This window comes from Mastigoproctus giganteus, chromosome 11 (genome assembly GCF_048544385.1).
Source record: "Mastigoproctus giganteus isolate SK-2022 chromosome 11, ASM4854438v1, whole genome shotgun sequence".
Classification (NCBI taxonomy): Eukaryota; Metazoa; Arthropoda; class Arachnida; order Uropygi; family Thelyphonidae; genus Mastigoproctus; species Mastigoproctus giganteus.
The window spans coordinates 124,806,420-125,721,889 of record NC_143585.1 but is presented as its reverse complement, the minus strand read 5'-3'; the positions used below and the strand labels follow the sequence as shown (position 1 = coordinate 125,721,889).

The following is a 915,470-nucleotide window of genomic DNA, read 5'->3' as shown; positions in this document are numbered from 1 at the left end:
ATTAACGATAATTATTGAATAAAAACTAAATGCTGTTTCCTTTTACAAAATGTTTTTTTACCATTTTGTAACTTATACCGATGTCTTTATTTAGAACAGCGTTTCCCAAACTTTTTTAGTCACGGAACACTTTTCATCTCACAATATATTCACGGAACACTTACAAAACAAGTTTAGTGGGAGCTAAAGAACTGCTCGTTAATATTTTATTACATATGAGACGCACTGTGCATCAGAAGCATCTTCATTTCCAACACATGTAAAGCCGAAATTCAAATAACTGTCATCATACTTTCGTTTTGGTCTTTTATTAGTCGGTTCCTGTTCTTTCACTATGGGTTTTTTGGGGAACAAAAGGCTGCGATTGTTCATCCTCACTTTGAAGTGTGACAATATTGTGTTCGTTTTCAGCGACCACAGTTGAACTACTAGAAGTACTTGCTTCTCATTTTAAAGTTTCTCTTTTCAACCACAAATCCATGGTCATTTATTTTAATAATAATATTTCGAAATACTAATAATTATTAAAAAAAATTTAAACAAGGAAGCGAGTTTAGTTATGATGTCGGTTCGCTTCCCCCCTCTCCTTCAGCCCGTGTACTCCAGGCTAAATTGCATACGAATGGCATATTAAATCACTACATTGCTACTTTTTCGTTGATGTCGTTACCTCTACGCATACTTCTCTATGCAAAAGCCCGCCAAAATAGTGTTCCGCGGTATACTCGATTATTAGTCTATGCCAGTATATTAATTACCGAAAAAAAAAAAAAAAAGTTAAAAATTATAGTAATACAAAAGTGGTGTATGCTACAAATATGCAAAATTTATTATTATTATTTTTTTTTAATTATTAATTACGATTTTTCACGGAACACAGTTTGGGAAACGCTGATTTTGAACAATTGGTCAAATATGATGAATAGTTTGAAGCACGGTATGATAATGTTTTGTAATTTTTCTAGGAATGTATGATTTCTGTATCTGTGTGATTTTTCCTCTATATTTATGTATTTGCTGATATTTTATTCTATGTTACACTCTAATAAGTTTAGTTGATTGTATGTATGAGCCACCCTCCTAGATAATTCTGTACAAGGGTGTTTGTTGAATAAACTGATGATAATAATAATAATTTTTCCAAATTGTACTTTCTGGCTTTTGTTCGATACAATCTGATGTGATAAAAATAAATTGCAGCCATTATCAACCCACTGCAGGATGGAAGTCTCCTCAACAATTCATGCTAAGGGAAATGGACCATAATCTCCCACGCTGGTCCAGTGCGGATTGGCAGATCGACCGTATTTAGCAGTCAGGGGCTTGAACCCCGGTCTATTCAAAGAGCGTGTGCCACTGCACTCCCGCTCCTGACCACTCGGCTACGGAGGCCAGCTATACTTTCTAAATGTTTTTTTTTTTTTTTTTTTTCACGTGATAAGCATCGGCAGTGAAGACAAGTGTTCTTTCGTTGTCGTTCTTTTGTAAAACCTTAATCAAATTTGAAAAGCGAGTAAAGCTTCATAAACCTAGGGGCTCACATCTGGTGAGTATGGGCTTGGCACACCCAGGGGCTTACATCTGGTGAGTATTATTATTATTATTATTATTATTGTTATTATTATTAGCTACATGGTTGCAAGGAAGCCTGAGGCTTATGCTGCACCAGCTAAAAAAAAATTCCCTAGTTACCCTGAGAGAGAGAGAGAGAGAGAGAGAGAAAAGTAGAAGGAAATCGCCAAAAAAAAGAAGAGAAGAATGATGATATTCAGCTCAGGACCATGGGTGTGCCAAGCCCATACTCACCAAATGTGAGCCCCTGGCGCTATATGGGCTTGGCACACCCACGGTTCACATCTGGTAAGTATGGGCTTGGCACACCCAGGGTCCTGAGCTGGATATCATCATTCTCTTTCTTGATGATTCCCTTTTCTCTCTCTCTCTCTCTCTCTCTCTCTCTCTCTCAGGGTGTAATTCAGATAATTTTTTTTTTTTTTTTTTGGCTGGAGCAGCAAAAGCCTCAGGCTTCCTTGCACCATATGGTTGATAATAATAATAATAAACGCGGAGAGATTAATTAAAAACTAGATTTTTCTAATTCCAATAAAATTCTTCTTGCCAGTGATGCAAGATTGACTCCGTCTTTGTGAATATGTTCATATGTCATCCTGATGAACACAATAACACAACTTCACTGCATTAGTCGATCGGAAATTGACAACCAACGAATCAAACAACTCAGCCAACGAACTTCAATCGCTTCAGGACTTTTTAACAGTAGCTTTTCCAGGATAAATTGTATATACAAAGGGTACTAGGAAAGTTTTGCAATATCACACAACAATGAATCACAGGAAGCTGCTTGTTGCTGCATGTTGAGACATGTTCATACATGCATAGCAGCCGCCGCGCCAAGTCGATGGGCTCAGTTATTCATTAGTAGTGAGAGTGTAAAGTGCTTGCGATGGCATCGTGGTCACGAAATGAGATAAGGACAGTTTTGCGGTATAATTTCGTGCGTGGTTTAACCATAGACCAGTGCTTAGAAGAAATGACTCTTGCACTAGATGATGATTGTCCACATCGTACAACGATATTCAGGTGGTATAGAGAATTCCAAAGGGGAAATTTCACTCTGGAGGATTCTTAGAGGCCTGGAAGGCCACGAACGTCAGTTACGGAGGAAAACGTTACTGCTGTGAGGAAAATGCTTGACGAAAACAGGCGAGTGACCTACCAACAGATAGAGGATACTTTGGGCCTAAATGCACCAGCAATTCGTTCGATTCTGCAAGATCATTTGCACGTGAAGAAACTTTGTTCTCTCTAGGTGCCGCATCAACTGACTGAAGAGCAGATGACACGACGTGTGACTTGGTGGGAGATGTTAAAAAAGTTTGATAAGGGACAATCTCGGTATGTGAACAACATTGTGACAGGTGACGAGACTTGGCTGTACTATTACGATCTGCCGACCAAGGCTCAAAACAAAGTTTGGGTCTCTGATGATGACGACACACCCGTAATTGTCAGAAAATCCCAATCTGTAAAGAAGAAAATGATAGCTGTATTTTGCAAATCGAGTGGAATTGTGGAACGTGTCGTTTTGGACACGCAGAAGACAGTCACAGCTAAGTGGTATACTGAACAATGCCTGCCTAAAGTCATTGGATCTATGAAGAACCTGCGGCCAAAGTCAAGAATGGACACCTGGTACCTCCATCACGATAATGCTGCAGCTCACCGCGCCAAAGCCTGCACCGAATATTTGACCACGACAGGACTAAAACTTCTCGAGCACCCTCCCTACAGTTCAGACCTTGCTCCCTGCGACTTTGCATGTTCCCGCATGTGAAAATGAAGCTAAAAGGGAGGCGGTTTTCCAGTGATGAGGACCTTCTACAGGCTTGGGACAACGAGTGTGTTTTACACTCCCTAGTGAAACTTGGCAGAACTGGTTTAAAGATTGGTTTCGGAGGATGGAGAGGTGTATTGAATGTAGAGGAAATTACTTTGAAAAAATTAAATAAACAAAGCTGTATTGCAAAACTTTCCTAGTACCCTTTGTATCATGTAACATTCTCTTAAGTTTCGATGCTTTAAGAAACAAGTTATAGATGTCATTTATAAAGTGTAACGCGTTTCGTGGTTGGATGTATATATATATATTTATAAATTTTTATTTTTATTATTATTTTTTTTTTGCACCATTTAATGTCGACGAAAGTATGTGTGCTCGGCAATGAATGTACCGTATTTGTTTTTGTGCCATTTCAGAAAGTTTCCTCCAAACTCCATTAATATTGCCCAAAAAATTTGCAGAACCATGAAAGTCCCAAGCTACTAAATATTTTATGGCAATGTCTCTCTCTCTGTTAAAATTCTCTCCCCATAGTTGGAGTTATCGTTTCCGCATTTGTATTATTAAGTTTGACCAAATATAGATACAATTTTTATATTAGTTGATTTGTGGGCCATTAAAGAGAAGGATTTTCTTTTAATGTTCTTTACATCATGCTTCTCGAATACTTAATCGAATGTCAGGTATGTTGTCAATAAAATGGCTGAATTTGAACTCCTAGTTAGGACAACTAATTCTAATTTAATAGGGCTAACAAAAAAGTACTGCCACCCAAAATTTGGGGATGACGAGTTCCACTACGGTATGTATAATGTATTTAGAAAAGACAGGGAAGATAGAAAGGGTGGAGGGAGTCGTGCTTCTTCTTTTCAAAAGCGCTAAAAGAGCTTTTGCTAAGTGTGTAGTTATTTATGCAAGCATAGAATCTGTCCGATGTGAGTTAGTACAAAGCAAAGGAACAATGAGAGTAGGAGTAATCGACACACCAGAAAATTACGAAGAATATGACGAGAGTCTTTGCATGCATATGGAATTATTATTAACTACCTGCTGGCTACAGGCAAATTTCCGCAAATCTATTCTACAACTGTCGTTTCTCAATTTGAATTTATGCCCCCTCAAGTTTGTAACCTGAGCAAGAGGAAGAATCCCATCAGAATCGAGCCTGTTCAACTCATTCAAGGCCTCATACACCTCAATCTGATCACCTCGCAGGTGCCTAGTCTCTAGATTCTGCAATTTGCAGAACTTAAGCCTTTCTTGGTCAGAGTACGCCTTCCTTCCTCCCCCTCACCAATCGTGTTGCCCTTCTCTGTACTCGCTCAAGTAACTCTACATAAGTACAGGAACCATTGCTAGGAAGTGATCGTGTAATCGTCAGCTGAAAGGTGTTGCAGTAGTTAAAGGTAAATACTCAGGTTTTAACTTCAGAAGAGGGGACTTTGACAGTTTAAAGCACTATATGGCATCTGTGAACTGGGCAGATTGCCAAGGGATGGGGAATATATTTGAATAATGGAATACTTTTAAAGAAAAATAACAAGCCATAAACGCATAGATACCTTTAAGTTGTAGGTGGGTTTTAGGAATATCGGCGACTAAGGCTATGTTGCTCCGTGTATATTCAATAAACTGCGTGTGTTCCGGGGTTGATTTTCTGTTTACAGGATGAAAAATCGGAGTTTCCGGGTGTAAAAACCATGCAGCCCTCGCCTGAGACCAACTAACTCAGCCATGTTGCGAGAAAAAAAAAAAAAAAAAAAACCATAAAATTTCCTCTCTTCATCGACGGGATTTGAAATCAGGTCTTTTCCACTCAGTGTGTGGAGGACGGCAATACCTTTAAGAAAATATTGCAGGAGGAGGATATCGAACTTGACTGGGGAACTGGCTGGTCAAACAAAGCAGAAAAAGAGATTGGGACAGTGACAGAGCGATGAAAAGTGCTGAAGGCTACAATGGGTACAAGTTGTTCTGTAATTGTACCACAATTAAGGTCAGAGAGGCTAAGGCTACGTATGAGAAAGCATTAGCAAAGAGAAAAACGAATGGGGAAAAGGAATTTTTCATGCATGAAAATACAAGGAAGTAAAAACGAATCAGCCAACTTCTGCACTGGGTATAGTAAAGTGTTAGACGGGTCTGGCGAAAAATCCCAACAGCCCAGAAATTGCAACAATATTGTAAAAATATATGAATATAATTTTATATATTTATTAGTTTTTTAATAAGTAAAAATGTACCTTATTAGATTAATTTTGTAGAAAGAATATAAAAAATTACAAAAATTTTAACGACAAATACCTCTCTCAATTTTAAGATCTTGTTTTCTGTTCCAGAAACAAACAGTGTTAAAATATGATCAGCAAATAAAAACGACTTAATTAATTTTACTTCATTATATTGCATTTAATTGGTAATTTTTCAAATAGAATTTTGATATTTGTTTAAGGCCTTTGAGCAATAATTATAGGTACACCATTGAAATGCTAAAGTAAAAAAACTTGAAATAAGACTACTTTCTGAATATGAAAATTTATAATCTAAAATTTGAAGTAATGTATTTTGGCAGCTGCTTAACATTTGTCATAAATATCATTAGCATAACTAAACTGTAATTATACAGGTATTATATTTGTTATTAGCTGAATTTTCAGGAATTTCTCTGAAAAGTACATTAGGCATGATCATGGGCGCTGGCAGGATATTGGCAAAGAAAAAAATATCTCCGGAAGATAGATCCCCCAGAAACTATATTCCATTTTCTTCTTAATTATTATCATGATAATAAGAAGAAAATAGGATTTCTTGTTAAAGATTCTGCAGTGGGAGAGGAAAGAAATCTTCTATTAACAACAAAAGTAAATATTCAACACCTATCATGTGCTTAATATTGGATTTTGGATATTGGATACATTTAAAACCATGCCCACAATTTTTTACCAATTATATACAATACATGTAGTAGCAGTGGCATGTGATGCAAGAAAGCAAGTGTATGAGCTTATGCAGCATCAGCCAAAAAAAAAAAAAAAAAAAATCACACCATTCCCTGTAAACGCCTGTCCAGTTTCTCCTTAAATTTATTTAACCTATCAACTTCCACAATGACAGATGGAAGTTTGTTCCAGCAATTAACCACCCGTTGGCTAAAGGCAAATTTCCGCACATCTATTCTACATCTGTCTTTTCTTAATTTGAATTTATGCCCCCTTAGGTCCGTAATCTGAACAAGTGGAAGGATCCCATCAGAATTCAGCGTGCTCAATCCATTCAAGACCTTATAAACCTCAATCAGATCACCGCGCAGGTGCCTAGTCTCCAGCCACTGCAATTTGCAGAACTTAATCCTCTCTTGGTAAGAGGATCCCTTCATTACCCTCACCAATCTTGTTGCCCTTCTTTGTACACGCTCAAGCAAATGTACATCCTTCCTAAAATGAGGCATACAGACCTGTACGCAGTACTCAAGGCGTGGCCTCGCCATTGCCTTATACAGAGGGACAATCACCTCCTTTTCCCTGCTAGCAAAATTCCTATATATCATTGACAAAACCACATGACCTGCTCTGGCAGCCTGTCTGCATTGCTCAGAAACCTTCATATCTGACTGCACAATTACTCCCAGGTCTTTTTCATTTTCTACCACCTTAAGCGTAGTACCACACAGTTGGTACGTTTCTCTATGGTTACTTCTACCCATATGCAGTACTTTGCATTTGTCAAGGTTAAATTCAGTTGCCACTTCTTAGCCCATCTGCCCAAATTATCTAGACCCTGCTGTAGTAGCACACTGCAATTACTGTCATTCACAACCCTGCCAACCTTGTATCATCTGCAAACTTCGACACTAAGCCTAATATGCCTTCATCAATATCATTGATAAATATACAAAACAACAGAGGACCGAACACCGAACCCTGTGGGACTCCACTATTAACATTAGTCCACAAAGAGTAGCACCCATTAATTACCACCCTCTGTCTTAGTAGTAGTAGTAGTAGTGGTGGCATGTGATGCAAGAAAGCAAGTGTATGAGCTTATGCAGCATCAGCCAAAAAAAAAAAAAAAAAAAATCACACCATTCCCTCCAAATGCCTGTCCAGTTCCTCCTTAAATTTATTCAGCCTATCAACTACCACAACGACAGATGGAAGTTTGTTCCAGCAATTAACCACCCGCTGGCTAAGGGCAAATTTCCGCACATCTATTCTACATCTGTCTTTTCTTAATTTGAATTTATGCCCCCTTAGGTTCGTAATCTGAACAAGTGGAAGGATCAAATCAGAATTCAGCGTGCTCAACCCATTTAAGGCCTTCTCCCACTCAACCATCCTTTTATCCATTGTAGCAACTTACCCTTAATACCATTCTGCCCCAATTTGTACAATAGTCTTCCCTTTGCAACAGTGTCGAAATCTTTCCTGAAATCCAAATATATGACATCAAAATTATTTTTTGCATCCAGTTCCTTTGTAACCACCATAATATCCTATCAAATTTGTCAGACAAGACTTTCCCTTAACAAACCCATGCTGTGTCTGAATTATTGCTGCAGTCTTGTCTAGATGATCCTGCAATGCATCTTTAACCAGTGACTCCATTATTTTACCTGGAACAGAAGTTAAACTAACGTCTGTAATTACTCATTACTATTATTATTATTATTATTATTATTAGCCATATGGTGCAAGGAAGCCTGAGGCTTATGCTGCACTGGCCAAAAAAAAAAATTTCCCTATTACCCTGAGAGAGAGAGAGAGAGAGAGAGAGAGAGAGAGAGAGAGAGAGAGAGAGAGAGAGAGAGAGAGAGAGAGAGAGAGAAGTAAAAAGGAATCACCAAGAAAGAGAAGAATGATGATATCCAGCTCAGGACCCTGGGTGTGCCAAGCCCATACTCACCAGATGCGAGCCCCTGGGGGTATGTCACCCTTCGATCCCCCTTTGTGAATTGGGGATACATTTGCACATCTGCTGTCCGTGGGGACCTCCCCTGATCAAAGGATGCTCTCATAATTATGACTAAGGGTTTGCTTAGTTGCTTTGCCGTCTCCTTTTTCATAACTGGATAGATCCCATCCACCCCAGGTGCCTTTCGTATGTTTAACTTCAACAATTTCTTCTTCACTTTTCTCTCAGTTATTACAAATTCATTAAGCACCCTGCTACAATTTGATAACCTTCTGCCATTTTTAAACATTAATAACTCCTCATGTGTGAATGTAGATGCAACATACTCATTCAGTTTGTTTGCTATCTGTGCAGGATCATGAACAGTGGAACCATCGATATCAAGTAGACCAATCAGATTCATCCCCTTCCTTTTAGAGTTTATATAAGTAAAGAAATCCTTACTGCTTTTCTTAACAGCTTTTGCCAAAGATTTCTCGTAATCTGCCTTCGCCTGCCTAAAATCCTTTGTGACCTGATTAAAGACTAGCTTATATCTGTCATAGGCTTCTGAGTCGCTTAATAATTTAGATGCATCCCATGCATTTTTCTTCCCTGTCATGAGACTGATTAGTTCATTTCATAACCATTTAGGCCTAAACCTTGAACAATATTTCTTAATAGGTATGAAACTTTTAGTTGCATCCACGATTAATTCCTTGAATGCTTCCCACTTATAATTTACTGTTAGTAACATCGTCAGTTGATCCCACTGTACAGAATTTAAAACTGTCTGCGACCATTGTACTCACCTTTACGGAAGCAAAAACCCTTACCTTTACCCCTGATGGTAATTATATCTTTAAGTAAATCCCACATCAGTACACTGTGATCCGTGCACCTAGTGGTTCCTTTATCTGCAAATTCTTAATATACAAATGATCACTGCTGATAAACAGATCAAAAGTATTACCCTCTCTGGTTGCCTCTCGAACATGCTGCTGCAGAAAACAATCATCCAATAAATCCAAAAAAGTCTTACTAGTGTGTGAGTGACCAACCCACAAGTTCCAGTCATATCTGGGAAGTTAAAATCCCCCATTATAAGACATTCTGATTTACTAGCCCACTCTATTTCTCTGTACAATTGTTCATTGTACTCATTCGAGTCATTAGGCCTGTAATACTTTCCTACTCTTATTTTTGCTTTCGCAGTGCTTAAGTCACATCAAACTGACTCAACAGTGCACTGTTCATCTATATCAACTGGATGCACTTCTTTTAATTTTATGTTTTTCTTAATTAACAGCATAACACCTCCTCCCTTCCTCTACTGTCTAGCCTTTCTGTACACATTGTACTCCCCAAATTCCAGTTCTGCATTCCTTATTTCTGTGTGACACCACTTCTCTGCTATCCTCACAATATCCGCCTTTGATATAACCCTAACACATCCCATATACCCACGTGTTTCACGATGACTGCCATCAGTCTCTGAAACCCCTAGCACCCCTCGCTTCAGGCCGCTACTTATTCTAATAGAAGTTGTGCAAGAATCACCTTCACCTCTGCCTGTGGCTACTTTTAACCTTTTAGTGTGTGAATCCCCCCCCCCCAAGCTAGCAGTTTTCCGACCCCACCTAACACTGCCTCGATAGAATCAGCAAATATTGTTGCACCCTTTCTATTTAAGTGTATCCCATCCTTATAGAAGCAGTCTCCACTGTGAACAAGCCCAGACCTCGCTGAAAAAATTCTACCCCTTGGGCTTGGCACATTCCCTCCAGGGCCGAATTGATTGACAAGGCTCTCATCATGTTTTCCCTCCTATCATGTCTGGGGAGAATTGCAGACAATTTCAAATTTAACTCTTACTCACGACTTTTTTGCAACATTGACCTGTACTTGTTAAGTAAATCTGCAGATCTCCTACTCTTAATGTCATTGTTGCCAACGTGTACAACAATATCACCTTTTGTGCCCTTAAAAATGATATATGCTTTACAACGTTATCAATTTTTGCCCCTGGCAGACATACCGTGGTCGTGTTCCCTCTATCCTTTTTACACAATATAATCCCCGTCTCCCTGACAATAGAGTTACCAACAATAACTAGTTCCTTTGGGACGAAAGGGAAACGTTGCACATGTTTACCTTTGGTACTTTTCATAGGCTGAGGGGATCTACTGCATGGCAACGTTGTCGTGCCCCGCGAGGTAGGGGTTCCCCTTCAACTGTCATCCATTCTATTAGATCTATTTGGAAGCCTAACTGCTCTAAAACAGCCGGAAGACCGACTTCTGGATGATAATGGAGGAACCATCCCCAAGTCACCAGTCATCTGCAAACCTTCACTTCTGCTTTCTTCTTCAGTATCTAGTTTAGTTAATGTTCCATCGGTTTTATTCTTAACGTTCTTTGGCCGACCCTTTCCAGAACTTCTTTGCATTCTTCCAGCGGATATTGCATCTGTTATTTTCTCATGACTCGCCACAGGCAGGTAGATTTCACTATATTCATCTTCTCCATTATCAATTTCCTGATACCCAAATCCAGTCTGCGCGGTAGCACAGTGGTATGGTGACTGTCCTCCCACACCGGGTGGAAAAGGCCTGGGTTCGAATCCCGTCGATGACGCGAGGAATTTTAATGGGCTTTTTTCACTCCGTGGCTGAGTTAGTCGGTCTCAGGCGTAGATAGCAAGGTTTTTCTCCCCAGTAACTGGTGTTTTTTCATCCAGCAAAACAGGCAAATCGACCATAGAACATACGCCATTTACAGACACAAATACGGGTTAATGTATTTAATTACGGGCAATCCTAAAATAATAATAATAATAAATAATTATCCCCAAATCCAGTCATATCTCTTTCGCTATTTATAACTCCACAAATTTCTCCAAGATTATTCAATTTGCCTGAACAGATTGCATATAGAACAACTTTGTCATTTGAAGATCCTAAGCAATTGTTACTTCCCTTGACTATGTCTTGATTATTCCCTGCTGTGAGAGGGCAAAACTCATTCACCAATGTCCCATTGACATCAAAATCACACTGTTTTCCACCAACAATATTTTATTGTCCTTTGTTTCCATAACTACTGTATTTCCAGTGTTTCCCTTTCTTCAACTAAACCTCAGGGGCTCATGTCTGGTGAGTATGTGCGTGCACATACTCACCAGACATGAGCCCTCTCTCTCTCTCTCTCTCTCTCTCTCTCTCTCTCTCTCTCTCTCTCCTCTCTCTCTCTCTCTCTCTCTCAGAGTAACTCAGGAATTTTTTTTTTTTTTTTTTGTCTGGTGCATCATAAGCTTCAGGCTTCCTTACACCATATGGATAATAATAATAATAATAATAATAATAATAATAATAATAATAATAATAATAATAACCCCATACATCTTTCCTAGAGGTTTAATACCGTGACCTCCGATAAGACTGTCGGTGAGAAACAGTCCCAGAATTTTGAATCATATTAGTTTCATTTCAAAATTTCAAAACCCGCGTAAAGCATAGGAAGCCATTAAAAGGCAGTTGGGCTCTGAGAACGTTCAACTACCGCGACCTAAATTTGTATCTATATTCTATATATTTACCAATTCTTGACTAAAAATATTAAAACCAGAAAGCTAACAGTTTCCTCTACCAAATCCACGTATTTCTTTAATCTAGGCTCGCTAATATTACTGTTCATTTAAAGAAAATATTAGAGCAGTAAAAAAAACAAAAAAACCGAAGTGTACAATGATACAGCAGCGCCAACAGGGTAACTACAGCTCTCAGAGGGCAAATTGTCAACCTCTGGAACAAGCTAGACACACTCTTAACCGGAACGTAAATTGAGAGCGAAAGAGCAACAGCCAAGCTCCAGGTTTATATTGAATGTGGGGCAAAACAAATCAACAGCACCCACATATGCTGAAACGCTGAGGAATTCATCCAATGTACTAGACATATATACAAATCCAAAACCAACCTGCCAGAAGAAAAACCCTTCTGCCAAATCCCAATATTGTTGTGCTGAGACCACTCACCCCTGCGAATCAAAATCTGCCTTGAATGGGTTGAGCACGCTGAATTCTGATGGGATCCTTCCACTTGTTCAGATTACGAACCTAAGGGGGGCATAAATTCAAATTAAGAAAAGACAGATGTAGAATAGATGTGCGGAAATTTGCCTTTAGCCAGCGGGTGGTTAATTGCTGGAACAAACTTCCATCTGTCGTTGTGGAAGTTGATAGGTTGAATAAATTTAAGGAGGAACTGGACAGGCATTTGGAGGGAATTGTGTGATTTTTTTTTTTTTTTTTTTTTTGGCTGATGCTGCATAAGCTCATACACTTGCTTTCTTGCATCACATGCCACTACTACTACTACTACGACACCATCTCCAGTAAAAGTATAAAGACCAACTTTATACAAGAACTATCTGATGATCTGAAATCGACAAGAATAAAAACAATCAGAAAAACGAGGGGCCAGGAATCGTCATAGAGACGCAACCCACCGAAGAAGCCAGCCAGATTATGATTAACCCCAAGATAACAATACCAAATAACTACACTAAAACACCAACCACACCAAACTCTAGTAATTTTTAACAGATTCGTGAGTGAATGTTAGTTCCGAAAGCTATTAAAAAAGACGATGCTCCGTTACATTCGAGCCAGCGCAGTAGTGATTTCAGAGGCTTTAAAAGAGTACTGCGCTTGCTTATTGGTTCCCAATTAGTTGCGAATAATTTTGAACTGCCTCCGCGAACAAATCTAATATCGTTTCTTGAGCAGTATCGTCACAGGGTTCTTCACTCGTGGAATTACCTCCACTAGGAAATGATAATATGTATTCTACTTCAGATTCACTTAGTTCGCATAGATATTTCATATAATATGTAGGGATATTCGCATAAGAGTTTACTAACTTCTCATCTTAAGTTATAGTTTTATTCAGTAACGGTAATAAAGATGAGTGTAAAAATTTAAAATGAAACAATTTTTTTTTTTGAGGCCTGAAATTTGAGGCCCCTCTTTTTAAGAGGCCCCAGGCGCGCGCCTGTGCGGAAATCCGCCACTTTCTTGCAGCATATGCTGCAAGAAAGCAAGCTTATGCGGCATCAGCCAAAAAAAAAAAAAAAACTCCCATTTCACCCCTCCGTTCGTTCGAAATACCTGTCCAGATGAGCCTTAAATTTATTTAGGTTATCAACTTCCACAACAAGGGATGGAAGTCTGTTCCAGTTATTATTTTCAGGCAAAACAAAACATATTGCCTGAAAATAACAATTAAAAATTAACAATAATTACTTATTTCCTTTATAGTTTTATAGCTGTCTACTTTCATTTTTAAAATCAAATTCTTTTATGTAGTCAGAAAATTGTTTTTTATTCTTTCTCAAAACGAAAAAAAAAAATAAAATAAAACACTGCGCATACGTAGTACATTGCCAGTGCATAGTGAGTGGCATGCATGCCGTGTGACAATTAGGAGGAGATATAGTTAGTGTTGCGCATGCTCAGTGAAGTCGGAACTTCTCCGTCGGAATATATGGACCGGCAGTTACGGAGAGTGTCGCGCATGCTCCGTGACAATTCCCAGTACGTAGACTGGCAGACAGCAGCAATCTGGAGATAGAGTGAGTAAGGTCTCTTGCTCAGTAAAGTCGGAACTGTCCGTCATAATACGATTCACGACAGTTCCGAACTGCGGTGACTGGATGGCTGACTGTGACCCACGACACTAAAATGCAGGATTACCCTTCTTTCTGTCCACGATGTCAGTAGACAACTACACAGATAATTATAATAACGATAAAAGCAATGTAAACCGAACTTGCGACGCTCCATGAACACTAATCAAATTCATATACAGCAACGGCTTTATTAGCATTGGGCATGCGCGTTAGTACTCTCTGGGTTTTGATGGCTGCGTTAGTTCCATGTTCATACAATGAGGGCGCTGGGAGTAATTGAGCTAGTGTCCAGTCTGTGGTGGTATGTTAGTCCCACAGAGATGTATGATATGTTACTACTCAGTGGTAGGAGCAAAGTAGCATAGAGTGCAATAATGTGTGACAATTGTGTACGAATGGCTTTGTGAGCAAAAGTTGTGATGTGGCTAATCCACCGGATAACGAATTATGTAATCAGCCAGTTCTAAATATGTTACGTTCTTTGCGTTTTTTTTTTTTAATTTTTATTTTTAAAATACCATAATAAAGGATAATACAGTTAGATATGTAAACAACCAACACTAACCAGATGTTATAAAACAATGGAAAGTAAAAGTCAAATTGAACGGCCGAAATGTTATGAAAGAACTTCTTTTTCTACTAAAAACTCTGATATCGGCAATATTGTTGAGTGCACTGTTGAAGGTGACTTAGGCCTTGGTTTGGGTTTGAAACCAGGTGGAATTCCGAATTTTTGCCAAGTGTGCACTTTTGAAGAGGCTGAAACTAAAGCTGTTGATGTAAATTATGGAAAGAGTTTTCCACACTTTGCTTATAAGTGTAAGTTGAATGATTTGCAATTTGTTTCAGCAAGCTGTAACACGGAAGACCAGACTATTTTGGATTTGAAAAAAGTTTTACATCGTGGTAGAACACAATCCGTTAAAGAAAGCTCTAAAAAAACGTGTAGACCTATTACCAAAAGACATTCACTTGTGGAATCAAGGCATGTTGATACAGAACTTGCAGAAAAAGACAGAGATATAAATATTGGAATATTAAGTCATGGAATTTGGATCGGTAGGTCAATTAGGCAACAGAGAGAAATATTTCATTCGGAACTGAAGAAAATTTTCGAAAAAAAAAGTGCCTTATATTCAGAAAATAATACTATTAAAGGTATGTGTGTACCGGTTACTAAATTTCAGCCGAAATATGTTGTAAAAAATACTTAACCCCAGGGGCTCACATCTGGTGAGTATGGGCTTGGCACACCCAGGGTCCTGAGCTGAATATCATCATTTTTCTCTTGTTAATTCCCTTCTGCTTCTGACTCTTTCTCTCTTTCTCAGGGTAACTCGGAAATTTTTTTTTTTTAGCTGGTGCAGCATAAGCCTCAGGCTTCATTGCACCATGTGGCTAGTAATAATAAAAATAAATAAATAAATAATGTACGAATTAGAAAACGCCATTGAGTGACTTAAAATTACTAGCTTCACTAAGGCGGTATTTATATATTGTATTTCAGAAGAAACAAATTATATCGAGGCAGTGTTAGGTGGGTCGGAAAACTGCTAGATTGGGGAGGATACAAGGACTAATAGATTAACAGTAGCCACTGGCAGAGGAGAAAGTGATTCTTGCACTGCTTCTATTGGAATGAGCAGCAGCCTGGAAAATAAGATGCAGGATATTTGAGAGACTGCTGGGAATCATGGGGGTACAAGTAAACGCATGGGTTGTGTTAGGGTGGCTAAGAGGAAGAGCAGGTGCATGTATACTTGCGTGTACACCAATGCTAGGAGTTTAGTAAATAAATTTGATGAATTTGAGGTATTGCTCAAAACATCAAAGGCAGATATTGTTGGGATTTCAGAGACGTGGTGTCACACAGATATAAGGAATGCAGAACTGGAATTTGGGGAGTACAATGTCTACAGAAAGGATAGACAGGATAGGAAGGGAGGAGGGGTTATACTATTAGTTAAGAAACATAAAATCCAAGGAAGTGAAGCCAGTCGACATCGCTGGACAGTGCAGTGTAGAGTCAGTTTGGTGTGACATAAGCATTGGGAGATCAAAATTGAGAGTAGGAGTGTGCTATAGGCCTAATGACTCCGATGAGTATAATAAGAAACTGTACAGAGAAATAGAGTGGGCCAGTAAATCAGAGTCTTATAATGGGGGATTTCAATTTCCCAGATATTGACTGGAATTTGGGGGCTGGTCACTCACACACTAGCAATGCTTTTGTGGATTTATTGGATGATTGTTTTCTACATCAGCATGTTCGGGAGGCAACTAGAGGGAGTAATACTCTTGATTTGATTATCAGTAGTGATTCTTCGTGCATTAAGAATCTGCAGATAAATGAACCACTAGGTGGCAGTGATCACAGTGTTCTGAAGTGGGATTTACTCAAAGAGGTATCTACCATTAGGGGTAAAGGGAAGGGGTATTGCTTTCGTAAAGGCGACTACGATGGACTGAGACAGTATTTAAATTCTATACAGTGGGATCAACTGATGATGTTACCAACAGCAAATTCAAAATGGGAAGCATTCAAAGAACTTATCTTGGAAGCTACTAGGCTTTACATACCAACTAAGAAATATTGTTCAAGGTTCAGGCCTAAATGGATGTCAGATGAACTAATGAGGCATATGGCAGAGAAGAAAAATGCATGGGATACATACAAATTAACACATGACACAGAAGCCTATGATAGATACAAGTTGATCTGTAACCAAGTTACAAAGGAGGTTAGGCAGGCAAAGGCAGATTACGAGAAATCCTTGGCAAGGGATGCGAAGAAAAACAGCAAAGAGTTCTTTACTTATGTAAACTCTAGAAGGAAGGGGATGAATCAGATTGGTCCACTTGATATCGATGGGTCAACTGTTGATGATCCTGCTCAGGTAGCTAACAAACTAAATGAATATTTTGCATCAACATTCACACATGAGGAGTTATTCAGCGAGGGGAATGCCAGAGGTGTATTCAACTCTCTGGCAGTAAGCTAGAGAATCTTGTAATAACTGAGTAAAGTGGAGGAGAAATTGTTGAAGATAAACACAAGAAAGGCACCTGGGGTGGATGGGATCTATCCAGTTATATTAAAGGAGGCAGCAAAGGAAGTAAGCAAACCCTTAGCCATAATTATGAGAGCTTCCTTGGACTCAGGGGAGGTACCCATGGACTGGAGATGTGCAAATGTGACTCCAATTCACAAAGGAGGATCAAAGGCTGACACAAGTAATTATAGACCTGTGAGTTTAACTTCTGTTCCAGGAAAATTAATGGAGGCACTGGTTAAAGAAGCACTGCAGGATCATCTGGATAAGACTTCAGTTATAGCTCGGACACAGCATGGTTTTGTTAAGGGGAAGTCTTGCCTGACCAATTTGATTGGATACTATGATGCAGTCACAAAAGAACTGGATGCAGGGAATAACTTTGATATTATATACTTGGATCTTAGAAAGGCTTTTGATACTGTTGCACATGGAAGACTGCTGCACAAATTGGAGCAGTGTGGCATTGGAGGCAAATTGCTGCTATGGATAAAGGGGTGGTTGAGGGGGAGAAGACAGAGAGTGGTAATCAATGGACACTGCTCATCGTGGACTAATGTTATAACATTATTAGTAGTAATGTTATAACATTATATCAAGCTTAATGTCCAAGTTTGCAGACGATACAAAAGTTGGCATGTTTGTCAAGGACACTACTGACACTATGCTGCTGCAACAGGATCTGGAAAGGTTGAGCAGATGGGCTGAGAGGTGGCAAATGAAGTTTAACATTGACAAATGTAAAGTACTACATATGGGAAACAGCAACCCCAGAGCAACGTATCAACTCTGTGGTACTACACTGACAGTGGTAGAGAATGAAAGGGACCTGGGGGTGGTTATGCAGGCAGATATGAAGTTCTCTGAGCAGTGCAGACGGGCTGCAAGAGTAGCTCATGGTGTATTGTCAATGATATATAGGAATTTTTCTAGCAGGGATAAGGAGGTGATTATTCCCTTGTATAAGGCAATGGTCAGGCCACACCTAGAGTACTGTATACAGGCCTGGAGGCCTCATTTCAAGAAGGATGTAGAGCTGCTGGAACGAGTACAGAGAAGGGCAACAAGATTAGTGAATGGAACAAAGGGGTGCTCTTACGAAGAAAGGCTTAAGTTTTGCGAATTACAGTGTCTGGAGACTAGGCACCAGCGAAGTGATCTGATAGAGGTGTACAAAGCCTTGAATGGTTTGAGCATGCTCAATGCTGATGGGATTCTTCCTCTTGCTCAGAATAATCACTTGAGAGGGCATAAATTCAAATTGAGGAAAGACAGATGTAGGATAGATGTGCGGAAATTTGCCTTTAGCCAGCAGGTGGTTGGTAGGTGGAACAGACTTCCATCCCTTGTCGTGGAAGTTGATAGCCTAAATATGTTTAAGGCTCGGCTGGACAGGTATTTCGAACGAACAGAGGGGTGAAGTGGAAGTGGTTATTTTCTATTTATTTATTTTACTTTATTTTTTTTTTGGCTGATGCTGCATAAGCTTGCTTTCTTGCATCAAATGCCTCTACTAATGCTAAAGCGAATATTTTAAATATTGATAATAGACATTTTCAAAAATGCTGCAGTTTACAGTTCTGTAATGGCAGTGATGCAGGGACAGAAAGACAAGCCACTTCATTTCCCCATTTTCCATCCAATAATTTTTCCACACCTTTAAATTTTCTTGAATCACCCAGCATTTTCACCTAGCATTTTCAAACTGCTAGGTGAAAGTTTATCCTTGTAATTGATTACTCTTTGGCCGAATTCAAATTTCTGCACATCTACAGCCATCCTTTTTCAAGTAAAATTTATTCCCATTTTGTGTGTCATCCAAGGACTAAAGATGCCATCAGCCTTTAGTTTATTTTACTTAAGTCATTTACACTTCATTTACTTTTTATACACTTCATACTCAACTTCCGTACACTACATCATACACTTCAATTGTACTGCCTTCTGAAAGATTATTTGTACCATTGACAGGTGGTTGTGAGAACTCCTATATATTGATGATTAGGTCTTTAGAGCATTGCTGCTCTCTGTGGTCAATTGATTCAGGAACTCATAGAGTTCCTGAATCAACATGTTGAAGGTACTGATATTGTGGCTTATGCAGATGAGCAGATGATTTAGTGTTCCTTGTGGGGGGGGTAACTCCTGCAGGGAGCTTGAGGCACAGGTGACAAGCTGCCTTTTCCACTTACTATCGTGGGCTGACCTGCATAGGCTGCAAGTTTTTGCAGATAAGTCCTAAGGTGTGCAGCTGAGGGGGGGGGGGGCGCCCCAGCTGAGTGTGGCACCTGTTTGTAGGTCTGGGGACTTCTTGCTTTGGGTGGTCAAGAGGACTATGTACCTTGTTGTTTGTCTGGAGGACCAGTTGAGTTTGTTGGTGCATGCCATATATTTGAGGGATAAAGTAAAGTGGAAATATGCCAAGCTCCAGCATGTCACTCACGTGGATTGGGGCATAAAGGGGAGGCAGCCGTCCACCTCCTTTATGACAGTGTGTCCCAATCTTGATATATGCAGCTGGGACTTATTATTATTATTAGCCATATGGTACAAGGAAGCCTGAAGCTTATGGTGCACCAGCCATAAAAAAAAAAATTCCCTAGTTACCCCCCTGTGTGAGAGAGAGAGAAGTAGAAAGGCATCACCAAGAAAGAGAAGAATGATGATATCCAGCTCAGGACCCTGGGTTTGCTAAGCCCATACTCACCAGATGTGAGCCCCCGGGGTTAAACTTGGGGAGGGCATGTTGAACATTTTCATGTATGTAGCGCTCTTCTCTCTGCTGAACATTTTGCTCTTCTAGCCATCACCAGGGCTTGTAAAACCATAGCTAATGAGGCTTTAAGTGTCCTTGCAGGCAAGTGGATTTTCTGTCTTCTTTGCAATATGCCCTGAGGAAAGGAGTTCCACAACAGATTTTTGGTGTGGGGCTGCGGCTTGTGTCCCCAATTTTCCATTTGAGTGGAGGAAAATCGATGATGAGCTGGATAACATATGCCAGATGCAATGGATCAACTCTGAGAAAGGTAGGCATCTGTACTTCTTCATAACCTCTGTTCATACTGTCGGCTGATGGTGAAGGCAATGTGGGTTGGCGTCTGTGGCCATCCTGACTGGACATGACCAGAGATCAAGGCTGTTTCAACTGGGGTTTGTGCTCTGTGGGGAGCCAGAAACTGGCCTTCACATCATCTTACATGTCCTTGTCATGAGGATTTGAGAGCAAGGTTGGAGTGAGGGACACTTGCTCTCGATGAATCCACATTGGTGAAATTATTGACAACTAGGAACATGTTCAGCAGATTTGCTGAATATGTCCATTGGATTTTTGATGGATGAGCTCTTCTTGCTAGGCAGTAGTGACCTACCTCCTTGCAATGGGGATGGTAACTTGTGGTGGGGGTGTGATGGCCTGTCCTCATTGCAAGGCTAAATGGTTGTACGAGCCCTTTAATCATTATGTTATTTGAATTGACCATTGGGGACTCTGTGTTATTTGATTATTATAACCATTTGAATAATTTGATTGAAAGGCCTTGTGACACAGATGAGTAGTTCTCATCTGTGTTCCCATATGCTACTAGTTGTAGCATATCGGCAAAGGCTCAGGTGGCGACTAGGATGGTTGCTTATTTAAATGGCAAATGCACTTAAAATGTGTTTTCTTTGAAGGGAAATAAGGTGTTGCATTGCTTTTCTACTCTGTATAGATATTTTAATTACTAGAGATCAACTCAATACAAATGTATATTGTTTCATATTTATGGAAAATTAGAACCGGTATATACAAAAAAGTTGGGAAAAACAAAAGGAAACAGCTAATATAAAATTATTTCCTTATAAATTAATTTTATCTTCTGTTCTGGTTTAAAAAAATGCAGAATTAATTTAAATAATTAATAAATTCCTCTAGTAGGTAAAAGTATATACAGTGCTGCGCATATAAGTCATGCAGTTCGTGAATTAAAGACATTACTTTTGTAATGTCTTTAATTTCTTTTGTTAGTGATTTTATATATGTATTATATAGGCCCTCCGTAGCCGAGTGGTCAGGAGCGGGAGTGCAGTAGCACACGCTCTTTGAGTAGACCGGGGTTCAAGCCCCTGACTGCTGAATACAGTCGATCTGCCAATCCGCACTGAACCAGCGTGGCAGATTATGGTCCATTTCCCTCAGCATGAATTGTTGAGGTGGCTTCCATCCTGCAGTGGGTTGATAATGGCTGCACTTTACCTTTTTTTATTATATAGGCCTAATTCCAATTACTGCTAAATTCAAATAGCTTTGCTGATACTACCACGTGCTTACGTATATTTCATGTCAGAAACGGTACTATTTCTTGCTGTCTTTCCTGTGATTTTGATGGTTGACCCTTGACGTAGATGTTGAAATCATAAGTTTTTCAGCATTAAGTACTTTCATTTTTCCTGTATCTTTCTATGTTTTCTGTAGCTCCAATTTCCGTTTGGTAGCCCATTTCCTATTCTAGACCTCTCAATCAACTAACTTATGTATATATTATTTATATACAGTAAAATATAGTATACCTGTAGTATATAAATTGTATTTTCCTCTATTCCTTAAATAAATTATATTTTTTTGATTAATTGTGAGCTCACTCCCTATAGTTAGCATGAATAATCAAGGTTCTGATGTGTGTGTATTTATTTATATTCATTTGTATTTTTTGTGCTGTATACATTAATGTTGAATAGCTGTTTATATTGTAAAATTTACCTAAAGCAATCCAGCAGAAAAATGCCATAGTGAGTTTAACTTCTCTTTAAGTGGCAAGTCAGGCACAACTCCTTAATTAATAAAGTACTGAGAAATACCTGGCCTGACTACACTTCTGATGACAGATGCGTGTGTGTCTAATTCTTGAGGACTAATAATTAAATTTAAAAAAAAATACTGTTAGAAATTGCTTACGGCTAACAACAGATTTTTTTTTTAATCACTGCAGGACTACTAAAAGCCAAAAAAGAAGAAAGTGACATAGTTATTCTTCAAGGACAATTGAAAGAGGCCAGAGAGGTAAGCAGTTTGGTTTTGATATTAATTTAAATGTGAGATAAAAATTAAATAAAACCTAATTAAAAACAAAACAAAAAAAACCCCTCTTATGGAATAATATTTTTCTATTTTCTGTATATTAATTGGCATGGTTACAGTTTCAGCAAAATATTTTTAACCACTCAGAGGCAGTGGTTAAAGGTTAAAAGGTTAAATTTTAAGGAACATTTTTGCCACTTTTAAATTTAGCTTGGGGGAGATGTTGATGCGGAATGTAATGATTTGTCTGTGAGTTAGTTTTTGGGTGCATTCACGCATATATGCATAACTGCTTATTGTCTTCACCATATCCGTCTGTCAATATCAACTACCAGTGGATGGATTTACATGAAATTTTTCTTTTGGACCTCTAAAAAATTTTTGTCGAGTCATTACAAATTTCATTAAAATCTGGAAATTATTGCTTCTTTTTTCCATACAATTTTTGTGTAAAAAATACATTCATAGATTAAATGTAGTTTTAATGCAGTATTGTTTGCTTCAGCCAGTCCATGCGCCCTTCGCTTATATTGTTATGTAAGATTTGTGAATATGGTGTCACTTGTGAAGAGGGTACACATATATATAAAGAAAAGATGCCTTGCTGCATTTAGTTTGACTTAAATATATGCAGTACTCAAGGTGCAGCCTGACCATTGCCTTATACAAAGGGATAATCACCTCCTTATCCCTACTAGCAAAATTCCTGTATATCATTGATGAGATCCCATGACCTGCTCTGGCAGCTTGTCTGCATTGCTCAGAAAACTTCATATCTGACTGCACAATTTCATTTTATACCACCCTAAGTGTAGTACCACACAGTTGGTATGTTTCTCTGGGGGTTACTTCCACCCATATGCAGTACTTTGCATTTTTCAATGTTAAACTTCAGTTGCAACTTCTCAGCCCATCTGCCCAACTTTTCTAGATCCTATTGCAGTAGCACTTTGCCATTACTGTCATTAACAACCCTGCCAACCTCTGTATCATCAGCATACTTGGATATTAAGCTTGATATACCTTCATTAATATCATTCATAAATATACAAAACAACAGTTGGCCAAACACCGAATCTGGGGGGACTCCACTAATAACATTAGTTCACAAAGAGCAGCATCCATTGATTACCACTCTCTGTCGTCTTCCACTCAACCACCCTTTTATCCATTGTAGCAACTTCCCTTAATAGCATACTGCTTCAATTTGTACAGTAATCGTCTATGCGCAACAGCGTCAAAAGCTTTCCTGAAATCCAAATATATGATATCAAAATTATTTTTTGCATCTAGTTCCTTTGTAACCACATCATAGTATCCAATCAAATTTGTCAGACAAGTATTTCTCATAACAAACCCATGCTGTCTGAATTAGCATTAACAAAGGCACATGATGCAAGAAAGCAAGCTTAAATAGCATCAGCCAAAAAAAAAAAAAAAAAAACCTTCTAATTTCACCCCTCCACTCGCTGCAAATGTTTGTCTAGTTCTGCTTTGAATCTATTTAAGCTATCAACTTCTACTAACGACAGATGGAAGTTTGTTCCAGCAATCAACCACATGCTGGCTAAAGGCAAACTTCCACATATCTATACTACAACTGTCTTTTCTCAATTTCAATTTATGTCCTCTCAGGTGATTATTCTGAGCAAGAGGAAGAATCCCATCAGCATTGAGCATGCTCAAACCAATCAAGGCTTTATTAACCTCATTCAGATCACCTCGCGGGTGCCTAGTCTCCAGACACTGTAATTTGCAAAACTTAAGCCTTTCTTCGTAAGAGCAACCCTTTGTTCCATTCACTAATCTTGTTGTCCCTCTCTGTACTCGTTCCAACAGCTCTACATTCTTCTTAAAATGAGGCCTCCAGACCTGTATACAGTACTCAAGGTGTGGCCCGACAATTGCCTTATACAAGAGGATAATCACCTCCTTAATACTGCTAGAAAAATTCCTGTATATCATTGACAAGACACAATGAGCTACTCTTGCAGACCGTCTGCACTGCTCAGAAAACTTCATATCTGCCTGCACAATTACCCCCCCCACCCCAGGTCATTTTCACTGTCTACCACTATCAGTGTAGTACCACACAGTTCATAAGTTACTCTGGGGTTACTGCTTCCCATATGCAGTATTTTACATTTGTCAATGTTAGACTTCAGTTGCCACCTCTCAGCCCATCTGCTCAACTTTTCTAGATCCTGTTGCAGCAGTGTACTGTCATTAGTGTCATTAACAACCCTGCTGACCTTCGTATTATTTGCAAACTTGGACATTAAGCCTGATATACCATCATCAATATCATTAATGAATACAGAAAACAACAATGTACCCAACACTGAACCCTGAGGGACTCCACTAATAACATTAGTCCACGGAGAGCAGTGTCCATTGATTACCACTCTGTCTTCTCCCACTCAACCATCCCTTTATCCATAGCAGCAATTTGCCTCCAATGCCACACTGCTCCAATTTGTGCAGCAGTCTTCCATGTGCAACAGTATCAAAAGCCTTTCTAAGATCCAAATATTTGATATCAAAATTATTCTTTGCATCCAGTTCTTTTGTGACTACATCATGGTATCCAATCAAATTGGTCAGACAAGACTTCCCCTTAACAAAACCATGCTGTGTCTGAGCTATAACTGAAGTCTGGTCTAGATGATCCTGCTATGGTTCTTTAACCAGTGCCTGGAATAGAAGTTAAACTAGCAGGTCTATAATTACTTGTCTCCCTTTGATCTTCCGTTGTGGATTGGAGTCACATTTGCACATCTCCAGTCCATGACTACCTCCCCTGAGTCAAAGGAAGCTCTCATAATTATGGCTAAGGGTTTGCTTACTTCCTTTGTTGCCTGCTTTAATATAACTGGAGAGATTCCATCCACCCCCAGGTGCCTTTCTTATGTTTATCTTCAAGAATTTCTCCTCCACTTTACTCTCAGTTATTACTGCAGTCTTATTGCTGCAATCTTGACTAGATGATTGTGCAATACATCTTTAACCAGTGACTCCATTATTTTACCTTGAACAGAAGTTAAACTAACTTCTTTTTTTTTTTTTTTTTATGTATACCCCAAAGACGAGAGGTATTAGAACCTATAGTACTTAGTACTGTGCTTGGGTTGGAGGTTGAGAAGACGAAAGAAGATATTTGTTGACATTGGACTTGAACTTCTGTAGATTGTAATTTTCAGGAAATACGTATGAAGGAAGGTTGTTCCAGAAAACGGTAGTTGAATGAATAAATGAGGAAGATGAAAAGTTGGTTCTGTGGGTTTGAAGTTGGACAGTAAATGGATGTTGGCTGGTGGCGGCACGTGTTCGGACTGTTTTGAAAGAGCGAGTGGGAATTATAGAAGCCAATTCAGAACAGTGCCCATGGAAATATCTGTAGAAGAGGCATGCAGCAGAAACAGTACGTCTATGAGAAAGCGAGGGGAGAGACTCTGTTAGAGATGAATCATTAATTAACCTAACTGCCCTCTTCTGAATGGAATCAAGAAGCCTGAGAGAGGTTTTGGGGGCCCCACCCCAGATGTGGGAACAATATTCCATGGCAGGGTGGATTTGCGATTTATACAGAGTGAGCAGCTGTTTGGAAGAAAAGTAACGCCGAGAGCGAAAGAGAAAACCAAGTTTTTTAGATGCAGAGGAAGCATTATTTGTAATGTGCTTGTGCCAAGGGAGATTAGAAGTCAGGGTAATCCCCAAAAGAGATATATCATTTTGCCTAGAAATTGGAGTGTAACTAAAGATAAGAATAGGAGCAGAAGAATCCTTTTTGCGAGATATAAGACAAGACTGAGTTTTAGAAGGGTTGAAATCAACTAAGTTGACTTTGCCCCACTGGAGCATTACCTGAAGATCGGCATTTAAGGAATTGGTAGCAGATTTTCGAGCAGTTGAAGCTGATTGAGCAGGACAAGGTTTCTCAAAATGGAAAGTGGAATGCAATGTGCTATCATCGGCAAAACTATGGATAGGATTTCCAGTCAATGGAAGAAGGTCATTAATATACAAGAGGAAAAGAGTGGGGGAAAGAATGAACCTTGGGGGGACACTGGCATTAGTGGAGAAGTTAGAAGACAGAGCCATTTCCCATCGCCCTCAGTGAGTGATCAGAGAGAAAACTGGATAACCAGTTACTAAAAACAGTTGGCAAACCATGAGATGAAAGCTTGTTTAGAAGACCTTTACGCCAAACATGATTGAAAGCCTTTGAGATGTCAAGAGGAACTACTTGTGTTTCACCGAACCTTTCCATTGAATTTTTCCATAAATGGGTAACATAAGCCAGAATATCACCAGTGGATCGACACTGACGGAATCCACACTGGCGATCGTTGATCAGACGGAAGGTTTCTAGGTAGTTTAAGAGTTGGCGGTTAATTGATTTCTCCATTACTTTACAAAGAGTAGAAGTAATTACAATGGGACGATAATTGGATGGGAGGGATTTGTCACCCTTTTTAAGAACTGGCTGGATATGAGCAAATTTCCAAGCAGAAGGAAACGCACCTTTGGAATAAGAAAGTGAAAAAAGGCGGCAAAGAATAGGAGTAAGTTCAGGAGCACAGGTTTTGAGAACAAGTGGAGAAATACCATCAGGACCTGGAGCTTTCTTAGCAACATGATTCCTTTTGACGGAAGACCACAGGAGGCATTGAATGGAGTGTGTTGGGAATGGTGTGAGGTGTTTTACCAAGATCATTAATACATGAGCTGGAAGAAAAATGGGATGCTAACAGGTCAGCTTTATCCTTGGCTGAAGTGACAACAGAACCATCTGGTTTGGACAGAGGTGGGAGCAGAGATGGGCAAAAGTTGCGGCCAATAGCTTTGGCAAGAGACCAGAATGCTCGGCTACCATTAGGGCAAGAAGCAAGTTTTCTACTCTTAGCCTGTTCAAACTCTAGTTTGGACTGGTTAATAACTGCTTTACAATTGTTGCGAGCTTTGTTGTAGGCAGAAAATGAAACTGTAGAATTAGAAACAAGCCAATTACAATATGCAACGTTCTTCTCTTGAACAGCCTTAGCACATTTATTGGAAAACCAAGGTTTAGATAAAGGACAAGATTTTAAAGTGGAGTGTGGGATAAAGGATTCCATTCCTGCAAGAATAATTTCACTGACACGATCTGAGTAAACGTTGACATCAGAATTTTTGAAACTAGTCCGACCAAGGAAAAGAAGAAAAGAAGTCTCGCAGGTCATCCCATTTTGCATTCTTGTAATGCCAAACAACACGAGGTTGGGAATAGCCATGAGATAAAGGTTCCATCGGAGAGAAGAGACAATCACAGAGTTGTGATCTGAAGTGCCTAAAGGACCTCTCACTTCAACTGTGTACTTAGAAGGGTTGTTTGTGAGAAAAAGATCAAGCATACTGGCTGTATGATTAGGATTGTCCGGTATTCTTGTAGGTAAATGAACAATCTGTGCTAGGTCATTGCAAAAGCCCTAGCATGTCGACCTGCTGGGTCAGTGTGACTAGAAAACGGAAGCCAGCTGGAGTTGTGAACATTAAAATCACCAAGGAAAATTACCTCACTGTTAGGAAAGTTGGACTGGAGAAAGTCAAGTTGCAAAGAGAGGAAGTCAAAGAGCTCCAAGTGATTAGTGGAGTTGAGAGAACGGTAGAGACAACAGATGAATTTGACACAATGAGGTAGAGAGATTTTAAGCCAGAGACGATCAAAGAGAGGAGATTCCAAATTGCCAAGTCTCTGACAGAGAATATCAGAATGGACATATGCACAAGTACCACCTTTGAGGCCAAAGAATCATACAGCGAATAATTTGGGCATCTGAGATGAGCAGTAGTTGAATCAACCGATAACTGAGATTCTGTCAGAAAAAGTACATGGGGTTTGGCAGACTGCAAGTGGAAATGGACATCGTTGAGATTAGAATTGAGCCAACGTATATTTGTGAAATGAATTAGGAAATGCTTGTGAGGTTTAGATCTTTTCGCAGATAATATCTAAACCTCCCAAGCAATTCATGGTGTATTCAATAGTGAGAAAAAGTGGGTGGGACATGCTGTATGAAGTAATGAAATTTTTGGATATGGCGTACACATGGTAAGAATGTACCCAGATCCTTGACATATGTGGCCTCGATAATGCTCCCCGCATATATACTACTCGGATTCCCTCCAGTCACTATCTGGCAGAGTAGAGGTAGCAAGATTATACATTAGCTGATCCGGAAGCCTCCTAGAGAGTTAGCAACAGGTTCGGTCCGGTGTACTAACTAGTGGCCGGCCTGCGAACACCGTTTTAGAGCTGTACCCTCGAAATGTAAAGAATATTGGATCTCGCCACGACGTTCATCATAACCTCAAAAGTCATACTGCATGATGGAAGAGTTGGGGAAGGGTTGACCGGAACTTAGCTCTTGAGACTAAACATGGGTTCCACCACTTCAAGCCCTCAATAAGCAAAGTGGTGGTATTTCACCGGTTGATGAGAGTCATCTACCACATAGTACTGCCTGGTAACATAGAGGGGCGGCATTCCTCCATGTGGTATGGGCGCCACACCTCGACCCCTGCTTACGTTGGTTCACACCTGGGTGGTCACCCACCATGTACTTGTGCATGGAGGTTATACCCAGGAGTACTAACAGTCCCACCATCGTGAAGGTGCGAGCAGAGGATTTGGCTGTCCCAGACCGTCCAGACTTCGCCGAAATTGGGTCCACTTGACTTGAGTGTCACTCGAATATCAGTTCCATCAGCGTTTTAGATTCCCAGGTAGCAAGTACAGCTTGTCTGGCATATCTGAGAGAATGTCTGTGACAACCTCAAGGACCAAGAGTTAGTTTAACCTCTACAATTGGAGATACATTTGCACATCTCCAGTCCATGGGGATTTCCCTTGAGACCAAAATTGCTCTCATGATTATGGTTATGGGTTTGCGTAGTTTCTTTGCTGTCTCGTTTAATATAACTGGATAGATCCCATCCACCCCAGGTGCCTTTTTTATGTTTAACTTCAACAATTTATGCTCCACTTTGCTCTCAGTTATTACAAAATCACTAAGCTCACTCCCTGTTAGAGTTTAATAAGCTTCACTTCCTTAAAGAATTCCTCATGTGTGAATGCAGATACAAAATACTCATTCAGTTTGTCAGCAGGATCATCAACAGTCGAACCGTCGATATCAAGTGGACCAATCTGATTCACCTCTTCTTTCTAGAGTTTATATAAGTAAAGAAGTCCTTGCTGTTTTTCTTAGCATCCTTTGCCAAAGATTTCTCCTAATCTGCCTTCGCTTGCCTAATCTCCTTTGTAACTTGATTACAGACTAGCTTATATCTGCCATGGGCTTTGGTGTCACCTGCTAATTTATATGCATCCCATGCTTCTTCTCTGCCATGAGTCCCATTAGTTCATCTGACATCCATTTAGGCCTAAACCTTGAACAGTACTTCTTAATCGGTATGAAAAACCTAGTAGCTCCAAGATTAATTCTTTGAATGCTTCCTATTTAAAATTTGCTGTTGAAAACACCATCAAAGTAAAGCCCACATCAGTACACTGTGATCACTGTCACCTAGTGTTTCCTTTATCTGCAAATTCTTAATGCACGAATAATCATTGCTGATAACCAGATCAAGAGTATTACTCTCTCTGGTTGCTTCTCGAACATGCTGCTGTAGAAAACAATCATCCAGTAAATCCACAAAATCTAGCTAGTGTGCGAGTGACCAATCCACAAGTTCCTGTCAATATTTGGGATGTTAAAATTCCCCATTATAATACAGTCTTATTTACTGGCCCATTCTATTTCTCTGTACAATTGTTTGTCATACTCATTAGAGTTATTATTCCAATAACACACTCCCATTTTAATTTTTGTTTTCCCAGTGCTTATGTCACACCAAACCATCCATCTGTCCATCTATGTCTGGAAATTCAGGATTATCTCGTGTAAAAACCTGTACTAATCAACCTGGATTCATCATAAAGCATTGTGAACTTGACTGAGTAGAATTATCATTATCCATTTTCTTAAGATTAATAAAATAACTTATTTATCAAGAAAACAAGAAATGATAAAATTTATGATTTTCCAAGATCATGGGACTTGACTGTACCAATTTATTATTTGTCAGATATGTCAATAGAATTAAGCAAAATATGCTACAGCTAAGCTTGTGAAAAGATATGACACTATCTAATATAAACTCAAATAATAATTATCAATGTGAGATACTCCATTTAACTTTGCCAAGTAGTAATCAGTGCATGATCATTTAAAAATATATGAAAGAAATTCTTAATAGCCATATAGAAAGTTAAATAAAACTTGTATTTATTTTTTGTATTAAATGAATATCTATAGTGGGGTATTTATTTAAAATGGAAGTTTATCTGAATAAAAAAAAAAAAGGAAAGGTGCATGTCAATCCAGTGAAATTGCAGGGCACACACAAAACAAAAAAGAAAACCATGAGCTATGTACAAGACATATTATTGTATACCACACATTTTTAATGACATTTTCAAGGGTTAGCCACAAAATTGCGAGGAAAAACAGCATTATGTGGGGGTCTCTGTTTCTGTAGCAAGCCATGTGCAAGCAGTACTAAAAAATAATAGAGACTAATATTTTGAATTTTGGTTATTGTGTCAAATACGTATACCATTATTGCAAGCATATAGCTTAGTATTGATCCAACATAGAACTAACACAATTAAACCCTTGGCAATGGCCCTCTTAGTCTATAAAAAAACATTTTGAAGTGAGTATGTCTATCAGAGTGTATCTGGAAGTAAAGTTCCAAAATATGATGGAGGTATATCAAACGAAGGTTGGTAGGGTTGTTAATGACAGTAAGGATGGTATGGTATTGCAACAGGATCTAGAAAAGTTGTGCAGATGGGCTGAGAGGTAGTAACTGAAGTTTAACTTTGACAAATGCAAAGTACTGCATATGGGTAGCAGTAACCCCAGAGTAACATACCAACTGTGCAGTACTACACTCAGGGTAGTGGAGAATGAAAAAGACCTGGGGGTAATTGTGCAGCCACATATGAAGTTTTCTGAGCAATGCAGACAGGCTGCAAGGGTAGCTTATGGGATCTTGTCAATGATATATAGGAATTTTGTTAGCAGAGATAAGGAGGTGATTATCCCCTTGTATAAGGCAATGGTCAGGCCACACCTTGAGTACAGGTCTGGAGGCCTCATTTTATGAAGGATGTAGAGCTGCTGGAATGAATACAGAAAAGGGCAACAAATTGGTGAGCGGAACAAAAGGGTTGCTCTTACCAAAAAAGCTTAAGTTCTGCAAATTGCAGCATCTGGAGACTAGGTACCTACGAGGTGATCTAATCGAGGTGTATATACCAAATGTTCCCGAAATTTGAATGTTGTGCAGGAACTGCGTCTTGTATGGACTTGTGGCACTAGGTAACACTTAATGCATCCTTTGTGAATCAGTGTGCCACATGGCATCTGGCTGGATAGAGTCATTGAATATTTATGCGCAGTTCTTTTGGCGGTGTGTTTTGTGATTGTTGCGATGGCTGATGGGAGAGAGCAACGTGCTTGCATCAAGTTTTGTTTCCTTCTTAATGACACAGCAGCAGCAGAAACCCACAAGAAGTTGAAACAAGCTTTTGGTGACAGTTCTTTAGGCCAGGTGCAGACTTACTACTGGTTTAACAGTTTTAAAAATGGTCAAATGTCGATTGATGACAATGATCACTCTGGGCATCTATCATCAAGCACCAACCCGGAAAATGTCGCAAAAGTTCGGGTGGCGATCCATGAAGACTGCAGGTGGACCATCCATGGCATTTGTATGGCATGTCTCAGTGATTTTGTCAAATGAGTTGAACATGAGAGAGATTGCGGCCAAGTTCGTACCACGGTTACTGAGTGAAGACCAAAAGCAGCATTGCATGGACGTTAGCAGAGATCTTCAAGAACGGGCCAGAAGTGATCAAAACTTTATTTCTACGGTCGTCACTGGTGACGAGAGTTGGGTATATGGGTATGACCCAGAAACCAAGCAACAATCATCCCAGTGGAAGAGCCCATCTTTGCCCTGACCGAAGAAAGCCCGACAAGTGAGGAGCAACGTTGAGGTCCATGCTGATCTGTTTTATGTACATTGACAGGATTATCCATAAGGAATTTGCCCCTCCTGGCCAGACCATCAACTCAAAGTTCTACTGCGACGTCCTAAGACAGTTAAGGGAAGCCATCAGGAAGAAATGTGCAGAGAAGTGGTATAAACCCCCACCCTGCAGCTTCTTCCCAAGAATGAAAATCAAGCTGAAGGGTCGAAGATTTGACAGCGTAAAGGATATCCAAACTGAATCGCAGGTGATGCTGAACACTGATGAAGGACTTTCAGGAAGCATTCAAATCATGGGAGAAGTGCTGGGATCGATGTTTACGCTTTCAAGGAGACTATTTCAAAGGTGACTGTGGCGAATGAGACCCAGGGTGAGTCTAATTTATTTTATAAATACATTTCGGGAACTTTTGGGTAACACCTCGTATAAGGTTTTGAGTAAGCTCAGTGCTGATGGGATTCTTCCTCTTGCCTCAGATTCCACACCTGAGGGGGCATAAACTGAAATTGAGAAAAGGTGGTTGTAGAATAAATGTGCAGATTTTTGCCTTTAGCTAGTGGGTAGTTGATTGCTGGAACAAACTTCTATCTGTCGTGGAAGTTGACAGCTTAAATTTTAACTGTCAATTCAAGGCTGAACTAGACAAACCGTTGGAGTGAATGGATGGGGGAAACGGGAAGAGTTTTTTTTTTTTTTTTGGCTGATACTAAATAAGCTTGCTTTCTTGCATCATTGTGCCTCTGCTAATGCTAAAGGTAGGTTGCATTCAGGCACAGAGTAATATCTTTTACAAATAATAACATCCAATCAAAGTTTTCTTCTGACTACTTTGCATTGAACTTAAGAAAACAACAGATTGGCTTACCTTGCGTGCTTAATCTAGTCGGTTAAAGCGAAATGACTAGATTTGGTGACCTGTGTATTAGTGTTGATATTAGTATTATTAGTAGCAAAATATGTAAGAAAGCAAGCTTATACAGCAACAGTCGAAAAAAAAAAAAAAAAAAAAAACCCAAAAAAAAACCCATACCAATTACACGTTGAAAACCTCTAATAATTCGTTTAGTTCTTCCTTAAATTTATTAAAGCTATTCACTTCCACAATTCCAGATGTGGAAGTGAATAGCTTTAATGAAGAAGTTTGTTCCTACTATTCACTGTTAATAGATTAACAGTAGGCACGAGCAGTGCAAGGATCATTTACACAGAGGTGTAAGTGATCCTTGCATTGCATCTATTGAAACATGTAGCAGCCTGGAAAATGAGGTGTCAGGGATTTCAAGGCCTTGCTGGGGTTCTTCATGGAACAAGCAAATACTAGGAGCATAGTAAATAAATTTAATGAATTTGAAGTGCCAGTGAAGTCATCAAATGTAGACATTGTGTGGATATTGGGGACATGGTGTCACTCAGATATAAGGGATGTGGAATATGACAGAAAGGACATGGTATTGTGAATATTGTCAAGTGGCACTAGGGGTTTCCCCTGCCAATGACATAGTATACATTGTGATGCTACAACTGTATAAATCCCAGAGAAAGTGTGAGTTTTAGTGCTAATTTGCATAGTGTAGTTTTGGCTTATGTTGGTTTGTTCTTTCTGCAGCATTTAGCCGTGGGGGGGGGGTCTCTGATGAATCTCACGTTACTGTCCACTGCCATGAGGAGGCAGCTGGGTGTAGTACTGGGGGGGGGGAGTTCTCTGGGCGGGGCAAGCCCGTGACTGTGTCTGAGCATGCCAGGGAGGATCAAAAAATGGGTTGGAAGGGCGAGATGTGAGAAGGGGGAAGGAACAGATATAGAAGCACAAAGTGGATGATAGGAAGACTGCCCACCTGGAAATAGGAAGTCAAAGGAATAAAGGGGCACCCCTGGAAGACCCCTTCTATGAAGAATGGAAGGAACCCATTCTTCATAGCAGAGGTCTGACAACAAAAGTAAAAGGTTTCTAGTGGTAGAGTCCACCAGATGAAAATTGGGATGGGAGGTAGGGAGAGTGGAAGTGTGGGGAAATGAAGTTATAGGACCAGGGTGCTCTATGTGGGAGAGGAGATCACACTGTGTGTTTTCCCTTTTTCTCCCCATCCATCATTCTTTTCTTCCCCTTTCTTTTCCTTTTTCCTCCTTATTTCCCCTCCCCCTTCCACAACTGGTCAGACCAGCTGAAGCTAGTATCAGCATTCCCGCATCATGTCATAGGAAAGAAAGGGCACGATGTCTGCAAGGTAGGGAGTTTCCCAATGGGTTGCCCCACTGCAACCTTGTATGGGGTGTCTGCCAGGACTACACAAACTCCTTGTGCACTCAAATAATCTGCCCACCTGTCATATTTACACTTGCACAGCACACTTTTTTTTTCAATATGTTTAGGACACACGGAATGATAACAGGATCTCCCCTCCCACATAGAACACAGCGATCACTTACTCATTTGCCTTCTTTCATTCATCTTCATATTTCAAACAGGACACAGATGCCACCAAAAAAATACACAGCTACCAGGGTATGTCTGCCAGGGGGCAAAAGTAGCTGATGTTGAAGAGAAGAAGATGAGTTTAAGGCAAAAAAGATTATACATTATTGTACATATTAGCACTAAATATATTAAGAGTAGCAAATCAGAGAACTTACTTAACAAGTACAGGGCAATGTTTGGAAAAAAGTCACGGGTTAGGATTAAATTTGAAAGTGTCTGCCATTTGGCTCCTACACAATAAGAGGGAGTACATGTTGAGAGGCTTGTCGATCATTTCGGCCCTGGGCTTATGTTGCAGAATTTTTCTCAGCATGGTCTGTGTTTGTTAACAGGAGAGACACTTAAATAGAAGGGTACACTTAAGGTACACTTAAATAGAAGGGGTGCAAGAATATTTGCTGATGTTATTGAGGCACTGACAGGTGGGTCGGAAAACTGCTAGCTTGGGGGCTAATAGATTAGCCAGAGCTGTAGGCAGAGGTGAAGGTGATTCTTGCACTGCTTCTATTGGGAAAATGCAGCAACTTTGAAAGCAAGGTCTCGGGAATTTCAATTTTTCGCATTAGTTGAGGCATATGATGCAAGAAAGCAAGCTTATACAGCATCAGCTAAAAAAAAAAAAACTCTTCCCATTTCTCCTATATGGTCACTCCAAACGTTTGCCTAGTTCAGCCTTAAATTTATTTAAGCTATCAACTTCCACAACAACAGATGGAAGTCTGTTCGAGCAGTCAACTTTCTGCACATCTATTCTACAACTGTCTTTCCTCAATTTGAATCTATGCCCCCTCAGGTTCTTAATCTGAGCAAGCAGAAGAATCCCATCAGCATTGATCCTGCTCAAACCATTGAAGGCTTTATACACTTCAATCAGATCACCTCGCAGGTGCCTAGTCTCCAGATGCTGCAACTTGGTAAGAGCACCTCTTTGTTCCTCTCACCAATCTTGTTGCCTTTATCTGTACTTGTTCTAGCAACTGTACATCCTTCCTAAAATGAGACTTCCAGACCTGTATGCAGTACTCAAGGTGTGGCTTGACCATTGCCTTATACAAGGGGATAATCACCTCTTTGTATCTGTTTTCAAAATTCCTATATATCATTGATAAGACTCCATGACCTGCTCTGACAGCCCGTCTTCACTGTTCAGAGAACTTTATATCTGAATGCACAATTACCCCCATATCTTTTTTCTTTCTCCACTTCCTTGAGTGTAGTACCACACAGTTGGTATGTTTCTCTTGGGTTACTGCTACCCATATGTGGTACAGTAAACCCTTGATTTAACGGACCCATATATAACGGATTTTGGATTTAACGGACTGGACAAATAATAATACAGTAATGTACATATTAATCTCTACCATATTATTTTTTTCAGGTTATACAAAACTTCAGTGTTATTATTAATTAAAAATTAATAATAATTACCTATTTCCATTATTGTTTTGATAATCAAAGAAACCACGCACTCTTAAAGACATTATGAATCAGCTGCCTGCTCAAAGAATGCATGGTTTACTTCAGAGATTTTTTCTGACTGGTTCTTCAACCACTTTGTCCCTAATGTGAGGCACTTCCAGACAGATGTTTTGAAAATTTCCCCCAGTAATGTAAAGGCATTGTTGCTTCTTGACAATGCCCCTGCTCATCCTAGTGCTGAGAAGTTAGTAAGGATGGCAGAAATAAATGCATTTTTTTGCCTCCTAACATAACTTCAGTTATTCAGCCAATGGACCAGGGAATAATTGCAGCCTGCAAGAGGCTGTATAAGAACAACTTTTTGGAAGAAGTAATGGTTGTGTTGGAGGAAGAAGAAAATGCAGAAGATAACACAAGAGGAGCCAGGAAACGTCAGAATCTACGAGCCTACAACATTAAGTCTGCGCTCTTTAACTTTGCAGCTGCCTACTTTGCGGCCTACACTGTCTGAAATGAGAAATCTCATGGACATCGCCATCCACTACGTAGGGACATCTTATGATCCTGAAATTGTCCCTTGCTATGAACATTTTCAGCAGTTCAGGGCGATCATTATTAAGAAACAAAATTAGAGTGGCAAACAACTGAAGCTGGACGCTTTCTTTAAGAGAACTTCACCGACTCCCACTCCTATTTCACCTCCAACTGCTTGTATATCTCAACTGTCTACAAGCAAACAGATGACTCCAATGCCTCCATTTGTGAACATTTCAGAAGAATCTGAAGCTGAGGATTCCCTTCACCTCTACCTTCAGAAACTGAATAACGACTACTGTACTACTACTACTACCACTATGGTCACGGCAAAATACTCTTCAACCACACTGTCAAAAAGGTGAATAAATATTACATATTCTTTATTATAATTTAATAATTTTATATTGTACAGTATTGTATATTGTATTAAAGCTTTTTTTTTACATTAAGAACAATAAAAAATGCCACCCCACAGGTTACATTTTATTAACGGACATTCAGCATTAACGGACACCCCCTTCTCCCCTATTAGTCCATTAAATTGAAGGTACTTTATTGTACCCTCGATTTAATGTACTTTGCATTTGTCAATGTTAAACTTCAGTTGCCACTTCTCAGCCCATCTGTCTAACTTTTCTAGATCCTGTTGCAGTAGCATGCTGTCTTTACTGTCATTAACAACCCTGCCAACCTTTGTATCATCTGCAAACTTGGACATTACGCCTGTTATACCTACATCGATATCATTGATAAATACACAAAACAACAATGGGCCCAGCACCGAATCCTGGGGGACTCCACTGATAACATTAGTCCATGTAGAGCATTGTCCATATATTACCAATTTCTGCCATCTCGCATTCAACCATCCCTTCATCCATTGTAGCAACTTGCCATACTGCTCCAGTTTGTACAGCAGTCTTCCATGTGCAACAGTATCAGAAGCTTTCCTGAAATCCAAGTACAGGCTGGCCTTGATTAACGTGATTAATTCGTCCCGCAAGCGTATCGCGCAAAACGGAAACACGTTAATAGAATTTAATAATCAATAGGAAAAATTATAATTGGTTATAATTTTAATTATAATTGGTATTAATTATAACCTTCTGGAATGTCCATAAAGAATTTTAAAAATACCTTTTAAATAACTTTTTAACTGTATACAATGTAAAAGATAACGAAAATAATTATGGAATTAAATGTTCATTGTATAAAACAGCGGTTCCCAAACTGTGCGCCGCAGAATATTTAAAATTTTTGAGGGAAACACAGCGATACTCGACATCTGTTGGACACCGCGCGAACTACTAGCTCGAGGTAGTTCACAGTTTCAACATTTCTTATTAAGTTGTTTGGACCTAACTACTAAACGGAACTGTTAGGTATTTCTTTTGGTCTGGGTGCACCTTGAAAAAATTACTGAGACACAAAGGCGCTGTGAACCGAGAAAGTTTGGGAACCTCTGACATAAAATACACAATGAAGAAATGACTGTTGCGGAAATATTTGAACAGTGTTGACTTTCTCTTTTCATCAGTCAATTTCAGATAGCCGACAACAATCATCTCTGGGCCCTGGCGAAATAAATATCACAGAGAACCTCAAACCTTTTGTTTGAGGTTCTATGCAATACGAAAGATTTCATCTAATTCTTTTACAGTTATCTCCTTCGCGGTAACATTTTCATTTGGCTCATTTAAAAATTTGAATTTTTATGCAAATGTGCATTGACTTTATTAGTAGGAGACAAACAAGTAACACGTCTTCTTCCGATGGTTGATGGAACACACCGAGGCGGACAGCAAGCAAACGTTTGTTAATTGACCGTACGACTCACGGTAAGCTTAACGCGCAATTCAAATCTTTTTCAACTATCGCATAAAAAAAAAAAAGATCGCGTTAACTGGAAATTTTCATCGTGTAAAGTGAAAAGTGGTATAATTTTTCAAATAGCGTTAACTGAAATTCACGTTAATCGAACTCGCGTTATGCGAGGCCTGGCTGTATGGCTAACAGTTTGCTAACTTCCCTTGCTGTCACCTTCAGTATAACTGGATAGATTCTATCTACCCCAGGCAGAGGTGTATTGCTAAAAAAAATAGTACCAGAATGCTCGTTCTCCAGAAGACTATATGATAATGCTACATCGACCGTACAGTAACTGAATCAGACTTCAGACTCATGGCTCATAGAACAACCAGTTTTAGCTCTCAGCTCATGGCAAATCAAAATGTAGCATTCGCACGCATCACAGTATATCTCATTCATTGGATCTCTTTATTTAACACATTGTACTTTAGTAAGAAATGTTCAAGATTCATTGCGAAATTTATATTTTTGTTTTTAAATAAATTTTTAAAGAAATCTATTAATTTTAAAGATTACTATTAATATATATTTTTAGTAGCAATGGGTAAAATAGATATTTCTTCCTCCTCTTTGATTATGCCATTGTTTTATAATATTAGGTGTATAAATTTAATGATTTTCTATTATGACATTTAGAAAAAAGGCCCGAATACACCACTGACCCCAGGTGCCTTTTTTATGTTTAACTTTAACGAACTTTGCTGTGGGTCATCATGGAACAAGTGAATACGTGGGCTGTGCAAGGGTAACTAAGAGTAAGAACATGTGCTTGTATAGTTGCATGTAGAATTTTGGCTGAAATTTTCTCAGTGTAGTCCGTGCAGGGATGGGATACATTTAAATAGAAGGGGTGCAAGTATATTTGATGTTGCTAGGCACTGAGAAGTTGGTCAGAAAACTGCTAGCTTGGGGGGGGGGATACACATTAATAGATTAACCAGAGCTGCATTCAGAGGTGCAAGTGATTCTTGAACTGCTTCTGTTGGAAAATGAAAATCCCTGATACCTTGCTTTTCAGCATTCCGAAAAGCAAGTTATCAGGGATTTGGGGGCCTTTGCTGTGGGTCATCGTACAACAAGTGTGCATATGAGCTGTGTAAAGGTTACTAAGAGTAAGAACATGTGCATGTATATGATTAAAGAGGCCTGTGCGCTCTGGATTCATTATTATTATTAAATAACAGTTGCTCAGAGCGAAACGGATACAAAAATATAGATTGTGACAAGTTTAATAATAGGAAATATACATATATTAGATTAGATACATACAAATAAAAGCTTTTGGTTGTTTAGTCAACCTTCTTCAGTTAAACTGACAGTTAGAATGGAGCATGACGGCGTGTACTGCCAATCTTGTACGTGAAGTGCGTGATTAATTGTTGGATGTTGAAGCCTGTGGCTGTGATGTATGTGGACATGGCCAGCGTTTGTCAATGGACAGGATTGCTGTTTCGGTGATAGGGTGGACTTGACAACCACTGTTCCTGTTCACTGAGGTATTGGAGCATCTGATGTTTAACGACTCCAACCAGGTGCGTCGCCGATAATGGCGGGACTTATCCACAATCACGACATCGCAGTGTGGGTCGATGTCGTGGTGGGTTGCCCAAACGTGTTTGGCAATAGCTGAGTGCTCCACATCTGCTAAGCAGATTGCTCTTTTGTGTTTGGAAAGGCGTTTTTCGAGCTGTCTCCCAGTTTCCCCGATGTAGCAGCTAGTGTAGTTATGGCAAGAGATGCGGTAGACCAATCCGCTTTGTAGTAGGGTGGAGACAGGTGTTTTTAACTTAGAGATGAGGGATCGTAATTTTCTGCCTGGGAGTTGTACGCATTTTATCCCATGTGATTTTAAGATTCTACAAAACTGTTGTGATAGGTTTGGGTAGTATGGGATAAAGGCACTCGTGGCTGAGTCATCACCTTGGATGTTTCTGTTGGTTGCTACGTGGTCGCGTGTCTGTAGGTCACACCTGTCAAGGGTATTGATGGGCTAGTCACACCTCGTAAGATCCGCCTTGACTTTAGCGATTTCAGTGTGCCTCTCATTTATGGAGCTAGAGTGTGTCCAGGCACGAGTTAGCAAGGTTCTGGCAAGAAGATGGCTACATGCGTGTGCTGACCGGAAGTTGGTAAATTGGCCAGCACACATAGGTTTACGTCTGTAAACCTATGTGTACGTCTGGTACGTTTGTAAATGCATAACCCTCTAATTCCTCCATCGCGATGTTGTCACAATCTATATTTTTGTACCTGTTTCGCTCTGAGCAACTGTAATTTAATAATAATAATGTGCATGTATACTTGCATGGACACAAATTCCAGGAGCATTGTAAATAAACTTTATAAATTTGAAATAGTGATTAAGCCATTAAATGCATGTAGGAATACCAGATACATGGTGTCACTCAGACATAAATGATGCTGAATTTAAATATGGGGAGTACAGTGTATACAGGAAGGACAGACAGGAAGGAGGGGTTTTGCTCTTAGTTAAGAAGCATATTAAGTTTAAGGCAGTGCATCCAGTGGACATGGGTGACCAGTACAATGTTGAGTCAGTTTGGTGTTATATGAGCCTATAAGCCTAATGACTCTGATGAGTACAACAAACAACTGTACAGGAAAATAGAATGGGCCACTAAATCAGCTTGTCCTATAGTGGGTGATTTTCATTTTCTTGATATTGACTGGGAATTGTTGGTTACCCACACACTAGTAAAACCTTTGTGGATTTACTGGATGACTATTTTCTACAGCACCATATTAGAGATGTAACAAGAGAGGGTAATACTCTAACTAATTATCAGCAGTGATTATTCATGCATTAAGAACCTACAGATAAAAGAACCACTAGGTGGCAGGAACACAGTGTACTGATGATGTAATTAGACAACTACTGTCAAGGGTAATGGGAAAGGCTTTTACTTTCGTAAGAGTGACTATGATGGTATCAGACAGTTTTTAAATTTTATGCTGTGGTACCAACTGATGTATTACTAACAGCAAATTTAAATTTGAACCATTCAGGGAAGTAATCATAGAAGCTTTAATACCAATGAAGAAATACTATTCAAGGCTTAGACCTAAATAGATATCAGACAAACTATTGAGACAAATGGCAGAGAAGAAAAGTGCTCTTAATACTGTTGCACCTAAAGGACCTCTGTACAAATTCGAGCAGTGTGTCATTAAGGGAAGGTTGCTGCTATGGATAAAGAGATGGTTGAGTGGGAGAAGACAGAGAGCAGTAATCAATGGACACTGCTCTTTGTGGACTAATGTTATTAGTGGAGTCCCCCATGGTTCAGCGTTGAACCCATTGTTGTTTTTTATATTTATCAGTGATATTGATGAAGGCATATCAGGCTTAATGTCCAAGTTTGCAGATGATACGAAGGTTGGCAGATGTTTATGACAGGAATGACGGTATGCTACTGCAACGGGATCAGGAAAAGTTAAGCAGGTGAGCTGAGAAATGGCAATTGAAATTTAGCATTGACAAATGCCAAGTATGGATAGCAGAAACCCCAGAGCAATGTATCAACTATGTGCCACACACTACTCTCACGGTAGTGGAAAATGAAATAGACTGTGTGGGGGGGGGGGGCAGTAATTGTGCAGTTGGATATGAAGTTCTCTGAGCAGTGCGGACAGACTGCCCAGACAGCTCTTGGGGTTTTGCCAATGATATGCATAAATTTTGCTAGCATGGATAAGGAGGGGATTATCCTATTATACAAAGCGATGGTTGACCACATCCTGAGTACTGCATACAGGTCTGGAGGCCTCATTTTAAGAAGGATGTAGAGCTGTTGGAGCGAGCACAGTCGCCGACTGGGCTAGCCAGGTGGGTAAAGTGCCTGCCTGGCAACACAAAGGTCACGGGTTCGAATCCCGCCTCGGGCTTGGATCAGAGTAAAATTCAAAAACTTTGGGAGATGCACTATGGCCACAGAAGCTGATGTGCTAACAAAAAAAAAAAAAAAAACGAGTACAGACCTGCGAGGTGATCTGATTGAGGTGTATAAAGCCTTGAATGGTTTGAGCATGCTCAATGCTGATGGGATTATTCCTCTTGCTCAAAATAATCGCCTGAGAGGTCATAAATTCAAATTGAGGAAAGACAGTTGTAGGATAGATGTGCAGAAGTTTGCCTTTAGCCAGTGGTGGTTAATTGCTGGAACAAACTTCCATCTGTGGTTGTAGAAGTTGATAGCTTAAACAGATTCAAGGCAGAACTAGATAAACATTTGGAGTGGGTGAATGGGTGAAATGAGAAGGGTATGTGTGTGTGTGTGTGTTTTTTTTTTTTTTTTTTGGCTGAGCTATATAAGCTTGCTTTCTTGCATCATGTGGCCTTGCTAATGCTAATACAGGTGACCCTTGCTTAACACTGATAATTTGTTCCCGAAAAACAGACCGCTAAGTGAATCAGAGCTATGCGAGCGCTTTATTCTCGTAATGTAACATATGTATTTGTGAGTCGCGATCTGTACCATAGGATATTTCCTAATCAATAATAAACGGTCGCGAAAAGACGCACACATATTGGTCAATATATTTAATATTAAAAATTTGTACATTTAAAATATTCTCCATAACATACGTATATAATTATATGGTAATTAACTACATTACGTATCAAAATTAAACTTAAAATCATGAATTTATTAATCCGATGGCCCTGGGCTGTCGAGTTTTCGTAACTTTGATCAATTTTGGGTTGTACTTTGGTTGTCTTCCTAGTAAACTAAAAGGGGTTTTACTTTAAAATCCTCGCAGCATTACCTTACCACCCAACAATAAAGTCAACCGATCCTTCGCCGCTTTTAAACCTTTCATGTTTTTTTTTTTTTTTTTTTCTTCTTTTGATATGAAACTACTTTTAATCATTCGTTTCCAAAAAAGTTCTGTTTCCCTATTTTAAAAACTTGTTGAGAAGTTTAACGCCACTCTTCAATAATTTTTAGAAGTTCTTTTTTGAAAGTTTCGGCTCCTTGATCTGCATTTGCGGCTTTTCGCTGGATTTTAAATCTATCTTACTAGCCCTTACTAGTTTTAAATGGTTCCACATTTTATTTTATTTTTTTTAAAGGTGAGCTTTCTTCAGCTCATCATATAGGCTAATCGATTTTTCTTTAATAATATTTAATTTAACGGAATTGTGCATTGGATATTACCTTCAATAAAATTATTTAGAAGTCTCTCCATTTCAATTATAATAGCCGGCCTAGTTGCTTGCAGTGGGGCAGCTGTCTTTCCCACTGCTAAAATTAATTCTTTATTTTTTATAATTGTCCTTACAGTGGAATCTGCCAGTCGTAAATTATTGCACACATCCACTTGTCGTTGAACGGAATCGATTCGCTTCAAAACGTATAATTTAACTTAATTTTCAAATTCAGTATTTTTCTTACCTTAGTAGGCTTCGTATCGCATCCAGACCTTGTTCCTTTTTAATTCATATCTGCCATTATTAATCTTTGAAAATGTAAGAGTGTTGCGTTAATTATGATACAATGTTTGAGTAAACTAACGATGTCTAACACTGTACCATGTGATGACTAGACTTCGGATAAATGCATATAATGCAAATATTACAAGCAGTATACTTGATAATTTTTTTAAAATGTTGATCTCGGAACTACATAACAAATCATCATAGTGCATTTAAATTAGTGTTGGAGAACATTTCATTGAGCGTGGGAAAATTTCGCAGGTCAGCGTGGGAAACTTCGCTATTCGTTTTCAAGCTATCGACTACATCAGATGAAACATTTTCATTAAACATTCCAAAAATTCAATTTGTATGCTGGTAAAAGAGCTTTATAGTGAGTTGTGACAGCGTTAGAGTGCAATATAGGTTATAATAATAAAACAGCGTTATAGCGAATCAGTGTAGTGCAAACCACGTTATAACGAGGGCCTGCTGTAAACAATTTTTAATATTCTCATTAATTTATTGAAACATTAAAACAATACAAATTATACAAAAAAAAAAAACTAAAATATTAATTCAAATAATTTATCAAAACAAGAACAAATTTAAAATAACTCTTCCGAAACAGAATTAGACCCCATTAATTTTCGTCGTTATCTTTAAATAAAAATTGCAATCTTCTTGGCTTCTGTGTGAATATAGTTTGATTTAGTTGCGTTCATAGAATCTTCATTGCCAATGATAAAGTTGCACACCTTTTTCTCTTTCACTCTGCCCGAATGCACTCACAGTCTGCGCAGTACTTTCCAGTACCGATCACGAAACGTTGGCTTGGCTGTACACGTAAATCAGTGAAACTTGACGTAAATACAAAGGGTACTAGGAAAGTTTTGCAATACAGCTTTGTTTATTTAATTTTTTCAAAGTAATTTCCTCTACATTCAATACACCTCTCCATCCTCCGAAACCAATCTTTAAACCAGTTCTGCCAAGTTTCACTAGGGAGTAAAGCACACTCGTTGTCCCAAGCCCGTAGAAGGTCCTCATCACTGGAAAACCGCCTCCCTTTTAGCTTCATTTTCACATGCGGGAACAGTGCAAAGTCGCAGGGAGCAAGGGCTGGACTGTAGGGAGGGTGCTCGAGTAGTTTCAGTCCTGTCGTGGTCAAATATTCGGTGCAGGCTTTGGCGCGGTGAACTGGAGCATTATCGTGATGGAGGTACCAGGTGTCCATTCTTGACTTTGGCCGCAAGTTCTTCATAGATCCAATGACTTTAGGCAGGCATTGTTCAGTATACCACTTAGCTGTGACTGTCTTCTGCGTGTCCAAAACGACACGTTCCACAATTCCACTCGATTTGAAAAATACAGCTTTCATTTTCTTCTTTACAGATCGGGATTTTCTGACAATTACGGGTGTGTCGTCATCATCAAAGACCCAAACTTTGTTTTGAGCCTTGGTCGGCAGATCGTAATAGTACAGCCAAGTCTCGTCACCTGTCACAATGTTGTTCACATACCGAGATTGTCCCTTATCAAACTTTTTTAACATCTCCCGGCACCAAGTCACACGTCATGTCATCTGCTCTTCAGTCAGTTGATGCGGCACCCAGAGAGAACAAAGTTTCTTCACGTGCAAATGATCTTGCAGAATCGAACGAATTGCTGGTGCATTTAGGCCCAAAGTATCCTCTATCTGTTGGTAGGTCACTCGCCTGTTTTCGTCAAGCATTTTCCTCACAGCAGTAACGTTTTCCTCCGTAACTGACGTTCGTGGCCTTCCCGGCCTCTCAGAATCCTCCAGAGTGAAATTTCCCCTTTGGAATTCTCTATGCCACCTGAATATCGTTGTACGATGTGGACAATCATCATCTAGTGCAAGAGTCATTTCTTCTAAGCACTGGTCTATGGTTAAACCACGCACGAAATTATACCGCAAAACTGTCCTTATCTCATTTCGTGACCACGATGCCATCGCAAGCACTTTACACTCTCACTACTAATGAATAACTGAGCCCATCGACTTGGCGCGGCGGCTATGCACGTATGAACATGTCTCAACATGCAGCAACAAGCAGCTTCCTGTGATTCATTGTTGCGTCGTATTGCAAAACTTTCCTAGTACCCTTTGTAAGATATTGCATTTATTCGAAAATTTATTGAACAAAACATTTATTCCCACACGCACCACCTTCAGTCTGCGTGGGTACCATAGTGGAACCGTCACTGTCCTCCCCACACTGAGTGGAAAAGGCCCTGGTTTGAATCCTGTCGATGACACAAGAAACATATGGGCTTTTTTCACTCCTTGGTGCCAACCGGGCTAGCCGGGTGGGTAAAGTGCCTGCCTGGCAACCCAAAGGTCGCGGGTTCGAATCCCGCCTTGGGCTTGGATCACAGTACTGCAAAAACCTTGGGAGGTGCATTATGGCCACAGAAGCCGATGCACCAACAACTAAAAAAAAACAAAAAAAAAAAAAAAAAAAATCACTCCTTTCCTGAATTATTTGGTCTCAGGCATAGATAGCAAGGTTTCCCCCATAGAAACGGGTTTTTTCGTCCCGCAAAACAGGCAAATCGACTAGAGAACACATGAAATTTACAGACACAATACACGTGGGTATATGTAATAACTTATCGGGTGACACTAATGTAATACAGTAGAATATCAATTATCCAAACTAATTGGAACCAAGGTTGGTTAATCAAATAGTTCGAATAGTCTAGCATTAGCATTAGTAGAGGCATATGATGCAAGAAAGCAAGCTTATGCAGCATCAGCCAAAAAAAAAAAAAAAAAAAAAACCCTTCCACTTCGCCCCTCCGTTCGTTCGAAATACCTGTCCAGCTGAGCCTTAAATTTATTTAGGCTATCAACTTCCACAACAAGGGGTGGAAGTCTGTTCCACCAACCAACTACCCGCTGGCTAAAGGCAAATTTCTGCACATCTATCCTACATCTGTCTTTCCTCAATTTGAATTTATGTCCTCTCAGGTGATTATTCTGAGCAAGAGGCAGTATCCCATCAGCATTGAGCATGCTAAAACCATTCAAGGCTTTGTACACCTCTATCAGATAACCTCGCCAGTGCCTAGTCTCCAGACACTGTAATTTGCAAAACTTAAGCCTTTCTTCGTAAGAGCAACCCTTCGTTCTGTTCACTAACCTTGTTGCCCTTCTCTGTACTTGTTCCAGCAGCTCTACATTCTTCTTAAAATGAGGCCTCCAGACCTGTATACAGTACTCAAGGTGTGGCCTGACCATTGCCTTATACAAGGGAATAATCACCTCCCTATCCCTGCTAGAAAAATTCCTGTATATCATTGATAAAACACCATGAGCTACTCTTGCAGCCCATCTGCACTGCTCAGAGAACTTCATATCTGCCTGCACAATTACCCCCAGGTCCTTTTCATTCTCTACCACTGTCAGTGTAGTACCACAGAGTTGATACGTTGCTCTGGGGTTGCTGTTTCCCATATGTAGTACTTTACATTTGTCAAGGTTAAACTTCATTTGCCACCTCTCAGCCCATCTGCTCAACCTTTCCAGATCCTGTTGCAGCAGCATAGTGTCAGTAGTGCCCTTGACAACCCTGCCAACCTTTGTATCGTCTGCAAACTTGGACATTAAGCTTGATATACCATCATCAATATTATTTATAAATACAGAAAACAACAATGGACCCAACACTGAACCCTGAGGGACTCCACTAATAACATTAGTCCACGATGAGCAGTGTCCATTAATTACCACTCTCTGTCTTCTGCCACTCAACCATCCCTTTATCCATAGCAACGATTTGCCACCAATGCCACACTGCTCCAATTTGTGCAGCAGTCTTCTACGTGCAACAGTATCAAAAGCCTTTCTAATGTCCAAATATATAATATCAAAGTTATTCCCTGCATCCAATTCTTTTGTGACTACATCATAGTATCCAATCAAATTGGTCAGGCAAGACCTTCCCTTAACAAAACCATGCTGTGTCTTAGCTATAACTGAATTCTTGTCAAGATTATGCTGCAGTGCTTCTTTAACCAGTGCTTCCATTAATTTTCCTGGAACAGAAGTTAAACTCACAGGTCTATAATTACTTGGGTCAGCCTTTGATCCTCCTTTGTGAATTGGGGTTACATTTGCACATCTCCAGTCTGTGGGTACCTCCCCTGAGTCCAAGGATGCTCTCATAATTATGGCTAACGGATTGCTTACTTCCTTTGCTGCCTCCTTTAATATAACTGGATAGATCCCATCCACCCCAGGTGCCTTTCTTGTATTTATCTTCAACAATTTCTCCTCCACTTTACTCTCAATTATTACAAGATCATCTAGCTCACTGCCAGTGTTTACTTCAACTATGGCATTCTCCTTCCTGAATAACTCCTCATGTGTGAATGTAGATGCAAAATATTGATTTAGTTTGTTAGCTACCTGAGCAGGATCATGAACAGTTGAACCATTGATATAAATCTGGACCAATCTTATTCGTCCCCTTCCTTCTAGAGTTTACATAAGTAAAGAACTCCTTGCTGTTTTTCTTTGCATCCCTTGCCAAATATTTTTCGTAATCTGCCTTCGCCTGCCTAACCTCCTTCGTAACTTGGTTACAGATCAACTTATATCTATCATATGTTTCTGTGTCACATGTTAATTTATATGTATCCCATGCATTTTTCTTCTCTGCCATATGTCTCATTAGTTCATCTGACATCCATTTAGGCCTGAACCTTGAACAATATTTCTTAGTTGGTATGTAAAGCCTAGTAGCTTCCAAGATCAGTTCTTTGAATGCTTCCCATTTTGAGTTTGCTGATGGTAACATCATCAGTTGGTCCCACTGTATAGAATTTAAATACTGTCTGACACCATCGTAGTCGCCTTTATGAAAGCAATAACCCTTCCCCTTACCCCTGATATTAGTTACCTCCTTGAGTAAATCCCACTTCAGCACACTGTGATCACTGCCACCTAGTGGTTCCTGTATCTGCAGATTCTTAATGCATGAAGGATCACTACTGATAATCAAATCAATAGTATTGCTCCCTCTAGTTGCCTCCCGAACATGCTGATTTAGAAAACAATCATCCAATAAATCCACAAAAGCCTTGCTAGTGTGTGAGTGACCAACCCACAAATTCCAGTCAATATCTGGGAAATTGAAATCCCCCATTATAAGACTCTCTGATTTACTGGCCCACTCTATTTCCCTGTACAGTTTCTTATTATACTCATCAGAGTCATTAAGCCTATAGCTCACTCCTACTTTTAATTTTGATCTCCCAATGCTTATGTCACACCAAACTGACTCGACACTGCACTGTCCAGCAATGTCAACTGGCTTCAATTCCATGGATTTTATGTGTTTCTTAACTAATAGCATAACCCCCTCCTCCCTTCCTATCCTGTCTATCCTTTCTGTAGACGTTGTACTCTCCAAATTCCAGTTCTGCATTCCTTATATCTGTGTGACACCACGTCTCTGATATCCCAACAATATCCGCCTTTGATGCTTTGAACAATACCTCAAATTCATCAAATGTATTTACCAAACTCCTAGCATTGGTGTACACACAAGTATACATGCACCTGTTCTTTTTCTTAGCTACCCTAACACAACCCATGTGTTTACTTGTACCCCAATGACTCCCAGCAGTCTCTGAAATATCCTGCATCTTATTTTCCAAGCTGCTGCTCATTCCAATAGAAGCAGTGCAAGAATCACTCTCGCCTCTGCCAGTGGCTACTGTTAATCTATTAGTCCTTGTGTCCCCCCAATCTAGCAGTTTTCCGACTCACCTAACACTGCCTTGATAGCATCAGCAAACATTCTTGCACCCTTTCTATTTAAGTGTATCCGATCCCTGTAGAAGCAGTCTCTCCTGTTAACAAGTACATACTGAGAATACCCAGTTTATACGAAACAAAGTGTAATTAGGCCTACAATTAAATTATTTACGGTTATTGTTACTGTATTTTGAAATATGAAGTACAGGTAGCCCTCGTATAACGTGGTAGTTTTGTTCCTACAAAATCTCATGTAATGTGAAACCGTGTTATACAGGACTAAGAACCAGTACAAAAAGGGGGGTTACGTTCCAAAAGCTAACAAAACTAAGTCATTTTTTTGTAACTATTGGAAACTTAATTTTTATAGTAGTAAACTTAAATAGTAATAATAGCAAAGTCTTAACTTACAAAAATGTGATACTTATATGTCAGATAATGTATGTTCATTTAATTTTCTTCCTCTTCATCGCTGCTAAGCACAATCTCATCTGCAGCATCTAGCTTTCGTCTACCTTCTGCTCTCTTTAAAAGTCACTAACTGCACTCTTTGAAGTCACAATTATTTTTTATGGTCTCAAACAAGCACAAGTTCAATAGCACAGCACCTAACCCAGGAATCTCCCAACAAAATACAGTGGACCCCACTTTAAATGATAAGTGAAAATCGGAAGAATATTTTCCAGTTAGCAAAATAAAAATAAATTTACTAATTGATATTTTTGTGCACTGTCTTTTTTTTTTTAGTTGTAAAATTTAAAACAATGAAAATGATAAGCAACTAATAACAAAGAGCACGGCACACACAAGTGAGGTATGGAGTAATGAGTTTCTGAAAATTTATATATGTTTTTTATATGATTGAATATTTATGGAAGGGGAAAACACATTTCACCATAATAACGTGAAAACCCACGTAAATTCCAGCTATAGCAAATGCAAGAAGATCGAGTTTACTACCTGTTTATAATTGATTACACGAACAGAAAAGAACAATAAACCAGAAACTGCGAATTGTTTTTATTGTTTTATGGTAGCGACCTCCAGAAATGTGCTTATAACGACTAGTGAGTCAACAGCAGGGATTCACAAAAAGAAATAGAAACGTTGAAATTATATTTAACATACTAGCAGGGTTCCCTGAGCACAAAAGCTCAAAAAATACCTTGTTATGCGAGATTTCCAGTAATTCACAAACCATATTAGAGCGAAACCTTGTTATATAAAAGACCTGTGTTGTGTGAGGATTGCTGTAATTTATCAATTATATTAGAGTGAAACTGTGTTGTAGAAGTACTGTTATATGGGGGTTGCCTGTATTATAAAAAAAAAAAATTGATTTAGGAAATGGTTTGTAAATAATAACCAATGTATATTGTATATTACATTTATTTTGAACTTACCTAATACTATAAATCACACTTTTTTTTTTTTTACATAAACAGAAATAAACAAACACGAGTAATTGCACACAAATAAGAGTATAATGAATCTTGAGCAGGTTTATTTTTTAAATTAAACTTGAATTTGTAATCCTGTAATCTTGAATTTTTCTTTGAACCATGCAAGATTGCCTTTTTTTGTGGCGAGGTCTCTCATCTTCTTTAATAGCAATATCTCCGTAGAGCTGCATGCTCAGACCATGCCATTGCAGTTTCTAGCCAGCAAAGGCCTCCGTGTGAGTGGGCCCGCTCCCTCTTCTTAGTCATCAGAATTACCTTAGTTCAAGTCAGCACGTTCTTTATCCTGGACTAATGCAACAATTTCTTCTTCAGTTAAAATATGGATAACCAGGATCATCAGCATTGTTGTTTAACCATGCCTCCTGAGTAAACACCTGCCCACACACAGGAAACCCAGGAATCCCTTGAAATAAAGTTACAATGTCACCCACGTCTTCATTCAAATCTTGCACACATGTAACTGTCTCTTTGGCAGCACCGCAAAGTTTATGCCATGCCTTTTTCTGATTTCTCTCCACAACATGTTCCAGGCATCTGCTAACATGTAGAAACAATCCTTAATGTTGAGCTTCTTTGAAAACTCAACCACACTCTCTTCATTTCCCTCTGGTAGCAGCAAGTGAAGCAAAGCTTGTTTTTTTGTACATCTTTTTTAGTTTTTCTATAACATCTTGATCCATTAGCTGCAGCAGGTCTGTAACATTTGGCTGTAAAACCTGACAACGAAGTTCTCATCAATTGAATTTATTTTTTTAAGAGGAGGATGGGATGGTGCATCATTGATAATAAACAAAACTTTATCAGCCTTACCCTCATTTTCTCGATGCCTCTTCACACTTGGTATAAAATCTTGGCTAAACCAATCCAAAAAAATGTTGGAAACATTGATTGGAAAAATGCTTGGATGATTGATTCATCCAAGCATTTTTCTGTCCTTTATGTCATGCTGGTAGGCACTTTACACCTTTAAAGCATCTTGGATTCCCCGATCACCAACAATGACAAAACATGCTGTCCACTTGCATTTGCACACACCATAATTATAACATGCTGTTTGTTAGCTTTGAAATGAGGAGTAGCCATTTCGCGTTATTGATGCCAGTGTTTTACGAGGGAGTGACTTCCAATTAAGACCAGTTTCATCTGCATTGTAAACGTCATTCTCGGAAAACGTTCTTCCTCTGCCATTTTCAGAAAAGACTCTTTAAAAGCGTCTGCTTCCTGGACATCACCTGTAAAGCTTTTTCTTGAATTTCAAGCTCCCTAATACTGTGGTGAGATTCGTAAAATTTCAGCCATCCTGTACTAGCTTTAAATTCAGATGGGCTTTTAAAATTTTGATTCAATTGTAACGCTTTTTAGTATAACAGAGATCCAGAAATAGGTTCGCCTTGACTTCTCAGAAACCATAAATAAATGCCGTCTTCTAATTTCTCATCACTAGCTTTTTTTCATAGTTTTCCTTTTTTTAGTGCCATGTTCATTGTCTAACTTTGAAGTAAACTTCAAAATTTCATTTTTTCTGCTTTTTATGTCAGTTAATGGTTGCTTTAACAACTTAAAAAATCTTAGCAAGAGACACACTGGTTTTACCCTTTTCCAGTCTGTTAATAATTGTTATCTTGTCTTCTATTGACAACACATTGTGGTTTCTTTTGCCTGTAGATGCCATTATTAACACAAAGGGCAGCAGTATTAAAATTAAAAATCAAAATGACACAATATTTCACTTTGAGATAGCCACAAACAAAAACTCGAACATTGAGTGATTAGAAACAAAACGCCTGAAATAACTTCACATTGCAGTGGCTCGCAGCAGACTGAGTGAAAGCTAACTGCCCCCCCCACACACACCATATTCCCACACTCACATCACTGACAACGGTACAACAGACAATGACGCAACAAGGTCATGGTAGACTGTCTTGGGTCCACACAGTAGTTAAAGCCAACATTTGATTTTTAACTCCTATAATGACAAATTAAGATTATTTGTATGATGTACTACATATATCTTCAAATAAATAATCGTAAAAAAATGCATCAAGTGGCAGGAGTAATATTTCAGCATGCAAACGGTGCACTTAAAGTAGTTACTGTAATTTTTATTTTTGGGGCGTCAGTGGTTCAGATAATCGGCTTTCTGATAATCGACGTCCCAATGTAGTTTTTTTTTTTTTTGCATCACCTTTCAAAATATCCTGCCGGTGCCCATGCAGTCTGCCTAATTTTTCAAGATTTTTCATTACTGTGATTATGCCAACCTTTGAATTATTCTGCATATTTAGACATTAAGCCTGATATACTTTTGCCAGTATATTAATAAATAAAGACAACAATGGGCCTGGCACTGATCCTGGAGAACTCTAGTAATAATATTAAATTATAAAGAGTAGTGCCCATCGATAATCACTCTTTGTTTTCTCCCACTCAACCATCCATTTATCCAGAGCAGTAACTTGCCCTTAATGCTACACTGCTCCAATTTGTATACATCAGTCTTTTATGTGCAACAGTATTGAAAGCTTTCCTAAAATCCAAGTATATGATATCAGAATTATGTTTTGCATCCAGTTCCTTTGTGACTGCATCCATTCAGATTGGTTAGACTAGATTTTCCCTTAACGAACCCATGATGTGATTGCAGTCTAAATGTTCTCCTGTCTAGATTTTCCTGCATTACTTCTTTAATTAGCGATTCCATTATTTTCCCTGGAACAGACATTAAACTAACAGGTCTGTAATTACTCATGTTGCCTTTTGATCCCCCTTTATGAATTGGAGGTACGTCTCCAGTCCACAGGGATTTCCCCTGAATCCAACAATGCTCTCATAATTTGGTTAGATGTTTGCTTACCTCCTTTGCTAAAATATTTTTGCTTACCTCCTTTGCTAAATCCTAAAAAATTAGATAGATCCATCCACCCAGTTGCTTTATGTTTCACTTCAATTTTTCTTCCCTTCCCTTCTCAGGTTATTACAAAGTCATTTAGCTCCCTATTAGAATTTGATAAACTACTGACATTCACTTCCCTAAATAAGTCCTCATGTGTGAATGTAGATTCAAAATACTAATTCATTTTGTCAATAACCTGAGCAGAATTTTGAACAGTTGAAGCATCCCACTGCCTTCTAGTGTTTATATAAGTAAAGAAGTCTTTGCTGTTTTCCTTTGTAACCTTTTCCAAAGATTTCTCATAATCTGCCTGAACTTTCCAAACCTTCTTTTTGACTTGATTACAGACTAGTTTATATCTACCATAAGCTTCTGCATTATAATAATTTATTCACATCCCATGTATTTTTCTAGTGGCCTCTTTGATTATATTCTTGAATGCATTTAGAATTTGCTGATGGTATCATCATCAGTTGGTACCATTGTATAGAATTTAAAAAGTCTCTGAGACCACTAGTCACATATACGAAAACAAAAACCCTTTCCTTTACTCTTGAAGGTAGTTACATCTTTAAGTAAATCCCACATTAAATCACTGTGATCACTGCCACCTAGTGGTTCTTTTATCTGCAATTCTTAATGCATGAATAATCACTGCTGACAGTTAGTTAAAGTGTATTACCCCCCCCCACTCTCTCTCTCTCTCTCTCTCTCTCTCTCTCTCTCTCTCGTGTTGCATCTCTAATATGGTGCTGTAGAAAACAGTCATCCAATAAATCCTTTTCGTGGTGCAGTATAACCATAGTCGCTTTTGCGCCAATAAAATCAATCAATCCAATAAATCCACAAAAGTCTTACTAGTGTGTGACTGACCCATTGTATTTCTCTGTACAGTTGTTTGTTGTTCTCATCAGAGTCGTTAGGCCTATAACACACTCCTACTCTCATTTTTGCTTTTGTAGTGCTTATGTCACATCAAACTGACTGAATGTTGCACTAATTACCTACGTTAGCTGGATGCACTTTCTTAGATTTTGTTTCTTAACAAAGAGCATACCCCCCCCCTCCATCATGTCATATCAGTCGTTTCTGTTTAAATTGAAATATTCAAATCCTGCTTCCCATGTTCAAATTGCACATTCCTTATATCTGAGTGACACCATGTTTCTGATATCCCCACAGTGTCTGCATTTGATGACTTGACCAGCACTTCAAATTCATCAAATTTATTTATTATGCTCTTAGCATTGGTGTGCATATAAGTATATGTGTGCCTAGTCTTGCTCTTAGTTACCCTAATGCAGCCCATGTATTTCCTTGTTCCATGATAACTCACAGCCTTGAAATCCCCATTATCCCACTTTTGGGATACTTATTTACCACAATCAGAAGACTAGAATTCCCCTATCACGCACTACAGGGCAATGTACGAGATACAATATTTACACCAAATCTCCAATAAAAAGGTTCTATGTATATTAAGTCATAACCAGTGGTGTGCTGGAACTGGCTCACACAAGGTGATTGTTAAATTTTCAAAAATTTTGTGAGCCAGTTGTTTAACTGACAATAAACTGTAGGGTGGCACACACTTCAATCCACAGTGGCTGGTGGCATTTGGGTGATAAGCTTGTATATGGTGACACGGAAAATCCAGCCGGGGTGTGTTTATTTTGGCACCCTTTGTGCTTCCTTTACCCTGCTCATGGCAGAGTGTGTAGGGATTTCCACTAGCAATTTCTGCTTAATTTTGTCTGGGCTGCTTCTTCTTAAGGTAATGACATTCCCATGCTCGATGTCTATCAAAGATTTTGCTTTTCTAGAATTGTCGTGAACCTGATAAGATCATTACTCTAAGAAGAATATTCTATTTAATGTATAATAATACTCTATTTCTTTATTGGTATTTCATGTATCTGGATTTTAATATGTAGTATTCCTCCTCTGTAAGGCTTAGGCTGTTTTGGAGTATTAATAAAAAAATTAAAAATAAATAAAAAGAAGCTGCCCAAGCAAAATTAAGTGGGTTGGGATGCAACTCCATTTGTTGAATCACAGTCATAGATTGGCTATCGATACAAGAGCTCGGAAAAAGTCAACAAAAACAATTTGTGAGAATCAATTGGCTATATGGAAATTACAATAAAAAAAATTAATATTTTTGTATTCTAAATTGTTGTAAATCAGTAAAACTTACAATAAATATATACACTCATATTCTTGGTCTTATCTGTTTATTTTTTTTTAGCAAGCCAGTTGTTAAAAATTTACCAGCACACCACTAGTCTTAACTTACAAAATCTCTAGCTAAACTTAAAAATAAACTAACTTATATTTAAGTAATGTTTTGTTTCAAAAGTAAAGGACAATAATCTATATTTTTTCAATGTTTTTAGTGGATTAAAGATAAGAACTAAATAAGAGATAAGAACTAAAGTGAACCTGGAACAACAGAATTACTAAGGGTGATTGGCAAGATTATGAGAAGTTTTTGGCTAAGAATGCAAAGAAAAGCAGTAATCAATTCTTTGCTTATCTTAACACTAGAAGGATATGAAGGGCATAATTACTGATGATGCTGAACACTTGGCTAACGAATTGGACTAATATTTTGTGTCCACTTTCACACACAAAGTTTTAAGGAATACAAGAAATGATGTAAAATGATGTTATTATTACTAAAATGAAGCTGGTAGATAATTGTTGAAGTTAAAAGTAAATAAGGCACCTGGTTTTGATGGAACCTATTCAGTTATATTAAAATAAGTAGCAAAAGAGCTAAGCACGGTAAGCAAACCTTTAGCCTTAATTATAAATTATCCTTGGATTTAGGGGATGACCCTCCAGACTGTGCAAATGTGAAAATATCAATAGACAAAAGAGGAACAAAGGGCGAAGTGAGTAATAACAGAACTATAAATTTGATTTCTGTACTGGAAAAATAATGGATTCAGTGTATAAAGAAGTACATCAGGATTATCTTGACAGACTGCAGTTATACAGTAATCACAGCATGGGAAGACCTTGTCTGACCAGTCTGATTAGCTGCTATGATGCAGTAACAAAGCAACTTGATGCAAAAAATAATTTTGACATCATCATGTACAGTACTTAAATTTCACTGAAGGTTTTTAGACAGACTGAACATAAATAATCAAACGCTTTAGTGAAATCTAAAACTTTTGATTGTTCATTGTTCAGTCTTTGATGTGGAATAGCACTTTGTCCTACGTGAAAGATTGCTGCACAAATTGGAGAAATATGGCATTAGAGGCAAGCTACTGCTGGATAAAGGGGGATGGCTGAGTGGCAGAATACAGAGAGTAGTCATAAATGGGCACTGCTTTAATTGTACTAATGTTATTAGTGGAGTCCCTTAGGGTTCAATGCTGGGCCCCATACTGTTTTCAGTATTTATTAGCGATATTGGTGAAGGCATATTACTCTCATTCTAAGTTGGCAAAGTGGTTAATAGTAAGAATCAAGGCATACTGCTATAGTAATACCTAGGAAAATGGACAGATGAATGAAGAAGTGGCAGTTATAAGAGGCATATATTGATAAATGCAAAGTACTGCATGTGGACCGCAGTAATCCAAGAATAACATACTAATTTCTTTTGTTGTCCACACTGTGAAGGTGATGGAGAACAAAATAAACCTAGGGAGTAATTTTACAGTTCCATTGTAGATAGGCTGCTTGGACCCTCAAGGGATTCTGTCCATGGTATATATAGGAATATATAGGAAGTGATTATCCTGTTGCATAAAGCAAGATGAACAAATCTTGATATTTCATGCAGGTCTGGAAGCCTCATTGATTTGATCATTAATCATCACATATCATTGATAATGATATGTGATTGTAGATTTTTGCTGTTTTCGAGTGAATTAATAGTATTTGCAGCAATTTAAAGGTAGGAAATCAAAGAATATACTTCTGTTTATGTATATTGAGAATTTCAATTTTGTAAATTGAGTAGAAATTATGAAAACGATTAGTTTTTTTCAGGGGGGCAATTTTCAAGTTAGGGTTAAAAGTCTAGGGTTATGGGGGGGGGTGGACTACAACCGGGTTAAACACAAGATAATACTTTTTTAATTTTTTGGTTTCAACACCACAGGATTTTACAGATGTTACATGTTATATTATGTTACAAAAGGTGTTCAAAATGCTGCCCTTGCATCGGTATGTAACTTTGTAGCTTTCTCTGCATTGAGTTGTGAATCCTCCCAGGCATTCCTGGGTCATTTCTGATTTGCTGAAAGGCTCTTTCAACCCAACACTGCAATTCCTCAACTGTGTTAATGTCAGTTAAGTCTGGTGATCTGGGAGGCCACATTACAGGCCCACCTCTACCTATCCACCGTTGACCCTACCTTATAGTTAGCTACTGAGTCACAACTGGAGCAAAATGTGCCAACCATCATGCATAAACCACATGTTCTGGCATTGCTGAAGTGGAAAATTATCATCATCAAGGAGATCTGGAAGAACATTCTGCAGGAACTGAAATGTACAGCTCTTCTGTTAGCCTGTTTGGCAGAAAATGTGGTCCAATTAGATGGTCTCCTAGTAGTCCTGCCCAGACATTCAACAAGAAACGTTGCTGATGTCGTGACTCGTGAATTGCATTAGGATTTTCGTCGGACCAAACATGACAGTTATGAAAATTAAAAATACCATCACGAGTAAACCCAGCTTCATCAGTGAACAAAATGTTTAAAAATTGGGGGTTCAGGACACACTGTTGTTACATCCACTGGCAGAAGTTCACTGTGGGAGGGTAGTCTGTATTGCTGGATATGGTAGGGGTACAGTAATTGGCGATGTAAAATTGCCACACACTGCTGTGACCTAGTACACACTCTTGCAGAGCAACCCTCCTTGTCGAAATTCCTGGATTTTGTTTAATTCTTTCTAACAGCCTTTCCTCAACATCAGGTGTTATGCTTCTGGGCCTACCTGCTTGTACTCCATGTGCAAAGCGCCCATGTTCTCTAAGGCGTTGATGTACCCTGATGAATGTGTGCCTGTTGGGCTGCCTTCGGTGGGGAAATACTTCTTGGTACAAATGTTCAGCCTCGAGTGCACTGCCATTGGCTTTACCATACATGAAGTGCATGTCCCTGTACTCTTTGTTGCTGTAACCTCTTTCCATGTTGACTATCCTTTGACAAGTACTAGTATGTCTGCTACGTCCCACAGCATTGAGAGAGGGGACAGGGAGAGAATGAGCATAACCTAACCTAAACAAACAAGTCAGTGGTGGATCCCAGCTCTTTACAGTTCACATTGTCAGTGGTTGGATCCCAACTAGAAATGTACAATATCTCAAAAACAATTCACTTAAGGACCCATATTTACTAGGCTTTTTTTTGCATACTGTAGTCTGTACAGTTCACCTTTAAATTATTGACCATCACTTTTGAAATGCCTTGTATATATGCATACATCTACTGCTCAATTAACATATATGCAGTATGTTTTTTTTTTTTTTTTTTTTAAACTGTATGTTAAATGAATGTTCACTTACTGGATGTTAAATTCCCATTTGAAGTTACCTAACTTGCCCAAGATATGTTTCTGAAGATTTGCAAATCATTTAATTGTTTTTTAAAGTGAAATATAAATAATTGCAATTACTGTACATACTCGATAAATTAGTCTTGTTTGAAAAATTAATTCAAAGAAAGCTGTTCCTGAGTTACCTTCTTTTCATTGTAAAGAATTGTATAGCAAACAGTGACATCATGAGGCTTCTGACAGCATCACTGCTTCCTTCAACATTGGGATTGGAATCCTTCATGTCTTCTGTTGTCTCTTCCACCTTCATCGTGATTTCTTTTAAGTGTTTGGGGTTCAGGCTCTTTGAAGGAGCACTCAAGATTTTGTTTTTGTTATACTATCTTCACTTTCTTCAGTTTGCATGTGTATGCAACTCAGATCATTGGTCATCTCTATGAGACTCCAGGAAATCATTCACATTTTCAATCGGAGCAATATGGCCTTAGTTGCTAATGCTCCTAAAAACCAAAATAAACAAACAAACAAACAAACATTTTCAATATCCATTTCAAGGTTAAGGTGTTTTGCCATGTCTAAAATATTTTCTTGAGTTTTTTGGAAATCTTCATAGTCTTGTACATACTGCAAGCAAATTTTTCTCCAACAACCCTTCATGGGTTGCTTGATATCTTTCCAACTTGCAGAAATGTTTCTCACTGCTGTAAGGATGTTATACCCCTTCTAAAACTGCATAGTTGTTGCTTTCCTTTCCATCAGTAATAGCTATTGCTGCTAGTGATGGGAAGCCATGTTAAAGCTTCAGTCAAATAATATTGCTTAAAGCTGAAAATAACCCTTTGATCCACAGACTTGTCTTTTCTCATCCTCACTAGTTCCAGGGACAACCTCACTTTTTTTTAATTTTTTGACTCATCCAAACCATATGGTAAAAAAGAATAACTATTGTTCTACAAGTTATTGTAGAACAATACTTATCGAATAGTTATTGTTTCCCTAAAACTATGAAAACTGAGAATGCATAACTTAAAGCAGCAATGTGCTTGAAACTGCTGAAATGAGACTGCATGCAAAATCTTTGTTTTAGTTTTGCTTTGGATTTATTAGCATTAACAAGGGCACATGTTGCAAGAAAGCAAGCTTATATAGCATCAGCCAAAAAAAAAAAAAAAAAAAAAACCCTTATTTCACCCATCCCCTTGCCCCAAATGTTTGTCAAGTTCTGCCTTGAATCTATTTAAGCCATCAACTTCTACAACAACAGATGGAAGTTTGTCCAGCAATCAACCACCCGCTGGCTAAAGGCAAACCTCCGCACATCTATCCTACAACTGTCTTTCCTCAATTTGAATTTATGCCCTCTCAGGTGATTATTCTGAGCAAGAGGAAGAATCCCATCAGCATTGAGCATGCTCAAACCATTCAAGGCTTTATGCACCTCAATCAGATCACCTCGCAGGTGCCTAGTCTCCAGACACTGTAATTTTCAAAACTTAAGCCTTTCTTCATACGAGCAACCCTTTGTTCTGTTCACTAATCTTGTTGCCCTTCTCTGTACTCACTCCAACAGCTCTACATCCTTATAAGCACATTAGCTTCTAATCATAAATAAATAAATAAATAAATTTTCTGTTCATAACCCAGGCAATAACAGGAATCAGAGGTGAAAATTACCATAATCATTACTAGAATAGCATCATAATGCTTGAAACCATACAAAGCTACAGATGTGTGTGTGTGTATGTATGTATATCATACAAACAGTATTGGTACCAAATTTACATATCATTGGATGTATGTTAACTGGATGTGGGGCAGCCAAGCATTGGGTATATCTTTAATTTTTGTGATCTGTCACTGCCTTATGGGGCCACTAATATAACAGAAATTTGTAAGTATTAACAAGTTTAGAAATATCCTAGATATTGAGAGGTTTTGAATTTAAATATGATAGATATAAAAATTATATTGTAATAAATTGCCTTCATAACTTTTTTTGTGAAAAGATCCTTATTACCTTATCCATTTGGAAAGTTTTTATATTGTGTTTTATTACCTAGCACAAGATTATGTAATGTGTAAGCATCACCTGTATCACAGGTGATGCTTAGCACAAGATTATGCTAAGCATCACCTGTGATAGATTCTAAAAACACTTTTTTTTTTAAATTTAGTTTCTGGTAGATACCAAATTCAACTAAAGTGCATAAACCTTTGTTTTATGCACTTAACAAGTATAGATTTTATATTGTGTGATATTGACAGAGTAATATTGAAGTGAAATTTCTAATATCAGTTTAAAAGGACATTTTTTCCTATCAGTTTAATCCTGAGCTGACTGTATGGGGTTGACAAGACCCCATATATATTTCAGCAATTTGTCCCCTTCATGTACTTAGCCCACACAGCTGAAACAGCTAATAGCTGTTTTTGTAATTTTCTTCTTTAATATTTTCCCACTGAAAATTCTAGAAATCTCTGTTAATTATTACACAATTAGGAAAAATTCAGGAATTAAGTTAAACCTGCACACGTTGAGTGGCATCTATTGTACAGTTTTTGATAGCAAGCTGGCTTTACACTGACACGTGCTTGCCTCTCAAATAGGTAACGGTCTCTGGCATCATAATATTGAAGCATTGTCTGGAATCAAACTGTTGATGTATGCGAGCACCTAATGTTTTTTTGCAGTAGGTGCTCCTGTTATTGACAGGCTGTTGTTCAGTTGCATGCATTTGTAGAAGCACATGGGTTTTTCAGTTTGCATTTTGCTTACTGACATATTTGCTCATCAAAAAGGTGAACAGTTTTCAATTATTTTTTGCTGATTTTTCAAATGTACGCGCGGTCTAAGTGAACTTGTACACACACAGGGAAAGATCATTCCTTCACGCAACTGGTGATGGGTTGAAAGGCATTTTTTTTATATTAATTCTAATTAAACTTGTAAAGTTGAAACAATATGGAAATATAAGAATACTACACTAAGTTTGCAACAAATTAAGGAGATTTAATAGGAATATCTGCGTTTAAATGTTTACAAGGGAAAAAAAGTAAAAAGCAGAAATAAAATTTTGAGGGATTAGATATTATTATTAGCCTTATGGTGCAAGGAAGTCTGAGGCTTACGCTGCACCAGGCAAAAAAAATTTGAATTACCCTGACAGAGAGAGAGAGAGAGAGAGAGAGAGAGAGAGAGAGAGAGAGAGAGAGAAGTAGAAGGGAATCACCAAGAAAGAGAAGAATGATGATATCCAGCTCAGGACCCTGGGTGTGCCATGCCCTTACTCACCAGATGTGAGCCCCTGGGGATAAATATATATTATTAAAGGCAATATATTTTGAGCTTCCTTTAAGCTCTTTCTTGGTGGCTTTAAAAAAATATTCAACAAATCACACCTTAGACAATTATAGTGCCTGCTATCTTCCTGAGTTATATGAGAATTGTGTACATACATGTATGCATTTACTTTTTTTTTAATAATCTTTGTTTATACTTAATATTAAAATATATATAAAACATTCAGTTTGACATATTAAATTTAAATTTAGGTGTGTTGCATATTTTGAAGTATTCATTCAACTGTTTATTTTAAATAGAAAATTGATATGTTACAAGGAGAACTAGAAGTCTATAAAAAATTGCATTCTGCCAAATATAAAGCAAGTGAAGTTTTATTGCACCAGGTAAATTTTTTTATCCTTCTGTGTTAATTTTTAAAATGTATTCTTTAATAAAGTTTTCTCCATGTGTTCAATGAATCACATTTAATATTTTCCTGCTTCCTTTTTTGATTAAAAAATGTAAAGTAGGATCAGTTTTTTGGAAAATTTTCTTGTAGAGTTAAAAATATTTCTTAATTTTAGATCAGTATAGGAAAATGCAGGAACTGTTGTAGTATAAAAATAATAGATGAAATGGATTTGATCCTCGGGCTCATCCATGTCAATCATCCCTTTATGGCATATGTACTTCTATCTGCATTCATCCTGCAGCATTCTGTGCTTTCTGTATTTGATATTGTCTCAGGTTATTCTCTCAAAAGTTCTAAATGGTGAAGAGTAGATCTTTAAATAGATTTATTCTATGGCTTCATTCCAGTAAGTGGAATAAAACTACATTTTTTGATCTAATACCACTTTGGAGAGGGGAGGAGTTGGGGGGAGGCTACAAGGCCCATGTTTGGAGTCCTAACTAAAGTACAGAGTGCAGCAGAGTTATAAACTCCCTAGGGTCACAAAAAAATGCTGCCCATTTTGACATGAGATTGGCATGTATTTTCAGACTTATCAATTCAAAAAGTTGCTGTTTGCTAGCTGCTTATAAAAAAAAAAACCGATCATTTAATGCTCACTGTAGTACATTCATATAGGTGAAAACTCTCCAGATTTATGATAGAGATTATACATTCTTCAGTTCATTTTCCTGCTCACTGGTCCCTTGAGGTGGGCACCTGTATGGTGAGGTTCCGGTGATGCTGCTAGGCATCCAGATTAGCATAACTGGGATCCATCTTCCATACCTTGGTCCAGGGTTACACATTAAAATCTGGCATGTGCAGCCATGTGCCATAACCTGTGGCAACTCGGATCCTGATGGGAGGAGCTCAGTGCTTTTGGCCCTTGCTTTGACAAGACTGGCCAAACTGTGAGCAATTAGCAGGTGGTTCTTACTGCTAGAATCAACTGCATTAGCATTAGTTGGGGCATGTAATGCAAGGAAGCAAGCTTATAGAGAGCATCAGCCAAAAAAAAAGAAAAACCCTTTCCATTTCACCATCTGCTGACTCCAAATGTTTATCTAGTTCAGCCTTAACTTTATTTAATCTATCAACTTCCACAACAATGGATAGAAGTCTGTTCCAGCAATCAACTACCAATAGCTAAAGGCAAACTTCTGTCCATCTATTCTACAACTGTCTTTCCTCAATTTGAATCTATGCCTCCTCAGGTTCTTAATCTCAGAAAGTGGAAGTATCCCATCAGCATTGAGTGTACTCAAACCATTCAAGGCCTTGTACACCTCAATCAGATCACCTCAGAGGTGCCTAATCTCCAGATTAGCATTAGTAGAGGCATACAATGTAAGAAAGCAAGCTTATGCAGCATCAGCCAAAAAAAAAAAAAAAAAAAAAGAAAAAAGCTCCAATTTCACCCCTCTAGGCTATCAACTTCCACAACAAATAATGGAAGTCTGTTCCACCAATCAACTACCTGCTGGCTAAAGGCAAACTTCCGCACATCTATCCTACAACTATCCTTCTGAGCAACAGGAAGGATCCCATCAGCATTGAGCATGCTCAAACCATTCAAGGCTTTATACACCTCAGTCAGATCACCTCGCAGGTGCTTAGTCTCCAAACACTGTGATCTGCAAAACTTAAGCCTTTCTTCGTAAGAGCAACCCTTTGTTCCATTCACTAATTTTGTTGCCCTTCCCTGTACTTGTTTCAACAGCTCAACATCCTTCTTAAAATGAGGCCTCCAGACCTGTATACAGTACTCAAGTTGTAGCCTGACAATTGCCTTATACAAGAGGATAATCACCTCCGTATCACTGCTAGAAAAATTCCCCTATATCATTGACAAGACACCATGAGCTACTCTTGCAGCCCATCTGCTCTCTCAGAAAACTTCATATTCACCTGCACATTTACCCCCAGGTCCTTTTCATTCTCTACCACTCTCAGTGTAGTACCACACGGGCTGACCGGGCAAGCCAGGTGGGTAAAGGGCCTGCCTGGCAACCCAAAAGTCACGGGTTCGAATCCCACCTCGGGCTTGGATCAGAGTAAAAAAGTGCAAAAAAACTTTGGGAGGTGCATTATGGCCACAGAAGCCGATGCGCCAACAACTAACAACAAAAAAAAAAAAGAAAAAAAAAGTACCACATAGTTGATACATTATTCTGGGTTTACTGCTTCCCATATGTAGTACTTTACATTTGTCAATGTTAAACTTCATTTGCCATCTCCCCATCTGCTCAACCTTTCTTCATTTGCCAACCTCCCCATCTGTTGCAGCGTACTGTCATTAGTGTCATTAACAACCCTGCCAACCTTCGTATCGTCTGAAAACTTTGACATTAAGGCTGATATGCCATCATCAGTATCATTTATAAATACAGAAAACAACAATGGACCCAACACTGAACTGTGAGGGACTCCACTAATAACATTAGTCCATGAAGCAGTGTCCATTGATTACCACTCTCCTGTCTTCTCCCACTCAACCTTCCATTGATCCATAGCAGCAATTTGCCTCCAATGCCGCACTGTTCCAATTTGTTCAGCAGTCTTCCATGTGCAACATTATCAAAATCCTTTCTAAGATCCAAATATACGATATCAAAGTTATTCCTTGCATCCAGTTGGTTTGTGACCACATCATAGTATCCAATCAGATTGGTCAGACAAGACTTCCCCGTAACAAAACCATGCTGTGTCCTAGCTGTAACTGAAGTCTTGTCTAGATGATCCTGCAGTGCTTCTTTAACGTCCATTAATTTCCCTGGAACAGAAGTTAAATTAACAGGTCTATAATTACTTGTGTAGCTCTTTGTCCTCCTTTGTGAATTGAGGTCACATTTGCACATCTCAAGTGGGTATCTCCTGTGAATCCAAGGAAGCTCTTATAATTATGGCTAAGGGTTTGCTCACTTCCTTTGCTGCTTCCTTTAATATAACTAGATAGAACCCATCCACCCCAGGTGCCTTTCTTGTGTTTATCTTCAACAATTTCTCCTCCACTTTACTCTCAGTTATTACAAGATTATCTAACTTACTGCCAGAGGTGTATTCAACTCTGGCATTCCCCTCGCTGAATAACTCCTCATGTGTGAATGTCGATGCAGAATATTCATTTAGTTTGTTAGCTACCTGAGCAGGATCATCAACAGTTGGACCATCGAAATCCAGTTGACCAATGTGATTCATCCCCTTCATTCTAGAGTTTACATATGTAAAGAACTCTTTGCTGTTTTTCTTTGCATTCTTTGCCAAAGATTTCTCATAATCTGCCTTTGCCTCCCTAACTTGGTTACAGACCAGCTTATATCTATCATAGGCTTCCGTGCCACCCATTAATTCATATGTATCCATGCATTTTTCTTCTCTGCCACATGTCTCATTAGTTCATCTGACACCCATTTAGGCCTTGAACAATATTTCTTAGTTGGTATGTAAAGCCTAGTAGCTTCCAAGATTAATTCTTTGAATGCTTTCCATTTTGAATTTGCTGTTGGTAACATCATCAGTTGGCCCCAAAGTATAGAATTTAAATACTGTCTCAGACCATCGTAGTCGCCTTTACGAAAGCAATAACCCTTCCCTTTACCCCTGATGGTAGTTATCTCTTTGAGTAAATCCCACTTCAGCACACTGTGATCACTGCCACCTAGTGGTTCCTTATCTGCAGATTCTTAATGCATGAAGAATCACTACTGATAATCAGATCAAGAGTATTACTCCCTCTAGTTGCCTCCCAAACATGCTGATGTAGAAAACAATCATCCAATAAATCCACAGAAGCCTTGCTAGTATGTGAGTGACCAACCCACAAATTCCAGTCAATATCCGGAAATTAAAATCCCCCATTATGAGACTTTCTGATTTACTGTCCCACTCTATTTCCCTGAACAGTTTTTTATTATACTCATTTGAATCATTAGGCCTATAACACATTCCTGCTCTCAATTTTGATTTCCCAGTGCTCATGTTGCACCAAACTGAATTGACACTGCACTGCACTGTCCAGCAATGTCGACTGGCTGCACTTCCTTGGATTTTATGTGTTTCTTAACTAACAGCATAACCCCTCCTCCCTTCATATCCTGTCTATCCTTTCTGTACACATTGTACTCCCCAAATTCCAGTTCTGTATTCTTATATCTGTGTGACACCACATCTCTGATATCCCAACAATATCTGCCTTTGAAGTTTTGACCAACACCTCAAATTCATCAAATTTATTTACTAAACTCCTAGCATTGGTGTACACTCAAGTATACATGCACCTGTTCCTATTCTTAGCTATCCTAACCCAACCCATGTGTTCACTTGTACCGCAATGACGCCCAGCAGTCTTTGAAATCCCTTGCAACTTGATTTCCAGGCTGCTGCTCATTCCAATAGAAGCAGTGCAAGAATCACTTTCACCTCTGCCAGCGGCTACTGTTAATCTATTAGTCCACGTATCTGGCAGTTTTCCAACCCATCTAACACTGCCTTGATAGCATCAGCAAATATTCTTGCACCCTTTCTATTTAAGTGTATCCCATCCCTGTAAAAGCAGTCTCTTCTGTTAACAAGCACAGACCAGGCTGAAAAAAATTCTACCCCTCAAGCCTTGCACAGTCTCTCCAGGGTTGAATTGATCAACAAAGCTCTCCTCGTGTACTCCCTCCTATCGTGTCTGGGCAGAATTGCAGACACTTTCAAATTAAACCCTAATTCACGGCTTTTTTTTAACAGTGAGCTGTACTTGTTAAGTAATTCCGCCGGTCTCCTACTCTTAATATTATAGTGCCAACGTGTACAACAATATCACCTTTTGTGCCCTTAAAAGATCACATCTGCTCTACAATGTCATCAACCTTTGCCCCTGGTAGACATACCCTGGTCCTGATGCTGCTACTTATAGAATTTAAGCCTTCCCTGGTAAGAGAATCCTTTTGTTCCTCTCACCAATCTTGTTGACCTTCTCTGTACTCATTTTAGCAATTCTACATCCTTCCTAAAATAAGGCTTCCAGACCTTTATGCAGTACTCAAGGTGTGGCCTGACCACTGCCTTATACAGAAGTATAATCACCTTCTTGTCTCTGCTAGCAAAATTCCTGTTTATCATTGAAAAAACTCCATGACCTGCTCTGGCAGTCTGTCTGCATTGCTCAGAGAACTTCATATCCTACTGCACAATTACCCCCAGGTCTTTTTCATTCTCCACCTCCCTGAGTGTAGTACCACACAGTTGATACATTTTTCTTGGGTTACTGCTACCCATATGCAGTACTTTGCATTTGTCAATATTAAACTACAGTTTCCACTTCTCAGCCCATCTACCTAACTTTTCTTGATCCTGTTGCAGTAGCATACTGTCTTTACTATCATTAACAACCCTGCCAACCTTTGTATCATCTGCAAACTTGGACATTAAGCCTGATATACCTTCATCAATATCATTAATAAATACACAAAGCAACAATGGGCCCAGCACTGCACCCTGGGGGACTCCACTAATAACATTACTGGAGTCCCCCAGGTTTCTATTTATTACCACTCTCTGCCTTCTCCCACTCAACCATTCCTTTATCCATTGCAGCAACTTGCTCTTAATGCCATACTACTCCGATTTCTACAGCAGTCGTCCCTGTGCAACAGTATAAAAACATTCCTGAATCCAAGCATATGATATCAAAATTATTTTTTGCATACAGTTCCTTTGTGGCCACATCATAGAATCTACTCAAATTGGTCAGACAAGACTTCCTCTTAACAAACCCATGCTGTGTCTGAACTATTACTGCAGTCTTTTCTAGGTGATCCTGCATCACTTCTTTAACCAGTGATTCTATTATTTTCTCCCAGAATAGAAGTTAAACTAACAGGTCTATAATTATATGCATCAATCACCCTTTGAACCTCTTTTGTGAATTGGGGATACATTTACGCATCTCTGGTCCATGGGGACCTCCCCTGAATCTAAAGTTGCTCTCATAATTATGGCTAAGGGTTTGCTTACTTCCCTCGCTGCCTCCTTCATTATAACTGGATAGATTCCATCGGCCTCAGATGCTTTTTTATGTTTAACTTCAACAATTTTATAGCCATTGTGGGTTTAACTATCGGCTCGTGCGAGCCGGCTCCAGCACACTGCTGTGATATCATTAACAATATCTGCCTTTGATGTCTCTTCACCAGCACCAAATTCATCAAATTATTTACTATACTCCTAGCATTAGTGTACAAAATCGGTTAATTCTTTGTTGGCTTATGATGTAGTATTATATGCAAGTATATTGAAGACTAAATGCACAAGGCATAATATGTTATTAATGAAAAAACCTTCGAGCTTACAGGCCAATAAGCCTCCTGGGGTTGTTGGGATATATATCCTATAATCTTAAGGGAGGTGGCAAGTTGGTGCATTGACCCATTGAGGCTATGAGAGCATCACTGGACTTGGGAGTGATTCCGTTGGATTGGAAAAGTGCCAATGTATCTCCAATACATAACGGCAGTTCTAAAAGTGAAGTGGCAAATTACCGGCCGGTCAGTCTAACTTCAGAAGTAGGAGAAAATCATGGAAACAATGATGAAGGTTGGAATTCAGGATCATTTAGGTAGAAATGGAATTCTGAAGGATACTCAGTGGTTTTGTAAAGGGAAAATCATGTTTAACTAATCTGGTTAGCCATTTTGACAGGGTCACTCAAGAGCTGGACTTGGGAAATAATTTCAACATTGTTTATTCGAATTTCAGCAAAGCATTTGACTCAGTCCCACATGAGCGGTTACTTTATAAACTGGAACATGTTGAAATCACAGGGAAAATCCTTAGATGGATAGCTAGATGGCTTCAGGGCAGGAGACAGAGGGTTGTGATAAATGGTTATTCCTTAGATTGGATTGATGTAAGAAGTGGGGCTCCATAAGCATCAGTATTAGGACCACTGTTGTTTTTGATTTTCATAAATGATATCGATTAAGGGTTAGAGGCCATGAAGTCTAAATTTGCAGATGATGTAAAGATTGGTAGAGTAGTTAATAATCACTACCAAGCAGAGCTTTTTCAGAGTGACCTAGATAGACTTCAGGGATGGTCAAAAAATGGCAGCTATGCTGTAATCCAGCAAAATGTAAGGTATTACACCTGGGGAACAGTAATCCCAAAATACAGTCAGACCTCTATATAACAAAATCGATCGTTCTTGAAAAAATTGGTTATTCAGAAATTTCGTTATAAAGAAATGTGACCTTTCAACAATGAAAAATACTGTAAATTCAGAAATATAGTAAAAGATGGGAAAGAAGTGGGAATGAATAAATTTTGTAACATTTTAAAACAATTTATTAATACATACATATTCTCTCAACATGAATTGTTGAGGAGGCTTCTATCCTGCAGTGAGTTGATAATGGTTGCAGTTTCAAATTCATCTGTTGCCTCTACCGTTCTCCCAACTCCACTAATCACTTAGAGCTCTTTGACTTTCTCTCTTTGCAAAAGAAGAAATTCGATCCAAAGCCACAGCATTAGTCAACACCTACTTGTCCGACTTAGAAGTAGACTTTGTTGATGAATTGCTAGTGTTTCTGGCACTATACAAGGACAAAAGGTCTGTGGCAGAATTAATAAAGGCACAAATAAAAGATAAACTGATTACTAGCTTTAAGAATTGATCTATCCATAATAGGATTGAAGGAGAGTGCTCATTGTCGGAATTTAAGCAGATCAAGAACTGTGTATGCTCAACTGTGAGCCAAGATCGCTTATCGTTGTTGGCACTTCTATGCATTGAAAAGATCTTCGTCATATGGATTTTGAGGATGTTATTAAAGATTTTGCTACAGTGAGAAGCCGAAGCCAGAAAGTTTTGTAATCTTAACACATTAATGCTGGGGCAACCCACAGGTGGATCACTGCTGTAATGTCCACTGGGCAAAGCGACCCACCGGTGGGTCGCTGCAGCTAAATATCATTGGACGTTGCAACCCATGGGTCTTTCGTTGTGGTATGAGTCTTGTATTCAGTTTTGGCATTAAGCGCCTGGTGTTTAAGCATTTTATCGGATTCACCAGTCCTCCATATATATTCATCTACCATGTGTCAGCCCATTAATTTTTGAAAAAATAAATATCTTAATTACAACATAAAAAAATACAATATCCTTATTATATATGTTCAACATGGAATTTTCAAGAATTTGAAATTTACCAGTAAATTTCAAGTTCTTGAAAATTCCAGCCTCTGTTACTTTTGTAGTAGTCTCACTATTCGATAAACTGTACATTATACTTTCTCGGAATTGAAGGATGGATAGACGATTATTAGTCCCAACTTTACTCTGTACCACCCATGCATTGACTAGAATGGTATCAAAGATGATCTCCATTGTAGCTTTTTTATACCATTTTACAGTTTTATGCAGGCTACTATAATATGACGCTATTTGGTCAGATATATATCCACTCCCTTCTTTGCTTGATTGTAGTTGATAATAACATCGGGTGTCTTGATTTTTTCTCCCTTTCTATTGTTCTTTCCTGTCTCAATAATTTTACACTGATGAGTTTTGTGTGTTGTTAGCATCATTACTGGTCTTTTATTGATCCATTTCATGATTTTCACTCCTTTGTTATTCTCAAGGGCGATTATGTCTCCCCGTTTCATTTTTTTCCCTGTAATATTTCTTGGTATTCCTTTTCGATTGCTTCTTAGGGTCCCACAGAGAAAGGTTTTCTTTTTTTAATAACTCTTGTGCTAGAAGGAAACTGGTGTAAAAATTATCCAAATAAAGAACACGTCCTTCATTGAGAAGATTAGCCATCAGTTTCATTGAGACGGCATGGGAATGTCCTTTACCTTCCACTGAATCACCCTATCTGGTATAAATAGAGATTTCATGAGTATATCCCTCGGGCAAACATAATTTATAAAATTTGATCCCATATTTATGAGATTTGTTAAGGATGTACTGGCAAAAGAGTAGCCTTCCATGCCAAGAGATCAAACTTTCATCAATGACTAAGTTTTTTTTGGCTTTAACATGCTTTGAAAATTCCTATTGACTTTATCTAATAAAATTCTGATTTTGTCGAGACGGTCTTGTCCATTGGCAGTTTCATTGTCAGATAAATGCCAATATTTCAGGAGATCTAGGAAACGATCTCTACTCATAGATTTCCTAATGAGATTATTCCAGTATAAATATTTTTTTGACCAGTATAATCTTATATCTGAGACATGAACAATTCCCATTATCAACACTATTCCAAGAAATATTTCCATTTCTGATTCAGTTTGTACTAGCTGCTGATGACAAACAGTGCTGTGCATATCTGTTGGTTTCAGTCACCATCATCTGAAGGATATCGTCGGTTGTATATCTGGTAAGGTTGATTCAAATCAACAAGGATTTCAGCATCTTTATTATATTCATTAATTGAAATTTTAGTTTTTCCTACCTCTTGCCAAATAACATTTTCAGACTTAGATGCATTGGAGATTAATTGAGGATTTGGGTCATTATTTTCATCACTGATTTCATGATATTCATCACTTTCATCAGATTCTTCTGAGGTTTGGATCTTATCATCACCATTACTGTAATTGGAATGTATGTCTAAATCATCTAATTCTGATCCGTCGTCGAATTCATCACTACAGAAATATTGTGGTTTCTCTTTTGTCCGCAAGTCCAACTCTGTTCTCAATGTCCCTGGATGATTTTCTTCATGTTTTTGGGCACCTTTTTCTTTCAAAAGAGGTACATCTGAATCATTACTATCACTTATATTCATGAAACATTTGTCTTTTTTGTATATGTGGTAACTTTTTTCAAAACTCTTTAGAAATAGGTATCTATAAATACAATAAACAAAAATTCGAAATATCTAAAGAGTTTACCTCAATCTCTAGATTATAGTGATAAATGAAATGTTCTCCACACGTGCATGTATTTGAAATGAAGTCAATATGAAGTCTCACAGAGTATGAACAAATTGGAAAACAATACTTGTGGCGGTACCAGGAAGTAATTCGAGCATGCGCATTGGCGACTCACTGGTACTTATCCCTGTTCATTGATAATACTTAGCACCACAGGGCGGAGTGAACCACCGGTGGATCAAATTTTCATGTAAAACAAATGACAACCTGTTTTTCTTGCACATACTGTGTTATTTGTCACTTAAATGAACCGAATTATGAAAAAAACACAGTCGGCATTTGGGAAATAAAAGTCATAGTCTGTCTATCTCTTAGGTTTCATGTTAAATGAAACCTGAGACAGACAGACTGTCTCTTAATGCCACAGCGGGAATGTTAAGAAATGTTACAAGTAATCTACATATTGGCAATATTGTAGATTTTGTTTCTTTTTAATTTCAAATATAATGTTGAAGTTTTATAGTTGCATTATTTTTAAGTCTGAAAACCTTTTCTTCCCTATTTTTTCCTTCCTTCTTTTGTAGGCCCTAAAACTGTTGTAGGCCCTAGGCACAGTGCCTAATGGGAAATCTGGCCCTGAAACCACATCTTTTTATTCTAGTGCTTTGCTATGCTCACCAGACAACTTGCTTGTCTTTGGACCTCTCAAGAAGCTTAATGTATACCTCTAGATGCAGTATCACCAGTTCCTAATTTATGTTTATGGAAATAGCCCTTACTTGCAGATTCTGCCTGCAGTTTTCTTCATCCTCCTTGAGATTTTTGAAAATAATCTTAGCCTTCCGCTTTATTAAAATGGAATTCACATCAACTCCCTTCACTTACTGATCAGAAACCTAAATCATTTTCTCTAGTTTTCAATATTTAATTCTATCAGGCCATGGCCAATTTTGAAACATCTTTATACAGTATTATATTTTTGTTTATCATTTGTAATTAATACCGCAAGTGGTTTTCTCTGTTTATATTGAATGTTGACTGCTCTCTGCCAGCCTGTGTAAATTATGCAGTGATTGAGTGAATGTTTGTGAATAGTACAAAAAAAAAAATAATAATAATAAATAAAAATAATCTGGCTGAATGATGATGAATGCAAGATGACAAATGTATGTGAGAGAGTTGTCCTATGTCCTACTATTCAATCTGCCCCTAAATAAGGAAAAAAAGAAAAAGAAAAAAAAGGAGTGTGTACTTGTGTGTATGTATGTGTGACAGGTGTATAGTGAGCCAAATATGTAGAGTGTGTATGTGTTTTGACAGGCTCTCAAATTAGACTATAGTAGGAGCAACCTATTAGGAGCCTCTGCTATGCTGATGTCATGCCTCTCCCTGTGTTAACTGCTGACACTGGCTCTGGCTGGTGTGGGATCTTATACAGAGAGCCACTGTGCACCCACAGTGCAGTTTACCCCCCCCCCCAATAGGGCACCCTGGCCCTATGACTTTGTCCCCAACCAATCCCACATCCCTTTCCCACCCAAATGTTTCACCTAGTGGACTACCACCACAAAACCTTTACTGTTCCTGACTGTCCTCCTCTGTGTGGAGGATGGGCTCCTTCCACAAGGGTGTTCTTCTGTTCCCCCTAACTTCCTATTTTTAGGTGGACAGTCTTCCTATCCACCTTCCTTACCTTCATCTCTTCCCTCCTACCTTCACTCTCCTCCTACCTTCACTCTCCTCCCACCCTGGCAAGCTCAGGTGCAGACCAAGGTTTGCTCCTGCCAGAAACTATATCTATCTCCTGCTATACTCAGCTGCTTCCTCGAGGCAAAGGACAGGCAATCTGGGAATATTGCTAGGGGCTCCATGGCCAAACACCAGAGGAACAACATACCAACACAACCAGCACTACACTATTACAACATCAATACTTACACTACCTCTGGCATTTAGAGTTTGAACTGAGAAGAATACTATGTGGTTTTAGGGGAGACTCCTAGTGCTGCTTGATCTAAGGCATCCACTGATATACCTTCATTCTTAAATATATCAAATATTGCTACAGATAGTACTTTAACTTTTTCAAACTCTGCTATCACTTTGTTACTTCCTTCAGCCTTTAATAACAAGACTACACCTACCCTTTATCTAAGGTTTTAGAAGAAAAGTAATGCCAAAAGTGAAAGTCCCAGTTTTTCAGATTTGGAGGCAGCATTATTTGTGATGTGCTTATGCCAAGAGAGAGAGAGATTAAAAGTCAGAGTAATCCTTAATAGAGATATGTGATCTTGTTTAGAGATTTGAGTGTCATTGAGGATAAGCATAAGGGTAATACACTCCTCTTTGCAAGATATGAGGAAGGTCTAAGGTTTTGAAAGATTGAAATTAGCTAAGTTATCTTTGCTTGCATTGAAGAATTACCTGGAGATCGGTATTTAAGGAATTGGTGGTGGATAAGTGAATATTTGAAGTTGAAGCTGTTCATGCAGGGCAAACTTTCTCAAACTGGAAGGTGGAATGCAATGTGCTAACATCAGAAAAACTATGGATAGGATTTCAGGTCAGTGTAAGATGGTCATTAATATACAAAAGGAAAAGAGTGGGAGAAAGAACTGAACCCTGGGGAATGCCAGCATTAGTGTAGAAGTTAAAAGACCGAGAGCTATCTACAACAACTGCAGTGAGTGGTCAGAGAGACAACTGGATACCCAATTGCAAAAAACAATCCATAAGGTGAAGCTTGTGTAAAATACCTTTGTGCAACAGTATCAAAAGCCTTCCTAAGATCCAAGTATCTTCTTCTTCCTCTTCGCCTTTTCCCACATTATATGGGGTCGGCATTCAATGTTCCCAATTCACACTTTACATCCTCTTCTTCTCCTCTAGTTGGATTAACTTCTTCCTAAGATCCGAGTATATGATATCAAAATTATTCTTTGCATTCAGTTCCTTTGTGACCACATCATAGTATCCAATCAAATTAGTCAGACAAGACTTCCCCTTAACAAACCCATGCTGTGTCCGAACTATAACTGAAGTCTCGTCTAGATGATCCTGCAGTGCTTCTTTAACCCGTGCCTCTATTAATTTCCCCCGAACAAAAGTTAAACTAACAGGTCTGTAATTACTTGTGTCACCCTTTGATCCTCCTTTGTGAATTGGGGTCACCTTTGCATATCTCTAGTCAAAGGAAGCTCTCATAATTATGGCTAAGGGTTTGCTTACTTCCTTTGCTGCCTCCTTTAATATAACTGGATAGATCCTATCAACTCCAGCTGCCTTTCTTATGTTTATTTTCAACAATTTCTGCTCCACTTTGCTCTCAGTTATTACAAAATCATTTAGCTCACTGCCAGAGTTTAATGCACCTCTGGCATTCCCCTCCCTGATTAACTCCTCATGTATAAATGTTGATGCAAAATACTCATTCAGTTTGTTAGCTATCTGAGCAGGATCATCAACAGTTGTACCATCGATAGCAAGTAGACCAATATGATTCATCCCCCTTCCTTCTAGAATTTACATAAGTAAAGAACTCTTTGCTGTTTTTCTTTGCATCCTTTGCCAAATATTTCTCATAATCTGCTTTTGCCTGCCTAACCTGATTTATAACTTGATTACAGACCAGCTTATATCTACCATAGGCTTCTGTGTCATCTGTTAATTTATATATATCATATGCATTTTTCTTCTTTGCCACATGTCTCATTAGTTCATCTGATATCCATTTAGGCCCAAACTTTGAACAATATTTCTTAGTTTTTATGAAAAGCCTAGTAGCTTCCAAGATTCTTTGAATGCTTCCCATCTAGAATTTGCTGTTGGTCATATCATCAGTTGGTCCCACTGTATAGAATTTAAAAACTGTCTCAGACCACCTTAGTCGCCTTTACAAAAGCAAAAACCCTTCCCGTTACCCCTGATGTTAGTTACCTCTTTTAGTAAATCTCACATCAGCACACTGTGATCACTGCCACTTAGTGGTTCCTTTATCTGCAGATTCTTAATGCATGAAGAATCACTACTCATAATCAGATCAAGATTATTACTCCTCTGGTTGCCACCCGAACATGCTGCTCTAGAAAACAATCAGCCAATAAATCCACAAAAAGACTTGCTAGTGTGTGAGCGACCAACCCACAAGTTCCAGTCAGTATCTTTGGAATTAAAATCCGCATCATAAGACAATCTGATTTACTGGCCCACTTTATTTATCTGTACAGTTGTTCATTATACTCATGAGAATCATTAGGCCTGTAACACACTCCTACTCTCAACTTTGCTTTTCCAGTGTTGATGTCACACCAAACCGACTCAACACTGCACTGTCCACCCATGTCAACTGGCTGCACTTCCTTATTTTTTATGTTTCTTAACTAATCGTATCACCGCTCCTCCCCTTCTATCCTGTCCATCCTTTCTTTACACATTTTACTCCTCAAATTCCAATTCTGCATTCTTTATATCTGTGTGACACCATGTCTCTGATATCTCAACAATATCTGCCTGTGATGTTTTGACCAACACCTCAAATTCATCAGATTTATTTACTAAACTCCTAGTATTGGTGTACACGCAAGTATACAGCCCATGTATTTACTTGTTCCGCATTGACTCCCAGCACTCTCTGAAATCCCCCGCACCTTGTTTTCCAGGCTGATGCCCATTCCAATAGAAGCAGTGCATCACTTTCACCTCTGCCAGTGGCTGCTGTTAATCTATTAGTCTGTGTATCCCACAAGCTAGCAGTTTTCTGACCCATCTAACGCTGCCTCGATAGCATCAACAAATATTCTTGCATCCCTTCTTTTTAAGTGTATTCCATCCCTATAGAAGCAATCTCTCTTGTTAACAGTATTCTAGTATTGCACTAGTATTCAAGTATTTCAGTTAGTATGGCACTACTTTTCACAGATAACTTTAGCAGTATTACAACTTTAAAAAACTGATTTTGTATTCTGTATGGCCGCTCACATCGAACAACTTCTTTGTCTATGTTTTACTTCCAAGACCACTTGCTGGTTAATGAGAAACCAGTTAGTTCTGAAACAGGCTGTTATAGCAATCTTATCTTTTAAACAAATTGCCAGCTATCCTTTTGGAGAGGCTTGTTGGAAAGTAGTGCAATACCCGGGCAACTTTTTGCATAGGCTAGTTTGTTCTTCTGTAAGAATTAAGACTATTGCATTATCAATGCAGTTTGAATCGTGCCATTCACAAAACCAGATTAATGTTCAAGATAGTCCTTCAGTTATAAAGAAATATCACTCTTTTTTTGCATGAATTCTTAAAGACAAATGCAATGATATAAGGAAGCAATTCGGCACTCATATCATTGATATTAGTGCCGGATTGCTTTCTTAATGCCAGATTATAAAATGTTGATTGATTTTTTTGTAAAATTGGATTTCAAAGCATTCCACATTAAAAGTGCTGGATTTTACCGGGTTTACTGTATAACAAAATTGGTTATCAAGACTACTGATAAATTAAAACCTTTACAGTGTGTATTAAGTTAATAAATAAAAGGATTACTTCACTTCATACAGTTAACATAATTTATTAAATTTAAAACCTATGCAATTACACTTAGATACTTAAACAAAACCATATGTCTCAGTTTCTTCCTTGAGATCTTCAACTGTGCTGAGAAAAAGAAAGAAGCTTAAAAACATTTAACTCATAAATCTACAGTCCTTTTTTGTTACAGCTTTACCAATTCTTTATCTCTTTAATTCTGATAACATTTTGTTAACTTAATTACTGTGATATTTTCTAATGTTATAGATGTAATACTTCATAAAATTTTGTGTAATATTTTGCAAGTGCAATTCTTACTGTGATAATGGTTGCTACAAGATTTTTGTTATAAGGACTGTAGTCTCTAAAGGGTAGGTATATAAAATATATTTTATTTATTTTTTTAGCTTGTAAATAATTAGTTTATATCAAGTTATAATTGTAATATTTTTTAGGTTTCATTATTTTTCTTACCACAGTTAGTTCTTAAGGAAGGAGCAAATGGGCAATTTTGTTAAGTATTGAATTGTTTAGATTTCAAATTTAATAAATTTTGTTAATTACATAAAGTGAAAAATTCCTGTTTTTTTTTAGCATACCTTTGTAATTCAGTTATGTCCTTCAATTCTCATATCAGTAGTCTATAAATTTTTTCTATTTTTAATTTAGCTCAGTAAAACAAGAGAAGAAAAGAAAAAGATTGAACAGCATAGTAAGAAGAAGTCTACTGAATTTGAAAAAGAAATTAATGGCCTTCAGTTTGAGCTGCAGTGTACTGAAACTCATTTAAGTGAGAGTCAAGAGGCATGGTTAGAAAAGTTCACCAGGTATCTGTGTAACTCATTCGCTATTAGAATGGTATTTATTTCAATAAATTATATGAGTTCAGTTTATGATACAGCATATAAATTCTAACAAAAAAATGTGCTTTTATATGTAACAAAAAATATAAAATGTAATAAAATAGGACATGTACATGAATCTTTTGTTGTAGAGAAGTATAGTTTGTGACCATAGTATATCTTCCAGAGCAAAAATAGATGACATTGTATAGCAAATATCACATTTAAAGGCAGAGAAAGTGTTATTCTTGTACTCGTTGGCACTAATGATATTAAGAGTAGAGATCTGAAGGCTGATTAACAATTACAGGGCAGTGTTGAGAAAAAGTTGTGAATTAGGATTAAATTTGAAAGTGTCTGCACTTCTGCCTAGACACAATAGGAAGGCGTACACGTTGACAGAATTGTCAATCAGGGCTGATGAGGGAGAATTTTTCTCAACTTGATCTGTATTTGTTAACAGGAGAGAGTTTTTAAAGGCATAGGATACACTTAAATAGAATGGGTGCATCAGCAAGAATACTTGCTGATGCTATCAAGGCAGTGTTTGGTGGGTTGGAAAACTGCTAGTGGAACATTGGAGCAAAGTGTCGAGGATTTAAAGACCTGCTATGGATCATTGTGGAACAAGTAAATACACAGGCTGTTTAAGGGTAGCTAAGAGTAGGAACAAGTGCATGTATGCTTGTATATACATTAATGCAAGAACATTGTAAATAAATTTGAAGTACTTATTAAGTCATCAGATGCAGACATTGTAGAGATATCGGAGATATGATGTCATTCAGACATAACCGATGCTGCATTTGAATATGGGGATTACAATTTATATGGAAAGGTAAACAGGAGGGGCGGAGGGATTATGCTCCGGGAGTAAGAAGCATATTAAATCTAAGGCAGTGCATCCAGCCTACACCGGTGACCAGTGCAATACAGTAATACCCCGAAGTTACGCGATAGGTGGGTCTGACGAAAATCGCTTAAGTCGAATTCGCGTAAGTCGGGGTACAACTTTGCATATAAATACATATAAATTTTGTTTAATTGGGACCAAGGACTAACAAAAACACTAGTTTAGAAGAAAAATATTAATAAAATTGCAGTTCTTTATACATATTAATACAAAATATGTATTAAAAAAAATAAATGACTTACGTAAAAAAGTTATTTCGATGTCGATGGCTTCATAAAATCTAACAAATTCGTCTGACGACACAGAGACTTCTTTTTTTCATGCAGAATTTCTTCGTAGCAAGCTAATAATTTTTTTATTCCTTGCTTTGTAGCTATAACGCATTCTTCGTTGTAGTCTATGTTTTCTAAAATTTTTAAGCCCTTTTCAATTGAGCTAAGACCTTCTGTCAAGTTTGCAATTGTCATGTGCTTTTCACGGTTGCCTCATTTAGGCCTGTAGCACGTGCAATATCACATGGTCTTTCATTTCGCTCAAAGCGTTTCACAATTTCATATTTTTTCTCTATCGACAGAGGCGGACTGGCCATAAGCCTTACCGGGGAAACCCCGGTGGACCTGTGTGATTTTGGCCATAAACCATAGTATGAGGCCACTATAAATTTTCCCGGGTAAGAATTTTTGACCCAGTCCGCCTCTGTTTATTGACAATTGCTTTTCATTTTCTCTCTGAATCTGCAGTGTCTTCACCAGTATGCTTCCTTTTCACACCTTTTAAGTATTTTACTCATTTTTAGGGAATAAAGCACAATTACAAAACGAGGAGGCACGCTTGATACGCATAAACAAAGCTGCACGCATGTAGCAACTGAATAAACAACACCATAAAGGCAGAGATACACTATTAACACTTCACATTTCTAGGGGTTACTACCATAAAACAATAAAAATCCAGTTGCGTTTCTGCTAGTGGAATCTGTTTTAAACTGGTAGTAAACTCCATCTAATTGCATACCGATAGCTGGAATTGTGTTGGTTTTTACGTTATTATGGTGAAATGTGTTTCCCCTAAAACAAATACATTTTCAGAATCTTCTCTTCATTCCTATCGTGTTGCGTTCGGTTGGGGTGATTCTGCGTTCGACTGCCATTTCTTGTAAACACAAAGGCGAATCGTGCATAAGCCAATTCGGTTCGTGTTATATTATGTATAAGATATCGTTACCATATTTATAAATAGTGTATGATCGAATTCGTGTAGTGTAAACACGTGTTATACGAGGACTGACTGTATACGGCTCGACCGACGCGATCCATTTCTCTCGTGAAAACGATGTAATTTCTGACAAACGTTGAGCACGAATTCGAATGCATGTAATATTGGAATACAAATTCTTGTATATGTGTGCAGCTCATGCGCAGTAAAGTTGAATTTTGTTCATCTTTCGCTCTCACTCTCCACCGTCGCACCATATATCGATAACATACGAAAAACGACCTTGAAGATAGTGGGCAGCAGTGTTGCCAAACGAAAAAATCAAGAACCGCGTAACTCAGAGTTCGCGTAAGTCGGGGTATTACTGTATTGAATCAGTTTGGTATGAGATAAGCACTGGGAAAACAAAAATGAGAGTAGGCGTGTGCTATAGGCCTAATGACAGTGATGAGTATACCAAACAACTATACGGAGAAATATAGTGGACCAGTAAATCAGAATATTTTATAATGGGAGACATTAACTTTCCAGATGTTGACTGGAATTTATGGGCCAGTCACTCACACACTGTGATATCAGCAAGACTTTTGTTGATTTATTGTATGACTGTTTTCTACAGTAGCATGTTCGAGAGGCAAGAAGAGGAAGCATTACACTTGATCTAGTTATCAGCAATGATTCTACATGTATTAAGAATCTGCAGGTAAAAGACCCAGTGGGTGGCAGTGATCAGTGTAGTAATGTGGAATTTAATTAAAGCCATAACTACTGTCAAGGGTAAAGGGGGAAAAGCTTTTACTTTCGTAAAGGTGATACAGTGGTCTCAGACAGTTTTTAAATTCTATGCAGTGGGACCAACTGGTAATGTTATCAACTGCAAAATCTAAATGGGAAACATTCAGGGAACTAATCATAGAAGTTTTTGTGCCAACTAAGAAATAGTGTTCAAGGCTTAGACCCAAATGGATTCAAATGAACTGATGAGACTTATAGCAGAGAAGAAAAATACATGAAATGCATATAAATAATCAGGTGATACTGAAGCCTATGGCAAATATAAATTAGTCTGTAATCAAGTCACAGAGGAGGCTAGGCATGCTAAGGCAGGTTATGAGACGTCTTTGGCAAAAAATGCAATGAACAGCAGCAAAGACTTCTTATGGTTATATTAACAGTAGAAGGAAGGTTTTGAATCACATTGTGCCACTTGATATCAGTGGGTTAATTGTCGATGACCCCGTTCAGGTTGCTGACAAACTGAATAGGTATTTTACATCTACATTCACACATAAGGAATTCTTTTGGAAGGGGGATGCAAGAAGTTTATCAAACTACTGGGGAAGCTAAATGATTTTTTTATAACTAAAATGAAAGAGGAAGAGAAATTGTTGAAGCTAAAAATAAAAATGCACCAGGGGTAGTGGAATCTATCCTGTTATATTAAGGGAAGCAGCAGAAGAGATAAGCAAACTCTTAGCCATCATAATAATGAGAGCATTCTTGTATTCAGAGAAGGTCCCTTTGGACTGGAGATGTGAAAATGTATCCCCAATTCACAAAGGGGTGATCAAAAGATAATATGAGTAATTACAGATCTGTTAGCTTAATGTCTGTTCTGGCAAAAATAATGCAGTCACTGGTTAAAGAAGTAATGCAGGACCATTTAGATAGGAGTGCAGTTATACTTCAATTACAGCATGTGTTCAGTAAGGGGAGATCTTTTCTGAACAATCTGATTGGATACTATAATGCAGTAACAGAGGAACTGGATGCTAAAAATAATTATGATATCATATACTTTGAGATTTAAAGTAGGCTTTTGATACTTTTTGCACATAAAAAAGACTGCTATATAAACTGGAGCATTATGGCAATAATTGCAAGTTATTGCTATGGATAAAGGGATGGTTGAGTAGGAGAAGACAGGGAGTGTTTATCAATTGGTACTGCTCTTTGTGAGCTAATGTTATTAGTGGGGTCTCCTAGGCTTCATTGCTGTGACCATTGTTGTTTTCAGTATTTATTAATACTGATGAAGGTATATCAGGCTTAATGTCTGAGTTTGCAGATGATACAAAGGTTGGCAAGGTGAGCTACTGAAACAAGATTTAAAAAAATTAAGCCATTGGGCTGAGAAGTGGCAGTTGAATTTTAACACTGGCAAATGTAGGGTACTGCATATTGGTCGTAGTAATCGCAGATTAGCGTACCAACTGTGTATACTACATTCGGTAGTGTAAAATGAAAAAGACTTGTGTAACTGTGCAGTCAGATGTGAAGTTCTCTGAATAGTACAGACATGCTGATGGGACAGCTCATGGGGTTTTTTCAATGATATGCAAAAACTTTGCTAGCATGGATATTGAGGTGGTTATAGCTTTGTACAAGGCCATCATTAGGCTGCATCTTGAGTACTGTATACAGGTCTGGAGATCTGTGTACAGTACTGGTATGGTCTCCATACAATGGCACCATACTCTGGAGACACTTTAGAATGGATGTAGATCTGGAATATGTGCAGAGAAAGGCATCCAGGGAATGAAAGGGTGCTCTTACAAAGAAAGGCTTCAGTTCTGTAAATTGCAGCATTTAGGAGACTAGACATCTGTGGAGAGATCTGAGTGAGGTGTTGATGGCATTCTTCCTCTTGCTGAGACTTCACACACAGGAGGAGGCATAAATTCAAATTGAGGATGGATGATTGCAGGATTAGAGATGTGTGAAAGTTTACTTTCAGCCAGTGGGTAGTTGATGGTTGGAACAAACTTCCATCTGTTGTTGTGGAAGTAGATGGTTTGAATAAATTCAAGGAAAAACTAGATAAATTATTGGAGTAGAGGGACACATGATGTGGGAGGGGTGTTTTTTATGAGGCTTTATAAGCTTTTTTTTTTGGTATCATTTTCCACTAATATATTGGTTATTGATCACAATTACTTAGCAGTCTTTCAACTACAATTCTTCCTCTGATTTCTGGTTGGAAACTCTTGTTTGATTTCAACTCATACCATTCCTTAAAAACTCTTGTTACTGCTTTTTCTAGAAAGCCAGAAATTCAGCTTCTTCTTTAACTTAGGTAAAAACTATGTGGAGGTACTAAAGTCTCAAAACTTTATTAGACAGTTGGACAGATAACTTGAGTAGTCGAGACCCGCTAATTCGAATTAGCGGGTCTCGACTACTCAAGTTGTCTGTCCAACTACTTCTTTAACAACTACTGTCTAACTTCTTTAGGCTTGCTAGATGCTATTACTCCTTTTTTTTGGCATTACCAACACTTTCTCTGCATACCATCTTTTTGTGTTGGAAAACTTGTTTCTTCACTCACAGCTGGTGTACCTATGATTAAAGAAAATGGATTAATCTTACACTCTGGGCGCCTCCGTAGCCAGGTGGGTAGGAGCAGCAGCAGCGCATAGCACACACTTCTTGATTAGACCGGGGTTCGGGCCCGTAACCACCAAATATGGAGGATGTGGAAAGGTCAGGGAATGACCACTGCATATCCCCGGAGCAATATGGTCTTAGTTGCTAATGCTCCTAAAAACCAAATAACAACAACAATCTTACACTCTAATTTCTGGGTATACAGACACTGGAGAAAAAATTAGAAATTTTTTATCCAGTGTCTGTATGCCTAGTTATATTGAAGAACTGGTAAAGGAATGCTGACCATGAAGCTTAATTATGAAGTTATTTATTAGTTTCAGGAGCTTTTAATCAGATGGGGAAAGTGCCATTGTATGAATAATAAAAACTGTGGTTCTATGAATGGGTTAGGAAACTGCAGATGGTTCGTGGTGGTTATAATTAAGAATGCTATACAGGGTCTAGATACAATGATATTTTCAAGGGAACTCAGCATGTAAAGAGAACCCTTGTGTAACTAGTCTGATAAACTGTTATTTTATTTTCTGTTTATGTCCCATCTGTAGGTATTGTGCCATCGTTGAGTTGGATACCGGAAATAACTTTGAAATTGAAAGAGGTTGTTTATGCATGGGTAAAGCACTTCCATCATTTCTACTACCCAGGTAGTATGAATGTATTCTACTACCCATGTATTCATACTACCTGTAGTAGAAATGATGGAAGTGCCATATCCATGCTTAAACAACCTCTTTCATACTCTAAGACATTTAGTCAATAAATATTTTTTGAACTTTGATATTGTTTATTTATGCTTCAGCAAAATATTTGGCTTAGTTTAATATTTGGATTTTGCAATATAAACTAGTACGTACTGGTGTCATATGCAGCTTCTTAGGTGGATTTTGAGATAGTTACATGGCTGGAAGCATATAATCTTAATTAATGGTTACTCCTCAGAACGAGCCAGGATTATAAATGAGGACCCGCTTGGAAAAAGTCTAGGGTTATTCCTGTTTCTGATTTTCTTAAAATCGTGTTGAAGGAGGGATATAGAGTGCAAGTCTTCAACACCTCAATCTGCATTAGTGGACTTTGACTATCCCAGGCAGCCTGCAATTGCTGCCAGGGCCATAGTTGCAGTATTTCGGGCTCTTCACATGGGGGTTATACCCTATGTTATTAACAGTCCCACCATTGTGAAGGTGCAAGCAGAGGGTGTTGCAGAATGGCCAGCTTCAATAAAATTTGGCCACTTGACTCATGCGTCACCTGAATATCAGTTCCATCTACATTTTAGACTCTAACAAGCCCTTGCTTGTCATACATCAGAGAATGTCTGTGACGTCTCAAGAACTAAACAATGGGCAATGACACAATGACTAACTTATGTAGAAATGTACTTTGTTCTATTTTAGTAGAGTATAATGGTTGATACCATCACACTCTACTTCTTTCTTTCACACTTTTTTGTTACCATTCATGATTTGCTTGGTGTGTTATAGCACTTCTTTAAAGTTGATAAAGTCTTGTCTTCATAGTTGATTAAGTCTTGTTATGGGTTACGTTCCTGAGAAATGCCATGAATACAGAAAACACGAATACTGAGATATGACTCCCATAGCAATAAAGGGGTTCCGTTCCAAAGTATGAAATATATAAGAAAAACTAGTCTAAAATTTTGTCTATGTATGTATTATATGTACCTTCATAATATGACTATGTACACAGACAGTACATAGTGAAATGCAAGCATATGGCATCGAAATGAAAATAAGAAACAATTTAATATTAAATGTAATATTAGAAATTTCAAACCAGTGCCTTTGCTAGCCAAAAAACTTATCCTGCCAGTGCTATCGCCAGTTTTGCTAAAGTGTTGATAAAGGAGTTTTGCCTTTTCACGATGGCGCCTCCATAGCCAGGTGGGAAGGAGCAGCAGTGCGTACCACGCTGGGGTTCGAGCCCGTCACCACAAAATACGGAGGATGCGGAAAGGTCAGGAAATGACCATAATTGCATATGGCCTTAATTGCTAATGCTCCTAAAAACCAAATAATAATAACAAATAATAACCTTTTCACGAATGATGAGTGAACTTAACGGAATTTTATTTTGAGTTCGGTCTTCTATCCACAGATTTAAAGCCTTTTCCATTTTTTCTAATTTAACATCACGAGTTACAGAGCAAATTTTTGAAGCAATTAGCACATTTTCACGGACACTACGGCGGATTTTTTCTTCTGATTTCTTGATTGATCGTACCGTTGACTCATTGATTTTATAATGTTTTGCCACTGAGGAGACACTTTCACCATTAGAAATTTTGTCTAATAACTCAATTTTATTCGCTAATGTCATCACCTTCTTTCATATTTTCACATTTCTCTTGTTATTCGTAGCCATATTTTTGTATGGGTTAGAAAGAACTTGTCCACAATAAAGTCACTTTCTTCTGTTAACACACTCGAAAAAGTCTGTTTTACACTGCAAAACGGTAGATTTATCACTTTTGTAAGCATATCAATTTATAAATTTATTCAATTTTTAAGCATATAAATTAAAAGCAAACGACGAAACCTTCACGACAAGCGCATAACACATACTGAACAAGGATTAGTGAGAAACATCTACGATCGCGATTTTGTCACCCCTCTCCCCCCACCCACTGAGTGCTGTTTTGACCGAGAAAGATAATTTTAGCCATGCATGTTTTTTTATGGCGGAAAATGTTCACGGCGCTTTAAAATTCACATTTTTTATAGGTTTCATTTTATGTTAAATCAGTGACCGCGAATACGCGAACCCGCGAATACAGATACCGTGAATAGCGGGGATTTACTGTATTTCATTCAGAATGTTTTTGATGTATATATTTTGTTTTTATAAATTTTAGTGTTTACCTGTGTATTTTAATTTCATTTTTGTCTATGTTTTAGCCTATTTATCATCTTCCATTTTACTCTTCTATACAATGCCTGGATTCTACACTTTGCCAGTAACATATACACCAATGAGCCAAAACATTGACCAATGAGTCGTTAGGCAAATTGAAGCAACTGTAGGTGAACTACGGTGCGTGCATGGGACGGGACACAGTATAAAAACACCTGATACTGAGCTCCGTTAATCAGTGTTACTCTCGTTCTTCAGATGGGAAAGGCAGCAGACTTTAGCATTAGCATTAGTAGAGGCATTTGATGCAAGAAAGCAAGCTTATGCAGCATCAGCCAAAAAAAAAATAATAAAATAAAATAAATAAATAAATAAAAAATAACCACTTCCACTTCACATCTCTGTTCGTTCGAAATACCTGTCCAGCTGAGCCTTAAACTTATTTAGGCTATCAACTTCCACGACAAGGGATGGAAGTCTATTCCAGCAACCAATCACCCACCGGCTAAAGGCAAATTTCCTCACGTCTATCCTACATCTGTCTTTCCTCAATTTGAATTTATGCCCTCTCAGGTGATTATTCTGAGCAAGAGGAAGAATCCCATCAGCATTGAGCATGCTCAAACCATTCAAGGCTTTATACACCTCTATCAGATCACCTCGCTGATGCCTAGTCTCCAGACATTGTAATTTGCAAAACGTAAGCCTTTCTTCGTAAGAGCACCCCTTTGTTCCATTCACTAATCTTGTTGCCCTTCTCTGTACTCGTTCCAGCATCTCTACATCCTTCTTGAAATGAAGCCTCCAGACCTGTATACAGTACTCTAGGTGCGGTCTGACCATTGCCTTATACAAGGGAATAATCACCTCCTTATCCCTGCTAGAAAAATTCCTATATATCATCGACAATACACCATGAGCTACTCTTGCAGCCCGTCTGCACTGCTCAGAAAACTTCATATCTGCCTGCACAACCACCCCCAGGTCCCTTTCATTCTCTACCACTGTCAGTGTAGTACCACAGAGTTGATACGTTGCTCTGGGGTTGCTGTTTCTCATATGTAGTACTTTACATTTGTCAATGTTAAACTTCATTTGCCACCTCTCAGCCCATCTGCTCAACCTTTCCAGATCCTATTGCAGTAGCATAGTGTCAGTAGTGTCCTTGACAACCCTGCCAACCTTCGTATCGTCTGCAAACTTGGACATTAAGCTTGATATACCATCATCAATATCATTTATAAATACAGAAAACAATAATGGACCCAATACTGAACCCTGAGGGACTCCACTAATAACATTAGTCCACGATGAGCAGTGTCCATTGATTACCACTCTCTGTCTTCTTCCCCTCAACCACCCCTTTATCCATAGCAGCAATTTGCCTCCAATGCCACACTGCTCCAATTTGTGCAGCAGTCTTCCATGTGCAACAGTATCAAAAGCCTTTCTAAGATCCAAGTATATAATATCAAAGTTATTCCCTGCATCCAGTTCTTTTGTGACTGCATCATAGTATCCAATCAAATTGGTCAGGCAAGACTTCCCCTTAACAAAACCATGCTGTGTCTGAGCTATAACTGAAGTCTTGTCTAGATGATCCTGCAGTGCTTCTTTAACCAGTGCCTCCATTAATTTTCCGGGAACAGAAGTTAAACTAACAGGTCTATAATTACTTGTGTCGCCCTTTGATCCTCCTTTGTGAATTGGGTTTACATTTGCACATCTCCAGTCCATGGGTTCTTCCCCTGAGTCCAAAGAAGCTCTCATAATTATGGCTAAGTGTTTGCTTACTTCCTTTGCTGCTTCCTTTAATATAACTGGATAGATCCCATCCACCCCAGGTGCCTTTCTTGTATTTATCTTCAACAATTTCTCCTCCACTTTACTCTCAGTTATTACAAGATTCTCTAGCTTACTGCCAGAGTTGAATACACCTCTGGCATTCCCCTCGCTGAATAACTCCTCATGTGTGAATGTCGATGCAAAATATTCATTCAGTTTGTTAGCTACCTGAGCAGGATCATCAACAGTTGACCCATCGATATCAAGTGGACCAATCTGATTCATCCCCTTCCTTCTAGAGTTTACATAAGTAAAGAACTCTTTGCTGTTTTTCTTTGCATCCCTTGCCAAAGATTTCTTGTAATCTGCCTTCGCCTGCCTAACCTCCTTTGTAACTTGGTTACAGATCAACTTGTATCTATCATAGGCTTCTGTGTCATGTGTTAATTTGTATGTATCCCATGCATTTTTCTTCTCTGCCATATGTCTCATTAGTTCATCTGACATCCACTTAGGCCTAAACCTTGAACAATATTTCTTAGTTGGTATGTAAAGCCTAGTAGCTTCCAAGATAAGTTCTTTGAATGTTTCCCATTTTGAATTTGCTGTTGGTAACATCATCAGTTGGTCGCACTGTATAGAATTTAAATACTGTCTCAGTCCATCGTAGTCGCCTTTACGAAAGCAATAACCCTTCCCTTTACCCCTAATGGTAGTTACCTCTTTGAGTAAATCCCACTTCAGCACACTGTGATCGCTGCCACCTAGTGGTTCATTTACCTGCAGATTTTAATGCATGAAGAATCACTATTGACAATCAAGTCAAGAGTATTACTTCCTCTAGTTGCCTCCTGAACATGGTGATGTAGAAAACAATCATCCAATAAATCCACAAAAGCCTTGCTAGTGTGTGAGTGACCAGCCCCCAAATTCCAGTCAATATCTGGGAAATTAAAATCCCCCATTATAAGACTCTCTGATTTACTGGCCCACTCTATTTCCCCGTACAGTTTCTTATTATACTCATCAGAGTCATTAGGCCTATAGCACACTCCTACTCTCAATTTTGATCTCCCAATGCTTATGTCACACCAAACTGACTCGACACTGCACTGTCCAGCAATGTCGACTGGCTTCACTTCCTTGGATTTTATGTATTTCTTAACTAATAGCATAACCCCTCCTCCCTTTCTATCCTGTCTATCCTTTCTGTAGACATTATACTCCCCAAATTCCAGTTCTGCATTTCTTATATCTGTGTGACACCACGTCTCTGAAATCCCCACAATATCTGCCTTTGATGTTTTGAGCAATACCTTAAATTCATCAAATTTATTTACTAAACTCCTAGCATTGGTGTACACGCAAGTATACATGCACCTGTTCTTTTTCTTAGCTACCCTAACACAACCTATGTGTTTATTTGTACCGCAATGACTCCCAGCAGCAGTCTCTGAAATACCCTGCATCTTGTTTTCCAGGCTTCTGCTCATTCCAATAGAAGCAGTGCAAGAATTACTTTCACCTCTGCCAGTGGCTGCTGTTAATCTATTAGTCCTTGTATCCCCCCCCAATCTAGCAGTTTTCCGACCCACCTAACACTGCCTCGATTGCATCAGCAAACATTCTTGCACCCTTTCTATTTAAGTGTATCCCATCCCTGTAGAAGCAGTCTCTCCTGTTAACAAGTACAGACCAGGCTGAAAAAATTCTACCCCTTGAGCCTTGTACAATCCTTCCAGGGCTGAATTGATCGACAGAGCTCTACTCCCTCCTATCGTGTCTGGGCAGAACTGCAGACACTTTAAATTCAACCCTAATTCACGGCTTTTTTTCAACAGTGACCTGTACTTGTTAAGTAATTCCTCCGGTCTCCTACTCTTAATATCATTAGTGCCAACGTGTACAACTATATCACCTTTTGTGCCCTTAAAAGATGATATCTGCTCTACAACGTCATCAACCTTTGCCTCTGGCAGACCCTGGTCCTGTTCCACCTATCCTTTTTACAAAGCATGTTTCCCGTTTCCCTGACAATAGAGTCACCAACAACTACTAGTTCCTTTGGGACCAGCGCATTCTGCCTTGGGGGCTGCCGCTGTGTTACGCGATGACCAAGTGCAAGCTCTGGCATTGGTGTGGGCAGCTTGAGAGCTTGATGGGCCCCTCACTTTTAATCCTTCGAGGGCATCCACCCTGTCCTTCAAGCTCTCATATAGGCCCATAACAATGCTGAGTTGTTGCCTGATTTCCTTACACTCCTTGCATCGTGCACACATAAAGACATCCCCCATGGCAATATCATGTCCCGTACCTGACTGCTCCACAAACATCAAGCAAGTAGTGCATTTTAATAGGCTGTGATTCAGAGGGCAACTGCCCCCCCTCAGTTCTCCCCTGAGCCACAGCACTCCCATTAGCTTGAGCCTTTTGCTTTGCTGCTCTGGTCAGAGTCATGATTTCGATTTAATTTCAATAAAATTTCAATTTCAGTACAAAATTAAAACCCTAAACTTATATCTCAACACAGTTATAACGCTATATTTATGTTTCAGTATCGAGTGTTATCTACGAAATCACTTTATATAACTTCCGTATCAAGTTTAAGTATTAATTATTTATTTTTTACTAATTATTTATGTTACGTAACCCAAGTCGTTATATGTATAGTTAAAAGTACAATTTAATTGACAATGAAGTTCAACAAGATTAATATCTGATTAATTGACAGTATTATGTACTATACTATACTATATTAAGCTTATGCTATCTATTTCGAGATATTTTGTATCGCGTTACAATGGCGGCAATTACGAACGGTAAACACGTGGATTTGATACACTTTCCGATACGAAGTAATACCTACAAAATCTCTATCTAAGTTACTTTAATCTAAGTATCGTAAATAAGAATATAAAACTACTCTAGAAAATCAGTTAATATGACAATTTAAGCTAATAAAACAGAAAATAAATCAGAAAAAACTTCTCTGTTGCAGGAGCGGCAAAAATGTACGTCCGCACAGGATACTCTCGTGCTACTAAAAAAGCGACTTAAGCAAGTTTGACAAAGGCCAAATTGTAATGGCCAGATGACTGGGTCAGAGCCTATCCAAAACGGCACGGCTGGTGGGGTGCTCATGGTCAGCTGTGGTTAGTACCTACTGAAGGTGGTCCAAGGAGGGAAAACACACGAACTGCTGCCGACCGGGCTAGCCAGATTGGTAAAGTGCCTGCTTGGCAACCCAAAGGTCGTGGGTTCGAATCCTGCCTTGGGCTTGGATCAGAGTAAAATGCAAAAACTTTGGGAGTTGCATTATGGCCACAGAAGCCGATGCGCCAACAACTAACAAAAAAAACAAAAAAAAAACTGCTGACGAGGTGTTGGACGACCACGGCTCATTGATGCTCAGTTAGAGAAAAGGCTCTCCCAGATGGTACATGGCAAAAGAAGGGTGACTGTGGCACATCTAGCCAGTAATTGGAATGCTGGTGATGGGAGTAATGTGTCACAACACACAGTACATCGAACCCTGCTGAAAATGGGGCTGTATAGCCGCAGGCTGCTCCAAGTGCCCATGCTAACCATGGTTCACTGGTGACAGCGCCTACAATGGGCGCGCAAGCATCGAAACTAGACCTTGAGTGATTGGAAGAAGGACGTCTGGTCTGATGAATCACGTTTCCGGTTAAACCATGTGGACCGCTGGGTAAGTGTCCATCATTTACCTGGGGAAGTGATGGAGTTTGGATGCAATGTGGGATGAAAACAAGCCGGTGGTGGCAGTGTCATTCTTTGGGCGATGTTCTGCTGGGGTACCCTGGGTCCATTCATCCATGTGCTGGGCACTCTGACGTCTACCATTTACCTAAACATTATTGCTGACCAGGTACACCCTTTCATGGCAACAGTCTTCTCCTCTGGCAGTGCCATCTTTCAGGATAATGCGGCATGCCACAACACCTGGATTGTTCGAGACTGGTTTGTGGAACATGAGGAAGACTTCCAGGTATTTCCCTGGCCTACAAATTCCCCAGACATCAATCCCATCAAGCATCTGTGGTTTGTGTTGGAACAACAATTCCAATCTATGGTGTTTCAACCACGGACCTTACAGGAGTTAAAGGATCTGCTGGTTGCGCGTTGGTACCAGATACCACAAGACACATTTAGAAATCTTGCAGTGTCTATACCTCACTGGGTACGAGCTATTTTGGCTGCACGTGGAGGACCAACATCATATTAGGTAGGTTGGTCAGAATGTTTTGGCTCATCAGTGTGTATATGTGCCGACCAGGCTAGCCGGCAACCCAAAGGTTGCGGGTTTGAATCCCGCCTCGGGCTTGGATCAAAGTACTGCAAAAACCTTGGGAGGTGCATTATGGCCACAGAAGCCGATGCGCCAACAACTACAAAAAAAAAAAAAAGTGTGTGTATATATATATATATATATATATGTGTGGAGAACTAATTTGTTATCCAGGGGCACTGTTTGAAGAATAAGTGTTTTTAGCCAAATTCAAATGATCGATTTTGCAAAAGAAAAAAAAAAAAAAAGAAAGAAAAAGGTTTCAATACTTTTTAAATACTTTCATTGTACTGTTAAACACACTTGGCTTCTTTTAATTTACAATGTCTGTTGTCAGTGAATTTAATTTCTGGTTTAGTGTTGAGCTTAAAAAAAAACAACTCCATTTTCTGAAATGTTTTCCTCTTATTTTTCTGCCTTTTTTGCAAAAAAACTCATGTTTCTCTCCTGCTCACAGCTATTTTTTGCTTTTAAAAAGTTGGCAATTATGTTGGTAGAAATGGTTTTGCGATATAGTAGTAATGACAAATGATGCAAGAAAGCATGCTAGTATAAGCCAAAAAAAAATAATAAAAAAATAGTGCACCCATCTAAACGCTTCAAGAATTTGTCTAGTTCTTCCTTGAATTTATTCAACCCATCCACTTCCACAGCAACAGATGGAAGCTTGTACCAGTGATCAAGCACATGCTGGCTGAAAGCAAATTTCTGCATGGCTATCCTGTAACTATCCTTCCTGAACTTGAATTTATGCCCCCTCATGTATGTATTAGCATTAGCATTAATAGAAGCATGCAATGCAAAAAAGCAAGCTTATGAAACATCAGCCAAAAAAAAAAAAAAAGCCCTCCCATTTCATGCCTCCATTTGTTCCAAATACCTGTCCAGCTCAGCCTTTATTTTTATTTAGACTATCAACTTCCACAACAAAAGGTGGAAGTCTGTTCTACCAATCAACTACCCGCTGGCTAAAGGAAAATTTCTGCACATTTATTCTACAACTGTCTTTCCTCAATTTGAAACCTGCTCAGATTAAGAACCTGAGGGGGGGCATCCCCCCAGGTTCTTAATCTGAGCAAGAGGAAGAATCCCATCAGCATTCAGTTTGCTTAACCCATACAAGGCAGGGTTGTCAAGGACACTACTGAACACTATGCTGCTGCAACAGGATCTGGAAAGGTTGAGCAGATGGGCTGAGAGGTGGCAAATGAAGTTTAACATTGACAAATGTAAAGTACTACACATGGGAAACAGCAACCCCAGAGCAACGTATCAACTCTGTGGTACTACACTGACAGTGGTAGAGAATGAAAGGGACCTGGGAGTGGTTGTGCAGGCAGATATGAAGTTCTCTGAGCAGTGCAGACGGGCTGCAAGAGTAGCTCATGGTGTATTGTCAATGATATATAGGAATTTTTCTAGCAGGGATAAGGAGGTGATTATTCCCTTGTATAAGGCAATGGTCAGGCCACACCTAGAGTACTGTATACAGGTCTGGAGGCCTCATTTCAAGAAGGATGTAGAGCTGCTGGAACGAGTACAGAGAAGGGCAACAAGATTAGTGAATGGAACAAACGGGTGCTCTTAGAAGAAAGGCTTAAGTTTTGCAAATTACAGTGTCTGGAGACTAGGCACCAGCGAGGTGATCTGATAGAGGTGTATAAAGCATTGAATGGTTTGAGCATGCTCAATGCTGATGGGATTCTTCCTCTTGCTCAGAATAATCACCTGAGAGGGCATAAATTCAAATTGAGGAAAGACAGATGTAGGATAGACGTGAGGAAATTTGCCTTTAGCCGGTGGGTGATTGGTTGCTGGAATAGACTTCCATCCCTTGTCGTGGAAGTTGATAGCCTAAATAAGTTTAAGGCTCAGCTGGACAGGTATTTCGAACGAACAGAGATGTGAAGTGGAAGTGGTTATTTTTTATTTATTTATTTATTTTATTTTATTATTTTTTTTTTGGCTGATGCTGCATAAGCTTGCTTTCTTGCATCAAATGCCTCTACTAATACTAATGCTAATGCTAATGCTAAGGCCTTAAACACCTCAATCAGATCACCTCGCAGGTGCCTACCCTCCAGGCGCTGCAATTTGCAGAACTTAAGCCTTTCTTGGTAAGAGCACCCCTTTGTTCCCCTCACCAATCTTGTTGCCCTTCTTTGTACTCGTTTTAGCAACTACAAAGAAGGGCAACAAGATTGGTGTGGTAGATTGATGTGGTCTCAGTAAGTGGAAGAGTACCATTAAATTCAGCTCACTCAAGGCTTTAAACTTCTGAATCAGATCTCCCTGTAGGTGCCTGGTCTCGAGACACTGCAGTTTGCAGAACTGAAGCCTTTCTTGCTAAGTGTACCCTTTGTTCCCTTCACCAATCTGGTTGCCCTTCTCTGCACCTGTTCCAGCAGATCTACAACCTTTCTAAAGTGAAGCCTCCAGACCTATATACAGTACCCAAGATGCAGCTTAACCATGGCCAAACAAAGAGATAATCACCTCCTTACCAGGCGCCTCCTAGCCAGGGGGGGAAGGAGCAGCAGTGCGTAGCACACGCTTCTTGCTTAGACCGGGGTTCGAGCCCTGTCACCACCAAATACGGAGGATGCGGAAAGGTCAAGGAATGACCACTAGCATATCCCAGAGCAATATGGCCTTAGTTGCTAATGCTCCTAAAAACCAAATAACAACAACAACAACCTCCTTACCCCTGCTGGCAAAATTTCTGTATATTATTGACAAAATCCCATGAACTATCCCTGCAGAGAATTTCATGTCTGATTGCACAATTACCCCAGGTCTTTTTCATTCTCCACCACCCTGAGTGTAGTACCACACAATTGATAAGTTACTCTGGGTTACTCATATGCTACTCATATGCAGTACCTTTCATTTGTCAATGTTAAAATTCAAACTGTCGTTTCTCAGCCAATCAATCCAATTTTCTTAGGTCTTGTTGCAGTTGGTCACACTGTTGGTCACCTTGGCCTTCGGTGCCAAGTGTTTCATGGCCAAATGATTCCAGTGCATTTCTGAAAGCATTTTCTCTAAAGAGCATTTCAGTGAACAGTTTATTTTTGTTTCAACAACCATTTTTTTTTATTTGTATATCAGAGTAGCTCTTTTGCACTACAAGATGTAGGCAGAGGCCCAGAAAGAAAGTGACCTTTCTGTTTTTTTTCTAGAAGTACTAAAAAACTAATTCAGCCACTTGGTCACCTTGTGGCACTGATTCTGCCTCCCCGTGGTGGGGCCAGAAACCTGGGTGATAAAGCAAATCCCAGGGCCAAATGGAGCAAAATATGGATTATGACAACTTTCTCCTGAATCAGACTGCAAATCCAAATTGAATCGTTATGCACCAATCCGACTATGACTCAACCAACCAAGAGACTGAAGACGGATACTTCTCAAGTAGAACATTGAAGTTTACTGATCCTGCATTCCTTAATGAATCAGACTGTAGGCAGTCCATTGCCATTTCTTATACAGAAATGTCTGAAAAATGTAGAAGGTTCTTCGAGAATGGTGTGATGCCTTAAATCTGGCGACCTACTGGTTGAAACCACCAGTTCAAACACTCTGAGTTCCTTTTCAATATCTCACCACATGCAACGGAATTGCAGTTTAGGTGTCACCACATGCTATACTGAATACCTCCAAATGTGTCATCTCAGAATGGGATCTAAGGAATATCTCAGAAGCGGAGGAGGAAATTGTCAACAAATTGCAGGATCAGAAGGTCACACATGTGAAGAGTATTACACTGAAGAAAGATGGCAAACTTATTCCAACTCACAGCGTCATACTGACGTTTAGTTCACCAAACCTACCTTCATCAGTAAAAGCCAGGTATTTGAACTGCAGCATTCGCCTATATATTCCAAACGCAGTAAGATGTTATAACCGTCAGAAATTTGGACACTCTTGAATGGTCTGTTGAGGTGATGCAGTATGCTCAAACTGTGGATCAAAGAAGCATGCAAAAGCTGATTGTAAATTGCAGTTCTCACTTTGTCCCAATTGTAAAGGCAATCACCCGGCCTTCTCTAAAATGTGATCAGTGGAAATATGAAAAAAAAAAAAAAAAAAAAATCCAGAAATACAAGATAGAAAAGAAAGTCTCATTTTCAGAAGCAAGAAAACAATTACAACAACAGATGCCAAGATGTATTTATGCCAACGCTGCTCAAAGATTTCATTCAGTATCAGTTCAGAATGATACATCAATTCTGCCAAGCATCTCCATTTCTGAATGGGTTTGATCATTATTGTCTTCTGTACCTCCATCCTCAAAGCAACAGACTTTATATAGAGCTAGTAACACACCAGTCATGATACCACACGTTGTCCTTACAACTCTTGTAAGACCTATTCAAACAGAGAACTCAGATCCAGTTTGCAAGCAGCACACCGACTTTCCCTTATGGATACAAATTAATCTTTCAATCAAAAAGAAACTGAAACCATTCGGAGATTCATCCAGAAGATGAAATAGATGCAAGATTTATTTTTCCAAAGAGAAATAAAATGAAAATTGACTGCCTGAAACAGACTTCCAAAAAGCAGACAGATGCAGCTTCTCTATTTAAATCCAAACAGTAAAAAACATTGTACAATGGAATTGCAGAGCTTTCACAGCAATATTGATGACATCCACAAGATAATTATGGATCATAATACAACTGGAATCTGCTTATATTTAACACATCAGTTGTCTCCCTTGATAAAAAATTATATTCTCTTTTGGCAAGACAGGCCTGTTACAAATAGTGCTCACGGAGGGGTGGCCATACTTATAGATTGATGAGTCCCTTACAATTGCATTCCTTTACAAACTGCTGTTTGAAGCTGTTGTCACGCGAATAGCGATTGGCATTAGTCTGACACATGTTTCGATCTTCCTGACACCCAGTCATACTTGTACCCTTCATGAACTTGAAGATCTTATTCTGCAGTTGCCAACCCCCTTTCTGTTTATTGGGTAACTTCAATGGACATCATCCACTGTGAGGTTCTCCTGGTGCAGACAGACAAGGACAACTCATTGAAATGCTCATTGACAGACAAAATTTAACCATATTAAATACTCGCTCACCAACTTGTATCCATCTCCCAACTGGAACAACCTCTGCAATAGATCTCTCTATCTGCTCTCCAATCCTCTTTCCTAGTATTGAGTAGACAGCTCTGGATGGTTCGCTGAACAGTGATCACTACCCATTACTTTGTAAAATTCAAACATCGCACTCCATAACTTCAGAAAACTACATAAAATGAAAATTTTCCAAGGCAACGTACACTTCTCGTGTATCCTTTGACAATCAGATCATTGAATCTCATCCAGTTGACAGTTTCTAATCTGCAATTCTGTCCAGACATGATAGGAGGGATTATATGCTGAAAGCCTTGTGATTAACTCGAAACTTGAGGGAATCTGCAAAGCTCTAGGGGGAAATTTTTATCAGTATGGCCCGCATTTGTAAGTAGAATGAATCTGTTTTGTAGAGATAATATTCATTTGAACAAATGAGGCAAGGATTTTTGCCAATTTCATTGAGAATAGCCTAAGGATTCAGGGAAACTGCTAATTATGGGTGAGAAGGGTAATTTAGATTTGCATTTATTTGATGGTATAGGTCATATTAATGCTTGCACTCAAAATGTATCAAATGAGGAGGAAGGTAAAGCTTGGGATACAAACCTAAATAACAAGGGATGTTTCAGGGTAGTAAACTGTAGAAGGTTACTTAGTCTCAGCTGTGTCTACGGTAATGTCAGGAGTGTAGTCAGTAAAACGTTAGCAGGGTTGTTAAGGACACTACTGACAGTATGCTACTGCAACAGGATCTGGAAAGGTTGAGCAGATGGGCTGAGAGGTGGCAAATGAAGTTTAACATTGACAAATGTAAAGTACTACATATGGGAAACAGTAACCCCAGAGTAACGTATCAACTCTGTGGTACTACACTGACATTGGTACTACACTGACACTGACTTCATATCTGCCTGCATATGTGCAGGCAGATATGAAGTTTTTTGAGCAGTGCAGATGAGCTGCAAGAGTAGCTAATGGTGTCTTGTCAGTGATATACAGGAATTTTTCTAGCAGGGATAAGGAGGTGATTATTCCCTTGTATAAGGCAATGGTCAGGCCACACCTAGAGTACTGTATACAGGTCTGAAGGCCTCATTTCAAGAAGGATGTAGAACTGCTGGAACGAGTACAGAGAAGGGCAACAAGTTTAGTGAATGGAACAAAGGGGTGCTCTTACGAAGAAACACTTAAGTTTTGCAAATTACAGTGTCTGGAGACTAGGCACTGGCGAGGTGATCTGAATTCAAATTGAGAAAAGACAGATGTAGGATATATGTGCGGAGATTTGCCTTTAGCCAGCAGGTAGTTGGTTGGTGGAACAGATTTCCATTCCTTGTTGTGGAAGTTGATAGCCTAAATAAAAAAGGCTCAGCTGGACAGGTATTTCAAATGAACGGAGGGGTGAAATGGGAGTGTTTTTTTTTTTTTTTTGGCTGATGCTGCGTAAGCTTGTTTTCTTGCATCATATGCCTCTACTAATGCTAAATGGCTGAATTTGAACCCCTGGTTAGGACAACTAATGCTGATATAATGGGGCTAACAGAAATGTGGTACCACCTGGAAATGGATGAAGCCGAGTTCCACTATAGTTTGTTAGTTATTGTTATTTGGTTTTTGGGAGCATTAGCAACTAAGGCCATATTGCTCCGGGATATGCGGTGGTCATTCCCTGACCTTTCCGCATCCTCCGTATTTGGTGGTGACGGGCTTGAACCCCGGTCTAATCAAGAAGCGTGTGCTATGCACTGCTGCTCCTTCCCACCTTGGCTACGGAGTCGCCCTCCACTATAGTATGTATAATGTATTTAGGAAAGATAGAAGGGGTGAGGGGGTCATTCTTCTTATCAAAAACAGCCTGAGTGGAAAAAGAGCTTTTGCTGAATCTGAAGTTGTCTGCCAGCATAGAATCTGTGTAGTGTAAGTTAGTTGTAAGCAAAGGAACAATGAGAGTGGGAGTAATCTACATAATGGAAGATTCTGAAGAATATGACAAGTCTTTACATGCAGATGGAATGGGCAAGCAAGCATGAATATCTTATTACGAGTGATTTTAATCTGCCCTAGATTGATTGGAATAAGTGGGAGGGAAACTCACATGGGGAAAAATGTTTTAAAATAAACTAGATGATTATTATTTGTACCAAGATGTTAGAGAAAGTATTAGTTGTGAGAATATCTTGACCTCATTACTAACGATTTAGATGACATCATAGACTTAAAGTACAGGAACCATTGTTGGGAAGTGATCATGCAATCATCAGTTGGAAGTTGAAGAAAGATGTTGCAGTAGTAAAGGTAAAGGCACAGGTTTTAACTTCAGAAGAGAGGATTTTGACAATTTAAGGTACTATAAGGTATCTGTGAATTGGGCTGCCGAGGGATGGCAAATACATTTGAATTATAGAATACTTTTAAAGCAAAAATCACAGAAGCCATAAATACATAAGTATCTTTAAGAAAATATTGCAGGAGGAGGAGGATGCTGAAATGGATGATTGTGGAGCTGGCTGGTCAGATAGATCAGAAAAAGATAGCATGGCGCCAGGGCCTAACTTGAGGATATGCGGGCCCTAGGCAAAAGTCTTTTTGGAGCCCCTGTAAAGATGTTTATTATGAACATGACCTATCTTTGGAGTATTTGGTCCATAGGCAAAATATTTTCCTGGGACCCTGCACCCTACTTTAATAGTAAAAAAATAGGGCATAGAGCCCTCAGAAAATTAGGATTACACAATCAATATAAAAATGTAAAGCAAATAAATCTGCATATATTTCTAAGGAAATATATACAAATCTGATCTATTGGTGGCACACTCATTTTGACTAGAAGCTACATTACAATTTTAAAGTATATTTTATTTGCAAATTTTATAAGGAACACGAGCACTCGTGCTCATTGTTATGCTACTGGATATTGACGATTTTGGCTGTGTCAATTGCCGTTTATGGGTCCACTCAAATTACGGGCCCTAGGCACATGCTAATTTGCATAGGCCTAAGAATAGCCGTGCATGGGACAGTTAGAATGATGGAAATTACTGAAGCCTAAAACAGGCACCAGTTGACTTGTAATAGTGCCACAAATAAGGTCAGGGAGGCCAAGGCTGCATATGAAAAAGTGTTGGCTAAGGGAGCAAAGAATGGGGATAAGGAATTTTTCGTGTATGTGAATACAACAAAGAAGAAAACTAATCAGTCAAACACTTGTGCACTGCATGTGGGAAAGTCTTAAATGACCCAGCTCATGTTACAAATGAATTGAATAGGTACTTTGCATTGGTGTTTACTGACAAAAGTCTGTTCGTGCTGAGAAGAGGCTGTGCGTGAGTGAGGCTGAGTCATATGAAATTACTGATGTCGTAATTACTGTTTATCAGATGACTGTTTATTAGAAACATTTTTGAGCATAAAGGCAAGTAAGGGCTCCCAGAGTTGATGGCATATATCTGTAGTTTTGAGGTGGGATACTGCAAGGGAGTGTATTGAACCATTTTGAGGTTACTTATGAGGGCACTTTTGGATTCAGGGGCGGTTCCTTTGGATTGGAGAGGTGCCAATGTATCGCCAATACAGAAAAGCAGTTCTAAGAATGAAGCTAGTAACTACAGACCGATTAGTCCGACTTCAGTGGAAAAATCTTAGTGACAGTGATTAAGAGTGCAATCCAGGGACATTTAGATAGATATGGCATTCTGAAAGACACACAACATGGCTTTGTTAGGGTAAATCATGCTTAATTAACTTAGTAAGCTATTTTGACATAACTACTCATGAGCTGGATTTATGGTACAATTTCAACATAGTTTATTTGGATTTTAACAAGGCATTTGACTCAATCCCTCAGGAGAGGTACTGTATAAGCTTGAACAGGTTGAGATTACTGGTAAGATTCTAAGATGGACTGCTGGGTGGCTGCTGGGCAGAAGGCAGAGGGTTGTGATTAATGAATATTCTTCAGATTGGTGTAATGTCAGAAGTGGGGTCCTTCAAGGATTGGTTCTTGGACCACTCCACTGTTCTTTCTCATTTTCATAAATGACACCAACGAAGAGATAGATGGTGTGATGTTGAAATTTGTAGATGATGTTAAGATTGTCAGAGACCTTAATGATCAGTGCCAAGTAGTGCTCTTTCAGGATTACTTAAACAGACTTCAAAGATGATCAGAGAAGTGTCAGGTTTATTTTAATGCTGCTAAATTCAAGGGCTTACACTTGGGGAATAGCAACCTACAATAATAATCCCACTGTACTGTATAAGGCATTTGTAAGACTACATGGTATACATTTGGAATATGGTGTTCGAGTATGGAGATTGTTTGTTATTTGGTTTTTAGGAGCATTAGCAACTAAGGCCATATTGCTCCGGGATATGCGGTGGTCATTCCCTGACCTTTCCACATCCTCTGTATTGGTGGTGACGGGCTCGAACCCTGGTCTAATCAAGAAGCGTGTGCTACGCACTGCTGCTCCTTCCCACCTGGCTACGGAGGCGCCACAAGTATGGAGCCTCATCTGAAAAAAGTCATCGAGCTTCTTGAAAGGGTCCAAAGATGGGCAACTTGAATGGTGAGCTCAGGAAGGACGACATATGAGGAAAGGCTCTGATTATGTGGGCTGTAGAGCTTGGCAACCAGGCACAGCAGAGGTGACCTGATTAAGGTTTATAAGGTTCTGAGAGGAACCTTATAAACCTATAAGAGTAATAAGAATTATTACTCTTATAGGTTACTCTTACTCCTATAAGAATGTAAAAAAAGAAAAAAATCATGCATGGAATCTATTCTGGAAACAACCTACCAATACCAATCTTATAAACTATAAGAAACTTAGAGCCAAGGCCTGCCACATTAGGAAGAAAGCAAAAAGAGACTTTTGAGTTTGATTCTCAACTACAATTAATAAAAATACTGATGCAAGGATAATATGGAGAAAAATAAAGCAATTAAATGGCAAATTTCCTCCCATTATCCTCTCCACACACACATTGTCTAACAGCCAATCCAAATAGAAATTCACATACAGAAATGTCCTAAGTTAGTTAATGTTTGAGCGCATACTATTCTGGTAAGTAATTCTGTGGCTGTATTTTAATATGAAATGTGTATGTTGTCACTAAAATTTAATTTATAGTGCAGTGTGGAAAACCTTTTTCTGAAAAGTCTCGTGTTTTCTGTGATAAACTACTGGTTTTTGAAAAAAAAAATTTTTTGACTATTTTTGCCAAAAAAACTGATTTATTTATTTTTTTTTTCCTGCTTGTAGTTACTTGATCTCCAGCTTTTCTAAAGGCAAAAGTTGGCAGCTATGAATGTGGCATGGTTCTGGTTGTTAATCACTCTTACTGCTTTCAAGTCATAAGAAGACTGAAAACATCTTGTCCTTTCTCATCATTATCATTAATAAAATTGGAACAGGTGATAGTGATCTTCCACCCTCCACAAGGAATTCCACTTGGTACACTGGTTCAATGTGAAGAATGATCATCTAAGTAGTCACCTCTTGTCTTTTCGTGAAACCTGATTCACTGAAGGATCGAGGCGCCTCCGTAGCCAGGTGGGAAGGAGCAGCAGTGTACAGCACACGCTTCTTGATTAGACCGGGGTTCGAGCCGTCACCACCAAATACGGAGGATGCGGAAAGGTCAAGGAATGACCACCGCATATCCCGGAGCAATATGGCCTTAGTTGCTAATGCTCCTAAAAACCAACAAAACAAAAACAAAAAAAAACTGAAGGATCTTACCAGTAATCTGAATTTGCTTCAGTTTATACAATAGATTTTCATGCAAAACAAAGGCTTTACTGAAATAGAGCTAAATGACAGTGTTGTTTCTTGTATCCAAATGCTTTATGAGGCATCGTAATAATTAACCAGACTAGACTGGTCAGGCAAGATTTTTCCCCTCATCAACCCATGCTGGGATCCATTAAGGATCCCAGCATGGGTTTAGCATATCCTTAATCAAAGACTCCATGATGTTAATTTCCACTGAGGCTGAACTCACTGCTCTATAATTGCCCATAACTTCATTTTCATTCCCTTTGTGGGCTGGATAGACATTAATACTTCTTTGGTCCACTAGCATCCTTGCATGCAGCTGTGAGCTATCCACCATGGAACTTTACCTTCTCTTAGCCTTAGTAGCTTTTCTGATAGATTTTTTTTGCAGATCATTATAAAATACTTATTTTACAGTAATCACTTTATAGTATATAATTACTTATTTTACAGTTCTTTCAACTGTAAATATTGTAACATACCTATTTGACTGACCTGCTACTTCTTCTGAGTTTTATGTTTCTTCCACTTCGATCAGGTAAGGTATTTATCTGATTGACCCTCTTCTTATTTCTATTCACATACGAGAACTCCTTGTTCCTAGTCTTAGCTTTCTTTGCTAGTGATTTATTGTACCTCCGTAATTGTTTTTTTTTTTTTTTTTTTCTTTCTTTTCTTCAATTAACCCATTAACCTCTCTTTTCATCCATTTTGGCATCTTTCTTTTGCAGAACTTCTCCATTGAAATGAAATCAGTTTATTGAGCTCAAGAAATACCCAAATCTACTATAGATTTCCACTCTTGAAATTGAAACACTCACATTTTCTTTTTACCACAGAAATTTCTTTGGACACTACCTAGTTTTTGATATTGTGGCCATTACCTGCTTTTGTTCATGCACCATCACATTTGTGATACAGTTTGGATCTCTGGTAAGAACCATGTCATATCCATGACAGTTCTTTGTGTTTTGTATGATATGTTGGTATAAATGACAGTTGCCCCTTGCACTTTATATGATATGTTAGTATAAATGGCCATCATTCATATTGTTCAAAAAACCATTTTCACATGATTTTTATTGGCAGTCTGTAATTTCAGGTCTACAGAAGGTAGGTTTCTGGTGTCCAGAATAAAGCAGTTGCACTTGCTTGTCTATTCAAGTTGCCTCGGGATATTTGTCACACCTCAGAATCATTAGACGTGATTTTTTAATTATATTTTTCATAATATTAATTTTATTACCCACATATTTATAGTTTCTTTTTTGACTTATATTAGTTTTATTTCATTATTTTCATCATTTAATAAGTGACTCTAATTTTTCTTAGCGTATCTAATGAAAACATGGAACTTTTGTCTGGAATCAAATTTCGGACTCAACAGATTAAGGTTTTACAAGCAGAAAATCAAGGTATATTTTCTTTAAATGTAATTAAATTTTCTCTAAATGTAATTAACTGACATAAGACAGAAGGCATAATTACAATCATTAAGTTGCAATATTAGCATCTGATTACATTATTGAGCAACAGAAAAAAAAAAGTGTCACATTCTCACTTCCACTACGTTGGAAGGTCTACTGTATGAGTATGTGATGAGTTAATTAGAAGCATAATTCATCTCATTGTGTAAATCATAAATAGTGATTGGCTTTGGATATACAGTATATAATTTTAAAAAAATTTTTGAACATACAAGTTAACTTCAGTATTATGAGTGTATCCCGTAACATAACCTTCTGTATAGCAAGATCAAGTTTTATAGTATTATTATTAATAATATTATTAAATTATGATAATAAAATTATAATAATTATAAATTATTAAATGTATATAAAATATCAAAATTCTTTTTACAGTATTGTAGGTGTGAAAAAATCTATTTAGAACAACCTTCAGTGTATAAGAGACTATTAGTCCTTCCAAGTTTTTGTTCAATGAATAATATTTCAGTGACATCTTAGGTTATTTCCTCACATGGTAAGAGACTAACAGCATGTGGAATGACAGCCAGCAGAGCAATGTGTGTGTATCTACCTACACGAATGTGTGATGTCAGTATAAATATGACAGCGGTGAAAGAAACATGGAAAGATTCTGAGCTGCTTGTAGACTACCCAAAGAAAAGTTAATTATTACAACCTGTTATTGTCTCACACCTGATAAACTGAGGAATACTATTCTCAAATGAATCCCACAGTTTAGGGGGAAACTTAAAATTTTTGATACTGCTCTATGACAGAATCACCACACAATGGTGATTATGGCCTGCCTGTTACTCTGTGGTTCTTTTTGCTTTGTTAGCCTCTCACATCACCAAGCTGTCTTCAGTTATATCTGTCACCTCTATCTGGATATGTTTATGTGCTGTTAGTTACCAATAACTATTGGTCCATTGATTCTTCTGCTGTACCCTGGTCCTATTACTGGCATGGAACAACTGGATCCAGAATTCATCAGACCAGGAGACCTTTTCCAGTCTCCACTATATACCTACTTGTTTTTAGCTGATGTGCATAACCCAGTGAGGCTGTCTATTGCCACTGGTGTTACTCTTATTGAGTATCCAACAAATTATGCATTCCAGTATACCCTTTTGCACACTGCTGTTTTACTGCACTGTCATTTGAGTGATTATGTTCCACCTGTTAGATTGCTTGGGTTCTTTTTACTTTATTGGCCTCTCACTTCACTTAACTGTCTTGGGAACACATCAAAAAATGAACTCTAGTAAGTTACATGTGCATTTCAAAATAAATAGTACTTCAGTTAATACATGTAAATCTAATAAAATCCACAAATTTCATTTTTCAAATTAAATTGTCTTTCTCTTCATCAGAACAATAGTATTTCATTGTCAAAATATGCACCTTAAATCACCAGATTACAAGGTAACATGCACAAGTGTTCCGTAGTTTTGCCCAGAACACTGACATGGGCAAACATGATTTTTGTTTGGATAACACAGAAAGGATTGTAGTCACTAGAGCTAGAGGAATAATGACATACAAAGTGGGGGTACTCCTCAAATAAACCCTTCATCTCATGCAAACTTTTCAAATGCCCCTTGTATGGCTCCAAAATTTGTATTTATTTTTTTTTAAAAGTTCTTGTGACACATATGAACTATTAGAGGCAGAAGGGTTAAGAGGAATGTGCTACTTCACAATACTCAGTCAAAACAGGTCTGGAAGCCTCATTTTAGGAAGGATGTAGAGCTGCTGGAACAGGTACAGAGGAGGGCAACAAGATTGGTGAGGGGAACAAAAGATTACTCTTACCAAGCTTATTGCCTGTAGTCTACAAGGTTTTCACAAAAAATACTTTCAAGAAGAATAGGCACAACATTGATGCAGTACAACCCAAATTGCAAGCAGGTTTCAGCAGTGGCTTTAATGCAATGGATCACATCCAAACAGTGCAGCAAGTTATAGTGGCACAATGAATACAACCTTTTATTATAGGATTGCTTGGCACATTCATTTAGCCTTTATCTTCTGCAACCTGAGATTGAACAAGTAAGGATTTATTTTCACTAGTGAAGAGTCCTGCAATAAGTTGAAGTTCTTGTCTATAGTCCAAATAGTAATGACAATCAAGTAAGATATGATCCATGTTCTCTTCAGCCCTACACAGACAAAGTGTAGTAGGAGACAGTCCCAATTTAAACAGTTTACTATTAATGCTGCCATGGCCCAACAGCAGGAATGTGCTAAGCAATCCTGGAGAACACCATAAAAATTCTTTATTCTTGAACTCTCTAGATAAAGATAAAAATTCTCTTGTTACACTACCAAGGTCTGAGGTATTCTGATCTCTTTGCCACTTTACAATGTAGATGGAACGCAGTCTTTTCCTTTCAGAAGCCAAAGAAACACTCAAATGAAGCTGCACATCTTCCAATAAAATAGGGTGTACTCTTTTCAGATGATAATTCATGTATCTGTATTGGATCTCATAATGTACTGGTTTTCTCAACAGAATCTGTAAGGCCACAGTAGATGTAGTCCTGCAATTATTATAATCCCTGGATTTCTTGTCTTTCTTATGCTTTTTATCTTTATGTTTTGCAGATGTGTGCTTTGAGTTTTATTGTTAAAGCTGCTTTAATTGCCACACTGGAGTTAGGGGACATTCATGTGTTGTTGTGGCAGACCCCAGGGTTCCCCCATTAGCCACTATTGTACTTCTTGTGTCGAATCTTACTCCAAAACCAGCCATTTGTATGTGGTGTGTAAATGTTATGATGTGTTCTGTTGTCGGCTGGTACCTGGCTCTTAACAGGTGGTAAGCAGCAACCCCTGGTTACCACGTACCACCCCCATCCCTACCATAAAGAGGCACCCAGGATCTACTTTTAGCTCATGCTACATCAACCCAGGGCAAAGACCAAGGAAAACCCAATTACAGACATGAGAAGAGAAAGACAGAAGAAGTATGGGAACTAGAAGGGGAGGGTAAAGATAGAAAAGAGGGGGATCAGCAGAGGGATCTGTCTTGGAATTTGAAAATAATAGAAATAAAGCAAGAATAAAGAAAGAAGAGGAGAAGTGGAACTTGTTTTTCCAACTATGGATTAACCTCCATGACAAATCACAACCCAGATTCTGGGATCAACATCAATCTGCAATCATTATATACAAAGATATTTACAATTTTAGGGCTCCTGAATTATAAGAACACCAAAAACCAATCAGGAAGAGTTGCTGCAAAGCAAATAGGGCAAAAATTCCTCATTGTATTTACATATATACAAAACTGACAGTCCAAGAGTGTTGTTTGTAAACAGTTCCAAATAAAGTCAAATCCAGGTAATGGTTTACTCAAGAAAGTCTAGGAGTGCAACAGAAATCTTTAAATTTAGGGAATGGTACTTTGTCACAATAGAGCTATGCCAGAAGTTAATAAAAACACAAAGTTCATGTATTCAGCCACTTGGGTGAACAGAGTACAGTCATAAATGGAGTTATAACCTAAATTAGGTTCAGTCATGAGTCAGAAAGTATAATTCGGGTTGATATCATACAGAAGAATTCTAGTTCCTGAGATTAAGATGGAGCTCTGAGATCCTCTCTTCTCTTGAATGCTTTTGTAGCATAAATTTTAATGCATTAAAAGCTGTTTGGGTCTGAATGAGAACCGGCTTGTTATTCGGGTTCAAGTCAGGAACAAAACGACAAAGATCCACATGAAAATCTTTGTAGTAATGACATTCAAATAGAATATGATTGAAAGTCTCTTCGCAGCTACATAAGCACAATGTTGTTGGGGATAAACCCAGTTTATGAAGCTTGGTGTTTATGCTTTCCTGGTCCATGAGTATAAAAGCCCCATACAAGCCAGGTGAAAACCAAAGCAATTCTGTGTTTCTTATCACCTTGACAACAAGCATAAAATCCCTCGTTCCACTACCTAATTTGGATGTTGACCAGTCTTGTTGCCATTTCTCTATAAAAATCTGCCATAATCTTTTCTCAGTTGTCAAAGGAGCAGCCAAATCCAGCTGGATTTGGCTGCTCCTTTGAATATTAGAGACATGGTGTCAGACAGATATAAGGAATGCAGAACTAGAATTTGGGGAGTACAATGTGTACAGGCCCCAGGTGCCAAGCGTATTTCGAGGCCAAGCTATATTCTTGCGATTTATAAAGTGCTCTTGATAAGCGATTGAAATTATATTTTACGTTCACATTTCTATAAACAGTTTTACTTTAAAAACAGTTCTGTACTTGAAAAGTAACAAGTAGAACACAGGAAGGAAATACACCTTTCTTTACATTTTCCTCTATTTATATTTTTACTAATTAACTAACACTTCAACCGCTTGGCCTCCGAGCGGCACTGCTCCTGCCTCCCCGTGGCGGGGCCGGTAACCTGGGGGAAAAGTTATCCTCCAGGGCGAAAAGGAGTAACGATGGATATAAATGACTATCCACCACTAGAGCCTTCAAATTCAAGGCCAGACAAACCAAATGATGATGACCTAAATCAACCAAAAAGGCTCCGAAGAGAAGTGCAGAGCAATGAGATGCCAAACTTCCTTGTAATACATTCGCTCTCCAACCAGCCTGTCTGCAAATTATCACCATTTGTCATCCAAAGATTTTTGGAATCCATTGCTGGTACACCGAAAATGCTTAAAACAACAACCTTTGCTGGGCTACCCGTATCTATCACTCCCCACAATACGTTAAACTCGTCAAAAGGTGTCATCACAGAGTGGGACCTGATTACAGTATCTGAAGAGGAATTAGTACAGGAACTGGGCAATCAAAAAGTAATTAGTGCAAAACGTATAAAGAGCAAAAAAGATGGAAATCTTGTTCCAACCCGATCCATAATTTTAACATTCAGCACCCCAGATTTGCCAGCCTCAGTAAAAGCTGGCTATTTAAACTGCCGAATACGGCCTTACATACCTAATCCTCTACGTTGCTTTAAATGCCAAAAATATGGACATTCCCAACAAGCATGCAGAGGAGAAGCTATTTGTCCTATTTGTGGTTCCAAGGAACATACACAAGCAGACTGTTCAGCCTCAAGTCCCATTTGTCCCAACTGCAAAGAAAGTCACCCAGCCTTTTCCAAATCTTGTGAAATGTGGAAAACGGGGAAGAAAATCCAAAAATATAAAATAGAGCACAAAGTTACGTACCCCGAGGCACGCAGACAGGTTATGTCGACCATGCCCAGTCATTCATATGCAGCTCACACTCGAAGCTTTAATTCAACAGCAGCTCAAACAGATGTATCCATACCTCCCTGCACATCTCTAGCTAACTGGGCTAAAAACACATTATCAAACCCTGTCAAAGACACACATCAAATTAAAATCAGTGAATCGACCAACACTCCAATCAGTATCCCAGTTGAGACTCGGACAGTACCGCATGACAAAGAAAAACTAAAAACTACTAAACACAACAATAAACCTGAATCATCCACTGGTAGTATGGAAGTAGATGTAAACCCAGATCATGAAGAACCAATACTAGAACTTCACGCAAACGATACTATGGATACCGGTCGCCCTACCTTCCCGAATAGAGACCGAAAAAAATCCTCCTCAAACAAAAAACAGTCAGATGAATCATCCTCAACTAAACCAAAATGAACCACAGCATCTTACAATGGAATTGCAGAGGCTTTCGTTCCAGCACAGACGATATTCAATACCTAATTAATCAATATTCTCCGGTTGCCTTTTGTTTACAGGAAACTTACCTAACCACACAAATTTCTCCTTCGATAAAGAACTATTGCATTTATCGAAGAGATCGAAATACCGCTGGCGCTGCCCATGGTGGTGTGGCAATCCTAGTAAATTCAAAGATCCCAACTAAACATATCCCACTCCAAACTAAAATAGAAGCTGTTGCTGTTCGTATAATTCTCCAGAGTGCAATAACACTAGTCTCAATATACCTACCGCCAAACTGTACTAACTCTTTAAAAGATCTTGAAGAACTCTTTATACAGATACCTCCACCTCTCTGTATATTAGGAGACTTTAACGGGCACCACCCATTATGGGGCTCTCCTAAATTGGATAGACGAGGCCGACTAATTGAAAGTTTTTTGGATGCACTAAATCTCACTATACTCAATACAGGTGCACCGACACACGTACAGCTTCCAACAGGACACACCTCAGCAATAGATCTCTCAATTTGTTCACCAGTACTAGTCCCAGCCATAGAGTGGTATGTAATAAATGATCCCATGGGCAGTGACCACTTCCCAATAGTATGCAACTTTCTGAAAGCAAAGACTCCTTCAATTCAACCCTGCAGAAAGTGGAAATTTGTCCGAGCAGACTGGGCAAAATTTCAATCATCAATTGACCTCGATGAGGAAAAAATCCGCCTCCAGCACATTGATGATGTGACAGATTACATCACGTCGCATCTTCTAAATGTGGCTAAAGACACAATACCAATATCAAATCCGCCGGGCCGAAAGCATTATAATTACTGGTGGAATGATAAATGCACCACAGCAAAGAGAGCAAAAAATAAAGCCTGGAATTTGTTTTGGAAATGTCCGAGCACAGTCAATCTCATTAATTATAAGAAATTAAGGGCAAAAGCACGCTTCATAAAAAAGCAAGCAAAGAAAGAATCCTGGACCCGTTTTGCATCCAGTTTTCACAGAAATACCGATCCCAAAATAATATGGAAAAAAATTAGACAGCTGTCTGGTAAGTTTCCTACCATACCTTCTCCAATCCTCTCCTGGAATGGGAAAGATCTCTCTAATCCTGTAGATATAGCTAGTGCTTTAGGCAATACTTTTGCAGAAATCTCAGCAACGTCAGCCTATACTACCTCATTCCAAAGAATTAAAAACAGTAAAGAAAAGCATGCTATTCATTTTCAAACTACCCGTCTTCTCCCATATAACAAACCTCTGCAATATTCTGAACTTTTACATGTCATCAGAACAGCTCGCAATGGTGCTGCTGGGCCAGATGGGATTTATTATGTCATGCTACAACATCTTGATGACAAAGCTCTGCGCTGCCTCCTGGTCTTTTACAATCGCATATTTTTAGAAAATGTTTTTCCAGCATCTTGGCATCACTATACAATTTTGGCATTCCTGAAGCCTGGAAAAGATCCATCCAACCCAAATAGCTATAGACCCATATCTCTCTCTAGCTGCCTCAGTAAAATCCTTGAGAGAATTATCCACAGAAGACTCGTCTGGATCATTGAGTCGGAACATCTAATGAGCCATAGTCAATATGGCTTTCGTCAAAACAGATCATGCTTAGATCTTATGGTCAAGGCCGAATTTGCCATCTGTAATGCTTTTGTCAAACATGAACATCTAGTAATGGTTTCAACAGACATAGAGAAGGCTTTTGATACCACCTGGCGGTATAGTATACTTAGTGATCTTTACCTTCTCGGACTACGAGGCAATCTTCCTATATTCGTTCAGAACTTTCTACATACTAGATCATTTCAAGTTCGATATCAACATGCCCTTTCCCCAACTTTCATCCAGGCAGAAGGTGTTCCACAGGGATCAGTACTGAGTGCCACTCTTTTTGCTCTGAGAATAGATTCTATCACTAAGCAGCTTCCAAATACAATTGAGATTTACCTTTATGCAGACGACCTTTCCATCTCTTGTCATTCTCAAAACATGAGGTCTATTGAAAGACAGCTTCAGATATCACTTAATAAAATTCAACAATGGGCGAACCTCAACGGCTATCGGCTCTCGCAGCAGAAAACAGTTGCCATCCATTTCTGTAGACAACGCAAACTTCATCCAGATCCTGAACTTCAAATTTCTAACGTCTTTGTCCCGGTCACCAGCAACATCCGATTTCTAGGATTAACCCTTGACAATAAGTTAAATTTCTTAGATCATATTAAAAATGTACGGACTTCATGTCTAAAAAAGTTAAACATACTCAGAGCTTTATCTGCCCAAACATGGGGTGCAGATCGTACCTCACTTCTTCAGTTATACAGGGCATTAATCAGATCCTGTCTCGATTATGGTGCTCCAATCTATGATTCTGCCAGAAAGAGTGCATTACGCTGGCTTGATCCCATTCAGCACAGTGCTTTGAGAATTGCAATTGGTGCATTCAGAACGTCGCCAGTACATAGTCTCTACATTGATGCTCATGAGCCTCCACTAACTTTACGCAGGAAAACACTGTTACTGAAATATGCTGTCAAGATACAAAGTTGTGCCTCTCATCCCGTTCGGTCATACCTTTTTAACCCACCGTTAGAAACCCTATACAGAAACAAACCTAGCATAGTAAAACCAGCTGGTCTTAGCCTTCTTGAACTGGTGCAAGTTTGGAATATTTCTATCCATTCCGTAAAGCAGGTAGCAACTTATACTCAACCTCCATGGACTCCTCCTCCTCTTCCAATCTGTGACACTTACCTCTGTCAATGGAGAAAGAATTCCTTGCAAGCAACAAATATCAACCAAATTCACGCAGTTCACATTCAAAGATATTCTGATTTCTCTGCAATTTATACAGATGGCTCTAAATCTAATTCAAATGTTGGAGCAGCTGCAGTGTTTCCAAATACAATTGTATCAGCTTCCCTTCCGTCAGAATTTAGTATATTTTCTGCTGAATTATACGCAATAAAACTAGCTTTAGAAAATCTTCATTCTAACTGTTCCTTAAAATCTGTTATTTACACTGATTCCCTCAGCTCAATCATGTCGTTATGTAATTCCTCAGATAAAGTTCACCCTGTTCTAGATGAAATCAGAAGCTTATTACTGCAAATTAAAGAACCCAATCAACAGGTCACTTTTTGCTGGATTCCAGCACATTCCGGTATTTTAGGAAATGAACTGGCCGATAAAGCTGCAAAAAATCCAACTACCTTAGATCTAACCAACATCCCTGTTCCAGCATCAGATTATGCATTAACCATTCATGCTGCTTGCCTATCACAATGGACAGCACTGTGGCACTCTCAGACTAATAATAAACTCTTTCAGTTTAAACAAGACCCGAAAATTTGGCGCTCCAGTGTGCGTACATCGAGACGAGAAGAAGTAGTCCTCTCAAGGGCAAGAATAGGACATACACATCTGACCCACCTTCATTTGCTGAGAGGAGATGATCCACCACAATGTACACATTGTTCTAACAATTTGACTGTAAAACATATTCTTATTGTCTGCTCCTATTATAAACAAGCCAGAACTTCATCCTTGATCTCACTGGTTAATCTACATAAACCAATTACTCTTGAAAACCTGATTGGTGATAAGGCAAATATTTCTGAATTTTTTGACTTTCTCAGGCAAACTGGTCTTTTTAATTATTTCTGATTTATGGAAAACTCATGTTTCAATATAATAAGTGAATAGGCACATTATAGCCTTAGCAGCTTATGTGCCATTAAGCCTCCATTACAACAACAACAACAACAATGTGTACAGAAAGGATAGGAAGGGAGGAGGGGTTATGCTATTAGTTAAGAAACACAAAATCCAAGGAAGTGAAGCCAGTCGACATCGCTGGACAATGCAGTGTCGAGTCAGTTTGGTGTGACATAAGCATTGGGAGATCAGAATTGAGAGTAGGAGTGTGCTATAGCTCTAATGACTCTGATGAGTATAATAAGAAACTGTGCAGGGAAATAGAGTGGCCCAGTAAATCAGAAAGTCTTATAATGGGGGATTTTAATTTCCCAGATATTGACTGGAATTTGTGGGTTGGTCACTCACACACTAACAAGACTTTTGTGGATTTATTGGATGATTGTTTTCTACATCAGCATGTTCGGGAAGCAACTAGAGGGAGTAATACTCTTGATCTGATTATCAGTAGTGATTCTTCATGCATTAAGGATCTGCAGATAAAGGAACCACTAGGTGGCAGTGATCACAGTGTGCTGAAGTGGGATTTACTCAAAGAGGTAACTACCATTAGGGGTAAAGGGAAGAGTTTTTGCTTTCGTAAAGGCGACTACGATGGTCTGAGACAGTATTTAAATTCTATACAGTGGGACTAACTGATGATGTTACCAACAGCAAATTCAAAATGGGAAGCATTCAAAGAACTTATCTTGGAAGCTACTAGGCTTTACATACCAACTAAGAAATATTGTTCAAGGTTTAGGCCTAAATGGATGTCAGATGAACTAATGAGACATATGGCAGAGAAGAAAAATGCATGGGATACATATAAATTAATGGGTGACATGGAAGCCTATGATAGATATAAGCTGGTCTGTAACCAAGTTACAAATGAGGTTAGGCAGGCGAAGGCAGATTACGAGAAACCTTTGGCAAAGGATGCAATGAAAAACAGCAAAGAGTTCTTTACTATGTAAACTCTAGAAGGAAGGGGATGAATCAGATTGGTCCACTTGATATTGATGGTTCAACTGTTGATGATCCTGCTCAGGTGGCTAACAAACTAAATGAATATTTTGCATCGACATTCACACATAAGGAATTATTCAGCGAGGGGAATACCAGAGGTGTATTCAACTCTGGCAGTAAGCTAGATAATCTTGTAATAACTGAGAGTAAAGTGGAGGAGAAATTGTTGAAGATAAACACAAGAAAAGCACCTGGGGGTGGATGAGATCTATCCAGTTATATTAAAGGAGGCAGCAAAGGAAGTAAGCAATCCGTTAGCCATAATTATGAGAGTTTCCTTGGACTCAGGGGAGGTACCGACAGACTGGAGATTTGCAAATGTGACCCCAATTCACAAAGGAGGATCAAAAGCCGACACAAGTAATTATAGACTTGTGAGTTTAACTTCTGTTCCAGGAAAATTAATGGAGGCACTGGTTAAAGAAGTACTGCAGGATCATCTAGATAAGACTTCATTATAGCTCGGACACAGCATGGTTTTGTTAGGGGAAAGTCTTGCCTGACCAATTTGATTGGATACTATGATGCAGTCACAAAAGAACTGGATGCAGGGAATAACTTTGATATTATATATTTGGATCTTAGAATGCTTTTGATACTGTTGCACATGGAAGACTGCTGCACAAATTGGAGCAGTGTGGCATTGGAAGCAAATTGCTGCTATGGAAAAAGGATGGTTGAGGGGGGAGAACACAGAGAGTGGTAATCAATGGACACTGCTCATCGTGGATTAATGTTATTAATGGAGTCCCTCAGGGTTCAGTGTTGGGTCCATTATTGTTTTCTGTATTTATAAATGATATTGATGATGGTATATCAAGCTTAATGTCCAAGTTTGCAGACGATACAAAGGTTGGCAGGGTTGTTAAGGACACTACTGACGCTATGCTGCTGAAACAGGATCTGGAAAGATTGAGCAGTTGGGCTGAGAGGTGGCAAATGAAGTTTAACATTGACAAATGTAAAGTACTACATATGGGAAACAGCAACCCCAGAGCAACATATCAACTCTGTGGTACTACACTGACAGTGGGTAGAGAATGAAAAGGACCTGGGGGTAATTGTGCAGGCAGAAATGAAGTTCTCTGAGCAGTGCAGACGGACTGCAAGAGTAGCTCATGGTGTCTTGTCAATGATATACAGGAATTTTTCTAGCAGGGATAAAGAGGTGATTATTCCCTTGTATAAGGCAATGGTCAGGCCACACCGTGAGTACTGTATACAGGTCTGGAGGCCTCATTTGAAGAAGGATGTAGAGCTGCTGCAACGAGTACAGAGAAGGGCAACAAGATTAATGAATGGAACAAAGGGTTGCTCTTACGAAGAAAGGCTTAAGTTTTGCAAATTACAATGTCTGGAGACTAGGCGAGGTGATCTGATAGAGGTGTATAAAGCCTTGAATGGTTTGGGCATGCTCAGTGCTGATGGGATTCTTCCTCTTGCTCAGAATAATCACCTGAGAGGGCATAAATTCAGATTGAGGAAAGACAGATGTAGGATAGATGTGCGGAAATTTGCCTTTAGCCAGCGGGTAGTTGGTTGGTGGAACAGACTTCCATCCCTTGTTGTGGAAGTTGATATCCTAAATAAATATAAGGCTCAGCTGGACAGGTATTTCGAACGAACGGAGGGGTGAAATGGAAGGGTTTTTTTTTTTTTTTTTTGGCTGATGCTGCATAAGCTTGTTTTCTTGCATCATTGCCTCTACTAATCTCTTCCATCATGCAGATTCACTGATGACTTTTGAGGTTATGATGGATATTATAGCGAGATCCAATCTTCCTTACATTTCGAGGGTACAGCTCTAAAACGGTGTTCGCAGGCTGGCTACTAGTTACTACACCAGACCGAACCTATTGGTAACTCTTTAGGAGGTTTACGGATCAGCTAATGTATAATCTTGCTCCCTCTACTCTGCCAGATAGTGACCTGAGGGAGTCCGAGTAGTGTGTATGTGGGGGGGGGGTGTCATTGTAAAGTCCATGTTATATCGAGGATCTGTGTATATTCTTACCATGCCTACGCCTATCCAAAATTTTCATTACTTCATACAGTCTCACTTTTTCTTACTATCGAATACACCATGAATTGCCAAACTAATAGAGTAAGGCTTGTCTGCGAAAAGATCTAAACCTCCCAACCACTTCCTAGTTCATTTCATCAATATACGTGGTCTCAGTTCTAAGTTCAACGATGTCCATTTCCACTTGCAGTCTGCCAAACTCCATGTACTTTTTCTGACAGTATCTCAGTTATCAATTGATTGAACTACTGCTCATCTCAGTTGCCCAAATTATTCGCTGTATTATTCCTTTCGTCTCAAAGGTGATATTCCCTGTCAGAGACTTGGTAATTTAGAATCTCCTCTCTTCGATCTTCCCTGGCTTAAAATCTCTCTGCCTAATTGTGTCAAATTTGTCGATCAATTCGGCCCTGGAAAGATTGTGCAAGGCTCAAGGGGTACAATTTTTTTCAGCCTGGACTGTACTTGTTAACAGGAGAGATTGCTTCTACAGGGATGGGATACACTTAAATAGAAAGGGTGCAAGAATATTTGCTGATGCTATCGAGGCAGTGTTAGGTGGGTCGGAAAACTGCTAGCCTAGGGGGAGACAAAGACCAATAGATTGACAGTAGCCACTGGCAGATGTGAAAGAGATTCTTGCACTGCTTCTATTAGAATGAGCAGAAGCCTGAAAAACAAGATGCATGGTATTTCAGAGACTGCTGGGAGCCATTGCGGCACAAGTAAACACATGGGTTGTGTTAGGGTAGCTAAGAATAGAAACAGGTGCAGGTATACTTGCGTGTACACCAATGCTAGGAGTTTAGTAAATAAATTTGATGAATTTGAGGTATTGCTCAAAACATCGAAGGCAGATATTGTTGGGATATCAGAGACGTGGTGTCACACAGATATAAGGGATGCGGAACTGCAATTTGGGGAGTACAACGTCTACAGAAGGGATAGACAGGATAGGAAGGGGGGAGGTGTTATGCTATTAGTTAAGAAACACATAAAAACCAAGGAAGTGAAGCCAGTCGACATCGCTGGACAGTGCAGTGTCGAGTCAGTTTGGTGTGACATAAACATTGGAAGATAAAAATTGAGAGTAGGAGTGTGCTATAGGCCTAATGACTCTGATGAGTATAATAAGTAACTGTAGAGGGAAATAGAGTGGGCCAGTAAATCAGAGTGTCTTATAATGGGAGATTTTAATTTCCCAGATATTGACTGGATTTTGGGGGCTGGTTACTCACACACTAGCAGGGCTTTTGTGGATTTATTGGATGATTGTTTTCTACATCAGCATGTTCGGGAGGCAACTAGAGGGAGTAATACTCTTGATTTGATTATCAGCAGTGATTCTTCATGCATTAAGAATCTGCAGATAAATGAACCACTAGGTGGCAGTGATCACAGTGTGCTGAAGTGGGATTTACTCAAAGAGGTAACTACCATTAGGGGTAAAGGGAAGGGTTATTGCTTCCGTAAAGGCGACTACGATGGACTGAGACAGTATTTAAATTCTATACAGTGGGACCAACTGATGATGTTACCAACAGCAAATTCAAAATGGGAAGCATTCAAAGAACTTATCTTGGAAGCTACTAGGCTTTACATACCAACTAAGAAATATTGTTCAAGGTTTAGGCCAAAATGGATGTCAGATGAACTAATGAGGCATATGGCAGAGAAGAAAAATGCATGGGATACATACAAATTAACACATGACACAGAAGCCTATGATAGATACAAGTTGATATGCAACCAAGTTAGAAAGGAGGTTAGGCAGGCGAAGGCAGATTACGAGAAATCCTTGGCAAGGGATGCAAAGAAAAACAGCAAAGAGTTCTTTACTTATGTAAACTCTAGAAGGAAGGGGATGAATCAGATTGGTCCACTTGATATTGATGGGTCAAGTGTTGATGATCCTGCTCAGGTAGCTAACAAACTAAATGAATATTTTGCATCGACATTCACACATGAGGAGTTATTCAGCGAGGGGAATGCCAGAGGTGTATTCAACTCTAGCAGTAAGCTACAGAATCTTGAAATAACTGGGAGTAAAGTGGAGGAGAAACTGTTGAGGATAAACAGAAGAAAGGCACCCGGGGTGGATGGGATCTATCCAGTTATATTAAAGGAGGCAGCAAAGGAAGTAAGCAAACCCTTAGCCATAATTATGAGAGCTTCCTTGGACTCAGGGGAGGTACCCATAGACTGGAAATGTGCAAATGTCACCCCAATTCACAAAGGAGGATCAAAGGCTGACACAAGTAATTATAGACCTGTGAGCTTAACTTCTGTTCCAGGAAAATTAATGGAGGCACTGGTTAAAGAAGCACTGCAGGATCATTTAGACAAGACTTCAGTTATAGCTCAGACACAGCATGGTTTTGTTAAGGGGAAGTCTTGCCTGACCAACTTGATTGGATACTATGATGCAGTCACAAAAGAACTGGATGCAGGGAATAACTTTGATATTATATACTTGGATCTTAGAAAGGCTTTTGATACTGTTGCACATGGAAGACTGCTACACAAATTGGAGCAGTGTGACATTGGAGGCAAATTGCTGCTATGGATGAAGGGGTGGTTGAGGGGGAGAAGACAGAGAGTGGTAATCAATGGACACTGCTCATCGTGGACTGATGTTATTAGTGGAGTCCCTCAGGGCTCAGTGTTGGGTCCATTATTGTTTTCTGTATTTATAAATGATATTGATGATGGTATATCGGGCTTAATGTCCAAGTTTGCAGACGATACAAAGGTTGGCAGGGTTGTCAAGGACACTACTGACACTATGCTGCTGCAACAGGATCTGGAAAGGTTGAGCAGATGGGCTGAGAGGTGGCAAATGAAGTTTAACATTGACAAATGTAAAGTACTACACATGTGAAACAGCAACCCCAGAGCAACGTATCAACTCTGTGGTACAACACTGACAGTGGTAGAGAATGAAAGGGACTAGGGGGTGGTTGTGCAGGCAGATATGAAGTTCTCTGAGCAGTGCAGACGGGCTGCAAGAGTAGCTCATGGAGTATTGTCAATCATATACAGGAATTTTTCCAGCAGGGATAAGGAGGTGATTATTCCATTGTATAAGGCGATGGTCAGGCCACACCTAGAGTACTGTATACAGGTCTGGAGGCCTCATTTCAAGAAGGATGTAGAGCTGCTGGAACGAGTACAGAGAAGGGCAACAAGATTAGTGAATGGAACAAAGGGGTGCTCTTACGAAGAAAGGCTTAAGTTTTGCAAATTACAGTGTCTGGAGACTAGGCACCAGCGAGGTGATCTGATAGAGGTGTATAAAGCCTTGAATGGTTTAAGCATGCTCAATGCTGATGGGATTCTTCCTCTAGCTCAGAAAAATCACCTGAGAGGGCATAAATTCAAATTGAGGAAAGACAGATGTAGGATGGACGTGCGGAAATTTGCCTTTAGCCAGCGGGTGGTTGGTTGGTGGAACAGACTTCCATCCCTTGTGGTGGAGGTTGATAGCCTAAATAAGTTTAAGGCTCAGCTGGACAGGTATTTTGAACGAACAGAGGGGTGAAGTGGAAGTGGTTTTTTTTTTTTTTTTTTTGGCTGATGCTGCATAAGCTTGCTTTCTTGCATCAAATGCCTCTACTAATGCTAATGCTAATGCTAAATTCATCTGTTGTCTCTACTGTTCTCCCAATTCCGCTAATCACTTGGCGCTCTTTCACTTCCTCTCTTTGCAACTTGACTCTCTCTAGTCCAACTTTCCTAACAGTGAGGTAATTTTTCTTGGTGATTTTAATGTTCACAACTCCAGCTGGCTTCTGTTTTCTCGTCACACAGACCCAGCTGGTCGAGATGCTAAGGCTTTTGCAATTACTAATGACCTTGCACAGATTGTTCATTTACCTACAAGAATACCGGACAATCCTAACCATACAGCTAACACACTTGATCTTTTTGTCACAAACAACCCTTCTAAGTACACGGTCGAAGTGAGAAGTTCTTTAGGCACCTCAGATCGCAACTTGGTGATTGTCTCTTCTCCAATGGAGCCTTTATCTCATGGCTATTCCCAACCTTGTGTTGTTTGACATTACATGAATGCAAAATGGGATGACCTGCTAGATTTCTTTTCTTCTTTTCCTTGGTTGGATTACTGTTTCAAAACTTCTGTTGTCAACGTTTGCTCGGATTGTGTCATTGAAATTATCATTGTAGGAATGGAATCCTTTATCCCACACTCCACTTTAAAATCTCGTCCATTATCTAAACCTTGGTTTTCCAATAAATGTGCTAAGGCTGTTCAAGAGAAGAACGTTGCATATCGTAATTGGCTTGTTTCTAAATCTTCAGTTTCATTTTCTACCTACACCAATTGTAAACAATTGTAAAGCAGTTATTAATCAGTTAAAACTATAATTTGAACAGGATAACAGTAGAAAACTTGCTTCTTGCCCAAATGGTAGCCAAGCATTCTTGCCAACGGTATTGGCCGTAACCTTTGCCAATTTCTGCTCCCACCTCTGTCAAAACCAGTTGGTCTATTGTCACTTCAGCCAAGGATAAAGCTGACCTGCTAGCATCCCATTTTTCTTCCAACTCATGTATTAATGATCCTGGTTAAACACCTCCCACCATTCCTAACACGCTCCATTCAATGCGTTCTGTGGTCTTCCGTCAAAAGGATATCAGAAGGATTTTGACGAAACTTGATGCTAAGCTCCGGGTCCTGATCGTATTTCTCCACTTGCTTTCAAAATCTGTTCTCCTGAACTTACTCCTGTTGTTTGCTGCCTTTTTTGACTTGCTTGTTTTCAAAGGTGTTTTTCTTTCTATTTGGAAATTTCCTCATATCCAGCCAGTTCCTAAAAAGGGTGACAAATTCCTCCCATACAATTATCGTCCCATTGCAATTACTTCTACTCTTTCTAAAGTAATGGAGAAATCAATTAACTGCCAACTCTTAAACTACCTAGAAACCTTCCGTCTGATCATCGATCGCCAGTATGGATTCCGTCAGTGTCAATCCACTTCTGATATTCTGGCTTATGTTACCCATTTGTGGACAAAATCAATGGAAAAGTTTGGTGAAAGAGAAGCAGTTTCTCTTGACATCTCAAAGGCTTTGAATCGTGTTTGGCACAAAGATCTTCTGGTTTGTCAATTTTTTTTTATAATTGGTTATCCAGTTTTTTTTTCTTTGACCGCTCACTGAGGGTGATGGTAGATGGCTCTGTGCCTTCTAACTTCTCCACTAATGCCGGTGTCCCCCAAAGTTCAGTTCTTTCCCCCACTCTTTTCATTTGTATATTTATGACCTTCTTCCATCGACTAGAAATCCTATCCATAAGTTTGCTGATGATAGCACATTGCATTCCACTTTCCATTTTGAGAAACCTTGCCCTGCTCAATCAGCTTCAACTTCTCAGATATCCACTACCAATTCCTTAGATGCCAATCTCTAGGTAATGCTCCTGTTGGGCAAAGACAACTTAGTTGATTTCAATCCTTCTAAAACTCAGTCTTTTCTTTATATCTCAGAAAAAGGATTCTTCTGCTCCAATGCTTATCTTTGGTGACACTCTGATTTTTAGGCAAGTTGATATATCTCTCTTGGGGATTACCCTGACTTCTAATCTCTCTTGGCACACGCACATTACAAATATTGCTTCCTCTGCATCTAAAAAACTTGGTTTTCTCTTTTGCTCTCTGCATTACTTATCTTCCAAACAGCTGTTCACTCTTTACAAATCCAAATACCCTATCATCGAATATTGTTCTAACATCTGGGGCTGTGCCTCCAAAACCTCTCTCATGCTTCTAGATTCCATTCAGAAGAGGGTAGTTAGGTTAATTAATGACTCATCTCTAACAGAGGCTCTTCACTCGCTGTCTCATAGACGTACTTTTCTACTGCATGCCTCTTCTACAGATACTTCCATGGGCACTGTTCTTCTGAATTGGCATCTATAATTCCCACTGTCTCTTTCAAAACAGTCTGAACACGTACCGCCACCCGCCAACATCCATTTACTGTCCAACTTCAAACTCACAGAACCAACTTTTCATCTTCTTCGTTTATTCATTCAACTGCCGTTTTCTGGGACACCTTTCCTTCATACATATTTCCTGAATATTGCAGTCTACAGAAGTTCAAGTCTAATGTCAACAAATATTTTCTGTTGTCTTCTCAACCATCAACCCAAGCACGGTTTGGGTTTTGATATAAAAAAAAAAAAAAAAAACCGTGAGAGGTTGTGCACATTGCACCCAGGCAGTGCAGAGGTGAGCTACTTTCATTACAGTAATGTCAGGGTTCTGGACTAGGATGTCGGCCCATGGGGTTTCCCCGCTGTTTTGGATGATTTTATAGGTGAGGGGATAACCCCTCACTTCTTTTGCATTGTGTGTAGGGTTCTTGAATTAGAATGATGTCGGAGTTTTTTTCATCCGCCTTGATTCTGATCTGATCTACCACTTCTCGAGCCCGCTGCGCGCTTTTATCTGGATAAAATCAATTTCTTTGGTGTTGAAACTTCTAGGTTGAGTTGCCATAATCAGTCCTACTTTGGTGAATACTCTTATTTGGGCAAGGTGTGGAAACAAGATTAGCTCAGTGTGGGCGAAGTTTTTACTGCTCCAGCTAATAGAGAAGTTTTTCTTACATTTTTACCATTTTATTGACTAAATTGCATATTAATTTATTTTCTAGAAGTAGCTTTATATTCCTATTTACAATACTTTGTTTATTTTGAACTTAGATCGAGATTTTGTGGGTTATTACCTAGTATCAATAAAACACGTACCGTTCGAAACTTGCTGCCATTGTGTAGTATCGATACTGAATAGCATTATGTATATCTCCAACTTGATAGCGTAAAAATTACCAAGACCACAATCGCGGCCTCACTGGCTGCTATTATGGTCTTGGTAATTTTTCTCTGAATGTTGTCTGTGTCTTCTTGTCAATCCACTTCAATGCGGTGTTGGCATAAGGTTCGAATCAGCAGCTCCCCAAAGAGTCTCCAGTCAGCTTTGTTCACTGCAAAGCAGTTAGACATCTGTTTGGCTGTTTGTGTTCTCTAGAGAGATCAGTTGATTTGGAAGGTAATCACTCTGTGGTCAGACGTGGTCCAGGAGTCTTGGACTGTCCATCCAGTGATGTGTCCTGCAAGGTTTCCTGTGGCAAGGGTGACGTCAATTGTTGCCTCCCACAGAGTGTTACAAAACGTAGGTAGGTGGTGAGGCCTGTTGAAGACTGTCAAGGGAGAATTCGCCAGAACTCCTCGAGACCCTGCCCATTTCCGGTGCCCCTTGTGTCCAGTGTTTGGCTGTGCCAAGCCGGGGAGTGGCAGTTTACATCCGCCTCTACCAAGATCCTTTGGCCTGGGAGAGTGTCCAACACAACCTGGAGGTATCTCGTGGCAAATGTTATTTCTTCCCCCAGTTTACAATACAAGGCAATCGCTTAGAAGGATCCCAGGGGTGATATTATATGGGCACAAACGGCCCAGCCCGTGCAGAGTTGTGTGATACAGGTGGCAGTAATGACTGGATTGGGATCACTATGGCCTCTTTTGGGGTCTCATTCTCAGCCTGTATAATTTTATATGCTATTGGATAGCCTCCTACTTTTTTGGAGTGGGTGTAGGGCTCCTGCAATAAGAGGATGTCGTCATTTTCCTCATCTGCTATTTTTCTGAGTTGTTCAGGCACTGCTCTGGCATGGTGTGTGTTTTGTTGTAGTATTAACAGCTTGGTTGTATTGAACTTTTTAAATTGTATTGCCATAATCAGTCCTTATTTGGTATAAACTCTTTATCTTGTTGTACGTCGGACATTATGGGTCCTTGATGGAATGGGTGTGTTCAAGCTTTGAGGATTTACAATTCACACAAACCAGTTCTTGCTCCTTGTTTGGACAGCTGTTGTATTCATGCCCTTTGCTAGAGCAGTGCCCGCAAGTTGGTGTGATCTGAGTGCATCTATAGCATTTAGGCATGTGACCGTGCCTAAATGCTATAAATGCTGCATACCTGCAGCATTTATAGCATTTAGGCACGGTCACATGCTCCCTGAACCTGTGGCTACCCTACTCGATATAGAGTCTTGTCTGATGTTTTAGAATCTGCCAAGTGGCAGGAGCCAGTTCAACTATCCAGTTGTTTTCTCCGGACTTTGACTTTTTTGAATACCTTGGTTGCACAAGATTTGTCATGTCTTGATTCATCCCTTGTAGATTACATGTTATGACTTCCTCTGCAAGTTGGGCAGGTATCACATCTTTGTTGACATCAAAAATTAAGATTGATGGCCCTCTTCCCTTGGGTGGCCCGCCAGTGATACCCAGTGTGGCTGTCTTGGGGTTTTCCACGATATTCTTAATATTCTCCCTTGACTCTGTTTCTATTATTACCCCTACATTTCTCGTCTTTCGAATTGCTTTTATCTTTGTTGTCTTTAAGTCATCCTTGTTTGTGTTCCTTCTATCTCTGCTGGTCTGAGGACCAAGGTTTGGTGTTTGAAGCAGCAGTTGCTTTCTAGGTTGTTAGGGGGCCTTTGGGTTTGATTCTTTTGTTGTTTGGATTCCTCAGCGCTTGTGCATATGTGGGAGTATGCTGTGGAGACTGTGGTGTAGGAAGATTCGGCAGAGTGTCCAGCACCTTCTCAAAGATGAAGGTTCTTGTCTTAAGTTCTTCCTTAGTGGCTTTTAGTTTCTCGCTGTCGATGAAGAGGGCAGTGGTAATAGATCAAGGGTGGCCCAGAGTTCCTGGACATAACTTGCCGCTTGTCTGGTGAATCGACTAGTATCTTAATTGAGAAAGGTCACAAGATTTCTATGTAAAGCAGATATTATTTGATGGGTTGGAGAGTCTTCATCTATAGGTTTGTGAGTTGTAGGGGATGTGGAAGATGTAGTTGCTGTAATGGCTAGTTTTTTGGATTGGGGGTGGCCTGCTGCCTCAGTGTGATCTAATGCTGTGGGTGGTCCCTCTGGTTGTTTGGCAGAGGAGGTCTTAGGGGCCCCTGATGGGATAAGAAGATTAGCTGCAGATATTGTGCTAGAACTCTCATGTAGATTGGGGTAGGCCCCTGAAGCTGCCTGGGAGGCAGGAGCACTTAGAGCTGTTGGAGAGAGAGAGAGTGGTTTTTAATTTCCCAGTGGAGGGAGAGCTTGCCTGTGAAGATTGCAGAGTAGGAGAGGCGGGGGCTAGGCAGTCTGCTACTGGTGTTGAGGTGTTAAATTCAAACAGATGAGACCACAGGATCAGATTCATCAAGAGGCACTTTGTTGAGAAATTCTAGTATGGTTTAAGGAGACTGGGGTATCCTGGTTTTTGCTCTCCTCTTACTTTTCTGTTTCTTTTTCTTGGACTTGTTGGCTTTGGGAAGCTGGAGGCCAACTTGGTCTGAATCATGTGCTACAGCATTCTCGTCAGCTGACGATGAGGATTGAGGATGCTTCTCTTCAGCTCATGTCTAAGGGTTATATGGTTGTGGTGAAAAACCAATAAAGTTACAATAAAGCAATTGAAAAAAAGTTGCTCCTGAGAAAATTTGATTTCTCCTGAAAGGTCTATAGGAGGAGGAATAAAGCTCCTGAATTTTGTAGTTCTAAGGAAATCAGTTAGGAGGCACTATTTGTCCACACTTACTAGTAACGTGTGCCACGTGACAGAGTGACGTCACAGTAGGCAATATGCACAACACACTTTAAACATATTAATCAAATTATTATAGCTAAAAGTTATTAAGGATGAAGTAACTATTGTGTCATAATTTCCTAATACTATCATTAATTAATAATCCCCATTAATAATTCATTCTTAATTTGCATATTATAGACAGAGACACTTTATTCACTTGAGCAACGTCACTGAGTTCCGTTGGTAAGCAGGAGTCTTCTCCGGCCAATCAGGCTGATCATGTGACTGGTCACTTGACCACACTCTGGGAACAAACACCTTTGTTCTCAACACTCAAGGAAGAAAGTATGGCTGCCACCAGGTAACTTAATTATATGTACTGCTGAAGCAAGTACAGTAACATTCCACGAATGCACTGTGGCATCACTGCAGAATCGTTTCCAACTGCATCGCAGTTGAGGTGCACCAAGTCTGGCACACTGCATTCTAGTGTGTAATGTTTGCTATGCCGCCCTGGGCTGTGAGATGGAAGTATTGATCTCCAGGCCTGTGTTCCCCTCTGCTGCTGACACTGGTCATTCGGTCATGTATTGGATTATTTCTGATGGCTTTCCCTGTTGTGGGTGGGGTGCACTAGAGCATGGAACTTCCGTCTTTGCTCCCCCTCTGTCTTATCTCACACACCCTGTCATTTACAGTGTGTGTGTGTTAGTGAGACTGTGCCTTTGACACAAGAGACATATGTGGTGTTGGGGGGAGACTGCCAGAACTGCTGGACACAAAAGACAATATGTATATTAGTATTTGTAGTAGCAGATGATACAAGAAAGAAAGCTTAGATGGCATTAGCCATAAAAAAATAAAAAAATCTCACTTCACCTGTCCTACCCCTGTAATATTAGTTCTTAGTCTAATTCTTAATTAAATTTATTCAAACTGCACACTACCATAACCCATAGATGGAAGTATGTTCCGACATCCTCTGGCTGTGTGAACTATCCTTTGGCTGAAAGCAAATTACTGCACATCTATCATGCAACCATTTTTCCTTAATTTGAATTTATGCCCCCTCATGTGTAGTCAGAGCAAGAGGAATAATCCCATCAGCATTGAGCTTACTCAATCCATTCAAAGACTTAAGCACCTCATTCAGATCTCCTTGCAGGTGCCTAGTCTCCAGAAACTGCAATTTGCAGGACTAAAGCCTTTCCTGGTAAGAGTACCATTTTGCTCCTCCAGTAATCTCTTTGCTGTTCTCTGCACTCATTCCAGCCAACAGATCCATGTTCTTCCTAAAATGATGCTCCCAGGCCTGTAAGCTCTAAATGTAGCCTAACCATTTGCCTTATACAATCGGATAATCACCCCTTATCCCTGCTGGCAAAATTCCTGTATGTCATTGACAGATCACCATGTGTTCCACAGCCTGTTTGCACTTTGCAGAGAGCTTCATATCTGACTGCACAATAACCCCCCCCCCAAGGTATTTTTCATTCTCCACTTCTAAGTGTGGTACCACACAGTTTATATATTAATCTGAGATTATTGCTACCCCTACGAAGTACCTTGCGTTTGTCAATATTAAACTTCAATTGACACATCTCAGCTCATCTGTCTAATTTGTCTAGATCTTGTTGCAGTAGCACACCCTGATTAATTAGCCTGTTAATCTTTGTATCATCTTCAAAATTAGACAGAAAATTAAGCATGATATGCATTCATCAAGTGAGGGGGGGGGGCAGTGCCATTTGATAACCCCCACACTCGGTCATCCCTTTATCTCTAACAGTAACTTACCCTTAACGCCACTCTGCTCCATTTTGTATAGTAGACTTTTTGCAAAAGTATGAAAGCCTTTTCTGAAATCTAAGTATATGAAGTCAAAATTATTGCTTGCATCTAGTTTCTTTCTTACTGTGTCACAGTATCCAATCAGACTAGTCAAAGAAGACTGTCCCTTAACAAATTCATCCCATGACTGTAGTATAGCTTTATTCCTGTTTAGGTGTCCTATATTACTTCTTGAACCATGACTCCATATTTTCCCTGAACAGAATTCATGCTAACTGGTCTGTAGTTACTCACGTCAACCTTCGATCCTCCTTTGTGAACTGAGGATACATTCAAACATCTCCAGTCGATACAGACCCCCAGTGAATTCAAGAACGTTCTCATAATCATGGCTAAACCTCCGCCTACCTCTGTTACTGCCTCCTTTAATATAATTGAATAGATCTCATTTACCCGAGATACATTTTTTGTATTTCGCTTCAAAAATTTCTTTTCCGATATTTATATGCATTCTTTCCTCTCAGTTATCACAAAATCATTCAGATCCCAATGGAATTTGATAGATTTCTGGCACCCCCACCCATTCCTAAAAATTCCACATGTATGAATGTAGATGCAAAATACCTGTTCACTTTGTCAGCAACCTGAGCAGGATCATGGACAATTAAACATTCGTATCTAGTGGACTAGTGTGATTCATCCTCTTCCTTCTAGTGTTGTTTACATAAGTAAAGAAGTCTTTGTTGCTTTTCTTTGCATTCTTTTCCAGAGACTTCTTTTAATTTGTCTTAGCTTGCCTAATCTCCTTTATGATTTGATTCAGAATTTTATATCTATTGTAGGCATCTATATCACCTGATAATTTATATGCATCCCATGCATTCTTCTTCTTTGTGATGAGTGTCATCACTTCATCTGACATCCATTTAGATCTTTAATTGGAACAGTATCTATTAGTTAGTGTAAAAAGCCTAGTAGCTTCTATGATTAGATCCCTGAATGCTTGCCATTTAGAATTTGCTGTTAATAACTTCATTTGGTGGATCCACTGCATGGAATTTAAGATCTTTCTGAGACCACTGCAGTCGCCTTATGAAAGAAAATTCCCTTTCCCTTGCCTTTGATACTAGTTACATCTTTAAGTAACTCCCACATCAATACACTGTGATCACTGCCAGCTAGTGGGTCTTTTACCTGCAGATTCTGCTTGAAGGGTTGCTGCTGAAATTCAGATCATGAGTATTGCTTCTGTCTGTCTGTATATAAAAATTTATATTAAACGAAGCACTTATATTAAAAGAAGCAGCAAAAGAGGTAAGCAAACCCTGACCATAATGGATGGAAATAATAATTTTGACATCATTAACATTATTGGAATGCTTTTCACACTATTCCACGCAAGAGTCTGCTGTACACATTGGAGCATTGTGGTATTTGGAGCAAGTTGCTGCTATAGATAAAGGGATGGTTGAGTGGCAGAAGAAAAAGGGCGATTATAAATAGGCACTACTCTTCTTATACTAATCTTATTATTGAATTCCCTCAGGGTTCAATGCTCGGCTCCTTACTGTTTACAGTGTATTTTAACGATAATGAAGGGATGTCACGTTTATTGTCCAAGTGTAGAAAACAGTAATCCAGAAAAGTCTTGGTACTGTATGAGTGACCAACTCAATGTCCAGCCAATATCCGGAAGTTATAATCCCCCATTTTAAAGCATTATGATTTACTGGCCCATTCTGTATGTGTGTACAGTTGTTCATTATACTCATTACAGTCATTAGGCTTTATAAAATAAATTTACATTCAATTTTCTAAAAATAATTTTATCAATATTTTGAACTTTTAGAAAAAAAAATTCACCAAATATTTTAGCTATGCACTTCATTACATGAAATGTAATCTGCAATAAATTTGTAATAAATTTATTGCATACATTATAGTATTATATTTATTAATACATTAACATGCAGCCGATAGTGGGCCCACCATTTTTGCCAATGCATACTCTGAATTTATAAGTGTTTCGCACCTCTACTTTTTCATTTTGGTTTGTCTGCATTGACAGAGATGTACAAACTGTTATGGCCCTACTGGATTATCCCCATTGTGATTCTCTGATGAAGCTTGCTGTGATGTTCAATTTTACTTTCCTTCCAGTATTGATGTTTCTTAATTCATTAATTCTCATCCCAGGCCTTATGTAAGAATAATTAATTTGATAAAAGTGTACAAAAATCTACAACCTGTGTCTTAACATCAATACTGATAACTAATATTTTATATATTATACTGTGAATATAATCATTGTCGTATTGATTATTACTACGTTGTTAAAACCATTAATATTTTTAACATTCCTTCTGCTTTCAACATCTTCCTGTCTAATACTTTCACTTTCCTATCCTTGTTCTAGGTTGGCATCCTGCACAATGAACATATTGGTTTGTCTGCAGCAATATACTGACTTTAAAATTTTTGTATATTTTGTATATATGAAAATGGAGGAGAAATAAAAAATTGTAAGAGAAATTGTTGAAGCTAAAAGTAAATAAGGCTCCTGGGCTGATGTGATCTATCCACTTATATTAAAAGAAGCAGCAAAAGAGGTAAGCAAACCCTGACCATAATGGATGGAAATAATAATTTTGACATCATTAACATTATTGGAATGCTTTTCACACTGTTCCATGCAAGAGTCTGCTGTACACATTGGAACATTGTGGTATTTGGAGCAAGTTGCTGCTATAGATAAAGGGATGGTTGAGTGGCAGAAGATAGAGGGTGATTATAAATAGGCACTACTCTTCTTATACTAATCTTATTATTGAAGTCCCTTAGGGTTCAGTGCTTGGCTCCTTACTGTTTACAGTGTATTTTAACGATAATGAAGGGATGTCAAGTTTATTGTCCAAGTTTACAGATGATATATAGGTTGGCAAGGTGGTAAATGATAGGAATCAAGGCATACTACTGCAGTAAGACCTAGATAAATTAGATCAATGGTCTGAGAATTGGCAGTTAACATTTAATACTGGTAAATGCAAGGTACTGCATATGAGCATCAGTAATCCCAGTTAGGGTACTACACTCAACATGGTGGTGGAGAATAAGAGAAACCCAGGGGTAATTGTACGGTCTGATATGACATTCTCCGAAAAATGCAGACAGGTAACCTGAACAGCTCATAGGGTTCTGCCAGTGATATACAGAAACTTGCCAGCATGGACAAGGAGGTAATTATCCCATTGTACGAGGCAATGGTTAGGCTAAATCCTGAGTATACTGCATACAGGTCTGGAAGTCTCATTTTAAGAAAGCTGCAGATGTCTTGAAATGAGTACAGGGTAGAGCAGCCAGATTAGTCAAGAATACTCCTTCCCACAATTGACTTCAGTTTTGTAAGTTGTAGTGGTTGTAAAGTGGGCATTTGTGAGGAGACCTGATTAAAGTGTTTAAGGCTTTAAATGAAATTAAAGTTAATGATGATCTTTCTCAGACTACACACAGAAGGGAACATAAAAGACAAACTCAAATTTTAAAAGGATGGGTACAGGATAGATGTTTGAAAATTTGCTTTCAGCCAGAGGGTAATTGATTGTTGGAATAAACTAACATCTGTTGTTATGGAAGTGGGTAGTTTGAATAAATTTAAGAAGGAATTAGTCATACTGTTAAATGAGATTGGGAGGGAGGTGGGGAGTGTTTATTTTTTATTATTATTATTATTATTAGCCATTCCCAAGTTACCCTGAGAGAGAGAGAGATTGAGATTTTTTTTTATTTAAACATGAACAGTAGATACATTTTTCAACCAAATATATTTACATTTTATGTACAAATGAAAAAATATATATAAAGAAAGAAAACTTTGGATAGGAAAAAAAAAAAAAAAAACATTACTACATTTGAATTTCGGGAATTCAGACAGTTTATTGGCATTGGATCAGTCTCATATTAAATGTCACACGTTGAAAGTAATGGACTCTTCAGTGATGCTGAAAAGGTGACTGCCACTGTTCCATTCGCTGTTAAGGTCATTTACAGTTTCAGGTCTTTTATGGTGGAATTCAAGCAGAAGTCTGCTATGCAACTTCCTCCATAGGCTCCACTTGAGATGTTGCACCGATGTGTCGACAGGAGGCACGTTGTCACTGCTTCTCATGTGCTTCAAGTAGAAGTACAAGTAGAAGGCCCTGGCAGCAATGAATAGGAAGTTACAAGTGGTGTGTGTGTGCGCTGTCTGCTCAGAGTGAAGCAGGTACCGGTAGTCCTCCGGAGTGTGGGCGTGGGTGCAGGCAAGCTTTGCTACATCCAAAGCGTATTTGACCAGTTCCTTGTTCACAGGGCACGCCAGGTATGTGTGTTCAAGGGTACCTGGAGTGGTGCAGAAGAGGCAGTAGTTTGAGGTGCGCAACCCGAAGATTTGTAGCTTGACCTGGGTAGGATGTTGTGCCACTGTCTCCACTGGATGTCTGCGTCTGATTTGGAACATTTCGTCCTGTACAGAAGGTTCCACTGAAAGTTAGGTGGTGGCTTGTGGTGAGGGGTACAGGGAGAGCTTGGCAGGTGGATGACGGGAAAATCGTGGCTATATAGCGAGATTGATTAGTTGATAGACTTTTTTGGAGGGTGCAGGAGACAGGTACCATGTCTTCTGGTGATGTGATGATGAAGATTGGTGTAGGTGAGGATCCGGTCACATTTCCAATCCCTTTAGCTGTAGTGATGTCTGGAAGAGCTTTTTTAGATGTCTGTGTTGCTGCTTTGCATTTATGGTTTTAATGGGCAAGTCTTCTGATCCTTTCCATTCAGGGCTTGGTGTCAGGAGGTTTGCTATGGTTCTTATTCCTGCCCAGTTCCACGTAGGAAAGAAGAGAATATCATCATTTTCAGGGTCTATTATTCTTTTATTGTAGAAGAGTGGTTCTGAAAGTATTTCGGGAAGGGATGTTCTCTCAAGAGTATGGTGAAAGTTTAGCTTTTTCCAGCGGTGCAGTGCACCATTATAAAACGACGGTAGTTTCAGTGGTGCTGGCGCCATATCCATTCTCAATATTGTTGAAAGAGATAGTTTCTAGTGGCCATTGCTACTAGTTTATCCATAGTGTCGGAATGTGGGTATTTTGTTTGCAGCGTATTAAGAAGAAAGGTGATCCGGAATGCTGTGATTTTGTCGTCAAGAGAGACCAACCCTTGACCCCCGTGAGTAAGCGGCTGGTTGAGTTTGGAACAGGACATCCAGTTAGTTTTGTTCCAAAGGAAATTTCGGACAGATGGATTTGGTGGAAGAAGTCAACAGGTGGAGTGAGAATTGTGAAGGTGTGCCAGAGAATGCTTGCCGCCATCTGATTGACCACAAGCACTCTCCCTCTCAGCGAAGATGTGGCACACACGCTTCTCCATTTCCTGAAAGTTACTTTGTTGAAACGACTCGGCAATTTGGAAATGACCTAGCCTTTTCTCCCAGAAGAACTCAGCCAGTTCTTCTGGGAGAAAAGAAGGGTATTGCTGGACCATGTGCACATGGTCCAGCAATACCCTCAACCAATGCACATGGTCCCTCGCTGGACCATGTGCATTGGTTGGGGGAGTCTGTTCTGGTTTTCCAGTTGCCAGCTCACAGGCCACTGGTCTTACGGTGGTTGAGTTTTGCACCTGATGCTTGAGCGTAGAGATCGTGAGCCTTTTGAATGTCTTCAAATTCGCTCTCGTGGCATATTGCAATTGCGACGTAGTAGTAGTGGCATGTGATGCAAGAAAGCATGTGTATGAGCTTATGCAGCATCATCCAAAAAAAAAAAAAAAATCACACCATTCCCTCCAAATGCCTGTCCAGTTCCTCCTTAAATTTATTCAACCTATCAACTTCCACAACGATAGATGGAAGTTTGTTCCAGCAATTAACCACCCGCTGGCTAAAGGCAAATTTCCGCACATCTATTCTACATCTGTCTTTTCTTAATTTGAATTTATGCCCCCTTAGGTTCGTAATCTGAACAAGTGGAAGGATCCCATCAGAATTCAGCGTTCTCAACCCATTCAAGGCTTTATATACCTCAATCAGATCACTGTGCAGGTGCCTAGTCTCCAGCCACTGCAATTTGCAGAACTTAAGCCTCTCTTGGTAAGAGGATCCCTTCATTCCCCTCACCAATCTTGTTGCCCTTCTCTGTACACGCTCAATTAAATCTACATCCTTCCTAAAATGAGGCCTCCAGACCTGTACGCAGTACTCAAGGCTTGGCCTGACCATTGCCTTATACAGAGGGATAATCACCTCCTTTTCCCTTTTAGCAAAATTCCTATATATCATTGACAAAACCCCATGACCTGCCGTGGCAGCCTGTCTGCATTGCTCAGGAAACTTCATATCCGACTGCACAATTACTTCCAGGTCTTTTTCATTTTCTACCGCCTTAAGTCTAGTACCACACAGTTTGTACGTTTCTCTGTGGTTACTTCTACCCGTATGCAGTACTTTGCATTTGTCAAGGTTAAACTTCAGTTGCCACTTCTTAGCCCATCTGCCCAAATTATCTAGATCCTGTTGCAGTAGCACACTGCCATTACTGTCATTAACAACGCTGCCAACCTTTGTATCATCTGCAAACTTTGACATTAAGCCTGATATACTTTCATCAATATCATTGATAAATATACAAAACAACAGTGGACCCAACACCGAACCCTGTGGGACTCCATTACTAACATTAGTCCACAAAGAGCAGCACCCACTGATTACCACCCTCTGTCTTCTCCCACTCAACCATCCTTTTATCCATTGTAGCAACTTACCCTTAATACCATTCTGCTCCAATTTGTACAATAGTCTTCCATGCGCAACAGTGTCAAAAGCTTTCCTGAAATCCAAATATATGATATCAAAATTTTTTTTTGCATCCAGTTCCTTTGTAACCACATCATAATATCTTATCAAATTTGTCAGACAAGACTTTCCCTTAACAAACCCATGCTGTGTCTGAATTATTGCTGCAGTCTTGTCTAGATGATCCTGCAATGCATTTTTAACCAGTGACTCCATTATTTTAACCGGAACAGAAGTTAAACTAACTGGTCTGTATTTACTTGTGTCGCCCTTCGATCCCCCTTTGTGAATTGGGGATACATTTGCACATTTCCAGTCCGTGGGAACCTCCCCTGAGTCCAAGGATGCTCTCATAATTATGGCTAAGGGTTTGCTTAGTTGCTTTGCCGCCTCCTTTAATATAACTGGATAGATCCCATCCACCCCAGGTTCTTTTCTTATGTTTAGCTTCAACAATTTCTCCTCCACTTTGCTCTCAGTTATTACAAAATCATTAAGTATCATGCTACAATTTGATAACTTCTGCCATTTTTAAACCTTAATAATTCCTTATGTGTGAATGTAGATGCAAAATACTCATTCAGTTTGTTTGCTATCTGAGCAGGATCATCAACAGTCGAACCATCGATGTCAAATGGACCAATCAGATTCATCCCCTTCCTTTTAGAGTTTATATAAGTAAAGAAATCCTTGCTGTTTTTCTTAGCATCTTTTGCCAAGGATTTCTCGTAATCTGCCTTTGCCTGCCTAACCTCCTTTGTGACCTGATTACAGACTAGCTTATATCTGCCTTAGGCTTCTGAGTCGCTTGATAATTTATATGCATCCCATGCATTTTTCTTCTCTGTCACAAGTCTCATTAGTTCATTTGATAACCATTTAGGCCTAAACCTTGAACAATATTTCTTAATAGGTATGAAACTTTTAGTAGCATCCACGATTAATTCCTTGAATGCTTCCCACTTAGAATTTACTGTTGGTAACATCGTCAGTTTATCCCACTGTACAGAATTTAAAAACTTTCTGAGACCACTGTACTCACCTTTACGGAAGCAAAAACCCTTTCCTTTACCCCTGATGGTAATTATATCTTTAAGTAAATCCCACATCAGTACACTGTGATCACTGCCACCTAGTGGTTCCTTTATCTGCAAACTTTTAATACACGTATGATCACTGCTGATAACCAGATCAAGAGTATTACTCTCTCTGGTTGCCTCTCGAACATGCTGCTGCAGAAAACAATCATCCAATAAATCCACAAAAGTCTGACTAGTGTGTGAGTGACCAACTCACAAGTTTCAGTCAATATCTGGGAAGTTAAAATCCCCCATTATAAGACATTCTGATTTACTTGCCCACTCTATTTCTCTGTATAATTGTTCATTGTACTCATTCGAGTCATTAGGCCTATAACACACTCCTACTCTTATTTTTGCTTTTGCAGTGGTTATGTCACACCAAACTGACTCAACAGTGCACTGTTCATCTATATCAACTGGGTGCACTTCTTTTGATTTTCTGTTTTTCTTAATTAACAGCATAACACCTCCTCCCTTTCTATCCTGTCTATCCTTTCTGTACACATTGTACTCCCCAAATTCCAGTTCTGCATTCCTTATATCTGTGTGACACCACGTCTCTGCTATCCCAACAATATCCGCCTTTGATGTCTTGACCAACACTTCAAATTCATCAAATTTATTTACTATACTTCTAGCATTGGTATACATGCAAGCATACATATTCCTATTCCTAGTTACCCTAACACAGGGTAACTAGGAACTTAACCTACTCAGCATACGTCATCTGCGTATGCTGAGTAGGTTATCTTTAGGTGTGGTTCTGGTAGCAGTGTTTGTCGGGATTGTATATTGGTGGCAATTTTATTAAGGAATGGGTCTATGGCAATTGTTTAGAGTTGTCCAGAGAGTGGGCAGCCTTGTTTTATCCCTCTGGAATATGGAAAGTGGCAGGTGAGCTGGTTGTTCAGTTTCAGGCAGAATTTGGCTTCCTTGTATAGCAGATGGATTGTTCCAATGATGTAGGGTCCATATCCAAAAGGTTTCAAGGTTTGTAAAAGGTAGCTGTGTTCAACGCTGTCGAAAGCCTTTTCCTGGTCAAGGCTGATCAGTGCTAGGAATTATTTTTGGCTGTTTGCAGTGGAGAGGAAGTCTCGGATCAGATGTAGATTGTCGTCAATCGATCTTCCAGGTACTGAGTAGGCTTGTTGGTGATCGATGATATCAGGGAGAGTGGATTTTAATCTATTGGCGATGGCTTTGGAAATGATTTTACAGTCCATATTCATTAAGGAAATCGGGCGGCAGTTTTGTAGATTGGTGCGATCCCCTTTCTTGGGAATCAGTCGAACGAAAGAGGTGGTGACCGAACCTGATAGTCCATGGGACTGGGCTTCTTCAAGCATTCGAAAGAGTAGCACCACGAGTTGATCCCAAAACGTTTGGAAGAATTCAGAAGTCAGTCCGTCCAGACCTGGTGATTTATTTTTGGAAAGGGCTTTGCATGCTGCTGTTAGTTCTTGTAGGGTGATTTGTTTCTCCATACTGCATTGGGCCATATGGGAGATTTTTTTAAGTCCTGAAAAGATTTTCTCGCTTGCCTTTGTAGAGCTTTCTTGAGAAATGTAAATTTCTGTATAAAATCTTGTTACTTAAAAGATTTCCACTGGGTCTTCAGTGATGTTTCTGTCTTGCAGCTAAATGGCAGTGATGGTTGTTGCTTTGTGATGTCTGCGTTCTAATGAGAAAAAGTATTTGGTTGTGGCATCAGATAGATTTATGTGGGTGTATCTCGATCTGAGTAGGGTGCCAGAGTGTTCTAAGTGGATTTGTATGGCTTGTAGTGTTGACTGATGGGCCTGACTATCAGATGGGAGATTTTTCAGCCTTTGCTCAAGTTGATAGTGGTTATTACGCTTTTGTTGACTTTTCTGATGGCTATTGTTATATGTATCGCTATCTCCTTTACACAGTACCTCAAATAGCCCAATTAAAATCTGTTCCTGCCTTGTTTTGCCACAAGTGCTTACCTATTTTCCAACCCAAAAATTGATTATGTCAGTACAAAGCATTCTATAACTGTAGAGTGCATGCCCTTCAAAATTTGAGGTAACACATTGTACATTATTCACTCTTGCCACATATCTCTTTAATAAATTTATCTGACTTTAACTGGTGGCAGCATTTCATTTGTTGACCTAGCTTCCCTATTAACTCAGTCAATAATTAATTTAATTTAATTAATTATCTAGCCAATAATTAAATGTCAAGGAAAAAAAAACAAGGAAATATAACAACACTGACCAGACAGACAGATGAAATCATTCTAGCCAGTGATATCACTGGCTAGAATGATTTCATCTCTCTGGTCAGTGTTGTTATATTCTTGACTCTTGAGTAAGTTTAAAAGTCTTTGTTCATTAAATTTGATGTTAAATTACTATCCTTTTTATGTCTCAAGTTTCTGAATTTAACAAAAAACATTGGCCCTGGTTTAACCCGGGTCTTCACCTAACTTTCCTTCAATCCAGGCATGGCAGCCTAAACTCAAAGTTATTTACTCTGGGTTTAGCTGCGTCTCCTCTATGTAAATGTGGCTCAGAGGAGACAGTCCAACATGTGATCTTAGAATGTTGATAGTATGTAGACATTCGATTTGAACTTCAGACATTGACAGAAGTTTATGATGTAAATAACTTCAAGTTTTTAGAATGTAAGGAAAATTATCAGGCACTAGCTAACTTTGCTGACAAGGCTTTCCACAGATGGAAAGGACTTGCTGACTGAGAATAATTATGTAATAAGTGTACTACCACTGTATATATTGCCTTGGTATTAATCGGACCTCTGATGAGGAAATTTATTTGTATTTATTGCCGGATGGCAATATTAGCGTTTAGTATATATAAGTTGATGTGCCAGGTTCACTGTTGGGTGGGCAGTGTCCTGGGACTTCGGCCTCTAATAAGGTGCATAAATTGTAAATCTTAAATTGATAAATTGTAAATCTTAAATTCTATAAATTGTAAGATATATGTCTGACCTCATTGTAACCGAGCTGTTAGGTTCTAACTATCTGTATAGTTGTATAAGTTGTGAAGGTTAATGTAGAAATTGGTGCCTTCAACAAATTGTAATAACTGAGTTCCAAGTGTTATAGATATATAATATGGTCAAATGTGCGGCTATACTACATTGGTCTTAGGCAAGAGACTTATTGGTTGTAATCATTCCTGTGAAGTTGGTAGATCAAGATGTTTTGCTAAACCACAAATTGTAAATAATGTACAGTTACTCTTCAGCGGTGGATAGGGGAAACCCTGGAGCCCTCAGAAAATAAAAAAATATTTTGAAATACTTTGAATTAAAATATGTTATTTTTTCCTTTACATTTCCTTTAACATATACATTTAGTAATTTTGTTTTCCTTTAGCATTAAGATGCGAAAGAAATGAATTGCTTTCTTTGATGGATGCTAAAGAAGTACTTTCATATAAAAGAACTAACTCATTCTCTTCTGATGACAGCTGGCCTGAGGTTTCGTCAGTGGATGTAAGACATAAAACAATATTTTTATACTATGTTATGTGTTTTTCAGTTTTTAAATAACTTTTTATAGTGGTTGCTTTCTGTGTACTGTATATTTCAAAATGTGTCAACTTCTGTTATTTACCTTGAAAATTCATGCTCAATCATATTAGCATTTGTATTAATGGTGACAAATAAAAAAAAAAAAAAAAAACACTTCCCAAATTAACTGTCCATCTCTCTCTAAGAATTTGCGTAGTTCTTCCTTAAAATTATATGGGAGTTTGTGCCAATGATCAACTATCCCCTGACTAAAGGCAAATTTTAATGTACCACTCCTTCCTCAATTTAAATTTATATTTGCTATATAATCGCCCCCTACAGTCTTTTTTCGCATCTTGTATAGTGCATATTACAGTAAGTTCTGCATTAAGAACTACATTACTATTAGGACATAGTGTTGTCATTAACTTAGCATTACTAGTAATGAACATATACTGTACATGTTCCTTAACATGTGTCGGTTTCACATCTTCCGACAGGATCTACATCAGCTATTGATGTCTCTCTGTGCACAGCAACCATGTATCCTCTATTTGGATGGACTATTCACAGCAATCCGCTGGGCAGTGATCATTATCCTGTGATATGTCGCATTAACACAAGCATTCCCCACCTTTCTTATCGGATCCCCAAATGGAACTTTTCCAAAGCTGAATGGGATGTGTACAAGCAGCTAGCAATACTAGAAGAAAACCAGATCCAACAAACACCCATAAACCTGGCAGTAGAATACATATCTAATCAAATACTGCAGGCAGCAGACAAAGCAATTTCGAAACAATCCACAAAAATATCGGCCAACTCAAAAGTGTGGTGGAATGATGAATGTAGTGCAGCTAAAAAACAGAAGAACAAAGCACGGAATATCTTCAGGAAGTTTCCAACAACAGAAAACCTCATCCGCTTTAAACAGGCAAGAGCAAAGGCAAAACGAGTCAGGCAGACTAGCAGAAGGGAAGCATGGAGACGCTTCGCGTCCACAATCACAAGCACGACAAAAACTCAAACAATATGGGCAAAAATACATCGGATGTACGCAAAACACCCACGTGTCAACTGTCCCATGCTCACTGTCAATGGCCATGATATCACAAAACCTGAGGAGATTGCAAACACCCTGGGTAGAGCTTTCATGAATATATCAGCTGCGACATCATATTCGCAATATTTTCAGGCACACAAAGCACAAGCTGAAAAAAACCGTATCAATTTTGAAACAGCATCATTTTCTGCTTACAATCTCCCTTTCACAATGTCAGAGTTGCATCATGCTCTATCATCTACTAAACTCAGTGCAGCAGGGCCAGATGGAATCCACTACATCATGATAGCAAAACTCACCGAACCGGCTCTCAAGACTCTGTTACTCCTCTACAACAGAATATTCAAAGAAAACACATTCCCCGACAAATGGCATCATGCGTTCATTCTGGCTTTTCCAAAACCAGGCAAAGACCCTACAAATCCGCAACATTATCGACCCACTCCACTCACTAGCTGTATGAGCAAGGTCATGGAAAAAATGGTAAATGCCCGACTAACCTGGTTTCTAGCTCAAAATGATCTCCTAAATCCTGTGCAATGTGGTTTCCGGGAAGGTAGATCCACTTTTGACCTTTTGGTCAAGACAGAAATAAACATTCGTGATGCTTTCGTCCGAAAAGAACATCTTGCAATGGTCTTCTTTGACATCGAAAAAGCTTTTGACACTTCTTGGAGATATGGTATTATGCGAACCCTATACGATCTGGGATTTCGCGGACACCTACCACAGTTTATCAGAAACTTCCTGCATTGCTGCTCATTTCAAGTTAAAGTTCACAACCACTTATCTTCAAAATTCATCCAGGAAGAAGGAATACCACAAGGGTCAGTGCTAAGTGCCACTCTCTTTAGTATAATAATGAATTCAATAACACACGACCTACCACAAACAATATCCACTACCCTGTACGCTGATGACTTCAGTATCGCCTGCCATTCGCCTAACATGCGAATGATAGAAAGGCAGTTGCAATGTGCCATCAACAAAATAGCTAAATGGTCCCAAAACAATGGATTTCGTCTCTCACACCAAAAAACAGTTGGGATACACTTCTGTAGGAAGCGTAACCTACACCAACATCCGGAACTTAGACTAGAAAATCAAGTCATACCAGCGGTCCCTAGTGTCCGCTTTCTGGGTGTGATATTCGACCAAAAACTCACTTTCCTTGATCATATTAAAACGCTACGGACTAACTGTCTTAAAAAGCTTAACATTTTAAGAGTTCTATCTGGCACAACGTGGGGAGCTGACCGTTACACGCTGCTACATCTCTACCGTGCACTAATAAGGTCTTGTCTGGATTATGGTTCTGTTGTATATAGCTCTGCTAGACCAAGTGCATTACGTTGGCTTGCTCCTGTACACCACAGTGCTCTTCATCTTGCACTGGGGGCGTACCGTACATCACCGGTTCAGAGCCTATATACCGAAGCGCATGAAACACCCTTACAGCTACGGAGACAAATGCTTTTATTAAATTATGCCGCAAAACTCAAAGGACATCCAAACCACCCCACTTGGAACGGTGTTTTCTATCCTAAATGGGAAAACCTTTATAGAGCTTACCCATCTATAAACCCACCAACCAGGATACGTCTTCGCTCACTACAAGCTGACTGGCAAATTGACCTGAGTAAGATACAGCCTACTGCCTCTCATGCAGTCCCGCCATGGATGTATCATATACCGCCGTGTGACTTTTCATTCACAGCCTGGGGAAAACACACCATGTCCCAACAGAACTTGCTACAAATACTTGCCACACTGAGAACCCAGCATGGCCAGTACACACCGATCTATACAGATGGATCTAAAACTGAAAAGCATGTTGGTGCAGCAGCAGTATTTCCTAACATCACTTTGTCCAAAAAACTCCCTACTGAATGTAGCAGCTATACTGCAGAACTCTGTGCCATCCACATAGCATTAAACTACACACTCTTAAGAACTAGACTGCACAGCATTATTTATACCGACTCCATTAGTGCTATCCAAGCTATACAACACAATACAAAAAATGATAACCCCTTACTTAGACAGATCTGGAATACTCTGACTAAATTAAACCAGAAGAAACAACAAGTTCTGTTATGTTGGATCCCTGGTCACGCTGGCATTTCTGGAAACGAACAGGCTGACCTAGCTGCCAAAACTGCTACCGATCCTATAGACCAATCCTTCACTACACCTACATCTGACTATAAGTACATTATAAATAAACGATGCCTTGAACAATGGCAACATATCTGGCAGAATCAAGCCAACAATAAGCTACTTTGCATAAAAAAAGATCTAAACCCATGGAGATCTAGTATACGCGAGAACCGACAAGAAGAAGTCGTATTAGCCCGATTAAGGATAGGCCACACACACCTGACACATCTTTATTGCTTGCAGCCACTGACCCGCCACTGACCCACCACTGTGTACAAACTGCAACACTCAGCTCACTGTCCACCATCTACTTATTGATTGTCCCAAGTACAGTACTGAGCGACAAGCTATGCTTATCTCATTTCCCACGATGAACACCTCTCTCAGTATTTCTGACTTACTAGCAGACACACCACATGTGACCAAAATTTTTGATTTCCTCAAACAGATAAAACTATACAACACGATATAAATTTTTGAATATCATCTATACAGATAGAACTATGTATCTTAATATCACCATAGTTAGGCCCATTATGGCCTTTGCTGCCCTTGCGCCTTAAAGCCCCTAAAACAAACAAAAAAATGTGTCGGTTTTCTGTATTAACTTCTAGTGATTTTTTCCCCCTCCTGAACCCAATATAGCATTGACCTACCTCTTCACATAGTTTGAACTTCAGACTTCCATCTTCACGAGACTTCAGACTTCCATCTGAAGTCTCGTGTTAACAACATACTTCACACTTGTACCCCCAACACCCAACTGAACAGTTTTCATTCATCTCTAAAAACATACTTTGTTTATGTTGAATTCTTGGTGTTTTGTGTCAGGTGTTTCTCAGGTGGAACTGCAATGTCACTCTTGATTACGATAGCAATATAAAGGCAGTGTGAAATCCTGAATATCCTCAAGTCACACTGAGGATGGAAATTTGTAACTCTTTCTGAAATTATCATTGATAATTAAATTATTGCTTTTTTTTTTTTTTTAGTTGTGTAGGTTGTAATTTGTGTTCCTTACTAATAATAATGCTTTATGAACTTTTTAATTTAATTATGTCTGTTTTTTATGTCTGTTAATAAAATGACATAAAAAGTACATTGTCATTTTATTACACCACACACAGTGAACTATAAAGCAAGAACCGTAAAAAAAGGGATAAGCATGTACTGTACTTTTTTTTATGGGTCATCCAATAACAAAAACTTTTAGCATTAGCAGAGGCATGTGATACAAGAAAGCAAGCTTATATAGCATCAGCCAAAAAAAAAAAAAAAACTTAGAGGCAGAGGTGACAATATAATATTGCTTTTATGTTATCAGTGTATGTGATTGGCTTTGTATGTAACAAGCCAAACCATTCCTTGTTGCCTGTTTAGCCTTATACCCCAAATGTTTAGTATTGTAAACGATGCCTCAATACAGAATTGCATACATTATTAGAAATTGACAGTCTCAAAATGTAAACCCAGAAATATATTTCACAGCAAATTCTATGAACTGTTTTTATCTGAAGAACAACAGATTCTTGGATTTTTAAGAGTTACTCTTTTATGTAGGTGTCACATATCAAAAACTTGCAGGCAGAGGTGGCAACATAATATTGCTCTTATTGATGCTATATGTGTACCTTGTTGGCTCTACTTACAGTATGTGAATAAGCCAAGGCACACCCCTGTTGCCTGTTTAGTATTGTAAACGATGTTCAATATGGGAGTGCCCTTAGTATAAGAAATCGACAATCCCAAATTGTAAATTCAGGAACCTACCTACAAATTCCATTAACTGTTTTTATTTGAAGAACAACAAATTCTTGGGTTTTAAAAGATGAGCAACAATATATATTTGTATAAAATGTATATGTTTAATAAATTAAACATATACATTATTCATATTAATTCAGGTATAAGATTTTAAATATTTTGGATCATTTTGTGTGTTATAGGTTAACTTTATGTCAAAACACATACACTCACGTGCATGCGTGCACACATTTAAACCTCGGTGCCTCCGTAGCCAGGTGGGAAGGAGCAGCAGCGCGTAGCACACGCTTCTTGATTAGACCGGGGTTCGAGCCCGTCACCACCAAATACGGAGGATGCGGAAAGGTCGGGGAATGACCACCGCATATCCCAGAGCAATATGGCCTTAGTTGCTAATGCTCCTAAAAACCAAATAACTAACTAACAGTCAAACCTCCTAAATTGAGCACCACCTATTTTTAATGCTGCTGCTGTGTTTAGAAAAATGGACAAATCTGACAAACAGACAAAACATCAACAAATTTAACCTACAGATTTTCCAAAGCAGGCATCAATAATAAATAATGAATTATTTAATTGCAGGGTTTTAGATATGTACACAAAGCATTAGACGGAGGTAATAGCAACTGACTGGGTGCTAGGATATTTGCTGATGTTCTCAAGGTAGCATTAGGTAGATCAGAAAATTGCTAGTTTCAAGGGATGCACAGAAACAGATTAACAGTAGCCAGAAGCAGAAGTGAAATCGATTCTTGCACTGCTTATTTTGAGACATGCAGTAACCTGGAAAACTGGGTGTCAGGAATTATAAGGCCAGCTGAGGATCCGCATGGGATAAGCAAATAATGGGCTACGTTACTGTTATTAAGAGCAAAAACAGGTGTATATACGCTAATGCTAGTGCACTGAGTGGACAGAAATCATGGGATACCAACCTTGTAATGGATAGTCCCACCTTTGATGCTCCACAGGGTTCATGTCCGTTGAACAGGGAGGCAATTCCGTGGTGGTAAAATCTGCGGAATGCTCTTAGAACTATGTTCTAGTCACCACGGTTCTGTGGGGAGGCGCATTGTCTTACTGGAATAGTCTATTGCCCTGTGGGTGCACAATGACCATGAAGGGATGCAGATGGTCCGCAAGGATGGACATGTAACCTGAACCGTTAAGAGATGTGTCTAGACGTACCAGAGGTCCCAATGTGTGCAGGTTGAACGTGCCCCAGACCATTACTGTTCATCCACCTGCCCGAACAGTTCCTGTTGACATGACGGGTGCTTAGATTTGTGCAATTTCCATCGGATACGTACCCTCCTGTCTACTGGAAATAACTGGAAATGGGACTCATTGGACCAGGAGACCCGTCTCCAGTCATCCAAGGTCATTGCTGATGTTCTTTCGCCCAGTTGAGGCATAGAGTCCTGTGTCATGGTGTTAGCAATGGGAGTCCTATTGCGGCTAATGATCGCCTGATGGGTTTGGTGGAAATGATTCTGGCACCTCCCTCGTTGAAGTCAGTGGTGATTTGTGTCAATCTCCGGTTGGCTGAAACAATGCTAGACAGATGTCGACGGCCATATTCACCCACCACCTTTTTCCACCTACAGCACTGTCCACGATGAGATGCTATTTCGAAAATGGCGTATTTCCGTACACTCTTGATACTGTTGAACGGGGATAGTGGAATTTATGTAACACCTCCGTGATAGAGTGGCCCATGCGTCGGCACCCACTATCATCCCTTTTTCAAAGTCTGTTAACTCACAACGTTTATTCATATTGACATCGAATTACCATCTATGTGAATGCAGCGTACCTATACAGTATATCTGCCAAGCAGTGGGTTCATCCACTAGCGAGAGGGGTGACAGCATTGTGTGGCCCAGGAACCAGGTATCCCATGAATTCTGGCCTTTCAGTGTAGTATAATAAACAAATTTGATCAATTGGGAGTATTGATTAAATCATCCAATTTGGATGTTGTAGGGATATCAGAAACATGGTGCCACTTAGACATGGGGAATTTGAATACAGTAGGTACAGTGTGCATAAAAAAAAAAAAAAACTGTAATATTAGGGTTATCACACAACAATGTTATCCAATCATGTGTGTTATGTCCATAAATTTTGTGTCCTCTGGTCAAAAGGAAAAAAAAAAAAAATCAAAAACTCCTCATGTCATTAACAGGATTTGAGCCGAAGACTTTTCTACCTGGTGTGGGAGGATGGTGATTATAACCATTGTGCTACCAGTGAGGGTACAGAAAGGACAGACATCAGTACAGGAGGGGAAGAGTTGTGTGCTCTTGGTTTAGAAGGATATAGATTCTAAGGCAATGCATCCAGTTGATAGCTAGTGTAATGTTGAGTTTGCATGGTATTAAATAAGAACTGGGAAAAGAAAAATGAGAATATGCATCTGTTATAGCCCAAATGATTCTGATAAGTATAATGAACAACTACACAGACAAATAGAATGAGCCAGTAAATCAGAATGTCTAATAATGGGGAACTTAAAAATATTAACTGGAACTTGTGGGTTAGTCACTCATGCAGAAGCAGAAATTTTCTAGATTTATTGGATGATGATTTTCTACACCAGCATTACAAAGATGTGATATGAGAAAGCAAAATTCTTGATATGATTATCAGCAGTGACTCTTCATGCATTTAAAATTTCTAGATAGGGGAACCACTAGGTGGTAGTGATCATATTCTGTTGATGTGGGATTTTTTAAAATATATAACTATCGTCAAGGGTAAAGGGAAGGGATTTTGGTTTTGTAAAGATGACTACATATAGTTACATATGGTTACATATAGTTTTTAAATTCTTTTCAATGAGACCAACTAATGATGTTACCAACTGTAAATTTCTAAATGTCCAGAGAATTAATTGTACAACATATTGAGCTTTTTTACACACTAAGAGATGCTGTTTGAGGTTTAGACCTAAATGTTTTTCAGATGAATTTATGAGGTTAGTGACATTGAAGAAAGAGATATGGGATGATTAAAAATTATCAGAGAACACAGACTCCTTACAGTAAATATAAACTGATCTGCAATGAAATCACCAAGAGGGTTAAACAAACTAAGATAGATTATGAGAAGTCTTAGGCTGAGAATGAAAATGCAGAGAAAAATAACAAAGAATTCTTTGCTTATGTTAACTAAAAGGAAAGAGATAAACTACATTGGCACACTAGATACAAATGACATAACTATTGATGATTCTATTCAGTTTTCAGACAACTGAATAGTCTTTGTCACACATCTACATTCATGCATGAAAGTTTTAGGGATGTGGATACAAGAAGTATACAGTTATAACATGGGAGGTAAATGATTTTGTGATAACTGAGAAGAAAGTGGAAGAGAAGTTGTGTAGGCTAAAAGTTATTAAGGCATCCAGGGTTGACAGAATATGCCCAATTATATTAAATAAGCAGCAGAAGAGGTGAACATTCCCTATTCACAAAGGCACAGCGTAACCTTAGTATGCATTAATAAGCAAAATGATGCATGGAAGTAAGCTTATGCAGGATTAGCAAAAAAAAAAACTACCCACTTAAATTTCTCTTTCCTCCTTTAAATTTATTGAAACTATCCACAACACCAGGTGGAAGTTTGCTTTTACAATAGTTACCTCTGGCTGCATTGAGTTCTGCAATTTGCAGAACTGAAATCTTTCTCAGTGAGAGTATCTTTTTGCATCTTTCGTTAATCATGTTTTTCTTCTCTGTACCCACTGCAACAGAGCTATGTCCTTTCTAAAATGTGGCTTCCAAACCCATATGCTGTACTTTAAATGCAGCCTTATACAACAGAATAACAGTGAGGTTCTGTCAGTGATATACAGGAATTTTGCCAGCAGGGACCTGATTTTCCTTGCTGGCAAAATCAGCAGGGAATATCACGGAGTTCTATGGTGGATGATGAAAAGAGGTAGCAGTATTTAAAGGCAAAGGAATGGGTTATAATTTTAGGAAAGGAAATTACAATGGCTTAAGGTGCTACATGGCTTCTGTTAACTGGGTAGATATCTCACAGAGAGCGAATACAATTGAATTATGGTATACCTTTAAAACAATCACAGAAGACTTCAATGTGTATATATCATTAAAAAAATACTCCATAAAGAGGATTCCAAGTTTGATGAATAATGAAGTTACAGATCAATGAAAAGTATTGAAGCCTATAACAGCTAACAATTTTATCTAAACCATGATGGTAAAATGAAACTACTTTATGAATAAAGTAGTTTCATTTCACCGTCATGGTTTTAAGTTATATCATTGTCGAGATTTAGTCTTATACTTTAATGAATTTGACACAATGTCTTTTATCACTGAGTTTTGTGGGGGTTTGATCAGTGGTGAGCTGTGAATTTTTTAATGCAGTTTTACTGACTTTTTGATGTGAAACATCTTTAGGGGTACCTACCAAGTAAATCTGATCAGTCACGGAAGTGACATAATCCGTGTTGTCCGCCAGAGGCACTTCCCACACTCACACCACTAGTCTATGCCAAGCACCGACTAGTAGTGTAATTAGAGTGCATGATGCATTTTTCATGACCGATACGATATCTCAAGTTCTAACTTTTTAGAATTTTTGAATAGTATGACATCATGATCATACTTCCTGCAGTTACTACTGCAGTAAGTATGATTATAACTATACAAGTATTTGTCATGTGGCTGCAACAATACAAATATTTGTCAACAATTTCTCTTTTTGTCATGCATTTTCACTACATTCCATTGTTGGGTGCCCCCAGCAGCTGCGTATGTTGTTTCTACTACAAGATCGGGTACCTCAATAGATGCTGTTTTCCAGAGACATTTAGATATGTTGCAATCATAAGTATATGTCTCTTACTTTAGTTATTATGATCACTACCACTGGTGGTAGTTCCAGAGTAAGTCTCAATTCTCTGATCAAGAAGCTTCGAGACTCTACCCACTTACTTTTCATGCCCTGAAGCATCCAGTGACAGGATCCAGGACTTCTCCATATTAATCCTTAAACCTCTTTTGTTACAGAAAGCAGAAGTCCACTCCAAAAGGCATTGAAGTTCTGCAGCCAGAATGAAGTCATCAGTGATTGCGATTGAATTGATCCTGGAAAATCCAAGAGCAAACCCAATATGCTCTGGTAGATCTGAAAATAGGCATCTAATACCAGGTTAAAAAGCAAAGGTGGCAAAAGGTCACCCTGTTTCACCCCATTAGTGGGGTAAAGACCTCACACTGACTAGAAAACCTCATACTGGTAGATTAATGATTGTTGAAACAACATAACATACTCTATGAAGGACTTTGGAAGTTTTCTCTTCAATGCGTTAACTATTGCAGTATATAATACCTGTCGAAGATCTTCTGAATATCTGTTGAAGCCAAATGTAGAATTTTCCTTTTTGCTTTAGATGTATCCAAGATAGTCTGCAGTAGGAAGACATTCTCTGCAACACCGTCTGCTGGAAGGAAAGTCCGTTGCTGAAAGTCTAACTTGATAATAGTCATCCTTTTGACAAGGATCTTGTGGTAGGTGCATAACAGCACTTGCGCACTATGGTCATAGATGCCGATGCACCAAAAAAATCCTCAATCAAACATGATAGGATGGAAGCCTGTAGGGTTTCTGGAGTCTGCCTTCTTTGAGATGGTATAGGTGCTGTGAAATATGCTGATGTAGAAAACACTCGTCCAGTAAATCCACAAAATAGTGTTACTGTGTGAGTTACCAATCCACAAGTTCCAGTCAGTATCTGGAAAGTTAAAATCACCCATTGTAAGACATTCTGATTTACTGGCTTACTATTTTTCTGTGTAGTTGTTTGCCATATTCATCACAGTTATTAGATCAATAACACACTCCTACTCTCATTTGTTTTTCCTTGTGCTTATGTCACACCAAACTGATTCAATATTGCACTGGCTGCTCATGTCAATTGAATGCATTGCCTTAGAATTAATACAATTCTTAACTAAGAGAATACCCCCCCCCATTCTGGCTGTCATTTCTGTATACAGTATGATCCCCATATCCGCGAGGGATACGTTCCAAGACCGTATAACGTGATTTTCTTGTACATACATATGTATAATAAAGTTTAATTGATAAATTAAACACACACAGTAAGACATTACCAACATTAAATACAGTAATAATAGTACAGCAGACTCTCGATTTACTGGGATTGGATTAACTGGGACATTTCAAGACGCCAAATTAAAAAAAAAAAAAAAAACCCCAAATCAACCAGAAGTCATAAAATTTAAGTAATAACTAGAATAGGTATAAACAGATATTTTGCAAGCTGTAAATAAGCAACAAGAACCAGCGTTATTAGTCGTCATTGGGAAATTAGTCTACCTATTATCTTGCAACCCCTTCTGTGTTCACACTAGGGCTTGCATAAAACCGAGAAATTTCAGAACCGAGTTTAACTGAAGTTTACTCTTACAACCGGTTTTATAACCGATTTTCTCAGACTTAGGGAAAATAAAAGCTTATAACACAGGTATTTATTTTATCTTGGGTAGATTGTACAAATCGTAATCAAATCTTTTAAACAAAATCTATCACCTCTTATAGTAAAAAAAAAATAAAAAAAATTAAAATGCTCCAAAAAAAGTAACCAGCTTGAGATTATACAAAATTACAAATTGTATTCAAATCCTTTGAATAAAAACTATCTTCTCGTATAGTAAACAAAAAAATAATAAGCCCTATAATAATAAATAAATAAAAATAATGTGAAAAAAACAGCTTGGGAAATTACTTTACTATTTATTGCTCAGCTTTTTTCTGAAAATGATCCTTTAAAAAACACAGTATATTAAGCATTTTTCCTGATAGACTTGACCTTATTTTTGTGTTAAAGAGACCAGTGATAGAAAACACTCTCTCAGATTGGACACTTGTTGGTTTAATGGTCAGCAGTGCTCTATAAACTTTCTCCAGCTTTTCACTTCTACTGCTAGTTGCCTCCAAAATTTTAAATTATTTGCTGATTTCCAATTCACAAGGATATTTTGAAGGCTCTTCAGTTAATCTCTTTATTACACTATCATATGCTCGCATGAGTGTATCTCCAACATCGGAACTAGACGAGTCTTTATTTTCTTCTAAAAGAACAGTTAATTTATTTTCAGTTTCTTCATTCAGCGCTAAGACTCCTTCGGAATGTTTTGCAAATAATCTCTTCAGCATGCTTTTTCAAAACTTGCTTACTTGGAAAATCAAAAGTTCTTGAACCTGAATCTTCTTTCCTAAACTTTTTGTGGTTGTGTAGATAGCTCAGCAAAGCCACAGTTTGGCAATTTCGTCTTGCATTGTAACGCTGCAAAAGGCTTTGATGAAACTTTAAAACAAATTTTAAAACTATAAAACCATTTAAAGCAAATGGGTTTTCTGCTGTATCAAGCTTAGCAAGCAGAAATTCTATTGAAGACTCTGCTTTAAGTAAGTCTGTATCTTCTGAGGTTATAGCCTTCAGAATCATTTCAACTGGTTGCAAATTTTCACATAGCAATTCAAGTGTTTTCCAGTCATCGTCAGACAGCTTCAGTTGACAGTACTGCACATAGAGCATTTGGAATGCAATTTTTCAATTTCAAAAATCTCTCAATCATATAGAATGTGCTATCCCATCTAGCCTTGCAATCTAATATAAGTTTATATTCTTTCCCATTAAATTTTGCTTTAACAAAATTTTATAATGTCATTTTTGGTAGGCGATTTTCGAAAAAGCTTGCAAATTTTTCTGACTTTGTTAATAGTTTGTGCAATATTGGCCATTGGATTGAAGAAATAAATGAGCTCATTGGTAAAGTCGGTTTGATAAAGCATGCCTTGCTGTCTTTCTTCAACTTCTTCATCATCACTGCTTTCTTCATTATTTTCATTTTCTTCATTGTCTTTGGGAGACTCAGAGACTGTGGCACCATAATTGATTGCTTTTTCATAAAGTACATCTATAACTGACAGATGTATACAATGGGCTATACATTGTTGATGATTAGGCATAATTTGCTTGCCAAACTTAATCATCATTGCTGCTCCATCGGTGGTGCAGGCAACAATATCCTCATCCAAGTTTAAACCAAATTCCTTCAAGTGTCCATTCACAATTTGCTCAGTTCTTCTGCTATCAAGTGAACCATTAATCTCAATAAGCCCTAACGACCAATGATTGTCTTTTGAATGCACATTTATATTCATATACCTTTTATTTTGTATAGACGTATATTCGTCTAGAGTCAATGAATACCGTGCACCCAAAGCCAATGAATTTTTGAAATGCTGAATGAGTTCTTCTTTCTTAGTTTTATAATAATTCAGAACCATATTTTTAATTCCATTCACTGAGGCTGGTGGTAATTTATCGTATTTATTTCTCTGAAGGTGAAGGCTTGATTGTATAAACTCACTCTTGGCAATTGAATTAAAAGAAAATCCATCTAAAGCAGCTAATTTTAAAATTCCTTCTTCCATAGATTTTTTAACGATAAAGTTTCTAATGTTCTTACCATTTTTACGGGAGATTCACTGTTATCTTGTTTAATGTCAATCTGATGCATTTTGTTAAATGCAACATCAAAGATGATGTAGTTCCTCCAGACGACTTCATTATCTTCTGACATTTCGAACATTGTTCTTCATCTTTGCTTTTTCAAGCAAAATAATTCCATACATTTGATTTCATCTTAGACATTAAGAGTGATAAATATTAATTAGTAGGAATTTATATCACCGACAATTTTAAATAAACATATTGAAGATAACAAAGGCACAATACTATGCGTCACTCCCGCAAGCACTGAATGAAGAGTCTAAACGAGGCAAGTTTCAAAATTTTTACGAAAGAAATTTTTATTTTCCCCAATTAAATCTATTGTATTTTCAAAATTACATAAAAGCTAAATTTGGTGAAGCTGCTTTTTGGAGAACATTTGATTGCAAATTTAATAGGAATAAAGAAGCAAAAAACTTTCTACGATTGAAATTTGATGCAATATTCAGTGAATCTGTTTCTAGTGGGTAACCATCAATAAGGCGCTTTCCATAACTTGCCTGGCGAACAAGATAGATGGAACGGAGAAATGTTGAGCATTTTCTTTTACGCTATCGCTCCGACTCACGCAGTCATAAATGAGTACACCTGCATAGTGCCATGATACAGGTGGGAAGATAAAAGGTACCCCTCCTACTGGGCCATTTGCCTATGAGATTCGTAACTAAATATAAAATAAAATAAAATAAAAAACTTGTTTAAAACATAAAGCAGTTGAACGATCCAGACAAACAAACAAACAAAAGAAAATGTGCATAACAAAAAACTATATTCGAAGGCTAACTAAGAAAATATTCGAATCCGGTTTTAGAAGCTCGGTTTCGGTTTTAACAACTCAATATGAAAACTTGATTTAACCGGTTTTATAAAACCGGTTTGCAAGCCCTAGTTCACACCTACCACTCAAAACAAAGAAAAAAAAAAAAAAGAGAGAGAGAGAGAGAGAGAGACCAAACGTTTGTTTTAGTGTGTTGTGTACCGTCGCACCGCAAAAGGACAAATTTTGTTTCGTTATTTATGTCAAGGATATCAGAATTTTTTTTTTTTTTTTATAGTAACTTTTTTTTTTGTTTAGAAATCGCGAAAATTATGGACAAACGCAAGAGTTGTGCTTTCAAATAAGACAAAAACTTGAAATTATTCAAAAGTTTGAAAACAGTGCATCCGTTAAATCTCTAAAGAACCATTATAATGTTGGTGACCAAACCATACATGACAAAGGGAAGCTATTGGATTTAAAATCGACATTGTAAAAAATAAAGGGAATCATTGTATTGGACACGCGAGTAGTACATGATAAGTTTTTTTCCGTGGTTAACCATGGGTAACCGAATCAGCGGATACGGGGGCACAATTGGCACCTCCATAGCCAGGTGGGCAGGAGCGGCAGTGCATAGCACACGCTTCTTGATTAGACTGGGGTTTGAGCCCGTGACCACCAAATACGGAGGATGCAGAAATGTCAGGGAATGACCACCGCATATCCCCGGAGCAATATGGCCTTAGTTGCTTATCTCCTAAAAAAAAAAAAAAAAAAACGAACTGGAGCACAACTGTATATTTTACTCCCCTTGTTCAAATTCTTCATTCTTTATTCTTCATTACAGTGGTTGTATTTTACAATTTAACCAATTCAAATTCATTAAATTTATTATTTACTTTGGTTTTTGGAATTAGTATTGCATGCAAGTATTCATGCACCTATTTTAACTCTTAGTTACCCTGACATAGCACATGTACTTGCTTGTTCAGTGTGGACCCTCAACAGGCCTTGCAATCCTGACACTAGAAGCAGTGCAAGAATCACTTTCTCCTCTGCCTGCAACTGTACATAATCTATTAGTCTATGTATTGCACCTCTTCTATTTAAGTGAATCCCATCCCTGTAAAATAGTCTTTCCTGTTAACAAGCACAGACGACACTGAGAAAAATTCTACCTCATGATGAGCTTTGCCCAGTCTCTTCCAGGGCCAACTTGATTGACACAGTTATCATCATATTCTCCCTCCTATCATTTCTTGGCAGAATAAGCAGGCACTTTCAAATTTAATCCTAACTCGCTACTTTTTCTTAGTATTGCTTCTATACTTATTAAGTAAGTCCTCAGATCTCCTATTCTTTTTTTGTAATTAGTGCAAACATGTATAACAATATCACCTTTCGTGCCTAATAAGATGATATCTGTTCTTCATCATCTACTTAGTCTTCTGGCAGGCATATCCTTGTCATATTCCACCAATCCTTTCTTGCGCAATATATTTCCTCTTTTCCCTAACAATAGATTCACCTACAATAACTGCCTCCTGTTGGATGAGCACATTCTGTTTTGTGGATTGCCACTGTGTTGCCTGATGCACAAATGTACGTAGGCTCTGCAGTTAAGTTGGGTAGCTGAGAATGTGATAAACCCCCACTCCCATTTTAATTCCTTTTGATAGCATCCACCCTTTTCTTCAAGCTGAGTGCACCTAATTTCCTCACATTCTTTGCACCAAACACACACAAAAACTTGGCTGTGTCATGTCTTGTTCTAGATATCTCCACAAACATCGAACAAGTAGTATATTTTTTATGGTTGTGATTTATAGGAGAACCATCCCTTCAGTTCTTCCCCAAGCCACAGAATTTCTGCTATTTGAGCCTGTGGCTTTGCTTCTGTAGTCTGAGGTGTTTATTTCCAAGTAAATTCTATTTAATTTGAGATTACTCTGCTAAACTAACAGATATCTAAATGCAATAATAACACTACTCCTTTCACAGGTTATGTGATATTAATGCATATTAAGCTAGCAAGTTTACGACATTATATGTATTACTCTTTACTATTATGTTCTTAAACTTCAAATTACTTAAAAGAAATAAAATTTCTTAGCTAAAAAAAAAATTATAATAATCCAGCTTACATCATTAGAACTTTCAAGCTACTTATTTATCACAATTAAAAGCCCCCAGTACAGTTATGAGATATGATTTTTGCACCAAATCATTGATACAAAAGCTATATAAATATACAGCTTTGAAAGTCATAATTTTCAAAATTGCTATCTAAATTTAAAATTAACCTAATGAACATGACTAAGACTATTAAACTATTTATTGAACACAATTTAATATGTTTAATTCAATTAAAACAGCAAAATTTTTCAAAAAAATAATTTTTCCAAGAGCTCAATTCTTCAACTGCACAGTCTGTAGTTTCGAACCCCCATTCAGTTGATTAAATGCTTTCATTTTAACGGGGGAGACACACTTTATCCAGAACTGAAATAATAAATAACAGTTACTACAGGTCGACCATTACTAATCCGGCGACGCCTCCATAGCCAGGTGGGCAGGAGCAGCAGTGCGTAGCACACGCTTCTTGATTAGACTGAGGTTCGAGCCCGTGACCACCAAATACAGAGGATGCGGAAAGGTCAGGGAATAACCACCGCACATCCCCGGAGCAATATGGCCTTAGATGCTAATGCTCCTAATAACCAAATAGCAACAACAACTAATCTGGCCACTGGTAATCCTGTTCCACCGTTAATTTGGACATAATTTCCGTGAATGTAATTTCAAATTTCCTGGGTTGGCACACCGACTTGCTGCTACTGTTTTGGTGGCATTGGTTGCAGCATCAGCTGTTGGCATGAACTCGTAAACACAAGCAAGCCATTCCCACTTGTTTTTCTGCATTTATTATTATAACCTGCTCACATTTAGCCCTAGCCATGGTTCCAATGCGTAAAGTAAGTGCCTCTCGTGGTGTAAAGCGCAAACACCGTACGTTGTCCATAACAGATAAAGTTGTTGAACTTCTGAAAAAACTAGACTGTGATGTGTCTGTGAGAATTTTAACTCTGCTTAATTGTAAATTCCAAAACTTTCTCTCAGTTCCTCTTATCTTAGTAACTTTCTTTTAGCCATTCCTTTTTAGATTTTTTTTTTTTTACAACACACTTGTACAAACTTGCGGAAAAACACAACACAATATGATGGATAATACAGCGCGCTAACGAACTTGTTTTCACAAAATCTCTAACAATACTGACAAACGTATTGCGATGTTTGAGAGTTTATTTTATCGTAATTAGTTTTATTGCAGTACTCGCCATGAGTGCAATAAACTAATCACAAACGATCTTCATATGTATGCCGTAATAGCATCACACGTATGTGGCCGGCATGGCTTCTCAAAAAATAAAGTAACCAACATATGTGGCCATTTTGGCCACATATATGCGACATTAGCATTAGTAGAGGCATTTGATACAAGAAAGCAAGCTTATGCAGCATCAGCCAAAAAAAAAAAAAAAAAAAAAACACTTCCACTTCACCCCTCTGTTCGTTCGAAATACCTGTCCAGCTGAGCCTTAAACTTATTTAAGCTATCAACTTCCACGACAATGGATGGAAGTCTGTTCCACCAACCAACCACCCGCTGGCTAAAGGCAAATTTCCGCACGTCTATCCTACATCTGTCTTTCCTCAATCTGAATTTATGCCCTCTCAGGTGATTATTCTGAGCAAGAGGAAGAATCCCATCAGCATTGAGCATGCTCAAACCATTCAAGGCTTTATACACCTCTATCAGATCACCTCGCTGGTGGCTAGTCTCCAGACACTATAATTTGCAAAACTTAAGGGTACTTGTTCTGTACTTGTTCCAGCAGCTCTACATCCTTCTTGAAATGAGTCCTCCAGACCTGTATACAGTACTCTAGGTGTGGCCTGACCATTGCCTTATACAAGAGAATAATCGCCTCCTTATCCCTGCTAGAAAAATTCCTATATATCATTGACAATACACCATGAGCTACTCTTGCAGCCTGTCTGCACTGCTCAGAGAACTTCATATCTGCCTGCACAACCACCCCCAGGTCCCTTTCATTCTCTTCCACTGTCAGTGTAGTACCACAGAGTTGATACGTTGCTCTGGGGTTGCTGTTTCCCATATGTAGTACCTTACTTTTGTCAAGGTTAAACTTCATTTGCCACCTCTCAGCCCATCTGCTCAACCTTTCCATATCCTGTTGCAGTAGCATAGTGTCAGTAGTGCCCTTAACAACCCTGCCAACCTTCATATTGTCTGCAAACTTGGACATTAAGCTTGATATACCATCATCAATATCATTCATAAATACAGAAAACAACCAACACCGAACCCCGAGGGACTCCACTAATAACATTAGTCCACGATGAGCAGTGTCCATTGACTACCACTCTCTGTCTTCTCCCACTCAACCACCCCTTTATCCATAGCAGCAATTTGCCTCCAATGCCACACTGCTCCAATTTGTGCAGCAGTCTTCCACGTGCAACATGGGAAGAATGTGCTGGTCCCACAGGAACTAGCAGTTGTTGGTGACTCTATTGTCAGGGAAACGGGGAACATGCTTTGTAAAAAGGATAGGTGGAACAGGACCAAGGTATGTCTGCCAGGGGCAAAGGTTGATAACGTTGTAGAGCGGATATCATCTTTTAAGGGCACAAAAGGTGATATAGTTGTACACGTTGGCACTAATGATATCAAGAGTAGGAGACTGGCAGAATTACTTAACAAGTACAGGTCACTGTTGAAAAAAAGCCGTGAATTAGGGTTGAATTTGAAAGTGTCTGCAATTCTGCCCAGACACGATAGGAGGGAGTATATGATGAGAGCCTTGTCGATCAATTCGCCCCTGGAAAGATTGTGCAAGGCTCAAGGGGTAGAAAATTGTTTTCAGCCTGGACTGTACTTGTTAACAGGAGAGACTGCTTCTATAGTGATGGTATTCACTTAAATAGAAAGGGTGCAAGAATATTTGCTGATGCTATCGAGGCAGTGTTGGGTGGGTCGGAAAACTGCTAGCTTGGGGGGAGACAAAGACTAATAGATTAACAGTAGCCACTGGCAGAGGCGAAAGACATTTTTGCACTGCTTCTATTGGAATGAGCAGAAGCCTGAAAAACAAGATGCGGGATATTTCAGAGACTGCTGGGAGTCATTGCGGTACAAGTAAACACATGGGTTGTGTTAAGGTAGCTAAGAATAGAAATAGGTGCATGTATACTTGCGTGTACACCAATGCTAGGAGTTTAGTAAATAAATTTGATAATTTGAGGTATTGCTCAAACATCAAAGGCAGATATTGTTGGAATTTCAGAGACACGATGTCACACAGATATAAGGAATGCAGAACTGGAATTTGGGGAGTACGTCTACAGACAGGATAGGAAGGGAGGAGGGGTTATGCTATTAGTTAACAAACCCATAAAATCCAAGGAAGTGAAGCCAGTTGACATCGCTGGACAGTGCAGTGTCGAGTCAGTTTGGTGTGACATAAGCATTGGGAGATCAAAATTGATAGTAGGAGTGTGCTATAGGCCTAATGACTCTGATGAGTATAATAAGAAACTGTACAGGGAAATAGAGTTGGCCAGTAAATCAGAGAGTCTTATAATGTGGGATTTTAATTTCCCAGATATTGACTGGAATTTGGGGGCTGGTCACTCACACACTAGCAAGGCTTTTGTGGATTTATTGGATGATTGTTTTCTAAATCAGCATGTTCGGGAGTTAACTAGAGGGAGTAATACTCTTCATTTGATTATCAGTAGTGATTCTTCATGCATTAAGAATCTGCAGAGAAATGTACCACTAGGTGGCAGTGATCACAGTGTGCTGAAGTGGGATTTACTCAAAGAGGTAACTACCATTAGGGGTAAAGGGAAGGGTTATTGCTTTCGTAAAGGCGACTACGATGGACTGAGACGGTATTTAAATTCTATACAGTGGGACCAACTGATGATATTACCAACAGCAAATTCAAAATGGGAAGCATTCAAAGAACTTATCTTGGAAGCTACTAGGCTTTACATACCAACTAAGAAATATTGTTCAAGGTTTAGGCCTAAATGTATGTCAGATGAACTAATGAGACATATGGCAAAGAAGAAAAATGCATGGGATACATACAAATTAACACATGTGACACAGAAGCCTATGATAGATACAAGTTGATCTGTAACCAAGTTACAAAGGAGGTTAGGCAGGCGAAGGCAGATTACGAGAAATCTTTGGCAAGGGTTGCAAAGAAAAACACAGAGTTCTTTACTTATGTAAACTCTAGAAGGAAGGGGATGAATCAGATTGGTCCACTTGATATCGATGGGTCAACTGTTGATGATCCTGCTCAGGTAGCTAACAAACTAAATGAATATTTTGCATCTACATTCACACATGAGGAGTTATTCAGCGAGGGGAATGCTAGAGGTGTATTCAACTCTGACAGTAAGCTAGATAATCTTGTAATAACTGAGAGTAAAGTGGAGGAGAAATCGTTGAAGATAAACACAAGAAAGGCACCTGGGGTGGATGGGATCTATCCAGTTATATTAAAGGAGGCAGCAAAGGAAGTAAGCAAACCCTTAGCCATAATTATGAGAGCTTCCTTGGATTCAGGGGAGGTATCCACAGTCTGGAGATGTGCAAATGTGACCCCAATTCACAAAGGAGGATCAAAGGCTGACACAAGTAATTATAGACCTGTGAGTTTAACTTCTGTTCCAGGAAAATTAACGGAGGCACTGGTTAAAGAAGCACTGCAGGATCATCTAGACAAGACTTCAGTTATAGCTCAGACACAGCATGGTTTTGTTAAGGGGAAGTCTTGCCTGACCAATTTGATTGGATACTATGATGCAGTCACAAAAGACATAAAAAAATACTTTTTTTTAAATACAGTAAACCCCAGCTATTCGCGGTATCTGTATTCGCGGTTTCGCGTATTCGTGATCGCTGATTTAATATAAAATGAAACCTAAAAAAATGTGAATTTTAAAGCGCCGTGAATATTTTCCGCCATAAAAAAACATGGGCGTGGCTAAAATTATCTTTCCCGGTCAAAACAGCATTCAGTGGATGGGGGGAGAGGGGTGACAAAATCGCGAGTGTGGATGTTTCTCGCTAATCCTTGTTCAGTATGTGTTATGCGCTTGTCATGGACGGTTTGGTCATTTGCTTTTAATTTATATGCTTATAAATTGAATAAATTTATCAATTTATAAATTGATATGCTTACAAAAGTGATAAATCTACCATTTTGCAGTGTAAAAAAGACTTTTTCGAGTGTGTTAACGGAAGAAAGTGCCTTTATTGTGGACAAGTTCTTTTTTACCCGTACAAAAATATGGCTACGAATAACAAGGGAAATGTGAAAATGTCAAGGAAGGTGATGACATTAGCGAATAAAACTGAGTGATTAGACAAAATTTGTAATGGTGAAAGTGTCTCTTCAGTGGTAAAACATTATAAAATCAATGAGTCAACGGTACGATCAATCAAAAAATTGGAAGAAAAAATCCGCCGTAGTGTCTGTGAAAATGCGCCAATTGCTTCAAAAATTTGCTCTTTAACTCGTGATGTTAAATTTGAAAAAAATGGAAAAAGCTTTAAATCTGTGGATAGAACACCGAACTCAAAATAAAATTCCGTTAAGTTCACTTATCATTCGTGAAAAGGCAAAACTCCTTTATCAACACTTTAGCGAAACTGGTGATAGCACTGGTGGGATAAGTTTTTTAGCTAGCAAAGCCACTGGAATGAAAGATTTGTTTGAAATTTCTAATAAATATTACATTTAATATTAAATTGTTTCTTGTTTTCATTTCGATGCCATATGGTTGCATTTCGCTATGTACTGTCTATGTACAGTCATATTATGAAGGTACGTATAATACATAGACAAAATTTTAGACTAGTTTTTCCTATATATTTCATACTTTGGAACGGAACCCCTTTATTACTATGGGAGCCATAACTCAGTATTTGCGTTTTCGGTATTCGCGACATTTCTCAGGAACGTAACCCCCCTCGAATAGCAGGGGTTTACTGTATATTTTAAGCGAAAAAACGACAACACTGACATTACAATATTCATTTTAGAATTACTAATCAAATTATTTCCTAAATATTTTTTACCCTTGGGGAATTTTTTTCTTAAACTAGCTTGGCAGTCAACATGTTAAAGGTAGAAGGAGGTGGTTAGCTGTTGTAAAATGTATATGATAAAATAACCATCAGCGATCCAGCAAACTCACTAATCTGGCACCCCACGGGTCCCAACTCTGCCGGATTAGTGATGGTCGACCTGTATTATAGTAGTTTTATGAATTATCTGTCTTTAACTCTTGCACCATTTTTGCCTTCTTCTAACTTAAAACTTTCTGATCCAATCATTTTCTTAACCAACAACATCTGCAGTTTCCAGGGCAAACGTTAGTGTGGACCAGAAGTTTTTGTTAATGAAAGCCTTGCTTCAAACATATACATACTTTTAACTTGCCATTATATATTAATTTCAGCAATCTAGACAATTAGAGGAATTTTAGAAGAGAGGATTTGTCTATTTCTATCCTTGTCTATTTCTATGCTGTACAACAACTTATCCCACTTCAAAGAAAAACTTGACAGATTAAAAAATAACCTATTCAAAAACGATGAATATGAGAGCTCTTCACTCTGTTATGTGTGTGTGTGCTTCCAACAAGAACTTTGATTCTTTGAACATATACTCTATATTTGCTGATGCTATTCAGGCAGTGTTAAGTGGGTCGGAAAACTGCTATCTTGGAGGGATTCACAGACTAATAGATTAACAGTAGCCACAGACAGAGGTGAAAGAGATTCTTGCACTTCTATTGGAATGAGCAGCAGCCTGCAAAGTGGGGATTTCAAGGGCTGCTGAGAGAGTCATCAGGGAACAAGTAAATACATGGGTTATGTTAGCATAACTAAGAGTAAGAATAGATGTATGTATACTTGCATGTACACAAATGCTAGGAGTATAGTAAATAAGTCTGATGAATTTGAAGAGGTGGTCAGGACATCAAATGCAGACATTGTTGGGATATCATAGACGTGGTGCCACAAGGATATCAGCAACAGAATTGGAATTTGGGGAGTACAATGTGTACAAAAGGATAGACAGGACAGAAAGGGAGGAGGAAGTTATGCTGTTAGTTAAGAAACACACAAAATCTAAGGAAGTGCATCCAATTGACATTGGTGTACAATGCAGTGTTGATTCAGTGCGGTGTGATATAAGCATTGGGAAAGGGAAAATGAGGGTAGGTGTGTGATAGGCCTAATGAATCTGATGAGTGTAATGAGCAATTGTGCAGAGAAATAGAGTGGAGCAGTAAATCAGAATGTCTTATAATGGGGGATTTTTAACTTTCCAGATATTGACTGGAACTTTTGGATTGGTCACTTGCGCGCTAGCAGGCACCTCCATAGCCAGATGGGCAGGAGCAGCAGTGCATAGCACACACTTCTTGATTAGACCAGGGTTCAAGCCTGTGACCACCAAATACAGAGGATGCGGAAAGGTCAGGGAATGACCACCGCATATCCCCGGAGCAATATGGCCTTAGTTGCTAATGCTCCTAAAAAAAAACTAAATAACAATAACAACAACTCGTGCACTAGCAAGACTTGTGGATTTTTTGGATGACTGTTTTCTACAGCAACATGTTCGATGGGCAACAGAGGGGGTAATACTCTCGATCTAATTATCAGCAGTGATGACTCATGCATTAGGAATCAGCAGATAAAGGAACCACTAGGTGGCAGTGATCACAGTGCACTGATGTGGGATTTACTTAAAGATGTAACTACCATCTGCGATAAAGAAAGGATTTTTGCTTTCATAAAGTTGACTACAGTGGTCTCAGAGAGTTTTTAAATTCTATACAGTGGAATCAACTGATGATGTTAACAGTGTTGAATTCTAAATGAGAAGCCTTCATGGATTTAACCTTGGAGGGTACTAGGCTTTTCATACCAACTAAGAAATACCATTCAAGGTTTAGACATAAACGGATATCAAATGAATTAATTCAGCTCATAGCAGAGAAGAAAAATGCATGGGATGCATATAAATGATCAGGTGACACAGAAACCTATGGCAGATATAAGCTAGTTTGTTATCAAGTCACAAAGGAGGTTAGGCAAGTGAAGGCAGATTACGAGAAATTTTTGGCAAAGGATGCAAAGAAAAACAGCAAAGACTTCTTTACTTATGTAAACTCTAAAAGGAAGGGGGATATATCAGATTGGTCCACTTGATATCATTGGTTTAACTGTGGATAATCATTCTCAGATAGCTGCCGTTCTAAATGAGTATTTTGCTTCTACATTTGCACATGATGAGTTATTTAAGGAGGAGAGGGTCAGATGTTTATCAAACTCTAACAGGGAACTAAGTGATTTTGTAATAACTGCCAGTAAAGTGGAGGAGAAATTGTTGAATTTAAACATAAGAAAGGCACCTGGGGTAGTGGGCTCTATCCAGTTATATTAAAGGAGGTGGCAAAGGAAGTAAGCAAACCCATAATTATGAAATCTTCCTTGGACTGGAGATGTGCAAATGTGTCCCCAATTCACAAAGGGGGATCAAAGAGTGACATGGGTAATTACAGACCTGTTAGTGTAACTTCTATTCCAGGGAAAATAATGGTTTCACTGGTTAAGGAAGTTATGCAGGATCATCTAGACAAGACTGCAGTTATAGTTCAGACAGCATGGGTTTGTTAGGGGAAGTCTTGTCTGACCATTTTGTTTGGATACTGTGATGTGGTCACAAAGGAATTGGATGCAAAGAATCATTTCAATATTATATACTTGGATTTTAGGAAAGCTTGTGATACTATTTCACATGGAAGACTATTGTACAAATTGGAGCAAATGGCATTAAGGGCAAGTAGCTATAATGGATAAAAGGATGGTTGAGAGCAGAGTGGTTATCATGGACACTCTTCTTCATGGACTGATGTTATTAGTGGAGTCCCCCAGGATTCGGTGTTGGGCCCATTGTTGTTTTCAGTATTTATCAATGATATTGTTGAAGGTATATCAGGATTAATGTCCAAGTTTTCAGACAATACGAAGGTTGGCAGGGTTGTTAATGACAGTATGCTACTGCAACAGGATCCGGAAAAGTTAAGCAGATGGGCTGAGAGGTGGCAAATGAAGTTTAACATTGACAAATGTAAAGTACTGCATATGGTTAGCAGTAAGCCCAGAGTAATGTATCAACTGGGTGGTGGAGAATGAAAATGACCCGGGGTAATTGTGCAGTCAGATAAGAAGTTTTCTGAGCAGTGCAAAAAGGCTGCAAGAGTAGCTCATGGTTTCTTGTCGATATACAGGAATTTTGCTAGCAGGGATAAGGGGGTGATTGTCCCCTTGTATAGGGCAAGGTCAGGTTACACCTTGAGTATTGTCTACAGATCTGGAGGCCTCATTTTAGAAAAGATGTAGAGCTGCTGGAATGAGTACAGAGAAGGGCAACGAGGTTGGTGAGTGGAACAAAGGGTTGGTGTTACCACGAAAGGCTTAAGTTCTGCAAATTACAGCTTCTGGAGACTAGGCACATGCGAGGTTATCTAATTGAGGTGTATAAGGCCTTGAATTGATTGAGCAAGCTCAATGCTAATGGGATTCTTCCTCTTGCTCAGATTACTCACCTGAGGGGGCCTAAATTCAAATTGAGGAAAGAGAATTGTAGAATAGATGTACAAAAATTCGCCATTAGCCAGCAGGTGGTTGATAGTTGAACAAACTTCCATCTGTTGTAGTGGAGATCAGCAACTTAAATTAGTTCAAGGCAGAACTAGACAAACATTTGGAGTGAATGGATGGGGAAACTGGGAAGGGTGGGGTTTTTTTTTTTTTTTTTTTTTTGGCTGATGCTATATAAGCTTGCTTTCTTACATCATATTGCCCTGCTAATGTTAATGCTAATATTCTCCAGTTATATTTTTGTTTTTAGAACTTTTTAAATTAAGAAAGAAACCATTACAAAAACAACTTTTTAAATTGATATGTATATGCTGTTGGATTGTTACTACTTAATCTTAATAAGTGCGACATCTCTACTACTAGTTATTTTATTGTTAACTGGAAACACATGTTTAGTATTAAAGCCACACATTGTTATAGATGATACACAAAATCAAGGTGTGTGCTTCACTTGGTTGCCACTTGTTGACAGAGAGCACTAAATGCTATGAAAATCAGTGAAAAGCTTCCTTGCTTTGTTTAAATGCAGTTGATAGTTTTTGTTATGTGGGAGTTAAAAATAAGAAGGTTTTTCTTTGGTTATAATGGCTAAATTTAAGAAATTAGTACAGTCTACTTAATTGAATTTTATGGGAAAGGTTAATTATGAAATTGCAGCCTGAAACTTTGTGTGCTGAAAAAGGAATGATATTTCATTGGCCAAAAGAAAGAGCAAATGGAAGAATGCTGCTAATACTGAAAAACCCCAATAAAGATAACTCAACAGGTATACATGGAATATTTTAAAAGGCCAACTTGAAAAGAAGACAATGAGTAAAGTTCAATTTCTGTAACACAACTGCTATCGGAAACAACAAAAAAAAAAAAAAAAAAAAAAAAAACAATATTATATTTGATGCTAAAGAATTCAAGCAGCATGCAGACATACATCAATAATGAAAAATTATTGAAGTTTTTTAATTAGTAACTTGTAGTAGACTATAAGGAAAACAAGTTCAAAATAAAATAAAAGCTTATGGAACATTGATCAATAGAATTTGTGAATTATATATATATATATATATATCCGATAATTCAAAATAAAACAAAATTAAAACAAGCCAGTAGTATGGCAAAAATGTAGAGCGAAATATTAACATAAAAATAACGTAAAATAAAATAAACCAAACAGGAAAGGGAAAGTAAAGGTAATAAGACATAAACAGTAGCCGATTGTACCCTATATAATTTAGCACTTTAAATCCAATTAATAAAACAGATGTAAATTTAAAATAATGCCAATTATAATATGATTTAGCGGTACCCCCCTTGAATGTACCAGTTCCGAAAAACATGAAATATCACCAAAAAAGGGTTAAAAGAACTACTAAAAGCCAAAACAAAATATCAAAATAATAGACTAACCATTATGCCCCATATCGACAGAGGACCACGAGGCCAATAATGGTCATGGAATCGCTGCATTTCAATCACCATACAAATCGTCGCAAAGGCGAATAAATCGAAGAACCTAACCACCCATTCCTCCTCTGATCGATCCACCAATGCAGAGGATTTGCATGGCGGTGGTCCTTATGCAGCGAGAAATAATTTATAGAACAGACAGCACTCTTGATCACACCACTGACATAATGTAAGCTTAACCAGCTTATATAAAGCAAAGAATAGAACAGATGGTGGCACAGGCGCTGCTTATTTAGCATATCAACCCACTACTACCACTGATTTATATTTAAATAATGGCTTAAAGTTAAAACGGCTTAACTTTAAGCCATTATTTAAATATATATTTCCCCCCCCCCCCCAGGAAATGAGATTTAATTTAAGAAATCCTGGTGTTATAAAATAGGAAAAAATATTCGGAAATTTTAGTTTAACTATTGTGGCCACTTTATTGTAATGATTTTAGTTATTAAACAAGAGTACTGTATATTTTATATTTTCTGGTGAATGGGAAAATTTGTGAAGTTGTGTTTTTTTTCTTTTGAAAGGCAAAAATATAACTTGCCTTTTTTTTTTTTTTTTTCTTTTCTCCATTGTCTTAAAGTAATGCTTTAAGAATTTAAAGTGGCTTACTAATACAGTCAATAGAACTGATGCATCAACTGTTTGGACCTCTGTTTTAAAGAAAGTAGAAGAAACCCAATCAGTAAGAAATGGTGATTGATTTTGTGTAATTCTTTTTTTTATTTTTTTTTTTAAGAAATACTCTCTGCTGGAGAATCTCAGTCAAGGGAGGTAGGCACAGTGGCCTGTGTTTTTCTGTAGCTGTTTCTTAGTATTCAGTTCACACCTTTGATAAGTATCTTTTGAGAATTAATAGTTTGACATGGTGTTGGGCAAAACCCTACATTTGTGAGCAGAATAAATTAGGCAAACATCTACAATACACTATGGGCGCCTCCGTAGCCAGGTGGGAAGGAGCAGCAGTGCATAGCACACGCTTCTTGATTAGACCGGGGTTCGAGCCCATCACCACCAAATACAGAGGACGTGGAAAGGTCAGGAAATGACCACCGCATATATCCCGGAGCAATATGGCCTTAGTTGCTAATGCTCCTAAAAACCAAATAACAACAACAACAACAATACACTATAATATTCAAAATATAAAGTCACCAAATCATATAAATCAATATATTTTCAGTTTATCCTTTTGTACTCTTGTATTACAATTGTTACGTGAATAGTCCATCTGGATCGAAAGGACCTGAAATGGGGATTTGTAAGGAAACTTGATACTATGTTGAAATTTATGAACATTTCTTAATGATTTGTTTTCCGAGTTATTAATACTATCTAGTTTGAAACACTAAAATTTCATATTAATAGTCACAGAAGTCTTATTTTTAAAAAATCATATTCACTTTTGTTCTGTTCTTTTTTTAATTTGATACCAGCTTTTGGAAGTGTGTAATGTAGCTTTCAATAGAAGATTTGCCTGAAAATTTTGTTTTTCTGATTGTTTTTGACAAATTTCAAAAAACAATTTCTATAAATAGCACACACTTTTTTTTTTTCTTGCCTGCACAAGCTAAAGATTCATTTTTGTAAGTTTACAATGCAACTGCCAATTGTTCAAGAGTTCCTTGTACTCTTGTTAGTAGATTAGTAGATGCAATACCATTGAAAAAGAATATATAAGTTTTTTTTCCAAAATACAGCATACACTTTGGTTTTCTTTGCACACAAAGTGAAAGAGTAGGAGTGAAAAATATTTTACACTTCTCTAAAGGAACTGGTGGCCTGGGTAACTGAGAGATGATATTCTTAGAATGGGTTATCTAAGAGTTAAATGGGAAATATGTGCAGACCATCTTAAGAGTAATCATGGGGTAAAATATTTTTCCGCACTGCAGTTATCACAGTAAAAAAAAAATAAAATAAAATAAAATAAAAATTCAATTTATTATGTCTTTGTTTGAATCTCAGAACAGGAAATGCAGACTTTCAAACAGTTATAGATAGTAAAATTTTATCCGGTTTCCATGACAATAGAGAGTTTTTCCTTGAAATTTTGTCATTCTGTTAGATATACAATAGAACCCAGATAAGAAATTCCCACATAAGAAGTTTTCCCCTGTACTAGGTTTGTTTTCTTAAGTCCCAATTTCACCTCTATATATTGTAACGTATTATTTTCCCATGTAAGAAGTTTTCTGGGTAAAAAGTTTTCCCCTAAAAAGTTCATGATAAAGAATACACAACATATTATTATAATGACGTTTTCCCACTTAATATTTTTTTAAATATAGAAATTTTTTTATTTTTATATTAAAAAAATATTAAACAATATAAACATTTTGGTAATCAAACAAGTTAGTGCCAAGCATCATTTTAGTTCGTAGTAAATCACCAAAGTAAGTGAAATGGCATTGTTTTTGATAAATCTCATATTGTGAATGCCTTCACAAAGAGTTACTCTGATATTGCACTACTTCAAATAATAAACTCTTCGCCAATGGAGAAGACTAATGTTACTTATTCTCAGCGGATATCCACTGGCAAAGTGTTACCTATTCAAAAATCCGGTGTTGAAGCATTGCTTATTCTAGGTAGTTCAACATCAGGGTAATTCGTTGTGAAGTCATTCTGATGTCGAATGTGTCTTCTGTAGCAACCAAGGTATACATACACCCACGACCAAACCAAGCCTGGCAACAAAACTGATAGTACAACCTGGACGCGATTTGTGTGCCAGGAACGATACCTTCACCAGATATGACACTTACGTGATCTGGACTCTGCACCGACCTTGAAAACCTGCAGCTCTGCTGCCAGCACTATCTGGTGATTTGTTTCACGCTTCCTTGCATGGTACCTGTAACCCCTCACCCCTGGCAGGGGGGAGGGGAGGAGAGGAGTTCTGTCTCCTCTCCGCTTCTTCTTCTTCTTCTGGTCAGGCATGGGCCTTCCTCACTGACTGATTGGGGTCACCTTCCCTAATGTCCCCATACTTCTGTCTTTTCCCCCCAGTCTTCAGTCTACCTCCCCACTCTATCTATATGCAGGCGAATGCTCCACACTTCTAAATTTAAACATGTCATTAACCGCAATCTTCAGTTTTTGAGCTTTTCCAACTTCAGTGTTCCCCTACGGTTTTTTTTTTTTTTTTTTAGGTTCTTGCCACTGAAATCTCGAGAAATTAGGTGGTAGGATCTGCCAGAGTAAATAATTATAATAATGGTGTACCTGGTCTGCCTCCACAGGGCGGAGTGGGGCAGCGTTTGGGGCCCAGCAGCTAAATGACCAGAGGAACAACAGTGCACGACACTACACATATACAAAATCCATACACCTTTAAACCTCTGGCATTGACGGTGTTCTGTTTCACACCCACAAAGTTTACTACATGGAGATGAGGGAAGCCCCTGGTGCCGTTTGACACTAAATACACTCTACACTGTCACAACATGGATGCTGGCAGCATGGTGCAAGGTGGTGCAAGTGCACCACCTTTGAATTTCGAATTAATACAAAATTTATTTATTGAGACATTAAAACAATACAAATTCTTTCTTTCAAAATACAAGCACTTTCTGCCACCGATCACAAAACATTAGCTCGGCTGTTCACGTAAACCAGCCAAACTTGACTTAATTAAAATATTACATATTTGAAAATTTTAAAATTTTCAAATATGTAATATTTTAAAGCGCCGTGAACATTTTCTGCCATAAAAATACATGGGCGTGGCTAAAATTATCTTTCCCGGTCAAAACAGCGCTCAGTGGGTGGGGGGAGAGGGGTGACAAAATCGCGAGTGTGGATGTTTCTTGCTAATCCTTGTTTAGTATGTGTTATGCGCTTGTCATGGAAGATTTCGTCGTTTGCTTTTAATTTATATGCTTATAAATTTATCAATTTATAAATTGATTTACTTATAAAAATGATAAATCTACTGTTTTGCAGTGTAAAACAGACTTTTTCGAGTGTGTTAATGGAAGAAAGTGACTTTATTGTGGACAAGTTCTTTCTAACCCGTACAAAAATATGGCTACGAATAACAATGAAATGTGAAAAGATCAAAGAAGGTGATGACATTAGCGAATAAAATTGAGTTATTGGATAAATTTTCTAATGGTGAAAGTGTCTCCTCAGTGGCAAAACATTATAAAATCAATGAGTCAACCTTACGATCAATCAAAAAATCGGAAGAAAAAATCCGCCGTAGTGTCCGTGAAAACGCGCTAATTGCTTCAAAAATTTGCTCTAATTCTTGATGTTAAATTAGAAAAAATGGAAAAAGCTTTAAATCTGTGGATAAAAGACCGAACTCAAAATAAAATTCCGTTAAGTTCACTCATCATTCGTGAAAAGGCAAAACTCCTTTATCAACACTTTAGCGAAATTGGTGATAGCACTTCTGGGATAAGTTTTTTAGTTAGAAAAGGAGCTGGTTTGAAAGATTTGTTTGAAATTTCTAATAAATATTACATTTCATATTAAATTGTTTCTTATTTTCATTTCGATGCCATATGCTTGCATTTCACTATGTACATAGTCATATTATGAAGGTATATATAATACATACATAGACAAAATTTTAGACTAGTTTTTCTTATATATTTCATACTTTGGAATGAAACCCCTTTATTACTATGGGAGCCATAACTCAGTATTCGCGTTTTCGGTATTCGCAGCATTTCTCAGGAACATAACCACCGCGTATAGTAGGGGTTTACTGTATTTGCCATTAAATTCTCATTTTTCTGAACAGCTTTGAATTACTTAGTGAATTGTTGCTCTGTCTTATTGTAATTTTAACTTTTTAAGGTATGTTGAAACTCTAAAGGAGCTCACTTTCAACTTAGTAATTATTATTATTATTATCAATTTATTTCTCTGTTGAGGAGACACCCCCATGACAGCCATTGGCTAGAATGGTGTGAGTTTCATTCCAAGGTGTGAGTATTTGATAATGAGTTTATTGAACAGAATGTTATGCAGGTAGTAATCCTTAGTTTAAAAATGTTTCCCATAGGCAGAATAAAATATTTATAAATTCTGAAACAGTACTTAAAAATGACCTTTAACTTATGTATGTGTATCTTTTCATTTTTATTTGTGTAGTTAATATTTCATACCCTAGGTCGTTTTCCCTTCTAAGAAGTTTTCCTGCATAAGAAGTTCTAAACCTCGAGTCCCTCTTGGAAAACTTCTTATCCAAGTTCTACTGTATATTGAAAAAACATTTTGTAGCAATACAATTTTCAAACAACACCCACTATGTGTAGTGTACACTTTTTTTTCTTTTGCATGTAATGTAACGACAGAGGTGAAGGCTTCAGGTTGTGTCACTTTTCAGAAGGTTATAACATGGATGCCAATATATATTTTTTTTGTTTAAATTTTGTTACAAGATGAAATTCATATCTCAGAAAGGTTGTAGCACTGAATCATTTGTTTGTAATCATTTTAAAAAACAAATTTATACATAACTTATTTTTTAGTCAGTGGACAGTGTGGTGTGTTCTGCATGACACCAGTTTTTTTTTTTTTTTTTTTTTTTTTCCCCAATTTATAAGAGGCTGCCAATAGATGAATTTCCTTAAAAGTTTTAATAGTAGATTCAAAACACACATTTTTTTATAAGCTAATGCTGTATAACTTTGCTTTCTTGTGTCATTTTGCCATTACTGCTACTAATTAGTTCGTATATTAGAAAATGTTGCCAGTTCCTATGGTAAAAGAATGCAACATTTTTACACTCGTGCAACTTCCAGTTAACTGTGGTACTAATGTAATTTCCAGTTATCTTGTAAACCACCAACATAACTGAAAATACCAATTCTTGAACCTGACTCTTTCTCTGAACAGGATTGCCGTAGGACCAACAGAAAATCCATATGTGACTGTATAAAACATATAGTGGAGCTAATGGAAGTGACAACTCTGTTGCAGGGAACCATTTTATACAATTTTCTGAGAATGGTACTGAAAAGTTTTTTTTTTTTTTTTTTTGGTTCCTTGAAGTATTTGTTATACTTGTTATATCTTAACTATTCCATAGAAATGCAAGGGCAATGTGGAAGTTACTCCATTAGCTTCACAGAAGAGAAATCCTAGTAAAAACTCTCTGATAGGGTAAAATTATCAAGTCAAAAAGAAGGGGAAGTAATCCTCTAAAAGATCTACCAGAAGGGGGGAGGGGTGCATTATAGCCCTAGTTGCTGATGCACTATTAGAACCCAAGCAACCAACCAACCAGAAAGGGGGAGAAACAAATTTTAATCACTTCATTGGCAAAAGGGACAGGAAGGCTGTGAGATGTGTAGTAACACACAACAGAGAACCATAGGGAAGAAAGAGGTTATTACTGCACTTGTTACACTCATTTCTCTGCCAGTTATTTTGAAGCGTACTATAAAAGAGATTAAAATCTCTACAAATGATTAATTAAAAAGTAAATTGCATGTAGTTATATTGTAATGGGGCACTAATCATGTAATGGCAATTTTTATAATTAAAAAAAATAATAAAATAAATAAAAATAATAATAAAAAAAGCATTCTGTCTGCTTTTTTTTTTTTTTTTTCAAGCGAATAAACTTAATTTTTGCTTTTGTTATTTCCTGGCTATCTAGCTAATATACTATGATTTTTTTATTCGAAGCTTGGCATTTTAGGTGCTTGTACTTGTCGTGGAATTGAACAGCGACCTTGTAGTTGTGCTAGAGCAGCTTGTATGAAACAGCGACACATTACAGATCTGAGTACAGAGGTGAGATTTTGTAACCAATTATAAACTTTTATGATACTACTGTAATGAAATGTGAATATAAGTTTTGGATCAAAAGTGTTGTTTCCTTCAGATATACATTTGAAGGAAACATGATACCTGATATAAAATTTCCTGTAATTCTTGTTTAGAAGAGGGAAATCAGAAAATTTACCTTTTAGTCGTAAGGAAAACTATTCTGTAGGGTAGTGTTTTATTTGTGTGTTCCTAGAATCCTGGTGTTAAATGTTTAATTTTTTTGCATACAGTATACATCTATTTCTGAACAGGTATACATCCTGTGCAAACATAGGCTGAAGTTTCAACTTGGTTTAAACAAAAGAATGTGACCATTCTTTTCTTTTGAATTTATTTAGCATATCCTGCTTTGTATATGATATTGAAAGTGGTAATTATTGATTTTAAGATATTTTAAAGTTATAGTTTATATCTAGTATAGGAGAGTAAGATATTTAGTTAGTTTTAAATATTTTACATGTATTTTTTATATATAGAGTTTATATATATTTTAAGACATTTATCCACATGAAGGTATTGTGTTGGTCATCCTGTTATCAGGAAAATGGGAAATATATCTTGCAAACAGGATAGGTTGAATAGGACCAGGATCTGTCCGCAGAGACAAAAGTTATGCTGTAGAATGGCTGTCATCTTTTTAAAGGCATAAAAGGTGATATTATTGTACATATTAAGCATGGGTAATCTGAGGGTTTATTTAACAAATATATAGGACAATATTGAGAAAATGCCATAAGTTAGGATTAAATTTGTAGGTTTCACGAATATTGCCCATCAAGTTTGGGAAAAATTTTGCAAAACTCATTAGATGGAATTTTTCTCAGTATGGTACTCACTTGTGAACAGGAGAGACTGTTTTTACTAGGATGGGATGCACTCAGATAGAAAGGGATGCGAGAATATTTGCTGATGTCATTGAGGTAGCATTAGGTGGATCAGAACTGTTACTTAAGAGGTTATACAGATTAATAATTTAATAGTATTTGTGAGCAGAAGTGAAATTGATTCTTACGGTGCTTCTGTTCATGCATATGTTCATAGCTTGAAAAGCAGAATGGGGAAAGAATTACAAGTAATTGTATGGACTGTGTCAGAGTTACCAAGAGCTTGCTTAAAAGCTAATGTTAGGAGAACAGTAAATAAATTTGATGAATATGAAGTATTGGTTAAATCTTCAAATGGGGACATTACGAGAATATCAGAAACATGGTATTCTGGATTCCCAAAATCTTCTTTCTGATCACCAATAACTTCTGCAAAAACAGATCTACCCTAGATTTACTTGTAAAAATTGAATCCAACATATGCAATGCCTTCATCATGAGACAGCTTCTAGTGATGGTCAATCTAGATATTTAGAAAGCATTCTATACCACTTGGCATCGTGGCATTATTAAAGATATGCATCAGTTGGGGCTGAGAGGCTATCTTCCTCAAATAATGCAGAACTTTTTAAGATTACACCTTTCACACCTTTCAAGTCTGATATCGAAACATGCTGTCAGCATCTCACATTCAAGAAGAGGGTGTCCCGCAGGGTTCAATACTGAGTGCTACGCTGTTTGTCGTTAGAGTCAACAATGTATTGGAAGATCTTCCAAAAACCATCAAATATACATGTATGCAGATGACCTCACTATATCCTGCTAGTCACAAAGTATGAATACTATTGAAAGACATTTGCAAATTTCTCTAACCAGAATAAAAGCCTGGACCTTATGCAATGGATATCGCCTTGCTGAGCAGAAATCCACCACTACTCACTTCTGAAAATTACGGTCACTTCATCCTGATCCTGAGCTAAAGATTAATGACATGCCAATATCCCTTGCTCACACTGTCCATTTTCTTGGCCTGGTACTAGATAGGAAACTGAACTTTCAAAGCACATGTGACCTACCTTCCGACCATCTGCTTGAAGAAATTGAATATTCTCCAGTGTGTATCATCTATGTCATAGGGCACTGATCGACATGCCCTGATCCATCTTTATCGAGCTCTCATCAGGTATGACTCTGTGAGAAAAACTACTTTAGAGCGATTGAACAGGATCCAGCACAGTGCTCTGAGAGTTTCTCTAGTGGCTTTCAGGGCCTTTACATTGAAGCTCGTGAACCTCCCTTACATCTTCGGAGGAAAACATTACTTTTGATGTATGCCGCAAAAATCCACAGTCCTCCTTCTCACCCTAGTTGGAGATGTCCATATAATACTGAATGGGAGTCATATTACAATAGTAAACCAAATGAAAACCGACCTGCTCCACTTAGACTTAAAGAACTGACTCAAACATGGAATATAGAAATCAGCAATATATTTCAGGACATGACTCCTGATCCACCTTGGACAAATATTCCTGCAATTTACGATGACTGTTTTCAACAGTGGGGAAGAACACCTTGTCCCCCTCCAATATCACACAGTTACTTGAAACTCGCTCTTCTAACTCAGAGGCCTGTAAAATCTATACAGATGGATCAAAAACTGGGACCCAAGTAGGTGCTGCAGCAATCTTCCCTTTATTCACCATTTCTGTTTCATTACCAATATAATGCAGTATCTTTACTGTTGAGCTTTATGCTATAAACTTAGCTCTTGATCGGATTACTGAACTTTTAATTACACCTGTTTTAATATACACTGACTCACTCAGTGCTGTCACTGCTATAATTAGTAATAACAACTCCTCTCACCTTATAATAAAACAAATACATTCCAAGTTACTTGCTTGTAATGAGTCGAACCAAACTGTGACATTCTGCTGGATCCCAGGACATTCTGGAATCACGGCAATGAAATAGCAGATCTTGCAGCCAAACAACCAGAAACTACTATTTCACAGACTTTTCAAGTTCCATATACAGATTACAAACACATTATCTGTAAAGCATGTTATAATAGCTGGTCACTAATCTGGAAAGGTTATCCAGGAAACAAACTCTACCAAATAAAACCAGAACCAAAGCTGTGGATCTCCAGCTTCCGAAAAAACAGGCTAGATGAAATAATTTTAGGAAGGCTAAGGATTGGGCATACTCACCTCACTCACCTGTATCTATTAATGAATGACAGTGCTCATCATGTCATGTACAACTGACTTTTCGTCACATATTGGTGGACTGTCCCCAGTTTCTAAATATCTGTTCAAACACTTAAATCATTTGCTAATGCTCAGTTATCATTAATGCAGATTCTCGGAAATGATCCTAAAAAACAGAACTGTTCACCTTCCTAAACTGTATAGGTATATATCATAAAATATAACACCTATTACAATAAAGTTAGTATTTTGTACTAACCATTTGAAAGACACAATATGATCCTGGCAGCCTATGTATCGTAAAACTCCATCACAACGACAGAAACATGATGCTGCTCTGATATAGGGGATGCATAATTTCATTATGATGAGTACATGTACAGAAAGAGATGAGCAGTTATTTGTTCAGGGGAAGGCACAATGTGAGCAACAGTTTTCAAAGATGACACTAATTGACATCCTATCCCAAGGAATCATCCCATCCTAGGTACATGGGTCAGCAGCACATTGTACACAGCCTTCTTCTAGATTGAGATGGCTGTGAGAGAGCATTACATTTTCAGTTGTCTTCTGAAGAAAAGTTTTTTAAGCCTTTTTGATCTTATTGCAATTATTAAATTGCATATCAGTTATGCACTTGATATGCCTCGGGGGGGGGGGATACGGTATGTTCAGCAGAACTTTGAAATTTAGCCAACCTGTATTAAATATAGATAGATGTGGTAACACTTCAATCTTAAAACTAATTCTCCCTTGGTGTAACAGTGTCTTTTATTTTCATTTAAATTCTGATCACTATATTGGTGCACACGCTTCTTGATTAGACCGGGGTTCGAGCCCGTCACCACCAAATACGGAGGATGCGGAAAGGTCAAGGGAATGACCACCGCATATTCCCGGAGCAATATGGCCTTCGTTGCTAGTGCTCCTAAAAACCAAACAACAAACTATATTGGTAATCCCTTTTTAACCCCATATATAATTTGATTACTGTCAAATTCTTATTTTTTAAGGTATGTTCAGCAGAACTTTGAAATTTAGCCAACCTGTATTAAATGTAAATAGATGTGGTAACACTTCAATCTTAAAACTAATTCTCCCTTGGTGTAACAGTGTCTTTTATTTTCATTTAAATTCTGATCACTATATTGGTGCACACGCTTCTTGATTAGACCGGGGTTCGAGCCCGTCACCACCAAATATGGAGGATGCGGAAAGGTCAAGGGAATGACCACCGCATATTCCCGGAGCAATATGGCCTTCGTTGCTAATGCTCCTAAAAACCAAACAACAAACTATATTGGTAATCCCTTTTTAACCCCATATATAATTTGATTACTGTCAAATTCTTATTTTTTTTAACTTTCTAAGCCATTAGCTTGTTCAAGGATGAGAATATTAACCCCTACCCTCAATCTTACTAACTGGAATATCATTGAATATATTAACTAGGTCTGCAATCAAGTTTCAAAGAATGTTAGGCAAGCTAAAGCAGAAAATGAGTACTTTCTGGCAAAGAATACAAAGAGAAGCAGAAAGACTTCTTTAGTTTTGTAAACAATAGAAGGAATGGGGATGATCACATTAGTCTGCTATATATTAATTTTTTAACTGTTAATGATCCTGCTCCGGCTGCTGACAGACTGAATAGATATTTTACATGTACATTTACATATGAGGATCTTTTTGTAGCGATGACAAAAGTGGAACCGGGAGCTAACTGACCCTGCCACAACTGACAAGAAATTGGAAGAGAAATTATTCAGGCTAAACTTAAAAAAAGCACCTAGGGCAGATGGGATTTATCCATTTATATTGAGGGAGGCAGGAAAAGAGGTAAGCAAAGCTTTAGTCATAATTATAAGAGCATCCTTGGATCCAGAGGAGGTCCCTATATCCCCAATTCACAAAGGGGATCGATCATAGGGTGATGTGAGTAATTACAGACCCTGTTAGCTTGACTTTTTTTCTAGGTAAAATAATGGAGTTACTGGTTAAAGAAGTAGTGCAGGACCATCTAGATAGAAATGCAGTCATACTACAGTCACAACATGGATTTGTTACAGGGCAATATTGTCTGACCAATCTGATTGGTTACTGTAATGCAGTAACAAAGGAACTGGATGCAAAAAATAATTTTGACATCATATTAAGATTTCAGAAAAGCTCTTGACAACACTGTTCCACATAAGACTGTTGTAGAAATTGGAGCAGTGCGGCATTAATTACAGCTACAGGTAAGGGATGGATGAGTGAGAAAAGACAAAGAGTGGTTATCAGTGTTTGCTGCTCTTCTTAGACTACTGTAATTAGTGGAGTTTTCCATGATTCAGTGCCAGGCCCATTGTTTTCTGTATTTAACACTGATGAAGTTATAAATTGATAAAGGCATATCAGACTTAATGTCTAAGTTTGCAGATGATATGAAAGTTGGTTTGGTTAATGACAGTAATCAGGGTATGCTGCTTCCACAGCATACCCTGATACCCTGATTACTGTCTGAGAGTAGCAATTGAAGTTTAACATTGACAAATGACATTGACTGTATGTGGTAGCAGTAATCCCAGATCAATGTATTAGCTGTGTGGTACCACACCCAGAGTAGTGGAGAATAAAAAAGACCTGGGAGCAATTGTGCAATCAGTTCTCTAAGTAGTGTAGGTGTACTGTTAGGACAGCTCATGGAGTTTTGTAAGGTTCAATTGCGTTTGAACAATGGAGTTTTGTTCAATTGCTACTGTCTGGGAGTAGCAATTGAAGTTTAACATTGACAAATGACATTGACTGTATGTGTTAGCAATAATCCCAGATCAATGTACCAGCTGTGTGGTACCACACCTAGGGTAGTGGAGAATGAAAAAGACCTGGGAGTAATTGTGCAATCAGTTCTCTAAGTAGTGTAGGTGTACCGTTAGGACAGCTCATGGAGTTTTGTAAGGTATATACAAAGATTTTGCCAGCAGGGATATGTGATTATTGCAATGTACAATGCAGTTAGCCTTATCTTGAGTACTGCTTACATGTCTGGTGGCCTGACTTTAGGAAGGATGTGGATCTGTTGGAACAGGTGCAAAGAAGAGCACCAAGATACTGGTACTCTTACTGGGAAAGGCTTCATTTCTGCAAATTAATGCATCAGTTCTAGTGGCATCCTTCACACACACGAGGGGGTATAAATTCAAATTGATGATGGTTGGTTGCAGGTTAGATGTGCGAAATATGCCTTCAGTAATAGTGCTCCACCATTACTGTCATCAGTGAAATAATATTTAGACAGGATACAGAAATTAAACATGTATGTTATTATTTTATGAAAGATTGGCCATAACACAGATGTGTATCCTAAGAGAAATAAAATCAAAAACCAGAAGTCTAAATAAATTTAAAATGCCAGACTTATGAATAAGCAAAGCAAAAAACAGTAATTCCATTCGAAATGTGATCAAAAAGTATGAGGACTGCATACTTTTAGATCATTCACATTGCTGCCCCTGTAAACTTATATTTGGGAAGTGATTAAGTTTACCAGCTATTCAGATGTATCTGCTTTGAAGTAGGCATCTTGACTTGACACTGTGTACACAGTTTCCATGTTTCTGAAGCTTTTTTTTTTTTTTTTTATGTAAACCCCAAACACAAGAAGTATTAGAACCTATAGTACTTAGTACTGTGCTTGGGTTGGAGGTTGAGAAGACGAAAGAAGATATTTGTTGACATTGGACTTGAACTTCTGTAGACTGTAATTTTCAGGAAATACGTATGAAGGAAGGCCATTTTAAGCATTTCACTATTTTTATATATAGTATGAAGGAAGGTTGTTCCAGAAAACTGCAGTTGAATGAATAAACAAGGAAGATGAAAAGTTGGTTCTGTGAGTTTGAAGTTGGGCAGTAAATGGATGTTGGCTGGTGGCGGCATGTGTTTGAACTGTTTTGAAGGAGAGAGCGAGAATTATAGAAGCCAATTCAGAAGAACAGTGCCCATGGAAATATCTGTAGAGTAGAAGAGGCATGCAGCAGAAACAGTACGTCTATGAGAAAGCGAGTGGAGAGACTCTGTTAGAGATGAATCATTAATTAACCTAACTGCCCTCTTCTGAACGGAATCAAAAAGCCTGAGAGAGGTTTTGGGGGCACCACCCCAGATGTGGGAACAATATTCCATGGTAAGGTAGATTTGCGATTTGTACAGAGTGAACAGCTGTTTGGAAGAAAAGTAATACCGAGAGCGAAAGAGAAAACCAAGTTTTTTAGATGCAGAAGAAGCAATATTTGTAATGTACTTGTGCCAAGAGAGATTAGAAGTCAGGTTAATCCCCACAAGAGATATATCATTTTGCCTAGAAATCGGAGTGTCGCCAAAGATAAGCATAGGAGCAGAAGAATCCTTTTTGCGAGATATAAGACAAGACTGAGTTTTAGAAGGGTTGAAATCAACTAAGTTGTCTTTGCCCCACTGGAGAATTACCTGAAGATCGGCATTTAAGGAATTGGCAGCAGATTTTCGAGAACTTGAAGCTGATTGAGCAGGGCAAGGTTTCTCAAAATGGAAAGTGGAATGCAATGTGCTATTATCGGCAAAACTATGGATAGGATTTCCAATCAAATGGAAGACGGTCATTAATACACAAGAGGAAAAGGGTGGGGGGAAAGAATTGAACCTTGGGGGACACTGGCATTAGTGGAGAAGTTAGAAAACAGAGAGACATCTACCATCACCCTCAATGAGCGATAGGAGAGAAAACTGGATAACCAATTACAAAAAACAGTTGGCACACCATAAGATGGACGCTTGTTTAGAAGACCTTTTTGCGAAACACGATCGAAAGCCTTTGATAAGCCAAGAGCAACTGCTTGTGTTTCACCGAACTTTTCCATTGAATTAGTCCATAAATGGGTAATATAAGCCAGAATATCACCAGTGATCGACACTGACATAATCCATACTGGCAATCATTGATCAGACGGAAGGTTTCTAGGTAATTTAAAATTTGGCGGTTAATTGATTTCTCCATTACTTTAGAAAGAGTAGAAGTAATTGCAATGGGATGATAATTGGATGGGAGGAATTTGTCACCCTTTTTATGAACTGACTGGATATGAGCAAATTTTCAAGCAGAAGGAAAATCACCTTTGGAATAAGAAAGTGAAAAACGGGGGCAAAGAAGAGGAGTAAGTTCAGGAGCACAGGTTTTGAGAACAAGTGGAGAAATACCATCGGGACCTCTAACTTTCTTAGCATCAAGATTTGTCAAAATCCTTCTGACATCCTTTTGACAGAGGACCACAGGAGGCATGGAATGGAGCATGTTGGGAATGGTGGGAGGTGTTTTACCAAGATCATTAATACATGATGGGAATGACACCAATTCCTTAACATCAATTACTTAACAAGTACAGGTCACTGTTAAAAAAAAGTCACGAATTAGGGTTGAATTTGAAAGTGTCTGCAATTCTACCCAGACACGATAGGAGTGAGTATATAATGAGAGCCTTGTCAATGAGAGCCCTGATCAATGATTGCCAGTATGGATTATGTCAGTGTCGATCACTGGTGATATTCTGGCTTATATTACCCATTTATGGACCAATTTGGCCCTGGAGAGATTGTGCAAGGCTCAAGGGATAGCATTTTTCTCAGTCTGGTCTATGCTTGTTAACAGGAGACACTGCTTCTACAGGGAGGCGATACACTTAAATAGAAAGGGTGCAAGAATATTTGCTGATGCTATTGAGGCAGTGTTAGGTGGGTCGGAAAACTGCTAGCTTAAGGAGAATACACGGACTAATAGGTAGCCGCTGCCAGAGGTGAAAGTGATTCTTGCACTGCTTCTATTGGAATGAGCAGAAGCCTGGAAAACAAGATGCAGGATATTTCAGAGACTGCTGGGAGTCATTGCGGTACAAGTAAACACATGGGTTTTGTTAGGGTAGCTAAGAATAGGAACAGGTGCGTGTATACTTGCGTGTACACCAATGCTAGGAGTTTGGTAAATAAATTTGAGGTGTTGGTCAAAGCATCAAAGGCGGATATTATTGGGATATCAGAGACGTGGTGTCACACAGATATAAGGAAGGTAGAACTGGAATTTGGAGAGTACAATGTCTACAGAAAGGATAGACAGGATAGGAAGGGAGGAGGGGTTATGCTATTAGTTAAGAAACATAAAATCCAAGGAAGTGAAGCCAGTCGACATCGCTGGACAGTGCAGTGTCGAGTCAGTTTGGTGTGACATAAGCATTGGGAGATCAAAATTGAGAGTAGGAGTGTGCTATAGGCCTAATGACTCTGATGAGTATAATAAGAAACCGTACAGGGAAATAGAGTGGGCCAGTAAATCAGAGAGTCTTATAATGTGGGATTTTAATTTCCCAGATATTGACTGGAATTTGTAGATTGGGCACTCACACACTTGCAAGGCTTTTGTGGATTTATTGGATGATTGTTTTCTACATCAGCATGTTCGGGAGGCAACTAGAGGGAGTAATACTCTTGATCAGATTAATCTGATTATCGGTAGTGATTCTTCATGCATTAAGAATCTGCAGATAAAGGAACCAATAGGTGGCAGTGATCACAGTGTGCCGAAGTGGGATTTACTCAAAGAGGTAACTACCATCAGGGGTAAAGGAAGGGTTATTGCTTTCGTAAAGGTGACTACGTTGGTCTGAGTCAGTATATAAATTCTATACAGTGGGACCAACTGATGATGCTACCAACAGCAAATTCAAAATGGGAAGCATTCAAAGAACTTATCTTGGAAGCTACTAGGCTTTACATACCAACTAAGAAATATTGTTCAAGGTTTAGGCCTAAATGGATGTCAGATCCTTGAGGTCCTTAAGGTCGTCACAGACGTTCTCTCAGATATGCCAGACAAGCTGTTCTTGCTACCTGGGAGTCTAAAACGCTGATGGAACTGATATTCGGGTGACACTTAAGCCAAGTGGACCCAATTTCGGCGAAGTCCGGACGGTCTATGACAGCCAAATCCTCTGCTTGCACCTTCACGATGGTGGGACTGTTAGTAATCCTGGGTATAACCTCCATGCACAAGTACATGGTGGGTGACCACCCAGGTGTGAACCAACGTAAGCAGGGGTCGAGGTGTGGCGCCCACACCACATGGAGGAACGCCGCCCCTCTATGTTACCAGGCAGTACTAGGTGGTAGATGACTCTCATCAACCGGTGAAATACCACCACTTTGCTTATTGGAGGCTTGAAGTGGTGGAACCCATGTTTAGTCTCTAGAGCTAAGTTCCGGCCAACCCTTCCCTATCTCTTCCATCATGCAGTATGATTGATGATTTTTGAGGTTATGATGAATGTCGTGGCGAGATCCAATATTCCTTACATTTCGAGGGTACAGCTCTAAAACGGTGTTCGCAGGCCAGCTGCTAGATAGTACACCGGACCAAACCTATTGGTAACTCTCTAGGAGACTTCCGGATCAGCTAGTGTATAATCTTGCTACCTCTACTCTGCCAGATAGTGACTGGAGGGAGTCCGAGTAGTGTGTATGCGGGGAGCATTGTCGAGGCCACGTTATGTCAAGGATCTGGGTATATTCTTACCACATGTACGCCATATCCAAAAATTTCATTACTTCATACAGCATGTCCCATCCACTTTTTCTTACTATTGAATACACCATGAATTGTCAAAATAATAGAGCAAGCTTATCTACGAAAAGATCTAAACCTCCCAAGGACTTCCTAATTCATTTCACAAATATACGTGGTCTCAATTCCAATCTCAACGATGTCCATTTCCACTTGCAGTCTTCCAAACCCCATGTACTTTTTCTGACTGAATCTCAGTTATCAGTTGATTCAACTACTGCTCATCTCAGATGTCCAAATTATTTGCTGTATGATTCCTTTCGCCTCAAAGGTGATACTTGTGCATATGTCCGTTCTGATATATCCTGTCAGAGACTTGGCAATTTGGAATCTCCGCTCTTTGATCTTCTCTGGCTTAAAATCTCTCTACCTCATTGTGTCAGATTCATCTGTTGTCTCTACCGTTCTCCGAACTCCACTAATCACTTGGAGCTCTTTGACTTCCTCTCTTTGCAACTTGACTTTCTCCAGTCCAACTTTCCTAACAGTGAGGTAATTTTCCTTGGTGATTTTAACGTTCACAACTCCAGCTGGCTTCCGTTTTCTAGTTACACCGACCCAGCAGGTCGAGATGCTGAGGCTTTTGCAATTACTAATGACCTAGCACAGATTGTTCATTTACCTACAAGAATACCGGACAATCCTAATCATACAGCCAATACGCTTGATCTTTTTCTCACAAACAACCCTTCTAAGTACAAGGTCGAAGTGAGAGGTCCTTTAGGCACTTCAGATCACAACTTGGTGATTGTCTCTTCTCCAATGGAACCTTTATCTCATGGCTATTCCCAACCTCGTATTGTTTGGCATTACAAGAATGCAAAATGGGATGACCTGCGAGACTTCTTTTCTTCTTTTCCTTGGTCTGATTATTGTTTCAAAACTTCTGATGTCAACGTTTGCTCAGATCGTGTCAGTGAAATTATTCTTGCAGGAATGGAATCCTTTATCCCACACTCCACTTTAAAATCTCGTCCTTTATCTAAACCTTGGTTCTCCAACAAATGTGCTAAGGCTGTCCAAGAGAAGAATGTTGCATATCGTAACTGGCTTGTTTCTAATTCTTCAGTTTCATTTTCTGCCTACACCAAAGTTCGCAACAATTGTAAAGCAGTTATTAATCAGTCCAAACTAGAGTTTGAACAGGCTAAGAGTAAGAGTAGAAAACTTGCTTCTTGCCCTAATGGTAGCCAAGCATTCTGGTCTCTTGCCAAAGCTATTGGCCGCAACTTTTGCCCATCTCTGCTCCCACCTCTGTCCAAACCAGATGGTTCTGTTGTCACTTCAGCCAAGGATAAAGCTGACCTGCTAGCATCCCATTTTTCTTCCAGCTCATGTATTAATGATCTTGGTAAAACACCTCCCACCATTCCTAACACGCTCCATTCAATGCGTTCTGTGGTCTTCCGTCAAAAGGATATCAGAAGGATTTTGATGAATCTTGATGCTAAGAAAGCTCCAGGTCCTGATGGTATTTCTCCACTTGTTCTCAAAACCTGTGCCCCTGAACTTACTCCTATTCTTTGCCGCCTTTTTTCACTTTCTTATTCCAAAGGTGTTTTTCCTTCTGCTTGGAAATTTGCTCATATCCAGCCAGTTCCTAAAAAGGGTGACAAATCCCTCCCATCCAATTATCGTCCCATTGCAATTACTTCTACTCTTTCTAAAGTAATGGAGAAATCAATTAACCGGCAACTCTTAAACTACCTAGAAACCTTCCGTCTGATCAACGATCGCCAGTATGGATTCCGTCAGTGTCGATCCACTGGTGATATTCTGGCTTATGTTACCCATTTATGGACTAATTCAATGGAAAGCTTCGGTGAAACACAAGTAGTTGCTCTTGACATCTCAAAGGCTTTTGATCGTGTTTGGCATAAAGGTCTTCTAAACAAGCTTCCATCTTATGGTTTGCCAACTGTTTTTAGTAATTGGTTATCCAGTTTTCTCTCTGATCTCTCACTGAGGGTGATGGTAGATGGCTCTCTGTCTTCAAACTTCTCCACTAATGCTTGTGTCCACCAAGGTTCAGTTCTTTCCCCCACTCTTTTCCTTTTGTATATCAATGACCTTCTTCCATTGACTGGAAATCCTATCCATAGTTTTGCCGATGATAGCACATTGCATTCAACTTTCCATTTTGAGAAACCTTGTCCTGCTCAATCAGCTTCAAGTTCTCGAAAATCTGCTGCCAATTCCTTAAATGCCGATCTTCAGGTAATTCTCCAGTGGGGCAAAGACAACTTAGTTGATTTCAACCTTTCTAAAACTCAGTCTTGTCTTATATCTTGCAAAAAGGATTCTTCTGCTCCTATGCTTATCTTTAGTGACACTCCGATTTCTAGGCAAAATGATATATCTCTTTTGGGGATTACCCTGACTTCTAATCTCTCTTGGCACAAGCATATTACAAATATTGCTTCCTCTGCATCTAAAAAACTTGGTTTTCTCTTTCGCTCTCGGCGTTACTTTTCTTCCAAACAGCTGTTCACTCTGTACAAATCGCAAATCTACCTTACCATGGAATATTGTTCCCACATCTGGGGTGGTGCCCCCAAAACCTCTCTGAGGCTTCTTGATTCCATTCAGAAGAGGGCAGTTAGGTTAATTAATGATTCATCTCTAACAGAGTCTCTCCACTCGCTTTCTCATAGACGTACTGTTTCTGCTGCATGCCTCTTCTACAGATACTTCCATGGGCACTGTTCTTCTGAATTGGCTTCTATGATTCCCGCTCTCTCTTTCAAAACAGTCGGAACACGTGCCGCCACCAGCCAACATCCATTTACTGTCCAGCTTCAAACCCACAGAACCAACTTTTCATCTTCCTCATTTATTCATTCAACTGCTGTTTTCTGGAACAACCTTCCTTCATACATATTTCCTGAAAATTACAATCTACAGAAGTTCAAGTCCAATGTCAACAAATATCTTCTTTCGTCTTTTCAACCTCCAACCCAAGCACGGTACTAAGTACTATAGGTTCCAATACCTCTCGTGTTTGGGGTTCTCATAAAAAAAAAAAAAAAAAAAAAAAGATGAACTAATGAGACACGTGGCAGAGAATAAAAATGCATGGGATGCATATAAATTAACACGTGACACAGAAGCCTATGATAGATATAAGCTGGTCTGTAACCAAGTCACAAAGGAGGTTAGGCAGGCGAAGGCAGATTATGAGAAATCTTTGGCAAAGGATGCAAAGAAAAACAGCAAAGAGTTCTTTACTTATGTCAACTCTAGAAGGAAGGGGATGAATCAGATTGGTCCACTTGATATCGATTGGTCAACTGTTGATGATCCTGTTCAGGTAGCTAACAAACTAAATCAATATTTTCCATTGACATTCACACATGAGGAGTTATTCGGCGAGGGGAATGTCAGAAGTGAATTGAATTCTGGCAGTAAGCAAGATAATCTTGTAATAACTGAGAGTAAAGTGGAGGAGAAATTGTTGAAGATAAACACAAGAAAGGCACCTGGGATGGATGGGATCTATCCAGTTATATTAAAGGAGGCAGCAAACCCTTAGTCTTAATTATGAGAGCTTCCTTGGACTCAGGGGAGGTACCCATAGTCTGGAGATGTGCAAATGTGACCCCAATTCACAAAGGAGGATCAAAGGCTGACACAAGTAATTATAGACTTGTGAGTTTAACTTCTGTTCCAGGAAAATTAATGGAGGCACTGGTTAAAGAAGCACTGCAGGATCATCTAGATAAGACTTCAGTTATAGCTTGGACACAGCATGGTTTTGTAAAGGGGAAGTCTTGCCTGACCAATTTGATTGGATACTATGATGCAGTCACAAAAGAGCTGGATGCAAGGAATAACTTTGATATTATATACTTGGATCTTAGAAAGGATCTTGATACTATTGTACATGGAAGACTGCTGCACAAATTGGAGCAGTGTGGCATTGGAGGCAAATTGCTGCTATGGATAAAGGGGTGGTTGAGGGGGAGAAGACAGAGAGTGGTAGTCAATGGACACTGCTCATCGTGGACTAATGTTATTAGTGGAGTCCCTCAGGGTTCAGTGTTGGATCCATTATCGTTTTCTGTATTTATAAATGATATTGATGATGGTATATCAAGCGTAATGTTCAAGTTTACAGATGATACAAAAGTTGGCAGGGTTGTTAAGGACACTACTGACGCTATGCTGCTGCAACAGGATCTGGAAAGGTTGAGCAGATGGGCTGAGAGGTGGCAAATGAAGTTTAACATTGACGAATGTAAAGTACTACATATGTTAAACAGCAACCCCAGAGCAACGTATCAACTCTGTGGTACTACATTGACAGTGGTAGAGAATGAAAAGGACCTGGGGGTAATTGTGCAGGCAGATATGAAGTTCTCTGAGCAGTGCAGACGGGTTGCAAGAGTAGCTCATGGCATCTTGTCAATGATATACAGGAATTTTTCTAGCAGGGATAAGGAGGTGATTATTCCCTTGTATAAGGCAATGGTCAGGCCACACCTGGACTACTGTATACAGGTCTGGAGGTCTCATTTGAAGAAGGATGTAGAGCTGCTGGAACGAGTACAGAGAAGGGCAACAAGATTAATGAATGGAACAAAGGGTTGCTCTTACGAAGAAAGGCTTAAGTTTTGCAAATTACAATGTCTGGAGACTAGGTGAGGTGATCTGATAGAGGTGTATAAAGTCTTGAATGGTTTGGGCATGCTCAGTGCTGATGGGATTCTTCCTCTTGCTCAGAATAATCACCTGAGAGGGCATAAATTCAGATTGAGGAAAGACAGATGTAGGATAGATGTGCGGAAATTTGCCTTTAGCCAGCGGGTAGTTGGTTGGTGGAACAGACTTCCATCCCTTGTTGTGGAAGTTGATATCCTAAATAAATATAAGGCTCAGCTGGACAGGTATTTTGAACGAACGGAGGGGTGAAATGGAAGTGTTTTTTTTTTTTTTTTTTTTTTTTGGCTGATGCTGCATAAGCTTGCTGTCTTGCATCGTATGCATCTACTAATGCTAATGTGGAGGCTAGCCGGGTGTATCCTGTATCACAGCAAATTGCTCTGCCAGGTCGTGTCACCTAGTTTCCTGGGATTTCAGTGGGTAGGACCTAAAAAAAAAAAAAGAAATTTACGCGTTTGACATTAATGCTTAATGAGATTGCTGTTATGAAATCGCTGGTTGGAGTTTAATGCTAAAGAGATGTGTTAAAGGCCTAATAGGTGGGGCAAAATTTTGATGTTATTAAATTTAGACGTGTGAGGGTATACGCTAGATGAAAGATAATACTGTTAGTTGTCTTAGAGATTTACATGAAACCAGTAGAATTTAGACATTGATTAGAATTTGTCGGCATTGCTAAGGGGTGTACTCGGTCGGTTTAGTGAGAGAGGGGAGGAGACTGAAGACTGGGGGGAAAACAGATAGAAGAATAGGGACGATAGAGTAGGCATCCTCAAAGAGGTCAGTGGAGACGAGCCCACCAGGCAAAGTATGGGGGATAGGCAGGGATGAGTGGAGACAGATATGTCTCCTCCCTCCCCTGCCTGGGGATGGGGTTTTAAAGTGAACGGGTTAGAGTACCCAGTTCAATCGCCAATGGCGTGTTGGCAGCAAAGCCGCAGAATGTCTTCGTTGGTGTCATGTCCAAGCAGTGTCGAATCCGGTATAAAGGTCAAGCTGCCCATCCCGCTCCGGGGGTGGATATGTTAGCTGGCAGTGGGGAACCCACCAGGCGAAGGGATGGGAGAGAGATACACATTTACTTCATTCATAATCTGCATTTTCACTCTACTTGCATTCTTTTTTTTTTCTTTTTTTTTTTTTTTTTATACTTTTTTCTTATTTTACAATTTTTTTTTTCACTCAACTCATTCATCTTTTTCTCACACACCAGGAGGGGATGCAGTGATGTGTAGTGTAAATTTATATACTAATTAAAACTAGGCTTAGTGTACTTAACTGTAGCATTTATGGTTTGTGTTCTTTTTCTCACACGCTTACACTTTTTATTCATTCTTCTAGCTCTCATCTCATTTATTCGACTCTTACTTTCTGCACTGCACTTTCTGGGCACCTCAACTTACTGTTATTCTTCAGTTGTGGTGCAGGCCAGTGGTGGGATTCAAATAATTTAACAACCGGTTCGCTGCCCTAATGACCGTTATAAGTATAAAAAAAACTATATACCGAAAGGCAGTTTATTATTTCATGCAGTTAATACTTAAATAAGAACAATAAAAGAGGTCCACAAAACTAGATTATGTTATAAGAAAGAATTTTAAAATATTAAATAATACCTGACAAAAAACAATAAAACTGTTTAAGATATTTCCATATTGCTTCTTGATTGGCGTCTTCACTTGCAATTTTCTTCGCTTTTATCCAAGCATCATCGGCTGAGTGATTTATCCTTAACCATCTTTTCACTGTAGGAGTAGAATCCCATTCCTTTAGGGGTAGGCCTATTACACTAATAGTCATTGTGTTTAATATATTAGAAACAGTTAGGCGACTTCTCTTCTCTGAACATATTATGTTCATCTTTGAAAAATCCCTTTCTGCTTCTGCTGAACTTGCAGCAATTGTTCTGACAATATTTTTAGCTCTTGAACACTTTTGGGAATTTTTTAAAACATTTTCCACAAAATCTCGATAATCATTAATATCAATTTGGTAATTAAAAATGCCATTAAATACGAACAATTGTTCTTCAGCTGCTTTCCATGGAACTAGTACTTCAATATTCCAGTAATCTGGCTCCAAAAAAATTGAGAAATTGTAATTTATTCCTATCTTTAAATTGGCTACAACTTGCTTTTAAATGTTCACAATCCATTAGTTTTTTTTTTTTCAAATTCGTTACGATGTTTTCTAAAAGTCTTTCCCGAGGAAGCCCAACAAATCAATGATTTTCTACAAATTTTATATTTTTGAAGGTTTCTGAAGTAATTAATTCATCAACTGTTTTTCGTATGGACCCTTTTCCTTTCCAAACATTTGAAATGCTTTAATAGATCTTATCACGAGTTTTTCAGCCTTTATTATGTCTATATTTCTTGCTTCCAGTGCATTTGAAAGAAAAGAAATTTCGTTTAAAATATCAATCATCAATGCCAAATCAGTTATAAAATATATATTTTCAAGACGGGCAGCCATACCTAAGTACTTTTTATTTGAATAAAAATAGTGATGTAGTGCTGGATAAAGTGCGCCACACAGCTAGGGTTGACCTTAAACTACAGGCCGCCCATCTTGGTCCCAAAACTCTACCAATCTTTATAATTTCAATTCCAAGTTGTTCGGATATTTTGGAAAGTTCAATTTGGTTCTTATTGGATTGATGAAAAATAATATATATCTTATCAATAAATATTTTAAAATGATTTACTTGCTTTATTTCCTTTATCGAATCATCTAAAACAAGATGGAGGTGGTGATTTAAACAGTGCCATATTATTATGTTTGGAAACTCTTTTGCAATCCTAGTGCTCACTCCAGATTTTCTCCCAAGCATAACGCTGGCACCATCGGAGCGAAATCCTATTAAATTTTTTTCTAGGTAGTTCTTAGTAAGCCCAACATTATTTAAACTTTCCATAACTGAAGAACATATTGTCTCTGCATCTTGTTTTTCCAATTCAACTAGTTCAATGAAAATTGTTGGTGATGTAACTGAATCCAAGGCCAATTCTAATACAAATTCTGATTTTGGTTTCTTATTGAAAAAAATCTGTCAAACTCTGTTGCCTTTTCATCCTTTTAAGGGCTACTGCAAAAAATTTTAAAAATGTTTTATTTTAATATATTATAGAGCAGGAGTGGATATGTGCCTATATATTTGAATATTTTTACTGATTCTGTCCACGTGTGGTCATATCATAAACTTTTATAAACAAAACACTATGCTTATACCATTGATAAACATCAGTCAGAACACACATTTTCTTCATTTTATCGATACTAAATGAAAATTTCTTGCTAAATTAATAAATGGCATAGGCTATGCAGATTAAATATGACAGAATACCAGGCGCCCACCTTAGAGAGAACCCTGATCACAAGTGCCATTTTAACAACCAGTTCGCCGAGCTCAACAAAAAATTAGGTATCGGTTCTGCTGAACCGGTGCGAACCGGCTGAATCCCACCACTGGTGCAGGCCTAGCTGCAAGTTTTTTTTTTTTTTTTTTTTGAAGCCCAGGGGAGAATGCAGTGATAGTATTTATGTGGTTAGTAAATATTTGTTAGTACAGTATATATAAAGTAATGTAAGTTATTTTTAACTTTGTATTCTTTCGGCCAATTACATTTGCTCTTCTACTCATTCACTCTCTCTTTCCCTCATAGTAAGTCACTTTTTCTTTCACCAAAACTGCCATTTATTCCCTTTTACCATAATTCCTAGTTCATTCAGTGCCCAGCCTATTCATTCTCATTCATTCATTTTATCTTTCATTCTACATTGCATCCCTTTGCTACTAGCTTACTGATATTTTTTAGCTAATCTGCTTCCCTGGCTGCCTGTACATCTCCCTCCCCTACATGGTTACTTATTTGTTGTGGGGCTCCAGGTTCCTACACATGGCAGGGTAGTCCTGGGGAGTTTTGTCATGTCAGGTTTCTGTCAGGGTGCAGAATACTGCTATCCTGACAGTTTTAAGTCATTGTCTGGGCGTGGTGGGAAACTTGGGCAATTTTAACTATTGATTATTGTTTAATTTCTGGGGGGCTGAATTGCCATTCTTTGGATTGTTCTGCGCATTTCGAATACTTTCTATGTGAAAGATGTAAAAACTTTATAATTTTCCTTTTCTATGATGAACAGATGTTCTTCTCTCCTGGGAAGGGGGCCAATCTGTGCTATTAGCTCTGTTCTGGGGATGTCATATATTATACATTCATATAGAATGTGTGCCCAATCTTCACTTTCGCTACAAGTTCAGTTTGGGTCATCAATCAGCCCTAAGGAGGTTAGTTTCGCCTTTAGGGAGCCGTGACCTGTCAATATAAATGTTGTAAAAAGTTCAGGGGCATACCACTTAGGTGGCTTTGGGCTAACCATTGACACCCGTGGCAGAAACCGTTTGGTAACCAGACCTCTGGTTTGCTGCTCCCACTTTGTTTGCCATAGCTCATGGAGCTTTGTGGCTATTCTTTTTCTTTCATCATTGAAGGTGTTGGTTGTATCAAGGGCTATCCTCAGAAATTCTGTGGGTATGCCCTTTTTAAATCCATAATATAAGCCTGTTTTGGCTACTTCCAGGTAAAGTGGGAGAGCTCCAGCCAGCAACTGTAGTGCAGGTGTGCTTACTGTGCGACATGCTCTGGTAATAGTGAGTAGTATTGTTGTTTGTATCAATTCTAATTTATTCCTATTTCTTACTATGGCCGAGCGGGTTATTTTTATTTTTTTTTTGTTATTTGTTTTTTTTTTTAGGAGCATTAGCAACTAAGGCCATATTGCTCTGGGGATATGCAGTGGTCATTCCCTGACCTTTCCGCATCCTCTGTATTTGGTGGTCACGGCCAAGCGGGTGAACCACGCACCGGCTCCATAAGTGATAACAGGTAGAAACATTGCTCGGTGTATGATTGCCAGGGTCTTTCTTTTGAGTCCCCAGTCTGCTTGACTGATCCTGGCAATCATACCTGCATAATTTCTCACTTTCTTCGCCAAGTAGATCAAATTCAAGTAGAATTTTGAATCCCAGATCACGCCAAGGTATTTTAGTTCTGTTACCATTTTTATAGTGGTGGTGTTAATTTTGATTTGTGGACGTCTTTTTATGTCCAAATTCCTTTTAGAAGTATTTGTTTGGTTTTTTCAGGCGATATTTTGAGCATGTGCATTTGTGCCCACTCCTGCAGCTGAAAGAGGGCAGCATTTGATCTTTGCTCTACAACCACTCGCGTGTTACCTTTTACAAGGAAAATCATATCATCTGCAAAGGCCAGGCTTTCCACGGGGCCCAGATCCAAGGCCAGAAATTCGTCCAGAACAATGTTCCAGAAGAAAGGGCCAAGGATTGAACCCTGTGGGGTTCAATCTTTGCTTTTATTCACAGCCTTTATTCACAGGGCATGTCAATTCATGGAACCTTGTTCATACTGAGACACTTCTGTCTGTAAGGTAGCTGTTTATTACCTTATAGAGATTTTGTAGGGCATTTGCCTGGCGGAGTCTCCTAAGGACACTAGGCCACCAGAGTGAGTCAAATGCCCCAGCAAAGTCAATGGAGATTGCCAGCATATATTTCTCCTCTGTGTTTTTAACTGTTGTCAGTAGGTGGTCCATGGCATCCTCCGTAGAATTGCCCTGCTTAAAACTGTACTGATTGTTGGAATGTAAACCTGCTTCTGTGTAATATTGAGATAATTTGCTGTATATTAGTCTTTCATATATTTTCCCTAGTACAGGGAGTAGGGCTATTGGTCTATATGATTTGGGCCCCTCGACGTGGGCACCTGTACGTGGTGAGGGGACCTCCCAGTGACGCTGCTGGACTTCCAGACTAGCATCACTGGGATCCAACGCCCACAGCCTAGGTTCCGGGCTTACATCAATGGAATCCGGCGTGTTTGCCGTGCGCTGCGACCCGTGGAAATTCGGAAAAGGGGATCCTGGTGGTTGAGGGGCCCAGCTTCAATACACCACTTTGGCCCCTGCTTCGACAAGACGGGTGGTCCTGGAAGGCCCGGCTAGGATCAATCGGCTAGTAGGTTCGCCTGCGAGGGTCAACCGTGTCAAAGCCATGCCCCTACCCTCATGGTCCGAGGGACAGGATTCAGGCTGGCGGCGGTGCGGGTATGGTGTCTGGGTAGCCCTGGCGTCCCACTCCCGAGCGCATTTATTGCATGCCGGGTAGTGGGCGTCCCTTTGGGCTCCGTGGTGGGTGGGGAGCCCGGGCACTGAACCACTTAAAAAAACTCATGAATCCTGATAAACTTACTTCTTCAGGGGCCCCAACCCGGTCCCTATCTGAAAACATAGACGGAGAGGCAGATAATACTATTGCAACAAAGAGACAGCGAACTGAAACACCATCATCAGGGCCGGTCCCAAGATTTCTAATCATGCATTCCACCACTGAAAAACCGATTGGAAAAATGTCACCCTTCTTCATACAGAAAGGGTTAGATGGGTTAGCAGGTTCTCCCAAATCAGTTAAGAGGCTCCGTTCTGGAGACCTTTTAATTGAAACTAAAAATGACAGGCAATCTGAACATCTCCTCCGAACAACATCAATTGGAGGAATCCCTATAACAGTGACACCACACAGAACACTCAATTCATCGAGAGGTGTCATTTCGGAGTGGGACCTTCTCGACGTATACGAGGAGGAAATCTGCTCCGAATTAAAACCACAGGGAGTCATTGCCGTCAAGAGAATCACTGCGCGAAGGGATGGAAAAATTGTTAAAACCAGGAGCGTTATCCTGACTTTTAACACTCCTAAACCTCCTGATGAGATTAAAGCTGGATACATCAACTGTTCAGTGCGTCCATACATTCCGAACCCTTTACGGTGTTTCAAATGCCAGAAGTATGGACATTCTCAAATGGCCTGCCGTGGAGTCCTTGCATGCGCTCGATGCGGTGCAAAGGACCATGAAACAACAGCATGTTCAGCCCCAAAACCCACCTGTATTAACTGTGAGGGAGAACACCCGGCCTACTCAAGAGCATGCCAGAGGTGGAAAGAAGAAAAAGAAATACAACGGCTGAAGGCAGAGCTAAACATTTCGTACCAGGAGGCAAGGAAAGCGGTGAAACCGCTCAACATCAACAAGCCTACCTACGCCCAGAAGGTAGCAGGGAGGTGTTCCATCGGAACACAGACGGACATGTCCATCCCTCCAAAGGAGTCTTTCACTCCCATCGTGCGTTATCTGTTAAGTCCGCAAAAACCTGCACAGAAGGACCAATCAACTGCCACTCCTGTATCGGTACCTCCTAATGCTCCTAAAGTAACAAAGGCAATCACCAAAGAAAAAAATAAGAAAGGTGAAGTACCTCCTACTTCCCAAGAAAACATGGAGGTCGAACAGAAGGAGGTACCCGAAGAGTCAGTCTTGGAACTCTTTGCGGAGGAGGAAATGGACACGGGACAGCGTCCATTCTTCCCCAAAAAAGATAAATCCAAGACTGACAAAAGTAAGCCCTCAGCACCTCGGAAGCCGCCTGATGGACCCACCAAGCCAAAATAATGGCTAAATTCCTACAATGGAATTGTCGTGGATTCCGGCGAAATATAGATGACATCAAGGCCCTCCTGCAAAAGCACGAGCCAGTTTGCTTTTGCTTGCAGGAGACATATCTAAAGGCAAATGATGATCCCACCATGCACAACATCACAGTTTTTCGAAAGGATAGAATTGCGGATGGCTCTGTACATGGGGGAGTGGCTATCCTGGTGGGTAACCAGACCCCAGTGCAGCCCTTGCTAATTACAACCAGCATAGAGGCTGTTGCAATTCGCCTTTCAGTGGGATTCTTATTAACTGTATGCTCTATTTATTTGCCACCTGGGACTGACATCTCCCAGGCAGACCTTGATGATCTTCTAACGCAGCTGCCTCCCCCTTTCTTACTTCTTGGGGATTTTAATGGACATAACACCCTGTGGGGTAGTGCTAACATCAACGGAAGGGGACGAGTCATAGAGCGTATGCTCAATGACAATGACCTTTCCCTTCTAAATACTGGAACAAACACCTTTTTCCACATGCCTACCCGTACTTTTTCTGCCATTGATCTCTCTATCTGCTCCCCTTCTCTACTCCCTTCACTCACCTGGGAAGTGGAGGAGAATCCATACGGTAGTGATCACTTCCCCGTGATAACCTTGCTACACAGTGGGAGACCATGTCTTCCCTTCAGGCTACCGCGGTGGAAGATTGATCAGGCTGACTGGACTGCCTTCCAACATCAGGCAAATTTTGATCTTAGTACAGTCAGTCAAGAGCCTATCAATGATGCAGTTAAGTACATCACAGAAACTGTTGTCCAAGCAGCTGCTAATGCTGTCCCAAAAACATCAGCCCGGTTCCCACCATTTCCTAAACCTTGGTGGAATTCACAATGCACAGCAGCAAAAAAGGCTCAAAACAAAGCGTGGGGGATATTTCGCCGATATCCTACCACGAACAACCTTATAGCCTTCAAACGTGCACGAGCCAAAGCACGCTACATCCGTCGTCAGAGTCAAAAGGAATCGTGGATCCGTTTTACATCATCTGTTAACCAGTCTACCAACTCTAAGGTAGTCTGGGATAAAATCCGGAAAATGAAGGGAAAATATACCTCCCAACCTTCTGCAATCCTAGATTATAATGGATGCGCTATTGCAGATCCAACTGCAATAGCCAATGCTCTTGGGGAAACATTCTCTAACATCTCTGCAACATCTTCGTATTCCCCAGAGTTCCTGGTCCTGAAATATAAAATCGAAAAACAGGCACTTAACTTTAAAACTAAGGGCATTTATCCCTACAACGGGGATTTCACTATTCTGGAATTGAAAAGAGCCCTCGCTCTTTCCAAAGCAAGTGCCGTTGGACCAGATGGCATCCATTATGAAATGATTAAGCATCTTTCACCAAAATCTATGGATTGTCTGCTCCTTCTGTATAACAGAATCTTTACTGAAGGGCAGTTTCCGGACTCCTGGCGAAAGGCAATCGTTCTTGCCTTTCCTAAGCCAGGAAAGGATCCAAAGGTCACCACCAATTATCGTCCTATTGCTCTGACTAGCTGTCTGTGCAAAATCCTGGAGAGAATGGTTAATTCCTGTTTAATATGGTACTTAGAATCAAACGACCTTCTCTCCAGAATCCAGTGCGGCTTCCGAAGGAACCGGTCCACTTTGGACCATCTTATTAGATTGGAAGCATCCATCCGGGATGCTTTCCTAAAACGCGAACACTTGGTGTCGGTGTTCTTTGACATGGAGAAAGCGTATGACACAACTTGGAGATTTGGCATTTTAAAAGATTTACATAGCCTAGGCCTAAGAGGGCATCTGCCCTTTTTTATTCAAAATTTTTTAGCCAATCGATCTTTCCAAGTTCGTATGGGATCCTCACTCTCTCGCTCCTTTCGCCAAGAGGAGGGAGTACCACAAGGATCAGTCTTAAGTGTCACGCTTTTTGCCATCAAAGTCAATTCCATCATAGAACAACTTCCTCCAACTGTAAACAGTGCCCTCTTTGTTGATGACTTTAGCATTTTTTGTCAGTCGTGCAACATGAGGGTTATTGAAAGACAACTGCAGAAAGCCATTGATAATCTGAATGTCTGGGCACTTGCCAATGGCTTCAGGTTCTCGCCGGAGAAGACCGTTTGCGTACACTTTTGTCGCAAGCGTAGTCTTCATCCTGAACCTGAATTAAGGCTCGGGCAAAATGTTATTCCAGTAGTGTCAGACACAAAATTCTTGGGACTTGTGTTTGATAAAAAGTTGACCTTTCTCGAACATATTCGTCAACTTCGTACAAAATGCACGAGGGGTCTCAATATTCTCCGCTCTCTCTCCTCAACGCGTTGGGGAGCAGATCGATGCACCCTACTACGGCTTTACCGTGCACTTGTACGCCCCAAATTAGACTACGGGTCCCAGGTATACTCCTCAGCTAGAGATAGTGTCCTCCGATGGCTGGACCCTGTCCACCATCAGGCTCTCCGTATCGCTACTGGAGCTTTTCGAACATCTCCTGTCCAGAGCTTATACGTCGAAGCAAACGAACCATCGTTATCCCTTCGACGTAAGCAGTTGTCTTTAAACTATGCTTTAAAGTTGAAATCCCTGCCAGACCATCCTACGTGGGCATCCGTTTTCGAGCCACGTTGGGAAAACTTGTATAATACCCGTCAGACTGCCAACCGACCTTTTGGTATTCGTGTCCAAGAGCTAATCAGAGAGTTTAACATCATGGTAGACAAGGTGGCAGAAACACCAAAAGAAACTCTTCCACCCTGGCATGCTCATTCCCCACCATGCGACTTTTCCCTTAAGAAATGGGTAAAGTCTGAAACCTCGTCATCTGTCTACCAGAAGCTCTACTCTGCACACCAAGCTGAGCACTCAGACTTCCTGTCCGTTTACACAGACGGCTCGAAGTCTGAATCGTGCGTAGGATCTGCTGCTGTCTTTCCAGACACTATAATATCTCAGCAGATTCCTCCTGAATCCAGCATATACACTGCAGAGCTGTATGCTATAGAGCTAGCCTTGGATCACATTCGAACTTGTCAATTCCAAAGGTCAATAATATATTCTGACTCTTCCAGTGTACTACAGGCTTTATTATCTCTGAGACACAATTCTCATCCAGTTCTTTGTCGGGTTCAGCAGAAGATACATTCTCTTCATGAATACAAGTTTGATATCCGCTTCTGCTGGATTCCTAGCCACATTGGGATAAAAGGAAATGATTTGGCTGACGCTGCAGCCAAATCAGCAACACCCACTCATAATTGTTGCCTGTCAGTCCCCTATACAGACTACAGGCAAATAATACGTAACAAGATATATTCCCATTGGCAAGAACTGTGGCACAGACAGAGAACAAATAAATTATACCAAATAAAGCCTGTAATAGAAATATGGCAGTCTAGTCTGCGCAGGAATCGGAGCGAGGAAGTTGTTCTTGCCCGACTCCGCATAGGACACAGTCATTTGACACATTCTTTTCTGCTGAGGGCGGATGACCCTCCTATGTGCGAGTCTTGCGACACCGTTTTAACTATAAAGCATATTTTAATAGATTGCGTTCATTTTACCCATGTTCGCAATATATATTTTACCGCTTTTACTCATTCGACTGAGCCTTATACACTCAGTCAGATTTTATCAGACAACGACCACGTGTCGGCAGTTTTTAAATTTTTAAAAGCTACTAATATATACCCACATTTATAAATAACAATTTGACGAGGTAACCTTTTTAAAGGTTACCAGAATTTATCTTTATTGATATTTTAATCGTTTCATGGCGCAGTATAACCTTAGCTGTTTTTGCGCCAATAAACACAAAATCAATCAATCAAACTATATGATTTGGGATCAGTAGGGAGTTTTTCAGAGTTTTTGAGAATTAATCTTAACAATGCTTTTTTCCATATTTTTGAGAATATACCTTCCTACAGTTATTATATGGTGCTATTAATTTATCTGGTGCTATTTCTGCTAATCTTTTTGATAATCTCAACCTCTAAGAGGTCAAAACCTGGGCATTTATTGTTTTTGGTTTTAGATAGTGGTATTTCTAAGTCTTGTACAGTAATACCCCGAAGTTACGCGATAGGTGGGTCCGACGAAAATCGCGTAAGTCGAATTCGCGTAAGTCGGGGTACAACTTTGCATATAAATACATATAAATTTTGCTTAATTGGGACCAAGGACTAACAAAAAGACTAGTTTAGAAGAAAAATATTAATAAAATTGCAGTTCTTTATACATATTAATACAAAATATGTATTAAAAAAAACAAATGACTTACGTAAAAAAGTTATTTCGATGTCGATGGCTTCATAAAATCTAACAAATTCGTCTGACGACACAGCGCGTTCTTTTTTTCACGCAGAATTTCTTCGTAGCAAGCTAATAATTTTTTTTATTCCTTGCTTTGTAGCTATAACGCGTTCTTCGTTGGAGTCTGTTTTCTAAAATTTTAAGCCCTTTACAATTGAGCCCTTTTCAATTTTCAACCTGTCAAGTTTGCAATTGTCATGTGCTTTTCGCCGTTGCTTCATTTAGGCCTGTAGCACGTGCAATATCACATGGTCTTTCATTTCGCTCAAAGCGTTTCACAATTTCATATTTTTTCTCTATCGACAGAGATGGACTGGCCATAAGCCTTACCGGGGAAACCCCGGTGGGCCAGTGTGATTTTGGCCATAAACCATAGTATGAGGCCACTATAAATTTTCCCTGTTAAGAATTTTTGATCCAGTCCGCCTCTGTTTATCGATAATTGCTTTTCTTTTTCTCTCTGAATCTGCAGTGTCTTCACCAGGACGCTTCCTTTTCACACCTTTTAATTAAGTATTTTACTCATTTTTAGGGAATAAAGCACAATTACAAAACGAGGAGGCACGCTTGATACACATAAACAAAGCTGCGCGCATGTAGCAACTGAATAAACAACACCATAAAGGCAGAGATACACTATTAACACCTCACATTTCTAGGGGTTACTACCATAAAACAATAAAAATCCAGTTGCGTTTCTGCTAATGAAATCTGTTATAAACTGGTAGTAAACTCGATCTAATTGCATTTACGATTATACCGATAGCTGGAATTGTGTTGATTTTTACGTTATTATGGTGAAATGTGTTTCCCCTTCACCGATATAAAAAACATAAAAGCAACAAAGTTGAATTTTGTTCATCTTTCGCCCTCATTCTCCGCCGTCGCACCGTATATCGATAACATATGAAAAACGACCTTGAAGATAGTGGGCGGCAGCGTTGCCAAACGAAAAAAAATCAAGAACCGCGTAACTCCGAGTTCGCGTAAGTCGGGGTAGCGTAAGTCGGGGTATTACTGTATAGTAAACAGAGGTTCAGTATTGGCATTGTCATATTCAGTGTTTTCTTTTATAATGTCTAGCTGGGTGGGGGGGGAATGATTCCCAGTTTCAGTCTGAACGATACTGTCTTGGATGTTATTTACAGAATCCGCCCAACGCAGGGTTGGGGTTCCATCTGGTTTGACAGTAGTTTCTAAGACATCTCCTCTTGGCAGTTTGTTGGTCACTATTCTGTAGACAACTCCCCAAGGGTTATTGTTTCCAGTAGTTCCCACCAAGTGCCTCCAGCATTCCTTTTTCTTGTCTCTTATGAGGGCTGTATACTTTGATCTTTGATCGAGTATCTTCAACCCCAGTGGCTCACAATCTGGTGAGTATGGGCTTGGCACACCCAGGGTCCTTAGTTGGTTATCAACTTTCTTCTCTTTCTTGGTTTTCATCATTCTTCTCTTTCTTTCTTGCACCATATATGGCTAATAATAATAATCTGTGGTTTGCGTTGGAATAGCAACTCTGATCTGCGGCATCTCAACCACGGACCTTACAGGAGTTAAAAGATTTGCTGGTTACGTGTTGGTACCAGATACCACAAGACACATTTAAAAATCTTGTAGTGTCCATGCCTCACCGGGTACGAGCTGTTTTGGCTGCACATTGAGGACCAACATCATATTAGGTAGGTGGTCTGGTCATAATGTTTTGGCTCATCAGTGTATTTTTATACACCAATGAGCCCAAACATTATGACCTACAGAGAAATTGTATACATACATATAATAATTTGATGAGGTAACCTTTTTAAAGGTATCAGAATCTATTGTTTTCGTATTTTAAATTTTTCCTAGTGCAGTATAACCAGTCGTTTTTGCACCAATAAAATCAAAATCAACTGACAGTTCTGAGCTTAGGCTCTAACCATATCTTTTTAGATGTTGTGGGTTATCTAAGCATCCAGTTTCTAATTTGTATGCTCACAGTTTGGTTATTTGTATGCTAATCTAATAGAAATAGAAATATTTAGTTTGTGAAATTCCTCTGGGTGTTCTGTAATTGAAAACATATTTTATTTTTATTTTAATAAAGGGTGTTTTTATTATTATAAAAAATGGAGTAAGTGCTTTTTGTTTTATATTGTTATATCTCTATTACAAAAATACCTTTCTGTGACCATATTTTATAATTGATTTTGTTGTAAATAAAGGAACTTTTGCACAACACATTAAATAAGATAAAGAAATTATGTTAGTAAGACTGGAGATTTGTTAGAGAGAGAGATAATTGGTAAGAAGAATTGAATTGGTAAGCCAAGGTGCTTTGCATGAGATAACTGTAAGGTAATAGAGTAGTATGACTTTTTTTTTTTTTTTTTTTTGTCAGGTTGACCTAAAATACTTCTGTTTTAAAAATGGAAGAATGTCCACTTTTTATTCTTCTGATAATTTTTCAGTCTTATTTTGTTTTGAGTTTTCATCATGAAGGTATTAGTCATTTTCTGAATTTTCTTTTTCCTGCAGAGAAATTGTAAATAACATGATGTCATGTGATTGTTAAATGTCATAATTTTCCATAGCTATATGACAAAATAAAAAATTTGTGAATTAAAGTAGAATTCATAAATATTATGTTAATTGGAGAAAAAAAAAAGGTTTTACAGAATAAATTATTTACAGCTTGAAAAAGTAGAAAAACAGCTTTGGGATGCTTTGAGTTTGACAGATGTATACCGAGATGCCTTTGAAGAACAACTAAAAAAAAATCGCAAGCTGATGAAAAGACTGGCAGATATTGAAGCACTTTATGGTGAAGTATTTTTTTGTAATACAACTAGAATTTTTATGATTATATATTTTAAAAAAAGGATGAAAGAGTGAAATGTGCTCAAATATTCAATTTCATAATTCATGATATAGAGAGTATTTTGAAGGTACTTTATATTAATGTTATACATCTTAGGGTTTAAGTTCTCTCCACATCCAATTTAATTATCTTTTATTAAACTGTTGTGCATATATATACAGTAAAAACTCAATTTAACGGACTAATAGGGGAGAAGGGGTGTCCATTTAATGCCAAAAGTCCGTTAAATCGAATGTAACCTGGGGAGTGGGCATTTTTTATTGTTCTTAATGTAAAAAAAAAGCTCTAACACAATATATGGTACTGTACAATATAAAATTATTAAATTATGATAAAGAATATGCAATATAATAAGTTTTTATCTTGCGCAACTTTCATGTGTTTTCTACTAACTACCCCCCCCCCCCCGTAGAACCACGTTTAGAGCTATCAACACTGTATTTTAAAGAAAAATGTTGCAATTTGGCCTTTGATTTACGGATATCAGAAACAGTTTGTTTTTTTATGCCATAAATTTCAAAAAATACGTGAAATTTTTAATTGTGAGGATTGCACAATTATTTAATAAATAAAGTCACAATTCAGAAATCACAGAAACACTCTGTATACTATCTGACCACATGATAGCTTGAGGCAGACTGAGACCGAAACAAAACACGTCAGTAGACCTGCAGTTTAGTGTTCCGAGTCATCGTCAAGCTCGTAAGTCACCACCTGCTCTTATCTGTTATCTGGGAAAACAGCTATTTAAACACGTTTTCAGAAAGAATAAAAAACAATTTCCTGAATTTGATTATAAAAATAAAAGTAGGTTATTATTAATTAAAAATTAATAATAATTACCTATTTCCATTATTGTTTTGATAATTACCTACTTTTATATTTTACACATTGGGACTAGTGCATTTTGGCCCAATTAAGTGGCTGCCCCAATTATCCGAAGTTTCACGTAAATAGTTAAAAATACAATGTATCCCCCCCCCCCTTTACAATTGGTTCACTGTACAATCGAATCACGTTACGACAAACTCAACATAGTAAAGTGCGTTCACTATACGATGTGTAGTAAGCGCCGGTCATTGTGATCACGTTTGTGAATTGAATTTTAATTCTATTAAACAGCGATTCTAATTAGCGAAAATAGGAGGAATATTATCCACAGGCTATAAAAGCAAAGATATATTAAGCACAAATTAACCTTTATTACCTTGCCAATTAAAAAAATTAAGTGATACGTGAAAATCGGAAAAATATACGTAATAATTAGAATAATTAATACTTACTGTAATATGTACATACGTACTAGTTGACATTTCTGTTCACTGACATTTGTGGGCGGGGGGTGTTAAAATTTAAAACAGTAAAAAGATAAGCAATCAATAACAAAGAACACGACACACAAATTGCAAGTAACACGATACGTGCAAGTGAGAACGGAGTAACCAGTTACAAAGCTTTAAAAATAGGAATGAAGAGAAGATCTGAAAATTAATTTTTTTATATGATTGACGATTTCATGGAAGTGTAAACACATTTCACCATAATAACCCACAGAATTCCAGCTGTCAGTATTATCGCAAATTCAATAAGATCGAGTTTACTATCCGTTTATGATAGATTGCACTAACAGAAAAGTCCAATAAACATGTGACTGCTAATTGTTTTTATTGTTTTATGGTTGTGACCTCCAGAAATCTGACTGAACGGTCGGAGACAATCGTAGGGTAATCTCCAGTGCTTCGGTCTCCTGCCCCGATTAAACGGCATGTTGTCCCAATTAAGCGAAGTAAACCCTGGCTATTTTCTTGATTGGTTTCTGTTTTTTAAGATTTTCTCCAATAAATGGCTGCCCCGATTAACTGGTGGCCCAAATAACCGGAATCCACTGTATTAGAATATAGGTAGCCCTCAGTTTAGGATTGGATTCCATTCCTGAAGAAACGGTTGCAAAAAAAAAAAAAAAAAAAAAAACAGTGTAAAATAAACCTAATGATGTTATGTAAGTCAATGAGAAGTCAGTAAGTTACGTTCTACACCCCTCTCAAAATCAACATAAGTAATATAATATTATTATATTTAAACTCTGAAATGAATGCTATGAATGTAAAAACAGTATTTTTATGAATATAAATCAAATAAATGTAATACAGTATAAAATAACCAAACTAAATATAATTAAATAAAAAAATTTAATTTTGTACATTTACTTTGATATGTTCGAAGCCCAGACAGAAAGTTTTTATAAGTGCCACTGTAAAGCCCCTGCATTGATCTTTTTGATAGTGGCATAATGCAGATATTTTGCTTCTCTGATGAAGTCCTTGGTTGGGGATCTTCCCTTTTCTTGAAGAAAGCATGCAGTGTTGACTGTTGAGATTTCCTCTTTCTTTTTTTATTTGAGAATATCAGAATAAGGGCCAATGGATACAATTATGCTCCTTTTCACTTTCACACTTTGCTACCTGTCGTGGTCAATCTCATAGAGCTCATCAGTGAAGGTCTCCATGGCTAAAAGGATGTACTGTAGATTGCTTATATTCATAGATTTTAGAGGAGTCTCTTTATCTTTTTCTTTCTTCTCCTCCTTCTGTTGGCTTAGTTCCTTAGCCCAGTGGTGCGCAAACTGTGGGGCATGACCCCCAGAGTAGTCACAGAAATTTTTAAATAAATTTATTTTTTGTGTACATGAAAGCTAAAAACCTGTTGTTAAAATTACTTTTTCCATACTGTAGGTGTAGAGATCTTACTACTTGAACTAAGTCTGAGATATGAATGAACCCAACTGCCTACTGCATCAGGAGTACGCCTTAATTTGCTCACTGGGTATGGATACACAAAAAGCAGCTGACTAGTGTGGCTTCTCGCTACTACTCAAATGCTGAGTAGTACTGAGAAGTACTACTCAGCATTTGAGAAGTAGTACTGAGAAGTACTACTCAATTAATCCCTTACAGTAAAACTTTAGCTCTTAATTCGTGTTTCCTACAGCACAACTTATCAAATTAACTGTATTGCCTAAAGGCCAGAGGTGAAAATGTGTGGTAACAGTAAATATACATAGCAAGTGTGTGTATATATTGGTTCGGGGAACTCAGTCTCTGGGTGTGTGTATATATAGTATGCAAGCTTTATTCTGCTTTGAATTTGGTGCATTCTTGCTGCAATAAAAATTATTTCAGTTATGCATGGAGAAAAGTACGATTTAAAGAATTGTACCATTCCTGTGTCCAGAGACAGTCTCGTGACTTATTGCAGTTATCACGGACAACGTAAAATTGGCCCCAGGTGCCAAGCATTATAGTGATCAAGTGATTTTCTGAGTGATTTCTAGAGCATTTTCTCAAGATATAGTTCTGTTTCAGTTATAAAAGTTTTCTTAGTTTTCTATTAATTAATAGGCAACTTAGTCTTACAAATCATAAGCAAGTCTCAGAAAGGAAAAACACCTTTCTTCTGTTTTTTTCTTTAAATTAACGTACTAACTTTTATACCGCTTGGTCAGTCTAGTGGCACTGCTCCTGCCTCCCCACGGTGGGACCGGTAACTAAGTACTATAGGTTCTAATACCTCTTGTGTTTGGGGTTTACATAAAAAAAAAAAAAAAAAAACCTGGGAGAAGAAATCCACTCTCCCAGGGCTGAAAGGAGCAAAGATGGATAACAATATGTATCCACCTTTAGAGCCATTGAGCTCAAGACGAGACACAAATGACAATGAAAATGACTTCTCTCAACCCAAGAGGTTGAGAACAACCCCTCAAGAGGAGATATCATCATTCCTCATTCTACACTTGCTCTCAGACCAGCCTTTGAGTAAGTATCACCATTCCTTGTTCAGAAATGTATTGAGTCTGCTGCAGGCTCACCGAAAATGGTAAGGCGACTCCAGTCTGGGGATATTCTGGTAGAGACCATGAAATCCCAACATTCTGTAAAGTTATTAAAGCTGACTACCTTTGGCAGACAACCAATAAAAGTTACTCCCCATGTCACTCTAAACTCCTCAAAGGGAGTAATCGCAGAATGGGACTTATTAAATGTATCAGAGGAGGAAATAGTCTAAGAGCTTCGTGAAACAAAAAGCCATCCAAGCAAGGAGAATTTTGACTCGGAAAGACGGTATTCTTGTTCCCACAAGGAGTATAATCCTCACTTTTAGCTGTCCTATCCTACCAACATCTGTTAAAGCAGGCTATCTTCATTTCCGTGTCCATCCTTACATCCCAAACCCAATCAGGTGCTATAAGTGCCAAAAATATGGACACTCCCAAACTGCATGTAGAGGTGAGGCAATATGTCCTAATTGTGGATCAAAGGAGCATAATCAATCTGAATGCACTGCTACTTCTCATTGCCCAAACTGTAAGGGTAATCGCCCGGCTTTCTCCAAAATATGCGAATTATGGAAGCAAGGGAAAAAAATCCAAAAATATAAAGTCGAGAATAAAGTCACATACTCAGAGGCGAGAAGAGAAATACTCAAAACAGAACCAAAGCATACATATGCCATGGCTGCTAAAAAATTTCAGTCAATAGGTATCCAAACATATTACAGTTCCTCCAAATATATCCATCGATATATTGGGCACGTTCCATGCTCTCTGCTTCCAAACAGTGTCCTTCACAACAAAAAAATGAACAAGCCAGTAACACCCCAATTACCATTCCAGCCGATGTACCTCCAACAGCAAAATCAAAAATGGCAGAAACTAAGGTACTGAACCCACCAGTTTCAACAGGAATGGATGTTGACCAACACAGTGATCTAGATGATGGTATATTAGAACTTCATGCGACCGATGAGATGGACGTCACACTTCCCTACTTTCCAAAGAAAGACAAAGCAAAATTGGATCAATGCAAACAAGTCCCCACTAAAAAGCAGTTAGAAACAAAAATAAACAACAAAACCACTTAATGGAAAGAATCCTCCAATGGAATTGTAGAGGCTTTCACAATACAGAAGAAGATTTATATGATCTCATCGACCACTGTGAACCAGCAGGCGTTCCCTACAGGAAACTTACTTAAATGCACAAGTGTGTCCTACCATTAAAAATTACACCATCTTCAGACGAGATAGGAGCATTAACTCGCCAGCCCGTAGAGGTGTGGCAATTCTCATTAGAAACAACGTTCCACTGAAACATATTGCTCTTCAGTCCCCTTTTTGAAGCAGTGGCAGTGTGCATTGTAATTGGCATCACCCTTACAATAGCATCAATCTATATCCCTCCCAATTTCTCCTTCTCTTCAGAAGACCTAGAAAAACTAATAGACCAGCTACCATCTCCGTTCTGCTTGCTCGGAGACTTCAATGCACATCATTCACTGTGGGGATCCCAACAATTGACAAGAGAGGTAAGCTAATAGAATCCTTTCTTGATGCTTACCAACTCACCATTTTGAATACTGGGAAGCCTACTTATATTCATTTTTCAATGTGTAACTTATATTCATTTTTCAATGTGTAACTTATATTCATTTCAATCTGTTCTCCCTCCATATACCCAATTATGGAGTGGTCTGTTCTTGAAAACCCACTAAACAGTTGTTATCTGCCGATTCTCTGCAAGCTCCAAACACGGGCAAACTCCCCTTCATCACGTCCCTCTGTTTGGAAATTTGGTAGGGCACACTGGAATGAATATGCCTCTTATGTCCAGTTAGATGACAAAATAATCCAATCCCTGCTAGACAATGTCACAGAACATATAACTGATCCAAAATCTTTACCAGGAAAACGTAAACACAATGATTACTGGTGGAATCAAGATTGTATACATGCCAAACATGAGAAAAATAGAGCCTGGAATTTATTTCGAAAATTCCTCACAACTAGTAACCTGATTAACTTCAAAAGACAGAAAGCCAAGTTCCGCCAAATAAGATGAAAAGCAAAGAAAGATGCCTGGATTAACTTTTCCTCAAGTATAAACAAGGACATGGACAGCAGAATCATCTGGAGAAAAATACAGATGCTTAATGGCAAATATGTTCAGTCCTCAGCTACAATACTAAATTGGGAAGGGAAGGAGTTGTCATCGCTGGGAGAAATAGAAAATGCCTTAGCGGAAACACCTGCCCATGTATCAGCAATATCCACCTACAACCCAATCTTTCAGCGAATTAAAGAATCTGCAGAACAGCATAAGATTAATTTTTCTACAATAATTTCACATGCATACAACCAGCCATTCACATTAACAGAATCTTTTAGTGGCACTCAATAAAACATCCAGTAGTGCTGCTGTTTCAGATGGGATTTACTACATAATTTTAAAACTGCTTAACAGCAGTGCAAAAAGAACATTGTTAAACTACTACAATCAAATATTCTTAGAAAATGCTTACCCAACCTCCTGGTGTCACTCAATAGTTCTAGCCTTCCTGCAGCCCAGAAAGGATCATACCTTTCCACATAACTACAGGCCAATTTCACTGACTAGTTGTTTAGGCAAAGTCCTGGAAAAAATTGTTCTCAGGTAGCTAACGTGGTTCCTAGAAACTAACAACTTGCTAAATAATATCAGTGCGGGTTTCGAAAGAACCGTTCCACGTTAGATGTAATGATAAAAGCAGAAGCAAATATCCGTAATGCCTTCATAAGGGGACGACATCTAGTCATGATTAATCTTGATATTGAGAAAGCCTTTGATACCACCTGGCGATATGGTGTACTTCAAGATCTTCATTCTTCCGGCTTGAGAGGTCATCTACTGCAATTTCCTATACAAAACTTCCTATGCCAGAGAACGTTTCAGGTCAGATACATGAATAATCTATCCAAAACATTTGAACAGGAGGAGGGTGTACTGCAGGGTTTCATTCTCAGTGCAACATTATTTGCAATTCAAATTACAAACATGACAGAGGATGTATCTAATACAGTAGAACAGTACATGTTTGCCGATGACCTCATCTCTTGTCAATCCCAAACTATGAACATCACAGAAAAGCAGCTTCAGATCTCTATTGCTAAAATAGAATCATGGGCATTATGAAATGGTTACTCCCTAGCAGAAAAGAAATCCACTGCAATTCATTTTTGTAAAAAACGAAGACTACACCCAAAAACAGCCTGATACCTGTCACCAACGATTTTCGTCTGTTGGGGTTATATTTAGATAACAAACTAAATTTTGCTTCCCATATAGCTTACCTTCAAACTACTTGTCTTAAAAAACTAAACATCCTAAGAGCTGTCTCTGCGATGTCATGGGCTGGTGATAGAAGCTCCCTCTTACACCTCTACAGAACCTTAATCCAGTCACGTTTGAATTATGGTACACCTGTCTATGACTCCGCAAGGAAAAACTCCCTATTATGTCTGAACACCATACAGTGCCCTGGATAGCTTTGGGAGCCTCAAAATGTCTCCGGTTCACAGACTATATATTGAGGCAAATGAACCCCCTCTGCAACTCAGGAGGAAAACTCTATTGTGTAATTATGCAGCAAAAATTAAAAGCATACCATCCCACCCCAGCTGGCAATACCTGTTTGATCCTCAATATGCTAAATTATATACAATAAACTTAATGAAAACTGCTCCACAGGGACGAACTGTGGAGAACCTCCTGCAAGAACTCATGATCAGTTGGGATATTAAATTTCAGAACATTAGCATTAGCATTAGCATTAGTAGAGGCATTTGATGCAAGAAAGCAAGCTTATGCAGCATCAGCCAAAAAAAAAAAAAAAAAAAAACCCACTTCCACTTCACCCCTCTGTTCGTTCAAAATACCTGTCCAGCTGAGCCTTAAACTTTTTTAGGCTATCAACCTCCACCACAAGGGATGGCAGTCTGTTCCACCAACCAACCACCCGCTGGCTAAAGGCAAATTTCCGCACGTCTATCCTACATCTGTCTTTCCTCAGTTTGAATTTATGCCCTCTCAGGTGATTTTTCTGAGCTAGAGGAAGAATCCCATCAGCATTGAGCATGCTTAAACCATTCAAGGCTTTATACACCTCTATCAGATCACCTCGCTGGTGCCTAGTCTCCAGACACTGTAATTTGCAAAACTTAAGCCTTTCTTCGTAAGAGCACCCCTTTGTTCCATTCACTAATCTTGTTGCCCTTCTCTGTACTCGTTCCAGCAGCTCTACATCCTTCTTGAAATGAGGCCTCCAGACCTGTATACAGTACTCTAGGTGTGGCCTGACCATTGCCTTATACAATGGAATAATCACCTCCTTATCCCTGCTGGAAAAATTTCTGTATATCATTGACAATACTCCATGAGCTACTCTTGCAGCCCGTCTGCACTGCTCAGAGAACTTCATATCTGCCTGCACAATCACCCCCAAGTCCCTTTCATTCTCTACCACTGTCAGTGTAGTACCACAGAGTTGATACGTTGCTCTGGGGTTGCTGTTTCCCATGTGTGGTACTTTACATTTGTCAATGTTAAACTTCATTTGCCACCTCTCAGCCCATCTGCTCAACCTTTCCAGATCCTGTTGCAGCAGCATAGTGTCAGTAGTGTCCTTGACAACCCTTGACAACATATTCCAAGACCTTGATACTCCTGAAGCTCCCTGGACTGAATGCTCACTTCTCTGCGACGATTTCTTTTTAAGATGGGGAAAATCCTCTCTGGCAAAATTAACCCTGGGGGCTCACATCTGGTGAGTATGGGCTTGGCAAACCCAGGGTCCTGAGCTGGATATCATCATTCTTCTCTTTCTTAGTGATTCATTTGTACTTCTCTCTCTCTTTCTCAGGGGGTAACTCGGGAATTTTTTTTTTTTTTTTTTGGTTGGTGCAGCATAAGCCTCAGGCTTCCTTGTACCATATGGCTAATAATAATAAATATCAACTTTCAACAGCTCCATAAAACTTACTTGTTGGAAAACTCAGATAAAATACCTATCTAAGGAGGTGATTATCCCCTTGTATAAGGCAATGTCAGGCCAAGCCTTGAGTACTGTATACCGGTCTGGAGACCTCATTTTAAGAAGGATGTAGAGCTGTTGGAATGAGTACAGAGAAGGGCAACAAGATTAGTGAATGGAACAAAGGGTTGCTCTTACGAAAAAAGGCTTAAGTTTTGCAGATTACAGTGTCTGGAGACTAGGCACCTGCGAGGTGATCTGATTGAGGTGTATAAAGCCTTGAATGGTTTGAGCATGCTCGATGCTGATGAGATTCTTCCTCTTGCTCAGAATAATCACCTGAGAGGGCATAAATTCAAATTGAGGAAAGACAGTTGTAGGATAGATGTGCAGAAGTTTGCCTTTAGCCAGCGGGTAGTTGATTGATGGAACAGACTTCCATGTTTTGTTGTGGAAGTTAATAGTCTAAATAAATTTAAGGCTGTGCTGGACAGGTATTTGGAACGAATGGAGGAGTGAAATGGGAGTGGGTTTGTTTGGTTTTTTTTTTTTGGCTGATGCTTCATAAGCTTGCTTTCTTGCATCGTATGCCTCTACTAATGCTATACTGATGGCTCCGAAACAGATGCAGCCTTAGGTGCTGCAGCAGTTTCTTCCACCTTCTCAGTTGCTGCATCTCTTCCTATGGAATGCAGTATCTATACTGCAGAATTATTTGCAATAAAACTAGCTCTAGATAAAATACATAACAGCCATATCAAGCAATCTCTGATATACACAGACTACTTAAGTGCAATAACTGCTATTCAATCTACCATTTCGCCCTCTCATCCCATTCTTAAAGAGATACGATCTAAGTTATTTTACTATCAAACAGCCAACCAGAAGGTTACCCTCTGCTGGATACTTGGTCATGTAGGCATCCCAGATAATGAACAAATGGACCTCACCGCTAAACACCCTGACTCTGGCTCTTCCACGCAACTAAAAGCGCCCTACACTGACTACAAATCCATCATTAAAACAACATGTAGGAAACAATGGTCTCACCTCTGGAAAGCTCAAATAAATAATAAACTGCTGCAGATAAAAAAAAGAGCCAAAACTGTGGACATCTAGTATCAGAAAAAGCAGGTGACAAGAAATAATTCTAGCATGGCTCCGCATCGGTCATTCACATCCAACTCATCTGTATTTGCTAATGGGAGAGAACCCTCCTCAGTGTTCTTTTGCCAGTCGCAGCTAACAATTGGGAGATAAAGCTTGATTTTCTGGTAGTTGAAAGTTGGGGACATGAATGTCCCCAACTTTCAACTACCAGAAAATCAAGCTTTATCTCCCTATCCCACTTGCAGGAACCGTTAACCTTATTGCATATTCTTGGCAATGAAGCAAATTTTGAGGAACTGTTTACTGATATGAAACAGATAAATCTTTATAATAGTCTGTGATCACAATAACGTGAAATTTGTGATAAGCAAATATTGAACAGGCACAATAAGCCCCAAGAGGCTCTTGTGCCAAAAAACCCAAATTCAATTTATTAAATCAATTGAAAGTCCAATTTTTGCAATACAGTTAGATGAATCCACAGATATTTCAAACCTTGCCCAGCTTATTGTATATGTCGGATACTGCTACGAGGGGGATATTTTAGAGAGTTTTCTATTTTGCAAAGCTTTGGAAGGAACAACAACGGGAAGAAGATTTTTGATGTTATAAATATTTTCTTTGAAACAAATAATCTAACGTGGAACAACTGTATTGTGATTTGTAGTGATGGCTGCATTAAATAAAGGTTTAAAAGGCAAAGTAAAGGAAATTGCTCCAAATAGTTTTTAATCATTGCATTATGCATAGGGAAGCATTAGTAGCGAAGGAAATGCAAACTGATTTGCATGAAGTTTTGAAAGATGCAGTAAATGTGATCAACTTTGTTGAAAGTAGAAGCTTAAACAGCAGACTTTTCACTATACTTTGTAATGAAATGGGATCTGCTTATGAAATGCTTCTTTTATATATACGGAAGTGAGGTGGTTGTCCAGTGGTAAAATGTTGCGACTTCTTTTTGGCCTCAAACACGAAGTTTGTTTTTATCAGAAACAGATCAGAACCTTGCTCAATTGTTTACAAATGAAAAATGGCTTGGAAAACTTAGCTGCCTTGTTGATATATTCGAAAAACTTAATGATTTAAATTTAAGTCTTCAAGGAAAGGGAACAAATACTATATATTAATACTCAGAAGCTTTAAAAAATAAACTTAACCTTTGAAAAACTGAATTTGAGAATAATAATACTGAAATGTTCCCATGTTTTTCTGATTTTGTTAATAGCAATAATATTGACATTTTACAATTTAGAGAAATCATTGCCTCCCATCTAACAATGCTAATTAAGAAATTTTCCAAACAATTTAATGTATCTCCAGATAAAAAGTTGTATTGGATCCGTGATCCCTTTGCTTTTGATATTTCTTCATGCCCCAAAATTACCATTCAGCAAAAGAAAGATCTTATCAACCTGTCATCTTATGAAGCATTACATGCTCGTTTCGAGGCTACAACTTGTGAAAAATTTTGGCTTTCCCTTCGAGATGAGTATCCAGAATTATCAAAAACAGCGATACAAAGATTCATAGACCCGAGGACAAGCCTTTTGGGCCTATATATTTATGTCATAAAATTAACAGCTATAAAAACAAAACAGCATTTCTGACTTGATCCAGAAGATGACACAAGATTAGCAATTTCAAATATTGCATCCAAATATGGACCAAATATCAACGTTTAGTCAGGCTCATCCTTCTCATTAATTGTTTTGTTTTGTAATTGTTAATTTTTTGTTTTTGTAATTGAAGAAAAAGAATTTGATTTGTTGTTTTTGCTATATTCAATTAAAATATTAAACAATTATTTCAATGTGTAAATTAAAAAGGAAACAATTTTTTTATTCCTTTCTCAGTACTCAAATAAAATTTTCTTCTACATAATTTATAAAATGCCATTTTTCTTCTCTAAAATCTTGTCATCCTCCTTGGGGGGGGGGGGATTTTATACTGAGGGGTCGCATCAAATTTATATTTAACAAAGGGAGTTGCGAGCAAAATAACTTTGCGCATCACTGCCTTAGCCAATTCTTCCAAGTCTTTATTGGAAAGCTGCTGTCCATGGCTATCCAACAGCTCTGTTGAATAGCCATGCTTTCCAACAGAGCTGTTTTATTGTATTAGGTTAAAGCTTCTTCAGCTTTAACCTCATACAATCCAACATACAACTTCTTCAGCTTTAACCTCATACAATCCTGCAACTTGTGCCAGCCTGCTAACGTCTTAGCATTAGCATTAGTAGAGGCATTTGATGCAAGAAAGCAAGCTTATGCAGCATCAGCCAAAAAAAAAAATAAAGTAAAATAAATAAATAAAAAATAACCACTTCCACTTCACCCATCTGTTCGTTCGAAATACCTGTCCAGCTGAGCCTTAAACTTATTTAGGCTATCAACTTCCACGACAAGGGATGGAAGTCTGTTCCACCTACCAACCACCCGCTGGCTAAAGGCAAAGCAATGTTCTCCACTGGCTCTTCAAAGTCTTCAGCAATGTTCTCCATTGGCTCTAATCCTGTGAAGTTGTCCATAAATTGTGGGAGAAGTTTGTGTCACACTCCATTCAAACAGTTCACTGACACTTCCTCCCAAGCTGGGCTGACGTTATTAATGCCCTTCAAAATGGAAAATGAGTGCCAATAATCCTTGATGCTTTTGTGTGACCTGTTCAAAACTCTCACTATTGTCATGAAGCTTTGGTGGAGATAATAGGCTCTAAAGGTTGCTATTACCCCCTGGTTAATTGGTTGCAAAACTGAAGTGGTGTTTGGTGGCATGTAAACAACATTGATGTCCAGGGACGTTCTGACTTCAGCAAGGTTTGCAGGATGGCCAGAAGTTGTCCAAGAGAAGAAGAGCCTTGGCTGGTAACTCATTCCCTTGACAAAAACTGAGCACAGTACGGCAAAAATAGTTTGTGTACCAATCCAACAAGATTTTTTGTGTCACCCAAGCCCTCCTGTTCCTTTCCAGTAGACTGGTGAAATGACTTTGTTTAGGCCCTTGAGAGTACATACTGGCTGTGAATGGTACATCACAAATATACGTGGTCTCAATTCTAATCTCAACGATGTCCATTTCCACTTGCAGTCTGCAAACCCCATGTACTTTTTCTGACAGAATCTCAGTTGTCGGTTGATTCAACTACTGCTCATCTCAGATGCCCAAATTATTCGCTGTATGATTCCTTTCGCCTCAAAGGTGGTACTTGTGCATATGTCCGTTCTGATATTCCCTGTCAGAGACTTGGCAATTTGGAATCTCCTCTCTTTGATCTTATCTGGCTTAAAATCTCTCTACCTCATTGTGTCAAATTCATCTGTTGTCTCTACCGTTCTCCCAACTCCACTAATCACTTGGAGCTCTTTGACTTCCTCTCTTTGCAACCTGACTTTCTCCAGTCCAACTTTCCTAACAGTGAGGTAATTTTCCTTGGTGATTTTAATGTTCACAACTCCAGCTGGCTTCCATTTTCTAGTCACACCGACCCAGCAGGTCGAGATGCTGAGGCTTTTGCAATTACTAATGACCTAGCACAGATTGTTCGTTTACCTACAAGAATACCGGGCAATCCTAATCGTACAGCCAATACGCTTGATCTTTTTCTCACAAACAACCCTTCTAAGTACATGGTCGAAGTGAGAGGTCCTTTAGGCACTTCAGATCACAACTTGGTGATTGTCTCTTCTCCAATGGAACCTTTATCTTTTTTTATATTTTAGCATTAAATCAGCTCACACACCAACCATAAGAATAAGTATTTACTGTAACTAAAATATTTACATATTAAAATAAAATAAATATTTACAAAAACTGCTATTATATTAAATTAAATTGTATACATGTAAAAAAAAAAAAAAAAAACCATTAAAACTGTGATAAAATCCTTAAGATAAAATACACTAAAATAAACCGGATTAAAAGCGATAAAAAACGATAAAAATCTCTGGAGCTTTCAGAAGCATCGGCTTCCTTCCTCAGCAGTAACAAAACTTCCTGCAGCACGTCCATATATAACAGGCTCACGGTACCTATACACGTGGTGCAGTCGGCGCATGGTCTGAACTGGAAGCGGAAATAGCTCGGGAACGTGTTAAGCAAAACCGTTCATCCGTACTAGGATGATAGTTTCAAACAGAGGATGCATACGCATACCTCTGTCCCTATTCATAATATTGTGGTCGGATGAACAGATTCGTAGGCTCTCGAGCCATTTACGGTTCCAGAACCCATGCGCTCGAGCCACAATAACCGCATCCTCTGGGGAAATTTGATGCTGCTTCTCCCAAAAATGTTCGGCCACAGCAGACTTATTGTAATCAGTGGTTTTTATAGCATTTGCATGCTCCCCCAGACGATCCTTGAGCCGTCGTTTTGTCTCGCCCACATAACATTCCCCACAATCCGGGCATTTTATCCTGTATACTACTCCACTACTCAGGTCCTTTGCTATTGGGTCTTTTACCTGAGACAACACTGTGTGCAACCTCCGCCCGGGAAGCTGCACACAGCGTGTTTTACAACCCCGCAAAACTCTAGCGAGATGCTCAGTAACGCCCAGATAGTAAAGAATGTATGCGGTAGCCACAGGAACAAACGGTTCCTGGCGGTTAGACTCTATTCCTCTACTAAATCTGTCTATGATCCTCTGGGGGTATCCGCATTTTCTAAGGTCTGCTGTGACTCGTCTAATTTCACATTCTTTGTCCGTAGATGAGTCACAGCAGACCTTAGAAAATGCGGATACCCCCAGAGGATCATAGACAGATTTAGTAGAGGAATAGAGTCTAACCGTCAGGAACCGTTTGTTCCTGTGGCTACCGCATACATTCTTTACTATCCGGGCGTTACTGAGCATCTCGCTAGAGTTTTGCGGGGTTGTAAAACACGCTGTGTGCAGCTTCCCGGGCGGAGGTTGCACACAGTGTTGTCTCAGGTAAAAGACCCAATAGCAAAGGACCTGAGTAGTGGAGTAGTATACAGGATAAAATGCCCGGATTGTGGGGAATGTTATGTGGGCGAGACAAAACGACGGCTCAAGGATCGTCTGGGGGAGCATGCAAATGCTATAAAAACCGCTGATTACAATAAGTCTGCTGTGGCTGAACATTTTTGGGAGAAGCAGCATCAAATTTCCCCAGAGGATGCGGTTATCGTGGCTCGAGCGCATGGGTTCTGGAACCGTAAATGGCTCGAGAGCCTACGAATCTGTTCATCCGACCACAATATTATGAATAGGGACAGAGGTATGCGTATGCATCCTCTGTTTGAAACTATCATCCTAAGTATGGATGAACGGTTTTGCTTAACACGTTCCCGAGCTATTTCCGCTTCCAGTTCAGACCATGCGCCGACTGCACCACGTGTATAGGTACCGTGAGCCTGTTATATATGGACGTGCTGCAGGAAGTTTTGTTACTGCTGAGGAAGGAAGCCGATGCTTCTGAAAGTTCCAGAGATTTTTATCGCTTTTAATCCGGTTTATTTTAGTGTATTTTATCTTAAGGATTTTATCACAGTTTTAATGTTTTTTTTTTTTTTTTTTACATGTATACAATTTAATTTAATATAATAGCAGTTTTTGTAAATATTTATTTTATTTCAATATGTAAATATTTTAGTTACAGTAAATACTTATTCTTATGGTTGGTGTGTGAGCTGATTTAATGCTAAAATATGAATTTTCCCAACCTCAGAGGCCTTTTTCAGGAACCTTTATCTCATGGCTATTCCCAACCGCGTGTTGTTTGGCATTGCAAGAATGCAAAATGGGATGACCAGCGAGACTTCTTTTCTTCTTTTCCTTGGTTGGATTATTGTTTCAAAACTTCTGATGTCAACGTTTTCTCAGATCGTGTCAGTGAAATTATTCTTGCAGGAATGGAATCCTTTATCCCACACTCCACTTTAAAATCTCGTCCTTTATCTAAACCTTGGTTTTCCAATAAATGTGCTAAGGCTGTTCAAGAGAAGAATGTTTTATATCGTAATTGGCTTGTTTCTAATTCTTCAGTTTCATTTTCTGCCTACACCAAAGCTCGCAACAATTGTAAAGCAGTTATTAATTAGTCCAAACTAGAGTTTGAACAGGCTAAGAGTAGAAAACTTGCTTCTTGCCCTAATGGTAGCCGATCATTCTGGTCCCTTGTCAAAGCTATTGGCCACAACTTTTGCCCAACTCTGCTCCCACCTCTGTCCAAACCAGATGGTTCTGTTGTCACTTCAGCCAAGGATAAAGCTGACCTGTTAGCATTCCATTTTTCTTCCAGCTCATGTATTGATGATCTTGGTAAAACACCTCCCACCATTCCCAACACGCTCCATTCAATGCCTCCTGTGGTCTTCCGTCAAAAGGATATCAGAAGGATTTTGATGAATCTTGATGCTAAGAAAGCTCCAGGTCCTGATGGTATTTCTCCACTTATTCTCAAAATCTGTGCTTCTGAACTTACTCCTGTTCTTTGCCTCTTTTTTCACTTTCTTATTCCAAAGGTGTTTTTTCCTTCTGCTTGGAAATTTGCTCATATCCAGCCAGTTCCTAAAAAGGGTGACAAATCCCTCCCATCCAGTTATCGTCCCTTTGCAATTACTTCTACTCTTTCTAAAGTAATGAAGAAATCAATTAACCGCCAACTCTTAAACTACCTAGAAACCTTCCGTCTGATCGACGATCGCAAGTATGGATTCCGTCAGTGTCGATCCACTGGTGATAATTTGGCTTATGTTACCCATTTATGGACTAATTCAATGGAAAGCTTCGGTGAAACACAAGTAGTTGCTCTTGACATCTCAAAGGCTTTTGATCGTGTTTGGCATAAAGGTCTTCTAAACAAGCTTCCATCTTATGGTTTGCCAACTGTTTTTAGTAATTGGTTATCCAGTTTTCTCTCTGATTGCTCACTGAGGGTGATGGTAGATGGCTCTCTGTCTTCCAACTTCTCCACTAATGCTTGTGTCCACCAAGGTTCAGTTCTTTCCCCCACTCTTTTCCTCTTGTATATTAATGACCTTCTTCCATTTACTGGAAATCCTATCCATAGTTTTGCCGATGATAGCACATTGCATTCCACTTTCCATTTTGAGAAACCTTGTCCTGCTCAATCAGCTTCAACTTCTCGAAAATCTGCTACCAATTCCTTAAATGCCGAACTTCAGGTAATTCTCCAGTGGGGCAAAGACAACTTAGTTGATTTCAACGCTTCTAAAACTCAGTCTTGTCTTTTATCTCGCAAAAAAGGATTCTTCTGCTCCTATGCTTATCTTTAGTGGCACTCCGATTTCTAGGCAAAATGATATATCTCTTTTGGGGATTACCCTGACTTCTAATCTCTCTTGGCACAAGCACATTACAAATATTGCTTTCTCTGCATCTAAAAAACTTGGTTTTCTCTTTCGCTCTAGGCATTACTTTTCTTCCAAACAGCTGCTCACTCTGTTTAAATCGCAAATCCACCCTGCCATGGAATATTGTTCCCACATCTGGGGGTGGTGCCCCCAAAACCTCTCTCAGGCTTCTTGGTTCCATTCAGAAGAGGGTGGTTAGGTTAATTAATGATTCATCTCTAACAGAGTCTCTCCACTCGCTTTCTCATAGACGTACTGTTTCTGCTGCATGCCTCTTGTACAGATACTTCCATGGGCACTGTTTTTCTGAATTGGCTGCTATAATTCCCGCTCTCTCTTTCAAAACAGTCCGAACACGTGCCGCCACCAGCCAACATCCATTTACTGTCCAACTTCAAACCCACAGAACCAACTTTTCATCTTCCTCATTTATTCATTCAACTGCCATTTTCTGGAACAACCTTCCTTCATACGTATTTCCTGAAAATTACAATCTACAGAAGTTCAAGTCCAATGTCAACAAATATCTTCTTTCGTCTTCTCAACCTCCAACCCAAGCATGGTACTAAGTACTATAGGTTCTAATACCTCTCGTGTTTGGGGTTCACATAAAAAAAAAAAAAAAACCAATACTGGTTTCAATTTTAAAGTGCCAGAGACATTTGCACCCAGCAGAAGTGTTAGCCTGTCTTTTGCAGCCTTGAAACCTGGTGCAGACTGCTCTTCATCGGCAATGAAAGTGCATGATGGGAACTTTTTCCAGTAAAGCCTGGTCTTGTTAACATTAAAATAAGATCAGGAGGATAATTAGCCTCATGTCCAATGACTTGAAACTCTTCAAGAAATGCAACAGCTGCCTCAGCATCTGCACTTGCCACCTTACCACTTACTTTGAGATTTAAATCACATGAACCATCCCTTGCTACTTAAAAATGTGTCATCACCACCCTCTCTTTTTCTTAAGAACTTCAAAAATTGACTTTGCTGCCTTATCAGTAATAACGGCTTAAATCAACAGAATGTTTTTTTTATATAAGTCATCCACACACAATGACAATAATTTCTCCATTTTTTCTAAACGTTTACTTCTGCTAAAACTCACTTGCGTCACACTTACTGTCATAGCATGTTGCATTGACTGTGTTTTATTTTATGTGTATTTTGCATTATGGTACTCATAGTCGATGGTGGCAATTTCATAATTCTACACACATTAGGACATGTCTGACCATCTTAATTGGCCCCAAGTGCCAAGCATTCTGTGACCAAGTGATTTTCGCTCTGCGTTCCAAAAAGCATTATACCCAAAGAGCCTTTGAATAGAATTGAATATTTCATTACAACTACCGTTCTCTTTATTTATAAATTACTGTAGCACTTTTGCTCTACAAGAAGTAGGCAAAAGCCCAGAAAGGAAGGCCACCTTTCTGTTTCTATTTCTAACAGTACTAACAAAATAACTCAGCCGCTTGGTCACCTAGTGGCACTGCTCCTGCCTCCCCATGGCAGGGCCGGAAACCTGGGTGGTAAAGCAAACCCCCAGGGCCAAATGGAGAAAAACATGGAATATGACAATTTCCCCCCGATTAACACTGCAAATCTGAATCATATGGATTTGCATCAACCTGATATTGACTCTACCAATCCAAAGAGACTGAAGACGGATGCTCCTCAAATTGAACATCCAAGTTTTCTGATTCTGCATTCACTAACGAACCAGCCCTTAGGCAATCTATCGCCTTTTCTCATTCAAAAATGTCTTGAGAACGTAGCTGGTTCCCCAAAAATGGTGAGACGACTAAAATATGGCGACCTGCTTGTAGAGACCACTAGCTCTAAACACTCTGAATCTCTACTTAGACTCAACTCACTTGGTGGAATTCTAGTCAAGGTTTCCCCACATGCCACACTTAATACATTCAAAGGCATAATTTCAGAATGGGACCTAATGAATATCTCAGAGGAAGAAATTGTTCAGGAACTGCAGGATCAGAAAGTCACACAGGCCAAAAGAATCATGATGAAAAAAGATGGTGAGCTAATTCCGACTCGGAGCATCATACTAACATTCAGCTCACCCAACCTATCTTCATCAGTGAAAGCAGGGTATATGCATTGTTGCATTTGCCCATATATTCCAAACCCAATAAGATGTTATAACTTCCAGAAATTTGGACACTCACAAACAGTCTGAGGTGACTCAGTATGTCCAAACTGTGGATCAAAAGAGCATACCCAAGCTGACTGTAATGCCCAGTCTTCGCTTTGTCCCAATTGTAAAGGCAACCATCCAGCCTTCTCCAAAAATTGTGAACAGTGAAAATACAAGAAAAAAATCCAGAAATACAAAATAGAAAAGAAAGTCTCGTTCCCAGAAGCACGAAAGCAATTGCAATTACAGATGCCTAGACATACATATGCTGAAGCCTCTAAAAAATTTCATTCAGTATCAGTCCAAACTGATACATCAATTCCACCAAACATCTCCATTTCTGAATGGGCTCGATCCTTGCTCTCCTCTGTACCGCAATCATCAAAACAATATATTTCAAGCAGGGCTAACAACACTCCAGTCACCATACCACCTGCTGCCCATGCAGCCCTTGTAAGACCCATTCAAACAGAGAAGCCAGATCCCATTAGCAAACAGCCAGTTGACTGCATCCTTATGGATACCAATGAAATCCCCAGTCAAGATGAAACAGAAACCATTCTGGAGATCCATCCAGAGGATGAAATAGACATGAGACCAATTTTCTCAAAAAGAGATAAAATTAAAAGTGACCGCATCAAACAGACAGACTCAGCTCCTTCATCTAATTCTAAACAATGAACAATGTAGTCCAATGGAAGTGCAGAGGCTTTTGTAGCAATATTGCTGACATCCAGGAAATAATTAAACGTCATAATCCAGTTGGCATCTGTTTACAGGAGACATATTTAACTCCTAAGGTATCTCTCTCTCTCGATCAAAAATTATACTCTTTTCAGAGAAGATAGACCGGTTAAAAATAAAATCACAGTGTGGTTGCTATTCTCATAGTTTCACGAGTCCCTTGCAGATGTATTCCTTTGCAAACCTCTATTGAAGCTGTTGCTATGCAAATAGCAATTGGAGTCACTATAACACTTGTTTCTATCTATCTGCCGCCCAGTCAGCCTTGCACTATTCATGAACTTCAAAATTTAATTCTTCAGTTGCCAATCCCTTTCTGTTTATTGGGTGACTTCAATGGACACCATCCATTGTGGGGCTCTCCCAATGCAGACGGATGGGGACAACTTATTGAAATTCTCATTGACAGGCAGAATTTAACCATCCTAAATACTGGTTCACCAACTTATATCCATCTCCCAGCAGGAACAGTGTCCTCAATAGATCTATCTATCTGCTCTCCGATCCTCCTTCCTTGTAGTGAGTGGACAGCTCTTGATGATCCACTCAACAGTGACCACTATCCACTAATTTGTAAAATTCAAACTTCACACTCTGTGACTTCAGAAAACTGCATGAAATGCAAATTTTCCAAGGCTGATTGGCAAAGTATACTTATCATGTATTCTTTGATAATCAGATCATTGAATTTCATCCAATTGACATAGTCACCAACCATATCACTAAACAAATCCTAGCAGCTGTGGCTATTGCCATCCCACAGTCACAGTCAAGCTCCCATAGATCCATAAATTATTGGTGGAATGAGGTTTGTAAGAGTGCCCAAAACCAAGCCTGGAATATATTCCGCAAACATCCTACTACCAATAATCTTATAAATTATAAAAAACTCAGAGCCAAGGCTCGCCATATCAGGAAGAAAGCAAAAAGAGACTCCTGGGTCCGATTTGCAAATTCAGTTAATCAAAATACAGATTCTAGAATAATATGGAGAAAAATAAAACAATTAAATGGAAAATTTCCTCCTCTGTCCTCCCCAATTTCCTCCTCTATCCTGTCATTAACTGGAATGACAAGAGCTGTGTACTCCTGCAGAAATTGCAAATGCTTTAGTCTCTGTATTCTCACAGTTGTCTGCATCGACCGCATATGACCAGTCATTTCAGAAGATTAAAGCTTCAGCTGAAAAATCTCAATTGAGCTTCAAAACCAAATCGGGTCTATCATATAATCGGCCTCTTACTATGATTGAACTTCAAGAAGCTATATATACCTCAAAGAACAGTGCTGCTGGTCCAGATAGAGTGTATTATATAATGCTTAAACACTTAGATAACAAAGCATTATCCTTGCTGCTGACTTTCTACAATCGTATTTTCACTGATCATTCATTCCCTACATGATGACATCACTCCTATGTACTGGCAATTCCCAAACCAGGGAAAGATCACTCTATCCCCTCTCAACTATAGGCCTATTTCTCTTACCAGCTGCTTGAGTAAAACCCTGGAAAAAATGATACACTGCCGACTGGCCTGTTATCTTGACTCCAAATATCTAATCTTTGATAGCCAATTTTGTTTCGGGAAAAATCAATCATCCCTGGATCTTATGGTCAAAGCCAAAACGAACATGAGGAATGCGTTTATCTGAAACAAGCATCTCGTTATGGCATGCCTTGACATAGAGGAGATCTTTGACACCACTTGGCATTTTGGCATCCTGAAAGATCATCATGCCCTTGACCTGAAAGGCCACTTACCATATTTCATACAAAACTTCCTTCATCATAGAACTTTTCAAGTCCGCTATCGGAAAGTCCTCTCTCAAATCTATATACAAGAGGAAGGAGTCCCACAGGGCTCAGTTCTGAGTTCTACCTTATTTGCAATAAGAATAATAACATAACCAAATGCATACCCAACCCTGTAAACTCATACCTCTATGCCGATGACCTGACTATTTCCTGCAGTTCACAGAATATGAACTTCATCGAAAGGCAACTACAAATCTCACTTAACAATATTGAACTATGGATGACGCAGAATGTATACCGACTATCACATTAGAAATCTAGTGTCATTCATTTTTGTATCAAACGAAAGATGCATCCTGAACCAGAGCTTCACTTAACGAATCATCCTATATCAGTCATGAAAAGTATTTGCCTCCTCGGCCTGATTTTTGATAGTAAGCTTAATTTCTTAGAACATGTCATATACCTGCAGACTACTTGCCAGAAAAAAATGAATATACTCAGAGTTCTTTCTTCGACAACATGGGGTGCAGACCGCTATACCCTGCTTCAATTTTATAGAACTCTAATTCTTCTCATCTTGATTATGGTGTCCCAGTCTATGACTCTGCCAGGGAGACCGTGCTAACACACCTTGCACCTATTCAACATTCTGCTGTCAGGATTGCTACAGGAGCATATAGGACATCGGCAGTACAAAGCCTTTATATTGAAGCCCATGAAGTTCCACTCTGTCTCAGAAGAAAGGTGTTACTTCTGAATTATGCAGCTAAAATTCGAAGCATGCCTATCCATCCAATTTGGTCTATACTTAGTGATCCACAGTTTAAAATGTTCTATAGAAATAAACCCAGTGCAGTTCAGCCTACTGGTATCAGATTACTATCAGGCACAGATCAGGCACTATCAGAAACTTGGAATGTACACCTCGAAAAAGTCCTCCAAGATCTAACCTGTTCAGTCGCCCCATGGGTCTATATTAAACCATCCTGCGATAATTACTTCCTAAACTGGGGAAAACATTCCCTTGCAAATATCAATGTATACTGATGGATCAAAGTCTGATAGTGGAGTAGGTGCTGCAGCAGTTTTCCCTTTTAACACCATCTCGGTATCACTTCCCACCGATTGCAGCAGTTATACAGCTGAATTATTCGCCATCAAGCTTGCCCTAGAAAATATTCTCCATCTGTCCATCAAAAAGAGTATAATATATACAGACTTGCAGAGTACACTTATAGCCTTACAAAACACCTCCTCACCAAAGAATCCTTTAATAAAAACTATAAGATGTAAGTTGATATATACTCAGGAATGCCAGCTAGTAGTCATCTCTTTTGCTGGATCCCAGGCCACACTGGGATATCTGGAAATGAATGTGCAGACTTTGCCACCAAACATCCTTCTAATTCAGATTCCTCATGTTCTCTCATTCCATATGCTGACTACAAATCTAATATACAAAGAATATGTAAGGAACAATGGACACTTATATGGCAAACTAAAACAGATAATAAGCTCTTTCAAATAAAATCAGATCCACAGTTATGGGCCTCTAGCTTCTAGGAAAACAGAAAGGAGGAAGTAATCCTAGCCAGAGCAAGAATTGGTCACAGTCACATTACCCATCTATTTCTCCTCAGTGTACACACTGCAATTCTCAACTCACAATGAAGCACATTCTTGTTGAATGCACCTTATACACGCATGCCCGGCAACTCTCATTCAGTTTTCTTCCTAATCTTAAAGAATCTTCGAATCTCTGTCATATCATAGATAACGATGCCAACCCCACAGAATTATTCTCATTTATCTAACGGATAAACTTATATATCATTTCTGACTGTTTGCAAAGCAGTGATTACGAGTATCTTCCACATCACTGATAGGCACAATATGGCCTGAGCAGCCCTTGCGCCAAAAATAACAATAACAATAACAATCCATTTTAATTACTTCCATCTTCTTTTCCAACACGATAGATCTACGTACCTTTTAGCAACATTTTCACATTTACTTGGCTTTACTGCACTTCTCTTACTAGATATGGTAGCTCTTATTTTATCCATTTAATCAATCTTTAATTAAAACTCACAAATTTACACTGTACAATAGTGGCCTAAAAATAGTACACCAACAAGCAAACTGACTGTTCTTCTTTGGTTAGAACGTAGATGGGGATAACTGTCATCTCTGATTGACTCTGCTGTTTCTTTTTATCATATCCGGTATTTATAGTTGTGCATTTTTGAAATTTTTTTTATAGTTTTTTGATATTTTTGGCCTTCTGGTTTCAAAACTATCTTTATTGTGAATCACTACAAAACAAACCATCATAAATCAAGGGCTAGCTTTAAGTTATCAAAAATAAAATCAAAATTTCATATGAATTTGATTTTATTATCCCCCTGAATGAGCTAATAAATATAGTAGTACAATAAACAGCTCATATCTGAATACAGCAAGGTTGAAATAAAAACATAAAATTATGCACTTCACTTCCATGTATAGCTATGCCCTCATGGTACATTAGAAAAACAAGTATTTAATTTTAAACATTGAAAAAGCTGCTCATGTGTGCTGTGTATTGGTGAATATATACACTTGCAGAGGGAACAGGCTTTCATGTACAAAGTCATGGGCCATTTCACACACTCACGTGTGAAATGTCAGATATAAGATGTTACTCTTTTGGAACCAAGTTCAGGTATGGTTACTTGGCTGATAAAAGTAAGCAAGTTTAGTTAAAAAAATTTCTGAGAAAATAGTGAGTTATTTTATTAAAAGTAACCAAGTTCCTTTCAATATTTTTTCTTAGTGTGTTTTTTTTTTAAATCTTAACACTAAATGAATTTAGTGTTAAGGGATGGGATACACTTAAATAGAAATGGTGCAAGAATATTTGCTGATGCTATCGAGGCAGTGTTAGGTGGGTCGGAAAACTGCTAGCTTCGGGGGGGGAATACAAGGACTAATAGATTAACAGTAGCAACTGGCAGAGGTGAAAGTGATTCTTGCACTGCTTCTATTGGAATGAGCAGAAGCCTGAAAAACAAGATGCAGGATATTTCAGAGACTGCTGGGAGTCATTGCAGTTGACTTAGCTACCTTAACACAACATGGGTTGTGTTAAGGTAGCTAAGAATAGAAACAGGTGCATGTATACTTGCGTGTACACCAATGCTAGGAGTTTAGTAAATAAATTTGATAATTTGAGGTATTGCTCAAAGCATCAAAGGTGGATATTGTTGGGATATCAGAGATGTGGTGTCACACAGATATAAGGAATGCAGAACTGGAATTTGGGGAGTACAACATCTACAGAAAGGATAGACAGGATAGGAAGGGAGGAGGGGTTATGCTATTAGTTAAGAAACACATAAAATCCAAGGAAGTGAAGCCAGTCGACATCGCTGGACAGTGCAGTGTCGAGTCAGTTTGGTGTGACCTAAGCATTGGGAGATAAAAATTGAAATTAGGAATGTGCTATAGGCCTAATGACTCTGATGAGTATAATAAGAAAATATACAGGGAAATAGAATGGGCCAGTAAATCAAAGAGTCTTATAATGTGGGATTTTAATTTCCCAGATATTGACTGGAATTTGTGGGTTGGTCACACACTAGCAAGGCTTTTGTGGATTTATTGGATGATTGTTTTCTACATCAGCATGTTCGGGAGGCAACTAGAGGGAGTAATACTCTTGATTTGATTATCAGTAGTGATTCTTCATGCATTAAGAATCTGCAGATAGAGGAACCACTAGATGGCAGTGATCACAGTGTGCTGAAGTGGGATTTACTCAAAAAGGTAACAACCATCAGGGGTAAAGGGAAGGGTTATTGCTTTCGTAAAGGCGACTACGATGGTCTGAGACAGTATTTAAATTTTATACAGTGGGACCAACTGATGATGTTACCAACAGCAAATTCAAAATGGGAAGCATTCAAAGAACTTATCTTGGAAGCTACTAGGCTTTACATACCAACTAAGAAATATTGTTCAAGGTTAAGGCCTAAATGGATGTCAGATGAACTAATGAGACATATGGCAGAGAAGAAAAATGCATGGGATTTATTATTATTATTAGAAATATGGTACAAGGAAGCCTGAGGCTTATGCTGCACCAGCCAAAAAAAAAAATTCCCGAGTTACCCCCTGTGTGTGTGTGTGTGTGTGTGTGAGAGAGAGAGAGAGAGAGAGAGAGAGAGAGAAGTAGAAGGCATCACCAAGAAAGAGAAGAATGATGATATCCAGCTCAGGACCCTGGGTTTGCCAAGCCCATACTCACCAGATGTGAGCCCCTGGGGTAATACATATAAATTAACACGTGACACAGAAGCCTATGATAGATATAAGTTCAACTGTAACCAAGTTACAAAGAAGGTTAGGCAGGCGAAGGCAGATTACGAGAAATCTTTGGCAAGGGATGCAAAGAAAAACAGCAAAGATTTCTTTACTTATGTAAACTCTAGAAGAAAATGGATAAATCAGATTGGTCCACTTCATATCGATGGGTCAACTGTTGATGATCCTGCTCAGGTAGCTAACAAACTAAATGAATATTTTGCATCGACATTCACACATGAGGAGTTATTCAGCGAGGAGAATGCCAGAGGTGTATTCAACTCTGACAGTAAGCTAGATAATCTTGTAATAACTGAGAGTAAAGTGGAGGAGAAATTGTTGAAGATAAACACAAGAAAGGCACCTGGGGTGGATGGGATCTATCCAGTTATATTAAAGGAAGTAAGCAAACCCTTAGCCATAATTATGAGAGCTTCCTTGGACTCTGGGGAGGTACCCACAGTCTGGAGATGTGCAAATGGGACCCCAATTCACAAAGGAGGATCAAAGGCTGACACAAGTAATTATAGACCTGTGAGTTTAACTTCTGTTCCAGGAAAATTAATGGAGGCACTAGTTAAAGAAGCACTGCAGGATCATCTAGACAAGACTTCAGTTATAGCTCGGACACACCATGGTTTTGTTAAGGGGAAGTCTTGCCTGACCAGTTTAATTGGATACTATGATGCAGTCACAAAAGAACTGGATGCAGGGAATAACTTTGATATTATATACATGGATCTTAGAAAGGCTTTTGATACTGTTGCACATGGAAGACTGCTGCACAAATTCGAGCAGTGTGTCATTGGAGGCAAATTGCTGCTATGGATAAAGGGGTGGCTGAGGGGTAGAAGACAGAGAGTGGTAATCAATGAACACTGCTCATCGTGGATTAATGTTATTAGTGGAGTCCCTCAGGGTTCAGTGTTGGGTCCATTATTGTTTTCTGTATTTATAAATAATATTGATGATGGTATATCAAGCTTAATATCCAAGTTTGCAGACAATACAATAGTTGGCAGGGTTGTTAAGGACACTACTGACGCTATGCTGCTGCAACAGGATCTGGAAAGATTGAGCAGATGGGCTGAGAGGTGGCAAAAGAAGTTTAACATTGACAAATGTAAAGTACTACATAGGAAACAGCAACCCCAGAGCAACGTATCAACTCTGTGGTACTACATTGACAGTGGTAGAGAATGAAAAGGACCTGGGGGTAATTGTGCAGGCAGATATGAAGTTCTCTGAGCAGTGCAGACGGGTTGCAAGAGTAGCTCATGGTGTCTTATCAATGATATATAGGAATTTTTCTAGTAGGGATAAGGAGGTGATTATTCCCTTGTATAAGGCAATGGTCAGGCCACACCTTGAGTACTGTATACAGGTGTGGAGGCCTCATTTCAAGAAGGATGTAGAGCTGCTGGAATGAGTACAGAGAAGGGCAACAAGATTAGTGAATGGAACAAAGAGTTGCTCTTACGAAGAAAGGCTTAAGTTTTGCAAATTACAGTGTCTGAAGACTAGGCACCGGCGAGGTGATCTGATAGAGGTGTATAAAGCCTTGAATAGTTTGAGCATGCCCAGTGCTGATGGGATTCTGCCTCTTGCTCAGAATAATCACCTGAGAGGGCATAAAGACAGATGTAGAATAGATGTGCGGAAATTTGCCTTTAGCCAGCGGGTAGTTGGTTGGTGGAACAGACTTCCATCCCTTGTCATGGAAGTTGATAGCCTAAATAAATTTAAGGCTTGCCTGTACAGGTATTTCGAATGAACGGAGGGGTGAAGTGGAAGTGGTTTTTTTTTTTTTTTTTGGCTGATGCTGCATAAGCTTGCTGTCTTGCATCATATGCCTCTACTAATGCTAATTTAGGGCAAAAAGCTTCATACTTGTAGAGCATAGAGCTACAGAACATAGTACACTGTACATCATTTATTTAAAATCTGGAATTTCTCGAATTTTAAGTAAGTAGCACTGCTCGAAAGTCCCTTTCGAGCAGTGCTTTTTGCTTAAAGTGTCTAGAAAAATATAGGATATTAGTATGAGTGGTAGCAAATGGTGCAAGAAAGTAAGCTTGTATAGCATCATCCAAAAAAATTAAATAATTTTAAATTTATTTGAACCCAATTCCACAACACCAGATGCAAGTGTCTGGTGTTCCACCAATCAATGCATGTATTAATTAATTAATCAATCAATCACTCTCTTTCTGAAAGTAATTTTTCACACATATATCCAGTGTCTATCTATCTATCCATCATCTATACAGTGTGACCAACTGACAATGTTACCAACAACAAATTCTAAATAGGAAGCATTCATGGAAGTAATTTTGGAAGCTATTAGGCTTTTTGTTCCAGCTAAGAAATACTGCTCTAGCATAGGCTTCTCTGCCATGAGTCTCATTAGTTCATCTTACATTCATTTAGGCTTAAATGGATATCAGATGAACTAATGAAACTCGTGGCAGAGAAGAAAAATGCATGGAATGCACATAAATTTTCAGGCAACACAGAAGCCTATAGTAGATACAAGCTAGTCTGTAATCAAGTCACAAAGGAGGTTAGGCAAGTGAAGGCAGATTAAGAAAAATCTTTGGCAAAGGATGCAAAGAAAAACAGCAAGGACTTCTTTACTTATATAAACTCTAAAAGGAAGGGGATGAATCAGATTGGTTCACTTGATATCAATGATTTGATATCAATGATATAGATGATCATCTATATCTATATCATTGATATCAATGATATAGATGATCATTCTCAGATAGCTGCCAAACTAAATGAGTATTTTGCATCTACATTCACACATGAGGAGTTATTCAAGGAGAGGGCCAGATGTTTATCAAACTCTAACAGGGAGTTAAATGATTTTATAATAACTGAGAGCAAAGTGGAGGAGAAATTATTGAAGTTAACTGGATAGAGCCCACTAACCCATACTGGGTAGTGGGCTCTATCCGGTTGTGGCAAAGGAAGTAAGCAAACCCTTATCCATAATTATGAGAGCATCTTGGGACTCGGGGGAAGTCCCCATGGGCGGGAGATGTGCAAATGTATCTCCAATTCAAAAAGCGGGTTCAAAGGGTGACACGAGTAATTACAGACCTGTTAGTTTGACATTATTTTCCCTGTTCCAGGGAAAATAATGGAGTCACTGTTTAAAGAAGCATTGCATTATCATCTAGACAAGACAGCAGTAATAATTCAGACACAGCATGGGTTTGTCAAGAGGAAGTCTTGTCTGACCAATTTGATTGGACACTATGATGTGGTCACAAAGGAACTGGATGCAAAAAATAATTTTGATATCATATACTTGGATTTCAGGAAAGCCTTTTATACTGTTGCACCTGAAAGACTACTGTACAAATTGGAGCAATATGACATTAAGGGCAGATTGCTACAATGGAGAAAAGAATGGTCGAGTGGAGAAGACAGAGTGGTAATCAATGGGCACTGCTCTACGTGGACTAATGTTATTAGTGGTGCCCCTCAGGGTTTTCTTGTCCCCCCCCTCTATTTCCATCGCTAATGGAGCTAAAAATTTAAAAATCACATTAGCTATGCATTATTTGATGCTTATCAAGGGAAAATTATTTCGATCGAAATCTATCATTTACTTTTTGTGTTAAAATTAAAAAAACAATTTTTTATTGCACTTTGATAGCGTGCTTCTTTGTACTAAGTAACTCTTATTTTCGTGAAAAAAAGGTTCCCAAATAGTTACTTAATAATTCTATAAAGGTCATTTATAAATTTTGTGACAAAGAAGTATTTTTTAACAATTTTAAAAGCCGGCAAGGAGGTACTCAGAGAGCCAGTGTTGAGGTGGCGGTGGTGGGGAGGTGCCTGCGGGGAGTCTTGCACAGCCCTCACTGCCAGTTGCTTCTTCCCCAAGATTTTAATCTCTTCTCTAGAAAGAAGTCGGAGTCACTTCTCCCACCCTTGTCATTCACAACAACTGGAAAGACTCAAATAGATGTTTTTGTTAGTTCCTCAGTTTTAGGCCTAGCCCGGGTACTAAAAAGTTTTTTTCAGTTACCATAAAGCCCTCTATTTGAGATACTACACTAATGACCATTCATGACTATGGACCCTTTATCCTGGGTGCCCAGCACCCAGTAGTTGACCGATTTATTTAATGCTGATTTCAAAAATCATGAAAGAAATCTTGATTTTCATAAATTTTTATTAATTTTGGTAGAATTTGTGCACTGGAATTATAACAAAAATGCTACTTTTACCAGTCTTTTATATTTAAATACATGTTGAAAATATTATTAAAATGGGCAGCATGGTAAAAAGTCCACTAAACACTTACCTTTCATTTTAAAAACTGATCTGTGATGAGTCAAAATTTCGTTTCTTTAGTTTTCTTCGAGATCCTTCTTCTTTATAAGCTCTCTTCAGCATCCAGCAATAGTTAGTTATCATGTTGACATTCCACCTCCCCTGGTACCTCATCTCCATATCTGCTCACATCTAGAATAGATGAGTGAAAAGTTGCTTTTAGCCAGTGAGTGGTTGATTGCTGGAACGAACTTCCATCTGTTGCTGTGGAAGTTGATAGCTTAAATAAATTCAAGGAAGAACTGGAAAAACTTTTGGAGTGGATAGATAGGCAAAATGGGAAGGGGTTTTTTTTTTTTTGGCTGATGCTGTATAAGCTTTCTTTCTTGCATCATATGTCTTTACTCATGCTATTCCACTTTCTGTAGAGTAACAAATGGTGCTCCATATCATCATATCTGAGTAAAACTTTAGTTTGCATAAAACAATGTAATGTTCTAAGAATGTTTAATAAAATGCAAATTTACTGCATGAAGTATTTAATTAATTTATTATTCATGGATAAGTTAATACAATTAGATCTAAGCTAATTGAAATAACTAAATAAAATCTTTCTTCAGGCCTGGATTTTGGTGCATGTAATCTCTTCTTTCATGGTATAGAACAGGTTATGGTCAAATAATACAATAATTTTCTTTTAAACTTGAAATCCAAAGAATAACCAATTGTAGTTATTAACACTGTTTAGTTCTAACTGTATCTGTTTATCCTTACATACCATTAAAGCCATTAAATATTTCACATAATAAATATGTTTTGTTTTTGTTTTTTTAATTCGTAATTAGTAGTATTCCCACAACGTTCTTCTCAAGCTTCATTACTGTTCTATTCAACAATGTTGACATGCAATAAAATTTGTAAGTCATAAGAAACCTTGTCATAATCAGTTGCATGTCATTCACTGACTTTTGGCATTTAGATATTGTTCTGGTTGTGCCAAAAATGTAATGTACCAATAATTGTTTGTTTCAAGGCCAAAATCTGGATTATAAAAAATATCCTGGTATAATAAAATTTTTAAAATATCCTGATTTTTAAGTTTTCAGGTGGCAAAGAAGGGATATCTAAATTAATAGAACTTCTCTGTAAAAACTATTAATACTGTGAATTTTATGAAATGAAATGCCATGTTGTGAATGGGGATCTGAAATGTGATGAAGCAAAAGAAGAGATTAAAATACTTTGTTTACTGTTTCCTTTCCATAAAATAATGTGAAGTTATTTTGTGGAAAGTAAATTAATAAAAGTTCTAAGCAGACCTATATTTTTGAATTAATATTAATACTTCTATGTGTAATGCATGTACTTTCAGATACAGTTCTGAGGCCTCAAAAACAATACAGATTTTTGAAAAGAAATAAAACACAAAATCAAGCAGAAGTTATTGATGCTCTTGTTGATATGGTAAATATATTTTTAAATTGCTAATTTACAAATTGTCAATGAAAGTGAGATAATTTACAACTAAGAAAAAAAGCAAAAAACAAATATGCTATTAATTGAATATATTTAGCTTAAATTCAGCTTTAGTGCAATTGAAAGTAATCTAAATATGCATCGTCTATCTAAGTTTGTAAAACTCTGGGTCTTAGTCCCAATATTGATAGACACCAACTCACTCCTTCACTGTATATCTTGTTTCTAGACTTGAAGAAACAAATCTAGAACCAAGATATACAAGATAAACAAGATTTCTAGACTTGTTTCTATTCTTGACTTGAAGCTAAGCTTTTCAGACCATATTTTGTATTTCCCCATATAAAAGCACTCAGAGCAATTTGGAATGTAAAAGTGTATCTATAAAATGTAACCTTATCTATATGCCCATTACACACATGATTGGAATTGGTAACTTGCAAATGTTTTTTAACTTATGACCCAGATGCAGTATCACATTAATATTTGGGAATGTATCAGCTGGAAATTTCTATATAGTTGCTTGGGAACAACTCACACCTCTTATCCTGTTCAGATTAGAACAGCAGAGGCTACAACACCTCTGCTGTTCTAATCTGAACAGGATAAAAATCATTGTAATAATTAGAATCTTTGAGGTGTCATCTATTGATCTGGATTGATATGATACCAACTACAGGCAAGAATGTGGTACCACCACCTGGAAGAAATGTGTTGGTTGGAGCTGTGCTTTCTGCCAAGATCTTCTGTTGTAATCTGTAGAGGTCTGAACCTTTGAACCTTCGAAAGAGTGTATTATTATTTTATTTTTTTAATTTCTGTCAAATTATTCAGTTTAACATATTCACTGCTGCTTATATTTTGAGGGTCCATTCTATGTACCTTTAGTGTAACTTTTAATATTTTTTCTAGATTTTGATTTGATATCATTCTTCAGTAAGTATTTTTAGGAATTAGGTGTCTTTTTCCACACAAAAAGAAAGTGTCACATGTTTGCAGCACTAGCATAGGGAACGAACTTTGCTAAATGCATTCAGGAAGTAACGATTAGGTATAGTTTTTGTTTTTCTGCTCCATGTGATAGAAACCTGGACTGAAATCTCAACAAGATGATTTATGTTTCTTGAACTTTTTTTTTACACCATAGCTGAATTATGCATGACAAAAACCATGTAGCCATTAGCCACCAGCATGGGTTGTATGATTTTTACTTTCTGGAAACTCATCTGGAAAAATAGGCAAAGAGACTATGGAATACATGAAAATTTACAGACAATACACTGATGCTTTGTAGCTTTAGTTGCTTTGGCAAAAAAAAAAACAAGCACAAAAACATTTTGAATAAAATCACCACAGTTTTTTCAAGAAAATATTTTTAATTTATATCAGTTATATTGCATACTCAGCTTCACTTTATATTTCACTGTAGCTCTTTATGAAAATCCACAAAGCAGTTGAAAAAAGCACTGGCTTCTTTGGACCTTCTTGCAAAGTAAAGCATTAAAACTTTACCTTTTCTTCTTGTGGAAAATAATGAACTAGATGAACTAATTTCACCATAAGCAAAGAAGACTTGAAACTGTGAACCAAGTACAGTCGATTCCGATTATTTGGGACACATCGGGACTAGTGCATTTTGGCCCGATTAAGCGGCTGCCCCAATTATCCGAAGTTTCACGTAAATAATTAAAAATACAATGGACCTCCGCTTTACAATTGGTTCACTGTACAATCAAATCACGTTACGATGGACTCACCATAGTAAAGTACCTCACTATACGATGTGTAGTAAGCGCCGGTCATTGTGATCATGTTTGTAATTGAATTTTAATTCTATTAAACAGCGATTCTAATTAGCAAAAATAGAAGGAATATTATCCACAGGCTATAAAATTAAAGATATATTAAGCACAAATTTACCCTTTATTACCTTATTATTACCACACATCGGGACTAGTGCATTTTGGACCGATTAAGCGGCTGCCCTAATTATCCGAAGTTTCACGTAAATAATTAAAAATACAATGGACCTCCGCTTTACAATTGGTTCACTGTACAATCAAATCACGTTACGATGGACTCACCATAGTAAAGTACCTCACTATACGATGTGTAGTAAGCGCCGGTCATTGTGATCATGTTTGTAATTGAATTTTAATTCTATTAAACAGCGATTCTAATTAGCAAAAATAGAAGGAATATTATCCACAGGCTATAAAATTAAAGATATATTAAGCACAAATTTACCCTTTATTACCTTACCAATTAAAAAATTAAATGATACTTGAAATTCGGAAGAATATATGTGATAATCAGAATAATTAATACATACTGTAATATAAATAAATAAATAATCTGTTTATACTCTGGGACGACCAAACGGTCAGAGGAGTTCACAAGATAGACAGAATACAAGAAACAGCACCGTATTCAGCAGTCACGGGCTTGAACCCCGGTCACTCAAGGCACGTGTACTTATGCACCTGCGCGCCTGACCACTAAGCTACTACTTACTAACTAGTTGACATTTCTGTTCACTCGACATTTGTGGGTGTGGGTTAAAATTTAAAACAGTAAAAAGATAAGCAATCAATAACAAAAAACACAGCACACACAAATTGCAAGTAACACAATACGCGCAAGTGAGAACGGAGTAACTAGTTATGAAGCTTTAAAAAAAGGAATGAAGAGAAGATTCTGAAAATTATTTTTTTTATATGATTGAAGATTCCATGGAAGTGTAAACACATTTCACCATAATAACCCACAGAATTCCAGCTGTCGGTATTATCGCAAATTCAATAAGATCGAGTTTACTATCAGTTTATGATAGATTTCACTAACAGAAAAGCTCAATAAACAGGTGACTGCTAATTGTTTTATGGTTGTGACCTTCAGAAATCCAACTGAACTACGTGGTACGGTCGGAGACAATCGTAGGGTAATCTTCAGTGCTGCAGTCTCCTGCCCCGATTAAACTGCATGTTGTCCCAATTAAGCGAAGTAAACCCTGGCTATTTTCTCGATTGGGTTCTGTTTTTTAAGATTTGCCCCAAATAAACGGCTGCCCCGATTAACTGGTGGCCCAAATAACCAGAATCCACTGTATATAGCTTTTATAGTGTTCTCTAGACAGCATGATTGATGCTAAGCAAAATCCCAGCCATAATGCAAATAGCCCATAGTTCAATTAGTGTGCTGTTATCGATCAGTTGTTCATTTCATGTGCCTTTCCTTTTACAGCACTCATTTATTGGGCACAATTGAATGGACATATATTTGCATTAAGGCACAATACTTGAGGTTCGTTTTGACATAAGTTTGCATTCCAGCAGCGAATGTGTTAATAATTTTCTTGTTTTTTAAATCCCTTTGGTTTCTGTTATGGGACCTCTGTAATTTTACCTTACAGTTATTAAAGAATATTATTATAACAACTTTACTGAACACTGGCACACACACATACACACGTGCAATCTTCTGTCATAGATCTATCTGCTCTTCCACTCTGTATCCAAGTATACAGTGAGTAGTGCTGGACAGTCCACATAATAGTGATCATCACTTTCCAGTTATGTGTAATTCCATACAATCTCCACTCATCCAGAAATTTAGTACCATATGTAAAATATGCTAGAATCCTTCTTTGTGACTTAGTTCTTAAAGCATGTCTTTCACTGCACTCTTTTATAATTTACATTTGATGCAATCCCGGTTTGAATAAATGAACAACTCACTGAAGCAGTTGGAGGGTTCACACTTCTAAAATAATACCACCTTCAGACAATGCATGCTGTTACAGCACAAACTGTTTTCGTTGAAAATCATGTTTCTCTGGTTCTCCTAGTATTAAACAAGATCACCTTGGTTAACACTAGGTTAATTTACAGTAACCTGTTGTTTACACCCATCTATGAGACAGTGACCTGAGTTTTTGGAGTAATCTGAACTTGTTCATTTATTAACTCTTCTTCTTGGCAGACCCCAATGGCTTTTGACTCAAATCATGTCTGAAATTATTTGGTGTCTCTAACCAAGGAGATTCGGGAATGTTTTGCACATAATTTTTAAGATATGTGTAAAATTTTAAGGATGTTTTTCTAAAATTTGCCTTTTGAAAGGTCTGTTATGTGAAAAGGGTTCCTTGGCTATTACGTGCTATTTCTCACTGAACTTAATCTTGATGATTTTGTTAGCAAAACTAAGTCTCCCTGTGTTATGGGTTTATATTGCCTGATCCTGTTCACATATCTTCTATGGTTTAATTGTAATTTCTAACCCTGTGGAATTACAATAAAACCATAGAAGATATGTGAACAGGATCAGGCAATATCAGCAAAAAAAAAAAAAAATGCACACTCTCTCTAACAATTTGTATAATCCTTCTTTTCTTCCTTGAATTTATTCAAACTACCCACTTCCACAACACCAGATGGAGTTTGTTCCAGCAATCAATTACCCTCTTGCTGAAAGTAAATTTTCACAAATCTGTCCTGCAGTCAACCTTAAACACTTTAGTCGTGTTGCCTCACAGGTGCCTAGTTTTAAGGTGCTGAAATTTGTAGAAACTAAAGTCTTTCTTGGTAAGATTACTATTTTGTGTCCCTGACTAATTTCGTTACTCTTCTAGACTTGTATGCAGTGCTCAATGTGTGTCCTAACCATTGCCTTATACAACAGAATAATTAGCTCCTTATTTCTATTGGCAAAACTCCTGAATATCATTGACAAAACTGGATGAGCCATCCTAGCAGCTCTTTTTGCACCAATAAAATCAAAATCAAATCAATCCTAGCAGCTCATCTGCAAGGCTCAGGGAACTTCATATCTGATTTCACAATTACCCCTCAGTCTTCTTCATTCTTTACTACTTTGAGTGTGGTACCACATAGTATATTATTATGGGATTGCTGGTATCTGTATGCAGTGTTTTGAATTTGTCAATCTTAAATTTTACTTGCCACATCTCAACCTGTCTGCCTAATTTTTGTGTTGCAGTAGTATGCCTTGATTCCTATTATTAAAAACTCTGCCAACTTCTGTATCATCTGCATACTTAGATATTATGCTTGATATTCCTTCCTCAATATTAGTATTAGCCACATACTGCAGGAAACCACAGGCTTTTTCCGCACTGGCCAAAAATAATAAAATAAATAAAAATAATAAATAATAAAAATAAAATTAATGAATAAAATAATAAATAATAAAAATAAAATAAATAAATAAAAATAAAATAAAAAAATAATAACAAAAATATAAAGGAAGATATAAATATATATTGTTAATAAATATTGAAAACAGTAAGGAGCCTGGCGCTGAAACCTAAGCTACCACACTGATGACATTAATCCAAGAAGAGCAGTGTCTGTTTATAACCACCCTCTATCTTCTGCCACTCAACCATAACTTTATTAATAACAATAATACCCCCCCACCAATCCACCTGCTCCAGTATGTCATGTAGAGAAAGTCAAAAGCTTCACTGAAATTTAAGTACAGGGTGTTCCCAGTATTTGTTATCCGACTCCCCGCTGTTACGAGGATTAATTTCTGAAACTGATACAAGCATTTAAAATAATGTGGAGGGTTTTTGGAAAAGTTTTAATATTCTGTACAGTATAAAAATGATTGCAGAAGCTTGGAAAGCAATTTTGTATAGATAAATGAATAGCTCATGGAAAAATTTATACCCTGATGCTGTACATGAATATGAAGAATGCAATGTTGACTGGGTTACAAAATGAAATTGTAAGTCGCAAAAGAATTGGGATTCCATGAAGTTGATGATGGGGATATTGCACAATTGCTTGAATCAAGTGCAAAACCACTTACAAATGAGAATTAGACCAACTACCTACAGAAGTGGACGCCAAAAATGATAACGTGGTGGAATCACCAAAGGATAAAGAATTGAAGGAAGCCCTTGAGAAAATTGACCAAGCACTTTAATATTTTTTGTGAGAATGACCCTCTTTGTGATTGTGCAGAAAAGTTAAGCACGAAGTTAAAGACATAAAGACATAATTAAACGCTATGTATGACACAATTCTATCTGAAAAAAATACAGCAAAAAAAAAAAAAAAAACCTCTGGATTCACTCTTTATTCGTAAAACTGGAAAATAGTGTAACTTCAATAAACTTTACTTAACCTTACGTTGTTCAACTTATTATTATAGAAAATGTCTAATATAATAATTGTCTCATTTTTCAGTTCCTTCAATCCATTTTTTACTATGTACAAGTACATAATCACATTATGAAAATTTGGTCCCCATTTTAAGTGGAATTTTCTGTAACCAGTTATCCTCACATACGAGGACCCCCTGTATATGACATCAAAGTTATTTTTTGCACCCATTTCAGGATCTCCAATTGGTCACACAAGATCCCTCTCTCTATAACAAATCCATGCTGTGATTTCTGTTAAAATGATTCTGCATTACTTCTTTGATCACTGACTCCGTTATTCTTCCTGGACCAGAAATCAAGCTTGTAGATAGATAATTACACACTTTGTTCTTTGATTACTCTTTATGAATAGTTGGAGACATTTGCAAAATTTCCAATCTGCCTGGACCCACCCTAAGGTATGCTCTCATAATTATAACCAAGGGGTTTCCTTGTTCCTTTTTCTGCTCCTTTTAATATAACTGGATAGATCCCATAAGTCCCCAGGTGCCTTATTTACTTTTAGTTTCAAAAATTTCTCTTCCACTTTCATATCAGTAACAAAATCATTTATCTCCCAGTTGTAACTTGGTGTACTTTTGATGTTGTCATTTCTACAAACTTCTTCACACATTATTGTAGATGCGAAATATTTATTTACTTTTTCAGTGGCCAGAACAGGATCATCGATAGTTATAGATTCATATCTAGTGGGCCAATGTTTTTCACCTCTTTCCATCTAGTGTTAATATGTGCAAAGAATTCTTTGCTACTTTAATTTACTTACTGAACCAATGAGTGTGTATCTGCTATAGCTTGCTTTACTCCCGTAGTGAGTTTACTTGATTGCAGACTAGTTTATATTTACTGTATGGCTCTGATAATCTATTAGCATTTTCATGTATGCTCTGTTTTCCCACTAGTCTCATCAATTCACTGGCATCCATTTAGATCTAAACCTTGAGCAGGATCTCTTAAATGGTGTAAAAAGCTTTGTAGTTTCTACTCAAATACTTTCCTCAGTGCGTCCCATTTAGAATTGCAGTGTAATGATTAGTTGGTCCCACTGGCAAATTAAAAATCTGTCTTAGCCCATTGTAATTCACTTTTATGAAAGCAAAATCCCTTTCTTTTCCATTATCCCTAACAGTAATAATCAACAGGACAGTTGTGATTTACACTTGGGTTGCATTTCTGGGAAAAAAAAAAAAAAAAAATCTTGTATAAACAAGATTCAAGAAAATTAAAAACGGTTATCCCATAGAAATACATTAAAATTCAAAGGAATGCATTTGCAAACTTATAAAAAGTCACCAACATTATAAAAATTTCCCAGCTTATTTTATGAAGCTGAATTAAAATTAATAGAATTTTTTTATGATAATTAATATAAGTAAGATAATAGTAAAAAAGGCCTACGTGCTCTGGATTCATTATGAAAAATTTTATTCTGTTTCTCAGAGCAAAACTGGAGTTACAATTAATAAGCTTATTAATAAGCTAATGGAATTCTTTCTCTTTCTCAGATTACTCACATGAGGGGGCATAAATTCAAATTGGGGAAAGACAAGTAAGAGCACTCCTTCGTTACCATCGTTGCCGTTCTCTACACTGGTTCCTACAGCTCTACATCCTTCTTAAAATGAGCTCTACATCCTTCTTAAAAGCTTATTAATTGTAACTCCAGTTTTGCTCTGAGAAACAGAATAAAATTTTTCATAAGTAAGATAAAATTCTTATTATTATTAGTAGTCATCTAAATGATGCAATAAAGCAAGCTTATACTTTATAAGCTTGCTTTATACTTTATAAAAAGAAAACAGCCAATGGTTCCCATTTTTGTAATGCCTGTGGCATGTGTTCGAGTTGGTGGATCTCAAATTAGAACTTGTTGCATTACGAGAAAAAATTGAGTCACTGAAGAAATGAGTGCTTGCCCTAGAAACAAATGCAACTGGTAGCTCTTCGGGGACTCGAGTATGTTGTGACCTGTCAAGTGATGCACCCCTGATTCAGGTCCCAGATAAGAATAGTCAAGTGCATACTGCTCTGGTTGTAGATGATCTAGTTTTATTGGGAAACTCTGTTGTCAGGGAAGCTATTTTTTGTAATAAAGATAGTTGGACCAAAACCAGGGTATGTTTTCCAAGAGCAACAGTTGATGATGTTACCAACAGATTGTTAGATTTTAAGGGGGGGAGGGTAAAGAGAGCATTATTATTCATGTGGGGACTAATGATATTAAACGAACAACCTGACCATTTCTTGGATAAATATAGGACTATGCTGTGAGATAGATCAGAATGTGTTGTATGTGTTTGCAATCCTGCCCGAACACGATAAGAGGCATTATATGCTGAAAAACTTGTGAATTAACTCGAGACTAGGCAATTTTTATCAGTATGCCTGCACTTGTAGATTGAAGGAATCTGTTTTGTACAGATTTTATTAATTTGAACAAAGGTAGTGTGAGAATTTTTACCAGTATCATTAAGGATACCTTAAAGGTTCAGGGAAACAGCTAGCTAGGGATGGAGGGTAATTTAGATCTGGGTTTATCTGATGATATGAGTCAAAGTAATGCTTGCACTGACCTCAGAAATTCTTTGTTGCTACAACAGCCAATGTTGGCAAGATGTCCTGCAGTTTCAAATGAGCTGGATGAGAAATATAGGAAACAAGCCTAAATAACTTCAGGGGATGTATCAGGATATTTAAACTATAGAAGAATAATTAGTCTTAACTGTCTACCATTATGTCAAAGTTCAAAGTATTTTATTTTTTTTTTTTTTTTTGGCGGGCTCCAGGGTTTCCCCTATTCGCCGCTGAAAGTAATCTATACATTGTGCACAATTTATAATGATTAATTATACATGAAAAGACTATTTACAGTGGTGGTACATAAAAAGACTATTTACAGTGGTGGTACATAAAAAGACTATTTACAGTGGTGGTACATAAAAAGACTATATACAATGATGGTACATAAAAAGACTATATACAGTGATGATACAGTGAAATACTGGGCTTCGGAGTCCAGCAGACTAATCAATACATCAGGTAAGTGTAATCCAAAGAAACAGTTTAGCATTTTACTGAACCTCAGGAGCAAGAATTCTTTTTCTCCGTTTAAACAATTTCTCTGCATAGGTGGAGAAGGCAGTGTAATATTCAGAACAGTTAACCAATCTTGGCAGTTCGGAGCAGTCAAATACATTTGTGAGAGGTTGAAAGTCTAGTCTAGTCTTAAATCGTCGTACAGAGGACAATGAAAGACGAGATGCTCAACAGTTTCTTGAGCACCGCAACTACAGAGAGGAGTGTTACTTAATCCTAGTGAGAACAATTTAAAGTTAAGACTTCCATGACCGGTATATAAAAACGTAACGTATAAACCAGGATTGAACCAGTCCATTTTCTTGTCGTAATCAACAACCTCGGGAAAAAACTTAAAGGTCTCCCTACCCAAAGTAGTGGTGGACCAGGTATTTTGCCATGCTCTACAACATTCATTTCTCATTCTTTTAATGTCTAGATTTTCTTGCAAGTCAGTATTATATGTTATGCCTTTTACAATCGCAGGAATATTTTTTCTTCTACAATATAAAAGATAATGTAACATTACTTCATATTGGATTGGCAGTCGATGACTGAGGACCTGGAGAGCAGCTGTAGAGACAGTTCGACAAGCTCTACTTACAGCGAGAAGGAAGAATCTTTGTGCTTGTGTAAGATATTTTTGAACAAGGGAGTTACCGATTCTGTATCCCCAGGCCCCAGCCGCATAACACACAATTGGTATAAATATACAAGAGTAGTATAATTTAATGGAAGATTTCTTTACACCAAAAGTACTCCTGGTAATCTTAATAATTTTATAGGTCATAGCTTTTATTTTCTGAAGTACATATTTTGCATGGTAATTGAAATTAAGACGGTCATCAAAATAAATTCCTAAGTATTTATGCTGCCGAGTGCTCCTAATCATTTCTCCATTCAACTTAATCACAGGTGGTCTATTCACATCAAGAGAGCCTTTTAGCAACATTTGTTTTGTTTTATTAGTAGAAATTTGAAGTTTATGTGTTTGACACCAGATATCCAAGTCCTCTAGAACTTCATTTGCTCTGCACTCTAGCTCCCGGCGGGAATTACCAAAAATCAGAATAGCAAGGTCGTCTGCATAAGCTATCTGAAGGATGTTGTCTCGATCAACCGAGAGCCACCCATCAAGGACCATGTTCCAGCGCACAGGGCCGAGAACAGAGCCCTGAGGGCAGCCCCTAGAAACAGATCTGGAGACAGAGCAGAATCCTGAGGAAACTGTGATGCTGCGAGAATCAAAGTAATTCGAAAGGAGACGGTAAATAGGAGCAGAGACCCCGGCCTCTCTGGACCTCGCCAGGACACTCGGCCACCAAACAGTGTCGAATGCCCCTTGGAAATCAACAAAGAGACCAAGGACATATTTAGAATTGGAATTTTGAACAGAACTCAAAACCTGACGAATAGCATCAACAGAAGACCTTCCACGTGTAAAGCCAAATTGAAGTGGGGAACTTAGGTTTCTGTCTAAATAGTAATTTAGAAGACGAGAAACAATTAATTTTTCCAAGACTTTGCCAAGGATGGGTAGCAGTATGTCAGGAGTGTTGTCAAATAAAATGGCTGAATTTGAACTCCTGGTTAGGACAACTAATGCTGACATAATAGAGCTAAAAGAAATGTGGCGCCACCCGGAAATTGCGGATGACGAGTTCCACTTTGATAGATATAATGTATTAAGGAAAGATAGGGATGGTGGCATCATTCTTATCAAAAGCAGCCTGAGTACAACAAGAACTTTTGCCGAGTCTAAAATTACCTTTTCCAGCATAGAATCTGTGTGGTGTAAGTTAATTGGAAGCAAAAATATAATCAGAGTGGGAATAATATACAGACCAGAAGATTGTGAAGAATATGACAAGAGTCTTTACATGCAAATGGAATTGGCAAGCAAGCACAAACGTCTTATTGTGGGTGCCGTCGATGGGAATAATAGCTCATGGTGTCTTGTCAATGATATACAGGAATTTTGCTAGCAGGGATAAGGGGTTCATTGTCCCCTTGTATAAGGCAAGGATCAGGCCACACCTTGAGTACCATATACAGGTCTGTAGGCCTCATTTTAGGCAAGATGTAGATCTGCTGGAACGAGTACAGAGAAGGTCAATGAGATTGGTGAGTGGTACAAAGGGTTGGTGTTACCAAGAAAGGGTTAAGTTCTGCAAATTGCAGCTTTTGGAGATTAGGCACCTGCTAGGCGATCTAATTGAGGTGTATATGGCCTTGAATGGATTGAGCAAGCTCAGTGCTAATGGAATTCTTTCTCTTTCTCAGATTACTCACATGAGGGGGCATAAATTCAAATTGGGGAAAGACAAGTAAGAGCACTCCTTCGTTACCATCGTTGCCGTTCTCTACACTGGTTCCTACAGCTCTACATCCTTCTTAAAATGAGGCCTCCAGACCTGTATGAAATACTCAAGATGTGGCCTGACCATTGCCTTATACAATGGGATAATCACCTTCTTATCCCTGCTAGCAAAATTTCATTGACAAGACCCCATGAGCTGCTCTGGGAGCCTATTTGCACTATTCAGAAAACTGCTGCACAATTATCAGGTCTTTTCTCCACTTCCCTGAGTGTAGTATTGCACAGTTGGTATGTTACTCTGGGTTTACTGCTACCCATATGCCATGCAAATTGGAGCAAATGGTATTAAGGGTAAATTGCTAAATGGATAAAAGGATGGTTGAGTGGGAGAAGACGCGGGGGGGAGGTAATCAATGGGTGCTGCTTTTAATGGACTAATGTTATTAGTGGAGGCAGGTTCGGTGTTGGGTTCACTGTTGTTTTGTATATTTATCAATGATATTGATGAAGGTATATCAGGCTTAGTGTCGAAGTTTGCAGATGATACAAAGGTTGGCAGGGTTCTTAATGACAGTAATGGCAGTGTGCTACTGCAACAGGATCTAGAAAATTTGGGCAGATGGGCTGAGAAGTGACAACTGAAATTTAACCTTGACAAATGCAAAGTACTGCATATGGGTAGAAGTAACCCTAGAGAAACGTACCAACTGTGTGGTACTACACTTAAGGTGGTAGAAAATGAAAAAGACCTGGGAGTAATTGTGCAGTCAGATATAAAGTTTTCTGAGCAATGCAGACAGGCTGCCAGGGCAGGTCATGGGGTTTTGTCAATGATATATAGGAATTTTGCTAGCAGGGAAAAGGAGGTGATTGTCCCTCTATATAAGGCAATGGTCAGGCCACGCCTTGAGTACTGCGTACAGGTCTGGAGGCCTCATTTTAGGAAAGATGTAGATTTACTTGAGCATGTACAGAGAAGGGCAACAAGATTGGTGAGGGGGAATGAAGAGATCCTCTTACCAAAAGAGGCTTAAGTTTTGCAAATCGCAGTGGCTGGAGACTAGGCACCTGTGAGGTGATCTGATTGAGGTGTATAAGGCCTTGAATGTGTTGAGCACACTGAATTCTGATGGGATTCTTGTTCAGATTACGAATCTAAGGGGGCATAAATTCAAATTAAGGAAAGACATGTAGAATAGATTTGCGGAAATTTGCCTTTAGCCAGCGGGTGGTTAATTGTTGGAACAAACTTCCATCTGTCGTTGTGGAAGTTGATAGATTAAATAAATTTAAGGAGGAACTGGACAAACATTTAGAGGGATTTGTTTTGTAAATTTTTTTTTTTTTCCCTTTGGCTGATGCTGCATAAGCTCATACACTTGCTTTCATGCATCACATGCCACTACTACTACTATTACTTCGCATTTGTCAATGTTAAACTTCATTTGCCACCTCTCAGTCCATCTGACGAACATTTCTAGTTCCTGTTGTGTGCTGTCATTATTGTTATTAACAACTCTGCCAACCTTCATATCATCTGCAAACTTGGACATTAAGCCTAACCAACCTTCATATCATCTGCAAACTTGGACATTAAGCCTGACCAACCTTCATATCATCTGCAAACTTCGACATTAAGCCTGACCAACCTTCATCAATATCTTTAAAAAATATAGAAAACAACAATGGACCCAACACCAAACCTCGAGTGGGACTTCATTAATAATATTATTCCATGAAGAGCAGAGTCCATTGATTACCACTCTCTGTCTTCTGCCACCTAACCATACCTTTATCCAAAGCATCAACTTACCCTTAATGTATCCAGTTTGTACAGTATTCTTCCATGTACAACAGTATCAAATCTTTCGTGAAATCCAAGTATATGATATCAAAATTATTTTTTTGTTAACAGTTCTGTTGTGACCACATCATAGTATCCAATTAGATTGGTCAGACAAGCCTTTTCCTTAATAAACCCATGGTTTGTTTGAATTACTACTGCAGTCTTGTCTAGATGATCCTGCAATGCTTCTTTAACCAGTGACACCATTATTTTCCTCACAACAGAACTTAAACTAACAGGTCTGTAATTACTCATGTCATCTTTGATCCCCTTCTGTGAGCTGGTGATACATTTACACATCTCCAGTCCATTTGACCAACCCTGAGTCCACGGATGCTTTCATAATTAGGGCTACGGGTTTTCTTATTTTCTTTGCTGCCTCTTTTAATATAATTTGATAGATTACATCCACCTCCAGGTCCCTTTCTTATGTTTAACTTCAGCAATTTCTCCTCCAGTTTGCTCTCAGTTATTACAAATCATTTAGCTCCCTGTTAAAGTAACAAGCTTCTGTCCTTCACTTCCCTACAGAATTCCTTATGTGTGAATGTATCTGCAAAATACTCATTCACTTTGTCAGCTATCTGAGCAGGATCATCAATAGTCAAACCATCGATATCAAGTGGAGCAGTCTGATTCATCCCCTTCCTTCTAGAGTTTGTCTAATTAAAGAAGTCTTTGCTGTTTTCCTTTGCATCTTTTGCCAAATATTTCTTGTAATCTGCCTTTGTTTGCCTAACCTTCTTTGTGACTTGGTTACAAGCTAGCTAAGTCAGAAAGGAGGTTATGGAAGTAAAGGGTACCATATATTGAAAATAATATTAAAATGTATATTGTTCAGTGCTGAAAATAATTTGGCATACCATGGACATGCTGGTAATATCAATATCCAGTAGTGTAGCTAGGTTTTTGGCACCCTTATGGGTACCACTATGTTGCAGATGGTAATTAAAATCTTTAGCTCTTAATTCGTGCTTAGCAACACGAATTAAGGAGGCCTGCTGTGCAAACAATGCATACCAAAGTTTTCTGAGCAGTTCAGTCAGGAATTTTTCTATTAGGGATAAGAGGTAATTATCCCTTTGTATAAGGCAATGATCAGGCCACACCTTGAGTACTGCATACAGCTGTGGAGGCCTCATTTTAACAACAATGTAGAGTTGCTAGCACAAGTACAGAGAAGGGAACAAGATTGGTGAGAAAAACAAAGGGGTGCTCTAACCAAGAAAGGCTTAAGTTCTGCAAATTGCAGCATCTGAAGATTAGGCACCTGAAGGTGATCTTAATGAGATGTGTAAGGCTTTGGATGGTTTGAGCAGGATCAATGCTGATGGGATTCTTTCTCTTGCTCAGATTAAGAACCTTTGGGGGCATAATCTCAAATTGAGGAAAGACAGTTGTAGAATAATGTGCAGAAGTTTGTCTTTAGTCAGCAGGTAATTGATTGCAGGAACAGACTTCCATCTGCTGTTGTGGAAGTTCATAGCTTAAATAAATTTAAGGAAGAACTGGACAAAGTTGTGAAGCGAATGGTTGGGTGAAATGGGAAAGTTTTTTTTTTTTTTTTTTGCTTTCTTGCATCATATGCATCTAATAATGCTAATGGTAAATACAAAATGCAAAGTACTGCATATCCTAGATTAACCTAGAAGTAGAACCTTGTGTTTCAACTTTTCCCAAACCATGGTAGAATGCACAGCAGCAGAAAAATCTCAAAACCAAGCTTAGGGAATATTCCAACAATATCCTACCATGGTCAGTCTAGTGGCCATTAAACCTGCACAAGCCAAAGCGCTCAACATCTGCGATCAGATTCAAAAGAATTGTGGATCCATTTCATATCATTAATTACTCAGTCCACTAGTATTAATATTGTCTGGGATAAAATCTGGAAAACAAAGGGAAAATATATGTTTCACCTTTTGTTGATCCTAAAGTATAATGGATGCACTATTGCAGAGTCAGCTGCAATTGCTAATGCCCCTGGGGAAACATTTTCTAACATCTCTGATTATCATCTTATTCCCCAGAGTTCCTAGTCCTGAAACATAAATCTGAAAAACTGGCACTTAATATCACTTCAAAGAGCATTTATTCCTGTAATGGGCCATTCACTACACGGGAGTTAAAAAGAGCATTAGCATTAATAGAGGCATACAATGCAAGAAAGAAAGCTTATGCAGCATCAGCCAAAGAAAAACAAACCCGCTCAAATTTCACCCCTCCGTTCGTTCATAATACCTGTCCAGCTGAGCCTTAAATTTATTTAGGCTATCAACTTCCATAAAAAAAGATGGAAGTCTGTTCCGCCAATCAACTACCTGCTGGCTAAAGGCAAACTTCCGCACATCTATCCTACAACTGTCTTTCCTCATTTTGAGCCGACCGGGCTAGCCAGGTGGGTAAAGTGCCTGCCTGGCAACCCAAAGGTCGCGAGTTCGAATCCCGCCTCGGGCTTGGATCAAAGTACTGCAAAAACCTTGGGAGGTGCACTATGGCCACAGAAGCCGATGCGCCAACAACTACAAAAAAAAAAAAAAAAAAAAAATCCTCATTTTGAATTTATGCCCTCTCAGGTGATAATTCTGAACAAGAGGAAGAATCCCACCAGCATTGAGCATGCTCAAACCATTCAAGGCTTTGTACACCTCACAGGTGCTTAGTCTCCAGACACTGTAATCTGCAAAACATAAGAACAACCGTATGAAAAACCCTTCGTAAGAACAACCCTTCGCTCCATTCACTAATCTTGTTGCCCTTCTCTGTACTCGCTCTGACAGCTCTACATCCTTCTTAAAATGAGGCCTCAAGATCTGTATACAGTACTCAAGGTGTGGCCTGGCCATTACCTTATACAAGGGGATAATCACCTCCTCATCTCTGCTAGAAAAATTTCTGTATATCATTGACCACGAGCTACTCTTGCAGACCAGCTGCACTGACTCAGAAAACTTCATATCTGCTTCACAATTACCCACAGGTCCTTTTCATTCTCTACCACTGTCAGTGTACTACCACAGAGTTGATACGTTACTCGGGGGTTACTGCTTCCCATATGTAGTACTTTACATTTATCAATGCTAAACTACATTTGCCACCTCTCAGCCCATCTGCTCAGATGGGCTGAGAGGTGGCAAAACTTTTCTAGATCCTGTTGCAGCAGCATACTGTCATTAGTGTCCTTAACAACCCTGTCAACCTTCGTATCGTCTGCAAATTTGGACATTAAGCTTGATATATCATCATCAATATCATTTATAAATACAGAAAGCAACAATGGACCCAACACTGAACCCTGAGGGACTCCACTAATAACATTAGTCCACGAAGAACAGTGTCCATTGATTACCACTCTGTCTTCTCCCACTCAACCATCCCTTTATCCATAGCAGAAATTTGCCTCCATTGCCACACTGCTCCAATTTGTGCAGCAGTCTGCCATATGCAACAGTATCAAAAGCCTTTCTAAGATCCAAATATATGATATCAAAGTTATTCCCTGCATCCAGTTCCTTTGTGACCACATCATAGTATCCAATCAAATTGGTCAGACTAGACTTCCCCTTAACAAAACCATGCTGTGTCCACACTATAACTGAAGTCTTGTCTAGATGATCCTGCAGTGCTTCTTTGCCTCCATTAATTTCCCTGGAACAGAAGTTAAACTAACAGGTCTATTAGTTTAACTTCTGTTCCAGGTCAATTAATTACTTGTGTCACCCTTTGATCCTCCTTTGTGAATTGGGGTCACATTTGCACAACTCCAGTCCATGAGTACCTCCCCTGAATCCAAGGAAGCTCTCATAATTATGACTAAGGGTTTGCTTACTTCCTTTGCTGCTTCCTTTAATATAACTGGATAGATCCCATCCACCCCAGGTGCCTTTTTTATGTTTATCTTCAAAAATTTCTCCTCCACTTTCCTCTCAGTTATTACAAAATCATCTAGCTCACTGCCAGAGTTTAATTCACCTCTGGCATTCCCCTCCCTGAATAACTCCTGATGTGTGAATGTAGATGCAAAATACTCATTTAGTTTGTTAGCCAAGTGATCAGAATCATCAACAGTTGAACCATCAATATCCAGTGGACCAATCTGATTCATCCCTTTCCTTCTAGAGTTTACATAGGTAAAGAACTCTTTGCTGTTTTCTTTGCATCCTTTGCCAAAGATTTCTCATAATCTGCCTTTGCCTGCCTAATCGCCTTTGTGACTTGATTACAGATCAGCTTATATCTATCATAGGCTTTCATGTCACCCATTAATATTTATGTATCCCATGCATTTTTCTTCTCTGCCACATGTCTCATTAGTTCATCTGACATCCATTTAGGCCTTAACCTTGAACAATATTTCTTAGTTGTTATGAAAAGCCTAGTAGCTTCCATGATTAATTCTTTGAATCCTTCCCATTTTGAATTTGCTTTTGGTAACATCATCAGTTGGTTCCACCGTATAGAATTTAAATACTGTCTCAGACCTCTGTAGTCACCTTTACAAAAGCAAAAACCCTTCCCTTTATCCCTGATGGTAGTTACCTCTTTGAGTAAATCCCACTTCGGCACACTGTGATCACTGCCACCTAGTGATTCCTTTTTCTGCAGATTCTTAATGCATGAAGAATCACTACTGATAATCAGATTAATCAGATCAAGAGTATTACTCCCTCTAGTTGCCTCCCAAACATGCTGATGTAGAAAACAATCATCCAATAAATCCACAAAAGCCCTGCTAGTGTGTGTGACCAACCCACAAATTCCAGTTGATATCCGGGTAGTTAAAATCCCCCATTATAAGACTCTTTGATTTACTGGCCCACTCTGTTTCCCTGTACAGTTTTTTATTATACTCATCAGAGTCATTAGGCCTATAACACACTCCTACTCTCAATTTTGATCACTCAGTGCTAATGTCACACCAACCTGACTCGACACTGTCCAGCCATGTCATCTGGCTGTACTTCCTTGGATTTTATGTGTTTCTTAACTAACAGCATAACCCCTCCCTTCCTAACCTGTCTATCCTTTTTGTACACATTGTACTCCCCAAATTCCAGTTCTACATTCCTTTTATCTGTGTGACACCATGTCTCTAATATCCCAACAATATCTGCCTTTGATGTTTTGACCACCACCTCAAATTCATCAAATTTATTTATCAAACTCCTACCATTGGTGTACATGCAAGTATACATCACCTGTTCCTATTCTTAGCTACCCTATTTCGGGCCTGGAGGCAAAAAAAAACAAGTTCGTGCCCCTACTTAATTAATGAAAATTGCAAAAACAGGAGTAAAAATTATAAACACTGGAAGATTAAAAAAAATTGAAACCATCATAATTCCTCCTCTATCTCTGTAGACACTATAATAAATATAATGAATACATTTTTGAAGGTACTGTATAAATTATGTAATAAAAAATAAATATCGAATTTATATCAAACCCTATTTTTTATTATTGTAAAACAAAACCCAATAGATCGGTGAAAAAAAATTACTGTATATCTACAAAGTAAATAAAGCTAACTAGATAGTAAGCAATCTTTATTCACTTTAACAAAAATTCAAGCCTTAAGTAAATGAATAATATCTATAAATAATAAGATTTGAATTAAAATATGCATGAACATAAAACCTCAGTAACAATAATAAATATATACATGACATGTATTACATGCAGATATAAATGAAAAAATAAAAATACATAATAAAATATACAGAAACGTAAATAAACACAGTAGAAAAAAATACACTTACACACATATAATAATTTTGGAGTAATTTTAAAACAAATCATTGTAATAAGTAACCAACTGTGTATGTTAAATCTAGTCTATATACACAAAAAAGTTTTATAACAAATATTTTAAACTTTAATGAAAATTTTGTCTCCTAGCCTTTTTAGTTGAAAAAATATCTATAATTTCGTTGAAATCTACAGAATTCGCTACACCATCATTTTCTATGCTTAAGACGGACAAATCGCTAAGTCGATCTTGGCTTATTGTGTTCCTTATATATGTTTTAATTTGTTTTAATTTTGAAAAACTCCTTTCAGCACCACCCACAGTAACGTTGTGTTTTTAATTAAAATAAGGTTGCACAAGTCCCGAATTGAATTAATTTTTGAAATTTCTTGTCCTAAAGGTTATCTTAAATTTAATAGCTTCTGTGGAAAGTCATCAGAAATATCTTTATTGTATTTGTTTTGAAATTCTACAGCAGCTTTGTTGCAGAGCTTTGTCACTAAAAGATAAGTGTTTCTGGTTGCAAAATTTTAAAACTATCTACAACATTTTTTGTATTAAGAAATCTAGATTTTAATTGATGTATCACAATGTCTATCGTTGCATAGTATATATCAACTTTAAACCGTCTTTCAGAATCGTTCATCTTGAGCTAAACTTCAAACATTTTTTTAACTTTCCTATTGCGTTTGTTACTAAAATTTAAATTTATTTCCCAAGATCTTGCTAAAGAAAACACAAAACTTTTACTTTCTTCATAATTATCTCTTAGCAAAACCATAGAATTTAAAGATGCCTTTAAATGACACATTGCCTGACTGAGACCTAGATTTTTTTGTTGCAGTAACTTTGAAGTTAAATTAATTGATTCCAATATTTTGTAATTTAATACCAAAAGGAAAACAAATTCCGTTTCCTTTTTTTTTTTTTTGCAAGCCAATTAGCCGACCGGGCTAGCCAGGTGGGTAAAGTGCCTGCCTGGCAACCCAAAGGTCGCGGGTTCGATTCCCACCTCGGGCTTGGATCAAAGTACTGCAAAAACCTTGGTAGGTGCATTATGGCCACAGAAGCCTATGTGCCAACAACTACCAAAAAAAAAAAAAAAAAAAAAAGCAAGCCAATTGCCTGGCATATTTCGTCTTTTTTTTAGACACTAATATTATTTTTGCTAACGTTTTTAGGACATCTGTAAATCTATAGCACAAAGCTAGTAAACAATCAAATCTTGATGACCAATGTGTTGGACACAATTTCTTTAGAGTAACTGCTGATATAGCGCTATCATTTGCATCTGCATTCTGTTTCTGATTCAATAGATCCCATCGTACAATACTATCCGCAAAAAATGAGTAAATATTTTCAATTATGTCATAAAATAAAGACACGCCAGCTACTTTTTCACAGCATCATTAATTACTAAGTTTAAGATATGCGATGTACAATGAACATAGTAGGCATTTGGAACTTTTTGTAATATTCTTGATTGCACACCACTATATGCCCCACTCATTGTTGCGGCATCATCATATCCTTGACTTCGGCAGTTCTGTAAATCTAGCCCTTTGGATTCTATACAGTAAATAATGTCACTTTCAGTTTTGCTAGCTGATTGATCTTTTGTACTATAAAATCTTAGAGGAGCTTAGAGGGGAACAGGTATCCTGTGTGTTATCAAACACTCAGCCTAAAACACTGATGGATCCAATATCTCTCTATTACAGAAGATTTAGCAGAAGTCCGGTAGGCCTGCCTCCCTAAAATCCACTCATGCACACCTTCTCGATGGTAAGCCATGTTACGTCACTTAGGTGGCAACGAACGTGTAGAGTGGTTCTCTTCAAGACGTCTGGTCAGCGTGAAGAGGAAAAGACCAAACCCTCCAGCATATTAGAGCACGACAAAACAAATGGCCCTCAGTCCCCAGCAGCTTTCACTCCCCCTCTTACGGCAGTGAGAGGATCAGAGTGGAAGCAGAGAGTGCTAAGAATTTCTGGGTACGACTAGGCTGCCATGCACGGAAACTGAACTTGGCCTGTTATAACATAAGATCACTCATCAGTGAAGACAGGATATTAGAGCTGGAAAAGGAATTAGAAAATGTGAATTGGAATATCATTGGTTTGGCTGAAACAACAAGAAGAATTGAATCACTTATAAGTCTATCAAGTGGAAATCTGCTGTACACCAATGGAAACAATGAAAGGAGTGAAGCTGGAGTTTTTTTTTTTTTTTTTTTATGTGAACCCCAAACCCGAGAGGTATTAGAACCTATAGTACTTAGTACCATGCTTGGGTTGGAGGTTGAGAAGACAAAAGAAGATATTTGTTGACATTGGACTTGAACTTCTGTAGATTGTAATTTTCAGGAAATACGTATGAAGGAAGGTTGTTCCAGAAAATGGCAGTTGAATGAATAAATGAGGAAGATGAAAAGTTGATTCTGTGGATTTGAAGTTGGACAGTAAATGGATGTTGGCTGCTGGCGGCACATGTTCGGACTGTTTTGAAAGAGAGAGAGGGAATTATAGAAGCCAATTCAGAAGAACAGTGCCCATGGAAGTATCTGTAGAAGAGGCATGCAGCAGAAACAGTACGTCTATGAGAAAGCGAGTGGAGAGACTCTGTTAGAGATGAATCATTAATTAACCTAACTGCCCTCTTCTGAATGGAATCAAGAAGCCTGAGAGAGGTTTTGGGGGCACCACCCCAGATGTGGGAACAATATTCCATGGCAGGGCGGATTTGCGATTTATACAGAATGAGCAGCTGTTTGGAAGCAAAGTAACGCCGAGAGCGAAAGAGAAAACCAAGTTTTTTAGATGCAGAGGAAGCAATATTTGTAATGTGCTTGTGCCAAGAGAGATTAGAAGTCAGGGTAATCCCCAAAAGAGATATATCATTTTGCCTAGAAATCGGAGTGTCACTAAAGATAAGCATAGGAGCAGAAGAATCCTTTTTGCGAGATATAAGACAAGACTGAGTTTTAGAAGGGTTGAAATCAACTAAGTTGTCTTTGCCCCACTGGAGAAATACCTGAAGATCGGCATTTAAGGAATTGGTAGCAGATTTTCGAGAAGTTGAAGCTGATTGAGCAGGACAAGGTTTCTCAAAATGGAAAGTGGAATGCAATGTGCTATAATCGGCAAAACTATGGATAGGATTTCCAGTCAATGGAAGAAGGTCATTAATATACAAGAGAAAAAGAGTGGGGGAAAGAACTGAACCTTGGGGGACACCGGCATTAGTGGAGAAGTTAGAAGACAGAGAGCCATCTACCATCACCCTCAGTGAGCGATCAGAGAGAAAACTGGATAAAGAATTACTAAAAACAGTTGGCAAACCATGAGGTGGAAGCTTGTTTAGAAGACCTTTATGCCAAACACGATCAAAAGCCTTTGAGATGTCAAGAGCAACTACTTGTGTTTCACCAAACCTTTCCATTGAATTAGTCCATAAATGGATAACATAACCAGAATATCACCAGTGGATCGACACTGACGGAATCCAGATGACATTGTGGTCATAAGCCATGATCCCAAAGAATTAGAGGAAAATCTTAATCAGTTGTGCACAGTTAGTAAGGATTTTGGACTAAAGATGAATATGGCTAAAACAAAAGTAATGATGAACAAGTATGCCACAGAAAGGAAAATTATGATTGAAGGAGCAGTAATTGAAAAGGTGGAGTCATATACTTATCTGGGACAAGTTATTAGCTGTAATAATGATAAATGGCTGGAAGTCAAGAGAAGAATAAATTTTGGAAGGATAGCATTCAGGAAATATAGTCACATACTGAAGAGCAATATCCCAGTTTGTCTGAAATGTAAACTAATGAACCAATGTATACTCCCCACCATGACTTATGGAAGTGAAACTTGGGCACTCACCAAAAGAATGGAAGAGAAGCTGAGAACCACACAGCGAAGATTGGAACGAATTTTATTGGGAATCAGACTGTTAGATAAGAAGAGAAACACATGGATTAGTCAGCAAACTCAAGTAAAGGACATTCTTATCAAAACTAAAGAACTAAAATGGTCTTGGGCAGGACACATAGCTCGGAGACATGATGACAGATGGACTAAGAAAATAACAGAATGGTACCAAGAGGAGCTAGAAGAAAACCTGGAAGACAAAGGCGGAGATGGATAGATGAAATTCATGAGTTTGTGGGTAGTAAATGGATGGCGAGTGCTCAAAACAGAAGGAATTGGAAGGTTGCTGGAGAGGCCTTCATCCTGCAGTGGATTGAAAATGGCTGATGATGATGATGATGACTATAAAATCCAAAAAATCGCTCATTTATAATGATTTCTGATAGTATATCATTTTCTGTTTTCACAGTAACATTACGAAATATTTGACTCATCTGATCAGTTTTTGTGACATCCTGGGTAGTGTCCATAATTACGGAGAAAAACGATGCAGACTTTATTTCATCAATAATAACATTTTTGACTTTCTCAGATAAAATAAAAATAATTTTATTTTCAATAGTTGGACTCAAATATGTTGACCGGTAATTACATTTTGAAATTATAGACAAAAAATTCCACTTTTTATATTTTTATCATTCAGATTTTCTCGGTGACCTCTGAATCCCATGTTGCAACTGCTTAATATTAATGTAACTTGAATAATGCATTTCAAAACTTGTCTCCAGAAATTTTTTGCTTTAGTTATACTGGTTTCTAAATCAGCATCAGTTGTTTTATTTGTGCGCCAAAGATTATATGTTATACAAGCAGAAATGTGAACAAGCAGAATGTCTCCCCCCCCCACAAAAAAACTAATAATTTCTACACAATTTACAAAATTGAAACTTTCAATATACATAAACAGAAGTATATTCTTTGATTTCCTTCCTTTAAATTGCAGCAAAAACTTAATTCACTCGAGCTTACGTTATCAGCGTTACCAAGGTGATCCAAGGAGAAAATAAAAATGTAAACAACTTTCATGGAAAACAAACAGTTGAACATCATTACTTGTGAACACTATTTTGCACAGCTCTCTCACAACAGTTTGCTTTACTTCTTTTAGTAATTGTTGTACGAAAAATTGCAACGAGTTGTTTTTGAAAAACAAAAATATTGCATTTCCTTTCTTCAGTATGTATTGTATTTACTAACAAAAAATCAAGGAAATTCATCTATTGGAAGCCATACTGGAAACGGAAGAAAAAAAAAAAAAAACTGTTGTAAAACTGATCACAATGTGCATTTCATAAAAAAAAAAAGTTCGCTTTATTGTAATTGTTTTTAGAGGACTAAATCGGAACAGCAGTTTCATGGATGTATATTTGATCTTCTTACGAAATTTCAAGAAAATATTTGTATTGATAGCTGCGTTATAAACTTCGAAAACTGATGTCGAAAGAACTTCGCATGCATCTCACCTGGTGTGCAAATGAAAAAAAAAAATATATACATGTGCTACGAGTAACGGATTGTTTTCACAATCCGTTACTTGTAGTGACGGATTGGAAAATTGTAATTGTTACTGAATACTTTGATATTTCCTCGATATGCATTTGATACAATCAAAAAATTTCAAGAGAAAAATTGAATTTTCATTATTACACACATGCCGGAAAAATTCACCTTAAAGTGTCATCTGTTTGGATGCCTGAATTTCATTCTGAGCTGCAAATGTAATTTCACTTCTCTTGCGCTGACAGAGTAGCTGTTTGCCGAATGAAGGAAAACAGGGTTCATTTTCCTGAAATTTCCAGTTCCTTTCATTCACTTGGGGAAAAAAACTCCTTAGGGGAGGGAGTTCACCCTTTCTAGTCCGACCCTGGGGGAGGAGAGAGAGAGAGAGAAATAAAAATACCCTTTTGGTGGGGAGACGGCCAGGATGTTGTCAAAGCTCCAGAGCTCTAACTTTCATCAGAGATGCTGAAGTTCTAATAAGTCAGTTTCATCGCAGCAGATGCGGAAGTTCTAATGTTTATTTCTTTATTGCATTGTTTCACAACAGATGCTAAAAGTTCTAATAAGTCAGCTTCATCCTAGCATTAGGCTGCAGCTCACTGACCAGGCCAGCTCCTCTCTCACCCTATATGTTTTATTTATTTATTTTTCCTTTATTTTATTTATTATTATTATTATTTTATTATTATTTTTTTTTCTTGTGTTGTTGTTAGCAATCCATTCTGGATTGGGGCTTCTCTGGGCCAGGATAGTCCTCCTCCTCTTTTCTCCTTCCCTCTCTTCATCTTATACAAGTTTTTCTTTTCTCCCTGGGAAACTCATTCCCCAAGGAGGACGGCACTGATCACTGCCTCCAGACACACACATAAGCTCACAAACACAGTTTTTCTTTCCTGTCACTTTCTCTCGTGCGGAATGATTTTTTTTTTTTTCCTCTCTCTCTCTCTCTCTCTCTCTCTCTCTCTCTCTCTCTTGCCTTCCTTTTCGTCTGTCTTCATCCAGCATGGGATATTCCTATGTGCTATGTGGAATGAATTTTTTTTTTTTATTTTACACGACAAGACACAACTGGCCTTACCTTAACAGAGTTTGTAAAAACTGAACAGAGCAATGAAGCGGAGATGAACTTTTGTTCTAGGAGCCACCCATACAAAAACACAAAAATAAAAATAATAAAAAAAATTAGCATTATAGCTCTGAGTCAGCTTCATCCTAGGATGCCGAAGTTCTAATAAGGCCGATTTTGGTTTGGTGCAAATTTGAGAAAAAAATCCACTTTGCTTTACTGTAATTGTTTTAGGGAACAATATTTAGCATTTTTACTTTCTAACAATATTTTACATTATTGCTCTGTTACAATGTTTTGCTTTGTTGCTTTATGTAATTGGTGTAGCCAACAATGTCGGTGTGCAGGACGTTTCATCACAGATGCTGAAGTTCTAATTAGTCAATTCATCCTAGGATGCAGAAGTACTAATAAGTCCGATTTTGGTCTAGTGTGAATTTGAATGCAAATGACTACGGTTACTTTCTTTCGAGTGACCACATGTTTTCGTCTTGTACAGATGTTTTATTGTGGATACTTCCTTCCAGTAAAATCATTAGTAGTAGTGCTTTATTGTACTAAAGTAATTCATTATGTTGGGCGAAACGGTTTTTGCTCCTAATTGATGTAGCACTTTTGAATTTTTGCAAAGTGGATCATCTGAACACAATGTAAATTAGAAGGACAGTAAAAGAGTTGATAATTGGTGCCATTGGTGGGCAGCATTCCGACAAACAAATTTTCTGTTTGTACTCCGGGACGACCCCGGTCAGAGGAGATCCCAAAATAGAGAGAGAATACAAGAAACCGCACCGTGTTTAGCAGTCATGGATTGATTGTGTGAAATTACACAATCTGCCAAAAACCACAGTAAAACAAGAGAAGTGATGGGGAGAAAATCTATTTTTCAGCAGGGTTTTTCTTTTTATTACAGCTCAGAACAGCATATGACCGTGGATTTATTCGGCTTCTGTACTAAAACTGAATTTTTCCCTTTGCAATGACATCAAAGTGTAACAAGTAAATATTTTCTAACGATACTTTTTGAGCATCCATTAGTCGCAATCTGTTAGGCCGACTGGGCTAGCCGGGTGGGTAAAGTGCCTGCCTGGCAACCCAAAGGTCGCGAGTTCGATTCCCGCCTCGGGCTTGAATCAAAGTACTGCAAAAAGCTTGGGAGGTGCATTATGGCCACAGAAGCCTATGCGCCAACAACTACCAAAAAAAAAAAAAAAAAAAAAGAGCAATCTGTTAGCTTTGTATTGTTAGAAATCTTGCAGTATTGTGAAGAAGACACACTTCAAGAAACAATCCGTTATTCATAGCGGATGATTTTTTTTCTTCTTTTGCACACCAGTTTTCGAAGTTTATAACGCAGCTATAAATATAAATATTAAATATTTTCTTGAAATTTCGTTAGAAGATCAAATATACATCCAAGGAAACTGCTGTTCCGATATTATTCCCTAAAAACAATTACAATAAAGCAAACTTTTTTATTGATCAAATGCCCATTGCACTGTTATCAGTTTTACACCAGTTTTTTTCCATTTCCAGTGTGGCTTCCAGTAGATGAATTTATTTAATTTTCTGTTAAATACCTTTCCTATTTGTTTTCCACACATAAACACATAACTAAGGAGGTCACAAATTAATAGGAAAACAATTAAATAAAATTAGCCAAAGACGCCAGGCCCCTAAACAGCTGAGGCCTAGAGGCAATTGCCTTGCCTGCCTACATGGTAGCTACGCCACTGACCCTAACACAACCCATGTGTTTACTTGCATCGCAATGATAGTTCGTCCCCCCAAACTAGCAGTTTTCTGACCCACCTAAAACTGCCTCGATGGCATCAGAAAATATTCTTGCACCCTTTCTATTTAAGTGTATCCTATCCCTGTAGAAGCACTCTCTCCTGTGACCTCTGTCCCTCTTTAAGACAAGTGCTGTTGTACCAGACGGCATCCATTATGAAATGATTAAGCACCTTTCTCAAAAATCTATGATCATCTCTCCTTGTGTATAATAGAATCTTTATTGAAGAGTAATTTCCTGATGCCTGCTGCAATGCAACCATTCTTGCTAAGCCAGGAAAGGATCTGATACTTCCTACCAACTAGTGACTTATCTCCCTGAGTAGCTGTTTGTGCAAAACCCTGGAGAGAATGGTCAGCATCCATCTTATACAGTATTCAGAATCAAATAACCTTCTCTCCAACATGAAGTGCAGCTTCTGAAAAAACAGGTCCACTCTGGACCATTTAATTAGATTGGAATTCAGGATGCTTTCCTAAAACAAGAACATCTGGTCTCTGTATTCTTTGACGTGGAAAAATTGTATGATACAATTTGGAGGTTTGACATTTTAAAAGACCTACATAGTCTCAGTCTTAGAGGGCATCTCCACATTATATTAAGAACCTTTTAGACATTCGATCTTTTCAGGTTTGTAGGATCGATCCTCTCTCATCCCTTTTGCCAAGAGGAGGGAGTACCGCAGTGATCTGTTTTAAGTGTTATGCTTTTTGCCATCAGAGTTAATTCCAATGCAGAACTTGCACCAACTGTAAACAGTGCCCTCTATATTGATGACTTTATCATATTTTCTCAGTCATACAACATGAGGATTATTGAAAGCAACTGCAACGAGCCATCGATTGCCTTAATTCCTGGGCACTTGCTAATTGATTTAGGTTCTCACCACGTAAGACCATTTGCATACATTTTTGTCATAAGCATAATCTTCATCCTGAACCAGAATTGGGGTTCAGACAAAGTGCCATTCCATTAGTGCTAGACACAAAATCCTTGCGACTCATATTTGATAAAAAGTTGACCTTTCTCAAACACATCCCTCAACTCCGTACAAAGTGCACGAGAGGCCTGAATATTCTCTGTGTTTCCTCCTCTACATCTAGGGCTGATGACCAATGTACCCTACTGTGCATCTACCAGCCACTCATAAACTTAATTACCAGTCCAAGTATATGCATCGGCCAGAAACAGTGTACTTCGATGCTGGATCCTATTCATCATCTGGCTGTCCATGTTTATTTTTAACTTTCTTTAAACTTCTCTTGGCGCATAATAGCCTATTCTGCTAATGTTCCAAAAAATCATAAACCTAATCTAACCTAAACTGATTAATGACTGTTCTGCACAGACATGACACAATTTAACTTTAAGAGTAAACATATGTTAAATTGAAGCAACGAGTCATAAAAACTTCAATTAAAATTTATTTTATTTTAATTTTCTTTGTTTTAAGGATAGAAATTGAAGTTTCCTGCCTGCCATATGGCATTAGTCCATGTGTTCATGTATCACCAGTGGTATGTGTAGCAGTTTGAAAAGCATTAACTTAAATCACCACAGTCACTAATATGCATCTTGCGTAATTGAATCTATATACCTACTCCTAAAACTTTATTGCTCATTTTTAACTGTCCCACTGGTTTATCAGCTGCCATAAGGAGTTACAAAGATGTAATCTCAATATTTAATATGTAGTTTTGTTGAACGTAATCAACAGCATGGTTTAATGTGGAAATTGAATGTATAAATGAAAATCAGTTAATTTTTTAGGATTGGTATACGTTGCAACTGGTTGTGATATGATAGTTGTCTTCTTCTTTTTTAAAAGAAAAATATAAGTAAGAATTTAAAATTTCTTCAACTGCACATGTAGCCTTTATTTAATATTAAATTATGGAATTTAAGTTCAGTGAAGCTTAATATTTAGTAGATTTTAGTAGTGAAAAACATTTGTTAAAAATTTCACAGCTGATGAAAACTTACTTTTTATTTTAGTTGTGTGACAAAAACGAAGCCCTTGTTCATCAACAACTTATAACAAAGATCCTTGCAAAGAAAGTGGTGGAACTTGAAATTACAGAAGATGGTGTTTCTGGTATATAGCGTATATGCACAGCTCATCATTGAAATTGATCATAGAAGGAAAAGTTCATAAGCCTTATTTGCAAAAACTTGTAAAATCATTTTGCTACACCTTTATCACAAATGACTATTAACCAAACATGGGTTGTAATAAGTTACAAATAATTAATTAATTTATAAGCTATTAGTTATTATTTTTGGTAAATATTAACTTAACTTGCTTCCCCCATGGAACAAAATATGATCATAAGTTGGGAAAATCTTGTAATACTAAAGGATTTTTTCATGTTAAGTTAGTAATACCTGTATTGTTTTCTTTTTATAATTTCCACTTGAGAAAAATAAATCTGAGAAAAAAATAAATTAATCTTTGTCAGAGCATTAGCTTAGATTTCCTGGATTGTAAATGTTTTAAGTGGGACAAAATTTGCAGTATTCCTGAAAATTTCAACATTAGTAATCAGGAATTAAAGCATTTTCAAAATAGAAATTCAGTTAATTTTGACTTTTTACTTTAGAGTTTGGTCACTGTAGTTAGGCAAAATTTTTCTCTAGACTCTGCATTTCTGCTCAGCTATTCTCCTTTGTTTTATTTTCCAGAAAGTGAGTCCTCAGTGGCTACATATGAGCACTGAACACTCACTTTTTAGTGCTTAGTGGCCACATATGAGGAATTTTTTTTTAAAGGAGCTACCTTGCAGTGACAGCAATAGCATGGAAAAATTTTAAGATTTCAGTGCCTTTGTTCTTCATTTCATAAATAAAGATACTGTTAACATCAGTTAGAACTATTTTAAACTAGATGTTATTCAGCAAAAAATCCAGAAAAACTTATTTTCGCACAATCATCATGGAAACCAAATCTAAAAAAAATATATATAAAGCAGGTCTTGAAGTTGAAAATATGGCACATTTATTTAACAGATTCACTATTTAACAAATTATACTGGTTGACATCAATTTCCTCCCTGAAATAATTTAGACAGATTCTCATAGGAAATATGTTCAAAAACTCAGATATGTGCTTAAAAAGTTCTCATAACCTAGAGTTTTCAAATATCATAGGTTAATGACTGAAAACCAAGACCCGTAATTGGTATAATCATCTTTTCCATCTATTTTATGTTTATTTTTTTTTCTAGAGCATTTTGGAGCTTTCTACAACATTCAAGAATGTTGCGGAACATTCTAGAATATTGGCCTATTTGGAAGAAAAGTTGGGGTATTTCTAGAAGGTTCTAGAACTTTTGACGGAGTTTTCTAGAAACATTGTGATCCTTCCAGAAACTTCTCTACCAGTATATATACACGAGTGGGTTCTGCACCAAGCAAGTAATTTTGTATTTCAAAAACTGTTTCAGAGAGTGAGTAGTGAACAAGTGTTTTAGTGAATTAGTGTTTGTAAGCAAGTGTTGTGTGCATAAGTGTAAATCATGAACTGTGTTTAAATTAGAAATAAAAAATCTACAATTTCTTAATTGTGTTCTTATGTACACGTACCTCAACCGCAGCAGCGTAGGAATGCCTTGACATTAGGGCAGGTGCCACTGACAGCCCACATCAGCTTCGTGCCAAGCTATTTCGACACCCGAAGCTAGCTGATGAAATGGCACCCCTAAAATTATGCCCATCAGGATGAGAGCAAGGGGGTGAAAATTAATTTTCACCAAATGGGATATTTTCAGATGACGATTCAAGCCTGCATGCATCCTTAAATCTGAGTACATTGAAGGGATCAATCAGGTGACTGCTTCATCAGTGCATACTCGAATGCATAGCAGTTCGCAATTCACGCATTGTGTATGTCCTACGATATTGAATTGGTTAGAAGTTGTTAATAATGTATGTATAGCGTTTTTGTGTTTGCTATATAAACAGGTAATTGCAAATATTGTGATTTATAATTTAAAAAAAAAAAAACTGCATGTGCACCCTGTGTGCACGAAAGATGTTTTATGTGAAAACATCTCTGACGAAAATCAGAACCATTTTAAAATCGAACAGCTAGAACTGAAGTCATGAACAATGTAAAATTTTATGCTTGTGCCAGCTACTTACTCTACCGAATCAACATTTGGAAGAGGTTAACAAAATCCAAGCCAATAGCCTAATTACCCATTTGTTTATAGCCATTTGTTGAATAGTATAATTGGAACAATACAAATACTTGTACTGTTGCAATCAGCATTTTCATTACATTCCATTGTTGGGTGCTGCTATAGATGTTTTCACATGAATAATTTTCTGAGCAGTGAAAGGGACTTGAATGACACACTGCTAAAGCTTTTGTGTTCAACGATGCTGAAGTCAAATGTAGAGTGTTGTCGAGAGTATTGAGCAAGCCAACCTAACAAAATAAAATTGGACCTGTGTATTTGTAAGGGTGGCACCTAGAACATCAGTTTAGCTCTGTCTCGTATCACTGTGAAGAACAGAATCAACTGTAAAGGGCCAGAAATGTATTGGTATAGGTTTGTGTATGTGTTCTGTACTAGCCTCTTTGCTACTTAGAAGCATTAGTCACTTGGACAAATGATTCTGTGTAATCATCCACACCATGGGAAGGTGGGCCAGTCCCAGTAAAACACGTACTGTCTCAAAAGAGACTCTGACCCACCTGGTGTTGCTAGATTCCTCTGGGAGCCCATTCCAGAGGGAGGATGAAAAAGAAAGAAGAAAGAAAAAAAAAGGATAAAAAAAAACCACCTGTGGTGCAGGTTAGGAAAAAAATAATAATAATAAATTTAAATTAAGCTGCACTAGAGTGGGAGCTCAAGGCAGAGTGCATGAAGAAAAAATTGAATAAATAAAAAAATAATAAAAAATAAAATAAATAAATTGGCTGCACTAGAGTGGGAACTCAAAGCAGAGTGCTTGAAGAACAAATTAAATAAATAAAAATAAAATCAAATAAATAAATTAGCTGCACTAGAGTGAGAACTCCAGATAGAGCACGTGAAGAAAAAAAAAAATAAAATTAGACTGCACTAGTGGGAATTCAAAAAAAAAAACGTATATATATATATATATAATAAATAAAAAATAATAAAAATGGAGTTAGCAAAGAGTGTGCGAGAACGACAAAGACTATCAAGATTACGTAAAAGACAATTAAGCACTGGATTTAGCAGTCCCTTCAACCAGTAATGGCACTCCATCTAACAATGATGTACCCGAAGTGAGTATTAATTATGTAGAATGGAACATTTCTCCAATTACAGAGCAGATGAGTTTAAATGATCAAGCTGCTTTTCTTTACACCTACTGCTATTTACATAATAACATACATTTTTCATATTTATGAAAAATGATTTGTTCTGTATGCTATATTTGCAATTGTCCGATTCGAAAACGACACAAAGAAACCAGCTGCCAAAGATGCACCTGTGATACACGTTTCCCGATATTGATGTTGATGAGATCCTTGTATGTAATAGCTGCAGAAGATCACTTAAGAACAACACCATTCCAGTGCTAGGTCGAATGGTTTTGTCTACCCAGAAATTCTATCCCTTTTACCAAAGTTGGATTTAGTGACAGAGAAGCTTATTCTCCTTGCTTACCGTTCTTCATGCAAATAAGGTGATTCTGGGCAATACGGCATTCTGGGAAAGTGATCGATGTGCCTGTTTCAGTCAACAGGATAGTCCATTGCTTGCCAAGGGAGATTTACTGAAACAGGCACATTGATCACTTGCCCCATAATGCCATATTGTCCATATGCATGTCTCAGGTGCCTTATTTGTGCATATAAAATATAAGGAAATATACAAGTCCAGCTATTTGGTTGAGTTAGTAAGAAAGTGAGTGGTTAAAGTGTGGCTTCAATATTTGGTTGACACACCTCTGTATCGATTGTATCAAATCATGATAGATCAGTCATTCTTTGATGACTGTCACATGAAAATTAATTTGGCTAAAGATGACAAACGAGCGGTTCAGATTGATGAAAGTTTCATCGTCCAACAGCAAATGTTGTAAAGCGACGATAAATACCTTAGAATTGCCCCAGGAGAAACTAACATACCACAGGACTTACTGTTTGAAGAGCACACAAAAGAACTTTTTTCCCAGCATTTATCTTGGACAATTTAGAACATTCAGAGAGAATTTACGTGCGACTCCATGATGGCAATGAGCAGGCTCAGACAATCTGACCGTGTTGTTACTACATATCTTCTCCTTTATGCAGCAATGAAGATAATGAGATTAAAAATGAGAGACTCTTTGATGGTGACTTTCAAATACATAGGTAATGATACAAAACTGACCCACGAACAAGTTTAATCCAAAGAATACATTATCAGCTGTATCAAAAACAATTTGGCCTTCCTAAGGATAATTCCAAACTCGACCTACTACTGGGCTCAGCATAAGTGCAATGTATTCAGTATGATTAGACAGCTGTGTAAACCTACAATGATCTTGACTCTGAGTGCCAATGAAATTGGTTGGCCACGCTTGCTTCAGCTATTGTACAAGTTACAGAATAAGGGGTGCGATATTAGTGAGGATGATGCGAGCGACATGGACTTCATGCAGAAGGCGACGCTAGCGAATGACTAACTTGTGTGATATACTTCAAGAAGCTTGTGAATATAATTATGAACATATTGCAGTCAAAACGTTATAGCCCATTTTATCAATTTTACATTGATAAAATGGGCTATAACGGGTCAACTTTTCCAAGCGCATAGAATTTCAACATCGTGGTAGTCCACGTGCACATTTTACTGTGGCTAAATAACACTCCCCAAGATTCATTAGGCAAGAACAAAGAAGATGCCATCGCAATGACCAACAAGTTAGTGTCTGTCTCTGTCAGAGGCTTCAAACTCAAACATACATTCACCTGTTAGAAAAATATAAAAGCGAATAAACAACAGATGCATCGATTTCAAGCACCATTCATGCCTTGTCACATGAACGGTGCTTCAAATCGACAAAATCGTGTTGACACTTTTGGGACACGGAAAGGATGTGTCGCGAAATCATCATTTCCTGTTCGTCCCTCAAATCGACAAACTGTAGATGGCATCAAACAATGTCATTTATGTCATTGACACCTCTTCCCCTAGTAATTCATTATTCTGTCATGATTATTCGACGCGGAAATGATGTGATGCAGAATAGTGTTTCCGGTTTGTCAAATCTACAAACAGAAATGACGTTGAATGATGTAATTTTCGTGTCACAAAATTGTGACAAATTGGTTTTACTTCAGCCCAAAATTTAGTAGGTGTTGCCAAAGATGTTTTCACATCAGTAAAACAACAAAAGGGCAATTGGTTTTAGACATGCCACCATTGTAATCCATTCGTTATTTGGAAAATTTTCTTCATTCTATAGAAACTATTTTAAATGTAATTACCTAGAGGAAGTCAAAAAATTTGCTACAAAGAAGTTTGTTAAACACAGATATGACTGTAATTATGATTTTACCAATGAAAAAAAGGCACATAGCCACAAATTTGCCAAGGACTCCAGTAACCTAGATACGCCTCTGCTCAACCCTTATGAAATATGTCAAGTTCTTGCCAAAATAATTCTGATCGCTTTTGCTACATTTGCAGAGAAATGGTATTAAAATCGCATTTTTGTGAGAAAAGCCAATGAGCTCTATTTTGGATGTGAGGTTGGATTATTAAGATAGATAAAGTATGGGCTCCAAACATTTTCTGCAGCTCATGTTCAAGGACATTAACAGGCAGGCCTAAAGGTAGTCATAAATCGATGCCTTTTGCCATTCCCGCGATATAACGGGAACTTCGAGACCACATAAACGTTGGTTACTTTTGCATGACCAATATTTCTGGTTTTTCTTGGAAATCCAAGCATAAAATAGAGTAGCACAACATACCTTCTGCTCCAAAGCCGGTTCCTCACAATGATACACAGCTAGTGCCAAAACCACAGAAACTTATGGACTTGATAATGATTCAGGATCGGAAAAGGAGTGTACAGAAGATGCTGAACCTAAAACGAAAAGGGCATAAATTAAAGCATGACAATTGTAGAATAGATGTGTGGAAATTTTCCTTTAGCCAGCAGGTGGTTGTTTGTTAGAACAAACTTCCATCAGTCCTTTGGGGAAGTAGATAGCTTAAATAAATTCAAGGAAGAACTACACAAATTTTGGAGCAAATGAATGGGTGAAATTGGAATGTTTTTTTTTTTTTTTTTTTGGTTGAGCTCGCTTTCTTGGATCATATGCCTCTACCAATGCTAATGGTAAAAGTGATACCCAAAGAAATTTGTCTACAATTAGGAAAGTATAAAGAAAATCACAGTTTATCTATCACCAACCAACAAATAACGTGGGCTTGTTATTTTGAAGATGGATATCACAAATGTAACAACATGGCTGAAGGGTTAGGGACAAAGGTACGGTAGAATGGCAGAAGATGGGGTGGTTTTAAATGGGCATTGCTTTACTTGGACTAATGTTATTAATGGTTTCACAATTGGGCTCTTTACTGTTTTCAATATTAATTTACGATACTAATGAAGGAATATCAAAATGAATGTCCAAGTTTACAGATAATACAAATGTCATGAAAACTGGTTAATGATAGAAGTCAGCATACTACTGCAACAAAACTTAGAAAAACTAGACATGCTGAGAAGAGTCCAAGGGGCTCACATCTGGTGAGTATGGACTTGACACACCCAGGTTCCTGAACTGGATATCATCATTCTTCTCTTTCTTGGTGATTCCCTTCTACTTCTGATTCTCTCTTTCTCTCTCTCTCTTGGGGTAATTCAGATTTTTTTTTTTTTTTTGGCTGGTGCAGCATAAGCTGCAGGCTTCTTTGCACCATATGGCTAATAATAATAATAATTAGAGGCAATTGAAGTTTAATATTTAAAAATGCAAAGTGTGCATATGGGTAGCAGTAATTCAACATTCTGCTGCCCATTAATAACTCCCATTTGGGTGGTACCACACACAAGGTAGTGAAGAAGAGAACAAAACCTGGGGGGGGGGGTTCTATGATCACTGCAAACAGTCTACTTGGACAGTTCATAGTGTTCTCTCACTGATATTGAGAGAAATTTGCTAACAGGAGAGGTGGTTATTCCATTGTATAAAGCATTGACTAGGCCACATCTTGTGTATACTGAATGATGGTCTGGAGCAGGGTTCCCTCTAAGCTGCGTGCGTGCGTGCGCGGCACCGCACTGATTTCTATGAATTTGCACAGGTGCTTTTATTTCCCGTGCACACAGCCGACATATTAGATGGCAACAGGAGTACTGTATTAGTGGAAGAATGGATATAGGAAGGGGGTTAGCTCATGCCATAAGATTCGCTATTGCATGATATGCTCCACATCTTTTATTTACAATTACATAGTGCATTGCAAATACACAGGGCACAGTGAAAAGTTGTGTGTTCATTTTTATTTATATGAAAAAAATTATTACATTACATATTCTTATAAATAATTTAATAATTATTAAATTATTTATAAGAATATAGAAAGGACTGTGGCGGTTGTAGTTTATATTGTATGTTTTTAAGGCGAGTTTATTGTTATAAAAATAATAAAATACAGTACCATAAAATTCCACTCCGTAGCCGAGTGGGCAGGAGCGGGAGTGCAGTAGCACACGCTCTTTGAATAGACCGGGGTTCAAACCCCTGACTGCTGAATACGGTCGATCTGCCAACCCGCATTGGGCCAGCGTGGCAGATTATGGTCCATTTTCCTCACCATGAATTGTTGAGGAGGCTTCCACCCTGCAGTGGGTTGATAATGGCTGCACTTTTACCATATAATAGGGAAGGTCAGCATTTTTACATTCCGTCCACTCAACCACATCCATACCCAGTATATGTGGGTGTAGAGTATAAGGAATAGTATAAGGGCGTAGTGTATAAGGAATGTATTGTGATCGTGAAAATTTTCGAAGTCGAATTTTTTACGTATTAATTTTTACTGATTAATACATAAAAATATGTGGGCGGAATGTTGGCGGATCTACTGATCTGGATTTTTTTTTTATGTTTAATCAAAAACGTTTAGAATTACTTAATATTTTATTAAAGAAGGTAAAATATGAAAAATTAAACTTTTTTTTAAATTTTTATAAATTATTTTAATAATGCGTTAAAAATTTGTGATTTTTCTTAATATTTTATAATTTCATTTACAAAATATAGAGAATTAATAAAATTCTGTAATTTTAAAATTTTTCTGATAATAAATGTCCAAAAGAAAAACTGAAATACTGTAAATAAAATAAATAAAAAAAACTTGCAAAACATTTAAAAGGGATTGGCTTTTAAAACAAATTGATGCTGAAATTCCATCATCAAACAAAAAGCAAGGCCTAAAACTAGGGGATATTTTTCAATACAATGAAGAAAATTGTGTCGCCTTGTGTACTTTTTGCGCAAAAGTCGCAGGAGAAATTAGTACAGGAAGAAAATGGGAAGAAGTGAAACTAGATTATTTAAAACGGCATCTAAGTCAGAAGATACATATAGACGCATTACCAAGTTACGTAATCTGAAAAAAAAAAAAAGGTGGAATTTTAAGTGTTTTGACGGAAACTGTAGAAGTAGGTAACCTAAAAAAAGAGAAGTGAACGATTGAAATCAAATTTTGATACGGTTAAGGTTTTAATTAATGATGTGATATTAGCCATAAAAATTAATGCATCAATGAACTCTGTACATGACATTTATGAACACATGGAAAAATTGGAGAAGCAAAAATTATTCATTTGAATTTGTTGAATGTACAAACGCTGTTCTCATAAAATATATCATGAACAAAATAAGAGAATCTACTTTTCTACACGGTAATTGTAAAAGAAAGTACTGATATTTCAGTACAAAAAGTATTAATTTTGTATTTTAATTTTTGGAGTGAAAAATGAAACATATTACAAAACGGTATTTGGAGGTATTTTGAAGCTTACAAACCGTGAGGGTATGTTCATTTTAGAAAAAATAAAAAATTTTTACGACGAATATAATCTTGATATTCAAAAGATGGTAATATTCACGTCAGATGGAGCAAGTGTTATACTTGGAAGTAAAAATGGCGTAGCAGCAGCAATTTTCTCAAAAAGGAAATATTACATCTATATGAACAACATTGTGTTGCAGACCGAGAAGATTTAGGATTGGACGACGCATGGAAAAATGTATCTATTATGCAAGATATAGAGTCGTTGCTTAGAACTGTATACACAATGTTTAGCAGGTCTAGCATAAAAAAACGAAAATTAGAAGAATTAGCCCAGGTTACATAACACGATGTATCTTTTAGATACATTAAATAAAGTCAGATGGTTATCCAGACATTTTGCAGTTGATGCTTTAGTAAAAAATTATGAAATATTAATTGAATATTGCAATAAGCAGGTTAACGAATGTAATGATCCTATCAGTAAACACTGTTTACAAATTTTGACAAATTCAGTATCATCTGGCATTAATTGTTCAATGATGTATTAGGAGAGCTTGCATCGCTTTTCAAATATCTACAAAAAACTTGTTTAAACTTTATTGATGCACATCAATATGTTAAAGCTAAAATAAACAAATTAAGACGCCAATATCTTGGCAAAAATATTTTATGGAGTGAAAATGTGAAAGTATAATCAAAATTTCAAAGTGATGTTGACACTGCAGCTATAATTCGCTTTATCAAACGCGTATGTGATCGCTTAGATAACAGATTTCTGATGATGAATTAAACGATTGGAAAGTATTTGATATTAATGCTATCACAAATGAAAGCAATAATTTTGACTTTGGGAAACTTAATGTGATACACCTTGCAAAAAAAATATTCACGATTTATTACAAATAACGAAAGTGATGTTTTTTCTAAAATATCAGAAAAATAATCGGAATTAAAATTTATAATTGCAAAAAAACTAAAACTGGAACATTTAAAACTTTCAGTGACACTTTAAATTTCGTGCATTTTTGTAACATGTCCATTCTCTATGATGTTATGGAACATTTCAAGCATAAAGTGAAGACTGCGAGCGAGGATTTAGTACTACGAATTCAATTAAAACAAAAAATCGAAATAGAATACATGAAGATCATTTAAGTGACCTTATGAGATTCAAATTGCATTTAGCTAATGGAGCAACAATAAATGTAGATGATGTCTACAAAGTATGGACTTATACAAAGAACGGAAGAGAAAAATTCCAAGAAAAATGAATAACTAACTGTAAAGTGTAAATTTATTGTTAACTTTTTTTATCATTATGTATGTCCCTACTTATAATGAAAACAATTTTTAAAAATATTGCACATATTTAATCTTGTCTGAAAATTTTTTACTCAAGTGAATTTCTACACCGCACAGCTATAAGAAAAATTAGTGGGAACATTGGTCTGGAGGCATCATTTTTAGAAGAATATAGAAAAAAAAGTGCAGAGAAGAGCACAAGACATAGTTAAGAACACAAAAGGGTACCTTACCAAGAAAGACTTGGGTTCTGCAAATTACAGGAAACTAAATAAATTTCCTATTTAATACTCCGGCACAACAACCAAGTCAGTAGAGTTTACAATCAATCGTCAATACAAATATATTTATCGTATTTAGTAGTCACGGGCTTGAACCCCGGACCACTGAAAGAACGCGTGCTATGCACTCTCGCTCCTGACATCTCGGCTACGTCAGGCCTGAATAGACACGTGAGTCAACCTGATTGAAGAGTTTAATGCTTTAAATGAATTGAGTAAACTAAATCCTGATGGCTTCCTTATTCTTTCTTGAATTAAAAATGTATAAAGGGAACATAATCTTAAATTGAAAAAGGATAATTGCAGGAGAGATGCGCAAAAATTTGCTTTCAGGCAGAGATTAATTGATTGTTAAAACTTCAGCTGGTGTTGTGGGAGTGGTTAATTTGAATAAATTTAGGGAAGCTTGGACAAGTATCATAATGGATGGATATGTGAGATGGTGAGGTTTTTTTTTTTTGTGCTGATGCTGTAAACTATCAATTGAGTATGTAATTTACTACTCTATAATATAAGACAAGGCACAATTTTGTTTAGTAGCCCTTGCTGTTTAATACCCATGCTACCGCCCAGTACTGTGCTCATTGGCCCTTGCAGAAAAGTGCTTAGGAGTGAGTGCATGAACCTTATTTAAACATAGAAGAGAAAAATTACCCAAGAAAGCTTGGAAATGTGATTATCAATATTTAATAAAAATTTCACAATACAGATGAAAACAATAGAATAAATATACAGGGTTGTTAAAATTAAAGTATCTCTATGTAGAGGGCTCTGGAGCGAGTTCTAAGGCTCGTACTGAAGAAAACTTTGGATAACAGGTACAATGAAGAATGTGCTCGCCATTTATTGGGAAAAATAATTTTTTTCAAAATATATTTTGACCATATTTAGCATTAGAATTAATAAAGGCATATGGTGCAAGAAAGCAAGTTTATGCAGCATCAGCCAGAAGAAGAAAAAAAACTTCCACTACACCCCTCCGTTCGTTCGAAATACCTGTCCAACTGAATCTTAAATTTTTTTAAGCTATCAATTTCCACAACAAGGGATGGAAGTCTGTTCCACCAACCAACCAACTACCCGCTGGCTAAAGGCAAATTTCCGCACATCTATCCTACTGTCTTTCCTCAATTTGAATTTATGCCCTCTCAGGTGATTCTGAGCAAGAGGCAGAATCCCATCAGCATTGAGCATGCTCAAACCATTCAAGGCTTTATACACCTCTATCAGATCACTTCGCTGGTGCCTAGTCTCCAGACACTGTAATTTGCAAAACTTAAGCCTTTCTTCGTAAGAGCAACCCTTTATTCCCTTCACTAACCTCGTTGGCCTTCAATGTACTCGTTCCAGCATCTCTACATCCTTCTTGAAATGAGGCCTCCACACCTGTATACAGTACTCAAGGCCTGACCATTGCCTTATACAAGGGAATAATCACCATCTTATCCCTGCTAGAAAAATTCCTGTATATCATTGCAGCCCGTCTGCACTGCTCAGAGAATTTCATATCTGCCGGCACAATTACCCCCAGATCCTTTTCATTCTCTACCACTGTCAGTGTAGTACCACAGAGTTGATACGTTGCTCTGGGGTTGCTGTTTCCCATATGTAGTACTTTACATTTGTCAAGGTTAAACTTCATTTGCCACCTCTCACCCCATCTGCTCAACCTTTCCAGATCCTGTTGCAGCATCATAGTGGCAGTAGTGTTCTTAACAACCCTGCCAACCGTTGTATCGTCTGCAAACTTTGATATTAAGCTTGATATACCATCATCAATATTATTTATAAATACAGAAAACAATAATGGACCCAACACTGAACCCTGAGGGACTCTACTAATAACATTAGTCCACGATGAGCAGTATCCATTGATTACCACTCTCTGTCTTCTCTCCCTCAACCACCCCTTTATCCATAGCAGCAATTTGCCTCCAATGCTACACTGCTCCAATTTGTGCAGCAGTCTACATGTGCAACAGTATCAGAAGCCTTTCTAAGATCCAAGTATATAATATCAAAGTTATTCCCTGCATCCAGTTCTTTTGTAACTGCATCATAGTATCCAATCAAATTAGTCAGGCAAGACTTACCCTGAACAAAACCATGCTGTGTCCGAGCTATAACTAAAGTCTTGTCTAGATGATCCTGCAGTACTTCTTTAACAAGTGCCTCCATTAATTTTCCTGGAACAGAAGTTAAACTCACAGGTCTATAATTACTTGTGTCAGCCTTTGATCCTCCTTTGTGAATTGGGGTCACATTTGCACTTCTCCAGTCTATGGGTACCTCCCCTGAGTCCAAGGAAGCTCTCGTAATTATGGCTAATGGTTTGCTTACTTCCTTTGCTGCCTCCTTTAAAAAACTGTATAGATCCCATCCCCCCCAGGTGCCTTTCTGCTGTTTATCTTCAACAATTTCTCCAACACTTTACTCTCAGTTATTACAATATTACCTAGATTACTGCTAGAGTTGAATACACCTCTGGCATTCCCCTCAGTGAATAACTCCTGATGTGTGAATGTAGATGCAAAATATTCATTTAGTTTGTTAGCTACCTGAGCAGGATCATCAACAGTTGAACCATCGATATGAAGTCGACCAATCTGATTTATCCCTTTCCTTCTAGAGTTTACACAAGTAAAGAACTCCTTGCTGTTTTTCTTTTCATCCTTTGCCAAAGGTTTCTCGTAATCTGCCTTCGCCTGCCTAACCTCCTTTGTAACTTGGTTACAGATCAACTTATATCTATCATAGGTTTCTGTGTCAAATGTTAATTTATATGTATCCCATGCATTTTTCTTCTCTGCCACATGTCTCATTAGTTCATCTGACATCCATTTAGGCCTAAACCTTTAACAATATTTCTTAGTTGGTATATAAAGCCTAGTAACTTCCAAGATGAGTTCTTTGAATGCTTCCCATTTGGAATTTGCTGTTGGTAACATCATCAGTTGGTACCACTGTATAGAATTTAGATACTGTCTCAGACCACCGTAGTCGCCTTTACGAAAGCAATAACCCTCCCGTTTACCCCTGATGGTAGTTACCTTTTTGAGTAAATCCCACTTCAACACACTGTGATCAATGCCACCTAGTGGTTCATTTATCTGCAGATTCTTAATGCATGAAGAATCACTACGGATAATCAAATCAACAGTATTACTCCCTCTAGTTGCCTCCCGAACATGCTGATGTAGAAAACAATCATCCAATAAATCCACAAAACCTTGCTAGTGTGTGAGTGACCAATCCACAAATTCAAGTCAATATCTGGGAAATTAAAATCCACCATTATAAGACTCTTTGATGTACTGGCCTCCTTTATTTCCCTGTACAGTTTCTTATTATACTCATTAGGGTCATTAGGCCTATAGCACAATCCTGCTCTCAATTTTGATGTACCAATGCTTATGTCACACCAAACTGACTGGGCACTGCACTGTCCAGCGATGTTGACTTGCTTCACTTCCTTTGATTTTATGTGTTTCTTAACTAATAGCATAACTCTCTTCCCTTCCCTTCTGTCTATCCTTTCTGTAGACGTTGTACTCCCCAAATTCCAGTTCTGCATTCCTTATATCTGTGTGACACCACGTCTCTGATATCCCAACATTATCCGTCTTTGTTGCTTTGAGCAATTACTCAAATTCATCAAATTTATTTACCAAACTCCTAGCATTGGTGTACACGCAAGTATACATGCACCTGTTCTTTTTCTTAGCTACCCTAACACAACCCATGTGTTTACTTGTACCGCAATGACTCCCAGCAGTCTCTGAAATAGCCTGCATCTTGTTTTCCAGGCTTCTGCTCATTCCAATAGAAGCAGTGCAAGAATCACTTTCACTTCTGCCAGTGGCTACTGTAAAGCTATTAGTCCTTGTAGCCCCCAAGCTAGCAGTTTTCCGACCCACCTAACACTGCTTTGATAGCATCAACAAATATTTTTGCACCCTTTCTATTTAAGTGTATCGCATCCCTGTAGAAGCAGTCCCTTCTGTTAACAATTGTAGACCAGTCTGAAAAAAATTCTACCCCTTGAGCCTTGCACAGTCTTTCCAGGGTCGAATTGATCGACAAGGCTCTCATCATATACTCCCTCCTATTGTGTCTGGGCAGAATTGTAGACCTTTTCACATTCAACCCTAATTCACGTTTTTTTTTCAACAGTGCTTATTGGAGGCATGAAGTGGTGAAACCCATGTTTAGTCTCTAGAGCAAAGTTTCTAGCATCCCCCCTCCCTCCATTCTTCTCCTTCAACTCATGCACAGTTCTAAGTACTATAGGTTTTGATATTCTTGATGTTTGGGGTTTTCATAAAAAAAAAAAAAAAACTTGTTAAGTAATTCTGCCGGTCTCCTACTTTTAATATCATTAGTGCCAACGTGTTCAACTATATCACATTTTGTGCCCTTAAAAGATGATATCCGCTCTACAACGTCATCAACCTTATCCCCTGGCAGACATACCCTGGTCCTGTTCCACCTATCCTTTTTACAAAGCAATTTCCCCGTTTCCCTGACAATAGAGTCACCAACAACTACTACTTCCTGTGGGACCAGCGCATTCTGCCTTGGGGGTTGTCGATTTACAGATTCATCCGCAAAGGTGTGAGAAACCACAGGTGGCATCTGACCCAAATACTATTTACAGATTCATGATGTGCACTCCAACTTGTTTTGGCAAGTCTTTATTGTCATTCCTCTGTGTTTTTTCATTATTTCCCAACAGTATAGAGAAACTGAAAAGAAAGAATATAGGTTTTCCAAAGTTTTAAAGAAGGTTACGCATGAAAAACGCTTGAAAATGAATGCTCTTCGAAAAAGTTTTAAGAGTGGTTTGCACGGGGCATGAACAATGTTTTGGAATTAATTTTCTTGATTTTGAATTGGACCCCCACCATGAATTCCTGCCATGGTCGCCGCAATGTCGTAGCCTTGAGCAAGGCACAGATTTGTATTCAGTCCATCCTTTTCTAAATTATTCAGAATTTCTTTTGAGTTCGGCAGCTGCCTTTCCTTCAATGGGGAAGAAGCCTAAAAATTACTCCATGACTTCAGCCCTGTCACCTACAATGTGAACATATCTAATTACTTCACACATTTAATCAGCAAGGGATATATTTGTTGTAATGTCAAATATAATTATAAAATATTTAGCTTGTTTTCTTTACTGTCTGCTATTTTTTCTCTTACATAATTTCCTAAATTGTTAAAAAAACTCATTTTGAATCACTGGCGAAAAGTAGGAATGTTCTTTCCTATCAGAGAACGTTCAATTCTTAAAATATGTTCTTTCAAAACGGGGTGATAATTTGATAGCAACTCTACCGTTTCTCTAAAATTTGTTTATTTGTTGTATAAAATATGGAATAATCATGTCTGCCAAAAGGAAGATTCTCACGAGCCAGAAATAATATTACATCTAAAAGACGATTGAATTGAATGTTATCGGGAATAGATGGCATGTAAAACTCAGCGCCCTCTGTTTTTATTTATTAAAGTGGTTGTTCGAGATTATGCTCATACACGTGGTTTTGATTTGTGTATTTGAGAATTCTGTGTTACTATTGATCTGAAAGGTAAGATGCTGTGAGTGCTTTTACTGTTGTTTTGGATTTGAATATACCGTGTATCTATACCACATGTAGATAAATACGGTATATAGCTGTCAGAATCACCCTGCTTTCTGTGATTAAGAGGAATACTTCATACCTAGAGTTTTAAGTTCTTTAAGTTCTTCCATCCCAACAGACTTCCATCCCTTGTCGTGGAAGTTGATAGCCTAAATAAGTTTAAGGCTCAGCTGGACAGGTATTTCGAACGAACAGAGGGGTGAAGTGGAAGTGGTTATTTTTATTTATTTATGTTACTTTTTTTTTTTTTTTTTTTTTTGGCTGATGCTGCATAAGCTTGCTTCTTGCATCAAATGCCTCTACTAATGCTAATGCTAATGCTAATGCTAAATGCTAATGCTAAAAGTTTAGATCCTGAAGAAAGGTTCACTACTGTTATTACGAAGTCTTGCGTTATTACTGTTATTACTTGATGTGAATGATTTGCAGCTTTCGTAGCGCCATTTTTAAATTTGCAAAATCGGAAAGAAAAAAAAAATTCATATAAGGGGAAAGAGTTGCTGTAGGAGGTTTTCTCGTAGCCGATGAGTAATCATCGGCTACGAGTTGGAATTAGTGGTTGCGTGGAGAATTGTAATTTCCTGCGCGGTAGATATTATAATTATTATTATTAGCAGCCGTATGTGGTGCAAGGAAGCCTGAGGCTTATGCTGTACCAGCAAAAAAAAAAAAAAAAAAATTCTATGTTACCCTGAGAGAGAGAGAGTCAGAAGTAGAAAGGAATTACCAAGAAAGCAAGAAAGAGAAGAATGATGAAATCCAGCTCAGGACCCTGGTAGTAGCTGATCTGGCAGCCAGGGAATTGAGCAAATGTTTACCGGTCCCTTTATGGTACGCCAGTTGCCATGTTAGGAGTTACTGTGAGTTTCTTCAACTGCACAGTAACTTGCGGAGATGGGAGAAACCCCTGGTGCCGTCAGACAACTAACACACTTGTTAATGTAGATCATCTGAATTATATAGATATTGGCGAACTTATAGAAGAGTAAGTGCAAATAAGAGATCGAACAGGAGGTAGAATAAATTGAATTTTACTAGCTGCTAATTTTAGGCGCATTGGTGTATACAGGGCCGGTGCTATCATTAGGCCAACTAGGCAGTCGCTTAGGGTGCAGACCTCAGAGGGGAGCAGTAATGACCTCAGCCTATACTTCCTTGGAGTTTTGGGGGTGCTGACGTCATGATTTGCCTGGGGTGCCAGTCGCTGGTGGCTAATCTAGTGGTGCCAGTCGCTGTTGGAAACTCGATCATTTTATTTAGGATTTGAAATCCTGGTATTGATACAGAAATACCGCTTTTTTTGGTATTAATTTAAAAAATAATTGTTTATGATTTATTTACATAAAGGTTATAAAATTGACAACAATAAATCATTAATATTACAGATTTTGTTACAGAGAGATTGTTATCCACAACACAAATGCAATGGAAACCTGAAAACGTCATGAAACTGTAAGACAAAATCTTACAAATATATTTCTCTTAGGTAGTAAAGCACGTAAGGAATAATGAAAACATCATTACAGAAATACAGTGGATTCCGGTTATTTGGGCCACAGGTTAATCAGGGCAACTGTTTATTTGGGGCAAATCTTAAAAAACAGAACACAATCGAGAAAATAGCCAGGGTTTACTTCGCTTAATTGGGGCAGGAGACTGCAGCACTGGAGATTACCCTACGATTGTCTCTGACTGTACCACGTGGTTCAGTCGGATTTCTGGAGGTCACAACCATAAAACAGTAAAAACAATTAGCAATCACCTGTTTATTGGGCTTTTCTGTTACTGCAATCTATCATAAATGGATAGTAAACTCGATCTTATTGAATTTGTGATAATACGGACAGCTAGAATTCTGCGGGTTGTTATGGTGAAATGTGTTTACACTTCCACGAAATCTTCAATCATATAAAAAATTTAATTTTCAGAATCTTCTCTTCATTCCTATTTTTAAAGCTTCATAACTTGTTACTTCGTTCTCACTTGCACACGTTGTGTTACTTGCAATTTGTGTGTGCTGTGTTCTTTGTTATTGATTGCTTATATTTTTACTATTTTAAATTTTAACCCTCACCCACAAATGTCAGTGAACAGAAATGTCATCTACTTAGTAGTTACCTATTTACAGTACGTATTAATTTCGATTATCACATATAGTCTTCCGATTTCCACGTATTGTTTAATTTTTTAATTGTAAGGTAATAAACGGTAAATTTGTGCTTAATATAGCTTTACTTTTATATAACCTGTGGATAATATTCCTTCTATTTTAGCTAATTAGAATCGCTGTTTTATAGAATTAAAATTCTATAAAACAGCAATTCGCAAACGTGATCACAGTGACCGGTGCTTACTACACATTATATAGTGAACGGTACTTTACTATTTTGACTCCATCGTAACGTGATTTGATTGTACAGTGAACCAATTGTAAAGCGGGAGTATTTACGTGAAACTTCGGATAATTGGGTGGCAGTCGCTTAATCGGACCAAAATGTACTAGTCCCGATGTGGCCCAAATAACCGGAATTGACTGTATTTCCATTAGTAGGAGTAGGCTTGGTAGGGCAATCAAGGAATATGGTGAAGAATAGTATGACAGATGCAAAAGTGTTAAAATTAAAAGCTTCTGAACAATAGTTTAATCCCTCTATTACACTGCTACTTGAGAATGTGACACTTAGTGCATTTTGGGAAAGGGTGTCGGTATGGAACAGTTCAAAGGTGAACAGGTGATCTAGAGGTAAAAGATGAAAGCGTTTCATTGTGTGGGAAAAATATTCTGTTTTTTCCACTAAAGGAAGAAGAGTGAGTTTAAAGAATAACACACGAATGGGTTATATTCTGTTTTTCCCACTAAAGGAAGAAGAGTGAGTTTAAAGAATAACACATGAATGGGTCAGGTTTAAATTAAATGCTGACCGGGCTAGCTGGGTGGGTAAAGCGCCTGCCTAGCAACCCAAAGGTCGCGGGTTCGAATCCCGCCTCGGGCTTGGATCAAAGTACTGCAAAAACCTTGGGAGGTGCATTATGGCCACAGAAGCTGATGCGCCAACAACTACCAAAAAAAAAAAAAAAAAAATTTAAATTAAATAGGGAGAGATATGTAAATGCCTGCAAACTCCAGAGGGGTTTGCACATAAGCTTGCATATAAAAAGTAGTACAAAGGGTGATTGTAACTTGTAATCAACTGGATAAATAAATGAGAAGAAAATAAATAAGGTGCTCATGTCAGAAGAGAGGGGGTTTATGGTTGTTGTTTGGAGGGGTTGCAGACTTGCAGCGTTAGTTCTGGGTTCAATTGAGGTCCATTTCTGGGAGTGTCCAGCTATATAGTGAAGAGTTTCGCCGGGCATGTTCCTGTGCTGGAAATTAATCCGGCAGTTGAATAACAAGCCAGCCAGATTCTATTACTGCTGGTAATTTCCTTCAGTTTTAACAGAGAACTAATCCTGAAATAAGACAGTACTGGAAGAGCTATACAGCAGAACACAGTTCAACTAAGAAGAGAGAGAGACATCACCGCACTCTGTGGAAGGAATCCCACCATAAAAGAGAAGGAAGGTAAGTCCTCTGAACCAGGGCATATTCAGGTGTGGGCAGAGAGGGCATATCCCCCTCCCCATTAACCAAAAATTCGAAATTAATGGAAATTAACGCAGGAGGCGTTCCAAAAAAAAAAAACTCAAAAACTTGGTTGCCATGCCCCCCTATGATGATACCTGGATGGTCACTATGCCCTCCCTTATGATGATACCTGAATACACCACAGAGTCTGAACTGTGTTGTTTTGGAAATGGTACTTAGATAAAGTGGTAGATTATTTTAGAGTAAGGTTGAAGTTGAAGAAATTATGAGAAATAAGGAAATGTTTAGTATTGAGTTGGCTTATTGGTTGAAGTTGTAAAGAAAATTGATATTGCTAAATTAAGAGAAATTACATGGAATTGTTAGTATTAAGTTAGTGACTTATGGATTGCTGTTGTGAAGAAAATTGATATTGCTGATTAAGAGAAATATGAGGAAGTGATGAAGATTGAATTATTTTAGTGTTTGCAGCTGTAGAGAAAGTTGATATTATTAATTGAGAGAAATTTTAGGGAAATGATAGCATGTATTAACAGATTAAATGAGAAAAATGAAGATTAGATGTAAGTGAATACCAGTTATGTATATATTTGTAAGTAGTTTTGTATGATAAATGACTTTTGTTTTATATTTGTGTCATTGCTCTTGAGAAACTGACAGCTCACATATAATATATATACTTGTGTGTGTGTTATATGGGAATATCCTTCAGCTCCTGGAAATTCTCAATTTTTAACTTAGTCAGGTAGCTTGTTGGTCTTAGCTGCTTGTATGAAAATCATAACAATGGCCACTGACGGCAATACTAAGTAAGGTACAGGGAAATAAAAATTAATAAATAAATAAATAAATAACCTCGCCCACAACTTAGATTTGGTTTCCTCACCAAGCTTAAACATCAGTCTCATTTCGTTAATACGGATACAGTGCCATAAAAAGTAAAAAAGGAAATATTTTTTATATTTGATAAAAAGGAAATAAGATTTTTTGAAGATGAAGGAATAAGGCGGGGGAGGGTAAATTGCAACTTGTCTACGACTATCTCAGTACAATAGCACCAACCAGCACAGAATCCGAAATGATGTTTTCTGCAGCTAATTAAATATGTATCAAAATTAGATCCAGTTTAATCGATAACACTATTGATTGCTTATGTTTCTTAAGAGCTCACTTTATTCGGACAGGTAATGTGGATGCTTAAACATAACCAAATTTGCAGTTTCAATATGTATTTTTTTTTGTTTTTAGAATAATTGCATGTTTAATAATTTTTTGTTAGAATATTTATTATTGTAATAAAAGTTTGATTTAAAACATGAATTCAAGTAATTGCTTGTTTTTTCCTTACTTTATTGCACCTAATTGTCATCAAAATTTATTGCAAAAAATGTTTTTTTTTTTTTTTTTTTGATATACCAGTATCCCGGTTTCATAAATTAAAAATAGCGAAATACTGGTACAGTGGAACCTCTATATTCGTCACATTTTTTCGGCAAAAAAATGCTCCGATATTCGTCATGAAAAGTCGCCCCCCACATAGTCATCCTAACCTTATGCAATCGCCCATGCAGTCAGCCAGCCCTGTGCAAAAGCCCAGCAGTCTGCCTTGTGCGATCGTTCAGTGCTCATCACCTGTTATTTTCTCTTTGAATTTTTTTTAAATTTTGAAATTTTTTGCAGTTATCTTTGTAAAAAGAAGTGACCATGGGCCCCAAAAAAGTGTAGTGAAGAAAAACAACCAAAAAGGAAAGCTGTGAGAACCACAATTGAATTGAAAAAAGAAATCATTGCTAAGTTTGAAAGTGGAACACGTTTCCAACCTAGCGTTAGAATTTAACATGCCGAGAACTATGGTAAGCATCTTTATTTAAAAATAAAGTAGCAAAAGGTGTAAAAATTTTTGCCGCTAAAAGATCACAAACGTATGAAGACATGGAAAACTTTTATTAGTATGGATTGCTGAAAAGCAAATGGCTGGTGGTAATATTTAAGAATCTATCATCGGCGAAAAAGCAAGGCAGTTATGTGATGACCTGCAGCAAAAGAACCCAGTGGTGATTTCATGGCAAGTAGACTGGTTCGAAAAATTTAAAAGGCGAATGGGTATTCATAGTGTAGTTAGGCATGGAGAAGCTTCAAGGTCGAATGCAGAAAATGCTAAAAAGTTTGTTGAAGATTTTAAAAACTACGTAGACACTGAGGGATTTTATCCCTCAACAAGTTTTTAGTTGTGATGAGACAGGCCTATTCTGGAAAAAAATGCGTAGAAGAACCTACATCACAAAAGAGGAAAAAGTATTGCCTGGACACAAAACAATGAAATACAGATTAACACTCTTGCTGTGTGGTAACGCTAGTGGAGACTGCAAAATTAAACCATTGCTCGTTTATCATTCAGAAAATCCGAGAGTTTTTAAGAACAACAATATCATAAAAAGTAAACTAAATGTGATGTGGAAGGCTAACAGTAACTGAAATCCACTCCAGGAAAAACTGTCTTGGGTAAGAAGACAGTTTTTCCTGGAGTGGATTCACAAAGTGTTTGCCCCAAGTGTGAAAGCTTATCTAGAAAGTTATAATTTACCTGTAATTTACCTGTATTTACCTTGATTTTGGACAATGCTCCTACTCATCCCCCTGGCTTGGAAGACGATTTGGCAGGGGAATACAGCTTTATTCGCATTAAATATCTACCACCAAACACAACTCCTCTAATCCAACCCATGGATCAGTAGGTTGTTTTAAAAAACTTTATACAGAAGCCCTGTTTCAAAGGTGTTTTGAAGTGACATCAGAGACAGAACTTACATTGAGAGAATTTTGGAAAAATCACTTCAATATCCTCCATTGTTTGAGGATAATTGATAAGACATGGGGGGAAGTGTCTTCCAGGACAATGAACTCGGCCTGGAGGAAATTGTGACCAGAGTGTGTGTCAGAAAGTGACTTTGAAGGTTTTGGGTTAGAGCCTGTTATTGATGAAACTGTCTCTTTGGGCAGGTCCACGGGATTGGAGGTTGATAGTGAGGATGTAGAGGAAATGGTGGAGGACCATAGAAGAGAGTTCACCACAGAAGAACTGTTGGACCTTCATAAAGAACAGGAAGCTGAAGTAGTGGAGGAAATTTCGTCATCATCAGAGGAGGGGTCAAGTAAAGGCAGCATCCCAACTGCTGACATTAAGGAAATGCTGTCCAGTTGGACCAAAACGCAGAGTATGGTTGAGAAGTGGCACCCGAACATTGCTGTAGTTAATCAAAATATGAATTCATTCAATGATAATGTGATTGGCTACTTTCGGAAAATTTTAAAAAACAGACAGAAACAGACAACATTGGACTAGTTCTTTGCTAAATCGAGTGCTAGTGAATCGTTGGGAAAGGGACAAAAAAGACATTGATCACCAGAATTGGAATTACAGTACCTGATGTTTTAATGGAAGGTGACCCCCCCCCCCACTTCTAAACAGTACATAATTCCTTTCCTCCTCTTCAGCTTCTGCCATCTTCGCTCCTCAGTAAAGGTAAAGTTCTGGTTAAATTTTTATTTATTTATGTATCAGATTCTGAGCTGGGAACTGATTATTCTTATGGAAAAAATTGATTCTATATTCTTCTGATTCAGTATTCGTGCAGAGTAGATGTACAGTAATACCCCGACTTACGTGAACTCGGAGTTACGCGGATCTTGATTTTTTCGTTTGGCAACACTGCCGCCCACTATCTTCAAGATTGTTTTTCATATGCTATCGATATACGGTGCGACGGCGGAGAGTGAGAGCGAAAGATGAACAAAATTCAACTTTGCTGCCGCATGAGCTGCACACAAGAATTTGCATTCCAACTGTCATATTTATATGTGTACATTCGAATTCTTGCTCAACTTTTGTCGGAAATTACATCGTTTTCACGAAGAAAAAAACTTTCCAGGCTTTAAGGTTTCCAAAGACCGATTGACAGTGATGGTTGGCAGGAATGCAGCTGGTGACTGCAAGTTAAAACCTCTCTTAATTTATCGCTCCGAAAACCCAAGAGTTTTAAAAAATATACAGTATCTAAAATTAGCTTACCAGTGATTTGGAAGTCAAATCATAAAGCTTGGGTGACAGCTTCTGTTTTTGAGGACTGGTTTGGTCACCACTTCATACCCAAAGTCGAACGTTATTGCAAGTCTAAACAGATTCCATTTAAAGTGATGCTTCTTATTGACAATGCACCCGGTCACCCTCCTGCCACCCTAATTAATTTTGACCCACGTGTGAAAGTTGTGTTTTTGCCTCCAAACACAGCCAGCTTGCTTCAACCGATGGACCAGGGAGTCATCAAAACATTCAAGGCCTACTACACGAGGCGTTCATTTTCACGTCTGAATGAAGCTATGAGACAAAATACTGAGATATCTGTTAAAGACTTTTGGAAACAATTCAATGTTTTAGATGCCGTAAGAATCATTGAAGAATCTTGGGATTAAATTCACAAAAAAACATTGAATGGTGTATGGAAGAAACTTTGTCCATCTTTTTTCAAAAACGAGACGAAAACAACGCCAGAAACTGATCATATCGCTCCTGTGATAGAAGAAGTTGTTAATCTTGCCGGGCAATTAGATTTGGAAGTCAATGGTGATGATGTCAACGAGCTGTTGGACTCACATAGTCAGGAGCTGACAATGAATGAGCTCATAGAGATGCGTGAGCAAAACGTCACCGAAGTATCCGACACTTCAGACCCAGTTCCACCAGAAAAGCACATGACAATTGCAAGCTTGAAAGAAGGTCTCAGCTCAATTGAAAAGGTATTAAAAATTTTAGAAAACATAGACTCCAACAAAGAACACATTATAGCTACAAAGCAAGGAATAAAAAAATTATTAGCTTGCTACGAAGAAATTCTGCGTAAAAAAAAGAAGGCGCTGTGTCGTCAGGCGAATTTGTTAGATTTTATGAAGCCATCGACATCGAATTAACTTTTTTACGTAACTCATTTATTTTTTTAATACATATTTTGTATTAATATGTACAAAGAACTGCAATTTTATTAAATATTTTTCTTCTGAACTAGTGTTTTTGTTAGTCCTTGGTCCCAATTAAACAAAATTTATATATATTTATATGCAAAGTTATACCCCAACTTACACGAATTCGACTTAAGCGATTTTCGTCGGACCCACCTATCGCGTAACTTCGGGGTATTACTGTACTTGACCATGCAGTATGTCTTTGTAATGGTCAGTAGTACGACTGTCTATATGGAATCTGTTTTTGTTTTATTTGATCCTAGTGGTCAATCCAGAATAGTTCCTAATTTTTTTTTTTTTTAGTGAATGTACAAGATGGAGGTAAAATTAACTTGTTATCAAATATAATACCTAGCTATTTCAGTTTTTTTACTAGGACTGTTGTCTTTCCTTAGATTTTGATTTGTGGAGGCCGGTTTATATTTAAGTTACCTTTTAGTAGGATTCACTTCTGTTTTGCTGATGGATATTGTTAGATTATCAGTATTTTCCCAATGCTGGAGTGTATTCACTGCTAGGTTGGCTTGCTGCTTGAGAACAGCCCTGGTGTTAGTGCACAATAATTTTGTATTTCCCACAAATCAGAAAAATCAGAAGTGAATTTACATTCAATCAAACAATCAGAAATGCAAAATGAGGTGAATTATGCATTCCCAATAATCAGACAAACACTATTCTGTGGCTATGTCCGCAAAGTGGTACTCATGTTCTGGAGTTTAGCCAAATCGGCTTAATTTAATTTAATACAGATCTGGCAATTATTATTTTATTGTCTGCCCATCCTCCTGTATATAGTAACTTGACTCTCGGTGGAGATATTTTCACGAAATTTTATATTTGGCTCCTTTAGAACGATATGTTGTTTTTTTTTTGTTTTTTTTTTTTTTAATAAAAGGAGTGCAAGAATATTTGCTGATGCTCTTGAGGCGGTGTTATGTGGGTTGGAAAATTGCTAGCTTGGTGGTATGAGATAAACAGACTGATAGATTAACAACAAATGAAAGCAGAATTGAAAATGATTCTTGCTGTGCTTCTGTTGAGACATACAACAGCCTGAAAAATGAGGTATTGGAGATTTCAAGGCTTTCTGGGTGTCATCATGGAACAAGCAACTGCAAACAAAAAATGGGTTTATGTATACTTGCCTTTACACTAATGTTAGGAGTACAGTAAACATTTGATGAATTTGAAATTTCTTACTGTTATTTATTTTCGGGGGATACGACCACCCAGACAATTGTTTCGAAGCTTTTTTGGCTTCATCATCAGTGAGTGGGCTGGTACCCTGGTAATGCAACATGCCATCACAGTTGTGAAGTAATTTCTACAATATGAGAGATGTCAAATGGTGTATAAATAATAATGTATTGGAAGATGAAATGCACAAGGCATAATTTCTTATGGGTTTAGGTAAATAACTATATAATATCGGTGTAGATACACCATAGTTTACCTATAAATTTGAACTACGTATGTAGCGTGAAAGGCATCGTTTTAATTGTATCTCATATTGTGGGTGCCTTCACAGCGAGATAATCCCTGAAAATAAATAACAGTAGTCTTCTCTGCTAGAGAAGCATTATTTATTTGAAGTAGTGCAATACCAGCTATCTCGTTGTGAAGGCCCACAATATGAGATATAATTAAAATGATGCCTTTCACGCTACATACGTAGTTCAAATTTATGGGCAAACTATGGTGTATCTACACCGATATTATATAGTTATTTACCTAAACCCATAAGAAATTATGCCTTGTGCATTTCATCATCCAATACATTATTATTTATACACCATTTGACATCTCTCATATTGTAGAAATTACTTCACAACTGTGATGGCATGTTGCATTACCAGGGTACCAGCCCACTCACTGATGATGAAGCCAAAAAGCTTCGAAACAATTGTCTGGGTGGTCGTATCCCCCGAAAATAAATAACAGTAAGAAATTTCAAATTCATCAAATGTTTACTGTACTCCTAACATTAGTGTAAAGGCAAGTATACATAAACCCATTTTTTGTTTGCAGTTGCTTGTTCCATGATGACACCCAGAAAGCCTTGAAATCTCCAATACCTCATTTTTCAGGCTGTTGTATGTCTCAACAGAAGCACAGCAAGAATCATTTTCAATTCTGCTTTCATTTGTTGTTAATCTATCAGTCTGTTTATCTCATACCACCAGGCTAGCAATTTTCTAACCCACCTAACACGTGGGTTAGAAAATTGCTCAAGAGCCTCAGCAAATATATATTGTTCAAAATGCACTTCGTTTAAACTTTGTTCTTTCTTAATACACCTAACAATTTTCCTTATGTTTGGATGATGAGCTGGAACATGTTCTTAAAACCTATTATTATCCTATTACTATCCAGTTATTTTAAAGGAGGCGGCAAAGCAACTAAGCAAACCCTTAGCCATAATTATGAGAGCATCCTTGGACTCAGGGGAGGTTCCCACGCACTGGAGATGTGTAAATGTGTCCCCAATTCACAAAGGTGGATCGAAGGGTGACACGAGTAATTACAGACCAGTTAGTTTAACTTCTGTTCCGGGTAAAATAATGGAGTCGCTGGTTAAAGATGCATTGCAGGATCATCTAGACAAGACTGCAGCAATAATTCAAACACAGCATGGGTTTGTTAAGGGAAAGTCTTGTCTGACAAATTTGATTGGTTATTATGATGTGGTCACAAAGGAACTGGATGCAAAAAATAATTTTGATATCATATACTTGGATTTCAGGAAAGCTTTTGACACTGTTGCGCATGGAAGACTACTGTACAAATTGGAGCAGAATGGTATTAAGGGTAAGTTGCTACAATGGATAAAAGGATGGTTAAGTGGGAGAAGACAGAGGGTGGTAATCAATGGGTGCTGCTCTTCGTGGACTAATGTTATTATTGGAGTCCCACAGGGTTCGGTGTTGGGTCCACTGTTGTTTTGTGTATTTATCAATGATATTGATGAAGGTATATCAGGCTTAATGTCGAAGTTTGCAGATGACACAAAGGTTGGCAGGGTTGTTAATGACAGTAATGGCAGTGTGCTACTGCAACAGGATCTAGATAATTTGGGCAGATGGGCTAAGAAGTGGCAACTGAAGTTCAACCTTGACAAATGCAAAGTACTGCATATGGGTAGAAGTAACCCCAGAGAAACGTACCAACTGTGTGGTACTACACTTAAGGTGGTAGAAAATGAAAAAGACCTGGGAGTAATTGTGCAGTCAGATATGAAGTTTTCTGAGCAGTGCAGACAGGCTGCTAGGGCGGGTCATGGGGTTTTGTCAATGATATATAGGAATTTTGCTAGCAGGGAAAAGGAGGTGATTGTCCCTCTCTATAAGGCAATGGTCAGGCCACGCCTTGAGTACTGCGTACAGGTCTGGAGGCCTCATTTTAGGAAGGATGTAGATTTGCTTGAGCGTGTACAGAGAAGAGCAACACGATTGGTGAGGGGAATGAAGGGATTCTCTTACCAAGAGAGGCTTAAGTTCTGCAAATTGCAGTGGCTGGAGACTAGGCACCTGCGCGGTGATCTGATTGAGGTCTATAAGGCCTTGAATGGGTTGAGCACGCTGAATTCTGATGGGATCCTTCCACTTGTTCAGATTACCAACCTACGGGGACATAAGTTCAAATTAAGAAAGGACAGATGTAGAATAGATGTGCGGAAATTTGCCTTTAGCCAGCGGGTGGTTAATTGCTGGAACAAACTTCCATCTGTCGTTGTAGAAGTTGATAGGTTAAATAAATTTAAGGAGGAACTGGACAGGCATTTGGAGGGAATGGTGTGATTTTTTTTTTTTTTTTTGGCTGATGCTGCATAAGCTCCTACACTTGCTTTCTTGCATCATGTGCCACTACTACTACTACTACCTTCTATGCCATCCTTCAAAAGATTTATTGGTTATGGGTAAACTCTGCAAAACTGTGTAATATAATTTCCAGATTTCATCTGGGAATTGTGGTAGTTGTCATCACTGCCTTCAGTTGGTACACGCAACCCATGTATCTTTGAAGTTATCGACAACTTCTTGAGGAAAGACTGCAATGTTGCACGATAGTTCAAACATACATACATTTACTACTGTATGTGCTGGTACAAAAGCTATTACAGCCAACATACGGAGATTTAATGCAAATTTTAATCCATTTCATATCATTGCTTTAATCCATGACTCTGAATTACATGAAAAATACATTGTGAAAAATGGAAAAAACAACCTCAGCATTTGGTTTGGCATTGGGGAAATGCATGCATTAATTGTATGCATCCTTTTTGCATGCATTAATCATTGCTCTACCAAAATCTGTTGTAATTGACAGTGGTAAGACTAATGGCTCTAAGTTCTTAATGGGTTTGAGGAGACTTATGTATGTATTCTCCAATTTGTCTCGTAAAAGTGCGTGCACTAATGGCAATGATGTGTTTTCTCTTAGACCACTTATACTGTATAATTGGTGAAATAACAATGGAATACTTTTAAATGTTCCATTAGCATACCAGTGCTCACTTTGTGCCAATAACCGAAGGTTACGCTTTGTGTAAAAAATTAATATTCGGTTTTATACTAGTCCAGAATCAAAGTGTAAAAATTGTTTTCCATTGCAAGTTTTGTATACTCTTCTGGAAACTGTATGACTCTATGATGAGTCGAAAGAGTTGGGTTAGAAATACGTTTCTTATGTTTTGTACATATTGTTCTTTTGATGCTGTCCATGCTTGACAATTTAGGAGCTGCTGCTTGACTGCATCCATTAGATCATTGTTTCCCAACCTTTTTTGTGTCGTGATCCTCTTTTATGATAGCCAAGTAACCTGTGACTCCCGCCACATTTGCATAAAAAGGCATTTTTAATAGGGTAAAGAAAATGCATTAAAAATATATTTTTCAGAATATAATTCCAACTTAATATTTAATTAACCTAATATTTAATGCGATGGTTGTACTTGCATATGGGCAACCAGCTTCAAAATTTGCGGCTGAGTGTTTGTTAAAGCCAACCTCATGTCATCCTCAGCATTCAGTCTGTTTCTTGCCTTTGTTTTGATATGAAGAAGCGTTGAAAATCCACTCTCTCAGAAATTTTTTGGGCTGATGCTACATAAGCTCATACGCTTGCTTTCTTGCATCACTTGAAAGGCAAGCACTGTGACATTTGGATATGACTGATACATAGCACACCAGAACTGAGTCAGCAATTTTTCATAAAACAAATTACACGACGAGGAATCATTCCGCAGATCCAAGAATTCATCCTGTACTTCATCGGGAATGCTGGCTACATTCAGGGAAGCAGAGAATGGCTTTCGTATCAGTGTAGCTTCTTTTGTAAGCTCAGGAAAGTACTGCTGAAATTCCTTTTCAAGGGGTTCAAGGTGCCCAGTAATCTCCTCCTTCAGATTCTTATCCAGTTAGTTCACTTTCAAATTCCTCTACCACACTGCAGAGTTTTTCAAACATGGCAATGTTTCCAAGATTTACTTTCCGACGCCAGTTTTGCAGCTTGGCTGGTCTAAAATGTCTGCTAAGTAAGCAACTCTTTTCTTCCAAGCCTCATCATTAAAGTAAGCCACAAGGTCACGTTTCCCTTGCACTTCCAGGAATGACTTGGTTTCATTTTTCAACTCAAAGACACGATTGACAACATTTCTTTTCGACATCCAGCGTACAGCAGTGTAGAAATGAAGAACCTCGTGATCAGAATTCATGAGTTCTTTACAGAGTTCTTTAAACAGACGGGTGTTGAGGGCTCCAGATTTGATGTAATTCACAATTTTGATCAGAGAATCAAGTACCTCTTGCAGAGGAGCTGGAAGAGTCTTATTGGCAAGAGCATATCGGTGAATCATGCAGTGAATGCACTCTGCTTGGGGAGCAAGTTCTTTCACTTTTGTCTGAAAGCCCGACTTTGACCCTAGCATTACTGGTGCTCCATCTGTACATACCCCACAGACAATTATCCACTGTAGTCCTCCAATTTCAAAAAAGGTATTTATCTTCCCCATAATATCTTTACCTTTTGTAGTAGTTTCAAGTGCACTACAAAACAGGAACTGTTCTTCGATGTCATCTGAATGAATATATTTCACGAAGACAAGCAACTGAGAACATGAACTTACGTCCGTTGACTCATCAACTTTAAAAGAAAACAATGGAGAAACTTTGATTTCATTCAAAACCTGCTCTTTCACTTCTATGGACATATCTGAAATGCACCTCTGAATAGTGTTATTGGACAGAGATATTTGTCGCATCTTTATCTCGCTGGCTTCTCCAAGAATTGACTTCACGATCTTCAACATGCAGGGTTTGATGACCGTTTCTCCAGTTGTGTAAGGTGTTTTTTTTTTGGCAATTTCCAATGCCACTTCATATGATTCTTGCACTGCTGCTGTGCTCTGTTGCTGAAAACTTCCCGTAGAATCAAGTCTCTGATGTCTGAGACCAGTTTCATGGCATCGAAAGAACTCCAACAAATCCTTTTTAGTATGTTCTGAATGCTTTGTCTCCAAGTGACGTTTCAGTTTTGAAGGTTTCATAGATTCAGCACTGAGAACGACATTGCACAAAGCACATTGTGGCTTCTCTATGCCATTGCTGATCAAGGTGGTAAAGTCAGATTTTAGATAGTCTTCCAAATATTTACGTTTTTTCTCCATGGGTACGGATTTAGCATGGACAGTACATACTGATGATGACCTACTGACACTAGATTTTAGAAAGTGTAAGCAGTAGCTAACCCGTGCTCGACAGCAAGTGGCCGGTTTCTATCTTGGTGCCAACTAAAGGTGTTGACTATTGGCAAACTAAGTTCGCACCAGTTTGCATTAGATGGCCCATCACGGACATTATTGAATTACATCATTGCAAACATGGCGGCATCAGCAAAACATACAGGGTGACCTTCAACTGCATTAAGAGAGCAACTCACCTTTATTCAACGGTTTGTTATTCACACATCGAGACACCGATTAAAAATGAATCATTAATTGGCTTACTATTAATTACTATTAATATTAATTACTTATTAATATTAATAATTGGCTTTAATGTATATATTAATATAATTTTATTAATTTATTTATTGTTCTTTGATTTTATTATGTAGGGCTGAGCACGTTGTTTTGGCTCCCAGCTTACTTAACGTTTTTCCTTTCTTAATTTAATTGATGAGCATACTTCTCCATTTGTTCTTATAAGAGCTTGCTGGTTGCTTGACTTATTAAGGGCTGTTTTGCTACCTGGGCCTCATGTAAAGCTTATTTCTCTCTTTATGCCTCTCATACCTCATTATATACATTGATTCTATAATGCTACGTGCACATATATGTATATTATAGGCTGTTGTTGAATTCAATGGCAGTATTCTGATTTCAATTTAATATTGAATCTTTAATTCAATGGCAGTAATCTGATCTGTTATAATGTTTTGTTACTTGCATACTTTCCTTTCCTTTTTATTATGTCCGGAGTTGGTTTAATTTATTAAATGATATACATGATCAATTTCTTCTTTACTAAAAAAAATAAAATAAATAAGAATGTAAATATTGTTAAATTTTCAGCAGCTCTTGAAAGTTGAGAGAAAGTAAAGAATGCCAGAAACTGACAAAGTTGCTTTTCCTAGAGGAGGATCAAAGAGGACTTATTCTGATTCCTTTGAGAAACATGATGATGCTGAACCCTTGTTTAAGGTAATGTATTTAAAGTGTTATTTACAATATGACTGCAAGTCACTTGATGGATGAGAGAAAAACAACTTTGTTGAAATATTTGACTTTGGAATTAGTAGAGATATCCCAATTGTTCTACATTGGGGTTGATTGATTAATACAGAAAATTGAACATCTCCACTTTTTGCAAAAAAAAAAAAAAAGGAAAGTTGTCTCTCTCATTGTATTTTTATACTACAGAACCTAGGCAATTGAACCATGTTCAGCCATAAGTATATTCCTGAATAGCCATACATGTATGCACAAGATGGAAGAACTTGTGATATGAAATTATACATCAGAATGATTAATTGACATGTGAGTCTTGAAATGGTAAGTGAGCAGATATTAAAAATATCTGCTCAATGAAAAACCTAACCTGCTTGTCTACACAGCATGTTCAGCTTGTTTATAGTAATAAAAGATTAACTGTTTCCCCGAAATTTGTAAATTGTGAATAAATTTGGTAGATTTTCTTACCCTATGCCAAAATTAACAGAACAGATATTTGGACAGATTCAAATGATAAAAGAAATAAAACATAGAAATAATCTGTTTCACCAACAAATAAAATGTATCTGAACATTGTACTGGTTTTCTATGATATACTTAGTATAGATTACAAATTAAAAGAAAATTAAAAATTTTAGTTGTAGCATTTTCAAAAAAGTTGTAACTTTTTTAGTCATGGAACACTTTTCATCTCACAATACTGTATATTCACGGAACACTTAAGGAACACAAGTTTAGCGGGAGCCAGAGAATTGTTTGTTAATATTTTATTACATACGACACGTGGTGCATTAGAAGCATCTTTATTTCCAACACATGTGAAGCTGAAATTCAATTAACTGTCGTCATACTTTTGTTTTGGTCTTAATAGTCTGTTTTTCATTTCAGATTTTTGGTGAACAAAAGGCTGCAATTGTTCATCCTCACTTTGATGTGTGATAATATAGTGTTCGTTTTCATTGACCCCAGTTGCAATACTAGAAGTACTTGCTTCTCGTTTTAAAGTTCCTTTATTCATCCACAAATCCATGGTCATTTATTTTAATAATAATATTTCAAAATACTGATAATTATCAAAAATATATTTATACAAGGAAATGAGTTTGGTTATGTTTAGTTTTCCACACCACTATAGAACTAATCTCATAATTGCGATGACAGTCCACACCGCACCACCAGCACATCCAAGAACGTGTCAGGGGAAGGCTACTTTGTTTCATCCAACCAAACGATGCATGATGTAGGTTCACTTCTCCCTCTCCCTCAACCCGTGTTCTCCAGGCTAAATCACATAAGAATAGCATATTAGGTCACTACATTGCTACTTTTTCGTGCATATTTCTCTATGCAAAGCCTGCCAAAATAGTGTTCTGCAGTCTATTTGTTATTAATCAATGCCATTACAGTATATTAACAATGTTAAAAATTGGAATGATACGAAAGTGGTGTATGCTACAAATATGCAAAACTTATTTATTTCATGTATTATTATTTTTTAAATTATTAATTAGGATTTTTCACAGAACACTTGTTCATATCTCACGGAACCCTAGTGTTCCGTGGAACACAGTTTGGGAAACGCTGGACTAAATGTTCATGCTGAATTGCATCAATAGGAAACATAGGGATTTTATATATAATATATACAGGGTGATTCACTACCAGTGCGACAAACTTGCAGGAGGTGTAGAGGGTACAAAGAGAATCGGAATCACATAGCATTGCAGGGTCCGAAATGCCTTCGTCATGCGGTAGAGGATGTTGAACGGGAGGTCACGTGAACAGCGATCCTGCTGGAAGTCAGCATTTGCGAGCCAGTTCCCGAGGCAGTAGGATGGACGAGTATTCAAATGTTGAACTGGCAGACATGCACCTCGTGTATGGAGCTGCGGACTGTAACGGGTGTGCCGCTCTGCGCTTGTACCAGGAACGATTCCCGCACAAGCGTGCTCCTCATCATACGATTTTCGCACGTGTGCACAGAAAGTTACGTGAGACTGGTTGTTTCACGAGAGGTACCATGAATCGAGAGTGAACGACGAGGACGCCAGACAATGGGTAGAATGTCCTACGTCTTGCAGAAGGCAATCTGAGTAAGAGTACTCGAGCGATAGGCCAACGTTGGGTATTTCCCAATCCACTGTATGGAGGATACTGTCAACAAACCAAATGAGTTCATACCATCTGCAATGTGTCCAATCATTGGAGCCTGTGGATTATCCACTCCGGAGGACTTTTGCTACTTGGTTTCTTCAACAGAAATGGTTCGCAAATGCTGACTTCCAGCGGGATCGCTGTTCACGCGACCTCCTGTTCAACGTCCTCTACTGCATGACGAAGGCATATCGGACCCTGCAATGCTATGTGATTCCGATTCGTATTTGTGCCCCCTACACCTCCTGCAAGTTTATTGCACTGGTAGTGAATCACCCTGTATATATATATATAGGAATGAAATAATGTTAAAATGTAGAGGCCTTCCGGTCTTTTAAAAAACCTGAAGCAATCCATGAACTAACCGGACCCTAGGCAACAATGGTTAAACATAAATATTAAATTCAATAAAAATTATATATAATTAGCTGTCCATGGGAAAAGATACTTTGCAAGGGACTTTGTCGAGGGCTAAAACCCTACAAAATACCAAACCCATGGCTGGCAGAGCTATCAGTTTCTGTTGTCATCTGCCTGTATAACTAGGACCTAAAGAAGTCCATATGTACCCGTAAGATGGGTATAATATAATAAAATAGAAATTATAATAATAAAATTATATAATAAAATAGAAATGATAATAATAAAATTAAGTAGCTTATTAATAGTAATTTTGCTGAATACAGGCTGGATGACATTTAGCCTGACCGATAGCTGAAACATAATAGTAAATAAGCATTGCTGAGAACCAAATAATCTGCTAAACATAATAAGCTAAATTAGCTAACAAAAGGAGAACGGAGAGAAGGCTAGTTAAAGTAATAGTACCTCAATCCCCCTCGAATTGCTCTAATAGTTCATGAGGTATGAAAAAAGAATAAGATAGTTAAAAGTAAAAAGTGAAGGAAAAGTGTTTATACGATTGTACATCGGATATTACCAGGAGCGTAACTTCCCGACCCTATAAGAAAGGGATCCTGGTATAGTAAGAAGAGCCGGTAAAAGATGGTAATATATATCGAATAGTGGAATACTGGAATGGCTAATTCCTGATATAAAATTCTAAACGCCAAATAGGCAAATTTCGTAGTGAAAATGTTAGGGTTATAGGGAGTAGGATATACCCATAGTGCAAACACAAAGGTAATACAGCGTTTAATATACATTACCTTACCCTGTTGAAACGTAGACAAGAAAGACCGTAATTTAAAGCACATGTTGTATATACACATAGGTGAAGACAGTGCCACCTCGGATGTGTCAAGCAGTTACAAAAATGAAATTACTAGATAAATGGATAGGAAATGCCCTCTATCGTTGTGAAAGCAGAAAGCAGAACCAATTAAGTTCTCAGTGGTATAAGAGGAAAGCAATTAATTCCTACTGTAGCAACACATATAGGTACGACTTTTTCAATGAGTGTAAGCTATATATGCCGTGTTACTACAGCAGTACCTACTATGTACACATATATACGTAGGCTATGTAGAAACTGTTACACGTAACAGATACCGATGTAATGAACCAAATTCCAAGATTCCGATAATTATAAATCCAAAAACAAAGATTACAATACATATATATCCAAAAATAAACCAGAGTTAAAGCTGCCTAACAGCTGCTATGGTTTTCAAAAGGTTTATGTTATCGTGGTATTTTTTAAGGGCTATAGCCATGGCTGTATACATATTCTTCATAATAAAATTATGCGGGAAACCTTTACCTATTAATTTTTGTTTCAGGTCGATAAGCGTGTCGATAATATCACTTGTATTGTTGCAAATTTTTATCCTTCTGATAGATTGTGCAACTATAATGTTTTTATGGATATGTATAGAGATATTTGTAAACCACCTAGTGAGGTCTATAGATTTGAACTTAAATTCGCTGCATTTGTCATATACCTTAGTATATAAATAATTATTATTTATATGTATGGCTATATCCAGATAGGTTGCTTTATTAGTACTGTTCTTGTTAGTAACCTCTAGAACCAATTCCTGTGGGTAATATTTAGTAGCTTCTGCATGAAAGTTAGGATAATTAAACACAATTAGGTCGTCAGTATATCTATACATGATAATATCTTTACTAAAATTATTTTCAAAATGGTGTAAATACAGGTTAGCAATTAGGCTAGAGCTACATGTCCCCATAGCAATGCCTGTATGCTGTATGAAAACATTGCTACCGTTATAGATGTAACTGTTAGTAAAATAATAAGAGGAGTTTACCTCAATATAGATGTAACTGTTAGAAATGCAAAGATTTAATAAATTATCCCAGTAATTACATTGGCAAGGCAAGGTAAGATGTTACTATAATCTGTGTAATATTTTTTTTAAAACTAAATTTAAACTAGTAAATAATGCTAGTATGGAATGCTAGTAAATAAGTTTTTAAAATCAAAATTAGCTTTTAACTTCTTTAACTGCTGTTTGATTTTGTTCCGATCAAATATTTTAATATTCCGATTGGTGTTATGGGTCATATTTATATACTGATTAAAGTCAGTATGTGTAAGCACCAACCATTTATAGAAAGCCTCTAATGGTAAATTATGTTTATAGGCTAGTTTTAAGCAGAATTGCATAAGGTCCGAATGTAACTGTTTGGTAATTTTATTAGTATTAGGTAGGGTATTAGGTCTACATTTAAAAGCATATGATAGTAATAAACGCAGTTCAGAGTCTGGAACCAAATTAAGGTCTCCCGTAAAAACATGTTTATAGTGCATATCCACGTAATCGTGGTATTGTAGTAAGTGGCAATTGCATATGGCCCCCTTGTAGCCGTTATCTAAGTTACAGGCAAGCTGTTTATAGATACATACTGTAAGCCCAAATGTTTATTATAGCTAAACCTGGTTACTATATTCTTATTTTTAACAGGTAGATCATTTATATGTTTATTGATAATATCATTAAAAGGTAAGCTATGAATTATAATATTACCAAATTTAATATTAATATAAATATTAGAGATAGTTGATTTATTGCCCAAACAATACCTGAAGATATCCTTGAGTAGGTGGTCTAAATGTTGGTTACGGTGTATATACGTTGAGTTGATTTTTACCAATGCTTTAAGTTTACTGTGCTTAAGGCCGAATACGATATCATGTATGTATTTGATATATATAATAGGTTCATCCCATGATTCAATAACATCAGTAAATCTGCCTAAAATATACTTAGTGTGTGTTTTTATGTTGGTATTAGTATTAATATTATTGGAGGTACATTTCTTTCTAAGTGCAGGTTTAGATGCTGGTCTTTTGGCCATATGAAAAAGTTTATAAACACAGGTATCTATGTTGCTATTGTTATAATTATGTCTGTTGAAAATGCTGTTGAGGCCATAGGGATAGAGAGTTTTAAATTTTAGGATATTGAAATTTTCTCGTTCAAGTCTAATATTGTGAATATGTTCTATTCCGAGTATGGTGACGGTAATACTGTTGAAGCTATGTACTTGGAAGTGTTGTAGTTCTATATCATTTTGGTTAACAAAGTTTTTAATATGCGATCTGTGCACATTTAATCTAATATGGAGTTCTCACCCGGTTTGCCCATATATTTAGCCTGACATGTATTACAAGTAATGAGGTAAATAAGGCCACTAGCATGGCAGAATACCGGATGTAGCTCGAGCCTAATTGCTAACCTGTATTTACACCATTTTGAAAATAATTTTAGTAAAGATATTATCATGTATAGATATATTGACGACCTAATTGTGTTTAATTATCCTAACTTTCATGCAGAAGCTACTAAATATTACCCACAGGAATTGGTTCTAGAGGTTACTAACAAGAACAGTACTAATAAAGCAACCTATCTGGATATAGCCATACATATAAATAATAATTATTTATATACTAAGGTATATGACAAATGCAGCGAATTTAAGTTCAAATCTATAGACCTAACTAGTTGGTTTACCAATATCTCTATATGTATCCATAAAAACATTATAGTTGCACAATCTATCAAAAGGATAAAAATTTGCAACAATACAAGTGATATTATCGACACGCTTATCGACCTGAAACAAAAATTAATAGGTAAAGGTTTCCCGCATAATTTTATTATGAAGAATATGTATACAGCCATGGCTATAGCCCTTAAAAAATACCACGATAACATAAACCTTTTGAAAACCATAGCAGCTGTTAGGCAGCTTTAACTCTGGTTTATTTGTGGATATATATGTATTGTAATCTTTGTTTTTGGATTTATAATTATCAGAATCTTGGAATTTGGTTTATTACATCGGTATCTGTTACGTGTAATGGTTTCTACATAGCCTATGTACAAATATACGTGTACATAGTAGGTACTGCTGTAGTAACACGACATATATAGCTTACACTCATTGAAAAAGTCGTACCTATATGTGTTGCTACAGTAGGAATTAATTGCTTTCCTCTTATACCACTGAGAACTTAATTGGTTCTGCTTTCTGCTTTCACAACGATAGAGGGCGTTTCCTATCCATTTATCTGGTAATTTCATTTTTGTAACTGCTTGACACATCCGAGGTGGCACTGTCTTCACGTATGTGTATATACGACATGTGCTTTGAATTACGGTCTTTCTTGTCTATGTTTCAACAGGGTAAGGTAATGTATATTTAACGCTGTATTACCTTTGTGTTTGCACTATGAATATATCCTACTCCCTAACCCTAACATTTTCACTACGAAATTTGCCTATTTGGCGTTTAGAATTTTATATCAGGAATTAGCCATTACAGTATTCCACTATTCGATATACATTACCATCTTTTACCAGCTCTTCTTACTATACCAGGATCCCTTTCTTATAGGGTCGGAAAGTTACGCTCCCGGTAATATCCGATGTACAATCGTATAAACACTTTTCCTTCACTTTTTACTTTTAACTATCTTATTCTTTTTTCATACCTCATGAACTATTAGAGCAATTCGAGGGGGATTGAGGTACTATTACTTTAACTAGCCTTCTCTCCGTTCTCCTTTTGTTAGCTAATTTAGCTTATTATGTTTAGCAGATTATTTGGTTCTCAGCAATGCTTATTTACTATTATGTTTCAGCTATCGGTCAGGCTAAATGTCATCCAGCCTGTATTCAGCAAAATTACTATTAATAAGCTACTTAATTTTATTATTATAATTTCTATTTTATTATATTATACCCATCTTATGGGTACATATGGACTTTTTAGGTCCTAGTTATACAGGCAGATGACAACAGAAACTGATATCTCTGCCAGCCATGGGTTTGGTATTTTGTAGGGTTTTAGCCCTCGACAAAGTCCCTTGCAAAGTATCTTTTCCCATGGACGGCTAATTATATATAATTATATATAATTTTTATTGAATTTAATATTTATGTTTAACCATTGTTGCCTAGGGTCCAGTTAGTTCATGGTTTGCTTCGGGTTTTTTAAAAGACAGGAAGGCGTCTACATTTTAACATTTTATATATATATATATATATATATATATATATATATGAGAGAGAGAGAGAGAGAGAGAGAGAGAGATTTATGTATATACTTTCCCTTATTAAAACTCAAACATCTTCCCATTGACATATAGGACTTCTTTGTTATATTACATTGCTGTATAACAGGGGTGGCCAACTGAATTTGTGATGCGATCTACTTTTTTTCTTAAAAATGTTCCGTGATCTACCATCTCAATTTCATTGCACATGGTTAAAAAAGTTAATCAATACATATTGAAAAATGTTGTTCATAAATTTTAAAATTAAATACAATTCAGAATTCTTATTTTAAATTCATACGTATTTAAATTTTTAATTTATGTGAAGTTTGTGCCTTCATATCATCTGCCAAGCTATCAAAATCTGGGATATACTGAGATAGGCCAACCGTAAAGAATCTTCTGTATGCAAGTCTGTAAGAGTAGAACGATTCTTCACCTTTGTTTGTTTCAAATACGAAAAGGCTGATTCACATAGATATGTGTAACCAAAACAGGAATTTAAAATTTCACTGCATTTTTTTACATTTGGGTACTTTTCTTGGCAAACATATTTCTAAAATTGGAGTCTTTTTTTGGTGGAGTCCCTCAGGGTTCAGTGTTGGGTCCACTATTGTTTTCTGTATTTATAAATGATATTGATGATGGTATATCAAGCTTAATGTCCAAGTTTGCAGACGATACAAAGGTTGGCAGGGTTGTTAAAGACACTACTGACGCTATGCTACTGCAACAGGATCTTGAAAGGTTGAGCAGATGGGCTGAGAGGTGGCAAATTAAGTGTAACATTGACAAATGTAAAGTACTACATATGGGAAACAGCAACCCCAGAGCAACGTATCAACTCTGTAAAAAATCCTTAAAACTATAAAAAAAAATCCAACGTCCCTAACATAAATAATGGAACAAAATTTGTCCCTTTGCGGTGCAACGGAACACAACAATCGATGCGACGCACTAAAATCAAGCTAAACACATGGTCTTTTTTTTTTTTTTTTGTTTTGAGTGGTAGGTGTGAAGACAGCGGTGGTTTAAGATAATCTCCCAATGAAGACTTATAACGCTGTTTCTTGTCCCTTATTTACGACTTGCAAAATATCTGTTCTAGTTATTACTTGAATTTTATGATTTCTGGTTAATTTTTATTTTATTATTTTTTTTTTAAAATTTGGGGTCTTGAAGTGTTCCGGTTAATCCAATCCTGGTAAATTGAGTCTGCTGTACTTTATTATTACCGTATTCAACGTTGGTAATGTCTTACTGTGTGTTTAATTTATCAATTAAACTTTATTATACGTATATATGTATGTACAAGAAAATCACGTTATATATGGGATCAGTAGGTGTTCGCTTATATCCACAGTTTCAGCCATCCATGGTAGGTCTTGGAACGTATCCTCCGCAGATACAGGGGTCTTACTGTATATATTTCAGAAGGTAGAGAAAGTTTCAGTCATTAATGTTAAACATTAATGTTATTTTTTTTCCCTTTAACATCATTCTGCTTGCTGACATCCTGGCTCTATTCCTTTCCTTGACCAGGTTGTGGGATTTAAATCTTTTTTTTTTTTTTTTTTTTCGCGTTCTGACTTGGGCTGGGGCTCCCCAGACCAGGAAAGCTCCTCTCTCACACTAATTTTTTTTTTTTTTTATTATTATTATTATTTATTTATTTATTTGTTTGCGTTGTTGTTCTAGCTATCCATCCTGGACTGGGACTTTCCTGGGCCGGAACAGTCCTTCTCCTCTTTACTCCTTCCCTCTCTTCATCTTATACAAGTTTTTCTTTCTTCTTTTAACATCATTCTGCTTGCTGACATCCTGGCTCTATTCCTTTCCTTGACCAGGTTGTGGGATTTAAATCTTTTTTTTTTTTTTTTTTTTTTTTTTCGCGTTCTGACCTGGGCTGGGGCTCCCCAGACCAGGAAAGCTCCTCTCTGACACTAATTTTTTTTTTTTTTTTTTTTTTATTATTATTATTTATTTATTTATTTATTTATTTGTTTGCGTTGTTGTTCTAGCTATCCATCCTGGACTGGGACTTTCCTGGGCCGGAACAGTCCTTCTCCTCTTTACTCCTTCCCTCTCTTCATCTTATACAAGTTTTTCTTTCTTCCCTGGGAACTCTTCCCCAGGGAGGAGGGCGTGCAGATAGTAGGGGAGGCCTTGCCCTTCTTCTGCTAGGGACGAGTACCTGGAGGAACCGTCCAGGTGCTCACTCCTTCCAGGTAGCCAATAGGCCAAAACACAACATCACGCTACAGAACACACACACATAAGCTCACAAACACAGTTTTTCTTTCCTATCACTTTCTCCCGTGCGGGATGAAAAGCTTTTTTTTTTTTTTTTTTTTTTCTTTTTCCCTCTCTCCCCTTCCTTTTCATCTATCTTCATCCAATCTGGGATATTCCTGTGTGGATTCGGTTTGGAAAAAAAAAAAAAAAAAAAAAAAAAAAAATTATTTATTTTTATAAGACACACACCGGCCTTACCCTTACAGAGTCTATAAAAACTGAACAGAGCAACGAGGCGGAGATGAACTTCTGTTCTAGGAGCCGCCCATACAAAAATAATAAATAAAAAAAAAAAAAAAAATTAATGTTAAACCAAAAAAGTGAACAAAGATGTATATATATTTTTATTAAAACATTTCAAAGCTGCAAGGCTCAATAACTTCCATGATTTTTAAATAAAAGTAGGAGATTACCTCAATCTTTTTTGTGGAAGTTATTTTGACTGGAAGCATTCCACGAAAAAGATTGAGGTAATCTCTTACTTTTTTTATTATATATTTTTATAGATTTGGAAAAATCTTTTTAGTTGGCAGATTGGGTTAAATTATTCAATATGTTGGAAATGATAGGAGTGGATTGGAAGAACAGAAGAATGATTAATAGATTAAGTTGATGACAAAAAGTAGTACAGTAATACCCCGAAGTTACGCGATAGGTGGGTCCGACGAAAATCGCGTAAGTCGAATTCGCGTAAGTCCGGGGTACAACTTTGCATATAAATACATATAAATTTTGCTTAATTGGGACCAAGGACTAACAAAAAGACTAGTTTAGAAGAAAAATATTAATAAAATTGCAGTTCTTTATACATATTAATACAAAATATGTATTAAAAAAACAAATGACTTACGTAAAAAAGTTATTTCGATGTCGATGGCTTCATAAAATCTAACAAATTCGTCTGACGACACAGCACGTTCTTTTTTTCACGCAGAATTTCTTCGTTGCAAGCTAATAATTTTTTTATTCCTTGCTTTGTAGCTATAATGCGTTCTTCGTTGGAGTCTATGTTTTCTAAAATTTTTAAGCCCTTTACAATTGAGCCCTTTTCAATTTTCAACCTGTCAAGTTTGCAATTGTCATGTGCTTTTCGCCATTGCTTCATTTAGGCCTGTAGCACGTGCAATATCACATGGTCTTTCATTTCGCTCAAAGCGTTTCACAATTTCATATTTTTTGTCTATCGACAGAGGTGGACTGGCCATAAGCCCTACCGGGGAAACCCCGGTGGGCCAGTGTGATTTTGGCCATAAACCATAGTATGAGGCCACTATAAATTTTCCCGGGTAAGAATTTTTGACCCAGTCCGCCTCTGTTTATCGATAATTGCTTTTCTTTTTCTCTCTGAATCTGCAGTGTCTTCACCAGGATGCTTCCTTTTCACACCTTTTAAGCATTTTACTCATTTTTAGGGAATAAAGCACAATTACAAAACGAGGAGGCACGCTTGATACGCATAAACAAAGCTGCGTGCGTGTAGCAACTGAATAAACAACACCATAAAGGCAGAGATACACTATTAACACCTCACATTTCTAGGGGTTACTACCATAAAACAATAAAAATCCAGTTGCGTTTCTGCTAGTGAACTCGATCTAATTGCAGTTGCGATTATACCGATAGCTGGAATTGTGTTGGTTTTTACGTTATTACGGTGAAATGTGTCATAAAAGCAGCAAAGTTGAATTTTGTTCATCTTTCGCTCTCATTCTCCGCCGTCGCACCGCATATCGATAACATATGAAAAACGACCTTGAAGATAGTGGGCGGCCAAACGAAAAAAATCAAGAACCGCGTAACTCCGAGTTCGCGTAAGTCGGGGTAGCGTAAGTCGGGGTATTACTGTACATGGGGCAGGATAAGGTGACATCAGAAGTGCAGAGATAGGAAGGGGTGTGAGAGGATGTTGTCTGTCTCCAACTTTATTTAATATATATGAAGGAAAAAATTGATAAACAGGCATTTGGTGAGAGAGAATTGTTTGTTTGTTTGTTATTTGGTTTTAGGAGCATTAGCAACTAAGGCCATATTGCTCCGGGATATGCGGTGGTAATTCCCTGACCTTTCCGCATCCTCCGTATTTGGTGGTGACGGGCTCGAACCCCGGTCTAATCAAGAAGCGTGTGCTACGCACTGCTGCTCCTTCCCACCTGGCTACGGAGGCGCCTGAGAGAGAATTGTATTGGGTGAAAGGTTATTGAGGGGTTAGATTTGCAGATAATATGGTACTGTTGGCAGATTCTTAGGAAGGATTGTAGAAATTGGTTAATAGGCTAAAGGATAGGTTTGCAGTGAGAGTAAATATTGTGAAGGCAAAGTTTATGAGAGTTTGAAGAGAAAGAGGACAGAATAGAACAGATGAGCAAGTCTGTATTTGGTAAGATTAAGGGTGGAAGAAGCAAAGAGCAGCAGAGAAATAAGAACAGTAACAGGCAAAGATGTTTTTCAGAAGTGAAGGAGAATATTATGTGGGTGATTAGGAATTGATTTAAGGTAGGGCTCTCAAACTGTTTGTTTTGAGAGCATTGTGAGCAATTTTGCCTTGAGTTTTCAATTTGATTTTTTTTTTTCTAATGAAAGGGTTTAATTTTATCATGTTGCATGGTTATTTCATTATTTTCTTTGATATATAGATTTAAATTTAATTATTAAAATGTGTTAATTTTTTCATGGCTAACTCCTTATAACTGACAAAATCAATAGTTTTATTCATGGAGGGGGGGGGTCACAAATTCAGTTTATTATCTTAGGGGGTTGTGCTATTGCAAAATTTTAAACCAGGTTTAAGGGAAAATTTGAAAGTTTTGAGATGCTGGGTATAGGATGGAATGGATAAGATGTGTTGATAAAATGCAAAATAAAGATGTTTTGAGAAGGGTGAGTGAGAAGAAATGTTTGACTGAAATAATCAGAAGGGTGGAAGAGAAATTGGAATGGAAATGTGTTGTGAAGAAGGGAAAAGTTGATGGGAAGAGGCCCAGAGGAAGATTAAGGAAAATGAATTGGGAGGGATGCCAGGCATCCCTCACAGTTCATTCCAAAATTCCTGCCATTCCAAATTTCATTAATATCAGACAAATAGAAATCTGGCAGTTACTATTTCTTTTTTCCATACAGTATGGAAAAAGGATATTCATAGAATTAACTGTAGTTTTAATGCAGTATTGTTTGCTTCAGACAGTCCGTGCATGCTTTATTGTTATGTAAGACTTAAGAATATGGTGTCACTTGTGAAGAGATACATATAGAGATAGAAAAGACTTTAAAAAAAGTGAGGGGAGGAGAATAATAAATATTATACAGTTGTAATTAAATTGAATGGCTAAATTTAGAACTGATAAAAGTATAGAGTTTTATTAAGTGTTTTATAAAGTTATAATACTGAATTAATTTAGTATTATAACTTGTAGTTACAGCAAAATATAGTATCATAGTAAATACTTATATAGTATTTATTATAGTAAAAGTTTAAAGGTTTATAAAGTTATAATAGTAAATTAATTGATAAGGAGAACTATATTTACTTTTCACTTTTGTTATTCAAAAAAATTAAAAAAAAAAATCCTTTAATTTAAGAAAAAAAATTGGATTTTTTATTTTATTTTTTATTATTATTTTTTTTTTATGTATGAGAACCCCAAGCACCAGAGGTATTAGAACTTATAGTACATACTTAATACTGTGCATGGGTTGAAGGTTGAGAAGAAAGAAATACTTCTTGACATGACTTGAATTTCTGTAGTTTGTAATTTTCAGGAAATACGTATGAAGGAAGGTTGTTCTAGAAAATGGAAGTTGAATAAATGAAGAAGAAGAAAAGTTAGTTCTGTGAGTTTCAAGTAAAAGGATTATAGAAGCCAATTCAGGAAAAGTGTCCATGGAAGTATCTATAGAAAAGTCATGCAGCAGAAACAGAGCATCTATGGCAGAGAGTGGAGAGACTCTAGAGATGAGTCATTAATGAACCTAACTGCCCTCTTTTGAATGGAATCTATAAGCCTCAGAGAGGGGGTTTTGAGGGCACCACCTCAGAATATTGTGGGAACAATATTTTGTGGTAGGGAGATTTGCAATTTGTACTGAGTGAAGAGCTCTATGGAAGAAAAGTAATGCCGAGAGCAAAAGAGAAAACTCAGTTTTCTGTATGCAGAGCAATCAGTATTTGTAATGTGCTTATGCCAACAGAGATTTGAAGTCGGGGTAATCCCCAATAGAGATATGATCTTGCCTAGAAATCAGAGATAAGTATGGGGGGAGAGAAGAATCCTTTTTGTGAGTTATAAGACAGGACTGAGTTTTAGAAGGATTGAAATTAACTAAGTTATCTTTGCCTAGCTGAAAAATTACCCGAAGATCAGCATTTAAGGAATTGGTAGTGGATATTCAAGAAGTTGAAGCTATTTGTTCAGGGCAAAGTTTTTCTAACAGGAAGGTGGAATGCAGCATGCTATCCTCAGCAGAACTGTGGATGGGATTATTGGTCAGTGGAAGAAGATAATTAATATACAAGACTAAAAGAGTGGGAGAAAGAACTGAACCTTGGGGAACACCAGCATTAGTGGAGAAGTTAGAAGACAGAGAGCCATCTACCATAACCTGCATTGAGCAGCCAGAGAGAAAACTGGATACCCAATGGGTGAGAAATTTTAGTCATTAGTGAATTTCATTTGGCATTTCATAAGATGGAAGCTTATTTAGAAGACCTTAATGTAAGCATGATCAAAAGCCTTTGAAATGTCAAGAGCAGCTACTTGAGCTTCACCAAACTTTTCCATTGAATTTGTCCATAGATGGGTAACATCAGCCACAATATCACCAGTGGATTGACAGTGGTGAGATATTGTGGAGGTTGATTTCTCAATTAGAAAGAATAGATAAGTAGTGTAACAGCATCGTTTGATTATATCTCATATTGTGGCTACCTTCATAACGAGATACCAGGTATTAAATAAATTCTTCTTTGAATAAATAACGCTTCTCTAGTAAAGGAGACTAATGTTATTTATTCTCAGTGGACATCACCACCACCCAGACATAATCAGACGATGCCGTTACACTACTTATGTAGTTAAGTTTATGGGTAAACTGTGGTGTATTTACACCAATATTATATAGTTAATTTCAACCCATAACATTATGCCTTGTGCATTTAGTCTTCAAAATATTATCATTATCTTCACCATTTGGCATCTCTCATATTGTGGAATTAACTTCACAACTGTGATGGCATGTCTGCATTATCAGGGTACCTGTCTGCCCATTGATGAGTGAGCTAACCAGCTCCGAAATGTGTCTGTGTTGTAGTGCCCACTGAGAATAAATAACATTAATCTCCTCTACTAGAGAAGCATTATTTATTCAAAGTAGTGCAATACCTGGTATCTCGTGAAGGTAGCCTGAAATATGAGATATAATCAAATGATGCCGTTACACTACTTATGTAGTTAAATTTATGGGTAAATTATGGTGTATTCACATCGATATTATATAGTTAATTTCAACCCATAACATTTTATGCCTCGTGCATTTAGTCTTCAAAAAGTATTCTGGTAAGTTATGTTGTTGTTATTTGGTTTTTAGGAGCATCAGCAACTAAGGCCATATTGCTCCGGTGATATGCGGTGGTCATTCCCTGACCTTTCCGCATTCTCCGTATTTGGTGGTCACGGGCTCGAATCCCGGTCTAATCAAGAAGCATGTGCTACGCACTGCTGCTCCTGTCCACCTGGCTACAGAGGTGCCATTCTGGTAAGTAAATGAATGATCTCTGAGAGGTCGTTAGTAATTGCAAAAGCCTCAGCATCTTGACCAGCTGGGAACATGTGACTAGAAAACAGAAGCCAGCTGGAGTTGAGGATTAAAGTCACCAAGGAAAATTACCTCACTGTTAGTCACAGTGTTCCAGGTGATTAGATGAAATTGACAGATAGAGAGATTTTGAGCAAGAGAAGATCGAAAAGAGGAGATTCAAAATTACCAAGTCTCTTATAGGGAATATCAGAGCAGATATGCACAATCGAAATGAAAGGAATCATACAGTGAATAATTTGGATATCTGAGATGCTGGTTGAATCAACTGATAATTAGGATTCTGTCAGAATGAGTATGTATGGTTTGGCAGACTGTAATTGGAAATGGACATCAATGAGATTGGAACTGAGACCATGCATATTTGTGAAATGAATGAGGAAGTGTTCGGGAATTTTAGATCTTTTTGCAGATCAGTTTTTTCTATTAGTTTGACAATCCATGATGTATTCAGTAGTAATGAAAGGTGGAGGGGAGGGACATGTATATGTAGTGATGAAATTCTTGGATATGGCATACACATGGCAAGAATGTACCAGCTCTTTGACCTAACGTGGTCTGGAAAATGCCACTGCATACACATCCTACTCGGACTCCCTCCAATCACTATCAGGCAGAGTATAGGCAGCGAGATTATACACTAGCTGATCCAGAAGCCTCCTAGAGAGTTATTACCAATAGGTTTGGTCTGGTGGACTATTTAGTGGCTAGCCTGCGAACAGTGTTTTAGAACTATACCCTCGAAATTGCCTGGATATCCATCATAACTTCAAAAGACATCAATTATACTGCATGATGTTGGAGGGAGGGGTTGCTGGAGTTTTGTTCTGTAGACTAAACATGGAATCCACCACTTCAAGTCTCCAATAAGCAAAGTAAAGTGGTGGTATCCCACCAGTGGATGAGAGTCATCTACCACCTAGTATTGCCTGGTAACACAGAGGGAATGGCATTCTTCTATGTGGTGTTGACCACTGCTTACGTTGGTTCACCTCTGGGTGGTCACTTCCAGTATACTAGGTGTCTTATTTCGGGTCTTTCACATGGGAGTTATACTCAGGATCACTAACAGTCCCCTGCCGACCGGGCTAGGTGGGTGGGTAAAGTGCCTGCCTGGCAACCCAAAGATCGTGGGTTTGAATCCCGCCTCGGGCTTGGATCAGAGTAAATTCAAAAACTTTGGGAGGTGCATTATGGCCACAGAAGCCGATGTGCCAACAACTAACAAAAAAAAACAAAAAAAAACTAACAGTCCCACCATCGTCAAGGTGCAAGCAAAGGATTTGACCATCACAGACCAACCGGACTTTGCCGAAATTTGGGCCTCTTGTGTCACCCAAATATCAGTTTCATCAGTGTTTTAGACTCCCAGTTAGCAACCCAGTTTGACATACCTGAGAGAATGTCTGTGAGAGCTTCAAGGACACAGTTGAATGTGCCTAATAATTAACATACTGTTACATTAACTGACTTGCATATTTTAAAATGTGGTCACCCTAACTAATGTGCACAATTGCAGTATAATAATTGTGAGAAGTGCACATTACTACTCCAAAATACTTTTACTACCAAGTAATTGTGAGAGGTGCACATTGCTACTCTAAAAAGGGTATTTTGATATTAGGTACTCATGAGTATGTACCTAGTTGTATAAATCTTGGTCTGACAACAGCAGTGAATGCAAAGTGTTTCAGTTTTTGGTTTACCAATTCTTGTACATGCTCAGAACTTAATCATTCTCACATTTTAGCAGAGTCAGCCTTTATGTTTCCTGTCTTGCCACAAATTGAAAATGCATATCAAATATTTGTATTCCACTATGGCAAGTATGTGCTAGCTCTTTGATCTAACATGGTCTTGACAATGCCCCTTCATGTTTCTCAACTGTAATTTTTAAAATTTTGACATAATACTCAACCAAAAAATAAATTGAAATGTATGATAATAACTTTGATGGCAAAGATAAATGCATGGTAATGTGCCAGTACAGTTCCAGGTTTAAAAAAATCTTTAAAAAAATAAGGTACTTGGATAATTGTGGTAGTTTTTAATTGTTCTAAGCAATTTTTGAATACATAGTTTTTTTTTTTAAATAATGGTTTCTTATACAGTGCCATTATAAATAGTGTTGTGATTTCAAACTTCAAATTATGCTATTTTTCCTTTTTAGATATCAATGCACAAAACAGTAGAAAAGAAAAAGAAAGTAAAAAAGAAGATAAAAACCCATGAGATTAATGATGGCGAAGAATGGATAGTTGTCATAGAACCTCTTAGTTTTAAGGTATCTAATAAACAGAATTATTTTATGTAAGGTGTCTTACAGGTATTGGTAAGATTTCTGTTTAATTTTGAACTTTGGGTTTGATCATTGAGAACCAAGCTCTAATGTAATTTGTTAATTGGCTTCTTCCTTCCTTCTAGAGATTTAGGCCAAGTGGACTGTTGTGATCTCACACCATCTCCATATGTCTGGAATGGGGTATGATGCAACATTAAGCATTAAACCAGATTGTAAAGATTGTGAGGAAATTAAGTGCTAATTGGTCGTTTTGATGGGCATTTTTAGAGCTTGTACAGGCTCAGAAGAAATTAAATGCCCTTGAAGGAATTAAAATGGGGAGGCACCAAGATCTCAGGTGCTCACCTCAATGCTGGAGCTTACACTCTTACATCAGACAACACAGTGGTAATTCCAAAGACAGAATACACTAGTCTCATAGGTGGTAGTTTTTTTGGTAAAAATAGTTTCATAGAATGGGAATCATTCAGGGAAACAATCTTAGAGGCTACTGAATTTTTTATATTAACTAAAAAATACTGTTTAATTTTTACCTAAATGGATGTCAGATGAACTAATCCCGACAGAGAAGAAAAATGCATGAGCTGCAGGTAAATTATCAGGTGATCCTCCAGAAGCCTAAACTAGACTGCAATAAATTCACAAAGGAGGTTAGACAAGCTGAGGCAGATTATGTGAAATCTTTGGCAACGGATGCAAAGAAAACAGCAAAGCCTTCTTTACTTATGTAAACAATGGAGGAAAGGGGTTGAATCACACTGGTCCACTTGATATTAGTGGTTTAAATGTGGATGATCGTGCTAAGGTTGCTAACAAACTGAATAGGTATTTTGCATCTGCAATGCACACGAGGAATTCTTTATGGAAGGTGATGCCAGACGTTTTTCAAATTCTAATAGGGAAGTAAATGTTTTTGTAATAACTGAGAGGAAAATGGAAGAGAAATTTTTGAAGGTAAACTTAAAAATCACCTGGGGTGGATGGGATCTATCCAGTTATATTAAGGGAAGGAGAAAGGAGGTAAGCAAACCCTTAGCCATAATTATGAGAGCATTCTTGGATTCAGGAGAGGTCCATATGGACTGGAAATGTGCGAATGTGTCCCCACTTCACAAAGTGGGATCAAAAGGAAGGTGGTATGAGTAATTAGAGAACTGTTAGCTTAACTTCTGTTCCAGGTAAATTGATGCTGTGACTTGTTAAAGAAGTAATAAATCTAGACCATCTAGAGAGAAATGCAGTTATACTGCAGTCACAGACCAGGCTAGCCGGGTGGGTAATGTGCCTACCTGGCAGTCCAAAGGTCGCGGGTTCGAATCCCGCCTCGGGCTTGGATCAAAGTACTGCAAAAACCTTGGGAGGTGCATTATGGCCACAGAAGCCGATGCGCCAACAACTACCAAAAAAAAAAAAAAAAAAACCTGCAGTCACAGCATGGATTTGTTAGCAGTCTTGTTTAACCAGTCTGATTGGATATTATGATGCAGTAAAAAAGGAACTGGGTGCAAAAAATAATTTTGTTATCTTACACTTGGATTTCAGGAAAGCTTTTGATACTATTGCACATTAAAGACTGCTGTACAAATTAGAGCAGTGTGGTGTTAAGGGCAAGTTACTGCTATGGATAGAGGGTTGGTTGAGTAGGAGAAGAAAGTGTGGTTATCAATGAACACTGCTGTTTGTAGGCTAATGTTAGTGGGGTCCCCTAGGGTTCATTGTTGGACCTATTGTTGTTTCTATATTTATTAATGATATTGATGAGGGTATATCTGGCTTAATGTTTAAGTTTGCAGATGATATAAGGTTGGTAGAGTTGTTAATGACAGTAATCAAGGTAAGCTGCAGCAACAAAATTTAGAAAAGTGTGCAGATTGGTTGAGAAATTGCAATTGAAGTTTAACATTGAGAATTGCCAGATACTGTATATGGGTGCAGTAACCCAAAATTAATGAACCAACTGTGTGGTACTGCACTCAGCATAGGAAAAAATGAAAAAGACCTGGGTGTAATTGCACAAAATGAAGTTCTGTGAGTAGTGCAGACAGGCTGTCAGGACAGCTCATTGGATGTCATCAGGAACTTTTCTAGCATGGATAAAGAGATAATTTTCCCAATCGTATATGGCAATGGTCAGGCCACTTCTTTTAGTACTGCATACAGGTCCAGAGGCCTCATTTTAGGAAGAATGTAGAGCTGCTGGTACAGGTGCAGATATGGGCAACAAGGTTAGTGAGGGGAACAAAAGCATGGTCTTATCAAGAAAGACCTCAGTTCTGAAAATTGCAGCATTTGGAGACAAGGCACTGTGAGATGATGTGATTTGGGTGTTTAAGGGGTTTCAGTGGATTGAGCAAGCTCATTGCAGATGACCTTCTTCTTCTTCTTGCTCAGACTACAGATGTGAAGGGCATACATTCAAATTGAGGAAAGGTGGTTGCAATATATTAGAACCTATAATACTTCAATACCTTGCATGGGTTGGAGGTTGAGAAGATGAAACAAGATATTTGTTGACATTAGACTTGAACTTCTATAGATTGTAATTTTCAGGAAACATGTATAAAGGTTGTTCCAGAAAACAGAAGTTGCAGCATGTGTTTGGACTGCTTTGAAAGAGAGAGATAGTGGGAATTATAGAAACCAATTCAGAATAACAGTACCTATAGAAAAGGCATGCAGCAGAAACAGAACATCTGTGTCAAAGAGTGGAGAGACTCTGTTAGAGACGAGTCATTAATTAGCCCAACTGCTCTTTGGAGGTTGGAGGTTGAGAAGAGGAAAGAAGATATTTGTTGACATTGGACTTGAACTTCTGTAGACTGTAATTTTCAGGAAATACGTATGAAGGAAGGTTGTTCCAGAAAATGGCAGTTGAATGAATAAACGAGAAAGATGAAAAGTTGGTTCTGTGAGTTTGAAGTTGGACAGTAAATGGATGTTGGCTGGTGGAGGCACGTGTTCGGAGTGTTTTGAAAGAGTGAGCAGGAATTATAGAAGCTAATTCAGAAGAACAGTGCCCATGGAAGTATCTGTAGAAGAGGCATGCAGCAGAAACAGTACGTCTATGAGACAGCGAGTGCAGAGACTCTGTTAGAGATGAGTCATTAATTAACCTAACTACCCTCTTCTGAATGGAATCTAGAAGCCTAAGACAGGTTTTGGGGGCACCGCCCCCAGATGTGGGAACAATATTCCATGGTAGGGCAGATTTGCGATTTATACAGAGTGAGCAGCTGTTTGGAAGAAAAGTAACGCCGAGAGCGAAAGAGAAAACCAAGTTTTTTAGATGCAGAAGAAGCGATATTTGTAATGTGCTTGTGCCAAGAGAGATTAGAAGTCAGGGTAATCCCCAAAAGAGATATATCATTTTGCCTAGAAATCGGAGTGTCACTAAAGTTAAGCATAGGAGCAGAAGAATCCTTTTTGCGAGATATAAGACAAGACTGAGTTTTAGAAGGGTTGAAATCAACTAAGTTGTCTTTGCCCCACTGGAGAATTACCTGAAGTTCGGCATTTAAGGAATTGGTAGCAGATTTTTGAGAAGTTGAAGCTGATTGAGCAGGACAAGGTTTCTCAAAATGGAAAGTGGAATACAATGTGCTATCATCGGCAAAACTATGGATAGGATTTCCAGTCAATGGAAGAAGGTCATTAATATACAAGAGGAAAAGAGTGGGGGAAAGAACTGAAATGTGGGGAACACCAGCACTAGTGGATAAGTTAGAAGACAGAGAGCCATCTACCATCACCCTCAGTGAGCGATCAGAGAGAAAACTGGATAACCAATTACTAAAAACAGTTGGCAAACCATAAGATGGAAGCTTGTTTAGAAGACCTTTATGCCAAACACGATCGAAAGCCTTTGAGATGTCAAGAGTAACTACTTGTGTTTCACCGAACCTTTCCATTGAATTAGTCCGTAAATGGGTAACGTAAGCCAAAATATCACCAGTGGATCGACACTGACGGTATCCATACTGCCGATCGTTGATCAGACGAAAGGTTTCTAGTAGTTTAAAATTTGGCGATTAATTGATTTCTCCATTACTTTAGAAAGAGTAGAAGTCATTGCATTGGGACAATAATTGGATGGGAGGGATTTGTCACCCTTTTTAGGAACTGGCTGGATATGAGCAAATTTCCAAGCAGAAGGAAAAACACCTTTGGAATAAGAGAGTGAAAACAGGCGGCAAAGAATAGGAGTAAGTTCAGGAGCACAGGTTTTGAGAACAAGTGGAGAAATACCATCGGGACCTGGAGCTTTCTTAGCATCAAGATTCGTCAAAATCCTTCTGAAATCCTTTTGACGGAAAACCACAGGAGGCATTGAATGGAGCGTGTTTGGAATAGTGGGAGGTGTTTTACCAAGATCGTTAATGCATGAGTTGAAAGAAAAATGGGATGCTAGCAGGTCAGCTTTATCCTTGGCTGAAGTGACAACAGAACCATCTGGTTTGGACAGAGGTGGGAGCAGAGATGGGCAAAAGTTGCGGCCAATAGCTTTGGCAAGAGACCAGAATGCTCGGCTACCATTAAGGTAAGAAGCAAGTTTTCTACTCTTACTCTTAGCCTGTTCAAACTCTAGTTTGGACTAGTTAATAACTGCTTTACAATTGTTGCGAGCTTTGGTGTAGGCAGAAAATTAAACTGAAGAATTAGAAACAAGCCAATTACGATATGCAACGTTCTTCTCTTGAACAGCCTTAGCACATTTATTGGAAAACCAAGGTTTAGATAAAGGACGAGATTTTAAAGTGGAGTGTGGGATAAAGGATTCCATTCCTGCAAGAATAATAATTTCACTGACACTGTTTGGAAGAAAAGTCTGAGAGTGAAAGAGAAAACCCAGTTTTTTTAGATGCAGAGGAAGCAATATTTGTTATGTGCTTGTGCCAAGAGAGAGATTAGAAGTCAGGGTAATCCCCAATTCAGATATGTGATCTTGCCTGGAGTGTCATCGAAGACAAGCATAGGAGCAGAGGACTCTTTTTTGCGGGATATAAGACAGCACTGAGTTTTAGGAGGATCGAAATCAACCACGTTTTATTTGTCCCACTGGAGAATTACCTGGAGATCAGCATTTAAGGAATTGGTAGTGGATATTTGTTCAGGGCAAGGTTTCTCAAACTGGAAAGTGGAATGCAACGTGCTATCATCAGCAAAACTATGGATAGGATTTCCAGTCAATGGAAAAGATGATTAATATACAAGAGGAAAAGGGTGGGAGAAAGAACTGAACTTTGGGGAACAGCAGCATTAATGTAGAAGTTAGAAGACGGCCATTGACCATCACCTGCAGTGAGCGGTCAGAGAGAGAGCACTGGATACCCAATTACAAACATATGACAAACCATACATATGACATATGAAAATATGTCAAACCGTACATATGACAAACCATAAGATGGAGGCTTATTTAGAAGATCTTATGCCAAACATGATCAGAAGCCTTTGATATGTCAAGAGCAAATGCTTGAGTTTCACCAAACCTTTTCATTGAATATGTCCATAGTTGGGTAACATAAGCCAGAATATCACCAGTCAATCAACACTTATGGAATCCACACTGGCAATCTTTAATCAGGCTTCTAGATAGTTTAAGAGTTTGCAGTTAATTTATTTCTCCATTTCTTTAGAAAGAGTAGAAGTAATTGCAATATGACGGTAATTGATGGGAGGGATTTGTCACCCTTTTTAGGAACTGGCTGGATATAGATAATTTCCAAGCTGAAGGGAAAACACCTTTGGAATAACAAAGTGAATAAAGGCAATATAGAAAGACACTAGTTCAGGAGCACAGGTTTTGAGAACAAGTGGAGAAATACCATCAGGATTTGAAGCTTTCTTAGCATCAAGATTTTCAAAATCCTTCTGACATCCTTTTGATGGAAGACCACAGGAGGCATTGAATTGTAGGAGGTGGTTTTTATACTGGGTTAATCCCAGTATAAATACATGATATTTTAGGAATTTGAAAGTCATTAAAAGGGTTTGTCAAATTGAAAGGTAGAATGTTGTATTGTTAGAAAACTATGGATAGTATTTCAAGTTGGGAAAAGAGTGAGTGAAAGAAGAGAATCCCCAGGAAAATCCACCATTAGCTGAGAACTTGATGAGTGTCATTTACCATCACGTGCAGTGAGCAGTCACTGAGAGAACACTGGCTTCTTACTTGGGGAAAACGGAAAGTAGATCGTAAGATGAAAGATAGAAATTTCTTTAGAAAACCTTTATGCCATATATAATCAAAAACTTTTGAAATGTCCGAGTAACTACTTGATCCCAGGTTTCAAGATTAAGTTAGTGTAAGCTGCTGATTGTGTGTGTGTGTGTGTGTGTGTGTGTGTGTGTGTGTGTGTGTGTGTGTGTGTGTGTGTGTGTGTGTGTGTGTGTGTAGGTGCCCCCGTAGCCAGGTGGGCAGGAGTGGCAGTGCGTAGCACACGCTTCTTGATTAGACCGGGGTTCGAGCCTGTGACCACCAAATACGGAGGATGCGGAAAGGTCAGGGAATGACCACCGCATATTCCCGGAGTAACATGGCCTTAGTTGCTAATGCTCCTAAAAACCAAATAACAAACAACAGCAAAGCTGCTGATTGTTGGCTTCCTCCATTACTTTGGGAAGAGTTTAGATAAGTGCAATTGAGACAATAAGTGGGGGGGGGGGGATTTTTAGGAATTGACTGGATGTGAGCAAATTTCCATGCATAAGGAAAAATACTATCTGAATAAGACACTGTGAAAGGTGGGTACAAAGTTTGAGTTAACTCTGTTTTGTATGTGCTCTGAAGATACAAAGTTGAAGAACAAGTGGTGAAGGTGTCAGGATGTGGAGGACTTCTTTGCAACAAGATTGTTCAGATTCTTCTAATATTTTTCTGCCAGAAGACCAAGGGTGACATTTAACAGACTGGCTTCAGTATTGCTGGAGATTTACTGAGATCATTTATGCAAGAGTTAGTGGAAAAGAATGGTACATGTGGGTTCTTAGATTCTCCTATGCAAATATTGTGCTGATTTGTGTGTGTTGTTTTGCTTTCCTGCAAAAAGTGAACTTTTTGCAGGAAACTGTCTTTATTTTACTGCAGCATTGTGGTGGCAAATAATTCACATGCTGGCCTGTCTATTGGTAATAACTGCTGCGTAATTTGATTTGAGCTTTATAATCAAATAATGGAATACTTTTATGAGGGTTTTTTTTTTTTTTTATATATTGTGTATTGTTGATTTTGGAATTTAATTTTTTGTGAAGTGTGTTGAATTGACTTTTGGGTTTTAATGAAATGCATTATGAACATTCTCCTGAACTTTTATCTGATGCTCGAGGCCATCAGTTTACTGCATCTTCATCATGCAGTAAACTTCCAGTTTTCTTGAACTTCTGCATCCGTGCATAAAAAGTTGTAATTGGTAGAAGATCACATAATTAGGAATGATCTTTGGTGGATCTTCTTAAATATCTGATGCCAATTATATTGAACACTGAATTGGTAAATTTATCAGAGCAAGCCACACAACACATTGTGTTTTATCTTGCACAATAGCCATTTTGTTTTATTGCCTACTGTGGTGAAGCCTTCAAATGTGATCTGTGAAGTACAAGAGAAAACAAAAATTTTTTGTGATTAACGAGGCCTGTGCACTCTGGATTCATTATTACTGTGTGACTCAGAGCGAAATGGAAGACAGAATAAATAATGACAAGTTTAATACTAATTGTAAAACACACATTAAATACATACAAAAGCTTTCGGTTATTATGGTAACCTTCATCAGTCATACTGACAGTTAAGAGTGGAACATGAGGGCATGTCATTATTTATTCTGTCTTCTGTTTCGTGCTAAGTCACATAATAATCCACAGTAATAAAAAAAAAAAAAATTGAGTTAATTTTTCTACTGGTGAAAACTACTTATATTATTTCATATCAGATTAAAAGTTATAGACTTTTTTCCCTGTTAATAAATGTTTTTATTGGATTCCTCAATATATGAGTAGTAGTAGTAATTTCAAATTAATGTACCCGACTGTGTGTGGTCCCAAACTGAAGGTAGTAGAGAGAAAAAAAAAACAAACTTGGAGGTAACTGTGCAGTTAGACATGGTGTTCTTTTAGAAATGTAGATGGGCTCTTAGGATAGAACCTCATGTGGTTTTGGCAGTGATATATAGGAATTTTGTCAGAGAGATGAGATAATTATTCTGTTGTATGAGGCAAAAGGTCACATCCTGAGTATTGCATACAGGTCTGAAAGCCTCATTTTAGGTAGAATGTAGATCTGTTAGTTGGGTATAGGAAAAAGCAATGAGATTAATGAAGGGAATAAAAGGACACTCTTACCAAGAACGACTTTTCAGTTCTGCAAATTGCAGTCTGGAAACTAGACATGTGTGAGATGATCTGATTGAAGCGTTTAAGGCTCTGATTGGATTCAGTAAGCTAAATGTCAATGGCATCCTTCCTTTAGGTCAGACAACACACATAAAGGGGCACAAATTTAAATTGAGGAAGGATAGATTTGTGGAAACTTACTTTCAGAAAGCAGGTAGTTGATTGTTGGAATAAACTTCCAAATGGTAGTGTGAATAAATTTAAGGAAGAATTAGACAAATTGCTCTATCTGACACACACACAAAAAAGTTAATGAACACCCAATTTCAAATCTCATATTATATTTTATGATAGCATATCTGTGCTATCTTGAATATAAGTATTGTTAATTTTAAAATATTTTAATGAAAACACAATGTATTGCATACTTTCTGTTACCTTAGAAGTGTGTGTGTGTGTGAGTGTGAGTGAGTGAGTGAGTGAGAATTTTTCTTATAGTTCTCTCTTGATGTGGTCACTTGTATTTTGTGACTTCCCAGTCACGCTAATCTGGAGGAGCAGCATCACTGGGATCCAACTCCTGGCTAACATCATAGGAATCTGATATGTATGCTGTGACAATTTGTAAAGGTGTTTAATGGGCCGTGCTTCAGCACACCACTTTGGCCCCTTGCTTTAACAAAATGGGTGGTCTTGGGATGGCTTGCCTAGGATCAGTTGACTAGTGAGGTTGCCTGCAAGGGTTGACCATGTCAGTGACCAGAGGTCAGAGGAGCAGGGTTTAGGCTGGTGATGGTGGGTATGGTTCTTGGGTTGCCTCAGAGTCTTGCTCCAGAGTGTATTTATTGCTTGCTGATTAGTAGGTGTTGGAGCGATGCACTGAACCAAAATAAAAATTAATATGAATCCTGATAATGTAACTTTTCTTATGTGGCCCCGATATGGTCCCTACCAGAAAATAATGACACTGAAATAGACACCATCATATTGGTGAAGAGGCCAAGAACTGACATCCTATCGGGTCTAATATTTAGATACCTAATAATTCGCTGAACTGGGTGAGAAGCCACAGGGAAAGTATTACCTTTCTTGGAAGGGTTGACAGGCTTCTCTAAATCTGTAAAGAGGTTCTGTGGAAAGACTTGTTGAAACAAAATGAGTCTGTTGGGGAGAAATGCCAATTACGATAACACCTCACAAAACACTCATTCCATCTCGTACCATGAGTACGAGATGGAATGGAAGAAGATGGGATCTTCTTGAAGTGCTAAAGATGAGATCTGTATAAATTGCAAGTAATGATAGCCCCAAAATGAACGTTCATACATGGGAATTTGTAGGAATGCCACATAGTCTTCTAATTGTATCACAGAAGGATATTTATACTGCCCAGTATGGTTATAAATTCCGAAATCCTTTAAGAAGTGTCGGAAATAATGATACCCACAAATGGCCTGCTGTAATGCCTTTGCATGTGCTTGGTGTGGTACAAAGGACCATGAAATTACATCATATCCAGCTATAAAACCCACCTGTATCAAATGCCAAAGAGAACACATTTCATGAACATGTCAGAGGTGGAAGGAAGGAAAAAAGAAATATATAAATTAAAGCAGAGCTGATCTCATGATAGGAGGTGAGCAAAGCAATAAATAGCAATGAGTCAATGTAAGCTGAAAGGGGGGGGGGATACAAACAGAAATGATATATTGCTGAAAGCGTCATTTTCACCTATTTCCCGAGTTGTCAGAAACCAACAGAGAAAATTCAGTGAGCTGCCATTCCAACATTGATAACCTTAATGTTCCAGCATTACAGAAATTCAGTGGTAAAATAACAGTACAGACAACCCAACTGCCAACAGTAGTGCAATCAAAAAATGGACATTGAAGCTGAGGTACCTCAGCCATTTTTCAACAACATGCTTGACAAAACAGTTTTGGAACTTTTTTGGGAGGAAGAAATGATCCTTGAACAGTATCCATGCTTTCCCAAAAAAGAAAAACCCAAGGCTGAGAAAAATAAGCCATCAAAACTTTGGAAGCCAACTAACGATCTGCAAAACCCACTAATGGCTAAAGCCCGTGTTGGATTCTGGCAAAATATTGAAGGCATCGAGACCCCTTCTGCAAAAGCATGAAACAGTCTGCTTTTGCCTACAAGAGACACCTGAATGTGCAAATGATGACACCACCCCCCATGAAACATTTGCTAACCAGACCCCCATATCAGCCTTTGTTACTTGCATCCAGCATTTTTGTTTAATCACTTCCATATTTTCATATGGAAGTGATAAAATTAAAAAGAAGAAAGGGTAAGAAAACATAATTTAATATGGTAAGAAAAATAAGTGGAAAGAGGAGGATTAATCTTTTCATGAGAATGTATTATATCAATTGCCATATATTCTGTAAATATGGGTGTAATATGTGGGTGGAAGTAAAGGTTTTAAATATTAGGAAGAATCTTGGTGAACAGCGAGCGTGTTTTTGATTGGTAGGGAATTTAATTTTCTTGAGGCACCAGACATTAGAGAAATCAGCTGAGTGGTGTGCGCAGATATTCTAATTTATACTTCTTATTATAGTTTATGGTAAGTGCTTCCATGGCATGAAGTTTATAATTGTTATTTAGTTTGAGTAAAATTTTGGCATTATCTGATTGTGATTTATGTTTATTATTATGTATGTATGTGTGTGTGTGTGTGTGTGTGTGTGTTGTAAGTTCATTAAATCCATTTCCAGTACGTATACTATGTTCATGAAAGTAAGCACACATGTTTGACATATCAGAGCATCCATACCAGACGGGAGTTGACCTGATGTATTTGTCTGAACAACCTTCTTGACAGTTAAATATGCTATATTATTTATATCATTGATTTTATAAGAAAAAAGTCTCTTGTTTATGAGACATGGAACAAATGGTTTGTTATGATGAAAATACTAATTTTACATCTGCATGCCTAAATATATCTTTAATTTTGTTAGTTAGAGAACTGTGTTAAGGCAAGGATATGATTTTGCTGAAGTTTTCTAATGAATTATTGAGTGGAGAATGTGAGTTTATGATGTTATTACTTATTATTTCATTTATGACAGAGCATAATTAACCCCAGGGGCTCACATCTGGGGAGTATGGGCTTGGCAAACCTAGGGCCCTGAGCTGGATATCATCATTCTTCTCTTTCTTGGTGATTCCTTTCTACTTCTCTTTCTCTCTCTCAGGGTAACTTGGGAATTTTTTATTATTATTTTTTTTTGGCCGGTGCAGCGTAAGCCTCAGGCTTCCTTGTACCATATGGCTGATAATAATAATAACCCCTTGTAGCGAAAGACTAACAAAGATTACAAAGTACTTGATCCAGTTTAGCAGTCTAAGGACAGCATTTTCTTTGCATTAAGGACTTGCATCTAGAGAACTGACGATTTTTGCATTCAAAGAATGACGGAAGCATAACGCAAAAACTGTCCAGAATGAGCAAGCTTTCTGTAAATATGGGTGTCTAAAGAAATGCTTTGTTTTTTTATAGTTAAATTCAAGAAATTAATACTATTATCTTTTTCAACACCAAGCGTGTATTTCAGCCTGGATGGAATGAATTAAACTTAATAACTTAATGTCTGTCATCAATTTGTTTTTTGCTGCTATACTCCATCTGTGAAAGGTACTGTACTTTCTGATATGTGCACACATATATACACTGGTGTTCAAAGAAATATAAACAAAAGATATTTATTAATAGTTAAGGCAAAGCTAAGTAATATTTGACAGGTGCTCTCAAAATATTCCAAAATGAGCATTTGCAACCTTTATACAACAGTTTTGCTAAACACGACAATTATGGCTGAAATGTTATCAGAAGCCCTCAATTTGCTTCAGTTTAATCATTTTAAATGGAAAACAAAATGAAAAGTTCACCAGATGCAAACTAATATTTAGTTGAACCGCCTCTGGCCCTGATGACAGCAGCACACCGTCGAGGCATTGACAAGATGAATTTCTGAAGATAATCAACTGATAGTTCATGGTTCCAAATACGAATTATGGCTTCCTAAAGTTCACGAAGGGTCTTTGGTTTCTTTCTGGCAACTGCAGATTCCACACGATGCCAACAGTTCTCTGTAGGATTCAGGTCTGGGCTGTTTCCTGGCCAGCTAAGAGTTGTAATGGACCGTTCTTCCAACCATTTTTTCACCTGTAACAAATGTAAACACATTACTGCCAAACCTCTAATGCAGAAATGAAGCTAAAGTAACTACAGAAGTGCGTACTTACACTTTTCGTCCGATGACAAGGAGCAGAGTCGTCCTGAAAGATGCAGTTACTTGGCAGGTTGAAATGGTCTCTAATGGTTGGCAGCAATTTGCTTTCCAATATAGCCAGGTATCCATTGGCATTTACAGACCTTTTTATAAATTGCAGGTGACCTACTCCGTGATACAAAATGCACATAATTCACCATCCTGACACAAGCAAGGAATGATTGCAACTCTTGCAGAGTTGCAATCTGCAACTCATGCTTATATAGCTGAAAATAACAGCTGATACAATATTACGTCATCACAAGAAATATTGCCATATACCTAAGTTATTCAGATGACAATTACAATTTTAAGCGATGATGCACTTTCTTTGAACACCAGTGTAATACCTTCTACATACCTACCCATACATTTTATCCCATTAATCTTTCTATCTTCTTCCCTTCTCTCCCTTGAGGAGGAGGAGGAAGTAATCATTTCCTTATAATGACATTGCTACTTTCCTTTTAGGTTATCCTGGTGAAGAACATCTTGTAAAGTTTTACATTATTACTCAGTTAGGAACCCATCAATGTTGCATATACATCACAGAAAATATCATCCATGCAGCTTCAGTTCCAAGAACATCTACCTTGTTTCCACCATTTCTAAAACTGTGGTAGAATGTAATGTGCAGTTGCTAAAAAGACACAAAATAAAGCTAGGGGATACTCCAGTCCCAATGCAACCAGTATATTAGTCTTTAAACATGCATATGCTAAAACACATTTTGTTTGGGATCAGAACCAAAGGGATTTGTGGATCCATGTTGGTTTGTAGTTTTATATAATCTTTCATATTATTCATGCCCTAGGGTGGCATGGGGACAAAGCGGTGAAAAAGAAAGAAAAATACTAATTGCAGCCTTCATCAATTCTGGTTTATAATGGATATGCTATTATAGATTCAGTTGCATTAGTCATTGTTCTTGTGGTGACTTTTTCTAACATCTCTGCAACATTGTCCTACTCCCTAGAGTTCCTGGTCCTAAAAGAGAAAAAATGAAAAGCAGCCATTTAACTTTGAATCAAAGAACTTTCACCTTCACAATGAGCAATTTACCACGAGAATCTAAAACAGCTCTAACCCTTACTAAGGCTAGTGCTTGGACCAGATGGTATCCATTGAAATGATTAAACACCTTCCACTGAATTCTGTAGATAATCTGATCTTTCTTGAAGAGCAGTTTCTTGCACAAAGCTTTTGCCTTTGCTGAGTTAGTAAAGGATCCCAAAATTTCACCTATTTCCTATTTCTCTGACCAGCTGTCTGTGCAAAATCTTGGTGAGAATGATCAATGTTTGTCTTCTATTTTATTTAGAAGATAATAAGAAAGACTTATTTTAAAGAAAGACTTTAAAAATCTTCTCTGTTACACTTGGTACTGGTAAAATGAGTACAATGTTATTATAATATTTTCTAACTAATCATTTAAAGTGGGTTTCTAACTAATCATTTAACCAGTTATTTGATGGAGCTGCAAATATAAATGGCCAATACAATAGACTTGGAGCACACTTGATTCACTAAATTATTTATTTACTCTCTGCTATACTCACTTCGTAATTTAATTATATCTGATATAATGTGTTGTTACATCTGCCAAAATTTGTATAGTATAAGTAAAGTAATTCTCAAGACTCATTAACTACAAAGTGAAAGAGATTTTTTAAAGGAATTATCCATCATAACTTATGGATTGAAATGTCTAAACAGCATGGAATGAAAAATAAAGATATGATTTCCTGCCCAGTTTGTTTTCTTACTATGTGAATATTTTCTCTAGATAGGTGAGAAAGTCTCTAATTTTTTTTAAATTTGTAATTGGCTCTTGTAATAAGAGAAAACATTACTTTATATGGTAGCATCACAATGTTTATTATTTGGTATTTACAGATTTTAAGTAAGTTAAAGTTGAATGAAGTAAGAATTAAGTAAGGCTGTTAAGTTGGGGGAGGGGTAGATGATGTTTTGATACTCTTCATCTTTTGGTGCAAAGATGAAACACAGTCTGACATAGCCTATTTCCAGGCATATGAGTGAAGAAGTCAAAATTCTCCCATCTCTACTTAGCCTTATTTTTATTTTTGCCTGTTTTTCCTTATTCAGTTATAGCATAGTTAATAAATCTGTAAAAATTCAATAATAAACATTGTGATGTTACCATATGCAGTTAGTATATTCACTTATTAATTAAATACTTGTTTGATTATCTAAATACTTAAAATGAGTTTTGTCTGTGAAGTTATTTCTTTTTTCATTACAATCAGTAATGTTAATTGATCAAAGCCAGAAGCATTAGAAATGCTTCTGGCTTTGATGTTAAAACATTTGTTAAAATGAAACTGAAACATGAGTCTTTCAAGTCACTTGGTGAAGATGCCTCTTATATTTTTCGTAAGTTTTGACGGGTGTTTGTTTGCTATATTGGAAAAATTTCAGTGCTCTTTTAACATCTTGTAGTTTTTTTAATATATATGATTTTGTGAAGTTAATTTTTTTTTCTTTTTTTTTAACTTTTACCCATGTGTATATATGCAAATTTTTTACTCTCTCTCTCTCTCTCTCTCTAAAAATACAAGGGGGGGAACAAAAAGTTCATACCCTGACCTAGATAAAACATCAGTAGGAAGATGCCTTTTTTAATATAAGTTGTCTACATATTCAACAACTAATATGTGAAATTTCATTCCGGGCTACACCAGAGGTGGAGCCCGGAATCTGAGGAAGGATGTTATGGTTGACAAAGTGGAGTATTGAGCAGTGATCAAGTTCCTGCATTTGAAGGGCAAGAATGCTCAGGAAATTGATGAAGAAATGAAAGCTGTGTATGGGCAGAATTGTCCCTCCTATGACACTAAAAAAGTGGAAACAGGAGTTCCAATGTGGTCATACAACTGTCTTTCACGAGCCAATAGAAGGAAAGCCATTAACATCCACAGACAGTGAGATGGTTTCAAAGGTTGAGCAGCTGGTGCTGAGTGACAGACGTGTGACAGTTCATTTCATCGCAAATGCAGTGGGAATTATGGGTCTGCCCACAGCATTTTACATGACCATCTGCACATGTCTAAGGTCTCTCACACGATGGATTCCAAGATTGCTGATGCTGTTGCAGAAGCAATGTCGAATGCAATGTTCTCGCCAACTGTTGGATTTGTGTAATGCGGATGTTAAGAACCTTTTTTTGATCGGTTGGTGACAAATGACGAATGCTGGGGTACCAGTATGATCTGGAGCCTAAAGACTTGTCTTTAGTCTTCGGATCATACTGGTGTGCTTCCACGGTCAAAGCAGTGGAAGCACACCTCCTCCTCACCTCCCAGAAAGGCAAAGACCACTTCATCTGCAAAGAAGGTGATGTCTGTGTTTTGGGATAGAAAAGAGGTTATCCTGACAGATTACCTACCTCATGGTTCCACACTTACCGGAGAATACTACAGAAATCTTTTGAAAAAGTTACGTGATGCTTTGAAAGTGAAAAGGCGTGGAATGTTAACCAAAGGTGTCTGTCTTCTGTCAGACAATGCACCGGCTCACAGCCGTTGCCACCACCAACTTTGTTGTCCAGTGTGTCTTCGAACTACCGCAGAACCCACCCTATTCTCCTGACCTAGCACCGTGAGACTTCTTGTGTCAAGAAATGAAGAAACCATTGCATGGATGCCACTTTGATTCGTCTCAGGAAGTCATCAGTGAAGTTGAGTTGTGGTTTCAGGCAAAAAGTGCAGCCTTCTATGATCAAGGCATTAAACAACTGATCTATAAATGGGAGAAATGTGTTACTGTACATGGAGAGTACATAGAAAAGGATTAAAAGGATTAAAGTTCCTTTGAAGTTTCGCATTTCTATTATTTCTAGATAAGGGTACGAACTTTTTGATACCCCCTCGTAGGTCCTGGAAGCTAGTAACATAGTGAACAAAAACGAAGTGAAACAAGTTCTTTTAAAACATAAAAATGAAGCAAAAAAAGCTTGAAACTATAGTTAAATTGATATACATAATTTTCTCATTGCAGTTGATGGAATGGATGTTATACAATATTATATTTTGCATGTTATACGAAAATATTGTTGATTTGTAAAAAATTCTGGATTGCTGGCAGAAAGCTGGATCTGTATTAGAAGGGAACATTTCAAATTAATTTGATTTAGTTTACCTTTATGAAGATTGAGGAAGATTTAATGAAATTAATTTTAATGCTATAACTAATAGGAACTACAACCAGCATTTTTAATAGATAGGAATATTATTTTGAGAAATTATATTGCAATTTTTATATAAATTTATATGATTAGTTGATGTTATTCTTAATGTAGTTTTTTTCTTCTCCCCTTTCAGACAGTAACCAGCGGAATGATAGTGTTGGGCTGTGTTGTTGATATTTTTGAATATGAAGTTAAATTAGTCTTGCCTGGTGGAATAGTCGGAATAGTCCCAATTACTAATATTTCACATCCATATAGTAGACTATTAAAAATTTATGCTGAGGATGCAGAAAATACAGAAGAGGTGAGCTGCTGTTAAATTAAATTTAAGTAAATTATTTTATTATGCAGTTGATCATTATTGAATTTGCTGAAGCATATGTATTTTATATGGCACAGTATTTCCCTTCCCTTCTCCTGCCCTCCTAAATGTGTTATATTTTATTTTCAATTTATAATTATTAAGTACTAAATAGCTGAGTTGAGTTCAGAGAAGAAAGGAATGCAAGATGTAAAGTGTAATTTAGAAGTAACTTTCTTTTTTTTTTTTTTTTTTAAATTGCACTGGTAAGCTAGTTTTTAAATGAGAATAAGTAACATTAGTCTTCTCTACTGGCGAACCATTGCTTGTTCGAGGTAGTGCAATAACAGGAAACTCATTGTGAAGGCATTCGCAATATGAGATGTAACAAACATGATCCATTTCACCTACTTTGGTGATTTACTACGAACTAAAATTATGCTTTGCTTTCATTAACTTGTTCATCTAGTAAATTTCCTGTATTCTGGGCTTTCATCCCTAAAACCTTTTTAGTGAGTTGTGCTCTTAAATCCTTTCATAAAAAGCATCAGTTACGCTTTTAGAGGAGATCAAAAATGTCTAATTGTGATGCCCACTTGTATAAAATTCTTTTTTTTGATAGTTTCCACATATTAGCCAATATCTGTATTTTTGTGTTCAGTCATAAGAATGTTGAAATAGTAGAGGGTAGGAGGTGCTGTGTGAAGATGTGAACCTGTGAGCAGGCAAAGTTTTTACGGCTTCAGCAAATAGAGAAGTTTTTGCTTTTTTATTGACTTAAATTGGCATATTAATTTATTTTTTAGAGTTGCTTTATATTCCTAGTAATAATACTTTAGTTTAAATTAAATTTAGATAGAGATTTTGTAGGTTATTACTTAGTATTGGTAAGGGTATCAAATCCACGTGTGGACAGGTTTTGCAGCTCCCACGAACGAAAAGTTTTTAATTAAACTTAGCCGCTTTATTGACTTAATTGTTAGATTAAATTATTTTCTATAATAAGTAGCTTATAGACCTAGTCAAGCTCCGTGATTTATTTTGAATTTAGATAGCGCAATTTGGAAAGTAAATAATTAACCGTTCTTAAGTTGCTGCCATTGTTATAAGATACAATATGTGCTAGTGTAAGGATTAACGGAAAACTAGATAGCGTAAGGTTTAACAGAAAACTAGATAGCGAGTATAGTAGTATCAATTAATCAGTAAAATTTATTAATCTTATTAAATTTCATTGTCAATTGAATTGTACTTTTTTAACTAAATAAATATAACAACCTAGTTATTACAAACGTAACATCATAAATTAATACATATAAGTTAACAGGGGATAACAAAGTCATATAACGTAACTTGGAGATAATATTCGATACCGAAATACATATATATAGTGTTATAACAGCATTGGGATATAGGTTTAGGGTTATATTTTGTATTGAAATTTTATTGAACTTGAATAGAAATCATACCTCAGAGCAGCAAAGCAAAAGGCTCAAACTAGTGGAAGTGCTGTGGTTCAGGGGAGAACTGAGGGGGGCCGGTTCACCTCTGAATCACAGTCTATTGAAATGTACTGCTTGTTTGATGTTTGTGGAGCAATCAGGAATGGGACATGATATTGCTAAGGGGAATGTCTTTGTGTGTGTGCGCGATGTAAGGAGTGTGAGGAAATCAGGCGCCAACTTGGCATTGTTATGGGCTTATATGAGAGCTTGAAGGATAGGGTGGATTCCCTCGAAGAATTTAAATTGAGGGGCCCATCAAGCTCTCAGCTGCCCACATCAACGCCAGAGCTTGCACTTGATCATCACAGAATACAGCAGCAACCCCCAAGGCAGAATGCGCTGGTCCCACAGGAACTAGTAATTGTTGGTGACTCTATTGTCAGGGAAACGGGGAACATGGTATGTAAAAAAGGATAGGTGGAACAGGACCAGGGTTTGTCTGCCAGGGGCAAAGGTTGATGATGTTGTAGAGTGGATATCATCTTTTAAGGGCACAAAATGTGATATTGTTGTACACTTTGGCACTAATGATATTAAGAGTAGGAGACTGGCAGAATTACATATCAAGTACAAGACAATGCTGAAAAAAAGCCGTGAGTTAGGGTTGAATTTGAAAGTGTCTGCAATTCTGCCCAGACACGATTGGAGGGAATATATGATGAGAGCCTTGTTGATCAATTCAGCCCTGGAGAGATTGTGCAAGGCTCAAGGGGTAGAATTTTTCTCAGCCTGGTCTGTACATGTTAACAGGAGAGACTGCTTCTACAGGGATGGGATACAGGGTACAAGAATATTTGCTGATGCTATCGAGGCAGAGTTGGGTGGGTCGGAAAACTGCTAACTTGTGGGGATACACGGACTAATAGATTAACAGTAGCCGCTGGCAGAGGTAAAAGTGATTCTTACACTACTTCTATTGAAATGCAATTGAGCAGCAGCCTGGAAAGCAAGGCAATGGGAATTTCCAGGACTGCTGGGAGTCATAGTGGAACAAGTAAATACACGGGATGTGTTAGGGTGACTAAGAGTAGAAACAGGTGCATGTATACTTGCATGTACACCAATGCTAGGAGTTTAGTTAATAAATTCAATGAGCTTGAAGTGCTAGTCAAGACATCAAAGGCAGATATTGTTGGGATATCAGAGACATGGTGTCACACAAACACAAGCAGTGCAGAACTGGAATTTGGGGAGTACAATGTGTACAGAAAGGATAGACAGGACAGGAAGGGAGGAGGGGTTATGCTGTTATTTAAGTAACATAAAATCTAAGGAAGTGCATCCAATTGATGTGGGTGGACAATGCAATGTTGAGTCAGTTTGGTGTGACATAAGCACTCGGAAAGGAAAAATGAGAGTAGGTGTATGTTATAGGCCTAATGAATCTGATGAGTATAATGAGCAATGTGCAGAGAAATAGAGTGGGCCAGTAAATTACAGTGTCTTATAATGGGGGATTTTAATTTCCCGGATATTGACTGGAATTTGTGGGTTGGTCACTCACACACTAGCAAGGCTTTTGTGGATTTATTGGATGATTGTTTTCTACAGCAGCATGTTCGGGAGGCAACTAGAGGGAGTAATACTCTTGATCTGATTATCAGTAGTGATTCTTCATGCATCAAGAATCTGCTGATAAAGGAACCACTAGGTGGCAATGATCACAGTGTACTGAAGTGGGATTTACTCAAAGTGATAACTACCATCAAGGATAAAGGTAATGGTTTTTGCTTACGTAAAGGTAAGTACGGTTGTCTGAGACAGTATTTAAATTCTATATGGTGGGGCCAACTGATGATGTTACCAACAGCAAATTCAAAATGGGAAGCATTCAAATAATTAATCTTGGAAGCTAGTAGGCTTTTCATACCAACAAAGAAATATTGTTCAAGATTTAGGCCTAAATGGATGTCAGATGAACTATTTAGACATGTGACAGAGAAGAAAAATGCATGGGATGCATATAAATTAACATGTGACAGAGAACCGTCATGTGTCAAGCGACTCAGAAGCCTATGGCAGATATAAGCTGGTCTGTAATCAGGTCACAAAGGAGGTTATGCAGGCGAAGGCAGATTACGAAAAATCTTTGGCAAAGGATGCAAAGAAAAACAGCAAAGAGTTCTTTACTTATGTAAACTCTAGAAGGAGGGGGATGAATCAGATTGGTCCACTTGATATCGATGGTTCAACTGTTGATGATCCTGCTCAGGTAGCTAACAAACTGAATGAGTATTTTGCATCTACATTCACACATGAGGAGTTATTAAGGTTTGAAAATGGCAGAAGGTTATCAAATTGCTTAATGATTTTGTAATAACTGAGAGCAAAGTGGAGGAGAAATTGTTGAAGTTAAACATAAGAAAGGCACCTGGGGTGGATGGGATATATCCAGTTATATTAAAGGAGGCAGCAAAGCAACTAAGCAAACCCTTAGCCATAATTATGAGAGCATCCTTGGACTCAGGGGAGGTCCCCACGGACTGGAGATGTGCAAATGTACCCCCAATTCACAAAGGGGGATCGAAGGGTGACACGAGTAATTACAGACCAGTTAGTTTAACTTTTGTTCCGGGTAAAATAATGGAGTCACTGGTTAAAGATGCATTGCAGGATCATCTAGACAAGACTGCAGCAATAATTCAGACACAGCATGGGTTTGCTAAGGGAAAGTCTTGTCTGACAAATTTGATAGGGTATTATGATGTGGTTACAAAGGAACTGGATGCAAAAAATAATTTTGATATCATATATTTGGATTTCAGGAAAGCTTTTGACACAGTTGCACATGGAAGACTATTGTACAAATTGGAGCAGAATGGTATTAAGGGTAAGTTGCTACAATGGATAAAAGGATGGTTGAGTGGGAGAAGACAGAGGGTGGTAATTAATGGGTGCTGCTCTACGTAGACTAATGTTATTAGTGGAGTTCCACAGGGTTCGGTGTTGGATCCTCTGTTGTTTTGTATATTTATCAATGATACTGATGACGGTATATCAGGCTTAGTGTTGAAGTTTGCAGATGATACAAAGGTTGGCAGGGTTGTTAATGACAGTATTGGCAGTGTGCTACTGCATCAGGATCTAGATAATTTAGGCAGATGGGCTTAGAAGTGGCAACTGAAGTTTAACCTTGACAAATGCAAAGTACTGCATATGGGTAGAAGCAACCCTAGAGAAATGTACCAACTGTGTGGTACTACACTTAAGGTGGTAGAAAATGAAAAAGACCTGGGAGTAATTGTGCAGTCAGGTTATGGGGTTTTGTCAATGATATATAGGAATTTTGCCAGCATGGAAAAGGAGGTGATTGTCCCTCTGTATAAGGACATGGTTAGGCTACACCTTGAGTACTGTGTACAGGTCTGGAGGCCTCATTTTAGGAAGGATGTAGATTTTCTTGAGCGTGTACAGAGAAGGGCAACAAGATTGGTGAGGGGAATGAAGGGATCCTCGTATCAAGAGAATCTTATGTTCTGCAAATTGCAGTGGCTGAAGACTAGGCACCTGCGCGGTGATCTGATTGAGGTGTATAAGGCCTTGAATGGGTTGAGTATGCTGAATTCTGATGGGAACCTTCCACTTGTTCAGATTACGAACCTAAGGGGACATAAATTCAAATTAAGAAAAGACAGATGTAGAATAGATGTACGGAAATTTGCCTTTAGCCAGCGGGTGGTTAATTGCTGGAACAAACTTCCATCTGTTGTTGTGGAAGTTGATAGGTTAAGTAAATTTAAGGAGGAACTGGACAGGCATTTGGAGGGAATGGTGTGATTTTTTTTTTTTTTTTTTTTGCTGATGCTGCATAAGGTCATACACTTGCTTTCTTGCATCACATGCCACTACTACTACTACACCATTAATTTTCAAACTAATAGAGTAAGCTTATCTGTGAAAAGATCAAAACCTCCCAAACACTTCCTAGTTCATTTCAAAAATATACGTGGTCTCAATTCTAATCTCAACAATGTCCATTTCCGCTTGACGTCTGCCAAATGCCATGTAATTTTTCTGACAGAATCTCAGTTATCGGTTGATTCAATTACTGTTCATCTCAGTTGCCCAAATTATTTGCTGTATGATTCGTTTTGCCTCAAAGGTGTTACTTGTGCTTATGTCTGTTCCGATAATCCCTGTCATAGATTGTTCATTTACCTACAAGAATAGTTGACATTCCTCACCATACAGCCAACACGCTTGATCTTTTTTTCACAAACAACCCTTCGAAGTACATGGTCGAAGCTAGCATCCCATTTTTCTTCCAACTCGTATTAATGATCTTGGTAAAACACCTCCCGCCATTCCCAACACGCTACATTCAATTCCACTTGTGGTTTCCTTCAAAAGGATGTCAGAAGGATTTTGATGAATCTTGATGCTAAGAAAGCTCCAGGTCCTGATGGTATTTCTCCACTTGTTCTCTAAACCTGTGCTCCTGAACTTACTCCTGTTCTTTGCTGCCTTTTTTCACTTTCTTATTCCAAAGGTGGTTTTCTTTCTGCTTGGAAATTTGCTCTTATCCAGCTAGTTCCTAAAAAGGGTGACAAATCCCTCCCATCCAATTATTGTCCCATTGCAATTACTTCTATTCTTTCTAAAGTAATGGAGAAATCAATTAACTACCCCCTCTTAAACACTACCAAGTAACGTTCCATCTGATCAATGATTGCCAGTGTCGATCCACTGGTGATATTCTGGTTTATGTTACTCATTTATGGACAAATTCAATGGAAAAGTACAGTGAAACACAAGCAGTTACTCTAGACATCTGAAAGGCTTTTGATCGTGTTTGGCATAAAGGTCTTCTAAACAAGCTTTCATCTTATGGTTTCCCAACTGTTTTTTGTAATTGTTTATCCAGTTTTCTCTCTGATCGCTTACTGAGGGTGATGGTAGATGGCTCTCTGTCTTCTAACTTATCCACTAGTGCTGGTGTTCCCCAGATTTCAGTTCTTTCCCCACTCTTTTCCTCTTGTATATTAAGGACATTCTCCCATTGACTGGAAATCCTATCCATAGTTTTGCCAAAGATAGCACATTGCATTCCACTTTACATTTTCAGAAACCTGCCCTGCTCAATCAGCTTCAACTTCTCGAATATCTGCTACCAATTCTTTAAATGCCGATCTCCAGGTAATTCTACGATGGGGCAAAGACAACTTAGTTGATTTCATTCCTTGTAAAACTGTCTTGTCTTATATCTCACAAAAAGGATTCTTCTGCTCCTATACTTATCCTTGGTGACACTCCGATTTCTAGGCAAGTTGATATATCACTTTTGGGGATTACCGTGACTTCTAATCTCTCTTGGCACAAGCGCATTACAAAAATTGCTTTCTCTGCATCTAAAAAACTTGGTTTTCAGTTTTGCTCTCGGCGTTACTTTTATTCCAAACAGCTGTTCACTCTGTACAAATCGCAAATCTGCCCTACCATGGAATATTGTTCCCACATCTGGAGCGGTGCCCCCAAAACCTGTCTTAGGCTTCTAGATTCCATTCAGAAGAGGGTAGTTAGGTTAATTAATGACTCATCTCTAACAGAGTCTCATAGACGTACTGTTTCTGCTACATGCCCTTTCTACAGATACTTCCATGGGCACTGTTCTTCTGAATGTTAACTACAGAAGTTCAAGTCTAGTGTTAACAAATATCTTCTCTCGTCTTCTCAACCTTCAACCCAAGCATGGTACTAAGTACTATAGGTTGTAATATCTCTCATGTTTGGGGTTTTCATTAAAAAAAAAAAAAAAATGTTGAAGAGAAATTAGACTTTGGGAGCAGCATTGCCAAGGAGGCTAATAACAGTGACAGGTTATTGGATCAATTTTGGATAAAAGTTTAATAACAGGCTTAGTTTCACTGCTTTTGTTGTATAACAATAATAGGAAATAAATAAATAAATCTAATAGAAATGAAAATATAAAGACTCAAAAAAAACAAAAAAAAAAAAAAAAAAAAAAAAGTGTATGAAGTAGAGAAGAAAGTATACTTATGTGATTCCTACCTCCTGTATATTTTACTATAATACGCTATAATGTGAGATTCAGTGTGATTATAAATCAACTTCCCCTCTACTTTTATAGAAGTACAATGAAAAAGGGCCAACTTATACAGTGAATGTATGATAAATCATGAATTTTCAAGGCAAAAAAAAATTGGGGGGGGGGGCTAATTTGTACAAATAGGCGATTAATATGCCATAATATATGGCATGTTATGGCATCTGCCAAGTGATATGTAGGTAATCAATTCCTCTGAGCGTCCAGGGCAAATTTCCATAAGTTCTTCCAAACTGATAAGTTTTGGATTAAAAAAAAATCTTTCAAGATTCATTCTTTGGGTAATCATTGGCTTGCAAAGTAAGCAGCATCTATAAAATTTTTTTCTAGCTTTAAGACAAGTTGTATAGTCCTGGGGAGGGGAGGGTGTATGTGATCCCTTATATACTAATTATGTAACATTAGCCATGCATTCTAGTAATAGGATTATTGTACCTCCAACTAACTGGAAGCAGTATATATTGCAAAGCCCATACCAAAAAACAACGAGAAGAAATCCATTAAGGAATACATTCCAATCTTCAAGGGATGGAATATGCTAAAAATCTTTGAGAAAGCCATGTAAATGAACAGAGGTGTACCCCAAGGGGAGTGTTCTGTCTGCATCCCTTTTTGCGGCAGCCCCCAACCCCTTCATGTTGCTGCACAAGAACTTTAATTCATAAGCAGATGACCTCTAGATGTCACCTCACAAAAGAGCCAAGATACTGTATATATCTTACAGGCTGCAGCACATCAGATTTCGGACCTTGTAGCTTTGGTTTGGAATTAAATTACAGTAAGTTTGCCCAGATGACATTTTCAAATAAAAAGAAAATAAATAACATCACAGTGTTTTTAGATGGCCACTGTGTCAACAGAGAGAGAGTCATCATGCATCATACAGATTTAGGAGTCACTTGGGACGAAAAACTAAACTTCTTGCAGCACTTTGCAAAAACAAAGAAAAAGAAGGCCTTGCAGCCGTCTGGAGAGTAAAACTTACTGACGTTTACCATCTGAGCCTCATAACTGTCTTCAGATGTGTTTCTGCAGTTGCACTCTGCACATCTTTTGCTTGGTCCTCTCCATCGTATACTCGACTCAAGAGCTTCCTTATCATGGAATACTGGATGCTAAGGTGGCTAAATAGGAAACTTGGAAAACCTTTCACAGTCTCAAGAAGAATCCTATACATTACCTTTAACTGGACCTCCTGGGAATTAATCATAATCAGGACCAACATCTTCATCCTGGCAAAACTGCTTGTATCCAGAATAGATGCACCAAATATTTTGGAAATTAGTTCTCTTCCTCATAGCCAAAGCACAGCATATGGAACTGATGCGATGCTGCTGCACTCCATGTAGGCTCATTGTAGGCTCAGAAGCCTACAATAGATCCTATCATCCAATGCAGTAAATTTTGTGAACCAGCTGGGCATAGATATAGAGCAACTGAGTTGCAATAAGTCCTGCAGAACTGCCATTTTTAAGCAAACTTAGCAGCTGATGGCGAACCTCTGGGCATCTTCTTGTGCCAAAACCCTAGCAGTTGTCAAGGCGAAAAAAAAAAAAAAGATTTTGATTGTACATTTGTACAATAAAAATCTATTTGTACATTTTTATATTTATTTTATATATATATATATATATATATATTGTACTGAATTTTACTTTTGTGTATATACAGTAGTGGACAAAAAACTGCATCAACTTGTGAATTTTGCAAATAATGTGTTTTGCACTGCATTGTGGGTTGCAGAAATGTTCAAAATGCATTTGTTAGATGGGATATATATCTCTGTGAATGAAATCCATATTAAAAAGACTCCACCTGATATACCTAATTGCCATAAATATCTTCCCAAAGGGTAAAATGTGTAATTAATGGAAATATGAGAAATCATGCAAATGGCAATCATGCAAAAATAAGAGTAGGAGTGTGTTATAGGCCTAATGACTCGAATGAGTACAATGAACAATTGTACAGAGAAATAGAGTGGGCCAGTAAATCAGAATGTCTTATAATGGGGGATTTTAACTTCCCAGATATTGACTGGAACTTGTGGGTTGGTCACTCACACACTAGTCAGACTTTTGTGGATTTATTGGATGATTATTTTCTGCAGCAGCATGTTCGAGAGGCAACCCGAGAAAGTAACACTCTTGATCTGGTTATCAGCAGTGATCATTCGTGTATTAAGAATTTGCAGATAAAGGAACCACTAGGTGGCAGTGATCACAGTGTGCTGAAGTGGGATTTACTCAAAGAGGTAACTACCGTCAGGGGTAAAGGAAAGGGTTTTTGCTTCCATAAAGGGGAGTACAGTGGTCTCAGACAGTTTTTAAATTCTGTACAGTGGGATCAACTGACGATGTTACAAACAGTAAATTCTAAGTGGGAAGCATTCAAGGAATTAATTGTGGAAGCTACTAGACTTTTCATACCGATGAAGAAATATTGTTCAAGGTTTAGGCCTAGATGGTTATCAAATGAACTAATGAGACTCGTGACAGAGAAGAAAAATGCATGGGATGCATATAAATTATCAGGCGACGCAGAAGCCTGTAGCAGATATAAGCTAGTCTGTAATCAGGTCACAAAGGAGGTTCAGCAGGCAAAGGCGGATTACGAGAAATCTTTGGCAAAAGATGCTAAGAAAAACAGCAAGGATTTCTTTACTTATATAAACTCTAAAAGGAAGGGGATAAATATGATTGGTCCACTTGACATCGATGGTTCGGCTGTTGATGATCCTGCTCAGATAGCAAACAAACTGAATGAGTATTTTGCATCTACATTCACACGTGAGGAATTATTACAGTTTGAAAATGGAAGAAGGTTATCAAATTGTAGCAGTGTGCTTAATGATTTTGTAATAACTGAGAGCAAAGTGGAGGAGAAATTGTTGAAGTTAAACATAAGAAAGGCACCTGGGGTGGATGGGATCTATCCAGTTATATTAAAGGAGGCGGCAGAGCAACTAAGCAAACCCTTAGCCATAATTATGAGAGCATCCTTGGATTCAGGGGAGGTTCCCACGGACTGGAGATGTGCAAATGTATCCCCAATTCACAAAGGAGGTTCGAAGGGTGACACGAGTAATTACAGACCAGTTAGTTTAACTTCTGTTCCGGGTAAAATAATGGAGTCACTGGTTAAAGATGCATTGCAGGATCATCTAGACAAGACTGCAGCAATAATTCAGACACAGCATGGGTTTGTTAAGGGAAAGTCTTGTCTGACAAATTTGATTGGTTATTATGATGTGGTCACAAAGGAACTGGATGCAAAAAATAATTTTGATATCATATACTTGGATTTCAGGAAAGCTTTTGACACTGTTGCGCATGGAAGACTACTGTACAAATTGGAGCAGAATGGTATTAAGGGTAAGTTGCTACAATGGATAAAAGGATGGTTAAGTGGGAGAAGACAGATAGTGGTAATCAATGGGTGCTGCTCTTCGTGGACTAATGTTATTAGTGGAGTCCCACAGGGTTTGGTGTTGGGTCCACTGTTGTTTTGTATATTTATCAATGATATTGATGAAGGTATATCAGGCTTAATGTCGAAGTTTGCAGATAATACGAAGGTTGGCAGGGTTGTTAATGACAGTCTGGCAGTGTGCTACTGCAACAGGATCTAGATAATTTGGGCAGATGGGCTAAGAAGTGGCAACTGAAGTTTAACCTTGACAAATGCAAAGTACTGCATATGGGTAGAAGTAACCACAGAGAAACGTACCAACTGTGTGGTACTACACTTAAGGTGGTAGAAAATGAAAAAGACCTGGGAGTAATTGTGCAGTCAGATATGAAGTTTTCTGAGCAATGCAGGCAGGCTGCTAGGGCAGGTCATGGGGTTTTGTCAATGATATATAGGAATTTTGCTAGCAGGGAAAAGTAGGTGATTGTCCCTCTGTATAAGGCAATGGTCAGGCCACGCCTTGAGTACTGCGTACAGGTCTGGAGGCCTCATTTTAGGAAGGATGTAGATTTGCTTGAGCGTGTAGAGAGAAGAGCAACACGATTGGTGAGGGGAATGAAGGGATCCTCTTACCAAGAGAGGCTTAAGTTCTGCAAATTGCAGTGGCTGGAGACTAGGCACCTGCGCGGTGATCTGATTGAGGTCTATAAGGCCTTGAATGGGTTGAGCACGCTGAATTCTGATGGGATCCTCCCACTTGTTCAGAATACGAACCTATGGGGACATAAGTTCAAATTAAGAAAGGATAGATGTAGAATAGATGTGCGGAAATTTGCCTTTAGCCAGCGGGTGGTTAATTGCTGGAACAAACTTCCATCTGTCGTTGTGGAAGTTGATAGGTTAAATAATTTAAGGAGGAACTGGACAGGCATTTGGAGGGTATGGTGTGATTTTTTTTTTTTTTTGGATGATGCTGCATAAGCTCCTACACTTGCTTTCTTGCATCAAGTGCCACTACTACTACTACTACTACTACTACAACCAAACATATATTTTATTGCATTTACATGTACAAGCTGAAATGACAAGTTAACTTAATAGTATTACATACCATAGAGCTGCAATTACAGCCTTGTGACAATCTGGCATAGAGTTAATCAACGTTTGGATATATGGTTGCCTAATTTTGTGGTACCCCACATCCTTACAATGCTCTCTTGCAGCTGAATCTTACTTGTTGGCTTCTTCTGAACAATTTTAGATGACATTATGTACCAGTAATTTTCATTAGGGTTCAAATCTGTCCTGTTGCCAGGCCAGTCCAACACTGTAATGCTAGCATTTCTGAGGTACGACTGCACTTTAAGGGAGAAAAACGAGGGAAAACATTGGTGTATGTTTTAAGCCTTGTGAGACAAGAAGACAAACCGATCATTAAATGTAAATAGCATAAGACTTACCAATTTTGCTGTGTGGTAAGGTGCTGAGTCCTGTTGAAAAATGCAGTTTTGGATGTCTGTGTGGTGATCCCTAATAACGGGTTTCAAGCACTCCTCCAAGATAGTAATGTAGGTTTCTGCATTCACTGTTCTATTAATAAACTTAATTCGCCCCACCCCTTCGCTTGTTATACATCCCCAGACCATCTGACTGGTGGGGAACTTTATAGTCGGTGTTATGCAGTCAGGATGGTATGCCTCCGATTTCCGTCTTCTGACATACCGCTTCCCATCCGAGCCATGCAGGTTGAATTTCGATTCGTCAGAAAATACATTGCTCTTTTGTCCATGAAACATGTTTTAGCCCAAGCAAGTCGCTTCTTCTTTGGGTCAACAAAGGCTTCTTCTTGGGCTGACAGGCATGCAGACCACATGCCTATCAGCCCAAGAAGAAGCCGAGTATGCAGACCACATTCTGAAAGCTATCTTTGGATAGTTCTTGCACTTGTTTCAATGCCAGAGTCCATCTCAAAGTCCACTTTTATATCAGGAGCACTAGCTTGGTGATTACGAAGGCATAGCTGTTTCAAATATTGATCTTGGGAAGGCATAGTTGCTCTCTTATGGCCCGATCCAGGTCTTCTCTTCACAAAATATACTTACAAGGTTTCACGCTTTAATTTCAGCACCCTGAAATTAAATTTTATCACTGATAAAATAGGCTGCCACTAGCCTATTTTATCAGTGATAGCATGCTTAGAAAGCCCTTCCTGGGACAGAGCAACAGCTACACTTTTTTTCTTGGTGTCAACTGAATATATGGAGCCATGCTTACACCTCTGCAAAACAGGATACTAATGACCCTTCCAATGCCGTATTTATAGAAACGGCTGATGCAATACCTTGCAATTACTGTCTGATGCAATAGAACCATTATCAATAGAACCAAGCAAAAGGCTCAAGCTAATAGAAGTGCTGTGGCTCAGGGGAGAACTGAGGGGGGCAGTTGTCCTCTGAATCACAGCCTTTTAAAATGCACTATTTGCTTGATGTTTGTGGAGCAGTCAGGTACGGGACATGATACTGTCTTTGTCTGTGCGCGATGCAAGGAGTGTAAGGAAATCAGGCGACAACTCAGCTTTGTTATGGGCCTATATGAGAGCTTGAAGGACAGGGTGGATGCCCTCGAAGGATTAAAAGTGAGGGCCCATCAAGCTCTCAGCTGCCCACACCAACGCCAGAGCTTGCACTTCAACAGCAAACTCAAAATGGGAAGCATTCAAAGAACTTATCTTGGAAGCTACTAGGCTTTACATACCAACTAAGAAATATTGTTCAAGGTTTAAGCCTAAATGGATGTCAGATGAACTAATGAGACATATGGCAGAGAAGAAAAATGCATGGGATACATATAAATTAACATGTGACACAGAAGCCTATGATAGATATAAGTTGATCTGTAACTAAGTTACAAAGGGGGTTAGGCAGGCGAATGCAGATTACGAGAAATCTTTGGCAAGGGATGCAAAGAAAAACAGCAAGGAGTTCTTTACTTATGTAAACTCTAGAAGGAAGGGGATGAATCAGATTGGTCCACTTGATATCGATGGTTCAACTGTTCATGATCCTGCTCAGGTAGCTAACAAACTAAATCAATATTTTGCATCTACATTCACACATGATCTATCCAGTTATAATAAAGGAGGCAGCAAAGGAAGTAAGCAAACCCTTAGCCATAATTATGAGAGCTTCCTTGGACTCAGGGGAGGTACCCACAGACTGGAGATGTGCAAATGTAACCCCAATTCACAAAGGAGGATCAAAGGCTGACACAAGTAATTATAGACCTGTGAGTTTAACTTCTGTTCCAGGAAAATTAATGGAAGCACGGGTTAAGGAAGCACTGCAGGATCATCTTGACAAGAATTCAGTTATAGCTCAGACACAGCATGGTTTTGTTAAGGGAAGGTCTTGCCTGACCAATTTGATTGGATACTATGATGTAGTTACAAAAGAATTGGATGCAGGGAATAACTTTGATATTATATATTTGGATCTTAGAAAGGCTTTTGATACTGTTGCACATGGAAGACTGCTGCACAAATTGGAGCAGTGTGGCATTGGTGGCAAATTGTTGCTATGGATAAATGGATGGTTGAGTGGCAGAAGGCAGAGAGTGGTAATTAATGGACACTGCTCATCGTGGACTAATGTTATTAGTGGAGTCCCTCAGGGTTCAGTGTTGGGTCCATTGTTGTTTTCTGTATTTATAAATAATATTGATGATGGTATTTCAAGCTTAATGTCCAAGTTTGCAGACGATACAAAGGTTGGCAGGGTTGTTAAGGACGCTACGCTGCTGCAACAGGATCTGAAAAGGTTGAGCAGGTGGGCTGAGAGGTGGCAAATGAAGTTTAACATTGACAAATGTAAAGTACTACATATGGGAAACAGCAACCCCAGAGCAACGTATCAACTCTGTGGTACTACACTGACAGTGGTAGAGAAATGAAAAGGACCTGGGGTAATTGTGCAGGCAGATATGAAGTTCTCTGGGCAGTGCAGATGGGCTGCAAGAGTAGCTCATGGTGTCTTATCAATGATATACAGGAATATTTCTAGCAGGGATAGGGAGGTGATTATTCCCTTGTCAAAGGTAATGGTCAGGCCGCACCTTGAGTACTGTATACAAGTCTGGAGGCCTCATTTCAAGAAGGATGTAGAGAAGGGCAACAAGGTTAGTGAACGGAACGAAGGGTCGCTCTTACAAAGAAAGGCTTAAGTTTTGCAAATTACAGTGTCTGGAGACTAGGCACCGGCAAGGTGATCTGATAGACGTGTACAAAGCCTTGAATGGTTTGAGCATGCGCAATGCTGATGGGATACTGCCTCTTGCTGAGAATAATCACCTGATAGGGCATAAATTCAAATTGAGGAAAGACAGATGTAGGATAGATGTGCGGAAATTTACCTTTAGCCAGCGGGTAGTTGGTTGGTGGAACAGACTTCCATCCCTTGTTGTAGAGGTTGATAGCCTAAATAAATTTAAGGCTCAGCTGGACAGGTATTTCGAACGAATGGAGGAGTAAAGTGGAAGGTTTTTTTTTTTTTTTTTTTGGCTAATGCTGCATAAGCTTGCTTTCTTGCATCATATGCCTCTACTAATGCTAATGCTAATCTGACACAATACCTTTGCTTTGTGACGAACAAAATAACTGTAATCAAACAATATCTTATACGTTTCACTACTAATGTTACTTTTTTTTAAGGTGATGCAGTTTTTTTGTCTGACAATGTATATTGTATTGTACTTAATTTATTGTATACATTTCACTTGGCTATGTCTTATTATTTAGATTTGCGCTTATTTTATCCAAACTAGCATGTACTGCTGTATACTGGGGTGAAGTTGTATAACTCAAATAGAGTAAATAAATAAATAAATAAATATTGGCTGCCTTGAAACAGTTAAAATCAAGTTATAATTCCTGTCCATCATGGGGGGGGGGGTTCTGTCATAGTATAAAATTTCACTTTTATAAACTGAACAAATAACACCACACTAAAATAAAACCATACTTTAACAAATTATTCTGGGGATTAGTTCAGAACAGCAGCTTTAATTGTGCTTATTAGATTGCTTGAGAATTTAATATATTGTTAATTCTTAGCAAAAGGGCTTGTGCATTGGGAATAAGCATACTAAAATAAATCTTGCAACCACAAACAAAATGTAAGAAATAAAACTTATGAAAAGTTATTTGAAAAAATAAAATGCAGTTTAGCAAAAGGTTTTGTAGAATTAAAGCTAAAATATGGATAGAAATAAGTGATAAAGAATAAAAACAATAAAACAAATATACATAAAGAAATTTTAGTAGCGATGTGCTTACTTATTCCTTCATCAAGTTTAAAGAAAAGTAATGCAGATTATGAATGGTGACTATCAGAAGAGCAGTGTTGGCTGTGGAAGAAGGAAAAATGTTCTTGTTTATACCCTGGTGGCACAACCACCAGATTAGAGGAGTTTACAGTGGATACAATTGTAATTGTATTTATCAATCGTGTGGGCTTGAACTATGATCTACTCAAAGAGTGTGTACTACTGTAAACTCATGCTTGTCCACTCGGCTATATTGAGAGAGGGAGAGAAGTGAAAGAAAGTATTAACTGTTGCCATACAATAAATTATTGTTATTTATTGGTTGTTGGTGCATCAGCCTCTGTGGCCATAATGCATGCTCTGGAAGTCATTGTGCATTTTTGCCGTAAGCATAATCTTCTTCCTGAACCTGAATAGAAGCTCTGACAAAGTGTTCTTCCACTAGTGCTAGACAAAAAAATTCTTGGGACTCGTATTTGGTAAAAAGTTGACCTTTCTCAAAGACATCCCTGAACTCTACAAAGTGCACAAGAGGCCTGAATATTCTCCGTGTCTTCTCCGATACTTAGTACAGTGAACTGATATACCCTAATATGCATCTATTGTGCACTTGTACAATCTAAACTAGATTACAAATCCCAGATATGCAATCAACCAAAAACACTGTATTTTAATGGCTGGATCCTGTCCATTATCAGGCTATCTGTATTGCTGTTGGAGCATTTTGAACATCTCCTTTCCAAAAGCCTCTCTGTGGAGCAAATGAACCACTATTATTGCTTTGATGTAAATAGTTGTCTCTAAAATATGCTTAAAGCTAAAATCACTGCCAGACCATCCTACATGGACATCTGTTTTTGAGTGGCATTGGGAAAATTTGTACAATGCCTGTCAGACTGCTAATTGTCCTTTTGGTATTCATGTCCAAGAGCTACCCAGAGAGCTTAACATCACAGTAGAGAAGGCTGTCCAGTCACCAACCTGGCATGCTCACGTTCCAGCATGTAACTTTTTCCCTTAAGAACTGGATAATGTCTCTAACCATTTATGTACCTGCAGCTCCACTCAGTGCACTGAGCTGATCATTCCAACTTCTTGCCAGTTTACGCTGACAGCTTGAAGTTGGTATTATATATTGGATCTGCTGCTGTCTTTCCAGGCACCAATACGTCAGAGCAGATTTTCCTTGAATCTAGCATATACACTGCAAAGCTGTATGTAATACAGTGTATATGCTGATACCAGTGGTTTATGATATTTTCTGATTCTGATTACAGGCTTTATGAACTTTGAAATACAATTCTCGACCTGTCCTATTTCTGGTTCAGCACAAGATTCTCTCTCAACATAAATTCTATATCTGCTTTTGCTTAATTCCTAGCCACATTGGGATTAGTGGAAATGATTTGGCTGACACCACACCCAAATCATCAATTCCCATTAATAATCATAACCTGTCAGTCCCCTATACAGACTACAGGAAAATTATACACAAGATTCACTCTCAGTGGCATAGATAGACACCAAAAAAATTGTATCAGATAAAGCCTGTAATTGAAACGTGGCAGGCTAGTTTGCATAGAAATCATAGTGAGGAAGTTGTTTTTGCTTGACTCCACATAAGATACAGTCATCTTACACACTCATTCATTTTGAAGGCTGATGATTCACCTATGTGTGTGTCTTATGACACCATTTTAACTGTAAAACATATTTTATCTAATTTCATAAATTTTACCTAAGCTCGGAATATATATTTTACTGCTTTTACCTGCCTGACCTGATCTGATCTGATCTGATCTGATCTGATCTGGCCTTGTATGCTCAGTCTTATTTTATGACACAATGACCACGTGTCAGATGTTTTTAAATTTTTACAAATTATTAATTTTTACAAATATATATAATTTAGTGCATATATTTTTAGCCTGAGTATACTACCATTTATTCTATTTTACATTTGTATATATATTTTGACATTATAACATTTCTGAAAGGTTACCAACAATCCTTTAACTATTTTATGACAAACATATTGTGCACTATAACCTCAATTGCTTTTGCTACAGAAAAAAGGAACCATCATCACATTTTAGCTTTGTTTCTACGAAATTTTTCATTATACTGCATTTTATTTCCCAGTAAATTTTTTTAAGTTTTATTTTTTTACATTTAATTGATGGTTACAAGATATATTTCAGTATTGTTAGCTTCTTATTTTGACTTGAATTTATATCATATCCCCATTAATTCACTGTTTAGATTATGCTTAAAAGTGTTTTTATTTAATATTTTTTGCACTCTATTTAGGAATGCAACCTACTATTATAACATGCTTATGTGGGAATACTATTTGATTAGTGTGAATTTGACTAAAGCATGCCTTTCTAGGAACACATTACTTACATAAGTAAGAAAGTATATATTTATAAAATGTGTTTCTCATTTTATTTTAATAACATTCTTGTCCCTTTTTTATCCAAGTTGGTAACATCCCTTCAAGCTATGTTTACTGTTGGACAGATGCTACCTTGCAGAGTAATTGCTGCCTATCAAGATCCTGAAACATTAAAGACAAAAGTAACACTATCTTTGAATCCACATGATGTAAATGAACAACTCCGGCCTTCAAGTATATTTCATGGAATGGTATGCATTTCTTTTTAAATTAAAAACAATTTACTATGTAGTTTTCTGTAATAATAATAAAATTATGAATAGGCACATTTTATTTTATTATTTTGCATTGTTATTTAAGAAATGTTCTAGTTGATGTTTCAAATGGCAATTTTAGTTGTAATTTGAATTCCTAGCATTAGTGTCTAAAGAAATCAGAAGTCTGCCTGTTGATATTCTTTGGAAATATAATTGTATAAAATGCTTATAAACTTGTTAAAAAGTAATAATGAGTAATTGATGCATTTATTATAATGCATCAAGTACTCATTAAAAAATTAAATGTTGTGTAACAAACTGTAATGTAATGAAATGTGATTTCATTACAAATGACATGGCACCTCCCTAGCCAGGTTGGCAGGAGCAGCAGTGCGTAGCACACGCTTCTTGATTAGACCGGGGTTCGAGCCCGTGACCACCAAATACAGAGGATGCGGAAAGGTCAGGGAATGACCACCGCATATCCCCAAAGCAATATGGCCTTACTTGCTAATGCTCCTAAAAACCAAATAACAAACAAACAAATGAAATGTGATAAATCATTTTAAAATTTTTTTCATTTAAATTCTAAAAGTAATATTTTTATTCATTATTATTAATTATTTATTATCTATTTAACAGTTGCAAAAAAAGTTTTTAAAATTCCATCACAATTTTGGAATGGTGGCTTATAGAATATTTGAGACTATAAGACTTGCTTTTTTCTTGCCTAAAATTCATCTTTTCATTTTATCTAAGGTATAATGGGGCATACATCACATACTTTCTCTAAGAACATCACTTAGGTGTATACTATTTTTTTTTTTTTTTTTTTTTTTTTAATGAAACCCCAAACACGAGAGGTATTAGAACCTATAGTACTTAGTACTGAGCTTGGGTTGGAGGTTGAGAAGACGAAAGAAGATATTTGTTGACGTTAGACTTGAACTTCTGTAGGCTGTAATTTTCAGGAAATACGTATGAAGGAAGGTTGTTCCAGAAAATGGCAGTTGAATGAATAAATGAGGAAGGTGAAAAGTTGGTTCTGTGAGTTTGAAGTTGGACAGTAAATAGATGTTGGCTGGTGGTGGCCCTTGTTCGGATTGTTTTGAAAGATATCTCTAAATAGGCCTACAAGGCTGGGACAAACCATGTTGATGATTAAGCTTCATACCAGCCAGAAGATAAATAAATTCAATACTGTAACTAAAAACACTTTATTTACAATAAAATAAGTATAAAATATATATTTACAATAAAAATAAAAATATATAAATAACACTGATAAAATTTACTAAAAACCTAGAAATTAAAAGCGATAAAATTTGCTGTAGCTTTCGGAGGCAGCAGTCTCCTTCCTCAGCAGCATATGTCTACTGTGCGGCACATCCTTAAATAGCAGATCCACGGTTGGAATTTTCCATTTGCGCACTGGGACCGGAAATGGCTAGGGAGCGCACTAGCTGAAACCGTTCATCACGTCCAAGAACGACGATTTCCAGGAGGGGGTGTAGACGTACACCCCTATCCCTATTAATAGTATTGCTAGCTGCCCCAATATGTAAACTCTCAAGCCATTTACGGTCCCAGAACCCCTGTGCATGATCTGTGATGACAGCATCCTCCGGGGAAATTTGATATTGTTTCTCCCAAAAATGTTCAGCCACAGCAGACTTCCCATAATTTGCGGACTTTATTGCGTTTGCATGCTCACCCAGCCGGTCTTTCAATCGCTGCCCTGTCTCACCCACATAATACACCCCACAATCCGGGCATTTAATTTCATACACCACCCCACTGTTGGCTTCTTTGGATATGGGGTCTTTTTTATCGCTTTTAATTTCTAGGTTTTTAGTAAATTTTATCAGTGTTATTTATTTATTTTATACTTATTTTATTGTAAATATATATTTTATACTTATTTTATTGTAAATAAAGTGTTTTTAGTTAGAGTATTGAATTTATTTATCTTCTGGCTGGTGTGAAGCTTAATCATCAACATGTTTTGAAAGAAAGAGCAGGAATTATAGAAGCCAATTCAGAAGAACAGTACCCATGGAAGTATCTGTAGAATAGGCATGCAGCAGAAACAGTACATCTATGAGACAGAGTGGAGAGACTCTGTTAGAGAGGAGTCATTAATTAACCTAACTGCCCTCTTCTGAATGGAATCTAGAAGCCTGAGTGAGGTTTTGGGGACACCACCCCCAGATGTGGGAACAATATTCCATGGTAGGGCAGATTTGTGATTTCTGCAGAGTGAACAGCTGTTTGGAAGAAAAGTAACGCCGAGAGCGAAAGAGAAAACAAAGTTTTTTAGATGCAGAGGAAGCAATATTTATAATGTGCTTGTGCCAAGAGACATAAGAATTCAGGGTAATTCCCAAAAGAGATATATCATTTTGCCTAGAAATCGGAGTGTCACCAAAGATAACCATAGGAGTAGAAGAATCCTTTTTGCGAGATATAAGACAAGACTGAGTTTTAGAATGATTGAAATCAACAAAGTTGTCTTTGCCCCACTGGAGAATTACCTGGAGATCGGCATTTAAAGAATTGGTAGCGGATATTTGAGAAGTTGAAGCTGATTGAACAGGGCAAGGTTTTTCAAAATAGAAAGTGGAATGCAATGTGCTGTCATCGGCAAAACTATGGATAGGATTTCCAGTCAGTGGAAGAAGGTCATTAGTATACAAGAGGAAAAGAGTGGGGGAAAGAACCTTGGTGGACACCAGCATTAGTGAAGAAGTTAGAAGACAGAGAGCCATCTACCATCACTCTCAGTGACCGATCAGAGAGAAAACTGGATAACCAATTACAAAAAACAATTGGGAAACCATAAGATGGAAGCTTGTTTAGAAGACCTTTATGCCAAACACGATCAAAAGCCTTGAGAGATGTCAAGAGCAACTGCTTGTGTTTCACCAAACCTTTCCATTGAATTTGTCCATAAATGGGTAACATAAGCCACAATATCACCAGTGGATCGACAAGGAGTAAGCTTATAACTAATAAGCTTACTCCTGTTCTTTGCCACCTTGGGAATAAGAAAGTGAAAAAAGGTGGCAAAGAACAGGAGTAAGTTCAGGAGTACAGATTTTGAGAACAAGTGGAGAAATACCATCAGGACCTGGAGCTTTCTTAGCATCAAGATTCGTCAAAATCCTTCTGACATCCTTTTGACGGAAGACCACAGGAGACATTGAATGGAGCAGGTTGGGAATGGCGGGAGGTGTTTTACAAAGATCATTAATACATGAGTTGGAAGAGAAATGGGATGCTAGTATTTCAGCTTTATCCTTGACTGGAGAGACAACACAACCATCTGGTTTTGACAACGGTGGGAGCAGAGATGGGCAAAAGTTGTGGCCAATAGCTTTGGCAAGAGACCAGAATGCTCGGCTACCATTACGGCAAGAAGCAAGTTTTCTACTATTAGCCTGTTTAAAATCTAGTTTGGACTGATTAATGACTGCTTTACAATTTTTACGAGCTTTGGTGTAGGCAGAAAATGAAACTGAAGAATTGGAAAGAAGTCAAATACGATATGCAACATTCTTCTCTTGAACAGCCTATGTCTATTGTTTCAAGTAATGCTCAAGAAGGAAGTCCGATTGGTAACAAATTTTTGTTATATTTATTATTTGTTATTTGGTTTTTTTTAGGAGCATTAGCAACTAAGGCCATATTGCTCCGGGATATGCGGTGGTCATTCCCTGACCTCTCCGCATCCTCCGTATTTGGTGGTGACGGGCTCGAACCCCGGTCTAATCAAGAAGCGTGTGCTACGCACTGCTGCTCCTTCCCACCTGGCTACGGAGGCGCCAACAACAAATTTTTGACACATTTTGTTGTTCCCTCTGGAGGTTTGGGTCTAGTTGTAATATGTTTGCAACATCAGCTTCAATTGCTTTCAGAATTTTAAGATTGAGAATATTCTTTTGAAACTCTACCAAATTTAATGTTGATAGGTAAAACCATGTCCCCACCCCCCCTCCAAAAAAAAAAAACAAAACCCTACTACAAAAATCCTGCTTAAAGTTACTCATCTTGTGAATATCAGGTGGTGAAATTTTGGTGAACATTTCTTGAGTACAGTTCAGAAATTTTTAATCCCCGAGGTGCATTATGTGGTAATCAAATGTACCTAAAATATAATGTGATGCATATATATATACCTCTTGTGATTATTTATGTTTATGTTATCTTACTGAAAGTTGCATTTCCGTTGTTTTAATCATTGTCAAGATCTTTATTTTCATATTTTTGTATCATCCTGTATTCTGATAGTTATTGTCATTTGATTTATTTTTTGTTTTTTTTTTTTTTATGTAGTTTCTTAATGCTGCTGTGTCAAGTGTTGAAGACCATGGCTATGTTATGGATATTGGAATAAAGGGGCTTCAGGCATTCTTAAGTAAATCTGCAATAACAGGAATGCAGAATAAAAATAATGGAAGACTTGCATGTGGGCAATTAGTTCCTTGTACAGTCAATATGCCAAATTTAAAAGAGAACGCATCATTTGAGGGCAGATCAGTTATTTTATCAACAAAGTCCACTGCCAGTTTCATGAAGGTAATATGTTCTTAATGGATATTTATTATAATTTTATTTGCATTTATTCTGCTGCTGAAAATATCACTAACTTTTGACATCTTAATGGTTACATTATTGGGATCTTAATGAAGCAGAAAAATCAAAAATAGGGAAGTTAAACTTTTAGGATGACAGTCTACTTATGAATTACCCCAAGTCACAACAACCAGAAGGCATAATTTGTTCCTGATCATTAACACTATGCTTCCATTTCACATTGATAGTGGATGGAGTAGACCAGGGGTGGCCAACTTAATTTGTGATGCGAACTACTTTTTTCCTTCAAAATGTGTCACGATCTACCATCTCAAGAATTTCATTGCACATGGTTAAAAAGGTTAATCAACACATATTGAAAAATGTTGTTTATAAATTTTAAAATTAAATACAATTCAGAATTCTTATTTTAAATTCACACGTATTTAAAATTTTAATTTATGCCAAGTTTCCGTCTTCATGTCATCTGCCAAGCTTTCAAAATCGGGGATATACTGTGATAAGGTCAACTGTAAAAATCTTCTGTATGCAAGTCGTTAAGAGTAGAGCGAGTCTTTGTTTGTTTCAAATACGAAAAGGCCGATTCACATAGATATGTGAAACCAAAACAGGAATTTAAAAGTTCGCTGCATTTTTTTTACATTTGGTTACTTTTCTCAGCAAACATATTTTCAAAAGTCTTCTTCTGATGATCTGGTTTTGTAATGTAATATAATTTTCAAATAATATTTTCTCCATTTGAAAATTCTCAGCGACTTTTTTGCAATTTGTTTCGTATCTAAGTCGACATTAAATGGATAAGAAATATATTGAGCAATGTCTTTAATTGTTTTAAAATCACTGAATCTGGTTTCAAAATCATCCACAACTTTCTCAATTTCGGAAATATATTTCCCACTATTAAATTCAAAAACAGGATATTTTTGCGAATGATCTTGCATATTTGCAAAATGATCGGATTTTTTCCCCTTTGAGATCCTTATCCATTGCCAAAATTGATATTTATATGCAAAAACAAATGCTACTAATCAGTGCATTGAAAGTGCCTTTCTAAATTTCTTTTTTTTGGGTATAGCCACGGAAGCATTGCAATTCAAACAACATTTTTATTTTATCATTACAAAAAAGCATTCTAGTTCCCACTCTTGATGAAAATGATATGTTTTGCTCTTTTTCGTAGTACTCATTTTAAATTAAAGTTATTAAATTAATGTATAAGTACTGTTCAGTTATCAATATTAAGTAAGCTAAATAAGAATTCGACACGTACACATGCTCTCCATAAGTAACTGCGTGAATTTTCATTAGAAATTCACCTAGCGACTGCGCCACGAAAAGAATAGTTACGTAGTTAAACGGATTTTTAATTAGCTTATGCAGTGGAGCGCATAATAATAATATTTAGATTTTGACCAATCTATTTTTTATATATATTTAAAATTCGTCGTGATCGACTCGTTGGCCACTCCAGCAGTAGACCAAACTTTTCCATATAAATGGGTAACGTAAGCCAGAATATCACCAGTGGATCGACACTGACGGAATCCATACTGGCGATTGTTGATCAGATGGAAGGTTTCTAGGTAATTTAAGAGTTGGCGGTTAATTGATTTCTCCATTACTTTAGAAAGAGTAGAAGTAATTGCAATCGGACAATAATTGGATGGGAGGAACTTGTCACCCTTTTTTAGTAACCGGCTGGATATGAGCAAATTTCCAAGCAGAAGGAAAAACACTTTTGGAATAAGAGAGTGGAAAAGGGTGGCAAAGAACAGGAGTAAGTTCAGGAGCACAGGTTTTGAGAACAAGTGGAGAAATACCATTAGAACCTGGAGCTTTCTTAGCATCAAGATTTGTCAAAATCCTTCTGACATCCTTTTGATGGAAGACCACAGGAGGCATTGACTGGAGTGTGCTGGGAATGGTGGGAGGTATTTTACCAAGATCATTGATACAGGAGTTGGAAGAAAAATGGAATGCTAGCACGTCAACTTTATCCTTGGCCGACGAGACAACAGAACCATCTGGTTTTGACAGAGGTGGGAGCAGAGATGGGCTAAAGTTGCGGCCAATGGCTTTGACAAGAGAACAGAATGCTCGGCTACCATTAGGGCAAGAAGCAAGTTTTCTACTCTTAGCCTGTTCAAAATCTAGTTTGGACTGATTAATAACCACTTTACAATTGTTGCAAGCTTTGGTGTAGGCAGAAAATGAATCTGAAGATTTGGAAACAAGCCAATGACGATATGCAACATTCTTCTCTTTAACAGCCTTAGCATATTTATTGGAAAACCAAGGTTTAGATAAAGGACGAGATTTTAGAGTGGAGTGTGGAATAAAGGATTCCATTCCTACAAGAATAATTTCACTGGCATGATCTGAGCAAATGTTGACATCAGAAGTTTGGAAACAGTAATCCGACCAAGGAAAAGAAGAAAAGAAATCTCGCATGTCATCCCATTTTGCATTCTTGTAATGCCAAACAATACGAGGTTGGGAATAGCCATGAGATAAAGGTTCCATTTTAGAAGAGACAATCACTAAGTTGTGATCTGAGGTGCCTAAAGGACCACTCACTTCGACCGTGTACTTAGAAGGGTTGTTTGTGAGAAAAAAGATCAAGCATGTTGGCTGTATGGTTAGGATTGTCGAGTATTCTTGTAGGTAAATGACAATCTGTGCAAGGTCATTAGTAATTGCAAAAGCCTCAGCATCTCGACCACCTGGGTCAGTGTGACTAGAAATGGAAGCCAGCTGGAGTTGTGAACATTAAAATCACCAAGGAAAATTACCTCACTGTTAGGAAAGTTGGACTGGAGAAAGTCAAGTTGCAAAGTGAGGAGGTCAAAGAGCTCCAAGTGATTAGTGGAGTTGGGAGAACGGTAGAGACAACAGATGAATTTGACACAATGAGGTAGGGAGATTTTAAACCAGAGAAGATCGAAATGAGGAGATTTCAAATTACCAAGTCGCTGACAGAGAATATCAGAATGGACATATGCACAATTACCACCTTTGAGGCGAAAGGAATCATACAGCGAATAATTTGGGCAACTGAGATGAGCAGTGGTTGAATCAACCGATAACTGAGATTCTGTCAGAAAAAGTACATGGGGCTTGGCAGACTGCAAATGGAAATGGACATCGTTGAGATTAGAATTGAGACCAAGTATATTTGTGAAATGAACTAGGAAGTGTTTGGGAGGTTTAGATCTTTTCGCAGATAAGCTTGCTCTATTAGTTTGGCAGTTCATGGTGTATTCAATAGTATGAAAAGATGGGGGGTAGACATGCTGTATGAAGTAATGAAATTTTTGGATATGGCGTACACATGGTAAGAATATACCCAGATCCTTGACATAACATGGCCTCAACCATTCCCCCTGCATACATACTACTCAGACTCCCTCCTGTCACTATCTGGCAGAGTAGCGGTAGCAAGATTATACACTAGCTGATCCGGAAGCCTCGTAAAGAGTTACCAATAGGTTTGGTCCGGTGTACTGACTAGCGACCAGTCTGCAAATACCGTTTTAGAGCTGTATCCTTGAAATGTAAGGAAGATTGAATCTCACCATGATGTTCATCATAACCTCAAAAGTCATCAGTCATACTGCATGATGGAAGAGATGGGGAAGGATTGACCGAAACTTAGCTCTGTAGACTAAACATGGGTTCCCACTTCAAGTCTCCAATAAGCAAAGCGGTGGTATTTCAATGGTTGATGAGAGTCATCTACCACCTAGTATTGCCTGGTAACACAGAGGGGTGGCATTCCTCCATGTGGTGTGGGTGCCACACCTTGACCCACTGCTTACGTTGGGTCACACCTGGGTGGTCACCCACAGTGTGCATCTTCATGGAGATTATACCCATAGTTACTAACAGTCCCACCAACTTTTCTTGCTTTCATTTCAGCAAATTCATTGATTATATCATCATAATTAATATCTTTAACAATGTTATATTCAATGAAAATTATGGAAAGATTGGATAATCATTCTTGTCCAATAGTCAATCTTAAATAATTTTAAATTAATTTTGACTTTCTAAAACCTCTCTCACACGAAGCAGTAGAAACGGGAAGAGTGAGAAATATTCGGAGAGCAACATTGATATTCGGATGTGACTCAATTAATCCAAAGTCATGAAGAGCCTGTAGAATATCAAGCGGAGTTGCAGTTTTAATGTTTTGTATTAGTGTCGAGGCTTCAAACTTAAAGCTTTGAATTTCACACATGAGCTCATACATATTTAAATCTTTGCTATTCTTAATAGCGAGATCTATAGCTGATTTTTGTAAATCAGCAGTGCTCATCGATTCTAAAGACGAGCCATAGAGAAAGCAAAAATCGTCACAGACAGTTCTCAGTTGCTTATAACGCCAATCTGTTTGAGACAATAGAGTCAAAAACACTGTAAATTTTCATTTTAAATAATTCTTCGGGTGTCATGCTGCTTCTTTCATCCAGTGCTTCATCTGTTTCCATTTTCTTAACTCTTCTCTTCAGTTTATTTGGAAATCCAATCTCTATATCCATTGTTTCAGCCAAATTCTTTGCTTCCAGGAAATTTTGTTCAAAACCTGTTTCTTGTAGTTCTTGTAAAGTCCTGGTATCAGAAAAACTTTTAAGCGACAATTTTAAAGACTTCATTAAAATTTCCCACCATGTTGTTGAGGATGAGAAAAAATTAATCTCTGCACAGTACCAAAAAAAGTGATAATTTCTGGCGTTGTAGATGCAGCGTGAACACTATGCTGCATCTAAAGCTAAATTTAGATTATGATCTGTGCAGGGTACAAATAAAGCCAAATCATTAATTTTCAAAATATGTGCTCTTACTCCCTTGTATTTGCCAGCCATATTGGCACCATTGTCATATCCTTGTCCTCAGGCCTCACGAATTTCCAGTTTATCAGTTTCTAGTTTATTTAAAATTTTAGTTGTTAAACCATCTCCTGTTTTTTAATGTGATTGAATGAAGTCAGTGAAGCTTTCTGCGATTGTCACCTTACCATTAGAGTCAACATCGACATATCATTTGACTCATTATGCAATAGAATAAAATTGTGTAGTACAGTCAGTCCTTGTATAACACGTGTTTACACTACACGAATTCGATAATACACGATTTATAAATAGGGGAACGATATCTTATATAACACGAACCGAATATGCTTATGCACGATTCGCCTTTGTGTTTACAAGAAATGGCAGTCGAAAGCGGAATCATCCCACCTGAACGCAATACGATAGCAATGGAGAGAAGATTCTGAAAATGTATTTATATTTTTTATATCAGTGAAGGGGAAACGCATTTCACCATAATAACGTAAAAACCCACACAATTCCAGCTATCGGTATTATCGCAAATGCAATTAGATCGAGTTTACTACCAGTTTATAACAGATTCCACTAGCAGGAACACAACTGGAAATTGTTTTTGTTTTATGGTAGTAACCCCCAGAAATGTGCTTTAGTAAAATGTGAGCCAGTGAGGTGTTCATAGTGTGTGTCTTCCTTTTACGGTGTTGTTTATTCAGTTGCTACACACGCACAGCTTTGTTTATGTGTATCAAGTGTGCCTCCTCATTTTGTAATTGGGCTTTATTCCCTAAAAATGAGTAAAATACTTAAAAGGTGTGAAAAGGAAGCGTCCTGGTGAAGACACTACAGATTCAGAGAGAAAAAGAAAAGCAATATCGATAAACAGAGGGGGGCTGGGTCAAAAATTCTTACCCGGGAAAATTTGTAGTGGCCTCATACTAGCGTTTATGGCCAAAATCACACCGGCCTCTGGCGCACCTGGGAAACCCCGGTGTGCCGGAGGCCGGTGTGATTACCCGGTAAGGCTTATGGCCAGTCCGCCTCTGTCGATAGAGAAAAAATATGAAATTGTGAAACGCTTTGAGCGAAATGAAAGACCATGTGATATTGCATGTGCTACAGGCCTAAATGAGGCAACGCCGAGAATTAGAAAGAATGCAGAGAAAATAAAAAACTTTCATAGCAGGAACAACTCAAAGTGTAATTAAAATCCATTAGATTAAGACACAAAGAATTGGAAGAGATGGAATGGCTGTCATCTGTTTGATAGAAAATCAAACAACAAACAAGTTTGCTTACGATAGAAGCAAAAGCATTAGCAATATTTTATTATGTAATAGTCGTAATAAAATACTTACGTATTTTATTACGATTATTTATTGTGTTTGGTAATGTTTTCGTTACAAATGTGTGTTCAATCTTGTGTGGTTGGCACCTAATCCTATTTTTCCCATAGGGCCTGTTGTTTATATTGCAAGATTTTGCATTGCACTAGGGTTTCTAGGAACACAACTATTGTGCTATACGAGGACTGACTGTACTTTGCCTTCTTAATTCTGCATATGATTTCATTTCTAGTTTTACTGCCAATCAATTTTATTATTTCATTTTGAATAATCGGCGAAAAATATGAAACGGAACCTTTTTTATGTTTTTCAATACGTTTTTTTTTAAAAGCAGTATTATAATGGCTAGCAAATTCAATTAATTTTAAAAAAATTCCGCAATTTGGATCACCAGTTATTTCATACGAACCTCTAAGAGCAATTTTATTTTTGGCACAGAATAGAATACTATCTACTATTATTTTCAATAATTCACTTCATATCATTTTTACCTTGTCAATTGAATTAACTAAATAATCATCGAGTGCGTTTCCTGATCTTATATCTTTTTCCATCACTTTCCATTTCACATAATCGTTTCGGTGCTCAAGAGGAATTTTCATATTGAGGAATAACAGGATGAAGATGCCTCCAATCGTGGAATCTTTTTTGTCAGTCTGAAAGATTATGCGATTTGTGTCCAAAAAGTAGGCAAGGAAAACAAAATATTGCATTTTGATTAATAGAATATAACATCCATTTTCTTTTGACTGTTTCTCTATTAATTTGTTTAACATAAAAACCAGTCCTTTGTAAATTTTCACCCTGAATTGTCTGATTCGAAGGTATTAAAGTTCACATCGTCACCTGGATCTGGGCCATGTTTGACAAGGGAATATATTAATTTATTCGTAATAGCACGCCAAGAATGTGAATTGTTGTAATTTAGCAGTATTTCTTTTGGAATATCATCGTCACTTGGAACAGTAGATGCAAATTTAGTATGATATTATCAACTTGTGAAGCAGTACTCTGTGCAGGCTTCTCCTCAGACGTATCATCGTCCCTTAAAATATTAGGGTGCAATTGTAGTACGGTATCGTGTGAAGCAGTAGATTTCTCCTCTTGCGCAGGCCCCTTGTTTTCCCATATATTATCGTCTGTTGAAAAGGTAGATGTCAATTGTAGTATGGTATAATCAGCTTGTGAAGCAGTAATAGATTTGTCCTCTTGCGCAGGCTCTTTGCCTTTCAGTATGGGGCGCCTCTGTAGCCAGGTGGGCAGGAGCAGCAGTGCATAGCAAACGCTTCTTGATTAGACAGGGGTTCGAACCCGTGACCACCGAATATGGAGGGTGTGGAAAGATCAGGAAATAACCACCGCATATCCCCGGAACAATATGGCCTTAGTTGCTAATGCTCCTAAAAACCAAATAACAACAACAACCTTCCAGTGTATCACCGTCCTTTGAAGTAGTAGAGTGCAATTGTAGTATGGTATTATCATCTTGTGAAGCAGTACTAGATTTTGCCTCTTGCACCGACCTTTCGCTTTCTGGTGTTTCTTTTCTCAGCCATTTAACAAATTGCTGCGACATTGATTTGCATTCTTCTAATTTTGACTTGTTTATTTTTCTCTTTTGTGCACCCGACAGTTGCTTGGACATTTTTGGACTAGAAAAAAACAAAAATAATATTTTTCACACTGCATGCGTATTGGTAAAAATATAAAAAAATTTAAATTTAAAATTTAAAAAAAATCTCAAAATCAAATCTGAAAATTTAAGAGCTTAAGTATTACAATGATAATCTTTTATATAAATATGTTCTTTTATTTATAATTATTTGCATTCGACATTATCTTTACTTTAATAATAACGATAATTATGAGCTTAGTTTTTGTATGCCTTATAAATTACATTTCACAGTCACATACGTATTTCATTTTTAATTTAATTTATGTTCAATATAAATTTAATAAATTATAATATCTACTCCGATATAGAATTGTAGCAAAATAATGTAATGTAATAATTATAATTATTATTGAAGGAAATTTCAAAAGACTACATCACTAAATTGAAATAGATGATTTGCCACTTTAACCTTAAAATATATGAATGTATTTTTGAGATTTTTATTATTTAATAAAGCTCGTCTACCTGTTTTCACAATAACACATAAACGCAAAAACAAAGTAATATGTTCGTTATCGAATCACAGGTTGAAGTCACACTAGTTAACAAACAGCATCAACAATATTTTCAGCTGTGGTTAGCATTATCATTTTTAGCATAGGTAAAGGCATATGATGCAAGAAAGCAAGCTTATGCAGCATCAGCCAAAAAAAAAAATTGGCCCCATTTCACCCCTCTGTTCTTTCCAAATACCTGTCCAGCTCAGCCTTAAGTTTATTTAGGCTTTCAACTTCCACAACAAAGGATGGAAGTCTGTTCCACCAACCAACTATCTGCTGGCTAAAGGCAAACTTTCGCACATCTATCCTACATATGTCTTTCCTCAATTTGAATTTATCCCCTCTCAGGTGATTATTCTGAGCAAGAGGAAGATTCCTATCAGCATTGAGCATGCTCAAACCATTCAAGGCTTTATACACCTCAATCAGATCACCTCGCTGGTGCCTAGTCTCCAGACACTGTAATTTGCAAAACTTAAGCCTTTCTTCGTAAGAGCAACCCTTTGTTCCATTCACTAATCTTGTTGCCCTTCTCTGTACTCGTTCCAACAGCTCTACATCCTTCTTAAAATGAGGCCTCCAGACCTGTATACAGTACTCAAGGTGTGGCCTGACCATTGCCTTATACAAGGGGATAATCACCTCCTTATCCCTGCTAGAAAAATTCCTATATATCATTGACAAGACACCACGAGCTACTCTTGCAGACTGTCTGCAATGCTCAGAAAATTTCATATCTGCCTATACAATTACCCCTAGGTCCTTTTCGTTGTCTACCACTGTCAGTGTAGTACCACAGAGTTGATACGTTACTCTGGGGTTACTGCTTCCCATATGTAGTACTTTACATTTATCAATGTTAAACTTCATTTGCCACCTCTCAGCCCATCTGCTCAACTTTTCTAGATCCTGTTGCAGCAGCGTACTGTCATTAGTGTCCTTAACAACCCTGCCAACCTTCATATTGTCTGGAAACTTGGACATTAAGCTTGATATACCATCATCAGTATCATTTTTAAATACAGAAAACAACAATGGACCCAACACTGAGCCCTGAGGGACTCCACTAATAACATTAATCCACGACGAGCAGTGTCCATTGATTACCACTCTCTGTCTTCTCCCCCTCAGCCACCCCTTTATCCACACCAGCAATTTGCCTCCAGTGCCACACTGCTCCAATTTGTGCAGCAGTCTTCCATGTGCAACAGTATCAAAAGCCTTTCTAAGATCCAAGTATATGATATCAAAGTTATTCCCTGCATCCAGTTCCTTTGTGACCAATCATAGTATACAATGAAATTGGACAGGCAGGATTTCCCTTAACAAAACCATGCTGTGTCCGAGCTATAACTGAAGTCTTGTCTAGATGATCCTGCAGTGCTTCCATTAATTTTCCTGGAACAGAAGTTCAACTAACAGTTCTATAATTACTTGTGTTGCCCTTTGATCCTCCTTTGTGAATCAGGGTTACATTTGCACATCTCCAGTCCATGGGTACCTCCCCAGAGTCCAAAGAAGCTCTCATAATTATAGCTAAAGCTTTGGTTACTTCCTTTGCTGCCTCCTTTAATATAACTGGACAGATCCCATCCACCCCGGGTGCCTTTTTCATGTTTATCTTCAACAATTTCTCCTCCACTTTCTTCTCAGTTATTACAAAATCATCTAGCTCACTGCCAGAGTTTAATTCACTCCTGGCATTCCCCTCCCTGAATAATTCCTCATGTGTGAATGTAGATGCAAAATACTCATTTAGTTTGTTAGCCACCTGAGCAGGATCATCAACGGTTGAACCATCAATATCCAGTGGACAAATCTGATTCATCCCTTTCCTTCTAGAGTTTACATAGGTAAAGAACTTTTTGCTGTTTTTCATTGCATCATTTGCCAAAGATTTCTCATAATCTGCCTTTGCCTGACTAATCTCCTTTGTGACTTGATTACAGACCAGCTTATATCTATCATAGGCTTCCATGTCACCCATTAATTTATATGTATCCCATGCATTTTTTTTCTCTGCCATATGTCATATCCGTTTATGCCTAATCCTTGAACAATATTTCTTAGTTGGTATGTAAAGCCTAGTAGCTTCCAAGATAAATTCTTTGGATGCTTCCCATTTTGAATTTGACCATTCCCTTTACCCCTGATGGTAGTTACCTCTTAGAGTAAATCCCACTTCAGCACACTGTGATCACTGCCATCTAGTGGTTCCTTTATCTGCAGATTCTTGATGCATGAAGAGTCACTACTGTTAATCAGATCAAGAGTATTACTCCCTCTAGTTGCCTCCCGAACATGCTGACGTAGAAAACAATCATCCAATAAATCCAGAAAAGCCTTGCTAGTGTGTAAGTGACCACCTCACAAATTCCAGTCAGTATCTGGGAAATTAAAATCCCCCCATTATAAGACTCTCTGATTTACTGGCCCACTCTATTTCCCTGTACAGTTTTTTATTATACTCATCAGAGTCATTAGGCCTATTTTATTTATTTATTTCGTATGATGTGATCAATACACGAAGAAACCAGTTTTTTCTTTCTTCCTTCTGGTATTGTGGCCGGGATATCCAACCAACCAGTTGGTTCGGCACCATCGTGATATCCAGCCCGAGGCGGGAATCGAACCTGCGACCTTTGGGTTGCTAGGCAGGCACTTTACCTACCCGGCTAGCCCGGTCGGCATTAGGCCTATAACACACTCCTACTCTCAATTTTGATTTCCCAGTGCTTATTTCACACCAAACTGACTCAACACTGCACTGTCCAGCAATGTCGACTGGCTGCACTTTGTTGGATTTGATGTGTTTCTTAATTAATAGCATAACCCCTCCTCCCTTCCTATCCTGTCTATCCTTCCTGTACACATTGTACTCCCCAAATTCCAATTCTGCATTCGTTATATCTGTGTGACACCACGTCTCTGATATCCCAACAATATCTGCCTTTGATGTTTCGACCTACACCTCAAATTCATTATTGAACTAGCCAGTAAACTCGAGCAGTGAAAGTCTCACACTAGTTCTGTAAACAAAAAAAGAGAATGACGAATGTTGATAACGTTGAGAAATTACTGGAATCACATGGTAAGCGTCTTACTAATGATGAACCTCATGAAGCAAAATAGTGCACACAGAGTGAAATTGAAGACAATGACAGTCCTGATGCAGAGAAGGAAACACCAATGAGAAACCTTACCACAGGATTCCTCAGTAGTAGAATTGCCAAGATTTTCCAAACCATGGACATGTTAACAGAGAATGACCCTGACTGGAATCGAAGCAGCAAAGCAAAAGAGGTGTTCTCAATATGATTTCTTGCTAACAAGGACTGCTTCAATAGAGGAAACTTAAGAAAAAACAGTCAACTCTTGACTCCTACTTCAAGAAAAATTAATTCTTCAAATGACTTATTCATAATATATATACTGGACATAGTTCAGTCAAAGTATATTATTTACTTATTATTATTAGCCATAAGGTGCAAGGAAGCCTGAGGCTTATGCTGACCAGCCAAAAAAAAAAATTTTTGAATTACCCTGAGAGAGAGAGAGAGAGAGAGAGAGAGAGAGAGAGAGAGAGAGAACAAGAGTCAGAAGTAGAAGGGAATCACCAAGAAAGAGAAGAATGATGATATCCAGCTCAGGACCCTGGGTGTGCCAAACCCATACTCACCAGATATGAGCCATTATAGTATAGTATCAATCATACACATAAAATCTGATTTACTGGCCCACTCTATTTCCCTGTACAGTTTTTTATTATACTCATTAGAGTTATTAGGCCTATAACACACTCCTACTCTCAATTTTGATTTCCCAGTGCTTATGTCACACCAAACTGACTCAACACTGCACTGTCCAGCGATGTCGACTGGCTTCACTTCTTTGGATTTTATGTGTTTGTTAACTAATAGTATAACCCCCTCCTCCCTTCCTATCATGTCTATCCTTTCTGTAGACATTGTACTCTCCAAATTCCAGTTCTACATTCCTTATATCTGTGTGACACCACGTCTCTGATATCCCAACAATATCTGCCTTTGATGCTTTGACCAACACCTCAAATTTATTTACCAAACTCCTAGCATTGGTGTACACGCAAGTATACATGCACCTGTTCCTATTCTTAGCTACCCTAACACAACCCATGTGTTTACTTGTACCGCAATGATGCCCAGCAATCTCTGAAATACCCTGAACCTTGATTTCCAGGCTTCTGCTCATTCCATTAGAAGCAGCGCAAGAATCACTTTCACCTCTGCCAGTGGCTTCTGTTAATCTATTAGTCCTTGTATCCCTCAAGCAACAGTATGGTTGTTGGGTAAAAAGCAGCATAAACTACAACATAAACATTCGCTCCCGTCACACATGTCGATCAATCCTGCGATTCAGTCATTCAGATGTTGGTGAGCAGGGGGCGTCCAGCGATTGAGCGACGCAATGTCCAATCGCCAAACTGCTAAATAACACAGTGGGCTGCCTGGGCCCACTCAACGCACTCAGTTCACCGACATGTGAACCGCACAGCAGAGCACAGCGGCGAAATTTAAAATGTTATTATATTTCCTGGGCCCTGTGCACCTGCCTATTTACGGCACTGAAATGCATGTTAGTAAAATGTATGGCCAGAGTCAGTTCATTCAGGAAATATGGTCGAACCAGCAGAAAACAGAATCTGTGAAATAGTTGAACTTGCTAAGTCAGTAGGAAGGGAAGGTTTTGATGATATGACTACTGAAGATGTTCAAGGATTACTGGTAGAAAAAGAGGTTGGCAAAGTAGATTTGGTGAAAATGGCATCGGAGGTAAGCCAAATCAATTCAGAGGATGATAGCACTGTTGAAAATTCTGAATTTCCAAATTTTACACTATAAAGCATATGGGAAGGCATAAATTTAGTCGAGCAATTAGAATCTTATTTTTTGAATGCAGATCCTTCAACTGAAAGGAACACAAAGTTCAAAAGGGAGCTTCAAAAATGCTTAGCTCCATACTATGCAATTCACAAAGATCTATCAATCAAAAGCAAACAAAATCAGATTACTGATTTTTTAAAGAGAGCAGAAGATAGGAGAAAGTAGAAGAAAGTTCAAAAGGTGAAGAAACTCTGCAACAGAGAAAACGTCCTCATTTGATTGTACTTAGCAGTAGAGAAAACGTCCTCATTTGATTGTACTTAGGAAGAAAATTAAACGAACTTACATTGTCTGACATATATATCACAGTTTGTAAGACATTCTGTTCAGTTATTACTGTTTTTAATAAAAATTAAGTTTCCTGTAAAAAAGTTGTATTTTTGTTAGCTTTTGGAACAACCTACCTTTTGTACTGGTTCATAGTCCCGTATAACACGGTTTCTCACTACACAAGAATTTATAGGAACCTAACTACAGTGTTATACGAGAGTTATCTGTAATAAGATACAATTTTTATCCCAAAATAAAAGAGGAAGTATGATACAAAAATAAAACAATTAACAGCTAAAACATTAGTTACGTTTTTCCTTTTTACTTTTTACTTTTTCTTTTCTTTTCTTTTTTTTTTTCTTATTGAAAAAGTAGCTCGATGTACAAATGAAAGAAAAAGTAACTAATGTGTTTTTATCCTTGAACCTTGAACAAATTGAACCTGGATTTGTTAATTGCATTTCATTCATTCCTGCATTGGAGTTTAGAATTGTTGGCTGTTTGCAATGATTTTACACAACAGAATTACTTATTTTGTCGTGTATTTTTCATCCTCAAAATTGGGATGAAAAGGATATGGCAAGTGTAGTGTGGCAGATAACTTTCATGAGAAGGCATGCTGATTATAAATATGCACACCAGAAGTTACCATGTTCAGGCTTTGAAAGTTTAATTGAATAAATGTACCCAAATTTTATGCCAAGTTGTTGACTGTTAAGGAGCTTCATAAATATGAACTATTTTGCAGCAGCTGGGCAAAATTTCTCTTTGATGGGAACAGTAATACAGCACAAGCCTCATTTCAAGCAGAAAGAGCACTTTGATAACTATGTGGTTGGCTGTCAGTGCTGTTGGGAAGGCAATCTTCCTCCTTTATTTTTTCACAAAAATATTTGATCTCCATTTTATTAGATGGCTTAGTAGGTGATGCTGGTACAGCCAATAATTTGGACATAAGAAGAAAGTTTTAATCAGTATGTTTATCATTTTAGATAGTATGAATCAGAGCTGTAATACTCGATACATTCTACGTTGATATTAATATTTGTAAAATAATAAGAGGAGTTTACCTCAATATGTAAGTAATGTAATGTAAGTTTTCAATTTTTTTGTTTTAATTTCTGGAGAGTATCATACAGAAGTGTTCTACTTACTATATTGAGGTAAACTCCTCTTATTATTTTACAAAGTTTGTTGTTTTGTAAAATGTGCAGTCTGAAGAAAAAAACTTAACTTCTACTAATACTAGCAATCATTTTTTTTTTTTTTTTTTGGTAGTTGTTGGCGCATCGGCTTCTGTGGCCATAATGCACCTCTCAAGGTTTTTGCAGTACTTTGATCCAAGCCCGAGGCGGGATTCGAACCCGCGACCTTTGGGTTGCCAGGCAGGCACTTTACCCACCCGGCTAGCCCGTTCGGCACTAGCAATCATAACTCTCATTTATCTATTTCAGTAATTGAGTTCTGCAAAAAAATAATTTCATTACAATTCTTTCCTTTAATTGCATATTAAATACATTTCCTTTAAATACACCATAGTTTACCCATAAATTTAACTACATAAGTAGTGTAACAGCATCATTTGATTATATATCATATTGTGGCTACCTTCACAGCAAGATACCAGGTATTGCACTACTTCGAATAAATAACGCTTTTCTAGTAGAGGAGACTACTGTTATTTATTCTCAGTGGGCACCACCACCCAGACCTGTTTCGGAGCTTGTTGCCTCACTCATCAGTGGGCAGGCAGGCACCCTGATAATGCAGACATGCCATCACAGTTGCGAAGTTAATTCCACAATATGAGATGGCAAAGATAATGATAATACAGCAGGCCCTCGTTATAACGCGATTCGCTCTACATTGATTTTCTATAACGCTGTTCTTATATTATAACCCATATCTCAAACGCTGTCACAACTCACTATCAATATGATATATAATCATTTGATTATATATCATATTGTGGCTACCTTCACAGCAAGATACCAGGTATTGCACTACTTCGAATAAATAATGCTTTTCTAGTAGAGGAGACTACTGTTATTTATTCTCAGTGGGCACCGCCACTCAGACCTGTTTTGGAGCTTGTTGTCTCACTCATCAGTGGGCAGGCAGACATCCTGATAATGCAGACATGCCATCACAGTTGCGAAGTTAATTCCACAATATGAGATGGCAAAGATAATGATAATACAGCAGGCCCTCGTTATAACGCGATTCGCTCTACATTGATTTGCTATAACGCTGTTCTTATATTATAACTCATATCTCAAACGCTGTCACAACTCACTATAACGCTCTTTTATCAGCGTACAGATTGAATTTTTGGCATGTTTAACGAAAACGTTTCATCTGATGTAGTTGATAGCTTGAAAATGAATAGCACGCTGACTTGCAAAATTTTCTCCCACGCTAATTTAATTAGACTATGGTGACTTGTCACATAGTTCTGATTCAACATTTTAAAAAATGATCAAGTATATTTGTAATATTTGCATTATATGCATTTATCTGAAGTCTAGTCATCACTCGGTACAGTGTTAGACATCGTCTGTAATGGACAGTTTACTCAAACATTGAATCATAATTAATGCAGTGTAGTTACATTTTTGAAGATTAATAATGGCGGATAAGAATTAAAAAGGAACAAGGTCTGGATGCAGTACGAAGCCTACTAAGGTAAGAAAAATACTGAATTTGAAAATTAAATTATTCGTTTCGAAGCGAATCAATTCTGTTCAACGACAAGTGGATGTGTGCAATAATTTAGGACTGGTAGATTCAACTGTAATAACAATTATAAAAAATAAAGAATTAATTTTGGCAGCAGGAAAGGGCTGTTCCACTGCAAGCAACTAGGCCAGCTGTTATAATTGAAATGGAGAGCCTTCTAAATAATTTTATTGAAGATAATATTGAACGCACAATTCAGTTTAGTTAAATATTATTAAAGAGAAAGCGATTAGCCTATATAATGATCTGAAGAAAGCTCACCTTAAAAAAAAAAAAAAAAATGTGGAACCATTTAAAGCTAGTAAGGGCTGGTAAGATAGATTTAAAATCCAGGGAGAAGCCACAAGTGCAGGTAAAGAAGGAGCAGAAATTTTCAAAAAAGAACTAAAAATTATTGAAGAGTGGTGTTAAACTTCTCAACAAGTTTTTAACATAAGGTATAAGGTATGTTAGTGTCTAACGGCTCCTGGGATTTCTCCCATCTCCGCGGGTGTACATTGTATCGGGGCCAGAAATTTGAAGTGTGTGGGGGTCATGTGCTGTATATTGTGTTGTGCCCTTTGTTCCTCCGGTCTATTAGCCGCCGAGCCCCTAGTGGGACCCGACGTTACCACACCATGCCACGGGGAGGCTGACCGGGTGTACCACTGTAGCTAGAGTACTCTGGCGGGTCCTGCCACCTACTTTCCTGGGATTTCAGTGGCTAGGACCAGATTTAAGAATGAGATGATCGCTGTTTCTTGAGCAACGGTTGTAATTTTAACAGAGCGTAGGGTTGTTCGCTGATAACTTGTTCTAGGGCCAAATAGGTCGGGCAGTAATTTTGATGTTTTTAGATTTAGACCTGTGGGGGCATGAGTGTGTGTGTATATAAAAATATATATACACACACACCCACACACAAATATATATATATATATATAAACTAAAAAAAAAAAAAAAAAAAAAAACGTTGTGCAAGAGAAAAGTAAGGGAGGAAGGCAAAAAGACTGGAGGGTAGGAAACAGAAGAAAGGGGCCAATAGGGAAGATGGCCCCTGATGACAGTGTGGCATGCCCAACGCCTCACCAGAGAGAAGAGTGGGGTGGCGGGTGGACGAAAACCACCTCCCCACAAAAAAAAAATAAATAAAAATAAAAAATAATAATAATAAATAAAAAAAAAAAAAAAAAAAATCATTCTGTAAGAGAAAAATAAGGGGGGGGGAGTAAAGAACGGATGGCAGGAAACAGAAGAAAGCCGGGAGAAAAAAAAAAAAAAAAAAAAATGAGAGAGAGATATACCCCGCAAGTTCAGGGTAGGTACAGCTAGCACGGCCAGTCAGTTGGAGCCGACAACTTGCTGGAAATCCAGCAGTGTGAGTGCTGCTATGGTGGATGGGTCATGTTCAGTAAGGTCTAGTTCAGGTGCCGTCATTGGGACTCCATTTGGTGAGTCTTTGTCGCATCCAGACTGAAGGCTGGTCCAGTAGTCCATCAGAACGAACAGTGGGGGTGGTCAAAACCGGGAGTCCAAGATTAATGGTCAAGTCCAGGGATCGATGCTAGGCCTCTTCTTGATGAGATGTGTCACGTCTGGTCGAGAAAAGTTTGTCCAGGAATCAATGATGAGGAATTTGTCAAAGTATGTGTGGACCCTGTCTTTGATTGCACTGCTGGTCAAGTCTTGTGCAAGTTGGTCCAAGGCATTAGCATTCATGGCTCAATGATGAATAGCAACAATTGGCAGTCATAGTTGTTATGACCTATTGATTCGGATACTAAGGTGGTGGTAGTGCTTTCTGCCTGGTAAATAAGTCCATTGCAAATTGAGTCAGAGCTCGGTAAGTTTCTTCATTCTGTAGGGTGAGGTGTTCTTGATTTTGGTAGTTGAAGCGTAGTTTTGTTATTAGGATCCTCCTGAAGTCCTCGTAGATTTCACAGCTGTGGGCAAGGTGCTCCCACGTCTGATCCTCTCCACAGTGGCAACGGGGTGAGTCTGAAATTCTGAAGTCATGTAGTTTTTTCTGGAAGGAGCCATGTCCAGTGAGGAGGTAGGTAGCATAGAGTCCTGGTGAAAACCAGACAGGTGTGAGGGGGTAGAAGGCCCTGACATCAGGGAGGAATCTTTTGGTGACAGCGCCTTTAGTTGATGTCTGCCATCTTTCTTGCCAGGTGTCTGTTAGATGTTCATTAAGTCTCATCTTTTCAGCGTTTCTATTATTTGCTGGGTCAGTGGTGAAACCTGCACAAGTAACTGCTCTTCCTTTGGCTATTTGGTAGAGCAACCCATGACGAACAATCTCCAGGTCCAGTGGAAGAGATCCAGTGAGGACCTGTAGCGCATGGGTGCTGACAGTGCGACAAGCACGCGAGGACAGAAGGAGAAGAGAGCGCTGGATAGTTCCTAGGCGCGATCTGTTTACTACGGTATTGGCCTTCTTGTACCAGACTCCAGAAGCATAGGTGATAACCGGGATGAAAACTGCCTTATAGAAGAGTGACAGCGTTCTCTTCTTTAAGCCCCAGTCCTTCCGGGCAACTCTTGAGACTTGGGCAGCATACTTCCTGATCTTAATCCTGAGTTGGTCTAGATGAGGAGTGAAGGAAAGGTTTTTGTCTAAGATCAAACCTAGATATTTAAGCTCTGTTTTTAGTTTTACTGTAACACCATTGACCTTGATTTGGGGTGGTCTTCTCAAATCAAGGGTGCCTTTTAGTAGGATCGAATTGGTTTTCTCTGGGGAGATCTTTAGGTTGTTATGCTCTGCCCAAGCTTGAAGGGTGGAGATGGCCTGGTTGGCAGTTGCTTCTAGTTGGGTTCTGTTATTGGCAGAAAAGAGCATGACCAGGTCATCTGCTTAGGCCTGGGTTTGTACATTGTTGAGTTTGGTGTTCAGGAAATCATCCAGCACCAGATTCCAGAGGAGAGGCCCCAGGACAGATCCCTGAGGGCATCCCCTGAAGACTGGTCTGGAGACACTGCAGTGGGGAGCAGACACGACAACTCGCCGGTCCTGGAGATAGGTCTTGATGCATCTATATAAGTTTTCTGGGACATGCGCTCTTCGGAGTCTGCCCAGGACGCTGGGCCACCAGAGGGAATCGAAGGCACCAGCAAAGTCAAAGGAGATTAGTAGAAAGTATTTGGAGTTGCAGTTGGTAGCAGCTTCAATGATTGTTTCCAGTGCATCAATCGTGGAGCGTCCTTTCCGGAAACCGTACTGCTTAGGTGAGGAGAGACCAGCGTCATTGTAGTGGGCTTCTATTCTATGGGAGATCATCCTTTCGAGAAGTTTGCTGAAGACTGGCAGCAGTGCAATGGGCCGGTAAGATTGTGGCAGATCATGTGGTTTGGTTGCATTCTTCAATATAAGTCTAAGGATTGCAGTCCTCCATTGTGTGGGGAAGAATCCTTGGTGGAGACAGTGGTTTAACAGGTTGAGTATTGTAGTGGGAATAAGTTCAATGGCCTTCTGGACGATTTCTGGATCGAGCATGTCTCTGCCCGGAGCCTTCTTGTTTCTGATTCTAGATGCAGCTAAGTTGAGCTCGGTTGTGGTGAAGGGTTCTTCAATTGCAGTTGTGTGATATGTTTCATTTTCCATGCAGAGCTGTTCCGGTGTGTGTGGGTCAGCAGGCTGCTGAAATGTAGCGTCTAAAATATTATTGATAGTATCTTGCCACGATCTGGTATACAGTCCGTTCGGTAATTTTGTGGTTGATACGACCTCGCCTCTGGGAAGCTTGTTAGTGGTCACTTTGTACACAATCCCCCAGGGATCGGCGTTCCCTTCAGTGCTTACCAGGGCTTCCCATGAGCGCCTTTTGCGCTGTTTTATTGTTGTGGTATACTGGTTCCTGGTCACTCGATATTGCTGCAGTAAAGCCTCTGTTTCTTCTGGAGGCCATGTTCTTCTTGCACGTTGATAGCGTTTTCGTCGGTAAATGACTTCGCGTCTAAGAGCCTGGAGTTCAGGTGACCACCAGGGGACAGCACCAGGTGTGAATCTCTTCTTTTTGATAGCCTTGTTTGCAGCATTACTGACGAGCTGTGTAATTGCACATTGATGCTGGTCTGGGCTGAGGCCGCTAGGATTGAAGCGGCTGGCTGCACTGGTCAATTCCTCCTTAAAAAGGTTCCAGTCAGCCTTATTCAGGGCATATCTTCTTTGTTGAGTTCGGTTGGTTGGTTGTGTGACTAGTGAACGGTGTAGTTGGAAGGTTAGTACCCTGTGGTCAGAGGTGGTCCAGTCCTCACGGACTGTCCAGGAAGCAAGGTGCTGAGCAATGGAGCTTGAGGCTAAGGTGATATCTATTGTAGCTTCCCACAGGGTACTGGAGAAAGTTGGCAGGCAGTTAGGTTTGTTTAGAATGACCAGGTTGCTGTTAGACAAGTAGTCCTCAAGACGTTGGCCATTTCTATTTCCTCTGTGATTTTGAGTTCGGCTGTGCCAGGCTGGGGACCTGCAGTTAACATCAGCCCCTATAATGAGTTTAGCATTTGGCATTTGTAGCTGGATGGTCTGTAGATATCGGGTGGCAGGAAGAATATCTTCCCCCGGTCGACAGTATATCGAAACTAAGTAGAATTGCCCCAGTGGTGAAATTACATGGGCGCACACAGCCCGGCTAGTACACAGATCAGTGATTTTGGTGACAGTCAGTTCGGGATTGCGAACGACGATCGCGGCCCAGGGTGTGTCACCATCAACCTGGACCACTTTAAATCTTAAGGGGTAGCCTTTTACCTCCTTGTTATGAGTGTATGGCTCCTGAAGCAGCAGCACATCTAAGTTCTCTTCATCTGCCTTTTTGACCAGTTGTGCAGCAACAGCCTTGGCCCTCTGAGCGTTATGTTGTGCTATTTTCACAGTGTGGGTATTTAGGTTTGGTCTGTTACTCCCCATATTCTATTCTTGATTGTTGAGCACTTCTGGCTTTGAGATAAACTGGGCAACTGCTGTCACGGAGCGAATGGTTGGCTGGCACTTTTAGGGCCTTGCAATTGGCACATGTGGGAGGTTGAGACTTTTTGGGACATGTAGCGTATTCATGCCCCATTTCGGCACAGTGGCCACAGGTTTTTAACATAGACGAAACAGGACTTTTTTGGAAACGAATGTCTAAAAGAAGTTTCATATCGAAAGAAGAACAAAAACATGCCATGCTTCAAAGCGGCGAAGGATTGGTTGGCTTTATTGTTGGGTGGGTGGTAACGCTGCTGAGATTTTAAAGTAAAACCCCTTTTAGTTTACTAGGAAGACGGCCCAAGTACAACTCAAAATCGACCAAAGTTACGAAAACTCAACAGCCCAGGGCCATCGGATTAATAAATTCATGATTTTAATTGGCATTTTAAGTTTAATTTTGATATGTAATGTAGTTACTTACCACATAATTATATGCATATGTAATGGAGAATATTTATGTACAAATTTTTAATATCAAATTTTTTGACCGACATTTGTGCGTCATTTCGCTACCATTTATTATTGATTAGAAAATATCCTATGGCATAGACGCGACTCACAAATACATATGTTACATTATGAGAATGCGGTGCTCGCTTAGCGCTTTGTTTTTCGGGAACAAATTATCAGTTAAGTGGGGGTCACCTGTATTTTAAAAGACCGAATGCACCAGGCATAATATGTTATGGGTTGAGATTAACTATATAATATTGGTGTAAATACACCATAGTTATACCCATAAATTTAACTACATAAGTAGTGTAATCAAACGATGCCATTACACTACTTATGTAGTTAAATTTATGGGTAAATCTATGATGTATTTACACCAATATTATATTGTTAATCTGAACTCATAACATTATGCCTTGTGCATTTAGTCTTTAAAATATTATCATTATCTTCACCATTTGGCATCTCTCATATTGTGGAATTAACTTCACAACCATGATGGTATGTCTGTATTATCAGGGTACCTGCTTGCCCACCGATGAGTGAGCCAACAAGCTCCGAAATGTGTCTGGGTGGTAGTGCCCACTGAGAATAAATAATAGTAGTCTCCTCTACTAGAAAAGCATTATTTATTCGAAGTAGTGCAATACCTGGTATCTCGTTGTGAAGGTAGCCACAATATGAGATATAATCAAACGATGCCGTTACACTACTTTTGTAGTTAAAATTATGGGTAAACTATGGTGTATTTACATCAGTATTATATAGATCATTTACGATGTATCAGAAATTTTGAAATTATCATGTCCACTCGCAGTTGACACCTTCAAATATAATAGCTGGATTTCCTTTTAATTATAACTTTAAATATGGACCATAAAACACGGATTACGGACTCCCACTTGAGAAATATTGCCCTTGATTAATGTTCTGCTATTAGTGGAACATTCTTTTTTGAAAGAAATTGTTTGTATCTGTACTACTGGAACAGATATAAATCAAACCTTTATTGAAATTTTTATTGTGTTTCTTCCCTTGGTGTATTAATATGATTATATGAATTACCTTTCTCTTTTCTTTATTCTTGGCTTTGGATTATTTTAATACTTTTGTAATTTTAAAATATTTTTCATATTCTTTCAGCAAGTGGACACTCTTAGCCTGCTTAGTATTCAGCCTGGTTTGGTTGCAAAGGGTATAGTAGAGGAGGTAAGATCTCTTGCCTCAGTTTTTTAATATAAAATTTTATTAATCTTTTTTATTTTTCTTTTTTCTTTTTTTTTTTTTTTTTCAGTTTTAATTAATTTCTCATGTCAGCAGTATAGCATATTGGCTTTCATCTACAAGAAAATCTGAATAGATGGCATTTTTATCACATTATTTATAAATATTTGGTTTCATTATAATTTTTATTTTAGTTATTTTTTCTATTTTTACAGTACTCTTTTAGATTATACTGAACACCCATAATAGCTGCTAAATGCTCCATGAACATCTTATTCTGGCTTTTTTTTGTAAACTTTTTGACTGATTTTAAGAGAAATTTTAGTGCTTTAGTATAACACAGGGCTCTAATGGTTTTGGAGCCTGGCTAATTATATCGTGTAGTCTTGGTAATTCAGTACAGTGTACTTCATTGTTTTGCTTATTTTGTAATTTTTTTCCCCTAAATCTGTCCTTTGCATTCTTAGATTTTTTGTATTAATTTTTTCTCCTTTCACTTCATAATTCTTCACTTGTTCAGGCTAATTCTTCACTTGTTAAAACTTTATAGCAGATATACCATAATCTTGAAACTATGAATTCCAGAGAACATGGAATAAAAGAATTATGCCAATGACATAGAAAATTTTACTTCAGCAAAATGACTCAAAGCTGAAGAGAGATCAGGTCCAACATCTTGATACCTGATGTACATTCCACCAAGTGATAAGCCCATAGTAAAAAAATTGCCTTTCTTCATCCAAAAAGGCTTGGCAGGACAAGCAGGCTCACTCAAATTGGTCAAATGGCTTCATTCTGTTGATATCCTTGTTGAAACCAAAAGTAACAAGCACTCAGAACAGCTCCTCTGAGTAATATCTATTTGAGGAATACTGATTATAGTAACGGCCCACAAGAGGCTGAACTCATCCTAAGGCATAATCTTGGAATGGGATCTGCTAGAAGTGTAGGAGGCAGATATCGGTTCATAACTAAAAAAGCCATGGAGAGACAAATACAAAATGATATTTGTACATAAGGATAGGAATCTCATATACCTACTAGAAACCTCATCCTTACCTTTAATTCACTGGCATCTCCTAATCAATCAAAGCTAACTGTCTTAGCATGTCCATTTGTACCAAACCCTTTAAGGTGCTTTAAGTGTCAGAAATATAAACACTCACAATTGGCGGGTCATGATGCCCTTGCATGTGCTCGATATGGGGCAAAGGACCACAAAACAGCATTGCATTCAGCTTCAAAACCCACCTATATTAACTGCTAAGGAGAACACTCTGCATACTTACGAGCATGAAACCTCTAAATACAAATAAACCTCGAACATATTCAGAAGGTAGCAGGAAGATATTCTATTGAAACTCGAACAGAAACGACTATCCCACCTAAAGAGTCATTTACTGCCATTGCACACTACTTTGCTAAGATCAATAAAACCTGCACAGAAAGTCCAATCTGCTATCATGCCTATATCTTTACCCTAATGCTCCCCCACTAATATAAGAATGTGTTACAGAATTATCTGGTACTGCCTTTACCTCAACATCAATTATTTTCTTGAAAAGAAAGAAATGAAAGAAAGGGGGGGGGACCTAGAAATCACCTTGACCGTGTACTTAGAATGGTTGTTTGTAAGAAAAATATCAAGAGCGTTGGCTACGTGGTTATCTGGTATAGAATTGTCTGGTATTCTGGTAGACAAATGAACAATCTGTGTGAGGCTATCAGTAATTGCAAAAGCCTCTGCATCTCGAACAGATGGGTCTGTGTGACTAGAAAATTAAAGCCAGCTGGAGTTGTCAACATTAAAATCACCAAGGAAAGTTACGTCATTGTTAGCAAAGTTATTATTAGCCATATGGTGCATGAGAGAGAGAGAGAATCAGAAGTACAGAAGTAGAAGGGAATCACCAAGAAAGAGAAGAATGATGATATCTTGCTCAGGACCCTGGGTTTGCCAAGCCCATACTCACCAGTTGTGAGCCCCTGGGGTTGGACTGGAGAAAGTAAAGTTTTCAAGTAGAGGAAGTCAAAGTGGTGGAACTTGATAGCTAATAAACTAGACAAACTTTTAGAGGGAATGGATATGTGAAATGTTTTTTTTTTTTTTTTTTGGCTGATGCTACATAAGCTTGCTTTCTTGCATCACATGCCTCTACTACTACTATTCCAAGTGATCAGTGGAGTTGGGAAAATGATCGAGGCAACAGATGAATTTGACAGAATGTGATAGAGAGAGAGAGAGAGAGAGAGAGAGAGAGAGAGAGAGAGAGAGAGAGATTTCAAGCCAGAGATAGAAAAGGTGAGATTCCAAACTACTGAGGCTCTGACAGGAAGTACAGAGCAGATATACGCACAAGTACCACCTTTGAAGCAAAAAGAAATCTTACAGCAATTAATTAGGACAACTGAGATCAGCAGTGGTTGAATCAACTGATAATTGGGATTCTGTCAGAAAAAAAAGTACTTACAGTTTGGCAGACCATAAGTACTTTTTTTATGGAAAGGGTATCGTTGAGATTGAAACTGAGACCACTTATTGAACAGGGTGACTGAAATGGCTTATAACATCTGGCAGAGTTTAACATTACTGCTGTCTGTCAAGAGTCTGTCTTTGATGCAGTGGCATAAAGAGTTGCAATTACAATTCCCAAAACATTTACTTGGTTTCCATTTCCCAAACTTTGATGGGGCGCAGATGCTCAGCATCCAAAAAGGCTCAAAACAAAGCTTGGGAATATTTGGAAGATATCCAACTACATCTTGAAATGTGCACATGCTAATGCATGCTGTATTTGCCACCAAAGCCAAAAGGAATTGTGTAGCTGCTTTACATCCATTCTCACTCAGTTGACCAGCACTAAGGTTCTCTGCAAAAAAATCCTTAAAATAAAGGAAAATACACGTTATGCCCTTTATCGGTCCTGGAGCATAATATATGTGTTATTGCAAATGCAGTTGCAATAGCCAGTGCTTTGGGAAGATTTTTTTCTACTATCTGTTCTGTGTTTTCTTACCTCCTCAGAGTTCCTGTTCCTAACAGAGAAAAATGAAAAGCAAGCAATTAACTATTAATATAAGGACTTTCATCCATTCTCACAAATGGGTTTTTACCACAGAAGAGTCAAAATGAACTCTAATGCTTACCAAGGCAAGGGCTCTTTGACCAGATCTCATACATTATGAAATGATAAAGCATTTGTCAGCAAAATCCCTGGACGACCTGCTCATTTTGTGTAATGGAATCTTTCTAGAGGAGAAGTTTCAACATTTGTGTCATAAGGCAGTCATCCTTGCCTTACCTAAGCAAGGAAAAGATCCTCAAGTCCGAACTTACTTCTGTCCTGTCACTAATTATTTGTGCAAAATCCTGGAGGGAATGCCTGTCTTTTGTGATACCTGGAGGCAAATGGCATTCCTTTCCAGAGTGCAGTGCAGCATCCAAAAGAACAGGTCCACTTTGTACCATTTAATTAGGTTGGAAACATACATTTTTTGCCCTCAAAGGGCAAAAAAGAACAGCTTCCTGCAACATGAAGTTTCACTGATTTATTTAAATTCTGTAATATATTGTAAATTTAAATTTTGTAATCTTTCAAAAATTCAAATTTTTCTTTAATAATGGTTGCTACAAGATCCACTTACAGTATGAAGTCCAAGGATATCGTGACCCATATGGAAATGCCTGTGGGCAGTTCCAGTGTGAGTCACGAGTTTGCCATTTGTGTAACCTGTGGCTTGTTTTCTAAGGTTCATCTAGTGGACAAACCTAGCTCACTGACCATTCTTTTCTTTGCATCTGATGTAAGGATTGTACTAATCTCAAATCAGAACTTGGTTCATTACGAGAAGAATATATGGCCAGCAGGCCTATGGCTCCTCGATATAACACAGAATTGGAATGTTCCTCTTCACAATAGGCAACAGGTAAAAAATTACTCTGATCCACTGTGGACCCCCCCTTTCCTCAACTGATGTGTGATACATATTTTCTTGAATGGGGAAAGAACTGTCTACTGACTCTAAATGTGCAACAACTCCATGCTAGCCATATTCAAAAGTATGCTGACTTCCTACCGATATATATGGATGGTTCCAAATCTTATTCAACTGCTGGAGCAGCAGCCATGTTTCCCTCTGCTATCATATCAGCTTCTCTTCCACCTGAATACAGCAGCTTTTCAGCAGAACTATATGCAATACAATTAGCCCTAGAAATTTTGACTCTTCATCTGCAAAATATTTAGTTTACACCGACTCTCTCAGCACAATTAGTGCAATGCAGAATCCCTCTCATAATCCCTTTCATTTCTGAGCTGAAATGAAATTGAGCTGGCTTTATATTAATTATTTTTTAACATTCCTATGAATAGGCGCACTATAGCCACAGTAGCTTGTGCATCATTAAACACCCATACTACACACATACGAGAAGAATTTGAGCCACTGAAGAAACGATTGCTTGCTGTAGAAACAAGTGTAACTGGGAGCTCCTCGGGGACACTAGCATCTCATGACCTGTCAATCGATGCACTCCTGATTTGGGTCCCAGATAAGAATAGTCAAGTGCATACGGCTCATGTTGAAGGTGATCTGGTTTTATATGGAGACTATTGTCACTGAAACAAGTAATATTTTTTGTAATAAAGAGATCATTATTATTCGTGCAAGGACTACTGATATTGAATGAACATGATCTGACCATTTATTCGATAAATATAGGACTGTACTGAAAAAATGCTCCAACTTAGGTCAGAATGTGTATGTATCTGCAATTCTGCCTAGACATAGGTGGGATTGTATGCTGAAAGCCTTGTGGATTAACTCAAGTTGACTGAATCTGCACGGCTCTGGGGTGGGATTTTTATCAGGATTGTCCACACTTGTACGTAGAAGGAATCGGTTTTGTAGAGATGGTATTCATTTGAACAAAGGTGTGCAAGATGTTTTGCCAGTATCATTGAGGATACCTTAAGGGTTCATGAAGACTGCTTGCTGGGGGGGGGAGGTAATATAATCTGCATTTATCTGATAATATAAGTCAAATTAATGCTTTCACTCACCTCAAGTTTTCTTCTTTGTTGCCACAACAATCGATGTTAGCAAGATGTTCTGAGGATAGCAGTGTTTCAGATGAGCAGAATGAGAACGATAAGGAAAGAAGCCTAAATAACTTCAGGGTCTCTGTCAGGGTTGTAAACTATAGAAGAATATTTAGTCTTAACTATGTCTACAGTAATGTCAGGAGCATTGTCAATAAAATCACTGAATTTGAACTCCTGCTGACCTAATAGAACTAAGAGAAATGTGGTATCTCCTAGAAATTAGGGACAACGAATTCCACTTTGCTATGTATAATTTATTTAGGGAAGATAGAAAGGGTGGTGGTGGTGGTGTCATGCTTCTTATCAAAAGCAGTCTGATTGCAAAAAGAGCTTTGACATTGTATCAACGTTGAGTCTGACATTACATCTTCCAGCATAGAATGTGTGTGGTGGTGTGAGTAGAAGGAAGCAAAGGTATAACGAGAGTGAGAATAATCTACAAACCAGAAGATTGTGAAGAGTATGATGAGAGTCTTTACATGAAAATGGAGTGGGCAAGCAAGTGCAAAAGCCTTATTATAGGTTACTTCAATCTGCCCCAGATTGATTGAAATAAGTGAGAGGGACACTTACCTTGGGGAAAAATTTTTCTAAATAAACTAGATGATTACTATTTGTACCAGCATGTTCAGAGATAATGCTAGGGGTGTGAATATTCTTGACCTCATTATTACTCATGAATTTGATGACATCACAGGGTTTGAATTATGGGAACCACTGTTAGGTAGTTATCACTCAGTTGTCAGTTAGAAGATGAAGAATGATGTTGCTGTAGTGAAAGGTAAAGACATGGATTTTAATTTCAGAAGAAGGGTTTTTAAGGCACTATCTGGCATCTATTAATTGGGTGGATTGCAGAGTGAGGGCAAATACACTTGAATTAAGGAATGCCTTTAAAGAAAAAATGACAAAGTCATGAATGCATACATACACACCCTTAAGAAAATATTGCAGGAGGAGGGTGCTGAAAAAGGATGAATGCAGAGCTGGCCATTCAAATAGTGCAGAAAAAGATAGCATGTCACAGTTGTTGAAAAGAGTTGTTGTTGAAAGAGTGTTGAAAAGTACTATAGTCTGCAACTGTTACAGGTTGATTTGTAATAGAACCACAGATAAGGTTAGAGAGGCTAAGGCTGTTCATGAGAAAGTACTGGTAAAGAGAGCAAAGAATGGGCTCAAGGAAGTTTTTGTGTATGTGGGTACAAGAGAAAAAAAGTGAATCAGATCGGACACTTGTGCACTGGGTGTGGAAAAGTGCCTGATGTTTTGTATGAATTTAACAGGAACTTTCCATCTGTTTTTACTAAAGAAAGACCCTTCATACTGAAAAGAGGCTGTGCAAGTGAGGCTCGGTCATATGAAATTAGTGATTTTGAAATTACACATGGCTGTTTATTAGAAGAACCCTCGAGCATAAAGGCAAGTAAGGCTCGCTACTGGAGTTGATGGTATATACCCAATAATTTTGAGGGAGACCGCCAGGGAGTGTATTGAATCATTGCAGTTAATGATGTGGGCATCTTTGGATGAATATATAAAGGAAGTTCTAAGAGTGAAGCTGGTAACTGGAGACCAGTAAGCAGGCCTGGCGCAAGGGATGTGCAAGTGAGGCACTTGCCACAGACACCGCCTAAAATAAGTGCTGCTAGATTCACTACTTCGTATATACGCGTGTTAAGATATTATATGAATTGGCACTGTGACAAGGTTTTGCCTCAGATGACACAAACACTAGTGCCATTTCTGCCAGTAAGTTTGACTTCAGTGGTAGAGAAAACCTTAGAAGCAGTGAGTAAGAGTGCAATCCAGGGACATTTAGATAGATGTGGCATTCTGAATAGCATACAGTGGTTTTGTTAAGGGCAAATCGTGTTTAGCTAACTTAGTAAGCCGTTTTGACATTGTTACTCATGAAATGGATGTAGGGAACAATTTCGACATAGTTTATTTAGATTTTAGCAATGCATTTGACTCAGTCCTTCATGAGAAGTTATTGTATAAGCTGGAACATGTTGGGATTGCTGGGTGGTTGCAGTGCAGAAGGCAGAAGGTTGTGATTAATGGATATTCTTCAGATTGGTGTAAAGTCAGAAGTGGGGGCCCCCTCCCAAGGATCTGTTCTTGGACCACTGTTGTTTCTCATTTTCATATACGATGGGATAGAAGGTTTGATATCAAAATTTGCAGACAATAAATATTGGTAGAGCAGTTAAGGATCAGGAGCAAGCAGCACTCCTTCAGAATGACTTGGAACAGGCTGCAAGAATAGTCAGAAAAGTGGCAGCTGTGATTTAATGCAGCAAAATGCAATGTCTTACACTTGGGGAATAGCAATCCCAAAATAAATTATACACTTCGTGAACCTGAATTAAAAACAGTAGAGGTAGAAAGGGATGATTGGGAGTCATAATATGGACAGATATGAAGAATTTTCTGAGCAGTATAAACAGGGAGCTAGGGAAGCCCTTGAATTCTGTCAAACATTATGCTGAAGATTTATCAAACATGCTGTACAGATATTGAGGTCACACTGTATAAGGCAGTTGTAAAACCACATTTGGAGTAATGTGTTCAAGTATGCACACATCATCTGAAAAAAGACATTGAGCTTCTTGAAAGGGTCTCAAGACTGGCAACTGTGATGATGAGATCAGCAAAGGGCGACTATATGAGGAAAAACACTAATTATGTGGGCTACGGAGCTTTAATGGCCTCCGTAGCCGAGTGGTCAGGAGCGGGAGTGCAGTAGCACATGTTCCTTGAGTAGACTGGGATTTAAGCCCCTGACTGCTGAGTACGGTCGATCTGCCAACCCGCACTGGACCAGCGTGGCAGATTATGGTCCATTTCCCTCAGCATGAATTGTTGAGGAGGAGGCTTCCATCCTGCAGTGGGTTGATAATGGCTGCACTTTACCTTTTTTTTTTTTTTACCTTTACAGAGCTTTATAACCAGGCACCTTAAAGATGGCCTGATTAAGGTTTATAAGGCTTTGAGAGGGGTTAGTAAAATGATTGGAGGCAGAATTTTCACTGTTATAGAACATTCGACTGTTGGCATTCGTGGTGAGCAGACATATTTTGGTGCTCTTAGTGATTAGAGGCGATTAGTGGAGTAGATTAGAATTAGTGGTTTGAATATTGCTTTTAAGTAATTTATTTAGTATATTGTCAAGTTTGTTTTGATATAAATTTTTTATACCTGTAACTGTCGAAACTATTGATATCAAGTGCACACAAACTAATAATTTGTATCCTGTGATAGTCTAATGGTTTTGGCACTAGTTGCTCATTTGGAGAGGTGTGGGTTCAATTCCTGTAGATGACTGAAGGAAATTCTAAACTCCACTGCAGTTGAGGTTGTAGTTTGCTAATCTCAGGCAGAAGTAGCAGGGGTTTTCCCTTCATTAGTTATTCCAGATTTTACAGCCCGCACAACATGCAAATTGGCCCATTAACACACACACTTGTACCCGCATGATGCACCATGGTGTAATATGGTCTAAATTGCTGATGCACCAAACCTAAAAATGTAAAAAAATGAACATCTGATGATTTGTTGGATTTATTATTTACTGAATGTGTGATATCTTTCTTATTTCTTTTTTGTGATGGAAACTGAAGTAAAAAAAAAATGTCAGTGATAAATCCTTTCTTTTTTTTTTTTTTTTTTTGGATGAATGGCTCCATTGGCTTTAAAATTCTTTTTTTTCTTTCTTTTTTTTTTTTTTAATTCATACCTTAACAACAGTTGTTACAAGATTCATATTTGAATACTAATAATTGATTGAATACCGTGATAATCGATCTGTCAGCCAATTGCAATGCTTTCTCAAGTAAGCAAACCCATTCAAAAGGAGTTTTGAATTTGAAATTGAACTTATGATGTGACTACCCAACCAAAACTTGATGCCAGTTTGTCTGGTTTGCCATGAACTGTGTAAATTGGCAGCTAATTTGATGGAAACATTGGTTCTTAATATTCTATCATCTGGAATGGTAAAATATATGTGGTGTAGTAACAGGCTGGTATGTGGCATTTTTGCCAACAGGAGGCAAATTAGGTAAGAAATAATGATAGAAATTGACTCTTTTGCCCTTGGGATCTAACAGTTCAGAGTGTTGAAATAAATACAGTCCATTCCGGTTATTTGGGATACATTGGGACTAGTGCATTTTGGCCCGATTAAGCGGCTGCCCCAATTATCCGAAGTTTCACGTAAATAGTTAAAAATACAACGTACCCCCCCTTTACAATTGGTTCTCTGTACAATGAAATCACGTTACGATGGTGACTCCATCGTAATGTGATTTGATAGGTAGCATAGTAAAGTACCATTCACTATACGATGGGCAGTAAGCGCCGGTCATTGTGATCACGTTTGTGAATTGAATTTTAATTCTATTAAACAGCGATTCTAATTAGCGAAAATAGGAGGAATATTATCCACAGGCTATAAAAGCAAAGATATATTAAGCACAAATTTACCTTTATTACCTTACCAATTAAAAAATTAAATGATCAAATATACGTCATAATCGGAATAAATAATACATTCTGTAATATGTATATACGAACTAGTTGACATTTCTGTTCACTGACATTTGTGGGCGGGGGGAGGTTAAAATTTAAAACAGTAAAAAGATAAGCAATCAGTAGCAGAGAACACGGCACACACACAAATTGCAAGTAACACAATACGCGTAAGTGAGAACCGAGTAACGAGTTACAAAGCTTTAAAAATAGGAATGAAGAGAAGATCTGAAAATTAATTTTTTTATATGATTGAAGATTTCATGGAAGTATAAACACATTTCACCATAATAACCCACAGAATTCCAGTTGTTGGTATTATCGCAAATTCAGTAAGATCGAGTTTACTGTCCTTTTATGATAGATTTCACTAACAGAAAAGCCCAATAAACAGGTGACTGCTAATTGTTTTTATTGTTTTATAGTTGTGACTTCCAGAATTTCGACAGAACCACGTGGTACCGTCGGAGACAATCGTAGGGTAATCTCCAGTGCTGCGGTCTCCTGCCCCGATTAAACGGCATGCTGTCCCAATTAAGCGAAGTAAACCCTGGCTATTCTCGATTGGTTTCTGTTTTTTAAGATTTGCCCCGATTAACTGGTGGCCAAAATAACCGGAATCCACTGTATTAACAGATAAGTGGAAAGTATGCGAATGAAGATATGTGAAGATTTCCTGATAACCAGTGTATATAGCTTGTACTCAGGTTATCTGGGAGTGCAATTTCCAGCCCATGCTAGTGATGGCCCCGGATATTGTAATTTTGTTGATCAGGAAATGGGCATATATGTTTTGACAAGTTTTGCTACTGTGTGAGTGACTAGCTCACAAGTTCCATTCAATATCTGGATGTGTTGTTTGTTGTTATTTGGTTTTTAGGAGCATTAGCAACTAAGGCCATATTGCTCCGGGAATATACAGTGGTCATTCCCTGACCTTTCCGCATCCTCCGTATTTGGCGGTGACGGGATCAAACCCCGGTCTAATCATGAAGCGTGTGTTACGCAATGCTGCTCCTTCCCACCTGGCTATGTAGGTGCCTCAATATCTGGAAAGTTAAAATTTTCCATTAATGGAAATGTTTCAACGCTTCCCTTAACACTGTATATCAATAAAAACTACTTGCAGTTGGCTTTCCACCTTGAAGTTCCTCTTAAAAAACATGATCTTGCATTAATTGTTGGAGCACCAAGTAGTGCACGACTTTCAAATGATAGAAAAAATGCACTACCATTCAACTCATTGTTAAGGCAAAGATTTTATTCTTTTGAGCATTATATTAGCACAAAGAAGCTTGAAATTGTGTCTGTTCATAATTCAAATATTACTTGCTTTTAGATTGTGTAGTTATTTAATAAATGGGAAAATATTGTTTATCTGCAAGTACACTGGATCCTACCCTTGAACATTATATGACATAACATCCTACACAGCAGAATGCACTTGTCACATAGGAAGTTGCTATAAGTCGGTGACACTATTTTCAAGGAAACTGGAAATATATTTTGTAAAAAGGGTAGGTAGAACAGGACCACATTAAGGGGTGCAAGAATATCTACTGATTCTATCAAAGTAGTGTTTGGTGGGTTGGAAAACTGCTAGCTGCTATAGACAGACTAACAGATTAACAGCTGCCTCAGGCAGAAGTAAAAGTGATTCTTGTACTGCTTCTATTGGGACATGCAGCAGCCTGGTAATCAAGGAGTGAGGAATTACAAAGCCTCCTAGAAGACAAGCCAGTGTATGTGCTCGTGAGACAAGCACCTCCATGGATTGTATTAGGGGTTACCCAGAGTAGCAACCAGTTCATATAACAACATCATATGTGGCAGAATACACTGGTCCCACAGGAAGCAGCGATAAGTGCAAAACTATTGTCAAAGAAAATAATTTTTTTTTATAAAAAGGCTATGTGGAAGAGTGATTAGTATAAACTGAATTTGAAGGTCTGCCATTTAGGTAATCAAATGTGAACATTGTAGAGGTATCAGAGACACGATGCTACTCAGACATAAGGGATGTGGAATATGAATATGATGGATATAAAATGGATTTTCTGTGTGTGCATGCGTGCATCTGCACACCCAGAGCCTGATTCTAGTGACCCCACCACATGCTTGCGAAGATACCGTGCCCTCCACAGGTACAGACATATTCAACACTATACTGTTCAGTATAGTGTTGAATATGTTTGTGAAATGTAATGATAGGTTATGTTGTTTGTGTTGAATGATTGGTCTCTTAGCCCAGTAAGAACCAAAAAATCCCATGGAGGCAGGTTATCTGCTATCATTGTGAATGCTAGTGCTGATAAAGGATCCTCCCCAGTGTTTACCAGTGACAAAGTCATTAGAAAACAAAGTGCTAAGAAAAATGAAATCCATACCAAAGAAAGTCATAAAACCTAAAATGAAAAGTCAAAACCAAATATCAGTGGAAATGCCATTGCAGTCTCACTTATAATTCAGTACCATCCTAATTCATCAAATTCATAGCACTGCTTCCTGTTCTACTTTTCTAAATCCTTTAGTCATAAATTCCATACTCTACTGAAAAGTACAATTAGCTATAATTGCACTAATCTATAGTGCAATCCATGCTTTTAAATTGTGGAGCAATTCCACGTACCTGTACTCTTGTACATTAAAGTCTACCACATAGCTGTTGTGGCACCCATGGAGGCTGCTGTAGCCTCTGTTCAATCATAAACACTCTTCATTCACAATGACATCTACTCAGGCATAAGAATTTCTATATGGCAATAGAAAGCAAATGAGAGTAGCAACCAGAATTAACATTGAAGGTTCAGTTTATAAGTGATTTATGCAGTACTTAACTAGTGTAGGTATATGTGGTGCTGAAATGAGCTTATCTTGTAAGAAGCTAGCTGAATGTGTTAGGAATACCATTCTAGACTCTAACGGTTTACCAGTATCTCTACTTCTATTTCTTACCTTTTACTCTGATTATGGTTTTCCAGGCACCGTTTATAATAAATCATCTTCTACTATATACAGGTAGCCCTCGATTTACTTCGTGGTTAGGTTCCTGGGGAGACAAGCACAAATGGAACCCTTTATATAATGGAGTCAATCGGAAATCACAGGGTTAGTTTCTGGGCACCAAAAATTTTACCTAACACTTTGCATCGATTGTTTTATTTTATTAGCATTCTTCATAGTTGTAGTAATAGTCAATGGAGGCATATTCATAGCCCTACACACATTAGGGCGGCTTTCACCAGATTCCATCCTCTGAATATTGCACTAGGATTCAGTGAACTTCTTTTACCAGACATGGCATCTTTTTATTCTATTAAATTAAAAACTTCATAACAGACTGGCAAAAACTGCACACAGATATCATTATTATTATTATTTAATTTTTAATAGCACAATTAATAAAAAAATGTTAGCATAATAAATTTCCAACACTCGTAAATATCGTAAAAAACAACCAACTGAATGGTTCACAGCTTGGACCTTTACTATCCACATCCACGAGTGGTTACTTTGAGGGCAGGAATCTTTCTCGTCTCTGATATGGATGCGCTAATTATTTTTTTATTATTATTTTTTTTTTATGTGAACCCCAAACATGAGAGGTATTAGAACCTATAGTACTTAGTACCGTGCTTGGGTAAAGTGCATGGGTTGAAGGAGAAGTATGGGAGAGGGGGATGCCGGAAACTTTGCTCTAGAGACTAAACATGGGTTTCACCACTTCAAGCCTCCAATAAGCAAAGTGGTGGTATTTCACCGGCGATTGCCCCAGATTGTCATAAATCACATGAACAGTATGATGCCAATAAATTTTCTCTGATGATTTTAAACTTTCAGTTTTTAAAAAATTATGCAAAAAAAAAAAAAAAAAAAAAAAACCCAAAAATAAATAAATAAATAAAAAAATATTTAAAAATGGCGTTGCAGTTAGTGATTGGCACTATTGCGAATCGGCGCAAATCAGACCAGTGCAAAATGTGAGGGGTACCTGTGTCAACCAATAGAGCCAAGGTAAATGAAATCTTGTTTTTTATTGTTTAACTTTATTTTAACATTTCTAATTGGTTTGGTTTTTTTTTTTAGGAACATTAGCAACTAAGGCCATATTGCTCCGGGATATGCGGTGGTCATTCCCTGACCTTTCCGCATCCTCCGTATTTGGTGGTGACGGGCTCGAACCCCGGTCTAATCAAGAAGCATGTGCTACGCACTGCTGCTCCTTCCCACCTGGCTACGGAGGCGCCTAACATTTCTAATACATACATATGCAGAATAACTGTTTAAGTTGTCAATTATATGAAGTAAAAATGGTCTTGGAAAAAAAAAAAAACAACTTTCTATTTAATGGGCTTTTGGCTGTAATGGATACCTCCTTTTTCCTATTAGTCCATAAAAAAGGTTTTATTGTATGAGTTTCATTGCTATTCTACGAAAAAAAAAAAAAAAATAAAAATAAAACCAGTTATTTAAAAATAACAATTAGTATCACCTTTATGTTTAGCACTTGAATTTTAGTTTAGTTTGCTTATTAGCAGCACACTGGAGTTAAAATAAATAAACTTTAATGTGATAAATAAATACTAAAATAAAATAAGTAAGTAAAACACTAATTTAATAAACTGATATAATCAATAAAAGCATTAAAATACACTAAAATAAAAGTATTAAAATACAGTAGTTCAACCTCAGGTGCCTTTTCTTCAGCTTAAAAGATGTGCAGCATATTGGAATATAAATAATTTCATCATTATGAACACAAGGCATTTTCTTTGTTATGTTCCCAATACATTTTCTCTGTTATGTACAAAGCCTGCTTTCTAATGTCTTTCACTAGAATATATTATTTTATAAAACCTCTTGTCTTATAAACTAGACACTGTATACTCCTTGTTTACAATATCTCATTTATACAACAATATACACCAATGAGCCAAAACATTATGACCACCTACCTAATATGATGTTGGTCCTCCACGTGCAGCCAAAACAGCTCGTACCAGGCGAGGCATGGATGCTACAAGATTTTTAAATGTTTCTTGTGGTATCTGGTACCAACATATAACCAGCAGATTGTTTAACTCCTGTAAGGTCCGTGGTTGAGACGCCACAGATCAGAGTTGCTGTTCCTACACAAATCACAGATTCTCGATGGGATTGATGTCCGGAGAATTTGGAGGCCAAGGCAATACCTGGAAGTCTTCCTTGTGTTCTGTGAAATAGTCTGAAACAATCCGGGTGGTGTGGCATGGCGCATTATCCTGCTGAAAGATGGCACCGCCAGAGGGGAAGACCGTTGCCATGAAAGGGTGTACCTGGTCAGCAATGATGTTTAGGTAGGTGGTAGACGTCAGAGTTTCTGGCACATGGATGACTGGATCCAGGGTATCCCAGCAGAACATTGCCCAAAGCATGACACTGCCACCAATGGCTTGTTTTCGTCCCATGGTACATCCAGGTGCCATCACTTCCCCACGTGAACCGTGGTTATCATGGGCACTCGGAGCAGCCTGAAAATGGGGCTATTCAGCCCCATTTTCAGCAGGGTTCGATGTACCGTGTGTTGTGACACATTACTCCCGTCACTAGCATTCCAATTACCGGCTAGTTGCTCTTCTGTTGACATGTACCATCCAGGAGAGCCTTCTCTCATCTTGAGCATCAATGAGCAGCCGTGGTCATACAACATCTCGCCGGCAGTTCGTGGGTCCCTCCCCCCCTCGGACCACTTTTGGTAGATACTAACCATGACCGTGAGCACCCCACCAGCTGTGCCATTTCGGATATGCTCTGACCCAGTCATCTAGCCATTACAATTTAGCCTTTATCAAACTCGCTTAAGTCCGCTGCCTTTCCCATCTGAAGAACAAGAGCAACACTGATTAACGGAGCTCAGTATCAGGTGGTTTTTTTTTTACCGTGTCCCAACCCGTGCACACGCTGTAGTTCACCCGTAGTTGCTTCGATTTGCATAATGACTTGCTGGTCATATAATGTTTTGGCTCATCGGTGTATGCTTATAGTTCTTGTAGGTCTGAGTCTGCCTTATTGATCAATATTTGATTTGATTTTTTATGGCGCATTGGCAGCTAAGGCCATAATGCGCCAAGTCAACATATTGATCAATAATATTTACTTATATCTTTAATAAGGTGCTTCCTCTGATGTTGGGATTTTAAGCCTTACGGTCAATGTTGATTTTATTTGGTATTAAATGTTTTTGAAAAGCTGACCATTCAAAAATACTTTGAGAATGTGTGCTATAAATTCATAAGATTACATATTTAGTATATTTCTACAAGGCATGAAAAATAGTTATTTAACTTTACTCATGGTATACTGGATTCTGTCATCCACTTGCCTGTGATATTTGTTATCCAAATGGATCACATAATGCTCCGGAGGTTGATTATAAAGGTGAAAAGTACAGTTAAACATTGTGTGATGAGTTTCTTTAACCAGTATATTTCTTTCCCAGCATCATGCCTCTTTTTAAATTTGGAGCTCTCATTTATGTTACTTTGTTCAATTTTTTGTCGAAAGAATCAAGGAATAGTTGTGGGGAACAAAAGTGAAAAAGTGTGGATGTGAACATGTATACCTAAAGCAATAAAAACACACATGAAACTGTTTTATCCATTACCTTACTGAATCAACAGTTTACTGTTGTACTTCTGATGTCCTGATTTACAGTGATAATTAGTCATTTGTACAGTTGCATCAATTATGTAATTTCATATTTAAAAATTAACTCTTTACATTTTGGTTAATATCATAAATGCAATTTCTGCTCCACACAGTTCCAAATTACTATAGGATCTTTTGTGTTTGGGATTTTCATTTGAAAAAAAAAAAATAATAATAAATAATTAAAAATTAAAATTTTCAGATGTAGAAATTTATGAGTTATCTTTGTAGATGCGAAATTCGTGGTCAATATCATAAACAAACCTATATTCAAGAATAGTTTGATAATGTATAATGGATTGTGATATAACATTAATTACATTTTTTAGCTGTAATTATGGTTGACGTTGCTGGTAAGGAAATGGTAGAATTATTCACAGGAGGAATTGCTTCAGATGATTCTCCTGTGAGCTTGAGGTCTTAATGCTTGTACTGACTGTGGTACAATTTTTAGCTGCTGCAAATGTTGAAAATAAAATTGATCAAGGTCTTGTTGAAGTATATCCTACCACAAGTGTGAGAAAGTTGTCAGGCCATGTAAATGTTTAACCTACAAGCATATGGAGGACATTGCATGAACAACAATTTTATCCATTTTGTGGTATGCCTGTACAAGAATTCACGAATTGTTGCCACAAAAATTGAATAATCAAAAGTCTTGTTGGTGGCTTATTTTGCAATCATTTGTAATCCTCAGTTTTTCAGCTGTGTTATGTTTGCAGATGAATCATGTTTTTACAAGAAATTGAGTTCTTAACTCTTATACCTGAGTGAAAGAAAATCCACATACAATTGTCACTACTCATTATGAACATAACATTTCTTTTAATGTTTGGTGTTGTGATAATCTTAATTTTTACAGAAAGGCATTTCAGGAATAGCATTTCTAAATTTTTTGTGGAATTGTGGGACCTGTTGGGTAAACATACCCCTTAAAAATTACAAGGTCTGGTCTGTTTATAGAGCCCACTTTTCCCATGATGATTATGACAAACTAAATATGAAGTACAATAACTGATGGATTTGTTGGAATGACTGTACAATGGCTACAATGATTATCTGACTTTACTTCCTTAGATTACTGTGTAGGAAGCTGCTAAAACTATTAACAATAGTCTTAAAACAATAAGACATGCCAGAAAATAGTAGATTTATTGTGTTGAATTTTGAAACGGAGGTCACTCTGAATATTTGCTTTACACTGAAAGGACAGAATTCAGGGGATACATGGTTCCTTGGCAATGCAACACTGTCACTCCTCTCGCTATTGGATGAACCCACTGCTTGGCAGGTATATAGGTACACTGCACTCACCTAGACGGTAATTTGATGTCAGTGTGGATAAATGTTGTGAGTTAACTGACTTTGAAAGAGGGATGATAGTAGGTGCCCGACGCATGGGTCACTATCGTGGAGGCGGTACAGAAATTGCGTTATCCCCTTTTGACAGTATCAAGATTGTATCTGGAATACATCATTCCTGGAATGACATTGCATCGTGGACAGCGCTGTGGGCGGAGAAAGGTGGTGGATGAACGTGGCCATTGACGTCTGTCTCACATTGTTTCAGCCAACCAGGGAGCGACAGTGACACAAATTACTACCAACTTCAATGTGGGACATTCCAGAAATGTCTCTGCCAAGACCATAAGGTGATCATTAACTGCAGTAGGTTATGGGAGCTGCCGACCCACTAGAGCCCATTGCTACCACGACACAGGACTCTATGCCTCAACTGGGTGAAAGATCATCAGCACTGGACCTTGGATGACTGGAGATGGATCTCCTGGTCTGACGAGTCCCATTTCCAGTTATTTCGAGCGGATGGGAGGGTGCGTATCTGGTGGAAACCATATGAAGCTATGCACCCGTCATGTCAACAAGGAACTGTTCAGGCAGGCGGTCGGTAATGGTCTGGGGCACGTTCAATTGGCACATGTTGGGACCTCTGGTATGTCTAGATGCATCTCTGAACAGTCAAGGTTACATGTCCATCCTTACAGACCATCTGCATCCTTTCATGGTCATCATGCACCCACAGGGCAATGGACTCTTCCAGCAGGACAATGCATTCATTTTAGAGATTTATTTAAATTTTTTTTTTTTTTTTTTTTTAAGTTTTGCAATTTTTGGTTAATGTTTAATAAAGACTTGCAAATAAACACTTTGAGTCATACTCTTAGTGGAATTCTTTGTTCTTATTTTTAACTGTAGAATGTGTCCTACATTTGTGGCATTCAACATTGAAACACTCTGTATATTTATATATATATTTTTAATTCTTGTTCATATGAGAAGTAGCAGAGATTAATAACATTCCAAATATATTTCAAGTGCACATAGATGTCTGTTCCACAAAGTAAGATTTTTATATTGCAGATAAAAGGGCCATTTTAGCATAATTATTATATATATTTTTTAATTCATGTTTAAATGCCATTTTCAGATACATGAAAATGGTCTTGTAGTTCGAAGTCTTGGTCATGTTGCCTGCATTGTGAAAGACCACTTGAAAGATATATGGGATACTCCTGATAAGTATAATATTGGACAAGAAGTAAGTATATCATATTTTGCTTCTCAACTTAGGGTTTAAAATCTGAAAAATTATTAAATGTGGAATACAATTTATAATTATCTTAGTCTTGGCATTTGTGGTGCTCCCTAAAATCCTAAACTATACAGTAAATATTGTAATTTTCAGTTTCCTTTCCCTCATGCTTAGCAGAGGAAGCAAAACTTAGATTTATAGTATGCTGTGTATTCTGGGATTTTAGGATGTCGTTTCCAGATCTGAACAAAATATCTGAAATGCAGTCTCAGCATTAAATTCTATAATGAGAATATAACCTCTTTCTTCTTAGAATCAGAGGCATGGTAAATTAATGAAAAGCACTGTATGCCTTCCTTGCCACCTTTTTACACAGCATCATATTTTACCAGATCCGAACAAAATATTTGAAATGCTGTCTGAGCTTTAAATTCTATAATGAGAATGTAACTGTGAAGGAGAAATTGTTGAAGATAAACATAAAGACATCTGGGGTAGATGGAATCAATCCAGTTATATTAAAGGAGGCGGCAAAGGAAGTAAGCAAACCCTTAGCCATAATTATGAGAGCTTCCCTCGACTCAGGGGAGGTACCCGTGGACTGGAGATGTGCAAATGTGACCACGATCCACAAAGGAGGATCAAAGGGAGACAGGTAATTACAGACCTGTTAGTTTAACTTCTGTCCCAGGGAAGAAATTAATGGAAGCACCGGTTAAAGAAGCATTGCAGGATCATCTAGACAAGACTTCAGTTATAGCTCGGACACAGCATGGGCTGGGCGCCTCCGTAGCCAGGTGGGCAGGAGCAGCAGTGCGTAGCACACACTTCTTGATTAGACCGGGGTTCGAGCCCGTGACCACCAAATACGGAGGATGTGGAAAGGTCAGGGAGCAATATGGCCTTAGTTGCTAATGCTCCTAAAAACCAAATAACAAACAAACAAACAGCATGGGCTTGTTAAGGGGAAGTCTTGTCTGACCAATTTGATTGGATACTGTGATGTAGTCACAAAGGAATTGGATACAAAGAATAACTTTGATATATATTTGAATCTTAGAAAGGCCTTTGATACTGTTGCACATGGAAGACTGCTGCACAAATTGGAGCAGTGTCGCATTGGAGGCAAATTGCTGCTATGGATAAAGGGATGGTTGAGTGGGAGAAGACAGAGTGGTAATCAATGGACACTCGTGGACTAATGTTATTAGTGGAGTCCCTCGGTTCAATGTTGGGTCCATTGTTGTTTTCTGTATTTATAAATGATATTGATGATGGTATATCGGGCTTAATATCCACGTTTTCAGACAATATGAAGGTTGGCAGAGTTGTTAATGACACTAAAGACAGTATGCTGCTGCAACAGGATCTGGAATTAAGCAGATGGGCTGAGAGGTGGCAAGTGAAGCTTAACATTGACAAATGTAAAGCACTGCATATGGGAAGCAGTGACCCCAGAGTAACGTATCAACTCTGTGGTACTACACTGACAGTGAACTGACAGTGGTAGAGAACGAAAAGGACCTTGGGGTAATTGTTTAGGCAGATATGAAGTTTTCTGAGCAGTGCAGACGGTCTTCAAGAGTAGCTCATGGTGTCTTGTCAATGATATACAGGAACTTTTCTAGCAGGGATAAGGAGGTGAATATCCCCTTGTATAAGGCAATGGTCAGGCCACACCTTGAGTACTGTATACAGGTCTGGAGGCCTCATTTTAAGAAGGATGTAGAGCTGTTGGAATGAGTACAGAGAAGGCAACAAGATTAGTGAATGGAACAAAGGGTTGCTCTTATGAAGAAAGGCTTAAGTTTTGCAAATTACAATGTCTGGAGACTAGGCACCTGCAAGGTGATCTGATTGATGTGTATAAAGCCTTGAATGGTTTGAGCATGCTCAATGCTGATGTGATTCTTACACTTGCTCAAAATAATCGCCTGAGAGGGCATAAATTCTAATTGAGGAAAGACGGTTGTAGGATAGGTGTGCAGAAGTTTGCCTTTAGCCAGGTGGTGGTTGGTTGCTGGAACAAACTTCCATCTGTCGTAGAAGTTGATAGCTTAAATAGATTCAAGGCAGAACTTGACACACATTTGGAGCGAGTGGGTGGGTGAAATAAGGGGGTTTTTTCTGGCTGATGCTATATAAGCTTGCTTTCTTGTATCATGTGCCTTTGCTAATGCTAATGCTAACTTCTTTCTCTCTAGAATCAGAGCATGGTAAATTAATGAAAAACACTGTATGCCTTCCTTTCCACCTGTTTACACTGCATTGTATTTTACTTGTTTTATTGTATCTTAACAACTATAATCATAATTTCCTCATTTTTACCTTTTAGCTCCTACTAGCCCATGAGTTATTTGGTTAGTTATTACTATACATGTATTAAGATTAAACATGTTAACGTGTTATTTTTGGCTCTTGTAAAGATGATGTGATCCTTCAAGATAATATCAATCAAGAAAATCTGAAACAAAAGGTGCCCACCACTAAACCTTGTGGAACTCTGCTTTAACAAGACCCTCAGTCTATTTCTGAAATTTTGAGATTATTTTCAGCATTAGTGTGGGGGGCTGTACTTTACTGTGATTGTACAAAATTCTAATAAGATCCCACTTGGATTATGGAGCACCTTTCTACAACTAGCTAAATTGAGTGTCCATATATGGTTGGATCAGTGCATCATAATGTCAGTAGGGACAAGCTCTCCATTTTTGGATGAATGGCTCCATCAGCTTTAAATTCACTTTAAAAAAAATTTTAATCCTTACCTTAACAGTCATTAAGGTAAGGATTAAATACACAAATAAATAAGGATTATATATGGCTTGATCAGTGTATCATAATGCTTTGCTTGCCGATTTAGGAGATATTGAGACAGGTGCATACTTTTTGCATCATACCATGTATAAAGGGATCCGCCTGCTTAGCTGTGTTGTTATTTTCTATTCAGCAGAGATATAACATATAAGTAGTTAATTTTGAAATGAAACTCTTCTTGCTAAGGTGAGTTTCTTTGTGATGGAGTTCCTTTCCCGAAGGAACTGTTGAAAAAAAAATAGGTGTAAAATGAACCTAATTATATAATGTAAGTCAATGAGAAGGGAGTTACGTTCCAGACCCCTCTCAAAATTGACATAATATAATATTACATTTAAAGTTCTAAAACGAATGCTATGGATGTAAAAACAGTATTTTTATGAATATAAATCAGTTAAATGTAATACAGTACAAAATAACCAAACTTAATATAATTAAATAAAAAAATTAATTTTGTACATTTACTTTGATATGTTTAAAGCGCAGACTGAAAGTTTTTATAAGTGCCACTGTAAGGCCCCTTCATTAATCTTTTTTTACAGCGGCGTAATGCCGAGATTTTACTTCTCTGATGTAGTCCCTGGTTGAGAATCTTTCCCTTCTTTGAAGAAAGCATGCAATGTTGACTGTTGAGATTTCCTCTTTCTTTCTTTGAGAATCTCAGAATAAGGGCCAACCAATTACACTCCTTTCCACTTTTGTACTTTGCTCCCAGTTGTGGTAAATCTCACAGAGCTCATCAGTGAGGGTCTCCAAGGCTAAAAGGATGTGCTGTGGATCGCTTGTATTCATAGATTGTAGAGGAGAGTCTTCATATTTTTCTTTCTCCTCCTTCTGTCGTCTTGGTTCTTTAGCCAATTCTTCCAAATCTTCATTGGAAAACTGCTGTCCATGGCCATCCAATAGTCTGTTACATCTTCAGCTGTAACCTTGTCCATTTCCACCTTTTTGCTCCAGCCTTCTAACGTCTTCAACAATGCTCTCCACTGACTCTAATCCTGTGAAGTCGTCCATAAATTGTGGGAGAAGTTTGTGCCACACTCCATTCAAAACAGTTGACTGACACTTCCTCCTCTGCATTGATATTATTAAGGTCCTTCAAAATGGCAAATGGGCACTAATAATCCTTGATAGTTTTGCCTGACCTGTTCAAAACTCTCACCATTTCCATGAAGGTTTGCTGGAGGTAATAGGTTTTAAAGGTTGATATTACCCCCTGGTCAATTGGTTGCAAAACTGAAGTGGTATTTGGTGGCATGTAAACAACATTGATGTCCAGAGATGTTCTGACTTCAGCAAGGTTTGCAGAATAGCCAGCGGCAGTGTTCAAGAGAAGAAGAGCCTTGGCTGGTAACTCATTCTCTTTACAGAAACGGAGCACAGTAAGGCAAAAATAGTTTGTGTACTAATCCAAGGTTTCCTGTGTCACCCAAGCCCTCCTGTTCCATTTCCAGTAGACTGACAATGTGGCATTACTTAAGCCCTTGAGAGTGCACATGGTGTCTGTGAATGGTACACCAACATTAGTTTTAATTTTAAAGTGCCAGAGACATTTGTGCCCAGCAGAAGCGTTAGTCTGTCTTTTGCAGCCTTGAAACCTTGCGCAGATTGCTCTTCATGGGCAGTCAAGGTTTGTGATAGCAATTTCTTCCAATAAAGCCTTGTTTTGTCAACATTAAAAATGAGATCAAGAGTTGGAAGCCATTGAAACTCTGCAGTAATTGCTGCATCTGCACTTGCTGCCTTGCCACTTAATTTCACACAGTGGCACTTCAAGAATTAAATCGCATGAACCATCCCTTGCTGCCCAAAAATATCTGAACACTACCCTTGCTTTTCTTAAGATCTTCAAAAATTAACTTAGCATTATCAGTAATAACAGCTTGAGTCAACCGAATGGTTTTTTTGATTTGTCATCCCACAATGACCATTGTGGGATGGCAAATAAAACAGTCATTGCATTGACTGTTTTATTTTATCAGCATTTTTCATTATGGTACTTAAAGTTGGAGGCAATTTCATACTTCTACACACCCATTATACAAATAACCTCCATATTTTTTTCCAATGTGATAGATCTACTTGATCTTTTAGCGACATATTCACATTCACTTGGCTTTACTGCAATTCTCTTATTAGACGTGGTGACTCTTATTTTTTAAATTTTTAATTAAAACTCAAAAATTGACATTGTAGAATAGTGACCCAACAATAATATATCAACAAGCAAAGTGAGTATTCCTCGTCTCTTATCTTCGGACACCTTATTCCTGATTTGTTTAGATGGTAGATTGGGATAGCTCTCATCTCTGATTGACTCTGCATATTTTTGAAATTTTTGTAGTTTTTTTGATATTTTTGGTCTTCTGGTTTTAAATCTGTTATTATTATGAATTGTCTTTAAAAAAAAAAAAAAAAAAAACCCGTTGTAAACCGATGTTTTATTACTAGATTATATGTGCCTGTTTGTGCAACAGTTACTAAACACACAAACAGGCACATCTACATGTTAGGAATATTGTTCAGTACATTTTTTGAGTTTACTATAGTATTACAAGAACAGGAACTTCCCGACTTACGCAAATTCAACTTTATGTAAGTTTTTGCTGGCTGGTGCAAACTGAAAAATATGGAAACTTATTTTGCATCTGTAGGGATAAATGGAGGCATTGTGAAAATATTGTAATGTGAACCCAATAACATATTTCTTTTTTTTTTTTTTTTTTTTTTTTTTTGTAATTCGTTCCAAGTCCTTGGAAGTTGAAAATTTCGCTATATTACTAAGCTATTTATCTCTCTAAAAGGTCATATTTATAATGGAAATTGCACTACACTTTCATCGTTATCATATGTCCATTTCAAGAATCAATTTTGAACACCATTGTGATATTTTTCTAAATCACATTTCTGAAGGTCACAACCAAAAAACAACAAAAACAATTTGCACTTTTCCGGTTTATTGGGCTTTTCTGTTAGCGCAATCTACTTTAAACGGGTAGTAAACTCGATCTTATTGCATTTGCGATAATCCCCAATAACTGAAATTCTGTGGGTTTTTACATTACGGTATTATGGTGAAATGAGTTCCCCCTTCACTGAAAACTTCAATCATATAAAATACAAATTTTCAGAAACTTCTCTTGCATTCCTACATTAGCATTAGTATAGATAGATGATGCAAGAAAGCAAGTTTATGCAGCATCAGCCAAAAAAAAGACCCTCCCATTTCCACCCCTCCATTCGTTCCTATTGCCTGTCCAGCTCAGCCTTAAATTTATCAACAAAAGATGGAAGTCTGTTGCACCAATCAATTACCCGCTGGCTAAAGGCAAATTTCCGCACATCTATTCTGCAACTGTCTTTCCTCAGTTTGAATCTGTGCCCCCTCAGGTTCTTAATCTGAGCAAGAGGAAGAATCCCATCAGCATTCAGCTTGCTTAACCCATTCAAGGCTACACCTTAATCAGATCACCTCGCAGGTGCCTACGCTGCAGGCACTGAAATTTGCAGAACTTAAGCCTTTCTTGGTAAGAGCACCCCTTTGTTCCCTTCACCAATCTTGTTGCCCTTCTTTGTACTCGTTCTAGCAAGTCTACATCCTTCGTAAAAATAAGGCCTCCAGATCTGTGCACAGTACTCTAGGTGTGGCCTGACCATTGCCTTGTATAATGGGATAATCACCTCCCTGTCCCTGCTAGCAAAATTCCTATATATCATTGACAAGACTCCATGACCTGCCCTGACAGCCTCTCTGCACTGCACGGTGAACTTCATATTTGACTGCACACTTACCCCCAGGTCTTTTTCACTTTCCACTTCCCTGGATGTAGTACCACACTGTTGGTATGTTTCTTTTTGGTTATTGCTACCCATATGCAGTACTTTGCATTTGTCAGTGTTAAACTTCAGTTGCCACTTCTCAGCCCATCTATCCAACTTTTCCAGATCTTGTTGCAGCAGCATACTGTCATTACTGTTATTAACAACCCCAGCCAACCTTTGTATCATCTGCAAACTTTGACTGGATTATTAATATACTATATTAAGCTTGATATACCTTCATCAATATCACTGATAGATATATAAAACAACAATGGGTCCATCACCGAACACTGAGGGACCCCACTAATAACATTAGTCCATGTAGAGCAATACCCATTGATTACCACTCTGTCTTCTCCTATTCAACCATCCTTTTCTCCATTGTAGTAACTTGCCCTTAATGCTATACTGCTCCAATCTGTACAGTAGTCATCCATGTGCAACAGTATCAAACGCTTTCCTGAAATCCAAGTATGTGATATCAAAATTCTTTTTTGCATCCAGTTCCTTTGTGACCACATCATAGTATCCAATCAAATTGGTCAGACAAGACTTCCTCTTGACAAACCCATGCTGTGTCTGAATTATTACTGCTGTCTTGTCTAGATGATCCTGCAATGCTTCTTTAAACAGCGACTCCATTATTTTCCCTGGAAGTCAAACTAACAGGTCTGAAATTACTTGTGTCACCCATTAATTCCCTTTGTGAATTGGAGATACATTTGCACATCTCAGGTCTGTGGAGGACTTCCCCCGAGTTCAAGGATGCTCTCATAATTATGGCTAAGGGTTTGCTTACTTCCTTTGCCACCTCCTTTAATATAACTGAAAGAGCCCATCTATCCCAGCTGCCTTTCTTATGTTTAACTTCAATAATTTCTTCTCCACTTTGCTCTCAGTTATTACAAAACAATTAATTCACTGTTAGAGTTTGATAAACATCTGGCCATCTCCTCCTTTAATAACTTCTCGTGTGCGAATGTAGATGCAAAATACTCATTTATTTGGCAGCTATCTGAGAATGATTATCTACAGTCAAACCATTGATATGAAGTGGACCAATCTGATTCCTCACCTTTCTTTTAGAGTTTATATAAGTAAAGGAGTCTGCTGTTTTTCTTTGTATCCTTTGCCAAAGATTTTTCGTAATCTGCCTTTGCTTGCCTTAACCTCCTTTGTGACTTGATTGCAGACTAGCTTGTATCTATCATAGGCTTATGTGTCTTCCTGACAATTTATGTGCATCCCACACATTTTTATTCTCTGCCACGAGTCTCATTAGTTAATCTAACATCCATTTGGACCTAAACCTAGAGCAGTATTTCTTAGTTGGAAAAAAAGCCTAGCAGCTTCCAAAATTACCTCCTTGAATGCTTCCCATTTAGAATTTGCTCTTGGTAACATCATCAGTTGGTTCCAGTGTATAGAACCTAAAAATCTCTGAGACCACTGTAGTTACCTTTACGAAAGCAAAAACCCTTCCCTTTACCCCTGATGGTAGTATATCTTTAAGCAGATCCCACATCAGTACACTGTGATCAATGCCACCTAGTGGTTCCTTTATCTTAATTTCTTAATGCATGAATAATCACTGCTGATAATCAGATAAAGAGATTTACTCCCTCTTGTTGCCTCTCTAACATGCTACAGTAGAAAACAATCATCCAATAAAACCGCAAAAACCTTGCTAGTGTGCGAGTGATCAACCCACAACTTCCACTCTGTCTGGGAAGTTAAAATCCCCCATTATAAGACACTCGGATTTACTGGCCCATTCTATTTCTCTGTACAATTGTTTGTCGTACTCATTAGAGTTATTAGCATTAGCATTAGTAGAGGCATTTGATGGAAGAAAGCAAGCTTATGCAGCATCAGCCAAAAAAAAAAAAAAAAAACACTTCCACTTCACCCCTCTGTTCGTTCAAAATACCTTTCCAGCTGAGCCTTAAACTTATTTAGGCTATCAACTTCCACTACAAGGGATGGAAGTCTGTTCCACCAACCAACCACCTGCTGGCTAAAGACAAATTTCCGCACGTCTATCCTACATCTGTCTTTCCTCAATTTGAATTTATGCCCTCTCAGGTGATTATTCTGAGCGAGAGGAAGAATCCCATCAGCATTGAGCATGCTCAAACCATTCAAGGCTTTATACACCTCTATCAGATCACCTCGCTGGTGCCTAGTCTCCAGACACTGTAATTTGCAAAACTTAAGCCTTTCTTCGTAAGAGCACCCCTTTGTTCCATTCACTAATCTTGTTGCCCTTCTCTGTACTCGTTCCAGCAGCTCTACATCCTTCTTGAAATGAGACCTGCAGACCTGTATACAGTACTCTAGGTGTGGCCTGACCATTGCCTTATACAAGGGAATAATCACCTCCTTATCCCTGCTAGAAAAATTCCTATATATCATTGACAATACACCATGAGCTACTCTTGCAGCCCGTCTGCACTGCTCAGAGAACTTCATATCTGCCTGCACAACCACCCCCAGGTCCCTTTCATTCTCTACCACTGTCAGTGTAGTACCACAGAGTTGATACGTTGCTCTGGGGTTGCTGTTTCCCATGTGTAGTACTTTACATTTGTCAATGTTAAACTTCATTTGCCACCTCTCAGCCCATCTGCTCAACCTTTCCAGATCTTGTTGCAGCAGCATAGTGTCAGTAGTGTCCTTGACAACCCTGCCTACCTTTGTATCGTCTGCAAACTTCGACATTAAGCTTGATATACCCTCATCAGTATCATTTATGAATACAGAAAACAATAATGGACCCAACACTGAGCCCTGAGGGACTCCACTAATAACATTAATCCACGACGAGCAGTGTCCATTGATTACCACTCTCTGTCTTCTCCCCCTCAGCCACCCCTTTATCCACACCAGCAATTTGCCTCCAGTGCCACACTGCTCCAATTTGTGCAGCAGTCTTCCATGTGCAACAGTATCAAAAGCCTTTCTAAGATCCAAGTATATAATATCAAAGTTATTCCCTGCATCCAGTTCCTTTGTGACTGCATCATAGTATCCAATCAAATTGGTCAGGCAAGACTTCCCCTTAACAAAACCATGCTGTGTCCGAGCTATAGCTGAAGTCTTGTCTAAATGATCCTGCAGTGCTTCTTTAACTAGTGCCTCCATTAATTTTCCTGGAACAGAAATTAAACTCACAGGTCTATAATTACTTGTGTCAGCCTTTGATCCTCCTTTGTGAATTGGGGTGACATTTGCACATCTCCAGTCTGTGGGTACCTCCTCTGAGTCCAAGGAAGCTCTCATAATTATGGCTAAGGGTTTGCTTACTTCCTTTGCTGCCTCCTTTAATATAACTGGATAGATCCCATCCACCCCGGGTGCCTTACTTGTGTTTATCTTCAACAATTTCTCCTCCACTTTACTCTCAGTTATTACAAGATTCTCTAGATTACTGCTAGAGTTGAATACACCTCTGGCTTTCCCCTCGCTAAATAACTCCTCATGTGTGAATGTCGATGCAAAATATTCATTTAGTTTGTTAGCTACCTGAGCAGGATCATCAACAGTTGACCTATCGATATCAAGTGGACCAATCTGATTCACCCCCTTCCTTCTAGAGTTTACATAAGTAAAGAACTCTTTGCTGTTTTTCTTTGCATCCCTTGCCAAAGATTTCTCGTAGTAGTAGTAGTAGTAGTAGTAGTAGTAGTAGTGGCACTTGATGCAAGAAAGCAAGTGTAGGAGCTTATGCAGCATTAGCCAAAAAAAAAAAAAAAAAAAAAATCACACCATACCCTCCAAATGCCTGTCCAGTTCCTCCTTAAATTTATTTAACCTATCAACTTCCACAACGACAGATGGAAGTTTGTTCCAGCAATTAACCACCCGCTGGCTAAAGGCAAATTTCCGCACATCTATTCTACATCTATCCTTTCTTAATTTGAACTTATGTCCCCGTAGGTTCGTATTCTGAACAAGTGGGAGGATCCCATCAGAATTCAGCGTGCTCAACACATTCAAGGCCTTATAGACCACAATCAGATCACCGCGCAGGTGCCTAGTCTCCAGCCACTGCAATTTGCAGAACTTAAGCCTCTCTTGGTAAGAGGATCCCTTCATTCCCCTCACCAATCGTGTTGCTCTTCTCTGTACACGCTCAAGCAAATCTACATCCTTCCTAAAATGAGGCCTCCAGACCTGTACGCAGTACTCAACTCGTGGCCTGACCATTGCCTTATACAGAGGGACAATCACCTCCTTTTCCCTGCTAGCAAAATTCCTATATATCATTGACAAAATCCCATGACCTGCCCTAGCAGCCTGTCTGCATTGCTCAGAAAACTTCATATCTGACTGCACAATTATTCCCAGGTCTTTTTCATTTTCTACCACCTTAAGTATAGTACCACACAGTTGGTACGTTTCTCTGGGGTTACTTCTACCCATATGCAGTACTTTGCATTTGTCAAGGTTAAACTTCAGTTGCCACTTCTTAGCCCATCTGCCCAAATTATCTAGATCCTGTTGCAGTAGCACACTGCCATGACTGTCATTAACAACCCTGCCAACCTTCGTGTCATCTGCAAACTTCGACATTAAGCCTGATATACCTTCATCAATATCATTGATAAATATACAAAACAACAGTGGACCCAACACCGAACCCTGTGGGACTCCACTAATAACGTTAGTCCACGAAGAGCAGCACCCATTGATTACCACCCTCTGTCTTCTCCCACTTAACCATCCTTTTATCCATTGTAGCAACTTACCCTTAATACCATTCTGCTCCAATTTGTACAGTAGTCTTCCATGCGCAACAGTGTCAAAAGCTTTCCTGAAATCCAAGTATATGATATCAAAATTATTTTTTGCATCCAGTTCCTTTGTGACCACGTCATAATAACCAATCAAATTTGTCAGACAAGACTTTCCCTTAACAAACCCATGCTGTGTCTGAATTATTGCTGCAGTCTTGTCTAGATGATCCTGCAATGCATCTTTAACCAGTGACTCCATTATTTTACCCGGAACAGAAGTTAAACTAACTGGTCTGTAATTACTCGTGTCACCCTTCGAACCTCCTTTGTGAATTGGGGATACATTTGCACATCTCCAGTCCGTGAGAACCTCCCCTGAATCCAAGGATGCTCTCATAATTATGGCTAAGGGTTTGCTTAGTTGCTTTGCCGCCTCCTTTAATATAACTGGATAGATCCCATCCACCCCAGGTGCCTTTCTTATGTTTAACTTCTACAATTTCTCCTCCACTTTGCTCTTAGTTATTACAAAATCATTAAGCACACTGCTACAATTTGATAACCTTCTTCCATTTTCAAACTGTAATAATTCCTCACGTGTGAATGTAGATGCAAAATACTCATTCAGTTTGTTTGCTATCTGAGCAGGATCATCAACAGTCGAACCATCGATGTCAACTGGACCAATCATATTCATCCCCTTCCTTTTAGAGTTTATATAAGTAAAGAAATCCTTGCTGTTTTTCTTAGCATCTTTTGCCAAAGATTTCTCGTAATCCGCCTTTGCCTGCCGAACCTCCTTTGTGACCTGATTACAGACTAGCTTATATCTGCTACAGGCTTCTGCGTCGCCTGATAATTTATATGCATCCCATGCATTTTTCTTCTCTGTCACGAGTCTCATTAGTTCATTTGATAACCATTTAGGCCTAAACCTTGAACAATATTTCTTCATCGGTATGAAAAGTCTAGTAGCTTCCACGATTAATTTCTTGAATGCTTCCCACTTAGAATTTACTGTTTGTAACATCGTCAGTTGATCCCACTGTACAGAATTTAAAAACTGTCTGAGACCACTGTACTCCCCTTTACGGAAGCAAAAACCCTTTCCTTTACCCCTGACGGTAGTTACCTCTTTGAGTAAATCCCACTTCAGCACACTGTGATCACTGCCACCTAGTGGTTCCTTTATCTGCAAATTCTTAAAAACGAATGATCACTGCTGATAACCAGATCAAGAGTATTACTTTCTCTGGTTGCCTCTCGAACATGCTGCTGCAGAAAACAATCATCCAATAAATCCACAAAAGTCTGACTAGTGTGTGAGTGACCAACCCACAAGTTCCAGTCAATATCTGGGAAGTTAAAATCCCCCATTATAAGACATTCCGATTTACTGGCCCACTCTATTTCTCTGTACAATTGTTCATTGTACTCATTCGAGTCATTAAGCCTATAACACACTCCTACTCTTATTTTTGCTTTTGCAGTGCTTATGTCACACCAAACTGACTCAACAGTGCGCTGTCCATCTATATCAACTGGATGCACTTCTTTTGATTTTATGTTTTTCTTAATTAACAGCATAACACCTCCTCCCTTTCTGTCCTGTCTATCCTTTCTGTAGACATTGTACTCCCCAAATTCCAGTTCTGCATTCCTTATATCTTTGTGACACCATGTCTCTGCTATCCCAACAATATCCGCCTTTGATGTCTTGACCAACACTTCAAATTCATCAAATTTATTTACTATACTTCTAGCATTGGTATACATGCAAGCATACATGCTCCTATGCGTATTCCTTGTTACCCTAACACATCCCATATACCCAACTATTCCAGGATGACTGCCATCCGTCCCTGAAACCCCCAACACCCCTCGCTCCAGGTCGCTTCTTATTCTAATAGAAGTTGTGCAAGAATCACCTTCACCTCTGCCTGCGGTTACTGTTAAACTATTAGTCTTTGTATCCCCCCAAGCTAGCAGTTTTCCGACCCACCTAACACTGCCTCGATAGCATCAGCAAATATTCTTGCACCCTTTCTATTTAAGTGTATCCCATCCCTGTAGAAGCAATCTCTCCTGTTAACAAGTACAGTCCAGGCTGAAAAAAATTCTACCCCTTGAGCCTTGCACAATCTTTCCAGGGCCGAATTGATCGACAAGGCTCTCATCATATACTCCCTCCTATCGTGTCTGGGCAGAATTGCAGACACTTTCAAATTCAACCCTAATTCTTGGCTTTTTTTCAACAGTGACCTGTACTTGTTGAGTAATTCTGCCGGTCTCCTACTCTTAATATCATTAGTGCCAACGTGTACAACTATATCACCTTTTGTGCCCTTGAAAGATGATATCCGCTCTACAACGTCATCAACCTTTGCCCCTGGCAGACATACCCTGGTCCTGTTCCACCTATCCTTTTTACATAGCATGTTCCCCGTTTCCCTGACAATAGAGTCACCAACAACTAATAGTTCCTGTGGGACCAGCGCATTCTGCCTTGGGGTTTGCCGCTGTGTTGCGCGATGACCAAGTGCAAGCTCTGGCGTTGATGTGGGCAGCTGAGAGCTTGATGGGCCCCTCAATTTATTTCCTTCGAGGGCATCCACCCTGTCCTTCAAACTCTCATATAGGCCCATAACAACGCTGAGTTGTCGCCTGATTTCCTTACATCGCGCACACACAAAGACATCCCCCATGGCAATATCATGTTCCGTTCCAGAGAGTTCGGCAAACATTTCACAAGTTGCACATTTTTTTAGGCTGTGATGCGTTGGAGAATCGCCCCCCCTCAGTTCTCCCCTGAGTCACAACACTCCTGCCACTTTGTGCCCGTTGTTTTGCTGCTCTAGTTTGGGGCATGGTAGTTTAAATTAATAAAATCAATAAATTAAATGTCAGTAGTAAATGTCGTAATCTGCCTTCGCCTGCCTAACCTCCTTTGTAACTTGGTTACAGATCAACTTGTATCTATCATAGGCTTCTGTGTCATGTGTTAATTTGTATGTATCCCATGCATGTTTCTTCTCTGCCATAAGGCTCATCAGTTCATCTGACATCCATTTAGGCCTAAACCTTGAACAGTATTTCTTAGTTGGTATGTAAAGCCTAGTAGCTTCCAAGATAAGTTCTTTGAATGCTTCCCATTTTGCATTTGCTGTTGGTAACATCATCAGTTGGTCCCACTATATAGAATTTAAACACTGTCTCAGTCCATCGTAGTCACCTTTACGAAAGCAATAACCCTTCCCTTTACCCCTAATGGTAGTTACCTCTTTGGGTAAATCCCACTTCAGCACACTGTGATCACTGCCACCTAGTGGTTCATTTATCTGCAGATTCTTAATGCATGAAGAATCACTGCTGATAATCAAATCAAGAGTATTCCTCCCTCTAGTTGCCTCCCGAACATGCTGATGTAGAAAACAATCATCCAATAAATCCACAAAAGCCTTGCTAGTGTGTGAGTGACCAGCCCCCAAATTCCAGTCAATATCTGGGAAATTAAAATCTCCCATTATAAGACTCTCTGATTTACTGGCCCACTCTATTTCCCTGTACAGTTTCTTATTATACTCATCAGAGTCATTAGGCCTATAGCACACTCCTACTCTCAATTTTGATCTCCCAATGCTTATGTCACACCAAACTGACTCGACACTGCACTGTCCAGCGATGTCCACTGGCTTCACTTCCTTGGATTTTATGTATTTCTTAACTAATATCATAACCCCTTCTCCCTTCCTATCCAGTCTATCCTTTCTGTAGACGTTGTACTCCCCAAATTCCAGTTCTGCATTCCTTATATCTGTGTGACACCACGTCTATGATATCCCAACAATATCTGCCTTTGATGTTTTGAGCAATACCTCAAATTCATCAAATTTATTTACTAAACTCCTAGCATTGGTGTACACGCAAGTATACATGCACCTATTTCTATTCTTAGCTACCCTAACACAACCCATATGTTTACTTGTACCGCAATGACTCCCGGCAGTCTCTGAAATATCCTGCATCTTGTTTTTCAGGCTTCTGCTCATTCCAATAGAAGCAGTGCAAGAATCTCTTTCACCTCTGCCAGTGGCCACTGTTAATCTATTCGTCTTTGTCTCCCTCCAAGCTAGCAGTTTTCCGACCCACCTAACACTGCCTCGATAGCATCAGCAAATATTCTTGCACCCTTTCTATTTAAGTGTATCCCATCCCTGTAGAAGCAATCTCTCCTGTTAACAAGTACAGTCCAGGCTGAAAAAAATGCTACCCCTTGAGCCTTGCACAATCTTTCCAGGGCTGAATTGATCGACAAGGCTCTCATCATATACTCCCTTCTATCGTGTCTGGGCAGAATTGCAGACACTTTCATCAAATTCAACCCTATTTTACGGCTTTTTTTCAACAGTGACCTGTACTTGTTAAGCAATTCTGCCGGTCTCCTACTCTTGATATCATTAGTGCCAACGTGTACAACTATATCACCTTTTGTTCCCTTAAAAGATGATACCTGCTCTACAACGTCATCAACCTTTGCCCCTGGCAGACATACCCTGGTCCTGTTCCACCTATCCTTTTTACAAAGCATGTTCCCCATTTCCCTGACAATAGAGTCACCAACAACTACTAGTTCCTTTGGGACCAGCGCATTCTACCTTGGGGGTTGCCGCTGTGTTGCGCGACGACGAAGTGCAAGCTCTTGCGTTGATATTATTCCAATAACACGCTCCCACTTTCATTTTTGTTTTCCCTGGCTTATGTCACACCAAACTGAGTCAATATTGCACTGTCCATCTATGTCAACTGGATGCACTTCTGTAGATTTTATATGTGGCTTAACTAACTACATAACACCTCCTCCCTTCCTATTCTTTCTGTACACATTGTACTCCTCAAATTCCAGTTGTGGTTCCCTTATATCTGAGTGGCACCACATCTCTGATATCTAAACAATATCCACCTTGGATTTATTAACCAGCACTTCAAATTCATCAAATTTATTTACTATACTCCTAACATTGGTGTACATGCAAGTATACATGCACCTGTTCTTACTCTTAGTTACTCTAACATAGCCCACGTATTTACTTGTTTGAGTAAATCATTTTCACCTCTGCCTGCCGCTACTGTTAATCCCACCCCTAAGCTAGCAGTTTTCCAACCCACCTAACATTGCCTCGATAGCATCAGCAAATATTCTTGCACCCCTTCTATATAAGTGTATCCCATCCCTGTAGAAGCAGTCTTTCCTGTTAACAAGCACAGACCACACTGAGAAAAATTCTACACCATGAGCCCTGCACAATTTGTCCAGGGGCGAATAGATTGACAAGGCTCGCATCATATACTCCCTACTATCATGTCTGGGCAGGATTGCAGGCACTTTAAAACTTAACCCTAACTCATGACTTTTTTTTTCAACGTTGACCTGTACTTGCTTCCTGCACTTAATGTCATTACTGCCAACGTGAATAACAATATCACCTTTACCCTTGATGGTAGTAAGTCATGGAGTCTTGTTCAGCAGATATCATCTTTTAGTGCCCTTAAAAGATTATATCTGCTCTACAATGTCATAAAATTTTGCCCCTGGCTGACATACCCCAGTCCTATATATATATAATACAGATGTTTCCAACACAGAAACTGGAGATAGAAACGCTGTATGTATGTAATATGTAATGTAAAGTAACACACAGAACATCATTTGAACTCTACAAGGTAGAAGCTCTGGCAAAGTTCTGAAATAGTTATTCACTACTATAACCTCACCCCCCCACACAAACTGAATGAATGTGGCTCCTCCGTAGCCAGGTGGGAAGGAGCAGCAGTGCTTAGCACACACTTCTTGATTAGACCGGGGTTCGAGCCCGTCACCACCAAATACGGAGGATGCGGAAAGGTCATTCAGGGAATGACCACCGCATATCCCGGAGCAATATGGCCTTAGTTGCTAATGCTCCTAAAAACCAAATAACAAACAAACAAACAAACTGAATGTAGTATTTATACCACTGAACTGAATGCAAAACAAATAGCCTTGCATGGAACATGACCAACCAACATACTCAATAATATAATCTTTAGAGTCTCTGACTACACTACAAGCCATTGTGGTTGAAAGTGGGTCTTGTAATTATTGAAATTACACACCATGTGCCCACAACTGGAATAGGGAGTTTGAGCTTAACAAAAATGTGTGGATTTTCACTGAACTGTCTTCAGAGCGCTGATTTTGTTAGGCATTTAAGTATGTCTCTTGTGTATTCACATGTTATGGTTGAAAAGTAACACAGTTTATTTCATTTGCAAAATTTTTAAGAAAATGCTGACTATTACTACCATGCATTTTTGTATTCTGTGTTTTTCAAAATGAATTGAAACTATATCCTGTAAAGGATGTAGCCTCAGTTCAATTTACTGATTTCCCATGACTTTTTTTACTGTTAATTTTCATTGATATTTACTGAAATGTTTTATTGACAATTTAGCCTGTAGAATGCTGTATATTTTAAAATTAATCAATGAAATAATTTTTATTAATCTATCATGTTTACCAAACTGTTTTTATTGTAAGAAGTAAGAATTTTTCCCGTATTCATACTAATATTTTAAAATTGATCTTCATAGGTGTTTGGTACTGTACTTTATGTGCATCCTATCACAAAGCATATCTACTTGACCTTGCACCCACAGCTAACACCTTGGAATGTTCAAAAAATATTTGGGGTGCTTAGAGTTGGCAGTATTATAGAAGAAGCTGTAATTGTTGGAACCGATAAACGAGGAATCTATTTTAAACTGGACAATGATATCAAAGCATTTGCAGTGGTAAAGTAAATCTTTTAAATTCAGACTTTATAGAGTTAGCTAATCCATATTTAACCTTTTCAGGAGGTTACATGCATCTAAGGTATTTATTCCTTGAATGGCATGGTGCATAGAACTGCCTTACCGCTTTTTCAATGACTGGACAGACATCAACTGAGGGTTATCATTATGGAATTCTTAAAATTTCTAGTAGAATTAAAAATTTAAAGTTTTAGGAAATTAAATTTAGATCTAATTTGAAGGATTTTGTTTTATGGTTAATTTTTTATAAATAAATAACGATTATACTTAAAATCTTAAGAGCTACTTTTACAATATCACCATCATAAAAAGTCACTTTGGTCACAAGAACTTGTTGATTTGTTTATGAGTAACACACACACACACACACACACACACACACACACACACACACACACACACACACACACACACACACACACACACACACACACTGTGGTTTACGGGCGCCTCCGTAGCTAGGTGGGAAGGAGCAGCAGTGTGTAGCACACACTTCTTGATTAGACCGGGGTTCGAGCCCGTCACCACCAAGTACGGAGGATGCGGAAAGGTCAGGGAATGACCCCCGCATATCCCAGAGCAATATGGCCTTAGTTGCTAATGCTCCTAAAAACCAAATAACAAACAACAACAACAATAAACTGTAGTTTACTTAATGTTATTGTCAGGTGGTTTTTGGTGGACAAGGATCTCAGGATTATCTTTATAGTCTAAATATCAGGCTTTACTTGTGCCCTGAGGGTAACATTAATGCAGTATTGGCTTAGTGGATATGTGATAAAAAATTGTTTTAAATTAATACAGAATTATATAAACTAAATAATATTGTTGGAAAACCTTATCAGTTAAACTACAACTGCCTTATGAGAGCCCAAGAAAAAAAACAATACAGCTTCCAAACCAAAATGAAATATAACCTTCAGAAGAAGCTGAATGACCTCATGATCCCACCAATACCAGGAACAGCCTTACTGCAACCCGCTCTCTACAAAAACCACACCACTGTCTACAGGATCATTAAATCAGTCACGAGCAGTTAATCTGCAGAAAATCGACAATACAGCCCCACACAGGAACAGAAAACCTTCCAACCTTTGATGGGTTTTTCAGCGACAATGAAGAAATCAATATCCCCCAACCCTAGATGGACTTTTCCCACAACAAATTGTAATCCCTGAAGAGAACTGCAAAACAGAGAAGGTTCCTTTCCATTTCTCATCTGGAATAAACATTACAGAATAAAAAGGAGACTCATCATAATTAGATGGCCCCTTCCACTATCTGAAACAAACAATGAATGTAACAGATACCCACAACACTGAAGTATCACGTAACCTAGTAGCAGCAGCCCAGAAAAGACCTCTGATAAAGAAGAACCTTACATTCTTGATCACATCATTACTTACGAATCAGATGACATCAGCTTAAACTATAGAAACCATTGGCAGATAGTGCTCATGGAGTCATTAGTTGGAAGATGAATAAAGAAGTTGCAGTATTTAAAGATAACTATGGCAGTTTAAGGCACTACATGGCATATATTAATTGGACGTATTGCAGAGGGAGGGTGAATACATTAGGCTTATGAAATTCCTTCAAAGCAATAATCACAGAAGCCATGAATGCATATAGGCCATTAAGAAAATATAGTACAAGGAGGATGCCAGGATAGATGAATAGGGAGCTGGCTTGTCTAATAGAACAGAAAAAGACTAGAATAGAAAATTTCAGAATTATGAATAGTACTGAAGCCTACAACAGCTACAAGTTAATCTGCAATACGCTGTACAACAAAATTAACAGAGCAAGATGTTTTTCATGAATATTTCATTGCGAACAGTGTTACCAAAGGAGAATAATGATAGTCGTTTATGTCTGATCCTTATACACTCATAGATTTTATCGGACAATAACAGTGTGTCGGCTATATATAACTTTGTACAATGAATTAATTTATAATTTTATCTAGAATCTTTTATTGTTTTATGTTTTTAACTGTTTTAGTACATATACTCTTCTAACAATAATATATTTATTATAATATTATATATTTACATTTTATACCTCTTTGACTTGGTGCATTATAGCCCCTGCTGCTGACATGCCATAAAACTCTTAAGCAAACAAACAAACCATTGGTCCAGCCTATCAAAGAATGCCATATGACTTGAAGCCGTGTAGTCGCAGGCAGAGGTGGCATGTTGGCTTAATGTGTCGTGAAGTGTTGTCTCAGCACTATGGAAGCATTTTCCAGGGGACAGGAACCATTACAAGAAGAGCTGGCCAAGGTCACCCGAGTGCTACCCAAATCAGCACAGACTACTATCTGGCTCTGACAGCAAGGCAGAACCTTATGATGTCCTGTCATCAACTGTTTCTTGAGGTTGCTGTAGCCACAGGTGAAAGCATTTCCAACCAGACTGTGTTAAGTAGGTTCGATTCAAGTGGACTCTAATTTCTATGTAAAGAAGCCAGTGGTTTGTATCCTATTAACCCAAAATCACATCAGAGCTCATCGAAACTGGTGTCATGAACATGTGACATGGAGCTCTGCTAAATGGGGTATAGTTCTGTTCTCTGATGAGTCCATTTTTCAAACATATTCAAGACGTTATTTCAGCTAGAGAAAATGAAGAATGTGGTACCACTCCTCCAATATCAGAGAAAGGGGCACTTACGGTGGGCGTAGTGTTCTCATTTGGGGCAAAATTATGATTAACGGCCACTCCCCTTCCTGTTTTTGATAGGGGGTATCATATCTGCACAGCGATACCGAGAACAAATCCTCAAACTGTATGTGAGACTTTTTAGGATTGCAGTTTGCCTAGATTTTCTTTTCGTGCATGTCAACTTCACTGCATAGAGAGCCCAAGTGGCGGAGGAATCTTAAAACTGAATATTATAATTCAGCTTTAAATTTATTTAAGCTATCAACTTCTACAACAACAGATGGAAGTCTGTTCCAGCAATCAACTACCTGCTGGCTAAAGGCAAACTTCTGCACATTTATTCTACAATTGTGTTTCCTCAATTTGAATCTATGCCCCCTCAGGTTCTTAGTCTGAGCAAGCGGACGTATTCTGTCAGCATTGAGCCTGCTCAAACCATTCAAGGCCTTATACACCTCAATCAGATCACCTCGCAGGTGCCTAGTCTCCAGAGGCTGCAACTTGCAGAACTTAATCCTTTCTTTGTAAGTGCATCCCTTTGTTCCTCTCACCAATCTTGTTGCCCTTCTCTGTCCTCGTTCTAGCAACTCTACATCCTTCCTAAAATGAGGCCTCCACACTTGTACGCAGTAATTAAGGTTTGGCCTAGGCCGTTGCCTTATACAAAGAGATAATCACCTCCTTGTCTCTGCTAGCAAAATTCCTATATATCATTGACAAAACTTCATGACCTGCTCTGGCAGCCTTTCTGCACTGCTCAGAGAACTTCATGTCCAACTGTACAATTACCCCCAGATCTTTTTCATTCTGAACCTTCCTGAGTGTAGTACCACACAGTTGGTACATTTCTCTTGGGTTACTGCTACCCATATGCAGTACTTTGCATTTGTCAATGTTAAACTTCATTTGCCACTTCTCAGCCCATCTGTCTAACTTTTTTAGTTCCTGTTGCAGTAGCATACTGTCTTTAGTGTCATTAACAACCCTGCTAATCTTTGTATCATCTGCAAACGTGGACATTAAGCCTGATATACCTTCATCAATATCATTGATAAATACACAAAACAACAATGGTCCCAGCACCTTATCCTGGGGGAATCCATGAATAACGTTAGTCCACGTAGAACAGTGTCCATTTATTACTACTCTCTCCCTTCTCCCACTCAAACATCGCTTTATCCATTGCAGTAATTTTCCCCATTATGCCATGCCGCTCAAATTTGTTCAGCAGTCTTCCATGTGCAATGGTATCAAAAGCTTTCCTGAAATCCAAGTATATGATATCAAATTTATTTTTTGCATCCAGTTCCTTTGTGACCACATCTTAGTAACCAAACAAATTGGTCAGACAAGACTTCCCCTTAACAAACCCATGCTGTGTCTGAACTATTGCTGCAGTCTTGTCTAGGAGGTGATCCTGTTTCACCTCTTTAACCAGTGACTCCATTATTTTCCCCGGAACAAAATTTAAACTTACAGGGTTGTAATTATTTGACCAAAGAGGGTTCACTCTTTGAACCCTCTTGGTGATTTGGGGATACATTTGTACATCTCCAGTCCATGGGTACCTCTCCTGAATGTAAGGATTCTCTCATAATTATGGATAAGGGTTTGCTAACTTCCCTTGTTGCCTCCTTTAATATAACTGGATAGATTCCATCTGTCCCAGGTGCCTTTTTTATGTTTATCTTCAATTTCTCCTCCACTTTGCTCTCAGTTATAACAAAATCACTTAGCTTCCCGTTAGAGTTTGATAAACTACTGGTATTCTCTTCCTTGAATAACTCCTCATGTGTGAATGTAGATGCAAAATACTCATTCAGTTTATTAGCTACTTGAGCAGGATCATCAATAGTCGAACCTTCTATGTTAAGTGGACCAATCTGATTCATCCCCTTCCTTCTAGAATTTACATCAGTAAAGAACTCTTTGCTGTTTTTCGTTGCATCCTTTGCCAAAGATTTCTTGAAATCTGCCTCTGGCTGATTTCAAGAAATCTTTGAAATTTCATAATTTATATGCATCCCGTGCATTTTTCTTCTCTTTCATTAATGAGCCTCATTAATCCAGCTGACATCGATTTAGGCCTGAATCTTGAACAGTATTTCTTAATTGGTATGACGGTAGTAGTAGCCTTCAAGATTAAGTCCCTGAAGGCTTCCCATTTAGAATTAAACATTGTTAAGATCATCAGTTGATCCCACTGTACAGAATTTCAAAACTGTCTGAGAACACTGTAGTCAACTTTATAAAAGCAAAAATTCCTCCCTTTACTGCTTATAGTAGTTACATCTTTAAGTAAATCCCACATCAGTGCTGATAATTAGATCAAGAGTATTACCACCTCTGGTTGCCCCTCGAACATGTTGCTGTAGAAAACAGTCATCCAATAAATCCACAAGTCTTGCTAGTGCATGAATGATTGGTCCCACAAGTTCCAGTTAATATCTGGAAAGTTAAAAATCCCCCATTATAAGACATTGTGATTTACTGCTCCACTCTATTTCTCTGCACAATTGCTCATTATACTCATCAAATTCATTAGGCCTATAACACACACCTACTTTCATTTTCCCTTTCCCAATTCTAATGTTACACCAAACAGACTCAACATTGCACTGTCTACCCATGTCAACTGGATGGACTTCGTTAGATTTTGTGTTTCTTAACTAATAGCATAACCCCTCCTCCCTTCCTACCCTGTCTTTTCCTTTCTGTACACATTGTACTCCCCAAATTTCAATTCTGCACTGCTTATATCTGTGTGACACCGTCTCTGATATCCCAACAATATCCGTCTTGATCAGCACTTCAAATTCATTTACTTATTTATTATTCTTCTCGCATTGGTGTACATGGAAGTATACATGTATCTATTCTTACTCTTAGTTACCGTAACACAGCCCATGTGTCCGCGTGTTTACTTAAATTCAATTGAACATGTGTGGGACACCCTTGGGTGTTGCATTGCATACTGACAGTAAACTCCTCGATCACTTGGTGTGTTAATGTCTGTGCTGGTGGAAGAATGTCATTTGTTGCCTCTGAATCTTATGGACACCCTTATTTTGAGCATGGTTTACTGCTGTCAGGCCTGTTTAGCCATTGGAGTGTATCATACGGCATACTAATGTCATGTGATCATATTTTTGAGCATCTTATCAACTTCAGTAATGTGACCTTTTTGGTAATTCTTATACAACCCCTATAAATGTCCCTTATACTTGTCCAAAGTTTCTTGCTGTATCCTCATGTCATCGTTATTCTGTGGTACACCCTCATACCAAATTTTGCTGTTACACCACATTTTCTACTTGTTCTGTTAATTATGTTGAGCAGTGTAGTAGCACAGATAAGGTTAACTAATATGAGTACTGGCTATGAGTGCAAAAAATGGGAACAAAGAGTTCTCATTTGATTGCAAAAGATGTTGCTTTACATAATCTTTCAGAAAAAGTACAGTCAATACTTTTTCTGAAAGATTATGGAAAGGTTATGTAGGTGTTACACTCAGGGTAGTGGAGAATGAAAGAGACCTGGGGGTAATTGTGCAGTCAGATATGAAGTTTTCTGAGCAATGCAGACAGGCTGCCAGAATAAGTCATGGGGGTCTTGTCAATGATTTGCAGGAATTTTGCAAGCAATGATAAAGAGGTGGTTATCCCCTTGTATAAGGCAATGGTCAGGCCACACCTTGACTACTGCGTACAGGTCTGGAAGCCTCATTTTAAGAAGGATGTAGAGTTGCTAGAACGAGTACAGCGAAGGGCAACAACAAGACTGGTGAAGGGAACAAAGGCGTGCTGTTATATAGAAAGGCTTAAGTCCTGCAAATTGCAGCTTCTGCAGACTAGGCACCTGCAAGGCAATCTGATTGAGGTTTAAAAGGCCTTGAATAGTTTGAGCAGGCTCAATGCTGATGGGATTCTTCCTCTTGCTCAAATTACAAACCTGAGGGGGGGGAATAGATTCAAACTGAGGAAAGACAGTTGTAGAATAGATATGCAGAAGTTTGCCTTTAGCCAGCAGGTAGTTAATTGCTGAAACAAACTTCCCTCTGTTGTTGTGGAAGTCAATAGCTTAAATAAATTCAAAGCAGAACTAGACAAACATTTGGAACGAATGGATCAGTGAAATGGAATGGTTTTTTTTTTTTTTTTTTTGTGGCTGATGCTGTATAAGCTTGCTTTCTTACATAATGTGCCTCTACTTATGCTAAATTTAAATACTGAAGAACAAAGATGATATTTAGTGATAATGAGAGTCATGTATTGATCAAAGTGAGGTGTTTTTCACTCAAGGTGAATTGAATTTACCTATCAATTTGGTTAAAGATGAAAGGGCTGTGGGCGGACATTGACTTTCCGGAGACCCATGTCATAAAGCAGTGGTGTCTAACCTTTTCTCGTATAGGGGTCATATTCAAAGTCAGATTTGTTTTGCTGGCCGCAACGAGTTATTCGAAAAATTAGTGTGTTGCATTTTCCATATCTTGTTACATGTAAAAGAAAGTCTCTATTTTCTTGTTACCGTTTTTTATTTTCAGGCTACATTATATGTATATATTATATAAAAAATGAAAATTCCCAATACTTTTACATGTAACAAATCTATATCAGTGATTTATTTTTTTAGAGTTTATTAAAATTAAAAAATTATGACTTTTTTTTTTTTTTTAAACTTTACTTTTCCTTTTAAATGGTCACTTTAGAAATTTACAACCTGAAAAGGATCACTGCTTTTCAATATTAAGGTGTATCAATAAATATAATGATACACCTAAAATTGAAATATTCGAAATATTTTATTAAGTACGATACACTTACTGAATACATTTACTGAAATACTAAAACACATTTACTGAACAAAGCTTAACATTTAATGAGATGGTTAAGGCTGAATATTTTTAGATAATTGTTCAAAATTTGGTTGAAAATTTTTGATGCCAATTCTCAATACAGAATGAAGATGCTCGTCTGTTATTCTGTTTCTTTTTAAATATTTATTTGATTTCATGCGTGAAAAAACTTGCTCGCAAACATACGTTTATCCGAACAAAGTAGCCACTTTTGTGGCATTTTATTTTATTAGGGGGAAACCTTCAAATGGGAGAGCCATATAGAATTAAAGTGCGGTAGTTTATTTTCGCAGTCAATATACAGGTAGCCCTCGTATAACAGGGCAGTCAGGTTCCTATAAATCTTGTGTTCAGTTTCCTATAAAATAAGAATGTAATCACAAAAAGGGTGATTATGTTCCAAATGCTAACAAGAATACAATGTTAACAAAAATACACCATTCTAGATTTCGTGTATTTTCTGCTCTCTTTAAAAAATCATTAATCTGGGTTGTTTTTTCTTTTGAATTTTAAGTATTTTTGAAGCTCACTTTTGAACTTTGTGCTCCTTTCAGTTGAAGAATCTGCATTCAAAAAATAATATTCTAATTGCTTGGCTAACTTTCTGCCTTCCCGTATACTTTTTAGTGTAAAATTTGTGACTTCAGAATTTTCATCTGCGCTATCATCCTCTGAATTTATTTGATTTGCTTCGAATACCATTTTCACCAAATTCGCTTCTCCAGCTTCTTTTTTTTCTACTGGTAATTCTCAAACGTCTTCAGTATTACTGAAGACGTTCATGCCTTTTTTTTTTTTCTAGGAGCATTGGCGACTAAGGCCATGTTACTCTGTGTATATTGTATATAAATTGCATGTTCTGGGGTCAATTTTCTATTTTGCTGGACGAAAAACCCAAATTTCCAGGAGAAGAAACCATGCTAACCTCGTCTGTGGCCGAGTAACTCAACCACATTGTGAAAAAGACCCATAAAAATTCCTCTGTCATTGACTCGATTTGAACTTAGGTCGCTTCCACCCGGTTTGGGGAGGATGGCGATTCTACCAACTGTGCTACCTACGAGGGCTTCAGTAATCATATCATCAAAATCTTCCCCTCCTACCGACTTAGTAATTTCTACTGTTGCACTGATTCCGTTTTCTGCTGTTTCAATCATATTTCCTGAATGAACTGAATCTGGCCATATGTTTTCCAACACAAATTTAATGTTGATGGTTTTACTTCTTTGAGCGATAAAGCTATGATTTCGATACAGTACACAATTGAAAAACTTTTCCATGCCGTCATCACTTCAATTTTTCATCAGTCAATTCGGAATAAATTTTCCCCCCCCCCCAAAATCTATTGTAACGATTTTCTGATGTAATGAGTTTCAAAAACAGATATGATGCCTTGATCTATTGGCTAAATTAAAGAAGTTGTACAAGGAGGTGTGAACAATACTTCAACTTTTGGATGACCTAAATCTTTGGATGGCCTGGCACGTTATCCAATAGTAATAAAACTTTGAAATCTAGATTTTTCCAAAAGTTTAACAAGCACAAGTTCAATAGTACAGAATCTAACTCAGGTATTTCCCAACAAAGAAAAATACTGGGATTTCTCAATATATATATATATATATATATTTTTTTTTTTTTCATAATGATTGGCAAGCCAAAAGCACTGATTCACAAAAAAGATTGAAAATGTTTAAATATTACATCCAACATGATTGCAGAGTTTTTCCTGCACAAAAGCTTACATGTACCATGTTGTGGAGGATTGCTGTACTTTATCAATCGTACTAGAGTGAAACCATGTTATTGAAGTACCATGTTATACGGGGATTGCCTGTACTTATTTTGGAACCATGTTTTGGCTTGAAGATCAATAATTTCAAGTTGCAAGCTGGGATTGTATTTTTCATGGAAATAAATGGGTTCTCAAACAAGCCGATGTCTTTTTCATGGGATCTTATATCAGCATATCGACTTTCAGACTCGTCAAAAAGTAATTGTAATAATGAGAGGTAACGATTCTTTGGAAATGTGTTTCTCCTTTAGCTTGGTACAACATTCAAAGTGAACTAAATTGTCTTGCTCAATTTGGGATTAAAATAATAACAACTTATTCTGAAACAATTCGATGTCACAAACAAATCAGACTAATTTTCCTTTCCCTTGTGGGTTTAAATTAAGAGCATTTAAATGACTAAAAATGTCTGTATGAATTTCAAGATCAAGCAGCCACTCCATATTTGATAGTTGTTTTATTGGTTTCCCTTTTTCGGTTATAAAAATATCAATTTCACAACATAGTTTAAAGAACCTATAAGGCATCTTACTGCACAATATAAAATTACATCTTCGTATTCAGCTTCAATTTCTGAAAGAAACCGTAAAACATTCGGTGATCAAGGCCATGTGATCTCATAAAATTTACAGTTTAAATAACCACATTCATATGTTGGAGGTTCAATACTTTCCCACAAAGATCTTCTTGATGCACAATGCAGTGAATTCCAATTGGAGTTTCAGCTCCGATATCTATCATTTTCTTGGTTATTCTACCCATAAGCCCAGTGTTTTTACCAATCATAATTTTTGCACTGCCAGTTGGGACTCCTACCAAGGTTTTAATATTTAATACTTTTAATTTAATAACTTTTCAATAGATTGGCAAAAATTTTCAAAAAGATTTTCACCTAGAGTTGTTCCGTGCATACTCTGTAGATCAGCTTAACCTTCAGTTGGTACAAAATTATCATTAATTCCAGGTATGAAGATAAGGAGTTGGTCAGTGTCATTTGCATCAGTACTGTCTTCCCGTTCCACACCAAAATATATGGCGCCTCCATGGGCAGGAGCAGCAGTACGTATCATATGCTTCTTGATTAGACCGGGGTTTGCCCATGACCACCAAATACAGAGGATGCGGAAAGGTCAGGGAATGACCACCACATATCCGCGGAGCAATATGGCCTTAGTTGCTAATGCTCCTAAAAACCAAATAATAACAATAACACCAAAATATTTCATTTGTTTTATGTTTTCCAAAAGTTGTTCGAACAAATTCTTTCCAATATCTTCTACTCTTCGCATAATTGTTTGTCTAGGCCCGTGGTGGCGAACCTATGACACGTGAGTCAGATACTGACCCACGAAGGCTTTGTAAGTAACCCACGTGCACGCGTTTATTGTAATATTGGCCTACTTTTTTTAAATTATAACAGAGAGAAAAGATAATCGAAAATATTAAACATATTATAAAATATAAATATGTAATGTCAGATTTATAAAAAAAAAAAATAAATAAAAATAAAATATATAAATAAAAAATAACAAAAATCCAAGTGGAATGTGGACATTGTGCGTCGGCAAACGGTGTTCTATTGTATTAAACCATGCGTGTGGGTGACTCATTACATTGTGACATAAACTTGGCACGATTTGTCGTTGCATATAAGAACATAGATGTATCGGGCTAGTACCAAAGTTACCAGCTTGCACTCACGCAGTATTGGACTAAGAGGCAGACTTGACGTACACGTCTAGAAGTGTTAATAATAAATTAATTATAACTTAATTTTTCTATTGTCAAATTTTCTCATCTACATAATCGATGTAAGTATATTAAGTGGGCCTATGTTTATAAAAGTTCATCTAAAATTATTGCATCCTACATATATAATATATATGTAAGTTATAAAAATATATATATTATATATATTTTTTGCAGGCGTAGCCCTGAAACTGTCAGTGGTTAAAAAAATGAAAACTAACGGTACAAGCTCCAGACCATATCAAACAGAATGATCAAACAGAATGGTTTGATAAATATGGTGTGATTGAAAAGAATAAAACAACTCTGTGTGTTATTTGTAACGAAAAAGTCACCTCTCGTACATTCAATGTAAAAAGACATTTTGAAAAGTTGCATTTAAATCTTGGCTTCTCAACAGACGAAGAAAGGAGAGAATATTTTTTACAAAAGAAAAAACAGAATGATTCACAAACAAGTGTTTTAAAAACTTTTTTGACTCCGAAAAATAACATTACAGCTGCTAGGTTTCAAGTAGCCCATTGCATTGCTCGCCATGGAAAACCTCTTTCAGAAGGAGAGTTTGTAAAACAAGCATTTTTAGAATGTAGTGCTACTCTGTTTTCAGATTTTAAAGAAAAAGACTTGATTATAAAGCATATAAATGAATTACCAATAAGTCGCAATACTATTAAAGATCGAGTAATAGAATTAGAAAGAAATATTTCTTCTCAAATACATAACGGCTTAAAGTCTGTAGAAATGTATTCGATTGCTTTAGATGAGAGTACTGATGTAAATGGTTATGCACAACTAGCAGTTTTTGCTCGATATAATGCAGGCAATATAATGAAAGAAGAGTTAATAAAACTAATAACATTGAAAGGAAGGTGTACTGGTCTTGATATTTTTAAAGAATTTGATAATGCATTTAAAAAAATGGAAATTGACCTACAAAAAATTGTTTCTGTAACAACAGATGGTGCTCCCAATATGGTGGGAAAAAACATTGGTTTTATTCAGCAGCTTAAGCAAAATATTAGACATTGTCTGAATGAATTTCATTGTATAATACACCAGCAAGTTCTATGTGCGAAGCAAGGTTTAAAAATATTTTCTAATGTAATGCCAGTTGTAATTAAAGTTATTAACTTTATAAACGCAAGCGGTCGTAATAAGCGAGAATTTGCACAATTATTAGAGGAAATTGAGTGCCAATATTCTGGGATTTTGACATACAACAATGTTCGATGGCTCAGTTGCGGCCAAGTTCTTAATCGGTTTGTCATTTTATTAGACGAAATAAAGCTCTTTTTGAATGAAAAAAAACAATAGTTATGACGAATTTTCAAATATAGATTGGCTAAATGATTTAATGTTCTTATGTGATATCACTCAGCATTTCAATGAACTGAATAAAAAACTTCAGGGACATGGACAAATTGCATTAATGATGTTGGAAAATATCAAAATATTTAAGAAAAAACTTGACATCTTTACTAAAGATTTGGAAATGAGCACCATGAAATATTTTCCTCAATTACAAAAACATTTTCAAAACACTAATGATTTTGAAAATATTTAACCATTTTGCAAGAAATAAAACAAGCTTTCCATGAGAGATATAATCAATTTAAAAGTTTGGAAAATACATTTCGCTTTATTTTATGCCCACATAAAGCAGAGTACGATACAATGCAGCTAAACGATTTTATGTGGCTAGGTATCACTAACTTAGAAATGGAATTAATTGAATTCCAAAGCAGCATAGTTTGGAAAAATAAATTTGAAAACTTGATTTTCGAAGTAGAAGGAAAAATTTCAGAAAGTAAAGCAGATAGGCCTAATGAAGATCCCACACTAAAAGTTGAAAATATTATATTAAATGCATGGTATTCTTAATCCAAACAATTTTACATGTACGAGGAAACTGGCAAATGCCCTTCTCACAATGTTCGGGTCCACATAGTCATGTGAAAAATTGTTTTCCTCAATGAATTTTGTTAAATCTTCCAACAGGAATAAACTTGGAAATGAATTGACTACAAAATGTATTAAAGTAATGAACACGAAGTATGTACCTAATATTAAGAAACTGTCTGAAAGTAAGCAACAACAAATTTTGCATTAAATATACTTTTATCAACTTTATTACACATACTGTATCTGTAATTATGTTAATTATTAATGAAGAATATTTCAAAATAAAAGTGTTTTCTTTTATTCCTTGCTCATTCAAATACTTTGTGCAGAGGCAGTACTGGTAACGATGTCACCTGGTGCGATACAAGGTATCAAATCAAGCTTCGATATTTACTTTTTTTAGCTCTTCACTTGAAAAAGTTAAAGTTATAAATCAAAAAGGAAACTAAAACCTTTTTTGGATTATTTCAAAAGTGAGAACCAAAAAGATTCAACTGTCAACTTTATCTCTTAACAAAATGTTCGATGTTTCCAAATAATTGGCACCCTTTTTACCCCCCCCCTTTCTAATTGAGGCCACTAACTTATGACTCACGGGCTAGTATTTAAAAAAGAAATAAAAATAATTGATCCACTCTTCAAAAAGGTTCGCCCTCACTGGTCTAGACAAATGTCTTGTATCATTGTTTGTTTCTCGAAACACATTTTTCCACAACTTTTAACAAACAATGCTTAACAAATTCACCATCATTGAACGGTTTACTTTCAAATGTGATCAAATGTGCAAATTGATAACTGGCACTTGCAGCAGATAAGTTTCTTGACTGATATGTTTTTGGTGTGTGCTGTTGTTTTCTTAATTCGTTTTGTAACTCTGAACACTTTGCTCTTTGCAACACACCTTTATGTTGATCATATGATTTATGCTTGGAATCATAGTGTCGTTTTAAAGTATATTCTTTGAAAACTCACGCAGTCTCCTTACGTACCAAACACACTGCTTTTTTGTGGTAATCAATGAAGAAATAGTCTTCAGTCCACCTTTGATCAAAAACACGACACTTCAAAACGAATTTCCTCTTTTGGAACATTTTTGAGGATGATTTTTTTAATTCAATACAAATAATAATAATCCAATACAATGAACAAGAAAATTAAAATAGTAGTTACATCAAAATAGTAGAATTTCACAATTTGAAAAGATTGATATGCACATAACTGTATTTAGCATATGTATGACAGCACTGAACCACATGCACATGTTTGATACAGTTGAGCTTGACCAAACCAAAAATCAAATTATTAGTTTTAGACCACCTGGATAATTAAATTCATCTGCTGTGCATTGTGTATTCTGTTGGTAAATTGCGTTCTCTAGTCGATTTGCCTATTTTGCTGGACGAAAAACCCGAGTTACCATGGGGGAGGGGAACCTTGCTATCTACGCCTGAGTCCCACTAAATCAGCAATGGAATGAAAGTTGAGCTCGATGCTTGCATGGCTGTACACGCAGTGGGGCAAATCTCTAAAATGCTGTTTTAGTTCACTTTCTGCATGGGCCATATAAAAATTAACTGTGGGCTGAATGTGGCCCGCAGGTCATAGGGCGGACACCACTGTCACAAAGCTTTTCCTGCTGTGTTGCTGTATCTGTGCAATTCATGTTTAGCTGAGGGAAGTTTTCAAGAGTATGGAGGATTGTCGTTCTTAGAGTAATTCTGAAAAATGTGGTGAAGTCCTTGAACAAGCTGATCTCATCACATTGTGTTATTCATCACCTCATCGGAAAAATATTTGAGATATTAGTTGTTACTAGATATATAAAAAGGTAAAGTGCAGCCATTATCAACCCACTGCAGGATAGAAGCCTCCTCAACAATTCATGCTGAGGGAAATGGACCATAATCTGCCATGCTGGTCCAGTGCGGGTTGGCAGATTGATCGTATTCAGCAGGCAGGGGCTTGAACCCCGGTCTACTCAAGGAGCGTGTGGTATGCACTCCCACTCGGCTACGGAGGCCACTAGATATATATATCTAAGTATAATTCTTTACATTTGTCTTCAAATAAACAATTCAGATATAAGAAAGGCTTTTTGGCTGAGGGTGCCATCAGGAAATTGATACTGCTGTAGAGAATTATGATGGATGGTATGTACTCAGTTTTTTTGTTGACTTTAAAGGTTTGTTCAATGCCCTGTGATGGGGTAGTATGTATCCTCCTCAACGCTTGGACTGCCCTCTCCCCTGGAAATTTATGTAACATCTTGCAGGATTGCTTCTCAGGCTGTAGAGTGGTAGTCAGATCCAGCTTATTTGAGGAGATTTATGAGTGGGAGCACAGCTGTCCAAAGGAGTCAATACTCAGATGCTATTCAATGTATTGGAAGAATTCTTGGAATGTGACATGGGTGATCCTCAGTAATTGCATAAGCTGATGATCTGGTATTTGTAATAAATAGAAATTCTAGAAAAGAGATAGAAGTGAAAGCTAGTACTTTACTTCAAGCTTTATTGGCATGGTGCTGCTTGCATAAGCGCAGTGTCTAAACAAAAAACTAATTGTGTTGCTAAGGGGCAGGCTGAGCCTGACAAGCCCACTGGTCGTTAGGAGTGGGGGGGGTGCCTCCCTCATATATGTGAAGTGTGTCAGTTTGTTCTTGGAGGAGCTTCTTCATTTTACAGAGCATGTTAAGCATGTGACGCAGAAGATTAAACTGCTTTATGCCAAGCTTTTGAGAGTTGTGAGGGTAAAAAGAGTTGTCAAGGGCAAAACTTAAAATATATTATATGGGTGTTAGTAAAATAATAATAAAATAATAAGAGGAGGTTTACCTCAATATAGCACGTAGAACACTTCCGTATGATATCCTCCAGAAATTAAAACGGAAAAAACGAAAAAATTGACAACTTACCGGTACATTAGAGTAAAATATAAAAAATTAAATAATCAATTTAACACAATTCAAATCAATTTAAAACAATTAAAAATCAAATTAACGCAAATAAATTATATGGGTGTATATTGGTGCCCGTAATTACCTATGCTGCCAGAGATTGTTAAACAATCAAAAACATTTGCTGTTTGCACAAAAATTTGCTCTTCTGGATATCACCCTTGCCTGTGTCATAGTATCTGCCGATGAATTACAGGTTATAGCTGCTAATTTGGTGGTTGTTTGAGACAGACTGATGTATCTTTTGATTCGAGGCATTCCGACAGAAGTTTTGGGAATTTTGTTGTGTATGGGAGATTTGGGGTGGCCCTCTGCTGGCAGCAGTTCGCAGTTCAGAAGAGGAGAATTAATGCTGAATTAGAAAAGATCTAGCAGGACAGATGGGTACATACTGCAAAAGGAAGAGAGACATCTTCTTGTCCTCTGCCTTGACTGTGAATTATCAGTAAAGACCCTGGTTGTAATTTAGCCTGCATGCCTGCTGCCCCTTTACCGGGCACGGCTTGAGGTCCTAGCAGATTCTGACTTTTGAAAATGTGGTGCCTCTCTCTTATTGAGGAATACTTAAAGCTATTATTTGTAAATAGAACTTATTTTACTGCATTTTTCAGATTTTTTAAAAATCTTTTTAAAAGAAGATATGGAGCACTAGATAATATAGGCCAGTTTCTAAGTGGTTAAACATTAGGCTGAGCCAGTGGATGACACAAGGTGTTATTCACTGGTGAGAGGCTAATGGCTATGCTCCATTTTTATGTATTTAATTTGATATTTTTAAACTTTGTTTTATTGTTAAATTAGTTAATGTTATTTTATCTGCTATGTTGTTTTTTTAAAGTGATTGTTTTATATATTACAAATTGTTTTTTATTATTTTATATAATTGGAAGGCATATATTAAAAAGATTTTGTATTAGTGCACACGAGTCTCTGGCCTGGGTGGCACCCTTGAAGAGTTAGTTAGTTAAACATGTAACATGTTACATCGCTTGGACTCCAAACATTGTTCAGAAACTTCAAACCTCACAAGGATAACTTTTCTGTCAGGCCCACAGTTAATGGTACAAACCATCCAGTGTGAAATATAGTATTTGCCATATACTGCAACAAAGCCATAGGCTTTTGCTGCACAGGAAGAAAAAAAAAAAGGGCAACTAGATAAGAAAATACCAATTATGTGCTTCCCTCCTCACGTAGGTAATTATCCATTTGACTTTTGAATTTATTTAAACTGTGAACCTCAACTAACTGTGACAATAACTTGTTCCAGCAATCAGTGACTCGGTGGCTAAAAGAAAACTTCCTAGAATCTAGTCTAAACCCCTTGTGGAATCTTTTAAACCCCTGTAATTTGAATTTATGATTTCTAATTCAGAATTCTTTATAACAGTGAAAATTTCTGCCTTCATTCGTTTTACTAACCCCTCCCAGAGGTGTATAAACCTCAATCAGGTCATCTCTAAGATACTTGGTTGTCAATTTCTGTAGCCCCCATAACATGGTCAACACGTAAAACATTACAAAAAAGAAAATACTCAATCTTGACTATTTTTATGCTGCTTGCTGAACATGAAAATCACATTAAAATTTGTCGACTGACTCTTTTTTTCGAATTATGCTGCTGAACAGTTGGGGTCTCATATTAGTGAGTTACTGTACATTATTAACTATGGCTCTCAGCAAAATGCATAGCAACACTGCAGTTTCAGTGCCAAGTCTCCAGATGCTGCAATTTGCAGAACTTAAGTGTTTTTTTGTAAGAGCATCCCTTTGCTCCTCTCACCAATCTTGTTTATATACTGTAATTGCACTTTATTCTTAAAAATGAGTAAAATATTTGAAAAAAAGTGTGAAAGATACTGCTGGTTCAGAGAGAAAAAGGAAATAATTTTAAAAAATACAAAATTGTGAACCGCTTTAAGCAGAAGGAAAGAACATGTGATATTGTGCATGCTACAGGCCTAAATGAGGCAATGCTGAGAACAATTAGAAAGAATGCAGAAAAAATAAAAGCAACTTTTATAGCAGGAACTACTCAAAGTGTAACAAAATCCATTAGATCAAGACATAAAGAATCGAAGAGATGAAACGTCTGTCATCTGTTTGGATTGAAGATCAAACAAAGAAAATATCAGGAACAAGTTTGCATATGGCAAAAGCATTAGCAATATTTTATTACATAATAATTGTAAGTTTTTTATTATGATTGTTAATTGTGTTCGATGTTTTGGTTATAAATGTGTGTTCAGTCTTGAGGTCGGAACCTAACCCCCTTTTCCCCCTGTAAGGTTTGTTATTTATATTGCATGATTTTGAATTACACGAGGGCTTTAAGGAACGCAACTACTGTGTTATATGAGGACTGACTGTATATCATTGACAAGACCCCATGACCTGCTCTGGCAGCCTGTCTGCACTCCTCAGAGAGCTTCATATCTGATTACACAATTACCCCAGGTCTTTTTCATTCTCCACTACACTACCCTGAGTGTAGTACCACACGGTTGGTACATTTCTCTGGGATTACTGCTCCCCATATGCAGTACTTTGCATTGGTCAATGTTAAACTTCAATTGCCACTTCTCAGCCCATCTGCCGAACTTTTGTAGATCCTGTTCCATTGGTATACTGTGATTACTGTCATTAACAGCAGCCCTGCCAACCTTTGTATCATCTGCAAACTTGGACATTAAGCCTTATATACTCCCTTCAATATAAAATATAGAAAACAACAATGGGCCCAACACCGAACCCTGGGGGACTCCACTATTAACATTAGTGCAGAGTGAGCATGTCTTTTAATTACCACTCTCTGTCTTCTCCCACTCAACCATCCTTTTATCCATTGCAGCAACTTGCCCTTAATCCCATAGTGCTCCAATTTGTACAGTAGTCTTCATTTTGCAACAGTATCAAAAGCTTTCCTGAAATCCAAGTACATGATATGAAAATTATTATTTTTTTCCTTCCAGTTCCTTTGTGACCACATCATAATATCCAATCACATTGCGCAGACAAGACAAACCCATGACAAGACAATCTCCTTTACAAACCTATGCTGGGTCTGAATTATTACTGCAGTCTTGTTTAGATTATCTTGTAATGCTTTTTTAACCAGTGATTCCATTATTTTCCCCAGAACAGAAGTTAAACTAACAGGTCTGTAATTACTCCTATCACCCTTCGATACCCTTTTGTGAATTGCGGATACATTTGCACATCTCGAATCAGTCGGAACCTCACCTGAATCCAGCGATGCTCTCATAATTATGGCTAAAGGTTTGCTTACTTCTTTAGCTGCCTCCTTTAATATAACTGGATAGATCTCATCCACCCCAGGTGACTTTCTTGTGTTTAACTTCAACAGTTTCTTGGCCACTTTGATTTCAGTTATTACAAAATCACTTAGCTCCCTGTTAGAGTTTAATAAGCATCTGTCCTCCACCTCCCTACAGAATTGCTCATGTGTGAATGTAGATGCAAAATACTCATTCAGTTTGTCAGCTATCTGAGCAGGATCATTGACAGTTGAACCATCAATATCAAGTGGACCAATCTCATTCATCCCCTTCCTTCTTGAGTTTACATAAGTAAAAGAAGTCTTTGTATTTTTCATTGCACCCTTTCCCAAAGGCTTCTCATAATCTGCTTTTGCCTGCCTAACCTCCTTTGTGGCTTGATTATAGACTAGTTTATATCTACCACAGCCTTCTGTGTTACCTGATAACTTATATGCATCCCATGCATTTTTCTTCTCTGCCACAAGTCTGATTAATTCATCTGATGTCTATTTAGACCTAAACCTTGAACAGTATTTCTTAGTTGGTATGAAAAGCCTATAGCTTCCAAGATTACTTCCTTGAATGCTTCCCATTTAGAATTTGCTGTTGGTAACATCATCAGTTGGTCTCACAGTATAGAATTTGAAAACTGTCTGAGACCACCATTGTCACCTTTACGAATGCAAAACTCCTTCCCTTTACCCCTGATCATAGTTACCTCTTTAAGTAAATCCCACATGAGTGCACTTGGTGTGCCTGGATTTAAGAGTACTATTTGCTCCAGTCTAGTTAGGGTTTTGTTTGTGGTTATATTATTGTGTTTACCAATTTCTATCACTGCTATTCCCCCCCCAACCCATTGGCTACTGTTTCCAACATCTGCTGTAAACAGTGCCAAGAGTTAGGACAGAGATACTATAAAAAGTACCTTGAGTTAGGTTAGAATATATATGGGTCTGCAATTCTGCACATACAGTACTGCCGACCGGGCTAGCCGGGTGGGTAAAGTGCCTGCCTGCCTGGCAACCCAAAGGTCGCGGGTTCGAATCCCGCCTCGGGCTTGGATCAAAGTATTGCAAAAACCCTGGGAGGTGCATTATGGCCACGGAAGCCGATGCGCCAACAACTACCAAAAAAAACAAAACAAAAACATACAGTACTGGCCACACAACTATGTGTGGCTTGAAAGTTTTTTGAATTAACTCAGTACTTGATGGAAAGGCCCCATTTAATATAATAATTGTTCTACCTGGGACAAATCCAACTTTGGAATTGAAATTTGGTATACAGCTCCTCCTAGCATACTCGAATGAAAATTGGTCTGCAACTCTTCATAGTTTACTGAAGTAGGCCCACACCTGTAGTGTTTATCTGGTCTCCCTAGACCTACACTACATCCAAAAGCACTATGTTGCATTTTTGGGTACTCCTGTGCTGAAAATAAAGATATTCCTTCATCTGTGCTGTGCTTGTCTAAAGCACATCGATGCTTTACACAAGAAAAGATGAAGCAAAGGTGTCTGCCTGGTGACTTCCACCATACGGTGTTTCAGTGACACTGTCATTGGAACCGTATGGTGGAAAACCGTATTGCTGAACGTCAATACAGAAAAAATATTCAATTGACAAGTGCTATTGTAATTGCATTCTGGATGCTTTCTGTATATTGAGTATACTGAGTTATGCAAAGCCATTAGAAAGAGACTCAAAGAGGACATAAGAAGATTTAACACAAGAAAAGTAGAACAAGCATTAAAGGAAAACAAAGGATTCAAATCAGCAGCCATGAACAGTAATACAGAAAGACGAATGATACTGAAACAGAAGAATAGTGATGGTGTACTTATAAACAGCAGAGAAGGCATAATTCAAATAGCAGAAGACTACTATAGAGAATTATACAAGGAGCAAGGGAATGATGCGAGCATTGGGGAAGATGGATTGCAAAGTAGCAACGCATACGACATACCCGATATTCTTCCTGATGAGGTAGAACATGCATTGAAGAAAATGAAGAATCAGAAAGCCCCGGGGGAAGATGAAGTTACTGTAGAGTTGTTAAAATTGGGAGGAAGAGACATAACACAAAAACTGGCAACACTCTTCACAAAGTGCATTAGAAAAGGTGTGACGCCTAAGCAGTGGAATAATGCAATCATAGTTTTGCTGCATAAGAAAGGAGATAAATCAGAAATTGGAAATTATAGACCAATTAGCTTGTTATCCCACATCTACAAGTTGTTCACAAGGGTCATTACTAACAGATTAGAAAAAATACTTGATGAGAATCAACCGAAAGAACAAGCTGGCTTTAGGACAGGATTCTCAACTATGGATCACCTTCACGTAATATCACAGCTAATGGAGAAAGCAAATGAATATAAAACACCATTATGCCTGGCATTTGTGGATTATGAAAAGGCATTTGACTCCATACAGCATAAGGCAATGTTTTGAGCACTGGAAAGACAAGGCATAGATACCCCCACATATTATGATTTTGAAGAAAATATGAGTGCTACCTCCTTTATTAGACTAGACAAAGACAGTAGAAAATTTAAAATTGAGAAAGGAGTTCGACAAGGAGATACAATATCTCCGAAGCTGTTTACTGCTGCCCTTGAGGAAGCTTTCAAAAGATTAGCCTGGTCGCAGAAAGGAGTCAATGTTAACGGAGAGTACCTAAACCATTTACGATTTGCAGATGACATTGTGGTCATAAGCCATGATCCCAAAGAATTAGAGGAAAATCTTAATCAGTTATGCACAGTTAGTAAGGATTTTGGACTAAAGATGAATATGGCTAAAACAAAAGTAATGATGAACAAGTATGCCACAGAAAGGAAAATTATGATTGAAGGAGCAGTAATTGAAAAGGTGGAGTCATATACTTATCTGGGACAAGTTATTAGCTGTAATAATGATAAATGGCTGGAAGTCAAGAGAAGAATAAATTTTGGATGGATAGCATTCAGGAAATATGGTCACATACTGAAGAGCAATATCCCAGTTTGTCCGAAACATAAAATAATGAACCAATGTATACTCCCCACCATGACTTATGGAAGTGAAACTTGGGCACTCACCAAAAGAATGGAAGAGAAGCTGAGAACTACACAGTGAAGAATGGAACGAATTATATTGGGAATCAGACTGTTAGATAAGAAGAGAAACACATGGATTAGGCAGCAAACTCAAGTAAAGGACATTCTTATCAAAACTAAAGAACTAAAATGGTCTTGGGCAGGACACATAGCTCGGAGACATGATGACAGATGGACTAAGAAAATAACAGAATGGTACCCAAGAGGAGCTAGAAGAAAACCTGGAAGACAAAGGCCGAGATGGATAGATGAAATTCATGAGTTTGTGGGTAGTAAATGGATGGCCAGTGCTCAAAACAGAAGGAACTGGAAAGTTGCTGGAGAGGCCTTCATCCTGCAGTGGATTGAAAATGGCTGATGATGATTGTAATTGCATTCTGGATGCTTTCTGTATGTAAAGGGTGGTCGTATGCAATTGATGATATAATTTTATTTTGTGATGAATTTACATTTTTTTCATTTCTAGTATCTTTGTTTTTCCTTTATTTGCTGTTTTTTTTAATTTATTATGTTGACATTATTTTATTAAATCAATGTTACTGGATGATTTCTGATTGTATTATTGTATGGATTGTGGCATACATACTATAATTTTGTATTTCTGTATAGTTCATTTGTTGACAGATTATTTGTAAGATTCCTCTGGTCATCTGTGCATGGAATCATGGTTATATCTAAGTTAATAAAGAAACAACTTTATTATTATCATTTGCGTCACCAACGTAGAGAAAATATTAGGGGTAAAAATATTTTAGACCCAGGCAAACCAAATAACATTAGATGGATCACAGCAGAGAAACTGTTAGCAGTGATCATACAGTCCTTATGTGGAACATGAATAAAGAAGTTGTAGTTGTTTAAGGTTTGGCTTGGGGTTTAATTTAGGAAAAAACATTATGACAGTTAAATGGTACATAGCTTCTCTCAGCTGGGTAGATATATAGCTGTTGGAAGGGAATACATTAGAACTAAGGAATTCTCTAAAGCAGTAATCACAGAAGCTACAAATGCATATATACCATTAAGAAACTATGGCACAAGCAGGATACTGAGATGGAACAATATCATTATCATTATTAGCCATGTGGTGCAAGGAAGCCTGATGCTTTTGCTGCACCAGGCAAAAAAAAAAAAAAAAAAAAAAAAAAAAAAAAGAGAGAGAGAGAGAGAAGGAAATCATCAAGAAAGAGAAGAATGATGATATCCAGCTCAGGACCTTGGGTATGCCAAGCCCGTACCCACCAAATGTGAGCCCCTGAGGGAGAATATGGAGCTGGCCAGTCTAAATAGAGCAGAAAAAGATAGTGTGGGACAGTTACAGAATATTAAAAAGTACTGTAGCATTTAACAGTACAAGGTGATCTGGATAGTGCCACTGAAAAGATAAGCTTGGCAAAAGCTAAGTATGAGTTATCATGAGTTGAGTGAGAAAAGAATGGCGACAAGGAGTTTTCAAGAATGTGAATACAAAGAATAAATTGAGTCAGGTTGGATCCTTGTGCAGTGGATGTGGATAACAACAGTACTTTACATCAGTGTATGCTGACTTTATAAACCCTTCATAGTGAGGAGAGGCTATGAAAGTAGTTCGAATAAGTGTGAAATTAGCAATATTGAAATTACAGCTGAGTGTTTATTAGAAAAACTTTTGAGCTTAAATCAAGTAAGGCTAATGGAGTCGATGGCACATAACTGGTAATCCTGAAGAAGGCAGCAAGTGAGTTTACTATTAAGGTTAATTATGAGGGCATGATTGTGCATAGGGGAGAATTCTCTGGATTTGTGAGGTGCCAGTGTATTACCAATACATAATTGGAATTCTTAAAGCAAGGCAAATAACTATGGAATGGTCAGTCTGAATTCATTGGTATTTTCAATCATTTTCATGATTTTCAATAATGGAGGCAGTGATAAAGTGATAATTCAGTGATATTTAGATAGAAATGTAATTAATTCTTACACAATACTGGTTTGGTTTGGAAAAATCATATTTGATTAACTGGTTAGCGTTTTTTGACACAGTTATTCATGGGTTGGATGTTGGAAACAATTTTGATATTGTTTATTAGATTTTTTTGCAGAAAATTTGACTTAGTCCCTTATCAGAGGTTACTGTATAAGCTGGAACATGGAATCATGTTTAAGATTCTGAGACTGATTCAAGGGTGGCTGGAGGCAGAGGGCTGTGATTAATGGTTACTCTTCAAGCACTTTAATGTTAGAAGTGGGTCTCTAAGGATTAGTTTTGGGATCACTGTTTTCTTATTTTCATAAATGACTTTGATGAATGGCTACAAGGTGATGCCAAAATTTGTTGGTGTGAAGATTGGGACAGTAGTTAATTATCACTACTAATTAGTTCTCCTTCAGGATCACTTAATAGACAAAGGATGGTTGGATAAGTGTTATGTTTTTTTGTTTTGTTTTTTTAAATCAGTAAATAAATGAAAAGTGAATTAGTTTTTCTTTTTAATTTTTTTTTTTTTGCTTTATTTACTTTAACAAAATATATAGTTATGACTATTATTTTTAAAATTAAACTTTTCCTTTTAGAAATAAAGAATTTATAACAATACAAGTACAACAGCATTTTTTGTACATTTCTTAAACTCCTGGTGGACAAATCATTCATTGTTATAGATCCTTCTTTGTGAAGTTTAATTGTACAAAGATTATTGTAGTTATTTGGAGGTATCTAAACTTAATAATTTGTTAATTATTAATATATGGTATGTTATGTAATTAACATCCTTTTCACTGCAAATGTAGAATACATTTTCAGTGAAAAGGATGTTTCTAAATTCCACTGAAAACTTTTAGAGGTAGTTCTGTGGATTAAAACAAGTAAAAAGTTCTTATAACCATGTGCCTTGAATTTCTTTTTTTTTTCTGGATTACATCCTTTACTGTGTTTGAAAAGTAATGGATGAAAACATGTTAGTATTAGTAGTGGCAAATGATGCAAGTAAGCAAGTTCATATAGCATCAGCAAAAAAATAAATAAATAAATAAAATAAAAAAAAAATAAACTACTTTCCACATCACCCATTGCAGTCCCTGCAAATAGGTTGTCTAATTCTTCCTTGAATTTATTCAAACTACCCACTTACACATCAACAGGTTGAAGTTTGTTCCAACAATAAACTGGCTGAAGGCAACCATCATTCCCCAATTTTAATTTATGGCCCCCCCCATATGTGTAGTATGAACAAAATGATGAGTGCCATCATCGTTGATCTTGCTCAATCCATTCAGAGCCTTAAAAACCTCAATCAAATCATCTCTCTGGTGCTTAGTCTTCAGATGCTGCAGTTTGCAGAACTGATGCCTTTCTTGGTAAGAGTACCCTCACAAATCTCGGTGAGGGCATACATCAGTATCCTTCAGACGTATGCAAAAGTTAAGATGTGGCCTAACCAGTGGTGACTTTAACTTCTCAAGTCTACTCATGCTTAGTTCAGATTTAGACTGCGTGGGTGACACGTGACATCTGCCTGAAGCAAAGGGGGGCACATGAGCGAGTGGAGTCTCGCTCATGTGCCCCCCTGCTTCATTGCCTTCCCCTGCTACATTGCCTTCCCCTGCTTCTTGCCACTATTTTGTAAAGGGTATCGTTCTCTGGTTCAGCCAATAAATAATTATGGATTAAATAAGAAATAATTTAACTCACCTTGAACATAAACTCTAATTGTCTTGGTTTTAATGCGAATTCTTTTAAAATTATATCATGCAAATCATTTTTTCTTTCTAAATCAACAAATATTTCTTTCTCTATTGATATCCAGGCTAGCGACGAGAGCTGTTCCTGAGCCATTGTATTCCTCAAATTCGATCAAGAACTGAGAAACTTCTTTCATTTGAAACAGAAATTACAGATATTGTTAGGAGAAGTTGAATTAGCCTTGTTGTTTCTGACAAGGCGGAGATAATAATCCTATTTCATGAAATAGTTCTAAAAGTGCATTGGCTGATTTGCATTTTCTAAAATCGCTGTCATGATAAACATATTTCAGTTCGTTGATTAAGAACTTGTAATCTATTATATTGGGATATTTGTTTTGGATGATGCATTGGAAAATGTTCAGAAAATTCTTGACACATGTTCACATCAATCAGCTCAAAAAACACAAAATCTTGAATGCAAGCAAATCTTTCCCTCAATGACAGCAATATATTTTCAGTCAATTCAAAGGCGCTTCCGTGGGCAGGAGCGGCAGTGCGTAGCACATGCTTCTTGTAGACTGGGGTTCGAGCCCGTGACCACCAAATACGGAGGATGCGGAAAGATCAGGGAATGACCTTAGTTGCAATATGGCCTTAGTTGCTAATGCTCCTAAAAACCAAATAACAACAACAGTCAATTCAAAATACAGTCAGTCCTCATATAACACGTGTTTACACTACACGAATTCGATCATACATGATTTATAAATAGAGGAACGATACTGTGTATAATATGAACCGAATTCGCTTATGCACGATTCCCCTTTGTATTTACAAGAAATGGCAGTTGAACGGGGAATCACCCCAACTGAATGCAATATGATAGCAATGAAGAGAAGATTCTGAAAATGTATTTGTTTTTTATATCAGTGAAGGGGAAACACATTTCACCATAATAACGTAAAAACCCACCCAATTCCAGCTATCATTATCATCACAAATGCAATTACATTGAGTTTACTAAGAGTTTAAAACAGATTCCACTAGCAGAAATGCAACTGGAAATTGTTTTTATTGTTTTGTGGTAGTAACCACCAGAAGTGTGCTTTAGTGAAATTGTGAGCTAGTGAGGTATTAATAGTGTCTCTGCCTTTACTGTGTTGTTTATTCAGTTGCTACATGCGTGCAGCTTTGCTTATGTGTATCAAGTGTGCCTCCTCATTTTGCAATTGTCCTTTATTCCCTAAAAATGAGTAAAATACTTAAAAGGTGTGAAAAGGCAGCATCCTGGTGAAAGAGACTACAGATTCAGAGAGAAAAAGAAAAGCAATATCGATAAACAGAGGCAGAGTGGGTCAAAAATTCTTACCCGGGAAAATTTGTAGTGGCCTCATACTAGCGTTTATGGCCAAAATACACACTTTTGGCCTCCAGCCCACCAGGGTTTCCCTGGTAAGGCTTATGGCCAGTCCGCCTCTGTTAGAGAAAAATATATGAAATTGTCAAACACTTTGAGCAAAATGAAAGAACATGTGATATTGCACATGCTACAGGCTTTAAATGAGGCAACGCCAAGAATAAAAAGAATGCAAAGAAAATAAAAACAACTTTCATAGCAGGAACAACTCAAAGTGTAATAAAATCCATTAGATCAAGACACAAAGAATTCGAAGAGATGGAAAGGCTGGCATCTGTTTAGATAGAAAATCAAATAAAGAACAAGTTTGCTTCCGATAGAAGAAAAAGCATTAGCAATATTTTATTACATAATAGTCATAATAAAATGCGTAAGTATTTTATTACGATTATTTATTGTGTTTGGTAATGATTTAGTTACAAATGTGTGTGTGTTCAATCTTGGGTGGTCAGCACCTAACCCTATTTTTCCCATAGGGCCTGTTATTTATATTGCACGAGGGGTTTCTTGGAACACAACTATCATGCTATATGAGGACTGACTGTACATGGTTTTGTAATTGATTGACCTTCTAGTTCTTTTCCTTTGTGGAGAATTAAATAGAGAAATCATTTAATTTTATAACCAGATTATCTGCTTCATTTAAAGTGTCTTCATCCCATCTTGCATTTTCATCCAAAATACTTTGGAATGCATTCATAAGAGCTTCATGATGTCTTTTAATTGGTGACAATTTATCTATTGTCTCTACCATTCACCGAACTCCACTAATCACACGGAGTTCTTTGATTTTCTCTCTTTGCAACTTGGCTTTCTCCAGTTCAACTTTCCTAACAGTGAGGTAATTTTCCTTGGTGATTTTAATGTTCACACCTCCAGCTGGCTTCCATTTATTAGTCACACCAACCCAGCTGGTCGAGATGCTGAGGCTTTTGCAATTACTAATGACCTTGCACAGATTGTTCATTTACCTGCAAGGATACCAGACAATCCTAACCATACAGCCAACACGCTTGATGTTTTTCTCACAAACAACCCTTCTAAGTACATGGTCGAAGTGAGTGGTCCTTTAGGCACCTCAGATGACAACTTGGTGATTGTCTCTTCTCCAATGGAGCCATTATCTTGTGGCTATTCCCAACCTTGAATTGTTTGGCATTACAAGAATGCAAAATGGGATAACCTACGAGATTTCTATTCTTCTTTTCCTTGGTCAGATTACTGTTTCAAAATTTCTGATGTCAACTTTTGCTCAGATCGTGTCAGTGAAATTATTCTTGTAAGAATGGAATCCTTTATTCCACACTCCAATTTAAAATCTCGTCCTTTATCTAAACCTTGGTTTTCCAATAAATGTGCCAAGGCTGTTCAACAGAAGAACCCTGCATATCGTAAATGACTTGTTTCCAATTCTTCAGTTTTATTTTCTGCCTACACCAAAGCTTGCAACAATGGTAAAACAGTTATTAATCAGTCCATACTAGATTTTGAACAGGCTAAGAGTAGAAAACTTGCTTCTTGTCCTAATGATAGCCGAACATTCTGGTCTCTTTGCCAAAGCTATTGGCCTCAACATTTTTGCCCATCTCTGTTCCCACCTCTGTCAAAACCAGATGGTTCTGTTGTCACTTCAGCCAAGGATAAAGCTGACCTGCTAGCATCCCATTTTTCTTCCAACTCATGTATTAATGATCTTGGTAAAACACCTCCCACCATTCCCAACACGCTCCATTCAGTGCCTCCTGTGGTCTTCCGTCAAAAGGATGTCAGAAGGATTTTGATGAATCTTGATGTAAAGAAAGCTCTAGATCCTGATAGTATTTCTCCACTTGTTCTCAAAACCTGAGAACAAGTGGAGAAATACCAAACCTGAGCTTACTCCTGTTCTTTGCCGCCTTTTTTCACTTTCTTATTCCAAAGATTTTTCCTTCTGCTTGGAAATTTGCTCATATCCGTCCAGTTCCTAAAAGGGGTGACAATTCCCTCCCATCCAATTTTTTTTTTTTTTTTTTTTTTATGAAAACCCCAAACACGAAAGGTATCGGAACCTGTAGTACTTAGTACCATGCATGGGTTGAAGGAGAAGTATGGGGAGAGGGGGATGCCGGAAACTTTTCTCTAGAGACTAAACATGGGTTTCACCACTTCAAGCCTCCAATAAGCAAAGTGGTGGTATTTCACCAGTTGAAGAAAGTCATCTACCACCTACTTACATTATCATCCTATTGCAATTACTTCTACTCTTTCTAAAGTAATGGAGAAATAAATTAACCGCCAACTCTTAAACTGCATAGAAACCTTCCATCTGATCAACGATCGCCAGTATGGATTCCATCCGTGTCGATCCACTGGTGATATTCTGGCTTATGTTACTCATTTATGGACAAATTCAATGGAAAAGTTTGGTGAAACACAAGCAGTTGCTCTTGACATCTCAAAGGCTTTCGATCGTGTTTGGCATAAATGCCTTCTAAACAAGCTTCCATCTTATGGTTTGCCAACTGTTTTTTGTAATTGGTTATCCAGTTTTCTCTCTGATTACTTACTGAGGGTGATGGTAGATGGCTCTCTGTCTTCTGACTTCTCTAGTAATGCTGGTGTCCTCCAAGGTTCAGTTGTTTTCCTCACTCTTTTCCTCTTGTATATTAAAGACTTTCTTTCACTGACTGGAAATCCTATCCATAGTTTTGCCGATGATAGCACATTGCATTCCACTTTCCATTTGAGAAACCATGCCCTGCTCAATTACCTTCAAGTTCTCGAATATCCACTACCAATTCCTTAAATGCCGATATCCAGGTAATTCGCCAGTGGGGCAAACACAACTTAGTTGATTTCAATCCTAAAACTCAGTCTTTTCTTATATCTCGCACAAAGGATTCTTCTACCCCTATGCTTATCTTTGGTGACATTCCGATTTCTAGGCAAATTGATATACCTCTTTTGGGGATTACCCTGACTTCTAATCTCTTTTGGCACAAGCACCTTACAAATATTGCTTCCTCTGCATCTAAAAAACTTGGTTTTCTCTTTCGTTCTCAACGTTACATTTCTTCCAAACAGCTGTTTACTCTGTCCAAATCGCAAATTCACCCTATCATGGAATATTGTGCCCACATCTGGGGTGGTGACCCCAAAACCTCTCTCAGGCTTCTAGATTCCATTCAGAAGAGGGCCGTTAGGTTAATTAATGACTCCTCTCTAACAGAGTCTCTCCACTCACTGTCTCATAGACAAACTGTTTCTGCTGCATTTCTTTTCTACAGATACATCCATGGGTACTGTTCTTCTGAATTGGCTTCTATAATTCCCATTCTCTCTTTCAAAACAGTTCGGAAACGTGCCGCCACCTGCCAACATCCATTTACTGTTCAGCTTCAAACTCAGAGAACCAACTTTTCATCCTCCACATTTATTCATTCAGCTGCCATTTTCTGGAACAACCTTCCTTCGTACGTATTTCCTGAAAATTACAGTCTATAGAAGTTAAAGTCTAATGTCAACAAATATCTTCTTTCATATTCTCAAACTCCAACCCAAGCATGGTACTAAGTACTATAGGTTCTAATACCTTTCATGTTTGGGGTTTTCATTTAAAAAAAAAAAAAAAAAAAAATCTGTCATTTCATCTGCTTGCACTGAATCAAACCGGGCATTTTCAATTTCATTTCGAATGACACTGCCGATAACCTTATCGATGGCAATTATCAAGTCATTCTGAATTGTACTAGAACTCTCGAAAATTGTCGAGACCCTTCCTTTGTTGAAATCCATGATACAAAAACACTGTCGATTCCTGCAAAACAATTTAAGAGTTCAAGATAAGAGTTCAAGACCTTTATTTAGGCTATTCTCTCTTTCATTATGTCAACTTTGTGGCAGTTCTTGCTTACAAAAATATAAGACTGCATTGGCTGATTGCTTTAAATATTGTCTATTTTCTTGAACTTGTCTATTATAATTTTCTCTGTAGAGCTTCGCGGCACTTGTAGTGGTACATGTATTATCCATCTGACCAGTCGTTTTCAAACTCACATAATTTTCAAATGACTTGAAAATTTTGCATGTTAATTGCTGCCACTCAAAATATTTCTAAAATTGGAATAACCAGTATCTGTCCAGGATTGATTTGACTTGGGTTGGAATTGTAAACATGGCCAGCAGTACAATTTTTCACTCGAGAGGCTTCACATAACCAGTCTATTTTTTTGTACCATTTATGTGGAAATGAACGATTGCCTACTTTTGTCTTAATTAATAGCTTGGGACAGCCTGTCTTAATAATTTCTCTGTGCTCAGTGATGTTTCGCCTTACAAATAGTTTTTCTTTCAATGCTAACACTAAATCATCTGCCGACCGGGCTAGCCGAGTGGGTAAAGTACCTGCCCGGCAACCCAAAGGTCGCGGGTTCGATTCCCGCCTCGGGCTTGGATCAAAGTACTACAAAAACCTTGGGAGGTGCAATATGGCCACAGAAGCCGATGCGCCAACAACTACCAAATCAAAAAAAAAAAAAAAAAAAAAAAAAACTAAATCATCTACCTTGAATTCAGATTTCAGAATAATAATAAAAAATAATATTACGTAGCACAATAATTCTTAACAATCACAGCACTATATATGCAGCAAACCAGCACGCAAAACAACAAACTGAAAGCAAACAGGAAGCAAGATGCTACCTATTGCTAGTATTTTAAATTAAAACTCTTACCAAGCCAAGCGACAGTGGCATGAGTTGAAATATTTCATCTTTACATAAATAGGTCGTTAATAGATGTATAAATATATTTTTATAAAGAAAATGAAAGATTAGATGTAAACAGTAATTGTAACTGACATACTTGTTATCTTGTTAGTTGTTGGCGCATCAGCTTCTATGGCCATAATGCACCTCCCAAAGTTTTTGCATTTTACTGTGATCTAAGCCCGAGGCGGGAATTGAACCCCCGACCTTTGAGTTGCCAGGCATGCACTTTACCTACCTGGCTAGCCTGGTCTGTTTAAACTGACATACAAGCAAAAAAGTTAGTAAGTGATAAACTTGAAATACATGACATTACTTGTTTTCAGATATGATGACTTGAGCCTCTACATTAAACTACAATAAGCCGCTAACTCACGCCAATGAGAGACAGCACGAGTAGGGTCTATGGTACTGCCAGTATAATTCTTATGAGCTGCAAATACGAAAATTGAATGAATGAAAAGTACGAAATTCATAATTTTCATCCATTTCCTTGATCCACGAGTAGCACGAGTGCCGCAGTCGTTGCTGGGCCTAATCATTGCTTTATATGGATAATCATCTTATTCCTGCTAGCAGAATTCCTGTATAGCATTGAACCCCATGGTCTGACCTTGGAGCCTGTCTGCACTGCTCAGAACTTTATTTGACTGCACAATTATATGCCCACCCCCAGGTATGTTTAATTTTTAACTGTCACACAGTTGGTGTGTTAATCTGGAATTACTGCTATCCATGTGCTGTACCTTGCATTTGCCAATGTAAAACTTCCCATGCCATTTCTTAGTCCATTGCATACTCTTTCTAGACCTTGTTGAAGTAGATTACGTTGATCACTGTCATTAATTACCTAGCCAACCTTCGTATCTATCATCTGCAAATGTAGACATTAAGCCTGATATAATATACCTTCATCAATATCATTAATAAATATAGAAAACAATGGTACCAGGGGGGAACTCTACTAATAACATTAGTCCATGAAGAGCAGTATCCATTATAACCACTCTGCTTCTCCCACTCACCCATCCCTTTACTCATAGCATTAACTTGCCCTTAATGGCAATCTGCTCCAATCTTTACAGCAGCCTTTTATTATATGCAACAGTATTAAAAGCTTTCCTCAAATCTAATATAAGATATCAAAAGTAATTTTTGCATATGGTTCCTTTGTTGTTGTTGCATCATTATATCCACTCATATTTGTCAGACGAGATTGTCCCTAAGTAAATCCATGCTGAGAATGCAGTGTAAATTAACTTCTGCCTAAATAGTTCTGCATTACTTCTTTAACCAGTGACTCCATTCACCAGAACGGAAATTAAGCCAACAGGTTTGTAATTATTATTCATGTCACTCTGATCTCCCCCACAACCTATGTGATTTGGGGGATACATCTGCACATCTCCCATTCACAATTGCTCCTCTGAATCCAAAGTTGCTCTCATAATTATGGTTAATGACTTGCTTACCTCCTATGCTGCCTCATTTAATATACAGTTGAACTTCATTATAATGAGCATCAATGGACCGACAATTTCCTCATTATAACCATTACACACTATATCAGTGATGAGTTAAATCTACCTCCTATTTTTTTTTTAAATTCTCAATAACTTGATAAAAAGATAGATTCAAAAAACAAAAGAAATATTAGAGAAAAAAATAATTTGTACAGTATATCCATTTAGTATGCTCGTTATAACAGTGAGCGATTGTATGAGAATATGCGTAAATTAAAATCATTGTGGCTTTTTGCTCATTACAGCCATTATCTCGTTATAACCAAGTTCGACTGTATTTGGATAGATCTCACCACCTCAATTTTAATAGGCATGCTTTAAGGTACAGTGTATTTAGTCCTCTTTAATAGAGCTATTCATATTCATCTATCATACAGGTGCCTTGAATTTTGTAACACAATCTGTATTAGCCCAACATTTGAGATCTTCATGTTCTCAAGATTGTTACTTGGGTCATAAGGTGTCCTCATACAAAGAAATCAGTAGATCCATAGAAGGGAAGTGTGCTGCTAAGACACAGGACTACTGTTTCTTCTGGTATGTTACAACTAGATAGTTTTGTGCCACTACACTGAAATGAGCAGTGGACTGTCATCCTGCAAGCATTGTCTTATAATGAGGGATTTTTACTTCCTAGATATAGACTAGAATTTGCGGGTTGCTCACTCACACATTAGCTAGAATTTTGTGAATTTATTGGATGATTGTTTTCTTCAGCAGCATGATCAAGAAGCAGTGAGGAGTAATACTCTTGATCGGATTCCATCACTTTTGAAACACATGAAAAGGGCTGTAACTTCAGAAAGGAAGGTTTCACACACCTGGAATTGTTATTTGTTTGGTACATGGAACTATGCATATAATTTTCTAAGTGTAATTTAGAAACACCCTATATATTAAAAGCTGTGTGGTGTTTGGATTTTATCCCATCATCTGGAAAGTTTCTTAAGAAGGACAATCATTGTACCTACTTATTATGAAAGGGTCTAGTACCATATAAAGCACATTACTTGAGCAGAAAAAGGTGGCATGGAAAGGTTACAGAGCAATAAAAAGTACTGAAGCCTATAACAGCTACAAGGTGATGTGTAATAGAGCCACAGAAAAGGTTCGATAGGCAAAGGCAGTTTATGAGAAATCACTAGCAAACAGAGCAAAGAGGGGGGATAAAGAATTCTTCACATATATAAATGCCAAGAAGAGCAGGACAAACCAGATCGGACCTTTACGTAAGGTAAATACACCAGCTGCCGTTGCAGATGAACTCAACAGTTATTTTGCATCGATATTTACAAATGAAAAGCCTTTTGTGGCAATGGGAATTTGTGGGAGAAGTTAAAAAATATGTAATTAATGATATTGAAATTTCGCAAGATTATTTAATGAAAAAACTTTCTAGCCTACAGGCCAGTAAGGCTCCTGGAGTTGATGGAATATACCCTATAATCTTAAGAGAGGCGGCAAGCGAGTGCATTGAACCATTGAGGCTAATTATGCGAGCATCACTAGACTCTGGGGAGATTCCCTTGGATCGGAAAAGTGCAAATGTATCTCCCATACATAAGGGGGCTCTAAAAGTGAAGTTGGAAATTATCGACTTGTCAGTCTGACTTCAGTAGTAGGGAAAATCATGGAGGCAATGATCAAGGGTGGAATTCAGGATCATTTGGATCGAATTGAAATTCTCAAGGATACTCAGCATGGTTTTGTAAAGGGAAAATCATGTTTAACAAATCTGGTTTGCTATTTCGAAAGGGTCACTCACGAGCTGGATTTAGGGAATAATTCCAGCTGGAACAGGTTGGAATCACTGGGAAAATCCTTAGATGGATAGAAGGATGGCTTCAGGACAGGAGGCAGAGGGTTGTGATAAATGGCTATTCCTCAGATTGGGTTGATGTAAGAAGTGGGGTTCCCCAAGGATCAGTATTAGGACCACTGTTGTTTTTAATTTTCATAAACGACAATGATGAAGGGATAGAGGGCGTGATGTCTAAATTTGCAGATGATGTTAAAATTGGTAGAGTAGTTAATGATCACTGTCAAGCTGAGCTTCTTCAGAGAGACCTAGATAGACTTCAGGAATGGTCAGAAAAATGGCAGCTGTGCTTTAATCCAACAAAGTGTAAGGTATTACACCTGGGAAACAGTAATCCCAAAATAACTTATTCACTTGGTGGAGTTCAACTAAACCCAGTACTGGAGGAAAGGGACTTGGGTGTTATGATACGGTCAGACATGAAATTCTCTGAGCATTGTAAACAGGTTGAAAGGAAGGCCCATGGTGTCCTATCGATGATCTATCGAACTTTTGCAAGTAGAGATAGGGACGTGATAATCCCATTATATAAGGCTTATGTTAGACCACACTTGGAATACTGTGTTCAAGTATGGAGACCGCACCTAAAGAAAGACATCGAGCTTCTTGAAAGGGTGCAAAGAAGGGTAACTCGCCTGGTGAGATCGGCAAAAGGGCGTCCTTATGAAGAAAGACTTCGAATATGTGGGTTGCAGAGTTTGGAAACTAGACACCTTAGAGGAGATTTGATTGAGGTGTTTAAGGCTCTGAGAGGCATCAGTAAAATGAATGAGGACAAAATTTTCAAGATTATAAATGATGCTAGAACTAGGGGACATAAATTCAAGTTATGGGGGGAAATGTTTAGATTGGACTGCAGGAAGTTTTATTTTAGCCAGCGAGTTATAAATTACTGGAATAAGTTGCCTTCATGGGTGGTAGAGGCCGACAGTTTGGGGAAATTCAAAGGTCATCTGGATAGTACTTTCGGGTAAGGGAAGCGCATAGGATGATAGGTTTAATTTCCTTTTTATTTATTTTTTATTTTATTTTTTTTAATTTATTAATTATTATTATTTAGTTATTTATTTTATTTATTTTATTTATTTATTTATTTTTTGTTTTTATCATTGTTTTGTTCGGATTTTTTTTTTTTTTGGCTGGTGCAGCATAAGCCATAGGCTTTCTTGCACCATGCGGCCATTACTAATACTAATAAATGTATATGAATTTAAAAAAAATTCCCCATTTTTTTTAAATAAATGAATTTTTCTTTAATAGAAATCACAACTTTCTGACCAGGAGGTCGAAAATGTTGCTGATACTTTCTCACTTGGAAAACGGTTCAGGTAAGCTGTTTTTAGGCATATTTGCATATTCATAAAATACCTGATATCTTCACCACTTCTGCCTGTCAATATGTCCATCCATGTAACAACTCAATCCCTGTACCAGGGAATGGGAGCTGAGTTGTTACATTTTGTGAGATTCCATCCCACTGAATGAAATGTCATGAAATTTTATATTTATCTCTTTTTGAAGTAAGATTTATTGTCATCCCAAGTGAAATTGGAGAGGCAGAAATCCTGCAATTAATTATATCTTGTGTTCCTACATAGACCATACATGTATTATTGTCGAAGCACTGGTTATTATGTTTCATAGCCCACCTGGTGATCCTTTTCTTTGTCACTGCTGTAGGGAGTGTACTGATCTTAAGTTAAAATTTGGTGCATCACTAAAACAATGTAATTCACTGAAAAAACGGGTTCTTCTCCTTGACAAATGAAAATAATGTAACTGGAAGCTCCTCAGGGACTCAAGATTCTAGTAACCTACCAAGTGATGCATTCCTGATTTGGGACCCAGAGTAGAATAACCAAGTGCAAACTACTGTGGTTCAAGAGGACTTAGTTCTATTAGGAGACTCCATTGTGAGGGAAATGGGAAGCATTTTTTGTAATAAGGATAGGTATGCTAGAACCAGGGTATGTCTGCTGGGAGTAACAATTAATGATGTCACCAACAGATGTCAGATTTTAAGGGGGCTAAAGAGAATTATTATTCATCTTGTGACTAATGATATTAAACACATGACCTGATGAGTTTTTAGATAAATATAAGCACTTGTAGGTAGAAGGAATCTGTTTTGTAGAGACGGGATGCATTTAAACAAAGATGGTGCAAGGGTTTTTGCCAGTGTTATTTGAGGATACCTTAGCATTTCAGGGAAACTGCTAATTTGGGGGGGACAAGGGTAATATATATATATACACACACGTTTATCTGATAATATTGGTCAAAGTAAACACTTTCACATACCTCAAGAGTTCTTGTTTCTTACCACAACAGAAAATAATGGCCATATTTTCTCAGGGCAGAAATGTCTCAAACGAGCAGGTAGCTAATGCCAGGGAAGTGAGCTTAAATAATTTTAAGGGGTGTGTCAGGGTAGTTAACTATACAAGAACACTTAAGTCTTACTTGTTTATACAGTAATGTCAGAAGTATCATCAATAAAATGAGTGAATTCAAACTGCTGGTTAGAATAAGCAACACTGACGTAATAGGGCTTACGGAAACGTGGTGCCACTTGGAGATAGGGGATGATGAGTTTCAGTATGGTATGTATAATGTATTTAGAAAGGATAGGGCAGATAGAAGGTGTGTGTGGGGGGGAGGATCATGCTTCTTATCAAAAGCAGCCTGAGCACGGTGAAAACTTTCCCAGATTCAGATGTTTCGCATGCTAGTATAGAATCTGTATGCTGTGAGATAGTTGGAAGTAAAGGTATAATGAGAGTGGAAGTAATCTACAAGCCAGGTGATTGTGAAGATTATGATGAGAGCCTCTACATGCAAATGGAATAGGCAAGTAAGCATAATATCTTATTATGGGTGATTTTAATTTGTCTCTAATGGATTGGAGCAAGTGGGAAGGAAACTCCACATGGGGAACAAAATTTTTACCTCAGCTAGATGATTTTTATTTGTACCAACATGTCAGGGAAAGTACTAGGGAAAAGAATATTCTAGACCTCATCATCACCCATGAACCAGATGACATAATACGGCTGACAGTACAGGAACCAGTAGCAAGAACTGATCACGGAATTCTGTGGTGGACGATGGAGAGCGGTAGCAAAGGAATGGGTTATAATTTCAGAAAAGGAAATTACGATGCCTTAAGATGCTACATGGCCTTATTAACTGGGTAGATAAATGCACAGAGAGCAATTACAATTGAATTATGGCATACCTTTAAAACATTAATCATAGGAGCCTTGAATGCATATGTACCATTAAAAAATACTCCACAAGGAGGATTCCAAGTTGGATGAATAATGAAGTTGGCGGATTACTTGAGCAGAAAAAGACGGAATCGAAAGGTTACAGAGCAATAAAAAGTACTAAAGCCTATAACAGCTAAAATTTACCTGTAATAGTGCCACAGAAAAGGTTAGGCTTGGAAAGGCTGATTATGAGAAATCACTGGCAAAGAAAGCAGAGTGGGTATAAGGAATTCTTTACATATATAAATGCAAAGAAGAGAAGGACAAACTGGATCAGACCCTTATGTAATGGATATGGGATAGTATTGGATAGCCCCAGCTGATGTTGCAGATGAACTCAACAGTTTCTTTGCATCAGTATTTACAGAAGAAAAACCCTTTGTCAATGAGAAAATATGGGAGTGATGTTTAAAAATATGAAATTAATGATATTGAAATTTCATGAGTATTTAATGAAAAAACTTGAGCCTACAGGACAGTAAGGCCCCTGGGGTTTATGGCATATACCCTATAATCTTAAGCGAAGCGGAAAGTGAGTGCATTGAGGCTGATTATGAGAGCATCACTGGACTCAGTAGTGATTCTGTTGAATTGTAAAAGTGATAGTGTTCTCCAATACATAAGGGTGGTTCTAAGAGTAAAGTGAGAAATTACTGACCAGCAGTCTAACTTCAGTAGTAGGGAAAATCATGGAGGTAATGGTCAAGGGTGGAATTCAGGATCATTTAGATAGAAATTGAATTCTGAAGGATACTCAGCATGGTTTTGTAAAGGGAAAATCATGTTTTACAAATCTGGTTAGTGATTTTGACAGGGTCACTCTTGAACTGGATTTAGGGAATAATTTCAACATTGTTTATTTGGATTTCAGCAAAGCATTTGACTCAGTCCCACATGAGTGGTTACTTTATAAGCTGGAACAGGTTCTAATCACAAGGAAAATCCTTAGATGGATAGCTGAATAGCTTCAGGGCAGGAGGCAGAGGGTTGTGATAAATAGTTATTCCTCGAGATTGGGTTGATGTAAAAAGTGGTATTCCCCAAGGATCGGTATTAGGACCACTATCGTTTTTGATTTTCATAAATGACATTGATGAAGGGATGGAGGGCGTGATGTCTAAATTTGCATTTGATGTAAAGATTGGTAGAGTAGTTAATGATCACTGCCAAGCAGAGCTTCTTCAGGTCAGAAAAATGGCAGCTATATGCTTTAATCCAATAAAGTGTAAGATATTACACCTGGGGAACAGTAACCAAAAAATAACTTATACACTTGGTGGAGCTGAACTAAAGCCAGTAGTGGAGGAAAGGGACTTGGGTGTTATGATACAGTCTGACATGAGATTCTCCAAGCATTGTAGACAGATTGCAAAGAAGGCCCATGGTGTCCTATCAATGATTTATCGATCATTTGCTAGTAGAGATAAGGACGTCATAATCCCATTATATAAAAAGCTGTTGTTAGACCACACTTGGAATACTGTGTTCAAGTATGGAGGCCACACCTAAAGATATACTTTGAGCTCCTTGAAAGAGTCCAAAGACTGGTAACCCACCTGTTGAGATCGGCAAAAGGGCATCCATATTAGGAAAGTCTTCGAATATGTGGATTGCACAGCTGGAAATCTAGGCACCTTAGAGGAAACTTGATTGAGATGTTATTAGTAAAATGAATGAGGATGAAATTTTCACGGTTATAATTGATTCTAGAACTAGGGGCCAATTCAAGTTACGTGGGGTGATGTTTAGACTGGATTGCAGAAAGTTTTATTTTAGCCAGCGTGTTATGAATTTACTGGAATAAGTCACCTACATGGGTGGTAGAGGCTGAGCTGACAGTTTGGGGAAATTGAAAGGTCAGCTGGATAGTTACCTGTGGGAGTAGGGGAAAGACATAGATTGTTTTATTTCCTTTTCTTTTTATTTTATTTTTTAAATTTTCTTCTTTTTTTTTTTTTTTTTTTTTAGCTGTGCAGCAGCAGCCATAGGCTTCCTTGCACCACATGGCCATTACTAATTCAAAAAAAAAGCAGTGAAAATAAAATTTCGTAAACAAAATAAAAATTACAAGGATTAAAAGGGAGATTTTAGAAAATGGCTTGTGAAATTTACAATTGACACTATGAAGTGTGAAATTGAAGCTGGAATTGAAATTTCTCAGACATAACATATTAGTCTGATATAAGTCAAGGTAAAGGGATTTGAAAACAGTTAAAAACAAGTAGCCTTAAAAGAGAGCAAGAGGCTTGAGATAACACTTAGATAAAATTACAAGCAACAGCTTGCAGAAAAAATAATATATAGATATAAAACTAAACAATAGTGGCACCTAGAAATAAATTTTTAACCTAAATCTTGAAATTTTGAAGAGTAAAGCACACGTTAAATGAATGTAAGAATGGAAAAAATACTTACATTGTGGAGACACAAGGTAATGAAGTTTAAATAAAAATTTATACGAAAGCGGCACCTAGTGATAAAAATTTCCAGAACTAGAATCTAGAAATTGCAAATGATATATACAGGCAGTTCTTGCTTTACGAGTTCCCGGGTTTATGAGTGTTTTTTAACAAAATTGAAAATATGAACATAAATTGCAAAAATTAATGTTAAGCATTCATAAATACCGCATTCCAAACCATGTGTGTAGCTATACAATAGTCTACCCTGCTTCACGATATTAATCAGTTCCAGAGACACCATCATATCGCTAAAATATTGTAATGTGAACCCAATAACACATTGTTTTTTGGTAATTCGTTTCAAGATCTTGGAAATTGAAATATTCACTGTATAACTAAGCTGTTTATATCTAAAATGTCATTTTTAAGGTCACGAGCGTGGTTTGTAAATTGTATTAGATACCAATTCAAAACATTAAAATGCACTACACTTTCATCGTTATCATATGTTCAGTAATAAGAATCAATTTTAAAAGCCTTTGTGATATTTTTCTAAAGCACATTTCTGGAGGTCACAACTAAAACAATAAAAACAATTTGCACTTTCCAGTTTATTGGGCTTTTCTTTTACTGCAAGCAATTATAAACAGGTAGTAAACTCGATCTTCTTGCATTTGAAAGTACCGATAGCTGGAATTGTGTGGTTTTACTGAAATATTCAATCGTATAGAAAAACATAAATAAAATTTCAGGATCTTCTCTTCATTCCTTTTTTTTATGCTTCGTAAACTTGTTACTCCACATGAATCGTGTTAGTTGCAATTTGTGTGTGCCGTTAAAAAATGCTTATGCATGCAGTTGTGAAATTTATAATTAAAAGAGATTATCTTGGAAACAAATGCCTCTTGAAACATTTCTGAAGAAGATGACTCTTTGTGCAACAAACCAACGTGTGCCGAGCCGATAATGAGTGATCAACGAGTGTGCATTTAGTCGATGATGATAGTTGATTTTACAGGCTATGTTTTCATTTCTTTGGATAAATCAATCATTGTTTAAACATAAACTAATTTCATTGTTCAGAACGTAATCCCTATTTTTAACCTTATGTCTATGGGAAATAATTTCCTGCTTTACAAGTTTTCGCTTTACGGGCACGCGCTATGAACAAATTAACTCGTAAAATTGAGAACTACATGTAGTGCCATATGGCAGCCAGAAAAAGGTAAATGCAACAGAGAGAGAGAGAGAGAGAGAGAGAGAGTGAGAGATGAATACATCACACTATATGTTTGTTTATTATTTGGTTTTTAGAAGCAATAGCAATTAAGGCCATGTTGCTCCGGGGATATACGGTGGTCATTCCCTGACCTTTCCACATCCTCCGTATATATATATATATATATATATATATATCTGATAATTAAAATAAATATGATATTTAAATAAAATCATCAGCCAGTAGTACGGCAATAATGCAGAGCGAAATGAAACGCAAAATAATATAAATAAACAAACAGGGAAGGGAAAGTAGAGATAATAGGACAAAAAGGTAGTCGATAATCCCCTATATAATTTAGTCAATTAAGTCATTAAACCCAATTAATAAAAAACGATATAAATTTAAATAATGCCAATTATAAATAATTTAGCGGTACCGCCCTTGAAGGTACCAGTTCCAAAAGACGTGAAATATCACCAAAAAAGGGTTAAAGAAACTACCAAAAAACTAAAATATCAAAATAATAGACTGACCATCATGCCCCATATCAACAAAGGACCACGAGGCCAATAATGGTCATGGAATCGCTGCATTTCAATCGTCATACAAATCATCGCAAAGGCAGAAATATCGAAGAACCAAACCACCCCTTATTCTCCGATAGATCAACCAATGCAGAGGATTTGCATGGCGGTGGTCCTTATGCAGCGAAAAATAATCTATAGAACAGACAGCACTCTTGATCAGAGCCACACCACTGACATAATGCAAGCTTAACCAGCTTATATTATTATTATATAAGCTTATTATTTTAATTATCAGATATAATTAGGCATCATGTGGAGGATGTGCATTTGCTGCCTCTAATGATAGCTACATAGCCATATTTATTTATTTTTATTACTTTTACCTAACTTTTACCTCACATAATATATATATATATATATATATATATATATTAGCGAAATAATGAATGGCAAAACTGGTATGGAGACAACAGAAACGGGTAGGTATGGGACATTCCTTAAGACGGGCTATCGATCCGCTGAAAGCCCCCAGTGAAGTAGTGGATTAATGGCCATGTGATGGAATGTTTTTTTCAAAAATTCCAGCACATTATCATTTAGTAATGTGGAATTTAGTAATGTGTCAATTTTCAAAAATTGCATTGCACATTATCATTTAGTATTGGTATTTTGATAATCACTTAGTATTGACATTTTCATTTACAGTTAGTAATGACATTTTAATTTCCATTATCATTTTGTATTGATTTTGTTTACATTAACTTAACGTTTATAGGCCAAACAGACTTAAGATAGCCTATATATGCTAGCTTGATTACCTGATCCGTATACACACTAGTACCTATAGTAAAATACCACTTAATTGAATTAATCAACCAATATTTAATCATATACGTATAAAAATACCACATTATTGAATTTATCGACCTATATTAAATCATGGATATATAATGCCGAATTGCCCTATGTACAATTGCATTAACGTTCCATATATGACAAAAACTATAATATACAATTCTATCATTATAAACTTTAAACATTTTATATATATATATATATACATATACATCAGGCCTGGGCAAACTATGGCCCGCGGGCTGCATGCAGCTTGTGAGCTTTAATTGTATTTTCGAAAAACGTTTACTTATTTTATGCCTTTTGCGACGCCTTTTTGAAAAATAAATTTGTATATGTAATATATTATAGAATTTGTTGACTTGTAAATTGTTTTATCATCTCTGTATTGTTCAAATTGAGATAGAATTTGAAATTATGCGTGAGCCAATGGGCACTTTTATAAGTGTATAATTTTCAATTATAAACTAACCGCGCAAAACTACAGTAACAGACAACCGGTGATGATGATGACAACGGCTTTGCTGCAGTGGCGGAGTAATAGGATAGGACTGGTGACTGGCTGCAGTTCCAATCTGTTTTCTCTGACGGTCTTCCTGCAGTTAATTTTTTTGCGTTATCTTTGGTTATCATCTTGGTACCAGTAGCGATAAAAAATAATATATTTATGCCCTTTTAAAAATGAATAAAAAACGAAAATTCAGCAAGAATTTTTGTCTTCAATGAAGAATGGAACACAAAATATTTTTTTGCTAACATAAATAACAAGCCTATTTGTCTCATCTGCTGGGAGAGTGTCTCAGTGTTGAAAGAGTACAATATTAAAAGACATTTCACTACTAAACGTTTCGAATATGGTGCCAATTTAACTCCGGAAGCAAGAAAGAAAACTGCTGATGGATTGATTCAAAATTTATCTGGACAACAAAATGTGTTTATGCAGGTAACTACAAGAAGCTACTGCAGAGGCAAGTTTTGTTATTTTTCACATAGCTCTGTTAACAAATAACCTCAGTAACTCCAAATTTTGACAATTCTGGCAAACAAATGTAAGCACATCAAAGCCATTAATTTGAGTATATTGTCCTGAACAATGACAAGCTACTAATTTTAGATGGTAATAAAAATTTTCCAGTTTCCAGTAGGGCATATAATCATTATTTATTGATTTTGTATTCTGTATTGTCAATTATTATTATATTAGCACTAGCAAAGGCACATGATGCAAGAAAGCAAGCTTATATAGCATCAGCCAAAACACACACACAGACACACACACACACACACACACACACACACACACACACACACACACACACACACACACACACACACACACACACACACACACACACACACACACTCACGCACGCACTTCTCATTTCACTCATCCACTCACTCCAAATTATTTATCTAGATCTGCCTTGAATCTATTTAAGCTATCAACTTCTACAACGACAGATGGAAGTTTGTTTCAGCAATCAACCACCCGCTGGCTAAAGGCAAACTTCCGCCCATCTATCCTACAACTGTCTTTCCTCAATTTGAATTTATGCCTCTCAAGCGATTATTCTGAGTAAGAGGAAGAATCCCATCAACATTGAGCATGCTCAAACCGTTCAAGGCTTTATACATCTCATTGAGATCACCTTGCAGTTGTCTAGTCTCCAGACACTGTAATTTGCAAAACGTAAGCCTTTCTTTGTAAGAGCAACCCTTTGTTCCATTCACTAATCTTTTTGCCTTCTCTGTACTCATTGCAACAGCTCTACATTCTTAAAATGAGGCCTCCGGAGCTGTATACAGTACTCAAGGTGTGGCCTGACCATTGCCTTATACAAGGGCATAATCACCTCCTTATCCATGCTAGAAAAATTCCTGTATATCATTGACAAGACACCTTGAGCTACTCTTGCAGACCGTCTACACTGCTCAGAAAACTTCATATCTGCCTGCACAATTATCCCCAAGTCCTTTTCACTCTCTACCACTGTCAGTGTATTACCACACAGTTGATATCTTACTCTGGGGTTACTGCTTCCCACATGTAGTACTTTACATTTGTCAATGCTAAACTTCAGTTGCCACCTCTCAGCCCACCTGCTCAACTTTTCTAGATCCTGTTGCTGCAGCGTACTGTCATTAGTTTCATTAACAACCCTGCCAACCTTCGTGTCATCTGCAAACTTGGTCATTAAGCCTGATATACCATCATCAATATCATTAATATATATACAAAAAACAACAGACCCAACACTGAACCCTGGGGAATTCTGCTTATAACATTAGTCCACAAAGAGCAGTGTCCAGTGATTACCACTCTGTCTTCTCCCACTCAACCATCCCTTTATCCCTAGCAGCAATTTGCTCCATACCACACTGCTCCAATTTGGCCAGCAGTCTTCCATGTGCAACAGTATCAAAAGCCTTTCTAAGATCCAAATATATATCAAAATTATTCTTTGCATCGAGTTCCTTTGTGGCCACATCATAATATCCAATCAAATTGGTCAGACAAACTCCCCCTTAACAAACCCATGCTGTGTCCGAGCTATAACTGAAGTCTTGTCTAGATGGTCCTGCAATGCTTCTTTAACCAGTGCCTCCATTAAATTCCCTGGAACAGAAATTAAACTAACAGGTCTGTAATTACCAGTGTCTCCCTTTGATCCTCCTTTGTGGTTTGGGGTCACATTTGAACATCTCCAGTCCAAGGAAGCTCTCATAATTATGGCTAAGGGTTTGCTTATTTCCTTTGCTGCCTCCTTTAATATAACTGGATAGATTCCATCCACCCAACGTGCCTTTCTTATAAAATTGTTTTATCTTCAACAAGTCCTCCTCTACTTTACTCTCAGTTATTACAAGATTATCTAGTTTGCTGCCAGAGCTGTATAGCTCCTCATGTGTGAATGTAGATGCGAAATAATCATTTATTTTGTTAGCTACCTAAGCAGGATCATCAACAGTTGAACCATCGATATCAACTGGACCAATCTGATTCATTCCCTTCCTTCCTTCTAGAGTTTATATAAGTAAAGGACTCTTTGCTTTTTTTCTGTGCATCCTTTGTCAAAGATATCTCATAATCTGCCTTTGCCTGCCTAACTTCCTTTGTGACTTGGTTACATACCAGCTTATATCAATCAAAGGCTTCCGTGTCACCTGTGAATTTATATGTATCCCATGCATTTCTTTTTGTTGCCATGAGCCTCATTAATAATCTTAAACAATATTTCTTAGTTGTTATGAAAAGCCTAGTAGCTTCCAAAATTCATTCTTTGAATGCTTCCCATTTTGAATTTGCTGTTGGTACCATCATCAGTTGGTCCCACCGTATAGAATTTAAATATTGTCTCAGACCACCGTAGTCACCTTTATGAAAGCAAAAACCCTTCTCTTTACCCCTGATGGTAGTTACCTCTTTGGGTAAAGAAATAAATTTTCTGTTTATACTCCGGCACGACAACCAAGTCAGTAGAGTTTACAATAAATCGTCAATACCAATCGTATTTATCGTATTCGGTAGTCACGGGCTTGAACCCCGGTCCACTCAAGGAACGCGTGCTATGCACTCTCACTCCTGACCACTTGGCTACGTCAGGCCTATCCCACTTTAGCACACTGTGGTCACTGCCACCTAGTTGTTCCCTTATCTGAAGATTCTTAATGTATGAAGAATCACTACTGATAATGAGATTAAGAGTATTATTCCCTCTAGTTGCCAGCCTAAGTTGCTGATGCGCCAATAAAACTCAACTAACTAACTAACCCTCTAGTTGCCTCTCAAACATGCTGTTTTTGAAAACAATCATCCAATAAATCCACAAAAGCCCAGCTAGGGTGTGAGTGGCCAACCCACAAATTCCAGTCAATATCTGGGAAATTAAAATTCCCCAATTAGAAAACATGCGATTTACTGGCCCACTCTATTTCTCTGTACAATTGTTTATTCTACTCATCAGAGTCATTAGGCCTATAACACAATCCTACTCTCATTTTTGCTTTCCTAATGCTTATGTCACACCAAACTGACTCGACACTGCACTGTCTAGCCATGTCGACTGGCCCCGGGTGCCAAGCGATTGTGACTGAGCGATTTCTCTTTGTGCTTTCACTGCGACTTTTTGATAGGTGAATTCTACATTGTCTTTTCCGTTCCTCTTGTTGAGAAATCCTTTTATTTAGTAGCTCTTGTATCAAAAGTACTGGTAGAGAACAGGGAAGGAAAGTAACCTTTTGTTATTTTTCATATCTAATAGACTAACTCGTACTAATTTGGCTTGGTCACTCCAGGCACTGCTCCTGCCCCTCCCGTGGCGGGGCCGGTAACCTTGGCAGAAAAGATCATCTGCCAGCGGTTAAAAGGAGCCAAGATGGAACAAAATATGTTTCCTTCTTTAGAACCGACAAGCAGTCGGCTAGACACAGAACATGAGCATGACTCTTCACAAGCAAAGAGGTTAAAAACCATTTCCTCTGCGACTGAGTTTCCTGCATTTTTAATAATGCATTCATTATCAGAACAGCCTCTTAGAAGCTATCCCCCTTTCTAATTCAGAAACACTTGGAAAGTATTGCAGGGTCTCCCAAGACGGTTAAGAGATTGCAATCAGGGGACTTACTAGTAGAAACTGTCAACCGCAGACATTCTGAAAAACTCTTAAAAGTGACAAACTTTGCTAAAATTCCAGTAAAGGTAACTCCCCATGCAACCCTAAATACATATAAGTGTTATATCTAGTTGGGACCTTTTGAATGTGACAGAAGAAGAAATTAAAGAAGAGCTAAAGGAACATAACATCATTGCTATCAAAAGAATTGACTAAAAGGGACAATATACTGACACCCACCAGAAATATCATTCTCACCTTTAACAGTCCAAATCTACCCTCATCAGTAAAAGCAGGTTATCTACATTGTCGCATTCATCCTTATATTCCTAATCCGTTGAGATGCTATAACTGCCAAAAGTATGGCCACTCTCAGACGGCATGCAGAGGGAACCCAGCTTGTCCCAACTGTGGATCTTCTGATCACAGCCAAAATGACTGTTCAGCAAAAGAAATGACTTGTCCTAATTGCAAGGGTAACCATTCTGCTTACTCTAAAACATGTGAGAAGTGGGAAATGGAGAAAAAAATTGTAAAATATAAAGTCGAAAACAAAGTTAGTTATCAGGTAGCAAGAAAATTAATTGCACCCAGTATACCTAACCGTACCTATGCCAGTATTGCAAAAAAATATCAAACAATAGCCACACAAACTGATGTTACTGTTCCATCCAACATATCAATCTCCGACTGGGCTCGAGCTGTCCTTTCTCAGCAGCAATCCAATATCCTGAAGCACTCAGACCAAGCAAGTAATACGCCTCTTACGATTTCAGCAAAATTTCCTCATTCGCCAGTGATTGCTACTACTCCAAATAATCTTAGTTCAACTTCAAAACAGATTATTCAGGACACATCAATGGATCCAGAGTACTCATCCAAACAGGAAGATCTGATTCTTGATATATTTGTAGAAGAAGAAGATATGGACATAGGTCGCTCCACCTTTCCAAAAAGAGATAAACCAAAGCCAGAACACCACAAGACAGCCACGTCAGGTACAGCTTCTTCTAAACTCAAATAATGCCTTATATTTTACAGTGGAATTGTAGAGGCTTTCGAGGCAACATCGACGAGATTCAGTACTTAATTAGATGCTACTCTCCAGTGGGTTTCTGCCTGCAGGAAACCTATTTAACTGCTCAAATTTCTGTTTCTATAAAAAACTACTCAATCTATCAAAGAGATCGGAATACATCCGACTCTGCTCGTGGTGGCGTAGCTATTTTGATTAACTCAAAGATCCCTGCTATCCAAATCATTCTCCAAACCCAAATTGAAGCTGTTGCTGTGCATCTGATTACTCAGATTGCATTTACGCTAGTCTCAGTCTATCCCCCAACAAACAATATCTACTCTTATAAGGATATTGAAGAACTTTTAATACAGCTACCCTCCCCAATCTGCTTGCTAGGGGATTTCAATGGCCACCACCCTTTATGGGGATCCTCTAAATTAGACAGGGCTGACTGATTGAAACTCTACTAGATAAACAAAACCTTACCATTCTTAATAGTGGTACACACCCACCCACATACAGTTACCTACTGGACAGACTTCTGCAATTGACCTCTCGATTTGTTCTCTGATACTGTTTCCAGTCATTCAGTGGTCCACTATGGATGATCCAATGGGCAGTGACCACTTTCCAATCGTCTGTAACCTGCTCAGTACACAACCACCATTAGACCAACCCTGCAGGAAATGGAAATTTTCTAAAGCCAAATGGGCCAAATTTCAATCAGCAATCGCTCTGGATAAATAAACTATTCAACTACAGCCTATAGATAAAGTAACTGATTATATCACATCCCGGCTTTTAGTTGCAGCGAAATACTCAATTCCATTATCAAACCCGCCAACCCGACGGCACTTCAACTATTGGTGGAACGAAGTGTGGATGAAAGAAAAGAAGGAAAAAATAAAGCATTCAATTTATTCCGTCGATTTCCAACGATAGCTAATTTAATTAGGTACAAAAAGGGCAAAAGGGCTAAGGGCAAAAAGCGCAGTTCATTCATAGGCAAGCCAAGAAAGATTCTTGGACTCGGTTTGCATGTACTATCAACAGAAATACCGACTCCAGATTAATATGGAAGAAAATTAGACAGCTTTCTGGGAAGTTTCCAATCATCCCTTCCCCAATTCTTTCATACAATGGGCAAGAACTCTCTGGTCCTCTAGATATAGCGAATGCCTTGGGTGAAACCTTTGCCAAAGTCTCAGCTGCATCAAACTACACTCCGAAATTCCAAAAAATTAAGACCTCCACCGAACAGAGGCCCATCAACTTTAGAACCTCACTATCACTTCCGTATAATCAGCCTCTTGAATATTTTGAACTTTTACAAGCCATCAGAACAACACAAAACAGTGCAGCTGGGCCAGATGGCATATATTATGTCATGCTGCAGCATCTCGATGAGGAAAACTTACAAATTCTGCTAGTCTTCTTTAACCGAATCTTCCTGGAAAATATTTATCCAACCTCTTGGCATCATGCTACAGTTTTGGCCTTTTTGAAACCTGGAAAAGATCCTTCCAGTCCTAATAGTTACAGGCCAATCTACCATCGACTCACCTGGATCATTGAAACTCAACAACTACTGAGTAATTGTCAACATGGCTTTTGCAAAAAATAACTCCTCTGTAGATCTGATGATCAAGGCCGAATCTGAAATTCGCAATGCTTTTGTGAGAAACGAATACCTTGTCATGGTCTCCATTAATATAGAAAAGGCATTCTATACTACCTGGCGGTATGGCATTCTCAGTGACCTACATAATCTTTGTCTACGAGGCAACCTGCTTATATTTATTAGGAACTTCCTCCAGAACCGCTCTTTCCAGGTTCGATACCAAAACTCCCTTTCTTCTACGTTTTTGCAGGAAGGAGTACCACAGGGGTCGATATTGAGCGCAACTCTATTTGTCCTTAGAATTGATTTCATTTCAAAAGAACTTCCAAATACTGTAGAAGCCTATCTTTGTGCTGACGATCTCTCCATTTCTTGCCATTCTCAGAGCATGAGATCTATTGAACAGCAATTGCAAATGTCTCTCAATAAAATTAAAAAATGGGCCGAATTCAATGGACATCGTCTTTCCCATCAGAAAACAGTTGCGATCCACTTTTGCAATCAACGTAAATTACATATAGATCCTGAACTTCGGATATCAAATTCCACCATCCCGATTGCCAACAATATTAGATTCTTGGGATTGATACTGGACAGCAAGTTAAACTTCTTTGAGCACATTAAAGTAATATATACTACCTGTCTGAAAAAGCTAAAGCTGAACATGCTAAGAGCTGCTCTATCTGCCCAGTCTTGGGGAGCAGATCGTACAACTTTGCTGCTCTTATATAGAGCACTGATTAGATCTCGGTAGGATTATGGTGCCCCAGTTTATGATTCTGCCTGAAAGAGTGTATTGCACTGGCTCGATCCTGTACAACACAATGCACTGAGGATTGCTCTTGGTGCTTATAGGACATCTCTAACCTATAGTCTATATATTGAAGCCCATGTGCCCCCTCTGTACCTCTGCAGAAAAGTTTTACTACTTAAATATGCAGTCAGAATATGAAACTGTTCTCCGCACCCCATTCAACCATATCTCTTTAATCCACCATTTCACAATCTCTATAGAAATAAACCAAACAAAATTACAACCAGCAGGCCTACGGCTCCTTGAAATAGCACAAAATTGGAATGTTCCTCTCCAGAGTAGGCAGCAAAGAAAGAATTATTCTCACCCACCATGGATTCCCTTTCCTCAACCGGCCTGCGATAATTATTTTCTCCAATGAGGAAAGAGTCGTTACCGACTCTGAATGTGCAACAACTCCATGCTAGCCATATTCAAAACTACTTTGACTTCTTACCGATATATACTGATGGTTCCAAATCTCATTCAACTATTGGAGCAGCAGCAGTGTTTCCCTCTGCTGTCATATCATCCTCTCTTCCACCTGAGTACAGCAGCTTTTCAGCGGAATTATATGCAATACAATTAGCTCTAGAAAATTTGACTCTTCACCCATCTGCAAAATATTTAGTTTACACACTCTCTCAGCTCAATTAGAGCAATGCAGAATCTCTCTCTCATAAGGATCACCCTGTATTAAATCAAATCAAGAATTTGCTGTTGAAAATTGAAGATTGTCAGCAACGAGTGAACTTTTGCTGGATTCCAGCACATTCAGGCATCAAAGGGAACAAGCTGGCTGATATTTCTGCTAAAAATCCGTCAACGTTAGACTTAACCTCTCTCTTTATTCCAGTTTCTGATTATAATATTATAATTCAAACAGCATACCATGCAGGCGCCTCCGTAGCCAGGTGGGAAGGAGCAACAGTACGCAGCACACGCTTCTTGATTAGACCGGGGTTCGAGCCCGTCACCACCAAATACGGGGGATGCGGGAAGGTCAGGGAATGACCACCGCATATCCCGGAGCAATATGGCCTTAGTTGCTAATGCTCCAAAAAACCAAATAACAACAATAACATAACAGCATACCATGCACAATGGACAGAGCTATGGCATAAACAAACAAATAACAAACTTTTCCAGTTGAAACAGGATCCAAAATTTTGGCACTCATGCATTCAGACAGTTCGGCGAGAAGAAGTGTTACTCGCACAGATTAGAATAGGACATACTCATCTGACTCACCTCCATCTACTCACAGGCGATGATCCTCATTGTTCACAGTGCTCTGAGCATCTAACAGTCAAACATATTTTGATTGATTGTCCACATTATCGACAACATTGAACTTCAATATTTCATTCTCTGGCTAATCTCCGAGAACAGATAACATTAAATGATATCATTGGTGAAAATGCCAATATTAATGAACTTTTCTGTTATTTGAAATAAATAGGAATGTATGAATTTGAACGACCATGATTGGTTTCTGGAATGAAATGAGATTGAACTGTCTTCACATTAATTATTTATTTATTTTTATTTTTTTAACATTCCTATGAATAGGTGCAATATAGCCACAGCAGCTTGTGTGCCATTAAACACCCATACCACAAACACCCATGTCGACTGGTTGTACTTCCTTGGTTTGTATGTGTTTCTTAACCAATAGCCTGACACTTCCTCCCTGACTATCCTGTCTATCCTTTCTGTATACATTGTACTCTCCAAATTCCAGTTTTGCATTCCTTATATCTGTGTGACACCACATCTGTTATCCCAGCAATATCTGCCTTTGAAGTTTTGATCAACATCTGAAATTCATCAAATTTATTTACCAAACTCCTAGCATTGGTGTACATACACCTGTTCCTATTCTTACCTACCCTAACACAGCCCGTATATTTCCTTATTCCACAATGACTCCCAGCAGTCTCTGGAATCCCCTGCACCTTGTTTTCCAAGTTGCTGCTCATTTCAATAGAAGAAGTGCAAGAATCACTTTCACCTCTGCCAGCGGCTGCTGTTAATCTATCAGTCTGTGTATCCCCCCAAGCTAGCAGTTTTCCGACCCACCTAACTCTGTCTCAATAGCATCAGCAAATATTCTTGCACCCTTTCTATTTAAGTGTATCCCATCCATATAGAAGCAGTCTCTCCTGTTAAGAAGCTCAGACCATGCTGAGAAAAATTAGAAAAATTCTACTCCTCGAGCCTTGCACAATCTCTCCAGGGCTGAATTGATTGACAAGGCTCCCATTACCTGCCATCCATTAGTTGTCGAATGTAAACATTGATTTAGATTTTAGATTGTTTATATGAAGTATAAATAAATGGCACTATACTGGGCGAACAGAATTCATGATTGTAAATGCTGACAGTGTACTAGTTTAAGACATTCGCACTTCAAACAAACAAAAAAAAAAATCTGTCTGCTGTTAACAGTGGATATAAACAAAGATTTAATTTTTTCATATGAAATATAAATAGGTGGCAGAATCATAAAAAACCAATTTCATAATTGGAAATGCATACATTCACACCATGACATCTGACTGAAAGAAAACTAAAAAAAATGCCACCTGTGTTTAACCATTGAATATCAATCTGGATTTAGATTTTCAGATTGCTTATGTGAAATGTAAGTGGATGGTAGTACTGTAATTGTGGCAGCACTGTGGGAAAACAAATTCTGCAATTGTCTGAAATGCCGGTGGGTATGCTGGATGTGATATCGGACTGGAAGTAGAATTTTATGATATCACAGTGGTCTTGACATTAGATCTCAAAGAGTTAATACTTTTATGAACTATAAAATTTTTAAGGATTGGGTATATACATATTAATGATAATATATTCCTAATATCATAATGTTCTGTTTCAGGTGTTGCGTACTGGCGTTAGATTACATGGATGTTGTGGTAAGAGTGTCCTTGAAGCAGTAAGTAAAACTATGTTAAAAACATTTTAATTATAAGGCGAGTATTCATAGTCTTACTAAATTGTGATGTATTGTTCAAATATTTATGAATGTTATTTTTACGGATTAAAAATTCAGAAAATATATTTTTTTCGTTACTTGAACTTTGAATAAAATGAAAGGGGGTGGTCAAACAAAATTCTTTATTCATAATTTTAATGTATGTTGTGTTTACACACATTGCCCTTAGTGTATTTTTAAAGGCTCATTTTTACTGGAGAATTTTTCTGGATTGTTCCAAATTAGAAATGCAGTAATAATAGAAGAATTGAGTCCTTGATGTGCCAGGATCTCTCAGAGGGTAATGGTCATGCTTCAGCAACCCCAGATTCATGGCCAAAGAAATTAGTTGAGTATGGTGAGGTCATCTACAAGTGTGGACTCTTGGACGTTATTTCATGAAAGTGCAAGAACTCATCCTTCCCTGCACTTGATACTTTCCCTTACCTGTCAACACTTCGTATTTGCCATCAGGCCCTTCTGTGCATTTTCAGGATTCTGCATGACAACCATATTTACTATGTACTCCTGCTGGGTAAAAAATACCAATACTTTATCAAACCTTCCTCTCAGAAGAATTCCTCAAATAAGAGGATTTGCATCTGAGTTGCCATAACATAGGCACAAACATAAATCCAGTGGATATGGGTGGGCAGTGCAATGTTGAGTCAGTTTTTTTTTTTTTTTTTTTTTATGAAAACCCCAAACACAAGAGGTATTAGAACAAATTTTATTTAGTACCGTGCTTGGGTTGGAGGTTGAGAAGACAAAAGAAGATATTTGTTGATATTAGACTTGAACTTCTGTAGACTGTAATTTTCAGGAAATACGTATGAAGGAAGGTTGTTCCAGAAAATGGCAGTTGAATGAATAAACGAGGAAGATGAAAAGTTGGTTTGAAGTTTGACAGTAAATGGATGTTGGCTTGTGTAGGCATGTGTTCAGACTGTTTTGAAAGAGAGAGTGGGAATTATAGAAGCCGGTTCAGAAGAACATTGCCCATGGAAGTATCTGTAGAAAGGCATGCAGCAGAAAGAGTACATCTATGAGACAGCGAGTGTAGAGACTGTTAGAGAGGAGTCATTAATTAACCTCACTGTCCTCTTCTGAATGGAATCTAGAAGCCTAAGAGAGGTTTTGGAGGCACCGCCCCAGATGTGGGAACAATATTCCATGGTAGGGCGGATTTGCGATTTGTACAGAGTGAACAGCTGTTTGGAAGAAAAATAACGCCGAGAGCAAAAGAGAAAACCAAGTTTTTTAGAAAGCAATATTTGAGAGGAAGCAATATTTGTAATGTGCTTGTGCCAAGAGAGAGAGAGTCAGGGTAATCCCCAAAATGAGATATATCATTTTGGCTAGAAATCAGTGTCACCAAAGATAAGCATAGGAGCAGAAGAATCCTTTTTGTGAGATATAAGACAAGACTGAGTTTTAGAAGGATTGAAATCAACCAAATTGTCTCTACCCCACTGGAGAATTACCTGGAGATCGGCATTTAAGGAATTGGTAGTGGATATTCCAGAAGTTTAAGCTGATTGATCAGGGCAAGGTTTCTCAAAATGGAAAGTGGAATGCAATGTGCTATCATCGGCAAAACTATGGATAGGATTTCCAGTCAATGGACGAAGGTCATTTAATATACAAGAGGAAAATAATGGGGGAAAGAACTGAACCTTGGGGGACACCAGCATTAGTGGAGAAGTTAGAAGACAGAGACATCTACCATCACCCTCAGTGAGCGATTAAAGAGAAAACTGGATAACCAATTACAAAAAACAGTTGGCACACCATAAGACGGACGCTTGTTTAGAAGACCTTTTTGCCAAACACGATCGAAAGCCTTTGATAAGCCAAGAGCAACTGCCTGTGTTTCACCGAACTTTTCCATTGGATTTGTTCATAAATGGGTAACATAAGCCAGAATATCACCAGTGGATCAACACTGCCAGAATCCATACTGGCGATCGTTGATCAGACAGAACGTTACTAAGTAGTTTAAGAGTTCGCGGTTAATTGATTTCTCCATTACTTTAGAAAGAATAGAAGTAATTGCAATGGGACGATAATTGGATAGGAGGGATTTGTCATCCTTTTTAGGAACTGAGCAAATTTCCAAGCAGAAGGAAAAACACCTTTAGAATAAGAAAGTAAAAAAGGCAGCAAAGAACAGGAGTAAGTTCTTTGTAAAACAGGTTTTGAGAACAAGTGGAGAAATACCATCAGGATCTGGAGCTTGTTGAGCATCAAGATTCATCAAAATTTTTCTGACATCCTTTTGATGGAAGATCACAGGAGACATTGAATGGAGCGTGTTGTTCAAATGGTGGGAGGTGTTTTACCAAGATCATTAATACATGAGTTAGAAGAAAAATGGGATGCTAGCAGGTCGGCTTTATCTTTGGCTGAAGTGACAACAGAACCATCTGGTTTTGACAGAGGTGGGAGCAGAGATGGGCAAAAGTTGTGGCCAATAGCTTCGGCTAGAGACCAGAATGCTCGGCTACCATTAGGGCAAGAAGCAAGTTTTCACTCTTAGCCTGTTCAAAATCTAGTTTGGACTGATTAATAACTGCTTTACAATTGTTGTGAGCTTTGGTGTAGGCAGAAAATGAAACTGAAGAATTGGAATCAATCCAATTACAATATGCAACGTTCTTCTTTTGAACAGCCTTAGCACATTTATTGGAAAACCAAGGTTTAGGTAAAGGACGAGATTTTAAAGTGGAGTGTGGAATAAAGGATTCCATTCCTACAAGAATAATTTCACTGACATGATCTGAGCAAACGTTGACATCAGAAGTTTTGAAACAGAATTCAACCAAGGAAAAGAAGAAAAGAAATCTTGCAAGTCATCCCATTTTGCATTCTTGTAATGCCAAAGAATACAAGTTGGGAATAGCCATGAGATAAAGGCTCCTTTGGAGAAGAGACGATCACCAATTTGTGATCTGAGGTGCCTAAAGGACCACCACTTCGTCCGTATTCTTAGAAGGGTTGTTTGTGAGAAAAAGATCAAGCATGTTGGCTGTATGGTTAGGATTGTCCAGTATTCTTGTAGGTAAATGAACAATCTGTGCGAGGTCATTAGTAATTGCAAAAGCCTCAGCATCTTGGCCATCTGGGTCTGTGTGGCTAGAAAACGGAAGCCAGCTAGCTTGGTTTGGTATAAGCACAAGGAAAACAGAGCTGAGGGTTGCAATGCTATCATAGATGCACAAGGCTTTTTGTATCAACTAAGAGTTACAGTTCAAAGTGTAGATCTAAATCATATCAAATGAACCGATGAGACTTGTGGAAATGAAGAAAAATACATGAAATGCATATAAATTATCAAGTGATGCAAATGTCTGCAGTCAGTTTACACTAATCTGCAATTAAATCAGAAAGAAGGTTAGGCAACTTAATCCATTAGCAACCATGGTCCTTTTTGTTAGAGGACTACTCAGTTTTTCACAATATTTTTCGTACATTGTCTTATGTTAGCTGTAATATTTCTCTTGTGGTATTACTCATGAATCGGAATACGTACGAATTGATGATGTAATAGTCAAACCATTATTGCAGCCAATTAACATTTAGCATTTGTTTCTCCCCAAAACCATGCTTGCGTGCATTGGTCTGGTTTATCAGGTCTTGTTTATTGGTGATGGATAGTTAGTGTTGATTTAAATTTTGTCTTGGTTGGTTGCTTCATTACACATCATTGCAAATTAAGTGCAATAATTTTGAATGCTGGCAGCACTAGTTCATTTGCTTATTTCTATTTAAGTCAATATTGTAAAGTGCGTAAAAGTAACCCCTTTCTGCAATGACTAGTAATAATAAAAGAAGAAGAGATGCAGGCCAAAGTTCTTTGTTTGATGAAAAATGGATTAATAATTATTTTTTCATGGAAATAAATTGAAAGTGTATGTGTCTCATTTGTATATAATCAGTTGCAGTTTATAAAAAGTACAGTCTCGAATACTACCATTTGACCAAGCATAAGGAATACGAAAAACTGAAAGAGATTGCGTTTAGACAAGGTACCATTTTTAAAAGAATCTTCGTGCAAAGAGCAGTCTATTTTCAAAAGATGTATTATTCATGAAAATAAACAAATAAATAAATATTCATTTATTGCAAATACAGAAAGCCCATCACAGCACATGGCTAGGAGCAGATAATACAGTATAAATAAAATAATTGAATACATACATCCGTAACAGAAATTACGGAGTGTGAGAGCTAATCACAAAGAAACTGAAACCACACATTAAAGGCGAGTTTGTTAAAGAGTTTATAGTTGCTGTTGTATTGAATTTTAATTCCAGAAAAAGTCAGATTGTTTGAGAATATTAGTTTATCATGGAGGAGTTTCTGACCATATAAAAGACATGACTAATGATATCCAAGTATCCATAAAACAAACAGTATCAGAATTTGTGTTTTATTCCATGGCTGTAGATGCGACAACAGATATATCAAATACAGCACATTTAGCTATGTTTGCATGTGGGATAATGGCAAACTTTACGATACAAGAAAATTTACTTGCTTTAAAATCGATGATCAGGACTACCACAGGTGTAGATCTCTTTTCTGAAGTCAAAAATCAGCAATAAGTGATTTCAATTTACCCTACAAAAAACTGAGTGGTATAGTTATGGATGGTGTGCCATCAAAACATAAAGGATTGAACAATAGAGAATTTAAAGAAATATTAAAGGACCTTAAAGCGGAATATGGTGATTTATTGTATTATTCTGATCTTTGCTGGCTAAGCAAAGGGTGCATGCTCAAAAGCTTCTATGAGCCAAAAGATGAAGTGAACCTCTTCATGGATCTTAAAGGCCCATTATGGAATTAGAGGACCAAAAGTGGTTATGTGATTTTGTGTTTTTGGTTGATATTACTAGCCACTTAAATAATTTAAATTTGAAATTACAGTGGTCAAATCAGCTTATTACCTCTCTTCTTGTCAATATAAGGAGCTTTGAATCAGTGCTGCAATTGTTCGTAACTCAACTGAAAAAACTGCATGGCACATTTTCAACAACTGAAACAAAAATCGATAGTGGAGTATGCTGCACAGCATGTTCCAATTTTTTGAATCGATTTAAAAAAAGGTTTCAAGATTTACAAAATCATGAACTCAAATACAAATCAGATCAAAAGGAGAAACTCCTTTTGAACGTGATGCCAGGTGAAGCTCCTGATTCCTTGCAGCAGCTAGAGTTAATTCATTTACAATCAGAAATCCAAATTTCATAGTGTATTTGTTTTGGAATTTAATACATCCTATTTAGATACTGAAAATATCTACTTTTGAAGAATCATGCATTGAAAATTGCATCACCGTTTTCTACCACTTACCGATGTGAACAGTTTTTCTCAACGTTAAATTTAGCTGAGAACCACTTACTTCTTGCAAACCAACTAAGAATTGCTGCATCATCATCAGTGCAGTCTTACATCTCTGAGATTTCTAGTGCAAAGCAGGGCCAACCTTCTCATTAAGGTGCAAGGTAAGAAGTTTCATTAATATAAAAACATTACTTTGGCGTTTTGGTATTTAAAGCATTACAATTGTGTGGTTAATTAATGCATTATAACATTTTAATTAACATGGTGTGATCATGTGCATACCTGTGAATTTGTAAAAAATTAAGATTCATTATTTTTCTCAGCAAAGATGTGTCCCCTCCCACAGTTCTCCGCCCCTGCTTTAGAAGGATAGCTTTAGTTTTTTTTGTGCCAAGATGGATAATTTATGGATCTATGCCCTTTTTTGTAATTCTTGTAGTGCAAAGTTGGCATGTTCTTCTAGTACTGCTCAAGTGTTCCATTTGACCAAAAGAACATCTGCATAGGTAGCTTTATCAAACAGACCAAGATCCTGGTTGGGAAATTTTTCCAGTCCAGTGGTCCAGAAGTATGGATCCAACATTGACCATAGCATGCAGCCTTTTGTCACTGTGTGCTTGATTTTTTTGAAATCTAGTGTGCATATTGACCCTTTTCCAACAACAATTCAAATCCAGCTTCTCCAGACTCAAACAAATGGACAGAATATTCCCCAGTGCATGCCTTTACTTCATAAATCTTCAAAACATTGATTGCAAAGGTTACTTGACTCTGAACCCTACACAGATTTACAATCAAATGATGAGAAATAAAAAAGCAGCCTGCCTTCAACCCAGTAATTTCAACTGAGAGCCAAATGTTATTCTGCATAATATATATATATATATATTTAATTCATAGTGATAATTTCTATTCAGTGTTAACGATTATATGAATTCTGCTATGTATTTGTAAAAAACATACATAGCAGAATTCATTTATATTTTTCCTTTGAACTGAATTTCTGCACCTAGCCAAGTGCTGTGATGGGCTCGCTGTAATTGCAATAAATGAATATTTATTGTTATTTATTCTGTATGCATGACAGTTCTTTGGGCATCTATACAGATGGATATGTTTGTGTGGCAAAGCTTCCCGAGGATGCTTGGCCACCATAAAATGTCAAAAGCTCTGGCAATGAAATGCCATGTACTTATCCTGAGCCTGCTGCAATGACAGCGTAATGCATTGATCTGTCTTGTTGAAATCTGAATTGTTTTTAAGTAAATTTAATTTTGCATCTTGGTAGTGGCCTGTTCATCTGTATAATATTAACCTTTCAAGTATTGTAGGATTTAGGGTCATCAGAGGATAGCATTAAATATAGGCTGCTTTTTCCATGTGGATTGGTTACAGGCTTTTATCAATGCCGCTGTTTCTTTCTTTAGTTTCGTACTGTGTTTATTAGCCCCTCTGATTATAATAATCCTGAGGGACTCCTAGCAAAGTGTGGCACAGAGAACCCCAGGTGGCTTCTCACTTGGTCCTTTATTAGTTGTACTGGTAATGTCATGTACCGGAGGTGGTGCCACATCCACTAGATCAGTGGTGGTGAACCCATGGCACATGTGCCCGAAGGGGCAGGCATACAATTTTTTTTGGGCACACGGAATTCAGAGCATCCCAAAAAAATTGAGTCAACTATTGAACAGTTTCCTTCAAGATTTGTCAAGTTCAGAGAATTGGAGGAAACTGCAAAATTCATTATTAAGTTTGCAGACAGTGTAAAACTAGCTGAATTGAACCTAAAAATGTTTCAGTGGATCGACCTGGATGATTTTGAGATGCAATTGATTGACTTTCAGAGCAGCTCAATTTGGAGTAAAAAATTTATTGACCTCAGAGCTGATTTAGAAAAGACTGAAAGGGAATGATTAGTGATGGGATTAGCAAAGAAAACTGCAGAAAATTAGGTATTAAAAGTTTGGAATTCCATTCCTGTAACTTTTGTCTGTTTAAAAAATCTGGCCATAGCATTACTAATTACTAACTGAATTCTCATCAACATATTCTTGATTCTTGTTCTCAGTGATGAACTTTTAAAGTCTGGTCATAGGGGTAGTCTTACAGATGAAACTAGTGCTGCATGCATAGGTCTAAAATTTATAAAGTATAAACCTGATGTAAAGTATCTGTCATCAGTGGTGCAGCAACAGAAGTCTCACTGATGTTTTATATTTATAATGTAAAAAGAGAGATTTATATCATTTTATATTAAATTTGTTCTGTAAGCTAAAAGTAAAATTTTTGTTATGAAGGATTTTATTTTAATACCTTTATTAAAGTATCTTTGAAATAATGTCCTTTATTTCATTCTTTTTTTTTTTTTTTTTGGTTACGCTTTTCTCAAGTAAAACGTGTATGAGAAAAATAACAACACAGTAGAATGTCGATTATCCGAACTAATTGGGACTAAGGTTGGTTCGGTTAATGAAATAGTTTGGATAATCAAATATAAATGGGAATACCTGGTTTATATGAAACATAGTGTGATTAGGCCGACAATTACATTATTGTACGCAAGGTACAGTAGAACGTCTGTTTACTGGAAATCAGTTATCCAGAATAATTAGAAAGGCTGATCTTTCTTCTTTTTTTTATTAATGGTAGTACATTAAGCTCCGGTTATAGTGATCAGATTTGCAAATTGAATTTTGATTATAATAAGCGAAAAACCCTAGCCACTAAAAGAGAAATGCCTGCGCCAAGTTTTAAGATGAGAAAACATGAGGTATGTTCGTGTCAGACGGCACCTGGGATTTCTCCCATCTCCGCGTGTGTTCGCTGCATCGACAGTACACTGTCAAGCCAGAGACTTGAAAGCGTGTGGGCCATGTCTGCAGTGTGATGTGTTGTGCCTCTTGTTTGTCCAGCTTATTGGCTGCCAGGCTCCTAGTGGGGCCCGACGCTACCCATACCTCACCACGTGGAGGCTAGCCGGGTGTGTCCAGTATCACAAGTTGCTCTGGCAGGTCCTGCCATCTAGTTTCCTGGGATAAGATGAGAAAACAGTGAGCTTTAATTTCTATGTGTGAAAATGCTATTGGGACACACAGATTGTCCGTGCTTGTTATTGGCAAGTCGAAAAAACCGAGAGCATTTAAAAATCTTTCTAATTTTTCTGTTTTGTATAAAAATCACAAAAATGCCTGGATGGATGTTTCTGTTTTTCGAGATTGGTTTATAATTTTTTTAAAATTTGATTAATCTTATTTAATTTAATCGTAAGGTAAGATTAAATTTATTTAATCTTACCATTACAATTATATCTTCTATTAAGTGGAGATTAAATTTATTTAATCTTACTGAAAAATTATCCGGAAAATTTTTCGGTTTGATTATCCGGAAAATTCCAGATAATTGACACTCTCTACTGTATTTTGAAATATGAAATATTATAAAAATTAATTGATTTAGGAAATGGTCTGTGCTGGTGACTGATCCAGCCTTATTAAGATATGCCAAACTCTGGGTGACAAGTTTGCAATGCATTTGACTCTGTCAGGATTGTTTGCCTTGGTGTTATGTTGCAGGGTGAATTCCTTGGCCATTTCTTCCTTGGAAGGGTTTGTCATAAATTTCAGTCACCAGAGAGTTCATGCTTTTCAGATTTCTCAACATCAAAGATAATTATTAATGAGCACCACTGCCTTTGGGGGCTCTGCTTTAAGTCCTAATTTGTCCACTTCAGAATGAGTCTTTATGATCTCAGCGTCCTGTTTGGTGGCAGTCTCTAGACTGGAAATCACAAGCTAAAGCCATTGTGCATTGGTAAAAGTCCGAGTCCATGGTGTTTTAAGCACATCAACATGAAATCTCTACTTGTGATTTATAATAGTAGAACCAATATTTGGATGACAACTGATATTTTTGCTTCATGGTTTAAAAGTGAGTATGTATCATCAGTGAAACATCGTTTTCTTTCCAAAAAAAATTGAAGAAAAGGCTCTGTTCCTGTTGTATCACTGTCCAGCTTATACTTCAGCTGATGTTCTGAAATCAAAAATCAAGATCTGAGTTGTTTCTACCAAGGAACACAACTGCACTAATTCACTCCATGGATCAGGGCATTATTTGAGCCTTTAAAGCCTACTATCATCGTGAGCTACTTGCTGGTGTTGTGAACTCAGAAATTCAAGTTCTAGAATTTCAGAACATGTTAATATTGAAAGATGTTGCATACAATATTCGATTGGTGTGGGAGAAAGTAAGCTCAACAGCAATCGAAAACTGATGGAAAAAATACATAGGAAAAGATGACTAATAATAACCTTGAATTAGCAGCATTTCCAGAATAAGAATTAAAGGTTGTTTGCAGTGTACTTGGTGCAACCATGGAGCAAATGACCTGGCTGTTTGATATTGAGGTGGATGCAGAAGCTTGAATTATGCATAACTGAGGAAGAAATCATAGCCTCTGTGAACAATGGAAAACAATCGACAAACAGAAGGCTAGTGATGTAATGGGGACGACTCGTCTAAGTTAAAAGCATCAGAAATTAAGAAAGTGCTTGAAAACATTAATGAGGTGATGGTGTGGTTAGAAAGTCTGTTAAAAGATAGTGAATATCTTCATTTATTGCACCTGACCACTATTAAGAATTGTGTACTAAAAAAAACGCTGTCATCAGTTCTGACAAACTAAGTTACACAACTGTTCAGAATGGATGCATAAAGTATAAGTCCATAACAGCATTGTTTGTTAGTAGACTGTAAAGGTAATGATATAACCTTGAATACTGCATATATTTTTCTATATACTCATAAAACATTAGTAAATAAAGTATTTGTTTACTAGATAAATTTTATTTATGTTTAAAAATCTGAGAAAAAAATGGTAAAATTTTTTCCACTAACACTGGTATTAAAGTTTTTGCCTGACACCTGTGTTATATTGATGTTGGAAATATGTGGCATATACCAAAAAAAGCACAAAGCTGATTATTCTCCCCTTCAGTGTTTTTCAAGGTGGTGTTTATCAACAACAGTTTTAGCTTATTTTAATTCTGTTCTTTTGAATTGGAACAGTTCCAGTAATTATAGAGGAAATCCATCTTTTTTGACATTTCAGGTTTTGATACACAACTCTACTCTGGTACCTATTTTTATGCTTAGTTTATTTAGATGTGTGTGTGTGTGTGTGTGTGTGTGTGTGTGTGTGTGTGTGTGTGTGTGTGTGTGTGTGTGTGTGTGTGTGTGTGTGTGTGTGTGTGACATGCACTGCTGGAAACTTATTGAACCAGACAATGTCACATCTGGGATCAGTATTGATTACATTGTTTTAACATGATAAATTTTCGTCCTATAAGTTTTACATCCTGGTCATGTTAATCCCATATTGCCAGACATATTATTCATTTAGTAGCCATATGGTTGGCTCTTCACTAACACGTAACTAGTAAAAGATAGAGTGGACATGGCATGAGGACCCCAGTCTTTTGCCTGTGTGTGTGTGTGTGTATGTATGTGGGCTTAACTTGGAGATATGTGGATTTCCTATTTGGATATCCTCGAATCCTTCAGCAACTCTAAAAGTGCATTCATATTCATTGTTGAAGTCAATTGCTTTTATACTTATCAGTTCCTTTATCCAAGTTGAATGGTAGATACAGCAGACACCTACATTTCCAAAAGAAAGTGATGAGAACTTCTGACTCAGTTGGTTATTACGTTGCAGAAGCTCAAGCCAATTGAAAATGGCATTGAAGTTGGCACCACTTGATAAGAAGTATCCAGAGGTTTGAGACTTAAAATCAGAGGTCTGCTTTTTTTTACATTCCTTGTAATTCTGAATAGCTAATATTACTGTGTCTGTTAGATCTATGTTGCAGTTGGAACTTCACTTAATTTTTATTAATTGTTAATACTTTCTGTATAGTTGCAGAATAGTTAACCCTTTCTTGCCAAAATTATAAACTTTTTTTCTTTTTAAAGTTTCCCAACATTAATTTCTCAGTAGTACCTATCAGCACTTTAAATGTAATTTCTTCTCATTTGCTAGTCAGTAATAGTCAGGAAAACTAATAAAATTATTGAAATTACAGCAAAGTTCCATGATAGAGTTCTCTTGTTTTAATTTTAGTTTTTCACTCTTGTATTTAATTTATAAGAAAAATCTTCCTTGGCTTCCTCAATGCTGGTTATTCTAACAAGAAATTCTAACTAATGGTTAGAACAGAGTGATGCACATTATTTTATAGTCAAATTATGAAAATTGATTTATAGCTGCTTTGCTTTTACTAAAACCAATTTCCAATGAATGAAATTTTTTTCTAGGAGTGCTTTACAAAGGAAATATATATTTTATAATGACCTTAAAGTTGGTGCCATTTATGAAGTAAGTGTATATATATAAAAGCATTTTTATTGTTGATGTGAAAGAGGGGTTTATTTATGATATTTTTTTAATCTCTTGAGTGGAATTTTTTTCCCAGCATTCCTTACAACGTGCATGCATTTCTTAGAATTCTGTGGTGGGTGGGGGGGAAAAACTAAAAGTTTTAAGAATTACTTGAAGAATAATACTCCATCACAAAAGAACTATTAAGAATGAAATGCAAATTTTTGAAACAGACTTATGAAAGATATTTATAACATATTTATGAAAGATATTTAAATCTTAGAAATTAATTCATAGCCTGTCAGTTTGTTATTCTGTTCAGTCAGTTCATAGTCCTTTGCACCCATTCATCACAAAATCAATTGTAATCTTACTCTGTATAACATATGCTGTTGACTAATGAATTGCATGGATTATTGAAATGAACTATGCTTGATTTGCTAGGTTTTTTTTCCCTTTGATCTACTCAGTGGCTAGTTATATCAATTGCTGCACACTATGAAATGATATCCAGTGGCAGTTTCTCAGTTTTAACTTGGCATTTAACAGCAAAGTTAAAAGTTGAGCAACAATTTTTATATGTGGTGTAAGAGTGTTTTTAAATTTAGTCATACTTAGTTAATCATACCAAATTTAATTTATACATTGAATTTAAAATTTCTTTCTTTTTGTGAGATATTATGGTAAAAAAATTTCTCAAGAAGTATGCGACTTTCTAATTTTTGACTGGAGTTTTTTTACATGAAAGAGTTGGGTGTAGTATTGTAAAATTTTAATCAATGACATGAGGATACCAAATTTTTAACAATTTTTAAAAATTTGTTCTGCTTTTCAGGATATAGCTTTCAGCCAGTAAATAAAAAAAATTCCAAGTGGGATGTGATTTTCTACTTTATCAGAGTTCTTTTATGTGCTGATATGCATATTTGTCAAGTGGCAATATAACCAAATTACCACCATGGACATTTTTGCTTATTAATAGCATATGAGGATGCCAGCTGCATACCACTCAGGCTTGCACACTATACAAGGGGCGATTGTAACTTGCAATCAACTGAATAAATAAAAAAAATAATGATGTAACTAGGCATGATGGCAATGTTATGCTCAAAATTTTGACTCTGTAAACAAACCAGTTTCGTCATTGAGTTTTTATAATTAGTATAAGACTTAAAATGGCTAACATTCCTGCTTTGCAGCCTAAAATTAAATGTGTGCTTCTATTTGTTGTAAAGCTTAATTCTCCCATTTACTGTTTCAGTCAGCTTCATTGTGTTAAGATAGTTTAGAGAAATTTTCAGTATGACCAAGTTAGCAGAATACAGTTTAGTAGTAGTTTTGATTTCCTGTTAATGAGTAGTTTTGTTGTTACTGATTATACATTGTTCCTACTCATTGTGGAATGTTAATGCTGACTGAGTGCATCTTTGTATTTTGTTGTGATGGATATCATGGTCGATATTGCGGTGCTGCTGACAGTATATGCACATTATACATTTACGGAGTTTGTCAATAGAAAAAAAGATTTTAGCTAGATGGCACATTTTTGTGGTTTTTCCCAGTAGATATCAGATTTCTACTGTTTAAGTGCACATGATCTTCATTTTGGATTTTATCATGGCATGTATTGCAATATTGTTGAATGACTACACGCATTCTCCATTTACTAAACCTATAGAAGGAAAACAGGTTACAGAGAGAACTGGTCGAGTACCCATTCTCATTTAGCTACACAGGATCTCTGCCTTACCAAGTGAGTAGTAGGAAAATTTCTGACAGATTTTTTGTGAACTCTTTACTTTTGCTTACTGCATTCATTTCATGCTGATTGAACGTCTGAATAATTTTGTGCATGTGTTCATTATTTAAACCTTACTATATTTTAAGCATTCCAACTTCAAATCGCCCTGTGGAGGCAAGCCAGGGCATACAGAAATTAGCTCAGGATAGGCAATCCCTAGAATCACCTGAACTCTGGGTGAGGGAAGAAGACATAAGTGTATGGCATTTCTTGTCAAGAAGCACTGGGGTCTCCCTAACTTCTCGCGATATACTTTGTGTTGCAGTACACCTTTGAATGCCAGAGTTCGTGTATATTTACATGTAGTTTACGCAGTGTAGCGTTGGGTTATGTTGGACTGCTGTTCCTCCAGCCATTTAGACTCTGGCTGGGGCAAAAATTTGGGTGCCATATGAGCTTGCCAGTGAGGGCCCCCTGGGGAGGGGGGAAGAAACAACACTGAAAATTTTTGGGGCAAAAATTTGGGTGCCATATGAGCTTGCCAGTGAGGGCCCCCTGGGGAGGGGGGAAGAAACAACACTGAAAATTTTTATTGGAGAGAGAGCGAGAGAGCGAGCGAGAGAGAGAGAGCGAGCATGAGGTTGACAGTTCAAGGAACTGTCAACCTCATGCTCTCAAGGAAAGTGGTGAAGATAAGAAAGGTGATTGATTGGAAGGCTCTCCACCTGGAAGCAGGAAGTTAAAAGGATAGTGGGGCACCCCCCTTGAGAGGAACCAATCCTCCACAGGGGAGGGCGCCTCCATAGCCAGGTGGGAAGGAGCAGCAGTGCGTAGCACACGCTTCTTGATTAGACCGGGGTTCGAGACCGTGACCACCAAATACGGAGGATGCGGAAAGGTCAGGGAACGACCACCGCATATCCCGGAGCAATATGGCCTTAGTTGCTAATGCTCCTAAAAACCAAATAAACAAACAAACTTACACGGGGACTGCCAAGAGCAGTAAAATATTAGTGGTGGTAGAGTCCACCAGGCAGAGAGGTGGGGAAGGGAAATTAGGCTTGTAGGGGAGAAAAGTCGTATGACCAGTTCGCCTTTTGTGGAGGAGAAGATTGAACTGCGGACAGTACTTTTCCATTTAGTGATCCCACACTTGCCAGACGAACTGCAGCTGATCCCACATTATGCCCCAAAAGTGGGGGGAGGAGGCTGCCAGAACAATGCACACTCTACATGCATTCACTACACACCTAGCATATACACACTTGCACTGGAGAGGTTCTGAGAGGCCATAGTCTCTGTACCTATTTATTGTCTCATCACGAATTATTTCCAGAATCACTCACTTGTGGTCTCCAGTGGATCCTGCTCTGTTGCGAGACCTGTGACTTGCGGTTGCCCTAAGGGATCAGTTCTTGGACCAGTATGCTGGAACATGGTCCTTGATGGGTGGCTGGCTTACAAACATAATTGCACTACTAAGACCGCTTACGCAGACGATTTAATTATCCTTGTTTCTGGAAACCCCAGACTACAACTTGAAATCCGTGCTAATGAAGTCCTATCAGACCTAGATGAGTGGTGTAGTACATATAAATTAACTATTTCTGTTCCCAAAACAAAACAAATTCTTCTCAAAGGAAAATTAAACCCAAATAGACCTCCAAGTATTAAGATTAAAGAACAATCAATAAAATTAGTTAACTCCTACAAATACCTAGGAATTGTTAGATAACAAACTTCAATTCCTTACCCATGCTAAATATGTAGTAAGCAAAATCAAGACTTTGATAGGCAAAATAATCACAATTACCAAAGGTTCTTGGGGTCTGAAACACTCCACCCTCAAGCTGTACTACGAATGTATATTTATTCCTATTGTCTGTTAGGCTGCGGGCGCTTGGGGCCCCAGTATACGCAGAGTCACGGTGGAAAAAATCTTGACTCAAACCCAGCGGTTCTTCCTGATTGCAACTTCAAGAGCTTGTCGCACAATTTCAACGTCGGCACTACAGGTAATGAATGGTAAACTACCAATTAAATGCGAAGTGCTGTACAATTACAGTCAGTCCTCGTATAGCACGATAGTTGTGTTCCTAGAAACCCTCGTGCAATGCAAAATCGTGCAATACAAACAACAGGCCCTATGGGAAAAACAGGGTTAGGTGCTGGCCACCCAAGATTGAACACACATTTGTAACCAAAACATTACCAAACACAATAAATAATCGTAATAAAATGCTTATGTATTTTATTATGACTATTATGTAATAAAATATTGCTAATGCTTTTAGTTCTATCGTAAGCAAACTTGTTTTTTGTTTGATTTTCTATCCAAACAGATGACAGCCGTTCCATCTCTTCCAATTCTTTTGTATTAATCTAATGGATTTTAATTACACTTTGAGTTGTTCCCGCTATGAAAGTTGTTTTTATTTTCTCTGCATTCTTTGTAATTCTTGGTGTTGCCTCATTTAGGTCTGTAGCACGTGCAATATCACATGGTCTTTTATTTCGCTCAAAGCGTTTTACAATTTCATATTTTTTGAAAGTTGTTTTTATTTTCTCTGCATTCTTTGTAATTCTTGGTGTTGCCTCATTTAGGTCTGTAGCACGTGCAATATCACATGGTCTTTCATTTCGCTCAAAGCGTTTTACAATTTCATATTTTTTCTCTATCGACAGATGCGGACTGGCCATGAGCCTTACCGGGGAAACCCCGGAGGCCGGTGTGATTTTGGCCGTAAACCATAGTATGAGGGCACTATACATTTTCCCGGGTAAGAATTTTTGACCCAGTCCGCCTCTGTTTATCAATATTGCTTTTGTTTTTCTCAGTGAATCTGCAGTGTCTTCACCAGGATGCTTGCTTTTCACACTTTTAAAGTATTTTACTCATTTTTAGGGAATAAAGCACAATTACAAAACGAGGAGGCACGCTTGATACACATAAACAAAGCTGCGCGCGTGTAGCAACTGAATAAATAACACCGTAAAGGCAGAGATTAACACTTCACATTTTACTAAAGCACATTTCTAGGGGTTACTACCATAAAACAATAAAAACAATTTCCAGTTGCGTTTCTGCGAGTGGAATCTGTTAGAAACTGGTAGTAAACTCAATCTAATTGCATTTGCGATTATACCGATAGCTGGAATTGTGTTGGTTTTTACGTTATTATGGTGAAATGTGTTTCCCCTTCCTATTATGGTGAAATGTGTTTCCTGATATAAAAAACAAATACATTTTCAGAATCTTCTCTTCATTCCTATCGTGTTGCGTTCAGTTGGGGTGATTTCGATTTCGACTGCCATTTCTTGTAAACCCAAAGGCGAATCGTGCATAAGCAAATTCGGTTCGTGTTATATAAGATATCGTTCCCCTATTTATAAATCGTGTATGATCGAATTCGTGTAGTGTAAACACGTGTTATACGAGGACTGACTGTACTTTCAGTATTGTAGAAGGAAGGGTATTGCAGCACAGTTCAACCAGTTTTCTGTTAACCTGGATGTGCCAGTGAAAGAAGACAACACTAGATTAAGAAACCAGTTCCTCCAGGAATGGCAAAACGAATGGACTAATACCAACACTAGAAGAATTACTACCCTTTTTATACCTCAAGTTGCCGAATTTGACAAAAAACATTGGCCCTAGTTTAACCCGGGTCTTCACCTAACTTTCCTTCTATCTGGGCATGTCAGCCTAAACTCAAAGTTATTTACTCTGGGTTTGGCTACATTTCCTCTTTGTAAATGTGGCTCAGAGGAGACAGTCGCACATATAATCTTAGAATGTCAATATTATAGAGACATTTGATTTGAACTTCAGGCATTGACCGAAGTTTACGATGTAAATAACTTCACCAAGTTTTTATAATGTAAAAAAAATTATCAGGCACTGGCTAACTTTGCAGACAAAGCTTTCCGCAGAAGGAAAGGACTTGCCGACTGAGAATAATTATGTAATAAGTGTACTACCACTGTATATAGTTGCCTTCTTGGTATTAATCGTATTGTTACAGGACCTCTGATGAGGAAATTTATTTGTATTTATTGCTGGAAGGCAATATTAGTGTTTAGAATATATAAGTCGAAGTGCCAGGATCACAGTTGGGTGGACGGTGTCCTGGGACTTCGGCCTGTAATAAGGTACATAAATTGTAAATTTTAAATTGTGTAAATTGTAAGATATATGTCGGACCTCATTGTAACCGAACTGGTAGGTCCTAACTATCTGTATAGTTGTATAAGTTGTGAAGGTTAATATAGAAATTGGTGCCCTCAACAAATTGTAATAACTGAGTTGCAAGTGTTATGGATATACAGTATGGTCAAATGTGCGGCTATACTACATTGGTCTCAGGCAAGAGACTTACTGTTTGTAATCATTCCTGTGAAGATGCTGGATCAGAAGATGTTTAGCTAAACTACAGATTGTAAATAATGTACAGTTACTCTTCAGTGGCAGATAGGGGGGAACCCTGGAGCCCGTAGAAAATAATGAAATACTTTGAATACACACTTGCACAAGTTCATTTTTTTAAAATGTATTTAGAGGCAAACTGTAAATAGCATATAGAAACTGTCACTCATTTGTTACCCTACACTCATCAGCATATAGAGACAGGATGCATGTGTTACTTAAATGTAAACAACTAAATAGATTTTTTTTTTTTTTAAATTCTAATCACAAACATTTATTCAATCACCACAAAGTTTATGCAGGTAACTTTAACATTCACTCACCTTTACACATCTTTACCTACACGTAACTAAAATAATTTTTTTTTTTAACATATACATATTCAGGGTATAGCAGTAAACACTAATGTGAAAATCACCATTTACATACACTTACAGTACCCTGAATAAAGCAGCACTGACACCTTTTTTTTACACGATAAGGGGACTTATTTTGCACCTGGCACAAATCACACCCAATAACTTATAAACAGTTGCATTCATATACCTTCACATGGCTACTGTCTTACATTCACAGATACATATCCACTCATTAGCATACATTCACTCTCATGTACTCGCATATAGCTCTTCATATACATGGACATTGACACTTTCATACGCATATACACGTGTTTACTCGGAGCAATATGGCCTTAGTTGCTAATGCTCCTAAAAAAAAAAACCAAATAACAACATGTTTACTTTCAAACCATACCCATTTGTGGGAATGGGTACCCATAAGTTGAACAATTATGTACACTGGTTATAGCTGAGACATGCATAGTTATATATGAACATAAAAGATGGAAACACATGATATAGTAGCAGCTCCTGATATAAATACACTTATTGGTTGGGAAACAGATTCTGACAAGTCTGTCTCGATTGGGTTAGTCTTTATCAGTGATCATCAGTCAGGGAAAGTAGTAGTCTGAGGATATCATGGTCAGTCTGTCACAGCATCATTGCTTCTCCTAGTCTCAAAAGCTTTCTGAGCAAACTCAGAGAAGGCCATTTAGTATGTCACATCAGAGATGAGTATTTTAGTATTTTGAGTATTTTAAGTCTACATCTGTCGGAATGGTAATTGGGGCAGTCGTAAAGGACATGAACCAATCCTCATCAGCTCAACAGGTACATTTAGGGTCCTGGGTCAGTCACAGTTGGCATAACTTTGCATTCAGGTATCCATGCCTTGTCAGCAAAAAAAGTGAGTAGGGTCCTGGGGTAAACCAAGTAGGCAGTTTGGGGGAGACAACAGTTACTAGAGGAAGGAACTTCCTAGTAACCTTCCCCTTTAGTTTGTTCTTTTTGATTACTCTGCTATTGCTAGTATAGAGGATTCTTTTCCTTTCTTGTTTTCCACCTGTGTAAGAATGAAATATTATTCCACAATGGTAGTTAGGATTTGCAGATCCAGAACGAGTCTGCCAGCACCTGCAGAGTAGGTGTAACTTGACCATGCAGTATGCCTTTGTAATGGTTAGTAGTATGATTGTCTATATGGAATCTGTTTTTGTTTTATTCTTGTCCAAAGCGGCCTCTGTAATACCACACGTCTGTGCCATGGGGAGGAAGATATCTCTGTATTGATTTCTGGCTGATCCTAGTGGTCAATCCAGAATAGTTCCTAATTTTTTTTTTTTTTTTTAGTGAAATGTACAAGATGGGGCTAAAAAAAGTTGACTTGTCATCAAATATAATACCTAGCTCTTTCAGTTCTGTTACCAGAACTATTGTCTTTCCTTAGATTTTGATTTGTGGAGGCTGGTTTATATTTAAGTTACCTTTTAGTTGGATTGACTTCCGTTTTGCTGATGGATATTGTTAGATTGTCAGTATTTGCCCAATGCTGGAGTGTATTCCAACTGCTAGGTTGGAATGCTGCTTGAAAACAGCCCTGGTGTTTGCCAAAACGAGCAAGACAAGGTCATCTGCAGAGGCAACTCTGCCAGTAGAGCCAATGTGCATTCCCAGGAATTTGTCCAGTACCAGGTTAAAAAAACAAACGCAGCACTGAATCCTGGGGCATCTTGTTGTCACTCTTCTGTTAATACATTGATATCTGGTTCTGACTGAGACCTGCCTATCCATCAGATGATTTTGTATTATTTTTAGCATTAGCATTAGTAAAAGCATATGATGCAAGAAAGCAAGCTTATACAGCATCAGCCAAAAAAAAAAAAAAAAAAAAAACCCTTTCTCATTTCACCCATCCACTTGCTCCAAACGTTTTCTAGTTCTATCTTGAATCTATTTAAGCTATCAACTTCTACAATGACAGATGGAAGTTTGTTCCAGCAATCAACCGCCCACTGGCTAAAGGCAAACTTCCACACATCTATTCTACAACTGTCTTTTCTCAATTTTAATTTATGCCCTATCAGGCGATTATTCTGAGCAAGAGGAAGGATCCCATCAGCATTGAGCATGCTCAAACCATTAACCTAGGCACCTCACAGGTGCCTAGTTTCCAGACACTGTAATTTGCAAAATTTAAGCCTTTTTTTCATAAGAGCAACCATTTGTTCCTTTCACTAAACTTGTTGCCCTTCTCTGTACTCATTCCAGCAGCTCTATATCCTTCTTCAAATGAGGCCTCCAGACCTGTATACAGTACTCAAGGTGTGGCCTGACCATTGCCTTATACAAGGGGATAATCATCTCCTTATCCCCCCACCCAACAAAACTTTGTGAAGGCCAGATTTATGTAGGTTAGTGTGGGGTTGTGTTGTTCATCTGGTCTAGGGGCTTGTGTTTTCACACAAAAACCTCTAGTTTATCCTCCAGTGCCAGGCAGTAGGGAGTGTAAACTACAGTAAGGGAGAGCCCAGTAAAAAAAAAAAAAAAAAAAAGATGGAAGATAGTAGTGGGGATAAAGGGGGTAGAGAGAAGCAGGGGCTATAGTTTCTGACCCTGATCAAATTGCCAACATCTTAGGGGAAACTTTTGCCAAAGCATCAGCAACAGAAAATTTCACACCAGCCTTCAGAAGATTTAAAACAAATACAGAAAAACAAAAATTAAACTTTTCGTCTAAAGCGAATGAACAATACAACCTACTATTTGCTCTCCACGAACTGCATACAGCTCTGTCAACAAGTAGATGCAGTACTGTAGGACCAGATAATATTCACTACTCGATGATACAGGAACTAAGTACTGAATCATTGCTGTCACTTGTTGACCTGTTCAATAGACTTTACCTTGAAGATACATTATCTAAACAATGGCACCATGCTACAGTCTTTGCCTTCCTTAAACCAGGGAAAGACAGCAACTTTAATCTCCTACATTCTGCACAATATGTTATCCGAAGAAACAGATTAACACTATATATACTAGTAAGACTTGAGAACTCCATCCGAAATGCATTCCTGAGATCGGAACATCATGTCGTGTGTTTTGATATAAGTAAAGCTTATGATTCCATGTGGAAATATGGAATACTCCACGAATTATACCACCATGGACTTCGGGGTCATCTCCCGATTTTTATTCAGAACTTCCTGTACAAATGCACATTTCAGATTCGTTTTAAAACTTCATTATCCCAGGTGTTCTTACAAGGAGTCCCCCAAAGGCTCTGTACTCAGTGCTACACTTTTTATAATTGCAATAAACACCATTGCCGAATAGATTCCAGACACTATTGATATAGCACTGTTTGTATATGACCTTAGCATTTCGTGTCATGCAAAAAATGGGAATACTGTTGAGAGACAATTACAAGTAGCAATAAATAAGATCAGTTCATGGACACAAACTAATTGATTTCAACTCTGTCTGCATAAAATGTTGTGCATCCATTTTTGCCGCCAACGTAAACTTCGCCAACATCTGGAACTACAACTGAATGGCCAACCATAGCAGTTCATCCCAGCATACGGTTCTTAGGAATCACATTAGATCATAAACTTACCTTTTTAGAGCATATTAAAAAACTAAGAACATCCTATCAACAAAAGCTAATTATCATCTGGGTTTTCTCAGCACCTAAGTGGGGAGCTGATCGAGTTACCATGTTGCAATTATACAGAGCCTTAATAAGATCAAAGCTTGACTATGGAGCACCAGTGTATAGCTCAGCAAGCCCTAGTGTGCTTCGCTGGCTTGACCTTAACCATCATAGAGCAATACGCATTGCCACAGGAGCATATCACACGTTTCCAATACACAGCCTTTATGCTGAAGTGCATGAATCCCTTCTCTCAATCAGAAGACAACAACTTATATTATGCTATGCATATAAAATTAGATCTATGCCTGAACACCCAAACTGGGAGATACTTTTCACCCATATTATACCGAAACCGCCCTTCTGCTAACCTACTATTAGGTATGCGAATAAAATACCTGTCAGATGAACTTAATCTGTCTTTTAATAATGTTGCACATACACTTCTAATTTCCTGTGCTTCTTGGGACTTTACTTCACTTTCATGCGATATATCCCTACATGCATATCCCTACATGATGTTTGCAGAGCAATCGGGTACGGGACATGATACTGCCAAGGGGGATGTCTTTGTGTGTGCGCGATGCAAGGAGTGTATCGATATCAGGCAACAACTCGGCGTTCTTATGGGCCTATATGAGAGCTTGAAGGACAGGGTGGATGCCCACGAAGAAACTAAATTGAGGGGCCCATCAAGCTCTCAGCTGCCCACATCAACGCCAGAGCTTGCACTTGGGCATCGCGTGACACAGAGACAACCCCCAAGGTAGAATGCGCTGGTCCCGAAGGAACTAGTAGTTGTTGGTGACTCTATTGTCAGGGAAACGGGGAACATGCTTTGTAAAAAAGATAGGTGGAACAGGACCAGGGTATGTCTGCCAGGGGCAAAGGTTGATGACGTTGTAGAGCGAATATCATCTTTTAAGGGCACAAAAGGTGATATAGTTGTACACGTTGGCACTAATAATATTAAGAGTAGGAGACCGGCAGAATTACTTAACAAGTACAGGTCACTGTTGAAAAAAAGCCGAGAATTAGGGTTGAATTTGAAAGTGTCTGCAATTCTGCCCAGACACGATAGGAGGGAGTATATGATGAGAGCCTTGTCGATCAATTCGGCCCTGGAAAGATTGTGCAAGGCTCAAGGGGTAGAATTTTTTTCAGCCTGGACTGTACTTGTTAACAGGAGAGATTGCTTCTACAGGGATGGGATACACTTAAATAGAAAGGGTGCAAGAATATTTGCTGATGCTATCGAGGCAGTGTTAGGTGGGTCGGAAAACTGCTAGCTTGGGGGGAGACAAAGACCAATAGATTGACAGTAGCCACTGGCAGAGGTGAAAGAGATTCTTGCACTGCTTCTATTAGAATGAGCAGAAGCCTGAAAAACAAGATGCATGGTATTTCAGAGACTGCTGGGAGCCATTGCGGTACAATTAAACACATGGGTTGTGTTAGGGTTGCTAAGAATAGAAACAGGTGCAGGTATACTTGCGTGTATACCAATGCTAGGAGTTTAGTAAATAAATTTGATGAATTTGAGGTATTGCTCAAAACATCGAAGGCAGATATTGTTGGGATATCAGAGACTTGGTGTCACACAGATATAAGGGATGCGGAACTGCAATTTGGGGAGTACAACGTCTACAGAAAGGACAGACAGGATAGGAAGGGGGGAGGTGTTATGCTATTAGTTAAGAAACACATAAAAACCAAGGAAGTGAAGCCAGTCGACATCGCTGGACAGTGCAGTGTGGAGTCAGTTTGGTGTGACATAAACATTGGGAGATCAAAATTGAGAGTAGGAGTGTGCTATAGGCCTAATGACTCTGATGAGTATAATAAGGAACTGTACAGGGAAATAGAGTGGGCCAGTAAATCAGAGTGTCTTATAATGGGAGATTTTAATTTCCCAGATATTGACTGGATTTTGGGGGCTGGTTACTCACACACTAGCAGGGCTTTTGTGGATTTATTGGATGACTGTTTTCTACATCAGCATGTTCGGGAGGCAACTAGAGGGAGGAATACTCTTGATTTGATTATCAGCAGTGATTCTTCATGCATTAAGAATCTGCAGATAAATGAACCACTAGGTGGCAGTGATCACAGTGTGCTGAAGTGGGATTTACCCAAAGAGGTAACTACCATTAGGGGTAAAGGGAAGGGTTATTGCTTCCGTAAAGGCGACTACGATGGACTGAAACAGTATTTAAATTCTATACAGTGGGACCAACTGATGATGTTACCAACAGCAAATTCAAAATGGGAAGCATTCAAAGAACTTAGCCTTGTGGTCAGGCGCGCGGGTGCATAAGTACACGTGCCTTGAGTGACCGGGGTTCAAACCCGTGACTGCTGAATACGGTGCTGTTTCTTGTATTCTGTCTATCTTGTGAACTCCTCTGACCGTTTGGTCGTCCCGGAGTATAAACAGAAAATTTATTTATTATCTGCTGTCAACTTATCTTGGAAGCTACTAGGCTTTACATACCAACTAAGAAATATTGTTCAAGGTTTAGGCCAAAATGGATGTCAGATGAACTAATGAGGCATATGGCAGAGAAGAAAAATGCATGGGATACATACAAATTAACACATGACACAGAAGTCTATGATAGATACAAGTTGATATGCAACCAAGTTACAAAGGAGGTTAGGCAGGCGAAGGCAGATTACGAGAAATCCTTGGCAAGGGATGCAAAGAAAAACAGCAAAGAGTTCTTTACTTATGTAAACTCTAGAAGGAAGGGGATGAATCAGATTGGTCCACTTGATATTGATGGGTCAAGTGTTGATGATCCTGCTCAGGTAGCTAACAAACTAAATGAATATTTTGCATCGACATTCACACATGAGGAGTTATTCAGCGAGGGGAATGCCAGAGGTGTATTCAACTCTAGCAGTAAGCTACAGAATCTTGAAATAACTGGGAGTAAAGTGGAGGAGAAACTGTTGAAGATAAACACAAGAAAGGCACCTGGGGTGGATGGAATCTATCCAGTTATATTAAAGGAGGCAGCAAAGGAAGTAAGCAAACCCTTAGCCATAATTATGAGAGCTTCCTTGGACTCAGGGGAGGTACCCATAGACTGGAAATGTGCAAATGTGACCCCAATTCACAAAGGAGGATCAAAGGCTGACACAAGTAATTATAGACCTGTGAGCTTAACTTCTGTTCCAGGAAAATTAATGGAGGCACTGGTTAAAGAAGCACTGCAGGATCATTTAGACAAGACTTCAGTTATAGCTCAGACACAGCATGGTTTTGTTAAGGGGAAGTCTTGCCTGACCAACTTGATTGGATACTATGATGCAGTCACAAAAGAACTGGATGCAGGGAATAACTTTGATATTATATACTTGGATCTTAGAAAGGCTTTTGATACTGTTGCACATGGAAGACTGCTACACAAATTGGAGCAGTGTGACATTGGAGGCAAATTGCTGCTATGGATAAAGGGGTGGTTGAGGGGGAGAAGACAGAGAGTGGTAATCAATGGACACTGCTCATCGTGGACTGATGTTATTAGTGGAGGCCCTCAGGGCTCAGTGTTGGGTCCGTTGTTGTTTTCTGTATTTATAAATGATATTGATGATGGTATATCGGGCTTAATGTCCAAGTTTGCAGACGATACAAAGGTTGGCAGGGTTGTCAAGGACACTACTGACACTATGCTGCTACAACAGGATCTGGAAAGGTTGAGCAGATGGGCTGAGAGGTGGCAAATGAAGTTTAACATTGACAAATGTAAAGTACTACACATGGGAAACAGCAACCCCAGAGCAACGTATCAACTCTGTGGTACAACACTGACAGTGGTAGAGAATGAAAGGGACTTGGGGGTGGTTGTGCAGGCAGATATGAAGTTCTCTGAGCAGTGCAGACAGGCTGCAAGAGTAGCTCATGGAGTATTGTCAATGATATACAGGAATTTTTCCAGCAGGGATAAGGAGGTGATTATTCCATTGTATAAGGCGATGGTCAGGCCACACCTAGAGTACTGTATACAGGTCTGAAGGCCTCATTTCAAGAAGGATGTAGAGCTGCTGGAACGAGTACAGAGAAGGGCAACAAGATTAGTGAATGGAACAAAGGAGTGCTCCTACGAAGAAAGGCTTAAGTTTTGCAAATTACAGTGTCTGGAGACTAGGCACCAGCGAGGTGATCTGATAGAGGTGTATAAAGCCTTGAATGGTTTAAGCATGCTCAATGCTGATGGGATTCTTCCTCTAGCTCAGAAAAATCACCTGAGAGGGCATAAATTCAAATTGAGGAAAGACAGATGTAGGATAGACGTGCGGAAATTTGCCTTTAGCCAGCGGGTGGTTGGTTGGTGGAACAGACTTCCATCCCTTGTGGTGGAGGTTGATAGCCTAAATAAGTTTAAGGCTCAGCTGGACAGGTATTTTGAACGAACAGAGGGGTGAAGTGGAAGTGGTTTATTTATTTATTTTTTTTTTTTTTGGCTGATGCTGCATAAGCTTGCTTTCTTGCATCAAATGCCTCTACTAATGCTAATGCTAATGCTAATGCTACATCAATGGAATAAATCTACATTTCATAAAGAAAATTTCTTACAACTGTATCATGCAGTAGTGGATCAGTTTCCCAACTTCATCGTAGTACGTATGGACGGATCAAAGAATGAGGCCCATGTTGGAATTGCCCCTGTTTTTCCGAACATCACATTGGCCTATGAATTGCCATATGAGTTCAGTATGTTTTCTGCTGAACTAATGGCTATTCAGATTGCACTGAGGCACATCGAGTCCTCCGATATTGAAAATAGTATAATTTTTACAGACTCTTTAAGTGCACTTCAAGCTCTGAAAAACCCATGAATATCACCCACCCAGTCTTAAAGGAAGTAACCTCTTCTTTGCATACTTTATTCGAACTTGGGAAAAGCATACACCTATGCTGGGTCCATGGACATATGGGAATTCCAGGAAATGAATTTGCTGACAATGCTGCAAAATTGGCAGTCTTACCACCCAATGACAATTGGAAAGTATCATATCAAGACTACAAATCAATAATCCAGAGAAAATGCATGTACCAGTGGCAATTATCATGGAAAAACCAATATAGCAATAAACTTCGGAGTATCAAGCCAAAACTTTAGCGATGGCTTTCAAGCTTCAACTCAATTCAACAACAGGAGGTAATATTAGCACGCCTACGAATAGGTCACATAAATATCATAAATATCACTCATAGTTATCTATTAAGAGGGGAGATTCCCCTAAATGTCATCACTGCAACGCAGTACTTTCAGTAAAACATATCCTTGCTGAATGTCTAAAACATACAAGAGCATGGTAGAATCATTTTACTCCAGCCACAACAGAAGACCCTCTTTCACTTATTTCACTTTTAGATAATAAAGCAAATGTCTCAAGCATTTTTACCTTTCTAAAAATGATTAATGTGTACCACCTCCTGTAACTACTTAAAAACTAATTTGTTGGCACTATTTTTTGCAATTATCTCTATCTGACAGAAATAAAATTAATATTTACCATATGTCTGGCACACTATGGCCATAGTTGCCGGCACACCTAATAAATCCCTAAACCAACAACAGCATTCCAACTTACTATTATTTTTCAGTTTCAGTGCATCCCAAGCTGCAAGTCATGCAGGCTGTGGGGTGGAAAGTGTGATGGTGTTGTTAGTCTTTTGGATAATTTGTGTGTTCTTGCAGCCAATTCATTCATTCCTTCACTGAGAACCATTTACCACAACACTCACTCCCCCCCCCCCCCCCAAATGGGTTACTCTCATTCACCAAAATTAACCTTTGTTTCCTTTTACCACAGCTCTTATTTCACTCCGTCATTCAGTGCCGGCACATTTACCCAGTCTTTCATTCATTCATCTGTTCATACTTCTTTCATTCTACTTTGCATTGTTTTGCTACTAGCTATTATTTTTCAGCTAAGTTTTCTCCCTGGCTTCCTGCACATCTTTCCCCCTTCATGATCATATAGTAGCTGTGGGCCCCCAGGTCCTTGCACAGGGCAGGGTGCTCCTGGGGAGAACCTCAGTCAATTTGCTTTTGTCAAGACAGGGAGCTGGATACAGCTACCTTGTCAGTTTTAAATGTCATCATCTAGGCATGGTGAGCCAAATGGACATTTTGCTTATGATTATTGTTTGGCTGCTAGGGAGGCTTGAATTGCACTTTTTTTGGATATTTCTTGGCATTTTGAATACTTTTTGTGTGAAATTTGTGAAAGCCTTGTAATTATCTATTATAAACAGATATTCTTGTCCCCTGGGGAGGGGGGGGTGCAATTTCTGCTAATAATTGGGTTCTTGGTATGTTATAAATTATATATTCATAGAGAATGTGTGCCCAGTCTTGACTCTCGCCATAGGTACAGTTTGGGTCATCAGTCAGCCATAAGGAGGTTAATTTACCTTTAGGGAGCTGTGACCTGTCAATATAAAAGTAGTAAAGCATCCAGGAGCATACCACTTTGGGCTAACCATCGCCACTCTTGGCAGAAACCTAATGGTAACCATACTTCTGGTTTCCTCCTCCCAATTTGTTTTCCATAGCTCATGGAGGTTTGTGGCTATTCTTTTACATTCAGCCTCGATCAAGGGCTATCTCCAGAAATTTTGCAGGTGTACCCTTTTTTAAATCTATAATAAAGACCTCTTTTGGATTCTTCTAAGTAGACTGGCAGAGTGCCAGCCAGCACCTGCAGTGCAGGTGTGCTAACAGTACAGCATCTCCGGTAATAGTGAGAAGTATATTCCTCTGTATTGATTCTAATGTATTCCTGATCCTTATTATGACTGAGTGGATGAACCATGCACCGGCTCCAGGTTATAACAGGTAGGAACACTGCACGTTATATGATTGCCAGGGTCTGTCTTTTGAACCGTCAATCTGCTTTGACTGATCCTGACAATCATGTCTGCATAATTTCTCACTTTCTTTGCCAAAAAAGCCAGATGTGGGGGTAAAAGTTAATTTTGAGTTAAAGACCAGTCCAATGTATTTTAATTCTTTTACCATTTTGGTAGGAGTTGCGGCATTAATTTTAATTTGTGGAGATCTTTTGTCCAGATTGCTTTTTAGAAGTATTTGTTTTTCAGGTGATATTTTGAGCATGTGCATTTCTGCCCACTCCTGCAGCTACAGGAGGGCAGCATTTGGGCTTTACTCTACAACCACATGCGTGTTACCTTTTACAAGGAGAATTAAGTCAACTGCAAAGGCTATGCTTTCCACTGGGCCGAGATCCAAGGCCAAAAATTCATCTAGCAATAGTCCAGAAGAAAGGACCAAGGATTGAACCCTGCAGGCAGCCTTTGTTCACAGGGCATGTCAATTCCTGGAACCTTGTGCATACTGTGACACTTCTGTGTTTAAGATAGTTGTTTATTACCTTATAGAGGTTTGGCATTTGTCTGGCAAAGTCTCCTAAGGACACTAGGCCACCAGAGTGAATCAAATGCCCCATCAAATTCTATGGAAATTGCCAACGTGTATTTCTCTTCTGCATTTTTAAGTGTTGTCAGTAGGAGATGCATGGCATCCTCTGTAGATTTGCCATGCTTAAAGCCATGCTGATTGTTTGAGTGTAATCTTGCTTCTGTGTAGTATACTGTTATCTATTGTAAATCATTCTTTCATATATTTTCCCCTAGTATAGGGAAGAGGGCTATTGGTCTATATGATTTAAGATCAGTGCAGGACTTATCAGGGATTTTAAGAATTAATTTGAAAACAGCTTTTTTACATATTTTGGAAGGTACCTTATGTCATGCAGTTATTGTACAATGCTATTAGTTTGTCTGGGGCTACTTGGCTAGCTTTTTTTATGATTTCCACTTCTAAGAGGTCAAAACCAGGGCATTTATTGTTTTTAGTTTTTGATAAGGCTATTTCTAATTCTGCTAATGTCAAAAAAGGGGTTCTAAGATGGCATTCTCATATTAAGAATTTTCCTTTATTATGTCTATCTGAATAGGGGAGTAGTCCCCATCCTCAGTCTGGATAATACTCTTTAGGATGTTATTTACAGATTCTGCCTAACACAGTGTTTTGGTTCCATCTGGTTTGATAGTTCTTTCTATAACATTTCCTCTTGGCAATTTGTTCGTCACTGTTCTATAGACAACTCCCCAAGGGTCATTGTTTCCAGTAGTTTCCACCAAGTGTCGCCAGGATTTTCTTTTGTTCAATGGGGGCTGTTTATTGATTCCTAAGAGATCTGTAAGAATCTCAGTTCATCCACCTCATTTTGTGACCAAGATGTTCTGGCTCTTTTAAAATTTCTTCTCGCCTGGTGCACCCTTCTGAATATAATTAGTTTAGAGTACCACCAGAAGACTACCTGCTTCCTCGCTTTTTTTCCATTAGTTAGATAGGTGTGATGTTTTTGTTAAGATATTTGTCATTATTAGTGCTTGCTTGTCCAGGCTACATTTGTTGCCTGATCTAGACCAATCATTTTCCTGTTACTGCAGCTCAACTGCTGTAAGATATGTGAAGATCTGCCAGTTTGCCATTTTAATATTATACCTTTTAACATATAGTAGAGCCTGTTGACCTGTTTGTAGTTGTCTGTTAAGTTTGAAGGTGATAACTCTATGATCTGATGTAGTCCAGGCTGGCTGGACACACCAGGTTTGTTATTTTATAGGTTATTGACATGGTGGAAAGAGTAACATCAATATCACTCTTCCACATGGTACTGCTAAAGGTTGCAAGTTATTTGGCTGATTTAACACTTGAAATGGGGAAGTGGCAATATAATCTGAGAGTGTGAGGCCATTGTGTGTGTCAGCTCTGTCTTCTGCATGACTTTGTCACGAGGCTGACTGGCAGTTGACATCAGCACACACACCATGATATTTGTAGTTGGTAATAAGTCTATAACAGCTTGTAAATATTCTGTGGTAGGATTTGTATCTTAACCTGGTCTAGCATATAAGTGATATGATATAAAACTCTCCTACAGCACTGGTGATATGCGCACACTGCCACTGGGTAGTAGAGGTCATCCACCTTTGTGACTGTAAGGTAAGTATTTCTGAATACAATTGCTGTACAAGGGACACCTGAGGTGTGTTCTGTGATTTTATAGCCTCTTGAGTATCCTCGAACCCTACCCATATCTGTGTAGAGCTCCTGGAGTACACAGATATACATCTTGTATATTATTTTCTTCTAATTTGAGCTTGATCTGGTGTACAAAAGTCCTTGTTCTCTGAGCATTCAATTTGATGTGGTGCCCTAGTCACATTTATGTTTTCAATCTGGCCCATAGTTGGTCCTAGATTGTATGAGTTTAATCATCATTTTATAACAGAGGCATTTATCATCCCTGATACTGTGGCCATTGCCAATCAGCTGTGTACCAATCTGTACCAATTACAGGTACCGAATTTTGGCTGCTGATTTTTGTTTGGGCCAGGAACTGCACAGTGACCACCGACCAGAGTTCTGTGACTGCAGTCTCCAGCATTATGTCCATATTAATATACTGTGGCAGGATTTATATCTTACCTAGTCTGGCTTAAAGTGATGTGATATAAAACTGTCCTACAGAACTGGTAATATGGGCACTGCCACTGGGGAATAGAGGTGACCTACCATTGTGACGGTAAGTTCAGTATTTCTGACTACAGTTGCTATAGAAGGGACATTTCAGGTGTGTTCGATGATTTTATAGCCTCTTGGATATCCTTAAATCCTACCCATATGTGTGTGTGTAGGGCTCCTGTAGTACTAAGGTGCATAAATATATTTTTCTTCTAATTTGAGCTTGATCTGGTGTACAACAATCCTTGCTCTTTGAGCATTCAATTGGATGAGAATGATGCCCTAGTCACATTTGTTTTCAGTCTAGCTGATAGTTGGTTCTAGATTGTATGAGTATAATCAGCATTTTATAACAAGCATTTATCATCCCTGATACTGTGGCCATAGTCAGTCAGCTGTGTCAGCCTTTGACAGGTAGCACAAAAATTTTTCTGCTGATTTTTCTTTTGGAAGTTCTTGTAATCATGGCGAGGAACTGCACAGTGAGAGACAGGAATTCTGTGACTGCAGTATGTCCATATTTCTGACAGTTGAAACATCTTTATAAAGAGAAATGCTCCCTAAATAATCTATGTATAGATTTTTTGCTGTGCTTATGGGTACTTCCAGATCTTAGGGGAGGAAATCTCCACTATGATATTTAGCTGGCCATTTTTCCAGTTTTTTTTTTTGTGGATCTTTGAAACTGTTCAGCAACCTCATCTATGTTCATTATTTCTTGGAAGTTTTCATGTTAAAAACATTTTTTCTGCCGTTATTTGGGGGAAAAAAAGCATTACGCTACCTAGAAATCGCCACGAAACCTGATGCGCATGCATTGTACTTGTTGCATACAGGGATGCAACAAGTACAATGCATGTGCCCAAAAAAATTCAATTGTATGCAACAAGTGCAGTAACTCAGCAAGTACAATTGAGCAGTGATGTGCTACATTATACCATTATATCAGCATAATGATTAATATGCGAGTGACTGTGCCAAAATATACACCCCAGCATTCAAAGGAATATCGTGAAAGAAAGAAAGGGAAGTTGGACAGAAATGTGAATCCAGATGAAATTCAACAAGAGTGTTTTGTTATGCCCGGGAGTTCTCAAACTGCACCTAGAAAAACTCGAGCAGAAATAATGAAGGAATAATGTGAACGGAAGAAAAGGAAATTATAAGTTCAAACTATTTCGAATCATAATGAAATTCAGCCACAGAGTTCTACCATGCCTGATACTTATCAGGAATCTCAAACTCCAGCAGAACTAATGAAGGAATATCGTACACGAAAAAAAGTGGCTAATAATAACCACAGATAGAAATGGCTAATAATGAGATTCCTGATTACATCCCTATAGTGTCTACACGAGCTGACAGTGAGTTTGAAAAACTAGTGTACAAAAATCCATTTGGATTTAATTGTAATGTTTGTGATCATTTATGGTTTCAATTAGATTTGAAACCATTTCCAGCAACTTCATATGAATTACTTCAAAATGAATTTCATGTACAAGAAGTGAGTACTTTCATGAAGTGTAATACACGTCATACTTTATTAAAAGAGGGCGGATACCAACTATGGCCACATCAAATGGATTTACATATCCAACATATCCTACTCATTTGCCTTCACTGGATGTTGTAACTGACCGTTTGATATCACCATGATTACCATTTATGCAAATTCATCGTTTACGTTATGAATATGGACAATATGGTATCATTGGACAAGAAATGTACCAGGTAACGTAAATACAATGGTTCGTCAGTTACCTAGAGAATTAGATGACGATTATGCCATTAATGTACATATAAAACAAAGACTCATACATAAATCCTCATATCTACATGGATGTGTGCAGAAGAAAATAGTGAAAATATGGTTACGGTATTTGATAAATTCACCTTTGTATAAATTCTACTGCATAAAAGTGAGGGACGATTTCTTGGGGACAAATTATGATAGTGAACAGGAACATTCAGTTGAAATTGTGGAACCTGTCAACAATGTCTCTATTGTTAATTCAACAACAAACATTATTATGGTCTGAAGATAAATATTTATGTATAACACTGGGTCAGAATTCATCTCCAACAAGTTTCATATTTGATATACATGCAGAATAACTTTCTTTTCCAGCTATATATTTGGGATATGCATGAAAATTTTAGAATGGATTGAAAATTACTTCCTTTATTATGGCATCGAGTGAAATTCGTAGATCTGATTGTTGTGGAGTAACACCCCAACATTTACTATACATTTCAATGAAAATTATGCGAATGTGTACCACAGAAAATTTACAAATTGCATTTAAATCTACAAATGCTTTAGTTGCAGATGAAACCCATTAAGTGGTTGCACAAGATTTATACCACAGATATCATTCTGAAGAACAATTAGCAGGTATGTGAAATAAAATTCATAAAATGTCAGTGACTGAAACTGCTGGATTTCCGTATATTCTACCATTATTGAAAGGAAAACCGTATATGATTACTACAAATATAGATGTGGTCGATGGATTGGTAAACAGTGCAATCGGTACTTTAGTTTCAAATTTGAGGATGATGAAACAGTTAAACAAGTATGGACGAAATTTCCTGAGTCAAAAATGGGAGATAACCTTCATTCTCGTTATAAACAATATGTGAAAGATAAACATTTACGTAGTCAACCCGTTCCTATTAAAAAACGATCAACTAAGATTCCATTCAAGAACAATAGGAAATTAACATGTAGACGTACACAATTTCCTTTAGTATGTGCTTGTGCTTTGACTATTCATAAATCTCAAGGAGGGATCTTCGACAGAGTTGTATATAATTATGAGAAAGATCATCAACAGCAACTTGTATACATGCCGTTATCTTGAGTGACCTCATTGCAATGTTTTTATATTACAAATCCCCACGACGATTTCACATTTCACCACGGCAAAGCTACTATCAATATAGAACTTCATGCTGAACTAGATCGCTTGAGGCGCCTCTGTAGCCAGGTGGGCAGGAGCAGCAGTGCGTAGCACACACTTCTTGATTAGACTGGGGTTCGAACCCGTGACCACCAAATATGGAGGATGCGGAAAGGTCAGAAAATGACCACCGCATATCCCCCGAGAAATATGGCCTTAGTTGCTAATGCTCTTAAAAAAAACCAAATAACAACAGATCGCTTGAAAAATAATAAGCTATCGTCTCTACAGGATGAACTGCAAGATTTCATACAGTGGTATATCTATATCGTCAATGAACATACAAAGTTTACGGGCCCATGCTCAAAATATCGAAACAGGCACAATCTTACAGCGATCCAAAATATTGATATTAAATGAAACGTGGTTGGATAATGATGAACATATATTACTTAAACCATTCCAATGTATGACTCAATTTAAAAGGTCTGATGTTTGTAGTGGTGGTGGTGTTGCGGTATATCAACGTGAATGTTCAACTATCATCATTACACCACATCTTTGCACAGCATAATAGCAGCAATGCGACAGCAGTATCAGATGAAATTGGAGACATTTGTGGATCTTTGTGCAAATTCAATGGTGAATATATTTTCATTGTTGCCATATACATCACTCCAGGGATGTCTTTATATATAATTCAAAAATTCATAAACAAGAATTTGATGCCGCATTCCATTGAAGGTGCAAAATTTTTGGAAGAGCCACTGGATTGTTTACCTATAATTTTCACTGGTGATTTCAATCTAGAATTAAATTCTGAGGCTGGAAAGAAGTTTTGTAAATTTATGAAAGTTGTTTTCAATTTAGATATTAAGTCAAATACTTTAGTAAATACTACACATAATGGAACGACAATTGGAGTATTCACTTGGGAATTAAAATCATTTGAGTGTCAAAATTATATATCTTATTTCAGTTACCATAGACCAACAATTTTAGTGTTATTACAGGCAGCCCCTGTGTAACACGGTACTTCTACAACATGGTTTGAGAATTGCTGGAAACCTCGCATAACACGGTATTTTTGAGCTTTTGTGCTTGGAAAACCCTGCTATTATGTTAGAGTAATTTTCAACATTTCCATTCCTTTTTGTGAATCCTTGCTGTTGACTCGCTAGTTGTTATCGCCTTTGTGATATTTTTCTAAAGCACATTTCTGGAGGTCAATAACATAAAACAATAAAAACAATTTGCAGTTTCTGGCTTGTTGGTCTTTTCTGTTAGTGTAATCAATTATAAACAGGTAGTAAACTCTATCTTCTTGCATTTGCTATAGTACCGATAGCTAGAATTCTGTGGGTTTTCATGTTATTGTGGTGAATGTGTTTCCCCTTCCATGAAATATTCAATCATATAAAAAACAAATAAATTTTCAGAAACTCATTTACAATGTTTGCTGCAACTTGTGCGTGCCGTGTTCTTTGTTATTAATTGCTTATCATTTTTAATGTTTTAAATTTTACAACCAAAAAAAGTCAGTGAACAGAAATGCATATTAATTAAGCTATGTATGTAAGCATAAATTTATTTTTATTTTGCTAACTGGAAAATATTCTTGCAATTTTCACGTATCATTTAAAGCGGCGGGGGCCCACTGTATTTTGTTGGGAGATCCCTGGGTTAGGTTCTGTGCTATTGAACTTGTGCTTGTTTGAGACCATAAAAAATAATTGGGACTTCAAAAAGTGCAGTTCATGACTTTTAAAGACAGCAGAAGGTACACGAAATCTAGTTACTGCAGAAGAGATTGTGCTTATGAACTTAGATTATCTCACATATAAGTATCACAGTTTGTAAAGTAAGATGTTTGTTCAGTTATTACTATTGAAAAGTTACTACTATTATAAAAATAAAGTTAAAATATTAAGTTATTACTACTATAAAAATTAAGTTTCCTATAGTTATTAAAAAAAAGCGTGTTTTTGTTAGGTTTTGGAACGTAACACCCCTTAGTCCCGTATAACACAGTTTCGCATTACACGAGATTTTGTAGGAACCAAAGTACTGTGTTCTATGAGAGTTACCTGTATAATAAGTATAATAATAAGTTTTGTAAACCGCTGGCACCACTATGCCGTGACGGGACTAATTGTATGTCTATCATGCTGCAATTAAAGATTCTATTCTAATATATTTTATACGAATTATTCCATTCATTGTATTTAATTGTACTTTTATTTTTCAATAAAAATAATGCAGCAATACTTTATTTATTTTACCGTGCCAGTTTCATAATGTTTTATTTTACTGTACCAGTTTCATAATGAGTTCCTGCAGTAAAGACATTTTTAATGGCTGCCGCTGTGATACTATCAGTCTCAGAGTAGATTGGCAGCAACTCATTATGTACCTGGTACATAATTTATCATAGTATATATATCTGTCATTAGTTCTGTCTCAGGTGTAGATTGTATAATGTCAAATAGCAGTATATGTGGATTCCTTCCTTTTGTTTTTTTCTGGTGTTCAAAGTTTGTTTCTACCTTTTTCAGATCTTCTTTGTTTGCCACTTCCAACTGCACACCACTTTTTCTGACTGTTCTTGTGCAATTAGACTTTTTCTGACTGTTCTTTTAGGTGAGACTTTAGTTGGGGTACTACAGCTTCTTTGACTATCTCACTAGATTTGTAGACTGTGTCAGAGTTTGTTTTTAATATAACTATATTAGTGTCTTTACTCCTTAGATTTATTAGTTTGTCTGGGTTGGATCTTCTCTGTTCTGCTTGCCCTTGCTACTAGTGTAACTTAGGGTGTTCATTTCTTTATAATTGTATTTTTTTGCTCAGTCACGTCTATTTTAGATCTTAACACTCTCTATTTTCTGTGTTTAGTTCTATGACTCTTTACTTCAAGACTCCAGTAATTAACAATCTGCAGTCTAAATGCGCATGTTATTCTGTTAGTTGTGGAGAAAGTCTTCTAAGTAGAGTCTTCTTAATTGGATATTCCTTCTCTTTTATCACTTGAAACCTTTTTTCTTCTTCTGTTTTGTTATCAGTCTGTTCATTATTCTTTTTACCCTCCCTGTTTTCAACGTGGTATATCCTGTTTTTGGCCCCTTTTATACTAAGGGGGCCTGGATGACGTGTCTAAGTCTTCATTATATATTTCATCATTGTTATTGTGAGTCCTTTCCTTTAATGCTCTTATTTCTGAGTCTGTGATAATTTCTCTAAGTTGTAATTTCCAGGTTTTTGCCATTAATCATCAAGATTTTGTTCTTTTCTGGTCATTTTATCCATTCTGTATTGTCCCATATGATAAGGGGAGTAATTTAACTTGCTTATTTTCAATGTACACTTAATTAGAACTCAAGAGTCTCAATTTTCCAGTTTTGGTGGGGAAACTGCGAAGAATCAAAAACTATCTCAAATTCAAATAATATGTTAAACCTATTTTTAGAATCAAGTTACCCAACCAAAATAAGTTTAGTGTAACTGGTTTTACCTCTGATATACTTGAAATCTTTGAGTTTTTGAGGTGCAAACAAGCCAGTGACTATGAGTGGGATCACTGATGCTGTAGGCGATCATGCTGCACAAAAACACACTCCAAAAACACAAAAATTAGCAAAAACTATAACTAACAAAGCTCTTGCCTGGATTAAATTACTTATCTCCTTCTGCAAGGAGATAAGTAATTTAATGCCCCCAAAACTGTAAAATCCATGGTGAAATCCTAGTAGCAATCCAAATCCAGTCTCAGTGGCTGTCCGGCATTTACTGTCAAGCAGAGCTGCGAGTAGGCATGTCCATTCACCTCTACAACTGCAGCGTCCCTTCAGGCAGAAAGGTAGTGGATAGTGTTTCTTGTCTAGTGGCAGCAGGAGATCCCTCACCTGATGCGATGACCAGTCTATAAAAATCCTTGTTCTGGCCGTCAGAATTCTGATAACACCAGAAACTTCAAGGATATAGGTAAGGCCAGAGGACCCTATGGCCTTATTCTTGGTCAACACTGTCACTTATTTGAGCATCTGACTCTGAGAAAACCCGCATTCCACCAAATTCCTCTCAAAGAGTTCACAAAGAAAATGTTCTTTGGTCACACTTTTATCGATATTGAACACAACGGGTTTCAGGCAACTCCTGAAAGGCCTCTCTACCTCCAGGCCCACTCCCTCACTTGTAGACATTCTGTTATTTGTACCACATCGTGGTCTCACGCTGCCTCAGTGGCAATTCGTCGATCTCTAATTGGTCTTACAGCGATTATATTCTCTTAGGAAGAACAAGTCTTATATTCTCCACTAGTTCATCTTTAATCTGGTCACTAAAGGCAAATCTTTCAGATGTTGCCTTCACTATAATTGTTTTTGACTTCGTCCTCTCCTCCATCTGAGGTTTGCCACTTCAGCATAGGTCTTACCCTGAGGTATATGACCTTCAAATACAGTAGAGCATCGATAATTCGGACTGGGAGTAGTTTGGACTTCCAATTTGTTCGGATTTTCGAACTTATCAAAAATACTGTTCCAGAGACGAATACAAAAGTTTAATAACTTTAGAAATGGAAGCACTACTTTATACTTATGTATTTTTATTCATAGGTAACAAAATAAATGGAACTTTCAGCCACAATAACAGATATGTATAGGCCTTTAACGAAAATAATTATTTATTATTATTATTTTTTTTTTGCTCCATAATTTTCGAACTTCGTTTTTTGGTGTATGCAGAAAATGAAACTGAAGAATTGGAAACAAGCCAATTACGATATGCAACATTCTTCTCTTGAACAGCCTTAGCACATTTATTGGAAAACCAAGGTTTAGATAAAGGACGAGATTTTAAAATGGGGTGTGGAATAAAGGATTCCATTCCTACAAGAATAATTTCACTGATATGATCTGAGCAAACGTTGACATCAGAAGTTTTGAAACAGTAATCTGACCAAGGAAAAAAGAAAAGAAATCTCGCAGGTCATCCCATTTTGCATTCTTGTAATTCCAAACAACATGAGGTTGGGAATAGCCACGAGGTAAAGGCTCCATTGGAGAAGAGACAATCACCAAGTTGTGATCTGAGGTACCGAAAGGACCACTCACTTCTCCCGAGTACTTAGAATTGTTGTTTGCGAGAAAAAGATCAAGCATGTTGGCTGTGTGGTTAGGAATGTCCAGTATTCTGGTAGGTAAATGAACAATCTGTACGAGGTCATTAGTAATTAGTAATTGCAAAAGCCTCAGCATCTTAACCAGTTGGGTCGGTGTGACTAGAAAACAGAAGCCAGCTAGAGTTGCAAACATTAAAATTACCTCACTGTTAGGAAAGTTGGACTGGAGGAAGTCAAGTTGCAAAGAGAGGAAGTCAAAGAGTTCCAAGTGGTTGGTGGAGGTGGGCGAATGGTAGAGACAACAGATGAATTTGGCAGAATGAGGTAGATTTTAAGCCAGAGATCAAAAAGTGGAGATTCCAAATTACCAAGTCTCTGACAGGGGATATCGGAACGGACTTATGCACAAATACCCCCTTTGAGGCGAAAGGTATCATACAGCAAATAATTTGGGCAACTGAGATGAGCAGTGGCTGAATCAATTGATAACTGAGATTCTGTCAGAAAAAGTACAAGGGTTTGGCTGACTGTAAGTGGAAATGGAAATCATTGAGATTAGAACTGAGACCACATATATTTGTCAAATGAAATAGGAAGTGTTTGGGAGGTTTAAATCTTTTTTCAGATAGGTTTGCTCTATTAGTTTGACAATTCATGGTGTTTTCAATAATAAGAAAAAGTAAGGGGGACATGCTGTATGAAGTAATGAAATTTTTGCATATGGTATACACATGGTAAGAATATACCCAGATCCTTGACATAATGTGGCCTCGAAAATAACCCCCCCCCCACACACACACTACTTGGACTCTCTCCAGTCACTATCTGGCAGAGTAGAGGTAGCAAGATTATACACTAGCTAGTTACCTAGAGAGTTACCAATAGGTTCGGTCCGGTATATTAACTAGCGGCTGGCCTGCGAACACTGTTTTAGAGCTGGACCCTCGAAATGTAAGGAAGTTTGGATCTCGCCATGGTGTTCATCATAACTTCAAAAGACATCAATCATACGGCATGATGGAAGAGATGGGGAAGGGTTGACCGGAACTTAGCTCTGAAGACTAAACATGGGTTCCACCACTTCAAGCCTCCAATAAGCAAAGTGGTGGTATTGTACCAGTTGATGAAAGTTATCTACCACCTAGTATTGCCTGTTAACACAGAGGGGCAGCATTCCTCCATGTGGTATAGGCTCCACACCTCAACCCCTGCTTATGTTGGTTCATACCTAGGTGGTCACCCATAGTGTCCTCGTGCATGGTGGTTATATGCAGGGTTACTAACATTCTCACCATTATGAAGGTGCAAGCAGAGATTTGGCTGTCACAGATCATCTGGACTTCGGCGAAATTGGGTCCACTTGACTCTGAGCATCACTCGAATATCTGTTCCGTCAGCATTTTAGACTCCTAGTTAGCAAGCACAGCTTGTCTGGCATATCTGAGAGAATGTCTGCAACAACCTCAAGGATCGTGTCTAAGGGAAGGATCATTGCATTCATGATACCTTTAGCAAAATTGTTCTCCAAACCGTAGTTTATATGCGATTTTTACCATTACAAAATTTTGCATGCTGTGTTAAAATTCAACAACTCATAATTGAAAAAAATATTAACTCAGATTACACAACTCAAAAGGAGGATGCAGACACTTAGCCCTGGCCCAGAAGAAGTGAGCTTTAGTTCAGTTTTTATGAAGTCTCGTCCTGCCTAATTGGTCAGGTTACTGCCCCAGTCACCAGGAGGCAGGTTCTACTATCTAGTTTCTTAGTCTTCTCTACTAGAGAGGCATTACAAAGTAGTGTAATACCTGGTATCTCATTGTGAAGGCAGCCACAATATGAGATACAATTAAATCTATGCCTTTTACACTACATACATAGTTTAAATTTATGTGTAAACTATGGTGTATCTACACCGATATTATATAGTTAATTACTTAAAAACCCATATATAATTATGCCTTGTGCATTTCATCTTTAAATATGCTATCTAGTCTCATACACATTCTCCTGTTAAAAATTTTATTTACAAAGTTATTAAAATAAGTGAATGGTGTCCTATCCGTGAACATGGTCCATAGAAAGTACTTTGCTCCAAAGGTCTGGTAGATCTCTCCAACTCCATCTGAGATCAGAATAGTTGACATAATGAAACATAATGTTCTGCAGTTTCTTCATGATCACAAGTGCAGTATCCATTATCGGCAAGGCTGAATTCATAAAGTCACTTAGCTAAACTGTCCTGTTATTAGAAAAGTGGCATGCATACGAAACTGTTGCCACACATTTCTCTTTACATTCAGGATTCTCACATTAGGCGAGAACATACAAGTTATTCTGCCTTTGTCTGGACTTGCCCATTGCTCTTGCCATATGTTTGTCAGTTCATTCAAAATTCTCTCCTTCTCATCTTTCAACTCCAACCTTGAATACACCCTATTTTCATCAGGACATTTTCATTTCATTTCATTTGAGTGAGCTTCCATCTCGATTGCCACCCGGATTTTCATCCATATGCAACTGATTCTCATTTAATATATTAATCCCAACCTGAATTGTTAAAACTAAATATTAAAGACCAAATGGTCAACTCAAAATCAAATTAAAATCTAGATTATTCGACCATTCAGCCTTGTAGTGGGGATGGGCAATCACACCACAAGTTGCCGTCCCCACCACGAGGAGGTAGGTCTCTACTACCACCCGGGCATCGCCCATAAGCCTGTTTTGCAAACTTCAAGAAAGAACAAAAAAGTTCATAATTTTCAAATATAAAATCTAAATTTACTTCAGTGAGAGCGAGCGTCCTAAAGTCCAACCTCGCTCTCAAATCCTCATATAAAGGACAATACAGCAAGATGTGCAGGCCAGTCTCAGTCTCTCCACACTCACAGAACTCTGTAAGGGTCAAACGAAACAGCCTTGACCTCAGGCCATGCCCCGTAAGGACAGCAGCAGCAGCTGCCAACCCAAACTGGAGCCAGGAACATCTCTCCCTACTCACAGTAAGGACAGAGGGCATAAAGGTGTATAAAACGACCTTTCTCAGAGTTTGTCCATTGGAATTGCCATATGGTACTCAACTCATCATTGATTCACCCCCGCTCTGCTGTTATACCAGGGGAAACAGCCAACTGCCCCACCGGGCACAACCTAATGCCAAAAATCACCCGCTTAAGGGCATATCGTAATGCAAACTGTGCCACAACCAACTCTGCAGGCATCTTCCCCGCAAGGATGCACAAAGCATCCGTGGACACAGTTCTGCATGCCCGGGTTATACCTAGGAGAGCAAATCTCTGTGCCGAAGACAAGATTCTGCGAACATGAGTGTTCTACATTTTCATCAGGACAGGAGGAAACATTTAGAACCGTAGTTCTGATATTCTTTCAAGTGAAATATAGCAAACCCTGTAAGATTATTAAGAAGTCCAGGCAGCCACCTGGCAACCATCTGACAGGCCCTGGTGGTACATAGGAGAGCAAACCTCTGAGCCTGCAAGACACACTTTCTTACAACTGAGGCATATGTGACTATAGGGACAAAAAGACAGTTGTACAGCATATTTAATGACCTACCCTTAATGCCCCAGTTGACTCTCACTACTCTCCTCTGCTTAGCATATTAGCTTTGAATTTTATCTTTTAAATATCTTGCATGCTCCACAAAGCTATTCCTTCCCCCCACATAAACCCTCAAGTACCCGATGGCAGTCACATCTCAAAGATATTTCCTGAGTATGAACTAATGAGCATCTGTTCAAACTCAGGCTACCTTTCAGTAACATTTAAACAGTTTTAGTGCTGGAGATCCTCAATTTATATTGCTTTGCCCATTTTATTAAATCACCAAGCACGCTCGCAAACTGCAGCTCGCTCCTCCAAGTATGACCTTGCATTGCAACAAACAAGTATCAATATGTCATCTGCATATGCTATGGTATTTATGCCAGGATAGTGGTGATTTAAAAATTCATCCAGGACTATGCTCCAGGCATATGGCCTCATCACTCATCACTGAGCACTGAAGACATCGTCTATATACATCTCTTTGTATCTCAGTATAATTAGTCTATATAACCACTTTTCCTGAAGTAAAATACTGCTTAAAAGCTTTATACAAATTATCGGAACAATTCACTGTTCTAATTCTCGACAGGATGCCCTCCAACTGTATACTGTTCACTATACGATATGTAGTAACCACCGGTCATTGTGATCATGTTTGCGAATTGAATTTTAATTATATTAAACTGCATTTCTAATGAGCAAAAATAGGAGGAATATTCACAGTCTATAAAAGTAAAGATATAAAGCACAAATTTAACTTTATTACCTTACCAATTAACAAAATTAAATGCTAACATATTTAAATGATACGTTTTATGGGGAAGAGTACAGTCAGACATTTCACCATAAAAATTGGAAGAATTTTTCAACCCACAGTTTAGCAAAATAAAAATTAATTTATGCTTACATATATAGCTTAATTAATATACTGTAATGTGTACATACTAACTAATTGATATTTCTCTTCACTGACATTTGGGGTGGGGGTATAATTGTCTGCTTTCCTTTAGAATCTTCCAGGCATGTTTGTTATTTGGTTTTTAGGAGGATTAGCAACTAAGGCCATATTGCTCTGGGGATATGCGGTTGTCATTCCCTGACCTTTCCGCATCCTCCGTATTTGGTGTAACGGGCTCTAACACCGGTCTAATCAAGAAGTGTGTGCTACGCACTGCTGCTCCTGCCCACCTGGCTCCAAGCATGTGACTTGATCTCTAATACCCAATTTGATGTATCACCACTATTCGATTTATTGATTGAAACCACATGTACAGTGTCCTTAAATTCCTGTTTTTTTTAAGCCTTATTCCTTACAGTTCTTAGTCAAGATTTGATCTAGAAACTCTCTTTGATCCACATCCTTGTCCACATTATAGACCACAATTCTTGGATGTATTTCTTTCTTGGCATTTTGTATTCAGCCTATATTTTAAAAGCAAATTCTCAGTGTATATGTCAGTTGCTTTTGTTTCTAGTATGTCTCTAAATTCCCAGGTTGTCTGCATTACTGCAGTTGGCACTTTACTATTTACATCAAATAGAAAAGATTTTAGTCGGCCTCTAATCTTTTTCATATGCTCGTGTCCAGGATACTGTGATATTTCTTTGCTAGATTCTGTTTTATGCCTTTTATTTCGACCAGTACTGCCATACCTCATTTGCCAGATGAACTTTTGACTGCCTTCGAATTTACCTTTCTTTTTCTTGGTTCTTTTGAATTTTGTGAATCCTGAGGAAGCAAGAGAGTGAAGACGACCTTGCCATTGGAGTATTCCTCATAAGCATTCTGCCGGAAAAGACCAACTTCAGTGAGATTCTGAATCTGAGAAAATAATAGTCCATTTGATTTCCTCATTCATCATCCGTAAGAGGTTGCCTCCAATAACTCATCTTTACTTAGTGCCCCTTCTTCATTTGTTTGACTCAATTGTAAATAATAAAATATAAATACTATTTAAAAATAAAAATCATCACTCTATAACAAAATGACAATAACTATTTACACTATATACAAAACTCCAAAGATCAAGAGCCCGTACACAGCGTATCTTGAATGTCTCTAAAATGTTTAAAAAATCTATTCCAAACAATCTAAAATCAGCTGTGTCCTGTGTTAAACGGAGAGGGAAAGACAAGGTAGTGGGTTCTCTGAAATATATGCCTTTTTCAGGTAATCAATGTAATTTGCTATATCCCATTGTGATGATCTTAACTTAAAAAAAAAAAAAAAAAAAAAGGAATCATCATGTCAGAAAGCAGCCTGTTATGAGTACCATTATTAGGTATCTTGAGAACAACCTGTAAGCATGTGGGATTCCTTTAGAAAACTCAGCAGCACTTAGGAATGATAATGCCCTTAATTATGATGGGCCTACAAATTGAGTTATAAGGTTATATATAAAAAAAGAGGAGTGGAGTACTTGGTGGTAATTGGCTGGCTGTTTCATCTCAGTTAATTTGTGTATGTTGAAGAGGGGTGCTGCATGTCCTCCATGTCTTCCTGTAATAGTAGATGATTATTTGGACAATTATTACTATCAAGAATGAATTGCTGAAAGACCAGATTGATACACCATTCTGAAGAATGTCTTTCTTAAGGCATTTGTTATTAGTTTCTGCTTAACACAGTCCAAACAAATCTGCAAGCCAAGAAATTTTTTGTTTATGGATTTAATATTTGTAAGCATACTATACTGTTTCATAAGGGGTTATAGGTGTATGTATCAGGTAGATAATTTTGTCTGTATCTTAACATAAAAGGCATTTTTGTTTGTAAAAATTCAGGATGACAATTACGAATTATCTGACTTTTTGAAACTGGCACCTATGTACTTTTAAAGAGCATCATTGAAAGTATCCTCCGTTATTTAAGTAGAATACCAAACACGATTATGACATTGTTTTAAGACATTGGTCTCCTCACCTGCTATCAAAGGAGACATTGGTCTCTTTAGATAGCAGGTGATTTTAGCGAGTTTCTGATGACATTGCTAGTAGTGTGGCATTTGAGCTTCAGTTGTCAAACAGTAGAGAAGTTAAAACATTATTTTAATATAGTAAAAGCTGTATAGCTTAGAAAATTAGAAAAATGGGGATTATCTAGTCTCATATTTTGCAGCTAGCAGTATTCCAGTTGCTATTCAACATGATGGTTGTCAGCTGAGAGTTCATTAAGTACCCAAACAGGGTCTCTGTCATGTTTGTTTAAAAGTAGTTTCTCTTGCAACGCATGTGTAAGGGAAGTTTATTCTGCCTTCAGCAGTCAAGATGTTAGCATTTATTTGGTACTTGAAATCCTGCTGGCTGAAAAATTCAGACTTACAAAGTTAGCCCTCAATTTAATAATTCATTTCATAAGCCACAATAACTTTACTGCATTAAAGTAATAATAAAAAATAGGTTATCTATTAATATGAACATTCTTTGTCAGAATTTTGAATGAAGGTCAAAGTTCTACACCAAATCCCTGGGTCTCTTCCAGTACATCTCAACTTTTTTTTCCTGTTTGATTATCATTGTTTTTCCATTTTACTTTTTAATTTCTGTAATATTTTGACATAACTTTTTTGCCCTGCGAAAAGTTCTAGTTTAGTCATATCAAATAGTAAGCTATGTATTTGATATTTCTTACAGCAGGGTGCTGAAACCTTTTTTGAAACAAGAGCCAAATCAGCAAAAAACAATAAAAATTTGTGTATGTTAACTGCATTTGATATTTTGACAATTTCTGCATTATTATAAAAAATCTATTTTGTAAGCTGCAACATATTATACAGAATTATTCTAAAAGAAGTAAACATTGGGGGCGGATCCACAACAGATAATAATTGGCATCTTTTATTGTTTGAATTTTTTTTTTTTTTTTTATACAATGAAAAAATAATTATATTGAGTAAAATAAATTTTATACTCAAAAGTACAAAATTTATTTTACTCAACATCTTTGGTTCTTGACCTCATTTCTAGAGTCCCTTTTAAAATTGAGAAAGTGTATAATATGATACTCATTATGAAAACTTTATTTACTTATTCCATTTGCTTTAGGGAAAAGTGAAGAGACTAATTCCATCAGGAGGAGTGGTTCTTAAGTTGGGTGTAGGAGTTCAAGGTTTTGTTCGTGAAATTCATTTGTCAGATGTGCCACTGAAACAACCGGAAAAGATTTTTCATCCTGAGAGCTCAGTGGCATGCCGTGTATGTAGATTCCAGTACTTTTATATTTATTAGTACTTTATATCAGGATTTTATTTGAAGGCAGGAGTTAGAATAATATGAAAATAGATGCAACTAGAAATTTGTGAACCCATGGGAACTCCTATGGATTGTTTATACGCATATTTGCCGTCGTAAATATAATTGTTTAGAATACAGAGGTTAATTTCTAGCATAGTGTCCAATCTATTTCTTCATTATTACGAACATCTATATATTTATAATAACCCGAACCTTAATTTTTATGCATTCCGCTATGTTGATGACATTCTTATTCTCAACATTCATTTTGAAAATATTGCTAAATCCATATATCCAACTGAACTCACTCTCAATAAAGAAAACCTTGGCAACCGACATGCAAATTTTCTAGATTTAAGTATTACCCTAAATAGTCCTCCTCTTCGTCATAATTTGGAACTATTCGACAAAAGAAGCGAATTTAATTTTAATATTATATATTTAACAAATTGGAACTCGAACATTTCGATTAAGGTTCACAAAAATATAATCTACACCCAAATTATCCGTTTAGCTAATATTAGTAGCAATCAATCACTTTTCGCTGGTGCTTTAAATGATCTCTATACCAAACTTCGCAATAATGACATTCCTATTAATTTCTTAAATTTTATTATAAAAAATCTCTCTGATTTTATTAAAGAAAAATTCGGTTTCACCATGTTCCACCTTGATTTGGGTTAATTCGATACCTGTATAGTTGTATATTTGAATGGTGGTATTTCCACTGCTTGGAAAGTGATCACACATAATGACTTCTATTATTACATCTATTAGAACGATGTTCGTGTTCTTTCACTTCCTAAGTTTTTCTTTTCATTTTTCGTAATTTAATATCAGTATTTATTTATGTCCAATATTTTTTTCTCTATTTTATTTTAACCACAGAGGGCTCCCATAGTTCTTCTCTTCTGAGCAACTCCACCATCGTTGTCATAGTTTTCCCTCTGTTAACATTCCATTCTTATTAATCATATTCGCATAATTGTATCTTATTAATCATGATCGCAAATTGGTATCTTCATTTCTTGATTATATTTCACTCAACTTATTTCTGCCAAATATCATAGGTATTTAATTTTTCTCCTCTTCATATTTTTTATTATATTTCATGTCTTTCACTCAAAATATACAATACAAGCTAGCGGTATTAATTTCCACTTCTACTAACACTCTCACAGCCAAGGCCCTCTCTATGAGGTTGGGTACTTACACACCCAGCTTGCCTAGTATCCTTTAAACTCTTTTCCTTCTCTTTACATCTTTCTACTTTCTGATCTTCGTTTTTCCGTCCGTTGAACTATTAGTGTAATACGAGGGTGATTCGGACATTCTCACTTTTCTTATTCTCACTATCTTCGCCTCTATATTTTTAACTTCTTTTCCCTCCCCTACCTTGCATTGCTTCCTTTTTCTATACCGCTACCTTGTTATTCATTATTATTTAACTTACATACTTTTGATTTAAACTTACGTTCTTACACACTTTCTGCTTAATTTATTTATTAAATTAAACACACTACGTTTGCGTTCTTACATACTATCGACTCAATTTATTTCTAAATACACTACGTTACTTAATTTATTAATCTAAATACACTGCGTTGGGGCTACCTCACTCATGTTTCTGGAGATTTAAAATTTTTTTAAAAATTTTAAAAAAATTTAAAAAATAATTTTTATATCCATTTCATTTTTTATATCCATTTCATTTCTATAGCGTCTCCATCAGCATGAGTTTGCATAGAAACACAGTGTTTGGTACATGATCAGGTGTAGCCCCCTGATGAAATACCTGATCTATGTACCAATTTTTAATTTTTTAATTCTTTAATTTTTTATTTTATAATTTTTATTTAATAATTATAATTTTTATTTTATAATTTTTATCTCTATTACCCTCCCCTCTTTTTCTTTCAGCTTTTGTACATATGATTGGCCTGTTAATTCGGCATTAATTCAGATTTAATTCTACTTAATTTTTTTTATATAGGTTCTTAACATTCTTTTTCTCTTTTTTCTTCAACTAGGCTCGGCATTTTGTGTTTAATAACTTCTCCATCTATATTTATTTTTATTTTTATTTTATTTTATTTCACTTTCATTGGTGACACCTATTTATATACATGTATCCTGTTTTGCTGCTCTGCGCATCCAGGTACACGTACTGTTTTTCCTTAATTTTTTTTCCTTCCACTTTTTTGTTTTTATATTTCATATATATATATATACTATCATTGATTTGTATTAAATATTAACATAAATTGAATTATAATAAAGTGAATAAATAAATAAATAATTAGATTAGATCAAATAATTGATTATTTATTCAGTTTAATATAATTTAAATTTCGTTAACATTTAATATAATTCAATAGTAATGGGTCGATATGCTAATTTAGCAACGCCCGTGTCGCCATCTATTTTCCTTTTTTTCTTCTATATAAGCTGATTCAGCTTACAGTATGTCAGTGGTGTGGCTCTGCTCCAGAGTGCTGTCTGTTCTATAGTTTATTTTTCGCTGCATAAGGACCACCGCTGTGCAAATCCTCTGCACTGGTGGATCGATCGGAGGAGGGAGGGTGAAATGGTACCTTCGATCTTTTCACCAAGGCGAAGATTTGTATAGCGATTGAAACGCAGCGATTCCATGACCATTATTGGCCTCGTGGTCCTCTGTCGATATGGGGCATAATGGTCAGTCTAAATTTTATTTTAATTTATTTTGATTTTGTTATCGTTTGGTAGTTCCTTTAACCCTCTTTTGGTGATATTTCACATCTTTCGGAACTGGTACCTCTGGGGGGTACCGCTAAATTATTATATAATTGGCATTATTCTAAAATTTGTACAGTTTTATTAATCGGATTTAAAACTCGAAATTATACAAGGGATATCGGGCTACAATTATGTCTATTCCTTTTTTTATTCGTTTGTTTATTTGGGTTATTTATATGTTAATTTTCGCTCTACAGTTTTTGCCATACTACTGGCTTATGTTTTATTTTATTTAATTTAAAATATTGGATATATATATATATATACATACACATACATACATACATACATACAGCCACTCCCTGACTTACACAAGGGTTGCATTCTGCGGAACTATGTAAGTCGGAATTTTACGTAAGTTGGAATTTCCCTAAATGCTTATGCAGCACTCACAAATTTGATTGAAGCAAAAAAAGAAATGTTTGATGAATATGTAAAGAGAATTATTTATTCAATCAATTTTTTTAATGTCATGCGCAGGAAAAATTACAAAATGACAAAAAATCATAAAATTACAAAAAGAGAGGAGACAAGCATAATGTCAGCAAGTTTTACCTTTCAAGCATCATTACCAGAATTAACTCTCCAGCTGATAAGCACGCAGCTGCAGAAGTTAAGGGCTGTGGAGATTTCGAAGGGGTTTTTTCCCAACACATCACAAAATTTCTCTGCAGCTGCAGAATCGGCACCGGTGACTTCACCGCATACTTTAATGTTTTGGAAACCAGTGCAATGCTTGAACCTATTAAACCATCCGTTGCTTGCCACGAACTTGGCATGGGGTTCACCGTACTTGTCATTAATATCTTCATAAATACTTCTTGCTTTTGCTTGAATGGCCATTGGAGTCAGGGGCACTTGCTTCTAAATCTCATTTTGCATCCATATTATTAATAGCTTTTCCATCTTCGATATAGCACCTGAATGCTTTGTGATCACTGTTGATCTTAAATGCGTTGATCCTTTAACATATTCTTTTATACACACACTGTCCCTTAAAATAGTATTCCCTATTGAAGCAGTGGGATCGAATTCCATGCAGTAGATGACAAACTTTTTCCTGCTTCGTACTTAATTAATCATCTTCATTTCTAAATCAATTTTGTTTCATTTCCTAGCATTGTCAGCACTTCCACTTTCCGTTGGTCCCTTCATTGTAATAAGTAAACAGGAATGAACAGAAGATTCTGAAAGATTTATTTTATGTTTTTTATATGATTGAAGATTTTAGTGAAGGGAACTCATTTTACTGTAATGTAAAAACCCACAATTCCAGTTATTGGTATTTTCGCAAATGCAATAAGATTGAGTTTACTAGATTGTTTATAATAAATTGTACTAACAGAAAATCCCAATAAACCAGAAAGTGTCGGTTTTTATTGTTTGGCAGTGACCTCCCAAAATGTGTTTTAGAAAAATATCACAAAGCCGTTCAAAATTGATTATTATAACGAACATATGATAACAATGAAAGTGTAGCACAGTTTCCATTAAAAAAAAATTACATTTTAGAGCAGGCCTGGACAAACGTTTTGGTTGAAGGGCCACATTAGGAATTCAAAAAGAAGGCGGGCCGCATGTAAAATACTATTTTTAGATATATATTATTTGTTATCACAAAGAAGAAATATAACATAAAAAAAATTATTCTCTAACAACCAAGAATTGAATGAGGTGAATGGAACTGTTTTACATCTTTTAACATTTTTTTAATTTCGGGTGTTAATTTTGTAGTTGAGATTCTTAAAACTGCTTGTAAATGTTCATCGGTGATGCTTGATCGTATAGAATTTTTATTTAGATTCATGATGGAAAATGTTTGTTCACATATGTAGGTTGATCCAAAAATAACCAACATTTTTTGGGCAAAATCTTTAAGTTCGTCGAATTTGTCCGAATTAAGAGTATTGTAAAATTTACAGATTTCCTCACGACGGTGCAATTCCCTTAAATCAGTATCACACTACAGATCTATAATCTGAAGTTTTAGTTCACTCGGTGCACTATTGCCAAACTTGTCTCAATTTTTCGGAAGTTGCCAAATCTTTGTGAAAAGTCGTCATTCAAAGTGTCGATAATTTCACAATATTTTTCAAATTTATTTTCTGTAATCTTCAACAACTTCATGGTTGGAAAGTGGTCTACCTTGTTAATCAATAAATGTCGAAGGAACAACTGGAGTTTTAATTGAAATCCATTCAAACTTTTTACCATATCATGGGCGTATGAATTTTTCCCTTGTAACATGGTGTTGAAAGTATTTAAGTGTGTCACGATGTCCAGGGTAAACGCAAAATCACAAATCCAGTTATTTTCAGTTAATTCAGGAAAGTTCATAATATTTTTCAGTTTTAAAAATAGAATGATGTCATCTTTAAGATCCCATACTCTCCAAAGAACTTTTCCTAAGCTAAGCCATCGAATTTGGCTATGATAAGGAATATCTGTGTACTCGAATTCAATATCTTGAAGAAAATTAATAGTACTTGTTGATGTATAATACAATGAATTGTAATTAAATTATAATGAGGATAATTTTCACAAATTTTATCCTGAATTTTCTTTAACGCTCCAACATTTTTACCTGTCAAACTTGGTGCTCCGTCGGTTGTTACGCTTACCATTTTGTTCCATTGTAAATTATATCTTGTTAAGCATTTTTCAAATTTTTCAAATATATCAGCTCCCCTTTTTTGGTCTTTAAGAGATTCGATTGAAAGAAGCTCTTCAATAATTTCAAAATTGAGGTACATCCACATATGAAAATGAATAACTGTTCAGTATTCTTTTGGTCGTTACTTTCGTCGAGAGCTATCAAGTACCATGTTATGGATTCTAATACTGATAATAATTGCTCATTCAAATTTGTATCGATACATTCAATTCTTCTTATTACGGTTCACCGAGATAAACTTATATTCTCAAATTTGTGTTTAATGTCAGGACATATAAATCCACAAGCTTCAGTCGTACATTCTTTAATATTGTCTCCATCAGAAAAAAAGGCTTGTTGCTTTTTGCAATTATATGAGAAACAACAAAACTTGCCTCTATGGTAGCTTCTTGTTCCTTAGTTAGTCGCGTAAACACATTTTGTTGTGTAGATAAATTTTGAATCAATCCATCAGCAGCTTTCATTCTCGCTTCCGGAGTTAAATGATAGCATATTCGGAATGTTTAGTAGTGAAATGTCTTTTAATATTGTACTTTTTCAACACTGAGACACTGTCCCGGCAGATGAGACAAATAGTCTTGTTATTTATGTTAGCAAAAAAATATTTTGTGTTCCACTCTTCATTGAAGACACAATGCTCTTGTTGAATTTTTCGTTTTTTATTCATTTTTAAAAGGGCGTAAATATTTTTATCGCTACTGGTGCCAAGATGATAACTGAAGATAACGCAAAAAAAAAACTAACTGCGGGATGACCTTCAGAGAAAACAGATTGGAGCTGCAGCCAGTCAGCAGTCCTATCCTATTACTCCGCCACCGCAGAAAAGCAGTTGTCGTCATCACCGGTTATCTGTTACCATAGTTTTGCGCAGTTAGTTTATAATCACAAATTATACTGTTATAAAAGCGCCTGTTGGCTTGCTCCGGTTCGTGCACAGTTTCGAATTCCATCTCAATTTGAACAATACAGAGATGATAAAACAATTTGCAAGTCGCAAATTCTATAATGTATTATATATACAAATTTATTTTTCAAAAAGGCATCGCAAAAGGCATAAAATAAGTATACTTTTTTTGAAAATACAATTAAAGCTCGCGGGCCGCATGCGGCCTGTGGGCCATAGTTTTCCCGGGCCTGTTTTAGAGAGATAAATAGCTTAGTTATATAGTGAAAATTGAATTGCCAAAAAAAAACGTGTTATTGGGTTTGCATTACAATATTTTCACGATACCTCCATTTATTCCTACAGGATGCAAAATACGTTTCCACGATTTTTTAAGTTTGCACCGGCTGGCAAAAACTTACATGAAGTCGAATATTATGTAAGCCTGGTGGTGTGGGGGAGTGGCTGTATATAAGTTATTTTTGTGTGTGGGGATGGGGGGGGAAATTAATTTTTTAACTGGATTAATAATCTTTTTTTTTTTTTTTTTTTTTTTGTACATAGCCAAAACACCATACTGAAAAATTTTTAAAGTAAAAGCATCATATCTCATATTATGAAGCAAATCTGATATATCTATCTATGTTTTATTTCAAGGACCTTTTTTTGAAAACCACTGCAATGCTATCCTGTTATTTGTTTACAGCATAAGACACCACTGAGTGTTTTTAAGACTTAATGGTCTCTTCAAGCTACTCATAGAAAGGTTATTCACAGAACCTTTTTATAACTAAACACATTGAACACATCTTGCTTACTTTTTCTACTGTTCAAGAGGTATGCCAGAATGAAATCCTAAAAATTTAAGAGTAGCCAACCTTATACTGCTACCAAGATGTAACAGAGTATAATGGTTAGATCATAGAGAGAGAGGTGGGGAGGTATCAAATATTACGATGGTAACGGATTAATATTGTAAAGCGGGATACACTGTATTGTATATCAGCAATGGTTTGAAACGCGCGTGGTTTGAAATGCGGAATTTATGAATGTTTAACATTAATTTTTTGCAATTAATATTTTTGATTTTGTTGATACTTGATATTTCAAAAAAAAAACTCGTAAACCTTGGAACTCGTAAAGCAAGAACTGCCTGTATTCTAAGTTTTATTTATGTCACCGAGAATTCTTGCTTTCTACAGCAACAGCAGTTCTCATAATTGCCTAAATGCCAGAAGTGAGAGCAATACATACCCAGCTGAGTGATATCTGTATTTCCCATGGGAATCAGCAAGCTTAATTTGTTAACACAAAAAGCATTAATGTACGCACTCCTATTAACTTACATGGATACCTGTCGCACAGGCTCGCCGTGTAAGGGCGTGTAACCCAAACCACAACTAAATATACGTTTTGAACCGAACCGAAATGCATAAATTAATATTAAACTATTTTGTAGTTTACAAAAATATGCCTGTGTAAATCTAAGCAGATGCTATTACAGAATTTTTACTGCGAACCCCCTCGCAAACCACCAGTTGGGAACCGCAGTTCTATAGGTACCCAAACCAAAATGACTGTACCACCTAAAACCTATTGCCCCCTATTTACCGAGTTCAGGAAAATCTGCACAGAATACTGCTGCTACTCCAATATCGATACCTCCTCATGTCCCAGCAATAAAAAAATCTAGCTGTAATTTAAAAAGAGAGGAAACCCAAATGCCAAAGGCAGTACAAGAAAAAATGGATATTGAAACTAAGGAGGTACCTGATCAGACAATTTTCACCGAAATCCATGAATCACATGCTCTTCTATACAACAGACTCTTCTTGAAGAGCAGTTTCTGGACACCTGGCACAAAGCAATTAATTATTCTTGCTTTTGCTAAGCCAGGCAACGATCCTAAATTTCCAACAAATTATCGCCCTAATGCTCTGACTAGCTGCTTGTGTAAATTATTGGAGAAGAATGGTCAGTGCTTGTCTTTTATGCTACTTAAAATCAAATGACCTTCTCGAATAGATGTTTCCACTCTAATTAAGTGGTGTAAAGTGAACTCACTCCAGTTTCCGAAAGAATAGGTCCACTTTACACCACTCGATTAGAATAGAAACAGCTAATTGAGATGCTTTCCTTAAAAAGAGTCGATCTTCTTTGATATGAAAAAAGCGTGTGACACAACTCTGAGATTTAGTATTTTAAAAGATATTTACAACCTTGGCCTTAGAGGCCACCTTCCTGTTTTTATTAAAAACTTTTTATCTCCTTATTTTTTCCAAGTTAGAGTAGGATCCACCCTCTCTCAATCATTTTCCAAGAGGAGTGAGTACCGCATTGATCTGTTTTAAGTGTTATGCTTTTTGCCATTAAAGTTAACTCTATTACCAAATAACTTCCTCCAACTGTGTAAAGAGTGCATTGTATGTTGATGATTTCAGCATTTTCCCAGTCATGCAACATGAGAGTTATAGAGAGGCAATTGCAACAAGCTGTTGATCATCTTAACTCATGGGCAATGGCCAGTGGTTTCAGGTTCTCATCGGAGAAGACTGTTTACGTCCATTTTTTTCCATGAGCGTAACTTTCATCCTTAACCTTAATTAAGACTTGGATAGGTTTATAAAAGAGCTTACACACGCATGTGCACACACGTGCTGTTGGAATTAACAGAAATAATAGAATTTCCTTTGGAAACCTACTTGAATGATGTGATGAAGCTGTTGTTTTGTGATCTGAATCTGAGGCAGAGGGAATATCTGTTATGTGCTGCATTTTTCAGCCTATATAATGTTTAAATTACCATGTGAACCTTGTACAGACATGATAAAACTCAAAGAAATGTCACCATTGATGTGATGAAATGTGAAATTTCTCAAAATTTCCTTTTTCCAAATTTTTTATAACATACTCAAAATTGTGTTAACATGTATTTTTTTTAATTTTCTGAAAGACATATTTTGCTTATTTTTGATTTTAATCATCCCTCCCCATCCACTTAACCAAAATTAAATAGTTAAGTCATATTAAAATATTTATTTTTTCAGAAATGAATAAGAATAGTTATTTTAAAACATTGTTTAGTCTTATAAAAAATTTATTTTTATTTTTTATGAAGCTGTTAAGTTTAGATAGAAGTAGTCATCCACCATCCCTTCTCTTAACTTGCAAGAAATCCCTCATTAGATCTAAGTTGCCAATTTTGACTAGTTATGCAGAGGCTCATCCAGGTGCAGTTGCTGAAGGTGTAATAGTCATGATTAACCACAAAGGATTATTGGTAGTGTTTTACAATAATGTGCAGGTTTGTAAGTTTTAATATTTATATTTTTTTCATTGTTCTAAATGTGTTCATGATTCAATTTGAATATATAATTTTCATGAAATATGGAAAAGCTATTCATTTTATTTAAGATTCTTTAGGCCCAGATTTGTATGTACGTATTGTGGGTTTCTATGTAGCACTTTAAATTTTCAATCTTAAAAAATTACAATAAATAAATTTTTATCTATGTTAAATAGGTTTGTTTAGCATGGTTATAGAGTTATATAATACAACTAACAACGTACACGCTAATCATATTATATTCTCTTCCACAAAATTGAAAATTTTCAATTTATAGCATACCATGAAGCATAATTAATATGTGTAATGGCAAGAATAATGTTAGTATTAGTGGGCTTTACACACATTAGGTCCATGTAGCAGGTAAGAAATCCATGCTGGGATCTAGTATTTTTATTTATTTATTTTTTTAATCAATTTGGGACCATTCTCTTGCTCCTGGACAGCATAAGCAGCTTTGAAAAACTTTACCATTGATTAAGCATTAATGGTGAATTATGCAGTAATCAAACTTCTTGATGTACAAACATGAAACTGGAAGAAATAATAACTTATAATACATTTCTTAGGAACTTTAGTAATAATGTAGAAACATTTATATTGCTTCTTAAATTATTAACACACTTGTTAAATTTCATTGATTGTTTCTGTCAGTTTAATCAATGAATAAAAACCACTAATAGTTGATTAGAGAGAAACATCACACTTTTATTGTCGTGTCTTGACCAGTCAATCTGTCCATGGGTAAGTTTCTCAGAGATTCCTATGAGATTAGCTGTACACTTGTAATTCTTAGCAGTTAACTGTGATTACTGATATGAAAAATATATTTTAAAAATATTATGGAATGGATAGTAACAAAAGTAAAGTTGCACTTCATGAAATAGTCTTCATTGTCTAATTTTGTCATACTGTTACATTGTAAAACATCATGCTCAGAAGCTGAGCATGATGTTTATTTGAAAGTCGTTCAACCAGTAAAAGTGCCACTAGACAATGAAGCAGATTTATGCAATTTAGTGGTTCAAATTCAAATTAAGAACAGTGGTAATTAAAAGAAGAGCAAGGTAAGGAAGTGAAATAGCTTAACTTTAATCACATCAGAATTGTATGATGAGTGAATTTTGCTTTCTTAATTTTCTTTCTTGTTTTTCTTTAAACAAAGGTGTAAGATACTTTCATTATAGTTTACTACTATATTGCAAAATATATTAACCTTTGTTATTAAAGGCTTGTTAAGGCTACCAGAAAAACTTTATATTAAATTAATGAATTATTATAACAGTGGTGTGAGACAACCTGAATTTGTGTCAAATATTTCTGAGGTGTTAAAGAAAGATCTAATTAATGTGTTACAACAATGGAAGTAAAATTCTTTTACAGCCAATATAATTTTTGACTGCTAAAGCATAAGTTGAAAATATGATTGTTTTTATCGAAAATACAGGAAGAACAAGACAACTGGAATGATTTTTTTCTCATGCACCTCTTGAATGCATACTCCATTTGGTCTTATGTAAGTTGTTGAGAATTAACTGGAAAAGCACTGGCTGTCATTGCTGTTCTCTTCCCATCAACTAATAAAATTTTCAAGGGATAATTGAGTCATGTAATAAACATGCACTGCTTTGCAGCAAGCTACATTTCAGTGTTAAGTCCTGTGAGAAATGTGAAGATTCCTTAGTGAGAGAGCTATACAAATTTTACTAGTCTTCATTAAGGCAGAAAATGTTTCTTAAATGAATCTATGAGAAATTCTGCAAGAGCATACTCTTGAATTATCATTACCTTCATGTTGTAAGATAAGTTGCCAATAAAGTTATTGCTGTACCTGCCCCAGTTAGGGATTGGAAATGCATCATTATACACTCTGAAAATATTGATAAAACAGAAAGTAATGTTACTCTAGTTGATAAGTGTCTAGAGAGAAAACAGGAGGATGTGAAATTTGTATGCATGAGTTTGTCTTTCATTTCAAAGCAGGATTTTCTAATACACACCATTCAGTTGAATGTTAAAGAACTGTGATTGTGCTTGCTTTGTTGTAGAACCATCAAGGATTTTATGAGTAGAAATCTCTTAATGAAACTTTTTGCATCTTGTGTGGTGCATGGGCTAGGCACACGTGTTGCTGCATTAGTCCAAAGTGAAAAGAAAACTTTTGTAAATGGAATCAAATATTTAAGAGAAGTATTTTTATATATATTCTGGGATCAAGACTTAAGCTACAAATGTATTGTCTCATGGGTCATTATATTCTTGGTGCAGACAGTGAGTAGTTCATTTTCCATACTTTTCTCAGGATGATGCACTTGTCTATTAATTATATAATAATAAAAATATTTCATTATTAAGTACTGCTTAGATTCCACTATATGAAATAATCAAGTGAACATGGGGAGATTTAAGTTAAAAGTTACCAAAATTAATAATTCCTGACTTAATTGTCAGCATCATAACTTGTTATTTCTGATGTCTGGTTAAAACACAATACACTATAGGTATCAGTACCTTCCTTATTTTGGTCAAAAAAAAAAAAAAAAAATTATGGTGCAGCTTCTGCAGTTGTAGCCTTTAATGCTTGACAAAAAGTTCATCTCAAATTGTATGCTTTTAACGTCGCAATGACACCTTTTATAAAATTTTAGAAAAATGTCAGCCTTATATGACCGCATTGTCAATCGCAGTCGCAGATTATAAACCACACTATAGTGAATCCCTTACTGATTGAAGCCGCACTGTGCGAGGTATTGCTGTATTAAGAAATGCAAAATTAGGTGTAAAGTTTCAAAGTGAGTCATTTCACTTTTGAGTGTTGTCTTAAACTATTACATGTGTCGAGTTGTTACAGTTTGATACAAGGAAAAGAATTTAATTAACACATCATAAGAAAATATATCACTTCTAGTGAAAATATGAATTTTGTACAAGTTTTCATGCTTAATAATTTCTTCCATCTGCCAATATGCTGCTGTAATTCAACCGTATGCCATTGCTAATATTTATTTTCAAGTCTGTAGTTTTTAACTTTGGTGTTTATAGAAAGTATTCTATTACGTTTCTTCTGTGAAGCACATTCTCACCCGTAAGTGTTTTAAAAAAAAAAATTGACTTTTTAAGTTTGTAAAAGGTGTATTTAATTTGGTGTCAAATATTCTAGGGGCATATTCCCATCGACCAAACATTAAAAAAGGTTCATATAAACATGGGTCTAGAAATGCTTAGTTTCTGAGGTAGGAGGAATTTTATATAGGAGGAAAGCAATCCAACAGAACAAGTAATGCAATTAAACAAGACAAAGTTTAACAGAAACAAACAAAAACAAAGTAGACACAAGACAACATTTTGTTTCAAAAATTGTTCAAAATGGTCTACTGCTTTGATGCATCCTCTGAGCCTGCGTTCCATGCTTTGTCGTACTCTGTTGAATACACCTGGAGTGTTACGTATTTGCTCACATCCATTAATGATACACTCTCTTAAAACGTCAACATCAGGCACAGGAGTTGTGTAAACAATGGACTTTAAATGTACCCAGAGGTAAAAATCCATTGGGTTCAAATCTGATGATTGAACAGGCCATCCATCTTTAAGGAAAATGGCCATCCAAATGCTGACGAACTCTCCAACTAAAGTGAGCCAGGGTGCAATCGTGTATGAACCACATTTGTCAGATGATGTCCAGAGGTACATCATCCATTAAATGGTGTAATTTATTTTCAAGAAACTGCAGATGAATGCGTCCTGTCAGATGCGGAGGTAAAAAATAGGGGCGTATGAAATGATAATGCACGATTCCAGCCCAAATGTTTAGACTGAACTTATGTTGATGTTTTCTTGTTGCGCTGCATGAGGGTTGTCATCTCTCCAGATGTGGTTGTTATGGTAGTTTAAGACTACATCACGTGTAAAATCAGCCTCTTCAGTGAACAAAATAAATGCCAAGAAATTCAAGACCACAGTACACTTTTGTTGAATGCATTGGCACAAGGTTCTTCATGGCAGAAAGTCTACCTCAGTAAGTCCTTCCACCCGTTGAAGGTGATAGGGGTACAGAAGGTTTTCATGGAGAATCCAAATAGTTATATGACTAATTCCTTCCCTTACTGCAATTCTTCTTGTACTATCTGATGGATTTTCGTCTACATTACAAAGAACTTGTTCCTCAAAGTCAGCATTTAGTACTCTCTTGGTCTTTCAGTGTCAAAAGATCTTCTCAAATGAGCCCATCTCTTTCAAACGTTGGTGAATTCGTGTGAATGTTCTTGGACAAATGCCTGTCGGGGTACCTTTCTGAATAAAGTTCATGTGCTCTTAATGCATTCCCATCTGCAAGACCATAAGTGTAGTGCATCTCTGCCATTTCATTCACCGAATACATTTTCTTTATGATTTCTTTAATCTGCAGTAATCTTCCACAACCAACTAACATTTGTAAACAACAAAGAAAAAGCCAGTCAACAAAACAAAACACTACTACCCATTGCAGATATCTTTTCCGTGGAGCCATGGAGTTTCTACTAGTATCATGTTTCCATGACTTGATAGAGGTATCTATGTGTGTTGGGAAGAAACTAAGCCTTTCTAGACCCATATTTATATGAACTTTTAATGTTTGGTCGATCGGAATACGCCCCTAGAATATTTGATACCAATTTAAATACACCCTGTATACTATGCACTTTGAATGAAAGTAACTGTTAGTGATGACAGTTACTTTCATTCAAATTTACATTGAAACATCCAATCATATCATTGATATTAGCAAACATACTAGAAGTTTTGATGGCCTTGCACCTCCACTGGAAAATATTCATGATCTTTTTTAAGCAATTGATGTGTGTTTCCTACTGGCAGTCCATATAATATTTGGTTTCAAAAATATTGCTATTGCTGGGATTTTTTTTTTTAAAGACCACTTAGGCATATGTAATTGGAATTGTCTAATTTCATGCTACACCTTTTTAAAATTTTAACTTTAACTGACAGAATTACAGTTACAGTCTATTTAAACTGTACATTTAGTTTTCATTTGTCAAATCAATAATATAGCAATGGCTTAATTTTATCGGTACTCACCTCAATTATCTGTGTATTATCACACTGAAGTTATAGAAAAGGTAAAGACATTAAAATGCAGTTAGAAATAGAATTAGAAATTAATTGCATCTTAATTTCTTTACCTTTTCTATAACTTCGGTGTGTGATAATACACATATAATTGAGGTGAGTACCGATTAAATTAAGCCATTGCTATATTATTGATTTGAGCAAATACATTAAGATTTGCTATAAATTTTTTCGTTGTTTTCATTTGTATAATGCTAATTTATAACTAATTACAGTAAGTTAAAAAAGCACAGAATTCTGTATATTTTAATACTTTAAAAATATTTTTCCAGGGTTGGGTTCCTTGGAAGGAACTGGGTGTGTCTAGGTTGAAGTATCATGAAAAGATATTTTACAAAGGACAAGTTGTGAAATGTCGGATAATTAGTTGCAATGTGCAAGAACAAAAACTTACTTTATCTTTGAAGGTATGTATGAATCTGACTATTTATGTTAATACATACGAGGTGACAAATTACTAGAAATTATAGAAATTTTATAATACCGTGAGTATTCGACTAAAATATGGAATAGCAAGTGCTTAAAAAGGTGAGTACCGTTTTTTAAGCACTTGCTATTCCATACTTTACATATGAGGTGCAAGCCAAAAGTTTCTGGATAGCAGAGTAAAATTAATTTAGACATGTATTTCTCACATGTTAGCATTGTCCCCTTCAAAGCCCCCCCCCCCCCAGAGTTTATACATTGATCCCAACTCTTCTCACACTGTTGTAAATATCTGTATATCTTGTCTTATGATTCTGCAAAGCCTTGTTGTGATTCAGCTTGAATCACTGTGATGCCTTCGAATTTTTGTTCTTTTAGTTGGATTTTCATTTTGAGGAACAGGAAAGTGTTAGAGAACCAGATTGAGAATAAGGAGGTCATGGAATCATCACTATTTTGATCTTGATTAAAACTATTGAACCGACAAATCTGTTTTCAGATAGGTACATTGTCACTGGTCCTGCATGTGCCACTTATGTGGGCATTTTTTTCTGACATCAACTCTCAGATGTCTTTAGGACACTGATTTAGAAGTAGAGATTTATCTCAACCTTATTATTCAAAGAAAACAATCAGCATGCTCTTGCTGTTTATTAAGACCTGCCATGCCATTTTTGATTGTGGAGATATATGGAATTTTCCATTTGGTAGGATTTCTGCTTTGTTTCTGTCATAACCATAAATCCAGCTTTCATCTCTTGTTATGACTTTAAAAAGAAAGTTTTTACTCTCCCTCCCATGCTTGCAGGTTCATCAGAAAGGGAGTTCTCTTTCTGTTCATCACTCAACAAACGGAGTCCAAATTCTGCCGAAATCTGTCTCATGTTTAAATTTTCTGTTCGTGGTTTGCCATGCAATAGGCTAGAACACCACACATATTGTTAATTGTACGCTGTGTGTCATTATGGATGACGATGCACTTTTTCAACATTTTTATCAGTCCAACTTTACAAAGATGACATAAGCGTTCAAAATTCTCACCTGAAGTTTGGCCTCCTTGGCCAAACTTCAGGTGAGAAGTTTGGCCAAGGAGTGAAACATGAATTCCATTGAAAAATTTGTGTTTTTACCCATAATCTCATCACCAAACACTTGGTTAAGCATTTTGTGAGTCTCCAAAGCTGTTTACCAAATTTAGGGCAAAATTTGATGCAAATTCCTTAACATCCAACATCTTATTGGACTACAAAAATCGCAAGACACACTCAGCAGAAACACTTAAACGCTAGTATCACAAAAGCACCAAGTCTTATTGACACAAAACTTGCCTCACTAACTCGCACAGAGTTAGTTCAGTGGTAGCTAAAGGGTGCACTGCTGTACTAAATGTGTGGTTAATGCCCCTTATGGTCAGTGCGAAAAATTTTGGCTTCCATTTTGTATATACAGGAAAGCTCCTTTAATTTGATATTGAATAGTTTGATTTATTGGGTAATCGACAGCATCTAACACCCTCTAGTGTACACCATAAAGCTCTGTAGTGTTTATTACAATTATTTGAAATATTGTTAAATTTAAATTTGAATATAAAAACTCATTAAAATTTATAGAGGTTTGTCTAGTGGTTGATAAGTTTAAAGGAGCACATTTCAATACACTTTGAGCACAGACACCTGAACTTTTACGTTTTTAAACATTTATGATTATCTTGTCCTTTATCTTTTTTTTTTTTTGCTAGCAGGATTTAATCTCCATAGATAATGAAATGGCTTAATTTCAGCAGAACAAACTTGCTTTTCTAATGAGTTGCTATGGAAGTAGAGAAATGAGCGTTACTCTACTTTCAACAAATAACTTTAGCTATATTACATCTTTGAAAACTAAATTCATATATTACATGGCAGTTTGTAGCGAACAATTTCTTTACAGTTGTTTTTGCTCGAGATAGCCACTATCTATTGAAGGACAAGATCCAGAAGCAGGCTGTCATATCCATCTCATCCTTTATACAAATGTCCATTTAATCTTTTGGGGAGGCTATCATTTTGAAAGTGTTGTACTAGGGACAACTCATTACAAAGGCAGTTTTTTTCAGCTATGAAAATTTAGGCCATTGCATTATCTGTACAATTTAAGTCCTAATGGGCGCAAAAAGACACCTGGTCAGGATGAAGAGGAAAAGACCAAACCCTCCAGCACATGAGAGCACGACGAAACAGATGGCCCCCAGTCTCCAGCAGTTTTCATGCTCCCTCTTACGGCAGTGAGAGGAACAGAGTGGAAGCAGAGGGCGCTAAGAATCTCTGGGTACGACCAGGCTGCCATGCATGGAAACCGAACTTGGCCTGTTACAACGTAAGGTCGCTCATCTGTGAAGACAGGATATTAGAGCTGGAAAAGGAATTAGAAAATGTGAATTGGAATATCATTGGTTTGGCTGAAACAAGAAGAAGAAATGAATCACTTATAAGTTTTATCAAGTGGAAATCTTCTGTACACTGATGGAAACAGTAAAAGGAGCGAAGATGGAGTTGTCTTTCTGGTCCATAAAGATATAAAAAACAACATTTTGGAATTCAAAAGTACATCACCAAGGGTGTCGAGACTACTACTCAGGATTTCTAAGAGGTACAAGCTAAAGGTTATAAAGATTTATGCACCAACATCGAGCCATGATGATGATGAAGAGGTTGAAGAAATGTACACCGAAATTGAGAGTCTTCTAGACGAGCAGAAAACCCACTACACTATTATTATGGGGGACTTCAATGCTAAGGTTGGAAAAAGACAAAACAGCGCAGAAAGGGGAACTATAGGAAATTTTGGAATTGGCGAAAGAAATGAAAGAGGTGAAAGACTTGTGGAAATTGCAGAATCTCAAGGATTGTCAGTAATGAACACTTTTTCAAGAAAAGGGTGAAGAGAAAGTGGACATGAAAGAGCCCAGCTGGTTAACAACTAATTTAAAAAAAAAAAAAAAAAAAAAGACTTCATCATCACTAACAGAGATATATCGTGAATGATGTTACCGTCCTGAACAAGGTAAATGTTGGAAGTGATCACAGAATGGTAAGAGGCACACTTGATATAGATGTAAGAAAAGAAAGGAAAAAATTGAATTGAGTAAATAATACAAAGGTCTTTGAGATAACAGAGGAGGAGAAAAAGCAGTATGTACTGGAACTTAAAAACAAGTTTGAGCTTCTGCAGACTGCTCAGGACCAATATATCTACAAGGAATATTACAACTTTCTGCAAGTGATAAAGCCCAAGAAACCTATAGCTAAAAACAAATCCAAAGAAGAAAAAATTAGTCAAACACTTGTCATGATGAACCAAAGATGACAAATGAAGAGCAAGATAAACACTGATAAGGAGAAAATTGAGTATACTGAGTTATGCAAAGCCATTAGAAAGAGACTCAGAGAGGACATAAGAAGATTTAACGCAAGAAAAGTAGAACAAGCATTAAGAGAAAACAAAGGATTTAAATCAGCAGCCATGAGCAGTAATACAGAAAGACAAATGATACTGAAACTGAAGAATAGTGATGGCGTTACTCATAAATAGCTGAGAAGGCATAATTCAAATATCAGACGACTACTATAGAGAATTATAGAAGGAGCTAGGGAATGATGCCAGCAGTGTGGAAGATGGATCGCAAATTAGTAACACATACGACATACCCGCTATCCTTCCTGATGAAGTAGAACATGCATTGAAGAAAATGAAGAATCAGAAAGCACTGGGGGAAGATGAAGTTACTGTAGAGTTATTAAAATTGGGAGAAGAGACATGACACAAAAACTGGCAAGACTCTTCACAAAATGCATTAGAAAAGGTGTGATTCCTAAGGAGTGGAATAATGCAATCAATGTTTTGCTGCATAAGAAACGAGATAAATCAGAAATTGGAAATTATAGACCAATTAGCTTGTTATCCCACATCTGCAAGTTGTTCACAAGGGTCATTACTAACAGAGTGGAAAGAATACTTGTTAAGAATCAACCGAGAGAGCAAGCTGGCTTTAGGGCAGGATTCTCAACTATGGATCACCTTCACGTAATATCACAGCTAATGGAGAAAGCAAATGAATATAAAACACAATTATACCTGGCATTTGTGGATTATGAAAAGGCATTTGACTCCATACAGCATAAGGCAATGTTTCGGGCACTAGAAAGACAAGGCATAGATACCCCACATATTATGATTTTGAAAAAAATATATGAGAGTGCTACCTCCTTTATTAGACTAGACAAAGACAGTAGCAAATTTAAAATCAAGAAAGGAGTTCGACAAGGAGACACAATATCTCCGAAGCTGTTTACTGCTGCCCTTGAGGAAGCTTTCAGAAGATTAGACTGGTCGCAGAAAGGAGTCAATGTGAACGGAGAGTATCTAAACCATTTACGATTTGCAGATGACATTGTGGTCGTAAGCCACGATCCCAAAGAATTAGAGGAAAATCTTAATCAGTTATGCATAGTAAGGATTTTGGACTAAAGATGAATATTGCTAAAACAAGTATGCCGCGGAAAGGGAAATAATGATTGAAGGAGCAGTAATTGAAAAGGTGGAGTCATTACTTATCTGGGACAAGTTATTAGCTGTAATAATGATAAATGGCTGGAAGTCAAGAGAAGAATAAATTTTGAATGGATAACATTCAGGAAATATAGTCACATACTGAAGAGCAATATCCCAGTTTGTCTGAAACGTAAAATAATGAACCAATGTATACTCCCCACCATGACTTATGGAAGTGAAACTTGGACACTCACCAAAAGAATGGAAGAGAAGCTGAGAACTACACAGCAAAGAATGGAACGAATCATATTGGGAATCAGACTCTTAGATAAGAAGAGAAACACATGGATTAGGCAGCAAACTCAAGTAAAGGACATTCTTATCAAAACTAAAGAACTAAATTGGTCTTGGGCAGGACACAGCTCGAAGACATGATGACAGATGGACTAAAAAAAAAATAACAGAATGGTACCCAAGACTTGGTACCAAGTACTGAAGAGCAATATCCCAGTTTGTCTGAAACGTAAAATAATGAACCAATGTATACTCCCCACCATGACTTATGGAAGTGAAACTTGGGCACTCACCAAAAGAATGGAAGAGAAGCTGAGAACTACACAGCGAAGAATGGAACGAATCATATTGGGAATCAGACTGTTAGATAAGAAGAGAAACACATGGATTAGGCAGCAAACTCAAGTAAAGGACATTCTTATCAAAACTAAAGAACTAAAATGGTCTTGGGCAGGACACAGCTCGAAGACACGATGACAGATGGACTAAAAAAAAAAATAACAGAATGGTACCCAAGAGGAGCTAGTAGAAATCCTGGAAGACAAAGGAGGAGATGGATAGATGAAATTCATGAGTTTGTGGTTAGTAAATGGATGGCCTGGGCTCAAAACAGAAGGAACTGGAAAGTTGCTGGAGAGGCCTTGATCCTGCAGTGGATTAAAAATGGCTGATGATGATGATGAATAGTTTAATTAAGTGAAAAATTTCTTTAATAGGAAGCTTTGTATGATTAATCAGTATTAAGTTATTATTTAACATATCCCATAGAATATTGAATGTGTATTCGACATTTCCATTTGTTTATAACGAAGTAACATCCAGTGGAATAAATTTTCATTATTGCCAAGTCTACAGTCTTTAAGGTTATTAAATAATGTATCGTAGTTTTCATCCCAAATTCAGTTCATTAAAAAATCAATTGTGTTCAATTCATTTTAATTTCTGGAGAGTAGCATACAGAAGTATTCTATGTATAATATTATTGAGGTAACTTTCTCTTATTCTTCGACAAATAGAAGACTACTGTACAAATTGGAGCAGTGTGGCATTAAGGAACAGTTACAATGGATAAAAGGATGGTTGAGTGGGAGAAGACAGTGGTAATCAATGGATACTGCTCTTTGTGGATTGATGTTATTACTGGAGGCCTGAGAGTTCGTTGTTGGACCCATTGTTATTTTGTATATTTATCAGTGATATTGAAGAAGGAATATCAGGTTTGATGTCCAAGTTTGCAGATGATACAAAGGTCAACAGCGTTGTTAATGACAGTATGCTACTTCAACTGGGTCTTGATAAGTTGGGCAAATGGGCTGAAAGTGGCAACTGAAGTTTAACATTGACAAATGCAAAGTACTGCATATGTGTAGCAATAACCGAAGAGAAACGCACCAACTGTGTGGTACTCACTCAAGGAAGTGGAAAGTGAAAAAGACCTGGAGGTAATTGTGCAGGCAAATATGAAGTTTTCTGAGCAATGCAGACAGGCTGCCAGAGCAGGTCATGAGGATCTTGCTAATGATGTTCATTAATATTGCTAGCAGGGATGAGGTGATTATCCCTTTGTATAAGGCAATGGTCAGGCCACACCTTGAGTAGTGCATACAGGTCTGGAGGCCTCATTTTAGGAAGGATGTAGAGTTGCTAGAACAAGTACAGAGAAGAGCAACAAAATTGGTGAAGGGAACGAAGTGGTGCTCCTACTAAGAAAGGCTTAAGTTCCTAAAATTGCAGCATCTGGAGACTAGGCACCTATGTGGTGATCTGATTTAGGTTTATAAGGCCTTGAATGGTTTGAGCAGGTTCGATGCTGATGGGTTCTTCCTCTTGCTCAGATTCTGCACCTGAGGGGTCATAAATTCAAATTGAGGAAAAGATAGTTGTAGAATAGATGTGTAGAAATTTTCCTTTAGCCAGTGGATATAGCTGATTTATGGAACAAACTTCCTTCTGTTGTTGAGGGAGTTGACAGCTTAAAGAAATTCAAGGAAGAACTGGACAAACTTTTGGAGTGAATGAATGGGTTAAATTGAAGTGGTTTTTTTTTTTTTTTTTGCTGATGATGTACGCTTGCTTTCTTGCATCACATGCCTCTGCTAATTCTAATTCGAGAAGACTACTGTTACTTATGAGTTCCACCATGCACAGCATTGTTTCAAAGATGTTTGGCTTTTCATCAGTGTGCAGGTAGGTATCCAGAGGGATAAGGGTTGACAACCCATATGTGACTCGTTTACACAATATAATCCATGCCAAAAGGTTTGCTTCTTAGACTAATAATATTTTATGGCAGGAAGCATCTAACAATTACATAGATTTCCAACTATGACATTAATTAATCAATTTACATCGTTACTATATATTGGAAATTTTATGACAAACTGAAGTTTGTATATTGGCATCATTATTGTAACATCTCATACTGTGAAATCCTTAACAATGAGTTGCCATCTTTTACTCCCTTATACCTCCGGATATTAACCCTCATATGAGAAGCCAAATAGCTTCGAAACAGTGCTGCCTCCATGGGAGTACTCAAATGAAAATAACACCATTGAACACACCATGATAATCGACAAACACATCCAGCGCATACGGCCCATTCTACTCTTGTACGCACCTCACCATCTGGCCTCTTCTGTTGATTTCCCTTTCCTGTAACCAAATTGGTTACAAGAAGACAACATTCTTTAATCATATCTAATCATTATCCTACTTATACATAGGCGTTCATATGTTTTAGCCAATACCGATAGCAAGGCAATCGGATGGTATGCACCGGGCTCTTCTGGTGTCTTATCTGGTCTTTTAACTATCAATCTCAATAATGCAGCTCTACAGACCAGCGGAAAGGAACCCCTATCCAGACATTTGTTATACATTTGTACAAACAGTACTGGTTTCATTTGAAATGCTCTTTTCTTAACTGTTACTTCAATGAGGCCAAGACCATGCGATCGGTCATCCTTTGCCTGTGCAATTGCTTGTGAGACCTCCTCCTGTGTAAACATTTCCTTCTCCTGCTGAGACTAATGGCGGGCATTGCCTCTGACCATCTCTCGTTGAATCTCAGTATGTTCCATCTCCAATACTGGAAATAGATCATCCAAAACCGTATTTGTGGATCCACACCAAGCTATAGTGTTAATACCATCTCTGTTTATTGTATAGCTTACTTCATTAAAATGGCGCCTCCGTAGCCAGGTGGGCAGGAGCAGCAGTGCGTAGCACACGCTTCTTGATTAGACCGGGGTTCGAGCCTGTGACTACCAAATACGGAGGATGCAGAAAAGTCAGGGAATGACCACCGCATATCCCTGGAGCAATATTGCCTTAGTTGCTAATGCTCCTAAAAACCAAATAACAAACAACAAAAAACTTCATTAAAATATACCTTTTCTGTAACTGTCTTAAAAATAGAACCCCATGGTTCTCTTGATCCTCTTTCGCTCACAAACTTTCTCCAAGAGTTTTTTTTTTTTTTTTTTTTAACAGTTTTTATACCTTTCGCATATTCTCATATATTCCTATACACAATAGCCAAATTTAAATCACCTCAAAATCGATAGTATTGAAATTGTTTTCTCACAGTTCTTAGTTCTTTCCCATAAAGTTCTAAGAGACCATTCCACCAATTCACTGGTTGCCTTTGAAACTTCTTCCTCTTCATACTACACTTAGATGGCAAAAAACAATATATTTTCTAATTCTTTAACACGTTCGGCATCAGTCAATTTATCTTAATTTACATTATCAGACTGATCACGGAAACCCAGATTGAATTTTGTCCAGTTTGCAGTCTGAACCGCAAATCTTTCCATTTCCTTCTCAATTTCTTCTGCTACAATGCTACCAATCTCAAAAAGAATAGCATTGTGATCACTGGTCATCAATTCTATAGCTCTGCAATTATAAACTCTACTATAAATAGAGATTGTACTCATAGTAAGATCTATGAAAGACTCCCCATGTATAGTTAAGTAGGTAGGCCAATGTCCTGGCACATTCATCACCACCATCCTCGAGGCAGAAAGAATATCCTCAAGAATTTCACCTCTCCCATGAGACTCCCTTCCGCCCCAGAGCTGGGATTTCGAATTTGAGTCAAGAGCAACAATCAAATTGTTAGGCAAAACAACATGACACTCTCTCTAATTTATTTAAATGTACTTCTATATCCTCATAAGATGGGCAGTATAAGGAGATGAAATATATTACTCTATTACTCCAAAACTCCCAATAACCTTACAGCAAACAATACTGTGCGCCTCCGTAGCCAGGTGGGAAGGAGCAGCAGTGTGTAGCACACGCTTCTTGATTAGACCGGGGTTCGAGCCCGTCACCACCAAATACGGAGTATGCGGAAAGGTCAAGGAATGACCACCGCATATCCCGGAGCAATATGGCCTTAGTTGCTAATGCTCCTAAAAACCAAATAATAACAAATAATAATAGCAAACAATACTATCATCAGAAAGATGAGTCAACTTAGTAACTACTAGTCTTACATTTCTTACTATGATTGAAATGTTTGGGTGTTTCCCTTCCGATATCATACAATGACTTAACGGCTATCCTCTTACACCTCCCAACACCTCGTAAGGTTCTTGGACTAATGCAGTATAAAAAATTTTCCTTTCCACTTCGTATGCCAGTGCGTTTCTTCCAATGCTGAGGAGAGCATTGGAAGAAACTAATGCAAGTGATCGTGAATATAGACTGCTATATACAGTAGACTCTCAATTTTCCAGGATAGATGGTAAAAAACAAATCCCGGATAATCAATTTCCTGGTTAATCCAAAAATACAGAAGTCCTCGACATAGGTAAACCTAAGACGTAACTTCTTACTTCGTAGAGTTTAATATAACTCGGGAATGACTATATTGCAACTATATTATTATTGACAAATCTGGATTCAGCGCAATACAGTAAACCCCCGCTATTCGCGGTATCTGTATCCGCGTATTCGCGGTCGCTGATTTAATATAAAATGAAACCTAAAAAAAAATGCGAATTTTAAAGCGCCGTGAACATTTTCCGCCATAAAAAAACATGGGCATGGCTAAAATTATCTTTCCCGGTCAAAACAGCCCTCAGTGGGTGCGGAGAGAGGGGCGACAAAATCGCGAGCGTGGATGTTTCTCGCTAATCCTTGTTCAGTATGTGTTATGCACTTGTCATGGAAGATTTCGTTGTTTGCTTTTAATTTATATGCTTATAAATTGAATAAATTTATCAATTTATAAATTGATATGCTTACCAAAGTGATAAAATTACCGTTTTGCAGCGTAAAACAGACTTTTTCGAGTGTGTTAACGGAAGAAAGTGACTTTATTGTGGACAAGTTCTTTCTAACCCGTACAAAAATATGGCTACAAATAACAAGAGAAATGTGAAAATATCAAAGAAGGTGATGACATTAGCGAATAAAATTGACTTATTATACAAAATTTCTAATGGTGAAAGTGTCTCCTCAGTGGAAAAACATTATAAAATCAATGAGTCAACCGTACGATCAATCAAAAAATCAGAAGAAAAAATCCACCGTAGTGTCCGTGAAAATGCGCTAATTGCTTCAAAAATTTGCTTTGTAACTCGTGATGTTAAATTAGAAAAAATGGAAAAGGCTTCAAATATGTGGAATATGTGGATAGAAGACCGAACTCAAAATAAAATTCCGTTAAGTTCACTCATCATTCGTGAAAAGGCAAAACTTCTTTATCAACACTTTAGCAAAACTGGTGATAGCACTGGCGGGATAAGTTTTTTTGCCAGCAAAGGCGCTGGTTTGAAAGATTTGTTTGAAATTTCTAATAAATATTACATTTAATATTAAATTGTTTCTTATTTTCATTTCGATGTCATATGCTTGCATTTCACTATGTACTGTATATGTACATAGTCATATTATGAAGGTACATATAATACAAACATAGACAAAATTTTAGACTAGTTTTTCTTATATATTTCATACTTTGGAACGGAACCCCTTTATTACTATGGAAGCCATAACTTAGTATTTGCGGAATTTCTCAGGAACGTAACCCCTGCGAATAGCTGGGGTTTACTGTACTTGTTAATCTTTGACCATTTTCATACATTCTTATTAGTTTAATTTTCTGATCCAAATCGATCGCTTTCCTTTTCTTGGTAGATTTACTAGTACCACTGTCACTTATTTTCTTAGTCGGCACCATGATAACGGTTAAAATGAAATTTTCTGTAAAGAACTTCACAGGGTTAAGGCGAAAACTCACTGTTATCACTCTGCGTGAGCTCACATTTTACTAAAGCACATTTCTGGATGTCACTGCCATAAAACAATAAAAACGATTTGCACTTTCCATGTTATTGGGCTCTTTTCTGTTAGTGCATCTAATTGTAAATGGGTGGTAAACTCAATCTTACTGCATTTGCGAAAATACAGATAGCTGGAATTCTGTGGGTTTTTATGTTATTATGGTGAAATGTGTGTCCTCTTCACTGAAATCTTCAGTCATATAAAAAAACCCCATAAATTGTTAGAATCTTCTCTTCCTTCCTATTTTTATGCTCGTTATCACTTGTGCAATTTGTGCGTGCCGTGATCGTCGTTATTGATTGCTTATTATTATTTTATTTATTTATTTTTTTTTTTAATTTTACAATCTTAAAAAAAAAAAAGAGTGAAAAAAAATTTACGTAAATCCATAGTTGCGTAAGTTGGGGACTTACTGTATCGAAGAATGTCCGGCAACCTACTTAAAAAATATGGCGATAGGTAAAAAACGAAAAAGCTTACCCCGCACTACTCACATGTCAAATACAATGCTTTTCTTTATTTTTTTGCGATGTCGATTTTAAATCTAATAGCTTCCCTTTATTTTTAGTGATGTTGCGTATGATTTGGTCACCAACATTATAATGATTAATCAAAGATTTAACTGATGCACCATTTTCAAACTTTTGAATAATTTCAAGTTTTTGTTTAACTGAAAATGCAACGCTTTTGCATTTACCGATCGTTTTCACGATTTCAAAACAAAAAAAAATTTGACATCCCTGACATAAATAACAGAACAAAATTTGTCTTTTTGCAGTGCGACAGAACACAACAATTGACGTGACGCACTAAAACATTTGGTGTCTTTTTTTTCCTTTTTTCTTTTTTTTTGAGCAGCGGGGTTGCAAGATAATCAGTGCATTAATTTCCCAAAGACGACTTATAACACCGCTTCTTGTCGCTTATTTATGACTTGCAAAAAACATCTGTTTATACCTATTCTAGATATTACTTGAATTTTATGATTTTTGGTTGATTTTTTTTTTTTCCCAATTTGCAGTCTTGAAGTGTCCAGTAAATCGAGATTATTTTATGTACTATTTTATAGTAATTTAAAGCAATCTAAAATAAGTGACTTGTGGCGGGGGGGAATGAGTAAAGGATTATATTTATATTTTATACTTTATATCCTTTCTTTTTTGTTCCCCTATTTAAACATATATATGCCCTTTGTAATATCTCCCCACTTGCGCATCTGACTATTGCTTCACAGAAAATTCTAAGTTCAAGGGGAAAGCTCCTTAATGTGTTTAGTTCCCTTTGGATAGGCTTGTACTCAGAACAACAAAAACACACAAATGTCGTATATAAAAAAATTAGTTTATTAGACATATTTACATGAGCATAATTAAAACCAAATAATAATTGAATTCATACATATGACAACATGATTTGGTCTCACCTACATGTGTATATACAGGCATACCTCGATTAACGAATAGGATGCCTTCCACGAAATTACTTCGTTAAGCGAAACTTCGTTTTCAGAGGTAAAAATACTATGGCCAGAATAGGGATACGTTCCTACGTAAAGAAAATGAAAAGCTTTTTTTCGAACAAAGAAAAGTTTTATTAAATAAACAGTCAACTTACATACAAAGTGAAATCACATTTTAAAATATGAGGTTAAAGTTGATTGTTTATGCTTTTTTTCTCTTTCATTTAACAATTGCCTATATGGAGTTATTGCATTTAACACTGATCGCTTAACTATAACACTTCTTCCTAAATCAGGATCATTTTCACTAAAAAAATTTAAAACGTTTTCAATGTCATTTAAGCACCTTTTTATTGGTTGTTAACACTTTTTCGGCAGGAACTTCTTTAACTTCGCCTTCATTATCTTTGTCTTCGTTGCTAACAAGGTTTTCTAAATCTTCCACTTTTTTTTTGATTTGGTAGTTGTTGGCGCATCGGCTTCTGTGGCCATATTGCACCTCCCAAGGTTTTTGCAGTACTTTGATCCAAGCCCGAGGCGGGAATCGAACCCGCGACCTTTGGGTTGCCGGGCAGGTACTTTACCCACTCGGCTAGCCCGGTCGGCCAAATCTTCCACTGAAAAACCATCATCTTCTGCATTCAATAAATTTCTAACATCCTCTTCATCGACATTTTCGAAACCTATTGATTGAGCCATCTGGATAACTTCATTTCTAATTTCTTGGATGTTATTTTCTTCTTCTAGTACAACTTCTGGCCATATTTTGTGCCAAACTCCATTTAAGCATTTCTTAGTGACTTCTTTCCAAGAACTATCAATGCTTTCAATTGCGTTTTTAATGGTGTAGTTTTTCCAAAAAGTTTTAACTGTCATTTCCACTTTATCCTCTAGTTCAGTTAAATTGCTTAAAGTTCGACGCAGATAATAAGCTTTAAATGATGCTATTACTCCCTGATCCAATGGTTGAATCAGGGAAGTTGTGTTTGCTGGAAGAAACACAACTTTGACAGGAATGCATGTGTCCAACGTGTTAAGATCAGTAGGATGTCCCGGAGCATTGTCTAACAACAAAAGAGCTTTTTCTTCAAAGTTGTTTTTTTGACAATACCGTTTTACTCCAGGACAAAAGTGGTTAACAAACCAATCAGTAAATAACTCCTTGGTAACCCACGCTTTTCTATTTGCTTTCCATATTACAGGTAAATTCATTTTTATGTTACCTTTTAACGCCCTCGGATTTTCTGAATGGTAAACTAATAGCAATTTTAATTTATAATCACCAGAGGCATTTGATCCAAAGAGTAATGTTAAACGGTCTTTGGCTGCTTTAAACCCAGCAGCTGATTTTTCTTCAATAGAAATGAAGCTTTTTGTTGGTAGCCGTTTCCAGAACAAACCGCTTTCGTCAACATTGAACACCAAATTTGGTGGAAAATTTTCACGTTCAATTATTTCCTTTAGTTTTTCTGGAAACTTATTTGCAGCTTCAACATCTGCACTTGCAGCTTCTCCTGTTAATTTTACACTATGAATCCTGGCCCGTTTTTTAAATTTCTCGAACCAACCACAAGAAGCCCCAAAGGTTTCCGTAATTTCTTCAGTTTGTTTAGATTTCAGGTGATTAAACAAAAATAATGCTTTTTCTTGAATCACCATTTGACTTAAAGGCATATGACGTTGTGACATATCATCTATCCACAAACTTAACATTTTCTCCATTTTTTCTAAAATTGGATTCCTTAAGCGAGTTAATTTTGCCGCTGTAACATCTGTACAATTCTGAGCAGACTGTTTTATTTTTTCTGATTGACTTAGTATGGTTGTTAAAGTTGATTGCGCTAATCCTAAAGAATGTGCCACATCGGATTTTCTTTCGCCGCTTTTAACACGTCGTACGATATTTAGTTTAGTTTCCAAAGAAATTGCTTTTCTTTTCTTTGATTCTGACATTTTAATTAACTAAAACAAAAATATTTCTATTAAAATTTACAAAATCTACGTTATGTAATGCTATAAAGAACCTACGTCGATTATTGCAATGTGCCACACTGAAACAACGTCAATCATGTAAACAACAACTAAATTACGCGATTGACGCGCAAAACTGTTATAACAGACATGCTCGCAGCTCGGGAGCACTCGGGAATACGTAACGAGTCGCCGTCAGTCACCAATCGGATGATTGTCGGGCGTTGGCCTTAAATTGGAATATTTTTTTTTTATGTTAAATGGGGCTTGAAATTGCGGACTTCGTTATATCGAGGCTTCGTTATCAGAGGTAACGTTAACCGAGGTATGCCTGTATATATCATATTCATACATTAGTAAAAATCATTAACAAGCTAATATCAATCCCATTCTATTCTAGAAATACTTAATACTGCATCAATTAAATACCATTAGTAAAACAATATCAATTCCATTCCATTCCTTTCTACATATACTTAATACTGCCTCAATTAAATACCATCAACAAGAAATATCAATCCCATTCTATTCTAGAAATACTTAATACTGCATCAATTAAATACCATTAGTAAAACAATATCAATTCCATTCTATCCCTTTCTACATGTTTAATACTGCATCAGTTAAACAAGAAATATCAATTCCATTCCATTCCTTTCTACATATACTTAGTGCTGCATCAATTAAATACCATTAGTAAAAATCTCAATTCCATTCTATCCCTTTCTACATATGTTTAATACTGCTTCATTTAAATACCATCATAAGAAACAATTAATGATTAACATCAATTCCATTCTATCCCTTTCTACGTTATCATATATCCAACATTCTAAATATCTTATATCTAATAAATTTCCCTCTTTTTAATGTTCTTCCTTCCTGATTCTTCCCTAAACTATCTTTACAATTAGATATTTCTAAAGTCCTGCTGACCAATTTACTGGGTTTCTACAGTTCTTGGTGTGTGTGTGAAGGTACTATGTACTATAAACTAGTGACTTACTTGTAGAACTCGGCGGGCGTCATCTTTCATCCTTCACATCAGGTACAGCTTATCTTCACCGTCTGGGGCGGCGTCTTACTATTCTCGAAGAATTTGGCACTGGTAGTAGAGCTGCCAGGTAGGTTTCGGTTCCATTTTATTCAGCCCGCTTGATGCACCGCTCCTGTTTCGGAATGGCTACTATCATGTCGGTCGGGGTTCCGATTCCATCCGATTCCAGCACTTTGCTTTCCAAGATTTCAGGAATCTTGGTCTTTAATGGCAGATTTGATTTCACCTTTTTCTTGTGAGGGTCTTGTTTATCTTTCAAATATTTCTTCCCAACTCCTAGACTTTTCCAAAGAGCCAACATTGACTATGTTCCACTCAAAAAGAAAGAACTCTGACTTTCTCAGCGACTAACCCATTCTCTCGCACCGACCAAAATCTAAACTATGTGTCTGACTAAACCCATTCTTACTCACACAGACAAAATCTCAACTTTGTGTCCTTAAACCATTTTCATCCACACCGCCAAAATCTCAACTTAGTGTGTTTTGCAACTCGTTCACTGCCTTTTTTCTTCCTCTTACTGCCGATTTCGCCACGCCCATTTCCCAGTGACTTCTACTAATCTTACATTTACTTTTGGATTCTATCTCATTCCATTTGTTGGAAAACCCCTTATTCCGCTGGCCCAGTAGCACGTGATCAATACACCCCTATTTTCAACCTGTTGGATCTGCAGCCATCCGGTGTGTTCTTTGAAGTAGCCGGTTGTCCAAAAACAACACTTTACCCTTCACATATAAAGACTTGTCTCCATAGCATTTTAAAACCACAAAAAGTGACATTAGTGACCACAGCATCTATATTTGGAAACTTGTGTGTGCGTTTAAGAACCGACTTCCGGTCTGCGTAAATTTCGACTCTGCGTAAACCTTAACTTGTTTGTCACGACAAACCCCATGCTGTGTTTGCCGTAGTATTCTCTGTCTATTCCCTGCTTTAACGGAAGTTAATGCTAATGGCTCTGTTTTCATTTCTACTACACACTAATTTTATAATTCTTACTGAATAATTCTTGTTACTGAAACTGACGCTATTACCATATTATCCTACTAACGGCAAGAATCCAAAAAGGAAAACTAACTTCCAAAGTCTAAAAAATTATTTTATTTTTGTAAGATTTTCAAATCTTACAGACTACTATATTTTAAATTATAATCATATTACAAAGTGTTATGTTTAATTACTATGTATATTAATTAAGCTAAGTACGTAAGTATAAATTTATTTTTATTTTGCAAACCTGTATATAATATTCACCTGATTTTCACGTATCATTTAATTGGTAATAAAGTGTTAATTTGTGCTTTATATCTTTATTTTTATAGCCTGTGGATAATATTCGTCGATTTTCACTTATTAGAATCAAAATTCAGTTTGCAAATGTGATCAATATAACCAGCGCTAACTGTACTTAGTATTGCACATGGGTTGAAGGTTGAGAAGATGAAAGAAGATATTGGTTGACATTATACTTGAATTTCTGGAGATTGTAGTTTTTGGTAATATCTGTGAAAATAGAGGGGGAATTATAGAAGCCGATTCGGAAGAACAGTGCCTCTGGAAATATCTAGCCAAGAGGCATGCAGCACAAACAGAATATCTCCGAGACAGAGAGACACATTGAAAGATGGGTCATTAATTAACCTATCAACTGCCTGTCCTCTTTTAAATGGAGTTTAAAAGAGGATAGGCAGTATTCTAAAAGATTATGGGAACACAGCTCCAGATTTGAGAACAGTATTCCAGGGTAAGTCTGATTTGAGATTTACACAGAATGAATAGTTGTTCAGAGGAAAAATAACACAGAGTGAAAAAGAAAACCCAATTTATTAGATGTAAAGGAAACAATATTTGTGATTTGCTTATCCCAAGAGAGATTAGAATTCAAGGAAAACCCTAATAGAGATATGTGATCATTTCTAGGAATCTGAGTGTTGTTGACGATAAGCACAGGCATAGTTATAACACAGGACTGAGTTTTAGAAGGATTGAAATTAACTAAGTAATCTTTGGTGAACTGGAGAATTACCTGAGATCAGCATTTAAGGAACTGGTAGTGGATATTCAAGAAGTTGAATCTGTTTGTGAAAGGCAAGGTTTCTCAAACTAGAAGGTGGAATGCAGTGTGCTGTCATCAGCAAAACTATTGTTAGCATTTCCAGTCAATGAAAGAACGTAATTAATATACAAGAGGAAAAGAGAAAGAAGTGAACCTTGGGGAACACTAGCATTAGTGGAGAAGTTAGAAGGCAGAGCCATCTTCCATTGCCTGAAGTTAGCAGTTAGTGAGAAAACTGGAGACCCAATTACAAAAAACAGGTGTTTTTCTTATTAGGTTTAAGCGCTTAAGTTTCACCTTTCGTTACTCATCAATGGACAAATTGAATTTGATGAATATGTAAATATCCATAGATGGCTAATGTAAGCTAATGTATCATTAGCTTATATTACCCATCTGTTGGAATCCATATTTGCAATTATTATTGTTCAGATGAAAACATAATTTTGGAAGGCACCTCTGTAGCCAGGTGGGAAGAAGCAACAGTGCGTAGCACACGCTTCTTGATTAGACTGGGGTTCGAGCCCGTCACCACCAAATACAGAGGATGCGGAAAGGTCAGGGAATGACCACCACATATCCTGGAGCAATATGGCCTTAGTTGCTAATGCTCCTAAAAACCAAATATCAACAACATAACATAATTTTGGAGTTGGAGATTAATGAAATTCTCCATTACTCTAGAAAGAGTAGAAATAAGTGCAGTGGGACTATAATTGGATAGGAGGGATTTATCATATTTTTTTAGAAACTAGCTAGATATGAGCAAATTTCCAATCACAATGAAAAATACCAGGGAATAAGAAATGTAAGAAGGTGACACAGAACAGAAGTGAGCTCAGGAGCATGAGTTTCGATAACAAGTGGAGAAATACTGCCAGGACAGGGGAAAAATGGAGCTTTCTTGGTGTCAAGATTGTAAAAAATTTTCCTCACATGATTTTGATGGAAGATCACAGGAAGCATGGAAATTGAGTGAACTAGAAATGTTGTTAGGAGGTGGTTTACCAAGATCACCAATACAAGAGTTAGAAGAGAAGTAAGATGCTAGCTCTTCAGCTTTATCTGTAGCTGAAGTGGCAATTGAATCATCTGGTTTTGACAGAGGTCAAATGGAAAATAAGGAAAAGAAAAACCAAGGAAAAGGAGAAAACAAATCTCGTGGATCATTCCATTTTGCATTCTTGTAATGACAAACAACACGAGATTTAGAATGGCCAAGAGAGTAAGGCTCTATTTGAAAAGAGACCATCAATAAGTTTTGATATGAGGTACCTAGAAGACCTTGGTAAGGTTCTTGTGAGAAAAAATCGAGAGTGTTGGCTGTTTGTAGGGATTATCTGGTATTCTGATAGGTAAATGAGCAATCTGTGGGAGGTCATAAGTAAGTGCAAAAGCCTCAGCACCTTAACCAGCTGGGTCCATGTGACTAGAAAATGGAAGACAGCCAGAGTTTTCAACATTAAAAATCACTAAGGAAAATTACCTCACTCTTAGGCAATTTGGATGGAAAAAGTCGTTTCCAGAAAGGATGTGTAAATGTGTAAATGTATCCCCATTTCACAAAGGGCTGCACGACTAATTAGAAACCTGTTTAACTTTTGTTCCAGGGAAAATAATGGAGTCATTATTTTCTAATGCAGGATCATCTAGACAGTGGCACAATTATACTTCAGACAGCATGGGTTTGTGAATTGGAAATCTAGTTTGAACAGTTTGATTGGGTACTACGATGCGGTCACAAAGGAACTGGATGCAAAAAAATTTTAATATCTTATACTTTTATTTCAGGAAAGCTTTTGATAATGTTGCACATAAAAGACTGCTGTACAAATTGGAGCAGTGTGGCATTAAGAGCAATTTGCAGCAATAGATAAATGGATGGTTGAGTGGGAGAAGACAGTGATAATCAATCGACTTTGCTCTTTGTGTTAATAGTGGTCTCCCAAGGCTCGGGATTGGGTCCATTGCTGTTTTCTATATTTATCAATGTTATTGATGAAGACGTATCAGGCTTAACGTTCAAGTTTGCAGATGATACCAAAGTTGTTAGGGTGGTTTATGACAGTATGCTACTTGTAAGCTACTACAACAGGATTCAGAAAAGTTTGATGATGAAAAAGACAGGATTGTGAAAGTGTGCAGTCAGACACAAAGTTATCTTCATGTCATACATGAAGAGAACTTCATGTCATAATGTTCTCCTCATGGCATATCAAAAAGTGATGACAGGCTGTGAGACTGCACATGAATGTGCTGAGAAATGGCAATTGAAGTTTAACTGATAAATATCTGCATATGGGTTTGTTTGTTATTTGGTTTTTAGGAGCATTAGCAACTAAGGCCACATTGCTCCGGGGATATGCGGTGGTCATTCCCTGACCTTTCCGCATCCTCTGTATTTGGTGGTCACGGGCTCAAACACCGGTCTAATCAAGAAGCGTGTGCTATGCACTGTTACTCCTGGCTACGGAGGCGCCCTGCATATGAGTAGTAGTAACATACCAACTGTGTGGTATGTCACTCCGTTGTATGTTACAATCAGGTTGTGGAAAATGAAAAAGCCCTGGCAGTAATTCTGCTGTCAGATATGAAGTTCTCTAGATCTGTGCAGACAGGCTGCCAGGACAACTGATATGGTTTTGTCAATGATGTATAGGAATTTTACTAGCAGGGATAAGGAGTTGATTGTCCCATTGTATAAAGCAATGGTCAGACCACATCTTGGATATTGCATATAGGTCTGGAGGACCCTTTTAGGAAGGATGTAGATCTTCTGGAACAAGTACAGATAATCGCAATGAGTTTGGTGATCAGAACAGAGGGGTGCTGTTACAAAGAAAGGCTTCATTTCTGCAAAAGTTGTTGTGATTTTAGTTCATAAGATACTTTCATGAAGCCACAGCTTAGAAGTTGTTGCTTCATGTAGCATCCTGCCACCTAATAATATATACATGTTGAAATTATTAGAAGATCTCATAAAAAAATAAACACCTGTGAGGTGTTTAAAATCTTTGAACGGATTGAGCAGGCTCAATGCTGATCAGTTTCTTTCACTTGCTCATATCACACACACACACACACACACACACACACACACACACACACACACACACACACACACACACACACACACACACACACACACACACACACACACACACACACACAAGGAGTACAAATTCGCTTTGAAAAAGCACGGTTGCAAAATAGATGTGCATAATTCTGCCTTCAGCCAGCTTTTATTCACTGCTTGAACAAACTTCTCTCTGTTGTTGTGGAAGTTAATAGCTTAAGTTAGCACCTTGTCAGCTTTATAGTTTTTTATGATCTCTCTCTCTCTCGCTCTCTCTATATATATATATATATATATATATATAATTAGAAGGCCTCCGTAGCCGAGTGGGCAGGAGCGGGAGTGCAGTAGCACACGCTCTTTGAGTAGACAGGGGTTCAAGCCCCTGACTGCTGAATACGGTCGCTCTGCCAGCCCGCACTGGACCAGCGTGGCAGATTATGGTCCATTTTCCCTCAGCATGAATTGTTGAGGAGGCTTCCATCCTGCAGTGGGTTGTAATGGCTGCACTTTACTTTTTTTTTTATATATATAATTATACAAATATTTAAATAATGTTGAAATAGATAGAAATGGAATATATCATAAAAATAAAAAGGAGGGTACAGCATACCCTCTGTGTGTGTGTGTAGACACACACACACACACACACACACACACACACACACACACACACACACACACACACACACACACACACACACACACACAAATATATATTTATGTATATATGAGTTTGTGTTAATATATTGAATAAGGTATGCATAAATGGATGTAAAAGTTACACAAAGTGCCAGTAACTAGAAGGTGAGGATAGTAGAAAAAGAGATGTAGTAGATTTGTGAAAGAATGTTAATATCCTAAATGTTAATATTCAAGAATGTCTAGAATGTTAATATTCAAGAAATGCGTAATGGAAATAAGCTGGCAGGAAAAATATACGTAGCAGAAGGGAAAAGGTGGGGAGACAAAGCACACATATTCAGTAGAGTAGATGAATACATGCAAACTTCAACTACATTGGTGATATATTTACATGATAAAGCAATTTATAGTAGTGTAGCGGACTTAATAGTAAGCTGTGACGAAATGCAAAACAATGGAAAAAATAGTGACCTCTGTTGTTGTATTTAGAATACAAGTGTATGGATGGAGATAATTTAAAATTAGCGTTGGAAAAAGAAATGCGGTTAGAATAGTATCACTTTATTGTTATAAAGTCATACTGCCGTTAATAGGTAAATAAAGAGTGTTGAACAATATGGTCACAAAAAACATATACACGTTAGACCAAATTATGAGGCTACGTTATATTAAGCTGAATAGTCTCATATAAGGGAACAATTGTAAACGTACCAGAGTATAGAAAACAAGAATCACGAAATGTTTTGAGATATAAATAGATTAATAATTATAATCTATAGTCTAAAAAAGGTGTAGTAAGAATCCAATTTAGCAAGAAAATACATCCAAACTAATTTAAATTCATGGATTAAAGAATGTGATATAATTCCACTGATATAATAGTAACTTGGTGACTTTAGATCCAATTATAGAAGAACAGGAAATAAGTCCATGTATATGAAACAATTCCAAGGAAACAACTATAGTATGGGAGAACAGGAAATAATTCCATGTATATAAAACTAGACGAATTCATAGGTAGTATCAGGTGTGAATTCACTGTATGTACTTTTTATGTATATATGTATTTATATATATGAATATATATATATGTATGGTGCTTTTAAATTTCATATATTGCTAATGTAAGATTCTCTGTCTTTATGCTTAATTTCTCTAAGTATTAATATTTTAAATTTTTGATGACAGAGATTACAGTTTAGTATTAAATGCATAATGACAGCTTGATTTATTTTAGTTAGAAGACAGGATGCTATTTGGAATGAAGGATATGTCAGATAAAAATTTTAAAATTGGTAAGGTATGTAGTATAATCAATAATAAAATTCTTCCAGTAATATTTGATTTTGAAAAGTGTTTATAATTAAATCCATTATGTGAATGGATTATACATTTGATCATTTAGTTCAGTTAATCCATACACATATAGTGGAACCTTTGATTTAAAAAAATTTGATGAAATTTGGCTTGTGGTGTCCTTTTCAAAAATTAATTTCACGAAATTCAATTTTCTCAATGAAAATAAGTTATAAGAAAAGAATTTGTAATGTATTATTTATTATACAAAATTTTCTCTATCAAAGCGTTTATGAACAATGAAATTAATTTAATGTCAAATTTGAAGTGATTAACTTATGAAAGTGAACAGTTATAAAGATATTCTGAAAGATCATAACACAGTTTTAAAGGTGATTCTTAGTACTCATTTTTTATTATGGTTATGTATAAATACATTTGCCAAAACAGATTGATGTAAAAATAGTATTCTTTTATTATTTGTTAAAAAATATTTTTTATTTTAATGTTATTATTGTTGTTCTGGCGCCTCCGTAGCCAGGTGGGCAGGAGCAGCAGTGCGTAGCACATGCTTCTTGATTAGACCAAGGTTTGAGCCCGTGACCACCAAATACGGAGGATGCGGAAAGGTCAGGAAATGACCGCTGCATATCCCCGGAGCAATATAGCCTTAGTTTCTAATGCTCCTTAAAAAAAAAACCAAATAACAGTAACCTTCTAAGTAACCTTTCAAAGATACTGACCGTAAACAGCACTATAAATGGGAAATCTTGATACCTACTTCATAGGATTGAATATTCCTGCAACCTGAATATCAATAATTAAAATTTATTAATTCCTTTACTGTCAGATTATGCAATCAGGTAATTATTATAGTTGTGACATGTGGTTTGGGCTCCCACATTTATCAGAAATGAAGCAAACAAAGAAATTGTCTCCTCTAAATGGCTGTAAAAATGACTTGTCTCAAAGGAATACAGAAAAACATGAAATATTAAACATATGATAACTTGATATGAAACAAATATATATATATTTAGCAGTAACCTCCAAATGGAGCCAAGGAAGGATACTCTGAAAAAGCCTTGCATTTAGACTCAGGAAAGCAGTAAAAACAAAATGGCAGAATTTAGAACAGTAAAATTGCTCTACATGTGGTGAACCCAAGTATCAGTAATCAAAATTTATTCTCTTATATATCTATATAAGTATAGTATAATTAGTATACTTATGTAGTATAGTAATTATAATAACCATAATGGTAATAAATAATTATAAAATAAATATATAATGTTGAAAATGTCCATCTTCCTGAATACGTGTACAAACTCTGATGTTTGAAAAAATATATATATTTTCAATTTCGTTTTGTTTATTTTTAACAAAACTTATTTTTCTCAGTTTAACAAATGTGTGGGGGTTTATTTTTATACAGTTTTTCTTTCTTTCAACAAACACTGAAAATAATAATCCAATGATATGTGATGTTAAGTAGGGCTTACAGTACCGGTATTTCGGTATTTTTAATTTATGAAACCGGTATTCCAAAAACAAACATTTTTCTCAATAAATTTTGATGACAATTAGGTGCAATAAAGTAAGTAAAAAACAAGTACTGTAATTACTTGAATTCATGTTTTCAATAAACTTTTATTGCAATAATAAATATTCTGAAAAAAATCATTAAAATACAGTTATTCTAAAAACAAAAAAATACATATTGTTACTGCAAAGTTTAGTTATGTTTAAGCATCCACACTACCTGTCCAAATAAAGTGAGCTCTTAAGAAACATAAGTAATCAATAGTATGATCATTTAAAACGGATCTAATTTTGGTACATATTTGATTAGCGGCAGAAAACGCCCTTTTGGATTCTGTTTTGGTACTATTGTACTGAGATAATGGTAGATGATCTCAGTCCATATTTTCTAGGCTTTGAACTTTTTTAGCAAAAATAGTTAAAAAGTATTTTATTAATTTCCGACTCAACTTCATCTTTTAAAATCTCATTGGAGTCAGGCAATTTCTTATTTTGAAAAGAATTTGTGGAACACTGATGTTCTGTTCCATGTTGATCTTCCTTGGTTGAATTATGTTTCATTTTCTGAAGGAGAAAGACGTTTTATTAAGCGAAGTATAATTCAACTATAGTATCTTTACTGAATCTGGGAGAGCAAAGAGTGGGAATAAGGAATAAAGAAGAGAGCAAAGAGTGCAGTTAAGGAATTCTTCACATATATAAATGCAAAGAACAGAAGGGCAAATCAGATTGTACCTTATGTAATGGACATGGGATAGTATTAGATAACATAGCTGAAGTTGCAGATGAACTCAACAGTTACTTTGCATTGATATTTACATAAAAAATCCTTTGTGTCAATGAGATATTATGGAAGTGAAGTTGAAAAAAGTGTAATTAATGATGTTGAAATTTCAAATAATTATTTAATGAAAACGTTTGTGCCTACAGGCGAGTAAGGCTCCTGTGATTGATGGCATATACCCTATAATCTTAAAGGAGGCGGCAAGTGAGTGCATTGAACCATTAAGACTAGTTATGAGAGCATCACTGGACAGGAGAGAGAGAGAGAGAGAGAGAGAGAGAGAGAGAGAGAGAGAGAGAGATTCCATTGGATTGGTGTAAATTGGAATATAAAGAAGGTTCTAGGAGTGTAATGGGAAATTACCGACCGGCCAGTCTAACTTCAGTAGTATGGAAAATCATGGAGACAATAATCAAGGGTGGAATTCAGGATCATTTAGATGGAAATGGAATTCTGTAGAATACACAGCATGGTTCTGTAAAGGGAAAATCATGTTTAACAAATCTGGTTAGCCATTTTGACAGGTCACTCATGAGCTGGATTTAGGGAATAATTTCAACATTGTTTATTTGAATTTCAGCAAAGCATTTGACTCAGTCCCACATGAGTGGTTACTTTATAAGTTGGAGAAGGCTGGAATCATAAGGAAAATCCTTAGATGGATAGCACGATGGCTTGATGTCACCAGGCAGAGGGTTGTGATAAATGGTTATTCCTCAGATTGGGTTAATGTAAGTAGTGGGGTTCCCCAAGGATCAGTATTGGGACCACTTGTTTTTGATTATCTTAAATGACATCTATGAAGGGATGGAGAGCATGAGGTCTAAACTTGCAGATGATGTAAAGATCAGTAGAGTAGTTAATGATTGCCGCCAAGCAGATCTTATTCAGAGTGACCTAGATAGACTTCCGGGATTGTCGGAAAAGTGGCAGCTATGCTTTAATTCAGCAAAATGTCTTACTCCTGGGGAACAGCAACCCCAAAATAACTTATACACTTGGTGGAGTTGAACTAAAGTCAGTAGTGGAGGAACGGGACTTGGGAGTTACGATACGGTCAGACATGAAGTTATCCGAGAATTGTGGACAGGCTGCAATGTTGCATGGTGTCCTATCGATGATTTATCGAACATTTGCTAGTAAAGATAACGACGTCATAATCACATAAAGGTGATTTTATAACCTTTACGTGGTTAAATTATAAACAATTTTTTTTTTAACTCATTACCGAAAAACTGGTATTTTTTGTATCAATACCGGAAAAAAATTACTGGTATCCTGGTATTCAAGATTCCGGTATTGTAAGCCCTAATGTTAAGTGTAGGATCCTTGAAGATTCACAAATTTTTAGAAATAATATGTCACTGAAAAAGTCTTTCATGCAGCAACTTGTAATCGGATCTATGGCAACATTCCTTGTCTTCTGAAACCAACAGTAACATTCATTTCTGTCTAGTAATGGAATAAGCTTGTGTATAAAATCCTGGTATACATTTCCATTAATTGTGTTCTTGAAGAAGAAAGGCACAGTCATCCAGTGATATGAAACAGTATTTCAAATCATGCCCTGATATTTTGAGGATGTAAGAGTGTTTTTTGAAAAACACGAGGATTTTCATTAATCTATATCTTGGTGTTAACTGCTCAAATGGAACCAAGCTGATAAAGACTGGTCTCAAATGTCAATTCCATCTAAACCAAAGAAGGTGCAAAACCAACTACAGTAAGGTAATCATTTTGGTTTATCAGCTTTAGGTTCATGTATTACAAGAACGTGATAGGGATGGACACCTAACTTTTTAACAATACTTTGGGAATTTGAATAAGATATGATATTTGTAGTGGAAAATCTTCTCGGTCTTCGTTTTTTTTTTTTTTTTTTTTAATGTTCATCATTAAAAAAAAATTTATTTTTTTTAATAATAGTAGATGATTAATATTTTTGAGTGCTTCTTCACTTAGCATAATGGAATAAGAGGTTTATGCAATAATAATTTTAATATTTACAATTTAATCCCTATTTGTAAAATAATAAGAGATACAATATGTAGTACGTATGTACTACGTACTCAATATAGTACGTAGAACACTTCCGTATGATACTCTCCAGAAATTAAAATGAAAAAATCGAAAATCTTACATTAGAGTAACAAATAATTAAAAAAAACAATAACACAATTAAAAATCAATTTAATGCAATTAAAAATAAGAAAATTAATTAAAAGAATTTAATGAAAAAAATTGCAAAACAATTTTCCTTCTTGAAGCTGATAACGCTTTTTGACCGTATGTTGTGATCACAGGAATGAAAATTACCGAATAGGGGTGAGCATGAAACTTAAATAGGGATTATTTGTCTTCGCACGTGCACGTAAAAGCCCACGAATTGGAGATCAGATATGGCTGGCGAACATTAACAGAATTCACGTGTGATTTAATTTCTATGGTTTCTGCAATTAATAGTTGTGTATAATTACGTTGAAGACTAAGTATTTTGGCCTCGTTAAATAAAAAAAAGTATGTTTTTCGTTAACGGCGTGAAATGCTAATTCTGTTGCTGCTGAAGAAGAAGCACGAACTGAGGCCGCATGTTGATTAACACCAATATTCAGAGGGAAATTTTGTCGAACCATGGTAAGACGAGCCGCAAGAAATGTATACCAGGTCATTAATTTGTGTTGCGAACAAGGAAAGGACTGAGCAATTATTCAGTATAGTGTGTCAAATTCATATCTTTTAAGAATCTGTTAAGCTGTTTGTGCCACTGTTCAACATATGGGACAGAAATAAAGTATTTTTTGATATTACTATTGTTGGTTGGTGTAGTATTTTGTATTCTATCCTTGGCTTGTAACCTAATTCGGTTTATTGTAGCAAGGGGATAACCCCTGTTTAAGAATCTGCTGGTTAATATTTGTATTTCTGAACCCAAAGCAGATTCCGTCGTTGAATATTTATAGGCATTTAAAAATTGATTAAATATAATCGATCTTTTGTAGGTGAACAGGTGATAGCTGTTATAATGTAGAAGCGTACCGGTATTTGTAGGTTTTCAATAGATGTTAAATTGGATTTTTTTCGAGTCCCGAGTAAGCGTGAAATTTAGAAAATCTAATGACTTTGTATCCATATCCTCCCTTTCCAATGTAAATTTGAGTCTAGAATGAATATTATTAAACGAATGTAAAATGTCTTGGATAGTACTACTGTCGGTAATAACGAGAACATTGTCTAAATACCTCCCATAGTATGTGATATGGGGTCGAAAAGGTTTCAAATGTATATGCTCAATCATTGAGAAATAGATCTCCGATATTAAGCCGCTCAGACTCAATCCCATTGTCAAATGTATATGCTCAATCATTGAGAGATAGATCTCCGATATTAAGCCGCTCAGACTCAATCCCATTGGCAAACCAAAATTTTGTTTGTACACTTTGTCTCGAAAGGTGATATTGTTGGCGTCAACTAACAGTTTAATTAAGTGAAAAATTTCCTTAATAGGAAGCTTCGTATAATTAATCGGTATTGAGTTATCATTTAACATTTCCCAATAATATCTAATGTGTATTCAACGTTTACATTCGTATATAATGAGAATAAATTGTCATTGTCGCCAAGTCTACAGTCCTTAAGGTTATTAAATAATGTATCGTAGTTCTTAATCCCAAATTGTATTGCCCGTCTAAATGGTTTTATAATGCTACATACATGTGTGGCCAAGGATGAAAATGCTGAGTTTCTGTAAGAAACAATAGGCCGAATAGGAAATCCAGTCTTGTGTAATTTTACCTGACCGAAAAGTGCAGGAATATTGTATGTTCTGGCCTTAAATTCCTTTAACTGAGCCATAGTAATGTAGTCGTTTTTTTGATACATGGTTAACGTTTTATTGTATTGATTGACCAAATTGGTAAATAGTGCTGGGTCTACTTCAAGATAAGTGGCTAAACAACTGAATCTAACTTATTAATATAGTCATATTTTACACACAATTATGGGGAATTTTTTGAACAACTTAGTAAAAAATTACATTAAATTAACATTAAGATACTCGGCCCAAAGTTACCATATTTCTTTTCTAAAATATTGCTTTCAAAACAACATTGTTCCGAAGTTTGCCAGGGTCAATATAAATCAAAAAATTGCGGGCATAAAACATATCATTAAACTTGCCTTAAAATCTCGATATTCTAATAAACAAAAATACCTTTCCCAGGTTAGGAAGCTTCGTGATAAATTAAAAAATTATCTACATCCTAACGATTGGTCTGTATTGAAGACCTCCATAGAGTTCTGATGGGAAGCACAGGCCTCTGATAATAAAAAACAGACGTGTTAACAAATTATAAACATTATCGGGAGGCTCAAGACATGTTCATACGAATTCTAACACATTGTCACGGGATTGCGACCTAGTGCATACAAGTTGGATGACGACCCCCCCCGCATACACACCAATGTGCTTCCACAGAATACGTCAGCTAGTTTGCGAACACCACCTTGCCCAGCATTCAACGAACTGGCATATCAACAGGTTGCAAATCTTCCCTCGTATACTCTATTGCAGGACCAGATTTCACTTTTATCCAAAGGATTAAATTATAATTTACTACCTCGAAAACTACCTAAAAACTGCGTAATTGATATTGAATTTGGACTTCGTAATGTTCCACAAAAAAGATTTATTTATTCAACAAGTTAACCAAGTGGTGAATATACATGACAGTTCAGCTTTACGTGAACTTCGGGAAAATAAAGACATTTATTATACAGAGGGCAGATAAAGGAGATACAGTGGTAATACTTGATAAACCTGAGTATGTTAATAACTTAGATTCAGTTGTTTCAGATACCTCCACTTATCTTGAAGTAGACCCAGCACTATTTACCAATTTAGTCAATCAATACAATAAAACATTAACCTTGTATCAAAAAAACGACTACATTACTATGGCTCAGTTAAAGGAATTGAAGGCCAGAACGTACAATATTCCTGCACTTTTCGGTCAGGCAAAATTACACAAGACTGGATTTCCTATTCGGCCTATTGTTTGGTACAGAAACTCAGCATTTTCATCCTTGGCCACACATGTAGCATTATAAAACCCTTTAGACAGGCGATACAATTTGGAATTAAGAACTACGATACATTATTTAGTAACTTTAAGGACTGTAGACTTGGCGACAATGACAATTTATTCTCACTAGATGTTACCTCATTATATACGAATATAAACGTTGAATACACATCAGATATTATTTGAGATATGTTAAATAATAAACTTGATACCGATTAATTATACAAAACTTCCTATTAAGGAAATTTTTCACTTAATCAAACTGTTAGTTGAGAACTACATCACCTTAAATAAACCTACAATAAACCAAATTAGGGTACAAGCTAAGGATAAGATACAAAATTCTACATCAACCAACAATAGTAATATCAAAAAATACTTTATTTCTGTCCCATATGTTGAACAGTGGCACAAACAGCTTAACAGATTCTTAAAAGGTACCGAATTTAAAATTGCGGCCAGGCCAATACGGAACTTACACACTACACTGAACAATCGCTCAGTCCTTTCCTCGTTCCCAACACAAATTAATGACCTGGTATACAACATTTCTTGTGGTGATTGCGGCTCGTCTTACCAAGGTTCGATGCGTTTTCCTCTGAATATTCGTGTTAATCAACATGCGGCCTCAGTTCGTGCTTCTCGTTCAGCAGCATCAGAATTAGCCTTTCACGCCGTTAACGAAAAACATACTTTTTTATTTAACAGGGCCAAAATACTTAGTCTCCAACGTAATTATACACAACTATTAATCGCAGAAACCATAGAAATTAAATCACATGAGAATTCTGTTAATGTTCACCGGCCACATCTGATCTCCGATTCTTGGGCTTTTACGTGCATGCACGAAGACAAATAATCCCTATTTAAGTTTCATGCTCACCCCTATTCGGTAATTTTCATTCCTGTGATCACAACATGTGGTCAAAAAGCGTTGTCAGCTTCAGGAAGGAAAATCGTTTTGCAATTTTTCGTTAAATTCTTTTAATTAATTTTCTTATTTTTAATTATTTGTTACTCTGTAAGATTTTTTATTTTTTTCATTTTAATTTCTGGCGAGCATCATACGGAAGTGTTCTACGTAATATATTGAGGTAAACTTCTCTTATTATTTTACAAATTACGACTCTTGTTCATACCATTTGAACTTGTTCATACTCATGTTCATTCATTTTAATTTCTGGCGAGCATCATACGGAAGTGTTCTACGTAATATATTGAGGTAAACTTCTCTTATTATTTTACAAATTACAACTCTTGTTCATACTATACAGTTTAATCCCTGATATAATCGTGTAGTGATTTGCTTGCAAGAGACTAATTTAACTCCACAAATAACTCCATCACTTTTCTTCAAATTCCGCACATGGAGTTGTTTTGATTTTAGTTCATAAGATACTTTCATGAAGCCACAGCTTACTAGTTGTTGCTTCATGTAGCATCCTGCCACCTAATAATATATACATGTTGAAATTATTAGATCTCAAAAAAAAAAAAATAATAATAAATTACATTACCCTTTTGCCTCCTTTGTGACTTCAGTGGACATCATCCACTATTGGGATCTGCCCACATGGTTCATTGGGGACATTGATAGAGAAGCTATTGGACCAGCTGAACCTAATGTTACCAAACAATGGTCATTATACTTACCTTACAACAGTTGATTTATCTGTCTGTTCTCCCATGTTGTTCCCATCACAGAGTGGAGTTTTAAACAACTTGTACAATAGTGATAATTTTCACAGTTGTGTGCAGAATTCAAATGCTAAAAACCTTATGCTTCGATCATCGGGTAATATGAAAATCCCTCAAGGAGATTGGAAAAAAATATTCAGCTTGCATTTCCTTTGATAGCCAGTTTGAGACTGCTGCCCATTGATGACATTACTGAACACATTAGGTCCTTGAGGCTGTCACAGAAATTCTCTCAGATATGCCAGACTTGTACTTACTACCTGGAAGTCTAAAACGATGATGGAACTCATATTCGGATGACATTCAAGTCAAGTGGACCCAATTTCGGCGAAGTCTGGACTGACTGTGACAGCCAAATCCTCTGCTTGCACCTTCATGATGGTGGGACTTTAGTAATCCTGGGTATAATCTCCATGCACATGTACACGGTGGGTGACCACCCAAATGTGAACCAACGTAAGCAGGGGTCGAGGTGTGACGCCTACACCACATGGAGGAATGCTGCCCCTCTGAGTTACCAGGCAATACTAGGTGGCACATGACTCTCATCAACCGGTGCCATACCACCACTTTGCTTATTGGAGGCTTGAAGTGAGGGAACCCATGTTTAGTCTCCAGAGCTAAGTTCCGGTCAACCCTTCCCTATCTCTTCCATCATGCAGTATGATTGATGACTTTTGAGGTTATGATGAACATCATGGTGAGATCTAATCTTCCTTACATTTCGAGGGTCCAGCTCTAAAACGGTGTTCGCAGGCCAGCCGCTAGTTAGTACACCGGACCGAACCTATTGGTAACTCTCTAGGAGGCTTCCGGATCAGCTAGTGTATAATCTTGCTACCTCTACTCTGCCAGATAGTGACTGGAGGGAGTCCAAGTAGAGTGTATATGGGGGGGAATTGTCGAGGCAATGTTATGTCAAGGATCTGGGTATATTCTTACCATGTGTACGCCATATCCAAAAATTTCATTACTTCATACAGTATGTCCCCCCACTTTTTTTTACTATTAAATACACCATGAATTGTCAAACTAATAGAGTAAGCTTATCTGCAAAAAGATCTAAACCTCCCAAAAACTTCCTAGTTCATTTCACAAATATATGTGGTCTCAATTCAAATCTCAACGATGTCCATTTCCACTTGCAGTCCGCCAAACTCCATGTACTTTTTCTGACAGAATCTCAGTTATCGGTTGATTCAACTACTACTCATCTCAGTTACCCAAACAATTTGCTGTATGATTCCTTTCACCTCAAAGGTGGTACTTGTGCATATGTCAGTTCCGATATTCCCTGTCAGAGACTTGGTAATTTGGAATCTCCTCTGGCTTAAAATCTATCTCCCTCATTGTGTAAATTCATCTATTTTCTCTATCATTCTCCCAGTTCTGCTAATCATTTGGCGCTCTTTGACTTCCTCTCTTTGCAACTTGACTTTCTCCAGTCCAACTTTCTTAACAGTGAGGTAATTTTTCTTGGTGATTTTAATGTTCACAACTCCAGCTGGCTTCCGTTTTCTAGTCACTCTGATCCAGCTGGTCGAGATGCTGAGGCTTTTACAATTACTAATGACCTTGCACAGATTGTTCATTTAGCTACAAGAATACCGGACAATCCTAACCATATAGCCAATATCGCTTGATCTTTTTCTCAAAAACAACCCTTCTAAATACACTGTCGAAGTGAGTGGTTCTTTAGGCACTTCAGATCACAACTTGGTGTTGTCTCTTCTCCAATGGAGTCTTTATCTCATGGATATTCCCAACCTCGTATTGTTTGGCATTACAATAATGCAAAATGGGATGGCCTGCATGATTTCTTTTCTTCTTTCCCTTGGTCTGATTATTGTTTCAAAACTTCTGATGTCAACGTTTGCTCAGATCATGTCAGCGAAATTATTCTTGTAGGAATGGAATCCTTTATCCCACACTCCACTTTAAAATCTCGTCCCTTATCTAAACGTTGGTTTTCCAATAAATGTGCCAAGGCTGTTCAAGAGAAGAACGCTGCATATCATAATTGGCTTGTTTCCAATTCTTCAATTTCATTTTCTGCCTACACCAAAGCTTGCAACGATTGTATAGCAGTTATTAATCAGTCAAAACTCGATTTTGAACAGGCTAAGAGTAGAAAACTTGCTTCTTGCCCTAGTGGTAGCCGAGCATTCTGGTTTCTTCAATAGCTTCAAAGCTATTGGCCACAACTTTTGCCCATCTCTGTCAAAACCAGATGGTTCTGTTGTTACTTCGGCCAAGGATAAAGTTGACCTGCTAGCATCCCATTTTTCTTCCAATTCCTGTATTAATGATTTTGGTAACACCTCCCACCATTCCCAATGTGCTCCATTCAATGCCTCCTTTGGTCTTCCGTCAAAAGGATGTCAGAAGGATTTTGACGAATCTTGATGCAAAGAAAGCTCCAGGTCCTGATGGTATTTCTCCACTTGTTCTCAAAACCTGAGATCCTGAACTTATTCCTGTTCTTTGCTGCCTTTTTTAACTTTCTTATTCCAAAGGTTTTTTCACTTCTGCTTGGAAATTTGCTCATATCCAGCCAGTTTCTAAAAAGGGTGACAAATCCCTCCCATCCAATTATCATCCCATTGCAATTACTTCTACTCTTTCTAAAGTAATAGAGAAATCAAATTAACTGCCATCTCTTAAACTACCTAGAAACCTTCCGTCTGATCAACGATCGCCAGTATAGATTCTGTCAGTGTCCAATCCACTGGTGATAATCTGGCTTACGTTACCCATATATGGACAAATTCAATGGAAAAGTTTGGTGAAACACAAGCAGTTGCTCTTGACATCTCAAAGGCTTTTAATCGTGTTTGGCACAAAGGCCTTCTAAACAAGCTTCCATCTTATGGTTTGCCAACTGTTTTTTATAATTAGTTATCCAGTTTTCTCTCTGATCGCTCACTGAGGATGATGGTAGATGGCTCTCTGTCTTTTAACTTCTCCACTAATGCTGGTGTTCCCCAAGTTTCAGTTCTTTCCCCCACTCTATTCCTCTTGTATTTTAATGAACTTCTTCCATTGACTGGAAATCCTATCCATAGTTTTGCCTATGATAGCACATTGCATTCCACTTTTCATTTTGAGAAACCTTGCCCTGCTCAATCAGCTTCAACTTCTCAAATATCCGCTACCAATTCCTTAAATGCTGAGCCCCATATAATTCTCCAGTGGGGCAAAGACAACTTAGTTGATTTCAATCCTTCTAAAACTCAGTCTTGTCTTATATCGCACAAAAAGGATTCTTCTGCTCCTATGCTTATCTTTGGTGACACTCCGATATCTAGGCAAAATGATATATCTCTTTTGGGGATTAACCTGACCTCTGTACAAATTGCAAATCCGTCCTACCATGAAATACTGTTCCCACATCTGGGGTTGTGTCCCCAAAACCTTTCTCAGGCTTCTAGATTCCATTCAGAAGAGTTCAGTTAGGTTAATTAATGACTCCTCTCTAACCGAGTCTCTCCACTCGATGTCTCATAGACGTACTGTTTCTTCTGCATGCCTTTTCTACAGATACATAGGCACTGTTCTTCTGAATTGGCTTCTATAATTCCCACTCTCTCTTTCAAAACAGTCGGCACATGTGCTGCTACCAACCATCATCCATTTACTGTCCAACTTCAAACACACAGGACCAACTTTTCAACTGCCGTTTTCTTTAACAACCTTGCTTCATACATATTTCTTGAAAATTACAGAGTGCAGAAGTTCAAGTCTAATGTCAACAAATATCTTCTTTCATCTTCTCAACTTCCAACCCAAGCATGGTACTAAGTACTATTGGTTGTAATACCTTTCGTGTTTGGGGTTTTCATAAAAAAAAAATAAATAAATAAAAAAATAAAAAACCAACATTGCTCAGCAAATTCTAGCTGCAGTTACTGAAGCAATTCTTGATGGAATAAAGCTTTTACCAAACCAAAAAAGGAAAAAGATAAAAGCCTGGAACCTATTCCATAGGTTTCTAATCAGCAACAACCTTATTCTGCATAAAAGGCTTAAAGCATGGGCATGACAAATTAGAAGAAAAGTTAAAAAAGGCTATTGTTTACATATCACCTCCACTGTCATAGAGGATACTAGTAGCTAACTTATCTGGAAAAATGTTTGATATCTAAATAGGAAATATCTACCAATTTCTACTCCAATCTTATCCAAGAATGGTAAAAAAAGTATGATCTCCTCAAGGGATAGCTAACGTTCTTCCAGGGATATTTCTCTCAAATGTTTGCTATTTCAGCAAATGACAATTCTTTTCTATAAATTGAAGCATCAGCAGAAAGGTACTAGATAAATTTCTACTCTACCGAATCTTTTTCCTACGATTAACCTTTTAATCACATGAACTACATAATACATACCGAACAATGCAGTTGGACCCGATGAAAGCTTTTCAGTCATGTCTGTGCTAAAACACCTAACCAGTACTGTTTTGAATTTAATGTTAATGTTCTCTAACCGTATTTTTATTTATTTATTTTTTAATGTACATATCCCTATTCCCTCTGTCACTATGTTATTTTAGCCTTTCTTAATCAGGAAAGGTCTGTCACTCCCACTATGTTACCAACCAATCTCCCTCACCAGCTGCCACAGTAAAATGTTAGAAAGAATGATTACCGACCTACCCTTGTCCGTAAATCTCTCTGATGCCTACTTTCCGAAATGGAGAAAGAATCTCTGTCAGATCAAAATATTAAGCAACTTCATAAAAGCCATGTTCTTAACAATTCTCCAAACACTATCTAATATATGCAGACATTTTGAAATTAGACCCTGGCATTGGTGTCACGGCTGTCTTTTCGCCTTTTACAGTCTCTAGATCACTACATGGTGAATGTAGCAGTTATACTGCAGAATGATGCACAATTAAATTAGCAATAGAGAAATTAGCAATAGCAATACACATCAGGCCTAAACTTTCTTAATGATAGAATTCATGTATGATCTATGATGTCTGTTGATACATCACATGAGCTGTTGTGTTTGAGAATATTCCGATACTTATTTGTATTCAATAAATTAATTTGGAACCTTACTTTATAACTATTTTGCTTATCTGTATTTTAGTGATATTTGTTTTATAAGAAAAATAAATTTTTTTTTTTTAGCTTGTTGATGTAAAGGTTGTAGGAAAAGCTGTTGCTGGAATAGATGTGGAACTTCTGTCTTCTGGCTTCAATGCTTTTATTCCAGTAATGCATCTTTCTGATCATCCTGCCATTTGTCATCAACTCCTAGAAATATATGATGTTGGTGAAGTGATTTCTGATGTGTTATGCTACTGTTCAAAAGGAGTGCCTGTATCCTTTTTTGTGTTTGCCTTTATTTATATCACAATTTCTATTTTTAGTCTGATATGGAGTATAGTTATTAAACTGAAGAAAATATTTCCTGTGGTACCACTTGCATCCCACATATTTTGAATATATCTTGTTACTGTGTTATATGGATCTTCATAGTGCCTACTTGTATTGCTGTTCAAAATGCCATGCTACCCAGAGTGTTTATATTTTATATGTTGGTAGATTAATGTGGGTTGAAACAACTGAAAATCAAAATATTTGTAATTAAGAACACAAAGATATCCATATGTGCAGCTGTTTTAATAAACAGAAACTAAAACACAGGCATTATGGAACTCTTTCAATTACAGCTTACACTCATTTTTAAATTATGATCAATGATGCCCATTATAGGTTGCAGGGAAATTTGAATGTAAAATATTAAACTTGCATGAAGTTTACAAACACAGTAAAACAGTAGTGCAATATAGGGAAAGTTCATCCTTGTTCTACACGCAGTACCAAACCTGATGAATACAATCACATAGCAAAAACATACTTATATGTGTCAATAATAAACAAAAATCCACATGCACACTTCTGCCAGAACCCTAAATACAGCAATATTCATGGCAAATAAGAAAAGCATGATATAAATTCTGTATTCTTTTGAATACAGAAGGTAATTCCTGGATTAACCACTATAAGTAATGTATTTGCATGGTGGATCCAGGATTTATCTCCAGCCAGGGCTAATTTTTCCATATGTCCCTGTCAGGACACCAAAAAATTTCAGCCTTCATCTGCCCTTAGGTTTGGGTCAGGAGGTATACCAATTGTATTGTTGAGCCAGGATGGCAATTTCTGGCAGCTAATTTAGGTCCCTTCTACATATTATTCTTCTTAAAAAATCATTCTTCTAATGTTGGTAGGCATTTTTTAGGTGAACTCAGTTGTCAACACTAATGTGTCTTTCTCAGGAGTAAAGCGTAAAGGGATTCAACACAAACAAGTTTTATGCCTGTGTATTGAGAATGCTTTGTTCACTCCTATAACAAAGTAGCAAAAGTTTCAAGATTTAAAGAATTGCTGGTTTCTAAATTGGAAGCATTAAGAGAAGTAATCAATAGAAACTGCTATGCTTTTCATACCAATAGAGACATTTTCAGTGTTGAGACCTAAATGTACATAAGATGAACTGATGAAACTAGTGGCAGGGAAGAAAAATACTTGGTATGGTTAAAATTATGAGGGAATACAGAAACCTTCTGTAAAGTAAAGACTGCACAGTCTAAGATGGTTGCACAATCTAACCCTCTTAGTGATATAACTGTAAAGACTTACAACAAGATTACCGGTGGTCTTTCACTAAGAATGCAAAGAAAAGTAGGAAACACTACAAGGAGAAGGATGAATTTTTTAGGGATATGGATCTCACAATTGTACAAAGTTATAACTGTGAGTTAAATGGTTTTGTGATAACTGAGAGGAAAGTGGAAGAGAAATTGTTGGAACTAAAGGTGAATGGGGCATTTGGGATTGACAGAATCTATCCAATCATATTAAAAAAAAAAGAGCTAAGAAAACCTTCAGCAAAGCAACCTTGGGTTTAGGACGAGGCTCCATACAGATTGAAGATGTGTAAATATCTTCACAATAGAGGATCAAATAGAGTAATTGCACAACTGAAAGCTTGAATATATTCCAGGGAAAATAATACGGTCAATAATTAAAGAAGTAATGTAGGATCATCTTGACAGAATGCAGTTATATGGCAACCCAAACATATCTGTTTTAAATGAATTTTATCTGAACAATCAGATTATCAACTATGATGTCGTTACATAGGAACTATATGTTTGAAAAATAATTTTGATATCATATACTTTGATTTCATCAAAGCTTTTGATACTGTTTTATATCACAAAACTCCTGTATGAATTAGAACCATCTCTCTCTATCCACAGTTACTGCTGTGGTTGAGTGGGAGAAGGCAGAGGCGTTATTAACAGGCACTGTTTTCTTAAACTAATTTTAAACTAGTGGAATCCCCCAGAGTTCAGTGTTGTGCCCCTTATTGTTATGATATTTATTAACAATATTAATGATGGTATATTAAGCTTAATGCCAAGTTATAGCTGATGATACAAGGTTGGGAGTAAGTTAATTACAGGAATTAAGGTATGCTATCTTCCATGACCCACAACCTAAAGAAATTAGGGCATATGAGCTGAGAAGTGGCAAATTGGGATTTATCACTGATAAATGCAAAGTACTCCATAAGTAATCCAAGAATAACGTACCAATTTGATCATAACACAACTTAACAATGGTAGAGAATGGAAAATACCTGAGGTAATTGTACGTTCTAACACGAAGTTATGTGAACAATGAAAACAGTTGTCTAAGGTAGCTCGTGGGCTTCTGTTAGTGATGTATTGATTTTCCAGCAGACTAGGAGTTGCTTGTTTATTGTGTAAGGCAATAGTTAGGCCACATCATGAGCATGGCATTATTCAGAAATAATGGAAGTGTAATCATTTTCAGTAGTTCTTGATCTATGAGTCCAGTGATGTAACTGCTTTAGTCTGATGACATTTACTGTTGCTTACTAACACTTAAAATGTTTCTAGAATACAGCAGATTGGCAGGGAGACAGAATTTTCTTTAACATCACTTTCCATTAGTTTAAGAAGTTTTTTTTTTTTTTTATTTTTATGAAACCCCCAGCACAAAATGTATTAGAAATGTAGTACTTAGCACTGTGTGTGGGTTGAAGATTGAGAAAGTGAAAGAAGATGCATGTTAATATTAGATTTTGATTTCTGTAGATTGTAAATGTCAGGGAAAAATGTTTGAAGGGAGGTGGTTCCAGTAAATATAAGTTGAAGAAATAAATGACGAAGAAGGGAAGTAGGTTCTGTGAGATTGAAGTTGGACAGTAAAAGGATGCTGACTGGTTGCAGCACATGTTTGGACTGGTTTGAAGAGAAGAGGGGGAATGATAGAAACCAATTCAGAGGAACAATGCCCATGGAAGTATCTGTAGAAAACATACAAAGCAGAAACAGAATATCTGTGAGACAGATAGTGGAGAGACTAAGAGGTGGATCGTTGATTATCCTAACTGCCCTCTTTTGAAGGAAGGCTAGAAGCCTGAGAGAGGTTATGGGAGCACCACCTCAGATGTGGGAACACTATTCCATGTTAGGGTGGATTTGAAAATTGTACAGAGTGAAGAGCTGTTTGGAAGAAAAATTATGCAGAGAAGCAATATTCATGAAGTACTTATACAAAGAGAGTTTAGAAGTCAAGGGTAATCTCTAATAGAGATATGGGATCTTGTTTAGAAATCTGAGTGTTGTTGAAAATAAGTAGTAGCAGAAGAATCCTTTTGTGAGAGATAGGACAGGACAGAGTTTTAGAATAATTGAAATTAACGAAATATCTTTTGTCCCACTGGAGAATTACTTGGAGATCAGGACATTTAAGGAATTAGCAATGGATATTCAAGAATTTTAAGCTGTTTGTGCAGGACAAACTCAAACTGGAAGATAGAATGCAACTTGCTATCATCAGCAAAACTATGGATAGGATTTCCAGTCACTGACAGAAGTTCACTAATATAGAAGAGAAAAAGAGTGGAAGAAAGAACTGAACCATGGGAACCAGCACCATCAGTGGAGAAGTCAGAAGACAGAGTTGTCTAACATCACTTGCAGTAACCAGTCAGAGAGAAAACTGGATACCCAATTAAAAAAAAAAAAAAAACATTAGCAATCCATAAAATGGTAGCTTTTTTAAAGAAGTTATTTAGAAGATCCCTCAACATTTGGTGCTAGATCTAATGGACAACCCCAAAATATCATAAAAATAGGAGGAAATGAATTTCAGATAGTAGAGAAAGAGAGATGGACTCCACATAGTACAGGAATACCTCGCATAGTGCGGTTAATTCGTGCCAAAAAAATACCGCGCTGATCAAAGTATTATTACTATGTATTTTAATGTAATGCATTCCGACAATTTGATTATATGGGTCGAGTTGCAAAAATATATAGGTGTTTGTTTTCTATAAAATATATATGCATACGAAATTCTTGCAAAAAAAGAAACTAGAATGAAAAATACCAGTAAATACAGTACAAATGATTTTTATTGCAGTATGTGCATGCCAAAAGAATATAAGTGAAGTATGTACTGTGTTTTTATTTTGAAAAATAACTGATCAGCTTAGTTTGCACAGTTATTTTCTTATTTTTATCCTCATACATCTCTTTATAACATCGAATATCATTTTGCAACGCCTGCCTTACTTTCATACCTCGTTTGATGTTTGGATCTAGAAGAAAACTCGGTGCCATTACATTTCTTCTTTCCACTCATATTTGTGTATAAAGGTGTAACGTTTTTAAAAAATAATCTTTAATAAAAATACACAGGGAAAAATATTTGTACAGCTTACGTACAATCAATGATTTCACCACTCGGAATCTAGAGTGCTTATTAATCTGTCAAAGCTATCAGAGTTCGTATATAATGGGAGTTGTGACAACAGTCAGCGTGGCCTTGAATCAATAACGCATTGGCCTATGTGCTGGCATTATAATACCTACATACATAGCAAATGTATTGCTGCGTAACACAGTTTTTTTTTTTTTTTTTTCAATTTGTAAACCACGCTATAGCAAAAGCCTCACTGTTTGAAACCACGCTATGCGAGGTATTCCTGTATTGTCAGGTGAGAAGGGGGGGATTCAGTCGTATCCAATCAATAATATTTTTCAAATATTAGCTTCTAGAGGTCGGGAGGGATCATAATCTTGCTATAAAATACAGTGGACAAAACATAATTGCAATATTTTGTTGAAGTATAGAACCTACACCTAAAAATTAAATATGAATTGGCCTGAAAAGGTTCAAAAAACTTTGAATATGTAGCCTGCAGAGATTAGTAAATACAGGCAGTTTCCAGGTTTATGAGTTTTACCCCCCCTCAAAGTATCAAGTATCAACAAAATCAAAAATATGAACATTAATTGCAAAAAATGAATGTTAAACATTCATAAATACCGCATTTCAAACGACATGTGTAGCTATACAATACAGTGTACCCAGCTTTACGATATTAATCCGTTCCAGAGACACCATCATATCGTGAAAATATCGTAATGTGAACCCAAGAACACTGTTTTTGGCAATTCGTTCCACGACCTCGGAAGTTGAAATTTTTGCAATATAACTCTCTGAAGGTCATTTTTATAGTGTATTAGTTACCAATTCAAATCATTAAAATTCTCACTACACTGTCATTGTTACCATATAAGAATCAATTATAAGAATGATAATGTCATTGTTCCATTATAAGAATCAATTTTGAACGCCTTTGTGATATTTTTCTAAAACACATTTCTGGGGGTCACTACCATAAAACAATTTGCACTCTCTTGTTTATTGGGCTTTACTGTTAGTGCATCTGATTATAAATGGGTAGTAAACTCGATCTTCTTGCATTTGCAATAATCCCAATAACTGGAATTGTGTTTTTTTTAAAGTTATTATGGTTAAATTTATTTCTCCTTTACTGAAATCTTCAATCGTATAAAAAACATAAATGAATTTTCTCTTCATTCTTTGTTTTTTTTAAGCTTCGTAAACTTGTTACTCTGTGCAAATCGTGTTAGTTGCAATTTGCATGGTCTGTTAAAAAATGCTTATGCATGCTATTGAAATTTATAAAGAAAAGAAACAAACGCCTCTTGAAGCATTTCTGAAGAAGACGACTCCTTGTGCAACAAACCAATGAGTGCCGAGCCAATAATGAGTGATCAATGAGTGTGCATTTAGTTGATGATGATGATGGAGAATAAACATTCTTTAACATTTGTAAGCCATAAATAATTTCTTTATTATTATAATTTGCTTGAGTTTACAGGCTACATTTTAATTTCTTTCGATAAGTCAATCATTGTTTAAACAAATTAATTAGCTAACTAATTTCATTGTTGAGAAAGTAACCCCTATTTTTAACATGACATATATGGAAAATAAATTCTCACTTTACAAGCACGCGCTAGGAACAAATTAACTCGTAAAGTCGGGAACTACCTGTATATATATTTTAGAGGGAATGTGATTCAGGCTTATAAGGGCTAGAGAGAGGATAGTAAAGCGAAGCAGGGTGTAATTTTTTGTGGTAATAAATTTTTCTAGAGCTAGGGGAATACCAAAATTATTGAGGAAGAGGTACAAAGTGAATTGTAGGTTGCTAGCCTGCCAGTGGTTAATCACCAGAGTAGATTAATCACCAAAGACTGTATTGGAAAAGCCTTAAGTGCGAAACTGCTAATTATTACAGAAACACTATAAACTAGTCTATAAAAATGGAAAGACCTGAAGTGCAGACACCATAATCATCTTTCTTTATCTATCCCAGTATCAATCTCCAGTGGCAAATGATGCAAGAAAGCAAGCTTATACAGAATCAGCCAAAAAAATATATAATAAATAAAATAATAATAATAATAAAAACCATTTTCCGTGCTAGATGGAAGTTTGTTTAAGCAGTCACCTACCCGTTGATTAAAGGAAATATTCTGCACATCTTTTCTGCAGCCATCCTTCCACAGTTTGAATTTATGCTCCCTCCTGTGTGTAATCTGAGGAAGAATCCCATCAGTTGAGCTTGCTTAATCCATTCAAAGCCTTAAAAACCCCAATAAGATCACCTTGCAGGTGCCCAGTCTCCAGATGCTGCAATTTGCAGAACTGCAACCAGTCTTGGTAAGAGCATCCTTTTGCTGCCCTCAGCAATCGCATTACCCTTCTGTACCCACTCCAACAGCTCTACATCCTTCCTAAAATAAGAACTGCAGACCTGTATGTAGTACTCAAGATGTGGACTGACCATTGCCTTATACAATGCCTTGTATGAAGCAATGGTCAGCCAGTGGAATTATCATGTCCTTATCTTTGCTAGCAAAATCGCTGTATATCATAGACAAAACCCCAGTGCTGTCCTGGCAGCCTGTCTGCACTGTTCAGGGAACTTCACATCTGACTGCACAATTACCTAAAGTCTTTTACATTTTCCACATTCCCTGAATGTAGTACCACACAGTCGATATGTTATTCTGGGATTACTGCTACACATATGCCAGTACCTTGCATTTGTCCATGTTAAACTTCAATTCCCATTTCTCTGCCCATCTGTCTAATTTTTCTAATCTTGTTAAAGCAGCATATCTTCATTACTGTTGTTAATTAAACTGCCAGCCTATGTATCATCTGCAAACTTAGACATTAAGCCATTAATACCTTCATCAATATTATTAAATAAATATAGAAAACAACAATTGGTACAACACCGAACCCTGGGGAGAAGGAATCCACTAATAACATTAATTCATGAAGAGCATTATCCATTGATAATGCACTGTCTTCTCCCACTAGACCATCTATTTATCTATAGCAGTAATTTGCCCTTCATGCCACATTGCTCCAATTTGTATAGTTGTGTTATGTTCAGCAGTATCAAAAGCTTTCCTGAAATCAAAGTGCAGGCATACTCTGGTTAGTACTCGGGTTACATTCCCGAGCGCCAAACGAAACTGCTCCATATGGAGATATGTTCCTTATAACTTTTTTTTTTTTTCCAACCTGAAAAATAGCAGTAATTTATGTGTATGATTAATACTATACTGTAATGTACTTTGACTGAATTATGTCCACTATATATTATGAATTAAGTCATTTGAAGAATTAATTTTTCTCGAAGTAGGAGTCAAGAGTTGACTGTTTTTTCTTACATTTCCTCTTATGAAGTAGTCCTTGTTAGCAAGAAATCATATTGAGAACACCTCTTTTTGCCTTGCTGCTTTGCTTCCAGTCAAGGTCATTCTCTGTTAACTTGCCCATGGTTTTGAAGATCTTGGCAATTCTACTTCTGAGGAATCCTGTGGTAAGGTTTCTCACTGGTGTTTCCTTCTCTGCATCAGAATTGTCAAGGTCTTCAGTTTCACTCTGTGTGCACTATTTTGCTTCATGATTCCAGTAATTCCTCAATGTTATCAACATTCGCCATTCTTTTTTGTTTACAGAATTAGTGTGAGACTCACTGCCCGAGTTCACTGGCTAGTTCAATAATGAATTTGAGGTGTTGGTTGAAACATCAAAGGCAGATATTGTTGGGATATCAGAGATGTGGTGTCATGCAGATATAAGGAATGCAGAACTGGATTTTGGGGAGTACAATGTGTACAGGAAGGATAGACAGGATAGGAAGGAAGGAGGGGTTATGCTATTAATTAAGAAACACATCAAATCCAACAAAGTGCAGCCAGTCGACATTGCTGGACAGTGCAGTGTAGAGTCAGTTTGGTGTGACATAAGCACTGGGAAACCAAAATTGAGAGTAGGAGTGTGTTATAGGCCTAATGACTCTGATGAGTATAATAAAAAACTGTACAGGGAAATAGAGTGGGCCAGTAAATCAGAGTCTTATAATGGGGGATTTTAATTTCCCAGATATTGACTGGAATTTGTGGGTTGGTCACTTGCACATTAGCAAGGCTTTTGTGGATTTATCGGATGATTGTTTTCTACCTCAGCATGTTCAGGAGGCAACTAGAGGGAGTAATACCCTTGATCTCATTATCAGTAGTGATTCTTCATGCAATAAAATCTGCAGATAAAGGAACCATTTGGTGATCACACGGTGATCACACTGTGCTGAAGTGGGATTTACTCTAAGAGGTAACTACCATCAGGGGTAAAGTGAAGGGTTTTTGCTTTCGTAAAGATGACTACGGAGGTCTGAGACAGTATTTAAATTCTATACGGTGGGAACAACTCATGACGTTACCAACAGAAAAGGCGCCTCCGTAGCCAGGTGGGAAGGAGCAGCAGTGCATAGCACACGCTTCTTGATTAAACCGGGGTTCGAGCCCGTCACCACCAAATACGGAGGATGCGGAAAGGTCAGGGAATGACTACCGCATATCCTGGAGCAAAATGGCCTTAGTTGCTAATGCTCCTAAATAACAAACAAACAAACAAACCAACAGAAAATTCAAAATGGGAAGCATTTAAAGAATTAATCTTGAACGCTACTAGGCTTTACATACCAACTAAGAAATATTGTGGCAAATGGTGGAAAAGAAGAAAAATGTGGGATACATATAAATTAATGGGTGACATGGAAGCCTACCATAGATATAAGCTGGTCTGAAACCAAGTCACAAAGGAGGTTAGGCAGGCAAAGGCAGATTATGAGATCTCTTTGGCAAAGGATGCAAAGAAAAACAGCAAACAGTTCTTTACGTATGTAAACTCTAGAAAGAAGGGGATGAATCAGATTGATCCACTGGATATCGATGGTTCAACTGTTGATGGTGGCTAACAAACTTATTGAGTATTTTGCATCTACATTCACACATCAGGAGTTATTCAGGGAGGGGAATGACAGAGGTGAACTAAACTCTAGCAGTGAGCTAGATGATTTTGTAATAACTGAGAGGAAAGTGGAGGAGAAATTGTTGAAGATAAACATAAGAAAAACACCTGGGGGTGGATGGGATCTATCCATTTATATTAAAGGAGGCAGCAAAGGAAGTAAGCAAACCCTTAGCCATAATTATGAGAGCTTCCTTGGAATCCAGGGAGGTACCCATGGACTGGAGATGTGCAAATGTGACCCCAATTCACAAAGGAGGATCAAAGGACGACACAAGTAATTGTAGACCTGTTAGTTTAACTTCTGTTCCAGGGAAATTAATGGAGGCACTGGTTAAAGAAGCACTGCTGGATCATCTACACAAGACTTCAGTTATAGCTCGGACACAGCATGTGTGTTAAGAGGAAGTCTTGTTTGACCAATTTGATTGGATACTATGATGTGGTCACAAAGAAACTGGATCCAGGGAATAACTTTGATAACATATATTTGGATCTTACAAAGGCTTTTGATACTGCTGCACAAATTGGAGCAATGTGGCATTGGAGGCAAATTGCTGCTATGGATAAAGGGATGGTTGAGGGGGAAAAGACAGAGTGGTAATCAATGGACACTGCTCATCGTGGACTAAGGTTATTAGTGAAGTTTCTTAGGGTTCAGTGTTGGGTCCATTGTTTTTTTCTGTATTTACAAATGATATTGATGATGGTATGTCAAGCTTAATGTCCAAGTTTGCAGACGAGACAAAGGTTGGCAGGGTTGTTTAGGACACTACTGGTGCTATGCTGCTGCAACAGGATCTGGAAAGGTTGAGTAGATGGGCTGAGAGGTGGCAAATGAAGTTTAACATTGACAAATGTAAAGTACTACATATGGGAAACAGTAGCCCCAGAGCAACGTATCAACTCTGTGGTACTACACTGACAGTGGTAGAGAATGAAAAGGACCTGGGGGTAATTGTGCAGGCAGATATGAAGTTTTCTGAGCAGTGCAGAAGGGCTGCAAGAGTAGCTCATGGTGGCTTGTCAATTATATATAGGAATTTTTCTAGCAGGGATAAGGAGGTGATTATTCCCTTGTATAAGGCAATGGTCAGGCCACACCTTGAGTAATGTATACAGGTCTGGAGGCCTCATTTCAAGAAGGATGTAGAGCTGCTGGAACAAGATTAGTGAATGGAATAAAGGGTTGCTCTTACGAAGAAAGGCTTAAATTTTGCAAACTACAGTGTCTGGAGACTAGGCATCTGCGAGGTGATCTGATTGAGGTGTGAGCATGCCCAGTGCTGATGGAATTCTTCCTCTTGCTCAGAATAATCATTTGAGAGGGCATAAATTCAAATTGAGGACAGACAGATGTAGGATAGATGTGTGGAAGTTTGCTTTTAGCCAGCGGGTTGTTGGTTGGTTGGTGGAACAGACTTCCATCCTTTGTTGTGGAAGTTGATAGCCTAAATAAATTTAAGGCTGAGCTGGACAGGTATTTCGAACGAAAGGAGGGGGTGAATTCGGAGCGTTTTTTTTTTTTATTTTTTTTATTTTATTATTATTATTATTATTTTGGCCGATGCTGCATAAGCTTGCTTTCTTGCGTCATATGCCTCTACGAATGCTAATGTTTTTGATGACTGGCTATATCTTCTTCTGGCTATATCTTCTTCCACATGCCATTCATGCTGTTTATAATCATTTCATGCCAAGCTGCTGTGATATTGTCTATATGATCATATTTGAACTTGCCTGGTCTACTCTCTGTCTTCACCTTGTTTCCTCTACAAGCTGTCTGAATGTGCAGCAAAGGTAGTAGGCCTTAAAAATGCATCTGAAGGTAACCGATTGGACACATTTGAACAACTGGAAATTGACCAAAATGTAAATATTGTTAACATTCCTTTTTGTATGCATATATTTAACTATTTTATGTGTAACGAAAACTAATGGATAGAAATATAGTGGTGGTAGCAGAGCATGTCATGCAAGAAAGGAAGGTGCCTCGTAGCCAGGTGGGAAGGAGCAGCAGTGCGTAGCACACGCTTCTTGATTAGATCGGGGTTCGAGCCCGTCACCACCAAATACGGAGGATGCGAAAAGGTCAGGGAATGATCACCGCATATCCTGGAGCAATATGGCCTTAGTTGCTAATGCTCCTAAAAAAAAAAACCAAATAACATAACAATAACATAGCAAGAAAGTAAGCATATGAGCTTATGTAGTGCCAGCCAGAAAAACAAAAAAAAAAAAACAATTTCACACATCCATTCCCTCTAAAAGTTTGTCCAGTTCCTCCTTGAATTAATATAAGCTATCAACTTCCACAACAGATGGAAGCTTGTTCCAGCAATCAACCACCCATGGGCTAAAGGTAAATTTCTGCATATCTATTCTACATATGTCTTTCCTCAATTTTAATTTATGCCCCCTCAGGTTCGTAATCTGAGCTAGCAGAAGAATCCCATCAGAAATAAGCCTGCTCAACCCATTCAGTACTTTATACATCTCAATCAAATCACTTTGCAGATGTCTAGTCTCCAGGTGCTGTAATTTGCAGAACTTGTGCCTTTCTTGGTAAGATGACTGTTTCGTTCCCCTCACCAATATAAGTATCATCATGGTCATCATTACATTACCCAGTGTATGAATTTTTGCATTTCTTTTAATTTCCAATGAAAATTGAAATTCCCAAGTTGCAAGAGCACTGCAACAAAACAGTGCTAAAAGGGGTAGTGCTTTATTGGTTATGCCTGTATGTGATATCAAAATAATTTTTTGCATCCTGTTCCTTGGTGATTGCATCACAGTATTCAATAAATTTGGTAGACAAGACTTACAAAACCTTGACAAACTCCTGCTGTCTGAATTATTACTGCAGTCTGTCTAGATGACCCTGCAGTGCTTCTTTAAAAAGTGACTCCATTATTTTCCTTGGAACAGAAGTTAAACTAAAAGGTCTGTAATTACTTGTGTCAACCTTTAATCCCCCTTTTGTGAATTGAGGACACCTTCACAGATCTCCTTCCATGGGGACCTCATGTGAATCCAAGAATGTTCTAATAATTATGGCCATGGGTTTTCTTACCTCCTTTGCTGTCTCATTTGATATAATTGGATAAATCCCATCCACCCAAGGTGCCTTTTTATTTTTAGCTTCTGCAATTTTTCTTTCACTTCACTCTCATTTATTACAAAATCATTTAGCTCCCTGCTACAGTTTCATAAACTTTTAACATTCACTTCCCTAAAGAATTCAGGGAAGGATCATTAACAGATTAACTATTGATATTGCAAGAAACTTGACTGCACTATTCAAGTCCTGACCATGTCTTACTACAGATTTTATCTGTAGTAAGAAATGGTGGGGAAATTTTCAGATAACAGTCAACTACTAAAATTCCTAAAGGTCCAGTAAAAGTAATCTTCTTAATGAAACCAAATAAGTGAAATTAATAAAACTTAATTATTAAATAAACTCAATCAGAAAGGTATATTGCATATATCATAGATAAATGAAACAAAATAAATAATAATAATAAATATCGGGCATATCATAATTTAAAAAAAGAAATCAAACTGTTTCTTACAAAAAATTCAAACATTATAAGAAAGCATATTTTGCAACTGATGTGAATATTAAAGCAAATGCTACATTAATGGACACTGAAGTGACAAAAAAAAAACAAACAAAAAAAAAAAAAAAAAAAAAAACAAACAAACCAAAAATAATACAGATAGAATGCACAAAGGGGAGGAGATGCATATGAATTCAAGAATGTGATTAATAGTCTTCTTTTGACCCCCCCCCCCCCCCCCCCGAAATCTCTACTTATTTGTTTACCTGAGATTTGCATCCCATCCTGTTTATATCCACCCTTTACAGAAACATTATCAATCATAATCAATGCCTTTTATATCCATCCTGTGTGCACAATCATTATAATGATTGTGCACACAGGATGGTTTGTAATGAATGTAAATTTATTGGCATGAATTTTTCACTAAAAAAAAAAAAATTTGAATTCCTCAACATTTTTTTTTTTTTTTTTTTTTTTTTTTTATCCTAGTTGGTTTGATTTTTGTTATGATATGCCTCATTTTATTTTATTTTTTTCTTTATGGTAGGTTGATTATAATATGTTTATTGTCATATTTATTTAGTAACGAGGATTAATTTTAATATATGAAAAGCTCCTCGCCATCCTAAAGGTCCTGTTACTTGTTATTGGTTTACCTTTTTTTTTTTTTTTTTTTTTTATGTGAACCCCAAACATGAGAGGTATTAGAACCTATAGTACCATGCTTGGGTTGGAGGTTGAGAAGACAAAAGAAGATATTTGTTGACATTGGACTTGAACTTCTGTAGATTGTAATTTTCAGGAAATACGTATGAACTCTATTATCTAAACCATCCAATCTGATATTTTGGCAATCTTTTCTTCTAATCTTATTAATTCTACTCAATGGTGTACATAGCACAGTCTCTGTTCTTCCTGAAGGTTTAGGAAGCAGTTAGATCATTATGTTAGATTGATTGTAACATGTTTCTGTGTGTATTTTTTTAATAACAAGGATTAATTTTAATGATATTAGTAAGTGGTGGAGGATGGGAAAGTATGCTGAATTTCATATTGTGATATAAGTAATTGCAGTGGATGTTGTGTCACCTTGAGAACTACATCTGATGATGGGTGATGATTTCCCTTATCATGCTTCCAAACATGCAGTGCATTCAGTTTAAATAAATAAATAAATTCAATTTATTTATTTAAACTGAATGTGAAAAATAAAAACTGAATCTGAAAATAAATAAATTCCATATGTTCTCTGGACAGCTGAGGCCAGGAAAGTTTAGAAATTCATTTTTGAATTTTTAACAGCTTACATAATGAATTACTAATGGCATCTGGATTTTCAGTGACTCATTTCAAAGTGCTGTACATTTTTTTGTGGCAGTTTACTGGCTGGAACTCACCTATGATCCAGTGGTGTGCATTTTAACCATTGGATGCACTGTGGCTCTTGAAGTTGGTTTTGGAGAGACTGGTAACATTGGATACAAAAGTCTGGATACTGTTAGTATAATAATGGCTATTATAATACTAGTTGTTAATTCTAGCTTCACAAAGATGCAAGAAGAACTCAAAAGTTTCCTTAATAAAACTGTTGAAAATATGGATGTCCTTATATGAACTTAATTGTGTGCATTCTAGCCTTCCAGTTTCACTAAGTATCATACGATGATATATTAAAATAGTAAAAAATTGAAACAGCCAAAAGCAATTTCTTTTTAACTGTTTACATTGTCAGTCATTAAAATGTTTTGTATTCACTTTTCCTATATTGTTAGCTTTTTTTTTAGCTTAGCCTGCAAGTTAGGGGTGCCTTATAGATGACATTGTTCTTTTAAGATATTTTGGCCTTGCTAACTTCATAAAGCATTTATATAGCCCTTTGCAAGATGTGCAAGCTGAAAATGTATGATGCCGACATCTTGAATTTTTTTTTTTTGAGTTGCTTGCTGTAACTGATGGATAAGCTTGTTTGGATCTTAGTCAAATTGTTTCTAATTACTGTGCCATTACGCAGCTACTCTGAACCTTGAAGTACGTAGTTTTTGACATTTTGATTCCCCCCCCCCCCCCCACTATTAAGTTCTGATAGTATCATATTCTCTTTATTACTCAGGGTTTATGCAATTATCATATTTTTGCCATCACAGTTCAGGTGATTGATGATTTGAGAAACTTAAGTTTCTCTTGCTTGACCATTATTATATGCTACTTGTTAAGTTATCAGTGACATATGTTCTAGAGCTATTTTTAATCTACCTTAGGAATCTTAAACATAACTATGCAGTCATTGGCTTGGAAATTTCTGTCTGTTCACGTTGTTACATTAGATGTCAGATATGGCTTGAAACAGTTCTTCAGTTCGACAACTACATATTATTGGCCATCCAAGTACTTGTTCATTTCACTTCTAAAATCAAAATCTGCATGTGGCCATACGGCATTCCTGCCAATAGAAAAATGCAGATTTAGAGATGGCATGTTCCCCACCCCTTCATGTTTATCACTAGTAAGCCTTTTGATGTCAATTCATGTTTAACTTCTATTTCTGTATGTTGGTATCATCTTGGGCCATTGTTCAAAATTTTGAACACAGTGATCCCATTGCTAAGTCATTGTTTTTCATGCAGTTTTGTGAGTATTAAGGTGTTTGTTATATAAATATCTATAACAATTCCTTTAGATCCCATCAAAACCGTATTTTCATGGTGATCCTTGAGACTGTCAAGACATTCTCTCATGTACGACAAGCTGGGCTTGCTACCTGGGAGTCTAAAACAGTGATGTAACTGATGTTCAGGTTACACTTGAGTCAAGTGCATTGAACCAAGTGATGGCGTGGTTAAGATTGTCTGGTATTGTGGTAGGTAAATGGACAATCTGTGTCTAATAATTACAAAAGCTTTAGCATGTCAATCTGCTCAGTCAGAGTGACAATAAAACGGAAGTCAGATGGAGTTGTTACTATTAAAATCAGCAAGGAAAATTACCTCAATTTCTGGAAAGTTGTACTGGAGAAAGGCAGGTAAGTGAACAATCTGTGTGAGCTCATTAGTAATTGCTAAGCCTCAGCATCTTGACCAGCCATGTGCATGTGACTAGAAAATGGAAGCCAGCTGGAGTTGGGAACATTGAAATCACCAATGAAAGTTTTCCTCACTGTTAGGAAATTTGGATCGGAGAAAGTTAAGTTCAAAGAGAAGAAGTCAATTAGTTCCAAGTGATTAGTGGAGTTTGTTGTTTGGTTTTTAGGAGCATTAGCAACTAAGGCCATATTGCTCCGGGAATATGCGGTGGTCATTTCCTGACCTTTCCACATCCTCCGTATTTGGTGGTGACGGGCTCGAACCCCAGTCTAATCAAGAAGCGTGTGCTACGCACTGCTGCTCCTTCCGACCTGGCTACGGAGGCGCCAATTAGTAGAGTTGGGAGAATGATAGAAGCAAATAAATTTTGGCAGAATGTGGTAGAGAGAATTTAAGCCAGAGAAGATTAAAAAGAGGAGATTCCAAATTATTGAGTCTGATAGGGAATATCAGAGTAGACTTGTGCATGCATAAGTACCACCTTTGAATCAAAAGGAATCATACAGTGAGTAATTAGGACAGCTGAGGTGAGTAGTGGTTGAATCAGCCGATAATTAGGATTCAGTCGGAAAAGTATGTGGTGGTTTGCCAGACTGTAAATCGAAAGCGAAATTATTGAGATTGGAACTGAGACCACGGATATTTGTGGAAAATGAGGGAAGGTTTGAGAGGTTTAGATCTTTTCGTTTATAAGTTTGTTCTATTAGTTTAGCAATTCAGGATGTATTTAGGAGTAAGAAAAGGTGGGACGGACATGTATGAAGTAATAAAATTTTTGAATATGGTGGACACATGGCAAGAATATACCTAGCTCCTTGACATAACATGGCCTCAACAATACCCCCACATACAGATACTACTCCGACTCCCTCCAGTCACTATCTGGCTGAGTAGAGGCAAGTACAGTTAAGGTGTGTTAGTTGTCTGACGGCACCAGGGAATCCCCCCCCCCATCTCCGCACTGTATTCTTTGTATGGGTGACACAGAAATCTGTGAAGACCAGAGATTTAAAGGTGTATAGGGAGTGGAATGCTGTGTAGTGTTATTTTCTGTTGTTTCTCTGGCCATTTAGCTATTGGGATCCACCATTGCCCTCACTTTGCCATGAGTACTTAATTAATCTACTGGATCAAGCATCCAGTAGATTATTTAAGTACTCTGGAAGGCCCAGTCACCTAATTTCCGAGCATTTCAGTGGCTGTTAAGTCCTGTATATGGGGGGGGGGGTGAACAATAGAATTTGGAAAGGCCGAAAGAGATTTACGAGAAAGCAGTTGAATTTAGATGTTGATTAGAATTTGGTGGCATTGTTAGGGGTGTGCTCGGTCAATTTAGTTAGAGTGGGGGAAATTGAATATGGGGGGAACAGGTAGAAGGATGGGGATGATAGAGTAGGCATCCCCAAAGTGGTCAGTGGTAACGAGCCCCACTAAGTGAAGTATGGGGAAGACAGACCCATGGGGGGGGTGTTAAAGGGAACCTGGTTTGCGTACCCAGTTCAGATTGCCAGACGGCGTGGCTGCAGTAGATCTCTTTCAGTGATTGTTGTCAGGCCCGTGTAAATGTTGGGAGCATTAGCAACTAAGGCCATATTGCTCCGAGAATATGCGGTGGTCATTCCCTGAACTTTCCGCATCCTCCGTATTTGGTGGTGACGGGCTCGAACCCCGGTCTAATCAAGAAGCGTGTGCTACTCACTGCTGCTCCTTCCCACCTGGCTTACGGAGGCGCCAGGTGGGAAGGAGCAGCAGTGTTTTTATACTTTTTTTTTTTTCCCTTATATGTTATAATATTATTTATTATTTATTATTTCCCCCCCCCCATTCATTCATCTGTTTTTTTCCACACACCAGGGGAGGATGCAATGGGTTGTAATGTAAATTTAAATTCTAATCCATAATAATTTAGCTAAATAAGTAAGAATATAAAAGATTAAAACTAGGGCTAGTGTGTACTTCACTGTAACATGGTTTGTGTTTTTTTCCTCACTCACTTACTCTCTCATTCATTCTTCCGGCTTTCGTTTAGGGAGTAGGGAGTCTGAGTTGTTCGACTCTTGCTTTCTGCACTGCACTCTCTGGGCACCTCAGCTTACTGTTATTCTTCAGTTGTGGGGCAGGCCAGGGGAGAAAGCAGTGACTGTGTTTGTATTGTTATTAAATGTTTATTAGTATATATAACGTAATGTTAGTTATTATTAATTTTGTATTCTTTCAGCCAGTTACATTTGCTCTTCCACTCATTCCTATTCACCATAACACTCATTCACTGTCTTTGCTTCTTGTGGGCCACTCTTTCTTTCATAAAAACTGACATTTATTCCCTTTTACCATAATTCCTAATTTACTCTTTCATTCAATGCCCAGTCTATTCATTCATTCTACATTGCATCCTCTTGCTACCAGCTTACTGATATTTTTCAGCTAATCTGCTTCCCTGGCTGCCTGTTCATCTCCCTCCTCTACATGGTTAGTTATTTTATGTTGGACCCCAGGTTCCTACACATGACAAGGTAGTCCTGGGGGGTAACCAGGTTAATTTGGGTTTGTCATGGTGCAGAATACTGCAGTCCTTACAGTTTATAAGTCATCATCTGGGTGTGGGCTGAATCACACTTCTTTGAATAGTTCTGCGCATTTCGAATGCTTTCTGTGTGAAGGTTGTAAAGGCTTTATAATTTTCCTCTTCTATGATAAACAGATATTCTTCTCCCCTGGGAAGGGGCCATTCTGTGCTGTTAGCTGTGTTCTGGGGATATCATAAATTATACATTCATATAGAATGTGTGCATAGTCTTCATTCTCACCACATGTGCAGTTTGTGTCCTCAGTCTTCCCTAAGGAATTTAGTTTTTCTTTTAGGGAGCCATGACTTGTCAATATAAACGTAAAAGAGTCCAGGGACATTCCACTTAGGTGGCTTTGGGCTAACCATTGCCACCCGAGGCAGAAACCTTTTGGTAACCGGACCTCTGGTTTCCTGCTCCCACTTTGTTTGCCCTAGTTCATGGAGCTTTGTGGCTATTATTTTTCTTTCAGTGTTGAAGGCGTTGGCTATATAAAGGGCTATCACCAGAAATTCTGTGGGTATGCCCTTTTTAAGTCTATAATACAAACCTCTTTTGGCTAGTTCCATGTAAATGGGAGAGCTTCGGCCAGCAACTGTAGTGCCGGTGTGTTTACTGTGCAACATGCTATGATAAATAGTGAGAAGTATTGTCCTTTATATTGATTCTAATTTATTCCCATTTCTTACTGTGGCTGAGTGGGTGAACCATGCATTGGCCCCATAGGCGATAACAGATAGGAACATTGCATGGTATATGATTGCTAGGGTCTTTCTTTTGAGACCCCAGTCTTCTCAACTGATCCTCACAATTATACCTGCATAATTTCTCACTTTCTTCGCCAAATAGATCAAATGGGGGTAAAAAGTTAATTTTGAATCAAAGACCACTCCAAGATATTTTAGTTCTGTTACCATTTTTATAGTAGTTGTGTTAATTTTAATTTGTGGACATCTTATGTCCAAATTGACTTTTATAAGTATTTGTTTCGTTTTGTCAGGCAATATTTTGAGCATATACATTTGTGCCCACTCCTGCAGCTGCAAGAGGGCAGCATTTGATCTTTGCTCTACAACCACTCGTGTGTTACCTTTTACCAACAAAATCATGTCATCTGCAAAGGCCAGGCTTTCCAAGGAGCCCAGACCCAAGACCAGAAATTCATCCAGAACAATGTTCCAGAAGAAAGGGCCAAGGATTGAACCCTGCGGGGGATGCCTTTATTCACAGGGCGTATCAATTCAATGAACATTATGCATACATAAACACTTCTGTCTGTAAGATAGCTGTTTATTACTTTAGACAGTATTATTCAGAAAAATCTATTTGATTTTTCTGAATAATAGAGAAGCAAAGTCAATAGAGATTGCCAGCATATATTTCTCCTCTGAGTTTTTAACTGTCGTCAGTAGGTGGTACATGGCATCCTCCGTAGAGTTGCACTGCTTAAAATCATACTGATTGTTGGAATGTAAACCTACTTTTGTGTAGTATTGAACTAATCTGCTATATATTAGCCTTTCGTATATTTTCCCTAGTACAGGGAGTAGGGCTATTGGTCTATATGATTTGGGATCAGTAGGGGGTTTCTCGGGGTTTTTGAGAATTAATCTTAACACAGCTTTTTCCATATTTTTGGGAATATGCCTTCTTTCATACAGTTATTATATAGTGCTATTAATTTGTCTGGTGCTATTTCTGCTAATTTTTTGATAATCTCAATCTCTAAGAGGTCAGAACCTGGGCATTTATTGTTTTTGGTTTTGGATAGTGCTATTTCTAAGTCTTGTATAGTAAACAGAGGTTCAGTACTGGCATTGTTATATTCAGTGTTTTCTTTTATAATGTCTAGCTGGGTGGGGGAATGATCACCAGTTTCAGTCTGAATAATACTGTCTAGGATGTTATTTACAGAATCCACCCAGCACAGGGTTGGAGTTTCATCTGGTTTGACAGTAGTTTCTAAGACATCTCGTCTTGGCAGCTTGTTGGTCACTATTCTGTAGACAACTCCCCAAGGGTAGTTGTCTCCAGTAGTTCCCACCAAGTGCATTCAGCGTTCCCTTTTCTTATGAAGGCTGTATACTTGAGAGTTCTATAGGAGTCTCTCAGTGCATCCACTTCATTTTGTGGCCAAGATGTTCTGGCTCTTTGAAAATTTCTCTTCGCCTGGTGCACCTTTCTGAGTATAGTCAATTCGGGGCAGCACCAGGGAACTACCTGCTTCCTTGGTTTTTTTTGTGGGATAGACAGGTTTGCTGTTTTTATTAAAGTATTTGTCGTAGTCAGTGCTTGCTCTTCCAGGCTATAGTTGCCTGATCTGGACCACTCATTTCCCTGTTTTTGCAGCTCAGTTGCTGTATGTTCTGCAAAAATCTGCCACTTTGCCTTTTTAAGGTTATACCTTTTGTTATCCAACAAGGAGTATTTGGTTGTTTTAAATACCTGTTTAATGTATTTGGCAAGATATCAGGTTGTTTTAAATACCTGATATCTTACCAAAAGGATTCTTCTGCTCCTGTTCTTATATTTGACAACACTCAGATTTTTAAACTCACATATCTCTATTAGGGCTTGCCACAACTTCTAATATCCCTTGGCATAAGCATATATTGATTCCTCTGCATCTGTAAAACCCCCCTCAAGCTTCTAGATTCCATTCAAAAGAGGACAGTTATGTTAATTAAAGAACTATCTTTAACAAAGTCTCTCCACTCTCTTTTTTTGTTGCATGCATTCTCGATAGTTACTTCCATGGGCTCTGTTCTTCTGAATTGGCCTCTATAATTCCTGCTCTCTCCAAACCACTCAGAACTTGTGCTGCAACCAGTCAGCATAGTTTTTACTGCTTAACTTCAAACTCATAGAATCAACTTTTCTTCTTCCTCATGTATTTCTTCAACTTCCTTTATATCGAATAATCTCCCTTCATACATGTTTCTGTAAGGTTAAAATCTACAGAAATTAAAATCTAATATTAACAAGTGCCTTCTTTCATCGTCTCAACCTTTAACCCACCTGACACAGATCCAGGAGACCTTACATTGTCTTCTTTCTGAGTGTTCATTTGACATTCATTTCGGCTGGATTCCAAGCCACATTGGGATGGGGGGGGATGAACCAGCAGACGCTGACGTGGTATCTGACGATGACCACGTCTTCTGTTTTCAGTTATTTAAAATCAGTTAACCTTTATACTTGTATCAAAAATTTATCATTTTATCACTATATATTTATTGTTATATTTTAGAGGGGGGGGGAATGAACTGGCAGACGCTGTGGCCAGACCACCAGAACCCCACAACACTCATTGCCTGTTAGTCCCCTATACAGACTACAGGCAAGTGATACCCTATAAATTACTCTCCAAATGGCAACACTCTTGGCATGGGCAGGTCACAAACAAGCTGTATCAGATAAAGCCTGTAATACGACACTGGCAGTCTAGTCTGCACAGGAACCAAAGAGAGGAAGTTGTTCTGGCTTTCCTCCATATAGGACACAGTCTTCTTACACATGCATTTCTGCTGAGGATAGATAACTCTCCTATGTGTGAGAATTGTACATCGTTTTAACCATTCATCATATTTTACTGTGTTATAGGCATGAATGTGTTTTATATTTTAGCGCTTTTAATTATCTTGCTGAGCCTTATACACTCAGTCAGATTTTATCTGACGATGACCACGTCTTCTGTTTTCAGTTATTTAAAATCAGTTAACCTTTATACTTGTATCAAAAATTTATCATTTTATCACTATATATTTATTGTTATATTTTAGAGATTTTTATGCCTTTATTGTAATATATATATACTGTGACATAGTGACCTCATTTTTTAGGTCACTGAAATTTTAATTGTGTACTTTTATGACCTGGTTTTGGCACATTATAACCTCAGTAGCTAATGCGCCAATAAAACCCAAACGAAACCAAACCTTCAACCCATGTATGGTTCCACGTACTATAGGTTGTATTACTTTTTGTGTTTGTGGTTTGCATTTAAAAAAAAAAAAAAAATGTGTGACAGGAGAAGGCAGCTCTTGATTATTCTGATTCAAGTGTATTTATTTCAATGTCCAGTTAATGTGCTTGAAATATATTAATACACTACTAAAAGATTTTTTTCTACAAAATGATATCTTGAGCCAAGATCACCCACACTTTCCCCCCCATAGGCCTAATCCTCACTGCTCAGAACAGCAAATTTCTATTTATTTGTAGAATAGGAGCATAATTATGGCACTTTTTTAAAAAGCTAGCATACTCTAAGTTTGTTTTTATATGTATTAGTGTTTGGTTATCCACTTAATTTTTCTATAGTTGCTTACAAAAAAGTCCTCTTTTATCACATGTGCTAAAGAGAATAAGTTGGTTTACCAATTTTGTAATATTCAGGTATGTATGAGACATTTTCACAGATTTTTCTTTGATTTCTGAGTTTATTGAAATTGTAGATGATGTGACCAAAAGTATTTTGATACCCTTCAGAGATGTTGTTACCCTGTCAAAAGACACCCATACATTCACCCCCTTTATGCATCAGCTTTGACACTCCAATGAATTTCATGTGGCTGCCAGTATAGCAGTAGTTCATATAATTTCAGATTCATATGCAATATGGGTCATGAATCAGAACTTATACACATTCATCATGGGATACTGGCCGGATGCCACTTCAGTAAACTATCTGTTACCACTGTGGTGTTTCTTAGTCATTCTACAAAGATACATTTAAAAATAGTTGTCTTTTTAATTCTCTATAATTTTTTTATTTATTTATTTTTTATTTTGATTCTTTCTGACATGAAAGCATAACCTATGGAGACTTGAATGGTAGCTACTCACATTATAAACTAGACTAATTAATTATTAATTCAGATTAAGAGCTCCTTAAATGTAATTCAACATATTAATAACTATTTTTTAAGTAAAATAGTACCCAGCAAACAAACCAGTGTTGGGTTAATTATTTGAAACATAAAAAGATTTTGTTTCATCATGAAAGATATGAATATTTCTTTTTGAATTTTTTTTCTCGTGTTCACTGCATATGGTGTGTGTGTGTGTGTGTGTGTGTGTGTGTGTGTGTGTGTGTGTGTGTGTGTGTGTGTGTGTGTGTGTGTGTGTGTGTGTGTGTGTGTGTGTAATCTATTAAGAATAATTGGGATAAATGCAAAAGTTACTTCAGATCAGATTAATGCCATCAATAATAGATTGAACATTACATCAGTCTGTAATCTAGTTATTACAGTAAAAGTATAATATATACTATACTAGTTACTGAATATGTATATAAACATAACAGTATACAGCAGGCCATAAGGCCAAAATAACTTATGAAGACCAAGATAGCCTGTGTAGGTCTACATTGCCATACCCTGGAAATAAACGTATGGTTATGTAGCTAATTATTGATCTGTAGAAAGTTCCTTTCAATGTATCTACAGATCAATAATTAGCTACATAATCATTATTGTATTCTGTAGTATATATTATTACTAATTATATGTTTATTTACAGGGTATGGCAATGTAGACCTGCACAGGCAGGCTATCTTAGTCTTTATCAGTTATTTTGGCCTTATGGCCTGCTGTATACTGTTATATTTATATACATATTCAGTACCTATATAGTATATATTATACTTTTACTATAATAACTATATATATATATAGGGTGTCTGAAAAATATTGGTACGAACGTTTAGGGGAGGAAGGTAACATCTAAAGGAATGTGAATCGCATAGGAACCCATAGCCGGAAACGTCACGGGAAAGTAGTAGCAGAGGCACAAGAAACAGAAATGACACGAGACAGTAATTAGTGGCAAACATTTATTTGACATAATATTAACAATAGAGTATGGGATGGATGCATTTCATGATGTTACAACAGATGCTCGAAGGTTCCACCATGAGACGCGATGCATGCGGCATCGATTGGAGGATACAGCATTGATTGGAGGACACGGTCGAACACACCCGGAGTTCCTTTGACAGTAGCAGCAGCACAGACAAGTCTCACCACGAGATCGATTTCCATCTCCACAGGCGATTCATACACGATAGATTTGAGGGTCCCCCACAGAAAGAAATCAAGGCTCGATAAATCAGGTGAGCGTGGGGGCCAGGCAACGGGTCCACCACAGCCAATCCATCAACGCCCAAAACGCCTGTTCAAATGGTCATGAACACACCTTCCATAATGGGCAGGTGCCCCGTCATGTTGAAACCAAATGTTGCATCTCACATTTGCTGGAACATCGTCAAGTAACCCTGGTAGAACTTGTTCAAGAAAGATCCGATATTTAGCAGAGTTCATGCAGGATGGTAACAGGTATGAGCCGACTAAGCTGTCACCGACCATACCTGCCCACACATTTATTGCGAAGCGATGTTGTGCTGCATGGGGGTGCACACCGTGTGGGCCTCTGCTAATCCATGTACTAGGTGCATGCCTGCCAGCTCACAGTTTGTATATCGATGCATGCTCTTTGTGCGACAACTACTGCTTGAATGAGTAAACCAGAAATTTTCCCTCTCACGAACTGATGAACAGCGCCGTGTACCGGCTTACGGTGATGTTTCCGGTTATGGGTTCCTATGCGATTCACATTCCTTTAGATGTTACCTACCTCCCCTAAACGTTTGTACCAATATTTTTGAGACACCCTGTATATGTATGTATGTATAATATTGATAAAAATAATTGGATATAATCACATTACTGAACGACTAAGCAAGCAAGAAAAATATTGAATTATTATACTGGGTTATGGATCCCGGGCACTACTAGTTATAGCAGAAAAACCCAGCAACCATAATGAAATATAGACAAATGTACAGAGTGATTCTAGATTATTGTCGGGGTTTCCGTGGCCTATAATTTTCAAACCGGAAACAACAGAATAAAGCTGCTTACGGAATATGAAAGTGTAACTCAAAAAGTTTTATTACCTATAGAATCAATACTGCAGAATGCTAAACAACATCAACATGTGCACCTTTCGTGGCACGTAAGATGTCCAAGCGATATTCAATTTCCCTCCAAGTGTTCTCCAGCTTTTGCAGTGTAACTGTTTCGATCGCAGCAACAATTCTGAGCTTCAGTTCATCGAGGGAGGTCACAGGGGTCTTGTACCCAATGTTCTTCACGTATCCCCACAGGAAGAAATCAAGCGGCATAAGATCGAGTCAGCAGAAGGCCGCGGAATCGATCCACGCCCAACCCAGCGCACGGAAAAATGCATGTCAAGAATTTCTCGGACAATAAGAGCCCAATATGGCGGTGCACCATCTTGTTGGAACACCACATTTGGATAATGATTTTCCAACTGGGGTAACAGATACAGCTGTAGCATATCCAGGTAGGTCACCGCTGTCACTGTTTTTTCCGCAAATAAAAAGGCCCCCAAAACTTGCGAACCCACCGAAAGCACACCAGACATTGACCTTTGGACTATCTCTTTTGAATTCTTGACTGGTGTGAGGGTTTTCTGATCCCCATATTCTGCAGTTATGATGATTTACCCTACCTGATACGTAAAATGCTGCTTCATCACTAAATCTCCATCTCCGAAGGTAATTTTCATCAGCTTCAACGTTTGACAAAATGTCAAACGTCGAAGCTGATGATATTGGAAACAGCGGGGTTTATCATTCGGCTTTAAAGCCTGCACAATCTGCAGTTTGTGGGCATGGAGGTGAAGGCGGTTATGAGCAACCCTCCAAACAGTCCAGTCATTTGTGGTATACCTAACTGAAAAGAAGCTCGTCTAGTGATTTTTGTGGGCTTCGAAAACGCTTCGTTGATTCGATCAACATCTTCCTGCGAAGTGCTCGATCTTCCCGCTCCTTTTCGGTGCGGAACAATGCCAGTCTCTTGAAATTGCTTTAACCAACGTCGGATAGCATTATCTAAAGGTGGATCTTTTCCATACTGAGTTCTGTAACGAAGTTGCATTGTGATAACAGACTTTGTTTTGAAAAACCAAATTACACACATTGCCTTCTCTTGAACAGTCGCCATTTTGAAGTAATGCCATCAATATCTTCCAGACATCAATGTGGCAAGTACAGCGTTGCCAAATAAAACTTTGAGTTACACTCCATATTCCATAAGTAGTTTTATTTTGTTCTTTCCTGTTTGAAAATTATAGGCCACAGAAACTCCCACAATAATTTAGAATCGCCCTGTATATTTTCAGTGTATTAGATAGGAGTGATGACCTGTCAAGTGTAATTACCATGGAAAAAATTGAGAATGCCTGCAAGGTAAAAGCACATAACCTGAAATTAAATTAGATTAACATAAAAATGATAATCATAATGACAAAGGTACCTAAAGCAGTGGGTCCCAGGGCTTTAACTACTTATTCATAGGGTTGGCAGCCAAAACTGTAGGAGCCACCGCAATAAGCAGGGTATCTGTTTCTGTTATGAAGTATATGTATGAAACACATACATCATAGCCGACCCGACAGAGATCAAAAGGAAGAAATAAAATCCAAACATAAATGAAAATAAATATATGAATATAAAATAGAGTTAAAAAGATAAAATAATGCCAATTAAATCTTGTTAAAGAAAAAAATTAATGAAAGTTTGAATTCAAAAAGAAGACAAAATACAGTATGAAATTTAAACAGAGTAACTTAAGATAACGGAATAAAGTCAGGTTTATGCCAACTTACTGTGTGCTTAGACTGGAATTGATGAAATTAACTGTGTGTGTGGTAATTAAAGAGCAAAATCGGAGACCCAGAGATGAAAGCTGATAGTTTTCTGTACAGTATATTTATATCAGTTGAAGTAACCCTGGGTGGGGGGAAGAAGGTGTGAAATCGTCAAAGTGAACCGTACCTGTGTGTTGGAGAAGTAAGCAAATAAACAGATCAGCAAAGTGCCAGCAAAGGGAGAATCAATGACTAACAAGGTAGTGTAGAAAAGACACCAAACTTTGTTTAAGAAGAAAAAAAAGGAGCGATAGCAGAGGAATAACATCTCGATATTGCTTTCGGCCAGCCTAATCACGCACGAGAAATAAGTTGTAATTAATAAGGACAGTAGAACGCAGTTGGAAGAAGGGGAATATACTTGTGCTTGGGTTGTTCGTGGTTGTGAAACCCATACCATAGTTGACCCTGTACAAATGCCTCATGTGTTTAAGTCAGTATTGGTATTGTTATTGAGGAAATGTAAAAAGAAAGAAAAATTGAAATAAAAGTAATGTCGGCAAAACAGCAAGCAGGACATAACAAAACACAGTACCCTCGTGTTTAGCCAAACCGTGGGCACGGGCTTTCTACACCATGAGACACGACAGAGCCTATACGGTATGTATATTATATAACTAGAGGGTATATATTATATACAGGCCTGAAAGTAATATGTAATCAAACAGCAAATATGTTGTTTATATCAAAGTTGTAGTTTATAAGTTTTTTTCAATTTTATAATATTTATTGCTTTTTTGAATTTATGGTGGAGGAAAGCTGCAGGGAAATTATTACATAGAAATTTATTATGGGGTAGTTTGAGGGTGTCAGAAAAGAGACTTGTAGCACTGAAATAACAGCCACCACAAGAGAAAGAAATTGACCAACTGCCAGCCGCCAGACCCCCAGCGCTCCTTGTTTCAGCATTTGTTGCAGATTTGCCAAATTTGACTGGCATGTAAATACTAAATCTTTTAAAATTTATTACCAAATGGAATATTTCATTACTAAATAATATATATGTATATATATACATTCATTTAGTGCAAATACTATGAGCTTTCGAAGTAGCTTTTCAAGGTTGTAAAACTGTAACACAGATTTTTCAAAAAAAAAAAAAAAAAAAAAAAAACATGTTGAGATGAACCAGCTGCTTTTTTCACCTGTAGGTATAAACTGATAACTGACTGATGCAATTTAATGCTGCAGTGTTAAAAGATAGAAGTCTTACTTAAATTCAACTCTAAGAATTTAATGAATGCATTAGAAGTAATCTGAAGTTTTAAAAATTTACAAAAAATATAGAAAATCATTCATGACATATAAACAGAAAAATCTGGTTTCAGTAAAAAACTGTTTTCTGATTTCTGGCATTCCTATATGTAATGTAGTTTTAAATTTGAAACCCCATAGTTTTTTTCTTCAAGTTATTACTAAATGTTAATGTAGAGAAGACCTAATTAATGTAGAATCAATTTCAATACAGAATAATTAATTCAATTCTTTAATTACAGTTGGCAGTACCACACACATTGCCAAGTCTACCATTTTATAAAGAAAATGTGGTTTTAATCAATAACTAATATTAAAATTTATGGCTTAAACCTTATGATGTAAATATATATAAGAATCATGATAGTTGTTCAGGCCATAGAAGTCATAATAGAAGGCCACAGGTTGCCATTCCTGGTGTAGATCACTGGAATGGGAATTGGAATGAATTGCCTACCAATGGTAATAGAGGTGAAGAGTTTGGTAGAATTCAAAGTGAAACTGGCATAGCCACTTTTTGGTGGCAGGGAAGGTATGAGGTGATAGAAATTTATTTATATTTTTGACTATTATTTATAATGGGTAAATAATGCTTCACGTTATTTACCCCTTATAATACTAATACAGAGAGGAGGTGTAAACATGCACCTGGAATAATCAATCTTTCCTCAATTGGTTTGTTGGAATGGTATATGTGTTTTATTGTGTTTATTCCTAATCTAAATTACCTTGTCAGCTATGCCATATGTATGTTGTATGCATCAGCCAAGTGGGAAACTGATAAATTAAACTAAATAGAATTCCTCCTTATCTACAGGCTCTGGGTTATTCAAATCTGGTTCTAAATTTATAAATCAGTAATGACAACTGGTTTTTTTATAAATCAGTAATGACAACTGGTGAGATGTCTGTGTTTCAGCACCTTTGCATAACATTACAAGATTCAATGCAGAAAATCTAATTTTCACCATTTAGAAATTAGTTTGACATTTATCCTTCTGTGTTCTACTTCACTAACTAGTGGTTCTTCCATTTTATAAATACTGAATACTTTTTAGCAGTTCCTTAATTCCTTTGTCCTATCATCTTTAATATCAATTATTACTTCCAGTTTGTGAAATTGTTTTACAACTCTATCCTTGAGATGTAAGGAAGACTGGATCTTGTTGTTGGTGCCCATCATAACCTCAAAAGATATTAATCACACTGCATGGTGGAAAAAGTGGGGATTGCCATGAGCTTTGCTCTGAGACTAAACAAGGTTTTCACCACGTCAAGAAGCCCCGGGTGCCAAGTGATTGTGACTGAGCGATTTCTCTGTGCTTTCGCTGCGATTTTCTAAACAGAAAATTGCAGTGAATTTTAGTTATCTTTTTAATTTTTCTCCTTATTAAATTCTTTTATTTAATAGCAGCTCTTTTATCAAAAGTACTGGTAGAGAGCAAGAAAGGAAAGTGACCTTTCTTTATTTTTCATATTTAATAGACTAACTCCTACTAATTTCGCTTGGTCACTCTAGGCACTGCTCCTGCCTCCCCATGGCAGAGTCGGTAACCTTGGCAGAAAAGTTCATCTGCCAAGGGCTAAAAGGAGCCAACATGGAACAAAATATGTTTCCCTCTTTAGAACCGACAAGCTGTCGGCCAGAGACAGAAAATGAACATGATTTTTCAACCAAAGAGGTTAAAAACCATTTCCTCTGCGACCAAGTTTTCTGCATTCTTAATAATACATTCATTATCAGAACAGCCTCTTAGTAAGCTATCCCCTTTTCTAATCCAAAAACACTTGGAAAGTATTGCAGGGTCTCCCAAGACAGTTTAGAGATTGCAATCAGGGGACTTACTTGTAGAAACTGTCAACCACAAGCATTCTGAAAAACTCTTACAAATGACACTTTTTGCTAAAATTTCAGTGAAAGTTACTCCCCATGCAACGCTAAATATATCTAAGGGTGTTATATCAAGTTGGGACTTTTTGAATGTGAAAGAGGAAGAAATTAAAGAAGAGCTTCAGGAACAAAACGTAATTGCTGTCAAAAGAATCATGATCAAAAGAGACAATATACTCACACCTATCAGAAATATTATTCTCACCTTTAACAATCGAAATCTACCCTCATCAGTAAAAGCAGGTTATCTACTCTGTTGCATTCGTCCTTTCATTCCTAATCCGTTGAGATGTTATAAATGCCAAAAGTTAGTGAACTGTGGATTCTCCGAACATGGTCAAAGTGATTGTTCCACGAAAGATAGGACCTGTCCCAACTGCAAAGGCAACCATCCTGCTTACTCTAAAACATGAGAAGTTGAAAACAAAGTTAGTTATCAGGAGGCAAGGAAATTAATTGTACTCAGTATACCTAACTGTACCTATGCCAATATTGCAAAAAAATATCAAACCATTGCCACTCAAACTGATGTTACCGTTCCATCAAACACATCAATCTCTGACTGGGCTCGGGCTGTCCTCCCTCAGCAACAGTCCATTGCTCTTAAGCATTCGGACCAAGCAAGTACTATGCCTCTTACGATACCAGTGAAATCTTCTCCTCCGTCAGTGATTGCTACTACTTCAAATATTCATAGTTCAACTTCGAAAAAGATTGTTCAGGACACATCGCTGGATGCAGAGAGCTCATCAAAACAGGAAGATCCAATTCTGGAAATATTTGCACAAGAAGATATGGACACTGGTCACCCTACCTTTCCAAAAAGAGACAAACCGAAGCCTGAACACCATAAGACAGCCACTTCAGGTACAGCTTCTTCTAAATTCAAGTAATGCCTAATTTTTTGCAGTGGAATTGCATGACAACATTGTGATGTTGTAATGCAATTTCTTGACAGGCTTTCGTGACAACATTGACGATATTCAGTACTTAATTAACTGCTACTCTCCAGTTGGTCTCTGTCTACAGGAAACCTATTTAACTCCTAAAATTTACATTTCCTTAATAAACTACTCAATCTATTGAAGAGATCGGAATACTTCCAATTCTGCTTGTGGTGGTGGTGTAGCTATTTTAATTAACTCAAAGATTCCGGCTAGGCAAATCACTCTCCAAACCCAAATCGAAGATGTTGCTGTGCATCTGATTACTCAAATTGCATTAACACTAGTCTCAATCTGTCTCCCACCAAATCATAATGATCTTGAAGAACATTTAAGACAGCTACCCTCCCCTGTCTGTTTGCTAGGGGATTTCAATGGCCAACACCCTTTGTGGGGATCATCTAAATTAGACAGCTGCGGCCGACTGATTGAAACTTTACTGGAAAAACAAAACCTCACTCTTCTTAATAGTGGTTTGCACACCCATATACAGTTACCTACTGTACAGACTTCTGCAATTGACCTATCAGTTTGCTCCCCGATACTGTTTTCAGTCATGCAATGGTCTGCTCTGGATGATCCCATGGGCAGCAATCATTTTCCAATTGTTTGTTATCTGAGGACTACACAACTACCTCCGTAGCCAGGTGGAAAGGAGCAGCAGTGCGTAGCCCACGCTTCTTGATTAGGCCGGGGTTTGAGCCCGTCACCACCAAATACGGAGGATGCGGAAAGGTCAGGGAATGACTACCGCATATTCCCGGAGCAATATGGCCTTAGTTGCTAATGCTCCTAAAAACCAAACAAGAACAACTACCATCAGACCAACCCTGCAGGAAATGTAAATTCTCTAAAGCCAATTGGGCCAAATTTCAGTCAGCAATCACTCTTGACAAAAAAAAACTATTTAACTACAGCCCATAGATGAAGTTACTGATTATATTACATCCCAACTTTTAGTTGCAGCTAAGTTCTCAATTCCATTATCAAATCCACCGACCCAACGGCATTTCAACTACTGGTGGAACGAAGAGTGCACAAAAGCGAAGAACGAAAAAAATAAAGCATTTAATTTATTGCGTTGATCTCCAATCACGGCTAATGTAATTAGCTACAAGAAGCTAAGGGAAAAAGTGCATTACATTCAAAAGCAAGCCAAGAAAAAATCTTGGACTCAGTTTGCATCTACTATCAATAGAAACACTGACTCCAGACTAACATGGAAGAAAATTAGGCAGCTTTCTGGGAAGTTTCCAACCATCCCTTCCCCAATTCTTTCCTGCAATGGGCAAGAACTCTCTGCTCTCTAGATATAGCCAACGCCATGGGCAAAACCTTTGCTCAAGTCTCAGCTGCATCAAACTACACTCCAAAATTCCAGAAAATTAAGGCAACCACGGAACAGAGACCTATCAACTTTCAAACCTCGCTATCACTTCCATATAATCAGTCTCTTCAATATTGTGAACTTTTACAGGCCAGCAGAACAACACGAAACAGTGCCGCTGGGCCAGAAGGTATATATTATGTCGTGTTGCAGAATCTCGATGACAAAAACTTACAACTGCTGCTAGTCTTTTTTAACCGGATCTTCCTGGAAAATAGTTATCCAACCTCTTGGCACCATGCTAAAGTTTTGGCCTTTTTAAAACCTGGAAAAGATCCCTCCAGTCCTAATAGTTACAGGCCAATCTCTCTGTCAAGTTGCCTTGGTAAAATTCCTGAAAAAATGATCCACAGTCGACTTATTTGGATCATTGAAACTCAACATCTACTGAGTAATTGTCAACATGGCTTTAGCCAAAACAGGTCCTCCTTAGATCTGACAATCAAGACTGAATCTGAAATTCGCAATGCCTTTGTTAAAAACGAACATTATGTTATGGTCTCCATAGATACAGAGAAGGCATTCGATACTATCTGGCAGTATGGCATTCTCAGTGACCTTCATACTCTTGGTCTACGAGGCAACCTGCCCAAATTTATTAGGAACTTCCCCAAGAGCAGATCTTTCTGGGTCCGATATCAAAATTCCCTGTTTGTCCCTAGAATTGATTTCATTACAAAAGAACTCCCGAATACTGTAGAGACATTCCTTTATGCTGATGATCTCTCTATTTCTTGCCATTCTCAGAACATGAGATCTATCGAAAGGCAATTGCAGATTTTTTTTTTTTTTGGTAGTTATTGCCGCATCGGCTTCTGTGGCCATAGTGCACCTCCCAAGGTTTTTTGCAGTACTTTGATCCAAGCCCGAGGCGGGATTCAAACCCGCAACCTGCAATTGCAGATGTCCGCCAATAAAGTACAAAAGTGAGCCGAGCTCAATGGATATAGTCTTTCCCAACAGAAAACAGTTGCAATCCACTTTTACAGTCAACACAAATTGCATACAGATCCTGAACTGGGAATTTCAAATTCCACCCTTCCAATTGCTAGCAATACCAGATTCTTGGGACTAATCCTGAACAGTAAGCTAAACTTCTTTGAGCTTGTTAAATTAATACTTACTACCTGTCTTAAAAAGATCAACATGCTAAGAGCTTTATCTGCCCTGTCTTCCTTTATCTGGAGCAGATTGTACAATTTTGCTGCTCTTATATAGAGCACTGATTAGATCCTGTTTAGATTATGGTGCTCCAGTTTATGATTCTTCACAAGGGAATGTACTATGCTGGCTGGATCCTATTCAACGTAATGCACTGTGGATTGCAATTGGTGCATATAGGACCTATCCAACTCAGTCTATACATTGAAGCTCATGAGTCCCATCTGCATCTCCACAGAAAAATGCTATTACTTAAATATGCAGCCAAAATACAGACTTGCTCTTCGCATCCTATTCAGCCATACCTTTTTAATCATCCAGTACTCAATCTCTACAGAAATAAACCAAGTAAAATATGGCCAGCTGGCCTACGGCTCCTTGAAATATCACAGTATTGGAATGTTCCTCTCCACAATAGGCAACAGATAAAGAATTACTCTCATCCACCAAGGACCTCATTTCCTCAACTGTCTGGTGATACTTATTTTCTTCAATGGGGAAAGAATCATCTACTGGCACTGACTGTGCAACAACTCCATGCTAGCCATAGTCAAAGCTGTGCTGACTTCTTGCCAATATATAATGGATGGTTCAAAATCTCTTTCAACTGTTGGAGCAGCAGTGTTTCCCTCTGCTATCATATAAGCTTCTCTTCCACCTGAGTATAGCATCTTTTCAACAGAACTGTATGCAATACAATTATCTCTAGAAAATTTGACTCCACGCCCATCTGCAAAATATATACTTTACACTGACTCTCTCAGCTCAATTAGAGCATTGCAGAATCCCTCTCAAAAGAATCACCATATTTTAATGAAAATCAGGAGTTTGCTATTGCAGAATGATCATTGTCAACAACTAAAGTTTTGCTGGATTCCAGCACATTCAGACATAAGAGGGAATGAACTGGCTGATATATCTGCCAAAAATCCATTACCTTTAGACATAACCTCAGTTCCTATTCCAGCACCTGATTATAATATCATAATTCAAGCAGCATGCCATGCACAGTGATCAGAGCTATGGCATAACCAAATGAATAGCAAACTTTTTCAGTTGAAACAAACCCAAAGTTCTGGCACTCAAGCAGTCAGACAGTGCGGCAGGAAGAAGTGGTACTCACACGGATGAAAATAGGACACACCCATCTGACTCACCTCCATCTACTAATGGGCGATAATCCTCCTCAGTGTCCACACTGCCTAGAACATCTAACAGTTAAACATATTCTGATTGACTGTCCACGCTATCAACAACATCGAACTTCAATACTTCAAAATCTGGCTAATCTTCTAGAACCGTTGACATTACATTACATCATGTCATTGGAGAGGAGGCAAATGTTAACAAACCTTTCTGCTTTTTGAAACAAATTGGAGTGTATAATCTTTTATGAATAGGTTTCAGAACTGAAATTAAATTGAACTGGCTTCGTTGTTAATTAATTTCTGATATTTCTACAAATAGGCGCAGTATAGCCATAGCAGCTAATGCGTCAATAAACAAATATACCCCCCCCCTCCACACACACACACCACTTCAAGATACTAGTAAGTAAAGTGGTGGAATCGAAAGGGGTGATGGGAGTCATCTACTACCTAGATTGCTCTAAAACCTACATAGGACAGAGCAAGAAAAAATTCTTTGTCATAGTGAGAGAACACAAAGTTATTGGAGTTCATAAGTCAGACCTTTGGCCTTTCTGATCAGTGTATATGATCTGTATTTGGATTCAAAACATAATTGTATACTTAGATTTCCCAAAACAGTTTTGATATTGTTGCACATGAAGTACTGATTTACAAATCAGAACAGTGTGGCATTAGAGGCAAGTAACTGCCTTGGATAAAAGAATGGTTGAGTGTTAGAATACATAGTTAGTAATGGGCATTGCTGCTTTTGGACTAATGTGATAACATTATGCTAACTAAAGTCCCACGCAGTTCAGTAATGGGCCCTTTATCGTTTTCAATATTTATTAATGATATTGATGAAGACATAAAGTTTGATGTCCAAGTTTGCACTTAAAAGAAGGTTGGGAGGGTGGTTATGTACCAGAAATCAAGGTATGATGCTGCATTGAGAACTAGAAAAATTAGCCAGATGGGTTAAGAGCATAGGAAAAATAGTAATTCCAGAATAATATGCCAGTTAGTGACTAATTATATTAGTGAAGTGGAGTGGCGTGGAGAAATAAAAAGTCCCGGGTGTAATTATGCAATGTGAATTGAAGTTTACTGAGCAGCCTAGATAGTTTGCTTGGACAGATAATTTTGTTTGGTCATTGATACAGGAATTGTGCCAGCTGGGACAAGGATTGTACCATTGTATAAAGCAATGTTTAGGACCCATGTGGAGTACTGCATTCAAGTTTAGAAGCCTCATTTAAGAAAGAATGTGAATCTGTTGTAACTGGTGCAGAGAACAGCAGCAAGATTATTCAGGGACACAGAGGGTAATCTTACTATAAAAGACTTCAGTTCTGCAAATTACTGTGACTGGAAACTAGGTACCTGCACAGGGATGTGATTGAAGTGTTATTTGTCTTAAATGGATTGATTAAATTAATTGCTCAGATGATACACATTATGGAATATAATTTAAATCGAAGGTGTGTGTTTGCAAGTTAGATGTTCAAAAACTTGCTTTTAACCAGATTGTGATTGATGTTGGAGCTAGCTTTTATTTGTTGTTGTGGATGTGGATAGTTTTAATAAATTTAAAGTAGAATTGGACAAATTACTGGAAGGAACAAAAGATGAGGTGAGTAGCATTTTTTTCTTCCCTCTCTGTTGCTATATAAACTTAACCTCCTTGTATCATTTTCCACTACTAATACAGCATATCACCATAATTAGTATTAGCAGCCATTGATAATATGGAATTTAATACGGTTTTAAGTGTTTCATGGCTGATTTTTTCCCCATTATTTTGGAAAGAGAAGATGTAAATACAATGCTGTGAATAATTGGAAGGGATTCATCATCCTGTTTTAAGAACTGATTGGATGTTTGAAATCATTCAGATTTGATTTCATTTTCATACTTTTATTCAGTTGAGGAACACTGATGGAACTGATATTCAATTGTATAGTGGTGTTTGAAGTCCGAAACAAATCTGAAATATACCGATTATATTGGAAGTGACCACCCAGGTATGAACCAATACAAGCATGGGTTGAGATGTGGTATCCACACCACACAGAGGAATGCCATCTCTCTTTAATGCAGACAATACTAGGTGGTAGATGACTACTCTCATCAACTGATGCATACCACCACTTTTCTTATTGGAGACTTGAAGTGATGAAACCCATGTTCATGGCAACAAAGCAAAACATGGAAACCCCCATCCCTTCGATCATGCAGGATCACTGATGCCTAAGGTTATGATGGGCATCATGGTGAGATCTAATCTTCCTGACATTTCAAGTGTACAGCTATAAAATAGTGTTTGCAGTCGAGCTGCTAGACAGTTCATCAGACCAAACCTATTGGTAACTCTAGAAGGCATCCACATCAACTAATGTGAAATCCCTCTGCCTCTACTCTACCAGGTAGTGACTGGAGGAAGTCTGAGTAGTGTATATGATGGAGGCATTAGGTAAAAGGGGGTCCGGAAAATTGATCGCCAGCGATTTACCGCTGCGTCAGTTTATCACATAAGCAATTTACCACCGCGTCAGTTTATCGCGTTTTACCGCCTAGAAGCAATGAGATGTGTTTGGTCAAATCATAAAAAGTTATTTTTTATTTAAGTTTCTGCCTTAAGCTATGATTAGCATATTTTTGGAATTCTATGAACTGTGAGGGAATAGTACGGAAATAAAAAAACACATGTATGGAAATATGTATTTTAATAGTTACATGTATCACAAAAATAGTAAAAAAAATCCATTATTTAAACAATATAACAATTGGTTAATTTTAAACTAAACTAATTATAACATTAGGTATGTCATACTACACTGCAAAAATTCAAAATGAATGTTTATGCAATCTTCAGAATTAGTCACGTTGGGATCATTAATTACTAAGAAACTGTAATATTTACAACACAGTATGTAAATTATTAATAAGAAATATTATGCACTATACCTCTTAGATAATCAACAATATCACCCCGTTCATCATATGCACTAACAAGCCTTTTAATTCGTTCATCACAATCGCGATACTTCTTTTTTTTGTTGCCCGGATCACTTCCACTTAAATATTGTTCAATGCGCATTTCATTAATACTTTGTTCTTTTTTAATGCAATCGATAAATTTCCAAATGTTGGGATGATAAGCAGCGACTTGTTCCTCAAGTTAAAAACATGCTACTTAAGTTAAAGGAATTAAGTAGGTACCTACCTAATTCCAATTTTGGAAAATAACAGGCAATTAAATTAAAGCACCTGGAATGGTATGTATTTCTAGGAAATGTATACCTAGCATATAACTTTCATTTTTAATTGCACTTAATTCTTAAATAACACCTATAGAAAAACCTTATTTTCAATTTAAAATGACCAATAAATTTATATAAATTATATATATTGCCTGGCGATAAAATATGCTAGCCATCATTTGTAGGCTATAAATTGTTTATGTGATAAACTGACGTGGCGATAAACTGCTAGTGATTAATTGCGGGCGATAAACTTTCCTAGACTTAGTCTAGGAAAGTTTATCGCCAAAAGTTTAAGAAAATTTAAGTTTATAAACAATTTATAGACTAAAAATGATGGCTAGCATATTTTATCGTCAGGCAATACATGTAATTTATATAAATTTATTGGTCATTTTAAATTGAAAATAAGGCTTTTCTATAGGTGTTATTTAAGAATTAAGTGCAATTAAAAATGAAAGTTATATACTAGGTATACATTTCCTAGAAATACATACCATTCCAGGTGCTTTAATTTAATTGCCTGTTATTTTCCAAAATTGGAATTAGGTAGGTACATACTTAATTCCTTTAACTTAAGTAGCATGTTTTTAACTTGAGGAACAAGTCGCTGCTTATCATCCCAACATTTGGAAATTTATCGATTGCATTAAAAAAGAACAAAGTATTAACGAAATGTGCATTGAACAATATTTAAGTGGAAGTGATCCGGGCAACAAAAAAAAAGAAGTATCGTGATTGTGATGAACGAATTAAAAGGCTTGTTAGTGTATATGATGAACGGGGTGATATTGTTGATTATCTAAGAGGTATAGTGCATAATACACTAGAGACTCCCACTAGTCCGAACTAATTGGGACCGAGCCCTGTTCGGATTAGCAGAATTTCGGATTAGCCGAATAACTGCAATCTGGTTTATTAAGGAATGAATGTATAGTAAGCCTACTAGCGTTTGTACGCGAGCGTAACACACCGGAAGCAAACCCCCCTCCACGCTATGACTTATTGCACGCGACATTGTGCATTAAACGTGAATGTTTATATCTTCGCTCTACATTACATTTTATAGTTTAGTTTAGTTCAGTCTGCTGCCACAATGGCCACGAAACGGAAACACAACGTGTACGTTGAAAGATAAGCTGGAAGTTTTGAAAAGGCTGGACAAGGGGGAAAGTGCAACGAAATTAGCAATAGAGTTTGGAGTGGGCAAGGACACAGTAACTGACTGGAAAAAAAACCGCGCAAAGATCGAGCAGTTTTGTACCTCTACTTCAGAAAAATCAGTTGAAAATCGACAAACAGTAAGGCCCTCAACGTTTGACAAGCTTGATGAAGCCTTATTCACGTGGTTCACTCAGGAAAGAGGAAGGGGAACACCCCTAAGTGAACCTCTTGTTAGAGAAAAGGCCATTCATCTCAACAAACTAATGAAAGGTGATGAATCATTTAGTGCGAGTAACGGTTGGTTTGATCGCTGAAGAAGCGCCATGGGATTCGCCAGCTAACGATCACCGGGGAGCAATTATCAGCTGATCATGCTGCAGCAGAGAAATATTTGGGTGAGTTCGCTGATTTGGTATCACATTATTCACCTCAGCAGATATATAACGCTGATGAGACAAGTTTAAATTGTAAGGCTTTGCCCACAAAAAGTCTACCATCTCAACAAGAAATGCGTGCCCCAGGTTTTAAAATGAATAAGGAGAAAGTGACGTTGATAGCTTGTAGTAATGCTTCAGGAAATCACAAGCTACCTTTGATGATGATCGGTAAATCAGGGAAGCCGAGAGCTTTTAAAAATATGAACATTAGCAATCTTCTAGTTCATTATAAAAGTCAAAAAAGAGCTTGGATGAACAGACAGCTTTTCATTGAGTGGTTTCATAATCAATTTGTCCCAGCAGTGAAACGTTTCAGCAATGAAAATGATTTGCCACCTCGTGCCATTCTCCTCATAGACAATGCGCCGTCCCACCCATACGTTTCCGAGTTGACATCAGGGAATATAAAGGCAGCTTTTTTACCGCCTAATGTAACACCGTTATTACAGCCCATGGATCAGGGGGTGTTACAGTCTATCAAGCTTGCATACAGAAAGAAATATCTTAGGTCCTTGATAGAAGATAACACCAATTCACTTTCTTTACATGAGAAAATGAAACAAGTGAACTTAAAAGATCACTTTTAAGTTCACTTGTTTATTTGTTCACTTGTTAAGTTCACTTACCCAATATACAACATCTTTAAAAGATGTTGTATATTGGGTTGCTGAGTCGTGGGAGGGTGTAACCGAGCAGTCCATACAAAGATCATGGAAGAAATTATGGCCCTCTCTCAGCTTTGTCGATAGCTCTGACGAAAACAATGACATAGAACAATTAATTCAGCTCGTACAGGAAATTCCCGGGTGCGAGGAAGCAATAGAATCTGACATTAACGAGTGGATTGCAGCGGATGGAATAGGTCAGGAAAACCTGTCGGATGAGGACATCGTGGCAGCTGTCACCCAAGAAGACTCCAAGCAGAATGATGACGGGAGTGATGACGAGCCCGGTGTTTCTGAGGAACAACTTGTGTCGCACACAGACGCAACAGCGGCCCTTGACCTCGCTTTATGCTACTTAGAACAACATCCCAGCGCTACACCGGCAGACTACATGTTTATGAAGCGGTGGCGAAATATAGCATCATCTAGCCGATTTTCATCGTTACGTCAAAAGAAACTAACAGAGTTTGTTACTTCTGAAAAATGACTTTTGTTCCTGTTTTGGTGTGTAAGTATAGATCTGTAATTTTAATAGGCCATGTCAAACACTGATTTATTAATTTTGTATTAGTACAGTACTACAATAAAATACAATTGTTTTGTGGAATTCTAAATGTTTTTGTACCATTAATGCCATTTAAATTTAACTGGAAAATACAAAAAACGTATATTTTGCAAACTAAAAAATTTCCTCTCTGCCGACCGAAACATGTTCGGATTAGGCGGATGTTCGGATTAGCGGGAGTCCACTCTATTTCTTATTAATAATTTACATACTGTGTTGTAAATATTACAGTTTCTTAGTAATTAATTATCCCAATGTGACTGATTCTGAAGATTGCATAAACATTCATTTTGAATTTTTGCAGTGTACTATGACATACCTAATGTTATAATTAGTTTAGTTTAAAATTAACCAATTGTTATATTGTTCAAATAATGGATTTTTTGACTATTTTTGTGATACATGTAACTATTAAAATACATAATCTACCTATTAAATTACATATTTCCATACAAGTGTTTTTTTTTATTTCCGTACTATTCCCTCACAGTTCATAGAATTCCAAAAATATGCTAATCATAGATTAAGGCAGAAACTTAAATAAAAAATAACTTTTTATGATTAGTTTAAAATTAACCAATTGTTATATTGTTCAAATAATGGATTTTTTGACTATTTTTGGGATAAACTATTAAAATACATAATTTACCTATTAAATTACCTATTTCCATACATGTGTTTTTTTTTATTTCCGTACTATTCCCTCACAGTTCATAGAATTTCAAAAATATGCTAATCATAGCTTAAGGCAGAAACTTAAATAAAAAATAACTTTTTATGATTTGACCAAACACATCTCATTGCTTCTAGATGGTAAAAAGCAATCAATTTTCCTAGACACAGGTAAAAGAGTTGATTATATTCTTTCTATCTTGTACACAATTCAAAAATTCATTACTTCATACAACATCCCCCTTTCCCCCTACTTTTAATTTACTACTTGGTGTGTCACAAATAGTCAAACTAATATAACAAACTTATGTACGAAAAGAGCCCAACCTCCCAAAAATTTCTTCATTCATTTCACAAATATACGTGGTTTTAGTTACAATCTCAATGTCATCCATTTTCACCTGCAGTGTGCCAAATTCCCACTTACTTTTTCTGACAGAATTGTAATTATTGGTTACCTTAGCTACTGCCCATTTCAGTAGTCCTAATTATTTGTGGCGCCTCCGTAGCCAGGTGGGAAGGAGCAGCAGTGCGCAGCACGCTTCTTGATTAGACCGGGGTTCGAGCCCGTCACCACCAAATACGGGGGGTGCGGAAAGGTCAAGGAATGAGCACCGCATATCCCGGAGCAATATGGTCTTAGTTGCTAATGCTCCTAAAAATCAATCAATCAATCAATCAACCTAATTATTTGCTGTATGACTCCTTCGCTTCAAAGGTGGTACTTGTTGTTATGTCTGCTCTGATATGATATTCACACAGAGAGAGAGAGAGAGATAGAGTGAGTGAGTGTTAAGTGGAGTGGTGCTTGAAAATATGGGCAGTAGAAGTCCCATTTTATTAGTGAATTATTAAACTTTTAATCTTCTAATTAAAAAAAAAACTCATTAAAACAGTTTTAATTGTTTTATATCGCAGTTTGAGTCAGCATGAAATAAGACTATTTTAAAGGGTTTTCCTTTTTATTATGTGTATATATATATATATATATAGACATACATACACACACATTATTGTTTGTTTTCCTTTTCCAGTGTGGCATGCTGATTCCTGGAGTTGTAACTGGTTTTACTTCCTATGGAATGTTTATTGAAACGATAAACAGTATGTCTGGACTTGTGCCAAAAAGGGTATGTGGGTTAAATACTGTAGATTAGGTTATGTAAAATTTGTTAACTGAATTAGTTTGGATTTTAGCTATAGTCAATTGCAGTTTTACAAAAAATAAAGTACAAAACAAAATGGAATTCAGCTACTGATGCAGTATTTACCAGCTGCCATTTTTATGGAAATTTAATTTTTAATTCTCACACACACACACACACATACACACACACACACACACAGTTATTATAATAAAAGTATAATATGTACTATTATAGATAATGGATATGTGTATAAACATAACAGTATATTGCAGGCCATTATATACATCACACACACACACACACACACACACACACACACACACACACACACACACACACACACACACACACACACACAAATTCATTCTGTTTCCTCTACACTCTCATGTAGAGTACTTCTCAAAGTGTAATTATCAGGATAATACACATAATGGGTATTTTTCTAAATATGCTCCTTTGTTCATCACTGCACTTGTCCACCATGAAGGACTGAGTTGGGGGTGAAGGATGTTTGCATATAGATGACATTTCCCATGTTGCATCTGCATACACTGGCCACTTTATTTGAACCACAAGCTTATAGCTTGTTGGGCCACCATTGACCAAAGTCAATGGTCACAAAGGAACTAGATGCAAAAAATAATTTCGATATCATATACTTGGATTTCAGGAACACTTTTGCACAGTTGCGCATGGAAGTTTACTATACAAATTGGAGCAGTATCGTATTAAGGGCAGGTTGCTACAATGGATAAAAGGGTGGTTGAGTGGAAGAAAAAAGAGTGTGGTAATCAATGGACGCTACTTTTTGTGGACTAATGTTATTAGTGGAGTCCCCCAGGGTTCTGTGTTGAGCCCATTGTTGTTTTGTATGTTTATCAATGATATTGATGAAGGTGCATTTAGAGGCATACGATGAAGAAAGCAAGCTTATGCAGCATTAGCCAAAGGGGGGGGGGTACTGTCCCATTTCATCCCTCTATTCGTTCCAAATGCCTGTCCAGCTCAGCCTTAAATTTATTTAGGCTATTAGCTTCCACAACAAAAGATGGAAGTTCCACCACTCACCTACCCTGTGGTTAAAGGCAAATTTCCGCACATCTATTCTACAACTATCTTTCCTCAATTTGAAACTGTGCCCCATCAGCATTCAGCTTGCTCTACCCATTCAAGGCCTTATACACCTCAATCAGATCACCTCGCAGGTGCTGCAATTTGCAGAATTTAAGCCTTTCTTGGTAAGAGCATCCCTTTGTTCCCCTCACCAATCTTGTTGTCCTTCTTTGTACTCATTCTAGCAACTCTACATCCTTCCTAAAATAAGGCCTCCAGACCTGTACACAGTACTCTAGGTGTGGCCTGACCATTGCCTTGTATAACAGGATTATCACCTTCCTGTCCCTGCTAGCAAAATTTCTATATATCATTGACAAGACTCCATGACCTGCCCTGGCAGCCCATCTGCAGCGAACTTCATATTTGGCTACACAATTACCCACAGGTCTTTTTCACTTTCCACTTCCCTGAGTGTAGTACCACCAAGTTAGTATGTTTCTCTTCGATTATTGCTACCCATATGCAGTACTTTGCATTTGTGAATGTTAAACTCCAGTTGCCACTTCTCAGCCCATTTTCCCAACTTATCTAGATCCAGTTGGAGTAGCATACTGTCTTTACTGTTGTTAACAACCCTGCCAACCTTTGTATCATCTGAAAACTTGGACATTAAACCTGATATACCTTCATCACTATCATTGATAAATATAATAAACAAGAATGGACCCAACACCGAACCCTGGAGAACTCCACTAATAACATTCGTCCACGAAGAGCAGTGTCCATTGATTACCACTCTCTGTTGTCTCCCACTCAACCATCCCTTTATCCATTGTAGCAGCTTACCCTTGATGCCATACCTCTCCAATTTGTACAGCAGTCTTCCATGTGCAACAGTATCAAAAGCTTTTCTGAAATCCAAGTATTTGATATCAAAATTATTTTTGGCATTCAGTTCCTTTGTGACCACATCATAGTAAGCAATCAAATTTGGTCAGACAAGACCTCTCTTTGACAAATCCATACTGTGTTTTAACTATTACTGCAGTCTTGTCGAGATGATCCTGCAATGCTTCTTTAACCAGTGATTCCATTATTTTCACTGGAACACAAGTTAAACCAACAGGTCTGAAGTTACTTGTGTCACGTTTTGAACCTCCTTTGTGAATTGGTGATACATTTGCACACCTCCAGTCCAAGAGGACCTACTCTGAGTCCAAGGAAGCTCTCACAATTATGGCTAAGTGTTTGCTCAGTTCCTTTGCTGCCTCCTTTAATATAACTGGATAGATCCCATCCACCCCAGGTGCCTTCCTTATGTTTAACTTCAACAATTTCTCCTCCACTTTGCTGTCAGTTATTACGAAATCACTTAGTTCCCTGTTAGTGTTTGATAAACTTCTGGAACTCCCCTCATTGAATAACTCCTCATGTGTGAATGTAGATGCAAAATACTCATTCAGTTTATCAGCTACCTGAGCATGATCATCAATAGTCAACCTATCTATGTTAAGTGGTCCAATCTGATTCATCCCTTTCTTTCTAGAGTTTACATAAGTAAAGAACTCCTTGCTGTTTTTATTTGCATTCTTTGCCAAAGATTTCTCATAATCTGACTTCGCCTGCCTAACCTCCTTTGTGACTTGATTACAGACTTGTTTATACCTGCCATAGGCTTCTGTATCTCCTAATACTTTATATGCATCTCATACATTCTTCTTCTCTGCCACTAGCCTCATTAATTCATCTGTCAACCATTTAGGCCTAAATCTTGAACAGTATTTCTTAGTTGGAATGAAAAGCCTAGTAGCCTCCAAAATTAAGTCCCTGAAGGCTTCCCATTTAGAATTCACTCTTGGTAAAATCATCAGTTGATCCCACTGCACAGAATTTAAAAACTGTCTGAGACCTCTAGTCACCTTTACGAAAGCAAAAGCCCTTCCCTTTAGCCTTGATGGTAGTTACATCTTTAAATAATTCCCACATCAATACATTGTAATCACTGTCGCTCAGTGGTTCCTTTATCTCAGATTCTTAATGCATGAAGAATCACTACTGATAATCAGATCAAGAGTATTACTCCCTCTGGTTGCCTCTCGAATATGTTGCTGTAGAAAACAGTCATCCAATAAATCCACAAATGTCTTGCTAGTATGCGAGTGACCAAACAAGTTCCAGTCAATATCTGGAAAGTTAAAATCTCCCATTATAAGACATTCTGATTTACTGGCCCACTCTATTTCTCTGCACAATTGCTCATTATACTCATCAGATTCATTAGGCCTATAACACAAACCTACTCTCATTTTTCCTTTCCCAGTGCTTATTTCACACCAAACAGACTCAACACTGCATTGTCCACCAACATCAATTGGATGCACTTCCTTAGATTTCATGTGTTTCTTAACTAACAGCATAACCCTTCCTCTCTTCATATCCTGTCTATCCTTCCTATATACATTGTACTCCCCAAATTCCAACTCTGCATTGCCTATATCTGTAATGTCAAAATTTGCAGATATGGCAAAGGTTGGCAGGGTTGTTAATGACAGTAATGGCAATGTTCTACTGCAATAGAATCTACAAAAGTTGAGAAGTGGCAACTGAAGTTTTAATACTGACAAATGCAAAATACTGCCTATTGGTAGAAATAACCCCAGAGAAACATACCAACTGTCTGTTATACACTTAGGGTGGTAAAAAATTAAAATGACCTAGGAGGGAGTAATTGTGGAGTCAGCTTTGAAATTTTCAGAGCAGATCATGGGGTATTGTCAGTGATATACAGGAATTTTGCTAATAGGGAAAAGGAGGTGGTTATCCCTTGTATAAGGCAATGGTCAGGCCACGCCTTGAGTATTGCATACAGATCTGGAGGCCTCATTTTAGGAAGGATGTAGAGTTGCTTGAGCATGTACAGAGAAGGGCAACAAGATTGGTGAGGGGAACGAAGAGTCCTCTTACCAAAAAACAATTAAGTTCTGCAAATTTCAACAGCTGGAGACTAGACACCTACGAGATGATCTGATTGAGGTGTATAAGACGTTGAATGGGTTGAGCACATTAAATACTGTTGGGATTCTTCTGATTGCTCATTTTACAAACCTGCGGCGGGGGGACATAAATTCAAATTGAGGAAATGACAGTTGTAGAGTAGATATGTGGAAATTTGCCTTTAGCCAGTGGGCTAAAGGCAAATTTCCACATATCTACTCTACAACTGTCATTTCCTCAATTTGAATTTATGTTTAATTGCTGAAACAAACTTCCATCTGTCGTTGTAGAAATTGATACCTTAAATAAATTCAAGGAGGAACTGTACAAACTTTTAGAGGTAATGGATGGGTGAAGTTAGTTTTTTTTGGGGTTTTTTTTTTTTTATGATGCTACTAAGCTCATATGATTGCTTTCTTGCATCACATGCCTCCATTACTACTACTATTGCTCTGATGTGGCGTGGCAGAAGGAGTTAACAAGGTACTGAAAAGTGTCACGAAGGAATATTGGACCATTCATTTGATAGAACTTCCCCCAATTCTCAAATTGATTGTGTCCATGTATGCAGTGATTTGCTATTCAACACATCTTTCTAATTGATTTCACAGATGCTCAATAGTATTGAGATCTAAGGATTGGGCTGGTAGCATAGATGCTTGAAGCAGCTATGCCGTTTGTCAAACCACTATTTTTACACATTTGGCACTCACTTTGGGAGCACCATGTCCATGGTATTGCAACTTTGCTGGATGCACTTGATTTGCAACATTATTCAGGTACCATATATGTGCTAGCATATATGGTACCCTCCAGTGAGACAGGAGTTCAAATATAAACATTCAATATTATCAGGTGTATTTGTTCCACTGTGACATTTAGATATTCTCTGGTGTTTATGGTGCTCTCCTGTGTGATCATTAATATGCCACAACAGCATTCTGTGTACAGATCAGAATTATTCCCATGCTTTGTGGTTTTCCCCATATATGTATGCTCTTCCAGTATGTGTACTTTTCATATAAGTGCTCTTTCAATATATGTACTTTTCATATACTCTTTTTATCTTTCCGCTGTGTACTTTTTATATACTGTATTTACTTTCCAATATATGTGTACTTTTTCATCTCTGCTGATAAGCATAAATTGGTTCTCATTTGACCACATGAATTTCTTCAATCATCCTTTATCCATCCTTGTATTCCTTGGCAACCATATCTTATGATTGGGGTTCAAATTCACGGGCTCATGATCTCATATGTGTCCCCTACTCTTGTAATGCCTTCTTTCTAGCGTTCTTCTCATGATGCACATACTGGTGTCTTGTGAGAATCTTGCACTAAATGCAGAAGTTAAATGTTCTGTTGTTTAGTAATGATTACACTTGGAAATCATATCTAGATATTGAGCATCTTGCTGCATCACCTTATATTTTGAGCCAGAGTTGCATATATTTACAGCTAGTTTCCATATAATTTCTCATTCACCGGGCAAGTGCAGCTGTTGTCTCTATGTGTTGTATCTCCTAAATGCATACCAATAATCATACTGCTTTGGAATCCTTCATGATTGCATGACCTAGTAATTCCTCATTGCTGGTGAATTGATTTGAGCATTAGTGAGATCTTTGTCAGTAGTCAAGGCTTTATAGTACTTCCTCGTGTGACCGTTTCGATTTACATATTTCTGCTTGGATTGCTACAAAAAAAGCTCAGAATCTTAATGGACCTAATAAAGTATTTGGGCAGGTTTTGATGCTAATTGTCTTTCTTTCAGTTTACTACTGGTTATGAGGTGTATTTCACCTTTCAAAATGAAAAAAGAAAAGTAGAAGAAGATACATGTGAGGATATGAACTGAATCCACTAACCAATTTGAAAAATATAACAGAACCAAAAACAGTACATATCTCACATAGTATCAAAAATATTGTAGAAAATGCAAGTTAGAAAACCCTAAACAATATGCTGAAGATTCAATTTGTCATGATAATGAAAGTACAGAAAATTTTTACAAACACTTTCTGGAGAAAAGGAAAAACATCAATGTGGTGGCAAGTTATTGAAATATTAACAATGCTAGCATTCGTCATTATGTAGTGATCCTATAAATATTAGTAAAATACATAACACACTTTTCAGTATTAAACTTAGTGTACTCAAAGCACTAAATAGAAAAACCAATGATTACGTCTTTGTATCTTCTCATCTTATGCACATCATATCAGACATTGTCAAATTCAGATTTCATATTTTGAATGTTAGCAAGCAGCCGGAAAACTCTGTCTTCATCTTATACTTTCAAAATAAATTAATGGATGATTTAGATATACATAAAACTATTAATTTACGTAATGACTTGCTGCCTATTAATAACTTACATATTAATATCAGATTTAGATATTCTAGACCATTTGGTCTTAAAGCGTGTAACTATAAAACAATAGCTACAAACCTTCACAATATTAACATCGGACAGGATACATGTGTTTGCCACAAACCTTCATTTCATAGATACGTGGATCCTAACCATAATCACATTATAACCAGCAATTTAGATATAATCCCATATCCCGAACTTAGAGATATTTTATCACTGGGTTTTAAATTTCGACCTAATTTACCTATTAATAAATCTAACTTTAAAAAATTGTTATATCTAGATTTACTTAAATACTGCATAAGATCAGCATACAACTATAACATGCCGGTTGAAGCATACCACATGTGGTTATTTACAATGCTTAATATCATATCTAGCAAATATAATCAATTGAAATTCATACAGGATAATATATATAATACCAAATTAATAAATAGGCAGCTCAAAGATATACATGAACATTTTGTAATTACTCCCGTTGACAAAGCTGCTTGCAATTATGCAATCATATGTAAATCATATTATATAGAAATTTTAAAAAATGAACTACAGTCTAGCCATACATATAAACAGATAACATCTTCCTCTAATATAATAATCAAAAAATTAATTGCATTGCATAAAATATTAAAGTTAAAGTATAATAACCTAAAATATCCATTTATGTATGGCATACCCAAATTTCATAAAACACCGATTGCTTTTAGATTCATAACATCATGTAGAGATAGTTATGCTAAATTTCCAGGAAAAACGTTAGAAAAGTTACTTAAAATTATATTAAATAACTTAAATAAAACTATTATAATAAATAATAACTTACCTATTATAAATGCTCTAAAAAATAACAATATTCATCAAATACAAACATTTGACTTTAACAGTCTATTTACGAGCATTAATCTTGATAACTTAAAAGTCGTCCTCCAGAAACTATATTTAGAAAATAAAAATGCTATAAAGGTTGATTTAACCTATTGGGATTCTCTAATAAAATTATGCATCTTTAATAATTATGTATATGATGGAACATCCTTATACCTACAAGTGACTGGCACCCCTATGGGAAGTCCAGCATCAAGCATAATCGTAAACCTTTATCTACATTATACAGAAAGAGAATTCCAAGATAACCTACTTATATATAGATACGTAGATGATATATGTGTTTTTAATTGTCCACATTTTGTCCAGGATTACAGTAAATTATATCCAGTAGAACTTGTATTGGAAAAAAACTAATAGTTCCGATACTATAGCAAATTATCTGGATCTTCATATAGAAATATTCCATAATAATAATATAGACGTAAACATATATAATAAAAGAGATGCATTTAATTTTAACGTAGTCAGCCTTACAAACTGGAGATCTAATATATCAAAATCAGTGCATGCTAATATAATTTTATCGCAATGTCTAAGGATTGCTTATATCTGCAATAGTAATAAAAATTGTTCAGCGGGCTTAACAGCGTTGTACGGCAGATTGATCAATAATAATTTCCCTATCGCTTACCTGAAATATTGTTTCAGGAAAGCGATAAACATAATTAATTTCAAAAATTTGTTTTCTGAACCTATTGTTTTAATATAATTTTCAATATAATCGTTATTTTTAGTGCCATGTATATATGTAAATAGGATACACTTTGCATTCTTGGTGTCTTACGGCGTAGAAAACTTGTACCCACCGGCTTGCAAATTACAGTGTATCATTTTTTTTTTTTTTTTTTTTTAAATTTATTTACTTAAGTTCACGCTGAGATAACATGCAAATTCAGCTCAGGGTCCTACTATAGGAACGGGTTTGCGATCCCGGGCATACCCGAGCCACAACTTATATCTTGTAATGTCTTTAAACTGTCCTACACTCTTTATTTTTATTTCTCCGAAATTATTAGGGCAATCCGAGGACGTAGGAGAAACTATTTCTTATCTATACCACTATTTTTCGCCTTTGTGGAGTTCAGGTTCTATTATTCCTACTCCTTTAGTTTTTCTTCTTACTATCTGCATGTTTCTCTATGTGTTAATTTAATTATTTATTTTTACCGTATCCATCACATAGGGGGCACCACATATTATTTTGACGACTATTACATTATGTCCTAGATACAGTCAATATGTAGTATGTATTATATATTTAATCTTATTTTAATCATTAAATTACGTTCTCTGTCGGGTCAACGATGATTAATATATGCTTACATTTATATTTTACTTGTATTTCTTACCTTTGATTCTAATATTTCTAAATTTTCGTAACTTTTATTATCATCTTTCGATTCAATTATATTCGATTTACATTCGGCCTATACTGGTTTATATTCGGTTTAGATTTAAATTACTTAGCATATATTGATCATCACAGAAACAGAGAACCTCTTGTCGTTTTTTGCCTTCATTCTGGGTGGTTGGCCCCAGTTGAAGTCATCTAGATTGTCGGTAAAAAGCGATAATAATTTTTTTTTTTTTTTTGCATTTTCTTAGGTCCCTGATGGTATTATTATTGGATTGATTTGCTTATTCTGGTGGTTCTTTATATTATCCTTAATATTATAGACTTTATGGGTGTATTGCATGATTGCTTGCAACTGCATTGACTCATAAATATTATTTACATATTAGTTACAGTTATTGTCGTTTTAACTTTCTTTACTTTTTTATCAATAATTATAAATATATATATATAAAATACTGTATTAAAAATATATATATGTTATTTATCACAATAATATAATTATAAAAATTACATTTCATAATACAAATTATATATATATAGTATATAATTTTATTCTTTATATATAGGTAAAGTCAGTCCTCGTATAGCACGATAGTTGTGTTCCTAGAAACCCTCGTGCAATATAAACAACAGGCCCTATGGGAAAAATAAGGTTAGGTGCCGACCACCCAAGATTGAACACACATTTGTAACCAAAACATTACCAAACACAATAAATAATCATAATAAAATACTTACGTATTTTATTATGACTATTATGTAATAAAATATCAATAATGCTTTTGCTTCTATCGTAAGCAAACTTGTTTTTTGTTTGATTTTCTATCCAAACGGATGACAGCCGTTCCATCTCTACCAATTCTTTGTGTCTTAATCTATTGGATTTTAATTACACTTTGAGTTGTTCCTGCTATTAAAGTTGTTTTTATTTTCTCTGTATTCTTTGTAATTCTCGGCGTTGCCTCATTTAGGTGTGTAGCATGTGCAATATCACATGGTCTTTCATTTCGCTCAAAGCGTTTCACAATTTCATATTTTTTCTCTATTGACAGAGGCGGCTGGCCATAAGCCTTACCGGGGAAACCCCGGTGGGCCGGAGGCCGGTTTGATTTTGGCCATAAACTATAGTATGAGGCCACTATAAATTTTCCTGGGTAAGAATTTTTGACCCAGTCCACCACTGTTTATCGATATTGCTTTTCTTTTTCTCTCTGAGTCCCTTGTTGTCATTACGTACCAGGATGCTTCCTTTTCACACCTTTTAAGTATTTTACTCATTTTTAGGGAATAAAACACAATTACAAAACGAGGAGGCACGCCTGATACACATAAACAAAGCTGCGTGCGTGTAGCAACTGAATAAACAACACCGTAAAGGCAGAGATACACTATTAACACCTCACATTTTACTAAAGCACATTTCTAGGGGTTACTACCATAAAACAATAAAAACAATTTCCAGTTGCGTTTCTGCTAGTGGAATCTGTTATAAACTCGATCTAATTGGATTTGAGATTATACCAATAGCTGAAATTGTGTTGATTTTTACGTTATTATGGTGAAATGTGTTTCCGCCTTCACTGAGGCTGCCGTAGCCTAGTGGTCAGGAGCGCGGGTTCATAAGTACACATGCCTTGAGTGACCAGGGTTCAATCCCATGACTGCTGAAAACGGTGCTGTTTAAAATAATAATAAGTTTATTATTTAAATACCATATATGGTATTTAAAAGCAAATAACCTTATCTTCAACGCCCAATGTGGCTTATAAAGAAACCACACTGGACCATCTAATTAGATTGGAAACATCTTTCTTAAAACGAAAACACCTGGTGTCTGTGTTTGATATGACTAAATTTGGACATATGGTATTTTTAAAGTCATTTATAGCCGCATTCTAAGAGATCACCTCCTTGTTTTTATTAAAAAATTTATCACGTTACTCTTTTCTAATTCTTGTAGGATCCAACACCTCTCGGACCTTCTGCCAAGAGGAGGGAGAATCTCAAGGATCAGTTTTGTGTTACACTTTTTGCCTTGAAAGTGAACTCCATTATGGAGCAACTTCCTCCACCTGTAGGAATAGTGTACTCTGTGTTTACGACTTTGGCATATTTTTCAGTCATGTAACATGAGAGTTATCAATGGACAACTACAACAGGCGCTTCTGTAGCCAGGTGGGAAGGAGCAGCAGTGCGTAGCACACACTTCTTGATTAGACTGGGGTTCGAGCCCATCACCACCAAATTCGGAGGAAGTGGAAAGAGCAGGGAATGACCACCGCATATTCACGGAGCAATATGGCCTTAGTTGCTAATGCTCCAAAAAATAATAAAACAAACTACAACATTCCGTTTATCACCATAATTCCTAGGTACTGGGTAATGGATTCAAATTCACCTGCAAAAAATCATTTGTGCATATTTTTTTATAAGCATAATCTTCTACCTGAAACTGAATTGAGGCTCAGTCAAAATGCGCAGAATTCTTGAGACTTCTTGATAAAAAAAAATTGTGCAAAGGGCACGAGAGGTTTGAATGACCTTCTTGCACTCTTTTCTACTTCAAATGAACATACGGTAGACCCTCGATTTTCCGGAATAGATGATAAAAAAACAAATCCCGGATGATCGATTTCCTGGTTAATCCAAAAATACAGAAGTCTCTCTTACATATGTAAGAGATACTTTCCAAGACTTCTTACTTCGTCGAGTTTTACGTAACTCAGGAATGACTAGTAACATATTGCAACTACTGTATATTATTATTGACAAATCTGAATTTAGCATGATACTTGTTAATGTTTGACCATTGTTTGGACCACATCCTTATTTTATTATTTTAATTTTATGATGCAAATCGATCGCTTTCCTTTTGTTGGTAGATTTACTTGTAGCTGCACTCTCTTACTTGTAGTCTGCACCATGATAACGGTCAATGAAATTTTCTGTAAAGAACTTCACAGGGTTAAGGCGAAAATTCACTATTATCACCCCACGCGAGCTTACACTTTACTAAAGCACATTTTGGAGGTCATGACCATAAAACAATAAAAACAATTTGAACTTTCTGGTTTATTGGGCTTTTCAGTTAGTGCATTTAATTATAAACGGTAGTAAACTCGATAGTATTGCATTCGTGAAAATACCAATAGCTGGAATTCTGTGTGTTTTTTTCGTTATTGTGGTGAAATGTGTGTCCCATTCACTGGAATCTTCAGTCATATATAAAAAAAGAACATAAATAATTTGTAAGAATCTTCTCCTCTTCTTTCCTATTTTTTGCTTGTTACTCCGTATCTTAGTGTGCAATTTGTGCGTGCCGTTAATGATTGCTTATTTTATTTATTTATTTTTATTTTTTTTTTGTTGTTTTAAATTTTACAATCCTAAAAAAAAAAATTGAGTGAAAAAAAATTTACGTAAATCCGTAGTTGCGTAAGTCAGAGACTTGCTGTATCGAAAAATGTTCAGCAATCTACGTAAAAAATATAGTGACAGATAAAAAAAACTTACCACGCACTACTCGCGTTTCCAATATGATGCTTCCCTTTATTTTTTGCGATGTCGATTTTAAACCCAATAGCTTCCTTTTATTTTTAATGATGTTGCATATGGTTTGGTTACCAGCATTATAATGGTTCTTTAAAGATTTAACGGATGCACCGTTTTCAAACTTTTGAATAATTTCAAGTTTTTGTTTAATTTGAAAGCACAACTCTTGTGTTTGCCCATCATTTTCGCAATTTCTAAACAAAAAAACTTATAGTTACTATTAAAAAAAATTCCGACATTCCTGACAAATAAAGAAACAAAATTTGTCCATTTGCTGTATGACTGAACACAACAATTGACGTGACACGCTAAATCAAACTAAACATTTGGGTTTTTTTTTTTTTTTTTTTTTTTTTTTGAGCGGTAGGTGTGAAGACGGGGTTACAAGATAATAGGTACACTAATCTTCCAATGACGACTTGTAACGCCAGTTCTTGTTGCTTATTTACGTTTTTCAAAATATCTGTTTATACCTATTCTAGTTATTACGTGAATTTTATGATTTCTGGTTGATTTTTTTTTTTTTTAATTTGGAACCTTGAAGTGTCCCGGTTAATCCGATCCCAGTAAATCGAGAGTCTGCTGTACTTTATATTCTCTACTATGCATTTGTGTGGTCTAAATTAGTTAAGTGGTAAGTAGTAAGTGTTTAGTGGATGTTTTACCCCACTGCCCTTTTTTAATATGTATTTAAATATAAAAGTGGTAATAGCATTTGTTTTAATTTTAATGTGCAAATTCTTCCCAAAATTATTAAAAATTTGCGAAAAATCAAATTTTCTTTTGTAATTTTTGAAGAAACACCCTGACATTATGGAAACAAATGGAGGTTATTTTTGAAATTAGCATTAGAAAGTGATTCAGAAACACCATTTTCTGCAGACACTTCAGTGCGAATTTTTTTCTAAATGAAATTTTTGTTAACATTGGTGTGAAATTTTTGTTAACACTGTTTTAATTTTCAGTTAGTAATTTTTAAAATAATGAATTAGTAAATGTCTTTTAATTGATTTATTTATTAATATTTGTGTGTATTAGGTTATGGCTGATGCTAGGATAATTGTCCCTTCAGAAGTTGGATTTTCCATGCATCAATCAGTTATGGCAAAGATAATTGAGAAGGAAGATGAGAGGAAAAAATTAGAATTCTCAGTCAAGTTGTCTGACGTATACTTTGGGGAGCTGGAACCAAGTCTGGATCTATTACAGAATTATATGGCAGACTGGGAGAGAATTTTACTTTATTATATTAAGAAGGAAGGTGAGGTGAAAGTTTTTGGGATTATTAAGAATTCTTTTCATTATTAAAGTTCAATGCATTAACACTTTACTGTTATGTTTTTTTTTTTTTCATGAAGCAGAAGAGGTATGTTGATCAGAATATTTATAAATTTTGTGTAACAGTAAAATAGAATGCTTAGAATGGTTATGGAAGATTGATTTCTTCCATAAATAAATTTGGTTCAAATTGTGTTACATTCAAGAAAATCTGTATGCATCTCTTGAGTATTACTAGCCACCAGTAAATATTTTTTACAGTTGGCTGGCTATACCTGGGGAGCTGGGTTGAGGGAAGCTATCATTGAAATTTGCTGCAGTGGAACAGTGAATTAATAGAATCACCCTTAACAGCCAAATGTTCACAGCATATCCAGAACAGAAGTATGGTAGTTAACAGATTTCCTTCTAAATGTTTGTGTATAAACATATTAGATCCCATTCACTTACTTTCATTGCCAATATAATGATATCTATTCACTTTAAGCTGCAGGAAGCCTTTTTGATCACTTGAAGTGTGAAATTGTATAAAAAAAATTTGTGTGTATGTATGTATGTATATATATTATCTTATTTACGTAATTGTTGTAATATGCTGAGTTGTGTAATGAATAAACAAAGTAATAATAACTACCTGTTTAGTTCCCACACTCACTTACCATAATCCTCATGAATCATTATCACAACACATGTTCATCCACTTCTTTAATAAAATTTAAATAGCCTTCATTTTATGAAGAACACTGTTCAATTATTGGCACATTCATACTGAGAAAATGTCATCATTAATTATAATAATTAAGGAACAAATAATATTTCTGTCAGAATTGACTCTAAACCTAATAAAATAAACTCATGCCAAATCAGGGCAGAAATGAAAAAAAAAAAAAATTATGAAACTTCTTTCTGTTTTACAAATTACATAATTTACATTTTACTGTATAGCACTAACAACATCAGCAGAAGTGATTAAGTGAAACAGTTACTGTTCTACATGAAGGTGCATGGTTCCTCTAGTCAAAATAGATGAAGGAATGTGTTATTCTTCTGTTTCTATGATGACAAAGCAGTCGACATCATTATACGTAGCTTGTATTATCTTCATTTCTATTTATACAACTGGAACAACTAATCAAGCACAGGACTAAGAAAAATTATTAACTGCAAAAAGCAAAATATTAATCAGTTTATTAAAAGTAATATGTGCTTTGAATATGCAGCAAACAGTTCCATTAAAATAATCAAGTCTCTTCAAAAAAATCTAATGAAAAGGGGTACCTGCAGTTATCACATGTGTTAATAGCACTTATTCAGTTGTCTGACTGGCAAGTTGGTAACAGCTTCAGTTCTGAAATGAGCCTGACCATTTTCTACAGATAGGCATAAATAGGAAACAGATGTTTAAGTTACCTTTGATGCTGGGTCACTTGTTAACTTTATTAATATTAATAGTAGTGACACTGTTATTAATCAGATATGGATTCATTCATTTTACAAAATATTTCATCGTGGTTATATAGAATTGAATGTCAGGCAGGGTATGAGAGAGACTGAGACTATTGCAACATTTGATTGTAACTGGTTGCAAGGTTAAGTGTTGCAACTTTCCCTTCACAGCCAAAAGGCCATGGGTTTAGTTAATAGTTCCACTTGGTCTGCTTCACAGCTGAGATCTTTCACTGAGCTGATTTTTTGCTCAGATCTCCTATCCTCCTCTTTCAGAAAAAAGCAGTTCATCACCTTCTACTCTGCTGTTAATTGCCATCAGCTATTACAGCTACTATTTCTGCATATATTGGTACCTGCTAAAACATTTACCAATTGAAGAAGGATGGATGCTTGACTTTGACATGATGCCCCTATGTGTTTTTTTTTTTTTTTTTTTTTTAATTTTTTTTTTTCTGTTTTTTGTGTTTCATCTGTACTGCAGTGATAACAAGAGAAACTATAAAATTTTTGGATAGTATCTGTACTGACTTCATTTGCATAAATATATGTGTGTGTCTGTTTAATAGTCATAATTTAATCACAAGATTATTTAGTCAACAACTGGGAATGATATTCATTACACCATTATTAAGAATATGTTGTGGTCTGTTGATATAATGTTTAATGACACAAAGGCTACTTAAGACTAAATTGCTTGTGTAATAGTTTATTTAATATAATATATATTTAATATATTATAGCTATTTAATTATAGGCCGATGTGCTTCTAGGCCAATATACTTCAAATATATTAGGAATTCTTCTATGTTTGCATGATTTCTATTATATTGGATAGAATCTGAGCTTCATTCAATCTGCCAATTGACTGGAAGATGTCAGAGCAGATGGATGAGTAAAGAGGACAATCTACCAGAAAGTGATGGACCGTGAGTTGTGTGACAGGATGTGCACTTGGGTGGATTTTCTTCGAATAATAAAAACAGATATGTAAGGTGAGTTGCTCAATTCTCAGTCTTGTCATTACCACTTCTCATCTGTTCCATCTGAACCTAGAGAACCACAACTTTGGATCTTATTTTATATGGTAAAGTTTGTTGGTGGTATTACTTTGTCAGATCTATAACCAGTTATGGGAACATGCCTTGTAAATTATAGGTTCATAATCCATATAAGGAACCTGATGTTGTTGTAAGAGTGTGGGAATAGATTGTTTAGTGGCAAGTAGTAGTAGTAGTAGTGGCATGTGATGCAAGAAAGCATGTGTATGAGCTTATGCAGCATCAGCCAAAAAAAAAAAAAAATCACACCATTCCCCCAAATGCCAGTCCAGTTCCTCCTTAAATTTATTCAACCTATCAACTTCCACAACGACAGATGGAAGTTTGTTCCAGCAATTAACCACCCGCTGGCTAAAGGCAAATTTCCGCACATCTATTCTACATCTGTCTTTTCTTAATTTGAATTTATGCCCCCTTAGGTTCGTAATCTGAACAAGTGGAAGGATCCCATCAGAATTCAGCATGCTCAACCCATTCAAGGCCTCATACACCTCATGGTCAGCACTCTCATTTCCTGGAATTCCAGAATGTGCTGGGATCCAACAAAATGTTACTGATTGATTGGTTTACTCGCTGCAAGAGAGTAACTGATAGTGAACGGTTTTCAGTGTAGGATGAGGGGAAGAGAAATTTTGCTTTATGGCAAAGACTGCACTGAGAGTGTCATTAGAGCACATAAAATGGAAAATTCAACAATCTGGTCAACTGCTACCTTTATAGCATACCTTCAGCAGTAAAGATACTGCATTCAGCTGGTAATGAATGCAGTAACCGTGAAAGACTACCACAGCACCTACAGCATTGTCAGTTTTTGATCAGTCTGTGTATATTGTACAAGCATTGGAGTTCAGGGTAGTGTGAGCTGTGTGCAACTGTCCGATATTAAATGAAGATAAAACATTCTTCCCCCATTGGTGAAAGTAGTCATCATGAGAAGCGGGTACATGAAACCAGTGTGGAAGAGGGAGAGTTGTATCCTCAGAAATTTTACTTATATTAATATTCCAAGTTTGAAGAATTTCTCTTAGTCTGAGTGCTGCAGGTTGGTTTTCATTTGGCTTACTATCATAAAAAGAATCCCAACAGTTATTATATAGATACTCAAAACAAGGATGTGATCTTAGCTGCATAGTGAGATGGCAATTTTCTTCATAGGTGCAATGGAGGATCATATTCTTTGATGTAAAGGCTTTGGACTGGAGAAGTCCCGAAAGTTCCCAAAGACTGTCCCCAGAGCACTGTGCTACATGAAGTTTAGCCATTCTAATGTGCTTCTCCTAGCTGAGCCGTATACAGAAAACCAAAATCTAAGCATGAACAGATCAGAGACTTGTAGAGGTCACGTAAGGAGTACCGATCAGCTCCCCATGACATGTGCTTGTAAATTTAACTTGCTATCTAATATCAGGCCCTGAAATCTGATGCTGTTCACTAGCAGTATTGAACTATTGTTTAGCCGTAGTTTAGGATGGGGTGGAGAGCACATCACTTATAAAAGTGAGTGGTGGTAGATTTCTGTTCTGCTAGCCGATATCCATTGTGTGAGGCCCAGGAGGGCCACATTGTGTCTTTCTAATGGTTAATATGAAATACTGACTTTATTCAAAATAGCTATTATATTTTATGATATATTCCTATGCAGTTTAGGAAGGTAGCATCAATCTAAGAATCTGCAATAATGTTAGTGATGATGGTGCATTAGCAAATGATTTAGTAGTAGTATGGAGGCATCTTATGCAAGAAAATAAGCGTATGAGCTTATGTAGCATCAGCCAAAAGAAAAAAATAAATAAATTTCACACATCCATTTCCTCTAAAAGTTTGTCCAGTTTCTTCTTGAATTTATTTAAGCTATCAACTTTCACAACAGATGGAAGTTTGTTCCAGCAATTAACCACCTGCTGGCTAAATGCAAATTTCCACACATCTATTCTACAAATGTCTTTGCTCAATTTGAATTTATGCCTCCTCAGGTTCAGAACCTGAGCTAGCAGAAGAATCCCATCAGAATTCAGCATACTCTACCAATTCAAGGCCTTACACACCTCAATCAGATCACTCAGGTGCCTAGTGTCCATATGCTGTAATTTGCAGAACTTAAGCCTTCTTGGTAAGAGGACTCCATCATTCCCTCACCAATCTTGTTTCCCTTCTATGTACAGGTTCAAGCAACTTTACATCCTTCCTAAAACGAGGCCACTAGACCTGTACGCAGTGCACAAGGCATGGCCGGACCATTGCCTTATACAAAAGGATAATCACCTCCTTTTCCCCACTAGCAAATTTCCTGAATATCATTGACAATACTCCATGACCTCTGGCAGCCTGCCTGCATTGATCATAAAACTTCATATCTGACTGCACAATTACTCCAAGGTCTTTTTCATTTTCTACCACCCTAATTGTAGTACTACACAGTTGGTACGTTTCTCTGGAGTTACTTCTACCCATATGCAGAACGTTGCATTTGTCAATGTTAAACTTCAGTGTCACTTCTCAGCTGATCTACCCAAATTTTATAGATTCTGTTGCACAGTGCCATTACTGTCATTAACAAACCTGCCAACCATTGTATCATCTGCAAACTTCAACCTTAAGCCTGATATACCTTCGTCAATGTCACTGATAAATATACAAACAACAGTGGGCCCACAACATGATATACCACGTATTTATACCACACAGGTGCATGTATACCACACAGGTATATATGCACCTGTTCCTATTCTTAGCTTCCCTAACACAGTCCTTGTATTTACTTGTTCTGCAATGACTCCCAGCAGTCTCTGAGATCCCCTGCACCTTGTTTTCCAGGCTGCTGCTCATTCCAATAGAAGCAGTGCAAGAATCGGTTTCACCTCTGCCAGTGGCTACCAGTTGTTAATCTATTAGTCTGTGTATCCCCCCCAAGCTAGTAGTTTTCTGACCCACCTAACACTGCCTCGATAGCATCAGCAAATATTCTTGCACCCTTTCTATTTAAGTGTGCCCAATCCCTGTACAAGCAGTCTCTCCTGTTAACAAGCACAGACCAGGCTGAGAAAAATTCTACCCCTTGAGCCTCTCAGAATCTCTCCAGAATTGATCGACAAGGCTCTCATCATATACTCCCTCCTATAGTGTCCGGGCAGAATTGCAGATACTTTCAAATTCAACCCTAACTCATGGCTTTTTTTTTAAAAAATTGACCTGTACTTGTCAAGTAATTCCACTGGTCTCCTACTCTTAATATCATTAGTGCCAATGTGTACAACAATATCTTTTTTGCCCTTAAAAGATATCTGTTCTACAACGTCATCAACCTTTGCCCCTGGCAGACATACCCTGGTCCTGTTCCACCTATCCTTTTTGCACAATGTTTCCTGTTTCCCTGACAATAGAGTTACTGACAACAACTAGTTCCTGTGGGACCAGCGCATTCTGTCTTGGGGTTGCTGCTGTGTTGCGTGATGATCAAGTGCAAGCTCTGTCATTGATGTGGGTAGCTGAGAGCTTGATGGGCCCTCAATTTAAATCCTTTGAGGGCATCCACCCTGTCCTTCAAGCTCTCATATAGGCCCATAACAATGCTGAGATGGCGCTTGATTTCCTCACACTCCTTACATCATGCACATACAAAGACATTCCCTTGGCAATATCATCTCCTGTTCCTGACTGCTCCAAAAACATCAAGTAAGAACATTTTCAAAAGGCTGTGATTCAGAGGACAACTTCACCCCCTCAATTCTCCCCTGAGCCACAGCACTCCCATTATCTTTAGCCTTTTGCTTTGCTGCTCTGGTCTGAATCATGATTTCGATTCCATTTCAATACAAAAATATAATCCTAAAGTTATATCCCATTGCAGTTATAACACTATATATATATATATATATATATATATATATATATATATATATATATATATATATTCTGTATCGAGTATTATCTCCGAGTTAAGTTATATAACTTTCGTATCTCCTATCAAGTTATATGTATTAATTTATAATGTTATGTTTTTTAAAATCTAAGTCGTTATATGTATTTAGTTAAAAAAGTACAATTTAATTAACAATGAATGTTAATAAGATTCATAAATGTTACTGAATAATTGATAATACTATACTATACTAAGCTAATAGATTTCTAATACAGCACTACATGTTTTGCTATCTAGTTTTACTTTTAACCTTACGCTATCTAGTTCGGGATATACATTGTATCGTATAACAATGGCAGCAAGTTACAAATGGTAAATCTAGCATTGAAGTCTTTGCTTTTCTATGCATAGCTGTAGCCATGATAGCTGTATAACTTGTATAGCTGTATAACTTCAATGTATAACATCTTATACATTGAAGCTTGTGCATTCATATAGATATCAGTGATTTGCTGTATGTCATTTTATATGTAAATTTAAAATATTTTTTACATTCTAATCACATAACAGAGTATTTTCTACTCAAGTACAAAATAGGGAATCCATTTAACTTTTTACATTATATTTAATGGTTTGGAAGACTGTTGATGATGCAGATCAAAAAATAAGAAAAGGCAAAGGATTTTGTAAAGGTGATTATAGTAGTCTCAGACAGTTTTTAAATTCTGTGCAGTGGGAACAAATGTTTATGTTATCAGCAATAAATTATAAATGGAAACCATTAACAAAGGTAGTAGGTTTTTCATACCCACTAAGAGATACTGTTTGGAACTTAGACATCATTTGATGTCAGATCAACAAATGAGACTGATGGTAGAGAATAAAAATGCATGGAATGCATATAAATTATCAGTTGATATAGAAGCCTACAGTAGATATAAACTAGTCTGAAATCAAGTCACTAAGGAGCTTAGGAAATAGCATCTCTACTTGGAATATCATGTGATAGTTAGCAAACCTTTTTTTTTTTTTTTTTTTTTTTTTTTCAGTTAAAAATATTTTTCCTTCCTTAATTTAGTAGGAAGTGCATGTGTAATCATCATCATCATCAGCCATTTTCAATCCACTGCAGGATGAAGGCCTCTCCAGGAACTTTCCAGTTCCTTCTGTTTTGAGCACTGGCCATCCATTTACTACCCAAAAACTCATGAATTTCATCTATCCATCTCTGCCTTTGTCTTCCAGGTTTTCTTCTAGCTCCTCTTGGGTACAATTCTGTTATTTTCTTTGTCCATCTGTCATCATGTCTTCGAGCTGTGTCCTGTCCAAGACCATTTTAGTTCTTTAGTTTTGATAAGAATGTCCTTTACTTGAGTTTGCTGCCTAATCCATGTGTTTCTCTTCTTATCTAACAGTCTGATTCCCAAAATAATTCGTTCCATTCTTCGCCGTGTAGTTCTCAGCTTCTCTTCCATTCTTTTGGTGCATGCCCAAGTTTCACTTCCATAAGTCATGGTGGGGAGTATACATTGATTCATTATTTTACGTTTCAGACAAACTGGGATATTGCTCTTCAGTATGTGACTATATTTCCTGAATGTTATCCATCCAAAATTCATTCTTCTCTTGACTTCCAGCCATTTATCATTATTACAGCTAATAACTTGTCCCAGATAAGTATATGACTCCACCTTTTCAATTACTGCTCCTTCAATCATTATTTCCCTTTCCGTGGCATACTTGTTTTAGCCATATTCATCTTTAGTCCAAAATCCTTACTAACTGTGCATAACTGATTAAGATTTTCCTCTAATTCTTTGGGATTGTGGCTTCTGACCACAATGTCATCTGCGAATCGTAAACGGTTTAGGTACTCTCTGTTCACATTGACTCCTTTCTGCGACCAGTCTAATCTTCTGAAAGCTTCCTCAAGGGCAGCAGTAAATAGCTTCAGAGATATTGTGTCTCCTTGTCGAACTCCTTTCTTGATTTTAAATTTGCTACTGTCTTTGTCTAGTCTAATAAAGGAGGTAGCACTCTCATATATTTTCTTCAAAATCATAATATGTGGGGTATCTATGCCTTGTCTTTCTAGTGCCCGAAACATTGCCTTATGCTGTATGGAGTCAAATGCCTTTTCATAATCCACAAATGCCAGGTATAATTGTGTTTTATATTCATTTGCTTTCTCCATTAGCTGTGATATTACGTGAAGGTGATCCATAGTTGAGAATCCTGCCCTAAAGCCAGCTTGCTCTCTCGGTTGATTCTCAACAAGTATTCTTTCTACTCTGTTAGTAATGACCCTTGTGAACAACTTGCAGATGTGGAATAACAAGCAATTGGTCTATAATTTCCAATTTCTGATTTATCTCCTTTCTTATGCAGCAAAACATTGATTGCATTATTCCACTCCTTAGGAATCACACCTTTTCTAATGCATTTTGTGAAGAGTCTTGCCAGTTTTTGTGTCATGTCTCTTCTCCCAATTTTAATAACTCTACAGTAACTTCATCTTCCCCCAGCGCTTTCTGATTCTTCATTTTCTTCAATGCATGTTCTACTTCATCAGGAAGGATAGCGGGTATGTCGTATGTGTTACTAATTTGCGATCCATCTTCCACAGTGCTGGCATCATTCCCTAGCTCCTTCTATAATTCTCTATAGTAGTCGTCTGATATTTGAATTATGCCTTCTCAGCTATTTATAAGTAACGGCATCACTATTCTTCAGTTTCAGTATCATTTGTCTTTCTGTATTACTGCTCATGGCTGCTGATTTAAATCCTTTGTTTTCTCTTAATGCTTGTTCTACTTTTCTTGCGTTAAATCTTCTTATGTCCTTTCTGAGTCTCTTTCTAATGGCTTTGCATAACTCAGTATACTCAATTTTCTCCTTATCAGTGTTTATCTTGCTCTTCATTTGTCATCTTTGGTTCATCATGACAAGTGTTTCTTGACTAATTTTTTCTTCTTTGGATTTCTGTTTCCCTATAGGTTTCTTGGGCTTTATCACTTTCAGAAAGTTGTAATATTCCTCGTCGATATCTTGGTCCTCAGCAGTCTGCAGAAGCTCAAACTTGTTTTTAAGTTCCAGTACATACTGCTTTTTCTCCTCCTCTGTTATCTCAAAGACCTTTGTATTATTTACTCGAGTCAGTTTTTTCCTTTCCTTTCCTACATCTATATCAAGTGTACATCTTACCATTCTGTGATCACTTCCAACATTTACCTTATTCAGGACGGTAACATCATTCACAATATATCTTCTGTTAGTGAGGATGAAGTCGATTTCATTAGTTGTTAATCCATTTGGACTCTTCCATGTCCACTTTCTGTTCACCCTTTTCTTGAAAAAAGTGTTCATTACTGACAGTCCTTGAGATTCTGCAAATTCCACAAGTCTTTCACCTCTTTTATTTCTTTCACCAATTCCAAAATTTCCTATAGTTCCTCTTTCTGCACTGTTTTGCCTTTTTCCAACCTTAGCATTGAAGTCCCCCATTATAATAGTGTAGTGGGTTTTCTGCTCATCTAGAAGACTCTCAATTTCGGTGTACATTTCTTCAACCTCTTCATCATCATGGCTCGATGTTGGTGCATAAATCATTATAATCTTTAGCTTATACCTCTTAGAAATCTTGAGTATTAGTCTTGACACCCTTGGTGATGTACTTTTGAATTCCAAAATGTTGTTTTTAAAATCTTTATGGACCAGAAACCCAACTCCACCTTCACTCCTTTCACTGTTTCCATTGGTGTACAACAGATTTCCACTTGATAAACTTATAAATGATTCATTTCTTCTTCTTGTTTCAGCCAAACCGATGATATTCCAATTCACATTTTCTAATTCCTTTTCCAGCTCTAATATCCTGTCTTCACCGATGAGTGATCGTACGTTATAACTGGCCAAGTTCAGTTTCCGTGCATGGCAGCCTGGTCGTACCCAGAGATTCTTAGCACCCTCTGCTGGGGACTGAGGGCCATTTGTATTGTTGTGCTCTCATGCTGGAGGGTTTGGTCTTTTACTCTTCACGCTGACCAGGCGTCTTGAAGAGAACCACTCTACACGTTCGTTGCCACCTAAGTGACATAACAGGGCTTACCATCGAGAAGGTGTGCATGAGTGGATTTTAGGGAGGCAGGCCAACCGGACTTCTCCTAAATCTTCTGTAAAATCTTCTGTAATAGAGAGATATTGGGTCCATCAGTGTTTTAGGCTGAGTGTCTGATAACACACAGGATACCTGTTCCCCTCTAAGCCTCGACTGCATATGACCAGTCATTTCAGAAGATTAAAGCTTCAACTGAAAAATCTCGATCGAACTTCAAAACCAAATCTTGTCTATCGTGCAATCGGCCGCTTACTATTCTTGAACTTCAAGAAGCTATATAAAGATATATATATATATATCTCAAAGAACAGTGCTGCTGGTCTGGACGGAGTGTATTATGTAATGCTGGAACACTTAGATAACAAATCATTATCCTTGCTGCTAACTTTCTACAATTGTATTTTCACTGAACATTCATTCCCCACATGCTGGCTTCATTCCCATGTATTGGCAATTCCCAAACCAGGGAAAAATTACCCTATCCCTCATAGCTATAGACCTATTTCTCTTACCAGCTGTTTGAGTAAAACCCTGGAAAAAATGATACACCACCGACTGGCCTGTTATCTTGACTCCAAGTATCTAATCTCTGATAGCCAATTTGGTTTCAGGAAAAATCGATCATCCCTGGATCTCATGGTCAAAGCCGAAACGAACATCAGGAATGCGTTTATCCGAAATGAGCATCTCGTGATGCCTTAACATAGAGAAGGCTTCTGACACTTTTTGGCATCTTGAAAGATCTTCATTCCGTTGACCTGACAGGCCACTTAAAATATTTCATACAAAACTTCCTTCAGCATAGAACTTTTCATGTCCTCTATCGGCAAGTCCTCTCGCAAATCTATATACAAGAGGAGTCCCACAAGGCTCAGTTCTACCTTATTTGCAATAAGAATGAATAATATAACCAAATGTATACCCAACCCTGTAAACTTATATCTCTATGCCAATGACCTGGCTGTTTCCTGCAGTTCACAGAATATGAACTTCATCAAAAGGCAACTACAAATCTCACTTAATAATATTGAGCTAAGAATGATGCGGAATAGATACTGACAATCACCTCAGAAATCTAGTGTCATTCATTTTTGTAACAAACAAAAGATGCATCCTGACCCAGAGCTACACTTAACAAATCATCCTATATCCGTCATGAAAAGTATTCGTCACCTTCGCCTGATTTTTAATAGTAAGCTTAATTTCTTAGAAAATATAAAATATCTGCGGACTACTTGCCAGAAAAAAATTAATATACTCAGAGTTCTTTCTTCGACAACCGTGTGCAGACTGCTATACCCTGCTTCAGTTTTATAGAACTCTTATTAAGTCTCATCTTGATTATGGTGCCCCAGTGTATGACTCTGCCAAGGAGAGCTTGTTAACATGCCTTGCACCTATTCAACATTCTGCCCTCAGGATTGCTACAGACGCATATAGAACATTGCAAGTACAAAGCCTTTATATTGAAGCCCATGAAGTTTCACTCTGTCTGAGAAGAAAGGTGTTACTCCTGAATTATGCAGCTAAAATTCGAAGCATGTCTACCCATCCCATTTGGCCTATACTTAGTGATCCACAGTCTGAAATGTTCTATAGAAATAAACCCAGTGCAGTTCAGCCTTCTGGTATCAGATTACAGGCACTATCAGAAACTTGGAATGTACACCTCAAAAAAGTTCTCCAAGATCCAAACTGTTCAGTTTGGATCTTGGAGTTTAATATAGGACCCCATGGTCCTATATTAAACCATCCTGCAAGAATTACTTCCTAAACTGGGGAAAACATTCCTTTGCAAATATAAATTTCAAAAATTCCATACCGCTCACACAGAGAATTATCCTCTTTTTACAAAAATATATACTGATGGACAAAGTCTGATAGTAGCGTAGGTGCTGCAGCAGTTTTCCCTTTTAACACCATCTCGGTATCACTTCCCACCGATTGCAGCAGTTATACAGCTGAATTATTTGCCGTAAAGCTTGCCGTAGAAAATATTCTCCATCTGTCCATCAAAAAGAGTATAATATATACGGACTCGCAGAGTACACTTATAGCCTTACAAAACACCTCCTCACCAAAGAATCCTTTAATAAAAACTATAAGATGTATGTTGATACATACTCAGGAACGCCAGCTAGTAGTCATCTTTTGCTGGATCCCAGGCCACACTGGGATATCTGTAAATGAATGTGCACACTATGCCACCACACATCCATCAAATTCAGATTCACCATGTTCTCTCGTTCCATATGTTGACTAAAAATCTAATATATGAAGAATATGTAAGGAACAATGGACACTTATATGGCAAAATAAAACAGATAATAAGCTCTTTCAAATAAAACCAGATCCACAGTTATGGGCCTCTAGCTTCTAGGAAAACAGAAAGGAGGAAGTAATCCTAGCCAGAGCAAGAATTGGTCACAGTCATATTACTCACCTATTTCTCCTCAGTGTACACACTGCAATTCTCAACTCACAATGAAGCATATTCTTGTTGAATGTGCCTTGTAGTTGCATGCCTGGCAACTCTCATTCAGTTTTCTTCCTAATTTTAAAGAATCTTTAAAGCTCTGTCATATCATAGGTAATGATGCCAACCCCACTGATTTTTCTCCTCTCTCAAACAGATAAAAACTTATATGATTGTTTCTGCTTGTTCGCAAAACAGTCACCACGAGTATCTTCCACATCACTAAGAGGCACAATATGGCCTGAGCAGCCCTTGTGCCAAAATTAACAATAACTTTGTCTTCCTTACACAAGATGGAGATTAAGGGTTATACTAGACAAGCGCTTGAAGCACGAGCATCAGATGGTTTTGTGAATGCCTCCAAAACAGGAACTACATGTAGCCCTCCTAATGTCAGAGTTTTTCAAACTAGACAAGAGTGCCCCTAATGTTTTATTGGATACCATCAGCGACTCACGTTTTCTATTCCCAGTTTCAAGACGGATGTTGTTTAAGTTGGATGTATTGTGCATTTATGTATAGTGTTGATTGGGAGTAGAAAGGAAAAACGACAATGGTGGCTTCATCCAGAAATAGGTTAAAATCAGGAGTTTTATGTTATGTTTAAAACATGCAGTGCAGGAAGTCTCCTGAGAAGTTTTTTGTTTTAATTTTAGAATGTTGATATACCTTTGATTAACTTCTAATGTTTATTAGTGGAAAAAATGCAAAATTTGATACTGTGCTGCAGAAATCAATACTGACGTTTACATCTATGCTTTATGTGCTGTACCGATAGGCCAACTGCAAATTGCAGTGCCTGGAGACTGAACACCTCTGAGGGGGATCTGATTGAGGTGGGTTGAGCAAGCTCAATGCTGATGGGATTCTTCTGCTTCTGGGCATAGATTCAAATTGAGGAAAGCTTGTGTGCTTTTCATTTTAAATGTTCTTTTGAAAAAGAGATTGAACTTCAGATTCATAGGAACATCTAGGCAATATTGCACATAGTGGAATATGATATTACCTTGATAGTAATTAAGCTAATTATATCATTATATGAAAGAAGCGTTTATACATTTACATTAATAGAACTGAATTTCGATAAGCCAAATTGTCGTCATCATTGTTGGCTTTAAAATTTACATTGATGTTGTTAATAGCATATACAGTTGACTTTCTCTTGATTAGTGGAGTGACACAACGTGAATTTAATTTATCTGGAATGTTTATTCAGAATAAAACTAAATAACCCATGATAGTTGAATTTGAATTTCATAATTTCTGGTAATAATTCATAATAAAATCTTTCTGTGTGAAAGTGCAGACTTCTATTGGATAAGGTAAGGAAAGCCAACACGGGGAACTTCGGAGAAACTTACTGGGCAGACACTACTGTAGTTTCCCACTGCAGTTTCTCCCTGCATTCTCGGTAAACAGATGGTGCGTGTTATCAGAAGTTGCAGTAGAAGTCAATAACAATGTATTGATTAGTTTTTTCTCATTATTAAAAGCAGATTATCAGAGTTCATGAGTGGGCTGAAATTTTACTTACTGGTACACCATCCAGACTGCTTCAGTCTTAGGCTGTTTATCCCCCTTCCCGCTGTTTTAACCCAATACGAAAATGACTTCTACAGACTGTGCGTGTTATCAGTAGTCCCGGTAGAAGTCATTTTCCTATCGGGTTAAAACAGCGGGAAGGGGGGGATAAACCCCCTAAGACAGGCAGTCTGGGGGGGGGGTGCCCATAAATAAATTTCAGCTGTGAAGGCATTACACTCGTGAACTCTGATAATCTGCTTTTAATAATGAGAAAAAATTAAGCAGTACATCGTTATCGACTTCAACTTCCACTAGCGATAACATGCGGCATCTGTTTACCAAAAATGCAGGGAGAAACTGTGGTAGCAGGAAACGATTTTGCCCGGTTAGTTTTTCCAAAGTTTCCCGTGGTTCTTATGTTGGGTTTCTTTACCTTTGCCTCTCTATTGTATCATAATCATACGTGTCCTCAACACTATTGCGAGATTTAACGAGACTAAGAAAAAATTAAAAAAGCAAACTTTTAAAAAAATCGACTAAGAAAAATTTCCTGTTTTATCCTGAAATTTTGTTTCATAGAATTTTATATGTGGTTTCTTTTCTGAAATTACCAAATATTTCTGACTCAGATGTATTATTTCTTTCTTTCAGATACAAGAGGAAAATTGGCAGAATTAACTGTTGGCAGTGTCATAGTAGTGAATGTGATTGATGTAGTTGATGTTGGTGTCATTTGTGAAACAAACAGTGGTATAAAAGGATTTGCCACAAATTTTCATTTAGGAGGTAATGCAAAACATGTGAATCAGAGAATGTGTTGTTTCCACATACTTATCATTATTTTTCACAATCACTTGAAATTAATTTAAAATGTTATTATCCCATATATCTTTTGAAAAATAGCTACTGAGGAAACATTTATTATAACAGAATATAGCATAACCTCTATATTCATTTGTGACTGATCCTTGCAGAATCTTGGAATTTTCGTTATTTAAAGTGTTTATATTTACACTTCAATTTTTTTTTTTTTTTTTATGAAAACCCCAAACATGAGAAGTATAAGAATCCATAGTACTTAGTACCATGCTTGGGTTGGAGGTTAAGAAGACAAGAGAAGATATTTGTTGACATTGAACTTCTGCAGACTGTAATTTTCAGGAAAGACATATGAAGGAAGGTTGTTCCAGAAAACGGCAGATTGAATAAACGAGGAAGATGAAAAGTTGGTTCTGTGAGTTTGAAGTTGGACAGTAAATGGATGTTGTCTGTTGGTGGCACGTGTTTGGGCTGTTTTGAAAGAGAGAACAGGAATTATAGAAGCCAATTTAGAAGAACTGTGCCCATGGAAGTATCTGTAGAAAAGGCATGCAGCAGAAACAGTATGTCTGTGAGAGAGTGGAGAGACTCTGTTAGAGATGAGTCATTAATTAATCTAATTGCCCTCTTTTAATGGAATCTAGAAGCCTGAGAAAGGATTTGGGGGCACTGTCCCAGATGTGGGAACAATATTCCATGGTAGGGCAGATTTGCGATTAGTACAGAGTGAACAGCTGTTTGTAAGAAAAGTTACGGCGGGAGCAAAAGAGAAAACCAAGTTTTTTAGATGCAGAGGAAGCAATATTTGTAATGTGCTTGTGCCAAGAGAGATTAGAAGTCAGGGTAATCCCCAAAAGAGATATATCATTTTGCCTAGAAATCGGAGTGTCACCAAAGATAAGCATAGGAGCAGAAGAATCCTTTTTGCGAGATATAAGACAAGACTGAGTTTTACAAGGATTGAAATCAACTAAGTTTTCTTTGCCCCCACTGTAGAATTACCTGGAGATCAGCATTTAAGGAATTGGTAGCGGATATTTGAGAAGTTGAAGGTGATTGAGCAGGGCAAGGTTTCTGAAAATGTAAAGTGGAATGCAATGTGCTGACATCAGCAAAACTATGGATAGGATTTCCAGTCAATGGAAGAAGGTCATTAATATACCAGAGGAAAAGAGTGGAGGAAAGAACTGAACCTTGGGGGACACCAGCATTAGTGGAGAAGTTAGAAGACAGAGAGCCATCTACCATTACGCTCAGTGAACGATCAGAGAGAAAACTGGATAGCCAATTAAAAAAAACAGTTGGCAAACCATAAGATGGAATCTTGTTTAGAAGACCTTTATGCCAAACACGATCGAAAGCCTTTGAGATATCTAGAGCAACTGCTTGTGTTTCACCGAACTTTTCCATTGAATTTGTCCATAAATGGGTAACATAAGCCAGAATATCACCAGTGGCTCGACATTGACAGAATCCATACTGGCAATCGTTGATCAGACGGAAGGTTTCTAGGTGGTTTAAGGGTTGACGGTTAATTGATTTCTCCATTACTTTTGAAAGAGTAGCAGTGATTGCAATGGGACGATAATTGGATGGGTGTGATTTGTCACCCTTTTTAGGAACTGGTTGGATATGAGCAAATTTCCAAGCAGAAGGGAAAAAACCTTTGGAATAAGAAAGTTAAAAAAGGCAGCAAAGAACAGGAGTAAGTTCAGGATCTCAGGTTTTGAGAACAAGTGGAGAAATACCATCGGGGAACTGGAGCTTTCTTAGCATCAAGATTCGTCAAAATCCTTCTCACATCCTTTTGACGGAAGACTACAGGAGGCATTGAATGGAGCGTTTTGGGAATGGTGGGAGGTGTTTTACCAAGATCATTCATACATGAGTTGGAAGAAAAATGGGATGGTAACAGGTCAGCTTTATCCTTGGACGAAGTGACAACAGAACCATCTGGTTTTGACAGAGGTGGGAGCAGAGATGGGAAAAGTTGCAGCCAATAGCTTTGGCAAGAGACCAGAATGCTTGGCTACCATTAGGGCAAGAAGCAAGTTTTCTAGTCTTAGCCTGTTCAAAATCTAGTTTGGACTGATTAATAATTGCCTTACAATTGTTGCGAGCTTTGGTGTAGGCAGAAAATGAAACTGAAGAATTGGAAACAAGCCAAATACGATATGCAACATTCTTCTCCTGAACAGCCTTAAGCACGTTTATTGGAAAACCAAGGTTTAGATAAAGGACGAGATTTTATAATGGAGTGTGGGATAAAGCATTCCATTCCTACAAGGATAATTTCACTGACACAATCTGAGCAAACACTGACATCAGAAGTTTTGAAACAGTAGTCTGACCAAGGAAAAGAAGAAAAGAAATCTCACAGGTCATCCCATTTTGCATTCTTGTAATGCCAAACAACACGAGTTTGGGAATTGCCATGCGATAATCATGAGGTGCCTAAAGAAGCACTCACTTCAACCATGTACTTAGAAGGGTTGTTTTTAAGAAAAAGATCAAATATATAGATTATATTATAAATGTATGAAATATTTACAAAGTTGGGTGCAGTGGTCATTGCATAATTTCTAGGTCCAATAGAAATATAGGCTGGAAGAAATAATAATAAGTAAGAATAAAATATAAAGAATGTGAGGACGTAAGTGGGTTTTTTGTTTAAAAAAAAAAAAAAAAAAAAAAATGAGCAGTAATGAACCAATAAAAAGTAAAGAAAATTAATAAAGATTAATAAAGAATTATCATAATCAACATGTAACTTATCAGTACTGTTGTAAGTATACTTAAGAATAAAGGGGCACAAGAATAAGTAAAGGAAGTTTTTGAACCATAAATGTAAACACAAAAAGGAATTAAAAATTAGAACCAAAAATGACACTTAAAGCATATGGAAGGAGTTTAGCAACAGTGTCTAAATAAATAATAGTGATAAGATTCCTTGGCAAACATTATAATATTGTGTTCAAGTATTGAAACATCTGAAAAAGAGACTGAGCTTCTTCAAAAATTCCAAAGATGGCAATTCGAATAGTGAGAACGGCAGAATGATGACCATATGAGGAAATGCTTCGGTTATGTGGGCCGCAGAGCACCCCTCTATGTGGGCACCTGTACGTGTTGAGGGGACCTCCCAGTGATGCTGCTGGCCTTCCAGATTAGCATCACTGGGTTCTAACACCTATACCTTACTTCCAGGGTTACATCATTGCAATCTGGCTTGTGCAGACGTGCGCCGCGACCCATGGAAACTCAGAAAGTGGGATCCTGGAGGGTGAGGGGGTCCAACTGTAGTATACCACTTTGGCCTATGCTTCGACAAGACAGGTGGTCCTGGTCCAGTCAATTGGTGGGTGGTACTTACTGATAGGGTCAACTGCGTACCAGTAAGTCTCCCTCCCTTTGGTCCTGGGACAGGATCAAGGCTTATTGGAAATGTGGGTCGCGAATGGGATGCCAAGTTCCTAAGCGAACTTGGCATCCCATTCGTGTTTGCAGTACCTGCTAGTTCACAAGTGGGCATCCCCTCGTTGGGCTCTTTACTCCTATGAGTAATTTAAATCTTTCAACCCCCTCTGGGGCCTCTACGAGGTCCCTACCTGAAATTGATGAAGACAATATAACATCAGAAAAGAAAATAGATAAACTGTCACTTTTCTTCATTCAGAAGGGTCTTGAAGGGCTGGCACGGTTCCCGAAGTCGGTAAAAGGACAGATCTGGTGTCCTTTTAGAATTGCTTCTCCAAGCTACATCTCTTGGGGGCATTCCAATTAAAATATCACCACGCAGGACATTGAATATATTGCGTGGTGTAATTGCTGAGTGGGATCTCCTTGAAACATCTGAAGAGGAGATATGCACTAAACTGAGAGATCAAGGAGTAACAGCCTTTAAGAGGATATTTATGCGTAAGGAGGGAAAACTAGTCCCAACTTGGGTTCTTATTATTCGTACATTTAACACTCCTAAACTGCCTACTTCCATCACGGCTGGTTACCTGAACTGTTCTGTAAGGCTGTACATTCCAAACCTGTTGCGATGTTTCAGATGCCAAAAAATATGGCCATTCAGATGGCATGTCGTGTATCACCTGCTTGTGCCCGCTGTGGTGCTAAGGAACATGACACAAAGGAATGTTCTGCCTCAAAACCAGCATGCTTGAATTGTGGCAGTGAACACCCTGCTTATTCAAGAGCATGCCAAATATGGAAAGACAAAAAACAAATTCAAAAAATCAAGACGGAACAGAACATCCCATATGTGGAAGCAATGAAACAGGTTGCATCAGTAAGTAGTGGAAAATCTCATGCACAAGCAGTTTTGAAGAAGGTTTCTATTTTTACGCAAACTGATATTTCAGTCTCGCCCCGTGATCCTTTTACACCCCAAGCCCGATACTTGTTGACACAAGCACAGCAAGATAAAGTAGTCACTACTCCCATTTCAATATCAACTAAGGAAGTAGCACCTAAAGAAAAATCACCTCCAACTTAAACCCCACCTGTTATTAGTGAGGTACAGGAGGAAATGGAGGTAAATGAAGAAGAGGAAAGTGTGGAAGAATCTATTCTAGATCTTCATACTAGGAAGAAATGGATATTGGGTGCCCTCAATTTCCCAAAGCAGCCCAATTAAAAACCTGCATCACTTCGGAAGCCAGCCAACGACTCCACTAATTCCAAGTAATAATGGCTAAATTTTTGCAACGGAATTGTCGTGGATTCCGCCGAAATATGGAGGATGTCAAAATGCTAATGCGCAAATAAGAACCTGTTTGCTTTTGTTTGCAAGAAACGTACCTAAAGCAAATGATGACCCCATCTTGCGAAATTTTACTGCTATTCGTAAAGACAGAAATGGGGAAGGCCTGGCCAATGAAGGAGTCGCAGTCCTTGTGGGCAACCATACCCTTTTCTCACAGGTTCAATTGAACACTAACTTAGAAGCAGTAGCCATTTGCTTAGCAATTAGTTTTTTTCTCACAATATGTTCTATATATTTGCCTTTTGGGACACACATTTCCCAGGCAGATCTCAACGATCGTATTACGCAATTGCCTTCGCCTTTTTTACTTGGAGACTTTAATGGACATTAGTTTCTGCACTACCCTGTGGGGTAGTGCAGAAACTAATGAATGAGGTTGTATTGTTGAACGTATGCTTGACAATAACGGCCTTTCGTTATTAAATATGGGAATGAATAAACACCTATTTCCATATGCCTACCCGTACTTTCTCTGCCATCGTTCTTTCCATCTGCTCGCCTTCTCTGCTACCCATGCTTTACTGGGAAGTGGAACAGAATCCTTATGGAAGCGATCACTTCCCCGTAATATCTACCTAGTGGACGGACAACGTTTTCATCCATTTAGAATTCCACGTTAGAAGTATGATCAAGCAGACTGGTGTAAATTTTCACAGCTCACGAAATTTGATCCTCTACAAATTCAACAGGAATCAATTGACAAAGCATTGAAGTATATCACAGAGCGTATTATCCATGCAGCGGCAATTGCAATTCCAAAAACATCCCGGTTTCCACATTTTCCAAATCCAGGGAGGAACCAAGAGTGTAAAGAAGCAAGAAAATTACAAAATTGGGCATGAGGAAAATTCCGACATTACCCAACCACTGAAAATCTTATGCCTTTAAACGTACCCGTGCCAAAGCACGATTTATACTCCGACAGAGCCAAAAGGATTGCTGGGTCAAGTTTACATCCTCGTTTAACTAGATGACTAGTGCCAAAGTCGTCTGGGATAAAATTCGGAAGATGAAGGGTAAATACACGTCAGTTCCCTCATCTATGTTACAACATAATGGTTGTACATTAGTTGACCCAACTGCTATTGCCAACACTCTACGAGAAATATTCTCCCATATATTTGCTGAAACTTCATACTCTGCAGAGTTCCTAGTTTTAAAGAAGAAAGTCGAGAAACAAAAACTCAATTCCCTTCAGCAAAGCTGAGTCTTATAATTTGCCTTTTAGTCAAGTTGAATTAACCATTGCACTTGCTACCTTGAAAGTGAGTGCCACGGGGCCAGAGGAAATCCAGTATGAGATGATAAAACACCTTCCATCTCACTCTCTAGAGCTGTCGCTACATCTCTACAACTGAATTTATTTAGAGGACCAATTTCCTGATTCCTGGCGTAGGGCAACTGTTCTTGCATTCCCAGAGCCAGGAAAAGACCCCAAAATTCCTAACAGCTATTGTCCAATTTCTCTGACCAGTTACTTATGTAAGGTTTTGGAATAAATGGTGAATGCCTGCCTTATATATTACCTTGAGGCAAACGACCAATTGAACGAGATTCAGTGCGGCTTCTGATTCCATTGGAAGCCGCACGAATTTAATCCAACTGGAAACAGCGATTCGCGATGCATTTATAAAGTGTGAGCACTTGGTATCAGTTTTCTTTGACATGGAAAAAGCTTATGACACAACCTGGAGATATGGTGTTTTAAAAGGCCTCTATTCTTTTGGTCTTAGAGGTCACCTTCCGACTTTTATCAGAAATTTTTTTATCTAAACGACTCTTCCAGGTTCGTGTTAAATACAGTGTGTCCCGCTTTTTTTGTCAAGAGGAAGGAGTTCCCCAAGGCTCTGTCCTCGGTGTTATGCTGTTTGCAGTCAAAGTTAACTCCATTACAAAACAGCTTCCTCCTTTAGTAAATAGTGCCTTGTATGTAAATGATTTTAGTATTTTTTGTCACTCCTGTAGCATAAGAGTTATTGAACGACATTTGCAACAAGCAGTCAATCACCTTAGTTCCTGGGCTTTAACCAATGGGTTTAGGTTTTCTGCCCAAAAGACCATTTGTGCGCACTTCTGCGTCAAACGGAATCTACATCCTGACCCAGAACTCAGACTTGGACAAAACCAAATTCCTGCGGTAGCAGAAACAAAATTTTTGGTACTTGTCTTTGATCAAAAGCTGACATTCCTCCACCATATCCATCAGCTTAGAGCAAAATGCATCAGGGGTTTGAATATGCTCAGTGCTATCTCCTCCAACTTTTGGGGAGCAGATAGAAGCACATTATTGCATCTATACCGAGTGCTCGTTCGCTCTAAATTTGAGTATGATTCCCAAGCTTATTCTTCTGCTAGAAATTCTGTACTCCGATGGCTTGACCCAATCCGCCATATAGCATTCGGATTGCCACGGGGGCATTCCGTACTTTGCCTATCTAAAGTGTATATGTTGAAGCCAATGAACCACCATTGATGCTTCGACATCAGCAATTGTCGTTACAATAAACCATAAAAATAAAATCCCTGCCTGACCATCCTACGTGGACTTCTGTCTATATGCCACGGTGGAAAAATCTATATAATACGCTTAAAACTGCCAGTCGGCCTTTTGGTATCAGGATTTAAGAGCTGGTTCATGATATTAACTTCACATTGGATAATATATCTGTGTGAGCCAAGCAAGTCCTTCCTCCTTGGAATATATGAACTCTGTCTTGTGACTTCACTCTTAGGAGTTGGCTGAAAGATAGCACAATGGCATGTATATATCGGCAACTCTTTGCAGCACACCTTGCCAAATATTCTGACTTCTTTCCGGTTTATACAGATGGCTTGAAGTCTGAAGAGTTTGCGGGACCTGCTTGTGTTTTTCCAAAGCAAAACAATCTGCAGTTGTATTCTGTATGAATGTAGCATATACGCTGCAGAGCTACATGGAATAGAACTGGGCTTGGATCATATAAAAACCCACCAGTACCAAAGGTGCATGTTATATACCGACTCTCTAAGCGTATTACAGGCTTATCCATCGTGAGAAGCACACACCCAGTATTTGTGTCGGGTGCAGCAAATATTATACTCCCTTTCAGAGTTAAACATTGATATTCGCTTTTGCTGGATTCCTAGCCATGTTGGTATCAGAGGCAATGACTTCGGGGAGCCTTCATAGCCAGGTGGGCAGGAGCAGCAGTGCGTAGCACTTCTTGATTAGACCGGGGTTCGAGCCTGTGACCACCAAATACAGAGGATGCAGAAAATATATACAGACTGCAAGCAACTAATCTACAAAAAATTATGTGCGCGTTGGGAAGAATCTTGGGATGGCTGCCCCTACCAACAAGCTAAATGAAATTAAGCCTGTAATAATGCATTAGCATTCTAGTCAGCGCAGGGTTCGACGGGAGGAAGTAATTCTTGCTCAAATACACATAGGACATTCTCACCCGATGCATTCGTATTTGCTGAGGGCTGATGATAATCCTGTATGTAGACATTGTAAAGCAAATTTAACAATCCATCATATTTTAGTTGAATGTACCTTTTTTAGTAATGAATGCTGTTTATGTTTTAGCCATCTGTCTGAGCCCTTATACACCCAGGCAGATTTTATCGGACGATGACAATGTGTCAGATGTATTCAGGTTTTTTACAACTGATTAATCTATATAGTTTTATTTAGATTGCTTTAGTGTTTAATATATTATAAATATTTTATGCCATATTTTAGTTTATAATATATTAACTAGATATGTTATTTTATATTTTTACATATTTCCTATATATTTATATTTTATTACCTTAGACTTGGCACACAATATATATCCTTAGATGCTGATGCGCCATAAAACTCCTAGTAGCCACCGACCAACCAGCCACAGAGCTTGGCAACCAAGTACCTCAGAGGTGACCTGATTGAGGTTTATAAGATTCTGAGAGGGAGGGAGGGAGGGAGAGAGAGAGAGAGAGAGAGAGAGAGAGAGAGAGAGAGAGAGAGAGAGAGAGAGAGAGAGAGAGATAGTAGTAAAATGAATGAAGATGGAATTCTCACTATTCTAAAGCATTCCAGAACTAGGGGTCATAAACTAAATTACAGGGCTCGAGGTTTAGATTGTAGGAAGTTTTCTTTTAGACAGCATGTCATTGAAATTTGTGTTTTCTTATCTACTTGATCAGTTTTTTTTTTTTTTTTTTTTTGCCAGTGCACCAAAAGTCATGGCATCTTTGTACTATATGGCAAATGCTATTACTACACACACACACACACTACTTATAGATATATGAAATATGACAATGTTAGTCAGGTGTACTGGTCATTGCATAAATTTCCAGAAGTATTAGAAATATAGGATGAAGGAATATGAAGAAATAAAAACTGAGATTCTTTTGCTACCACAATATCTATAAAAATTAGGCAGATGAGCTTAGAAGAGGTAATTGAGTTTAACATTGATAAATGCAAAGTACTGCATATAGGTAGCAGTAACCGTGAGTGTGATAACAATGCCAGCTGTATTATTAGCACACTCAGGGTAAAGAATGAAAAGGACTTGGGCATAATTGTACAGTCAGATGTGAATTCCTCTAAGCAGGGCAGACAGGCTGGCAGGACAATTTGTGGGATTTTGTTAATGATATTTTGCCATCAGTGATATGGAGATTATTACCTCATTTTATAAGGTAATGGGTAGGCCATATCTTGAGCACTGCATACAGGTCTGGAGGCCTCATTTTAGGAGGGATGAAGGGGTGCTTTTAAGCCTTCAATTCTGCAAATTGCAGTGGGAATTTGTTTTCAGCCAGAGGGTAGTTGATTGTTGGAGCAAACAGTCTCATGTTGTTGTAGGTGATTATTCTGAAGAAATTCAAGAGTTGACTAGGCAGACTATTAGTGGAGATGGACAGGTGATATATGAAGTTTTTTTTTTTTTTTGCTGATGGTATTTAAGTTCATTCAACATCGTTTATAATTGTCATTCATATTTACCGCCTGTATTCTATATTGAAACACGTCTTTTAATAAATATATAAGTGCACAGTGACTTTCCGAACACCCTGTAGAAATATGATTCTCACATTCGAATTGAAATCATCTAGATGCATAAGATGTCCAGGAACATTACCTAATAGAAGCAAAATCCTCAAAGAGAGAAATTATTATCCATGCACTCTGGTTCGATCGGAAATGTATGGGTAGAATGGCTTTACTGATGCCATTAATTGCATGAGGATTTCCAGAATGGTACACAAGCAGTGGTTTTAATCTGTAATCTCCTGCTGCATTAGCCCCAAGCAAGAGCGTGGCCCTATCTTTTGACGCCTTGAAACCTAACAATGTATTTTCCTCTTTGGCAATGTATGTTCGGTCCAGCATTTTTTTTTCTAATACAGAGCAGTCTCGTCAACGTTAAAATTTGCTGCGTTGAATAGCCGCCTTCATATTCATTTAGTTGAATAGCCGCCTTCCAAAACATCACAAAATTTCTCTCCAGCTGCAGAATTGGTACTGGCCATTTCACTGCATACTTGAACGTAGTGGAAACCAGCGCAATGCTTGAAGCTATTAAACCACTCATTGCTTGCCACAAGCTTGGGTTGGGGTTTGCCGTATTTATCCTTAATATCTTTATAAATACTTGATGCTTTTGCTTGAATGGTCATTGTACCCAGGGGCACTCACTTCTGAATCTGATTTTCCATATTATTAACAGCTGTTCCATCTTCGATATAGCACCTGAACGCTGTTTTGTGATCACTATCGATTTTAAATGCGTTGATCCTTTGACATGTTCTTTTATATGTCCACCATCCTATAAAATAGTATTCACTTTTGAAGCAGCAAGCCTAATTCCCTTGCAATAGATGACAATCTTTGTCCTGCTTCGTACTTTTTAATCATTTTCATTTCTAAATGAATTTTGTTTCGTTTCCTGGCAGTACTGCTACTCGCAGTTTTCATTGGTCGCTTTCCCTTCATCATTGTAATGCGTATATAGGAATGAAGAGAAGTTTCTGAAAATATGTTTTTTATATGATTGAAGATTTCAGTGAACGGGAACACATTTGATCGTAATAGCGTAAAAACCCGCACAGTTGCAGTTATTGGTATTATTGCAAATGCAATAAGATCGAGTTTACTACCCGTTTATAATTAGACGCACTAACAGAAAAGCCCAATAAATCAAAGTGCAAATTGTTTTTGTTGTTTTTTGGTTGTGATTACCAGAAACGTGCTTTAGAAAAATATCACAAAGGCGTTCAAAATTTATTCTTATAACAGGAACATATGATAGCAATGAAAGGGTAGTGCAATTTCCATTGTAAATATGACATTTTAGAGAGATAAATAGTGTGGTAATATAGCGAAATTTTCAACTTTCAAGGATTTAAAACTAATTAGAAAAAAGAAAAAAAAAAAAAAAAAAACCAGTGTTATTGGGTTCACATTGCGATATTTTCACGATACCTCCATTTATTCGTACGGGATGCAGAATACGTTTTCACGAATTTTTTACGTTTGCACTGGCTGGCAAAAACTCCTGGAAATTTGAATTTCCGTAAGTCAGGGAGGTCATGTATACAAATACAGGCAGTCCCGCTTTACGAGTTCCCGGGTTTACGAGTTATTTTTTTCAAGTATCAGAAAAATGAAAAATATGAACATTAATTTAAATAAATAAATACTAAACATTCATAAATACGGCATTTCATCCTATGTACATAGCTATACAATACAGTACTAGTGTGCGTGTATTTCTTTGTTTGAACAGAGATAAGGAGGAAGGTCCAACTCTTAAAGAATTTTGGAAATTCCATATTTTAGATGCAGTCAAAATAACTCTCATTTTATGAAGGACATATACTGTTGTAAATAGTACAGAGAAGATCAACAAGATTAGATTTGGGCAGAATGAGTCTTTTTACCCAGGAAAGAACTGAATTTTGTAAATTTTTTAACGTCTCAAATCTAGTCATCTTCATGGAGACCTAATTAAGGTGTTTTTCTTTAAAAAGAGTTGAATAAAAACTCATTCTCAAGCAATATGTAGAGAAGGGACATGCAGTTAAATTGAAAAGTCTGGTTGAGGAATAGGTGTGTTGGAAGCCTTTAGAGTAATTTATTGCTGTAATAAATTTATATCTAGTGTTTAAAGGTGCAAAAGTGTTTTTTTGCTGATGCTTCATAGGATTTCTTACTTACTTGCATAATTTTTCCACTAAAAATGTTTCCACTTTTTTTGCACATTAAATTCACCTATGCAAATGAATAGTATTTTTACTATTGAGTTTTATTTTTATTTATTTATTTATTTATTTTATTATTTTTTTTTTTAACTGGTGTCAAGCATGTGCAAGTATTCCACAAAATTAGCCCTTAAATGCATTTTGATACATAACAAAATTTAAAATAAAAAGAAACCATACTTGATATATCTATGAGAAAACAAATTCTCTGTGATATCTTCATTCGTATTTTTTTATTTCTAGCTATGAAGACAAATGTTATTTTGCACTAAAGAATAACTGAAATAAAATTTATCCTTAAAATTGTGTTCTGCCAATTTGATTTATTCATTCCAAACTGTTTCACCAGTTCCTTATTCAGAGTATCCATTACTCAGAAAAGTTTGAAAAATACTGATTTAATTTATTAATTCTAAACCCAAACGTCTCAAATCATTATGATGGGTTTTATTGGCATTATCTACAAGCAGTGAAGGCACCTCTGTAGCCAGGTGGGCAGGAGCAGCAATGCATAGCATACGCTTCTTGATTAGACCGGGTTTCGAGCCCATGACCACCAAATACGGAGGATGGGAAAAGGTCAGGGAATGACCACCGCATATTCCCGGAACAATATGGCCTTAGTTGCTAATGCTCCTAAAAATCAAATAACAAACAACAATAAGAAACAAGCAGTGAAAGTATACATTTTGACTTGCTAGCTTTAACGTAGCACGATTGTTAAGACTTATAACTAAGAACTAATTATTTTTTCAAGGGTAATATGCATATTTCTGAAATTGCATGAAATTTTTTAAAAAGGGGTATTTCTGGAATCAGCATGGATGGGTTTTTTTTAATAAAATAAATATTTTCTTGGGGAACCACGTCAGAAATTCTGATGTGGATCCCCAAGAAACATTACTGTTGTACACTACTCTTGCAGAGTACAAAGTAGGTTGTAATTAAATTTGTTGTACTGTAATTATTAATAATTGTAATTATTAATATTTTATACACTATTATTTTCATAGGATATCAGCCAATGACTGGGGATAACTGCAGTGCAGCTGTTCTCTTTGTGGATTTTGAAAACGAATGTGTTGAAGTTTCTTTGAATCCTCGTTTGATAAAACTAATTTCCAAGGAAAAACACATCAGCTCAGAGGTATATAATTGCTTTTCTTATGTAGCTTGATTTGGATTAATTTGAATTCATAATTTTTTTATAGGGCCTCTCCTAAAACAGTACCAATTAACTATTTATAGCCAATGATGATGATGATAAAACTAATGATAACTGATACTGAATAGGAGAAACAGCACCATATTCATATGTTTTATTTAGAAAACTTCTTCTCTAAGTCTATAATGTAGTTGGTGTGCCAAAAAGATACACTAATTTATTAAAACAGTGAGTAAATTTTATTGAAACATTATAATTAAAGGCAACGTCTGTAATAGGCATGGTCAGAGAATTACCAATTTATTAATTTACTGAAGAGTAAAAGATGTTGCAACATATCCTTAAAGGCAACTGTGGTACACTTAACAAGGAGCAATTAGACTGTAGATAGGTGCTGTAGGTTGAATTGTTCAATCATTCAGTTGGTTACACCCATTCTACATTGCAGGGACATTTTCATTTAAGTCATTTCATTTGTAATAACCCAGTATTTTTTATGGAGGCTTTTTTTATTATTATTATTATTCTGTTCTCCAATATAATTTTTCTGTCTTTTTCACACAGTGCATCTTTCCTATTAAAATTACATAATGCAATTTTTTTAAAAATAATTTTGAGTTTTGAAAAGTTTTTCTTTAAATTTTGTTGATCATCTGAATTTCTCGAATTGGCCATTGGGGTTCTAGTTTGTGGTGTTTAAATTTGTAGAATGCATAAAGAAAATGTATGGTATCACAGAGTATAAGTTATATTCTGTTAGATATACTATATTGTTAAACTGTTGTATAATTATTATTATTATCTGTTGTTTCTTATGTTTGTTTGTTTTTCTTTTATCGTATGGTGGTTTTTTGTCCAGTTCATATTTTGGTTGCTGCCAGGTTCCTATGCAGGTTCTTTCGCACGATGGCAGTAGTTGATATGGTGACAATGATGGTCATTACTTGTTCCATTTGCTTCATCTCTTTGACTTCCTCTCTGACATCTTTGTATTTCCTGATCTTTTTCTCATAGGTTTTCTAGAGTTTGCTGCTTTTGGGCACCACTATGTCAATCAGGTATGTGGTTTTTTTCCTTCTTGTCACAGAAGGTTATATCTGGTCTGGTCAGGTCATTTTGTGGCAAGCGACGGAGTGATCAGGCGATGTGTTACTACATATTGGTTTACTTGAAACCATTCACATTGCCAGCGAGTGAACAATGTCACTTTAAAGCTAATTCAGTTTTAAAACACGACCAATCAACCATCGTATTAAAACAATATGATTCTTTAGCGAGAAATGTTTTGCTTATGCACGCTAGACTTACCCTCCCTGCCTTGTTCAAGTGTTAAATAGGTTGCTCTTGTGAAAATATGACAAAATTTAACAAAGAAATTTTAATAAGTGAAGTGCAGTTTCATCCTGTACTTTGGAGAGAAGATTTATTTTTATTTTATTGATAACAAGGTATACAAAATAGGTAACAATTAACAGTATATATGAGAGTAGAGTGATGAACAGAGTTGATAACAATTATAAGAGAGAAATCCAACAGTAAACTAAATCATTAAAATAGGTTCAAACATTAAAATCATACGTACAACCAGTAAATTTGATTACCAATAGAAGAAATAATAAATAGAAATAAAATAGAAGAAAGGAAAAGAAAAACAATTTTTTTTTTTTTTTAAATAAATAAAAATAAACTGCAAAGGTTAAAGAGAACTAATCACTGCAGTTTAAGACATGTAGCATACTTGTGGATGGAGTTCATTAGAATTTGAAAATTGTCAAAAAAAAAGTCAATGAGAGGGTCATTTGCTGATTTAATAATTTTGTTTAGTGGACTGAACTTAATAAAGTCGATGTTAGCAGAGTCAAGATGAACGGCATTCCTCCTGATTTGTCTACGATGAGTATGGAAGTTGATTTTAGGATATCAGTTGCTTCATAGGCTCCAGTGATTACTTTGGCAAAAGGGCATCAGCAATAATTCTTCTGGTGCTTAGATGTTTCAGATGAAAGGAAGTGCACAGTGATTCTTAGTATAATGAGTGATAAAATGGAGGGTTGTAGAACATGAGATAGTGAACAAAATTTTTCTAGACTGCTTCTATTTTGCTAAGCAAACTCTTGGTATGAGGATTCAAGATTGGTCGGCTGAATTCAAGTATTACTTTTACATTAAAGGTTTTATATTTGTTTTATATTTACATTATTCAGGATTGGTTATATATAAGATAACAGCATATATATAGTTTTTGGACTTAGAGGCGTTCCTTATGGTTTTAAGGACATGGGCATCAAATTTAGCACCAATAGATGAGTACCCCAAGTCACCGACTTGGTCACATCTTTCTTTGAGTTAATAATATATTCCATGTTTATTAGTTTTCAAGATTTGCAAGATGAGAAGGAGATTACTTTACACATTAAGGGGTTAGCAGACAAGTCGTTCAGTGATAGCCACAAAGAGATTTTATTGAGGGTGCACCGAAGCTGCTGAGAATTGGTTATCTTCTTCATGGCCAAATAGATTTTGAGGTCATCTGCATAGAGAGCAACTTGAATGGCTGCGGTTTTCATGAAAGAAGGAAGATCATTAATGAAACTGATGAAAAACAGAGTGAGGAACCTTGAGGTGCTCCAATTAGTGGGATAAAAGGATCTGAGCTCACTCAGCTAATGATAATTCTGAGGGAATGAAGACAACTCCATAGTCATTTAAGCAATGGCTCACATATTTCATATAGCTTAAGTTTCTCAATTAGTTGTTCATGAGTGACTTTATCAAATGCCTTAGGAATGTCTGTGTAAACAGCATCATCTTGAAGGTGATTATCAAAAGCATTCAGAGGTATATTTCCAGAAAAGTAGAAAATTGGTGATCACAGACTTTCCATGGCAGAAACAGAACTCGTGTTGTTTCTCATTAATGAAGCACAATGGTCCAAGGAATTCGAAGAGACGTTGGCATACAACTGTGCAAATAGTTTAGTAAGGCTGTTTTTCAAGGTTATGTTTTAATCAGATACAGCACATTTATCACCTTTTTTTAATGTGATATGGAACTATGTTAACCTGCTTGAAATGTTTCGGATAGTTTCCGAGACTGATACATAAGTTTAAAATACAAAGTATGATTGGTAAGAGTAACAACAGCCTTTTTCCACAATGAGACTGGTATATCATTGAGACCTTTAGTGTAGTCATTTGTCATATCCTTCATCACAGATAATTAAATCATTATCTGTGATGAAGGGGTGGTGGTGGTGGTAGTAGTAGTGGCAAATGATGTAAGAAAGCAAGTGTAGCATTAGCAGTGGCGAATGGTGCAAGAAAGCAAGCTTATACAGCATCAGCCAAAAAAAAAAAAAAAAAAAAAAAAAAACACTTCCCATTTCACTTATTCATTCCCTCCAGTTTTTTTGTCTACTTCTTCCTTGAATTTATTTAAACTATCAACTTCCACAACAACAGATGGAAGTTTGTTCCACTAATCAACCACTCATTGGGTAAAGGCAAGCTTCTGCACACCTTCCACAATTTTAATTTATGCCTCCTTAATCTGAGCAAGAATCCCATTAGCATTGAGCTCCCTCAAGCCAATTCATATTTACTCCCACTGGGAATAAAGTTTGCCCATAATGAAGCAATCACACTTGGCTGCCTATTCGTGTGTTGCCTGAAAGATATGCCATACTTCTGAGAATTGTTTGGTCTGTAGCGTACATCGTTCGTCTTTCCTTTGCTGCAAATCATCATCTTTCCTTTATTGCAAATCATATAAAATTATGTTCATCTGAACTTGATCTGACTGAGTACTATGATCACTTTCAGAGAGCTGTTGATAAAAAGACCCTCCCCAACATCTTAGATCAGTTATAGTTCAGACACAGCATGGGTTTGTTAAAAGGAAGTCGTCTGACAAATTTGATTGGATACTATGATGTGGTCACAAAGGAACTGGATGCAAAAAATAATTTTGATATCATGTACTTGGATTTTAGGAAAGCTTTTGATATTGTGGCACATGAAAGACTACTGTACAAATTGGAGCAGTATGGCATTAAAGGCAAGTTGCTACAATGGATAAATGCATGGTTGAGTGGGAGAAGACAGAGAGTGGTAATTAATGGACACTGCTCTTCATGGACTAATGTTATTAGTGGAGTCCCCCAGGGTTTGGTTTTGGGCCCATTGTTGTTTTTGGTATTTATGATATTGATGAAGATATATCAAGGTTAATGTATAAGTTTGCACACGATACGAAGATTGGCAGGGTTGTTAATGATATTAATGATGGTACGCTGCTCCAACAGGATCTGGAAAAGTTGAGCAGATGGGCTGAGAGGTAGCAACTGAAGTTTAACATTGACAAACGTAAAGTACTGCATATGGATAGCAGTAACCCCAGAGTAACATATTAACTAGGTGGTACTACACACAGGGTAGTGGAGAATGAAATGGACATGGGTGGTAAATGTGTAGTCAGATATGAAGTTTTCTAAGCAGTGCTAAAATGCCGCAAGGGTGCTCATGGTGTCTTGTCAATGATATACAGGAATTTTGCTAGCAGGGATAAGTGGGTGATTGTCCCCTTGTATAAGGCAATGCTCAGGCCACATCTTGAGTACAGTATACAGGTCCGGAGGCCTCGTTTTAGGAAAGATGTAGAGCTGCTGGAATGAGTACAGAGAAGGGGAAACGAGATTGCTGAGTGGAACAAAGGGTTTGTGTTATTAGGAGAGGCTTAACTTCTGCAAGTTGCAGCTTCTGGAGACTAGAAACCTGCGAGGTGATCTAATTGAAGTGTATAAGGCCTTGAATGGATTGAGCACCTATGTCTTGTCAATGATATATGGGAATTTTGCTAGCAGGGATAAGGGGGTGATTGTCCCCTTGTATAAGGAAATGGTCAGGCCACACCCTGAGTACTGTATACAGGTCTGGAGGCCTCATTTTAGGAAAGATATAGAGCTGCTGGAATGAGTACAGAGAAGCAAAACGAGATTGGTGAGTGGATCAAAGGGTTTGTATTATGAGGAAAGGCTTAAGATCTGCTAGTTGCAGGTTCTGGAGACTAGGCACCTGCGAGGTGATCTAATTGAAGTGTATAAGGCCTTGAATGGATTAAACAAGTTCAATGCTAATGGGATTCTTCCTCTTGAAGAATTACTCACCTGAGGGGTCATAAATTCAAATTGAGGAAAGACAATTGTAGAAAAGATGTGCAGAAATTTGCCTTTAGCCAACTGGTGGTTGATAGTTGGAGTAAACTTCCATCTGTTGTAGTGTAGGTGCTTGTTTTCTTGCATCATATACCTCTACTAATGCTAATGAAAAGGTCAAATTTGTATATACAATACGTCTGATATTTCAAACATAGACAAATTAAATTATACTGAAGACAGAGCAAAAGTAAATTGAGTGTTTTTTCGCTTTTTATGATCCTGCTATTTCTCTATAACTAAACATGTTTTGCCAGTGGCATATGACTTAGAGTGGTTTTTCCACCTATTTCAACATATTTTTTTATATATAAGATAATTATAGGTCATAAACTGAAATACTTATAAGGAGGGTGCAAGTATAATTTTGGCTATGCCATTAACCTATGTCATTCGTACAACTCCTGTAACCCTTCAATTTAGCAGTTTCCTGGAAACCTTAATGACTCCTCAATGACATTAGCAAAATCCTTTGCATCTCCTCTATTCAAATGAATTCCCTCTTTATGAAACACATTTCTTTTACTCACTAGGCTGGCTATGCTGGGAGAAACTTGCTACTATTATAAGCCTTGCAGAGTCTCAAGTATAGCATTAATTTTAAATTCCTTCCTGTCTTGTGTGAGCAGAATTGCAAGCATGATAAATTCTCTTTTTGCAACATTTTTCCACATGACCTTATATTTATTAGGCACTTGTACGTCAGGTCCTTAATGTAACCCAACAAAATGAAGTCCAGTGGTGTGGAGTCCATTTTGAAAATTGGCCACAGAATTGGACTTGCAAACTATCCAAAAAAGGAAGTTTATGTATTGTTCCAACATTTACCCGATGAAGTTTTACTTCCCACTGTTCATGTTGTGAACACAGACAACATGAGTATTTTGAACAATGTTTAAGGCAAATTTTTCCTTTCCTGCTCGTGTCATCAGCCTTTATGCAGCACTTTTCACACTGGGTTTTTTTTTTTTTTTTTTTCTTTCATCCCACGAAGTATTGTATGTTATTCTGATAAGTTGATTTTTGTGGACTGTTTAACACTACAGGTAGATCTCGACTTTACGAGTTAATTCGCTCCTAGTGTGCGCTTGTATAGCGGGAATTTATTTCCCATAGACATAATGTTAAAAATAGGGGTTACGTTCTCATCAATGAAATTAGTTTATGTTTAAACAGTGATTGATTTTTCCAAAGAAATGAAAATATAGCATGTAAAATCAAGCAAATTATAATAATAAAGAAATTATTTATAACTTACAAATGTTAAAGAATGTTTATTCTTCATCATCATCATCATTGACTAAATGCACACTCGTTGTTGGCTTGGCACTCTTTGATTTGTTGCACAAGCAGTCATCTTCTTCAGAAATGCTTCAAGAGGTGTTTGTTTCCAAGATAATCTTCTCTTTTCTTTATAAATTTCACGATACCATGTGCATAAGTATTTTTTGAACGGCACACACAAATTGCAAATAGCATGATCTGTGCAGAGTAACAAGTTTACCAAGCTTTAAAAAAAGGAATGAAGAGAAGATTCTGAAAATTTATTTGTTTTATATATGATTGAAGATTTCAGTAAAGGGGAAATATATTTAGCCATAATAACTTAAAAATATCACGCAATTCGAGTTATCGGTATTTTCGCAAATGCAATAGGATGAAGTTTACTATCCATTTATAATTGCTTACTGTAACAGAAAATCCCAGTAAACCAGAAAGTGCAAATTGTTTTTATTGTTTTATGGTTGTGACCTCCAGAAATGTGCTTTTGAAAAATATCACAGTCATTCAAAATTGATTCTTATAACAGAACATATGGTAACAATGAAAGTGTTGTGCATTTTAATGATTTGAATTGGTAACTAATTCAATTTACACTATAAAAATTACCTTTTATAGTGTAATATAGCGAAAATTTCGACTTTTTGAATGAATCGACTGTTAGAACCATTATAAAAGATAAATTTTGGATTATGCAGCACGTAAAAAGTTCTGTGCCAATGCAATCTACAATCATATCGAAAAGAAGATGCTTAATAGAAGAAATGGAAAAATTGTTGATAGTTTGGATAGAAGACATGAAACAACAACGAATGCTGATAAGTCTTATGCTCATACAAGAAAAAGCCTTGAGTGTTTTTGAAGGACTAAAGTGTAAACATGGTGAGAATGTTGCTAGTGAAACATTCATTGCAAGCTACGGGTGGTTTCAAAGATTTAAGGGCCATGCTAAACTCTGTAACATCAAAATTACAGATGAGGCTGCTAGTGCATACATAGTAGCTACGGTGTTCCCCAAGATTTTGGCAGAAATAATCAAAAACTAGGTTTACCTACCCCAACAGGTCTTCAATGTAGATGAGACTGGTTTATATTGGAAGAAATTGCCAGATTGTTCTGACATATTGCAAGAAGAAAAAACTGCCATCATTTAAGGTGTCAAAGGACAGATTAATCCTTCTTTTTGGTGGAAATGCTGCTGGAGGTTGCAATATAAAACCACTGTTAGTTTACCATAGTGAAAATCCAAGGGCCTTCAAAATTATTTCAAAGGCATTGCTACGTGTTGTGTGGAAGTCCAATCGAAAAGCATGGGTGACACAAGAAATTTTTCCAGACTGGTTTCTCCATCATTTTTGCAAGAAGTAAAAAAATATTGCCAAGAAAACAACCTACCATTTAAGATATTACTGCTGGTTGATAATGCACCTGTTTATCCAACAACTATGTGTGACTATCACGAAAACATAAAAGTTATATATTTGCGTGCAAATTCAATTTCCTTCATTCGACCAATGGATGTAATAATTCGATCAATGGATCAAGGTCCAATACAGACATACAAAAAGTATTATCTATGAATAACGTTTAGAGCAGTAAGGGTCACTGAAGGACAGAATGCCATATCACTGAAGCAGTTCTGGAAAGAATTCGACATTTACAAAGCTGTTAACAAAATTGATGCTGCCTGGAGTGAAATTACAGTATCAACCACAAATGCTATCTGGAAGAAACTCGCCTCCCAGTTTGTTCAAGCTGCTTTGGAAAGTGAAGAAAATGAAGATATAATTGGAGAGCTTCTGGACATGACCAGAACATTGGAATTAAATTTAGAGGAAAATGACTTTATTGAATTGTTGCAAAGTCATAGAAAGGAATTAAGCAATGAAGATTTAATGGAGCTGGACCATAAAAATGAAGATGAGGTTTCGGAGGATGTACAATAAATTGAATGATTTGATACTAAGGAAATGGTAAAATGCTTTAAAATGATCGATGAAGAACTAGCTGGCTTAAAAGCTTAGGATCCAGACACCGTACGGTTTGAAAAAGTGATTGGAGCGGTACATGATGCAATTGCATGATACAAACCGATTTACAATGAGAAAAAAAAGAGCTACGGTGCAGACATCATTGGACCAGTACTTCAATACGCCATCAAAATCTCCAGAGTCTGAGAACATATTAAACGATTAGTATAGAATGGGTATTTTCAGCTAAATTAAATACATTTTTATATTTATGAGTATGTACTCCATAGGACATTGAATAAAGTTTTATTTCCTAAAGTTTTCATAAATAGAAGTTGATTTGCTTGAATTTTTCCTTTGAAACGTATATACAATTAAAAATGGATCGTAATTAAGCCCTTTTCAACTTGCGCGGAAATCACTGGAATGAATTAATCATGTAAGTCGAGGATTTAATGTATTGTATAGCTACGCACGTGGTTTGAAATGCGTTATTTATGAATGTTTAAATTCATTTTTTGCAATTAATGTTCATATTTTCGATTTTGTTGATACTTGATACTTTAAAAAAAAAATACTCGTAAAGTGGGAACTGCCTGTACATATTTTTATTAGTCAAACACATGTTGACAAGTTGTATTTTAACGAAATTTATGATGGCTTAACTATTCTTAAAATTTCAGTCAATCCAATGGAAATAAAAATTGTTATTTACACATGGACATGATAAATAAAATAGCTGATCTATACATTTGTTAATAGAGCCATTAAACTTATGCAAAAATGAAGAAATAAAATGATATGAACTGTATACAAACTATAAATACAAGTTTCCAAAAGTATGACAGTTGGGAATGATTAGTCATGAATTGTAATAAATTAACATGGTTTATGCACTTGAAAGAATATGGCAAATGTGATGTACTGTATATAAGCTACTTCAATATGCCATTACTGTTGTGAAATATTTGGAAATTAAGGTTTGGGGTAGCATATCCCACTTCCCAAAATATAATTCTTTTTTAATGAAATTGGAATAATGTTGATTAATCTGAAATGTGAGCATTTTTTCCTAACTTCTATATTTCTTTTAATTGTAAATGTGGTAATAATTTTTTATTTATTTTGTTGTTTTTTGCTGTTTTTATTAGCATGTTTTTTTTTTGTTTTTGAAGGTCAAAATTGGACAAGTTATCAAGTGTGAAGCTATAATGATTAAAGAATATTTTATTCTTGTGGCTCTTGGAGGTCATGCAACTGGAAGATTTGCATATCTTCCTACAAAGAGGGTAAGCACCCTGTAGAATATTTGTAGATTTCTAAATTCAGTGATTATAATTTGTCTACTACCTGTAACGATCTTGCCCCTCAATTTTGTTCTGTAATTTTACGTAAATTTTCCCTTCTGTTTCCAGATTGGGTGAGGGAGGGATAGAACAGCTAACTTGAAGCCGCTGAGTTCAGAGAAACATTTATTCTGGGCAACATTGAATGTATCATGATGTACTGCAGCAATGCATCATGAGAAAAGCCTGTTTCTCCCTCTTCAACTCAGGAGTGTTTTGTTATTGTTTCTTCCAGTATTTCCCTGCAGGAAGGTGGAAGTGTTTTTTAGCATTGTCGTTACACCACCACTAAAAACAGTCAAAATTTGTACTTGTATTATTACTGTATAATTAGTGAAACTCAGCTGCTTGTCCACTCTGCTGTATATTGTTTGTTCTTTACTTGGATATTTCAATTCTGCAGGAATACGTTGTTCTTGCATTGTATTTGTTATGGGGATGAGAGTGAGTGCGTGTGTATGTGTGTGTGTGAGAGAGAGAGAGAGAGATATGGGCAGGAATGCATTCCCTCAGTCCTAATCCATTTATCTGATTAGTCTGTATTTATCTGAACAATTCCCAATATGCGTAATGCATACAGTTATATATTACATATATATTTTTGCCAATAATATATATTATATACTGTGAAAAAAATTAAATAAAAAAAATCTGTTAGTTCCATTGTAATTGTTTGAAAAATGTTGTTCTATGATAAACTGCCTACTTAGGTTTTCTTAGTAGGCACTTCTATGATTTCTTAGGTTAATATTATAAAAGTGTGTGTGTGTGTGTGTTTGTTTGTTTGTTATTTGGTTTTTAGGAGCATTAGCAACTAAGGCCATACTGCTCCGGGATATGCGGTGGTCATTCCTGACCTTTCCGCATCTTCCGTATTTGGTGGTGACGGGCTCGAACCCCGGTCTAATCAAGAAGCGTGTGCTACGCACTGCTGCTCCTTCCCACCTGGCTACGGAGGCGCCTGTGTGTGTGTGTGTGTGTGTGTGTGTGTGTGTGTGTGTGTGTGTGTGTGTGTGTGTGTGTGTGTGTGTGTGTGTGTGTGTGTGAGAAATTTATTTTAGAAGTAAGATATTTCCCTTTTCTAGTGTATATAATATTACTAGCCAAGGAATAAGCATTAAGTTTCAAAGATACAAATGGACAGTGTTCACTATATTTTACACATCAAATATATACAGAGGTTTGAGAAAATAACAATCATTGCAGATAAACTAGATAAGATTTCAAACAAACACACAGTTTTGATTTTTCAGATAACAGGTGGAGCTCTGACAAGTAAAACTTTAAGAATACAGATAATTTTATTTTCAGGTCTCAACAACAGATGGAAGCAACAAGGAATTTTTATTCACTTCGGGTTCATCATTGTTAGGTAGAGTGTCATTGCTGGTTGAAGGCACTGCTGAATCTAACGATTGAGTTTCTGTTTGTCTTTTACGCAGTCTCAATAGTCTTTATCATTCTCACACACTCATTGCTACCTCCATCTTTATTTTGTTAGGTTAGTTTGCTTGATACTCTCAACAACGCTCTTCATATGACTTTAGCGTCTCATTGAGCATAAAGGATATGGCAGTTTGGCATTCAGTCCCTTTCACTGCTCAGAAAATAATTGATATGACAGCTGTGGCAGCACCTAACAATGGAATGTAACAAAAATGTGGATTGCAACAATACAAATATTTGTATTGTTGCAATCATACTATTCAACAAATGGCTACAATCAAATGGGTAATTAGGCTGTTGGTTTGGATTTCGCTAACCTCATTCAAATATTGATTTGGTAAAGTAGCTGGCTTGTGCGTAAAACAATAAAATCGTTCGTACTAAATATTTTGGATTGAAGTATGACACTAATGTCACTAACGTAGATTCGGTAGACAAAGTAGCAGACATAAGCATAAAACTTTACATCGTTCCTGACTTCGGTTCTAGCTTTGTTCAATTTTTAAAACGGTTTTGATTTTCATCAAAGATGTTTTCACATAAAACATCTTTCGTGCATACGTGGTACACATGCAGTTTTTGCGAGGCACCTCCGTAGCCAGGTGGGCAGGAGCAGCAGTGGGTAGCACACGCTTCTTGATTAGACCGGGGTTCGAGCCCGTGAGCCACCAAATACGGAGGATGCGGAAAGGTCAGGGAATGACCACCGCATATCCCCGGAGCAATATGGCCTTAGTTGCTAATGCTCCTAAAAACCAAAACAACAACAACATGCAGTTTTTGCATTAAGCACTCATATACTGCAAATTATAATCTAAAATTAAAGTGCTAGTTACTATACACGGTTTTCATTAATAATCAGATTGCAAAAATTTTTATTTTTCAAAAAAAAATTAAGATTATCATAAAAAAAACAGCCCTTTGTGGCCTAATTTTCAAAAAAAAAAGTATATAGGATTGAAATGGACTTTTTATGAAAATTCAGAAATTGCATTTAAACTGTTTAGATCAATATTGTGGTACAATTTACTTTTGCATGTTTCATTTTTATTTATTATAGCATTTAAATGATGTCCATGGAAGAAAAGATCTATACACACTTGGAGATTTTTATCATATTGTGATAAAAAGGTTTGTTAGCTTAATTGAATATTTTTATCTTTTGTAACTATAACTAAAGAAAAGTAATTGTTAGATCTGTTCTGTGGTCACTTTACAGTAAATATTAACAATATTCAGTTGTTATTATCTATTAAAAATGTGTGTGATAGAATGTAAAACAAATTTTGTAATTTACACTCCACTATTTTTTTTTTGGAATTTGTGAAATTTGCAGAAGCTCGAGGATTGTCAGTAATGAACACTTTTTTTTCAAGAAAAGGGGAACAGAAAGTGGACATGGAAGAGTACAAATGGATTAACGACTAATGAAATCGACTTCATCCTCACTAACAGAAGATATATCATGAATGATGTTACCGTCCTGAACAAGGTAAATGTTGGAAGTAATCACAGAATGGTAAGATGCACACTTGATATAGATGTAAGAAAAGAAAGGAGAAAACTGACTTGAATAAATATTATGAAGGTCTTTAAGATAACAGAAGAGGAGAAAAAGCAGTATGTACTGGAACTTAAGAACAAGTTCGAGCTTCTGCAGACTGTTCAGGACCAAGATATCGACGAGGAATATTACAACTTTCTGAAAGTGATAAAGCCCAAGAAACCTATAGCTAAAAAGAAATCCAAAGAAGAAAAAATTAGTCAAGAAACACTTGTAATGATGAACCGAAGGTGACAAATGAAGAGAAGATAAACACTGATAAGGAGAAAATTGAGTATACTGAGTTATGCAAAGCCATTAGAAAGAGACTCAGAGAGGACATAAGAAGATTTAACACAAGAAATGTAGAACAAGCATTAAGGGAAAACAAAGGACTTAAATCAGCAACCATGAGCAGTAATACAGAAAGACAAATGATACTGAAACTGAAGAATAGCGATGGTGTACTTATAAATAGTAGAGAAGGCATAATTCAAATAGCAGAAGACTACTATAGAGAATTATACAAGGAGCAAGGGAATGATAACAGAAGTGGGGAAGATGGATCGCAACTTAGTAACACATACAACATACCCGATATTCTTCCTGATGAGGTACAACATGCGTTGAAGAAAGTGAAGAATCAGAAAGCCCCAGAGGAAGATGAAGTTACCGAAGAGTTGTTAAAATTGGGAGGAAGAGACATGGCACAAAAACTGGCAAGACTCTTCACAAAATGCATTAGAAAATGTGTGTGCCTAAGGAGTGGAATAATGCAATCATAGTTTTGCTGCATAAGAAAGGAGATGTTGCAACTACTATTATGTAGATTATCATTTTAAGCATTGCAATAAAGATTCTTCTTAGAAATTGGAAATTATAGACCAATTAGCTGTTATCCTACATCTACAAGTTGTTCACAAGGGTCAATACTAACAGATTAGAAAGAATCTTGATGAGAATCAGCCGAAAGAGCAAGCTGGTTTTAGGATATGATTTGCAACTACAGATCACCTTCACATAATATCACAGCTAATAGAGAAAGCAAATGAATATAAAACACCATTATGCCTGGCATTTGTGGATTATGAAAAGGGATTTGACTCCATACAGCTAAGACAATGTTTTGGGCACTGGAAAGACAAGGCAAGGACACCCCATACATTATGATTTTCAAGAAAATGTATGAGAACTCTACCTCCTTTATTAGACTAGACAAAGACAGTAGTAAATTTAAAATTGAGAAAGGAGTTTGACAAGGAGACACAATATCCCCAAAGTTGTTTACTGCTGCCCTTGAGGAAGCTTTCAGAAGATTAGACTGGTCGCAGAAAGGAATCAATGTGAATGGAGAGTACCTAAACCATTTATGATTTGCAGATGACATTGTGGTCATAAGCTACGATCCCAAAGAATTAGAGGAAAATCTTAATCAGTTATAGTTATGCACAGTTGGTAAGGATTTTGGACTAAAGATATATATGGCTAAAACAAAAGTAATGATTAACAAGTATGCCACAGAAAGGGACATAATGATTGAAGGAGCAGTAATTGAAAAGGTGGAGTCATATACTTATCTGGGACAAGTTATTAGCTGTAATGATGATAAATGGCTGGAAATCAAGAGAAGAATAAATTTTGGGTGAATAGCACTCAGGAAATATAGTCACATACTGAGGAGCAATATCCCAGTTTGTCTGAAACGTAAAATAATGAACCATTGTATACTCCCCATCATGACTTATGGAAGTGAAACTTGGGCACTCACCAAAAGTATGGAAGAGAAGCCAAAAATTACACAGCAAAGAATGGAACAAATTATATTTGGAATCAGACTGTTTGATAAGGAGAAAATCACTTGGATTTTAGGCAGCAAACTCAAGTAAAGGAAATTCTGATCAAACTAAATAACTGAAATGGACTGGGGCAGGACACATAGCTTGAAGACATGATGACAGATTGACTAAGAAAATAACAGAATGTTACCCAAGAGGAGCTAAAAGAAAAAACCAGGAAGACAACAACTGAAATGGACAGATTAAATTCAAGAGTTCTTGGAGAGTAAATGGATGGCTATTGCACAAAACAGAAGGAACTAGAAATTTGCTGAAGATGCCTTCATCCTGCAGTGGATTGAAAATGGCTGATGATGATGATGATGAATTTTTTTTTTTATTAATACAAACATATTCACTAACTGCTGATGAATTGAATAGGTATTTTGCTTTGATCTTTACTGAGAAAAGGCCCTTCATTACGATTGTTTGTAAGAAAAACTTTTGAGCATATCGCCAATATGTAAATGCTGTTCTAAGAGTAAAGTGGGTCACTACAGACCAGTCTGACTTCAGTGGTATGGAAAATCCTGAAGGCATTTTGAATGACACAAACACAGCACGGTTTTTTTTAAGGGAAAGTATTGTTTAACTCACATTGTTGGCAGTTTTGACTCATGGAAACATTTAAAGGAGTGTATCAGGATAAAAATAATTAATTTAAAGAAATAAAAAAAATAATAACAATAATTGTATAGAATAATTCTGACAGTTTATTTGCCCAGTCTCTCATTTGACATTATTATATAAGCTGATTTGTACTGGGATTACTGGAAAGATTTTAAAATGGATTGCAGCAGGGCAGAAAGCAGAGGGTTGTGATTAGCAGATATTTTTCAAATTGGTGCAATGTCAGAAGTGAGGTCTCCCAGGGATCATTTGTTTGATCACGGTTGTTTCTGATTTTCATAAATGATTTACTGGACATGATGCCAATTTTTGCAAATGATGTAAATATTGGGAAGGGTGGTAATTATCGGTACCAATCATCTCTTTTTCAGGATGACTTGAAAAACTTCCTTTGTGGTCAAAAAAAAGTGGCAGTTTTGTTTTAATGCAGTATAATGCAAGTCTTATACTTGAGAATAGCAACTGCAAAGTAATTTAAACACTTAGTCAGGTTGAATTTAAAACAGTAGAGGAATAAAGGGATCTGGGATTTATGATACAGGAGGATATGAAATTTCCTGAGCAGTGTAAACAAGTGGCCAGGAAATCCCATGATGTCCTATTGATGGTTTCTTGAATAACATCCTGTAACGATAGGGAGGTCATAAACCCGAGTTGGAATATGTTGTCCAATTATGCAGATCTCATAAAAAAAAAAAAAAAGATATTGAGTTTCTTGATGGTCCAAAGATGGGCAACCTGTATGATGTGAGTTGCCAAAGGGTGAATGAGAGACTTCAATTGGCTCCAATGCCAAGCATCCAATGATCAAACACTTCTTGTGTGATTTCCTGCATCTTTTGTTCCTCACTTGTGCTTCTTTTCACTTGCAACATTACTGCATTACCACTGACAATGTTTCGTCAGATTGGGTTGATGTAAGAAGAGGGTTCCCCAGGGATCGGTATTAGGACCACTGTTATTTTTGATTTGTATAAATGACATCGATGAAGGGATAGAGAGCGTGATGTCTAAATTTGCAGATGATGTAAAGATTGGTAGAGTATTTAATGATCACTGCCAACCAGAGCTTCTTCAGAGGGACCTGGATAGATTTCAGGGATGATCAGAAAAATGACAGCTATGCTTTAATCCAGCAAAGTGTAAGGTATTGCATCTGGGGAAAGTAACCCCAAAATAACTTATACACTTGGTGGAGCTGAACTAAAGGTAGTAGTGGAAGAAAGGGTGTTACCCTACAGTCAGACACAAAGTTCTCCGAGCATTGTAGACAGGTTGCAATGGTGTCCTATCAATGATTTATCAAGCAATTGCTAGTAGAGATAAGGACGTCATAAACCAATTATGAAGTTTGCTGAGCAATGCAGACAGGCTGCCAGAGCAGGACATGGGGTATTGTCAATGATGTACAGGAATTTTGCTAGTAGGGAAAAGGAGGTGATTATCCCTTTGTATAAAGCAATTGTCAGCCTTGACTACTGCATACAGGTCTGGAAGCTTCATTTTAGGAAGGATGTTGAGTTGCTTGAGCTCGTACACAGTAGGGCAACAAGATTGCTGAGGGGAAATAAGGGATCCTCTTACCAAGAAAGGCATAAGTTCTGCCAATTGCAGACTAGACACCTGTGAGGGTGTCTAGTCTGCATTAATTGCAGGCTGGAGACTAGACACCTGTGAGGTGATCTGATTGAGGTGTATAAGGCCTTGAATGGGTTGAGCATGCTGAATTCTGATGGGATTCTTCCACTTGCTCAGATTACAAACCTGAGGGGGCATAAATTCAAATTGAGGAAAGACAGTTGTAAAATAGATGTGTGTAAATTTGCATTTAGCCAGCAGGTGGTTAATTGCTGAAAACAAACTTCCATTTGTCGTTGTGGAATTTGATCCATCTGTTATTGTGGAACTGGACAAGCTTTTAAAGGGAATGGATGTGTGAATTTTTTTTTGGCTGATGCTACATAAGCTCATACGCTTACTTTCTTGCATCACATGCTTCTGTTACTAATTCCCCTGGTGAGATCGGCAACAGGGCGTCCATATGAAGAAAGGCTTCGAATATATGGGTTGCAGAGCTTGGAAACTAGGCACCTTAGAGGAACCTTGATTGATGTGTTTAAGGCTCTGAGAGACAAAAGTAAAATGAATGAGGAGTAAATTTTCACGGTTTTAAATGATTCTAGAACTAGGGGCCATAAATTCAAGTTATGGGGATTGATGTTTAGACTGAATTGCAGGAAGTTTTATTTTAGCCAGTGAGCTATAAATTATTGGAACAAGTTACATGTATATGGGTGGTAGAGGCTGACAGTTTGGGTAAATTCATATGTCTGCTGGATAATTACAACATTAATGTGCTTGTGCCAAGAGAGATTAGAAGTCAGGGTAGTCCCCAAAAGAGATATATCATTTTGCCTAGAAATCAGTGTCACGAAACATAAGCATAGGAGCAGAAGAATCCTTTTTGCGAGATATAAGACAAGACTGACTTTTAGAAGGATTGAAATCAACTAAGTTTTCTTTGCCCCACTGGAGAATTACCTGAAGATCAGCATTTAAGGAATTGGTAATGGATATTCTAGAAATTTAAGCATTGAGCAGGGCAAGTTTTCCCAAAATGGAAAGTGGAATGCAATGTGCTACCATCGGCAAAACTATGGACAGGATTTCCAATCAATAGAAGAAGGTCATTAATATACAAGAGGAAACGAGTAGGGGAAATAACTGAACCTTGGGGGACACCAGCATTAGTGGAGAAGTTAGAAGACAGAGAGCCATCTACCATCACCCTCAGTGACCGATCAGAGAGAAAACTGGATAACCAATTACAAAAAACAGTTATAATTGGTTAAAAACCATAAGATGGAAGCTTGTTTAGAAGACCTTTATGCCAAACACGATCGAAAGCCTTTGAGATATCAAGAGCAACTGCTTTTGTTTCAGTGAACTTTTCCATTGAATTTGTCCATAAATGGGTAACATAAGCCAGAATGTCACCAGTGGATCGACACTGACGGAATCCATACTGGCAATCATTGATCAGACAGAAGGTTTCTAGGTAGTTTAAGAGATGGTGGTTAATTGGATTTCTCAATTACTTTAGAAAGAGTAGAAGTAATTGCAATGGGACGATAATTGGATGGGAATGATTTGTCACCCTTTTTAGTAACTGGCTGGATATGAGCAAATTTCCAAGCAGAAGGAAAAATACCTTTTGGAATAAGAAAGGGAAAAAAGTCGGCATCAAGATTTGTCAAAATCCTTCTGACATCCTTTTGACGGAGGGCTGTAGGAGGCATTGAATTGGAGCATGTTGGGAATGATGGGAGGTGTTTTACAAAGATCATTAATACATGAGTTGGAAGAAAAATTGGATGCTAAGTTAGCTTTATCCTTGGCTGAAGTGACAACAGAACCATCTGGTTTTGACAGGCGGGAGCAGAGATGGGCAAAAGTTGTGGCCAATAGCTTTGGCAAAAGATGGAATGGTTGGCTACCATTAGGGCAAGAAGCAAGTTTTCTACTCTTATCCTGTTCAAAATCTAGTTTAGACTGATTAATAACTTCTTTACAATTTTTGCAGGCTTTGGTGTAGGCAGAAGGTGAAACAGAAGAATTGGAAACAAGCCAATTATGATATGCAACATTCTTTTCTTGAACAGCCTTGGCATATTTATTGGAAAACCAATGTTTTAGATAAAGGACGAGATTTTAAAGTGGAGTGTGGAATAAAGGATTCCATTCCTACAAGAATAATTTCACTGACACAATCTCAGCAAATGTTGACATCAGCAGTTTTGAAACAGTAATCTGACCTAGGAAAAGAAATCTCGCAGGTCATCCCATTTTGCATTCTTGTAATGCCAAACAACACGAGGTTGGGAATAGCCATGAGATAAAGGCTGCATTGGAGAAAAGACAATCACCAAGTTGTGATCTGAGGTGCGTGCCTAAAGGACCACTCACTTCGACCGTGTACTTAGAAGGGTTGTTTGTGAGAAAAAGATCTAGTGTGTTGGCTGTATGGTTAGAATTGTCTGGTATTCTTGTAGGTAAATGAACAATCTGTGCAAGGTCATTAGCAATTGCAAAAGCCTCAGCATCTCGACCAGCTGGGTTGGTGTGACTAGTAAACGGAAGCCAGCTGGAGTTGTGAACATTAAAATCACCAAGGAAATTACCTCACTGTTAGGAAAGGTGGGCTGGAGAAAGTCATGTTGCAAAGAGAGGAAGTCAAAGAGCTCCAAGTGATTAGTGGAGTTGGGAGAACGGTAGTGACAACAGATGAATTTGACAGAATGAGGTACAGAGATTTTAAGCCAGAGAAGATTCCAAATTACCAAGTCTGACAGGGAATATCAGAATGGTCATATGCACAGTACCACCTTTGAGGCAAAAGGAATCATACAGCGAATAATTTGGGCAACTGAAATGAGCAGTAGTTGAATCAACTGATAGAATTAGGCTTCAACATATTCTTCATGAATATGTCTCAAATTCTGTACATGTTTGTCTCTCTCTCTTTTTTTTTTTTTTATTCATCACATTTACAATTAATATAAAGTGATTCATAACAAGCATAATTGTGGTATGCAATTTTTTCAGCATCTAAGGATGTCTCAGAAAATAAACTTGCTGTTCCATTAACACTTTGGCTACATTCTCCATACAATAATTATCTTGCATAAATCAATTTTTGGAAAGCATGCTTTCACACAATTTTAGAAATGTGCTGCAAATAAATGCCAATAAGTTGTACTGCACTCTTTTAATTCAGTTTATATGGCTGGGCCAACACCATGATGTAAATTTCATGTTTCTGCTGTTAGCCAGTGCATATTCTGGATTTTGCTTTTCTCTATTTGGATTTTATGGCTTCTGAACAAAACACACAAAATTTAGCAACAAAGTTTATGGCTTCGACAAAATGTGCATGGTCTTCTCCTTATTCTTATTGATTTTTTTAGTCCACTGAACTCTGTTGTTTGTTTGTTATTTGGTTTTTAGGAGCATTAGCAACTAAGGCCATATTGCTCCGGGGATATGCGATGGTCATTCCCTGACCTTTCCGCATCCTCCTATTTGGTGGTCACAGGCTGGAACCCCGGTCTAATCAAGAGGCGTGTGCTTTTTTTTTTAGTATACTTTATTCTGATGATGGTGTGTATTAAGTGCATTGTTGTGTATTGTTTAATGTTTCTTCGATATTTGGAACAAGTTAATGTAATGTAATTTAATATTTTTGCTAATGTTCGAGACATGTTGATTGTTCTGTTAGTTCTCTTTCCTCCGTGCTGAATAGGATATATGAGCTCTTTGCTTATTTTTCTTATAATAAGATGATATAAATATACAGCATAGAAAAAACGTGTATTTATAAAATAGATAAAGGTGATAATCTCCTTGAGTTTGTTTTGTTCAGATATCTGTTAAATTTGATTGCTTGAATGTTAAATTGGTTATAACTGTGATTGTGTGTGATTATAACTATAGTTTTTATTTGCAGATTTGAGTTAATTATTTTTTTGTGTGTGTGTGTGTGTTATTTATTTATTGTTTTCTAATTACAGGATATATAATAAAAATATTTTGGGAGTGTTAAAACAACATGATAAAGAAATAAGAATTTTCAAAGAAGAAAAGTGTAATTTAAAAAGGAAAGAAGCTGCCAAAAAATGTGCAAAGAAGCAAAAGGATGAAACTGTTAATATGATAGTGAATTACTCACAAAATTTTTATCATGAAAATTATTGCGAAGTTACTGATGCAGGCAGGGATAAAGATAAAAAAAAAGATAGCCGAAAAGGAAAAAATCTAGACCTGGAAGCAATAGAGATTAGTGAAAGAAGAAATGTCATTCAGATTGATAGTGAGAATGAAGATGATGACTATGATTATGATTTTGTTAAGAGTGAAGTGAAGAATCTTATTGTTGGTCAGAAATATAATGCTGTGTAGGTGAAAGTTTCATTTTTGCTTATATGATAATGAATTTTCATATTATATTATGTTTGAAATGCATTATGTTTAAAAATCAGATAAAGATTGGAAAAAAAAAAAAAGGGTACTTCACACTGTTTGAAATGCCCTTTTTATAGATTTAATGCAAGTTTCTTATCAGCAAGTTACATGGTTATTAGTATTAGCCATATGATACCCTAGGATTTTGTTGTACCAGCCAAAAAAAAAAAAATAATAAATAAATAAAATAATAAAATAAACTAACTATTCTTCTCCCTCCTCACATAGGTATTTATCCAACCGACTTCTCAACTCCCCAAGCTGTCAGTCAGAACCACCCAAGTTGGTAACTTATTCCAGTAATGAACAACTCACTGACTACAAGAAAACTTCCTGCAATTTAGTCTGAGCCTCTTTCCCTACAATTTGAATTATGGGGGAAGAGGTTCTGTTTAAAATTACTGGGTATATGCCATGGCTCCTCAACATTGTACATGAAAGAGGTTCAGACTAAATTTCATCATTAATAAATAATAAAATGAAAGAAGATGAAAATTTCCCTCTCGTTTATTGTATTTTTGCCTCTCAGATCCTTATACTTCTTAATTGATGTCTAGGTTCCAAGCTTTGCAGCCTACATGTTCAGTCTTTCCATATATATATATATATATATATGGGTGCCCTCACAGGGTATGTTGCCCACCTTTGGATCCTTGCAAGAAGCTCAGTGTCTTTCTTTTTAGGTCTGGTATCCATGCCTGGACACAGTATTCTAAGTGTGGTTTAATAATTATCTTATAGTTTGGGATTATGACCTCCATGCCTCTACAAGCAAATGTTAATGGAACACCATGGGTCTTCCTTACGACCTGTCTACACTGCTTAGAGAACTTTGCAGAACATCCAAATCCCTTTCTTTCTCTACTGCTTTTAGTTGAACACCACCAAGTGTGTAAGTAATTTTTGGATTGCTATTCCCCAACTGTAAGTCCTTGCATTTTTGTGCATAAAAACATAGCTACCGCTTTTCTGACTATCTCTGAAGCATAAGTCATCCTCAAGAAGCTCTGCGTACTGCTGATCATTATCTACTTTGCAATTCTCAACACCATTTGCAAATATGACATTACACCCTTTATCCCTTTGTCAGTGTCATTTAAGAAAATCAAAAACTGTATTGGTCCCACCTCTTACTTCAGCCCAATCTGAAGAATAACCATTAATTGCAATCCTCTGCCTCAGCCAACCTGTGATCCATCTATTTTCCCTATAATTCCAACATGTTCCATCTTGTACAGTATGCCCTTATGTCGATTGAGTCAAGTGCTTTCATGAATCCAAGTAATCAATGTCAAAATTATTTCCTATATCCAGCTCATTAGTGAATCTGCCAAAATAGTTATGACAAATCATGTTTAACAGTGCTATATTTCCTTCACAATTCCATTTTTGCCTAAATGATAGTGTGCTGTATTCTTAATCATTGCATTCATGATTTTTCCTACCACTGAAGTTAGACTGACTGTTGAGTAGTTACCTGCTTCATTCATAGGTCCATCTTTATTTATTGGCAATATATTGCCATTTTTCTAGTCCAGGAGAATCTCTTTTTTGAGTCCAGTGATGCCCTCATAATTAATATTAATTGTTTAGTGCACTCTTGTTCATATTTATACTCCGGCACGACCATCAGTTCAGAGGAGTCCCCATAATTTACAATAAATCATGAATACAATCATTAATCATATTTAGCAGTCACGGGCTTGAACCATGGTCCATTTGAAGAACGTGCTATTGCATTCTCACTATTGACTACTCAGCTACATAAGGCCTCTTGCCACCTCCCACAAAATTACTGGGTATATTTCATCGGCTCCTCTCCTATAGGCTCAAAAGTTATTCTAATACATAATCTTCTGGAATTTAAATTTCTGTAATTTCATATTTACCAGATTCACTTACAGTTTCTCATCACAATGCAGGGTCTTTCTTCTGTAAATATCAGTGCTCAATTCAACTTTCTCGCCTCCATTACATAAAGGTCTGGTCTGATTTGTCTTCACGTACATGAAAAACACCTCTCTCTTCTTTGCTCTCTTACCAGCAATTTCTCATTTTCTACCTTTTGCCAGCCTTTCCAACCTTTTTCCAACCTTTTCTATGATACCATTAGAGAGCAATTTTGCTATTTCTCTTCTCATCATCTGACCTAGAACTTGCATGATTACTCCCTGCTAGTAGTTTCCATACTGTGTTAGCCCTGTGATGTTATCTGGTTCATGGATGATGATGATGATGAGTTCTAGAATATTCTTGGCACTAATACTTCCTGTAACATGCTAATGCAACTAAAATCTGGTTGGTTTAAAAATATTGTTCCCCACTTGTTCCAATTAATTAGGCACAAATTGAAATCGCCCATAATAAGACATTCACAGTTGCTCACCATTCCATTTGAATGTCAAGACTCTCATAATTTTCACAATCATCTGATCTGTAGATTAATCCTATTCTCGTCATTGCTTTGATTCCTTACATCACACAGATACTAGCGTACTTACTACTGAATAGTGTGACAGCTTTTGCCACACTCAGGATGCTTTTGATAAGAAGTGTGATCTCCATTACCTCTTTTGTCTTTCCTAAATACATTTTCCATACCATAGTGAAACTCATCATCCGCTATTGCTAGTTGGATGGTGTTTCAATTAGCCTTATTATGCCAGTGCTATTTGTCATAACCAGATTTCAAATTCACTCCTTTGAAAATATTCCCGACATTACTGTAGACACAGTTAAGACTAAGTGTTTTGTCTAACTTAAACACCTCTTGAAGTATGTAGAGCTTAGCTTAATTTTCAGCACTCACCTCATTAAGCTAAGCTATACATACGATCTAGTTATTACATTACAGCACATAAGGACTCCTTAAAATATCAAGAGACACCTCTTGAAGCTATTTAAACTTGTTTCCCCAACTTTAGCTTTCCTCTCATTTGAACATTGTTACCTTCAGAACTTGTACCAATTTCAGCTGTTGCAACAACAAAACCTTTTGAGATGTGTGTATGAGCATTACTTTGATTCATGTCATTAGATAAACACATATCTATATTATTTATAAATTTGAAACATCTGATGGACTGCAGACTACAGACAACATGCCAGAAATGATTGCATTAAATTAAAATTATATCACTAAATCAGAGATTTTGTAAATTCAATTAAATCTGGTTTGCTTGGTTTGTAACAGACATTCTTTAAACAACTTAAAAACAAATTAGAAACAATAAGAGGAACTACTCACAGACTGGTGAACTGGACATGAAATAGCAAATATTTGATATTTGGAGAAATGCAGTATCACAAAGTGCTACAGAACATGCTGTAATCCATATGCTTATTATCACATGTGGTAATTGTTGGATGTGGATCCACTGCGGCACTATGTTATTACGAATATTGATTAATGTATTTGGTAACTTCTCCCCAGTTTTTCGGTTTGTAAGTGTTTTTAATTGTTTTATGGTGTGTTTATCACCGGCAAAATAAACCAGTAATATAACATTAGAGTTTAGAAAATTATTTCTGATTCAGTAATATAATTCTAATGCAGTTATATTCCAGGCATGTTTTCTGTGTTTCTGCATGGTCCATTGGACATACCTAATTTAGCATATGACTTTCTTATAATAACTTTGGATGAAATCAACACATAGTTATAAGTGCCCTTTTTAATCCTTCAATTAATTTTGATATTGTTTTAATATTCAGTGACATCCTGTTTATTCTTAATTATGTCTGTGCAACTGTCACTCTAAACTTTCCACTATAGTTTTTTCTTTGGCAAAAATTTTCTTAAAATAGTATCACCCCCTGTCCACAGGATTATAGAAATTCAAAACAGAATTAGGTGATTTTGGTTATGAACAAAGCTGCGATTGACTTTTTAGTAGTAAAGTGCAAAACAGAAATATTCAAAAAGATTTGATAAATATCTATGGGTGTGACAATCTTGATAAAAGCAAGTAGATATTTTTTTTAGTGTGTGAGTGCATGAGAACAGAAATAAACCCTCAGGCGCCTCCGTAGCCAGGTGGGAAGGAGCAGCAGTGCGTAGCACACGCTTCTTGATTAGACCGGGGTTCTAGCCCGTCACCACCAAATATGGAGGATGCGGAAAGGTCATTCAGGGAATGACCACTGCATATCCCGGAGCAATATGGCCTTAGTTGCTAATGCTCCTAAAAACCAAATAACAACAAATAAACCCTCAATGAAAAGCAGTGATTAGATGATGTCATTTGGTGAGATTGTCTTTCACATGGAGGAGTTGTTAAAACTCAGAATTAGTAAAGAAAGTGCAAATGCAGAAAAATACCACAACCACTTAAGTAATTCAAGGATGTGTTTGTCATTTTTTCCACTAGACCACAAACTTCAGAGGAAGACTATTGCCTCTGAGTTTTCTGGCTTAATATGAGAAAGTTAAAGGAGTTTTTCTTTGTAGACACAACACTTGCAGCATAAAACCAGATGATAGTCCTTGACATAGTGTCATCTAAACTTCCCATATCATCCCTTCTCTCTCTCTCTCTCTCTCGCTCTCTCAAGCTCTCTCTCTCTCTCTCTCTCTCTCTCTCTCTCTCTCTGAATATTTTGGTAGACCTTTATCTATAAACAAAAGGTTACATGTTTGAAGTGATTCCAGCCAAAAAGTTGTCCTCCTCTATGAATACTAGACTGAAACTGATTGTAAAACAGTATTGCAATGCATTGTCTTTGCTGACATACACTATTTTAATTGAAAACACTTCAGCCTTTTCCTGTAAATTTTTTTTTACAGGTAGCCCAATAAAAGGGCCTTGGCAACAAATTTGTGACTAAATTTAGAATTTTATTTTAAAAAATTATCTCTTAATTTTTATTTTTTTGTGCATTGTTTAGACATAATATATTAAGAAGTTGAAAAATCTTAAGAAAATCAAGATTTTGAAATCTGAAAAGCTCTTTTTGGTCTCTTTATGTGCCTGTTAAAAACAACTTTTCGTCTGGAATGGGCAGGAGCTTCCAGCTCTTGCAGAAATTGTGAATGCTGTGGGGACTGTATTTTCACAGTTGTCTGTCTCTATGGCTTATGATTCATCATTTCAGAAGATTAAAGCTTTAGTTGAAAAAAGCTCAACTGAGCCACATCTTAATGTTCTTCCTTAGCATTATATTCCAATAAGGAATATAACTTTTTTATAATGAAACAGATACATTATTTGTGTTTCATCTGTGGATTTAAGAATAAAATAGGCTTGATAGCATTCTGAAATATAATTGCTGAATTTTTATTTGTTGACATACTCTGTTTTAATTCATCTTTCCTTACTGTGAATGATTACTTTTTAGAATTAAAAAAAAAAATTTACCCAGTATATGATGTTGTTATTAGAGAGTTAAATTTCAAGTGAATGTAAAAAAAAAAAAAAAAATTGGTGGGAGGGGAGAATCAGTAAGTAAATCACATAGTGAAGGTAACAAAAAAAAAAAAAAAAAAAAAAACCCAGGAAACTCATAAACTGTCCTTTTCCTCCCCCCCCCCCCTTTCAGGTTCTGGAAACCTGTTTTAAAAAGTTTGTTGCTGTTTTAGCCATCAATCTCCATTATTAACCTCCACGCCATCATTGTTAGAAAAATGTTTGCCAGAAAGCTGTAATTTAATTGTACCAAACCATTAAATTGTTATGGGCAAGGTGGGAGATGCTGGAAAGATTATCAAATAATTCTTTCTTTAAGATGTATGCAGCTAGTTAGCTTACAGTCTTTTCAAGAAAGGGAGTTTTTATCAAAGGATGAAATTGTTAAAAAATCAACATGAAATTGATGAAAAATTGACACTAAAAAATTCAAATTAATATCATTTCTTTACTGGATAAATTTATAATATGATTAAATAGTTAGTTTCAGAATTTGCATGTGTACATACAGCAAAAATTTGCCTTAGCGTTTCGAATCGAAACTAAGAATTATTTCTTATGAAGATCTCAAATATCACAAAGATCTTCAGTTATTTATCTGAGAAACAGACAGCAATAAAGTGATTTTCATATATAAATTATATAATATATATATAATTTATAAATGATATTAATTATCTTCATTGTTATACTAACAACAGTAAGGTTACAATAGATACACCATTCTATCACTGCAAAATTGTCATTTTAATATAAAATAATATAAGTTACTTTTAATAAACATAATAATTATGTCAGTATGTTATAAATGGGAGATTTTACTATTAACAAAGAGTAATGCACGTGATTAACAACAAACAAACAAAATAAATATTAAACTTCATGGGAAATTCTCAAAGACACCAATCATTCTTTGAAATGGCACCTTAAGAATCCAGCTGATTCAGCATGTTCCTATTTGCCAACACACAATAGCAACAGTGCTACATTTCAGGAAAATAAAAATAAAATGCCTGCTTATGTATGAAATAAAGTATAAAAGGATCACTTGAAGAAACTTCATAAGTGAAAAACTGCAAAAGTGTCTATTGAGAAAGTACTTTCATTTTGCCATTTTAAGTTTATCATAAATTGCAATGCTAAATTTGGAGAAGAAATAAAAAAAAAAAAAAAAAAATTATAAAAGAAATGGAAACACATGGGAAGAAGTAAATAGGAAATTCAATAACTTGCCTTCCAACTCCTCTCTCTCTCTCTCTCTCTCTCACTCTCACTCTCACTCACTCACTCACTCACTCACTCACTCACTCACTCACTCACTCACTCACACAGGCAAAGGAGTAGTGTTCTATTCAACCAGAAAGAGGCTTGAGTTCAGTCAGGTTTGCAATGTGATGATAAAAGACAATACAGCACACCAAGCAGCAAGTTGCTTAATCTAGAAAAAAAGACTTTTTATTTTAAAAAAAATATATATATATATTATTATTATTATTATTGCTCTTATATTATTTCTCCCCAATTGGGGGATTTCACCCCGTGATGGGTATTGCTACCCATCACGGGGTGGTGGGTAGTACACAGGGTGGTTGTTATGTCTGGTGTTACTGTTGGTCGAGGAACTCTAACTATCCTACGGGCATTCAGAATTGCAACTTTCGGGAGTTCCTTGTAGGTGTTCTCTGGTGGGCCTATTGCTGCTAGGCTATTATGTAGGGTCTTTGGAACCATACCGGTGGTTGACTTGATCGGGATGGTCATTATTTGTTGCATATGCCACATCTCTTTGATCTCCTGTCTTAGGTCCATGTATTTCCTGCTCCTTTCCTGGTGGGTTTTCTAGAGGTTGCTAGTGTTGGGCACCACTATGTCAATCAAATAGGTAGCCTTTTCCTTCTTTTCGACAAGGGTTATGTCGGTTTGTTGTGGAATCCACCGATACAGCTGTATATGCTATATACAGCTGTGTCAGTGGCCTCCAGTGTTGCACCATTGTATCAAGGTAATGCAGTATTATTTTCCAATTGAGAATGCTGTGGGGACTGTATTTTCACAGTTGTCTGTCTCTATGGCTCCAGTGTTGCACCATTGTATCAAGGTAATGCGGTATTATTTTCCAATTGAGGTGGTCTGTGACTCTCCACAGGGTTCTTTGTGGGGTCCATTCCTTCGAATTCTCTAGGGTCTTCTTCCCTTCGTCTTCTGTTCTGGATATCATGACATCATCTCTTTCCACTTCAGCTGCTGTGGGTTGTATTTCTTCTTGCGCTTCCTCCTGTGTTTCGGTAGTAGTATATTCTCCCTCCTCTGGTTCCGTATTGACCGTATTCTTTGTAGTTAATTGCTCACGTCCTGCTTGATTTTTTCCAAGATTGCAGGAGCTATCAGATCTTCGTGACAACGATCCTTCTTTGGTCTGCTGTTCGGTGACCTGAATATCCATCAGTCTTTTTTTTTTTGATTTTTTTTTCGTTCCAACCACTTGGTATGTAGTCTTAACCTGTACAATGTCATATCAGTCTCTAGCTTGGTTATTTCATAGTATGCTTGCATGATGAGCGTGTTCATTTCGATGCTCCACTTCATGCTTTGGCATTTTCTTCTTTCGTGGGTGGTCAGTTGCACAGGAAGCACTTCTAGTTGGTGAGGCTAGATGGTCCTGCCCTTCTCTTGTGGTAGCTGGACAGCGCCACTTGCTGCACTGTCTTTCTCGGGAAACTGTCTCCCACTTTTCGAGCAGACTCTGCTGCTTAAGGCCTAAATGAGAGTGAGTTTATTCTGCACCACACTCAATGCAGTATGACTATTATTCCCTGTGACATCATCCATCTATGGAGGTGAACCTGTTTAGGTTCTGCTTATGCTCAGTGGTAGTGTTAGTACTTGAGGGTGACACCAAATGGCGCCACTATCTGCCTTAGCTGCCCCACCAACCTTAGGGGAAGGTAGGTCCACTGTAGTAACTTTCATGATATTTTTTTATTTATTTATTTATTTATTATTATTATTCTAATTTGTTACTATTATTATACTAGTCTCCCAGCATGATGGAACCACGTTTGCTTCTGCCAAAGTGGGACTCGAACCCGGGTCCATCAGGCTGGTAGTCCAGTGTAGTAACCACTGGTCTATCACGTACCTGCCCGGCAACCCAAAGGTCGTGGGTTCGATTCCCCCCTCGGGCTTGGATCAAAGTACTGCAAAAAAACCTTGGGAGGTGCAATATGGCCACGAAAGCCGATGCGCCAACAACTACCAAAAAAAAAAAAAAAAGTCTATCACGCCCTCAATAATAATAATAATAAATAAAATAAAAAAAAAAGCAATAATGGTGCATTTGTCATTTAAATTTATTTAACCTATTTTTTCTACAGGCAAAATAGTGTAGCTTAAAAAAATGTGCAAAGTAACATTTTCTTAAATAAAGATACAATAAAAATACTTGCTTGATATTCATATTAAAAAATTATAAAAAGCTAGATCAATTTTATTTTTGCCTATAAGGAATTAGATTATAATGCAGGTGTTACAGTTGTCCCCAACATGGGCATTTTATCAAAGTTGCCTACTTAGTGTTAACTACTTAGTGTTTGTTGTCAAAAGTACCAATTTTTGAGAGGATATTTTCAACCCCTCACCCCAAATGAGCAGTACTGTGCAGTGAATTTTTATGATGGTCATGCTATAGCATAGCAGAGTATTATTTTAAATTTTATCCCTTCGTTGAATGAATTTATATATCTCTTTAATGAATTCGTATGCTTCTTTTGGTTTTTATGATTATTGTACATTCACTTTTAAAAATAATATTTTTAAAAGAAATATAACTGGGGAAATCACATTTCCCCAGTTATATTTCTCTGAAAGGTTTTGATTCTCTTCAATGCAGAAAATGTTCTATCAACAATTGCAGTAGTAGAAAAATATTATCACAAGTAAATTACAGAGTTTGAAAATTTCTGGCATAGCCTCAAGAAGTTGGTGTCATAAGCTCAATTAATGATGCGTGATTTATCTTTGCCGACACAAAACCAGAGGGCAACAAATTTGAACAAACGTATACAACCCCAGGGGCCCCACATCGTGTGAATATGGGCTTGGCACACCCAGGTCTTGAGCTGGATATCATCATTTTTCTCTTTCTTGCTGATTCCCTTCTACTTCTGACTCTTGTTTTCTCTCTCTCTCTCTCAGGGTAACTTAGAAATTCTTTTTGGCTGGTGCACCATATGGCTAATGATAATATTTGGGAATAGTTTTTTATGAGTTATAATAGATGAAATGTGCTCATTCACTTTTTTTTAAAATTGTTTTTATATACTAATAATTCATCTGACATGTAGTAGTATAGAACATACAGTTCTTTATTAACTGTAGATAATAATGAACTGTGCCAACTGCTGTACCAGGATAGTTTTGGTAATGTCATTTATGACCCAAACAAATGACTGTTGAGCTAAAGAAATGTTTGCATCAATATTGTGAGCATTGTTTTAAGCTTGAGAATGCTATTGATCCATATAACAAATATTGAAATGATTTTGTGCTCACTGAAAATGAATTGGTAGGGAAATTTTTCATGCTTGACTTCAATGTAATTAAAGCAGGAGCCAGTGATATCAAAGGAAGCAGCAGGACAGATTGGATTGCAAGTGTGAAATGTGTAATTATAGAATTGTAATGGCCGGAAAAATTATGGACTTATAATAACGGATATATTGCTGAATCATTTGAATAGGAATGGAGTTATAAAAGAAACAGAGCATGGGTTTGTTAAATAGAAATCAAATATAATTAACTGAAATGTTATTATAAGATGGATTTGTATATATTATATATAAACTTTATTGAACATTTGATGCTATTCCTCATGATTGCCTTTTGTATAAATTGCAACAGTGTGCAATTGTCCAAGGTACTGTAGTCAATCGGTAATTGCTTAAATGATTAGAAACAAGGGATTTCTATCATTTTTATTGGAAAATCCTAATCATTTAATAAACAAAAAGTGATTATAAATCACTTTGTTTCTTAAAAAAAAAAAAAAAAGTGATTATAAATAGCTGTTGCCTTGATCAATGTTTGACTTCTTTTTATGTGATGCCTGCCCGTTATTATTCCTTGTATGTGTTAATTACATTAACAAATGTATAGCAGATTTGATATCAAAGTTTGCTAATGATATAAAGGTTGGGAGGGTGCCAAATAGTAGTATCCAAATTATGCCATTTTTCAAACCAACCGAACTATCACTCTGATAGTTCAGCTGGTTTAATTCAATTTTGTTTTATTTCTGAATTGGCAAATCAGAATTAAACCAGTGTTGCAAAATGTAAGTTTGTACTTTTTGGTCATAGTAATGCAAGATATCTCTTATTACTTCGGAAACAACAGGCTTAAATATATTTTGTTATCATCAAACATAAATCAGCTGATAATAAAAAAAGACTTGTGAGTAATTATGCAATATGGTATGTAATTCTTTCAAAACCTAGACAGGTACTTCAGCATAGACTAGTGGACTAGTTATAAAGGTTGTAATAGTCTGACATATGTACCCTTGACAGTGTACTAAAGCTGCTAGAACATCAGTCGTTCAATGTACAGCAATTCAAGATTTGTACATTTTAATCGCACATAAGAATTTTGCAACTACAGAATAATTGGTAATTATCCCAATGTACAAATCTTGAATGCTGTATACAGATCTGACACATCATTTCAAGAAACATTGATTTTCTTGAATGAACAAAAATGCAAGCTACAAGAGTTGTTGTAGATGCAGAGAGTTTCTTACAGGAAATGGCATGGCTTAATGTCTAAGTTTGCAGATGATATAAAGGTTGGCAGGATGGTCGATGACAGTAATCAGGGTATGCTGTTGCAACAAGATCTCGAAAAATTGCATAGATAAATTTCTGTGCTCACGATGGAATGTGTTCTTATTCTTATAATTTTCAGGAAGACAAAAAGATCTAGAAGTAAGCAATAGACTCCAGATAAAATTCCAAAGGAAAGTTAATTGTTGGTTATGTCTCCGTCGTCTTGAAGAAGTAATTAACTATAGGCAATATGAAAGTGTTCGTTAAGCATGTACAAGGTAGAATTATAGCATACTCATGCTTTACTAAACAGAGTGATGTCATACACTCTAAAGGATAGTAGAAAGGGAGGCAGGTGATGTTATTATTATTAGCTATATGGTGCAAGGAAGCCTGAGGCTTATGCTGCACTAGCCAAATAAAATTCCCAAGTTACCCTGAGAGAGAGAAGTAGAAGGGAATCATCAAGAAAGAGAAGAATGATGATATCCAGCTCAGGACCCTGGGTGTGCCAAGCCCATACTCACCAGATGTGAGCCCCTGGGGTTCATGTTATAGTCACACTCAAGTTTGGTTATAATTGTATTACAGCAATCAACTGGATTCTATTCAAGGATCTTCATACATTGTAAATAGGAAACTATTTTTGAAAACTGTCTGTTCAGGTAAGTGAAGTTCAACATGCAAAGTTGCCTAAGTCCTTAAATGAGGTTCATTAATATAGTAGCTATCCATGTTAAAATGTCAGTACATATTTAAAAAAGGATGATTTGTTGAGTCAAAATTATTAAGGTCAAATTGACAGTTTATTATACTCAATAGTGTGTATATATATATGTGTGTGTGTATATATATAACACACATATTCTGTTTAAATCTGTCATATAATGTCAGACTGAACTGAACTGTTTAGCATACTCATGCTAAACATTTCAGCCATCCAAACAGTTCTTCACTATTTGGCATTTACTAATTTTTCAATTGTAAAATATAAGTTTATAAGGGTAACTGAGTTCCAAAGAACATATTATTCAGGATCGTTATAACCCTACAAATATACCAATTAAACTATTGCAAATTGTTGTTGGGGATAAAAGTAACCCCCAGGGTTAATAAGAGATACACCTACTGCTGAAGGATGGTGAGACTGTCTTCTTTGAAAAACATTATGTGCAAATGTTTGTAGAGCAATTAGCTTATCAAAATTTTTCCAGTAACAATGATTCATAACCATACGCAGTTGCCCAACAGAATCACACAATGCTAGTCGAAGATCATTGTATTGTGGGCACTCATAAAAATAGGTTTCCAGTTTTCCTTTGATCCATGTGAACAAAGATCAGTTTGGGATGGGCCCAGTTGAAACAGTTTTTTGTTTAATGAACCATGACCTGTTAGAATATATGACAAATACATGGACATTTTTATGATTTCTTTTGTTGAGCAGAAATGTGATGTCTGGGATAAATTGTTTGGTAACCTGGCTTGAAGAAGCAGTATTCTTTCTTGATTGGCATATGTTAATTGATTCATTAAAACGCCTGTGTTTTTCCTTTTAATCATCATTCCGTAAATTAATAGTTATATCAAGGAATTTAGCAAGTATTTTTTTCCTAATGCTGTAACTAAGTCCTCTATAAATGACAAACAGATCTATAGGCAGTGTAGCTCCAAGCACTTGGAGAGCTGCAGTCAACTCAGTACTACAAGTCCTCATGACTACAAGCAGCATTTTTCTGTATAGATGTTAATTTAACTTTAAATCTTACAATACCCACCCAATGGAACCATGCTCCTGCAGTATAATTAACCTTGGGAGGAACACTGCATTGTAATAAATTTACATTGTCTTTCCAGACTGACCCCATTCACCTCTGGAAATTTTAAATATGGCTTTTATAATTTTTTTTAAAAATTTTAATAGAAATATTCAAATGAGATATGAAATTTAGTTTAATATAATAAATATTATAAATAATTATCTATTATGAATCCTAAGTATTTGAGTTTAACTAAAGGAAGTTGGATACTATTCATTTTAACCCAACTACTAGGGTGACCAACTGTCCCGAATTTTGCAGGGCATCCTAATTTTCGGCTCTCTGTAGAGGCGTCCTAAAAAAATCCTAGGTGGGATGCCATTTATCACATAACGTAAAATAAATAATATAATAATAGATCATACTAAAATTCATTAACTAGCATAACATGAATATGTATAGAAAGTTTAAATAAAATAAATCTCCATTTACATCTTTGATGTGATGTTTATTTGTCTTAGATTCCAGGACACGAATAAAATCCAAGCTTCTAATTGGTGTGTTTGTGTGCGTGCTGCCACAACGCAATATATGTGAAACATTTTGTAATCTGATATACCAATGAAAAAATCTAGATTTTTTTTTTTTAAGGTCGATATCCCAAAATTGGCTGATCAACAGTTGGTCACCCTAATAATGATGCTTGATAATGTTCAGTGGAGATCCAAAAATTATCATTCTAGTTTTTGTTGGGCTAATAGTTAATTTATTTTCTTTTGACCATTTAAAAAGGTTATAAAGGACGATTAGCCAAGGTTTCCAACGCCCTATAAGAGTGACTGCCAATTGGGATGGCAGCATCATCAGCATAAGCTATAACTATAATGTTGTCAAATAATCTTGTTAACCAATTGTGAAGTACTAGATTCCATATGGAGAGGCCTAAAATAGAGCCCTGTGGGCATCCTCATCAAATACATCTTGAGACATGTTTGTGTTTAGAGATCACTATCACATGACATTCACTAAAGTAGTTTCTAAAAAGGTGGAACACATGTTTTGAGCAATTAGCTGAATGAATACAGTACATTCAAGGGCACTTTCCCACCAAAGGCAGTCAAAGGTTCCCCTCAAAGTCTACTGAAATGGCCAAAGTATGTTATAGACAATGGGCTCTGAATATGAATAACAAAGTCTACCAATGCATCGTTACAGTTTTTCCCTGCAGTAAATCAGTACTGATAATGTGAAAATAAAATACGACTTTGTATTAAGTTAACTAGTTGACGTGTCATCAGCCTCAAGAATTTTACTGTGATTGGTCTATAAGTCTGTGGTTTATTAGAGTGTTTATTAGGCTCTCTAATTAACTTTCGATCTAGCTGGGAACACTCCCTCAAGAAGACATTTATTAAATAAAATCATTAACATCCAAGGTCTAAGTTTCAGTAGCCTTAAAATAAAAACATTCTCCACTAGATCCAGTATCTTGCTGCTGACTGAATCATTCTGCCAGACGCTCAGCCCATTTAGGTCTGAATTTTAGATACCTGAAACGTTACTCAATGTATATTAGTATAGGTAACGCCTACATATTAAAACTCTACATGGTACAGAGTGATAATCTAGCTATATTATAATTTAAATGGATAGAAACCATGTAACGTCCTTCCCTAACCATATAATTCAGGATTCTCTTTTAATATTTATATTTGCTGTAATAAATTTTTTTTTCTCCCTGAGTTATATATTGATTATAATATAGTTGTACCTCGTCACATGACTAATTTTGAAGTTGCAGATATTTCCTGTGGGCCCCATGAACCCTCAGGACAGAGAGATTATGAAACCACCACGGACAGATTCTAGAGGTTATTCTCTTCATTGATGATTTATATGAAGCTTTAATGAGAGGATTTTTGCACTGCTTCAGCAATTTGATTAGTTGAATAATTTTCAAATACAGTAAACCCCCGCTATTTGCGGGGGTTACGTTCCTGAGAAATGTCGCGAATACTGAGTTATGGCTCCCATAGAAATGAAGGGGTGCTGTTCCAAAGTATGAAATATATAAGAAAAACTAGTCTAAAATTTTGTCTATGTATGTATTATATGTACCTTCATAATATGACTATGTACATAGACAGTACATTGTGAAATGCAAGCATATGGCACCGAAATGAAAATAAGAAACAATTTAATATTAAATGTAATATTTATAAGAAATTTCAAACAAATCTTTCAAACCAGCGCTTTTGTTAGCAAAAAAACCTATCCCGCCAGTGCTATCACCAGTTTCGCTAAAGTGTTGATAAAGGAGTTTTGCCTTTTCACGAATGATGAGTAAACTTAGCGGAATTTTATTTTGAGTTCAGTCTTCTATCCACAGATTTTAAGCTTTTTCCATTTTTTCTAATTTAACATCACGAGTTACAGAGCAAATTTTTGAAGCAATTAGCGCGTTTTCACGGACCCTACGGCAGATTTTTTCTTCCGATTTCTTGATTGATCGTACCGTTGACTCATTGATTTTATAATATTTTGCAACTGAGGAGACACTTTCACCATTAGAAATTTTATCTAATAACTCAATTTTATTCGCTAATGTCATCACCTTGTTATTTGTATTCATATTTTTGTAGGGATTAGAACTTGTCCACAATAAAGGCACTTTCTTCCTTTAACACACTCGAAAAAGTCTGTTTTACACTGCAAAATGGTAGATTTATCATTTTTCTAAGCATATCAGTTTATAAATTGATAAATTTATTCAATTTATAAGCATATAAATTAAAAGCAAACGACGAAACCTTCCATGACAAGCGCATAACACATACTGAACAAGGATTAGCGAGAAACATCCACGCTCGCGATTTTGTCACACCTCTCCCCCCCACCCACTGAGCGCTGTTTTGACCGGGAAAGACAATTTTAGCCACGCTCATGTTTTTTTATGGCTGAAAATATTCACAGCGCTTTAAAATTCACATTTTTTTTAGGTTTCATTTTATATTAAATCGGCGATCGTGAATACGCGAAACCGCGAATATAGATACCGCGAATAGCGGGGGTTTAGTGTACTTCAAGATGATTATTGTGGAAATCTATAGTAATAGAAGCATCAAATGCATGCCAACGGGGATAATTGTACAATCAGAGACATGAACTTTGCTGAGCAGTGCAGTGCAGACAGGCTGTTAGGGAAGCTCACAGGGTTTTGTCAATGATATACAAGGATGCTGCCAGCAGGAATAAGGTGATTATATAATTGTATAAGGCAGTGGTTAGGCAACATCTTGATTACCGCATACAAGTCTGGTAGACTCATTTTAGGAAGGATATTTGATCTATATGAATAGGTGTAGAGAACACAATGAGATTAGTGAGGGGAATAAAAGGGTACTTTTACTTAAAAGGGGTTCACTTCTGTAAATTGCAGCATTTAGAAACTATTAGATGGATTGAGTAAGTTAACTGCTGATGGCATCTTTCCTCTGCTCAAACAACAGACATATATGAGGGCATAAATCCTATCTGAGATAGGATGGTTGCAATATAGATGTGGGAAAATTTGCTTTCAGATAGTGGATATTGATTGTTGGAACAAACTTTCATTTCGTGTTGCAAGAGTGACAAGTTTAAATAAATTTAACTAGTAAATTATTAGTGGGTTGGACAGGTGATGTGGGAAGTTTTCACCTTTTTTATTTTTTGCTGATACTATTATAGCTTGCTCTCTTGCATTGTTTCCTACTGCTTAATTCTAATGCAATCAAAAGTCTTGTAGAAACGACGATCCGTGAAGTGTACAAAAAAACGACGATCCTTGACACTTACTTATATGGATTGCATTATGAGAACTCAGTCTAATGAAGAGTTTGTCATATGCCTTGATTACCCACTATATACTGACGGATTATGCATATCCTAACTAAACATTGGCAATTCATATTTTGATATTCCTTGTATCTCTTTCGACAAGGAAATATAATATCTCTAAAAGTTATTTACTGCTGCTTTCGAAGAAGTTTTCAAAAGATTGGACTGGTCACAGAAAGGAGTAAATGTGAATGGAGAGTACCTAAACCATTTATGATTTGCAGATGACATTATCATAAGGTTCATAAAACTTCTCAGACCTTTTTTGGATGTACTTTAGTGTAATATTTGTTTTGTATTCATTGGGCAAATGGGGAAAGTTTTGTGATGTCAGAAAACATTGGAAGATACAAATCTAATTTTTTGCTTGAATTTTGTTTGACTATATTTTAGTTTAATGTATTCTCTATTTATAATTACATTGGAATTGAGGTCCCTATATTGCACTGTAGTGAACTTTCATTGTATTATTATGTTGAACTAATTAAATGAACAGGATTCACTATGCTTTTCTAGGGTAAGTTCTGTAAAGAAATTCCAGATAAATGTCCACATAAATAAATTTCCTGGACGTATTCACATCACAGAAGTTGCCGAACATGTTTCAGAGGTGAGATAAGTAGTTGAATTTCATATTAAAAGTTAGTGAATAAACTAATTCTTCAAAAGAAAGTTTTTTTCAGTATAAAAGAAATATCTTAAAATTTACAACATTGAAAATTTTTTCACAGATATTTTAGACAAAATATCCAATTTCTCTATTAATTAAATTCATGAAAGATATATAGTTATTTTCATATTTACTTCCATTGTGAATTAAATTATGCCATGTTAAAAATACAATGACCATTTACCAATCCTTTTAAATATTAATAGTAATGTAGTAATAGTATTTGCCATATAGTGCAAGGAAGCCACAGCCTTTTGCTGCACTGGGGAAAAAAGGAAAAAAAAACCAACCAAACAGATAAGAAAACACAAATTATGTGTTTCCCTCCTCACACAGGAAAGTGTCCAGTAGACCTTGGAATTTATTCACACTGTTAGACTCAACTACCAGTGAGGCAACTTGTCCCAGCAATCAATGCCTCTCTGGCTAAAAGAAAACTTACTACAATCTAACCTAAACCTGAAGCCCTGTAATTTGAATTTATGACCCCTTAGCCCTGGAATTCTCTATAACAATGGAAATTCTGTGTGTGTGTTTGTTCATTTTACTAACACCTCTCAGAGCCTTATAAACCTCAATCAGGTGCCTGGTTGCCAAGCTCTGTAGCTGACATAATTGGAGTCTTTCCTTATACATATACGTTCTTCTGCTGATCTCAGCATTTGAGTTGCCTGTCTTTGGATCCTTTCAAGAAGCTCAGTCTGTTTTTTCAGATGATGTCTCCATATTTGAACACAGTATTCCAATTATGGTCTTACAATTGCCTTTCCAGTGGGATTATGACATCCCTATCTCTACGGGATAGTGATTGATAAATCATTGCTCAGACACCATGGGCTTTCCTGGCTGCCTGTTTACACTGTTCAGAAAACTTCATATCTGCCCGTATTGTAACTCCCAGATCCTTTCCTCTTCCTCCATTGTTTTTAATTCACTTCCACCAGGTGTATAATTTATTAGTGGGTTGCTATTCCCCAAGTGTAAGACCTTGCATTTACCAAGGTGTTACATTTGGGTTTAATTCTGAATAATAATCATTTAGAGATTTATAAATATAGTCCAATGTGTAAAATATCCTGACCAAGTGGATATTTCTCTTGAAGCATTAGATTTGATTGCATTCACTTTTGTAACTCAATGGGAAGTGTATTTACTTGATTCTCAACTAGGACTAGTTCGGAATCCTGGGACAGGATTCTCAACTATGGATCACCCTCATGTAATATCACAGCTAATGGAGAAAACAAATGAATATGAAATGCCATTATGCCTGGCATTTGACTCCATAAAGCATAAGACAATATTATGGGCACTGGAAAGGCAAGGCATAGATATAACTCCAGGGCTCACATCTGGTGAGTGTGGGCTTGGCACACCTAGAGTCCTGAGCTGGATATCATCATTCTTCTCTTTCTTGGTGATTCCTTTCTATTTTTGTCTCTCTCTCTCTCTCTCTCTCTCTCTCTCTCTCTCTCTCTCTCTCTCTCTCTCTCTCTCTCTCTCTCTCTCACACACACACACACACACACACACACACAGGATAACTCGGGGAATTTTTTTTTTTTTTTTTTTTTTTGGATGGTGCAGCATAAGCCTCAGGCTTCCTTGTATCCACCATTTGGCTTATAATAATAAAATCTCATACATTAGGATTTGAAGAAAATATATGAGAACACTACCTCCTTTATTAGACTGGACAAAGACAGTAGCAAATTTAAAATTGAGAAAAGAGTTCAACACTATCTCCGAGGTTGTTTACTGCTGCCCTTGAGGAAGCTTTCAGATTAGACTGGTCGCAGAAAGGAGTCAATGTAAATGGAGAGTACCTAAACCATTTACGATATGCAAATGGCATTGTGGTCATAAGCCACGATCCCAAAGAATTAGAGGAAAATCTTAGTCAGTTATGCAGAGTTAGTAGGGATTTTGGACTAAAGATGAATATGGCTAAAACAAAAGTAATGATGAACAAGTATGCCATACTTATTTTGGACAAGTCATTAGATGTAATAATGATAAATTGCAAGAATTGAAGAGAAGGATAACTTTCAGATGGATAGCATTCAGGAAATATAGTCACATACTGAGGAGCAATATCCCAGTTTGTCTGAAACGTAAAATAATGAACCATTGTATACTCCCCACCATGACTTATGAAAGTGAAACTTGGGCACTCACCAAAAGTATGGAAGAGAAGCTGAAAACTACACAGCAAAGAATGGAACAAATTATATTTGGAATCAGACTGTTTGATAAGGAGAAAATCACATGGATTTTAGGCATCAAACTCAAGTAAAGGAAATTCTGATCAAACTAAATAACTGAAATGGACTTGGGAAAGACACATAGCTTGAAGTCATGACGACAGATTGACTAAGAAAATAACAGAATGTTACCCAAGAGGTGGTAGGTGACTTTCATCAACTGGTGAAATACCACCACTTTGCTTATTGGAGGCTTGAAGTGGTGAAACCCATGTTTAGTCTCTAGAGCAAAGTTTCCAGCATCTCCCCCCTCCCCCCATACTTCTCCTCCAACCCATGCACGGTACTTAGTACTATAGGTTTTGATACCTTTTGTGTTTGGGGTTTTCATAAAAAAAAAAAAAAAAAAAAAAAAAAGAGGAGCTAAAAGAAAAAACCAGGAAGACAACAACTGAAATGGACAGATTAAATTCAAGAGTTCTTGGAGAGTAAATGGATGGCCATTGCACAAAACAGAAGGAACTAGAAAGTTGCTGAAGACGCCTTCACCCTGCTTTGGATTGAAAATGGCTGATATTGATGATTTACTTGATACAAAGGCAAAAGCGTTATTCAGCATCATTGTTAGCATATGATAAGTTTAATGACCGAATTAGAACAACTGAAATCAAGATGACTGATGCTTAAGTGAGTCTTTACATTTATATAATGATGTTATATTTGGTACAGATGGCATTTTTGATAGGTTATTGTGCTAAAAAAATTATATATTGTACACTAATAAAAGACACCTTTAGTTAGCATGTTCCAAGCATCATTTCACATAATAAACCAATTAATTAATGTATGCATTGCACTACATAGCAGTCACATTCGATTTTTGTACCTTAAATTACTTGAATTTTTTTCAATTTCTGTGATTAACCGAACTGCCAAGACTTGTTTGTCCGAACAACCATGAACCTTTCATTTCTGTTTATTGGCCTTATTGCCCATTCATTCCCCCAACTAACTAGAGGAATGAATGGAAAAAACATGATGTACCAAGCAATGATGTGATATGTGGATAGCCTGATATCCATGTATCATATTTAACTAGAAGAATAAAAATATTACCTCAATATAGTCCATAGCACACTTCGAGATGATGCTCTCCAAAATTTAAACAGATAGAATTAAATGAAATGAATTCTTACACTCACAACAACATAAATGATTCAATGCACCCCAGAATTGAAGGCTAAGGTCCCGCAACCCAATCCCAAAATATGTTAAACCACCCTTTCGCAACTATCAGTGAGAGAAGACATTGTCCAAATAAAATCAAAGGAAAATTTGATTACGACAATGAAATGAATTAAAGTAAAAAATAAACGAATTTAAAACTTTCCTTCCTTAAGCTGACTAGGCTTTTCGACAAGCCGTCTTGATCACAGGTGGGAAATGATGTGGAGTGTGTATTTCCAGATATTAAATAGCGAGATTATTTGTCTTGGCGCATGCGAACAAAAGACCATGAATCCAAGATGAGATATGGACAGCCAATATTGATAGAATTTTCTAGTAACTTAATTTCGAGGGTTTCTGTGATTAACAGTTTTGTGTAGTGTGCTGGATACTTAGAATTTTTGCTTCATTAAATAAAAATGTATGACTTATTGACAGCATGAAAAGCTACTTCAGAAGCTGTTGCACAGGAAGCACAGACAGAGGAGGCATGTTACTTCACCCTCAAATCCAGAGTACAGTGTGTCGAGCCCTGTTGAGGTGAATCGCATTCACCACAAGAAATGTATGCAAGATCATTAACTTGTGTTGAGAAAGAAAAAAGGCTGGGTGCGATTTTTTTAGTATAGTGTATATTTTCTGCGTTGGTCTAGCTACAATTTAAAACTGTATTTCTAGAGTCTGCTGAGTCCTTTGTGCCACTGTTCAACATATGGAATAAAAATAAGTAGATAAATAAATAAATAAATAAACAACAACAAAAGTATATTTTGTTGTTGTTATTACTGATTGGTACAATATTATGTGACCTATTTCTATCTTGTAATTTAATTTGGTTTATTGTAACAATCTAAACTGTTTAAAAATATGTTAGTTAAAATCTATCTCCCCGATTCTAAAGCAGGCTCAGATATGGAATATTTATAGACATTAAAAAATTGAATATAATAGACTTTTTGCGAATGGGTGATAGCTATTATAATGCCATAACATAACAGTATTTGCAGGCTTACGATAGATGTTAAATTGAAATTTATTTGCAAAATTAGTGTAGCTACAATTTTAAACTCTGAATTTCTAAAGAGTCTGCTGAGTTCTTTGTGCCAGTAAATAAGAAATAAAGCATTTCTTGTTGTTGTTATTATTGATTAGTGTAATATTATGCAACCTATTTCTAACTTGTAATTTAATTTGGTTTAGGATAACCTCTGTTTAAAAATCTGTTAGTTAATATCTCTATCTCTGAGTCTAAAGCAGGCTCAGACGTGGAATATTTATAGGCATTAAAAATTGGTTGAATATAATAGACCTTTTGTAGCCAAATGGGTGATAGCTATTATAATGCATAAACTTATATAAATGACATCCGGTATTTGTAGGCTTACAATAGACGTTAAATTGAAATTTATTTGTATTGTGTGAGCTTGAAATTTAGAAAATTTAACAACTTCATTTCATTGCTCTCCTTTTCCAGTGTGAAATGCATTTCTCAGGTGAATATTATTAAATGCCTGCAAAATGTCTTGAGTAATGCAATCATTGGTAATAATAAGAACATTGTCTAAATACCTACCATAATATGTGATAATTGGGAGAAATGGCATCAAATGTATATGCTCAATGTTAGCGAGATATATCTCCGATATTCAACCTGAGCCTTGACATATCTTCGATATATCAAGATTCAGGCTTATTGAAACCTTATCTCGAAAAGTGATATAGTTGGCTTCGTGATGAAGCTTAATTAAGTGAAAGATTTCTTTTTTGCAAAATTTAGTGTGATTAATCAGAATTGAGTTATTATTTAATAACTTCCAAACTATATCTAATGAGTATTCAACATATACATTTGTGTACAGAGAAGTAACATCCAACGAGAATAATTTATTGCTTACACCGAGTTTGCAATCCTTAGGGTTGTTAAATGAAGTGTCAGTTTTTAATCCCAAATTGTATAGCCTGTCTAAAGGGTTTGTGATATTGTATAAATGTGTGGCCAAAGGTGAGAATGCTGAGTTTGTGTATGGCCCGATCTGGGGAAAAAAGTAAAGTGTATTCATGTCAAATGGCACCGGGGGTTTCCCCCCATCTCCATGTGGTTTTCTTTGTGGTTGTAACAAATCACTGTTAAGGCCAGAGATTTAAAAGTGTATGGGATTTGGAAGTATCGTGTTGTGTATCGTTGTTCCTCTGGCCATTTAGCCGCTAGACCCCCCCCCTTGCTGGGGCCCAACATTGCCCACACTCAGCCCCGTGGAGGCAGACCAGGTACACCAGTATTATAGTTATTTATTCTGGCAGGTCCTGCCACCTAATTTCCTGAGATTTCATTGGCTAGGGCCTAAAAAAAATAATAATAACGATTTTAAGGAGTGGTTCACTGATGAGGTTAAATTTTGGAATTGATGTGCGATTTGGCTGTTATAATTTGGAAGTTTATTTAAGCTTTTGTCCTGTGTGGCGTACACTGTGATGTATAGAGAGAGTTGCGGGGGGAAAGACAAGTATGGGGCCAATTGGGAAGACGACCCCAGATGTTGGTGCTGCACCAGGAGAAGTAAATGGGGGGATGGGTGGGACCGTCCCCTCTCCACCAGGATAGGGAGAGAAAGTGGGCCAGACTAGGTGTCCAACCCAGATCACCAAAAGGCAAGGCAACAGCGTAGCTGTGGTCACAGTCATGGTTTTTTATTGCCAGTTCAGAATCATTTCAGGTGGGTTACTGTGGTCACAGTCATGGTTTTTGGATGATCAGTTCAGTGTCGCTTCAGGTAGGTCACAGTCTTGGTTCAGTGTCTCACTAGTCTCGTGTTCGTCTTATGGGATCAGGAAGAGGACTGATGACTCAGTTCAGTTTGTAGTACTTCTGCTTTGATGTCAATTCAGGTAGTCAGATTTGTTGAGAGCATCAGTCTTGGCCTTTTGCACCAGATCATGAATGGAGAGGTATCTTTGTTGGTAATTTCCTCTGATCGGTTGTAGTCATGTGGTATGTCCATTCTGTAGTCTTGAATATCTCCTCCTTGGTTAGTTTCAATGGAGTTCTTCTATTCAGATGTTTCTGTATTTTGCGGATAGCGATTTCCGTTCTCCATCTGTTAAAGATGTCCTGGGCGTAGCAGCTGAACGCGGTGTACTCGTCTTCTGAATCCAGGAGGTGATGCTCATTGTCTTTTGGTACAAACTTTATACTGGTGATGAGTAATGAACTTTGTTCCTCATAGCATTCACATTTGTGCATGATATGTTGCTAGGTCTCCATATTGCCACAGGTGCAAGTTGGGTCCTCGGTCATTCCAAGTGCATTCAGTTTTGCGTTAAAGGGTCCATGGCCTGTCAGAAGGAAGTTGGTGTTCAGTCCCGGGTAGAACCATTTGGGGGTCTTTGGATAGGTCTTGTAGGGTATAAATTTCCATGTGACTTCACCCTTGGTCATCTCTTGCCATCTTCTCTGCTAAGTTTCTTTCAGCTGTTCCATGATTTTCTGTTTTTCCGTTCGGTGGTTGTTTGTAGGGTCGAGTGTAAAAGTGTCAAACACGATCGGTGTTCCCTTTGCCAGGTAGTACATCAGCCCACATCTCGTCCAGAGGGAGAGTTCCCGCCAGGACCTGCAGCATGCAGGTACTCACCGTGTTACATGCCCTGGTGATGGCGAGGAGTATTTTGCGCTGTATCATTTCGAGGATTCTTTTATTTACTGCGGTTCTTGCTTTGGCGTACCATATTGGAGCTCCATAAGTAATTGCTGGGACGGAAATTGCTTTATAGTAGAGGGATAATGTTCTTTTGTTTAGTCCCCAGTCTCTGCACGTTACTCTGACTACTAGTGCTGCGTATTTTCTCAGCTTCTCCTTCAGATATAAGAGGTGTTGTTTAAAGGACAGGTGGGAATCTAGGATAATGCCTAGATATTTCATCTGTTTTACTAGTTTGATTGTGCTTCCCCTTACTTTAATCTGGGGCGGCCATCTTATGTTGAGTGCTCCTCTCAGTAGAGTTCGTTTTGGTTGGGGAAATCTCCAGCGAGATTTCCCCAACCAAAACGATAGGTCTCGTTTGCCTGTATGATGGCTTGTTGGTGTTCAAAATGTTGGCCGCCAAGTTGTTCCATATTGTGGTGATGGTGCATTGCATTTTAGTTGCTGTGGTTATTTCCCCTCTGGGGAGTTTATTTGTTGTGATCTTGTAGACCACTCCCCAGGGGTTCTCGTTACCTTTAGTTGAGACCAGTCGTTCCCAGGAGGATTTTTTACTTTTCTTTATACGCTCAGTATAAGTATTTCTCAGTACTGTATATTGTCGGCGCAGGTAAGTGACCTCAGCGGGCGGCCACGATCTCCATGCTCTCTGGTATTCCTTCCTTTTTTGTTGGACTAATCTCCTTTGTCGTTGCAGCTCTAGGGCTTTTTCTTTTTATGGCGACTTCAGCTGCCATGGTTATAATGTTTGTTATTATTTGTTGCAGTTCGTCTGGGTCCTCTCTTATTTCTCGTGTCATGTTGGGATACCCTGGGTCCAGTCATCCATGTGCCGGTCCCTCTGACATCTACCACCTACCTAAACATCATTGCTGACCAGGTACACCCTTTCATGGCAGTGGTGCCATCTTTCAGCAGGATAATGCGGCATGCCACACTGCCCGGATTGTTCGTGACTGTTCACAGAACACGAGGAAGACTTCCAGGTATTGCCCTGGCCTCCAAATTCCCCAGACATCAATCCCATCGAGCATCTGTGGTTTGTGTTGGAACAGCAACTCTGATCTGTGGCACCTCAACCACAGACCTTACAAGAGTTAAAGGATCTGCTGGTTACGTGTTGGTACCAGATACCAAAAAACGCATTTAGAAATTTTGTAGTGTCCATGCCTCACTGGGTACAAACTGTTTTGGCTGCACATGGAGGACCAAATCATATTAGGTAAGTGGTCATAATGTTTTGGCTCATTGGCGTATATAATGCATACACTAAATGTAAATATATGTGACACATTTTGCAGTTTAAAATACTTTGGAAATCTGTGTATCTGACACTGTTCATTCCAGTCTTTATAACTGCATAGCAGTACATCTTATAATGTATTGTCACATCCTATTGAGATGTCCTTTCTCAGTATCATCTACAAGAGGAAGATGTGCTGCAAGTATCTGCTCAGTGCAAGCCTCTTCACCCTCTGAATTAATAGCTAAAAAAAGAAATTTGTACTTAATCTAAGGATATACCTAAATGGATGATTTACCTTTATCATACCACTCACAGAACTTGCACAATGTCCCCACTCCCTCCAAGACTTAGTTAAATTAGGCATGTTGGCTGAGAAGTGGCAGTTGCAGTTAAATATTGATAAATTCAAGGTACTGCATTTGCATAGTAATAATCACAGAAAAACATACCACTTGGATGGTATCAAATTCATGGTAGTGAATGTGATACCACCCACTTCGTAATCCTGTGATTTTATTGTACGAGAGAGACTATTTCATTATATTAATGTTATTAATAAAATTAATATAATAAAATATTTCGTACCTTACAAATTATCCCCTTCAAAATAAGTACCCTGGGCTTGCACGCACACTATTTCATACATTTCTATAAGCTCTTTTAACACTTCTGTCGTGTTTTTTTTTTTTTTTTTTTTTTTAAATGTCTTTAATAGACTGAAAATGGGCTCTCTTAAGTACACTTTTTCAGTTTAGGGAAGAGGGGAAAAAAGTTACAATTGTTTTCCCCTTATGACTAAGTCTAGTCACAAGGGGAAAACAGAGCAGATTGTTTTGTTGGAGCACCCAGCCATCCTAAATTCATGTCTCTTCCTACAAATTTTTTCATTCAGCCTTGTCAGATCCTCAATATAGTATGTGTGATTGACAGTCTGATTTGGTGGGACATATTCAGCCATAATAATTCCTTTAATATCGAAGAAAAGAAGGAGCATAGTTTTCATTTTTTGATTTTGAAATTCTTGGGGTTTTTTTTTTTTTTTTTTTTGTCTGGGGGATTGTTTTGTCTTCTATTACAATCACAGTATTAGCAGTGGTAATGGCAAATAATGCAAGAAGGCAAGCTTATATAGCATAAGCCAAAAAAAAAAAAAGTTCACCCATCCATACCTCCCAAGAATTTGTGTAGTTCTCCCTTGAATTTATTCAACCCATCCAATTGAAAAACAACAGAACAGAAGAAAGCCTGTTCCAACAATCAACCACTCTCTGGCTGAAGGCATCTATCCTGCAACCATCCTTCCTCAACTTGAGTTTATGCCCCCTCATTTGTGTAGTCTCAGCAAGTGGAAGAATGCCATTAACATTCAGTTTACTCAGTCCATTCAAGGCTTTAAACACCTCAATCACATCTCCCCACAGGTGCCTAGTCTTGAGATACCGCAATTTGCAGAACTGAAGCCTTTCTAGGTGAGACCAACCTTTTCTTCCCTTCACCAATTTGGTTGTCCTTGTCAGCACCCATTCCAGCAGATCTGCAGCCTTCCTAAAGTGAGGCCTCCATGCCTGTAAATATTACTGAAGATGCAGCCTTCCTAAAGTGAGACCTCCATGCCTGTATATATTACTCAAATGCAGCTTAACAAAGGCCGTTTCCAAAGGGATAATCATCCCTGCTAGCAAATTTTCTGTATATCATTGACAAAACTGATGAGTTTTGTTGTATATCATTGACAAAACTGATGACCGCATGTCTGCACTGCTCAGAGAATTTCATGTCTGACTGCACAATAACCCCCAGGTCTTTTTCATTCACCCATGTGAAGTAGCTTGCATTTGTCAATGTTAAACTTCAACTGTCATTTCTCAGTGCATTGACCCAATTTTCTGGGTGATTAACGATGACCATTGTTAACCATCCTGACAAACAACCATTGTATCTACTGAAAACATAGACATTAAATCTGATATACCTTCAACATTATCATTGGTAAATATTGAAAGCAACAATGGACCCAACACTAAACCCTGGGGAATTCCACTAATAACATTAGTCCATGTTGAACAGGGTGCATTATAGCCTAAGATGCTGATGCACCAACAAATCTAACAACAGTGAAGAGTAGTGTCCATTGATAACCACTCCCTGTGTCTTGTTTTGCTTAACCAATTCTTTATCCATAGCGTTAAGCAGAAGTGGACAAGTAAAGTGTAAAATGTGTTAGTTGTCTGACGGCACTAGGGGTTCCCCCATCTCTGCATTGTATTCTTTGTGAGTGACACAGAACTCTGTGGAGGCCAGAGATTAAAAAGTGTGTGGGGAGTGGTCTGTTGTGTAGCATTATGTTCTGTTGTTTCTCTGACCATTTAGCCATTAAGCCCCTACTGGGACTCACCATTGCCCACACTTTGCCACGAGGAGGCAGGTCAGGCAACCAGTAGATTATTTAAATACTCTGGCAGGCTCCACCGCCTAATTTCCAAGGATTTCAGTGGCAAGCTGGTAAAAAAAAGGGGGGGGGGGGGTTGCACTAGAATTTGGCCGAAAGAGATTTACAAGAAAACGGTAGAATTTAAACGTTGATTAGAATTTGGCGGCATTGTTAAGGGGTGTACTCGGTCAGTCTAGTGAGAGGGGGAGAGACTGAATACTGGTGGGGAAACAGATAGAAGAATAGGGATGATAGAAGAGGCATCCCCCAAACAGGTCAGTGGAGACGAGCCCCATCAGGCGAAGTATGAGGGGGAGGCAGAGAAGGGAGGAGACAGAGACCCGTCTCCTCCCTCCCCTGCCTGGGGATGGGGTTTTAAAAGGGAACCGGGTTAGAGTACCCAGTTCAGATTGCCAAATGGCGTGTCGGCAGCAAAGCCGCAGTATGTCTTTGTCTGTGATGGTTGTCAGGTCCATGTACTGTTGAATCGGGTAGGAAGGTCAAACTGCCCATCCTGCTCTGGGGGCGGGACATGTTAACCAGCAGTGGGGAACCCACCAAGCGAAGGGGTGGGAGAGACACACATTTACTTTGTTCACAATCTGCATTCTCCATTCTTTTTTTTTTATATACTTTTTTTTTATATTTTATAATTTTTTTTTCTCAAATTTTATATATATATATATATTTATTTTTTATTTAGTATTATTTTTTTCTTTCTTTTCACTCACACTCATTCATCTCACACACCAAGGGGGATGCAATGATGTGTAGTGTAAATTTAAATACTAATTAAAACTAGGTTAGTGTGTACTTAACTGTAGCATTTATGCCCTTTTTCTCACACTCTTATACTTTTGTTCATTTTTCTGGCTTTCATTTCATTTATTCAACTCTTGCTCCCTGCACCGCACTCCCCGGATACCCCAAACCACTGCAATTCCTCAGTCGTGCTGCAGGCCAGGGGAGAATGCAGTGTTTGTGTTGTTAGTAAATGTTTGTTAGTATATATAAAGTAATGTAAGTTATTACCAACTCTGTATTCCCTCGGCCAACCACATTCACTCTTCCACTCATTCCCATTCATATATATATCTCTCTTTCCCTCATGCTTGGTCACTCTTTCTTCCACCAAAACTGCCATTTATTCCCTTTTACCATAATTCCTAGTTCACTCAGTGCTCAACCTATTCATTCTGTCTTTCATTTACATTCATTCATTCTTCTTTCATTCTACATTGCATACCCTTGTTATTAGCTTACTGATGTTTTTCGGCTAATCTGCTTCACTGGCTGCCTGTACCCCCACCTACAGGGTTACTTATTTCGTGTGGGTTCCTACACGTGGCAGGGTAGTCCTGGGGAGTTTTGTCATGTCAGGTTTCTGTCAAGGCAGAGAATACTGCTATCCTGACAGTTTTTAAGTCATCGTCTGGGCGTGGTGGGAGACATGAGCGATTTTAACTATTCATTATTGTTTAATTGCTGGGGATTGAATTGCCATTCTTTGGATAGTTCGGCGCATTTCAAATACTTTCTGTGTGAAAGATGTAAAGGCTTTATAATTTTCCTCTTCTATGATGAACAGATGTTCTTCCCTCCGGGCACCTCCATAGCCAGGTGGGAAGGAGCAGCAGTGCTAGCACACGCTTCTTGATTAGACCAGGGTTCGAGCCCGTCACCCACCACCAAATACGGAGAATGCGGAAAGGTCAGGGAATGACCACCGCATATTCCCGGAGCAATATGGCCTTAGTTGCTAATGCTCCTAAAAACCAAATGACAACATCTTCCCTGTGGGGAAGGGGGCCCAGTCTGTGCTGTTAGCTCTGTTCTAGGGATGTCATATATTATACATTCACATAAAATGTGTGCCCAATCTTCACTCTCACCACAGGTGCAGTTTGTGTCATCAGTCAGTCCTAAGGAGGTTAGTTTCACCTAGGGAGCCGTGACCTGTCAATATAAACGTTGCAGAAAGTTCAGGGGCATACCACTTAGGTGGTTTTGGGCTAACAATTGCCACCCATGGCAGAAACCTTTTGGTAACCAGACCTCTGGTTTCCTGCTCCCATTTTGTTTGCTATAACTCATGGAGCTTTGTGCCTATTCTTTTTCTTTCAGCATTAGCATTAGCATTAGCATTAGTAGAGGCATTTGATGCAAGAAAGCAAGCTTATGCAGCATCAGCCAAAAAAAAAAAAAAAAAAGTAACATAAATAAATAAAAATAACCACTTCCACTTCACCCTTCTGTTCGTTCGAAATACCTGTCCAGCTGAGCCTTAAACTTATTTAGGCTATCAACTTCCACGACAAGGGATGGAAGTCTTGGTTGTATCAAGGGCTAACCCCAAAAATTCTCTGGGTATTCCCTTTTTAAATCTATAATATAAGCCTCATTTGGCTACTTCCAATTAAAGTGGGAGAGCTCCGGCCAGCTACTGTAGTGCAGGTGTGCTTACTGTGTGACATGCTCTGGTAATAGTGAGTAGTATTGTCCTTTGTATCGATTGTAATTTATTCCTATCTAGCGGTATATGATTGCCAGATTCTTTCTTTTGAGCCCCCAGTATGCTCGACTGATCCTGGCAAGCATACCTGCATAATTTCTCCCTTTCTTCGCCAAGTTGATCAAATGGGGATAAAAAGTTAATTTTGAATCAAAGACCACTCCAAGATATTTTAGTTCTGTTATCATTTTTATAATGGTTGTGTTAATTTTGATTTGTGGACGTCTTGTTATGTCCAAATTGCCTTTTAGAAGTATTTGTTTGGTTTTTTCAGGTGATATCTTGAGCATGTGCATTTGTGCTCACTCTTGCAGCTGAAAGAGGGTGGCATTTTGATCTTTACTCTACAACCACTCTCGTGTTACCTTCAAGGAAAATCATGTCATCTGCAACAGCCAGGCTTTCGACACGGCCCAGATCCAAGGCCAGAAATTCATAAAGAACAATGTTCCAGAAGAAAGGGCCAAGGATGTAACCCTGTGGGCATCCTTTATTTACAGGGCATGTCAATTCCTGGAACCTTGTGTGTATTGAGACACTTCTGTCTGTAAGGTAGCTGTTTATTTATTACCTTATAGAGTTTTGTGGTTTTGTGTGTAAGGTAGCTGTTTATTTATTACCTTATAGAGGTTTTTGCCTGACGGAGTCTCCTAAGGACACTAGGACACCAGAGTAAGTCAAATGACCAAGCAAAGTCAATGGAGATTGCCAGTATATATTTCTCCTCAAGTTTTTAACTGTTGTCAGTAGATGGGACATGATCCTCTGTAGAGTTGCCCTGCTTAAAACCATACTGATTGTTAGAATGTAAACCTGCTTCTGTGTAATATTGAGCTAATCTACTGTATATTAGTCTTTCATATATTTTCCTTAGTACAGGAGTAGGGCTATTGGTCTATATGATTTGGGATTAGTAGGGGGTTTTTCAATGTTTTTGAGAATTAATCTTAACACTGCTTTTTTTCCATATTTTTGGGAATATATATTCTGTCATACAGTTATTATATAGTGCTATTAATTTGTCTGGTGCTATTTCCACTAATTTTTTTGACAATCTATCTCTAAGAGATCAAAACCTGGGCATTTCTTGTTTTTGGTTTTAGCTAGTGCTATTTCTAAGTCTTGTATAGTAAACAGAGGTTAAATATTGGCATTGTCATATTCAGTGTTTTCTTTTATAATGTCTAGCTGGGTGGGGGAATGATTCCCAGTTTCAGTCTGAATGATACTGCCTAGAATGTTATTTACAGAATCACCCAACACAGGGTTGGGGTTCCATCTGATTTGACAGGTCACTATTCTGTAGACAACTCCCCAAGGATTATTGTTTCCAGGGCTGTATACTGATTCCTGAGAGTTCTATAAGAATCTCTCAGTGCATCCACCTCATTTTGTGGCCAAGATGTTCTGGCTCTTCGAAAATGTCTCCTTGCCTGGTGTACCTTTCTCCTGAGTATAGTCAGTTCATGGCATCACCAGGAAACTGCCTGCTTCCTCGGTTTTTCCCGCTGGATAGACAGTGTTGCTGTTTTTGTTAAAATGTTTGTCATAGTCTGTGCTTGCTCGTCCGGGCTACAGTTGCCTGATCTAGACCACTCATTTTCCTGCTTTTGCAGCTCAACTGCTGTATGTTCTGCAAAAATCTGCCAATTTGCCTTTTTAAGGTTATACCTTTTGATATCCATCAGAGAGTGTTGGATTTTTTTGTAATTGTCTGTTTAGTTTGAAGGAAATTGCTCTTTGATCTGATGTGGTCCGGGCTGGCTGGACACACCAGTCTGTGATTTTATAAGCTATTGAATTGGTGGCAAGAGTAACGTCAACGTCACTCTCCCACATGGTACCGCTAAAAGTTGGGAGGTTATTTGGTTGGTTTAGCACTTAAAAGGGTGAGGTGGCTTTTTAGTCTGAAAGTATCTGGCCGTTGTGTGTGTGCCTGCTCTGTCTTCCGTGCGGCTATGCCATAAGGCTAACCGGCAGTTGTCATCAGCACACGCTATAATATTTGCAGTAGGTAGCAAGTTTGTGACTACTTGTAGGTATTCAATAGTTGGATTTATATCTTCACCTGGTCTGGAATATAGTGAAATAATGTAAAACTGTCCTACAGCACTGGTGATATGGGCACATACTCCCACTGGGGAGCAGAGGTGACCCATCTTTGTGTGACTGTAAGGTCAGTATTTTTAACTACTATTGCTGTAGAAGGGACACCTGAAGTGTATTCTATTATTTTTTAGCCTCTTGGGTATCCCTGAACCCTACCCATATGTGTGTAGGGCTCCTGGAGTACCAAGATATCTATACTATAGCAGAAGTGGACAAGCATGGCTTAGAGGAATTGAAGGAAGAGGATTGCCATTGTGGAGCAAAATAACTTTTAAACTTAGATTTGATGAGTCTATGAATAGCCACCATTCTCGTGGGTTGTGCTCCACATTCAAAGCTGTCATCATATTATATTAACATCACAGCAGGCAACAAGGTTGTTTTCACTTTTAAAATATGGAATCAAAGCATTCTGGCTGCTCCTGTACATGGACACCTTGACATTTGGTTGCAGAAGATTCCACTGTTGGATCCCAGAAGCTTTGCTTTATCTTTCGATATGATAGATCGCGGTCTCTAATTAGATCAGTTAGTTCACCTTGAGTGATTCTTTGTGACTCACGCAGCGACTCAGGTTCTGGCACAAAATCAGGATCCTGCGATGGTGAAGGCCCAGGTTGACCATTATTCCTCTCACTGTCCCCATCTTCATCAGACTCCAAAGTGTACTCTTCTGGAGGGTGAGGTACAGGCAGACCATCCCCATTTGCCGCTGGTCGGATAGCTGAGAGGATGTTGGGGTACTCCACAGTCCACTTTTTTTTTTACATGTCATGCTGAAGAGTAGGCACCATGCAGAAATAACAGTCATTTACATGGTTTGAAGGCTCCCTCCAAATCATTGGGATGGCCAAAGGCATAACATCCTTTGTTATTCAACCTTCCATGGAGATTTACAGCATGTGTTCCAGCAAATAGGTGCCTATGCCTTCATCCCCCTACCTTACAGCCAAAATAATGGTAGTAGGCTGTCCTCAGTGACATTTCTGAGTGGGCAAGTGGTCAGTGGCATTTCTATGTGGGAAATGCCACATCATCACACACATGACAAAAATTGTCAACACTGTTAACACATTTACGTGGCATCCTTTGCTTTTTACGTAATTTCTGTCCATAAACCTGAAAGAAAAAAAAAAAAATGAAATGAATGTCACTCATAACATCACTTGCAAGTTAAATGATACACAGAAATATAAAAAATGCCGTATCGGTTCCTGTTTCAGTGTTACCAACCTATCAATTCTCTAGACTCCAAAATTCCCTAGTATTCACCAATATTCCCCTAAATCATAAGAGGGACTATATCGTGGAACCAAGAGCTAACTGACAGTTTTAAATGTTATATATGTTTTTCTCAATCTGAAATTAAGAAGAATTGACTATTTTCAAGCCAAGAAACATTTTTGATGTTGACCAGTGATTAGAAGGAATGGTATTTTTAATCATAATTTGGCAATAATAAAAATTTCTAATAGTGTAATTTTTCTTATGTTCTTTAGCTGTTCACACTGGATTTTTCTGACATATATTAAACCATATTTTGAGTAACTTGCTTGCTTATTGATTATTTTCAGGGTACCAATCCACTTAAGCAATTTTTTAGTGGACAGAATATTGAAGTATGGCTCATCAGGATAAGATATGCTAGAACAAAGCATTTCCTTCATTTCAGTCATCGGCAGGTTTACATGTATGCAGAATGCAGTCTTTGTGAAAGTAGTGTAAAGTTGTCTGACAAACCAAAGGTTCTTTCTTTTGGTGAAGAACTAACTGGATTTGTGAAATTGGTAAGTTTAATGAAAAATGAAGGAAAAATTTTGACTTTTGCTTAGTACTTCTTAAATTTAAGATTAGAAACAGCTAATTAATTAAATGACAGTCCTTCCTAATTACCTAATTATTGTTGTATAATTTTATAGAATTTCTGTCACTTTCTAAATGCCTTTTCATCTGAATAAAACATAAAACATTGCACAGTAATTACCTAATTATTTTTGTATAATTTTACAGAATCTCTATCTATCTGTAAATGCCTTTCTCTGTGAATGAAACAAAATCTCTGGGATTATGTCAATTAATAGTTCTTACTTTTGAATCATCTACTGCAGACTGCTACAGATATATGCAATGCAACCCTGGCAACATGGTACAACATACTTCCTGCTATGTTCAGAGGCCTCACAGAGTCATGCCTTACTATGTGGCAGTGATACTAGTGTCAAGAGGAGGACATACCCCCCCCAGAGATCTTCTATATGATTTATATCCTGAAAATCACTCAAACTATATCAGCAATGTGGCAGGACACATTATACTGCTGGAACACACATGTACCATCTGGTAAGACAGTTACTTTGAAAATGTGTACCTGCTGTGCAACAGTGGATAGGTAGTTTTTGGTGTTCAAAATCTGCTCTAGGGTTGCGGAATTCTCAGGAGCAGCATCTCCATACTAGAACACTTTTCTACCTGCCTGTTTCTCTTGGACCAGAACATCGGAGTGATTCTTCTCTGCAATTTTTCACTATTCTCTCAGTCTACCATCCACCTGACAAAAGCAGAAAATATGACTCGTCTGAAAAGGCTATTTGTTTTTCCAGTCATTGGGACCATTGATGATTGTCCAATGAAGCATTGCAAATGCAAGGTTTAGGTGTCGTTGACAATGGGTGGCCGTAAGCATGGGTACCTTGACTGGACACTTACTCCAGTGGCCCATACTAAGGAGGATTTGTTGAATCTTTATCTTGGAAATGCTGCTGGTCACCAATTGGTCAACCATTCCACTGGTTTCTGCCTATTGGCACCTACAAGGCTAGACAGTCTATGTGCATCATGACCATCAGTGAGGCATGGGTGCCCACCATTATCCCAATGACTGTTGCTCTGTCCACTATCGATCCACTCTTGGAACACCTTGACACCAGCAGTCTGCAGACAGCCACAAAATTTGCAGTTTCCATAAAACTGGTACCTGTCAATCATCCCTTTTTCACAGTCCATCAGATCTTATCCCTTTCCCATGTCGATCACGTACTGTATATGGACTACATGCCATGAACCAGCAAACATTTATTCCCCCCCACACCCCACCCTCAACTCTTTCTATGGAGAGATTCAAACCTAGGCCCATGATATTGTTGCAACCACTGGGCCAGTCCTGTTCCCCTTTCTTCTTCTTCTTATTATTATTATTGCTCTTATATTATTTCTCCCTGATTGGAGCCTCCACCTTGTGATGGGTGTTGCTACCAAGGGTGGTTGTTGTTATGTCTGATGTTCCTGTTGTTCCCGGAACTCTCTGAGTATCCTACAGGTGTTCAGGATTGAGACTTTCTGGAGTTTGTTGTAGATGTTCGCTGGAGACCTATTGCTGCTAAGCTGTTATATAGGGTCTTTGGCACCATACCCATGGTTGACACGATGGTCGTTACTTGTTGCATATGCCACATCTCATGATCTCCTGTTTTAGGTTCGTGTATTTCCTGATTTTTTCCCCATGGGTTTTCTACAGGTTGCCAGTGTTGGGTACCGTTATGTCAATCAGATAGGTAGCCTTTTCCTTGTCCACAAGGGTTATGTCTGGTCTGTTGTGCGGGATAGTCCTATCCGTTATTATGGCACAGTCCCGGTACAGCTTGTGGGTTGGGGTCTCTAGTACTGTCTGGGGTTCATACTTGTAGTACGGTACACTTTCTTCTATCAACTGGTATTTCCTTGCTAGCTTCTGATGTATTATCCTGGCTACCTGGTCGTGTCTGTGAGTGTACTCAGTCTGGGTGATCACCGTGCATCCCGCAGTGATGTGTTGGATCATTTCTGAGGCCAGGTGGCATTGTTGACATGTGTCATCGGACACTCCGGGCTCCTTGGAAATGTATTTTCTATAGTTCCTGGTGTTGATTACCTGGTCTTGGATGACAAGCATGAATCCTTCATTTTCGGGGAACAGTGTCCCCTCATGAGCCATGCATTGGGAGCAGTTTTATCTATGTGATCTTGATGAAGATCATTGTAGTGTCTGCCATGGAGTGTCTTCTCTGCCCATCTTTCTAGCTTCGTTTGTGCCTCCTAGTTAGGGGGGGACTCCTCACTTAAGTTGAGTGGGGTATATCGCTTGTCTATCTTCCTCATAGCTTGCTGGAGTGCTGCTGTGTGTTTCTGGAAGTAATCCTTCAGGTTAGCAATCGCTGTCTTCTGTTGCTCAATGAAGTCTATCAGTCTCCTTCTTTCCAGGTGATTGTCAGTCTCCCCCATGGCTGATTTCAGGTGGTGTTAGCGGTCTTGGTCATCGTTGTTCTTGTCTTTCTCATGATATCCTCCAGCTCGGTGTTAGTCCAGTCTATAACCCCGAACGGGTATGTTAGCACTGCGGCTGCATAGGTATTTATGGCTTTAACTGTGTACCTTCCATTCAACTTTGCTTTCAACAGGCTTCTGATTCCCTGATGGTATTTTCAATCGGGCAGGCCTTAATTTCCTTGTGCTGTAACTGCTGAGCCTGTATCATCCCCAAGTATTTGTAGGCCTCTCCCTCTGCAATGGCTTCGATATCTTTACCAGTCCAGCTGATAGTTTCGATTGACTAATTTTCCCTGGTATAATCCGTCTTGCATTTGTCTAGACCAAATTCCATCCTAATATCATTGCTGAATTCTTTGGTGATCTCAAGTAGTTGCTCTCAGTTTCCACGTAGAGCTTGATGTCATCCATGTACATCAGGTGGGTGAGGTTGTACAGATTCTTCCTTCCTTCTTTGAGATTATATCAATACTTGCTACTGTTTGAGCATGGTGGATAGTGGGTTAAGTGCTAAACAGAACCACAATGGGCTCAGGGCATCTCCCTGAAAGATTCCTCTCCTGATGGGGATTGGCCTGGTTGTGATGTTTTCGACCTTGATGATGGTACTCCATTTCACCATCATTTCAAGGGAAATTTGTCAATTTCGGATTGACTTTGTAGATGTTCAGTGCCTCTATTAGCCAGCTATGGGGCATGGTGTCAAAGGCCTTGCGGTAATCGATGTAGCTGTGTACATGTTGTGGTTCTTCTTGTAGGCTTGCTACATAACTGTGGCATCTATGGTTAATTGCTCCTTGCATCCTTTCTGCTGTTCGGCCATTATGTTCTGGCTCCCCAAGTCATCTGATATCTTTCTGGTTATGCAGCTGGTCAGGATCTTGTACATTGTTGGGGGGCAGGTGATTGGCCTATATTTCACCAGGAACTCTTCTGCCAGATGCTTGTGGACGTTATCTATTCCTGGAGTTCGCCAGTTGTGAACTCCAGGAATAGATAACGACAATCAAGAAAGAACTGAGAGTTCTTGATTATCTGTTTTACTTCTTCCCGAATCTCCCACTCTCTCATTTCTGGTACATCCTTGGTTTACTTGCATTTTAATTCAATCCAGGGGGCTCGGCTTCTTACTTCCCTGCTCCATACGTTTCCCCAGAACTCCTCAATCGTCTTCTGCTCGGGTGGTCTGTTCCTTTCTTTCCCATCTTCTCCGAGACTCCTATAGAAGCCTCTTTGGTCCTCGTCAAAGATTTAGTTGTTTATTTTCCTCTGGGAGCTCTCTTTGTATCGGCTTAGTCTCTTGCTGAGTGCAAGGAGGTTCTGCTTCAATGTGTCCAAGTACTCTCCTATTCTCTGATTCTTTGTCTCATGTTTGTTGTGGACGTTGTCTCTCTTGAGGATGCTCTTCACTTTTCCAATTAATTTCTTGCTCCTTTTGCCCTGTTGGTACTGGATCAATTGGTCTATCTTGACTCCTAATTCTTCTATTTTCTGCTGAAGTCTTCTTTCCCAAGCTGATGGTTCCTTCTGTTTTCGGTTCTTCTGCTGCTGGTCTCTTATTTCTCTTCCATTAATCCTAATGGCTGCTACAATACATAGCTCTCTGGATGGCTTCCAGTGTTGCACCACTGTTGTTGAGGTAATGCGGTATTATTTTGTGGGGTCCATTTCTTCGAATTCTGTGAGGGCCTTCTTCCACGTGTCCTCTATTCTGGATATCATGACCTTGTCTCTTTCCACTTCAGCTGCTGTGGGTTGTATTTCTTCTTGCTCTTCCTCCTCTGGTTCCACATTCTTTATCCTTTGTAGCTGATCATTCACATCCTGCTTGATTTTTTCGAAGATTGCAGGAGCTATCAGGTTCTTCATGACGATGATCCTTCACTGGTCTGCTATTTGCTGTTCGATGACCTCAATATCCAGGAATCGTTCCAGCCACTTGGTATGTAGTCTCACCCTGTAAGTTGTCATATCGGTCTCCAGCTTTGTTATTTTGTAGTATGCTTGCATGATGTATTCATTTCGATGCTCCACTTATGCGTTGACGTTTTCTTCCTTCCTGGGTGGTCACTAGTGCAGTTGTGCAGAAGCACTTCCAGTTGGTGGGGCTGGATGGTCTTGCCCTTCTCTTGTGGTAGCCATCGAGGGACAGCGCCACTTGCTCCACTGTTTTCCTCGCGAGACCGCTTCTGATTTTTTGAATCAACCCCTCTGCCTAAGGCTTGAACGCGAATGACTTTATCCTGCGCCACACTCGATGCAATATGATTAATACTGCATTGAGTTATTATTATTTCTCCCTGATTGGGTGTTGCTACCAAGTACACAGGGTGGTTGTTATTATTTCTGATGTTACTGTTGGTTGAGGAACTCTGACTGTCCTACAGATTTATTATCAGTAGTAATAGTGGCGGTGGCATATGACACAAGAAAACCAGCTTATAAACCATAACCCCCCCAGTTTTCCCACATCTATCCCCTCCATAATGTAAGTTTTGTTATGAATACTAAGTTAACATAAGGTTTGTTTCACCAGGTTAATTTGCCGGTCATCTTCTTTTCTGTTATCCTTTTTCCTAAACATCTAATTTTCATTTTCCAGGAAGTCTCTTCCTTCTCCTCAACTTTCTATCCTCTTTTTCCATTTCTCCCATACTTCTCCCACTTATTCCTGTTTCAGTTCTCAAAAAGTACCCTTTGGGTTTTCAGGATATCACTGAAAGCTTCAATAACAGTCTGGTGTACAGTCCCTGGCATGCCTCCACGTAGTAAGGGATGGGGATCTGGGGTGAGGACAAGGTGTACCCCACCCCCTGGCCACAAAGTTGCCACGTGCCAGCACTCACCATTCAACATAACCACACACGCTCTCACATACTGCAGGCTTTGGCACATGCCTTACAGATGAAAACGTGGCAAATAGGGGGAAACCCTGGATACCACTTGAAAAACAAAAGTACTTTGAATATCCTTCCACAACAACAACAGATGGAAGTTGGATCCAACAGTCAACCACTTGCTGGTTGACAGCAAACCTCTGCACGTCTGTTCCACAACTATCTTTCGTCACTTTCAATTTTTATTTACTCGTATTTTAATCTAAGGAAGAGGAAGGATGCCATCAGTATTGAGCTTGCTCAATCCATTCAGCACCTTAAACACCTCAATCAGATCACATAGCAGGTGCCTAGTCTCCAGACACTGCAATTTGCAGAAGCCTTGATTGGTAAGGCCACTCTTTTGTTATTTTCACCAATCTCATTGCACTTCTTGCTCTTCTCTGCACCTGTTCTGCAGCAGATCTTCATCCTTCCTAAAATGAGGGCTCCAGACCTGTATGTACTGCTCAAGATGCAACCTAACGATTGCTTTGTACAATGGTATAATCATCTCCTTATCCCTACTAGCAAAGTTCCTTTATATTATTGACAAAACCTCATGAGCTGCCCTGGCAACTTTGCTGAATTGCACAGATAATTTCATATTTGACTACACAATTACTCCTAGGTCTTTTTCATTTTCCACTACCTTGAGTGTAGCAACATACACTTATGATTTTGGTTGGATGATTTCTTTTTAGCTTTCACAGTGCTTGGCTGCTCATTTAGAGTTGATGGTATTCTGGAATTAGTTGCCTTGCATTTATCAATGAAACTTCAGCTGTCATTTCTCAGACCATCTGCCTAATTTTTCTAAATATTGTTGCATTGGCTTAACTTGATTACTGTTAACCGCCATCTTGACCTTTATCAACTGCAAACTTAGACATTAAGGCTGGTATGCCTTCAACAATATCATTAATAAATACAGAAAACAACTGTGGGTCCATCAACGGACCACTAATAACTTTAATCCATGAAGGGCCGTGAATCCATAATCACTCTGTCTTCTAATGTCTCACCACTCCGATTTGAACAGATGTCTGTTATGTGCAACAGTATCAAAAGCTTTCCTGAAATCTAAGTATGTGATACAAAATTATATTTTGCATACAGTTCCTTTTTTTACTGCATAATAATATGCATTCCGATTGGTGGGACAAGATTTTCCATGCTGTGACTGAAGTATAACTGCACTCCTGTCTAGATGGTCCTGCATTTCTCTTTAACCAATGACTCCATTAATTTCCATGCAAAAGAAGTTAAGCTAACAGGTGTGTAACTCTTATCACCGTTTGATCCTCCTCTGTGAATTGGGGTACATTTGCACATCTCCAGTCAATAAGGACCTCCCCTGAATCTAAGATGCTCTGATATTTATGGCTATGGGTTGGCTTACCTCCTTTGCTGCCCCCCTTCATATTATTGGATGGATCCCATCCATAGATGAGATGCCTTTTTTATGTTATGCTTCAACAATTTCTCTTCCACTTTCCTCTGAGTTATCACAAAATCAGAGCTTCCTGTTAGATTTTGATGAATACCTGGGGTCACCCTTACTAAATAAGTTCTCATGCATTACTGTAGATGCAAATATCTATTCAGTTTGTCAGCAATCTGAACAGGGTCATTGAAAGTTAAACCACTGATATCAAGTGAACCAATGTGATTCAGATCCTTACTTCTACTGTTAATACAAATAAAGAAGTGAGTCTTTGCTGCTTTTCTTGGCATTCTTTGCCAGAGACTTCTTGTAATCTGTCTTAACTTTCCTTGCCTCCTTTGAATCTTGATTACCATCTAGTTTATATCAACTGTAGGCTTCTGTATTATCTGATAATTTATGTGCATCCTATGAATTTTTCTTCTTTACCACAAGTCTTATCAGTTCATTGGCAATCTATTTAAGTGTAAGTCTGGAATGGTATTTTTTTTGTTGGTATGGAAAGCCTAGTAGTTTCTATGATTACTTCCTTGAATGTTTCCATTTAGAATTTGCTGTTGGTAGCATCATCAGATAGCCCCACTGCATAAAATTTAAAAACTGTTTGAGACTGTTGTAGTCACCCTTATGAGAACAAAAGACTTTTCCTTTTCCTTGGTGGTAGTTATGTATTTAAGTATAACCCAGTGAGCCTTACCTGCAGATTCTTAATGCAACAAGATTTGCTGCTGATCACCAGATCAAGAGTATTGCTTCCTCTTGTTTCCTGTCTAAAATGTTGTTGTAGAAAACAGTTATCCAATAAATCCACAAAAGTCTTGCTAGTGTGTGTGTGTCCAACCCATGAGTTCCAGTCAGTATGTGGAATGTTAAAATCCCTCATTATAAGACATATTGATTTACTTTCCTGCTCTATTTCTCAGTGTAGTTGTTTGTTATACTCCTCCCACTCCTTTGGCCTATAGCAGATCTCCACTCTTATTTTTGTTTTCCCACAGCCTATGTAACACTAAATTGATTCAACATTAAAGTGGCCACCCGTATTGACTTGTTGCACTGCCTTAGATTTATTAGGCTTCTTATCTGATGTCATAACCCCTCCAATCATTCCTGTCCTGGCTCTCCTTTTTGTACACATTGTACTTCCCATATTCATATTCTGCATCCCTTATTGTCTGAGTGACACCATGTTTCAGATATCCCCAGTGTTGACATTTAATGACTTAATTAGTACTTCAGATTTTTTTCTGTGCTCATAGCATTACTGTACATCCAAGTATACATGCACCTGTCCTAATGCAGTCCATGTATTTACTTGTTGCATGATGACCCACATCAGGGCTTAAAAACCCAAACGTCTTGCATTGCAGGCTGCTGCATCCCTTATTGTCTGAGTGACACCATGTTTCAGATATCCCCAGTGTTGACATTTAATGACTTAATTAGTACTTCAGATTTTTTTCTGTGCTCATAGCATTACTGTACATCCAAGTATACATGCACCTGTCCTAATGCAGTCCATGTATTTACTTGTTGCATGATGACCCACATCAGGGCTTAAAAACCCAAACGTCTTGCATTGCAGGCTGCTGCATATTCCAACAAGCTGTGCAAGAATCACTTTCGCCTCCTTATTCAGTCCTATTTAATCTATTAGTCTGTCTTCCCCAAAGTTTACTGACCCACCCAACATTGCCTCAGTTGCATCACCAAATATTCTTGCATGCCTTCTATTTAAATATATCCCATCCCTATAAAAACAGTCTCTCCTGTTAACAAGCACAGACCACACTGAAAAATTTTTTTCTTCCCTATGAGCCTTGCACATACTCTCCAGGGCCAAATTTATTAATAAATCTCTCAGCATGTACTCTTTCCTGTTGATTCTGGCAGGATTGCAGACACTTGCAAATTTAATCGTAAATCAACTTTTTCTCATCATAGCCGAGGTAAAGTATTATAAAATAAGTGTCATGATATCAGAGAAGTGCCTATCTGAAAAGCTAATGAGTCTTAGAAATCCAAGTAACTATCGTCCTATCACTCTGGCGAGCTGTTTGTGCTAGGTCCTGGCAAGAATGGTTAATATTCGCCTTATATTGTTATTTGGAAACAAAAATTGTCTGCTTTCCAGGACAGAAACAGATTCACTCTGGATCATTTAATCCAACTTGAAACATACATTTGTGAAGCCTTTATTAAATCCGAGCATTTGATAGCAGTTTTGTTTGATATTGAAAAAGCAAATAACATAGCCTGGCAATTTGGTATATTATAAGACCACTATAACTTTGGTGTTAAGGTAACCTTCCTCTTTTTTTATTAAAAACTCTCTTTCAAATTTCCATTTTCAAGTCCGTTTAGGATCCACACTCACTTCAGTGTTTTGTCAGGAGGAGGGGCTCCTGCAAGGATCTGTTCAAAGCGTCCTGCATTTCTCAATCAAAATAAACTATTAGCAAACAACTTCCACACATGGTAAACAATGCCTTCTACTTTGACGATTTTACTATATTTTGCCATTCGTGCAATATGAGGGTCATTGAAAGGCAACTGCAGAAAACCATTGATTGCCTTACATCTTGGTCATTGGTGAATGGGTTTCAGGGTTTCATCACAGAAGATCGTTTGTGTACACTTCTGTTGCAAAAGTAATCTTCATCCCGATCCAGATTTAAGGCTTGGGCAAAACAATATCCTACTGGATATTGCAAAACAATATCCTATTTGACTTCTACTGGTAGCAGAAGTCAAATTCCTTCGACTTATTTTTGACATGAAGCTGACATTTCTAGAATATATTTGTCAGCTTATGACTAGATGTATTAAATGGCTTAACATCCTTCGTACCCGTTCATCAACTTCTTGGGGTGCAGATTGTTCTACCCTTCATCTCTACCAAGCCTTTGTCCATTCCAAACTCGATTATGGGTCTCAGGTTTATAGTTCTACTAGAGGTAATGTACTTTGGTTGTTAAGTCCAGTCCACCTTCCGGCCATCTGGACAACCACTGCACATCCCTGTCCAGAGCCTTTATGTTTAAGCAAATGAATCATCTCTGTCTCTTTGACATAAACAGTTGTCCTTGCAGTACGCCTTTAGATTGAAATTCCTGCCCAATCCATCCTTGAGCCACAATGGGAAATTCTCCAAAACACCATTGCACTTCAGTCATTTTGGTATTCAAATCCAAGGCTTTTAAATGAAATAAACATTATGGTTAGCAAAGTTTTCCTATCACCAAGGCAATTCCGTTCAATCCTGGCATGCCCATCTTCCAACTTGTGACCTCTCCCTCAAGATATGGAAGAAGATTACTACACCACCACCACCAGTCTACCAGCAACTCTCTGCATCACATTGAGTGCAGTATTCTGGCTACCTGCCAATCTATACGACAGCTCGAAGTCAGAATATTATGTGGGATCTGCTGTTGTCTTTCCACACAAAGTAATATCCAGTAAGATTCCACAAGAAACTAGCATTTATACTGCAGAGTTACATGCAATGGAAAAATCCCGTGATCAAATTAAAAATAGCAATTACCAAAGGTATATTATACAGGGTGTCTCAGAAATACACAGCATAACTTCAGGAATGAGTTCCTCATATGTAGACAATAAAAATATTTTATATCAACATAGTTCCTGTAAATGTTCCCGAGTTATTAACCGGAATGTCTTATCTCCCGCAGGTGATTTCCTTCATCACAAGGTACTGACAGAATCTGGTGGTTTTCCATTCCGACCATGTACTCAAATCAGGAGTAAGTGGATATGCACTTTATGTACGGTTTGGCAGGCGGCAATGCTCTGGAGGCTCGTCATTTGTACCACGAAAGGTTCTCAGAACGAAGATGCCCAGGCAGGAAAACGTTTGAAGATATCCATCGCCGCCTTTGTGAACATGGAACCTTTACACCTCGTGCTCCTGGTCTGTGGATTGGTAGAGGTGGACCAACTGCCTGGCCTCCACGCTCACCTGATTTAAACCCACTAGATTTCTTCTAGTGGGGCCATTTAAAGTCATTGGTGTATTCGACTCCGGTAGCTGATGTGGAAACTCTCCGCAATCGAATTGTGACAAGTTGTTATTATTTATTTGGTTTTGTTAGGAGCATTAGCAACTAAGGCCATATTGCTCCGGGAATATGCGGTGGTCATTCCCTGACGTTTCCGCATCCTCCATATTTGGTGGTCACAGGCTCGAACCCCGGTCTAATCAAGAAGCGTGTGCTACGCACTGCTGCTCATGCCCACCTGGCTACAGAGGTGCCTTGGCAGGTTGTGAGACAATATGAAACATATCAGGAATTTGACATTGTCTTTGGGAGTCCATGAGACGTAGATGTGAGGCCTGTATTCAGGCAGAAGGTGGACATTTTGAACAATTACTATAAGGTGATGTGAACAGTTAAGTATCATAGACAGACCTTCAAAATTCGGAAACCAAGCATATCCAGAACTATGTTGAGGTAAAATATTTTTATTGTCTACATATGAGGAACTCATTCCTGAAGTTATACCGTGTATTTTTGAGACACCCTGTATATAGTAACTATATTTAAAGGCTAAATTCACAAGGCATAATTCCATATGGGTTTAAATTAACTATATAATATCAGTGTAAATATACCATAGTTAACCCATAAAATTAAACTACGTAGAGGCATCATTTTGATTATATCTCATATTGTGGCTACCTTCACAAGTGTATTAGTTGTCTGACGGCACCAGGGGTTTCCCCCCATCTCTGCTGGCTACCTTCACAGCAAGATACCAGGTACTGCACTACTTCGAATAAGTAACGCTTCTCTAGTAGACAAGACTACTGTTACTTATTATCAGTGGGCACCACCACCCAGATGGCACTGTTTCATGGCTTGTTGGCCTATCATCGTACTAATCTGACTAAACCATTTACACTCAGTCAGATTATATAGGTTACAGAGACAACACGTCTGATGCTTTTAACTTTCTACACTCAAATGATTTATATACAAAGATTTAAGTTTATATTTTTATATTTTTGATTTAACTTAATTTTTTTATATACGTACAAGTTAGTGCAAACACATCATATTAGTATTTAGCTAAACTCTGAATTAACAAATTTTTGCAAAGGCGGCATCATTTAAGTTATATCTCATATTGTGGATACTTTCACAACGAGTTGCCATGATATTGCACTACTTCGAATAAGTAACGCTTCACCAAAAGAGAAGACTGTTGTTACTTATTCTCAGCGGATACCACCACCCAGACGGCACCGTTTCAGAGCTATTTGACCATTCTTCGGTGGGTAGGTAGGTAGGCACCCGGGTGATGTAATGATGGCAAAACAGTTATGAAGTATAACTCCACAATATGAGAGATGCCTGAGGGTGTATCAGATGAATTAAGTATAAATACTTTTGTATATAATATTTACCTTCTTGACATGGCAACGTGTTTTAAAGGCTATCAAAAATATTTAGTATTCTCTTTATTTTGACTTGGCCAATATGCCATTAAACCCCAAATCAATCAACCAACCAACCAACTGAAGAATTAAAACCCTTAGCAGATTAAATACAGCAAGTGTGTTGAACTTCAGAGTAATACGTTGGGGGGAAAAATATGTAGAAATTTGTGCCTATATCTTTTATACTCCATTCTTAATTGTCTTACCATCCCCTCATTTAAAACCTTAGAAAGAACAGTTGATTGACTATTTGAAGTTTATCTTCAGGCAGCTTGTTGTTGAAGAACTTTGGAATAAGTTGCCTGAGGTGTGGCAAAATATTTTACATGTTGGCGACGATGTTGGAAACTGTATTGCTTAGTGTGTGGCCGAAAAATTTTTTGATTTAGTTTTTTTATGAAAGTGGAATTTTTATGAATTATAAATGTTTATAAACTGTACTTTGGCTTATTTTTTCACCTTTGACCCATTTTTGAGTGTACCACTGGTGGTACATGACGGCTCCAATGAATATTCTTTTATTGGGGCCATCATGTACCACCAGTGGCCTCTGGATAAAATTCTATGATATGTCTTGGACCAAATGTCATCTTATTATACCGCCCTTATAAAAAGTATCAAATGGTACAAAACGTTTTCCTTGAAATAGCTCTTGGCACATGCATCGTGAATACTTGGATAATATATAATAATTTGGGTGACAACAGCAAGAAATTGGATATGCTACAGCTTTGACAGAATATTATAAGGATTGTTGGACATGAAAATAGAGGCTGAAGATGATGCTGAAATTGAAGAAAACCGACCACCTGCAAGGAAGAGACCAAGAAGTAGTAGTACCATAGCTCATCACAAAAGGGGAAAATATGAAGGGACAGCAAGAATGAGTAGGAAGAGATGAACTTTGTTACAAAAAAATTCAAAATGAACAAGGTGTCAAGGAAGCTAGAGATAAAGTTAAGATAATTTGTACATTTGGTGAAGATTTCGAGGAAAGTCGACTATGTGCCTACACTGTTTCAATGAAAAACATAAATAATAACTATTAGTTTTGAGCTACTCACTAAGGTTTTTATTTTATTGATTAGTTTTGACCTCATTATTAAGAATACAACTGTATTTGTTTCAAAAATAAAATATATTTTTTCATTTTGAGTGCCAGAGGTGTGTCAAAAGACTTGAATAGACGAGTGCATCACCGATGGTACACCTAACAACTTGTAACTAAGCTATAGCCGTATGCCCAGTATAGAGGATCTCGCTATTAAGTGCAAGATTTTTAGCTATATAGAAAGTGGGTTGACAAGTGTACCGCCAGTGGTCAACAATGGCCACAGTCGAAATGTAAGGTACCACTGGTGTACTTCATCATCGCCAATGTGAGAAAGAATTGGATAGGTACTTTTTTGATAGTGAGAATAACATGAGGTACTTCCCCAATAGATACAGCATCACTTTGTTTCCTTCCATCATTATGCAGTTTTAATACTATTATTACTAATATTATATTTCTTTAATTAGTGCCTTTATTTTCCTTAAATTTTCATTTTTCTAGCACTCTTCTGCAATGAAAAGTGGATACTGTAGGCAACCTTGATGAAAACTGCACCGTCCAACATTGTCAACATAAATTCCAAATATGGCTCTAGATTCTTTAATATTCCATTCCAGGACTGCTGCAATTAGAAAAATTGTATTTATCATTAATGAAATGAAAATGGAAAATCGCCTTATATATCTGCAGAATTGAATAAGAGCAAAGATCTTATTCAAAAGATCTTTTATCTAAATTTCTCCTTTGCAACAGATGTATATACTGGGTGGTTGTAAAATAAGAGTCCCTATTCAGGAGATCCTAGTGTTAAAGCAGTTAGAGTTAGTGCTGTGAAAATCAGTGGTTATGTCATTTAGGGTATAGGGAAACAATTTGCAGAAGAAAAAATATTAGTTCAAATTTCTGCCACCAGGGGGGAAATAGCGATGCACATGTGTAAAATTTGTCATTTACTTCAAGACACGCTGCTTATGCAAATGACATCCTGTTAGATAAAAGCAGAAAGCCCAATGCCACCATCAATAACCATTATGGCTTTTACTAAAAAGGAAAGTGCTCTTTTGTTCTGTTCTGCCAGAATAACAGTAACGTAACGCTAATGCAGCACTACGTGAATATTGGAAACTTAAAGGTTTCTGTAAAGGACCTTTGATATCAGTGGGGCTTAAAAAACTAATAAAGAAATTTGAAGCGACTGGGCAGTTAGGTGTAATTCCAGGCAGGGAACGACCACGTGTCGGAACGGAGGTAGTGGATGAAGTGGCGGTTGCAATGGTCAGAATGCGTTGTTGCTAATAAAAAACTAATAAAGAAATTTGAAGCGACTGGGCAGTTAGGTGTAATTCCAGGCCGGGAATGCCCACGTGTCGGAACGGAGGTAGTGGATGAAGTGGCGGTTGCAATGGTCAGAATGCGAAACACTACCAGTCGGTAGTGCCAGAGGTGTGTCAAAAGACTTGAACCTTCCCTGGTCTACTGTACGTAAGGTGCTTCGAATAATTTTACGCTGGTTCCCTTACAAGATTCACGTAGTGCAAGAACTAAAGTCTTGTGATCGCCAACAACGAATAAACTTTGCTCTATGATTTCTGGCTCGTAATGGAACTTGACGATACATGGTCTCAAATGATCTTGTGGTCTGATAAGGCACATTTCACTCTTCGTGGGGCTGTAAATGCAAAAAACTTCTGAATATGGGGAACTTCTCGTCCATCTACTGTGAATGTATGGTGTGGACTCACAGCACAGTTTATAATTGGACCATTTTTCTTTGAAGAGTCTACAGCTCATGGCCCCGTGCACTAAGGTAACTGGTGCATGGTACTGCGCTCTTCTAAGAGATCACATTATTCCCGCCCTGCAAGAAAGGCAATGCTTGGAGACTAGTGTTCATGCAAGATGATGCCCCTCCCCACGTTGGTCGACAAGTGAAGGAACTGCTCCATTCAACATTTGGAAATGCTTGCATCATTTCTAGAGACTTTCTGCAGTTCTAGCCAGCCCGATCAACAGATCTCAATTCTTGTGATTTCTGGCTATGGGGATATCTGAAAGACTGTGGCAGCATATAGACGCTTGTCAATTTGATAGCTAGCATTAAACAGCATGTTTAATGCTTGTTCCCAATGAGATACTACGCGAAACTGTGTCGCATGCAGTTCGTTTTCAGAATATCACTCAAGCGAATAAGCACATAGAACAATATCTATAGATTTCTAAGTTCTGATATTAAAATATAATCCTAAGTTAAGTATTCCATCTCATGTTTACGGTGCCAAATTCTCCCCTGGTGGCAGAAATTTGAGCTGATTTTTTTTTTATTTTACAAATTGCTTCCCCATACCCTAAATGACATACCCGCCGATTTTCACATCGCTATCTCTAACCGTTTTGACACTAGGGTCTCCTGAATATATATATATAAATTAATGTATGTTTTGAACTGCTTGTCAAGTTGGAAATATAAATTCAGGGTAAATATGTGTATTTGTCTATGAACTCAAGACCTGTAACTATTTAAAACCACATGAAATCACACAACAAAATGTGAACGCACATTCCATGGGATTGAGAAATTCGTCTGATCCATGGATTTCAGTAACGTTAACATTTGCATTATAAAGGTAATTTTTTTTGGAGAAAAAAAAATCATAGTTTACTTTTATTTGAAATATTCATATTTGATTTGCCATCTCTTAAATTTATATCATATTATTTCAAGATTTCTGAACCTTATCTGTGGCTCTGGCTTAGTCCTGAATTGAACGGAAGAGTGGATTTTCTTAATCTGACTGGTGATCTTAAGGTAAGAAAATGTCTGTCTAAATGAAAAAAAATATATAATAATAATAATTTATATTAGGAAGCTGGCTAATTCTGATGCTGTTAAGAGTAGTTATAAAGATGTGTACAGAATTTAGAATGGAATTTTGTTATTTTTCCCTGAATATACCATCTGGAATAGAGTCTAATATACATACAATTAATCTCCAGAAAAAATATTAACCAATCCCCAAAAAATTGCATGCATTCAGATTATATTTTGTCACTTTTTAGAAATAGGAAACATTTTTAAATCCTTTGATATTTAATACAGAATGACTTTCAGCTAGAAGCCACAAACCACAAACAAAATTGCATTCAGATTATATTTTGTTACTTTTTAGAAATAGGAAACATTTTTAAATCCTTTGATATTTAATACAGAATGACTTTCAGCTAGAAGCCACAAACCGTGATAACATTTTCAAAAATGTACACTTTGCAAGAATTGCTAAATTTGGTTGAGTTAGGCCTAATTGTCCGTAATCTTACTGATAAAAAAAAAAAAAAAAAAAGGGGGGGAAAAAAGTGAACTGCAGCTGTTATCAACCCACTGCAGGATGGAAGCCTCCTCAACAGTTCGTGTTGAGATGGGGGTGGGAGCGGGAGTGCAGTAGCACACGCTCTTTGAGTATACCAGGATTCAACCCGCTGACTGCTAAATACGGTCGATCTGCCAACCCACTCTGAACCAGCATGACAGATTGTGGTGCAGTTCCCTCAACACGATTCATACTGATAAAATAGTATTAAATTATAGATACAAAATATTGTGCTATTTATTTAGATGCAGCTGATCTTTATTTCTATTAAGTGCTGTAAAAGATAGATATTAGCCTTTTTTTTTTTATAGTCTTTCTCTCCTTTTGTGTTATAATAAGTAGGTTCTAGTTCTTCGGGAGCACAGTACACCCCAGAAGGGAAAGTTACCTCTCTGTTTTCTTCTCTTTTTTTATTACTAATTTTCTAATTTTTCTAAGCTGCTTGGTTGGAGATGCGGATAACCTGATGTTTCCACCCACATCCAGTGTTAAAGAAGCAAAAAGTTTTTTTGCTCCTTTAATGTCCACTTTTATTAAAAAAACTACTTTTACTAAAATTGTTTTTAACTTTTATTAAAAGCTTTAATGTCCAATTTTACCACCTGTAGGCATGGTGGGCAGGCTCTTAGCTGGAGTCACCAAATTCCAATTATGACAGTTTTCAACCCTTTAAATTAAAAACTGTTTCTCTCTGCTGAATATTGCAACATTTCACATATTGCACTCGCTGTTGTCCACGAATCACGGTATAGGAGACAATAAAGAAGCAACAACAAACTATAGATTTTTTTTTTTGGCTGGTGCAGCAAAAGCCTCAGGATTCCTTGCCCCATATGGCTAACAATAATAGATGAAACCAACTGCACCAACTAAAGAAAACAACAAAATCTGAGTACATTGAGATTCACACAAAACAATCCAGTTTATTAAAATCTGTAATATTATACTGTCAATATCAATAAAGCAACTGGAAATAATTTTTTTTCTATATATATTTCCTTCAAATATAAAATCAATGAGATTACACATGCTTGCCCTCAGTGATGATTTCTTTTCTCAGGCAATAGGGACATTCATTATTCTTTAACCTTAATAACCAGTTTGAACAATTGTCCCATATCCAAAATCATATGAGGTTAAATTGCAAAATTCAGATATATGTCTTGCATTTAACTTGGAAATCAGCAGTGACATAAATAGTTTTATACACAGAAATTAATATAATTTTCTTTATCAAAGTATACCAACGAAATTGCTGACCGGGCTAGCCGGGTAGGTAAAGTGCCTGCCTGGCAACCCAAAGGTCGCAGGTTCGAATCCCGCCTCAGGCTTGGATCAGAGTAAATGCAAAAAAACCTTTGGGAGGTGCATTATGGCCACAGAAGCCGATGCACTAACAATAAAAAAAAAAAAAAAAAACCAACAAAATTATTCTAGTCTCAAAAAAATATGCAGTTACCCTCAGCATCACAATTGTGTTTTTTTCATCTAATGGCTAGTGGTACTGTATATGTGTGTTTCACCATCATAGAAATAGTTATGCAAAATAACTAAGCTTACTTTCCTTGTGTTATGTAGAAATTCATGCAGAAACTCAACCAACATGAAATAAATTTTCCTCTCCCTTCATGAAGACTATTTTATAATTTAAAAGCTTTACTTCACTGTTCGTTATAGCTCTCTTTACCATACACTTTCACTCCCTAGTGCCATGCTTTACACAATATCAAGCTCATGGCAATAATATACAAAGTTATGTGTCATATATGTTACAGCAATGTATTTTCAATTATTAGAGGTTGAAAAGTTTATCTTCAAATGAACAATAGTGATACTATTAAATTCAGATGTAAATTAATATATTATGAGTACAATAATTTGTCTTCTTGCCAATGGATAATTAAGAAAATTATCGGAGTTCAAAATCTTCATTTCTGCATAAACAAAAACATAATGACAAACTAGGTAGACACATTGATCATTCCTCTCTCTCTCTCTCTCTCTCTCTCTCTCTCTCTCTCTCTCTCTCTCTCTCTCTCGATCTCCCATTAAAAGTTACTCCATATGCTTCTCTGAACATCTCAAAAGTAGATAACAAGATAGATTCTATTAACTGTTTTAGAAGAAAATGTTCAAGGACAACATAATTAAACAATGATCTAAGCCAAGAGAATTATGCCCAGAAAGGATGGTAATCCGGCATCAACACAGAATATTATTCTGATTATCAGTTCTCCAAATGACTCCTTTGCTGAGTTTTTTCCAGCAGTTTTCTTTGATGTTTTAGTGCAAGCACCTTACAACATTGCATAATATGCACCTGTGACTCTTTATTCAAGAGAAGTGCTTTTAGAACTTCCTGCAGACCAATAACAGATCCTGGACATTCAATTTCTTTTAAAAAAATAATAATAAATAAATTAAAAAAAAAAAGATGGAACGTATTTATTAGATTTCAGTAAACAGTTCTCATTAAAAAAAAATCAGACTCAGCTTGTCAAAATGAAATAATGGAGAGCAAATATAGGCACTTGCACATTTCCACAAATGATTTATATGATTTAATCTGTCCGAGTAGGCAAGAGATTTATTTAAATTTTGCTCCCTTGATCTTCGAATTAACCTGTAAAATCTGAACATCACTTATTAATTAATCAAGAGAAATTTTTAATCAGATACCCTTATTAAGCCCAAGACATCTATGAATACATTGTTAATGTATTAATTTTGTTAACATGAGAATGATAACAATAGGAACCAATTAATAAATCAATTAAGTATATCACAGAATGTGTTGTCCAAGCTGCAGCAAATTTCAGACTCCAAAAAATTCATATTATGCCATTTCCAAAACTGCGGTGGAATACAGAATGTACAACAACAAGAAAGGCAGTAAACAAAGAATAGGGGATATTTCAGGGATATTCTACCACAGATAATCTGACAGTCATCAAACATGAATGTGCCAGAACAATTTGTGTCTCATGTCAGAGACAGAAGTAACCTTGGATTCACTTCACGCCTTCTATCATTTGGGCAGCCAATTCAAATTTGTCTGGGACAGAATTCTGGAAAATGAAGGGCAAATATACTTAATATACTTTTCCCCCTTCGTTGATCCTAGAGCATAACGGATGGGCAATTGCAGTTGCCATCACTTTAGGAAAATTATTCACTAAAATATCTGTTGAAACATTCCCCTGAGTTTCTTGCATTTTAGACATAAATATAAAAGATTGCCACTGAAGCTGTCTCTGATAGCTTCAGTAACTAACCCGGAATGTGTAACTTAAAATGGCACTATCTCTGTCTGAGGCAGGCACCATTGGGTCAGACTGCATCTGTTATGAGATGATCAACATCACATCCACACATTCTACCACAGATAAATGTCTTTCACCAGATTGATGTTCTGGCTCTTCAACAGAATCGATCTTGAAGTGCAACTTCCATGCTCCTGGCATGAGGCAATTGTACTTGCCCTTCACAAACCAGTAAAGATCCAAAAACTTGAACAATTATTGCTTACCTGCCTAAGATTGATTACATCTATCTGAGATGCTTTTCTCAAAAATGAGCACTTAATGTCTGTTTCTTTTATATGGAACAGTATATGACGTGTCTTGGAGATTGGGAATTTTAAATGAAATTCGGAACCTTAGTCTTAGGGGTCAGCTTGCACCTTTTTATTAAAAATTTTCTGTCAAACTGCTGCTCATTGTATGTGGAGTCCTCTCTCTCATAGCCTTTTTTCCTGAGAGGAGAGCACTCCCTAAGGACCAGTTTAAATTGTTGCACTTTTTGTCATCAAAGTTAATTCTGTTACTGAACAACTTCCTCTAGCTGTGAACTGCTAGGTGTGCTCGTTATTGATGATGTCAGTATTTTTAAGCAGTTGTATGAAGTCTGAGGGTCATTAAAAGACAATTGCAGCAAGTGATTGATTTCCTCAACTTCTGGACAATGTCTAATGCCATCAGTTGACTATTGGTCCCCCGAAGCTTGTCACAGGTATGGTAGACTTGGGATTGCTGTCTTGGAGTCTAAAATGCTGATGGAGCTAATGCTCATTTTCAATGCCATGTTTATGCCATACGAAATAATTTCATTAATTCATACATTTACTCAATGCATTGTGAATTGTCAACTAATAGGGCAAATTTATCTGAAAAAAAGATCCTCCCAGAAACTTCCTCATTCATTTCAAAAATACAGGCAACCCCTGGATAACACAGTACTTCTACAACATTGTTTCACACTAACACGATTGATAAATTGCAGAAATCCTCACACAATACAGTACTTACATAACACAGTTCAAGAGTTGCAGAAAACCTTGCATAATATGGTATTTTTGAGCTTTTGTGCAGGGAAAAACTGCTGTTATGTTGGATGTCATTTTTCAATATTTCTATTCTTTTTGTGAATCCCCACTTTTGTCTCGCTAGTCATTATGCAAAAAAAAAAAAAAAAGAAACAATAATAGTTGAGAAATCCCTGTATTTTATTTTGTTGGGAAATCTACCTGCTACTTTCTGTGCTATTGAACTTGTGGAAAAAAATCTAGATTTCAAAGTTTTTACTATTGGCTAATGCACCAGACCATCCAAACATTCGAGTAATGTTCTTACTACCTAATACAACTTCTTTATTTTACCTTAAACTCATTACATCAGAAAATCATTACAATGGATTTTGGAAAAAAATTGATTCCAAATCTATTGAAGTGATGGAGACATGGAAACATTTTTCAATTGTGGACTGTATCGGAATCATAGTTTTATCACTCGTGCATGTTGGAAAAATATATGGCCTGAGTTGGTTCATTCAGGAAATGTGATTGAACTGGTAGAAAACAGAATCGGTGCGATATTAGAATTTGCTAAGTCGGTGGGAAGGGAAGGTTTTGATGATATGTGTACTGAAGACATTCAGGAATTACTGGTTGAAAAAAAAAGGCTGGCGAAGTGGATTTTGTGGAAATGGCATCAGAGGTAAACCAAATCAATTCAGAGCATGTAGTGCAGGTGAAAATTCCGAACTTCCAAATTTTACATAAAAAGCATATGGAAAGGCATAAACTTAACCGAGTAATTAGAATCTTATTTTTTGAATACAGATCCTTCGACTAAAAGGATCACAAAGTTCAAAAGGATGCTTCAAAAATGCTTAGCTCCATACCATGAAATTTACAAAGATCTACCAAGCAAAAGCAAACAAACCCAGATTACTGATTTTTTAAAGAGAGCAGAAGATACATTAAATCTAGATGCTGCAGAAGAAAGTTCAGAAGGTGAAGATAATCTGCAATGGAGAAAATATTCTCGTTTGATTGTGCAACCAATTGTTTTTGTGTTGAATTAAATCAACACATTATCTGACATATATGTATCACAGTATGTAAGACTTTTGTTCAGTTATTACTGTTTTTAATAAAAATTAAGTTTCCGGTAGTTATAAAAAATTGTGTATTTTTGTTAGTTCTTGGAATGTAACCCTCCTTTTTGTACTGGTTCTTAGTCCCATATAACACAGTTTCGCATGACACGAGATTTTATAGGAACCTGACTGTCGTCAGGTTCCTATAAAGTTCCGTGTTATACAAGGATTACCTGTATATGTGTTCTTATTTCCACTCGCAATAATGTCCATTTCCAACTACAGTCTGCCAAGCACAATTACTTTTTCGAATAGGATCCCAGTTATCGAACAGCTACTTATCTCATTTTCTCTAAGTATTCACTTTGATTCTTTTTGCTTTAAAAGTGATACTTGTGCATACATCTGATCTGTTATTCTTTGTCAGAGACTTCTTAATTTGGAAACTGCTCTTTTTCAATTTCCTCTTGCTTAAAATCTCTGGGCTCCATTCTGCCAAATTCATCTGTTGACACTATCATTCTTCCAATTCCAGTAATCATTGGGAACTCTTTGACTTTCTTTCTTTTAAACTCAACTTTTTCCAGTCTAACTTTCATAACATTGAATTAATTTTCTTTGGCAGTTTTAATGTTCACAACTCCAGTCTGGCTTCCTTTTTCTCTTCTCTTACAGCAAGTTTCAGGGACTTGGCTTGTTTATTTACCTATTAACAGTGGTGTAACTATGCCAATGCAATGCATTGGAGCCCACAACTGAAAGGGGTCCTCCTGCCCGAAACAGAAAAAAATTTAATTGAGTAAAAATGTAAGTTTTTTTTTTTTTTTAGTTATGTTTATGATAAAATTTACTATGTCTGCGACAATTTTTTTTCACACGAAGCATGTTTATTGTTAGCTAGCTGCACAGCACAAGCAAAACTGCAATGAATAGGGGTGAAATGGTATTAGTATAGCTGCTGCTTCCGGAGTAATTTTTAAGGATTTGTGACTGCAGGGGCGAAAGCCAAAATAGAGGCACATTTATTGGGGGTCATTATTATTGAGTACAGTATTACTATTGCACCTATAATATTTCTGAGTATTACTCGGGGGGGGGGGGGGGGGGACCATGCAATTCCGGCCTGTGGGGACTTTTGCCTCAGCAGTTTATATGTCAAAAAAGTCCCTGGTGCAATATTGTATTAAAGAAATTAAATCCATTCTGTTGGTCTACTCAGCTTGCATCTATAATTGCTATTAAATTGAGATTTCCCAATTTGCTAATGGCATTAAATAAAATTATCATACGATTGTCAAAAAGTGATGGAAAGTCGGAAGCTGTCCGGATTAAAAATAATATTGAAAATTTTGATTTTGTGTTTACTACCGTACTGATAGAAAAAATCTTGTCGGATATTAATTCAACATCAACGATTTTGCAAAGAAAGAATATGGATATTGGTAAAGCTGCATTGGGCATAGAAACATCTTATAATCAAGTGAAAAAATTGAGAAATGAATTTGAAAAGATTATCAAAGGAGCATTATGTATTGTGCAGAAATGGGGTAAACCTTGTCAATTTGCAATTTATCAGAGGCAATTTGTTAAGAAACATTTTGCTGAATTGGCAGATAACTATCGATTTGATAATGCAGAACTGCTCTTTAAAGTTAACATTTTTTATTGTGTAATTGGCTTAGTGACTACTGAACTGTACAAAAGGTTTCAAGGACTAAATACATTTTCTGATTTGTTTGCATTTCTTATTCCAACTCAATTAATCCAAACGTATGAAAATTCCATTTTAAAAAAATGTTGAGTAGGTGCAAATGAAATTTTCGAGGGACTTTTCATAATCATTTTCAATGCAGTTACTACTTTGTGTAAAGTCACGAAAAATTGAAATTGCAAAAATTAAAATTATTCACAAATTTGCAGAACTAGTCATAGTAAAATACTATGGTACGAGTGCTAGTTTTACAGAAGTGTGCTCCTTATTGATATTATTTTTGACAATTTCAGTTATTCTATCAACCGTGGAATGCTCTTTCTCGAAATTAAAATTAATTAAGAATTATTTATGAAACACCATGGGACAACAATGTTTATCTGCACTAGCTAGCACTGCTTAGCATAGAAGCACAAGAAGCTGAAAGAATGGACGTTTCTAAATTAATTAATGATTTTGCTAGTGCCAAATCTAGATGAAAACCATTACATTTAATTTTCAGAATTTAATATTATTTTGGTTTTTATATTGTATTGATAAAGATTTTATATACACGTTTACTGTTGTATTGTTAATTTTTTATATTTACCAAAATAAATATTTTCAGGCTGGGGTGACACTAAACTTTGCATTGGGGGCCCACTTTTTCTAGTTACGCCACTGCCTACTAGAATACTAGACACTCTTCATCTTTTTCTCACGAATAACCTTTTAAAATGGACAAGATGGTGATGATCTCTTCCCCGCTGCAGAGTCTCTCACATGGCCATTTTCAGCCTTCTTTTGTGTGTTTTGATTGCTGTTTTTAATCTTATAATCATAATATTTCCTCAGATTGCATCAGTGATGTTATTCTTGTAGGGACAAAATCCTTTATCCCACATTCCACCTTAAAACCTTTTCCTTTATCTAAACCTTTGTTTTCAAGATAAGAAGATTGCATAATACAATTGGCTTGCATACAAATTTCCAGCTTTATTTTCTGCCTACATTAAACCTCAGAACAGTTGGAAAACAGTCGTTAATCAGTTCAAACATGATTTTGAACAGGTTAAGAATAAAAAACTTGCTTTTTGTTGAAATATTATTCAAACATTCTGGTCTCTTGGTTTTCAAGATAAGAAGATTGCATAACACAATTGGCTTGCATACAAATTTCCAGCTTTATTTTTCTGCCTACATTAAACCTCAGAACAGTTGGAAAACAGTCGTTAATCAGTTCAAACATAATTTCGAACAGGTTAAGAATAGAAAACTTGCTTTTTGTCCAAATATTATTCAGACATTCTTTTCTCTTGCCAAAGCTGTTGTCTACAAATTCTGTCCATATGTACTCCATCTCTGTTAAAAACTAATGTACTTCAGGAGGTCAAGTCCCGAAGACAATGGTTTCATGATCCCTACCCTCCCAAGGTACTTTCTACTTGCGTACCCTCGGCAGTACCAAATGTCAGATATTCATGATGACCATTTGTTTTCACCTTTGATTATTGCCAACAACACATTTAGAGGGGTGTGGTAAAGATGGATGCTTCCACTGAGGTGATTGTGACTTTAGTTCATTCAAAGTTGAGTGCATGTCTCATCATTGGCAACAACATTGTAAAAACTCATCTTCTTGTCGGTAGTGTGCAAGTAATTGCATTGAATTTCAATATCTTTACACTTTACTCATTATTCATCTAACAGCAAAAGTTGGAGCATTGAGCAGCAATCTTTCATTGTTGTAACAACTTAGTTATAATTTGGTGAACAGAGAACAGATGTTTTCATTATTCCAGATTTGTTGGCTATTTTTTCACCAATCATATGTCTGTTTTTCTCCAAATGGTGCTAATAATAACTGCAAGAAAATAGTCAAGAAAATAATAACAAAGAAAATAGTCAAGACAAAAGGGAAAAATATAAAGCCCTAAAAAACAAAATAGACAACCTATGTAAAGCGACTAAAAGGAAATGGTTGGAAGACAAAGCAAAGCAGTGCGAAGAAGCAAATAAATGTCACGACTCTAAAACAACTTACTGGGTTAAAAGGAACTCTCTAAAACATACATCCCAAAAACACTGACAATGAAAAATAAAAACAATATAAAACCAGGAAACATGCAAGAAATTTAAAAAGTATGGAAAGAATATTACCAAACCCTGTTCAAAGGGGAAGGAGAAAACACACTTGCCTTAGATAATAGAAGAGATAAAGCAACCTCAATAACAAAAGAAGAAGTTCAGAAAGCAGTTAGCCAAATGAAGAATGACAAGGCACCCCCGAAATGATGGTATCCAATCAGAACTATGGAAATTCGGAGGCGATGCAATGTTAAAACACCTCGCACAATTGTTTAATCTAATTTTATTTACAGGTGATATACCAGAAGACTGGAAAAGTGGAATAATAGTACCTACACATAAAAAAAGGAGATAGAGAAAATTGTCAGAATTATAGACCCATTACCCTTTTAAACCATATATATAAAATATTTATAAGGATCTTACAAAATAGGATACTTAAAACATATGAAGAAACAATAGGAGAAGAACAAGCAGGATTTAGAAAAGGCAGGTCAACAATAGACCAAATATTCATACTAAACATCATTGCAGAAAAATATTGGAATAAGAAGAAACCTCTATCTGTGAGGATAAATGTTCTTTACTTATATAAACTCTAAAAGGAAGGGGATGAATGCTGTACTGGAATCCATGGGATTATAAATAATTAGGCGTATAACCAGTAAAAATGAAATATCTTTAATCACAAATAGATACCTGTAGCTTTAGAGACTAAACGTGCCTCTTTATCAACAGAAAATGGAAACTTGAGAGATAAAAATTATTCTAACGGACATGGTTGTGCATGCCAGGGCATGAGGTAGGTCATTCAATCATTAAACTGGTGTTCATTGTTGCTGCATGGACGTGCGTAGTTTCTCCAGTGCTTGTCTAGACATAAAACGGTTGCCTCTAAGATGGGGTGTAGTCTCATGCCTTTGCAGCGGTTCATGGCCCTCGAATTACACAATAGATTAAGTGACTCTAACCAGAGGCGCTGGCGAAAGTGTCGGGAGTGGTCGATTACTTCATAGACCCTCTTGGGATTGAGGTCGTGGTGGATGTACCAGAAGTGTTCCGCGATTGCGGACTGGTCGGCCTCAGCAAGACGAATCACTCTGTTGTCAAAGAGGCACTTTAGTCTCGAAAGCTACAGGTATCTATTTGTGATTAAAATATTTCATTTTTACTGGTTATACGCCTAATTGTTTATAATCCCATGGATTCCAGTACAGCAGGCCCATTTATCCTCATACGTTCTCTTTATGGTGAAAACGTTTACAGTGATTGCATTCAACTGCAGAAGTTCTTCAATTCGGTAGCCCACAACAGGCAACATTTGTGCTTTGCACATAGGTGCAAAACCAACCGCATCATTCCTAAAGGATTCTGCTATAAAGCCCCATTTAACAGCACTTGCATGGACCGTGCATGTTTCAACTTCGGCCGACAAACCTTGAAATTGTGGATAACCCATCTCCACTACGAAATCAAGAGAGCTGACTACGATAAATTCAGACTCGTGCAGGAACTACAAGGTAGGATCTCACCTATAGTATTTACTAACCTTGTTCATACCATCAGTCGCCAAGCTAACCGTATCTCTGATACTTATCGTTCACGACAACAACGGAAATTTGTTAATTTAGACAGAGAAGCCCACTCCTCAAGAACGAACACCCGTTGAACTAATATGGCTTCCTTCGTTCTAAATCTGAGCAGCAAGCAACTAACCATCGAGCAGCTCAACGTCTTCACCACCGGTATGAAGTTCGCCGTTGTGCCCTGCTGCAATGCACCTACATGTGAACTATCCAAATATATTGCATGACTCCTCACACCTCTCGTAGGAAATACCACCCACACTGTCACTAACAGCGGCGAGTTCATTCGCCTTATTAAAGAGCTCTCAATTTCTGACAACGTTATGGCATGTTATGACGTCATTTATGGCGTCTGACATGTTATGGCGTCATTTGATGTAGTGTCGCTATTTACATCAATCCCTGTCCAACAGGCCGTAAACTGCACCAAGAGACTCCTTGAGAATGACTCAAACTTTCCAAACAGAATATCACTGTCCACTGACAACATCTGTACCACCCTCAACCTGTGCTTGTCAGGCAGCGTCTTTACCTTTTGAGGATTCCGTTATACCAGCAGGTACATGGCACTGCAATGGATGCCCCTGTTAGTTCCATTGTGGCCAACATCGCCGTGGAAGAATTGCCTCTATGTAAAGAACAGATATTCCTGAACCCACCAGTATCTATTACAACATGGTACAGATACATTGATGACATCTTCACCATCATCCCATGTGGCTCTGAAACAACATTGCTAGAATATCTCAATTCCCTGTCTGTGTTCATCCTGTTCACTCTAGAGTTAGAAGTAGACGGATCTCTCCCATTCTTGCCGTAATAAAACATATGGGCCCACATCTAGAAACCTCAGTATACCGTAAGCCAGTGTGGTGCGGACAGTTCACAAACTACAGATCCAGCCATGCCCCGTCATCTCAACAGCACTACACGCACTCTATTCTCCAGGGCTTGGAGCCATTCCAGCACAGATGAAGCTAGGCGCAACAAGATTTCTAGAGTGAGGACAGACTTGATCAATTGTGGCTACCCAACACACATATTAGACAAGTGCTTTTTACAAGCATAGGAGCTCACAGTCCGCCTGAGACTCCCATCAACTCAGGGCAATGTACCCTACCGCCTACGTTCCCTACTATCCAGGCATGTCGGGCCAAATCTCAAAAATCCTCCGAGAATACCGCATAAAATGCGTGCAGTTGCCTGGTAGAAACTTACGTTCTCTGGTTTCCATTGTAAAGACCTCGGTCACCCCTCTCTTACGCAGCAGTGTAATAGACCGCGACAGCTGCTACATAGGAGAGACTTTGAGATGCCTTCAAGACTGCCTTGCAGAACACAACAGAGCGATTCGCCTTGCTGAAGACCAACCAGTCTGCAATCATGGAACACTTCTGGTCCACCCACCACAATGTCAATCCCAAGCGGGACTATGAAGTAATCGACCACTCCCGACACTTTCGCCAGCGCCTCTGGTTAGAGTCACTCAATATATTGTGTAATTCGAGAGCCATGAACCGCTGCAAAGGCATGAGACTACACCCCATCTTAGAGGCAACCGTTTTATGTCTAGACAAGTGCTGGAGAAACTATGCACGTCAATGCAGCAACAATGAACACCAGTTTAATGATTGAATGACCTACCTCATGCACTCGCACGCCTCACTGCACTCACAACTGTGTCCGTTAGAATAATTTTAACTCTAAAGTTTCCATTTTCTGTTGACAAAGAGGCACGTTTAGTCTCGAAAGCTACAGGTATCTATTTGTGATTAAAGATATTTCATTTTTACTGGTTATATGCCTAATTATTTATACTCTATCTTTGCTTCATTGATTTCAATCAGGCATTTGACTCTGTAAACAGAGAACATTTAATGAAGCAACTACAAAAAATTCCACTTGATCATGAAATAATCATTTTTTTTAAATAATTTCTACAAAAATACAAGAGCAATAGTAAAATTCAACAACCTTAAAACAGAGAAATTTGAAATAGAGAAAGAGGTCATGCAGGGATGCCCTTTATTTCCATATCTATTTAATATCTACCTAGAAGAACTAATGAAATCAATTGAAGAAAAAAGAGGTTCTTTACCTATGTAAAATCTAGAAGGAAAGGGATGAATCAGATTGGTCTGCTGAGTATTGATGGTTCAACTGTTGATGATACTGCTCAGGTGGCTAACAAACTAAATGAGTATTTTGCATCTACATTCACACATGAGGAATTATTCAGGAAGGGGAATGCCAGAAGTGAAGTAATCTCTGGCAGTAAGCTAGATGATTTTGTAATAACTGAGAAGAAAGTGGAGGAGAAATTGTTGAGAATAAACATGAAAAAGGCACCCGGGGGTGGATGGGATCTGTCCAATTATATTAAAGGAGGCAGCAAAGGAAGTAAGCAAACCCTTAGCCATAATTATGAGAGCTTCTTTGGACTCAGGGGTGGTACCCATAGACTGGAGATGTGCAAATGTAACTCCAATTCACAAAGGAGTATCAAAGGCTGACACAAGTAATTATAGACCTGTGAGTTTAACTTCTGTTGCAGGGAAATTAATGGAGGCACTGGTTAAAGAAGCACTGGAGGATCATCTAGACAAGACTTCAGTTATAGCTTGGACACAGCATGGTTTTGTTAAGGGGAAGTCTTGTCTGACCAATTTGATTGGATACTATGATGTGGTCACAAAGGAACTGGATGCAGGGAATAACTTTGATATTATATATTTGGATCTTAGAAAGGCTTTTGATACTGTTGTCAGGTGGTAGATGACTTTCATCAACCGGTGAAATACCACCACTTTGCTTATTGGAGGCTTGAAGTGGTTGAAGTGAAACCCATGTTTAGTCTCTAGAGCAAAGTTTCCGGCATCCCCCTCTCCCCATACTTTTCCTTCAACCCATGCACGGTACTAAGTACTATAGGTTTTGATACCTTTCGTGTTTGGGGTTATCATATAAAAAAAAAAAAAAAAAAAAAAACACATGGAAGACTGCTCCACAAATTGGAGCAGTGTGGCATTGGAGGCAAATTGCTGCTATGGTTAAAGGGATGGTTGAGGGGGAGAAGACAGAGTGGTAATCAATGGACACTGCTTATCGTGGGTGGGCTAATGTTATTAGTGGAGTCCCTCAGGGTTCAGTATTGGGTCCATTGTTGTTTTCTGTATTTATAAATGATATTGATAATGGTATATCAAGGTTAATGTCCAAGTTTGCAGACGATACAAAGGTTGGCAGGGTTGTTAAGGACACTCCTGACGCTATGCTGCTGCAAGAATGATGATATCCAGGGTCCTCAGCTGGATATCATCATTCTTCTCTTTCTTGGTGATTTCCTTCTACTTCTCTCTCTCTCTCTCTCTCTCTCTCTCTCTCTCTCTCTCACACACACACAAGGTAACTCAGAAATTTTTTTTTTGGCAGGTGCAGCATAAGGCTCAGGCTTCCTTGCACCATATGGCTAATAATAATAATAATAATAATAACAGGATCTGGAAAGGTTGAGCAGCTGGGCTGAGAGGTGGCAAATGAAGTTTAACATTGACAAATGTAAAGTACTACATATGGGAAACAGTAGCCCTAGAGCAAGGTATCAACTCTGTGGTACTACACTGACAGTGGTAGAGATTGAAAAGGACCTGGGGGTAATTGTTCAGGCATTTATGAAGTTTTCTAAGCAGTGCAGATGGGCTGCAAGAGTAGCTCATGGTGTCTTGTCAATGATATACAGGAATTTTTCTAGCAGGGATAAGGCGGCGATTATTCCCTTGTATAAGGCAATGGTCAGGCCACACCTTGAGTACTGTATACCGGTCTGGAGGCCTCATTTTAAGAAGGATATAGAGCCGTTGGAACGAGTACAGAGAAGGGCAACAAGATTAGTGAACAGAACATAGGGTTTCTCGTACGAAGAAAGGCTTAAGTTTTTGAAAATTACAGTGTCTGGAGACTAGGCACCTGCAAGGTGATCTGATAGAGGTGTATAAAGCCTTGAATGGTTTCAGCATGCTCAGTGCTGATGGGATCTTTCCTCCTGCTCAGAATAATCACCTGAGAGTGCATATATTCAAATTGAGGAAAGACAGATGTAGGATAAATTTGCAGAATGCCTTTAGCCAGCGGGTAGTTGGTTTGTGAAACAGACTTCCATCCCTTGTTGTGGAAGTTGATAGCCTAAATAAATTTAAGGCTCAGCTGGACAGGTATTTCGAACGAACGGAGGGGTGAAATGGGAGTGGGTTTTTTTTTTTTTTGTTTTTTTTTTTTGGCTGATTCTGCATAAGCTTGTTTTCTTGCATCATATGCCTCTACTAATGCTAATGCTAAACAATAATAAACGTAAAAAATATAAACCACATAAAATATGCAGATGATATTGTGATTTTAACAGAAACCAATGAACAACTAAAAGAAATGTTAACAAACATCGGTAAAGCAAGCAGAAATTATTTATATTAATATTAATATAAATAATATATTAATATATTTGGTTTTATTTATATTAATAGTAATATAAATAAAACCAAAGTAATGGAAATTGGAAAATACATAGAAGACATAAACATCCAAAATCAACAAATTGAACAAGCACAAAAATTTGTATACCTGGGCTCTCTAATAACCAGAAACCTAACCAAATTAATCACAGACTGAACATCGGATGGACAAACATGAACAAACTCAAAAACATATGGAAGAGCAATAAAATCTCAAATAGTCAAATAGAATATTAAACTATATGAAACTGTCATCATACCCACAGAAACTTATGGATCAGAGAATTGGGGAATAAATAATAAAGAAAGGCAAAAAATATTGTCATTTGAAATGAGATGTCTAAAGAAAATCAATAAAACAAATTGGAGAGAACATAAAACTAATGAATAAGTAAGGAGAGATCTAAATTTTGAACACAAAATAATAGAGCAGATCTACAAAAAACAACTTCAGTGGTTTGGACATGTGAACCGGATGAAACAACACAGGCTGCCTAATGTAGTACTGACAGGAAGAATTGGAGATAAGAGACCACTAGGAAGACCTAAAATAGAATGGCTCCAGTGCCTAAAGGAAAACACAGGCTTTCAGAGTTATCAACAAATGATGCAAGATTCAAAAGATCGACAACAATGGAGGACGAGATCTAAATAGGGACTGAATCCGTGCCAGATGGAAGAGTAAAATGATGATGATTATGTTTTGTGTGTAGTTGTTGTTGGTATATCTGAACATTGCTTCTGATGAAATGTTTGAGACCAGTGTGAAATTGTACTATGATCCTGATGACTCGCCACACACTTTTCCACAACAGTTCATAAATTGGTTCAGCATTCAAACATGTAAAGTTTTAATTTTGATAAAAAAATCTTTTGATCTGAATCTGTATTGTGATCTGAAGCATTATCACCATCCATTTCTAAAAGTGACCCCATAAATATTCAATGCTGGAACTTTGCTTCAAGTGTCAGTTGCACAGGTGTATGGAAAAGGGAAGTGCTCAGTGCATGCATTAATTTTCAGGGAACCTCCTACTTAATAACTACTGTCAGAGATAAAGGGAGAATTTGCTTTCAGTCAAGTGATTACAATGGTCTTAAACAGTTCTTAAATTCTCTTTATTTGGACTCCGGTAATGTTACCAATAGTAAATTCTAAACAGGAAACAATCTTGGGAGTAATCATAGAAGCTACTAGGCATTTTAAGCCAACTAAGAGATGGTGTTCCTGACTTATGCTTAAAGGGGTGTCAGATGAACTGATGAGAGTATTAGCAGAGAAGAATATGTATGAGATTATTATAAAGTATCAGGGGGAAACAGGAAATTACAGTAGGTATAAGCTATTCTGCAATGAAATTGCAAAAAAGGGCTTAGGCCAGTCAAGGTCAGATTATGGTAAGTCTTTGATTAAGAATGCAGAGAATAGTACCAAAGAATTCTATGCTTATTCTTTGCTAACAAACTGAACTGATGTTTTTTGCATCTACATTCATAAGGAACATTTTGGAGATGGAGCTGCCAGAAGAATATATCAAATTCTAATAGGGAGCTAAATCATTGTGTGATAAATGAGAGGAATGTGGAAGAGAAATAGTTGAGTTAAAAGTAAAGAAGCCACCTGGGGCAGATAGATCTATTGAAATACTGGTGCCCTTGATTTGGTGTCGAACTAATAGGTGGGAAGGGTTGTCCAAAAAACCCAGAAGCCCGACTTTTCCAAATGAATATTTAACAAAACATTTAACTGTATGGTACCCATAGTAAACATGATTAATATGATAGGTAGTGTACACACAGTGCACATACATTACTTATAAGAAATGTAAGTAGTACAATATGTAAAAATAAATATAATAGAAAAAATAAATGTAACAAAAATCAAAAACTATTTTCTCTTACTTTGATGGAGATAGAACTGAGTTTTTGTGCCGTGATCATATAGTGGGACTGAAAATAATTTATTCTGCATCAGTGGAGCTCCCAAGCTCCACTGAAGTGGCCTGCTGTGATGATGAGGCAGGCTGGGACGAAGATGGGCAGGAGCAGCAACAGGTTTGAAGAATGTGTCCATCTTCATCTGTTTACCTCCCTTATACTGCTCCCACATGACAGCCTCTCTTAACTTACGTAAATGGTGGTAGTGGGGCTGGATTTCACTGTTGTCCAAGAGGCCGACATACTGAATGACAAGATCAAGTGCCTGTTGTACTGGTGTCCTGTTTGGTTTTTTAATAATTTCTTCCTCTTCATCACTGGACATCCCCTCTGTCACCTGCTCTCACTTCGTCAGTCAGTTTCCTCTAGCCAGTCAGTTACATCCTCTATTGTAACATCGCTCTCTCTCCTGCATGGCATAGCATATGGTGGAAGTCTGCAGGCTCAAACCCTTCAAAATCAATGTCGGAGTCACTGTCAAAAAGCAACTTCTTCCAGCTATGAACCAGTGTGGTGGTTTTTATGTCATTCCAGGAGTCAGCAAAGTTGTAGAGTACACTGGCCTCTTGTGTCTTCTGTTAAGTTTTCTTCCTCTTCAACAATGACCAAAACGTCACTCACATACTATTACTGGTAGAGCCTCTTGCATGAAACTATGACTCCTTGATCCTCTTCTTCTTCCATGGGTTGTATTAGGAGGGAGAAACATGGTGCGGATCTTGCCATCACTGCTGACTAATTTCTCAGCAACTGGGTGAGCAGGAGTATTATCTAATAAAAGAAGAGCCTTTAAATCATTGGTTGCCATCTTTAAGACCTCTTGCTGATATCGACATACTTCAGAGACAAAATACTTGAAAAACCAGTCAGAAAATATGCTGTCATCGAACCATATCATTCTTTGAATGGCAGAGATAACAGGCAACTGCATCATGTAATCTTCGAAAACATGTGGGCATACTGATTTGTCCATGACAGCCAGCTTCAGGCAATGAAGGCCATCAGCACTTGCACAGTATAAATGCAAGAATAATCCCAGTCTCATCTCCATTTTATACCTGGGAAAAGAACAGGCCCTCCTTCTTAATCAGTTCATTGAGGTGGAGTCTGAAAGGCTCAACTGAATGTTGTAGCAGGCCCAGCTTCACCATGCTCTTTCCTGTTACACATACCGTGGCAATTTCTAAAACACCACGGCCACCCATCACTAGCTTTCAAATTGTTGATGCCCGTATGTTTAGCCAGTTTCTCAGCTGCAATGTGTAAAGTAACACTAGTAACAGTCACTCCACATGATTGCTCCTGCACATACCATTTGTAAACAGCTTCTTCTAGATCTTTATCTTTGCTTACTTTCATGTGCTTTCTGTCACTCACAGAGCCCATACTTTCAATATTATACTTTAATGCAAAGCTTTGTAGCTTTACTTTGGCCTTGCGAAAATCAGAAACAGTTTGTTTTTTAACTCCATACTGCTCGTAAACACAGGCCACAAAGGCACCACTCTCAAGCTTTTGACCGACGTTCAAATGTACATTCTTTCTTTTAACACTTTTGTTTTGTTTTGAAGCCATTGCTGGTCACAAAAATGATTTGAAATAATACAGTACTAACAATGGATAAATGTTAATGCAAACTGCACTGCCTAACAGCCAGGCACAACAAAAACGATACTGCCACTGTGCACGCTAACTGGCAGACGTCGCATGAATTACGGTCAGGTGTCTGCGAAATTGGGGGGAAACAGTACAGTGGAAGTTGATAGCTTAAATTCAAGAGAAAACTAGGCAAATTATTGGAAAGAATGAATAAGTGGAATGGGAGATTTTTTTTTTTTTGCTGATGTATAAGCATGCTTTCTTACATCCTATGCTAATGCTAATATATTAGGAAAGGTAGCAAATAGGTGAGCAAACCTCTAGCCATAATCATGCGAGCATCATTGCATTCTGGGAAGGCCCAAATGTATTTTGGGGTGCAAATATTTTCCCAATTCACAGAGGGGGAATCAAAGGGTGAAGTAAGCAAATCTACACCCATAAGGTTGACTTTTTCCGGGAACATAATGGAGTTTAAGGAATGTTTAAGGAAGTAATGCTGGACCATCTACGGAGAAATGCAGTTATAAAGCGATCACAATATGCATTTGCATAGCTGCCACTTCTCCAGATTTATGACATAGATCTTCTGCCCATCACATACTGTTTTAAAACTGGGTTGCAGAATTTAAGCGTGTTGAAGATGCACACTACAGTGGAAGCTCTGTTACTGAATCAACAGTGACTGCAAAAGTAGATGCCATTCATAACCTGATTTATGCAAGACCACAAAGTAACATTGAAGCACATTGAGATAACATTCAACATCTTCTATGAGTGAGCTCACAATATTATTGTCATGAGACTGTGCAGCATTTTGACCTAATCAAGCTTGGTTTTGGAAGCGAAAGGGTATATCATCATGGGAAAAATATGGGTGTGCCACTTTGAACCAAAAAGTAAACAGTGGAAGCATCCTTCTCCCCTTCTAAAAGTTTGCAATACAGAAGTCTTCTGGGAAAGTCATGGTTGACTTCTTGAAATGAAGTGTTATTATAAATGCTAAGCATTATTCTAACCTACTGAGATGTTTATGCAAGGAATTGAAGCTCAAAAGGTGCAGGAAATTGGCCAAGGGAGTCGTCATCTTGCATTAAGAAAATGCACTAGTGCGTGCACAATTTTTGTGACTCAGGCAGCACTACTTGACTGTGGATTTGAGTTAGTACAACATCTGCCCACTCACCAGATTAACTCAGACTATTTTCCATTTGCAAATCCGAAAAGGACTTGAAAGGACATAAATTTGACAATGACTACTCAGTGATGGGGTGCCTCCGTAGCCAGGTGGGAAGGAGCAGTAGTGCGTAGCACACGCTTCTTGATTAGACCGGGGTTCGAGCCCGTCACCACCAATACGGAGGATGCGGAAAGGTCAGGGAATGACCACCGCATATCCTGGAGCAATATGGCCTTAGTTGCTAATGCTCCTAAAAACCAAACGACAGTAACTCAGTAATGGATGTAGCCAACAACTCGTTTGAGTCAATCTTCTGAATTTTTATTTTATGAAAGATAGTAGTTTGTGCTAGAAAGTGTGTTAACTTGGTCGGGTGGGGACTATTGAAAATAAATGGGGTTTCAAAACTTTTCAACATACAGACACACACATTGCAGATTTTTCACGTATGCTAAATTCTAAAATGGTAATTTCAAGCAATGAAAATGGAAACACTTTGTAATAAGACATTTGTGAACATATAAGCAAAACAATTGTGTATACTGCATGAAAAGAAATGTAAAAATAGATCCAGAATTGAGGAAAGCAATATGAGCACTTTTCAGAGTTACCAAATTGTAAAGTACAATGTTATTTAGTTATTTATTAAAAGTTGCCTGATTGCTAGTTGATGATTGTGACTTGTGCTCAAATCCAGTTCATGATCCAAAAATTTTGAATGAAAACGATTAATGTTTACCCAAGAAAAAAGAACTTCTGAATTTTAAACTTCTGATAAAATCACACCCAAAATTGACCAATCAAGATGATAATTCTAGGTATGTTATCTTCTCTTGTACAGAAAGTATGTTCATCAGTCTCTTCTTGCTTGAATAAATCAATTGGCTAGTTTCTTTTAAATGTTATACCATTGTTTGACATCCAAACATAATCCAATGGACCTCACATCCTCACATTTACTGTGGTCTTTACTCCTAAATATATTGAAGAATGTTATGTCCAGATTTATTTTGGACAGCTGTTTTTTGCTAGTTACTTTTTTTAGAAATGCCCTGAAACCTTTTATTATTTTAGGACATTGAGCTAGATTTGTAGTCTACTCTAACATCTTTTGGACATCTGTTAAAAAGAGAATACCGTCTTAATGATTTGTCTAAAATTTGTGCCATTATGAAGAAAATTTTTTTTTTCTTTCTTTTTTTTTTATTTTTATGTGTATCTGTGTACAGGCACTCGTCGACTTACGTAAGTTTTCACTGCCAGCCGGTGCAAACTGAAAAACATATGGAAACCTATTTTGCATCGTGTAGTAATAAATGGAGGTATTGTGAAAATATCGTAATATGAACGCAATAACTTTTTTTTTTTTTTTTTTTTTTGTAATTTGTTCCAAGATCTCAGAAGTTGAAATTTTCTCTAAAAGTAATATGTCAAATAACCAAAACACAATAATCATTTTTAACTAAAGGATGCAAAAACAAAACATGCGGGCAACAAGTTTACAAATGCTACTATTGGCTGAGAGGAAGAGCTACGGAGTCTGGCTCAAGAATGCAGTAAACTTTCATCGTTATCATATGATCCGTTATAAGAATCACAATTTTGAGCACCTTTGATATTTTTCTGAAGCACATTTCTGGAGGTCGCAACCATAAAACAATAAAAACAATTTGCAATTTCTGGTTTATTGGGCTTTTCTGTTAGTGAAATCTGTTATAAGTGGGTAGTAAACTCGATCAAATTGTATTTGCAAAAATACCAATACCTGAATTGCGTGGGTTTTCACGTTATTATGGCGAAACTTGTTTCCCCTTCACTGAAATCTTCAGCCATGTAAAAAACAAATAAATTTTCAGAATCTTCTCTTCATTCCTATTTACTTATTACAATGATGAAGGGAAAGTGACCAACAGAAAATGCAAGTGGTGGCAGTGCTCACATATTTATCATCAAATTATACTCCACACTTCTCAGGATACACACTATACAGATGTTGTTCAGAGTGACAGATGTTCTGAATCTCTGGCAAGAGGAGGAGTAGCCATTTTAGTTCGCAGTAATGCACCATCCAAATCTATCCAACTTTGTACTACTCTGGAAGCAGTAGCCATTCATATTGTTGTTGGCATTACTCTCACTCTTGTCTCTATTTATATTCCAACAATTGCTTCATGTTCCACTGCAGAACTTGACAATTTACTAAACCAACTGCCCCATCCTGTATGCTTTCTAGGTGATCTACATGCTCATCATAGATCGTAGAGGGAGAATGATCGAAACTGTACTTGATAACCATCATTTAACATTGCTGAACACCACCTGCCTACGGGATCAAGCTCTGCTCTGGACTTGTCCATTTATCCTAGCCTTGAGTGTATGGTACTAACTGACCTTCACAACATTGATCACTTTCCTATAATTTGCAAAATACAGATGAATACAAACTATGCCCCCAACCAACGAATTAAGTGGAATTTTCACCAAGCAAACTGGGAAAAATTTTCTAATACAATCCAGTTTGATAGCCACTTGATCCTTACTGCATCTATTAATAATGCCACTAGGCATATAGTAGAAGAACTACTTAGAGCTGCTGCCAGTGCAACTGAAATCAAGTATTTCCAAACGAAGATATAATGGTTGGTGGACAAGGGATTGCTTTCTTGCCAAAAGAAAACAAAATAACATTTTTCGCCGAAATGCTACAATGGAGAACCTTATCAACTATAAACATCTGACAGCTGAAGCACGGCAAATTTGTAGAAAGGCAAAACAGGATGCGTGGATTCAATTCACATCTGCAGAAGCGCTGACCCCAGAATAATCTGGAGAAAGACCTGTATCCTCAGTGGAAAGTATCATCAAACTTCTGCCTCAATCCTGTCTTGGAAAGGATATATCTTCTCCAACTGATATTGTAGAAGCACTAGCTGAAACATTTGCTACTACTTCATCCTTACGAAGAATCATTTCGATTCACAAACGTGTCTATGAAAAAAATATAAAATTAATTTCAATACAAGCCAATCTTATACATATAATCTTCAGTTCACTATTACCAAACTTAACAAAGCTCTCCAGAATTCTCGAAATAGTTCTGCTGGACCAGATGGCATTTACTACGTAATGCTTCGCCATCTCAACTCCAACTCAAAATTTGCTCTATTAAAATTTTACAACAGAATATTTGAAGAGAATGTTTACCATGATGCATGGCATCAGTCAATAGTGGTAGCCATAGCAAAACCTGGAAAAGATGTTTCCTCTCCCAACAGTTATCGTCTTATATCTTTGATGAGCTGTTTAGGAAAAATACTAGAAAAGATGGTTCACAGGAGACTTGTCTGACTTATAGAAGATCAAGATGCTGTAACTCCACACCAATTTGGCTTCCGTCATAACAGATCTACAACTGATATCTACATCAAAATTGAAGCTCACACTTGAAATGCTTTTGTTAAAAAACATGGTAATGATAACTTTCAATGTTACCAAAGCATTCGACTGGAGATATGAAATCCTGCAAGATTTAAACAATTTTGGACTGAGAGGTAACCTGCCTCGATTCATTAAGAATTTTCTCCAGCTGAGGACCTTTCAAGTATGATTCCTGAATGAGCTGTCCACAATTCACACTCAGGAAGAAGGAGCATCTCATGGATCGATCTTAAGTGCCAAACTTTTTGCATTACCAGTGGCATTACACGAGACATCCCAGCTATGGTAGAAACCTACATGTATGCAGATGATCTTGCTATCTCCTGTCAATCATTGAGCATGGCTACCATTGAAAGACAACTACAATTAGCAATAACTAAAATTGAAGCTTGGACAAAATGCAAATGGCTCTCAATTAATGGAGGGGAAAACAGCAGCAATACATTTTTGTAAATTACTATCTCTTCATCCGGAGCCTATATTAAAACTAAAAGGCAGAGAAATACCGATGACAGACTCCATAAGATTATTGGGTTTGATTTCTGATACCAAATTAAATTTTCAAAAACATTATTATTATTAGTCATGAGGTGCAAGGAAGCCTGAGGCTTATGCTGCACCAGGCAAAAAAAAAAAAAAAAAAATTCTGAATTAAATTACCCACAGACAGACAAGTAGAAGGGAATCACCAAGAAAGAGAAGAATGATGATATCCAGCTCAGGATCCTGGGTGTGCCAAGCCCATACTCACCAGATGTGAGCCCCCGGGGTTAAACATGTAACCTATCAACGAACTACATGCCTCCAGAAATTAAACATCCTTCGTGCAGTATCCTCAACATCTTGGGGTGCTGACAGACAGTCATTGCTGAATTTATATCGTGCTCTAATCCGGTCATTATTAGATTATGGAGCTGTAGTATAGGCATCAGCTAAAAACAGCATCTTACGATCTCTGAACACCATTCAACACAGTGCCCTTCGATCCGCACTAGGCGCCTACAGAACCTTGCCAGTTCAAAGTTTGTGCATGGAAGCACATGACCTCCCCCCCTCTGTCTATTAGAAGGCAAAGCCTACGCTGCCATTGCGCTATCAAAATAAGAAGCTCTCCATCTGATCCTTGTTAAGTATACCTCAACCAACCTCTTTGAACAACACTCTATGAATTTGAACCTAATGAACCCAGGCCTGCTGTGATAAGTCTTCAAGAAATAACAGAGAAGTGGAAAATTGATCTCAACAAAATTGAAGAAAGTGCAAATATGCCTTTACCTCTCTCCACTTCATGGAATAAAGATGATGATGGACGCTGATCTATACTTCACCTAGTGGTCAAAAAGCACCATTCCATCATTTAACATCCAACAGCTACATGCCAACCATACTTTGGAATACACTGGAAAACTCATAATCTATACAGATGACTCTAAATCGCACTCACATGTAGGTGCAGCAGCTGTTTTCCCTTCATGTGTAGTTTCAAAGTCTCTTCCACTTGGGCGCATTATAGCCGTAGTTGCTAGTGCGCCAAAAAACCCAAACAAACCAAACCAAACTCTTCCACTTGAGTACAGCATACTTTCTGCAGAATTATATGCCATTCAGCTTGCATTAAGTGAAATATGTCAGCAATCATCAATTTCTGTCCTAATATATTCTGATTCATTTAATGCTATCTCAGCCATACAGGGTAAACATCATTTGTGTAATCCCATCCTACAAGAAATTAGCTGTCTAATCAAACTCTGTCAAAAAAAAAAACACTCTGAAATAACTCTTTGCTGGATTCCAGGACACTCTGGAATAGAAGGCAATGAAAAAGCAGATAATGCAGCAAAGTCAGCTACAGAACAGCCAAACAAAATAATGATAATACCATACACTGATTTCAGCTCAATTATTATTAGAACTAGCGAAGACGAATGGTCCCAGATATGGAGAACTGAAACCAATAATAAACTGTGGGAAATAAAACCGAATCCACAAATATGGAAATCAAGCATCAGAAAAAGTTGCAGAGAAGCTTGCCAGACTAAGAACTGGCCACACCCACCTCAACATTATAGATGATAATATCTATTAGTTAATGAAAATTAGCTAATAGATGATAATGTGTGAGGTCAAGTTCAGCTTACAGTGAAACACATCCTGTTAGAATGCCTGTGCTTCAGAAATTCCAGATTCCTTTGCTTCCAGAGTTTATGCAATAATCGGAATCCACTTACTCTTCAACAGATATTAGAACAGATACTCTGCAAATCAGTTTTATTCGGCAAATCCAATTTGACAAACAAATCTGAAAAAAATTGATTGTCATTAAAATAAAACATGGAAAGACACATCTTGGCCTTTGATGCCCTTGTGTCTTAAAACCCTTAAACAACAACAACTTCACTGTGTGAAATTGGAGTAGCCTCTTTTTCATTATCACTGTTCATATAAGAAATTGGTTGTGTATAGTATAAACTATTCATGGATGGCCATGTATGTACAGTACCTTTTCCCGTGCATGCTGTTCATTCACTGTTACAGAATATGTGAAAATGCAGTTGTCATTGCTCTTAAATTTGATTTTTTTCCCTCCCCCATTTTATTTAATGGTTTTTCTTATTTTTCAGGTATTGAGGAAACCTCATAGACATTTTCACTGTTCTGAAGCTGTCAAAATTACTCTCTTGAATTCTTCTGGCAATGATGTTGAACTAATAAGATCTGGTTAGTAATGAAATAAATTTTGTAGACAATTGTTTTTACAAGTTTAAAAATATTTAAAATCTCTTAAATAAATGTATTATTTTATTTTTATACTTGAGTTAAAGAAGTTCATCAACAATCCAGTGTCCAGAATTTTTGTAGTGGGTCTCATAAAATCTTATGTAAAATCTGTATTATCATTCAAAGCTTTCCGTGACTATACCACCAGATATCCTCAAATAATAAATTAGAGAGGAACACTAATTGAACACACGAATTAACATAAATTAAATGTATTTTGCTAAGTTAATTACACAATGTGTATGAGAAAAAAACAATATTTTTGGATTCTGTTTTGTATCATGTCATCATATGTGATTAACTCTTTCTGGAGTACATACATATATATACATTTTTAAAGATAATTTCAATAATATTTTAAACTCATCCACTAATTACTGGCACCCCTTGTATGTATTTCTAAGTGATTAGAGACGCAGTTTATAATTGACTTTAAAACTGGTGGAGAAGGAGGAGAAGATTGCAGTCTTAGCCGCTGTTTTCCAATTTTGGCTTACGAAAGCATAAATTTTCTGGAATTCAGATGCAGAAATTGATGAAATTGAATTTAGAATATAGTGATACTTAAAAACATACCTAAATACACAGATATAGAAGATAGTTTTATATCAAAAAATGAAAGGATGACAACTTCTTTATGAATTTAAAAAATTTATTTTGAATTCTTTTTCAGGTTGTTTTTTTATATATATATATAAATAATTTCACTCTAATGTCAGGCCAGTAAGTCTAAATAAAAACACATGCAGTGAACTTGAAAAAAGAGGAGATGAAAAGAGAGAGAAAGAGATTACAAAATAACAATTTTATACATTCTGGCTTGGCTTCCTTAATGCTGCTTAGCTGAGTAGGCGTGGATAAATAATTTATATAAACTGATAATATGAAAGATATCAATTTTGTTATTAATACTAAACAATTACAATCTTTGCAGAAGTGGACAAAGCATATATGGCGCCATGTGTGAAATGGAAAAAGAATAGACTTCTGATTAATTTCTTCTAAGTTTTCCAGTTTGCTGTTGCTGAAGAAAACTGTTTATTTTTTAATTTTATTTTTTTTTATGAGAACCCCAGACACGAGAAGTATTAGAATATATAGAATTTAATACCCTGCATGGGTTGGAGGTTGAGAAGAGGAAAGAAGATATTTGTTAACATTAGACTTGAACTTCTGTAGATTGTAATTTTTAGGAAATACATATGAAGGACGCTTGTTCCAAAAAAAATGGAAGTTGAATGAATAGATGAGGAAGAAGAAAAGTTGGTTCTCTGAGTTTCAAGTTAGACAGTAAAAGGATGTTGACTGGTTGCAGTACGTGTGTGGACTGTTTTGAAAGAGAGAGCAGGAATTACAGAAGCCAATTCAGAAGAACAGTGCCCATGGAAGTATCTATAGAAAAGGCATGCAGCAGAAACAGGAGTTTTATGAGACATAGAGTGGAGAGACTCTGTTAAAGATGAATCATTAATTAATCTAACTGTCCTTTTTTGAATGGAATCTAGGAGCCTGGGAGATGTTTTAGGGCACCACCTCAGATGTGGGAACAATATTCCATGGTATGGAGGATGTGTGATTTGTACAGAGTGAACAGCTGTTTGGAAGAAAAGTAATGCTGAGAGCAAAAGAGAAAACCCAGTTTTTTAGATGCAGAGGAAGCAATATTTGTAATGTGCTTTATTGTAATGGCGATGGTTGATCAGATGGAAGGTTTCTAGATAATGGAAAACTGAGGTTTACATAAAGGACGAGATTTTAACATGTTGCATGGAATAAAGGATTTCATCCCATCAAGAATATATTCACTAACAGAATCTGAACAAACGTTGACATCAGAAGCTTTGAAACAGTAATCCAACCAAGGAAAAGGAGAAAAGAAATCTCGCAGATCATCCCATTTTGCATTCTTGTAATGCCAAACAACACAATGTTGGAAATGGCCATGAGAGAAAGGCTCCATTGGAGAAGAGACCATCATCAAGTTGTGATCTGATCTGAGGTGCCTAGAGGACCACTTACCTCGACCGTGTACTTGGACGGGCTGTTTGGAAGAAAAGGATCAAGCATGTTGACTGTATGGTTAGGATTGTTAGGTATTCTGGTAGGTAAATGAACAATCTGTGTGAGGTCATTAGTAATTGCAAAAGCCTCAGCATCTGGACCAGCTGGGTCCGCATAACTATAAAATGGTAGCCGGCTAGTGTTGTGAACATTAAAATCACCTCACTGTTGCCAAAGTTGAACTGGAGAAACTCAAGTTTCAAAGAGAGGAAGTCAGATTCCCAAGTGATTACTGGAGTTTGGAAGAATGATAAAGGCAACAGATGAATTTGACAGATTGTGGTAGATAGATTTTAAGCCAGAGAAGATCAAAAAGAATGGACATATGCAAAAGTACCACCTTTGAAGCCAAAGGAATCATACAACAAATAACTCGGACAACTGAGATGAGCAGTGATTGAATCAACTGATAGCTAAGATTCTGTCAGAAAAAGTACATGGGATTTGGCAGACTCCAGGTGGAAATGAGACCATGTATATTTGTGAAATGAATGAGAAAATGTTTGGGAGATTTAGATCTTTTCGCAGATAAGTTTGCTCTGTTAGTTTGACAATTCATGGTGTTTCAGTTCCTTCATCCATTTTTCACTATATACAAGTACATAATAAACATTACTATATAATATTGGTGTAGATACACCATATCTACTCAGCCTTCACAATGAGTTGCCCACATATTGCACTACCTCAAATAAGTAATGCTTCACTTTCAATACCAGGGTACCTCCCCACCCTCTGATGAAAAGCCAACTAGATTTGAAACAGTGCCATCTGGTGCCCACCGAGAATAAGTAACAATAGTCTTCTCTATTAGTGAAGCATTACTTATTCGAGATAATGCAATACATGGATAACTCGTTGTGAAGGTTGAGCTTCAGGCTTACTTGGTATCCAGCTAAATTTAAATGAAGAGCCTAAAAAAAGAGAGATCCAGATGCTTTAACGAGCTAATTAGTATCTGGCAGACCAGATGGGACACCACCCCACTTGGAGCTGCCACAAGAAAATTCCTGCCTGATGTGACCTTGCTCTCTAATTCGGTTAAAACCTGGTGCTCCTTAACTATGGAAACTGAACATGGCTCTCTCAATCAAAAACTTTATTAGTTTTGCTTGCATAACACAGATCTCTGCCGCTGCGAGAATTCAGAAGATTGGGGTCACCTGCTCTTTAACTGTGCAATCTACAACGATCTTAGGGTGAAACTCCGAACTGACGTTCCAGGAGGAAGTGCTTCTGCAGAATACGAACCATCTTTCAGCTCTTCAGAACTTTGCCTCTGAGGTGTTTAGTCGTAGCAAGAGAATTAACACCAGTAGCAAACCAAAATAGTCCAATTACACCTGTGTGAGTGGGAAAACAGTTTTGCTTCTCTGCTATCCTGGATAACAAACATGTACTTTCAGAGGACACTCAGAGATTTCTGTGTAGTGCTGGGTACCAAAATTAGCTATATTTTCTTCTATGGGTCGTGTACGCAACAATTGTCATTGCACTGATCATAATGGTCATCGGTTCAACTTCTGGATTATCCTGGATACAAGAGTACTTACTGAAGACTACTACTTCCCCCCCCCCCCTTATTATTATTATTATTATTATTATTAATGTTATTCTTAACCAACACTACTAGTTTTTTTTCTCTAACCAGCACTACTGGCTTTTTTTTATTATTATTTTTTTATTTCCTAACTAGCACCACTGCCTTTTATTTATTCTTAAATTAATTATTTTTTTTTTCAATTCCTACTATTAGTTCACACTCTCCCTATATATATTTATATATCTTGTTCAAATTTTCAATCGTTAATAAAATACTTTTTATTCATCCACTCAAGTTCAAATAAATTTTTTTAAACTTGTAGTGGATGACACTTGATGTTAATACAGTTTTTTTCAAATATTAATTCATTAATTAAATTTAATTAATTAATTTTAGTTTTATATGGGAGAAAAAAATTTCTCTTATATAAATTTAGGAATAAAATTGAAATCAACAGGCAGTAGCTCAATCGGTAAAATGCAAGGATTTCAGTATTTTTCACGTGAAGGTGAAGAATGCGAGTTCAATTCTTGCGAAAATCAATAATTTTTTGATAAATTTTTGTTATTCATCCACTCAAGTTCAAATACATTTTTTTAAACTTGTAGTGGATGACACTTGATGTTAATACAGTTTTTTCAAATATTAATTCATTAATTAAATTTAATTAATTAATTTTAGTTTTATATGGGAGAAAAAAATTTCTCTTATATAAGATATTTAGCAGGATATAAATTTAGGAATAAATACCGTCAGTGGCGAAGCGTGTAGATTGCTGGAAAAAAATTTCTTTTTTCATTCTGGGTTCTAGTCTGAGTCAAGGAGGGAACAAAATGGAAAATGAAACATGTGAATAAAAATAATAGTCCAACACCATATATAGAAAGGAAAATGGAAAATTGCAAGGAAATTCGCTTTCTATTTTGCCACTTAATATTGTGATTCTGTCATATGTATATACATATTTATATTAATTGTAATTATTTAATAAAAAGTAACTAAAATAAAATTTTTCTTTGTTGACCTAAGTAGGAATTGACTTTAAAAATTTTTTTTTTATATTACTTGTTATATATTTATTTTATTTATTTTTTTTTCTTCTAACCAACACCATTGGCTTTTATTATTTATTTATTTTTCTCTTATTTTATTATATTTTATTTTATTCCTTTTTTCTTCCAATACCAGCACCATGGGTTGGTGTTCTTTTTTTTTTTTTTTTTTTTTTTGTTCTCACTTTTTTTTTTTTTTTTTTTTTTTTGTTCTCTGGAATGAGCCTCAGAGGATCGTGTCCCACCTTTTGGGAACACTAGGTGGATCATCAGAGTCTCTTATGAGACAGTACGTGCTCTACTGGATATTTGATATTTGGTTTTTAGGAGCATTAGCAACTAAGGCCATATTGCTCTGTGGATATGCGGTGGTCATTCCCTGACCTTTCCGCGTCCTCCGTATTTGGTGGTCACAGGCTCGAACCCCAGTCTAATCAAGAAGTGTGTGCTATGCACTGCCGCTCCTGGCTACTGAGGCGCCCTCTACTGGAACTGGCCCACCTTCCCGTAGTGTGGATGAGTACCCAGAATCATCTGTCCAGGTGAATGATGCTTCTGGGTAGCCAATAGACCAGAACAGAACAACAGAATACACGCAAACCTACACTAACATATTTCTTGCCATTTTGCAGTTGACTCTGTTCTTCACAGAGACATGAGGCAGAGTTGAACAGGCATTCCAGGTGCCGCCCCATATATATACACATGTCTACATGTGAAGGATGAGCACACTATGAGATACAGATGAAATGGTGCTTTTCACACTACTGTCATAATTTTTCTTTAAGAGTTGTCTGTGATGTATCTACACCAATATTATATAGATATAGAATTTTAAACTCTTAAAATATTATGCCTAGTTGCATTTAGTTTTATTTAAATAATAAAAATTACAAAAATTGGTTCCCATTTTAAGTGGAATTTTCTGGATCCAATTATCCTCGGATAATGAGGATCCCTTGTATAATTGTGCCTGAAGAAACAGAATCCAAAAACATTGCCAATACAGGCAATCCCCATATAACACGGTACTTCTACTATGTGGTTTGAGAATTGTAGCAATCCTCGCACAACATGGTACTTATATAATATGATATTTTTGAGCTCTTGTGCTGGGAAAACCCTACTATTATGATAGATGTAATTTTCAATGTTTCCCTTCCTTTTTGTGAATCCCTGCTGTTGACTCACTAGTCATTGTCACGTTTGTGATATTTTTCTAAAGCACGTTTCTGGAGGTCACTACCATAAAACAATTTGCACTTTCCGGTTTGTTCGGCTTTTCTGTTAGTGTAATCACTTATAAATGGGTAGAAACTTGATCTTATTGCATTTACGATAATACCGATAGCTGGAATTCTGTGGGGTTTCATGTTGTTATGATGAAATGTGTTTCCCTTTCCATGAAATATATAATCATAAAAAACATAAATTAAATTTCAGAAACTCATTACTCCTTATCTCACTTGTGTATACGTGTTCTTTGTTATTAATTGCTTATAAATTTTATAACAAAAAAAAAAGTCAGTGAACAGAAATATCAATTAGTTAGTATGTACATATTGCACTATGTATCAATTAAGCTATGTACGTAAGTGTAAATTTATTTTTATTTTGCTAACTGGAAAATATTCTTCCAATTTTCACTCATCATTTAACTTTGTTAATTGGTTAGGTAATAAAGTTAAATTTGTGTTTTATATCTTTAAAGCGGGGGTCTACTGTATTTTGTTGGGAGATTCCTGGGTTAGGTTCTGTGCTATTGAACTTGTGCTTGTTTAAGACCATAAAAAATTGACTTTGAAGCATACAGATTGTGACAGAGAGCAGAAGGCACACGAAATCTAGATGCAGAAGAGATTGGGCTTAGCAGTGATGAAGAAGAAGAAGAAAATTAAATGAACGTACATTATCTGATATATATAAGTATCACAGTTTGTAAGGCAAGACGTTTGTTCAGTTATCACTATTATAAAAATAAAGTTTCCGATAGTTATTAAAAATATGGTATATTTTTTTAGATTTTGGAACATAAACCCCCTTTTTGTATTGGCTCTTAGTCCCATATAACACGGTTTCACATTGCACGAGATTTTTGTAGGAACCAAACTACCGTGTTATACGAGGGTTACCTGTATTAAGTTTATATACTGCAGTGATGTATATTGTTCATCTGAATAATTCATGCAGCCAATTACTATATGTTTCTCCTACTGTTTATTAACATTTCAACACGAATAACCACATATTCCTTTTCAACAAATAAATACTGTATTTTTTCTCATTGCATATGCATGGAATTGTAATAATATGAAGGTTTCTGAGCAGAGTGCACAGGGTGCAAACAAATTATCTTGATTGATGTGACTTGTATTAATCAAGATAATAATTTGAAGGTTAACCTCAACATTAGTGTACCTGAAACAGATTTCCTGCATTGAATAGTTATGTATTTCTTTTAAAAATGGATGGTGATATTCTTACACATAAGATTACAGTTACAAATATCTGACACAAATTTATGAATTATTGCGGAAGGATCAGTAGTTATTATTACCACCATTTTGGAGGAAGACATAAGTGCGACCTGTGAACAAATAGCCAACAAATCTGGAATCCTGAAATCATCTATCTGTTTACCAAAATTTAACTGAAGTTTTACAAAAATGAAAGGTAACTTGTCAATTGGTCAAATATTTGCTCTCAGATGAACAATGAGCAAAGTGTAAAGAAATTGCAATCCAGTTACTTGCATGCTACTAACAAGGTGAAAAGTTGTTGCCATTAATTAAGACAATAAGACAATGACATCTGACTTTTAACCTAAACTCATAATAAGCCCAACAGAAGCATCCATCTTTGCTACACCCCTCTAAATGTCGCTGGCAAATCAAAGGTGAAACAAATGGTCATTATGGCCTATGATTATGAGGGCATTGTTGCTGCTGCTGCTGCTCATATGCTACTTGGAATATCAGTAACTGGAAACTACTATACAATATTTCTTTAGACCGGGGTTCGAGCCCGTCACCACCAAATACAGAGGATGCGGAAAGGTCAGAGAATGACCACCGCATATTCCCGGAGCAATATGGCCTTATTTGCTAATGCTCCTAAAAACCAAATAACAACAACAACAATAATATTTCTTCACCAGAAATTATGCCCAAAAATTCATCTGAAGGTTTCACAGGTGTTGTATGCTTGTATATTTGTACTCCATAACAAAGCAAGGCCTCATATCGCACAGTCTGTACAGTTTGTTTTCACTAATTGCAAATGGGAAGCGTTACCTTTTTCCCTTTATAGTTGTGATACTAGTAAGTCAATACAGTTATGGTCTGTTCCCCAAGATCAAGGCATCATTATGTGGAAAAAGATTTCTGTGTTAGGAATGTTGAGTGCAGCCATGGCCCAGCATATCAGATAGCTAAATTAACCACTTTGTGCATTACTTTTGTGATAACCCTCGTACTTTTACGTTTCATATTTAGAGTCCCTATCATCAATTTTCTGCATGGATTTCATTAAAATTGTTATTAGAAATTCTCTTTACAGATCTGCTTTCTTTTCTCTTTCCACATGTTTCTCCGCATCTCATATTTTCTGTGACCATAAAAATGCCCCCCCCCCACCCCAAGAATTCTCTTTCTTTTGTCGTGTACTTATTTGAAGTCTTTTTCTATGGGAAAAAGTTTTTGGTATCAAAAACTTTAAATGTGTTATTAACTGATCAATCATCGGACAATTTTTCTATGATTTTCAATGTGAATACAGTTGCCCATTCATTTTTTTTTTGTGGCAAATTGTTTCAAATCATTGAAATAACATGGTGCCTAACATTGAGTTAATAGGTAGATCGTAGAACACTACAGGCACAAATGAAATAGTTAAATATAACATGAATGGACTTTTTTTATTTTTTTTTTTTTTTGTTTATTTTCTTGAATAACAACAATTTTTATTTCCCAAATTTTTTAACAGATATCATGAAACTAGAAAAAGGAAATGTTGTAGTTGGCCGAATTTGCTCATATAACACAGAAAAAGGAATCATTGTGCAACTACCATTTGGTTATCAAGGCACACTGGGTCTTACTGACATGAGGGATGATTATGATATTGTAGATAAAGTGATACAACGTATTGTCAAGCAAAAGTATATTAATTGTGTTATTTTGGAACTCGATCATTCTTTGAAGCATTGTTATTTATCAACACGGCCTTCCAGGTAATTGCAAACTTCCTATAAATATCAGTTTTGTTGACTGTACAATTCATTTTATTTTTTGTATTATAATGGTAATGCTAAATAGTTCAGAAAAATGTATTTTTGCTATTAAATCATTAATCCTTAAGGAAACCTCCATTGACCATGTTAAAAGGTTTTATGGTTACAAAAAAATGATGGATTATAAAGATTAATTAATTAACTTTCTGTATATCGCACTTGTCAAGATTTTCAGTTTTCAACAAGATTTCTGCAACATGTGGATTTTTGAAATGTCCCTTTCCCCAACTCAATGACAGTGCAGTATAGTGTTTTTGTCACTTTGGAGAAGTTTGTTTAAAACCCCGTGAAAAGAATGAAGAAATTCTTGGGGGCCTCTTTTAGTTGAGATTGTTTTCAGCCTTCAAAACATGAAAATCAGCCTATGAACACAGTTCTTCATATAAAATGTACAAAAAAACCATGAACTGCAGTAGATGGCATGCATTCGACTTCTTACAGTGATTAGCTTTCCTTCTATATACAAGAATGTGTACAGTCTTTATCCATTTTATTTGCTAGTTCCAAGCTTATGGAACTTACAAAAGTATGTTAATGTACATAGGACAGATTCTCTTTAACATGCCCACCTGTCTGTCCTCAGGAGGGGGGGGGGGGATTTACACACATTTTTATTTAATTATTCATACTTTTCTCCTCTATCTTGCATTTTGAAAAGTGTGACAATGAAAATATAATTTCTCACTCTTGGAAAAAAAAATATACCAATACCCCATTCATGTAATTTTTTTTTAAACAGATTAACTTTATTTTTAAAGAATTTTAATTAATGAATTAAAATGAAAAAGTTAAAAATGTAAGTAGTAGTAGTAAAATAATACAGAAGAAACAATCTCCTTTACTTCAAATTGCTTTATTATTGCCTTTTATCAATGCATAAAATGATGTTTTTCTTATCTTTTAGATTCTTATCTTGCAAATTTAGTTAAATAATTTTAAACTTATTTGAATAGTAGGTAAACATTTGAAAAAAATTTACGGAATATTAAAATTTCGAAGTGCACTGTTCCAAATGTCACTGTTAATAAAGGTGCCAGTATGCCGTACCATTGCGTACCGTCCCAAAAAAAGCACTGCTTCTAGCCATCTAATCTCCTCTCTTGCCAGTGTTCATGTCTCTGAGCCATATAGTACAACAGTCCATATTAATGTTTTCACCATTTGCTTTCTTAATTCCTACTTGAAACTTCTTCTCAATAGTTTTTTTTTCTATCACTAAATGCCTCTTTGCCGTTGCAATTCTTGTTTTTATTTCCTCCAGGCTTTTCCCATTTTCTATCATTATGCTTCCCAAGTATCTGTATTTGTCCACCTGTTCCAATCTTATTCCATTTAATGTTACATTGATTCTCCTTCCTGGCCTCTTTGAAATTAACATTACCTTAGTTTTCTTGTTATTAATCTCATTGTACTCCTTTACTTTGCTATTCAAGATATGCAAGCAGCTCTGTAATTCTTCCTCATTATTAGCAATCAATACTTGGTTGTCTGCAAATCTTATTGTCTTTACCTTCTACTTTTACACCTCCTTTCTGCTCTTCTTTGTATGCTTTCATCAATGCTTCTGCATATAAATTAAATAGTAAAGGGGACATTGCCTTACACCCCTACCAGTGTCTACTTCTTCTGATTCCTCTCCATCGATCCAAACCACAGCTGTCTGTCCCATGTAAAGTTCCCAGTTTAGTTTTAGGTCTCTTTTATCTAGGCTAATCTTTTCAAGATCAACAAAACAGATTGCCAGATCTTTTACAATTTCCATGCTTCTTTCTGCTAGTGTTCTTAATATTCCTATTTCCTCTCTGGTCCCACAAACTTCTCTGAATCAGAACTGATCTTCTATGAATTCACAGTGGGTTGGGTATAGGTAATAAATTCGAAACACAAATTCGGGCTTGGGTCAGGTCTTGCCATCTAGACTTTGGATCCGGCCAGGTAAAAATAAAAAATTTAGGTCTGTGCAGACCTCTTCTACACATATATGACAAAGCATTTATCATCCATTGCTTCTAGTTCTTAAAACCTTATTTGTAACTAATATCACTTTTAATTGCTTTTAATTCATTCAAGTTTAACATGTAAGAATAAACTTACCTCACGATAGAGTTTGCAATATAAATTATCCATTATTTTACATATTGCATAATGTTATATACCTTACTACATTCAGCAACATGAAATACGTTGAACAAACTTTTAATGAATTGCACTTAATTCTTCAGTGGGTACCAAATTCTGTAACGTGAATGAGCACATTTTCCATTACAAAACCCATTTTTCAACTTTGAGAAATTGTTCTTTAAAAAAGATTTTTTCAATTTCGCACTTAACATACGATCTGCTGATTTGGCAACGTACCAAAAACTTTGGCTGCAAGATACTATTTCAAGTTGCCTAATACTCTGTGGGAAGCAACTGCATAAGTTAAATTTGCGTGCTTTTGTGTTATGTTTCCTTTTTAGTATTTTCCCTGTATTGCTTTGCGCAAAAGTGCCAAAATGCAGTCCTCATACATAATATAAGAAAAGTTTTTCATCAGGTGGTGAGAAAAGTTTATTTAATCTTTTGCCAGTCATTGTATTCAATGTTAGACATTTCAATTTTCCTGAAATAATTATGTTACATGCATGCACATGTGCTCTCGCACACACACACAAATATATTTGCAAGGCTTTCCTTTGAGTTTACTCATGAGATGGTGCAATTGAACTTTGATGCAAGAAAGGAATGTTATAAAGCATCAGCCAAAAAAAAAAAAAAAAAAAATCCGTCCCATGTCACCTGTTTATTGCCTTCCAATAATTTTTCTAGTTCTTCCTTCAAGTAATACAAACTGTCCACTTCTACACCAACAAATAGGAATTTGTTCTAACAATCAACCACTTGCTATGTGTGGCTAAGTTAGTTGGTCTCAGGTGAGGATAGCATGGTTGTCGCCCCTGGAAACTTGTGTTTTTTATCCAGCAAACAGAAATTCAACCTCAGAACATGTGCAATTTACAGACAATATACACAGAAAAATATGGCCTTAGTCACTGATGCTCCTAAAACCCTACTACAACAACTTGTTTGTGCAAAGAACAATCAAGCAACATTCTACTTCATTCTTGGAAAAGTAAAATCACCATTTTCTATATTTAAACAAAGTTGAATGATACACAGTACATGCTTCTGTGTTCAGACTTAGAATATTGTTACAATGGCTAGTCAGTAAGACATTTGGACAACAGGGCAGAACACAGTGATGTTAAAGGGTATGTGACCTTTATGCAGTCGTGGGAGGAACTGCATCATTTGATCCCAGTGTTTCCCAGATTTTAGAGAAGAAATGCAGGTGACAGATTCACAAATCATATGCTAAATAGAAATATAGAACACACTGTAAACAGAGTGGAGAACGAGCATCTTGTCCTCCATGATAGTATACTGGGAAACATATCACATGTGGTTTCACCACATGTTATGCATTTGGAGTGGTCCATGTTTGATTCCCATTGATGGCTTGAGGAATATCTATAAATCCTCTTCAATTGAGGCTCTAGTTAGCTGATCTCAAGCAGAGGGAGTAGGAACCCCTGATTTCTTTTGAGTTTTCCAGCTCCCAAACGTGAAAATCAGACCATGTACAGATATTTCTTTATTTATTTTCATTTGTTTGTTTACATCAAGCACATAATAGGCTAATTCCTGATAACAGTGTGCATATAATTTGTTATATTACAAACTATAACAATAAAGTAAATGTATTTGTATAAAAAGTAAAACCCTATAACTGTAAATTGAAAGTGGAAATTATCACTCTTCAAAATGTACAAGGACTGGGTTACAGAGAGAGAGATGAAAAAAATATTATAATTAGCAGTTTACACAATAAGATAATAAGAATCAACTCACAAGATTAGCAAGTTAGTTAATATATGCGGTACATTAAATAACTTCTGTACAGTGGGATCAACTGACGACGTTACCAACAGTAAATTCTAAGTGGGAAGCATTCAAGGAATTAATCGTGGATGCTACTAAAAGTTTCATACTTGTTAAGAAATATTGTTCAAGGTTTAGGCCTAAATGGTTATCAAATGAACTAATGAAACTCGTGACAGAGAAGAAAAATGCATGGGATGCTAGTCTGTAATCAGGTCACAAAGGAAGTTAGGTAGGCGAAGGCAGATTACGAGAAATCTTTGGCAAAAGATGCTATGAAAAACAGCAAGGATTTCTTTACTTATATAAACTCTAAAAGGAAGGGGATGAATCTGATTGGTCCACTTGATATCGATGGTTCGACTGTTGATGATCCTGCTCAGATAGCAAACAAACTGAATGAGTATTTTGCATCTACATTCACACATGAGGAGTTATTAAGGTTTGAAAATGGCAGAAGGTTATCAAATTGTAGCAGGGTGCTTGTAATAACTGAGAGCAAAGTGGAGGAGAAATTGTTGAAGTTAAACATATGAAAGGCACCTGGGGTGGATGGGATCTATCCAGTTATATTAAAGGAGGCAGTAAAGGAAGCAAGCAAACCCTTAGCCATAATTATGAGAGCATCCTTGGACTTAGCGGGGGGGGGGGTTCCCCACGGACTGGAGATGTGCAAATGTATCCCCAATTCACAAAGGGCGATCGAAGGGTGACACGAGTAATTACAGACCAGTTAGTTTAACTTCTGTTCGGGGTAAAATAATGGAGTCACTGGTTTCTGATGGGATCCTTCCACTTGTTCAGATTACTAACCTAAGGGGGCATAAATTCAAATTAAGAAAAAGACAGATGTAGAATAGATGTGCGGAAATTTGCCTTAAAGATGCATTGCAGGATCATCTAGACAAGACTGCAGCAATAATTCAGACACCGCATGGGTTTGTTAAGTGATAGTCTTGTCTGACAAATTTGATAGGATATTATGATGTGGTTACAAAGGAACTCGATGCAAAAAATAATTTTGCTTTTGAAAGCTTTTGACACTGTTGCGCATGGAAGACTGTTGTACAAATTGGAGCAGAATGGTATTAAGGGTAAAATGCTACAATGGATAAAAGGATGGTTGAGTGGGAGAAGACAGAGGGTGGTAATTAATGGGTGCTGCTCTTCGTGGACGAATGTTATTAGTGGAGTCCCACAGGGTTCGGTTTTGGGTCCTTTGTTGTTTTGTATATTCATCAATAATATTGATGAAGGTATATCAGGCTTAGTGTCGAAGTTTGCTGATGATACAAAGGTTGGCGGGTTGTTAATGACAGTAATGGCAGTGTGCTACTGCAACAGGATCTAGATAATTTGGACAGATGGGCTAAGAATCACAACTGAAGTTTAATCTTGACAAATGCAAAGTACTGCATATGGGTAGAAGTAACCCCAGAGAAACGTACCAACTGTGTGGTACTACACTTAAGGTGGTTGAAAATGAAAAAGACCTGGGAGTAATTGTGCAGTCAGATATGAAGTTTTCTGAGCAATGCAGACAGGCTGCCAGGGCAGGTCATGGGGTTTTGTCAATGATATATAGGAATTTTGCTAGCAGGGAAAAGGAGGTGATTGTCCCTCTGTATAAGGCAATGGTCAGGCCACGAGTTGAGTACTGCGTACAGGTCTGGAGGCCTCATTTTAGGAAGGATGTAGATTTGCTTGAGCGTGTACAGAGAAGAGCAACACGATTGGTGAGGGGAATGAAGGGATCCTCTTACCAAGAAAGGCTTAAGTTCTGCAAATTGCAGTGGCTGGAGACTAGGCACCTGCGCGGTGATCTGATTGAGGTGTATAAGGCCTTGAATGGGTTGAGCACACTGAATTCTGATGGGATTCTTCCACTTTAGCATTAGTAGAGGCATTTGATGCAAGAAAGCAAGCTTATGCAGCATCAGCCAAAAAAAAAAATAAAGTAAAATAAATAAATAAAAAATAACCACTTCCACTTCACCCCTCTGTTCGTTCGAAATACCTGTCCAGCTGAGCCTTAAACTTATTTAGGCTATCAACTTCCACAACAAGGGATGGAAGTCTGTTCCACCTACCAACCACCCGCTGGCTAAAGGCAAATTTCCGCACATCTATCCTACATCTGTCTTTCCTCAATTTCAACTTATGCCCTCTCAGGTGATTATTCTGAGCAAGAGGAAGAATCCCATCAGCATTGAGCATGCTCAAACCATTCAAGGCTTTGTACACCTCTATCAGATCACCTCGCTGGTGCCTAGTCTCCAGACACTGTAATTCGCAAAACTTAAGCCTTTCTTCGTAAGAGCATCGCTTTGTTCCATTCACTAATCTTGTTGCCCTTCTCTGTATTCGTTCCAGCAGCTCTGCATCCTTCTTGAAATGAGGCCTCCAGGCCTGTAAACAGTACTCTAGGTGGGCCTGACCATTGCCTTATACAAGGGAATAATCACCTCCTTATCCCTGCTAGAAAAATTCCTATATATCATTGACAATACACCATGAGCTACTCTTGCAGCCCGTCTGCACTGCTCAGAGAACTTCATATCTGCCTGCACAACCACCCCCCAGGTCCCTTTCATTCTCTACCACTGTCAGTGTAGTAGCACAGAGTTGATACGTTGCTCTGGGGTTGCTGTTTCCCATATGTAGTACTTTACATTTGTCAATGTTAAACTTCATTTGCCACCTCTCAGCCCATCTGCTCAACTTTTCCAGATCCTGTTGCAGCAGCATAGTGTCAGTAGTGTCCTTGACATACCTGCCAACCTTCGTATCATCTGCAAACTTGGACATTAAGCTTGATATACCATCATCAATATCATTTATAAATACAGAGAACAATAAAGGACCCAATACTGAACCCTGAGGGACTCCACTAATAACATCAGTCCACGATGAGCAGTGTACATTGATTACCACTCTGTCTTCTCCCCCTCAACCACCCCTTTATCCTTAGCAGCAATTTGCCTCCAATGCCACACTGCTCCAATTTGTGCAGCAGTCTTCCATGTGCAACAGTATCAAAAGCCTTTCTAAGATCCAAGTATATAATATCAAAGTTATTCCCTGCATCCAGTTCTTTTGTGACTGCATCATAGTATCCAATCAAATTGGTCAGGCAAGACTTCCCCTTAACAAAACCATGCTGTGTCCGAGCTATAACTGAAGTCTTGTCTAGATGATCCTGCAGTGCTTCTTTAACCAGTGCCTCCATTAATTTTCCGGGAACAGAATTTAAACTCACAGGTCTATAATTACTTGTGTCAGCCTTTGATCCTCCCTTGTGAATTGGGGTCACATTTGCACATCTCCAGTCCATGGGTACCTCCCCTGAGTCCAAGGAAGCTCTCATAATTATGGCTAAGGGTTTGCTTACTTCCTTTGCTGCCTCCTTTAATATAACTGGATAGATCCCATCCACCCCAGGTGCCTTTCTTGTGTTTATCTTCAACAATTTCTCCTCCACTTTACTCTCAGTTATTACAAGATTCTCTAGCTTACTGCTAGAGTTGAATACACCTCTGGCATTCCCCTCACTGAATAACTCCTCACGTGTGAATGTCGATGCAAAATATTCATACTCCTTGAGCCCTGCACAATCTTTCCAGGGCCGAATTGATCGACAGGGCTCTCATCATATACTCCCTCCTATCGTGTCTGGGCAGAATTGCCGACACTTTCAAATTCAACCCTAATTCACGGCTTTTTTTCATCGGTGACCTGTACTTGTTAAGTAATTCCGCGGGTCTCCTACTCTTAATATCATTAGTGCCAACGTGTACAACTATATCACCTTTTGTACCCTTAAAAGATGATATCCGCTCTACAACATCATCAACCTTTGCCCCTGGCAGACATACCCTGGTCCTGTTCCACCTATCCTTTTTACAAAGCATGTTTCCCGTTTCCCTGACAATAGAGTCACCAACAACTACTAGTTCCTTTGGGACCAGCGCATTCTGCCTTGGGGGTTGCCGCTGTGTTGCGCGATGACCAAGTGCAAGCTCTGGCATTGGTGTGGGCAGCTGAGAGCTTGATGGGCCCCTCACTTGTAATCCTTCAAGGGCATCCACCCTGTCCTTCAAGCTCTCATATAGGCCCATAACAACGCTGAGTTGTCGCCTGATTTCCTTACACTCCTTACATCGCTCACTTGTTCAGATTACGAACCTAAGGGGACATAAATTCAAATTAAGAAAAGACGGATGTAGAATAGATGTGCGGAAATTTGCCTTTAGCCAGCGGGTGGTTAATTGGTGGAACAAACTTCCATCTGTCATTGTGGAAGTTGATAGGTTAAATAAATTTAAGGAGGAACTGGACAGGCATTTGGAGGGAATGGTGTGATTTTTTTTTTTTTTTTGGCTGATGCTGCATTAGCTCATAAACTTGCTTTCTTGCATCACATGCCACTACTATTACTACTACTACTATTACATTTCAGGGTTGTTCAATTATTTCTTAAATTAACTGATTTTTTTTTTTTTTTTTCTTTTTCTGTGATTAACAGAAGTTAAAAGTAAATATAGTTATCTTCTTATCAATTAATTATTGAGATTATAATTTTATAGCACACTTAATAAAACTGTATAGGTTTACATTCTCTATACTTACTGTTGGTTTAATTACAACTGTATAATCTTTTTTTAATTCTCTTTTCTCTCTATACAGCCACTCCCCGACTTACGTAAGGTTTGTGTTCCTCAGAACTCTACGTAAGTGTGAATTTCCCTAAATGCTTATTCAGCACTCGCAAATTTGATTGAAGCAAAAAAAAGCAATGTTCAATGAACATGTAAATAGAATTATTTATTCAATTTTTTTATCTCATGCACAGGAAAAATTACAAAGAAAGAGAGGAGCCAGGCATAACATCAGCTAGTTTTACCTTTCGAGCATTGTTGCCATAATTAACTCTCCAGCTGATATGTACGCCACTGCAGAGTTGAGCGCTGTGGAGATTTAGAAGGGGTTTTTCCAACACATCACAAAATTTCTGTGCAGCTGCGGAATCGGCACTGGTGACTTCACCGCATACTTTAATGTTTTGGAATCCAGCACGGTGCTTGAACCTATTAAACCACCCGTTGTTTGCCACAAACTTGGCTTGGGGTTCGCCGTACTTATCCTTAATATCTTCATAAATACTTCTTGCTTTTGCCTGAATGGCCATTGGACTCAGGGGTACTTGCTTCTGAATCTGATTTTCCATCCATATTATTAATAGCTTTTCCATCTTCAATATAGCACCTGAACGCTGTTTTGCGATCACTGTTAATCTTAAATGCGTTGATCCTTTAACATTATCTTTTATACATGCACTGTCTCCTAAAATAGTATTCACTGCTGAAGCAGCGAGACCTAATTCCATGAAATAGATGACAAACTTTGTCCTGCTTCTTAATTAATCATCTTCATTTCTAAATCAGTTTTGTTTCATTTCCTAGCACTGCCAGCATTTGCACTTTCCGTTTGTCCCTTTTCTTCACCATTGTAATAAACAAGTAGGAATGAAGAGAAGATGCTGAAAATTTATTTCTGTTTTTTATATAATTGAAAGTTTCAGTGAAGGGGGACTCATTTCAACATAATACCATAACGTAAAAACCCACAGTAAAAACAAACTGGGTATTATCGCAAATGCAATAAGATTGAGTTTACACGTTTGTAACATATTGCACTAACAGAAAAGCCGGCAAGTGCAAATTGGCCAATTTTTTTTTTTTTTTTTTTTTTATATGGTAGTGACCTCCAGAAATGTGTTTTAGAAAAATATCACAAATGCATTCAAAATTGATTCTTATAATGGAACATATGATAACAATGAAAGTGTAGTGCAATTTCCGTTATAAAAATGACCTTTTAGAGAGATAAATAGCTTAGTTATATAGCAAAATTTTCAACTTCTGAGGTCTTGGAACGAATTAACAAAAAAAAAAAAAAAGAAGTTTTATTGGGTTCACATTATAATATTTTCACGATACCTCCATTTATTCCTAAGGGATGCAAAATACATTTCCATGATTTTTTTAAGTTTGCACTGGCCTGCAAAAACTTATGTAAAGTTGAATTTCCGTAAGTCGAGTATTATGTAAGCCGGGGAGTGGCTGTATATATGTATCTCTTCACAAGCGATACCATGTTCGCGAGTTTTATATTGCATCACATTATGTAACGCTTGAAATGTGCATACAAGTTGTGTGGAAAAGAGAAATAATAATTGTCAGATATCTGTTTGCCCGATTTTAATTAAATTTGTAATGGCTCGACAATTGAAGTGAATTAAACATCAGTTGTGTCACCTTGCAGGTGCCTAGTCTCCAAAACTACAGTTTGCAGAACTTGAAGCAGAACTTTCTTCTAAGAGCACTCATTTATTCCCCCCACGATTCTCATTGTCCTTCTTTGCATATCCATTTTCTCACTTTCCAGCAGATCTACATCATTCCTACAGTGCAGCCTCCAAACCTAAATGTAGTGCTTAAGATGTAGCCTAATCATTGTCTTGTACAATGGGATTATAACCTCCTTATCCCTTCTGGCAAAATTTCCATATATCATTGACAACACCCCATGAGTTTCCACAGTAGCCTGTCTGCACTGCTCAGAGAAATTCTTATATGACTGCACAGTTACCCTAATTCTTTTGCATTTTCCACTATCCTGAGTGTTGTACCACACAACTATGTCCATGAAAAGCATTTTCCATTCATAATCATTCTGTGTTCTTCCACCCTTTATCCATTGCAGCAGGCTTTTATATGCAACAGAATCAACAGCTTTCTCGAAATCCAACTTATTATTTTCCATCATTTTCCTTTGTTACTATATTGTCTTTATTGCACTCCTATTTAGATGTTCCTGCATTATTGTTTAACTAGCAACACCATTATTTTTCTAGAACAAAAGTTAAGCTAACAGATATGTAAATATGTAATTACTCTTGTCACCATTTGTGAATTGTGGATACATTTGCATATCTCCAGTCCACAGAGACCTCTACTAAATCCAAAGATGCTCTCGTAATTATGCCTAAGGGTTTGCTCATTTCCTTTGCTGCCTCCCTTAATATAATTGGATAGATCCCATCCACCCCAGATGCCTTTTTTTTTTTTTTTTTTTTTTTGTTAAGCTGCAACAATTTGTCTTCCACTTTCCTCTCAAATATCACAAAATCATTTAGCTCCCTGTTAGATATTGATGAACTTCTTCATTTTCCTCCATAAAGCACTTCTCGGGTGTGAATGTAGATGAAAAATACCTATTCAGTTCATCAGCAATCTGAGCAGATCATGAAAAGTTAAACCATTGACATCAAGTGAACCTGTGATTCATCTCCTTCCATGTAGTGCTTACATAAGTAACAGCCTTTGCTGTTTTTCTTTGCAACCTCTGCCATAGACTTCTCATAATTCACCGTGCACACATTTTGGCAGCACACCAGGGAGGGCCACAAATAGAATACCCTTTCAAGGACACATTACATAACAGATGTGAATGCCAAATATTATGCCATAGTTGCTCATCTACTGTTACATCAAAGTGGATGAGAGTTCAGTTGATATGATTGCATGAAAAATGATTTAGCCCATTAATATTTTTTACGTCATTACTGAATTATGAGCATATTCAAAATGAAGTGCTTCAGAAAAACTATAATTTTCATGTATCACTGTAGAAAAAACACTGTGTACGCTGTACGCATGAAAGATGATTTTTTTTTTTTTTTATGTGAAAACATCCTTGCATTGAACGAGGTTAAAGGGGTTTAGTAGGAAAAGAATCCAAACATGTTTAACATTTTAGAACATTTTTTTTTTTTTCGACAGTTTCATGAATTTGAGATTGCAATACATTTTTAATAGGTAAGTTACCTACAATGGGTTTGTGATAGCTAAAATATGATACATACACTTGAGATTGTAAAGAGTGCAAATAGCTTTGAAACAACATCAATTATAGTTCCGGGATTAGTAGTCGATACAGATCTAGTATATAACATTAGTCCAAATTTATTTTCTAAGAAATCACTCAAATATTTGGATTGAGTTTCTGCAAAATTAACGTTTAAATCTCCACTGAGTATCATTCATATTCGGTCGCATTTTTTGTGAGAGAATTGTAGCATTGCAGCTCCTTCAATCGTGTAAGGAAGTAAAACAAAATGGATGAATTCAATGATGTGTTTGAACTTTGGGTTAGGTGAAATGTAAATGACTACCAACAATATCGTTTGACCTTCAGGAAGAAGGCATTCAGCTGCACAAATGTCTCCAACAGGTCTAACACTCACGAATTTGCTAAGAGTTTGCCGATAAATCAATTCCATATGAGAAGTAACAACATGAGCACAATTTTCTCTCTTATAATAAATTGCTGCAACACGAGCTTGTTGATCTTCTTGTTTGAATTGAACGACACATTCAAAATTAGGTATGTTTACGTCTTCTTTGTTATTTAGCCATGTTTCAGAAAGTAGAAGTAAATTGGATTGTTGTGTGACTGCATTGCAAGATCGTCACTTAAACTTTGACAATTTAATTTTAGAATGGAAAGATCTTGTCGATTACTGATGACTTCGGAATCACGTGAATCCTTTCCATGTTAATGTTATTTTAGGCAATAAATTAATTAGTGCTATTCGTGAAGAAATCAGTGGTATTATTTGAACATAATTAAAGTAGGAGGGGAGGCACTTTGAACCAAACTGACCAGGGGGGTGCTCTGTCAACTCTCACCTCTCCCCACCCCGCCAACCCTCCCCTCTCCGCACGGCGGTCTGCCTCCCCACCCCCGCTGCAGTCGAAAGATTTTGAACCGATTTTGTCAGCAGGTGGTAGCAGGTTTTGCAACGGTCGCCGCTAGGTGGCACAGCCTCCAAAACACTTTGAACAGAATTTGTCAGCGGGTGGTGGTCTGCCTTCCCTACCCCTGCTAGGTGGCGCTGCCATGGAAACACTTTAAACAGAATTTCACAGCAGGTGGTCTTTCCCCCCCCACCTTTGCCACTAGGTGGCACTGCCATAGAAAAACTTTTAACCTAGCTGACCAAGGGCAGTATTCCACCCTCCCCCACCCCCGCACACAGATGTTGAATCTTTGAATGTGATGACATCACCAATCACGTGAATCCTTCTCATGTTAATGTTATTTTTAGGCAATAAATTAATTAGTGCTATTCGTGAAGAAATCAATGGTATTATTTGAACGTATTTATAGTATTCATGATCAATATTTTTAACCAATGGAATTTTTTAAAGTATTCATGAACAAATCAAAGATATTATTTGAATATAATTAAAGTATTCATGAACAATATTTTTAACCAATGGTATTTTGTCAGTTGAAAGTGATTTTCAATATAATTTTTAATGAAGACACAGAATTATAATGAACGAAGCCTTTTATTGAACACTGTTAACAAAATTATTTACAATTATTCTGATAAAATCTTAACACACCGCTCTCTCTTCAATATGCACAATGGAACTAATAATAAAAATGAGTACATGCTTGGTCTAACAACATGGATCTCAGTTCAGATAACATTGAATTTACAGCATTGAATATTTGATAAGAATCGAATTGTAAGAAGAGTCCTTTACCTTTCTTTTCCCCGTCAAATTCACGAACAACATCATAAGGATATACAGTCTTTAAATATAATTCATATATATCAATGAAATTTTCATCCTCAGCGCCGTTCAAGAAAGTATTGGTTTGGAAGAGTTTCCTTTTTAGGAACACGTCACGAACTTGATATAAATGTGAAACTATAATATCACCCATAAGTTTGAAGATAGCCGCTTCCTCCTGTAAAAACTGCAGTCGTTTTTGAATGGATATGGGTTTAATTGACAAAATTTCCACCTCGAAATCATCGAGTTTAACATCGTGAATATCGTTGTTCTCTATACGACGAATAGTCATATTCGTAGTAGGAGGGGAGGCACTTTGAACCTAACTGACCAGGGGGCTGTCAACTCTCAACTCTCCCCACCCCACCAACCCTCCCCTCTCCGCGCGGCGGTCTGCTCCCCACCCCTGCCGCAGTCAAGATTTTGAACCGATTTTGTCAGCGGGTGGTCTGTCGACCCACCCCCGAAACACTTTGAACCGATTTTAGTTGCAACGGTCGCCACTAGGTGGCGCAGCCTCCGAAACACTTTGAATAGAATTTGACATCGGGTGGTGGTCTGCCTTCCCTCCCCCTGCTAGGTGGCGTTACCATGGAAACACTTTGAACATAATTTCACAGCGGGTGGTCTTTCTTTCCCCCCCCACCTCTGCCGCTAGGTGGCACTGCCATAGAAAAACTTTTAACCTAGCTGACCAAGGGCAGTATTCCACCCTCCCCCACCCCCGCACACAGATGTTGAATCTTTGAATGTGATGACATCACAATCACGTAAACCATGTTAATGTTATTTTTAGGCAACAAATTAATTAGTGCTATTCGTGAACAAATCAAGATATTATTTGAACATAATTAAAGTAGTTTAACCAATGGTATTTTTTAAAGTATTCATGAAGAAATCAAAGGTATTATTTGAACGTAATTAATTCATGACCAATATTTTTAACCAATAGTATTTTGTCATTTGAAAGTGATTTTCAATATAATTTTTAATGAAGACACAGAATTATAATGAACGAAGTCTTTTATTGAATACTGTTAACAAAATTATTTACAAAGGAATCATTATTCTGATAAAATCTTGACACACCTCTCTCTTTTCAAGGACAGTCCAAAATTCTCCCATTACAAAAAGTATGAAAAGTACTATAAAGGTAAGTATCTTCTGTTCCAGGGTTAGTGTTGTTTTACCTGCAATAAAGAGAACATGTTAGAAGATTATTATAATCCTACTGTGGTGGGGAGCTTTGCTAGTGTTAATGCTTTACAAAAACATACAAAATTACCCAAACATACTGTGAAAGAATGGTTATCAGGACAGCTCACATATGTGAGACACAGACAGCAACAAAGAAATTTCCCTCGTAACCAGATGAAAGTTCCTGGTCTTCACCATACATTTCAATGTGATTTCAATGTATGAAGTATCTTGCATGGTAAATAGAGGATTACTCGACAAACATGGTCATTTCAGCTTGAAGTGCAAGAGTGGATGTAGCGTTTCTCAGTCCATGATAAAATTTCTTTTTTCCATTTGCAGCAATAATGTAAAGATCATTGATATCGGTAACTCAAGTTAATGCAACATAAACTAGTTGTTGTTCATGACATTTCTTGTATTCATAAACTACGGAATCTTAAGTACCTCCCTGAGATTTATGGATGTTGTTGTTGTTATTTGGTTTTTAGGAGCATTAGCAACTATGGCCATATTGCTCCGGGATATGCGGTGGTCATTCCCTGACCTTTCCGCATCCTCCGTATTTGGTGGTGACGGGCTCGAAACCCGGTCTAATCAAGAAGCATGTGCTACGCACTGCTGCTTCTTCCCACCTGGCTATGGTGGCGCCTAGATTTATGGATGGTAACAGCATAAGCCAGTATTAGTGGAAAATGATTTCGTTTAGCTGAGATCGTTCTGTTATTCAATGAAACACTCAAATTTCTTCTTGCAATCGGTACAGCTTCTAAATCGATTTCTCTAGCCATAGCAAACCGACCCACCTTTGTTCTAGCAGGTCTCTCAAAGTCGAAGGTGGTTGCTGCAGTATACTCTGTTTAGCCGGTTCAGGAATCAATTCAAAATCCTCAGGTAATTCATTTGAACTCAAATCTTCAGGAAGTTCTTGAATATCATTTCGTGATGTCTTCGCTCCAGCTTCTTGCTTAGAAGGTTAATGCCGACCCAAATATTGAGAAGCAGATTTTATTAAACTGTTATTTTTTTATTTTTATTTTTTTTTTGTTTCTTATGTTTTTGAACTCAATCTTTTGTCAACATGGGAAGCTTCTTCGTTGGCATTGAAGCTTTTATTCTTGCATACTTCTCTCGATTTCCCTCAGCTGGAGTTTTCACCATCTTCAAAATACAATTCAAAAATGTTTTGGAATCTTATAAGTTGCTGTGTTATAAACGGCTGGCACATTATCTTTTGTATGTGGAAATGGAAAACAAAAAGTTGCTATTCTGTTTTGTTTCTTTTCTTTTGCAGAAGGAAAGTTTTGCAAAATTCTTTACCACAAAAGTTATCTTTAAGCCTTTTGCAATAATTTGTAACAATAGTTTTCTCTGTTGGCGAAGTGTTACTTATTCGAGGTAGTGCAATACATGGTAACTCGTTGTGAAGGTAGTCACAATATGAGATACAATTAAATCGATGCCTTTACACTGATGGCGCCTCCGTAGCCAGGTGGGAAGGAGCAGCAGTGCGTAGCACACGCTTCTTGATTAGATCGGGGTTCGAGCCCGTCACCACCAAATACGGAGGATGCGGAAAGGTCAGGGAATGACCACTGCATATCCTCAAGCAGTATGGCCTTAGTTGCTAATGCTCCCAAAAAGCCCAAATAACATGCCTTTACACTACTTGTGTAATTTTTTCATTGAGTTCACTATAGTATATTTACACTGATATTTTATATTGTATTTTAAACTCATATTATATTATGCCTTGAGCATTTATATTTTATTTCAGTATTATCTTGCACACCCTTTAGCATCTCTCATATTGTGGAAATAACTTCACAACTGGGTTGGCATGATTGCAACACCAGGGTACCTGCCAACCCAAAGAGGATAGGCAAATAAAACAATGCCATCTGGGTGGTGGTGCCCACTGAGAATAAGTAACAGTAGTCTGCTCTATTAGTGAAGCATTGCTTATTTGCATTAGTAAAGGCACATGATGCAAGAAAGCAAGCTTATATAGCATCAGCCAAAAAAAAAAAAAAAAAAATCTAATTTTACCCATCCACTCGCTCCAATTTTTGTCTAGTTCTGCCTTGAATCTCTTTAAGCTATCAACTTATACGACAGATGGAAGTTTGTTCCAGCAATCAACCATGCCACATGCTGGCTAAAGGCAAACTTCTGCACATCTATCCTACAATTGTCTTTCCTCAATTTGAATTTATATCCTCTCAGGCAATTATTCTGAGCAAGAGGAAGAATCCCATCAGCATTGAGCATGCTCAACCCATTCAAGGCTTTGTACACCTCAATCAGATCACTTCGCAGGTGCCTAGTCTCCAGACACTGTAATTTGCAAAACTTAAGCCTTTCTTTGTAAGAGCAACCCTTTGTTCCATTCACTAATCTTGTTGCCCTTCTCTGTACTCGCTCCAGCTGCTCTACATCCTTCCTAAAATGAGGCCTCCAGACCTGTATACGGTACTCAAGGTGTGGCCTGGCCATGACCTTATACAAGGGGATAATCACCTCCTTATCCCTGATAGAAAAATTCCTGTATATCATTCACAAGACACCATGAACTACTCTTGCAGACTGCACTGCTACTAGTATTCAAGATAGTAGTAGTAGAGGCATGTGGTGCAAGAAAAGAAAGCTTATGTAGCATCAGCCAAAAAAAAAAAAAAAAAAAAAAATACATTTCACACATCCATTCCCTCTAAATGTTTGTCCTTGAATTTATTTAAGCTATCAACTTCCACAACAACAGATGGAAGTTTGTTCCAGCAATCAACTACCCGCTAGTTAAAGGAAAATTCCGCACATCTATAACTGTCTTTCCTCAATTTGAATTTATGTCCCTTCAGATTCGTAATCTGAGCAAGAGGCAGAATCCCATCAGAATTGAGCCTGTTCAACCCAGTCAAAGCCTTATACACCTCAATCAGATCACCTCATAGGTGCCTAGTCTCCAGACGTTACAACTTGCAGAAATTAAGACTTTCTTTTTGAGCCCACCCCGTTATTCCCCTCACCAATCTTGTTGCCCTTCTCTGTACTCGCTCAAGCAACTCTACATCAGTGCTTCCGTAGCCAAGTAGGCAGGAGCAGCAGTGTGTAGCACACGCTTCTTGATTTGACCGGGGTGGGGTTCGAGCCCGTGACCACCAAATATGGAGGATGCTGAAAGGTCAGGGAATGACCACCGCATATCCCCGGAGCAATATGGCCTTAGTTGCTAATGCTCCTAAAAACCAAACAACAACTCTACATCCTTCCTAAAATGTGACCTCCAGACCTGTACACAGTACTCAATGCTTGGCCTGACTGTTGCCTTATACAAAGGGATAATCACCTCCTTTTACATACTAGCAAAATTCCTGTATATTATTGACAATACCCCATGACGTGCTCTGGCAGCCTGTCTGCACTGCTCAGAAAATTTCATATCTGAGGTAGTGCAATACATGGTAACTCATTGTGAAGGTAGTCACAATATGAGATACAATTAAATTGATGCCTTTACACTACTTATGGAGTTTTTCATTATGAGTTCATTATGTTTTTACACCAATATTTTAGTTTGCAATTGATATGCAATTGACGTCCCAACAGCATTTCCGAAAAGTGAATAATAATACTGTACAAGAGAAATATTTTAAACCACACACAAATTCTTTATTTATTTTTATTTTTTTTTATTTATTATTTTTTTTAATTAATTTTTTTTTTTTTTTGTAGAATATAAAAGCTAACCACACACACTGGTATAAGTATTTAGTTTGTAACAATCCCACTAGGAAGATACCTGTGAAGCTAAAAAGTTGGTTTGTAATCTGGTTTTCGCAGTATGATCAGTGAAAATTACCAGTTTTGGTATTCATTTGATGGACATTATCCATGAACCTTGGGGATTGGTAAATCCCTTTTAATAAATTGCTTATCAAGGGAAAGATGAAGAAAACATCTCTTTGACTCCTGATGCTGTGTTCCTGGCAATTTGATAGCCTTTCAAGTTCCTGATGCTGTGTTCCTGGCAATTTGATAGCCTTGCAAGTTTCTGATGCTGTGTTCCTTTCAATTTGATAGTTTTAATTAGTTATAAATTTGCAGTCCTGACAAAATGGTGTGTGGGGTTATACATTCCTGAGGCGTGTGTGCGTGCACACACATCACACTATATGTTACTTATTACTTTTATTGCTCTGTGTATAAAATATGTAGATAGCCAATTTGTCATGTGTCAGACTGCATAAGTACATGCACTTTGAGTGACAGTATGACTAGGTAGTAGTAGTAGTCTTGGTATTCAACTGAAAATAAGTAACAGTAGCCTTCACTAATGGGGAAGTGTTACTTATTTGAAGTATACAGAGGGCAACTCATGAAGGATTTCACAATAAGAGACGTTAGAATAATGATGCAGATGCATCATTACTACATAGTTGCATAATGTCACAAAATTAACTATGAAAATTTCTACCTTTATCCATAGTATCTGCAAGCAAACCCACTGAGTTCATTATCTGAGTGTATACACCTAGCCATTGTGGTGTCTTACAAGTGCATTAACATATATGCATAATGTACCTCTTGTTTTCACTATGTCCATCCATCTGCACATAACAACTCTCAGAAGAGAGGTTTTCAAGATATTTTATATTTCAGTCTTTTGGAAAGAGACCAAAAAAGGATTTTTCGAAATCTGGCAATTATTATTTTCTTTCATTCTTTCTGTGCTCACATGATAACTCAACTTCCAGTGGATGGATTTCATAAAATTTATATTTGGTTCTTTTAGAACAAATTTTTAAACCTTCCCAAATTTCAGTTAAATGGAATCAAGAGGAAACCAGCAATCATTTATTTATTTATACATATCACATAGGTTATCCTTATACTGTATATCATAAAAGCTGAAGCAATGGATGTTGTGTTTGTTGCCGCTGGTTGAAGCAATGCTCGGCCTATCTTACCCATAGGCTTTGTGCCCGGTCCCCCTTGAATCATGGGATAAATTTTTTTATATACAATTCAAAAAAACACAAAATTCTACCATAGTGCCCTCTGCCTCTGCAAGAACCTTAAAACTACAGATAAGGAGATGCCAACTGTTCTTCCAGAAACTTATCTTAGTTTTCATTCTACACAATTTTGCTTTAGCCATCGGTGAGTCCGCTGGAGTCTAGATAAGTGCACAAACTGAGTTATTGCTACTTGTGTGTGGATGCTTGTATACACCAGTGGCATTATTGGACTTTAACCCGTGGGTCCCAACTTTTTCCTACCCATGACCCCAAAATTATACATGACAATAACATGCAACCCCATATTTTGTATTGGAATGCACCATTGGTGCCGTGACTTCACAAAACGGCACTAAACCTATCCATTTATCATTATTATTATTATTAATCCAAAAACATTAAATGTCATTGCATAATAAACATTTTTACAGGGGCTCCAAAAATACTTTTGCCTAGGGCCTGCATATCCTCAAGTTAGGTCCTGGAGCAATGAATGGACAGTGTGGCAGATTTGCAGAAATTAAATGTTTAGTTTTGCCTAATTCAGGTTTTGTGCCTAATCCAATAGCTAGATTTCTTCTAAACTATCACTAGGTATCATTTTAATATGGAAGGTGCCTATTTCCACATTTTTCACAATGTTTACTGTCTGAAATTTCATTAAAGTTCACCTGTATCTCTTTGGCTCTCATTTTCAGGAAGAACAATTCTAATATCAACTACACATGGATGCGTGCCCTCCCCACATCTGGTGAGTATGGGCTTGACACACCCAGGGTCTTGAGCTGGATATCATCATTCTTCTCTTTCTTGGTGATTCCTTTCTACTCTCTCTCTCTCTCTCTCTCTCTCTCTCTCTCTCTCTCTCTCTCTCTCTCTCTCTCTCAGGGTAATAGGGAAATTTTTTTTTTTGGCCAGTGCAGCATAAGTCTCAGGCTTCCTTGCACCATATGGCTATTATTAATAATAATAAGATAATTTTTATGTTAGGGACACAACAAAAGCCACAATATACAAAAGTTTTGGAAACCCTTTGTTTTTTAAGCCATTAAACTTTAAAAAATGCAAGATTTCCAAAACTTTAGTATATCAGAGAAAATCTCATCACAGCATTTATACCATGATTAAAACTTTCACTGCTGGCTTTTCTGCCGATAGTTTCGACCTGGGATTGAGTGGTCTGGGTTGGAAAGGGCAGTAATATTTTTAGGCTTTCTGCTCATTATGACTGAATTAATCATTCCCCAGTGAAGGTTGCTTGACGAAAAGATATAGTTTTTCTTCTGTCAAATTGGAAGGAAAAGTTTTAAAAGTAGTGTGGTTTCCCTCCTCCAAATGGATTAGAATCCGAAGGTGCGTATTTGCCTTCAAGGAGCAGTGAATGTGTTAAACTATTTGTTTCTCTATATGAAATTTTTATTAATTATGTATATATATACAGAAATGACTTACCTTTATTGAAATACATTATAGACTAGTGATATCAGATATGTTAACCTATTATCCATTTATTTCTAGATTGAAGAAAAAGTTCAAAGGCTCCATCAAAAATAAAGAAATATTAAGTATTGTTGATGTCAAGAAAGGTAGTGAATTGATGGGCTTTGTCACAACAGTATCTAATGAAGGCATTACTGTTACTTTAGGTTATAATATAAAAGGTTTTATTCCTATAGCAGATATGCCATGTAACCAACTTCATATAGCACTTGGTTCTGTTATTGCAGTAAAAATAGTTGACATTATAAATTCTAAAATTAATCTTAGTTTGGTTAAATTTTTAAATGAAATCTGTGAAGAGGCCAGCATGAAATTAACCAGTAATGGTCTTTTTAATATTAATGAGAATGTGGTATCAATGGAAAAAAACAAGGAGACAAAAAATGAATCTGCAGACTTGATCTCACTAGATGAAGTGAATGAAACAGAGTTTGAAGTTAAGGAGGAAGACGAAATGCCATCAGAGGTAAGTTTTTTTTATTCATCTAGAATACATTTATATATTTAGCTTGAATTGTATAAGTGCAAGTATATAAGGAAGAAACAGTCACATTTGTAAGTCAAAATGAACTGTTTATTCCTAATTAATATAGGTTGAATGATGTAACATAGGAACAATTCAGTGTTCGTTACAAATAACATTAGTTATCTTCAAAAACAAAGTTTATCTCTTACTGAATGAACATTAATCAGCACGTTAAAATGTCCCACTTTTTCTAACAAAATCTGTAAGAATTTCCTAAACTGCCACTTACCTATTTGTCCTACTCACTCCAAAAAAAAACATTACCCACTTCATCCATTCATCTCCTCTAATATGTCTAATTCTTCCTTAAATTTATTCTTACCACAAATACAACACCAAATGGTTTGTTCCAACAATCAGTTTCTCTCTAAAAGCAAATTTTCACACATCTATCCTGCAGCCATCCTTTTTCAGTTTCAGTTTGTCTACCTATGTACATTCTGAGAAGGAATACGAATACCATATGAGGTATGTATTCTTACTCCTTCATTAAGTTTATTTCATCCACTTGAATACTTAAACAGGTCTCCTCTGAAGTGCCTAGTTTTCAAGTGTTGTAGTTTGCAAGATTAAAGTCTTTTGTGGTAAGAGCACCCCTTTATGTCCTTGATAATCTGGTGCCCATTGCAAAGAACAAAAGTACAGAATAAACTCCCATTATAATACTCATGCGTTTCGTGCTCTTTTCTTCTGGTCCCATGATGAATCCTATGCAGTGGAGGGGGGGGATTCCTGCATATAGATCTTTTTGGGTCTAGTCTCTTCAAGTGCGCTATAACAGGAATTTATTTCTACTTAAATTATTCATTTTAACTTTTAATTGTATTCTTTGTAATTTTAATATAAACAAAGTTGTCAGTTACCTTAATATTTAATTTACGATTAATCTTATCCAACGAGAGTTGTCAAAAAAAATAATACTAAGGGAAACCATTTACTTGTAAACCTTCTTTTACATAATTACAGAAAATGCCAAAAAGACCAAACTAATGGATTGATAGTGCCATATTGCTGGTCCTTCAGGGTGTTGCAGACATTTGCTCAGATATGCCAAGCTGTGCTTGCTACCTGGAAGTCCAAAATGCTGATGGAAATGATATTCGGGTGGCACTCAAGTCAAGTGGACCTAATTTCTGTGAAGTCTGATTGGTCAATCACAGCCAAATCTGCTTGCATCTTCATGATGGTGGGACTGTTAGTAACCCTGGGTATAATCCCCATGTGCAAGTCTCAAAATACGGCACCTAGCACACTGTGCATGACCACCCAGGAGTGAACCAATGTAATCTGGGGTCGAGGTGTGGTGCCCACACCACACGGAGGAATGCCGGTCCCACTGTGTTACCAGGCAATACTATGTGAATCTCATCAACCAGTGCAGTACCACCACTTTGATTATTGAAGGCTTGAAGTGGTGGAACCCATGTTTAGTCTCCAGAGCAAAGCTCTATTAAACACCCCCTTCCATCATACAGTATGATTGAAGTTTTTTGAGGTTATGATGGACACCATGGCTAGATCCAATCTTCCTTACATTTCGAGGGTACAACTCTAAAATGGTGTTCGCAGGCTGGCTGCTAGTTAGTACACTGGTCTGAACCTTTTGGTATCTCTCTAGAAGGCTTCTGGATCAGCTAGTATATAATCTTGCTGCCTCTACTTCGCCAGATAGTGACTGACTGGACTGAGTTCGAGTAGTGTGCATGCAGGTGGGTTATTGTTGTGGCCAGGTTATGTCAAGGAACTGGGTACATTCTTACCATATATGACATATCCAGAAATTTCATTACTTCATACAGCATGCCCCCACATTTTCTTACTACTGAATACACTATGAATTATCAAACTAATAGAGCAAACTTATCTGCTAAAAGATATAAACCTCCCAAACACTTCCTCATTCCTTTCAAAAATGTCCGTGGTCACACAGATTGTTCATTTATCTACCAGAATACTAGATGAAACTAAACACACCCGGCCAACACGGTTAATCTTTTTCTAATAAACAACGCTTCTAAGTACACATTCAAGGTGAGTGGTCCTCTAGGCACCTCAGATCACAATTTGGTGATGGTCTATTCTCCACTGGAGCCTTTCTCTAATGTCCATTACCAACCTCGTGTTTGGCATTATAAGAACGCAAAATGGGATGATCTGCAAGGTTTCTTTTCCTAGTTGGATTACTGTTTCAAAACTTCTGATGATCATCTTTTTCTCAGATCGTGTCAGTGAAATTATTCTTATAGGGATGGATTTCTCTATTCCACACACTACTCGTAAAATCTCATCTTTTATCTAAACCGTGGGGTTTTAAATGTTCTAAGACTGTTCAAGAGAAGAATGTTGTATATCGTTATTCGTATTAGCAATGGTTCATATGGCTTATGCTGCACCATCCAAAAATTAAATAAAATAATAATAATAAGAAGAAGAATGTTAAAAAGAATAAAAAAAATTTAATAAGAGAAAAGGAAATAGACAATCTATGCATTTCCCTCCTCCCGTTGGTAATTATCCAGCTGACCTTTGAATTTCCCCAAACGTCAGCCTCTATCACCCATGTAGTTAACTTATTTCAGTCATTTATAACTCGCTGGCTAAAAGAAAACTTCCTGCCTGCAATTCAGTCTAAAATGCCCTCCCTTAACTTGAAATTATGAATCATTTATAAACGTGTAAATTTTGTCCTCATTCATTTTACTTATGCCCCTCAGAGCCTTAAACACCTCAATCAAGTCTTCTCTAAGGTGCCTAGTTTCCAAGCTCTGAAACCCACATATTCGAAGTCTTTCCTCATATGGACGCCCCTATTGCCGATCTCACACGGCAAGTTACTCGTCTTTGGACTCTTTCAAGAAGCTCAATTGCATTTTTAGGTGCGTTCTCCATACTTGAATGCAGTATTCCTAGTGTGATCTAACAATAGCCTTATATAATGGGATTATAACATCCTTATCTCTACTAGCAGTTCAATAAATCATCGAAAGGACACCATGGTCCTTCTTTACAACCTGTCTACAATGCTCGATGAACTTCATGTCTGACTGTATGGTAACACCCAAGTCCCTTTCCTCCACTACTGACTTTTGTTCAACTCCACCAAGTGTATAAGTTATTTAGCATTACTGTTTCCCAGGTGTTATACCTTACACTTTGCTGAATTAAAGCAGAGCTGCCATTTTACTGACCATCCCTGAAGTCAGTCAAGGTCAATCTGAAGAAGCTCTGCTTGGCGGTGATCATTAACTATTCTACCAATCTTTACATCATCTGCAAATTTAGACATCACGCCCTCCATCCCTTCATAGATGTCATTTATGAAAATGAAAAACAACAGTGGTCCTAATACTGATCCTTGGGGAACCCCACTTTTTACATCAACCGAACCTGGGGAATAACCATTTATCACAACCCTCTGCCTCCTGCCCTGAAGCCATCCATCTAAGAATTTTCCCTGTGATTCTAACCTGTTCCAGCTTATAAAGTTACCGCTCGTGGGACTGAGTCAATTGCTTTGCTGAAATCCAAATATGCGACGTCAAAATCATTCCCTAAATCCAGCTTCCAAGTGACCTTGTCAAAAAAGCTAACCGTATTAGTTTAACATGATTTTCCCTTTACATAACTATGCTGGGTATCTTTCAGAATTCCATTTCTATCTAAATAATCCTGAATTCCACTGTCGATCATTTTCTTCATGATTTTTCCGACTACTGAAGTTAGACTGACTGGCCACTAATTTCCCAATTCACTCTTAGAATCACCCTTATGTATTGGAGATACATTGACACTTTTCCGATCCAATGGAATTGCCCGAGTCCAGTGATGCTCTCATAATTAGCTTTAATCGTTATGCACTCACTTGATGCCTCCCTTAATATTATAGGGTATATGCGATCATCTCCATGATGCTTAAATGCCTGTACACTTGAAATAAGTTCATATCCTCATATCCAAGTTCATTTTCTGCCTACACCAAATCTCACAAAAATTTAAACCACTTATTAATCAGTCCACGCTAGCTTTTGAACAGGCTAAGAGTAGAAAACTTGCTTCTTGTTCAAATGGTAGCCTTGCATTCTGGTCTGTTATCAAAGGTATCGGCCACAACTTTTGCCCATCTCTGTTTGTCTAAACCAGATAGTTCTATTGCCAGTTCAGCCAAGGGTAAAGCTGGCCTGCTAACTTCCTATTTTTCGGCCACCTCGTGTATTCATGATCTTGGTAAACTACCTCCCACTATTCCCATTATGCCTCCTGTGGTCTTGCATCAAATGGATGTCAGAAGGATTTTGACAAATCTTGATGCTAAGAAATCTCAAGGTCCTGATGGTATTTCTCACTTGTTCTCAAAACCTATGCTCCTGAACTTACTCCTGTTTTGTGTTGCCTTTTTACACTTTCTTATTCCAAAGGTATTTTTCCTTCTGTAGAAACAGGTCCACTCTGGACCATCTTATTACACTGGAAACATCCCTCCAGAATGCTTTCCTAAAACGTGAACATTTGGTGTCAGTATTCTTTGACATGGAGAAAGCGTATGACACAACTTGGAGATTTAGCATCTTAAAAGATTTGCATGACCTTGGTCTTAGAGGACATCTCCCCATTTTTATTAAAAACTGGATGATGTAGTTCATGTAGGATCCTCACTCTCGAGTCCATTTTGCCAATCCAGGCGTGATACTTAATACTGATCCTTGTGGTACTCCCCCTGGGAGTACCACAAGGATCAGTATTAAGTATCACGCCTTTTGCCATCAAAGTAAATTCCATCACAGAGCAGCTTCCTCCAACTGTAAACAGTGCCCTCTATGCTGATGACTTTAGCATATTTTCTCAGTCGTTCAACATGAGGGTTATTGACAACTGCAACAAGCCATTAATTGCCTTAATTCCTGGGCACTTGCTAATGGATTCAGGTTCTCGCCACAGAAGACCGCTTGCATACATTTTTGTCCTAAGCATAATCTTCATCATTAAAGCTTGGACAAAATACTGTTCCAGCAGTGCAGACACAAAATTCTTGGGACTCGTATTTGATAAAAAGCTGACGTTTCGAGATTGCCTCTGTCAACTTCATACAAATTGCACGAGAGGCCTTAATATTCTTCACTCTCTGTCCTCTACATCTTGGGTTATGGACCGATGTACCCTACTACATATTTACCGTGCACTTGTACGATCCAGACTAGATTATGGGTCCCAGATATACAATTCAGCCAGGGACAGTGTACTTCGATGGCTGGACCCTAGCCATCTTCAGGCTATCTGTATCGCTACTGGAGCACATCTCCTGTCCAGAGCCTATACATTGAAGCAAATGAACCACCATTATCACTTGGCGTAAGTAGTTGTCTCTTCAATATGCTTTAAAACTGAAATCCCTGCCATACCATCCTACGTGGCTAATTGTTTTTGAACCACGATGGGAAATTTTGTACAACACCCGTCAGACTGCCAGTTATCCTTTTGGTATTCGTTTCCATTAGCTACTCAAAGAACTTAAAATCAAGGTAGACAAGGTTGCCCAAACACCAAAGCAGCTCCTTCTGCCCTGGCATGCTCACATTCCAGCATGCAACTTTTCCCTTAAAAACTCAGGAATGTCGGACACAGAGTAGATTCTCCCTGAATGCAGCATATTCACTGCAGAGCTGCACGCAATAGAGTTAGCCTTGGATCATATTAGTAAATGCCAGCACCAACGATTCTTTTTATATTCGGATTCTTTGAGCATCTTACAGGCTTTATTATCAGTGAGATATAATCCTCACCCAGTTCTGTCTCAAGTTCAGAAGAAGATGATGAAAGCCTTGTTGATCAATTCAGCCCTGGAAAGATTGTGCAATGCTCAAGGGGTAGAATTTTTTCAGCCTGGTCTGTACTTGTTAACAGGAGAGACTGCTTCTACAGGGATGGGATACACTTAAATATAGAGGGTGCAAGAATATTTGCTGATGCTATCGAGGTGGTGTTAGGTGGGTCGGAAAACTGTAGCTTGGGGGGGGGATACAAGGACTAATAGATTAACAGTAGCCACTGGCAGAAGTGAAAGTGATTCTTGCACTGCTTCTATTGGAATGAGCAGCAGCCTAGAAAACAAGATGCAGTGTATTTCAGAGACTGCTGGGAGTCATTGCGGTACAAGTAAACACATGGGTTGTGTTAGGGTAGCTAAGAATTGGAACAGGTGCATGTATACTTGCGTGTACACCAATACTAGGAGTTTGGTAAATAAATTTGATGAATTTGAGATATTGCTCAAAACATAAAAGGCAGATATTGTTGGGATATCAGAGACTTGGTGTCACACAGATATAAGGAATGCAGAACTGGAATTTGGGGAGTACAATGTTATTCTAATCTCAAAGATGTCCATTTCCACTTGCAGTCTGCCAAACCCCATGTACTTTTTCTGACAGAATCTCAGTTATCGGTTGATTCAACTACTGCTCATCTCAGATGCCCAAATTATTCACTGTATGATTCCTTTCGCCTCAAAGGTGGTACATGTGCATATGTCCATTCTGACTTGACAATTTGGAATATCCTCTCTTTGATCTTCTCTGGCTTAAAATCTCTTGATCATTGTGTCAAATTCATTTGTTGTCTCTACCATTCTCCCAAGTCCACTAATCACTTGGAGCTCTTTTACTTCCTCTCTTTGCAACTTGACTTCTCCAGTCCAACTTTCCTAACAGTGAGGTAATTTTCCTTGGTGATTTTAATGTTCACAACTCCAGCTGGCTTCCGTTTTCTAGTCACACCGACCCAGCAGGTCGAGATGCTGAGGCTTTTGCAATTACTAATGACCTAGCACAGATTGTTCATTTACCTACAAGAATACCAGACAATCCTAATCATACAGCCAATACGCTTGATCTTTTTCTCACAAACAACCCTTCTAAGTACACGGTCGAAGTGAGAGGTCCTTTAGGCACTTCAGATCACAACTTGGTGATTGTCTCTTCTCCAATGGAACCTTTATCTCATGGCTATTCCCAACCTTGTGTTGTTTGGCATTACAAGAATGCAAAATGGGATGACCTGCGAGACTTCTTTTCTTCTTTTCCTTGGTCGGATTACTGTTTCAAAACTTCTGATGTCAACGTTTGCTCAGATCGTGTCAGTGAAATTATTCTTGCAGGAATGGAATCCTTTATCCCACACTCCACTTTAAAATCTCATCCTTTATCTAAACCTTGGTTTTCCAATAAATGTGCTAAGGCCGTTCAAGAGAAGAATGTTGCATATCATAATTGGCTTGTTTCTAATTCTTCAGTTTCATTTTCTGCCTACACAAAAGCTGGCAACAATTGTAAAGCAGTTATTAATCAGCCCAAACTAGAGTTTGAACAGGCTAAGAGTAGAAAACTTGCTTCTTGCCCTAATGGTAGCCGAGCATTCTGGTCTCTTGCCAAAGCTATTGACCGGAACTTTTGCCCATCTCTGCTCCCACCTCTGTCCAAACCAGATGGTTCTGTTGTCACTTCAGCCAAGGATAAAGCTGACCTGCTAGCATCCCATTTTTCTTCCAGCTCATGTATTAATGATCTTGGTAAAACACCTCCCACCATTCCCAATACGCTCCATTCAATACCTCCTGTGGTCTTCCGTCAAAAGGATATCAGAAGGATTTTGACGAATCTTGATACTCAGAAAGCTCCAGGTCCTGATGGTATTTCTCCACTTGTTCTCAAAACCTGTGCTCCTGAACTCACTCCTATTCTTTGCCGCCTTTTTTCACTTTCTTATTCCAAAGGTGTTTTTCCTTCTGTTTGGAAATTTGCTCATATCCAGCCAGTTCCTAAAAAGGGTGACAAATCCCTCCCATCCAATTATCGTCCCATTGCAATTACTTCTACTCTTTCTAAAGTAATGGAGAAATTAATTAACTGCCAACTCTTAAACTACCTAGAAACCTTCCGTCTGGTCAACGATCACCAGTATGGATTCCATCGGTGTCAATCCGCTGGTGATATTCTGGCTTATGTTACCCATTTATGGACTAATTCAATGGAAAGGTGCAGTGAAACACAAGTAGTTGCTCTTGACATCTCAAAGGCCTTTGATCGTGTTTGGCATAAAGGTCTTATAAACAAGCTTCCATCTTATGGTTTGCCAACTGTTTTTAGTAATTGGTTATCCAGTTTTCTCTCTGATTGCTCACTGAGGGTGATGGCAGATGGCTCTCTGTCTTCTAACTTCTCCATTAATGCCAGTGTCCCTCAAGGTTCAGTTCTTTCCCGCACTCTTTTCCTCTTGTATATTAATGACCTTCTTCCATTGACTGGAAATCCTATCCATAGTTTTGCCAATGATAGCACATTGCATTCCACTTTCCATTTTGAGAAGCCTTGTCCTGCTCAATCAGCTTCAACTTCTCGAAACTCTGCTACCAATTCGTACAATGTGTACAGAAAGGATAGACAGTATATGAAGGGAGGAGGGGTTATGCTATTAGTTAAGAAACACATAAAATCCAAGGAAGTGGAGCCAGTCGACATCACTGGACAGTGCAGTGTCGAGTCAGTTTGGTGTGACATAAGCTTGTTTGTTTGTTTGTTATTTGGTTTTTAGGAACATTGGCAACTAAGGCCATATTGCTCCGAGGATATGCGGTGGTCATTCCCTGACCTTTCCGCATCCTCCGTATTTGGTGGTCACGGGCTTAAACCCTGGTCTAATCAAGAAGCGTGTGCTGCTCCTGCCCACCTGGCTACGGAGGCACCTTGTGAGTGTGTGACATAAGCATTGGGAGATCAAAATTGAGAATAGGATTGTGCTATAGGCCTAATGACTCTGATGAGTATAATAAGAAACTGTACAGGGAAATAGAGTGGGCCAGTAAATCAGAGAGTCTTATAATGGGGGATTTTAATTTCCCAGATATTGACTGGAATTTGTGGGTTGGTCACTCACACACTAGCAAGCCTTTTGTGGATTTATTGGATGATTGTTTTCTACATCAGCATGTTCGGGAGGCAACTAGAGGGAGTAATACTCTTGATTTGATTATCAGTAGTGATTCTTCATGCATTAAGAATCTGCAGAAAATGGAACCACTAGGTGGTAGTGATCACAGTGTGCTGAAGTGTGATTTACTCAAAGGGGCAACTACCATCAGGGGTAAAGGGAAGGGTTTATGCTTTGGTAAAGGCGACTACGATGGTCTGAGACAGTATTTGAATTCTATACAGTGGGAACAACTGATGATGTTACCAACAGCAAATTCAAAATGGGAAGCATTCAAAGAACTTATCTTGGAAGCTACTAGTCTTTACATACCAACTAAGAAATATTGTTCAAGGTTTAGGCTTAAATGGTTCTTAGATGAACTAATGAGACATATGGCAGAGAAGAAAAATGCATGGGATACGTATAAATTAATGGGTGACATGGAAGCCTCTGATAGATATAAGCTGGTCTTTAACCAAGTCACAAAGGGGATTAGGCAGGCAAAGGCAGATTATGAGAAATCCTTGGCAAAGAAAACCAGAAAAGAGTTCTTTACCTGTGTAAACTCTAGAAGGAAAAAGGATGAATCAGATTGGTCCACTGGATATTGATGGTTCAACAGTTGAGGATCCTGCTCAGGTGGCTAACAAACTAAACGACCATTTTGCATCTACACTCACACATGAGGAGTTATTCAGGAAGGGGAATGCCAGAGGTGAAATAAACTCTGGCAGTGAGCTAGATGATTTTTAATAACTGAGAGGAAAGTGGAGGAGAAATTGTTGAGGATAAACATAAAAAAGGCACCCAGAGTGGATGAGATCTATCCAGTTATATTAAAGGAGGCAGCAAAGAAAGTATGCAAACCCTTAGCCGTAATTATGAGAGCTTCTTTGGATCAGGAGAGATACCCATAGACTGGAGATGTGCAAATGTGACCCCAATTCACAACAGAGGATCAAAGGCTGACACAAGTAGTTATAGACCTGTGAGTTTAACTTCTGTTCCAAGAAAATTAATGGAAAGCTAATGGAAAATTAATGGAGGCACTGGTTAAAGAAGCACTTCAGGATCATCTAGACAAAGCTTCAGTTATAGCTCGGACACAGCATGGTTTTGTTAAGGGAAAGTCTTGTCTGACCAATTTGATTGGATACTATGATGCAGTCACAATAGAACTGGATGCAGGGAATAACTTTGATGTTATATATTTGGATCTTAGAAAGGCTTTTGATACTGTTGCACATGGAAGACTGCTGCACAAATTGGAGGCAAATTGCCGCTATGGATAAAGGGATGGTTGAAAGGGAGAAGACAGAGAGTGGTAATCAATGGACATTGCTCATCGTGGACTATGGTTATTAGTGGAGTCCCTTAGGGTTCAGTGTTGGGTCCATTGTTGTTTTCTGTATTTATAAATGATATCGATGATGGTATATCAATCTTAATGTTCAAGTTTTCAGACGATACAAAAGTTGGCAGGGTTGTTAAGGACACTACTGACGCTATGCTGCTGCTGCAACAGGATCTGGAAAGGTTGACAGATGGACTGAGAGGTGGCAAATGAAGTTTAACATTGACAAATGTAAAGTACTACATATGGGAAACAGTAGCCCTAGAGCAATATATCAACTCTGGTACTGCACTGACAGTGGTAGAGAATAAAAAGGACCTGGGGGTAATTGTGAAGGCAGATATGAAGTTTTCTGAGCAGTGCAGACATGCTACAAGAGTAGCTCATGGTGTCTTGTTAATGATATACAGGAATTTTTCTAGCAGGGATAAGGAGGTGATTATTCCCTTGTATAAGGCAATGGTCAGGCCACACCTTGAGTACTGTATACAGGTCTGGAGGCCGCATTTCAAGAAGGATGTAGAGCTGCTGGAACGAGTACAGAGAAGGGCAACAAGATTAGCTAATGGAACAAAAGGTTGCTCTTATGAAGAAAGGCTTAAGTTTTGCAAATTACAATGTCTGGAGACTGGGAACCGGCACGGTGATCTGACAGAGGTGTATAAAGCCTTGAATAGTTTGAGCATGCTCAATGCTGATGGGTTCTTCCTCTTGCTCAGAATAATCACCAGAGAGGGCATAAATTCTAATTGAGGAAAGACATGTAGGATAGACGTGAGGAAATTTGCCTTTAGCCAGCGGGTGGTTGGTTGGTGGAACATACTTCCATCCCTTGTCGTGGAAGTTGATAGCCTAAATAAGTTTAAGGCTCAGCTGGACAGGTATTTCGAACGAACGGAGGGGTGAAATGGGAGTGTTTTTTTGTTTTTTTTGCTGATGCTGCATAAGCTTGTTTTCTTGCATCGTATGCCTCTACTAATGCTACTGCTCTCCACAAACGTAAATACAAATTTCCACTTCTGTTGGATTCCCAGCCACATTGGGGTTAGGTGCGAATTATTTGGCTGACGCCGCAGCCAAATCAGCAATTCCCACTAATAATTATTGCCTGTCAGTCCCCTATACAGACTACAGGCAAATAATACACCAAAAGATACATTCCCAATGGCAGGATTCATAGAGTAGACAGACTACAGATAAATTACATCAGATAAAGCTTGTAATAGAACCGTGGCAGTCTAGTCTGTGCAATAATCATAAGGAGGAAGTTGTTCTTTCTTGGACCCAAGGAAGAATGTGTCAGATGACTGTGTCCTTTCTTAGTACACAGTCATCTGACACATTCTCTCTTGCTGAGGGCCAATGACCCTCCTATGTGCAAGTCCTGTGATACAGTTTTATCCCTGAAACATATTTTAATCAAGTGCCCAGATTTTAATAATATATGCCTTACTGCTTTTCACCATCTGACTGAGCCTTATACAGTCAGTCAGATTTTATCTGACACTGACAAGATGTCAGCTCTTTTTTAATTTTTTACAGCTTACTAATTTATATACATGTATATAAAATAATATTTATATTTTTAGAATATATACCACCTTTTTAAACTTGTACCTAATCTTTTGACTAACCACTTTTAAAGTTACCAGAATCTATTCCTAGCATTGTCTTGGTTCATAATAGCCACTGCTGGTAATGCGCCAGAAAAATTGCAATCCAATCCAGTTCAGTACCTAGAAGCAAAGTTTGCCTGTGGTATAACCACATGTGCAGCAAAATTTTATAGGCTGTAGATCTGGTTTTGGCTTCAGAACTGGCACCTATCCTGGACTGAACCATTGGTTTTTGCACTCTGTTTCACACTGTTAATGTACCTAATCTCTTACTCATTTCTAATAACACAATAAATGGTTCAATGAAGAAGCTGTTCCTTTATTATTATTATTAGCCATATAGTACAAGGAAGCCTGAGGCTTATGCTGCACCAGCCAAAAAAAAAAAAAAAAAATTCTCGAGTTACCCTGAGAGAGAGAAGTAGAAAGGAATCACCAAGGAAGAGAAGAATGATGATATCCAGCTCAGGACCCTAGGTTTGCCAAGCCCATACTCACCAAACGTGAGCCCTCGGGGTTTCTGACCGAATATGAAAAAAAAAAAAAGTAATCACATGATTTGTAACAAAAATTAACACCACGTGCAACGACTGATTACCAGACAATTTCATGAGCATTAACACTGAAAATTGCCGCTAGTTCAAAATACTTCCAACAGATTGTGGCAGGAGGGGGGGGGAAGAGAGAGAGAGAGAGAGAGAGAGAGAGAGAGAGAGAGAGAGAGAGAGAGAGAGAGAGAGAGAGAGAGAGGGATCGTCCAGTAGGCTAATAGGGTAAAAAGTAACAAGTTTCATCAGTAATGTTAACGTTCCAGTTGATGATTTTGCAATAGTGCAACGAAGAAATATATTCTGCTTTAAACTGGGAAAATCTGTAACACAAATGTACAAAATGTTAAAAACTGTTTATGGTGATAAAACATTAAGTAGAATCAGTGTGTTTGAATGGTACAAGTGGTTCAAAGATGGACATGGATGTTTACAATGACCCACAAAGTGGATGTCTGTCAAACCCTTGAAATGAGGAGAGCGTTGCAAAAGTTCAGGAAATATAAAGCGTTTAGGGCTGAAGCCTCAAGCTATAGAAAAGTCTAGATTATGTATAAGTATAGTGCGAAAGCATCAATAATACATAGCCAAATCTGAATTAACAGAATATTAGCAAAACAGCATCGTTTTAAGTTATATCTCATATTGTGAATACCTTCACAATGAGTTGCCATGATATAGCACTATTTGAATGAGTAATGCTTCACCTGAGGAGAAGACTAATGTTACTTATTCTCAGATGGATACCATTTTTCTGTGTGCACAGTGAAATGTTGCACTATTTTCAGTTCCTAGTCTGAGTGGTATCCAAGAGAAATTACCAGAAATTTTTTACCTACAGAAATATACCTACAAACAGCTACTAAAACCTCTTCTGTCTCAATGTTTAAGTAAAAGATATGTATAGTGCATAGACATTGTGAAAGATTTGTTACAAGGTGATCATAATCTTTTCATCAATTGTAATTTATCAAATACATAGTTGAAACAAATTTGTCACAAAGTGATTGTAATCAGACATGAATTGAAATAATGCATCTTTAGCTCATATAGTATAATAGGAAGAAGAAATCACTGGGCTTTCAAAAACAAATATCAAGGCAAGAAAATATAATGATAGTGATTATATTGAGTTTGATATTTCATTTACTGTGGATGATGAGTATCAATTGCAGTCTGTTATATTCTAAGAATTATTTGAAAAAGACTGTGACATCTTTTCTTTTTCTCTTGACATTTAGGAAAAAGAAAAAAAAGATTTTTTTTTTTTCCTAAATGCAAAATAGCTAATCAACCAGCTTTAACATGAAAAGAAATCTTGACAGATTTTTCAATTGATTTTGATTTTTTTCAAGACTTTTTTGTGGAATGGAATTTTCTGTTTTACTTCTTATTCTGCAGAATAATAATGAGATGTTACTCCTATTGGTTAAAACAACTTGTGATTTACTTGTACTTATAAAAGAACTTCACTTTTTAATTATTTTTAAAACAGTCATGTTAGGAGGCTCTATGCTTGTTGTTATAGATACTATACATACCTAAGTATGAAGTTTACTGTTATCTGCTTCCTATTATCCTACAACTTCTAGTTTCTGTTAAGCTATCTGTGTTATCTATGTAGTACTCAGTTGGGAGCATATAAGCTACTGAATTAGATTGTGATGTCAAATGAATGCCATAAGCATAACAGATCCACACACACACACACACACACACACACACACACACACACACACACACACACACACACACACACACACACACACACACACACACACACACACACAAATTATGACATAAACATAACAATAACTGCACCTGCTTCATAATCAGTATTGCACATGTCTTGCATTTGTATGTGTATGATGGCAAAACCAGCACACCGGTCCAATTTCAGAGATATCCTGTTGTTGTAGTTTGTGCCATTCATCCCTAGACACATTTGAAATTAAACAAAATGAGCAATACTTATTAAATTTTGGTTATGCAAGTTTGCCATCTTGGCATTTGATACACTACTTCTAGAAGTGTGTATTAAGCAAATGCCTTTGCCAAGAATGCAGCAAAAGAATTTCATCCACATATCTATATGGGTATTCTGCCGTATCCAACCACAGCCAACCTTATAGCATTTAAACACACACACACACACAAGCCAAAGCACACTATACTCGCCGTCAGAGTCAGGAGGAATCTGGATCCATTCTATTTCTGATATCCGTTCTAAAATCTATTTCTTCTGGGGGCCCCCAACAAGGCCCTACCTAATTGAGATGATAACATAGAAAAACCTCTGTTGCCCAATTTACTTATATATAGCTACAATTAATGGAAATTTTTTTTTTTTTTTTTTATGAAAACCCCAAACACGAAAGGTATCAAAACCTATAGTACTTAGTACCGTGCATGGGTTGAAGGAGAAGTATGGAGGGAGGGGGATGCCAGAAGCTTTGCTCTAGAGACTAAACATGGGTTTCACCACTTCAAGCCTCCAATAAGCAAAGTGGTGGTATTTCACCGGTTGAAATTAATCAATATAACAATCTTATGCAATCCTTACATAATCAGTGCAGGTCATTGATACTCCATATCAGTTTTTACAGATTAAATTCTTTGCTTAGCAAAAAGAAATTGTAGTTGTGAACCTGAGTGTTGTAAAATCAACAATACGGAAATTATGAAGGATTGTATACTAGTAAAATTTGAATTTGAGGCAAGTAAGGCCCTTCAGTAAATTGCATTTTGCCCTTCCTTTGGACTGCAGGTCACCTCCAGTATCAACATTCCATAAATGCAATTGTCTAGTCAGTCTGACTTCCACGGTAGGGAAAATCATAGGTGTAGCATTCAGAACACTTCTGAATTGTTACTTATATGGTTTTCCCTACTCACTGTGCCTTTCTTATTTAGATATAGGGATATCTAAATAGTGAAGATATCCTCAGATATCTAAATAGTAAAGATATCAACAGTTTTCTAAAGTGAAAATCTTATTTGACTAACCTACTCAACTATTTTGTCAGTGTCGCTTATGCATTTGATGTAGGAAATAAGTGCCATTATTTATTTAAATCTCACCAGAGCATTTGTTTTTTGTTCTGCAAGAGAGATTGCTTTTCTGTATAAGCTGTAACATACTGAGGATTATGGACAAGATATTGTCCACAATCCCCAAGATTATGGAATGCTATGTGACAAAAGAAGACATTTTCATTTTAGGAGTTCCTTGTGTCATTGACAGTATATTTGTGTTTGTAAATTGCATGTGTTCTGTGGTTGATTTGCCTCTTTTTCTGGGCAGTAAATAATCTGTTTCCTGCTAGAAAAGAAAATAATTCCCTAAAAATGGGCCTGTCTTTGACAAGATTTGAAAGCAGACCTTTTATAATTGGTGTAGAAAGATGCTGATTGTGACTACTCTGCTACCTGCAAGGACCACCTGGCTACACAACAGATGGCAAAGTGCTGTAATAAATAGTTACTGTTCAGAATGGGCTAATGTAAGAAGCCCTAGCATTTTTGCTGTTATGGGCATTGCATCAGGCATCCATCTAAAATTTACTTATTTTTGCTGATTGCAATAAAGATATTATATACCATAAAAAAAAAGAAAAAGCAGAATCCATCAGGGATCAGTTCTGTGACTGAGGATACAAAGAATTAAATTATATCAAAAATTTCAGATGGTATGAGGATTGTGAGGGTGAATAATTATCAATATCACACTGCGCTCCAGAAAGACTTTGATTAGCATTAGTGATTTTTAATTTTGCACAATGCAAAGTTTTACATTTAGAAAATAACAACCCAAAAGAAATGTATAATTGGAAGACTAAAACAGTGGATTAAAAACAATAGGAGAAAGGGGATGTGGAAGTTACAATTCAGGTAAACATGTAGGGCTGACAGGCAGCAAGTGGGACTACCTTATGAACAGTCGATTATTTTTTATGAATAGAGCAGAGAAAGACAAGGCTTGCAGAGGGACAAAGCTAATTCCAGTCTGTACTTGTGAGGATGAACTTGGAATATTATGTTCATGTATGGAGGCAAATGTTGGCAAAGAGGGCCTATATGACGAGACTCCAAAATATCTGGGCTATCAAGCTTCATAGAGGGGATCTGACAGAAGTGTAGCATTAGTAACAGGCATATGATGCAAGAAAGCAAGCTTATACAGAATCAGCCGAAGAAAAAAAAAAAAGTTCCTATTTCGCCCACCCATTTACTCCAAAAGATTGTCCAGTTCTTTCTTGAATTTCTTTAAGCTATCAGCTTCCACAACAACAACAGATGTAAGTTTGTTTCAGCAATCAACCACTGCCTGAAAGCAAACCTCCACACATTTACTCTACAATGGTCTTTCCTTAATTTGAATTTATGCCCCTCAAGTGTGTAATCTGAGCAAGAGGAAGAATCCCATCAGCATTGAGCATGCTCAATCCATTCAAGGCCTTATACACCTCAGTCAGATCACTTTGCAGGTGCCTAGACTTCAGATGCTGAAACTTGCAGAACTTAAGCCTTTCTTGGTAAGGGCAATTCTTTGTTGCCCTTACCAAGAAATCTCTACAGCAGCTCTACATTCTTCCTAAAATCAGGCCTCCAGACCTGTGTGCAGAACTCAAGGTGTGACCTGACCTTTGCCTTATACAAAGATATAATTTCCTCTTTATCTCTCCTAGCAAAATTTATGTATATCGTTGAGAAGACCCCATGAGTTGCTCTGGCAGCCTGTCTGAGCTGCTCAGAAAACTTCATATCTAACTTCACAATTACCTAAGGTCTTTTTCATTCTCCACTACCCTGAGTAGTGGAGAATGAAAAAGTGACTCTATTATTTTTCCCAGAATAGAAATTAAACTAACAGGTCTGTTGTTACTCATGTCACCCTTTGAACCCCTTGTTGAATTGGGGATACTTTTGAAATCTTTAATCCTAAGATGCTCTCATAATTATAGCTAAGGGTTTGCTTTCTTCCTTTGTTACCTCCTTTAATATAACTGGATAGATCCCATCCACCCTAGCTGTCTTTGATGTCTTGACCAGCACTTCAGATTCATCAAATTTATTTACAATACTCCTAGAACTGGTGTCCATGCACCTGTTTTTATTCTTAGCTAATCTAACACAGCCCATATATTTACTTGTTCCATGATGACTCCCAGCAGCTATTGAAATTCCCAGCAACTTGCTCTCAAGTCTGCTACTCATTACAGTAGAAGCATTACACTTTCACCTCTGCCTGCAGTTACTGTTAATCTTGTAGTCTGTGAGTCCCCCCCCCCCCAAGCTAGCAGTTTTCTGACCTACCTGACACTTTGCCTCGATAGCATCAGAAAATATTCTTGAATCCTTTCAATTTAAGTATATTCCATCCCTGTAGAAGCAGTCTCTCCTGTAAACAAGCACAGACCATGTGAGAGAAATTCTTCCCCATGAACCTTGCATAATCTCTCCTATCATGTTTGTGCAGAATTGCAGACACTTTCAATTTGAATCCTAGATCGCAACTGTTTTTTTCAACATTTACCTGTACTTGTTAAGTAAGTCCGCAGTTCTACTCTTAATGTCATTAGTGCCTACAACATCATCTTTTGCCCCTAGCAGACATACCCCGGTCCTATTCCACATCTCCTTTTTGCACAGTATGTTTCCCTGACAATAACTAGCTCCTGTGGGACCAGCGCATTCTGCCTTGAAGATTGCCATTGTGTAGCCTGATGTGCAAAAGGGAGCTTTGGCATTCAGTTGGGCAGCTGAGAGCTTGATGCCCCCATTTTAATTCCTTCGAAGGCATCTACCCTACTCTTCACACTCTCGTAGATGCCCATCAGAATGCTGAGTTGGCACCTAAATTCTTTACGCTCTCTGCACACATAAAGACATCTTCCTTGGCTAGATCATGTTCTGTTCCAGAATGGTCTGCAATAATTTCAGAAGTTGCACATTTTTTTAGGCTGTGATGCATGGAGAATAGCCCCCTTCAATTCTCCCCCAGTTCACAGCAGTCATGCTACTTTGTGCCCGTTGCTTTGCCACTCTAGTCTGGAACATGATGATTTTCATTTAAGTACAATTTAATTGATTAATTGACAATATTCCACTAAACTAATAGATTCCTAAATGCAGTGATACATATTACGTTATCAAGTTTGAAAAATATTTATGCTGTATCTTCACGATCATAATGTTAAATTTGTTATATCCTGCTAAAATGTAAAAATTCCTTAACTAAACACAAAAATGATATGCCCAACAAGTGATTAGAATATTTGTGCTACTTATCACAATTAAAACTCTACTATTCCTCCATGCTCGTGTCCCGGCATGCGACTTGGCGCTTAGAAACTGGGGAAAGTTGGACACTCCATCATGTGTCTACCTGCAGCTTCATTCAGCACACCGAACTGAATATTCCGACTTCGTGGCAGTCTACACAGACGGTTCGAAGTCAGAATCATATGTGGGATCTGCTGCTGTCTTTACAGACAGCACTATATCAGAGCAGATTCCCTCTGAATGCAGCATATTTACTGCAGAGCTGCACGCTGTAGAGTTAGCCTTGGATCATATTAGTAAATGCCAATACCAACGGTTCATTTTATATTCCGACTCTCTTAGCATGTTACAGGCTTTAATATCTGTGAGGTATAATCCTCATCCAGTTCTGTCTAGCATTCAGCAGAAGATTCACGTTCTCCATGAACGCGAATATGACATCCGCTTCTGCTGGATTCCCAGCCACATTGGGATTAGGGGAAATGATTTGGCTGACGCCGCAGCCAAATCAGCAATTCCCAATAATAACCGCTGCCTGTTAGTCCCCTATACAGACTACAGGCAAATAGTACATCAAAAGATACATTCCCAATGGCAGGATTCGTGGAATAGACAGACTGCGAATAAATTATATCGTATAAAGCCTGTAATTGAACCGTGGCAGTCTAGTCTGCGCAGGAATCGTAAGGAGGAAGTTGTTCTAGCTCGTCTCCGCATAGGACACGGTCATCTTACACATTCTTTTCTGCTGAGGGCAGATGACTGTCCTATGTGCGAGGACTGTGGCACAGTTTTATCCATGAGACACATTTTAATTGATTGTCCTGATTTTAGAAATATCCGTTTTACCGCTTTTAATCATCTGACTGAGCCGTATACACTCAGTCAGATTTTATCCGACAATGACAATGTGTCTGCTGTTTTTAGCTTTTTAAAATCAATAAATATTTTTAATGGAATATAAAATTTACAGTTTTCCTTTATATATTTGTTATACCTTTGGACATAGTGACGTAACTAATTAGGTCACTGAAAGTTTAAACTTTTTTATAAATGACATGGTCTTGGCGCATTATAGCCTTAGTAGCTAATGCGCCAATAAAACCAAAACCAAACCAAACCAAACTACTATTCCTCTGCACTACTTGTTACATTATACGATATTCGCTCGAAAACACCGATGCAATAGTGGTACGAGTAGTGAGTCATAACTTACAAAATCACTAGCTAAATTTAAAATTAAGCTAACAACGTGACTAAGACTATTTAATCTGTTTGTAAAATGTTAGTGATGGTAAGATACCATAGTGGGTATGTTGTGTCATGACTTATATGTGCAGATTTTTACATTTAGGAAATAACATGAAAGCAATGCATAATTAGAAGATTGTACCTTATTTTTAATTTTGCACATTGCAAAGTTTTACATTTAGGAAATAGCAACCCAAGAGTAATGTATAATTGGAAGACTGAAATGGTAAATTAAAAACAATAGAAGAAAATGAGAAAAGATAGTATGGAAAGTGAAAATTTTATGGTATTGAATGCTAGAACTGGGAGGTTTTATTAAAATCTTAATCTGAATTCCAGAGAGAGAGAGAGAGAGAGAGAGAGAGAGAGAGAGAGAGAGAGAGAGAGAGAGAGAGAGAGAGAGAGAGAGAGAGAGAGAGAGATGAGCTTCATTCACCCTGATTAGATTCCCACATATGTGCCTAGTAATTTTCCAGCTTTGCATCTCTCAGTTATTCAGCATTTATGTTATGCTGAATAATTGTTAAGCTGAACTAACAGTTTTATCTTCTTGAAAACTATATCCTTTTATGAATATAGATAAAAAGATATGTTCAATTCACTGTGCATATTCTTGGGAGGTAGGCTGAAAAGTTTATTTCCTTTCCTTTGGCATTCACACATGAAAATACATCAGACTCTCGATTTACCAAGATCGGATTAACCGAGACACTTCAAGACTCCAAATTTTAAAAAAAAAAAAAAATCAAAAAATTCAAGTAATAACTAGAATAGGTATAAACAGATGTTTTGCAAGTTGTAAATAAGCGACGAGAAGTGGCGTTATAAGTTGCCATTGGGAGATTAGTGTACCTATTATCTTGGAACCCCCTCTGTCCTCAAACCCAATGCTCAAAAAAAAAAAAAAAAAAAAAATAGAGAGAGAGAGAGAAACCAAATGTTTAGTTTGTTTTAGAGCTTTGCGTCGATTGTTGTGTTCCATCTCACTGCAAAAGGACAAATTTTGTTTCATTGTTTATGTCAGGAATGTCAATTTTTTTTTTTTTTTTTTATAGTTACTATTATTTTTATTTATTTAATTTATTTATTATTAATTTTTTTTTTTTTTTTTGTTTAGAAATCACCAAAAATGATGGGCAAACACAAGAGTTGTGCTTTCAATTAAACAAAAACTTGAAATTATTCAAAAGTTTGAAAATGGTGTATTTGCTAAATCTCTAATGAACCATTATAATAAATGTTGGTGACAAAACCATACACGACAACGTAAAAAATAAATGCATGTCCAATACGCACTACTCTGGCTGAGCAGAAGAATGTATGGGGTGCATATAAAGTATCAGGTGACACAGAAGCCTATGGCAGGTATAAACTAGTCTAATCAAGTCACAAAGGGGGTTAGGCAGGCGAAGGCAGATTACGAGAAATCCTCGGCAAAGGATGCAAAGAAAAAGAGCAAAGAGTTCTTTACTTATGTAAACTCCAGAAGGAAAGGGATGAATCAGATTGGACCACTTAACATAGATGGGTTGACTATTGATGATCATGCTCAGGTAGCTGGTGAACTGATTGAGTATAATTGCATCTACATTCACACATCAGGAGTTATTCAATGAGGGGGAGTGCCAGAAGTTTATCAAACACTAACAGGGAGCTAAGTGATTTTGTAATAACTGAGAGCAAAGTGGAGGAGAAATTGTTGAGGTTAAACGTAAGGAAGGCACCTGGGGTGGACAGGATCTATCCAGTTATATTAAAGGAGCCAGCAAAGGAAGTAAGCAAACCCTTAGCCATGATTATGAGAGTTTCCTTGGACTTAGGGGAGGTCCCCATGGACTGGTGGTGTGCAAATATATCACCTATTCACAAAGTGGATTCAAAAGGTGACAAAAGTAACTACAGACCTGTTAGTTTAACTTGTGTTCCGGGAAAATAATGGAGTCACTGGTTAAAGAAGCATTGCCGAATTATCTAGACAAGACTGCAATAATAGTTAAGACACAGCACGGGTTTGTTAAAGGATGTCTTGTCTGACCAATTTGATTGGATACTATGATGTGGTCACAAAGGAACTGAATGCCAAAAATAATTTTGATATCATATACTTGGATTTCAGGAAAGCTTTTGATACTGTTGCACATGGAAGACTGTACAAATTGGAGAGGTATCGCATTAAGGGTAAGTTGCTACAATGGATAAAGGGATGGTTGAGTGGGAGACTACAGAGAGTGGTAATCAATGGACACTGCTGTATGTGGACAACTGTTATTAGTGGAATTCCCCAGGGTTCGGTGTTGCACCCATTGTTGTTTTGTATATTTATCAGTGATATTGATGAAGGTATATGAGGTTTAATGTGTATACCAAGTGTGCAGATGATACAAAGGTTGGCAAAGTTGTTAACGACAGTAAGGACAGCATGCTACTCCAACTGGATCTAGATAATTTGGGCAAATCGTCTGAGAAGTGGCAGCTGAAGTTTATCATTGACAAATGCAAAGTACTGCATATGGGTAGCAATAACCAAAGAGAAACGTACCAACTGTGTGGTACTTTACTCAGGGAAGTGGAAAGTGAAGAAGAGCTGGGGGTAATTCTGCAGTCAAATATGAAGTTTGCTGAACATTGCAGACGGGCTACCAGGGCAGATCATGGAGTCTTGTCAGTGATATATAGGAATTTTGCTATCAGGTACAGGGAGGTGATTATCCCGTTATACAAAGCAATGCCCCCCCCCCACTGACCACAGGGGTCACCTCCTCTATCGACCCCTTACTTCCTATTTTCTCCCCCTAGCCTTCAGTCTCTCCCCTACTCTGTTCACTTTCACAGCGTAACCCCAAATAGTCTAAATTAAAATTTAAAACTTTGACTTGGGGTTGCCTTCCCTATTGGCTCCATATTTCTGACTTTTCCCCCTGTTTTCACCCTCCCCCCTACTCTGCCTAAACACTAGCGAATGCTCCATACGATGTCAAAATTTAAAAAAAAAATTGTCAAAATTCCAAATGCATACGAAAACCCCTTTTGGCCTAACCTTTCAGCGACTGCTTCCCAATACTATTAAATTATTATTATTATTATTTATTTTTATGTTATTATTATTTTTTTATAGGTCCTTGCCACTCTCAGGAAATTAGGTGGCAGGACCTGCCAGAGTGAAAACTTAAAATTACTGGGTACCTGGTCTGCTTCCATGAGGCATAGTGTGGACAACGTTGGGCCCCAGCACGGGTCTAGCGGCTAAATGGCCAGAAGAACAACGAAACACAACACTACACTTACAAAATCCATACACCTTTAAATCTCTGGCCTTCCCAATGAACTGGTACACCTACAATGAAAGCATGAAAGCAACGCAGAGATGAGAGAAACCCCTGGTGCCGGTAGACACGAACACACTATACAAAGCAATGATCAGGCCTCACGTAGAGTACTGTGTACAGGTCTGGAAGCCTCATTTTAAGAAGGATGTAGATTTGCTAGAACGAGTACAAAGAAGGGCATCAAGATTGGTCAGGGGAACAAAGGGGTGCTCTTACCAAGAAAGGCTTAAGTTCTGCAAATTGCAATGCCTGGACAGTAGGCACCAGCGAGAATAAGGTGAATAAGGCTTTGGATGGGTTGAGCAAGCTGAATGCTGATGGGATTCTTCCTCAGGCTAAGAACCTGAGGGGGCACAGTTTCAAATTGAGGAAAGATAGTTGTAGAATAGATGTGCGGAAATTTGCCTTTAGCCAGCGGGTAGTTGATTGGTGGAACAGGCTTCAGTCTTTAAGGCTGAGCTGGACAGGCATTTGGAATGAATGGAGGGGTGAAATGGGAGGGGTTTTTTTTTTTTTTTTTTTTGGGATGATGCTGCATAAGCTTGCTTTCCTTTTCTTTCTTTCCAACCTATACTAATGCTCCCTTATTGGACACGCAAGTAATGTAGTAAGTTTTTTTATCTATCACCATACTTTTTACATAGGTTGTTGAACATTTTTCGATACAGTAAGTCCCTGACTTATATAGCTTTGGACTTACGTTATGTTATTTTTATATATATATATATGACCGAAGATTTCAGTGAAAGGGACACACATATTTCACCATAATAACATAAAAACCCATAGAATTCCAGCTATCGGTATTATCGCAAATGCAATAATACCCGTTTATAATGAATTGCACTAACAGAAAAGCCCAATGACTCAGAAAGTGCAAATTGTTTGTATTGTTTTATGGCAGTGACCTCCAGAAATGTACTTTAGTAAAATGTGAGCTCGCATGGGGTGGTAATAGTGAGTTTTTGCCTTAACCTTGTGAAGTTCTTTTCAGAAAATTTAATTTTGACTGTTATCATGATGCCAACTAAGAGAATAAGTGAAAGCGGTTCTGGTAAATCTATCAAGAAGAGGAAAGCGATCAATTTGGATCAGAAAATTAAAATAATAAGGATGTATGAAAATGGCCAAACATTAACAAGTATTGCATGGAATTCAGTGAACACAATAATAAAGGACAAAGACTGAATACGATAAGAGGTGAAGGGATCGGCACCAATTAAGTGAACTATAATAACCAAGGCTACAAAATACATATCCATTTTTACTGTACAATAACATGTGTTTTTTCTTCCTTTTGTTTTCTTTTCTTATGTGCCACTCTGGCTACTTCACTGCTGTCCCCAGATAAAGTTTTTAATTGAACTAATTAAAAATATGTAACTCTTTTTCTTCATTCTTCTGGGGATATTATGTGGTTTTTGTGTAATTTTACATATTACATATTAGGGATATAGTAGCATTATTTTATTAGTCATTCCCAGTTACGTAAACTCGACTTACATGCGAGGTCCTGGAACGTATGTCGAGGACTTGCTGGATTTTTGGATTAACCGGGAATTTTTTTTTTTTTTTAATCATCTATCCCGGAAAATCAAGAGTCTACTGTCTTTACTGTCTTTTTTTTTTTTTTTTTTTTTTTTTTCAACCTCTGCCAAATTGTTTTTTTAATCTGCCACCCATTATTTGTTTATTGTTTTGATTAAAAGTACTTGATAGCTCTTACTAGAACTTAAATAAAAAAAATAATGCACTAAAGATTTTTTAAGCATCTTTTTTGTTGACACGTTTCAAAATATTGCTTATTTTTATTCCCTTTTCTTTCTTTATATGGTATTGTAAGTTTTTATTGGGTATTTTCTTTTTTTACATTTTTATTAATTTCTTTCAGAATTGGGAGAAAGAAAGAGAAGAGTCCACATTGGAAATGAATTTTAAAAATAAAGTGGTGTGGAAATTTGATTCTTTTAAAAGTAAAGGTCCTTTTCTTCTACCCTCTGATAGCCCTGATATGTTTGTATGGACAAGAGATGATAAATCAAAAACTAGCCAGAATCCAGAGCATGATCAGGAGTCCTATGATGTTGCTGCCAGGAAGTTGACTAGAAAAGAAAAAAGAGAAAAGGAGGTAGAAGAAGAACAATATTTATTTCAGGTCTCTATGATCAATTTTATAAATATCTAAATAAAGACATTACTGTTATACACTTTTTGTGTATCCATTGAATATTATCTTTATCATTATTTCAGGTCTCTATGATCAATTTTTATCATTAATATACACAAAAGAATACCTGCTTGTTTGTAAACAGGTATTCTTTGTTTTTAACATACTGTCTGATGTGCATTGTGTTAGATTTTTATTTCTTAATTCAGTTGAATTTTATCTTTTGCTGTGCAAATAAAATAACTAGTTTTGTTACCAATTAATTAATAATTGATTAACAATATATATAAAAATAATTGCTTTCCTTCACTAATGCTAATTAGCATTAGTATTGGCATATGATGCAAGAAAGCAAGCTTAAGCAGCATCACCAAAAAAAAAAAAAAAAACAAACTTCCAATTTGTCCAGGTCTATTGAATCTATTACCACTCTCTGGCTAAAGGCAAAAAAAAAAACAGAATTTGAATTTATGCACCCCCTCAAATGTGTAATCTGAGCAAGAGGAAGAATCCCATCAGCATTGAGCTTGCTCAAACCATTCAAAGCCTCATACACCTCAGTCAAATCACCTTGCAGGTACCTAGTCTCTAGACACTGCAATTATCAGAACTGAAGCCTTTCTTGGTAAGAGCACCCTTTTGTTCCACTCATAATCTTGTAGCCCTTCTCTGTACTCGTTCCAGCAGCTCTACATCCTTCCTAAAATGAAGTCTCCAGACCTTTATGCACTACTCAAAGTGTGGCATGACCATTGCCTTATACAAAGGGATAACACCTTCTTATACTTTAGAAAAATAAACCTTTTGATTTGATATTTGATGCTGATATTTGTTACTATTGAAAAATTTGGGCATTTGAGCATTTATGACATGTTTCCTCAGTAATGTCAAATGGTAATTGATAAACCTTTTGTTTTTAATGAAAATGTGATTAATGCTAATGTAAAAGTTTCATCCTAATGCACTTAGTAAAAAATTTTAAAGATTATTTCTCAATAACATTTGAAAGGGTAGCCTATGGATTCAAAATCCTCTTATTTATCAAACTTAATTTCATCTGACACTGTTGAAAGAAAACCAACTCATGAAACTGTCCAATGACAGTGGTTTGGAAACAATATATAGGCAAAAGTTGCTTGCAACATTCTGGATAAATATTAGGAGCAACCATAACATTAAGTGAAAAAGCCTTGAAGGTTTTGTTACCTTTCACTTCAACATATTTATGTGAAACAGAGTTTTCAGTTATTACGTTGATAAAACAAAGAAGAGAAATCACCTATGATATGATGCTTGTATGTGATTGGCTGTTTCAAACTGCACTGAATGTAGATTGATGTCCTTAGTTAAAAGAATTCAAGAACAGAAATCACATTAGTTTTTTAAGATATATTTGCTTTTTTATATTTTTCTGCTACATGAAGAAAAATACTGTATACGAATTTATTATAACAGCTTACGATATTATATAAAATGTTTGGTTCAACAAATTTACTAATAAACTGCTAGTTTCTTCTTTTTTTTTTTCTTAATTTTTTGACTTTCAAATAAAGTTTTGAAATTCATGGTAATTAATTTATAAGTAGGAACCATATTATATATATTTTTATTGGGAGTTTTAGCTCCTTCTTCTTAAAGTCTAAATAAGGAAGTGTGAGTAGGTTTAAGGTTTCCCTTCTATTTTAAAGTAAATTTAACACCGAAATATTTCTTCAATTTGGTATACAGGTACTTCAGTGGCCAGTTCCTGTGAGATCACCAAAGTTAAGAAATGTAAACAAACAGTACTGCTGTTGTTAATGTTTTTGTATTATTTACAAGAGGAGTGGGGTGGGTCCATGGACCGAAAAGGTTGAGAAACACTGGCCTATAACATACTCCTATTCTCATTTTAACTTCCCAGGTGCTTATGTTACATCAAACTAACTCAACATTGCACTGGCTACTTACATCACTGGATGCACTTCCTTGGATTCTATGTGCTTCTTAACCAGGAGCATTATTACTACCCTAAACCCCTCCTGTCTTTCCCATGCACACTTTCTCACCATGTTCAAATTCTGCATATCCCTTGAAACAAGAGTTATCATGTTACCACTATCTCTACAATGTGTGCATTTGATGACTTAACCAGTTTTCAAATTCATCAGATTTTTTTTTTTTTTTTTACTGTATTCTTGAGAGGCATGGTATGCATAGATAAACTGTGTTGTGTGAAAATAATAAAGCACTCAAACCTACATTGATATAATTATGTTTATTTATCAAATGGAAATATGTACATAATGGAGTCAAAAATTGATTTTCTTTATTTTATTTTATTTCTATTTTTTTTTTTTTTTTTTACGATTTATTTTATTTTCCTCCCACTTCTTGAGTGAAAGACAGAAACTAAGGGTTATTATTCTGGAATTCTTAAAATTTTAGAAGAATTAAACTTAAATCTAGTTTCAAGAATTTTGTTTTAAGGTTAATTTTATATAAGTAAAGAACAATACATAAGCACTTACCAGCTGTGTTTGCAATGATCACCATCACTTAGGTCACAAGAATTTTTTTTTTTTTTTTTTAAATGAAAATCACAAGCACAAAGGGTATTAGAACCTGTAGTGCTTAGTACTGTGTATGGGTTGAAGGTTGAGAAGATGAAAGAAGCTACTTGATAATATTAGACTTGAATTTTTCAGGAAATAGAAGGGAGGCTGTTTCAGAAAACAAAAAGCTGAAGAAATAAATAAGGAAGAAGAAAAGTTATTCTGCGAGTTTGAAGTTGGACAGTAAAAGGATGCTGACTGGTTGTGGCATGAGTTTGGAGTGGTTTGGGGGGGAGAGAGAAAGCGAGAGCGGAATCATAGAAACCAATTCAGAAGAACGGTGCCCATGGAAGTTTTTTTTTCTGGAGATTTAATTTCTGTAGATAGTAATTTTCAGGTTTCCAGAAAACAGAAGTTGAAAGGATAAATGAAGAAGAAAAGTTCATTCTACGAGTTTGAAATTGAACAGTAAATGGATACTGACTTTGCAACAGGTGTTCGAACTGGTTTGGAACATAGAATTATAGATGCTAATACAGAACAGTACCCGTAGGAATATCAATAGAAAAGGCATGCAGAAGAAACAGAATATCTATGAGAAAAAGAGTGGAGAGACTTTGCTAGAGATGAGTCATAAATTTGAATAGCATCTAGAACCCTGAGAGAAGTTTTGGGAGCATCACTCCAGATGTGGAAACAGTATTCCATGGTAGGGTGGATTTCAGATTTGTACAGAGTGAGCAGCTGTTTGGAAGAAAAGTAATGCCAATAGTGAAAGAGAAAACCCAGTTTTTTAGATGCAGAGGACACATTATTTGTGATGTTCTTATGCCAAGAGAGCTTCGACATCAGGGTAATCCCTAATAGAAATATGTGATCTTGTGAAATCTGAGTTTCATCAAAGATAAGCATAGGAGGAGAAGAATGCTTTTTGCCAGATAAGACAGGACTGAGTTTTATAAGGATTGAAATCAACTAAGGTTATCTTTGCCCCACTGGAGAAGTTGGTGCTGTTTGTGGAGGGCAAGGTTTCTGGAACTGGAAGGTAGAATGCAATGTGCAGTCATCCTGGTCAATGGAAGAAGGTCATTAATGTACAAGAGGAAAAGAGTTGGCAAATCATAAGATGGAAGCTTATTCAGTAGACCTTTATGGCTGAAATGTATATATGTTCTTTAGTTTGCTTAATCTCATTGCCAGGTTCGGTGGGCAAGAGTCTAAGGGATTATCTTTAGCCTCAACATCAGGATTTATTTATTTATGCACTAAGGGTAACATTACTACAGTTATTGGCTTGGTGGATAATGGGGTAGATTAATACACATTTAAAGATATGTTATAAAAAATTGTTTTCAATGAAAATTCTATAAGAAAAAATTAAATAAACTAAATAATACTGTCAGAAAGCTTTACCAATTAAAATCTGTTTCATGGTTGGTAGGGATTGATCTAGGTCATAGTGTACTTCTGAGTTGTTGGGGCCAATTGTTTGGTTGGATGGCTGGTTGTGGTTTAGAAGTTTAAACTTATTTTTGATTTTGGTTAGGACTCTATTCTTAAAGATGTGAATATTTCTGAGTTCCTTTTTTGAGATTAATGTTTTCTATTACAACGGCTTCTTTGGTTTCTGTCTGTCTGGCCAATACTGTTGTTTTGAATACCCATTTATGATCAGTAGACCTTTATGGTTGTTGGGGCAAATTGTATGGGAAGCTGAGTCTGAATTTGTTTCTTTTTCAATGTCCTTCTTGTGTTCTTTTACTCCAACTATGAGTTTTCTTTTGCTCTGCTTTGTTCTGTGTAAACTTTAGGTTTACATAATGCTTTAAAGTGTTAAGCCTAAGGAGGCGCAAATTAATTCATTTAAAAGTAAAGGGGAGGGAACTTAAAATTAAACATTGCACCGGTTAATGAGAGTCATCTACCACCTAGTATTGTTTGGTAACAACACAGAGGAATGGCATTCCTCTGTGTTGTGTGGACGCCACACCTTGACCACTGCTTACATTGGTTCACACATGGGTGGTCACCTCCAGGTATGCTAGGTGCTGTATTTCAGGATTTGCACTTGGGGATATACCCAGGGATATTAACAGTCCCACCATCATCAAGGTGCAAGCAGAGGATTTGACTGTCACAGCCCAACTGGACCTTGTCGAAATTAGTTCTGTTTGACTTGAGTGTCACCCGAGCATCAGTTCCATCAGTGCTTTAGACTTCTAGGTAGCAAAGCCCAGCTTGGTATACTTGAGAGAATGTCTGTTACAGCCTCAGGAGCAATACCAGGACTGTAAAGTGTGACCAACTTCAATACAAAAGGAAAGAAACAGCCTGCAAATTTGCCTGTTGGAACAAGTATTGAAAGAAAAATTTGTAAACATATTAATTTATGGAAAATTATTCTAAAGTAGAAAAACTGAATAAAATAAACAAGAAACTGCAAACATTTATGATCCACCCTTCTAGCCTTTATGGCTGTGTTTAGGTGATTTGTAATAAACAGATAAAATAAATAAGCCATGCTAATCCATTCGTTCGCAGTGACTCTACAGAGCAAATGGACCCCATGGCACCTCCCAGCTCATTCAGTCTCAACCCAATTCAGCATGTTTGAGACTATTGGAAAAGGACATTGGTTGATACACCAACCCACCCAACAATATGCAAGCATTACTGGACACATTGTGCAATGCATAAGTAGCACTACCACAGTTTATCCTGTATCGCCTTTTGAAGTCACATGTATTGACTGTATTATGGGCAAAAGGTTCATAATACAGTGGTCCTTCAGGCTGTAACAGACATTCTCTCAAGTATACCAAGCTGGGCTTTGCTACCTAGAAGTCTAAAGCACTGATGGAACTGATGCTTGGGTGACACTCAAGTCAAACAGAACTAATTTCGACAAGGTCCAGTCGGGCTGTGACACCCAAATCCTCTGCTTGCACCTTGGTGATGGTGGGACTGTTAATATCCCTGGATATAACCCTGAGTGCAAATCCTGAAATACAGCACCTAGCATACCTGGAGGTGACTACCCAGGTGTGGCGTCCACGCAATACTAGGTGGTAGATGACTCATTAACCGGTGCAGTGTTTAATATCCAGCGAAAATTTCCAGGAACATTCCTTCCATCATGTAGTTCATGTAGTATGATTGATGTCTTTTGAGGTTACAACGGACATTGTGGAGAGAGATCCAATCTTCCTTACATTTCAAGGTTACTGCTTTAAACAGTGTTTGCAGGCGGGCCACTAGGAAGTACACCGGACTGAACTTGTTGATTTCTCTCTAGGGGGCTTCTGAACCAGCTAATGTATAATGTCACTGATTCTCACTGCCAATCCTCCAATCACAATGCTGGATAGTGATTGGAGGGAGGGAGTCCGAGCAGTGTGTATGTGAGGGGGGGCCATTGTCGATGCAACGTTACGTCTAGGATCTAAATATATTATGGCCATGTGTATGCCATATCCAAACATTTCATTACTTTTAGCATATCCTCATCACCTTTTCTTACTACTGAATACATCATCAATTGTCCAAGTAATAGACCAAACTAATCTGCTAAAAGATCTAAACCTCCCAAACACTTCCTCATTCATTTCACAAATATTCATGGTCTAAGTTTTGATCTCAATAATGTCCATTTCCAATTACAGTCTGCCAAACCCCATGTACTTTTTCTGACAGAATTCCAGTTATCAGGTGATTCAACCGCTGCTCCTCTCAATTGTCCAAATTATTCGCTGTATGATTCCTTTCACCACAAACTTGGTACTTGTGCATATGTCCATTCTGATATTCCCTGTCAGAGACCTAGTAATGCCGACCGGGCTAGCCAGGTGGGTAAAGTGCCTGCCTGGCAAACCAAAGGTTGTGGGTTCGGGTTCGAATCCCGTCTCAGGCTTGGGTCAGAGTAAAATGCAAAAACTTTGGGAGATGCATTATGGCCACAGAAGCTGATGCGCCAACAACTAACCAAAAAAAAAAAAAATACCTAGTAATTTGGAATCTCCTCTTTTCTATCAACTCTGGCTTACAATCTCTCTACCACATTCTGTCCAATTCATCTGTTGCCTTTATAGTTCTCCCAACCCCACTAATCACTTGAAATTCTTTGACTTCCTCCAGTCCAACTTTCCTAACAGTTGAGGTAATTTTTCTTGGCGATTTTGCTGTTCACGGCTCCAGCTGGCTTCCATTTTCTAGCCACACGGACCCAGGCGGTTGAGACACTGAGGCTTTTGCAATTACTAATGACCTCAAATAGTTTGTTCATTTACCTACCAGGATATTAGAGAATCCTTCTAAGTACACAGTTGAGGTGAGTGGAAATCTACACCCATCAGATCGCAACTTAGTGGGGGGTCTCTTTTCCAATGGAGTCTTTTGCTTGTGGCCATTCTCAACCTTATGTTGTTTGACTTTACAAAAATGCAAAATGGACAATCTGCAAGATTTCTTTTCCTTCATCAGAATACTGTTTCAAATATTCTAATGTCAATGTTTGCTCAGATCGTATCGGTGAAATTATTCGTTTAGGAATAAATGATTTACTCCACACTCCACTTTAAAATCTTGTCCTTTATCTAAATCTTGGTTTTCCAATAAATGTGGTAAGGCTGTTCAAGAAAAGAATGTCGCATATATATCCAGGTTCATCCTCTTCATTTTCTGCCTACACCAAAGCTCACAACAATTGTCAAGCTGTTATTAATCTATCCAAACTAGATTTCAATCAAGCTATGAGTAGAAAATTTGCTTCTTATCCAGATTGTAGTCAAGGATTCTGGACTCTTGCTAAAGCTAGTGCCCACAACTTTTGCCCATCTCTGTTCTCACCTCCTTCAAAACCAGATGGGTCTATTGCCACTTACCCAAAGATAAAGCCAACCTACTCGCATCCTCCTTTTCTTCCAACTTGTGTATTGATGATCATGGTAAACTAACTCCTACCATTCCCAATACACTTCATTCGATGCCTCCTCTTGTCTTCCGTCAATAGGATTTTGAACAATCTTGATGGTATTTCTCCATGTTTTTTTAAAACCTGTGCTCCCGAACTTACTCCTGTTCTATGTTGCCCTCCCATCCAGTTATTGTCCCACTGCACTTAAAAAAAAAAGTAAAGTGCAGCCATTATCAACCCACTGCAGGATGGAAGCCTCCTCAACAATTCATGTTAAGGGAAATGGACCATAATCTGCCACGCTGGTCCAGTGTGGGTTGGCAGATCGACCGTATTCAGCAGTCAGGGGCTTGAACCCCGGTCTACTCAAAGAGCGTGTGCTACTGCACTCCCGCTCCTGCCCACTCAGCTACGGACGAGCCCACTGCACTTACTTCTACTCTTTCTAAAGTAATGGAGAAATTAATTAACCGCCAACTCTTAAACTATCTAGAAACCTTTCATCTGATCAATGATCGCCAGTGTGGATTCATCATTGTCGATCCACTGGTGATATTATGGCATATGTTACTAATCTATGGACATATTCAATGGAAAAGTTTGGTGAAACTTGAGCAGTTGCTCTTGGCATTTTTAAGGCTTTTGAGTTTGGCATAAAGGTCTTCTAAATAAGCTTCCATCTTATGGTTTCCCGGCTGCTTTTTGTAATTGGGTATCCAGTTTTCTCTCTGCCGCTCACCGTGAATGATTGTAGGCAGCTCTCTGGCTTATAACTACTTCTTTTAGTGCTGGTGTTCCCCTAGGATCAATTCTTTCGCTCGCTCTGTTACTCTTGTATATTAATGACCTCCTTCCCTTGACTGGAAATCCTATTCATAGCTTTACTGATGATAGGATTTCTTGTATTTCTTTGCTGCACTGAAGAATTACCTGCAGGTAATTCTTCAGTTAAGGTAACTTAGTTGATTTCAATATTTCTAAAACTCAGCCATGTCTTGCAAAGTGGATTCTTTTTCTCCTATACAGTCAGTCCTAGTATAACACGTGTTTACACTACACGAATTCGATCATACACGATTTATAAATAGGAGAACGATATCGTATATAACATGAACCAAATTCGCTTATGCATGATTCACCTTTGTTTTTACAAGAAATTGCAGTCGAATGCAGAATCACCTAACTGAATGCAAAACGATAGGAATGAAGAGAAGATTCTGAAAATGTATTTGTTTTTTATATCAGTGGAGGGGAAACACATTTCACCATAATAACGTAAAAATCCACACAATTCCAGCTATCGGTATTATCGCAAATGCAATTAGATCGAGTTTACTACAAGTTTATAACAGATTCCACTAACAAAAATGCAACTCAAAATTGTTTTTATTGTTTTATGGTAGTAACCCCCAGAAATATGCTTTAGTAAAATGTGAGGTATTATGGTGTCTCTGCCTTTACGGTTTTGTTTATTCAGTTGCTGGTGCCTCCATAGCCAGGTAGGCAGGAGCAGCAGTGCGTAGCACACGATTCTTGATTAGACCAGGGTTCGAGCCCGTGACAACCAAATACAGAAGATGCGGAAAGGTCAGGGAATGACCACCGCATATCCCCGAAGCAATATGGCCTTAGTTGCTAATGCTCCTAAAAACCAAATAACAAACAAACATATTCAGTTGCTACAGCTTTGTTTATGTGTATCAAGCGTGCCTCCTCATTTTGTAATTGTGCTTTATTCCCTAAAAATGAGTAAAATACTTAAAAGGCGTTAAAAGGAAGCGTTCTAGTGAAGACACTACAGATTCAGAGAGAAAAAGAAAAGCAATATCGATAGATAGAGGCAGACTGGGTCAAAAATTCTTACCCAGGAAAATTTGTACTAGTGTTTATGGCCAAAATCACACCAACCTCCATCATCTTCTGTCCTCCGGCCCACTGGGGTTTCCCCCAATAAGGCTTATAGCCAGTCCGCCTCTGTCGATAGAGAAAAAAATATGAAATTGTAAAACACTTTGAGCAAAATGAAAGACCATGTGATATTGCACATGTCACAGGCCTGAATGAGGCAACGCCAAGAATTAGAAAGAATACAGAGAAAATAAAAACAACTTTCATAGCAGGAACAACTCAAAGTGTAACAATATCCATTAGATCAAGACAAAAAGAATTGGAAGAGATGGAACGGCTGTCATCTGTTTGGATAGAAGATCAAACAAAGAACAAGTTTGCTTACGACAGAAGCAAAAGCATTATTGATATTTTATTACATAATAGTCGTAATTAAATATGTAACTATTTTATTACGATTATTTATTGTGTTTGGTAATGTTTTGGTTCCAAATGTGTGTTCAATCTTGGGTGATCGGCACCTAACCCTATTTTTCCCATAGGGACTGTTATTTATATTGCACAATTTTGTATTGCATGGGGGTTTCTAGGAACACAACTATCATGCTATATGAGGACTGACTGTACTGTCTTCAGTGACACTAATTTTTAGGCAAGATTATATATCCATTGGGGATTACACTGACTTCTAATCTCTCTTGGCATAAGCACATTACAAATATTTCTTCCTCCATCTAAAAACTGGGTTTTCTCTTTCACTATTGGTTACTTACAAAGTAGAAAAAAAATAAAAAAACAGGATATAGAAAAGAAAAATTTTGGACTGGCTCATGCATTTCAGGGTTACGGATCCTATTCCTTTAGATAGGACCTTTGGTGGAATTCTTAGAGAATGAATTGCAAATTCAATTTGTAATTCAGTATGTGTAAATATGAATATCAGTAGTAGTAACGGTAAATGATGCAAGAAAGCAAGCTTATAAAAAATAAAAAAAAACTACACAGTGCTTCCAAGAATTAGTACCTCCATCAGTACCTTCCAAGAATTGTTCTAGCTTTCCTTGAATTTACTTAGTGCATCCATTTCAACAGTAGCATGTTCCGACAATCAACCACCCACTGGCCGAATACAAACTTCTGCACATCTATATTGCAACTAGGGCTTACAGTATTGGTCAAAATCTTAATACCAGTATTTCGGTATTTTACAGGTACCACACTGTAAGACATTTCAATGACAGGGTATATACTATGTACAGAATATACAAACCTAGAAAATGAGATGGAAAATAACTAACCAACATGTCGAGATTAAAATATAACAGCCATTACCCAAAGAAATAAAAGCAAATATGGTTGGACAAAAAACAAGATACTGTAGATAAGTCAAGAGAAAAGGGTTGTTAATAATGGCATATTAAATCACTACATTGCTACTTTTTCTTAAATGTCATTACCTCTATGTGCACTTCTCTGTTCAATGCCTGCCAAAATAAAGTGCTCTGCGAACTATTTGATTATTTATCTATACCAGTATATTAATAACCAGGGAAAAAAAAAAAAAGTGAAAAATCATAATGATACAAAAGTGGTGTATGCTACAGATTTGCAAAATTTATTATTTTTTTTAAACTATTAATTACGATTTTTCATAGAACACATCCAACTTTTGGATAGGCAAATAAAACAATGCCATCTGGGTGGTGGTGCCCACTGAGAATAAGTAACAGTAGTCTGCTCTATTAGTGAAGCGTTGCTTATTTGCATTAGTAAAGGCACATGATGCAAGAAAGCAAGCTTATATAGCATCAGCCAAAAAAAAAAAAAAAAAAAAAAAAAAATCTAATTTTACCCATCCACTCGCTCCAATTTTTGTCTAGTTCTGCCTTGAATCTCTTTAAGCTATCAACTTATACGACAGATGGAAGTTTGTTCCAGCAATCAACCATGCCACATGCTGGCTAAAGGCAAACTTCTGCACATCTATCCTACAATTGTCTTTCCTCAATTTGAATTTATATCCTCTCAGGCAATTATTCTGAGCAAGAGGAAGAATCCCATCAGCATTGAGCATGCTCAACCCATTCAAGGCTTTGTACACCTCAATCAGATCACTTCGCAGGTGCCTAGTCTCCAGACACTGTAATTTGCAAAACTTAAGCCTTTCTTTGTAAGAGCAACCCTTTGTTCCATTCACTAATCTTTTTGCCCTTCTCTGTACTCTCTCCAGCTGCTCTACATCCTTCCTAAAATGAGGCCTCCAGACCTGTATACGGTACTCAAGGTGTGGCCTGACCATGACCTTATACAAGGGGATAATCACCTCCTTATCCCTGATAGAAAAATTCCTGTATATCATTCACAAGACACCATGAACTACTCTTGCAGACTGCACTGCTACTAGTATTCGAGTTAGTAGTAGTAGAGGCATGTGGTGCAAGAAAAGAAAGCTTATGTAGCATCAGCCAAAAAAAAAAAAAAAAAAAAAATACATTTCACACATCCTTTCCCTCTAAATGTTTGTCCTTGAATTTATTTAAGCTATCAACTTCCACAACAACAGATGGAAGTTTGTTCCAGCAATCAACTACCCGCTAGTTAAAGGAAAATTCCGCACATCTATAACTGTCTTTCCTCAATTTGAATTTATGTCCCTTCAGATTCGTAATCTGAGCAAGAGGCAGAATCCCATCAGAATTGAACCTGTTCAACCCAGTCAAAGCCTTATACACCTCAATCAGATCACCTCATAGGTGCCTAGTCTCCAGACGTTACAACTTGCAGAAATTAAGACTTTCTTTTTAAGCCCACCCCGTTATTCCCCTCACCAATCTTGTTGCCCTTCTCTGTACTCGCTCAAGCAACTCTACATCAGTGCTTCCGTAGCCAAGTAGGCAGGAGCAGCAGTGTGTAGCACACGCTTCTTGATTTGACCGGGGTGGGGTTCGAGCCCGTGACCACCAAATATGGAGGATGCTGAAAGGTCAGGGAATGACCACCGCATATCCCCGGAGCAATATGGCCTTAGTTGCTAATGCTCCTAAAAACCAAACAACAACTCTACATCCTTCCTAAAATGTGACCTCCAGACCTGTACACAGTACTCAATGCTTGGCCTGACTGTTGCCTTATACAAAGGGATAATCACCTCCTTTTACATACTAGCAAAATTCCTGTATATTATTGACAATACCCCATGACGTGCTCTGGCAGCCTGTCTGCACTGCTCAGAAAATTTCATATCTGAGGTAGTGCAATACATGGTAACTCATTGTGAAGGTAGTCACAATATGAGATACAATTAAATTGATGCCTTTACACTACTTATGGAGTTTTTCATTATGAGTTCATTATGTTTTTACACCAATATTTTAGTTTGCAATTGATATGCAATTGACGTCCCAACAGCATTTCCGAAAAGTGAATAATAATACTGTACAAGAGAAATATTTTAAACCACACACAAATTCTTTATTTATTTTTATTTTTTTTTATTTATTATTTTTTTTAATTAATTTTTTTTTTTTTTTGTAGAATATAAAAGCTAACCACACACACTGGTATAAGTATTTAGTTTGTAACAATCCCACTAGGAAGATACCTGTGAAGCTAAAAAGTTGGTTTGTAATCTGGTTTTCGCAGTATGATCAGTGAAAATTACCAGTTTTGGTATTCATTTGATGGACATTATCCATGAACCTTGGGGATTGGTAAATCCCTTTTAATAAATTGCTTATCAAGGGAAAGATGAAGAAAACATCTCTTTGACTCCTGATGCTGTGTTCCTGGCAATTTGATAGCCTTTCAAGTTCCTGATGCTGTGTTCCTGGCAATTTGATAGCCTTGCAAGTTTCTGATGCTGTGTTCCTTTCAATTTGATAGTTTTAATTAGTTATAAATTTGCAGTCCTGACAAAATGGTGTCCTGACAAAATGGTGTATATGTTACTTATTACTTTTATTGCTCTGTGTATAAAATATGTAGATAGCCAATTTGTCATGTGTCAGACTGCATAAGTACATGCACTTTGAGTGACAGTATGACTAGGTAGTAGTAGTAGTCTTGGTATTCAACTGAAAATAAGTAACAGTAGCCTTCACTAATGGGGAAGTGTTACTTATTTGAAGTATACAGAGGGCAACTCATGAAGGATTTCACAATAAGAGACGTTAGAATAATGATGCAGATGCATCATTACTACCTAGTTGCATAATGTCACAAAATTAACTATGAAAATTTCTACCTTTATCCATAGTATCTGCAAGCAAACCCACTGAGTTCATTATCTGAGTGTATACACCTAGCCATTGTGGTGTCTTACAAGTGCATTAACATATATGCATAATGTACCTCTTGTTTTCACTATGTCCATCCATCTGCACATAACAACTCTCAGAAGAGAGGTTTTCAAGATATTTTATATTTCAGTCTTTTGGAAAGAGACCAAAAAAGGATTTTTCGAAATCTGGCAATTATTATTTTCTTTCATTCTTTCTGTGCTCACATGATAACTCAACTTCCAGTGGATGGATTTCATAAAATCTATATTTAGTTCTTTTAGAACAAATTTTTAAACCTTCCCAAATTTCAGTTAAATGGAATCAAGAGGAAACCAGCAATCATTTATTTATTTATACATATCACATAGGTTATCCTTATACTGTATATCATAAAAGCTGAAGCAATGGATGTTGTGTTTGTTGCCGCTGGTTGAAGCAATGCTCGGCCTATCTTACCCATAGGCTTTGTGCCCGGTCCCCCTTGAATCATGGGATAAATTTTTTTATATACAATTCAAAAAAACACAAAATTCTACCATAGTGCCCTCTGCCTCTGCAAGAACCTTAAAACTACAGATAAGGAGATGCCAACTGTTCTTCCAGAAACTTATCTTAGTTTTCATTCTACACAATTTTGCTTTAGCCATCGGTGAGTCCGCTGGAGTCTAGATAAGTGCACAAACTGAGTTATTGCTACTTGTGTGTGGATGCTTGTATACACCAGTGGCATTATTGGACTTTAACCCGTGGGTCCCAACTTTTTCCTACCCATGACCCCAAAATTATACATGACAATAACATGCAACCCCATATTTTGTATTGGAATGCACCATTGGTGCCGTGACTTCACAAAACGGCACTAAACCTATCCATTTATCATTATTATTATTATTAATCCAAAAACATTAAATGTCATTGCATAATAAACATTTTTACAGGGGCTCCAAAAATACTTTTGCCTAGGGCCTGCATATCCTCAAGTTAGGTCCTGGAGCAATGAATGGACAGTGTGGCAGATTTGCAGAAATTAAATGTTTAGTTTTGCCTAATTCAGGTTTTGTGCCTAATCCAATAGCTAGATTTCTTCTAAACTATCACTAGGTATCATTTTAATATGGAAGGTGCCTATTTCCACATTTTTCACAATGTTTACTGTCTGAAATTTCATTAAAGTTCACCTGTATCTCTTTGGCTCTCATTTTCAGGAAGAACAATTCTAATATCAACTACACATGGATGCGTGCCCTCCCCACATCTGGTGAGTATGGGCTTGACACACCCAGGGTCTTGAGCTGGATATCATCATTCTTCTCTTTCTTGGTGATTCCTTTCTACCTCTCTCTCTCTCTCTCTCTCTCTCTCTCTCTCTCTCTCTCTCTCTCTCTCTCTCTCTCAGGGTAATAGGGAAATTTTTTTTTTTGGCCAGTGCAGCATAAGTCTCAGGCTTCCTTGCACCATATGGCTATTATTAATAATAATAAGATAATTTTTATGTTAGGGACACAACAAAAGCCACAATATACAAAAGTTTTGGAAACCCTTTGTTTTTTAAGCCATTAAACTTTAAAAAATGCAAGATTTCCAAAACTTTAGTATATCAGAGAAAATCTCATCACAGCATTTATACCATGATTAAAACTTTCACTGCTGGCTTTTCTGCCGATAGTTTCGACCTGGGATTGAGTGGTCTGGGTTGGAAAGGGCAGTAATATTTTTAGGCTTTCTGCTCATTATGACTGAATTAATCATTCCCCAGTGAAGGTTGCTTGACGAAAAGATATAGTTTTTCTTCTGTCAAATTGGAAGGAAAAGTTTTAAAAGTAGTGTGGTTTCCCTCCTCCAAATGGATTAGAATCCGAAGGTGCATATTTGCCTTCAAGGAGCAGTGAATGTGTTAAACTATTTGTTTCTCTATATGAAATTTTTATTAATTATGTATAATCTTTCATCTCTTGTATGTCCTTCATTTTCTTCCATTCTACTTCTATCCAGGGTGCTTTGCTGTTATGTCTTACTTGACTGCTCCAGATATTTCCCCAGAACTCTTCGATCGTCTTCTTCTCGGGTGGTCCATTTCCTGCTTTCTCATCTTCATCCAGTTTCCTGTAGAAGCCTTGTTGGTCCTCATCGATGATTTGGTTGTTTATTTTCCTCTAGAAGCTCTCTTTGTATCGGTGTAGTCTCTTGCTGAGTGCGAGGAGGTTCTGCTTCAGTGTGTCTAATATTATTATTATTATTATTAGCTACATCATGCAAGGAAGCCTGAGGCTTATGCTGCACCAGCCAAAAGAAAAATTCCCGCGTTACCCTGAGAGAGAGAGAGTCAGAAGTAGAAGGGAATCACCAAGAAAGAGAAGAATGATGATATCCAGCTCAGGACCCTGGGTGTGCCAAGCACATACTCACCAGATGTTGAGCCCCTGGCCAGATCCTAGACATAACGTGACCTCGACATTGCTCCCCCCACATACACACTACTCGTACTCCCTTCAGTCGCTATGTGGAAGTGTAGAGGCAATGAGATTGTACACTAGCTGATTTAGAAGCCTCCTAGAATGATACCAATTGGTTCGGTCTAGTATACTAGCTGGCAGCCCCCCTGCAACCACTGTTTGAGAGCTGTACCCTTGAACGTAAGGAAGATTGAATCTCGCCATGATGTCCATCATAACCTCAAAAGACATAAATCGTACTGCATGACGGAGGGTTTACTGGAGCTTTGCTCTGGAGACTAAACATGGGTTCCATCACATCGGGCTTTCAATAAGCAAAGTGGTGGTGGTATTGCACTGGTCATCTACCTTCTAGTATTACCTGGTAACACATGGAATGGCATTCCTATGTGTGGTGCGGGCACCACATCCCCAACCCCTGCTTACGTTGGTTCACACCTGGGTGGTCATCCACTGTGGGCTAGGTGCCGTTTTTCAGGGCTTGCACGTGGGGGTTATACCCAGGGTTACTATCAGTCCCACCATCATGGCACAGACCGACCGGACCTCGTCGAAATTATGTCCACTGGACATAATTTGAGTGCTATCCAAATGTCAGCTCTATCAGCGATTTAGACTCTCAGGTAGCAAGCGCAGCTTGGGTTATCTGAGAAAATGTCTGCAACATCCTCAAGGACCAAGTAAAGGTTCTTGAGGGTGTCAAAAATTATGCAAACCAATTATGATATCAATATCTGCTGGATCAGAGGACACACCAGAAAGACAAACAGCTAACCAATCCACTAACTTTTTCAGTTTCAAATTCAGATTATAAATCCTTTATCCACCAGAATTTTAAAAGTCTGGCCAGTTCTTTCTCTCATTTCTTGTATTCTGATTTTGTATAACAAATAAAAAAAATTAAAATAATAATAATGATAAAATTCCTCTGCACACCCCCATTCCAGAAAAAGTAAATAAATTACTTTTCTCTCTTACCCATGTCTTATTTTTATATTTCAGGCTGAACAGCAATATCTTCATACAGATTTCAAATTATCTTGCTTTGATGACTTTGAACGATTAGTTTTGGCATCACCTAATAGCTCTATAGTATGGTTGCATTATATGGCATTTTTAACTGAACACTGTAAATTTGATGAGGCCAGAGAAATAGCTTACAGAGGGCTGCAAACTATTGCTTTCAGGTAATATATATTTATTGAAATGCACATAACATGTGGAATGCTTAAGTATAGTATTAGGTGAATGATTTTATTACTCTCACAAGTAAAAGAATATATCAGTCAAAATATTAAAGTTTAAATTATGGTTTTCTTTTTCAGATGGTTGTCTACTTTAACAAAAAAAAACGACTTAATAAAATAGATTACATGCATTCCTTTGATAGTGCTCATGACTTTTACATGCTCTATTGCTGTCCTGACTTTTATTTTATTTATTTTTTTTTTTTATGAATTATTGGGTCTTTCTTGTGGAAAGTAGGATGCATTTATATGGATTCCTGTTTTGTGATGAATCTGAGAAGTTATATAGAGAGGGAATATGATAGTATAAACCAGAGGTGTGATGGTCAATAAGTTCTATGTTGATTTCAATATTTGTAAAAGAACTAAAGAAGTTTACCACCATATGATGTGTGGAATACGTCTGTATGATACTCTCCAGAAATTAAAAAGAATTTAACATAAATTTTGCAAAACAATTTTCCTTCCTTTACGCACTGTTTTTAAGGTAGCTTGCGAGGTGGTAAATTATAATTTAATCCTTTGGATAAAAGTGAAATGTGGTCCTGCAATGGCTTATAACAGGAAAGATTTGTAACCTGTTGATATGTAGGATCATTGCACATTGGGCAAGGGTGGTGTTTGCGAACTAGCTGAAGCATTCTGCGTTAGCACGTTATATGTGTGTGGGGGGGGGTCAGTGACAAACTCATATGCGCTTAGTCAAAAGCTCATGACAATGTGTTTGAACTCATATGAACCTGTCTTGAAACTCGCGATAACGTATTCCATTTGTTAGTGTCTGTTTTTCATTTCTGAGGTTTGTGCTTCACATTGAAAATCTGTGGAGGTCTTTAATACAGACCAATCGTTAGGATGTAGACAATTTTTTAATTTGTCATGAAGTTTCCTAACTTGGGAAAGGTATTTTTGTTTATTAGAATACAGAATACATTTATTGCCTTCAAAACAATATCGTTCCAAAGTTTGCCAGGGCTAATTTAAATCATAAAATATACCTCCATCGATATCATTGATAAATACACAAAACAACAATGCCCCCAGCACCAAACCCAGGGGGACTCTACTAATAACATTAGTCCACATAGAGCAGTGTCCATTTATTACCACTCTCTGCCATCTCCCACTCAAACATCCCTTTGTCCATTGCAGTAACTTTCCCTTAATACCATACCGCTCCAGTTTGTACAGCAGTGTTCCATGTGCAACAGTATCCAAAGCTTTCCTGAAATCCAAGTACATGAAATCAAAATTATTTTTAACATCCAGTTCCTTTGTGACCACATCATAGTATCCAATCAAATTGGTCAGACAAGACTTCCCCTTAACAAACCAATGATGTGTCTGAACTATTGCTGCTGTCTTGTCTAGGTGATCCTGTATCACCTCTTTAACCAGTGATTCAATTATTTTCCTGATGACTCCCAGCAGCACTTGAAATCCCCAGCAACTTGCTCTCTAGGCTGCTGCTCATTATAATAGAAGCAGTGCATGAATCCCTTTCGCTTCTGCCTGTGGCCCATTAATCTTTTAGTCTGTGAATCCCCCCAACCTAGAAGTTTTCCGACCCACCTAACACTGCCTCGATAGCATCAGCAAATATTCTTGCCCCCTTTCTATTTAAGTGTATCCCATTCCTGTAGAAGCAGTCTCTCCTGTTAGCAAGCACAGACCATGCTGAAAAAAAATTCTACCCTGTGAGCCTTCACAATCTCTCCAGGGCCGAATTTATTTACAAGGCTCTCATCATATACTCCCTCCTATCGTGTCTGGGCAGAATTGCAAACACTTACAAATTTAACCCTAACTCATGAATTTTTAGTGCCAATGTGTAGAACAGTATCACCTTTTGAGCCTTTAATAGATGATATCTGCCCTACAATGTCATCAACTTTTGTCCCTGGCAGACATACCCTGGTCCTGTTCCACCTATCCTTTTTGCATAATATATTCCTTGTCTCCCTGACAATAGAGTCACCTCCAATAACTAGTTTCTATGGGACCATCGCATTCTGCCTTGGAGATTGCCGCTGTGTTGCCGGATGCACAGGAGTGAGCTCTGGCGTTGAGTTGGGCAGCTGAGAGCTTGATGGGCCCGTCATATTAATTTATTCGAGGGCATTTATGCTACACCTCAAACTCTCATAGACACCCATCAGAGCGCTGAGTTGACGCCTAATTTCTTCACAGTCTCTGCACCTAGCACACACCAAGACATCCTCCTTGGCTAGATTATGTCCTGTTCTAGACAGGTCTGCAAATATTTCGCACATTGTTTTAGACTGTAATACATGGGAGAATCGCCCCCTTTGGTTCTCCTGCTAGCCAGAGTAATTTTGGCTATTCTGTGAATGCTGCATTGCTTCTCTAGTCTGGGTCATGATTCCGAAGTATAATATAATTAACAATGAAATTTGTATTATTGATATAAAGTAGTATTATTGATAATACTATACTAATCTAACAGATTTCTGATATACTGCTATGTATTTCACTATCTAGTTTTACGTTAAACCTTACGGTATTCCGTATCGTATAACAATGGCAGAAAGTTATGAACATGAACACTACGGACACTAAGTATCAAAATAACCCACGGATTCAAAATTCAAAACAACCCACAGAGCTTGTCTAGAACTATAATGCTACTTATAGAAAATAATTTAGTATAACAACTAAGTCAATAAACGACTAAATATAAATGAAAACTTAACATTCGCCAGAGCTGCAAAAATCATCAAATCAGAAGATCGCACATTAAAATAAAGAAAAGTATGACTAATATATAATGATATTGTGAAACTTACTTTAAAAATTAACGTCATAGAAAAGTATTGTGCATAAGCTAGCGTCAGCCAAGATTTTTAAACAAAGATACTCTAAAATAGGGGGGGAGTTATCCCCACCCCAGAAAGCATAACTTACTACCAGAAAAACAGACCACTAAAACAATACTTAAATATATAAACAGTGGCAGTAGAAGACATTAATCATAGTATACTATATGACAGTACATGATATGTTATACACACACACACACACACAATGTATAGCAGTAAAGTTCCCAGACTGGTGTAATAAAAATAACACAAAGTGAAGAAGCTAAAAATTGGTTTAAAAGTTTATGAAAATAATTAACAAAGGCTTCCAAAGATGATGTTCGTTTCAGTGGTTACATTTTTCTTTGGATGCCTTCATTACAGATATCTCTTTCCTTTGAGGGTAGTTTTCACCTTGGGAAAGAGGAAGAAGTCTGCTGGTGCTAGTTTGGGAAAGTAGGGTGGATGGTTGATCTGTACAATGTCACTTTTCATCAGAAATATCTTCACAACAAGTGCACTGTTGTGCAACAAGAACCAGCTGCCTTTCTCTCAAAATTACAGCCTCACCTTGGAAATGACATAGAACACAGAATTGACTCTCTCGTCATCATTAAGGTACAAATTCCTTGTGAATCACAATCTTTTTGTTGAAAATCATGGTCAGCATCATCTTGATCCTGGACTTCTGTAAAGAAAATATTTTAGGCCATGGTGATGATTTCAAAGTCCATTGCATGCGTGCATGCTCTGCCACTTCATTTCTGGGTCATATGGAAACACACAACACTCATCTCCAGTGACAATACCTCAAGAAAATTAGGATGGTATTGACAAGTTTGGATGAAGTCCTCACATGATGACACTCTTCAGTGCTTCTACTCATCTGTGAAGCTATGTGCAGCACAAGTTTTGCAGAGACCTTCCTTTTCCCTAAATTTTCATGCAGAATTTTACAGATCATCTCCTTATTCATGTCCAACTTATCAGTCATCATTGTGAGGGTCAAATGACAATCTCTTGCCACAATTTCTCGAAGTTTTGCAACCCTCTTTCCTCCTTTTGTGAGGTTGACAGATGCTCACTTCTTGAGTCATCACGAACGCCCTCGTATCCATGGCCCCGAGTGCCTAGCGATTCTTCATTGATTTGAAAGCGATTTTCTTAAAAGAGCAATTGATTGTAGTTGAACGTTAGTTTCTAATTTCCAAATTTATATAATTTTGCTCTTCTAAAGTAAAGAAGTCAGCTTACTCAACAGAAAGGAAAGCCATCTTTCTTCTTGTATATAAGACTAATCTACTAACGCACTAACACTAACAACCTTATCGCTTGGTCACTGGTGGCACCACTCCTGCCTCCACGTGGCAGGGCTGGAAGCCTGGGACAAGAAATCCACTCTCCCGGGACTAAAAGGAGCAACTATGGGCAACACGAAACAGTCCTACTATGGATCTCTTGATCCAGATTCAAGTAGACATGACAACCATGATAATTTGAATAAATCCCATGCTAAGAGACAAAAAAAAGAAGGGACAGATTTTTCTGCTCCTCTCTTCTTAATATTACATTCCTCCACAGACCAACCATTGAGTAAGCTCTCCTCATTTTTGATTTAGAAATGTCTCGAAAATGTGGCTGGGCCTCCAAAAATGGTTCGGCGACTAAGATCTGGAGACCTATTAGTGGAGATGAGTGAACACAGACATGCTGAAAGACTCTTGAAAATATCTACCTTTGGTGGAATTCCCACAAAGGTTACCCCCACATGCTACCTTAAACTCCTCTAAAGGGGTAATATCTGAATGGGATCTTCTAAATGTATCAGAGGATGAACTTGTCTCTGAATTAAGCAATCAAAATGTAGTCCAGGCAAAAAGAATTGTCATCAAAAAAGATGGAGAGCCTGTCCCTACACGAACAGTCATATTGACATTTAAGTCACCAAATCTCCCCTCAACTATAAAAGCTGGATATCTCAGATGCCATGTTCGACCGTACATTCCCAACCCAGTCCGGTGCTTTAAGTGCCAAAAATTTGGTCATTCGCAAACTGTGTGCAGAGGTATAGTCACTTGTGCTTCTTGTGGTTCAAAAGAACACACACACACACACACATGGACTGTAATAATGAAACCCAAAACTGTCCTAACTGCCATGGAAATCATTCTGCCTTCTCTAAGGACTGTATCCAATGGAAAAGACAGAAGAACATTCAGAAATATAAAATAGAGAACAAAGTGTCATATCAAGAGGCAAAGAAACACTTTGCAATCCCTACTAAATCATCTACGTACGCCTCAGTTACTCAACAGCTACGCTCAATATCAACTCAGGCTGACTGCTCCATCCCTCCAAATATCTCTATATCTGTTTGGGCGAAATCATTACTTACTTCATTAAAAGAACAATCTCCCTCCAAATATGCAACCCAAGAAGTAAATGCACCGGTAACAATACCTCCTGATAAGAATCCCAATCAGTAACCGAAAGTACAAACTAAAAGCTCTGAAAGAATTGATATACACACACATTCAGATCTGATACCATGGACACTGATGAAAAAGCAGATGAAGATGACACATTTCTTGAAATTCATCCAGAAGGTGACATTGACACAAGCAGACCAGTCTTCTCAAAGAAGAATAAAGGAAAAATAGACAGGCGTAAGCAAACTACCTCACGGAAGTTAGCAGACACTAGCTAAAACCAAACAATGGATACAGTTATTCAATGGAATTGTTGTGGGCTCCGTGCTAACTTTGACGACTTTTACGATCTCCTATCTGAATACAAGCCGGTTGCAGTATGCATTCAAGAAACAAATCTCACAAATGCAATATCTATGACGATTAAGCATTACAATATGTATAGACAAGATAGAAACTCATCTAATTTAGCTCATGGAGGAGTAGCACTCATAGTGAATTCTTTGGTGCCCTCTAGACCTATCTCCCTGCAAACATCTTTAGAGGCAATTGCTGTCTGTGTCACCTTCGGAATCACAATAACATTAGTTTCATTGTATCTATCACCAAATCATGCATACACCTTTGCTGATTTAGATAATTTAGTAATGCAAATACCTGCTCCCTTTTGTATTATGGTTGACTGGAATGGCCATCACCCGCTATGGGGTTCTCAACATCTTGACTCCAGAGGACAGATAATTGAAAAAATTTTAGATAAACATAACCTGACAATTTTAAACACTGGTGCTCACACATACATGCATTTACCATCCTGCTCAACCTCTGCTCTTGATCTTTCTATATGCTCTCCAGTGATATTTCCTCTCATAGACTGGACCGTTACTAATAACCCTCGCTGTAGCGATCACTTTCCTATCATCTGTACTTTCTGTATAAGTTCTACTCCTCAGAGTAACATTAGGACAACCTGGAAATTTGCTAAGGCTAACTGGATTAAATACCAAGAAATAGCTCACTTAGATACTGTCTTCATAGCAACCCACACAATTGACTCTGCAGTAAGCTACATTACAGATAAAATAATGAAAGCATCCGAGACTGCTATACCAAAATCATCATCCAAAATCCGGCTTCATCCAAAAATGTGGTGGAACGAAGCATGCAACAGTGCTAAAAAATAAAGGAACAAATATTGGAATATTTTTCGAAAACATCCAACCACAGCTAACCTCCTACAGTTTAAGAGAGTCAGAGCTAAATCTCATCATATAAGACGAGAGAGTAAAAAAGAAGCATGGGCGCATTATACCTCCACCATAAACAGATCCACAGATACTTCTACAATATGGAAAAAAATAAAAAGAATTAATGGTAAATACTCGCAGACAACTTCTGTTCTTCTTGTAAAAGGGAAAGAAATCTCTGAACCTACAGAAATTGCCAATGCCTTAGGTACTACGTTTGAAACGCTTTCAGCTGTTGCCACATATGAACCAGCATTTCAATTGCTAAAATCCCAGACAGAAAAATACAAACTAAATTTTAATACTGTCATCCTTCATTCTTATAATCTGCCTCTGACCATGAATTGCGTAATGCACTTGCACGATTGAAAAACAGTGCTCCAGGTCCCGACGGGATTTATTAAACCGTGATCTGTCATTTAAGTGAGGAATCATTAACTGTACTCTTACAACTGTTTAACAGAATTTTCTTAGAGGAGTATTACCCTGCTAGCTGGTACCATTCTTACGTGCTAGCCTTCTCGAAACCAGGGAAAGACCACACAGATCCCAAAAATTACCGTCCTATTTCTCTTACCAGTTGTCTTGGAAAAACATTGGAAAAAATAATTAACGCCAGACTGACATGGTTTTTAGAGACTCAAAACATTCTAAGCCCAAGTCAGTATGGTTTCTGGAGAAAAAGATGTACGCTTGATCTCATTATCAAGGCTGAAACAAATATCCGGAATGCGTTCCTGAGAAATGAACACCTAGTCATGGTGCAGAGGTTAAATTGTATCAAAGTTGTATTATAAAATTGTACCAAGTTGTATCAAAGGCTTTTTCGACAGAAAAAGCCTTTGATACGACTTGGCGATATGGGATTCTTCAGGACTTGCATAAATTTGGACTTCGGGGTCATCTCCAAAAATTTATTAAGAACTTTCTAGGCAATAGATCCTTTTAGGTCCGATTCCACTCTTCATTATCTCGAGCATATGTACAAGAAGAGGGAGTTCCCCAAGGATCAGTGTTGAGTGCCACATTCTTTGCCATTTGGATTGATTCTATTACCAAGTGCATACCTAACACAGTTGACGCATACTTGTATGCTGACGATCTTGCCATGTCGTGTCATTCTCAAAATATGAGACTTATTGAAAGACAACTACAAGGCACCATTAACAAAATAGTCTCTTGGGCCAAACACAACAGATATCGGCTTTCTAAACCAAAAATGACTGCTGTGCACTTCTGTCGCAAACATTCTTTTCCCATTTATGACTGCCTCTAGTCTCCACTGAACACTCTACGCTAGTTTTTTTGTAAATATTCTCCAATATTTTCAGCCATTCGGTCTTCAAAGTGGCAACCATTTCAGCTCTCTTTTTTGGACAGTCTCTCCTCACATATGCTCTGCAATCCAGTTGATACTATAGGTTATCTCTAGGATTGTTGTCAGGGCTCTGTGCTGACCAATCCATCACATTGTGAACAGTATGACATGCAGCATTGTCATGGTGATACAGGTATGTATCTTCCCCAACATGCTACTACAATATAGGCAAAGCATTATTGTCTAGACATCTAGATAGACCTCATGACAATGTTTTCCACTGGTCTGCTGTCGAAGAACAGTGGGTCTTACACCAAGTTAGATGGTGTCTGGCTTTAGTTGTGGTGATAGCAAACGCTTCTTGATTAGACTGGGGTTCGAGCCCGTGACCGCCAAATACGGAGGATGCGGAAAGGTCAGGGAACGACCACCTCATATCCCTGGAGCAATATGGCCTCAGTTGCTAATGCTCCTAAAAAAAACCAAATAACAAATAACAAGTTGTGGTGATTAGTAGCTTGTGGATTGTCCCAAAACTGTGGGAATCCATATCATGTAGTATCGTGTGCACTGTACTAGTGCTGACATGTCACAGTAATCTTACTGTGACATCAGCCTGCATTCCAAGTGGATAATTTTTTTATAGGACTCTTCTGTCATGTTCTGTTACCGTTAGAGATCTTCTGGGTTGTTTCATGACAGTTTCAGCACCAGTCCACTTCCATTTGCAGATCACATCACCAGTTGTTGCCCTAGGTATCTTCAGTGCCATTGAAATGTCACGTACATGTGTGGTACACTTGTCATTTCACACTGGAAGTCTACTAACCCCGTTTGTGCCATCTTGCATTACTTTTTTGTTTCCCAAGAAAACCAATGATGAGCAGTCAAAGAGGAATTAGAGTAACTGGCAATTCTGGGATCAACAATGCATATAGGCAATGTGATGTAGGGTCCAGCAGGGAAAGTAGCGGGGCTTTCCAGGCCATCAGCAAGCGAAATCCCTGTTTTGGAATTGGAACATGGAATGTACACTATGCTACAGATTGGAAAATTAGAGAATGTTAAAAGAGATGAAAAGAAATAAACCAGATGTCCTTGGACTGGCTGAAACCCTTTGGAAAGACGCAGGAGAATTCCTTAGAAGAGAATATAAAATAATACATTCAGAAAGTGAAAAAGGTCAGGGAGGCGTTGCAATTATTATGTCAAAACATTTTTCATCATACATGACAGATGTGGAAACAATCAGTAACAGAATTATAGCGACCCACCTTCCAGCAGCTTCAGTTGATATTGTAATATTACAAGTTTACATGCCTACATCAAATAGTGATGAAGACACAGTAGAAGAGATATACGAACAATTAGAAGAACTTCTGAGAAAAACAAAATCAAATGATAATATAATTATAATGGGAGACTGTAATGCAGTTGTGGTAGACAAAAGAGAAGGAAATATTGTTGGAGATTTCGGGCTAGAAATTTGAGGAGCAAGAAATTTGAGGGGACAACGACTAATTGATTTCTGTAGTCAAGAAAGTCTTGTAGTGGCGAACACTTGGTTTCGGGCACCACTACAATGTAGGTATAGGTGAAAAAATCCTGGAGATTCTCATAGATATCAGTTAGACTACATTCTAGTGAAACAAAGATACTGCACTCAGGTAAAAAAAGCCATGTCTTTTCCAGGAGCAGATGTGGACAGTGACCATTCAATGGTGAAAATGATAACAGAACTAAAGCTAAAGAAAATTAATGGAAAGAAAATACATAATAAATGGAACCTAGAAAAACTAAACATTGAAGAAATAAGAATACTGTTTCAGAATACTACAAACAGCTATAATGAGGTAAATATGGAAAGTAAGATAAACAATATTGACCAGATGTGGAATAACATTAAAGAAACTATAAACAAAGCAGCTCATAAATTTCTGGGAAATGGAAACAAGGCGGAAAGAAAACCATGGATAACAGAAGACATCCTTCAAATGATGAATCAAAGAAGAATCTTCAAAAATATGAAAACAAAAGAAGGAAAAAATAATTACTGTGCTCTCAGAAGGAAATTAATAGAGAATGCAGAAAAGCAAAAGATAAATGGTAGACAGAACAATGCCAAGAAATCGAAACCTTTGCAATATGGATGAACAGATAGGGCCTACAAGAAAATGTAATGGAATTCGCTCCAAAACAATCAGAAATGAAAAAGATAATGCCATTCTTGATGCAAAAGAACAACAAGAGACATGGAGAAAGTATATAGAGGATCTACAGGGTGTCTCAAAAATATTGGTACAAACGTTTAGAGGAGATAAGTAACATCTAAAGGAATGTGAATCGCATAGGAACCCATAACCGGAAACGTCACGGGAAAGTAGTAGCAGAGGCACAAGAAGCAGAAATGACACAAGACAGTAATTAGTGGCAAACATTTATTTGACATAATATTAACAATGGAATATAAGAAGGATGCATTTCTTGATGTTACAACAGATGCTCGAAGGTTCCACCATGAGACGCGATGCATGCGTGACACCGACGCAGCATGGATTGGCGGACACAGTCGAACACACCTGGAGTTTCTTTGACAGTAGCAGCAGCGCAGACGAGTCTCACCACGAGATCCATTTCCGTCTCCACAGGCGATTCATACACGATAGATTTGAGGGCCCCCCCCCCCATAGAAAGAAATCAAGACTCGATGAATCAGGTGAGCGTGGTGGCCAGGCAACAGGTCCACCACGGCCAATCCATTGACGCCCGAAACGCCTGTTCAAATGATCACGAACACCTTCCATAATGGGCAGGTGCCCCGTCATGTTGAAACCAAATGTTGCATCTCACATTTGCTGAAACATCGTCAAGTAACCCTGGTAGAACTTGTTCAAGAAAGATCCGATATTTAGCAGAGTTCGTGCGGAATGGTAACAGTTATGGGTCGACTAAGCAGTCACCAATCATACCTGCCCACACATCTATTGCGAAGCGATGTTGTGCCACATGGGGGCACACACACAGTGTGGGTTGTCATGAGCCACACATGAGCATTGTACTGATTGAATAAGCCTTCCCGAGTGAAATAAGCCTCATCCGTGAACAAAACAGGCTGGAAAATTCAAGTCTTGGAGAAACCACTGCACAAAAGCCACATGTGCAGGATGATCTTGGGAGAGCAGTAACTGAACCCTTTGGAGATGAAAGGAATGTAAGGAATCGTCATGCCAGACACGCTGTACACTGCAACGAGATACTCCTAAGGCAGAGGCAACAACACGTGTGCTGGTAGTAGGATTATTCTGGATGGCATTCAACACACTTTCTTCCATGGCGGGAGTTCGCATCGAACATGGTCTGCCCACACTACTCCTGTTACCTCTAAATGACCCATAATCGCACAAATTTTGATGCACATGCGCAAACAAACCGTGGTCCAGTACATGTCTGTCTGTCTGTCTGTCTGAGAAGCATTCTCCATAAATTCGTTGAGCGGCTTGTCCATTGCCCTCTGCTAATCCATACACTAGGTACATGTCTGCCAGCTCATAGTTCGTATATCAATGCATGCTCTTCATGTGGCTTCTACCGCGCTGTCTACTGACTTACGGTAACTTTTCTGGTTATGGGTTCCTATGTGATTCACATTCCTTTAGATGTTACCTACCTGCCCTAAACATTTGTACCAATATTTTTGAGACACCCTGTGTACATGGAACCATGTAGTTTCACTTGGAAATATGAGAAAGGAGAACAACAAAACCTAAAACAAGATCAAATATTAAAAGAAGAATTTGAGCTAGCTTTAAAGTTACTTCCTAACAACAAAGCTCCTGGTGTAGATAATATTACAGCAGAATTAATAAAGAACAGTGGAGTCAGGTCAAGAAATCGCTATTTGGATTGATTTTGAAAACATATCGTGAAGGAAAATGGCCAGAAGAACATTTTACAACCGTCATAGTACCAGTACCAAAAAAAAAATCTGCACCAACCAAATGCAAAGACTACAGAACCATCAGCCTCATGTCACATGCATCAAAAATTCTCTTAAAAATCATAAAATTATGAATAGAATCCTACATCAAACACTTTTTGGAGGATACACAATGTGGGTTCAGAAAGAACTTATCTACAAAAGAATCAATAGGAACTTTTAAGATTCTTAGGCGAAAGAATGATAAACAATGGCAAATATGTGTGCTTTGACTATGCAAAAGCATTTGACATGGTAATTTGGAATGAGCTTTTTCCTCTACTAGAAAACATGGGATGTCCACAAAGATTAATTAGGCTAATATTTGACTTGTATAAAAGACAAGAGGCCATCATCAGGTTAAACGGAGAATTGACAGATACAGCAAAAATAGTGAGAGGAGTAAGGCAAGGATGCCTGCTTTCCCCAGGTTTATTTAATATACAGTAAACCCGCGGGGTTACGTTCCTGAGAAATTCCGCGAATACCGAAAACGCAAATACTGCGTTATGGCTCCCATAGTAATAAAGGGGTTCCGTTCCAAAGTATGAAATATATAAGAAAAACTAGTTTAAAATTTTGTCTATGTATATATTATATGTACCTTCATAATATGACTATGTACATAGTGAAATGCAAGCATGTGGCATCGAAATGAAAATAAGAAACAATTTAATATTAAATGTAATATTTATTAGAAATTTCAAACAAATCTTTCAATCCAGCGCCTTTGCTAGCTAAAAAACTTATCCCGCCAGTGCTATCACCAGTTTCACTAAAGTGTTGATAAAGGGGTTTTGCCTTTTCACGAATGATGAGTGAACTTAACGAAATTTTATTTTGAGTTCGGTCTTCTATCCACAGATTTAAAGCTTTTTTTTTAAATTTAACATCACGAGTTACAGAGCAAATTTTTGAAGCAATTAGCGCGTTTTCACAGACACTACGGCGGATTTTTTCTTCCGATTTCTTGATTGATCGTACCGTTGACTCATTGATTTTATATTTTGCCACTGACGAGACACTTTCACCATTAGAAATTTTATCTATAATAACTCAATTTTATTCGCTAATGTCATCACCTTCTTTGATCTTTTCGCATTTCCCTTGTTATTCGTAGCCATATTTTTGTACGGGTTAGAAAGAACCTCTCCACAATAAAGTCACTTTCTTCCATTAACACTCGAAAAAGTCTGTTTTACACTGCAAAACGATAGATTTATCACTTTTGTAAGCATATCAATTTATAAATTGATAAATTTATTCAATTTATAGGCATATAAATTAAAAGCAAACGACGAAACCTTCCATGACAAGCGCATAACACATACTGAACAAGGATTAGCGAGAAACATCCACGCTCGCGATTTTGTCACCCCTCTCCCCCTACCCACTGAGCTCTGTTTTGACCGGGAAAGATAATTTTAGCCACGCCCATGTTTTTGTATGGCGAAAAATGTTCATGCCGCTTTAAAATTCACATTTTTTTTTTAGGTTTCATTTTATATTAAATCAGCGACCGCAAATAGCGGGGGTTTACTGTATTTGCAGAATTAATAGTGAAAGAAGCATTTGATGGTAAAAAGTTAGGTATAAAGATAGGCGGAAGAACACTTAGCACAATCAAGTTTGCAGATGATCAGGTAGCCCAAGAATGTTATCCAATATGCTAAAACAGTTAACTAAGAAAGTGAAGAAATATGGAATGAAGATTAACACTAATAAAACAAAGATTATGATGATAAGTAAAAAGCCAAAACAATTTCACATTGAAACTGATGAAGAAAAAATAGAACAGGTAACAAAATTCAAATATCTAGGACAGATTATAACACAAGATTCATTCTGCCATAGTAAAATCGGTTCAAGAATTGCGATAACAAAACAAGCATTAGAGGTAAAATCTCTTTACTAAGCCAAAGAAATATGTCACTAGACCTAAGAAAAAGAATTATGAAAACATACATTTGGTCAATTGCTTTGTATTCAGCAGAGACATGGACATTAAACAAAACCAACTTGAAAAAACTAGAGGCTTTTGAGATGTGGTGCTGACGAAGAATGGGAAAGATTAGCTGGACAGAAAAAATGAGTAATAACATGGTTTTGCAACGTGTAGGAGAAGAAAGAAGAATCAGAAGACAGCAGCTACAATGGATCGGACACATCATGAGGCATAGAGGGATGTTACTGGATGTGCTGGAAGGAAAAAAATACCGGGAAAAAGAAAACAAGAAGACCAAGAAACACCATCATAAATACAATTCTGAAGGAAACTGGGCTTCGAAGCTGTACAGAAGTGAAACACCTAGCACAAGACCAGGAGAAATGGAGACAGCTCATCAAAGGGGCAAACCAGTCAATAGACTGATACACTGAAGAAGAAGGAAAGCATTCACAATCGTGCTGCTGTCTCCTCAAAAGCCTTAGCATATTTTCAGTTGTCTAGTACATGGTGTTTGGGTAGAATGTGGCCAGCTATCAATGGGGGATGGCCAGATTCAAGGGTTGCTCCAGAACGTTTTACAATGTTAAATAATACCATTAAAATCTACATTCTTTACTTACCCTAAATGCCTAAATGAACAACTTAAAAATGTGACATAATTTGTTTTTTTTTTTTTTTTTTTTTTTTTTTTTGTAGTTGTTGGCACATCGGCTTCTGTGGCCATAATGCACCTCCCAAGATTTTTGCAGTACTTTGATCCAAGCTCGAGGCGGGATTCAAACCCGCGACCTTTGGGTTGCCAGGCAGGCGTTTTACCCACCTGGCTAGCCCGGTCGGCAACATAATTTGTAAAATTTTAAAGTATTGTGAAAATACTGTTGGAATTACTCTGGCCATCAAGTTACAGATGATTAGAGTCAAACTTGCATTGAAAGGTGGTGGTAACTGTTGAGATAATTAGTAGAGTGCATACAGATAGCATGATTGTATGAATTCGAGTCTTTTACACTGTTAGAAACAGGGTTCCTGATAAATGTAAAAGTAAAAATTTTGGAGACGAAACCTACCGTAGTTCCCTAAGATATACAAATATGGTCCTCAGATTGGAATAGAAGAAATAATTTGAGTCAATTTACTCTACTAGATGTGAAAGGAACATCTGATGTGATACTGTAAATACATTGAGTAATGAGTAACTTGAGGAAACTTTGTATATGAGTTTATATTGTATGTATGTGCTGTTTTGTGCTTTCAGTTTTTTTTTTTTTTGAATTATTTTAGTCCATGGTTACAGAGTATTGTACTGGTGTGAGTCCACTGGTGCAAATTTTTTTTTAAAATTTTTTATTTATCTTTTTATTTTATTTTATTTTTTTGCTGGTGCCCAGGACTATGCACCTGGTTACAGGATTTTGCTGGTATCCACAGGATAGCACTACCTCCTGTGAATGCGGGATTTTGTGCATTGCACATTGACAGTATTCAGAACTGGGCAACCTCAATACGGAGTTAGTGTATCCACTACCTCCGTATTGGTTTTGCACTACCTCCAGTGGATGCAAAAAAATACAGGAAACAGGTCTGGCTCCACATGCCGAGGATGGGCACTGGGTAGCAGTTGTCCATGAGTGTGAATTGTTGCATCTCTCTGTACATTAAAAAAGTTTTCCTACTAGTGATATTTATTCAAGCCAATGGGAGAAGAGGACAAGGCAGTTACATCACTAGAAATGCAATTAATTATTGACAACTGCCTCCATGATATGATGTTCACCAACCTCGTGCACATACTTCCCTGTCTAACATTTTATGTTCCATTGTAATGTTTTTTTGTATTTTAATGAATATTGTATATTTGTAAATACAGTAATTTAGTATTTTGTAAGTATTTTGAATATCTGTATAGTTTGTAAATATTTTGAATATCTGTATAGTTTGTAAATATTTTAAATATATGTATAGTTTGTAAATATTTTAATGAAATATTTTAGTCCTGCTCTTTGGGATGCAACGATATTCCTCGTGCATTATGAAACCTGAAGCAAAAGGCCTTTTCCTAAGTGACCTATGTAAACGCAAGTAAATAATTACATTGTGATATTTATTCCACCTTGAGAATGCTGTGCACTACAAATGCACAGGTAAATAATTACATGGGTCATTTCTTGATTAGATATTGATTGTAGTGACATGGTGTTTTTTTTTCTGGTGACACTGGGGTTTCTCCTAACTCTGTTTTTACTCTGTGTAGAATACAATACTCTGCATAAGGCCAGGGTGTATGTTAGTGTGTATTTTTTGAAGTATTAGTGTGGGTTGTGTTATCCCTCTGGCCACTTAGCCTGGGGGCCTGTGGTGAGCCACTAACACCCCCAGTTTCCATCACCACCCAGGGAGGCAGGCCAGGACACATTTGGAGAGAAGAAAGCTCTGGCTGGGTGAATCCTGGTATAGCCTAGGCATCCAAGGAGAGCCCAAAAAAAAAAATAAAATAAATAAATAAATAAAAATATTTCAAAGGAGGTAATGGGGAAATATGAAGAGGGTGAGATAAAAAAAGCAGATAATGGGGGCAATAGTTGAGGCACTTACCTGATTTGAAAGGGGATACAGTAAGGGGACCCCTGGTATAGGATGCCCATCCTGGTACAGAGGGTGGGAGTTGGAAGCCACCACACAAAAGGGGATAGGAGCCACCCAGGGTGGGGAAGGGGATTGGGGGAAGGAGACTCAACCACTCCAGGTGGTAATCAATAAAAGAATGTAGGGAAGCGTGCTTTTTGCAGTTTCCCACAGTGACCTGGTGGCTACCCTAATGGCCAGTGTCAGCATCCCACACCATGCTAGCTAGGAAAAGCTACAGCATGGCGTAACTTTTCGCCATGGCGTAACAAGCGTATCCTACAGCTTGGATAACTATGAGGCCTCTGAAGGCCTGCATAGCCATCAGTCTGTCCAGTGAAGAGGCTAAGATACAACATGCAATTAATAATAACTTTTATTTACTCAACATTCACACAATTTTACTTTTTATAGTTTTTTCTTACACTTTCTATTTTCTTTTATATATTAGATTAGATATCAATGAGTGTGTTTCGGCAGGTGTGTCTTTTACATAGAAAAGATTTTGTCCTACCTCTACATATTACGTAGAAAAGTGGGGGGGGGGGGGTTGGCAGGCAAAGTAAGCAGGGGCAAAGCCCCCTAGTTAATATATTAAAAATAAGAAATTGAAGAATTATAGATGTTATACTTCAAGGTAGGTGCCACAGGTCAAGGGAGACTTAGGCTCAGAAAGTTTGAGAACTGCTGCTTTAGGGGAAATATCACTGAGATATAAACCACTACAATAAAATAAAACAAAAATAAACCAAAAATAGACTGATGCCCCATTATGCCCCATCTCAACAGAGGACCACAAGGCCAATAATGGTCAGGGAATTGCTGCATTTCGATCGCTAAACAAATCACTGCAAAGGAGAGTTGATTGAAAAATGGGATCGGGTGGCAGACTGATCTTTCGATCGACTCGCCTTTGTGGCGATTTGTTTAGCAATCGAAATGCAGCAGTTCCCTGACCATTATTGGCCTTGTGGTCCTCTGTTGAGATGGGGCGTTAATGGTCAGTCTATTTTTGGTTTATTTTTGTTTTATTTTATTGTAGTGGTTTACATCTCTGTTGGTGATATTTCACATAAATTTGGACCTGGTGCCCGTCAGAGGGGGTGCCGTTAAATTTCTATTTAATTGGCATTTGAAATTTAATGGATTATTATTTTATTATCTTTACATTTTGATGTTCTAAATTATCTTAGAGAGTTTCTGCTGCAATATTTTTACTCTTGTTACGCCTCTCTTCCCTCCCTGTTGGTTTGATCGTTAAGTTTAATTTTAATTTCGATTATTTTTGCTCTTCTGTCTTGCCATGCTGCTGGCATTATTTTTTTTTTTTTTATTCTAATTTATTTTTATGTATATATATGTACACTCCTAGTTGTATTTATAGATTGGTTTATATATTATTATAAAATTACCATATTTGTAATTGTAAATTTTTAATTTAGGGAACAGCAAGAAAAACTGAACATTTGGCTAGCTTTGATAAATTTTGAAAATACATATGGGACAGAGAAATCATTAACAGATGTATTTAGCAAAGCACTCCTTGAAAATGAGCCATTAAAAATATATAATCACTTAGCCAATATTTATATTAAATCAAATAAAATGAAGGTAAGGTTTTTTTTTTTTTTTTTAAGAAAGTGATCTGATACTTTTTCAACTTTGATTTACATATGAAAATTTTGGGCTTCTATAATTAAAAGTAATAATTAACATGTTAGTCAAGTATACAGTTAGATATTTTACTTTATTTTTTTGTCCTTTTGAGACTGGATGTATTATAACTTATGTGGATTGATTATAAGATCTCTTTAATTTAATGTTATAATAGAATGCAGTATTTTGATTTAATCGTCCTTCAGAGAAATTAAGTTGTTTTTTACCTGTGTACCACAAGCATTTTCCAAACATTTCATAAATTTTTTCCCCACAAAATTTGCACTTATCTTCATTTCGATATTTTGCTGCACTTTAAAATATTAATAAATATTTGATGTATCTATACTAAAAACAAATTTTCATTATCTAGTTGATATGAATTATTTTCTTTCTTGTCATGAAGACATGGGTCTTTTTGTACCAAAAGTAAATGAATGAACTAATTAAAGTTATATAGATTTGGCATTTTTCTCCCCACCAATTTATTTTGCATTCCACGTATTCCAGTATTCCTAAAAAATTAACACCGATTTAACTTTTCATCATTTTATAAACAAGTATTCAATTCTCTTTCATCTAATGCATTCAAATTTTGTGCTCTTTCCAAAAATAACAAAGATGAAATACTTCTCAATAATATATTTTTATTGAGAAAAACTTTGAACTCTAATACAGTGGTCACCAATTAGCAAACCACAGTCCGCATCCGAACTGCAAAAAAAAAATTTTTTTGCAGACTGCAAGGTAAATGAACCTGAATCATTCATTTAAATATACAGTCAGACTTTTTTATAGCAAACTGCCATTACTTTTTATAGTTTAACGAACCTCGTTATAGCATATTTTTCTATTTAGCGAATCTTTTTGAATTTCCGTTGGGAATTACATTTAAAATAGTTTCTGTAGAACAAAGAAAATTTCCATACAATAAATGCATTATGAGAGAGGTAACTGGGTATGCACTGTTCACACTGGCTGTAGGCAATCAGAAAGCAAGGATTAAGAGTTAAAGGGATTACCATTCTACAATTTAGTGTACTACCTGTATCTATAGTAATTACATAAATAAATACAAATATCACCTAACATTTATTAATTTTATCTTAATTTCAAGAATGCGGACCGCGATAAGATATTTTTTTCTAATGCAAGCCCCAACGAAAACTAATTGGTTTTGATATATTCTAGTGATCATCAAGATAATATTCTAGTGATTGTTTATCATTAATTGAATCACATTCCCATCTGAAACAATTTGTATAGTAGTTATGAATGTAAAAGAATAAGAGAAATTTACCTCAATATGATATGTAGAACACTTCCGTATGATACTCTCCAGAAATTAAAACGAAAACAATTAAAAAATCGAAAATCTTACATTACAGTAAGAACTAATTACCAATAATTAAAAATCAAATGAATACAATTAGAAATCAATTTAACGCAGTTAAAAATTAAGTAAAAAATTAGTTTAACAAAAAAAATTGCAAAACGATTTTTCTTCCTGAAGCTGACAATGCTTTTCGACCATATGTCGTGATCACAGGAATGAAAATTGAAATTATTCTTTTACAAATATTGATATCAATGTAGAACGTATTGAGCATTATAACTCTGGTTCATACGAGCAGTTATGAATATAGTTGCAAGAGCTACATTTGTCTCTGAACTTGTGACAGTTCTGCATGCTACAGTTATTATCTCATTCTATTAAAGCCAATGTACATGGAGAAGCCTGTATTTTTTTAACAATTCATTGTCATTGCATCTGTTCTAAACTGGTATTATAATAAAACATTACTTGGTTTTAAATAAATCTCCACTTGTCATGACACCAGGAGGTCTAGAATTTTAATTATCCCTGGCTATTAAATTTGCTACGAGTTCACAACCAAACTTCAGGGGGCAGCACTATGCATGCAAGAAGATACAGTATTGCTGTAGCCTTCATAAATGAACTCATTCAAAATGGCCACTGTGATGTGGCCATTTTGATTGAATCACAGTTGAATGAAGGTTATGGAGATGTTTAATGCCATCTTGATTGTCTGTCTTCCTGATCTTGTCAAGAACATGGCCAATACTAAGTCTACTCCTTACCTCCTCTATGTTGGGTGTGTGATACCTAGGTCACTCCTCAAATTACCCAAGAAAAATGTTTTCTTACTTATATCCAAACTTCCCTTCGATTTTTCCTATTATGTGGCATTGAGAGGTCAATCTAAAATATAGACTATGTAAACGCTTCAGTTATCATTTTCATATAATTCATCTAAATCATTTAACTGACTGAAGTGGCACTGCTTGTCTCCCTTGAATTGGGGAAAAGGTTTAAAATGATGGAAATTTGGGATTTAACTAACTTTCAATCCCCATAAATAATCTATTCCTTGTTAAACTCACTTTATTCCCAGTATTTCTGATATTCGGTATAACTAGGAAATAGTCAGTGCTCTGACTGTTTCCTAGTTGTTCTCCTCACAAAATTAAGATAACACTTTTTTTTCCCCCGAAATAATCTATATTGAAGTAACTACCATAAACAAAAGTGTCTTGTTTTCCTTAATAAATCTGGGTCCACATAACCCCCTAAACAAAAATATATATCCTATAACTCACCACACCTAGTTGTCTTCAATCCAGCCAATTTTTCACTTAAAAATTATCTAAAAAAACACTTTTTATTCAAAAATTTTAGGAACACAAAAACCTTTGGCCACACAGTGAACATCTATAATCCATAGACACCTTCAGTAGAAGACCACCTGAGTTGTCTAAATTTATGATGGGATGCCTGCTAATTTCATCAAATGTGGTTAATAGTTTCGGACAGATGATGATAATTATTGGGCATTTCTCAGAGAGCGAGTGGCATGATTGCAGCAAACATTAGTGGTTGCTGGTGTGTAGAAGCAAACAAGGGGAGAGAGAAGGTCTGGGACAAAGAAAGATCAAGGGTCAGTTTGCAATGTCTTGACTGAACATGAGGACACTCTTTGCTGTGAGTCACACTGAACACCATAGAGAGCAAAAAGGATGATCTAATAAAATGTTGCTGGCTGCACTGCCATTATTTCTAGCAGAACTATCGACTTGGCTGTCACTAAGGTTTGGTTTCCTTACAGGGCCAGATGTTTGGAGGCTTTACGAAAGGGGTTGTTAATGATTACTAATATCTAGATAGACTATAAAGACCCCACTCTTGGAACCAAGCATAAGTGCTTGCCCTTAAAGAACTTATAAAACCACAATGGCAAACTTCTCAGTAAAGAAGAAATTAATATCCTACAAAAGGGTGTTCAGTTCATTCTAGTGCCTGAAAAGCACTGAATTGTGAAATGCGCTTATACTTAAGTACCTCATTCAAAAATCCAAAAACAAAAAAGTAAGTATGCACCCTTGATTTATGAGATGTGGCAATGAAGTTCCCAGACTGGTGCAATAAAAACAACACAAAGGGAAGGAGCTTAAAAATGGTTTCATTTTTATTCACAGTAATAACCACCTGATTGAATGTACTTATTACACATTCTAAAGGGATGATGTTCAGTTTGGCAGTTAGGTTTTTCTTTGTGTCCTCAACATCCTAAAATCTCTTTCCTTTGAGGGTAGTTTTCACTTTGAGACAGAGGAAGAAATCTGCTGGTGCTAGAACAAGAGAGTTGGATAATGGTTGATCTGTACATTGCCATGTTTTTTCAGAAATATCTTCACACATGTGTTGAATTGGCAGGTGCATTGTCATACAACAAGAACCAGCTGCCTTTCTCTCAATTGCAGCCTCACCTGGGAAATGTGCTTCAATAGTTTTTGAAGAACCTGTACAGAGAATGTAGCATTGACTCTCTCCCCACTTCATGTACAAATTCCTTCTGAGTCACACCCCATTTGTTGATAAACATGATCAGATCATCTTGATCCTGGACTGCTGTAAACAAAACTTTTTGGGCCTTTGTAATGATTTTGAAGACCACTGTAAGCTCTGACACTTTGTCTCTGGGTCATACTGAAACACCCAACACCCATTTGAGGAAATTAGGAATTGCCTTGACAAGTCTGGATTAAGTCCTTCCTTTTCCCTAAATCTTCATGCAGAATTTGACAAACCATCTACTTATTCATATCCAACTCATCAGTCATAATTCTGAGGGTCAAATGATGATCTCTTGCCACAATTTCCCAAACTTTTGTAACTTTGTCCTCATTTTAAGAGGTTTACAGATGCCAACCACTGATGTCCATATCCTTTAAGTCCCTTAGGCACAACTGTCTCATAAATTCTTCTTTCTCATGATCATTCTCCCCATTATATATTGCAATCTTTGTTTGAACACTCTTGGCTTTTCAAAGTGCAACCCTAATTTCTTTATCTGAATACAGTGTTTAATCAAATCACAGTGTCTTTCAATTCCTGTTCATGGCTCTGGTTGCACATCATCAGCAATTTCATATTTTTTGACCAGATTTAACTGAAATTATTATTGGTTTCTTTAATTCTTTAGTGTCTTTATCATTAGTGTAGTAACAAACTCTTCTGGAATCATCACTTGTTCTTTAGAATGTTCATCCAAATAAGCTGAAAAAATTTGATTCTCAGTGTGTCTCCAGAGCAACTGCCTCTAGTTCATCATACAGGGCAAAAACCTTGCCGACTTACTTTCTTAGAAACATTAATATCCTGCTAATTGAAGTCTTGAGTCCTGTTGCTTATAAAAACTAATTAATAAGATATTTCTTAGAACCCAAAAAAAGGAAGAATCTACTCTTGCTCTTTTGAATTAGATGGACTAGGATCCTGTGTCACTGAAAACAACCTCTACAGATTTGCTTTGATATATACATTTAATTTTACTTTCTTGTGGCCCTGATATCACAGTCTTTTCCTTAGTTCTTATACAATGTTTAAACGCCGTTACTTCTTTTTTTATTCCTTTTTCTTTACTTCTTTTCCCTTTGAGACCTTCTCAGGCACTCTTCCTGTTTCACTTGCATTCAAGTCATGGACAATATCCATTTTAGATCAATGCTCAAGAATGCCTTTATCTATTTCCTGTCGATCATCATCAGAAAGATTTTGTGTTGCGATCACAAGCTCACTATTACCTAGTACCTGACTAGTCACTATTTCTCTCTCATCAGCCACCTCAGTTTAAAAGGTATGTTATGGAAAGTAAACGAGCAGTGAATCCACATAATCATTATTAAACCAAGTGTTTAAGTAATTAAGTTAATCACCAAAATACCGACCGGGCTAGCTGGGTGGGTAAAGTGCTTGCCTGGCAACCCAAAGGTCGCGAGTTCGAATCCCGCCTCGGGCTTGGATCAGAGTAAAATGCAAAAACTTTGGGAGGTGCATTATGGCCACAGAAGCCGATGCGCCAACAACTAACAAAAAAAAAAAATCACCAAAATCAAAATTTTGATTTTGGTGACTCACAAATCTCAACTGTCTACACACACACACACACAACTACAAAAATCTATAGGTTGCTATACCCTATAGTAACCTGTGGAAAACCTTCAGAAAAACCCAAAACGGTAATACAAATAAAACTTTATTGTTAAAACAAACTTTAAATAATAAAATTTTTAATTCAAACAAGGAACTCAAACAAGATTGCCATAGTTGGAATGGCATGGAACTGCTAGTTATAACTTAAGCAGAACCATCAAGTTTACCCAGCCAATAGGGGAAGAACTTACCATCTTTCTCAGCCCTACCTATTCACTGGGCAATCATGGAGGAGCCTCTTTGATCAAGATTGTTGTGTAAAACAAGAGAAAATGTAAAGCAAGCTCTTTTTTCATAATTTATTTGCGCTTTACAATATCACTGCCTCAGTAGACTGACTTGGTTTCAGCACTAGGCTATCCAGTCAAGATCTTAAAAAATAGTCAGCTGACCTTTCTTTGTGTCAGCAGGTTAGTTTTCAAAGATAATACATAATGTGTCCTGCTACTAGCATATGTAATGTGTTTTACATTTAGGAGTTATCGGCGTTTAATTAATAAAATAAAAACGTTTTTATTTTATTAATAATAATTACATATCGGTTTCTGAAAGTATTGGTCTGTGATAGCTAAAGTAGGATATATAATTTTTACATTGAAGAGATTTTAGTTCACTACTAAATACACCATCTATAGTTGTTCCATTACATGTAGTATTTATCAAAAGATCTGATGACATGTCCAAGTTGAACAATGTTTTCATAAATATGCAGAACTCCTTTCCAGCCTCAGAGTTTAATTGTAAAGAAAAAAAATTACATTCAATCTGAAAACACCAGGTGACTTGAAACCAGATGCGTTTTCGAATTAACGCATTTCCTAGTTTCCGAAAAAAAAATTTTTATCTTGAACCCTTAATATTTCTGTTTCTAAATTCCTTAGCTTTAAAACGATATGCTATAAGTCCACATTATGCCGTTTGTTATGTGAAAAAATTTCCTTGATCACATGTTAATATTTTCCTCTAGTATAGAGCTAAGAAGAAGCTCTGTGCAAAATTTCATTAAATTTGGTCCAATAGAAGATAAATTAAACTGGAATAAATTTCTGTAACACTTCCCCCCCCCCCACACACACAGACTAGCCATAATGGCAAGTCCATGGGGGGGTCGCACAGAAGCACACTGTAACTAACATATACCTATTCATTACTGCTATTAAAATAAATCTATGCAACAGATATCAAGACAGCTTACTGTGTTCTTTTCTGGAAAACCCTTCTAGCAAAATCTTGAAATAAATTAAAATTTGTAAGATTTGACAACAATGTTTCTGTTCCTCTACAAAGCTCAGGCACAACATTTCTGAGAGCTGTTCTAAACCACTCATAAATTGAATGCTCATACAACACATGACAAGAACAATAAGGATCTGATTCTAAACCTAATTCACATAACTTAGCTCTCAAAGAGCTATGTCCCGTTATCAAGAAATTTGTTTACATACTAATATGAAACTATTTATTCAATTTATTATTAAAATTGAACTTAACACTAGATATAAATAACTTGGTCACAGCACCAGTATCATTGCAATTCCAGCATTCTTGCGAATTCTCAACTAATTTACACATAATTTGTTTATTTGCCAATTTTCTATCATTCATCACATCATTGGTTAAACCCAAAAATTAAATCTGCATACCTTTTCTAGTAAAATAACTAAAAACTCTATAAGTAATATACATATCAAGAGGAAGAATCCCCACAATAACTTGCGACACCATTTTACACACTCTCAGAATAGTAATTAACTTAGATCAGTGAATTGATTTTATTTTTAAATTTAACAGTACTAGTACATTTGAACCAGACAGATGCTGCGTAGCTTACAATTGGTAAAACTATTACCTTATAATAATAAAGTTAAGCACTCTTTTGCCTAGCCCCCATTTCTTTGGCCCCGAGTAACAAGCGATTTCCTCTGAGATATACAGTGTGCTATTTCTAAGCAACAAAGTTTAATTTTATTTCTAGTGTGATTTTCTCTTTTGTTTAGCTAAAGTGGTTCTGTGCTTCAAATGTTAAAATAAGAACCAAGAAAGGAAAACTACCTTTCTTTTTTCAGAGTATATATATTAATTACTAACAAGCTACTAAACTTTACAACCGCTTGGTCACTGGTGGAACCACTCCTGCCTCCACGTGGCAGGGCCGGTAACCTGGGAGAAGAAAGCCACTCTCCCGGGGCGAAAAGGTGCAAACATGGAATTTGACAATTTCCCTCCAATTGAGCCTCAGCGCTCATGTCCTAAATCAAATGATAATGACCATGACACATCACAGTCGAAAAGACTGAGGACCGACACAGAGCAAAAGGAATGTCCATCTTTCCTTATCTTCCACTCCTTGTCAAACAAATGCATGAGTACACTCTCCCCGTTTCTGATACAGAAATGTTTGGAAAGCACAGCAGGTTCGCCTAAAATGGTGAAAAGACTTAGATCGGGTGATTTACTAATTGAAAGTGTGAGTCGTCAGCAATCAGAGACTCTGCTGAACCTCTCAGCCTTTGGTGGTATTCTCGTGCAAGTTACCCCACATGCAACACTAAATGCCTCCAAAGGGGTCATCACTGAGTGGGATTTGATTAATGTCTCACAGAAGATGAATTAGTCCAAGAATTAAAAGAACAAAAAGTCACACATGCTAAGCGGATTATGATCAGAAAAGATGGCCAGCTGGTTCCAGCGTGGAACATCATCCTTACGTTTGGCACACCAAATTTACCATCGAGTGTTAAAGCCGGCTATCTCAATTGCCATATAAGACCCTACATTCCTAATCCCATCAGATGTTATAAGTGTCAAAAGTTTGGACACTCTCAGACCGTCTGTCAAGGGGATGCAGTGTGCCCAAACTGTGGTTCAAAATCCCACGCACAAACGGAATGTGATGCTGAAACACCACATTGTCCAAACTGTCAAGGCCAACACCCCGCCTATTCAAAGTCCTGTGAACTGTGAAAAACAGGAAAAAAAGATCCAAAAATACAAAGTAGAGCGGAAAGTGACTTACCAAGAGGCAAAGCAGCAAATTATGCTTACTACACCTAAACACACCTACACAGCAGCAACAAAGAAATATCAGTCGGCAGCCACTCACACTGACGTGTCAGTTCCCCCATCCATGTCACACATGCTAAGCAGATTATGATTAGAAAAGATGGCCAGCTGGTTCCAGCATGGAACATCATCCTTACGTTTGGCACACCAAATTTACCATCGAGTGTTAAAGCCGGCTATCTCAATTGCCGTATAAGACCCGTATAAGACTGGGCTAGAGAAATACTCTCAACCTCACAGCAATCTACTAAGGAACAGCATGTGATAGATAGTGCCAACAACACACCAATTACAGTACCGCCAACTGCTTTGCAGTCTTCCTCAGAAATTATAAAAACTAAAACAGCAGTTCCAATGCAGAATGTAACAAATATGGATACTAATGAAAACATCAGCCCGGATGAGCCAATCTTAGATCTGTACGCAGAAGACGACATGGACACAGCGCGTCCTATCTTCTTGAAAAAAGAAAGAATAAAATTTGAGAGACAAAAACAGACTGGACCTAAAAAGCAGACTGAATCAAACACAACCACTAAAAACAAATAATGGATCACATCATACAGAGGAACTGTAGAGGTCTACGTATTACTCTACAGTATTATCATCGATATTACTGTAGAGTAATATCGATGATATCCGTGACCTAATCCAACAGTATAGTCCGGTAAGCATATGTTTGCAAGAAACTAATTTACCTCCGCAAGTAATTCCAAAAATCAAGAACTATACTATATATCAGCATAATAGAAATAATAATACCACCGTGCGTGGAGGTGTGGCCATTCCAGTAAACTCAAGAGTCCCTACTAAACACATTCCACTGCAAACTTCCTTAGAAGCAGTAGCAGTACATGTCTCCTTAGGAATCATGTTAACAGTAGTTTCAATCTACCTATCACCAAACAAAGAATATACTTATAATGACCTAGAAGTACTTTTGCTACAGATCCCTCCTCCATTTTGTTTATTTGGAGATTTTAATGCACACCACGGAATCTGGGGCTCCCCACATACAGACAGACGAGGAAAGTTCTGGAATCACTGCTTGACAAACACAATCTAACACTGTTGAATACTGGTGCTGATTGATACTTACATTCATTTCTCCACTAGAACAACTACAGCTATAGACTTGACAATCTGCTCTCCAACATTGTATCCACTCATTCGCTGGACAATTCTGGACAATCTGCTAAACAGTAACCATTATCCGATAATGTGAAATCCAAACAACTAGAATCCCTCAGGTAAATAATTCCCGCTTAAAATGGAAATTTTCCAAGGCCGATTGGAAGTTATTTGCTCTCAGTATCTCATTCAGTGATGAAATTATCAATTTCCAATCCATTGATGATGCCACTCAGCACATCACAAATTAGATTCTGAATGCCGCGACCAAGGCCATACCAAAAATCCGTACTGGTTCGTTTAAACATGCCAATCTTTGGTGGAGTGAAGCGTGCCAACTTGCAAAAAAAGAGAAAAACAGGGCATGGAACCTGTTTCGTAAACACCCAACTACCGAGAACCTTATAAATTTCAAAAAACTGAAAGCAAAAGCGCGATTCGTAAGGAAAAAGGCAGAAAAAGATTCTTTGATCCATTTGCCTCTACTATAACGAAGAACACAAACAGCAGAATAATCTGGAATAAAATTTAAAAAATAAATGGTAGATTTCTCCCAGCATCCTCTCCAATACTGAGATGGAATGGACAAGATTTATCATCTCCAGTTGAAATAGCTAATGCTCTAGCAGAAAACTTTGCCAAAATCTCAGATACAGCTGCATATGAACCATCTTTTCAGCAACTTAAAAGGACTGAGCAAAGCAAATTAAATTTCAGTACAAGAATAGCACTCCCATATAATCGACCCTTTACAATGTTGGAGCTACAGGATGCTCTAAACAAATCAAGAAATGGGGCATCAGGACCTGATGGTCTTTATTACCTCATGTTGCAACACCTAGACGAAAAGGCACTAAATTCCCTATTGCTTTTTCTGAATCGGGTCTTCTCCGAAAGCTATTATCCTTGCTCATGGTGTCATTCAACAGTGCTAGCTTTTCCCAAACCTGGGAAAGATCCGACGAATCCATGCAACTATAGACTGATATCCCTTACCAGCTGCTTGGGCAAGACATTGGAAAAGATGGTACACGATAGACTTGTATGGTACATAGAATCCCACTCAGTCATCAGTTGTAATCAATACGGCTTTCGCAAAAACCGATCCACATTAGACCTTATGGTGAAAGCTGAGTGTAACATACGGAACGCCTTTATTCAAAAAGAACATCTTGTCGTGGTGTGCCTGGATATTGAAAAAGCCTTTGATACCATCTGGCGCTATGCTATTCTGCAAGACCTGTATGCTATAGGACTCAGAGGTCGACTCCCAATGATCATAGAGAGTTACCTTAAAAATAGAACTTTTCAAGTGAGTTAACGTAATGCTGTTTTGCAAGCTCTTATCCAAAGAGAAGGTATACCACAGTGATCGGTACTCAGTGCTCCCCTCTTTGCTCTTAGGATAAACAATTTATCCTAATGATTTATCCTAACGCAGAACATTTTGGGTAACGTAGAAATCTATCTTTATGCTGATGATCTTGTGATATCTTGCCATTCACAGAATATGCGTTCCATTGAACGACATTTGCAGCTTGCAATAAACAAAATAGTGTCATGAACTTCACGTAATGGTTATCATCTATCAGCAACCAAAATTGCAGCCATTCCCTTTTGTAAAAAACACCAACTACATCCAGAACCTGAATTATCACTGGGAAATCAACCGATACCAATTACCAGCAATATCTGATTCTTGATCATAACCCTTGACACTAAACTGACATTCCAGAAACACATACTACAAACACGAACTGTCTGTATGAAAAAGCTGAATATACTTAAAGTCATCTCATCTATGACATGGGGAGCTGATCGCTATACTCTACTCCACCTATATCGGGCCTTAATCAGATCTCAATTATGGTGCTCCTGTTTATGACTCTGCCCAAAAGACTCTGTTAGCCTGTCTCAACACAATACAACATAATGTGCTCAGGATTGCTCTTGGGGCGTTCAGGACTTTGCCAGTGCAAAGCTTATATATAGAGGCCAATGAACCTCCACTCCACCTTCAGAGAAAGATGTTGCTCCTCAATTATGCGGTTAAAATATATAGCCTTCCATCTCATTCTATCTGGTCATACCTCAATGATCCACAATGGGTAAACCTTTTCAGAAATAAGTCTCTTGAAAACAAACCTACAGGAATCCGTCTACGAGAACTGATTCAGCAGTGGAATATGCAGTTGACCAATTTACATCAAGACAGAGAAATTGTACAATCTCCATAGAAAATGTGTATACTTTCATGTGATGACTACTTCCAACGTTGGGGGAAACACTCCCTGAACAATCCAACCATTCAGAAACTACATGCAGCTCACTCTTTGGCAGATGCAGATACTTTGCAAATTTATACTGACGGCTCCAAAAATGACACAGCTGTGGGAGCTGCTGTGGTGCTACCAACATCAACAGTCGCTGTTTCATTACCACAAGAATGCAGCATTTTCACTGCAGAACTCTATGCCATTAAGATGGGTTTGACCTTGCTTGCTCATGTTTTCACTCCGAAGACTATTATCTATACAAACTCCTTGAGTGTAGTGACAGCCCTCCAAGGCAATTCTCGCTCTCCACATCCATTGATAAATCAAATAAGAACTCAAATATTTGAATTTCATAACAATAGGCAGACTGTCACATTTTGTTGGATTCCAGGGCACACTGGAATACCAGGAAATGAGAGTGCAGATAAAGCAGCAAGAAATCCCACTGATAATAACCACATCCAGATTCCTTACACAGACTATAAATCAATCATACGCCGAATTTGCAATGAAAAATGGAGAGAAATTTGGCATAATCAGGTAAATAACAAATTACGAAATATAAAACAGAATCCACAGCTATGGAAATCTAGTTTCCGCTCAAACAGACACGAAGAGGTTGTGCTTGCCAGAGCATGTATAGGTCATACCCATCTTACACATCACTATTTATTGCGAGGAAATAATCCACCACTGTAATTCAACACTAACCGTAAAGCATATTCTTATAGAGTGCACTCACTATCAGTATGCCAGAACCACATCATTCCGATCCCTATCTAATTTAAATGAACCTCTTCAAATTAGACATATGATTGGGGACAACTCCAATTTACCTGAGTTTTTCCACTATCTAAAACAGATTAATATATTTATGCTCATATAAACCCTTTTATTAATCCGTACAGTGTCTCTCCACAGGAACAGGCGCAATATGGCCAGAGTAGCTCTTGCGCCAAAAAAACCCAACAACAACAACCCATTTCTTTCTGATAATTTTAACAATTTAAGCAGTTCTTTCTGGTAATTTTAACAATTGAAGCAGTAAAGTTTTTAATTTTACTACTTAAGTGTTCGATATGAGCAATGAATGTGAAGTTAGCATCATTTAGGAAGTGATGTCACATGCGTAATTTCCGTAACACTTTTTGCATGACGGTTTTTTCGTTACAAAATTTTTGGAATAATGCCAGTAAAAACGTTTATCATGTCAAAAGGGCACCTGGTGTGTTAGCCCTAGGTGCTCTTTTTACCTTTGCATGGAACTTGAAGTCTCTGGTCGCCTTATATTCTTCCAGAGCTCCACAACCTTCATGAGTCTTACTTGCCAGCCTCTGGATATCCTGGGAGTGGGAATCTTATGTAACATCCCATCCTTGGGGTGGATATTTTTCTCAATGGCTTGCTTGTAGGCCAATATCTGGATATCTTTCTTGTTATCTTTCCCCAATCCCTTGTGGATTTCTTAAACCCTTCTTTAATCGGTCTCTCCCCACTATTAACCTCACCTTTCCATTTTCTAGGGCTTGCCTGCCTTCCCATCATTGCTTGAGTGTAGGTAGTTAAGCTAGTGATTCTTCACAAAAGGATGGCTTACATAACATCAAAACAGCAGTGTATATGCTTCTTCACAAGGACATTTGGTTTGTGTGTAGAAATCCCTGGCACACTGCCCAGACAAGTAACACTATGTCACTATGTTTCTCTTTACACTCTTTCTTCTTAGGCATCTTAGTATGTAATTTTATAATTTTATTTCTGTACTAATTACCCCCAGGTGAAGGGACCAGAGTGTCCCAAAATGTGGGTTTTTTTTTTTTTTTTTTATACAGAGATTAATTAACTAAATGTTTAAATTATAAAATTTTAACGCAGTATAGTGTTGTCGAGTATTGGTATTGTTATTTCTGGTGCAAGGGCTAGTAGGGCCATATTGCGCCTATCAACTGTATGGAGTTCAGACATAGTGTGGTCAATTGTATATTTTATCTATATTATCAAATTAATTTATATAATATTAAAGATAATTTTATCAGATTATCTATATTTTTCAAAAAACTGTCTCAAATTATGACAATGGACTGGGTGCAGCAGCAGTACTACATGATATTACTGTCTCTGTATCACTCCTCATTGCACCCTTGCAAAATTCTTCTCTAATTACTCATTCCTAATTAAAGCACATAAGAAGTAAACCGATGCTTATCCAGGAACACTAGCAAATAGATATCTTTTGCTAAATTACAAGCCATACTGGAATGCCATGGAATGAATGTGCTGATCATGCCACCAACAATCCATCTAGCATAGCCCCATCACATTTTTGTGTACCATTTTTGACTGTAAATCCAATATATATATGTGGAGAATGTTAAAGATAATGGACACTTCTATGTTAAGATCTTTAAAATTTAACCTGAACCATAATTATGGGCCTCTAGCTGCTATACAGTCAGACAAGTGGAAGTAATCCTAACAAGAACACAAATATGTCATAGACTGCTTAATTACTTTTTGTCTTGTGGGAGATGATCCTTTGCAGTGTAAGCCCTGCTGCACACCACCCACAATAAAGCATATATTTGAATGTGCCTTGTACATTAATTTCTGAAGCTTCTTGTTTAATTTTCACTCAAATCCAAAAGAAACTTCTTCACACTGCCATATAACAGTTGAATGATAAGAGACTTCTTTTGTGATTTTTCTCTTTTCTTATACAAAGTACAATAACTGTTTCTGACTAATCTCACAACAGTCAGCAAATATATAGAAGCTACATGTGATAAAACATTAATAGATGCAACATGGGCTAAGTAGATGTTGTGCCAGAAACTCTATAATAGCTGCAGAAATAACTACAACCAACCATTAGGCTTTAGGCTCCAAGATCTGATGTAAACATATGATCTCAATATAGAGGTTGCACAATTGTCAAAAGAGAAACTGTCCCACCAAGAAGCACACAACTTCTACAACAGTGTGATTTTTCACTGTTGATACTGGAGTGAAGCAAGTGAAATCCAGGGCCAATTTTCAACACCTTGCAATGCATCATGCATAGTTTCAATGATGCAATATTTGTGTGTAGTAGTGCTTGTAAAATGCTCAAAGCAAAATGCTTCAGTCAACTCTTGTATGAGTTGACTGAAGAGTTTTGGCTTATATAAGAATATGTATAATTAATGCCTAACAATTATTATATTAACGTTTTCTGTGAAATTAACATATCTGGAGTAAACTTGTTTTCACTCTACTCTGTTTTTGCAAGGACATAGAATCTTTTCAGTAGTGGGAGACCCTAACAAAATAAAAAATTAAAAAAAACTCAAAGCCCATATATGTATTATGCCAAATTTAAACTCAAAACAGATCAATGCATACATGTAGACTACTCCAAAGCTGAAAATGAGAGGTGAATTTCCTTTACAGCTTTCTACCAATTGCAATCAACTATCATGCTTGCAGAGCTCAGTGATGCAGCTAATGTTACAGATATCATCTTCAGTTTTATAAAGGCAGTCAAGCTTTATGATACTCCAAGTACCATGTTAACAACATGAAAAGGTCTTTATCAATAATTACAAACACATCCAGGCTATAAATAAATGTTATGCACACATACACAAAAAGAAGTACCATGGCACTGATCTATGAACCTGATCTGTAAAAAAAAAAAAAAAAAAAAAAAAAACACTTAACCAAGGAAATCTTTCAATTTGTTCTTCCATTTAATAGTAATCACTTTCCAATCATTTGCTTATTCAAACATATTATGCAAATATATGACCTGTATTAACTTAATGATCATGTGGTTCAGAGACTAGTAAGTTCAGTGACAATCAGTGGATGTTTCACTGCCCATATGACCATACAGACTCTGCCACTCCTACTACAATATCAAAATCTTATCCTTCAAAATGTAAATACAGTGACTGACGGAATTGGGGCCGTTCAAATACCAGGACTAAACAACATAAAGAAAAGCGAAGAGAGGGAGAATTTTGGATCAGTTTTTCCTTAGTCATTAACAAGTACACCAGTATGATTTTTCCTACTCATGGGAAAAATCCAATCCCCTGATGGTAAACTTAAGGTCTCCAGCTTTGATCATAAACTGGAAATGGCAGGACTTGCCCTTTCAGAAAGAGCAACCTTTTGCCAAATGATTCTCCTGTATATCAGCTGATTCAGAAATTTAAGACATGCTTTTAAGTATAGAAGAGAATGTGATATGTTTCTATTCTCTTTCTGTATAATAGTTATTCACATCAATAGGATTCCTAAATAAAACATCAAATTATGCTTCTGGACTAGGTGGGATCTATTACATTAAGTTAAAACAGCTAAACAGAAAATATTTATATACTGAGTGTTTTTTTTTTTTTTTTAGAAAATGCTTACCCTCACTCCCACTATCATTCAATTGTCTTAGCCTTTCCAGAGCTAGTATGTTATCATTCTTTTCCGATATAACTGTGAGTTGGTTTGACTTATCAGTTGTTTAGGCAAATTCTTGGTGGAAACAAATAGTAGTCCATGTATGACTCTGTAAATTAAAATTTAATGGACTATTTAATTGGTTAAGTTTTAAAAAAAAAAAAATTAAATAATAGATAGATAGAAACCCCCCCCCCCAAATTGTGTGTACTGCTCCTGAATGTGATGATGTGAACTTAGTTTTTGTATAGTATCATTGTTTTGTCCAGAAATGAAATAAAAGTAAATCCAATAATAAAACATCAGATTTATTAATGATGTTTAACTTCTGCCAATTTAGAATATATTAATTTTTGCTGCCAGCAAACAACAACTTAAAAACAAAAAAACACACAAATTAAAAACTAGAAACACTCCCTGTTATTGAAAAGAAATTCCATAAAAATATACATTTGACTGTCTTGCATCTTTTGTGATCAGTGTAATCATCCCGAACCAAGAACCAGGTAGTCACCCATCATGGCTTCATCCCACCTTCCTTGGCTGTATGTCCTGGTGGAATCTCACCCCATGCTCTTCCTCATAACTGTGGAAGAGATTTATTTGGTCTGGAAAAAATCCAAATGAGGGTGCAACTAATGGAGCTCAATTGACATGTTGCATCAGATAATTTTGGAAACATAGACTGTGTGTGTGTGCCCGAAGGTTCTCCCCCCCTTGAGAATCCAGTGCTTTAACAAATTGTTTAACTAGTCTCGGCTTGATGTGGTGTGATGGAAACAAGGTCAATGTGTGTTTGTTTCAATTGTGGTCTCCAGAGTTTCCCCTATATGCTGCTGTAGCATCTGAAAAGGTGAAGGCCGGCAAGTGTATGTATGTAGGTATGTAAGTATGTGTCTTGTTATGTTGAGTGTCGGCACTGGCGACTTTGCAGCCAGGGGGCAGGAGACACCTGGTCCCCTGACCCCTGACTCCCAACCTTGGCCACGACGAGGCACACCAGGGTTCGCTTTCTAGCTGATAGACTTATTGGGGCTATCAGGCAAGCCTGGGAGCCCCAAGGGAAAGGAAGTGGGGATAAGAATTGAAGTATGAGGATTGGAAGGGTGGGGAGGTTGGATAGAAGATAGGGGAAGAGATAGACCTCCCATGAAATAGAAGAGAGAAGTTTACGATAGTGTATAGAGTGGAAAAAAATAAATTAAAAAAATACAACAACAAAAAAATAATAATAATAATAAATAAATAAAAATTAAAAAAAACCTATATACAATGTTTACTATTAGCTAAGTGAGTACACTCCTGGGGGACTTAATCAGAAAACCAAAACTATGAATAACACTTCATTACATTAATTAACACCATTTGAAAAGTATTAGGCCACAGCAACCAGACACACTTGTCCAGTTGTACGGGACTCAACCACTTTACCTCAGCTTTTTTTTTTTTCTTTTGCTGGTGCTATGATTATCTGATCCGACACTACCAGATTTCACCATTAAACTCAGAAGGCAAATGGCGAGGCGCTATCCATGAACAAACATAAGTAGCACCCTGTCATTGTTTTACAATTCAATATCATATTTACAACATGCACAGCCAACTTTTCCTCTGTACACAAAATCGCTATTAATATCGTGATAGTCTTTACAAGTCACATTTTGACAGAAACCACACTGCTCAAGATCCACTAACACAACCAACAGATAACCTCTCTGTTAATTCTACTAAATCCAGTTTTATATTTATGGCAAATAATCTACAAAACACAACATCATTACCATTGTGGAATCAACATATTTACTTAAGAAAAGAAAACTAAGGACTTATTTACAGAAAAACATATTTAATGGGGGGAAAAAAAAAAAAAAAAGCATGATAGTTCTTGTCCTTGAACACAAACTCTGGATTACTTGGCATCACTCTTTACAGATCAACTCCAATTAGTCTCTTCCTATGTGCAAACAATTTATCTGCAAAATTACAAAAGGCTAGGAAATTTTCTTTATCATTGACAAAACATGGTAGGTCATCTTCATTGTACACTTCTGTAAGAAGCTGTAGATTATTTCTTAAGTCTGTATAGAGGTAGCAGTTAAATATTAAATGCTCCATGGTCTCAGGAGCACCACACTTACATAATGGAGAGGCAGCCAACCCCAGAGTGAACAATTTGGAGTTCAAGCTGCCATGCCTTGTTAGAAGAACAAGAGATTCTTTACAACATTGTGTGCTTCAGATTGGGTTTGCCAGAACCGAATTCTGGCAAACCATACTTTATGGCCATTCTCTTTGCCACTGCTACACTTCAAGGTTCTGGGATTCCTTCTCCATTTACAAGGAGTTTCACTAAGCTGCCTTATTTTTTCTGCCACTAGGATAGCAGGGTAGTAGACCTAGAATCTTGAAGTTTCCACAGACATTTCCATAGTGTTCTTTAATACAAACATAGTGCACAACAGGAATTGATGTGTATATGTTACCACTGTGAAGCAAAGCTGCTTTCAAACATTTATTCAGAACTATCTATGAAAGGATTCCACTCTTCTAGATTGTGACTAATATCAATTTATATATAAAGACCAATCAAAACAATAGTACAGTCAGTCCTCGTGTAACACGTGGTTACACTACATGAATTCGATCATACACGATTTATAAATAGAGGAACAATATCGTATATAACACGAACCGAATTCGCTTATGCACGATTCGCCTTATATCAGTGAAAGGGAAATGCTTTTCGCCATAATAACGTAAAAACCCACACAATTCCAGCAATCGGTATTATCGCATTTACTACCAGTTTATAACAGATTCCACTAGCAGAAATGCAGCTGGAAATGGTTTTTATTGTTTTATGGTAGTAACCCCCAGAAATGTGTTTCAGTAAAATGTGAGCTAGTGAGGTGTTAGTGTGTCTCTGCCGGCCTTTACGGTGTTGTTTATTAAGTTGCTACACGCGCGCAGCTTTGTTTATGTGTATTAAGCATGCCTCCTCATTTTGTAATTGTGCTAAAAATGAGTAAAATACTTAAAAGGTGTGAAAAGGAAGCATCCTGGTGAAGACACTACAGATGCAGAGAGAAAAGGAAAAGCAATATTGATAAACAGAGACGGAATGGGTCAAAAATTCTTACCCGGGAAAATTTGTAGCGGCCTCATACTAGCCAAAATCACACCAGCCTCCACCCTCTTCTGGCCTCCAGCCCACCGAGGTTTCCCCGGTAAGGCTTGTGGCCAGTCCACCTCTGTTGATAGAGAAAAAATATGAAATTTGAAACATTTTGAGCAAAATTAAGACCATGTGATATTGCAATTGCTACTGGCCTAAATGAGGCAATGCCGAGAATTAGAAAGAATGCAGAAAAAATAAAAACAACTTTCATAGCAGGAACAACTCAAAGTGTAATTAAAATCATTAGATCAAGACACAAAGAATTGGAAGAGATGGAACGGCTGTCATCCGTTTGGATAGAAAATCAAACAAAAAGACAAGTTTGCTTACGATAGAAGCAAAAGCATTAGTAATATTTTATTATGTAATAGTCGTAATAAAATACTTACGTATTTTATTATGATTATTTGTTGTGTTTGGTAATGTTTTGGTTACAAATATGTGTTCAGTCTTGGGTGGTCGGCACCTAACCCTATTTTTCCCGTAGGGTCTGTTATTTATATTGCACGAGGATTTCTAGGAACACAACTATCGTGCTATACGAGGACTGACTGTACAAGGATTCTGCAACAATTTTTAAAAAGATGCAAAATTTTTACACAGTTGCTGATTAGGGAAATGTGGTACTTTACTTGAACTAGCTTCTGTGGTGTAATCCCAGAGTACCTCTTCACCACATTCATCATCCAATTCTGAAGGCTATTCTGTACTAGATGTGTGGGGGGGGATTGTGTTGTTTTCATTATGTAGCACCAGATGGTATGTTGGGGTACACTGCAGCTGTTCAATCTAGAGACTAAATTTTGGTGTATCCACCATACAAAAGTACTATGCTATGCAATATGATCTCTCTCTCTCTCTCTCTCTCTCTCTCCATATTCAACAACAAAAGACCTACACGTATGACTACCATGAAATTAAATCATCCTTGTAATGTTGACATGCAACTACTATTACAGCAGAAGTGAGTTGCCCACAGCTTGTCTTGTTTATTCATATGCTACATTTCAAAATAGGTATCATATGCACTGCAAAAGCACACTAGTGAAAGTAATAATGGCAGGAATATTCTAGACCTGATCATCACCAATAAAACAGATCATCTCATAGGTCTGACAGTCGTCTTCAGTGTATGTCTTCTGCTCCACCTCGAAACCATTATCCTTGCTAATGCTTCAGGGATCATTAGCGAGAATGGTTACGGAGCTCAAAGTCGGATGAGAAAGGGGTAGCAATTGTTAAAAGAAAAGGAATGTGTTTTTAATTTTGTGCTACATAGCCTCTTCAACTAGAGTTAAATGACGAAGTGAAAATGCATTACAATTATGGTATACCATTATGGTTATTGTCAGAAAAGCCTTGAATTATTATTATTATTAGCCATATGGTGCAAGGTAGCCTGAGGCTTATGCTACACCAGCCGAAAAAAAGAAATTCTAAATTGCCCTGAGATTGAGAGAGAGAGAGAATAAGAGTCAGAAGTAGAAGGGAATCACCAAGAAAGAGAAGAATGATGATATCCACCTCAGGACCCTGGGTGTGCCAAGCCCATACTCACCAGATGTGACCCCCTGTGGTGAATGTTTATATTCCGTTAAATAAAATTCAGCATGAGAAGGATTCCAATATGGGTGAATAATGAACTGGCCAGGTTAATTGAGCAGAAAAAGATGGCAGGGAAATTAGAATTATAAAAAGTACTGAAGCCTGTAAACAGCTGCAAATTGATCTGTAATATTACCACAGAAAAGTCTTAAATAACAAAGCTGGTGCTGCAGATGAATGGAGAGGTACTTTCCATTTATATTTACAGAAGAAAGACCCGTCATAGCAATGATAAACTTTGCTGGTGAAATTGAAAGGCATAAAATTAGCAATTGAAATTTTACATTATTTATTTGACAAACTGTAAAGAATAAAAGTGAATAAAGCTCCTGATTATGGTGGCATGCACTCAGTAATAATGAAGGTGGTAATAGAGTGCATGGAACCATTAAAGGTAGTGATGAAAGTCACTGGACTCATGGGATTCCCTTGGATTGTAGAAGTGGCAGAACTACAAATACATAAAGGTGGTTCTAAAAATGGTATAACTGACCAGCCAGTCTAACTTCAGTGGTAGCGGAAATCAATGAGGCATCGATCAAGAGTGAAATAGTTTAATTTAGATAGAATTCTGAAAGAAACACAGCATGATTTTGTAAAGTTAAAATCATTTTTAATCAACTCTGTTAGTTATTTTGACATTGTCACACACGAGCTCAATGTAGCAAATAATTTCAACATTCTTTACATGGATTTCAACGAAACATTTGACTCGGTCCCACATATATGTTTACTGTATATGCTAGAACATGTTGGAATCGCAGAAAAAATCTTTAGATGGATCACATGATTTGAACTGTTCATCGGTATTCAGTTTTCAGCAACCTGTATAGGATTATCAATAGTTCACATCTTTCAGACCAATGCTGTTCATACCTTCCCTTTCCTTCTAGTGTTTACATAAGTAAAGAAGACTTTGCTACTTTGAATGCTTTTTCAGAGACTGTTCCTTATCTGCCATGGCTTGCCTAACTCCTTTTAGGACTTGACTGCAGATTAGTTTGTATATACTGTATGTTTCTACAGAGTGTCTCAAAAATATTGGTACAAACGTTTAGGGGGGGATAGCTAACATCTAAAGGAATGTGAATCGCATAGGAACCCATAATCGGAAACATCACGGGAAGGTAGAGCCGACCGGGCTAGCCGGGTGGGTAAAGTGCCTACCTAGCAACCGAAAGGTCACAGGTTCGATTCCCGCCTCGGGCTTGGATCAAAGTACTGCAAAAACCTTGGGAGGTGCATTATGGCCACAGAAGCCTATGCGCCAACAACTACCAAAAAAAAAAAAAAAAACAGGAAGGTAGTAGCAGAGGCACAAGAAGCAAAAATGACACAAGACAGTAAAATTAGTGGCAAACATTTATTTGACATAATATTGACGATGGAGTACGAGATTAGCATTAGCATTAGTAGAGGCATTTGATGCAAGAAAGCAAGCTTATGCAGCATTAGCCAAAAAAATAAATAAATAAATAAAAAATAACTTAAACTTATTTAGGCTATCAACTTCCACGACAAGGGATGGAAGTCTATTCCACCAACCAACCACCCGCTGGCTAAAGGCAAATTTCCTCACGTCTATCCTACATCTGTCTTTTCTCAATTTGAATTTATGCCCTCTCAGGTGATTATTCTGAGCAAGAAAAAGAATCCCATCAGAATTGAGCATGCTCAACCCATTCAAGGCTTTATACACCTCTATCAGATCACCTCGCCGGTGCCTAGTCTCCAGACACTGTAATTTGCTAATCTTGTTGCCCTTCTCTGTACTCGTTCCAGAATCTCTACATCCTTCTTGAAATGAGGCCTCCAGACCTGTATACAGTACTCTAGGTGTGGCCTGACCATTGCCTTATACAAGGGAATAATCACCTCCTTATCCCTGCTAGAAAAATTCCTATATATCATTGACAATACACCATGAGCTACTCTTGCAGCCCGTCTGCACTGCTCAGAAAACTTCATATCTGCCTGCACAATTACCCCCAGGTCCCTTTCATTCTCTACCACTGTCAGTGTAGTACCACAGAGTTGATACCTTGCTCTGGGGTTGCTGTTTCCCATATGTAGTACTTTGCATTTGTCAATGTTAAACTTCATTTGCCACCTCTCAGCCCATCTGCTCAACCTTTCCAGATCCTGTTGCAGTAGCATAGTGTCAGTAGTGTCCTTGACAACCCTGCCAACCTTCGTATCGTCTGCAAACTTGGACATTAAGCTTGATATACCATCATCAATATCATTTATAAACACAGAAAACAATAATGGACCCAATACTGAACCCTGAGGGACTCCACTAATAACATTAGTCCACGATGAGCAGTGTCCATTGATTACCACTCTCTGTCTTCTCCCCCTCAACCACCCCTTTATCCATAGCAGCAATTTGCCTCCAATGCCGCACTGCTCCAATTTGTGCAGCAGTCTTCCATGTGCAACAGTATCAAAAGCCTTTCTAAGATCCAAGTATATAATATCAAAGTTATTCCCTGCATCCATTTCTTTTGTGACTGCATCATAGTATCCAATCAAATTGGTCAGGCAAGACTTCCCCTTAACAAAACCATGCTGTGTCTGAGCTATCACTGAAGTCTTGTCTAGATGATCCTGCAGTGCTTCTTTAACCAGTGCCTCCATTAATTTTCCAGGAACAGAAGTTAAACTAACAGGTGTATAGTTACTTGTGTCGCCCTTTGATCCTCCTTTGTGAATTGGGGTCACATTTGCACATCTCCAGTCCATGGGTACTTCCCCTGAGTCCAAGGAAGCTCTCATAATTATGGCTAAGGGTTTGCTTACTTCCTTTGCTGCCTTCTTTAATATAACTGGATAGATCCCATCCACCCCAGGTGCCTTTCTTGTGTTTATCTTCAACAATTTCTCCTCCACTTTACTCTCAGTTATTACAAGATTCTCTAGCTTACTGCCAGAGTTGAATACACCTCTGGCATTCCCCTCGCTGAATAACTCCTCATGTGTGAATGTCGATGCAAAATATTCATTCAGTTTGTTAGCTACCTGAGCAGGATCATCAACAGTGGACCAATCTGATTCATCCCCTTCCTTCTAGAGTTTACATAAGTAAAGAACTCTTTGCTGTTTTTCTTTGCATCCCTTGCCAAAGATTTCTCGTAATCTGTCTTCGCCTGCCTAACCTCCTTTGTAACTTGGTTACAGATCAACTTGTATCTATCATAGGCTTCTGTGTCACGTGTTAATTTGTATGTATCCCATGCATTTTTCTTCTCTGCCATATGTCTCATTAGTTCATCTGGCATCCACTTAGGCCTAAACCTTGAACAAAATTTCTTAGTTGGTATGTAAAGCCTAGTAGCTTCCAAGATAAGTTCTTTGAATGCTTCCCATTTTGAATTTGCTGTTGGTAACATCATCAGTTGGTCCCACGGTATAGAATTTAAATACTGTCTCAGTCCATCGTAGTCGCCTTTACGAAAGCAATAACCCTTCCCTTTACCCCTAATGGTAGTTACCTCTTTGAGTAAATCCCACTTCAGCACACTGTGATCACTGCCACCTAGTGGTTCATTTACCTGCAGATTCTTAATGCATGAAGAATCACTACTGATAATCAAATCAAGAGTATTGCTCCCTCTAGTTGCCTCCCGAACATGCTGATGTAGAAAACAGTCATCCAATAAATCCACAAAAGGCTTGCTAGTGTGTGAGTGACCAGCCCTCAAATTCCAGTCAATATCTGGGAAATTAAAATCCCCCATTATAAGACTCTCTGATTTACTGGCCCACTCTATTTCCCTGTACAATTTCTTATTATACTCATCAGAGTCATTAGGCCTATAGCACACTCCTACTCTCAATTTTGATCTCCCAATGCTTATGTCACACCAAACTGACTCGACACTGCACTGTCCAGCAATGTCAACTGGCTTCACTTCCTTGGATTTTATGTATTTCTTAACTAATAGCATAACCCCTCCTCCCTTCCTACCCTGTCTATCCTTTCTGTAGACATTGTACTCCCCAAATTCCAGTTCTGCATTCCTTATATCTGTGTGACACCACGTCTCTGAAATCTCCACAATATCTGCCTTTGATGTTTTGAGCAATTACTCAAATTCATCAAATTTATTTACTAAACTCCTAGCATTGGTGTACACGCAAGTATACATGCACCTGTTCTTTTTCTTAGCTACCCTAACACAACCTATGTGTTTATTTGTACCCCAATGATTCCCAGCAGTCTCTGAAATATCCTGCATCTTATTTTTCAGGCTGCGGCTCATTCCAATAGAAGCTGTGCAAGAATCACTTTCACCTCTGCCAGTGGCTACTGTTAATCTATTAGTCCTTGTATCCCCCCAATCTAGCAGTTTTCCGACCCACCTAACACTGCCTCGATAGCATCAGCAAACATTCTTGCACCCTTTCTATTTAAGTGTATCCCATCCCTGTAGGAGCAGTCTCTCCTGTTAACAAGTACAGACCAGGCTGAAAAAAATTCTACCCCTTGAGCCTTGCACAATCCTTCCAGGGCTGAATTGATCCACAGGGCTCTCATCATATACTCCCTCGTATCGTGTCTGGGTAGAATTGCAGACACTTTCAAATTGAACCCTAATTCATGGCTTTTTTTAAACAGTGACCTGTACCTGTTAAGTAATTCCGCCAGTCTCCTACTCTTAATATCATTAGTGCCAACGTGTAGAACTGGGATGGATGCATTTCATGATGTTACAACAGATGTTTGAAGGTTCCACCATGAGACGCGATGAATGCGTGACCGATGCAGCATGGATTGGCGGACACGGTCGAACACACCTGGAGTTTCTTTTACAATAGCAGCAGCGCAGACGAGTCTCGCCACGAGATCCAGTTCCGTCTCCACAAGCGATTCATACATGATAGATTTGAGGGCCCCCCACAGAAAGAAACCAAGGCTCGATAAATCAGGTGAGCGTGGGGGCCAGTCAACGGGTCCACCACGGCCAATCCATCAACGCCCAAAACGCCTGTTCAAATGGTCACGAACATACCTTCCATAATGGGCAGGTGCCCCGTCGTGTTGAAACCAAATGTTGCATCTCACATTTGCTGGAACATTGTCAAGTAACCCTGGTAGAACTTGTTCAAGAAAGATCCGATATTTAGCGGAGTTCATGCGGTATGGTAACAGGTATGGGCCGACTAAGCAGTCACTGACCATACCTGCCCACACATTTATTGCGAAGTGATGTTGTGCCGCATGGGGGCGCACACCGTGTGGGTTGTCGTGAGCCCACACATGTGCATTGTGCTGATTGAATAAGCCTTCCTGAGTGAAATAAGCCTCATCCGTGACCAAAACATAGGCTGGAAAATTCAAGTCTTGGAGAAACCACTGCGCAAAAGCCACACGTGCAGGATGATCTTGGGGGAGCAGTAACTGAACCCTTTGGAGATGAAAGGGGTGTAAGGAATCGTCATGCCAGACATGCTCTACACTGAAACGAGACACTCCTAAGGCAGAGGCAACGGCACGTGTGCTGGTAGTAGGATTATTCTGGATGGCATTCAACACACTTTCTTCCATGGCGGGAGTTCGCATCGAACATGGTCTGCCCACACTACTCCTGTTACCTCTAAATGACCCATAATCGCACAAATTTTTATGCACACGCGCAACCGGTGGTCCGGTATATGTCTGTCTGGGACGCGTTCTCCATAAATTCATTGAGCGGCTCGTCCATTGCCCTCTGCTAATTCATACACTAGGTGCATGTCTGCCAGCTCACAGTTCGTATATCGATGCATGCTCTTCGTGCGGCGACTACTGCTTAAATGAGTAAACCAGAAATTTTCCCTCTCGCAAACTGATGAACAGCACTGTCTACTGAATTACGGTGACGTTTCCAGTTATGGGTTCCTATGCGATTCACATTCCTTTAGATGTTACCTACCTCCCGTTAACATTTGTACCAATATTTTTGAGACACCCTGTATATCACCTGATAATTTATAAGCATCCCATACATTTTTCTTCTGCTGGCCAGGTGGGTAAAGTGCCTGCCTGGCAACCCAAAGGTTGCGGGTTCGAATCCCGCTTCGGGCTTGGATCAGAGTAAAATGCAAAAACTTTGGGAGGTGCATTATGGCCACAAAAGCCAATGCGCCAACAACTAACAAAGAAAAAAAAAAAAAAAAAAATTTTCTTCTCTGCCACACGTCTCAGTTCATGTGATATCCATTTGGGTCTAAGTCTTGAACAATATCTTTTAGTTGGTATAAAACCCTTGTAACTTCTATGAATACTTCCTGGATATTTCCCATTTAGAATTTGTTGTTGTTAGCATCATCAGTTGGTCCTGCTGATTATATCTGAGACCATTGTAGTCATTTTTATGATAGCTAAAACCCTTTGCTCCTAACAGCAGTTGCATCTTTAAGTAAATCCCACATATGTTACACTGTGGTCACTATTACATAGTGGTTTTTTATCTGCAGGTTTTTAATACTGGAAGAGATGGTGATGATCAGATCAAAGTATTGCTTCCTCTTGTTCCCTCTCTAGCATGCTACTGTAGAAAATAATCTTCCAATAAATCCACAAAATTTTCTAGTGTGTGTGAGTGACCAACAACCCACAAGTTTCGGTCAATATCCAGAAAGTTAAAATTCCTCATTATAAGACATTTTGATTTGCTGGCCCACCGTATAGTAGGCTTTGTAATCCCTAACACCTTGCTTTCCAGGCTACTGCATGTCCCAATAGAAGCAATACTAGAATTGCTTGCACTCATACCTGCAGTCTGTATGTCTCCCCCCCCCCCCCAAGATGGAAATTTTCTCCAGCCACCTAACACTGCCTTGATGGCATCAGCAAATATTCTTCTACCTCTTGTATTTAAGTGTAAATCATCTCTGTAAATAGTCTCTTCTATTTATAAGCACAGACCATACTCAGAAATCTTCTACCCCAGTAAGCTCTGCATAGTTTCTCCAAGGCCAAACTGATTGATGGGGCTGTAATTGTGTATGCCCCCCTCCCATCATGTGTGGGCAGGATTGTTATTTCTGCAGTGCTATTTAGACTGGAGTTCAGGATATTTTCTTTTATTTACTGAGTTGTTAATTACTGGAAAACATTGTCTTTCCATGGATAGTTCAGACCCAACAGCTTTGGGAATTTTAAAGATCATCTGGATAGATACCAACATGAAGAACATAGGTATTTTATGTTGTTATTTATCTATTTATCATTATTATTATTTTTTTTAATTAATGATTTTTTTTTTTAACTAGTGCGGTGCTGGTTGGCTAATACTAATACTTAGTGCTTCACCTGCTTCTGACCTATATATTATCTATGAAACAACTACAAATGACACCTTGAGTTTAGATTACTTTTTTTTTCTTTTTTTTTTGTCCTCTCCTTTTTCCCATTATATATATATGAGGTCAGCGTTTTTACTGTTTTGGCATGAAAATTTTACGGCCGGATGCCCTTCCTGACACCAACCCTCACCCTTTATCCGGGCTGGGGATTTGCGGTGGTCATTCCCTGACCTACCGCCTCCTCTGTATTTGGTGGTCACGGGCTTGAACCTCGGTCTAATCAAGAAGCGTGTGCTACGCACTGCTGCTCCAGCCCACCTGGCTACGGAGGCGCCTTGAGTTTAGATTACTAAATACATAATAAATATATACATAAACTTTTTATATTTACACAGTGTAATCAGTTTGGTTTTAGAACAATTAGTCTACCTTACACATGATGCTAAAGTGAAATGTACATCCACAGTATATATTTCCACTAATAGAGAGACCATCTGATCATGGTTAATGATTAGGCATGGTATTTTTAGATGTTGGTAATTTTTAGATATAGAAAACTAACTGTCCCACCAATATGAAGATAAAACAAAGGATTTGTTCACGGATGACCAGACTGCTAATATTCGATGAATGATAGTAATATCCTTTGTTTATAATAAAAACATGTTTTATCTCTACTAGATAAAAAAACATTCTTTGATGTTGATATGCTTTTTCAAGTCAAACTGCTGCATTTAATTTGGTAACAAAATATAGTCTCTTCTCTCTCTCTCTCTCTCTCTCTCTCTCTCTCTCTCTCTCTCTCTCTCTCTCTCTCTCTCTCTCTCTCTCTCTCTCCCCAAATGCTTTTCATTGAATTAAAACTAAATTTACAGTTCATACAGTTATTACAAATTTGCTATAATAATGTAGTGAAATTTGATTTTATATACAAAATCTGAATTTTCAGGAAGCAGAATCACTATACAAAACAATGATAAAAAAATTCAAGCAGAATAAGGAAGTGTGGATTCATTTTGGCCTCTTCTATATGAAGTATGGAAGGTGTGACTATGCTAGAAAATTGATGAATAGAAGCCTTGACAGTTTAGATAAAAGAGAACGTAAGCTTACACTATTTTTAATGAAGCTCTGTTTAAAATTTGGAATCTGATAATTTTATATACAGGATAAATCATTTGAAGAGCTCAAATTCATTCTAAGTGCCATATTTTGCTAAAATCACTTTTTGTCTTAGAATAATTAAATTATTAGTGGGAGGCACATTTTTTTTTTTTTTTATGAAAACCCCAAACACGAAAGGTATCAAAACCTATAGTACTAGTACTTAGTACCGTGCATGGATTGAAGGAGAAGTATGGGGGGAGGGGGATGCCGGAAACTTTGCTCTAGAGAACTAAACATGGGGTTTCACCACTTCAAGCCTCCAATAAGAAAAGTGGTCGTATTTCACCGGTTGATGAAAGTCATCTACCACCTAAGCACTTGAAATATACAGAGGGTATCGGCACTGGCATACAGAACTATTCTAGGGCAAAGGCTAATTTTAGCAAAATTTGGCATTTAAAACATTTGGAACTTCGGCTCTTCATTTCCAGTTTTCTAGAAATAATTATAATGAAAAAACCCAAAATATTTATTAAATTCTTTATAACAGTAATAATTTGTATATACTGTCGAACTCGGTTATAACAAGCGTGGAAATAATGAGATCATGGCTGTAATGAGCAAAAAACCCATAATGATTTTAAGTTACGCGTGTTCCCACACAATCACTCACTGTTATAATGAGTGTACTACACGGATATACCTTACAAATTTTGGTAACTATGCAAACATTCTTAATTGCTCGGGTAGTCAAAAAACCCCAATTCTTGGAATAGACAGCAAAAATGAAAGCAGTGAATTAGCTTTTATGACCACCCGCATTGAATTAGGGGCCAGTTTATGAACTAACCTTGTCCATTCGGGGATAGGAGGGAAATACAGTAGTGCATTGGCATTCTACTTGTAATTTCTATGGTTGCATTACCCTATTTACAGATTGTCTTGTATTCACTGAACCATAAATTTATTTCAGGACTTCTAAGAATTTTGGAAACAATAATTGTTTGTATGCAGATCACTTTACTGTCATTTTAAAGTAAAATCAGTTAGAAATGAGCCCTTCCTTCGGAAACATGTCTACTGACAAAAGAAGGTGTTTCTCGATTCCTGAAAAGGTCAGAATTATTTGTGAGTTAAAACATGGTACAAAAAATGTTTTCGTTGTGAAAGAATAAACATATTTACACATGGCCTTTGTTTCTTTAAAACAAATTCCTAGTGACCTTTTCTTTTCACATTTTTAGGGTGAAATATTAAATTTAAAAAGAAACCATAGATGACTTTCATCAACCGGTGAAATACGACCACTTTGCTTATTGGAGGCTTGAAGTGGTGAAACCCATGTTTAGTCTCTAGAGCAAAGTTTCTGGCATCCCCCTCTCGCCATACTTCTCCTTCAACCCATGCATGGTACTAAGTACTATAGGATTTGATACCTTTCGTGTTTGGGGTTTTCATAAAAAAAATAAAAAAAAAATATATTGGCACTGGAAAAGAAGATAACTGAAAGTGCAAGGTTACAAACATCGATGAAGCATTGCTTCAATGGTTCCCTACACAAAGAAGTGCTGGATTTTCAGTAGACGGTCTGATCTTGAGGGCTCAAGTGGAAAAATGTGCTCAACAATTTGGATGCAACAATTTTGTATGTAACAATGGTTGGCTGGATAGGCTGGGTCGATTTAAAATCCAACATGACATCGTTTATGCAAAAATTAGTGGAAAATCTCGATCTGCAGATGAACGGATTGACCATGAGGAAAGATTTCAGTCTATAACGCCGAAAAAACAGGAAATTGTGTAATTAGTATTGTTTTTAATTACAGAGAAATAAATTGTATTTAGTATTAAGTGTGTGGTTTTAAAATTACAGATAAATAAATTGCATTTAATATTAAGTGTATTGTAGTTTATACAAGCATATTAATACAAATAATGTGTAGGTATATACTAATATTAATTTTTTTCTCTCTAATATTTCTTTTGTTTTTTGAATCTTGATAAAATATTTTTATCAAGTGATAGAAAATTTTAAAAAAACAGGAGGTAGATTTAACTCATCACTGATATAGTGAGTAATGGTTGTAATGAGGAAATTTTGTCAGTCCCTTGATGCTCGTTATAACCAAGTTCAACTGTATATTGTGTATATATATATAACTTCCCCCCCCCTTTTTATAGCAGTTTATTCTTTTAAGTGTGAATTTTTATGTAGTTTTATCTTGGCAGAAAGCACAGAATAAGGTACAAAAATTCAGAATAATATACTGTAATTTTATTTTCTCACTAAGTTGTTTTTTTTTTTTTTCTTTTAATATATTCTTTGTAGTAGACTATAAATTAGGCCAGAAGCATCTTAAAGGGTAAAATGCTATGTATACAAACATAAATACAGCCATAGTTATATTTTATGACCTACTTTTAATGACAAACATTCCAACTATCATATGATTGTTAACTGTTAAAATCGGTGGCCATATGCTGATTGGGCAGTTCAGTGCAACTTATCTATCCTATGTTCATGAGTCCATTGGCTGGACTGGTATGGGAGGTTACATTCTTTTCATGCTCCAATTTTTGATACTAAGTGCTTTCATTGAAGTTTATGTTAAATAGTTATATGACTACTCTTCACACTAAAGTAAATTGTTTTTAATCATAATTACTGTATTGCTACTGCACTGACCAGTGTTTAGACACTGTGCTGCTCCACCAGTGATTTTTTTTTTTTTTTAATGAAAACCCCAAGGTATTAGAACCTATTGAACTTCGTACCGAGCATGGGATGGAAGTTGAGAAGATGAAAGAAGACATTTGTTGACATTTAGACCTGAACTTCTATAGACTCTAATTTTCGGGAAATATGTGTGAAGGTAGATGAAAAGTTGGTTCTGTGAGTTTGAAGCTGGACAGTAAATGGATGTTGGTTGGTGGTGGCATGTGTTCGGACTGTTTTGGAAGAGAGAGCAGGAATTATAGAAGAAAATTCAGAAGAACAGTGCCCATAGAAGTATCTGTAGAAAGGGCATGCAGCAGAAACAGTACATCTATGAGACAGCGAGTGGATAGACTGTAGAGATGAGTCATTACCCTCTTCTGAATGGAATCTAGAAACGTGAGAGGGGTTTTAGGGGCATTGCACCAGATGTGGGAACAATATTCCATGGTAGGGCAGATTTGCAATTTGTGCAGAGTGAACAGCTGCTTGGAAGAAAAGTAACGCTGAGAGCGTAAGAAAAAACCAAGTTTTTTAGATGCAGGAGAAGCAATATTTGTAATGCGCTTGTACCAAGAGAGAGATTAGAAGTTAGGGTAATCCCCAAAAGAGATATATATCATCTTGCCTAGAAATCGGAGTGTCACCAAAGATAAGCATAGGAGCAGAAGAATCCGTTTTGTGAGATGTAAGACAAGACTGAGTTTTAGAAGGATTGAAATCAACTAAGTTTTCTTTGCTCCGCTGGAGAATTACCTGGAGATGGGCATTTAAGGAATTGGTAGCTAATATTCGAGAAGCCGAAGCTGATTGAGTAGGGCGAGGTTTCTCAAACTGGAAGCAATCTGCTATCATCAACAAAATTATGGATAGTATTTCTGGTCATTGGAAGAAGGTCATTAATATACAAGAGGAAAAGAGTGGGGGAAAGAACTGAACCTTTGGGGACACCAGCATAAGTGGAGAAGTTAGAAGACAGAGGGCCATCTACCATCACCTCAGTGAGCAGTCAGAGAGAAAACTGGATAATCAGTTACAAAAAAACAGTTGGCAAACCATAAGATGGAAGTTTGTTTAGAAGACCTTTATGCCAAACACGATCGAAAGCCTTTGAGATGTTTGAGATGCTTGTGTTTCACAGAACTTTTCCATTGAATTTGTCCATAAATGGGTAACATAAGCCAAAATATCACCGGTGGATGGACACTGATGGAACCCATACTGGCGGTCGTTGATCAGATGAAAGATTTCTAGATAGTTAAGAGTTGGTGGTTAATTGATTTCTCCATTACTTTAGAAAGAGTAGAAGTAGTTGCAATGGGATGATAATTGGATGGGATGGATTTGTCACATTTTTAGGGACTGGCTGGATAAGAGCAAATTTCTAGGCAGAAGGAAAAACACCTTTGGAATAAAAAAGTGAAAAAGACAGCAAAGAATAGGAGTGAGTTCAGGAGCACAGGTTTTGAGAACAAGTGGAGAAACACCATCTGGACCTGGAGCTTACTTAGAATCAAGAGTCATCAAAATCCTTCTGAAATCCTTTTGACAGAAGACCACTAGAGATATTGAATGGAACGTGTTGCAAATGGTGGGAGGTGTTTTACCAAGATCATTAATACACAAATTGGAAGAAAACTGGGATGCTAGCAGATCAGCTTTATACATGGCTGAAGCGACAATAGAACCATCTGGTTTTGACAGAGGTGGGAGCAGAGATGGGCAAAAGTGCAGCCAATAGCTTTGGCAAGAGACCAGAATGCTCGGTTACTATTAGGGTAAGAAGCAAGTTTTCTACTCTTAGCCTGTTCAAAGTCTAGTTTGGGCTGATTAATAACTGCTTTACAATTGTTGCAAGCTTTGGTATAGGCAGAAAATGAAACTGGAGAATTAGAAACAAGCCAATTACAATATGCAACATTCTTTTCTTGAACAGACTTAGCATATTTATTGGAAAACCAAGGTTTAGATAAAGGACGCGATTTTAAAGTTCAGTGTGGAATAAAGGATTCCATTCCTACAAGAATAATTTCACTGACACAATCTCAGCAAATGTTGACATCAAAAGTTTTGAAACAGTAATCCGACCAAGGAAAAGAAATCTCGCAGGTCATCCCATTTTGCATTCTTGTAATGCCAAACGACACGAGGTTCAGAATAGCTGTGTGATAAAGGCTCCATTGGAGAAGAGACAATCACCAACTTGTGATCTGAGGTGCTTAAAGAACCACTCACTTCAATTGTGTAATTAGAAGGGTTGTTTGCGAGAAAAATATCAAGCATGTTGGCCGTGTGGTTAGGATTGTCTGGTATTCTGGTAGCTAAATGAACAATCTGTGCGAGGTCATTAGTAATTGCAAATGCCTCAGCATCTCGACCAGCTGGGTCCGTGTGACTAGAAAATGGAAACCAACTGGAGTTGTGAACATTAAAATCACCAAGGAAAATTACCTCACTGTTAGGAAAAGTTGGACTGGAGAAAGTCAAGTTGCAGCGAGAGGAAGTCAAAGAGTTCCAAGTGAGTGGTGGAGTAAGGAGAACGATGGAGACAACAGATGAATTTGACAGAATGAGGTAGAGAGATTTAAAGCCAGAGAAGATCGAAAAGAGGAGATTTCAAATTACCAATTTTTAAATTTTATAGATTAATATAATAGTTTCATACCTTCTGGGCCTGTAGACAAATGTGTTTAAGGCCAGTTTGGATGGAAAGAAAAAGAAAAGTGGCATAACTCAGAGGGGGGAAAACCATGTAATTCCATTTGAGACTGGTCAACAAAGACCAAGTGAAATTACCATCAGAACTTTCTCCACTTTTTGAGGGTACTTATGCCCAGACCTTTCAGCTAGTCCATGACAAATTTTATTATATGCATTTTATTCTTTATTTTAGTCTTTCATTTAGTGTGAATTTTCCACTTTATTTTGTTTTGAAAATTTTATGTTTTATAATACTAATATAAATAACTCTTCTTTCAAAATTACAAACAAAATTTGATTACGCTTTTTTTTTTTTTTTTTTTTTTTTTTTTTTTAATATTAATAGATGTTGAAGTAATATCGAGGTTTGCTAGCATGGAATTCAAACATGGTGATCCTGAGTGTGGCAGAACTATGTTCGAGAGCATTCTGAACAACTATCCTAAACGAACAGATCTGTGGTCTATATATATTAACTTTATGCTGAAAGAGGGAGATATTGAGGCAGTAAGGTATGTACATTTTAGGGAAGTATACGATAATCACTTGCCATTCACTTGAATTTATTTCCTTAAAATTCTAGCCGGTGTGAACTTTGTGACCTTGGTTGTGGAATCGAGGTCACAAATGATAATATAGAAGCTCTCATAAATATTTTTTTTTACTCATCTAAATTTAAATAATACAAATTATAGTCAGTCTAAATAAACTTCAAGCATCTGAAATTAGTGATGATGTTCATTGATATTGATAACAAATATGTTTATGCATCGTTGATGATTGCATTTTGGGGGGGGGGTTGATGATTTGTTATTGGGGAGAGCTTCCAGGCTTACCTGTACTAAATTCTCCCCCCCCCCCCGTACTGACACCTCAGGATAGTCTGCATCATCATCTGAAAGTTAAATTGTGTGCATGCAGGCATTGATGCTTTTGGTATTTTTTGAAGACCACTAATGATGGCTGATGCCCTTCTGAAGTTGCTTTTGCAACCTTTCTGAAGAAGGTGTGAAGTGTTGACTAAATGGACCTGTTTTTACAGCTGTTTGGAAGGTTTAGAACATTGGTGATTAACTGTTAATCCATTGGATAGTCGAGCTTTATTGGTCCAGTGTGATGCAGTGCCCATTAATTCATGCACCATTTTTAGAATTCTCATTTTCGGACCATCCACCCACATCTTCACTACAAAAACCAGTTGTATCATCAGAGCTGAATGATACAATCAGCTCTTGTATATCTTCAGGTATATTTTCTGTAAACTATTGAGAGTATTAGTATTACTAATGGCTACATTGTGCAAGGCTTATGCACCAGCCAAAAAAAAATAGGCTTATTTGCACCATAAAATAACAAAAATAAAACAAAATAATAATAACAGAAAAGGAAATAGACAACCTATGCATTTCCTTCCTCCCATCCAGCTGACCTTAGAATTTCCCCAAACTGTCAGCCCCTACCACCCGTGTAGATAACGTATTCCAGTAATTTATAACTCCCTGGCTAAAATAAAACTTCCTACAATTCAGTCTAAACATCCTTTCCCCCCATAATTTGAAATTATGGCTCCTTGTTCTAGAATCATAACTGTGAAAATTTCTTCCTTATTCATTTTGCTTATGCCTTAAACACCTCAATCAAGTCTCCTCTAAGGTGCCTAGTTTTGAAGCTCTGCAACTTTCCTCATATGGATGCCCTTTTGCCGATCTCACCAGGAGAGGTACCCGTCTTTGTACCTTTCGGGAAGCACGTCTTTCTCTTTAGGTGCAGACTCCATACTTGAACACAGTGTGGTTTAACACTAGCCTTATATAATGGGATTATGACGTCCTTATCTCCTACTCACAATTGTTCAATAAATCGTTGATAGGACACCATGGGCCTATTGTAATACCGAAGTCCCTTTCCTCTACTGCTGAGTGTATAAGTTATTTTTGGGGTTACTGTTCCCTAGGTGCAATACCTTACATTTTGCTGGATTAGAGCATAGCTGCCATTTTTCTGACCATTCCTGAAGTCTATCTAGGTCACTTTGAAGAAGCTTGCTTGGTGGTGATCATTAACTACTCTACCAATCTTAACATCATCTGCAAGATTTAGATATCATGCCCTCTATCCCCTCATCAATGTTATTTATGAAAATCAGAAACAACAGTGGTCGTAATACTGATTCTTGGAGAACCCCACATTTACATCAACCCAATCTAAGGAATAATCATTTATCACAACCCTCTGCCTCCTGCCCTGAAGCCATCCAACTAAAGGAACCATCTAAAGGAATTTCCCTGTGATTCCAACCTGTTCCAGCTTATAAAGTAACCGCTCATGTGGGACTGAGTCAAATGCTTTGCTGAAATCCAAATAAACAAAGTCGAAATTTTTCCCCAAAATAGCTAACCAGATTAGTTAAACATGATTTTCTCTTTACAAAACCATGCTGAGTGTCCTTCAGAATTCCATTTCTTTCTAAGTGATCCTGAATTCCATCCTTGATCATAGTCTCCATGATTTCCCCTACTTCTGAAGTTAGACTAACCAGCCAGTAATTTCCCATTTCAGTCTTAGAACTGCCCTTATGTATTGGAGATACATTGTCACTTTTCCAATCCAACAGAATCACTCCCAAGTCCAGTGATGCTCTCATAATTAGCCTCAATAGTTCAATGCACTCATTTGCCACTTCCCTTAAGATTATAGGGTATATGCCATCAACTCCAGGGGCCTTACTTGGCCTGTAGGCTCAAAAAAATTTTTTAATTAAATAAACAAGTGAAATTTTAACATCATTAATTAAATTTTTTTTCAACTTCACTTCCATAATTTCTCATTGACATAAAGGGTTTTTCTTCTGTAAATATCGATGCAAAGAAACTGTTGAGTTCATCTGCAATTTCAGCTGGAGTATCTAATACTATCCCACGTCCATTACATAAAGGGTCCGATCTGGTTTGCCCTTCTCTTCTTTGCATTTATATAAATGAAGAATTCCTTATCCCCCCCTCTTTTCCACTATTACAGATCAGTTTGTAGCTGTTATAGGCTTCAGTACTTTTTATTGCTCTTTAACTTTGTCATCTTTTTCTGCTCAAGTAATCTGGCAACTTCATTATTCATCCAACTTGGAATCTTCCTCGTAGAGTATTTTTTTAACGGTATGTAAGATTCGAGACTTGTATGATTAATGTTTTAAAGGTATAGCATAATTCAATTGTATCCGCTCTCTGTGAGATATATACCCAGTTAATAGAGGCCATGTAGCATCTTAAGCCATCATAATTTCCTTTGCTGGATCCCAGGGCATTCTGGTATTACAGGTAATGAGAGAGGAGACCAGGCATCCAAACAATACAATACCATCACATTATACCAAGTACAATATATATTATTTGATGCGCATTAAAAAAATCTATACATTTCACTGGTCTGAAATCTGGAGGTCACAAATGTACAACAAATTGCTCGAAATCAAAGAGGAACCAGCACTATAGAAATCTAGCTTCACTCAAGATTATGCGTGGGGCATACACATACAACCCATATATATCTACTCAAGGAGGATGATCCACCTCGATGCATGCATTGGACATTGCCACTTACTGTCAAACATACTCTCTTAGATTGTAAGCACTATTTCCATTTCAGAAAAAATATTTTCCTTTCACTGTTATGACTGAAAGAGTGTCTATCACTCGTCCATATTATTGGAAACAATGTGAGATTAAATTTTGGCATTAGCAAAGGCACATGATGCAAGAAAGCAAGCTTATATAGCATCAGCTAAAAAAAAAAAAGTACATCCATTTGCTCCAAATGTTTGTCTAGTTCTGCCTTAAGAAAGGTAAATAAACCTTTCTTAAGCAAATATGAATATATGGTTTACTCTGATGACAAATTGGTCCGAATTCCTGTGTGAAAACATAACATAGGAATAGGCACATTTTGGCCCCATTTGCCCTTGAGCCCAAAAACACTAATACCAATACCGTTGTAATTTCCTTTCCTGAAATTATAACCCATTCCTTTGCCTTTAACTACTGCTACCTCTCTCATCATTGTCCACCGTAGAACTCTGTGGTCAGTTCCTGCTACTGGTTCTTGGGTGTTGATGAGGTCTAGAGAGTAGGAGAAAGCCCTCTTCTACTCACATTTTTGGCAGATGTAGCAAGGATTCAGCTAATCTCTTCCACTACAAAGTGGATGAAATTCCTCTGAAATCATTTAAGACCTGTGTCCAAAATTTCCTTCGTTCTGCATTAAGGATTGAATTGTTTTAATTATAAATTCTTTTATATGGCCAATGCCTTTGCAACATTTATCTTTGTCATGTGTATTTTAGCAGAAACTGTGTGTTATTTTTGAAGATATGTGTTATCATTCAAAATACACAGGTAATAGCTCTTGAATGCTTTGGCTGCATCTGATCCATGAGTTTAAAAAGAGAAGTAATGTTAATAGGGAAGAATATAATGTTAGGATGAGCAATGCCTCTGGTTGATCAGGAGAATTTTCAAGAATCAGCAACACGTTAAAGTCTGGATTTTTGTCTTTTAAATACATTCCACTTAATAAAAGCAGTTGTGGAGCCAGTCAAAAATACAGCAGAGTTACCCATACCTTCCTAGTTGAACACTATGAAACAAGATGATAATTCTTATTCCCCCCTGCACACTTAAGAACATGCGGGTTGTGGCTCCTCTAGATAATCATGTGTTTGACCATCAAGTCATCAAAAGCATTAGCGCAAAAACAAAATATTACCCTCTCCATCACTTGGTTCAAACCAGCAATGGACAGGGTAATAATTTTTCAAATCCTCTAATAGGAACAAATTATGCATGCATTTTTAAAACAGACTACTTTCATTAGCATTATAGCCTTTTTCCTGAATAAGCTTCTTGACTTTTCTTCTAGATACTTTGAATCTGATGCTGTCTCTCCCACAAAATTCACATTATGCAGGCTGTAAACCTGCTCACAAGTCAGCCCTATCAAGCTATCAAAGCTTGAAACTTAACAGGATCTGCACCTAAACTTTCAGCAAATGTCTGATAGATTAGTTTTGACTTTGTAGATGAGATGCATACTATAGGTATTTCCTTTTTCACTGGTGACAAAAAAAAAAATATTCACACTACACTGGCAAGCAACTGCACACTTGTTTTCACCTTTAGTAAGCTCATCAAGAATTTATCTTATATTCAGATCACACCATTTTTTTATATATATATTTTTTTTCTTAACCACATTCACATTTCCCTCTCCTTTCTACATATTCTTAGGGGCCATTTTAAAATTAATGCAATCTAATGTAATCTACAGATTCAGTATCACTGATTAGCAAGAATTGTATATACCGTTTATCTGACACCCTGGAGATATACATACAAATAGAACTTATAAAGCAATAGAAATCACAGAGTAAATAATTAGGACAAATGAGATGATGAGTGGTGATCAAGGAAGCCAATAGTAGAGATCCTGTTAGAAAAGTAATTTTCTGAGATGTTGATGTCATTGAGATTGGAAAGTTTTTTTGGAGTTTTCTTCTATTTTGAAAACTTTTTTCATTTGTTTTACTATTCATGCTTTAATGTAAATAAAATAAAAGTTGGAACAGAGTATATCTAATGCTATAGTTTAGCTTCCACAGTGCTTTCCTGTGTTAACTTCTCAGAATCCTTCCTTTAGCAGAATAAAGGCTTGCTTAACAACACATGTAATTTTCTGGCTTTCCAAGTTAATATAAAATAAATAAATTTGAGTGAACAAATGTTTATTTATTTTTTTTTTCTCAGATTCACCCTCCTTCAGTTTCTTTTGAGCACAAAGTACCAACTACTATTGCAACTGTATGTGCTTTGACATGTCAGGTGTATCGACAGTAAGCTTTTACTTTTTGGATTTCAAATTGTGGCAAACCTAGATTACAGGCAACAAGATCATTCACTAGCTGATGAAGGTAGCACCCAGTGCCCTGCTAATAGGGTTGGATAAGCAACTAGCCTGTAAAACCATTTCAAAGCTGTATGCGTGATATTTAATATTGGGTTTTGCCATGATACCACATAACCTCAAAAGATGTAACTTATATATGGATTAAGAGATGGGAAGAGACAAGTGCTTTACTATAGAGGTTAGGCATGGTTTTTGCCAGTTCAAGCCACTGTTATTGATTAGTGGCTTGAAGTGATTCTATTGCTTCATGAGGATCATGTATCACCTAGAATTGATTGAAAACATTTGGCTTTAAAAATTAAAGCTTGAAACCAACATCTGTGATAAAACTGATGAAAAATATTTAAAATTTTGGCATCATTTAGGATTGTTGTTATATTGATCCTACCAGTAATGTTGAGCAAGGGCTGAATCTGTGAAATAGACATATCAGACAATATTTAAGTCTGGCTGATCCATCCTTCAAACATCTTTTTGTTTGATCTGCATATTTGCTTCACAATGAGTGAAAAGTAAAATAAACAGACTTTCTTAAAGAGGGTAGGAGCCAGTCCTAATCCTTCTAACTTTAATCCTTTATCAATTCTTCCCCCCCACGTGGGCACCTGTGCAAAGTGGTGGGAACGTTCCAGTCATTGTTTTTGTTGGAGTGGGATTTAATGGTGCAAGGGCTACTTTGGCCAACCCTATTACTTTGAAGTACAGTGGATTCCGGTTATTTGGGCCACCGGTTAATCGGGGCAGCCATTTATTTTGGGCAAATCTTAAAAAACTGAAACTAATCGAGAAAATAGCCAGGGTTTACTTCGCTTAATTGGGACAGCATGCCATTTAATCGGGGCAGGAGACCGCAGCACTGGAGATTACCCTACGATTGTCTCCGACGGTACCACGTGGTTCGGTCGAAATTCTGGAGGTCACAACCATAAAACAATTAGCAGTCACCTGTTTCTTGGACTTTTCTGTTGGTGCAATCTATCATAAACGGACAGTAAACTCGATCTTATTGAATTTGCGATAATACTGACAGCTGGAATTCTGTGAGTTATTATGGTGAAATGTGTTTACACTTCCATGAAATCTTCAATCATATAAAAAAATTAATTTTCAGATCTCTTTATTCCTATTTTTGAAGCTTTGTAACTCATTACTCCGTTCTCACTTGCGCGTATCGTGTTACTTTCAATTTGTGTGTGTGTGTGTGTGTGCCGTGTTATTTTTATTGATTGCTTATCTTTTTACTATTTTAAATTTTAACTCCCACCCACAAATGTCAGTGAACAGAAATTTCAACTAGTTTAGTTAGTATGTACATATTACAGTACGTATTAATTATTCCGATTATAACGTATATTCTTCTGATTTTCACGTATCGTTTAATTTTGTTAATTGGTAAGGTAATAAAGGGTAAATTTGTGCTTAATATATCTTTGCTTTTATAGCCTGTGGATAATATTCCTCCTATTTTCGCTAATTAGAATCGCTGTTTAATAGAATTAAAATTCAATTCACAAACGTGATCACAATGACCGGCACTTACTACCCATTGTTTGGTGAACGGTACTTTACTATGTTGAGTTCGTCGTAACGTGATTTGATTGTACACTGAACCAATTGTGAAGGGGGGGGGGAGTTACATTGTATTTTTAACTAAATACGTGAAACTTCGGATAATTGGGGCAGCCGCTTAATCGGGCCAAAATGCACTAGTCCCGATGTGTCCCAAATAACCGGAAGTGACTGTATTTTTAGGTAGGTAAAAAGTTCTGATAAATTAGCATCATTTCCAAGTATAGGGGTTAGTTGTAGAGCAGTGTTTCCCAACCTTTTTCGTGTCACGACTCCCTTTTATAATAGCCAAGTAACCTGCAACCCCTGCCACATTTGCATAAAAAGGCATTTTTAATAGGGTAAAGAAAACACATTAAAAATAGATTTTTCAGAATATAATTCTAACCTAATATTTAATGCGATCGTTGTACTTCCATCTGGGCAACCAGCTTCAGAATTCATGGCTGAGTATTTGTTAAAGCCAACCTTATGTCATCCTTAACATTCAGTCTGTTTCTTGCCTTTGTTTTGATATAAAGAAGTGTTGAAAATCCACTCTTGCAGAGATATGTAGAGGCAAATGGAAGTAAAACTCGAAAGGCAAGCATGGCGACATTTGGATATGACTGATACATAGCACACCAGAACTGAGTCAGCAATTTTTCGTAAAACAAATTACGTGCCAAGGAATTGTTCCGCAGATCCAAGAATTCATCCTGCACTTCATCAGGAATGCTGGCTACATTCAGGGAAGCAGAGAATGGGTTTCGTACCAGTGCAGCTTCTTCTTCTTCTCTAAGCTCATGGAAGTACCGTTGATTAGATGGCGTATGCATTAGATGGCCCATTGTGGACATTATTGACATCTGAAACCAGTGTCGTGGAGTTGAAAGAACTCTGAATGCTTTGTCTCTGAGTTGCACAAATGTGTCTTTTCTATGCCATTGCTGATCAAGGTGGTAAAGCCAAATTTTAGGTAGTATTCTGAATATTTAAGTTTTTTCTCCATGGGTACTGATGCTCTTTAGATTTTAGAAAGTGCAAGCAGTAGCTAACCCACACTCGACAGCAAGTGGCTGGTTTCTATCATGACGCAACTAAAGGTGGTTGACTATTGGCAAACTAAGTTTGTGCCAGTTTGCATTAGATTGCCCATCGCGGACATTATTGAATGACATCATTGCAAACATATGGGGTGATCTTCAACTGCATTAAGAGAGCAACTCACCTTTATTTGACAGTCTGTTATTCACACATCAAGATCGATTAAAAATGAATTTTGCATCATAGTGAATGTATTTTTTTTTTATTTATTTTTTTTTTTTTTCAGTTTACTATTTGTAACATAGAATTTTATTCTAATGATAACACTGCATTTTTATATTTTATTTTTAGTGAGTGAATGAAGGTCTGCTGCACGAAAATACATAGCAAATAATTAAAAATAATATAAAATGTTTAACCTTAAGTCACTTCCTTTCATTTATCAAAAATCAGTGTTACAACCACTAGTAGAATATTGCGGTGTAGCCATATTGAAATAAATAAGTGTTAAAAAACCTTTGTGGTGAGATTTCCTATAAAAATACAGTAAATCTCCGACATACGTAAGAGATACGTTCCAAGAATTCTTATGTAGTCGACGTACTTACGTAATATATCCCTGATATGCCAAAATTTTAAAAACCACGTAATATCCTTGGAAGAAAAATCGTTATATATTTTTAATTAGTTCAAATAAAAACTTTATCTGGGGACAGCAGTGATGTAGCCAGAGTGGCATAAAAGGAAGAAAAATCACATGATTTTGTACCATCTTTTATCTATGGTGTTTTTACATCGATATTATACAGTTTTTGTACTGTAAAAACCTATTTGTATTTCATAGCCTTGGTTATTATAGTTGACTTCGTTGGTGCCAATTGCTTCTCGTGTTCTGTCTTTCTCCTTTATTGTGTTCACCATTGCCACTGACAAATCTGAATTCTGCACGATACTTGTTAATTTTTGCCCATTTTCATACATCCTTATTATTTTAATTTTCTGATCCAAATCGATCACTTTCCTTTTCTTGGTAGATTTACTAGTACTGCTGCCACTTATTCTCTTAGTCAGTACCATGATAACAGTCGAAATAAATTTTCTGAAAAGAACTTAACAGGGCGAAAACTCACTTATCACCCCACGCAAGTCACATTTTACTAAAGCACATTTCTGGAGGTCACTGCCATAGAACAATTTGCACTTTCCGGGTTATTGGGCTTTTCTGTTAGTTCATTTAATTACAAATGGGTAGTAAACTCGACCTTCTTGCATTTGCGATGATACTGATAGCTGGAATAAATGGGTTTTTATGTTAATATGGTGAAATTGTGTCCCCTTCACTGAAATCTTCAGTCATAAAAAAAATATATAAATAGCGTAACATGAGTCCATTTTTCGATACAGTAAGACCCCTACGTAAGTAGGGGACTTATTGTATCGAAAAAAACAAAAAGAACTTGCCACGCTCTACTTGCATGTCCAATACACGAGTAGTGTGTATTGGACGCACATTTATTTTTTACGATGTTGATTTTAAAGCTTCTCTTTATTTTTTACAATGTCTTGTATGGTTTGGTCACCAACATTATTATGGTTCATTAGAGATTTAACGGATGCACCATTTTTCAAGTTTTATTTAATTGAAAGCACAACTCTTGCATTTGCCCATCATTTTCGCAATTTCTAAACAAAACAAAAATTACTATTAAAAAAAATTCCAACATTCCTGATATAAATAACGAAACAAAATTTGTCCTTTTGCAGTGCAACAGAACACAACAATCAACACGACACACTAAATCAAAAGTAGCATTTGGCCACTTTTTTTTTTTTTTTTTTTTGAGGGGCAGGGGTTGCAAGATAATAGGCACACAAATCTCTCAATGCCGACTTATAACGTCGCTTCTTGTCCCTTGTTTACGACTTTGCTACAAAACATCTGTTTATACCTATTCTAGTTATTACTTGACTTTTATGGTTTCGGGTTGATTTTTTTTAAATTTGGAATTTTGAAGTGTCCCGGTTAAGCCGATCCCAGTAAATCGAGAGTCTGCTGTGATTGCAACTAAAAATAATCATGCCGACCCCCCAGAAAGCACTTTGGGAACCCGGGTTTTAGAGTTTATGTAAGTAACGAAGACTGCTGTTTTTCTTTGCATCCTTTGCCAAAGATTTTTCATAATCTGCCTTTGCTTGCCTAACGTCCTTTGTAACTTGGATCAGACTAGCTTGTATCTACCATAGGCTTCTGTGTCGCCTCAATTTATGTGCATCCCATTCATTTTTCTTCTTTTCCACGAGTCTCATTAGTTCATCTGACATCCATTTGGGCCTGAACCTAGAGCAGCATTTCTTAGTTAGAACAAAAAGCCTAGTAGCTTCCAAGATTATTTCCTTGAATGCTTCCCATTTAGAATTTGCTTTTGATAACATCATCAGTTGGTCCTACTGTATAGAACATAAAAAAATCTGAGACCACTGTAGTCGCCTTTACAAAAGCAAAAACCCTTCCTTTACATCTTTAAGTAAATCCCACATCAATGCACTGTGATCACTGCTACCTAGTGGTTCTTTTATCTGTAAATTCTTAATGCATGAAGAATGACTACTGATAATCAGATCAAGAGTGTTGCCTCCCGAACATGCTGCTGTAGAAAACAATCATCCAATAAATTCACACAAGCCTTGCTAGTGTGTGAGAGACCAACCCACAAATTCCAGTCAATCTCTGGGAAATTAAATCCCCCATTATAAGAAACTGATCTACCGGCCTACTATTTCTCTGCACAATTGGTCATTATACTCATCAGAGTCATTAGGCCTATAACAAACTCCTACCCTCATTTTTGCTTTTCCAGTGCTTATGTCATGCCAAACTGACTCAACATTGCACTGTCCATCTATGTCAACTGGATGAACTGCCTTAGATTTTGTGTTTCTTAACTAATAGCATAACCCCTCCTCCCTTCCTATCCTTTCTGTACACTTTGTACTCCTCAAATTCCAATTCTGCATCCCTTATATCTGAGTTGCACCACGTCTCTGATTAACCCACCTTGGATGTCTTAACCAGCACTTCAAATTCATCAAATTTATTTACAATACTCCTAGCATTGGTATATGTGCACCTGTTCTTACTCTTAGTTACTCTAACACAGCCCATGTATTTACTTGTTTCATGACCTCCAGCAGTTCCTGAAATCCCCAGCAACTGGCTTTCCGGGCTGCTGCTCATTCCAACAGAAGCAGTGCAAGAATTCTTTCCACCTCTGCCTGCAGCTACTGTTAATCTATTAGTCTGTGAATCTTCCTCTTCCCCCAAGCTAGCAGTTTTTTGACCCACCTAACATTGGCTCGATAGCATCAGCAAATATTCTTGCACCCCTTCTATTTAAGCGTATCTTATCCCTGTAGAAGCAGTCTCTCCTGTTAACAAGCACAGACCACGATGGTACAGGATAGTAATTGCTTGATATCGTAAAAGCCTTTGACACCACATGGAGGTATTGCATTCTCAAAGATCTACATAATTTTGGACTAAGCAGTTACTTGTCCCAACTGATACAAAACTTCTTTAAACTTAGGACTTTAAGTTTGTAACCAGACCTAGAAAGACAGTTCCAATTGGAGATAAATAAATAAACTAGAACCTTGGACTCTGAGAAATGGATACCAAATATCCAAGAAAAAAATCTACTACTACCCTTCATTTTTGCAAATGATGTGCACTACACTCAGATACCAGTGACTAATGCCATCAATTTTCCATGTTTGATAGTGGATAATAAACTTAACTTTCGGACCCATGTAACAAATCTTCAAACTAGCTGCTTACAGAAACAAAATATTCTTCGATCAGTATCAGCTATATCATGAGTTGCAGACAGACTTGTTTTACATCTCTATAAGGCATTAATTAGATCCTGACTTCAGTACAGATTTCTCCTATATGGCTCAGCCAGAAAAAGTGTTTTATGATGACTTAACACCATTCAGTGCTCTTTGAACAGGTCATGGAGCTTTTAGAACTGTGGAACTCTGCTAGTCTTGGAAATGAAACCACAGATCAAAGAGCACTGAATGGTGTTAAGTCATCATAAAACACTTTTCCTGGCTGAGCCATATAGGAGAAATCTGTACAGTCTTGTAACAAACACCATCCCATTAAAACTAAACTGGAGAAATTGATTTCCAGCTCCCGCTGAATCAAACAAGAAGTCATATTAGCATGTTTACGGATTGGCCACACTTACCTTACTCACCGCCATTTACTTAGGGGTGTAAGTCCTCAATGCACCTCAGTTGCTAATGCGCCAGTAAAACCCAAACCAAACCTCAATGTACTTTGTGTAAATTCCAGCTCACTGTTCAAAATATCTTAATAAAATATCGGGTCTAGCACTTTTCAGACTCTTTCAAATCTGCAGAGCCCTCTAACACTCCAACATCTTCTAAGAAATCCAGCAAATTTTACAGACTTTGGCTTCCCTAGACAGATAACTTTATCATTGCATTTAGTTAATGTCAACGTGCTGTTCATAATCTGATGTGTACCTGAATCATAGAGAGACACATTTAGGCCTTAACTGCCCTTATGTTGTTACCCTCTAATCATAACAACAACAGAAGTATCCATATTGTTTTCTTCAAGCCTTGAATATCCTGACCTATTTTGGAAGAATTTTGATGTTTGTCATTGAAGTGGCACTGAAATTGTATTGTTTCATTCTAGCATTTGTGATGGACTCGTAACAAATCTAAAATTAAGATAAACTTCATAATTGTTGGTTCTCATCGTTTTCTTTGCTGCTGATATACTTGCAGGTGGAGAGGTATTCCAAATTTGATTTATAGAAACATGTTGCCATTGCTTTATATTTCAAATCAAATTGGAAAGTAAATGACTGCTTCATAGAACATTTGAAAGAACATATATACAAAAGTTGAATAATAAATCTGTTAAACCTTTAGGTGTATCAAAAGGTGTTTAGTTTAATTACCTCTGAAACTTTTCAAACACGTTTTAATTCTTCCAGAAATATAGACAGTATTTCAGCATACAGCTTTTTTGATCTTTGCATAAAATGCTAGTTCATAAAACTTGCAATTGTTCAACAAACTCTATATAAAAATCTTAAAACTGAATTTCATCAAAATCAGTCAAACTGTAAGCACTAAGGCAGACAGACAGATCTGATTCCTCCACTTAAACATGTTTTTAAACAGTAAAAATTGAGTGAACATGAAATAAGTGAAAGCATGTAAATAAATAATATATCATTAATGCAGTTGCTAATTAAAATAATGCATGGTTCTTTTCTAATCCACTTAAATCATCTAGAGCATACAACTTAGATTTAATTATTGCCTACCTTGCTATCATTACAGATACCAAGACAGGCAGTAATACAGACATTGACTTGTTTTCTGATCGAGCCAAAATTATAAGAAATAAATTTGTTCAGTTTTTTTCTATATCCCATTTCATCTAACAGCAAATAGAACAGTGGAAGATTTTTTAGTAATTTCTGTTCTGATAGGTGCCCTTTAAAATTCTTTTGCATACCAGCCCTATTGACCGTGATGAGAAATGATATTCTGTTGATCTTCTATTTATGATAGGATGCATTTTTAGAAATTGTGACTTAAGTCACAATTTCTAAAACATTTAAACCAAAACATTTTTTCATTGCAGTAATTGTCATAAACAGGTGACATCTCCCAAGGAGTGTCTTTGCTCTTTTTGACATCTGTGCCCAGTGGAGCAATAAACTGCACAGTAAGCACTCATGACTATTTACCAAGTCATGGGCACTAAAAAGCCCCCCCCCCCCAATTGCATATTCATCTGGATGAGTTCCTTCAGCAAGGTTTTGCCACAAACTATTCTATTGCCACTGTTCAGACTTGTGATGTGGTGAATGTTGTTTCACACCCTAGTCTGTTAGCTGTTATTATGAAATTGTTTACTGACAATTAAATCATTGCCATATTTTATCCAAAGTTTTTATTGTTAATTCATAACCTGTTCTCTTCCTTTCATAATTTTGGATCATGCTACACTGTGGTACTTTTTTTTAGCATTTAAAATCATCATCACAAGTCATTCACTGTATATTTAAATGGTAAATCTACATCTTATCCCAAAAAAACCCTGCATCCAATTATTTTAACACTTTTAATTTCACCAATAAGATTGCTTTTTGAATTTTAGTGTATGTTAAACTCCACTTACTAGCTGTTTTGTATACTTATATTTTTAAGTTTTGGAATAATTTCAATACAAATCTGTCACATCCTTCAATTTCTAGTGAAAAGTTTGTGGAAATTTGTGAATTACATAGAAAACTGTTATAAAATGTAGTGATGGCAAAATAATCTAAACAGAAATATTATAAAAATTAAATAAAAAAAAACAAACTTGATCAAAATGAGCCCCAGGTAAACAACAAATGGCAGAATAAACTGGATTACCATTATCACATGGAAGTCACTGCTTGGGATGTGACTTAGTGCTGTTCTTAATTTGATTGGAGATTCTTCACGATACTTAATAGTATTCCTAATAAGTGTGTAAATACAGTAGTTATCATTAAAACAATGTTTAAATTTTGTTTTTGATTTGAACAAATGTCGTTTTACCCAACAGGCATATCTTAGAAAGAGTTATCACTCTAAAATTACCAGCAAAAAAGATGAAATTCATTTTCCAAAGGTATTTGAATATTGAGCAAGAGCATGGTACAGAAGAAACTATAAATAATATAAAAAGAAAAGCTTTAGAATATGTTGAATCTAAAGCATAAATAAGCATTTATATGTATACTACTGTAAATATATGATATTTCTAAGTCTTTAATTTCTTCCTTCCTTTCTTATTGTATATATCAAATCATTTATATTGTACAAAGTTAATAAATCAAAATACCTTTTGTAACAGTTATTGTATGCCATTCTATGTTGTTAATAGTAAGAAACTTAATTTTCATTTTAGTATACTTCAATGGTTAGTAAAATTGGTGAGATTCAAAAATGTTCTGAACTTAGATAAATATGTACCATATCTGCTTCTTTTCGAATAAATGAGAAAATTGAAACAAAATCACTTCAAATTCTTTTTTATTTTTTTTCCCCCCAATTCAGGCTTTACAATATTAAGTTTACTGCTCTTTTAAAAGAGTATATGGCATTTAAAATTACAGTGATCTTAATATTAACAGCTATACTGGTATTAAAGTGCACAGTTCTACTATTGTAGTAAGGCTGCACATTATTACAAAAAAGCAATTGAAGCAGTGTTGGTGCCTCCGTAGCCAGGTGGGAAGGAGCAGCAGTGCTTAGCACACGCTTCTTGAATAGACCAGGGTTCGAGCCTGTCACCACCAAATACGGAGGATGCGGAAAGGTCAGGGAATGACCACCACATATCCCGGAGCAATATGGCCTTAGTTGCTAATGCTCCTAAAAACCAAATAACAAACAACAACAAACAAACAACGAAGCAGTGTTGCCATTGCTGCAGTTATAGCATATCCCTCAAATTGGAGAATTTTCCTGAACATCATCTTCCAAAACCTTAAGCATAAAAAAATGAAAAATTATAATTTAAAATTAATAGCATATCACTCACTTTGGGGAACTTTCCTGAGCAACATCTTTGAAGCCTGAAGTATAAAAAACAAGAAAAAACAATAATGATTACAATTTAAATCACTGTTGCTCTACAGTAATTACCGTCATACATTCTGGAAGCTATACCAGTCACTTGATCACACACGTGCCTCCTGTCAGTGTGCAGGATTAATCGGTAATTATTTTGGAGCAGGGAAGAGTAGTTTAAATTGCTGTTATCTCTTAATAGGAAAACCCCATGAAGTTAGACTCGTTTAAAGTTGATTAGGGTAAGAAGTAATCATAATTAAAAAACTACCAGTTACAATTGTAAATTCAATATTCTTGTGGAAATCTGACTTGGCTTCCTGAAATGAAACTCCACTGTGTCTCATTGTTGATTGCTACTAATCATGATTGACAGCTGCCCTCGTTAAAACTTGAGATTTATGTTCTAATGCTTGGGAAAGTTCCCCCGAGGAGACCAGTACATTACTGGTTCTCCTCAGGATAAATTACACCACACTGCATTTTTAAGAAACGTTCTCTGTTTTATTACTGTTACGTAATCTGAATTACATTTTTAGTGGAAACTTTAAATGTTACTTGAAATTTCAAGGGCAAATTTCAGTATTTACAAGTAGCTTTTGCTTTTTTATAAAAATATATCACCAAAAAAGTAGTAAAATATATCAAAGACTTAAGTCCTGTCAAGCATAGAGGGCCACAAAGTAGAACACACTATACTGTGTTAAACTTGCAGCTTTTTGACTTCCTCAGGAAACAATTTCCTTCTTTATTCAGGGCGTTGAATGAAATATTTTATTAAACTCTGCATACAAAGCTTTGTATGCAGAGGACGTAACAGTATTTTATTTAGATTGTATCGGTGACTCATCTTTAATGTTCTTTAGACTAGTATCAAAGAATCTCTTTCTGGCATGATTTCCTTTTCCAATGTTTGCTTTTTCAGAAAGCAAGGCATTTTTGTGTAACCAAGTTGTTGGTTGGGTAGCAGACCAATAACTTTAAAATCTCCAAACATACACTAGCATCTATGCCGTTTGTGCTTAATGGGCCACAGGAATGGATACATGCTTTATTCATTATGAAATAGAACTCCTTAGAGGCTTTGCTCCAATGAATCAATACCTCCAATCTGTTGGTTGGTAGAACATTCCAAAAAAAGTTCATAACTGCAGGAAAGTTGTTGTGCAATATAGCATTGAGCATTCTTTGAAAAATGAAGAACCAATTCTTTTTCATGGTTTCTATACAGTGTAAAGACTATTCCTGGAGCCAGCAGATTCTTGGATTTCAGTTAAAACCTTAAAAGTTGTATAGATCTTTGTGTAGATTTAAATATCTCGTGAGATTGTCAAGTTCACTTTGTGTAAACATCTGTGGTTCAGAGTTGTGAATCTCTTTCTCAATAATTTATCCTGTATACTTCAAAGACAATTGGTATCAATAGCTCAGGTTCACAGGGTACTAATTTTACAGCTGGAGTAATGTTTTTGAAGTATACAATGCTCTGCTCATTCTTTGCATTATAAAATTTACTCCTATGCAACAAAAGTAGCAGTCATTAATGTGTTGCTCAAGTTTCTGTCATACCACAGCAAATGTCATGGCTTTCTTTCATTTTGGTCAAAAATACATTTTATCACGAAAATGAAACAGAATATATAAATCAGTTAGAAGCAGTTACTAGTTAACACAGCTGCACCAGAAAAAAAACTAAATGCACAAGAAACACTTAGCTACCTGACTTGAAGATCATGACGTGTCTAAACACATCTGGATATGTCTATGCTTGCCATTCACAAAGGAATGTATATCTAAGAAAACAGTTCTTGATGTTTGTAAAAAAGCTATATGTGATTAGTAAAAAGTGGGGATTTTGTTGTTAGCACAAAAGTACAAACAAATGACATGAATTTTGGAAACATCAAAATCTATGTAGACCAGTGTTATCAAGCTTTCAATCAAAGATCACGTGAATGCGATGATCATGCAGGTGCACAGTATATTCCATTCCTTGTAAATTTAAAATAAAATAAAAACTGCCCAGTTTTCAAGTATATGTGATGTCAAATAATAAGGGTTTGATTCATGTGTCATTACATTACCAACAAAACATGATCAAACAGGCACATGGTTCTTTTTTTTGTATATACAATAAATTATATACCATATGTAATAATAGTAAATGACACTATTACACCACATGAAATTATTAACAAAATATGTTTAATTAAACTCATGGAATACATTTTAAATTTCTAAACTAAATTGTTAACAGGTTGCCATTTCAGGATTCTTACTGAACCCCATTATCAGACCATAAATGTAATGTGGGGGAGGGTTAAGAAATAGAAGAATACTTAACAATTATGTGAAATAAATTGATAGACAATTAATTGGAAGCAATTTACAACTAAAATTTTCTATAATTTTAGCTTATGTTATAAGACAATCTGATGTGTGTACAGGAACTTAGAAACTATAACCAAGATAACACATAAGATAGAATGGTAACCATGAAAACTGTATACACCTATGGCTATATGGATCCTGCCCTCTTATTTCCTATTGCAGTTGAATTATAATTTTACTCGCCTATAGTGCACGGACTTTATAAAGAATAACTAGGTAAGATTACAGTGTGCACTATCCCAGTAAAAAACCTGAGGGTACAGGCCATGAGATAACAGTGCTGATTCTATGCTACAGCTCTGAATTGGGAGGTTCAGCCAGGTGAATGACACCAAACCAGAAACCTTATGTAACAAATGGAGTGTATTACATTCTATTGGTCCTGACAATGTCCAGTTTTTTTGTTTTTTTTTAATGAAACCCCAAAACTCAATAAGTATTAGAACCTATAGTACCGTGCATGGGTTGGAGGTTGAGAAGACAAAAGAACAGATTTGTTGACATTAGACTTGAACTTCTGTAGACTGTAATTTTCAGGAAATACATATGAAAGAAGGTTGTTCCAGAAAACGGCAGTTGAATGAATAAACGAGGAAGATGAAAAGTTGGTTCTGTGAGTTTTAAGTTGGACAGTAAATCGATGTGTGCTGGTGGCGGCACGCGTTCAGACTGTTTTGAAAGAGAGGGAGAGGAGGAATTATAGAAGCCAATTCAGAAAAACAGTGTCCATGGAAGTGTCTTTAGAAGCCTTTTCTACAGATACTTCCATATGCACTATTTTTCTGAACTGAATTCTGTTTCTGTTGCATGCCTTATGCAACAGAAACAGAACGTTTTTGAGACAGAGTGGAGAGACTCTGTTAGAGATGAGTTTGAGTTGGTGGTTAATTGATTTCTCCATTACTTTAGAAAGAGTAGAAGTAATTGCAATGGGATGATAATTGAATGGAAGTGATTTGTTATCCTTTTTAGAAACTGGCTGGATATGAGCAAATTTCCAAGCAGAAGGAAAAACCTTTGGAATAAGAAAGTGAAAAAAGGCAGCAAAGAACAGGAGTAAGTTGAGGAGCACAGGTTTTGAGAACAAGTGGGAAAATGCCATCAGGATCTGGAGCTTTCTTTACATCAAGATTCCTCAAAACCCTTCTGACATCCTTTTTACGGAAGACCACAGGAGGTACTGAATGGAGAGTGTTGGAAATAAAATGGGATGCTAGCAGGTCAGCTTTATCCTTGGCTGAAGTGACAACAGAACCATCTGGTTTTGACAGAGATGGGCAAAAATGTTGTGGCCAATAGCTTTGGCAAGAGTCCAGAATGCTCGGCTACCATTTGGTGTATGCTATTTTTGGTTATTTGGTTTTTTTTAGGAGCATTAGCAACTAGGGCCATATTGCTCCGGGATATGCGGTGGTCATTCCCTGACCTTTCCGCATCCTCCGTATTTGGTGGTGACGGCCATTTTGTGTATGCAGAAAATGAAACTGAAGAATTGGAAACATGCCAATTACGATATGCAACGTTCTTCTCTTGAACAGCCTTAGCACATTTATTGGAAAAACCAAGATTTAGATTAAGGACGAGATTTGAGTGGAGTGCCGAATAAAGGATTCCATTCCTACAAGAATAGTTTCGCTGACACGATCTGTTCACATCAGAAGTTTCGAAGCAGTAATCTGACCAAGGAAAAGAAATCTCGTAGGCATCCCATTTTGCATTCTTGTAATGCAAACTACAAGAGGCTGGGAATAGCCATGAGATAAAGGCTCCATTGGAGAAGACAATCATCAAGTTGTGATCTGAGGTGCCTAAAGGACCACTCACTTCGACCATGTACTTTAGAAGGGTTGTTTGTGAGAAAAAAAATCAAGTGTGTTAGCTGTATGATTATGATTGTTTGGTATTCTGGTAAGTAAATGGACAGTCTGTACCAGGTCATTAGTAATTGCAAAAACCTCAGAATCTCGACCAGCTGGGTCTGTATGACAAGAAAATGGAAGCTAGCTGGAGTTGTGAACATTAAAATCACTAAGGAAAATTACCTCACTGTTAGGAAAGTTGGACTGGAGAGCATCAAACAGTTCCAAGTGATTAGTGGGGTTTGGAGAACAGTAGTGACAACAAATGAATTTGACAGAATGAGGTAGAGAGATTTTTAACCAGAGAAGTTCGAAAAGAGATTCCAAATTACCAAGTCTCTGACAGGGAATATTGGAATGCACATGTGCACAAGTACCACCTTTGAGGCGAAACAAATCATACAGTGGAAACTGAGATGAGCAACTGAGTAACTGGGCAACTGAGATGAGCAGTGGTTGAATCAACTGATAACTGAGATTCAGTCAGAAAAAGTACATGGGGTTTGGTAGAGTGTAAGTGGAAATGGACATCATTGTGGTTAGAACTGAGACCATGTATATTTGTAAAATGAACTAGGAAGTGTTTGGGAGATTTAGATCTTTTCGCAGATTAGTTTGCTCTATTACTTTTACAATTAGCATTAGTAGAGGCATTTGATGCAAGAAAGCAAGCTTATGCAGCATCAGCCAAAAAAATAAATAAATAAAAAATAACCACTTCCACTTAACCCCTCTGTTCATTCGAAATACCTGTCCAGCTGAGCCTTAAACTTATTTAGGCTATCAACTTTCACGACAAGGGATGGAAGTCTGTTCCACCAACCAACCACCCGCTGGCTAAAGGCAAATTTCCTCACGTCTATCCTACATGTCTTTCCTCAATTAGAATTTATGCCCTCTCTGGTGATTATTTTGAGCAAGAGGAAGAACCCATCAGCATTGAGCATGCTCAAACCATTCAAGGCTTTATACACCTCTATCAGATTACCTCACTGGTGCCTAGTCTCCAGACACTGAAATTTGCAAAACTTAAGCCTTTCTTCATAAGAGCACCCCTTTGTTCCATTCACTAATCTTGTTGCCCTTCTCTGTACTCATTCCAGCATTTCTACATCCTTCTTGAAATGAGGCCTCCAGACCTGTATACAGTACTCTAGGTGTGGCCTGACCATTGCCTTATACAAGGGAATAATCACCTCCTTATCCCTGCTAGAAAAATTCCTATATATCATTGACAATACACCATGAGCTACTCTTGCAGCCCATCTGCACTGCTCAGAAAACTTCATATCTGCCTGCACAACCACCCCCAGGTCCCTTTCATTCTCTACCACTGTCAGTGTAGTATCACAGAGTTGATATGTTGCTCTGGGGTTGCTGTTTCCCATATGTAGTACTTTACATTTGTCAATGTTAAACTTCATTTGCCACCTCTCAGCCCATCTGCTCAACCTTTCCAGATCCTGTTGCAGTAGCATAGTGTCAGTAGTGTTCTTGCCAACCTTCAACCCAGCAGTCTCTGAAATATCCTGCATCTTATTTTCCAGGCTGCAGCTCATTCCAATAGAAGCAGTGCAAGAATCACTTTCATCTCTGCCAGTGGCTACTGTTAATCTATTAGTCCTTGTATCCCCCCAATCTAGCAGTTTTCTGACCCACCTAACACTGCCTCGATAGCATCAGCAAACATTCTTGCACCCTTTCTATTTAAGTGTATCCCATCCCTGTAGAAACAGTCTCTCCTGTTAACAAGTACAGACCAGGCTGAAAAAAATTCTACCCCTTGAGCTTTGCACAATCTTTCCAGGGCCGAATTGATCAACAGGGCTCTCATCATATACTCCCTCCTATCGTGTCTGGGCAGAATTGCAGACACTTTCAAATTCAACCCTAATTCACGGCTTTTTTTCAACAGTGACCTGTACTTGTTAAGTAATTCCGCCGGTCTCCTACTCTTAATATCATTAGTGCCAACGTGTACAACTATATCACCTTTTGTGCCCTTAAAAGATGATATCCGCTCTACAACGTCATCAACCTTTGCCCCTGGCAGACATACCCTGGTCCTGTTCCTCCTATCCTTTTTACAAAGCATGTTTCCCGTTTCCCTGACAATAGTCACCAACAACTACTAGTTCCTTTGGGACCAGCGCATTCTGCCTTCATGGTGTATTCAATAGTAAGAAAAGGTGGGGGAGGGACATGCTATATGAAGTAATGAAATTTGGAATATGGCATGGTAAGAATATACCCAGATCCTTGACAAAGTGGCCTCGACAATTCTCCCCCCCCCCCCGCATACACACTACTCGGACTCCCTCCAGCCACTATCTGTCAGAGTAGGGGCAGCGAGATTATACACTAGCTGCTCCTGAAGCCTCCTGGAGAGTTGCCAATAGGTTCAGTCTGGTGTACTAACTAGCGGCCAGCCTGCGAACACAGTTTTAGAGCCGTATCCTCAAAATGTAAGGAAGTTTTGGGACCATGGTGTTCATCATAAACTCAAAAGACATCAATCATACTGCACGATTGGAAGAGATGGAGAAGGGTTGACTGTAACTTAGCTCTGGAGACTAAACATGTGTTCCACCCCTTCAAGCTTCCAATAAGCAAATTGGTGGTATTTCACCGGTTGATGAGAGTCATCTACCACCTAGTATTGCCTGGTAACATAGAGGGGCAGCATTCCTCCAGACTTTGCCAAAATTGGGTCCACTTGACTTGAGTGTCACCCGAATATCAGTTCCATCAGCAGTTCAGACTCCCAGGTAGCAAGCACAGCTTGTCTGCCATATCTAGGAGAATGTCTGCAACAGCCTCAAGGACCACAGTGTGTGGATTCTCATGATTGATCAGTAACCATTTCTTTGTTTCATTTTCTTTGGTTCATTTGAAGATATTTTAGCACAGAATGTCAAAATTTGATCCTTGTTTTCTGTTGATAGAAAGTCATTATAAAACCTGATGAAGAAGGCAACCTTGAATGTTCTTTTGTAATTTTGATCGGTTGTGAGTATTGTCACATATCTGAATTCCCAAAGGTATTGTAGCAGTAGGCTGTGTCCACCCACCAGCTGATCTCACCGAGAAAAAGAAAGGGGGAAAAAAAAAAAAATCAGTGGTGGAAGTCATTCCAGCAGGAACTCAAAAACTGTAATGGAGATAAAACAGTAACAATGAAAACTTTACATATCTGTGGCCCTTTGGATCCAGCCCTCTTATTCCTACATTGCAGTTGAATTACAACCTGCTTAGTGCACAGGTGGGTATAGTTAATTATTGACTGAAAGGAAATTTTTACAGATCTATCTTGCAATTGTCCTTTTCTGCTTTAACCTTTTATTCTCTTGAGTGTGTCATCCAAGTAAGAGTAAGAATTCCATCAGCATTTTGTATACTCATCTGTTTAAACCCTCATTCAGGTCTCCTTGCTAGTGCCTAATTCCAGAATTCGAGTTTACTTTGATGAGTACCTTTTTGTGCTTGACTAATGTTATTGCTCTTCTTTGTGTCCATTTCATCTACTTTCACTCTAAATCAAGGGTTCCCAACCTTTTTTTGCTTGTGGACCCCCTGAGTCCTAACTTTACGTATGTGGACCCCTGTATACACAGATGTAATATTCCTAAACGAAATATTTATTAGTAGGTTAGTAAAAGCTAATAATTAAACAATTCCAATATAATATAAAAAAATGTAAATTACAAATTTTGAAAATTTTAATTGATAAAACTGAAACATATTTTTACTTGTAATGACAGAATTAGTAAAAAAATTTTTTAAAAATACTATTTCAAACAACATATATAAATTTATTCCTAAGGCTATTAAATAGCCCCTACTAACGAGATCCTTGTGGCTGATGTTTTGATATTAGCATTTTAATATCTGGCTCCAATTTTGTGAGAGTCAGACGAAGATCACTTCTTTTTACTATATCAAGTCGATTACGATTTTTTGTTAACGACTGTGTTACACGACTAAAGCCAGATTCCACAAGATAAGATTATGGGAAAACAATGATATACGTTTTAGCTTTCTCCCATAAAAGTGGATATTTACATGCAATATCACTATTCTTCCATACGTCATGCTTTCCTTTTTTGAATAGACTTCGGACTGTCTCATCAGACCGCAGTTCAACAAGTTCCTCTTGTAAATCAATTTCAACATCAGCAACATTTACCTCAAAGGGAATCAGCACCCAATCTAGGATGTTCAGTTCTAGTAGGTCCTTGAACCGAACTTGCATGTCTTCATAAATTTTTTTTAAATGATCAACATACACAACACAATCATCATCTTTTAAATCACTGCTAACTGAAGCAAAGTTTGGAAACTGGTCAAACGCACAGCGTGAGATATTAAGACTGTATAATTTGAGTTTTCCTAGGAATGCATTAATGGCTTCTTTGCTAAATATCAAATCACAGTTATGTCCTTGTTGCAGCTTATTAAGAGAATTCAGTTTTTCAAACACATATGAGAGGTAAAATGTCTGTTTTCATGGCAACCAACTGTTTTCCAATCTCCTTTTCGTTTAGAAATGATACAATACTGTCTCAAAAGGCGACGAAGACAATTGCCTTTAGACAACCATCATGTACAAGACATGATGCAGTACAAGACAGTCAAATCCTTCATTTTCATCACAAAATTTGCGATAGAGACGATCTTGAAGAGCATTACCCTTAATGAGGTTGATGGTGAATCACGCAATGTATGCAAAATACTTTTGGCAATGCATTTTTTAAATGAGTGAATAGACTTCGGTACCACAAGCCATTAAATTTTCGAGTGGAATGTTTTTTTCTCTAAAATAAGACTGGACTTCCTTAAATATTGTTTCACCTTTAGTATCTGTTTTGAGGAATCTTGCAAAAAGAATTTCCTCTCTGAGTTGATTATCATCCATACATCTTACATATGCCAATAAAAGTGCTTCATTGCCCATCAAAGTTGATTCATCGAGTTTCATTGCAAACTGTTTCACTTGTAATTAAGCAATAAGTTGATTTTCTACATCTTCAGACATTTCATCAATGCGTCTGGATATTGTGTTATTGCTCAAAGGAAGGTTATCGGTAATTTCACGTGCATTTTTGTTTAACATTGTTGAAATTACAACTGATATCGAAGGCAAGATGACAGTTTCACCAATGCTATGTGGCTTTTCAGATTTTGCTAATTTCATATGATGCTAATAAACCGCTATCTTTATTGCTTGCTTGTTTACTAAAAATCTGATCCAATTTGTTTCTTCCTTAAAAATTGTCTCGTAGTTTTCGGAAATACTCCACTGATTTATTTTTCTTTTCGCTGTGCCTTGTCTCCAAATGGTGACGAAGCTTACTTGGCTTCATGCTATCATTAGATAGCACAGTCATACATATAAGACACATTGGTTTTGTGATATTCTCTGGTGATTCAATAAAATCATATGACAGATATTCAGTCAAATATTGTCTTGTTTTCTTCTTTGCATGAGCCATGGGTAATCTGAAAACAATAATAATATTATTAACCTATAATATTTAATGTTGGAAATGCTTGTAGGTACTAATGGAAATATAGTTCACTAGAACAATAACATTCAATAACACAAACAATAGATTTCACCATGATGATGCCGATTACTCACTATAGAATGAAATGACTGCCTCTGTCTGGCTGACTCTTTCTAGATTAGTCAGTGCTTAAATAATGTTTTCTTCTTCTTCAAGAATTTTTTTTTTGCGTCAACTAAAGAAGGTTCCAGAAAATATGAGTATCTTCTAACTGCGAATTTCTGGACTTTTCTATGACATTATTTTATTATTATTATTTTTATTTAACAAATTATTTTATTTATAATATTTTATCAGGAACCCCTTAGCTCATATTATGGACCCCCCGAAATACAATTTTTTTTCTTGTGGACCCTGGTTGGGAAACGCTGCTCTAAATTGAGGCTTCCAAAGCAGAATGTATAAATGGTGCAGAAATTGGTTCTCCATTTGTAGCAAGTCTATGCATTTATTTTTGGCAACCAGCACAAAAAATATGCTATGGTATTACAATAAAAATTCTGATGCTCACCAAATGAAGTCCACAGATAACCAAATTTATTTATTTAATTAATACAAAATTTCATGTAAACTTTTGGCAGTACTTTTGCTCTGCGTAAAATCACATAGAACAAAATTTGCCATAAGATGTGCTACAATCATTTATCAACAGTTTGGCATTCATAACATATCCCATACACCTGATATTTGGTTAACAAATGCCTGCCTTCTTGGAAAACTGTACATTGACAAAAGGTATGCTAATGGAACATTAATTTTCAATATAAATTCACATAGCTTACCAAGACAGGCTCCGAAAGATGTGTTTTTTTTATGAAATATGAATAAATACACAGTTAACACACACACGTCCTAGAGAAGCCAGAATAATAAAAGTTACACATCATCCCTTGGCTTTTCTGGAACCATCCTGGTTTTCATTCTTGGAAGTAGTCTGGGTACCTTACTGATACCCATATGTAGTAACTTACATTTATCAACTTAATATGCTTTCATTAATATTGTTAATGAATACTGAAAACAGTAAGAGGGCCCAGCACTAAACCCTGAGGCTCCACTAATAACATTAGTCCAAGAAGCACAATGCCTATTTATAACTCCACTGTTTTCTTCCACTCAACCATCCCTTTGTCCTCATTGTAATCTGCCTCTAATGCCATTCCAATTTGTACGGAAGTCGTTTATGTGGAAAGGTATATCAAAAACTTTACTGAAATGTAAGTATATGATATCAAAATTAATTTTTGCATCCAGTTTCTTTGTTACTCATCAAAGCAGCTAATCTGATAGAGCAGAAGATCTTTCCCCCAGCAAATGTGGAGTAATCAGCATGGATTTCTTAAGGTTGAGATCTTAGAATGCAGTTATAATGGAATTTTCAAGATGGTTATTTCTTTAACTTTCAACTCCATTATGTTTCTGTTGTGAACAAAAGTGAAATGTACAGGTTTGCAATTTCTCAATTTGCCCTTTTATTTCTCCATCCTTTTATGAATACAAAAGTTATTTGAACATCTCAAATTTGTAGTTACCTCCCCTGAATCCAAGAATGCTCTCACATGAGGGCTAAAAAAGTTTGCTTACCTCTTATGCTGCTGCTGCTGCTGCTTATAACTGGTCAAGTATTTTTCACTTGGGGGGGGGGGAATAATAATGTGAATTGGATGGGTCTTTGGATGCTGATTTCAAATGCTGGATTCCCCTAGCATGTCTGGTGTTATGATGAGACTGATTAGACAACGCATACCTGTTCAGCCAACCTACATCAATATAAATATAATTTATTATAATTAATATAATTCTATCCTTGTTATGTGTTTATTTTTTAAGTTAAGATCTGGTAAATTACTGAAACTGATTAATTGAAAGTGTAAAAATTTCCCACTAAATGTAAAAATTTCCCACTAGATGAATGTGCAGCTCTCTCCTAACTAAATCACAGTAGTGTACAGTCAAAGGATATTCAGAAAATGTATTCAAATGGTATAAATTAATTATACCATTTTGACAAATAATTCATTAACCACATTTAGCTGGAACCTGTGTTTCAAGCCACACTGGGCTTGAAACACAGTCCAAAAGTATATGTGCTTTTGCACCCTCACACATTACCTCTCAGCTATGTGACTGGTTGAACAAAAGGAAAACTCAATACTAAAATAAATACCAGTAATATGAGGGGAGCTAAAAGACCATGATGGTGACTGTTACTTTTTTTAATGTGAAAGAAAGATTGTTTATCACAGCTTAGATCCAGCAGTGAGACCAATCCCTTACCATGACAATATGTGAATTCTGGTCCCTCCACATTATGGACTAGATTCTATAGAAGCATAATGGAATGTGATTGGCCAAACCTGAGAATTTCAGCCGATCCCAAGTACATAACTGTGAAAGATGCATTAGATCTGCAGCTGTTTACCCACAATGAGTTACATTGCTTCATTAGAGATCTAACCCTCACCATAAAACTGAACTTCTTGCCTTGACAATAAAGCAGAAACACCTGATTCAGAACATCAAATCATCTCAATATCAAAAAAGTAAAAGTTTTGGCATCATTTTTTACAGTAAATGGTCTGCTCTGCTCTGCTACTGCCATGATATCACTGGAGATTTTAGGATATTGCTACAAGAACACATTACATCTGATTGGGTCTTTGCAAGTAGCTCAGTTGATGTAATCGCCATCCTCCCCGTACTGGGTAGATATAACCTGAAGTTAAATTCTGTTGTTGCGAGAAATATTTAGAGACCTTTTTCAGAACTTGGGTTTCTGTGTCAGGAAAGCCTAATACTTTTTTTTTCTCCCAGAAACTCAGTAATTTTTCCATCAAACACGAAAAGTAACACACACACACACAGACACACACCTTACAAACAATGTATGCAGTGGAATATGATTTAAGTCACTGACGTATAAGTTCAACATCTTAATGATGCCTCTTCATCGACTTCTTATGGTGAATTTTGAAAATTGTTCCCTTTCATAACAGAACTTAACCAGTGCCCACTCCTTCCAAGATTTGGCAAATGATGGTAGGACTGAACAGCAATGGATATGGGAACTGGTGATTGGGAAATTATTATTGTTATAATTATTATAAATGGCATATGATGCAAGCCCAAAAAAAAAAAAAGCCTCTCATATCACTCGTCTACCCCTCTGATAATTTGTCTAGTTCTTCCTTGAATTTATGGTGCACTATGGCCATAGATGCTGATGCACCAAATAAATCCCCACCCAACCAATCGTTGAATTTATTAAACTACCCACCTCCTCGACATCCAGATGAATGTTTGTTCCAACAGGCAACTACCCACTGGCCAACTTCCAACTCCTCACATCTCTCCTGCAACCATCTTTCCTCAATTTGAATTTATGCCCCTTTGTGTGTTTAGGTTAGCAAGAGGAAGAATGTCATCAACACTGAGCTTTCTCAATCTGTTTAAAGCCTTAAAAACTTCAATCACATCACCTCTCAGGTGCCTAGTCGTGAGACTGCAATTTGCAGAACTGAAGCCTGTCTTGGTACTACCCTTTCATTCCCTTCAATCTCATTACCCTTCTCTGTACCTGATCCAGCAGATCTACATCCTTCCTAAAATGAGGCTTCTGGACCTGTATGGCAGGATCAGTGGTAAAACTGCCTTAAAGTCTCAGTGATCGGGAAGTTTCTTCCACAAGTAAAAAACATATTCAAATAAGTTTTCAACCAAGATTGTTCGCAACCTTAATACTTATTAAACATGAATTCCTTGAGACTAGAGGATAACCCTTATTGCTGCTATGGGTTTACTGAAGACTGGTAGCATATCAAGGCTGTCCACTATATATGAAAAACCGTATTCTATTCTACACTGTCATTGGACAGCAGACTGCACCAAGCTACATTCAGAACCTGAATAACTTTAAAGCACTGATTTCTCAAAAAAAAGCCGTGAAAGAGACGATGTAGACTCTTTCCACCAGGCTGTCATGGGTCGCTGGCTCAACGAGCTACCCCAAGGCAGATTGCAAGGAGGCATCCAACAATGGGTGACTGAACCACTGACAACTTTTTCCTTGGCCACTCATGGGCCATTTTAATCACCTGGTTATTATTGCTGACTGGTTCCACCCACTGTGTGAATCTCCTGCTAATCAGATGCCAACCACTGGGGCAAGAGCTGACACTCAGAACATCTAGTATACAAATCATTGCAAATGTGAAATTTCATAATGTTGGCACTGGGACCACCCAGTGTGAAATTCATATATGAGGTACAACCTCTGTTTCTGCAATCTGTCTCATTTTCATGATCATCCAGTGTGGGAATGATGAAGTTCTGATCTTCCATCAACTAATTCTGTTGATAGTGGATCTTCTCAGTGTAGAGTATTGCCAAGATCCTTATCTCCTCAAGTGACATGGGGTCTTTTCTTAGTAGGTGCATCATGCTTTCAATCTCTCCTGTCTTGTTTTACTTCTTTGCTCTTCTACTTATTTGGAGGCTGCCACCTGCTATCATCGCTCCTAACTTCCCTCAACTTGCCTCTTATACAACAACCTTCTGGTCTCTCTTCTCTGGACTAACCCAAGGTTTGACTCACCTCATACAGTTCATCAAAATGACAAATGGCCACCTTGTTGCAAAGAACGGGTACCAGGAAACTCTTGCATGTAATGTTAGCTTCCTGCTAGCAGAGGCCAGTCATACTACTCAAAGAATACACCCTACAGTAACTCAGCACCTATTCTCACACTTGCTTTGCTAAGCTAAGCATCAACACAAAAGGTAAGCTGTAGAGTTGTGGGGAAACAACTGACCTTTGGAGCTGCAAAGACGCGGCTGACCGATGCTTAATGTATTCTAATGTTCTAAATAGAATTGAGGTAATCAGGTGTTCTGCATGTCCTGACAGGCATTGAAAACTGGAAGTTTCATGAAACATGCTTCTTAATATTTGTGTGGTTTTGGTGTTTAACAATATGTGGTAGGCAAGGTGCATTTACCAAGGAGGTAGAAGAGTAAGTGAGGATCTGATAATGAAAGGAGGGAGTGGAGAATGTTTTTGCATGTAGAAAAAATGCGATGGGTACCATGAGTGTTGCTGAATTTTGGAATTTGCAGTGCAGAAAATACAAATAATGAATAAGTCATGATAATGACTAGGGGAGAAGATAATCAAGCTGGTTATTTTAGGAGATCTAGTTTTTATCTTATCTGGAGTTAAGGTAAGGTCTGTGTGGTCATGGTAAGGCTTCTTTGCTTGGTTGCTAAGACCTGTTGGGTAGCTGTGTAATTTTACTCCTCAGAAATGAGGAAGTTCTTGCTACCCATGTGTTAACAATCCTGTTCTTAAGTATGCCTCTATGGTTTTGGTGTTGGGACAATAATAATGAATGTGTGATTATACACCAATGAGCCGTTATGCAAATTGAAGCAACTGCAGGTGAACTACGGTGCGTGCACGGGTTGGGACATGGTATAAAAAACACC

General features: G+C 37.4%; 3 protein-coding genes across 3 annotated transcripts; 2 read left to right on the top strand and 1 right to left on the bottom strand.

Moving 5' to 3' along the window:
• The first annotated feature begins 14,434 nt into the window (after positions 1-14,434).
• LOC150078417 (coiled-coil domain-containing protein 125-like) lies at positions 14,435-267,980 on the top strand. Its single transcript, XM_090385396.1, has 10 exons — positions 14,435-15,100; positions 21,963-22,033; positions 63,174-63,260; positions 79,376-79,533; positions 106,242-106,324; positions 141,517-141,635; positions 175,891-175,998; positions 205,885-206,014; positions 238,026-238,117; positions 267,607-267,980. Exons 1-10 carry the CDS (start codon positions 14,524-14,526, stop codon positions 267,712-267,714), a joined length of 1,533 nt encoding a protein of 510 aa, XP_090241522.1. The 5' UTR covers positions 14,435-14,523; the 3' UTR covers positions 267,715-267,980.
• A 5,633-nt stretch (positions 267,981-273,613) lies between these two features.
• On the bottom strand, positions 273,614-299,111 carry LOC150078416 (protein ZBED8-like). The gene is made up of 3 exons (XM_090384560.1): positions 298,718-299,111; positions 298,172-298,588; positions 273,614-273,669 (listed from the first exon to the last, which is right to left on the bottom strand). Exons 1-3 carry the CDS (start codon positions 299,109-299,111, stop codon positions 273,614-273,616), a joined length of 867 nt encoding a protein of 288 aa, XP_090240686.1.
• Positions 283,748-899,316, top strand: Rrp5 (Ribosomal RNA Processing 5). The gene is made up of 37 exons (XM_090384558.1): positions 283,748-283,785; positions 300,018-300,146; positions 318,095-318,208; positions 335,205-335,375; positions 354,159-354,323; positions 358,665-358,907; positions 381,754-381,819; positions 400,606-400,716; positions 418,719-418,919; positions 455,682-455,749; positions 473,635-473,691; positions 485,395-485,455; positions 520,833-520,982; positions 530,475-530,660; positions 536,105-536,239; positions 558,890-558,952; positions 573,192-573,383; positions 596,358-596,432; positions 616,338-616,433; positions 629,719-629,941; positions 645,093-645,227; positions 658,290-658,423; positions 668,080-668,193; positions 670,757-670,827; positions 679,275-679,658; positions 697,108-697,201; positions 714,263-714,475; positions 730,554-730,637; positions 757,221-757,317; positions 766,018-766,264; positions 787,635-788,082; positions 813,375-813,638; positions 830,680-830,864; positions 848,726-848,894; positions 878,387-878,540; positions 884,307-884,472; positions 899,160-899,316. The coding sequence occupies exons 2-37, from the start codon at positions 300,048-300,050 to the stop codon at positions 899,314-899,316; spliced, it is 5,592 nt and encodes a 1,863-aa protein (XP_090240684.1). The 5' UTR covers positions 283,748-283,785; positions 300,018-300,047.
• The last annotated feature ends 16,154 nt before the right edge of the window (positions 899,317-915,470 follow it).

Excerpts from the sequence above, each read along its gene's own strand:
- LOC150078417 (XM_090385396.1), top strand. The coding sequence starts at position 14,524 with ATGGAAAGTAAAAGTCAAATTGAACGGCCGAAATGTTATGAAAGAACT. Across the intron at positions 15,101-21,962 it reads AGAAAATAATACTATTAAAG|GACTACTAAAAGCCAAAAAA; the intron begins GTATGTGTGTAC and ends TAATCACTGCAG. Across the intron at positions 175,999-205,884 it reads TTACAGATCTGAGTACAGAG|CTTGAAAAAGTAGAAAAACA; the intron begins GTGAGATTTTGT and ends AATTATTTACAG.
- LOC150078416 (XM_090384560.1), bottom strand. The coding sequence starts at position 299,111 with ATGGAGAAAAAACGTAAATATTTGGAAGACTATCTAAAATCTGACTTT. Across the intron at positions 298,589-298,717 it reads GTCAATTCTTGGAGAAGCCA|TTGATGAGTCAACGGACGTA; the intron begins GCGAGATAAAGA and ends TTTCTTTTAAAG. Across the intron at positions 273,670-298,171 it reads CCGTCTGTTTAAAGAACTCT|GTTCAGCATCTTCTGTACAC; the intron begins GTAAAGAACTCA and ends TTTTCGTTTTAG.
- Rrp5 (XM_090384558.1), top strand. The coding sequence starts at position 300,048 with ATGCCAGAAACTGACAAAGTTGCTTTTCCTAGAGGAGGATCAAAGAGG. Across the intron at positions 757,318-766,017 it reads TGTTGAACTAATAAGATCTG|ATATCATGAAACTAGAAAAA; the intron begins GTTAGTAATGAA and ends ATTTTTTAACAG. Across the intron at positions 884,473-899,159 it reads GGAGATATTGAGGCAGTAAG|GCATATCTTAGAAAGAGTTA; the intron begins GTATGTACATTT and ends TTTACCCAACAG.